This window comes from Leucoraja erinacea, chromosome 2 (genome assembly GCF_028641065.1).
Source record: "Leucoraja erinacea ecotype New England chromosome 2, Leri_hhj_1, whole genome shotgun sequence".
NCBI classification, from domain to species: Eukaryota; Metazoa; Chordata; class Chondrichthyes; order Rajiformes; family Rajidae; genus Leucoraja; species Leucoraja erinaceus.
Genome location: NC_073378.1, coordinates 95,588,616 through 96,665,915, shown reverse-complemented (window position 1 = coordinate 96,665,915; position 1,077,300 = coordinate 95,588,616). Strand labels below are relative to the sequence as shown.

The window sequence follows — 1,077,300 nt, the reverse complement described above, 5'->3', positions numbered from 1 at the left end:
CTCACTCGGAGCAGTCTTGTACTCATCTCAGCAGTCGCAAAGTCCAGGTAAGACCCGAATCGTTGCTTCCCCACCGGAGACAGCATCTTCAGGTTGGCGTAGGCTGCAGGCTGACGGTTGAACATTTAAAGTTCCCGCAGCGCCGCAGCCAGAAGCACCGCAGACGGTGGTCAGAGCTCCTCTCCAGGGGTCCCTGGCGAGAGACCCCGCTCCTGATGGTAAGTCCCTGCCGCGCCCACGGTAGAAGTAGGCCGCGGGCTGGCGGTCGGAGCTTCTTCTCCTTCCGGGTCCCCAACGAGAGATCCCAGGCTGCGGACACCTTGCCAGCTGGAGCTCTGCAGACCGCGGCTTCAGGCTGCCACGGGCCAGCGAAAGGAGAGGTCCCCTCCGGCGACCCTCGGCGAGGGCTCACCCGCTCCATGACGAGAGTCCGCGCTGCGCCCGCCGCTGAAGCCCCGGGCACGTCTCCGGGAAAGGCCGCAACGATCCTCGATATTAGGACATGGAAAAAGTCGCCTCTCCGTGGAAGCTAATTAACCCACAAACCCACACATCTTTGAGATGTGAGAGCCAACTGGAGCAACCGGAGGAAATTCACGCGATCACAGGGAGAATGCAAACTCCACATAGACAACACCAGAGGTTAGGATCAAACCCGGGTCTCTGACAGCAGCCGCTTTACCAGCAGCACCACTGTGCCACTCTCTGCAGGAGGAGATCAAATGCAGATAATTTGACTATTTTGCAAAACATTGAACTTCAATCTACTAGTGTGACCACCTGCTGTCCATCTCTGTCATTTTAAGTATCCATTTCCCATGCCTACCTCCCCTCAATGTCCTGGGAGGTAGGCATGGCAAATGGATACTTAAAATGAGTATCCAAAGGAATCCAAAGGAATCTCAACAAAAGCTCAGGGACAATTTCACGTAGTCTGTAATTCCAGATTTCAACCTACCAAATAAAAAGAACTAGATAGAGTGGATGCGGAGAGGATGTTTCCAGTAGTGGGAGAGTCTAGGACCAGAGGGCACAGAATAAAAGGATGTACTTTTAGAATGGAGATGAGGAGGAATTTCTTTAGCCAGAGGGCTGTGAATCTGTGGAATTCATTGCCAGGTCATTGAGTATTTTTAAAGCTGAAACTGATAGGTACTTGATCAGTAAGAGTGGAAAAGATTACGGGCATCACCAATAAATAGTACACATGTCAGGGGTTATGGGGAGAAGGCAGGAGAATGGGGTTGAGGAGGAGAGATAGATCACCGATGATCGAATGGCGGAGCAGACTTGTTGGTCTGAATGGCCTAATTCTGCTCTTATTTCTTATGAACCTCAGAATCTATCCTGGCACTCACTCCATCTTTGCCTGGTAATTTAAGGGTAATTGTTTGCCATTCACACTCCCTTCCTTTAATTCAGTGTTTTCTTATTTGTTCTATTACCACCCTTTCTCCCCTTGGACTTTGTCATTGGATATTTTCTAACACCAACGTTCCCTTCTGTTCAGAACCCCTGAACAGAGTAGCTTTCTCAACCAGTTTCCTTCCACAAACGACAATAGTGAAACCAGATGTGCTCTTACAACAAGAGTCCATTCTTTAACTGTTTTTATTTCTTTAAATCCCAGGATATTGGATTGAATTTTAATTCTACAGCTGCCTACTGGGATTCAAATTTGGCTCTCCAAATTGTTCCACTAGGCCTCTGGATTATTAGTCCATTAACTAATCACTATGCCATCGTCTGTTCCTGTCAGCTGCTCACCTCTGTTTCCTTCAACGGGATGATATGGATTTCTCATCAACAGCCATGAAATTATGTTTACTATTCACTTTACAGACAGCTGCTCACAATGTTACATGGACTTGTGTGTACACCTGCTTCAACCTGACATCTGATCCAGTGCAAAACTTTGTACAGCGCATCTGCAGTGTCTGCAATCAAACAAGGATAGAGAGGCTCTTCAACCAAGCATAGCATGGAAATACGCCCTTTGACCCAAATCCTGACCAAGACACCCAATGTAAGCTCATCCCCTTTACCCACATTTGTCTCATATCCCTCTAAAACCTTCCCTATACATATACCCGTCCAAATTTAATTTAAATATTGTTACTGTATCTGCCTGAACCACTTCCTCTGGCACCTTGTTCCATACAGCCGTGTATTCAACAATCATTATATTTGGTCTCTGAATCCCAGACATGGATATTATTACATTTCTGGGGCATTTAATTAAAGAACAAATTTAAGGATAAGAGTGCATTTTTTTAAAGTTCACATGTATTTGCAGATTTCTACATCTTGGAATTATCCATAATTATTTACCTCCAATTCCTTAAAGTACGGTTGGTGTCGTGATGTAAGGAAATGTGACAAACACCTCAGACATATCTAGATTCCACAAATAACATTTAGTTGAATCACCAGTCAACCATATTTTGGTGGTGTGGTTAACGCAAAGAATGGTGGTTAGGAAAACTCCCTAAAATATGGTGAAATACTAGAAGGGAAAGGATTAATGATCTGTAAACATCTCTGTGATGCTCCTATGATGTAACGCGTTGAAACTTCTAATGCAAGGAAACTACAATTACAATGTCTTTAGTTTCTGTAATTGTGGGGAATCTCTGTACCCTCTGTTTCCTCGATTTGAATGTCTAGATACTTCTGTATGGCTCAAGGAGGTCGGTATGGTGGCACAGCGGTAGAGTTACTGTCTAAAGGGCCTGTCCCACTTTCACGACCTAATTCACGACATCTGTCGAGTTTGCCTTCGACTCATACTCTCAGCATGGTCGTAGGTAGGTCATAGGAGGTCGTAGGTAGGTTGTAGCAGGTCGTGATGTTAGTTGTAGGTACTCGTGGCATCAAGTAAGTCGAGGCGTTTTTTCAACATAATGAAAAACGTCCACGAGTAAAAAAGGTTGTGAATTAGGTCGTGAAAGAGGGACAGGCCCTTTACAGTGCGAGAAACCCAGGTTTGATCCAGGCCACAGGTGATGTCTGTATGGAGTTTGTACGTTTTCCCCGTGATCTCCATGGATTTTCTCCGGGTACTCCAGTTTACTCACACACTCCAACGACATACAGGTTTGAAGGTTAATTGGTTTTGGTAAAATTGTAAATCATCCCTAGTGTGCGTGTTTGTGTGTGTGTGTGTGTGTGTGTGTGTGGGGGGGGGGGGGGAAGGTGCTGGTCAGCACAGTAGCTGTGGGCCAAAGGGCCTGTTTCCGCATTATATCTCTAAACTAAACTAACCTAAACAATTTACTCGTGTAGGAAGGAACTGCTGATGCTGGTTTAAATCTAAGATAGACACAAAATGCTGGAGTAACTTAGCGAGACAGGCAGCATCTCTGGAGAGAAGGAATGGGAGACAGTTTGTGTTGAGACTTCTTCAGATTGGTGAAGGGTCTCGACCCAAAACGTCACCCATTCCTTCTCTCCAGAGATACTGCCTGCCGTGCTGAGTTACTCCAGCATATTGTGTCTATAAACAATTTACTCTTTCCCTTCTCTTCAAGACAAGGCAGACTTGGAACCCAGGATTCTTAGAACAATACAGCAGGGAAACAGGCCTATCAGCCACAATGACAGTGCTGAGTGTGATGCCAAATCAAACTAATACTTTCTGCCTGCATGGGTTCCATATCCCTCCAACTCCCTGCATACCATTGATGTTAAAAATACCACCTGCAAAAGTTCAAATGCATTGAATTTAAGGAAATAAATCAAAAGAATGAAAATCAATAAGTTCCTTCCATACTTATATTATCATTCCCATGCACAATTAAAAGCCTTCCACGTAACCAGTATCAATTACATTGTGCTTTAGAAAATATTTACAAGGGGAACAAGCATAACTATCCATTGGCCAAAACACATGGCTCAGTTATTCTTTCCCCAAAGTCACAGTTTGACAGAAAGTAAATATGAAACAGGGTACAATTTATCCATTTGAAAAATCAAATTAGACCCAACAACATTTCCTGAACTCTATTTTTTTCCTTTGAACATAGCTAGTACTGTTCCTTGGCTGGAGTGTCATGCAATATAGAAGCTATATTGTCCATTTTTGAACATTGTAATTGCTAGTATTATTTCCACTCGACACTGCACATTTTTTTGACCAACTTTGTGCATTTAATTCTTGTCTTTCTTCATTTGATTTTATCTCTCTCTGTGGCCTAACAAAAGAGAGGCTAGATTTATGGGCCTACCTGAAAGGGAAGTCAAATGGTGTATGAAAAAAATCTAAATTTGTTCTTATAGATTGACTGACTAACATGGTATGTAAAAAATAGCTATTCAAGGAATGCAAAAAATGTAACAGGATAAGTAACCTACATGCAAACCATAAGCTATGATTTCCATCTGGAATTCGCCAGATTGGCTCCTGCCCTATCCTTCAGGAGACATACTGTAAAATTATACAACTGAGCAGCTTGTTTCCTGCATGATTTAAAGATTAAAACATGTTTTATCGTTTCAAGGAACTGAATATGTAGTTGCTATTTTATGTATTCGGTAAACTAAAATGGCACTAGTTGGAATGGTATATTTAACAGCATTTATTGACTATTTGAAATTACTGGATACTTTCTAATGCTTGATCTGTCCAAAATGTTCATAACCAATTTCATTATTAATTTCTAGCACAAGGCACAGATAAATAAATCCCCCATCCCTACCTCCACCCTCCCACCTCCTTACTTCATTTACAAGTCCTAACATCAAGGTAACATTTGACTGAGAATGGAATTGAGGCACCTTTGGTAAAAGCAAAGTTAATGGCAAATGAAAAAAGCAGGAGTGTTTGAAGTCAAACGTCTCAAGAAGAATACTGGCCGTGGTTGCTAGAGGTCAGTCTTTTCAACCCCAGGACAACCTTGCAGATTCAGATTCAGATTCAGATTCAATTTTAATTGTCATTGTCAGTGTACAGTACAGAGACAACAAAATGCATTTAGCATCTCCCTTGAAGAGCGACATAGCAAACGATTTGAATAAAAAAAATAATAAGTGTCCGGGGGGGGTGGTGATTGGCAGTCACCGAGGTACGTTGTTTAGTAGAGTGACAGCCGCCGGAAAGAAGCTGTTCCTCGACCTGCTGGTTCGGCAACGGAGAGACCTGTAGCGCCTCCCGGATGGTAGGAGGGTAAACAGTCCATGGTTGGGGTGAGAGCAGTCCTTGGCGATGCTGAGCGCCCTCCGCAGACAGCGCTTGCTTTGGACAGACTCAATGGAGGGGAGCGTGGAACCGGTGATGCGTTGGGCAATTTTCACCACCCTCTGCAATGCCTTCCGGTCGGAGACAGAGCAGTTGCCATACCATACTGTGATGCAGTTGGTAAGGATGCTCTCGATGGTGCAGCGGTAGAAGTTCACCAGGATCTGAGGAGACAGATGGACCTTCTTCAGTCTCCTCAGGAAGAAGAGACGCTGATGAGCCTTCTTGATCAGAGTAGAGGTATTGTGGGTCCAAGAGAGGTCATCGGAGATGTTGACTCCCAGGAACCTGAAGCTAGAAACACGTTCCACCTCCGTCCCGTTAATGTGGATGGGGGTGTGCGTGCCGCCTCTGGACTTCCTGAAGTCTACAATGAGCTCCTTGGTCTTCTTGGAGTTAAGGGCCAGGTTGTTGTCAGCGCACCATGCTGCTAAGTGCTGGACCTCCTCCCTGTAGGCCAGCTCATCGTTGTTGCTGATGAGGCCAATCACCGTTGTATCATCTGCATACTTGATGATGGTGTTAGTACCATGTACAGGTGTGCAGTCATAGGTGAAGAGGGAGTAGAGGAGGGGGCTCAGGAGTTCATCGGTACAGGGTCCCTGGTCCAACTATCTTAGGCTGTGTAATCACTGAGCTTCATCCATCCATCATTAAGTCAGAAATGGGGATGTCCACAATATTCAATTTTATTTGCAATCCCTCAGCAAATGAAGCATCCATGCCTGCAAGACATGGATAACATTTACGCACCAAGTGAGAAGTGGTAAGTATTATATGTGTGACTAATGTGCTGGCAAGGACCACCTCAAACAAGAGAGAGTCTATCTATCTACTCTTGACATTCAATGGGATTACCATTGCTGGGACCCCTATTTATCAAATATCTTAGAGGCCACCATCAACTTGAAACTCAATTGCACCACCCACACAAAGACCATGACTGCAAGAACAAGTGAGAGACAGGTATCTTACAAGAAGTGAGTCACCTCTGACACTTCAAGGTCTTTGCTCTATCTATAAGGACCAAGTAGGGTTGTGATGGAATAGTCGGCACTTGACTGAAAGAGTGCAGTGCTAAGAGCTTTGAAAAAGCTCAAAACCATCCAGAACAACAGCCCACTTGAAAAACACTATCAAAAACACTAAACATTCATTCGATCTACCACTGGTAAATTATGGCCATGGTGTGTAACGTCTGCAAAATGCACTAACGTTATTCACCCAAACTACTCCATTTGTCTCTCCCAAACCCACAATCTCTGTCATCCAGAGGGAAAGCACCAAATGCACAGGAACAGTGGCATCTCCAGGGTTCTCTCCAAGTCACTAACCATTTTTTTGGAAATGTGTACCATTGTCTCTTGGTATAAGTCTTGGAACACCCCACCCAATAACACTTTGGATGCACCTTCAACAGAATGGATGCACCTTAATCAGAAAGATGGCAATAGTTCAAGAAGGCCACTCATAACCACCTTCTCAAGGATTATGCAATAAACACAAGCAGTAAGGAAATTGCTGCTGAAATAGTAAAGAGCCTGTCCCACGAGCATGCGGCAAGCGCAACCAAACCGGAAGCGGGGGTCGTAGAAGGTCAAGTGATCCCCGTACAGGGCCGGTCCCACCAGCATGCAACTGCATGCGGCAAGCGCGACCAAACCAGAAGCGGAGGCCGAGTGAGTGACGTGAAGTTCGAACGAAGTCCGCGGGAAGTTAGGCCGTGACGTACGGCATCAAGATGCTGCGTACGGTGTCAAGACGCTGCGCATGCCTGTTGAGGCGGTGCGTACGGCCTCAATGCGGCTGCGGGCAGGCAGGCCGTTGCCGCGTGGAATCTTTGAACACTGTCAGTTTTCCGGAGCCCCGCGTGATGTCGGGACCAGCTCCGCACAACTCCATACCAAAGAGCTCCTCTAGTATCTTTGCTCCATACGGCTCCGCCGATCGAAGTGGGACTGGCCCCACGAGGCCGTACGGCTCAAGCGACCACGTTAGGTCGCGCTGCCGCATGCAGTCACATGCTTGTGGGACAGGCCCTTAAAAAAACCATATCGAGCGAGGATTGAGAGAAATCAAACATGGTAAATCTCTGTTTAGACTCATACATATCAAAGGCCACACATTCCACCTTCCAGCATGCTGCTTTGTACATATAATTTGACAGTACTGGTTTTGATGCAAACAAACATGGCAGGAATAGCTGAAATAAGGCAACCATTCCATACTGACCTTCAGTCATTTCTACCTATGAGCAAGATTAGAATTCCTTGAGTCATACAACACTGAAACAGGTCCTTTGTTCCACCATGTCCATGCCAACAATCAAACACCAATCAACAATGATCACAATTTACCAGCATTTGGCCCATGGCCTCTATGCCTTGGTGGGTCATGTGCTCATCTAAATACTTCTTAAATGTTGTAAGAGTACCTGCCTCCACCACCTACTTAGGCAATGTGTTCTGGATTCCAACCATTTTCTAAGTGAAAAGAATTGTCCTCAGATCTCCTCAAAATTCACACAACATCTGGGTCCATCTCCTCTGCTCTTTCTCTGGTGCAATTACATTCTAGAGTGTGATGACCAGAAGTACACACAATACTTTAGCTGGGGACTAAGCAAACTTTTCTAAAGTTGTACCATGACCTCCATGTTCTTATTTTCTATGTCTCAGGTAATGAAGGCCACCATTCTGAATGCCTTCTTCACCACTTTGATACATGTGCTGCCACCTTTAGTGATCTCTGGGCGTGTGTACGAAGGTCCCGCTATTCCTTAGTACTACCTTGGGTCCTCCCATTAACAATGTACATCCTGCCCTTCTTAGACCTCACAAAATGCATCACCTCACCCTAATCAGCATTCAATTCAAATACTGCTCTGTAAGACTGCCATCCTCATCATCAACTACACCGCTCATCTGTGTGCCATCTACAAACTAACTTACCATAGCATTACAGCCCTACAAGTTCTGAATTTGCTGGCAGATCTTCATTGGCATCTTAGTGACTGCTGATTTGTACTCCTCACTGCATCCAGCAGCTGAGCACGAACATAATGCAATTACCCAGAATTTATGCAGAGAAATTTGCCCAATGAATCCATGCCAGAATAGTCCAGGTGCACAAACAACAACTTCATTGTTCCATGGAAAAGATCAGCTGTAAGGAACAAAAATGGGTATCAAGGAAATTTTACCGTTAATTAAAGTTACAGTACTTAATAACTTTATTTATATAACATTGATTTAAATGTTTTTAAACATTTTAATTTTCTCATTTTAAAAGGTTGTCATATTTTTAATATCATATATTTTTCCTTAATGTGTCCGAATACCAGGACATTCAGAGGCTCCATAGAATACAGTTCATTGTGACGGGAAAGGGCCTTTTGTTCTAACATGTCTGTGCCAAAGATGATGCCTACATATACAAATCCCATCCCTGCCTATTGATGTGTCTATCTAAAAGCCTCTTAGACACCAATATACCATTTGCTTCCACCACCATCCATGACAGTGTGTTCCAGGGATCTACCTCTCTCTGCGTAGGATACTTGTCCCACACACAACTCCTTTACATTTTCTCCCTCTAATCTCCTGATATTTACATTTCCATCCTGGGGAAAAAGTTCTGATTGTTTATCAGTTTATTCTTCTCGTGTTTGGCGTGCACAGCCTAAAGTTGTAGGACAACTTGTTCCATTTGATCTTATTTGATTGTACACGCCGGGTTGATTGCATTCGTTGAAACATGGTGGACCATGTGAAGGTTGCAATCTCCCACCCCATTGTTTATCCTATCTATGCCTCTCGTAATTGTATAAACTTCTATCAGGTCTCACCTCACCTTCTGGCGCTACAGAGAATACAATCCAAGGTTGTCCATTCCAAGTTTGAATTTCTTGGCAGGTTTGACAGTTGGCTCAGAGAAATGGTTTAGTCACCTGTCAAAGTCTTGCAGGAGGTTTTTCAAGCAGGATGTGTTTTGGACTTCCTAAATTAAGACTTTACAAGAATCAGGAGTGACATAGAACCTCATCATTTAGTCATTTTGCATGGAAACAGGCCCTTTGACCCAACTTGCCCAAGCTGACCAAGATGCTCCATCTATACTAGTCCTACCTGCCGCTTTTGGCCCATATCCCTCCAAACCTTTCCTATCCATGTACCTGTCCAAAATGTATTTTAGATGTTGTTACAGAACCTGCCTCAACTACTGCCTCTGGCAACTCATTCCTTATACCCACCACCCACCATTTAGGTTGGCTTTAGTCAGCAACTCAACACTGATTTGGAAAGACAAGGCGATTTTTACCATGTACGTCAGCCATCAGCACTTGCTACCTGTAGCAAATTCAAGCACTCTATTTATGAAACCGGAATTAAAATCTATCCTGTTTACAGTTCAATTAGAAAACAATGTCAATTAAATTTGTTTATCTGCATTTACCATGGCATGTTAAGAATGCAAAATGACGACTTGGTGAATCCAAGTCTAAATTAGAGACAACATTCTATTCAATCATTTCCCTAAACTTTATATATAATATGGTTAATTATCTTAGCAATATTTCTTAATCATCTATAGTTTCAAATTAGTTCAGTTGTAAGTACAATTGGCAGCTGCAATTTTTCACTTGTATTAGTTGAATGGCAGGCTTGGAGCTAAATTAGGTCTCTGTGATAAAATAATTCAGATCATAAACTGATGACATTGGGTGTATTTGCTTCACCAGCACTGCTGCTCCCCCATCCCTTCCCTCACCTCACCTGCAACATCAGTAGCCCGCAACTGAAATCACACCTTGGTTGATTTCTCAAAGATCCTCTCGATGTTGGCTGATATTATCAAACTTTGCACCAAATGTAATATTGTTTCAGTTGACCTTGAGAATGATTAATCTCTTCCAAATGGATTGTAAATAGTTTAAATATCATCTTACAATGCATTATTTTTCTTGGCGTAATATTGCAGCTGGAAAATTCATAGTTCTTCCCGTAAAGGGGTAGATAACCAGAGACAGGTGTGTACAAAGTCTGATCATAGCCATAATTCCAAATCATGCAAGGCATACACTATAAATACATTTGTGGGAAAGCAAGCAATTCCCATCAGTAGTTAAGCATTCATCTTCAAGAAGCTCTCGTGCATGGAAAAATAACCTGAATCCTATGGCATTGTTTAAATCAAAATTGCTATTGGTCTTCATTTGTTTTACTTCATATAAAAGTGACAATCACCTAAAAGCATAATACCAAATGCCTAATATGACATTGAATATGAAATATGAAACAAAACAACCACACTAGGACTTGTCATGTTTTCTTTCCTCCACATTGTTATTTCCAGTTGCTAATTGGCCATTTCTGAAATAATTTGTTTTTGACTTAAGTTAGAATTATTTGTTTATTTCTCTGAGAACTGAAGATTAAATGATATTTGAGAAAACACGTCAAATATGCTTTGAAATCTATGTGAATCAAGTGGGACTTTCTATTAATATGTTTTTTTTTATTATACTTTTTCTGACTATTTTCATTTGTAAATAGAAAAGCACACAAAGTTGAGTGAAAATTATTTTTTAAATGGTCAAAGTAAATTGTTATGTCCAACTTGAAGGATTTTTGAAATGTAGGTTCACATGACAACAACACTGAATGCTGCAATGTGCAATTGTGAGCGGTGTCATCACCATAACGAGACACACCCTGGCCACTCCCTCTTCTCCCCTTTCCCATCGGGCAAAAGGTATGGAAGTATGAAACGCACACTTCCAGATTCAAGGATAGTTTCTTCCCAACTGTTGTCAAGCAATGGAAGTATCCTACCAACAACTAGAGAGCAGTCCTGAGCTACTATCTACCTCATTGGAGACCCTTGGACTATCTTTGATCGGACTTTATCTGGCACTAAACATTATTCAACATTATTCGGATTATCATATATCTGTACATTGTACACTCGATCATAATCATGTATTGTCTTTCTGCGGACTAGTCAGCATGCAACAAAAGCTTTCCACCGTATCTCGGTACATACGACAATGAAGAAAACTCAACAACTCAACTCAATCCGTATGGGTGGGATACAGGGGTACTCCAACATTTCACTGCAAATGCAGTGCAGCTCCTTGGGAATTCTTGCTGTGCATTTTTACCTTCAGATGTCAGATTTATTTCCCATTCAGCTTTGAACTAAGCTGCTTTACAAAACGGTAAGAATTTTCAACTTCAAATTTACCTTTTTTGAAAAAGAAGTCATGGTTTTGAATAGGTTAAGTAAACAAAGAAATAAGCTATTTAAATCAGTTAGAATTTGATGAAAATGGAAGACCAATAATTCATGCTGCTTCGCACTATATTGCAAACTTAAAATTCAGGCTAATTTATTTTATATCCATCAGAAAATAAAAATTAAGGTGATCTATGAGTATGTCCCAAAGACTCAATTGGCAGCAAACACCCCAATATCACTGTGTAGGAAGGAACTGCAGATGCTGGTTTACCCCAAAGATAGACACAAAATGCAGGAGTAACTCAGCGGGTGAGGCAGCATCTCTGGAGAGAAGGAATAGGCGACGTTTCGGGTCAAGACCCTTCTTCAGACTGATGTCGGGGTGGAGACGCAGGGAAAAAAAAGGAAGAGGCGGAGACAGTAGGCTTGTGGGGGAGCTGGGAAGGGGTAGAACCAACCAATCCCCATCTACTGATACTCTCCTCCGCCTAGCGGAGCTGGTCCTTACCCTCAACAACTTTTCCTTTGACCCCTCCCATTTCCTCCAAATCCAAGGCGTAACTATGGGCACGCGCATGGGCCCCAGCTATGCTTGCCCCTTTGTAGGGTACGTCGACCAATCCTTGTTCGACGTGTACGGTGGCCCCATCCCTGAACTCGACCTCCGCTACATTGACGACTGCATTGGTGCTACAAACTGCACCCATGCAGAACTCACTGACTCCATCCATTTCACCACTAGTTTCCTCTGAGTATGCGAATACTCAGGAAATGACAATAAAGATTTACAATTACAATTACAATTTACAATTAATTTCCATCCGGCACTCAAATTCCCCTGGACCATTTCCGACATCTCCCTACCGTTTCTAGACCTCACAATCTCCATCGCAGGTAACAGACTACCGACCAACATCTACTACAAACCCACTGACTCCCATGGCTATCTGGACTACACTTCTTCCCACCCTGATTCCTGTAAGGACTCTATCCCCTACCAATTCCTCCGTCTATGCCAAATCTGCACCCAGGATGAGTTGTTCCAGACTAGGGCATCGGAGATGTCCTCATCCTTTAGGGAACAGGGGTTCCCCTCTTCTATTATAGACGAGGCTCTAACCAGGGTCTCCTCTATATCCCACAGCTCCACTCTCATGCCCCATCCCCCTACTCGTAACAAGGACAGAGTCCCCCTTGTCCTCACCTTCCACCCTATCAACATATAAACCTCCAACGGGATCCCACTACTGGCCACATCACCCCATCTTCTCTCCTTTCAGCTTTCTGCAGAGACCGTTCCCTCTGTAACTCCCTGGTCAATTTATCCCTTCTCATCCAAACCACCCCCTCCCTGGATACTTTCCCTTGCAACCGCACAAAATGCCCCACTTGTCACTTTACCTCCCCCCCTCGACTCCAGCCAAGCAGTCTTTCCAGGTGAGGCAGATGTTCACTTGCACCTCCTCCAACCTCAACTACTGCATCCGCTATTCTAGGTCTCAACTTGTCTACATCAGCGAGACCAAGCGCAGGCTTGGCGATCGCTTCCCCTTAATCTCCACTCAGGTCGCACTGACCATCCTGATCTCCCGGTGGCTCAGCACTTCAACTCCCCTTCTGATTCCGAATCTGACCTTTCTATCCTGGGCCTCCTCCATTGCCAGAGTAAAGCCCAGCGCAAATTGGAGGAACAGCACCTCATATTTTGCTTGGGTAGTTTACACCCCAGCGGTATGAACATTGACTTCTCCAATATTAGATAGTCCTTGCTTTCTCCCTCCAACCCCCTCCCCATCCCAGCTCTTCCACAAGCCTACGGTCTCTGCTTTTTCCTTTCTTTTTCTTGCCCCCCCCCGTCATCAGTCTGAAGAAGGGTCTCGACCCGAAACGTCGCCTATTCCTTCTCTCCATAGATGTGCCTCACCCGCTGAGTTTCTCCAGCATTTTTGTCTACCATTGCCTGAATTACTTTGTATACCAAAACCAGATTGCACAGTTTTATTTCAGAAGAGACAGTTGTTCTCTGCATATTTTATTTTCAAGTTGGGTGGGGGTGGTGGTGTGGGGGAAGTTCAGTGCTGAGTGAAGATACTGAGGCAGCAAAAGCAGTGGAACTAAAAAGCATAAAGATAAGTGCCAAAGTTGAAGGGAAGGGAGCACCTGGAGTAGTGACAGAAAAAAAAATTGAGATGAACGACAACACTTCCACAACACAAAGGTGATAATATATTTTTTTAAGTTTATCCATGTGTAATACTGCAGGAGATTCACATGTAATGCCAAATCAATCTTTAGAACTCATTTTCTCATTCTGTATTAGTCTTGTTTTCAACAATCAATGGACACACATATAAAAAGATCTCTTTGTTTTAAACAAAAGTAAACATAATGGATTAGAATTTCTGCTCTGGGAATAATTGGATTATTGGTTGTAACCTTCAATAGCTTTCCAAAAAGGAAACACAATTTAAAATATCCCTTTGCAGAAACATTTAAGAGTTTTATTGACATTTACTAGTCAGTTTCTTATTGGGTTAAATGTATTTTTTAGTAATATTCAGATGCATTTGAATAATGCCTATTAATAATTTGTAGCTAAAAACAGTATCACTTTAAAATATTCTTTCTGCTCTATTTCTTTCCAAGGTACCTAATGCATGCATAGAACAAGATGCCTCCATGGAACAAACTGCCAGAGGAAAGGGTGGAGACGGTTATAATTACAGCATTTTAAACTCACTTGGACTACGTTTGCTATGTCGCTCTTCAAGGGAGATGCTAAATGCATTTCGTTGTCTCTGTACTGTACACTGACAATGACAATTAAAATTGAATCTGAATCTGAATCTGGGGATGAAGAGAATTGGTTGAGAGGGATATGGCTCAGGCAAGTGGGAGTAGCTAAATTAGACAACTTGGTCAGCATGTGCCTGTTGGGCCAAAGGGGCTCTTTATATATGACTATGACATATCATGTATTCTCCAACTAGGTTACCTAGAAAATAAAATCCCTTTAAAAGACTCTTTGGGTGACATTGTAAAGAAAATAAAAACTTGCTTGAAACAAGGAAAATTATGTTTGTTGTGCCTGATTGCAAGGCACCTGGGGTGGAACACACTGTAACTCACAATTGCAGAAAAATAGTTCCTCTTTTATCCATGTCCAAAGGATATTTTGCCTGAAAACCTGCAATTTGGTCACATTTACCTCTTCTGCATCAAGGCATAGTGGTCTACGCTGGTTATGTAACATTGGATTACTTTGGTGTGTTTCCACTCTATACTTAAAATTAATATCACAGACTGTCCATGCTTCAGGGCACATCTTCACAACTCACCATCATTTGTGCCAAAAATTTAAAGTACCACGAGAATCAAATTTCACAATACCGAGCTGATGTTCAATCCCTTTTACTGGGGAGAAAGAAATCAAATATATTCACAATTATAGCTAAAAAGAGTTAAAAATGCAGAGATTTATCGTCTCCTGTGGTTTAATATTCCACAAGCACTCCACTGAATATTTTGATAATTGAATAATATTTGGCACATTTTCTAATATTTGGAAATCAATGTAGTTCTGGCAATTCAGTCACTTGGAAGGGTTGCAAATTGAACCAGTTGCAAACAATCATTAACAATGAACTGAAGCAAATGCAATTGCTAAGACAAGCATCAGGGATAAATGTGATGGACTGCTCTGGAGCATGAAAGTAGTGGGAAATGGACCCCACCATGCACCCTGCCGATATTCTCCCCAAAATAATAATCAAGATTAAGGATAGAGTTATGTACATTATTTGGACGATATGCCTGTTTAAAAGCCTTTATCCAGGGACTCAGCAATCCTTCCAGGTGAGACAGAGATTCACGTGCACCTCCTCTAACCTCACCTATTGCATTCAGTATGTATCCGCTGTAGCTTCCTATACATTGGCAAAACCAAGAGTAGACTCGGCGACCATTTTGCCAAACACATGCTCAGTCCGCCAAGGTCCACTGCCTCACTTGATTGTTGACCGTTTTAACTCCCCTGCCCATTCCCAAACTGACCTCTCTGTCCTTGGCCTCCTCCATTGCCAGAGTGAGGCCACATGCAAACTGGAGAAACAGCACCTCATATTCCGCTTATAACCTAATGGTATGAACATTGATTTCTCCAATTTTGAGTAATTAAACCAGCCCCCCCCCCCCCCCCTTCCACCCTTTTCAGTCCCCCCATCTTCCCCTCACCTGGACTCGTACCAAACCCCTCCCCTACCACCTTCTTCTAGCTTCACAATTTGCAACACTTCAATCTGTTTATCTCGGACATTCTGTCTTTTCATCTCTGACCTTTGTCTAATCATCGACCTTTTAGGAACCTCTCTCATGTATCAACCTGTTACCTGCCACACATTGTCCTGCCCCTCCTCTCTTCCTGCTTTCTCCTCCCCCATGCCACCACCCCACCCACAAAATCAGTCTGAAGAAGTGTCGCGACCCATTTCCACTTCCTACCTGTTTAAAATGCCTATCCAAAAACGTTCAAACGTACATTTTTCTGCATGTTCACGAATGAGGCATTTTGGTCGGCTTGGGCTAGTTGAGCTGAAGGGCTTTTTTCTATGCTGTATGACTCTAGGCAGACCATAATGTTACTTATTACTAATAAAATTCTTTGCAACATCATTTGCTATTTTGTTCTGCATATTACCGTTGTCAAATGCAATGACAAAGAATGCCAATTAATACCTATAAAAGGAAACATATTCATAATCATAAATATTTTTGCCACATTCCACAGTCATGAAAATATTAAATGTCACTTAAAATGAAAAACACAGACCCAAGAAGTTTTCTTTGAAGATATTATTTTATTTTTAAATCTACAGTTTTATAGACCATCAGTTGTATTATCCTTGGAATAAAAAAAACAATGGCCTGGAAATCATGAACGCTGGGCAGAATTAACATAGAATCTGCAGAAACAGGCCATTCAGCCCAATCAATGCATGCTGGCATTTTGGCTTATTTTTTCCTCCTGTCCCTTCTCATTTACATTTATCCAACCTCCCCAACTCATTTCAAGCACAACCTGTGCTGTGACTTCAACATCCTTACCACACTTTGAGTATAGAGGTTTCTGATAAATTTGAAACTGGATTTGTAGTGATAATTGATTGAACAACCAGCTAGTAGCACGCCCAGCACATCTTGAGAGTTTTGATCTGACATCTTTATGTGTATGAAATAGGTGTGGCTTCAATTTATTTGGGTTTTTCCCATTCTTTTTAGTTGCCTTTGGGAGGTTTTCAAGGTAGCAAAATACCTGGGTAATTAAATATGCATAATGTACTGATAAGTATATGAAATTATCCCTTCAGGTTAAATCAGATTTAATTGTGTGATGTACTAGTCACTGATTTTGATTACAACAGTTTGGTAAATTGTAGCTCCTCAAAATTAATTGATACACTAACTCCCCGGGTTACATCCCACTTAATTTAATCAAATTTGCCTTCATGTAGAAAATTCCAATATACGGCTTTTTTTTGGATACACGTTTGTGAGTAGGAACAGATAGCAGCCATAGGGATAGGGCATACGGTCACCTTTCACACTAAAGTCTGTTGCTGTCATTATATATGAAGCTGCATGGTAAACTAAATCAATTTCAACGTTTGCTGTTTCAATCAGTCGTGGTAAGAAGTGTTGTATGATAATGTGTGAGAACTATCCGAGAACTAATACAGTGATGTAAAATCAAAATGGATAAACTTTAACTTGATAAGATGTGCGGTGGGGTTAGCCAACATCTACTGTGTACAAGAGCTGTGTACTATGAACTTCTACTGCGTTTGAAAGCACCGGGCCTCTACTTGCTGGAGTTTAGAAGGAGGAGGAAGCACCTCATCGAAACGTACCAAATAGTGATAGGCCTGGATAGAGTGGATGTGGAGCAGTTTTTCACTAGTGGGAGAGCCTAAGACCAGATGTCATAGCCTCAGAATAAAAGGACATACCTTTAGAAAGGAGATGAAAGAGGATTTCTCTAGTCGGAGGATGGTAAATCTGTGGAATTCATTGCCACAGATGGGTTGAAGCTAAGTCATTGGATATTTTTAAGGCGGGGATTGACAGATTCTTGATTGCTATGTCTGTTAGGGGTTATGTGGAGAAGGCAGGAGAATGGGGTTGAAAGGGAATAGATCAGCCATGATTGAATGGCATAGTGGACTTGATGGACCGAATGGCCTAATTCTGCCCCTAGAACTTATGAGCATATGAATTTACTGTTCATAGAGAACAGAGAAGGAACAAATCAAAAAGATGTGAGAAGCACTGCTGTGATTATGAAGCCATGATCTGGAGTGCTTATAGAATTGACTAAAAAATGAATGCTGTGGAATAAGGATGAACATCAACACTGTATACAGCTTTGCTCGGAAGAAGGCTAAAAGTCTTCGCGAAAGCTCAGAAGGGTGAAACGTAGAGAACGTGGCGTGGCGGTTTTCATGGTTTAAGACATAATGTGAAAGTGATTGGTGAGGCTGTCATTGCTGAAGAGGAGGCTGCCAAGGAATTTCCGTGTGCAGCCCCCTCTTTGTTAGCCGTTGACTGAAATTATTCATGAGCTGGGTCATTTGGTAAATTGTGACAAAACAGGATTATTTGGGGATTAAATGTCAAGACATAGAAATGCTTGGATAGAGTGGATGCGGAGAGAATGTTTCCACTAGTGTGAGAGTCCAGGACTAGAAATTTCTTTAGTCAGAGGGTGGTGAATCTGTGGATTTTTTTGTGGAGCTGTGGAGGCAAGCTGCGGAGGCAAAGTCAGTGGACATTTATAAGGCAGAGATAGATACATTCTTGATTAGTACAGGTATCAGAGGTTATGGGGAGAAGGCGGGAGAATGGGATTAGGAGGGAGAGAAAGATCAGCCATGATTGAATGGCAGAATATTGGGCCGAACAGTCTAATTTTACTCGTATCATTTATGACTTATCTTACATTGCAAAGGAGAAGAAATCATTGCCTGAATTTAGGTTTAGGTTTATTATTATTAGGTGTGCTGGGGTACAGTGAAAAGCTTTGTTTTGGATGGAAACTACTACCATCAAAGTATGAACAAAATTAGAAAACAGGTACATGGCTCAACTGAAATCTAATTCAGGTAAAATTCACGGACAAAGTAGCTTTCCAGAGCCAAACCCTTTTTAAAGACATTTGAGAATTTTCAGTAAATGTTAACCTGTTTTGATAATTTATTCCGAACTTGGGAATTATGGTATAATTATGGATGAATTAATTATACATTTCCCAGTGGTTCAAAAACTGTAACTTGCTATACTCCCCACACTTAACTACTCAGTTGTGGGCATCACTGGCAAACCAGTGTGAGTCAGAGTCAAGGGACTGCTTTATGCATCAAACATACCAATCTGTAACTCGAAGCTTGAAATATTCTCTAGTCTGAGCTATATTCTCAGTTCCATAATTCATGTAGCACAGCAGGAAATTGCAAAAGTCTGATGCAAACTGCGGGAAAGGGTATGAATCATGATCGTCAAGTGTTTAAAATCAGTATGTCTTAAAGTATTCATCAGACTTTTTAGATCAACCTTTGAATAAGTGAATCTTTGACATTGACACTTTAAAATAACTCTAAACCCTGTACACTGATTTGAAATATGCTTAGTTTCGAGATACAGCATAGATGCAGGCACCTCTGTCCACACCGACCATTGATCACCCGTCCACACTAATTCTATATTATTCCATTTTTGCATCCACTCCCCATACATTAAGAGCAATTTTACAGAGGTTAGGTTTGTTAACCTAAGAAACACGCACGTCTTTGAGGTGTAGGAGAAAACCCATGTGGTCACAGAGAGCACGTGCAAACTCCACACAGAGAGCACCTGAGGTCAGGATCGAACATGGGTGTCTGGGACTGTGAGGCAAGTGACACAATTGTGCAACCCCAACACACTTGTGACACAACAATTACTGCACTTAGTCACATTGGATGCTTCAATAACACATAGTGGTGGTTTTCAAGTGCAAGCCATGACCTTTATTGCTTTTCTATTTTGCTGGTGATTCAGACAAGGTAGACGTGTGGAGACACAAAAGATGGCAGATGCTGGAATTTAAGCAAAAAAACAAATTGCTGGTAGAACACTAATGCCCCTGTCCCACTTAGGAAACCTGAACGGAAACCTCTGGAGACCTTGCGCCCCACCCAAGGTTTCCGTGTGGTTCCCGGAGGTTTTTATCAGTCTCCCTAATGGTCGAAAGTGGTTTCCGCTTCTTCTATGTTCCGGCGATTATTTCAAAAAATTCAAAGCCAGCCGCGACTAAAAATAGGTTGACGTTTTAAAATATCGGTAATTTTTTAGTCGAAGCCGGTTGCGATGCTAATTGACGGTGGGTGCCGGAGGTTGCAGGTAGTGGAAGATCTTACCTGCTTTAGGGCCTTGCAAGGAACCATATCATTTCCATTTCCACGTCCATCAGTCTTCCCCACTCTCCACCCCACTCAACTACAGGGCTACTCCAGCATCCATCCTGGATTTCCCACAAGCTCCTCCAGACTGTGCCACGCCTGCAGGTCCGAGTACATGGTGCAGTTTTCCAATGACATTGGATGCCCAGAATTGTAGAATTGAGGACCAGAGGACATAGGTTTAAGGTGAGGGGCAAAAGATTTAATAGGAATCTGATGGGTACATTTTTCACACAAAGGGTGGTAGGTGTATGGAACAAGCGGCCAGTGGAGGTAGTTGAGGCAGGGATAATCACAATATTTAACAAACAATTAGACAGGTACATGGATAGGACAGGTTTACATGGATATGGGACAAACGCAAGCAGTGAGTGGGATTAAGGGCCTGTCCCACTTGGGCGACCTAATACACGAGTTTTGCCGAGTTTGCCCTCGACTCATACTCGCAGCATGATCGACACGAGGTCGTAGGAGGTCTTCGTAACTCTCCTTCATGCTCGTGAGTGGTCTCCGCGTACTTGAGGCCTCAGCTAGGTCACGCCGTTTTTTTTCAATATGTAAAAAAAATGCCCGCAAGTAAAAAAAGGTTGCCATGGAAAAAATCAATACTTTTTTTACTCGTAGGTTTAGTCGTAGTTAGTCGTAGTAGGTCGTAGTAGGTCAGCATGTTAGTCGTAGGTAGTCGAGGGTAGTCGAAGGTAGTCATAGATAGTCTTCATCATAGTCGAAGGGAGGTTGAAGGAGATCGAAGGAGGTCGTCTTCACTCTCCACTATTCAGTGTCCAATTTTCCCGAAGTTAGTCGTAGCTAGTTGTAGCTGGTCTTCAACATATTCGAAGGAGGTCGAAGGAGGTCTTCTACATAGTCGAAGGAGGTCTTCAACATATCATTTTTTCAAACTCTCCTAAATTCTTCTAAACTTGCCAATTACGTCGCCCAAGTGGGACAGCCCCTTTAGTGTAGATGAGACCTGTTAGTCGGTGTGAACAAGTTGGGCCGAAGGGCCTGTTGCCGCACTATGTGACTCATTCACAAAGCCCTGAAAACAAGAGATTGCAGATGCTGATATCTGGAGCAACAAACAATCTGCCGAAGGAACTCAACAGGTCAAACACAGATGCTGCTTAAACCTCGGACTTCCTCCAAAAGATGCAGATTGTTGCTCCTGCAAATGCAGGAATCTCAGGTAATTATTATTTCAGTGCTCGTCTCTTGTATCTTTACTTTGCAAATCTCATCAAGGCCAATATAACACCCAATATAAGACAGAATGTATCTGCTTACACAAGCTGCAATATAAAGCATTGATTGCAAAATCAAAATTACTGTATCTGAAAGGATTCAGAAGGTATTAAGGAATAGATGCATCATGCATATTGTTGATTTTTTTAAATAATGCAACAATGATTATAGTATCCCTTCTGAACATGAGGTATACAAGATGGGGCTTAGAAAGAATTATTCCATGTAACTCCTCTTCTCCAGCTCATCCGTCCCGAAACAAAACGTAACCTGTCCACATTCTCCAGATATGTTACCTGACCCACTGAGTTACTCCAGTACCTTAACAAATGTGCTAGTGTAGGGATAATTTCTGTGATAATGTTGCAATTAATTATATCTGCAATTTCACATCCATCCTCATTTTTGTCAGGAATCTAATCATGTCTTACAAGAACATTTACAAAAGCTTTTGTCTATGAAAATATTCTTATTAATTGTTCAGTGGTTACATTTTAAAATACATTTGCTTTATACAAATATGGACTGAAACAATTAAGTAACCTGCCTTCCTATTAAATAAATATTTGAGGAATGCAAAATGTATACATTTCCCCATACAGGCAGCACAGTAGCTCAGCACCAGAGCTGCTGCTTTACAGTGACAGAGACTTGGGTTCGATCCCGATTACAGGTGCTGTATGTACATAGTTTGTATGTTCTCCTTGTGACCGCGTTGGTTTTCTCCTGGTGCTCTGGTTTCCGCCCATTGCCATGCAGCTTTGTAGATTAATTGGCTTCTGGAAATTGTAAGTAGTCCATAGTGTGTAGGATGGTTCTAGTGTATGGAGTGATCGCTAGTCGACGCGGACGGTGGGCCAAACGGTATGTTTCTTCGCTGTATCTCTGAAATCCAAAGTCTAAAAAGTCTCTTAAATCCATAAACTGTAAGCCCCTAAGGAAAATAATTAAACCAAATAACTCAATTTATGAAGTAGTTTCTTCATTCAATAAAGCTTGTTGTACATTTGTACCACAGTTTCTGCAGTACTCTGGAACATCATAGCACTCTACAGATGATTAAGCAAAGATCGAGTAGTCCACTGATTCATTCGACAGACATCGATGAACCATAAAGTCTCTGTAAATTTAATTTCAATTTCCCAATTAGACCATCATAAATGGGAAACATTCTTATTAATGCAATGAGAAAGGGTTCATTAATAATTTTGCCATACCAGGATCATCATTACTGTAACATGATAACATTTTTCAACAATTAAAGTGTAGTATTTCAAACGTAAGCTGGGATCCTAATTCTTAGCTATGAAAGTACGAAGAGAAGAGTTGGCGATGATAGACTTGGGAGCTTCATTCAAAGGCATAACAGTGGACAGGCAATGGCTAATGTTCCATGGTGGATCCTTATAGATGGAACTAGTGATGGAAGCCTTTACAAGGATCTTGCTGCTTGATCCCATGGATCCCAAGCACGGATCCCATTATTACTGACTGTCTTTATTTATTCCCCTTCTCCATTTCATGTCTGTGAACCATTCTTCAATCCATGCCAATACATTAACCGGGGTGAGAGATTGCAAACTTCACATGGTCCACCCTGTTTCGCCTATTGCAATCAACCTGACGTGCACAAACAAATACATGTAGTGTTTTGTTGTCTACAACGTTAGGCCGTGCATGCAACTTGTTGTCTACAACGTTAGGCCGTGCATGCACAAGACGAAAAATATACATTCACCCCAAAACATTTGTCTTAATTTTGCACTTCAACATTTTTGGTGAGACTTTAAAGGATAGTCTAAAATGCGCATGCACTGGTTTTCTTTTGTCTATTCTATCAGCAGTATCCTCAAAATATTTCAAACAGTTTGTAAAAATCCATGTTACTTCTGTCTCATCCCAATGGAGCATCCTCCAACCTTCTCCCCATAACCCCTGACACCTGAAATAATCAATAGTAATCTAATCATATTAGTAATGGAAATAATATTGAAAGATCTTTTCTTCAGATAATGATAATGGTTAAAGATTATTCATTTAAAACTGTCTTGAAAAAGATTGTATTAGAGGTGGAGACACAAGGAACTGCAGATGCTGGTTTACAAAACTTAGTGGGTTAGGCAGCATCTCTGGTGTCATGGATAGGTGACGTTTCAGGTCGGGCCCTTCTGCAGACTGCCTGACAGTGGAGATGTTGGGAGACACATTTTAGAATGCAGAATGCTATTGAGCCAGGAAATAATTTGTCAGAGGAAATGGTTGGGACAAAAAAAAAGCATCAGTTTGGAGGGACATAAAAAAATATTTGAAGAACCCACAAGTGAAAAAGAGACGCGGCGAGATAAGTCTAGATTTACTCCAGCAAACAGCTGGTAACAATGATGGTCCAAATGGCCTTATAGGCACAATAACATTTTACAATCAAACTATTTGCTGCATTCGATTTTGAGGAGAAACAGTGACCTAAATATTAGCCTGGAGGCATCTCCAGTTGCAGAAGGAATTGGGTGCAAGAGTTTGGTGTTTGAGATTAGGAAGCCTGTAAGTATGGGTTACACAATACAAGTTTCTCAGACACAGCCACAGAAGGTGCCTTGCTTTTCATTGTAAATGACACATGACTAACCTCGTTTACATGAGTGAACTTCTCCCACTTTCCAACACACTTGTTCCAAGGTGTTGTGAACAGTTTCAAAACCACTTGGAATCATATTCCCGATTTTCCTTAATTTTTACCTCTGACACAACTCACAAAAATGTGTCGGCTGGAGTTAAAATTCAGTGCAACGAATACAAGTGATTAGCATACATACATGCGCAGGCACCCACAAAATACACGGGTGTTTTGGCGATTGAATGTCCTAATTGCATTAATTATTTTGTTGAAACAAAGGACCCATATTATTAATCAACAGACACTTCGTCATGCACATGATTTTCGCTTAGATTTTGATCATAATTTTTGCACCTATTAAATTATTATCCATACATTATATTGGTCTATATTAATTAATCACTAAGTTAGCATAATCTGGTCTCTAGGTTGTTACAAATTGCTGAAAATATTTGAAAATTTGTATCAATCTCTTCTTTTACCACAAGTGAAGTGCCTTTAGAGGGTACACAAAAATGCTGGAGAAACTCAGCGGGTGCAGCAGCATCTATGGATCGAAGGAGATCGGCAACGTTTCGGGCCAAAACTCAACTTTTCTTCACCTGCCTTTAGAGGGCCTGATAGATAGATAAACAATAGGTGCAGTAGGCCATTCAGCCCCTCGAGCCAGCACCGCCATTCAAAGTGATCATGGCTGATCATCCACAATCAGTACGCCGTTCCTGCCCTCTCTCCATACCCCTTGGTTCCGCTAGCCCTAAGAGCTCTATCTAACTCTCTTTTGAATGCAAGCCAGGCACGTGCCGTCAGGGAAAGCAAGGTAGGCACTGCCTACACTGACTAAAATTATAAAATGGTAATAACTAAATATAAATAGTAATGGCAATGGAGAATTATGCCTATCTAAGAGATCGATTTCTTAGGTAGGCATAATTCTCTGTGCCTTTCGACCGCAGCGCTTGTAACACGGGAAGGTCTGTGTAGCCCACGTGCTCTCAGCGCTGCTGGAAGCCGTCAATTTCAAGCGGGACTGAAGGCAGCTGAAATTCTGCCTTTGCAGCACTGTGCAGGCCCAGCAGCCTACTGCGCATGCGCAGCGCTAGTTTCTTGGCGGGGTTTTCAAATATGGATTGGCATTATTTTAAGTGTATCTTAGGAAATAGAGAGAGAAGCATGGAACTCGTGTACCAATGATGTGGCAAGTACATTGCTTGGTGATGTTTTTAAATACCGTATTTCCCGTGGTGTGGGGGTGGGGGGAGAGCTCCTTTCACAGCGTTTTGGGGAGTCTGGCCCGGGGTAAAGTTGTGGGGAGAACACGAATGTTGTGAAGGAAGGGATCAGGATAATGCCACTTGCGACACTCCTTGCAAGGAGCCACTGCATTGATGCGGGGAGTGGGGGGGGGGGGGGGGGGGGGGGAGAAGTAGCTCGGGACTGGCCGCCACCTCAGCGCCTTCTGCCGGCCCCCGCTCACCTCTTGGTTCTCCGTCTAAAAAGCTCTTTCCTGCCGCTCGCTGGCCTCACTCATGTCCCGCAAATTCTTAAATTCCAACAGTGCGATTGAGGTTACTCGGCTTGGGAATTTAAGGATTTGCAGGAAGCGGTTGATATGAGCGAGCGGCAGGTGAGAGGCGTTCTGACGGAGAACACTGCCAGAGGTGAGAGCGCCAGCAGAAGGCGCTGAAGTTGCGGCTAGTTCTGCTTTCGGGTCCCGGCGGCCGTTCGCAGCTCCCCATGCTGCTTCAATCCCTGGCTACAATACGGTGGCGCCTGGAGCCCAGAGAGCTGCGGCAGTGGTGAGTGAGTGAGTTACTGGTATTATCTCCAACCCCCTCCTTCTCAACACTCCTGCCCTCCCCGCAACTTTACCCCTGGCACAGACTCTCCACACGCTGTGAAAGGAACTGTCCCCCAAATTGGACCCTTGAACAAGTGTTGTCATTCAATAAGATGACAACTGATTCAACTTTTCCCTGTATTCCCGTTTTTCCCACCATCTCTCCATCTGCCATCACCCTTCACCCCCCACCCATTCAGTAATTAAGAATAAAGGAGACTAGGAAGCCATAGGCAAATTGAATTACTGTTTTTATTTTTTATTTTTACGGAGTGAACAATCTGCGCTGCGTGGTTTTACTTTTTTTTTAAAAGCCGACTGACTGCCTACCCTGAGTAATTACTCATGGCACGTGCCTGATGCAAGCCCAGTTGCTCCATTCTTTCATCACATGACGGTCCCACCATCCCAGGAATTAACCTACTGAACCTATGTTGCACTCTCTCCATAGTAAGAATGTCCTTCCTCAAATTAGGAGACCAAAACTGCACACAATACTCCAGGTGTTGTCACACCAGGGCCCTGTACAACTGCAGAAGGGCATCTTTGCTCCTATTCTCAATCCCTCTTGTTATGAAGGCCAACATGCCACTAGCTTTCTTCACTGCCAGTTGTACCTGCATGCTTACTTTCATTGACTGATGTACAAGGACACCCAGGTCCTGTTGTACTTCCCCTTTTCCTAACCTGACACCATTCAGATAATAATCTGCCTTCCCGTCCTTGCCACCAATGCGGATAACCTCGCATTTACCCACATTATACTGCATTTATATATGTACCTTACACAAACTGTTCAGTAATTTTATAACCTTGCTTGATTCATTCTCCTTGAAGGTGCTGAAAGAAAACGTGCAAAGACTCCAAAAATAGAGCTGAAAGTTTGAGCGAAAAGTTTTGTATTGAACAAAATGAAGGGAACATGTGAAATGGCTGCAAGTAACCCAGCAGTCAAAATATAGCAGAATGCAGAATTGCAATTTAGATTGGAAGTGGGCCCAATTCCAATCTTACAATACCCCATGTGAGCAAGACATGGGTGTTTTTCGGTGATACGGAGCTACAAAAATCACCTTGTGTATCTTGGAACATTTATTCAGCTCAATCTCCCCTTGTAAAAAACTGTCAGCAATTTTAATTACTCTTCTGAATATTTTACAAGCTAAAACAACTCCCCACAAATGTATGTTGATACCAAACAATAGGTACTTTCTTCTGCAGCCTGTATAATTTATATTTTGGTTCCTTTTTGCCACAATCATCCTGTGTTTCATCTTGACTTTCGTTGCTTGCGGAGATAAGCATGACCCAACAGGATTATAAACTACAACGGTTAAACAAAGGCTCTTTGTCAAGGATGAGGTAATCAGCAGGGATTAAATTTATAAAGAAAAGTAACTCATTGCTAACATCAGATAAGGTCATATACTCTTTCAATGTATTTCAATTTTTAACATAATTTGAAATGTGACATTGAGCATGCTGAAGGAAAACGAGATGAAATAATGTCAACGTTATATTGTTACAAGAATCAATTTATATTTGCTGATGACATTATACGTGATTCTACATGACTTAGGTGAGCAAGAACATGAAGGGGAAGGGACAAAGCAACCTAGACAGCAGTTGTCCATGAACAACGCATGATTTTGATTCCAATAAATGCAGTCCAATTTTGCATTCCCCAGTACTGCTGATCCTTCTCCTCTGGGATTGACTAATTGACTATTATATATTCATACCCACAATATAAAGATAAACACATTTAAAATAGGCATTAAAGACCAATCATGCAAAACAAAATAGGTAATTTTTGCCTAGAAACAATAAATTTACTCTGTACATTCCCCAAATGTTTGTGGACCAAATACATTTACTTGTCGTAATTTTCCTAAGCTTTCTAACCCTGGGAGCTGCAGCCTGGATTGGGGATTTATGGATGTCAGGGAGGATAACTGAAGAGGTGGTAAGCTCAGTAGATTCAGCTTTGGGCGGCTGTACCTTCTCAGCCTGTTGCAACAGATTGGTCCAAACAGTTTTGGGCCCCATATCTGAGGAAGTATGTGCTGGGCTTGGAGAGGGTCCAGAGGAGGTTTACGAGACTGATTAGGCTAACATATGAGAAGTGTTTGATAGCACAGGGACTGTACTTGCTGGAGTTTAGAAGGATGAGGGGGAATCTCGTCAAAACCTACTGAGAACAAAAGGCCTAGAAAGAGTGGGTGTGGAAAGGATGTTTCCAACAATGGGACACTCAAACCAGAGGACATAGCCTCAAAATAAAAGGGCTTACCTTTAGAATTGAGATGAGGAGGAATTTCTTTAGCCAGAGGGTGGTGAATCTGTGGCATTCATTGCGACAAACAGCTATGGATGCCATGGAAGAGTAAGTTTAAAGCAGAGATTAATATGTTCTTGATTAGTAAAGGCATCAAGGGTTACAGGGAATAGGTGGGAGAATGGAAATGCCAAGGAAAATTAGTTCAGCCATGATTGAATGGTAGTAGCCTTGATGGGCTGAATGGCCTTATTCTGCTCCAATATCTTATAGTTGTATGAATCATCAACAGACAACAGAGAACCGGAGAGTAGTACGATCAAAATCACAGATTTATGTTGCTCAGTGCAACTGCCAGAGATGATGACTCAAATCCATGGGCTGCTTTCACATCCTACAGAGACCTTTGTAAACCTATGGCCATGGTCATGGTGGCAGCTGTCTGAGCTTAGTCAGAGAGTGAGGAAACAGCCCCTTCAGCACAACTTGCCTACACCAACTTACATGTCCCATCTACACTAGTGCCACCTGCTCGCATGCGTGTATGTATACGTGTGTGTGTGTGTGTGTGTGTGTGTGTGTGTGTATGCATATGTATATATACACATATACACACATATATATATACACACACACACACACACACACACACACACACACATATACATATATATATAACAAGCATTCTTTATTAAATTAAAACAAATATACATCTCTGTAAGTCTATAGTTCTGACGTCATTATAGAAACATAGAAATTAGGTGCAGGAGTAGGCCATTCGGCCCCTTCGAGCCTGCACCGCCATTCAATATGATCATGGCTGATCATCCAACTCAGTATCCCGTACCTGCCTTCTCTCCATACCCCCTGATCCCCTTAGCCACAAGGGCCACATCTAACTCCCTCTTAAATATAGCCAATTAACTGGCCTCAACTACCCTCTGTGGCAGAGAGTTCCAGATCTGGTAGAAAACATCTTTATTATAAAATAGCTTCTGCTCTGATTCACTCTGAATAATGGTTAATATTATTCATTGAATTATTAATTATTTCATGTGATCCAAGTCTGTGTCTGCCAACAGTGTGCTGCCATTTTCACATTGCAAAATGACAATGAAGCTACTGTTAATTTATGGTAATTGACCTTATTTCACAATCCCTTTCCCTTCAGTTTCTTAGTTCATACTGGGGTATGCTGTAAAATGGTAATGGTTACCTTGAGCGTAATACCCAAAGGTACACTGCTTCCGGTTCAAGCATCATATGCAGAAGACAATCACATTACCCTGGAGGGTTTAAAATATAAATAAAAGCCTGTTTATTGACGACCTGAATCTTGGTGAGATTGCTCAACATTTCATATTGTCGTCATATAGAGAATCCAGATGTACTACACTGATGGGGAAGAGAATGATTCTATGTACATGGAGTCAATGATCTCATGTACGCGGGGGAGTGAATGATGGCATGGACTTTACTTTAAACTGTAGAGATAGAGTCCATAAACAGGCCCTTTGGCCAACCAAGTCCGCGCCAACCAGCAATTACCCTGTACATTAGCAATAATGTACAGGGGACATTGCGGTGCTGGCTCGAAGGGCCGAATGGCCTCCTCCTGCACCTATTTTCTAATAAGCCACACTTTGGGGACAATTAACAATGTTTACCAAAGCCAATTAACCTACATACCTGTACGTCTTTGGAGTGTGGGAGAAAACTGGAGCACCCGAAGAAAACCCACGCAGTCACTGGGAGAACGTACAAATTCTGTACAGACAGAACACATAGTCAGGATTGAACTATTATTATGTGGGCGGCGTGACTAATGTCGCAGCGGCCTCTGCAGTCCGACTGTCTTTTTGTTATTTTCTGTCCCGTTTTAATGTAGTTTTTATTTTAGTTTTTGATGGGGTGTGTGTGTGTGTGTGTGTGTGTGTGTGTGTGTGTGTGTGTGTGTGTGTGTGTGTGTGTGTGTGTGTGTGTGTGTGTGTGTGTGTGTGTGTGTGTGTGTGTGTGTGTGTGTGTGTGTGTGTGTGTGTGTGTGTGTGTGTGGGGGGGGGGGGGGGGCGGGGGGTGGGGGGGAACTTTTAAATCTTTCCCCTGCGGAGAACCCGACCTTTTCCCTGTCGAGTCTCCGTTGTTGTTGGGGCTACAACGTGGAGCGGCCTCCAGCAGGAACGACCTGGGGCTCCAGTCGCGGAGCTGCGGAGCTACTCACCATCATGGAGCTGGCCGAGTCTGGAGCGGGTGGAGCGGTGGTGGCGTGCTGTTGTGACCCGACCCCTGGAGATTCGGAGGCTTACCGCAGGTCTGGCAGACAGGAATACCGGGAGCCCGCGGGTCCCTGCTGGGAGACCGCTTTTTGGGGCTTCCGCAATGGCGACTTCTCCTGCCTGAGTCGCGGGGTCGAGGAGTACCTGGAGCGGGGCCTTACATCATCGCCCGGCGTGGCTTCAACGGCTGTGGGACTTTGCTAGCGCCCGCCGTAGGCTCCAACAACAAGACCCGGAGCGCGGCCTTGCATCACCCGGCGCGGTGTTAATGGCCACGGGACAATTGCCATCACCCGCCGGGGGCTTTGACTCTGACATCGGGAGGGGAATGGAGAGTGCAGGGGAGAGATACTTTTTTTGCCTTCCATCACAGTGAGGAGGAGATGCGCTGTGATGGATGTCTGTGGAAATTGTGTTGTGTCTTGGGTCTTTTTTTCTTGTGTGTATGACTGTAGAAACAACATTTCATTTGAGCCTCTATGAGGTTCAAGTGACAAATAAATTGTATTGTGTATTGTGTTGTGTATTGTGAACCCGGGTCTCTGGCACTGTATGTCAGTAACTTTACTGCTGCGTCACTGTGCCGCCACTGTCATTCGCTCCCGCCATGTACATGTGGAATGAATGATGCCATGTTTGCATGTTGGATATTGTGAGTGCAATAGAGCACATGGATAGTGGTAGACCAGACCAATACTAAATATAATAGAAAATTAGTTTACCATGGCTGAAATCAGTAGTGTTCAGTACACATCTTAAGGGAAAGGAAATGTATTTTCCTAACTAGTAATATTATAAAGTTAGCAGGGGGAAGTAATGCAAAGAATGACAAAAACAACTGTGTGCAGAAAATGCTATTCCTTTCATAGAAAAAAGATTGCATACATACACAACGACAATTAATTTATTACTATTTGTAGGACATTACTGTCTCATTTCGAGAGGCTGTCCAAACATTGTGTGGTCAGTTTAACCAACAACCCACTGGAATTCCTTCAGAGCTATAAATTCTAAACCCACAATCACAGAATGGGACAAGTGATTGTGGATTACATTGCAGTTAAATAGTTTGTCATGGAATGAAAATTCCAGTGTTGCATTTCTGTGTGTTATGGGGTCACTCAGGACATAAGACCATGAGAAGCAGGAAAAGGAATCAGTATTCCAGCCCTAGAGCCTACTCCACCATTCAGTAGGATCATTGCTAACCTGACGTAACTCGTCCATTTTCCTGAACTTTCTCCCTAACTATTGATTCCCATCCTGAATAGAAATCTACTGTATCTATCTCAGTCTTAAATAGACCCAAGAATTTTGCCCCCATTGTGATGAGGAATTCCAAAGATTTAGAACATTCTCAAAGAAGAAATTCCTCCTAATTTCAATCTTAACAATGCCCTCTGGTTTTAGTGTCTCCAATAAGAGAAATGATGTTTCAGCATCTACTCTGCCTAGCCTCCTAAGAATCTTACACCTTTCAATAAGATCACTGTGCATTCTTTCAAACCTCAATGAGTGGAGCCCCAATCTGTTTAATCTTTCCTTGTTGGACATTTCCCCACCCCATACCCAGGAAAATCCCAGTGAACCTTCTCTGAATCCTCTCCTATAAAATAATGCAATTAAACAGGAGAATCAACATTGTTCACTGTATTTGAGGCGACAGATAGCACAATGGGCTAAGAGTTCGGCTGGCAACCGGAAGGCAGCCGGTTCAAATCCCGCTTGGTCACATACTGTCGTCCCTTGGGCAAGACAGTTGCCCATTTGCCTGTAATGGAATTCCCTACGGCGGCAGGCGCGGGCACACCGCGACGCCCTGTGTCTCCCTTTCAAGGGAGATGCTAATAATGCATTTTCGTTGTCTCTGTACTGTAAATAAATTGAATCATTTCATCATTTCATTTCATTTCATTTTCATTTGCAATGTGGTCACATTAGTCCCTTGTACAGTTGCCATAAGACTTCCCTACTATTACACTCCAACCCCCGAGTAATAAGGCTTAATGTTGCACAGGTATTTTTTCCCCAATGCCCTTGTGTGCTAGTTTTCTGCCTCGTGCACAAGGATGTCACCCATTTCACAGATCCCTTTTGTTGCTGCTTTCTGCAATTTTTCTCGATTCCAATTAAACCCTGTTCTTTTGTTCTGTTCAAAATGAGCAACTTCATCTTTACCCACATTATACTTCATTTGTCAATGTCATGCACATTCACTTTATCTGTCAGCATCTCTCTGTAGATTGTGCTTGTATTCCCCCTAACAACCCCCCCCCCCCCCCCCCCCCCCCCCCCCCCCCCCTCACCGCTTCATCAATTCCCACGCCCTGCCCGACCAAGCTTCCAACCTCATCGTTCCCCAGCCCCGCACGGCCCGTTTTTACCTTCTCCCCAAAATCCACAAACCCGGCTCTCCCGGCAGACCCATTGTCTCTGCCTGTTCGTGCCCCACCGAACTCATCTCCACATACCTTGACTCCATACTATCCCCCTTGGTCAAATCACCTATGTTCTAGACACCTCAGACACTCTCCACCGCCTCCGCGCATTCCACTCTCTAGGCCCTCACCCGCTCATCTTCACCATGGATGTCCAGTCACTCTACACCTCCATCCCCCACCAGGATGGCCTCAAAGCCCTCCGGTTCTTCCTCGACCAGAGGAGCAACCTATACCCAGCCACTGACACTCTCCTCCGCCTAGCGGAGTTGGTCCTCACCCTCAACAACTTTACGTTTGACTCCTCCCATTTCCTCCAAACACAAGGCGTAGCTATGGGCACACGCATGGGCCCCAGCTACGCCTGCCTCTTTGTCGGGTACGTTGAACAATCCTTGTTCAATACGTACCAGGGCCCCATCCCTGACCTCTACCTCCGTTACATTGACGACTGCTATGGGGCCACCTCCTGCACCCACACACAACTGACTGACTTCATCCACTTCACCACCAATTTCCATCCGGCACTCCAACAGACCTGGACCATTTCCGACACTTCCCTACCATTCCTTGACCTCACCATCTCCATCACAGGGGACAGACTTCTGACCGACATACACTACAAACCAGCTGACTCACATGGCTATCTGGACTACATGTCTTCCCACCCTACCCCCTGTAAAGACTCCATCCCCTACTCCCAATTCCTCCGCCTACGCCGCATCTGCTGCCAGGATGAGACGTTCCACACCAGGGCATCGGAAATGTCCTTGTTCTTCAGGGAACGGGGGTTCCCCTCCGCCACCATAGATGAGGCTCATACCAGGGTCTCATCCATACCCCGCAACACTGCTCTCTCTCCCCATCCCCGCGCTCGCAACAAGGGCAGAGTCCCCCTAGTCCTCACCTTTCACCCCACCAGCCGGCAAATACAACAAATAATCCTCCGCCATTTCTGCCACCTCCAACGTGACCCCACCACTCGCCACATCTTTCCATCTCCCCCTATGTCTGCCTTCCGCAAATACCGCTCCCTTCGCTACTCCCTTGTCAATTCTTCCCTTCCCTCCCATACCACCCCCTCCCCAGGCACTTTCCGTTGCAACCGTAAGAAATGCAACACCTGTCCCTTCACCTCCCCCCTCGACTTCATTCAAGGACCCAAGCAGTCATTCCAGGTGCGACAAAGGTTCACCTGTATCTCCTCCCTCATCTACTGCACCCGCTGCTCTAGATGTCAGCTGATTTACATCGGGGAGACTAAGCAGAGGTTGGGCGATCGTTTCGCCGAACACCTCCGCTCAGTCCGCAATAACCTACCTGAACTCCCGGTGGCTCAGCACTTTAACTCCCCCTCCCATTCCCAATCCGACCTCTCTGTCCTGGGTCTCCTCCATTGCCAGAGTGAGCAACACCGGAAATTGGAGGAACAGCACCTCATATTCCGCCTGGGTTGCTTGCGTCCGGATGTCATGAACGTTGAATTCTTCCAATTTTGCTAGCCCTTGCTGTCTCCTCCCCTTCCTTAACCGTCGAGCTCTCCTCCCATCCCCCCGCCCTCGGGCTCCTCCTCCTCCCTTTTTCCTTCCTTCTCCCCCCCGACCCCCATCAGTCTGAAGAAGGGTTTCGGCCCGAAACGTCGCCTATTTCCTTCGCTCCATAGATGCTGCTGCACCCGCTGAGTTTCTCCAGCATTTTTGTGTACCTTTAAAAATATGTATTGTCAACAATAGCAGTGATCCCTGCAGTAAACATACTGATCATAGGTTACCAACAAGAAAACCTTTCACCTCTATTTGCTACTTCCTGTTAACCAATTTCCTATCTGTGGCAATGTGGTATTTTGAAAACCATGGTAGTTAATTTCATAATATAACATTTTGTAAGGCACTATGTCCAACGACTCTGGAAGTTCAAACATGACACATCAACTGGTTCTCCTCTAACTGCTTTGAATGAAACATCCTCAACAAAATGTAATACATTTGTCAGACATGATTTCCCCATCAAGGGTCATGCTGACTGCTTGATTATTAATTTCCAAACATGCTCCTTTTACTTCTTTAAACATTGATTCTAATATTTTTTCAACAACATGTTAAGCTGATTGGAAAAAAAAATGAAACACTTTCTTTAAACTCCCAGCATTTTTAATGAGGCTGCCACAATGGTAGTTTTCCAATCATTTGACAGTTTTCCAGGAAGTAGGCATTTTTAGAAAAAAAATTAACATGTCTTATTTTGGTAGCCATTTTCTTTAGCGTCTTAGAAGCATTGTGCTGAACATTATGCCAAGTTAATTTATAAAGTATTTTATCAGTAGTCCCATTTGCTTTGTTAATTGTAATTCTTTGGAGATAGTAACGATAACTAATTTCTACCCAGCATAACATAGGACAGTACAACTCAGGAGCAGGACTGCAACATTTATTCTAAACATGATGTCAAATTAGACTAATACCACCTGCCTGCATGTGCTCCATGAACCTTTATTCCCTGCATATTCACGTGCAGATCTAAAAAGTCTCTTAAATGCCACAATTTTATCTGTATCCACCGCCACCCTTGGCATCACCGTTCCAGGCACCAACCACACTGTGTAAATATACCTTGCCTGCACACCTCTCTTAATCCATCCCCTCTGACCTTAAAGCTATGCCCTCTAGTATTTGACATTTCCGCCCAGGGGAGAAGATTCTGACTGCCTCTCGTAATTCTATTAACTTCTATCAGGATTTCCCTCAGTCTCCAATGCTCCAGAGAAAACAATCCAACAAGTTTGTCCAAATTCTCAGCATCCAGGCAGCATCCTGGTAAACCACTTCTGCCCCTCTCCAAAGCCTTCACACCCTTCCTGTAATAGGGCAACCGGAACTGCACACAATATTCCAAATGCAACCTAACCAAAGTTTTTACAAAGCTACATTATGACTTCCTATTGCATATACTAAATGCCCCCAAATGATGAAGGCAAGTGTACCAAAAGTCTTCTTTACCAATCTATCTACTTATGTTACACCCAATGTATGAACATTGAGTTCTCCAATTTAAAGTAATACCCCCTTTAATCCCTTCTTGTAATAACCCCCTATCCCCTGTTCTTGTGCCTCTTCATACCTTGGTGTCACACACTTCTCCCATCCCTCCCAGTTGTGCTGCAACTTTCCCTTCCTTTCTACAGTCAGCCAGAAGGGTCACGGCCCGGTATTGCCTTCCATTCCCTTCATAGGTACTGCCAGACCCATTGAGTTTCTCCAGCACTTGGTGCTTTGTTCAAGGTTCCAGCATCCACAGTATCCTGTGCCATCTATCTACTAATGTTGCTGCCTGTAGCCCATCGGTACCCGCTATTCATCCAACAGTGACGGGTTCACCTCCAAACTTAAAGATTGCGTTGGAGTTGTACCTGGCTACAGTTATGGGTATAGTTAAGCAGGGGACTGAGCACACAGCCTTGAGGTTATCAAGGAGGAAGTGTTGTTTCCAATTTGTCCTGTGCCAATGAAGAAGTTGGGGATCCAATTACATAGGGATTTACAGAGATCCGGTTCTTTGAGTTAGGAGATAGGTCTTGAGGGGTTGATGGTATTTTAATGCCAAGCTGTAGCCAATGAACAACAGCCTCACATATGTGTTCTCATTGTCCAAGTGATTCAGTGCACAGTGGAGAACCAGTGAGATCTGCAGTTCCTTCCCCATTCCTTCTCTCCAGAGATGCTGCCTGTCCCGATGAGTTACTCCAGCTTTTTGTATCTACCTTCGGTTTAAACCAGCATCTGCAGTTCCTTCCTACACAGATCCCATTCCCTGTTGATCTATTGTGGCAGTAGGCAAATTGTAGTGGATCCAGGTCCCTGCCAAGGCAGGTGTTGATATGTAGAAACAAGGAACTGCAGATGCTGGTTTATAGTCGCCTCCCTTGATCAGACTGATAGTGGTGGGAGAGGTAGGTAGGGGACAGGGATGGTAGAAAGCTGGAGGAGAGAAGGGGCAAGACATGTCAACCACCCCCACTTCTTTTCCAGCATCCTCCCAACCCTCCCCTCAACAATAGAACAGTACAGCTCACCGAAGTTTTGTGCTGAACATGATGCCAAGTTAATCAGCCTGAAGTAGGATCCTGATCTAAAATGTCAAATGTACGGCAGATAAATGAAAACATCCTGAGCGGGTGAAATGATTCTAATCTTGGAATCATTGAGGGTATCCAACCTTTCTACCACACAAGATATGATCTATTTACATAGCAAGCCTACATTACGCAGGATCACTGGATGTTTATTTCCTGGGCACTTCAAGAGTGAACTTGAACTGATCTCTATTCCAAACATTTTGGCCTAGAATCTATCAATCTCCGCCTTAAAAATATCCATTGACTTTGCCCCCACAGCCGTCTGTGGCAATGAATTACACAGATTCACCAGCCTCTGACTAAAGCAATTTCTCCTCATCTCCTTTCTAAAGGTACATCCTTTTTTTCTGAGGCTATGTCCTGAGACTCTCCCGCTGGTGGAAACATCCTTTACTCTATCCAGGCCTTTGTCTATTTGAGTTGGACAGTGGAAATGTGTGGGGTGTTTACAAGCTTAGACCAAAATATCAAAGACATGTATAGTGCACATGCAATGCACACTCTAACTTGCCAAGATTCTAGAACCCAACTGTTGGGACATCGTCAGACGTGCAAGTACTTGCAAGCCCATTCCAAAGTGCCAATTTTGACAGTGGCCAGTGAGGATTGGATAAATTGCTCATATTAGTAAACAGCTACATCATGTATATGGATGTGACAAGTGGCACTTAGTCTCTATCTCGTCATCGGGTACAAGGATATCATAAATAAAATCAAAATGACCAATGATTGAAAGCATGGTTGTTGAATTTCCTTTATAGCAAAACTCTTGACGTGGGAACGTAAGCTTAAGACCATAAGCATTAATGATTGGGGTGCTGGGAAGTACAGTGATATTGCAATGGCTATATCAATATGGCAAGATGTGAACAGATCCTATTCCCATATCTGTTTCCACCATCACATGTGGCAGCGCATTCCATACACCCGCCACTCTCTGTGTAAAAAAACTTGCCCCACACATATCCTTTAAACTTTACCCCTCTTACCTTAAAGCTACCCTCTCTAGTCTGCACAATGTCAAAGACACTTGCATGAAATGTTCACTCCAGAATTAGTACCCCCTCTGATGAAACTGTTCCAATGTTGAAACCTACCGATACGGAGAAAAACTGCTCAGCTCTGTCATGTTCACAAAAAGCAGGCCAACTCCTATCCAGCTATCCGGCTACCCACAACCATCAGCAACGGTATGGAAGTCATCATCATCAACGTTTTCAAGTGGCATTTATTCACCAATAACCTAATTGATGCCTGGTTTCGCCAAGACCACCCATCTCCAGATTGCAATACAGTCATTCTCACTTCACCTCAGGAATTCAACTATTTGGTCCATGTTTGGACCAGAACTGTATTGCAGAGGTGAAGTGAGAATGACTTCTCTTGCCACCAAGGCATTGAGTGCGAGTTTAAGGAGCTCTGTTAAAACTGAAGTGAATGGGCATCAAGGAGAAACACTTCAGCGGTATTAGTCACTTCTCACATAGAAAGAGGGATGTGGCTGTTGGCAGTCAATGATCCCATCCCTGGGATATCACTGTCGGAAGATAGATCACAAAATGATGGAGTAACTCAGCGGATCAGGACGTATCACTGGAGAAAATGAATAGGTGACTTTTCGGGTCTGATGAAGGGTCCCAACCCAAAACATCACCTGTTCCTTATCTCCAGAGATGCTGCCTGACCCACTGAATTACTCCAGCATTTTCTTATCTATCTTCAGTGTAGACCAGCATCTGCAGTTCCTTCTTACAGGTAGCACTGCAGGAGTTCTTCAGGGTACAACCATCTTCAGCTATGTCATAAATGATTCTCTTTCCATTATAATGTGACAACTGATGATGTTGGCTGTTGATGGTGTTGTGCAATGTTTAATTTGATTTACAAATTCTCAGCAACTGAATCAGTCCATACCTGCATACAGAAAACCCTTGACAACATTCAGTTAAAGGATGATTAGTGACAAGTAACATTCATGCCATAAAAGTGCTTATCCATAAACATCTCCAACAAAAGTGAGCATAACCACATACCCTTGACATTCAGTTGCATAGAGCAATAATAAGCCCACATCTCCAACTTTTACAACAGCAGGATTCTGGTGGGTTACTGGTGATCAGAAGCATGTCTTCAAGGTGCTTTGTGGCCACTTGCCCAGCTTCTGCAGCACCTTCATAACCCATGAAGGTATTATGAACACCTAGAAGGAATGGGCAGCGACCTGAGGGGAATACCGCCAGTTGTAATCTGTTCTCAAAGTCAAGCATCATAACCATATAACAATTACAGCACGGAAACAGGCCATCTCGGCCCTACACCATCTTGGCTTAAAAACATGCTGTAGTTCCTTCGATGTTCTGTAGCTCCCTCCCCCAAAAGCAATGCAGGAGTTCCTCATCAGCAGGGTCAAGAAGATGTCTCACCAACACCTTCTCAAAGACAATTAGGGATGATGGACAATAAATACCAGCAACGAACAGATCCTGAAAAATGAGTACGTTTAAAAAATTGCTAAACTTTTTCATTTTTGCCATTCCGATTCCTCACACACTTTCCTTTTTACACATTTGGCATTTTAGTTCTTTTCAAAACTGTCAGTTAACATTTCCTTGAAGCTGTTGTGAAACCATCACTCACTTCTGCACTGTGTCACTGACGTGGGCTCTGGAAGGGAAATGTAATTGATAAAGAGACATGAGTCATATCCTGCAAAAATGCTGTCTCTCATTTCTATTCGTACAACATGCACGTTACGCGGAAAAGTACATTATAAGCACGTGATTAAATGATTGACTGGACTGTTCCATTACATCTTAATTCACTATTTTAACCAGTTCATTATCAACCCCATCAGTCTGAAGAAGGGTCTCGACCCGAAATGTCATCTATTTTTGTTTTCCCCCCAGAGATGCTGAGTTACTCCAGCATTTTGTATCCATCTTCGGCCACGGCCATCTGGTAAACCAGCATCTGCATTTCCTTCCTACACAATCATTCTGTGATAGGAAAGAACTGCAGACGCTCGTTTAAATCGAGGTAGACACCAAATGCTGAAGTAATTCAGCGGGACAGGCAGCATCTCCGTAGAGAAGGACTGGGTGACATTACAGGTCGTGACCCTTCTTCAGTCTGAAGAAGCTTCTCGACCTGAAACGTCACCCATTCCTTCATTCCAGCATTTTGTGTCCATCATTCCGTGATATGCATGTTAGGTTGAAAATGCACAAAAAAAGGTATGCAGAAACCATTGTCGTCAAAGTTAAAATGAGCATCCATCTATGAAAGAATATTTGTGCTAAAACAAAATGAGGGTTCTTCAAATTCACATTGAAACGTATTTCAGTACATATAAAAATGTATGTCAAGCAGTTTTCAAAATACCGAGTGTTGTATTTTCAGGATATATTATATAAATCTTTCATTATACATAACAAAAATGTTGATTGCAGCTGAAGATATATAGCAGTTTATAATGGGTATGAAGAATCCACACATGGAATACTCCTGATGCAAATTGAATTGACACAATTATTTGAGAGTAAGGAGACAAATGGAGTTGCTCTTCAATTGAAACAACAATGACAATTCTACTGTTCTTACTCTGAGCAAACCATTGGCAGAACAATAGCAGAGGGAAACATCTGCTCACTACTTGGAGCGTATGTGCATGGCCATCTGATAAACACCAGTCCTAATGCCGTTCTTGATATTAATTATTCACATTCAAGCATGAAGAATGGTACTTTGGGCAACACACCACAAGGTATAGAGGAATCACATCTTAATAGCGAAGGGGCACAACAAGCCGTCAGTCATTTAAAACTGAGGTGTGGAAATAGAACATAGAAATGTACAGCACAGGAACAGTCCCATCAACTCATGATGTCTGTGCCGAATATAATGCCAAGATAAACTGTGGCATCATGAGGTACAGTGATAGAGCTCACAGTACCAGAGACCAGGGTTTGATCCTGACTACGGGTGCTGTCTGCGTGGAGTTTGCATGTTCTCCCTGTGACCACATGGGTTTCCTCTGGGTGCTCCGGGTCCTCCCACATCCAAAAGATGTTGTACTATAGGTCTTTCATAGGCTTCTGTAAATGTCTCCTGGTGTGTAGGATGCAAAAGCACTTCACTAACATGGAACTTGTGTACAGATGATCAATGGTCAGCATTGACTCAGTGGGCCAAAAGGCCCATTCCCCATGATGCATTGGCAGGTGTCAATTGTTCCAAAGGCAATTTTGTGCAAAAGCTTATCTCTTCGCCTTATTATAATTTGGTGCGATTTAAGTAGAAACACAATTAATTTTCCTCTCATATTTATATCCTGATATTAAACATGTCAAGCAAGGAAGTCATCTTCAAGACACAAAGTACTGGAGTAACTTAGTGGGTCAGGCAGCGTCTCTGGAGAACATGGATCGGTGACGTTTAGGGTCGTCTTCTTCAGACGGATGGATGGTAGTGGGGGGAGGGACTGTGGAGGGGGGGAGAGGGGAAAAGAAGGGGTGAGACAAAAGGTTGTCGGGGACAAAGGTGTTACATCTCCTGCGGTTGCAAGGGAAAGTACCCGGAGAGGGATGAATGAAGCAAGGAGTTGTGGAAAGATTGGTCTCCGCAGAAGGCAGAAAGGGTTGGAGAATGGAAGAGATGACTGTTGGTGGGATCACGTTGGAGGTGATGGAAATGTCGGAGGATGATGTGTTGGATGCAGAAGCTGGTAGGGTGAAAGGTGAGGACCAGAGATGCAAATGGTCCTCTCCTCTGCTGTGAACATTCATCATTCAGTAATGCAAGGCAATCAATCACTGTTGTGAGCATGAAGAAACACGTGCAGGACAATTGTGTATCTAAGGGTAGTAAGAACATTACAATGCTATGTTTGTACAACCCTATAACCAAAACAAGATTCTTGAATTTAACAATACTTCAAGACATCCAGTGCACCAGACTTCGCTCAACTTTGATACCTAGAGTTGGGTACGCTCCCATTCTGTAAATGTCATTTCTCAACTTTCCCAATTGAACGACATCCAGTTGCTGTGAATAATTAATCTTGGCAGCAGTACCAGGAAGTAGAGGCACGTTAATCTCTCCTAGGATGTTATATTACAAATCATTGCTGGGAAGGAACAGCACAGGAAGGCAAAGTTGAAGGATCACACTCAAGTCTGATAATATTGAAGACGTGTTTATTTTAATGAACATTCGGATTTACACCTCAAGGATGTCAGTAGACCTCAAAAGGAATGTTAAATATGAGTGGATTGAGTGGGCAAAAATTGGACAAATGTCTGAAAATGTGATATTAAATAGTAAGAAATGACATAGCCCTGAAGGGCAGAGAGTTCTGTATATTCTACTGCATGGTTTACAAAAGGCTAGTCTTAGGGCCAAAGAGTGGTACAGCATGGAAACAGGCCCTTCGGCCATCCTTACTCATACAGACCAAGTTGGCATATTGAGCTAGTCCCATTTGCCTGCATTCAGCCCATAGCCCCTTCAGAACCCTTTCTATCCATATATCGGCCTAAATAAAAGTCATAATTATATTCACTTCTATAGATTCCTCTGGCTGCTCATTGCAGGAAAGATCTACCCTCTGGGTGAAAAAGCTTTCACTGAGATCCCTCTTAAATCCCTCACCTCTCACCTTAAGTCTATGCCCACCAGTTTTGGAATCTTCAGCCTTGGAAAAAAGTCTGTGTTTACATTATCTATGCCCTTCATGATCAATAAGGTAATTCCTCAGCCTTCTAGATTCTAGAGATAAAGTCCCAGCCTATCAAATCTCTTGTACCCCTACAACTCAAGCCCACATGCCCTGTGAATCTCTATTGCATTCTTTCCAACTTAATGACGTCTTCTTGTAGCTGGGTGACCATAACTATGCAGAGTTGTCCAAGTGTGGTCTCACCAATGACTTATAAAGCTGTGTCATGATGTCCCAATCTTTGTACTCAATACCCTTCCCAATGAAGGCATGCATGTCAAATGCCTTCTACACCAAAGTTGTTTCTAATTTTTGGTAGTTGAATGAAACAACTATTCTGCATTGGAAACATTCAAATCAGACTGTTTTCAGCAAGTCGGATAGCTTGCACCAAGTTTTCGGAATATTTTACAATCAAATATACATACATTTGTAATAGATTCAGGACTACGGATTACATAAGATAACGTGGTTTATAACACATTATTTCAAAACTATTTTTAGCTAATGGCATTTGAAACAAAACATAACTACTCTTTCTTGAAAATGTCTAATTTGACTTAATCTGCTGGTCTATAGGTACAGCAAAATGAGAAAATTCATAGAATATCCATTTATTGCCAAGGAAATGGAATACACAAGTAGGGCAATTATGCTTCAGTTATGTAGAGCACTGGTGAGGACACATATGGAGAACTTTGTACAATATTGGTCTCCGTTTTCAAGGCGTTCAAGTCCATAAGGCAACCTAGAATGGACAGGTTACCTAATGATGAAATGTTGGACAGAGTACCTAGAGCATGTACAGCACAGGAACAGCGCCTTCAGCTCACGATATTTGTGCAAACATGATGCCAGGTTAATCTGATCTCATCTGCTGTACATGATCCATACCCCTCTATTCCCTACACTTCCATGTAGCTATCTAAGAACCCCGTAACCACCACTGTCATATATGCCTTCATCACCACCCAATGCATTCCAGGACCCCACCTAAAGGAGTAATGCAAAAATGCAAAAATGCAATTAGCCATTTGCCTGAACCTGGAAGAGAGAGGGGTTACTTGATTTAAATATGATCGATTCTGAGAAGTCTGGACAAGGTAGATGTAGGTATCAGTGACGTGCGGTGAGGTCAATGGCTGGGGAGGCACTGGCTAGTATCAGTGGCCCGGCCCTCCCTGTATTGATCACCGCGTCTTCCCGCGGAGATGAGGGAGAGGGAGAGAGGGAGAGAGGGAGAGAGGGGGAGAGGGGAGAGGGGGTGAGGGGGAGAGAGGGGGGAGAGGGGGAGAGGGGGAGAGGGGAGAGGGAGAGGGAGAGGGGGAGAGAGGGGGGGGGGGTAGAGAGGGGAGAGGAGAGGAGAGGGGAGGAGAGGAGAGGAGAGGGAGAGGGAGAGGGAGAGAGGGAGAGGAGGAGAGAGAGAGAGAGAGAGAGAGAGAGAGAGAGAGAGAGAGAGGAGAGAGAGAGAGAGAGAGAGAGAGAGAGATAGAGAGAGAGAGAGAGAGAGAGAGAGAGAGAGAGGGGAGAGAGAGAAGGAGGGAGAGAATGGAGAGAGAGTGGGGGGGGGGGAGAGAGAGAGAGAATGCGGAGAGAGAGAGGATGAAAGATGACACGTTATAACCCGCAGCCGTCTCATTCTGACCGCCGCCGAACCCCCCACCGCACCATTGCACCCTTCTTCACGGCGGTCCAGTGATATCTCGGCTCTGACAATTCGTGGGATCAAACCAGTAACAACACTAAGAGCAGCCCCGGGCCGCCGCGCTCTCCGACTCGAATCTGAGCTTGAAAAATCAGGTGGTGGGCCTGATGTGTCCCGTGGATCATATTTTGGAGACTCCTGCCTTACATGAACTAAACAAAAATGTACAGAAGTACAAAAATTGATGACTTTATTATTGTGATAAGTATAGATCTATTTTTTTTTAAATCGAATAACTTTCTAATGTACCGACAAAGTCTACCTTCCCAATGCAGTGCTGTGCCGCAGCTGCTGCTAACGTGGACGGAGAGCGAGGTAGCATCAATTACGTGGGCTAAGCCTACCTAATTGACGCTCGCTCTTCCTCCACTGGGCTCAAGCCACGCCCCCTGTGAGGCAGATGTGATCGCTGCCTCCCCTGCTGCTTTTTCAATGCAGTATTATGTGAGACCAGCAAGCACAAATTTAATATATTTATATGTGAAATACGTTACCTGGGCTATGGAAGGTGAGGACATGTAATGAAGGGGTTTACACACATTACTTTGGTGACACATAGAGGTAGTAACAGGCACACGCTTATTGCCCGCGCTCCATACAGTTTCTAAGGGGTTGCGCAATCAGAGGGGAGGCTCAGCTCGCCGCTGCCTCACCTCTCATCTCTCCACGTATTTGCAGCAGAGGTGCAAATTTTGTGATTTTTACTATAAAAAATGATTAGATTCATCTAGAAATCACATTTATAACAGATCAGTGGAAAAATCTTTATATCTATTTTATTTTATTATTATTTTTCTTTACTTTTCTTAACAGCTATTTTCATTGGGAGTACGACAGGTGAGACTCTGCCTCCCCTACCCGCACGTCCCTGGTAGGAAAGATGTTTCCTCTCACGAGAGAAAGTAAAACAAGCAGGCTGTTCTTCAAAATATTTTAAAAGCCTTTTAAATCAGAAAAGAGGCTTATTTTCTCTCAATGTCATAAGCCTTGGAACTCTCGTACTGTAGGAGTGGTGGAAGCAGAGTAAATATGTTTAATTAAGGAGTAGATACATTTTTGATAAGCTAAAGGTGAATGGCTACTACAGGTTGTCAGGAATGGGGCATTGCAGTCACAATCCAATCAGGCATGATCTCATTGAAAGGCGATCCTGGATCAATGGACCAGTGGCCTACTCCTGTTCATAATCCATATATTCGTTTTGAGGCATGTTCCATTGAGTTACATGTTCATGCATGTACAGGTGTACATGCACAGGATCAACAAAGTTACAGAGCATAGCATACACTGAAAATACTTCCACAATCTGACAAAATGAGACTGCAACATGAAGGTCTCCCTTCCTGCACAGATACGGAAAAGTTATGATCCTAAAATGAGTTCAATTTAGTAAGTAGAGCACAGTTCTGCAGAAGAACGTGCTTCCTGAGGACCTAGATCAGGAAGTTGAAAATGGATTAGAAAATAACTCAAAATGCACGTTATTGGATAAGAAATGCTGAACTACTGCCCATTCAAGATCTCAGATTTGGAGCCTGCTGATTTCTTCTTTTAATTTTTTTTATTATGTCCTCCTCCCCTGCTGGTTTCGAAGACCCAGGGATTATTTACAAACAAGGGTTGCTGTCAGAGGACAATCATCTGCACATACCACTTGTCTTCATAAACAAGAGCATAAGTGTATTAGCCCAACCTCCTAAATGAAAGAATAAGTATGTCACAGTCTATCATCTGTTGTGTCGCAGCACCGGAGATATTCCTGATACTGAGTTGAGCACAGTAAGAACACACTGAAAACACTTTGGTAAACTTAGGTATAGCCCGCAAGACTAGGTGGCAGACATTGCCAGTCTCATTGTAGAGACTATTTGAGGTTGGTGTTCAATAACCTCGTATGTGACAGCTGTACACTGACAATTGAGTGGTTGTGTAGAGGCTGCACTCTACTGCAGGGACATGCGCGCAGCAAGCAACAGAACAAGCAGTTCATTGGGGAGTACAAATTACTCCGTGTCTGAGTTGTGTTTTGTTATTTCATGCTTTCTTCTTCGACTATGTTTTGGTTTCTGTTTCAAAGAATTTGTAGCAGTAACAGGTAAACAATTGCCCTTTCAGTCAGTGAAAGTTTTAGAAATTAATAGTTGTATGTCTGTTTTATATAGAGTAGAAATCGTAAAATATTAAATGCTTTCCATGGTGAGCAAACTCAAGGTCCTTAACATTGAAATTTTCAACTATTAAATGCAAAATAATCAAAAGCAAAGTACAGTCATGCCTTGTTGCTTATTTTGTCTGTGGGGCTTTTCCCACTGGGAAAATCGTGCACAAATCCCTCTGGTTTACGGTCTTGCAGCTGCTACTGTATGATACCAAAAACAGCACAGGCTGATTAGAAAATCCTGTGCCTTGGTACCATCATTGGACTTTACAGGTTCACAGTGGTTTGTATCATGGTAGGCTGGAACTATTGCCAGAGATTATGGTCATCCTGGCCATTCCCTTTTCCCTCTTTTACCTTCTGGGGGAAGATAATGGAGCTTGAACGCTTGGATATACTGACTTAAGAACAGCTTCTTCCCCACTGCTACTCAACCTCTGGCGCAATCAGCTCACTCACAGCCCATTCCCGAAGCCATTAACTCTATCACTTTTGGATATCCCATTATTGTATTTTAGTGAGTAGCAAGGAACTGCACATGGATTTTGCACTACAATCATGTAAACTTCTGGTGTTTTGTACTCACCATTGTTTTTATGGTATTTATCATTTCTGCATGTATACTATTTATTCTGTGAATTTTGTATGAATAAAAAACTTCAATTCACTCTGGTGTACAATATATCAGATAGTGAAGATGGTTGTGAAAGATTACAGCAGCGAGTCGCAGGTAGATAAGGTGGTCAAAAAGGCGTTTGGCGCATTGGCCTTCATCAGTCAGAGTATTGAGTACAGAAGTTGGGAGGTAATATTGCAGTTGTATAAGATGTTAGTGAGACTGAATTTCAAAGGTTGTGTTCAGTTCTGGGCACCATGTTATTGGAAAGATATTGTCAAGCTTGAAAGAGTTCATAGAAGATTTACGAGGATGTTGCCAGGGCTAGAGAGCCTGAGCTATAGCGAGGGGTTGAGTAGGCTGCAACTCTGTTCCTTGGAGTGCAGGAGGATGAGGGGTGATCTTATAGGTGTTTAAAATCAAGAGAGAAATAGATTGGGTAGATGCACAGAATCTCTTGCCCAGAGAGGGGCATCGAGGACCAGAGAACATTGGTTCAAGGTGAAGGGGGAAAGATTTAATAGGAATCTGAAGGGGAACTTTTTCAAACAAAGGATGGTGGGTGCATGGAATAAGCTGCCAGAGGAGGTAGTTGAGGCTGGGACTATCACAATGTTTAAAAAACAGTTAGACAAGTACATGGATAGGGCAAGTTTGGAGGGATATGGACCAAGCACAGGCAGGTGGGACGAGTGTAGCTGGGACATGTTGGCCGGTGTGGGCAAATTGGGCCGTAGGGCTTGTTTCTATACTTTATCACTCTATGACAATAAACTAATCAGATCTGATTCTGTGCACCAATTTAAAAAATAATAATTTAAACAATGCGAGATAAAATTGATGCTGAGATACAGTAGCTGCATCAATTGCAAAGGGTCTGTGGCGTATTTAAATGACCCCTGCCATTCTAAAATTGAGCAATCCCAAAAACTCAGAGCAAGTGGTCATTTTTCCAACTTCAAATCTAATTGACAAGTAAACAAAGTGGGGGAATGTATAGAAAGTAGTTACCTATAAAGAACTTATGCATGACACAGAGAATGTATAATAATATGTAGAAGATTAAACACAGAGTAATTGTTCAGAGAACTGTAGAAAATCTAACTCAGAGGAGATAGTGTCTTGGAGTCATAGAGAATCATTGAGTCATACAGCATGGAAACAGGCCCTTCGGCCCAACTTGTCCACACTGACAACCTGTCCCATCTATACTAGTTTAGTTTAGTTTAGAGATACGGCGCGGAAACAGGTCCTTTGGCCCACCGAGTCCGCATCGACCAGCAATCCCTGCATATTAACACCACCCCACACAACAGGAACAATTTTACATTTACAGCAAGCTAATTAATTTACAAACCCGTATGTCTTTGGAGTGAAGGAGGAAACCGAAGATCTCGGAGAAACCCGTGCAGGACTTGGGGAGAACATACAAACTCCATACAGACAGTACTCGTAGTCTGGATCAAACCCGGGTCTCTGGCCCTGTAAGGCAGTAGCTCTACCGCTACGCCACCGTGTCACCTACCTGCCTCATTCTACCTGCCTGCATTTGGCCCACTTCCCTCTGTCCTATCCATGTTGTAACAGTACTTCAAAACAATACTATTTTGTAGTTGATTCTGTACATTTCCGACAACAATCATTGCTCTTTTGTACTGCTTCAATCACCAGAGAATTGACCAATGAAATGCAGCTTTTGGGCTGAACTTGAGCTCAATTTCAAACATATGGCTGTCTCTTTCTATCCCAATTATTGTCTGTGATATGGCTTCATGCCCATTGTTGCGGAGGTCTGCAATAATGCAGTAACAGGGCTGCCAACATTGGGTGAGAGTTGAGAGTGAGAAATTGCAAGGGAGCGACCGAGGGGGGTGGGGTGTGGGATGGGGTTGTCCCTCCCTCCCACGGTAGGGAGCTGTTGCATTTTTCAGCTTGAAATTGTGCAATCTGGTGCATACTGTAGCGAGTCTTTTAACTCCCGAGAATGCGGGCCGGTCCAGGTGTTCCTTGTCCAGCTGGGGTCCGGGGGAGGTGAGGGTCAGTGACCCGGGGGAGGTGGGGTCAGTGACCCGGGGGAGCCTTAGCCCGAGATTCATCCCCGCGGCTCCGGATGCGGCACCAACGCCCCCACTCACCAGGTCCGCTCCTGGCTCCGGGCCGGGATTAAAACTCCATGGGGCGTGGACAGAGCGGCCGACGGACATAGAGCCGCCGGAGGTGAAGGTGGGAGGTGGGAACCGTGCCTCGGGGAGGGAAGGGGGAGGGGGGTTGGTGCTGGGACCACCGTCGTGTCTCACCTCATCTACACGGGAGAAACAAAACTACTTTTTTTCCCCCAAAATCATCCGGCGGGCCGGTAGTTTGACAGCCCTGCTTTAAACCAATGCCCTCTAGTTCTTGAATCACATATCCTGGAAAAAAGACTATGCATTCACCTTATATTCCGATGGATTTTACTCACCTCTAAATCAATTTTTGGTTTATTTTGAACTTCCAGCACCTGCAGATTTTTGAGCGTGAGAAATTTGTTATCAGCATGAGAGCGTGATAATTTTGTGAAATGCGTGAGTCTCACGCTCAATGCGTGAGAGTTGGCAGCCCTGCTAATAATGCAAACATTTTATGCAAGTTCCAATTGCTTGGACAAAAATCACTTATTACTGCTTTATAACAGCTGTTACTTTAAGAGCATTTCAGAAATTACGGAGGTCAACTAGCAATCAACTAACAAATTAAAGCAAACTAAAATAAAAATACCATGTTCCCTTTCCTGACTCTATCTCATAAGTACTTTAACGCTGTTAACAGAGCAAAGGGAAATTAATCTCAAGAATCAAAATGGGGAAAGTGGGGGCAATTTTGCTTAAATGGTCATTCTAAGCCCATTCAGATCTGCATAGAGTCAGAGTTATACAACATGTACATGGCTGGCCCAATTTGTCCATAATGATCAAGTTGGCTGTCGTTCCCAGTTCAGCTCGCGTACCAGGGATTGGCTGCAGTTCTCAGGTCGGCTCGCCTGCCCCGACCCCACGAAAACAAATTGAAAAAAAACCCCGCGGTTGTTCAGGTTACGGGCCGGATTCGGCCCGTGTGCTGTAGGTTGCCGAACCCTGTCCTAGATGTTTGGCCTCATTGTGGGACCCCCCATGTTTTACAACTGATTCACCTGGTTAATTCCACCTCCAGCTGCTGCACATCCAACCAAGAAAGAAGAGAAGAGACGCAATGTCACTCACAGCCGCCAACTGATGCGCTTCGCCTGACTGCACAAATCGCTCTGATGTGGCGCAAAGAGACAAACTGCAGGGACTGAAGACAGCGTGAGAATGTTGTCATCAGCATGAGAGCGTGAGAATTGGCTGAAATGCGTGACTCTCACGCTCAAAACATGAGAGTTGGCAGCCCTGTCCAAGGCCAGGATGTGACAACACACACACACAGGGAGACAGACAGACACACACAGGGAGGCTCACACACACACACACAGAGACACACACACACACACAGGGAGACACACACACACACACACACACACACACACACACACAGGGAGACACACACAGACACACACACACACACACACACACACACACACACACTTTCCTTCCTCCTCCCTCCCCTCCCTCCCTCTTTCTCCCCTTTCTCCTTCCCTTCTTTCATTCCCTTTCTACATCCCCTCCCCCTGTTTCTCTTTGCCTCCATCCCTCCTTTTTTTCTTTCCCTTTTTTTCTTTCCCTCTCTCTCTCTTTCTCCCCTCCCTCTCTGCTCCCTCTCTCTCCCGGACGCCCAGACGCCCGGAGTCTGGCGGGCACGGTGCAGCGTGGATTGGCGGCGCTGGCGCTGCCGTGTGAGTTGAAGGGCAGGAGGGAGGGAGGGAGGGAGAGAGGCTGCAGCAGCGGCCGGCAGCGCAGCGCTCGCAGCCGGCACACAGAGGCGCTGACACCCGCTGCCCGGGACCGACGCGCTTCCCCAGACCGTGCAGATCGCTGTCATGTGGCGCAAAGAGACAAACTGTGCAGCAAAGATCGTTCAGCTCCGCTGTGGGATCTTAGCTGTGCAAGGGCTGAAGACAGCGTGAGGATTATTCTGTCATCAGCGTGAGGACGTGAGAATTGGTTGAAATGCGTGACTCTCACGCTCAAAGCGTAAGAGTTGGCAGCCCTGCAGTAAGCACTTGTACCTTCATTTCTACTGTGCTTTCCAAGCTAGCTTTCTATCATTGTCTTGTCTGAAGACCCCACTAATCTAGAATTCCCAAATGAACACCCTTGCTAATCATCTTTAACCTAGCAAAGCTTCTTCTCTATCCTTTTTATCCAATGCTTGAACATAAATGTTTCTTGTTCTCTCTGCCCCTCGCTTATCTGCATCTTAAAACTTGCTCTGTTTTCCAGTTTCCACTAGTTCTGATGAATGATGTTTCTCTCTGTTTCTCTCTCCACGTTCTGCCTGAACAGTTTGGTATCTCCTGCATTTTACATTTTAAACCAGGCATAAGATTTTGACACAAAAATATTGGAGTAACGCAGTGGGTCTCTCCCACAAGTTTCCCCCAATAAACTCTCTCAAGTTTCCCTCTCCCCTGACTCTCAGTCTGAATAAGTTCCTTCCGACAAATAACATTTTGACATTTGCTGTTAAAATGCCATAGAATAAGTAATAACAACATATTTTCTTAGTCATTAACTGTTATATTCCTTTTCATAATTTTATTTTCCAATATAATACTGATCTCATAAATGAAAAAAAAAACATGGAACAGACTAATATTTCATCAATGGAATCTAAAGATGTGATTATCACCGAGTTAACATTGCACCTTTGAACTTATTCATAATGAATAGAAAGATTGGAAATAGAAGTTCCATATGGTATGGTAACAGCACTGACATCCAATTTCTGCAAAGATTCAGAATCAACAGGAAAGTCTTAATTCTACAGAATAAAAAGGGTCAGGGGAAGACCAACATGAAGATTTTTTATCTCAGTGTAATGGCCCTGATGAGTAGGGCAAGACTCCATCTATCTACTGCAGGAATCATTTGAAAAATTGCCAATAGTAATAAATTAAAAAATGGACTCAGTATCTAACACCGTCATTCCCATTTCAGAACTATTCTAAATTTAGTTTTAATTGTCAGAAGTAAATTGTATTCTAATTTCTGGTAGTAGAATCTGTGTTTTATTTTAATATACCAGCTTGTCTAAGCAAGATAAACAGAATTCTAAAAACAATATATTCCTCCCATGTTTCTCTACTTTCTGATTTTCTAAATATAATTAGTTGATAGCTGTTGGCCAAATGGTCATCATGAATATATTGGCCAACGAGTTCCATCGCTCTTATGGAGTGTAGGAACCTTCACAGAGGGACCAATCTTGGCTGTTTGCCATCTGGATGACGATAAAGGATTAGGAGCAACAAACTATAATTCATTATTATTGTTGCTAGTCTTTGTTTAAAATTGTCTATAAAAAGCCAAATTTACATCAGAACAAAAATATTTAGCCAAAGCAGTACACAAATAATTTGGTTTTGGCAATATGCTAAAATGCATTAGCCACATTCTTTAGCAATTACATGACCACTATTTCTCCAAGTAAGGCAAAATTTACAAAATAATGCTATAAAATAATATCATACATGTACATGGTTCAGACAGATTAAGAAGTAGAAAAAGTACTATGGCTTTAGTAGGTGTGCTATAGTCAGTGAAATTAGTTATCTAATGTAGAAACAGGATGCTACTTTACAAAAAAAAGTCAACGTCCTGCAGTAACTTAACAGGGCAGAAGGCATAGACAATAGACAATAGACAATAGGTGCAGGGGTAGGCGATTCGGGCCTTTGAGCCAGCACCGCCATTCAATGTGATCATGGCTGATCATCCCCAATCGGTACCCGTTCCTGCCTTCTCCCCATATCCCCTGACTCTGCTATCTTTAAGAGCCCTATCTAGATCTCTCCTGAGGCAGAGAATTCCGCAGACTCACAACTCTCCGGGAGAAAAAGTGTTTCCTCGTCTCACCCCTTATTCTTAAACTGTGGCCCCTGGTTCTGGACTCCCCCACATCGGGAACCTTGTTTCCTGCCTCTAGCGTGACCAAACCCTTAATAATCTTGTTTCAATAAGATCCCCTCTCATCCTAAACTCCAGAGTGTACAAGCCCAGCCGCTTCATTCTCTCAGCATATGACAGTCCCGCCATCCTTGTTAACCTTGTAACCTACGCTGCACTCCCTCAATAGCAAGAATGTCCTCAAATTAGGGGACCAAAACTGCATACAATACTCCAGGTGTGGTCTCACTAGGGCCCTATACAACTGCAGAAGGACCTCGTTGCTCTTATACTCAACTGTGGATCTGTGGAGATCGTGGATCGGTGATATTTTGGGACTGAAGAGGGTCCTATCCCCACAAGACATCCATCCATGTTCTCCAGAGATGCTGCCACTCCAGTACTTTGTGCCTATTAAAAGTTATCTTAATGTTTGTTTAACCAGCAAAGGTTTGGCATACGGACCTTTCCTGTTTCAAACCTGATTACTGTGATCTTGCTCACAGGAAATCAGAACCAAATGTTAAAACCATGGCAACCAAACTAAGAGTATTAATGAAGGCAAATGCAATGCTCACATTTAATTCAAGAGGGCTAGAATACAAAAACAGGGATGTAATGCTAAGGCTCTATAAGGCACTGGTCTGGCCGCACTTGGAGAGTTGTGAACAATTTTGAGCCCCATATCTGAGGAAGGATGTGCCAGCTCTGGAGAGGGTACAGAGGGGGTTTATAAGAATGATCCCAGGAATGAGTGGATTAACATATGATGAGCGTTTGACTGCACTGGGCCTGTACTCGCTGGAGTTTAGGAGGATGTGGGGGAACCTCATTGAAACTTACTGAATAGTGAAAGGCTTGGATAGAGTGGATGTGGAGAGGATGTTTCCACCAGTGGGAGAGTCTAGGACAAGAGGTCATAGCCTCAGAATTAAAAGACATACCTTTAGGAAGGAGATGAGGAGGAATTTCTTGTCGTCAGGCGTTATGGGGAGAAGGCAGGAGAATGGGATTAGTAGAGAGAGAGATAGGTCAGCCATGATTGAATGGCAAAGCAGGCTTGATGGGCCGAATGGCCTAATTCTGCTCCTATCACTTCTGACATGACCTTAAGAGATCTGGAAAATAATCCTATTCTTTTTGACAACAGATTAAAAAATCTATAAATTCTACAAAGTCTGACAAGCAACTACCATAAACATTCATCTTGAAATCAGTTGCAATATAATTCATGCAGTTTTACTTCAGATAATGTGTAAATAATTTCTTAAGAATCAGAAGGGAAATTATATGTGAACAATTAATCACATTGGATTGTTCAATTTTATATGTGTTATGAATAAAGAGGAACAAATGGATGTACTTTACTTCGATTTCCAAAGAGCAACTTGAGAAGGTGCCTCATCAAAAGGTTATTGTTGAAAATAAAAGCTCATGTAGAATGTAAAATATTAGCAGGGATAGAAGATTAGTTGGGTAACAACAGACAAAGAATCAGCAAAAATGGGTCTTTCCCTGGTTGGCAAGGTGTGACAAGTGGTGCGACACAGGGACTGATGCTGTCACCTTAATGTTTGAAAAATGTATATAAATGATTTGGATGAAGACCTGGAATTGTTGATGACATAAAGGTAGGAAGGAATGCAAGTTATGAAGTGGATGGGGCTATTGAGGGATATGGGTAGATGTAAGAGGAGCAAAAATCTGGAAAACGGAGTACAATGTAGAAAATATTATTTTTTCATTTTAATGAAACAACATGGAAGCAGGTCTTTCGGCCATCATAGTCCACTCAGACCATCGACCAATGATTGGACCTAGTTCTATGTCATCTTACTTTTGCATCCATTTCTTACATACCACAGGCATCTTACAGAGGACACTTAACCAACAACCCCGCAAGTCTTTGGGAAGTGGGAGGAAACCGGAGTACCAGGAAGAAAACTTTGAGGTCACAGAGAGAATGCGCAAACTCCATACAGACACCACCCGAGGTCAGGATTGACCCGGGTCTCCATTAAGAATAAGAGGGTACCCGTTTCAGCAAAAAGGTGGATTTTTTCCACTGTCGGTCATGAGTTTTTAGAATTCATTTTCTCAAAGGATATAGTCATTGACTATATTTACAGCAGAAACAGATTGATTCCTGATAAGCAAAGAAGTGAAAGGTTACCAGGGCATGTCGTATTGAAGTTACAATCAAATTAGGTGTGACTTTACTAAATGACAGAGCAAGCCCAGGGGCTGAGTGACCTATTTTGCTCATAATTTACATGTTCACATTTGCAAGGAGTGCTTTCTCCAGCATTTAGCTGTTGTGATACTCATTCACTGGCATTTGGTTAAGACCCCATTGGCAATGATTCATTAATAAAGTGCCAGGAAGCTAATGACAGACCAGGCAGCGTGTGTATAAAGGACCTCACTGTTGATTGTGACCAACTGTTATTGAATCTTAGAGCTATACAGCATGAAAACAAGCTCTCAGACAGAAATCACCCATGCCGACCAAGTTGCCAAACTCAGCTAGTTTCACTTTCTGGAGCCTGACCCAGATCAGTTGACTCTTTAAGTGTGTGCTTCAGAGATGCCTCGGGGTGGGAGATTGCAATCTTCACGTGGTCCGCACTGTTTCGACAAATGCAATCAACCTGGCGTGCACAATCAAATAAGATCAAATAGAACAAGTTGTTCTACAACTTTAGGCTGTGCACGCCATACGCAAGAAGAAGAGATACCTCGTCTGCCCAAACCTTGTGTTGAACAACATTTTGACAGCTGTGATCATTGACATGTGTTAAATGCTGCTGGAAGATCTTTTGCCAAGTCCTCACCCTTGAACTGCCTTGAACCTGGGTGTCAGGACATGTTGACTCTCAGGTGCAGCAGAATCACATTTCCCAATTCTCTGCTCACCACAGCACCAGCGTGATCACCCAGACATAATCAAGGACCTGTCTCACCACGGTCACTCCCTCTTCTCCCCTCTCCCATCAGGCTAGAGGTACTAGGGTTTGAAAACGTACACCTTCAGATTCAGCAACAGTTTCTTCCCAACTATTAACTGACAACTGAACTGTCCTCTCATCAGCTAGAGTGTGATCCTGACCGCCCATCATTGAAGACCTTTGAACTATTTTAATCGGACTATATCAGACTTTATCTTGCACTAAAAGTTGAACCCTTTATCCTTTATCTGTGCACTGTAGATGGCTTAATTGTAATCATGTATCGTATTTTCTTTGACTGGATAGCACGCAACAAAAAAGCTTTTCACTGTACATTGGTACACATGACAATAATAAACTAAACTAAAATAAAACATTCCTGAGAGAGAATTAATCTATTTGGAAGATAGACATATACTGCTGGAGTAACTCAGCGGGTCTGGCAGCATCTCAGGAGAAAAAGGACAGATGACAATTAGGGTGGGACCCTTCTTCAGATTGGGCAGTCCGAAGAAGGGTCCCGATTTAAAACGTCACCTATCCTTTTTCTCCAAAGGTGCTGCCTGACCCGTTGAGTTTCTACTCCTTAATCTATTTTGATTTCAAGTTCAAGTTCAAGTGAATTTATTGTCATGTGTGCCTGATAGGACAATGAAATTCTTGCTTTGCTTCAGCACAACAGAACATAGTAGGCATTGACTACAAAACACATGAATAAATAAACTGATAAAGTACAAATAACAGATAATGGGTTATTAATGTAGGTATGTAGGTAATGATTTAGGTATCTCAGATATAATTTCTGGCATTGGCATTTGTCTGCATTGCTGGCTTCCCATCTCACAAGTGGCCAATCACTGTATGCGGATGCACATAAGGGCTCTCATTAATAACCCAGATCTTTCTCTCAAGAGGCTTCCGCTCTCTCAATCATCGGGGATCATCAAAATAAATCACCGGGGTTACTCCAATATGAGCGGGAAGCCTTCATCCTCAGGGAGTCAGAATTACCCAATGAATGTTCCATCTCAGCCTCCTCACATTGCCCCCAGCGTGATAGATGCCAGTCTTCAACAAATTTGATTTATTCCACGCGATATCAGGAGATGTGTAAAGCTGTGGCTACAGCAAAGGCTATGGGCCTGACAACATTTGACAATAGAACCGAAAAGCTGTGACAGAGGGACAGTCACTGGCTCATCCCATTTACACACTAACCTCTCGCCTTCAACCTATGTTATAAGCCTCTATAACCCTAGTCCCAGTTAATCCACTCTCTCATTGTAACTCAAGCACTCCATTCCTGATAACACCCTTCTGAATCGTATCTGTACTCTCTCCAGATTAATCACATCCTACTTATATAGTAAGGTGACCTGAACTGCTCATATTCTACTCCCTGATTTAACTGATTAGACATTGGTCATCACGCAATGCCTTCCCCAGTTAGACTTATCCGTGCATCCTTCTGCTCAAAACAACATTGAAAGCATCAGGGTGCTTAATCAAAATGAAATTGAAGGACTGGGAAGTAAACCGAGATATAACTGAGAAGCCCATGAAAATTGGACTGAATTTAAAACCAAACCAAGAATAAAAAGGGAAATTAAGAGAAAATTGAGAGGAAGAATAAAAAGGAGACAACTGACAAAGAAACAGTAATAATATGGAGACTAGATCATTGTGGGTATTGACAGAGGAAGTAGCTAATTTTTTGAAAGATATGGAAATTGAGGGCAATGAGGAAATGGAACATAAGAGATGAGGCCGTTCAGATCAACCGTGATCATATTGACTAATACACAGGCTTGAAGGGCTAAGTGGCCTACTTCTCCTGTTACATCTTATATTGTTATGTTCAAAACCAAATTAAAGTTGTCATTTTTCAGCGGAACAAATTGCAAGTGTGCATGCTTAAAACACAGTAAAAACAAAGCTTTGTAGAGACTATGGGGAAACAATAATTTGAAGTGTGTGGCATCCAAACCTTCATATCAGGAACAAAGAAACTGCTGGAATAGGTATAAATTGCCCAAGCCATGCATGACTTTGCATGGTGACCTCCTGGCCTGCTGGAAGCTCCTAACATGAAAGTCCCTATTGGTGCCACTTTGAGGCCTTCAGGCGATGGGCAAGCATTAGTTAATGATAGTCAGCACTGTAACTCCTGTAGTGGCCAATGTAATGTGGCGCTCTCGGAGGTAGGCATGCGGGCAGGGAATATATTCATTGGAGATGCAACCCCAATGAAAGTAGGAGAATCTATCTGCTAATGGGAGAAATTTGGACAATCCTTGACAATTTGAAAATTTCAGGAGCAAACTTTCACCCTCTAGAAAATCATACCCTGTGTTGGGTGCCCATGGTGTTTCTGAATTGAAAGTTTGCATGCGATTACTGCAATAGTAATGTCAATATTGTGCACTTGATCTCACTGTTATATGTTAAACAGCTTTACTGCATAAGCACAGCGCAAGAACGTTTGTACAGGGGACTCCACCACAAGTTCTCAAAATACGCTTGGTTTTCAGATAAAAATCAATTGCATGATGCTTAAAAATGCTGCATTGTGTAACACGCCTAACCACAGCGTTATACTTGGAAAGAAAAGGAAAGTGTTCTGATCATTTGCTAGATGTTGGTAATTTAATGCGCAAGCATTACCACCAGTCGTCATCACACCAAAAACCCCACCCCCATCCCACTAACGTTTAAACCAAATACCAAGCGGCGATAGAATCAGGGATTTTTTGTTTCCCAGTGCCTCATTTTCTTGCTTCACATATCTATCTTTGCTAACATTTTCCCCTCGTTACTAATCAATAGAGGCTTAAATATACGTCAGACTCTACCACAGTGAATCTACAAGACTGACAGAGGAGTTTATTTACTGACGTACTTGACAGACGGTGAGGTGGTTTACAGAAAAAGCCACATAAATGACAACCCAAAGGATAGATTAGCAAAGGTTGAAAATCAGCAACACTGCAGACACTGGAAAACTAAAACAGAAACAGAAAATATTGAAATACCTAGCAGATCAGGGCACAAAGATTTTCTTGGTGTATTTTATGTTAGAACACCTTTAATACGAGTTTATGAGGTTGTTATAAAGGAGTACGGCAGAAAACCTCCAATGACAATTACGACATAAAATCTAAAATAGAATTTTATTCTAATTTTATACAAATGGAAAGGTTGGTGCATAACTGATGCTAAATAACAGACTTGTAGCCGTGAGCTAAGTGTACTGTTAGCAAGGTAGTGCTACAGAGAACAAGGAGGACAATTGTTGGCTAAAGCGAGAAAGCACCTTCTTATTGGAACTTACACAATTGCTGTAAATAGCTCGTTCTAAGCTTCCCCCCAGTCTCAATCAGTCAATAAGATACTGAGTCTAAACTTTATTTTGGAAAAACGCAATAACAGTTCCCCACCGCGGGTTCGATCCTTGTATCTGCCTGGCCAAGCCCTCCTAGCCTCGTGCAAGCAGAGACACTCCATAAGGTCACGCAGTCCTAAGCGTTCTCCCAGAAGATCAACACAGGACTTCGTGGGGGTGGCCTTTTATAGGTCCCCGAACATTGAGGGGCCGAACCACATGGGGGTGGTCTCTATACAGTCCAATTAACAGATATCGATTAACACAGTACATGATAGACATTTCCCTAACCCAATAATACAGTGACTAATACAATGTATCTGACAAAGTTTCTAGATGCAAGTTAACAGAGATGAATTATGCAACATGTGCCTGGATATTCAAGAACCTCAGACAAGGCTCAACACTTAACCCAATCAACATCTAGCAACATCAACATCAGTCTGAAGAAGGGTTTCGGCCCGAAACGTTGCCTATTTCCTTCGCTCCATAAATGCTGCTGCACCCGCTGAGTTTCTCCAGCATTTTTGTGTACCTTCTAGCAAAGTAAAGCTTTGCAACAATATTTACAATGTGTACGTCTGGTTTGCATTCACCCAATCCGTTTCATGCAATTTACACCTAATTGTAAGAGACTGCAGCTGTTCCATTGTCTTCCTGCAGCTCTTACCTAGGCTCTAGACAAGCTGGCACCATTCTGCAGATTGTCCCATTTCTGCAGAAGGCACATTCAAATTAAACAAATGGCCTAGCAGCCCTGAAGCCTATACTCAATTTTAGTGTCCTGGCATCACCAATTTGGCCAGAATTAACACTGCGACCAGCACAGCTATTGGAACTGGAAGATGTCTTACAGCGCCAAGTCTGAAGAAGGGTTTTCGATCCAAAACGTCACCTGTTCCTTCTCTCCAGAGATGCTGCCTGACCTGCTGAGTTACCCCAGGATTTTGTCTCTACCTTGGCAAATAGAAAACTCCTTTCAAAGCCTTGACCTGCTTTGGAGATGGTAGAAGGCCTTTCAAACCAATGGTGTTCTGATCCTCGCTGCTTCTCATGCACTCTCACAAGCATAGTTCAATAAGTGTCAAGGCATAGTAAGGCAATGACACTGTTGCAAATTTCAAGGGGAGAAACGGATATTTGATCGCCTACCATTCCAAATCTTTTTCTAGAACTTGCTGGATATTATCACAGACTGCCACTTTATGTGAGCCCATATACATTGGATTGTAATCTTCAGCTGAACTGCAGGAAGAACAGTAGCGCAGCGGTAAAGCAGCTTCCTTACAGCGCCAAGACCCGGGTTCGATCCTAACTACGGGTGCTGTCTGTACGGAGTTTGTACATTCTTCCCATGAGCAGGTGGGCTTTCTCTGGGTGCTCCGGTTTCCTCCCACTCTCCAAAGACATGCAGGTTTGGAGGTTAATTGGCTTCTGTAAATTGTCCCTAGTCTGTAGGATAGTACTAGTTTACAGGATGATCTCTGGTTGCGTGGATTCGGTGGGACGAAGGGCCTGTTTCCACGCTGTATCTCAAAAGTAAAGTTCAACAAGTACCCACAACAATGTCTAGCAGGGACATTTCCTTTTGCGTCTACAAAATAGCCAGATTTTGGTGAATACAGGGGATATGAAGAAAGTGGTGTCACTGAAGAATTCTGTAGGAGCCGCTCCTGGCTACGCCCCTCTTTGTTTCAGCCACCTCTAACAGGGTGGCTGGTCTGAGCAAGCCAGATGCCCAGAGACATCATGACTAAAAAACTCATAATGAGCAAAAAAAAGTAATGCCTGCCATTCTGGCAGTCAAAAATCTTCTAAATCAATACCCTCCCCCCAGCCAACCTTGATTGAAATGTATTAGGATCCATAATTGCTAAGTGAAGGACTATTTCTTTATTTAGGCCGCATTTTCTGCTTCACTCACACAAAGTTAAATGCATAAGCGAGACCCAGTCTGGCAGGGCCACCATCAAATGAGTATTACAACAATACAATACAACGGTTTATTTGTCACATTGCACAAAAAGTGCAAGTGAAATGATACGTCAGCAGCGATACAATGATAAAGGGCACACACAAAAACACAATAAATTTTTAACATAAACATCCACCACAGCATTCATCACTGTGGTGGAAGGCACACAATTTGGCCAGTCCTCCTCCATTTTCCCCCGTGGTCGGGACCTCAACCCTCCGCAGCCGTTGCTGCGGGCGTCCAGATGGTAAAAGGACAAGGTACAAGTCCAGGTAAGTCCAGAGTCGGCTCCTCCCCACCGGAGACCGCGGCTTTTAGTTGGTGTAGGCCGCAGGCCGGCGGCCGAAGATTTAAAGTTCCCTCCACGTCGCAGCCGTAAGCACCGCAGTCTGCAGGGCCGGCGGTCGAAGCTCCCCTCCAGGGGTGATGTTAAGTCCATACCGGACCCGCGGTAGAAGATGGCCGCGGGCCGGCGGTGGAAGCTTCTTCTTCCCCCCGGGTCCCCCACGAGGGATCCCGGGCTGTAGACGCCGCGCCAGCTGGAGCTGTGCAGACCGCGGCTTCAGGCTGCCGTCTGCTGCGGGCCAACGGAACGGAGCGCTCCCCTCCAGCGAGCCCCAGCTCTGTGCTGACAGTCCACGCTGCACCCGCCGCCGGAGCCCCGAGCCCCGGGCGCGTCTCCGGGAAAGGCCGCGCCGATCCTCGCTGTTAGGCCACGGGGGAGGCGACCTGGAAAAAGTCGCCTCTCCATGGAGGAGGCGGCCGAAACGGTTTCCCCCCTCACCCCCCCACACCACCCCCCACACAAAACACACTAAGAAACACTAAAAACAGACTTTAAGACATACTAAAAAAATAAAAAAAGTTGAAAAGACTAACACGCTGCTGCCAGTGCAGCGCCCCCACCGGATTGACAATGCCATTGCATTGTTGTCATTGTGCAAGAATATCACTGTCGTTTGGGGTTCTGCATTCAACAATTCACGTTGTGCTCGTCCAGATCCTTAGTAAATCCTCATAACAAGAGGATTCCAGTAAATAGGTTCTTCTGCAGTTGTATTGGGCTCTGGTGAGACCACATCTGGAGTATTGTGTACAGTTTTGGTCTCCTAATTTGAGGAAGGACATCCTTGTGATTGAGGCAGTGCATCGTAGGTTCACGAGATTGATCCCTGGGATGGCGGGACTGTCATATGAGGAAAGGTTGAAAAGACTAGGCTTGTATTCACTGGAGTTTAGAAGGATGAGGGGATATCTTATAGAAACATATAAAATTATAAAAGGACTGGACAAGCTAGATGCAGGAAAAATGTTCCGAATGTGGGGCGAGTCCAGAACCAGGGGTCACAGTCTTAGAATAAAGGGGAGGTCATTTAAGCCTGAGGTGAGAAAAAACGTTTTCACCCAGAGAGTTGTGAATTTATGGAATTCCCTGCCACAGAGGGCAGTGGAGGCCAAGTCACTGGATGGATTTAAGATAGAGTTAGATAGAGCTCTAGGTGCTAGTGGAGTCAAGGGATATGGGGAGAAGGCAGGCACGGGTTATTGATAGGGGACGATCAGCCATGATCACAATGAATGGCGGCACTGGCTCGAAGGGCCGAATGGCCTCCTCCTGCATCTATTTTCTATGTTTCTATGTAAATAAGAGATATCAAATGTTGAATTTCTCAGTCTTCTGTCCTTGATGTGTGTGATCAGGGCTGCACGGTGGTGCAACAGTAGAGTTGCTGCCTTACACCTCCAGAGACTTGGGATCGATCCTGATAATGGGTGCTGTCTGTGCGGACTTTGTACATTCTCTCTATGACCGCGTGGGCTTTCCTCAGGTGCTCTGGTCTCCTCCCACATTTCAAAGACTAGGTTAGTTTACATCTGTTAATTGTAAATTGTCCCTTATGCAGGATAGTGCTAATATATGGGATGATCGCTGGTCTGTGCAGACTCATTAGGCCGAAGGACATTTTTACATGCTGTATCTCTAAAGGCTAAAGTAAGCAATATATACCTGTCAGACTGATAACCCGTATATTGCATGTTTTTTCCAATCAGGCTCTAAAATCTATTTCTTTTGTGTATGCCTCTCTTTTGTGTATACTTTGTACTTCCATCCTGTCCACATTCCACCCAGGCCTGACCCTGGTCATCTGCATTAGTATTTCCTACAGATCCACCCATTTCCCGTTTCTTTTCTGATTTCTGTCCTGTCAGTGAACATGAGAATCTGTGCACTCTATTTCCTATAGAGTCACCTCACTTGTCATTTTCCCACAAATGCCGTATTTATAGCTTGTTCATTCTGGCTCACATTATCATTGCGTGTCGTACCACTGTGCTTTCAGTAGCACAAGCAATCTCAGTAATGCTGGTTGATCATCCTTAAATCTGAGTAAGAAAGAACTGCAGATGCTAGTTTAAACCGAAGATAGACACAAAAGCTGGAATAACTGAGCGGGGCAGGCAGCATCTCTGGAGAGAAGGAATGAGTGATGTTTTGGGTCGAAGAAGGGTCTCGACCCGAAACATCACCCATTCCTTCTCTCCAGAGATGCTGCCTGTCCCGCTGAGTTACTCCAGCTTTTTTTGTGTCTCTATCCTTAAATCTGTAGTCCATGGATTACACAGAGTGTAATATAATTCCACCTACACCCACATCCATGTCTAATTTTATTCAAACTGGAAAAAACAAAGCATCGACTTAGTGCTCAGTAACGTTTTATAATAACAGTAACTAAATAGTTAGATCAGATCCGTTTTATTATTCAATGAAGGGTAAATAACGATTTGAGTATTTCTTTACTCAATACCGCTGTGGGCACCGTTTAATCCAGCTGAGGGCCTCTTAATCTCTGATCACTCTTTTGGTACTGCAGTCTGGAGTTTAAGGTTAGGTTTCTGGAGTAGGACTTTAAGACGTTCAGATACACGATCTTTAAATGGTGATTGCTGGTGCACTGGAGGTAGTCATAAGAGTACATTATACCAAGTGCCAAAGTCTTTATGCATTTATTTTTCCAATTAGATATTTCAACATCAGAAACAAAGTAAGAAGCATGTTTAATAACGTAATTAAAAAGCAAAGAAATATTGCAAAATATCAATCAGAAGATGCTGAAAATTACAATTAGTGGATATTGTGGTGATATACCCCACACTGATCACATTACTCTCCATGTCCTTCTCATTGGTGAATACTGATGCAAAGTACTCCTTTAGTACCTCACTCACAGTTGTTGGTTCCTGGCATTCGTTCCCTCCTTTATCCTTGATTAGTTCCTACCTGGCCATCTACTCCCCGGCCACCCTCTTGTTTTTAACATATGCCTTGGGGTTGTCCTACTCACTGAGGACATTTCATAGCCTTTATGCCAGTCCCGAGTTCTGATCCCCTCGCACATGTCAGAGGTGGTCCTCCCAACAACAGCTGCTCCCAATCTTCTCTCCCCAGCTCCTTCCAAATAACGGGTTGACACAAAATGCTGGAGTAACTCAGGCTGCAGTTGTAATTGCCTTCCCCCAATTTAGCATTTGCCCCCAAGGTCCAGACTAATCCTTATTCATGACTACAAGACAGGTCATTTAGATGCGACTTGAGAAAAACCATTTCTTCGACCAGAGTGTAGCACATCTTTGAGATTTTCTACCAAAGAGGATCGTGGCTTGTTTATCGATTCAAAACAGAGATTGATCATCTTTTAGATATTGAAGGAATTAAGGAATTTGGTATTCGTGCAGTGAAGTAGCATTGAGGCAAAAGATCAGTTATAATCATATTTAACGACAGAACGGTTAGCACGGTGGCGCAGCGGTACAGTTGCAGCGGTAGACTTGCAGCGCCAGAGATCTGGGTTTGATCCTGACTATGGGTGCTGCCTGTACAGAGTTTATACATTCTCCTCGTGACTTGCGTGGGTTTTCTCCGGGAGCTCCAGTCTCTTCCCACACTCAGAAGACGTATAGGTTTGTAAGCTGATTGGCTTGGTATAATTGTAAATTGTCCCTAACATGTGTTAGGATTGTGTTAGTGTGCGGGGATTGCTGGTTGGCATGGACTCAGTGGGCCGAAGGTCCTGTTTCCGAGTTGTATCTCTAAACTAAACTAAACTAAACAGGATTTTTCTTCTTGGAATTCAAACAGGTTTGCTTGAGAACCAAACACTTTATGACTAACTGCTCATTCCAAGCCACTCAAACAGACAAAAAACAGATTCAGAGGACATATGAATACTTTTTAATTCTTATGAAATGATTTTTAAACGAAGCAAGATTTTGTTCATTCATCTAGCTGGGAGGTTACGACCAGTTATTCTGTTTTATTTCATTCAATTGTATTCATGACATTTTTAACAATAACAGCAAAGCAGACTACAAAAGCAATGTGACTGATAATAATCCATACAACACAACTTGAGGGCGGGTTTCTTCCTCTTTCATATTGACAAATAACATATTTCATATTTGTGCTGACCGTTATAGCAGACAGTGGTGTCACCACCACTGTCTGCCTTGTGGGATTGTCACTGGGGGTTTATTTTTTCTTTTAGCGTTGGTTTTCTCAGTGGTGTCAGTCTCCTGTTGTGAGCAAACAAGAACTAACAATGACAAGAAAGCCACATATTTAATTATTGGCTTCCCTCTTTCATGCAAGACACACAAAATGCAGAACCATACCCTAGTCACCTAGTGGTTTCAATGCGTGGGGGACTATTGCTGTTTTGGATTATTTTGCATGGTGTGCTAGTTGTGTCTTGCTTAATGTTAGGGATAGGTAGCAACACATTCTACACTAATGAGCACATGGATGCCAAATTGAGCAGTGCCAGTGCAGCCAGCACCGTCTTACACTTGGACCTCAGTAATTCAGCTAAAACTATGCTTTTAACACGCAGAGAACCAGTGAGAATGCGTTGTCAAGAAATAATAGCTTATTGGCTGATTTCATCAAGCTCCTGTTAAGGAAGGTGTCGTGAAGCAAGAATTGCATCCCGACTTCTTGCTTTCAGGAAATAGAAACATAGCAACATAGAAAATAGGTGCAGGAGTAGGCCATTCGGCCCTTCGTGCCTGCACCGCCATTCAAAATGATCATGGCTGATCATCCAACTCAGTATCCTGTACCTGCCTTCTTTCCATACCCCCTGATCCCTTTAGCAAGGGCCACATCTAACTCCCTCTTAAATATAGCCAATGAACTGGCCTCAACTACCTCCTGTGGCAGAGAATTCCAGAGTTTCACCACTCTCTGTGTGAAAAATGTTTTTCTCATCTCGGTCCTAAAAGATTTCCCCCTTATCCTTAAACTGTGACCCCTTGTTCTGGACTTCCCCAACATCACGAACAATCTTCCTGCATCTAGCCTGTCCAATCCCTTAAGAATTTTGCAAGTTTCTATAAGATCCCCCCTTAATCTTCAAAATTCTAGCGAGTACGAGCTGAGTCTATCCAGTCTTTCTTCATATGAAAGTCCTGACATCCCAGGAGTCAGTCTGGTGAACCTTCTCTGTACTCCCTCTATGGCAAGAATGTCTTTCCTCAGATTAGGAGACCAAAACTGTAGGCAATACTCCAGCTGTGGTCTCACCAAGAACCTGTACAACTGCAATAGAACCTCCCAGCTCCTATACCCAAATCCTTTTGTTGTGAATGCGAACATACCATTCGCTTTCTTCATTACCTGCTGTACCTGCATGCCTACTTTCAATGACTGATGTACCATGACACCCAGGACTCATTGCATTTCCCCTTTTCCTAATCGGCCACCATTCAGATAATAGTCTAAATCGTATTGCTCCCAGGCGCAGACATTTTGGTGATTGCTACTTTTAAAATGCAGCATCCCGTGGAGAATAGAGAAGGCATTCGGTGCATTACAGTCTGCTGCAAGAGGGATTCGAAGGGGAAGAAGATTTCCCAAAAAGATACTCTATCAATCAAGGAGGAGCTGACAGAGTTGCACAACAGCAAGTGCAGCCACATTAGGACCGACGTATATGGGCATGTAGTGATGGAAACAAGGAAGTGCAGATGCTGGTTTACAAATAAAAGACACAAAATGTTGGGCTAACTCAGCGGGTCAGACAGTATCCTTGGAGAACATAGATAGGTGACGTTTCGAGTCACGACCTGAAATGTTACCTATCAACATTCTCCAGGGATGCTGCTGGACCTGCTGAGTTACTCCAGCACTTTGTGCCTTTCCATGTAGTGATGGTCATCTACTGTAGATATCCTGACTTCTAGATTATTCCAGATTGGTGCGGAAAACGACACTTCACAATTTACAGTATACCACTAGACGAGGAAGATTATATATATTCTCCAGAGTAGCGCTTTGCAAAAGTGCTTTAACTTCCAGAATTGTGAGGGCCCAGAATCAGAATTGGAATCAGAATCACACTTTATTCTCCAAGTATGTTTTGCAACATACGAGGAATTTCATTGGCCAGGTCAGTCATACAATTAAAAGCAACAGATCACTCAAAAACACATTTTAACATGAACATCCACCACAGTGACTCCTACACATTCCTCACTGTGATGGAAGGCGAAATAAAGTTCAAGTCCCTTCCCTTAGTTCTTCCTCGGTCGTATGTCTCTTCTAATAATATTGGGTCAAGATCACACCCAAACAGATGTCAGATACTGCTGGTTCCTGAGCTCCCTTTTAGATGGCTGCACTATCAAGAGATGTGCTGGCAATACCAAGCCAAACATGTAACTAAGTATTAGTCAAAGGCAGGTTTGCTATTTCCGAGCTTATGGTCAGTGAAATGCTGGCTACTTTAGATGACAGAGCAATGTGCCATTTTCCCTTCAGCAGCATGTTTTATTAGGAGTCAGCCAAAGACAGGTGACCACAAAGGCTATTAGTAGCTGCTAATCATTTGTCTTGGTCGTCACCTCGCGACTCATTTCTCTATTACTCAGCAGGAATCCCTTACCTCCTTTCTGTGCAACTGTTTCATCACACCTGTAATAAAAAGGAAAGCTCTCTCTTCTGTTGGAATCATATATAAAATTACATCATAGCTGCAAACCATTCAGCCCATCTGGTCCATGCTAGCTAAAAATAGATTTTAAAATCAGTTACTTGCCTGCTGTCGTGGTCAATCATTGGACAACAGCATACATTTATTTGGAGGGAAACCAAGGATTCAAATTAACATAAAGACCACCAACCTTCACATTGCGGCATCTGGCATGCATATTTTGAATCAAAAACTCACCAGAAGTCATCTGGAGACGCTCAAATTAAATATACAACCCATTTCCTGCAATAAAATAACTCTGACTATTAAGGAGATTGGATTATGCTTAGCAGTTTAATAATATTCTTAGCTTTTGAGGCTCTTGATCTGGAGCTTCCTTCCCACCATCAACCACACTGCCATTTTTGACACCAATGGCAAACATATTAACAATAGTGAAGTGTCTGAAGAAGGGTCTCGACCCAAAATGTCACCCATTCCTTTGCTCCAGAGATGCTGCCTGTACCCCATGTTACTCCAGCATTTTGTCTATCTTCAGTGTAAACCAATATCTGCAGTTCCTTCCTGCATTTAACAGTAGTCCCTAAATTGAAGTCCAAATTAATAACCTCCATCATAAAAATAAAGGGTTTACAAAATTCATGTAAACTGCATCATATATTATTATTTTTTTAAACCCTCCCCAGATAAGCAGATACATCTTCTAAGGTTTATGTGCAAAAACAATTAGATAATGCCAAGGATAATTAATAAAAGGGAAATACCAGCAAAACAAGACATTTGCATTTACATTTCCTGTTTACATAAGATCCTAACCAGTCTTGACAGGGTGGATTTAAAGAGGATGTTTCCTTTTGAGAAAATGCAGAGCTAGAGATCTCTGTTCAAAATGAAGGGTCACCCATTTAAGACACAATGATGTATTGTTTTCCAGAGAGTCAAGTGCGTTTGGAACACCTTTCCTCGAAGGTCAGTGGAAACAGTCTTTTTTAAATAAAACATTTTAAAAATATATATTTATTTTATTAGAAGCAATTGTACAAGGAGAAAGTAATCAACGTAACAATTATACAATTTTTATACAGCTTCAGTTTTAACATTTTATAAACTAATAAGTGAATCGGAAAAAAGAAAAAAGGAAAGCAGGGAAAGGAAGAAGAAAGGAAAAAGAAAAGAAAGAATTTCGTAAAAGATACAAAAAAGAAAGAAGAAAAACCTCTGAACTAACGAAAAAGTGAAAAAACAGCGGAGATATATCCCACTACCCTTCCCTACACCTGCTCACCCGACCCTAGCGTTGGTTTTGAATTTGTGTTCAACCATTTTGTTGTTGAAGAAATTCAATGAAAGGAGACCATATTTTGGAAAATTGATCTGATTTGTCAGACAAAACAAGCCTTATTTTTTCTAGGTTCCTCCTCGAGTAGCTCATTACATACAGCTACCACCCCTGGTGTAAAAAAAGTTGTCCTTCAGGTTCCTATTAAATCTTATCCCCCTCACCTTGAACCTATGTCCTCCAGTGCTTGGTTCCTCTACTCTGAGTAAAAGACTGCATTTACCCTATCTAATCCTCTCATGATCTTGTACACCTCTATAAGATCAACCCCTCATCCTCCTGCATTCCAAGGACCTCGCACTTCTCTGTATTAAACTACATTAACCTTTCCTTAACCCATCTGCTAACTGATCAAATCCAGTTGCTATTTTTGACAACCATCTTCGCTATCTACAATACAGTCCACTTCAATGTCAGGTAATAAAGATTTAACATGAGGTTCAATATATTTGTAACAAAATATGGAGACTTGCAAAATTTATTTTGCTGGGGGCGATTGGAATTGCAAAATTAACTGACATTTTTTAATAAAGTTCCTATTTAATTTTTAAATCAGTTGATCCGATTTTAATAAGTAGATTTTTGTGTGCGGCAAGTTTGGTTCAGTTTTTCCAAAACGTACATGACAGCATAAAGACTGGAGTGACTGTCTATATGATATCATTTCACTCAATGAATCCTTGTCACAGTAAATTAAGTAATGATGAAAGAATGTACTGAAAATATCTGATAACTGAATATTCTTGGCTTGGTTAGGCTGCATGAGCTCATTTCCTTGGAGCTGCTGATCAACAATATCTTTAATCAGATTAAAATATGAAAAATAGGGAGTGTGATTTCTTGAACTTTCAAAACCCTTTTTCTAACAAAAAACATCAATAAGGCAGTTCGGCTTTTTCCCCACTTTAATCATCCGTTCTGTCATTATCACCTCTAAAATTGCCTCTTTTGTATTTTGTTTATTACTGTACAACTTATTTCTGTGTCACACTGAAGATAAACAAGAAGGGTTTCGACCCGACACGTCACCCATTCCTTTTTTCCAGAGATACTGCCTGACCCGCTGAGTTACTCTAGCTTTTTGTGTTTATCTTCAGTATAAGCCAGCATCTGCAATTTCTTCCTATACATCAGGGTTTTTTTTGGATCCATGCAGCACACTCCATCTAGTGGTCTAGATAAGCTATCAAAACATACTCATCAGATTGATCAGTCTGAAGAAGGGTTTCGGCCCGAAACGTCGCCTGTTTCCTTCGCTCCATAGATGCTGCTGCCCCCGGCTGAGTTTCTCCAGCATTTTTGTGTACCTTCATCAGATTACAATACGTTTAGGCTAATTATTGTCACATGGTCCAAGGTATAGTGAAAAGCTTATTTTTGCATGCTATCCAATCAAATCAGATAATACATAAATACAATCAAGCCAAACTCAAGTATGACAGATATTGCAAAATAAAAATAATGTACAATATAGACTGTGTCCAGGAAAGGTTGATATTTAAATGAATACAATATTAGTAAAATAATATATAAAATGTAGTATCCAATTCTGATGACCAAATGTACACAAGAAAAAGATCACGCTAGGGGAGCATTAGTTTTTACTTCTTCCAATAATTTAAATAATAATTATTTTAAACCTAAGCTTAGATTAAACCAAAGCCTGACCCACTGAGTTGCGCCAGCACTTTGTATCTATCTTTGGTATAAACCAGCATCTGCAGCTTTTTTGTTTCTACAATACTTAGTTTTAAAGGAATGATTTCCTAATTTCACGAGGTTTTGAGGCCCACAAAGTGAGTAGGTGCCTTGTCAAGCAAACTATGCAGTCCTACATGCACCACCACTTTGGAGTCCCGATGTTTCAGGACCCTTCCCGAAACATCAGCTATCCGTGTTCTCCTAACCCTAACTAAGGATGTTGCCTAACCCACTTCCAGCACTTGATGTCCTTTTCTTTGTAAACCAGCATCTGTAGTTCCTTGTTTCTGCAAAATAAAACTGCTGATGAAAGCTAGCTGGTACTAACAGCATTTTTGGAGGTAATGGGCTAGCCAACGACCACCAGGACTTCATCTTCATGCTACCTCTCCATCCGCTGCAAAGAATTGGAAAAAAGCATCTGCCTGCTGAGAGAAACTGGATGAATGGGCACCATCAAAGGAGGGCTGAACTTTTCTGAGACTTGTGGTGGTTAGCCTTGTACTTGGCTACACCAGGAAAGATTTAAATATTAAAACAAAATCTGTTCTGGGCCTAGATCCACTTCCAATTATTCTCAAACAGCCGCAAAACCACAATAGCTTTCCTACTCAGATCTTCAGTTAAATCACGAGGCGGAGCCCAATGGGTAAGCAAACAAAACTCCAAGACCTCAATAATCTATATTACTAAAACTCTGTTCTTGACCGGTTTTGGCGATCTGTGCTGCGATTTCCGAGAGAACGCCACCACCTACGGCCGTCATTTTTGGCCACCTCGCTCAGAGCAACCCTCCGCCATATGTGTGCCGAGGATGTTTCCCGTCGGTGAAATATGACAGAGATATGAATGATTTTACAAAATTCTCCATTCTCTCTGCTGCCCCCGCCAGCAGCAGGGGGGAGGGACTATAAAACCAGGACGTAGTGTGCCTCAATCAGTCTCTGCAAGTGGTGTGCCTCATTCAGTCTCTGCAAGTGGTGTGCCTCAATCAGAGCTTTGAATGACACTGACAAATGTCTACAGCACTGTGAGTACCCTTAATTTGGTTTGAAAATGAAAATATGGTTAGAGGTAAAAAAGCACTGCCTGCAAATGGTTGTTTGGGTTTGGGTTGAAGTAAAAAGACACTCGCCCTCCCTCCCCCCCCCCCCCTCCATCTCCTCTCCTCTTCCCCCCCCCCCCCCCCCCTCCCCACCCCCCCCCCTCTCCCCCTCACCCCCCCCCTCCCCACTCTCCTCCCTCTCTTCTTCTTCTTCCCCTCTCCTCCTCTCCACTCCTCTCCTCTCCTCTCCCCTCCACTCCTCTCTACTCCTCTCCCCTCGCCTCCCCGCTCCCCTCCTCCTCTCCTCTCCCCTCCCCTCCTCCCCCCTCTCCTCCCCTCCTCCCCCCCCCTCCCCCCCCCCCCCCCCTCCCCCCCTCCTCCCCCCCCTCTTCCCCCCTCCCCCCCCCCCTCCCTCTCCTCTCCTCTCCCCCCCCTCTCCTTCCCCCCCCTCCCCCTCCCCCCCCCCTCTCTCCACTCTCCCTCCCTCTCCTCCTCCTCCCCCCATCTCCTCCTCTCATCCCCCCCCTCCCCTCATCTCCGCCCCTCTCCTCCCCCCCCCCCCCTCCTCCCTCTCCCTTCTCCTCTCCCTTCTCCCTCCCTCTCCCTCTCTCCCCCCCTCCCCTCCCCCCCATCCCCTCCTCTCACCCCCCCTCCCCACCCCCCTCTCCTCTTCCCCCCCCTCTCTCCCTCACTCTTTCTCCTCCCCCTCCCCCTATCCACCCCCCCCCCACACACCCCTACCCCCTTCCATCCACCCCTCCCCCTCCCACCCCCCCCTTTCTCTCTCTCTCTCTCTCCCCTCCTCCCCTCCATTAGCGTGAGTGTGGGGGGTGGGGGGGGGGGGGTAGTTAGTGTGTGACGCTGCATGCCGCCTCCCCCCCCCCCCCAACCGCACTTTGGGGGAACAGACCCAACGGGTCTGCACTTGGTCTAGGAATATAATTAAATTTTACAACAAAAATTGGATTGATTCAAATGATTTACCTTCTAGCGTTAAGTTATTATCATAAAATACTTGATTATTTTTTTTAATTTACTTCAAAAAATATTTATTAAATGTTATAAAAACTTTCAAAAAGTGCTATTAGCCCTGAAATCCATTTTGGTGTTTAGTCATGTTTAGTTGTTTAAAAGATATTGATATTTAGCATGGATTCTGTAATATAAAATATGCATTTCTGCTTTTGGTAACAGATTTTTATTAAGTGTAATTTCCAGAGAAATAAGTACTTGTTAGCATCAAACATGTAAACAGAGTATTTGGAGTGCTGTGAGCAATTTGGGGCACCATATCTGAGGAAGGATGAGTTTGCTCTGGAGAGGATCCAGAAGAGGTTTACAAGAATGATCCCAGGAATGAATGGGTTAACATATGATGACCATTTGACGGCACTGGGCCTGTACCCTCTGAAGCTTAGAAGAATGAGGGGGGGCCTCATTGAAACATACCGAATAGTAAAAAGCTTGGATAGAGTGGATGTGGAGAGATTGTTTCCACTAGCGGGAGAGTCTAGGACTAGAGGTCATAGCCTCAGAATCAAAGCCTACCAGCTGGATTGGAGCGGCCTTTCCTGCCAGGGACCGGGAACCGGACCAGAGCTGCAACAGCGGTGGCGCAGTGCTGGATTCACCATGGAGCGGGCGATGCCTACCGGGATCGCCGTTTGGAGCTCCGGAGCGTTTGGCCACTGTTCCAACATCATGGAGCTGCGTTTTGGGAGAGCTTCCAACGCGGGCGGCGCTGACTGTCATCGCGGAGTCCTGGGGCTCCTTGCAGAGGGCCGCCAGCATGAGTCTCCGCCCGGCGCGGCCTGCGGACTTTGGGAGCCGGGGACGCTGGTAGGAGGTGGCCGACTCTGTTGTCCAGGCCGCTGAGGACGTCCCCCAGCCCCGACGTCGGACTTACATCACCCCGGCGGTGCGAGCCTGAACATCGGGCCGCCCGTAGCGGCGACTGCGGAGGGCTCGAGGAGGCCCCGACCACGGGTGAACATTGGGGAACATTGGAGGAAGAGACTGACTTTGGTGCCTTTCTCACAGTGGGAAACTTTGATTCTGCTGTGTGGGGATGTTTTTATGATGAATTCTATCGTGTGTTGTGTTCTTTATTTTTATTGTATGGCTGAATGGTTATCTCATTTCACTGTGCCATCTGGCACATGTGACAAATAAATGTATCTTGTATCTTGTATTTTGTATCTTGAAAGGACATTCCTTTAGAAATGAGATGAGGAGGAAATTCTTTATTTCTATGGTGGTGAATCTGTGGAATTCCTTGCCACAGAAGGCTGTGGAGGTTAAGTCAATTGATATTTTTAAGGCAGGGGTAATAGTTTCTTGATTGGTACTAGTTTCAGGGGTAATGGGGATAAGGCAGGAGAATGGGGTTCGAAGGGGGAGCTAGATCAGCCATGATTGAATAGCGGAGTAGACTTTATGGGCCAAATGGCCAAATTCTGCTCTTATCATTTATGATCTTATGACCAAAATAAAGAGAAAATCCAGGAGAATGCGTGGAGAGGTAAAGTACTTCTCCTTTGTAAGTAAGTATTTTCTTAACATGCATCAACAAGATTGTTAAATTATATACCGTTGATAGAGAAAATAAGACGTATATTTTATACTTATGATTGTACATCAATTCCCCTTGGAGTTCAGTGCTCAAAATTAAAACAATTGGGCCATGTTACTATCATTGGTCGAGAAATAAAATCCTTGCCTGCAAACCTGCAGTTCGAAGGGGATTCCACCACTGGCAACCAAACCTTACTGCTGACTACATAAAAAATGTACCCATTCCTCAACCACATCTCAGACGTTTTTATATGTCGGTACTAAGGAACTTAGTAATTATGACCTATTATTCATTCCAAACCATATAAACTACAAAATTCAGAAACAAAAACATCTGTTGAGGCAGCTGCTTACTTATGCGCCTTGAGACAAGGAGAGTCTTGTTTCCCTTCTAACAATTACTTGTGCTTAGAATATTATCTTGCATAATGATGAAGAATTAGCTTGCACTTCAAGGTCATCAGCATTACCATCTTCTTATTAAAGCACGTGTGCTTCGTAAATTCCCTGTGTCCTAACCTCAACCTTATTTCCTGGAAGCACAGTTCAGTTGTTGATTAAGCTCCATTAACAAATGCTTCCTGTTGACCATTTTAAAATTGGCCTTCACAAAACTGCAATTATGCCCACTTGGCTTGTATCTGTTCCAATTTCATTTTATTCATTATGCATCATGAATATCCTGCAGGTCTCATCCAAGATGTCTTATTGATGCCAGAGTCAACAAGCACTTACATTTATACTTCAGCCCACAATAACTGTGCTGGACATGCTACTGGGCTGCCGTGGCAGCGACAGCGGAGGGCTCCGGAGGCCCCGACCACGGGTGAACATCAGGAACATTAGATGAAGATGACTGACTTTGGTGCCTTCCCTCACAGTGGGAAACTTTGATTCTGCTGCGTGCGGGTGTTGCAGTATAATGTGGATAAATGTGAGGTTATCCATTTTGGTGGCAAAAACGGGAAAGCAGACTATTATCTAAATGGTGGCCGATTGGGAAAGGGGGAGATGCAGCGAGACCTGGGTGTCATGGTACACCAGTCATTGAAGGTAGGCATGCAGGTGCAGCAGGCAGTAAAGAAAGCGAATGGTATGTTAGCTTTCATTGCAAAAGGATTTGAGTATAGGAGCAGGGAAGTTCTACTGCAGTTGTACAGGGTCTTGGTGAGACCACACGTGGAGTATTGCGTACAGTTTTGGTCTCCAAATCTGAGGAAGGACATTATTGCAATAGAGGGAGTGCAGAGAAGGTTCACCAGACTGATTCCTGGGATGTCTGGACTGTCTTATGAAGAAAGACTGGATAGACTTGGTTTCTACTCTCTAGAATTTAGGAGATTGAGAGGGGATCTTATAGAAAGTTACAAAATTCTTAAGGGGTTGGACAGGCTAGATGCAGGAAGATTGTTCCTGATGTTAGTGAAGTCCAGGACAAGGGGTCACAGCTTAAGGATAAGGGGGAAATCCTTTAAAACCGAGATGAGAAGAACCTTTTTCACACAGAGAGTGGTGAATCTCTGGAACTCTCTGCCACAGAAAGTAGTTGAGGCCAGTTCATTGGCTATATTTACGAGGGAGTTAGATGTGGCCCTTGTGGCTAAGGGGATCAGGGGGTATGGAGAGAAGGCAGGTACGGGATACTGAGTTGGATGATCAGCCATGATCATATTGAATAGCAGTGCAGGCTCGAAGGGCCGAATGGCCTACTCCTGCACCTAATTTCTATGCTTCTATGTTGAACTCTATCGTGTGTTGTGTTCTTTATGTTTATTGTATGGCTGTATGGTGATCACATTTCACTGTGCCAACTGGCACATGTGACAACTAAATGTATCTTGTATCTATCTTGTATGATGCCAAGATCCATTCCCTGTACATCCATGTGCTTATCTAAAAGCTCTTCATTGCCACTATCATATCTGCCTCCATCACCATCCTGACAGTCTTTCATTGTAAAGACTTTGCTACCTTCTTTGTTCACCATTCACCCTCCTCAGCTTAATGATTTCTGCAAACTTAACTAACCTGCAATTGTGCCATGACTATTATTTTAATTTCTTATGAACAGAAGGGTTTGCAGAAAAGAAACTTAAGGGCCTGTCCCAATTTCACAAACTAATTCACGACCTCTGCCGAGTTTGCACTTGACTCATACTCGCAGCATGGTCGTCACGAGGTCGTAGGAGGTCGTAGGGAGATCGTAGCAGGCCGTGATGCTAGTCGTAGGTACTCGTGGCATCAAGTAGGTCGGAGCGTTTTTCTAGCATGATGATAAATGTCCACGAGTTAAAAAGGTCGTGAATTAGGTCGAGAAAGTGGGACAGGCCCTTTAGGGATTGTTCTCATTGTGCACTCCCTTCCGATATATCAAGTACCACCTCATTCTCCAGGTCATCTCTCACTGATTCTTTTCCACATGATTTATGCTTGGAAGGACTGATTTTTTTTTAAAGGAGGCTGGATGATCTTTACATTTTGAATGACATAAAATATCCAAAGAAGGTTGGGAAGGAGGTAACAGGAGAAAGAACACAGGGTGAAATAAACCATGCAAGGAAAAATAAATAATAGCTTTAGAATTTATTAACATCTGATCTCAATAATTTCTGCTAGGATTACGCATTCAATGTATTCCAATGGACAGGGAAATTATGCCCAATGGGAAACTACATAATTTAACAATTTCTCTACAGCTTTTATTCCACACCATCTGGTTAAAATGTACCATATTTGCAGAGTTATGTGATTTACTGAGGTTTATTGGATTTGGTATTCTCAAGCAGGCTCCCATCCAAGTAGTAACCGGATCTGAATCAGCTTAGCTCCCGAGAATAGACAGGATCAGGCAATTTCAGACACGCAATGTTGACAATAACTACACAGCCCAAATATCTTCTGTTCCTTTAGGCATGTACATTTTGACTGACAGGCCCTTTACTTCTACATCCACCTATTCCACTCCCATGACCTTTTCTTGATTTTTACCACCTACCTCTTTCCCTTACTCTCACTCTACCATGATAGTTTTCACTTCTGCCCAGTCCAAACCTATTGTTTTATTCTTACCTCTACAAGCCATTAAACCAGCTCTCTTCCGCCTCTTCTACCAACATCCCAGGTATGAACCACGTTAGATCCATTGAGTTTCCATGAACGAACATAGCACACTGAGATTAGCACTGGGCTACTAATTCTGGTAGTGCCATTACATAGCCAGAGGCTAACAGGGCAGGAGCTTTGATAACTGTATCTTAGCAACTCTGACCACGAATGGGAATCTCAGTATCTGAAACAAGAGGTAGGGTGGCACAATGGTACAACTCGTAGAGCTACTGCCTCACAGTGCCAGAGACCTGGATTTGATCTTGATCCCGGGAGCTGTTTGTGCGGAGTGTACATGTTCTCCCCATGACCTCGTGTGTTTCATGTGAGTACTCCGGTTTCCTCCCACATCCCAAAGATGCGATGGTTTGTAGGTTAATTGGTCTCTAAAATTGGCCTCTAATGTGTATGGAGTGAATGAGAAATGTAGGCAATATTGAACTAGTAACAAAGGTGATAGGGAAAATAACATAATTGGGAAACCAACTGTGAGGTATTCAGTGGCCCATATTTATTTGGAATATAGGAGGGTAGGGATGGAACTAGTGGCCAAAGTGGAGACAGGCTGCTGCAAGATGTAAAATCCTGCTATTGCATAATGGGCAATAGCAGTACCTGAGATGTGTTGCAAAGTTGTCGCCAAGTTGTTGCAAACTGGTTGCAGGTTCCATGCACACAACAGTACTCGATCCATAATGTATAGAAAAGGTGGACACAAAGTGCTGGAGTAACTCAGCAGGTCAGGCAACATTTCTGGAGAAAAAGGATGATTGACGTTTCGGGTCGGAACCCTGATTCAGTTTGAAGAAGGGTCCCGACCTGAAACGTCACCCATCATTTTTCATCAGAGATGCTGTCTGACCCGCTGAGTTATTCCAGCACATTGTGTCTACCTTCAGTATAAACCTTGGATCTGCAGTTCCTTTCTACACCTTTATTTGTGGACTTCTTCAATTTAACATAGAATCAGGGAGACGGAATAAGTCATTCGGCATTTTGAGCTTCCTCTGCTATTCAACACAATCATGACTGATTATCCAAATCCAGCACCCTGTTCTTGCTTTCTCATATCACTTGATCTCTTTAAACTTTGGAAAGTGGGATTATGAAGAACCAGTGTGAATGGGTGAATGATGGTTGGCGGGAACTCGGTGGGTCAAAGGGCCTGTTTCCATGCTGTGTATTTCAATCAATTAAGTCCCTTAATAAGAGCTATTTTACAACAACCAATTACATTTACAACCAACAAGTCTACATTTAATCTACAGCTAATTTGTTTTTGAATATATTTAATGATTATTTGGTGCTTACAAATACACCTCCATTAATCATCTGTCGTATAACAGGGCTCTTTTGACATAATATTTGACCCAGTCTTGTTGAACCTTAACCCAAACTATATGAGGTGCTGCACTCTGTTTGTCAAACACAAATATCGCCTGTTAGAACATATGAAATGAATGGGATAGCATAGAAAAATAATTGGGATTAACTGTAAAAAAATTAAAACAGCATTGAACTTTTTGCAAATTATACATTTTTTTCCAAATAAATTCAAAAGCAGTGAAACAATGTTGCATTGGACTCACCTAGACCCTGATCAACCGGCAGTTAAGGTATTGCTGTGGATCAGATCTCTTCACACTGCAACAATTCATATAAGCCAAGAGGAAAGTGCAAAAGATTTGCACACATGGCACCAGAATGAAAAATGACTATTATCATGTTAGAGTGAGGTGTGCACTTTTATCTTGAGAAAATGATTTAGCAAAGACCTGATGTGCTGCTTTAGATGTATGAATGAGTTAGCCAGCGTAGGAGTCGAGAGAATGTTTCCACATGTGGGAGAATCCAAAACTGGAAGCCCATGAATACAAAATGGTTACTAATAAATACCACAGGGAAATAAAGTGGAATGACTCTAGTCAGTGATTGTTTAGGATAAGAAAAGCACTATCTGAGGCCAATAACTTGGCTACTTTCAAATGGAACTTAGATGAGTACATGAGGGAAAGGAGAATCTAGAGTGTTGAAAGACTGTACGCAGTTCAACGTGTCGCTATAAACCTCAGAGACGAGCTGTGCAAAATATCATTTGTGCTCTATATTTGTTGCGTCTGCATAATTCTTTGCTGTAGATTCTTGGACATAGCCTTAAATTGCAAAGGGGCCTGTTCTGAATATCATTGCTGTGGTCATACCACTTTATGGTAACTCAAGGCCATACATAGTCATCTCACTCTCACATGAAACCTTTTAAGTGACAAGAAGGAAGTGCTAGAGTTCCTTGTCTATAGTTGTTGGCAAGGATTGGAGAAGTAGGAAGGCAGCTGCAGGTTTAAGTGGACCACGGCCGGGAGCTTAAATACACCAGCGAGAGCTATGATGAGTCACCATCCTATGGGAGGAACTCTATCTGTAGCTGCCTAATAGTGTAACATCTTTTCAATTTTTTCTTTGGTAACAAAAGGAATTTAAAAAACCACCCCCTCTCATCTTAACTAAACCATCACCAAAGCCATTAAGCAAACTTTGTGTTTCATCGTCCACCCCATAGAATTTTGTAACAACATGTGTACATTCTCCCCATGACCTATGTGGGATTTCCCCAGGTGCTCTGGTTTCGTCCCACACTCCAAAGATGTACAGGTTTGTGGGCTAATTGGTTTGGTAAAATTGTAAATTGTCCCTAGTGTGTGTAGGATAGTGTTAGTGAGTGGGAATCGCTGGTCAGTGTGGACTCGGTGGGCCAAATGGCCTGTTTCTACATTGGATCTCCAAACCAAACTAAACTAAAAACTATAAAACCCGAATATTCCTGGTGCATTCAGGTCACACAATATGCATGGAAGAAGATATAGTCTATGTGTTAGGTGAAGAACCTTTCAAGTAATTCTGATAGGGACCTTTCATAAGATAAGACACCCACAAAAAATGGGTGCGGGACAAGTTTGAGGTGACTGATAACTGACAGTTTAAACCAAAGCCAAATAGAAGTCAACATTAGGCTCAGCAGCCTCTAAAATTAGATTTCAAGTATCCTACTTTTATAAAAGAGACTAGCATGTAAAGGACTTGTACTTTGTAGCTGTTTCTTTGGAATGTCAAATTGCTTTATGGTCAGCAAAGTGTATCCAAATTATAATAGGGATTGCAATAAATGATAGATAGCAGCAAACCTGTATGCGGCATGCTCCTATAATAGGAATGTGAAATAAATAATGTTTTTACAATTATTGGCTGAGGGCTAAAGGGCCAGTGTTCCTTAATGTTCTTTGAACTGGTGCCATGACACCTTTTATATTTACTTGAGTAGGTATCACCATAACATATCACTTAGAACATAACACCCCCAACGGTGCTTGAACAGTCTCTCATTACTGCACTGAATTAGCAACCACGAATTGTGTGGCAAGGGCTTTGCAGAGGGACTTAAACTGGCAGCCTTCTAAATAAGAGGAAGAGTGTGCTACTGACTAAACCACACTAAAAGGGATGCATGGACCTGCTCACCATTTGACAGCTCATCTGTTGCGAGGTAGGATATCAGCCGGGATGTCTGCTCGTGAAAGGCCAGAACCAGCGTTTTAAAAGGGACAGATCGTTTATGCCAGAAGTGAACAGGAGGACAATAAGGAGCAAACATCTGTGCAGACTGTACAGTAACAAACATCTAAAATGGCTGCAGCCCCTTCTAATGTTTAGTTCCTGCTTCAAAATTCTTTAAGTAAAAGCAGAAACATGCATGGCTGGGAAACATCAGGGACTGCACCTTATAATCAATAAGCATGTTACAGATACAAACACATACGCCTATCGGCAGGGGACGTCAGCTTAACAAGTTGCTCCATATTGGTCAATTAAAATTCCTGTACTTGCCCATGAGCAGATTGTAAATGCAACTACCCTGCAAATGCTTTTTCAAAGCTCTACTCTTCTTCACACTATTGTAGTTTAAAATCCTTTTAATTATTTCTGGAATTGCCAACTTTCCTAACCTGTAATCTTTACATGGTATGGAAAAGATTAGGATCTCAACTGCACCGGGGCTGACAGAAATTCCATGTATTTTTAATGGAAGCTCAGGCTGCCTTGACAGTGCCCTTAAAAATGTTACAGAGGATGGTATTGTTTGTTTTTGTTATTGTTATCCCAAACTTCTTACTATGCTTTTATTTTGCAGGGCAAATTCTTAAGATCTTGATGGACCAGTATAATCAACTGATCGTCACTGATGGGTAATTGTTCTTTAGCCATCTTCTCCAAAATGATTGCCATAAAATCCCCATACAAAGATGTTCTCCTCAATAGGTTCCCAGTTTACATGTTCTGCAAATGTGAGTCCATTCAAGGCTTTGTATCCCAACTATCTCTTTGCACAAAGACCAAAGCTGAGATCTGGTGTGGCAATCTGACATTCTCATCTATATTGTCACACCTTTACCCCCTTTGGCTCTGATACTTCATCTCTGCCCTTTCAACTAAATCTTCAATATCACAGTGCATTTTTAATTTACCCCCTTGTACTTATTTGATTTTAATTGTTCCACCAGGTGGTTCCATCAGGTGACTTCAGCAGTCCCTTCTCAAATAGATTATTGATTAGTATCCTACAGACTAGGGACAATTTATAAAATCAAATTAACCTACAAACTTGCACGCTTTTTAGAATATGGGATGAAACCCACGCAGTCACAGGGAGAATATATAAATTCTGTACAGACAGCAACCGTAGTCAGCATCAGTCCCGGGTCTCTAGCGCTATCAGGCAGCAACTCTACCGCTGTGCCAATGTGCCACCCTCATATTCTGTCGTAGGTTTAAGTTAATATATTCTGTCACTAAACCACTCTGCCTCACCGACTTTCTCCCATCAATTTATATGCTCTTTAATCCCTGCTTCTATAACCAAGTTCTCAGTCATCCACCCAACTCCAACACACCTACCAATGCACTTCCACCAATTGTTCTACCACTCCACAATCATCACCCAAACATACAAGTCTCTTTTTCCTGGCAACCAATTCTATCATCAGACCATGGAGTGCTGCAGCACAGAAAGAGTCCTGTTGGCCCACCAGGTCTGTCCTGAGCATCAAGCACCCATTTCGGCTCATCCTACTTTATTCTTCCTGTATGCCCATCAGCGCTCCCAGATTCTACCACTTTCCATCTGCGAGGGCCAGATTAAAATAGGCAATTACATTACATGTTTGGGATCTGGGAAGAAACTGGAGCACCTGGAGGAAACGCACAGTCACAGAGTGAATGTAAAACGTCTTCACAGCCAGTGCCGAAGGTCAGGCTTGAAGACAGTCACTCGTTCCGTAAGTCATGATTCCTATGTCGCCAACGTTCCTTATGGCAACATTTGGGAATTCCAGCAAGACTGGGTTCAAGTGCTAGACATCCACTCCATACGTCTTGGCTTCAATCAGACCTGCCCAGCAAAATTCATCCCATTGGTGTCAATGTGGACAAATACATTTATCATTTTGAGATTTCCACTTAGTCCTCATTCAGCCTTTTCTTTGGGAAGATAAATTCAACCTAGCCTGTTTCTAGCAACAATGACTGATATCTAAATTAAATCTGCAGCAAATCAGTATTTATTTGTAAAAAGTGTTACTTTGCAACTAAATGGATATGAAGCACAGCAGGCCTGAATCTTGCTTGCAAAGAAAATTAATCCAGAAAGTTTTATGTGGTTTAGTTTAGAGTTTAGAGATACAGCATGGAAATCAGCCCTTCATCCCAACAAGTCCACTCTGACCATCGATCGCCCATTATCCAACATACCACATTTAAACTAGTCCGACTTGCTTGCATATGGCCCATATCACTCTAAATGTATCCAATCCATGTACTTGACCAAATGTTTTTTAAATGTTGTGAAAGTAGTCTGCCTCAACTACTTCATCCACAGCTCATCCCATATGCCTACTACCCTTTGTGTAAAAACATTGCCTCTCAAGTTCCTCTGTCATCCTCATGTTAAACCTATGTCCTCTGGTTCTTGATTCCCCTATTCCAAGAAAAGGTCTCTGTGCATTTACCCTATCTATTCCTCGCATGATCTGAAACACCTCTCGAAGGTCACCTCTCATCCTTGTATTCAAAGGAATAAAGTCCTAGCTTGCTCAACCTCTCCCAATAGATCAGGCCTTTGAGTCCTCATAAATCTTCTATACACCCTTCACAGCTTAACAATAACTTTCCTATAACAGGGTGACCACAACTGAATACAATATTCTCAATGGAGCATCGCCAATGTCTTGTACAACTGCACCATGACCTCCTAACTTCAACATGCAATATTGTGACTGATGAAGGCCAATGTGCCAAATGCCTTCTCGACCAACCTATCTACCTGTGACGCCACTTTCAAGGAACTATGTACTAGCACTCCTAGATTCCTCTGCTCTAACACACTCCCCGGGGCCCTGTCGTTCATTGTGTAGGATCTGCTCATGTTAGACTTCCCAAAACGCAACACCTCGCATTTCTCTGGATTAAACTCCATCAACCATTCCTCCACCTATCTAGCCAACCGATCAAGATCCTGCTACAATTTTTGATAATGTTCAATACCACCCACTTTAGCGTCATCTGCAAAGTTACTCAGTCATAGAGTCATACAGCGTGGAAACATGCCCCTTGGCCCAACTTGCCCACGCTGCCCAACATGCCCCTTCTACTCTAGTCCCACCTGCCTGTTGTTAGCCCATATCTGTCTAAACCTAGCTGAAAAGTGGGAACATTTTGCAAGCATTAGCAAGTAGGCACAATATTTAAAAGAATTGCACAGGCAACTTCCCCATTCTTGCCTGGGATTAGGCTAAAATGATAATGTATTTGCAAATACTAAAATGGGTGCATTCATCTGTCAAATTTGTACCCTATCTTAACTATACATGCCATTCGTCATCTAAATTATTATTTTTTTCTTTTGAAGTATTCATTTGCACATTTTCTAACACCTAGCAAAGTCAAACCATATCCTGATCAAAGGAACTGGAAATGAGCAGTTTTCATTGTGTCATTGTTTGACAGGAAATTCGATCTTGTTTCAAATGCCCTCAAAATTGTGAAGCATTACACAATCCATGGAAATTGAAAAGTTATTGAACAAAGTCTATGACATTCTTTCTGATTCTTTTGTGCAGCTAACACTAACGCCCAGTGTATCCAAGATCTGAGCAGTGCCACACAACACATGATTGGGCACTGCTTCTAGAATTTCAGTAGTGCATTCATGACCTGCACTGCTAGCTGCTTATATAGAGGTAGTCTTTTTACTGTGCCTGCTCGTACGTGCTTCTTTCTGACCAGGTGCTGGGAAAGTCCTGGGAACCTGAGCAGGGTCTTTATCTCGGTCTCCTTCAGTAACCCCTCTCGCTGATATCAGTGCCCACTTATTTCTGCTGATGCTTGAGACCCTCACCTACAAAATGCACACCACTAGACTGGAAAACAGTTTCTTCCCAGCTGTTACCAGGCAATTGAATCATCCTCTCCACAACCAGAGAGCAGTGCATAACTACTATCTACCTCTTTGATGACCCTCGGACTATCCTTGATGGGATTTTGCTGGCTTTACCTTGTCATAAGAAATAGGAGTAGAATTAGGCCATTCGGCCCATCAAATCTACTCTGCCATTAATTCATGGCTGATCTATCTCTCCCTCCTAATCCTATTCTCCTGCCTTCTCCCCATAACCTCTGACACCTGTACTAATCAAGAATTAGATTAGTACAGAATAAGTTATCCCCTTATCACGTATCTATACGCTGTAAATGGCACGATTGTAATCATGTATTGTCTTTCTGCTGACTGGTTAGCACGCAACAAAAGCTTTTCACTATACCTCGGTACAAGTGACAATAAACTATACTGAACTGAATCTGTCGCTGTGGAGACCAAGTCAATGGATTTTTGTAAGGCAGAGATTGACAGATTCTTGTGTAGGATGGCGGACTGCGGGGGTGATGCGCCGTTGTGTATGGCTGCTCCTCCTGCAGTCCGTCCTTTCTCCCTTTTTTGTTTTATTTTTAGTCCTGTCCATGAAATTTGTTCATTGGAAGTCTTCTTTTATGTGGTGGGTGGGGGGGGGGGAAGGGGGAAACTGTTTTAATCCCAGTCCTACCTGGTCGCAGATGCGGTTTTCTTCCGAACCGCTTCTTCGTCCTCTCTGTGCGGCCTACCATCGAGCTGGAGCAGCGCTGGAGCGACGATTTCCTGCCGGGACTACAGCTTCGCCGGCGGTGCAGATGCTGGGACACCAACACCAACACAGAGCGGGCGATGCCTTACCGGGTCGCCTTCCGGTAAGCTCCGGGGCACTGGGAACGCCGACTGCAACATCGCTGAGCTGCGGCTGCAGAGTGTCCAGCCGCTGGCGGGCGGCACTGGATTTCAACACCGCGGGGCCTGGTGTCCGAGTTCGCCAGTGTCAGAGGTCCAGCCAGCGCGGCCTGAGAACTTTGGACATTGCAGTCTTCAGGGAGGAAGCGGCCGCTTCAGTCCAGGCCGCTGAAGAATGTTCACCCGACGCCGATGATCCAGCTTCGTGGCAGAGGGCCTGAGAACATCGAGTTGGCTGAGGAGGCCACATATAGACCCCGACCTCGGGTGGACTATGAGGGGGAGAACTGGATATTTTTAGTGCCTTCCCTCACAGTGAATTCTGCTGTGGGGGGATGTTTCATGTTGATTTCTATAGTGTACTGTTCTGTGTCTTTCTTTATTTTTCCTTTTTCTCTTTTTTGTTTTGTATGGATTTATTGACATTTGATCTGTTCAATTAATTTAATCAATCTCTGTAAAGCACTTTGGTTCAAATACTGGTTTTGTTGAAAAGTGCTATATAAATAAACATTATTATTATTATTATTATTAGGAAGGAACTGCAGATGCTGATTTACTCCTTAAACACAAAATGCTGGAGTAACTCAGTGGATCAGGCAGCATCTCTTGATAAGAGGAATAGGTGACATTTTGGTTCGAGACCCTTCTTCAGACAGTCCCTTCTCAAATAGATTATTGATTAGTACGGGTGACAGGGGCTATGGTGAAAGAGCAGGAGAATTGGGTGAAGAGGGAAATATAGACCTGCATGATTGAATGTTGGAGTAGATTAGGGCCAAATGGCCTGATTCTGCTCCTATAACTTATGAACATGTTGTAGGAACTCAGCGGGTCAGGCGGCATCTGTGGAGGTGAAATGGACGGTCGACCCTTCATCTGGATTGAAAGAGAAGAAAGGAGACAGCCAATAGAAAGATGAGAGGGGGAAGCCACTAACACGCTCCTGATCGACCCCCCCTCGCACCTCTCCTCTTTATACTGGCCATCTCATTCAGCCTAGATGAAGGATTTAAACTTTAAATGTCGACTCCCCCATCCTACCCCCCACACTCTGCCTTCTCCAGCAGGCTGTTTTTCTGCTCTAGATTCCAGTATCTACAGTGTCTTGTTTCTCTCCTGACCATAAAGCCTCCACCATCAAATTTGTTTTCTGACTGTTTTAGAATTTCTCTCTCTCATTTAGTGACGAATTTCGAGAAGACAGCCAGTTATTGAACTCACTCATTGCATCAGTGCAAAGGCTCTGTGCTGAAGGTCGATGGACCTTTTACTACTGAACATTGAGGAAAGGAAGTTATTGGACATTCACCAGACAACTGAAGCATATATCACCCCAAGGGCCCATGAATGGCAATGATTATGTATGAAAAAAAAAGAAATTCTAATATTACTATCATTGAGGACCAGCTCTTTACCACTGGTATCAGTCCTCCAATAAGGTTGGATGTAAACTCTGATCTTCCAACCTACCCAATTGAAGACCTTGCACCTTTTTCTCTGTAACTGTAATGCTTTAAGACTATATTCTGTGCTCAGGGTGGTTATATCTTTGCACAACCTGTTGTATTTGTGTATGGCTTGACTATACCCATGTACAATATAATTTGACTGGATAACACAAACAGCTTTTTCATTGTTACACGTGATAAAAATAAAACAATACCATACATAAAACCAGCAGCACAATGTATGGACTGAATGACACTAAAAATGTATAGAGCTTTGCACTGTGATCTTCTTTTGTAGAAAAAATATACGTTTTAAATTATCAATGAATTTTATTTTTGAAATAAACTTTGCATTACCTCTTCTGCTGCACAGCGTCTTTGAACAACACCTCCGGTTGAGTCAGAATGGAGCAATATCTGCTTGATGTCTATACAGACAAATCCCAAAGCCAATGCAATATTGCAAGCTGACATAGCATTGAAACTCTTTTGTGATAACAGCCATTTGTGATAAAGGTGATGGGAAACCACAGACATATGGATGTCAGAGTGCATCAATTAGGAATGCACCAAAATTACAGGAGCTTACCAGACACATCAGTGCAAAAACAACATGTGCAAGATTTTTTCCCAATTCTTGGCGATGCCAATTAAATTTTAAGCATTCCGCAAACAAAATTAACTTTGGCTTGAAGTGCTTCGATGGCGTTTCTATAACATCTGTGCAAAATTCTCCCAATGTCTTTGGTACAACTAGACTAAATTCAAAACATGTAAAATCCAAAACAGTGAAGAATATAGGAATAGATAGAAAAACAGGAGTATTCCCCTCTTCCCCATTCAACACAATCATGGTTGGTTGTTTCCAATACACTCCACACATTCCCTTTGATGTGTTTTATGCTTAGAAAATGTGTATTTGAAAAAAACCCATATATGTCAAGAACCTAAAGAATTCCACAGGTCACCATCCCACGAGTGAAGAAAATCCTCCTTTTCTCAGGCTTAAATGCCTTACATAGTGTAGTCATAGAGGCATTCACCCAATCTATGCCTCCCATGATTTAGTACAGCACAATAAGATCACCTCTTAGCCTCATTCACTCCAAAGAATAAAATCCCAGCCTGCCAAAATATTTCCAATAATTCATGCGCTGCCAAAATAAGTGCCTCGTAACTTTTCTCTGCACTTTTTCCAGCCGGATTATATCTTTCCTGCAGCATGGTGACCAAAATTGTGCACTATATTCCAAGTGCGGCCTCGCTAATGTCGTGTATAACTGTAACGTAATGAACCAACCTCTATGCTCAATTCCCTGAATAATGGCCAGCATGCCAAACACCTTATTCCCCAAACTGGCACCACTTTCAAACTAATGCCACTTTCAGGGCGCAAGGTACCTGCACTCATAGATCCCTCCACTCTCCAATACTCCCCATGGCCAAACCATACACTGAATGTCCTACCCTGGTTTGACTTCCCAAAATGCAACACTTCACACTTATCTGAATTAAAGTCCATGAGCCATTCTTCAGCCGATCTACCACTGATCAAGATCCTGCTGTAATCCTTGACAAGCATCTACAATATCACCAATTTTAGTGTCATCCACAAACTTACTAATTAGCCTTGTACATTCTCGTCCAAATCATTGATATAGATGACAAGCTGCTATGGGCCCAGCACCAAACATGAAGCACACCACTTGACATGGGCATCCAGTCCAAGAAATCAACTTCACCCCACTACCAAAGCTGAATCAAATTTGTTCAGAAAACTCAATGTCATAAAATTATGATACTATTTTTGGACATCGCAGACTGGGGAAATGTACACCTTCCTTATAGCCTCTCTGGTCTGTCAGAATGTTGTACCTTACAATTAAATCTCTCTCTACTAAATTATTTTACTGATAGGTCCAGTCAACCCATCCATTGTACTCACGATAAGTACTGCCATCCCAGGTGGCAGTCTGCTGAACCTTTGCTGTACTGCTTCTATGGCAAGTATATCCCCATTGCAAAATTGCCACAATACTCCAGGTCTCACATGGCTCTGTACATTTGCAATAATAGAACATCGGAAAGTACAGCACAGTATTTTCCTGTCTGTAATATAATTTGCACTAACCACCATTCAGATAATGCAGAAACAGAATCAAAATCTTTTGTTCCCTTAAAATGCTATCCAATTGTTGGCATTTTAATGCTTTACAATTTTGTTTCCCGGGTAAAGATGTCTAACTATGATAACAAAAGATTGCTGATTACTCATATACATTTAAAACAATGCACAGGACATTTAGAAATTGCAGTTCAAATCAGCTTTACCTCATCATCACTGTAACAGTCCTTGTTATTATTGTATAACAAGGGAAGCAGAGACATGTGCTCTCCATCAGTGTCAGCCATTTTTAATTTTCCCTTCTTCCAATCTCCCCCAACTGGTAAACTGTGGTGAACCAGCACTATGGCAATCCCAAGCAGCCAAACACAACACATTGCACAATTCAAAATACTACAGGTACAAGTTAGGCCAAGAACAACTTGATGTTTGAATTTACAGAGGCTGGTTAGGAGCACATTGCACATCTTGAGGTAGCAGATGTAAGGAGGAGATCTTTAGCAGCAAATGGAATGCAGCAGGATTAGAATCAAACAAGATTATAGATGGACATTAGCCATCTTAGTGATGCTACAGATAAAGTCATGTAATAGGAACACAATTAGGCCATTAGGTAGCAATGTTACAACATTTTGAGATTTAAAAAATCACGTCTGCAATTTATCCCATCAGATAAAGCATAAAAAGAAGTTTAATTTGACACCTAATTCACTTTCATATCTTCAGTATTAAAAACGTTATGGCCCTTTTCATACACGGAAATTAGCATCTTGTTCTCTATTGTTCAATTGACTTAACACAAAAGCTGTGATCGAGGACAGTCAAAAGCCCATAACTTTCTTAAGAATTAAGAGAACTGAATGAAATTTTCAGTTATTATAGATTGAAGCATTCTGAGACAAATATAAAACATCTTACTTGGATGATCTGAAATTAAAGCATATAATTAGTTAATTACTTAATTGTAGCTAATTACAAAATTTACCACTGTGGTGGAAATAGCCAGACTGCCTTGAAAATTCAAAAACGTGATATTCTCAAGATCAGAACTTTAATATTATTGTATAATATGCTGTAAGTCTGTAACAGATAGGTAAATAAATTACAATTTCTAGCAATAGACCAAGTCCTTCTGGAGAAGATCAGTTGCTAGCTGGTACATTGGCATATCATAATCAGTAGTATCATCATACTCCTCAGATTGTAACCAATAAGCAACTCTGTACACCTTGTTTTTCCTCAACTTTTCAATTTTGGTATTGTAAACTACAAGTTTTTGCTCTTCAAACCACGCATGACATGCCTTTCTGCCCACTACTTTCCCCATTAAGAATGTCCTGTAGATTCAATTTCTTTAAAAAATGATATGTTTTTAAATAGCCTAACTATCCAAATAACAAACTAATCCCATCCACACAGGACTTCACAATATAACATGATTTTAAAATCTCACTGTCATGAATTTATATGCCAGATGGAAGGAATTTAATATTTAATTCACATATATTACTCCAGAAACATCCTCTCAAAATATAATCAAAATTATTGTTTTTTGCACAATACATGTGACTCAAACTGTTGTGAATATTTAGTTTAGAAATAATGATCATGGGGAGAGAATAACACAAAATATAGACAATTTGGATGGCTTATGACATGATTGTCCAAAAAAAAGGGCATTTTAATCATCTTGCTTCTGGAACGGGATTGATTGGAATGTTGCATTCGCGGTGAATTTGAACTCCAGATCAGAAGGAAAAACACTGCTGGTTCGTATGGGGCCCAAATAACATTTTCGCAACGTAAAATTAGATTAAAGCCATCCCAAGAACCAAGATTATATGTAAAATACACGACTTACCCTTTGTTTTGTCCCGTTCTTGCGATCCGTCATGTTGTAGGCGTTGAGGGCGTTCGAAGTCGCTTTTTATTTTAATCCAAATATTAAATTGTCCAGCGAATTTAAAAAAATCTATAGCGCGAACGGAACTCCGATCGATTTTTCATCAGCAGCTAGCAGCCCAAGGAAGTCCGCCTCAGACAGGCAGTACAAAACGGCATTTTAGTCCCGCCGCCCCCTCAAAGGCACCAAAGTCGCGCACACAGCCAGTGGCAGAACTGGAGTGCCTCTGAAGGTAAGGATTGTAACATCGCTCCATCAGGCCCATCAAGTCCACTCTGCCATTCAATCATGGATGATCTATCTCTCCCTCCTAATCTCATTCTCCTGCCTTCTCCCCATAACCCCTGACATTACTAATCAATGGCGGAAGTTTCAACATTGAATATGAACTGAAGTTTGATTCCAGTTTGGGTTCAATTTCAATCAGATGCCAGGAATGTTAGTGAACATACACTGAAATTGGTGATGGGGTCTGAAGATGAAGGCTTTGGTGCTTCACTTATTTATGTGGAACAATTTAATGTTCGAAAAAGGACATAAAGTGCTGGAGTAACTCAAAAGGTTAGCAGCATCTCGGGCGACCATAGATTGGGAACATTTCGGGTCGAGACCTTTCTTTAGATATTCATCCTGTAATGTTCATCATGTACTGAGCATGAGGCAAACACAGTAACAATGTAGAAGTAGTCCCGTAGTCATGAGAAGAAAAGTAAATACCATATACATACTTATTACCCTTTTTTTCATGAAAAGTTAAATTGTATTTTTGATGCAAATAATGCATAATTAAAATGAATAACAGTGGATCTGCCTTGTTAAATAGATTTTGTGAGATAATTTCTTATTTTTAATGTTTTTAGCTTTGCCCTGCTTGTTTCTAGTGTACAGTACAAACTTTTTGTTATTTTGTACTTAGCTACATGAATAAAGAAAAATGAACAACGACCATGAAACAAGAGGCCAGATGCCATGGCCTGAGTTTCAATTAGTCTGTGCCAGACTACTCAGAAAGCACAGAGAGCATATTGTGTGCGGGGATAGCTGAGCAGTAGAAAGCCAAATGGTTAAAGAGATCTGTCTGGGCTTGACAAACTGAGCTTCTGCTGTGGTGAACTGTGGTTTCCTTGAAAAATCCTTCACCAATATTAAGCAGGTTAGTCAAAAAAGCCAGAACTGACGACCTAACTTTTACATTTGTAGTTCAAAGCATGAAGCTAAATCTCGTTCCAGGCAATGGTTTAATTAATTTTGAAGAAGTCTGAAATTTATTTGATACATCAGTGCAGGGGTAAAGAAAGCTTTTTTAAATAGGATATACAGTTTCAAAAGACAACTACATATTGCCATCCTTCATTCATGCCACAATTACCTTATCAGTATTTTTTTAATTAATGGACATATTTTACTCTTGTGGGAAAGAGTTTCAGTACTGTGAGAATTCCTCTATCCTACAATAAATGCACTTTGTAAAATTGGCCTTCAGCTGTCCACTGTATTTTGGGTATTTAGTATAAAAGGCCATCGTCCACATGTCTTTGTCTCTGGACGTCCGCTAAGATCAAAATTGTGCTATATTGCACAGTGCTGCTGAGATCTATATTCTGTGTGCTGTATCTTTTCCTTTGCTTTACCTATTGTACCTGAGTTTGGCTTGTTTGTATCTATGTATAGACACAAACAAGCCAAAGTCTGATTTGAGTGGGTAGCACACAAAACATAGGTTTCGCTGCACTTCGGGTACATGTGACAATAATAAATCTAACCTAAACACAGAGTAATCTACTGAAATAAAAGTAAATATTAATGACCAAGTATAACAACAGAATATTCTCTACTGAGCAGATTAGATGAAAGTGACCTCTTCAGCCTGCCTGATTAATTAGTTTGGCTTTAGAAATGATTTATATATTTAACTCCTGTAACCCAAGCAATTATGTCACAGCTTCTGCTAAAACTATATTTTGCTAACTTTTGCTAGACAAGCATTATGAAGCAGTGAGTGCTATCTTATTCAGGTTCAAAATTAATATTTCCTTCTAATAAAATATAAACCTGAGTACCAACACAACCTACTTTAGAAAAAAATCTATGAACATTGCAAGCATCAATCAAATATTATTCTCAGTCATAAAAGATAAAGCTTATGCGAATTTAAAGGTTGTGGTTACATGTCAATAAAACAGCTGACCTATCTACTTCTATTCTTATTTAATTTGAGCGGTTTTATTTTAACTTCAGCTTGTGTGTAAAAGCATGCAAAATGGGTGTTTGATGTTCAACATGGCCTCAGTGGGCTGAAGGGCCTGTTTCCATGCTGCATGATCTATGACTCTATTCTATACAGCACAAATCAAGGAAACGTTTCTGTTGAACCTAGATGTAAAATAACTCCAATAATACTCCTTGATCTCAACCTTAGGTCAGTCCTGATTTGGTTAAGCACGAAGATTCCTATTTCTTAAGAAAGGATGAGAAATGAGGAAAATACCTTAACATCACATAGTCCAATTCACTGGATGTTTTTTGAATGGAGCACTTTTAAATGTAGTGACTGCCTCGCCAACAGTCTGTCTAGTCCTTTTCTTCTTTGTTGATTTTTAGTGCAGTATGTGTTAAATGTATGTTTTAGTGTTCTTTAGCTTTATTTTATGTGGGGAGTGGTGGGGGAGGGGGAGGGAGAGGTTGGGGGAAACCTTTTTAAATCTCTTACCTCGATGGTGATGCAATTTCCGTATCGTATCTCTGTCCACACTGCAGCCTAACATCGCGGAGCTGGCAGCCTCTTGCTGGGGATTGACTTTGGGAGCTCCAACCACGGGATCCTGCAGGACTTAACATCGTAGAGCTGGCGGTCCCTGTCGGGGATCGACCTTCGAGCACCAACCGCGAGAGTCTGCGGACTTTAACAACATGGAGCTCGCGGTCCCTGGTTAGGGACCGACCTAAAGCTCCAGGCTGCAGGAACATTGACCGCCCCGATCGTGGGAGCCTCGACCACCCAGACACGGGGGCTTTATCGTCGGCTGTAGGAGTTCGATCGCCCCGACTGCGGATTTTTCGACTGCCTCGTCCGCGGGAGAATCAAGAGTGAAGATGATTAGACTTTATTACTTCCATCACAGAGAGGAATGTGGGGAATCCGTTGTGGTGGATGTTTATGTTAACTTTTATGTAGTTTTGTGTTTGTTGCTTTTTATAGTATGACTGTATGGTAAATCGAATTTCACTGTGCCTTAATTGATACACTTGACAATAAAATACCCTTTGAACATTTGAACCCTTTGAACCCTTTGTTTAAATGTTTCCGTGGACTGTTAATTACTGAGGTATAAGCAAAGGGTAACTCTCTGTGGAAACGATGATTGCAGAGATTCTTAGTTATTGGCAGCATAACTTGGAAAACCAATGTGCATAGCTGAATAATAAAAAATAAATTACTTATTCAGCACAAGATTCCTACATGTAGCATATACGGCCATATCTAATTGGTGATGTCAGCTGACGATAGCTTCTACAGATCAAATGACTAATAAGATTCTAAATACTAACAAATGGTGATAGTTTTTTTAAATAAAAAATGTTTGTTTCATTAAAAGGTCATTCAATTTTAGGTTTATACCATATTATTTTAAATTAATTCAGAACTCTTGCCAAACGACTTGGTTTAGCTTTGTGTAGATTTAGACTCAGTAGGCTATTATGTATATAGCAGAAATCATTCATGAAAGAGAGAACTAATTACATATCCATCAAAAGAAACATGTATTGTAAAAAGATCACTGAATGCAGTAAGATGGAATTAATAATTTTGTATCCAAGCCTTGCTTTGAGTTGCACCTCTATTACCTGACCTAAACATTATAACCCGATGCAATCAGATTGCACGGGGGATCCAGGGAGAGCTATCCAACTGGATAGAGAATTGGCTACATGGAAGGAAGCAGAGGTTGATGGTGGAAGGTTGATTTACCTTGGAAACCTGTGACTAATGGTATGCCTCGGGAATCACTGCTGGGCCCATTGCTGTTTGTGGTTTTAGTGATTCACAACCTGGGGCCATGGCAAATCTCAGGGGGCCACAGAAAATTTTGGGAATTTAGGGGGCCACATGTTCAATGAAGGGGCCACCTTTTTTCCGCTAATGATGTCAGGGGGGGAGGGGCACAGAAAAATTAAAGGGCCCGGGGGCCATGAGCTAAAAAAGGTTGGGAACCACTTGTTTACACCAATGATTTGCATGAACATGTGTTAGTAAGTAAAATGAAAATTATTAGTAAGTTTACAGATGACACCTGAGTGGGTGGTGTCTTCGATAGCGAAAGTGGTTATCAAAATTTATTGCAGGATCTTGATGTTGGGAAAGTGGGCTGAGGAATGGTCAATGGAGTTTAATTAAGATAACCGTGAGATGTTTCTATTTTGGGAAGTCAAACCAGGGCAGGAACTTCACAGTGAATGATAGGACCCTGGGATGTGTCACGGAGCAGACAGGTCGAGGAGTGCAGGTACAGAGTTCCTTGAAAGTGGTGACTCAGGGAGATAGGGTGATCAAGAAGAATTTCAGTATAATGGCCATCTGTTAGGATAATGAGTACAGAAGTTGTGATATTATGTAAGACATTGGTGAGTCTACTTGGAGTATTAAATTCAGTTATGGTCACCCTGCTATAGGAAAGCTGTTGTTAAGCTCGAAAGAGTACAGAGAAGATATATGAGGATGTTGTCAGGACTTGAGGGCTTGAGCTACAGGGAGATGTTGGGCAGGCTTGGACTATTCCATGGAGCGCAGAAGGAAAATAATGATTTTTAAGAGGTGTATAAGATCATGGGGAGGAATAGATAGGGTGAATGCCCAGAGCCTTTTACCCAGAGACTAGAAACTGTTACCTAATAGAAATTACTGACTTACCATAGATGTAACAATGGTGCATCATTTTTACAATATACACCAATATTAATGAACACTCGATGTTGGGTTAAATACTTTGTTATTGTTTTGCAAACATCAACCATCATTCAATAGAAATCCTTGATTGATTTTTCCTTTTATAAATTTAAATGTGAATTTGTTAGACGTGAAGTATTTAAATGTAGTTTCCAGGAATGTATCTAGCAGTGGCAAGCTGAAGTTTGTTGTGTAAGGCCATGCATAAACTGGAGGAACAGTGTCTCATATTCCACTTAGATAGCTTACAACCCTCTTTCTTCCCTGTGTCCCCCCACCCCCAGTGCACACCCAATTCACCACTATCTCACCCCTCTTTCCCCTCCCCTGGCTCATTCCACCCCAGATCTCTGGCTTTACATTTCATTCCTCTTCTCTCCGTATCTGATGACCCGTTGTTACATTGTCATCTCTACCTTTGAGCATCTGCCATTTAAAACCCCCTCGCCTTGTCACTTCCCTGGCTTTGACCTGCCCCTCACCACTTTTCCAGCTTTCTCCTCTTGACCACAATCAGTCCGAAGGGTCCTGACCTGAAACATTGTCTATCCACGTCCTCCACAGATGATGCCTGAGTTACCGTTGAGTTACTCCAGCACTTTGTGTTTCACTAACGTTTGCTTTTGCTGGAAACAATGACTCACACAGCTGTCGACCATGCCTTTCCATTTTCCCTTTGCAATGGTTTGTCTAGGTGGAAGGGATCATTTATCATTTGTGGGAGCTTGTAAATGTCATTCTGCAGAACAAGGAACTGCAATCACTCATTTTCCAAAATTGGCCACAATATTCTGATTGGTTGAGCACACTACCTATATTTGAGCAAAGATATGCATAAAGGATGAAATTCTTCTTGATTTCATAGCATTTTATGATTCTTTTATTGTAAAGGGGATCAAAATTGTCTTCAAAGTTGATAAAGGTCCAAAAAGATAAACTACTGACTGATGGTTTCTAATACAAGAAACATATACTTTTTGTGCATTCTGATTAGTGGTGTCCAGATTTTAAGTCACCTGAATTATTATGCAATGAGCTGAACATTGTTCTGTGGAGAAATGAAACAGGCACTAAATTGTTGCACCCACTGAGTTTCTCCAGCATTTTTGTGTACCTTCGATTTTCCAGCATCAGCAGTTCCTTCTTAAACAATAAGGTTAATGATCTTTTTAATAATATATTTAGATATATACAAAGTATATATGAGTTTTTAAATTAAGTGGATAATGTTCAGCTTTAGCCACAATTACAATGTAATTTATTCTCTGCCATGCATATTAAATTTGATCCTTCAAATATTCCCATCGAGCCACAGGCTACAGCAGCCTTCTATGTTTAGGCACTTTCCTTATGTTTCACCTTTCTCCAAATTAACTTCCTTCTCACTTAAAAGTGTGTTGAAGCTAGTTGGGCAACAGGTCAGGTTTCTAATAAAATTCACGTGCATCATTTCAAACTTAAAGCTTGCCACTGACCAAGATAGAAAGCTAGGTAGCTTCATGGAATATAATCATTTATTTTCTCTTTCGTAATATATTAGAAGGCAGGTTCAGTTATTGTTAAAATAATCGAAAATGCATTAGTCAAATATGAGATTTATTTCACATAATGTCATGTTCTGGACTTCTGAATAACCTGATCTGAATTATTTGAAAATGACTGGAAAGATATTATGCTGTACCCTCAATATTAAGTTTCTTAATAATGAAAATTTGCCTTCCATGAAAATTATTTCAAAATGCACTTATAATTGCCAAAGTGCATTTTGTACTTGAGGGAATTGTACTTGAGGGAAGAGGGAATTAGGAGCAACACTAGCAAGTTTGCGGATGACACAAAGCTGGGTGGCAGAGTGAGCTGTGAAGAGGATGTTAGGAGGTTGCAGGGTGACCTGGACAGGTTGAGTGAGTGGGCAGATGCGTGGCAGATGCAGTATAATATAGATAAATGTGAGGTTATCCACTTTGGTGGCAAAAACAAGGGGGCAGATTATTATCTTAAACGGGGTTAGGTTAGGTAAGGGGGAGGTGCAGCGAGACCTGGGCATCCTTGTACACCGGTCACTGAAAGTTGGCTTACAGGTACAGCAGGCAGTGAAGAAAGCTAATGGAATATTGGCCTTCATAACAAGAGGATTTCAGTATTGGAGTAAAGAGGTTCTTCTGCAGTTGTATAGGGCTCTGGTGAGACCACATCTGGAGTATTGTGTAGAATTTTGGTCTCCTAATTTGAGGAAGGACATCCTTGTGATTGAGGCAGTGCAGTGTAGGTTCACGAGATTGATCCCTGGGATGGCGGGACTGTCATATGAGGAAAGATTGAAAAGACTAGGCGTGTATTCACTGGAGTTTAGAAGGATTAGAGGGGGAATTTCTTATAGAAACATATAAAATTATAAAAGGACTGGACAAGCTAGATTCAGGAAACATGTTCCCAATGTTGGGCGAGTCCAGAACCAGGGGCCACAGTCTTAGAATAAAGGGGAGGCTATTTAAGACTGAGGTGAGAAAAAACGTTTTCACCCAGAGAGTAGTGAATTTATGGAATTCCCTGCCACAGAGGGCAGTGGAGGCCAAATCACGGGATCACTGGTAGATAGAGCTCTAGGGGCTAGTGGAATCACGGGATATGGGGAGAAGGCAGGCACGGGTTATTGATTGGGAACGATCAGCCATGATCACAATGAATGGCTCGAAGGGCAAAATGGCCTCCTCCTGCAACTATTTTCTATGTTTCTATGTTTCTACATAAGAGGATGAGCTCAGTTTGAAAAGTAAAAAATATTAATTGTGGCAGCATGTACTTCTCCCTGTGTACATTGCAGAAACCTATGCCTCGTATGCCTTGTAGCTTTGGAGTGTCAGGAGTCAAGCATTATTATTGGGTATAAAATGTACAAATTCCATACAGACTCCATAGTCAGGATCGAACCCGGGTCTCTGGTGCTGTAAGACAGCAACTCTACCATTGTGTCACTATGCCGACCTCAACAACTGAACGCTAACTTCTTTCGTTTTCCACTGCCAAAAAAGAGCCTCAATATTTAAATATTCTCTTCCCACTTAATAAGTGTTTCCAGTATATTCTGAGTTTTATTTCAGATTTCAAGCATCTGCAACTTTTGATTTTCAAAAATAATTTATGGCCAATGGTATCAGCTTCACTGGACATCCTCACATGTTGAGCAGCAACCCAAAACATTCAAGCTCCCGACCACAGTTTACATCTGCAGGGTAGAGATCTACTGGGAAAGGTACATTTTGTGCAGAAGGCCAAAGATCAGAGTATTTCAAAAGAGATTAGCTTAAGTTTAGTTTATTGTCACGTGTACCGAGGCACAGTGAGAAGCTTTTGTTGCATGCTAGCCAGTCATCAGAAGGACAATACATGATTGCAATCGAGCCATCCACAGTGTACAAGTACATGATAAACGGAATAACATGAATATCGTTTAGTGCAAGATAAAGTCCAGTATATTCCGATCAAAGATTTTCCAAGGGTCTCCAATGACGTAGATAGTAGCTCAGGACTGCTCTCTAGTTGATGGTAGGATGGTTCAGTTGCCTGATAACAGCTAGGAAGAACGTGTCCCTGAATCTGGAGGGTACACAAAAATGCTGGAGAAACTCAGCGGGTGCAGCAGCATCTATGGAGCAAAGGAAATAGGCAACCTTTCGGGCCGAAACCCTTCTTCAGACCCTTTTTTTTCCTTGCATGGTTTATTTCATCCTGTGTTCTTTCTCCCGTTACCTCCTTCCCAACCTGGGTGGCGGGGAGAAGAAAGGAGGAGCATTATTAATCTGGAGTTGTGAGTTTTCATACCTCTATACCTATTGCCCAATGGGTGAGGGAAGAGGAGGGAGTGGCCAGGGTGCAACTCGTTCTTGAGATGCAGCAATGTTGTACAAAGCCGGGGATATCACTGTAACTGCCTCAGGGAACCATTCGTCGATGTGTTATAATCAGTGCAGGCAGAGCTACAAAACTGGAGATGTGTGTCATCCGAGCTATCCTGGCTGCTTGTGGGTGCACTGCATTAATGGTAATGTTTGGTTACCAAGAGGGTCATTAGGTTTGTTCAGAGGGCCGTGTTTGTACAGCTGCTTCGGAAATATGTCTGTCTACAAGAGAATTAGTTATTGCTTATTTAAAAATGCTTATTTTCTTCACTTAGCCATAAAAGGAAGCTGAGTCCGAAAAAGGGTTATGTCCCAAAACATCACCTATTCACTTTCTCCAGAGATGTTGCCTGAGTTACTCCAGCATGTTGTGTCTATCTTCGATATAAACCAGCATCTGCAGTTCCTTCCTACACATAGTTGTTGGGCAGGAACAACTGTCCCCCCCACCCCCTCACCAAGACCCTTTATTAATCTGCTTCTTTGGCTCGGCAATTCTTCAGCAGCTGCTTCCTGGACCACAGGCTCCAGAATTATTTACTGATCTTCCTGAGGTGCCAGTTACTGTTTTTTGTTTGTGATATTGTGAATCATGTGATGCAGTTTCCTCAGTTTATAGGGACACTCTGCACGGTGCTTCCTGGAATCACACAATTAGGAAGCCAAAGTAATTCTCTGCAGGCAAACTCCCTAAAATAAAAAGTGCTACACAGTTCAATTTCAATGCATACATTTGGAATGAAAGCACTGTGCTTGGGGTTGGTTATGATACGATAGAACTTTATTTATCCCAGGAGATAAATTGGTCTGCCAACAGTCATAAAATGCCTCAAGATACATGAAAAATGTAATTGAAGTGACGAGTGGAAAGTCCAGGATTAGGGATGTGCAAAGATTGGGGGGGGGGGGGTAAGGGCAGTCAGTCTCTTTACCAAGGTATTGGTACTCCTTGGTAAACTGCACATCTACACACATGATGCAGACAGGGGACAGGGGTGTTCCTCTGCTCTGCACCACTATCTCCTTATGGGCCTGTCTCGCAGGCGATTTTTTTAGGCAACTACAGGCGACCAGTTTGTCGCCACATGTTGTCCGGTGGTCGCTGGGAGGATTTTTCCTCAGCCGCGCAGGAAGTCATAGCATCTTTCTGGTCGCTGCTAAATTTTTAACATGTCGAAAAATGTTCGGCGACAGTGGGTTTGACGCCAATGAGCGTAGCTTGACTTCTGACATAGGTGTTGTCGTAGGTTGTCGCCAGGATTACATAGTTTGTTGCCGTTTTTTCAGCGACCTGCTACGAATATGACAGTCACCGGCAGTTGCCTAAAAAATCGCCAAGTGGGACAGGCCCATAAGTCTTATCAGTGTTGAGCTGCAGGTGATTCAGTCCACACCACTCAACACAGTCATTGACTACACCTCTGTATTCAGCTTCCCTCACTCACTTCCCTCCCCTTACACCTGACAACTACCAAATGCCAGCAAAGTATAAAGTTTCCAGCATGCTCTCCTGCAATTGTCAACCACGGAGATTCCACGTGCATTCCAATATTTGCTCCTTTTATAACATTATGTGAGACAAATATCCTACGCATCCACCATATCTTTATCTTTCATACTCACTTTCATACTCACAGTATCGTGAGTGATGCCTGCTTCATACATCATAACCAGAATCAGTCTAAAGAAGGGTTCATGCAAGAGGAGGCACAAGGAATTTTCATGCAATAGATGCAGATTTTCATGCTACAGTTGCACAAAATGTTGGAGAGGCTGCATTTTGAGTATTATGTTCTATTTTGGTCACCCAAATAGAGGAAGGATGTTGTTAAGCTGGAAAGAGTGCAGATAAGGTTCATGAGGATGTTGCGATGAATTAAGGGCTGGAACTATAGAAAGAGATTGGCCAGGCTCGGACTTTATTCCTTGACCACAGGAGGATGAGGGATGATCTTATACAGGTGTTTAAGATCATGAAGGGAATAGATAAGGTAAATGGACAGTCTTTTGCCCAGAGTAGAGGAAGAACCCGAGACATGGGTTTAATGTGAGAGGGAAAAGATGAAATAGGAACACAAGGGACAACTTTTTAACAGCAGTTGTGGGTATATGGAATGTGTTGCCAGAGGAGGTAGTTGATGCAGACATTATAACAATATTTAAAAAACATTTGGACAGGTACATGGATAGGAAAGGTTCATAGAAATATGAGCTAAACATGGCCAGCAGGGACTAGATGGGGCATTTTGTTTGGCATGGGCAAGTTGGGCCAAATGGCCAATTTCCATGCTCTTTGACACCATGACAACATTTCTACTCATACTATGCACAAGGGAGACCATGACTGAGAAGTGTTCAGAATGTTTATAGGAGCACTGAAACTAGCCAGCTTGTCCACATTTTACATCATAACAATGGCCACTCTTTAAAAGTACTTATTAACTGTAAAGCATTCAAGAAATTCATGGGTCAAGAAAAGTTATTAATGTAGAATTATCTTTCAGTCAAAAAGTTATTTTGATATACACTTGATTACAATATAGTGTTATATTTTATTAATTTAGGCAGGTTTTTGTAATTTTGTGATGGTGATTATAATGCTCTAGATGAACAAAGAGGATTTGTGTCGGAGAGATTGACTTCCTTTGAATCCCCAAACAGGACGTGATTTCAAAACAATCAGTTGGATTTTCACCCGAAATAAATATATAAATTTTAAATAATGATTTTCCATTGCAACAACTTACCACTGAAATGCAATCTGAAATAAGGCCTTGTTGTTTACATTTAGCCTCCAGCCCATTGGCAAAGACCAGCAAGTCGGGTTAAACACAAGTTTGCAACAAGGGATTGTTTTCCATCTGGATCATGCAAACTGACTGATAAAGATGTCTGCCGTAAATAATAGATGCAAAGATTCAGAACAAACTTTTAACAATCTTCCTTGGGTGCCAAAAGCGAGATATAAAACATGACATAAAATTCAACAGTTATAAAGAAATTCTGGGGCCTGATTTGTTAATTTACAGTCAGTTTATAGCTAGGTTTTTGGAAGAAGAAAGTACCAGAAAAACATTAAATTGAATTTGGCACTTTGCAATAAAAGGCACCACAGAAATATGTTTAAGAAGAACTGAATCAAAGGTAGACAAAAATGCTGGAGAAACTCAGCGGGTGTGGCAGCATCTATGGAGCGAAGGAATAGGCGATATTTTGGGTCGAGACCTTTCTTCAGACTGATGTGGAGGGGGCGGGAAAAATAAAGGAAGCGGTAGAGACAGTCGGCTGTGGGAGGGCTGGAAAGGGGAGGGGAAGGAGGGAGAAAGCAAGGACTACCTGAAAGTGGAGGCGAATGTTCATACCACTGGGGTGTAAACAATCCAAGCAAAACATGAGGTGCTGCTCCTCCAATTTGAGGTGGGACATACTTTGGCCATGAGGGAGGCCCAGGACAGAAAGGTCAGATTTGGAATGGGAGGGGGAGTTGAAGTGCTGGGCCACCGGGTGATCAGGTCGGTTAGTACGGACTGAGCAGAGGTGTTGGGCGAAGCGATTGCCAAGCCTGCCCTTGGTCTTGCAGATGTAGAGAAGGTGACCCCTCTGTAGAGAAAGTACCAGGGGAGGGGGTGGGAAGGGTGGGAAGGGACAAATTGGCCAGGGAGTTACGGAGGGAACAGTCTGTTGAATACGGTTTTGTTGAATACGTGAAACAACTCTTCTTGTGCTCATAAAAGTCAGGCATATCGATGCGGGGAAGTGGAGTCCTTACACTGTCAGACACTGAATAATTAGGATTTATGTAGTCTTAATCAGAAAAGGATTTGAATTTTTTCGAACTTGATAATTGAATGCTACAAGATGGCACCAGAAATGTGGCGACTCTTTGCGGTGATGAGGTGCCTCAGGAGAAATCGACTTTTTTTAACACTTTAATTGTTGCACTCTTCTACTTATGTGTGGTCATGCTTATGTATAGTATGATTTTACTAGACTGTATGCAAAACAAAGCATATCACTGTATTTAGGTACATATGACAAAGAAGTAACTATTGACTATTGATAAGATTTTCACAGAGAGTAAAAGGACTAACATAAGTCAGACTTATTTCACTGCTGTTCCTAAGACTTAGTGCTTCTGGCATTCTGTGGTCTAAGAATTGCCATCTACTATATGAAATGGAGGAAGTCCTCCCATTAACAATAGGTGCAGCTAAGGCTGCAGCCAGATCATCATTGGGAAGAAGGATTACTGAGATTAAAATATAGGGCAATAGATCGGGAAGGAATGGCACAAGAGCTGTGAGCTTTATAACCATATAACCATATAACAATTACAGCACGGAAACAGGCCATCTCGGCCCTACAAGTCCGTGCCGAACAACTTTTTTTCCCTTAGTCCCACCTGCCTGCACTCATACCATAACCCTCCATTGCCTTCTCATCCATATGCCTATCCAATTTATTTTTAAATGATACCAATGAACCTGCCTCCACCACTTCCACTGGAAGCTCATTCCACACCGCTACCACTCTCTGAGTAAAGAAGTTCCCCCTCATATTACCCCTAAACTTCTGTCCCTTAATTCTGAAATCATGTCCTCTTGTTTGAATCTTCCCTATTCTCAAAGGGAAAAACTTGTCCACATCAACTCTGTCTATCTCAAAGGGAAAAGCTTGTCCACATCAACTCTGTCTATCTTGAGTTGGGGAGTTGGGGAATTCCCTTATCTTGAGTTGGGGGGGAAGGAAGGCAGGAGGAAGGCAGAGTTGGGGAGGAAGGTAAGAGGGAGATTGATGCTGATATGAGTTGTAAGGACTGGAGCAGAGACTGGATATTAAATTCAAGGACTGAGACAGACCTACAAAACACAAACTTAGGTGTCTCGTTTACTTTCTTTCGAATGGCAGCTGTGCAGATATTTTTGCATCTTATCAAATACACCACAAAAATTCTAGGCTGGATGGTGCTTATTTATCTTCCACCTTAACTGAGCTTCCCGTGTCATCCCTCTGGCTGCATACACCTTTGGAAACCTAGTAGACAAAAATGCTGGAAAAGCTCAGCGGTTGAGGCAGCATCTATGGAGCAAAGGAATAGGTGAAGTTTCTCGACCCTTCTTCCGACTGATGTGGGGGTGGGCGGGAAGAAGAAAGGAAGATGCGGAGACAGTGGACTGTGGGAGAGCTGGGAAGGGGAGGGGAAGGAAGCAGAATGCAAGGAGTACCTGAAATTGGAGAAGTCAATGTTCATACCACTGGGGGTAAACCAACTAGTGATTTCCAGCAGTCTTTAACTCTTGCTGCCGATGTCCAAGCATGTCAGCTGGACATAGAACATAGGACAGTACAGCACAAGATCAGGCCCTTTTGCCTACAATGTCCGTGCCGAACATGATGACAAGATCATCTCTCATCTGTAGGCATATAATCCATATCCTCCATTCCCTGCACATTCACCTTGACAAAAACCTGGTGGATGCGATCTCGCTGGCCCTCCACTCTGCTCTGGACCACCTGGACAACAAAAACTCATGTGTCAGGCTGTTATTCATTGATTACAGCTCAGCATTTAATACAATCATCCCCTCCAAGCTGGTTACCAAACTCGCAGAACTGGGTCTCTGCGCATCCCTCTACAATTGGATCCTCGACTTCCTCATTCACAGTCGTATTGGTGGAAATGTGTCAGCCTCGATAACAATTAGCATGGGAGCACCTCAAGGCTGCGTGCTCAGCCCCCTGCTGTACTCACTCTATACTCATGAACGAACTCCATCATCAAGTTCACTGACGACACCACTGTTGTGGGACGAATCACTGATGGGGATGAGCCAGTGTATAGAAGAGAGATCGAGCAACTGTCCATATGGTGCCAGCACAATAACCTGGCCCTCAACACCAGCAAAACCAAGGAACTGATTGTGGACTTTGGAAGGAGTAGGATGGGGACCCACAGTCCCGTTTATATCAACGGGTCGATGGTTGAAAGGGTCAAGAGCTTCAAATTCCTGAGCGTGCACATCTCTGAAGATCTTTCCTGGTCCGAGAACACTGATGCAATTATTAAGAAAGCATATCAGCGCCTCTACTTCCTGAGAAGATTATGGAGAGTCGGTTTGTCAAGGAGGACTCTCTCTAACTTCTATAGGTGCACAGTAGAGAGCATGCTGACCGGTTGCATTGTGGCTTGGTTCGGCAACTTGAGCACCCTGGAGAGGAAAAGACTACAAAAAGTAGTAAACACTGCCATCATCGGTTCTGACCTCCCTTCCATCGAGGGGATTTATCTCAGTCGCTGCCTCAATAAGGCTGGCAGTATCATCAAGGACCAACACCATCCTGGCTACACACTCATCTCCCTGCTACCTTCAGGTAGAAGGTACAGGAGCCTGAAAACTGCAAAGACCAGGTTCAGGAATAGCCGCTTCCCCACAGCCATCAGGCTATTAAACTTAGCTCTGACAAAACTCTGAACATTAATAGCCCATTATCTGTTATTTGCACTTCATCAGTTTATTTATACATGTGTGTATCTATCTATATCTATATAATATTAAAACTCTGTGGCAGCTGGCTGGCTGTGTTTCTGCCTGACTTGTGGTTGCCAGCCCGTGGGTGCCAGCCTTTGATTCATTGCTACGCCGACACCAGACATAAAAACGCCCAGACTTTTTCCATTTCGGTAGAGATTTCATTTTTCATTCCAAGTATCCACTCCTGATTAAATTTTGTCGTGTTGATGTACACATTTTTAATAAAATCCTCCCCCCCCCCCCCCCCCACTCACTCAATTTGTCACCTCCTGCTGGCCAGCGACCATAACGGCTGCTGGCGCCCACATCTCGCCTCAAAGACGCCATTTAAAAACAGCCGCACTGCTGAGTCCTGAACGGCTTGAGTTGGAGGACCACGTCTCCCGTGGGGGCTACGGGTAGTGAACGGCTGCGTTGGGGGAGCAGACCCAACGGGTCTGCACTTGGTCTAGTATATTTATATAATGGTATATGGACACACTGATCTGCAGTCATGCCTACTATGTTCTGTTGTGCTGAAGCAAAGCAAGAATTTCATTGTCCTATCAGGGACACATGACAATAATCTCTCTTGAATCTTGAATCTTTGTCACTCTCCTTCATGGTCGAGAGTTGTATCCACGTAGTCGAGGCTTCAGCTAGGTTGCGGCATATTTTTGAAGATGTTAAAAATTGACCGCGACTAAAAATAGGTCGCCGTGGGAAAATTTGATTTTTTTTTTATTCCGTAGGTCTAGTCAAAGCCGGTCATAGTAGGTCGTGATGCTAGTTGTAGGTACTCGAAGGTGATCAAAGTTAATCGAAGGTAATAGCTCCGAGGTGACTAAAAGGTCAGTAGAAAAAAAAGGTAATTTAGCACGTGACCTCTGTCGCCAGGGCATGTTCATTCATAGCTGGAGAGTTTTTTGGAGAGGAGACTTGTGTTTTAAAGATGGCACCAAAAAGGCAGCAGCGCAGGGGGAGGGCACATCCCTCAAAAAATCCTGCCATACAGGTGTTGCCCACCCAGGAGCAGGAGGGGCAGGAGGTGATGCCACAGGAGGTGATAGTGCAGGAGGAGGTAGCCCTGCATGAGACACCCCTAGAGGAGGAGACCAGGGTGGTAATAAATGTCCCCACCACCACCCCATTCTTCACTGCCTCATTTGAAGGCAGCAAAGCAGCCCTTTCTCCTGTGTCTGACACAGCATCAGAGGCAGATGCCCCATTGGTGGTGAGGGAGGGCTGGAGGAAGGTTATGCCCTGCACCTTCACCAGGCAGCAGGAGGGGGACCTTGAGGAATGGTTCCAGCAGAATGCCATCTGGTATGAAAAGGAAAATGAGGGGTACAGGGACAGGGACAAAAATGACATGCTTGCCATCCACTGCCCCACATGTGTGCTCAAAGTTCCATCTTTTGTCAATGCCCAGCGCCACTCTCTTCCAGTCATCTGGTGTACTGGGACTGTCCATCACATCGTCTCCATTCACCCATTGAGACCTCTTCTTGAGCTTCCTCTTCTCCCTTGCTCTTCCCCTTCTGCCTTTCTTAAAGGGCTGCTGAACCAAAAGGGCTACTGCAAACAGCAGTAGTTGTATTTTCACTAACATCCTCCAAATTAGTTCATTCCTTGCTTGCATGGTTCAGAATGATTTAAAAAAAACATGGGAGGCATTTTTTAGTGAGAAAAAAATGCAGACATGACATCATTTTATCAGGTGATCATTTGAGCTGTAGACACTCGTCACTGGTCGTTGTTGGTTTTCGGTCTGGTCCTCTGAGGTTGAAGGGGGTCGTGCTCATTCACGGACCAATTTGCCAGAGACCTTCCTCGAGTAAAACGTACATGGTCGAAGCCAGTCTTCAACATAGTCGAAGGAGGTCTTCTTCATAGTTGAGGGAGGTCTTCAACATAGTCGTAGGAAGTCGTACGAGGTTGTAGGTCACCGCGACCTTGATTTTTTTTTTTAGTCGCTTAAGGTCGCCAGAACTCGCGGTGGAGGTCTCCCAAGTGGGACAGGCCCTTTAGGCTGCAGGTTGCAAATCTCTGCTCCTCGAATGCCCTAACAAACTTTGTTAAAATCCTTCATAATTGTTTCCAGATATCTTTGATGATTAAAAACATTGAAGTATATTTAAATTATTAAAAAATAAAATGATTAATAAAAATATTCAATTGGCAACATTAGCATGGTATAAACTAATTAAGATGTATTAATATTAATTAAACTAGTAAAGCATTCAAACGAATGACCAGGACTTATTGTTTCCATGTGGACCAGTGTTGTGACAGCCGGGGTACCAGATACAAGGATCAATGCCAATACACTCACTCATTTGTCCAGTCATAGTTATCTAGTGCCAGTGTAATTCTTGCCTTTGGCTGGAAGTCTCACTCCCCATTTGGTACATGGCTGCTTATTGTTATTGCTCACTGGCACTGGTACCTATAAAAGATGTAATCACTTCCATAAGCTCACTCAGGAAACCAATTTTTGAAGTCCTTGATAGTTTAGTTTGCTACAAATCAATACACGTTTTCCATTTGATTAAAAAATGGAGTCCAGAGAGCATTTAATCTGCAATTCCAATCCTTTTTGAAGTAGTTTCAGCTGGAATGTGTTCTATCTTCAGCTTCCATTTTTTGGCCACCATTAAAGGCATCAGATACTTTGTGCTTTTGACAATAAATTGACTGTAGTTTCCATAACAGTGACTATCATGTGCTTCACCTCTGCCTAACTTCCACATGGAAACATTTTACGTCAACTAATTAAATCACGAGGACATGATTCTGCAGTAACACTCACCTGGGTCTCACCCTGGTGGTGGGCCATATCTCAAACACCCTGCAGAAATAAAACCAAGGAACATCTTAGTGTGCAAAACTCTCCAAAGATGCAGACAGTGCCAAGTTGTTTCCTGAAAGCGGTGCCATATATGTTTTTCAAATCAAAACTTCCTGTGTCCTGTATCCATCTATCACTTGACAAGCTTTGTCCTGCCCCCACCTTCTTCCAGCTTTCTTTCCCCCACCACCACCATCAGTCTGCAGAAGAGACCCGACCTGAAACGGCATCTATCCATGTTCTCCAGTGATGCTGCCTGACCCACTGAGTTACTTCAGCTTCAGCTGTGTTACTTTTTTTTGTAAACTGGCATTTCCAGTTCCTGGTGCCTCCAAAATCTTAGAAAAGGTGTAAAAGATATCATACCCTAGGAACTTCCTGCCACTTCAAGCATCAGACACAGAAATGGGTGACAAAGCAAATTATCAGAAGACTAGAGTGTGTATAAATGAGGAAATTACTTCCCCTTTGGACTTCTAATCATTGGTTAATCTCTCCTGCCCCTCGTACCCTGGCCACTCCCTCTTCTTCTCTCTCCCATCAGGCAAAAGGTATAGAAGTGTGAAAACACACTGCTCCAGATTCAGGGACAGTTTCTTCCCAGCTGAATCAGGCAACTGAATCATTCTACCACAACCAGAGAGCAGTCCTGAATTACTATCTACCTCAATGGTGACCCTCGGACTATCCTTGATCAGACTTTGTTGCCTTTACCTTGCAAAAAACACAATTTCCTTATCATGTGTCTATACACTGAACATGGATCGATTATGAACATTTATTGTATTTCCGCTGACTGGATAGCATGCAACAAAAACTTTTCACTGTACACGTGACAAGAAACTAAACTATAACTCACAGACCTTCTCCATTCTCATCACCTTTCCTCATTTTTTCTGCGACTTATAATTTGTCTCATCTCCAACTATTCTCACTTCCAGTGAAAGGTCATTGCCCCGAAACATTACTTCTGCTTCTCTCTCCAAAGATGAAATCTGCCCTGTTATGCATTACCAACGTTTAGTTTAGTTTAGTTTACAGATACAGCGTGGAAACAGGCCCTTCGGCCCTCCGAGTCTGCGTCGAAAACTGACTGCCGCACATTAATGCAGTCTGCACACACTAGGGAATATTTTCAATTATACTGCAATTAACCTGTAAACTTGTATGGCTTTGGAGTGTTCAGATTTTATTTCAAATTCCCAGCCCCTACAATATTTTGTTTCTGTTCTCTATATAACTTGTTAGTTGCAGTATATCCAAACTAACATATAGAATACATAGTTGGGAAGCCAAAGCAGTAGTGTAAAGATTGCAAATATAATCTGCACTTTTAAATTTTGGTTCTCAGCATTGTTTGTGAGGCAACTCTGGTAGAAGCTCAGACACTTCTCTCAGCCATATGTCCCTATGAGAGGAAGTGAGAATTGGGGGAGGGGAGGGTTAAACTATCTTCCAACTATATTTGTTTTTTTGAGCAATTGACAATTCCTAGCTAACTCTTTTAATAACATGCAACAAACAAAGACATCAGTAGTTTTTAAAGCAGGGCAGTATGAATAAAATAAGAAAACCTTTCAGACAAAGTGAAATTTTAAGCACGGAAACACAAAAGACCGTGTATGCCGAATCTTGAGCAAAACACAAAGTGCTGGAGGAATTTAACAAGTCAGGCAGCATCTGGGGAGGAATGGACATGGACATTTCAGGGTCAGAACCTTTCTTCAGACTGAGAAAGGGTCCTGACCTGACAACATTGCCTGTCCATTCCCCCTCCAGTTGCTGCCTGACCTGCTGAGTTCCTCCAACACATTGTGTTTTGCTTCAGATTTTAAACCAAGTGGCTTGTCCAAAAAACACAATATAAACCCATACACAAATTTGTGTAAAGTAATTCCCAGAGCTGGATCAGAATGTCTCCAAGAATATTAAGGAAAGGGAATCACTGATGTACCATTAATGTATTTTTGGATTTTGCACCTGTACAAATCAATTCCTATGTTTTGACTTTCAGACACATCAATGATTATTTCACAAAATGCCGCTGCAGGCTAATTCCTCTTAAGCCACACCCAGCATTTTCTTATTTCTTTTCCTTTTACAAGTCATGCTACCATCTGAAACAATAATCTAATTTTAGCTTCACAATATTCACCCGGTGCTTCAGACTTTTCTCAGTGGTGCTTAATTCAGATCAAAGGCTCACTCTGTTAGATTTAAAATAGGCTGAACTAATCAAACTTTAAACATTTTTACCTTCTGTTAATTGGAAGTGACCGACTTAGTAAACAGGTTTAAATTAAGGAGCAGAAAGTTACTGGAAGTTTTCTTAATTCCACCAGGACTCTTGGGCTTCCTGTTTACAGTTGTATTTCATCTTAGAGGTGTTTCAATCTTCGCCATCTGGAATACACAATAAAAGTTACAGATACTGGTTTAAATCGAAGATAGACACAAAATGCGGTGTCACAGTACAGGCAGCATCTCTGAAGAGAAGGAATGGGTGACATTTTGAGTCAAGACCCTTCTTCAGACATATATTTACATTATTATCCATGGTGTTGAATGTTGTAGACTTCGTAAATATGATAGTTTCACTTCCTGTTACAGAAGTACAGGAACAATATTTTGTTTTAAATTTGTTTCTAATAAAAAATCATTTGTGTATGTTATAACATTCAGGATAAAAAATATTGTAGTTGTGATATTCTTCCTCAGTGAAATAAATGAGAATTCATAAAATAAGTAACACATTTCCATTCATAAATATAATCTCTGTAAAATGCCTATTTTCTCCTGCGTTAAACTTGCATTCTTGGAAATGATGCATATTAAATTCTTATCAGTAAATTACAGTACAATAATATGAATCTTTTAAAGGTTATAGTTTGTAACACTCTTAATGGAAGCTGCAGTTCTGGGGTGTGGTACTGTAGTTGCCTCAGCAATTTCTCATTGCCTCAGGAAAAATATATTTCATTTCTGCTTGTGCTGCAGATTTGTACACAAATTTATAATGCAATCAAAGCATTAGATGTTGGGGACCTGTTTATATTGATGGTATTTCAGGGTAAAAACCCTTAACCTCTCACTAGTTTTTGTCTGCATAATTGACGCAACACGCTAATAAGCACCTGATATAATTCCATATGGGTTGCAGTTGTAAAACAGCAGTACACATGTACATTAGTTTAGAGATACAGCATGGAAACAGGCCCTTCAGCCCATTGATTCCGTGCCAACCAGTGATCGCTGTACGCAAGTTCTAGTCTACAGACAAGGGACAATTTACAGAAGCCAATCAAACTATAAACCTGCATGTCTTTGGAATATGGACGATCATGGTCACAGGGAGAATGTACAAAATCTGTACAGATGTCACCTGAGGTCAGGATTGACCCGGGCCTCTGTGACTGTAAGGCAGCATCTCTACCACTGCACCATCGTGCTGGTCCAAATGTCCAGTGGGCAATTTAATCAGTTTGCCATTGTAAATGATAGGGTAAATCTTGGAAGAATTCAGTGTACTGTATGTAATCATAATTAGAACTGAATCTGTTGTTCTGTAATTCCTTCAACTTACTTATCCAGAGAATGAGTGTGCTTACATGAACAGTCCAATGCCCAGCGCTGCTCCAATCACTGAGCAGCATTGTGAGTAGACATGAAAAGTTGGAACTCAACCTATCAAATGAAACTCAAATCAAATGAACTCAACCTCAACATTGTTTATTACTGTTGAATGTGTGGAGAACTGTAAGTTCCAAGCACAAAGATTCTTCTTCTTCTTAGACCCCCTTCGGTCATGGCTGACCATGGGTGTCTCCAGGGTTGGAGGATGCCAGTGCGTGACTTTGTTTAACATGGGGAGACTGGTGCACAGATAGCCACCCCTCGGCCCTTGACAGATCTGGGTCAGGATTCAGTGCTATGGAGTCCAAGACGACCGGAGACCCTTTTCTGCTGCAGCCTTCATCCACCTTCCCAGCCGTTGTGATGCTCCAGTAAGGTCAGCCATCGTCCTCTGCCTGTTCCACCGTTGAAGTCTTGGTTGGATTGCTCTATGTCAGAGTCCTCCCCCTCGACCTTACTGCCATGGGTGGCACTACCAGGAGCATAGCTCCAGACGGCATCGCTTTCAGGATCTCAGCACCTCACAAGCTACTCCACCACGACAAGGTGACAATCCATGGAGATGTCCCTTTACTATCCCTTACAATAAAATTAGTACATAATACAAGCATTCTCCTTTATGAAACATTGCAAGAGTAATGGGGAACATTAGCCGGAAAACTTGATTACTTAAAATCCATTAGCATCTGAATTTTACATGTAAATAGCCCATAAAATATGACATTGGTCATACTTTTCAGTGTTTGCACACGGTTCAAGACAAGGCTTCCACTCCACCTCCATTGAGAAACTGAACTGGTCTACTTGATCCAATTCAAATAAGGTTATAGTTGCCTGATTTTCTATATTAAAGCACAATTCAACAAGTAGTATATCATGCAGGAGGTAGTGAAACCTGCATGGCTTTGATCATACGAATACTAAAATATAAGGCCAAGAGTAAGCAATTTGTCCTCTTGTGCTTGCTCTGCCATTTACAAGATCATGGCTGATCTGCTGTCTCAACACCATTTTCCATAATATAGATTCTTCCAATATCCGGAAGGTTTAATTTCCTCCCTAGGATTTCATATTTATAGATTGAAAATCATCCTTTACAATTTTTTTCTTGAAGTCTTTGTTGCCAGCAGACCTCAGTACAGATTGATGCTTCTTGAACTGATGAGTGCTGTTGTTCACAGATTTCTTGATTTATGACCAATACTGCCACAGACTACAGGAAGCACAGGACCGTTCTTAGTCATGGAGCATTTTTGGCCTGAACAATGCTCTAGGCTGCCTTCCTCAGAGACCCACATTGCATTCCTCTCCCCCTGCAACTTATATCACCCCACCCCAAGAATGCTCTTGAAAGCAGTAAGTGCCATTTGTGTAATCTTTTTGGTTACTTGACCTCATGTTAACACCAGGTTTAGTGCATGTTCAGTACTCCAACGATGGGTGCAGTCCAATGGTAAGCAATTATTTTTCCAAGGTGCAGTTAAAAAAAAAATTAGTACTGAAGTAAGAATTTCCTTCGGAAGTTTAATGCTTATAATTAATGACATGTTATGACATAAAATCAGTTCTGAAAACTATTTTTTTGTTGGTTTATTCATTAGGTACACTTCTGGTCAATACAATTAGTTTTAAATGTTACAATCATAAATGTATTTGCCAATACCATAAAAAATGAATTTCAAAGATCAAGAGATAAACTTTGCTCCATTTTCCAGCAAATTGGAAAACATCATAATTCTCCAATCAAGTGTATACTGAATGATTACAGCTGTTGGTTGTTTTATTGCCAGTACTCTGTATCAGTCTTGGAACAATTTACTTTTTAGAATCATAGCGTCATACTCATATAATGTGGAGACAGGCCCTTCGGCCAACTTGCCCACGCTGACCAACATGTCCCATCTACACTAGTCTGACCCATAACCCTCCAAACCTATCCTATCCACATACTTGTCTAATTGTTTCTTAAACGTTGCAATAGTACATGCCTCAATTACCTCCTGCTGCAGCTTGTTCCTTACAGCAACCACCCTTTGTGTAAAAAGGTTACCCCTCAGGTTCCTATTAAATCTCCCCCCCTCCCTCCCTCCCTCCTTCATCTTAAACCTAAGTCCTTTGGTTCTTGATTCCCCTACTCTTGGCAAAATAATCTGTGCATTTAGCCAATCTATTCCTCTCATAATTTTGTACACCTCTATAAGATCATCTACATCCTCTTGCATTGCAAGGAATAAAATCCCATCTTGCTCAACCTCTCCCTATAACTCAGGCCCTTGAGTCCTGGCAACCTCCTTGTATATCTTCTCTGCACTTGTGGATACAGTGAAATGCTATCGCATGCCAGGCTTTGTCTGACCCTCACCTCTCTTCTCCAGCTTTATTTCCCCCTACAATAATCAGTCTTGATAAGAGTCCCAACCCAAAGCATTGTTGTCTAATCGCTCCACAGATGCTACTTAATCTATTGAGTTACTCTACCAATTTATGTTTTACACAAGTTCCAGCATTTGCACCTCCTGGTGCTTCTTTTTGAGTCTATCTACTATTTCTGACAATCAGATCAAAACCAGTATTGCATCTATAAATATGCATCCCCTGAATGACAATGTTACGATTATTAACTCTTGCAAAAATAATAATTAACTTTATTTTGCTTTGCGATATCAATAGAGCAATTGAGCACTTCAATTGTTCTATTGGCAGTTTCATGGGACAATAAATTAATGTTTCATTTGTGGTCCTTTATGAATCATAAAATAATAGCTTAGTACTTCCTTTACTTTTCATGTTGGATTTATGGGTTTTGCCCTAAATTTGAAAGGGGTCCTGAATGATTAAGCTTAAAAAAAGTTCTAATAACTCTGTTAATGAAGCTTTGAATGTTCGGCAGTTATAATCTATCCTAAATGAAGTCCAAGTGACAGGGGACTACCTCCCAGTAATCATCTCTAGCTTTACCCATTAGACCACCAAATGAAGTTCACAATATTACAGCAACAATTGTTGCAAAAAACTGACAATTGTGATATTTTCAAAGGGCACCACTCTGGTTCAGCAGGTCTTTCAACACTGGAGATCCAGGTTCGATCCTAACCTCGAGTGCTGTCTGTGGATTTTGCATGTTCCCCCGTCACAGCATGGGATTCCCCCGGGTTCTCCGGATTCCTCCAACACCCCCAAAGACACGTGGGTTTGTAAGTTAATTGACGTCTGTAATTGTCTCTAGTGTATAGGAAGTGGATATGAAACTGGGATAATATAGAACAGATGTGTGATCAACAGTCAGCATAGTGAAATTAGTGGGCCAAAGGGCATGTATCCATGCTGGATGTTCAATCGATCAAACAATCAATTTATTAAAAGATCAATCAATCAATCAAAGTATGTTTATGATTGACACTACATTCAACTTTCATAAATTAATCATCAGCTTCAGTCCACACTCCTTCATCTGCCTTTTCCAGCTTCAGGAACATTATCCAAATTATATCCACTGTGCATTTCTTGTCCAATTGTTATGGCATAGGTTAAGTAATTAATAGAAACATAGAAACATAGAAAATAGGTGCAGTAGTACGCCATTCGGCCCTTCGAGCCAGCACCGCCATTCAATATGATCATGGCTGATCATCCAGAATCAGTACTGTGTTCCTGCTTTCTCCCAATATCCCATGATTCCGTTAGCCCAACTCTCTCTTGAATACATCCAGTGAATTGACCGCCACTGCCTTCTATGGCAGAGAATTCCACAAATTCACAACTTTCTGGGTGAAAACGTTTTTCCTCATCTCAGTCCTAAATGGCCTGCCCCTCATTCGTGAACTGTGACCCCTGGTTCTGGATTCCCCCAACATTTTCCTGCATCTATCCTGTCCAATACCTTATTCATTTTATATGTTTCTATAAAATCCTCTCTCATCCCAAATTCCAGTGAATATAAGCCCTGTCGATCCATTCTTTCATCATATATCAGCCCCGCCATCCCAGGAATTAACCTGGCTCCGTCAATAGCAAGAATGTCCTTCCTCAAACTAGGAGACCAAAACTGCACACAATACGCCAGGTGCAGTCTCACCAGAGCCCTGTTCAACTGCAGTAGGACCTCCTTGATCATATATTCAAAAATGTAATTATCATTTACCCCTATTTACTAAAATTCCATGCTAAAGACCTTATACCTAATTTTATAGGACTCCCAATATCTACCGACATGCTCCTCAGGTCACCTCTCCCCTGCCCAGCCCTCCTAACTGCTCTTTGGAATGCAATGCCTTGAGTGTTTAGTTATGCTATAATTACTATATAAATGTTAGTTCCGGTTGTTGCTTCAAAATAATTTTTCAAACGTAACTTCTGATACAGAATTTACTCATTCCCAGATTCAGTGTGAATATTGCTTATTTTTAGATAAGTATGTTTGTCGAGCAAATTTAATTTTGCTGTACCGACAGAAAAGGAAGTACAGTAATTGTACTCTTGGCATGCCTGCGACTGCATTGAATGCCCAGGATTTTTGAAATTATGACTGTACAAATCTGTAGTCAGGATCTTGTATAACGTCTTCTCAATCTTGTTGCATTGCTGCAACTCACTCCAACAATCCAGCTGGAATGGAACTGAACCAGAGCACAAACGGAAAACTGTTCAACCAACGTCACTCCATATGGATGATGCTTGTGTATGTGTATATTTGGATGACATGCTAAAAGTCATCTTTGACTCATTCACTGAAATGCAAGTGAAAACAGACCTCACACATAACTTTTGTGGAACAAATGCTCTCTCTTAACATCCTAATGCTGCACAACACTGCCCCTGACAATAAAGGTCCAATGTTAGGAGGTGGAAAGCATGGACCACTTCCTGTATCTCAGGAGTCACCACTAAGTGAAGGAAGACATCCATGATACTATAATCTTCAACACTAAATATGACGTCTTAGGAAAAGTGCTTTTGAAGTTTAAGACCACAAATCTGGTACAAAATCTGTAAAATCATAAAATAAATGCTCGTGTAGACCATCTAGTCATTTGATTCTCCTCCACCATTCATCAAGATGATGGCACAGTTTATACCGCAGTGGCATTTTCTTGGATTATTTCGCACAGTGGCGCAGTGGTAGAGTTGCTGCCTTATAGCGCCTGCAGCACCGAAGACCTGGGTTCGATCCCGACTACGGGTGCTGCCTGTACGGAGTTTGTACGTTCTCCCCGTGACCTGCGTGCGTTTTCTCAGAGATCTTCGGTTTCCTCCCACGCACCAAAGACGTACAGGTTTGTAGGTTCATTGGCTTGGTGTGTGTGTAAATTGTCCCTAGTGTGTGTAGGATAGGTTAATGTGCGGGGATTACTGATCGGTGCAGAGTCGGTGGGCCGAAGGGCCTGTTTCCACGCTGTATCTCAAAACTAAACTGAAAAAAATCAACATGCCGATTCTATTAATGCCCAGAAACCTGTTTATCGCTGTTTTCAATGCACACAATAACTCAGCCTTCACAGACTTTCAAATTGTAGACTTTCAAAAGTTCACCATCTAGTTACTGAAAATATTTCTCTCCGTCTCAACCCTTAAATGGCCTACCTCTTATTCTGAAATTATGTCTCTCAGTCCTAGACTCCTCAACCAGAGGATACAATCTTCTCACATCATTTTGATCAATGAGATCTCCTCTAATTTTTCCTCTAATAACTATAGTCATGGTCGATTTCAACCTTCAAGTGGACAGAGATTGTTTCATCCCATCGAGGTTCAGTCACTTGTTAGCAGTATGAGGACAGGTATTATAATCATTGACATTTACTGTATCCAAACTCTTAAAGGGATGATTGAAAGAGCTCTTAAAGTGATCAGGCCACCATCAGGAACCAGAAGGAATCTTCAGAAGGATGGTTTGAGGCTACATGTTTAAGAAGGAACTGCAGTTGCTGGAAAATCGAAGGTAGAAAAAAATGCTGGAGAAAATTTGCGGGTGAGGCAGCATCTATGGAGCGAAGGAAATAGGCAACATTTTGGATCGAAACCCTTCTTCAGACTGAAGAGTTTCGACCCGATACATTGCCTATTTCCTTCGCTCAATAGATGCTGCCTCACCCGCTGAGTTTCTCCAGCATTTTTGTCTACCTTTGGTTTGAGGCTACTGTCCCATAGAAGCTCTGGTTGCATCAGTGCTAAAGATAGCAACCACTGATTGCTGAATCTATAGCCCACTGATTTCCTGAACTTCAGGAGTATTTTAGTTCAAGTTCAAGTTCAAGTTCAAGTTCAAGTTCAAGTGAGTTTATTGTCATGTGTCCCTGATAGGAGAATGAAATTCTTGCTTTGCTTCAGCACAACAGAACTTAGCAGGCATTGACTACAAAACAGATCAGTGTGTCCATATACGATTATATAAATATATACACACATGAATAAATAAACTGATAAAGTGCAAATAACAGATAATGGGTTATTAATGTTCAAAGTTTTGTCCGAGCCAGGTTTAATAGCCCGATGGCTGTGGGGAAATTGCTTTTCCTGAACCTGGTCATTGCAGCCTTTAGGCTCCTGTACCTTTTATCTCAAGGTAGCAGGGAGATGAGTGTGTGGCCAGGATGGTGTGGGTCTTTGATGAAACTGCCAGCCTTTTTGAGGCAGCGACTGCGATAAATCCCCTCGCTGGAAGGAAGGTCAGAGCCGATGATGGACTGGGCCGTGTTTACTACTTTTTGTAGTCTTTTCCTCTTCAGGGCGCTCAAGTTGCCGAACCAAGCCACTGTGCACCTGTAGAAGTTAGAGAGAGTCCTCCTTGACAAACTGACTCTCCGTAATCTTCTCAGGAAGTAGAGGTGCTGATGTGCTTTCTTGATAATTGCATCAGTGTTCTCGGACCAGGAAAGATCTTCAGAGATGTGCTCACCCAGGAATTTGAAACTCTTGACCCTATCAACCATCGACCCGTTGATCTAAACGGGTCCCCATCCTACTCCTTCCAAAGTCCACAATCAGTTCCTTGGTTTTGCTGGTGTTGAGGGCCAGGCTGGCACCATATGGACAATTGCTCGATCTCTCTTCTATACTCTGACTCATCCCCATCAGTGATACGTCCCACAACAGTGTTGTCGTCAGCGAACTTGATGATGGAGTTCGCACTATGACTGGCTACGCAGTCATGAGTATAGAGTGAGTACAGCAGGGGGCTGAGCATGCTGCAGTGTGCAGTTATTTCATTGCAGTGACATTTCATGCTCCATGTTCAGTAGCTCTTGTTATCCTTGGATGCACTTAGGGTATTTCATAACACATTAATTATTTCTGCATTGTATTGATCTTGAAAATAACTACTTACAAATTTTCAATTTGATATTTTCTGAAGGCAACCTTTTCTCTCTTTTTTTTTTAAGCAATACTATCTACTCTGTTGCTGCTTAAACTGATTAATGTCAGGCCTTCTGACCTTACAGTAGTGAAATGTTGTACCAATAAAGTTCAATAAATTAGTTGCAATTATGCTGTCAAGTTGAAAGTGTACTCAATTTATAAAGTATTCAATTTTACTGCCAATCCTAATTGAAGCCAGAAAAACATTTACAATAATTTCATGAGGGGTTGACCCCCACCGTAGACATGATGGAAATTAGGTTTGACCTTTAACGAAAAGAGCTCATATTATTTTACAAAACAGGCTGACATTTTAATGCTATGACCTGCATGTATTGCCAGACTGTCCATTGATGACTCATTAACTGGATTTTCTGTTAAAAGTTCAGAATAACAACTATTACAAAATATTGGAGAAAACACAGCACAGGAGACTGCAGAGGCTGGAATATTGAGCAAAATAAATGCATAAATGTTCTTTTAATTTTAAAAGTTAAAAATAAATCTTACTTTTATATTTAATATAAAGTGTTATTTTAAGAAAAATAGTATCTGTGATGACTTTGGTAGCTGGTGAGCTTTGGGGAAGTGCATCACCAGCCATCAAGGCCTTTGTGGAAAAGAAGTCTGATGCTTAAGTACGCCGTAAAAACATTCTGCACCCCAAGGAGCTGAGAACTGAGCTGCCAACCAAGGACTGTGTTGGGACTGAAAACAGACACAAAATGCTGGAGTAACTCAGCAGGACAGGCAGCCAGTCTGGAGAGAAGGAATAGCTGAAGTTTCAGGTTGAGACCCTTCTTCAGACTCAAAACGTCATCCATTCCTTCTCTCCAAAGATGCTGCCTGTCCCGCTGGTGTTGAGTTACTCCAGCATTTTATGTCTATCTTTGGTTTAAACCAGCATCTGCAGTTCCTTCCTACACACTGTGTTGGGCCCACACTGGAATAAACAGTATGGTCCAGTTGCAGAGTGTCTGGCGATACCAAGGGCAGTGAAAGATCAGTACCTCGCCAATTAAAGAGAGCATAGCTCACTTTCAAATATAGAACAAATATCTACCAGGAAATAATTTGATAGGGAAAGTTTTATATGGTGATATTACAGTAACTGATAAAGATTTATCATTACTATATATTGCAGGTGTTGCTAAAGCAAATATTGATAAATATTAACATAGCAATTAGTTTCTGTAAATAGATAATTTGTGATGTAACAGACAATTTGTGCTGATATCTACATCCGATTTTGTTTCTGCTCTTTCGAGTTACAAATTCTCAGTCAATTATATTTTTAGAAAAGAAGATAGAACACAAATAGCTGGAGTAACTCAGCGGGCCAGGCAGCACCTCAGGAGAGAAGTAATGGGTGATGTTTTGGGTCGAGACCCTTCTTCAGACATTTTTCCAAAGGTCTTTGGATCATACACTGTTATGGATTCTTATATCCTGCCTATAAGTAAGAACTAAAATCCAATCTGAGGAAAATGTTTGATTTTAGATTACTAACCAAAAAAAGAGGAAGAAATTTATGTGACCTTCCATAAATATTCCAATTCGGCAATACATTACTAGCCCACTCCGGCATGCCTTTTAGTGTTGGCACAAGGTTTATCATTTCATCATTTATGCATGCAAAGGTATGCAATTTGTATGTACTCTACTCTGCTGTCTCAATTACTACTCAATTACTTATTTCATAATGATATAATATAATATAATATAAATTATAATATGAGATAATCTATCTATATTACTAAAACTCTGTTCTTGACCGCTTTCGGCTTTCTGCGCTGTGGTTTCCGAGAGTACGCCGTCACCTAGGGCCGTCATTTTTGGCCACCTCGCTCAGAGCCCCCCTCCGCCGCGTGTGTGCCGAAGATGTTTCCCGTCGTTGAAAATTGACAGAGATATTAATGTTTTTACAACATTCCCCATTCTCTCTGCTGCCCCTGCTGGAGGGAGGGGGAGCGACTATAAAACCAGGAAGTGGTGTGCCTCAATCAGTCTCTGCAAGTGGTGTGCCTTAATCAGTCTCTGCAAGTGGTGTGCCTCAATCAGAGCTTTGAATTGACACTGACAAATGTCTACAGCACTGTGAGTACCCTCAATTTGGTTTGAAAATGAAAATATGGTTAGAGGTAAAAAAGCACTGCCTGCAAATAGTTGTTTGGATTTGGGTTGAAGTAAAAAGGCACTCTCTCTTCCCCCCCCCCCCCCTCCCTCTCCCTCCCCCCCCCCCCTCTCTCCCCCCCCCCCCCCCTCCCCCTCTCCCCCCCCCCCTCCCCCCCCCTCTCTCCCCCCCCCCCTCTCCCCCCCCTCTTTCCCCCCCTCCCTCTTTCCCCCCCCTCCCCCTCCCCCTCCCCTCCCTGCTCCCCCCCATTTCCTCCTCCCCCCACCTCACCCCCCCTCTCAGCACCCCTCTCTCTCTCCCCCCTCCTCTCCCCCTCCCCCCCCCTCCTTCTCTCTCTCCCCCTCTCCCCCTCCATCCCCTCCATCCCCTCCCCCCCCCCCCCCCCACCATCCTCCCCTAAACCCCCTCCCCTCCACACCCCTCCCCCTCCTTGCTCCCCACATTTCCCCCTCCCCACACCCCCTCCTCTCACGTCCCCTCTTCTCCCCTCCCCCCACCCTCCCCTCCCCCTCCCTCTCTCTCCATCCCCTCCCCCACCAAGATTCCCCTATAGATTTAATTGTCACCTGTGCCTGATGGCCCTCAGTGAAATGAATTTCACCTGTGCCCACCCTCTCAGTAGATAAGGGTCAGTTAGATGGGCTTGTCACAAGGAGCCTGTGATTATGTGACAATGATTTCACTGTAATCATCAATAGGGTGGTAATTAGCGTGAGCAAATTAATAATATTAATATAATATCAAGGGGGTAATTAGGGGGGTGGGGGGGGGGGGGGGGGAGTAGTTAGTGTGTGTGTGTCGCTGCATGCCGCCTCCCCCAACGGGTCTGCACTTGGTCTAGTATAAAATAATATCAACTTCTCCAAATGGTCCAGAACTAATTGGTATCAAAGGACACTCAATGTACTTAAGCATGAAAACACAACATACAAGCACACACACATGTTTTTACATCACTTGATCATTTTGTAATGTCCATGAGATGGCCAGGGTTCAGCAAACATCCATTATTAATGAAGCAACCCCAATATATATCTAGGGTTGGGCACTGCTTTTCAATGAAGAGATCTGGAATTTGACCACTTTATTTTACTATAAAGATATATTGCAACATCAGAATGTCTAAGTAAACATTGCACTGTGATCTTTCACTGCCTTCAAATTTATATTCAATCATGTCAGCAAAACAATATTTCATGACTTCCAGCAGTATGAATTGTTCCTCAACTAATGTTCAATTTCACATAATGTTATGCCAGGAAAATAGACCTCACCATAATGCCAAAGAGATAGGTGCTGTTGAGAATGTGGATTAATGGAGAGATTGCCAGCAAGTATAATAGGCCAAGCTTTTTCTTTCCAATTGTCAAAGGGCTTTTCCCCAGCCCGAATAATGACAGGCAAGCTGATAGATCTGTAAATCTAAAAGTTCAACAACCTATAAAGGTGAGCATGATTTTTAGGAGGCTGCGGGTTCAGCAGGTTTGAAGTGTTCATGTAATGTCAGGTGAGCTGACCCTGAAGGCTGTCTAAATTACATGGAAGGCACAAAAGTGTCATTATTAAATTCCTTCTGTGGGTGGAGAAAAACAGGAAAATTTCAAAGTATGGAAATGGGTTTAACCAGTTTTATTAATCTGAAAGAAAGAAAGAAAGAAAGAAGGCTCAGTTCAAGCAATCATTTATCTGAAGAACCATCCTAATCTAAAGCATTGCCCGTCCATTCCCTCCACAATTGCTGCCCGACCCCGGAAATCATCCAGCATTATGTGCTTTGCAGAGGTAGGAAGAATATAATGGGTTTATAATGAGAATCCAAACCTGAGGGGGTTTGTGTGTCCAGCGAATCAATTACAGTTTGCTCAACAAAATGGGACATGATTTTGATGCATATTAAATTCAGACAATACTTATTCTAGGATATAAAGCATGGTACATAGTGATGGATGATGGTTTAGTGAGGGCTGTATTCCATTTACACTTTGACATATCATTCTGTAGATTTCCCTTCAGGTGAGTTGAGTTGAGTTTAATTTATTGTCACGTGTACCGAGGTGCAGTGAAAAGCTTTTGTTGCATGCTAATTAGTCAGCGGAAAGACAATACATGATTACAATCAAATCATCCAGAGTGTACAGATACGTGATAAAGGAAATAACATGCATAACGTTTAGTGCGAGATAAAGACCACTCACATTTAATCAAAGATAGTCCAAGGAACTCCAATGGATGGTAGCTCAGGACTGCTTTCTAGTTGTTGGTAGGATGGTTCTGCTGCCTGATAACAGCTGGGAATAAACTGTCCCTGAATCTGGAACATGCGTGTTTTCACATTTCTATACCTTTTGTCTGATGGAAGAGGGGAGAAGAGAGCATGCTACTGAAGTGGGAGGAGGAGATCATTCCCCAATATACAGAAAGGTTCAAATCACAGTGGATAAAGCACACTTCAACTACAACAGTGTGGCACCCCAACACTGGAATGTCAGATGTTTTAAATTCTTCTATTTGGACTGTGGACTTTAGAAATACAGCAGGGAAACGGGTCATTTGGCCCAACGAGTCAGTACCGACCAGCGATCACTCCGTACACTAACATTATCCTACACTCTAGGGACAATTTTACAACTTACCAAAGCCGATTAACCTACAAACCTGGAGTGTGGGAGGAAACAATAGCACCCGGAAAAAAACCACGTGATCACAGGGAGAAGGTACAAACTCCATACAGACAGCACCTATGGTTAGGATTGAACCCGGGCCTCTGGTGCTGTAAGGGTTGAAGTAAAAAGGCACTCTCACTCCTCCCCCCCCCCCCCCCCCCCCTTCCCCCCTCCCCCCCCCCCCCCTCCCCTCTCCTCCCCCCTCCTTTTTCTCTTTTCCTCCCCCCCCCCTCCCTCCCCCCCTCTCCATCAACTCCCCCTCCCTCGCCTCTCCCCCCTTCTCCTCTCCCCTCCTCCTCCCCCCCCTCCCCCCCTCCCCTGTAAGGCAGCAACTCTACTGCCATATATATTTATCATATTAAAGACATTTGTTTCATCAAATCTGTTCATTTTTTAATCAGAACTAAAAGTGCAAGGAAAAATCTAAGCCATCCTTTAAATTCATGAAACAACTTTTTCTAAATCACCATCCTCTGTGTCACACAACCATAGGGATAAAAACAATTGAAACAAGAAGCTTGACTCATTTTACCCATGATTACTAAACACAGCTTCCATACGGGATTCCAGTAGTTTGGTCACATGATCAGGCTTCCCATTTTTCCTATTAAGTTTATTTTGGGAAACTCAGTGCTCTTATTTTATAGCCTCAATTACACTGCAAAAGGTTGTGCAATGGTATATTGAGTAGATTATTTGTACCTGCTTATTCAAATAATAACATATATTACTACAAATGAGATCAGGATAGTAAATGGCAGCTATTTAAAATAACACATCTGCTACATAGACCTTCAGATTAAAAAATGAACTTGAGTGAACTGTTGTTTCCCTGATTAATATGGAGCTAATGTGTTTTATTCCACTGGTGATTCATATCTTGTTCCTCTTTCTTGTGAGTCAGATTCCATTTCAGTCTGCATTGCTTTGAAACTGTATCTGCATCTCATCATTTACAACTGTCATCAGATGGGCAATGCTGCCATCTATGTGTACTGTCAGCCATCATGTACTAATCCAAACTAATTTGCCAATTTTACAAATTCAAGTGACCTTTCTGGGAAATGTAATGTAAAATAAATGACACACAGGTGATGATCCGCGCAATATGAATTTTAAATCAAGCAGACTATGTGAATGACTGATAGTCCACTGTTACAGACTTCAGCTGAGGCACTCCATCAGGAAGGATGTGAAAATGTATCTGCATCAGGGGCTCTATTGACATCTGTGAGTCGGGTTGAGTTTGCCAAACCAGGCCTCTTAATGCACGGTGGCATAGCAGTAGAGCTACTGCCTTACAGCGCCAGAGACCCGGGTTTGATCCTGACTATGGGTGCTTGTCTGTACGGAGTTTGTACGTTCTCCCCATGACCTGCTTGGGTTTTCATCAAGATCTTCGGTTCCCTCCCACACTCCAAAGAAGTACAGGTTTATATGTTAAATGGCTTGGTATAAATGTATAAATGTAAAATTGTCCCTAGTGCGTGTAGGGGAGTGTTAATGTGCACGGATCGCTTGTCGGTGCAGACTCGGTGAGCCGAAAGGCCTGTTTCCGCACTGTATCTCTAAACTAAATGAAAATAAAATGTAGAATCCAAAGGGTTACATCTAATGCTGCCATTGTCCAAACAGTTGACATTGAACACCTTCTCTGTCAGAACACCAACAAATGCTACATCAGCCCTTTCATAGTTAAAGCCATGGACCAATGGATAGTGCTGTTTGCCTTGTTTGCTAACTCAAAGCACCATGGCAGGGGGAACAGATAGTCCACTTGCCAATTCCCCAGAAGGCGGGTTGGTATTTGAGTTCTATTTGTAGAGAGGTCAGATGCAACTTTGATGGGAAGGTTACATGATACCAGATCTGGTATTACTCCATTAGTACTAACAAACCTAGTTGGTCCATCAACTTATTGGCACAAATAATTGCTGAAGCAGTTGAGCAACATCTTGAGAACTGAAGCTCAGTTCCATTAAAATAATCAACGGTCGAAAAGTGAAATTTGCCCATTTCATAACAAAGGTGTGCATGAACGCACCAGTCACCATGCTGAGAAGGACATTAGCCCCTGTAATGCTAACACCAGGTGACAGCATGAAGAACAGGCAGATTGTCATGAATAACTTGTTAATGCAATGTCAAGTTGGACTTAAATAACTAAGATAATGCCATGCTAAGTTGAACACACATTCAGCAGTCCCTCATTTTGCTCCCTCCACCACCTATATTATTTAAAGGAATTATCAAGTCCATGCAGGTTCGCAGCAGATTAAGGTAATTGTTTTTTATTCCTTAGCTTCTTACCCGAGGCTTTCCCATCGAAGTTTCATCTGAGCCATCTGCAAATAGAACAAATACCATTCTGTCTTCTGGGGGCTTGGCATGTGGACTATCTCTCTCCCCTGCCATGACTGCAGGATTCTCCTGCTCTGTGATTAGAACATATAACATAGAATAATGCAGTGCAAAAACAGGCCCTTCACCTCACAATGTCTGTATGAATACGATGCCAAAACCAACACTTATCTGCCTGCATGTACAAAAACATATACATCCATTCCATGCATTTACATATACCTATCCAAAACTCTCTTAAGTGCCCTTACCATATCTGCCTGGCAGCACGTTCCAACAACTCACCATCCTCTGTGTACAAAACATATCATGCACATCTCCTTTAAACTTTGCTCCTCTCACCTTAAGGCCAGGCCGTCTTAACAGCATTATAGGCCCCTGGGCAAAGCAGTGCACTGCAGCACCTACACTTCCAGTTTCTTTATGCCACATTAAATATGCCGTCATGCACTTGCGATGTTCTTCTCCATTTTCATGTTCTACAATAACATTCTACAATACATAGATTAGCATGGGCCCCCTATGCTCATGGGGCCCCGGGCAACTGCCCAGCGTTAAGATGGCCCTGCTTAAGGCTAAGCCCTCTGGTATTTAATTTTTCCATCTGACCATCTCCCCCATCTATGCCTCATAACCTTATAGACTTCTATCAGGTTTCTCTGCAACCTTTGGCATTCAAGAGAAAACTATCCAAGTCTGTCCAACCTTTCCCTATAGCCAATACCCCTTAATCCAGGTATTATTCTGATGAATCTCCATTGTACCCCTTTCAAAGCCTTCACATCTTTCCTGTAATGGGCCCACCAGAACTGTACGCAAGACTTCAAGTGCGGTCTAACTAAAGTCCTATATAACTATATCATGACTTCCAGACTCTGGTACTCAATGCCCCAACCGATGAAAGCAAACATACCATATGCCTTCTTTACAACTCTATCTATTTGTGTTGACATTTGTAGGGAATTATGGACTTAGACACCAAGATCCCTCAATACATCAATGCTGTTGAGCGTCATATCATTAAATGTATGTTTTCCGCTTACATCCATTTGATCCTAAAGTGCAGTACCTCACACTTGCTTGAATCAAACACCATTTCTCCACCCATTTCTGCAGCTGATCCTTTACCAACTGTATATGATCCTATTTGGATTGTATAATTTGACAGTCTTCCTCACAGTCCGTGACCCCAGCAATCTTGGTATCAACTGCACATTTAATAACCAACCTGTCTTGGTTTATGTCCAAGTCTTTTACATATATCACAAAGAGCAGAGGTCCCAGCACAGATCCCTGCAGAACTCCACTGATCACAGACCTCCAGCCCGAATATTGTCCTTCCACCACAACCCTCTGTGTTCTATCGGTGAGCCAATTCTGAATCCAAACGACAAAGTCACTTTCCCTCCCATACACCTTAACCTTCTGGAACATTTGGTAAAATCCACGTGGGCAACATCCCCCACCCTACCCTCATCGATCACCTTTGTCTCTTCGTCAAAAAACTCAATCAAATTACATCTCAACCAAATAGTACCTGCACCATATGGAGATCCCATTTCAGCTAACTGTCACAATATCCAATAACCACGATCCTATTTGGATTGTATGAAATAAGAAAGGCATAAGAAATTGGGCAAGGGAAATGGAAGGTGTGAAATATTTTTATGCCAGCTGCTGTTCATAAATATTCCAAGATTGGAGCTGCAGGAGGGGGTGGAGTGTGGAACAGTGTTAGAGGCAATATGGTACAGTTATTATCAATGATTTAATGTGCACCAAAGCTGATGCTGCTTGGAACATTGTCTCATCCTTTGGGGTGAGGTGAACCAGGCTTACCTGATCATCCCAGGCCCCAGCTCCTCCTCTGTGCCAGATCCCCATGGCCCTAACCCCCTCATCTTTCAAAAATTTACAACCTCTAATGATATGATCTCCAACATTTTCTGATGTAGAGAATTCCAGAGATTCACTCACCTCTGCAAGTTGATTTTTTTACATACCTGTGGACAACACCTCTAATCCTCCAGAGTGGTGATTCTCAACCTTTTTAAATGAAACCATCACTGGTTCACACTTGGTAAAGTAAGCACTCTTCACCAAAAATGCCCAATGATATCATATGGCACTCATTTTAAGCAGTTGGACCATCCCAAGATATCACCGGGCATTTTTTTGGAAACGGGTGAAGAATCTAGCTTCATGCATCCTTTCCGCCCACTCCCTCTCTAATCATTGGCATCCTCCAGAGCTGTTTATAGAAACATAGAAATTAGGTGCAGGAGTAGGCCACTCGGCCCTTCGAGCCTGCACCGCCATTCAATATGATCATGGCTGATCATCCAACTCAGTATCCCGTACCTGCCTTCTCTCCATACCCTCTGATCCCCCTTAGCCACAAGGGCCACATCTAACTCCCTCTTAAATATAGCCAATGAACTGGCCTCGACTACCCTCTATGGCAGAGAGTTCCAGAGATTCACCACTCTCTGTGTGAAAAAAAGTTCTTCTCATCTCGGTTTTAAAGGATTTCCCCCTTATCCTTAAGCTGTGACCCCTTGTCCTGGACTTCCCCAACATCGGGAGCAATCTTCCTGCATCTAGCCTGTCCAACCCCTTAAGAATTTTGTAAGTTTCTATAAGATCCCCTCTCAATCTCCTAAATTCTAGAGAGTATAAACCAAGTCTATCCAGTCTTTCTTCATAAGACAGTCCTGACATCCCAGGAATCAGTCTGGTGAACCTTCTCTGCACTCCCTCTATGGCAATAATGTCCTTCCTCAGATTTGGAGACCAAAACTGTACGCAATACTCCAGGTGTGGTCTCACCAAGACCCTGTACAACTGCAGTAGAACCTCCCTGCTCCTATACTCAAATCCTTTTGCTATGAAAGCTAACATACCATTCGCTTTCTTCACTGCCTGCTGCACCTGCATGCCTACTTTCAATGACTGGTGTACCATGACACCCAGGTCTCGCTGCATCTCCCCTTTTCCTGGTCGGCCACCATTTAGATAATAGTCTGCTTTCCTGTTTTTGCCACCAAAATGGATAACCTCACATTTATCCACATTATGCATCCCAGGTTGGTAACCATTGAACAGTTGGCAGATCTATTTCCCTCCTGGGATAAACAAAGTTCTATCGTATCGTATTGTATTGTATGTGGCCCATGGGATTAACCAAAAGATTACAATCATTGACGTGCTTTTTCCAGTACACTGCAGAAAGAACGTTGCCTTCTCTTTCACACCGTGACAATGGACTACAATTACCACAATGACCAGTTATTTCATATTACTTTTATACTCATAATAAAACAACATACACCATTTGATTTCCTAATTCCTTCCCTTGCACTTAAATAACATATGCTTCCCATCAAAATTGTGAACAACTCTTACCGTGTATAAGAACTAACAACAGATGTTTGTCCTGGAAAATCTTCAATGATAAAATAAATTATTTATCAAGATTGTAATACGCTGCGAACGAGATAAATCACTAAATAAAGTCCTCAGCTCCTGCATATCTTGAATTTAATATGAAACCTGTGTAGAATTCATTGCCATAGATGTTGAATTAATGCCTTCAATAATTTTTGAACTGACATGTTGCAGAAAGAAGAGGCAGGCAGCCAAACACTAAAATAAACTTTGGCAAACAATCAAATACCACTATTTATCTTTTCGACTCGCAGCCTTGTAAGCTATGGGGATTTTGTTGCAAGAATACTGACTGTTCTACACTGAATTTAGAAGCAAGTTGATCATGCTATGATCAACTAATAGAGTATATTACTTTCTCCACTACCTGTGTGCACATATGTTTCATAATCACTTGAAATATACAGCCTGGAAACTGTCTCTTCAGCTCTCCAAGTCCATGCTGTCTATCGATCACCCATTAACACCAGTCCCACTTTTGCATCCACTCCCTACATACTAGAGGTATTTTACACAGGCCATTTACCTACAAACCCGCACATCTTTGGGAAATGGGCGGAAAGCAGAGCATCTGCAGGAAATTCACATGTTCACAAGCCGAACGTGCAAATGACAGACAATTAACACCCGAGGGTGTGTTTGAATCCAGATCTCTGGCACTGTGAGGCAGCAGCTCTACCAGCTGCACCACTGTGCTGCCCAACATGTGCACATAGTACCTATTAAAAGAGCTGACTAGGGATTTAGCAGGACAAATAAAATGTATGTATGTTTTCATCAACAGTCTTTCGTCAAAATTATTTATGGAATGTAGTGTCTGGTAAATGTTGTGACCTAATGAACCCACAATGTTCCTTGAAAAAAACACAAAAAATAATCATTGTTATTGCAGTTAAATCTGAATTATATTGATTTATAATGGGAGTTTTTTCTCTTAAACAGAACATTTTTAATAAAACTCAATTATTAGCCAGATTTCTAATGAAAATGAAATGGCTGCATATGTGCAGGCAATTACAAAAGAGCAGAAGAAATAGGGCATGGATAGGCCATGTGGCCCTTTGTGCCTGCTCTTCTGTTCAAGTTCTTGAGGTCCTCTGAGGGAGCGCTGTATGTATGCATTTATGTATGTATTGTAACCTGAATAATATGAGCCTGGTTCTTCTATGTCTTTATCTTTTTTTAAGTATTAATGTAATCGTTGATTCTGCTAATGTTTCAGGTAGGATTTGTTCTTTAAAAGCGTATGTATACATTTTCTGTAAACGTGGTGTAACTTTGTCATAAAAACATTTATAAAATTTGTTACTGAATCCGTCTGGTCCTGGTGTTTTTCCATTCGTTAGTGTGTTTATTGTGTCTTCTATCTCCTTAGATGTAATCTGTGCTCCCAGTTCCTCGTGTTCCTTCAATTCTAGTTTTGGAAGATTACAATTGTCCAAGAACTTTGAAACTTTATTATTATCTGTTAGCGTTTTGGATGTGTATAAATTCTGGTAAAATTGAGCGAATCTTTTATTGATATCATTAGGTAGTGTTAATAATTCCCCTCTATCTGATTTAATCTTTAAAATTGCGTGGTCTTTCTCCCCGTTTTTTTCAGTTGGCGTGCCAGATGTTTGTGGGGTTTATCTCTTTTGCACGATCTCATAGGGATAATCCCGGAGGAGTTTGATAGAGTCGTTTCCAAACGTCATCTTCACTCCGTGTTTGATTTTTTTCATCAGCTCTTCCAGTGCTGAAATGTCCCGAAGTTTGACTATGATCTGTCGTGGGTGGGCTAATTCTACTTGTGATCTTGGCTTAAATCTGGGTACTCGATGTGCCACTTCAATTTTCGGTTCCACGGGTAAATTGAGTACATGTTTGAGTAAGTTGGCAGTGAACTCACGGGGGTTGTTTCCCTCTGCTCCCTCTGTTACTCCTAGTATTCTTAAATTTTGGCGTCTTGAGCGAGCTTCGAGATCGAGGCATTTATCCGAAACTTTTGCCAGATGACTCTTGAGGCTGTCTAGTTCTAGCTTCATTCCCTGCATATCTTCAGACATTTGTTCAACAACTGTTTCCATGTCTTTCATTGCAGTTACGTATGAAGAAACAGTTTCATGCCCAGCCTCAAACTTCTTCGTGGAATCTTCTTCCACTTTATCAATTTTCCCCGTTAGCTTTTCTTGCACATCATCAATTCTTTTTTTTGTATAATGCCAATGCAATCAATAACTTTTTGATTGCAGCATTGATGTTTGACATATTTTCCATCATTTTTGCATTCATATTTTCCATCATTTTTTAATTTCCAGCCTCAATATCATTTCTCAGTTCTCTTACCGAATTCTTTATCTCCTCAAGTTCATTTTTCTCCTTAGTAGCCATCTCAGTCTTGGATCTTGTAGCCATTGTAACCACTTAAGAGGTCAGTTCTTCAGGTTTCTGGCTTTTCAGCAGATGTTTTGAGATTGTTCTCTGAGGGATCTGAGCTGGAGACGTTTTTTTCATTTAAAAGCCTTTATCCTCCGTTTAATTCACAGCGCTTACTGATGACGTCATCAGCGCGACGTCCAGGGGCTCCGGTAAGTTTTTGAATAGGTCCCGACCTCCAGACACGATTTTAACGCAAAGAATCACGAATTTTCAGCAGCGGAGCTAAATGGTGCGACTGCTAGTCCAGCATGGCGCTGCCGGAAGTCATAACGAGAGATGTTTTTAAATGTGCTATTGAAATAAAATTGACTTGACTTGAAGATCGTGGAATGAGCTGCAAGCTGAGTCATTTTTATGCACTATCTCCATATCCCTTGATTTCTTCAATGCCCAGATATCCATTGCTCTCTGCTTTGAATGGACATAACAAACATACTTCCACCGCTGGCCTGGATAGAACCTGAATGCACTACTCCAGGTGTATTCTTGCCAAATACCTGTAAAATTGCAATAAGTTTATGTTAATAAGACATAGGAGCAGAATTAGGCCATTGTGCCTATTGTATCTGCTCTGCTATTTACTCAAGGCTAATCTATTTTCCATCTCAACCCCATTCACTTTCCTTCTCCCAATAACCTTTGACCCTTACTAATCATGGACCTATCTATCTTCACATTAGAAAAATCCAATAACTTGGCCTCCAATGCTGGTGGAGCAGAGAATTACATTACGGGTAAGACTTCATTACTCCTGTAATTAAACTTTCACATACTCTAGGCTAATATAACTATTGCTCTCCTAATTGCTTGCACGTTGACATTCAGTGAATATTCAGTGACTATTGTATAAGTGCATCTTAGTCCTTTTAAACTGTAACACCATCAAATCTCTCAGCAATTAATAGATACGCTGTTTTCCTATTATGATCAGCAAAATGGATAACCTCATATTTTTCCACATTACAGTCCAAAGATCATGTTTCTTTTTCCCCAATCAGTCAGCTTGTACATAATTAAAGTCAACTTTAAGGCAAGGCACAGTCCCAAGGCAACTTTAGCATTCTCAAACCAACTTTTCAATTAGGCAAGGCATTCTCAAACCAACTTTTCAATTAGGCAAGACATTCGCTAACCAACTTTTCAATTAGGCAAGGCAACTTCAGCATTCTCAAACTAACTTTTCAATTAGGCAAGGCAACTTTTGCATTCTCAAACCAACTTTTCAATTAGGCAAGGCAACTTTAGCATTCTCAAATCAACTTTTCAATTAGGCAAGGTATTCTCAAATTAATTTTTCAATTAGGCAAGGCAACTTTAATTGGGCAAGGCAACTTTAATTAGGCAAGGCAACTCTAATTGGGCAAGGCAACTTTAATTAGGCAAGGCAACTCTAATTAGGCAAGGCAACTTTAGCATTTCCAAACCAAAGGCAACACAGCTTTAGCATTTCCAAATCAAAGGCAACACAGCAACACAGCTTTAGCATTTCAAAACCCCCCCAACACCCAGCTAGCCCCATTTCCAAACCCATATCCCCATCCCCATCAATCCCCATCCCCATTATCCCCATCCCCATCCCCATCCCCATCCCCAAACCACTCACAGTTCTTGCAGAGACTGACTGAGGCACTCAACACATTATTCACAGCTCTCCGACTGAGAGACCTTCAGGAGAGAGTATCTCAACCCCCCCCCCCCTTTTTATTAAACTCTTTTATTTTTCATCGATGGGAACAATCCTCTTGTCCTGCACAGTGGAGGGGGACTCCGAGTCAGATGGCCAAAAATCATAGCCATAAGAGGCAAATTTTTTTCTAAAATCATTATGCAGAACACCAGGAAGTGGTCAAGATCAGATTTTTAGTAATATTGATTATTGGGAGAAATATTTTGGATTTCTTGAATTTTGTTCTGTACTTTGATTCATTATATTTGTTACAGAGGGAGAGAAAAACAGAAAATACAAATAATAAGAACATAAGAATGGGTATGGGCCGCCCGGCCCTTCAAGTTTGCTCCAGCATTAATTGAGATCATGGTTAATGAATTGCTTCAAATACATTTCCCCATCTGCAGTTCTCATATCTCCTTATTCCTTCTTTATGCAGAAATAAATCCATGACAGAGTTCCCACAACACTTGTTGAGAGAGAATTTCAAAGATTCATCACCTTCTATGTGAAAACCTTTCTCTTTATCACAGTCCCAAATGGCCTCCCTCGCTTTCTGGGGTTGTGACTCCCTGGTTCCAGACTCCTCAGCTAGAAGAAGATCCTTCCTGCATCCAGCCTGTCAAGGTTTTCGTCCTGGATGCGTGGTGCACCAGCAACTCTCAAGAAGCTTGACACCATACAGAGCAAAGCACATTCATTACTTGGCATCTCATCAACCATACTAAACTATACCCCAGCGGCATGAACATTGACTTCTCTAATTTCAAATAGCTCTTGCTTTCCCACTCTCCCCCTTCCATTCTCCCACCAGTCTTACTGTCTCCGACTACATTCTATCTCTGTCCCGCCCACTACCTTGACATCGGTCTGTAGAAGGGTCTCGACCCAAAACGTCACCAATTCCTTCTCTCCAGAGATGCAGCTTGTCCCGCTGAGTTACTCCAGCATTTTGTGCCTACCTTTGATTTAAACCAGCATCTGCAGTTCTTTCCTACACATATTAAACATTCATTCTCCCCACCACTAGCTCACAGTGACTGCAATGAATACTATCTATTAAATATAAATAGCAATAGCATTTAAAAAAAACCTCAAACTCTACCATCAAGAAGGACAAGGACAGATAGCATTTGGGGAACGCCACTGCAAGTTCCTCTCCATGTCATCTTGGAGAGTTATTGCCAGTACCTACCCAACACAGTAGCGGTAGAGTTGCTACCCATACAGTGCCAGAGACTTGAGTTTGATTCTGACTGCGGGCGCTGTCTCTACGGAGGTTGTATGCAATCACTGTGACCACAAGGGTTTTCTCCGGGTGCTCTAGTTTCCTCCCAAGTTCCAAAGAAGTAAAGAAGTAAATGTTTATAGGTTAATTGTTTTCTTTTAACTGCAAATTGTCCCTAGTGTATAGGATAGTGCTTGTGTATGGGGTTATCGCTGGTCGGCGAGGACAGTGGGCCAATCACCTATTTCTACGCGGTATCTCTAAAAAAAAGAGTTTCAACACCATTTTCTCAAGGTTTGCTAATCATGGACAATTATTTCTGGCCAGACCATTGGACAGTTCTCTTCAGTCACCTCACAGCCTGTTTGAAGAATTCATTTAAACCCCCCTTGGTTCCTTGTGGTTTGTTGGAACATGAAGCACAATCATGTTTTAGTAAATTTTGAATTATAATCTTGTTGAATGAACCCTACGCTTTTGTTTTTAGGACCCCAGAGAACTGATGTCCTCGACTTAGTCCTTTACAGCAAAACCTTGATCCTCCATTACCATTCCTGTGCCCCAAACTGGTTAAAATGCACAGCCCCTGTGCCAGACCAACTAATGATCTCTTGGCTGTCCTCTAAGGTTTAAACAGTATTGAGGAGCATGGTTAATTTTTACCAACACGGCCTCTCTTGCTCTGACACCACTAAATGACCAGGACTGAAAACCAATATGGTGATGTGTGTTTATACAGATGGACACAATTGAAGTTATGAAGGGCAATGACTATCTGTGACTGCCTGGAATTTAAACGTATTAAAACATTTAAAATAAACACCAACGATTTAATAAAAAACATTTCAAGCAGTCAAGCAAATAAACATAAAAGGCTAAATGTACTCGCAAACCATTAAAAACAATTGCATACATTTACATCAAACCAATTAGATGAAAAGTAGAGGGAAGTAAAATGATTTTATATTTGTCATTATTACAGCAGTAGTTTCTTTGCAGTAAAATGAATAGAGTTGCTGGACTTACGCCAGGTTATAGTGCAGGAGAATCTGCAGAAGGTCTGCTCCTCTGCTGGGCTCCATTAGAAACACATTTCCAGGGATTCCAAATTACTAGGAAAAGCACTGGATTGAGTATGAAGTAATGAAATCTGCTTTATGTTCTTGCAGATAGTATTTTTACCATGGTTTGTCCAAATTACCATTAGGGCTTTGGCAGCAACTGTAGGGAAATTCACAACCCACAGTTTCCTCCATTTCACAGGGGTTTTTCCAGCACATTGCCAAAACTACAGTGGGAGATATTGAAATCCTAGTTGGAAATTCTAACCTCCTGTGAACCTTTGCACAAAAGAAAGGAAACAATACAGTACTTTCCATTATTCTTAACTTGCATTTTTATTGCTGTCAAATATCTGTTACCATTCGGGACAAAGAATGAGATTTTTATGTGTTGGAATTTTTATTTGCAAATCTTCTTACTCAGAACAGTACATTGGAGATTAAAAACTGGTCATACTAGTTGATATGATGATCAATCATGACATTTATTTTTGAACAAAAAGCCAGTTCAATTTGAGAATCCTTAGAAACATATTGGGGCATTTTTTTTTTTTTTTAATGTTTTTCAGGTTCACTTTTCAGTGAAAGTTAAGTCCTGGAATATCTCCAAAAAGTAGAAATTACATTTTGTGGAACAAATATTTCAAACTGTAGATCATAATGGATTTGCCTCTGATTCCCAAAACTGGTCATCGTGAGCAATCCAATGATCTATCTCATTCTAATTAATTGAAATGTAATTGTAGCAGAGAATTATTTTTGTTCATTAAAAACTAGTTTGCTCGAAGAAAAGCCTATATTTTCTCATCACGTTAGAAGGTAGAAATTGAAAACATGCACATTAGCAAAGAATTAGAGGAAACATTTTATTCATATCTATGTTGACTAATATTTATTTTCACTGCTGTTTGTACACAGTGACAATCAATTTAAAGCCATGATGTTTAAGTAATTATCTCTTAATAAATCAAGAAAGAGAGTCAAGAGATTTTTATTGTCATATGTCCCAGGTAGAACAATTACATTCTTACTTACTGCACCTCAACAGAATATGTAAACATAATACACTGTAAACAATATAATAAACAAGAGAGAAAAAAGTTCAGTGTGCATATATACACACACTCACAATATATACAGTATATACACACACATACACGCACACACATATATACGGACACACAACAAACAAACAATAGTAGTACAATAATGATAATAATAATAGTCTATTGTAGTTCAGAGCTTATTTGAGGTTGTAGTGTTTAATAGCCTGATGGCTGCAGGGAAGAAGCTGTTCCTGAACTTGGACACCACAGTTTTCAGGATCCTGTACCTTTTTCCCAATGGCAAGTATGAAATTAGTGTGTGGCCAGGATGGTGTGGGTCTCTGATTATGCTGGCTGCCTTTTTGAGGCAGCGACTCAAGAGTCTAGAGTCAAGAGAGTTTCATTGTCAATAATACTCTGGTAAATCCCTTCGATGGTGGGGAGGTCAGAGCTGGTGATGGACTGGGCAGTGTTCACAACTTTTTGCAGTCTTTTTCGCTCCTGGGCGTTCAAGTTGCCGAACCAGGCCATGATGCAACCAGTGAATATGCTCTCTACTGTGCACCTGTAGAAGTTCAAGAGAATCCTCTCTGACTTACCGAATCTCCGTAATCTTCCCAGGAAGTAGAGGCGTTGATGTGCTTTATTTATAATTGCATGAGTACGCTGGGTCCAGGAAAGATCTTCGGATATATGCATGCCCAGGAATTTGAAGTTTTTAACTCTCTCCAAGTCTTTGACTAACCTGTTGATTGTGGGTCCTCATCCTTCCTCTTCCAAAGTCCACAATCAGTTCATTGGTTTTACTGATATTGAGAGCTAGGTTGTTGAACTGGCACCATTTGGTCAATCGGTCATCTCACTTCTATACTCTGACTCGTCACCATCTGTCATCCGTCTAACAATGGTGGTGTCATCGGCGAACTCGAAGATGGAGTTTGCACTGTGCCAGCTACACAGTACACAGTACAGAGTGATTAGAGCAGGGGGCTTAGCACGCAGCATTGAGGTGCTCCTGTACTGATTGTTATTGAGGAAGAAGTATTTCTGCCAATTCGAACAGACTGTGATCTGTGGATGAGGAAGTCGAGGATCGAATTGCAGAGGGATGCTCAGAGATCCAGTTCCCTGAGGTTGGTATCCAGCTTTTTATTTAAATATTAAAATAATATATACAGTACAGTAAAAACCAGACCCCACCACCATGGTACACGACAAACTATAAACTATTATTCAACTATCTTACACTCCTTGTCAAGGATGTTTTCAATTCCCCGCAGTGCCCAGCGGTCCCAGAAACCCCTTAGGGCACCCGTGGACGGCACGTAGTCCCTCTCTAACACCACCCGGGCACAGACGTAACCCCGGAAAAGGTTCTGGCAGCCGGTGTAAGGCAAACCCCCCTTCTGCCTGGTGCCATGACTCGTGGATGGCCAACTCGTCCAGGCCTGGTAACCAGGTTTTTGTAAAATAAAAAAATATATATTGTAGCGGCGCCTACTGGCGCACGCAGGTATCGAACCCAGTGTTTCGAAGCCGCGGTCACGTGACTCGGAAGGGGCTGCTTGGTTTCGCGCGGTTTTGCTTTCGCACGACAGTTCAACACTGACCACCGATGTGGCCAGACGTGTCTAGAGAACCTGTGTACTGAAAAGTAAATTTTCGATTAAAGATTCGTTTAAAAGTTCAGTGTCGTTCTTGCGACCGCCAAATTGGTAACCCCGACCTGTCCAGCCATCGTTAGACAAGAGAATTATGCAGGAAGAAAGTGTTTCCGCAGAATCGACCAGCACGCAGCAGGGCTCACCGGCTTTCAAATTGCCATCGTTTTGGCCTGACCAACCTCAGGTGTGGTTCGCCCACGTTGAGGCACAGTTTCACCTCCATCACATCGTAGCGGGCGACACAATGTATTTCCATGTGGTGGGGGCATTGCCGCAGGACTGTGCCTTGAGGCTGTTGCCCTACATCAGGGAACCGCCGACCATCACCAGATACGAAGGGCTGAAGGCCCTGCTGCTCCACTAAATACTAAATAAACTACTAATCAACTACGTGCCCAGCGGTCCCGGAAATTCCTCAGAGTGCCGTGGTCCCGAACCCTGCTTTATAATTAAATATTGATAGAAGTTACACCCTGAACTGCCTCTAACTCATTGGTCCATGTTGTCAATAACAAGGCTCTATTTTAAGCATCAAAGTAAATTGAGTGACCCACTGGTGACATATGCAAATCATTTATCGGTTTTAAAGCAAGCCAAGCTGATAAACTGCGTTTCATTTTGATGCTGTATAAATAAGTGCTGGCATTTCTTCTGCTCTTCAGGAAGAATGTTTTGGAGCATCAATCTGGGTCTGTTGGATTTACAAATATAGTTTCTAGCCAATAATTGAATCTGGTTGGATCTACTAGCTTGGGCCTGTTCGATATTTCTTAATTTGTTTCATTCTGGGCTTGTTGAATTTGTTAATGTATCTCAGATGGAATCTGTGGGAGTGCAAATTCCAAATTTGTGGATTCCAAATTTTGGCAAGCACCTGTTAAGGCTTTGGATTGCTGGAATTGTGTGAATGATTATATTTCATTGTTGGGTAATATTTAAGAGCAAAGAACACATGGCAAGTGCAGTTCAATACTCTTTAATTGAGTTATTTAATATTCCAACAATAAACAATTCTTTTAGGATAACATAATATTTAACTTCAAAGAATTTTGTACTGATGCAGAGATATTTATAGCTGACAAAGCAATTGCAATTTAACCTTGTGCAAATAATGTTTTGTAGTATTATATGTTCACAAACTAATTTGCAGATTATGAGAAGCAAATGCAATTTAGCATTCATTGATGGGAACGTACTAAAACCTTTGAACAGTTTAAATCACGAGAAGAAATGTCTATTTTTCAATGTAATTTTAGGCTTAATCGGAGTAATCTTTTGATAATCAGTGAAATTTGTATGTAATTTGCCTATGGTATGCAAATATTTTTTAAATGTGGTCAAATTTATCGAGGAGGAATTAAATATTGTCAGATTTAAGACATAAAATAGTATTGGACAAGAAAAGACCATTTGTTTCATGATGTCTATCATATCCTTTAATTATATAGGGCATATTTTGATATGAGTTCTGAACAACCAGTTCCTTTGTGAAATGTAGAAACAGTCAAAATGTAGAGAATCAGTCTGAAGAAGGGACCCAACCTCAAATATCACCTATCCATGTAATCCAGGGCTAGAAATATAGAAAATAGATGCAGGAGTAGGCCATTCGGCCTTTTTGAGCCAGTACCACCATTCAATATGATCATGGCTGATCATCTATATCTAATTCTCTCTTGAAAACATCCAGTGAATTGCCCTCCACTGCCTTCTGTGGTAGAGAATTCCACAGATTCACAACTCTCTGAGTGAAAAGGTTTTCCTCCTAAATGGCATACCCCTTATTTTTAAACTGTGACCCCTAGTTCTGGACTCCCCTAACATTGGGAACATTTTTCCTACATCTTGCCTACCCAATCCCTTAAGAATTGTATATGTTTTTATAAGATTTCCACTCATCTTTCTAAATTCCAGTGAATATACTGCAAGCCCAGTCGATCCATTCTTCAGGATGCTGCTTGACCTGCAGAGTTACTCCAGCACATTGTGTCTTCCTTCATAAAATGTGTTTGTTTTAAATAAACATCTCATTCTTTTGTTTAGAAATCATAGATGTACTTTGCTTCAAGAACAAATTAAGACAAAAAGCCCATTTTATAACCAGCTTCTGGTTTATGAAATAAATAATTCATTATCATAGTTCTTGAAGATATCCCAAAGAATAACCCAATAAGTTTTCAGCATAATGAAAAGACCTTAACAAAGCAAACAGTAGTCATGGTAATAACACAAACATTTCTTTTCTTTGACGTTTTTCTTTTTATGGGGTCTGGAAAATGGCACTGATGAACCACAACTAAAGTTTAATGTAAATTTATAATAATCTCAAATAAAACAGGAAGGCTGGAAATTGTTAGCAAGTTGTGGAACATCTGTGAAGAAAGAAATAGTTAATGAGTCCAGTTAATGTGGGTGACATGGTGCAGTAGCGATAGTGCCACTGCCTTACAGCGTCAGAGACCCGTGTTTGAACCTGACTACGGGTGTTGTCTGTACGGAGTTTGTACCTTCTCCCCATGACCTGCATGGGTTTTTTTCCGAGATCTTCGGTTTCCTCCCACACTCCAAAGACATACAGGTTTGTAGGTTATTTGGCTTGGTGTAAAAAAAATGTTAAATTGTCCCTGGTGTGTGTCGGATAGTGTTAATCGTGTGGGGATCACTGGTTAGTGCGGACTCTGTGGGCCGAAGAGTCTGTTTTTGCGTTGTATCTCTAAACTAATTACCCCTCAGTGGCTCTGATTTCCAGTTTCTGCAGTATTTTGCTATGTAATTTCCATCTTGCCAGATATTTATATTTTTCTCCAATCACAGTCTTCATCAAAATGTATATGCCAACTACTTGGTAACTTAATAAAATCCCAATGTTTTGTCCTTAGCTATAGTCCATATAATTTATGTGGTTCAACACCCACTCCTCATCACATATTTCCAGTACGGAAAGTTTTGCCTTTTACCATCAATATGCAAATACCCTCCTTCGCAATATGCCAGTAAAACCAGCAATTTCCCATTATATAGCATTTATCAGCAAACCATAATTCATCTCACTTTGACAGGATGATACCATTGAACTTTTTAAGTACCACTATTTTATCTCCTTTTATCCTACTTACTTTCTCTACCGCTGTAACAAATTGGAAAAGGCAAAATGCCAATGCAGAGGCATTGAAGGAACTGTATGTTCTTTTGCAGATTGGCTCACAAAGATTTTCTTCAAAATAAAAAGCAAAGAACAGATACACATCGTTAAACTAGATTGTGAATTTACAAAACTGTTTTATTGCACAATTTTAGATTTACAACAGTTTTTGTTTTGCCAGTATTTCTACATATGGTAACTTGGTGTGTTGTTCAAAGCCAGGTCCTGCTGCTGTGTTGAAGTGCGGTGAAGCCAGTAGATCTGGGTTTGGTATCATTGCTATTGCTGAAATGACCCTCTTTTCAGGTAGGTTAGACCCTGGGAGGAATATTTCTCTCTTGCCTTCCCAGATGTTGGTATGTGTAGAGCCAGGTACCTTAGTGTTATTATTAGGGGAGAAAACAACATTGTGATGCAGGAGTGAGCCACATCATTCTTATTGCTCAGAAGCCAGGAGTTAGTGAGAATTAGTCAACATTGATAAATACAAATTACTAGGTCATTATCAGACTGGCTGAGGTAATATTTTCTTCATTTCAAAGATACTTAATCAACTGAAAAGTACATTGGAATATCCTAAGAATGACGCAAAAGGCACTAGGTTAGTTTTCTTAATGTACATTGACAATATATCAAAGCCTTTTGAGATAGTCCTATAAACAGCATACAACTTTGCAGAGTAGATCACCTACAACATGAGTTTACAGGTATACAAGCAGGAGATGCTTTTAGAAAAACCTTCTGCCATTTACACCTTTGATCTTGTGCTTGACCCTATGAGAAATCCGTATTGGATAATCAATATTTAACTTATTTTTTCTAGTGGTGTGAGAAAAAAGTGTGATTGTTTTTCAAGACCAAAAATTCTATCATACCATTTTACATTTAGATTTTAACGAGCCTCTTCATATTTTTTGCTAAGGTCTTTGTGCATCTTAAATATTATCAAGGCAGATTACAGAAATACTTGTGGTAAACTCTCCACTGTTTCAACGATTACAAGTTATAGGAGTGGAATTTGGCCATTAGGCCCATTGAGTCTACTCCACCATTCAATTATGGGTGATCTCTGCCTCCTAATTCAATTTTCCTGCCTTCTCCCCATAACCCTTGACATCCGTTCTAATCAAGAAATTATGTGGACTGGGAGTACCTGTGGCTGGGATTTATTTTCTCTTTAAGTGAAGAAAATACCTACAGTCATTGCAAGGTTGAGCATTTTATGCCAACAGTCCACCACATAAATAGTCCAATAGTCAAATTATTGGTAATTGCCAAACTAACAATGCACTGTTTAAGGTAGACAAAAATGCTGAAACTCAGCGGGTGAGGCAGCATCTATGGAGCGAAGGATAGGTGACGTTTCAGGTCGAGACCCTTCTTCAGACTGAAGGGCCTCGACCCGAAACATTACCTATTCCTTCGCTCCATTGATGCTGCCTCACCCGCTGAGTTTCTCCAGCATTTTTGTCTACCTTCGATTTTTCCAGCATTTGCAGTTCTTTCTTAAACTTATCCACTGTTTAAGATGCTTTTAAGTTTCTGCTCCATTAAATGGAAGTATTTCCCAACAATGTCCTGAAAGTGCTTGGCCTCTGATCAACCCTTCATGGAACACTGAACAAGATTCAGCTATTTTGAGATCAAATTTATATGGATCTTATCCTAGGTGGCATGGTGGCACGGTGGTAAAGTTGCTGCCTTACAGCCCCAGGGTTCAGTCCTGACAACCAGTGCTGTCTGTATGAAGTTTATACGTTGTCCTCTGATCTGCATGGGTGTTTTTCTGAGACCTTCGGTTTCCTCCCACATTCCAAAGAGGTATAGGTTTTTAGGCTAATTGGCATGATATATTTGTAAATTATCCCTAGTGTGTATAGAATAATGTTAGTGTGTATGGATCACTGTTGGGTGCAGACTCGGTTGGCTGTAGGGCCCGTTTCTGTGCTGTATTTCTAAGCTAGTAACTATTTCTTTATTGTATTTAGCATCATGGCTTTTAAGATAACATTGAAGATAGGCAACGATTCATGGTAGTATTATCTGCAATTTGAAACAATCATTGGTGGATGTTAATTGCACAAAGATTCTTCACATTTTATACCTGTGAAACTAAACAAATACAGTCAAGATCCATGTTTCTAACTATAAGATCACATGACAAACTAGTTGAGTCTTGCTCATTCCTAAAATTAATTAATTTTGTTTCCTAAATTTTCTCCCGACTGAAGAATTATTATCACAGGCCAATTGGAGTATGGTGGAACATATCTCAGAATCGGTGTCTATTCATAGCTAAATTGGAACAAAAAGCTGAACAAACTTTTGCCTGATAATTTTCTACTAACTTGAATGATTTTATTAATTGGTCTTTGAAGTAAATATTTGTTTACTAATGCATGTCAACTTCCACTTAGAACAAAATTCTTTCCAGTTTATGATTATGAACAAATGATTGATTTCTGCACAAAGCTATTTGAGCACAATAATCAATTAAATGAGTAATTGCACAAATTGGAAATAATCAGCTCTTCCATCAGTGCAACTATAATTAGGAATGAGAGGAATACTAAAGCCAAGAATCTATCTGAAATTAGTTTGTGTACTCGAAATACATTGCAGTTAAAATGTAATCAACTATTTTATCTTATATAATTATTCATGGTTTGGAAATAAACTGGGTCATTATTGAGAGAAGACTCGTGACCAACCAATCGCACTCTCCATTTGACCATGTTCTCACCCAGACCAGCTGCTACAGCCACAAGTGTTTCTACTCGTTTGACAGCAGTAACAATTTGCAGTGGCCAATTAACTGCCTGCCACCACCCCCCAAACATTAAACAGAGAAACATAGAAAGATAGAAAGTAGGTGCAGCAGTGGGCCATTCGGCCCTTTGAGCCAGCACCGCCATTCAATATGATCATGGCTGATCATCTAAAATCAGTTCCTGCTTTTTCCCCATATCCCTTGATTCCTTTAGACCTAATAGCTAAATCTAACTCTCTCTTGAAAACATCCAGCGAATTGGCCTCCACTGCCTTCTGTGGCAGATAATTCCACAGATTCACAACTCTCTAGGTGAAGAAGTTTGTCCTCATCTCAGTCCTAAATGGCCTACCTCTTATTCTTAAACTGTGACCCCTGGTTCTGGACTCCCCCAACATTTGGAACATTTTTCCTACATGTAGGCTGTCCAATCCTTTAAGAATTTATAAGAATCCCTCTCATCCTTCTAAATTCCAATGAATACAAGCCCAGTCGACCCATTCTATCATCATATGTCAGTCCTGCCATCCCGGGAATTACCATAGAAACATAGAAAATAGGTGCAGGAGTAGGCCATTCTGCCCTTCGAGCCTGCACTGCCATTCATATGATCATGGCTGATCATCCAACTCAGTATCCTGTACCTGCCTTCTCTCCATACCCCATGATCCCCTTAGCCACAAGAGCCACATCTAACTCCCTCTTAAATATAGCCAATGAACTTGCCTCAACTACCTTCTGTGGCAGAAAATTCCAGAGATTCACCACTCTCTGTGTGAAAATTGCTCAACAAATGTTTTTCTCATCTCGGTCCTAAAAGACTTCCCCCTTATCCTTAAACTGTGACCCCTTGTTCTGGACTTCCCCAACATCGGGAACAATCTTCCTGCATCTAGCCTGTCCAACCTCTTAAGAATTTTGTAAGTTTCTATAAGATCTCCCCTCAATCTTCTAAATTCTAGCGAGTACAAGCCAAGTCTATCCAGTCTTTCTTCATATGAAAGTCCTGACATCCCAGGAATCAGTCTGGTGAACCCTCTCTGTACTTCCTCTATGGCACGAATGTATTTCCTCAGATTAGGAGACCAAAACTGTACTCAATACTCCTGGTGTGGTCTCACCAAGACCCTGTACAACTGCAGTAGAACCTCACTGCTCCTATACTCAAATCCTGGTGAACCTACGCTGCACTCCCTCAATAGATGTTACTCCACAAATTGAATATACTGCTCAATGCAATTAGGTAGTGATTAAATAAATAATGCAACCATGCTCAAAGATATTAAACTAAAAATCAGAACAAATAAATCAAACATTATGCGGAGGCTAAAACTTATTTATTCCAAGTTGTTAACTCTGGAAATGAGCAAGTCAACACAAATGATAGCTGTTCTTACTGCACTTAGTTTGCCATCTATTGCTCAACAATTGTTTCTGTTAGTAATCCTGATGTAGAATGTCTGACAATGTTGTAAGAATTGTTGCTTACTGTGGCTCACATCAGTGGATAGCGAGATATGCTGATAAGATTGCTGAAAACACATATTGCAAGCAACAGCATTGGGTGTAAAAATATCAACCGTGTGGGGCAACTGGAACAGCTGCTGCCTCACAGCACTAGTGGCCTGGATTCATTCCTGGCCATGGGCGCTGTCATAGAGTCACATAGTGTAGAAACAGGCCTCTTTGGCCCAACTTGCCCACACCGACCAACATGTCCCATCTACACTAGTCCCACCTGCCTGCATTTGGCCCATATCCCTCTAAACCTGTCCTATCCATGTACCTTAAATGTTGTGACGCAACCAGGCTCAACTTCTTCCTCTGGCAGATCGTTCCATACATTCACCACCCTCTGCGTGAAAAGGTTACTCCTCGGGTTTCTATTTAATCTTTTCCCCCTCACCTTAAACCTATGTCCTCTGGATCTCGATTCCACTACTCTGTGCATCCACCCGATATATTCCTCTCGTGTGAATCTGCTTGGAATTTGCATGTTCTCCATGTTACTGTGTGGGCTTGTTCTGGGTGTTCTAGTTTTTCTTTCACATCACAATGACGTGCATGATGGAAAGTTAATATAGGACTGCAAAATGTTACTACTGTGAAGGCATGTGGTATAATCAGGGGGTTCATGTAAATGTGGGGAGAATAACATAGAATTCATGGGGAAATAGCACTAATGAGCATGATGGTCATCACAGATTTAGTGGGCTGAAGGGGCTGTTGCCATGTTGTGACTCTCTATGACCTTACATAGGGCGGCCACAGTAGTGCAGTGATAGAGTTGCTGCCTTACAGCACTTGCAGCGCCAGAGGGGGGTTCGAGCCCAACTATGAGTGTTGTCTGTTCGGAGTTTGTATGTCCTCCCCGTTTTTCTCCGAGGACTTCGGTTTCCACCAACACCCCAAAGACGTACAAGTATGTTGGTTAATTGGCTTGGTGTATGTGTAAAATTGTCCCGAGTGTGCATGTGTAGGATAGTGTTAATGTGCGGGGATCGCTGGTCGGTGCAGACTCGGTGGGCCGAGGGGCCTGTTTCCGTGCTGCATCTCTAAACTAAACTATGTGGCAAGCTGTAATAAATCACCAATAATATATCAGCAGGAATATTGTACCAAATTCTCAGCACTGCTCTTTCTAAAATCACATAGAGAATGCACAGGCATTTTATTAAGTAGACAAAAATTGCTGGAGAAACTCAGCGGGTGAGGCAGCATCTATGGAGAAAAGGAGTAGGCGAAGTTTTGGGTCAAGACCCTTCTTCAGGAACATTTCTTTTATTAAAGTGGTTTTATTAAAATGGTTTTACTCAAAACTTTCTTGAAGAAATGTAACATCACGATGACTCCTGTGAAAGTATGGTCCAGGAGTGTTAAAAGTGGAAAGGGAGTTTTCAGGATGCTATTATGAATCTCAAGTCTTTGGACTGAGAAGACACAGAAGCATGTATAAGTAGCAGAGCAGATAGACCACCTCAAAAACTACCCACTAGCCACCCACAAGCTGCCCCCTGAGGACAAGTCTACAGATCTCACGCTGGCCTCATTAGCCTCCTCGGAACACACAATTCCAGAGTGGGCGCAAGTCATCCCCATCTGTCTATGAAAAGAGGAAAGACTCAAGCTTCACTCTGATCTCAGTAAAATTAGCCAGCCATTTACACAGCTGCAGAAAGGCACACAAGCATTATAATTGATGGGTTAACTTAAATGTATTATTGTCAGTCATTTTGATTACAAGTTTAAAATTTTCAGTTGTGCAGCAGATGTGAGCAGAACTGAAGTCCTAAAACAAACCAATCTGGTTCATTGAGTAAAATGATTTCCTTCAGATGGAGGAGTCATGTCACTGAGAAGAGTAACTTGTATATGATATGACAAACTGCTCTCCTACTTGAGCCAACAATTGTCCTGTTCTACAATGTTTCGTCCCCAACAATCAACGCTGTTACTACCATCCATTGCTCATATTGTTGTCATTAATACATTTAGGGGCAGATGGGGCAGGGGTTACCTCTTAGTTTTCCATTTTTGTTTCTCTCATATATTGCTGGATAGTCATAAAATATTTTTTGACCAAGACGGCAGGTAAAAGACAAGAATTAAAAAAAATATATATGACATCCTCAACTCCACAATAAATATTACGTACCAAGAATAGAAAAACATATTCTGTCAGACTTGTAACTCAGCAAGCGCATGTTGGAAGATTGCAGCCTGTGATGTGGTCTAGTGACTTCAATTAGATGAATGTACTGCTGAGTCATTTTTGAAAATATTTATTATACCTCTTGTACCCTGGTATCTGAAGTAGGAGGGTCCTGACCCGAAACGTCACCCATCCATATCTTCTAGAGATACTGCCTCATACTGAGTAACTCCAGCACTTTGTGTCTTTTTTTGTAAACTTCCATCCGTAGTTCGATGTGTCTACATTTTATTGCAACTAGGGAATGGTGGTGAGCCTCACAGTAAATACATTACTGATAAATGTTTTCTAATCCAAACAAAATCTTCTTGGTTTGTGTCATAGAATTGTGTTGCTTGATGAGGTGCGAATTATAAAATATTTAAAAAAAATATTGAGGTAGTCGTGTTCCACAGACCGAATCAAGAAATGAAACACCCAGTGGAAATGGAGAGACTTGAGGGCACAAAGAGTTGCTTGTGAGTAGAGAAAGATATTAGAAATTACTCTCACTGAATGATTTAGAACATAGTACAATAGAGCACAGGAACAGGCCCTTTGGTCCACAATGTCTGTGCCAAACATGATGCCAAGTTATAGTAATCTCCTCTTCCTGCACTTGATCCATATCCCTCCATTCTTTGCCTATCCATGTGCCTATCCTAGAGCCTCCCAAACACCACTATCATATCTTCCTTCACTTCCACCCCAGGTAGCATAATCCAGGCACCCATCACTCAGTTTGTAAAAAAACTTGCCCTGCCCATTCTCTTTGAACTTTGCCCCTCACATTAAAGCCATACACACTAGTCATTGATATTTCCACCCAGAGACAAATATTTTAACTGTTTATGCCTAATATAATATTGTATACTTCAATCAGGTCCCCCTCAACCTACGATATTCCAGAGAATACAATTGAAGTTTATCCAACCTTCACCTTTTAGCTAATGGCCTCCAATTTAGGCAGCATTCTAGTAACCCTCTTCTGCACCCTATGCCGTTCCCCACGTCCTTCCACATCCTTCTTGCAATGTGGCAACCAGAACTGCACACAATTCTCCTACTGCTGTCTAACCAAAGTCATGTAAAGATGCAACATGTCTTCCTGACTCTTATACTCATTATACTCATTAATAGCAGTCTGTCCTCAGGTGTTGTCCCTGAAAATTTAAAACATGCTGTAGTACAACCCCTGATTAAAAAAACCTGCTCTTGACCCTGCAGTTCTTGGTAATTTCAGGCCTATCTCCAAACTGCCCTTTCTATCAAAAATCCTGGAGAAGATCGTGCACAGTCAATTAATGGCCTTTCTGGAAGAACATAATATTTTAGAAGTTTTCCAATCCGGTTTTAAATCCCTGCACAGCACCGAATCAGCCCTTTTAAGAGTGTTTAATGATATTTTTTTAGCTACTGACCGTGGTGACTGTGTTACCCTTGTGCTTTTAGATTTGACTGATGCTTTTGACACAGTGGATCATGAAATATTGATCTCACGTTTGAAGCAGTGGGTGGGTATCAGGGGCATAGCACTGAAGTGGTTCAGGTCATACCTGGCTGATCGAACTTTCTGTGTCAGCCTTGGGGACTCTGTATCCTCCTCTGCTCCTCACTCGTGTGGGGTCCCACAGGGCTCAGTTCTTGGCCCTTTCCTCTTTTCTCTCTATTTGCTCCCACTTGGTTCCATACTTAGGAAACATGGAATTTCATTCCACTTTTATGCAGACGATAGTCAGATTTATGTGCCTCTTAAAAAGAAGGATGAACACTCTGTCGGACTGTTACTTGAGTGTCTCAACGACATAAAGGCCTGGATGGCTCTGAACTATTTAAAATTTAATGATAAAAAGACGGAAGTAATGGTTTTTGGTGGCACCACTGGGGCCCCCCTGTAGATCTGGGCTCCCTGGCCCAGTATATTAAACCAAGCATCACAAACCTAGGGGTTAAAGTGGACCCTGAGCTAATATTTGACAGTCAGATCAAGGCTGTTGTTAAATCAAGTTTTTTCCATTTGAGGCAGCTGGCCAAAATAAAGCCAATTCTGTCAAGGCAGCACTTTGAGACGGTAATCCACGCCTTTGTTACCACTTGGCTGGATTACTGCAATGCACTGTATGTGGGGGTTAGTGGGTCCTCCATCGCCCGTCTCCAGATGGTACAGAATGCAGCTGTACGTCTTTTAACTGGCACACGTAAACATGAGCACATTTCGCACATTTTAGCCTCACTCCACTGGTTGCCTATTCAGTTTAGGATCCATTTTAAAATTATTTTATTTGCTTTTAAATCCCTAAATGGCCTTGCCCCACCCTACCTATCTGAGCTTCTACACCCTTATACACCCGCCCGCTCTCTCAGGTCAGATAATCAGCTGCTCCTGAGTGGGCCTAAAACTAAGCGGAAGCTCAGAGGGGACCGTGCCTTTGCTGTGTCGGCACCCAAATTATGGAACGATCTGCCTCTCCACATTAAACAGGCCTCTCTCTGTCTGTTTTTAAATCACTTCTTAAAACCCATCTCTTCTCCGTGGCCTTTGATACCCAGTAAGATGTCGACTTTATTTACTTGATTTAATTTATTTTTTGATTGTTTTATTGCGTGGTTATTATTTTTACTCGTGTTTTATGTCTTTTAATTTACAGTTGTATTTCATATGTAATTTTTGTGCTTTATGTGAGCTGTTATGTTCTGTTATGTTATGTTGTCTGTTTATGATGTCTTGTTTATTCTTCTGTACAGCACTTTGGTCAACATTGGTTGTCTTAAAGTGCTTAAAAAAAAAAGTTGGATTGGATTGGATACTCAATGCCCCAGCAGATGAAGGCAAGCACACCATATGCCTTCTGTAGCAAATTTCTATAAGCATTTACATATTTGCTTAAAAAGATTTTATTTAGAAGTAAGCATAAAAATAATTTAACTATGATCACTTAAAATGATCACAACTAATCATCCAATTTCAATTATGTTCACTTAGCTGAGGCTTTCCAATTTTTTTATTCTAGAATAATATGGATACTTAATTTAGCTTTTAGATGTTGTTGTTTATTTATATTATCAGCTTTAATTGCACTTATGTTTAGATTGAAAGCTGTCATATGTTTTTGGTGCAAACTTCGATTTTATTCACAATATACAGAATCACAGAGTAAATATACATGCAAACATGTAAAGCAGCACCTCGTATAACAATCTGAGCTTACAAATGATCTCAAATTATGCATTCATAATTGGTAATATAATCAATATCCAGTTTGGGTTTCACATGAACCACTCTAATCCAGATCTCAAAGTCTTGGCCCAAGCACAATCCAAAGAATTGAATACCAGAGGTGAAGTAAGGGCGACATCTGACTGTGGAATCAAGCAACCTTGTTAAAATTGAAGTCAATGGGAATTAAGGGAAAATAACTTGATGCAAACACAAGAGAATGTGCTTCACTACCCACCCAACATGTCCCACTTGTAAAGATTTATAGACAAGCACACCAAGGTCCCTGTGGTCCCTTTGGTCCTATATACCTTTTAGAATAATGGTGTTTAATCAAAGTCTTTCTATCTTAAAACATCATTGTCAAGTCAAACTGTAATGAAAGGTATTACCTGCCTCCAAGTTAAAGGGGGAGGAGTATTATGTATGTAATATAATTGGTGTTACCGGCCTCCAAGTTAAAGGGGGAGGAGTGTTAGGTATGGGATAATTAGGATAAGTAATTGGTGTCTTGTGATGTCGGGGGCAAGTACGCAGGAGCAAAAAAGACAAGGTGGGCGTCCTGCAGTAAAGAAGCTTGTATGATTCCTCCCGTGTCCGAGCCGTTATTCAAGACTGTTCAAAGCATCCGAATACACAACAATTGGCGACGAGGATAAAAGAATGAAGATAAGAACAAGGCCAACAAGAAGAATCGAAAACAAAAGTTAAAAATAGAAGTAGTATTTGGAAACAAGGGGAACAGCACCAAGCCAAATGGTTTTGAATTGGCGCCAAAAAGAAAAAAGGTAGGAACGGGAAGCAATAGCTCAGGGAAGAGCTAGGAAAACGAGCAGGGGGCAGTAAGGGTCACCAAGCACGGTGTCAGCTTACCTGGAATGTATCCAGGGCTGTGCAGCCCACAGCCAAGCCCAAGCAGCAGCCACAGACGTCGGGTGGGGGCCTAGTACCGTAAAGGCCACGGACAGGTCCAGAAAAGCCACCGACAAGAGGCTGAGTCTTCAGCCCAACTGGGAACAGTCAACCCGGTGGGGGGGGGGAAAGCAGAGAAAGCCCGGTCGGGAGCAGAGTCAGCCCGACCATGAACAGAAAAGCAGACAGGCCTGCGAGAGAAGCGACGATAAGCCGAGTTCCACCCGGGGCTTTAAAAGGGCACACAGCACCAGAAGCGAGGGAAAAGACGGAAGTTGACTTGCGGCTAAAAACTTGAACAGTATAATCTAAGAGACTGGCCTAAAAACTGCCGCGATCGCCGGCGAAGGCATGCAGGACTGATTATCTACAGCACCCGATTGGCAGCCAGTTTTTCACCTGCTAAAAGACTAAACTGTTATATACCTTAAGACCTACAACATCCAAATGCCTTCAAAGTAATGGCTGAAGCAATAAATCAAGTGAAACTGTCAATTAATTGCTGAATCTGCCAAAATAAAAGGAGAAAAAAAAATGGAAAAGAAGTGGTTTGGTCATTGAGTGAAATTCAGTTCATCATTTCGGGGTGGATGAATCAGATCCCTTTCAAGCGGGGAATCTGCACAAAAACATTAGAAGACTTGACAATCATTTCACATATTTGCATTTAACTTCATTTCTCATTGGCCTGCCAACCTAGCTATAACCTGTTGCAGTACCTTATTATCCTCCTCGCTGTTTCTCAGTCTAAGCTGGAAAGGGCATAGAGAAGATGTACAAAGATGTTGCCAACATGCAAATGCCCAAGCAATAGGGAAAGATTGTGCATGCTTGTTTTTTTGAGCCCAGTATGCTGAGGGGTGAGAAAATCATGAGTGGAATAGATTGGGTGAATAGATCAGCCTTCAGTACAAGTGGATTTGAGTGTTGGAGTAAAGAGGTCCTTCTGCAGTTGTGTAGTCCTGGTGAGACTTCATCTGGAGTATTGTGTGCAGTTTTGGTCTCCTAATTTGAGGAAGGACATCCTTGCTATTGAGGCAGTGCAGCGTAGGTTCACGAGGTTAATCCCTGGGATGGCGGGACTGTCATATGAGGAAAGATTGGAAAGACTGGGCTTGTATTCACTGGAATTTAGAAGGATGAGGGGATCTCGTATCGAAACGTATACAATTATAAAAGGACTGGACAAGTTAGATGCAGGAAAAAATGTTCCCAATGTTGGGGGAGTCCAGAGCCAGGGGCCACAGTCTATTAAAGGGTAGGCCATTTAAAACTGAGATGAGAAAAAACGTTTTCAACCAGAGAGTTGTGAATTTGTGCAATTCTCTGCCACAGAGGGCAGTGGAGGCCAATTCACTGAATGAATTAAAAAGAGTTAGATAGAGCTCTAGGGGCTAGCGGAATCAAGGGATATGGAGAGAAGGCAGGCACGGGTTATTGATTGGGGACGATCAGCCATGATCACAATGAATGGCGGTGCAGGCTGGAAGGGCCAAATGCCCTCCTCCTGCACTTATTTTCAATGTTTCTATGAATGCACAGTCTGTTTTCCAGGGTGGGGGAATTTTTTGATGTCGAAGAAAGCATTATTTTTTAATGGAGTCTTTTAATACTTTTGAAAGGTATGGACAGTAGAATGAGGTGGTGAATATAGTCTTTAAGAGCAAGAAGATTGGAGAAACATGGGCTTTTTAACAAAAGAAAATATTTGTGAAGTGTTTCTGTGGAGTTGCATCAGGGGATAGGCGAATAAGGTCAGAAGGTAAAAGTGAAGAATCCTTTGTGACAAAATGATTGAAATTAGGAAGATTATATCCACAACTTCTGTTTTCCACAAAGATAATTTAAGGTTTGGAATAGATTTCTACTGGAGGGGTAGTGAAAAATTTGTGACTCTTGATGTTACAAAAGGAAAACATAGGGCTGTTCATGCTAAAGAACATGGATCAATGAGATTTGAGGTGAGCGGGACAGATCACTATTAATAAGGTGTACAGTGAGGAAAATGGTTGGAAAGCAATTTGGGGAAGAAGTTGGATTCAGACCCATGTTAGCAGCTTTTTTTGCAGATGTGTAAAAGTAACAATGTTAGGGTCAATTTTGGAAAATGAAGAATGCCATTACTTGTGGTTTTGGCTGCAACAATTGAAAACTGTGTTCTTTATCATAATAGGACTCAAGATCATCAAAATCAGGTACTGAACAGAACAGGACAGAATCATTGTCCAAGGAATCTGATTCAACTCAAAGTAAACAACAGGCCTAGGAATCTAAAGTGCAGTTCCCTTGAACTTGGAGGAGATTGATGGCAAGCAAAAAGTAAACCATTGACCTCTGGAGTTAATAATATACCGTGGGGAAAATTCATCATTTGTGACAGGTTAGAAGTGATGGAATGGTTAGGGGCAGTTGAGAAAGTTAGGATAACAGGTGGTGCCTAACTTACAATTTCTGTTTATAATTTTAGATTTCAAGCAGCTGCGGTATTTTCCTTTCAGATAAACAAGAAAATATGAGAAAGAAGGATTCTGTGCAGTAGAATCAGGAGATGGTACAAAATCAGCAAGAATATTCAGAATCAATATTACCATACTATGCCAGTTAGAATGTGAGATGCAAATATGAGTTTCTAAAAAAAAGTCATCACACATTTCCCCTGGAGTTATCTTACATTGAGAGTCATTTGCAATGTGTGTGCTCAAGTCCTGTATAAACACTCGGCAGGAGTTGTTCTATATAGCATCTCAGCTCTGAACAACAAGAAAGGCAAGGGCATCAACAAGCAGAGCAGGGTGTACTGTATCTGAGAACATTTCATCAATGTTCCCCAATGACAAATATCAAGAAAAGGATATTTCTCCAATGTCAGGAAAAGGATAGAAGTTTTAATTTGATAGTTAAATCAATGGAGGAAGGTCACTGGTCCAAATACAAATCAGTAGCTGTTTTGACTCATTAATACATTAATATTAAGAATGCCTCATAGAAACATAGACAATAGGTGCAGGAGTAGGCCATTCGGCCCTTCGAGCCTGCACCACCATTCAATATGATCATGGCTGATCATCCAACTCAGTATCCTGTGCCTGCCTTCTCTCCATACCCCTGATCCCTTTTGCCACAAGGGCCACATCTAACTCCCTCTTAAATATAGCCAATGAACTGGCCTCAACTAACTTCTGTGGCAGAGAATTCCAGAGATTCACTACTCTGTGTGAAAAATGTTTTTCACATCTCGGTCCTAAAGGATTTCCCCCTTATCATTAAACTGTGACCCCTTGTCCTGGACTTCCCCAACATCGGGAGCAATCTTCCTGCATCTAGCCTGTCCAACCCCCTAAGAATTTTGTAAGTTTCTATAAGACCCCCCCTCAATCTTCTAAATTCTAGCGAGTACAAGCCGAGTCTATCCAGTCTTTCTTCATATGAAAGTCCTGACATCCCTCATGAAATGTACATCCTTAAAATATCTATTTTGTAGCCCTAAAGTAGTTAACCTACAAACGAATGTGACAGAATCCAGTGTTTACTGCTGTTTATTGTCAGTTGATAACCAGTTTTTCATCTGCAGGTAATTTAAGGATTAGCTGAGAAAAGAACAGCGCACCTTGGGATAAAAGGCAAAAGAAACACCCTTTGTTCTAAATGGTAGGTACCTGTACAACATAAATGTATAGCTTTTAAAGCAGTGAATACTGCTCCCACATTTGGAGGCAATCATCTTTGTCTCAGATCACTTCAATGCCTGAGGCATTGGCATCCTGCCAGGACAGCAAAACTGGCTCATAACGTTACGAAGCTATAAAACTAACTCTGGAGCAGAGAGTACTTCTTGGAGACTGAACATATTGAGTTGCATGAATAAACAAACTTGTTTGATTATATTAGAGATTTATTATTCCATTTAAATGTATTAATTTATTTTCATAATCTCAAATCCTTGTCACAAGATGGCAACAGGACACTGTTGTATTGTTTTAATGAGAACACACATATATAAAACCCTTCGTATTTTTACTTACTGTTTATATAAGACGATGTTCCTTTCTGCCTCCGGCGTCATGTTTTTTTTAATGCCATGCCAAAAAAGCTTTTGGAGCAGCCACAAAGGGAGAATGAACAACAAGCAACAACGCAGATCTACTTGAAACGTTTTACTCATCCGAGGTAGGTGCCACTTTAGGAAACAAGGTTAATTAAGTGATTAAGGACAAGGAAGACCAATCGGCCATTCCTCAGAAAGGTTGTAGTTTCTCCCACTCACCATCTGTAGAATTAAATTGGTTTTGACACTGTTCCAGGGTTTTTGTCTCGTGTTCTGTTTGTTGACCTTTGTTAATATCTTTAGTTTGATCCTGTATCCTCATCACACCCACGTTTTAATTTCCAGCAGTATTTAAAATTTAAATTTAAACTATTCTACAGCTGAATCGTTCTATTTTACAATATTCTACCAATGAACCAACCCGAAGAAGGCTCCTGGTTCATCACCTGTCCATACCCTCTCCAGATATTACACTTTGTGTTTTGCTATTCTGCATCTTAAACTATTTGTGTGTGTCCAGATGATCACCTCTGCTTTCCAAACTAACTCAATAGAGATTTTCTCATTTGTTTCACAATTCTTTGACTAAGGATAATTTTCTTTGTTTTTCCCAGCATTTTTTCTATCACTTTAATGTTTTTCTGGTATCTCGCCTAATCTGACTAATCTAACTTATCTGACCATTGATAACTGTTACCTCTTCTTATTGCCCATTGCTCTGGTTTATGCATGGGTTGGGCATGCTGTTTGGATTTTATTGGCCTTGCTTTGAATTCATTAAATGTTTTCAGTGAAGATGCATACACTTCCTCAACCTCTTCAATCCCCAAACACCCTTTAGAATGCGAGAGCACACTATTGTTTAGATCTGCAGGATTTTTCCCTCGTCATCTACAGACATGATTTCTACTTCTATTTATTTGCTGAACTCTGTTTTTCACTGATCTTTTCACTGGCTCTGCATCAACAGTCTGCCTGACCAACAACCATTTCGTGATAAGTTCCTTCAGTTAACTACAATGAAAGCTTTTTGCCCACAAACTTTGCATGTCAGCTCTCACCCAATTCTTTTCATGCCACACTCCATTAACAATTATTTATACATTTTCAACCCACTTGACACTAAACTAAGCTTGCTATCGTGTCTCCTTTGTTAAAACCATTTGCTTCTTCATTGTTTCATCAATCATCTCTTGCTCACCTCAGTCTATATATATGCGTGTAGCTATTGGGGTTAGTAATATGACATCACAATGGGATCTCATTTACATAAACTGCCCATCAAAAGTGATCCACCCAGTGCAATGAGTTTCTTAGAGCCTTCTGGGATGTCCTGGGGGGTGACTATATGAAGGTCCTGGATGAGAGCCTGGCGGCTGGGGAGATGCCCTTCGCATGGCGTAGGGCAGTCGTTGTCCTGCTGCCGAAGAAGGACGATCTCTGCCTTTTGAACAACTGGCGCTCGGTCTCTCTCCTCAGTACAGAATACAAAGTCTTTGCACGGGCAATGGCAAACTGCCTGGGTCCCGTGCTGGCCCAAGTGATCCACCTGGACCAGTCCTACACAGTCCCGGGCCGGTCCATCCAGGACAATATCCATCTGATTCGGGACCTGGTCCATCTGTCCCAGGGGGCTGGACAGTCAGTTGCCTTTCTCTCCCTTGACCAGGAGAAGGCGTTTGACAGGGTGGATCACGACTACCTTCTTGGGACTCTGCAGGCGTTCAAATTTGGACTGCATTTCGTGGCCCGAGTCCGGCTTTTGTGCGCTGCTGCAGAATGCCTTGTTAATGTCAACGGCTCTTTGTTGGCCCCCATTCACTTCAGGAGGGAGGTACGTCAGGGATGTTCCATGTCCGGCCAGCTGTATTCCGTCTGTGTAGAGTAATTCCTGTGCCTTCTCCGGAGGCGGTTGACAGGCCTGGCTTTACTGGGGCCGGGGGTAGAGGTGGTTCTTTCGGCCTACGCCGATGATGTCATTTTGATGTTCACCGACCCTTTTGACCTGCGGAGGATGCGTGAGTGCCAGCAGGTTTTCACGGCTGGATCCTACACCAGGATCAACTGGCAGAAATGTTCTGGTCTCTTGGTGGGACAGTGGGAGGTAGACTTCCTGATGGAGGAGATGACATCTTATGCGTGGAGCACCACGCACCTCCTCCAACTTGGGGGTCTACTTGAGTCTCACTGAGAGGGATTGGCTGGCAAACTGGCAGGAGCTGGAGGCGAAAGTCACTGCTCGGCTAGGGTGTTGGTCAGGTCTCCTTGGCGTGCTTTCTTACCGGGGGAGAGCATTGGTCAAAAAACCAGCTGGTGGCCTTTATGATGAGGTACCGGCTGGCCACTCTGGTCCCACCCTCTTTATTTATCACCATGATCAGAGGAGGTTGGTGAACTTCTTCTGGGGAGAGAAGAATGATTGGGTCTCTGCAGGGGTTTGGAGTCTCCCGTTGGAGGAGGGCGGTCGGGCACTTGTTTGCGTCCGTACCTGGTGGCAGCTCTCCGTCTCAGGACCCTGCGGAGGTATATGTATTCCCAGTGTCCTCCTAGATGGCACGCGCTGGCGACGTACTTTTTCCGCCAGGGTCACTGATTCCAGGAGGGCACACAGTTCCCGGTAGCGGGCATTAGTCAACACGCTAGGTGGGAGTTGCCTGGCTTTTATCAAGATATACTTAAAGACAGGAATCTGATCACCTTCAGCCAGGGCGCTGATGCACGGGGTGAGGGAGGTGTTGTGGCTGCGAGGGTGGATGGTCCTCACACTGTCACGGTGGGTATCGAGGAGAAGCGTGAGCGTGGAGCGATTCCGTCCAAGCTTACCCCCGGTATGTATAATTTTTAAAAAGTGCAATGAGAGAATTGTTACATTGTTGTAAGGAGAGGGAGGGAGTGGGGGAGGGGAAGAGGAGAAATGTTATTTAAACATTGTGTTTAGTGGTGGAGTAGGATAGGGGAGAGGTGAGGGGGAGCAGGGACATAGAGGGAGAGGAGGGAGATAGGGAGGGGAGAGGGGTTATGGAGGGAGGGAGTTACTGAGGGTAGGGGTAGGAGAGGGAGGGAGATGTGAGGGACGGAGTGGAGGAGGAGAAGGAAGAGAAGAGGGAGGGTGAAGAGGAGGGGGAGGGAGTGTTGGGGGATGAGGGGAAATGAGCCGTGCCTGTGCAGTTGGGGGCAATGGATGAGTGGTGGAATATTGCGTTGGGAGAACGGGTGAGTGGTGGAATGAGTGGTGGAATATTGTGTTGGAACGGGTCCCACTTGGTCTAGTATATACTTAAAATCAGCAAGAAATTTAAGAATCACCATTACCATAGTATGCCAGTTAGAATGTGAGATGCAAGGATGAGTTTCCAACAAAAAGTCATCACGTATTTCAGCTGGATTTATCTTACATTGAGAGTCATTTGCAAAGTGTGTACTCATCATCATCATCATCATCATTGTTGAAAACATCAACGGGCACGGTGCCTTACAATGCTATGTACGACAGTGATCATACTGAAGTGTGGATGGCCGTTGGCTCGCTAGAAGCTCATCCGCCCTTTGACAGGTCTTGTTTTTGGTCCTGCTGGGGGTCCTCACCTAGCAAAGCAGGTGGGGGAGACGGTTTAGTCACCGACTATCCGACCATGGAGCAGGTAGCACAGGATTACATGGTAGCTGTGGCAGGAGAAACTCCCACCGGCCTGATTTATTCAGGTCCTGTGCATGGACTCGGCATGAATCGTTCTATATAGCATTGTATGAGCATGCCTTGCCTTCCTGCCTCGATGTGCCCCAAATTTAAAATGTTCCAGTTGGCATCTGCCCAATTTCATCTAATATTTCAAAGGAGTTATGTGTTCAGCACTAATTGGAATTTAAAGGCAAGATTTATAAAGTGACAGAATAATCCAGTGGTGTAATTCTCACCTTTTGTTCAGCAGATTGGGAGTTTAAAACTGCATGCCAGGACACCCGAGGACAGGCCTGGACTGTCACGATGGTCTTTTGACAGGATGCAGCTGTCAATGGCATTCATATTGGTTTTAAATATTTCTAACTATTAGAATCATACACTTCAAATGGGGTTAAATAACAATTTTGTTTAAAAGCATCTTTCAGTGCTAAAAACTAAATCAAGATTTGACTGTTCAATAAAAAAGGAAATAAACACTTAACAACATTAACCCTTTCAAGCGATGTTCACTTCAAGTGCATTCAGCTTCTCAGCTCCCTCCTCTGATGTTTCAGTCCCACATCGGGAGACACAAGGCTGAGTCCAGCAGAAAAGAGGAACCTTCAGCACATTCTGGACCTTCAGCCTGACTTCACAGGTGCAGAACTCTAAGATGTTTTTTAAGCAGAAACTGCTGACACCCAGTATCAATCAGCAAGATTCCAAACATTAAACATGAAACATAGAAACATAGAAAGTAGGTGCAGGAGTAGGCCATTCGGCCCTTCATGCCAGCACCGCCATTCAATATGATCATGGCTGATCATCTAGAATCAGTATCCTGCTTTCCCCCCATATCCCTTGATTCCGTTAGCCCTAAGAGCTCTATCTAACACTCTCTTGAAAACATCCAGTGAATTGGCCTCCACTGCCTTCTGTGGCAGAGAATTCCACAGATTCACAACTCTCTGGGTGAAAACATTTTTCCTCATCTACCCCTTACTCTGAAACTGTGACCCCTTGTTCTGGACTCTGGAGGCAAGAAAGGTCTAAAACAAATCAGGGCCGGCAACAGGTGGCCTCGGGAAAGGGGGAGTCGATAATGGATGTGCTAACGAAAGGGATAGCAATGCAAACAGTGGAACTAGGAGAGCCACTAGCGTGGGGGGGGGGGGGGGGGGGGGGGGGGGGGGCAGGAGTTACTTGAAGTTAGAGAAATCAATGTTCACACCGCTGGGTTGTAAATTACCCTTTTGTAAATAGAGTTAGAGCAGGGTTTGGCTGCATGGTCATGAGTGTACAGGGAATATAAGGAACTGAGAATGCATCCTTGTGGGGCACTGGTGTTGATAATTATCATGGAGGATGTTTTGTCATATATCCTTACTGATTGTGGTCTATTGGTCAAGAAGAGAGGATACAGTTGCAGAAGGGTGCTGAATCCTAGGTTCATAAGTTCATAGTTCAAGGAGCAGAAATAGGCCATTTCAATTCAATGCAATTCAACTTTATTGTCATTGCACAAATACGAGTACAGGTAGAGCAAAATGCAGTTTAGCGTCAGGTCATAGAGCAAGATAGTAGAAATAAAAATAAAAATACAAAATAAAAATACAAATAAAAATACTGGTTAACAACGTGTGGACTGTGGATGAATTAAACTGGTACATAGTCAAATAAATGTATACAAATGGGAGAGTCTAAAGACAGGACTGTGAGTTCAGCAGTGTAATGGTGTTATTGAAAAAGCTGTTCCTCGGCCTGCTTGTGCGAGACCTGAGGCTCCTGTACCGCCTCCCTGATGGGAGGAGGGCAAATAGTCCATGGTTAGGGTGAGAGGGGCCCTTGATGATTTTCCCAGCCCGTCTCAGACACCGTTTGCGGTGGAGGGCATCCATGGCAGGGAGCAGGGCACCGATGATGTGCTGAGCGGTTTTAACCACCCGTTGCAGTGCCTTCCTGTCAGCTGTGGTGCAGCTGCTGTACCATACCGTGAAGCAGGTGGTCAGGATGCTTTCGATGGTACAGCGGTAGAAGTTGGACAGGATCTGGGGGGACAGGTGAGCTTTCTTAAGCCTCATTTGGCCCATCAAGTCTACTCCGTCATTCAATCATGTCTGATCTATCGTTCCCTCTCAACCCCATTCACCTGCCTTCTCCCCACAACTCCTGATACCTGTACTAATCAATCTCCGTCTTAAAAATATCCATTGACACCCTTCACAGCCTTCTGTGGCAAGAAGTTCCACGGATTTACCACAGACTAATGAAATTCTTCCTCATCTCCTTTATAAAGGTTTGTCCTTTTATTCTGGCCTCTGGTCCTAGACTCTCCAACTAGTGGAAACATCGTCTCCACAGGTTCAGGAGTTTGCAGTATGGAGATGAGCATGAACCACAAACGCTGGCTTCTCTACCTCCCCCCTCACGATGTGCCGTCGTTGCTCAGTGACATCCTTGACCCTGGCAACAGAGAGGCAGCAAGCTATGCTGTCACTCCAACTAATCGACATGGTTGGAGATGAGCTGCATCTGGGTACACTTCCTGCAAACATGGTGTATGGTACACCAGCTGCACAGCGGCTCAGAGGAAAGCGCTCCAGAGGGCCATTGACAACGCCCAGAGGATTGTCGGCTGCCCTCTCCTTACCTTGGAGGACTTACACAGTTCATAGAAACATAGAAATTAGGTGCAGGAGTAGGCCATTCGGCCCTTTGAGCCTGCACCGCCATTCAATATGATCATGGCTGATCATCCAACTCAGTATCCCGTACCTGCCTTCTCTCCATACCCCCTGATCCCCTTAGCCACAAGGGCCACATCTAACTCCCTCTTAAATATAGCTGATGAACTGGCCTCAACTACCCTCTGTGGCAGAGAGTTCCCGCTGCATCAAAAAATCCCAGAGTATTATAAAGGACATTTCCCACCCCGGACACTCCCTGTTTGAACTGTTGCCATCAGGCAGACGGTACAGATCTACAAGGACAAGGACGAACAGACTCAAAAACTGTTTTTACCCCACTGCTATAAAAGCACTAAATGTAGCCGCCAAGGAACGCAGGGGCAATACATACTAAGGGACTGTGGTACACTGTGAAATCAACAGAAGGATGGAGGGTTGGGTGTTTATGCGTGCTATTTTCGTGATATTTATTTTAGTTGTTTATCTTTTAATATTTTATCTTGTATGTATCGTTAGCTTTTAGAAATGTTTGAATGGTGCACTGACTGGCTGACATTTTTAAATTTCGTTGTACATGGTTCATGTTACAATGACAATAAAGAAACTATTCTAAACTATTCATAGCTGTCAGAGAGACTGAAGTGTTCTCTGATTTCCCACATCTGATAGAAGGAGTATGACTGGCACCGCTGTCATGCTAACACACCTAAAAATAAATGGACTTCAGGAAAAGTAAACCTTACATCATGCCTTGACATTCCCTTGTTTTTGCTCACCCTCTTCACTGAAGCCTGGCATTCACCAAAGCCTGCACCTTGACCTACCAGCAGCACTTTCACCCTCAGACAGGCATTCTCACAACTGGCCACTCTGGTAGTTCCTGACTCCCTTTCACTTGCTGTTAACGCTGTCAGTACTGAAATTACAAGTTCTTACCTGCACATAAACTTTTAAACTGCTTTGGCTGCTCTTCGCTGCTACCAAGGCCATCAGAATTGAAAATGACCAATGCACATCATATTATAAAATCGCCACAGTCATGTTCACTGCATTATTTCTTTATTTTGTTCATTTATTCATGGGATTAAAGAAGAGGCTATTCGCTGGCAAGACCAGTATTTACTACTTGTTGTTACTGCAACATAAATCTTTGGCACTGTATTCAGGATGTTCTGGAGGCCAATTAAGGTTTCCAATATCAAATACATTCAGGCATGTTTTAATAATAAAAGGAGTGAACGGAATTGACTGAAGACCAATATTTTCAGAAAGGGGTCCAGCTGAATCTTTCTCTTCAGCCTTTGACTCGTCCTGTCCGTTGTGACCTCTGACATCATTGAGGTTGGCCTTGTTCATGTCAGGTCTTGCGCCCCTCAATTTTAGTTGTCCACCACTATTCATGGTTTACGGAGCTTTGATGTGATGTCACTTGTGGGACTCATTTGTTCTGACCCTGATGTGGTATGTAGCATTCACAAAGACCCACGTTGTGGTTTTGATGGATTGCCACCTCATCATGGGGGGGTACCGACAGGGTGAATGCATGGAGTATTTTACCAGAGTAGGGGAATCAAGGACACAAGGACATAAGGGGAGAGGAGATAGATATAATCGGAATCTGAGAGTGTTGTGGATGTATGGAACAAGAGGAGATAGTTGAGACAGGTACTATAACAACATTTAAAATACATTTGGACAGGTACATGGATAGGAAAGGTTTAGAGGGATATGAGCCAAATGCAAGCATGTGGGACTAGTGTAGAATGGACATCATGGTCGGTGTGGGGAAGTTGGGCCGAAGGGCCTGTTTCTATGCTGTATGACTCTATAACTCATACTTGTGTACATTGGTGCTTCTCCGGCAATTTCTTAAAGCCCTCATCAATGAATCAGTCCCCTGGATTGATGCTATTGGGCGTGAGAGGAATGTATTGACTTATAGTCAATAGGCGATAGACAATAGTGGTCTCATCCAATGCACATTGGTTAGATTTTGTTTCTGCAATCAATGCTCCTATGTTTGATTTAAGGGAAAGTCTATTATTTTACCCACTGAACGGAAAGATAAGCAAAACTTTGGAAGCATGACGTAAACAAGGTTCTAATTGTAAGAGATATACTGCATCAAAATACTGAATCATCATGATCCTCAGGTAGTAACATCCCATTTGATCCATGCACTTAACAAAATCTAGGAACTTCACTGTTGGCAAAATGTTACATAGAATCTAGCTTAGAAAAATGGCCTTAATCTTAATAATATTACAAGATACAAGATACATTTATTTGTCACGTACCAATTGGCACAGTGAAATGTGTGGTCGCCATACATCCATACGAATAAATAATAAAGAGCTGATCTCCAAGGAATAAAGTTCTAGCTTGCTCAACCTCTCCCTATAGCACAGGGCCTCAAGACCTGGCAACATCCTCTTCTCTGCACCCTTTCTAGCTTGACAAAATCTTTCCTGTAATATGGTGACCAAAACTGAACATAATACTCTAAATGTGGACTCACCAACGTCATATAACTGCAATATGAGCTCCCAATTTCTATACTCAATACTGACTGTTCAAGGCCAATTCCATATTCTATAACACGATTCTATTATGTCCAGAGATATGGATTTATATTAGAAAATGTTAGCAGTAAAGGTGTGGCAACCTCTGTTGAGGTTTTTATTTTTAAATGCTGTCATCTGAGTGCTTTCAAACAATTCCTCATACCTAGGCCAACTTGAAGACTGTACTGCCGAAATTCTATCAACATGTCAAGTGTTCTACTAGAGGGGTGAACACGCTGGATCATGTCTACACCAATATCAAGCACGCGTATAGAGCCATCCCCCTCCCCCAACTCGGCCAGTCAGATCATCTCTCCCTCCTGCTCTCTCCAGCCTACACCCCCCTCAGACGCAGTGCCAGGCCCACCATAAGATCTGTTACAACCTGGCCTGAAAATGCACTCTCCAATCTACATGACTGCTTTACACAGACAAACTGGGACATATTCGAACACCAGGATCTGGAAACTCTCACAGAATCGTTGCTGGACTATATCAAGTTCTGCATCGGAAATGTGACTGTGGACAAAAACACGGGTTTTCCCAAACCAGAAACCCTGGATGTCCAGCCAGGTCCGCACACTCCTCAGAGCCCGCGATGCTGCTTTCAGGTCAGGTGACAGAGCTCTGTACAGGGCTGCTCGAGCCGATCTGAAAAGTGGTATTAAAAAAGCCAAGGCGGACCATAAGAGGAACATAGAGTCCCACTTGTCCAGCAATAATACACGGGAGGTATGGCGGGGCATACAAGACATTACCAACTACAGAGGCTGTGCCATAAAGTCAGAAGACCTGAGTGTGCCGCTGGCAGAAAAGCTAAATTGCTTCTTCTCCCGCTTTGAAACATCACAACAGCAGCACTCACCTGCTACAGCCCTGTTCCCACCCTCACCTGGCTCCTGTACTGCTCCACTCACTGTCAGGGAGCACGATGTCAGACGGGTGCTCCTGGCAGTGAACCCCAAGATGGAGTACCTGGTAAGGTGCTCAAAGCGTGTGCCCACCAGCTCACTGCCATCTTCACCAGAATTTTCAACCTCTCCCTGGACCAGGCAGTTATTCCGTCCTGCCTAAAATCAGCCACAATCGTCCCAGTGCCGAAGAAGTCTCCCATCACCAGCCTTAATGACTACCGTCCTGTGGCCCTCACTCCGGTAATCACGAAGTGCTTCGAGAGATTGGTCCTCCAGCACATCAAGGACTATCTACCACCGGACTTCGACCCCCACCAATTCGCCTATCGCCAAAACAGATCCACAGAAGACACCATTACCGTAGCTCTCCACTCTGTGCTGAGCCATCTGGAGCAGGGGCAGAGCTACGTCCGGATGCTCTTTGTGGATTATAGCTCAGCTTTTAATACAATCATTCCAGACATTCTCATTGGTAAACTGGTCACTCTCGGCCTCCCCACTCTCACATGTGCCTGGATAAAGGATTTCCTCACCAACCGGCCCCAGACTGTGAGACTCGGCCCCCACCTCTCCTCCACTCGCAGGTTGAGTACCGGTTCCCCACAGGGCTGTGTGCTAAGCCCCCTCTTATACTGTCTCTACACCTACGACTGTAGTCCTACCCACAACAACAACCGCATCGTCAAATTTGCTGACGACACTACTGTGGTCATACTTATTTCAAAGGGAGACGAGGCAGCATACAGAGAGGAAGTCCTGAAGTTGACAACCTGGTGCTCAGAAAACAATCTGGCTCTGAACACCAGGAAAACAAAAGAGCTCATTGTCGACTTCAGGAGGCACAGCACCGACTTAGTCCCCCTACACATCAACGGCGAGTGTGTGGAGAGGGTCAACACCTTCCGGTTTCTCGGCGTCCATATCGCTGCTGATATCTCCTGGACAGACAACACGACAGCGGTCATCAAGAAGGCTCAGCAGCGGCTGCACTTCCTGAGGGTCCTCAGGAAGCACAACCTGGACTCTAACCTGCTGCTGACCTTCTACCGCTCGTCCATCGAGAGCCTGCTGACATACTGCATTACAGCATGGTATGGCAGCTGCACCATGGCAGACAGGGAGAGGCTTCAGAGGGTAACTAGGACAGCGCAGAAGATCATTGGTTGCCCTCTCCCCTCCCTGATGGACATCTACACCTCCCGCTGCCTTAGCAGGGCAAAGATCATCAAATACAGCTCCCATCCTGCGTTTGGACTGTTCGACCTGCTGCCCTCTGGAAGGCACTATAGGTGCATCAAATCCAGGACAAATAGACTCAGAAATAGTTGCTTTCCGAGAATTATAACTACTCTTAATTCAAATTCACACATGCATTGACTTCACTGCCCAACACCCGGACTTCCATCTGTATATATGTATATATGTATGTAGCGCCGCAGAATTGTGCACCTACCCCCCCCCCCCTTCTCCCTTCTGTTTTTGTTTTTCTGTTTCTTGTTTTTTGTGCTAAATTGTATGTATGCACTGAGTATGAGCAGCTTTCAGTTTCACTGTACATGTATAGTGACAATAAATGGCATATCTATATCTAGCCCATCAATGTAGGTCGTAAAACCATGAACAAAAACGTTGATAATGAATAATAGAATCAGTAATATTACTATGAACTGGAATATAGTTTGGGATTTTCTGCAACCTTCAAAACAGTCATATAGTGTTTGGAAATTATTACCACTTACATGCACAGAGGGCACTTCTGATCAATTATATGGTTTTAACTTGACACAATGCATCTGTCAAGGCTATATTATATGCAACAATAGAGCTTCCAAACCAAAGGTTTATGTCTTACTTACTTTTGCCAACTATATTTACTCATGCAAAAGATCAATGGTTCAATGATTCTCTATTATCATATGTACCAATGTACAGTGACATTCTTTTTTTGCATACTGATCAGTAAGATATTGCCGAAGCAAGCCATTCATCCCAAAACGTACTTGCTTGCTTCAAAGAGTAGTTCATCACCCCTCTTCCTATTTCCTTTTAGTCCTGCAACTTACATTTCTCCCATACACATTGATGCTCTTGACACTTATATGCACAAGGGTTAATTTGTCTTCTTCCTGAGCAATTCCTTGGATGGAGAACGACTTGCTTTCATGCCGGGTTTGTGCTGTTCAAGGTGAGTGTTGAGATCAAGGTGGGTACCACAAACTCTTCCATAGCTTGGACAGGAGGAGGGTGAGAGGATGGGTGGATGTGTCGTACGCTCAGTACGCGAGAATACTCCTTCTCCAGTCTCGGCAATCATGTACCAGGGCTTCCCAGATGCCAAGGGGGATGCTGCACTTCTACATGGAGGCAATGATCACATTCTTGAAACCTTTTCTCTGTCTACCTCATATTCTCTCATTGGAACAGCATATCTTTCAAGAGTTAGATTTAGCTCTTAGGGCAAAAGGAATTCAAGGAATATGGGAAAAAAGCAGGAATGGGGTACTGATTTTGGATGAACAGCCATGATCATATTGAATGGCGGTGCTGGCTTGAAGGGCCAAATAGCCTACTCCTGCACCTATTTTCTATGTTTCTATGTTTCTATGCCTGTGCTGAGTGCCTGATATCAGGCATGCAAATAGCATGGTGCTTGCAATGTACCTGACTGAGGGTAACCAGGTTCTCACTGCCAGGGACTTTTGGCCTGGGAGAGGATACTGATTTTGAATCACTTAACCCTTCAGTTAATTTTGCAGTGATAGCATTAAAAAAAAAAAAAAAAAAAAGATTTATTTAATTATTACAGTACTATTTACAATAGTCAAGAGTCAAGAGTGTTTTATTGTCATATGTTCCGGACGGGACAATGAAATTCTTACTTGCTGCAGCACAACATAATATGTGAATATGTAAACATTGTATATAATGGGAAAAAAAAGTTCAATAATTAACAAATATAGTGCAAATAACAAATAATAATATAGCCTTTTGCAGTTCAGAGCTCATAGCTTATCCGTTGTGTTTAATAGCCTGATAGCTGCGGGGAAGTGGCTGATCCTGAACCTGGACGTTACAGTCTTCAGGCTCCTGTACCTTCTTCCTGATGGGAGTGGCGAATTAAGTGTGTGGCCAGGATGGTGTGGGTTCTTGATGATTTTGGCTGCCTTTTTGAGGCAGCGACTATGATAGATCCCTATACAATATAATACAAAGAAACAATAATCCCAATACTAAACAATACAAAGAAACCCACCACCATAATACAAGTAAAACAAATATTCTTAATTAACTATTTCACAATCCTTATTAAGGATGTATTCGACCCTCTGCGGTGCCCAGCGGTCCCGGAAATTCTCCAGGGTGCCCGTGAACAGCACATAGTCCCTCAGTAAAACCACCCAGGTGCGAACGTAATCCCGGAAAAGAAGCAAGCAGGCGGCTTGTACAGAGCCCTTGTCCGCCTGGCACCGTGACTCCCGGCAATGAGAGAATTGGTAAGTGCTTTGATTGCAGACTACAGGTAATCCAGATCCCAGAGGCATACAAGAAGGCAGGGTCCTAGTTGCTTAAGAAGGAACTGCAGATGCTGGAAAATCGAAGGTACACAAAAATGCTGGAGAAACTCAGCGGGTGCAGCAGCATCTATGGAGCGAAGGAAATAGGCAACGTTTCGGGCCAAAACGTTGTCTATTTCTTTCGCTCCATAGATGCTGCTGCACCCGCTGAGTTTCTCCAGCATTTTTGTGTACCGGGGATCATAGCTGTCTGGTTGACCATTGGTTTCGCGCCAAAACTTAGGTCTTGATCTTCAAATATCTTTTACCTCAATCAACCAAAGTTTGTGTTGGTGCAGTAAAGGTGGTGATGAATTTCATCACTGATTAATGAACCTGCAAATCATTCTTGGAATATGGGAGGCGGCTAAAGCACTCAGGTGGAACGGGTATGGTGTAAACTCCACACAGATAGCACTTGATTGAACCTGGATTATTAGAGCTGTGAGCTAGCAACACTAACTATGGCACCAATATATCACCCAAATTCCCTTTGGTAAATCCTGGACTTCGAGTGGACATGAATGAGGGTTTTAACATGCTAGGGGCAATGACAGGAAACCAATCATTTGAAATAAAGGGCTTGTAGGACTGGAGGCTTGTAAATACCAGATGGTGTAACTTGTATTGGAATCATTATCCTCTCGAACATATGTTAAAAATGTGTGTTGAGTGTTGATCACTTCCTGAGTGAACACTGCTGGCTAAAATAAATTAGTGGTTACATTAGGTTGTGGTGTGTCTCTGCTCGAGCTTCAGAGAGGGGGAACGGAAATAGTTTCTTGTTCGAAGAGACAGCTTTAGGGAGGCGGAACACAGGAGGTGAGGTTACAAGATCTACAGGACGGGGTGGCCTTGACATGGCAGTCTCTTTATTTTTCCGATTCCAATGCATTTGGAACACACAACATGGACCAGTACAGTACATGACCAGGGCCTCATAGAACAGTACCCAGGAACAGGCACTGGCACCAGGAAGGTCACAAGGCCCTCCAGCTCTTCCTTGACCAAGAACCCAATCTGTTTTCCTCTACCAACACTGTTCTCTGCATGGTGGAACTTGTCCTGACCCTCAACAATTTTTTTCCTTTGACTCATCTCACTTGAGGGGGGGGGGGGGGGGGGGGGGGGGGGGGGGGTGGGGGAGGGGAGTCAGTCTACCTCATGACAGAAGGGGGAGGAGTTGTACAGTTTGATAGCCACAGGGAAGAAGGATCACCTGTGGCGTTCTGTACTGCATCTTGGTAGAACCAGTCTGTTACTGAAGGTACTCCTCAGGTTTACCAGTGTGTCATGGAGGGGGTGAGCTATGTTGTCCAAGATGCTCCACACAGTTTGAGGAGCACCCACCCCTCCAAGACCACCTCCTATGAATCCAACTCCGCCCCAGGATGGAGCCAGCCTTCCTGATGAGTTTGTTAATGATGAAGAGCACATCATCAGGGCAACCTAAGTCTGGTCAAAAAGTGCTCAGCGTGTACATTTGATGTCTACATACAACAGGATTGCCCTGACTGGATTGAAGGACAATAAGAGGAACATACTAGCATGCAATGTGACCACAGGTACTTAGAAATAGCCAGCACATATTGGGTTGCGCAACACGGAAGTTGAATTACGCATTGAATGGAAAGGAAATCATACAATCACTTTACAGCAGGGGTGTCAAACTGCAGCCCGATGCCAGAGCGGGCTGCAGCTGTCCACGGTCCGGCACGCGTGAAGTCGCCAAAGGGCCAGTTTCTGCACTGTATCTCTAAATTAAACTAAATTTAAAAATGGTGAAAAGAGAATAACTTCAATTTGTTATTGTGGCACACAAGCTACATGCGTACTCTCTCAATAACCAAACACAAAGTCTGACAGAACGTACAGTGCATTCAGAAAGTATTCAGACCTCTTCACATTTTTCCACATTTTGTTACGTTACAGCCTTATTCTAAAATGGATTAAATTCTTTTTTTTTTATCATCAATCTACACACAATAGCCCACAATAAAAAAGTGAAAACAGGTGTTTAGAAATTTTTGCAAAATAATTAAAAATAAATAACTGAAATATAACATTTACATAAGTATTCAGACCCTTTACTCAGTACTTTATTGAGGCACCTTTGGCAGTGATTACACCCTCAAGTCTTCTTGGGTATCACGCTACAAGCTTGGCACACCTGTATTTGGGTAATTTATCCCATTCTTCTCTGCAGATCTTCTCAAGCTCTCTCAGGTTGGATGGGGAGTGTCGATGCACGGCTATTTTCAGGTCCCTCCAGAGATGTTCGATCGGGTTCAAGTCCGGGCTCTGGCCGGGCCACTTACGGACATTCACAGACTTGTCACAAAGCCACTCTTGCGTTGTCTTGGACATGAGCTTTAGGTCGTTGTCCTGTTGGAAGGTGAACGTCTGCCCCAGTCCGAGGTCCAGAATGCTCTGGGGCAGGTTTTCATCAAGGATCTCTCTATACTTTGCTCCGCTCATCTTTACCTCGATCCTGACTGGTCTCCCAGTTCCTACCACTGAAAAACATCCCTACAGCATGATGCTGCCACCACCATGCTTCACCGTAGATATGGTATTGGCCAGGTGATGAGCGGTGCCTGGTTTCCTCCAGACGTGACACTTGGCATTCAGGCAAAGAGTTCAATCTTGGTTTCGTCAGGCCAGGGAATCTTGTTTAGGTGCCTTTTGGCAAACTCCAAGCGGACTGTCATGTGCCTTTAACTGAGGAGTGGCTTCTGTCTGGCCACTCTACAATAAAGGCCTGATTGGTGGAGTGCTGCAGATATAGTTGTCCTTCTGGAAGTTTCTCCCATCTCCACAGAGGAACTCTGGAGCTCTGTCAGAGTGACCATCAGGTTCTTGATCACCTCCCTGAATATGTTAGTAGGTCTCTATCCTAAGGCCCTTTGAGCTGCTGAGCCGGTGGGAAGTGCTCTTTAAAGTGAGAAGTAACAAAACTTTGGCCTCTGGCTGGCTCAGCAGCTGGAGTTATTGGCCTTTCCTTTAGTGCAAGTTGCATGTCCCTTTCGACCTTTTCAAAACCCCTAGCACTGAGAGCCCACTGATTCAGGGTAGGGCCACTGGATGAAGCAAACACAATTACAGAAGGAACTGAGTTTGCTTATGGACAGTTTTATTTGGCGCATATCGACAAATCCTATGAAGCAGATCCTAAATTAAATTCTATTCTCTGAAATGAAAATGAATGAATCTTGTCTCTGTTGAAACTGCCAAACTACTTTAAATGGGAACAAAATAAATCTAACAAATTTATGCTTTAACCTTTGCTAAACTTGGTATTTGACAATGGAAAGAGATGAGGCAGGAAAGAATCTATCCACTGGCACTGGTTTTTGAAGGAGCTGGAGGAGAGCAGGTATTGGCTGTCAAATGAAAAAGCAAATTAAAAGGTATGGTGTTGGCACTGAGGAAAAGATGGAACACAGTGCAAGGAGAATTTCAGTTGCATTGTTCTCTCTTTTGTGGTCTCACTACTGGCATTAATTTGAGCTTGAGTTCCCACGCATTAGATACACATGTCCCCACAGCTTTGATCCTCACAATTGTGGTCTGGTATAGTCTGATAATCACTTCCATTTCCTCTTGTTCATCAATGTGCCCATGACAGAGTAAAAAAGAACTCCACATAAAAGCATTGCGAATCTTACATCCAGAATCTGCAACATTTGTGTTTTTTACTTCATGTAACATTACTGGGCACAAGTTCTGGCACCATTCGAGTTGTAAAGCCTGAAGATTACCGCAGTTCCACAATTTCCTTCAGAGTTTGTGAAGGCTGTCAGGTAAACTGGGGGCATAAGTGGAGTCCTCTGACTTTCATGGAGTGTTTCCTGTCGGCCTGCATTTGACAAGGACCCAGGGAGTGGCAAGGTCAGAGGTCAGGAGAAACCACTGACATTGGAGTCGAGCATTTCTTCCACACAGCTACAGCAATGTCACTAGAGGCCTGCATCAAACACTGCCATTTTCTATTGTTAAGGTCTCACATAGCAGATTAGTGGTCACATTTGATAAGGTCCCACATAGGAGATTGCATTTGATAAGGCCCCACATAGGAGATTAGTGAGCAAAATTAGGGCACATGGTATTGGGAGTGGAGTGCTGACATGGATAGAAAATTAGTTGACCGACAGGAAACAAAGAGCAGTGATTAACGAATCCCTTTCAGAATGGCAGGCAGTGATTAGTGGGGTACCGCAAGGCTCGGTGCTGGGACCACAGCTATTTACAATATATATTAATGATCAGATTACAAGTAACATTAGCAAATTTGCAGATGACACAAAGCTGGGTGGTAGTGTGAACCTTGAGGAGGATGCTATGAGAATGCAGGGTGACTTGGACAGGTTGGGAGAATGGGCAGATGCATGGCAGATGCAGTTTAATGTGCAGCTTTGCAAAGTCGAAATTTCCTCACAGCTAGCCTCGATTTCTACCGGACAATGCAACAGGAAGGGCAATAATCGATCACCAAATTTCTTGCTGAACTTTGCACCCAGGCAAAGGCATGTGATTTTAAAGCTCAATGCTTCGAAAAGTGCCAAGACAATGCATTGCGGGATAGACTGGTCATGGGCTGCAGGCACGCATTCATCCAACAGGCGATTCTCAAGGAATCGGACGCCTCATTGGAAAATGTGCTGCAGTGCGCTAAGATGGACGAGCTGCTAAGTAAAGAACTGCACAAAATGGCCGGCGAAACAGTGTCGAAGTTCCCTCAGGAGGTCCATTCAGTTCGTCAGATTCGTCCTCAACGCCAAAAACCAGTTGATCGACTCAGAGCAAATCCGGAGAAGGTGGGACAGTTTCAGAAGAGCCGTCCCTCTGTGGGGGGAGGATCAAAACTCTCCTACCGGTGCTGCTCGACTGCTCATCATCACTGTGAGTGCCCGTATATCAAGTCCGTTTGTTATACCTGTTATCTCCAGGCAGTGTGTCAATCCATAGGAAAGCTGAGAAAGGGCAAGAATGCGCAAAAGGCAGTCGACCAAATCACGGAGACCATTTCTATTGAAGTGCTCGGTGTGTCTATAATCACCGACGAGCCAAGGATTTCGCTGCTGGTCTCGAATGTCCATCTACAGTTCCAGGTGGACACTGGTGCAGCTGTGTCGCTAGAGGGTCAGGACATCAGGCAGAGGATCAGATCGCCAAAACTGAAACGGGCCAACATCCGCCTTTTCGGATACGGACGACAGCTCATTCCCATGAAAGGCAAATGCACTGTTGCCGTTTCCTGTAATGGTATAACACAGATGTTTGTCGTTGGCAAAGAACGTACATCCCTGGATGGTGCCATCGACTGGATCCATGCTTTCAAGCTTGACATGAACGCCTTGATCTACGATGGATCAACTATGGCATTGTCATCTACCATGGATTGCAACATGGTCAGCAAATGCGAGAACAAGCTGCAGAAGGTTCTTGACCAGTTTCCAGTCGTTTTTGCACCTGGACTCGGGCATTGCACAAAGATGTAGGCTCGGCTCATACTCAAATATGATGCCATCTTTAAGTTCTTCAAACCAAGACCAGTTCCGTTCGGTCGGATGGACGCCGTCGACAAGGAACTCTGCTGTCTTGAAGAAATGGGAATTATCACCCATGTGGAACATTCAGACTGGGCCACACCCATAGTTGTCGTTCAGAAGCCTTGCAGCAAGGTGCGCATCTGTGGCGACTACAAAGTAACTGTAAACCCTCAATTACACATTGATCAACACCCTATACCAAGAGTGGATGAGCTGTTCGTCAAACTGCAAGGAGGACAGTACTTCTCGAAATTGGACACGTCCAAAGCGTACCTTCAAGTGGAACTGGACGACGAGACAAAAAAACGTGCTCATGATCAACACGCACAAGGGACTGTTCAGATACAACCGATTGTCATTTGGACCAGCACCGGCACCGGCCATCTTCCAGAAACCGGTCGACAATCTGGTTGCCGGGATTCTGTAAGTAGCCACCTACCTGGATAATTGTCACCGGCCGGACAGAGGAAGAACACCTGCAGAACCTGAAACATGTCCTCACAGCACTGAACAACTATGGCATGAAGTTGTGCATGGACAAGTACGCATTCTTCCGACAACAGGTCACATATCTCGGACATGCGATCTCGGCAAGTGGTCTGAAGTCATCAGAAGAAAGAGTGGACGCCATTGTGAAATTGCCGATGCCCGAAAATGTGAAGCAGCTTGAAAGCTTCATTGGAAAGGAGAACTACTGTGGCAAGTTCATACCGGCACTTTCGACTTTGTGCGCACCATTGAACAAACTGCGAAAACAGGACATTGAATGGCACTTGTCCAAAGAGTGTGACCATGCATTCACCAGGTTGAAGGAGATGCTCGCCCAGAAGACGCATTTGGTCCACTATGACCCATCGAAGCAGATCTCGCTGGCCACCGATGCATCGCCGTATGGTCTTGGAGCTGTAATCTCACAAACGGCGCCGAACAGCAAGGAAGAACCAATCGCATTTGCATCCAACATGCTGATGACTGCCAAGAAAAACTACAGTCAAGTGGAGAAAGAACAGCATACAGATAAAGCAAATACTGATATCTCTTCAAAAGAGAACACGAGGAAAACTCTGTTGATTCTGAGCCTTTAGCAATAGTTGTGAACCGGGTCAGGCAGCATCTCTGGAGAATATGAATTGACAATGTTTCAGGCAGAAAGGTCACAACCTGAATCTTTGCCACTCCATGTTCTCCAAAGATGCTGACGGACTCAATGAAAGACTTTGTACCTATTCGGTTTACTTAGCCTTGCTTAACTCCAGTTCATACCGCTGCCTTGATGAATCTTGCCGCTGGTGTCTGGAAGTACAATCATTAGATGTCTCTGCACCAGACTTATGGGCCTGTATCACTTTCACGATTTAATTCAAAACCTCTGCCGTGTTTAAAGGACTTTAAAAAAAATAAGATTGTGGTAATCTACGAACTCCTACGACCTTCCACGACTATGTTCACAAACTCCTACAAACTCCTACGAGTATGTCTACGAATTCCCACAGCTATTTTGATGCCCTCCTTACGAGTAAAAAGTTGCAGTTTTTTTCATCCCAACCATTTTTTTATTCGTGGAAATTTTTTATCGGGCTGGAAAAAACTTCCCGACTTACCTGATGCCACGAGTGACTATGGCTGGCATAACGAGCTGCTACGATATATCTACGAACTCCTACGGACTCGTTACGAACATTCTGCGAGTTTGAATCAAGGGGAAAACTCGGGAGAATTCGTGAATAACTCGTGAAAGTGGGACAGGGCGTTTTGCTTTCCAGAACAGGGGAAGGGGGAAGGGGGGGGGGGGGGGTTAAGGGGGGAGAGGGGACAGGGAGGAGAGGGGGGAGGGAGCGGGGGAGAGGGGGGAGCGTGAAAGGGAGGGGGAGAGGGGGGGAGAGGGTGGGGGAGGGAGGGTGGGAAGAGGGGGGGGGGGTGGGAGAGGGGGGAAGAGGGGGGGAGAGGGGGAGGGGGGAGCAAGGAGGGAGGGGGAGAGAGGGGGGGGGGGAGAGAGAGGGAGAGAAAGAGGGGCAGAGAGAGTGGGGGAGGGAATGGGAGGGAGGGAGGGAGAGAGAAAGAGAGAGGATGAGGGAGAAAGGGACAGTGGCAGAAAGGGTGGGAGAGAGAGTTAAAGAGGGAGAGAGGGAGTGGGGGAGAGAGAGGGGGAGGGGTGAGGAGAGAGTTGCAGCATGCAGAGCCATTGTGAATACCAAACCCGCTCGATTTTTATTTTCAAAGACATTTTTATTTATAACTGAAGAAATAATGCACAAAGTTTTCAGGTAAGCCGATTTTTTGACTCCGGGGGGGGGGGGTACTGGAATGTTCCCATTTGTACGTCGTTTGTTCGAGTAAATGTGAAAACACACACACACACACACACACACACACACACACACACACACACACACACACACACACACACACACACACACACACACACACACACACACACACACACACACACACACACACACACACACACACACACACACACACACACACACACACACACACACACACACACGTCTAGAAAGGAGACTGGTGAGATGTAGTCCAGAATTTGAAGACAATTATCACAACTTTCTGCAGAACTCTAAGTACACCAGGTGGCCACAGAGATCATTTTGTGCACTGTTCTGACTTGAACCCCACCCTATTTTACTCAGACGGCCTTAGTGCTGGGCTGGAAATTAGATGATGTTTCCAGATGGTGGTTTTGCGACACTTTTTTTCTCCAAACTGCTACACTGTCTATATTGCCCATGTCAATAGGAATAACTCCCCTGATCTTCTTAAAAATGGAGAGTAGATAGGCTTCAGTTTAATATCTCATCAAAATACAATACCTCAATAATGGGGTGGCACCTCAATGACATTTAATCTTAGTGAGATTATTAGATAAGCACATGGCTATACAGGGTATGGAGGGATCCAGACTATGTGCAGGCAGATGAGTTAGTCTTGGCATAATTTTCGGCACAGCCATTTGCTGTACTGTTCTATGTTCTATAATGGATTGAAGTTTCTACCTGAACTTAATAAACTGATGGCATAACTGTGAACCTTACCGCCTCAGACACACGTTGAGATTCCAAAAGTTTGCATTGCATCCGTGTTCCAATCCACTGAACTATTTCTTATTCCAGTTCCATAAGTTCATACGTGATAGGAGCAGAATTAGGCCATTTGTCCCATTAAGTCTACGCTGCCATTTAATCATGGCTGATCTATCTCCCCCTCTCAACCCCATTCACCTGCCTTCTTCCCATAATCCCGGACACGCGTACTAATCAAGAATCTATCTGTGCCTATTCCTCCCACTCTCCTAACCCACCCTTTCCCTTCCACCTACATCCCTCCCTCTGACTTTACATTTTACTCCCCTTTGTTCCAAGTCCAGTTGCATCTTTCGATGCATTCCCTGCTTTTATATCCTTGTTTCTATATCCTTAAGCCTGGGCTCATCAGAGGACATTTCACACACTTCCCAAAATTATACGTAGAATCAGTCTGAAGACGGGTCTCGACCCGAAATGTCACCCATTCCTTCTCTTCAGATACGCTGCCTGTCCAGCATTTTGTCTCTGCCTTCGATTTAAACCAGCATCTGCAGTTCTTTACTTCACATTATACGTAGAATTTTGCATTGTAATTTTGCAACACTGGAAATCGGTAAAGTGACTGACTGCAGATATGGATTTTGGAGAATTGATTGGCTGATTAGTGTATTTGAACATTGATGGTCCAAAAATACTTTCCTTTAGGTTCAATTCTTTTGAACATGGAGCAAATGAGGGGAATTGGAAATTAGGAGGATAGGGTGCAAATATTACCTTCTCAAAGGCAATTGGGGGCATGCAATAAAATGCTGGATTTACTAGTGATGTTGAAATTCCCAAAATAACTTTTAAAAAGAATAAAACACTTAACACCATTTACCTTTTCAGACAAGGTGGGTGATGCCATTTGATTGAATGGGGGCTATCGCATAGGTCCAATGTTAAAGGTTTGTTTATTGTCACATGTACCAATTAAGGTTCAGTGAAATTCAGATTACCATACAGTCATACCAATAAAGAGGAACAAGACACCCAAATACATTTTTAACATGAACATCCACCATAGTGACTCCCCCACATTCCTCACTGTGATGGAAGGCAAATAAATAAAAATCTTCTTTGCTTCTTTGTTCTCCCGCGGTCGGGGCACTCAAACCTTCCGTTGTCGAGGTGATCTTGGCTCCCGCAACCGGCAGTCGGGATCTTCGCATTGGGGCGATCAAGCTCCCGCATCGGGGGAGATCTCAGTTCCCCACGCCTGACGATCGGACTCCCAAGTCAGGGCTGGTCGAACATCCTGCGGCTTGGAGCTTCGTAACATCAGTCTCGACCCGACACTGCGAGCTCCTCGATGTTGAAATCGGCTGGCCGTGGTTGGAGCGTCGATCCCAGGCAAGGAATCGCAGGCTCTGATGGTAAATCCACGGCCCCGCGATGGGGCTCAAAGTCAGTCTCAAGCAAGGCCGCCAGCTTCATGATGTCAGGCCACAGAGTGACCGGAGATATGATCTGGAAAACAATCGCATCTCTGTCAAGGTAAGAGATTGAAAAAAAGTTTCTGCCAACCTAACATGGCTGACATAAAGCTAAGCAATCAGATATGAAGTGCAGATAGACACAAAAAGCTGGAGTAACTCAGCGGGTCAGACAGCATCTCTGGAGAAAAAGAATAGGTGACATTTTGGGTCGAGACCCTTCTTCAGAGTTACTCCAGCTTGTTGTGTCTATCTTTGGTTTAAACCAGCATCTGCAGTTCCTACCTACACAGATATGATGTGCATCCAGTCTATCAGCTCAGGATGTTTGTGCACTGAGCCTGGACTGAGAGATGTTCAGTAGTAGGATGGAAGGTTCATTGTGTTAACATCTGACCTTCAGCTCATTCCCAAATTCTCGGTTACGAAACTTTGGCACAGGAATCAGAAAGGAGCTGACCCAGAACCCTTTGAAATCAGCAGATAAAGCTAATTATGCCCTGGGCCATTAACTCTGTTCCTCTCTTCACAGATGCTACACCATCTGTAGATCATTCAAACAACTTTCATTTTGAATTTAAGTGATGTTGAATTTGTACAAAATGTTAGTCCCTAGTTTGAAACTTAATCATATGGATTCCATTGCAAGAATAATATAAAATATGCCGTCTATATTGGAGCTGTATTTAATTACTGGATATTTTCCCCCCAAGGTTAAGGGATTGCTGATGCAGAGAAACATAACAAACTAGTGAGTTTCACTTCTGCTAATTCATTGTTGAATTAAGATTCAAGATTGTTTTATTGTCATATGTACCGAAATGGAACAATGAATTTCTTGCATAATTCTTAGATTAATGCTTCATTTAATATCTTTATACACTGAACACAACTATTAAAAGTAAAAAAAAAAACAGTTCATTCAAATCATAAAGCATTTTGAATTACCAATTAAATGTATCAGTATTTCTTGCATAACAAAAATATATTTTCATGACACTAAAATATTATTTCATGGCCTAGTGAAATTCACAGTCTATCACTGCTATGATTGGGATTGCAATACAGTCAATAGATATGGAAGAACTATAGAGGATTTTTTTAATCACAAACATAAGGTACATTTTTCTTACATTTCTACTCCTGTCAATTGTAATGAGTCGAGTTGTACACACGTCAAGGTACAACACATATTTATTAAAATCCACATACAGCACAGGACATTACAGTAACTAGCAGCTACTCAGACTGAATTACGTAAGCAAGCTCTTGGTAATATAAATCGCATAGTAGGCGGAGCTACTACTAACAAGCACTACAATTGGTTAGTAGGAAATAACTAATCTACATATTTCCTTGTAGTAATAAAATAAAGCATAGATACGTGGATACATGATGGTTAAACAATACAGCAGCCAAAACATTAATAATGCATATGGGGAAGTATAGATGGTTACACAAAATCGCACACTGTTAGGACCTATCACAATGAATCCATGCTGGTCATTCACACTAATCCTACATTTTTCATTCACTCCACATTTCTGTAAAATCCCCCCAGATTCTACCACTCACCTACACATTAGAGGCAATTTACTCTTGTCAATTTGCAAACCAATCCGCACACTTTTGCAATGCGAGAGGAAACCGGAGCACCTGGAAGAAACCCACATGGCCAGAGGAAAAACGTGTAAACTTTACACTGGCACCACCTGAAGTCACCGGAGGTCTGAACTATTATCACTTACAGCAAAATAAATATCTGTTAGTCACCAAAAGCTTTGACACATAATCCAACAAGTAACTAAAATTAAACTACCAACAGTTTCCATTGTCGTCTTCAGTAATTAATCCACACATTCTGTGTGTAGATCAATTTGTGACACAAAGTCCATACTGTTTCCTTAATGCAATGTGGACATTACCATTCATCCATAATTGAGCTGAATGACTTGCTGACATGCTTCAGTGGGAGGTTATGTCTAGGCCAGACTGGTTAACTTTAGTTTAAGTACACCAGCTATTGTGGTCAGGTTCAAACTGATCGCATGATCCTACATTATGGCCCATTTATTTAATATTTTATCCTATACTGCAACAAAATATACAACACACAGAAGGAAACTACATGTTTATTTTGAAATTCATAAATGGTTTCAGGAGAGGGGAATTTTACTTTCAAAATACTCTGGATTTCTATAAGAAATGAATAGATGCAGATAAATATCTTCTATCAATTAGAATGGGAATCTGAAACCTGACTTCTGTCTGCTCTCGATGTAATATAGAAATACTAGGTTTAGTCATTTAACTAATTTATTCTACAACCATGCAAATCCAAATGGAGAGGTTCAGCAGGTATTTTTCGGACTTATTGTTTGATAAGTATGATTGAAATGTGGTTAAAGTCAGAACACAGACTGTAAATAAACATCTCAATGTAAAATACTACAGAAGCTGAAAATCTGAAGAAAAAAACAGAGCAGCTCTGAGGAGGAAAAATGCAGTCAATGTTTTAAGTCATTAGAACCGGAATAAGTTAGAGATACATAAAACAATTTTTCAGCAAAAGAAGAGGAAAACAGAGCAGCGGAGGAAACAAGAAACGTAATTTGTCTTCCACAGTGTTAGCTGTTGAAAACCTGTTCAATAACAACAGCTGATAAAATGCACAAGACAAAATATCTGTAATAGCATACAGAAGAAAATCCTAAAGTGCTAAACTATTAATGCAGACATGCAACTGAACTATTTGCTAAACACAGTACATGAAGATGTTGCTGTTTAAGAAAGAACTGCAGATGCTGGAAAATCGAAGGTAGACAAAAGTGCTGGAGAAACTCAGCGGGTGCAGCAGCATCTATGTGCGAAGGAAATAGGCAACGTTTCGGGCCGAAACCCTTCTGGGTTTCGGCCCGAAACGTTGCCTATTTCCTTCACTCCATAGATGCTGCTGCACCCGCTGAGTTTCTCCAGCACTTTTGTCTACTTAAGATGTTACTGTTGTTGTTTCCTTCGTTTTCCTTCACATCTTTTGATTTGTATGAAATAATCTGAATTTGGGATTTCAGGCTTTATATCAACAATACATATATTCTACTTCATAAAACGACAGCCATAGAAGTGGAAAAGTCTGCTGACAATAATTGGTTTGGCACATCTCTACCGATCATTCATCTGTGTCTGTTTTATTTGGCATATGTTTGCAATAATTAAAGTAACAGATGTGCGGAGTGATGCTGTTTCTGAACAGTGCACAGATTTTAGTAATTTCCATCCCGTGTGGATGATGACAAAAGACAGTACTGATATGTACACTGGGGGGAAAAAAAAGCTTCTTTTTTATGCTCCTAAACAGCTGCAGAATCTTCGCAAAGTGCTAAATAAAGATGAAGAAAATACTGGAAATACTCAAAAGGGCAGAAGCATCTTTGCAGAGAGAAACAGACTGAATGTTTCTGAATGATGAATTTCCCATTTTCAGATTTACTTCAAATTTAGTAATTTGCACTTAGAAGGTTGTTGGTTGTTTAAAAAAATAGGAAGATCTTCAGCCAATGCTCAGAAACATATTTCTCTGCCACCATACAATATTGTCCTAAACTAAAATTCAGATCATGTTGTCCATGAATAGCAGATGTCAAACTAATTATGTTGCTCATATCCATCGTAGTAATGTCTCATTCATGTCTACTCCACTGTGGACATTGGACTTTGTCTATGGAACTGATGTGCTGTAATATTTTGAACAATATCCTGTACTCTGTATCATCCCCTTTGCTCTATCTATTGTACTTGAGTTTGACTTGAATGTATCTATGTATGGTATATCGGATGTTTGAATAGCAAGCGAAAAAAAGCTTTTCACTGTACTTCGGTACATGTGACAATAATAAATTTAAACCTAAACTTTCAGATTAATTTGGCTGTTCCCAGGCTCATCAAAGGTTTCCATTAACCATATAACAATTACAGCATGGAAACAGGCCATCTCGGCCCTACAAGTCCGTTTTCTCACATTTCTTATTTCTCACATACCTTGCGTACATCTATCTTCCCAATCAAATGAGAAGAGAATACTTTTAGCTCTCTTGTTACCACTCCCTTTGCATTTCACCATCATCCTGACAGATAATCAATACTGGCTTCCATTTTATAACAGACCCTTTGTTTTTATGTTTTCACCCGTTTATCCCACGCAACCTACCAATACCAATCTACATTGCCAACCATAACTCATTCCCAGCAAACTACTTTATCTTGGCTAGCATTTAAAGCCCTCAATAGGCCATTTCCAGTTTTGTTAAAATGTTTGTGGCTTGAAACAGTAACTGTGTTTATCTCTCCCCAGATACTGCTTGGTCTTCTGAATACTTGCATCACTTTCAGCTTTTATTTTGAACATTCACAGCCTTGTATTACAAACGAGCTGCTTGAATGGATTGTTTCGTCCGTAAGCATTCAAGCTTTTGGCAAAAAGGTCTGACTGATGTCTGTTACTACTACTGCTAGCTATTTCAAGGCTACATATTTCCTGCTTATTTCCTTTGCCTTTAAATAAAGGGTGAATTAATCGTAAATAAAATAAAGCATTGAATACCAGATGGTTGATGCAGTTGGTGGGCCAGTGAACTGTTATCCCTGTGACCCATACGACAACCTTCACCATAGCCTCTGTTTAGTTTAGATTAGTTTAGTTTCAAGATACAGCATGGAAACAGGCCCTTCGGCCCACTGAGTCTGCGCCGACCAGTGATCTTCTTCTTTCGTGTGGCGTGCACAGCCTAAAGTTGTTGGACAACTTTTTATATTTGATCTTCCATTTGTGCACGTCGAGTTGATTGCATTAGTCGAAACAGGGCGGACCACGTGAAGGTTACAATCTTCCACCCCGACCAGTGATGCCTGCACATTATCCTACACACTAGGGACAATTTACATTTATACCAAGACAATTAACCTACAGACCTGTACGTCTTTGAAGTGTGGGAGGAAACTGAAGATCTCGGAGAAAACGCATGTGGTCATGGGGAGAACGTACAAACTCCGTACAGATAGCACCCATAGTCAGGATCGAACCCCAGTCTCTGGCGCTGTAAGGCATCAACTCTAACCCTGCGCCATCGTGCTGTCGTTAGATAACAATTACAGTTGCTCTTGTTTTCATTATTTCTTATGGACTCCAAACCTGAAAATTAAACCAAAAGCACTTCAGGCTGACTACATGTCATCATAAGGTCACAGCTTTTAATATTACAGAAATAAGTCCTTCCATGCAATAGTCACATGGGAATGAACATGGAAAAACTCAAATCACATGTCCTGGTTATAACAGGGCACAGCAATTATTCCTTAATGGATTGATTCATTTTTGTTAACTGAAGTTTTAAGCAATGTGGGCTAAATTTGTGCTTGTGGAATTAGGTTTGAAATCACTCTTGAACTTAGAAGAACAGGCTTTAGGGCTAAATAATCTCATCCTATCTTCTGTTACCAACTAATAGATTTAAAAACTGGGTGGTTTTGATGCCACTAGCATTATAAGATTTTCATGGATTGGGGCACCATGATGCTGCTGCCTTGAATGAATGGAAAATTGTGCTTTAGAGTTTTTACTTTTGGTTTAACATCCAAGTGAAGCTCTCACCTGTTTTGGATGAAAGTACTTCAACTTGGCAGACTGCTTGAGATCAATATCCTGGCTTATTTCCGGAAGGCATGTGATGTACTAGCTTGCATACCAAGGTAACTTGTAGATTCCTCAGGGGTCAGGCCTGCCTGGAAGTCTGATGGAGGGAGTTTAGTGAAGGAAAAATATTCTGTAATCATTTGAGAGATGGGGGGAGGGGAGAAGAGGGGATGGTGGTGGCATCATCCTTGGATTCATTGAAAAGCAGCTGTTATAGTTTATTTAGAGCTCATTACTTCTCTCCGTTCCATGTTCCCACCAATATGGAGAGGTTATTGGGGAAGTGAAAATAAGAAAGCAGCTTCTCATCAAGCACTCTCTTTTATTCTGCTGATTATAATAAAGATACGGTGGAGTATTTACATGGTGCCTTTCATAAATCTCAAACACCCCCTGAAACGTTTCAGCTGGGTTCCTTCCTCTGAAGAAGTGTTCCAACCTGAAACGTCACCTATCCATTTTCTCCAAGGATGCTGCCTGACCCAGAATTTTGTGCCTATCTTTGGCATAAACCAGTATCTGCAGTTCCTTGTTATTACAACAAACTTCCTCGCATCAGTTGGCTCGGTCACTCCAACAGCAGCTCTCAAACCTGTGGTTCCTGCTGCCCAGATGGACTAGAGCTGTGGGTGCTGGGGAACACTCTACCTGCAGGTGCCTCTTCAAGTCATGCCACTCTGACCTAGAAATGTATCACCAGCCCTTCATTGTCACTGAGTCTAAATCCTGCAACTCCCTCCACAATAGCACTGTGTGAATATCTTCACCAAAACAGCAGCAATGTTTCAAGAAGACAACTCTTGCCCTTCTCAAGAATAATTAGTAATGGTTCATGAATGTTGGGTTTCCCAGCTCTCACAAGCCAAACACTGAATAAACAATTTTCCAAATAAATGTTCCATATTAGTACAGTAACTGCTGTAACATAGTCAACGTAGCAGGTGATTTACACACAGTGACCAAATAATCTGGTGTTAGTTTAGAGATATTCTATTATAATGGGATCTTCACATTCTCCCGAGAATGCAAACAGGGAGTTAGAATAACATCTCATCAAAAAGACAGCTATTTCTAAAGGATCTGTATCCCTCAACGTTGGCCTGGAATCTCAAACTGCATTTCTTTTACTCAAAGCCTTTGAAACAGGACCTGAACTCTTAACTGTATAATCAACAACTAAATGTGCTGCCAGTTAAGCTTTGGCTGACACATCAAGTTTTTTTTTTCCCTTAGGGAACTTCCAGAATTAATTTGCTCAAATGCTAATGAGATCTTGACAATGTCCCCAGTTGCCCCAAAAGATTTAACAGGTTTAAAAGCCCTGCCAATGATAAATATGGAATATTATCTCTATAATATTGAGGATTTTTTTAAAGTAGAGCTTAAAACCAGTAAGCATGTCGTGTTTACTGCTAAAAGCTGATCCCCGTCAGCTGAAGCCTGGATGTAGAACTCACAAGCAAAATTCAATCCAGAATTATTTAACAAGCATTCACAAGAATCAAATGGTAATCAGCTCTTTAACAGGCCTCTTGGCATTGATCCAAACTTCCTTACCAAAATGGTGTTTTACACTGAACCAACATTCTAACTTAAGTCCTAAGCAACCACTTTTACACCAAAAAGCATTTGGTGAAAATTGGCTCCTTATTTTTTTGTGATGCTGCATTAATTATTGTAATTTTTTAAGTAGTCACCAGGTGGCAATGTTGCCCTATAAATCAGAATGTGGAAACTGGAATTCTGATTGTGGTTAAAATCTTTCATTTCCTTTGCAAAGACACTGTTGATAAATTTGCATTATTTAGAGTTTGAAACAGCCTTTTCAATAGGCTTACAGCTTGCAGGGATGGAATGTACAGGCTGTGAACAATTCATTGTGGATGGATATGTTACATTAAAGGTCTGGCTGTATCTCATACTCGAACACAGTAGCACCAGTTACTAACAGCACAACATTTTTATAAAAATGAATCCTTTGGGATTATGACTGATAATCATGATAGTTACGTAGGCTGGTGTATTAAGCGTACATAATATTATGACAGCAACCAAATGTCCAAATATATCACTAAATTATGATGAAAAATCACATCTGAAGTATTAATTTATCTTTGCCTGAACAATCTGCTGTGTATTCCCAGTAATTTAACGATTTACAAAAGAGGTCAGTGTTCACAGAGTGGATCGGGAATTTTAAGCATCCAAAAGATTTGAATTCACAAATATTTCTTAGCTCATATTTCTGAAGAGCTTCATTATTATGGACCTTGTAAGTCTGAAGTGTACCCTTGAGAACTCTTGAACAATTTAAAGCAGTTTTAGGATTTTAACATCAACCAAAAATTAATTACTGCAAATAGATACCCTTCAGTCTTTTGGCATCTCTAGCTGGAAGAGCCCAGATTGACCTCAAAAAAATTATAGAGGGTAAAATCAGAAGAAATTCAGGACAATGTTTTCAAAGGTATAAATTTGTATATACATTGGGACGTTACGCACCATACTGGAAAAACAAAGTTCCCAAGATGTTAACAACCTATTAATTCTACATTCTTTTGCAGCACTGAGCTTTGAATACCATGTTGCTTTGATGCAAAACCATCAATGTAACAAGGATGAAGTCAACAAATGGTGCTTTGCCAAGTCGCCTGAGGGACTGGACTTCCACAGCTTAGGTTTCTGCACCAGTTGTGATATTTTGATAGTGGTGCCTGGGAACAATTTCATTTATGAGCTATATTTTTCTTTGCCCTCCCCAGGGGAATGTATTTGCATTGTAATGTATTTGCAATTATTAATGCTGTCAAACGAAATGATGACTGAGTGTGATTTTCATGCTGATAGTGTGAACTTAGTAAATTACCTATCAATGGTAAACGTGTTTTACTGGCCAATCAAAAGTTAGCTGTGAAGATGTTTTTTTACACACTGTAAACTAAAAAGTCATCTTGCAGGTAACAGTGAAAAATGATTTGCACAATGCATCTGTGAAGATAAAGAATACAACAAACATAGAAAATAGGTGCAGGAGTAGGTCATTCGGCTCTTCGAGCCTGCACCGCCATTCAATATGATCATGGCTGATCATCCAAATTCATCCGTTCCTGCTTTCTTCCCATATCTCTTGATTCTGTTTGCCCCAAGAGCTATATCTAACTCCCTCTTGAATACATAAAAGGTATGAATTTAATGGTAACATAATGTTTCAAACGATGTTACAGCCAATGATGTGCCTATGATTTTAGTGATTAATACCATAATGTAAAATACACAGTAAACAACCTGCATACAGTAAGACTCCAATCAATTGTACTGAACTAATAACCAGGTAGTCTGTTTTCAATTGAACACTGAAGATTGGTCAGGGACGAACGACAAAGGACATTTATTGTCACATACATCAATTGGTGCAGTGAAATCTGAGTTGCCATTGCAGCACACAAATAAAATAAACACAACATTATTGAATTTAACATTAAACATAAAAAAACATCCCCCCACAGCGGGATCAACGTTTCCCACTGTGAGGGAAGGCAGCAAAGTTCAGTCCACTTCCTCCATGTTCACCCAGGGTTGGGGCCTATTGAGGCCTTCGCAGTTGACGCTACGGTGGCCCGATGTTTCAGGCTCTCTCGTCGGGATGATGGAACTCTGGCGTCGGAACAGAAGAACACTCTCAGCGGTTTGGAGTTCCGAAACAGCGGCTTCCTACCGGACACCGCGGCTCCCGACGTCCACAGGCCGCGCTGGGCGGAGCTCCAACACTGGCGACCTCTGTGAGAGATCCCAGGCTCCGCGTTGATACAGTGTTGAAGCTGCAGCTCAAAGCTCTGGCCGGTCTCCGACAGGAAAGGCCGCACCAATCCAAATGGTAGGTCGCGAGGAGGGGGCGAAGATGCGGCTCGGAGGAAGGATGCATCCTTGCCCAGGTAGGGACTGGAAAAATACCTCCAGAACAAAACTTTTTAACAAAACTAAAAATAAAAAAAGGGTGAAGAACGAACAGCTGCAGGCGAGGCTGCCACCCTCTATGGCGTCACGGAAGTCCCAAACTGTCTAACACATGCTTGGGAGAGCAGAAGAAAGGTCTGAAGTCAAGAGCAAGGACAATGAAATTCTTGCTTGCTGCAGCACAACAGAATATGTAAACATAATACAGAACAGGAGATAAAAGTTCAATGTGTCTATATACCATAGACCATATATATACACAATAAATAAACAGATAAAGTGCAATAGTAATAATACTGTTATTGTTCAGAGCTTGGTTGATGTTGTGTTTAATAACCTGATGGCTGTGGGGAAGCAGCTGTTCCTGAACCTGGATGTTCCTGATTTCAAGCTCCTGTACCTTCTTCCCGATGGCAACAGAGAGATGAGTGTGTGACCAGGATGGTGTGGGTCTTTGATGATGTTGGCAGCCTTTTTGTGGCAGCGACTGTGATAGATCCCTTCGAGGGTGGGGAGGTCAGAGCCGATTATGGACTGTGCAGTGGTCACAACTTTCTGCATTCTTTTCTGCTCCTCGACATTCAAGTTGCCGAACAAAGCCACGGTGCAGCCAGTCAGTATGCTCTGACACATTGTCAGAGTTTGAATCTGAAGAAGGGTTTCGACCAGTCTCCAGTGAGTTGCCTGTCCCGCTGAGTTACTCCAGCATTTTGTGTCTATCTTGAGAGAGCAGGGATGGCCAGACTTTCGATCACCTGATACACAGGCCTCAGTGAGGCGCTAAATTTTATCCCAAATATTCATTCTCAACTTTAAGTGACCCTGGACCAGAGCTTCGCAACGGTCAGTGGGGATGTTGCGTTCTATCTCGGAGCTTTGAGAATACCGTTGAATCTTTTCCTTTTGTCCAGCTGGTAACCTCTTCCTATAACAAATTGGGAATAGAGAGTCTATTTTGGAGCCTGATTTCAGATTATACAAGGTTTGGCCTGCCCTGTGGAGCTGACTAAATTGGATTAGGGCCCAGGTACCCTAAGTGGATATTGACAGTGAAGGGTCTCAACCCGAAACATCACCCATTCTTTCTCTCCAGAGATGCAGCCTGTCCCACTGAGTTACTCCAGCATTTTGTGTCTATTGACAGTGAAGAGGTTTGTTTATCTTGTCAGTAGCCTCTTTGAACTACAGAATTAGTGTTGGTTGCATTTCTCCATTTCTCAATGGTATGGAAACCTATCCTTATAATCTGCAGTCACAATTCTTTTCTCAAATTCAGATGTACAAGATAGTGGCTCTTAACATGCACAGAGACCTTAGGAGAGCAATTATGAAGAAAGAAAAGTATATTTGGATTCATAGTACAGGCAACATGTGTCAAGAAGTGCAAACGGTACAATTCTGGCTTAAAATTTTGTATGGGCTTTATCAAAGCTAAGATGAAAGAGGATTGGTAGTAATTCGTTTTGAAGCCTCATCAATAAATTGGGGTGGTGCAATGGCTGCTCCACGCTTTGCTGACTAGTTTGAACAAAATATTTTTATGTCGGTGTTGAAGTCCATATTTACATTTTCAGAATGCTTGTTGTTGTGTTAAGCATTTTTTGGAAGGTCTATGAAATGGCCTGACAAAGATAGCATAAGCTTCAATGTCTCCATAGCTTTAACTCAATGATATGAAGGAATATCATTGAGTACAAGGCTATACATACTTAGACTTAGTTCCTCCCACAATGTTGAGTGCATTGGGCAGCAAGCTTTTGCCATTCTATTTCGTTATGTGCGACGTCTTCCACCCTTGATAGGTTTGCATCCCGGACTTCCAAATCCTTCTGGAATGTTCGCCTCTATGTGAGTTTTGGACGGCCTCTGCCCAGTGTATATCTCTCTGTAGAGGTGTAGAGGTCGTGCTTAGTCTTCCCCTCATATCTGCAGCCTTTGTGTTAAGAAGGAACTTCCTGAATAACTACAGAATGTTGATAAAGGAATGATGACGTTGTCTGAATTACAATGCTCTGTGATTTGAGGAACATTGCTGCTTGCTGACTCTTGCAATTTGCAGATTTCCATGGGAGCCACACATGCAGTTCTAAAAATCCACACTTTAAGGAGAACACATCATCGCATCCTGGGTGCTCGAGAAAATTGCTCTGGCTCTGCCTTAAATCACTCAAGTCATGTGACCTTTCATTCTTGACCACCTAATCTTGTCGACAGCAACAAAAAATGTAGGAAATTCTCAGCATCTGTGGAAATAGAATCAGCATTAACATTTACGGTCAAAAATTCTTCCATCAGGACATTTAGTGCATTCTATTTCTATCTGCTTTTTCCCATTACTTATAAGGTAAAAAATAACATATTTTGGTAGTCCAGATCATATTTTTATCTTCTCAACAAGGATCCAAACAAGATGAGCAAGAGTTGTACCTTTCCTGTAACATAAATTATTTTCCTGTTGTGTGGAGCACATTTAATATATACATCTTTTGTTCAGTGGTTGCAATTTTTTGCTCAATTCTTTTTTTCTCTTTTCTTATTCCACTCCCGTGAAGTGGGCGGAGAACGTTTCCCATTGGAGGATTCTGCTCAACATTGTAATGTGGAAATAGAGGTGAAACTGAGCTGCCAAGGGTACATGCCAGACGCATTGTAATCTGAATACCTCCAGAGAAATAGAAGTAGGCATGAATACCATCAAATACCAGCATTTGGTTTGCGAGGGAAAGATAGATTAGCCATGATTGAATGGTGAAATAGACTTGATGGGCCGAATGGTCTAATTCTGCTCCTATAATTTATGAACGTATTTGACAAAGAAAGCTGCTGGATACTAGAAGCCATGTTCTGTGCAGACCCACAAGTGATCTGCATTGTATGCATCCCTCCAATACCACCCGCTAAAGTCACCACTGCTCCTCATGTCTCCGCTGTGGTCTGCCATTGATGCCGTTCTATTTGGTATAACAAGCTAAAGAGCTACAGACACATGCAACATTTGGCAATGGATGAACTTATTGTTCTTTGCAGCTAGTCATTTTGACTTCAACAACCAGAGTAAGTACATCAGAGCACTGCAAATTGTATTGAGTGGCAGGATGCCACAAAGTCATAGGAGTCATATGGCATCCACATGGCTGTATTTGTTCCTTTCATCAATCGCCAGATGTACATCAACAGGAAAGGATAGCAATCACTCGTGCTGCTTGTTTGCAATCAACAGCACACCATCGTGCACATTAATGCTAGCTCCCCTGGCAATAGCCCGAATGCCTTTATTTTCATGAACTCCGCCGTGACTGCTCGCTCTAAGCCAGAAAGAGTATTTTCTGGGTGGCCCTTCAGCCATGCTGAGGGCTCGCTTCAGGAGTTTTGATCAAGCAGAAGGTTTTCCATGTTGTATTCTGCTAATGTACTCGAGGGTAATGGTGAGATATTTGAAGGCATATTTCACAGAGGACAGAGAGCGTCATCAAGAGAAAATAATTAACAGGAGGAGTAAAAGTCACAGGATGACAGGGAAGGCTTTCAAAGGACAAAGGACATTTATTGTCACATACACCAATTGGTGCAGTGAAATTTGAGTTACCATGCAGCACACAAATAAGATGAACACAACACTATAGAATTTAACATAAAACATAAAAACATCCCCACACAGCGGAATCAAAGTTTCCCACTGTGAGGGAAGGCAATAAAATTCAGTCATCTTCCTCTTGTTCACCCGTGGTCGGGGCCTATTGAGGCCTCCGCAGTCGCCGCAACGGCGGCCCGATGTTTCAGTCCCTCTCGCCGGGAAGATGGAACTCCGGCGTCGGAAGAACACTCTCAGCGGCCTGTAGTTCCGAATCGGCCGCTTCCTACTGGAGACCGCATCTCCCGAAGTCCACAGGCCGAGTTGGGCGGAGCTCCAACATAGGCGATCCTCGGCAAAAGATCCCAGGCTCCGCGATGTTAAAGTCAGTGCCGCCAGCGGCTGGAAGCTCCGCAGACCACAGCTCCACGGTGTTAAAGTCGGCTGTCCCAACACTCCGGAGCTCCAACACGGCGACCCCGGTAAGGCATCGCCCGCTCCGTGATGGTACCTCAGTGCTGCGCTGCTGCTCAAGCTGAAGCTCTGGCCAGTGTCCGGCAGGAAAGACCGCGAGGAGGGGGTGAAGATGCAGCTCGGAGGAAAGACCCATCCTCGACCAGGTAGTGACTGAGAAAAACTGTTTCCCCCCTCCCCCCCCCCCCCACATAAAAAGACTAAAAGACCCAAAACAAAACTTTTTGACAGACTAAAAAAAAAAAATACAAATAAAAAGTTCCTGAGTTTTCATTCATCTTCAGATGGCCTTCTGTAGATTTCATTTTCTGGGTACTGATGTGAGGAACCTTCCCTCCATCACTACAGATCACCAATCATCGACTGATCTTCTCTGTCAGAACACTTTGTATTGCAAATGGTCATTCTATCAGGAATCAGTTATATGGCTTAGACTTACTTTTATAGTTTTTCTTGCTTTTCCATCATCTCTTGCTTCTCCCTCATGCCTCAATCCTCAGTCCAGGATGAACAAAGCCTTGCTTTAACTCCAGTTCTGGGATGGTTGATGAAGCTATACTTCCAAATACACTCAATCAATGGACTCACAAATCCATCTCAAATGCTCTTTCTCCTACTTTAGGTAAATGTGGGCCAGAGATTCCTTGAGTTAATGGGAACATTATGCATTTTCAAGGAAGCTTTGAAAACATCTTACAATCATTCCTCTGTCATTTCTTGCTGTGATTTAACTCTGTTTCAGGAGTTGATGTTAGGGATGCAGATGACATGGTCTGCACTTGGAGCTAGCTGAGTGTAGTTATGGGCTCAATGCTGGAATTTTTGGCCTGGGAGAGGAGAATGATTGCCTTGGTAAACTAGCACTGATCTGCTGGTTGGTTCACTTATCCTAACAGTGGGGAGAGGGGCTTGGCACAGGAACTGACTAGACTTTTCTTCTTTATCACATGTTCTTAAAATAACAATCTTTAATAAACGATCCATGGCATTGTCACTCTTATTTGAATTCAACTTCATGACACATTCCTTGGTTCATTTGTCCAGCTTAATTCCTGATAATCGTTGATAACCATTTTCACTGTCTACAATAACACTTATTTTGTGTCATCTGCAAACTTACACATCATGCTTTGTGTATTCTCATCCAAATCATTTGGAGAGATAGAAACATAGAAAATAGATGCAGGAGTAGGCCATTCGCCCCTTCGAGCCTGCACCGCCATTCAATATGAACATGGCTGATCATCCAACTCAGTATCCTGTACCTGCCTTCTCTCCATACCCCCTGATCCCTTTAGCCACAAGGGCCACATCTAACTCCCTCTTAAATATAGCCAATTAACTGGCCTCAACTGCTTTCTGTGGCAGAGAGTTTCACAGACTCTCATCTCGGTCCTAAAAGACTTCCCCCTTATCCTTAAACTGTGACCCCTTGTTCTGGACTTCCCCAACATTGGGAACAATCTTCCTGCATCTAGCCTGTCCAACCCCTTAAGAATTTTGTAAGTTTTTATAAGATCCCCCCTCAATCTTCTAAATTCTAGCGAGTACAAACCGAGTCTATCCAGTCTTTCTTCATATGAAATTCCTGCCATCCCAGGAATCAGTCTGGTGAACCTTCTCTGTACTCCCTCCATGGCAAGAATGTCTTTCCTCAGATTAGGAGACCAAAACTGTACGCAATACTCCAGGTGTGGTCTCACCAAGGCCCTGTACAACTGCAGTAGAACCTCCCTGTTCCTATATTCAAATCCTTTTGCTATGAATGCTAACATACCATTCAATTCCTTCACTGCCTGCTGCACCTGCATGCCTACTTTCAATGACTGTGTACCATGACACCCAGGTCTCGTTGCATCCTAATCGGCCACCATTCAGATAAAGAACTTTCCTGTTTTTGCCACCAAAGTGGATAACCTCACATTTATCTACATTATACTGCATCTGCCATGCATTTGCCCACTTACCCAACCTATCCAAGTCAACTTGCAGCCTCCTAGCATCCTCCTCACAGCTAACACTGCCCCCCAGCTTCGTGTCATCCGCAAACTTGGAGATGTTGCATTCAATTCACTCGTCCAAATCATTAATATATATTGTAAATAGCTGGGGTCCCAGCACTGAGCCTTGCGGTACCCCACTAGTCACTGCCTGCCATTGTGAAAAGGACCCGTTTACTCCTACTCTTTGCTTCCTGTCTGTCAGCCAGTTCTCTATCCACATCAATACTGAACCCCCAATATCGTGTGCTTTAAGTTTGTATACTAATCTCTTATGTGGGACGTTGTCGAAAGCCTTCTGAAAGTCCAGATATAACACATCCACTGGTTCTCCCTTATCCACTCTACTAGTTACATCCTCGAAAAATTCTATAGGATTCGTCAGACATGATTTACCTTTCATAAATCCATGCTGACTTTGTCCAATGGTTTCACCACTTTCCAAATGTTCTGCTATCCCATCTTTAATAACTGACTCTAGCATTTCCCTATTACCAATGTTAGACTAACTGGTCTGTAATTCTCGTCATGTAGATGACATCGAGCAATGCGACAATTACTGATTCTGGAGGCACACCACTAGTCACAAGCCTCTGAAAAGCAACCTTCTACCACCACCCTTTGCTTCCTTCCATGAAGCCAATTCTGTAAACAGTTAGCTAGCTCTCCCTGTGATCTAACATTTCAGATCAGCCTGAGCAACAGTAAAAGGTGGTCGAATTTTGCTGTTGTAACCCAGCCCCATTACCTTTCATGTTGTATTAGTTATTTTGGCAAACGCATATTGATCTCCTTACATCTGATTAATCAAACGAGTCATGTTATTCAGAAATAGAAGGAACTACCGATACTGAAACCTTGAGCAACACATTAATTGCTGGAGTACTGGTCAGTTAACATTTGTGAAGGGAATGGACGGGTTATTTTTTGAGTTGGGATTCATCTTCAGACTGATTGTGATGTGGAAGAGGTATTGATTGGCAGATGGGTGGAATAAGAGATAAATCCTAGATCTTAAATTAAGACAGATGGTGTTAGATAAGGCGAGAAGAGAGAGGGAGATAAATGGGGGGTAGGGTGATAATGGGAAGTATCTAAATGGGTGGTCACGAGGCAGAGAGACATCCCAAAGTTAATGAGGTGGAACAATTCCCAAATTCAGGACCTGGATCACTGAAAGCACAACCATCAATAATGGAGAGGAAAATAACTTGGAATGTCCAAGGCATGGGAATTAGAGGAATGTAGATATGTCATTATTTTTTACATTGAAAGAAAGTTGTAAAGATGGGGAAGGGAAAAGCCCATCGAATGAACTGAAAACAATGCAGAAAAATGTTTAAACTCGATATGGCTGGTTTGAAAGATCAGTGAGCACATAGTTGATGAATGAGGGGACGATGCAGTTAGGATACAGGCAGCAGAGTTTGGATGATCTCGAATTTCAGAGTTCAGAAGCTTTGTTTGGTGAAGCATGAGAACACTTCATTTCTGTTCATTCCAGCAAACAATCTCTGTTAAGTATATCTTTTCATTTATTAAAACAGTAATGGTGCAATTGAGAAGTATGTAAAAAAATTGCTGATATTAACATTGAAAAATGAAGCAATTGTGGCGGCTCCTAAGGGTCGTCCCATTATACTGCCGAACCCCTCGGCACAGGAGTGGTGCAGTCCGGAGGCGGTCCTTAGCCGGAGGGTATAAAAGGCAGGGTTTGGGTGCCATCTTCCCCTGGTTTCGTCTTCCCCTGAACCGGGAGGAAATAAAGTATAGTGCTTCTCAAACTGCGGACTACTTGCCTCATTCTGAGACCCACGCACTACATTGGTGACCCCGACATTGGTGACCCCCGACGCTCCATTGGCATCATGATGGAGACAGAACAAAGCCCTACCTCCTCACACGCCAGCCCGACCCTGTCTCTGGACGCGGTCTCCGTAAAACTGCCCAGCTTCTGGACCACACGGCCGCTCATCTGGTTCCAGCAGGCGGAGGCCCAGTTCAACCTGCGGGGCATCACGGTCGATGCCACCCGCTTCTATTACCTGGTGGGAGCCCTCGACCAGGATGCGGTGGAAGAAGTATCGGACTTCCTCGCAGCCCCCCCGGACAATGACAAATACCTCGGCCTGAAACAGCTCCTGCTCCAAATTTATGGACTAAGTAGGATGGAGCGGGCAGGTAGGATCCTGCATATGGGTGGCCTGGGCGACCGGCGGCCATCTACCCTCCTAAAGGAAATGGTGGCGTTATTAGACGGGCACACGCCATGCCTGTTGTTTGAATATACTTACCTGCATCTGCTGCCGGCCTACATTCGATTGCAACTCACCGACGCCTCGTTTGCTGATCTTCGGGCCCTCGGGAGGCGCGCCGACGCCATGTGGATGGCGCGCCCTGATGACGTCAGCGCGCTGGGCGTCAGCAGAGACGAGGTCGCGCTGAGGTCGACGCGCCGGGATGACGTCAACGCGCTGGCCGTCGGCATGACGTCAGCCCAGCAGCTCCCGATTTCCTCCGGTGGGGCGGGTGAGCGGTGGACGGAGTGACAGCTCCAGCCCGCCGGCCCGTTCGCTTACCCCCAGCGGCAGTGAGGGGTACTGCACCTGCAGTCCAGCGCCAGCAAGCTGCAGGCACCACCAGCAGGGGCAGGCAAGCTCAAAATAGCACGAACACAAGGAGCTGGTGCTATTTCCATCAGCGCTGGGGTGCTGCAGCACGACAATGCCGCCAGCCATGCACGTTCCCGGGAAACGCCTGGGCCGGCTGCCAATAGTCCCCGCGGTGGCCGGCCAAATTCACCGCCTTTTCGCTTGGGATCGGCGCTCCGGGACTCGCTTCCTCGTGGATACAGGTGCGGAGCTCAGCGTCCTGCCCCCTTCGCTGGCCGACATTCGTTCCGGTAAGCGGGGGCCCGTCCTCACCGCGGCGAACGGCAGCCCCATCCGCACATATGGACTGCGCATGGTTCCCATCGTGCTCAGCTCCTGCCATTTTTCATGGAACTTTACCGTTGCCGACGTCTCCCAACCATTGCTCGGGGCCGATTTTCTCCGGACGCATTCCCTCATGGTGGACGTCGGGCGTCAGCGTTTGGTCAACGCCACTACAATGGAGCCGATCACGTTGCGCTTGGGTCAACCGGTGGGACGGCCACTGGCGTCCGTGGACTCCCGATACGCACGAATCTTGGCTGCGTTCCCGGACATTCTCACTCCGCAGTTTCATTCAGCAACCCCCAGCCACGGAGTTGTACATTATATCCCGACTACCGGCCCACCCCTCCATGCACGAGCACGACGACTGCCACCAGATAAACTGCGTCTGGCACGGCGGGAATTCCGCACGATGGAGGCCTTGGGGATCGTCCGCCCTTCGAGCAGCCCTTGGGCGTCCCCACTCCACATGGTCCCTAAGTCAAGCGGGGGCTGGCGACCTTGTGGGGATTACCGACGGCTGAACGCTGCAACAACAGCGGATCGATACCCCGTACCCCACATCCAGGACTTCACGGCCCATTTGGCTGGGGCCACATTTTTTTCTAAAGTGGATCTGGTGCGGGGTTATAACCAGATCCCGGTTCACCCGGATGACGTACCCAAGACGGCTATCATCACGCCATTCGGGCTTTACGAGTTTACTCGGATGCCGTTCGGCCTCAAGAACGCTGCACAGGCCTTTCAGCGCCTCATGGACGGGGTTTGTCGGGACCTCGAATTCGTGTTCGTGTACCTGGACGACATCCTGGTGGCCAGCCGCTCGCAGCAGGAACACTGCGCTCACCTTCGACAGCTCTGTCAGCGGCTCAGCGAGCATGGTTTGGCCATCAACCTGGACAAGTGCCGTTTTGGGGTCAACGAAATTGACTTTCTCGGCCACCGCGTGACTGCGCTAGGCGCAGTTCCCCTACCTGACAGGGTTGACGCAGTCCGTCGGTTTCCCCACCCACGCACGGTGCGCGGCCTGCAGGAATTTGTCGGCATGGTGGCATTCTACCATCGTTTCGTGCCATCCGCGGCCCACATCATGCGGCCCCTGTATCAACTTCTGGCGGGTGGGCAGCAGAAGAGTGTTGAGTGGACCCACGAGGCGGAGGCAGCTTTCGACGGCGCGAAGGAGGCCCTTGCTCGGGCCGTGCTGCTGGTGCACCCGCGGGAAGATGCCCCGACTGCTCTCACTGTGGATGCCTCGGAGTCGGCAGTTGGTGCTGTGCTGGAGCAGCTGACGGGCGGAGTTTGGCGGCCTCTGGCCTTCTTCAGTCGGCACCTCAACCGCGCGCAGACCAAGTACAGTGCGTTCGATCGTGAGCTCCTGGCTCTGTACCTGGCTGTGCGCCATTTTCGTTACTTCCTGGAGGGCCGCCCGTTCACCGCCTACACCGACCATAAGCCGCTCACTTTCGCCCTGCAGAAGGTTTCCGACCCCTGGTCCGCACGTCAGCAGCGGCAGTTGGCTTACATCTCCGAGTACACCACAGCCATCCGCTACGTCAAGGGGAAAGAGAACCGGGTGGCCGACGCATTGTCCCGCCCTGCTATAAATGCCGTGTTCGAGGTGGCGCCCGGATTGGACTATTCTGCTCTGGCGGCGGCACAGCTCACGGACGACGAGGTGCCCACCTACCGGACTGCCATCTCCGGACTCCGTCTTGAGGATGTCCCTCTCGGTCCTGGGGGTATGACAATCCTGTGCGATGTGTCGTCCGGTCAGCCGCGCCCCATCGTCCCTGCCACCTGGCGCCGGAGAGTGTTCGAGGTCATCCACGGACTGGCTCACCCATCAATCCGGGCGACAACGGCACTGGTGGCAGCTCGCTTCATGTGGCACGGTCTGCGCAAGCAAGTTGCCCATTGGGCTCGCACCTGCATCCCGTGCCAGACAGCAAAGATCCAGCGCCATGTCCGCGCACCTCTCCAGGAGTTCGGTCTACCTCACCGGCGGTTCGACCATCTCCACGTGGACATTGTGGGGCCCCTTCCACCGTCCCGGGGCATCACCCACCTTTTGACCATGGTGGACCGCTTCACGCGGTGGCCGGAGGCCATTCCGTTGGCTGACACCTCATCGGCTACGTGTGCTCGTGCGTTGTCCGCGCACTGGATTGCTCGCTTCGGGGTGCCGGCGCACATCTCTCCTCCGACCGGGGGCCACAGTTCACCTCCGAGCTGTGGTCAGCCATGGCTCGCTTGCTGGGGGTGCAGCTGCACCACACCACGGCTTACCACCCGCAGGCTAACGGTCTGGTGGAGAGGTTCCACCGGCAGCTGAAGGCGGCATTGAAGGCACGGCTCACCGGCCCGGACTGGATGGACGAGTTGCCGTGGGTCATGCTGGGCATCCGGACCGCTCCCAAAGAGGACTTGGCCTCATCATCGGCGGAGCTGGTGTACGGGTCAACACTCACAGTGCCCGGGGAGTTCGTGCCGTCGGCGCCGGAGCATCAGGAAACGCCCTCCTCCGCCCTTCAACGCCTTCGCGAGCGAGTTGGCAGGCTCGCACCCGTCCCGACATCCCACCATGGGACATTTCGACCACACGTGCCATCAGCCCTCAGGGACTGCCCATACGTCTTCCTACGCCGTGATGCCCACCGGACGCCACTCCAGAGGCCGTACGAGGGCCCGTTCCGGGTGCTGGAACACGGGCAGTCGACTTTTGTCCTGGACATGGGGGGCCGGCCGGAGGCCGTGTCGATTGACCGTTTGAAGCCGGCGCACCTGGACATTGACCAGCCGGTGCTGGTTGCTCAACCTCGGCCCCGAGGGCGTCCCCCCTCACGACTCCCTCCACCTGTCACTCCACCTGTCCTCCCGCCGGCCCCTCGACCTGTCCCTCCACCTACGCCCCCGCAAGCCCCGGGATCTGCTGACTTCCGCACGCGGGCCGGCCGGGTCGTGCGCCCGCCGGTGCGTTTTGTGCCTCTGGTTCTGGGGGGGGGTCCTGTGGCGGCTCCTAAGGGTCGTCCCATTATACTGCCGAACCCCTCGGCACAGGAGTGGTGCAGTCCGGAGGCGGTCCTTAGCCGGAGGGTATAAAAGGCAGGGTTTGGGTGCCATCTTCCCCTGGTTTCGTCTTCCCCTGAACCGGGAGGAAATAAAGTATAGTGCTTCTCAAACTGCGGACTACTTGCCTCATTCTGAGACCCACGCACTACATTGGTGACCCCGACACAATAATATTTATAATCATGTTTGCTAGTCATTTTCAACTGTCGACTGTGCTCAATAAGTCAGATGTTTTGGGGGAGTGATCCCATTTACTTTCTTGATACGTAGAGAACAAGAACTGGGATGTGATTGCTGACCTTTATAAAACAAAGAACATGGAGCAGTTCTTCTTAGAACAGAAACGATTGCAAGAGGATCTGCAAGAGGTATTTAAATTAACAAAGGGCCTAGATAGAGTAGGTGGGAATAAATTGTTAAACTGGTGGAATGGAAAGGAAATGCCATGGAATAAAGTTGATTGGCAAAAGAACCAGAACATTTTTATGGAGCAAGTGTTAAGGATCTGGGGACATGTAAAATAGGCAGATTGAACAGAGAGCAAAGAATAGGCCCTTTGGCCCGCGATGTCTGTGCCGACAATTATTCTAATTTAAACAGCATATCTGCCTGCGCACCATCTATATCCCTCCATTCCCTGTCTGATCACGTGTCTCTTGAAATGCTTGATAAATATTGCGATGGTAAATTGTAGTGTTCATTATGGAGGTGAATAAATGGCCATCTAAAAAATAAGTTGCAGAACTGTGAGAGGCGATAGGGAAATGGGAATAACTGGATTGCTTGCACTCTCAGCTGTAACCATTCCATGTTTCTGTGACTGATTGTTTAATTTGATTTTCCAAATTTTTACAGGCAAGTGAAATCATTTTTATTAAATTGATTTGGCTGGGAGAAATTCCTGGGGCACTCTCCTTAACAGCATTGTGGGTATATCCACACCTCAAGGATGACAACAGTTCAAGAAGGCTATTCACCTCACCTTCCCAATGCAATTGGGCATGGGAATGGGCTCAGCCTGCAAAGCCTACATCCCTTGAATGAATTTTAAAAATTCTGCATTGTGGGAGTTGTTTTACAAGGTGAGATTGAGTGAGATTTGTCCGTATTCATTGGAATTTAAAAGAATCAATGGTGATCACACAGACATGCAAGAGTATTGACAGGAGAGATATGAAGAAGAGCCTCTAGCTGGAGATCAAAGAATCAGGCAACAAAACTTCAATACAAGAGACAGATCATTTAGGAATGAGATGAAGAGAAAATATTTTACACAGAGAGTTGTAACTTTATGAATTCCCTATCTCACAGGCTGTTCCACATTCAACATTTGGAACGATAGATGTTTTACGCACTGATAGAATTAAATAATATAGATTTAAGTGGGGAAAGGGATGGCACCGTAACCTATTAAATGGCAGAACTGATTAGAACTTTTCCTCTTGATCTTATGTTCTTAAAATAACAATCTTTAATTAAGGAACTATGGCATTGTACAGTCCTGATTACACTGTAAGTTTCTATCTGATGCATTAATGTAAGACCATCTCCCAACTGTCTAATTTCTGACATTAAGCTTGGCTTCCATAAGCTTTGCACAGTACCAATTTTACACTTGCTGTGCAATGATCCTATACCAGCACTGATAATGTAGCACAATCACCCACAGCTAAATGAAGATTGGTGGAAATTGACAACGTGTGTAATGCCTTCAGATTTTAATGCAAGGAGTGGTACCCTTGTAAATGATTCATGCTGACATCAGCTGTTATCTTTCAATCCACTTTAGACATTTAATTACTGTCTAGGAAGGCAGAATATTTGTTGCATTTAGTCATCTCATCCCCTAAATTTTGCTTTAACTTAGTTGCTTCAACAGCAGCACTAAACGCTAAAATAATTAGTTTTTTGAAAGTTGACATAAAACATATACATTGAAACTGATTTCAAAACAGCAGAATAAACATATTTTTGTCTTCAATTTTGAAGCCATCTGTTACCTTTGAGTAAACTGTGTGGGATGAATCTGTGCAAGTGTGTTTATGAGTGCTGTAGGTGTACGTTGGAGTGTGTTGGTGTAGCAGAGTTTGGTCTGAATGTGGCTAATTGAGCATACAAGTTCCAAGCAGGCACTAACAGTTTAGTGTGGTTCAGCATTAGGAGTACAGGACCGCTGCATGCATCTAACCTTCCCGTATTGCACCAATTGGAACTCTGATTTCATTAGCTTCATGCAAATAAAACTAATTCAAATGTGGGACCAGAACTTTTGTCAGATGATTAGTTGATATTGCCCACTTACCTTTCTATCCATCAGATGAGTAGTTGATTAATTTTAGGGTATTTAAGCCTGACATGACTTTCTCCTATACCAATGACCTTCAACGTGATGGTAAAAGTAAATGGGCAATCTCATTAAGATACAGTTCCAATAACACAGAAAGTGCTGTCTTTGCACAGATTTTAGCATCTGTGCTTACAATTTAGACTAATCTGGGCAGTTTGGACCTTGTTTCACTTTAACATGTCTGGTGAGGAATCAGAGGAATAGAATTAGATGCACAGGGTCAGACTAGGGGAATTGAGAACCAGAGGACATGGGTTTAAGGTGAGGGGGGGAAAGATTTAATAGGAACCCGAGGGGTAACGTTTTCACACGGATGTGTGGAATGAGCTGCCAGAGGAGGTAGTTGAGCCAGGTACTATACGCAATAATTAAGAAACATTTAGAAAGGTACATGGATATGAAAGGTTTATAGGGATAAGGGCCAAATACAGGCTGATGGAACTAGTGTAGATGGGATATGTTGGGTGGCATGGGCAAGTTGGGCCGAAGGGCCTGTTTGCACGCCGTAAGACTATAACTCTATGTTTGACGATTCCCCAATGTCAAGGTCACATCCAGCAATGTCACCTGGTGCACAGTTACTGTACTTGACAAGAGTCGCCACTTGACTTACATCTTTCATTTTTCACTCACACTAAAACCAGGAATAAAACCACTGGCAAGTGCAAAAGAGTAATGAATTAAGGGGTTCCCACTGAGGCTACATTAATTTTATGTTTGAGCTGTCTTACCAGACACATTTGTCTGCATGATCTCTGACAAGGATTGCAATGCTATATACTGTAACTTAAACCATGGTGAATAATGGTCCAATCACTGGCCTCTTGATGACCAGAACATCCCAATGGCTTGAAGACACTCATGGCACAGAAAGCCAATTGGACAATGTTGGGAATGTTGGGACAGTGAGGCCAATACAGCAACCTTGTTCTATCCCATCCTCAGGTGGGGCTATATGAATGCCGGGTACTGCATTTTGGATTCTTAATCAAGGAGAAATAGTGTTAACTGAAGAAACAAAGAACTGCAGATGTTGGTTAATACACAAAAGGAAACAAAATGTTGGAGTACCACAGCAGGTCAGGCAGCATCTCTGGAGAACTGGTGACATTTCTGGTGACATTTCGGGTCAAGGCATGGATAGGTGACATATCGGGTCAAGACCCTTCATCAGACACCCAGTCTGGAATTGACCCTGGAATCTAGGTGAGAGAGGCGAGGATCAGTGGAGCCAATGGTTGTGGCTCGCAAGCGGCCGGATGCAAGTAAGGGTCAGCGGTGGTGGTGGTGGCATATGCTGATTGTAAAACGGCCAATGAAGCTTTATGGTGGTGGCAGTAGGTCCGATCTGGAGGCTGCAAGATGCCAGGGAGGCAGCACGAACTGGAGGCGGTGTGGGAAGTCGTCGGCAGGTCTGCCCGCTATAATCAAAATCCATTATAAAGAAGTCTGTTAAAACAAGGGTTTTCTGTATTGCAATAATCAATCCCACCAGAATCTTAGGCCTGGATTTACTTTCCCACGAGGCAAAGGTTTTTTTTTGTATATTCAACATTTATTCTTGTCACATTTTCCAAAGTTCACTTTGTATTTGTAAACAATAATATTTTAATTAAGTAGCATGAATCAGTTTATGATAATCATTTAAATAATGCTGAATGTGAAATGTATCAGCAATAAATAGAAGGATTTTATATTACAATGCTTATTTGTTTAAGAAAGTGACAGATTTCAATGTTCTATGTGAACACTTAAAAGCCATTCGCTATTAAAATGGTTTCAGTAATTTGAGGTATGGCGAATGTTATTTCAATTAGGACTTTGCTTTCTATTTAATTTAACCAAAACATTTGAAAGTGAACAGGTGTGGACAGGAGGGATCTGGAGTTGCTGACTGGAGGAATGTTGTCCATTACACTTGCCAAAATGACTGGCTCCGAGATTATAGCCTGACTGATCAAAGAAGGTCACGGGAAAGAGGTCACAGCAATCTGTTATTTCTCAAATTGCCATTACCATATCAATGTTCAAAACAGAAGATAGAGTCCCAGGAGGGTCATCTCGTCCACTGTCAAGCAGATCCCGAGCTTGGTGTAACCTTGTTGTTAACTGTAATAGATCAAAAGAGCTTTTGGCAGAATGTCAGCTAATGAGCTGAGCAGCAAGTTCCCAGTCCCTTGCAAGTGAGGCTACCTAGCAGTGGCTTCATCTACTTGCTTTATTCAAAGGCATCCCGGTGCATTCTTCTTTATCTGTAACATTTACGCCATGTAAACAGATCAGTACGAGCTTACCAAGAGAATCATTTTTGTGTGCAAAATTAATTACGGCTAAATCAATATTCCCTTTGTAAATTATTCTACCATCTCAGAACTCATGGTACTTGAGTGGAAGTGATTCATCTTTTTTTAGACCAGAGATACATCACGGAAACAGATCCTGCAGCCCATCGAGTCCGTGTCAACCAATGATCACCCCATACACTAGAACTATCCTGTACACTAGAGACAATTTATAATTTTACCAAAGCCAATTAATCTACAAACCTGTATGTCTTTGGAGTGCGTGTGAAACTGGAGCACCCAGAGAAAACCCATCCAATCACAGGGAGAGTATAAAAACTTCCTTCAGATAACACCCATAGGTCGTGTATCCCTACTGCTGTGCCACTGTGCCTCCCTTTCATCCTGAGGGACAGCATGAGGAGAAAAATTGTTCAACATTCACTTGACGTGAGTTAGGGGACACACGCAGTGATTGTATCTTTGTGCTCTGCCGACCACAGGTTTACACCGCTGAACTGTTAAACATTTACGACTTTTGTGTAACAAGCAGAATGTCAGCTAATGAGCTGACCAGCAAGTTCCCAGCTCTTTACAAGTTAGGCTCCTCAACAGTGGCTTCATCTACTGTGCTCCTTGCTTTAATCAAAAGCATCCAGGAGCATTCTTCTTTATCTGTAACGTTTACACCATGCAAACAGATCTGTGCTAGTTTACCAAGTGAATCATTTTTTTGTGCAAAATTAATTACAAATAAATCAATACTCCTTTTGTAAATCATTCTACCTATTCCAAACAAAGATTTTATTTTGAACAAGAGCTTCTTTAAAAGTGCAACACAACCTTGCTTTCATAACTCTGCATGGAGTGTGGAAATGATGAAAGAATGCAGATTACGAAAAGAGAAAAGATTATGTTGCCGTTTAGGAAGGGTTGAGAGAGCTATGGGACAATTGCAGGAAAATGGGACAAGCCCAATATGCCAACTTGGCTGGCATGTAGAAGGTGAGACAAACGGCCTGTTTCATGCCGTACAACACTATAACTGTGACTCCAAAAAATAGTGGTTGGAATAATGTAGCAATGTTACAGAATTTTGAGATTTTAAAAATCAAGTCTGCAATTTATCCCATCAGATAAAGCATAAAAAGAATTTTAATTTGACACCTAATTCACTTTCATATCTTCATTATTAAAAAAGGTATGGCCATTTTCATACTATGAAATTAGCATCTTGTTCCCTATTGCTATTCCATTGACAACTCAAAAGCTGTGATCGAGGACAGTACAAAAGCCCATAACTTTCTTAAATATTAATAGCTGAATGAAATTTTCAGTTATTATAGATTGAAGCATTCTGAAACAAATATGAAGCAATTTTACTTGGATGACCTGAAATTAAAGCATATAATTAGTTAGTTACCTAATTGCAGCTAATTACAAAATTCAATTACTAGATCTAAAGATCTATCCATTTCTTAAGAAAAGGTTAACATTTTTAAATAGCTTATGTCCAAATAACATTCACACAAGAATTCACAATATAACATGATTTTTAAATCTCATTGTCATGAATTTATAGGCCAAATGGAAGGAATTTAGTGTTTAATTCCCGTAAATTAATGGCCATTTAAATCATCTTGCGAGTGAGATTTTGTGGAACGTGATCGTTCGGAAGGTTGCAGTTTGCGGTGAATTTAAACCCCATTTCGCAAGGAAAACACTGCCCGTTCGTATGGGGCCTAAATCACATTTTTGGAATGTAAAATTTGGTTTTAAGTAATCCTAAGAAGCAAGTTTATATGTAAAATAAACGGCTTACCTTTATTTGTCCCGTACGGGAGATCTGTCCCGTTGTCTGTGTTGACGGCATTAGAAGTCAAATTTTATTTTACTCCTGCTATTAAATTGTCCAGCGATGTTTATAAAAAACTTCAGAGAGCGCAAGTCAGATTGATTATTCTTCAGCAGCTTAACGGCCTGAGAAAGATCGACTGCCGACAGGCAGGAGAAAATGGCATTTTAATCCCGCCCCCCTCTCAAAGGCGCCAAAGTCGCGCACAGGGCCAGTGGCAGAACCGCAGCGCTGCTGAAAGTAAGTTTTGTAACATACCTAAATGATGAATTAATAATTTTGCAACAAATATATATGCATACAAAAATATTTTAAGAAGAACACATGCAAGTTGAGATGAATGTAGACTGATTCAGATTGTTGATGAGGAAATGATCTCCCAAGGAGGGAGGTAAGGAAATAAAGGAGAATACCTATTTGAGGATCAATTTGAATGCTGGCTCCAAATCCTACAAATGAACGAAGCATCCAGTCAACCAAATCAAATCAAATCAAATCAACCGTTATTGTCATCTTGCAAAGCAACAATTGTACAATGCAAAATGTGAAGACATTTCCCAGGGAATACCGGAGCATCGCACATAAAACTTAAACATTTCACACATAATAACAGTAAAAACAATCCTGTCCCTGATGAAACAGTATAAATAGTTAAAAGCAGGTAAAACAGCAACATTAAAATACAGTAAAAACAGTCATTGAAATGTCCAGGGCAGCTGATTTGAGTGGCCAGTGCCAGAGTTATTAAAATGTCAGTGCAAAGCTGCAGAATCAGGTGGAGTGACTGTTTAGCGGCCTCACAGCCTTTGGCAGGAAGCTGTTTAGCAGTCTGGTAGTCCGGGCTTTGATGCTACTGTATCTCTTGCCTGATGGCAGGAGATCCAGATGTGTGTGGAAGGGGTACAGTTTGTCCTTAGCTATTCTCAGAGCTTTTTTCAGGCAGCTGCTCTCGAACAGTTCTTGTACCGAGGGTAGGAATACGCCAATGATCCTCTCTGCTCCCCTCACTACCCTCTGCAGAGCCTTCCTGTCTGAGCAGTTACAGTTGGAGTACCACGTGTTCATGCAGTACGTGAGTACAGACTCCACCGTGCCCCTGTAAAAAGTCCTCAGGATGTTGGTGGGAAGTGAGGCCTGTTTGAGTTTCCTCAGGAAGTGCAGTCGCTGATGGGCCATTTGACAATCCCAGTGTTGTTCCTGGACCAGGTGAGACTGTCAACAAATCCCCCTCTGATTATCTCCCTTTTTACTAATAAACCTTTATTCTGACAACAAAGAAAAAAGTGCAGATGCTCAGATGGTTGCAAGAGGCCATTGCCCAAAGAGGTCTTACAACAATACTACTGACCAAACTGGACAATTCCTGCAGGCCAAATCTGACAGATTTGGCCTGCAGGGGATGGCACAGTGGCACAGCAGTAGAGTTGCTGTCTGACAGTGCCAAAGACCCGGGCTCGATCCTAACTATGGGCGCTTGTACATTCTCTCTGTGACCGTGTGGGTTTTCTCTGGGTGCTCCAGTTTCCTTCCACATTCTAAAGACATCAGCTTTGTAGATTAATTGGCTTCTGTAAATTGTCCCCAGTGTGCAAGATAGAACTAGTGTGCGGGTGATCGCTGGTCGGCACGGACTTGATGGGCCAAAGTGTTTGGTTCCAGGCTCTGTCTCTAAACTAAATTAAACAAGAGAAGCACCAAGGACGAGGACAAATCCTGACCTGATTCCCCTCAGATGCATCAGTCCATGAGAGTATTGGAGGAGTGAACACTGCTCAGTCTTTGTGGAGACAAATTTCTAACTTTGTGCAGAGTGATTAATTTGTTGGACTCCAACCATGCTAACTCCAACAGATTCACACCAGATCTGGCAGTTTAAAAATGGACAACAGAATTATATTCCAACATGTTCTGGACCTCAGAGGTGGGCCAATCCTTCTTCCATTACAACTATTTCCAGGCCCAGCCCTGATTCAGCGACGAGTGAACCTGGGAAAGGTGAAGTATAAAACCTAATGTATAGGAACCAATTGGTTAATGTATACAACCAGTGTGTCTTTAGATGATTGATGTTTCACTCTTTCTGTCTCATTAACAAATAGTCTCCAGTGAATACAAGAACAGAATATGTAATATTTCCTATGATAGTCTTCATGGGACCCACTTGCTAAGATTTGCGATTACTTTCTATTCTACATTGATATAGAACTTCTTAGTGTTTTTTTTCCAAATCTCTTGCTAACCACTTTCGCTCAGTCTGCCTGGACCAACCTGATCTCCAGGTTGCTAAACACTTTAATTCTCCTTCCCATTCCCACACTGTCAGAGTGAGGCTGAACGCAAATTGGAGGAACATATTTCTCTTGGGCAGCTTACAAACCAGTGGTATGAATATTGATTTCGCAAACTTCGTCACCCCGGCACTCCTTCTTTCTCTATCCTTCCCCCATCCAAGTTGCACCAGTTTCTCGTTTTCACCCAACAAACAGCAAACAATGGCCTATTTCCTATTTATCATTGTTACTTTCTTGCTTATTTTTCATTCATTGTTTTATATTTCCCTACACCATCGTCTATATCTCTCGTTTCCCTTTCCCGTGACTTTCAGTCTGAAGAAGGGTCTCGACCCAAAATGTCAGCTATTCCTTCTCTCCAGAGATGCTGCCTGTCCTGCTGAGTTACTCCAGCTTTTTGTGTCAATCTTGCTAACTTACCCCGATAATCATCTTCTCCCTGTCTCTGTCAACGCTGCTTCCTAAAACACATCCAATCATTGGGCGTATGGCCCTTCTTGTCAATCACCTTTAAAACAAAAATCTAATATTATTCTTAATTTCCTTAGCAAGTTATAAACTGGATTTTTAGTTTACAAAAAAATATACTTATTCAGGTTCTGATAAAAGCTTTTGGTTCCTGTTATCATTATAGCTTTGTTTCAAAGGTCAAAGAAACACAACTAATATAGACACAAAGGTGACATTTGACATTATAGCATCGAGCTCTAAAACTGGTTAAAGGGAATAAAGGCAAATATTTTCTATTTGGTATAGATATATATTGATTATAGATTATTTTCTATTTTCTGTTTTCAAACGTTGCATAAAGTAATATGGTTGTAAAATTTGGCCATCTGTAATCCCATCCCCAGGATATTACAGCAGATACTCCTCAGGATAGTGTCCTATACCCAAACATCTGCAACTGTTTCTGCAATGATTTTCCTTGTACCTTAAGTTTAGAGGTAGAGATGTTCTGTGGATGTTTTCTGAATATTTAACTCGGCTGATAACCCCTCAGATAATGAATTGTCCACTTGGTGCTCCCATGGAGCAAAACTCAGGTAACCTAGAAACATAGAAACATAGAAAATAGGTGCAGGAGTAGGCCATTCGGCCCTTCGAGCCTGCACCGCCATTCAATATGATCATAGCTGATCATCCAACTCAGTATCCTGTACCTGCCTTCTCTCCGATCCCTTTAGCCACAAGGGCCACATCTAACTCCCTCTTAAATATAGTCAATGAACTGGCCTCAACTACCTTCTGCTAACCTTTGGCTAAATAACGTGTATCGAGTGTGCCACAACGATATCAGTCAAGAACCATCTAGCACCATTCACCAGCAATTGCAGAGTAAATGCGGGACAGATGGATAGGAGAAATTGAATATTTCAGAGAAGATGAGGCTGAAGTTGCTGTAGGGATAAGTTGAAGTCAATTAGTTGACGGGGCAGTGAGAGATAGAAAAAAAATGGAACAAATGGAAAATATGGAACAAAAGCATCAGATGAGAGGAGTTAAAGAATACAAAGGAATGTAAAAAGCTGCAAAATGCAGGGCCGCAGAGTGTTTAGCAGGCCGGGCTCTGCTATTGAAGAGAAAAAAAATGAGTTAAAATCACAGCCAATGACACAGCCAAAATAGCCAATTCTGATAAAGACAACTTGAGTTACCAAAAATTAAGAGATTTATTTTATTGAGAACTAAAGGCTTCACGATGCTCTGACAGAAGATAGGATATTGTTCCTCAATTACAATTAGGGCATCAATATGACAGTGCAAGGAGGCCGTCTCTTGCCTCCGACGGCCATCGCTCAGCCTCCATGCCGGCGGGCCGCCTCCCGCAGCAAACCCTGAGAGCTTCGGAGAGTGCTGGCAATAAACCCACAGCACACTCACTGGCTAAGAATGAAGGGGGCAAAAATCAAATTTTGAAAGTACATTTTCATCCAAGTCATGATAAATTTGCTCAAATGCTTTGAGGATGTAATAGAGAGAGTTGATTTAGAGGAATCTGCAAATATAATGAATTTAGAGTATCAGAAGACATTTAACAAGATGCCACATAAGAAGTTGGAAATATATGAAAAGCCTACGGTATCGGAGGAAGCGTGTTAGAATGGATTGAAGATTGGGTGTCTCAAAGAAAGTAGAAACCTTCTTTAGTCTGAAGAAGGATCTCAACCTAAAATATCACCTCTCCATGTTCTCCAGAGATATGACAAACCTGCTGAATTACTCCAGCATTTTGTGTCTCTTTTCACAGAACGCAGAGTTGAAATGAATGGCGCCTTCATTGCTAGTTTTGCCTTTCCTTTGCCAGTAACCCTTTGGAAGCTGTAACTTTCTTTCTTTGCACAAACTAGTTTGTACTGAGTTTGTACTATGTTTATGATTAAGTCACCTAATGTAAATCATTGAAATGTATCAGTAGAAACAGGTTCTAGTACCGAGTCCTGAGGAATGTCACTACAAACCGTCTTCTGGTCACAAAAACACCCATTGATCATCAGCCTTTGATTCCTGCCAATTTTTTGTTCCCAGGGGCATTTACCCTTCTGATGAGTCTGCCTTGTGAAGTCTTGTCAGACGCCTTTTTAAAGCCCATGTGGATTATATCAAGTATGCTGCCCTCATTGACTGACCCTCCTTGTTACCTCCTCAAAAATTTCAATCATCAGCCAGACCAACTTACCCTTGGTGAATTCATGCTAACTGCCTTTGAGTAATCTGTGCCTCTACAAATGAAGGCAGCCTTAACATAGCGTGACATTAGCCCTCTGACCCTTTCAGTAGCCTCAATATTTCTGGGGCAACAATTGCAGGCACAGGAGAAACATGATAATGTAAGAACAGGTCAGGCTGCTGTCACTTACTTTACCCAAGCCAGAGATATCGCTCAAATTCATCGTCACGGAAGAATTGTGCAGCAAAGGCACGGGATTGTTGTGGGTAGAAGGGGAGTAGTAGAAGAAGTTTGGAAAGGAAGTAGCAACTTATGAAATTCCATTGGGAGGAGCCAACCAGATCTGGCTTTATTTTTCTACTCCAACAGTAAGTGAGTCTTTTAATATTCAGCAACTAGAGATAATTACCCACCTTGCTATTTATTGACAACTTCAGCATTGCCATAGTGACAGATTGCCTTAACATTAAATTAATTTGAATTTGCTAGCTTCAATTTATTAATGTTAAATGAAAATAGAACTGTAATATCAAGGAAAGTGAGCTCTTTTATGGCACCTGATGAGCAATTACCCAACATAATTTTGTTTCTTTAATCCTGAAAATATCAGATACTCCAAGTGATCCCAATGTAGTACTATAATCTATGGTTGTAGATCTTGTGAAGTAACATCTCATTATTTATAATCATCTTTGTAAACTCTAGGCACAATAACCCACTGGTGGGAGAGTATCAATCCCAGCCATAGCGACCAGGATCGTACAATGCAGAGTTTTTGGCAATTCCCAATTGTAGAGATCGTAACAATAATTAATGTGATGAATAAAAATACAAAAGGGCTAATTTTATGTTGTTGGGCAGTATAGAGGAAACTTTAATCTGAGCAAAGAGGCTGGAGTTGGACAGTCAGAATAACAGTAATTATTGCCTGTTGCCAAACTGTTCTAATATACATATAAACTTTAGGTTTTAAAAATAATTGTTCGTGTTCATTTTGAAGGCAAAAGGCAAGACAGAATGATGCAAATCCCATTGATCTGGCAATATCAACAAAAATCTATGCATATGGTACAGAAAGGTCGTGAAATATCGGCAATGAAGACGCACCGGTGTTCAAGACGCACCCCCATTTTGAGTTGCTAAATTTTGAAAAAAGGCTGGTGGGACATAGAATTGCTAATGCTCAAAAAAATGAAAATAAAGTAAGTAACAATTCAATTTGCCCAAGGCTTACAGATCTCCTCCATTCTGAATGGCTGAATGGGTGTGGGGTGAGGCTGACGGCAGGTGGAAAGATGGTTGGAAAAACGGGAGCAGACCGGAACAAGTTGGATCAGTTGTGATCTTATTGAATGACAATACTAGTTCAAGGGGCCAAATGGGGGGGGGGGGGGGGGGGGGGGGGGGGGTCTTTCACAGCGTGTGGGGAGCCTAGCCCGGGTCAGCACAGCAAGAGAATTGAGAAGGAGGGGGTCACGGATCATGCCAGCAACTCATTCACACATCGCTGCCGCGGCGCTCCGGGTGCGGAGCTACCGCATCGTGGCCGTGGAGGGAAGTAGGTTTCAATGTATAGGTTTCAAGAGTAGGACATGGCCTCACTTGCTACACTGGGTGACACTGCATTCACTGCACGGTCCATGCCTCCAGTGAGGGGACCAGCTCAAGAGTAAAGATCATAGAGAGGAGCGGGTCAGCAGGCGATGGATAACAGGACAGCGGGCGGTGGAGTTTACTCCTGTGTCAGCACGATCAAGGGACCAATTGAGGTTACTCGCGCTTACACAGGAGTAAGCTCCACCGCCCGCTGTCCTGTTGTCCAATGGCGGACTGGCCAGGATGTCAGTTTGCCCGATGGCAAGTGGGCCCCTGATGAAGTGGGCCCCCTTTGTCTCCTGGCAACCAATATTTTTATCCATTGCCCGCTGACCCGCTCCGCTCTATGGTCTTTGCTCTTGAGCTGGTCCCCTCACTGGAGGCATGGACCGTGCAGTGAATGCCATGCAGTGTCACCCAATGCAGCAAGTGAGGCCATGTCCTACTCTTGGCGGCAATTGGAATTTAAGGAACGGCAGTCGCTGGCAGCCAACTGAGCTATTTCCCTCCCCGGGCACAATGCGGTGGCTCTACGCCCGGAGCGCCACGGCAAGGGTGAGTGAATGAGTTGCTGGCATGATCCCCAACCCACTCCTTCTCAACGCTCCTGCCCTGCTGACCCGGGCCAGACTCCCCACACGCTGTGAGAGGAACTCCCCCCCCAGCGCCACTATCCTTTTACAGCCGCTTCCCATCAGCTGCCAGCAATGAGGGATTGACTTGGCTATCTCCCAGTACAGCAACTTTATTCTTGATGTTGCTGTACTGAGGGATAGCCAAGTCTTCCTTTCTTGGCTAACAACCTAACCTTCGACCTCCAAGACGCTGGTAAATTTTTGTGCCTTATTTTTGGGTAACAAATAGCGCCTACATTGCCGGGAAATACGGTAATTTGTTCTGATTGTCAACAGAGAAGATTTGATCAATCATACTTACATTTGTTTTAGGGATAGAATACCCACCATTTTCTGCAGCTTGCTGATTTTAGAATAAGACTGACTTACAATTTGTGTCATTCCATGTACTGTTGTTCCCCTCTGGTATCTCACGTAAAGCATTATTCAAGAATTAGGTGATCCAAGGGACAATCTGAACATAATTTTTCTGATAGGGAATGGGCTTAATGATTTAGATATTTCATTTGAATTTATCTTTGTATTTTCTGAACTGGTTAGCTTTTTCTAAGGATAGAATTAGAGAAATATAGAAAATGACATGATGCGTTTTCTACTTGCTATTCCCTGAAAAAAGAGAGCATTTTTAATCATCGTGGTCTGCAATTACTACTGTGGTGGTTCTAAGGACTGATACAGAAAGGCAAAATTTCGGGATGGGAATTGGTTCATTGCATTTTAAATGTGTTTGTTTAACTTTAGATCTTTAAGATTGAGTTTCAATAATGCACAGAGATAAAGCATTAAAAGTGCTGAACATTTAGTGTTCTGTGTAGAATTGGTAATTCTCTTGGCTCTGGCTCTAAGCCCCCTTAAGCTCCTGATAACACCAGCTGGAATGTTCATTCTCTCTGGACAGCTGGGGGGAGTGCAGGGGCCAGTCACAAATTAAATTAAGAGGTGTAAAATGCTGTGGGAAGAAAAACAATCCATGATGGAGATAACAGGTGTCACGAGCCACTCTGTCAGATTTGCCACTGTGCTGCTTTGGGAAAGTAAAGTCACCAGAATTTGCTGAATGAGCTTAGATCACATTTGTCATGTCATGTTATATATCTTATATTCAAGAATCAGTTGTTAAGTTAGTGGTCTGCAGATAAGCACTCTCCAAATAAGCTTTTAATAAGTTGAAATCAATGCTAAAATTATGATTGCAGGATTGAAATACATTTTAATTTGCTTTATATAATTGGATTGTCACAGAGTTACTGCCCTTTTCTGCTTGGCAGGTGTTATAGCTCAGACCAAGGACTTCTCCATAATTTGCTTCCTTGCAATTTTCTACTTTTTCCACCCTACTCCAGAACGGCTAACAGTACAGATTCAGAATCAGGCTAGTTTGCCAGTTACACAAGTTACATTCCTTGTTCGCATGAAGCTCATAGAATAAAATAGTATATGATGATGAAAGATACAACAATAAACACACTTACATATATAATACAACAGAATGGTACAAAAATTGAGATGCAAACTATTGCAAAAAAAGAAATTAAAGTGTAATAATAGAATGATGGAAAGAGGTAAAGTTAAGAGCAAGGGTATGTAGCAGCATTTCCAGGAATGCAGTGCAAAAGAGGTGATTTGTTCAGGAGTCTAATAGCAGTGAAGAAAGTGCTCTTGTCAAGCTCGAGTCCTTTCTGCCAGAAGGTAGAAAAGAGAAAAAGGAATGGCTAGGTTGGCAATATCCTTGACAATACTGCCAGCTTCCTGATGAACACACCATGTAGGTGGAAAGAAGTGACAAGCGTGTGATGGACTGACTGGGCTGCATTCACCACTGAATGCAGGATCAGGTGATCATGAGCAGAGCAGCTGACATACCAGGCTGAGATGAATCATGTCAAAATATTTCCTATGTCACATCTACAGAAGTTCGAAAGAATGTTGTTCGATACGCCAAATCTTCTAAGATGTCAAGGTAAATATGTTAATGTGTTTTCTTGATCTCCGCGTTTATGTGATGTGACCGGATTAGCTTGTTGGTTATCTGCAGGTAAACTTAACAGTTTAGAAAATTATAAGGGACTTAGATAGAGTATAGTGTCTCAACCTTTAAACCAGGGTAGCAGTGTTTAAAACTACAGGAACTAAAAACATCGGAAATAGTTCCAGTTCCGAAGCAGACAAACATAACCTGCCTCAACGACTACAGGCCGGTTAACCAATAATCATGAAGTGCCTGGAGAGATTGGTCCTTCAAGCACATCAAGGCCGCTCTCCCATCAACCCTGGGTCCACACCAATATGCGTACAGAACAAACAGATCAACAGATGACGCCATTGCCACTGGCCTCCATACTGTACTGCTCCACCTGGAACAACATTATATGCTAAATGATGTTGTCGTCTGAATTACAAAGCAGAACATGCCAAATATTTACTTGTTGAATTTTCAGCTAGCAAGCTGAATATTTGAGATGTTGACAATATTACATTGCAAAGCAGACATTTCACATGACTCTCCCAACCAAGACAATCATAATACGAGAGCATTTGAATACTGAGAGAACAGTTCATGTTTAAAAGTGTACTGCTGATTTTCTCCAAAGTGAAACCAGGCTATGGTGCAGGCAATCAGCATGCTCTATCATACACATGTAAAATGTATAAGAGAGTATTCATCGACATACCATATTTCCTCAACTTCAAATGCAATAGTGGCGTTGCTGAGCATTTGTACTGATTGCATCAATGTGCTTGGCCTAAGAAAGATCTTCATAAATATGCACGTCCAGAAACTTAAATCTGTTCAATCTCCACCACTGTCCTGTGGATGAAGACAGATTCACATGGATCCTTTGTCTTTCCCCTCCTAAAATCTATAATCAGCTCCTTGGTCTTGTTCAGGCTGAATGCAAGATTTGTACTTCTGGCACCATTCAATCAAATTATCAATCTCCCTCCTGGAGAGGTGGAGTGGAGGGCAGTGGGGAAGATACTTCCATAGAAACATAGAAAATAGGTGCATAACCCGTGCCTGCCTTCACCCCATATCTCTTGACTCCACTAGCTATTGTGTCTATCTTCAATGTAAACCAGCATCTGCAGTCCCTTCCTACACCATAATAGTATGGTAGTCCATAAACGTTAGTATGGATTGTGGGAAGTCTACCCTATCATCTTACCGCACGTCACTGGAAAAACGTATTAGTGATTTTACAATTGCAGGTTGGCTGACTTCATTACATCTTGAGGTTTCACTCTTCACACCCAACCTGAAGCATTTAATTATTGAAACCATATATTAGCAACTTAAAAGATTAAGCATTCACTGTTAAATATGTGAAAAAAATGGTAAGATTAAACGAGAACTTACCAATTTGAAGTTTGATCTTTATTTTATGAGGAGTTACGATGAGCGATTACGTGAAGAAGCCCCACCAGTCCGCATGCGTGTCAATCTTCAAAGCAGCGGTGTGAAATCACAGATAACAGTAGTCGAAGTAACATAGTAAGACTTAGAGAAGACTAGAACTACCGAGTGATCTTTATGAGAGAGGGTAGGGAGCGGTGGGCACGTAATCGCTCATCGTAACTCGTCATAAAATAAAGATCAAACTTCAAACTGGTAAGTTCTCGTTTAATCTTACTATTTTACTTCGGAGTCACGTGAGTTATTACGTTAAGATTTCAAAGCTCTGTGATTTCATGCCGTGAGAAATGAGTCTACACAACCACAACTGCTTCATTGACAGATGAGGGAAACATTCATAATAAATAAATAATAGTAACTCCTCTCATCCGGGAGTAAACTAACCACTGAACCTAAAATAGAGTTGGCAAATATCCCTGGCCTGGCAATAGGTTATTATGAAATGTTCAGAAAGTTCGTCCGTTCGACCATCCTGCAGTCGCTAGGATGTGGTCCAGCGGAACGTACATAACCTTTGCTGCTGATGTTGTAGCAGCCCTGGTAGAGTGAGATTTGAAAAATATCAGTATCTACTCCTGCATGAGCCAAACCCCGTTTTAACCACCTGGAGATGGTCTGAACCAATACCTTTTTATAAAGTTTTTGTAATCAACAAACATTGCTAGCTCAGAGCCTCTAAGGCTCTTCGTGACCTTGACATATTGGTGTATATGTGTGACCATACATAACCGAAGGTCCATGGGATATGCCATGAAACTAGTTTGAGACCTCACGTCTGCTCTGCTTAACTAAACATTAAAATATAATATTATTTGCAGCTGTAACCATCCTGTCCAGTCGCAATATGTAGTGACTGAACCCGGTGCGCTGAGACCAGCGCCATGAGGATAACCACCTTATGAGAGCCGAGCCAAAGCTAAGGATGTTGCTGGAGCCCCCTGATGAAATAGTGTTAATACAATGTCAATATCCCATATTGCCCTGTGCTTGTCCTGGGAGAACTTGTGTGAAATATATATTTAATAAACTCTGGATCAGAGGGGGAAACCCGACAGAGTGAGTCCCGTTTTCTGCAGCAAAGATGATGGGAAGACACGTTGGGCACAGTTAATGGTCTTATAACTTAATTTATTGTCAAAGACCCATTTGAAACGAACTCCAAGATGTCAGTTATCTGTACCGTATTAGATGTAACATTAGCATTCAATCAAAATGCTTCCCATCTCCTGAAGAGGAAATGTAATGCTTATCTTTTTTGGTGCTATCCCTGCACTCTGCAGTGAGCACAAATGTGGATCGGTCTGACAATCCGAGCCGCAAGAGCAGTCTACTCAGAATCTAGGTCAATAAATTGAATTTATCATGCAGAGGCTGGTTTCCCGAGCCACAGGCTGAACCAGCAAAGTTTTACGTTTAGAGTAACCGTAATAGGTTGTATTATTATTCCCGATAAAAGCGGGAAACATGGCAGACAGAACGAAAACCTAAAGCGGTATCTTGCTGACTTTATTGCAAGACCTGACTGATGAGGCAAAATGGAGGGAGACAAAAATAACTTCCTTCTCCTTGAAGCGAGAATGTATCTTTCGCCACTGTTATGCCACATATTTTTGCAACCGGTAAATGAGCCTGGAAACAAACTTATCGATATTCAGTGTTCCATTGAGCCATAATTTCATTAAATACTTAATGATCCAATACCCATTTTGTGTTGTCATTGATTGTACGTGATGATACTCTAACGCAAAACGAGATTAGGTAAATTATTACAGGATATTCTGACTTGATTGCACCCATGTGACTAACATATGCCACCACCATAATGTATTAACTCAATGTTGAGCATGCAGATTATGCATATTCGCTCAATAACACTTTATGAATGCACCTAGTGTCTATAGGTAGTTGATACCAATAACTGAATAATTGTTAACTCATGCAAATCTCCTCCGTCTCCGAACTAGAGATGGCATTCATAATTTTCCACCTTAGAGCCCATAACTCAACTTTTTATGACTTTGGTAGCTTCAGCTGATAATAGCATAATGTCTGTCACAAAGCCCTACATGACACTTGAGAGATTACTACTTTGCACGATGTAAGCTCTCCCACTTGCACAACTGAATCACAGCTACTATATTGCCAATTACACTTGATGAATAGAAGGCTGTTTAATCACAACAAGATTGTTACAGGCTCCTATTAATTCAAATCTCAGGGTGGAGTCACAGGCTAATTAATAATTAAAGGTAAACCCCAATGATGAACAAGTCTAGTTGACCTTAATTTTCTTACACATAGTTTGAGGCTGAAACAGTTGATTTTATCAACATACAGCGTTAGAATATCCTCCAGACAAAACATAACAAATGTTTTTGAGCTGAGCAGTCCCAGCATAGGTTTTAGTAATCTGGTAAATAACCTGGAACTGAAGTTAACCCATTTTGCAATGTTTTCATCATTGCCTTTATCCAGATACATTTCAAATGTCTCTGGTGATCTCTGTAAATGGGAGCATCCTAAGGAAATCAGTTGCAAAGTTTCCTATTCGGAAAAATTTATACTGCACATGCGAGTTAAACGACTTTATGCATCTTTCACAATGAACAGGCCACGCCTGCCAATTCCATACCTGCTCTAGCCACAACTCTGGCCCGAATTCCGAGACTGTCTTGAAAACCAATCCTGGCCACGAAACACAATTCTGGTCCCAATTCCATGCTTGGAACCCTTGTATTGTGCAGTTTTTTACATGGTTAGATTCCACAACCATTTGTGTGTTGTAAGGCCACTAGGGCCCCTTCCATCCTTATCAACGAATTCTACTTTCATACAACACATAAACTAAACACATGTTATCATTATCATTTGTACAAAAAAACAAGTGTAAATGTTACCAACTTGTAGATGGTCCGATATTTTTCCCGAGACCGACTTGGGCCTCGGCTTAAAGACCTTTGCCCAACTTTCATGCTGCTACCATCTTCAGTAACGCCAATGGAGGCGTGGGGTGTGTTGTCGCCGCAACGATGAAGCTTTGCTCGTCGTTGGTACCTCGATTGGTCCGACAGCTTTTGCTTCCTAATCCAGGTTTTACCTGTTGAATAGGTCTTACCTGAAGAGAAGATTCGGCGGCTGGTCTTTAATGTCACCCCTGATAGCACTGTTCATTTCCGGCATGTATAGCATGAGGGGAACTGGCCCCTTCCGGGTATCCTGCCACCTTCGTTTGCGAGGACTCTCTTGAATCCATACTCATGTGCTCCAGTACGTTCCATGGAATTTGAAGTCAGTTATCCACTGACCACTCGCACTCCCCTCCATAGAGAGGGAGAGTCGTAGACAGCCCTGAACAGGTGCTGCCGCAGGCCCCTGCCTTGTGGTATGCTCATCAGCTATACCTGATTTCGGAGACAGAACAAAACTGACTCCGTGTGCTCACCCTGCAAGAGGGAGACATCATGCAGCCCTTCTATAGGTGCTGCTGCCACGGGCCCCAAGGAGACCCGCGGATATAAAGCTCCTCTTGCTGGAGCATATCGTGCTGGAGAATCCTCTCCATCAGGAGCTCTTTCCAGACAGCCCTTCAACAGGTGCTGTCGCCACGGACTCCCAAGGAGACGCGGGCTGATAGCTCCCTCCTTTGGAGCGTACCATTGTGGAGCATCCTGTCCATCAGACGCTCCATGTGGGCCAAACATCCAAAGACACTACCCATTGTAGGAGGGGAACCATCGTGGCCCGACTCCCCGAGTCCTCAGGCCTGACCGACTCACTGTTGGATTCACCTCCTTTCATAGGCACACCATCGGTCTGGGACCCGCTGACCGCACAGTCAGCGACTCTGGTGGTGACACCGCTCCTGGACTTATCTCCTCCAAGGAAGCCATAGCGGTCTGGAAGCTGCTGACCATACTGGCAGCGACTCTGGTGGCGACACCCCTGCTGGATTCACCCCCTCCATGGGAACCACAGCGGTCACTGCAGTAGCGAACCCGACGGCCCGCCGGTTACCCGCTCTTCCGTGGTGCTGACCGGAGTGTCAATTCCCCACGGCCCATATCCGGTTTCCCGCGGCCCATCTGGACTTCGCCCCGACATATCCAGCAGGACGCACATGCGGGGCTTCTCCACGGAATCACTCACGTGACTCCGAAATAAAATCACCATTGTTTCTATTGCTGCTTTAAAATAACACCAGCTTTAGGCATTTACACATATACAAATAGATATGTAAATCCTGAAATGGAAATATTGCACTACCGTTTTTTAGAGTATATGCTTTTACAATCTTTGAAGAATAATGAATGTAGAATAAATGGGTTTTATATATATTTCAACTACACTTAAAAATAAATTAAATATAAAACCTATTTAGATTTTTAGATTTACAATTTTTTTTTAATTTAGAGAAACAGGCCCTTCAGCCCGAATTCTGTTCCTGCATATTAACACTATCCTACACACACTAGGGCTCAATTTTACATTTATACTAAGCCAATTTACCTACATATCTGCACGTCTTTGTAGTGTGGGAGGAAACCGAAGATATCGGAGAAAACCCACACAGGTCATGGGGAGAACGTACAAACTCCATACAAACAGCACCCATAGTCAGGATCGAACCCGGGTCTCCGGTGCTGCAAGGGCTGTAAGGCAGCAACTCTACCGCTGCATCACCGTGCCGCCCTTTTTGATCAGGAATAACAAACTTTTTACTGGAAGTTTAAATTACTGAATCATTTCCTAATCTTAGCAAATTATCTTTAAAGATGCCACCTACATTCCTCAGAAACATTCAAATCACAATCATTTTTATTAAATGGTAATTCAGGTTTTACATAATCTACACTTTGCTTTCTGTACAATGACTGAAAGGTGAATTGTATTCCATTTTTATTTCTTACCTTACAAAGTTTAAGTAGTCTGCAATGTGATTTACTGACCAGCCTGGCTTTTGTCCGCACTCTAAAAACCATGCCTCACAAAAACCAGTTACAGTCAGGAAATTTATTTGAGAAATATTTTAGATGTTAGTGGCTATCCCCATCCCTTCAAGTTTGGCCACACAATTATATCTTAACATTTTAGGGACTAGTATCACCAGATGTTTTTTTTCCAATTCTTAGTTTACTAGCTATAGTACATACAACCATAACCAATTGCCTTTGACAAATTGTCAATCACTTTCACAATTGGAAACAAATTGCTGTACCAGTAAAAATTCCTTACATCTAATACTTATTCTGAGTTGTCTAAAGATAATATGTTAAAACTTGTGGAAAACATTTAATTTCATGCAAAGGACAAAAAACAGAAGTAACTTTGAAGATCAACTTTTAAATCATTACCGTCCAAATGACTCTGTTATAGCCAATATTGATTGTGTTTTTTTTACATTGAGAGTTTGTACATGCAATTATAGTTTTATTAATTCATGGAATTTAAGCAAAGCTAATATTCAATGCTGAAGTAGTTATATTCAGTTTAGTTTATTGCCACGTGTACCGAGGTACAATGACAAGCTTGTGTTGCGTACTATCCAGTCAACAGAAAGACAATACATGATTACAATCGAGCTATTTACAGTGTATAGTTTCATGATAAGGGAATAACGTTTAGTGCAAGGTAGGGCCGGCAAAATCCAATCAAGGAAAGTTTAAAGGTCACCAATGAGGTAGGTAGTTCATCCCTGATCTCTGGTTGTGGTAGGATGATTCAGTTGCCTGATAACTGCTGGGAAGAGACTGTCTCTGAACCTGGAGGTGTGCGTTTTCACATTCCTATAACTTCTGCCTGATGGGAAATGGTACGTCTGTCACCGTACCCATCGGAAACCAGCACCACTGCGTTGCTAATGTTTTCAAAGACGATGATGATGAGAGGGGAAATTGGCTAGGGTGCGATTGTTCATGCTGCTGGCCTTGCCGAGGCAGCATGAGGTATAAATGGAGTCGATAAAAGGGGGGTTGGTTTCTGTGATGGTCTGGGCTGCACCCACAATAAGCTGCAATTTCTTGCGGTCTTGGATGGAGTTGTTGTTCCCAAACTAAACTGTGATGCATCCTAATACAATTCTTTCTATGGTGCATCTGCAGAATTTGGTGAGAGGATGTAGGGGACATGCTGAACTTCCTAGGCCTTATAAGGAAGTAGAGGTGTTGGTGTGCTTTCTGTAGTATTATTATAGTAGTATAATCCTGAAGCATAATTACTCGTGAAGTGAGTAACAAGCTATCTTATTTAGCCACTGTGTTGCTGCCATGAATGCACTCCCAGACTTGTGGAATATGAAGCTCCAGAAATTAAATAAATGGTGAGGTATTTTCAAGAGAGGATTGCATGAATATGGAAGTGGTAATATTCTAATGTCATTGCTGCTTGTCTTTCCAAGTGGTAGAGGGTCCAGCACTGGAGGTGGAGGGAGAATTAAAACATTAAAAAATATGAAAGCACATTTGACCAGATCTGCCACCAAAACTAAGTCTCTAGAGTTTCAAATTTAAGTAGTAGAATGATTTATGAGCTTGGTGATCTAAAAGTACTGCCATAGGTTAAAACAGCGAAAGCAGTCTATGATCACATGGACCTCAGAAGTATCCTCATTTGATAGATGGAACAGATATTGTAAACCTGCCATTGCCAGTAGCTTCACATAATGTACATTTCAGCTATTTCTGAAAGGAATTCTCAGAAGTAGAGGGGAAAAAATACTTGGCATTAGACTATTTAAACTTCATACCGAATAACTGTCGAAGACAAGAGATCTGACCAAGCAATAAGCAATAGTATCTGTGCATGTTGGGTCCTGAAAATTGTCATAAAGAGAAATATTCAAACCAGGAATATCATCTTGGACAACCTTGGTTCTTTTAAAGCACCCTAGTGAACAATTACATTGACTTCAAATAGACCAAATTAAGGTACTTACTCGATATCCCTGTATTGTGCTAGCTCCTAATACTTTTGCCCGGAATGATTATTTCCCCTTTCCCAGCATCCAACTTAGAACAACACTGCACAGGAACACGCTCTTTGGCCTCTCTTCAATGTCTTATCAAGGTAGAAACTGCTGCAAACATTTTGTGGCAAATGTCACCATATGACTTCTAATCTAATTAAAAAAGCAGATTAATACAAGTGATTGGTTTCACACAAATGTCTGTTTCTAATGTAGTCAGGGCAGCAATGTCTCAGTCCGAAAGAGTTTCTGTGGGAACTGTACAATGTTTGAGGGTTAAATGCCTCAGTTACAATCAGACGCCGTGCAATGAAATTTCACTGCCAATTGCATGCCATCATTTAAAGCTGTCACAGTTAAACTCATTTGGAGACAAAAAATATACTATTCATTAAACATCAATAACTCGTTTACCAAAATCGTAATAGTTTATAGATAGGAAGAGTACAAGTTGTAATTAATCCCTTAACAACACTTTAATGATCAAATCTCACATGTAAATGAGAAAACTTTAGATGCTTTATCTACAAGAGTAAGATTATTAAAGACAGTAAACATCCTCAGGGTTTTCCTCATGGTAAAACTGATTTACACAATAGGTTGACAATTATGTACAGATCTATATATAATCAACTTAATTGCATTCTGTGTTCAGTTCAACTTTTCACAAACACATATCCGATTTTTAAGCATTATTACAATTTGTACACTCAGGTTTTAGTTCGTATTTCTCCCTACTTCAAGCTTTAATTGGTTTTAAAATACTTACCTTGTTTATCTGTCGATAACACAAATAGCTAGGGAAGCGAAGGAAGCATTTGCCATGTTTGCTTTTATAGGTCAGGTCATTGAATATAAAAGTTGTGAGGTACCATTGCAACTTCACCAGAATCTGAAGAAAGGTTCCGACCCAAAACATCACCTATTCTTTTTCCCCAGAGATGCTGTTTGACCCGCTGAGTTACTCCAGTATTTTGAGTCTAACTTCACAAAACACTGGTTAGATCACACTTTGACTATTGCGTGCAGTCCTGGTTGCTACACTGAAAGAAGGATGCTGTGAGCTGGAGAGTGCAGATTCATCAGAATGTTGCTTGGATTGGAGGAGTTTGGTTATGGGATGAGACTGGACAGGCTGGATGGCTTTTCTTAGGGCAAAGAACTGAGGAGTGACCTGATAGAGATATATAAAGTTATAGATGCTCAGGAAAAGGGAAGATTTTCCACCTACAAAAAGTACATAGCTTTTGCTCTGCTTATTCAAATTCTTTATTTGTGAAACAACAGTACATTCAATATGGAGGAAGATTGCGATTTTAATAATTATACAGCTCCCATATTTGTGTCAGTTAGCATTGTAAAGAGATTCTTGCAAAAATGTCATTACTGGATTTGAGAGTATTTAATGAACAACAAAAAGCAAATATGCAATCACTTTTCAATAATTTAGATATCCTATCATGTAGACAAAGTCTATTTCAAGCTATTGCAGTAGTGAATATAACATTTATCAATCTGCTAACAAATAATCAGGACAGTGGAAAAATAAGTGCCTAAAGCTCTAATGTAGATAACTCAAACAAAATTTCCACATTAAAACTTCTGCCAAATTACAGAATTGTTTGTTGAATGTATAAAATCATGCGTTATAGACCCTTCAAAAGATTACCTTAGAGTCTTCCTTATTCTTTAAACAAAAATAAACTCCATTTACCCAACTGCAAATATACAAAAAATATAAATTTCTCAAAACCAGTGATGCTTGCATGATCCTCTTTTCCAATGATCTGTTAAATGCCATCCCTGGAGGTTACAAAGAAAAATAAATATAAAACATGATAACTATGCACCAATTAGTCTGAAGCCTTAGGCATTAGTGAATTAGATGAAAACACAAGCAAAAAAAACGTATTTCAGTTAATACTTTTATTTAGTGTGATACCTTTCATCTGTCCTACTGAACATTTTAATAGCATAAAGAACTCAAAAATTCAGAGTTCCTCTTCAGTCTATTAAAAACCACCAAGACGTTCTGATTGACATTTGTTCTTTCAATACAGAAATAAGAAAAGGTTGACAGTACAATTAGGCACACTGTTGACACTGTACAATGAAATGCACAAAATTCATTAACAGCTATTTAACATGTGCTCTTAGGTTCCCCCTGTAGTTTACAAGCGTGCTCGGATGAGGACATTTCATCCGTGACAAGTGAGTCTCACAAGGAGTGACAACCAAGACTTTTAAAACAAGTCCTTAAATAAAGTTACGCATCAACAACACAATGCAAGTTGTTGGGTTAAGAAGACTGCTAAACATACGATTGAAAACATTAAAAAAATTTCATTTGTACGATTTATATGCTAAAGAAAATATTGCACAAAATTAAAATCTCAGTATAAAGTATGTGGGTGGGTTGATTTAAATTAGTTTTTAATGCAGATATCTGTCAGAATTAACTTTTGGTAGTATGCATAATGCATCTTACAGATCATAACTTCCTGACAATTGCAGAAATGGGCACTTTATTTCTGTGGCACAAGTGAAAACCAGCATTCAGAAAAATTCTGGTCAGATTAAAATGAGAAAACTATTTTTTAAACAGGAAATTTAAGGCTAATCTCAATTACATTTGTTAGTGGCAACATTATTCTGATCAATCCTAATCAGAGCACTCACTTGTTACCTTGAACATTTCGACTTTGAAGTTCATTAAAATCTCTGTACATTAAAATCTACAATCATGTCTGGAGGCGTTACAGTTGTATGAAAATACACGGCTCAGTAATTTCTGGAATAATGGATCAAGCACAGACATGTACACAACATAAACTGCTCTATTCAGCTGTTTGGGGAGTGCAGGCAATGGGATGGAAGATAATCCAAAATTATGGTTCTCTCAGTCCAGTGAGCAAGTTTTCATTTAGCTCAAAACCCCAAAGTACAATTCCTGTCAGTGGGAATGTTTATCTCAGGTCTTTAGATTCTTTCACACTTATACTATTTTAATGTTATTTTTTTTAAACCAATTTCCATTAACCATCACTTTCTCTCAATCATGCAGTTGTGTTTCGCGTTGTGCAGAATTCATCATCTCCAAACTGGACACACGCCAGTTTTATTCCAATGCAAAATCATCATAATTGTGCTTTGCTCTATCTTTAGGCAATATTGCTGCTACTCCCACTAACTGTCCACAAGACAATTTAAAAGATGTATAATTGGTTTTGATGCCAACTAGATACAAGAAGACAGCTACAAGATGCAGCAGTTGGACCATGCATCCACAGCTCTTCTATTACAAATGAATACAGATTTTCTCGATGAGCTATGAACATGTAATAAATATAAACCACTTATGATACACAGGGTATTATGAGCAAAAAAGTGCATTAGAAATCAAACACGGCAGACAACGATGTCTTCCGAAGTAAGCCACTGAGTCATGGCTCTGGAGGCTGGCACAAAGATGGCATTGTAACTGGAACTTAGCTTTGGGAGTCCCAGGAAATTGCCATAACAGAGACTGATCTAGAGAAGGTGCCTAAGATTCTGTCCACAGAGCAGTTTTCATGCTTGGCAGCGTCACCTCTTCTGAAAGGAAGCAATTTGAGCTGACTGAGACTTCTGCTTATATCTTTGCATCCGCTGTGATCGTGAATGCAATTTGATGAAGAGCTCACAAAACTTATACTGTGGAAAAAGGGTTTCAAGGAAGCCTTCTAGAAATACATAAACCAATCTTCTGTTTAGCTGGTTATGTTGAAACATCTCAAAGACTCGTAAAATGCCCTTGCGTGTGGTTTCAGCTCCAATGATGTGTTTTAGCTCATCTGGGGGGAAAATAATGAAGGAAGAATCAAGGAAATATAATAACAGAATAGAATATTAGAATCCAATTTAGTACATAAGATTCCATGCTTCCTATGAAGTTAGAATTAATCTAAAAATGCAAATGTATCACTCTGGGCAGCAGGAAATGTTGATTAGTGATGGATAACAAGGTCTGAAGAAGGGTCTCGACCTGAAACATCACCAATTCCTTTTCTCCAGAGATGCTGCCTGTCCCGTTGAGTTACTCCAGCATTTTGTGTCTACCTTCAATTTAAACCAGCATCTGTAGTTCTTTCCTACACATGGAAAACAAGGATGTTGCCAGGGCTAGAAGGTTTGAGCAATAGGGAGGTTGTAGGCTGGAACTCAATTACTTGGAGCGCAGGAGGGTAAGGCGTGATCTTATAGAGGCGTCTAAAAATCATGAGAAGAATAGAACGGGTAGCTACACAGAGTATCTTGCCCAGAGGACGTAGGTTTAAGGTGAAAAGATCTGAGCGGCAACTTCTTAAAAACAAAGGGTGGTGGATGTATGGAACAAGCTGCCAGAGGAGGTAGTTGAGGCAGGGACTATCCCAACATTTAACAAACAGATAGACAGGTACATGAATAGGACAGGTTTGGAGGGATATGGACCATAGGTGGGCAGGTGGGACTATGTTGGCCGGTGTGGGCAAGTTGGGCCGAAGGGCCTGTTTCAATGAGATATCACTCTATGACTGAACAACATGATTTTGTTTTCTCACCACCAGATTAATCAATAATGAGCATTATAAAAATTAGGATGCATTTCCCATTCTCCATAATAATCATGATAGCTTCTCAAACTTGTTTATCACAAGAAATAGAGTTTGACAGGATGGCACTATGAATTAGGACATCATCCCTTTAAATCTAAGAGCTCAAATCCTCCTCAGTGAGGAAAAAGCGTGTTATTTTTATGAATAATCCACCTATGGGCCTGTCCCACGGGTGACTCTTTAGGCGACTGCCAGCGACCAGTTTTAATGGAATTCACCTACGACATCTAGCAACAACCTACGACAGCACCTATGTCAACCTACAACGGCAAACTGTCCCCACTGTCACCAAAAAAATTTCAACGTTGAAAATTTTGCGACAGTCGCCCAAAAATCGCCTAAGTGGGACCCTAATTTGTATGTGATGCAATGCTGCCAATGAGCAACAAAAGCCAACTGAATTTCCATTCCATATAAACTCATGCAATAAAATAAATTCAAGAGGTGTGGAGCATTAGGGGAAAAAGTCTTTCACCTGGCATAATCATTAGCATTTTTGTCTTAGCTGCTACTCTTGACCTCATTCTTATGGCTTTTTCCCTGCGTGGTGCAGCCTCTGCCAAGATACCATTCGGCCAAAATGAATCTCTGTTGGCAAAATAAATTATTTATTTTAGAGATGTTATCAAACAATAAACAAAATAAACATATATAATTACTTATTGCTGAATACCTGAATCGTTTTACAGTTTCTGCAACTTGCTCTGGTGATGTCATCCAATCAACATGGTCCACTATTTTTCTGGAAATGGAGAGTATCCAAATTGAAAATAAAACGTAGAATTATTCCAAGAGAGACATTTCAGTGAGTTCATCAACTCCCAGCACCCCAATAACATTTCAGTTATGCATGAAATCTGACCACAGAACTGTTCAAATCCGTCCACAGAACCTCAGTGAGCAATAAGCCATTTTCAAGAGAAACTACTCATGTAGGAATTCATTAATACCTGAAATAACTGCCAGATGCTCCAGGGCAAAAATGCTTCTGGCTATTGTGTCTTTCCAAGGAATATGGTAATTATCTAATTTGACAATAGCAAAATACTTTGATATTAGTATCTAAAGCCAGCCCATTTAGTAATAACTGAAAACATGTTTTCCTTTCAGATTCACCTTTAATAGATGAGCACAGAATCAGACCATTTGGGCCAACTTGTCCATGCTGACCAAAATGCCTATCCAAGCCCTTCCCATATTGATCTAAACCTTTCCAAAACATGTCCCTGTCTAAATGTTTTTTAAACATTGTATTTGCACCCTCCTGTATAGCTTCTTCAGGCAGCTCTTTACATATACCTACCACCGACTATAAACTTGTTTTTTAGATTCTCTTAATCCCAGTCCCCGGTAACAGCTTTGCGATCTTGAGGGGAAAGAGCCCGAGCCTATCTAATCCCTCTTTACAACATGTCCATCAGTCCCAGTAACAGCATTGAGATCACGAGGGAAATAAAAAACCCTGCTTATCCAACGTCCCTTTGCAGCTCAAGTCCACCTATTCCAGTAATAGCCTTGAGGGTCTTTTCTGCACCTTTTCCAGCTTAATAAGATAATAAATATGCTTGTCATAATCAGGCTTTAAAATCATGTTCAAAGTGTAACATGGATTGATATCAAAGCTGTCTTTAATTATTCAATTATATCGAAATTCCAGAAAGAACTGACCACGTATTTTAATAATTTAATATTGGGATTGCACTGTGAATTAGGCAAATGGTTTGCAAAGTCCCTTGAATTGATATGGCAACTGGTTACTTCACCCCCCAGGCTTATCATTGTCAAATGTCTTTATTAAAATGTAAATATTGCAAATGTGACTCAGAATTAAAAATATGCCATCAAATTTAAAAAAAAATCAAGTTCTTTAAAAATTAAGCGAGCTTCAATTAATTAAAAATATATAAAGTATATGAAGCATACTAGTCTCAACAAAGCTGTTCCATTTCCCAGAAATGAAGGGAGTTTGCAGAATATAGTCAAACCCAGCATACTTTCAGTGCACAGATTCCTTAGCACACTCTCGCACAAGCAGTTCGAATGCCAGCAGCGGGAAAGTTTGGTACCTCTGAGATTACATGAGGGGATTCACAATGGCAATCTGGCCCTCCCTCCATGGAGCCATCGCTTTCCGCAGTATCATAACATATTGTAACACTCTTTAATGCATTTGCAAATTTGAGAATACAGAATATTCAGCATATTGATGTATATTAAAAGTTGACAATTTGGTGTCAACAAACCTGTTGATTGTGTCTCCATAGGTTGCTCGTATAAGTTGCTGTAGCAGGTTTTTTATGTTTCTTCTTAACCAGTGATTTCTTTCTTTCAAGTCAAATACTTCATCCATTAGCAGCAGCATAACTCTAAGTGGAATATTGTCATCTACCTGTAAAGGGTTTCAAGAAAGGTAAGCATAGAATTATGATTTACATATAAAACATCCCTACAAACAGTGCCCTCCATAATATTTGGGACAGACCCATTATTTATTTATTTGCCTCTATACGCCACAATTTGAGATTTGTAATAGAAAAAAAAAACCACATGTAGTTAGTGTGCACATTGTCTGATAAAGGCCATTTTTTATCCATTTTGGTTTCACAATGTAGAAATTACAGCAGTGTTTATACATAGTCCCTCATTTCTGGGCACCATAATGTTTGGGACACATGGATTCACAGGTGTTTGTAATTGCTCAGGTGTGTTTAATTGCCTCTTTAATGCAGGTATAAGAGAGCTCTCAGCACCTCGTCTTTCCATCACCTTTGGAAACTTTTATTGCTGTTTATAAACATGAGGACCAAAGTTGTGCCAATGAAAGTCAAAGAAGCCATTATGAGACTGAGAAACAAGAATAAAACAGTCAAATCAACTGTTTGGAACATCATTAAGAGGAAAGAGAGCACTGGTGAGCTTACTAATCGCAAAGGCACTGGCAGGCCAAGGAAGACCTCCACAGCTGATGACAGAAGATAGAGCTCTAGGGGCTAGTGGAATCAAGGGATATGGGGATAAGGCAGGCATGGGTTATTGATTGGGGACGATCAGCCATGATCACAATGAATGGCGGTGCTGGCTCGAAGGGCCAAATGGCCTCCTCCTGCACCTATTTTCTATGTTTCTAATTATCTCTATAATAAAGAAAAAAAACCAAAAACCTGTCCGACAGATCAGAGACACTCTTCAGGAGTCGGTGTGGATTTGTCAATGACCACTGTCCACAGGAGACTTCATGAACAGAAATACAGAGGCTACACTGCAAGATGCAAACCACTTGTTAGCCGCAAAAATAGGATGGCTGGGTTACAGATTGCCAAAAAGTACTTAAAAGAGCAACCACAGGTCTGGAAAAAGGTTTTGTGGACAGATGAGACAAAGATTAACTTATATCAGAGTGATGGCAAGAACAAAGTATGGAGGAGAGAAGGATCCAAAGCACACCCCCTCATCTGTGAAACACAGTGGTGGGGGTGTTATGGCCTGGGCATGTATGGCTGCTGAAGGTACTGGCTTACTTATCTTCATTGATGATACAACTGCTGATGGTAGTAGCATAATTAATTCTGAAGTGTATAGAAACATCCTTTCTGTTCAAGTTCAAACAAATGCAACAAAACTCATTGGTCGGCAGTTCATTCTACAGCAAGACAATGATCCCAAAATCAACAAAGGAGTTTTTCAAAGCTAAAAAATGCTCAATTCTTGAGTGGCCAATCACCCGATCTGAACCCAAATGAGCATGCCTTTTATATGCTAAAGAGAAAACTGAAGTGGACCAGCCCCCAACACAAGCATAAGCTAAAGATGGCTGCAATACAGGCCTAGCAGAGCATCACCAGAGAAGACGCCCAACAACTGGTGGTGTCCATAAATCGCAGACTTCAAGCAGTCATTGCATGCAAAGGATATGCAACAAAATACTAAACATGACTACTTTCATTTACATGACATTGCTGTGTCCCAAACATTACAATTTGTGAGGGAGAAGGGTAAATCGGAGGTGTCAGTATTACAGTTGAACAAAGGGGACTGTGGAGCCATGAGGGAGGAGCTGGCCAAAGTTGACTGGAAAGATACCCTTGCAGTGATGACAGTGGAACAATAATGGCAGGTATTTCTGGGAATAATACAGAAGATGCAGGATCAGTTCATTCCAAAGAGGAAGAAATGTTTCCAAGGGGAGTAAGGGGGACCGTGGCTGACAAGGGAAATCAGGGATAGCATTAAAATAAAAGAGAAGTACAACATAGCAAAGATGAGCAGGAAGCCAGAAGATTGGGTAGCGTTTAAAGTGCAACAGAAGATAACTAAAACGGCAATATGGGGAGAAAAGATAAGGTATGAAGGTAAGCTAACCACGAATATAAAGGAGGATAGTAAAAGCTTATTTAGGTATGTGAAGAGGAAAGAAATAGTTAAGACCAAAGTTTGACCTTTGAAGACTGAAAAGGGTGAATTTATTACGGGGAACAAGGAAATGTCAGATGTTGAACAGGTACTTTGAATCTGTCTTCACTAAGGAGGACACAAACAATCTTCCTGATGTGATGCTATTTCATCTTTTATAGTGGCCAGAGGATCTGGGATGACGGAGGAACTGAAGGAAATCCACATTAGGCAGGAAATGGTGGTGGGTAGACTGATGGGGCTGAAGGCTGAAACATCCCCAGGGCCTGATTGTCTGCATCCCAGGGTACTTAAGGAAGTGGCTCTAGAAATTGTGGATGCATTGGTGATTATTTTCCAATGTTCTATAGATTCAGGATCAGATCCTGTGGATTGGAAGGTAGCTAATGTTATCTCACCTTTTTAAGAAAGGCGGGAGAGAGAAAACAGGGAATTATAGACCAGTTAGCCTGACATCTGTGGTGGGAAGATGCTGGAGTCAATTATAAAAGATGAAATAGCATCACATTTGGATAGCAGTAACAGGATCGGTCTGAGTCAGCGTGGATTTACGAAGGGGAAATCATGCTTGACAAATCTTTTGGAATTTTTTGAGGATGTAACTAGGAATATGGACAAGGGAAAGCCCGTGGATGTGGTGTACCTGGATTTTCAGAAAGCATTCGATAAGGTCCCACATAGGAGATTATGGGACAAAATTAGGGCACATGGCATTGGGGGTAGAGTGCTGACATGGATAGAAAATTGGTTGGCAGACAGGAAGCAAAGAGTAGTGATTAATCGGTCCCTTTCAGAATGGCAGGCAGTGACTAGTGGGGTACCGCAAATATTAATATATTAATGATTTAGATGAAGGGATTACAAGTAACACTAGGGTTAGGGTTTGCAGATGACACAAAGCTGGGTGGCAGTGTGAACTGTGAGGAGGATGCTGAGAATGCAGGGTGACTTGGACAGATTTGGTGAGTGGGCAGGTGCATGGCAGATGCAGTTTAATGTGGGTAAATGTGAGGTTATCCACTTTGGTAGCAAAAACAGGAAGGTAGATTATTATCTAAATGGTGTCAAGTTAAGAAAAGAGGAAGTACAACGGGATCTGGCCAAAGTAATTCCTATGAAAATTTTAAAAAAACAATAGCAACTATGTCTTAAAATATGTTAATCAAACATTAAGATTTCCTATAATGTTAAACAAAAATAACGCACATTATCATCCAGTTGGGCAGAAACACGAATATGTTCACTAACTTCTTCTGGCTTCAATGGAGGAACCTGCAGCAAAATTAGATAGGTTAATCATATTTGTGATACTCAAATTAGAGCAATATATATTTAAAATAAGGCCTTTGGAAGAAGGTCAATATATCACAAGTCAATAGTTTCCACTATTATGCCACATTTTAAGAAAGAAACAGCATTGATCTCTACCAAGCTTCAACATATGCACTCCCATTCTGTCCAAGTACATACCTGATTCAAATCATTTCACCAGTGATAGCTGTGCCTTGGTCTCGAACTCTTTAATTTATACCCTATACCTCAGCCCCTCTTTCCTTGAATACCACACTCCCTGATTATATTCTGCCCAAATAGCTGTTTATGTAGTTTGATGTCAAATGGTATTGCATTTTACTTTAAAATGTTTTACAGGTTGAACATCGATTTTCCGGCAGCTGATGGTCCGTCCGCTCACCCCTATAATCTGGACAAAATTACGGGAGTTCAGTTGCAATTCCCTGAGTATGAGGAGTGTGGGGTGGTGTGGAATGAAGGGGGCAGGGAATGGAGAAGGGAGTGGCGACCCAAAAGGACTACAATACGACCCATAACAACAGCTGTGCGACCCGAACATGTGGTGGGTGAAGGGCTCTCTAGTGCACCTAGCCAGTTCACAGCACCTAGAAGGCGGGTGCTGTGAACGGCCATTGAGATGGTGGCAGGTCATTTTATTCACATTCAGTTTATATTTATATTTGTCTTATTTAAGTTTCTGGCACTGGAGGGGTGTCATTAGCTGGTCAGGGGTCTATCATTATCGTCATTGCATTATCACGTGACCTCTGTTGGTCCATAAAAACAGATAATCCATAAAGGCTCTGGAACCGAGGGTGCCAGAAAATCAGCGTTCAGCCCAGACCATATTAAAGCCGTGTTATTAATGCAAACTTTTATCATAATACCTTTAAAAATGTCGTCTTAATTTCATGTCCTAGCTTATCAGACATTTTGCCCACATTGTCAGATACTTTTGTCATTCCTTCCGCTAGACTGTCTGGAATTGATTTCACAACATTTGAAACATTTCTCATTGAGTTACGAAGAGGATTTACAAGTGTGTCCATCTGCAAAACACAAACAAAATGCACTGAATTTATTACAGTAAAAATTGGCACAATTCATACAAACAAATCAAATTATGTATTTTGCAAGCTGTGAAGCATTTATCAGAGAAATATTTAAACTTGTAATCAAGTCTCCATTACTGAGGTGATCAATTCTGGCAAATCATTCCATCCCCAAGTTTACAACACACTTTCAATATAGTCAGTAAAAATTATCCATGAAAGGACAACCTATCTTTTATGCATGATCTGGTCTAACTATAACAATGTTATAACAATGTTACAGCAGATGCTAGAAATCTGAAAGCAAAATCAAGAATGCTCGAAACACTCAGCAATTCAAGCAGCTGCCGTGGAAAGAGAGACAGATGTTTCAAGTTGCTCACTTGTCATAACCTGGATTTGCAATATGAAAATCAAGTTGCCATAAAAGACAGTGAACTGGAACGTACAGGGGGCATATTTTTAAAATTGATTTACATTAGAGTACAGGTAGTATTATTTGGATGGCCAATTATTGCTAATTCTTATTCATCTTCCAAGTGGTGGTATTGATATTTTTCCTAGTGTATATTTAGTATGAGCAGCTAAGGAAGCCACGTGGTGCCATTGGATATAGGATTGGATCTACTTACTGTAAATAATCAGATATATATTTGCAAATCAGGATATTGTGAATTATAATCAACAACTCACTGGCAATGGCATTCCCACATGACTGCTTATTTTATGCCCCAAGATGGCTAAGGAACAGGATTTGAGTGGAGTTTCTGAGAAAATCAATTTACTGCAGTATATTCTATAGTGTGTAGTTGCAATGGTGGAAGAGAAAGCAGTAAATGGAATGCTAATTGAATACGTTGCTTTGTTCAGGGTAATGTTCAACTACTTGGATGTTGTTAGGTTTCGGGGTGGAAGATTGCAACCTTTGCGTGGTCCGCCCTATTTCGACGAATGCAATCAACCTGGCGTGCACAATCAAATAAGATCAAATAGAACAAGTTGTCCTACAACTTTAGGCTGTGCACTCCATACGCAAGAAGAAGAAGAGTTAGGTTACGATGCACATCCACCTACAAGTGATTTAGGCAATCGATAAGCAATGCACAACATTTTGCCAATGGTGTCCATGCAATTGTTCATGGTGGGATGTTGTCTGGGTCTTGTCATACACAGCCATTGATGGCTAAATCACCCATGGTGTTGCAAACAGATATGAATATCACCTAATTATTTCCTAATGAACTTACTTCTGACTCCATGATAGAAGGGTCATTATGATGAGCTTTGATGACCACTGTAGGAATTAACTTGTCAGAATTTATTCTTCTTTGAGGACTGTATATATTTATGTTATTTTCCATATAGTTGAGAGAATCTCAGTGTTGTGGCCATTGTGGAACAGCTTGGTTAGTGGGAAAATTAGTTTTGAAAGACTCGTCATTATTACTTCAACGTACATTTATTGAGGTAGTATTCTTGAAGAATGGAATCTACTATCACTTGACTATGGTCTAATCCAAATAGGTTGAAGAGTCGTTTCTGTGATGGTGCAGTACTATTCTAAAGTATTGTATTTAGCAGGGACATACAAATGACGTACCACATGTGGTTGACAGCATCTCCTTAACATGTATGTATTTCTACGATTATTATCATTGACAGATGGAAGAAATGGTGAGAACTAGGTGAAATAAATTAATTCTTTATGCTGGTTTTCTTAAACTCCATCAGCTTCAACTTTGAGGACTGAACCACATAGTCAGTGATGTGCTACCATAACAATCTTGTAGATTGATGGCCTTTATTGTTATACTCTCTGGCCTTATTGAACAGTTTTTTTTCCAAGTTGTATTCTGCCTCTCGGATTGTAGCTGCAGAAAGGATGGGCCTGATGCAATCCCTGATCATCTGATCAAGCAAGGATCACACCTACCTGTGCTCTCTGCTGTTTACTTTTGTAAAACATTTTAGGCTGTGTAATAAAGAACCAAACATGCATGGGATTGACAGGTGTACACTTGATATTCTCTTACTCCATGCAGTTGGAATGTCTGATTCCCAGAGTAATGTTATGCAGCACAGAAACAGGCCCCTCATTCCAACTGTTATCAGGCAACTGGATGATCCTACCACAACCAGAGAGCAGTGCTGAACTACTATCTACCTCATTGGTGACCCTTGGACAATCCTTGATCGGACCTTGCTGGCTTCACTGAGCGTTATTCCCTTATAATGTATCTATACACTGTAAATGGCTCGATTGTAATCATGTTTTGTATTTAAGCTCATTGGTTAGCACTCAACAAAAGCTTTTCACTGTACCTCGGTACACATGACAATAAACTAAATTAATCATGTGCCTTCCTCAGCTGTTTGTATTTGCCGATATTTAGCCCATTTCCTGTTAAACCTCAGAGACACACAAGACTGCAGGTGTTAAAATCTTGAGCGGAAAACAAACTGCTGGAGGAAGTCAGTGGGTCAGGCAGCATCTATGAAAGTAAATAGATAGACATGTTTCAGGTTGAGACTCTTCTCCAGTCTGGAGAAGACGTCTGTCTGAAGAAAGGTCCGGTCAAAACATTCTCTGTTGATTTCCCTCCACAGGTGCTGTCCAGCCCAGAACTCTCCATAACAATTATAGTGGGGTGGGGGGGGGGGGGAGGAAGATGGAGAATAACCTCTATATCTCATGCAGTTTTTGACTAGGCCCATGAATTGCAACTACTGACAAAGAGGAAGTAACCACTTGTAGATCCAGTTGATGTAATTTCTCATGGCATGGATGATTTTACCCTGTAAAAGGATGCATGAAAATTCCCAAAACCTGGCATGACTCAGTCTCAGCATTTTCTGAATTAATTTCCAGGAATATGATTGAGATTTGGTTATTATCATGTATACCGAGGTGCAATTACATTTTTTTTTTGCATAATGCTCAGAATAAAAAAAATAAACAAAGTACAACAATAAATTCAACAACGAATGCAACATAACAGAATGGTACAACGATTGCAGTGTGATCCGAAGTCATTCAAATAAAAATCTAAAGAGCTAATAGAATAACTGAATGAGGTAGAGTTAAAAGTATAACGACATGGCAGTATTCCTGGGTGACTGGTTCGGGATAGAAACTCTTAAATCTGGGCTTTCAAGCCCCTCTATCTGCTCTCACAAGGTAAAAGAGGAGAATGGCCACAGTGGCAGTCATTCTAGATGACACTTCCACCCTTCCTGATGCGATGCACTGTGAAGATGAATTGGATGGAAGGAAGTGATGAGCCTGTGATGGACTGGGCAGTGTTCACTACTCTCTGCAGCTTCAGATGGTGATGAGGAGAACAAATGCAATACCAGGCTGAGATGCTTCCCGTTGAAATACTTTATATGTCACATCTGTGGAGGTGCAAGAGAATCCTCATGGGCATGCTGAATCTTTTTGGAAACCCAGAAAAGTAAATAATTCAATTCAATTCAATTCAACTTTTCAACTTTATTGTCATTGCACACATACGAGTATAGGTATAACAAAATGCAGTTTAGCGTCTGGTCATAGTGCAAGATAGTAGAAGTAAAAATAAAAAATACAAAATAAAAATACAAATAAAAATACTGGTTAACAATGTGTGGGTTGTGGATTAATTAAACTGGTACATAGGCAAATAACTGTATACAAATGGGAGAGTCTAAAGATAGCTAGCGACGGGACTCAGAGTTCAGCAGTGTAATGGTGTTATTGAAAAAGTTGTTCCTCAGCCTGCTTGTGCGAGACCTGAGGCTCCTGTACCGTTTCCCTGATGGGAGGAGCGCAAACAGTCCATGGTTAGGGTGAGAGGGGCCCTTGATGATTTTCCCGGCCCGTCTCAGACACCGTTTTTGGTGGAGGGCATCCATGGCAGGGAGCGGGGCACCGATGATGTGCTGAGCAGTTTTCACCACCCGTTGCAGTGCCTTCCTGTCAGCTGCGGTGCAGCTGCTGTACCATACCGTGAAGCAGGTGGTCAGGATGCTTTCGATGGTACAGCGGTAGAAGTTGGTCAGGATCTGGGGGGACAGGTGCACTTTCTTGAGCCTCCTCAGAACGTAAAGGCGCTGCTGTGCCTTTTTGATCAATTTGGTGGTATTGAGGGACCAGGACAGATCCTCTGAGATGTGTACCCCGAGGAATTTGCAGTTGGAGACGTGCTCCACCTCAGCCCCGTTTTTGTGGATGGGGGTATGTCTGCCACCTCTGGTCTTCCTGAAGTCAACAATGATTTCCTTCGTCTTCTTGGAGTTGAGGACGAGGTTATTGTTGGCACACCAGGCTGCCAGGTTCTGGACCTCCTCCCTATAGGCTGATTCGTTGTTGTTGCTGATCAGCCCTACCACCGTGGTGTTATCGGCAAATTTTATGATGGCGTTGGAGCCATAATTAGGGACGCAGTCATGGGTGAAGAGGGAGTAGAGGAGAGGGCTGAGCACAGAGCCCTGTGGCACACCGGTTGTTCAGTGTTATAGTGGAGGAGGTGAGGTTGTTGACCCTAACAGACTGTGGTCTGTTGGTGAGGAAATCCAGTGTCCAGTTGCAGAGTGAGGTGGTGATGCCAAGTCCGCTGAGTTTGGTGATCAAACTGGCGGGGATAACAGTGCTAAAGGCGGAGCTGAAGTCAATGAACAGCATCCTGATGTAGGAGTTGTTGTTGTCCAGGTGGGTCAGGGCAGAGTGTAGGGCCGCCGATATGGCATCCTCTGTAGACCTGTTGGTCCGGTAGGCAAACTGATGGGGGTCCAGTGTGAGGGGGAGGCTGGCTTTGAGGTGAGCTAAGATCAGCCGCTCAAAGCACTTCGCAATGACGGGGGTGAGTGCCACTGGGCGAAAGTCATTGAGACTCCCTGAAGTTGACTGTTTGGGCACGGGCACTGGCACTGGTTGAGGTCTTGAGGCAAGTAGGGACGACACCCTGGGCCAGTGACAGATTGAAAATGTCAGTGAAGACCAGGGATAGTTGTCCAGCACATGCCCTGAGCACGTGAAATAAACTGATGTGTTTTCTTGATCATCGCATCAGTGCGAAAATACCAGGTTAGGTCACTGGTGATATAGATGCCAAGAAAGCTGAAGCTGTTGACCAGGGCACTGAAACCCATTTGACAAACATTATGAACAAGAATTTAAAGATATGTAAAAGCTTTGTCTTAAAACAAAATAAATGCACCAATTTTTTGTTATGCAGTATTACACAATCTGACCAATAGATGGCAGGCTTACCTTACGAGCAAAATCACCTTTTCCTTTGCTATAGGCTTTATTCTCCAAAAAGTCATTCACATACGGAATCAAAGCGGGGCAAGCTTTTATCACGTCAGGGTTGATTAACAACTAAGTAAAAGCAGAAAATAAACTGCACTTAAATCAGTCAATATCAGATTTATTTTGGATTACTTTACCACAGATTTTGCTTGAAAATGGACACTCAAAACATTAATTATTTGGTGTTGAGATTTTCGAGTCCCAGTAAAGCTTTCATAGTTTTGCTTTAGTTAATTAATGGTTTGCAAAAATGCTTCTGTACCCTTTTACAATCAAGTTCTGGTTAATTTGTTTCAGTTTTTCAAATAGTTACACAATTTGTGCAAATGATTATATAACCATATAACAATTACAGCACGGAAACAGGCCATCTCGACCTTTCTTGCCCGTGCCAAACACGTATTCTCCCCTAGTCCCATACACCTGCATTCAGACCATAACCCTCCATACCTTTCCCGTCCATATAACTATCCAATTTATTTTTAAATAATAAAAACAAACCTGCCTCCACCACCTTCACTGGAAGCTCATTCCACACAGCCATCACTCTCTGAGTAAAGAAGTTCCCCCTCATGTTACCCCTAAACTTCTGTCCCTTAATTCTCAAGTCATGTCTCCTTGTTTGAATCTTCCCTACTCTCAGTGGGAAAAGCTTATCCACGTCAACTCTATCTATCCCTCTCATCATTTTAAAGACCTCTATCAAGTCCCCCCTTAACCTTCTGCGCTCCAAAGAATAAAGCCCTAACTTATTCAACCTTTCTCTGTAAATTAGTTGCTGAAACCCAGGCAACATTCTAGTAAATATCCTCTGTACTCTCTCTATTTTGTTGACATCCTTCCTATAACTAGGCGACCAAAATTGTACACCATACTCCATAATTGGCCTCACCAATGCCTTGTACAATTTTAACATTACATCCCAACTTCTATACTCAATGTTCTGATTTATAAAGGCCAGCACACCAAAAGCTTTCTTTACCACCCTATCTACATGAGATTCCACTTTCAGGGAACTGTGCACAGTTATTCCCAGATCCCTCTGTTCACCTGCATTCTTCAATTCCCTACCATTTACCATGTACGTCCTATTTTGATTTGTCCTGCCAAGATGTAGCACCTCACACTTATCAGCATTAAACTCCATCTGCCATCTTTCAGCCCACTCTTCCAACTGGCATAAATCTCTCTGTAGACTTTGAAAATCTACTTCATTATCCACAACCCCACCTATCTTAGTATCATCTACATACTTACTAATCCAATTTACCACACCATCATCCAGATCATTGATGTACATGACAAACAGTGGACCCAACACAGATCCCTGTGGCACCCCACTAGTCACTGGCCTCCAACCTGACAAACAACCATCCACCATTACTCTCTGACATCTCCCATTCAGCCACTGTTGTATCCATCTTGCTACTCCTCCATTAATCCCCAACCATTGAACCTTCTTAACCAACCTTCCACGAGGAACCTTGTCAAAGGCCTTACTGAAGTCCATATATACAACATCCACTGCTTTACCCTCATCAATTTCCCGAGTAACCTCTTCAAAAAATTCAAGAAGATTAGTCAAACATGACCTTCCAGGCACAAATCCATGTTGACTGTTCCTAATCAGACCCTGTTTATCCAGATGCTTATATATATTATCTCTAAGTATCCTTTCCATTAATTTGCCCACCACTGACGTCAAACTAACAGGTCTATAATTGCTAGGTTTACTCTTAGACCCCCTTTTAATCAATGGAACACCATGCGCAGTACGTCAATCCTCCAGCACTATTCCCGTTTCTAATGACAATATATATTTAGATTTATGTTTTGTTAATATCTCACAGTTAAAATATTTAAAAATACAATGGATCTAAAAACAGCATTGTTGAATTATGCCATTTTTCAATAATTGAAAAGGTTTACCTGCAAATATATATTAAGGTCTTTTTTTCTCTTCCCCAAGAACTCTCTATCCATATTATTAAAAGTTTTTTTCCCTGGAAGTTTAAGGAAACTTGAAAGATGTTCAAACTGAATAAAGAAAAACATTTACTTTCAATGTTATTCATTAATTATAAATATGAATGCAACTACATTTTGCATTTAACATTTACTCTAAGAACACACATTATACAGTACATTCAAACCACAGCTGCTTAAATGGTATATTAATCCAGTTATTCTCGTTTCCAGGTGTTAAATTGTAAGAATGCAGACAGATTAGTACAGGGCAGAGGGTACAGCTTTTGTCAACTGCTCCTTTTCAGTGGCAGCTGTTCAGATTTCAGTCCTGCCAAATCTCATGCATTTTATGTGATACTTTAACATTTGCTCTGTTTCCCAAGCACAAGTCTGAGTTCTCATGCTTGATGACCACAGGTCTGATAGTGAAAATTCTCTAATTCCTTGGACTCAGGATTGGTCACATACATTACACTCTTGAAGTCCTTCATGCATATCACACAGGTGCAGATGTTATGCATGAGTAATTTCAGAATGTAACAAATTCAAATTGAACGCGAGGAGTGCACAGCAAACCCTCATTTTTGTTCGCCCCTTTATAATGGATTTCGGTTATAGTGGACGGATCCCAGACTCACACCGTATTTCCGGTAGCTTAGAGCGCAGGCTTCAAAGGGCCCTCACCCGACTTGCAAGATGCACTCATGCGTCCTTCTTCACTCACTGCACAGTTCACTTGAAGCGGTTGTTGCTGCGGCTCACATTGCAGCCTCTGGGGACAGTGCTTTGTTCAGACCACTGGTCACCGTGGGGCTCCATCCCATCTCACCAGCTGCCACTTCTTCCTTCGCTTTGTCTGCTCTACCGCCGCCTGCTCCTCACATTGCTCTGTCCACTCGACCTCTTTCACTCCCCCCCCCCCCCCCCACACCTCCACAGTCACTGCCTCCTCCTCTGGAGTGGCCGACATGCTCCACCTTGGAAGTGGTGGCAGATGAGATGGGAGCAAAAAAAGCGTTGTCCCCAGGGCCTACAATGTGAGGCGCAATAACAGCCTCATGAACCGGTGAAGAAAGGATTGCTGGTGCAGACCAGCGGCATTGGCAGCTTGTTTTAAGGTGGAACAACACAGTGCTGGAGTAACTCAGCAGACTGAATCAGTCTGAACAGTCGCAACCTCACCTATCCATATTCTCCAGTGATGCTGCCTGACCCACTGAGTTGCTCCAACACTTTGTGTCCTTTTGTTTATTAACCGTCATCTGTAGTTCTTTGTTTCAACTATATACAATCTTACTTGGTGATATGAGCACAAATTGATGTCAAGTTACTATATTGTGATTTGCTTAAAGAACAGTCATAGAGCAATAAAAACATGCTAATGTAATCTGTGACAACAGTGATGCCAATTTAAACTTATTTGCATGTGAATGTCTAAATGTCTCTTAAATGTTGCTATTGTATCTCTGCATCCACCACCTCTCCTGGCAATGGATTCCAGGTACCCATCAAATTCTATGTATAAAATCTTGCCTCACAAATTTGTCTCTCTCTCACCATTTCTATGCCATCTAATTTTACATATTTCTATCAGGTTGCCCCTTTGCTTCCGATGCTCCAGATAAAACAATCCAATTTGGTCTAATGGCTAACATACTTTAATCTAGGTAACACTTTGGTGAATCTCTTTTGTGCTCTCTCCAAAGCCTCCACATCCATTCTGTAATGGGGTTGAGTGTCTTAGAAGTCTGAAGAAGGGTTTCGACCCGAAACATTGCCTATTTCCTTCGCTTTATAGATGCTGTCTCACCCGCTGAGTTTCTCCAGCATTTATATCTATCTTCGAGTGCCTTAGATGTCAGTTTGTAAATTAACGTACTTTTGTTTAAAAAAAGTGGCCTAATCATAGTTCGATAAAGCTGCATCATGACTTCCTGACTCTTATACCAAGTTCAAATTTATTTGTCACATGCACCATAATGTAATTTACCAATAATTTACAATTAAAAAATGGACACAAAACACAACATAATTCACCAGACATCCACTACACCATTCTTCACTGTGGTGGAAGACAATACAATCAGACTGTCCTCCTCCTCCCTTGTCCAACTGTGGTCGGGGCCCTGACCCTCCGTGGTCGCCACTACGGATGACCTGATGTTCAAGCCCTCTGGTCGGGTTGGTTGGAACGCCGACGTCGGGACAGGTCGAGCACACCCCGTGGCCCGGAGCTCCCAAATCGGCCACCTCCTTACCGGAGATCGTGGCTTCCAGATATTGTACGCTGCAGGCCGGCAGTCGGAGCTCTTCTCCGGCAACCCCCGGCGAAGGATCACCCGCTCCACGATGAAAGGTCCACTCCACTCCACGCCTGCCGCCAGAAGCTCCACAAACCGAAGCTCCAAGATGTTGTAGGTGTCAGGCTAGAGGTCGGAGCACTTCTCCGGCAACTCCTGGCAAGGGGGGTTCCACGATGTTACAGTCCCCGCTGTGCCACTGGTCCCCGATCTCCCCACCACCACCCCCCACACAAGACATACAGAGAAACATTAAAACATACTTTTGGACATACCAATTAAGGTACAGTGGAATTTGATTTACCATGCAGCCACACAATCAAAAAGAGCCCAATACACAATAGAATACAACATGAACATCCACCACAGTGGAATCAACATTCTTCACTATGGTGGAAGGTAATAACGTTCAGTCAGTCCTCCTCCTTTGTTCATCCGTGGTCGGGGCCATGAACCCTCAGCAGTCGCCGCTACATGTACAGGCCCTCTCGTCGGGATGTACTAGTGATGTACAGGCCCTCTCGTCGGGATGCTCGAAACTCCGACATCGGGACGGACGGACACTCCGCGGCTTGGAGGTCTCGAATCGGCCACTTCCTACCGGGGACTGCGGCTTCACGATGTTATAGGCCGCAGGCTGGCGGTCGGCGCTTTTCTCCGGCGATGGATCCCAGACTCCGCGATGGAAAGTCCACACCGTGCCTGCAGCTAGAAGCTCCGCTGATGGATGTTATAGACAGAGGTTCAGGATGTTATAGACAGAGCAATCTGAGCACTTCTTCTGGCGATCCCCGGCAAGGGCTCACCCGGCTCCGCGATGGAAAGTTCGCACTGTGCCCGATGCTGAAGTTCTGGACCTGACTCGGGGAGATGCCTTTCCAATCCAAGCTGTTAGCCCGTGAGGGAGGGTGAAAATGCCACGACGAGAAAAGTCGCGTTCCACCGAGGTAAGTGACTGAAAAACAGTTTCCCCTTATTGTATAGTACAGTAAAAAGCAAGACCCTTAGGACCATTGATGTACAGAGGGATGTACAAATGCAATTTTTTCCCCTTACATTTGACATTCCAAAGTGCAAGACCGCACACTTGTTTGGATCTGCATGCTTAATTTATACAAATGCTCAAAATATGTTTGCCTGATTGAAATATTAATTGTCAAGATAAAAATGTACCCTAATTAAAAAATGCTAGTGGTATTCACCATGAAGAGGTCAGAGTCCCATGCATGCAATAGCATGATAATTGGAAAGCATATCATATTTTTAAACTTAATTGTAGATCTTTGGAAGTCAATATTAATCCTTTTAATTATTAATTTAAAAGAATTAACAATTTGCGAGTTTTTTCATGATCTATTAAATGTTTCGCTGCTAAGCTATCTAGTGCAGAAATTCAATCAGACACCACTGACTAAATTCAATCTCCATCCACACAAAACAAGTTTTAATCAAAATGCACTTTTGTAACTGGTCCTAGCACAACAAAAACAAATTAAATGTATCATGCTTGTATTTTAGTTATGTGTATTCATCTCTCCTACCTTAAGTAAATATGAATGAATCTCGAATAGAGTATTTGATGTTCTCAAATTAACTCCTATACTTTATACAACAATATTTACTAACAATTGGACATATGCCTGAAAATGGTAAACTATACAAATAAAATACTGGAAACAATAGCAGGTCGCTTTTCTGACAACAAAGATAAACTAATGGCTTGAGTGTATGCCTTCTGTTGGATTAGATAAGCAAAATTAACATATCAGCAAATTTTGTGGTGGGTGGGGGGGGGGGGGGGGGGGGGGGGGGTCTTAAGTGGCGAAAGAAAAGGAATTAAATTACAAGTGCTAATGGATAAGGTACAACCTCATTATTAAGCCTAAAACTTCCATCCAATAGCAAAGGAGTTCTCTCCAGTGTCTTGGCCAAATAGTTAGAAGGCAATATTTACCCCATAAGCAACATTGAATAAAAAAATAACCGTCAAAATTACATTACTGTTTGTGGAAGCTATTTTGGGGAAATAAGTGCTATCCTATAAGGGAATGCGGAGAAGATTGAAACTCTTATAAGAATGTGGAGATTTTTTTTACTGTGATAGATAAAAATAAACAGGCAACTAAATAGATATTTAAACTATTAATGGGGCTGTTGTGAAGAAACATTTTCCATTCATCTGAAGATAAGCTCAGCATTTGGAACCTACTGCAACAATAACAGGAGCCCATAGGTATTCCTCAGTATTTGAAGCTGAAACACACCATGGAATTTTAAAAACAATTGCTTTAGCGGTCAAACATTTGATCCATTTAAATGAAGCCTACTCAATTTATAACCAATTTGACATCAACATTTAAGGATGTAGACATAGTGGAAGCTGTTCAGAGAAGATTTACTGATCTACACCAAGAATGTGTAAGGCTGTCCTATGAGGCAAGAGCAGATTATGCTTCTATCCACTGGAGTTTAGGAAAATGAGAGGTACTTGAAAAAAATGAAGATCTGAGCTTGACAGGTTGGAAGGATGTTTTCTCTGTTAATTGAATCCTGAACCGAGGTCCACTGCTTGAAGTATGAAGCTGCACACTTCAGAAATAACATGATACCTTTTCTCTCAAAGGGTCACTATTTGCAAAACTTCTTCGAATGGCAATAGAAGTAGAACCTTGAATATTTTCAAGGCAAAGCTGGATAAATCAGTAGATGAGTAGATGAGAATGTAGAAATTGTAATGAGATTAGCCACAATGTTATTGAAAGGGGAATCTGGGTAAATGGCTTACTCCTGTTCTTAAATTGCATGTTTGCATAGAGTAAGTGGTCTCAAACTGGCAGGAATTAGGGAGCAGCACTGTTGATAAATAGAATGAAGGAAAAACTGGGAATATTGCAAACATTGCATTGAGTAAAGGCATAAAAAAGCAATACATATTTTTTCCCCCTGGAGTGGCTGAAAAATGGGAAGCAAGGTACACGAGTCTTAAGGATAGTATGACTCAGTTCTTTATACATTCTTTATGAAGAAATCCAATCTTGGTGATTAAACTGTGGAACAGTGCAGCTGAAACTTTAACAGGATGCGGGCTTTGTTCACCAATCTAATCACGAGGAGTTCGGAAGGGATAATGCCAAATATGATAGTTGAATTGAAGTGCTGGTCATCCAGGACTTAATTTCTAACAGACAAATTCCATGACAAAAGTAGAAAAACAGAAAAATTGTCAAGACATCAAAAATAAAAGAATACAAATACAGCTGATTTGCTACCAGATTAAAATATAATTTCAGAAGTTTTATGGAAGTTTTTGCATCCAAACGGCAATACATATTTAGATTAAAATTAAACAATCATAGCAGGTGTTGAATAAAACAATATCGATCTTATCTTAAACAAGCAAAATGTTATTTCTATCAAAATACATCTCAAAGTCTAAGTTGATAAGATACTAATTTGATGATTTTAGCAAAAAATGAATAATTTTTCATTAATTGTATAATTCATGTGGCTCAGTTCAAAGTAATTAATGCCACATGAAAAATTGTGGTCTGAAAATGACCACATTACAAGCAAATAAATGTTGGGTGTGGATAGTGCAGAGAGCAATACAAATAGAGGAGAAAAAGTGGTAGAATGCTCAGAAACAAATGAATAATATCACAAAATTATAGCGTTTAAAATCCATAAATTTTTCAGTAATAATCCAATACTGTTTATCAAGGGGAAGAAAATTAGTTTCTTTTAAACTTTCATATGGCATAATTGGTGATCTCATTGCAGCAATGCAGATGGGATTGTGGAATCAACCATTTCCTAAAAATAAATTGAAACGAAAAAAGCACAAACAATAATTTGGAAGGACCTTTACCTGCTCAGTTATCCGCATGTGAAAGTCATGGAAATCACTGTAGCGGCGATAGGTCTTCCAAAAATCGTCACTTCCATCTGGGTTTCTCCTCTGAACAGTGATTGTGTACAGAGCATAGGTCTTGCCATGGTCATTACATACTCCTGCCATAGGATATGGTTCAGAATCAGCATGGACTAGTTACAATGAAAAAGAAACAAAGAAGAGAAAAATGGGAAACACAAAGGTTCATGAAAATGGGACAGGAACATAAAAAGATGAAAGCATGAGAGACAGTTTGAAGACTGTAGAATGACACGTGAATGTAGATAGAGAGGTTGTATTGCCCAAATAATATTTAAACATCAAATATTTTGAATTGTTATTCAACTTTTCTTTCATAGAGTCATGGTGTCATACAAAATGGAAACAGGCCCCATGGCACAACTTGCCCATTCTGACCAATTGGTCCGTGTCCCTCCAAATCTTTCCTATGGAGAGCTGTCAGAAAATGTACTGGAAGCAGGTACAATAACAACATTGTACCTGCCTCAACTACCCGCTCGAACAGCACATTCTATATACCCACCACCCTTTGAGTGGAAAATGTTGCCCCTCAGGGTCATATGCATCAGAGTTTTCGCTATCAGTTGTAAAAGTCCAAAATAACTGTTACCATTAATCTAGCTTTTTATAGGTCCAAGCCCATTGTATTAAGCCTTTTGATATATCTCGTCTTCCCCCCTCTCTTTGGTATACAACAACCAGTCTTGGCTGCTAATCTTGCTCTCTTCAAGCACTATATTTGCTCAACAGTTTTCATCCGTCTTCTTTCTGTGCTGGGAACTTTCCTTTTGCCCATCTAATTTAAACCCTCCCTGGTAGCACAAGCACATCTTGCTCTCAGGATATTGGTTCCCACCACTTCTGCTCCAGAAAAGACCCCAATGATCCAAACACCTGATCCTTGCCCCCTGTACCTAGTTGCTCACCCACATATTCACCTGGCCTATCCTTCCCTTCATGCCCTCACTATCACACAACGCTCAAAGAAAGGTTACCCACAAAGAGCTGAGATATTCTGTTATCAAATTTAAATTAACTGAAAACTATAAAAGTACCTTTACTGTACGAAAATCTAAACAACATGGAAGACATGCAGATGTAAAAATAGATATTGAAAACTGAACTGAAATGCAAACCAACAAAGGAAGAATGATAATCAGAAACAGAGGGTATTGTCAAATTCAATTACTGCCACATTGAGCTAAACTGATAAATTTGAAGAGCACATTCCAAATAGGCCAATCAAATTCCTAAACAAATCAAGCTTGTTTTTTTTAGGCTCAATATTAACAATCCATGCGTATTACAGGAAAGATCATCAATTATAATTGCATATTTCCTGTTGCTAAATAGGGAACCTGGACTTAAAACGAACTGAGACACTTTTCCACGATCTTTCGCATCTGATCACTGATTAGTTTCCAGAAATAAGCAATTCGCAAACTGTAATCGACGAAGAGAACAATTTGTATAAATGCATATTATTACTCTTCCATTTTGCATCTAAATAAGTGCTAAGTTATCGTAGTAACTGCAATTTTCAATTGATGCAACTGTTCTATGAGCTCACAAAACAAAATGAAGGTAACTGATACCTCAGTGCATTTTGTCATATTTCTGAAGTAATTCAAGCAGCTAAGCATTTGTACAAATCAGCTTTGCCAGCTGGCTATGTGCTTCCTTTTACTTACCAGTATCACTAATAGTTACTTGCAGTTGCAATGACTCTTCAGAACTGTTGTTTGAAAGATCATCCAGTGACTATGGAACAAAACATACTAATTTTTCAACATGGAAGATTATAATTCAAACTACTTATCATAGTTCATCCTCATATTTGTATACCTATATGCATTATATCATACAAATGAAAAAAACTTTCACAATGACACTAAGAATATCAACATCACGGAATTATTATATTTTTTATTTAAAAGGGCTGGGCCAGAACAAATTAATGGATTCATATTAAAATACCTGCATAAACAATTTGAATTAAAGCATCCAGCAGCTTTTGCCCCAAAGCATGAAAAGGCAAATGTCATTGAATAGTTTTGTGTTTGACATTAGGTTATTTTGCTCCATGTACATGCGGTCAAGAAATTGTCAGAAAATGTCCAAGGTTAGGGAAAAGTTTTTAACACTTACCGAATTTAAACTACCATTTGGGGACCCATTGAAAGACTCTGGAGAGAAAAAAAAAATCTCAATGTAGAAACAAAAACTTGGTGGACAATAATGAAATACAGAAGAGGGTCATGTACTTAAAATAAAAATCACATAGTATGATCAAACATTAAGGAAAATAACCAATTCATGGCAAATTCCCCAAAATCAACCCAACAATACCCAAAGAATATCTAGTAAAACAAGGATTTGCACCTGGAGACAGCCAAGAATTGAGCAGTTGTGCATCAGAAAGTAGATGATTTGTGATTTTAAAATTACTTTCAAATTATACAATTTAACTTTAAGGCTGGTATTTAAAACACAATGCAAGTCAGTATACTGAGAGAAATGTCCTAACATGTTAGGTCAGTATACTGAGAGGAATGTCCTTACATGTTTTTTTTTAAATCAAGTATGTGAATAAGGGATGAATGCAGTCAAGAAATTGTTGTCCACAATTAATTTTTGTGCTTTTGACATAACAGGTATTAAAAACATTTGAAATACCTATTTCAAAATTACACGAGTATCAACAAATGACTGAGCTCGATGTCGAAATTCTGTATCGGTATAATAGTCTGTTCTTGCAGACATACATTGAGCAAAAATAAAATCTAACTACTGGCATTGGTACTAATATGATCAGTATTCAAGATTTGTAATAATGCATGTGCAATAACACAACATAGAAATACAGGGATACTTAATTAAATGGCGTTCAGCATTGAGAAAAAGCATGCTGTCACAGTGCCCTCCATAATGTTTGGGACAAAGACCCATAATTTATTTATTTGCCTCTGTACTCCACAATTTGAGATCTGTAATAGAAAAAAAATTACATGTGGTTAAAGTGTTAGATTGTCAGATTTTAATAACGGCAATATTTATACATTTTGATTTCACCATGTAGAAATTACAGCTGTGTTTATACATAGTCCCCCCAGTTCAGGGCACCATAATGTTTGGGACACAGCAATGTCATATAAATGAAAGTAGTCATGTTTAGTATTTTGTTGCATATCCTTTGCATGCAATGACTGCTTAAATATTCGATTCAAGGACATCATCAGTTGCTGGGTGTCTTCCCTGGTGATGCTCTGTCAGGCCTGTATTGCAGCAATCTTTAGCTTATGCTTGTTTTGGGGTCTAGTCCCCTTCAGTTTTCTCTTCAGCTTATAAAAGGCATGCTCATTTAGATTCAAATCAGGTGATTGACTTGGCCACTCAAGAATTGACCATTTTTTAGCTTTGAAAAACTCCTTTGTTGCTTTAGCAGTATGTTTGGGATCATTGTCTTGTAGTAGAATGAAACGCCAGCCAATGAGTTTTGAGATTACACAGAAAAGCTGGAGAAACTCAGCGGGTGCAGCAGCATCTATGGAGCGAAGGAAATAGGCAACGTTTCGGGCCGAAACCCTTCTTCAGACGTTTCGGCCCGAAACGTTGCCTATTTCCTTCGCTCCATAGATGCTGCTGCACCCGCTGAGTTTCTCCAGCTTTTCTGTGTAACCTTCGATTCTCCAGCATCTGCAGTTCCCTCTTAAACAATGAGTTTTGAGATATTTGTTTGAACTTGAGCAGATAGGATGTGTCTATACACTTCAGAATTCATTATGCTGCTACCATCAGCAGTTGTATCATCAATGAAGATGTGAGCCAGTACTTTCAGCAGCCATACATGCCAGGCTATAACACCCCCTACACCGTGTTTCACATACGAGGTGGTATGCTTTGGATCTTGGGCAGTTCCTTCTCTCCTCAATACTTTGCTCTTCCAATCACTCTAATATAACTTAATCCTCATCTCATCTGTCCACGAGACTTTTTCCAGAACTGTGGTTGCTCTTTTAAGTTCTTCTTGGCGAACTGTAACCTGGCCATCCTATTTTTTCGGCTAACCAGTGGTTTGCATCTTGCAGTGTAGCCTCTGTATTTCTGTTCATGAAGTCATCTGCGGACAGTGGTGATTGACAAATCCACACCCGACTCCTGAAGAGTGTTTCTGATCTGTCGGACAGGTGTTTTTTTTTTCCCTTTATTGTGGATAGAATTCTTCTGTCATCAGCTGCGGAGGTCTTCCTTGGCCTGCCAGTCCCTTTGCAATTAGTAAACTCACCAGTGCTCTCTTTCTTCTTAATGATGTTCCAAACATTGGTAAGCCTAAGGTTTGACTGATGTCTCTAACAGTTTTATTCTTGTTTCTCAGTCTCATAATGGCGTCTTTGACTTTCATTGGCACAACTTTGGTCCTCATATTGATAAACAGCAATAAAAGTTTCCAAAGTTGATGGAAAGACTGGAGGAAAGACTAGGTGCTGAGCGCTCTCTTATACTTGCATTAGGGAAGCAATTAAACACACCTGAGCAATTACAAATGTCTGTGAAGCCATTGTTCCCAAACATTGTGATATCCTGAAATGGGGGGACTATGTATAAACACTGCTGCCATTTCTACATGGTGAAACCATAATGTATAAAAATGACCTTTATTAAAATCTGACAATGTGTACTTTAACCACATGTGATTGTTTTCCTATTACAAATCTCAAATTGTGGAGTACATGAGGCAAATAAATAAATGATGGGTCTTTGTCCCAAACATTATGTAGGGCACTGGATTAGATGCGGGAAAGTCATAAATTTGGCAGAAAAGATCAGGTTCTCTGCAAATTTTCCCCATTAATTTCAGAAAATATCGTAGCTTTGCAAATGATTTGGTTGCTACCTCTTTTTTTTCACATTTAAAATGACCACAACAAAGTAATTACATTCTGAGAGGGCTACAAGTTACCAACATTTTGGCCATAAGCTACCATAAATGTAACAATTAAAAAAATGTTACTGTAATTCAGGAATAAACAACAGATCACGGAGCACCATGACCCAGAAAAGTGATATCTATAAGCGCATGCACTAAAACATCATGACGTGGCGGAATGCAATAAATTTGATCACTTGAATATTTGAAAATTATTTAATAAAATTAACTCAAGCATTGAAGAATGGAAAATTCAATGCAATATTTTATTTTGCCACTAGATGTAGATAGAACACTTTGCAAAACACATGGAAATGATAGAAAACTCAAGAAAAACCTTAGCCCAAATCCAATTTAACGGACTCAAAATTTCCTTTGATTCAATGTAAAATTCCTTGGATCTCATCTGAAATCTATTGAACTTGAAACTTGAGCTGAATGTTATGGCCAGTACAAATACTGATCCCTGTGGGTTAGTTATTAAAATGAATCCAGAAAAATTACCCTTCAGTAGTGATTAGAGTTTGATGGTATTTTATCAACCTAAAGTACATCTATTCTTACAATACTATTCTGTGAATAGTATAAATTGACATCATGCAGGCCTTATCTAAATATGGAACAAAGCCATGGAAAGACAATACACAATTTTAACTACATATATTTTGGAACACATTTCTACAATGGTATCTTACAATCCATTGAGAATAAATGTCTGGAATTTTTAAGCTATCAATGTTTCCATAGATGATTGTCTTGAACAACTTCAAAGTGTATTTGCACCATCCTTGAGCGCTCAAATCTGCAAACTCTAGAAGTGTACACTCATGTCATGGTGCAACAACTCTCCCCATTGCTAATTATTTGAGGGGGAAATGCTCAAACACCAGGTATTCTGTAACTTTAAATAGATCGATACATAAGGCAGCAGCAGACCAAATCAATCTAATGTACATGGGTGGAGAAACTTTCAGATGCAATTAAGCTGGATAAAGTTAGTTAGCATTTGGAAATGTCTACAGTTCCCAGTATTGACGCCCTAGTTACATTCAATCGACTACATTGGGCAAGTTAAATCTGGCACAGGATATCTGGCACAGATTGATGACAGAAATTCACTTGGCGTCCATCATACGATTACCAGGCTGAGGGAAGGTTCACAATTGTGCTCAAAGCACCTTCGAAGAAATGCAACAAACTATTCATTCACTTGCCCCATCAGCCACAGCAGCCCCATCTGTGGCCATATTATGGTTGAGATCCCAGAGATGCTGCAGATGTGATTTACTTGAATGATAAAGAAACAAAGAAAAACGTTGCACAGCGATTCAGTTAAGCAATAAAAGTGAATAGGTTAGGTAATTCTATGTAAAGCAAAGAAGCACACTTAAAGTATGAACTTCCATCAGATTGTCCAATATTAGAAACGTAACAGGTTTTCCATAAATGCAAGAGAAAGGCGTGGAGGGAAAATAACTGTAACTGTATTAATGTAGGAGGTAGGTGGTTAATGTAATGAACAAGACAGAATAAGGGACCTGCATCATAAAATGAAGTCAATTCAGAATCTCAAAGTCAACATAATTCTTATCATAATTAAGTAATTATGTTAAATGATTTCAGCAATGCAGTAAGGTTATAGTTGTTAAACTTTTGAGCGTACAAATACATTATTCATACCCAAATCTCCATCATCTGATCCTCTGATACTAGGATCTTTCAACATGTCCAACTCAGCCAACATCCGCACATAAAGAGCATTTTTCCTGAAAGAGGGGTAGAATTGCTCATCCTTCAGCATCATGTCATAGACCTTAAAAAAAATGTGAACAAAATACATCAGTTGTCTCAGGCATTATGGTTCAGAATCAACATTTTCTCAAGACTACACTATTGTGGAATATGCCAATTCATTTTACACCTGGCCCTTAACTCCAAGAAGACCAAGGAGCTCATTGTAGACTTCAGGAAGTCCAGAGGTGGCACGCACACCCCCATCCACATTAACGGGACGGAGGTGGAACGTGTTTCTAGCTTCAGGTTCCTGGGAGTCAACATCTCCGATGACCTCTCTTGGACCCACAATACCTCTACTCTGATCAAGAAGGCTCATCAGCGTCTCTTCTTCCTGAGGAGACTGAAGAAGGTCCATCTGTCTCCTCAGATCCTGGTGAACTTCTACCGCTGCACCATCGAGAGCATCCTTACCAACTGCATCACAGTATGGTATGGCAACTGCTCTGTCTCCGACCGGAAGGCATTGCAGAGGGTGGTGAAAATTGCCCAACGCATCACCGGTTCCACGCTCCCCTCCATTGAGTCTGTCCAAAGCAAGCGCTGTCTGCGGAGGGCGCTCAGCATCGCCAAGGACTGCTCTCACCCCAACCATGGACTGTTTACCCTCCTACCATCCGGGAGGCGCTACAGGTCTCTCCGTTGCCGAACCAGCAGGTCGAGGAACAGCTTCTTTCCGGCGGCTGTCACTCTACTCAACAACGTACCTCGGTGACTGCCAATCACCACCCCCGCACCCCCCCCCCCCCGGAGACTTATTATTTTTTATTCAAATCGTTTGCTGTGTCGCTCTTCAAGGGAGATGCTAAATGCATTTTGTTGTCTCTGTACTGTACACTGACAATGACAATTAAAATTGAATCTGAATCTGAATCTGAATTTCAAACACATTAATGACCCAATCCTTCTCTCCAGAGATGCTGCCTGTCTTGCTGAGTTACTCCAGCTTTTTGTGTCTATCTTCGGTTTAAACCAGTATCTGCAGTATCCTTCTTACCCATTAATATCACTAATAAGAAATCCTCTAGGATCCAGCATATGGCGGGAACATAATTCTAACACACACTGTCTTGACTCAGATACAAGATAGGTGAAGGAATAAGCTTCACCACTATCAAGTACGTCACCAATATTATATTCCCACTCTCTACCCATATCCCTTGATTTTGTATTAGATATCTATCTAAATATCTTAGTGTATAAGAAGGGACTTCAGATGCTGGTTTACACCAAAGACAGGCACAAAATTATGGAATAACTCAGCGGGACATGCAATGTCTCTGGATAAAAGGAATGGGTAATCTTTTGGGTCAAGACCGTTCTTCAGACTGAATCAGGAAACACACAGAAATGAAATGGAAAGTGTGAAAACGAGACATCAAAGGGGATGAAGCTCAAGGAAAATGTAGAACAGATCATTGTTAGCTAGGGGAGGTTACAACAAAGCATACAAAGATAAAATGTAATCAAAGGGACAGACTGGTCAGAGAACTGGGATGGATGGAGAAAGAGAGAAAGCAAGGATGATTTGAAGTTAGAGAAGTCAATATTCATTTAACTGGATTTTAAACTGCTCAAGCGAAATATGAGGTGCTGTTCCTCATATTTGCATTGGGTCTCACTCTGACAGTGTAGTCATCCCAGGACAGAAAGGTCAGTAGGGAGGGGGAGTTAAAGTGTTTAGCAATCGGGAGATCATGTACGTTTAGGCGGACTGAGTGGAGATGTTCAGTGAAATGATTGTCAAGCCGGTGCTTGGTCTCGCCGATGTATAGAGGTCCACACCAGGAACAGCGGATACAGTAGATGAGGTTGGATGATGTGCAACCTCTGCCTCACCTGAAAGGACTGTTGGGGTCCTTGGACGGAGTCGAGGGAGGAGGTATAGGGACAGGTGTTGCGTACCTGGGGAAGGGGTGGTTTGGGAGGGAATTAACCAGGCCTCTGCAGAAACGGTCTCTGCAGAAAGCTCTTAGTAATTTGGCAAATTGCTCTCCACAGATTCAATGGCATAATCCCACTGGTTCCTCACACCCAGTGTCCAAACATTTCAACACAAAATCCGATGTGCCTCAATCCATATCCCAAGTCTGTGATCTGCTGTTTTGGACGTATGCCGCCCCTCTTCCACCCCTTCCCTCCCCACTCCCATCCACTTGGTAGCCCTGTCCAAATTATGTACATTTCGATGAGATAACCTTTCATAACATTTGTGAATACATAGCTCGTCAATCAATTCTCAAACTTTATTCCTTTCATCTTAAGAATCAGTCTTTGATTCACTACAATGGCAATTCAGTCCTTTATGTAAGGCCACCAAAATAGCATGTCATAGTCCAGGTAAGGTCACACAATGGGACTGTATAATTGTAGCGTTACATCCTCGCTCTTATATTGAAAACCAAAATAATAGTCTTTCTGTTTCCCCGTAATTTCACATCCACCCATGCAATACTACCTACCATTTATTTATGCACTCACTCAACTTCCAAAAATCATCTTGAATCGTCTTCAAATCTTCCTTATCTCACAATCACACACTGCAGATTGTATCTGGTTACACTATTCATTGATGTATGTTGTGATTAGTTGATGTTCATGCACTGATTCCCATTGCCACCCCATTGGTCTTGCCAGCCAGCATGAAAACGTACTAAATATTCCTACTCTCTGTTCGTTTCTCATTTGAACATGCTTATATACCAAACAAAATATTCTCCCTCAGCTATTCTACCAGTCACATACTAGAAACAAAACTCCAGTCGGATTAACAAACCTAATTTCCTTTCCAGAAATCCATGTTGGCTTTGGCTGATTGGGTTGATATTTTCTATCGTGTCCTGCGGTCACCTCTTTTATTAAAGGCCACAGTATTTTCCCATCACCGATGCAAGGAAAACCAGTTTGCAGTTCTCCATTTTATCGCTTCCTCTTTTAAATAATGAATTATATTTGCTATCCTCCAATTTGCAGGACCATTCCACAGAACTTTGGGAAGTGATAATCAACGTATCCACTATTTCCATGACGATCTCTTTGATTCAGTTTTGAGTGCCATTAATTGTTTGTTTAGAGCAAATACAAATACACATTTACTTAAAATCCTCCTTTTCACAAGGCTTTTATTTCCTTAGCATTTTGGGGATGTTATTTGCATCTTTTTCCAAACGATACAATCAAAGTATTTGTTTAATTCCTTTGTGGCTTCTTTGTCCCCATAAATCTTTGTGTCTGACTATAATTTTCTACATTTGTTTTCCCTGGGGTTATTTTCTTGCACATCAGAGGCATTTGTTCCAGAACCAGGGGCCACAGTTTAAGAATAAGGAGTAAGCCATTTAGAACGGAGATGAGGAAATACTTTTTCACGCAGAGAGTTGTGAGTCTGTGGAATTCTCTGCCTCAGAGGGCAGTGGAGGCCGGTTCTCTGGATGCTTTCAAGAGAGAGTTAGATAGAGCCCTTAGAGATAGCGGAGTCAAGGAATATGGGGAGAAGGCAAGAACGGGGTACTAACTGTGGATGATCAGCCATGAATGGCAGTGCTGGCTTGAAGGGCCGAATGGCCTACTCCTGCACCTATTGTCTACTTTTATGTTTCTTGCACATTTTTCAAACTCTTGGCCCTTTTTGTTGAAAATGGTATTGTTAGTGAACGTACTTTTCTTTGTACATCATCAAATATTTCTGGTGTTGGATCCTCAGAATTCAACTTTTCTGCCAATTTAGCAACCAGGTTCTCATCCACATGGACTCTTGGCGATGCCTGACAAAGGAGAAAATAGATATTGTTGAAAACTCAAAACACCACTGAATGTGTATTAATCATTGTTCAGTTTATTTTGTTAATGTAATTTGATGTTACTGACATGTACATTAATCAAGCCATTTTTGTCCACAATTCAGAACAATAGATTACTCTTTTTGAACAACACTGTTACAAACATTTTCACCCTCCTCGCTGACAAATGTCACAAAGTGGAGAAGATTCGATCTTTCAATTTATCATGTTATGGTTTGCTATCTTGAAATCTTAATATATTTTTGCTTTTATTCAAATCAACATTTGGATGTATAACACCAATATTAAGCTGACTGACAAAGTTCAGTAAATTATGAAAAGTGCTCGCCTTGAGTGAACTCATCTGTTGGGTTGAAGAGAAAATTTAGCAATTGTGAACTACATATTTGATCAAAGTTAGGATAGTAGACCTGAAATGTAATATTATCAGACACAATTAGCATGGGGATAGGGTGGGTGGGGGGAAAGTTACTCACACACTTGCAGAAAAGGTGAAATTACAATTTAATAATCTTTAACCCTGAGCAGCACAAATTAGTGTCCAATATTGTAACAGGCATCAGGTGAGTACCAAAAGACGTATTTAACATGCAGGGTGTGATTATCAGATTTTACAATGAAGCAAACAGTTTTGTTCTAAAAATAATGAAGTAAATAATTAGTTTTTGGCTCTCCTCTGTTGGTGCATGATTAATACATATTGGCCACACTTTCAGTAGAAATGGATTCTCTTCTTGATTGTTCCATGGGATCGTTTAAAGTAAGCAAGTTAGTATTTCATTGAAAAGATCATATCAGAATGCAACATTCTTTCCACAGATACTGAATGAACTGAGTGTTTCCAATGCTGTGTTTTTTTAGATATCCAGCAACTGCAGTTGTACATTTTTTTGTCCTGCTTAACAAGTTTATTAAGTGTTAAATTTTAGCTCCTATTGTTCAATTAGAGGGATTATGAAGGGGTGCACCCACAACCTTTACAGATCCAGAAGACTATGTGCTGCCAGCAAATTTACATGATCCATCAATAGACGAGCAACAATGAGCAATTGTCTATTTAAACCCCTTGGCATAACTGTGAAAAAATGTACTGCTGTTAATGATTGGAATTTATTGACATATTAAACATTTTAAACAATATCTATAAACAGCATGGGCTCATTCTAGAGTATAAATTGCTGATTTTAAGACAGTCCAAGATCAAGATTGCATTTCACAGTGTGAAGTTTGCTTGTTCTCGTGACAGTGAGAGTGCTCTGGTTGGCTTCCACATCTTGAACATGTGCAGGTTTACCCATTGGCCACTAAGTTGCCTTTGTGTGTAAATAAATGGTGCAATGTTGGGGGATGGCAGAAGGTATGTTGGAAGAGATGAGCAATGGGAATGTGAGGAGAATGGAAAAGATGATAAACCGATGATAGTCAACCGAGTCAATCGGCAATTTCCATGCTTTTTCTCTCGGTGACATGAACACAATTTCAAGGGGACAAGACTTAGATTATTGATTTATGCATACTTACTTTTTTAAATATCTTAAAATGGTTGATTACTGTTACACTATTTTATACAATATTGACAATTCTGCTTAAAACTCAATATTAATGATTAAATATTAAAAAAAAATCAAGTCTGTCAAAATTAAAATAATAAAATGCAAATTTTGCAAAGGCCATATACAATGATACTAAATGACTTCAATCTAACAACAGTGTGCACTTACCTTTTCTGACAAATACTGATCATACACGCCAACAGCTGCAGCACGCAGCAATCCTTTGGTTTGATTGCTCTGCCTTTCACCATCCTTACATATACTTCGTAACACATCTAGCTGCTGTTGTGCAGTGACTCTGTATCCTTCCACAGTGAGCCAGAAGAAAAGATGTGCCTGACCTCCTGTCTGCTGCATATAATCTGGCATCAAAAATATACTTTTAATAGCCTGTAGCAGCTTAAATTTTCATTTGTTGTTTGGCACCATTAAATCATTTCTCAAATATTTTATTGGGAGCCGAAAAGAGAAGTATGAGAGATTTGATAAGCAGGTGGTAGTGTAAGAACACTATAACATATAAACATATAACGCTTCAACATAGACTGCAGAAATGAGGAGGAGCAGCACAGAAGATTTGAAAAACAACCTTTAGTGTCTGGGGAAAAGTTGTGTAAAAAACCAGGGCTGCCAACTCTCACGCATTGAATGCGAGACTCACGCATTTTGCCCAATTCTCACGCTCTCACGCTGATCACAAATTTCTCATGCTCGTGAGAAATTCTGTGATCAACGAGAATTTCAAAACTAATACCAACTGCTTGTGTGCGCGTCTGTTGACAAGACAGCAGCATTCTTATTCTCTGTTATTCTCGCTTGACCGACAACCGTCACACACCTCCAAAACATGTCCCTTGCAAATTTACATTGAAAGACATGAACCGGGCAGTGAATGCTATACAGTGTCACCCAGCACAGCAAGTGAGGCCATGTCCTGCTCCCGACGGCAGTCGGAATTTAAGGATTTGCGGGAAGGGGTCGACATGAGTGAGGTTGGCGAGCGGCAGGAGAAAGGTGATCAGACGGAGTGCACTACCAGATGTTAGCGAGGAACTGAGGCCAATTGTCCGTAATGTCCGGATTTCAATGCTTCGTGTTTCGGAGTCAGCTAATGTTATTGATTTGTAGTTAGCCTGAAATGTAATTAGTTGACAAAACCTTAATTTATTAATTCGGAATATCCAGGGAGGGGTGGGATAAGAGTAATAATAAATAACATGCAAGGTGTCAGGCTGTCTGTCACAACATACAGCTCCGATAACCCATTATTTCCTTCAGTTAAATATTGGGAAGGTGGCACTATTGTAATTTGCCACTCAACTATTGTTTGTTTACCTCACTAACTATTTCTAATTCCCCCCCCCCCCCACCCCCCACCCAATTCCTTTGACAGGTTGAATAGAAATGTCCCCAATCTCATTGTTTTATTAATTGAACACATAGATGAACATCCTCAAGGAGTGTAATCAGATGGATTCAGATGCGATGTTTAAGAGCTTGTTCAAAGACGGAGCATATTTTAAAGGTGACAGAGATACTTTGATATAGTAATTGTGCTGATACTGACTCCAACCAACCACGTAATGAATATCATCCATTCCGGAGGTTTTATTTTTCTGATGCCATTTAAACTTCACTTGGATTTCAATTACTTCAATGTAAAAGTAATTGGGAATGGGGAGCATTGGAACAAAAATTTGTCCTCGGTACATATTAACAGTAATATAATAATGTATGCATGTTGGTAGGTGCAATCAAAACAATGATCCTTTTATCATTGTGTTATGAATACCACAGAAAATATTATTACTCTCAAGATCATATTAAATAGAATATTATTGCTTAAATATATAGCTATTGGACTTTGCATTTCTGGAAAAGTCCCAGCTGAGAAGAAGACAGCAATATACTGAAAATATTGGGGGTGAAAATGCCTTCAGGGCAGTTTGTTAGGAAAATGAAGGAAATGGTAACAGAATACTTGTACAGCTGAGTGAGTATAATTTTATGGATGAGAAATTGTGTTCAACCAATTGATGACTTATTTGACAAAGTAACTAGCATGATAGATCACAAGTAAGCCAATTGATGTAACAAATTTTGTTATACAAAATTTGGTCCGTGAAGTGCCCCATAAAAGATTACCGCATTAGATAAGCACATGTGGATCCTAAGCAGGTAAGCAGCTATGATCAGGGTAGAATAGGGGGGCAGGTGTAAGGCTGGACTGGTCAGGAATGAGAGAAGGTATGCAACTGAAGTCAGGGTCAGGAGTAGTACCAGGTGTGCAGTGAGACCCAGGTTGGTCAACATGGGCCAAGTGCTTGATTATAATCTGATTTCCATTCATGAATATACTAAGATCATTCATATGCTGCACCTGTTGATCAGAGCCCGGCTCTACTGTGGAATGTAATTAGGAATGTAATTTAGCCTAACCTTATTCATAGCTAATCCAATTTAAAGCATAAATGTTGCATTCAAGTGGTTGTTAAAACGACTCGCTACAGTATGCACCAGATTGCACAATTTCAAGCTGAAAAATGCAAAAGCTCCGTACCATGGGAGGGGGGACACCACCCACCAACACCCACCCCCCCTCGGTCACTACGTTTGGTCTCTCGCAATTTTTCACTCCCAACTCTCACCCAATGTTGGCAGCCCTGAAAACAGAGGCAGGCATTATCAGCGTCATATTTGTGAGTGGTTGCGTTTGAGGTGCAGTGCTGTAATTGAGGGTAGATGCTGAGGCTTGAGCTTTAGAGGCTTTGGTGAGGAGTGAGCAGAGGGCGAAGGCAAGAGAAGATAAGATATTTTTAATGTTCCTGTAGCATTGCCAGGCAATGGCATTCTACTGCTGTACAATATTGACAATCAGGGAATCTTCTAGTGTCCTTGGTAACTACAACAGTGGGAAGTGTGTCCAGTTGTACCTCCCGACAAACCACATGAAGGAACTGGAGTTGAAGCTCTACACACTCAGAATCATTTGTGAGGCTGATAATGTTGTATATTTATATTTATTGAATACATACAGACATTCCCCATCTTACACAAGACTACATTTCGTAAAGCCTGATGTACGTCAGATTTTACACAAGATGGAATCACCTCAAAAGTCGGTGGAAACAAAGAACTGCAGATGCTGATTAATATACAAAACGACTAAATTAGTCTGAAGGGTCTTGACATGAAATGTCACCTATTCATGTTCTCCAGAGATGTTGCCTGACCTGCTGAGTTGCACCAGCAATTTGTGTAATTTCACCTTAAAAATAGAGTCTGCACTGGCAAGCCCTTCTTCACCAGCTGCCGCACCATCCAGTTGACATGGCTGCTCTTGCAGCTCACGTTATAGCTCCTGGCCGACAACGCTTTCTGCAGGACAACGGCAGTAACAGGATGCGCTTGCTCGCTGTGAGGCTCCCCCCTCTCTCACCCGCTGCCACTTCTGTAAGCCGCCGCTTTGCCCGCTCCCCCTTCACCCACGCCTCCTTATTCTCCTCCGAAGATATCAGCGAATCCGGGGGAGGAGGAGGCAGTGAAGTGGGAGTGTAGGATGGACAAAGCAACGGGAAAAGGTGGTGGCGCTAGTAGAGGAGGGTGCGGACAAAGTGAACGCTGACAGGAAGTAGTGGCCACTGATGAGAGGGGTGAGAGCAGACAGAGCATCCTGTCGGTGCTATTGGCCTGAAGAGAGTGCTATCAGATGGGGGCTAGTGGAAGAAGTCGGTGACTGCCGGGAGTTGCTCTCCACCCTCTCCCTCATGCTTGCTTGCCTTCAGAGTGTCGTGCTGACAGTGGCAAAAACTGGAAGAGCAGGAAGTCCAGGCAATGTTTTATAACAATTAATGAACGGGAAGCCCTCGCTATCCTCTTGTTGCAACAGGTCATTCAGAAAACGGGACCACCTATTATGAATTGTTTATGTAAGCGCGAGTTTACACAGGTTGCTTATTACCCAAGTCGGGGAGTACATATGTACACATGTATGCCTACATGTAACACAACTGATAATTCAATGTATATTTATTTTTAGTAATGTTGCATTCCATGTGCCTGTGTAGGTGCAGCAAGAATCTTAATTGTTCTGGTTCATACCAGAACATATACACTCTTGACATATATGGGAAATTTAATGAGGTGGTTACACCTAAGCTGCAGGCAAAAAGTAGCTAGAAACAAGCAGGAAAGGTGAAATGAGAAGGCAGAGTTCCGAAATCTACTGTCTTGTCACTTCATTCCATGTATGCCATGTTGGATAGCTCAGAAAGCAGCAGCCGCAAGTTTATAGCAACAGCCGCAAGGTTTATAGCAGCAGCCTCAAGGACTAACTCTGAGGCACAGCAGGAAGGGTGAAGTCAGATAGGGCTACAGTGACAAGAGTCTCTAACAAGAGGGACAGGCAGGGAATGTGTGGCCACAAACAGGACTCTAGAATGTTATGTTGCCTCCCAGATGTCAGGATTGAGCATGTCTCTGAGCGTCTGCAGAGCATTCTCAAAATGGAGGGCGAGTGGCCAGAAGTGTTGTGCAAAAGGGACATGGTCCTGTGGAGTCAATGCTAGCAATTAGGCAAAAAGTTAAAAAAACAGGGTCTGAGGATAGCAGTGCCTGGATTATTCTCAGTACCATCTACTAGCGAGGGTGAGAATAGAAGGATTGGACAGATGAATGATAGGCTGAATATTTGTAGAGAACTATGATTCTGATTTTTGAATTACTTGGATTTCTTTTGGGCCCCGAAGTGACCTGTACAAAAGGGACTGATTGCAATTATGCTGCAGGGTGACCAATATCCTCATGAGGAGATTTGCTGGGGCTACTAGGGTGGGTTTAAATTAGATTGATGGGAGGGTCCAAAGATTGGAAATTGAAACAAGACATATGAGATGCTGAAATTTGTAACAAAACTCAAGAACAAGTTCCAAAGATAAGACAGACAAGAAAGTAGCAGAGAACAAAGACAGAGTGTGGGATTATAGAGTGTTTGTATCAATGCAAGGTTAACATGCAAGGCTAACATGCAAGGCAGATGGACTTAGGGGGTGAATAGGACATGGGATTGAGATATTACATCCATTAAAGAAAAATGGCTAGGGAAAGGACAGGACGAGTAGGTATAGGTGCTGAAGAAAGGATAGAATCAAAGGAGGGAGGGTTTCATTATGGTAAGATTATGGTAAGTCCAAGATGTAATTATTGAGGGGTCCTTCGATGAGGCTTTATGGGTAAATATGTGAAATAAAGGTATGATCACCTTGTTGGCATTGTACTATAGGTCTCCAAATAAGTCAATGGGAAGTAGAGGAACAGATATGTGTAGACTTTGTCTATGGAACTAATGCGCTACAATGCTGATAACTATATTCTGCACGCTGTTTCTTCCCTTTTGCTCTTGTATTATGCTTGGGCGTGACTTTGTTGTATTTGTGTGCAGTACTAACTGATTGCAGAGCATGCAAAACAAAGCTTTTCATTCACTTTATCTCGGTACACCTGACAACAATAAACCCAGATAAACATAATTGGTTTAATGGTGGGAAGCAGAACTTAGTGGGAAGTTGTTTTACGGACTGGAGGTCTGAGACTCGTGGTGTTCTCCAGGGATTGTGTTGGACCCTGTGCTGTTAAGTCATCCATTTTTGTGATTTGGATGTGAATGTACAAGGCATGAAGTTTGCAGATGATACTAAAATAGGTGGTATCATAGATAGTGAAGATTATTATCAAGAATTCCAGTGGGATCTTGATCAGCTGGGTAAGTGTACCAAGGAATGGCAAATTGAATTTAAATTAATTCAGAGTGAGGTGCTACATTTTGGGAAGTCAAACCAGGCAGGACCTTCACACTGAACAGTAGGTCCCAGGGGAGTGTAGCAGAGCAGAGTAGAAAATTGGTACAGGGTACAAAAAGTGGTGTTACAGGTAGATAGGGTGCTGAAGAAGGATTTTGATTCATTCGGAACAACAGATGTAGTAGATGAGGTTAGAGGTGGTGCATGTGAACTTCTTTCTTAACTGGAAGGACTGCTGGGGACATTTCCCATTCCCACACTGAAACCCCAACAGTCCTTCCAAGTGAGACAGACTGGAGGCATGGCACCTCATACTCAGCTTGGGTAGCTTACAACCCTAAAATACATGTGTTAAATTCTACTTTAGGTGACCTCTAGCTAAACACTCCCCCTTTTCCCTTTTCTTCCCTACACATCCTCCCCTCTCTTCTTCCCCACTTTCCCACCCTTGGGCCCCACTTTGACTTTTACCCCTTTCTCTCCTCCTCGCTACTTTCCTCCTTAGCTTCACAATATGCAACTCTTCAAACCTGACTCACACCTATTGTTCTTATCTCTGGCCTTTTTTTCCCGCCCATCCGCCCATCAACCCTAACCCCCCCCCCCCCCCCCCCCCCCTGCCTGGGTCAATCTATTACCTGCCACTCTCCTTGTCCTGTCCCACCTCTTTTCCAGCAACATCATCTATCCATGCTCTCCAGAGATACTGTCGGACCTGCTAAGTTACTCCAGCAATTTGTGTCCTTTTGGACATTTACACCGATTTTGCCAAGAATCGAGGGCCTAAGCTAAGTTTGGGCAGGCTAGAATTTTATTTCTTGGAGCACAAGGCACTAAGGGGTGATCTTACAAAATTATGAGGGTAATAGATGAGGAGAATATACAGAATTTTCCCAAGGAATCAAAAAAAAGATTGCATAGGTTTAAGGGGAGAGGGGAAGATTTTATGGGAGCCCAAGGGGCAACATTTTCCACAGAAAGGGTAATAGGTATATGGGATGAGTTGCCAGAGTAGTCAAGGCACAGACAACAACGTTTAAAAGATACGTGTACAAGTACATGGACAGGAAAGGTTTTGTGGAATATGGCTCCTTATTGCATTATTAAGCAAATTAACACAACTTCTAATATGCTCCCCATCTTCCATTGCCCCTCAGAATAAATAATTAAGGAAATCTACGGAAACTGATGATCAATAACCGAAATGATCAATAATCCAAATTCAAGACAGACCGAGGTATGCACAGGTGATGCATGCAAATCTTTTTTTTTTCAATGGAACAAATTATTAATAGTACAGAATCAAAAACATGTTAACCCATCGTTGATGTTCCTATCCATATGCGATTGCTGAATGCAAGTATTTAAAAATACTTACCCATGAAAAATTGTAATGCCACATTATTCAAAAGTATACTGTCAAGGGGAATTGTGCAAAGTTTTCCAAAATTTGCAGCAAGCTTGAGTGTATCTACTTCCTGCAGATCAAAGAAGTGTAATTAGCCATTGGAAAAATGCCTCACAAATGAAGTTTCAAATGTCCTGATTCAGCCATACATCTATAGTTACATAAAGTAAGTTGGTAAAGTAAACAAAGTATCATATCCAACACTATATTGTGCACAAGAGAAATGTTAATATGCCACCTCAGAAAACTGTGATCTGGAATAAAATAATAGAGTAAAGAGAAAACCTGCATTTTTAATAGCGACTTTCACATCCCCAAGACGTTCCATGGTGCTGTAAAACCAATCATATATTTTTAAAGTGCAGTAATAGAGTCTGAGTTGTACAGCACAGAAATTGACACTTTTGCCTGCCATATCCAATGCTGACCTTTTTGTCCTCCAACACTGATCCCATTTGCCTGTAATAAGACTGCACCATGGAAGAGCACACCACAGGAACATGTTCTTCGGCCCACAATGTCCATGATATCCATGATACCAAATTCCCTCTGCTTGCACTTTGTCAACATACCTCCATTCCCTGCCTGTTCATATGCCTATCTAAATGCCTCTTAAATCTGCTTCGACTATCTCCCCTGGCAACAACCATGAGTGAGGGGAAAATCTAAAAACTTGTAAGTCTCTTTAACAATTTACCCCCTCTCATTGAAAACTATACCCTCTAATATTTGGTATTTCAATCCTGGAAAAAAACTATACTACTTCATATGTTTCTATTATGCTGTTCATCAGCTTCTAACATTCCAGAGAAAACCATCCAAGTTCGTCCAATCTATTAAAATGTATTTTTCTCATCTCAAACCTGAAACCTCTTATTTTTGATACCCCTACCATGGGAAAAGATTTGTACAATATTGGTCTTCTTTTGAAGAAGGTTATACTTGGATCAGGAACTATGAGAGATTTTAATCTATTCTATTCCTTGCATCTTCTTCTTGTGTGTGGCGTGTATCAATCAGCCGTTTATACTGGTGGCATGACAAAACATTGCTACCACTTAACTTTCCTTCTTACACCCCTCTGCACCATACCTGAGCCAGAATAAAGCAAATTATCTCTTTCTCCTTTTCACAAACTCTTTAGGTGCATAAGAACAATGTGCTGGAGAGCATGCAAAGATGATTCACCAAGATGTTGCCAGGATTGTTGAACTTTTGTTATGTGAAGCGATTGAATAGGCTGGGCTCATTCTGCTTGAAACGAAGGAAGTTGATGGGAGTTTTATTTAAAATATATGGTAATGAAAGGCATGGATAGGGTGAATCTCAGGTCTCATCCTCTAACAATACTTTAAATATTTTTCCCTTTCTCTGCAGATATTCTTGGTCTATTTTCATACTATTTCTTATTCTCACATTGTAACTTTCTGCCTTTATAATTTTAAATTTTGCTAATTTCTAAAGATTTCCCAATCTGCTCTATCACAAATCTTCGTTAGACTGTATGCCTTTAACTTAATAGCACATATGCAGAAACAAAAAAACATTTGTGAAAACCTCTCTGGTTTTCACTGGACAGATTTAAAAAAAAGACCAATAAAGTACTGTCACAGCAAGGTGGATTATGGTTGAGCGAAATTTCATATATTTAATTGCCCACTGTCTTTGTCGTCTCCTTAAAAATCCAATAATTTTCAGCAGGTATGACCTATTCTTTACAAATCCATGCTGGCTTTCCAATCAGCAAAAAATGTTTCAAACTGTTAAACGTTAATCAACTTGCAACAGTTATTCTTGGACAATTGCTTCGAAATTGAGCAGCAGAATACTACGGATGCTGGAAGTATGAAAAAAATAGAAAATGCAGGAAATACTCAACAGCTCAGTTGTCATCCATTATGATAACTAGTCTGCTGAATATTTATTAATTATTCTTAAGAACAGCTGTTCAGCAAACTGAGCAATACACCACTGGCATCACTGGCTTTCCATCAGCAGTTGTATCATCAATGAAGTGAGCCAGTACCTTCAGCAGCCATACATGCCCAGGCCACAACATCCCCACCACCGTGTTTCACAGATGAGGTAGTATGCATTGGATCTTGGACAGTTCCTTCTCCCCTCTATACTTTGCTCTTGCCGTCACTCTGATATGTTAATCTTCATCTCATCTGTCCACAAGACCTTTTTCCAGAACTGTGGTTGCTCTTTTAAGTACTTCTTGGCAAACTGTAACCTGGCCATCCTATTTTTGTGGCTAACCAGTGGTTTACATCTTGCAATGTAGCATCTGTATTTCTGTTCATGAAGTCTTCTGCGGACAGTGATCATTGACAGATCTACACCTGACTCCGCGATGGAAAGTCCATGCCGCACGCGGACTTTCCAAAGGTGATGGATAGACTGAATGTAGACTAGATGCTGAGCGCTCTCTTATACCTACATTAAAGTGGCAATTAAACACACCTGAGCAATTACAAACGTCTGTGAAACCACGTGTCCCAAATATTATGGTGCCCTGAAATGGGGGGACTATGTATATGCACGGCTGTAAATTCTATATGGTGAAACCAAAATGTATAAAAATATCCTTTAATAAAACCTGACAATGTGCACTTCAACCACATGTGATTTTTTCTATTACAAATATCAAATTGTGGAGGCAAATAAATAAATCTTGGGCCTGTCCCAAACATTACTGAATTTCCTAAAATGCCAGAGTTGCGTATTCATTTTCCAAGCCAATTAAAGGAGAACATTTGGAATCAAGATAACTATAAAGGATTATAATCAAGGAACATTTGTTTGAGAAAGAACTGCAGATGCTGGAAAAAATTGAAGGTAGAAAAAAATTCTGGAGAAACTCAGCGGGTGAGGCAGCGTCTATGGAGCGAAGAAATAGGTGATGTTTCAGGTCGATACTGGGTGTTTTGAGATCGCCATTTTGACTCGCGTCATATCGGCGATCTCTGGTGTCACAACGGGGACCCATCAGCTACGCTTTCATGCTGTTTTTTTTCCTCACAGCATTCGAACCCAGCACCCAGCCGCTCCGCACTGTGCAACCTAACCCCGCTCAGCGCCCGCCCCCTCCCTCCTCATTGGCCACAGCTGACGGCCCAGAGACAGCACGCAGCCGCGGCCTCTCACGTCATATAAGGAGCTCGCAGCTAACTAGGGAAGCGGGTCACGTGCACGAGCAGCGCCTCAGGGGGAGCCCGGACGCCCCGGCACTGGGCACAACTGCAGCTCGCTCTGGCTTTGGGGAATTCATCCAAACATAGCCTGTAGTTTGACACCCCTGGTCTAGTTCATCACTTTTTCTCTCTGAACCCCAAGCGACCTCTCGCGGAACCCTAGCGTTCCGGGGAACCCCGGTTGAGAAACGCTAGTTTACAGAATTTCTCAGTTCACTGCGTTATAGTCAACTTCACACTAAAACAATATATTCATATCTATCTATTGGCAATTCTTTCATGTTCAAATATAACACTGAGCCCAATCGTCTTATAAATGCAAGGTAGACACAATATGCTGGAGTAACTTAGCGGGTGAGGCAGCATCACTGGAGAGAAGGAATGGGCGACGTTTCGGGTCGAGACCCTTCTTTAGTCTGATGTCAGGGGAGGGGGCGGTACAAAGATATAATGTAGGCGGGGAGAGTAAGACTAGTGGGAGAACTGGAAAGGGAAAGGGGAAGGGGATGGAGAGAGAATGCAAGGGCTATCGGAAGTTAGAGAAGTCAATGTTCATACTACCCAAGCAAAATATGAGGTGCTGATCCTCCAATATACTCTTCGCCTCACTCTGACAATGGAGGAGGCCCGGGACAGAAAGATCAGATTGGAAATGGGAGGGGGACTTGACCGGGAGATCAGGTAGGTTAAGACGTACTGTGCGGAGTTGTTCAGCGAAACGATCGCCGAGCCTGCTCTAAGTCTCGCACATGTAGAGAAGTTGACACCCAGAACAGCGGATATGGAGGTGCAAGTGAACCTCTGCCTCATCTGGAAAGACTGTTTGGGTCCTTGGATGAAGTCGAGAGGGGAGGTAAAGGGACAGGTGTTGCATCTCCTGCGGTTGCAAGGGAAAGTACCTGGGGGACAGGTTTTGGGTGGGAAGGGCCGAGTTGACCGGCGAGTTTCGGAGAGAACAGTCTTTGCGGAAGTTATACATAATATTATAAATTATTATAAATGCAATCGGACATTAAAGCTGTCTAAAGTTACCATTTTGCTACAAATGGGATCTGAACCTATCCCCAAAACTTTGCTTACTGGTTCAGGCATATATTGACATAGTAAGCAGTCTGAATACCCAAGAAATTCCCAAGTATTTTTTATGATCTATATGAAAATTAAAAACCCACCCGCTAATGCTGAGCTGGTATACTGAGAAGTGCAGACAAACAATACTGATGCAATTGTTTGGGACTGTCTTATTGTCTTCAGCACTGATATTTATTTTACTCTGATGCACCAAAACCCACTAAATTCAACTTTCCGATCTGGGTTATAATGGATTCCATTAATGAACACAGACATATGCCAAAGAGAAAAAATAAAGAACACCCAACACATCTCATTGGTCATATTTTAAATTAGATGGAGATTAAATTCTGACAAAGGTATCAATCTGCTGGTTTCAATGTTTTTCTGTTTGAAGAAAAGATTTTGCATCCAAAATGCTGTTGTTTGTCATTGTCACTGACTGCGATGAGTAAATTTCTGTCTTCATGTCAAAGTTATAACATTTTCAGATTTGTTTTTATTTTTTTCAAACACATCTAATGCTGCTTATGGAGCCCTGGGGCACTCTGAAGCACAATCAGCAGCACTGAAGAGATGAACTGCATTTACAACCTAAATTTCTCCTGATTAACTAGAGATGTGGGAATTGTACAACAATTCCATTCTCGACCAAATTACACATCTTTGAACTTTTGGGACAGGCAATTTACAACTTCCTTCAGATATAGTTAAGCAAAAAAGATAGATGTTTCTACATGTCTCCAAAGTTTTTTAAATGAAAAAAATATCTTCAGTTTTTTCAACAATTCAAAAGCATTGAGTAAATACATTTATAATGAGAAAACCATTACCTTTCCAGAGTTTAATCTCTGTACCCTCGATTCACAGATTTTCTTCACAAAAAGCAAACTGTTTATCTGATTCTTTATGGTGCTTATATCTAAAAGTAAGGTTGCAACAATTAAGCAAAACCTGAATAACCGTTTTCTACAATTCTCACAATTTAATAATATAAATTTTAAAATTAAAAAGATATATTACCAAATACGCGTGACCTCAGATTAAAATAACAAATTGACATTACATTAATGTACTATAAGGTACAGCATTCAGTATCTAAATCTGTTCCCAAATAGACACAGAGATTAAATGGTTGCTTGAAATTTTATTTTAGTTGTATTTTAAAAATGTTTTAAATAAACTTCTGATTTTCAGGATTTACACATTGGTATTGGTACTAGTTTATTTTTGTCACAGATATCATGATAGTGAACAAACTTGTTTTTAATATGTTTTAAACATGTTTTCAATACAGTCTTTTGTCCAAGTAGCAGTTTGCATAAAAAAAATGTTTAGAAAGATTCTTCAGCAATGACAAAGCTAATGGTTTAACCATTCATTTAAAATGCAGCAGGATTACCTCAGAGAGACAGGACTTTTTTTGATAATTGTTTTGTAACATATAAATGTTTATCATTGCTGTTTGATGAGATTGAAGTATCTGTACTTGAAAGGTAATTATCTTTTAGTATTTTTCACAAATATTAAATGCATGCTGTGATTAGAATAAGATGGTTGATAGGATTGATGCTATCTTTACAAGAGGACCAGAGAACAAATTGATAACAATGGGACGGAAAAAAAAGTTGCTGCACTAAACTTATGAATAAGTTTGAGATTGAAAATAGTCCTTCCTCTAAGGTAGGGCCCAAACCATTGAAACAACAAAAAACAAAGAATGAATTAACGCAAATCAAAGTCTTTCTCATATCTGCTTTTGTTACATTACTGAAAAGTAGTGAGATATTTACATTATTAATTACTCGCCATTTTAGCACCTGCTACTTTATTCTCATTGCACCCTAATGTCCATTATTTCTCTAGGACCTGTGAGCAGACAGTGGACTATCTGAACAAAGAAAATGCTGCACATACCATGCAAACTTCCGATTGCATGAGAATATCAGGTTAAATCCTTTATAGCTAATCCCTTGTGCCCTACTTAGCTAGATCCTACTGGAGCTAATTTTATTCTGGATTTTTTGGGGGTTGCAGAAATAACTCAGTCTTGTTGCTGAGATTATGGAAAGAGGGGTTTGTTTACAGCAGACTTGCAATTAGGAACTTAAATCTAACCAGGAAGCACACGAGTCCAGCTCAACAGAAGAGGCCCTCGACAATGCAGTTTACTGTGGAACATCTTACAAGCCAAGGGAATCTGTAGCAGGTCACTGGAATAGTACAGGTTTCAAATCCAATTAAAATGTAATTGAGAAAGCTCAGGTTGCTGATTCAGAGGCTGCCAGCTTCAATTTCAGAGGCTTAAATGTGTGATGATTAAAAAGGAAAGAACCTTGAGCTTGGCTTCACAAAGCTCATGTTATTTGCAATCTCTTATGGAGGTCTGTGAACAATGTTGATGTGATTGAGTAGTCAGCTTGTTCTAATTACAGTTAATCTACCATAGAAGAAAGATGGTAAATGTGTTCGGAAGCAACGGTAACGGTCTAATTTCTGCAGCATAGCTTTTCTTTTAATTACAAACCTATGTCAGAAACAAATACAGAGGCACCGAGCTAGGCAATTGCCAACTGGATTTAAATAAAAACTATAAATGACAAAAAAAACTTCAAAGTCAAACTGAAGCTAATCCCTTGATAGCTTTGCACCTTGCTCTACCTCAATTATTTTTGTAGCAAGTAGAATAGAAGATACAGGTCAGTTATGAACTAAATGAACTATAGACATAACTCAAATTGCTGAATGGAAATCACCCTACTTATGCAACCGCTATGACAAAAAATGAATAGTTTTATCTTTAAAAACAGCACATATCTGAGATTATCCTGTTGATTATCCCTTTCTCAAATTGCTCACTAAAGTTAATTTTCACTGTACTAGAACATAATCCATCCAAATATCTCAATGCTGTTTCATGGTAACAACTGCAGTGATGTCGTGTGAAATTAAGATATTCCATCATGTACTACTATGTTCACATGGTTCAAATAACCAGCATTATGCATAACTCTGTTCAACAATGTCACGCTTGGACAATGCTTGGCATACAACAGTCGTGCCATTTTGGGATTAAAAGTGTTGGGCAACAACATTCTTGTTTGTTCATGGAAACCACTGTGAATTTTCCACATAATTTCTAATGCCTCTGAACTTTAACACTGTTATGTTGCTCTTGTTCAATGGGAAAATCATGATGAATGTAGAATTCATTGTTATAGTGGTAATTTTGCCAAATAATCTACGCTTGCTTTCAGTTTCCCATCAATCACATTCAGATTCAGTTTAGTTTATCTGTCATATACACCAGGGTGCGATGACATTTCTTATTTGCATGAAGCTCAGATTATATAGAATTCACAATAGTGTTAGACACAACAATAAATAAGGACAAATGCAAACCAGCAATATGGTTCAAACATTGTGTAAACATAAGTAGTGCAAAAATACTGAAGTGTAATAAAATAACTGAATGAAGTAGAGCTGAGAGGGAAAAATAGATCAGCTATGATCGAATAGTAGAGTGCAGCCGATGGGCCAAATTGTCCATTTTTGTTTCTATGCTTTATGATCTATATCATGGAGATAACTACAGCATGTTGAGTCATGCACATTGTTGCAGCAGCTATTGCTACCTCACAGCTCCAGTGATTTTGTATGTGATTCTGCCAACTGATACTTCTGTATTGAGTTAGCGTGATTTCTTGGTGAGCACAAGTGATTCCCGTGCTCCAGTTCCCTATGACATCCCAAGATGTGCTAAAATTAACTATCAATTATCTACAATGCAGGTTGATTACAGGAGAATTAAGGGGGAATTGAAGAGCATGTGAGGGAGTATAGGTTACAAGGAAATAGGTGGGTGAAACAGTCCAGTCCATCACTTCCTTCCATCCAGTGCACCACGAGACGCTGCATCAGGAAGGCAGGTATCAAAAGTATCTGCCACCCTGGCCATTCCCTTTTCTGATATCTTCATGGGAAAAGGTACATGAGCTTTTAAGCCTAGATATCTAGACTTAGAACAGCTTCTTTCCCACTGCTTTCAGACTCCTGAACTAATCACCTCTTTCAAGACCCCTTTCCAAATATATGTGGCAGCTTATCTATTTTTTCCCTCTCAACCCCATTATCCTGCCTTCTCCCCATAACCTTTCATGCCTTACTAATCATGATCCTATCAATCTCCGCTTTAAAAATATCCAATGATGGCCTCCACTGCTGTCTGTGGTAATGAATTCCATAGATTCACCTCCCTCTGGCTAAAGAAGTTCCTCCACATCTCCATTATAAAGGTATATCCTTTTTTCTGAGGCTGTGCCCTTTGGTCTTAGACTCTTCCACTAGCGAAAACACCTTCTCCATCAAGCCCTTTCATAATTTGTTAGATTTCAATGAGATTCCCTCTTCATCCTTCTAAACTCAAGCGAGTACAGGCCCAGACCCATCAAATGCTCCTTATACGTTAACCCTATGATCCGCGGGATAATTCTCGTAAGCCTCCTTTGGACACTCTGCAAATCGCAAATAGCCTGATACTTAAGAAGCCTATGTTAAGCTAGAACCTTAAAAAGCCAGTATTTGTCTTGTAACTGACATTTATGTTTTTATTTATGTCTCAGCCAACTGATAATGTGATTGCCAGCACAGCATGTTTGGGCAGTTCATATTTAAAGTTATCTTCTGCTATGAACATTTCATCCCCATTTATACACTTCTATTATTTGAGGTGAAACAATTCCTGCAGTTATAAAGACCATTAAAGTAATTCTGAATCATGAAAGATCCCAGCTGGCCTCCAAAATGCTTTCACTGTAGCTAAAATGTGCATATTGCCAATGGGAGCATGAATACTAGTCTCCCACATTTCCTTCACCACACAAATAAAATGTACAATTCCAGCATAATTATTTATATTGTGTAATTCCACGTTCCTGCAAGTAGTAACAGGATTCTTTCCAAAAAATACTTCATTATCACACTGAAATATGGTTAAGAATGATTTGAAACATCATTTCCTCTGCAGAGTGACATTAAATAGGCTACTTTGGAATAACAGGTGGAAATTCTCAGAATATTTTACAACTGAAAATTTTAACTGTATTTCATTGAAACCAATAAATCTCAAAAATATTTACAATCTATCCTGGAGCCCATCATATATTGTATCTTGTTTTAGAACAGTACTGCCAATTTATTTTAATTACCTGGACAAATGAGCTTGTAAATGCCAGCTGCTGAAAACATTAATTTCCTTGGGCAAGCAATTAATTACAGTGAGGACATTTTCATATCTGTGCAGAGGACATGGCTAATGCCGATCATCTTTTTTACAATAGCATCATAAAAACCTGTCGAATGTTTTTCATTACTATCTGGCTTCCAAGTTTACTGACAATCATTCACTGAATAACACTACTTCCAATCAGCAACTTGTTCGACTAGCCGTTAAGAGTGCTATTACTTACTCCACAATGTGGAATTTACTAGAAAAACATATTTTAAAAGTCAAGGGGTACCAGATAAATTAAAATATTTACCATCACCAGCAGTATCTAAGGATCGAAGATACTGCAGCTCTTCTGCAGCTCTATCCCTCACTGCTTCCAGTTCTACAACTTTGTCACTTAGTTTGATAATATTCAAAAAAGCTTCATAATTACAATTGGCATCACGGATCTGAAATAAATAAGATTCCCAATCATTTCACAAACATACACAAATCAATCTAATTTCTATTGTTCATAACTTTCACCTATTTACTAAGAATTAGTGATATAACACTCCCCAAATTATAATAAAAACAAAAAATATTCCCAGTCATCACTGGTACAACTTTGCAATGTCTGACATTCACTATTACCTTGAATATATATATATTAAAACACAAATTCACTGAGTAACATTATTAGATATCATCAATTCTTCCTTTCAGCATCGGCAAGGACCTTGGTTTGACCCCTTTTTTAAAAATAATTCTCCATTGAGAATGCAGATATATGGTAATTTTTCTATGGAGCGACAAGAGATTGCAGATGTTGGAATTTTAAAAGAAAAAAAGGAGAGCTGCTAGATAATCTCAGCATCTATGGAAAGAAATACACTTTTCAGGTCGAGACATTTCATCTGGACCAGATGAAGGGTCTCAACTTGAAATATTGGAGTAACTCTCCAATGAAGTTTCTATATTTTGTTCTGCTTAAATAAATGAATGCATCATAAATGTACCAAATTTTGCATTGCAGAGAAGAATAGACTTTTGTCAAAATCACATCAGGGTTGTTACAATTTCCTAAATCATGCATGTTACCTACCATCCATATAATATACTGATTAACGTAGTCAGGATCACTGAGTTGGTCAATTAATGGAAGAAGGATTCCTTTTGCCAAAATTTCCTGAAAAAAAATAAAAAATAATTATTTTGGCTAGATTGGCATTTTGAAATAAGCTTCTTAAAAACATCACTGAGAATGGGTATGCAAGTGGTTAAATTACTGGATCAAAGGGATGGGCTATCAATTCCAAAAGCATGCCCTCATATCCTACTAATGAAGTTGTGGAATTTTAATACAGTTTAATTATATAATCTTCTGAAATGTGTAATAAAATCTTAAATAAAGGTGACCTTAAAAATGTGAACAATTCATCCGGTTCACTTATGTACTTCATGTAAACATCCACAACAACGGGGTTAACATTTAATTCATACGATCTAGTTTATTCAATCAATCAATACATATGAGAATGTAACAAGTAAAATGGACAAGGGAGAGCCAGTGGATGTAGTGTACCTGGACTTTCAGAGAGCCTTTGATAAGGTCCCACACAGAAGATTAGTGGGCAAAATTAGACCACATGGTATTGGGGGTAGGGTATTGACATGGATAGAAAATTGGTTGGCAGACAGGAAACAAAGAGTAGGGATTAACAGGTCCCTTTCAGAATGGCAGGCACTGACTTGAGGGGTGCCGCAAGGCTCGGTACTGGGCCGCAGCTATTTTCAATAAAGATTTAGATGAAGGAATTAAAAGTAACATTAGCAAATTTGCAGATGACACAAAGCTGGGTGGCAGCGTGAACTGTGAAGAGGGTGCTATGAGGATGCAGAGTGACTTGGACAGATGGGTGAGTGGGCAGATGCAATACAATGTGGATAAAAGTGAGGTTATCCACTTTGGAGGCAAGCACGGGAAGGCAGATTATTATCTGAATGGAGTCAGGTTAGGAAAAGAGAAAGTACAAAACCTGGGTGTCCAAGTGCATCAGTCACTGAAAGTAAGTAAGTAAACAATAGGTAGTGAAGAAAGCTAATGGCACGTTGGCCTTCATAATGAGAGGAGTTGAGTATAGGAGCAAAAAGGTCCTGCAGTTGTACAGGACACTGGTGAGACCACACCCAGAGTATTGTGTGCCGTTTTGGTCTCCTAATTTGAGGAAGGACATTCTTGCTATTGAGGGAGTGCAGCATAGGTTCACGAGGTTAATTCCCAGGAAGGCGGGACTGTCATATGATGAAAGAATGGAGTAACTGGGCTTGTATTCATTGGAATTTAGAAGGATCTCATAGAAACATATAAAATTATTAAGGGATTGGTCACCCTACATGCAGGAAACATGTTCCCGATGTTGGGGGAATCCAGAACCAGGGGGCCACAGTCGAAGAATAATGGGTAGGCCATTTAGAATTGAGATAAGGAAAAACTTTTTTCACAGAGAGTTGTGAATTTCCTCAGAAGGCAGAGGAGGCCAATTCATTGGATGTATTCAAAAGAGTGTTAGATAGAGTTCTTAGGGCTAACGGAATCAAGGTGTATGGAGAGAAGCAGGAACAGGGTACTGATTGTAGATGATCAGCCAAGATCATTCTGAATAGCAGTGCTGGCTCGAATGGTAGAATGGCTTACTCCTGCACCTATTGTCCATGTATCTATATATGTATGAACAACATTTAGAAGTCCCAAAGTACAAACAAGGCAACAACAAGTTTTGATATTGGGCTCGTCCCATTTGCCTGCATTTGGTCCACAGCCTCTAAATCTTTCCCATCCATGCATCTGTCCAAATGTCTACTAATAATGTCTACCATAATCGTCCATACCGTGGACTACTGGAATACTGCGCACATTTGAGGTAATCGTATAGCACAAAATTTACAGTGTGAAAAGGAATGTTTAAGAAATAGTACTAAAACTTAAGGAGCTCAATTTGACAAAAGAATATCTAGGATGAGTTTGCTTTGTTTTCTTTATAAGAAACTGAGTGGTGATTTGTTCAAGATACACACAATCATGCATTTCCCCAGACAGGGTGGATTCAAAGGATACTGAAGAAAGACATTTAAGGTACTGGGCATAAGCACTGAAAGGAATTCAGTGCAGGTTTCTCACCCTGTGTGGAGGAAGGTTTGAAACACTTACTGAAAGGATGAGCAACTGATGTTTGATAACTTGGAAAGCTGCAGAATGCGGAAGCAGGATTAAAGCCCTGTCCCACTGTACGAGTTAATTCCAAGAGTTCTCCCGAGTTTACCCTGATTCGAACTCGGAGATTTACAGTAACGGCTGCTCGTCGGTACTCAGGGCTCTCGTGGAGATTTTTCAACGTTGAAAAATCTTCACGAGTGTTCCCAAGCTTACCTGCCATTAGGGAGTCTTCCCGAGTACCTGCCGTTACGAGCTGCTAAGAGACGTCCCCGAACGCCAACGCTACGTTCATTCTCCGTGCTTACCACGAGTTTGATTTTTTTTTCAGCTCTTGAATGAACTCGCATCGTGGGACAGGGCCATTAGTTTGAAAAGTTCACTCGCATGTACATGAACTGACTGTCTTCCTTTAGTGTCATAAATTCTATGACTCTTACTCAATGTCTGGAAAGGGGTATTATTTAGGGTGATTCCTTCACGATGATATAACGCTCAAGTGTAAATCAGAACCTTTTAATCCTTACATTATGACAAGTGATTACATTATCGAGCCAGTTCTGCCACCCATCAAGATTAGGGCTGATACTTAACCTCAGCTCCTCCTCCCTATGATCACCATAACCCTCGATTTCTTTAATATCCAGAAATCTATTGAGCTCTATTTTGAGTAACTCGACCGAACCTTTGCAACCTTGAGGTAGAGAACTGCAAAGATTCACTACCATCGACATGAAGACATTTCCTCTCATCAGTCCTAATTGGCCTCTTGGACTGTAACCACTAGTTCTAGCGTCCTCACCAAGGGGAAGCATTCTCCCTGCATCTAGCCTGTGAAGCTCCGCAAGAATATTCTATATTTCAATGAGATCAACTTGCATTCTTCTAGGCTCCAGACAATACAGATCAAGTCCACTCTTCTCTTCTCATACATCTCTTCTCATACAGCAAATATACCATCTCGGGAACCAGCTGAGTGAATCATTGCTGCATTCCCTCTTGGCCAAGAATATTTTATGTATAAATAAGGAGATCACAACCTTATACAATATTCCATATAATATTCTCTCAAGAACCAAAATGAAATGCAGCAACATTTTTACTCTTATAGGCAAGACCTCATAATAAAGCCAATGTACCATTTACCTTCCAAGGAAACAAATTTGTGGCAATTTTACTTAATTCATTCATGGTTCCATTTCAACCAAAAGAGGTGCTTTGTATGTTTACGTTAGTACTCTTACATCCTTTTGTGAATATCATTTATAATGTTCCTGATGTTTTGGGAGTCCAGAACCAGGGGCCACAGTTTAAGAATAAGGGGTAGGCCATTTAGAACTGAGATGAGGAAAAACTTCCTCACCCAGAGAGTTGTGAATATGTGGAATTCTCTGCCACAAAAGGCAATGGAGGCCAATTCACTGCATGTTTTCAAGAGAGTGATTTAGCTCTTAGGGCTAAAGGAATCAAGGGATATGGGGGGAAAGCAGGAATGGGGTACTGATTGTAGATGATCAACCATGATCATATTGAATGGTGGTGCTGGCTCGGAGGACCGAATGGCCTACTCCTGCACCTATTTTTCCATGTTTCTATGAATTAAGCTTGTATATGTTAACAATTAGAAAACATTTCATTTCACAACTCCATCATACATTTTCTTAATTGTTTCACATGAGTGGCTTCCTGGACTACCTTTAAAAAAGTAATCAACCACAAACTAGATATTGTAAAGATCGAATCATAGCACACTGAAAAGGTGGTATTCATAATAAAAATTGAGGATTAGCAGGGCTTTAAGATCAATAAATTTATCTCCCATTTTATTCACCCCCTGATGCCTACCGACAATACTCAATTCATTTTTATAAGCCGGAGAGGGGGTGGGGGGGCAGAGAGAGGGGGCAGAGGGTGCTCTCCCACCCTCTCCTCTTCCCCCTCCCCCTTCCCCCTCCTCCCCTCCTCCCCTCTCCTCCCCCCTCCCCCCCCCCCTCCCCCTCCCATCAACTCTCCCTCCCTCCCCCCTTCCCCCCCCCCCCCTTTCTCCCTTTCGCTGCCCCGGGGAGGGGTAGAGGGAGGGGAAGGGAGTAGAGGCAGCACCTGCCCAGTCGTAGAGCAGAAGCCTCCCTACCAGGCGCCGGGCCCGAGCTAGGCTGCGATCGGTGTGGACCAGAGCGAGGCCCGGAGCGTTCTGAGGACAGTCAAAAGCAGTGGAGGGCCGGCCGATCGTGGCTTCCGCAAGGGGCGGGCTGGGACAGTTGGGCCAGGTGCAAAGGCATTGTGAGGTCAGCGGGCAGGGTCAGTTGGGCCAGGTGCAAAGGCATTGTGAAAGGGAGGGAGGGAGGGAGAGGGAGAGATCTCCCACCCCTGTCCCATTGTGATTAGACATCTGTGAGATGGCACTCATGTAGAAGTTTGATTTTAGTGGGACCACGTGAAGGTTCCAATCTCCCACACCTGTCCCATTGTGATGTCATATATGTAAATGAGATCCATTGTGATTGGCCATCTGTAAGGTGGCACTGACTCATGCAGCAGTTTGATTTTAATTTTTTTTGGATGTTTTGTGAACAATTTTATTCAAAATCTGGGGAAATAATTGACGAAATCTAGAGAGGAGTGGATTTCTGAACTCATAAGTTAAATCCCTACCGAAATTGTAAAAATCTCCGCATTTTTGCGTCTGGTTTTCGAGGAGATACGTTTCACATGCAAAACCACACACACACACACACACACACAGTTTTAAAAGTATATAAATAGATAGATGATCAAAATAGAACAATAAGATTTTGTATTTTCATGTAGTCAAAAACTATAATTTGGATATCTCACTGCCCACAACAGCTGATAAGATCTGCTTTCAAGCCAATCTACCTTCAGCCCAATGAAAATGACAGTAAAGGCAATTGAGAAATAGTTATAGCTAATAAAATATTGCAATCATATTATCAGATTAAAAACTAAATTGGCTAATCTCACCCTCAGGAAGTATCTCATGTTCTTGTTATGGAAGTCTCCAGGAGGAAGAATCAAATACAACAGAACCTCACAAAGATCTCTCAAGAATGCTGCAAAAGTAAACAATCTGAAATCAACAGTTGTAAATGTCAGTCACATAGCTTTTGCAAGAATAGTACTTTGTTTTTAATTACTCAGTTAAATCACTAGCAGGTTCTTCGAATTACGTTTGATAACATATTGCATGTTTCATCCAATTATATTTGTGTAAGAACAGAAACTGTCCAGTCATTAATATATATTTCATAATATTTAAAATATGCATTTCATTCATCCAAGGTTCACAAAAGAATGGACAACTTTATTTTATCTTAATTCTAATATACCGTTGAAAAAGGTATGTGTAAAGGAAAATTGCAAACATGATGATTATAAAACAGGTTATAAGGAGGTACGCAAAGAGTTTGTCATGCATTCATACAGCAACAGCATCCAAGATCATTTTCTTTTCTTTCAATGGCTACAAGGACCAACCACAATGCATAAGAACAGAATTCACACACAATATGGTGAATTCCCATCCCTGATGAAAATTTCTGGATAGGGTGGGTTTTAATGGCAATCAACAGCTGCCTTGATCTGTTTTCTCCCTGGTCTCTACAACAAATGTATTAAGTTAAATTTCATAATATCACGATTAACTCGAGTTCTGGTTAACTATCAGTAAAGTCGGGAACAGCTAGAATAGAGGGAGCATGAGAATAGGAGGCAATGAGAAACAAAAACTGAAACAGTTTAAGACTGTGGGCGTAAAATATGAATATCTACATTTTAGTTTATTATTTCAAAGAGCTCAAGCTAATTTCAAAATTAAGAACTAATCAGTCTGTTTGAATTGGGAAAATATGACCTGAATAGTTTTCTAAATGCAAGAATGAATGAGCACCTGATCTTCTGCATACACAAAAAAGGCAGTGCTGGATTAACTCAGTGGGTCAGACAGCCTCTCTGGAGAACGTGGTAGGCAGATGGTTGGTCAAAGTATAGAGATGAAATGACAAAAGATATGAGAAGGATAGAAGAGCTGAGCATTGTGAAACACAAGGAAGGAATATGGATGGAAGAGGATAAGGAAGGGGAGAAATGGGTGAGTCTAGGTGGGGCGCAGGGAAGAAGAGAGAAACAACGAACTGTTGATGCTGGTTTACAATAAATAAGACACTGCTGGAGAAACTCAGCAAGTCAGGCAGCATTTCTGGAGAATATGGATAGCTTTTTTTTGTAAATTACTCCAGTACTGTCTTTTTTTGTGTGCCTGACCCCGTGTTCTTAGGACAGTGCGCACCCCCGCTCCCCCCTCAAAACCCATAATCAGTCACCATTATCTTGTAAGAACACAGTGTCATATTCCCTGCAGGCAGCCACTGAAATTGACAAAAATCACTGACGAGGGGAAACTTTTTCACACAAAGGGTGGTGGATGTATGGAACAAGCTGCCAGAGGAGGTAGTTGAGGCTGGAACTATCCCATCATTTTAGAAACAGTTAGACAGGTACATGGATAGGATAGTTTTGGAGGGATATGAACCAAGTGCAGGCAGGTGGGACTCATGCAGAAGCCGTGGATGACAAAAGAAGTCCAAACTCTCCTCAAGGACCGCAACACCGCCTTCAGGTCTGGCGACAGAGCCCTGTACAGCGCTGCTAAAGCCAACCTGAAAAAAGGCATCAGAGATGCCAAAGCGGCCCACAAGAGGAAGATAGAGGACCACTTTAACAACAACGATCCACGGCGGGTGTGGCAGGGCATCCAGCACATCACCAACTACAAGCCCAGCAACAGCACGACGGCCGACGGTGATGCCTCACTGGCAGAGGAGCTGAACTGCTTCTTTGCTCGCTTCGAGGCAGAACCAGAAGAGTTTGTCACCATTCTCCCACCAGCCCCTAACAACAACAACTACACCCTCACTGTGCAGGAGCATGAAGTGAGGCGGGTGCTCAGGGCGGTGAACCCGAGGAAGGCTGCCGGCCCGGAGGGCGTGACAGGAAGGGTTCTGAAGGAATGTGCAGACCAGCTCTCCGAGGTCTTCACGAAAATCTTCAACCTGTCCCTGTCCAAATCCATCATCCCACCGTGCCTGAAGTCTGCCACAATCATCCCACTACCAAAAAAGCCTGTTATCAGCGGCCTTAACGACTACCGACCGGTCGCTCTCACACCAGTCATCATGAAGTGTTTCGAGAGACTGGTCCAGCAGCACATCAAAGCCAGCCTCCCGCCCACCTTCGATCCACACCAGTTTGCCTACAGAGCAAATAGATCCACTGAGGATGCCATCGCCACTGCTCTTCACACTGCACTGACCCACCTCGAACACAAGGGGAACTATGTGAGGATGCTTTTCATTGACTTTAGCTCCGCCTTCAATACCATCATCCCCAGCAGACTGGTCACCAAACTCATGGATTTAGGACTCTCCAAACCCATCTGCCTCTGGATCAAGGACTTTCTGTCTAACCGCCCCCAGACCGTCAGACTGGGCCATCACCTCTCCACCCCCATCACAGGCTCCCCACAGGGCTGTGTGTTGAGCCCCCTCCTCTACACCCACGATTGTGCCCCTGCCCACTCCACCAACACCATCGTCAAGTTTGCGGACGACACGACTGTGGTTGGACGTATCTCAGGAGGAGATGAGACAGCCTACAGGGAGGAAGTCCAAAGACTGGCAGCATGGTGTTCAGACAACAACCTCATCCTAAACACCACAAAAACACAGGAAATTATCATAGACTTCCGTAAGAACAGTGCAGCCCCCAAACCCCTATTCATCAATGGGGACTGTGTGGAAAGGGTCTCAGACTTCAGATTCCTGGGCACACAAATTACAGAGGATCTCTCCTGGACTACAAACACCACCACAGCAGTCAAGAAGGCCCAGCAGCGACTCTACTTTCTGAGGATCCTCAGGAAAAACAACCTGGAGGAGAAGCTGCTGGTGTCCTTCTACCACTGCTCCATTGAGAGTGTGCTGGCGTACTGTATAACCACATGGTATGCCAGCTGCTCTGCAGCAGACAGGAGAGCCCTTCAAAGGGTCATCAACACCGCACAAAAAATCACTGGCTGTCCACTGCCCTCCCTGAAGGACATCTTCAGCTCTCGCTGCCTTGGCAGGGCAGCCAACATCCTGAAGGACCCTTCCCACCCTGGACACAACCTGTTCCACCTGCTGCCCTCTGGCAGACGGTACAGGTCTTTCAAAACTCGCACAAACAGACTCAGAGACAGCTTCTACCCCATAGCCATACGTGAACTTAACAATGCAAAATAAGAAATAACACTCACATTTAACTGAATGGTTCTACCTCAGCTGCTATTGTTATTTATCTGGAATTTTTTTTAATATGTATATATTTTTACCTTTTCTTATATATTTAAAATTGCTCTTGTGAATCGCACCGTGGGATTGACTTTTAAATTTCAATGTACCATTTGCAATGACAATGAAGAGATTCATTCATTCATAAAGTGATTCATTCATTCATTCATTCATGTAGCTGGGGCAATGTTGACCGGTGAGGGCGAGTTGGGCTGAAGGGCCTGTTTCCACACTGCATCATTCTATGACTCTATTGGTACCTAACAATACAGCCTTCAGTATTTTTAGCTTGCAGTCACAAGAATAAACTTGTCATTATTAAAAACGGTATTTATGAAAATTCACTATTTTTGCAAGTCTGAAACTCTCTACTCTAAACCTTCTCCCATTGACAATTGCTTTTGTAACATAAATAACATCAAATTTCTTAGAAACACAACTTTAGCAGAACTATCTCTAGTATGACAATGTTTAGCAACAAAATAAGTATGAAACATATTTGTAGTTTTGAAGCACATGGTTTTTACTTACTTACAATTATGTTGGATCATTTTCATTATTATTTGCTTGTTCCAAATTTTGATTTCAGTTTTGAGCATTTTTTCTATTTAATGTCTGTTTTGCAATACCATTTTTGTCTTGGCAAGTTGCAATTTGTTACGGCTAAGAGTTTGCTTTATTTTTGATAATTTGCCATATTTTTATCTGCTCAATTTATTACAGGTATGTTTTTCTTTTCCTGTCTGGGGTTGTTTCTTTGGTCAAATTACACAGATAACATGTGATCCTTTTTAAACATCGATTTGGCAAACTGTCAAAAATAGAAATGAAAGCAGACCATATAGGTCAGATGCTGTGCTGCTGTGAATGTAACTGCATTATGAATCTTCTTTGAAGGCATTTGGAGAAATTAAAAAAATCAGAATAATGCAGCTAACAACCTCAAGATCTCCAAACAAAAAAACATTAAAAGCAAGCACATGGGGATTTTATAGCAACAATTTATATGAGAACAATTGAATTCTGATGTCGACAGACACAAGCTCAAAACTGTCATTTAAGTATAACCATAAAATTTATCATTCAAAAAATGATTAAAATTATTATAAACTCCAATCATTTAATTATAAACCGAGATATTTGAGTGGTGAATGGGGGAAAAAATATATATTTGTTTCTGTGAAAAGTAGTTTCTTCACATTTATATGTATTGATCCTATTTAGCAGAAAGCCTAAAAACAAAACAAACCTTCTTCATCTTTGCTTGAAGTGCAAACAAGATCACGACACACTTCCCTTTCCATTTCCACTTCAACCTCAAAAAAAGTTTCAACAAATTCTTCTGACATATCTGAATCAAGAGAATAATTAATGTTAATTGCATATTGAAATCCTTTACATTACTGCTGTTGATTGGTTAAAAAGAAAATAGACATGATTAGTTATGTAAAATGCAGACCACAATGAAGTCAGAAATCTCAATTCCTCTCAAAGATCAGGTTCAGAAAGCTTGTTGAGTAATAACAAAATGATCTTGAATCTTTTATCTGATTACATATAAAGACTAATGTAGTAGCAGCGTTACTTTTTTTTATTGGGGGTGCAGTTGTATAAAATACATATTTCTTCAGATTATTTGCATTCTTAACTTTTTTCAGGTTAGGTCGGGGGGGAGCTCCCCCTGCCAAGGGTACCAAGTAATCCCGTGCTACCTGCTCCATGGTTGGATAGTCGGTAACTAAACCGTCTCTCCCACCTAGTTTGCCAGGTGAAGAGGGGGCTGTGGACCCCCAGCAGGACCAAAAACAAGACAGTTCAGAGGGCGGATAAGCTTCTAGCAAGCCAACGGCCATCCACACTTCAGTAGAAGTTGCGATCGCTGTGTACATAGCATTGCAAGGAATGATGATAAAGCACACACACCAAAATCCTGTACTTCCAGTGGCGGAAGTCCGCAGGAACTGGAGGACATAGTGTGGTGCGTCCGTCACTGTTCCCGTTGGAAACCAGCACCAGTGTGTCGTTAATGTTCAATATCGGCTACTTAATCCATCAATGCCTCTGCAACATTTTGATCTTGTCAACACAAGTTCTACGTCAATCTGTGTCATCCAAACCAATGAAGAATTGCACATTTTGTACAAAATCTGAAATCATTCTGTACTTTGCTGAGTATATCAAATTTTATTTTCTTCTCTTATGTGGAAGAAATGGATTCTTACCAGTGTCAAAATTGGTATGCTTATTGTTAATGTAATGTAAACAAGACTTCAGTCTGGTAAGGAACAATCAAGATCTGGAATGTGTAGGAAGGAACTGCAGATGAAGACCCCTCTTCATTTCTGGTTTTCTCAATAAGTTCTTTGTGACAAAAAAGGATGTGATACAGAAAATGAAATGAAAAATATTCAGTTAACTGCAGTTTCATAATAGCTTTATTTTAACTTCCATTGATGCAGGTTATAATGCTGCCCTACGTCTTCACACAATTGAATGCTCACAGCTGAATGCATGCCTTTTGAGAAAAATCAAAACAAAATAACAGATGTACCAAAGAACAAAAGTAAACGGCACTTGCACTAAAGTCTGAAGAGTCTCGACCTGAAACGTTCTCTGTCCATTTCCCACCACAGATGCTGCCTGATCCAGTTCGAGTTTCTCCAGGCCACACAGTGGCACAGCAGTAGTGTTACTGCCAGAGACCCATGTTCAATCCTGACTCTGGGTGCTGTCTGTACAGAGTTTGGACGTTCTCCCTGTGACTGTGTGGGTTTTCTCCAGGTGCTCCAGTTTCCTCCCACAATCCAAAGACGTACAAGTTTGTAGGTTAATTAGCTTCAGCAAAATTGTAAAATAGTCCCTACTATGTAGAATAGTGTTGGACTACGGGGTGATCATTGGTCAGCGTGGAATCCGTAGGCCAAAGGCCCAGTTTCCTTCATGCTGTATCCTTCACTAAAGTCCAGCAATTTGTGTTTTACAGCATTTGCAGTCTCTTGAGTCTACACTTGCACTGTTTAAGTATCATCTTATAAAACAAATGTAGGTCCCTTGCAGTCAGAAACAGGTGAGTTGATCATGGGGAACCAGGATATGGCGGACCAATTGAATAACTACTTTGGTTCCGTCTTCACGAAGGAAGACATAAAAATGATCTGCCGGAAATAGCAGGGGCCCGCGGGTCAAAGGAGGTGGAGGAATTGAGTGAAATCCAGGTTAGTCGGGAAGTGGTGTTGGGTAAATTGAATGGATTAAAGGCCGATAAATCTCCAGGGCCAGATAGGCTGCATCCCAGAGTACTTAAGGAAGTAGCTCCAGAAATAGTGGATGCATTAGTAATAATCTTTCAAAACTCTTTAGATTCTGGAGTAGTTCCAGAGGATTGGCGGGTAGCAAACGTAACCCCACTTTTTAAGAAGGGAGGGAGAGAGAAAACGGGGAATTACAGACCAGTTAGCCTAACATCGGTAGTGGGGAAACTGCTAGAGTCAGTTATTAAAGATGGGATAGCAGCACATTTGGAAAGTGGTGAAATCATTGGACAAAGTCAGCATGGATTTACGAAAGGTAAATCATGTCTGACGAATCTTATAGAATTTTTCGAGGATGTAACTAGTAGCGTGGATAGGGGAGAACCAGTGGATGTGGTGTATCTGGACTTCCAGAAGGCTTTCGACAAGGTCCCACATAAGAGATTAGTATACAAACTTAAAGCACATGGCATTGGGGGTTCAGTATTGATGTGGATAGAGAACTGGCTGGCAAACAGGAAGCAAAGAGTAGGAGTAAACGGGTCCTTTTCACAATGGCAGGCAGTGACTAGTGGGGTACCGCAAGGCTCAGTACTGGGACCCCAGCTATTTACAATATATATTAATGATCTGGATGAGGGAATTGAAGGCAATATCTCCAAGTTTGCGGATGACACTAAGCTGGGGGGCAGTGTTAGGTGTGAGGAGGATGCTAGGAGACTGCAAGGTGACTTGGATAGGCTGGGTGAGTGGGCAAATGTTTGGCAGATGCAGTTTAATGTGGATAAATGTGAGGTTATCCATTTTGGTGGCAAAAACGGGAAAGCAGATTATTATCTAAACGGTGGCCGATTGGGAAAGGGGGAGATACAGCGAGACCTGGGTGTCATGGTACACCAGTCATTGAAGGTAGGCATGCAGGTGCAGCAGGCAGTAAAGAAAGCGAATGGTATGTTGGCTTTCATAGCAAGAGGATTTGAGTATAGGAGCAGGGAGGTTCTACTGCAGTTGTACAGGGTCTTGGTGAGACCGCACCTGGAGTATTGCGTGCAGTTTTGGTCTCCAAATCTGAGGAAGGACATTATTGCCATAGAGGGAGTGCAGAGAAGGTTCACCAGACTGATTCCTGGGATGTCTGGACTGTCTTATGAAGAAAGACTGGATAGACTTGGTTTATACTCTCTAGAATTTAGGAGATTGAGAGGGGATCTTATAGAAACTTACAAAATTCTTAAGGGGTTGGACAGGCTAGATGCAGGAAGATTGTTCCCGATGTTGGGGAAGTCCAGGACAAGGGGTCACAGCTTAAGGATAAGGGGGAAATCCTTTAAAACCGAGATGAGGAGAACTTTTTTCACACAGAGAGTGGTGAATCTCTGGAACTCTCTGCCACAGAGGGTAGTTGAGGCCAGTTCATTGGCTATATTTAAGAGGGAGTTAGATGTGGCCCTTGTGGCCAAGGGGATCAGAGGGTATGGAGAGAAGGCAGGTACGGGATACTGAGTTGGATGATCAGCCATGATCATATTAAATGGCGGTGCAGGCTCGAAGGGCCGAATGGCCTACTCCTGCACCTAATTTCTATGTTTCTATGTTTCTATCTTATGTCCTTCAATGATATGAAAATTAAGATATTCTCTTTATGTGAATTTCAACCATCCAAAATTGATGGGGATTGTGTTTGCTACAAATAAGATATAGTTTGGTCCCAAAGTAACGCCTGGTTCTTAAAATGTTTCAGATTACATTGTATATTGCCAAGCCACAAAAAAAAAGCATACAATAACTTACTTCCAGAAACCTAGTTGAAATAAGAACCAAATTGTTATGCTTGTGTTTAGCTTGAACTCATTCCTCACCTGGTTTCCCCTCAATGCTACCCAAGCTCTTACCTTTTCTCCTCCCCTCTGGGAGGCACACGGCTGTATACTTGCATGCCAACAAAAACAACCACAGATTAACAGGGGCAGGATCCTTTCAAATTGAAGAGATGTTTGAAATTGACAACCAGATTTTGATTAATTTGAAAGGTCAGATGTGAGAGGTTCCAAAGGGATATGCTCATTTTTCACTGAAGCAATCATTCAACAAAACCACAGAGCAAACAAAAGACAGATTACAAGTTGAATGTACTTATTGAAATTTGGCAGTAAAACAAAAGGGGAGTTGGTTGCACAGTAGCAGAAGCCAATAGTTCTTGGCAGATTTTGAAAGGAATGTTTTCCTCTCATTCTGAGCCTGCTTTTCTGAGAAACTCACCCAACAACTTTATTTCAGAGCATTGATGAACCTGGTATTTATTGCTGACAATTAAGTCATGCAACAAACATTTATGACTTTTGAACTCAACAGCCACAATAAAAGGTCACTATGAAGTCAATGCCTTCAAACATTTATTCTAATACAGATGAAGAGCATAAAATTGCATGGAAACACAAAATAGACCATCAGCTCTCTGAGTTGCTTAGCCATTTGTTACAACCAATGTTGATCATGTATCTCAATATCATCCAATTTTCCCCCCATACTCCTGTTGCTCTCCGTGGGTAGAAGCCTGCTACCTCCTAATTTCAAAATATTCATCAAGTTATTCTCCACAGATTTTTGCTCTAATAAATTGTATGTTAACCATGTTATGCTTATTCATCTCAGTCCTAAATGACCTATCCCTTATACAGCATGATCAATTGAGGTTACTCGCGCTGACACGGGAGTAAACTCCACCGCCCGCTGTCCTGCTATCCATCGCCCGCTGACCCGCTCCGCTCTATGATCTTTGCTCTTGAGCTGGTCCCCTCACTGTCCGGTCTACATTGAAAGACACGGACCGACCGGGCAGTGAATGCCATGCAGTGTCACCCAGTGCAGCAAGTGAGGCCATGTCCTGCTCCCGGCAGCGGTCGGAATTTAAGGAGCGGCGGCCACTCGCAGGCACTCCATGCTACTTCCCTCCTCGGCCACAATGCGATGGCTCAGCCCCCGGAGCGTCGTGGCAGCGGTGAGCGAGTGAGCTGCTGGCATGATCCCCGACCCCCTCCTTCTCAACACTGCTGCCCGTGCTGGCCCGGGCCAGATTCCCAACACGCTGTGAAAGGAACTCCCACCCCAAGTGGCGTTGTCCTTTTACAGCAGCTGCCATCAATGAGGGATAGACTTGGCTATCTCACAGTACAGCAACATTGTTCTTGATCTTGCTGTACTGAAGGATAGCCAAGTCTATCTTTCTTGGCTAACAACCTAACCTTTGGCCTCCATGACACAAGTACATTTTTGTGCCTTATTTTGGGGTAAAAAATAGTATTTTCATTGCCAGGAAATACGGTACTTAAAATATTAAGAAAAAAAAATCCTGATCAAGTCTTTGTTCTGTTGCAGGTATCTGTTCAGTTTGATGATAGTCATCAAGTGCCCTAAAAACATTTTTAAAGAAAGTAAGTTCATTTCCGCTGGATTGATTATGCATGTGCTCTGGAGGGATATGGGATTATAACATAAACTTATTTAATATCTGCATTAGAACAGTCTCAACTTCAAAATCCCGAGACCAAATGAAACAATCTCATAAATTAATAGGCCATTAATTAGAACGTGTAAAATTACAATACATTTACTCAGCCTTATCAACCTGGTATTTTGATGAAGATACAATTAGTTTCAGCTCTGCCTTAGTTTAACACTCACACCTTAACTACCAACATGCCAATTGAAAATTTGTATTGTGCAAAATGACTTTGGTCTCTCGTAATGTTTTACATTATGTGGGGCACAGCACATCCTAAATGACCTAAACTGCCAATGTGGCTTTAGCCAGACATCCCTATAGACCCAGCTGAATGCAGCGTCCAGGTCATCTGTGCACACGAAAATTGGACACAATACTAAATAACAAAATCAGAACAATTAAAATTTGATATTTATATCTTACCTTTTTTTGGTCTCAAATCTTCTATCCTTTGCTGAGCTTTTCTGAATACACGAAGATGTGTAGCAAAGTCATCTACTAATCGTGTGGTAAAGTAGGGTTGCCAGTCTACCTCCTTTGACCTGATTATTCATAATAGAGGAAACAATCAAAGTCATAAGATTATTGACATTTTTCAAATCTAATGTCTTGTACAATGTGCATGTTACAATACAAGGTGTCCTTAGCAATCTTCCTGATACCAATCTTGCTAACACGCAGGTAGACACAAAATGCTGGCGTAATTCATGCAACTGGATCCTTGTCTGCTAGGCCTACAGACCACCATCAGTTAGGATACATCAAACATCACCCATCATAATTCTCAACACTAGTGCACTGCAAGGCTGTGTTCTCAGCCCCTTATACTACTCCCTATACATTCACAACTGTGCATCCAAATTCCATTCTAACTCAAGTTTACAGATGACATCACTGGAGACTCTCACCATTTCCAACAGATGCATCACAGGAAGCATTTTATCTGGATACATTACAGCTTCTGTTCTGCCTGAGATTGCAAGAAATTGCAGAAAGTTGCAAACACACCCCAGTCCATCACACAGACCAGTATTCCCCTATTGATACTTTCCACGTTATCGTTTATGTGTAAAAAAAAAATGTTTATAAAGAAAAAGGTAAAATTCAAAACAAAAAAAATATGAATTCTGCTTTGAAGCATAATATTCATCTCTTGGCCAACATTGTTAAACAAATTTCACTGGTCATTATCACACTTTAGATAGCATCATCTGACTTTACCCAAAGTAGTTGCTGTGTTTATGATCTGAACATAGTTTTACACTACCAGTGATTAATTCAAACCACTATTGCATTGTCAAGTGAATCCAACTTACCTTGTAGCAAATTGAACAAGTGCATTTTGTATAGTTTGTCGGATTTCAAGTAAAAAAGTTTCATCATTGCTTAGAGTATAATACCAGTATTGAATGTAGTCCCTTAGTGCAAACTGGATGACCTATAAAAGAAACAGAGAAGAAGCTTATTTTCAATTACCCTACCATATTTTGTTGTTTAGAAAAAAATCTGACAAGATTTGATATTAGAACATACTATGTTTCAAAATTATAACCAAAGTGCCAATGGGTGTTTAAGGCCAAATTAATACTCAACATTTTTAAGAACATTGAAACTTGAAGGGTACAAGTGACCACAGGAAACATGGTGACTCGTGTATAGAGGGTAAATAAAAGTCCTGGAGAAACTTTAATGGATTAAAGGCTGATAAATCCCCACGGCCAGATAGGCTGCATACCAGAGTACTTAAGGAAGTAGCTCCCGAAATAGTGGATGCATTAGTGATAATTTTTCAAAACTCTTTAGATTCTGGAGTAGTTCCTGAGGATTGGAGGGTAGCTAATGTAACTCCACTTTTTAAAAAGGGAGGGAGAGAGAAAACGGGGAATTACGGACCAGTTAGTCTAACATCGGTAGTGGGGAAACTGCTAGTCAGTTATTAAAGATGCGGTAGCAGCACATTTGGAAAGTGGTGAAATCATTGGACAAAGTCAGCATGGATTTACGAAAGGTAAATCATGTCTGACGAATCTTATAGAATTTTTCGATGATGTACCTAGTAGAGTGGATAAGGGAGAACCAGTAGATGTCTTATATCTAGACTTTCAGAAGGCTTTCGACAAGGTCCCACATAAGAGATCAGTATACAAACTTAAAGCACATGGTATTGGGGGTTCAGTATTGATGTGGATAGAGAACTGGCTGGCAAACAGGAAGCAAAGAGTAGAAGTAAACGGGTCCTTTTCAGAATGGCAGGCTGTGACTAGTGGGGTACCGCAAGGCTCAGTGCTGGGACTCCAGCTATTTACAATATTTATTAATGATTTGGACGAGGGAATTGAATGCAACATCTCCAAGTTTGCGGATGACACGAAGCTGGGGGGGCAGTGTTAGCTGTGAGGAGGATGCTAGGAGGCTGCAAGGTGACTTGGATAGGCTGGGTGAGTGGGCAAACGCATGGCAGATGCAGTATAATGTGGATAAATGTGAGGTTATCCACTTTGGTGGAAAAAACAGGAAAGCTGACTATTATCTAAATGGTGGCCGATTAGGAAAAGGGAGATGCAACGAGACCTGGGTGTCATGGTACACCAGTCATTGAAAGTAGGCATGCAGGTGCAGCAGGCAGTGAAGAAAACGAATGGCATGTTAGCATTCATAGCAAAAGGATTTGAATATAGGAGCAGGGAGGTTCTGTGCAGTTGTACAGGGTCTTGGTGAGACCACACCTGGAGTATTGCGTACAGTTTTGGTCTCCAAATCTGAGGAAGGACATTATTGCCATAGAGGGAGTACAGAGAAGGTTCACCAGACTGATTCCTGGGATGTCAGGACTTTCTTATGAAGAAAGACTGGATAGACTCGGATTGTACTCGCTAGAATTTAGGAGATTGAGGGGGGATCTTATAGAAACTTACAAAATTCTTAAGGGATTGGACAGGCTAGATGTAGGAAGATTGTTCCCGATGTTGGGGAAGTCCAGGACAAGGGGTCACAGCTTAAGGATAGAGGGGAAATCCTTTAGAACCGAGATGAGAAAAACATTTTTCACGCAGAGAGTGGTGAATCTCTGGAACTCTCTGCCACAGAAGGTAGTTGAGGCCAGTTCATTGGCTATATTTAAGAGGGAGTTAGATGTGGCCCTTGTGGCTAGAGGGATCAGGGGGTATGGAGAGAAGGCAGGTACGGGATACTGAGTTGGATGATCAGCCATGATCATATTGAATGGCGTTGCAGGGTCGAAGGACCGAATAGCCTACTCCTGCACCTATTTTCTATGTTTCTATATTTCTAACTCAGCGGGTGCAGCAGCATCTATGCAGCGAAGGAAATAGGCAATGTTTCGGGCCGAAACCCTTCTTCATACTGATGTAGGGTGGGGGGGACGGGGAGAAGAAAGGAGAAAGGAAGAGGAGGAGCCCGAGAGCTGAGGGAGAGCTGAGAAGGGGAGGAGACAGCAAGGGCTACCGGAGAAGTCAATGTTTATGCCGCTCGTGTACAAACTGCCCAAGCGAAATATGAGGCGCTGCTCCTCCAATTTCCCGTGGTGCTCACTCTGGTCATGGAGGAGGCCCAGGACAGAAAGGTCAGATTCAGAATGGGAGGGGGAGTTGAAGTGCTGAACCACCGGGAGATCAGGTTGGTTAATGCAGACCGGGCGGAGGTGTTTGGCGAAACGATCGCCAAGCCTACGCTTGGTCTCACCGATGTAGATCAGCTTACATCTAGAGCAGCGGATGCAATAGATGAGGTTGGAGGAGATGCAGGTGAACCTCTGTCGCACCTGGAATGACTGTTTGGGTCCTTGAATGGAGTCGAGGGGAGAGGTAAAGCGACAAGTGTAGCATCTTTTGCAGTTGCAAGGGAAAGTGCCCGGGGAGGGGGTGGTGTGGGAGGGAAGGGAAGAATTGACCAGGGAGTTACGGAGGGAGCGGTCTTTGCGGAAGGCAGACATTGGGGGAGATGGGAAGATGTGGCGAGTGGGGGGTCACATTGGAGGTGGCAAAAATGACAGAGGACTATTTGTTGTATGAGACGGCTAGTGGGGTGAAAGGTGAGGACTAGGGGGACTCTGCCCTTGTTAAAAGTTGGGGGGATGGGGAGAGAGAACAGTGTTGCGGGGTATTGAAGAGACCCTGGTGCGAGCCTCATCTATAATAGAATGAGGACATTTCCGATGCCCTGGTGTGGAACACCTCATCCTGGGAGCAGATGCGGCGTAGACGGAGGAATTCGGATTAGGGGATGGAGTCCTTACAGGAGGCAGGGTGGGAAGAAGTGTAGACTAGATAGCCATGGGGGTCAGTGGGTTTATAGTGGATGTCAGTCAGAAGTCTATCACCTGCGATGGAGATAGTGAGGTCAAGAAATGGTAGGATGGAAGTTAGTGGTGAAGTCAGTCAGTTGTGTGCGGGTGCAGGAGGTGGCACCAAAGCAATCATATAACCATATAACAATTACAGCACGGAAACAGGCCATCTCGACCCTTCTAGTCCGTGCCGAACACATAATCTCCCCTAGTCCCATATACCTGCGCTCAGACCATAACCCTCCATTCCCTTCCCATCCATATAACTATCCAATTTATTTTTAAATGATAAAAACGAACCTGCCTCCACCACCTTCACTGGAAGCTCATTCCACACAGCTACCACTCTCTGAGTAAAGAAGTTCCCCCTCATGTTACCCCTAAACTTCAGTCCCTTAATTCTCATGTCATGTCCCCTTGTTTGAATCTTCCCTACTCTCAGTGGGAAAAGCTTTTCCACGTCAACTCTGTCTTTTCCACGTCAACTCTGTACATCCGTAAATCGTCGATGTAACGGAGGTAGTGGTCGGGGATGGGGCCCTGGTACGCCTTGAAAAAGGATTGTTCGACGTATCCTACAAATAGGCAGGCATAGCTGGGGCCCATGCGCGTGCCCATAGCTACGCCTTGTATTTGGAGGATATGGGAGGTGTCAAACGAGAAGTTTTTGACGGTAAGGACCAACTACGCTAGGCGGAGGAGAGTATCAGTGGACGGGTATTGGTTGGTTCTCCGGTCGAGGAAGAACCGGAGGGCTTCGAGACCCTCCTGGTGGGAGATGGAGGTGCAGAGTGACTGGACATCCATGGCGAAGATGAGGGGATGGGGGCCTAGAGAGTGGAATGCCCAGAGACGATGGAGAGTGTCTGAGGTGTCTTGAACATAGGTAGGGAGGGATTTAACCAGGGGGGATAGGATGGAGTCAAGGTATGTGGAAATAAGTTCGTAGGGCACGAACAGGCAGTGACAATGGGTCTGCCTGGACAGTCAGGTTTGTGGATTTTGGGGAGAAGATTAAATCGTGCCGTGCGGGGCTGGGGAACGATGAGTTGGAGGCTCGGGGGGGCAGGGAGCCGGAGTGGATGAAGTCAGTGATGGTGCTAGAGATAGTGGCCTGGTGCTCGTCTGTGGGGTCATGGTCCAGGGGTAAGTAGGAGGAGGTGTCCGTGGCCTCAGCTTTGTAGAGATCGACGCGCCAGACTACCACGGCACCTCCCTCGTCGGCGGGTTTGATTACCCAGTCTGGGTTGTTGCAGAGTGTGTCGATAGCTGTACGTTCAAGGGGGGAGAGATTGGAGTGAGACAGGGAGTGGAGAAGTTGAGGTGGTTGATGCCCCGCCGGCAGTTTTGAATAAAAAGGTCTAAAGCCGGAAGGCCATGAGGGGGGGTCCACGAGAAGGTGGTTCGTTGGAGACAGGAAAAGGGATCATCAATAGGCGGCAAGGACTCCTTCCCATGGAAGAACGCTGTGAGGCGGAGGCGACGGTAGAAGAGCTCCAAGTCATGGTAGGTGCGGAACTCATTGAGGTGGGGATGGAGGGGGACAAAGGAAAGGCTTCTGCTGAGGACAGACCGTTCGGTGTCGCAGAGGGGGAGCTCGGGGGGGATGGTGAACACCCGGCAGAGATGGGGGTTGGGGCCGGAGGAAGGCAGGTGAGTGGACTGAGGCCGAGGCGATGTCTGGTGGGGGGGTGGTGGGTGGTCGGGGAGGAGGGGGGCATGAAGACTCTAGTGTGGGGGGGAAGAGCTGGGGACACATGGTTTGAGGGGGATGGGAAGACACAGTGGAACAGCCACTGAGGTTACCAGGGTTGGGGGATTGGCACTAGGACCCAGCGCAGTCAAACTCATGGGAGTGGGAATCTGCAGCGTGGAAACTTCAGGCCCGGTGCTGAGTCCAGGCTGCAGGTAAGGCGATGGCTGCAGGCTGCTGGAGGGCAGTGGAGTGGCGAGGGCCGGTAGAATCGATGGTCGGAGTCCGTGGGTAGTGGAGTCCGGGTCGGCGGGCGATGCGTGGGAGGTCCTGGCGGGCGGATGGTCAGTGGGGCGGCGAGGTTCGGCTAGCCCGGTGAGGCGACGAGGTGAGTAGGATGCGGTGCGGCGGCCATGTTCGGTAGGTCCGGTGCGGCAGCCATGTTGGATGGGCCGGGTGCGGCAGCAATATTGGATGGGCCGGGTGCGGCGGCCATGTTGGATGGGCCCAGTGCGATGGCGGTGTTCGATGGGCCGGGTGCGGCTGCGATATTCGGCGGCTCAGTGCGGCGGCAATGTTCAATGGGCCAGGTGCGGCAGCAATGTTGGTGGCTCATGTATTGTCTCCATTTAGTCTACTATTCTCACACTCTTGTACTTGTATGAATTTGCTCATGTATAATGAGATTTTACAGAATTGTATGCAACAAAATGAATTTCACTGTATCTAGGTAAATGTGACCAAAAAACACATTACCATTAATGTGCATCACTTATGGATTTCCATCACTCCGTACAAGATGCGATTAAGCAGACTGGTGCTATAATCCCCAAAATTTCCAAAAATGAGAAGCAGCCTCACTTAAACATACTAAACTCCATGGATCTTATCAGCGTAGATGAGGAGTTGATGTTTCCCCTCCCAACAGTGTCTAAAACGATGGGTCAAGGCCTCAAAACAGGGGAATGGACATACAGAACATAAATGAGGGGACTTTACCCAGAGGAGAACAAATCTTCAGAATTCTCCCCACAACAGTGCAGTGGAGAGTCACTATCATTAATGTGGAGTGTGAGTTGAAGATATTGACAAATGAAGGGATGAGTATGTGGAGTTTATTGATCAACATATGAGACTAGAGCGAAATGAGTTTAATGCAGGAATGTGATGCCGAACTAAAGTATTAACCAAAATCTTCATGAAAAATGAAATAAGTATGATGGCAAAGTGGCTTACTCCAGTTCAATGCACATTCTTACAGTGCAATGTAAATGAGATCAAGTTAATAATTTGGTGAGAGTGGGTATTTATTTGATGCAGTTGGAGAAAGTGCTCTCTTTGCTTTCAATATTTGCAATTGAACAATAGTGTCATTTTCAACAGGCAAAAAAGATTAAATGAATAATATAAACTTGGGATCAGGTATTGAAGAGGTTTCGTGTAGTACACTGAAGTTATTAGAAAAGGAAAGTAAAAACTGCGACAACAGTGCAACATTTTAAACATACCACGTCAGTATCATTGAACTGGAAAGACTGAAAGGAGGGAAGTTCCTCAGAGTATGCACCAGACCTCAGGGGCATACTTCACAGCAAAGTACAAAGCATAACCTAAAGCAGGGCTCGAAATTAATGGTTGTCCGGTTGCCAATGGCCCGCCCGGGCAACCTAAAAGCCGTGTCATTTTGCCCGGCTTGGTCCCCCGCTTTATCCCTCTCTCTATCACTCTCCGTCTCCGCCCGCCATCCGTGTCTGGGCCGCCGAGACTCCGCTCTCCAGCCGCTCCTCATCCGCCGGCCGCCTTGCACATGCGCACTGCCAGCACATCCTCGGCTGCCCTGCACACTGCCATGGCCTGCACATCCTCCCCCTGCACATGCGCACAACCACGGACAGCACATCATTGGCCGCCCTGCACATGCGCACTGCCACGGCCACTGGTCGGCGCCGGGCACTTTCTCCCTCCCTTTGCATTGCAGGAGATCTGGCCGCCATTACTGTCCAGTTGCTGCCTCGCCCCGACCGCTGAAACCCAACGCAGAATCACTCCCTGGAGCTGGAGTAACTCCCTGGAATAACTCTTGCTTCTTGGTTTCCTGGTCCTCCAAAAATATTACAAATGGAATTTAAACAGGAGGTGGTGGAGGATGGACTTAAGCAAAAAAAGGTTCTTGGGGAAAAAAGAGCTACCTACGGGGAGAAAAGATGAGATACGAAGGTAAGCTAGCCAAGAATATAGAGCAGGATAAATGATTAAAGGAACACAGGTCTGGAGTTTGTCATCTTTAATTATAACATATAGCAGAACGGTACATCAGGTTGTTAGTTCATCACTACCGCTTCCAAGACTACTTAATGTAGGAAGTGTGTGTTAATATATAGTGCAAAGTAAGGTGGGGTTAATGATGCTACACTACTCTGATTGGTTCACATGCAATAACCAATCTACATCCTTCCCCGTAAAGAGTAAAGATAGTTAGGCAAATGTTAAACACACGGATTTAAACGTACTCGCTGTATCTGTCAGGCGATCTACTAATAGACCAGAACGCGTACGGACAAACCCCTCTCCCTCAGTACCAGAAAAGTTAGTGGGGGAGGGAGGCAGTGAACCCGAAAAGGAGAAAGCAGCTGGGGACACTTGAGGAGACCGGTGGGGTGAGCATGCGGGAGTGGTAATGTTGTTAGAAGGGGTTGCTGACCGAGGCGGAGAGCGCACGCTGAGACTAGTGGTAGCAGGAGCAGCAGAGGGTTTAAACAGCAGGGGTGGAGCAAATGGATCGGCTGGAGATGGTCGAGGTTCGTTTACAAGCAGCAAACCGTTTACAAGTTGGCGGTTCCGTCTGTATAGGACACCATCGGCGTTGATAAGGTAGGAGCTGGGTTCCTTAGACGGGCCGACAACGAAACCCAACTTGACCCTCAGTAGCGACTTCAGTGGTTTGCTGGACTTGTCATAAGAGCGCTTCTGAATGTTGTGTTTCTCATGAATGCGCTTCTGGACCGTGGCTGGATTAAACACCTGTGGCTTCAGCTGTCGCTGGGCAATTGGTATCGGAGGTCGTGTTGTCCGAGACATCAGGCGTCGAGCTGGTGAACCCAGGACCTCATCTCTGGAAATGTTAAGGTTTAAAAGGTCCAGATAAACATCTGACTTGGCCAGGTGGGAGCGTTCCATTTGTTGTTTTGCGCTCCTGATGGCACGTTCAGCGAGCCCGCTGCTTTGGGGGTATTCAGGGCTGTTACATGGTGGAAGTTCCATCGTTGGGCAAAGTGTTTAAATGCGTGGCTGGTGAACTGTCTTCCGTTGTCAGTTTGCAGATGAACTGGTGCGCTGAATACAGAAAAGTGTCTTTGTAGCTTTTGTATAACCATGTCGGATGTGATGGTGGGCAGTAAGTCGAGTTCAAACCAGTTAGAGTAGGAGTCGACTAGAACTAGGTCATGTTTACCATGCCATTCGAAAATGTCTGCTGCCAGCGATGTCCAAGGCAGTGCTAGTGGGGGTTGTTGTTGCAGAGGCCGTCTCTGTTGGTGTGGTGCCAAATTGTTGCAAATGGGGCAGGATGCTGTTCTGTCCCGTATGTACTTGGTCATCCCAGGCCAATAGAACATTCTCTGTGCGTGAGCCAACGTGGCCTCGGTGCCTGGGTGACCGTTGTGTGCCTCTTTATAGTATTCGTCTTGTAAGGATGATGGGATCACGACTTTGTGACCTTTAACAATAACACCGTCCTATATTACCAGCTCATCGCGGACTAGGAAGAACGGCTGCACCTCCAGTGGTGTGCTGGATTGTCTGTCTGGCCAGCCTCTTTCGATTATGGATGAGAGTAGCTGTAGAGTGCCGTCAGCGGCTGTGTGTTCAGCCAGGCGACGCAGGCCTTCCGTGGGAACGAAGTCAACCTTGAGATCCGTAAACTCATCACATTCATAGGGATGTCGTTCACTAGATGCACGTGGTGCACGAGAGTGTGTCGGCAACGAGCATGTCCTTTCCTTTTTTGTAAACGATTCTGAAGTCGAACCGCTGGAGCTGCATCATCATGCGCTGCAAACGCGCAGCTGCTGCGTGGATAGGTGTGTTCAGGATGGTTACAAGTGGTTGGTTTTGACTGTGAAAATGTTCCCAAACATGAAATCCTTAAATTTTGTGCAAGCGAAGACCACAGCTAGCAGCTCTTTCTCGATCTGGGCATAGCGCTGTTCGGTGTCCGTCATGGTGCGGGAGGCATACGATACAGGTAGTACAATCCTATCGGCAGATGTTTGAAGGCAGGCTGTGCCCAGCCCGTATTGTGAGGCATCACAGGTTATCGTGACAGGTCGCTTCAGATCGAAGTATGTCAGGGTAGGAGCGCTGGCCAGCTGTAGTTTTAAAAAGTCAAATACCTGTTGATGTTGCTGGTACCAAGTCCATTCAGTGTCCTTGCGGGTGAGCTGTCTCAGTGGTGAACTGAGTTCCACTGAGAATCGGACACCGTCAAGAACTACCAGGTTTAGTAGAAGGGAAGCTTTCACCTCATCTAGGTCATTTCGATGGACGATGTTGATGTAGTGTTCGTAGTCGATCTCGAAGAGCCTCCATCATTCTCCGATATCTGAATCGAAGATGAGCTGAGCTGGTTTGCGGCACAAGTGAGCCATGGTAATACAAATAAAACTGATGAAACACAAATAAAACCCGATATACGGACGCAGTGGGTCACTTCACGCTGTCTGACACCATGTAAATGATTAAAAGAACACAGGTCTGGAGTTTAAGTTATCTTTAATTATAACATATAGCAGAACGGTACACCAGGTTGTTAGTTCATCACTCCCGCTTCCAAGACTACTTAAGGTAGGAAGTGGGTGTTAATATAAAGTGTACAGTAAGGTGGGGTTAATGATGCTACCCTACTCTGATTGGTTCACATGCAATAACCAATTTACAAGGTATGTGAAGAGGAACAAATTAGTTAAGACCAAAGTTGGACCCTTGAAGACCGAAAAAGGTGAATTTATTATCGGGAACAAGGAAATGGCAGATGAGTTGAACAGGTACTTTGGATCTGTCTTCACTAAGGAGGACCCAAACAATCTTCCTGATATAGTAGTGGCCAGATGATCTGGGGTGCCGGAGGAACTGAAGGAAATCTACATTAGGCAGGAAATGGTGTTGGATAGACTGATGGGACTGAAGGCTGTGGGCCGAGGAGCTTTTTTGTGCAGTTTTGTGACCCAACTCACGGAACTGCATGAAATGTTCACATATTGTGTAAAAATATTATATAAATCACCCCTGAAACTCGTCAAGAACAAAACTTGCCCTCACCCATTAATTAGGCTGGTTCAGGAGCAGTACCTCTGCGACAGTGTCATTAAAACAACACTCACAATTATATTAATCATTATTTTTATATAATATAATTATACTTAATTATGATTACAGTCATATTTACGTCATATATATATATATATAGGTATAATAATATAGTTTAAATGGACTGCAACACGGAAATAGGCTGCCCATTATGTAATATGGGCATTGGCCACTAGATGGCTGTTACTTTCGAATCTCATTTTCTAATTAGTTTAATTAATTAATGTGCAACTTTTGGCACTGACGGGTTATGACATCCTTCTCAATTATATTTCATCTAAATCTGTGGAAAATATCAGGTAGTTCCATGGCGTGGGTCACGAAAATCGATTTCTAGACACATTTTTGATACTTGGTCCACAGCCTAAGGGTACTTATTGACGTGGCTCTAGAAATCGTGGATGCATTGGTGATAATTTTCCAATGTTCGACAGACTCACGATCAGTTCCTGTGGATTGGAGGGTAGCTAATGTTATCCCACTTTTTAAGAAAGGCGGGAGAGGGAAACAGGGAATTATAGACCAGTTAGCCTGACATCAGTGGTGGAGAAGATGCTGGAGTCAATTATAAAAGATGAGCTGGCCGAACATTTGGATAGCAGTAACAGGATCGGTCAAGAGTCAGCATGGATTTACGAAGGGGAAATCATCATGCTTGACTAATCTTCTGGAATTTATTGAAGATGTAACTAGGAAAATGGACAAGGGAGAGCCAGTGGATGTAGTATACCTGGACTTTCAGAAAGCATTTGATTTTGCCCACATAGATTAGTGGGCAAAATTATGGCACATGGTATTGGAGGTAGAGTGCTGACATGGATAGAGAAGTGGTTGGCAGACAGGAAACAAAGAGTAGGGATTAACGGGTTCCCTTTCAGAATGGCAGGCAGTGACTAGTGGGGTACTGCAAGGCTCGGTGCTGGGACCACAGCTATTTACAATATACATCAATGATTTGGATGAAGGGATTCAAAGTAACATTAGCAAATTTGCAGATGACACAAAGCTGGGTGGCAGTGTGAACTGTGATGAGGATGCTATGAGAATGGAGGGTGACTTGGACAGGTTGGGGAGTGGGCAGATGCATGGCTGATGAAGTTTAATGCGGATAAATTTGAGGTTATCCAGGCAAAAAAACAGGAAGGCCGATTACTATCTAAATGGCGTCAAGTTGGGAAAAGGGGATGTACAACGGGATCTGGGGGTACTTGTACATCAGTCTATGAAAGTAAGCATGCAGGTACAGCAGGCAGTGAAGAAAGTGAATGGCCTTTATAACAAGAGGAATCGAATATAGGAGTAAAGAGGTCCTTCTGCAGTTGTACAGAGCCCTAGTGAGACTACACCTGGAGTATTGTGTGCAGTTTTGGTCCCGTAATTTGAGGAAGGACATTCTTGCTATTGAGGGAGTGCAGCATAGGTTTACAAGGTTAATTCCCAGGATGGCGGGACTGTCATATGCAGAGAGAATGGTGCAGCTGGGCTTGTACACTCTGGAGTTTAGAAGGATGAGAGGGCATCTCATTGAAACATATAAGATTGTTAAGGGTTTGGACACGCTAGAGGCAGGAAACATGTTCCTGATGTTGGGGGAGTCCAGAACCAGGGGCCACAGTTTAAGAATAAGGAGTAAGCCATTTAGGGCGGAGATGAGGAAACACTTTTTCTCACAGCGTGGCGAGTGTGTGGAATTCTCTGCCTCAGAGGGTGGCGGAGGCAGGATCTCTGGATGTTTTTAAGAGAGAGCTTGATAGGGCTCTTAAAAATAGCAGGGTCAGGGTCATGGGGAGAAGGCAGGAACAGGGTACTAATTGTGGATGATCAGCTATGATCACATTGAATGGCGGTGCTGCCTCAAAGGGCTGAATGGCCTACTCCTGCACCTATTGCCTACTGTCTATTGTCTTCAATTTCCCAGCACTGGCTTCCAAACCAGGGCATTGGAGATGTCCTCATTCTTTAGGGAACGAGGATACCACTCTTCCACTATAAATGAGGCTCTCACCAGGGTCTCTTCTATACCCTGTAACTCTGCTCTCCCCCCACTCGGGGGAGTCCCCCTTGTCCCCCTTGTCCTAATCTTCCACCCTACCAGCCGTCACATAAAACAGATAATCGTCCAACATTTTCGCCACCTCCAACGGGATCCCCCACTGGCCACATCTTCCCATCTTCTCCCCTTTTGGCTTTCCGCAGAGACCGTTCCCTCCGTAACTCCCTCGTCAATTCGTCCCTTCCCACCCAAACCACCCCCTCTCCTGACAGTTGAGTTTAATAGCCTGATCAGTGATACGTCCCACAACAGTGGTGTCGTCAGCGAACTTGATGATGGAGTTTGCACTATGTGCGGCTATGCAGTCATGAGTATAGAGTGAGTACAGCAGGGGGCTGAGCACGCAGCCTTGAGCTGCTCCCGTGCTGATTGTTATCGAGGCCGACACATTTCCACCAATACGAACTGTCTGTGGTTTTTGAATGAGGAAGTCGAGGATCCAATTGCAGAGGGAGGCACAGAGACCCACATCTGATAGCTTGGTAACCAGCTTGGTCTCACCGAGGTTGATCATACGCTGAATAATCCAACCAGAATTTTGTTTGGAAGTGGAAAGAAATAATAGAAATTGCATTTATTGCAATGTGTAAAAAGAGTTGAGACTATTATAATGTCACTGCATGTCATTGTGGTATATATCATGTTGATTGGTGAATATGTTTAGTTTGTGACTTTATTTGAAGCAGAAATAATATGTGAATGCTTCATTAAGCATAATTCCGACGTAACTACGCACTCCGTCCGAGCACATTATCGCACGCGTCATGCAAGCCGTCTTAAATGACCACCTAAACTCTCATTTGGCAACCTAAAAGGCTGCCTAGGTTGCCCGGCTGGCATGAGACAAAAAAAAGTGAGAGCCCTGTAAAGGATATTAAAAATAAGGATGCATGGAAACCAATACTGTCCAATGGCTACAATATAATTGCTGTCCATGAATAAGGATAATGACAATCTGTGATCTGCTAGTAACAAAAAAAAACACAAATATCCTAAATCCAAAGTAAAATGGGGAACCTCAAAATACCCATAGACCAAGACGCAACGCTCACTTTTCAAGTCAGCACCCCTTTATTAGAACAGGAAAGAGTAAAACAGCTCCAAATGGAAAAGAAAGCAAAGGAATGGCAGGTGGAATTCAACTATGACAAGTGTGAAGTGATGCATTTTACGAAACTAAACCAAAGCAAAGACAAGGCCCCCCACAGTGAATGAATGGGTCCTGCAGTATTGTAGAACTAAATAAGTTTGGGGTACAAGTACAGAGTTACATGAAAGCAGCGATGCAGATAGACAAGTTAGTGAGAAAACATTTGGCATGCTGGCATTCATCTGATCCAGCATTTACAAGAGTTAAAATCTCATGTTGCAGCTTGACAAGGTATGGATGAGAGCACATCTAGAATACTGAATGCTACTGTGGTACCCATACTCTTGGAAGGATAACCTAAAGTGCCTGGCCCACTACCGCGACATTTCAGCAACTGTCTTCGACCTTCAAGCTCGAGGGCACTCGCCTGAAAAACCGCGAGCTGGATTGACCATCAACGATGAAACCGCGAGCTGGATCGACTGTCAGCACGCGCACGCGCGCGCACACACACACACACACACACACACACACACACACACACACAGCAAAGGCAGGAGCCAAGGAAAACGGGGGAACACTGTCTGAAATTCACACCCGCGATGAACAGGAAGATAAAACACGGCTGGCACAGTGTACGTAAGTCCTTTAAAAGAGCGGGGAGGGGGAGAAGAGAAAAGGGGGGGAATAAGGGGGGGGAATAAGAGGGGAGAGAAGGGGGGGAGAGACAGAGAGAGAGACAGATAAATATACATGGAGAAACGTGAGACCGGAGCGTCTGCCATCATGGAGAGACAGAGGGGGGGAGAGAGGGGGGGAGAGAAGGGGGGGGGGAGAGAAAGGGGGGGAGAGAAAGGGGGGGAGAGAAGAGGGGGGGGGGGAGAAGAAGGGGGGGGGGGGAGAGAAGGGCGGGGGAAGTAGCTTTTAAGAAGCCAGACAACTTTTAGTAAATTTTAGCGGGCATTTAACATTACCGGTCGTTTTTTTGGTTCTGAAAACTCATGCTTACGTTTCTATTCCCCAATGAGCCAATTTAAATGCCCAGTGTTCAAAGGAGATTACCTACAGCTACCTCGACTACCACTGCACTACGAGTTCAAAAGAACCATGCCGACCAATTGTTACCCGTGGAAAAATTTTCAGCATGCTGAAAAATTTTCCTCGACCAAACTGAGGCCGCGATTATGCGGGAATTTCTCTTGAGCATGAAGGAGAGTTACAGTGACCTCCTAGGACCACGTGTCGACCATGCTGCGAGTTTGTGGCGAGCGCAAACTCTTCTAAACTCGCAAAGTAGGTCGCCATAGTGGGACAGGCCCTTTAGTTAAAGAGGGTGCAGAAGAGATACACAGGGATTTTGTTCAGACTGGAATGCTTGTGCTTTAAAGAGAGGCTGAATAGGATGGAACCGTTTTCCCTGGAGTGAAGGAGATAGTGTGGTGACCTTGTAGAAGTTTATGAAATCATGAGGGGCACAGACAAGGTGGTCACTATACTTCTCTGAGGGCTGGGGAGTTAGGATGGCATAGGTTTTAGATAGGGGATCTGATGCACACCTTTTCCACAAAGGTACTTGGAGTAAGTGGCAGAGATGGATACAATAATGTTGAAAAGATATTTCAATACAAGTAGAAAATATTGAATAGGCCACATGCAGGCCAATCTCTGAATTAGCTCAAGGCAAGTTGGGCTGAAGGGCCTATCTCAATGGTGCAAAATGCTGACTCAAAAACAATTATTTTAAATTGCAGAATGCAAGTATCAAGACAGTCACATGGTTCAAGGTCCAAAAGAAATGGATGTACAAAACCATTTTTTTTTTAAATTTTGGATTGGAGAAAAGGGTTAAAGGAATCAGTCAATGGAATCTACATTTCGATCAACAAAGGGATCATTAGGAGAATTAGCTAAAGCACACACATTTTACTAGTGGGTAAAAAATGCTAACAATGACTAATAAATGGATAAGATTTCAACTTTCGAGGGAACACATACCGCTAATGAAATGTAAGGAGAGATGTTTCAGATACCCTCAAATCAGAACCCAAGGAGAGAATGATAATCACAAGTACACAATATGCGCTGATGAATTTTGGGAAAGACAGACTAAATGGGAGTACACTGAGGAATGTAGATGAATGGAGAGATCCGGGAGTCCAAGTTCATAGTTCGCTGAAAGTGAAACAACACAGCTGAAATGGTTGACAGCTTCAAGTTCCCAGGCTAACAATTTGTCCTGGTTGAACCACATTGGTACTATGGCCAAGAAAACACATTAAAACCTCTACTTTCTCAGAAGATTTAAAAAAAAATTGGCACATGTCCAATGACTCTCAACAAATTTCTAAAGATGCACCGAAGAAAGCACTTGAGTGGGAAACATCACAAGTTTGGTTTGCAACTCTTGCCCAAGAGTTGGCAAAGTGTTGCAGATGTATCCCAGTCCATCACACATGGCAGCCACCACCCGCCCCCAATTTCTTCCCATAGGTTGAAGGAGAGAGTAAGAAAATCTTAAAGGGGATCTTTTTTTGTTTTTAAATACAGAGTGGCTGATATATAAAACTCACTGCCAGAGATGGTAGTTGAATCAGACATAATTACAAGGGCTTAAGAGCCACTACAAACAGCAAGCAGAGAAGGATACAATCCCAGTATGAGCAAATGGGATGAGCATACATGGGCAGAAAGGTCAGCGTGGTTGTGGTGGGCAGAAGAACCAGTTAATTGGAAGGCAATGGTAATGTGAGGGGTAGGTGAAGGAAACGTGAATGGATGAAAAAGCTGTGCCAGAACTGTGCTTTACACAGAATTGATAAATAAATACCAAATAATTAAAGAAGAAATATGTTTACAAATAAAGCTTAAAAACAAAGGTTGGAGGGGGTTTTATAATACGCCATAATTAAGCGCACTTTCTTCAAATAGTATTTAAACAAAAAACATTAGTGAATTATTGTAATAATTTCAAATCAGGCCATGACAAAGTAACCTTTATCGAGATGAGCCCACAGAACAAATTGCATTGGGAACTAAAGGCACCCGACTCTACCAAGAGCAAAAGAAAAATAGAATGTGATAGTCTTAATGACTCAGCATGGCATCATTTCCATGACAGCAGAAGATATAATGAGCCAGTAGTGGAGATTGAGACAAAAATAGGAATTACATTTAGACCTAATTCTATCAGTGCCACTATAAATGCGATAAATAGACAATTATCAAAGTTTTTAGCGGGGGATTTTAACTTTCATACAGAGCAAACTAACTAGGCTGGTGTCAGAAGGGTAATTAATTTTTATTGTGTTGAGCAGATTTCCGCTTATACAATTGCTCAAATTGAGGACAAGCCTTATTACATCTAGTAATGAGTAAACAGTTACATTTTGTTTACAAAATAGCAATGGGTGAACATGCCCTGTGGTGATTATAATATTGAAGTCAAAATACAGAATTAAAAACACGAAAAAAACATTTAAGATCAGTTAGACTGGGATGACATCAATATACTGAGAAAGAGGATGTTCCAGCAGATTGCATATATCAATTGGATGATGAGATATAAAAAACAGTGGATAATCAAAGCGATACAGAACTGGTTTGCATTCTTAACAGATGAGTGCTTCACTTTTCATAAGAAACACTGATGAACAAGCTTATAGGACAACTTAAAAAAATAGGATAAAGTCGACAAAATATTAAAAACAAACATATTTTGGTAGAAATACAAATGACAAGATGACACAAGGATTAAAGATTGTTGATTTTGATATCCTTTACAACTAAAAAATGCCCTATATTCACTATCTTAATAATATATTTTCATGCTTTCCCGAATGATAGCAGACTGGTCTTTTGCATTGCATTTTCTTTCTGCCTCCTTTTTCAATTGCTGATCTTCCAATTTGTGGGCATCATTTTAGAATTCATGATTTTTGTTAAATGACTACCAGGCCATCCACTCTTTACCTCATCATTTCTTTCAAACTCGGTGTCTCTGGAAGTTCCAGCCACACAAAACCCAGTCTGCAAAACTAGGCAATATGCTGGGTCTTCAGTAGTTAGCAATTCTTCCAAATACTCACTGAAGCCTTCCCAACCTTTAATTTGTATCGTCAAGGAGCTCTTTCAACCAAAATATTACAACTGGGAACATTCAGTGATTATTACAAGAATGGTAAATTCAAATTTTTGAAAAGTGCGAAGGTTATTAGGCACTGAATTAAAACAGTCAGTATGTTTTAAAAAGATTCCACCCCAAATCACTTACAAAATTGTGCAATATGGATCATAGAAACATGGAAATAGGTGCACGAGGAGGCCATTCATCCCTTCGAGCCAGTACCATTTATTGTGATCATGGCTGATCGTCCCCAATCAATAACCCATATCCCTTGATTCCACTAGCCCATAGAGCTCTAACTCTCTCTTAAATCCACCCATTGGCCTCCACTGCCCTCTGTGGCAGGGAATTCCACAAATTCACAACTCTCTGGGTGAAAATGTTTTTTCTCAGCTCAGTCTTAAATGGCTTCCCCTTTATTCTGACTGTGGCCCCTGGTTCTGGACTCACCCAACATTGGGAACATGTTTCCTGCATCAAGCTTGTCCAGTCCTTTTATAATTTTATATGTTTCTGTAAGATCCCCCTCATCCTTCTAAACTCCAGTGAATACAAGCCTAGTATTTTAAATCTTTCCTCATATGACAGTCCCGCCATCCCAGGGATCAATCTCATACTGCCTCAATCACAAGGATGTCCTTCCTCAAATTAGGATCATTTGGAAAATTGTGCCACATTCTGTAATACATTACTCCACAAGATCAAAATTATGTCACACAAGAGAGCAATACTGCTGTAAAACAATGTAAGTACGTCATTGTCGTTCACCTGTTGTAAAGGCTCATCAATTATACTTGAACCAGTCAACCGCCGATCAATCTTAATTTGCCTAGTTTCACGTTTCATTTCTTCTAAAGCCTGGACAGAAGAGAACATTAAAGAATTCAGTAGCAAATAGACCAAGCTTCCACACAATTTTATTTTCTGCAGCATTTGTAGAACATGCAAAATATATAAGAAAGCTTACAACCACAGTGCAATTACTTCTTAAAATATATTAAAATTAAAAATCACGTTTCCAATCTATTTCCATAGCTTGTTACAAATTTGGACTAGATGTATGTACTTAGAAAATAAAAAGCCGAGCCAACTTGGAAACTTAATGTTGTGCAGGAATTCAAATTTGCTAACTACTTTTACTATTTTTTCCCCACAAGGTCAGGGCAATATCCAGTTTAAAAAGTACATCTTCAGCATTGTTTGCTGTTCATATGATAACAAATCCGATGAGCATTACCAGTCCTGTCAACTCCAATTAGAATTTTAAAAAGTGCTCAAAGCTTTAAAGGCTCTCGAGCATCATCCATCAACACTCTGTTCATTTTTCTCATATTTTTCAGGAATTTATTTGGTCAGAGGCTGGTGAACCTATGGAATTAATTGCCACAGATGGCTATGGAGGCAAAATCAATGTATATTTTAAGGTGGAGATTGACAGACACTTGATTAAGTGGTTACATTGTGCTCGATATGGCAAGATGATCTGAAGGGAACTTCTGCCTTTCGCCTGTCTCTGCACAAGTCATGGACTATTGCAAAGCCAATATAAGCCTGAAATTTGCCAACACGGCATAATTTTAGTTTCTCACTGAACTCTAATAGAATCCAGTGGAGAGCACATTTTTGCTGGAATTTGTCAGCATTACGTTACTTTCAACTGCCTTTTAAACAGCAGTTATTAACAACAGACCAAACAATAAAATACATTCTTGCCCTTCCGTCCACATTTATACTGGAATATCATCTACCTTATTCAGCACAATAAACTGAGGCCACAGCTGCTTATTAGATCATTGGATTAAATTACCAACATTAAACAAATCAAATTGGTTCAAATCAGCAAGTCAGCTTACTTTGGGGACTCCAGTTGGTGCTGCAGGAAGAAACGTGTGCTCACACCTTTCAAGATATCTCTCAGAATTTGTCTTTCCAAAAAGTAATATGACTGCAAAACCCCTGCAAAATAGCAAAAACAGATTTTCAACATTCCAGCAACCAAGTTTTTAACATTCCAGCATGCAAGTATTAAATTCATTTGAAAACAAACCAAATCACTACAAGATTTAATTATGCATCCATTTAGACAAAATAATTGTAGACATTTACATTAGCATACAAAGTGGTACACCACAACAGATAGCACTTTGTTTACCTTAAATCTAAATTAATTGCTTATATTTAATGTTTAAGGAAGAACTGCAGATGCTGGAAAATCGATGGTAGACAACAATGCTGGAGAAACTCAGCGGGTGAGGCAGCATCTATGGAGTGAAGGAAATAGGCACCATTTCGCCCGAAACATTGCCTATTTCCTTCGCTCCATAGATGCTGCCTCATCCGCTGAGTTCCTCCAGCATTTTTGTCTACCTTTGCTTATATTTAATATAAGCTTTATGCTATTGATAGCAATCATTACTGTAGTGCTCTGGTTCGGGTTCTGGTTCTGGTCTAACTTATCTAACTTCAAGTAACCCCAGCATTCATTCTCCCTAGATCCCTCCCCCACCCAAATCGTACCAGCTTCTCGTTTTCACCCAACAAACAATGGCCTGCTTCCTTTATCATTGCTACTCTTTTTGCATATCTTTCATTAATTGTTCTATATCTCTCCACATCATTGTCTATATGTCTCGTTTCCCTTTCTTCTGACTAGTCTGAGGAAAGGTCTCAACCCGAAACATCACCCATTCCTTCCCTCCAAAGATTCTGCCTGTCCCACTGAGTTACTTCAGCTTTTTGTGTCTATCTTCTGGTTCTGCTTAAATAGTGATGAAAAAAGAGAATTTCATCCTTTACTTCACTGCTTGCAGCTGATATACCAGCACATCTTTGGAATGAATGCAACAAGCATTTTTGTCTGATGCAGAGTAGGTGGAAAGATAGTCACCTCAATATATCATTTCCAAAAATAAAACGGGTTCCAACTATGGGATCCTAAATTAATTGATTTAATTAATTATTTCTTGGTCTTTAGATTTGCAGTCGCAAACAACTACTAGGCGGTGCGGTGGCGTAGAGGTAGAGCTACTGCTTTACAGCAACAAACACCCGGGTTTGATCCTGACTGATGGGCCTGTCCCACTTAGGCAACTTATTAGGCGAGTGTAGGAGACTCTGCGCTCGCCACATGGTCGCAGATGGTCTCTGGTGAGTCTCCTTTATGGTCGCGAGGAGTTCCTGCATTCTGAGAACTCGTCGCATCAAATTTTTTCAACATGCTGAAAAAATTTCTGTGAGCAAAAATTGGTCGCCATGGAGAAAATCGATAATCCTGTAGTCATAGGTGCAGTTGTAGTGGGGTCGGCATGTAGTTGTAGGTAGTCGAGGTAGTTTTAGTGAATCGCCTTGGCTGACCGGTCATTTTCATTGGCTCATTGGGGAAAAAAGTTTTCAGAACCAAGGATAACCGACCGGTAATGTTAAATGTCCGCCGAACTTCACAGCTGTGTATCTCTGGCTTATTAAAAGTTGTCTCCACTCCTTCTCTCTCCCCCCTCCCCTTCCTGGTTTTTCAGGTGACGTCCGGCACCTTGACAGTCGCCGAGAGTCCGCTGAAAAACCGCCTAAGTGGGACAGGGTTCTTTTCTGTTCGGAGTTTGTACGTTCCCCCCCATGACCTGCGTGGGTTTTCTCCGAGATCTTTGATTTCCTCCCACACTCCAAAAATATACAGGTTTGTAAGTTAATTGGCTTTTTGTAAATGTAAAATTGTCCCAAGTGTGTTCAAGGTAGTGTTAATGTACAGGGATCATTGATCGGTGCTGACTCGGTGGACCGAAGGGCCCGTTTCTGCACTGTAACTCTAAACTAAACCTGTTCTTGCCACCCCTTGACCCTGCTCATTCAAAAGAGATGAATTTGCCTCCACATTCTTAGTTTAATCATGATGTCGGAACAAAAGACCTAGATTTGACCAAAGATAAAGAGAAATTTAAATATCTTCCCACTGCATATATTATGGACTTTTTCATCTCAAAAATTAGATTAATTCCCTCCTGAATTGATGATATGTAGCTGTGGTTAAATTTCCTATGGAGTTAGCTCTTAGACAGAAAGCAACTGTTTAATTCATAAATGTATAGCTGGGTGCACATGCACCATAATCTAATTTTATAGGTGCACATGCATGTTTTCTAAAATGCAACCTCAGGATTTAGGAGGTGCCTGACTGGCAGATTTTCCAGACAGTCTTAATATTACTTCTCTAAATACATTGACACATTTAATTCTCTTTTTGTTTTAATGTTACTCAGCTGTATGATAATTTTGTAATTAACCCAATGTGTTTAAAGGGAATTGGGACCCAGTCGTTTTTAAAGGAGTGGGAGGAATAAGACCTCTGTGTTTAAAGGGACTGTGTGACATGGGGCCCATTCTGTTTAAAGGGAGCATGGGAAACATGACACTGAAGGTCCTGTTCCACTTAGGCAATTTTTTCGGTAACTACGGGTAACTGGGCTGCTTTCACATGGTTGCAGGGTGACGTCTGTATGGTCGTGTGTAGTCTCCTCAAGTCGCCTAAAGTCTTTTTTCTGGTCGCCGCTGGATTTTGAGATGTTCAAAACGTTTCCACGACTGTGGGCTTGACGTAGCTTGTCTTCTCCTGTCGTAGGTGCTGTCGTCGTTTGTTGCCAGGATGACGCAGTTTGTCGGCAGGTGACATTGGTTGTAGTCGGGTGCTGACTTCGGTGAATTCCATTGGCGACTACCTACGTCAACCGGCGACAAGTACCGGCGACTGAATTGTCTTCAGTTGTCGCCGACAGGGTCGTTGCCTGTCGCGGGTAGACGTTGGTTGACTTTGGCTGTTGCCTGCGTGGTTGTAGGTTGTCGTAGGTGTGGCCTTAGGTGGACGTCCTAAGTCGTTTGACGTTGACTAGGTGGTAGGTTGTCGTAGACATTGTCATGGGGGGGGGTCCAGTCGTCGCTTTATCGGCGACCTGCTACGACTGACAGTCGCCAAAAAAAAGCACCTAAGTGGGACAGGCCCTTGTGATTAAAATTAAGAGGCTCATGGTCCAAATTCAGCCGAATTCATTCTGATATAATTTGGTCAGTAGTGGGATAAAGATCACAGAGATTCATGAAATGGGAATTGGATATCCCGAGCTTGACAACAGATTACACAATTACAGTATATGTAGTTTAATTTATTGTTATGCAATTTACTAGGCAACTCCTTTTGACTCTTTTCTATTAACTATGTTGCAGTAATGTTGTCTCAGAATTCTAATACCCCTAGCAAATATCATATCTTAAAATAAACATAACAAAACACAAGTTTAACAAAAAGCCAGATATCTTCACAAGGGGGCAGTGACGCTAGAGATTGTTCAAACAAACTGACTTTTATTTTGTGGACAAGGCAATAGTCTATGAAGTACGAAAAGTTAAACATAAATGGAAACACTGCACAATGTCTTCTCGATACGCACTACCTTCACCGTAAGCTTTTATTATCCATGTCAAAAATGCGGTGCCAAAAGGGAAATAATACATGGGAATTTGGTAAACCTGTGATTATAATGCAGCTCGACTGGAACTGTATCAGCACTAGAGAGATAAAGGTCTAAACAGTAACGTGTAAAAACTGGGAAAATATATGGGCAGCATCCTAAAGCAGTTGTACACGTATCTTTCATTGGGTACATTACTCTTTGAACAGTACTGTTGAGACAGACCTTTAAAGAAACTCTGCCGATGTCGAGTGCATCAGGTCATTGCCCTGGGTCAAATGTTACCTATTACTTCTCCGTCCATAACCAAATATCTCGATCTTGCCGCATATAGAGCTAGACAGTTTCATTTCTGATGAGTTGCAAATAAAGCTTAATATTGTGCAAGCATCAACAACCATCCATGAAAGTAAGTTAGCAATGCTTTGGAGAAAACATGAATGACCTCATCAAGTACAACTTTCTTTGAGCCAAGTACGAGTTGAGCCATTGGAGTGTGTTCTCCTTCAAGTTGATTGTTGTTTTCCCCTCTCTGGTTTATCTTGGCCCCTTGATGCCACACTCAGTTAATAGTGCCTTGATGCCAAGAGCAGTGACCCTCACTTCATCTTTGGAATGCAGGAATTTAGTTCATGTTTGGACCAAGACGACAATGAGATGTGGAACTCAGTAACTCTGGTAAAGCCTAACCAGAGTATTGTTCAGCAGGTTAATGCAATATACCATTTAATAATGCAATAGACAATATCTTCCATCACTTTGCAGATGACCAAAGATAGTCTGTTTGGACGGTAATTATCTGGATTCCATTTGGCTGTATGCAGGCATGATATTATTGGCCATTTTTACACACTGCCAGAATGATGCTGAAGACAAGCTATTCCTGGACAAGCCATAATGTTGCCTTGTCCTTTAACCTTTGATTAAAAAAGTTCTCAATCATTTATTCATACAGGTATTAGAATGCAAGAAATGCATTAAAACGGGAATAATTAGATACAGCTGTATTTGTCCACATGAGATGATATTGACTGACTCAAGAGGCTGTCCCATTGCGGCGACATAATCTGCGAGTTTAGAAGAGTTTGCCCTCAACTCAAACTCGCAGCATGGTCGACACATGGTCCTAGGAGGTCCAATGAGGTCACTGGAACTCTCCTTCATGCTCGAGGGAAGTTCCCACACACTCGCAGCCACGGAAAATTTTCAGCATATTGAAAGACTTTCCGCGAGTAAAAATTGGTCAGCATGGTTCTTTTTAACTCGTCGTGCAGTGGAGTGAGGTCGCTATGTAGTTAGAGGCAGTCGAAAGCAGCCGTAGGCAATCTCCTTCGCTTACTGGGTATTTTAATTGGCTCATTGGAGTTTTCAGGACCAAGGAAAACCGACTGGTAGGTTAAATGCCTGCTAAACTTTATTAAACATTGTCTGACTTCTTAAAAGTGTCTCCTCTCCTTCTCCCCCCCCCCCCCCCCCCACACTCTCTAAAGGACTTACCATACATTGTGCAGCCATCTTTTACCTTCCTTTTCATCACGGGTGTGAATTTCAGACAGGACTCCCCCCGCTTTCCCTGGCCCCCGCCCGTTGTCTGTGTCTGTGTGTTCGATCAAGCTTGCGGTTTCATCGCTGACCGCCGATCCAGCTCGAGGTTTTCCAGGCGAGTGCCCTCGAGCTTGAAGGTCGAAGACACTCTTCTGAACTCGCGGATTAGGTCGCCGCAGTGGGACAGCCCCTTAATGGATTCCAGGTACTTCAGGTTAAAAGATATTTATGAAAGACAGAAAAGGAATGGAAGCAGGGAAATAGTAATGCTGATTGGGCCGATTGGAATGAAAATAGAAATGCAAGGAATCAAAGTAGTTGTAGTAACAAGAATAGAACATTTGCTAAGAATCTACACTGAAAGTTATTATTGCGAGGTTTACGTCGGGACTAGTGCTGTTGTTAATATTTATTAATGACTGGACATGGAGCAAAGTTTTTGGAAATGTAGACATACCAGAAAAGTAGAAAACAGGTGTATGGGTGAGCCTTCTGATTTGCACAATACTCAAGGTTCAAAAACAAAACACAAAGTGTTGGCGGAATTTTGTCTTAGGCAGCATCCGTGAAGAGAATAGACCAACATTTCAGGTCAGGTTTCTTCAGACTCAAATCCAAAGCTGCACCTCTATGGATGAAAAATGCCCCCTTTACTCAATCCTATGTGACATCCCATCTCCTTAGTCTGTGAGCGCTGGTTCTTTATATTGTCACCAGCAACGAAGTTCTTCCAAATAACCGGGAACATCTTTTGAAGTCTGGATTTTGCATGTCAATGAGGTCCTCACTCATTCTTCTAAACACTAGTGAACATAAACAAACTGTTATACATCAATCTTATCATTCTAGGAATTAGTTTGGTGATTCCTCTCTGCACTACCACGATGGAAAGATCATCCTTCATCAGACAAAGAGACCAAAACTGTATACAATATTCAAGGTGTGATCTCACCCAAGTGTTTACAGCTGTAATAAAGCATCCTAACTGTCTACTCATGTATTTTACTTTCATAATCGCTTGCATCATCCACATGCTTACTTTCATTTACTGGGGTTTTTTCCAAACACCTCACTTCCTTCTCTTTTTCCATCTATCATAGGCTCAGATTCAAACAGCACAGAAACAGGGCCTTTGGCCCAACTTAACTATGCCAACCAGGTTTTATAGCTGAGCTAGTCCTATCTGTCTACATTTTGCTCATATATCCCGCTAAAAGATTTGTATTTTGGACACGTCTCACTGTTCAGATAGCAATTTGCTCTTCCCATGCATGTCACCAAAGTTTATAATCTCACATCTATCCACATTAGTTTGTGGCATGCATTTGCCAACTCCCGAGCTTGTCCAAATCATAGTGGGGCCTCTATTTCCTCTCACATCGTCATCCAGCTTTGTCATCCACAAATCTTGAGATATTTTATTCCATCATCTAGATCATTGATATGTAATATAAATAGCTACAGTCCAAACACTGAACCATAGAGCACGCCACCCATCATTTTCTGCCATTCAAACAGATCAGTTTATTGCCAGGTATCCAAATCATGAGAACAAATTTACAGAGGAGTGGATTTCTAAAATCATAAGGAAAATTTCTACTGAAATATGTAAAAATGTCCCCGTTTCGGCGCCTGTTTTTTGAGGAGATGAGAGACACACACACACACAGTTTTAATAAGTACTAGACCAAGGGGTTAGGTCTCGTCCCCTCAACGCGCGGTTCCGTTAACAACCCCACACACGTACAGGAGGGGAGAGGAGGTGAGAGGGGGTGGATAGGAACCACGACAATCCTTTCAGGTTAGGCAGTGGTTAACTTTCACCTTCTCCAACCTCTTCAACTCTATCTGTTGTTCAAGATGTGGAGCCTTAATATCGGCGAAACCAAATGTAGACCCAGTGATCGTTTAGCTGAACACCTTCGCTCAGTCCACCCGGACCTACCAAATCTGCCAGTTGCCAAACACCTTAATTCCTTTTCCCATTACCACACTGACCGTTCTGTCTTCAGCCTCCTTCATTGGCAGAGTGAGGCTAATCACAAATTGGAGGAACAGCATCCCATATATCGCTTGGACAGCTTACATCGCAGTGGTATGAATATTGATTTCTATAACTTCAAGTAACCCCTGCACTCCATCTCTCCCCCACCCAAGTCGCACCTGGTTCCCATTCTCATCTAGCAAACAGCTAACAATGAACTGTTTCCTTTATCATCGTTACTTTTTTTGCATATCTTTCATTCATTTGTTCTCTTTCACTCTATATCACCGTCTATATCTCATATTTTCCTTTCCCCTGACTAGTCTGAAAATGTCACCCATTCCTTCTCTCCAGAGATGCAGGCTGTTTCTGCTGAGTTGCTAGAGCAATTTGTGTCTATCTTCAGACTGGTGGATAGGTGGGTGATAAATGAAACTTATTGGTGAGGTGTCAATTTATCACACTATGGTTGGAAGAATGGGAAAAGTAAACAAACTAGAGGACACAATCCTAAAAGAGGTACAGGAATAGGGATAAATGTTTGGGGAGGAGGGAAAGACAGATTGAGACAGTAGTTAAAAAAGCATTATAGGTTCCTGAGCTTTTAATGCAGGAAAGTAGAATAGCAAGGAAGTTGTGAGCCTTTCAAACACTGGTTAACCACAACTGAAATGAGATATCCAATTCCAGGTAATGCACTTTGGGAAATGGTTTTGATAAGTACATGAGATTAATGAAAATTATTCCAGACTTCAGCGAATCTAATCACGCAAATAGAACTAAAAAAACAGAACAAACGTTTTTTTTAAGACACAATACGTAACTTGGCTTTGTAATGCATTACCAGGGAAAGTAGTGTAGATTAGTGGCTCGTGCTACGAGTCATGCATTTGTAGTTACGCCCACAAACTTGTTAGCGTCTCGGTCTACTGCATTCCGTTAGTCTTAAATTGAACTCTTAAGTGAGAAGTTGTATTGCTTGTGCCTAATAAACTCTACATAACCTGACATGGTGTGAGGCCACTGTTATTATAAGGAGTACAAATCAACATGGTGTCAGAAATGGGATACGAAACCACACCTCTATTTGGAGACCAGAAAAGAGAACAGACAGACTGGTGGAAAGTCAAACATAGTCCGGATACTTCTCGACCGGCCTGCAAACACGAGCGGCACGTGTTCGATAGAGGCCTCCATTCTTTTTCTCCGGGGAAAGAGCAGGCGATTTCACCGCCGTGGGGGAGTGGACCAACGCCTCTGGAGTCGAAGCAGGAGACTGTGGCGCAGGCGAAGATGGAACAGACAGAGGAACTGTCGTAGGCATTGTTGTGCTGACAAGAGTATGCGGGGGTCACTAGATGCAAATTTAAATGAACTTGTACGTTCCAGATAATAAGGAGGAGAGATTGGCTCATTCACAGGCATAAGATAATAGACAATAGATGCACGAGTAGGACATCCGGCCCTCCGAGCCAGCACCGCCATTCAATGTGATCATGGCTGATCATCCCCAATCAGTACCCCGTTCCTGCCTTCTCCCCATATCCCCTGACTCAGCTATTTTATGAGCCCTATCCAGCTCTCTCTTGAAAGCATCCAGAGAACCCGCCTCCACTCTGAGGCAGAGAATTCCACAGACTCACCACTCTCTGTGAGAAAAAAGTGTTTCCTCATCTCCATTCTGAATGGCTTATCCCTTATTCTTAAACTGTGGCCCCTGGTTCTGGACTCCCCCAACATCGGGAACATGTTTCCTGCCTCTAGCGTGTCCAAACCCTTAATAATCTTGTATGTTTCAATGAGATCTCCTCTCATCCTTCTAAACTCCAGAGTGTACAAGCCCAGCTGCTCCATTCTCACAGCATATGACAGTCCCACCATCCCGGGAATTAACCTTGTAAACCTACGCTGCACTCCCTCAATAGCAAGAATGTCCTTCCTCAAATTAGGGGACCAAAACTGCACACAATACTCCAGGTGTGGTCTCACTAGGGCTCTGTACAACTGCAGAAGGACCTCTTTGCTCCGATATTAGATTCCTCTTGTTATAAAGGCCAACATGCCATTCGCTTTCTTTACTGCCTGCTGTACTTGCATGCTTACTTTCATACCCCAGATCCCGTTGTACTTCCCTTTTCCCCAATTTTTTTTTAAATTTTTTTAAAATTTTTTATTAGAAGTAAGTACAGTCATATGGCACCAAAGTGCCTAATATATATTTTCATAATATATTTTATGTACAACTTCCTTTTTTTTTTGTTACATTGAAAAAAGATTAGAATAAGAAAAAGAAGTTAGATAGTAAAGGATAGAAAGATGTGAAATATGTAGTGTGTGAAGAAAGAAAACGGGTAAATGAAGAAAGTTCAGAGAGAAAATAGAGAAAATAAAATAAAATAAGAAAAAAAGGAGATCATTATTTATAATCTTGACCAACCCTCGTCCAGTCCTTAAACAGCTAGTTATTACAACCGTGTTGCACCATATGATTCCAAAAAAACGACAAATGGAGACCAACTCGTTATGAATTGTTCTGATTTATCCATTAGGAGGAATCGCATTTCCTCAAGATGAGCGGTGTCCAACATACTTGCAATCCACATTTTAAGCGTTGGTATTGATGTACCCTTCCAAAATTTAAGTATTAATTTTTTTGCTATTATTAAACCATAGTTAAGGAATAGATTTTGAGATGTGTTCAATTTATTCCCATCTTCCATTACACCAAATATAATAATTTCAGTATTAGGTTCCATTCTTGTCTTGAATAAGTTTGTAAATATTTCAAAAATATCATTTCAAAACCTATAAAGTTTTATGTAGGAAACTAAGGAGTGTGTTATAGTTGCCTTTTGGGCTAGACACTTATCACAAGTGGCGGATATATTTGGATGGATAACATTTGTTCAATCTTGTTTTTGAATAATATAATCTATGTACAATTTTAAATTGAATTAGATTATGTCTTACATTAATTGAACATTTGTGAATATATATCAAGTATTTTTCCCATTTAACCTTCGTAATTTTTATCATTAGTTCCCGTTCCCACTCTTCTCTAAGTACTTCTGTCGATGGTAGGTCTATATTTAGAATACTATTATATAAATATGACATTAATTTTTGTGAGTCAGCTTCAATATTCATTGCTTCTTCCAATAAGTCAGGAGTTACTTTTTGATATCCTTGTATATATTTTTTCATGAAATCGCAAATCTGAAGATATTTAAAATATTGGTTGTTTTTCAATTTAAATTTTAATTGTAATTGTTGGAATGATGGTAGGTTTCCCATTTCGTACATATCCCCGATCCTAATTCCGAGACTTTCCCATTGGTTATATGTCTTATCAATAAGAGATGGTTTAAATAAAGGGTTATTCGCAATTGGCATTAATAGAGATAGATTTCTTAATTTTAAAGATAATTTTATTTGTTCCCTTTTCCCAACTTGACGCCATTTAGATAGTTATTGTTTTTGCAACCAAAATGCATAACCTCACATTTATCCGCATTAAACTTCATCTGCCATGCACCTGCCCACTCCCCCACCTGTCCAAGTCACCCTGCATTCTCATAGCATCCTCCTCACGAGTTCACACTGCCACCCAGCTGTGTGTCATCTGCAAATTTGCTAATGTTACTTTGCTAATGTTACTCTTGAAATATGTTGTCTGTTGCGTCGGTAGGTGCTGCCATCGGCTCTAACAATGTACGAGCGTGGCTCCGAAGCAGGACCAGAAACCACCCCAATACGGTCATGGCCTTTGTCAGTCTAAGCGGACCACCTGTCCTTTGGTCAATGGTGGCAGTGGCCTACTCGTCTTGTCAAACCATTTATTTTGAACGTCACGCTTCTGTTGCAACCTGGCTTGAACCTCCTTAGGCGGAAAGACATGTGGGACTAATGTTTGCTCTGCTACGGGCAGCATGTTACAGGCCTTGACAATAATCGTTGAGCCGGTGAATACAAGGCAGGGTCACAGGAAATGTTGCATAAGATGAGCAAACCCAGGAATACGTCAGATTTAGCATTGTGAGAGTGTTCCATTAGTTGTTTTGCACTTCTGACAGCCCATTCAACCAGCCCGTTAAACTGTGGATATTCAGGGCTGCTGGTGATGTGGTGAAAATTCCAGCGTTTGGCAAACACTCTGAATTGTTAGTTGATGAACTGACTGCCATTGTCAATCAGCATCTTGCCTGGAGTTCCATGGACGGAAAAATGACGAGATAATTTCAAAATCACACCGCTGGAAGTGGGGCTGGTTAGAAAATCCAATGTCGAACCATCCTGAATACGAATCCATGAGCACCAGGTACTGCTTGGCGTGCCATTCAAATAAATCAGCTGCCACTGTAGACCATAAGAGCACAGGTACAGGATGTGGCAGAAGTGGTTGCTTTTGTTGATGAGGCGCCAGGCTATTGCACACCGCACAAGCTGCCACATTTTCGTTGATGTATTCGACCATACCAAGCCAGTAAAACATGCTTTTCGCCCGTGAAATAGTGGCTTCAGCACCTGGGTGTCGTGCATGGACAGCGTCAAAATGCCATGCCGTCTTGTAGCACTAGCTCGTCTGGAGCAGGGAAGAAAGGTCGGACTGGCAATGAAATGTTATAGTGTTTATCTTGCCAGCTGCGCTTAGACAGAAGTTAGTGACCGTAGGGTCTTGTCGGTGGCAGTGTGGACAACCAAGTCCTCCATCCAAGATGAAGGGATGAAGGATACAGTCATCACGATAAAGTCATCATCCTGCAAGGGCAGAACCTCACAGGTCTTCCGAGGTGCACGTGAAAGTGTCCACCGGGTGCATATCCTTTCCATGCTTGTAGGTCAGGGCGATGTCCGTTGTAGGCGCGCTGGAGAGTTATGAATAGGTTTATTGAAAACACTGATAAGAGGTTGGTGGTCGGTTTCAATTATAATAGTACGACCAAAGATGAAATCGTTGAACTTTTTGCAGGCGAACCCAACTGCTAAGCTCTTTTTCGATTTGGGTATATCGTTGCTGTGTCAGACATGGTGCGAGTCGCATAGGCGACAGGTTTATTGCCATGGCCATCATTCTGAAGGCATGCAGCACCCAGACCGTGTTGTGAGTGTAATCGGCAGTCTAGGATCAAAGTACGCTAGAGATGGGGTGGCCGACATCTGTCCTTTAAGTGTCAAATGCCGTCTGGTGTTGCTCATGCCAGGTCCAAGCAGAGTCTTTGTGTAAGAGATGGCGCAATGGGACTGATATTTTGCTGAAATCTGGAATTAATTTGCTCAAATAGTTTGCCCTGCCAAGGAACCTCTGCAAGCTGGGCGCACCCATGGGTGCTGGAAGCTCATTAATAGCACTGGTTTTCACTGTCCATGGCAGGTCTCGAAATTAGCGGTTGCCAATGGCAACCTACAATCCCGCCAGGCAACGTAGAAGCCATGCCATTTTGCCCAGCTTGGCAAGCACCTGGGACACCTATCGTTTAAGTCTGAGCGGGCCCCCTCTCTATCTCTCCCTCTCTCTGTGTTACTCTCCGTCTCCGCCTGCCACCCGTATCCGGGTCTCGCTCTCCGCTCGCTCCTCATCCGCCAGCACGGCAGGCCGCCTTACACATGCGCACTGCCATGGCCTGCACTTCTTCCCCCTCCACATGCGCACAACCATGGCAAGCACCAAAGATCCTATAGCGAGGATCTTTGGCCAGCACATCATCGGCCATGGTTGTGCGCATGTGCCGCCCTGCACATGCGCACTGCCACTGCAACTGGTCGGAGTCGGCCACTTTTGCTCTCCCTTTGCATTGTGGGAGATCTGGCCGCCATTGCTGTGTGTGTGTGTGTGTGTGTGTGTGTGTGTGTGTGTGTGTGTATATATATTATCGCATGTTCTGTATTATGTTTACATATTCTGTTGTGCTGCACATGCAAGAATTTTATGGTCCTATCTGGGACACATGACAATAAAACTATCTTGACTTGGACTGAAGCAAAAAAGGATTCTTGGGCAAAAAAAAGCATATTCATTTTAATTGCATCTGGTTGGGTACCTATAGTAGGGTGAAGACTGTTCTATGCTTTAATTGTTGGAAAAAATTGGGTGATGTTTAGGATAGAGACCTTTCTTTAGATTTCATTTGGTTTTAGTATTTTTAGTTTAATTAAAAGATACTAGCAGCAGCACAACAGAATATGTAAACATAGTACTTTGTAAACAATATTATAAATGAGAAAACAAAAGAGTGCATATTTATATATGAATATATAACCACACACATGCACACACACACAAGCCTTGGATTAATAAAGTTCTATCGTATAGTATCGTGTGTGTAGGAAGGAACTGCAGATGATGGTTTAAATTGAAGATAGACACAAAAAGCTGGAGTAACTCAACAGGTCAGACAATCTCTGGACAAAAAGAAAAGATAACATTTTGGGTTGGGTCTGAAAAAGGTTCCTGCACACCTTTGGAATGTGGAAGGAAACAAGAGCACCCAGAGAAAACCCATGCGATCAAAGGGAAAAGGAGCAAACTCCATACAGACAGCACCCATATTCAGGATCGATTCCGGATATCTCTGGCAATTTTAGGCAGCAACTTTATGGCCAATGTATTGCCCCATAGTCTTGTACTGAATTAAAACATACAGTAGCTGTAAAGGGGGACATAGCTTCACTTAGAGATTTAAGACTGAAAATGGATAGTTCCTTTTTTTTTAAGTAACCAATGTGATCAACGTATAATTTTTTGTGTGTTGGAAAATAAAATTGTGGCAGATCTGTGTTCGATCCTGTCCTCGGGCACTGTCTGTGTTGAATTTGCACATTCACCTTGCAAGCATGTAGGTTTCCTCCCACATCCCAAAGACGCATTGGCTTTGTAGGTTAAGTTGTCCCTGTAAAATTGCCCCTAATGTGTAGGAAATGGGTGAGAAAAGTGGGATAACAGAGCTTGTGTGAATGGGTAGACAAAAATGCTGGAGAAACTCAGCGGGTGAGGCAGCATCTATGGAGCGAAGGAAATAGGCGACGTTTCCGGTCAAGACCCTTCTTCAGACTGATGTGAGGGTGAGGAGGGGTGGGAAGAAAAGAAGAGGCGAAGACAGTGGGCTGAGGGAGAGCTGGAAGGTGGAGGAGAAAGTAGGGACTACCTGAAATTGGAGAAGTCAATTTTCATACTGTTGGTATGTAAACTGCCCAAGCAAAATATGAGGTGCTGCTCCACCAATTTACGGTGGCCTCACTCTGGCCATGTAGGAGGCCCAGGACAGAAAGGTCAGATTCGGAATGGGGAGGGGGCAGTTGAAGTGCTGAGCCACCGGGAGATAAGGTTGGTTATTGCGAACCGAGCAGAGGTGTTGGGCAAAGCGATCGCCAAGCCTACGCTTGGTCTCACCGATGTAGAGCAGCTGACACCTAGAGCAGTGGATGCAATAGATGAGGTTTGAGGAGGTGCAGGTGAACCTCTGCCGCACCTGGAAAGATGGATTGGATCCTTGAATGGAGTCAAGGGGGAAGGTAAAGCGACAAGTGTAGCATTTCCTGCAGTTGCAAGGGAAAGTGCCAGGAGGGGGTGGTTGGGTGGGAAGGGACGAATTGACCAGGGAGTAACGGAGGGAGCGGTCTCTGCGGAAAGCCAACAAGGGAGGAGATGGGAAGATGTGGCCAGTAGTGTGATCCCGTTGGTAGACAAAGCTGGAGAAAATCAGCAGGTGAGGCAGCATCTATGGAGCGAAGCAATAGGCGACGTTTCGGGTCGAGTCCCTTCTTCAGGTGAGGTGCTGTTTCTCCAATTTGTGGTGGGCCTCACTCTGGCCATGGAGGAGGCCCAGGACAGAAAGGTAGGATTCGCAATGGAAGGGGGAGGTGAAGTGTTGAGCCACCGGGAGATCAGGTTGGTTATTGTGAACTGAGTGTAGGTGTTGTGCGAAGCGATCGCCAAGCCTGCGCTTGGTCTCACCGAGGTTGATCATACGCTGAATAATCCAACCAGAATTTTGTTTGGAAGTGGAAAGAAATAATAGAAATTGCATTCATTGCAAGGTGGAAAAAGAGATGAGATACTGTATTGTAATTTTGAGCATGTCATTGTGGTATATATCATGTCTTGATTGGTGAATATGTTTAGTTTGTGACCTTATTTGAAGCAGAAATAATATGCGAGTGCTTCATTGACCATAATTCTGACTTGTAACTACGCACTTCGTCCGAGCACATTATCGCACGTGTCATGCAAGCCCTCTTAATGACCACCTAAACTGTCATTTGGCAACCTAAAAACCTGCCTAGGTTGCCCGGCTGGCAACAGGGGAAAAAAAGTTAAGCAAGAGCCCTGCATGGTCTCGTTCTCTCTTCTGGTCTCCAATTGAACACGTGCCGGTCGTGTTTGCAGTGTGAAGTATCCGCACTATATTTGACTTTCCACCAGTCTGTCATCGGTTGTGATATTCACTTTGCTTAGTTATGGGTATACATCGTTATTGATTCTTTTAAGAGGGGGGATGTAGATTAGTGGCTCATGCTATGAGTCATGCATTTGTAGTTATGCCCACAAGCTTGTTAGCATTGTCTGCTGCATTCCGTTAGTCTTAAAGTGAACCCTTAAGTGAGAAGTTGTACCCAATAAACTCTATATAACCTGACATGGTGTGAGGCCACTGTTATTATAAGGACTACAAATCGACAAGTAGTATGTGCGGACTCTATATTTGTTTTCAAATTTGGAGGATAAGTATCTGAAAGGAAATAATTTGCAGGGTTATAGGAAAGGACAAGGGTTTAAAGCAACTGGATTGCTCGCATACAAGTCTCATATACTTGGCGAGCCAAACAGTCTCCTTCCATGCTATATTAATATTTGATATCACATGGAAAATCTTGTACAGGCTTCCACGATTATGCAGATCTCTGAAGGAAGTTGCAATAGATCATCCATTGGCACTTTTGGTTGAATGCAGCTGCTTATGGTTCAGTCTCATCTTTGGCACTCATGTTGGGCCCCATCACCTTTGAGGATGGGAATGTTCTTGAAATATCCTCTTCCCATTAACTGTTTTCTTGTCTGCCACCATAAGGAAAAAATTAGAAATTGAGCACAGATCAAGATTAGAAATTGACGGCATATAGATATTATCTGGATATTGGGAATTGTGTGTGATGGGGCCAAATTGACTATTGAATATGCATAATGTGACCATTATTCATGCTTATTTTCTTGTTTATTATGAACAAACCGCCATTCATGAAGGAACATGTCAATAGTTCTCACCATCCAATTGGAATTCTATTTGACAGCTTTACTATATTGGAGGTGTAACGCACACTATCCCAGAGTTGGGAGTTTAATCATTTGTGGTCCCCATTTGGAAGTGTGTATCTTAAACTGTGATACCTGTTAAAATCTATCATGCAGATAGCGGTGTTAGGCTGTCCCTGCAGCTGCATTCTGGGAGTTTAATTTATGAGACAATCCACAAGCATCTCAAAACACAGCTAGGAGCAACAGGTTGTACAAAAACTTCATTGAATGAATCAGCCATAACTATGATCAATTATCAATTTTCCAGAACAACGGGTCACAGTTTAAGGATAAGGGGGAAATCTTTTAGGACCGAGATAAGGAAAACATTTTTCACACAGAGAGTGGTGAATCTTTGGAATTCTCTGCCACAGAAGGTAGTTGAGGCCAGTTCATTGGCTATATTTAAGAGGGAGTTTGATGTGGCCCTTGTGGCTTAAGGGATCAGGGGGTATGGAGAGAGGCAGGTACAGGATACCGAGGCGGATGATCAGCCATGATCATATTGAATGGCGGTGCAGGCTCGAAGGGCCGAATGGCCACTCCTGCACCTATTTTCTATGTTTCTATCACCATTCAGCACATCCAGTTCAAGCCCAGACTCCCATGACTATCTTGACTATACATTGTCCCTGCTTGACTCCAGTAAGAACTCCATTCCATTTTCAGTTTTTTGTTTCTCCCATTGTATTTTCTATAATAAGACATTCCACACAGTTGAAATGTCTACCTTCTCCCTGAATTGTGACTTTCCCTCCATCAGAGAGTACAGAGCCCTCGACCTAATCTCATCTATTTCCTGTACCAATGGTCTAACCACTTCTCCTGGACAGGGCAAAAACACTTACCAATCTCTGCATTTAATGGATCATCCTTTACCATTTCTACCAGCTCCAACACGATTCCATTACCAGACACTATTCCCTTTCTCCTTCCTTTCCAACTTTGAGAAGAGATCAGTCCATTTGAGACTCCCTGGTCTGATTGTCTATCCCAATACCAATCACTATATAAAGGTATTTTACTCTGCAAATGCAGGAGATCCCACAACAGTCTTTTCATCTCTTCCAGTCCCACCATCTAAACACCAGTTTTTTTCCAGGCAAGGTAGTGATTCACTTGCACTTCTTCCAATCTGTTGCACAGTGGTTGGTGTTCACAATGTGGTCTCCTTTAAATAGAGTGCCCAAATGCTGGATGGGCAATTGCTTTGCAGAGCACCTGCAACTCTGTAGGAATTACCCCAAGCTCCAGTTGCCTGCTGCTATAATTCACCATCCCACACCAACCTTTCTATCCATGTCCCCTGCACTGTTATAATGATGCCTATTATAAGCTTGAAAAACAACACACCATCTCCCATCTCGGCATGTTGTAACTTGCAGGATTAAATACTGAATACTCCAACTTTAGATATCAAAATGGCCATTTTTGCCTGCCATCAGCCTCCACAATTCTTTCGGGTAGAGATTTCCAAAAATTCATTATTCTCAGTGAGAAGATTTTTATTTATCCCAGTTATAAATTATTTGCCACTTATCTTGAAACTATGCCGCCTCTTTTGAGACTCTCGTACTGGCTAAGAAAACTCAACATATACTCTGCAATGCCTCCTCAGGATATACTATATTTGTTCTTCGGTAAAAGGACCAAAATTGTGTGCAAAACAGATGTGGCCTCATCAAAATCTTATACAATTGTAACAAAATAGCTGATTCTAAGTTCCAACCCTTTTACAATAAAAAGTCAGTATGTCATTTGGCTTAACTACTTGCTGCACCTGCCTGATAAGGTGTGGTTTGGGCTGGGTTGTTCTGTTTCCCAAAAAGGATTGTCAGAAATGGCATTCAAAGAAAGCAAGCAATTCTTGATGGAATCATTCTAACTGTCAATGATTTTCAGTAATCCAGGAATTACTGAGAAAAGAATAAACGGATATCATGTGTTCAAGAAGGAACTGCAGATACTGGAAAATCGCAGGTACACAAAAAAGCTGGAGAAACTCAGCGGGTGCAGCAGCATCTATGGAGCGAAGGAAATAGGCAATGGTCCGGGCCGAAGCCCTTCTTCAGACTGATATCGGACAAACGGATATTATCTTGATTCAAACAAGACAAGCCATGAAAATGAGCAGCCCTAAATTTAGCAAGAGATATACATAGTGGCAACAGATATACTGGGCACTGTGAGGTTTATGTTCAGATATGAATGAATCCTTGCTCTTATAACCCACCAAAAAATCGTGGTTATTTCTAGAAAAAACATCGATCCAAATTGATGCATTATCAAAGTATGGAATCACTTGCCTGAAAAAACAATGGGAGCAAATTCAAAGGTAATCTACTAAAAAGTGAAATAAATGCTTGAAAATATTTTTGAACATGTCATGAGGAAAGAGGAAGAGTAGTTGGATATCCCCACAGTTTTGACAAATCATTAATGGACAAAGTGTCAAACAAAGTGAACAAAATCATCACCATACTTTACAATGCAAAACCTATGCAACATTTAAAATCTAAACTGCCATATTCTCTTACACTCGTGCACTTTAGCCAGGCTTACGAACAGCTGATATCTGACAGCAAAAGATAACTGTCTCTACTACAGAGGCCTTTTGGCAAGTCCATTCCTATTTTAACACCGAGGATCAGAAATGGTGGGAAGTCATGGAAAGCATATGGGTGACAAATAGACCTAACCATAAATTGTAAATAACAAGATGTAATCAGCATTGCACCACCATGAAATGTTCATAGTAATGTGTAATGAAAGCAGAAAAGCAAGGATTATCAGGTTAGGGTAATTTCAGAGCTTTGAGAAATGCAGCAGGCAGAGGCCATTGAACAACAAGAAACATGTTCCAACTCAAAACTATTTCATGGTGCACACACACAGGATAAACATGCTATCAGGTGAAATTCAGGATCTGTCATTGAAAACTAACAGATCCTCTGCAACAGGATATAACTTGCTGCAATTAATTTCAGATTTACGAATAACATTCAATTGCCTTGTCTTTTGCTTCAAAAAAGTGCACTATTTTATACGAGGATGCCACAACTTTCCCTTGCTAAAAACCTAGCAACCTTTCTCCACAAATTTAAACTGCTTATGCCGAACCTGAGAGCTTGTTTATTAATCACATCCTGAGCATCCACAACAGCATAAATTTAAATATTTCCAGCAGTCTTTGTGTCCAAACATGAACAATCAGATTGACTGTTTTGCCTTTGGGTTGTTTAAACCTGTTTGCTTCAGATACTTTTGGATTCTTTGCATCTGTTGAAACTAAGTACATGAACCTTGAAATGTTTTAACATGCACTGACAAAATAAAATTCCTTTCTGTTCCCAACATATGAATAAACAATGCCAGGTTATCTCAGTTATTCCCTCTAATACAACTTACTTTTGATTAAAAGACTTCATTAGCTCAACAGAAAAATGTAAACATTTCCAATTCATGCTGAATTATTTGAGACATTTTGCGATGCACATGACTATCTCTCATTCGCATCATATGGAAGTAATTTAAGAAAAATCCTTTTGTTATCTCCACGATTGGCAGATTTGAAATAACCTGAAAATGTATTTGATGTATTGCCAAAAATCTAGATTAATTTTAAAAAAGTGATTGTATAATTTAAAGTCAGAAATTACATATTTTGACTAAATTCTAAATTCCAGAGTATACAAGCCCAGCCGCACCATTCTCTCAGCGTATGACAGTCCCGCCATCTGGGGAATTAAGCTTGCGAACCTACGATGCATTCCCTCAATAGCAAGAATGTCCTTCCTCAAATTTGGAGAACAAAACTGCACACAATACTCCAGGTGTGGTCTCACTGGGGCCCTGTACAACTACAGAAGGACATCTTTGCTCCGATACTCGACTCCTCTTGTTTTGAAGGCCAACATTCCATTCGCTTTCTTCACTGCCTGCTGTACCTGCATGCTTACTTTCATTGACTGATGACCAAGGACCCCCAGATCCCATTGTACTTCCTCTTTTCTCAACTTGACACCATTTAGATAATAATCTGCCACTGCTCTTGCTACCAAAGTGGATAACCTCACATTTATCCACATTAAACTGCATCTACCATGCACCTGCCCACTCACCCAATCTGTCCAAGTCACCCTGCATTCTCAGCATCCTCCTCACAGTTCACACCGCCACCCAGCTTTATGTCATCTGCAAATTTGCTGATGTTACTTTGTGTCACTTCATCAAAATCATTGATGAACATTGTAAATAGCTGCGGTCCCAGCTCTGAGCCTTGCGGCACCCCACTAGTCACTGCCTGCCATTTTGAAAGGCCTACTTGGGGGGGGGGGAAACTGTTTTTCAAGTCCCTACCTGGTCAGAGAGGCTGTTTTCCTCTGGGCAGCACCTTCGACCCATCCTCGCGGCCTACCAGCAGGGCCTGCAGCGGCGTTTCCCGAGGGGACCTGGCCGGAGCCTCGGCTTCGGCGATGGCAGATCGCTACCGCGGGGCGGAGCAGGCGGTGCGTTGCCTGGGTCGCCGCGCTGGAGCTCCGGTGAGCTGGGAACGCCGAGAAAAAACCCCTCAAAAAACACGGAGCTGCGGGTCTGTGGAGCGGCCAGCTGCAGGTGGCAGCGCTGAACTTTAACATCGGGAGCCTGGGGTCTCTCGCCGAGATTGCCAGTGGTGGAGCTCCGTCCAGCGCAGCCTGTTGGCTTTGGAGGCCACGGTCTCCAGTAAGCAGGTGGCCGTTCCAGGCACCGAAGCCGCTGAGAGGGTTCTCCCGACGCCAGAGCGCCATCGCTCAGTGAGAGGGCCTGAAACATCGGGCCTCCATAGCGACGACTGTGGAGGCCTCAATAGGCCTAACCATGGGTGGACAATGGGGATGGGGTCTGGACTTTGTGCCTTCGCCCACAGTTGTGGGGGGATGTTTTTACGTTAAATTTCTTCTTCAATGTTATGTGGTATTTTTATTAGTGTGCTGCGAGGACACCTGAATTTCCCCGGAATAGGGGATTAATAGTAAGATTAAACGAGTTTACCAGTTTGAAGTTCGATCTTTATTTTATGAGGAGTTACGATGAGGGATTACGTGAAGAAGGCCCGTTCAGCCGCACGTGCGTCAATCTTCAAAGCAGCGGTGTGAAATCACAGATAATAATAGTGACTGAAGTATGATAGTACGATGAAAGAAGACTAGAACTACCAGCTGATCTTAATGAGGGCTGTAAGCGGAGGGCACGTAATCCCTCATCGTAACTCCTCATAAAATAAAGATCAAACTTCAAACTGGTAAGCTTGTTTAATCTTACCATTTTACTTCGAGGTCACGTGAGTGACTACGTGAAGATTTCAAAGCTCAGTGATTTCATGCCGTGAGAAAACAAGTCTACACAACCACAACTGCCTCATTGATGGAAAGTCACTTGGCACAGTTAATGACCCTATAATTCAATATTGTTAAATGAACTGCAATAACTCAGAATCTGTACCATTTTAAATATAACATGAGCATTAAACAAACTTTCGCCTCTGTTATGCCACACATTTTTGCAACCTTTAATTAGCATGAAAACAACATATCTATATTCGGTGTTGCATTAAATCAGAATTTCATAAATACTGTGTGGTCCAAAACCCATTCTGTGTTGTCATTGATCTGTACTTAATGGTACTCCAGTGGCAAATTAGATTATGTACCTTTTACAGGATATTTTCCCCGATTGCACCCTCGTGCTTATCATATGCCACATCAATATGAAGTTGAGCATGCACCTATGCATATTCACTCAATCACTCTTCACCCATAAAATGCACTTAGGGTCTATAGATAGTTGATACCAATACTGAAAAGTTAATAACTCATTGCAAATCTCCTGTTCTTCCAACTAGAGGTGACATTCGCATGTTCCCACCTTAAGCCATAGCATCTTTCTGCAGTATAATGACATATTTATTGATCAACTACTGGAGCAATGTTGAATACTGTTTGTCAATTATAGTGACTTTATTAGCTTCAGCTGGTAATAGCAAAGTTGTACTATCAATGACTTCATGACCCTTATAGTTTGCCATTAAGCATGCTGTCAGCTCTCCCACTTGCACAGCTGCATTACATCTATTACATTGCCAGTTAGTCTAATTAATAGAAACTGCCTTATAACAACAGGGCTGTTCCAGGTTTCTATTGACTCCAATCTGTTGCCCAGGGCGGAGTCACAGGCCAACCATCCATTTGATAACAACCTAATTTACTGGATAGGAGAGAACAATTTCTCAAGTAGCTTGAGACCGAGTGGATTTTAGCCAAACACAGCGTCAAAATATAATCCAGACAATACATCACAAGTGTTTTTGAACTCCGTAGTCCTTTAAATGATTTATTGTTATCATACTGTTAAAATTGCCTCATCATAGCAATGCCTTCAAATATCTCTGATGATCATTGTACATGGAAAACCCTATGAAATCAGTTTGATCACCCTTCTTTCATAATGAACAGGCCACACCTGCCATCATTTCGAGTCTGCCCTGAACGGCAACTCAGCCCGGTTCCGATAATTCTCACATGTCCCAAGACAACCATTGCCATAATTCTGACCTTGCCTTGAAAGACAATTCCCCATATCTCCGAGCCTGCCTCAAAGGCAACCTGGCTAAAATACTGGACCTGGCTCAACACCCTTCTGGCCAAATTCCAACCTTCTTGGAATACTAGTATTGTCCAGTTTACCTGGTTAAAATGCCTCCGAGTAGATGACAATGTCTCAATCATTTGTGTATTGCACACCCAATTGTAAATCTTACCAACTTGTTCGTGGTCACTTAGTTGTAGAGTAACTCTGGTCAGCTTTAACGCTGCTACCAGCTTCAGTGAACCGCTTCCTGCCGATGAAGCCGTGGGGTGCGTTTTCCCCTAACCATGAATCCTTACTCGTCATTGGCCTAATTGGTCCAACAGTTTGTGTTTCGTCCTTTAGGTTTTGCCTGTGGAATAGGTCTTACCTGAATAGAAGATTCGGCGGGTGGCTCTAACGACCCTGATAGTGGTGTTCACTGCATTATGTTGGGATGGCAACCTTGCTGCCAGGAATCTTACCTCTGACATGTGCGCTTCATCCCTTGAGGTATGCTCCACGCTATACCCTCAGCCTCAGATTACACTGACCTGGCATGTTCTTCTCTTCCATAAGGGAGACATTAAGCAGCCCTACTACAAGGCGCTGCTGGCATGGCCTCTCCAACAGGCCCACCCTTCAGGGTCAGAAAATGCCCCGGTAAGCTCACCTCCTCCATGAGGGAGACATCATGCAGCCCTTCTACAGGTGCTGCTGCCATACATTAAGCAGCCCTATTACAAGGCACTGCTGGCGCGGCCTAGAGCAACAGGCCGGCACTGCCATAGACTCGGCATCCCCATTATGCAGCCCTGTTACAAGGCGCTGCTGACACAGACTCTCTCATCTGCCCAACACTGCCATACTCAGCATTCCCTTTAAGCAGCCCTGCTGCTGGTGCGGACTTTCCCCATAGTACCCCACTGACACAACTCCTGATGTTAGGATGTATGTAGCTTGAGCTTCCTCTCAATAGGGCTCCATCCTGGTCAATCTTCACATTTTCCATTTTACCGGAAGGGAACTCTCCCGGCACCAAGACTGACCACTTGGGTCGGTTTTCCCCATATCTTGGGGACCACTTCGGTCTGGGCACCGCATTGCTGGTGGATTTCCCTTCCCCCGGGAATCCCAGCACATATACATACATATATATACACACACACATACATATATACATATATATACATATACATATATACACACATATATATATATATATATATATATATACACACACACATATATATATATATATATATATATATATATATATATATATATATATACACATATATACATATATACATACATATACATATATATACACACACAACCAGAGGGAAAACCCCTACTGGCACCAGGGCTGACCGTTCCGGTCGGTTCAACCCCTTTCCTGTGGACCCCATGTGGTCTGAAAGCCGCATAACTACTGGATTCCCCTACCCGGGAACCCCAGCCTCTATATGTATATCGGGGAAAATCATCCCTACACCCGGCATCTATATTTATATCAGAGGGAAAACCCTCCCGACACCCGGCATCTATATGTACAACGGGGAAAATCCTCCCGACACCCGGCATCTAAATTTATATTGGGGAAAATCCTCCCGACACCCATCTACTGGAGGTCCCCTCCCCGGGAACCCCAGCATTAATCTTTATTATCGGAGGGAAAGCCCTCCCGGCACCCGTCCTGCTGGATGTCCTTTCCCCAGGAACCCCAGCGTCTCTGTGCCTATCGGAGGGAAACCCTCCCGGTACCCGGAGCGCCTGGAAGCCACTGACCACCCGTCTGCGACCAACTTCCTCGACACCCAACATTCTCCAGCTACCCGCTCTTGGCGGCAAGAACCGGGGTTTCCCCACAGCCCATAGCTGGTTCCCTCGTCGGGTCTCGCAAATCCTCCGGCAGAAAGCCTCTGGAACAAGAGGATCCTGCAGGGAATAAAACAGGTAAGAAAAACAAGCTTACCTGAAGTTTAAACTTACAGGGGTTGGGGAGCTCCTGCCCCAACCGGTCGCCTGCACCAATGCATCTGACGTAATGACGCACGTGCGGCTGAACGGGCCTTCTTCACGTAGTCACTCACGTGACTCCGAAGTAAAATAAAGTATTTATTATTATTATTATTTCCTTCAGTTCCTCCGTCACCCGAGATCATCTGGCCACTAGTACATCAGGGAAATTGTTTGTGTCTTCCTTAGTGAAGACAGATCCGAAGTGCCTGTTCAACTCATCTGCCATTTCCTTGCACCCCATAATAAATTCACCCGTTTCAGTCTTCAAGGGTCCAACTTTGGTCTTAACTATTTTTTTCCTCTTCACATAACTAAATAAGCTTTTACTATCCTCCTTTATATTCTTGGCTAACTTACCTTCGTACCTCATCTTTTCTCCCTGAATTGCCTTTTTAGTTATCTTCTGTTGCTCTTTAAAGGTTACCGAATCCTCTGGCTTCCCGCTCATCTTTGCTATGTTATACTTCTCTTTTATTTTTATACTCTCCCTGACTTCCTTTGTCAGCCAATCAGCCCTCACTCCCCATGGAATATTTTTTCCTCTTTGGAATGGAATAGTGATAGTTATGCAAATAGATTGAAGATGATGGGATTATTCTTCATAGAGCAAAAAACACTAACACATTGTTAGCAGTTTACAAAGTCGTTTAAGATGTTCAGACAAAAGGAAGTAAAGTAAAACTTTTATCACACTAAGAAAAGGGCACTAACCAGAGGACTGAAATGCAGCATAATTGCAAGAGAACCAGAGGCAAACTGAGGAAATACAGTGCATTCAGAAAGTATTCAGACCCCTTCATTTTCCACATTTTGTTACATTACAGCCTTATATGTGGATTAAATGGATTTAAAAAAAAAATTAATCATCAATCTGCACACAATACCCCAGAATGAAGAAGTGTAAACAGGTGTTGATAAAATTTTGCAAAGTAATTAAAAAGAAATAACTGAAATATCATATTTGCATAAGTATTCAGACCCTTTGCTATGACACTCAAAATTGAGCTCAGGTTCATCCTGTTTCCATTGATTATCCTTGAGATGTTTCTACAACCTATTGGAGTCCATCAGTAGTAAATTAAATTGATTAGGCATGATTTGGAAAGGCACACCCCTGTCCACATAAGGTCCCACAGTTGACAGTGCATGTCAGAGCAAAAACCAAGCCATGAAGACAAAGGAATAGACCTCCGAGACAGGATTGTGTCGAGACATAGATCTGGGGAAGGGTATAAAACTATTTCTGCAGCATTGCAGGTCCCGAAGAGCACAGTGGCCTCCGTCATTCTTAAATGAAAGAACTTTGGAACCACCATAGAGCTATCTATGCCCAGCCAAAATGAGCAATTGGGGGAGAAGGGCCTTGGTCAGGGAGGTGATCACAGATGGTCACTCTGATGATTAAAAAAAAAAAAGAAAAATAATTTAATCCATTTTGGAATAAGGCTGTAACATAACAAAATGTGGAAAAAGTGATGGGGTCTGAATACCTTCTAAACGCACTGTATACAATCACATCTGTGGTCTGGAACTTACTGCCTGAGAAGCTGGTGGAGATTCAACAGGAAAGGAGTTATGCTGAAAGAACTGGAAATAGGAATGACTGGATTGATTACGTAGAGCAAGTAAACACGATGGGCTGAATACCAACTTTGACGTTGTATTGATTCTTTGACCTGATATCACTGAATCTTCCAGCCACATTTTGGTCAATTTAAGCACCGACCCAGTGTGGTAGTCCTAAACTAAATGATGTTGATTAATGAATGTTCCAGCCTTTGTTTCAGAAAAGCTTCTTCCCACTTTTCATATAATCTCATCAACAGCACAGCGGTCGAGTTGCTGCCTTACAGAAAATGCAACACCGGAGTCCCGGGTTCGATCCCGATTACAGGTGCTGTCTGTACGGAGTTTGTAAGTTTTCCCCGTGGGTTTTCTCTGAGATCTTTGGTTGCTTCACAAACTCCAAAGACGTACAGGTATGTAGGTTAATTGGCTTGATAAATGTCCCTAGTGGGTGTAGGATAGTGTCAATATGCAGGGATCGCTGGTCAGCACGGACCCAGTTTGCCTGTTTCCCGGGCAGTATCTCTAAACTAAACTGAACATACCATATTCCATGAGGATTAAAATGAGGGAAATAAATTGGAATCGATTATGGCAAGTATACCAATGATCTGGAAACACAAACTCCCAATAATAATCATATTGGCATACTAATTGCATTCACAAATGGGTGGATAATAAAACACAATTCCTATGGAGTACATCTCCAGCCACCATTAACCCCAAGTTCAACAAAAGACGTCTTAGAAATTGAGGTCAAGGAGTATTTCAAATAATTCACTTATTAACTTTGAAAGCAAAAATTATAGGTAATCAAAATCAAAAAAGGCTGTGAATATTCAGCAGGACAAGGAACAGAACTAATGGCTCCTATCAATGATTTTTCATCAGACTAATGTGACTGTCAGACAATAAGGAAGCATCAATACAAAACAATTAAGCTACACTGAATAATTTGTTTTCAATGCAAATTGGTAACAAACAAGTTAACTTGCTTACGTAGTTCTGTACTTTGGATTCTGCCAAGGACATGCCCAAGATTATAAGCCTATTCTAATTTATAATTGGTTAAATTAGTTTTATTGTAACTTTTATTGTTAACAATGGCATTGAGCATCAATTATATCAGAGCTGGATACAAATGAAGTAGTTATTTGCACTGAACTTTGTCCCTAAGTGTAACAAGACCCAGTGGTAAAACTGTAGCAACCATGCTTTGTTGAATTACTACTGGTTGCAAATTTATATGTCATCTTGGATGAACCCTTAGTCAAATCTAATGCAAAAAAAAGAATATTAAGCATATAACATGTATGATATGTTCAGAAATGTTCTTACAAATGTCACTGTATAGTCGATAACGATTCTGATAAAGAATCATTGATATGAAATCGTAGCCCCCCCCCCCCCTCCCCTCTCAGTCATGACTGACCATGGGTGATGCATCCTGGTTGTTGGCTGCTTGCTCCAAACCTCAGCTAGAGCAGCGTCGCTTGTGTCTGAAGAGACCAATGCGGGAGTGAAAGTCTCTGTCGCAAAGGTCACATTTGTGTGTGGTCTCCGGTTTGTTGAAGTTGCTGCGCTCCTTTCTGTGTGCCCGCTTGTCTGCCGCTGCGTTCAACAGTTTCTCTTCCCCCGTTATGAGATGGTGGTTTAGGGTATCTCTCCACCTCGTGCGGTCAGCTGCAAGGCTCTCCCAGGACTCCACATCGATGTTGAGCGCCTTTATATCTCTCTTGCAGACAACCTTGTAACGTAGCTGGGGGTGGCCGATGGTTCTCCCAGATGTCAGCTCTCCATAGAGGATGTATTTTGGAATATGGCCATCCTCCATGCGGTGGACATGGCCGAGCTACCAGTCTGCGCTGCCTGAGTAGAGTGTATACTGTGAAGGCCAGCGCGAGACAGGATCTTGGCGTTGGACACTCTGACTTGCCAGGATATGGCGGATGCTTCTCAGGTGGAAGGTGTTGAGTCTTCGCTCCTGCCTGGCATATGTAGTTCATGTCTCACTGCCGTACAGCAGTGTGCTGTTGACTCAGGCATTGTAGACTGCTATCTTTGTCTTCACTGTCAGCTTTGGGTTGGTCCACACTCGAGTTGAGGCGAACGAGAGTTGTAGCTACCTTCCCGATCCTCTTATCAATCTCTGTGTCCAAGGAGAGGTTATCGGTGATGGTGGAGCCGAGGTACGTGAACTGATGGGCGGCATCAAGTTCGTAGTCGTCGATGGTGATGACAGGCGGCGCCTCTGTATCCTGCCCCAACATGTTCGTCTTCTTCAGGCTGATGGTCAGTCTGAAGTCCTTGCATGCCTGATAGAAGCAGTCCATCAGTGACTGTAGTTCCTGTTGGGTGTGGGACACAACTGCAGCGTCGTCGGCAAACAACATGACTCTGATGAGAGCTTCACGTACTTTTGTCTTTGGTCTGAGGCAGGTGAGGTTGAAGAGCCTGCCATCTGATCTAGTACGCAGGTAGATCCCCTCTGTTGCAGTGCCGAAGGCATGTTTCAGGAGCAGAGCGAAGAAAATCCCAAAGAGTGTGGGAGCGAGGACGCAGCCTTGTTTGACGCAACTGCGGATGTCGAAGGGCTCCGAGAAGCTGCCATTGAACAGCCCTGTCCCATTCATTTCGTTGTCTCTGTACTGTACACTGACAATGACAATTAGAATTGAATCTGAATCTGAATCAATCTCATGTTGATGTGGAAGGATCCTATCATAGTCTGCAGTTTTGGTGGGCAGCCGATCTTTGGCAGAGCCTTAAATAGGCCATCTCTGCTGACGAGGTCGAACGCCTTGGTGAGGTCAATGAAAGCAACAGGGGCATCCGCTGTTCACCTGGAGCTGGTGAAGGGAGAAGACCATGTCTACTGTTGACTGTCCAGCTCGAAAACTGCACTGCGACTCTGGGTAGTGACCCAAGCAAAGACCTTGTCGACGATGTTGAGGAGGGAGATGCCTCTGTAGTTGTTGCAGTCGCTTCTCTCGCCCTTGTTCTTGTAAAGGGTAATGATCGTGGCATCCCTCCTGTCCTTCTGTACAGCTCCTTCTTGCCAGCACTGACAGAGGACTTCATAAAAAGGTAAGGTAATCTTGCAATGCTTGATCAGGTCAGGGGGAATCCCGTCACTGCCTGGTGCTTTGCCCGAGGCCAGGCTGTCAATGGCCTCGCTGAGCTCTTCTACCGTCAGCTCTGCATCTAACTCATCCATGGTCGGCAGGTACTCGATGGCATCAAGCGCTGAGGGGGACAGTGTTCTCTCTCTCGAGTGGAGGTCAGAGTAGTGTCCCACGCATCTCTCCATCTGCTGCCATTCGCCTGTAATTACTTCCCCAGTGGAGAATTTGAGGGGGGCTGTCTTGCTCTGGACTGGTCCTAGTGCCTTCTTAATGCCATCGTACATTCCCCTGATGTTCCCTGTTATGGCGGCTGTCTGGATGTCCTCACTAAGCTGTGTCCAGCAGTCATTGGCGCAACGCCTGGCAGTCTACTGAGGATCTGCAGGTTCTTCTACTTAGCTGACTCTACTAGGGCGGCGTGCCCTCCATCTCTCCCACGCACACACACCCTATGTCTCCCACGCACACCCACCCTCCGTCACACCCGTGCGCACACCCTCCGTCACACCCGCGCGCACACCCTCCGTCACACCCGCGCGCGCACACACCCTTCATCACACACACCCGCGCGTCACACACGCCCTCACACACACCCCTCCGTCACACACAGGCGCGCACACACACACACGCCCTCAGTCACACACGCCCTCCGTCACACGCGCGCGCACGCCCTCCGTCGCACGCACGCCCTCCGTCGCACGCACGCCCTCCGTCGCACGCACGCCCTCCGTCGCACGCACGCCCTCCGTCGCCGCGCGCGCACGCACGCCCTCCGTCACGCGCGCACGCACGCCCTCCGTCACGCACGCGCACGCCCTCCGTCACACACGCGCACGCCCTCCGTCACACACGCGCATGCCCTCCGTCACACACGCGCACTCTCACACACTCACTCCCTCCCTCCCTCCTTCTCACACACAGCACAACCTCTGGACTGAGCAGGACTTCCGGATTGAGCACGACTCTGGACCGAGCGGGACATCCGGAATGAGCATGACCTCTGGACTCAGTCACGGCTGGTGGGCTCACAGTTCACTCAGCACGGCATAGACTCAGTTCAGTCACTCACAGCGTAGACGCATAGTTCAGTCACCCATGGCGTAGACTAAGTTCTGGACTCAACTCTCACTAACGGTCTTCAGGGCGGGCTGACTGACTCACGACCGGCCTCTGAGGCTCTATTCTCCTGGCCCCCGGAAGCGGCGTTACCTTAATGGTGACAGACAGGCGACAAGACCAATCTGCTGATCTCGCAATGTTTTAAACCTTCATAACTTTTCTATTATTTCACCGATCAGAACAAAACTTGGTGTCTTAGAGTAGAGGAGAACGGTAAGATGGCAGAAAAAAATCAGTGATATAGGGTAGCATTTTTGCATAAATTTATTTACAACGTAGACCGGAAGTTGTCAAGATGAGAGTTTTAGTAATAGTATAGATGATAGAAAAAAAGTTATCACTATCATAACTGCAAGTGAAAAGAAGATTGGTATTTAAAAAGTCCCAGAAACAGACTGATGACGTAAGTTGGTACAGGAAGTAATTGCTTGGGAAGGGAGATAATGTTGGAAGGCTGTGAAGATATTCTTTATCTCTTTTAAGGCAGTAGGCAATACTGACAAAAGCTGCTGTTACACAACACTAGAATCCCCAAGTGTAAGTTGCTAGGTCACTCCAAAGTTAATTACATCACATAGTTTGGAGCTGAAATCATAAACCTGCGACCTTTACATTATCTGTTGTTTTTTTAAGGTGCAAGTAAACAGCTAACTCCAAAGTAATTGGTGATTTTTGATGATTTATATTTTGGAGTAAAGAAACTATTTGGCAGAGGAGAGGACAGTGGAATTGAATGTGCTCCGCATGGTTAATATTAACTCGCTAGCCATGCAAGATAAATGGCCATTCAACCAAAAACTATCTGCCAGAATTTATGCGCCACACTGCTCTCAGTGTTCCAAAATTGCTGGAAAGGGAACATTCAACAATGTATGAATTTAGGCCAAAATGAACGGACAGAGGGGACAATAAATAACAATAATTAAAAATCTTGGGGAAAGGATTTTATTTTAAACAAACCAAAACCAGGTTAGAAAAAAGTTAATAGCAGCATGTTTAAAAATTGATAAGTCTAAGATGATAATAACCAAGTGACCAACAGTACGTACATTAAATCTCACTTACTTTGCATAAACTAGTGTATGAAAGAGCAGTAACACATTTTTAATTACACATTGATTGGTATTCATTCCATTTCTAACATATGATCAGCACAATTCATATTATTTGAAAAGCAATTTAACATATTGAGCATAGTACAAATGTTATGAACGTGGGCATGCACCTAAGCAAAATAGCAAACTGGATATTAGAATGTTTAATAGCATGTTCTTTTTTAAAGGGATCAATGAAGAGCACATATTATGCTAGATATGCAGAATATTACATTGATGATTAATCTATTACATGGTATAAGAATAACACGCTCAAAAAGATATGAAGATCATACTCACCCACCCACAAAGCACAGGATATAAAACACAAAGTAAAATATAGCAAAAGGTCCAAAAGTGACTAGAAAAAGAACGACACAAAGGCATCCCCATCCCCATATGGAAACATCAGCCTGAAACAACAACAAAAAAACAAAAAAAAAAACTGTAAGCAAGAATGTGGTGAGGATGTGAACACAAAATCATCTGTCAAATATGTTTGATGATTAAAAACCAAACTAGTTTGCTGCTTAAATAAGGTATTAGTGGGAAATGACAATCTAATTCACCAAATGAAATCAAAATTTCACCAATTAATCATCTGGGACAGAGCTTTCCTAATAACTAAAACAACATAAGGAACCTATTGTGGGCCATGAGAAAACACATATTTTTTTAAATAATTTCTGCAAATGGAAATCATTGACTAAATCTTGGATACTCTCAGCACAAAATGCACAAGATGCTTCAATGCAAGTTTGTACTCAAGAAAGAAAATAATATTTTTCTAATCAATAGCTTTGCTCACTAGTTCATTTGAAATGTACTTATTCTAATCAACTCTTAATTAAACAGGATCTGTCCTTTCACATTCATTCAAAACATCCTAGCTATTTTTCAGGCACTTTCAATGTTGTTTAGGTTTATGAAAAATTAGGTTTGATATTGTTACATCTCACCAAGACAAAAATGCATTTCAATATTATTAATAGATGAACAGGATTAACAATTATTCCTGCTGTTAAGTTACTTTGCTTTACCCCAATTTATTACCCAACACATTAAATTCAGACATATTACAACATATTATTCAACCCAATGACAAAGTTATTTACTGGAAATTGAATTATAAAAGAGCAAATAAATACAGCAAGATAGTTGCAGCAGCAATCAAAACGAAAGAAGACACTAACTGCTGAATAAAACACAACCAGCAATGATGGTTATTAAATGCATTAAGGTATTTTAAAGCACAATTCTGAAAGACAAATAAGAGTTAAAAAGGTTTGAAAAGTTAAGAATTAGAAAAGACAATTCTTCCTGTGAGTGTGAACAGTGTGAACTGCGAAGACGATGTTAGGAGGCTTGCAGGGTGACCTTGACAGGTTGAGTAAGTGGGCAGATGCGTGGCAGATGCAGTATAATATAGATAAATGTGAGGTTATCCACTTTGGCGGCAAAAACAAGGGGGGAGATTATTATTTCAATAGGGTTAGGTTAGGTATGGGGGAGGTACAGCTAGACCTGGGTGTCCTTGTACACCGGTCACTGAAAATTGGCGTGCAGGTAATGCAGGTAGTGAAGAAAGCTAATGGAATGTTGGCCTTAATAACAAGAAGATTTCAGTATAGGAGTAAAGAGGTTCTTCAGCAGTTGTATAGGGCTCTGGTGAGACCACATCTGGAGTATTGTGTACAGTTTTGGTCTCCTAATTTGAGGACGGACATCCTTGTGATTGAGGCAGTGCAGCGTAGGTTCACGAGATTGATCCCTGGGATGGTGGGACTGTCATATGAGGAAAGATTGAAAAGACCAGGCTTGTATTCACTGGAGTTTAGAAGGATGAGGGGGATCTTATAGAAACATATAAAATTATAAAGGGACTGGACAAGCTAAATGCAGGAAAAAATTTCCCAATGTTGGGCGAGTCCAGAACCAGGGTGCCACAGTCTTAGAATAAAGGGGAGGTCATTTAAGACTGAGGTGAGAAAAAACGTTTTCACCCAGAGAGTTGTGAATTTATGGAATTCCCTGCCACAGAGGGCAGTGAAGGCCAAATCACTGGATGGATTTAAGAGAGAGTTAGATAGAGCTCTGGGGGCTAGTAGAGTCAAGTGATATGGGGAGAAGGCAGGCACGGGTTATTGATAGGGGACGATCAGCCATGATCACAATGAATGGCTCGAAGGGCCGAATGGCCTCCTCCTGCACCTATTTTCTATGTTTCTATGTTTCCTGTTCCTAATTAGGTCTCTGGACTGAGAATCCTCAACTGGTGAGATATTGGAAGATATTGAGCATTCAGTACTCACATGTATTCCATCCTCACACTCCATCATTAACAATACTTAGAATATAAATCAGACTTAAGCTACTGAGATCATGAATGAAGATGCTTTAATTCTAGAAGTAGTTTCACTCTTTGTCGATACCGATAACAATGTTCTTCAAAGAACACATGAATGAAAAGATTTATTAGAGTTTTTATCTGGATAACCTAACTCCATTTCAATCTGCAGACACATTATTTCGGAGATAGGGTGGACTGAAATGCCTCAAGCACAAGAATCCTCATCCGCTAACGATCTGTGTGAATCAACAGGCTGGAAAATTCAAGAACATTTTTAACCTCTCGTTTCTGCGGTCTGAGGTTCTCTTCTGCATCAAAAGTGCCTCTGTCGCATGAATGTCCAAGAACCTGCCTTAAACCACGGATCAGGAGCACAATTCCATTGGAATTAATTGCTTTGAGGTGTTGGTAATGGCATGAATCAATTGCCTCAGAAATGACCTGGATCCTATCTATCTGCCTGTCTCACTGGCTCTCCAATCTGCTTTGGAATATCTGGGGAACAGGAACAGACACCATGTGTGGCTGCTGTTTAACAATTACAGCACAGCATTCAACACAATTATTCTCTTCAAAATCATCATTAAGCACCAAAACATGGTGCCTGTATAGTTGGATCCATGACTACCTTATCAGCTGTCCTCAATCGGTACAAGTCAATGAAATCTCTGATAATGCCTGAAATAGACCGGCTCATCTTCAACACGACCAGCCTTCAGATTTACAACACATGTACAATTTTTGACATCTTTGACAAGATGTCAAGCAATTTTGGTCTTATATGAAACGTTTGGGTAATGGAGAGAAGGGAGTTGCAGACCTCATGGTGAACAACACAGTTGTAAGTGACGGGAAAGGGAAGGCCGAACCACTTAATACTCAATTCACCAGTGTATTTACGAGGGAAAACAAGCCATACATTCCATCGATGGGAACCAGTACCTTACAGGATATCCCTTAACTAGTGATCCAAGAGGCAAGAGTACTAACACAACTACGGAACCTAATGCCAAACAAAGGAGCGGGCCCAGATCAGTTGCCACCATGGTTTCTAAAGATGTTCGCGTCGAAAATAGCACCCATACTCACAGATTTATTCCAGTCCTCAATTGATTGTGGGTCATTAACATGACAATGGAAGGAAGCAAATATCTGTGCAATATTTAAGAAGGGCAATAAGGCTGCGCCTGAGACTTACAGACCAGTTTCACTGACCAGTGTTACATGTAAGATCTTGGAACACATCATACACTCACATCATGGACCATTTCGAAAAGAATGGGATACTGGTAGACTCACAACATGGCTTCAGAGCAAAACGTTCAACAGAAACACATTATTGTCACTATTGATGACATCACAAGGGCATCAGATAAGGGGAAATTATACATATGGCAATCCTGGACTTTTCGAAAGCGTTCGATAAAGTTCCTTATGTAATGCTCTAAACTGGATTACTATGGCATCAGAAATAGTCTACATAACTGGATTAGGGACTTTCTCACAAACCGGACACAGAGGGTAGCCTGTGAAGGAAATGTCTTTAGAAGAACAAGTACTGTCAGGAGTACCGCAAGGCACGGTCCTCGGACCACTGTTGTTCCTGACGTACATTAATGATCTGCCTGAACACATAAATTGTAACGCAAGACTCTTCGCAGATGATTGTCATATTTGTACACCTGTCACTGATGTAGAGGATATGAACTTACAAGAAGACTTTAAGTCCTTGGAATTATGGCAAAACACATGGAAGATGAGCTTCAACCCAACCAAATGCTCAATTATGGTAATTTCAAACAAGAAGAAACCACCTACTCGAGACTATGTCTTCTGTGGACAAATACTTCATCATACAAGTACACAACCATACCTTGGAGTTCATCTTAATAGCAAGCTTTTTGGGGGGGGGGGGGGGGGGGGGGGGGGGGGGGGACACACGTGGACAACATGGTCACTAAAGTGAACCAGACACTAGGATTCCTTAGACGAAACCTCTGGTTCTGCCCAAAGGAAGTGAAAACCACAGCATATATAACATTGGTTGGATCCTTACTGGAATACGCTTCATGCACCTGGGACGTATGCAAAACTGATCATATCAACAAACTAGAAGGGGTACAGAGGAAAGCAGCATGCTTTTGCATCCGGAACTACAATAGAGGTAGCAATGTCACCCAGATGCTGTCTGACCTGGAGTGGGAAACGTTGGAAACAAGAAGGGCAAGAAACAGACAAGCCATGTTGTACAAAATTCAAAAGGGGATCGTGGGCATAACTGCATATAGATACGTAACATATTCAACAGAAAGGAGAACAAGAAAGAGAAATGATATGCAAATAGAAACCCTATTCGCCAGGACAGATATTTATAAGAACTCATTCTTTGTAAGAACCTTAAGGGAATGGAATAAACTACTAGACAACAATATAGTAAAATCACCTTCACTACAGTTTTAAGGGGGCACTAACAGCACATTAGTATGCACAACACATCCAAGTTAGCTATATGCAGAGTATTGCCCTGCCAACTACAAATTCAGAATGTTCAGATGTCACCACATCATTTTCTTCGCCTTTCCCATTTAATTCCCTCATCTGTGAAAGAGGGTAATTAGCATACAATGGGAGAGTAATTAAATCTGAAATATCACAAAGGGTAGAGGTTGAAATAAAATCTGAACGTTGGAAATGGAATTTATAGGATTAAAATGGTTGATTATTGCAGTAGAGTTTTAACCTTACAGCGCCAGAATCCAGGTTCAATCCTGACCCCCCCCCCTCCACTGCTGCTCCTTCTTCCCCGGAGTCACTGAAGTAACCGGGCTCTAAACGGGCAGGAACACGGTGTGAGCCGGGGACGGGTCAGCAGATCAGTTTGTGATATCATACCTGTTATGTGGGTCGTTAAAACAAGGTTTTACTGTCCTGTCTGCCAAACTGTTATGAAAGAGGATTGAGAGCATTGGTAACTCTTTCACGATGGAGGGACAAACTAGAAAGACTGCACGCCACTTGCAATGCCATCTGTGGCCACTCAAATAATTTAAACTGAGGTCTTGTAAATCTTGTCCGGATTAAGGTGGGTGGACCGTCAGTTACCGGAGAATCAGTGTTCAACCTGTACTTCTATTTGTGCAATCAAATTAAATCGTATCAAATCAGTCGTGTACAAACCAACCAGTATGCAATTAAGATGATGGCTCCACTTTGCTAAACAATAATTATTTATGTAAATTAATAAACAGGGAAATTGCTCAAAAGGGCAATTTAAAATTTGAATGATACTTTTTCATTCTTTATTGTCTAGACTATTCATAATTTTTAAATAGCTCTTATTGAACATCCCCCTCTGAGTGAAGGAAAACCATACCAGCATCTTCCATACAACAAAATTGCTCATCCCCAGGATTATTCTGGGTGCATCCAGTCTGCACTCTTTGAAACCTGTATCATTCTGAAGTGCAAAGCTTAGAACTGGGCAGTATCCTGGACACAGTAAAACAATATTCAACTGTATAAAGAATAATTGTGACGACAAAATCAACAACAACAAAAAAAATTGTTTGCAAGAAATCAACCAATTACTTCTCTACTGTTTGATACGGCTGCATCAAACTACATTGTAATGATCACTTGTGCAATGAAAACAAAGTTCCATTCCACTTCACAGTTTCATGAATATTAAACAGTTTGCTTAGATCAAAGGTAGACCAGTCTTCAAAAATATGACAAGACGAACAACAAAGAATATGAAAAATGTTAAGCATAGGAAAATTAAATAGTTGGTAATTATATATTGATTCTGATGTCTGACCAACATTTGTCCAAATAAATTGTTTCGACTAGCATAGAGAAATTTTCCATGCCAAGAAAGTTCCATTAATCTTCAGAACACAAATATGAACAGCATAACCCTAACCCCATCCAAGAACATTGAATGACAGAGAACAGCCTGAAATACCACCGCCAGACTTAGTTTGTTATTCACTTATTTAGGTGGACAAATTATTTTTTCAGACCAAATCCACATCCAATTTAGTTACGTAGTGCAATTTTCAAGTTTAATATAAGTAAGAAATTATATACTATTAATAAGAGTTCTATAGCCTAGCATTGGTGCAGTTGCCTGTCATCAGGGAAACTGAATGGCACAGTCAAAAGCAAATATGGGAATAGCCCTAAAAGCTTTTGCGTTTCACACCTTTTTCAGGTTATCCCAAAATTAATTAAAGCCAATCAAGTACTTTGAACTGTAGTGGCTTTGGGGAAAAATGGCATCGCATCCCTTGGCAATGGCTGTTAAACCAAGGCTCTCTTAAGTTCCACAACAAAGAGCAGAGCAGTTATCCCTAGACTTGCGCAACCTCACTTCCTCAAAAGAAGCAAGTTCAAGTTCCAGTGAGTTTATTGTCATGTGTCCCTGATAGTAGGCATTGACTACAAAACAGATCAGTGTGTCCATATACCTTTATATAAATATATACACACATGAATAAATAAACTGATGAAGTGCAAATAACAGATAATGGGTTACTAATGTTCAGAGTTTTGTCCGAGCCAGGTTTGATAGCCTGATGGCTGTGGGGAAGTAGCTATTCCTGAACCTTGGCTTTACTGTCTTCAGGCTCCTGTACCTTCTACCTGAAGATAGCAGGGAGATGAGTGTGTGGGTCTTTGATGATACTGCCAGCCTTTTTGAGGCAGCGACTGCAATAAATTCCCCCGATGGAAGAAAGGTCAGAGCCGATGATGGACTGGGCAGCGTTTACTACTCTTTGTAGTCTTTTTCTCTACAGGGCACTCAAGTTGCCGAACCAAGCCACGATGCAACCGGTCAGCATGCTCTCTACTGTGCACCTGTAAAAGTTAGAGAGAGTCCTCCTTGACAAACCGACTCTCCGTAATCTTCTTCTCAGGAAGTAGAGGCGCTGATATGCTTTCTTGATAATTGCATCAGTTTTCTCGGACCAGGAAAGATCTTCAGAGATGTGCACGCCCAGGAATTTGAAACTCTTGACCCTTTCAACCATCAACCCGTTGATATAAACGGGACTGCGGGTGCCCATCCTATTCCTTCCAAAGCCCACAATCAGTTCCTTGGTTTTGCTGGTGTTGAGGGCCAGGTTATTGTGCTGGCACTATATGGACAGTTGCTCGATCTCTGCATCACTGAAACAGCTCATTTTATTATCAAATTGTGGTTATGGGACTGCACTGCATACTAATTGACTGTAATGTCACATTAGTGAATATACTTGCAAAGTATTTGTAAACTGTGACCTATGGAGTATCCTGAAAAACAAAGGCCTGAATTACACACATATTATATTTTATAATCAAATTGCGGTTGTGGGACTGTGCTACATGGAAATTTACTCCAATGTCACATTAGTGAATCGACTTGCAAAAGTACTTCACAACCGTAAACTATGACCTTTGGAGCATCCTGAAAAATGCAGACATACAAGTATTCCTTCTTCCTGCTGTTCTACCAGATACCTTAGAACATGCAGTTTATTATTATTTTTTTTTTTTTAAACCTGTTCATAAACTTCCATTTTCAGCAAAGAAGTCATATTACTGCAGCAGGGCTCTCACTTAACTTTTTTTCCCTGTTGCCAGCTACTGTATGGGGGGGGGGATCAGTACGGCATGGATGGGGGGATCAGTACAGGGTGAAGGGGGGAAGGGGGAATAAATGCAGGATAAATAGGGGGGTCAATAAAGCATGAATGGGAAGATCACTACAGGATGGATGGGGGGGGGGGGGGGGGGGGGTACAGTGCAAGATAAATGGGGAGATCAGTACAGGAAGAATGGGGGGGGGGTCAGCACAGTGTGGATCGGGGGGGTCTGTGCAGGATGAATGGGGGGTTTACTACAGGATGAATGTTGGGGGGATCACTACAGGATAGATGGGGGGGGGGGGACAGTGCAGGATGGATGAGGATAGGGGGGGGGGGTCAGTACAGGATGAATGGAGGGGGGATCAGTATAGGCTGAATTGGGGGAATCAGTACAGGATAGGTGGGGGGGGTGTGTCAGGAGAATTAATGCAAAGTAGATAGGGCGATCAGTGCAGGATGAATAGATGGGGGGGGGGGGGGGGGGGGGGATTGATGACTGAATAGAGGCAGGAATGGGGATCAGTGTCGGATGGAGAGTGGTCCCAGGATAAGGTGGGTGGAGGGGGGGGTGTGGGCGTACGCGCTAGCGAGAGAGAGAGCCAGTGCTGCTCGGACAACACCAGCATCATCACCCCGCTGCCTTGGCCGTCCCTTTCCACCGCCAAATGGGAGGCAGTTGGGATCTCCTCGCCGCCGCCTTCCCTCCTTCGCCAACCAACAGGAAGGTGTGGGGCCGAGTGGTGCAGGTGCTTCAGATGGCGGAAGAGGGCCGCCCCCTTCCTCCATCTCTCCCCCTTCCTCCCTCCCTCCTCCCGGCCTCGGCGTGCGGGAGGGTTTGTTTTGAAAGTGGTTATTGCCGTTGGCGGAGTGGCACGCAGCGGTCGCGATGAGGGCGGGGTGCGGGAGGAGGTGGAGCTGCCATCGCCACTGCTGCTGTCGCCCTGAAACGTCACTTATTCTTTTTCTCCAGAGATGCTGCCTGACCTGCTGAGTTACACCAGTTTTTTGTGTCTATCTTCGGTACAAACCAGTATCTGCAGTGTCAAGTCGGGCAAAATGACACGGTTTTTAGGTTGCCCGGCGGGACTTTAGGTGGGCATTGGCAACTGGGTAACCGTTAATTTTGAGCCCTGCTACAGAGACTTTAACTTAAGTTTTATTAAATGAAAGTAAAAAAAGTGTAGTTAATGACAAGTTCCAGCTTCAGAGTATTCCATTATGTGTTACCAATTGTTGTATGGTTAGATTTGTCTACCGTTGGGCTCTTCTTGTACACTTGCAAGTACAATTGATTTTCTTTTACTCCTTTTATTTCTTAATCAATATAATTATACTATAATCTGTTGTGTGATTAGGAAAAGTCCTGTAGCTCAATTTAAATTTGTTTTAAAATGTTGCATCTAAAATAATATCTAAAATGGAGGAACTGTATATACAACTCAACATTTAAAAAATCTTTTTGGGCCAATACTGTGGGAATTTGCATCATACAATACAGGCATCTCAGTTTTACTTGAGGGTTAAGAGCTTGAAAAGCACTGAGTGAATCAAAAATCACGTGAATCAAACTTATGCCAGGCACTGCACATACGTTGCCAAGCTAATATGCTCATGAAAATATTTTCATTATTCAACGTACTGTTAGAAATTACCGTTCCAAGTTATAAAACAAAACAAATTCGACCACACTCCAAGAGATAAACAGTAAAGATGCGAGAATCGAGTGGCATCTGATACGCGAGAACACCAAAAGTCTTAAAGAGAGTGATGAAAGATACGACAGGCAGACAACTACGGGAAATTTGAAATATATTTTTTGTTATGACATAGAAGGATAATTTGGCTCACCATGTGTCTACCACCTTGAGGAGCAATCCCAGAGATCATAATTTGCACAGTTGCACTTACCCCCATCATCACCAAATGCTTCGAGAAGGTTGGTCCTGGCACACCTCAAAAGCTGCCTACCCCCCACACTGGATCCCTATCAGTTTGCCTACCACAAGAACAGGAGTACGGAGGATGCCATCTCAACGGCACTTCACTCCGCCCTCTCCCACCTCGACAACAGAGACACTTACGTAGAATGCTGTTCATCGATTACAGCTCAGCATTCAACACCATTATACCATCAAAACTGATCACCAAACTCGGTAACCTGGGCATCGACCCCTCCCTCTGCAACTGGATACTGGACTTTCTAACCAACAGACCCCAGTCTGTTAGGTTAGACAAGCACACCTCTTCAACCCTCACCCTGAATACCGGCGTTCCTCAGTGCTGTGTTCTGAGCCCCCTCTTCTACTCCCTCTTCACCTATGACTGCACACCTGTACATGGTACTAACACCATCATCAAGTATGCAGATGATACAACGGTGATTGGCCTCATCAGCAACAACGATGAGTTGGCCTACAGGAAGGAGGTCCAGCACTTAGCAGCATGGTGCGCTGACAACAACCTGGCCCATAACTCCAAGAAGACCAAGGAGCTCATTGTAGACTTCAGGAAGTTCAGAGGCGGCACGCACACCCCCATCCACATTAACGGGACGGAGGTGGAACGTGTTTCTAGCTTCAGGTTCCTGGGAGTCAACATTTCCGATGACCTCTCTTGGACCCACAATACCTCAACTCTGATCAAGAAGGCACACCAGCGTCTCTTCTTCCTGAGGAGACTGAAGGAGGTCCATCTGTCTCCTCAGATCCTGGTGAACTTCTACCGCTGCACCATCGAGAGCATCCTTACCAACTGCATCACAGTATGGTATGGCAACTGCTCCGTCTCCGACCGGAAGGCATTGCAGAGGGTGGTGAAAATTGCCCAACGCATCACCGGTTCCTCGCTCCCCTCCATTGAGTCTGTCCAAAGCAAGCGTTGTCCGCGGAGGGCGCTCAGCATCGCCAAGGACTGCTCTCACCCCAACCATGGACTGTGTACCCTCCTACCATCCGGGAGGCGCTACAGGTCTCTCCGTTGCCGAACCAGCAGGTCGAGGAACAGCTTCTTCCTGGCGGCTGTCATTCTACTCAACAACATACCTCGGTGACTGCCAATCACCACCCCCCCCCCCCCCGGACACTTATTATTATTTATTCAAATAATTTGCTATGTCGCTCTTCCAGGGAGATGCTAAATGCATTTCGTTGTCTCTGTACTGTACACTGACAATGACAATTAAAATTGAATCTGAATCTAATTTCACCGGAGTCTCAAGAATGAGTTGGCATTTGCAAGAGCATATCAATGAATGAAAGTCAGACAGTTTGGCTAACAATCAAGTTATTTGAAGAAGCTATGCAAATACTTCATGATGATACGGTTTTGTGTAGTGTACGTATTTTTTCAATAATTCCACTATGAAGTTACTTTTGCAAAATTAAATCAGCTGACAACCTTACCTACAAAATTGGCTAACGAACATAGAAACAGTAATATGTTGCCCATGATATGCATTTGTTCAAAGTTTCAACTGATAAAAAATAAAGATAACATCAATCAATTGTAAGGATTACCACATAACCATATAACAATTTCAGCACGGAAACAGGCCATCTCGGCCCTACAAGTCCGTGCCGAACAACTTTTTTTCCCTTAGTCCCACCTGCCTGCACTCATACCATAACCCTCCATTCCCTTCTCATCCATATGCCTATCCAATTTATTTTTAAATGATACCAATGAACCTGCCTCCACCACTTCCACTGGAAGCTCATTCCACACCGCTACCACTCTCCGAGTAAAGAAGTTCCCCCTCATATTACCCCTAAACTTCTGTCCCTTAATTCTGAAGTCATTACAACAATTTTGATTTAAAAAAAACTTGCAACTACTTCTCAGATGTAACAAGGAATGGACATTAAATCAGCTTGACACAGATGCTCAACTCCTAAATACAAATTAAAAATAACAAACCTACTGGTGAAGTTTAATGTAATGTTAAATGATACCTGATGATAGAAGATGGAAGCAAAATGGACTAAAATACAAATTTTAAAAGCGCAAAAAAACTCATTGAAGATTGGCAAGTTTAAAATAACATTTTCTAATAATAATGCCAAGGATCCAATCGTGGAAAAAGCATTTCGAAAAACAACACTGGTCACACTTCTTTTGGAGCACTGTAAGCTATCCACCCCACTTGGAGATTTACGAGATCGATAACAGGGATAACAGTCTTCAGTTACATGGAAAAACTGAAACACCGATTATTCTTTAAAGCGGAAAAGGAAATTTGATAGTTTAAAAACATTTCTTTTTTGTAAAATAAGGCAAAGACAGATGAAATAAATTAGTCGACACAGATTTGTGGTTGGCAAAATAGATAGCACCAATTATTTTTAAACATATGTCTGGAATTCACTTTGTGGAGGGGGGGGGGGGGGGGGGGGGGGGAGGGGGTATCTGTGATAGGCTGTGATAGGATTTGTTGGGCTTTAAAAAATTGGCTTTTTTTTTTTAAAAGTTTGAGCTAGTTTTATTCAGTAAATATGGCAGCACAAATTCAAGCGTCAGTGGGATTATCACTATTGACACAAAGGTACACGACAGGGTTGCAACCATGCATATTTTGACCATTACTGGAAAAAAGCAGGAACAGGGTACGGATTTTAGATGATCAGCCATGATCATATTGAATGGCAGTGCTGGCTCAAAAGGGCCGAATAGCCTACTCCTGCACCTATTTTTCTGTGTTTCTGTGTTTACTGATCACTATTGAAAATGACAATTTATGAACAATGGTTCAAAATGTCAAGGAGTGAAACGCAAAACATTAAAATGGATAGTTTAAACAAACACAATATATGCTTTTTAAAAAAAAATTTAAGCTATATATGCTTGTTAAACTTTGAGCAACCTTGTTTAATTTAGTCTCCCAGGATGAATTAGTAGATACCATTCGGATAGTTCTGAAATTTCCACAATTTGTCTTGATGAACAAATGACATTATCATGGCACAGAAGACTCAAGACAACTTGTTTTCATCCCATACTATCCGAAAATCATGCAATCCTGCTATAATGCGCCTTCATGTTACAAGCAAATCCAAGAAAGGGGATAAGCATGGAGAGGCTGATAAGCAGGGGTGAAAAATAGGGGTGAAAAAAAGTTAGTCATCACACGGAATCAAACCCTTCAGCCCAACGGCCTATTCTCCCTCCAAAACATTCTTATCCATGTACTTATCTAATCTAAATTTATTTGCTCTCCTCTCCACTAATATCAAATTTCATCCCTTTTCGTCTTGTATCAACTTAAGTCAATGTACCACCCTATTTCAGTCAGCATCTACACTACTCGTATCACTTTCCAGGTTACCACGCAATTACTGATCTTCCGTTTGCTCTTTCCAACTCGCCCTTAAACCATGATTTTATCTTTTCCTAGATCGGATGAAAAGTCAGACCTGAAGTATCATCTCAAATTTTCTTAAGATAGATTCTGCCTGATTCAAATAATTCCGAAAATTGTGTTTTATGGCAGATTTCCAATATCAATAATAACATTACTTTAGCATTTATCTTGAAGCAATAATTTTGGGATATTTTGTTTGTTGGGAGTAGCTCCAATCTTTGCCATTAACTAACTAAAATCAATCTAAGGTACTTTTTATAACAAAAATAAGACCAGTTTAAAATGAATGCAAGCATTAAAGCAAAAATTGGATAGATCCCATAACTGAGTTTGTCCTGGACTATCAACAAAGAAGCTTTGGCTTAGAAGGCACATCAATGCCTCTTTTTCCTCAGAAGATGGAAATTCAACGCGTCTTTAATGACTCTTACCAACGTCTACAGATGCACCGTAGAAAGCATCCTTTCCGGATGCATTACATCTTGGTTTGGAAATAGCTCCGATCATGATCACCAAAAATATCTGACCTGTGGACTTAGCCCCCCAGTCCATCATGGAGATCAGCCACCATCATCAACTCCATCTATACCTCACACTGCCTTGGGAAACCAGCCAATATAGTCAAGGATAATTTTCACCCTGTCCAATCCCTCTTCTTTCCCTTCCTGTACAGCAGAGATACAAAAGCTCAAAAGCATGTTTCGCCAGATTGATTTTTATTGTCTAATCTTACGACTGAACAAACCTTGGAATGAATGGTCCTTGGCCTTGAAACGTCCTTTTGCAACTGGCTTTTGGACTTCCTGATGGTCAATTCTGGCACCCCTCACGGTTATGTGCTCAATCGCCTACTCCAACATTTGTTCACCCATAACTGTATGGTCAATAACAACATCAACTTTATCTTTGTTTGCCAATGACACCAAGTGCAGGAAATAGATTGAGAATCTTGCATTAAGGTGTTGATTATTGACCTAAGAAGGAATGGCGATTAACTCATCAACAGATGTAGACAGCTTCAAATTCCTAGCCATCCTTACCATCAGCCATGATTATATTGAATGGCGGTGCAGGATCGAAGGGCCCAATGGCCTACCCCTGCACCTATTTTCTATGTTTCTATCATCCACCTAACCTGGTCCCTACACGTTAATATTGTGACCAAGAGATCAGTTTCTTAAGCTTCTCAAGATTCAGCCTGTCCATAGGGATTCTCCTGGCCCTGCTCAATCGGCTGAAACCACAGGGTGGTAAATGCAGCCTAGTCACTTCCTTCAATTGCGTCCATCACAGTGCATTGCATCAGTAAGGTGAGAAATATCCTCAAGGATACCTGCATTCATGGCTATTCTCTTTCTTTCTTCCATCTTCTGGGAAAGATACAGGAACGTGAAAACACAAACATGTAGACTTAAGACTTCCACAACTTCTTCCCCACTACTATTAGACTCCTGTAGCTTCTTCTTCTTCCTCCATATGGCGTGCACAGGATAAAGTTGTAAGCAATGTGTTCCGTTTGATCTTGTTTGTGCACGCCAGGTTGATTGCATTCGTCAAAACAGGGTGGACCGCGTGAAGGTTGCAATCTCCCACCCCACTCATGTAGCAATCACCCATATCTCCTTGAATGAATGAATAAGTTTGGTTGCCAAGTTTGTACACATACAAAGAATTTGCCTTGGTGCTCCGCTCGCAAGTAACACGACAAACAGTAACAAGATCCAGGCCCTAGTGGGAATGCAACTGTCCTCACAAAAGCTGACATATGATGTCACAGTGTCTGGATACTCATCCAAGCTTGTGATTGCTTCCCTGAACACATTCCAATATGTGCAGTCAAAGCAGGAATGTAGGTTTTCAATACCCTCGCGTGTCCACCTTTTTATTGTTCTGACCACAGACTCAACAGATTTTAGTTTCTGCCTGTAGATCAGAATAAGGTGAACTAAACAATGATCAGAGACCCAGAGCCATCCTGGGAACAGAGCGATATGTGTTCTTGATTGAAGTGTAACAAAGATCAAGTGTTCTCTCCCCTCTGGTGGGGCAGGTAACATGAAGTCTGTACTTTGGAAGGTCTCCGCTGAGGTTAGCCTTGTTAAAGTCCCCCAAATCAATGATCATGTCACTTTCTACCCTCATTATTGACAATTGGGAGTATAAATATGAAGGGGAAGTTAGTACAGGAAAAATTACAAAAGGTTCTCGAATTAATGGGAAGCAAAGTTCGAGAAGGGATAAAATAATAATGTCAGGGGCAATTGCATGCGGTGCAAGAGGGGAGGTGAATACCGAGGTCAAAGTGTTGTATATGAATGTGCAAAGTATAAGAAATAAAGTGGACGAGCTTGAGGCTCAGTTAGAAATTGGCAAGTATGATGTTGTGGGAATTACAGAGGCAAGAGGGCCGGGGCTGGGAACTGAATATTCAAGGGTATACCTCCTATCGAAAAATGTGGGTAGAGGGGGTGGGGTAGCTTTGTTGGTGGGGAATGAAATTCAGTCCCTTGCAAGGGGTGACATTGAAACAGTAGATGTAGAGTTAGTATGGATAGAACTAAGGAATTGTAAGAGTAAAAATACCATAATGGGATTTATCTACAGGCCCCCAAACAGTAGCCTGGACATAGGTTGCAAGTTGAATCAGGAATTATAATTGGCATGTAACAAAGGTAATGCTGTGGTTGTTATGGGAGATTTCAACATGTATGTAGACTGGGAAAATCAGGTTGGTACTGGACCCCAAGAAAGGGACTTTGTAGAGTGTCTTTGTGATGGATTCTGAGAGCAGCTTGTATTGGAGCCTACCAGGGAGAAGACAATTATGTAGGTATGTTACAAAACCTACCTGAATCGTCATTAGGAATCTGCCCTCAGCCATGTCGGCGATTTTGGCGCTGTTTGGAGGGGGCGGGTTTAAAACGCGATTTTTACTAGGCTGTACTAATCGCACATGTTCAGCCTAGTAAATCATTAACGAAAAATCGCTGCAAGACCCGGTCGCAAAAGGTATTATTAGTTTTATAGGCCTCGATAATATAGTTCTAATAGTTTTAAAATTACTGTCTGATTCCGCAACCTCTCGCAGCCCCAGGGTTTTATAGAGCAAACAATTAAAGGTATGTACCTTATTTTTACATTAAATGGGGCATATATACAACCCTGAATATCAAGTTATCTATAGCGAGTAGCTCATTTTGGGCTTTTTATATCCCGCAGTATTTTTCTCGGCATTTGAGGGCACTAATCCAGCGCTATGTCAACGTTCTAAACCAGCGCGTTCCACATGAACCCACTAGAAAGCCAATTTAAATGGGCATTTATTTACAGCAATTGAACACTAAATTCCTTCCATTTGGCCTATAAATTAATGTAAATTAGATATAAAAATCATGTTATATTGTGAATTATTTGTGAATAATCTTTGGACACTTAGGCTATTTAAAAATGTTAATCTTTCCTTAAGAAATGGGCATTTGACTATCCAAGATCACAGCTTTTTTGTAATGTCCATTGAAAATCAATAGGGAACAAGATGCTAATTTCCGAGTATGAAAATGGTCATAACTTTTTTAATACTTGAGATATGAAAGTGAATTTGGTGTCAAATTAAACTTATTGTTATGCTTTATCTGATGGGATAAATTGCAGACTTGATTTTTTAAATCTCAAAATTTTGTAACATTGCTAAATTATGGATTTAGTGTTATGCAATGAACCGGATTTGATTAAGGAACGAGGTTAATGAGCCATTAGGAGGTAGTGACCATAACATGGTCAGGTTTAATCCACAATTGGAGAGGGAGAAGGGTAGATCAGAGGTGTCAGTGTTACAGTTGAATAAAGGGGACTATGGGGCCATGAGGGAGGAGCTGGCCAAAGTTGACTAGAAAGATACCCTAGCAGGGATGACAGTGGAACAACAATGGCAGGTATTTCTAGGAATAATACAGAAGGTGCAGGATCATTTCATTCCTAGGAGGAAGAATGATTCCAAGGGGAATAAGGGGCGACCGTGGCTGAGAAGGGACATCAGAGACAGTATAAAAATGAAATAGAAGTACAACGTAGCAAAGTTGACCAGGAAGGAAGAGGATTGGGTAATGTTTAAAGAGCAACACAAGATAACTAAAAAGACAATACAGGGAGAAAAGATGAGGTACGAAGGTAAGCTAGAATATAAAGGAGGATAGTAAAAGCTTCTTTAGGCATTTGAAAGGGAAAAAATGTTAAGACCAAAGTTGGACCCTTGAAGACCGAAAAAGGTGAAATTATTATGGGGAACGAGGAAATGGCAGATGAGTTGAACAGGTACTTTGGATCAGTCTTCACTAAGGAGGGCACGAACAATCTTCCTGATATAGTAGTGGCCAGAGGATCTGGGGTGACGGAGGAACTGAAGGAAATCCACAATAGGGAGGAAATGGTGTTTGGTAGACTGATGGGACTGAAGGCTGATAAATCCCCAGGGCCTGATGGTCTGCATCCCAGGGTACTTAAGGAAGCGTCTTTAGAAATCGTGCAAGCATTGGTGATAATTTTCCAATGTTCTATAGACTCAGGATCAGTTCTTGTGGTTTGGAGGATAGCTAATGTTATCCCACTTTTTAATAAAGGCGGGAGAGAAAGGGAATTATAGACCAGTTAGCCTGACATCGGTGGTGGGGAAAATGCTGGAGTCAATTATAAAAGATGAAATAGCCGCACATTTGCATAACAGTAACAGGATCGGTCCGAGTCAGCATGGATTCACGAATCATGATTGACTAATCTTCTGGAATTTTTTGAGGATGTAACTAGGAAAATGAACAAGGGAGAGTCAGTGGAGGCAGTGTACCTGGACATACAGAAAGCATTTGATAAGGTCCCACATAAGAGATTAGTGGGCAAAGTTAGGGCACATGGTATTGATGATAGACTGCTGACATGGATAGAAAATTGGATAGAAAATTGGTTTGCAGACAAGAAACAAAGAGTAGGGATTAAAGGGTCCCTTTCAGAACGGCAGGCAGTGACTAGTGGGGTACCGCAAGGCTCGGTGCTGGGACCGTAGCTATTTACAATATACATCAATGATTTGGATGAAGGGATTCAAAGTAACATTAGCAAATTTGCAGATGACACAAAGCTGGGTGGCAGTGTGAAATGTGAGGAGGATGCTATGAGAATGCAGGGTAACTTGGACAGGTTGGGGGAGTGGGCAGATGCATGGCAGATGAAGTTTAATGTGGATAAATGTGATGTTATCCACTTTGGTATCAAAAACAGGAAGGCAGATTACTATCTAAATGGCGTCAAGTTGGGAAATGGGGAAGTACAACGGGATCTGGGGGTCCTTGTACATCAGTCTATGAAGGTTAGCATGCAGGTACAGCAGGCAGTGAAGAAAGTGAATGGCTTGTTGGCCTTTATAACAAGAGGAGTCGAGTATAGGAGCAAAAAGGTCCTTCCGCAGTTGTACAGAGCCCTAGTGAGACCACACCCAAAGTATTGTGTGCAGTTTTGGTCCCCTAATTTGAGGAAGGACATTCTTGCTATTGAGAGAGTGCAGCGTAGGTTTACAAGGTTAATTCCCGGGATGGCGGGACTGTCATATGCTGAGAGAATGGAGCGGCTGGGCTTGTACACTCAGGAGTTTAGAAGGATGAAGGGAATCCTATTGAAACATAAGATTGTTAAGGGATTGGACACGCTAGAGGCAGGAAATATGTTTCCGATGTTGGGGGAGTCAAGAACCAGGGGCCACAGTTTAAGAATAAGGGGCAAGCCATTTAGAATGAAGACGAGAAAAGACCTTTCCCTCACAGATAGTTGTGAGTCTATGGAAGTCTCTGCCTCAGAGGGCGGTGGAGGCCGGTTCTCTGGATACTTTCAAGAGAGAGCTAGATAGGGCTCTTAAAGATGGCGGACTCAGGGGGTATGGAGAGAAGGCAGGAACGGGGTACTGAGTGGGGATGATCAGCCATGATCATATTGAATGGCAGTGCTGGCTCGAATGGCCAAATGGCTAATCCTGCATCTATTGTCTACTATCTGGTCAGCGAGTTGCATTTGCGCCTCACGTACACAAGGTTGGAGGGGGGGAATGTAAACTCCAGCGAGAATAAAAGAGGTAAATTCCCTCAGAGAATAAAAGCGTTTGCAGTTTATAAAGAAACATGACTCCCTGAAGAGCTCAATGTGTTCTATGCACGCTTTGATAGGAGAACACTGATGCGCCTTCCCGAGCCCCCATTTGCCAAGATGCTATTTCACAGTCACAGAGGCCGACGTCAGAAGATCCCTCAGGAGGGTGAACCCTGGGAAAACGCTTGGACCTGATGGTATACCCGGACGTGTTCTAAAAACCTGTGCAGACCAACTGGCTAGAGTTTTACGGACATTTTCAACCTCTCACTTCTGAGGTCTGAGGTTCCCACCTGCTTTAAAAGGGCATTAATAATACCGGTGTCCAAGAAGAGCAAGGTGACGTGCCTCAATGACTATTGACCATAGCTACCAACTTCTGTGGTGATTAAGTGCTTTGAGAGGTTTAGTATGGAGCGGGGGGGGGGAGTAGAGAGAAGGAGAGTGCCTTTTTACTTCAACCCAAACCCCCCCAAACAATCATTTGCAGGCAGTGCTTTTTTATTTCAAACTAACCATAACCATATTTTCATTTTCAAACCACATTACTTCACAGGTGTGAAGAAATTTGTTCAGTGTCATTCAGAGCTCAGAGTAACAGAGACTAATTCACAGAGCTCCATCTTGATGAGAGACTGATTGAGGCACACCACTTCCTGGTTTTATAGTCCCTCCCCCTCCCTCCAGCAGGGGCAGCAGAGAGAATGGGGAATGTTGTAAAAACATTAATATCTCTGTCAATTTTCATTGACGGGGAAAATCTTCGGCACACACGCGGCGGAGGGGGGGTCTGAGCAAGGTGGCCAAAAATGACAGCCGTAGGTGGCGGCGTACTCTCGGATACCGCAGCACAGAAAGCCGAAACCGGTCAAGAACAGAGTTTTAGTAAGATAGATAGATAGATAGATAGATAGATAGATAGATGGTCTATGTTATATAGACACACTGATCTTTTATCTCTTGTTGTGTATTTTGCTTACAATATTCTGTTGTGCTGCAGCAAACAAGAATTTCATTGTCCTATCTGGGACCATGACAATAAAACTCTTGACTCTTGAGATTGGGAGAACAGAAGTTAGACCGTACCGTTATGTCGCTCCACCAATCCTGGTTAGTATAGAAGCATATTCCACCACCTCTTGATTTTCCCGCTGCCTCTGCTTCGCGGTCCGCTCTATGTAGTTAAAAGCCAGCCAGTTGCAGCGCATTGTCCGGGATTAACTCTCACAGCCAGGTCTCGGTGAATGCCACAGGTGTGTGCACTTACTCTTAACTCTACCTTATTTGGTTGTTCTGTTACTATATTATAATATTTTAATCACACACTACTTTACATTACACCATTCTGCAGTTACGCACATTTTATTTATTGCTGCATTGATCATTAATGGATACTGTTTAGTCTGAGTTTCATGTGAACAAGCACTTTCACCGCACCTTGGTTAAGTGGATGATAGACAAAAATGCTAGAGAAACTCAGCGGGTGAGGCAGCATCTATGGAGCGAAGGAAATAGGTGAAGTTTCGGATCGAGACCCTTCTTCAGACTGATGTGGGGTTGTGAAAGGAAGGGGTGGAGACAGTGGGCTGTGGGGGAGCTGGGGGGGGGGGGGGGGGGGGGGGGGGGGGGGGGGGGGGGGGGGGATAAAGCAGGGACTAAAAGGCCTGTCCCACTTGCATGCGATTGCACGCGTTTGGCGCAACCAAACGGAAGCGGAGTTCGCGCTAAGTTCGCTGTACGTCATTTATGCATAAAAAGGGGGGTTGCTGGTTGCTATTCCATGATCATCATGGAAGAGATGCAGACTGCATTGCTGCAACAGCAACAGAGACTTCCATTAGCAGCAGTCTTCATGCTTACAAATCAGCTGGGCAGGAGGTGGGCCGACTGAATTTGGGCGTCGCACGTCATCGGGCGGTGACGTCATCACGCAACGCCACGCACTAGGCGTACGCCGTCAAGATGCTGCGTATGACTGCAATGCGCCTGCGTGTGTACGCGGGCCGACAGGCCGTTGGTGCGCAAAGATTTTGGTCACTGCAGGAATTTCGGAGCCCCACGCGATGTCGGGCCCAGCCCCGCACAACTCCATACCCCTCCGTGCTTCTAAGTGGGACCAGCCCCACGCGTCCTATACGGTGCCCGTACGCCTCAAGCGACCACGAGGTTGCGTAATTTGCGAGCCAAGGTCGCGTAAGTGGGACATGACCTTAAGGGACTACCTGAAATTTGGAGGTCAATGTTCATACCGCTGGGGTGTAAACTACCCAAGCAAAATATGAGGTGCTGCTCCTCCAATTTACAGTGGGCCTCACTCTGGCCATGGAGGAGATCCAGGACATAGAAACATAGAAACATAGAAATTAGGTGCAGGAGTAGGCCATTCGGCCCTTCGAGCCTGCACCGCCATTTAATATGATCATGGCTGATCATCCAACTCAGTATCCCGTACCTGCCTTTTCTCCATACCCTCTGATCCCCTTGGCCATAAGGGCCACATCTAACTCCCTCTTAAATATAGCCAATGAACTGGCCTCAACTACCCGCTGTGGCAGAGAGTTCCAGAGATTCACCACTCTCTGTGTGAAAGAAGTTCTCCTCATCTCGGTTTTAAAGGATTTCCCCCTTATCCTTAAGCTGTGACCCCTTGTCCTGGACTTCCCCAACATCGGAAACAATCTTCCTGCATCTAGCCTGTCCAACCCCTTAAGAATTTTGTAAGTTTGTATAAGATCCCCTCTCAATCTCCTAAACTCTAGAGAGTATAAACCAAGTCTATCCAGTCTTTCTTCATAAGACAGTCCTGACATCCCAGGAATCAGTCTGGTGAACCTTCTCTGCACTCCCTCTATGGCAATAATGTCCTTCCTCAGATTTGGAGACCAAAACTGCACGCAATACTCCAGGTGTGGTCTCACCAAGACCCTATACAACTGCAGTAGAACCTCCCTGCTCCTATACTCAAATCCTCTTGCTATGAAAGCCAACATGCCATTCGCTTTCTTTACTGCCTGCTGCACCTGCATGCCTACCTTCAATGACTGGTGTACCATGACACCCAGGTCTCGCTGCATCTCCCCCTTTCCCAATCGGCCACCGTTTAGATAATAATCTGCTTTCCCGTTTTTGCCACCAAAATGGATAACCTCACATTTATCCACATTAAACTGCATCTGCCAAACATTTGCCCACTCACCCAGCCTATCCAAGTCACCTTGCAGTCTCCTAGCATCCTCCTCACACCTAACACTGCCCCCCAGCTTTGTGTCATCCGCAAACTTGGAGATATTGCCTTCAATTCCCTCATCCAGATCATTAATATATATTGTAAATAGCTGGAGTCCCAGTACTGAGCCTTGCGGTACCCCACTAGTCACTGCCTGCCATTGTGAAAAGGACCCGTTTACTCCTACTCTTTGCTTCCTGTTTGCCAGCCAGTTCTCTATCCACATCAATACTGAACCCCCAATGCCATGTGCTTTAAGTTTGTATACTAATCTCTTATGTGGGACCTTGTCGAAAGCCTTCTGGAAGTCCAGATACACCACATCCACTGGTTCTCCCCTATCCACACTACTAGTTACATCCTCGAAAAATTCTATAAGATTCGTCAGACATGATTTACCTTTCGTAAATCCATGCTGACTTTGTCCAATGATTTCACCACTTTCTAAATGTGCTGCTATCCCATCTTTAATAACTGACTCTAGCAGTTTCCCCATTACCGATGTTAGGCTAACTGGTCTGTAATTCCCCGTTTTCTCTCTCCCTCCCTTCTTAAAAAGTGGGGTTACGTTTGCTACCCGCCAATCCTCTGGAACTACTCCAGAATCTAAGGAGTTTTGAAAGATTATTACTAATGCATCCACTATTTCTGGAGCTACTTCCTTAAGTACTCTGGGATGCAGCCTATCTGGCCCTGGGGATTTATCGGCCTTTAATCCATTCAATTTACCCAACACCACTTCCCGACTAACCTGGATTTCACTCAATTCCTCCACCTCCTTTGACCCGCGGGCCCCTGCTATTTCCGGCAGATCATTTATGTCTTCCTTAGTGAAGACGGAACCAAAGTAGTTATTCAATTGGTCCGCCATATCCTGGTTCCCCATGATCAACTCACCTGTTTCTGACTGCAAGGGACCTACATTTGTTTTAACTAATCTCTTTCTTTTCACATATCTATAAAAACTTTTGCAGTCAGATTTTATGTTCACTGCCAGTTTTCTTTCATAATCCATTTTTCCTTTTCTAATTAAGCCCTTCGTCCTCCTCTGCTGGTCTCTGAATTTCTCCCAGTCCTCCGGTATGCTGCTTTTTCTGGCTAGTTTGTACGCATCATCCTTTGCTTTGATACTATCCCTGATTTCCCTTGTTATCCATGGATGCACTACCTTCCCTGATTTATTCTTTTGCCAAACTGGGATGAACAATTTTTGTAGTTCATCCATGCAGTCTTTAAATGCCTTCCATTGCATATCCACCGTCAACCCTTTTAGAATTAATTGCCAGTCAATCTTGACCAATTCACGTCTCATACCCTCAAAGTTACCTTTCTTTAAGTTCAAAACCATTGTTTCTGAATTAACAATGTCACTCTCCATCCTAATGAAGAACTCAACCATATTATGGTCACTCTTGCCCAAGGGGCCACGCACAACAAGACTACTAACTAACCCTTCCTCATTACTCAATACCCAGTCTAAAATAGCCAGCTCTCTCGTTGGTTCCTCTACATGTTGGTTTAGATAACTATCCCGTATACATTCCAAGAAATCCTCTTCCTCAGCACCCCTGCCAGTTTGATTCACCCAATCTATATGTAGATTGAAGTCACCCATTATAACTGCTTTGCCTTTGTCGCAAGCATTTCTAATTTCCTGTTTGATGCCATCCCCAACTTCACTACTACTGTTAGGTGGCCTGTACACAACACCCACCAGCGTTTTCTGCCCCTTATTGTTTCGCAGCTCTACCCATACCGATTCCACATCCTCCAAACTAATGTCCTTCCTTTCCATTGCGTTAATCTCCTCTCTAACCAGCAACACTACCCCACCTCCTTTTCCTTTCTCTCTATCCCTCCTGAATATTGAATATCCCGGGATGTTCAGCTCCCAGCCTTGGTCACCCTGGAGCCATGTCTCCGTGATCCCAACTATATCATAATCATTAATGGCTATCTGCACGTTCAACTCATCCACCTTAGGACAGAAAGGTCGGATTCGGAATGGGAGGGGAATTTGAAGCGATGAGTCACCGGGAGCAGGTTGGTTATTGCGAAAGTAGCGGAGGTGTTGGGCGAAGCGATCGCCAAGCCTCCGCTTGGTCTCACCGGTTAACAGGATAATAACTAATCTGAAACACCTTATATTTACAAGCACATCCTCCCACTCAACTTAGTTTAAACATAAAAATATTTTGGGTGTGCCACAGATACATAGGCATTCTGATATTTTGAACCAACATTAAACTCTGCCTTCATTTTACATTGCCGGACAACTTATGTAGTATTGAAGAACTTCATAGCTGAACTGGATTTTTCCTACCATTTTCACCAATTTACATATTCTGGATTTAGCACGACTGTTTAAATGGACATTTTAAATATCAATTAAATACTAAACAGCAACCATAACTGCATTGAACCCCAAATTACAAACAGAGCTGAAAATTATTTTTTAAACAGTGGATGAAAATTTATACTGATAGATATTTGGTCTCAAATCAGTTTAAAATACAACAACAATCAGAATTTGTCAATTCTCACTACACATGCCACATTTCATCTCAAATGTTTTTCCATACCGATTATACATGTTGGAACCTGTTCAGAGCTTCAAGTAATGCAATCTTGGCCAAATATCAGTATACATCACCTAGCTAAAAAATGATTCAAATGCTCGAATTGTAACCACTCTACAGAATTAGTCAGCTGCTGATACCATGCATTTATGTCATATATATTTTCCTGATTCTCATGCAGCATCGATTACCCATGTTGGGATTTCAGCCAAGACCTACATTTACAAAAATTGAATTATCAAAAATACAAACCAATAATGCTGCCCATATCTCCTTCCTCCATGTATGCATTTCATTGGCTTTGAGTAATCCAAATCTAACATCAACTACTGCCTTAAATCAAAAGGAACTCCTGTAACGTCTCAGGAGCTTCTAACCTCTAGCTCATCTCTAGTTTCCGCACACCAATGTGTAAAAGCTGTGGAATTTGCCACCAGCAAAAGGCAATTCATCTCAGGCTATTTACTAAATTAGAGCAAGTTGAGATCATGAAGGAATTTATTGAGGGACTGATTAAACCACAAGATACTGTGGATTGCAGGCAGATTACAGAGATTGCAAGCAGCTATAGGTCTAATAAGGTTGACGTAGTTGGGTATTTCAACTTTCCCAAGGAATATCACAGTGCAAAAGGATTACACAGGGCAGAATTTGTCAGATGCATTCAGGAGAGTTTCCTCTGGCAAAATGTAGAGGGCCCCTCATGGGAATTTGGGATGGACAAGTGGATGAAGAGTTTGTGAATGAGACTTTTGAGACTGTTCTATTAGGTTTAAGGTAGTCATGGATAGAGACAGGGTTGGCCCAAGAGTTAAAATTCTAAATTGGGACAGGGTCATCTTCGAGATTGTAAAACAGGAACTCGCTCAAATTGTGTAGGAAAGAACTGCAGATGCTGGTTTAAATTAGTCTGAAGAAGGGTCTCAACCTGAAACGTCACGCATTCCTTCTCTCCAGAGATGCTGCCTGACCCGCTGAGTTACTCCAGCATTTTGTATATAACTCAAGTTGATTGGAACAGGTTGTTTGAAGGAAAAGGGATGTCAGGAAATTGGGATGTTTTTAAAAGTGTGCTAACAAAAGTCCAGGACATGCATGTTCCTGTTAAGAGTCAAGGGCAAGGCAGGTGAGCTTAAGGAGGGCAATTGAAGTAAGGAGGAGGCATGGGGCAGATATAAGCAGCTAGGATCAAGTGTATCCCTGGAGGAGTTTTGGGAACCAAGGAACAAGCTAAAAAAGGAGAGCAAAAAGGGGACAGGTGATAGCTCTGCACCAACATCTCATGTGCTAGACGTTGATAATACTCTTTGAAACAGCCAAATGTAGAAACAAAGGACTACAGATGTTAGTTAATACACAAAAAAGTTTGAAACGCCTAACTCTTGTGTTCAGCTGTCAAGGATTAACTTTCTAAATAAAGCTCTGCAACTTTTTATCACGTTATCTTGAAGTACATTGAAATGTTTTTGAATTATAGTCATAGTTGGTAGTGCAAAAAAAACGTGATGCTGCTGTTCTCGTGTAAACATAGAAAATAGGTGCAGTACCATTCGGCCCTTTGAGTCAGCATGGCCATTCTATATGATCATGGCTGATCATCTAAAATCAGTGCCCCGTTCCTGCTTTTCCCCTATATCCCTTGATTCCGTTTACCCCAAGAGCTACAGTGCCCTCCATAATATTTGGGACAAACCCATCATTTATTTATTTGCCTCTGTACTCCACAATTTGAGATTTGTAATTGAAAAAAGATCACTTCTGGTTAAAGTGCACATGCACAAATTTTAATAAAGGCCATTTTTATACATTTTGGTTTCACCATGTAGAAGTTACAGCAGTGTTTATACATAGTCCCCCACATTTCGGGGCACCGTAATGTTTGGGACACATGGCTTCACAGGTGTTTGTAATTGGTCAGGTGTGGTTAATTGCCTCCTTAATGCAGATAAAAGAGAGCTCTCAGCACCTAGTCTTTCCTCCAATCTTTCCATCACCTTTGGAAACTTTTATTGCTGTTTATCAACACGAGGACCAAAGTTGTGCCAATGAAAGTCAAATAAGCCATTATGAGACTGAGAAACACGAAAAAACTGTTCAAGACATCAGCCACATATTATGCTTACCAAAATCAACTGTTTGGAACATCATTAATAAGAAAGAGAGCACTGGTGAGCTTATTAATCGCAAAGGGACTGGCAGGCCAAGGAGACCTCCACAGATGACAGAAGAATTATCTCGATAATAACGAAAAATCCCCAAGCACCTGCCCGAAGATCAGAAACACTCTTCGGGAGTCAGGTGTCAATGACCACTGTCAGGAGTCAGGACCACTGTCTGCAGAAGACTTCATGAACAGAAATACAGAGGCTACACTGCAAGATGCAAACCACTGGTTAGCAGCAAAAATAGGATGGCCATGTTACAGTTTGCCAAGAAGTACTTAAAAGAACAACCACAGTTCTAGAAAAAGGTCTTGTGGACAGATGAGACAAAGATTAATTTATATCAGAATTATGGCAACAGCAAAGTATGGGGGAAGAGAAGGAACTGTCCAAGATCCAAATTGTACCACCTCATCTGTGAAACAGTGTTGGGGGTGTTATGGCCTGGGCATGTATGGCTGCTGAAGGTACTGCCTCGCTTATCTTCATTGATGATACAACTGCATAGTAGCTGCATAGTAGATGGTAGCAGCATAATGAATTCTGAAGTGTATAGACACATCCTATCTGCTTAAGTTCAAACAAATGCCTCAAAACTCATTGGCCAGCAGTTCATTCTACAGCAAGACAATGATCCCAAGCATACTGCTAAAGCAACAAAGGAGTTTTTCAAAGCTAAAAAATGGTCAATTCTTGAGTGGCCAAGTCACATCACCCAAATCTGAACCCGATTGAGCATGCCTTTTATATGCTGAAGAGAAAACTGAAGGGGACTAGCCCCCTAAAACAAGCAATACCTAAAGATGGCTGCAATACAGGCCTGGCAGAGCATCACCAGAAAAGACACCCAGCAACTGGGGAATGTCCATAAATCACAGACTTCAAGCAGTCATTGCATGCAATGGATATGCAACAAAATACTAAACATAACTACTTTCATTTACATGTCATTGCTGTGTCCCAAACATAAAATGGCAATGTGCACTTTAATCACATGTGATTTTTTTCTATTACAAATCTCAAATTGTGGAGTGCAAGGGCAAATAAATAAATGATGGGTCTTTGTCCCAAACATTATGGAGGGCACTGTAAATCTAACTCTCTCTTGAAACGGCCAGTGAATTGGCCTCCACTGCCTTCTATGACAGAGAATTCAAATTCAAAACAGAGTGAAAATAAATTCCTCATCTCAGTCCTAAATGGCCTACCCCTTATTCTTAAACAGTGGTGGCCCCTGGTTCTACACTCTCCCAACATGCAGAACATATTTTCCTGCATCTAGCCTGTCCAATCCCGTAAGAATTTTATGTGTTTCTATAAGATCCCTTCTCATCCTTCTAAACTCCAGTGAATTGTATCCATAATTTCCAGGAAACAAGACAGAAATGGCACAAAGCTAAATTTATTTCAATATATAATGAATATATTTTTTTTAAATAAAATGTGCGGTATGTAGCAGCAAACAATTTGCCATGATGTTTGAAACAAATTGTACACAGCTCAAGAAACATTAAAAATTTGTAAAATGCCAAACATCCACCGTCTCTGAAGTTTTTGTAAACTTCAAAGGCAGATCCTTTTGATTGAGGATGATTTACTTCCACTTTGATTCTGTGGGTTGAGGTTGCTTATGAGGTCTATGAGGGAACATCAGACTGCTCCACAGCACTTGAACACCGGGATTGTCTTTGAGGGCCCTGACATAACAGATCACCAACTTCTCACTGTGGAGTGGAAGTTTTCATGCTTAATTTCTTTTCACATTCTGTAGCTATCACACTAGCTACACATGGCAACGTCTTGATTCAATTACAAGGGGTCCAAAACACTGGAGAATATGCTCTTCTGCAAGGGATGAGTATTTCTACTTCAAAACAAAACTGAAAGCACCACAAAGTAAAACAAGTGGAGCAAAGTATTTTGACAAAACAATCTGTGATTACACTTTATACAGAGCCTAATATGAAGTATCTCTAAAAAAACAGCACATGTTACAAATTGTATTTGAAAAGAAATGTTACAAATTGTGGTGCAAAAATAAATTAGTCTACAAAGAAAATCCAAGCAGTCACTTGCGTGTTCATAGATTAGTTCAAATTGTAGTAGATTTTATAAATCACACCTTGCCAAGACAAAGTTATAGACAATAAACAATAGGTGCAGGAGTAGGCCATTCGGCCGCTCGAGCCAGCACCGCCATTCAATGTGATCATGGCTGACCATCCCCAATCAGTACCCCGTTCCTGCCTTTTCCCCACATCCCCTGACTCTGCTATCTTTAAGAGCCCAATCTAGCTCTCTCTTGAAAGTATCCAGAGAACTGGCCTCCATCGCCCTCCGAGGCAGGGAATTCCACACTTACAACTCTGTGTGAAAAAGTGTTTCCTCATCTCTGTTCTAAATGGCTTAACCGTTATTCTTAAACTGTGGCCCCTGGTTCTGGACTCCCCAACATCAGGAACATGGTGGTTTGGAAATGCTAAAGCTGTGTTGCCTAATTAAAGTTGCCTTTTTGCCGCGAGTGAGCTGCCAGCACAACAGGCTTGAGTGACTGAGCTGCCAGCCCAATTCGGCCCACAGTGTCCACACAAGCCCTCTGGAAACCTGTCCCTTCAGCCCACAACACCCATACTAGCACTCCAGAAAGCCCCCCCCCCCCCCCCCCCCCCCCCCCCCCCCCCCCCCACCACTGGACACCAATATTGGAATTGGTGGAGAGGTGGAGTTTTGCATTGGGGGACCAGCCTCCTCCCGTGTGATGCTGGGACCCAACGGGTCCCACGTCGTCTAGTAATCTTATATTTTTCAATAAGATCCCCTCTCATCCTTCTAAACTCCAGAATATACAAGCCCAGCCGCTCCATTCTCTCAGCATATGACAGTCCCGCCATCCCGGGAATTAACCTTATAAACTAGCGTTGCACTCCCTCCATAGCAAGAGTGTCCTTCCTCAAATTAGGGGACCAAAACTGCACACAATACTCCAGGTGTGGTCTCACTAGGGCCCTATACAACTGCAGAAGGACGGACCTCTTTGTTCCTACAGTCAACTCCTCTTGTTATAAATGCCAACATGTCATTTGCTTTCTTCACTGCCCGCTGTACTTTCATAGACTGGTGAACAAGGACCCCCAGGTCCCATTGTGTTTCCCCTTTTCCCAACTTGACACCATTTAGATAGTAATCTGCCTTCCTGTTTTTGCTACCAAAGTGGATAACCTCACATTTATCCACATTAAAATTCATCTGAAATGCATCTGCCCACTCACCCAACCTGTCCAAGTCACTCTGCATTCTCATAGCATCCTCCTCACAGTTCACACTGCCACCCAGCTTTGTGTCTCATAGCATAATGATTTTTAATTACTTGGTCATAAATTTGTCCTATTTTTTTTACTCAGCATCTAAATGTTTTGATAAAAAATGATGGGAATAAACATTGCTGAATTCTGTGCAAAGCCTGCCATTCTTACTTGCCTTGGAGGACAAACATTAGAAGATGTGCAGGAAGCAATTGAGAGACATAAAGGAGTGCACTATAGACTTCCTTCACCACAGAAAACCAAGCAGAGACCCATCTCCTATCCAAGCTTTACAAGTTGCTACTATTAACATTAAAATTAAGGGTTACAATGCAAACATTAAATAAGCACCTACATTAAAATACTCATTTATAAAATAACAAATGAACCCTATCCCTTCGCCTAGGAGGACTCTCAGCACCGTGCAACAGAATCAGTGAACTGCATGAAATACGCCCTTATGGCTCATCAAACGTGTACTCACCATCAACCACCCATTTACACAAATCCTACATCAATCACTTTCTTTATTTCCCCCACCTCTCATTGCACAGATTCTACCACCCATCTACATACTTGTGGCAACATTCGTTCATCATCACCGTTGAAAACATTAGCGACGAGGTGGTGCTGGTTTCCAACGGGAACGGTGACGGACGCACCACACATCTCTGACCTCCAGTTCCTGCGGACTTCCGCTGCTGGAAGTATAAGATTTGGGTGTGTGGGCGTTTTATCATCATTCCTTACAATGCTATCTACTGAAGTGTGGATGGCCGTTGGCTCGCTTGAAGCTCATCCGCCCTTTGACAGGTCTTGTTTTTGTCCTGCTGGGGGTCCACACCCCCCTCCTCACCTGAGAAACCAGGCGGGAGAGATGGTTTTGTTGCCGACTATCCGACCATGGAGTAGGTAGCATGGGATTACATCATACCCGTGGCAGGGGGAACCCCCGACCTGACCAACATAATAGCAATATATTGCTATTAAAATGACTGGTTGCTGAGCTAACTTGATGACATCACAGCTGTGGATGGAGATCCCTTGGAGAAAAGGGGAAGCTCACTTTATAAGATTTTATGAGACTTTTTGAAGACATTGTTCAAGGTCAGTGGTACAGACGACTGCTTTGCATGTGACATAAAAATCTAGGGCATCCGCTGCAATATAGATGGGTTTATGACTCCATAATCCTCCTTTCCCTGTAGCTGAAAAATTATACTTTTAACTCCGATTCCATTCCCCTTTGCACTATCTGTTGTACTCATCTATGATTTGCCAAGATACAAAACGTTTTTTTCCACTACATCCATTTAAACTTGACAATAAACTAACATTGACATTGCACATGAGCAATTTCTAACATCACCATCCTACCAGCGTCCAAACAATAATATTCCAAGATCATAAAACATGGAGCAGAAATAGGCCATTCAGCCCAGGCAGTCTGCACTGCTATTCGATCACAGCTGATTGATTATACCTTTTCAACCCCATTTTCCTGACTTCTCCCTGTAACCATTGACACCATTACTAATCAAGAATTGATTCATCCCAGTTTTAAAATAGCCAATGTCTTAACCTCCACAGCCACCTATGGCAATTCATTCCACAGATTCACCACCCTCTGGTTAAATAAATTTCTCATCTACATTCTAAATGTATGCCCTAATATTCCAAGGCTCTGCCCTCTGGTTCTGGACTCTCCCATTTCTGGAGATATTCTTTGCACATCAACTATCTAGGCCTTTCATTTTCCAGTAGGTTTCAATGAGATCTACCCTCATCCTTCTAAATCTAGCGACTAGAGTACCAGGGCCATAAAAAGCTCATACATGAACCCAATCTTATGCAGAACTCACTGACTGCATGGGTGCAGCCTCCTGCACCCATGCAGAACTCACCGGCTGCATTGGTGCTACCTCCTGCATCCATGCAGAACTCACTGACTTGATCCATTTCACCAACTTCCATCCGGCACTCAAATTCACCTGGACCATTTCCCACATCTCCCTACCGTTTCTAGATCCCACCATCTCCATCGCAGGTAACAGACTACTGACCAATATCTACTACCACCCCCACTGACTCCCATGGCTATCTGGACTACACATCTTCCCACCCTGCTTCCTGTAAGGACATCCCCTATCCCAATTCCTCCGTCTACGCCGCATCTGCACCCAGGATGAGGTGTTCCAAACCAGGGCATCGAGGACGTCCTCATTCTTTAGGGAACGTGGGTTCCCCTCTTCTACTATAGACAAGGCTCTCACCAGGGTCTCCTCTATATCCTGGAGCTCCGCTCTCCCCATCCCCCCCACTCGTAACAAGTATAGTCCCTTGTAGGCCTCCTTTACTCCCACTCTTTGCCTTCAGCACTTTGTGGTAACTGATGTTGTCTAAAAGCGCTTTATAAATAAAGTTATTATTATTATTATTATTATTCTGACAGTCAGCCAATCTTCTATCCATGCTTGTATTTGCTTCTAATACCGTGGGCTCCTATCTTGTTTAGCAGCCTTATGTGATACTGGCTATACTTTCATCACTGGTTACACTTTTAACCTGAGATTGAAAATTATGACTATCTAATACTGAGCAAGTAATATTCACTGATCTTCAGAATAGCAAAATTCTTCATGGCATCCTTGCATGTTTCTCCAGTCCTACCACTTTCCCAATTCAGATATCCCACTATATTTACCCATCTATTGATATTGAAGTGTTATAGCATTTATCTATTTAAACCACATCTATTCAATTTTTGTTTCAAACATACTTTTCTGCCTTTGGGCATCCTATCTGAGGAAGGATGTGCTGGCTCTGGAGAGGGTCCAGAGGAGGTTTACAAGAATGATCCCAGGAATGACTAGGTTAACCAATGATGAGCATTTGTTGGCACTGGCCCGGTATTTGCTGTAGTTTAGAACAATGAGGGGGGACCTCATTGAAACATACAGAATAGTGAAAGGCTTAGATGGAGTGGATGTGGAGAGGATATTTCCACTAGTGGGTCTAGGACTAGAGGTCATAGCCTCAGCATTAAAGGATGTTCTTTTAGGAGGGAGACGAGGAGACATTTATTTGGTCAGAGGGTGGTGAATCTGTGGAATTCTTTGCCACAAAAGGCTGAGGAGGCCATGTCAGTGGATATTTTTAAGACAGAGATAGATAGATTATTGATTAGTACGGGTGTCAGAGGTTATGGGGAGATGGTAGGAGAGATGGATCAGCCATGATTGAATGGCGTAGTAGACTTGATGGGCTGAATGGCCTAATTCTACTCATGACCTCCCAACTTTAAAAGTTCGCCCTGCCAAATTTGAAGACAAATTTGCTCAATCTGCAATATCTGCCATGATATCAGAACTTGCCAGAATTATTTATTGAAGGTGTCAAACAAGAAACAGACAAAGGCAATTATCAAAACAAAAATACAATATAAATTTTACAAAGGAGCTATTGACACAAAAGGAGGACATGCTCGTATCAAATACTTTGAAAGGAAAATTGAATGATTCTTGGGATGAAGGAGTTATTGAACAAAGAGTGCACCTTGTCACTGGAGTAAAAAGAAAAATAGAAGCTGAGCATATATAATTTTGGGATTTCAAGGGCAATGGACTGGGTACTTGTTAAGAGGTTATTTTCAGTGATTCTATCTCAAACTAGATGCTATAGTTACAGACTAAAGAGGTGTTTCTACAAGGAAAATTGTGATTCTTTGGAAATCTTTACCTGAGAGTAGAGGAGGAAGAGCCGCCAAATTAAAGTGGAGAATAGACAGACATTCAATTCAAGAAAGTCAAGTGTTCCAGAGAGAGAGAGCAGCAATGTGCGATTGATACCGAGACTAAAAGATTGATTCAAAGCCTCCATTGAATGGCAATACATGCGCAAAGAGTAATTGGCCTACTGCTCGTTTATGTAAACTTATTATAGCAATTGTACATTCAGTTATTTGTAATTGAAGGTTACTATTCAATCATCTAATATAGTCCTGAACATTTTAAGATCATAATGATTCATTAAAAACCAAGAAAATGTTGTCCATACACAAATACAAAAATAATTAATGATCTAGACCAACATAAAAATGGTATACTCAAAATGATGCCTGTTAAACAATGACATTTAGCGATCAATTTCCCCACAACAGAACATAAAAATATTCTAAAATAGAAATTCACTAGTTAAAGGGTTTATTCCAATAAAGGCTCAACTTGAAATGTTAACTTTTTCTCCCCAAAGCTGATGCCCGAGCTACTGAATACCCAAAGTATTTTCTGGTTTTATTTCAGCTTTCCAAGCTTAACCATTTGAACTACTATGGATTTCTTCAAACAGCTTCAATACCTTTGTTAAAATAAGGAACGAACACGATACTTAAAAAGGCAAAAATAAAAAGCAGATGCTGGGGATCTGAATTAAAAGTGTTATAAATTCACCAGCAACTCAAGCAATGTCTGTGGGGAGAGAAACGGTAAATTGATGAAAGGCCAGTTACCCAAAACATAAACTGTGTTTCTCCATCGAAGGTGGAACCTAACCGGTTGACTGTTTCCAGCATTAGGATTACTGTGTACTGCATTATAAACATGGTTTCGAAGTAGGCAACACTCAGAGCTCTTCAATTTCTCATAATTGACAAAACATGCTTCTTTTTTCTGCCTTAATGGACAATTTCACATTTCCTTACTTATACTCCATTTGCAAGATTAATTCACATAACCCATGGGCCTTTGTAGTTTCCTTACATCTCCTCACAACTTACTTTCTGCCTATAATTGTGTCATCAGCAAATTTCACAACTATGACTTTGGTTACTTCACCCACTTTCTTGACATACTGATATAGAAATCCAGAATCTAATCCCTGTGGCGCACCAATTGTTACATCTTGCTAAGGAAAAGGCTTATTTATGCCTACTCTTTTTTGTTTGCCAGCCAATCTTCTATTCATACCAATAAATTACCTAATGCCTTGTGGAAACCTTAGTATAGTCACCTTTATCCAAGCTGGACAAGTTAAAGGGATGAATGGTTTGACAGAGTGGTTAAAAGATGACCAATGCTGGAAATTAAATGTTCCAGGATACTTGATATTTAGGAAGGATATTGTAAATGAAAAGAGATGTTTAGTGATAGAACATGGAAACAGGCCCATCAGCACATCCATGCTAACTACTGATCATGCTATTGTCACTCTATGTGTCCTATTTTTGCACCCGCTTTCACATACTGGGGTAAATTTATAGAGGCCAATTAACCTACAAACCCCCTTGAAATCTTTGGTGTTGTGGGAGGAAACTGGAGCACCCAAAATAAATGTACGTGATCAAAGGGAGAATGAGCAATGTGCTAACTGCACACAGGCAGCACTCAAGGTCAAGATCAAACTTGGGTCTCTGGTGCTATGAGATAGAGGCTCTACTAGCTGTGCCACTGAGTTGCCAAGGTGGTGAGACACTGTTAGGAAGAGACATCATCAAAACAGTTATTAGAATTGACCTTGGGTCAGCAAATGATGTACAGAATTAGAATCTGCTTGGATGGAGATAAGCAACAGTAGGGGGCAGAAAACACTGGTACAAGTTGTTTATTAGCCTGGTAATGAAGGCCATGGTACAAACATCTAAATTACAGATACATTAATGGGCGATACAGTAATCAAACAAAGAAAGCAAAGTATGAAAAGCTGTATTACACTGAAAAACAACATTGTTCTGACAATGGATTCTGGTAGCTGGAAAAATCCTGTGATTTAGAAATAAAAGCTGTCATCAATAAATTTAGAAAACAATCATTGATCAGCATCAACTAGAATTTTTGAAAGGGGTTCATGTTGACCAATCTACCGGATTTATTTGAAATTATTTGGTAGAATAGAAGTGGGGGAAACTTGTAGATGTGGCTATATGGATTATAAAGAATCTTGATAACAGCCCACACAGGATGTGGTTGAGCACATGCATTTGGGAGCAGGGGAAGGAGTTAACATACTAGATTGAATAAATAAACAGAAGTAATAAATAGGCCCTCAGTTTGAAATGCTGGAACTTACGGAGTGCCAGAGAGATTTATCCTAAACTCTTACATAACTTCTAGCAATGAGTTAGCCAAGAGAACAAAATACAACTTTACATATTCACTGTGATTATATACTGGAAGATTCAGTGTGATAGTAAAGATGACTTAGTTTAATTGGAGGACCTTATCTGGAGTACAGCAAACCATTTATTTCCTTATCTAAAAGATGTATTTGCTATAGAGGGAATGCGGCAAAATATTACTAGACTAGTTCCTGACATGTTAGGTCCATCATACAGTAAATTAAACTCTGCACCTTTAAAGTGTGTGAAATGAGTGATTACATTGGCAAATATTAAATTCTGAGGGGACTCAACAGGGTGAATCCAGTTACAGAAACTGGAACTAGGGATCAGTCACAAATAAGAGTGTGCCATTTGGGACCAACATTAAGGAGGAACTTCTTCAACGTGTTGAATGCTGAAGGGCACAGAGGCTCAGTCACTGCTTGCATTCAAAATAGATTTGAGAGAAAAATACACAATGTGTTGGAGTAAATCACCATGGATAGGCGACGTTTCGGGTCGGACCCTTCATCAGACTGAGTGATTTGAGAGTTTTGGTCCAGTCAAGGAATTGTGGGAAAGGTTGAAAGAGGAAACCGTCATGAAGCGTTCTCCCTATGATCTTTTGAGGGTTAATGAAAGGTGGCACAACGTAAGATCGAAATGTCAAATCAATTATGAAGATCTCAAAATCACAGAATTGCAAAGCGGTAGATCCACTCAGTCGCGAATAATGTTGACAGTCTGTGGTCGCCACAGCGATCAGAGTGGACAGAGAGAGATGTCCGCAGAGTTCAGGTGCGCCCAGTGGCCCAGATTATGGGCAGGGGTGGCAGTTGTCTCGTTATAGGATCTTTGGTTGTCTGTGCGCCCACACTGCAGGTATCTTGGGCTGGGGGAAAGTGCTGGGCGTGGCCCGTGGCTGCAGGCAATGCGGGAGCAGCTGGCGAATTCTCCACCCGCCTACCTGTCCACCCACCCAGGCAGTGGTGCGGTGAGATGCGGTGCGGTGCGATGCGCCGGCGGCCCTCGTCTCCCCCGCCCGCCCAACTACAGGAGGCAACAGCTCAAGCTGACACAACATCGGCCGGCTCACCTGTAGCAGCTCTCCGGGCTGTGTTCACCCACCCACAAGGGCTCGCTGTCAACCCCTTCCTTCCCTCCCTCCCTCCTAGCACCACCTTTACACACACACGCCCTGCGCACCACCTCTCACTTACCTCTTGGTTCATCCTTCCCACACCCGCAGCGAGCTCTCAGCCACCCGTGCAGACGCAGCAACACATCCTCGCGTCCCGCTGGCTGGCTGGCTGCACGGCGAGTGTCACTGTGCTGGGTGTGTGGCGGGCCAGCTCCTGTTGCCGGCTCCTGTCTCCCTCCCTCCGTCCGTCACCCAGGGGCCGGGCGGGCAGCCGGGCCGGCCTGACTCTGCCGTCTGTCGACCGTTACTCTTTCCGGAACAACCGCACCGCCGCCATCTTAACGCAGCTGACGTTTTCCCCCGGGCGGGGCGAGGGGGCACGTTACGTGACGACGTCGTCATCACGACGTCGCTGGTTGCCTGATCTGAGCCACGCCCACCTGCCGCGCGCGCGTCGTCGTCGTCCCCAAAGGTCCTATAGCAGAGCTCCGCTATAAGATCTTTGATCTTTGGTCGTCCCCCTCCCCCTCTCCCTCCCCCCCCCCCTCTCTCTCCCCCCTTCCCCCTCCTCTCTTCCCCCTCCTCTCTTCCCCCTCCTCTCTTCCCCCCCCTCTCTTCCCCCCTCCTCTCTTCCCCCTCCTCTCTCCCCCCCCTCCTCTCTTCCCCTCCCCTCTCTCTTCCCCCCCCCTCTTCCCCCCCCTCCCCCCCCCCCCGCCCCCCCCTCCCCCCCCCCCCCCCCTTCCTCCCCCCCCCCCTCTTCCTCTCCCCCCCCGTCCCAAGTGCAACAATGCATGGAGGAGATGCAGCCACAGTGTTGGAGTCACCCAGCGGGCTAGGCAGCATCTCTGGTGAAAATGCACAGGTGACACTTATTCAGAACCGATCTCCACCTTCTCTGCAGAGATGCTGCCTGTCCCGCTGGGTTCCTCCAATGTTTTGTGTCTAACTTCGGTGTAAACCAGCATCTGTAGTTCCTTCTGACACATTTCGCCGGCCTAGAGATGCAGCCGCAAAGAACCGCCGATGCTGATTGCTACCAAAGATATGCTACACAAAAGGACACACAGTGCTAGCGCAACTCGGCGGGTCGGGCAGCATCTCTGGAGAACATTGGATAGGCGAGGTTTCGGGTCGAGACCGTTCTTCAGACTAATTGAAGAGGGGAGGAAAATAAAGCTGGAAACTGCAATGGCGGAGAGAGAGGCAAGGAGCAGCAGCGTTACATTTCCCAATTTGGTTGAAAATCCTTCATTTGTGTAACAGGAACCATTATAATGGTAAATAATGCTTTGCACACTCGTCAGCTATCAACTGATGATAAAAACGACTAGAGGAGGGTGGGAAATACGTTTTTTTCGATTGGTCATTTCCTCCTACCTTCTACCCAATCCGGCCTCAGGCGAGATAACCAACCAATAGTGACGGATCGCTTTCTCTCCTTGCTACAGTTCGAGGTGTGATTGAAAATAAACGATACAGAACGAATGAACCGCAGCTGTTATTTAGTCCTGAAGCAACATTTATGAGGAATTGGTAATTGGTATTTTACTGTGTAGATTTTTACTTGCAGGGAATTAATATTGTTCTTGATTTCACTTAATGGAGAAATGAGAGAAGCTACGGTTATTCTTCAGCCCAAGGTTAACTAGTTAATATACAGTAGTTTGAAAAATGATATCTTGTCTGCGAGAGAGGAGAAACAAGGAGAAATTCTAAAACACCTCCCAGAGAGGTTTTGTTTCAAATTCAACTAGGCTGAGATGTGGGTCAAATAGCTGAAGTTTGACAAAGCCTTCATACCCCCAAAAAACTTGAAGACTAAGGGGACCAGATGTACGCACAACTATGCTGTTTCGTGTATTGGGGTCATATTGTTTATGCTCCAACTGGCACAAATTTGTCATTAAATAGATGGATGAATATTTTGTTTCAGCATCATTTGAAGTCAGCATTTATTTCCCTCCTCCAATATGTTAGCTTTGGCTGATTTGCCAAGCCATTTCAATTAACCATGGGATGTGAACAAGAGGATATATGTGGGGGTGGAAGATGTATTATTATTATTTGAAGATGGAATCATTTAGCATGGTTTGCCCTGCCCCATCTCTCTTTCCCATGCAATCAATCTGAAGAAGTGGCCCGAAACAAAACATCACCTGTCCATTCCTCCCCAGAGGTTACCTGACCCGCTGAGTTTCTCCATCACTTTCTATTTTGTACGGTATAATGAGATCAGGAATGGAGACAATTGATTGTTTCCTGAAAGCAGAACAAACAGCTTGTTGGAACTATTATAGGTGTGGCATGGAAATAAATTCAGGTCACAGATTAATGATTAATCCACATTACAAACAAAAAGGCACTGGACCCAATAATGTTGCACTAATATGTGTTTGCATATTTGGTTTCCATATCTAACATAGCTACAGTTTTCAAGGAGAAATTAATTTTGACTTTGGCAGTGGTGGTTTGTGAAGTACAAAGTAATAACACGTATCAAAAACCTGCTATAAGAAGAAAGACTTCCAAAACTAAGTAGACTTTCTTCAAAATTGAATCATATAGCATCAGGATTTTCTATTCTACATAATCCAATTTATGTGAAAAACAAGACAAATTGGAAATTGAAGACCAAATATGTGATTCATAAGTCACTGATTTTCATACTGGAGACATTGTATCTGGCTTGTTCTGCAGAGAGAACAGTGAGCACATGTATTGGCATCCAACAACATGCAACACAAGCCAATATGCCAATTCTGAACTTTCAGAAGTGTGTGGGTTGCCCATGTAGGCTGCTGGCTTTCTCTGCACCAAATAAGCAGACATCTGTGTGTCTGAAAGATATCTCTCTGAGCAGGTCTTAAACACCAATGGATCCCTGATTTATATGTGTATATTTGAGTGGTATATTTCTCTAGCTCTCCAAAGTTCCCTACTGTGCCACTATTGGTCTGTAATGGCTTTCAACTTCCAAGCATTCCTCTACATTGCCCCTTCTACTCACCTAGTGATTTGTCATCCTAACTACCGATATGCTATAACTCTCCTGAACCCCAAACAACTGCCAATCTTGTCCACTGACTACCTATTCCCGCCTCCAATGCTGGATCACATCCATCAACATATGATGAAGACTACTATCACTCTGCATTTATGGCTTAATTTCCACCACTGACAGACCAAGTTGCATATTCTGGGTGCTCAACTCTTCTATGGGAAGGAAAATGGAAAGAGGTTACTCTGGAGGAGAATTGGGAAGAGTGGGTAAGAAAAGAAAAGGCCAATCCCATTGAATGAAGTGTGAAGAAATAAAAATGTTTTAAAGGAAATAAAACAGACAATGTTGGAAATCCCCACCTGACAAAAGATTGCAGCATGAAATGTTAACTATTTCTGTCCATGGTTTCTGCTGTGCCTGCTGTGTATTTCTAGAAATTTCAGTTATACATTTTAGTTTTCAATTTCTGCAATCTTTTGCTTTGCAACATCTCAGAAGATTTGGGCAGCTAGAACTTGCTTACGGTTTATATACGTGAATACAATGAATTGAGGAAGTAATTAATACTGGATTTGGGAAAGAGAACTCTGGGGAAAACATTGGCATCTCAGGCAAATTGAAATGCCAATTGCTATTGACACTTAGGAGATATTGTTTAAAACAGTGTTATCTTATCGTTAAGTTCAACTAAAGGAACCCACAGGTTCGTAGCTAAAAATGTTTTTAATGTCATGAACATAATGGTAATGCTGATACTATTTACTGCATTCTGCTGTCAATTAGTGTGATTTTCCTCCCAAGTGGCACAATTGTTTTGAGCACAGTGATTACTGAGAGATTAATTTTAACACATCGATTATCAGAAATGAATTTAAACCATGATGTTAAGTGCTTCTGATATTTTAATCTGTTGCTATATTTATATTACACTCAACCATGTTTGGAGAATAATATATTGCCATTAAAGAGCTAGCTTTTGTTTCCAAATGTAGAAACAAAGCATAAACTCGCAAATGTAGACACATGGAATTGCAGATGATGGTGTTGTAGCTGGTGATTTCTTGCAAGCCCTTCCAAACAAAAGACACATTAGCTGAGATCTTGCCTCAACCTCTCAGAGTACCTTTCCTTGGCAGCTCTTTCCTGTTCTCAGCTTGTACATGGCCTGCCTGTAGAGGTCTGCACTCCCTCTCCTGTAGGCTCCATCCTTAGACTGGCAGAGCTGTCTGAGTTCCGCAGTAAACCAGGGCTTCTCATTGTTGAACCAGACCTGGGTCCTAGTGGGAATGCAACTGTCCTCACAAAAGCTGACATATGATATCACAGTAGCTGTATCTTGTTCTCTTTCAGCAGCTACCTTTCCTTGGCAGCTCTTTCCTGTTCTCAGCTTGTACATGGCCTGCCTGTAGAGGTCTGCACTCCCTCTCCTGTAGGCTCCATCTTTAGACTGGCAGAGCTGTCTGAGGGGGGGGGGGGGGGGGGGGGGGGGGATGTAAACTTCAGCGAGAATAAATAGTTAAATTCCCTGGGAGAATTAAAGGGTTTGCAGTTTATAAAGAAAGAATCCAGATTAGGAGAACAGAAGTGTGACAGTACCGTGATGTCGCTGCACCAGTCCTGGTTACTATATTGGTCTGAGTCAGCATGGATTTACAAAGGGGAAATCATGCTTGACTAATCTTCTGGAATTGTTTGAAGATGTAACTAGGAAAATGGACAAGGGAGAGCCAGATAACCTGGACTTTCAGAAAGCATTTGATAAGGTCCCACATAGGAGATTAGTGGGCAAAATTTGGGCACATGGTATTGGGGGTGGAGTGCTGACATGGATAGAGAAGTGGTTGGCAGACAGGAAGCAAAGAGTAGGGATTCACGGGTCCCTTTCAGAATGGCAGGCAGTGACTAGTGGGGTACCGCAAGGCTCGATGCTGGGACTACAGCTATTTACAATATACATCAAAGATTTGGATGAAGGGATTCAAAGTAACATTAGCAAATTTGCATTTGACACAAAGCTGGTTGGCAGTGTGGAATGTGAGGAGGATGCTATGAGAATGGACAGGTTGGGGGAGTGGCAGATGCATGGCAGATGAAGTTTAATGCGGATAAATGTGAGGTTATCCACTTTGGTAGCAAAACAGGAAGGCAGATTACTATCTAAATGGCATCAAGTGGGAAAAGGGGAAGTACAACAGGATCTGGGGGTCCTTGTACATCAGTCTATGAAAGTAAGCATGCAGGTACAGCAGGCAGTGAAGAAAGCGAATGGCATGTTGGCCTTTATAACAAGAGGAATCCAATATAGGAGCAAAGAGGTCCTTCTGCAGTAGTACAGAGGCCTAGTGAGACCACACCTGGAGTATTGTGTGCAGTTTTGGTCCCTTAATTTGAGGAAGGACATTCTTGCTATTGAGGGAGTGCAGCGTAGCTTTACATGGTTAATGCCCGGGATGGCGGGACTGTCATATTCTGAGAGAATGGAACAGCTGGGCTTGTACACTCTGGCGATTAGAAGGATGAGAGGGTATCTCATTGAAACATATAAGATTGTTAAGGGTTTGGACATGCTAGAGGCAGGAAACAGGTTCCCAATGTTGGGGGAGGCCAGAACCAGGGGCCACAGTTTAAGAATAAGGAGTAAGCCATTTAGAACGGAGACGAGGAAACACTTTTTCTCACAGAGAGTGGTGAGTCTCTGGAATTCTTTGCCTCAGAAGGTGGTGGAGGCAGGTTCTCTGGATGCTTTCAAGAGAGAACTAGATAGGGCTATTAAAAATAGCGGAGGCAGGGGATATGGGGAGAAGGCAGGAATGGGGTACTATTTGGGGATGATCAGCATTGAATGGCGGTGCTGGCTCGAAGGGCCGAATGGCCTACTCCTGCACCTATTGTCTATAGAAGCATAGTGCCACCGCCTCTTGATTTTCCCACTGCCGCTGCTTCACGGTCCGCTCTATGTAGTTCAAAGCGAGTCAGTTGCAGCCCATTGTCCAGGGTCGGCTCACACAGCCAGGTCTCGGTGAAGCACAGGGCAGCAGCTTGATAGATGTCCTTGTTTGTCTGGTGCAGGAGTTGTAGTTCGTCCATTTTGTTGTTGAGACAACGTAAATTTGCAAGTAATATACTCAGGAGCGGTGTGTGCAATCCTCGTTGGGCGGGTGCTCCAAAGCGCTTCCCACGGGTCCTCCTCTGTCTCAAGACCATGAACGCAGCCAACGCAAACAAGTATGTCCAAATAATCCAGCGAGTGAGGGAAATCCAGAACAATGTTTGGAGGTACCGTATATTAATGAGTTACGATGTTAATGAGTACGTCTCTCATGAAAGTGATTCTTGTGGGATTTTCACAGACAACACAAATTATTCATCCCTGTGAATGGCAGAACAAGCTTACACCCGGCTTTTAGTTTTTTTTTTAATGTCTTATGTGCTTTTGATGCCATTCATTATAATATTGTGGAAACATGATTCCCAAACCGTGATTTTTGTGTGTTTCCTGGCCTTCAGACAAAATCAATTTATGGAAATCTGTGAAAATGGGATAGTCTTCATTACCTTTGAACAGCCAGTATTTTATGCTGATGTCACGGCTGAAACCTGCTACCATTCACCATTTAAAAAAAGACACAAAGCGCTGGAGTAACTCAGTGTGCTAGGTAGCATCTCTGGAGAACATGGATAGGTGACGTTTTGGGTCGGGACCAAAGATTATAGAGGAGCTAGTATCTTTGGTCGGGACCCTTCTTCAGATTGATTGCAAATTGTAATTAAAAAACAATAAAAATAAATTCACAAGTTTTCTACCCTTGAGGTTCACAAATCGTAACTCTTTATCCTTTTTAGGCTTACATCTGTTTTTTTTTAATCCCTAACCTTAGTTCACTAATCTGCCTATCAAAAACAAACCTTTACCTGTGTTCAACTGCTCCTGCCCATGCTCTGTCCTGCCACTCCTTTTTTCCAGCTTTCTTTCCCACTCCCCTGCAATATCTGAAGAAGGGTCCAGACCTGAAACATCACCAATCCGTGTTCTCCAGAGATACTGCCTGACCTGCTGAGTTATTCCAGCATTTTGTGTCTCTTTGGTATGAATGAATGAATCTCTTTGTATAAACCAATATATGCAGTTCCTTGTTATTATACCATTCACCATTAGATCTGGGAGTATGATGATGATTAGATCTGATCTGCTGATTGTGACATCTACCACATGCTGTTTTTGTTAGCACCTCTGTAGTCTTAAGCAGCTTCACAGTTGTCTCATAATGTCATGAATACAAGATATTGTCCCAACATGCCTGTCTGCACCTCATTTAACTTGGATTGATCCCCTGACTAGATAGTTCTGAAGTCATAGATAGTGTCGACACATTTCTCCCACAGCTGATGGTTTATAGCACCTCATACTTGTCAAGGTTTGAACTGCCAAATCTGCTTTAAGAGTAGGATGACACATAAAAACAGAAATGCTGATGAACTCATTATTTGTGGAAAGGGAAACAAGTCTGTAAAACTTCCTCAAAACTGGTTATTGACTGGTGACCAGTTTCCCTTTGATTGCTGTTTGACTGGCTATGTTCTTACAGCATTTCTGTTTTTAGTTGTTCCCTGAGATTATCCCAGTTGGCCCATTTGCAGTGCCGTACAAACCAATGGAGATGTCACCAAATTCAGCAAACTGTTCATTTCTAACAAAACGATCGTGCTCCAGTGTACCTGCCATGATGGTGAGTACAAAACCAGTCAGGTTTATCCCTTCTGTTAGTTCACCCACAATCTTTCACAGACCAGTGAGCACCTGTGCCCTTCCGGGCTCAGGCCAGTTCAGACAGCACTGGTGCTACGAAGCCTCTTCCGACGAAGGATTTTGAAACCCCCCATCCAGAGTACATTTTGTGTCCTTGCTATAATATCAGTGCTACTTAGAAGTACCATTCAAGTATTATGGAAAAGTACTGCTCCATCAGTTACAGGGAGATGGCAGGTGGTTATCAGGAAATGGTTTCCTTGCCCTATGGAAGGAAACCTCCCTTGTTTGACCTGACAGACTTTGCGTGGTTGGAGTTAAACTTGAGAATTTTAAGGGCTATTCCTTTGCACCTATGGTGTCACATACAGTGAGGCTGTTTTACCAATGGCGCAGGGCATATGCAGAGATTGTGATAAAGCAGTCGGGCACATTGTCTGTAAAATAAGATTCTGTGAACATGATTACATCAGGCAGTTATTTGACTAATCTGTATGCAGATTTTCCAGTTTACATTCAGATGTTTGTAAAGAGGGCATTGCAAGGTCATCCTGTCCGAGAGCAATTTTGAAGTCTGCCTATTTTGCTGCCAGATGATGTAGCTATTTTAATTCCTTCTCTGTTTGAACATAATGACAATTGTACAACGGAGTAGCTTGCTAGGGCATTTAAGAGCCATCCATAAAGGGTGAGTCTGGAGCTTGATAAAGGCCAAACCAGAAAAACAATTTTATATATTTTTTGCTCTTTAACATAAACTGAATATAGTTTATTTTCTACCAAGTTCCAGATTACTAACAAAATTGACCGACACTACTGCCATGGGAGTTTAACAGTGGTCTCTTGATTACTAGTCTAACAATGTATAAATAAATAATCACACAATTTTGCCCAATAGCTTCACACTGTCATGTTTTCTGAGAGTGACCCATCCTCCACCTCTTTTTTTTAATCTCCACTATCAGCGGAGCCTTCTGTTCCTTTCTTAGACATGTGTTTATCTAGCCTTGCTTAAAAGCATCATGCTGCTCACTTCAATCACTACTGGTAGCAACAAGTTATACAATGAACACAGTGATCTTGCTCGATTATAGGGTCGGTGAAGGTTACAGAGATAGGGAAGTGCCAAAGCCAAAGAAAGAAATTAAGCAAAAGAAGGAAATTAAACCAAAGAAGAAAATAATTTTGGAGTGGAAGCTAGAATCAATGTAGGTTGTTGAAGAAGCACAACATACAAGTTCAAGCAGAGACCAATAGAAGTTCTGAAAAGATTTGTCAATAAACTCTGAAGTAGATAAAAAATAACTAGCACCAGCAGTGATGCAGAGACCAGTATTGGTATGCCAATATTGAAGGAGTGTTGTAAAATGTTCATGTTAATATCTATGTTGTAGGGAATGGTGCACTGTTAAAGGGTAAATACTGAAGAAGCACTGTGTTGTCAAAGATTCAACATCAAGAATTATGCTCATGGAACACCAGTGATGAGGGAGTGTTTTACTTTTGTGGGATCTGTACTAAGGAGCACTACTGTTGGAGAGTCAGTGCCAATGCATCATCACTACTGGAGGTGCACTCCAGTGTGGATGCTCAGTAATGAAAATGGAGTGGACTGTCAGAGGAATAATACTCAGGGTACTCTGACAGAGGTTATTCTTCTCTTGAGATGTTGAACAAAGATCCAAACCAGAGGAACTAGAGAGGGCATTAGAGAAAAAAGCTTTTCACCTCAAGAGTGATCAGGGATAGAAGCTTCAGACCTAAAACACAGGTTGTGACAGGAACACGTACATGAAGAGCTAGAAACCGCAGAACAATGCACCAGGTGCTGGGAGGTGGAAGAGGTCCACAGCTCTTTTTTGACTGGTTTAGTTCAGGTTAGTTTAGAAATACAGCGCAGAAACAGGCCCATCGGCCCACCGAGTCCGCACTGATCAACGATCCCCGCACACTAACACTATCCTACACATACTAGGGACAATTTTTCATATACACCAAGCCAATTAACCTACATACCTCTACGTCTTTGGAGTGTGGGAGGAAACCGAAAATCTCAGAGAAAATCCACGTGGTCACGGGGAGAACGTGCAAACTCCGTTTAGACGGCAGCCGTAGTCGGGATCGAACTGGGGTCTCCTACGCTGCATGCGCTGTAAGATAGCAACTATACCACTGTGCCACCATGCCACCCTTCCATATGGGCTGGTATTGATATGATTTAGCAAGGGTCAAATGGTTTCTTTCTTTGCCATGATTTTTCTTTTGATTACGATTCAATGCCCCAAAGATTATATAAAGAAGGACTATCATGCATCTAAGGACTTTCAAAAGTTATACAATGAATGATGCTCTTTTGACATGGTTACTATTATAATACCACATATCCCGCCAGCTTACGAAAGCCTGGCCTGATGTACATTATTTGCGATGAGCATGTATGGATTTGCAAGTTGCTGCAGGCATCTTCAGCTTGTGGGAACTGGGTTCATGGCCACATATCAGACATGTGAACTGTTCAGGTTATGAACGATTCCCAGCAACGGCATGGAACCCTGGGAAAAATACTGTGCATTCAACCAATTTATTCTCCTCATGATTTTGTACTCCTCTAGTCAAAAGGCAAGATTTTTTATTGTCTTATGTCCCAGATAGAACAATTAAATTATTGCTTGCTGCAGCACAACAGAATATGTAAACATAGTACTCTGTAAACAAGTTCAGTGTGTGTGTATATACATTAACACTTCGATATCAGTGGTCTAGATATTGCTTCGATATCAGTGGACCAGGACCAGTTACTGTCAGTATTTACTCCAAGGAACTTAAAGCTTTCAACCATATCTACTTTGGTGCTGTCAATGCAAACCGGGGAATGGGTCCCGCTTCGCTTCATGAAGTCAATCAATATCTCCTTTGTCCTGCTGACATTGAGAGAAAGGCTGTTGTTTTGATAACAGATCATGAGGTTCTCAATCTCCTTCCTGTACTCCGTCTCCTCATTATTTGATATCTGGCCCACAAAGATGCTGTCGTGTGCAAATTTGTAGATTGTATTGGATTTGAACTTGGCTGCTCAGTCATGGGTGTATAAGGAGTAGAGAAGGGGGCTGAGAACGTATCCTTGCAGAACACCAGTGTTGAGGATTATATTAGAGGATGATTTGGCCTCTATCCTCACAGAAAGTCGAGGATCTAGTTGCAAAGATGAGTGTTGACTCCAAGTTCCACGGGTTTGGTGATGAACTTGGATGGGATAATGGTATTCAAAACAGAGCTGTCCATGAATAGAAGTCTTGATGTAAGTGTCTCTCTTATCCAAGTGTTCCAGGGATGGAGTGTAGGGTCAAGGAGATGTAATCAGCCATGGACCCGTTGTGGCAGTAAGCGAACTGCAGTGGGTCTAGGCTGCTTGGTAGACTGGTCATGATGGTGGATGTCAAGGCCACTGGACGGTAGTAATTAACACATGAGATCTTGCATTTCTTTGGCACTGGGATGATAGTGGTCTTTTTGAAGCAAGTGGGTACCTCAGAACAGAGTGGGGAGAGATTAAAAATGTCCATGAATGCCTCCGCTAGTTGGTCCAAACAGTTTTTAAGGATGTGGCCAGGGACTTCGGCTGGGCCAGTTGCTTTTCAAGGGTTCACCCTCAGGAAGGCCGATCTAACTTCTGCAACAGAGTTCCAGCAGAGATGGCCTGTGGCTGTGATGATTGATCTCCAATCATCAAAACAATCTTATTTGGACTGTACATCATTCCAATTAGTGGTTTCCCCCTGTTTCCCCTTCAGTCAGGGCTTGTTAATTGTATACTTGATCAAATGCTCCCTTGATGTCAAGGGCAGTCATTCCCACTTCACCTCGGGAGTACACCTCTTTCATCCATGTTTGGATCAAGGCTGAAATATAGTCATGAGCTGAGTGACGTAAGTCGAACCCAAAATGACCTTCTTGAGCAGATTATTGCTAAGCAACTGCGACTTAATAACATTATTGATTATACGTTCCACAACTTTGCTGATGATCGAGCATGGAGTAATGGGGCGATAAGTGGCTCTGTTGGATTTGGCTTGCTTCTTGTGGGCAGAATGTACCTTTCAACATTGTCAGGTAAATGCCAGCGTTATGGCTGAACTGAAACAGCTTGGCCAAGGGTGTGTCAAATTCTGGAGCTTTACATTTACCAGAATGTTGTCAGGGTCCTTAGCCTTTGTTGTATCCAATGTATATTCAAATTGTTTCTTGATATCACGTGTACATCATGCTGGGATCACTGATGGAGGCCATCTTGCAAATGCTTCAGCTTTCTTATTGCATTGATGTGCAAGGTCCCCCAATTGTTAAGAAAGGGGATCTTTATCTACTTCCCCAGTGAGTTATTCAATTGTCCACCACCGATCACACCTGGATGTAGGATGACTGCTAAGCTTGGTTCTGAACCATTGACTGTGGGATTGCTTAGGCTCTGCCAGTTACATGCTACTTATGTTGTTGATCCCTCTATCTGGATAGGCCTGGACTCTGTTGCTGGGATTCCCTCTTGCATTCTTAATTGAACCAAGGTTGATCACCTGATTTGATGGTAATTGTAGAACTGGGCATATGCCAGGTCGTGAGGTTGCAGATTGTAGTTGTGTATAATTGTGCTGCTGCTAACGATCCACAGCTCTTTGAGGTAATTAGATTCATCGGGTGTTACAATCTGTAGTCTGCCTCATTTTGCATGGTGGTTGTGGCATAAAACTCAATGAAGTGTACTTTCACTATGAAGACTGGATGCAAATACTGTGTCGTTGTCAAAGTACAGATGTAACTATGGTACATAATTCCTCGAAAGTGGTGGCACAGATAGACAAGGTAGTGAAGAAGCTGTTTGGCGTTCTTGCCTTCATCAGTCAGGGCATCGAGTACAGGAATTGGCACATCATGTTACCATGGCACAAATTATTGGCGTGACCAAACTTGGAGTATTGTCTGCGATTTTGGTCACCCAGCTATAGAAAGGATGCCATTAAATTGGGAAGGGAGCAAATAAAAACAAATTCACAATGGGTTAGCAAAACTGGAGAGGCTAGGATTTTCGTTTCCCTGGAGAATAGGAGGTTAAGGGGTGACCTCATAGGTGTATATAAAATCATGAGAGGCATAAATAAGGTGGATGGTCACAGTCTTTTTCCCAGAGTAAGCGAGTCTAAAATAAGAGAGCATAGATATAAGGTGAGAGAGGAAAATGTTAAAGGGATCTGAAAGGCAACTATCAAGTTAAAGTTCAAGTTCAAGTGAGTTTATTGTCATGTGTCCCTGTTAGGACAATGAAATTCTTGCTTTGCTTCAGCACAACAGAACATAGTTAGCATTGACTACAAAACAGATCAGTGTGTCCATATACCATTATATAAATATATACACACACGAATAAATAAACTGATGAAGTGCAAATAACAGATAATGGGCTATTAATGTTCAGAGTTTTGTCCGAGCCAAGTTTTATAGCCTGATGGCTGTGGGGAAGTAGCTATTCCTGAACCTGGTTGTTGCAGTCTTCAGGTTCCTGTACCTTCTACCTGAAGGTAGCAGGGAGATGAGTGTGTGGCCAGGATGGTGTGGGTCCTTGATGATACTGCCAGCCTTTTTGAGGCAGCAACAGCGATAGATCCCCTCGATGGAAGGGAGGTCAGAGCCGATGATGGGCTGGGCAGTGTTTTTGTAGTCTTTTCCTCTCCAAGGCACTCAAGTTGCCGAACCAAGCCATGATGCAACCGGTCAGTATGCTCTCTACTGTGCACCTGTAGAAGTTAGAGAGAGTCCTCCTTGACAACCACTCTCCGTGATCTTCTCAGGAAGTAGAGGCGCTGATGTGCTTTCTTGATAATTGCATCAGTGTTCTCGGACCAGGAAAGATCTTCAGAGATGTGCATGCCCAGGAATATGAAGCTCTTGACCCTTTCAACCATCGACCCGTTGGTATAAACGGGACTGTGGTTCCCTATCCTACTCCTTCCAAAGTCCACAATCAGTTCCTTGGTTTTGCTGGTGTTGAGGGCCAGGTTATTGTGCTGGCACTATATGGTCAGTTGCTCAATCTCTCTTCTATACTCTGACTCATCCCCACCGGTGATACGTCCCACAACAGTGGTGTCATCAGCGAACTTGATGATGGGGTTCGCACTATGACCGGCTACGCAGTCATGAGTATAAAGTGAGTACAGCAGGGGGCTGAGCACGCAGACTTGAGATGCTCCCGTGCTGATTGTTATTGAGTCTGACACATTTCCACCAATACGAACAGACTGTGGTCTGAGAATGAGGAAGTCGAGGACCCAATTGCAGAGGGATGCGCAGAGACCCAGTTCTGCGAGTTCGGTAACCAGCTTGGAGGGGATGATTGTATTAAATGCCGAGCTGTAATCAATGAATAACAGCCTGACATATGAGTTTAGGTTGTCCAAGTGGTCCAGAGCGGAGTGGAGGGCCAGCATCCATCCACCATTGATCTGTTGTGGCGGTAAGCGAACTGCAGTGGGTCCAGGTTTTTGTCGAGGTAGGAGTTGATTTGCGCCATGATCAACCTCTAAAAGCACTTCATCACTACAGGCATTAGTGCCACAGGTCGATAGTCATTGAGACACGTCACCTTACTCTATAATTGATGACCTTTTGAAGCAGGTGGGAACCTCAGACCTCAGAATTGAGAGGTTAAAAATGTCCTTAAAAACTCCAGCCAGTTGGTCCGCACAGGTTTTTAGAACACGACCAGGTATACCATCAGGTCCAGGCGCTTTTCGAGGGTCCACCCCTCTGAAGGATATCCTGGCGTCGGCCTCTGTGACTGAAATACCATCACAGCGAATAAGGGCTCGGGAAGGCACATCGGTATTCTCCCTATCAAAGCGTGCGTAAAACGCATTGAGCTCATCAGGGAGTGATGTTTCGCTGACATTCAAGCTGCCTCCTGATTTCGCCTTGTAGGAGGTGATTGCATTCAGGCCCCGCCACAACTGGCGAACATCTGTCTCATCCTCCAGTTTGGAGCAGAAGTCCCTTTTGGCCTTTTTGATGGCCTTACCAAGGCGTATCTGGACTTCTTGTGGACCACTGTATCATCAGACCTGAATGCCCGATGTCTGGTCTTCAGAAGAGTGCGGATCTCAAAGTTCATCCAAGGTTTCTGATTGGGAAACACTCGGAAGGTTTATGTAGGGATGCAGTCCACACATTTCTTAATGAAGTCTGTAACGACTGTGGTGTATTCGTTCAAGTCCGTTGCCGAGTCCTTGAACATTGCCCAGTCTACAGACTCCAAACAGTCCTGTAGTTGCTCCTCTGCCCCCCCCCCAGATCAGCTCTGTACTGTCCTCACCTCTGAGGGTGCGCTCTTTAATTGCTGCCCGTGGGCAGGAAGAAGCAGCACCGTGGTATGGTTGGATTTACCGAATTAAAGGTGAGGGATAGAGCGATAGGCATTCTTGATGGTGGTGTAGCAGTGGTCGAGGGTATTTGGTCCTCTGGTGCATCAGGAGACATGTTGGTGGAAGTTAGGGAGTGATTTCTTTAGGTTTGCCTTATTGAAGTCCCCAGCAATGGTGGTAAATGCCTCGGGGTAAGTCGTCTGGTGTTTGTTGACCACGGCGTGCACTTTTTCACACAGAGCGTGGTGGGGAAATGGAATAAGGTGCCAGGGAATGGAATAAGATGTCTGGAGAAATTGTAGAGGTGGAACAATTAAAACATTAAAAAAAACATTTAGACATGCATTTGGATAGGAAAGATTTAGAGGGATATGGGCCAGACACAGGCAAATAGGAGAAGCTCTATTACTCTCTGACTCTTATGCTAAAGAGAATGTGAGTCAGACGAGCAGCCTCATAAATTAATGCTTGAGGTTATGTATCATTCTATTGAATCTACAGTGTCCTGTAAAAGCCATCTTTCCTGATATATTCATGCATGGATGCATACATTGGAAACATAATTTCTTAACTTCTATATCCCAAAACCTTTGAGATAAATTGAAACATTTCATGTCATTTTAATTTAATTTTTACCAATGAATGAGCTCTTGAAAAAAACTTATGAATGGAGATCTTAATCCCTTTAGTTCTTCACAGCCATTCATTCATTCATCATCGTTGAAAACATTAGCGACGCTGGTTTCCAACAGGAACGGTGACGGACGCACCACACATCTCTGTCCTCCAGTTCCTGTGGACTTCTGCCGCTGGAAGTATTGGATTTTGGTGCGCATTCTTTATCATCTTTCCTTACAATGCTATGTACGACAGTGATCGCAACTTCTACTGAAGTGTGGATGGCCGTTGGCTCGCAAGAAGCTCATCCGCCCTTTAACAGATCTTGTTTTTGGTCCTGCTGGGGGTATCCAGCACCCTGCTTACCTGGCAAACCAGGTGGGGGAGACAGTTTAGTCGCCGACTATCCGACCATGGAGCAGGTAGCACAGGATTGCATGGTACCCGTGACGGGGGCAACTCCCCCCGACTTGACCACAGCCACTGATTTTAAATAAATTTGCCAAATTAGATGCTTTCTTTTAGAACAATACAGTCCTATCATGGTTTCTATTACTGATATCTGTTTCTTATTTCAGATTTATTCAAGACCTTTAATAGCCAGATTACCTGATGATAATTCAAATTTCCCTTCACACCAAAAATCCATATCATTTGATATTAGTCCAGTACCATAACCTTTGTATCTCTTAATGTATCTATATTCCTTCTTAACCTTGTGTTTTCTTGTACCACTTCATGAGATTGCTAATTTAGTGTAATTTGCTAATTTGAATATAGAATTCTCCATTCCCTGATCCGTCATGAATATAAATCATGTAAAGGTGAACAACCCATTACAAATCTTTGCTGATTGCGATTTTTCCACTGTTCACCAATAGTCAAGAATCTTTAATTGTCAAAAACACTGCTTGTAATTATCCTCACCACTACAATACATTTGTCTCACTCTCCATCATATGACTTAAATGCAATGAATATCCCATATCATAAGGTATCTGTGGTTCATACATGTCAATGTGGCTTGCTGCTTCTTAAGCAGAGCTTCCCCAAATAACTTGTGGAACTTCACGCAGATAAAATCAAAAATTATTTTCTTTTTCACTGAGTTGGTAACCCCTTCAAAAAACGAAGTAAGGTAAGTCACTTATCCTTCACAAAATCATGTTGGCCCTTTGTCCATTATTCAATCATTTTGTCTTTGATAATATATCAACACTATTACTGGCAATTAGAAAGCTCTCACATGCTACATTGCTTATATAACGAGGGAGACGTGTTTGTTTTACATCATTTTACATACGAATAAAACTGATTGTATTGTATTGATTCTATTGGTATGATTTTTCTTTGAAGAAAAATGTTCATAACAGCAAATTAAACTTGCCCAATATACATTTGCAATGACATGACCATATAAATTACTTACCCTGAAGAGTGATTTAATAGGATCCAACAAATACTGGGATATGAACACTATTCCACGCATCATTGCTCAATAATTTGAAAATAATAGACAAAACCAGACCGATTTGTAAACTGTTATTGCAATACTAATATGATTAAAAGAGATTATTAAAATAGGTGTAGGACGGATTTTACAGTCCAATGGTGTACTGGATTAGTAGTTTATCTCTATGTGAGATTATGACGTTGCTTTAGATGTTTTTTATATGCAAAACAGTACAGAACCTGCTGTGATAATAATAAATTTGTGCAGACAGAATACAAAAAAGTATTGCTGCAAAAAAAGTTAATCCACTGGAATAAATCATGGAATACGCTCTCCATGCTCTTAAGACTATTACAACATTAATCACACCATCTGTTCTCCATTAGCAGATCTAAATATCTATCTTAAAAATATTTATTCTTCCCTGATAAGATTTATAATACTATCTCAGTTTTGTCTTGCAGCAATGTTCCAGCAATCCAGAGCAACACGTTTCTCCTGTCCCATCTGTATGACAATGACAATTTTTAATTTATATAAACCACAAACAAGGGATAAGAGTATTACATTTAATCACTTTTTCAAACTACCCATGAGACTCTCTGTTAACAATGTCAGCATTTTCTTCTCCTGTAAAAATATAGCATTTACTTAAAACAGTTTGCCATATACATGGTTGAACTGATTAATATGGTTTAAATTGGGACTTATTTCCTGTACCCTGTTTTTATTTGTTATAGAATGCTTCAGAAACTCAAGCCTCGTGTGCCTGGGAAATGGCAAGTCTGTGAGAGTAACTTTATTGGAGGAATGTATTTGATAAACCACAAAATTCCCAGTTGCACTTTAATGCATTTTGTTTTACAGGCAGCAGATTTAATTTAGCTCATATTTTCGTAGAGCACTTAATCCAATTAATCAAATTTAGATGATAAATAAACAGTGATTTTCTGGGAAATGTTGCAATCAGTTTATCTACACCTTTGACCATAGTAAATAGATTGTCTACCTAACAATTTGTAGTCAAATGCAATAATGAAAGGTTCTTTGGAAAAGTGTAGTAATATAATTGAATTTAACTTTGAAATTAATATTATTTTATAGGTTACGTAAAAGGGGGAACAGCTGACCTTGGGAATAATTTAGATGGGGAAGGTAAGATTTCGCACTGTTCTCTAAATCCAAAAATTCACACAATTGACTTCAATATATTGAATTACAGAAGCAGAGCACAAATTATTAATATAACTATACAGTGGAATTAGCAATCCCAAGGGAGAAAGTTTTTTGCTACTGTCTTATCCTTTTGCAAACGTTTGGTTAGAATAAATCAATCCTTGATTGATTGATTGATGGATTGATTGATTGGTTGAAATAAAGAAAAATACAGCATGGAAACAGGCCCCTCAGCCCACAACAACCCCATTCATATGCTAGTTCTATGTTATCCCACTTTTGCATCCACTCCCAACACACGAAGGGCAATTTTACAGAGGCCAATTAACCTACAAACCCACATGTCTTTGGAATGTGGGAGTAAACTGGAGCATCAGGAGAAACACATATGATCACAGGGAGAATGTAAGAGGCAGCAACTCAGTTACACCACTGAACTGCAAAATTAAAGGGCCTGTCCCTCTTACCTGACTTTTTTGGCGACTGCCGGCACCCGTCATAGGTCGTTACAGGTCGCTGGAAATTTTCAACATGTTGAAAATCCAGTGGCGAACAGAACAAGGTACGACTCTTTGGGTGACTACTCATGACAATACAGGCTTCACCCCACGACATGTCGCCAGGGTGTCGCCTGTATGGTCGTGAGTAGTCTCCTAGTCACCCAAAGAGTCATAGCGTCTTTCTGGTCGCCGCTGAATTTTCAACATGTTTAAAATTTTCGGTGACCTATGATGGTTGTCGGCAATCACAGAAAAAGTGGTGATGGTAAATGTTAATCACTTGGATGCAATCAAGTCAAATTATCGTGATAGTTTACCTAACCTCATTTGGGTACACAGTATGGGTGTTGGATCACAAAGTATTTAATTACATTGTGAACACTAAAAGACCGAGATGCTTGCATCCAGGCTCAATCACCAGTTGCAAAAAATATGTGGCATATCAGTAGTTATGGGTACATTCTCGCCACACTAGGAAGGAATATTCTTTTATGTCTTCCTCCATTTTTTGCCTCATCAGACGGGTCTTGCAAAAAATTCAGCAAGTTCCCGCCTCAGGCATTTTCATAGTGCCTGCTGGGCTTAGCCAGCCATGGTTCCCACTGATGTGGGGAATGATAGAACCTTATATGGTTATTTCTAGACACAAAAGTGCTGGTTTAGCTGTGATGCGGGAAACCATCCTCAGCATGATATAATTAATTCATTGATTTACAGACTCTGAGAAGACCGTTCCTGCGGCTCGGGTTGTTAAACCAACCATGAACATGCTCGCTGCAGATCGCAGGGATAGCACCAAAATAACAGTATTTCCTCATAAGGAGATGGGAGTTATTTGTTTTATGCTTATATTACATATAATTCGGCACGGATTACTGACGTCTTGAAGTTCAGGCTCATATGTGGGCTTGACAATCATTAAGTTAAAAGTGCCATCTCCTATGCCTAAAGTGCCTTCTCATCATATTGGCTGGGGGGAGAAGAATCCACTCTGTCAGGTCTCACCCTCTGAGATCTGGATTATGAGGGATATCTTCAACTCGAAACCTCCCAGGCCTATGGACGCAGAGATATGGGGTGTTAACATTGTGCTATTTTGCTTCGCCGGTGGGCTCCAGCTACATCCCTGTCCTTGGTCAAACTCACATAACCACTCAAACAAGTGGTTATGCTCATAGCAATGAGTGCAGTGCAACAAGTCCAGTCATTGCATAAACGGTGACTGGACAGGATGATTATATCTGCAGGCTGAATAACATTTATGTTTATGACAGTCAAGCAGAATAGACCAGGGGCACCAGGTCTCAAACTAGATTTGTTCACATATCCCATGGACCTTCGATTGTGTGTGGTCACACATCTACACCCCAATGCTAAGGTCACTAAGAGCCCTAGAGACTCTGAACTAGCAATGTTGTTAGCTACTTATAGCCTCATAAGAAGGTATCACTACAGACCATCTCCAGGTGGTTATACGGGCCTGGCTTATACAGGAGTAAACACTGACATTTCAAGTCTCACTCCATCAAGGCAGCAACAACCTCTGCAGCAGGGTTATGGAAGTTAGCGGGACCACATCCTAGCGGCTGCAGGATGGTCAAACTAGCGATCTTTCCAAACATTTAGTACTAACCGATTGATAGATCGGGGTTATTTGCCAACTCCATGTTAGGTTCTGTTCATAGTTCCTCCCGGTTGAGAGAGGTTACTATTACCATTATTTGTTCATTAATAGCATCAACATGTCTATATCTATGTCATGTCTGAATGCATTATTAATATTCACTCATCATTGGTCACTGATGCAGTGTATGATGCATGGACTCGTTTCCAGGGCATGAAATCAGGGTTTTGAAATCTTCACGTAATCACTCACGTGACTCCGAAGTAAAATAGTAAGACTAAACGAGAACTTACCAGTTTGAAGTTTGATCTTTATTTTATGAGGAGTAACGTTCAGGGATTAAGTGCCCTCCACGCCCAGCCCTCTATCATAAAGGTCAACTGGTATTCTAGTTCTCTTATCTTACTATGTTCAGTTCAACTAACTGTTATCTGTGATTTCACACCGCTGCTTTGAAGATTGACACGCACAGGCACTGGCGGATTCTTCACGTAATCCCTCAACGCTACTCCTCATAAAATAAAGATCAAACTTCAAACTGGTAGGTTCTCGTTTAATCTTACTATTATAGACATAGTCATGGCATCATAGATCATGGAAACAGGCCCATCAGCCAGTTACTCAGGCTGACCAAGATGGCGTATCTAAGTTTATCCCATTTACCAACATTACGCCCACATCTCTCTAACTTTTACTATCCATGTACCTGTACAAATGTTTTTTAATTGGTGCTTTTGTACCTGCCTCAACAACTTCCTCTGGCAGAGCTTGTTCCATATACCCACCACCCTCTGCCCCTCAGAAAGTTGTCCTATTAAATATTTCCCCTATCACATTAACCCTATGTCCTCTAGTTGTCATCAGGAGGCGGCTAAAATGACAGCGAAGCATCACTCCCTGATGAGCTCAATTCATTCTATGCACGGTTCGATAGGGAGAACACTGATGTGCCTTCCCGAGCCCCTATTCGCCCTGACGGTGTTACAGTAGTAGTCACAGAGGCCGATGTCAGGAGATCCTTCAGGGAGGTGAACCCTCGGAAAGCGTCTGGACCTGATGGTATACCCGGCCGTGTTCTAAAAACCTGTGCGGCCCAACTGGCTGGTGTTTTTACAGACATTTTCAACCTCTCACTTCTGAGGTCTGAGGTTCCCACCTGCTTTAATAGGACATCAATAATACCGGTGCCCAAGAAGAGTAAGGTGATGTGCCTCAATGACTATCGACCAGTGGCATTAACATCTGTGGTGATGAAGTGCCTTGAGAGGTTGGTTATGGTGCACATCAACTCCTACTTCAACAAGAACCTCGACCAACTACAGTTTGCGCACCGCCACAACAGGTCAACGGTAGATGCAATTTCACTGGCTCTCCACTCCGCACTGGACCACTTGGACAATAAAAACACCTACGTCAGGCTGTTATTTATAGACTACAGCTCGCGTTTAACACCATCATCCCTTCCATGCTAGTTACCAAGCTCACGGAACTGGGCCTCTGTGCATCGCTCTGCATTTGGATTCTCGACTTCCTCGTCCACAGACCACAGTCTGTTTGAATTGGATGAACCACTTCATCCTCAGTAACAATTAGTACGGGAGCACCTCAAGGCTGTGTGCTCAGCCCCCTGCTTTACTCACTGCGTACCCATGACTGTGTAGCCGGTCATAGTGCGAACTCCATCATCAAGTTCGCCGATGACACCACTGTGGTTGGATGAATCACAGATTATACACGAGTCAGAGTATGGAAGTGAGATCGCCCGACTGACCAAATGGTGCCAGCACAACAACCTGGCTCTCAACATCAAGAAGACCAAGGAACTGATTGTGGACTTTAGTAGGGGAAGGATGAGGACCCACAATCCTGTTTATATAAATGGGTCAATGGTGGAGAGGGTCAATAACTTCAAATTCCTGGGCATGCATATATATGAAGATCTTTCCTGGACCCAGCACACCAATGCAATTGTAATGAAGGCACATCAGCAACTCTACTTCCTGAGAAGATTACGGAGATTCGGCATGTCGAAGAGGATTCTCCTAAACTTCTCCAGGTGCACGGTAGAGAGCATTCTGCCTGGTTGCATCGTGGCCTGGTTCGGCAACTTGAATGTCCAGGAGCGAAAAAGACTACAAAAAGTTGTGACCACTGCCCAGTCCATCATCGGCTTTGACCTCCCCACGTTCGAAGGGATCTATCGTAGTCACTGCCTCAAAAAAGCAGCCAAAATCATCAAGGACCCACACCAGCCTGGCTACACATTTATCTCACCACTGCCATCAGGAAGAAGGTGCAGGAGCCTGAAGACTGTAACATCCAGGTTCAGGAACAGCTTCTTCCTCACAGCCATCAGGCTAGTAAACACGATGTTACCGTCCACCGGGCCAGTGGCTGGAGCCTCCAAATCTCCGGGGTTGGGCTGCAGCCGCACACCATCACAGCTCCTCCCGCTCCGAACTCAGCCAGCTGGTAAGTAGTCCGCAGGCTCCGCGACTGGAGCCCCAGGTCATTCCGGTTTGAGGCCGCTCCACGGTGCTAGGCCCCAACGTCAATGGAGACCCGACAGAGAAAAGGTCAGGTCCTCCATACAGGGAAAATATTTTTAAAATCCCCCCCCCCCACATACCCAGTTAAAAAAGCACTATAAACTACACTCAAACGAGACAAAAATTTTTTTTAAAAGACAGACGGACTTGCAGAGGCCTCTGCGACGTGAGTTGCACCGCCCACCCATAGCAGGGTGAACAAAATTGAATACAATATTCTCAGTGCTGCTCCACCAACTTATTGTACACTGTAACATAATGTCCTAACGTCCATACTCAGTTCTCTGACTGATGATGGCCAATCTACCAAAAGCCTTTTTCAACAGCATAATTGGACACCACTTTAATTGAACTACATATTTGTGCTCCTTCTTCTTCTTCTTCTTGCGTATGGTGTGCACAGCCTAAAATTGTTGGACACCTTGTTCTATTTGATCTTATTTGATTGTGCACGCCAGGTTAATTGCATTCGTCGAAACAGGGTGGACTACGTGAAGGTTGCAATCTTCCACCCCATTTGTGCTCCAAGACCCCTCTTCTCTACAACACTACACAGGCCCCTACTTTTTAGTGATTATTTCCAGGTGAGCAGGCGTATCCATATATAAGTCTCGGTATTTCAGATGACATTTTCCTGCAGGCATTGTAGACACAATGAAGTCATAGATCAGGTGTTGCATACTTTGTGACCTTGTTGCATAAATTAGAGCTTTTGGGTGCAGCCTAAAACACAGAACACCACAAAAGAACGAGGATCACATTGTGCTGAGAATAGCAATAAGACATCAGTCAAGGACTGTGTTTCGTGACATCAATGTCATGTGCAGAGTATCATCCTTTCCCAGTTTATGAGGCTCAGGATTATTGAATCCGGATTGTATTTAAAAAACCCACTTGCAGTATAGTTGCATGCTGCAACTGCTGTACTTTAATCATCCCACATCTCACAGTGGCATGGGGACATGTGCCCATGCTGTTGAGGTCTGACTCCGTTCCACAATGATTAATGTGCTGATAACAGAGCAGCTGGAATCTTTTCATTCAGCTCCCTTTGGGAACTGCACAGGTCATGTTTTATCACATGATTTTTCGTGCAATCCACTGAAGCACTCTCTTCAATGTATTTTTAGCCAGTCATTTGGAATTTTAAGTGCTGGTAATTAGTGGAATAGCTAAAAATGAATAGTTGATGTATATTTTGGACTTTGAGAACATATTCAATGAGGTGTTATACAAGGAGCTATAAAATTAAATTAAGGTATACTCTTTGGTGTGGGAGGGCATGTTATACACTGCTATGGTGGGGCAGCACAGTGGCACAGCTGTATATTTGCTGCCTTTACAGTGCCAGAGACGGTTTGATCCTGACTATGGGTGCTGTCTGTTTGTACATTCCTCCTGTGACCGCATGGGTTTTCTTCGGTTATTTATTGGTTTTATTCCACACTCCAAAGACATACAATTTGTAGGTTTATTGGCTTCTGTAAATTGTAAATTGTCCCCCAGTGTATAGGATAGTGCTATTGTATGGGGTGATCGCTGGTAGGCACAGTCTCGGTGGGCTGAAGAGCCTGTTACCATGCTGTATCTAAAGTCTAAAGAAAAGAGTTGGAGATTGGTAAATGAACAGAAGCTGGGTGTAGGAATAATGGATCAGTTTGGGAGGTGAGCAATAGTAGATTGAGGCAGGGATCAGTACAGAGACCATTAACACCAATTTGGTGGAGGGGATCACGTGTAATATTTTCAAGTTTGCTGTTTGCTTGAGCTAGTCCACCATTTAGAAGGCATATGTGAGGAGTGTGATGGAACAATCTCCACTGACTCCGATGAATGCAGCTTAAACAACACTTGGGAAGCTTGACACCATACAGGGAATAGCAGCCCGCTTGAGAAGCACCCCATCTACAACCATTCACTCAATCCACCACTAACGCACAGTAGCAGCAGTTTGTACTATGTGTCGGGTGCACTGCAGCAATTCACCAAGACTCCATTAGAAAGCTCCTTTCTAACCCACGACCGTTACCAGTTGGAGGAAGAAGAATAAAAGCATGGAAACACCACCACCTGTCCTCCGTGTCATAGACTATCATGATTTGGGGTCCACTGGGTCCAAATCCTGGAACCCTCCCAAACAGCACTGTTGGTTTATCTATGCTTCGAGGACTTCAGCAATTCAAGATGGCAATTGCGGTTGAATAATTAAAGATTTAACTGGTAAAAATATTTGAATGCAAGATTTGCGCATAAAAATGGCAGCTTTGGATCCAAATGATATCTCGTGAAAGAACAAACTTCATCAGGAGTTAAGGGCCTGTCCCACTGTATGAGGTAATTCAAGAGCTCTCCAGAGTTTAAAAAAAAAATCAAACTCGTAGTAAGTACGTACAATGTACGTAGCAGGTACGTTGGAACTCAGGACGTCTCTTAGCGCTCGTATCGCTAACGGCAGGTACTCGGGAAACGCAGTAAGCTCGTGAAGATTTTTCAACATGTTGAAAAATGTCCACGAGAGCCCTGAGTACCTACGAGCGGCTATTACCGTAATTCTCCGAGTTCGAATCAGGGGAAACTCGGGAGAACTCTTGAATTACCTCGTACAGTGGGAGAGGCCCTTTATCATATGAGCAATTAACTAGTGCTGCGAAGTGGCGGCACCTAACAGCAGCGGCTCGACTGCAGTCCGTCTGTCTTTTTTTTAATTTTTGTCTCGTTAGATGTATGTTTTTGGTTCTAATTTTTATTATTTTTTAGCTGTGTATATGTGGGGGGTGGGGGAAACCGTTTAATCTCTCTCCTGTACGGGACCCGACTTTTTCCCTGTCGGGTCTCCAATGTCGTTGGGGCTAACATCGTGGAGCCGGCGGCGCCCTCCAACCGGAACCAACCTGAGGACTCCAGTCATGGAGCCTGCGGACTCGCCATCGTGGAGCTGGCTGACTTTGGAGCGGGGAGAGCTGTGGTGGCGCGCAGCTGCGACCCGACTTTGTAGCTTTGGAGGCTCCGGCCGCAGGCCCGGTGGACAGGAACATCGGGAGCTCGCAGGCCCCTCGTGGGAGACCACTTTTCGTAGCTCCCGCAACGGTAACTTCTCTCGCCGGAATCGCGGGGTTTAAATGACTCGGAGCGGGGCCTAACATCGCCCGGCGCGGCTTAAATGGCCGCGGGATTTACCATCGCCCGCTGGGGGCTTTAACATCGTGAGCCCCAGTCGCCTCGACACTGCAGTTGGACTGCAGGAGAAGAACAAAGGGAAGAGATAAAACTTTTGCCTTGCATCACAGGAGGTGTTGGAGATTCACTGTGATGGATGTTTGTGTAAATTGTGTTAAGTGTGTGTCTTGGTTTGTTTTGTAATGTCATGACTGCAGGAATGAAATTTCGTTCAAACTTTGTCTGTTTGAATGACATTAAAAGGCATTCTATTCTAGTTTCATACTTGGAGAAATTTTATCATAAAGTATAGCTGTGGCTTACATATGCAAAGCCCACATCCCATGAAAGAATGTTTAAAAAGATACAAAGCTAGGGGCATGTATTCCATGAGGAAAATACAGAGAGACTTCACAGGAATATCAACCACTCAAGAGAATGGATAAGGATCTGGCAAAATAATGTAATCAGACGCCATCCACCTGAGTGGAAAACTATAGAACAACTGAGTAGTTGTTAACTGGTGAGATATTGGAAAGGTTTAATGTTCAGATTGACCTGTATGTCTTTGTACATCATTAATTGAGAGCTAATTTAACAGTACGTCATTCAAGGATGCATTTCCAGGAATTATTGCGTTAATTGGAATCAGAACTAAGACAGATTATTATGGCATTATTATTAAGGGAGATGCATTACTCTCAGTCTTGTTATGCGAGGAATTTATTGCAAATGCCAACTCTCCATATTGTAGTACACTTACACTACACTGCAGGGATCTGTGTTAGTTATGCGGAGGCAATGACGTACCAAAGATTTGATGTGGAGAGGCTTCCTGTGAGGATTGGCTTTGGGAGGGCTAGTGCAGGAAGTGAGGATTGGCTTTGGGAGGGCTAGAACAGGAAGTGTGGCCTCTTGGCATAATGCAAACCACCATTGAGAAAATCTCTGCATTGAGAAGGGCTGCACAGTCAATCAAAAAGGGGGAGCGGGGTGCGAGGGAAGGCAACAGCTTCCTTCGTATTCAACAGGAAACTGTACGTTACAGCCAGTCTGTCAGCACTTGAAGCAGGTGTTACGAGTCCCAGTAATGGCCCACCCACACTGGCAAGAGATGCAGTCCTGTACCCCACATTCATGTAACGTCTTTTGTCTGACTGGATACCGCACAAACAAAAGCTTTTCACTAACTCGGTACACATGACATTAATAAGCTAAACTAAACATCTCAGTGCTGAGCAGCCGGTACTACTCCAGTCTGCCTCGCACTAATATTCAAAAGCATCATCTCCACACCAAACCATCACAACTTTTAAAATTCAGTATTGATTCACAAGAGGTGCAGTGTTTCTAGATGAGAAATGAGTCACGTTTTTTAACCTTACGCTGTATATCATTGGAACAGTGTGAGAAAGCAAAGACAATAAGATTAGAGTGGGAATGGGACAGACCATTAAAGTGACAGGTGACCAGAAGTTCAGGATCACCCTTGTGGACTGGATAGAAGTGTTTGGCCAAAGTGGTCACCCAACCTGTGTTTGGGTTCTCCAAATTAGGGCAGTGAATTCTGAAACGGAAAACATGAAAGTTCCTTCACTGGAAGGACTGTTTGGGTCCCTTGATGGAGAGAAGGGAAGAAGTAAAAGGGCAGGTCCCACACCTCTCACTGTTGCATGGGAAAGTTCCGTGAGAAGGGATGTGGTTGTGGAGATGCAAAAATGCACCAGCGAGTCAGAGAGGAAATGGTTCATTGAGAATGCTGAAAGGGGATGGGAGAGGAAGATGTGTAAACTACTGAGGATAAACATCTGTCCTTGTTTTGTGTGCCTGGAGTTCTCAATTAAAGGAGTATGTTGAAAAATCAGATGTATTTCTGAATTAAACATCAACAGAGTTTGTGTACAAAAGAATATTGATGAAAGCTTTGGAGAAAGCCACCAGTGGTTTGCCTGGAGAAAAGTGAGCTGTAAGAATTAACGTATGAAAGGAATGCTGGTGGGACTGTCACCAATGCAGTCATTATTTTATTGTGAGTGACTTGAGTGAGAGAGCTTGAACAGGAAGGAAACAAGGACTATATACTTTAGTCTCCTACACTGTGCCAGTGATATCTAATTGAAGTGCATGGAACAGAAGCATTCTTCTGCCTTTGGAAATCACACAAAATTGAACAATTTCAGGTAATTCATTTTCTTGGTGAATATTTGGGTTTCTATTTGTTCATTTGTTTATTTTCTCTTTTTCTCCAACTGCCAGTAAAGTTATTCCATGGTCACTACAGTAGGCTCCCTTTCTCTCCACTCTTCCTTCTTACAATTTAAAGCACTTCTCAATTCTTCAGTTCTGAGGAAGAGTCATCGATTTCATACATCAGTGAATATTGATACATCTTCCTGCTTTTTCAGTCTCATAGGCACACCTTACCAAAGGTACATTAACACTCTGACATCTCCCATTTGGTCGCACTCTCTTATCACTGGAAGTAAACATAATTTGTCATATTACTAGTTGTACTGGACCAGATCTATTGCATCTTACTCAATTTCTTGCTTCTCGTGATGCTACTGAAAATGCACAATCAAATTGCTCAAGTTTGCCCTGCATTTACCATTATCATCAGACACAGAGCAGAGAAGGATTAATATCAATAATAAGATAAGTTACTTGGGTCTTGTTTAATATTAAAGTTTGTTTTTCCCTTTTGCTTTTTAATTTGTAATTTTAGATCATATTTGGAAATAATGAAATAGTGAAAGTTATTCTTTCCAGGATGCGTTATAATTTGATATGTCAGAGTAAAGTTTAGATTATGTGAATTGTTGTTTCTGTGCAGAAAATACAAGATGTGCAAATTCAATATTGTTCACTTGACCATGCTGTGAAATGAAATTGCCATGACAGTTTTAGGATAGGAACTGGAACAATAGAGTTCAGGATAATTACTTACATCCTGAATGACAAACAAGTTGACATCTGGTGTATTTGAAGGAAATTGTTCTTTTCTGGAGGTTTTGTTTACACGATTTATCAAACTAATGACAAGAGGGAAAAACTAGAGTGTTTAATTGTCACATTACCTCCAAAGGAACAATGACATTCTTAAAGCAGCATAACAACCCAGTAAACACAATATACACAGATAATATATCATAAATGTTTAAAAGTCAATACATTTAAAACACAATGCTAGTGCAAAAATCTTGTAGACCGTAGTGCAATTAAAGACAGACAATATCTGAGGTTAGTGTTATGTGGTGTCAAAATCCTCCAGAGTTTGTTTCCAAAAAATCTTGACGAATGCTTTGGAGAGTGCTGCCAATGCCCTACCTGTAAAAACAAAGGATAACATAAGGTAATACCATGGTTGTTGAGAAAATAAAACATGTTAAAATATGTTTAAAAACTTTTTGAAATTTTCAATTTTGACTTTCATTTGTAGAAGAAGAAATACTGCTTACCTTAGATAAAATATTTATTTTTTTCAGAAGGAGTTGTGAAAGGAGTCCAACCTTATTTTATTTTGAATCCAATACATTCTTGGAAAATTTAGACAAATCAGTTAATCTTATGTGCATGAAGATGTGGATTCAATGCTTGCTCTATGATAACTTATGCAAGGCAAAATGTAAACAGTAAAACTCTGGGTGGGGAACTACCAATTTCATAAAAATAAACTATGCGCAAATGAAATGAATATATCAGCAGAATAACTTCCACTTTGGCCATGATTTTTCCTGATGTCAACTATCCCACAAACATACACCACGCAGTCTCATTCTAAAATTGAATCTTTATTTCAGCACAATGCATGAATTTCAGTTTGCAAAGCTTGTTGGGTCTCAGATCAAGCAGTAATGTTTTGAATATTGACTGCTGATACTGCTTCACACAAGTTTGTTTAGGATTAGGATTTTTGGTTCAGTCCCTTCCATATTTGGATTGGCCCTTTTCAAAAAATTTCCAATATAGACATGCTGGTGTTATGTTTCCCAACTGAATAGCAAGGTAACACTTTCTTCTCCAGAGACTATATCCCTTCGCCCCACTGAAATTGAAAAGGTGGAATATCTGAATTTAACATTAATCTGCCTGGAATACTGCTACGTTCACAGTGGGGCCATTAAGGAAATGTGCCGCCTTCCCTTGATCATCCAAAAATTTAGAATGTAACAGAATAGATATTAGAATAAAGAAAAAAACAAATTCTCTGCTGCATTTTGTGGCTTTGGGTTATCCACAAATATCCAATATAGCATTTCCAAAGGTGTACACCAAGTATATAAAGGAGAGGTTTCGACAGCAGGGCTGATGCAATGACTGATGGTTGTGCTTGCTCATTTTAATTGAAGGGTCATGGTGCTCTTCGTAGAATATGCTATTTGAAAATGAACCCTGACATCATATAACATATCAGAAGTTCTGCATGTGCTTAATGCAAGATACTCAATATTAATCTCTATTACTATGCTCTTTAATTATTTCCTGGGTATACATACCCAGTTAACTTTCTATTTGATCCACCCATCCCACAGCAAATAGAGAGAAAACCTTCAACTCCCCCCCCACCCCCGACCCCTAACCCTCCTGATGTATTTCACCTAGAACTGAATGTTCCTTTAGACAATCCTTAAAGTGTTTAGTACTGATTCAGTGATCATCTGTGCGTACCAGCTGGCAGGAGTATTCATGGACAACTTGGGCTTGGATAGAGTGGATGTGGAGAGGATGTTTTCACTAGTGGGAGAGTCTAGAACTAGAGGTCATAGCCTCAGAATTAAAGGGCGTTCTTTTAGGAAGGATACAGTAGCTGAGGTTGGAGGAAGTGCATGTGACCCTCTGCCTCACCTGAAAAGACTGTTGGGGTCCTTGGATGGAGTCGAGGGAGGAGGTATGTGCTCTATGCAAGGTTCGGCAATCGTTTTGCTGAACACCTCCGCTCAGTCTCCCTAAACTTACCTGATCTCCCAGTAGCTAAACTCTTTAAATCTCCCCTCCCATTCCAACACTGACCTTTCTGTCCTCCTCCATTGTCAGAATGAGGCCCAGTGCAAATTGGAGGAACACCACCTCATATTTTGCTTAGGCAGTTTACACGTCAGCGGTATGAATATTGACTTATCTAACTTCAAGTAATCCTTGCTTTCCCTCTCTCTCCATCCCTCCCCCTTCCCAGTTCTCTGACCAGTCTGACTGTCCCCTGATTATACTTTATATCTGTTTGCTTTGTTGTCACCTTCTTCCAGCTAACAATGATCTAATGTGCATTTACCTTGAACCACATCTCTTTTGATGTCTCGATCTCACACAGAGCCTTCCTGCTCTGTGCCTCTTCCCTGATTCTCACTGAAGAAGGGTCCCAACCCAAAATGTCACCCATTCCTTCTATTTAGAAATGCTGCCGGTCCCGCTGAGTTACTCCAGCATTTTGTGTCTATCTACGGTGTAAACCTACATCTGCAGTTCCTTCCCATTCATTCCTAAAAAGATTTAATGATTTAGATTGGGATTTTTCTTAGTCTCTTAAGTTTGAAATGGTGATACAAGCAAAAGGTACCAACTATAATAAAGTATGAACATCATAAAATAAAATTATTCATTTGAGTTGAGTTTGATCATAACTCTCATTCTGCCTGTGTTTCTATTGCACACATTATTGCTGTAGAAACACACATGGAAATGCAAGAAATATATCTGTTTCTGACACAAAACAAAACTTTAAACATTCAAAATGTATTGCTTATTTCATTTGTGCATAGTTTCCTTGTAAGAATTTGGTAACTTTGTTGGTGACAAGTAGATGGGCAAAATGAAATAAATTATATTCTTTATAGGGAATTTGAAAAGAGGAAAACTTAAAATTTTGTGTTGGAACCCAAAGTACAATGTAGTGTAAGGTAATACCCTAATTAACAGTGATGAGATGGCAAACATATGTTTTATTTCTGCATGGGATGCTATAGTTTAATCATTCCATTAATCAGAAATGCAGCATTGGCAGCGTTAAATAATTTATGGTGTAAGATGATATCAAGATCACTTGGTATATCTATAGCAAGTGGAAAATCATGCAGGTCTATTGCACTTTAAAAATTTACACTCTGTCTTCCATTGTCTCACACAATTCCTCCTCTTTTACATTTAGCTAACATATCAGGTATTTGAGGTATACTGACCAGCATAAACTATCCTTGCTGGTTGGAAAAAACTGTAGAAAAATAATTGCTTCACTAACATTTTGGCAAGGATAGGAAGTATTTTTCAATAGATATTTTTAATTATGGTTCACCGTGGTTAGGATGGGGTTAAGCTGAAATAAAACTAAAGGAACAGAGTGAACAACTTTTACACTTTGTAATTTTCCTTATCATATATTATTGGTTTCAATGTCGACTATTCTAATTGTTTCTAATCCGGTAGGCGGCGCGACTCTCGTCAGCAGCGGCCTCTGCAGCCTCTCCGCGTTTTTATTATTTTTTGTCTATGTTTATATGTAGTTTTTGTTGTTTTTTTTTGGGGTGTGTGTGTGGGGGGGGGGGTGGGGTGGGAGGGAGGGGGGAACTTTTAAATCTCTCCCTGCACTGGAGACCCGACCTTTTCTTTGTCGGGTCTCAGTTGTCGTTGGGGCTGCAATGAGGAGCGGCCTCCAACAGAAGAAGCCGGGGACTCTGGTGCCGACTCACCTCACCGTCGCGGAGCTGGCCGAGTCCAGAGCGGGTGGAGCGGTGGTGGAGCGCTGCTGCTGCTGCTGCTGCTGCTGCTGCTGCTGATGCGGAGGCTGCAACTGCGGGTCTGCGGACGGCGGCACCGGGAGCCCGCGGGTCCCTGGAGGGAGACCGCTTTTCAGGGCTCCTGCAACGGCGACTTCTCCCGCCCGAGTTGCGGGGTCGAAGAGCTCCTGGAGCGGGGCCTACATCACTGCCCCGCGCGGCTTGGAATGGCCGCGGGACTCTGCGAGCGCACGCCGGGGGCTCCAACATCAAGACCCGGTGTGCGACCTTGCACCACCCGGCGTGGCTTTAATGGCCGCGGGACAATCGCCATCGCCAGCCGGGGGCTTTGACTTTGACTCTGACATCGGGGGGGGGAGAGTGCAGTGGAGAGATAAGTTTTTTTTTGGCCTTCCATCACAGCAATGTGATGGATGTTTATGTAAAATGTAAATTATGTTGTGTCTGGGGTCTATTTGTTGTAATGTATGGCTGCAGAAACGGCATTTCGTTTGGACCTCCAGGGGTCCAAATGACAATTAAATTGACTATTGACTATTGTTTGATAGCTTTTATTTTACTTGGTGTTGCTTTTCCTACAAATGAATGGTGGGAGGAAAGTTTGCTCCGAGTGCACTGGAGTTCAAGACCATATTGCATTACTTTGTAAATTAAAATTCTTGTTGTTAATAAAATCCCCTTATTTAGTGCCAGGCTCACCCGGATAGCTTCATAGGAAAAGGTATAGCACTTTTGATATAGCACTGAGATGATTTGATTGACAATTCACAGAGTTAATCAGAAAATAAACTACTAATTGGCTTTGGTTACACAAAAAAGCTGGAGAAACTCCAGCTTTTTTTTGGGTTTGTGGAGGGCTTTAGTGGTCTGGGTTTGAGGAGGTCGTACTGGAAAGTGTGTCTGCATGCATCAGGTTAAAGAAAGGATCAGGCTTGAGAGTGATGCCTTCCTCATTTGGCTCACTGCCCAGCATTGTAAAGAAGAAAAGTAATTTATGTGTGACAGCAGAGAATTATGTTTATAACAGTCACGCCTTGAAATTATTATTAGTTCAGTAACCAAGAGTTAACCAAGCAAGCTTTTTGTGCTTTCTTTAAAACACTTATTAATTCTTCTTCTGGTAATTAATAAGCATAAGCAATCTACCATAATTATGTACAATGGTATAATGGTCTGCCCAAAGTCAAAAGAGCTGAAGACATTTGACAAACGTGAACATTGTTAAGCAGCTTTATTTATACCACTTCAATATATTCCTTCAGTAGAGCCTGGAATAGCAGATAACATGTAATATTAATGAGCCATGGAAAGTACCAATTAAATAAGAAGATTGTTGGATGAGCACAATTACAACGAGGAAGGCATCAGAACAATTTTCATTTAAGCCACTTTCTAACATCCTGAGTCAGCAGGTTTAATCCAAAATGGTCTGGACTGTCCTGCTGAAACAAAACTGTGGGAGTCCCTTCACCACACGGATTGCTGAGGTTCCAGGTTGCTCACTACAAACTTGCAAATGAGAAATTAATGTCAGACAATGGCATCATATCCATGTCCCATAAAACATAAAAACCAAGCTCAAATTATTATTTCTGGCTTACAAGCCAGAACAATGGTAGGAATACCACCAAAATGTGCCAGTCACAAAGAAATCTCTGCAATTTCTGTATTAACAAGCACCCGACACATGAAACACATGTGAAAATGTGTTCTATCCAATTTCTTGTTTAATACTTCATGGTACTTCAGCAAGTAAATCAGCAGGAAGGGAAATAAGTGAAATCTTCCTATGGAATTAGGAACTCAGATAATGTGGGTTAGCACAGGAATGTGGCATGGAAGCAAAATAAAAGTTGGGCAAAGAATAAGCTTCATTCTTCAAGCTTGTTCATTGATATCCCTTCAGTGGCTGGGAGCCACTTAATGTAATATTAATAAGTTACAGTAGGCATAAATCAATGAAGAAAGATTTGCAAAGCACATTGTCACACAGATTAAGGAAAATAAACAGTTATCATTGCAGGAAGGATAAAGAGGCTTTGTAAAAGGTGCAGAAGCGGTTCACCAGGATGTTACATGGATTATAGAGTATTAGCAATAAGGAAAGATTGGACCAAGTGTAGACTAAGTAACCGCTTCACTGATCATTGTGCTCTGTCTGTCCAGGCCAGCTGAAGCTCGTGGTTGATCATCATTTTACTTCCCATCCCCGTTCTGACCTGTCTGTTCCTGGTCTTTTCCATTGCCAGGGTAAGGCCACATGCAAACTCAAAGAATAGCCCACCATATTCCACCTAGGCAGCCTATAACCCATTAAATATTCCAATTTCACGTAAACCTCTCCGTAAACCTCTCCCTTCTAGTTACCTCTCTCCCCAGTGTCCATTAATCCTTTAATGATTAGGCTATCGGCTTGAAGCATATTTGCCCCCCCCCCCTCCCCAAGATCTCGAAATGGAGATGTTACATCTGTATATAATGATCCCATTAAAATGTATATTTTATAAATTTCCAATATTTTATACTAAGTTTATTAAAATTGGTTATGTACTTTTGTTATAAGATGGAAGGGGTAGATCCGCAAATATGTCGTAATTTGAACATGGGAATTAAAATTATTATCGACTTATTTCACACCTCTGTAATTTAGCTTTAAGGGGGGGATGCTGTACAGTGCCGATTTTGGTACCAACACGTGCGCAATTCAATTACACAAAAAGGTCAGAAAATCCAGTCAGAAAGTCCTGGGTCAAAACATTTTAGTTTTTAACTATAAAAAATCAAAATTATCTCTGAATAAAATTGGTGATAATGTTTTTCCTCTCCTACCAACCCATATTTTTAAGTCTTATGAACTAATAGTTTAATTTGGTCTAATACAAACACTGTGATTGATAGGAGTTTATATTTGTGCTTACCTTTATCAAGTGGGACAAAGTGTTTTCCATTATATGACCAACATATATTACACTGGAAGTCTGCTCTGTTGGAGGGCAACAATTGAGGACTTTCACATCCCAGGTCTGTCTGTCGTGGGATATCACGGTGATCTTCTGCTCTATCAGTTCTGCTGTTGCGAGTGGCACACCGTAATCATGCACATCTTGCGCTGGTTTCCACAAATTCTCTACTACATCAGCAGTGATCATGGATTTCAACAGCTGTGATGATTTCTGTAAGATATATATAAAAAGGCATTAATTAAAGATTTGATCCTGCAAATCTTATCATATTCCTGCTAGGATTCATTGCCATGTTTGAATTGCTTGTACCTAACATGAATTTGACAAAAAAAATAATAATATAACCTGGACCCAGGTGATTTTGAACCTGCACTGGGACATTGAGGAGCTGATAGAAGGTCCTCACTCCTTGAGCACAAATTATTTCTAAGGAGATAGAAGACACAATAAACACACTAAAGAACGCAAAAACACCAGGACCAGACGGATTCAGTAATGAAATTTATAAAGCTTTTTACGACATAGTTACCCCACGATTACAGAAAATGTATACATATGCTTTTAAAGAGCAAAGCTTACCTGAAACATTAGCAGAATCAGCGGTCACATTAATACTTAAAAAAGATAAAAATATCAGGATCATATAGAGCTATTGCTTTGTTAAATACGGATCAAAAAATAATAGCGAAAACACTAGCCAGAAGACTAAGCAGATATGTTAGTAGACTAATAAATGAGGATCAAACAGGATTTATACCTAAGAGACACTCATTCAATAATTTGAGACGTTTGCTTAACATAATGCACTCACATAAATCTCATGACCAAGAGTTATCTATCATCTCACTGGACGCAGAAAAAGCGTTTGATCAAGTAGAATGGGATTATATGATTAAAGTATTGCAAAAATTCCAATTGGGAGAGAACTTCATCGCATGGATAAAACTATTATATAACAAACCTACGGCTAGAATACTAACTAATAATATACTATCCTCGAAATTTGAATTATCAAGGGGCAATAGACAAGGATGTTCACTATCACCGCTGTTATTTGCTTTGGTAATTGAACCCCTTGCTGAAAAAATAAGAACACACTGGATATTTTTATGGTTATAATACAAAATATTCAAATAACAAAATATCCTTATACGCCGATGATGTACTACTGTACATCACAAAACCACAAATTAGTATACCAAACATATTAAATTTAATTGAGGACTTTGGATCCTTCTCAGGATGTAGAATAAATTGGAACAAAAGTGAAATTATGTCGATAAAACCAAAAGACTCAACACACCTCCGGAAATTCCCCTTTAAAATAGCCACGGAAAAATTCAAATATCTGGGAATTGAAATGACTAGAAACTACCATGATATGTTTAAAGCCAATTATAATCCCTTACTTAAGAAACTAAATAATTTGATTAAATTCTGGAAAACACTTCCGATGTTCCTAATAGGCAGAATAAACGCTATAAAAATGATCTTCTTACCACAAATCCTATACCTATTTCAATCAATACCTATATATCTCCCAAAAAAGTTTTTCAAAAAATTGGACTCAGACATTACAAATTTTATATGTAATAAATATAAATCCCATAGAATACAAAGAGCACACCTTAATAAACGAAAAGAGTTAGGGGGTCTAGCGCTCCGTAATTTTATGTATTATAATTGGGCAGTAAATATTAAAAAATCCAGGTGGACTGGATTGTAATGGAAAGAGGGGACTGCTCTCCGTGTAATATAGGAGCGACTCTCCTCTCACCAATATATTTGAATAACAAAAATTATAATAAAAATCCAATTATACATAGCACAATTAGAACATGGAAACAAATAAAACAGAATCTAAAATTAAGAAACCTATCTCTTTTAATACCATCGCTAATAATCCATCGTTTAAACCATCAATTATAGACAAATCATTTATACAATGGGAAAGAATGTGAATCAAAACGCTCGAAGATCTGTATGAATTGGGAAAATTACTATCATTTCAACAACTACAACTGAAATATAATTTGAAAAATAATCAATATTTTAAATATCTTCAAATTCGTGATTATCTGAAAAAATATACCAAAGACTATCATAATATGCCTATCGACTTACTGGATGAAGCAATGAAGACAAAGGCGGAATCAGCTAATCTAATATCGTACCTATATAACATCATCTTAAATATAGAAATACCCACAACTGCTGGAATTAGAAGAGACTGGGAACAAGAATTAGCTATAAAAGTTTCAAAAGAGAGCTGGGATAATCACTTATTACAGGTGCATAAATGTTCGATCAACGTACGACATACTCTCATCCAATTCAAAACATTACATAGACTATATTATTCAAAAACTAAAATAAATAAACTCTTCCCTAATGTCTCACCCATCTGTGATAAATGTCTGTGTCAAGAAGCTACCATAGCGCATTCTTTTGTTTTTTGTACAAAAATCCAAACATTCTGGAATGAAATATTCGACATCTTTACAAAATTAATCAAAATAAAACTGGTACCAAAACCAGAATGGATCATTTTTGGAATATCGGAAGGTAACCCTGAACTAAACGTGTTTCAGAAGAATTTACTCAATTACGGGCTAATAATGGGAAAAAAGCTCATACTTAAAATCTGGAAAAATGCGCCCACACCAACAATAAAAATGTGGATATCAAATATGTTTGAAACACTACATCTGGAAGAGATGATATTCCTCTTAGCAGGTAAAGCAGACCACTTCCAAAAGGTGTGGTCTACGTTTTTGGAACTATTACAAGCATGAGGTGCAACAGTCATTTAAAAAATAAATAAATAAACAAACAAATAAATAAATAAACGGTATCAGGATCTGGCAACGGGGGGTAAAACAACAAAAACAGACTTGGTTGGTAGTCCCCTCTCTGCGGAGTTTAATGTTATAATAGAGCGATTGTTTCTACTTTCTTTTTCCTTCTTTTCTAGGGTCTACTTTCTTTCTTTACTTCATTCTCTAACTTCTTTTCTAAGGGGCTTTCTTTTCCCAACACTCTCTTGCACCTTCACGACTCTTGCGCACTTTCCTTACTTCCTTTACTTCTATCTTTTTCTTAAAGCTCAAAAAATGAAGCGGTACAAAAAATGTATTAAGAAAATAAAACAGCATAGATGAGGTAATTAGAGTCCTTTTCCCAGGGTGGAAATGTCAAGTACCAGAGATCATTGCTTTAAGGTGAGAGGTGGAATGTTTAACAAGATTCAATAGCAAATCTTTTACACAAACAGTGATAACTACCTGGAATGTGTTACCAGGGATGTGGTGGGAACAGATATGATAAAAAAACATTTGAGAGGCATTTAGCCTGGCACATCAATAGATAGGCAATAAAGAGATACAGACCATGTGCAGGCAGACTATATGGTTTAAATTGTTATCATGGTCATTGCATACATGGTGGGGTTAGGGTGCAGTTCCTGTACTGCATAGTTCTATGCTCTATGTCATGAATGCTACTTTCTGAACTGAATTGCTGAGCAAGAATGTCTTATTTGTGTGAAGAAAGCTTGAGGAAACATATTTTTGTACATAACATAAAAAATCCACGTGCCAAAATGTTTACAGGCCTCACAGCACCCCTGGAGGACATGGATAGGTGATGTTTCTGTCAGGTCGGGTCTGAAGAAGGGTCCCAACCCAAAATATCACCTATGCATGTTCTCCAGAGAATCTGCCTCATTCACTGAGGCACTCTAGCATTTTGTATCTTGCTCCAGAGATGCTACTTGACCAGCTGAGAGTCATACAGCACTGAAACGGACCCTTCGGCAACTTGCCCATGCTGACCCATTGAACATTTCTCTGTAGTTGTAATGCTGCATTGCGACTAAACTATATTCTGTTCTCTGATATTTTTATATTTCGGGTCGAGATCCTTCTTCAGACTAAAGGTAACTTCATTATCTTTATACATTATTTGGATTAATTTGAAAGCATGCAAACAAAAGATTTTCATTGTATCCATCTAGCTTTCCTCCAGAGACTCTGATTTCTTCCCATATGCAACAGTAGGTTAATTGCCTCTGGAATTTGCCATAAGTGAATGGTAAAATATGTTGATAGGAATGTGGGCAAATAAAAAAGATTAATGTATATAGGTGCTGAACAGTTGGCAGTAGGCCAAAGGGTTTGTTTCCATGCCGTCCGACTTTGATTTAGATTATGTTCTAAATGTGTGAGGCATGGATAAATAAATTTGATCCAGACGCGGCACTGAAAAGGAAATTTAAGTTGCTCAATGACTTCAAGGGGTAGGGCAAAGTCAAGTTGATGAAGCTAGATTACCACGACCAACAGAATCTACCCTTGTGTCAAATGTTCCCACAATATCTGCAATATTTGCCTTAGCACAGGTACAGTCACCTCCACCATGTAATTTATTTTATTTCATTTTTTGAGAATTAAATTATGACATTTTTATATGTTCCCTATCTTTAATAGGTAACACTGAATAAAGCCAATTAGATGCTAAAAAAGGAGCACAAAATGTAGTTGCTGGAAATCTGAAAAAAATGAAGCACTCAGTCAGTCAACTAATGTTAATGGGACGAGAAACAGTCAACATTTGTGGTCAAGAACCCCTCATAACTGAGAGAATGTGTGTGTTTTACATTGCAGAAAGGAAGGGTAGAGTAAAATATATGATGATACTAGACCAAGTGCAGACCCGTTGGGTCTGTTTCCCCAACGTGCGGTTGTGGGGGGGGAGGCAGCATGCAGCGTCACACACTAACTACCCCCCCCCCCCCCTACACTCACGCTAATGGAGGGAGAGGAGGGAGAGAGAGAGAGGGGGAGAGGGTAGGAAAGGGGGGGAGAGGGGGGAGAGAGGGACTTCAGAGAGGAGGGGGCCGAGAGCAGGGGGAGAGAGAGGGAGGATGCAGATTCCCTCCGGTCGAGAGTGGAGAGGGGGAGCAGGGAGGGGAGATGAGGGAGGGGAGAATGGGGGGCAACGTGAGGAGGCAGGAGGGGGCGGCCGAGGAGGGGAGGGAGGGGGTGGGGGAGAGGGATGGAGGGGAGGAGGGGGAGAGGAAAAAACACGAAAGGAGGGGAAGAGGGGGGAGGGGAGAGAGGGGGAGTGGAGGGGGAGGAGGGGGGGCAGAGTGGAGAGAGAGGGGAGAGAGGAGGGGAGGGAAGGGGGCCTTTGAGAAGGGAGGGGAGGGAGAGGAGCGAGGAGTAAGAGGGGAGAGAGGGAGGGAGGGAGGGAGAGGAGAAGAGGGGGGAGAGGGAGAGGGATGGGGAGAGGGAGGGGAGAAGAAGAGAGGGGAGAGGAGGGGAGAGGAGGAAATCGAGAGGAGAGAGGAGTGGAGGGAGGAGGGAGAGAGAGGAGGGGAGAGGAGAGAGGGGAGGGGAGGGGAGGAGAGGGGAGAGGGGGAGGAGAGAGAGGGGGGGAGGGAGAGGAGAGGGGGAGGAGGGGAGGAGCAGAGGGGGGGGGAGGGGAGGAGGGGGATAGAGGGAGAGAGGGAGAGAGAGGGAAGAGGGAGAGGGGGAGAAGGGGGGAGAGAGGAGGGGAGAGAGGAGAATGAGGAGGGTTTACGAGAGGAAGGAGAGGAAGAGGGAGGAGGAAGGGGAGAGGGAGAGGGAGTGGGGAGAGGAGAAGGGGAGGATGGAGAGGAGAGGTAGCGAGGAGAGAAGAAGGAGAGGGAAGAGAGAGGGAGAGGAGGAGGAAGAGTGGAGGAAAAGGGGGGAGAGGAGAGAAGAGGGAGAGAGGAATAGGAGAAGAGAGAGAGAGGGAAAAAAAAGAGGAAAGGAGAAGAGAGGAGAGAGAAGAGGGAGAGAGAGAGAGGGGAACGAAAGAGGAAGATAGAACAGAGGGGAGAAGGGAGGAGAGGGGGGAGAAGAGAAGAGAGAGAGAAGAGAGAGGAGAGAGGAAGAAAAGAGAGGAGATGGGGGGGGAGGGAGAGAAGAGAGAGAGGCGAGAGAAAGGGGAGGAAGAGGGAGGAGAGGAGAAAGAGAATAGAGGGAAAGGAGAGAGAAGCGGGGAAGAGGGGAGAGGGGAGGGAGAGAAGGGAGAGGAGGGAGGGGGGGGAAGAGAGAGAGGGAGGAAGAGAGAGAGGCGTAGGAAAGAGTGGGGAAAGGGAACAGGCGACCCTAAAAGGGAGTCCTGTAGGAGGGGAGAAAACAGGAAAAAGAAGAGAGGACCAGAGAGGGGAAAGAGGGAGAGAGAAAAGGAGCCAGGGGTTTTTTAACTCCTCTAACATATTTTCCATTTTCAAAAGCCAAGTGGTGGAAAGGGTACTCACAGTGCCTGTACGACATTAACGAAATTCAGGGTCATATGGAGAGAGCTCTGAGGTACAGCTCACCCAGGACACTTACAGAGGGCTGAATTGAAGCACACCAAAAATCCCGGTTTTAAAGTCCCCGATTCCCCTCCCTCCAGCAGGGGCAGCAGAAGGAGACATGGGGAATTTTGTAAAAGGGGATTAATATCTGCTGTCAATTTTCATAGACGGGAGACAGAGTTTGCGACAGAGAATGAGGGGGGAGGAAGAGGAGGTGCCGCGAGAGGGGGGACAGAATGAGATCAATACTGGTGGCGCAAAACTTAAAAGAGAGAACAGATGGCCAAAGAAAACCGGGGGACACAGCAACAGTAGTAATATAGATATAGCTCATTCTAGGGTAAACGCACAGCCAAAAAGAATAATCTACATCTAAAAGTATCTAAATGTGAGGGGGAGAGGTACGAGGGTATAATTCCACGCAGGCCCCGGGAATAAATGTAACACTTCCGAAAGGACAGGGGAAGAGAGGGTCGGAAGAGAAATCTTTCGCCGGAGGAATGGAAACTTCTAAAACTGTATCATTGAATAAATCTCAGGGAGATCCTTCCAAGAGAGATCCCAAGCATAATGACCCAACAAATTGAGAACAATTCTCCTCTTTCAACCTCATGGAATGACCAATCCCCTAAACTCTCTTCTGGTTTCAAGTCAGGGAGGTACACCCTATCGACGAAGTGGAAAGGGGATCCTCCCCTCCCTGTCACACTCGGTGGCTCGTCCCCTCTCTCAGATTCCACAGCACGAGTCCCCAAACGGCAGCGAAGGCAGAGGAATCCAGTCCCGTCCACTCTCAGGATAAGCAGGAGTCCTTCACATTCTTCCCCTAGTTTCGAGAGCTAGAGAGATTCTACTCGCTTCCCTCCCCTAAAACCGTGAGACAGCCCCTCCCTCTCCCTTTCCAAGATGTTCAATCCTAAGCACCACATCTTGAAAAGTCATTAGGGAAAATCCGTGATTGCCAGGATTCGAACCAAAGAGGGGGTAAAAGGGGTAATGCCCAGAATGACAAGCATTCGTCCCTAAAAACAGGCACCTTCTCATCTCGCCTTCCATTCCCCGTCCTGTTCTCCCTCTTCACCTCTGCCCTGTCCGCTCTTTTCTCCTCTCCTCCTCCCCAAAGTTTCAAACCTTACCACTCTTCCTCTCCTTTCCCCTACTCTAAGATTCTCTCCCTTCTCTTAAGAATCCCATGACTGGCCAGAAAAAGTAATATAATGTGGAAATGGGATTTCAGCAAAGCTCCCATCCCCAAACAAGAAGACTTCCAGAGGTAGGAGAAGTCTTCATGGAGAGTGCGATCCGAAAGTAGGAGCAATCAGAAATAACCTTTTGAGAGGAGGGAAGGAAGGAGTCGAAGAAGGGTAAAAGATAGAGGGGTAGAGAGAGGGAAGGGTAGAGAGACAGAAAGAGGGGTTAGAGAGAGGGGGTTAATGACAGCTGGAGGTAAGGATGGAGTTAGAGAGAGGGGGTAATGAGAGAGGGGGGTAGAGAGAGGAGGGGTAGGCCAGGGGGGTAGGAGAGGGAGGGGGGTAGAAAATGAGGGGGAAGAGAGAGAACGTGGGTAGAATGAGGAAGGGGGGAGAGAGGCAAATCAGAAAAAGGAACATAGGGGGAGGAGGAAGGGTCGCGAGAGAGAGGGGGGGGGAGAGAGAAAAAAGGGCCGGAGAGGGAGGTGGGGAGGGGAAAGGGGGGGGTTGACGTCAATTCAGAGGCCATAAATCTGACTGAGGGCGAGGCGAGTGAAGACAGAAATGAGCCAGATATAGAACTGGGTTTTAGAGAGACCCAAGAAGTGCAAGCGAGTGTCGCCAAAGAGGGGAGGACTGGGGTGAGACAGGTGTATAGCTTAGTTGCAGCACGGCGCAGCACCAGGTGACACAGGCTTAGCGACTAAAATAATCTATTGCTCACGTATATTCAGTGATAACATACATTTTGATTTTCAAAGTTCAGTGATCACTAATTGGTTCACACATTTGCACTTACATAACTCAAGAACGCTAAAGAACACACTATTTAATTAAGCTGATTTAAACAATCCTAGGGGGTAAATTCTGTTACCAGGACTATTCAATTTCCCGTTCGTGCTTGTTTTTTTCAAGCGAAAGATTAGTCAAAAACAGCAAACACTAATACCCCCACAAACACATTACACGATCAGAGTTTAAACAAAAGACATATAGATAAATGGACCGTTGACTGGCGATGTGTAATAATGTAATGTTATGCTCAGCCACCTAAAGATAACCCAAATTTCTAAGGGACCTCTGCATTTTACCGTGTTAGTTAACTTTAGATACAGCGCAGGAGTTCAACCTTTTTACATCTACCAGGACACAACACAGACTTCCGATCTGGATGTGGAGGACAAATATAAAACTGTGACAGACCGCTAACTCAGAACCTAAGCACACAAATGGGAAATGTTAATCAAGATTATAACATCTGAATGAGAGTGGCAGGAGACGAAGGATGGCCAGGAAACTGTGAGAGAGAGGTAAGCTCTGATGTGGCGAGTCTGACAACCGAGTAGTGACAGGGTAGAACTAAAATATATCATGCGGTTAAAGGGAAAATGTACAAAGCATTTAAAAACATTGTGACACTAAGGGATAGTCAGGATTGATTCTGTAAATGGAAAACTCCACCTGTTCAAACGCCCTCAATGTTATATTTCAGCTCATTGGAAGAACACATTTACATTATTTAGATTGCTTAATATCATGGATATCTTTGTTAAAAGACATATAGTTAATCGAGCGTCTACCATTTTCAGCTGTCAGGATTCTGATGAGGACTTTCAGGTACAGGTTTAGTTTACTTCAGATGCCGCCTTCGGAAAACCAAGCCCATTCGGGTTGCCACCGAGTCCTGCCTTCTACTAATGACCCGTTCACGGTAGTCAACCTACCCACAAGGGAATTTTACAATTTGCCCACAGCAATTAACCTCAATCAATCAATCAATCAATCAATCAATCAATCAATCAATCAATCAATCAATCAATCAATCAATCAATCAATCAATCAATCAACCAATCAATCAATCAATCAATCAATCAATCAATCAATCAATCAATCAATCAATCAATCAATCAATCAATCAATCAATCAACCAATCAATCAATCAATCAATCAATCAATCAATCAATCAATCAATCAATCAATCAATCAATCAATCAATCAATCAATCAATCAATCAATCAATCAACCAATCAACCAAATCAATCAATCAATCAATCAATCACTCAATCAATCAATCAATCAATCAATCAATCAACCAATCAACCAATCAATCAACCCATCAATCAATCAATCAATCGATCAATCAATCAATCCTTGAAATGTTATATGCCATTCCATCCGCAGATGTTGTCTGACCCACTGAGTTTCTCCAGCACATTGTGTTTTGCTCCAAGTCTACTCCAACCAATTACTTTAAATAACTGACTCAGTTAATAACTAAATTTGTATCATTATAATAAATATAAAATTATAGCAAGGTTCTTCCAATGCATGTTGAAGTGGATCAAAGTTGTTTGCTTATGATATGAGTTTACTCGATGGCATCAGATTAAGTTGAGTGGATAACTGCTTTGCCAGCATTGAAGTATTAATTATTTGGGGCAAGATATCAAAATATGAATCATAGCTATAATTTGTGATCATAGCAGGAATTTTCTTTTAGTTTCCACTTGCGTGGCAAGATAAAAATAGATACAGTAGGTAATGTGGTCACAATTTAATTTTGAACATTTACTACAAAAGCAATGAGGACTGCAGTTGTGTGTGTATATTTTTGTCAATAAGTGTGTCTCTTTGGAAGGATGTAATGGCATTGTACTCTTTGGAAGGATGTAATGACATTATAAGAAACTGGAGTAAGAATGGCTACTGTGGTCACTAACAACAACAATCCAAGTGTTTCTGCACAGAGCTAATATACTTACCTATAATCCTGGAGGTACTCTTGACGTTTGGAATATTGGTATGACGATAAACTTCCTTGGTACTGACCATATCTCTTTATAACCTACAAGTTTCTTCATCAACGCTTCAAGAATTGCACAAATTACCTATTGTATTCAGTAAAGGGAACATAAACGTATTGAACATATGTCAGAGCATTTCATTCTTAATAGAACATCCATACTTAATGTTTTATCAGTGGGCTAAGGTACAATATATGTATATACATGTGTATGTCTAAAAATGTAACATGTGATCAAAAAAATAGCACTTTACACTTGTTCTGACTGAAAGCTCAACTTGGGAGTTTTGACACAGCGGGTCAGGCAGTATCTCTAGAGAACATGGATAGGCGACTTTTCGGGTCGAGACATTCTTCAGACTGTTGTAGCAGAGAGGAAATCTATCTGCTAACTAACTATCTATCCATCTATCTATCTCTAAAACTCTGATCTTGTGCTCTTCCGGTTCGTGGGTTTTTTTTATTTGCATAAAAATGGTACGCGACAACATTATGATTTTTTTGCCAGGTTACTCAACGTTCTCCTGTGCTGCGAGTACAACAGGTTTTGTTCCAATCGGTGGTATATTGTAAAAGTTATCAACTAAAAGTTATCAACTGAAGGTAGAGAAAAGAAGAGGGAGGGGACTATGCATGAGTGGTGCAATATTGCGTTGGGGGGACGGGTTGCATTGGGGGAACAGGTGAGTGGTGGAATCATCTGCGTGCGCAGATTCCTTCAGTCAGCGCCACGCAGATTGGTCTCTTCTCCTGTCAATCAATGCCACGGCCGGGATGGTGACGCCCCTTCCTACTCACCTCACTCACAAACTCCTCTCTCCCCTCCTCACAGTAACTTGCCTATCACCTTCCCCACCACTGGCTGCGGCCGCGGAGAGAAGGGGGGTGTTCAGTGGAGGCCCAGTGGAGGCACTGGTCCTGTCTCTCTCTCCCTCATCACTCACCCCTCTCCCCCGCTTGCCCTCTATGGCAATGGCGGTCCTGTCTATCTGTCCCCCCAGGTCCATCTCCTCCGCCGCCGCCGTTGCGGTAACTCACCCTCACGGCCTTATCGGAGGAGATCTTCTCCACCAGCTCATCAAAACTCGTGGTACCCACCGTGACGATCAGCGATCAGGCGGGCAGGCAGGGCGGGGACGGGACGGGCCGAGCGGCGGCAGAGCCGGAGAGGGCAGAGGGAGGCAGGGCGAGCCGGGTTGCAGGGTGGCCGAGGAGTCTGAGCGGTGTTTGAATAACTCACACACACACACACACACACACAATGCAAACTGGGCCAATCGTCAAGTCAATGTGATCGAAACCACAGCTCACAATGAATGTCCTGTGGTGGATGAAACTGCAGATGCTGCTTTTTGTGGATGGAGGGAGGGAGGGAGGGAGTAACTGAGGGTAATAATAATAATAATAATAATAATATTTATTTATATAGCACTTTTCAACAAAACCAATATTTGAACCAAAGTGATTTACAGAGATTGATTAAATTAATTGAACAGATCAATGCAATAAATCCATACAAATCAAAAAAAGAGAAAAAAGAGAAAAAGAAAAAAGACACAGAAACAGTACACTATAGAAATCAACATGAAACGTCCCACACAGCATGAATTCACTGTGAGGAAGGCACCAAAAATATCAGTTACATCCCCCTTATCATAGTCCACCCGATCGGGTCGGGGCCTATATCTGGCCTCCTCAGCTCAGCCCGGTGTCTTCAGGCCCTCTTGCCGTGAAGCTGGGATCATCGAGCGTCGGCCACACGTGTGACATCCATCAGCGGCCAGGACTGAAGCGGCCGCTTCCCCCCGAAGACTGCAACGACCAAAGTTCACAGGCCGCGCCGGCCCGAACCCCCGACACTGGCGATCTCGGATCCCAGGCTACGCGGTGCCGTCAACGGTCAAGTGTGCCCCGGAGATTACCGCAAGGCGACCCGGTACGGCATCGCCTGCTCCTTGTAGATGTCCCAGCATCTACACCGCCGTCGAAGCTGCAGTCCCCGCAGGAAACGCCGCTCAGCGCTGCTCCCAGTTCGACTAGGCCGCACAGAGAGGACGAAGATGCGGTCGGAGAAAAAACGCATCTCCGCCAGGTAGGCACTGGGGTTAAAAATAAATTTCCCCATTCCCTCCCCCACCCACCACATAAAATAAGACCTCCAATAAACACCTGATATGAACCGGACTAAAAATAAAAATAAATAAGGGTGAAAGGACGGACAGCAGGAGGAGCGGCCCTCACACACGGCGCATCACCCCCGCTGTCCGCCCATCTTGAATCATAGGGTAGGGGAAAGGAGAGGGAGGCCTCACGGAATAGGTGAGTGAGGCATTGGGGAAGGGGGAGGAGTGAGAGGGGAAATATCCTGGGGAGGTGAGGAGGGGGGAGTGGGAGGATTGAGGGAGAGGGAGGGGGTTTAGGGAGGGAGAGGGGGGAAAGTGGGGGAGATGAGGAGGGTGGGGGAAGGAGGGGGAATAGAGGGAGAGGAGGAGGGGGGAGTGGGTGAGGTCAGGGTTGATAGTCGGGGGGGATAGGGGAGGTGAGGAGGGGATAGAGGGATATGGGGGTAGGGAGGGGAGAGGCATTATGGAGGGAGGGAGGGAATGACTGAGGGTAGAGGAAAGGAGGGAGGGGGCTATGCATGAGTGGTGCAATATTGCGATGGGGGGACGGGTTGCATTGGGGGAACAGGTGAGTGGTGGAATATTGCATTGGGGAACGGGTTGCATTGGGGGACCAGGCCTCCCGTGTGACAGGAACCCAACGGGTCCCACTAAGTCTAGTTTGTGCTAAAAAGGGGCAAGACAATGGGTGGAATGGTAGAGCTGCTGCATTACAGTGCCAGAGACCCAGGTTCAATCCTGACATTGAGTGCTGTTTGTGTGGAGTTTGCACAATCTCCCTGTGAGCATGTGGGTTTCCTTCCACATCCCAAAAATATGCGGATTTGTAGGTTAATTGATCTGTATAATTTGCCTCTCGTGTGTAGGGAGTGGATGCGAAAGCGGGATGACATAGAACTAGCGTGTACGGGTGATCGATGGTTTGTGTTTACTCGGCGGGTGAATCAAGGGCTGGAAAGTAATAGATGTTTCCAACTTTCTGCACAAACATCACTCTCCTTGACTCCTTGTTCACTCCTACCGCTACACTCCCCTGCCTCCTCTCAGGCACTGTTCCCTGCCATCACAGGGGGTACAACACCTGTCCTTATACCTCCTCCCTCACCTCAATTCAGGGACTGCAACCGTTCTTCCAGGTGACACGGAGATTTACGCCAGCAGCGTGTTCCTTATTTCTACTTTTTTGTTTTTTTAATTGTGTCCAAATGTTTGTTTAGTGTCTCCTGGTGTGTCTTCTGTGAGGGGTGGTGAGGGGGGGAAAGGGCGATCCCCGGAGTAGAACTCTGATTACCGGCCCGCGGCCTATAACATCCTGAAGCGGTCTGTGCAGCATCTAGCCGCGGACGTGGCATGGACTTACCATCTGGAGCCTGGGTTCCCTCGCGATGAGCCAGAGATGAGCTCCGACCGCCGGCCCGCGGCCTACAACACCCTGAAGCTGCGGTCTCCGATAGGAAAGTGCCGATTCGGGACCTCCAAGCTGCGGAGTGTGTTCGACTTTTCTCAATGAGAGTGCCTGTAAATCGGGCTGTCCGTAACGGCGACTGCGGAGGTTTATGGCCCCGACCACGGGTGAACAATGGAGAAGGACTGACTGTACTTTGTGCCTTCCATCACAGTGACGAATGCTGTGGTGGATGTTTGTGTTAAATTTTATTGTGTATTGTGTGTTCTTTTTTAATTGTATCGCTGCTGGCAAATTAATTTCACTTCATTTATATGTGTATGTGATGAATAAAACTGATTGATTGATTGATACGTGCACCTCTCTCAAACTCCTAAATTGCATTTGGTGCTCATGAAGTGGTCCCCTCCCCATTGGTGAGACCAGGCATCAACAAGACTTCATATTCCATTTGGGGAGCTTACAATTCAATGGCAGGAATATTGAATTCTAAATTTTAGATAATAGTCCCACTTTTCATTTTTTCAGGTTACCACCACCCCCTTTCCTCAACCTCTGTCCCCATCATCTAGTTATTTTTCCCTTCTCTACCTCTTCCATCTACTCATTACCCTTCCCTCACTCACCCAGATCTTCCATTTTTCTCCCACCACTCCTTCCACTGCTTTTCCTTTCTTCTCACCATCCCTCCCTTTGGTAGTGGTTTGATATTTCATTTCCAGTTTGTTGATCAGATTTCACCATTTGCACCCTTTTGGCTTCTCCACTTATCTCATCCAGCCTTGGTTACTATCTGCACTCTTCTTCTTCCCCACTTGATTTACCTGCCAATCCACTTCTCCTTAGTTCATCCACCCCTCACTTGCTAACTCTTGCCCCACCTATTCCTCTCACCTCTTGCTACCTATTTCTCGTCTACTCCTCAATCTAAAGAAGGGTGCTGACGTGAAACATTGTCTCTCCATTTCTCTCCACAGATGCTGCCTGACCAGTTGTTCCTCCAGCACTTTATTGTTTCCTTACAATTCGATCATCTGCAATTCCTTATGTTTCCACTTGGGGGGGTTATTGCACTGGAATGGTCCTCATCAAAGCACAAGCTCCATAAATTATATTTATGGACCTTGTGTATTATGTAATTATGATTTATGTAGTTATATTTGAAATCCATATAATAAACTGCAGAGACAAAATGCTGGAAGGTAAGCTTAGTGCCGCTGAGATACTGGCACAAAGGTATAAGTAACTCGAGCATAAAATGCCGTGAGCACATGCATTAGTCTGCATTTTGTAAGTCTCTAACGTTGAATTTGTCATTTTTTTAAATTGTTTCAGTGAAAATAGCACATTCTTCATCCCAGAATGAACAAAATGTGAGCTCATTCCTCTGAAGCCAGAGAATTTAGAACTTTTTAGATCTGGTACAATGCAGCTTACTTTTATAACCCCAAAAAGTATGCAAGAATACAATCATTCTTTAGTCAGTCATTAAATAAATCACCAAGAACAGAATTGTGACTGTAACTGCTCTTCATTGAAATTCTGAATTAAACATTATTGGCAAAGTTATGCATTAAACACCTAGTCGTGTAAGAGTAAGATAAAGAGTTAATTGTGCACTTTAGGGACTTTTGGAATATATTTATTTGCCTTGGAAACATATGCTGTTTATTTTTCTGCTGGCATTGTCCAATTGTTTCTCTGATTCCAACAACCAATAAATCCAACTGAGTGAGAGATGTAACCTCATTCAGAAATGCTCGTTAATGTACAAATATCAATACTAAATCTACTCTGGGATACATTGAAACAGCTAACTCAGGGATCTCAATTTTTTCCTCCCAAATTGAATACCAAATTCTGTTTTTAGCTTTAGACCCTTGAATTTTTCCCATTTGGGTGCAGTTTAATTTTTTTAGAAAAGATTTCCAAAAGGTTGGTGTCTAATCTCTTCTGGTCTCTGTTGTAAAGGAATTATCTGAAACATTTTCCCGAAGAAACTTCTCATCTGGCAAAGCTGATGGTATAGTCTTGGCTATTTTTTTGGATGCCAAGCCCATTTGCAGCATTTAGAATTAAAAATAAATGTTCTATTATTCTCTTAACTGGAGCTAATTTAAGATAATAGAAATAAAATGTTCACTAATATTTTAGCACCAACTGCTAAATATGACCTGAACCCAAACTCATGAATCTATTGGGTAGTAGTGATCCTTGTTCTACTACATGCTCTCAGATTTGAACTACCAACAGAACGCATCACATGACATGGTGCTTTTTTCACAGCACCTTTCAAATCCATGACCTCTACGACTGAAACAGACTTATGGGCTTGTCCCACTTACGCAACTTTTTAGGTAATTACATGAGACTATGAGGTTACCACAAGGTTGCCAGATGTTCACCGGAGGTTGCTGGGGTGTCACTTGCATGATGGTGAATAGTTCCCGCATTCTGGTTGCCGCTAATTTTTCAACATGTTCAAAAATTAGCGGCAACAGAATTTTTACGCCATGGAGAATAGCGAGAATTCTCGTGACGTAGGTGCAGTGGTAGTGGGTCGCCAGGAGGTCGATGGTTGTCATAGGTTGTCGCCGGTGCTGACCGATGAATTTTATTGGCTCATTGTGGAAAAAAACGTAAACAGTAGTTTTGAGAACCAAGGATAACCGACCGGTTATGTTAATATCCGTCGAGCTTCACAGCCGTGTATCTCTGGCTTAAAAGTTGTCCCCACTCCTTCTCCCCACCCCGTCTCCCCCTTCTCCCCCTCTCCCCAGCGCTCTCCCCCACTTTTAAAGGACTTAAGTGACCCTTCCCGCACACTGTGCTTTCACTGTCTTAATTACAGCATCAACCATCCTGTTCATCGTGGTGTGTGTTGTATCACATTGGCTTTGCACCGTGTGAATTTCACTCAGACAGGGCTCCCCCCCGCTTGCCCGGTCACCCGCCTGCATAACTGGCTGGTGAAGGAAGTGATGTGTGTGTGTGTGTTCCACTCTGACAGTCGCCATTCTAGTCGCCGTTCCAGTCACCTGTTCTTCTACGACATGACAGTTGCCGGCAGTCGCCTGTAAAATCGCCTAAGTGGGACAAGCCCATAAGATGGTGTGCCCTTGGGAGCACCAGTAACTCCAAGTTTTTCACCATGCCATAAACCACCCTGAACTGGAAGAATATTATGATACGGCTGGATCAGAAATCCTGGAAATCCTATCAAATAACATAGAGAAAGTACTTCTAGCATGTGGATTAGGCTGTGTAGAAAGGTGATTCACAAATACCTTATCAAGAGCAATTGAGATAAAATACTGTGAATTAATAAAATAATGGTGCAACTACTTTTGCTGCATTTATCTGTATTAAAATCACCTATCTCTTGCTCTTCCCTCACTAATACACAAGAACATACATGCACACACACAAATCAGGCAGGCTGACGCACAAACACGTGCACACAAACGCACTTCTAGCTCCTTGGGTACTGTCCCTTTGCCATCATTTATTTTTGCTGCTCATAAATAAATAACCCATGTAAACTATTATCCTATCTCTGATCATAAAATAATGCAAATCCAAAACAGCCCCATCCATGCCAGCACAGCTCCCAGTCTTCTTTGTCATTGTATTTCAAGGGCTTATTTAAGTATTTCTTAAATATTGCAAGTTTCTTCTTCCACCATCCATTCACCCAGATTTCAACAATCCTCGAGAATAAAATCATCCTCCTATCCATTCTAATTCTCTATACCACTTATTTCAAATCAATGTTCCATGGTAATAGACATTTCCTTTGAGGAAAATGTTTCTTATGCCCCTGTCCCACTTAGGAAACCTGAACAGAAACCTCAGGAGATTTTGCGCCCCACCCAAGGTTTCCGTGCGGTTCCCGGAGGTTGCAGGTGGTTGCCGAAGGTTGCAAGTAGTGGAAGCAGGTAGGGAGACTGACAAAAACCTCTGGGAACCTCCGGGAACCACACGGAAAACTTGGGTGGGGCGCAAAGTCTCCAGAGGTTTCCGTTCAGGTTTCCTAATTGGGACAGGGGCATCCAAGGATCATGCTAGGACATGTCCTTTACACCACCAGGAAGTGCAGTGTCCATATATGGATACAACATTCAAGTTGAAGGCTAATGCCCCTGTCCCACTTAGGAAACCCCTGAACGCACTGCCATTGAATCACTCCGCAAAAACCCAGATTGGGTTATCAAACCAGCCGACAAGGGAGGTGCCGTGGTAGTCTGGAGCGTCGATCTCTACAAAGCTGAGGCCACGCGCCACTCTCGGACACCTCCTCCTACTTACCCTTGGACCATGACCCCACTGACGAGCACCAGGCCACCATATCTAGCACCATCACCGACTTCATCAATTCCCGCGCCCTGCCCGACCAAGCTTCCAACCTCATCGTTCCCCAGCCCCGCACGGCCCGTTTTTACCTTCTCCCCAAAATCCACAAACCCGGCTCTCCCGGCAGACCCATTGTCTCTGCTTGTTCGTGCCCCACCGAACTCATCTCCACATACCTTGACTCCATACTATCCCTCTTGGTCAAATCCCTTCCCACCTATGTTCTAGACACCTCAGACACTCTCCGCCGCCTCCGCGCATTCCACTCTCTAGGCCCTCACCCCCTCATCTTCACCATGGATGTCCAGTCACTCTACACCTCCATCCCCCACCAGGATGGCCTCAAAGCTCTCCGGTTCTTCCTCGACCAGAGGAGCAACCTATACCCAGCCACTGACACTCTCCTCCGCCTAGCGGAGTTGGTCCTCACCCTCAACAACTTTACGTTTGACTCGTCCCATTTCCTCCAAACACAAGGCGTAGCTATGGGCACGCGCATGGGCCCCGGCTACGCCTGCCTATTTGTCGGTTGCGTCGAGCAATCCTTGTTCAATACGTATCAGGGCCCCATCCCTGACCTCTACCTCCGTTACATTGACGACTGCTATGGGGCCACCTCCTGCACCCACACACAACTGACTGACTTCATCCACTTCACCACCAATTTCCATCCGGCACTCCAATACACCTGGACCATTTCCGACACTTCCCTACCATTCCTTGACCTCACCATCTCCATCGCAGGGGACAGACTTCTGACCGACATACACTACAAACCAGCTGACTCACATGGCTATCTGGACTACACGTCTTCCCACCCTGCCCCCTGTAAAGACTCCATCCCCTACTCCCAATTCCTCCGCCTATGCCGCATCTGCTCCCAGGATGAGACGTTCCACACCAGGGCATCGGAAATGTCCTCGTTCTTCAGGGAACAGGGATTCCCCTCCACCACCATAGATGAGACTCGCACCAGTGTCTCATCCATACCCCGCAACACTGCTCTCTCTCCCCATCCCCGCACTCGCAACAAGGGCAGAGTCCCCCTAGTCCTCACCTTTCACCCCACAAGCCGGCAAATACAACAAATAATCCTCCGCCATTTCTGCCACCTCCAACGTGACCCTACCACTGGCCACATCTTCCCATCTCCCCCCCTATGTCTGCCTTCTGCCAAGACCGCTCCCTCCGCAACTCCCTTGTCAATTCTTCCCTTCCCTCCCGTACCACCCCCTCCCCGGACACTTTCTGTTGCAACCGCAAGAAATGCAACACCTGTCCCTTCACCTCCCCCCTCGACTCCAATCAAGGACCCAAGCAGTCGTTTCAGGTGCGACAAAGGTTCACCTGTATCTCCTCCAACCTCATCTACTGCATCCTCTGCTCTAGATGTCAGCTGATTTACATCGGCGAGACTAAGTGGAGGTTGGGCGATCGTTTCGCCGAACACCTCCACTCAGTCCGCAATAACCTACCTGAACTCCCGGTGGCTCAGCACTTCAACTCCCCCTCCCATTCCCAATCCGACCTCTCTGTCCTGGGTCTCCTCCATTGCCAGAGTGAGCAACACCGGAAATTGGAGGAACAGCACCTCATATTCCGCCTGGGTTGCTTGCGTCCGGATGGCATGAACGTTGAATTCTCCCAGGTGGAAACAAGGGAATTAATCTGATTTATGTGACTTTTAACAGCACACCTCCTTTTGATCTCATTCCCAGTGCGCGGACCAAAGGGCCTATCTTATCTTATCTATCTATCTATATATATATAAAACTCAAATCAGTCCGTCCGCCAGCAGTACGGCGTCCGGCTGCATTTCTTCCTTTGATTCATTGCCACGCCCAATCCAGCTCAATCTCCGAGATATTTTCATTTCAAGATCTCCTAGATATTTTCCGCTCCTCATTTCGGTAGAGATTTTTTTAATCAAATCCTTCTTTTCTTTCTACAAGTCATCCGCCGCTCCTCATTTTTTCATTGCAGCAAGGCGGGGAGGGCTGCAATCGTGTTCCAAGTAGGAGACCATGGCGAAATATTTTTGGGGGATCACACCATCAAATCCCAACGGGTCTGCACTTGGTCCCCCCCCCCCCCCCCGGCTGCATTTCTTCCCTTTGATTTCCCACCCAATCCAGACGCTCAATCTCCGAGATATTTCAAAGATTTTTGCTTTTCTTTCTAACCGCTCCTCATTCATTTCATTTGTTGACATGTCAAATCCTTCCCCCCCCCCCCCCCCCCAACACACTAAACAGGCTTCGAAACACAGTTAAACAAGAGAGAGGAACACTGAACTTTTCACTGCTGCAGCAGGCAGGGGAGGGCTGCAATCTTACATTTGGGAACGGGCTCAGTTCCAATGGAGGAGACGGGTGCATGGTGGAATTTTGGGTTGGGGGATCACACCATTGGGGAGGAGCAGACCCAACGGGTCTGCACTTGGTCTAGTATATATATAAAACTCAAATCAGTCCGTCCCGCCAGCAGTACGGCGTCCGGCTGCATTTCTTCCTTTGATTCATTGCCACGCCCAATCCAGACGCTCAATCTTCGAGATAGTTTCCATTTCGGTAGAGATTTTGCTTTTCTTTCTAAATATCAGCTCCTCATTTCATTTCGTCGTGTTGAAGTACATGTTTTTTAATCAAATCATTCTCCCCCCCCCCCCCCACCCCAAGTATTTCAAAAATAAACAGGCTTCTCCATTTACATCTCAGCTTCCAACACACTTCGAAACAAAGTTGCAAGAGAGGAACACTGAACTTTTCACTGCTGCATCAGGCAGGGGAGGGCTGCAATCTTACATTTGGGAACGGGCTCAGTTCCAATGGAGGAGACGGGTGCATGGTGGAATATTGGGTTGGGGGATCACACCATTGGGGGAGCAGACCCAACGGGTCTGCACTTGGTCTAGTATATTACTAAAACTCTGTTCTTGACCGGTTTTGGCGATCTGTGCTGCGGTTTCCGAGAGAACGCCGCCACTTACGGCCGTCATTTTTGGCCACCTCGCTCAGAGCCCCCCTCCGCCACGTGTGTGCTGAGGATTTTTCCCGTCGATGGAAATTGACAGAGATATTAATGTTTTTACAACGTTCCCCATTCTCTTTGCTGCCCCTACTGGTGGGAGGGAGAGGGACTATAAAACCTGGAAGTGGTGTGCCTCAATCAGTCTCTGCAAGTGGTGTGCCTCACTCAGTCTCTGCAAGTTGTGTGCCTCAATCAGAGCTTTGAATGACACTGACAAATGTCTACAGCACTGTGAGTACCCTTAATTTGGTTTGAAAATGAAAATACGGTTAGAGGTAAAAAAGCACTGCCTGCAAATGGTTGTTTGTGTTTGGGTTTGGTTTGAAGTGAAAAGGCACTCTCTCTCCCTCCCCCCCCTCCTCCCTCTCCTCTTCCCCCCCCCCCCCCCTCCCCCTCCTCTCCTCCCTCCTTCCCTCCCTCTCCTCTTTCCCCCCCCTCTCCTCTTCCCCCCCCTCCCTCTCCCCCCCCTCCCTCTCCCCCTCCTCCTCCCCCCCTCCTCCTTCCTCCCCCCCTCCTCCCCCCCCCCCCCCCCCTCCCCCCCCCTCCTCTCCTCTCCCCCCCTCCTCCCCCTCCTCTCCCCCTCCCTCTCCGCTCCCCCTCCCTCTCCTCTCCCCCCTCCCTCTCCTCTCCCCCCTCCCTCTCCTCTCCCCCCCCCTCCCCTCCCTCTCCCCCCTCCCCTCCCACCTCCACCTCCCCCCTCACCTCCACCTCCCCCCCTCACCTCCACCTCCCCCCTCACCTCCACCTCCCCTCCGCCATGTGTGTGCCGAGGATTTTTCCCATCGATGAATATTGACAGAGATATTAATGTTTTTACAACGTTCCCCATTCTCTTTGCTGCCCCTGTTGGAGGGAGGGAGAGGGACTATAAAACCTGGAAGTGGTGTGCCTCAATCAGTCTCTGCAAGTGGTGTGCCTCAATCAGTCTCTGCAAGTGGGTGTGCCTCAATCAGAGCTTTGAATGACACTGACAAATGTCTGCAGCAATGTGAGTACCCTTAATTTGGTTTTTGAAAATGAAAATATGGTTAGAGGTAAAAAAGCACTGCCTGCAAATAGTTGTTTGGGTTTGGGTTGAAGTAAAAAAGGTGTGCTCCCCCCCCCCCCCCCCCCCCCCCCCCCCACCCCCCCCCCCCCACCCCCTCTCCCCCCCCCCCCCCCCCCCCCATCTCTCCCCCCCCCCCCCCCCTCTCTCCCCCCCCCCCCCTCCCCCCTCCCCCCCCCCCCCCCCCCCCCCCCCCCCCTCCCCCCCCCCCCCTCCCCTCCCCCCCCCCCCCCCCCCCCCCCCCTCCTCCCCCCCCGGAGTATTGCGTACAGTTTTGGTCTCCAAATCTGAGGAAGGACATTATTGCCATAGAGGGAGTGCAGAGAAGGTTCACCAGACTAATTCCTGGGATGTCAGGACTGTCTTATGAAGAAAGACTGGATAGACTTGGTTTATACTCTCTAGAATTTAGGAGATTGAGAGGGGATCTTATAGATACTTACAAAATTCTTAAGGGGTTGGACAGGCTAGATGCAGGAAGATTGTTCCCGATGTTGGGGAAGTCCAGGACAAGGGGTCACAGCTTGAGGATGGGGGAAATCCTTTAAAACCGAGATGAGAAGAACTTTTTTCACGCAGAGAGTGGTGAATCTCTGGAACTCTCTGTCACAGAGGGTAGTTGAGGCCAGTTCATTGGCTATATTTAAGAAGGAGTTAGATGTGGCCCTTGTGGCTAAGGGGATCAGGGGGTATGGAGAGAAGGCAGGTACGGGATACTGAGTTGGATGATCAGCCATGATCATATTGAATGGCGTTGCAGGCTCGAAGGGCCGAATGGCCTACTCCTGCACCTAATTTCTATGTTTCTATGTTTACTTTCAATGACTATTGTACCATGACACCCAGGTCTCGTTGCATCTCCTCTTTTCCTAATCGGCCACCATTCAGATAATAGTCTACTTTCCTGTTTTTGCCACCAAAGTGGATAACCTCACATTTATCCACATTATTCTGCATCTGCCATGCATTTGCCCACTCACCCAGTCTATCCAAGTCACCTTGCAGCCTCCTAGCATCCTCCTCACAGCTAACACAGCCCCCCAACTTCGTGTCATCCGCAAAGCTGTTGGACCTAAAGATGACTAGATGGGTGCTATTGCTAATTTAGCCACTCACGACAATAAGAGAAGTGCACAGAAGATAGACACAAAAAGCTGGAGTAACTCAGCGGGACAGGCAGCATCTCTGGAGAGAAGGAATGGGTGACGTTTCGGGTCAAGACCCTTCTTCAGACAAGTAAAGTATGTTAAACAATCTGTGCATATTAATGTATTATGTATTATGTATATATATATACACACACACACACACACACACACACATATATGTGGAAATCCAACGCGAGTATGAATACATTTCCTCTATTTCATTTCGTAACAAATCTTGTTTATCAAGTGCGCGACAGACACTATTTCTCAGTTGTGATGTATTTATTCCGCTGCCTGAATGTGGTTTGAACATGCTTTGTGTTTCCTCAGATTATTGGATTGCTATTTTTAGAAAGCCCGAGCCGTGTGTTGCCACTAGTGCGAGCTCTGATCACATCTCGGTGGCAGACTGGATTTTCTAACGATTAACCATCTCTCTTCCTGCTTCCAATGAATATGGCGGGGTAGAGTCGATCGCAGTTCGCTCAGGGTTTTTTTCACACCAGTTTCGTAACCTTTGACAGACGGGAATAAATCGCTGCCGAAAGGTCAGTCGCTGCTCTGAAATCCAACTAATCTTGCAATGCTATTGTGATCCGCAGATTAGAAGGTCGCCTTCGGCCACGAGTTGGGAGCGGCACAAGGCAAAATGTTCAAAACACTGTTACCAAGTGAGAATACAAATTGTACTAGAAATGGGGTTTTCAGAAGTAAGCAGGACGCAGATACCGACACTCGCGCGGGTACATGGGTGTGTTGCTCGATGATCAACATGTTTGCAAACTGTAGCAAAATACGAGAATTAGATGTGAAACGACATAATTCAGATGAGTCAGTGGAGACTAGTGAACAATATGCTAAGTGAATGCTAATCAGTCTTCTCCCTGTCACCATCGCATCTCTTCCAGCCCTGTTCGCAGTCTTGCACTGAGTTGGTGTGGTTTACCTTTCATACAGGTGGTTTTGCATTTGTTCAGATGGTGCCACTCGCATTTCTATTTCGCGTTCGACACCCACTGTGAGAGATCCACCGCATCTCGTTCCAGCTGTGTCGACGTGATACGATCTTTGTGTTACGGAAGGCAAATGTACTTAATTGATTTAACGAAAATAACTGAAATTGCTTAAGCAGATAAAAAACTTTAGATGCACCTTTGCTGGCATCATATCGCAAGCACTCCTGCATATACCTGGCGGTATTACACCTGTATATTTATGATTCCTGATCCATTGCATCTTTATTAAAAACAGGCATGAGTTTCCAGTAACGTGTTGATTATCCCCCGCGCCCCGCCGCAACTGTTTAGACGGCTAGGTTTGTTCGCTATGCTGGAATCAAATACCATGGGATGGATTGGGAGTGGGGGTGATTACCAATGTTATTGCGATTGAAAGACGTTTGAAAAAGAACAATTTGATTATTACAGTTAAAGTCAATTGAAGCGCAGGAAAACGAATATTAACACGCACTTCTGCAGATTTTTTCTATCGACAGCATTAGACAGATTTTGCATTCATTTCAAACTGGGTTGTGTCATGGTGTGGGGTAGAATTAATTTAAAGAAAAGTTGCTAAGAGTTCAGGACCAACATGTTCCTATAAGAGAGAAAGACAATTTGGAAAGTGACGACAAAGGATATTAAAGATTTGATCAGGAAAATAAAAGAAACATGGCAGTATAGAATATTGTTAGTGAAAATCCCAGGTGATTGGATTTAAGTACATATATCAGCAAGAGCCGATAAGGAATAGTCAGAATGGCTTTCTGTGAGGAAAATCCTGCATTTCTACCTTGATTTGAATTTTTTCGATGAGATTACTAAAAAGCAGATCAGTAGCCATTTTCTACATAGAAATTTTGTAAACCAACATTTGCAGTTCCTTTTGTCTCCATTGTCTACATAGACATTGGTAAGACACTTGACAAGGCCTTATATGGTAGGCTGGTCTACAGGGTTAAGGCACTTGGGCTCTGGCACCTGGGCTCCAAGGTGAGCTGGCTTACTGGATCCAAAATTGGCTTAGTGATAAGATGCAGAGGATGGGACTGGAAGGTGTTTTTCTAAATGGATGTTTGTGACCAGTAACATACTGCAGAAATCAGTGCTGGGATCCTTGCTTTGTGATTATACATTCATAACTTGATTTTTAACGTTGGAGGTGTGATTAATAACTTTGCAGATGACCCAAAAGTTGGTGGTATTGATGATAGTGAGGGCATTTCTCTGAGGTGCAGCAGAATATCGATCAACTGGGAAATTGGCTGACACATTAACAGAAAGAATTTAATCCTGGCAAGACCAGAGAAATTCATTTTGTTAAGTAAAGTAGAGGTATTACATACACAATAAGTGATGGGGCAGTAAGGAAAGTTAATGAACAATGGGATCATAGGGTTTACTGTAAGTCTTTGTTCCCTGAAAATGGTAACATTGGTACATACTGTAGCATGGCGCTGAGGCATCTGGTCAGCTTGCCTTCATTGGTCAAGTGGGATAATATAAAAGTTGGAACGTTATGTTGCATTCCATAGGGATGATTCACACCTTGGTATGCCAACTATTCTGACCAAGATCACAAGAAATTGCAGAGAGTCATGAATGCAACCCAGTCCATCACAGTCCTCTCCCTCAGCGACTTCATTTACACTTCATGCTGTCTCGGGGAGCAGCCAACTTAATTAAAGATCATTCACCCCCACCTTGGTCATTTTTTCTTTTCTCCTCTCCCAGAGGGCAGAAGATATGAAAGCTTGAAAGCAAATCCCAGCAGATGCAAGAACAGTGTTTTCTCTGCTGTTATCAGACATGAACAAATCTCTCATATGCTAGCAATGACTTCCTGATTTTCCAATTTACCTTTCTGTGGCCCTTGCATTTTTATTTTACCTGTAACACTACAACACTGTACTTTGCTCTCTGATTCGTTTTTCTTTTGCTCTACTTGATCCTGGTGTACTTGTGTCTGGTATGCAAAACAACGTTTTTCACAGTCTCTTGGTATATTTGACAATAATAAACCAATACCAAAAATTAATCGCTATTTTACAAAATATTAGATTGTACTTGAAGTATTGTCTGCAGCTCTGGTCACCCTTCTGTAGGAAGGATGTGGTTGTGCTGGAGTATTTTTGCTGAAGAGTGTGCTGAAGACATTTACTGGATGTTACATGGATTAGTTATACCTGCAATAAAGGAAGTTGACGGGTGACCTGATAAGAGGTATAACATATTATAACAAGCATAGATACTCAGAATCTTTTTCCCATGTATCAAACTCAAGAGGGCATGAATTTTACAGTGAGAGGAGGGGTTTTATCATGGATTTGAGGGGAATTGTTATTCATACAGAGCGTAGTTGATCTGAAACTGATGAATATAGGAGGTGATGGAGTCAAATACAATCACTATGTTTAAAGACATTTGGACAGGCATTTAAATAAACAAGGCATAGAAGGATACAGGCATTGTTTGGCAAATTGGATGGATGTCATGGGCAAAAAGGTCAGCATGGTCATGGTGAGCTGAAGGGTATGTTTCTTTTCTGCAAAGCTCTATGACTCAATTACTTTATTAACATTTGCTTGGAGCAAACTATGTTTATGCCACACTAGGTAATTTTTCTATATGGACATTTGAGGATGTATCTCTGGCATTGTGAGAATTGTATCTCCAGGAAGCAAATCAGAAGAAAATTTGGCTATTGCCTCTGAAACATATTATCATTGGAATAAAGTATATTGAGCAACTTGTCTGAGAACATAAGTAAATGTTAATATCAATAAATCACCTTTGCCCCTTTTTAAAAAAAAAAAAAAAGCCCATGTTTTTATATCATATTCTGATGTGGGGTTCCAACCTAAAACAAACGCATTCCTTTGCCTCCACAGTTGTTGCTCAACCTACACGGTCTTCCAGCAGTTTACCTTTTGCTGGAAATTCAAGTATCTGCTGTTGATTGTATCTCCATCATAGTTTCTACCTTACTTAATAATAAACACATTCAGTATTTTTTTTAATAGCAATATCTACAATATCAAGAAGTTTACACTGCTGTTGATTCCATATATGACTAATTTGTAAGCTGGAATGACAAGCTGGTCATAGCTCTCCAATGGCAATAAGAGGTGTCGGGGATTATGGGGAGAAGGCAGGAGAATGGGGTTAGGAGGGATCAGCAATGATTGAATAGTGGAGGAGATTTGATGGGCTGAATGATTAATTCTGCCCCTCACTTATGACCTTATGAGACGGGTGAAGCAGCTAATGAGCTACTTCAATGATTTGTGAAGCAAATTTCACAAATCAAGTTTTAAAATATGTCACACTGTGTTTGGCTTTGAAGGGTCTTGATGAAACTGAGTCAATGGGTATTGAAGGGAAAGTACTAGTTCTGAGCGTCATTCCTTGCACAGAGGAATATGGTTCTAGATGTTGAGGTCAATCATCCTAGCCCTATGATATGATTGCAGGAGTTCCTCATGAAGTGGCCTCAGTCTAGCCATTGTCAGCTGCTTCATCAATGATCATCCTTCTATGGTAAGCTCAGAAGTAAGGATATTTGCTAATGGTTATATAGTTTTAAATTTGTCTTGCAAGGCATTTGACAAGGTTACACATGGTAGGTTTTTCTGTAAGGTTAGATTGCATGGGATCCAAGGAGAGACAGTTGAATGGATATAAAATTGACCATGAAAGGAAGCAATGTGTGATGGTGGAAGGTTGCTTTTCAGACTGGAGGCCTGTGTCCAGTAGGGTTTGGTGCTGGGCCTATTGCTATTTGTCATCTGGATGAGAACGTGTGTGGCTTGATTAGCAAGTTTTCACATAAAAGTGAGTGGTATTGTAGATAGTGAAGATGGTTGTCAAAAATTGCAGCTGGACCTTGATCGACTGGGCAAATGGGCTGAGTAATGGTTGATGGAATTTAATACAGAGAAATATGAAGTGCTACATTTTGGTAAGGACCTACACAGTGAATAGTTGGGCTTTGGGGAGTGTTGTAGAGCAGAGGGTACCTACATAGTTCCGTGGCATCACAGATAGACAGGGTGGTTATAAAAGCTTTTGGTGCATTGGCCTTCATCAGTGTGAGTACTGAGTATAGAAGGGAGGTCGTGTTACAGTTATATAAAACGTTGGTGAGATCACATTTAGAGTATTGTGTTCAGTTCTGGGCACCATGTTATAGGAAAGATGTTGTCAGGCTGGAAAGGGCGCAGGGAACATTTCCAAGGATGTTGCCAGGGCTAGAGGAAGTGGTTGAGCAGGCTTATTCCTTGGAGCACGGAGGATAGGGGTGATCTTATAGAGGTGTATAAAATCACGAGAGGAATAGATCAAGTAAACACACGTATTCTTTTGCCCTGAGTAGAAGAATCAAGAACCAGAGACAAAGGTTTAAAGTCATGGGGGAAAGATTTAAGTCAAGTCAAGAAAGTTGTTGAGCTGCTGGATGATTTAATAGGAACTTGAGGTTTAACCTTTCTTCACAAAGGATGGTGGGTGTATGGAATAAGCTGCTAGAGGAGGTAATTAAGGCAGGTACTATCACAATGTTTCAGAAGCATTTAGCCAGGTGCATGGACAGGATATGTTTAGAGGGATATGGGCAAAATGCAGGCAGGTGGATTTGGATGGGACATGTTGGTCGGCATGGACCGAAGGGCCTGTTTCCATGCTGTATGACTATGACGTTCATTCTATTTGCAAATCCTTAGCTCACGAAGCAGCCCATTTTTGTTTGCAGCAAGATCTTAACAATATTCACACATAGTGTAATAAATGACAACTATTTATCGGGATGCACATTGTTTGGGAGCAGCTCCATCCAAGACTGCAAGAAATTACAAAGAATTGTGGATGCAGCCCAGACCATCACACACCCAACCTCTCATCCATTAACTCAATTTATACCTCACGCTGGCTTGACAAGACCAGCAGCATAATCAAGGATAAGTCGCACCCTTGCCACTCCCTCTTCACCCCTCTCCAATCGGGCAAAAGGTGTAGAAGTGCGAAAACGCACACCACCAGATTCAGGGACAGTTTCTTCCCAGCTGTTATCCAAGTGAACCATCCTACCACAACTGGAGAGCAGTCCTGAACTGCTCTCCAGTTTCATTGGAGACCCCCGGACTATCTTTGATCAGACTTTACTGGCTTTATCTTGCATGAAATGTTATTCATGTTATTCCCTTCATCATGTATCTGTACACTGTGATTGGCTTGATTGTAATCATGTATTTAGTTTGACTGGTTAGAACACAACAAAAGTGTTTCACAAAGCCAACCCCACCTTCCGTTGACTCCATCTATACTCCACTCTGCCTCGGCAAGGCCACCAGTATAATCAAGGATGAGTCTCATCCTGCTCACTCCATTCTTTTTTTATATTTGACCATTCTACTTTGAGATATATTAGGACCTGTTTTCACATAATTCCTTTGATTCAAGAAAAATGAATTGATAAAGATGAAATGAACAACTCGAGTAAATCAGGCCATGAACTGACATGTGCACAAGTATATTTGTTACATGTAGAAGGAACTGCAGATGCCGGTTTACAAAGAAAATATATAAAGGGCTGGAGTACCTCAATGGGTCAGGCAGCATTCCTAGAGAACACGGATGGATGACATTGCGTCATTTGATATTACTCCTTCATTTTATGTCTTTTTTATTCTTTACATCTTTTTCATGTCTTGAATTTGCTCGTACAGAATGGCAGTTCCCTGATTTGAATGCAATTGTCTATGAGTTGACTGGTAAAGGACATGCTGGTAATTTAAATATCTCACTCCAAGTAACAGAAGCCATTCCATTGATCATGATTGAAGACTCTGCCTCCAACTATAACCTAGCAAATACAGAGGAGGTAGTACACAATTGATTTTGTTATAGCAATTGTTTTAACATGTAATAATATTAAAGAATAGTAAATGGCCTTAATGTTGTGTTATTACGCTTGCACGTAGTATTTATCCAAATCAAATTATTTAATTTCCACAAATTGGACAGCAGCCATCTATATAATTTATTTACAGGGAATGGGGCTTGAAATAGGATAAAGGATTGTTTTGAAAAGAGAGTAAAGCTGAATAGGATGTTTTTGCTGTTTACAACACTCAGCAGTGGGATAAGGTAATTATCTCATTGCTGGCATTGGCGTTCATTGTTCATAATTATATTCTGGAAATATATTTAACAATACAATTCTGTTGCAGCCAGAAAGTTTAATCAAAGGATTATTTTAATCAAATCCCTCAACAGAATGCTCACTCTACATTGTTGAGACATTGCGAAGATTCGGTGGCTGTTTTACTGAACGTTTGTTCTCTGTCCGTCTAGGTTAGTTGGAGCTCCTGGTTGCTAGCTACAGTAATTCAATTTCCTATTTCTGTATTGACCTATCTGGCCTCAGCCTCCTTTACTGCCAGAATACCACTTTGTATTCAGCCTGGGTAGACTACAACCCAATGGCACAAACATTGAATTCACCAATTTCAAGTACACCCCCCCCCTTCATCTACCAAACGTTCCGACGCATCCCTCTCGCATATGCAAATCTTTCCACCTCCCCCCCCCTGTCACCTAGTTCCCTTCTTTCCTCTACCTCCTCCATTGCCAATATCTACACCAGGTCTCTCATTCTCCGGGTGCTCCTGTTTCCATCCACACTCCAAGACGTACAGTTTTAAAGGTTAATTGGCTTTGATAAAAATGGTTTTCCCTTGCATGTAGGATAGTGTTAGCCTATGGGGTGATCACTGGTGAGCTTGGACTCGCTGGGCCGAAGGGCCTGCTTCCATGTTGTATCCCAAAAGGCTAAAGTCTAAACATATGATGGTACAGATCAGAAGCAAGAGCAGGTTAATCTGCCCATCAAGCTACTGCAGCTTGTCTGATATTGGCTTAACTGCCTTTCCATTTACCGGTGGTATCCATTTATCACATTTGCTTATCAAGAATCTATTGACCTCTATAATATATCAACAATCTTTTTATCTACCTGGTAGTTTCACCACCCTTTGAGTTCAAAGGTTCCAAAGACTCATGACCCTCTGAGAGAGAAAAATGCCTCTTCTTCTTAAATTGTGAAACTTATTTTCAAACAATGATACCTAGTTACATATCGAACTCTATTTTGAAAGTTGCCATTGAATCTACTTTTGTTACCTAATCAAACTAATGCACTGCCTCTCAGAACTTATCGTAAATGCAACTAATTGCTCTTTGTTTTCAATAATTTAGTAATTAAATTACATCCCTGATCTTTGGTGGCTGATTCTCCCACCACTGAAAATAAGTTGCTTGGAACTTGGACACCCTTTAGTATGCTGTGGATTTTTATTATTTTTATTTATATTATGCAATTTTAATTAATAAAATCAAACATGAGAAGACATTGGCAAATGTCATGACTTTGGTGCTTTTCCTAATGGTCCTCCACTTGACTGATGGGCTGCTGCAGAGAGGACCTTGGCTTGTGTTGAGTGGTGATCAGTGGTGGAGTTTTGGATGACATACATGAATCACCAATGGTGCAATATACTTGTGCAGTAGCAGGCCGGCTTCAGCGCCGGTTAAAGTGGTCCTGCCAGACTAGGCTCCAGCCTACAATGCAACCCCAGCAACAAACCACACCATGGATGGGTTCTGACCTGAGAAGTCACCTATCCATGTTTACCAGAGAGGCTGCCTGACTTGTTACTCCAACACTTAGTGTCCGTTCACAGCAATAGCTGAGCTATTAACTCCACTGCACCTCCCTGAAACCCCCTCACCCACCCCAATCATCTTCAAACTTCCATCTACCTTCAACCTGAAAAGTATTTGCAGATCCTATGAAATCTTGAGGCCACTGCACGACTGATCTGGGGGTCCTTGTTCATCAGTCAGTGAAAGTAAGCATGCAGGTACGCCTTGAAGAGCGACATAGCAAACGATTTGAATAAAAAAATAAATAATAAGTGTCCGGGGGGGGGGGGGGGGGGGGGGGGGGGGGGGGGGGGGGGGGGTGGCAGTCAGCAGGCAGTGAGGAAAGCTAATGGCATGTTGACCTTCATAACACGAGGATTTGAGTATATGAGCAGAGAGCTGCTTCTGCAGTTGTACAGAGCTCTAGTGAGACCACATCTGGAGGATTGTGTGTAGTTTTGGTCTCCAAATCTGAGGAAGGACATTCTTGCTATTGAGGGAGTGCAGCGTAGGTTCATGAGGTTAATTCCCGGGATGGCAGGACTGTCATATGTTGATAGAATGGAGCGACTGGGCTTGTACACTATGGAATTTAGAAGTATGAGAGGGGATCTTATTGATATATTATTAAGGGATTGGGCACACTAGAGGCAGGAAATGTGTTCCCGATGTTGAGGAGTCCAGAAACAAGGGCCACAGTTTAAGGGTAAGGGGTAGGCCATTTAGAACGGAGATGAGGAAAAACATTTTCACCCAGAGAGTTGTGAATCTGTGGGGTTCTCTGCCCCAGAAGGCAGTGGAGGCCAATTCTCTGGATGATTTCAAGAGAGAGTTAGATAGAGCTCTTAAAGAAAGTGGAGTCAGGGGATATGGTGAGAAGCCAGGAACGGGGTACTGAATGTGGATGATCAGCCATGATCACATTGAATGGTGGTGCTGGCTCGAAGGGCCGAATGGCGTGCTCCTGCACCTATTGTCTATTGTCTATATTGTCTATTGACTGAATCTCATTGCAGCCCATTTAGAGTCGGTGGTGACAGCTTCTGTCTACAGAAATCCAGGCTCCGTGAAAACTATCCTGCATACCTGGTGGGAGGTCTTTGGATGTCGGAATCTTTACCAGTATTTTTATCCATATATATGTGCAAAGGGCAATGCATAAGAAAATAAATATGGAGATATGCAGCGCTAATATGAGCTAAACACTTGCCCTGAAGGCACGGTGATGCAGCGGTAGAGTTGTTGGCTAACACCTCTTGCGGCGCTGGAGACCCGGGTTCGATCCCGACTATCAGTGCTGTCTGTACGGAGTTTGTACCCTCTCCCTGTGATCACGTGGGCTTTCACCCACACTACAAAGATGTACAGGCTTGTAGGTTAATTGGCTTGGTGTACATTGTCCCTGGGATTGCGTTAATGTGCAGGGATCGCTGGTCGGCGCGGACTCGGTGCCCCGAAGGGCCTGTTTCCACGCTGTATCTCTAAACTAAACTAAACTAAACTGGAGTAAAAATGAATCTATTATTCTTTGCTGCTGCTGTCATTGGATGTGAAGCAGATTAAAAAAAAGAATGATCTTGGCCGTGATGAATTGCATGATGATAGGGAGTCCAGGTGGGTGCTTGAAAGCTGGCCACAGTTGATAGAGAGGCAGAGGCAATGAACTTTGATGAAGGTTTTAAAATCAATCCACACAGTCACGGACCAGTTTGAGGCGTTAACCCAGAACTAGCTACATAGTGTTCCACTTACGTTGAAATCTTGGCACAAGAAGCAACAATATCATTATTCTGGCTGATATTCTGGCTTTATTACTTGGAATGCATAGAATTTGCAAACTAAATATAATATTCCGCGGAGTCTGCAGCTTCTGGCAGTTTAACAAGTTTGCACAGGGCTACATGTAAGGGGTAACCGTAATGTTCTTTTTTCTGTGATTTTCATTATTTAAAAAAAATAAAATAGTTTAATATTTTTATTTTATTTTCTCTCTGAAATAGGATGTTGTTCAGATTGTAGACCCAGTCAACTAAAATAAATCCCTTGTTCGGTTCACAGGGTGATCCTGTTGACCACAACTATAATTTTCCACATGAGAAGAATAAAATGGGATTGATGTAATTGGTTGCTTGATGGTCGGCTTGGACATAGAGGGTTGAATGGCCAGTTACACTGCTGCATGACACAAAGTGGCTCTGAACTGGCTATGGAAAAAGACAGAGGGTTGTGGTGGAAGGACAATATTCAGGCTGGAGGTCAGTGACCAGTGGAGTTCAGTAGGGATCTGTGCTGGGACCTCTGCAGTTTTTGACATATATAAATATATAAATGACTTGGATGTAAATGTAAATGGTTGGTCAGTAAGGTTGCAGATGACACCAAGATTACTGGGATCGCAGACTGTGAGGAAGGCTGTCAAGTTATACAGTGGGATAGAGATCAGCTGCAAAAGTGGACAGATAAATTGCTGATGGCGTTTAATCCGAGCAAGTGATAGGTGTTGCACTTTGAGAGGTCAAATGTAAGGGGAAAATATATAATGAATGGCCTGACCCCTAACAGCATTGATGCTAGTTCACCAAGGAAAGACACAAAATGCTGGAATAACTCAATGGGTCAGGCAGCATCCCTGGAGAACTTTCTGTTCCATGCAAGATTGCAACATATGCAGCTCCTGATGTCTACAACAAAGTGACCTTAGCCCCATGGAAACCCTGGCTTCACCCTATTTGGCATATCACTTTGTCCTATCCACCTCTTCTCTACTCACCTTTCAACTTGAAACCAACTTGTTTTTTCCTCCCTTCCCTGTTTCTGACGAAGAATCCTCGACTTGAACTATTAAGTCTGTTTCTCTTCCCACAGATTTTGTATCAGCGGCTGGGAGTTTCCAGTTTATCTGTTTCGATTTCAGATTTCCATGTTCAGCAGTTTTGGGTTTCTAAAATGAGTTTGCGCCTTTTTATTTCTGGAATATTTTTATTCTCTCATTCTTCAGTAATAAAATGCAATTTGAGTGTCAAGCATTTCCTATGCATTAACATTTTTTTTTCTTTGTGTAAAGGGATTGGGGTGGTATTAGCCTTGAGCATTTGAGAGAACTGGTTTTGTGACTTTCAGCACATGACAAGAAGCTTAAAGGGCCTGTCCCACGGGCATCATTTGCGCGTCATTTACGCGACATACTAAAAATTGGTTGGCGCGTTGTGACGGGCGAGTGGTGGCATATGCAGTGATATGCGGTGACGCACGACGCCCCAGAATTTTGGAATGCTCAAAATCCTCGTGCGCCTCCTGCGTGACGTATCTCTTGCGCACGCTGACGTACTGACGGCTTACGTGTAGCTCGTGGTGACACATGGTTACGCACGGTGACGCACGAACATTGCCTATGCTAATTTATTATGTGTCACCATGCGTCAAAGTCCATAACCATGGGCCGCCCATATGCCGTCGGCCGCCATTTGCGCATCATTTGAGTGATGCACCACGTGACCACCCGGGTATAAAGCGCGCATAGTTTTGAAATATTCTCACTGGGAAAATCCTTGCCACGGAGATGGGACTAAGTACGAACGACATTGCAAATGGCGCCAAAAAGAAGCAGGGCCCTCAAGAGCACGAGGTGCGCGACTGTCATACTGCTAGACGATTTTCGCTACCGGCCTATCATGTAAATGACGCACAAATGACGCCCAAGTGGGACAGGCCATTATGGGATGCATCAGTAAGAGAGTGTGCAGAAGTCCAAGTATTTATGTGGGGTTGTATAGTGGCACATTTCACAGTCCTTACTGTCGGGTAAAGAGCTGGACAATATTGCACTACTACCCACATCTCCATCCCTTTCTGCTTTCCGCAGAGATCGTTCCCTCCGCAACTTCCTGGTCAACTCGTCCCTCCCCACCCACACCACTCCCTCCCCAGGTACGTTCCCCTGCAACCGCAGGAGATGCAACACCTGTCCCATTACCTCCCCTCTCGACTCTGTCCAAGGACCCCGACAGTCATGAGGCAAAGGTTCACTGGCACCTTCACCAACCTCTACTACTGTTCAGATTCAGATTCAGATTCAATTTTAATTGTCATTGTCAGTGTACAGTACAGAGACAACGAAATGCATTTAGCATCTCCCTGGAAGAGCGACATAGCAAACGATTTGAATAAATAATAATAAGTGGCCAGGGGGGGGTGGTGATTGGCAGTCACCGAGGTACGTTGTTTAGTAGAGTGACAGCCGCCGGAAAGAAGCTGTTCCTCGACCTGCTGGTTCGGCAACGGAGAGACCTGCAGCGCCTCCCGGATGGTAGGAGGGTAAACAGTCCATGGTTGGGGTGAGAGCAGTCCTTGGCGATGCTGAGCGCCCTCCGCAGACAGCGCTTGCTTTGGACAGACTCAATGGAGGGGAGCGTGGAACCGGTGATGCGTTGGGCAATTTTCACCACCCTCTGCAATGCCTTCCGGTCGGAGACAGAGCAGTTGCCATACCATACTGTGATGCAGTTGGTAAGGATGCTCTCGATGGTGCAGCGGTAGAAGTTCACCAGGATCTGAGGAGACAGATGGACCTTCTTCAGTATCCTCAGGAAGAAGAGACGCTGATGAGCCTTCTTGATCAGAGTAGAGGTATTGTGGGTCCAAGAGAGGTCATCGGAGATGTTGACTCCCAGGAACCTGAAGCTAGAAACACGTTCCACCTCCGTCCCGTTAATGTGGATGGGGGTGTGCGTGCCGCCTCTGGACTTCCTGAAGTCTACAATGAGCTCCTTGGTCTTCTTGGAGTTAAGGGCCAGGTTGTTGTCAGCGCACCATGCTGCTAAGTGCTGGACCTCCTCCCTGTAGGCCAGCTCATCGTTGTTGCTGATGAGGCCAATCACCGTTGTATCATCTGCATACTTGATGATGGTGTTAGTACCATGTACAGGTGTGCAGTCATAGGTGAAGAGGGAGTAGAGGAGGGGGCTCAGCACACAGCCCTGAGGAACGCCGGTGTTCAGGGTGAGGGTTGAAGAGGTGTGCTTGTCTAACCTCACAGACTGGGGTCTGTTGGTTAGAAAGTCCAGTATCCAGTTGCAGAGGGAGGGGTCGATGCCCAGGTTACCGAGTTTGGTGATCAGTTTTGATGGAATAATGGTGTTGAATGCTGAGCTGTAATCAATGAACAGCATTCTTACATAAGTGTCTCTGTTGTCAAGGTGGGAGAGGGCGGAGTGAAGTGCCGTTGAGATGGCATCCTCCGTACTCCTGTTCTTGCGGTAGGCAAACTGATAGGGATCCAGTGTGGGGGGTAGGCAGCTTTTGAGGTGTGCCAGGACCAGCCTCTCGAAGCACTTGGTGATGATGGGGGTAAGTGCAACTGGGCGGAAGTCGTTGAGGCTTGCCGCAGTGGAGTGTTTTGGCACTGGCACGATGGAGGTGGCTTTAAGGCAAGTGGGGACAACTGCTTGGGCAAGTGACAGGTTGAAGATGTCAGTCCAGACGTCTGTCAGCTGCGCAGCACAGGCACTGAGCACGCGCCCGGGGATGCCGTCAGGGCCAGCAGCCTTACGTGCATTAGTCCTACTCAGTGCCACGTACACGTCGTAGGGGGTGAGTGTGAGGGGTTGGTGATCGGCAGGTAGCACAGCCTTGATGGTTATTGTTAAGTCATTAGAATTTATAGCTTTGCAGTGATACTGTATCCGCTGTTTCAGGTGTGGACTGCTATATATCGGCGAGACCAAGCACAGGCTCAGCGATCCGCTAGGTCCGCCTATGCCTACCTGATCTCCTGGTTGCTCAACACTTTAACTCCCCTTCCCATTCCCACACTAACCTTTCTGTCCTAGGCCTCCTCCATTATCAGAGTGAGGCCCAGCACAAATTGGAGGAACAACACCTCATATTTTGTTTGGGTAGCTTACACCCCAGCAGTATGAACTCAAAATTCAAGTAGCCCTTCAAGTAGCTCTCTCTCCATCCCCTTCCCAGTTCTCCTGCCAGTCTTACTGTCTACGACTACATTTTATCTCTGTACCACCCACTCTCCTGACATCAGTCTGAAGAAACATCTCGACCCGAAATGTCATCCATTCTTTCTCTCCAGAGATGCTGCCTGTCCCGCTGAGTTACTCCTGCATTTTGTGTCTACCAAAGAACCGGACAAGTTGATACTGTGACCCATATCGAACCGGTAGCTAAACACTTTAACTCCCCTTCCCATTCCCATACTGGCCTTTCAGTCCAAGGCCTCCTCCACTGTCAGAGTGAGACCAAAGGCAAAATGGGGGAACAACACCTCATATTTTGCTTACAACCCAGCAGTATGAATATTGATTTCTCTAACTTCAAATAATCCTTGCTTTCCCTCTCTCTGTCTCCCCGACCTTAGTTCTCCAACGATCTTCACTGTCTTTCACTGATTCATTTTACTGTTTGAATGCCTCATGGTGTTTTCCCCTCAGTCAACAATGAATCATTCCACATTTCCTTGATCATCATCTGCTTTGATCTGTCGGTTTCGCACCTAACAGTCTCTTTGCACCCTTCCTATCTCCAGTTTCCCTCTCCTCTGTCTCTCAGTCTGAAGAAGGGTCTCGACCCTAAACATCACCCTTTCCTTCTCTCCAGAGATGCTGCCTGCATTTTGTGTCTATCTTCAAACAATGATAGTTCAGCTGCACCTGCTCCTTAAAAGGAAAGGAAAACTGGAGGGAGCGCGCCAACATCAGCTGATCCTATCCAGTCTGCTTAATGACCGTGTTAGTTAATCTGACCCCCCCCCCCCCTCTTTACACCTCTGCAATTGAGCAGCTTTGGGGGGTTTTCTGCTCAATTGAACATAGTTCAGCGAAACCAAGGATATTCGGGGGCGATTTACACTTGGTTCATCTCATGAAAGTAACCTGAATAAACATTGTAAAAAGCCAATTTTTACGAGGCTGCATCGCTCATACCAAATTATTTTGAAGGTTCTTTAAATCCAACTTAATATAAAAATAGATTTTTTAAAGTAATAGTTCAAGTTTATTTTCCAGCTGACAGTCAGGGAGGTTTTGGAGGCCAAATATCTGCATTGGCATTTGTCGATTAAAATCGCTTGATATCATTTAATATAGCACTCATGCTCTGGAAATTAGTCAATTCTCATGAAGACTAATGTTACTACAAGGACTGAATTTGGAAAATGAGACCTTGTGATGCTGCAATGTTTTTTTTAGGAGCTGTACTCCAAATGGATTTGAGAACATTAACCATTCTCTGCAAATCAAAAAGAAAAATGACAGATGCTCGAAACCCAAAATTAAAACGAGAAATGTTGGAAAATAAAAACATTCAGTAAGTCAAAAGAGAAGCTGAGTTAACATTTCAGGTCAGAGACCCGCTGAGAAAACCCACTCTGCACCCTGGCTTATGTACACATGTGCCTAATTTCAAGAGAGAGTTCGAGTTAGATTTAGGATTTGGGGCTAAAGGAACCAAGGGATATGGGGGAAAAGCAGGTACAGAGTACTGATTTTAGATAATCACCCATGATCATAGTGAATGGTGGTGCTGGCTCGAAGGACCGAATGGCCTACTCCTGCACCTATTTTTCTATGTTTCTATGATTTAATGTCATGTGAAAACCAGCCTCAATTCTAGCTTCAAAAATTGTGGCAGAAGCTAAATTGGTGGCTGAAAATGAAAGATTGGATGGTAGCGCATATTCACTATCAGAAACTTTGGTATGATATGCCAAATAGCCTCCTGCTGTGCTGTAATCTTTCTATGATTCTACCCTGACTATATCAACAGAGTAATAGACTCCCATAGCTATCTGGACTAAACTTCCTCCCACCCTGCTTCCTGTAAAGACTCTATCCCCAACTCCCAATTCCACAGTCTACGACATATCTGCACCCAGGATGAGGTTTTCCAATACCAGGTCATCGGAGGTCCTCATTCTTTAGGAAAAGGAGGTTCCTCTCTTTCACTATAGATGTCGAATATAGGAGCAAAGGAATCGGATATAGGAGCAAAGAGGTCGTTCTGCAGTTGTACAGAGCCCTAGTGACACCACACCTGGAGTATTGTGTGCAGTTTTGGTCCCCTAATTTCAGATTCAGATTCAGATTCAATTTTAATTGTCATTGTCAGTGTACAGTACAGAGACAACGAAATGCATTTAGCATCTCCCTGGAAGAGCGACATAGCAAACGATTTGAATAAATAATAATAAGTGGCCAGGGGGGGGTGGTGATTGGCAGTCACCGAGGTACGTTGTTGAGTAGAGTGACAGCCGCCGGAAAGAAGCTGTTCCTCGACCTGCTGGTTCGGCAACGGAGAGACCTATAGCGCCTCCCGGATGGTAGGAGGGTAAACAGTCCATGGTTGGGGTGAGAGCAGTCCTTGGCGATGCTGAGCGCCCTCCGCAGACAGCGCTTGCTTTGAACAGACTCAATGGAGGGGAGCGAGGAACCGGTGATGCGTTGGGCAATTTTCACCACCCTCTGCAATGCCTTCCGGTCGGAGACAGAGCAGTTGCCATACCATACTGTGATGCAGTTGGTAAGGATGCTCTCGATGGTGCAGCGGTAGAAGTTCACCAGGATCTGAGGAGACAGATGGACCTTCTTCAGTCTTCTCAGGAAGAAGAGACGCTGATGAGCCTTCTTGATCAGAGTAGAGGTATTGTGGGTCCAAGAGAGGTCATCAGAGATATTGACTCCCAGGAACCTGAAGCTAGAAACACGTTCCACCTCCGTCCCGTTAATGTGGATGGGGGTGTGCGTGCCGCCTCTGGACTTCCTCATCATCATAATTTGAGGAAGGCCATTCTTGCTATTGAGGGAGTGCAGCGTAGGTTTACAAGGTTAATTCCCGGGATGGTGGGACTGTCCTATGCTGAGAGAATGGAGCAGCTGGGCTTGTACACTCTGGAGTTTAGAAGAATGAGAGGGGATCTCATTGAAACATATAAGATTGTTAAGGGTTTGGACACGCAAGAGGCAGGAAAAACGTTCCCGATGTTGGGGGAGTCCAGAACCAGGGGCCACAGTTTAAGAATAAGGAGTAAGCCATTTAGAACGGAGACGAGGAAACACTTTTTCTCACAGAGAGTGGTGAGTCTGTGGAATTCTCTGCCTCGGAGGGCGGTGGAGGCAGGTTCAGATTCAGATTCAATTTATTTGTCATTGTCAGTGTACAGTACAGAGACAACGAAATGCATTAAGGTTCTCTGGATGCTTTCAAGAGAGCTAGATAGGGCTCTTAAAATAGTGGAATCAGGGGATATGGGGAGAAGGCAGGAACGGAATACTGATTGGGGATGATCAGCCATGATCACATTGAATGGCGGTGCTGGCTCGAAGGGCAAAATGGCCTACTCCTGCACCTATTGTCTATTGTCTACTCTTCTTGTAAAGGTGCAAGAAAAAAGTAAAACAGAGATGTATTGGTCATGCAACCCTTCCCTTGGGAATGCAATTGAAATGCAGTAAGTCAAGCAGGGGCAGTGCTATTGCTAGGCCCTGCCTTTTGAAGATGAGCTCATTGAATTTTTGAAAACATATCAGACTGCTGAATTTCTTCAATGCATTTCGTTGTCTCTGTACTGTACACTGACAATGACAATAAATTGAATCATTTCATTTCATTTCATTTTGTCATGCATGCATGTTCTTGTAGCCATATTCCTGGCACTGACTTCTTCCGTTACTGATACGTATCCCTTATTATGTCTCAAAAGCTTCCTGCCCTGCTGTACATACAGAGACCTAGAAATTCAGCATCCCAATCCGATTTCTGACATATGGTCTTTAACATGAAACATTAAGTTTGATTATCTTTCCTCAGCTATTTTCTGACATGCTGAGCATTGCCAGCATTTTCAGTTTATATTTCAAACTTCCTCCCTCTAAGTTTCCTTTTCATATCTCTCTTCCCCCAATTGCATAATCATTTGGTTTAAAAGTATGCTTTTATCTTATCTGCACATTTACTTCACCATTGGGGTGAAAGATTGCACCCTTCACGTGGTCCGCCCTGTTTCGACTAATGCAATCAACTCGACGAGCACAAACGGAAGATCAAATAGAACAAGTTGTCCAACAACTTTAGGCTGTGCACACCACACGAAAGAAGAAGACTTCACCATTTCCTTTCTTGCTTCAACAAGGCAAGGTATAATAACTGGGAAGGCCCTGGCAGCAAAGATGTTAGAAGGTTACATGGAGTTGATTGCAGTCACCAACTCAGATTCAGATTCTTTAGATTGGGGTGACTGCAGATTAGAAGATGAATCTGCAAGTGGTTGGTCAATAGGCATGAAAAGATTGCAATAATTCAAGGTTGAATGGTTGAGAGTTGGTACATGGTTTAACCTCCTGGCAAGAATAGGTGAGGTGAAGAAGGGTCGCGACCTGAAACGTTACCCATTCCTTCTCTCCAGATATGCTGCCTGTCCCGCTGAGTTATTCCAGTATTTTGTGTCTATGTTCGGTTTAAACCAGCATCTGCAGTTCCTTCCTACACACACAGTCAAATGCCAACCATGCACCAGAGTTTGAATGGCACTGAAAGAGGCATGATGGGTAGAGTAACCTCTTTGGAGACACGTTAATGGAGCTGCACGTTGTTGGATCTTGTGAAGAATCTTTGCTAAAATCTAGCTATCTATTTGGTGCATTAATCTTACACTGCAGTGATCATGAGCTTTTTATTTCTGGAGGTCATACACAATCTGAAGAAGGGGAGTAATTGCCTTTCTGATTGCTGAAGAGCAATAAGATTGTTAAGTCATTAGAATTTATAGCTTTGCAGTGATATTCATAATTAAAAAGAGAAAACTGGAATATAAGAGGATGGGCAAGAAGATTCAAAAAAAGCAAAAAGCGTATTATGATAGACAATTCTAGCGGAAATATCGAGTTTATTAGTTTTATTATTAAATTCAAAAATATGAGAGTGAAATCCTACACAATTGCCGACCTAAATTTTAAAATCCTAGTTCTGGATTCTAGAGCAGTCTGAAGAAGGGTCTCAACCTGAAAAGTCACCCATTCCTTCTCTCCAGAAATGCTGCCAGTCTCGCTGAGTTACTCCAGCTTTTTGTGTCAATCTAGTGTTCTGCATGCTGTTTAAAGACTGCAAATTTCAGTAAGCAAACTCTTTAGTTTTGGCATCTAACTTTAAATTCAGCTCCATCTCTGAAATGAAGGATTAAGACATGTGTGCTGTTGAGCTGCAAAATAAAAGTTCATATTGTTTTTCATACTTGGTCTTCTTTCCCTACTTGTGCAAATGTTTTGCTCCAGATATCCAGAAATAAAAAGCTCATGATGTCTGCAATTGTGGTGGGCAAATGCCATTATGTCCTTCAAGAGGGATTTGAATTAATATAGATTGTATTAAAGTTTTCATGATCACGAAGATAAGGCTGTGGGAAGTGAATTATTTTGGTATGATATGCCAAATAGCCTCCTGCTGTGTTGTAATCTTTCTATGATTCTACCCTGACTATATCAACAGAGTAATAGACTCCCATAGCTATCTAGACTAAACTTCCTCCCACCCTGCTTCCTGTAAAGACAATCCCCAGCTCCCAATTCCACCGTCTACACCACATCTGCATCCAGGATGAGGTTTTCCAATACCGGGTCATCGGAGGTCCTCATTCTTTAGGAAAAAGGGGTTCCCCTCTTCCACTATAGATGAGGCTCTCATGAGGGTCTCCTCGATATCCTGCAGCTCCACTCTTGCACCCCCTCTCCCTATTCGTAACAAGGACAGAGTTCCCCTTGTCCTCACCTTCCACCCCATCAGCCGTCACACAGCATATAATCCTCTAACATGTTTGCCACCTTCAACAGGATCCCACTACTGGCCACATCTTCCCATCTCCACCCCTTTCAACTTTCCGCAGAGACCGTTCCCTCCGCAACTCCCTGGTCAACTGGTCCTTTCCCACCCAAACCAGTCCCTCCACAGGTACTTTCCCCTCCAACTGCAGGAGATGCAATACCTGTCCCTTTACCTCCCCCCCCCTCCAAGGACCCCGGCAGTCTTTCCATGTGAGGCAGAGGTTCACTTGCACCTCCTCCAACCTCATCTACTGTATCCGCTGTTCCAGGTGTCAACTACTGTACATCGGTGAGGCCAAGCGCAATCTCGGCGATCATTTCGCTGAACATCTCCGCTCAGTCTGTCTTAACCTACCTGATCTCCCAGTTGCTCAGCACTTTAACTTCCCCTCCCATTCCCAACCTTTCTGCCCTGGATCTTCTCCATTGTCAGTGTGAGGCCCAGTGCAAATTGGAGGAGCAGCACCTCATATTTTGCTTGGGTCGCTTACACTCCAGCAATATAAACATTGACTTCTCTAACTTCAGATAGCCCTTGCTTTCCTTCTCTCTCCATCCCCTCCCCCTTACCAATTCTTCCACCAGTCTTATTGTCTCCAAATGCATTCTAACCATGTCCCGCCCACTCCCCTGACATCAGTCTGAAGAAGGGTCTCAAACCGAAACGTCACCCATTCCTTCTCTCCAGAGATGCTGCCTCATCCGCTGAGTTACTCCAGCATTTGTTGTCTTCCTGCTACATCAACAAAGTGGTATATTTGGAAACATTTATGTTCTTTTCAATAGCCCGATTTGCAATAACTTACAGGTTCCAAAAATGATCTGTTTTTTATTGGAACAGACTCTGCTTTCTTGGGAGTGCATTAATAATAATAGTAATAATAAAGCGAATGGTATGTTAGCTTTCATTGCAAAAGGATTTGAGTATAGGAGCAGGGAGGTTCTACTGCAGTTGTACAGGGTCTTGGTGAGACCACACCTGGAGTATTGCGTACAGTTTTGGTCTCCAAATCTGAGGAAGGACAATATTGCCATAGAGGGAGTGCAGAGACGGTTCACCAGACTGATTCCTGGGATGTCAGGACTGTCTTATGAAGAAAGACTGGATAGACTTGGTTTATACTCTCTAGAATTTAGGAGATTGAGAGGGGATCTTATAGAAACTTACAAAATTCTTAAGGGGTTGGACAGGCTAGATGCAGGAAGATTGTTCCCGATGTTAGGGAAGTCCAGGACAAGGGGTCACAGCTTAAGGATAAGGGGGAAATCCTTTAAAACCGAGATGAGAAGAACTTTTTTCACACAGAGAGTGGTGAATCTCTGGAACTCTCTGCCACAGAGGGTAGTTGAGGCCAGTTCATTGGCTATATTTAAGAGGGAGTTAGATGTGGCCCTTGTGGCTAAGGGGATCAGGGGGTATGGAGAGAAGGCAGGTACGGGATACTGAGTTGGATGATCAGCCATGATCATATTGAATGGCGGTGCAGGCTTGAAGTGCCGAATGGCCTACTCCTGCACCTAATTTCTATGTTTCTATAATTGTTTCCCCTAACGTAACAGTTCAATACAGTATATTCTAGGGAAATACAAGATTTTAGGAAGCAAGTCTCTTTGTTGTAAAACGTTTACAATTTCCATCAACAATAATAGTTATAATTTTTGTTTTATTTTTCTTTATTGTCATTTGTAGAATTTCCTGTTCACTTTACAAATAGTTTTCACTTTAAATTACAATTTAAAGATATAAACATATGCATAGTATTGCTGATCTATCTTGATATTACATTGGTTTTATCACTTTGAACTATTCAGGTGCTTTGTGATTTTTTTGAAGCTAATTGAATTTAGTATTGTAAATAATCATTTCATCTTTCTTTCAATTGTAACTGGAGCAAAGATTACCACAGTTACAAGAAGGCGGGTCTGAAGGGTATCGACCCGAAATGTCACCCATTCCTTCTATCCAGGGATGCAGCCTGTCCCGCTGAGTTACTCCTGCATTTTGTGTCTAACCACAGATACAGGAAGTAGCAATAGAGACAAGAAATATGATTAGTTGCAATCTGTTTTGTTATCCACTGACTTAAAAGGGGAAAATGGGCTACAGGTCATATGATTGCCGGCAATCCACTTCTTCAATCTCGGACATGTGATTATAAAGAAGATAGACACAAAAATCTGGAGTAACTCAGCGGGATAGGCAGCATCTCTGGAGAGAATGAATGGGTGACGTTTTGGGACGAGACCCTTCTTCAGATAATTGCTCTGAATTTCAAGGTCACATAATTAGGGGGACCATTATTTTACTTTCTTTTAAGTTGCAGTTGTGGCTTTTGAAAACTGGGAAGGCACATCCGGACTGAACACCTATTTATTCACTCCTCCTCCACATCTGCATTAAATAAAAATGTTGAAAAACACAGAAATGGAATACATACATTCCATCCAACATCAGAACACCTAACTTGTTGCCAACTCTCAACTACGCCCCTGCCCACATTGCTGGCTCCACACCCAGCGCACATCTGGCCCTGCTCGCCTGCTACTTTCTTGCATTTTGTTAAGTCAAACCAGAGCACAGTAAATGGTGGGCCCTGGGGAGCTTTGGTGAAGATGATTTTTGGCGGGCTTGCCATGATATTGAATATAAGAGTTGGGACATCATATTATGGGTGTACAAGGCATTGGCAAGGCCACAATTGGACTAGTGTATACAGATCTAGTCACCCAGCAATAGGAAGGATGTCATTAAACTAAAGGTACACAAAAAAGCTGGAGAAACTCAGCGGGTGCAGCAGCATCTATGGAGCGAAGGAAATGGGCAAAGTTTTGGCCCAAAACGTTGCCTATTTCCTTCACTCCATAGATGCTGTTGCACCCGCTGAGTTTCTCCAGCTTTTTTGTGTACCTTCGATTTTCCAGCATCTGCAGTTCCTTCTTAAACACTGTCATTAAACTAAAATGGATACAAAATAGATTTGTGAGGATGTTACTGGGTCTGGAAAGTTTGAGTTTTAAGGAGAAGCGGGATAGGCTAGGTCTTTTTACCCTGGAAGTAGTGGTCTCATAAGCGATCCTATTGTGCTTTATAAAATGATGACTGGCATAGATGAGTTTACTAGCAACAGTCTTCCCCCATGGTATGGAAATCTAAAACTAGAGGGCATAGATTTAAGACGAAAGGGGAAAGATTTAAAAGGGAACTGAGGGGCGACTTTTTCACGCAGATGGTGGTACATATATGGAACGAGCTGCCAGAGGAAGTGGTAAGAGGTAGGAACAATTCTGACAATTTAAAGTTGGACAGGTATATGGGTAAGAAAGTTGGAGGAGTATGGGTCAGTGCTAGCAAGTGGGACTTGCTCGGTTATGAAACTTGATCAGCAGGGATGAATTAAGCTCAAGGGTCTGGTTCCGTGCTCTGTCCCTCTAGCATTCTCTCATTTTCTGGTAACCACTTGTTGGGAACATTTAGCTGACAATGACGATATTGAACTGGTTTTAAATGCAAGTGGAATAAATCAAATAATTTAAATGTTTGACTGGAATACTCTGTGGAACAGTTTTACTCCCCATTTTTGGTAGGTTTAGTTTAGTTACAGCGCGGAAACAGGTCCTTCAGCCCACCGAGTCTGCATTGACCAGCAAACTCTGCAAGTTAACACTATCCCACACTCGGGACAATTTACATTTATACCAAGCCAATTAACCTACAAACCTGTACATCTTTAGAGTGTGGGGAAGAAACAGAAGATCTCGGACAAAATCCACGCAAGTCACGGGGAGAATGTACAAACTCCGTACAGACAAGCACCCATAGTCAGGATCGAACCCAGGACCTGTGGCTCTGGCGCCGTAAGACAGCAACTCTACTGCTGTATCACGGTGCCACCCTAAGAGTTGACAGCTTCAAATTCCCAGGTATGCCTATCTCTGAAGACCTTACATTGATGCGATCACAAAGAAAACTGAGCAATACCTCTACTTTCCTGGAAGATTGAGGAGATATTTGGCTGTATTGCCAAATATTCTGTCGAACTTCTACAGGTGCACAGTAGGGGGCACATCACAGCTTGGTCCGGCAATTTGAATACCTGTTAATACATATTATATCTTTAGCTTCACTCAATCTTCATAACTAAATCATGAACATTCTTTTAGCTTTCTTTTCCCCTACCCTGCAATCAAGGACCCAACCTGAAACATCACTTATCCATGGTCTTCAGAGATGCTGCCTGACCCGCTGAATTACTCCAGCATTTTGTGTCTTTCCTTGGTAAACTAGCATCTGCATTTCCTCATTTCTACATGCAACATTCCCGTTTCTCAGGTGTAGTTGCTGAGCCGATTTCTTCTTATGAGCAAAGTAGTTTGAGTGCTTTGCTTATAATTTTTTTTTTTTTTTTAAAGCAAAGGAATGAAGGAGGCTGTAGAAAGTGGTAAACATTGCCCAGTCTATCATGAGTACTGACCTTCCCTCCATTGAAGGTGCTGCCTCGAAAGGCAGCTAAGAGCATCAAAGATGCATTCCACACTAGCCATGCTCTCATTTCACTGCCACCATCAGGAAACATGTACAGGAGCCTAAGAACTATGATTTTCAGGTTCAATAACAGGCTCTTGAATTACACTGCACAATCCTAAACAAAACCTTACCTCTGCAGCAATCTACAAGTGAGTTTGTTTTGGTTGCACCATATACTTCATATTTTTAGCATTATTATGATCTGGTTTCCTCATATTACTGATTATTAATTTACTGATTAATTAATGTACATTTGTGTGCTTTGTTATTGTTATTGTGTTAGTGACCCTATTCCGGTGGGCCGCGCGACTCGCGTCGCAGCGGCCTCTGCAGTCCGTCTGTCTTTTTATTATTTTTTGTCTTGTTTCAATGTAGTTTTTTTTTTTTTTTTTTAATCTTTCCCCTGCACGGAGAACCCAACATTTTCTTTGTCGGGTCTCCGTTGTCGTTGGGGCTGAGCAACGTGGAGCGGCCTCCAGCAGGAACGACCTGGGGCTCCAGTCACGGAGCTGCGGACCTACTCACCATCGTAGAGCTGGCCGAGTCCGGAGCGGGAGGGGCGGTGGTGGCGTGCTGCTGCGACCGGACCCCCAGAGATTCGGAGGCTCTAACGCAGGTCTGGTGGACAGTAATACCGTGAGCCCGCGGGTCCCTGCTGGGAGACCGCTTTTCGGGGCTTCCGCAACGGCGACTTCTCCTGCCCGAGTTGCGGGGTTGAAGATGACCTGGAGCGGGGCCTTACATCACCGCCCCGCGCGGCTTGGAATGGCTGCTGGACTTTGCTAGCGCCCGCCGGGGGCTCCAACAACAAGACCCGGAGTGCGGCCTTGCACCACCCGGTGCGGCGTTAATGGCCGCGGGACAATTACCATCGCCCGCTGGGGGCTTTGACTCTGACATCGGGAGGGGAATGGGAAGTGCAGGGGAGAGATAAGTTTTTGCCTTCCATCACAGCGAGGAGGAGATGTGCTGTGATGGATGTCTGTGTAAATTGTGTTTTGTCTTGGGTCTTTTTCTTGTGTGTATGACTGCAGAAACAATATTTCATTTGAACCTCAATGAGGTTCAAATGACAAATAAAATTATATTGTATTGTAAAAGCTGTAGCAATAAGAATTTCACAGTTTTGTTCCTGGTACATATCACAATTAAACACTTGACCCTTTTTAGGCAAGAGGTGCAGGGTAACAGCTATTGGAAAAGGATTGGGATTCAAAAACTTCTTGATCTAGATGGTAAAATTGCAAAATATATTTACCAGGGAATGAATGGGGCAGACACTTTCCCAATACTGTTTTCCCTCAATATTTATTTGTTTATTTTTTGCATTGGTGATGGTGTAAAATACAAACAATATATGATGACATAATAACAAGATATTTTCTATTTGAATTTCATTTTGAATTAACTGTTTTAAAATAATTCTATCAGTATCTTGCACAGCAGGAAACATTCATGATAATTATAAGATTCTATTTAAGGACTCCTTTAAAGATAACTTCCCTGAAATCTTTATCTGAAAAATATACTTTCCCCAAGGACTTGAGCTACTTTGCTTATGAGAAGAAACCGGGTCAGTGACTACTCTTGAAATAGGGACTGTTACATGATTTATTTACTAAGATTGAGTAAAGCGAAATATATAATATGTATTAACAGGTATTCCCATTACTACTGTTTGAGACCTTGGGAGTTTAATGTTCTATTTATCAAAGACAACTGCATCAATAATATTTTGGAATGGTTCTAATCTAATTTGGGTAATGTACTGAACAGAGCTGTGGAAAGGCACTTATACATTTGACATAAATAAGATTAGTTTGAGTTTAGTTTATTGTCACGTGTATCGAGGCACAGTGAAATGCTTTTGTTGCGTTGTAACCAGTCAGTGGAAAGACAAGACATGATTACAATCAAACCATTCAGTATACAGATAAAGGATGAAAGGATAAACGTAATAACATTTAGTGCAAGATAAAATCTAGTAAAGTCCAATCAAAGATAGACCGAAGGTCTCCAATGAGGTAGAGATTAGCTCAGGACAGCTCTCTAATCTGGAGGTGTGAGTTTTCACACTTCTATACCACTTGTCTGATGGGAGAGTGGAAAAGAGGGAGTGGTCGGGGTGGGACTCATCCTTGATTATGCTGCTGGCCTTGCCGAGGTAGCTTGAGGTGCAAATGGAATCAGTGGAAGGGAGGTTTGATTGTGTGATGCTCTGACCTGCATCCATAATTCTCTGTAATTTCTCGTGGTCTTAGATGCAATTTGAAACGTGCTAAAGCTTGAAATAATGAGATAACAATGACCTCGGAGAAGATCTTAATGATATTATGAGGTTGAAGAATCTGTCTCTTTCTTTAATCTGGCTACAGATATTAATTGAAACCTACACATTTCCATTGTTATGTTGATTATACTTCTTTCCACCCTCCCTCTTGTAATGACTCCATTCTAACCTCCCAGTCCCTCCATCTCAGTCAAAATTGCTCCGATAATGAGATATTCTGTACAAGGTGCTCTGGAATAGCTTCCTTCTTCCCAAACCATAGCCCTGCAACTCCCCAGAATAAGGTAACACACTTTATGTTCCTCTGATTATATCTGAACTGACTATTTCTGTTCATTGTCGTTTTTTGTCTGTTTTTCTTTTTTTCCCCCGTTTCGCCTCTAGGCTTATCTTTTGGCATAATTGTTACAAAATATTATACAGCCAAATAAGCTTAATCTGATTTGAACTGCCATATTAGTACATATTGCTATTGATATTCTCTGGTTCTACCCAATCCTTTGCTAGTTCTGAAGAAGGGTCCTGAACCTAAAACGCTAACTGGTTATTTCTAATAAAGCAGTCTGACTTGCTGAGTGTTTCCCAGCATTTTCTGGATTTATTTATGATTTTCAGCATTTGTGTATATATATACATTTTTATTTTCTTTCTTTACTTTGTTTGACAAGCTAGTGGTGTGATTGTGAATGAAACTCATAGCAATTGCAATAGGATTTCAATTTGTGCAGAAATTTCTTCACACTTTGATAATATTAGAAATGGGCTCTCATCATCTCAGAAGCTTTAGGATTAGATGATAAAAGTATAAATTTTATGAAAAGGCATTGCATAAGCATTAGATTAAAAAAAATGAATGATTGGCAATTCTGCTTTTATAATTATTTTTTGTTTTTACAATTACAGCAGACAATAGAGTATAACAGTATTTGATTTTGAAGAAACAAAATTAACCAGACTACCATCTCTGTAGTTTATATTCCCAGTGCATTGTTAAAATGCAGAAAAGGCTTATTCTCCTTGAATTGCTGGGCTGGTCAGCTAGCAAAGATTCAATGGGTTGAACACCCTTAGTGGGGGGCACGGTGGCATAGGGGTAGAATTGCTGCCTTACAGTGCTTGCAGCGCCAGAGACCCGGGTTCGATCCCGACTAAGGGTGCTGTCTGTAGGGAGTTTGTACGTTCTCCCCATGACCTGCATGGGTTTTCTCCGAGATCTTTGGTTTCTCCCACATTACAAAGACGTACAGGTTTGTAGGTTAATTGGATTGGTATAAATTGTCCTTGGTGTTTGTTAATGTGCGGGGATCATTGGTCGGTGTGGACTTGGGCCGAATGGCCTGTTTCCGCGCCTTATCTCCACAAACTAAAAACCCTTCTGTGCTGTTATTATTGTGCAATTCTAGGATTCTTTGCTTTGTGTCAATGCAGAGGATGATTTCCTTACCTTATTTTTCAAAGATTTCTATTTGGTGTAGCCTAAATTCAGAGAGCCATTCTGCATTGGTGGAAATGCTCTCTTGTGAAACCTTTGGACTTCTATGAACTTTGCCACTTACCGCATCTCAGATCCAAGGATACAGATATGTTACAGAATCCAGGCCGTAAGAGTAAATAAACAGATTAAAATGGGAGCAAGTCTCTCAGCTCATCTCTCCCCATGTTAACCAATATTCAGGAAATGCAGCTCAGACTACAAGCTTGCAATGTAAAGAAATGTAAATGTGTAATACCCTTTTCATCTTAAATATGTAACTTCCTACAATCTCTTGTATTCACCAGCTAGGGGATGGAAAGGTAAGAGTTCTTGCTTGTCTGAAAAGGAACATTTTAGTGAAAGAAGAGAGCAGCGAGTGCATGTTTCAGCTATTTGCATTTTGTAAATCTGAAGAAGACATAAACAAAAGAGATTAGTTTTCATTGATTCCAATAAGAACCCAGTTCACTATTTTCTAGCTCAACATGAGACAGTCCACGCAAACCTGCATTATGACTTGAATAGCAGACCAGCCAAGGTAAGAGAGGACAGTGAACAAATTAAGGCAGTGGAGGAATTAATCACCCATTCCCACCTCTGTCAGCCAGCACCACCTCCACTTGTCTCATTCATTTTCTCTAGATCTCCATACTATCACACTTCTCCAACCCTCTCCTATCTCCACAATTAAGCTCTAACTTTCACTGGTTCATCAAACTGAAATGTTAACTGTGTTCGTCAATCAATAATGATGCCACACGTGTTGCATATCTCCAACATTTTCAGATTCGACATGGTGGGGGCAGCGGTAGAGTTGTTGTCTTACAGCACCAGAGATCAGGTTTGATCCTGACTATGGGTGCTGTCTGCATGTAGTTTATACGTTTTCTCTGTGACTGTGTGGGTTTTCTCTGGGTGTTCCAGTTCCTCCCACATTCCAAAACTGTGCAGGTTTGCAGGCTAATTGGCTTTTGAAAATTGTCCCTAGTGTGCAGGATAGAACCAGTGAATAAGTTATCGCTGGTTGGCATGGACTTGGCGGGCCGAAAGGCCTGTTTCCATGCTGTATCGCTAAACTAAATGAAAAGCTAAAACTAAAATCAGATTTCTGTCAGTTTTTTGCTTTTTGTGAGCAACCTAACATTTGTCAAATACAGTATATATCTAGATCATTCCCAGAGCTTAGGAAAGGATGGATTTACGGTTGGCATTTCTGGTGTGCAAGGTGTATTGCATGCTATCTAAAAAATAAATTAAAACAAAAGAAGGAGATTACATTTTGCCACTTTGGTGGCAAAAACAGGAAGGCAGATTATTATCTGAATTATGTCATGTTGGGAAAAGGGGAAGTACAAAGAGATCTGGGGGTCCTTGTTTGCCAGTCACTGAAAGTAAGCATGCAAGTACAGCAGGCAGTGAAGAAAGCGAATGGCATGTTGACTTTCATAACAAGGGGTGTTGAGTATAAGAGCAAAGAGGTCCTCCGCAGTTGTACAGGGCGAGACCACACCTGGAGTATTGTGTGCAGTTTTGGTCTCCAAATTTGAGGAAGGACATTCTTGCTATTGAGGGAGTGCTGCGCAGGTTCACAAGGTTAATTCCCGGGATGGCATGATTGTCATATGTTGATAAAATGGAGCGGCTGGGTTTGTATACGCTGGAATTTTGAAGGATGAGAGGAGATCTTATTGAAACATATAAGATTATTATGGGTTTGGACACGCTAGAGGCAGGAAACATGGTCCCGATGTTGGGGGAGTCCAGAACCAGGGGCCACAGTTTAAGAATAAGGGGTAAGTCAACTTTTTAACACAGAGGGTTGTGAATCTGTGGAATTCTCTGCCTCAGAAGGCCAATTCTCTGGATGATTTCAAGGGAGAGTTAGGTAGAGCTCTTGAAGATAGCGGATTCAGGGGATATGGGGAGAAGGCAGGAACGGGGTACTGATGGTGAATGATCCGCCATGATCACTGAATGGCGGTGCTGGCTCAAAGGACCGAATTGGCCTACTCCTGCACCTATTGTCTATAAATTTACATAAATAGATACAAATTCAACAAACCAATCAAAAATGGGAAAAGTTACAAAATATACTGTGGCACTTCAGTGACGACCATTCCAGAGATTGCTCACGTAATCAAGGAAATAATTAAAAAATAGAACACGAATAATTCAACACCAGAACAGACACTTTGCTTCACCATGTCTCTGCCGACCATGATGCTTAACTAACTAATCCCATCCATGCATGGGGTCTGTATCCCTCTATTACCTTCCTGTTCACGTGTTTATCTAAATGCATGATACCTTTGCTATTGTATCTAGTTCTACCTCCTCCTCTGGCAGTACATTTCAGGCACTTACCCCTCTCTGAAAAGACTTTACTGCTAATTTTCTTTAAACTTTACCACTCTCATCTTAAACCTATACTCTCTAGTCCTTGACATTTCCAGTCTGAGAAAAGACTGACTACTTGCCGTATCTATGCATTTCTTATGGTTTTTTAAAATTTCTACCAGGTCTATCTTCAGCCTTCAATGCTTCAGAAAAAACAATCCAAGTTTGCCAAAGCTTTCCTTTCACCATAAGTCCTTGAATCTGAGTGGATCTCTTCTACACCCTCTCAAAAGTCTCCACATGTATTCTGTGATGGGGAGAAGAGAACTGCACACAACAGGAACAGGATAGGAATGGGATAACCTGAAGAAAACAATAATTTGTCACTGAAGTGAAGCAGTGTCCCTGAAGAACAGAAAATTAAATTGATGTGAATTAAGCCCAGAATTCAGTTATTCAGGAGTCGGTTATTTATCATTATCAAAGGTGCACTCACTAACTTACATAAGTTACATAAATTCAGGGACTTTTAACTAAATGAACATTTTTGTTAATTCATTGTCATAAGATGTGAAGAGAGAAAATTAACTGCATGCAACCTACTGTACATGTACTCTAATGAGCACATTTTAAAAGTTTTATATTACTGTGGCAGATTGAATTATATCATACAATATCCCACAAGACCTGAAATGTTGATTATTACTTGGCCTTCACAGATGCTGCTTAACCCACCAGGTTCATCCAACAGTTCATTTTTATCTAGATTCCAGCAGCCCCATGTCTCCTCTCTTAATTTTATGTTAAAACCTCAGGCAGAGGCTGTAATCAGGTCTGAAATGTGGATAATCTAGTGGAATGCAAAGTAAACATTTTATGAGCAAATTTATGCCTCTTTATAATAATATTGATAATGGCTTTGAGATAACTGAGAGTAAGCAGACAGAGTGTTAGTTGGATATATTCTGCTTCTGGTACTCAGGACACAAATGGGCATTTTTTTAGACTCATGGGTGGCAATTTGGCAAGAGGCACAACTGTGGCTGGAGAACATGTTTAATGTCACAGGCATTTGTGATTGTGGGGACTAAGTTGGATCAATGAGTCCATTTCCCATTGATGTTTTTAAAAAACAAGCTTTGACTTAACTAAATGGACATTTTTGTTAATTCATTGTCATAAGATGTGAAGAGAGAAAATTGATTAACTGTATGCCACCTACTGAACATTGCGAGTAAAATGTGATCTTTAATGAGCACATTTTAATAGTTTCATGTTGCTGTGGCGGATTGAATTATACCATACAGTATTCCACAAGACTTTTATGTTGGAAATTCATCAAATTATCTTTAGAGAAAATTGATATAGGCCCTGGTTACATTTTGAGTGTTTTTACATGAAGTTATAGTTATTAACCAGGACAGCTTTTACAAGGAGTTCATTGGCAATAGGCTCTGGAATTCCGCAGGTCATAACCTTGACATGTGTACTGAGATGAATAATAAATTACAGTAGAGTAATTGGAATAGAATTTAATGGCTATTTTTCCATTATAAAATTGAACAAGATATTTAATAATAAATTAATTAAAGCCGTATTTTGCAGCTGTGCTAAAGCATAATTAACATGAAGATGATAACTGCCTTGTGGATTTAATTTCATAATCGAAATGAAGTATCTGCCTTCAGAGGGGTGTTCTTGATTTATGCTTAAGTATCGTTCAGATTATGTAATTATGTAAGAATCAGTGTTAAATACTTTAGGAAGATAATCAAACAAAGTGAAGGTTGAAGAAGGGAATTATTGTCCTGGTTCCCGAGGAGCTTGGTTACCATTTATATCAAGCAGAGTCACTTAAAAAGAGGAGTGAGTGGAATTTTAAATATGCCAGCCTTGACTCCCTTTAAATTAGGATGAAATCTGGTAATGAATGGGTGACTTGTTGACTCAAATGGCTCTTTGGCAGGATATTTTTAAAGATGATAAGCCTCCTTTAAATCTTAAATGTTTTTAAAACATGCTTAACTTTAAGTTACAATAAATATACTTTAATTATCAAATTACAATCATCATATCGCCAATGATCAGAGTAATTCTTCGATCATAAATTAATCTTTCCTGATATTGATTGTTTAGTTTAGTTTAATGTCACAGGTGGGCTAAAGTTGGTTTGGCAACCTTGCATATAATAATGGCATTAGTGATTGTGGGGACTTCATGCCGCCCCTTCAGAATCAGCATGGTATCCAAAGTAATATTTTTGGGGGTCTTAGTTAAAGTTGATTAAAATAATGAAGATTCTTAAAGATCTAAACATAAGAATGCTCCTGAAAACCCTTGAACTGAGAAGATATTGCTAAACCATTAGGGCTGCGCAGTGCTGCCACTTGAAAGCTGTTGCCTCACAGCACCAGTGAACCGGGTTCAATCCTGACCTCGGGTGCTGTCTGTGCAGTGTTTGTAAGTTCTCCCTGTGACCGTTTTGTCGGTGGGAATTTAACATGAATTGGTTTTCGATTGCGGAAGACAAAATTAATGTTTAGGAAAACATGCGATTATAGGACCCAATAAGACCTAAAACTTAGGAAGTAAAATTAGTGAATAGAAATTAAAGGAGAATGAAGTCGTCAAGTTTATTCATCACATACACATACGAGATGTGCAGTGAAATGAAAAGTGGCAATGCTCGCGGATTGTGCAAAAAAACAAACTATATACAGAATGGAACAGAATCACATATTCATATATTACATATTTGTGGAAGGAAAGAAAAAGGAAAAAAACAGCAATTTTAAAAAGACACCACACATCAGTAAAATGGTACAGTAAAGTTAGTACCTGGAGAGATAGAAGTTTACAGTCCTAATGGCCTCTAGGAAGAAACTCCTTCTCATCCTCTCCGTTCTCACAGCATGGCAACGGAGGTGTTTGCCTGACTGTAGCAGCTGGAACAGTCCGTTGCTGGGGTGGAATGGCTCACCCATGATCTTGTTGGCTCTGGAGTTGCACCTTCTGATGTATAGTTCCTGCAGGGGGGCGAGTGTAGTTCCAATAGTGCGTTCGGCCGAACGCACTACTCTCTGCAGAGCCTTCTTGTCCTGGGCAGAGCAGTTCCCAAACCAAATCATGATATTTCCGGACAAGATGCTTTCCACAGCCGCTGAGTAGAAGCATTGGAGGATCCTCAGAGACACTCTGAATTTCCTCAATTGCCTGAGGTAGTAAAGATGCTGCCTTGCCGTACTCACAAGTGCTGCAGCGTGTGATGTACATGTCATATTCTCAGAGATGTGGACTCCCAGGTATTTAAAACAGCTCGCCCTATCCACAGTATCCCCATTTATCTTCAATGGTGTGAAGGTGCACAATTCACAATTTTTCTATCCCCGAGTGTAACAATTCGCAACTCTTTATCCTTTTCCGGCTCACATCCTCCCGCACTCCAAGGAATAGAGTCCTAGCCTGCTTAACCTCTCCTTATTGCACAGGCCCTCAAGTCCAGGCAATATCCTTGTAAATCTTCTCTGCACTATTTCCAGCATATGGGTTTCCTCTGAATATTCTGGTTTCATCCCACCATCCCATTGATGCATGGGTTGGTAGGTTAATTGTGGTTAAATAACCCCCCCCCCCCCCCCCCCATGGTAGCCAGACAGCAGAATGTGGAGGGAATTCATGAGAACTAAATAGGACTAGGATTAGTAAAAACACTACTTGATAGTTCATGCAGAGTTGATTATCCTGGAAGCCTTCTGTGCTTTAAGATTCATAGACTTGCATTTAGGACTTTGACAAGAAGTATTGTCTCCCCTTGAATGAATAGGAATCTTTGGAATTCCCTGGCTGAAAGAATTGTGGGCACCTGGTCTTTGATAATAATCAAGATTGTTTAATACGTTTTAGAGCTTAATGGAATCAAGGACATTGGCAATACTGTAGCAGTTCCACAATGATCTTATTACGTAGAACAACCTGCATCAACAGCAAATTACTCTTGTGTCTCTCAGTTTTTTGTGATCATTCACGGCACTTGGTTTGGCTGCCATGACCAGAATTTATTAACCTCCTTAGTCTTTTTATATTCCAAGGTAGAAGAGGGAGCTGTTGAGGGAGTGCTGCGTAGGTTCACCAGGTTAATTCCCGAGATGGCGGGACTGACATATGATGAAAGAATGGGTCGGCTGGGCTTCTATACTGGAATTTAGAAGGATGTGAAGGGATTTTATAGAAACATAAAATTCTTAAAGGATTGGACAGGCTAGATGCAGGAAAAATGTTCCCGATGTTGGGGGAGACCAGAACCAGGGGTCACAGTTTAAGAATAAGGGGTCGGCATTTAGGACTGAGATGAGGAAAGACTTTTTCATCCAGAGAGTTGTGAATCTGTGGAATTCTTTGCCACAAAGGTGGAGGCCAATTCATTGGATGTTTTCAAGAGAGAGTTAGATAGAGCTCTTAGGGCTAAAGGAATCAAAGGATATGGGGAACAAGCAGGACGGATACAAATTTTGGATGATCAGCCATGTTCATATTGAATGGTGGTGCTGGCTCGAAGAGCCGAATGGCCAACTCTTGCACCTATTTTCTATGTTTCTATGTTAAGAGTGGCCTGTTTGCTGTGTGCGATTTTGTGGGAATTTACCACTCACTTGCTTTGGGTTGAGAATATTTGCATCCAAATAAACCAAGTGTCCAAAATCTACAATTTATATCAAAATACTGCAGTACATTTTGAGAACTAATGGTGAAAATCAAATGGAATCAATTGCATCATTTAAGTATCAGGAGCTCATATTGAATGTTCTTTGTGGGGTTAGCATACACCAGTTCCTTTTCTCCAGAGATGCTGCGTGAGCCGCTGAGTTACACTGAAGATAGACACCTAGTGCTGGAGTAAGCCAGAATCTGCAGTTTCTTCCTACCAACTTTGTTTATATGGATTGGCAATTACAAACGTTATTATTTCTGGTTAGAAGGCTGCTAGGTAGGTGCTGTACCTGCTTGAAGAGAGAACTGGTGACCTTCTGTCTACCATTGCCTCTTCTTTCAGTTGTTCAGGACTTTCCAAGACTCCTTGTTGCATCGGGTTGCTGAGTGGCAGGAGGCCTTTGAAGGCCCTGGATCCTTGTATCAATGAGGTGTCTAGATCATCTCTGCGCTATTGTCTTTGGATCGGGGTAGGGGGATGATTGTGGGGTTTGGTTGGATTGAACATCAGCTGCCATATCTCATTTGAAAATTGCAAATATGGTATGGTATCTCACCCACAATCACCTGCATACTTCTATTTTGGGGTATTATGTTGCCAACTTGATGTTAGGGTCATAGTCATAGAGTGATACAGTGCGGAAACAGTCCCTTTGGCCCAACTTGCCCACACCGGCCAACATGTCCCAGCTACACTAGTCCCACCTGCCCGCGCTTGGTCCATATCCCTCCAAACCTGTCCTATCCATGTACCTGACCAACTGTTTCTTAAACATTGGGATAGTCCCAGCCTCAACTACCTCATCTGGCAGCTGGTTCCATACACCCACCAGCCTTTGTGTGAAAAAGTCACCCCTCAGATTCCTATTAAATCTTTTTCCCTTCAACTTGAACCTATGATTATTTTAATATTTGGAGATCATAACTTGCTCCTGAAATACTGGCATTTCTATCCTTTTGGAGATAACTTTTGTCCTTCCAGGATGAGGGCATGTGTAGAATGCTGTGCAAACAAGTACCAGCCAGCTAACCGTTATACAGTAGAAAAAGGATTTTGAATTGCCAACCCTGTGTAAAGATGTTATACATTATTAATCCTGAATGTACACATATTGTTTAGATAAAGTAGACAACAATAATGTTTTATCCTATAGTATAGCATGGACATAATAGATGACTGAGGCCTATTATTGCCTGGTTATGTTGAGTGATTAATCCAAATTGTTATGTATTTAACTGATATTTATTTAAAAAAAGCTAGATAAATCTGAAGGAACTGCAGAAATGCAATTTCATTTCATTATGAAATCCTGTCAAGCTGGAAATTACAATAAAGCCAAAATATTGTGCGACATTTTCAACTTTGTGAATTAAGTGTGCCAAAACAAATGGAATGCCTCGTGTTTTTCAAATGTCCTTTTAATTGGCAAGAGGAATGAAAATGGTTTTTGTTCTTAGAACTTGTGAACTCAAACAATATGGATTTCAGATATATCCCTCCCGGGTTCAATTAACTTAAGTCACACTTCACATTCAAAAAGAAGATAGAATTGCAGTAAAATGCACGTTTAAGCAACTGTTCAAAGGCATGTTTTACTACAAATGATCGTAGTTGGCATACAGTTAGCTGATTGATAATGTTGAAAGAAGTTTTGTTTCTTACAGTAAATCTGTGTATTTTCCCTTTAGGGTCCTCCTTGGTTTTACAGTTTTGTATCGAACACAGCCATTACTAAAGGGGCGAGTCTTTGTACTTCTGGTTTGACAACAGCTGCTGCATACCCGGCCCCTTTCTGCTCCGTTGCATAGGAAGTAGGCGATTAAAAGTACTCGGCAACTATCGAATCATGAGTTCTCCAATACGTACAGGTGAGCAGCATAAACTTTGTAATTTTTCCACTGTTTTTGATGATTCTGATCTTTAAACCTCCTTGAACGTTTTACATTACTTACCTGATAGTTACATTGTAAGTGTTTTTTCTTTAAATGTGTTTGTTTCTGCCTTGGGATCGACTGGCATCTTTTGAAAGTCTCAGTGAGATAAAATACAAATTTGACAATGCTGGTGTCACATTCACTGTTGGAAACAAATCTGTACACCCAACTGCACAGGGTCACAAGTCATTGCATAATAAGTGTGTTGTATATCAGTATTTTATTAGGATTATGCAGCAAATTAAGTCAATGCACACATTGTTGCCACTTAAAAGATTTTTCTAATGCTGGGTATGATTAAATTGTTTACACTCCATTGGGATATTCAGTAATTTTATGCCGCTTGCATTGATTTAGTTTTATTTCCCTGATGGATAGAAGTTATAATTCTTACTTCATCTACTGTTAAATATTTTGGTTGGCATCTCTCTCTTTTAAACAAGAAATTAATCAGGTCATGTCTTCATTTGAAATACAGAATGAAGGGGGTGCCACATATATCCATAGTATGCAGGAATGCATAGCAATTAAAGTTAAGGATGTTGAAATCATTGCAGCTGTATTTTGAAAGATATGGTTCCATGGTAGAAGTAACTGGCATACTTATGACCCTTTAAGTTTTAAATTATATTGCAGAAATCAACAGAAGTGACACATACGTGGGTGGTATTGTAGATAGTGAAGATGGCTGTCAAAATTTGCAGCAGGATCTTGATCGGTTGGGTAGATGGACTGAGGAATGGTTGATGAAATTAAATACAGAGAAATATGAGGTGTTGCATTTTGTGAACTAACATTTGCAGGATCTACACAGTGAATGTTAGGCTCTGGGGAGTGTTGTAGAACAGAGGGATCTAGGAGTGCAGATACATAGTTCCTTGAGAGGGGCATCATAGAAAGATTGGGTGGACAAAAAAACTTTCGGCACATTGACTCTGTGTGGAAAAGTGTTTCCTCACCTCCGTTCTAAATGGCTTACCCCTTATTCAGGACAAGGGGTCACAGCTTAAGGATAAGCGGGAAATCCTTTAAAACCGAGATGAGAAGAACTTTTTTCACACAGAGTGGTGAATCTCTGGAACTCTCTGCCACAGAGGGTAGTTGAGGCCAGTTCATTTGCTGTATTTAAGAGGGAGTTAGATGTGGCCCTTGTGGCTAAGGGGATCAGGGGGTATGGAGAGAAGGCAGGTACGGGATACTGAGTTGGATGATCAGCCATGATCATATTGAATGGCGGTGCAGGCTCGAAGGGCCGAATGGCCTACTCCTGCACCTAATTTCTATGTTTCTATGTTTCTATTCTTAAACTGTGGCACCTGTTTCTGGACTCCCCAAACATCGGGAACATGTTTCCTGCCACTGGCGTGCCCAAACCCTTAATAATCTTATTTGTTTCAATAAGATTCCCTCTCATCCTTCTAAATTCCAGATTATACAAACCCAGCCGCTTCATTCTCTCAGTATATGACAGTCCCGCCATCCCGGGAATTAACCTTGTGAACCTACGCAGCACTCCCTCAATAGCAAGAATGTCCTTCCTCAAATCTGGAGAGTAAAACTGCACACAATACTCCAGGTGTGGTCTCACTAGGGCTCTGTACAATTGCAGAAGGACCTCTTTGCTCCTATACTCAACTCCTCTTGTTATGAAGGCCAACGTGCCAATTTGCTTGTCCTGCTGTATCTGCTTCTCCCTCCTCCACCGCTCCCCATCTCCCTCCTCCACACCCCCCACCCCCCCCCCCCACCCATCTCCCTCTAATACCACACTCTCCTCCCCATCTCCCTCCTCCTCATTTCCCTCATCCTCCTCACCTCACTCCCATTCCCTGTCCCAGGACCTACCCAGGTCGTAGAGCAGCGCCATGGCCTGGAATTCGGCCTGGTTCTCATACTTGGTGCAGGCTACGACTTCATCTCCAGGCTCGTCCTTGGTTCCAGCGGTGGCTTCTTTTTCGTCCCCGGTCACAGCCCCATCCCAAGCCCTGGGCTTGGCCCTCACTCCAGCTTCAGCACCACCCTCCCCACTGGGCTTCGGGCATCGGCAGCGGCCGCCATGCGAGCGCTGGAGTGCCCCTCCCTCCAAAAGTCCCCCGTCCTGCCTTGCGAGTGCATTGTGACGTCACTCGGGTTTTTTTCCTGAAATGGGTGATTTTTCGGGCTGTTTTTAAAACTTTAAATGATTTCAAAGTTTGGAAATATAGGTGGGAATGCGACGGGAAGATGTTTATCGCCTCAATGCGAAAAATGTGAGTAGAATGTGTGAAAAGGTGAAGGCTTTCTAGCATTTAGAAGAAAATAGGAATTAACCTGATTGTCCCAGGATGACACATACATATACATACACACACACAAAAGAGTTTTAGTAATATGTGTGTTTGTGAAGTGTGTTTCTTAATGCACACACGGCAACAAGGGGTAGGAATTAATACTGACATGCCACGGCAGCTCTTCTTTGTTTCCTATTTAATTGTTCTAATCACAAGCATCCTCTTCATTCAATTCTGCTAAGCCCACATATTGGTTTAGTGGGGGGGGAGGGGGGGGTAAAAAGACAGTACTTCCTTATAGCAATTGCTTGGACTGACCCAGTGGATTGTGCTTGCCCTCAGTTATTTTCAAAAGTTGCGCAGGTTTCTTAAGTTGTAACTGCTTTACTGATATTAAGTCCTGTTCATATCTGTAAAGGGAATAACTTATTTTCTGGGATACAGTGTCTCCCCAGCTGTTCAAAAGTAACTGGAAGGAAGGAATTTTTTTTAGAGAAGATTGTTAAGGACCTGTCCCACTTGGCCGTCATTTACGCGACAGGCCCGTAGAGACAGACGCACGACAGTCGTGCGCGTCATCATGCGTCCGCACAGCCGTCTGGAGCGCGTGATGCCATTTGAATACCAAGTTTATGATATTTACCCAGTTAATGATATTTATGGTGATTTTCTAAAATGTTCCAGTTTCTTGAGTGGTGCTAGCAATTGGAAAAACTGCAGATGTAATGCCCCTATTCAAAAAGAGAGGTGAATGAAAAGTGGCAACCTGCAGACCAATTTAAACTGTGGGAAGGAACTACAGATGCTGGTTTAAATTAAAGATAGATATAAAATGCAGGAGTAATTCAGCGGGGCCGGCAGCATCTCTGGAGAGAAGGAATGGATGATGTTTCAGTCTGAAGAAGGGTCTCGACCCGAAACGTCACCCATTCGACCCGAAACGTCACCCTATCGCACCCTATCGCACTTGCCATCATTTATGCAATAGGCCGGTGGAGTGCGAAGATTTCGTGCAGCATGAAATCCTGGCCCGCTGCGCAATACCGCGCACAACACCACACTCCTCCGCGCCATTCCATGCGCCCATCCCGCGCTACCCACACGCTACCAGGTTGTATAAATGGCTCGCAAATGACGGCCAAGTGGGACAGGCCCTTCAGTTTGACTTTCTATGCCTAGTTTCCCGTACAGCTCCTGCAAATAGTATAGCCTACTCTCTCTCCCCTGATACACAAAATGCTGGAGTAATGCCCCTGTCCCACTTAGGAAACCTGAACGGAAACCTCTGGAGACTTTGTGCCCCACCTAAGGTTTCCGTGCAGTTCCTGGAGGTTTTTGTCAGTCTCCCCATCTGCTTCCACTACCTGCAACCTCTGGCAACCACCTGCAACCTCCGGGAATCACACGGAAACCTTGGGTGGGGCGCAAAGTTTCCAGAGGTTTCCGTTCAGGTTTCCTAAGTGGGACAGGGGCATAACTCAGCGGGACAGGCAGCATCTCTGGAGAGAAGGAATGGGAGTTGTTTTGGGTCAAGACCTTTCTTTAGACTGCGCCTCAGGGAAAATGAGACAGAGAGATATCGAAGTGTAAGATGTGAAAATACAGATCAAAGGGAACGATGATCAAGGAAATGTAGAATGATACTTGTCAGCTGAGGGGGAAGATGACAATGAGGCATACAATCAGTTAAATTAAGCAGGACAGCGAAACTTGTCAGAACTAGGATGGGGTAGGGACGGAGAGAGAGGGGAACCAAGGGTTACTTGAATTTAGAGATATCAACACATATCACTGGGTCGTAAGCTGCCCAAGCAAAATATGAGGTTGTTCCTCCAATTTGCGTTGGGCCTCACTCTGGCAGTAGAAGATCCGCTGATGCAGTTTTACAAGTTGTTGTTATTAGTAGGTGGAATTGATCCAACTATAATCCACATCCACATTGAGAGGTGGATACTATCTTCAAGCAGTATAGGCTAGCTTTAACTAGTGCTATAATATTAAAGAGCTTGGGTTAGGATGCATTTGGAATGAATGGCATGACCCTTATCTTGGGGTCCGAGTATAATTCTCTGAAAATATCAACACAAATAGATAGAATGATTTTTAAAAAAAAAGGCATATTTGTATGTTCTAGGACCAGAATTAGGCCATTTGGCCCATCGTGTCTACTCTGCCATTCAATCAGCTTCTTCCCCCTCAGTTATCAGGCTTCTGAACGGACCTCTCCAATTAAATCCCGATCTTCCAACCAACCTTGTTGTGGCCCTTGCACTTTTTTTAAAAAGCCGCTGCTGTAACATTATATTATTCACTCTATGCATTTTCTCTTTTCAATATCTGATGTATTCATGTATATTCGGCTGGATAGCACACTTAACAAAATGCTTCACTTTACAGTTTAGAGATACAGCGCAGAAACAGGCCATATGGCCCACCGAATCCGCGCCGACCATCGATCACCCGTTCACACACTAGTTTAGTTTCGAGATACAGCACGGAAGCAGGCCCTTCGGCCCACCATGCATTGGGCTAGTCCCATTTCCCTGCACTTGGCTTGTACATGGAATCTCAGTCACATAACAGAGAAACAGGCCCTTCCTCCCTACTGGTGACAATAAAATACTGCCAAAAAACCTCCCTCACCCTGCCCCAGAAAACTCTCCTTCCCCCTCTCCCCCACTTCTCCCCCCCCCCCCCCTCACCCCCCCCCCCCCCCAAAAATGTCCCCTCCCTTAAAAATCTCCTCCCCCCCCTAACCCCCCCCTTCCCTACCCTCCCTCTCCCCCTCGCTCCCCCCCCTCCTTCCCTATTTCTCCCCCCCTCCCCCCCCCCACTCCCACTCCCTCCTCTCCCACCCCCCCCCCCCCCCCCTCTCTCTCTCTCTCCCCCCCCCCCCCTCCCCCCCCCCCCCTCTCCCCCCCCCCTCTGTCCCCCCCCCGGAGGGAGTGTGCATGTGTATCCACCCCCCCAAACTCTCTCCCCCCCCCCCCCCCCCCCCCCCCCCCCCCCCCCCCCCCCCCCCCCCCCCCCCCCCCCCTGTGGTCCCCAATTAAGCTGTCCCCAATGCCTCAGATAAAGGATAAAGTCTCAACATTTAGTGTAAGATCTCCCCCCCCTCTCCTCCTCCACTGTCAGAGTGAGGCCTCGTGCAAATTGGAGAAACAATTCTGTACTTTTTCATATCTCTAGTTTCCTTCTCCCCTAACTCAGTCTGAAGAAACAGCACCTCATAATTCTCAACGCAAAACATCACCTATTCCTTTTCTCCAGAGATGCTGGCTGACCCACTGAGATACTCCAGAATTTTGTGCCTATCTAAAGATAGTTCAAAGGTCTCCAGTGAGGTACATAGGAGATCAGGACTGCACTCCAGCTGATGAGAGGACCGATCAGTTGCCTGATAACAGCTGGGAAGAAACTGACCCTGAATCTTGGAATGTGCACCTTCTGTACCTTTTGCCTGATGAGAGACGAGGGAATAGGGGCTGACCACGGTGAGACCAGTCCTTGGTTATGTTGCTGGCCTTGGCGAGATAACATGCAATGCAGATGGGGTCAATGAAAGGGAGGTTGGTTTGCCCGATGGTCTGGGCTCTGACCACAACCATGCAATTTCTTGCATTTTTGGATGGAGCTGTTCTCAAACCAGGCTGTGAGCATCCATATAAATGCTTTCCATGGCACATTGGTAGGGGGATTGAGTACAAGAGTCATGAAATTGTGATATGTGGAGTATTGTGACTATGACGAGGCCACTTTTTGGGTATTGTGTGCAGTTCTGGTTGCCCCATTACAGTAAGGATATGGAGGTTTTAGAAAGTGTGCAGAAGAGATTTACCCAGATGCTGACTGGATAAGGGGCTGCTAGCTATAAGGGGAAATTGGACAAACATGGATTTGTTTCCTCTGGAGCGTCAAAGGTTGCGGGTAGACATGATATATATATATATAATATATAAATATGAGAGTCATAGATAGGTTAGAAAGGCAGAGCCTTTTTCAAGGGATGGAAATGTCAAAGTCTATGGGGCGTAGGTTTAAGGTGAGAGGGAATGCTTAAAGGAGATGGGCAGGTGTTTAATACCCCTCCAAGCTGGTTACCAAGCTCTCAGATCTAGGTCTCTGCGCATCCCTCTGCAATTGGAAATTCTAGAAATTCTAAAGCCTGAGATCGTCACACCTCCTCCCTTGAAGACCAAGACTGAGTTGCAGGACAACCCTGAGTTCACTAGCGCCACCACACATGCGCCTTGATGACAAGGGACAGCGCCCCCATGCAGTCTAGGACTTTCGTATCAATGTAAATAAAATAAATCACGTGAGTTCATCCTACTGCGAGTGTCGGTGTGGTCACTGCCGAATCCACCATCATCCCCAATGCCACAGGGAAAGGATTTATTAGAAACCTAAGGCAACATTTTTCCTCAGAGGTAAGAGGTATATGGACTGGCTGCCAGAGGAGGTAGGTGAGGCAGGTCAGGGCTCTCACGTAACTTTTTTTCCCTGTTGCCAGTCGGGCAACCTTGGCAGCTTTTTAGGTTGCCAAATGACAGTTTAGGTGGTCATTTAAGACGGCTTGCATGACGAGTGCGATAATGTGCTCGGACAAATTGCGTAGTTACCAGTCGGAATTATTGGCTATATTTAAGAGGGAATTAGATGTGGCCCTTGTGGTCAAGGGGATCAGAGGGTATGGAGAGAAGGCAGGTACGGGATACTGAGTTGGATGATCAGCCATGATCATATTGAATGGCGGTGCAGTCTCGAAGGGCCGAATGGCCTACTCCTGCACCTAATTTCTAATGTTTCTATGTTTCTTCCTGCAGTTCATCCTTGCCTTGAGAGGAGGTGCTGGGCTCAGGTTTATCCTGGGGGCTCAGCAGTTGGGGAGATTTTGCAGAGTCTCGACGCTTATCACCCTGCCAAACCTCAGATTGGTTTACCCTACTGACCTACTCAATGTTACCTTAGAAATTCCTATGTGACTGTTCCAACAACTTGTTATGCTCAGTGGGTCCTCATTTATTCTATCTTCAGTTTTTCCTATTCTTTCCAGGTGTTATCTTGAATCTACATCACATTGAATACATTTTGCCCAGGTTCTTTTTTCAGCTGCTGGTCCCATTCTACTAGAATACTTGAATGTGAGGCAACACTTTAGAAATCATTGAGGGCATGCATGGTTGTTCTAATAACATAACATATTGCCTTTCCAATCCAATGACTATATGTTGTGCAAATTTGTAAAACTGTAAATATTTTACAAAGCACCTCAGGCAGGGGCAGACACACTCTCAAATAGGTATAGTTTTCCTTTGTGACATTGTAGTGGGTGAGGAGCAGTGTTACAATAGGGGATGCTGTATGTTTAATAATACAGTTATGTATATTCAATAAATGCCCACATACAAGGCAGCACAGTGGCGTCGCAGAAGATTTGATGCCTTATTGTGCCAGAGACCCTGGTTCGATCCTGACTACGGATGGTGTCTGCATATTCTCCCGGTGACTGCATGGATTCCCCTAAACTAGACATTTGTGGAAGACACTTTTTTCCCTAGCATAGCTATTATGAAAAATAAAATGTTGCACTTGTGAGAAGTCATAGGTGAACAATAATCAAAATAGAAGATGCAATTGATAATAACAAAATACAATGCAATAATCTCAAAAGGAAAATGAGATGACCAGAATAAAAATTGTGATACTGGGTTTTCCACACAGGTTTATGAAGTGACGGAGAGAAAGACACTCACAAAGCACACAGAAGTTCTGCAAATTAAGATAATTAGCAGTTTAAAGTCTAATCATCTGTTGCCTTCCTTATGTTTGTTTTACTCCCACATTCATTGGCAATTTAGAGGGAAATAGGTTGATATTAGCATTTAGCTGAAATCGTTTACATTTTTAACTTTAATTAGACACAGACAATAAAGACAAAAGTTCAGAATGTTTGGTCCAATAAATGCAAATTGCAGTTCTCTGCTGAAAATGAAACCAGCTGCTAACTCTTTAGGTTTAATAATACACCAGCAAATTTCCCAATATAGTGAATCATCAGAGGTCATGCTTTTAATAATAGGGATCTCATGAATAAAATGTGATGGGCAAAATGGGAAGTATGACAGATAATGGAAGTGCTTTATGGAGCACATTTTAGTGGTTTTGGAGAAGTTGATGGTATTGATTAAAAAAAACAGAGGAGAAAAAGGAATTAAAAGTAACTAAATTAAAGTTATCAATTCTCATTACAAATCTGGAAACACATGTCAGGGCCCTTTCACAAATTGCATCTTCAAGACAAAAAATAACAATTTTGATTGCAGTAATTACCAAAGGCTGTTCCCGCTGTCTGTCACAGACAATGTTGTTATCCTCATTTACTGCCTGTTTCCAATGACTGTATAAAGCTGCTGCCCGAATCACAGCGTGGATTCTGACCTTCAAGGGTTACAGCAGACATGATCTTCAACACATGAGAAAGTCAAGAAAAACGACGAAGCAGCTATAACCAACAAACCTGCCCGCCTTTGACCTTAGTAAGGCCTTTTACTCTATCAACTGAGAGAGTCTGTGGAGAATCCTTCTCAAATTTGGCAGCCTCTGAATTTGATTTTTTTTTTCTACACCTGCTTGGTGATGATAAACCATCCTTCTTGCTGATGGATCAAGTACACAGACAATTTCAGGGATTAGGCAGGTCTGGGTCATTACGTCAACTCCCCTTTTAATCTTTTTTTGTTTTGTTAGAGTGGAGCTAATTTCCAGGATAATTGGGTAATTGTTCAACCCATATCACTTTCAGTGCAAAATCATACTCATCCCAATCGCTGCCACTGAACTATAGGACACTGGTGCCTGTTGCATATGTGCACACTTTCATCCATTGTTAATTGGATACTCCACATCTTGCATCAAAACATTGCCTTGTCTTTCCTTGATTATTTAATGTTTAATTCTCCTTCGGAGCATTTATTCTGGTTGCAATACTCCATTTGGTGTTAAAATAAAATCCCCTGACAAGCTTCTACACAAAGCGCTTGAATTAAGTCGCTGAGAGTTCCAATGCTGAAAATTAAACAAATATTATAGTTGTCTTCAAAAACCTTATGCTTACTTCCCTGCTCCCAAACCATCTACTGGCCTGTGGGGGTGGAAGTGGCGGCGCTGCTCCAGCAGCTGCGGCTCGCCTGCAGTCCGTTCGTCTTTTCATTTTTTGCTATCTTTTTGTCCCGTTGTCACAGTTTATTTTGGTTTATATTAGTTGTGTATGTGTGGGGTGGGAGAAACTTGTTCTAGTCTCTTCCTTCGGGGGGATGCGACCTTTTCTTGTCGTATCCCCCGTCTCCGTCTCCTAATCGCGGAGCTGGCGGCCTGCAACTGGGACCGACCTCGAGGCTCTGGAGGCAGAGCCAGCCAGGACTTACCAACGCAAGGCTGGCCGACTTCGGGGCTGTGGCGGCGTTGCGGCGCAGCGACACGACCTCGGAGACTCGGCCGCTGGCCCAGTGGATGACATCGTCGGGAGCTCGCAGGTCCCAGGTTGGTGACATGTTTTTCCGGAGCTGCCGCACCAACAGCTTCGTCCGCTGGACTGGAGGGCGGCATCTTCGGCAGTTTCGACCACCCCGGGCAGCGGAGTTTGAACCGGCCCATTCGCGGAGCTCGGATTCAACCGCGGGACTTACTCACCATCACCTGACGTGGTCACAACATCGGAAGCCTGGATCGCCTCAACGCAGAGGGAGAACAAGGAGGGAAGAGACAAGGACTTTAAGACTTTTGTCTTCCATCACAGTGAGGAGGTGCCTGGTAGACTCACTGTGGTGGATGTTAATCTGTGTTTATTGTGTGTTTTGTTTTATTCTATGTTACGACTGCAAGGCACGAATGACAATAAAGGATACTTGACTTGATACTTGATACAATTTGCAGTGCTGTGTGTGGTGAAGGGAAACATTGCTGTTATGGGAACCGGAAAAGAAAAAAAAAGACAAAAATATGGATCAAGTGCTGCAGTGTCTAAAATAGACATGGATAATAGTTATGGATTAATGTTTTGGGGAGCTGTTGAATAATACCAAGCCAAAATATTCATACCTTTTATAAAATCATGATTGATCTGTGATGCAATTCCAGCATAAATTGTTCATGGTCAGCTAGTGTCCATCCTGAAAACACTGGTCTAAAGGTCATGGATTGTTTTTAGTAATAGGACAAAGGTTAAAGATCCGTATAATAAATATAATATTTAATTTTGCACAGTGAATTATGCATCCCATTAAGCCTGCTGTAAGTGATTTTTTTAATTAAATCTCATGTTTAGGGCAAATTCAATTTAAATTACTTTCTTTAGTTTATAAAACTAAATCTGCATGATTCACTACAAAGATTAAGACATTATTCAGGAAGAGCCAGTTTTGTATTTATTTTCGGTAACCTCTTTTGTTCTGCTTTCTCTGTTTCTGTTAAGAATTCTGTATTTTATTTTTAGAACATTGCTCCTTTGTTCTGATCATTGAGAAATGGGAACTAATGCTCAGAGTTGACTCTTTGTTCTGCCCTATTACGTGGGTTTTATTTGAATTTAGCGTTTGTTCAGTTTGTGTCTTTTCCAAGCATTAATGATGAACTGCTCGTCAATCAATGGGAATTCCAAGACTTTACTCGGCTGTGCAGCTGTATGGTAGCAATGAATAACCCTCTGAATTCTGTATCAAAATGGTGGCTGATTAAAGCATGTTACAATGGCCTTATTAACCAGCTTCACTCTCCTATGTTCAGCTTTACAGATGTTTTTAATATGAACATAAAAATGTTTATTCAATAGCGCAAAGCTTCTTCCAGATCTCATGTGGGTGAACTTGAATGACCATGCAAAGGCATTTTCTTTGCTCAGGTGCATGTGCAGGTACAGTGGCAACAAGGGCACATTCCACCCTGCTCCAAAAGTCATTAATCGCATTAAGAATTCAGCAATGTGCCTATAATACTATTTAATGCGCCCTCCAGCCCTCAGTAAAAGCAATCAGATTTAAATTTCATGCATGCACTTGCCTTCACTGGAATGGTAGTTTTGAGGCATTTCCAATAATTGGACATTCTTGACGTTATTTACACGAGCTGCATATGAATACTGCTCAGAAAAGGCAACTCAATGGAGAGATTTCCGTTATTCTCACAACATATCAGATGAGGTCGCATGAAAGTCCTGTTTGATCCTGACTCTCTTTCCAATCCTGTTCCCATCTCCTTGCACGAAAGATAATGTAACACTTACTTTGTCATTTGCTACAGCACCTGCATGTTTATTTCCTGCATTTTGTGAACAGCAGACCAAGACCCCTCTAGACATCAATATTTTTAACATATTGTTTTTCATTTCAAAATTTCAACTTTTGGAACAAGGACTATTGAAGGGCCAGATAAGTGATTGGGCTGTGAGCTGAACATATTGCCAGTGAGAGAGGGACAGGCTGAGTCAAATGGTAATAATGAAAAGTTAAAGATTACACTACCTGGCAGTTGACGGGCCTTGGGGACTCTTTGGCAGTGGCCTGCGAAGGGTTGAGCTTATAATGCTAAAGGATCCCTTCACATAAGATCTATTTTAGCGATCTTGTGGGGTTTATGTTTGCAGTATCAGTTTTAGTTTTAGTTTAGTTCAGAGATACAGCGCAGAAACAGGCCCTTCGGCCCACTGAATCCGCACCGACCAGCGATCACCACGCACTAATGTTACCCAACACATTCGGGACAATTTTACATTTATACCAACCCTATTAACCTGCAAACATGTACGTTTTTGGAGTATGGGAGTAAACCAAAGATCTCAGAGAAAACCCATGTGGCCATGGGGAGAACGTACAAATTCCACACAGACAGCACCCGTAGTCAGGATCGAACTCGTGTCACTGGCGCTGTAAGACAGCGACTCTACCACTGTGCCACCGTGCAGTCCTTATAATTCTACACGATTTGCATCAGATGAGCCTTGTAAATTGCTTGTATCACCGTGCACATTAGCAGTTTCTATTGTCACATGGAGAGAAGTGCCAGAAATAATGATGTCCCACAGTGTCCAGCTCTAATATGACCAAGATCCTCAAAATCCAAATCTTTCTGCACAGCTGTGGAATGAAGGGGCAGCTATTTACACCACACACTGGCATATCAATATTAGTGGTAATTCAGATCCCAATCCATTATGGATTGTCCAGTGGACATGGTAGGGTTGGTTGGTTTGTTACAGGGTGATAAGGAAGATGTGGGATATTTGGACAAAGAACAAGAGGAGGAGGAAAATGTATCAAGCTTTCCCTTCCTAAAGTAAAGAATCTTTGGTCCTGCTAATACTGACAACAGAATTGTTGTTCTGGCACTATTCAATCAGATTATCAAACTCCCTCCTGTACTTTTACACAGAGAGTGGTGAATCTCTGGAACTCTCTGCCACAGAAGGTAGTTGAGGCCAGTTCATTGGCTATATTTTAGAGGGAGTTAGATGTGGCCCTTGTGGCTAAAGGGATCAGGGGGTATGGAGAGAAGGCAGGTACAGGATACTGAGTTGGATGATCAGCCATGATCATATTGAATGGCGGTGCAGGCTCAAAAGGCCGAATGGCCTACTCCTGCACCTATTTTCTATGTTTCTATGTACTCTGACTCATGTTGAGCCATTATTTGTACAACAACTGTGATATCACTGGTGAATTTAAAGATGGCGTTGGAGCTGTGTCTGGCTACACAGGCATGTGTATAGAGAGAGTAGAGGAGGGGACTGAGCACACAGCCTTGAGCTGCTCCTGTTCTGATGGTCATTTAGGGGGAAGTGTTGTTGCCAATTTGTACTCATTGTGGTCTTCTAATAAGGAAGTCGAAGATCACATTGTATAGGGATAAGCAGAGATCCTGTTCCCTGAGTTTGATGATAGGTTTAGTGGGAATGATGGTGTTGGACGCTGAGCTGTAATTAACGAACGGCAGCGGGTTGCATGTGTTCTTCATGTTTAAGTGATCCACTGCAGTGCAGACTCATCAATGCAATGTTGAAATAAGGAACTGCTGATCCTGATTTACACATAAGGACATAGAGTGTTGGAATAACTCAGTGGGTCTGTCAGCATTTCTGTTGAACATGCACTGTTGGTCTGTTGATGCAGTCAGTGAATTGTAGTGGGTCCAGGTTCTTACCAAGGTCAGAGTTGATGTATGTCATAACTAACATTTCAAAGCACTTCATCTCTATGGATGTGAGTGCCACTAGTCAGTAGACATTGAGGCATGTCACCTTGCTACTCTTGGGCATTATGGAAGTCCTTTTAAAACAGGGAGGGGCCTTGGACACCTTGGTCATCTGCTGCAAGGTGCTTATAATGATATGGGGGGGGGGGGGGGGGGGGGTTGAGGGTTGATTGTGGCAGGGAGTAGGGTAGAGTAGATAAGAGTGGAAGCATTTTGATTAAAGCTTCCACATTTGTGGCCCCTGACACCATCCCCTCTCATGGCCTCCTGCATTTTCCCACCAGCCATGAACAGCGATTTACTGCAAATGAGTAACAAAGACTAGGGAAAAAAAACAGACTGCTGGAGTTCCTTGACCCGCTAAATTCTTCCAGCAATTTGTTTTGTGCTCCAGATTCTGGCATCGGCAGTTTCTTTGGTCTCCAAAAAACACCATGATAACCGTCCTCTAATTCAAAATGGCATTATAGCTTGCAAGACCTCTTAGCACCCAGTGATTGCCTCTGCTTAACAGAGCTATTTCTAGCCAGCAGATTAACGACTAGGAAATTTGTGTTTCTATGGGTTTTTATTTAAGCCATAAGCTTAATGTGTTTTGTAGGGAATGGAGCATTAAAAAGTACATCTGTCCTGTATTAAACTATTACACAGCCATCCTTATGTAGTCCCGAGTTCTATTTTTGTAAATTCTGAGATTTTACTTTCACAGATTGCACATGTTTGGCAGAGATTGCTATGTCAGTACGTATTTAAAAGCTTAAACTGACTGTGTGAAAAGGGCCAGCTTCAGTTGGTATTATTACTGACATACAAATCACAAAATGCTTTATAAAGTTGCATGGAACAAGCTTCACGCTACGTTTCTCAAACAGTTGCAACAGTTTAAGGAATAAAAGCTGGATTTAAACACAGTTGCCACCTCAACCTGTTAAGTTGTTCAGAATTTCACTTTTCTTCAAACCATGAACCAGATTTTGAACAATCGCTATACTGTTGATTTAATATATTGTGACCCAAAATTGGCGATATAACTCAAGAGTCCTACACACAGCATGAAATTAGATTGAAGCTTGTTTCCATCCAGGATGTCACACCTATTTTAGTTATTGTTTAAGATAAGGCTGTCAAAATGTCAGGTCATGCTGAGTAGTGAATAACATATGGCATATTGGAAGAAACTAAGTCACTTGTGTGGTGTATGCTTTTAAATTGCTGTGTTAATTATTTCAAATATAACATTGATTGTAAAATACAGCCTTGTTGCATTGATTGCTTCTGTGCACATGACAGTCCCGTGCAGAGTATAAAGTATGTTAAAGGTGACATTGGTCACTGTACAACACCCAAATAACTGCTTCCCCCTTGGAAATGAATCATTTAACACTGTATAAATCTTGCATTAGAAAAGAAAGGCCTTCTCATGATCAGCCATGATCACAGTGAATGGCAGTGCTGCCCAAAGCGCCGAATGACCGACTCGTGCACCTATTGCCTATTGTCTATTGACCCCTCTTGTGCTTATGGTCTATTAAAGATTTATCGATTTCTTTAAGGTTTATTGGGGAATCAATTGGAGCTGAGCTCACTTCATTCCAAAAGAATGCAGTCACGAATGTTGGGTGGAGAGTGCAGTCGCATTTTCATTGCTGTTTATAATGTGATGGCGTAATGACGCTATTGGGGTACCATATGACGAGGAGCATGGAGTGAGGGGCCTAGAGCAAGGATGACATCCGGATGCCGGAAAGGATTTGCAGGAAGCCTGTGGCTTGGAGAACCATTGTGCTGCCTAAGTGTGCCACCTCCCAGCTTTATTGAGCTTTTTGAAGCGATGATCAAAAGGATTGACAAGGTTGGAGCAGTTGTCTACAAGTCAAGTCAAGTCAAGTTTATATGTCACATACACATACGAGATGTGCAGTGAAATGAAAGTGGCAATGCTCGCAGACTTTTGTGCAAAAAGACAAACAACCAAACAAACTATAAACACAATCATAAACACACATATTATTTTACATAATAAATAATGGAAGGAAAAACGTTCAGTAGAGTTAGTTCCTGGTGAGATAGACATTCACAGACCGAATGGCCTCTGGGAAGAAACTCCTTCTCAACCTCTCTGTTCTCACCGCATGGCAATGGAGGCGTTTGCCTGACCGTAGCAGCTGGAACAGTCCGTTGCAGGGGTGGAAGGGGTCTCTCATGATATTGTTGGCTCTGGAGTTGCACCTCCTAATGTATAGTTCCTGCAGGGGGGCGAGTGAAGTTCCCATAATGCGTTCGGCCGAACGCACTACTCTCTGCAGAGCCTTCTTGTCCTTGGCAGAGCAATTCCCAAACCAGATGGTAATATACCCCGACAAGATGCTTTCCACCGCCGCTGTGTAGAAGCACTGGAGGATCCTCGGAGACACTCTGAATTTCCTCAATTGCCTGAGGTGGTAAAGGCGCTGCCTTGCCATACTCACGAGTGCTGAGGCGTGTGATGCCCATGTCATATCCTCGGAGATGTGGACTCCCAGATATTTAAAACACCTGCATGCCTACTTTTATTGACTGGTGTACCATGGCACACAGGTCTCGTTGCATCTCCCCCTTTCCTAATCGGCCACCATTCAGATAATAATCTACTTTCCTGTTTTTGCCACCAAAGTGGATAACCTCACATTTATCCACATTATACTGCATCTGCCATGCATTTACCCACTAACCCAACCCATCCAAGTCACCTTGCAGCCTCCTAGCATCCTCCTCACAGCTAACACTGCCCCCCAGCTTCGTGTCATCCGCAAACTTGAAGATGTTGTATTCAATTCCCTTGTCCAAATCATTTATATATATCGTAAATAGCTAGGGTCCTAGAACTGAGCCTTGCGGTACCCCACCAGTCACTGCCTGCCATTCTGAAAAGGACCCGTTTACTCCTACACTTTGCTTCCTGTCTGCCAGCCAGTTCTCTATCCACATCAATACTGAACCCCCAATACTGTGTGCTTTAAGTTTGTATACTAATCTCTTATGTGGGACTTTGTCGAAAGCCTTCTGAAAGTCCAGATATAACACATCCACTGGTTCTCCCTTATCCACTCTACTAGTTACGTCCTCGAAAAATTCTATAAGATTCGTCAGACATGATTTACCCTTCATAAATCCATGCTGACTTTGACCAATGATTTCACCACTTTCCAAATGTGCTGCTATCCCATCTTAAATAACTGATTCTAGCAGTTTCCCCACTACCGACGTTAGACTAACTGGCCTGTAATTCCCCGTTTTCTCTCTCCCTCCCTTTTTAAAAAGTGGGGTTACATTAGCTACCCTCCAATCCTCAGGAACTACTCCAGAATCTAAAGAGTTTTGAAAAATTATCACTAATGCATCCACTATTTCTGGAGCTACTTCCTTAAGTACTCTGGGATGCAGCCTATCTGGCCCTGGGGATTTATCGACCTTTAATCCATTCAATTTACCTAACACCACTTCCTGTCTAACCTAGATTTCACTCAGTTCCTCCATCTCATTTGACCCTCTGTCCCCTGCTATTTCCGGCAGATTATTTATGTCTTCCTTAGCGAAGACAGTACCAAAGTAGTTATTCAATTGATCTGCCATGTCCTTGTTCCCCATGATTAATTCACCCATTTCTGACTACAAGGGACCTACATTTGTTTTAACTAATCTTTTTCTCTTCACATATCTATAAAAGCTTTTACAGTCAGTTTTTATGTTCCCTGCCAGTTTTCTTTCATAATCTATTTTCCCTTTCCTAATTAAGCCCTTTGTCCTCCTCTGCTGGTCTCTGAATTTCTCCCAGCCCTCTGGTAGGCTGCTTTTTCTGGCTAATTTGTACGCTTCATCTTTTGTTTTGATACTATCCCTGATTTCCCTTGTTATCCATGGATGCACTACCTTCCCTGATTTTTTTTTTTGCCAAACTGGGATGAACAATTGTTGTAGTTCATCCATGCAGTCTTTAAATGCCTTCCATTGCATATCCACCGTCAACCCATTAAAAATCAATCGCCGGTCTATCTTGGCCAATTCACGTCTCATACCCTCAAAGTTACCTTTTAAGTTCAGGACCCTTGTTTCTGAATTAACGATGTCACTCTCAATCCTAATGAAGAACTCAACCATATTATGGTCACTCTTGCCCAAGGGGCCACGCACAACAAGACTGCTAACTAACCCTTCCTCATTACTCAATACCCAGTCTAGAATAGCCTGCTCTCTCGTTGGTTCCTCTACATGTTGGTTTAGAAAACTATCCCGCATACATTCCAAGAAATCCTCTTCCTCAGCACCCTTGCCAATTTGATTCACCCAATCTATATGTAGATTGAAGTCACCCATTATAACTGTTTTACCTTTGTTGCACGCATTTCTAATTTCCTGTTTGATGCCATCCCCAACTCCGCTACTACTGTTAGGTGGCCTGTACACAACTCCCACTAACGTTTTCTGCCCCTTAGTGTTTCGCAGCTCTACCCATATCGATTCCACATCCTCCAAGCTAATGTCCTTCCTTTCTATTGCGTTAATCTGCTCTCTAACCAGCAACGCTACCCTACCTTCTTTCCCTTTCTGTCTATCCCTCCTGAATATTGAATATCCCTGGATGTTCAGCTCCCAGCCTTGGTCACCCTGGAGCCATGTCTCCGTGATCCCAACTATATCATAGTCATTAATAGCTATCTGCACATTCAACTCATCCACCTTATTACGAATGCTCCTTGCATTGAGACACAAAGCCTTCAGGCTTGTTTTTACAACACTCTTACCCCTTATACTATTATGCTGAAAAGTGGCCCTTTTTGATTTTTGCCCTGGATTTGCTGGCCTGCCACTTTTACTTTTCACCTTGCTACCTATTGTTTCTACCCTCATTTTACACCCCTCTGTCTCTACGCTCACACATTTAAGAAACCCTTTCCCTTGAACTCCATCCTCCACTATCCCATTCGACACCCCACCCCCCTTATTCAGTTTAAAACCACCCGTGTAGCAGTGGCAAACCTGCCTGCCAGAATGCTGGTCCCGCACCTGTTAAGATGCAATCCGTCCCTTTTGTACAGTTCCCCCTTACCCCAAAACAGATCCCAGTGATCTAAGAATCTAAATCCCTGCCCCGTGCACCAGTTCCTCAGCCACACGTTCAGCTCCCGTATCTCCTTGTTCCTGCTCTCGCCAGCACGAGGAACTGGAAGCAAACTGGAGATAACAACCCTGGAGGTCCTGCTTTTCAGCATTTTTCCGAGCTCTCTAAAGTCACGCTGCAGAATATTCATCCCCTTCTTTCCGACATTGTTTGTGCCGACATGCACTACCACTTCCGGATGTTCACCTTCGCCCTTGAGGATTTTCTGCACTCTGTCCGTGACATCCTGGATCCTGGCACCAGGAAGGCAGCACACCATCCTCGCATCCCGTCTGTTGCCGCAGAAACCCCTGTCCGTACCTCTCACATTGGAGTCTCCCACTACAATGGTGTTGCCTGCCTTAGGCCTTTTTGGTTTTGGCTCAACAGCCCTATTCGCATCGCAAGCCAGTCCGCCGCTCAGTGTAAACACGTCTTCTGTCCCGACAGCTTCTAAGTGGGTGAACCTGTTCACAAGAGGTACAACACCCGGGGACATTGGAATTCCATGCTTCCCTCCCTTTCTCACTGTCTCCCACCTTCTCTCTTCCAGTACTTTAGGTGTAACAATCTTACTGTAGGACTTGTCGAGGAACGACTCCGTTTCTCGGACGAACCGGAGGTCATCCACTTGCTTCTCCAGTTCCCCAACACGGTTCTTCAGGAGCTCTACCTGGATGCACTTCTCACATTTGTAGCAGCCAGAGGCACCAGCAGTGTCCTTGACCTCCCACATACTGCAAGCTTCGCACTGAATCAGCTTGCCTGACATCTCCTTCTTTGGTCTCTACCTCTCAAGCGTATTGCGTGGTCTCCTCTCCTCAGCCTCCTCGCCAAAGACTCACACTCACACTCACGGGGCCTGAACCTAGCCACACAGTCATGTGTGTACAGGGAGTACAATATGGGGCTGAGGACGCAACCCTGGGGCGATCCTGTGCTCAGGGTGAGGGACTTTGATGTATTCCCTCCCATCTTGACTTCCTGGGGCCTGGCGGTGAGAAAGTCCAGGACCCAGGCACACAGGGAGGTGTTGAGCCCCAATTCCATTAGCTTCCCGGCCAGTCTGGTGGGGACTATCGTGTTGAAGGCTGAACTGTAGTCTATGAACAGCATCCTCATGTAGCCCCCCTTCTGGCTGTCCAGATGGGAGAGAGCGGTGTGCAAGACCTGGGAGACCGCATCGTCCGTGGATCTGTTCAGACGGTATGCGAACTGCAACGGTCCATGTACCGAGGGAGGAAGGCGCAAATGTGATTCTTCACCAGCCTCTCAATGCATTTCATGACTACCGAAGTAAGGGTCACCGGACGGTAGTCATTCAGGCAGGCTGGGGAGGCATTCTTTGGTACCGGTACAATGATGGATTTTTTGAAGCAGGCAGGGACCACGGACTTGTCCAGGGAGAGGTTGAATAATGTAGTGAGCACAGGAGCTAGCTGCGTAGCACAGGACTTGAGTACTCGCCCCGAGATGCCATCGGGGCCTGCAGCTTTTCTCGTGTTCACCCGTGTCAGAGCTCTCCTCACGTCGAGCTCGGACACCGAGGATGTGTGTACATTCCTCCCTTCAGCTTCAGTAGCCAGCCCGCTGGCGGTGTTGTCGATAGTCGGCAGACCTGGGGTGGTGTTGCCCCTCTCGAAACGAGCGTAAAAGGAGTTCAGGTCATCAGCTAGGGAGGTGCCGGCACTTGCGGATGAGGGAGGGGTGCTCCGGTAGTTGGTTACAGTCCGTAGCCCCTGCCACAGGCTTCTGGTGTCCTGCTGCTCCATCTGTGGATTTTGGATTTTAGCAATGCTTTTGACATGATGGTACATGATAGGCAAATCTGGAAAGTTAGGCTACCTGGGATTCAGGGTGAGGTAGGAAATTGAATACAATTAGTCTGGTAGCAGGAGTCAGATGGTAGTAATGAGGGATTGATTTTTTAATTCTGTTGTTAATCATATAAATTCATAATTTGGATAAGAATGTAGTTGGCATGCTTAGTAAGTTTGCAGATGACACCAAAATTGTGAGTATGGTGCATAATGAAGAAGGTTATTTAAGATTACAGCAGGATCTAGGTCAACTGGGAAAGTGGTCAAAGGAATGGCAGATGGAATTTAACTTGGACAAGTGGAATGTATTGCATTTTGGCAAGTTAAATCAGTACAGGATTTACACAATAAATGGCAGAGCTCTGAAGAGTACTGTGGAACATTTGGGGGTACAAGTACATCTGGGGATACAAGTACATGGTTACCTGAAAGTGGTGACTCAGGTAGACACGATGGTGAAAAGGTATTGGGTATGTGCGCTATCATCAGTCAAGAGTGGGGATATTATGTTACAACTATAAAAGATGTTGGTGAGACCACACTTGGAGCATTGTGTGCAGTTCTGATCACTTAGCTATGGAAAGGATACCATTAAGTTGTAAAGTGTGCAGAACAGATTTATGAGTGGGTTGCCAAGATTGGAGGGCTTGAGTGAAAAAGCAGTGACTAGATAGGCTGATTCTTTTGTTTTCGCTGGGGTGAAGGAAGCTGATGGATTACCTTATGGTGGTTTAGTAAATCGTGAGGGACATAGATACGGATTTGGAATGGCCTTTTTCCCAGGGTTGGCAAGTCTACATCTGGAGGGCATAGATTTAATGTGAGAGTGGAAAAAATAATAATTTGCAATTGGATACAAAATTGGCTTGTTGGAGGACGCCAGAGGGTAGTAATGGAGGATTGCTTTTAAGATTGGAAGTTGGTGTGTTGCAGAAATTAGTGCTGGGTCACCTTTGGCAGCGATTACAGCCTGAAGTCTTCTTGGGTATGACGCTACAAGCTTGGCACACCTGTATTTGGGCAATTTCTCCCATTGTTCTCTGCAGATCCTCTCAAGCTCTGTCAGGTTGGATGGGGAGCGTCGATGCACAGCTATTTTCAGGTACCTCCAGAGATGTTCAATTGGGTTCAAGTCCGGGCTCTGGCTGAGCCACTCAAGGACATTCACAGACTTGTCATGAAGCCACTCCGGCATTGTCTTGGCTGTGTGTTTAGGATCGTTGTCCTGTTGGAAGGTGAACCTCCGCCCCAGTCTGAGATCCAGAACGCTATGGAACAGGTTTTCATCAAGGACCTCTCGGTACTTTGCTCCGTTCATCTTTCACTCGATCCTGACTAGTTTCCCAGTTATTGCTGCTGAAAAACATCCGCACAGCATGATGCTGCCACCACCAAGCTTCACCGTAGGTCAAGAGTCAAGAGAGAGTCAAGAGTCAATTTATTTGTCATTTGGACCCCTTGAGGTCCAAACGAAATGCCGTTTCTGCAGCCATACATTACAAACAAATAGACCCCAGACACAACATAATTTACATTTTACATAAACATCCATCACATTGATATGGTATTGGCCAGGTGATGATCCATTACATAAACATCCATCACATTTAGGTATGGTATTGGCCAGGTGATGAACGGTGCCTGGTTTCCTCCAAACGTGACGCTTGGCATTCAGGCCAAAGAATTCAATCTTGGTTTCATCAGACCAGAGAATCTTGTTTTTCATTGTCTGAAAGTCCGTTTGGTGCCTTTTGGCAAACTCCAAGCGGGCTGTCGTGCCTTTTACTGACGAGTGGCTTCCATCTGGCTACTCTACCATAAAGGCCTGATTGGTGCAAAGCTACAGATATAGTTGTCCTTCTGGAAGGTTCTCCCATCTCCACAGAGGAACTCTGGAGCTCTATCAGAGTGATCGAGTTCTTGGTCACCTCCCTGACTAAGGCCCTTCTCCCCCGATAGCTCCGTTTGGCCGGGTGGCCAGCTCTATGAAGAGTCCTGGTAGTTCCCTCAAGCAAATACCATTGTCATTTGGATAAGAATGTGGATGGTATTTGCTTGAGAGGAACTTTTTTCACCCAGAGGGTGCTGGATATATAAAATGAGCTGCTACAGAAAGTGGTAGAGAATGGTACAATTACAACATTAAAAATACATTTGGGCAAGTAAATGGATCGGAATGGTTTAGGATGTGGACCCATGTGCAGGTAAATAAGACTAGTTTAGGTAGACAGCTTGGTCAGCATGGCCTACATTTTACACCTAGATCCTATTTCTATATGTGTCTTTTTATAATTCATTTTTATTAATCATTTTATGGAATTTTTGATACAGCAAAGATCATGATTATAGCTGGACTCCTTAGCCCTGTGTTATCCAAACTGTGCCTGTTTGTTTCTGGTTTGGCAAAAGAACGATTTTTGGAAACAAGCGTGAGCAATAAAGCTTGTCCAAAGTGCCCAAGATAGTTTCTAGATCAAAATGTTCAATAATCCAAGATTTTATGCCAGTGTATTTGGGAGGCCCACAAGATTGACCATGGCATGCTTCCACTCTGGTTTTGTGGTTTCTGAAGTGTCTGATGAAGCTTCCTCAGATTGGCCAGGAGATGGCTGATGATGTAGGTGGCTGGGTCGTTTGTGAAATGCTCCTTCCACTCCAATTACCCCATGCATGGGCATGAGGTTCTCAATGCCACCCTGAATGCTCCATCTGGAAACCGACCAACATGTTCAAGAATAGCTTCTTCCCAATAACCAACAGGCACGAGCACTAAACAACAATAACCTCAACTATGAACCCATTTGAACTGTCTTTGGTTGCATTTAGAATGCCTGTTTTATTGCAATGGTATTATAGTTATTAATGTATTTATTTAAAAAAAATGTATTATATTATCACTATGTATTGCACCTACAGGCCTGTTATGCTGCTATAAATACAAATTTCATTTTCTTTCTTGGTACATATAAAAAATAACTACTCTTGGCTCGTGACTATCTTGATTCCTCTTTGATTAGTAATGGGTCTGAGGTTTCAAGAAATGGACATTCTCTGATTTCAGAATGAAATTAAGGGATCATGTAGTGCTTGAATTTGGTATTGGAAATGCTGTCAAGGCTTCACATGTACAGGGCTGCTCCTTAGGAGATGCGGTGCCCAATTGGGAACAATTTTGGTGAGACCCAAGTTCCCAGCCAAGGTCTGTTAGCCCTATTATTAAGTATATATTATGAAATTGTACACTAAGGTGCTATGGATTATACTGTCTTAATCTCTCCTGCTCTCGTCTGACTGTCAGTACCTCCGCTGGCTTCCAACCTTTACCATAGCTGCTAATTACCATTAAACGTCATTATTCCACGTGTTATTTAATGAAGGTTTACTAATATTCTGTATGGGCTCTGCGGTTGCAACCTGCTCCTTGCAATCAATGTTTCAGTCTGTGGTCAGGGAGAATGTCGTCCCTGTGCAGCTCCCTCCCGATGGGTGGGAATGAAGGACAGGAATCGGAAGGCCCCGTGGTTGATGATGGGGGGAATACTGTCATTGCCACCATGTTTTCGCCGCACGACTGCTCCCGGCAGCATCTCAAGCTTTAGCCTTCAAGGCTGCCTTGTGAAGCTGATATTGACCACTTTTTTTCCAACACTTGTTAGCTACTACAGGTACCAATCTCAGCCATTGCTTACCCCTGGGTCCTGTATTTTGCACACACACACGTTTTGTGTGTGAATGGGGGGAGAAGCGTTGTGATGTTTCTGTTGAAAATTCAGCTACAACAGGCCTTCTTAGCCACCTGCAGTTGGGACCGTGAAATGACGGCAACACCTCGCGACTATTGCATATCGACTCAGTGCCTGTTTCTATGCATTATGTGCTAATCGGGCAGTGTACTTGGGTACGGCAATAATCGCACTGATCTCTGTGCAAAATAATTTCACTGTACCTTGGTAGACGTGACAATGAAGGAACTATTGTGTCCACACGTTTATGCATACGCTATTCCATTTGGTAACTGCTGCTTTTGGAAGCGGACAGCGCTGTTTGCTTCAGATGCATCGTGACTGAATATTTCCAGATAAGAGTCAGCTGCTCGGTCAGTGACTGTCCTGGTAACATCAGGCGTGTGTACACATTAGCTGGTGGGCTCACCGTAACTGTCTGAAATAAAGTTTTAGTAGGTCCCCCATGCCCCGGGTGTAAAATACCGGAAAGTGTGGGTGCAGAAAGGGATATGGGAATAGTATCCCGGAAAGTGGTGACAGTATTGAGAGTTAACCATGGGGCTCTGTTGATGTCGGTGAGGAATTTCACTACTTAGGTCGTTGCTGAGGAGATAGAGTGTGTTGCCCACCAGCCTAGCGCAGGCCCCCTTAGGTACGGGGCCCAATTGGAAGCAATTAATCCAATTGTCTTAAGGCCAGCCCTGCACATATAATAATCAATGGTCACATACCTTACTTCCAAACAAAAATATTTAATGAAGTTGCATCTGAATTAAAGTATATAATCAGTCCTTTCAATGTAACTTCCTAATTTTATATATTTATTCTATATGTGGAAATATTATGGTACAACACATTGGTATGTGTTACAAGCTTGTAAACTGTAGTTGGATTCAAGTGGAAAGAAATAATTGTTGATGCTGTTACATAATTGAAGTGCGGTTAGTAGGAATTACTTTTTATTGTTGCAGTATTTAATTTACAGGCATGGGTACTGGTCTGCCCATGAATGCTTGTGTGTTTGTTTCTTGGGGTATATGTCATGGAGTTTGGATTTATTTTATTGCAAGAAGGTACCTTTTTTAATTCAATTTTATCATATATCTGGATATCTATATTACTAAAAGTCTGTTCTTGACCGGTTTTGGCCATCCATGCTGCGATTTCCGAGAGAACGCCGCCACCTACGGCCGTCATTTTTGGTCTCCTTGCTCAGAGCCCCCCTCCACCATATGTGTGACGAGGATTTTTCCCGTCGATGAAAAATGACAGAGATATTAATGATTTTACAAAATTCCCCATTCTCTCTGCTGCCCCTGCTGGCGGCAGGGGGGAGGGACTATAAAACCAGGAAGTGGTGTGCCTCAATCAGTGTCTGTAAGCTGGAGGAAGGCAGAGGGTCACTGTGTCTCTGAGCTGTGAATAACACTGAACACATGTCTACTCAAATGTAAGTGTCCTTAGTGGTTCTAAAACGCTTGCAGAATGTGTCTATTGGTTCGAAAATGTTTGCAAAAAGTGTTTATTGGTTCAAAAATGTTTGCAAAAAATGTTTTTTAGGTTCTCGCACCCCTTTCCTCTCCCCCCCCCCCCCCTCTCCTCTCTCCACCCTCTCCTCTCCCCTCTCCCCTCTCCCTCTCCCCGCCTCCTCTCACCTCCCCATCCCCCTCTCCTCTCCCCCCCTTCTCTCGCCCCCTCTCCTCTCCCCCCCCCCCCACTCACCTCCTCCTCCTCTCTCCTCTCCTCGCCCCACTCCTCTCCTCCCCCCCCCCCCCTCTCTCTCTCCCCTTCGCCCTCCATCCCCTCCCCCACCCTCCGTCCCTCCCCTAAACCCCCTCCCCTCCACACCCCCTACCCTCTTCCATCCACCCTCCCCCCTCCCTGCTCCCAACCTCTCCCCCTCACCCCCCTCTCAGCACCCCCTCTCTCACCCCCTCACTCTCACCGTCTCTCTCTCCTATCCTCCTCCCCCACCTTTACCCCCCTCACCCACCCTCCCTCTTCTCCTCCTCCTCATCCTCCCACCCCCTCTCCCTCTTGCCCCTCTCTCTGTGTGTCTCTCTCTCTCTCTCTCTCTCTCTGTCTCTGCCCCTTCTCTTTCTGCCCTCACTCTCTACCCCCGCCCCCTCCCCCCCTCTCTAGGTGTGACTGCAAGTTGGGGGCCATGCGTCAGTAGATAAGGTGTTTATGGGGTAAAAGGAGCAAATTAATAATATTAATATAATATCAAGGGGGGTAATTAGCGTGAGTGCGGGGGGGATAGTTAGTGTATGTGACGCTGCATGCCGCCTCCCCCCCCTCCCGCAACCGCACGTTGGGGGAACAGACCCAACAGGTCTGCACTTGGTCTAGTATATATATATATATATTTTGTCCTTTATCCTTTGTAGTGTGTTCTGAAGATTTTCTAGCCAAACACAATAATGTGAATTTATAGGAATTTACATCCCAAAACTGCAAAAGCAATCTAATAGATACATTGGTGTAGCATTTTATGGAGATTATTTTTGTCATGTACAGTGGCTTGCAAAAGTATTCATACCCCTTGAACTTTTCCACATTTTGTCACGTTACAATCACCAACGTAAATGTATTTTATTGGGATTTTATGTGATAGACCAAAACAAAGTGGCGCATAATTGTGAAGTGGAAGGAAAATGATACATGGTTTTCAAATTATTTTACAAATAAAAAACTGAAAAGTGTGGCGTGCAAAAGTATTCAGCCCCCTTTACTCTGATACCCCTAAATAAAATCCAGTGCAACCAATTGCCTTCAGAAGTCACCTAATTAGTAAATAGAGTCCACTTGTGTGTAATCTAATCTCAGTATAAATACAACTGTTCTGTGAAGGTCTCAGAGGTTTGTTAGAGAACATTAGTGACAAACAGCATCATGAATCCCAAGGAACACACCAGACAGGCCAAGGATAAATTTGTGGAGAGGTTTAAAGCAGGGTTAGGTTATAAAAAAATATCCCAAGCTTTGAACATCTCACGGAGCACTGTTCAATCCATCATCCGAAAATGGAAAGAGTATGGCACAACTGCAAACCTACCAAGACATGGCCGTGCACCTAAACTGACAGGCCGGGCAAGGAGAGCATTGATCAGAGAAGCAGCCAAGAGGCCCATGGTAACTGGAGGAGCTGCAGAGATCCACAGCTCAGGTGGGAGAATCTGTCCACAGGACAACTATTAGTTGTGCACTCCACAAATCGGGCATTTATGGAAGAGTGGCAAGAAGAAAGCCATTGTTGAAAAAAAGCCATAAGAAGTCCCGTTTGCAGTTTGCCACAAGCCATGTGGTGGACACAGCAAACATGTGGAGCAAGGTGCTCTGGTCAGATGAGACCAAAATTTAAGTTTTTGGCCTAAATGCAAAACGCTATGTGTGGCGGAAAACTAACACTGCACATTACCCTGAACACACCATCCCCACTGTGAAACATGGTGGTGGCAGCATCATGCTGTGGGGATGCTTTTCTTCAGCAGGGACAGGGAAGCTGGTCAGAGTTGATGGGAAGATGGATGGAGCTAAATACAGGGCAATCTTGGAAGAAAACCTGTTAGAGTCTGCAAAAGACTTGAGACTGGGGTGGAGGTTCACCTCCCAGCAGGACAACAACCCTAAACATACAGCCAGAGCTACAATGGAATGGTTTAGATCAAAGCATGTTCATGTGTTAGAATGGCCCAGTCAAAGTCCAGACCTAAATCCAATTGAGAATCTCTGGCAAGACTTGAAAATTGCTGTTCACAGACGCTCTCCATCCAATCTGACTGAGTTTGAGCTATTTTGCAAAGAAGAATGGGCAGAAATTTCAGTCTCTAGATGTGCAAAGCTGATAGACACATACCCCAAAAGACTTGCAGCTGTAATTGCAGCGAAAGGTGGTTCTACAAAGTATTGACTCAGGGGGGCTGAATACTTTTGCACGCCATACCTTTCAGTTTTTTATTTGTAAAAACATTTGAAAACCATGTATCATTTCCCTTCCACTTCACAATTATGCACCACTTTGTGTTGGTCTATCACATAAAATCCCAATAAAATAAATTTACGTTTGTGGTTGTAACGTGACAAAATGTGGAAAAGTTCAAGGGGCATGAAAACTTTTGCAAGCCACTGTATAACAATGGTGCAGGCGCCATGAGAAATCCCGATCAACAGGGCAAATATAGATGGTCTGAAATTCAGTAGGTTATTATTCATATTTGAGCAGTGTTCCGAAGCATTATTTTCCTCTGATTCTGCTTTTGTTGCATATCTTTATGGATAAGTTGGACTTGGATGCACACAACATATTCTCAATGTTTATAGAGGACACAGAAGTGAGAGGTTTTAATAATCATGGAGATTGGGAAAGCAAATACGGTGTCGGATGGGCAAACAGTTAAATCGTACAACTTAAAGTACAATAAAACAGAATTAAGGTAATGTTAAAATAAACACAGAAATTATCAGCAAAGCTGGTAGCATCCATGAAGAGTGAATTTAAAAGGAATGTGCAAAATGTCATCTTGGCTGTTTAAAAGCTGGGCTGAAACAGTTTGGAAAGATAGTAGGAAATGAATGCTTGGTGAGTTTAATCTAAAATGAATTGCTGGGGAATTAAAACATTCCTTTCAGGGGAAATAAAGTTGGACATAATTAGACAGTTTTCTCGCGAACATCGGAGGTTGAGGGGAGTCTTGATAGAAATATGTAAATTTATGAGAAGCGTGGATATGGTAGACAGTCAGAACCTCATTCCCACAGTGGAAATGTTCATCAGTCATAGGAGCAGAATTGGGCTTTCGGCCCCTCGTGTCTACTCTGCCATTCAATCATGGCTGATCTATCCTTCCCTCTCAACCCCGTTCTCTTGCCTTCTCCCCATAACCCATGACACCCTTGCTAATCATGAATTTGTCAATCTGCACCTTAAAAATATCCAATGACTTAGCCTCCGCAGCCATCTGTTGTAACAAATTCCACCGATTCACCATCCTCTTACTAAATAAATTTCTCCTCATCTTCTCTCTAAAGGTACATATTCTGAGGCTATGCCCTCTGGTCCTAGACTCTCTCACTAGTGGAAACATTCTCTCCACATTTACTTTATCCATACCTTTCACTATTCGAATTGCCAAGATTAAGAGAGCAGAGATTTAAGGTGAGGGGGGAAAAATCTAAAGGAGAAACAAATTGTTTACAGAACAGTTGTATTTATACTGAGATTAGATTACACACAAGTGGACTCTATTTACTAATTAGGTGACTTCTGAAGGCAATTGGTCCCAGTAATCTTTAACCCTTTTTTTCCTTCAAGAACCTATCCAGCTATATAACCATATAACCATATAACAATTACAGCACGGAAACAGGCCATCTCGGCCCTACAAGTCCATGCCGAACAAATGTTTTCCCCTTAGTCCCACCTGCCTGCATTTGTACCATAACCCTCCATTCCCTTCTCATCCATATGCCTATCCAATTTATTTTTAAATCATACTAATGAACCTGCCTCCACCACTTCCACTGGGAGCTCATTCCATACCGCCACCACTCTCTGCGTAAAGAAGTTCCCCCTCATATTACCCCTAAACTTCTGTCCCTTCATTCTGAAGTCATGTCCTCTTGTTTGAATCTTCCCTATTCTCAAAGGGAAAAGCTTGTCCACATCAACTCTGTCTATCCCTCTCATCATTTTAAAGACCTCTATCAGGTCCCCCCTTAACCTTCTGCGCTCCAGAGAATAAAGACCTAACTTATTCAACCTATATCTGTAACTTAGTTGTTGAAACCCAGGCAACATTCTAGTAAATCTCCTCTGTACTCTCTCTATTTTGTTGACATCCTTCCTATAATTGGGCGACCAAAATTGTACACCATACTCCAGATTTGGTCTCACCAATGCCTTGTACAATTTTAACATTACATCCCAGCTTCTATACTCAATGCTCTGATTTATAAAGGCTAGCATACCAAAAGCTTTCTTTACCACCCTATCTATATGAGATTCCACCTTCAAGGAACTATGCATGGTTATTCCCAGATCCCTCTGTTCAACTGTATTCTTCAATTCCCTACCATTTACCATGTACGTCCTATTTTGATTTGTCCTGCCAAGGTGTAGCACCTCACATTTATCAGCATTAAACTCCATCTGCCATCTTTCAGCCCATTTTTCCAAATGGCCTAAATCACTCTGTAGACTTTGGAAATCCTCTTCATTATCCACAACACCCCCTATCTTGGTATCATCTGCATACTTACTAATCCAATTTACCACACCTTCATCCAGATCATTGGTACATGACAAACAACAAAGGACCCAACACAGATCCCTGAGGCACCCCACTAGTCACCTGCCTCCAACCCGATAAACAGCCATCCACCATTACCCTCTGGCTTCTCCCATTCAGCCACTGTTGAATCCATCTTGCTATTCCTGCATTTATACCCAACAGTTGAACCTTATTAACCAACCTTCCATGAGGAACCTTGTCAAAGGCCTTACTAAAGTCCATATAGACAACATCCACTGCTTTACCCTCGTCAATTTCCCTAGTAACCTCTTCAAAAAATTCAAGAAGATTAGTCAAACATGACCTTCCAGGCACAAATCCATGTTGACTGTTCCTAATCAGACCCTGTTTATCTAGATGCTTATATATATTGTCTCTAAGTATCTTTTCCATTAATTTGCCCACCACTGAAGTCAAACTAACAGGGCTATAATTGCTAGGTTTACTCTTAGAACCCTTTTTAAACAATGGAACAACATGCGCAGTACGCCAATCCTCGGGGACTATTCCCGTTTCTAATGACATTTGAAATATTTCTGTCATAGCCCCGGCTATTTCTACACTAACTTCCCTCAATGTCCTAGGGAATATCCTGTCAGGACCTGGAGACTTATCCACTTTTATATTTTTCAAAAGTGTCAGTACTTCTTTTACTTTGAACCTCATAGTATCCATAGCTACTCTACTAGTTTCCCTTACCTCACATAATTCAATATCCTTCTCCTTGGTGAATACCGAAGAAAAAAAATTGTTCAATATCTCCCCCATCTCTTTTGGCTCTGCAGATAGCTGTCCACTCTGTCTCTCCAATGGACCAATTTTATCCCTCCTTATCCTTTTGCTATTAATATAGCTGTAGAAACCCTTTGGATTGACTTTCACCTTACTTGCCAAAGCAACCTCATATCTACTTTTAGCTTTTCTAATTTCTTTCTTAAGATTCTTTTTACATTCTTTATACTCCTCAAGCACCTCATTTACTTCATGCTGCCTATAATTATTGTAGATAATGCCTTAAGAACATTCAAAAGATTCAGAAAGAGACTTCCAAATGCTCATACTTCTCTGAGATTTTACCTTAAACGGGCCAACCTTTTATTTTGAACATCAACCTTTCTCTCACTATCAGCAAGACATAGTGATCAACTTCAGGAAGCGAAGTGGGCCACATACCCCATATTCATTGACGGTGCGCAAGTAGAGATGCTGAAACCTTTAAGTTCCTCGGAGTAAATATCACCAGCAACCTATCCAGGACCACCTGTATTGAAGCAGTGGCCAAGAAAGCGCACCAATACCTCAACCTCCTTAGAAGGCTTAGGAAGTTTGGCATGCCCCCAACAACTCTCACCAACTTCTAAAGGGTGGCACGGTGTTGCTGCGGTATAGCTGCTGCCTTACAGCGCTTACAGCGTCAGAGATCCTGACGATAGATGCTGTCTGTACAGAGTTTGTACGTTGTCCCTGTGACCGCGTGGTTTTTCTCCGAGATAGTGTTAATGTGCGGGGATCGCTGGTCAGTGTGGACTCGGTGGGCTGAAGGGCCTGTTTCCGCGCTGTATCTCTAAACCCGAAACTAAGAAAGCATTTTATTGGGATGCATCAGTACATCACAACTAACATCAGCTGACAGGAAACTTGGAGGTTGTTTTGGGGATTGTAAATAATATAGTAAACTTTTGTTTTTATTAATACAAAGTAATGATTTGGTTTTGGGTGCACAGGATAAAATTTACCAATCTGCAAATATCACACAACTTGGAGGCATTGCGAATTCTGTGATGGGTTGTAATGAACTTCAAAATATATATAGACACCAGGAACTACAGATGCTTTTTTACCAAAAACGACACAGTAATGGAGTAGATCAGTGGGTCAGGCAGCATCTCTGGAGAACATAGGTAGGCGATGTTTCAGGTTTGGAATGAAGATATGTCTCGACCCGAAATGTTACCTATCCATGTTCTCCAGAGATGCTGCCTGATCCACTGAGTTACTCCAGCATCCTATGTTAATTTTTTTCAAAGTGATATAGACAGGCTGTTATAATGGGTGGAGAGGTGAGCTAAAATTTAATGCTGAGAAATGTGGAATTGTTCAATTAATGTTGGAAAATTGAGAAGAAGTCGTACATGGTATAGGGCACAATTTTACAAGGGGGAGAGAACTATATGATTTGTGACAATATGTGTGTAGTTCATTGAAAATCACAGGGCATGTTGTGAAAGTATGAGTATGTATTTTATAGATCGATGTAGAGAGTTCAAGAGCAAGTCGTCATGATGCAGCTTGTAAAATGTTGGTTAGGGGGACAATTTCAGGAAGCTGTCCAGTTCTGGGCACCACAATTCAGGAATAGTGTGAAGGTTTTGGAGATACAGGTGCACAACCTTTTATCCGAAAGCCTTGGGACCAGACACTTTTCGTAATTCAGAATTTTTCGGCTTTCGGAATGGAAGATTTTTAGCGTAGATTTTAACGGCTGGCTCAGTGGTAGAGTGCTCGGCTCGTATCCGCCGCGATCCTGGCAGTTACTCGATCGCGAGTTTGAGTCTTCAATGTAGTTTTTTCTTGCAGAATAGGAGAGAATAGGGAGGGTTAGGCTGGGATCATTCTCTGCGAGATGATCTTAGTGCGGGAGACAAGTGTAGGAGAGGTGTACTGACTGTGTGAGCAGAACTTTGGAAGTGATTGCCCACCATTCTCAAAAGCCGCTGTGTCTCCCTGTCCCTCCAACTCCAGAGGAACCCGCTCCCCGATGGGCCGCTACGGCGACAAGTGGCAGTTCGCCCACAGCCCGAGCTGCGCCCCCTCACCCGCAACCCGGGTTCCTCTGGAGTTGGAGCGGGGCTGGGCTAGAGTTGTTGCTGGCTGTGAGTCTCTGGGATCTCCGTGCTTGCAGTGGGCCTGGGGGTCGGTGTCCCGATGAGGGGGTGCAGCTCGGGCTGTGGGCAAACTGCCACTTGTCGCTGTAGCGGCGCATCGGAGAGCGGCTTCTGGTGGTCCTGACGTCTCTCAGCTCCTGTCCAGGGGGACGGCCGGAGACGTCAGGACCAACAAGAACCCGCTCCCCGATGCGCCGCTACAGCGACAAGTGGCAGTTCGCCCACAGCCCGAGCTGCGCCCCCTCATCCGCAACCCGGGTTCCTCTGGAGTTGGAGCGGGGCTGGGCTAGAGTTGCTGCTGGCTGTGAGTCTATGGGATCTCCGTGCTTGCAGTCAGTGTCCCGTTGGTCCTGACGTCTCCGGTCCCCCCTCTGGACTGGAGCTGAGACTGGGAACTGTACCGCCCTTGCCCCCTCCCTCTGCAACTGCAAACAACCCCACAGTTCCCAGTCTCAGCTCCTGTACAGGGGGGTGGCCGGAGACGTCACAGCCCGAGCTGCGCCCCCTCATCCGCAACCTCAAGACCAAGACGCACCTTGCACACCATCAGCTTCGGTCCCTACGGGGAGCGTGTTCCTCTGGAATTGGAACGGGGCTGGGCTGCTGCTGGCTGTGGGTCTCTGGGATCTCCGTGCTTGCAGTGGGCCTGGGGGTCAGTGTCCCGTTGGTCCTGACGTCTCCGGTGACTGGCACTGGCTCCAACGTGAAGACAGTGCAAAGCCCCCGCGCCGGTGCAATGGGCGGGGAGCTGGAGAGGGGAGGGAAGGGGTCACACACATGGCCGGGAAGCAGAGGGGTGTAGGTGGGGTGAAACTGAAGGGAGCGACAATTTGCTGCTGCCTGCCCGCTGAGTTAAAATGTTCCCATGCAAGACTCACAATACACTGTGTATCGTGAGTCTACCGTGGGAACTTTTTAACTCAGTGGCAGGCAGCAGCAGATCGTCAATTATTAACCCTCCCGCGCAATATACCCTCACCTTCTCTTTTATGAATGGGGATTTAGTTCCCCTTTCTTCGAGGACCGACCGGAGGTTCCGCTGTCACCTCTGCGGGCCGCCCTCGGTGAACGTTTTCAAGGACCTTTCTTCAAGGACTGAAAAAATGTCGCTATTCGGAAGTTTTCGTTATTTGGATCTTCGGATAAAAGCTTGTGCACCTGTAGTACATAAACATTTTGTGTATATAATTCTTGGAAAGGGGAACCTTTGTTTTGTGGATAGTCTGAATAAGGTGATTTTGTTTTCCCCTTGGAACATTTAAAATCATGAAAGAATCAGGAAGACGAGATGGAAAGAAACTGTTCCCATTGGGGGAAGGTTGAAAAAGTCAAGGATGTAGAATAAAGATGATTTGCAGAAAAACTACAAGTAACACCAGGAAGAATGATTTTATATGAGCGGCCAGGGCCTGGAATGTGATTCCAGGATAAATGTTAGTGGCAGATTCGATTGAAGCATTCAAAGGTTATCTGAAAGGTAACAATTTGCAGGGGTGTTGCGAGAGGATAAAAGAGGACACCAGATGGGTTACATTGCTTAGAACCGTGCAGTCATGACTGGCCAAATGACATCCTTCCGTATTATAACCATTCTGTGTTTCTTTGGAAAAGAAACAGAGTTCATGTGGCGGTAGGAACTGCAGATGCCGGTTTAAACCGGAGACAGACTCAAAAAGCTGGAGTAACTCAGCGAGCCAGCAGCATTTCTGGTGAAAAGGAATTGGAGACGTTTTGGGTCGAGGGGGTCTCGCCCCGAAACATCACCTATTCCTTTCCTACAGAGTAAATGTTTCAGATTGATTACCTTTCTTCAAAATCCATGTAAGGTATTTTATAAATAAGGATCTAGGATAAAAGTATGTACAGATTTGGATAAGCCACAGTCGATGCACACAAGTTAAGGAGAGCAGTTGGGGAGATCAGTTTGGAAGATGTTAAATTATCACTGCATACTGTTCTCCCCAACCCTACCCCTGCAGACCTACCTTGCCTATTACAATCCAGGTTACTGGACTGAATAAGTATCCTTACTATATCTGTGGTTCTACGATTCTTTGAACTGATCACCCTTCGTGACTATAACATCAGTAGACCAGAAGAAATGTTTGGCAAAATGGAATTGTAATGTTTTGTTATAACAAGTTTCAGCAATACTATACTGCATCAAGATCATTTTTGATAAATAACTTGTTTGGTCATAAGCATACTGACAATACTGTTTACAATGAGCTTGCCAAATGCAATTATTTAAAATTGCCTCAGGAAAGGTTATGCAAAAATTGTTCAATTTTGTATGTTTTCCATTCCGTTGGTATTTAAGCATCTTTTATGTTTTTGCCAAATGACCAATTGTGATACTATCTTAAACAAATACAACTGTAATTAGTTACCAGTGCCTGAAATAAACCTCCGATATGCAGCTGTTGTACTTCTTGGCAATGCGATTGAATATTTATATGTTGACTATAAATGGTCGAGGTATGTTTAATCATTGTAGTATTCCAGGAAGGTAAATCTTGTATGTACCTGGAGTATTGTATTCAAATTTGGTCATCCTGTGACAAATGGGATAGTCAAGGACGGAGTTAAAGGGAATGGGAGTAAAGGGATAGTTAATGACCCTAGAATTAATGGGAAAGAATGCTCACAAAGGGATAGGAGAGTATGGCCAAGTGTAGTAGGGATCAATGAGAATGGTGAGATGCGTAAGGAATTAACAGTACTGTATTTGAATGCGCGAAGTATAAGAAGTAAAGTAGATGAGCTTGAGGCTCAGATAGAGGTTGGTAGATATGACATTGTGGGGATTACCGAGACGTGGCTGCAAGAGGATCGGGTCTGGGAACTTAATATTCAGGGTTATACATCATATAGAAAGGACAGGCAGGTGAGCAGAGGAGGGGGGTAACTTCTGGTGAGGAATGGAATTCAGTCCCTTGCGAGGGAAGACATAGAAGAAGACACTGTCTGTAGACCCCCAAATATTAGCCCGGATGTAGGGTGTAAGTTGCAGCAGGAGTTAAAACTGGCATGTAACAAAGGTAATGCCACTGTGGTGATGGGGGATTTCAATATACAGGTAGTGTTAAACTGAGTTATTTTGTTAATCTAATTCAAGAAAACGTGATTCAAACACTTGTTGCTGTTGAAATCGATTCTTTATTCTGACAGCACTGGATAATTCTTTAAACTTTCCAACACAGAGCCGAAAGCTCTGGGGCAGGTCCAGTGAATTATATCTTCAATACAAAATCAAGGCATTATATAGGTATTAGACAATTGTGGTACAGAAAATGTGGCAAACTATTAACCAAGCATTATGGTTTACCATACATTAGCTTATTTGCATTAACCAATCAACTAAGTCCTTTCCAGTGATTGACAACACGTGTCGTCACATGATTTTCCCTTTTCTGGCTTCTTTACAACCCTTGCTCTCCTTGTGGTTTTCTTAACCCTCTTTATTCAAAATCATTTTATTTCAATGAAGTAAAACCACAGAAAAATAGAATCAATTCTCAGAGATCACCTCTCAAAATATAAAAGACACATAATGCAGCAATCACACAATACATACACACAAACATATTTTCGCTTTTGGAAAAGAAAGCTATTTCTAAAAGTTCAGATTTTACCCTATTATTGGACATAACTGCCTTATTCAGCCTTCATTTCTGTAATGACTGGACTCGTTGTGCTGAAACGAGCGCCATGAGCATGACTAATTTATAGGTGAGCTGGGCCAAAGGTAAAGATGCAGCTGGTGCCCAACTGCGAAGCAGCGTTAATACTGCATTAATGTCCCATACCTCACTATATCTGGGCCTAGGAGGATTTTTGTTAAAATACCCCTCATAAATTTGGATACCACTGGGTGAGCCGACAGAATGTTGTCCCGATCGCAGCAGCAAGTATGACGACAAAGCACTACGAGCAGTGTTAATAGCACTATAACTCAGTTTTTTGTCAAAATATAAAGTTGAAAGGAATTCCAACACATCAGCTATATCTGCCGTAACGTAACTAATATGTGTATTGACACAAACGTCTTTCCATTGTTTAATGTAAGAAATGTACTGCTTCTTAGTGCCATCCCGCCAAGCTGCAGTGATTACGTCCACCGTCTGGTCGGATAACCTGAGTCCCAGGACAGGTCTTCTTAGATTCTGCAAATTAACAGGTTGATCCTGTCATGTAGTGGATGAGATACCCGAGAGACGGGGTGGAAAAGCAAATATTTATGTTTATGAACAACCGTAGGTGGTTCCTTTAGCATTCCCAACATTAAAGGGAACCATAGTTGTGTAGGCCATGCAGGCACTACTAGAATACCCAAATCGAAGTCTTGCATGATTTTTTGCAAGCATCGACCAATGAGGCAAAATGGAGGGAAAGCATAGAAGAACATTCCCCCCCAGTCCAAAGAGAATGCATCTATAGCCTCCACCCCTGGGTCTGGCTCCCATGCGACATATCTTGGTAATTAGTGATCTAACCTGGAGGCAAACAAATCAATATCAGGTGTTCCATGATGAGCAATAATGTTGTTAAACACTTTTGGATTTAACATCCACTCTGTGTTATCATTGAATTTACGAGATCTTATATCTGCTACTTGTGTTAAATCTACTCGGTAAATAATCAGCTGATATCCAAATTCTCCTGTCTATACACCAATTCCAAATGAGATTAGCTAAAGTTTCACAGGATACTGATTTGTTTCCACCCATGTGATTAATATATGCCACCGCTGTAGTGTTATCGATTTGAAGTCTAACATGCACATCGTGTAACTTCCCACAGTAAGCCTTCAAACCATAGAAAGCCCCCAGCATTTCCAGGTAATTGATACCATATTGACGGATAAATGGTAACTCTTACATGTTCCATCTGCCGCCGCAACTAGAGATGGTGTTAGTAGCTCCCCATCCCAGTGCACTTGCATCACTCTGTAGTGTAATTAAAGGTTTACTAGACAAAATGCCGACGTAGCAACGTTGAACATTGGTTGCCACCATTGTAACTTCACTTTAGATTCAGACGACAACTCCATCGGTCTGTCAAAATGACCTAAGTGGAATTTAAGTGCCTGATCCTTTGCACGCTGCAGATTTCGATAATGCAAAGGCCCAAATCGAGCGGCTGGCAAGACAGCCACTATTTTGTCCATTACTCTAGCCACCTGGTGAATAGATGGCTTTTCTGCAATCAAAAGGTTGTTACAGGCTTCCGTCAAATCTAGTCTTTTCCCCCTGGGCAGGGTCACAGACATTTCCACTGAGTCAATAGTAAACCCTAAATAATCAATAGACCTTGTTGGTATCAACCTGGATTTGGCTGGATGGATAACAAACCCCAATTTCTCAAAAATGAGTTTCGTAGCTGAAACCTCTAGTTTTGCCAGATGCAGTGTTTTCCCAATGATCAGAATATCATCTAAATAGGCCATAACAATATGCCCTTTAGCTCTGAGCACGGGCGAGCACTGGCCTCAGCAGTTTGGTAAATAACCGAGGAGCTGAACTTAAACCATTAGGTAACACTTTAAACTGCCATGGCTGCCCCATCCAGCTAAACTTCAGATAGCTCCGGTAATGCTTGTGAATCGGAACCGAATAATATGCATCTTTGAGGTCGATGCATGCCATAAAGCAGACCTGAGAAATCAGTTGCTTAACAGTAAAGACATTTTTCATTTTAAAATGTCTATATTGCATGTAAGAGTTAAATTTTCCCAAATTAAGGATGATCCGGCATCCACTATCTTTCTTCTCCCTGGAGAATATATTAGAGATGTATTGATCTTTTTCATAAATTGATCTCTCAATTCCTCCTTTTTTGTGCAAAGCGTGTATTTCCACATGCATATCCAAAGTCTCTTTTTTGGAGCAAGTATACGACCGACTTGGCATATCTTGTGTGGGTGGAACTGGGTTAGGCCAAAACTCAATTTTGGAACCCTTTATACTGTGCAATATATATGGATCTGAGGTTATCTGCTGCCATTCATGCAAAAATAAACTTAACCTACCACCAACTTGAACTTCCTCCTCACACCCCGTGTGACTGATAGAACCAGACTCACCTACCTCAAAAGGTTACAGGTGGTTCGATACCAAGCCCAGCGAACCCTAGTTCTGGTTCTATTTTTTCCCCTTTGCTCTGAATGGTTGAGCTGCTGGGATGTGAGGCTGCCGCATCTTCCATGATGGGCGGGATGGGCCTTGGTCTAAAAATGACCTGTGACCGGGTAGGACAAATCTGGAGTTCCCACTGGCTTCAGAAAACCCATTTCTTGCTAGTAGAGGCATAGGGGTGGTCTAAATACCTCGTGCAAGTCCTTAACCTGTTTGCTCAGGTCTTCTCCGAAGAGGAAGTTTGGAGGCTGAACATTATTGGCCTTACACAGATGTGCGAACTTTGGGTTCAGCACAGGCCTGATGGCGTCCTTCCGAAAACAGTTTATTTCAAAATATACATCAGTGCCATAGCATCCTGTTGAACTTCAGATAATAGACCTGGCAAAAGCTGTGATGTCTGCAGACAATAACCTCAGGATGCACTGTCTTCATTTCTTTGGCTTTGATGTTGGACCCAATGTAACCCCATATAGAGGCGTTGAAAAAGGGTACATTTAGAGATGCACAATTTTCTGGAGTGGGTTATTTTGCAGTCGTTTCTACCATAGTTTCCTCCTTTAGTTGGTGGGAAGTAAGGTAGCTGATGCTTGAGGCCAACTCCTCTAGATGTGGCTTGCCTGTCCGTGAAGGAACAGCAAATTTGGAGGCAAAAAGCGGGCAACTCTTCTATATGCGACTCACGCATATCATGCATTATAGCATGAGCCTCCGGCACACATTCATATTCGGATTCAGCAGTGTACTGATCTCCGAAACTCCCCTCATCTGAGTGGGAGGACACAAACAGCCCTGTACCAGGAACTGCAGCAGGCGCTAGAATAGAGCCGCTTGGGTATGTCTTCGTAGCACGGAGCATATTGTGTGCCAGTATCCTCTCCATGAGATGCTCCATCTGTGATAAACGGCCTAACACATCCGACATTGATGTGGGAGCAGTATCCTCCTGGCCTGCATCATCTGAGAGGACTTGCCTCACTGATTTCTGTTTGGCTTTATCCCCCTTCGGGGTTGCCAAGCTCCTTGCAGGAACTAATTCAGAGGTGACTGAACAAACTGCCAGCGACTCGGAGGATGAAATAGACGGCCGCCGGCTTCCCGCACTCCCGCGGTCTTCTGCAGCCGGTTTCACAGCGGCCCTTCTAGGTTTGGTCCTAGGTTTCTCCCTATCACACTTAGAGACTGTTTTGAAAAAATTCCGTATATAAAAACACCTCAGAGCAAGTTTCCACTTACCTGTGAGGCTTTTTAAACTTACCGCTGGAGGAACCGACGCTCCTCCCAGCCTGTCGGTGTGCCATGCGTTAGACGTATTGACGCGCATGCGGGCTGGCGGGCTTCTTCATGTAGTCACTCACGTGACTTTGATATAAAATGGAATGTTGGCCTTCATAACAAGAGGATTTCAGTATAGGAGTAAAGAGGTTCTTCTGCAGTTGCATAGAGCTCTGGTAAGACCACATCTGGAGTATTGCGTACAATTTTGGTCTCCGAATTTGAGGACGGACATGCTTGTGATTGAGGCAGTGCAACGTAGGTTCACAAGATTGATCCCTGGGATGGCGGGACTGTCATATGCAGAAAGATTGAAAAGACTAGGCTTGTATTCACTGGAGTTTAGAAGGATGAGGGGATCTTATAGAAACATATAAAATTATAAAAGGACTGGACAAGCTTGATGCAGGAAAAATGTTCCCAATGTGGGGCGAGTCCAGAACCAGGGGCCACAGTCTTAGTATAAAGGGGAGGCCATTTAAAACTGAGGTGAGAAAAAACGTTTTCCCCCAGAGAGTTGTGAATTTATGGAATTCCCTGCCACAGAGGGCAGTGGAGGCCAAATCACTGGATGGATTTAAGAGAGAGTTAGATAGAGCTCTAGGGGCTAGTGGAATCAAGGGATATGGTGAGAAGGCAGGCACAGGTTATTGATTGGGGACGATCAGCCATGATCGCAATGAATGGTGGTGCTGGCTCGAAGGGCCGAATGGCCTCCTCCTGCACCTATTTTCTATGTTTCTATGTTTCTATGAAATATGCCATAAAGCTGGAAAGAGTGCAGATAAGATTTCTAATGGGCCTGTCCCACTTAGGCAATTTTTTGGGCGACTACAGGTGACTGCCGCAATATTTTCAACATGTTGAAAATTTTTGGTGACAGTGGCGACAATGTTTGCTGCCATAGGTTGTCGCCAGGTGTCGTATTGAATTCCATTAAAATTAGTCCCTGGCAGTCACCTAAAGAGTTGCCTAACTGGGACAGGTGCTTAAGGATGCTGCCAGGAGTCGAGGGTCTGAGCTGGAAGGAGAGATTGGGCAAGCTCGCGTTTTACCCTTGCGTGCAGGAAGCTAAGAGATGATCTCATAGAGTTGTATGAAATCTTGAGGGGAGTAGATAGGGTGAATTCACAATCGGGTTAAGGTGAGAGGGGAAAGATTTAACAGAAAACTGAGAGGCAACATTTTTACACAGAGGCTGATGGGTATGTGGAAGGTGTTGTGGGAATGGATAGTCCAGGCAGGTACAAAAGCATTTAAAGAGCAATTGGACAGGTACATGGATAGGAAAGGGTTGGAGGAATATGGGCCAAATGCAGGTAAATGGGATTACTTAGCAAAACACAAAGTACCGGATGAATTTAGCAGCTCATGCAGCATTGGTGGAGGAATGAATTATGTTAAAGGGCCTGATTGCATTCTTTTTTAATGCTGTTATGTCAGTGAATGCTGGGACTGACACTGCATCTCTCTAATTAATGGGATACAAGAATGGGGGACGAAATGGGGGAATGACTGAGGAAGATTAATTATGTGGATAAATCAGAATCAAATCTGGTACAGAAAGAATAACAGAGCTTCATGGCATCTTTCCTATTACAGGGTTACCAAATTTAACACAATACTCCAGGTACACACAAGTTATACCTTTCTGGAATACTTCATTGATTAAGCATGAATAGTTTGCGACAGAAATAGCGCTCAGTTCAATTATGAAATTTCTGTCTGAAGAAATGTCTCAACCCGAAACCACCTATTTCTTCTCTCCAAAGATGCTGCCTGTCCAGCTGAGTTACTCCAGCATTTTGTGTCTGTCTAAGTGAAAGAAATATTGGATTAAGAGTGTGAATAAAGACAGAAATAAAGAAAATATATATTTAGTATATATTTTGCTACCGGGCAAAATATTTAGTATATTGATCCTGACTACGGGTGCTGTCTGTACGGAGTTTGTAGGTTCTCCGCATGACTGCGTGGGTTTTCTCCGAGATTTTTGGTTTTCTTGCACACTCTAAAGGTGTACAGGTTTGTAGGTTAATGGGCCTGGTGTATGTGTAAATTGTCCCTATTGTGTAGGATGGTGTTAATGTGTGGGGATTGCTAGTCGGCGTGGATCCGGTGGGCCGAAGGGCCTGTTTCCATGCTGTATCTAAACTAAACTAAACTAAATGTAAAATCTTTTAAAATCCATGTGTAATTTGTTAACTGATTTGCAAACAAGAGTTTAAACTGTTCAACTTCTTGTTGAGAGGTGAATCCCATTGACAATGAATGAGCAATTCTCACATTGTTATTCTAAATATATATTTGTGTTCTTGCTTTTTTTTGGAAAGCTTTAATATCTAGAGAGCCAATTGAACAATTCCAGTAAGCAGTTAAACAAATAATGGGGTTGGGGCAGTGTGCCAAGGCTGAGATGCATCTTGGTCATAGAGATAATGGAGCCCTGTATATATATTCATGAGCTAACACAATCCGGTTTTTCAAATCACACAGTAGATCTCATATGTAATAATTATAAAAAAAACATTTACAGATTTACAATAATTATTTGTCCGTGTACAATATTGTTATTTTATAATGGTATTATATTTAGCATGTTTAACACCAAGCTGAAAAATGTTACAGTTGATGGCCAAAAGCTTGGTCGAGGAGAGAGTGTTTCAGTCGTGTCTTAAATGAAGAAGAGGTATGAGAGAGGGAATGTGAGATTATGGAGAGGGAAATTTAGAGTTTAGAGGCTTAGGAGCTAAAGAAATGGCTGCCAATAATACAATTAAATGTGAGGATGTTCAAACTATATTAAGCACAGATGTTCTGCAAGATACAAAGAGATTACAGCGATATTTGGGAAAGAGACTACTGTAAATAGACAATAGTTTCCCACTTCAAACATGTTTCAGAAACTAGCCCAACGAAGATCAGCAGCTTTGTATTGAAACGTGATCCCATGCTACCTGCTCCATGGTTGGATAGACGGCGACTAAACCGTCTCCCCCACCTGGCTTGTCAGGTCCTGTGCACCTCCGGCAGGACCAAAAACAAGATCTGTCAAAGGGCAGATGAGCTCCTAGCGAGCCAGTGGCCATCCACACTTCAGTAGAAGTTGCCATCACTGTCGTACATAGCATTGTAAGGCACCGTGCCCGTTGATGTTTTCAACGATGATGATGATGATGATGATGGTAATGAAACGGGATGTAATGCTGAGGCTCTATAAGTTGCTATCAGGCTGCATTTGTAGTATTGTGAGTAATTTTGGGCACCATATCTGAGGAAGGGTATGTCTACCCGAGGAAGGATATGCCGGCTGGAGAGGCTTCAGAGGAAGTTTAGAAGGAAGATCCCAGGATTGAGTAGGTTAACATATGGTGAGTGTTTGACGGCACTGGGCCTGTTACTCGCTGGAGTTTAGAAGGGTGAAGGGTGTCTTCATTGAAATTTACCGAATAGTGAAAGGCTTAGATAGTGGAGATGTTTCCACCATTGAGAGAGACTAGGGCTAGAGGTCATGTCAGAATTAAAGGACGTTCCTTTAAGAATGAGTTGAGGAGGAATTTCTTTAGTCAGAGCATGGTGAATCTGTTGATTTATTTGCCACAGAAGGCTGCGGAGGCCAATGGATATTTTTAAATAGATAGATTCTTGATTAGTGCAGGTGTCGGGGTTATGGGGAGACGACAGGAGAGTGGGGTTGGGTGGGAGAGATAAATGAGCTATGATTGAATGGCAGATGGGTAAAATGGCCTAATTCTTCTCCTATTACTTATGACCTTATGACCTTATTGGGCATCTGATCTGTGCATCGGTGTGCTGACGGTATGTTTCAGGTCCTCTTCAATACAGGAGAAGACAGGGGTCCCAGGTAGCTGTGATGGACTGTACTATACATATCATTGCTCACCAAGGGTTGTGTGTTCAGGAGAAATTCCAAGTGTTCTGATTCTTTTCTGTTACATTGGATGGGAAGAAGAAGAATATGATGAGGAAAATTTACTCCCAGCTCTTCACATTTTAAGGAAGCTTCACAAAGACCGGAATAGTTTACCAACCTCACCGAAATTTGTACTGGTCAGTCTCCATTCAGGGCACTGGTAGAACGTATGCTTGGAATGAATCAAAAAAGGAAAATTTTTGAACATCTTTCACATTATGAAACAGCTCTGAAGCTTTTCTCCCAATCTCCCCCAATCTCCCCTGATTTACCACCTAATTTATTGTAGTCCTTTGGATTATCTTTAATTGGACTATCAGACTTTTTCTTGCACTAATAATATACCCTTTATCTTGTATCTGTGCACTGTGGCTTGCCTGACTGTAATCATGCATAGCTTTCTCATTGACTGGATAGCATGCAACAAAAAAAAATGTTCACAGCACCACGGTACACATGACAATAAACTAAACTAAACATTGGCGTGTATCCATGAATGGACGATTTTGGAACAAAGAACAAAAACAGCAAAGCAGTATTTTCAAAGACACATGCATATACATTGATTGCAGGATTACATGGGTTTATGGTTAAGTTGCAGGACTAGCAGCCAGAAGTCTGGAACATTTCAGCCACAGGCGTGCGTTCAATTCCCATTGAAGCAACAGGGAAATTTAAATTGAAATAGTTATATAAAATTAGAAATTTGAACAAAAAATTGTATTAATTTCTAATGGTAACTATTAAACTAGTGAAGCCAAAATAGACTGCAGATGTTGGAATCTGGAACAAAAATAACAATGTGTCAGGCAGCATCTGTGGTGGCAAAATTAATAAGTCATCATTTCTGGTCGAGACCATGCGTTGTGACTGAGAGAGAATAGGAAACATTGCCAGTGTATAACAATATGAAGGGAAGGGAAGTGGCTGGTAGTTGACAAGTGGGGCTGAGGAAGAGGTATAAGATGGAACCAGGTGGGGGAGTGAATAGAAAGGTTGAACAAAGGGAGAAGACTAAATGGACAGGTGAGTGATTGTAGCAGCAATGCACTGGGGGAATATGGGTCACTTGAAACACGAAAATTCAATATTCCTGCCATTGGGTTGTAGCTACCTAAGTCGAACGTGGAATGTTGTTCTTTCCATTTGAGTTTGGCCTCTCCATAGCAAACAGCCCAAGAACAGATGGGTTGTGTGGGAGTGGGAAGGATCCGGATGAAGACACTCCAGGACCTTGCATAAAACAACTTTATACTAGTCCTCAAATTCTCCAGCAATAAAGATCAGCACATCAACTGCCACCTTCAATGGCTGTTACACCTGCATGTCAGCTTTAAGTGACATGTGAATTAATTAGTCCTTTGGGAAGTTAATATACTTATCAATCGAATCAAATATCAGATGGGGACTACAACAGAGAATGGATATCCTGACACCTGATGACCTAGGAAACACTTCCAGTAATTATATATTTTTGCAATAAACATATTTTGCAATCAACACCCAGATCTCTTTGATCAACAACATTTCCCAATCTCTCGCCATTCAAAAAAAATATTCAGCATTTCTGTTTTTACCTACCTAAATGGATAACCTTACATTTTCCCCCACACTGTGTACTCACTTACTTAACTTTTTTGTATACTCTTGAACATTTGTTCACATACTTATCATTAGTCACGTTTACATTTTCTTTTGAGTTGCTGACTGTCTTAAGAAATATGACAATTGGTCACGTTGACCAGATTGTTAACATTGATGGTGAATAGTTGCATCCTAGGCGCTGATCCCTGTAGTCCCCACTCTTCCTAAGCTGCCCACCTGAGAAAGTCCCAATTGCTTCTATTCTTTGATTTCAATCTATTAAATAACACTCAGTCGATGGCTGTATCGTATTCTCAATCCCATGTGCTAAAGCCTTGTTCGTCCGCCTCTTGGAATAATGTTTGTTCTGAAGAAACACGTATTCATTACATTATATCTTTAGGAAGTTATAATACTTATCAGTCAAATCAAATATCAGGTGGGGACTATAACAAAGAATGGATACCTGACACTAATGACCAAGGACGCACTTCTGTCCTGATATTCTTTTGCAATAAACATCTTCTGATTCATCTAATGTTTTCAGCAGGTGAAAGGCATTTTTCTTTTAAAGAATATTCTTGCTGTGGTATTTAGGGGAGACCATTTTTGGATGAGGCAGCCTTTCCAGAAAAATGTACTCGTTACCAATATTAGTGTTACCATCATCCAGGGTTATTTGTTTGGAAATATGCAATCAAGTAAAGCATTTAACCTCTATTGCATACTGTGAAAAATCATTATCTCTCTGTAAATTGAATTCAATAGTACTTGACATGTATTTGTACTACAACAAAACTGATATGATTGGCAGAGTACTTGGAACTGCTGTGGCATTCACCATATCTATGTTTTGTTGAATCTGCTGTGCGGAGAGACCGTTGAGAAATCTTATTCTGATTGAATGATTTGTGGAATTTGTTTTTTGTTGCATGTATCATTGATTTTTCTGTTCTCTCTTCCAAGTGAATGTCATTGATTTTGATGATATCTGTTCAAAGGTTGCAAATTATTAGTTCTCGAATGTAATCACTGGGAAAATATACTTCTGCAGTGAAAACAAATCATATAACGTGGCTTCAGTTGAGGGAGTATGGTGTTTTTGAGAATGTAAGGCAGTGAGAAAACAGAAAATATCATTCCTTTGACAGAATGCAAGGAGGTACTTACAGTAAAATGTATCTTTACTTCTGGTGGTTTTGTTTACTTGTTTAAATTTGGAAGTGAATTCGCTACAAAACAGTCTTCAAAATGGACCTAACCGATGGGTGTAGAACATAAGCCCCCCCCCCCCCCCCCACAATCTCAGTAGTTGAGCCCCTAAACATGAAGAAACATAGACAATACTTTAATTTCACATGTTTGGAGGCTGAACTCCAAGAATTCAACAACTTATTCAATAAACCAGAGGAGGGAATGAGCCTAAAACTGAACATCCAAAATATAAAGGTCCCCAGAGTTACTGCCTGACCGGCTGAGTTACTCTAGCATTTTTTGTCATTCCATTTACTCTGTTAATTTGGACTGAATTTTCAGATCCCAGAAATCAAAGGACAACATGCATTGTTATTCACCATAGCTGGTGGAAATATTTTTTGTAAATTATTTCCTCTCAATAGAGCAATAAAGGCATTGAAACTGAGCATTGATTATATTGGATGTTCCAATTAGATTGGAACTGAGCATTGTTTACATTGGAAGTGCAGGCAGCATCATTTAATGATTTGTCATCTATTTCTTCCATTGCATTTTTAATTAATTTGTCAACAGTACTCTGCTCTTTAATGAAGCTGATATTGTTTGACAACCACTGTGTCCTTTACACTCATTCTGCAAACAGATAACCGAATTCCATAAGAAACTAAAAATCAAAATGAATATAAAATGGCTTGACTTTTTATCTGCACACTATTTCTAGTATTGGAAGTATTTATTTTATTGCTATACAAAATGACAATTGATGATGATAATCTGATGTTTATTATTCTCTAAATAATAATTAATTTCATTAATATCTTTCCTCTCCAAAGCTACAAAATACATTGCTTTATTTGCAGTAGTGCCACTCAGTTTATAAAGCGCTTTCTTTAAGTTCCAGTGAGTGTGTCATGCAGGCTTATAAATGACCTCGCCAATATGGAGAGCTGTCCTTGGTAGTAGGAGACACAAAGAATTGTGTTCTGACCTGAAACATCATCTGTCCACTTCCTCCATGGATGGCGCCTGACCTGCTGAGTTCCTCTAGCACATTGTTTTTTTTGCTCTAAATTATAGCATCTGCAGTTTCTTGTGTGTCCAACAATCAAGATTGTTCATACAGGTAAGGTAATTTATAAGGATTTAAAAGGAGGGGGAAAAAAAAAACCAAGTGCTTTTATCTTGGTGTATCTCAAAGCATTTAGGATTAATGAAGTTAGACTGTTGTAATCAAAGAAACTCGGCTGCCAATTTGCATAGCAAACTCCCATAAACAGCAAAGTAATGTTGATTAGATAAGGTGCTTCACGTTCTAATGGGAACATGGTTGTGCATTTTAATAGATTGGAACTGAAATTTGATTGTTGCTGTGTTCTTAGCGCACTGTGAGGTAAATGGTATCCTTTCATATGGAAAGAATTGAGTGTGCAGCAGTGGAGTCAATCAATGATTGACCTGATGATGAACTGTGAGTGAAGTGAGGGCATATGTCAGAATCTCATGAGCTCTCAATGCAGGAACAGACCTTAATCAGATCATGAAAGCTTGCTTCAGCACATTCAAGAGCCTGACTAAGCCCGAGCACCAGAGAAGATGAAGATTGACCTGGAATCCTGAGAAATGATTTTGATATTGGCTGCCACACAGAAAATTCTTCCTCCCTTCTCTAGGGGCACAAGAAGTGGCAGAGTCCACAAGTCCCACCATCATGGCCGTAACGGGAACTTAAAATGTTGTGCTGTTGCATGACTATGTTTACATTGTGTGAAAAATGGTATAATGCATTGCATGATTTATTTGAAAGAAATTTGATCACACACACACACACACACACACACACACACACACACACACACACATCCAAGATCAGAGTTTTAATAGTTAACTAGACCAAGTGCTGACCCGTTGGGTCTGTGTCCCCAACGCGCATTTGCGGGGGGGGGGCTGCGGCATCACACTCACACTAACCACCCCTTAAACACACAGGTGGGCGGAGGGGGGGGAGAGAGAGACGGGATAGGGAGAGGGGAGGGTGAGAAGAGGGGAGGGAGGGGAGAGGGGGGGGAGGAGGAAATGGGAGAGATTGGGGAGGGAGAGCAGAGGGGAGGTGAGGGGAGGAGGAAGGAGGGAGAGGGGGGAGGGCAGGGGGAAAGGGGGGCAGGAAGGGGGGGGGGGGGGAGGGGGGGGGGGGGGTTGGAGAGGGGTAGTGCGGAGTAGTGCAAGAGAGAGGGGAGGGGGGGGGGGGTGGGGGGGGAGATGGGGGTGAAGAGGGGGGGGAGGGGGGAGGAGAGGGGGGGAGAGAGGGGGGTGGGAGGGGAGGAGGATGAGGAGAGGGAGATGGAGAGGGGGACAGAGGGGGGAAGGGGGAGGATGAGAGTGGGGTGGGGGAGGGGGGAGAGGGGGTGGGGGAAGGGGGAGAGAGAGAGGGGAGGAGGGGGGGAAGGAGAAGGGAGAATGGGAAGGGGGAGGAGAGAGGGGGAAGAGTGTGGAGGGAAGGGTAGAGTGGAAGGGTTGCGGTTGAAGAGTGGGATGGGAGGGGGAAGAGGGGTAGGTGGAGAGAGGGGAAATAGTGGTGAGGGAGAGGGGAGGGTAAGAGTGGGTAAGGGGGGGAGAGGGGGGGATAGAGGGGAGGAGAGAGAGAAGGGAGAGGGGAGAGAAGTGTGGGGGAGGAGAGGGAGGGAGGCAAGGAGGCAGATGGGGGGAGGGGAGGGAGGGAGGGAGAAGAGTGTGGAGGGAGGGGGAGGGGTAGGGGGAGAGAGGGGAAATAGTGGGGAGGGAGAGTGGGAGAGGGAGGTGGGGAGAGAAGTGGAAGAGAGTGAGGGAGGGGGATAGAGGTAGGGGGATAGAGGTACGGGAGTGGTGGAAGAGGGACAGGGGGAGTGGTGGAAGAGGGACAGAGGGGTAGGTGGAAGGGGGAGGGGGAGAGAGGGAGAGGGGAGGAACGGGGTGGGATAGAGAGGGAAAGGGGGGGTGGGGGACGAGAGAGGGATGGGAGGGAAGAGGGGTGAGGGTGAGAGAGGGAGGAGAGAGGGGGGAGAGAGGGGTGGGGGATGCAAGGAGAGGGGAATGGGGGGAGGTGTAGGGGAGGGGGGTGGGAGGGCAAGGAGGAAGATGGGGAGGGGGTTTGAGAGGGAAGAAAGAGTGTGGGTGGAGGGGGAAGAGGGGGAGGGGGAAGGGGGGGAAGGGGGGGGAGAGAGGGAGAGGGAAGGGAAAGGGGTGGGGAAGGGAAGGGGGTTAGGGGACGTGGGGGTGGGGAGAGAGAGGGAAGGGGGTGGGGGAGGGGAGGGAAGGGGGGGGAGGGAAGGGAGGGTGGGGGTGAGAGGGGGGGGGTTGGGAGGAGGGAGGGGAGGAGAGGGAGAGGGGTGAGGGGAGAGGAGAGGGAGATGAAGAGGAGGACAGGGATGGGGAGGGGGAGAGAGAAGAGGGAAGGGGGAGAGGGGGGAGAGGAGAGGGGGGGGAGTGAGGAGAGAGGGATGGATGGGGAGGGAGGGAGGAGGGAGATGGGGTAGGAGAGGGAGGAGTAAGAGTGGGGGGGGGGATGGTGGTGGGGAGTGGGGGAGAGGAGGGAAGGGGGGAGAGGAAGGGGGTGGGGGGTGGAGAAGAGGGGAGGAATGGGGGTGAGAGGGAGGGGTGAGGAGAGGGAGATTGAGAGGGGTGAGGAGGGGTGAGGAGAGGGAGATGGAGAGAGGGATGGGGAGGGGGACAGAGGGGTGGGGAGGGGGAGGAGAGGGGAGGGATGGGGGAGGGGAGAGAGAGGTGGGGGGGGAGAGGGTAAATAGTGGGGAGGGAGAGTGGAAGGGGGAGTGGTAGGGGCAGTCCATCTGTTCCCCATTCCCTTTCACCCCCAATCCTCTTTCTCTATATTCCCACACACGTGATGACGCGCTTCGACACAGGCCGCGGGGGTGGGAGGAAGGAGTTGGGGCAGGTGCAAAGGGGGGCATGTAAATGGATCCACTCCGATTGGACATCTGTGATCATTGGGCATTGTGTCATCACATGATGGAACGTTCACCAGGGGCTGGGGGAAGGGGCTGCTTCTATGGGTGAGAAGGAGTTTTCTTTTGAAACTTGGGGGGGGGGGGGGGGGGGGGGGGGGGGGGGGGGGGGGGGGGGGGGGTGGGTTGAGAGAGGATTTGATTAAAAATGTGTACATAAACACAGCAAAATTTTATCAGGAGTTGATACTTAGAATGAAAAGTGAAATCTCTACCGAAAAGGAAAAAATCTTGGCGATTCTGGGAGGGAGGGGGGAGAGGAGAGGTAGGTAAGAGGGGGGGGAAGAGTGGGATGGGAAGGGGGTAGGGGGAGAGAGGGGGAGGGAGGCTGCCAGCAGGTGGCCGGGAGGCGGTAGGCAGCTGGCAGGTGGCAGCCACAGAGTTTTAAATATAGACTAGACCAAGTGCAGACCCGTTGGGTCTGTTTCCCCGATCCATGGGGTCGGGGGGGTGGGGGAGATTGGAGCTGCAGCATCACACTCGCACTAACCACCCCCAAACACACAGATGGAGGGAGGGGGAGATGGGGTGGGGAGAGGGGAGAGAGAGAAGAGAGAGAGAGAGGGGAGGGGGGAGAGGGGGAGGAGGTAACGGGATAGATTTGGGAGGGAGAAGAGAGAGAGGGGTAGGGGGAGGGGAGAGAGAGAGAGTGATGGGAAGGGGGAGGTGTGTGGGGAGTGGGAGGAGAGCAGGATGGGGGGAGAGGGGGTAGGGGGGGGGAGATGGTTAGCGGGTAGTGGTTGCAAGAGAGAGGGGGAAGCGGGTGTGCGGAGGGGGGGAGATGGGGGGTGTAGAGGGGTGGGGGAGGGGGAATGGGAGGAGGGCGAAGGGTGAGAAGAGAGGGGGTGAAGGGGGGGAGGAGGAGAGTGGGGGGGGGAGGGGATGAGAGAGGGGTGGGGGAGGTGGTAGAGAGGGAGGAGGGGGTGGATGGGGAGGAGCGGTGGGAAGGAGGAGGGAGAGGGGGAAGAGTGTGGAGGGAGGGGGGAGAGTGGTAAGAGGGCGGGGAAGAGTGGGATGGGAGGGGGAGAGGGAGAGGGGTAGGGGGAGAGAGGGGGAATAGTGGTGAGGGAGGGGGGAGGATAAGAGTGCGGAAGAGGGGCAGAGTGGTAGGGGGAATGGTGGAAGAGGCAGAGGGGTAGGGGAGAGGTGGGGGGGAGAGAGGGGGGGGGTATGGCATGGGAGGAGAGGGGAGAAGAGGGGAGAGGGGGAGAGAGGGGGGAAAGGGAGGAGGAGAGAGGGTGGGTGAAGGGAGGGAAAGAGGGTGAGGGAGGGAGATGGGGAGGGTGGGGGATGGGGGCTGGGGGATGGGGAGATGTGGAAGAATGGGGAGGGAGGGGAGAGGTGTAGGGGAGAGTGGTGGAAGGGGAGAGAGGAGGGGGGGAGAGGGGTAGGAGGAGTGGTGGAAGAGGGGGGACATAGGGGTAGGGGAAGATGTGGGGGAGAGAGGGGAGCGAGGGGGAAGGGAGGGGGAGAGAGAGGGGTGGGGGAGAGAGAGAGGGGGGGGGTGAGGGGGAGAGAAGGGGAAGAGTGGGGAGGGAGGTGGAAGAGGGGAAGGAGAGGGACAGGGGAAGGGGGGGGGGGGAGAGAGATGGAGGGGGGTGTGGGATAGAGGGAAGGGGGTTGGGGGAGAGAGGAGGGAAGAGGGTGCGAGGAGGAGGGGGAGGAGAGGGAGAGGGATGAGGAGAGGGAAACATAGAAACATAGAAATTAGGTGCAGGAGTAGGCCATTCGGCCCTTCGAGCCTGCACCGCCATTCAATATGATCATGGCTGATCATCCAACTCAGTATCCTGTACCTGCCTTCTCTCCATACCCCCTGATCCCTTTAGCCACAAGGGCCACATCTAACTCCCTCTTAAATATAGCCAATGAACTGGCCTCAACTACCTTCTGCGGCGGAGAATTCCAGAGATTCGCCACTCTCTGTGTGAAAAGAAATTTCCTCATCTCGGTCCTAAAAGATTTCCCCCTTATCCTTAAACTGTGACCCCTTGTTCTGGACTTCCCCAACATCGGGAACAATCTTCCTGCATCTAGCCTGTCCAACCCCTTAAGAATTTTGTAAGTTTCTATAAGATCCCCCCTCAATCTTCTAAATTTTAGCGAGTTCAAACCGAGTCTATCCACTTTCTTCATGTGAAAGTCCTGACATCCCAGGAATCAGTCTGGTGAACCTTCTCTGTACTCCCTCTATGGCAAGAATGTCTTTCCTCCGATTAGGAGACCAAAACTGTACGCAACTGTACGCAATCACCATCTATATCTCTCGTTTCCGTTATAGCTAACCAGTCTGAAGAAGGGTCTCGACACAAAATGTTATCCATTCCTTCTCTCCAGAGATGTTGCCTGAGTTACTCCAGCCTTTTGTGTCTATCTTAGGTTTAAACCAGCATCTGCAGTTCCTTCTATAGTGTCATATGATAGTGAAGATCCTTCTATTTTCAAATAGCTGCCATCATTTACAACACAAATATAACATTTCCGCTTCCCATGGATATACAGTATGTGTAAAGAAGTCTCAACAACACATTGTCTTAACTGTAGCTTTTATTAACTGTTCACATAATTGCTATACTAGCTGTACGTGGTCTGTCACTGGAGCTAGAGAGAGAGACCCCAGGGAGGGAACATGCAATTATACACCTAATAAGGGGAGTGGTTAAGGGTGGTGAGGTCACTATGTTAAAGGCACATGCACTAGCTATCTACATCCTTCCTCTTGGAACAAAGCAATATAACAGTGACAGGGCGACCACGTCTCATGCGCTACAAGCAGGCATACAATGATTACAGAGCTAAACAAAATTCCCGTAGCGAACAGGCGGCTTGACCAGCCTGCCTGACCGGGTGCGAAGCTCGCCACCTCCTCCCCCTGCAGGAACAAGAGCAGCCGGGGCCGGGGCAGGCGAGCGAACCGGGGATACAGGGGGAGAAGAGGCAGGAGAAGACCCACCCGCCGGCGGGGTAGAAGGTAGTTCACCATGCCCAGGAAACGCTGCAGAGCGGGCACATCGGTAGGAGGGGACATTCCAGAGACGGCAGCAGTTTTCTCCGGGTCGGGCTTCAGCCCCGAGGCGGTAAAGACGTGGCCCACGTAAGTGACTTCTTTAACGCGGAATCGACATTTCTTTGGGTTAAGTTTCAGATTAATGTCCCGGGCCCGATCTAGGACTTTACGGAGGTTCAGGTCGTGTTCGGCCACGTCCTTGCCATAGACCAGGATGTCGTCAACTATGATAGCACACGGCAGACCGGCGAACAGCTGCTCCATGGTCCGCTGGAACACCTCACTGGCAGAGTTGATGCCGAATGGCATGCGCAGAAATCGAAATCTTCCGAACGGTGTGCTGAAGGTCGTCAGGTAGGAAGAACGTTCATCTAACGGTATCTGCCAGAAAGAGCTTTTGGCATCGAGGACCGAAAAGACAGTGGCCGGGCCAACCTGTGCAGCGACGTCCTCTACTGTGCGCATCGGGTATTGCGGGCGTTTGATTGCCAGGTTCAGGTCCTTGGGGTTGATGCAAATGCGAATCTCAGATTTGTCCTTCTTGGCCGCCACCACCATGGTGGAGACCCACCGGGTGGGCTCGCTCACCTCTTTCAGGATGCCCTTGGAGACCATGTTCAGTAACGCAGACTTCACCTTGTCCTTCATGGCGAAGGAGACGCGGTGTGGCGGGCGGACCACAGGCTCTATGCTGGAGTCGACAGCAATCTTGTAGCAGCTGGGCAGCTTGCCCAGCCTGTCATCGAAGCGATCCGGGTATTCACGCAGGGGGTCCATGAGGGTCTGTACCTGATGGATGTCGTGATGAAAGGAGACCAAACCGAGGTCCTGGCACGCTCGGGCGCCGAGTAGGGTCACGTTGTCGGAATCTAGCAGGTAGAAAGTGAGGGGCCGAGAGGCCTCCAGGACCTTGCAGTGCAAAGTTGTCTTTCCCACAGGAACGAGTACAGCTCCCCCATATGCATGCAGGCGGGAGTGAGCAGGAGACACTTTCTCACCAGACCTTCTCTTGCGAAACAGGCTTGTTGACATAACATTTCCAAAAGCGCCTGTGTCCAACTTAGCTGAGAAGGTCGTACCATTAACGGTCACACGGACAGAAGGGTTAGCAACCAAAGCATGAGAGTCTAGAAGCGAAAACACGCTGGCCTCCCCTTCGGAGGAACTGATATCAGAAAGGGTGAGATCATCAGGCAGGTGCTCTGAGACAGTACTATCAGCCTGAGCAAGGTTGACCGGCACTCTCCGAAAAGGGGGGGCTTGATTCCCGCGGGCTCGGCAGGCTGCAGAAAAATGATTTAGCTTTCTGCAGAAATTGCAGGTCTTCCCCAGGGCAGGGCACACGTTGAATTGATGGGTAGCAAAGTTGCAGTTGGGGCAGCGGCGGGCGACTCCTGACCTGGGTGGGGGTGGACCCTGTTGTCGCCGCGGGGCAATGTTTCTTGGGCGGCCGGTGGCAGAGGCTAAGTCGACATGAGTGTCCTCGGGTGGCAGGGTAGAGGCGACAGCTTCAGCCATGAGTGCAGCGTGTAGAGCCGCATCCAGAGAAAGTTCGGGCATTCTGAGAAGTTCTGCTCTCAGTTTGGTATCGCGGAGGCCGTATACAAGGATATCACGAGTCAGCTGCTCGGGGGTCAGGGCATCAAGGCGGCAGCGCCGAGCCAGGTGCCTCAACGCGGCGATGTAGTTAGTGACGGACTCGTCAGCGCTCTGCCGACGGCCAAACATTTTGAAACGCTCCAAAATAGAGTTGGTGGGAACATCACACAGGGCAGTGAACTTAGCAATGAGACATACCGGATCGAGGGCACTCTCACCAGCAGCATACACAAACGACTCGGACCGTTCCAGGGCGTCGGGACCGGCCAAGTTGAGGAGCAGAGATGCACGCGTCTCAGCGGTGGCAGCAGGGTGGGCGATGGTCACATAATGCTGAAAATCACGTCGGAAGACATCCCATCGATGGGCAATGTCCCCATCAAATACAAGCGGGTCGGGCTTGCGGCACGAGTTGGCCATGGCACGAGGGAAGGAAACAGGATAAGGGTACTGGGGTATAAACTAAAAGAAAACCGGCAAACAGGAGGCGCAGGGTCTCACAACTGAGACACCATGTAAGGAAGTCTCAACAACACATTGTCTTAACTGTAGCTTTTATTAACTGTTCACATAATTGCTATACTAGCTGTACGTGGTCTGTCACTGGAGCTAGAGAGAGAGACCCCAGGGAGGGAACATGCAATTATACACCTAATAAGGGGAGTGGTTAAGGGTGGTGAGGTCACTATGTTAAAGGCACATGCACTAGCTATCTACAGTATGCACCTGTAAATCTATGTATCTCTCTGCATTAAGCTAATTCTTATTATTGAAGGTATGCAGATGAAATTGAGCAATTTCCTACTACAATTTCATTTAAATTGTTACTGTTATTTATTTGTCGTATTCCAGATATGGTAAAGAAAACATGAACTGACCTTTATTTTAGACCCAATCGTATCCTCAGAATATTTCAAGGTGCTTTATCTGAAATGCTTGTTACATTTGCATTAAATAACAGTGAGACTGTCAGAAGCTCAAACAATAGCCAATTTTGCTGCCTGACTAAAGAGAGTTTGCTTTTAATTTAAGAAGGAATACTGGCCAAAGTACCAGTAGAAATAATTTCCCTTCTTTTACTGATGCTGGCATTTTTATCATCTATCTAACTGAGCATGGCCTTAATTTTTCAACTCTTCCTATGAACAATACTTGGACAAAAACTGTACTGAAGTACCATCCAAATTTGTGTGAATCAAATATATGATTTGCTTTTAAAACACTGGGGGAATCACTTTTAAAACACGGGGTAAATCGCTTTTAAAACACGGGGGGACACACACATTCCCTGGTGGGCCGATGACAAGTGTGTATGACAAGCGATTTACTATGCCCCGAGTCATCTGTCCCCACAGCTGGGATGAGGGTGAATCACCTGGTGTGGGTGTCAGGGTCTGGGGGTCAGTGGGGGGAATCGCCCTGGTGTGGCGGTTGGGGTCCGATGGCGGTGCATCGCGGTCAGTGACTCTGGGTGGGCGGAGGGACCAGCCTGTCCTACACCTCTTCTCCACCCGACCCACAGCCCGTCACAATGCGTTGCACGGGGGAGATGAGGCAGAAGGCGGCTCCACCAGCGGGAGGGTGGGGGTCATTTTCCCACCCAAGCCATAGGTGACTGGGCAGTCTGAACCCAAGCACCAAGTTGTGAGCGGCCGAAGGTGCGCATCCCTCGGGACAGCCCCCACTCTCCCACGACCCACGGCTGTGGGTCGGGTGGAGCGGAGGTGTGGGACAATGTTCATCCCTTCACAGTGATGTGATGGACATGGGGGTCTGGACCAATTGCTAACAAGTCCCGCCCCCTGGCAATGTCATGTCCGTTATTTGACTTTTCTGTTGAGCAGCATTCGGTTCGTTGGCGTGTAGGCGACGCCGCCTTTCGGGTAGGTGGCGTTTCGGCAGAGCGGCCATTCAGTGAGTTTACTATTAGGCGATGCAGCCTTTCGGTTAGTTGGCTTTTAGGCGTCCCGCCCTTTCGGTTAGTTTGCATTTAGGTGTCCCACCCTTTCGGTTAGTTGGCGTTTCGGCTTTGTTTCCATTCGGTTATTTGGCGTTTCGGCTTTGTTTCCATTTGGTTATTTGGCTTCCACTTCTTTGCTTCGGCTTCTTGTCCGTCGGCGCCACGTCCGGATACCGTGGTAAGTGTGTGGAAATCAATACCAAGGCGGTGGTGGAAGTAGATACTGTAATGGGATTTAAGAGACTTTTGAATAGGTACATGGGGATGTAGGGAATGGAGGGATATGGATTGTGTGCAGGCAGATAAAATTTGGTGTTGGCATCATGTTCAGTACAAACATTGTGGACTGAAGGGCCCATTCCTATCTGCTGAACTGTTCTTTGTTCTATGTGGTTATCTTGAAGGAAGGTTGTTTTAAGATTTGTCTCACATGCAATATCGCCTCTGATATGTTTATTTCAGATTTTCCGTGTTTATGAGACATTTCACTTTGTTAGTGGCTGTTACGTTTTTAATAAGAATCCCCTTTTCACTTTTAACAGTTTGTCAGCAAGTTTCCAAAGCAGGCAGAAAATTAAAGAGAACAAAACCCCCTCGGCTTCAGAATATGTGTGATCTCTCTTTTTCCAGCACGATTCCTGTTTTTGATTTCTCCAAACAAGATTCGCAAAGCAGTTAACAAGTTGAGAAGGCTGGTTAAAAAACATATTGGATTTTTGTCAGTCTTGTGGAAAAGAGAACACAAGCAAGTGAGCCAAGCCTTTTGAAATTCTGTCATCTTTGACTATAGTATTTACTTTTGGCTATCATACTCAAATAACTCTGTCAAAGCCTTGGATCAGGTACCAAAGTCATTTACTTTGCCTTTGGAGATGAGTGTTCTCCTTAAAGCTGAGAACCTTAAGAAAAGATTTGACACTATCAGAATGATGTAAGCTATTTCCCATGGTTGTTGGTGACCACAAGATGCAGATATTTTTTATTATTGCATAGAATGTTTACTTTATTTCTGAGATTAGCATTGATATCCGCTCAAGAAATCTCTGATTCTTTGAAGATGGCAATGGGTCACTTTCTTGAACCACTATAGCCAGTGTGGAGAACTGCAAAATAGGGCCTTCCATGATTTTAACCCCCCATAGTGATGAATGATAATGGTGGAGAGAGGATCTACTCGGATAATGGTGGAGAGAGGATCTACTCGGATAATGGTGGAGAGAGGATCCAATAGTGATATTGGACCAGCTGCATTGCTCTGGCATAAAACTGGTTTAGATTCAAAGGCCCCAATGGCTACAAACATTCAATGATTTGTCGATCACACTAAATTGAAGGATGAGGCCTACAAAGTTAGCAAATAATAATAATAATAATAATAATAAATACTTTATTGATCCCCTCAGGGAAATTCAGATGTCCATAAGCCCCCAACCAATAAACCCACAGATTCAAAATGAACGCAGACAGAAAATACACTGTGGACACTACCTGAGAGCAATAAATACTTAAAAAGACCAATAATTAACAATTAAAAAAATAAAAAATTGCAAGAATGCATCCCCCTACAGCCTAGCGGTCCAAATTATAAAATCTAATGGCTGCAGGGGTGAAGGATCTCCTGAACCGCTCCGTTCTACAGGGCAGGGAGAGGAGCCGGTTGTTGTTCCGAGTGCTCTTTTGACTCTCCAGAATTACATGGACGGGATGCCCGGGGTTTTTTCAGGATGACCTGCACCTTGTGCCTCATACGCCTCTCAAGCACATCCATCCCAGAGTCTACTCTCCCCTCCAGCACTGAGCTAGCTCATTTAACCAGTTTGACCAGCTTCTTCTTGTTTTTTTCACTAATGCTGTTGCCCCAGCAGACAACAGCGTAGAAAATAACACTTGCAACCACAGTGTTGTAAAACATGTGCAGCATGTCACTACACACATTGAAGGATTTGAGCCTTCTGAGGAAAAAGAGTCTGCACTGGCCTTTTTTGTAGAGGGAGTCAGAGTTGACAGACCAGTCCAGTTTGTTATCAAGGTGCACTCCATGGTATTTATATGTCTGCACCACCTCAATGTCAGCCCCAGCAGGGTTGACCGGCTGAAGGGGGAGCTTGGACCTGCCAAAGTTAACCACCATCTCTTTAGTCTTAGTTGTGTTCAGGATGAGACAGTTCTCTTCACTCCAGGCACAAAAGGAACTGGTCAAGTTCCTGTATTCCTCCTCCTGCCCGTTCCTTACACATGCCACAATCGCTATATCATCTGAATATTTCTGTATGTGGCATGTGTCAGACATAGTTAAAGTCTGCTGTATACAGGGTGAAGAGGAACGGGGCCAGACCATTCCCTGTGGGGCACCAACATTGCACACCACTGTGTCACACCAACATTGCACACCAAATGTGGAATCCACCCCCATCTTCTTAAGCTTGTCATTCAGAATCAGGGGTTGGATGGTGTTGAACGCACTTGAGAAGTCGAAGAACATAATCCTCACATAGCCACCGAGTTTGTCCAAAAAGGAGTAGATCCTAAGTAATCCTAAGCATTTCAATGTTTCAATGGATATTTATTGTCACATATGCAATGAAACATTACATAGTGAAATTTATTTTGCATATATTGTCGGCGCTGCCATGTTCATCAAGTTCAAAGACCCGGCATGGCCAAGTGTAGCCGTGGTGTCCTCTGCTGCTGCTCCATCGCTTGTAATCCACGTCCGGTCCACATGCTCGGCCTCTTGGAGCGGTGCCCAGCCTAGCCAAATACCAGGCTGTTGCAGGACCTCCAGCGGCCCACTCCACCGTCGAGGCAGTGCACTGGCTCCTGCAGTCGGTCTGCTTACCAGCCCCCTGTCCGCTTCATTCCACCCTGAGCGGGTGAGCCGGGCTTCTAGGTGGTCCTTGATCCACAGGCTGGGCCTTCCGGGTGGGTTCCAGTCTGCGACTGTACTTCTGCACCACCGTGACCACAGTAAGGCAGCATCTTCATTAGTGCTGCAAACATCAGCACTGATCTTGTCATTCAGTAACTGAGTGCCATGCACCAGTTGGGCAGATGCGGCAACTGAACGGTGATGTCCAATGCAATAATGTAATGCAACGCATTACCGGAACACTTAAAGCCACTACAACTCTCTGGATGACTTTGCTGAGAAATATTTTTTCGACCATCCATGTCAGGATATCACAATTTTCTGATCAATCTAATAAAATGAGAAATATAAACGCCTCCTCCATCAACTAGAAATTACAATGCCACCTGCCAACATTTTAAATCTGTGTGAATTAATGCACTCAAAGTTCAGCAAGAAAATTTTAATCCATATCGAACTTCAAAAGCTTATTTGACAAAAGATGGTAAGTGAGCAAGTAAAAAGATTATGAAAGACCCAAAACAGAAGATCTCCCAGATAGGTTATAGTCATCCCTAAATGTCAACTGTAAATATGACCAATGTGCATAATTTATGTACATGTAAATGAAAGACTTCTCCGAAGTGTGAATTATCACGACAATACATTCTGCCATCTCTGATGTAATTATCTGGTTTCAAGTGGAAAATTATAGTTGTGATTCAGCTGTAACACCAGATAGTCATGTGAAAGAGAGAGACATTTTAACTGAAATGATGCCGAGCAAGCTATTAGTATGATTTTGGTGCAAGAAAAAAAGTTGAAATAATTAATAAAATGTTTCAACTTAAAGATGAATAATTGAGGAAGTTTTGCGTTTAGCTCAATAGATTGATTTGTGTTTCTCGCATTTAACTTATACTTAAGAAACCCTGATTGCCATTTGGTTAAGGCTGCTTTCTTCTGAACCGAACAGATTACACTTTGCTTCGCAATGGAAGGAGAGCGCCATGCAACAGAATTGTATTTTTCCAATTAAGTTAGAGTGTGGGAAAAGGATGAGCTATTGCAAATATCACCCACCCCCCATTTCAATAAAATAAGAAGTCTTACAGGCAGGGAAACCATAATTAAGGTAAATATGTTTGGCTATTTCCTGAGAAACTCACCTTGGGATGTGATGATATTAACCTGTAAATAAAACAGAAGATTTAAATAACTTGTATCTGTTTAAAAGTACATAAATTCTTTCATGTAAAGTGACTCTAACTCGGCATATTAACTGTTTTAATGATTTTAATACATTTAAGTCTGCTGAACAACTAATAATTATGGACAATTTTTTGTGTATCTTGAAAATTGCTACATTGCTGCTTTTCTTTAAATATTAAAATAGCTGCTAAATAGCAGTTACTTGTATTAAAATAAGATTGAATGACTGGATATATTTAAAGATGGCTGCAACTGCTGTTTTCAAAAAATATTTCTTGCTTTTAGTTTGATTCATATGGAAACTGCTGTAACTTCATAGCAGATTCATCTAAAATAATCTTTGCAATTATATGGAAATTTGTAAGCAGGCAGCGTGCTAAAAATAGTAAGTTATTTTAAAGAAGAACATATGGTCCTGAAAACCAAGAAGCTGTTTTATATGGTAATGAGTGCACAGAGAAATCCAAGTCACTGTGCTTGGGGAAACTTATGAAAATATTTATTTGTATTTTAATATGACAAATTGGAAATATAAATCGCATTTTCTACCTGGTTTTGAATCTAATGAATCCTAAGTTATAAAATTATAATGTTGCAGTTACAGTGGGAAACCCAAGGAACCCACAAAGAATTTCAGCCCAGGCTTTTTTTCGGTGGTAAGGAGTGAGACAAAATTATACATTTCTCAGTTCCATTTTTTTAATGATGCTGGAAATTTGAGACAAAATGTGGTCATGCAGTGGTATGTAGTTATCAAATGTGTGGCTGTGGTCAAAATGGAATGTGTTGAGAAAATAAAACTTGTTAGTCTCAGTATATGCAATTCCAATGTACAACTTGCATCTGTTCCTTTTTCCGAAGAAAACTTACTTTGTGGGAGGTTCACAGAGACCACCTGGTAGATTGTTGAGAGAACATTCTGAACATAGAAAATCAATCAATCCAAATACTGATGGAAGAACTGGCTACACAATTCAATTCAAATCGAGGCGAGTTTAGTTTATTGTCACATACACTGGTATGGTGAGGTACAGGCACAATGAAAATTTTACTTGCAGCAGCATGACAGTCATATAGACTCAGATGCGCATGATAACACACATTATAAATAAATCATCCATACATTACATGACTTCTGCCAGACAATGTAAAAAGACATAATGACAAAGCATTACTGCAAGACATAATTAGAAAACAAGTCCATTGGTAATACAAGAATTAGTCCGTCCTGTTCTGTTGTCAAAATAGAATTAGGGTTGGTTTAAGAACTTGATGGTTGTAGCAAATGAGCTCTTCCTAAACCTCTGTGAGTTAGTGTGCCAGAGGTGTGATTAATATAAGAAACTAGACTAAGTGGGACCCGTTGGGTCCCAGCATCACACGGGAGGGATGGTCACCAATGCAATATTCCACCTCTCCACCAATTCCAATATTGCACGCCAGTGGGGGGGGGGGGGGGGGGGGGGGGGGGGGGGGGGGGGGGGGGGGGGGGGGGTCTGTTGCGCTAGTATGGATGTTGCGGGCCGAAGGTACTGGTTTACAGAGGGCTAGTATAGACATTGTGGGCCGAATGGATTCTTGGGCTGGCAGCCAACTGTTGCAATGATTTTAAAAGCCAAGGCGAGGCAAACAATTGGGTTGCAGCCACACATGACAACCAAAATTCATTTTGTGAACATAAACTTTTTTTAAAAAGGCGAGGCAAACAATTGGGCTGCAACCCCTCACTATGGACCACAGAATGCCAAAGATACAAACAAACATTTCTCCAGCCCTGAAAAAAAATAAATGCATGGAAAATAATACAACTCCAGAACACCGAGATTAAAAAATTTAAAAAAAAAGAAGTAAATGGTGGAAATACTCCACATCAGCCAGAAGCTAAGGTAGTTGAAGAAAGAGCTGATCTTTTGGATTCAAGACCTTTCCTAAGTTTTTCTTGTTTTTATTTCGTATTTTCAACACCTTTTTGGTTTTCCATTAATTTTGATGTATTTAATCATGTGGACTATTTCCCTGCTGATTTCAAAATACAGACTGAACATCTTATTGGGTCAATATTCATTAATGGTTCTGTTTCTGACCATAATAACTTATAGTTAATATTTCTCAGCATTGTCTGAAAGCCTTTTGTGAACCATTAAAGTGAATAGAATGAAATAAGAAGCATTCATATACTATTGGCATATACCTGTGTTGGGTGAGGAAAGTACGAATACAAATATAAACCAGTCACAGTTGGATTGTTGATTAACTCTAATGCTTTAAATGAAGGGTTATTATTTAGTTTTTCTAACCGCTTTGTCTTAGCAGCCCTGTTCCTAGGTTAAGAAGATCAACAGTAAGATATGCAGGATGACATTTTGAGTATTGGTTTTGAGTGAGAAGATGTTTTCAATATGACTGTGACCAACTTTGGAACGAGGTGCTAAATGATGCCTCGCAAGGTTCAAACGCTCGAGAGGTTTTTTATTTTTTATATTTATGGTTCACACTTCCCCCTTAACCTGCACCATCAACAAATACAGAATGTGTTGGAGGGAACTGCAGATCCTGGTTTACACTGAAGATAAACAAAAAATGCTGGAGTAACTCAGCAGGTCTCCAGCAAATACAGAAGATCTTGAATCTTGAAGTACAATTTGAAAAATTTTAAAGTGATAGTTGTATTTTTTGTGACTTTCACCCTTTGTTCACTAGTTTAAAGTGCTTTGTCTGACCTTGGTTGCAACATCATGGTTGTATGATGCATTCTCTTCATTTGATTCTGAGTGGGGGGCACGGTGGCGCAGCAGTAGAGTTGCTAGATACACAGAGACACAGGTTAGATTCTGACTATGGTTGCTGTCTATATGGAGTTTGTACATTCCCACCATGGCCATGTGGTTTTTCCCCAGGGATAGCTGGTCAGCGCGGATTCGGTGGGTCAAAGGATCTATTTCGGCACTGTTTTTCTAAACTAAATTTACCTATCTATGCTTTTTTAATTTAATACATAACCAAAACTCTTATCTTGTGCTCTTCCGGTTTTGCGTTTTTTTCTATTTGCGCAAAAACAATACACGATAGTGCTATGATTTTTCGCCACCTTACTCATCATTCTCCTGTGCTACAAGGGCAACAAGTTTTGTTCGGATCAATGGTATATTGATAGTTATTAAGGTTTAAAAATCTTATAAACTGTGCATGCGCTGATTGGTCTCCACTCCTGTCGTTGCCGCCACGCAGATTGGTCTCCTCTCCTGTCTGTCGCCCGGAGAACCATCGCCACACTGATTGGCCGGGTCCGCTGTTAGTGATTGGCAGAGCCCGCCTTGCCTGGTGAGGAGAATTTAAAGCTGAAGGAGCGGAGTGAGCATCACTAACGCTCTGCTGGCTGGAACTGCGTCTGCAGGCGCATCCGTGGTGCTGAGCGGGTGAACAGCCGAGCTCACTTCACGGCCTCCGTGGCGTCCAGCTTGTACCTGCGGTGATCCAGGAGGCATTGAGACCACGGCCGTGAGGCCTCCGCGATGATGGTGGGGCCTTGCGGTGGTGGTGGGGCCTCGCGGCGGTGGTGGGGTCTTGCAGTGGCAGTGGGGCCTTGCGGCGGTGGTGGGGCCTTGCGGCGGTGGTGGGGCCTTGCGGCGGTGGTGGGGTCTTGCAGTGGCAGTGGGGCCTCGCGGTGGCGGTGGGGCCTCGCGGCGGTGGTGGTGTCTTGCAGCGGTGGTGGTGGGGTCTTGCAGCGGCGGTGGGGCCTCGTGGAGGTGGTGGGGCCTTGTGACGGTGGTGGTGGGGCCTTGTGACGGTGGTGGAGTCTTGCAGCAGCGGCGGTGGGGCGGGAGGTGGTGGGGCCTTGTGACGGTGGTGGAGTCTTGCAGCAGCAGTGGTGGGGCCTTGTGGCGGTGGTGCCGAATTTCAAAATCCGCAGAGAAATCTATCTCTTCCTCTTTTTTCAGTTTTTTCCTGTCTCATGTCTGGTGGGGGAGGAGGGGGATTAGAGGGAGAAGAGTGGGGTAGGTCAGGGGCAATAGTGGGGAGGGATAAGGGGAGGTGAGGAGTGGGTGAGGTGCGGGTCTGCACTTAGTCTAGTATTAAACTAAAAGTCTTGTCTTGTTTGAACGTCTGCCTGTCTGTCTACGTGCGTGCGAGCGATCTCAACGAACTATGCCAAAACGGTTCACATTTACGTGAATATTGTTGCAGAAGCTTACTCAGCTTTTTCCCGTCGTTGTTCTTCCAAATTTCGTTCAGATTTGATGTTATATTTCACGTTATCGATATTTAAAGGTTTAAAAAAGCCAACTTTGAAAATAATTACTGCCTTTGAGAGGGAGACGCTTCCAGTGATGATGTCACAATGGCATCTCACAGTCTAATCACAATGGGATCTCAGGCACACGCTGCAGTGAACATTCCAAAAACCGAAAATGACATCACAATGTGATCTCTGCTATGAGCGTGTTTTTACATTGTTGTAAGGAGAGGGATGTAGTGCGGGAGATTTAAACGTTTTAAAGTGACATTTAAAAGTTTGATTTCTTCAAAACTGCGCTGGCAGTTAGGCAGTTATGACGTCACAATGCCCAACTGGCTACAATGATTCTACCCCAGAACACTGAGTCCTTCAGCAAATGTCCTTCAGGGAAAGAATCTGCCAGCCTAACCCAGCACAGTATAGGGCCTGTCCCACTTACTCGACCTTGGCTCGCAAGTTACGCAACCTTGTGGTCGCTTGAGGCGTACGGGCACAATATAACCGCACGGGGCCGGTCCCACTTAGAAGCGCGGAGTTGTGCGGGGCTGGTCCCGACATCGCGCGGGGCTCCTCCATAGGTAGTTATGAAGTTACAATGCCCTACCGGGTACCGGCTACAATGATTCTATCCCAGAACACTGAGTCCACAGCAAATGTGCTTCAGGGAAAGAATCTGCCAGCCTAACCCAGCACAGCATTGTTTAATGGTTAGATTTGGAGATCAACAGATGGCCTTGACCGTGGCACCTACATCATATTTAATCTTAGGTAGATAAAATGCTGGAGATACTCAGCGGGTGAGGCATCTATGGAGCGAAGGAAATAGGTGACGTTTCGGGTCGAGACCCTTCTTCAGACTGATGTGGGGGTGGGAAGAAGAAAGGAAGAGGCAGTGGGCTGTGGGAGAGCTGGGAAGGAGAGGGGAAAGAGGGAGAAAGCAAGGACTAACTGAAATTGGAGAAGTCAATGTTCACACCGCTGGGGTGTAAACTACCCAAGCAAAATATGAGGTGCTGCTCCTCCAATTTACGGTGGGACTCACTCTGGCCATGGAGGAGGTCCATGACAGAAAGGTTGGATTCGGAATGGGGGGAGTTGAAATGCTGAGCCACCGGCAGATCAGGTTGGTTAATGCGAACTTAGCGAAGGTGGTTGGCGAAACTGTCGCCAAGCCTCCGCTTGGTCTCACCGATGTAGAACTGCTGACATCTAGAGCAGCGGATGCAATAGATGAGGTGCAGGTGAGCCTCTGCCGCACCTGGAAAGACTGCTTAGATCCTTGGATGGAGTCAAGGTGGGAGGTTTGGGTGGGAAGGGCTGAAATGGCCAGAGAATTACGGAGGAGGCATTCTCTGCGGAAAGCTGAAAGGGGAGGAGATGGGATGATGTGGCCAGTGGTGGGATCCCGTTGGAGGTGGCGAAAATGTCGGAGGATTTTCTGTTGTATGTGACGGCTGGTAGGGTGGAAGGTGAGGACAAGGGGGACTCTGCCCTTGTTGCTTGTGGGGGGATGGGGATTGAGAGCAGAGTTACGGGGTATAGAAGAGACCCTGGTGAGAGCCTCATCTATAGTCGAAGAGGGGAACCCCCGTTCCCTAAAGAATGAAGACATCTCCGATGCCCGGGTTTGGAACACCTCATCCTGGGTGCAGATGCAGCATAGATGGAGGAATTGGTAATAGGGGACAGAGTCCTTACAGGAAGCAGGGTAGGAAGAAATGTAGTCCAGATAGCCATGGGAGTCAGTGGGTTTATAGTAGATGTTGGTCAGTCGTCTGTTACCTGCGATGGAGATTGTGAGATGTAGAAACGGTAGGGAGATGTCGGAAATGGTCCAGGTGAAGTTCAATCAATCAATCAATCAATCAATCAATCAATCAATCAATCAATCAACCTTTATTGTCATCTTGCAAGCAACAGTGTACAGTGCAAAATGAAAAGACGTTTCCCAAGTTGATTGCTGGATGGAAGCTAGTGGTGAAATGGATGAAGCCAGTGAGATCTGCATGGGTGCAGGAGGTAGCAACAATGCAGTCGTCGATGTCGCGGAGGTAGAGCTCATGGATAGGGCCACGGTACGCCTCAAACAAGGATTGTTCGATGTACCCTACAAAGAGGCAGGCATAGCTGGGGCCCATGCACGTGCCCATAGCTACCACTTGGATTTGGAGGAAATGGGAGGAGTCAAACGAACATTTGTTGATGGTAAGGACCAGGTCCGCTAGGCGGAGGAGAGTATCGGTAGATGGGGATTGGTTGGTTCTGCGGCCGAGGAAGAAACGGAGGGCTTTAAGACCCTCCTGGTGGGGAATGGAGGCGTCGAGTGACTGGACATCCATGGTGAAGATGAGGGAATGGGGGCCTAGAAAACAGAAGTCATGGAAGAGACAAAGAGCGTGTGAGATGTCTTGGGCATAGGTAGGGAGGGATTTAACCAGGGGGGATAGGATGGAGTCGAGGCATGTGGAAATAAGTTTGGTGGGACACGAACAAATAGAAACAATGGGTCTGCCAGGACAGTCAGGTTTGTGGATTTTGGGACAAAGGTAAAATCGGGCTATGCGGGGCTGGGGAATGATGAGGTTGGAGGCTTGGGAGGGCAGGGAACCAGAAGTGATGAAGCCAGTGATTGTGTTTGAGATAATAGCCTGATGCTTGTCTGTGGGGTCATGGTCCAAGGATAAGTAGGAGGAGATGTCTGAGAGTTCGCGACTGGCCTCAGACTTGTCGAGATCAGCAAGCTAGACTACCACGGCACCTCCCTTTGTTGGCAGGTTTGATCACCCAGTCTGGGTTGTTGCAGGGTGAGTGGAGGACTGTACTTTCAGGGGGGGGGGGGGGGGGGGGGGGAGGTATTGTGAGAAAGGGGAGTTGAGGCGGTTGATGTCCCGCCGGAAGTTTATAATAAAAAGGTTTAAAGCAGGTAGGTGGCCAAGAGGGGGAGTCCAAGAGGAGGGGTTCTGTTGGAGACGGGAGAAGGGGCCATGACAAGGCGGTGAGGACTCCTTGCCATGGAAAAATGTTTGGATGCAGAGGCGACAGAAGAAGAGCTCCACATTGTGGCGGAGGCAGAACTCATTGAGGTGGGGACGGAGGGGAACAAAGGTGAGGTCTCTGCTAAGGACAGACTGGTCGGTATCAGAGAGGGGGAGGTCAGGGGGGATGGTGAACTCATGGCAAGGATGAGGGTTGGGGCCAGAGGAAGGCAGGTGAATGGACTGAGGCCGAGGCGATGTCTGGTAGGAGGGGTGGTGGGTGGTCAGGGAGGAGGGGGGTATGAGGACTATAGTGTGGGTGGGGAGGAGCTGGGGTTACATGGTTTTAGGGGGAAGGGGAAGACCTAGTGGAACGACCACTGAGGTTCCCTGTGTTGGGGGAGGCACTAGGACCCAGCACAGTTAGACCTTGTGGTGTGAGAGTTTGCAGCGTTCCTCCAACCTCATCTATTGCATCTGCTGCTCTAGGCGTCAACTGCTCCTCATCGGTGAGACTAAGCAGAGGCTTGGCGATCGCTTCGCCCAACACCTTCACTCAGGTCGCAATAACGAACCTGATCTCCTAGTGACTTAGCACTCTAACTCCCCTTCCCATTCCGAATCCGACCTTTCTGTCCTGGGCCTCCTCCACGGCCAGAGTAAATCCCACCGTAAATTGGAGGAACAGCACCTCATATTTAGCTTGGGTAGTTTATACCTCAGTAGTATGAACATTGATTTATCCAATTTCAGGTAGTCCTTGCTTTCTCCCTCCTTCGTATCCCCTTCCCAGCTCTCCCACAGCCCACTGTCTCTGCATCTTCCTTTCTTCTTCCCGTCCCCACCATCCCCACATCAGTCTGAAGAAGGGTCTCGACCCGAAATGTTCCTTCGCACCATAGATGGTGCCTCACCCGCTGAGTTTCTCCAGCATTTTTATTTACCTTCGATTTTTCCAGCAACTGCAGTTCCTTCTTAAACATCTCACATTAAAATGACCTGCGCAGTTAAACATTAAAACATCTCAGCTTAAAATGACCTGCGCAGTTAGGGGCTATGGTTGAGTGGTGGAATATTGGATTGGGGGAACGGGTTGTGTTGGGGAAACGGGTGAGTGGTGGAATGTTATGTTGGGGAATGGGTTGCATTGGGGACCAGGCCTCGTGTGTGACATGGACCCAACGCGTGAGTGGTGGAATCGTACGATGGGGAACGGGTTGCGTTGGAGGACCAGGTCTCCCGTGGGGGCTATAGGTGAGTGGTGGATTATTGCTTTGGGGGAACAGGTGAGTGGTAGAAACGGGTTACGTTGGGGGAACAGGTGAGTAGTTATTGCTTTGGGGGACGGAGCCCAGCGGGTCCCAATTGGTGAACGTGGACAACAATCAGCATGATTTCGGGTGTCTCTGAGAACTGCATCTTCAAGTGTTATAGTGGTTCACATTTTTTCACTATGTTGATGTGCTATTTTAGTTTTTAATTCTGATAGTGCAGTCTGCTTTGTATCGGTAAACAATTCTCTTTTAACAATGAATTCTCCCCATGGTAATTTGTGAATTACCTGAGTAATTGAGAAACAGAGATGGAAATTTTCTTTAATTCCTATTGTGGTTTCTTTTTAAATGTAGCGTGCAGTTTCTCTAAATGAGCTTTGTTCTGCTTTCATGGAGTTTAAGCCAGAAAACATTGGTGTTACAATGCGCATGAAAATACATTTGCAGACTATATTTAACTACTTTTTATATTTAAGTCATAGTCATAACATGATAGAGCTGCACAGCATGGAAACGGCCATTTGGCCCATGTTATCCATGTTAATGTTGGCACACTGGACTAGTCCCATTTTCCTAAATTAGGTTCATAGCTCTCTAAACCCTTCCTATCCATATATCTGTTCAATGTCTGTGTTGTACTGTTCTTTGTTCTATTATCTGATTTGCTTGGACAGCATGTAAAACAAAGCTTCTCATTGTACCTTGGTACAAATGACAATAATAAATCTAAATATATAATCTCCACAGAGGGACATTGTTTAGTTTTCATTCTTACATGTATTGGATCTCTGACTGTCTACAATTGCTTTGTATCAGTTTCTGGAGTTTAACAGAATGCAGTGAGCGATCGGGTGTCATGGTGGCGCAGCGGTAGAGTTACTGCCCTACAGCGCAAGAGATCCAGGTTCGGTCAGTATGGGGTTTGTACATTCTACCCATGAACTATTAAGTTTTCTCCAGGATCTCCGTTTCTTCCCACACTACGAAGACATACAGGTTTTTCCCGAATGTGTATAGGACGCTGTTAGTGTGCGGGGATCGCTGGTCGGCGTGGGCTGAAAGGCCTGTTTCCGTGCGTTATCTCTAAACTAATCTATCTAAAGACTAAAAATGCAGCACTCGAGGCAGTAAATGTCAGACAAGAAATGGCGCAGGAAGCAGGTTGCCATGTTTTGGTGGTGATGATACTGCTTTGATCTCAGAACAACCGTGAATGCCGTATTCATGCCCTGTCTAGATAGTTGCATGACCTTTTAATTAAGCGTTCATTTGATTAAGACAAACAAACAAGAGGACGTTTCATCCTAGTTTTCATGTGGATGTTATGAAAGACAAAGCTGCGCTGTAAAAGGAAAATCACAATGGTGCGTCATACTATTTTCAGATTAATGAGTGGCCATTGAACATTTTGTTTGCAATTGAGGAACCCAGTTGAGCCCCAATACAAGATAAGGTTAACAAAAGTTAAAGAAAAGTTACCATGAGAACGTGAGAAGTAGAAGCAGGAGTAAGCCATTCAGTCCCTTCTGCCTCCTCCATGTTCAATAATATGACTTACCATTTACTTCAGCACCACTGTTCAGCACTTTCCCCAACATTATTCATTCCCAAATTATCTAAAATACTATCTGGAATATTCTGGAATGACTGAACCTCCATAAGCCTCCTGGGCAGGCAAGAGAGAAAAGAATATCCTTGGACTAACTGAGTGAAGAATATTTCTTCTCATTTCAGTCTTGAATGGCTGGCTTCTTTAGTTCTCTTCTGAACTCAAGAGGTATACTCCCAGTTTATTAATCACTCGTAGAACAAATCCCACCCTTCACCCCATCCCAGGAACATCTGATGAAACTTCATTGCACTCTCTCAGTTATGTTCCTTATGTTGAGAGACCAGATCTGTACACAATATTCCTGGTGAAGAATGCAAAGTGCTGGAGTAACTCAGCTGGTCAGGCAGCATCTCGGGAGACATGGGTAGGTGACATTTTGGGTTGGCGTCCTTTTTCAGACACGTCGCAACCTGAAAAGTCGTCTATCATTCCTTGTACACATACTGCGTTCTGCCAGCACTTTGGTTTTGTTCAGGATTCCAGCATCTGCAGTTTCTTGAATCTCCATTTTCTGTTGGGAATGATCTGAGAAAGGGTACCAACCCAAAATGTTAACTGTTTATTTCCCTCTATGGATGCTGTCTGACCCGCTGAGTCCCTCCAGCAGTTTATTTTATGCCTTTGTCGTTTATTTTCTGGACTTCGGTTTCGGATTGAGAAAAATCACTTTCAATTTTCTTATTATAATTACTATTCTTTTAATCCTTTGTCAATGAAGCCAACATACTGATCTAGAAAACAATTCCTGATATTCTCCATGCATTTATCCTTCACACTATTTCTTAGATGAAAGTTCCCCCATTGTTACTGGATTAGCAAATAATAATGGGGGATATATGTCTGTAATTTCCTGATTTATACTTGGCCTCTATTACCACTACTCTTTGAAGCCTACAGATAGCTTCCACCAATTTCCTCCCCTTCCTGTTCCTTAATTCAACCCAACCAAGACTACGATTAACAAAACACAGTGTTAGAGTAACTGAGCGGATCAGGCAGCTCCTGTGGAGGGCATTAATAGACGATTTTTCGGATTGGGAACCCTTCTTCAGTTTAACAACCCATCACCTCATTTTTGCCTCCTGTGGTAAAATCCACCTTCTGTGGTAAAAACTTTCTTGCAAGCATTTGTTGTAAGCATTTGTTGCAAGCATTTCCACAAGGTGCTTATTCCCTGGTTGATATAGTTTGAGAGGCAGGTTGCCAGAACATTGTTGATGAAAATTTCATGGAACAAAGTGATCCTCATTTCAACGAAGATCCTGTTTCTTGTAATCTTTCTCGTGTTGAGGCATGCCAGGCCCAGAACTGGGATTTACTCACATATTGTTATTTACGGGTCCATGGACTCACCATCAGATCTGAGTGTGACCATTTATTACAGGTCACACATGCTGGGCATAGGCTCAAAGGCTATTGACAGGTATTACAACAAACAATTTAGCAACCGCTAAATATTGGATACTTTGCAAACATGTTGTGCTGATGCTAGTCCATGGCATGAACTGAGACTGGTGTTTTCTGAACATTTGTGTCCTTAAACTGAAATTTTGATACCATAGATAATTCTTAGCCTGCAGCACTCTCTAAGATATTACCTATGGTATGCCAAACATGATACTTGAAATGTGCACTTGGTCTTTTCTAATTATCCATCGTCTCAATTGCTTGCATGAAAGCTAAGTCAACAACTATATCTAAGTTTCAGTCTCTGGCCTGAGTCAACGGGTTTTGTTTTTAATTAACCTCAATAGAAACATAGAAACATAGAAATTAGATGCAGGAGTAGGCCATTCGGCCCTTCGAGCCTGCACTGCCATTCAATATGATCATGGCTGATCATCCAACTCAGTATCCCGTACCTGCCTTTTCTCCATACCCCCTGATCCCCTTAGCCACAAGGGCCACATCTAACTCCCTCTTAAATATAGCCAATGAATTGGCCTCAACTACCCTCTGTGGCAGAGAGTTCCAGAGATTCACCACTCTCTGTGTGAAAAAAGTTCTTCTCATCTCGGTTTTAAAGGATTTCCCCCTTATCCTTAATCTGTGAACCCTTGTCCTGGACTTCCCCAACATCGGGAACAATCTTTTCTGCATCTAGCCTGTCCAACCCCTTAAGAATTTTGTAAGTTTCTATAAGATCCCCTCTCAATCTTCTAAATTCTAGAGAGTATAAACCAAGTCTATCCAGTCTTTCTTCATAAGACAGTCCTGACATCCCAGGAATCAGTCTGGTGAACCGTCTCTGCACTCCCTCTATGGCAATAATGTCCTTCCTCAGATTTGGAGACCAAAACTGTACACAATACTCCAGGTGTGGTCTCACCAAGACCCTGACTTGAGCACACAAATCTGATGTTTACACCATGGCAGTACTGAGGGAATATTGCAGTGTTGGAAGAGTGCCATATTTGGAATGAATTTATCAGACCTTTCAGTGGTTTGAAGTGTCCCAAATGGTACTATATAGAAAAAAGTTTTGAGATACCTAAAATATCCATGCCACATTTGCTCCTGGATCAACATAACTGAAAACAGATTATTTGACTGTTATTACAAGCTTGCTAATGTGAGTTTTTTTGGGTGCCATTGGCTGCTTTGATTCCTAATATAAAGGTAGTTTGTTGGCATATAGAATCATAGAGTGATACAATGTGGAAACAGTTCCTTTGGACGAACTTGAACACACCGGCCAATATGTCCCACCTGCCTGCGCTTGGTCCATATCCCTCCAAACTTGTCCTATCCATGTACTTGTCTAACTGTTTCTTAAATGTTGGGATAGTCCCAGCCTCAACTACCTCCTCTGGCAGCTTGTTCCATAGACCCACCACCCTTTGAGTGAAAAAGTTACCCCTCAGATTCCTATTAAATCTTCACTTTGAACCTATGTCCCCTGTCCACGATTCCTCTACTCTGGGCAAGAGATTATGAGCATCTATTCCTCCCATGATTTTATACACCTCTATATGATCACCCCTCATCTTCCTTCTCTCCAAGGAATAGAGGCCCAGCCTGCTCAACATCTCCCCATAACTCAAACCCTCTAGCCCTGGCAACATCCTCGTAAATCTTTTGTATAACATGGGTGCCCAGAACTGAACACAATACTCTAAATGCGGTCTTACCAACGTCTTATAGATAAGATAAGAGATAAGATAAGACACATTTATTGTCATTTGGACCCCTTGAGGTCCAAACGAAATGCCGTTTCTGCAGCCATACATACAAACACATAGACCCAAGACACAACATAATTTACATAAACATCCATCACATTGCTGTGATGGAAGGCCAAATAAACTTATTTCTCCACTGCACTCTCCCCCCCCCGATGTCAGAGTCAAAGTCAAAGCCCCCGGCTGGCGATGGCGATTGTCCCGCGGCCATTAAAGCCACGCCAGGTGGTGCAAGGTCGCACACCGGGTCTTGGTGTTAGAGCCCCCAGCGTTCGCTCGCAGAGTCCCGCGGCCATTCCAAGCCGCGCGGGGCAATGGTGTCAGGCCCCGCTCCAGGAGCTCTTCAACCCCGCAACTCGGGTGGGGGAAGTCGCCGTTGCGAGAGCCCTGAAAAGCGTCTCCCTCCAGGGAGCCGCGGGGTCCCGGTGCCGCCGTCCACAGACCTGTCGTTGGAGCCTCCGACTCTCCAGTCGGGCCGCAGCAGCAGCAGCAGCAGCAGCGCTCCTCCAACGCTCCACCCGCTCCGGACTCGGCCAGCCCCGCGACGGCGACGGTGAGTTGTAGCACCAGAGTCCCCGGCTTCTTCCTGTTGTAGGCCGCTCCTCGTTGCGGTTCCAACGACAACGGAAACCCGACGAGAAAAGGTCGGGTCTCCAGTGCAGGGAGAGATTTAAAAAGTTTCCCCCCCCCTCACCTCACCACACCCCCCCAACAAAAAAAAAAATAACAAAAACTACATTAAAACACAGACAGAAAAAAAATAAAACGCGGACAGACTGCAGAAGCCGCTGCTGGCCAGAGCCGGCATACAACTGTTATACAACTGCAACTTCTATACTCAACTGCAACTTCTATACTCAGTACTCTGACCAATGTACAAAAGCCTTTTGACCACCTTATCTACCTGCAACTCGACCTTCAAGGAACCATGCACCTGTACTCCTAGATCTCTCTGCTCTACAACACTCCCCAGAGGCCTACCATCCACTGTGTAGGTCCTGCCCTTGTTAGACGTCCCAAAATGCAACACCTCACATTTTTCTGTATTAAATTCCATCAACCATTCCTCAGCCCACCTGGCCAATCGATCCAGATCCTGCTGCAATATTTCACAACCATCTGCGCTATCTGCAAAACCACCCACTTTTGTATCATCAGCAAACTTGCTAATCTTGCCCTGTATGTTCTCCTCCAAATCATTGATATGGATGTCAAATAGTAACGGGCCCAGCACCGAAACCTGAGGCACACCACAGGCCTCCAGTCCAAGAAGCAACCTTCCACCATTACCCTCTGCTTCCTTCCAAGAAGCCAATTTGCAATCCATTCAGCCATCTCTTCTTGGATCCCATGTGATCTAACTTTCCAGAGCAGCTTACTATGCAGAACTTTGTCGAATGCCTCACTGAAATCCATGTAAACAACATTTACAGCTCTGCTCTCATCGACCTTTTTGGTCACGTCTTCAAAAAACTCAATCAGATTTGTGAGACACGACCTCCCATGTACAAAACCATGCTGACTATCCCTAATCAGCCCTTGCCCATCCAAATGCCTGTATAACCTATCCCTCAGAATAATCTTGAGTAACTTTCCAACCACAGATGTTAAGCTCACCATCCTATGGTTCCCAGCATTTTCCCTGCAGCCCTTCTTGAATAGAGGCACAACATTTGCTACCCTCCAGTCTTCTGGCATCTCTCCTGTATTTAAGGACGACGTGTTAATTTCAACCAGGGCTCTCACAAATTCTCTCCAGTTTCCTACAATGTCCTCGGATATATCTGATCAGGCCCTGGAGATTTGTCTACCTTCATACACAATAATACCTTCGGTATTTCTTTGGCGGTAACACTGACTATCTTCATTGAAAACTTCAAACTTCTTAAAATGACTGTACAATCAAAATATTTTTCTTTTTTTCTTTTTCACACTTTAGAATCATTCCTTTTTGAAAGATCTTGATATCTGGGACTCTTGGCTCCCTAACTGAACACAGTCATTTTTGCCAATCTTCATTGAGCAAGAATTTATTTTCCCCTTCAACTTCCATATGCTTACATTTATAACCTTTGAAAACCTTTCTGCTCTGCTGCACCTTCTTAAATAGGTATCTGTGGTTGATGAAGGTGCTTTAATTAAGCTGCAGTGAAGTTGGTAAGAACAAATTTCAGCACTTTTCTTTGCCGTAGCCATTCCCTAAGATATGAAAATGCATTTCTTCAACTGTGTGAACTATCACATTGCTTTTTGAAGATAAACTGGTGAGTCAGTGTTAATTCTATGCTTCAATCTTCATTCCAGTGCTCAAGCTAACTGTTTTCTTCCTCCCCTTGTCTTTGTCAGCCTCTCCTTGGTATTTTATTTTGTATTGTAATTAGGTGTGGAGAGTTAAGGAAAGGCCCATAGTATAGGTTCAAATGATCAAATTTAGTAATTTCAGTGATTATTTAGCATACAATAGGAAAAATTACATGACCAAGAAAAACTGTTACTGGCAACATGGATGTTCAAAGCAAAAGGAGTTTTGGTGTATGATGGGCATATACCTAAAACACAAGTAAGCTAGAGCCTCCTGGTTGACAATGGAAGTGGAGGTTGGAAGAAAACCGAAACGAGGGTTTATGACTAATGTCAGATGCAGTACAGAATCAAAAACATAAAAAGTGCAAGCACCTTCAGCAACAACCAGAGGTGGACAGGAAATGCTAACCCTCTCAGAACTTTATTCAACCCAAACAAAATAGCAAATGAGGACTAAATGATCTACCTTGATAACCACATGAACTGTATGTCAATGTTAAAGAGAGCCACGTGAGCATGATTATGCATATCTATGTTTGTTAATATTACATAAGCCAGTACATTTAGTTCTCATCTCTCCTTCTGTAGAGGATGATCACTCACTTACACTTAAAAACAAAAATTCAAAGCATTTCTGATTTTACTTTACCTCTAAGAGTGTTTCTTATCGATCTTCAGCTTGTTAGAACGTTTTAAAAGTGAACATTGAGCTCTGTAAGATTGAATAATCTATCTACTGACCCAGGGCACCAACAGATTATTGGTGGGTGTGTGCTAAATATTAATGGTTATCTAGGACTAGAGTTCATAACCTCAGAATTAAAGGACCTTCCTTTAGGAAGGAGATGAGGAGAAATTTCTTTAGTCAGAGGATGGTGAATCTGTGGAATTCTTTACCACGAGGCTGGGGAGGCTGTCAATTGATATTTGTAAGGCAGAGATAGATAGATTTTTGATTAGTATGGGTGTCAATGGTTATGGGGAGAAGGCAGGAGGATGGGGCTTGGAGGGAGAGATAGAACAGCCATGATTGAATGATGTAGACTTGATGGGCTGAAAGGCCTAATTTTACTCCTATCACATGAAAGACATGAGTTGATTTAAATCACAGTGCAAGTTTAGATGCATACAGTGCTCTGAAAATATCAGGATTGTTCTTGTCTGATATATTAAAATATATTTTAATGGATATTTATTTGAAATATCATTTATCGAGTACCTTCTATGATCCCAGACATTCCTAAAATGCTTTTGTGTTAATGAACTGTGTTCCAGTGTAATCACTGTTGTAGTATAGAAAATGCTGCATGAAAATTGGGCCCACCACAATTCCACCAACAGCAATGGGATAACAACTCCACAAGCTTAATTAAACTAATGATGGTTTAGTTTTAAATAATGGAGAAACTACTTTAACATTTGCCTCAATCCTGTCTCAGAATCATACAGCATAATATCACATAAGCAGCCTGAGAGGGCAGACACATCTGCTTAATTTTGCCCTTGAAAGATCGCACATTCAATTTTGCAGCAATCCCTTAGTTTGCATTGTTATTGGTATTAGTATTGGTTTATCATTGTCATGTGCTGATATAGTAAAACTCTTTGTATGCAATGCAGTCAAATTATACGGTACGTGAGTACAATGAAGCCATTTATATGAACAACAGATTGTTGTACTGAGGAGAAAGTAAAGAAGAAAAATAAACAGAGTGCAGAATATAGTGTTACACTGTTGAAGCGCTGCATTTACAGAACATTTCTTTATTTTGACCACACTCTTAGCTTATGAGAGGACAGTTCAGTAGTCTGATAACAGTGGGGAAGAAGCTGCTCATGAATCTGGTGGTACGAGCTCACAAGCCCGACAGGAGAGGGGAGAAGCGGGAATAACCGGTGTGTAAATGATTCTCCATTATGTTGACTTGTTGACACTGAGGGAGACCATGTTACAAAGCTCTCTATCATCTTCCTATACTCCATCTCATCATCGTTCAAGGTCCAGTGCTATTTGTAAACTTGCAAATAGTTAGAGCACAATTTGGTCACATAGTTGTGTATGTGGAATTTAATAAGGGGCTGTGAACACATTTTTGCGGGTCATTGGTTTTGAGAAATATCATGGAGGACGTTTTGTCACCTATCCTCACTGACTGTCAGAAAGTCGAAGATAGAGTTGCAGAGGGGTGTGGTGATTCCTTGGTCCAGGAGTTTGGAGATTAGTTTGTTTGGGCTTATGGTGTTGAAGGTGGACGTACTATCAGTAAATAGGAGCCTGAGAAAGGTATCCCGATTATCCAAATGTTCTAGCAATTTGTGTAGCACCAGAGACATGACATCTGCCATGGATCTATTGTGATGGTGGGCAAACTGCAATGAATCAAGAATGTCTGGGATCCTGGAGTTAACATGTGCAGTCACCAGTTTCACAGTCATAATACCCTTTATTTGACACTGTGGTGATATTGGACTTTTAGAAACAAGTAGGAACACCAGAATGGAGATGTGAAAGGTTAACGATATGAGTGAATACTCCTGCCATCTTGTCTGCACAGGGACCGAGGACATGGCCGGACTCCATCTGGGCCAATGGCATTCCATGGGTTCACTCTCGGGAAGGCTGGTTTGACGTTTCTGACAGTGACTGCGGGTAGAGATGTATCATAGAAACATAAAAACATAGAAATTAGGTGCAGGAGTAGGCCATTCGGCCCTTCGAGCCTGCACCGCCATTCAATATGATCATGGCTGATCATCCAACTCAGTATCCCGTACCTGCCTTCTCTCCATACCCTCTGATCCCTTTAGCCACAAGGGCCACATCTAACTCCCTCTTAAATATAGCCAATGAACTGACCTCGACTACCCTCTGCGGCAGAGAGTTCCAGAGACTCACCACTCTCTGTGTGAAAAAAGTTCTTCTCATCTCGGTTTTAAAGGATTTCCCCCTTACCCTTAAGCTGTGACCCCTTGTCCTGGACTTCCCCAACATCGGGAACAATCTTCCTGCATCTAGCCTGTCCAACCCCTTAAGAATTTTGTAAGTTTCTACAAGATCCCCTCTCAATCTCCTAAATTCTAGAGAGTAGAAACCAAGTCTATCCAGCCTTTCTTCATAAGACAGTCCTGACAACCCAGGAATCAGTCTGGTGAACCTTCTCTGCACTCCCTCTATGGCAATAATGTCCTTCCTCAGATTTGGAGACCAAAACTGTACGCAATACTCCAGGTGTGGTCTCACCAAGACCCTGTACAACTGCAGTAGAACCTCCCTGCTCCTATACTCAAATCCTTTTGCTATGAAAGCTAACATACCATTCGCTTTCTTCACTGCCTGCTGCACCTGCATGCCTACTTTCAATGACTGGTGTACCATGACACCCAGGTCTCGCTGCATCTCTCCTTTTCCTAGTCGGCCACCATTTAGATAATAGTCTGCTTTCCTGTTTTTGCCACCAAAATGGATAACCTCACATTTATCCACATTATCCACTCTCTGCATCTGCCAAACATTTGCCCACTCACCCAGCCTATCCAGGTCACCTTACAGTCTCCTAGCATCCTCCTCACAGATAACACTGCCCCCCAGCTTAGTGTCATCCGCAAACTTGGAGATATTGCCTTCAATTCCCTCATCCAGATCATTAATATATATTGTAAATAGCTGGGGTCCCAGCATTGAGCCTTGCGGTGCCCCACTTTGAGGGTCTCATACCCTCAAAGTTACCTTTCCTTAAGTTCAGAACCATTGTTTCTGAATTAACAATGTCACTCTCAATCCTAATGAAGAACTCAACCATATTATGGTCACTGTTGCCCAAGGGGCCACGCACAACAAGACTGCTAACTAACCCTTCCTCATTACTCAATACCCAGTCTAAAATAGCCTGCTCTCTCGTTGGTTCCTCTACATGTTTATTTAGATAACTATCCCGCATACATTCCAAGAAATCCTCTTCCTCAGCACCCCTGCCAATTTGATTCACCCAATCTATATGTAGATTGAAGTCACCCATTATAACTGCTTTGCCTTTGTCGCACGCATTTCTAATTTCCTGTTTGATACCATCTCCAACTTCACTACTACTGTTAGGTGGCCTGTACACAACACCCACCAGCGTTTTCTGCCCCTTAGTGTTTCACAGCTCTACCCATACCGATTCCACATCCTCCAAACTAATGTCCTTCCTTTCCATTGCGTTAATCTCCTCTCTAATCAGCAACGCTACCCCACCTCCTTTTCCTTTCTCTCTATCCCTCCTGAATATTGAATATCCCTGGATGTTCAGCTCCCAGCCTTGGTCACCCTGGAGCCATGTCTCCGTGATCCCAACTATATCATAATCATTAATGGCTATCTGCACGTTCAACTCATCCACCTTATTACGAATACTCCTTGCATTGAGACACAAAGCCTTCAGGCTTGTTTTTACAACTCTCTTACCCCTTATACAATTATGTTGAAAAGTGGCCCTTTTTGATTTTTGCCCTGGTTTTGTCTGCCTGCCACTTTTACTTTTCACCTTGCTACCCATTGCTTCTACCCTCATTTTACACCCCCCTGCCTCTCTGCTCTTGTACCCATCCCCCTGCCACATTAGTTTAAATCCTCCCCGACAGCACTAGCAAACACTCCCCCTGTCGAGGTGGATGACCTTGTTCCACCAAACTTCTGTTCAAATCAAGCATGGAATGCACTGAACTCCTCAGGGAGGAACACATAGTGCTGCAGCAAGTAAGAATTTCATTGTCCTATCTGGGACATATGACAATAAAACACTCTTGACTCTTGACTACCAGCGATGCTGCATACTTCACTGTAGCCTGGTTTATCATGCAAGCCTTGTCACAATCAAAGGGTGTCCATTTTGCTTTTCTGGAACTCTAGCTTGGCCTGGAATTCACTCTTGGCACCAATGACGGTTTTGTGAAAATTGTACTGTAAATAGATTTCTTGTACCATTTGGGATTGTTTGATTTCAATGCCGTTCAATGCTCCAAACCAGGGGATGGACTTGAAGATTCATCCATGATTTCCATTTGGGGAACACTTGTGTTGTCTTCTTAGGCACATACTTCTCTACATGCTTAATGATGAAGACTGTGGTAGCAGTTGCATCTCACTTGGGTTGACCACAAAATCATTGAATATTTGGGACTAACCTGAGGGCTCCAGTTGCAGAGCCTGCGGAACTGACATCGCGGAGCTGGCCAACTTCGGAGCGGGAAGAGCTGTGGTGGCGCGCGGCTGCGACCCGACTTTTGGAGTTCGGAGGCACCGGCCGCAGACCCGGTGGACGGGAACATCGGGAGCTCCAGGTCCCTGGTGGGAGACCGCTTTTCCGAGCTCCGCAACGGCGACTTCTCCCGCTGGAATCGAGGGTTTAAGGACATGGAGCCGGGGCCTAACATCTCCCGGCGTGGCTTAAACGGCCTCAGGACTTACCATCGCCCGCCGGGGGCTTTAACATCGGAGCCCCAGTTCGCCTCGACACTGCAGTTGGACTGCTGGACCATGGGAGAAGGAACAAAGGGAAGAGATAAAGACTTTGCCTTCCATCACAGTGAGGAGATGTTGGAGACTCACTGTGATGGATGTTTATGTAAACTGTGTTAAGTGTGGGTCTTGGATTGTGTTTGTAATGTAAAAAACTGTAGAAATGGAATTTCGTTCAAACCCAGGTTTGAATGACAATAAATAGCATTCTATTCTATTCTATTTCTGAGTCAGTCCACCAACTCAAAGCAGTTGTGAAGAGTCTCATCTGTTTTCTCAGACCAGCATTCTATGACTTTCTCTACTGTTCAGTTTCTGTTTGTAGGCAAGGAGGAGAAGCCAGATCAAATTTTGCAATGCAGCCAGGGCATATAGTGGTAGGTGTATTTGATGGTTGTGCAGCAATGGTCTGGAATGTTTGGGTCTCTGGTAGGACAAGAGACATGTTGATCGAGGTTGGCCTGGTTGAATCCCAGACTATTATTACCAAGACATCAGGCCACTTTGTTTCAAGGCTATGGCCATGGTATATAGTTCATCCTGTGCACATTTAACATCGGCATTGGGTAGAATTTAAACCATTGTCTAAAGCAGGAGCTCCCAGGACTATGTGTTCAAACATCACAAGATGTTGATTTGGGGGCAGACTCCCATGCCTGAAAACTTGCACAAACGATGCAATTTGGTGTCAGGCTGGACATTTGTACTTGTGTACACAAAAATGCTGGAGGAACTCAGCGGGTGCAGCAGCATCTATGGAGCGAAGGAAATAGGCGACGTTTCGGGCCGAAACCCTTCTTCAGACTGACTTGTACTTGTGTGATCTCTCTCAAGGGCATTGAGGGGACAAAGGTGATGTTTCACCATGAACGCTAACATTGACAGCAAAGGCTCAGACACATGGGCTAAAATCCTAAGGGGTCGTATTGGGGTGGACATGCAGAGGTTTCCTTTTGTGTAAGAACTTTTAAAAGCATTAGATTGTTTTAAATGGGTAACCATTTTAAAATAAAATTGAGGTAATTTTCTTTGCAGACGACTATGAATCTTCGTAGCTTTCTTCTTCAAAGGGCAGTGGAATTTTTGATATTTTTGAGGCAGCGGTAGATCGGGTTTTGCTGTATATGGGGGGGGGGGGGGGGGGGGGGGGGTGGTGTAAGTTTACTGTGGGTAGACAGGAGGGCACAGTTGAGATTACGACCAGATCAGCCAGATCTACCGAATAGGCCTGCTTCTGCCCCAATTTGAATGTTTATACAAGTCTGAGGGAAATGTCCCAAATGTCACAAGATCAGATAGATATCGAGAAGATATAAGTTCAACCAAACAGAACGTTTATTTTATGAGAGATATGCCGGGCAACAAAATTAAATTTTTACTAATTTAGATTTGCATAGTAGTCTACAGCTTATTTAAACTATTTACTATTTTGTATATTTCTATGCATCCTTGAGCAAAATATCAATGTAAAGATATGTGAGAAAGTTACTGCAATGTTGAGTTCAGTTAACACAGGTGCTGCATCAGTGAGTGGGAGGACCATAACTGGTAAGTTTAGCTATTGGTGTCGACAAACCACTTCCTGATTGTTGCTGCAGAAAAAAGGCAGTAACATGAGCCCTGAGAACTATTATTTGAACGAGCAGGTCACTGGAGATTAGATGAGTATCTTGGGCAAGATGAAAAGTAGGACTGGTGAGTTTGCGATTTCAACAGTATTGTTCTTTCTTTTGTTTAAGAGCTTTCCATAAATTCTTCAGATTTTAAGCTATTAAAAAAACGTAAGTAGAAAAAAATGTTCACATGCAAATTATGATTGTTAATGCTGTGTGGGAGAATGAGAAACTCCCAAATTAAACACTTTGAAATATTAGCATATTTTGCCAAAATTAAAGATTACCATCAAAGTTTCTGCATTACAAGGTAAAATTACTATGCTTCCTGTAGTTAATTACTCCATGACTATAAAGATTTTTTATTTACTTTGAGTGTTTAATGTTATAATTTTTGGCACTTAACAAAATAACAATGTGAGCAAATGCTGAATTATTTTCCCCATTATCAGTGGCTTTTAAGAAGCACTGGTGTAAGTGAAACTTGTGGCATGTTGCTGTTCTTCATTATATGAATTTCATTCAGAGCCTGTAATATATGATAAATACAACTGTCATGTCATTCAGCAGAAAACAAAATAAAAGATGCTTACGTTTTCCCATAGTTGTTGGTCAAATAGACAATAGAAAATAGACAATAGGTGCTCTAAGAGCCAGCACTGCCATTCACTATGATCATGGCTGATCATCCACAATCAGTACTCTGTTCCTGCCTTCTCCCCATATCCATTGACTCCACTATCTTTAAGAGCTCTATCTAACTCTCTCATGAAAGCATCCAGAGAATTGGCCTCCACTGCCTTCTGAGGCAGAGAATTCCACAGATTCACAACTCTCTGGGTGAAAAAGTTTTTCCTCATCTCCATTCTAAATGGCCTACCCCTTATTCTTAAACTGTGGCCCCTGGTTCTGGAGTCCCCCAACATCGGGAACATGTTTCCTGCCTCTAGCATGTCCAATCACTTAATAATCTTATATGTTTCAATATGATAGCCTCTCATCCTTCTAAATTCCAGTGTTTACAAGCCCAGTCGCTCCATTCTTTCAACATATGATAGTCCCGCCATCCCTGGAATTAACCTTGTGAACCTACGCTGCACTCACTCAATAACAAGAATGTCATTCCTCAAATTTGGAGACCAAAATTGCACACAATACTCCAGGTGTGGTCTCACTCGGGCCCTGAACAAATGCACAAGGACCTCTTTGCTCCTATACTCAACTCCGTTTGTTATGACGGCAGACTTTCTTCACTGCCTGCTCTACCTGCATGCTTACTTTCAGTGAGTGATGAACAAGGACACCCAGATCTTGTTGTACTTCCCCTTTTCCTAACTTGACACCATCCAGATAATAATCTGTCTTCCTGTTCTTGCCACCAAAGTGGATAACCTCACATTTATCCACATTAAACAGCATCTGCCATGCATTGGCCCACTCACCCAACCTGTCCAAGCCACCCTGCATCCTCACAGCATCCTTCTCACAGTTCACACTGTCACCCAGCTTTGTGTTATCTGCAAATTTGCTAATGTTACTTTGCATCCCTTCATCTAAATCATTAATGTATATTGTAAATAGCTGCGGTCACAGCACCAAGCCTTGCTGTACCTCATTAGTTTGCCTGCCATTCAGTCGGTGGGGGCGCTGCAATGGCGGCAGCCCTGTCAGCAGCGCGTTAGTTTTTTCAACTTTTTTTTTTTTTAGTATGTTTTAAAGTATGTTTTTAATGTTTCTGTGTGTGTTTTGTGTGGGGGGTGGTGTGGGGGGTAAGGGGGAAACCGTTTTGGCCGCCTCCTCCATGGAGAGGCGACTTTTTCCAGGTCGCCTCCCCCGTGGCCTAACAGCGAGGATCGGCGCGGCCTTTCCCGGAGATGCGCCCGGGGCTTCAGCGGCGGGCGCAGCGTGGACTCTCGGTGTGGAGCGGGTGAGCCCTCGCTGGGGCTCGCTGGAGGGGAGCGCTCCATTTCGCTGGCCCGGGGCAGCCGGCAGCCTGAAGCTGCGGTCTACACAGCTCCAGCTGGCGCGGCGTCTACGGCCCGGGATCACTCGTGGGGGATCCGGGGGAAGAAGAAGCCATCACTGCCGGCCCATGGCCAACTTCTACCGCGGGTGTGGTGGCGACTTACCATCACCCCTGGAGGGGAGCTTCGACCGCCGGCCCTGCGGTCTGCGGTGCTTCTGGCTGCGGCGCGGCGGGAACTTTAAACTTTAAATCTCGACCGCCGGCCTGCGCCTACACCAACTTAAAGCCGCGGTCTCCGGTGGGGAAGAGCCGATCCTGGACTTACCTGGACTTGTACCTTGTCCTTTTACCATCTAGACGCCCACAGCAATGGCTGCGGAGGGTTGAGGTCCCGACCACGTGGGGAAATGGAGGAGGACTGGCCAAATTGTGCGCCTTCCACCACAGCGATGAATGCTGTGGTGGATGTTTATGTTAAATGTTTATTGTGTTTTTGTGTGTGTTCTTTATCATTGTACCGCTGCTGACATATTCATCTCACTTACACTTTATGTGCAATGTGACAAATAAACCGTATTGTATTGTATTGTATTGTATTGAAAGGGACCCGTTAATCCCCACTCTTTGTTTCCTGTCTGCCACCAATTTTCTATCCATGTCAGTACCCTACCCCCAATACCATGTGTTCTAATTTTGCCCACTAATCTCCTATGTGGGACCTTATCAAAGGCTTTCTGATAGCCCAGATCCACTGGCTCTCCCTTGTCCATTTTCCTAGTTACATCCTCAAAATATTCAGAACGATTAGTCAAGCTTGATTTCCCCTTCGTAAATCCATGCTGACTCAGACCGATCCTGTTACTGCTATCCAAATGTGCCACTATTTTATCTTTTATAATTGACTCCAGCCTCTTCCCCACCACCGATGTCAGGCTAACTGGTGTATAATTCCCTGTTTTCTCTCTCCCTCCTTTCTTAAAAAGTGGGATAACATTAGCTACCCTCCAATCCACAGAAACTGATTCTGAATCTATAGAACATTGGAAAATGATCACCAATCAAATGTGAACCATTTAATTCTGAGCCTATTAATATAATTATCTGTCTGTTGATACTCCTTCACTCCAGACTGGTACTATCATATGACGTAAACAAATTTGTTTTTTTTATATTAAAAGGGCATTGAGTTTAGATCATAAATTAAGACAATGCAATAATTGAGGCAATAGGATGTGCAACAATGACTTGGTAGTCAAACGAGTGGAATTGCATTCTTAAGTAAATGGGCAAAGATTAATAGCTGGGACCAAATGTTAATCTGATCTCATAAATTCATGTTATAGGAGCAGAATTGGGCCCTTCAGCCCATCAAGTCTACTCCACCATTCAATCCTGGCTGATCTGTCCTTCCCTCTCAACCGCATTCTCCTGCTTTCTCCCCATAACCCCTGACAACCCTTAAGATGGGTCCTGTTGTGCATAATAAGATCATTCTAATTTTGGGCTAACTATTTTCATAGTGTTCAGGTATTCTCCACCTTTCATAGACAAGGTTTTAATAGTTTTCTGTTTAATTCAAAGTTTCCGTTGGATCCGATAATGATGCCTTGGTTTGATATTTACTTTTTCAATCCAAATAAATGGATGACTTGTTACCGGATCTTTTCCAGTATTTGTTTTTCAAACCGTTGTATGATTTGTCTGCCCATTTTTGTAGGGGGTTGGGCACAAACAGTTTTAAATGGATATATCAACAGTAGCTGGACATTCAGGATCATACTAGCTCCCAGGGGAGCATTGTACTTTTACCTCTCCTCCTTAATTCCTTATATCCCTGCAACCTATTATGCCATGCAATAGAATTTTTAGCTCCCCTTTAAATCTTTCCGCCATTAGAAACATAGAAACAGTAAATAGGTGCAGGAGTAGGCATTTGGCCCTTCGGGCCAGCATCGCCATTCAATAGGATCATGGCTGATCGTCCAAAATCAGTACCCCACAAATTCCTGCTTTCTCCCCCTATCCCTTGATTCCGTTAGACGTAAGAGCTATATCTAACTCTCTCTTGAAAAAATCCAGTGAATTGTCCTCCACTGACTTCTGTGGCAGAGAATTCCACAGATTCACAATTCTCTGAGTGAAAATGTTTTTCCTCTCTCAATCCTAAATAGCACACCCCTTATTCTTAAACTGTGACCCCTTGTTCTGGACTCACCCAAGAATATTTTTCCTGCATCTAGCTTGTCCAATCCCTTAAGAATCTTATATCTCTATACTTATAAAACTCTGATCTTGAATGCGTGTGTATTTGTGTGTGTGTGTGATGTTCATGTGTGTAATCTCCTCGAGAACACAACGCGCTATCAGTGAAATTTTTACATATTCCGATAGAGATTTACGCCATGATGTAAAAAATCTCCTTATCTGAAAATGTAATGCATTATTTCTCGAGTTATTTATGAAAATGTTCATAAATCTCAAATAACTTAGAAAATAAACGAGATGGTCTCGATGATGACATCACAATGCATCTGACTGCTCACGCTGCGAGTGACTTCACCCCTGTCTGTCTTCTGTACTTCTTGGCTTCTTAACTTTTACTTCTTTAAACTCGTCACTTAGCGTTTTTAAATTGCTGCTCAGGTCGTGCTGCACGCTCCACTGTGCTCCTTGAAGTTCTAGATCATGGCGGCGGTGGTCGTTATCACTGTGCAGGTGAGGGTGTGGGGCAGCATGATGGAAAGGTGGCCGTGGCGGCCATTACTCCCTCTGGGAGACTATGGAGACCCGCGATTCCTCCGTCGATCGCAGGGACTCAGGGAATCGTGATGGGTTTTCCTCGCTGGTGATCCTGATCCCATCTGGCGATCTCTGGCCGTCACGGGGGACGGCCTCCTCTCCGTTTCCCCTGCCCGATGGTCTGTCATGCGAGTGGGTGGGCTTCCCCTCGCGGAAGCCACGATCGGCCGGCCCTCCGCTGCTTTTGACCGTCCTCAGATCGCGCCCGCCCGCGGCCTCCCTTGAGTCTCCGCTGCCCGCTCGCCGTGGGACCCGCAGCCCGCTCAACGTGGAGCCTGCATCGGGCTCGCCGTGGGCCCCACAGCCTGCCCGCTCGCAGCATGCGCGCCCGCAGCCCGCCGGTTCCGCTCGGGGCTCTCCCCTCCTCCTCCACCCCACCCTCCTCCCCTCCCCCCCCTCCCCTCTCCTCCTCTCTCCCCCCTCCCTACTCTCCTCTCCCCCCTCCTTCCCTCTCCTCTCCTCCCCCCCCCCCTCCTCCTCTCATAGAAAACATAGAAAATAGGTGCAGGAGTAGGCCATTTCGCCCTTCGATCCTGCACCGCCATTCAATATGATCATGGCTGATCACCCAACTCAGTATCCTGTACCTGCCTTCTCTCCATTCACCATGATCCCTTTAACTACAAGGGCCATATCTTAAAAATAGCCAATGAACTGAGTGGCCTGAACTGGCCTCAACTGTGGCAGAGAATTCCACAGATTGGCAGAGATATTTCCACAGAGGGGACACTCCTTTCCCCTCCCCTCTCCTCCCCCTCCCCCTCTCTCTCACCCCTCTCCCTCTCCCCCCCCTCCCCCCCCCCTCTCTCCCCCCTTCCTCCCTCCCCCCCTCTCTCTCCTTCCCCCCCTCCCCCCTCTGCCCCCCCCCTCCCCACGAACCTCCCTCCACCCTCTCCCCTCCCCCCCCCTTCCTCCCCCCCCCCTTTACCTCCCCCCTCCCTCACCCCCTCTCCCCCCCCCATCCCCCCCCCCACCCCCCCCCCCTCTCTTCCCCCCCCCCCCCTCCCCCTCTCAACCTCCCCTCCCCCCCCTGTGTGTGTGTGTGGGGGGTGGTTAGTGTGTGTGTGACACCGCAGATCGCCCCCCCCCCCCCCCCCCCCCCCCCGCGCGTTGAGGGGACGGGACCCAACGGGTCCCACGGTCTAGTGTTTCTATAAAATTCCCTCTCATCCTAAATCCTAGTGAATATAAGCCCAATCGATGTTACAGTTCATTACTTGTCGAGGCATATGCTGAAACTGAATCAGCAGCCCAAGAATCCCATTGACATAATTTTACTGTTAGCTGTTATTCACCAGCCATTCTCAACTATTTTAATTTCGAAGGCATTTTGGCAGTCACCAAAGACATCAGCAGTGTGTAGCAATAAACTCTAATACATGTGGCAAGTTGCAGCTGTGTTAATACCACATCTAGGAATTTAATCTTCTTCTTGAGGAACAAGAAGTGGTCAAGTGACTCCTGCTATAAGGCTCGTAACAGTTGAGTGAATAACAGGTCACAATCACTTTGCATTGAGGCTGAATGTTTATATTTCCAAATGAATTGGTATCATGCCAGGAGATGAGTTGTGCTTCAATCATTGGGAGAGGCTTGTGATTTCAGGCAATGAACAGTGGGGCTCCCCGGAGGGAGGTTCATGTAATTGAGACCACAGATCTCCTGAAAAGGGTGCCACTGATTCTCCTAATCAACTGGTATTTTTCATATTGGGCTTCTTTAGCTGATTGCCAAGTGAAGGTATATCATTTGGCCTAAGTTCAGAAATGAATGATAATTTAAAAATCCCACAAGAAGTTACTGGCAAGACTATATACATTGCTGAGTCATATACATGGGAAGGTTTCAATTTTGATCACTGCTTTCTTTGACATCATTAATCTCAGCTGGAACAGCAAGAAGAAATTCTAACATATATAGCTTTACTTTATTGAGCGAGGGTAAGGTGGGCGGGTTTTGGTTTGTGTGAATTCACCAAATTGATTGGGAATGTTACTTTTTGCTCTGCACAATATAGTGAACAAGAATCTTGTTGAACTTGAGTCTGTCTCAATGGACAAACCACCACTTTCAGAGCCTAAAACATATTTCCTGAACTTGCTACCTCTGCTCACATGTGAACAATCGCAGCTCAGTGGGCTGGTGACATATCCCATGAGACATCTGAGAAAGAGCAAAGTCCAGCAGGAGAAGAAGAAAGGGAGTTAGAAACATGAGCAGGTGAAGGTCAGATGGCCCTGTCAGCTTGTGCAAGTTATGTTCTTTATTATTTAACATTGTGCAACCTTACAAATATCTGCCCAGTCCTTCAAATACATGGTGAATAACACTAATTGCATTCACAAAGCTTTCATTTTCTTGTAAATGTAATGCGCTGGGCTTCACTTCTTGGCTCATGCATAAAAATACTGGGTTGCATTTAAAAAGGTCACTTTCATTTCTGTATTGTGAAAATAGTGGTATTTTGTGCAGCATATGTGCTTGTAATTTGTCAGCTTTGTACTAAATACCAAACCAAATTCAATTTGACTAACTGGTCAGTTCCCGAAAATAGTCATATAATCACGGTGTGGGGTTAACCAGTGCTAATTGCTTCCAGAAGGCCCAGTTTGCATTACCTGCTCATGATCATACATACAGCATGCAGTTTGTGTGCGTGACTGATTTGGCACCATTAGAACTAGCCTGCTTATCAGAAAAGGAAGAGAGGTGGTGAGGTGTGTCCTGGGTTTAGCCGCTGCTGAAAGATGCTGCAGAGATTTATGCTGACAGAAAAAAAATCATACAAATTGCCAAGATCGTTTGAGGAGGCTTTAGTATAGGAGTTAAGTGGAGAGATATGATCTATCCTTGGAGCAGGAGGATCTTAAGATGCACTCTCACATGGCAGTGAAATCATAGAAATGTGCAGAATAATGCCAAAAATGAAGGTCAAGAATTTGGATGTAGTGCAGTAAAATGTTCAACCCCTGTAAAATATCCAGTATTGCATTGAGAACACCACTCGACAACACTCCACTTCATGGCTCCCACTCCCATTAAATATTTACTAATACAATATTTATCAATCACAACATATACCAAATATTCATATATTAATCTCACCTTCACACGTTGCATTATTTTAACTCTACACCGACACTTCACAGTTTATCCACACTATTCAAATACATTGTGCAAGATTAATTGGCTTATTTCTCATCTTTTTAAAGGGCATGATAGCTCATAATTCAAGGCCGCAGACGAGTGGGGGAGGGCAAGGATGGTAGGAAATAGAAAGGAAGAAAAAAAAATGGAGAGGGAACATTTTGGAGAGGGGAAGTCAGGTTGGAGCAAAGGATGAAACAACACACAGGTGCCCTCTTCGAGCTCTGTGCAGTGGTCTGCATTGGACACCCATCCAAGTCCCTTGTCATGCTCAAGTCCCACCAGCATGCGCCTGCATGCGGCGAGCGCGACCAAACCTGAAGCGGGGGCCGCGCGGATTTCGAGTGAGTGACGTGAAGTTCGAGCGAAGTCCGCGGGAAGTTCGCGCGTGACGTACGGCATCAAGATGCTGTGTACCGCGTTGAGACGCTGCGCACGCCCGTCGAGGCGGTCAGTTTTTCGGAGCCCCGCGCGATGTCCATACGGTTCCAGCGATCGAAGTGGGACCAGCCCCGCGAGTCCGCACGGCACAAGCGACCACGTTAGGTCGCACTTGCCGCATGGAGTCGCATGCTCGTGGGACAAGCCCTTTACTATCCATATATCAAATCCAAAGATGATACATGGCATGGTGGCACAGTGGTAGAGTTGTTGCCTTACAGTGCCAGAGACCCGCATTTGATCCTGATGTGGGTGCTGTCTGTATTGAGTTTATACGTTCTTCCTGTGACCTGTGTGGGTTTTCTGTGGGTGCTCTGGCTTCCTCCCACACTCCAAAGACGATACAGGTTGTCGACTTATTGGATTGGAAAAATTGTAAATTGTCTCAAGTATGTGTAGGATAGTGTTAGTTTGCGGGGATCGCTGGTCGGAGCTGACCCAGTGGGCTGAAGGGGATGCTTCCATGCTGGTTATCTCTAAACTATCCTAAAAATCCAGTCATCGTACAGAGGTGCCACAATATTTTTGTGCCTCCTACCTGAAAATAGATAGACACGGTGAATCGATGTAGAGAGAATCAGTGAAAGTTAAGTCAATATCCCAGCAGGCAACCGTCAGTTCATTTGTGGTTCCAAAAATTCATTGTGATGACCTTCTAGTTTTACTCTACATTAAAAATTAAGGTTTAATCCAATTGGTAAGTCAGTAGCTTATGGACTGTTGGTTAATGATGTCGTCATATGAGATGATTGGCAAGAGGAAGTGCCTGTTCCAATTTCCCAATTAGTGGAACCTTCTCTGGAAATGTCCACAAACACTCAAAACAGGTGCAACACACTTTTATGTGGGATTGATACGTGAAAAACAAGCATGCATTTCTTTTCAACCTCAACATTTATTTTCTGGGCTACTGTTTCTAATTCTTTCTGCTGCAGTGCATCACTTCATGCTTGGGTTCAAATTTCATCTCCAACTTACTTGTCCATTTAACCTATCCATATCCTCATGTAGTTTATCACTACCCTCATTATTATTTTATTCCCTTTGTGTAATATGGAAATTTTATCTTATAAAGCCAAGTTGTGTTACCAATCGTCTCAGTTCAGTCCCTATGGAATACCATTGTTTGCCATCCTCCAATTGGAAAATTAAACATTAATTAACCATTCTCCGTGACTTGCTGCTATCTGGCTTCAAACCAGACCCCTGCCCATGTAGTTACTGATCCTATTTCCTGGGTATCAGTTTTGCTGATCAGTTTTGTGTGCACGGTTTTATCAAATGCCTCTAAAAATGCATATAAACAAAATCCATCACATTTCTGTCATCAGCATTCTCTACTACTTTAGTAAACAAAAATTGATTTGGTTCATCAAATGTCATTTGACTTTAACAACTCCATACTTCCTCTCTGTTAATCAATTCAAATTCTCCAAGTAGCTATTATTTTTTATCACCTGCATATTATTTCAAAAATCTTCCCCATAATAGATTTGACTGACTGGTCAGCAGTTGCCTAGCACACCCTTGCTCCCCTTTTCAAATAAGCATCTTGGTTGACAAAGACATGTTGGGCCTGTTTCTGTGCTGTCTAACCTTATATTATACATGCCAGATTTGAGTCCTTTATCACCTCCCATCTGCCTTGGAAAATTTAAATGTATGGCAAGTCCTTTTCCAACTGCATCTCCTTTAGCAGACTAGAATACAACCTATGTGATATCTATATTTTAAACAGCCAGTCCTTTATGATCATATAATCATATCATTTATAATCATATCATTTATAATCCACGCGGGTCATGGGGAGAAAGTGCAAACTCCACACAGACAGCACCCATAGTCAGAATCGAACCCGGGTCTCTGGCAATCTTAGCTCCTCAAATCGAACCCGGGTCTCTGGCAATCTTAGCTCCTCAAAATAAGGAACAAACAGTAGGATAGAATTTCTCTTCTTGGTACTTGCGGGTCAATGCATGCATTTTGAGGAAGAAAAAACAGCCGTTCATGTCTTTTCTCTTCTGGACCATTTGCATTATGCAAGTGCTTCAGGCAAAGGCTGCCTCTTGGCTTGGCCCTGTGATTAAAAGCCATGGAGGCGATGCAATTGCAGCAGCTGAGTCCTCCCCAAGCTCCAGGCCTGAGCACACTGCAGCTGTGCTCCTGACCATTGAGACTATTGCTACAAAACTGCTGTCAGATAGATCCAAATCTTTCAAATCAGCCACAAGAGAATCTTCCTCATTCAAGAACAAATCTTACCTTGCATTCCAATCCATTCACCTGCCCCTTGTAATTTTGCAGCCATCCAGAGCACAGCCTCCAGAGGACAAGCCTTGGTGCTTGATTTCTTAAGCCAGCTAGAGACAAAGCAATAAATGCATGCTCCAATTTCTTCTTCATTGATAACAATGTTTCACCAGTATCTTTCATCAGTGGAGAAAATATACCCACGATGGATAAATTCTCAGCTTAGACATAGAGAAAAAAAGTGTAGGAGTAGGTCATTTGGCCCTTTGAGATAGCACCGCCATTCATTTTGATCATGATTGATCATCCAAAATCAGTACCCCGTTCCTTCTTTTTCCCCGTATCCCTTAGATTTGTACAGACAGAAAACAGATTTTTTTTTTCTTTAACAAAAAAGAACGAGCTATTAAATAGATAGCTCCAAGATTGAGCTCACACTTAAAAGGTTTGGATTCAAGGTGCATTTCAGGGACAAAATTCTTGGCTGACATTTGAGCGTAGTACCGAGGGAGTGTTAGGCTTTTGAAATTGCTATCTCACTGATGAGTTGTTAAACCCAAGCTTCTCCAAATATCGATGGTCCTGTGGTGATATTTAGTGAAGCAAATGACTTATTCCACCTGTGATTATCCTCCCACTAATATAACTAAAAGCCGATGATCCTGATGTTATTAATTTCATGTTTCGGCGAGTTTGGTGTGTTCAAACCTTCTGCCATATTTACTTATCTACAATAGTCTTCTAAATGTTTATTGGCTGGGTACAAAGTATTTTAAAGCATTGTGAACTTGATGAAAGGAATACAAAAACTTTGTTTTTCAAAATGAACGACCATACAACTCATAAAGCTATAGTAAATAAGCATCAGAATAATTAGCTGCCACGTTGGAATTATTTTTCAGTTTTATATATCACTAACAATTAAACAACAGGCCAAATTGGGGATGAGATCAGTTTTAACTTGGACATTGTAAGCTGAAGGGCCTATCCCTGTGCTGGGTGGTCTATGTTCATGCTGTATAACTTTGACTCAATTTAAGTTAATTCCACAATCATGTGTTTTTGAGTGCATGTTGCTTTTTCTACTCCAGCATTTGAAAAGAATATGCAACATATCTGTTATTTTCATTGATGCAATACACATACTAGAAGTGTAATAAGGAAATTGTGATATCACTGCAGAGGTTTTACCTGCATCTCTTAAATCCACAAACCTGACTGTCCCGGAAGACCCATTGTCTCTGCCTGTTCGTGCCCCACCGAACTCATTTCCAAATACCTTGACTCCATCCTATCACCCTTGGTTAAATCCCTCCCTACCTCTGTTCAAGACACCTCAGACACTCTCCGTCGTCTCCGCGCATTCCATTCTCTAGGCCCTCACCCCCTCATCTTCACCATGGACGTCCAGTCACTCTACACCTCCATCCCCCACCACGATGGTCTCAAAGCCCTCCGGTTCTTCCTCGACCAGAGAAGCAACCTATACCCAGCCACTGACACTCTCCTCCGCCTAGCGGAGCTGGTCCTTACCCTCAATAACTTCACGTTCGACTCCTCCCATTTCCTCCAAATACAAGGCGTAGCTATGGGCACACGCATGGGCCCCAGCTATGCCTGCCTATTTGTCGGTTACATCGAGCGATCCTTGTTCAAAACATACCAGGGCCCCATCCCCGACCTCTACCTCCGCTACATCGATGACTGCTTTGGTGCCACCTCCTGCACCCGCACACAACTGACTGACTTCATCCACTTCACCACTAACTTCCATCCGGCACTCAAATACACCTGGACCATTTCCGACACTTCCCTACCATTCCTTGACCTCACTATCTCCATTGCAGGTGATAGACTTCTGACCGACATACACTATAAACCCCCTGACTCCCATGGCTATCTGGACTACACTTCTTCCCACCCTGCTTCCTGTAAGGACTCCATCCCCTACTCCCAATTCCTCCGTCTATGCCGCATCTGCTCCACGGATGAGGCGTTCCACACCAGGACATCTGAAATGTCCTCATTATTCAGGGAACGGGGGTTCCCCTCCTCCACCATAAATGAGGCTCGCACCAGGGTCTCTTCCATACCCCGCAACACTGCTCTCTCTCCCCATCCCCCCCACTCACAACAAGGGCCGAGTCCCCCTAGTCCTCACCTTTCACCCCACCAGCCGTCACATACAAAAAGTAATCCTCCGTCAGTTTCGCCACCTCCAACGTGACCCCACCACTCGCCACATCTTCCCATCTCCCCCCATATCTGCCTTCCGCAAAGACCGCTCCCTCCATAACTCCCTTGTCAATTCTTCCCTTCCCTCTCGTACCACCCCCTCCCCGGGCACTTTCCCTTGCAACCGCAAGAGATTGAACACTTGTCCCTTTACCTCCCCCCTCGACTCCGTTCAAGGACCCAAGCAATCGTTCCAGGTGCGACAGAGGTTTACCTGCATCTCTTCCAACCTCATCTATTGCGTCCGCTGCTCTAGATGTCAGCAGATCTATATCGGTAAGACCAAGCGGAGGTTGGGCGATCGTTTCGCCGAACACCTCCGCTCGGTCTGCAATAACCAAGCTGACCTCCCGGTGGCTCAGCACTTCAACTCCCCCTCCTACTCCGTCTCCGACCTCTCTATCCTGGGTCTCCTCCCTGGCCACAGTGAGCAGCACCGGAAATTGGAGGAACAGCACCTCATATTCCGTTTGGGGAGTCTGCATCCTGGGGGCATGAACATCGAATTCTCCCAATTTTGTTAGTCCTTGCTGTCTCCTCCCCTTCCTCAGTCCCCCTGCCTCAGTCCCCCTGCTGTCTCCCCCTATCCCCTAGCCTTCGTGCTCCTCCTCCTTTTTCCTTTCTTGTCCCCGCCCACCCCCACCCCCGATCAGTCTGAAGAAGGGTTTCGGCCCGAAACGTTGCCTATTTCCTTCGCTCCATAGATGCTGCTGCACCCGCTGAGTTTCTCCAGCTTTTTTGTGTACACATAACAGATAATTGACTGAAATTACAAGGCAATAATTTGATTAATAATTCGATTAACATTATGAACAGCTTGAAAAGTTTCATTACTGAAGTCACATTATTCCCTTAATCTCCCAGCCAGCTGCATTTGCCATGCAGTAAGGGGTTCTTGAGTCCACAGTCTCCCCAACTTCTGGCAAACGTATCTTTCTAAGGAATCCTCGACAGATGTTGCACATCTGCGTCATTGAAAAAGCATATTGCCTGTTTCAAAATAGAATTTACATTGCACTGATTGACTTTCCAAAATATGTTTCGCATACAATCAAGTGATACCCCACATGTGGCAAAATGCATGCCAACCTTCTGCCTTAAATGTGTTTGTAGAAGTACTTCATTTATAAAGCATGATGAGAATATAATTAAACAGCTGCACACATCTCGAAAAAAGATACCATGCATATTTTAGACTAGTTGGCTCATTAACGACAATTTAGTTTAACTCAAACTTGTCACAATAAGGAAGCAGCAAAGTCACAAATTGCTGCTGAAAGCTACATATTCAGGACCTGATAGAATCTTTGACATAAATTAGTTTTAATTTTATACAGTTGAGTTAAATAATATGGTTCCAAGCTAAAAGGGGATGCCCTTATGTGGTGTAGTGTGAATATAGAGTTCACCATCTGGGCTAAAAATAGATGACACTGCAATGTTATTCAGCTGGTTCCGTACTAATGGACAAATGGGTCAGAATTAGGTTTTTGAGCATTGTCATTTTCATTCTGATTATTTAATTTCAACACCGTTGTTTAATAATATTTTTACATTTGGAAATGTAGTCTGCACTTTAGCCTTGGGATTACAGTATTTATGTTACAATGTGAATAACAACTCTGCTTGTTATTGAGATATTAGTCTATCAATCACTAAATTGCCTGTTCCACGAGCATGCGACTCCATGCGGCAAGCGCGACCTAATGTGGTCGCTTGAGCCGTAAGGCCTCGCGGGGCCGGTCCCACTTCGATCGCCGGAGCCGTATGGAGTTGTGCGGAGCTGGTCCCGACATCGCGCGGGGCTCCGAAAAACTGCCCGCAGCTGCCTCGACACCGTACGCACCGCCTCAATGGGCGTGCGCAGCGTCTCGACGCTGTACGCAGCGTCTTGACATCGTACGTCACGCGCGAACTTCCCGCGGACTTCGCTTGAACTTCACGTCACTCACTCCATAGATGCTGCCTCACCCGCTGAGTTTCTCCAGTATTTTTGTCTACTTTCTTTTTTTTTCTCTTATCACATTCTGTTGGTTCTTGATGAATCATATACAAGATATCTTGAAGCTGTTTTCAAGACTATGAATTTGCTATGATTTAAATTGGCAATACTTTGATTGTGAATCTCAAAATGCTTGATGCGAACAATCATTGTTTTACCATTAAATGGTGTGATAACTTTTAAAGCTGAAACAAGTATTTTAAACATGGTTCTTTTCAAATGTTTAGGTTGCACTTTGGGCTTTTTGCAATAATATGTATATTTTTTTTATATTGATTTATTTTAAAAACACCATACTATTTACAACATGCAAACGTTTTTTGGTTTAATTAGTTAATCATCTAACAATTTTAATACATCCTCTCCAACCTGGTCAGCTTTTAATTTAAGCAGGAATCTCTTAAATTGCACCTTATCAAATGGCTTTTGGAAAGCCAATTGCATAACATCAACACCACTATGCTAATTATTTCCTCAAATAATTTTAATAGTTCTTAAATTCTCCTTGTAACATAGAATTGGATATAACAGACAATTTTAACTTTGTGACTTGGTGATTGATATCAGTAAATTCACCTATTTGCAATCTCACATTGACCAATTTTACTATTAATGTCTCTGAATCTGTTTAAGGTCTGCTAATACAAATACTTTAAGTAGTTTCAACCATATTCAATTGAATTTAACATTTTCTACTATAGCTTTTATTTTGCTATAATTTGGCTAGAGAAGTCCAACTGTTTAAAATTGGGTGCAGAATGCTCCTGTTCATGTGTTTAGTGGTTTTATTATTTTGCATTAAAGTCATTCTAGAGAGAAAACGAACAGACTACAATGCTGAAGTGCCTATCAAAAAGCAGTTTGCACATGCAAGAAGATTCATCAATCTAAATTCAGCCTTTGATCCATATACAACCACACTGCCTTGGTATCAACACTGGGGACACGGTGAGTGCACATTTAATGGTAAGTAAATGCCAGTGAACCATGTTGGCAATTGCAATAGTTTTACAACATTTAATAATATGAATAGGATATGGAACCATGAATTCATTGGAGTCCAAGTTAATCTCATTGACGGTAACTGCAATGCATCTGCACAATTTTGGACTAAATTGATGAGATTGTTAGTGCATTCACAGGAAGCAGCTTTGTGACAATGCAAATGTGGGGGGGGGGGGGGGGGGGAAGCAAATATGTCATGTTCACAAAGCAGATGTGACACCAGAACTGCCATATTGGAACTTGAAACATTAGCAAACATCATTACCTAATTTCCCATGCCTGGATAGGCGAGTTAACTAAAACAAAAATTACCCACAATTTATTTTTATGCCAGTTGCTATAATTTTATAAGTCATGCTTTCTCGAATAGTACAAGGTTTCAAGGACCGAGAGAGAATGGCTTGACAAGCTGCACCGTATCAAATGGATGTTTTGCTGCTAAATATATGAAAGCACCTCTTTGGAAGCCTAACATAGTGAGAAAGGAGTGAGAGTATGTGGTTCAGGTTAAAATAGTTAATCATAGAGGAGAGCTATTTACTGGAGGGACTTTCCTGCCAGGACATTGGCATGAAACCAATAGTTCAGTTCAGTTTCATTTGTCATATGTAGGATAACACAGTGTCAATGGTACAATGAAAGACAACGGGTCACCTCAACAATGATATTACAATAATAAAAATAAGATAAAATAAGATAAGATAAAAGTGACATTGATAGATAAAAGACAATAATAAATAAAGTAATCAACATATATGATGTGTTTAGGAGTTCAGAAGCCTGATGGCCTGATGGTAAAAACTGTTCTTAAGTCTGGTGGTACGTGCAGTCATGCTCCTGTATCATCTGCTTGACGGGAACAAGGAGAACAGTCTGTATGCTGGGTGGCTGTGGTCCTTGGTGGAATAATGGAATGTCTGCACTTTTCCCTGGACTGAATTCAAAAATGTACCAACTATAAGTAAACCATGGGTAAATGATTCAATGTTCTTAATTATTACATGTGCTAAGGCACAATTAAATTCGTTTTTTGCATAGAGTTCAGTAAGATTATTGCCATCCACAAGTACAATCCCTGGTTAAGTACAGAATGTACAGAAACAGCCCACCGAGTCCATATGCAATAGTTGCCAGAATTTGGCACCATTTCAAAGTCCCAGCTGCAGCTGTCCATAAAGGCCCAGTGGAGCTGTCGCCTCCATCCGGACAGTCCAGTAAATTGTCGTCCTCCTCCTCGCCCAGCCACCTGTAGCTTTGTGCCCTGCGGGAGTCTTCCACAGCTGACCTTGAGTGCATAGAGGTTTAAGCCCCTGTCCCACTTAGGAAACCTGAACGGAAACCTCTGGAGACTTTGCGCCCCACCCAAGGTTTCCTTGCGGTTCCCGGAGGTTTTTGTCAGTCTCCCTACCTGCTTCCACTACCTGCAACCTTCGGGAACCGCCTGCAACCTTCGGGAACCGCACGGAAACCTTGAGTGGGGCGCAAAGCCTTTCCCTTCAGGTTTCCTAAGTGGGACGGGCATAATACCCCAAATTATTTTGCCCCCAGCCCTTTGTTCTAGCGTCTACTGCTGCCGTCAAGCACCTCCACCCTCCTCTCCCATTCCCCCGTCCATGGGGACTCCAGGCGTGTTCCTGGTTCCACGGCGAGGCTGCCAGGCCTACTGCCAGGGTACAGCAGCAACGCGGCCCATTGGGAGCTTCTGCCACATGTGGCCCCTCACATAAACAGCAGAGTATAAGTAACGTTTTCCAAAAAATGTATTTGCTCACTTGCCTTTGTATGAAGACCAATGTTCGAAGCTGCAAATAACACTTATTAAATGCATACTTTTTGGGTATAAGGAATATAACTTCATATGGAATTCTAGCCTAATATCCTTGCTTTGTAATTGATTCAGAGTGCAATAGCCAAGTTGACTTTGTAGTCTAAGCAGCCAGAAACTAATGTATTTTATTATCTCACATTAATGACAGGCGTTTTTTTTTAAATGCTCACACTAACTATTTTCAAAGTGTTATTTCAAATTTATGTAATGTAATTAAAAATTATATATTTTATTCACCCATACACATGGCTAACAAGGACAGTGAAATGCACAGAAATTCCTCTTTTTGGTAGCTGTCCTGAAAATAAGGTGGGAAAATAAATTGTGTATCCTGTTCATCTATATCAAGTCTGTTAAATGCTGGCTTGAGAACTCTTCTCACGTTAGTTTATCATTACGTTATCAGAACGGTTTAATTTGTGAACAGATTGTGTTTGTGAACAATATCTGATTGTATGTGATAGAGTATCCAAAATTAGTTGGGGTAAAAATGGAATTGGAGTAAAGATGTCGTACAATAGTAAGTTATTAAATATTTTGATTTTCGGAGAATTCATTTATAGGTGAAGTGGTTAACTAGGAGGTATATTTGACATTGCAAATTGTATTTATATTGTTATTGTCAGATAGATATGCAGGTATGTAGTTTCTTGTGAATAAAAATATAAAGTAACAGCATCATAATCTGTCACTTATCTAGATTGTCAGAATTGACTGAATATCTGAGCTGAATATGCATTGAAGCATTGTTCCTCATCAGAAATATTGATCATTATGGCTTGATCAGTCATGTTGGTTTTCACTGGAGTAAAGTTGACAAACCCTGTGAAATAATGCATGTCTATCCACAATTAATACAATACAATACAATACAATACCTTTTATTTGTCATTTGAACCTCACATGAGGTTCAAACGAAATTTGGTTTCTGCAGCCATACAAGAAAAGAACCAAGACACACACCAACACAATTTACACAAACACCATCACAGTGAGTCTCCTCCTCACTGTGATGGAGGTCTTGTCTCTCCCCTGCTCTCCATTCCTCTCCCGAAGTCGAGGTCAAAGCCCCCGGCGGGCGCTAGCAAGTCCGCGGCCACTCAAAGCCACACCGGGCGATGTAAGGCCCTGCCCCGGTTCTTGGTGTTGGAGCCCCCGGCGGGCGCTAACAAGTCCGCAGCCACTCAAAGCCGCGCCGGGCGATGTAAGGCCCTGCCCCGGGTCTTGTTGTTGGAGCCCCCGGCGGGCGCTAGCAAGTCTGCGGCAAATTAATTATTCATAAACATCATTCTAATATTTGTGGAATCAGTTTGGATGGATAGCATGCCTTTAGTTTATGTCATATCATAAGTCTTAATCTGACTGAAGTGCTGAATTGCCTTGTAAGAACTCTCATAAAAAGGATATCCTCCTTTAACTGAAAGATAATTTAACCATTCAGACAGAATATGGCTGATATATATACACATACATGTTCATTCACAGTATATCCCTTTGATTCATTTGACAACCAAAAGACTTCTGTGGGGAAAATATATTCCATATTTCAATATTTTTATTTGAAATATTTCCATTCCTTCAGTGATAAAGGACAATATTCCAATTGCCTCTTTATGTAATTTTTAAGACTTTTAATTATATAGAAGGCAAGGCAACTTTAATTAGGCAAGGCAACTTTAATTAGGCAAGGCAACTTTAATTAGGCAAGGCAACTTTAATTAGGCAAGGCAACTTTAGCATTTCCAAACCAAAGGCAACACAGCTTTAGCAGTAAGTAGTAGAAAGTATGCATGCAGGTACAGCAGGCAGTGAAGAAAGCAATGGCATGTTGGCCTTTATAACAAGAGGAATCGAATATAGGAGCAAAGAGGTCCTTCTGTAGTTGTACAGAGCCTAGTGAGACCACACCTGGAGTATTGTGTGCAGTTTTAGTCCCCTAATTTGAGGAAGGACATTCGTGCTATTGAGGGAGTGCAGCGTAAGTTTACAAGGTTAATTCCTGGGATGGCGGGACTGTCATATGCTGAGAGAATGGAGCAGCTGGGCTTGTACACTCTGGAATTTAGAAGGATGAGAGGTTATCTCATTGAAACATATAAGATTATTAAGGGCTTGGACACACTAGAGGAAGGAAACATGTTCCCGATGTTGGGGGAGTCCAGAACCAGGGGCCACAGTTAAAGAATAAGAAGTAAGCCATTTAAAACGGAGACAAGGAAACACTTTTTCTCACAGAGAATGGAGAGTCTGTGGAATTCTCTGCCTCAGAGGGCGGTGAAGGCAGGTTCTCTGGATGCTTTCAAGAGAGAGCTAGATAGGGCTCTTAAAAATAGCGGAGTCAGGGGATATGGGGAGAAGGCAGGAACGGGGTACGGATTGGGGATGATCAGCCATGATCACATTGAATGACGGTGCTGGCTCGAAGGGCCAAAAGGCCTACTCCTGCACCTATTGTCTATTGTCTATTTCCAAACCAAAGGCAACACACCTTTTACATTTCCAAACTAAAGGCAACTCAATTTTAGCATTTCCAAACTATATTTTCAAACCACATTAAGGGCACTGACTGGTCAGTAAAACCACTCACAGTTTAGTAGATATGTGTTCAGTGTTATTTACAGCTCAGACTGAGAGACGTGAGCCTCCCCCATCTTGCAGACTGACTGAGGCACTCAACACTTCTGGGTTTTTTAGTCCCTCTGGAAGGGGCGTGGCCTTCAGGAGAGAGAATCTCAACATTTTTTAAACACGAATAACTCTTTTATTTTTCATCGATGGGAAAAATCCTCTTGTCCTGCGCAGCGGAGGGGGACTCTGAATTAGATGGCCAAACTCACAGCCGTAAGTGGCAGCGTTTTTTCTAAAATCAATATATAGAACAACAGGAAGTGGTCAAGGTCAGACTTTTAGTAATATAGAAGATCACTAATGATCCATATATGTTTTACAATATGATCAGAATTGTTTGCAATATTTTGAGTATGTACCAAACCTGTATTTATCATGTTAAACATGGCTTATGTACTTTTCAGTTAATTACTCCTGACTATAAAAAAGTTTGTTAGTCTAAATTTAGTAACAGGTTCCATTTGTAGATGAGAAGTAAATATGTTGCTGGTAAAAGAGAAAGTTCCTTAACCAGAAGAATGGTTAAAATGTGGAAATTGCTAGTTCGTACAAGATGCATGAGAAGCAAAGGTGTATTTAAGGGAAGCGAGAAAAACATATTAGAATAGAACAGAGGAATATGTTGCTCAGCTTCAGTGAATAAAAGTGGAGAGATGTAGAGTGGAAACTTGACTGGTGCATAAATAATGGCTAGCATTGTTAAACCGTGCATACAGTTTCTGTGCTGTAAATATTGTGCATTGTTCAATCAACATTTTTTCTACTTTCATGCTCATTGTAGTCTTGGCTGTTTTTGTTTTTAATGGGCCAAATTTATCTTGAGTTTACAAAAATAGTTGCTTTTGATCTTGATACCCAGGGGCCTGCCCCACTGGGCTGTCATTTCCGTGCCATTTACGCGACTTGCTAGCGCGTGGGTAGCGCGGGATGGGCGCATGGAGAAGTGTGGAGTGATGTGGAGGATCTTCGCGTGCCACCGGCCTGTCGCGTAACTGACGGCTAAAGTGGGACAGGCCCAAGACCCTGGCGCGGCGCAACGTCTCACCTCCAACAGCAGCAGAAGCAGGCAAACGATCGCCGAACTCGGCCTGGGGCTCATGGCCGTTGCGGATCTGGATCCGCCCTCACTTCTACTCCCAGAGCGGGTCCAAGACGATTGGGGATAGACACAAAATGCAGGAGTAACTCAGCGGGACCGGCAGCATCTCTGGAGAGAAGCAATGGGTGACGTTTCGGGTCGAGACCCTTCTTCAGACTGAAGAAGAGTCTCGACCCGAAACTCCATCCATGAGTTACTCCTGCATTTTGTGTCTTTCAAATGATGTCGTGTGCTCCAGATGGCTGTGCGGACGCATGATGACGCGCGCGACTGTTGCGCGTCATTCACTACCGGCCTGTCGCGTAAATGACGGCCCAAGTTGCACAGGTCCTTTAGTTTGTTTTTCAAGTTCTATTTTAAATCTCATTTCAACCTTTAAGTTATTTGGTTATCTCTATATAACTAAAAGTCTTCGTCTTGCTTGTGCCCACAATGTACCCATGATATGGCAATCTGGAATTCCTATCTTCTTCCAAATGCTAGGTCACAGCCTTCCCATTTTCACACATTCTACTCACATTTTTCCCATTGTGGTGATAAACATCTTCCCGTCGCATTCCCACCTATATTTCCGAAGTTATTAATCCTTTAAATTTAAAAACACCTCCAAAAATTCACCCGTTTCGGAAAAATAAAATCCGAGTGACGTCACAATGCACTCGCAAGGCAGGACGGGACGCTCCGCGAGGGAGGGGCAATCCAGTGCTCGCTGTGAATGAGGAGTGGCGGCGGCTGCCAGCGCCTGATGGCCACCCACTATGTGGTGGGGAGGGTGGAGCCGTGGGCCGAGCCCAAGGCCTGGGCCTGGGCTGGAGCTGAGCCTTGTGCTGGAGCTGGAGTGAGGTCCGAGCCTGGGGCTTGGATTCGGGCCGTGACCGGGGCTGAGAAAGAAGTCGCCGCTGGAACCAAGGACGAGCTTGGGTCCGAGGTCAGGGATGTGCCGGGAAATGAAGTTGAGACCAGGACTGGAGCCTGGAAATGAAGTTGAGGCCAGGACTGGTGGCCGAGCTGACAGCCAGGGCCAGGTCGATTACGAGAACCAGGTTGAATTCACCTACCCCCTCCCCCTCTGCCCCCCCTCTGCCCGCCCCCCTCCCCTCGGCCCCCTCCTCCCTCCCCCCCCCTTCCCCCCCCCCCCTCTCCCCCCCTCCCCCCTCCCTGCCCCCCCCCCCTCTGCCTGCCCCCCTCTGCTCCTCCTACCCCCCCTTCCCCCACCCCCTCTGCTCTCCCCTCCTCCTCCTGCCCCTCCCTTCCCCCACCCCCCTCCCCATGCCTCCCCATCTCCCCCTCTGCCCCCTCCTCCCCCTCTGCCCCCCCTCCCCCCCCTCCCCCTGCTCCCCCCCTCCCCTGCTCCCCCCCCCTCTCCCCCCTCTCTTCCCCCTCCCCCCTCTGCCCCCCCTCCCCCTCTGCCCCCCCCCCCCCTTCTCCCCCATCTCCGTCTGCCCCACATCCCCCTCTGGTAAAATAAACAGAGTCGTAGAATCGTAGAGAACGTGCTCACATCACCCAACATGTCCCAGCTACACTAGTTCCACCTGCCCGCATTTAGTCCATATCACTCTAAACTTGTCCTGTCCATGTCTAACTGTTTCTTTAATGTTGGGATAGTCCCTGCCTCAACTACCTCCTCTGATGTAACTTAGCTGTTCAGACAGCATCTCTGGATTTGTTTAAACTTTTCTGAACTGATGATTTAAAAAAAAATACAACACCTTATTTCTCTGCTGAAGTCAGAAAAATAGGGGTAAAAACCAAAAAGTTGTTAATTGCTAACAATTAAAAGGTGAGAATTGGCGTTCTAAATAAACAGATTCTTAAAATAACTGAATTTGAGCATCAGATTGTGGTTGGATGTATTTGATAAAAGGTGTGACTTTTAAATATAATTGTAAGCACTTCCTTTATAGATGTGAACTGCCATGCAAGTTTGAGGAGATTACAAAACAACCCGTAATTCAATTTTAATGCTTGACCCCTCGACATGCAGCACTTGGGAAATAAACGCATAAAAAGTAAAGTTCACATAAAAGTAAAAATCCAGAACTCTTTTTCTTGAACAGGATCTTCAAATGTTGGAAAATGAACTGCAATTAATGCTTAATTCATGATAAAAGGTGGTTGCTGATAGTGAGTCAGAGGATGTGTTCTTTAATTAGGACATTGGTGTTAAACCATGAATTTGCATCCTCAATTTCACGTACCACCGTTCTGAAACATTTGTTCAAAATAATAACATTTAAGGGGCAGGAAATCCGAAACTTGGCCAGTAGACTTGTCCATATTTCTATTAGGCTCTTCCTCGATTCCAAAATCCTGAGGAAGTAATGATAGTGACAATAGGTGCAGGAGTAGGCCATTCGACCCTTCGAGCCAGCACCGCCATTCACTGTGATCACAGCTGATCATCCATAATCAATACGCCATTCCTGCCTTCTCCCCATATCCATTCTCAACTATCTTTAAGAGCTCTATGTAACTCTCTCTTGAAAGCATCCAGAGAATTGGCTTCCACTGCCTTTTAAGGCAGGGAATTCCACAGATTTGCAGCTCATTGGTACAAGGAGAAACAGAATCATAGTGATACAGTGGCAACCAGCCCTTCGGCCAAACTTGCCCACGTCCCAGCGACACTAACTTTGACCAACGATTGCTACGCAAGGAATATATTTTTGTCATGACTCTTCCAGGCTTAGATAATGTTTTATTTTAAGCAGCCTTGTATTTTGATATCATAACAAAGATAAGATTTACTTGCAATGATTTATTTTCCAAGAGAGTCAAATATTTTTTCTTTAAAAAAAACAGAATAGAGTTAGCAGATCAGGCAAAATCTGTGGAGATGAATGTTTGGGTCTGACTTTTCATCAGCACTCCTCGCAATTTCCTTCCCTCTTGCTAGCGAGCAGCAGATGGAGCAGATAAATTACTTTAACCTACACCAGGAGCCAATTGTCATTGGCTGCGCATTGTATATTTTTGTAAGTGTTGCTTGTCTGCTTTGTCATGTACCACACCTAGCAGGGATTCCAGCCTCTCTGTGTTTAGCTGGTGTACAATGATAGTTAGCGCATTATACTGGCAAGTGGCTGCCATGCTGGAGGCTTTTGTTCTGTAGCAGTCTACTGTGCCATATCTGTTTCATTCCCAATACCTTTGGGACTGTAATCCAAAAGAAGGTTATTAATGCTGATGGCAATACATTGATGCTAGGATGCATGTCTGTTGAGGTGTCCCGAACAATATCTGTCAAGAATTGTGATGGTCCTTAGTACTACATGGATTACCATGGAGGCTATAGATGTCAGCTGTGCAGGAATAAGAGCAGGAGATACTTTCTGCAGGTAAATACTTCCTGAATGGACTACTCACAATCAATTTACCCCCCTTCAATGCAAATATGCACCCTAGTAATTTACCCTTTGCCAGCAATTCTATTTTGCCACAAACTCAATATAAATTTAATGTTTAAATCAAATTTAAACATGGAATAGTGTGGCGCAGGAACAGGCCCTTTGCCAAGTCATAATATTCCATAAAATATCATCTGCAATGTTATTGCCCTTTCTTTTAGCCTGCCCACATCACTTCTGAAACGTTTGCATTGCATAACGCCAGCTAGCTTTTTTATCAGAGAAGTTTTGCTGTGGCCATTTAGAAATGGACTGTTTTCAGCCCAGTTGCAGGTCGCACTGTCATGCAAGGTGTTCCAGTTTAGCTCAACACACTCTGTAATGCAGGACTAGATTATGCAACAGTGACTCTCATCACTTAGTTGATACTACTGGTGATTTTGTTTCTAGTCTTCATAAGTCATAAGAGCAGAATTAGCTCATTCGGCCCATCGAGTCAATCATAGCTGATCTCTCTTTCCCTCTTAGCCCCATTCTCCTGCCTTGTCCCCTTAACCTTTGACAGATTCTTGATTAGTAAGGGTGTCAATCGCTGTTTTAAAAATACCTAATGACTTGGCCTCTACAGCTGTCTGTGGCAATGAATTCCACAGATTCACCAACCAATGACCAAAGAAATTCCTCCTCCTCTCCTTTCTAAAGGTGTGTTCTGTTTTTATTCTGCAGCTGTTCCCTCTGGTCCTAGACTTTCCCACTAATGGAAATATCCTCTCCACATCCACTCTATCTAGACCTTTCATGATTTTTTATGTTTGAATGAGGTCTCCCATCATCCTTAACTTAACATCCCATCATCATCAACTTAAACAAATACAGGCCCAGTACTGTCAAATGCTCATCATATGTTAACCCAATCATCCTTGGGATCATTCTCATCAACCTCTTCTGGACACTCTCCAACAGCAGCACAGCCCTGCTCAGATAAAGGACCCAAAACTGCTCACAATACTCCAAATGCAACGTGACCAGTGTCTCATCAAGGCTTAGCATTACATCTCCATTATTATACTCTAGTCCTCTCAAATTAAATGCAAACGTAGCATTTGCCTTCCTTACTACCGATTCAAGTTGCAAATTAACTTTTTGGGAATATTATACCAACACTCGGAAGTCCCTTTGCACCTCTGAGGAAACGACATAATAGAGGGAAGCATGTTCGTGAGTGTTGTGTGGTGCATTTGAGTGGTGCTTGCATAGTCAAAAGCTTGTCCCTCTTGGCCGTCATTCGCGCGACATTTACGTGACATGCTAGCGTGTGGGTAGCCTGTGGGTGGCGCGGAATGGGCGCATGGAATGGTGTGGAGGAGTGTGGACTTCGTCCTGCACAAAATCTTCACATGCCACCGGGCTGTCTCATAACTGACTGCCAAAGTGAGACAAGCCCAAGATCCTGGCGCGGCGCAAAGTCTCGCCTCCAACAGCAGCAGAAGCATAGAGACATAGAGACATAGAAACATAGAAAATAGGTGCAGGAGTAGACCCATTCGGCCCTTCGAGCCTGCAGCGCCATTCAATATGATCATGGCTGATCATCCAACTCAGTATCCTGTACCTGCCTTCTCTCCATACCTCCTGATCCGTTTAGCCACAAGGGCCACAACTAACTCCCTCTTAAATATAGCCAATGAACTGGCCTCAACTACCTTCTGCGGGAGAGAATTCCAGAGATTTACCACTCTGTGTGAAAAACGTTTTCCTCATCTCGGTCCTAAAAGACTTCCCCCTTATCCTTAAACTGTGACCCCTTGTTCTGGACTTCCCCAACATCGGGAACAATCTTCCTGCATCTAGCCTGTCCAACCCCTTAAGAATTTTGTAAGTTTCAATAAGATCCCCCCTCAATCTTCTAAATTCTAGCGAGTACAAACCGAGTCTATGCAGTCTTTCTTCATATGAAAGTCCTGACATCCCAGGAATCAGTCTGGTGAACCTTCTCTGTACTCCCTTTATGGCAAGAATGTCTTTCCTCAGATTAGGAGACCAAAACTGTACGCAATACTCCAGGTGTGGTCTCACCAAGACCCTGTACAACTGCAGTAGAACCTCCCTGCTCCTTTACTCAAATCCTTTTGCTATGAATGCTAACATACCATTCGCCTTCTTCACTGCCTGCTGCATCTGCTTGACTACTTTTAATGACTGGTGTACCATGACACCCTGGTCTTGCATCTCCCCCTTTCCTAATCGGCCACCATTCAGATAATAATCTACTTTCCTGTTTTTGCCACCAAAGTGAATAACCTCACATTTATCCACATTAAACTGCATCTGCCATGCATTTGCCCACTCACCCACCCTATCCAAGTCACCTTGCAGCCTCCTAGCATCCTCCTCACAACGAACACTGCTCCCCAGCTTCGTGTCATCCGCAAACTTGGAGATGTTGCATTCAATTCCCTCGTCCAAATCATTAATATATATCGTAAATAGCTAGGGTCCCAGAACTGAGCCTTGCGGTACCCCACTAGTCACTGCCTGCCATTGTGAAAAGCACCCGTTTACTCCTACTCTTTGCTTTCTGTCTGCCAGCCAGTTCTCTAGCCACATCAATACTGAACCCCCAATACTGTGTGCTTTAAGTTTGTATACATCTCTTATGTGGGACCTTGTCGAAAGCCTTCTGAAAGTCCAGATATAACACATCCACTGGTTCTCCCTTATCCACTCTCCTAGTTACATCCTCGAAAAATTCTATAAGATTCGTCAGACATGATTTACCCTTCATAAATCCATGCTGACTTTGTCCAATGATTTCACCACTTTCCAGATGTGCTACTATCTCATCTTTAATAACTGATTCTAGCAGTTTCCCCACTACCGACGTTAGACTAACTGGCCTGTAATTTAATCATTTGACCCCTGGTCCCCTGCTATTTCCGGCAGATTATTTATGTCTTCCTTAGTGAAGACAGAACCAAAGTAGTTATTCAATTGGTCTGCCATGTCCTTGTTCCCCATGATCAATTCACCCGTTTCTGACTGCAAGGAAACTACATTTGTTTTAACTAATCTTTTTCTCTTCACATATCTATAAAAGCTTTTGCAGTCAGTTTTTATGTTCCCTGCCAGTTTTCTTTCATAATCTATTTTCCCTTTCCTAATTAAGCCCTTTGTCCTCCTCTGCTGGTCTCTGAATTTCTCCCAGTCCTCTGGTAGGCTGCTTTTTCTGGCTAATTTGTACGCTTCATCTTTTGTTTTGATACTATCCCTGATTTCCCTTGTTATCCGCGGATGTACTACCTTCCCTGATTTATTGTTTTGCCAAACTGGGATGAACAATTGTTGTAGTTCATCCATGCAGTCTTTAAATGCCTTCCATTGCATATCCACCGTCAACCCATTAAGAATCAATCGCCAGTCTATCTTGGCCAATTCACATCTCATACCCTCAAAGCTACCTTTCTTTAAGTTCAGGATCCTTGTTTCTGAATTAACAATGTCACTCTCCATCCTAATGAAGAACTTAACTATATTATGGTCACTCTTGCCCAAGGGGCCACGCACCACAAGACTGCTAACTAACCCTTCCTCATTACTCAATACCCAGTTTAGTATAGCCTGCTCTCTCGTTGGTTCCTCTACATGTTGGTTTAGAAAACTATCCCGCATACATTCTAAGAAATCCTCTTCCTCAGCACCCTTGCCAATTTGATTCACCCAATCTATATGTAGATTGAAGTCACCCATTATAACTGTTTTACCTTTGTTGCACGCATTTCTAATTTCCTGTTTGATGCCATCCCCAACTCCATTACTACTGTTAGGTGGCCTGTACACAACTCCCACTAGCGTTTTCTGCCCCTTAGTGTTTCGCAGCTCTACCCATATCGATTCCACATCCTCAAAGCTAATGTCCTTCCTTTCTTTTGCATTAATCTGCTCTCTAACCAGCAACGCTACCCCACCTCCTTTCCCTTTCTGTCTATCCTTCCTGAATATTGAATATCCCTGGATGTTCAGCTCCCAGCCTTGGTCACCCTGGAGCCATGGTCATGCTGGAGTAACTCAGCGGGACCGGCAGCATCTCTGGAGAGAAGCAATGGGTGATGTTTCAGGTCGAGACCGTTCTTCAACGTTTTGGATCAAAATCCTGCATTAGGATTGAAGGATTAGGAAGCCAACATAAATAAAAGATGGAGAATGAACAAGGCCAGTAGGTGATTTGTGAACCAAATATGGGTTAAAGATGATGAGCTAATGTAGAGGAAGGGGTGGAGTTGGGAGACCGAGGCAGCTGGGTGTTGTGGAGTTAGTAGATGGAAAAAGGCCTTGTTCTATTGCAGGACAGGATTTTTAACCAATTTCGTGGTGCCTCTGGTAATTTCTTTTTAGTATAAACCCTGAGCAAATTGAAACATTGTGTTGGTTAATCCTGATGATTTAACACAAAGCATTTAGCACACTAGATGTGCTATGATTAATATAATCAATAACTAGGTCAATATAGTGCATACTTGTAGGTGGCCACTATGCAATCTTTTGGTGTGTAGGTGTGATCGAAAGAAAATTATGGAATAAAAAAATTACAAAACATGCTAATGTGATCTTATGTCCAATGAACCAGCACAGTTGTCATTCAACTGCAGTTTGTTCAGGTTATTACTGTTATTAACTTTTTAATTATATAGCAGTAAGTTCCATCTGCACCTGTACCATTTATAAAAAGAAAAAATACAGAAAAACATTTTTTCATTATTTAAAATTTAATATAAAATTAAAAACATTTGAGATTCCCACAAAGCAATTTATGTTTCAAACTGCTGAGGTTTTTGGGCACTGAGAAAATTAAACAAGCTGCTGAAGGAACAAGCAGCATCTGTGATGGAGGGAGGGAGGAATTGTCTTGGTGTTGAGACTGATGCCAAGTCTTGACCTGAAATGTCAGCAGTTCCTGGCTTAAGTAATCTGGTCTCACTCTATTAACCTAATCAATATCGTAGTCAGTAAAGTGCATATGTGTTAGAGGCTACTTTGCAGTATTTTGGCATTTAGGTGTGATTCAAAGAAAATTATAGATAAAAAATTCACAAGAAATGCTAGTAAGTGATCTAATGCACTTTGGCGGTCTCAAGAACGACAACTGAAGTTTCAAACGGATCTTTAATCGAAAGTTCGGTTTTCAGTACACAGGTTCTCGAGACACGTCTGGCCACATCTGTGGTCAGGCTCGATGATGAGGCTCGCACCAGGGTCTCCTCCATACCCCGTAACACTGCTCTCTCTCCCCATCCCCCCACTCGCAACAAGGGCAGACTCCCCCTGGTCCTCACCTTTCACCCCACTAGCCGGCACGTACAACAAATAGTCCTCCGTCAGTTTCGCCAACTCCGGCGTGACCCCACCACTCACCACATCTTCCCATCTACCCCCCTGTCTGCCTTCCACAAAGACTGCTCCCTCCATAACTCCCTTGTTAATTCTTCCCTTCCCTCCCGCTCCACCCCTTCCCCGGACACTTTCCCTTACAACCGCAAGAGATGCTACACCTGTCGCTTTACCTCCCCCTCGACTCCTTTCAAGGACCCAAGCAGTCGTTCCAGGTGCGACAGAGGTTCACCTGCACCTCCTCCAACCTCATCTATTGCATCCGCTGCTCTAGATGTCAGCTGATCTATATCGGTGAGACCAAGCGTAGGCTTGGCGATCGTTTCGCCGAACACCTCCGCTCGGTCCACACTAACCAACCTGACCTCCCGGTGGCTCAGCACTTCAACTCCCCCTCCCATTCCGTATCCGACCTCTCTGTCCTGGGCCTCCTCCATGGCCAGAGTGAGCAACACCGGAAATTGGAGGAATAGCACCTCTTATTCCACTTCGGGAGTCTGCATCCTGGTGGCATGATCATTGAATTCTCACAATTCTGTTAACCCTTGCTGTCTCCTCCCCTTCCTACCTCTCCCCCAGCCCTCGGCCTCCTCCTCCTCCTTTTTCCTTTCTTCTCCCCGCCTCCCCCCACCCCCTATCAGTCTGAAGAAGGGTTTCAGCCCAAAACGTTGCCTATCTCCTTCGCTCCATAGATGCTGCTGCACCCGCTGAGTTTCTCCAGCATTTTTGTGGACCTTCGATTTTCCAACATCTGCAGTTCCTTCTTAAACACATCTGGTTAGTGCTGAACTAATGCACAAAAGCAAAACTGTGCGAAAACAAGCAGCCTCTCCCGAGTCACGTGACTATGGCTTCCGAACGGTGAGTTCGATACCTGGTTGCACCAGTAGATGCCGCTACATGCACCCCCCCAGAATTCAGTACGGAAATGTACGGGTAACCGGAAGGTTCGACCGGAACGAGTAATCCGAGGTCGCGGGACGAGCGTAACATTCGGGGCCGGCAGAACAGGACCGGAGAGACGAGAAAAATGCGAACGAGGGACGGGCGTAACAGATGGGACCGGAGAAACATAACCGGGGGTAACAGGTGCAGAGGGCGGCAAAACAGCAGGTGGACGTCCTCTATGCCGCGGAGTAGCCACTGTCACTGGGCTATCCTCGTTGACGTGTGCCGGCCTAAAGCGGCTCACGGAGACGAAATCCTCCTTACCACCCATGTGCAACGTAAACGCTGAGCATCAGTACTGAGCACCCTGTACGGACCCTCGTACACCCGCTGTAACGGCGAGTGGTGAGCATCTCTATGGAGAAAAACATAAGCACAATCCCGTAACATAGTAGGCACATGCACCGCAGACGAACCATGCCGGGAAGTGGGGACCGGAACCAAAGCGCCCGCTCGAGATGATCAGCTAACAACACCGAAACCAGGACCTCTTAATCCCGGGGGACCGGCAGGAAATCCCCAGGAACTCGCAAAAACGAGCCTTAAACCAACTCGGCCGAGGAGGCTTTGAGGTCCTCCTTAGGCGTTGTTCTGATGCCAAGGAGGAGCCAAGGTCGATCCAATCTGGGCCGGTGAGTTGAGCTTTAAACGGTGACTTGAGGTGCCTGTGGAAACGCTCAACCAAACTGTTGGACTCTGGGTGATACATGGTGGTCTGATGCAGCTTCACGCCATACAGCTGCACCATACCACCCCACAGAGAGGACGTGAACTGGGCCCCATGATCGGTAGTGATATCGGAGGGAACCCCAAAACGAGCGATCCAATTCGAGACAATGGCTCTCGCTCATGCATCAGCGGAGGTATCCATTAACGGTATCGCCTCCGCCCACCTGGTAAACCTGTCCACGATAGTCAGTAGGTGAGTAGCCCCGCGCGAACACGGCAAGGGATCCACCAGGTCGACATGGATTTGCAGGAAACTGCCGTGCGGACGGCGAAATCCTGTACCAGAGGGCGCACGTGTCTCTGTACCTTGGAAGTCTGGCATGGGATGGAGGAACGAGCCCATGCTGCGACCTGCTCCCTCAACCCATGCCAGACGAACTTCGCCGCGACCAAGGCAGAGGTGGCGTGAATGGACGGGTGCGCTAGGCTGTGGATAGTATCGAAAATTGGACGCCACCAAGCAACCGGGACAATGGGACAGGCTTTACCCGTGGAGATATCGCAAAGGATTCGCACGCCGGCGGCGCCGCAAGGTACCTTAGCCAGCTTGAGACCTGATTCAGCATTGCGGTCAACCTCCATACTGGCATCTGCCTGTTGGGCAGCGGCCAGCTCCTCATAATCTATGCCTAGACTTAGCGCTGAAACTTCAGGCAGCGCTGGACGGGACAACGCGTCAGCCACAACGTTCAGCTTCCCTGCCACATGCCGAATATCGGACGTGAATTCGGAAATGTAGGCGAGGTGCCGTTGCTGTCTGGCAGACCAGGGGTCAGATACCTTGGTCAAGGCGAACGTGAGTGGCTTGTGATCTGTGAATGCGGTGAAAGCGCGCCCCTCCAGGAAATAACAAAAATGGCGGATCGCTACGTAGAGTGCAAGGAGCTCCTGGTAGAAAGCGCCATACTTAACTTCGGGGGCTCTTAGCTGCCTGCTGAAAAATGCCAGCGACACCCAGCGACTACCCACACATTGCTTGAGGACGGCGTCTACCACGACGTCAGAAGCGTCCACGGTGATGACCGCAAGAAATACAACACCTGTCCCTTCACCTCCCCCCTCGACTCCATTCAAGGTCCCAAGCAGTCATTCCAGGTGCGACAAAGATTCACCTGTATCTCCTCCAACCTCATCTACTGCATCCGCTGCTCTAGATGTCAGCTGATTTACATCGGTGAGACTAAGCGGCGGTTGGTCGATCGTTTCGCCGAACACCTCCGCTCAGTCCGCAATAACCTACCTGAACTCCTGGTGGCTCAGCACTTCAACTCCCCCTCCCATTCCCAATCCGACCTCTCTGTCCTGGGTCTCCTCCATTGCCAGAGTGAGCAACACCGGAAATTGGAGGAACAGCACCTCATATTCCGCCTGGGCAGCTTGCATCCTGATGGCATGAATGTTGAATTCTCCCAATTTTGCTAGCCATTGCTGTCTCCTCCCCTTCCTTAACCCTCGAGCTGTCTCCTCCCATCCCCCTGCCCTCGGGCTCCCTCCTCCTCCCCTTTTTCCTTCCTTCTCCCCTCCCACCCCCCATCAGTCTGATGAAGGGTTTTGGCCCGAAACGTCGCCTATTTTCTTCGCTCCATAGATGCTGCTGCACCCGCTGAGTTTCTCCAGCAATTTTGTGTACCTCCTGTTTTTGCTCTTTGCTGGTTCTGATGAAGTATCCTGGACCTGAAACATTACTTTCTACTGTTAAGGCTTAACCTGCTGAATATGTCCAGCATTTTCTGTTGTATTTCAGAATCTCAAAGGGCACTGAATATATTGAACAAGCTGCCAGGGGATGTGGTAGCCTGGTACTATTATAACTATTTTCAAAGACACTTGGTTAGACAGGAATAAGAAAGATTTGGAAGGGTGTTGACTGCGACTAGCTTAGTTAAACAATTTGGTCAACATGGAATGAGTTGGGCCAAAGGGCCTTTCTCATGCTGTTTTGCTTATTGGCTCTTCCATTCCCAGCATTTGCAGTGTTTAATAATTTTCATACTTTCCATTGTGATACAAGTATATTTAACATGTACTTGGCTTGATGCCTCTGTAAACTAATTACAAATCATAGATTTTTGGAAAGTAGCAGTGCACCATTTTCTGATATTTTATCACACTTAAGTTAGATTGATTTATTTAGCCCAATGTCCTTATCATTGATGTGCGTGAAGATGACTTCAATATGGCTGCAATTGTTGGATGTGGCACTTTCTAGTTCATATGGAGGCATAAGAGAGTGAATATGGAGCAAAGACAAGGGAGAGCTGTTCAATTTCATCCTGTAACTTTTTTTTCCAGATTGTACATCTGATCCTCCCAAATTATAGGAAACTAAATCTAATTTTGCTGACCATATACAAAAACCTTCATGATCGTATCAATTCAAAATTGATCCGCTGTGATGACAAACGTGTTTCCAGCCAAAGAATATTCATATATGGCCGTTTATTCAACAAAGCACATAACTTAATTGTAATAATGGAGTCGTAATTAGCAATTCATTCAACTAATCCTTCCGCTGACTGGTTAGCACACAACAAAAGCTTCTCTGTACCTCGGTACAGGTGATAATATACTAAACTGAAACTAATTGTCTGATTTGTTCTCTCCTCAAATAGTACACACTTTTGAGCAAAATAGGCTAGGGTTTACCAGCGACTGTGCTCGGTAGCTGTTGCATTGTGCTGTAATTGAACTGAATAGTGTTGGTTCAGATAACATTTGGTAGCTCAAGACTGGCTATCCATGACGTGGTGTCCACTGTTTGCAGTAGCAGAATTGTTTTCTTGCACAGTTATTAGCCTGTGGCTGTGTGGATCCACTCCGTCATTCCCATCAAGCCATGGAAAGAACCCTGCTTCAATGGAGAATGCAGAAGACATGCTAGAGACGCAGCAGAAAAATCTAAAGTCGACGTGTGAACAGAGTGGCAGCAATATGTAATAAATAGAGCTACCAGATCCTTGGCTGAAACCCTTTTCATCTTTAGTCTTTGTCACTTACTCTACCCATTTGCCAATTAAACTCCTCTCACCTGTATCCACCTATCACTGACTGTCCCAACCCTGCCTCTCTTTTCAAGCTTTCTTTCCCCCATACTATAATCAGTCTGAGGAAGGGTGCTGCCCCAAAATGTCACCTTCCCATTCCTTCTAGAGCAGCGATTCTTTACCTGGGGGTCGTGACCCCCATGGGGGTCATTTGGCGTTTTTTCCGGGGGTCATGAAGGGGTCATAAATATCATATCAATTTGTTGAGCCCATTTTTAGGAACCTAACAAAGGTACATACCACACACAATATTTTGTTCACGTATGTGATTACGTATACACACACGAACTGTATGAACCATGTCTGCCAAGAAACGCACGCATAGTGAAGCATTTCTCAGATTCGACTTCACAAGCATTGTTCCAAATTCCATGGTCAAGCCGCAATGTGTTATCTGTGCCAAGGTTTTGAGCCACGAGAGCATGAGGCCCAGCAAACTGAAGATCCATTTGGAGTTTTGTCACAGCGACCTGGCTGGGAAGGGCGTGGACTATTTCAAATGAAAAGAAGCCGCACTCAAAGGTTCCCGCATCGATTCGATGGGTCACTGCGTCATCAAAATGAAGCAGCATTGGAGGCTTCATATCGGATTGCTTATTGAATCACACAGACTAATAAACCTCACATCATCGGTGAAGAGCTTATCAAGCCATGCTCTTCTCGAAACAGCGATGTTGGTGCTGGAGGAATAGCAGTCAAACAAGTTCAGGTAGATTTCCCTTTCGAATGACAGTCAAAAGTCGAATATCAGATACGAGTAATGATATTCTGCTGCAAGTCATGAGCGCTGTGAAGAGCAGTCCAGTGTATTCACTACAACTGGACGAGTCAACAGATGTTGCCTCATGTTCCCAACTACTAGTCTACGTTCGTTACCTCGAAGGAGAAGCCATGAAGGAGGAGTACCTGTTCTCGGAGCCATTGGCTACTACCACTCGGGGAGAAGATGTGTTCAGAATGCTGGAAGCCTTCCTCATCAAACAGGAGCTTGGCTGGGAAAGCCTTGTCGGGGTAGTGTACAGATGGGGCACCTTCCATGGCCGGATGCAGATCCAGCTTCAAAGCATTCGTGAAGGATGTCGCTCCCCATGTCACCTTCTCCCACTGCATGATACATTGCCATGTTTAGTCTCCCTCCTGGTCTTCGAGAAGTGTTTTCAGATGTGGTGAAGATTGTTAACCACATCCGAGGGAGTGCAACAGACTCAAGAATCTTCAAAACGATGTGTGAAGAAATGGGCGTTGATTTCACTGTTCTGATATTCCACATAGAGGTGCGCTGGATTTCGCGTGGTAAAGTTCTCAATCGTATGATTCAACTTCGAGAGGAAATAGCGCTGTTCTTGGGGAGAGGGTGTACTGAAAAGAAGAATCAGCTTCATGAAAAGATGCCGGATGAACTGTTCGTGATGAAGGTTGCTTACTTGACTGACTTCTTTGCAGAGGTGAATTCCTTGACTGTCACTTCAAGGAAATCTCCTAATGCTACGCACGGCTCGTAACAAAGTCACAGCATTCAGGAGGAAGATTCGCCTTTACCAGAGAAGAATCCAGGACGGTGACAGGACTATCTTCCCAGAGATGACGATTCTCCTGGATGCTACGTCAGATGGTGAATGCCACTTCCACGAGGAGATCTCAACCCACCTTCTGGCAATTAGTGAATATGCTGAGAGAATGGAGCTGCTGGGCTTGTACACTCTGGAATTTAGATGGATGAGAGGAGATCTCATTGAAACATAAGATTGTTAAGGGTTTGGACACGCTAGAGGCAGGAAACATGTTCCCAATGTGGGGGAGTCCAGAACCAGGGGTCACAGTTTAAGAATAAGGAGTAAGCCATTTAGAACGGAGACTAGGAAACACTTTTTCTCACAGAGAGTGGTGAGTCTGTGGAATTCTCTGCCTCGGAGGGCGGTGGAGGCTGGTTCTCTGGATGCTTTCAAGAGAGAGCTAGATAGGACTTAAAAATAGCAGAGTGAGGGGATATGGGGAGAAGGCAGGAACGGGTTACTGATTGGGGATGATCAGCCATGATCACATTGAATGGCGGTGCTGGCTAGAAGTGCCGAATGGCCTACTCCTGCACCTATTGTCTATTGTCCATCGAACGTTACTTCCCCGGACTGAACAACCGATCTCATGATGAGTCGATCATCTGATCCTTTTCCATTGAAGACGGTGCCATCAGCAATACTGACGTGGCTGCGAAGGTTGAATTTTACCGAATTCGTGAAGATGCGCAGCTCAAGAGTGACTTCATGGAACAAGAGTTCGCCACGTTTTGGCTGAAAGTGAAGGACTGTTCCTGTCCTTTCGAAGAGGGCCCTGACCCTATTGGTCCAGCCCCCTCAACCTATCGCTGTGAGGCTGGATTCTCACCCATGTTAACTCTGAAAACGAAGGCACGCAACAGGCTTGTGATTGGCGCTGACATGAGCTGCTGCCTGTCGAGCATTCGTCCTCGTTTTGATCGCTTGATGAATTTTATACACTTGGTGCTTGCATCTCGAAGGATCTGTAATCCCAAAATGGGATCAATGTAGGATTGGGTGTAAATAGCTGTTTGATTGATGACACTGACTCAGTGGGCCGAAAGGTCTGTTGCTATGTTATCTCTCTCTGAGTCTATTGCCCTGTAAACTATTCTCTCAGAATTCTCTCAGACACTTGAGAGAACATAGTTTACAAGGTAATATACTTGTAGTGAGAGTCTTTGGCCCACTGAATCCGTGTCATCAAGTAGCAGAGTGTGTTATACACCTGTAGTACTTTCATTTCTACAGGGTCTGAGGTTTTTCAGCTACATTTAAAATGGGTTTGATTCATGTTCATGTACCTACCTCAAAACATTAAATTAGAGATGCACAGAATTCAAGTTAGGGCTGTTGAATCTCATTGCATGTATTTGTATGCAATGAGTTACTTTTGTTATTGAACAGAGTTCCAGCTCCTTTCCTCTTTGGAGAATGAGACAGAGTATGCCATCCAGACTGGTTGAATGTCATAGCATTGTTGTGTGCGAATCATCCCATGCGAACAAACCTTGAGGCTGTTGGTTACCATTGCAGAGTACCCTCTTCCAAATGTCCTTGTTGGAAGAAATAGAACTAACATTTCAATGTGAACAAATTGCAGAATATTTCGTAACATAATTCCAGGAAAATAAATTTCAACTCTGAGATTGTAATAGAGAAAGTGTTTTTCTTGGAGCTATGGTGGGGAGGAGATTTGATGGGTGTCAAGATTGACTAGTTTAGATAGAGTGGAAATAATCTATCTCACTAATGGACAGAGGAAGAACCCAGGGAGATGAGTTTACATTTTTGGACAAAAGAAATGAGGATGATATGAGAATGTGTTTCTGCTTCGGGAGTAGTCTTGCAAACTTGATTCGGTTTTTTGAGGAGGTGACAATGGTAATTGAAGGTAGGGCAGTGAATGTTATCCACATAAAGTTTAGTAAGACATTTGATGAATATCCTCATGATCTGCTGATCCAGAAGATTGTGACGAATTGGCTCCTTGGCTGTTGGGATTCAGAACTAGCTTATTCATAGAAGTCCGAGGGTTGTGGTGGAAGGTAGATGCTCTGACTGGAGGTCTGTGACCAGTGAATTCCACTGGGATCTGTGCTGGGACCTCTTTGTGATTATATACAAATGAGTTCCACATAAATATAAATGGGTTGGCTCGTACATTTACAGATGACACCAAAATTGGTGGAAATGCGGATAATGAGGAAGGTTGCATACGCAAGGATGTTGATCAACTACAGAAATGGGTTGAGAAATGCGAATGCCGTTTAATCCAAGCAAGTGCGAGGTGTTTCACTTTGAGGATGAATATAAGAGGAAGGAATACAGTTAATGTCAAGAGGGATGTGGAGAGAATTTGAGATGCAAGTCCGTAACTCACAGAAAGTAGCAACACAAGTAGATAGTGGAAAAGACCACAAAAGTATACTTGCCATCATCAGTCAGGGCATCGAGTATGAGTCGGAAACACATATTCCAACTTTATGGGATTATTATTTGCTCACATTTGAAATATTTTGTGTACATCCAGTCTTCACATTATAGGAAGGATGTGGAGAGAGTGCAGAAGAGATTTACCAGAATTATATTTGGATTTTAGTTTATTAATTATAATGAGGTGTTGGACACAATTGCTTTTTCTCGAGTGTCAGAGGCTGAGGGGAGACCTGAGATGTGTACAATATTGTGTAATGAATTGGGTAGACGGTCAAATCCTCTTTCCCAGGATGGAAAAAAAACGTCTTTCCCAGGATGAAAAAAACATACACTAGAGGGCATAGCTTTAAGGTGAAAGGGGCAAAATTTAAAGATGTAAACCAAGTGTTTTATTTTACACAGTAGAGGGTTCCTGAAATGCGTTGCCAGTGATGGGGGTGCAGTGGAGTTTATTTTTAATTTAGCTTCATGTTCAACCTGGATATAGTGGACTGTCTGCCCTCTTCTGATGCCATACAGTTCTGTTCCATGAAACTGCCCTATTCTAATTGACAAAATGGAGCATATCAATGAAAATTTAAGATTTATTATGTTTTTCATCAATACAACTAATGTTACAGACTCTTGAGACTTGAAGTTCAGTTATTATATTACAATTAAACAAATATTAAAATTAATTCACTTGTCATCCATTACCCAAGTATGATTAATAAATTTACATCACAGTTTGGGTGCCGGTATACCGTATAGGTGTGTACCATCACTCAAACCGCTGACACTAACCATCATGTGTATGATGATGTACAAGGGAAGTACGTAGTACTAGGAAAACATGCACAAAACTACAGATTTATTATTTTCTCAAACCCCCAAGGAAATGGCTGCACTGTAATTTTTTTGTAAAGGGCCACACCTGCCTGAGAAATGATGGCTGCAGGGGATTTGGATCATAAATTATTGAGATATCATTGTGACAAACTGTGAACATTGCAAGTGATTAGAGTACAGCAACATCACACAAACGAGGGACATTTTAAATGCCTGGAAATCTATCTTCGGGTAAGACACTAAATCTAGTTACTTCAGCACATCGCGCACTGCTTTTGCAATTCCTTCCCTCCTCGAGTCCAATCCATGTGCATTCACTAGTGCAAAAATGGGATTAATTTCTAGGCAAGAAGTTTTTAATGCTGTTTTGATGAAGGGATATATGTCAGTACAATTCTCTTGTTTCTCTTAAAAAGTGGGAGTAGATGGGTCCAGGCTTTAATATCCCCTTGGAAATCTGTTGTCACTGAGAGAACAACATTCTCTCTCTACTGCATTCAAATGTTAGCCTGGATTATAAACTTTGGTCTGTGAGCTGAGCCTATTATCACCAACAGAGGCAAGAACACACAATGTAATTGTAGCACAGAGAAAAAAAGTGAGCAGTTTGAACATGACCTACAGTAATCGTGACCAAAAGCTCAATACCTTAAATTACATAAAATGTATTGCATATGCAAAGTAAGCAATATCATTCACACAGGCTGTAAGACAGAAAATGTCAACCAAAAATCCACATTTGCTCATGTAGGGCTACAAGGAATTCAAAAAAGCTTGTGAGTTCTCTGTCACACTTGACATTCATCGTAGATTCTGAGTGAATGAGGAGAGCAGATAGAGTTTAAGAATTTCTGCTGAGGTTTTCCCGGTATGTTTCTGCTGGTGGAATTGCCGAAATATTGGAAAATCTCGAACATTCATGCATTTTCTTCAGCAAGTTTCCCATGAAATAAGAAGTGCACAAGTGCCCGTGATTATAAGCACCCAGTGCTGAGGATGGAAACACTGTACTGTCTAGCATTAATGCTCTCAACTTTTTGGAGGTTGTAGTGTTTAATAGCCTAATGGCTGTAGGGAAGAAGCTGAGCTCTTCCTGGGCGTTACAGGTTTCAGGCTCCATATCTTCTTCCTGATGTGAAGAATGAAATGAGTATGTGCCAGGGTGGTGAGGGTCTCTGATGCTGGTTGCCTTTTTGACGCAGTGACTCCTGTAAATCCCTTTGATGGTATGGTCAGAACCCATGATGGACTGGGCCAACATTTAATGTTCACCACTTTATGCAGTCTTCTTCATTCCTGGGCATTGATGTTGTTGAACCAACCCATGTAACAAACTAGTCAATATGCTTTCTACTGTACACCTGTAGAAGTTCAAGAGAGTCCTCTCTGACACGTTCTCCCTGTGACCATGTGGGTTTTCTCAGGATTCTCTGTTTTCCTCTCGCATTCCAAGGATGTGCACGTTTATAAATTAATTGGCTTCTGTGAATTGTCCCTAGTGTGTAGGATGAAACGAGTGTGTTGGCGATTGGTGGTCACTGTGGGCTGAAGGATTTGTTTCCAAACTACATCTCTAAACTGCAATAAAGAGAATTGTGGCAATGAGAAATGTTCACTATGTAACACTGATTCTCTGTTCTGATCTCCCATCGAGTGCAAGAGCATTGACCTAACCCTGCTGTGGCCTCCTGACTCGTAAGTGCCTCCAGGATAGAGGTTTAAGACAAAGCATTACTCTAGAGATTTGACAATCTACAAACTTACTCACCATCAATTACAGCAGTTGTCCAACAAAACATTTTTTTTCAGCCTATCTTCTCTTTAAGTGCGGGAATTTTTTTGTAGTTTCCTTGGAAGAATGTGGTTTAAATGAAGTGAATGAGTGGGACTGTGAAATGTGCCAAAGAAGCTCTACTTCCTCGAATACAGAAGTTTCTGCTTATGTCAGAAATATTACCCCTGAGCAAGCATTTGTTTCAGAGTAGGTGGGGAATTCTTTCATTGCCCACACAGTGAAATTCCCAAACTGTTTAGTATGATTCCCGGTCATCCTTTTCTCCTCCGCCAGTAAATGTTGATAGGCAGTTGCCAACGACAATAATGACTCTGATTACCTTCTCCCTTGGTCTGATTCTGGCAGAACAAAGGCAAATCTGAACCAGAGATCTTATTTTCTGTACACTGTTAAGCTGAATTCTTTACACCATTAAGTCAATATCCCTATCATATTAACATGCTGATTTGGTCATAATGTACTCACTGAGCCTGCCCTTGCATTCCGGGAATGTAACCCAAGCACCTAATTTGTGCAAAACTGAATTGAGAATAGTTTTTGAAATATGCCTAATCTTCAATTAGACTATTGTGGACAAGGTGGTCTTAAGGTTAAAATCAGCTAATTCACCTGTTCACCCTCTCAGAATTGCTCATTCGCTTCACATTTATTTCAGATGGTTAAGCTAAGTTTCTAGCTTAGACTTTCAGAAGTTTTGATTTTGTTGGGTGTTTGGTTTGTCTGGTGGGACATGGAACTAAAAGTGGTCAAAGAGGCTCTAAATGTACTGAGGTGCTTAGAATTATCTTCAATCCTCTGTGAGTTGAAGTAAAAAGTTTAAATCATACTTGACCATTGACTGTATTTTACATAGATTTTTTTTTGTAACCAAAATACCAAAACTTAAACTTTAAAAGTTGTGTACGAGCTCTGGTAAGATTGGACCAATTCACAAACAACATGCTCCACTCTCAGCAGCATGGTTTCTGTTGCCACTATAAATATGCCCCACACACGTTCATCCATTAAGATGAAAATAGTAAAGTTTCAAAGATGGAAATAGAATATGTTGGGAAAATCTGGTATCCAAAGCATAATTGTGTTTAAAATCCCTTTTCCTGTTTCGTGCTCTTCAGGTTGCATCCTCTCTCAGGAACCATCAGGTTCTTGAACACTACATAGCACATGGGTACATAAGGTGGTCAAGGTGACTTTCGGCCTTCATTGGTCAGCGTATTGAGTATAGAAATTGGGATGTTATAGCTTTACAAGGCATGGGTGAGGCCACAGTTGGAGTATTGTGTTCAGATTTGGTCACCCTGCTGTAGGATGCATGTTGGTAAGGTGGAAAGGGTGCAAAAAGGATTTACGATGATGTTGCCAGGACTTGAGGGCCTGAGCTTTAGGGAGATGATGGCCAGGCTAGGACTGTATTCCTTTGGGCCTGTCTGTATGACACTGACTCTCACCAATAACACTAATCTCAGCAACGGCAATCTTCCATGGACTGTCTTTGATTGTTCAATGGACTTTTTTGCACTATTAGTTACATAATTACAGTCTCTAATTGCATTTTGATTATTATACATTATCTGTGCTGCAGCACATTAGAATTTTGCTTTCATTATCAGTACATATGACAATGAAACGCTCTTGACTCTTGATGCATGTGCAAAAAACACTACTCCAGCTGGTTAACTATTACTTGGCCCTCTTCTTCCATTAGCTCACTTAGAACAAATAACACTCCACCCATCCATGCAGTATGTAATAATCTGATGCACAAAACTCTGGAAATCTAGTCATCAGACATTGTGGGCTGAAGGCCCTATAGTTTCCTATTATGTTCCATATTTCCAAAATTCAGAATATTCAAAATACACAGCTGTGAAATGTTTCCCTTTTCGATCCTCTCAAAATTGTCAAAAGAACAAAATTACTTTGTTTTTCAATGTAGTTCAATCTTGCAGCTAAATTAAGGATACCATAGCCACGAGTATCTGATCTCCAATGTTTCACCTATGCCAGCCTTTTATTTTTTAAAAAGCGGAAGATTGGCCATTAAAATGATATATGCACAAGTGATAGTGAAGTGCTGTTGAGCAACAATTTTCTGTGGTAGCAAACTGCCTGTTGTACAAATAGCTCAAAGGGTTCTGTTCTCTGCAGATAGCATAAAGGCTAAAACCACAAGCCAAGTTCACAACTGCACAAAAATGAGAGGTCTGTGTCTATTTGTGGAGCCTTTGTTAAAGATAGTGAATGCTTCCTGTGGCTGTACGCGAATGCTTAATGTTGTAAGAAACTGCTCTTTATTGTGCTGCTTAATATATGGAAAATATAGAAGATCAAACCAGAGCTCTGCAATTGCTGTTGCAGACTGGACTGTGAAACTATCTAAAGTTCTAAAATTAGTACATATCATAGTTCAAGACTAAGTTTATCTCCCCTGGTCTGATCAAAATGGGCTTTCTATAGGAAACCACCAACTGCACTTTATTCTTTTTATAACCAATTATTTTTACACCAAAGCTTTTGCTGCTGAAGGATTGAATTATTTTATATAATTAGCTTTCATTAAATGAGTAGATGAAAAGCTTGTAAACATTGATGACCTTTTAAACTGCATTTCCACTTCTAAATTCTCAAACCCTGCTGTCGGATCTCAAATCGATGCTCATCTTTTCTTTTGAAACATGTTTAAATGTATCCAATCCTAACTTTCAGTTGTGCCAGGCAACACAGCGGGTTCACCCAAAGCCACTAATGATTATACAAAGTCTGTGAATCTGGTGTAGTATCAGCATAGCTCTCTTGGTCATTGCAAGGTTTGATTAAAGTTAACTACAATGCACACCACATTGGTTTGTCTCCCTTGAGTGCCTCAATAGGATTTGTCTCATTGAGTTAGCAGTACAGCTGTGACCAAAAAATCCCAGTGCTGGGTTGTCTTCCCGTCCCTGCACTGTTACTTCAGGGAAATATTCGCAATCTATCGTTGTACACTCTCTCTCCCTTTTTGATGTGATTAATTTAAGTAACATCTGGAGGCAAAAAGGTTATCTCTCCTATGTATACTGACAACAGCAGCTCTACATCTCCACCCAATTGCCTCAATATAGTTAAACTGCTTGACCTAGAAGATTTATGAAAAAGTCTAAAAAGGCACAGTGCCGTTAAAAATGGACCTAACCCAATTTTGGCTGTGTTGGCACCCAACAAGGAATTCAACTCCTGACTATTCAGAGAGATTTGTGTTTGTCATTACGCTTGTTTCTTTATTGTATGTAAACTCCTCACATGATGTCAATAGGGGTGCATCACTAAATTCATCTCCAGAGCAATTTTGAATTTCACTGGTCTCTGAAATGATCATCTAAAAAATTGTGTTGCCTTGCGTTGTTTGTGAAAGACACTGAAAGGTTGAGATCTGCAATGACAAAGATTACAGCACTCCTTAAACTAATAAGAATTACAGCACATCAGCCTAATGATCACAAATGCTAAACTGCATTTCACACAGGTGAAATGCAGCACAGTGTTCGCTATTGATCATTCGCACAGTAAGTGGCTATTATTATGTTTAGATTAGTATAGTCAAAAATCTCACAGCATGCAAATATTGCACTGTTTATTGTCACGTGGGGAAACTTCACATCAGAAAGCTGGCATTGGGGCAAATGAAAATCCTGTTAGGCCAAATGAAAATCCCATTGGAAAGTAACAAGCTTAATTTTCTGACTAGTGCTGAGAAGCCCGGATATGAGCATAATATTGCCATGTTGTCAGTTTTCAATTGTATCGTTACATTCATATTGAACTTTTGTAACTGAATTTCTAAACCGACAGTCCTTGCATAATCAGCTTTAAACTGTTTGCTATGAAACAACATTGTTTAAAAGGAAACCCCATTTGTCCTCGGAGGCATGTAATTTCCTGAATTAATTAATATAGCCTTGTGCATGTGCGTGGTCTGTTTTGCATGGTATGTCAAGAACTTATATCCCTGCCTTGAAGAAGCATTGTGACGATTAGCTTGTAAGATGCCTCTGTTAACCCTTGGGATGTCAAAGAACTGACCTTTTTAGTTACTATATTCAGTGCACAGATATTTCAACATAAATTCTTCCAGGTAACCTTTGTTAAATGTGTCAGGTGTCATTAGGTGTCACTGTTCAATGTAAACATGAGAGTTATTGATTGAATTATGAAAGCAGTACTTTATGAAATCAGTGATCACGTAGCAAGCAGTTACTGTAGGTCCATTGGATATTCTTGTGAGTATGTGAAAGATTAATGTTTTGTGACAGCTCCTCTGGATAGGTTGTATTTTTTTTCTTACTAAGTGGTAAAAGGATTGAGCAGTTTGGCCTGTTAGATGTGGTAGGGCTAAATCACTATTAACAAAGTATAGGATACAGAGTTTCCCTCTTGTGTCAACATCAAGATGGGTCTACATGTGATTTGTGCAGTTTTTATTCAGATTGGATACCTGAAGTGGAAAGAGATTGATTAAGAATACAAATGTACCAGCACTGAACATCCGAAAATAAGAAATAGAAGCTTGAGCAGGCCATTTAAACTCTTCAGAGTCTGAAGAAGGGTCTCAATCTAAAACATCATCTCTCCAGAGGTGCTGAATAACCTGCTTAGTTACTCCAACACTTTGTCATTGTGATACAGTGTGGAAACAGGCCCTTCGGCCCAACTCACCCACACTGGCCAATAGTGTTCCAGCTACACTAGTCCCACTTGCCTGTGATTGGTCTTTATCCCTCCAAACCTGTCCTATCCATGTACCTGTCTAATTGTTTCTTAAACAATGGCATTTTCCCAGCCTCAACTACCTCCTCTGGCAACTTGTTCCATATGCCCACCACCCTCTGTGTGAAAAAGTTACCCCTCGGATTCCTTTTCCCCTTCACCTTGAACCTGTCCTCTGGTCCTCGATTCCTCTAGTCTGGGCAAAAAACTCTGTACATCTACCCGATCTATTCCTCTCATGATTTTGTATATCTCATTAAGATCTTCCCTCATCCTCCTGCGATCCATGGAATAGAGACTCAGCCTACTCAACCTCTCCCTCTCGTTCATACTCTCTACTCCTCGTAAATCTTTTCTGAACCCTTTCAAGCTTGACAATATCTTACCTATAACATGGTGCCCAGAACTGAACACAATATTCTAAATTAAGTCTTAACAACGTCTTGTACAACTGCAACATGACCTCCCAACTTCTATATTCAATATTCTGATTGAACCCATGCTCCTAGATCCCTCTGCTCTACAACACTACCCAGAGGCCTACCATTTACTGTGTAAGTCCTGCCCTTGTTCGACGTCCCAAAATGCAACATCTCACACTTTTCTGTATTCCATCAAGTATTCCTCCGCCCACTTGGCCAATCGATCCAGTCTCTGCTGCAATCTTTTACAACCATCATCACTATCTGCAAAACCACTAACTTTTTTATCATTTGCTAATCTTGATCCAAATCATTGATATAGATGACAAACAATAACGGGCACAGCACCGAACCCTGAGGTGCACCACTAGTCACAGGCCTCCAGTCCTAGAAGCAACCTTCCACCATCACCCTCTGCTTCCTTCCATGGAGCCAATTTGCTATCCATTTAGCTGTCTCCTTGGATCACATGCAATTTAACGTTCCTGAGCAGCCTACCATGCAGAACCTTGTTGAATGCTTTACTGAATTCCATATACAACATCTACAGCAGCCCTGCATCCCTTCTTGAAAAGAGGCACAACATTTGCCACCCTCGAGTCTTCTGGCACCTCTCCTGGATTTGAGGATGACGTAAATTTCAACCAGGGGTCCCGCAATTTCCTCTCCAGTTTCCTACAATGTCCTTGGATGTATCAGATTGCCTACCTTGTTTTTGACTAACGTGCTCCGGCTTCCTCCCACACTCCAAAGACATAGAGGTTTGTAGATCGGCTTTGGTTAAGATTGTAAATTATCCCCAGTCTATAGGATAGTGCTAGTGTACGGGGATTTCTTGTTGGTGCGGATGTGTTGGGCCGAAGGGCCTCTTCCCAGTTATCTCTAAACTAAGCTCTCTAACATTGGGATCCTCTTGATTGAGGATAACTATGTAGGTAGGAAGAGTATTAAAGCATAATATTTAAATTGCGTGAGGGAAGATTAAAAGTACTTCTGTAAGATCTCCCCTCATCCTCCTGTGCTCCATTGAATAGAGACCCAGCCTACTCAACCTCTCACTATAGCTCACACCCTCTAGTCCTGGCAACATCTTCATAAATCTTTTCTGAACCCTTTCAAGCTTGACAATATCTTTCCTATAACATGGTGCCCAGAACGGAACACAATATTCTAAATGCGGTCTCACCAATGTCTTATTCAATTGCAACATGAGCTCCCAGCTTCTTTCTATACTCGATATTCTGACTGATGAAGGCCAAAGTGCCAAAAGCCTTTTTGAACACCTTATCTACCTGTGACTTGACCTTCAAGGAACCATGCACCTGTACTGCTAGATCCTTCTGCTGTACGACACTACCTAGAGGCCAACCATTTGCTGTGCAGGTCCTGCCCTTGTTTGATACCTCAAAATGCAACACCTCACACTTTTCTGTATTAAATTCTATCAACCATTTCTCTGCCCACCTGGCCAATCGATCCAGATCCTAATTGTGTCCACATCTAAAAATGTATCCTTCTGAACGTTATGAATTTGTCTTTTTGACACTATTGAGATATCTTAATATGTGCATGATGTTTCTGAAATTGTTGGTGAATGAGCATTTAAGGTGATCATGATTAGTGGTGAAAGGAAAGTTTATGAATGACAGAAACTTACCTTATCATATTCCTCATTTTTACAAGATTTTTGCAGCAAATCCACAATATGATCATGACATAAAAGGACAAATTCAAATCCCACCATGTCTGTCACATTCCCAAAACTGCTCAAATATTAATGTTACACTTGCCATGTCATTGCTTTTTCACAAAAGCTTGTTTTCATGAAAAGTTTCACCCTACGCAACTGAAAGATTAACCAACAAACATGATCTTGTTGACATTGGCTGAAGAGACCATATTAGTCGACATACCTGACTTCCCTTTTCACAACAAAATCTGAAATAATTCTTGTTTTTTGGTCAGTGCAGGTGCACACCCTTTTACGCAACTGAAAACTTGATTTCGGACATTTTCCAGAATGGAAGATTTTTAGCGTAGATTAGAGGTCTTGTTGAGCATTGGAGACTCATTGAAGTTAGTCAGTTAGTTTGGACCATATGTGGTGGTGGTGGTGTAGTCGTGAAGGGGGAAACTTTAATTCTTAGTCCCCCTACCTAACTCCCAACCTCGCGGAGCTGGGGGCTCCGTCCGGCCGCGGGCGGCGCCGGTAGCTCTCTCATGGCTGCGAGGCGCTCCAAATCCAGCGCACCCGCGGCCGGAAGCTCCGAAATAATTCGGCGTCGCAATACCCGGGGAGCGAGCAATGCCTGTCGCGTGCGGCAAGCTTTGGTCAGCCTTCTTTAATTCGCGGAGCGTCGCTGGATTCCGCGGACTGGATTTAGCTTTTTTCCAAATCCAGCGACGCTCCGCGATGTTGTGTGTTTTCATACTTCTGAGAGTGTACACCCCGGAAGCGACGACGGAGACTCCCGACATTCGCGGAGCTGGGGCATCCGTTGGATTTGGAGGGTAGCCAGGGGTAGAGTTAGGGAGCTGGGGGAAGACAGCGCTGCGGAGCTTACTGCATGGCGACCCGGTAAGGCGTGGGCCTCTCCGACCAGGTAGGGGACTAAAATTAAAGTTTACCCCTTCACCCCCCTTCACATAAAAGCCCTCCAAACTAACTGACTAACATTTAAGCAATGATTTACAGATGTTTAAGCGTCTCCCGGTCTCCAGGAGGAGCAGGCCGCTACAGTAGTACACAGACCTGGGTACAGGTTTGGCGCCAAACGCGAGCTTTGGTGCGCAGACGACATCTGGAAAAAATGGCCGGTTTTCGGAGCTTTTCGGTTTCTGGAACACCGGATAAAAGGTTGTGCACCTGTATTTAATATATTCCACCCCTGGATTTAGCTTTTTTTTGTTGATGTTTTGATACTTCTGAGAGTGTACAAGGAAGGGCGGGAGGATGCAGATGTTGGGAGTGTATATTAGGTGGGGGAAGAGGGTTGCTTGGTACTGGGGAGAGGATTACCAGATTGTAATATACACTGGCACCTTGCTTAGAATTCAGAATATATTCCTGGGAACAAGGGTACAGAGTGAACCAATTCAAATAGGTGATTATTTCATGATATATTTGGAGATGCATTATTGCTTTTTCTAGAATTATGTTTCTATTTGCAAGGGCTCCATTGAGGATTAAGGTAGAGTGTTGAAGTATTGAACAGTAATGACACAATAAAACTTAACACATAATGTGAGCGGACATTCATTCCGAAATATATCTTTAAAATAGTGAAAGTAGAAGACATATTTGAGGTGTCTGTTCAGTTTAGTTCATTGTCACATGTACTGCTTCTAGCCAGTCAGCAGAAAGACAATAAATGATTACAATTAAGCCATTCACATTGTACAGATACATAAGGGAATAACATTTAGTGTAAAGTAAAATCCGATCAAAGATAGTTCGATAGTAGTTCTGGACTGCTTTCTGGGTACGGTAGGATGATTCAGTTGAACCAGGCAATAACTCGGCGTGTTGTGACTCAATGTCATGCATCAAACCTGTGTTATCAAATATCCAAATTCTCTCTCTAATGTGTTGATATCCCAGTTCAGTTTTTGCAGTCTGCCTTGAAGCCAAAATCATGAGTCATTTATTTGTACCGTTCCTAGTTTATTGGATGTTGTTACGCCATCTGGATTGAAGCCCCTTGGATAAGTCAATTCATAAAGCTTGCTAACACTGGAATATTGTACTCTGGAAATGTCACACTGCTGCTGAAGGTATCTTTTGCCCATCACTTGTATTCCATCTCTTGTTCCTCATATCCAGAGACACTCTGACCATAAAGCCATTCAGCTGTGTCAGTGCCTTCTTGTAAGTATTAGTTAATTGATTTATGAAAGGGAATAGTTGCAATAACAGGAAGACCTTGCTATGCCCCCCATTGATATCCCCCCCCACCCCCACTCCCGCAAAAAAAAAGGATCGCCATTCATGCTCGGAAAGACATGTGGAGCCGCACTGACATTAATAAACACTATCTTATCCAAGACCCAACAGGAGAGGGCTTGACCTACAGTACATAGCTTGCACATATCTGGTCTTGAGTTGTACTTGCACCATGTGAGCAAGATGCATTGAAATTCGGCACAGATGGCAGACTGAAGTTTTTAGTTGTTGCCAATTATCTCAGACAACCAACCATATTATTTTCCATGCCTTGATCACTGCTAATGTAAAGTGTGGCTCATCTCCATGTGGTGATGCCTAATACTTTCAAATAGATCATAGGCACCAATCAAGCACTACAGTTTGCTGTTTAAGTATCCGTTTTAGATGAACACTATTTACCCATACCGATGTAGTATGAACATTATACTGTTCATTAAACTTTGCTATAGCTTTAAGTTGTGATATTCATTACTGTATTTCTCTTGTTGCTTGTGGTTTTGGGGATTATGCCTGGAGTGGTTGTTTGCTCCCTCTACTGGTTAAAGTGTTTATTGAACTTGTGATGAATGTGCTTGGTGACTTATTTTCCCCTGTGTTCAATTTATCCTAAATGTGGGCAACAAGTGGATAAGTTCCCAGAACTCTATTTGTGCTCCTAACTGGTCCTGTGATTCCTGTGTCTGGAATGAATCTTTCTCTTTCGATCTATTTTCCTCACTGTTGGAGATCTATCAAAACTTGATGCGGATTGACAGTCACCACAATAGAACACAATGGGATGTCATGGTGGCGCAGTGGTTGAATTACTTCCTTCGGCGCTAGAGACTCTGGTTCGATCCTGACCGTGGCTACTTATCCATACGGTGTTTGTACATTCTCCATGTGACCTGCGCGAGATTTCTCCGGGAGCTCTGGTTTTCTCCACACTCCAAATACATACATTTTTGTAGGCCAGATGGCTAGATATAATTGTAAATAATCCCTGCAGTGTGTAGGATAGTGTCAGTGTGCGGGGAACGCAGGTCGGCGTGGACTCTGTGGGCCGAAGGGCCTATTTCCGCTCTCTCCATTTCTCTAAACTAAACCTATACCTGATAATCCAAGATGTAGCAACAAGGCATGTGTAGCAATTTGTTAGATGCCTGGCATTCACTGTTTGAGAAAGAGGCTCCTTGGCTCACAATGTCTGTGCCAAACATGATGTCAAGTTAAACTCTTCTCTGCCTGCACATGTTCTTTGCAAATTGATGTTTCGTTTACTTTAGAGATCCTACGCGGAAACAAGCCCTTCAGTCCACTGGATCCACACTGATCAGCGATTAACTCTATCCAACACACACTAGGGACAATGTTTACATTTACCAAGCAAATTAACCTACATACCTGTACGTCTTTGGAGTGTGGGAGGAAACCGAAGATCCCTGAGAAAACCCATGCGGTCATGGGGAGAACATACAAACTCCATACAAACAGCACCCGTAGCCCAACCCAGGTTTCCGCCATTGAAAGCGCTGTAAGGCAGCAGCTCTACTGCTGCACCACCGTACCACCCTAAAATCTGTCTATCTAAAAGCTTTTTAAAAGATACTACCATATATCCTTTGACCGCCACCCCTGGTAATGCATGTAAAAAAGGGAAACTTGAATATATCAAGATAGAAGCTCATTGAGGTATGTTTTCATCATCGATGATGTGACAATGGGTTAGGTCCTCCACTCACTGGGCAAGTGAATGACTTTACCAGATTGCCATAGTGCTACCAATTGTTAATATTTACCATGATGGATATAAGTTATAATAAAATACTTATGGGCCACCATACACTGTCTCTCCGATTGAGTTTGTTCATTTCATTCCTTGTCAATGAAAATTCCTAAATAAAAAATATTCCTCTTGCAATGAACAAACCTTTCCAGAATTGGTGGGTTGGATTTTCTAATACAAGCCAGTGCCCCATGCCATGAGCACAACATGGCAAGTTGATTGTGTTTATTTGTATGGTCCTAATTTCTCTATTTATAATTAATGTTTAGATTTAATCTTTATATTAATGTGGTAATTTTACTGTTGGATTTGAGCACTGAGCCTCTGTCTTGAAAGCATGAATCTTTGAATCAACTTGGTTTGTTTTCTCTGGAATGCTGAAGGTTGAGGGGAGACCTGATATGTATACAAAATTGAGACTGTCGACAGTTGGAATCTTTCTCCCAGAGTGGAAATGTTAAAGATTAGAGAGTATAGCTTTAAAGTGAAAGTGAAATGTTTTAACTGAGATGTGCAGAGCCTGTTTTCTTACAGAAGGTGGTAGATGCCTGAAATGCACTGCTAGGTGTGGTGGTGGAGGCAAATACAACTGCAGCTTTTAAGAAGCTTTTAGATAGGTGAATAGTGGGATATGGATGCAGGCAGATAAGATTTGTTTTTTTTTAAATGACAGTGCTGGAGTAACTCAGCGGGTTGGGCAGCATCTCTGGAGAACATGCATAGGTGATGTTTTGGGTTGGGACCATTCTTCACATTAGTTTACCTTGGCATTATGTTTGGCACATTGTGGGCCAAAGGGCCTGTTCTGTTTGATGTTCTATGTAACTTGGTTTTAATTTTCCGTGATTTTCCGAATCATTATTCAGTGGTACCATCCAATCTCTCATGTTTAAAAATGACCAATGAATGACCCTATTGTGCCTGCGTAAATGTGTATCAGATATCCCTTTTCTCCATCAAAGTAGAAAATCTATTTGAACTTGATGCTTGTATAAACTTTACAATCTGGCCATGAGATTGCATTACAAGGCTGACCAGGACTTGTTTTGACTGTTCATTTCTCCACTTTATATCATTGTATTAGAGTCGCATTAGTTAGTTGCGTAAGTAGATGTGTTTGCTGAAGAATCAACACTATAAAATAACACCATATGCTAGGTTTGGATTTCAAGAGGATTGGGTAGAAGCCAATTATTAATGCTGCTATGGCTTAATACATTCAAATTGCCCTGGGGAATGCAAAGAGTGGTGAGCTGCCATTCAGTACCAGCTTTAATTTGGAAAATGTCACAAAAATTCCAAGAACTTGGCATTCATGTTCCAAACTGATTTTGTATTGTCATTTTAAAAGTAGCAGGAGATGGCAGATTGGTAGGCACCCTGCCTATGTGGGGAAATAAATGCAAAGTTGGTGGCATTTGAGTGAATTTGATTGATTACACCCTGAATTAGGTTTTGCTGGCCCATTACAGCATCGGTAAGTATTCCATTAACAACGGCCTGAAAAATATAGAAATGATTGGTTGTGCAGGGATTGTGGTTAAACTTTTCTAGAACACCAAGACAATTAGAAGTCAGAACTTTTAAGACCGGTGAGCTTTTTCTCTGACGGTCAACAGTCAAGTGAAGAGTCAGGAGTTTTATTGTCCCAGATAGGACAATGAAATTCTTCCTTGCTGCAGCACAACAGAATATCAAGAGTATCAAGAGTATATTTAATTGTCATTTGGACCCCTGGAGGTCCAAATGAAATGCCGTTTCTGCAGCCATACATTACACACAAATAGACCCCAGACACAATATAATTACATTTTACATAAACATCCATCACATAGCTGTGATGGAAGGCCAAATAAACTTATCTCTCCACTGCACTCTCTCCCCCCCCGATGTCAGAGCCAAAGTCAAAGCCCCCGCCTGGCGATGGCGATTGTCCCGCGGCCATTAATAGCCACGCCGGGTGGTGCGAGGGCGCCCACCGGGTTTGATGTTGGAGCCCCCCGGTGTGCGCTCGCAAAGTAAACATAATAGTAAGATTAAACGAGAACTTACCAGTTTGAAGTTTGATTGTTATTTTATGAGGAGTAACGTTGAGGGATTACGTGAAGAACCCCGCCAGGACGCATGCGTGTCATTCTTCAAAGCAGCGGTGTGAAATCACAGATATCTGTAATGACTAAATATAGTAAGATTAGAGAAGAGATACCAGTTGAGTATATGATCAAGGGTGGGAGCGGAGGGCACGTAATCCCTCAACGTTACTCCTCATAAAATAACGACGATCAAACTTCAAACTGGTAAGTTCTCGTTTAATCTTACTATTTTACTTCGGAGTCACGTGAGTGACTATGTGAAGATTTTAAAAGCTCTGTGATTTCATGCCGTGGAAAACGAGTCCATGCATCACATCTGCCTTGATTATGGGGAGAATAGTGTTAACATCATTAGACATCAATACGATATTGAAAACCCAACGATAAATATATGGTAACACCAAATTATAGCCCCTATTATATGGGATTTGTAAATATTATATTACAGAACTTAAAATGTGTTTAGAGAGAGTGCAAATGTTCCAGGTTCAATGACTGGTTTGTTATAAAATCGTTGGAAAGTTTTCTCCGTTGACCATCCTGCTGTCTTGAGGATTTGGTCCATAGGAACATCCAACTTCATAGCTGCTGATGTAGCTGCAGCCCTGGTGGAGTGAGATTTAAAAATGCTAGTGTCTACTCCAGCCTTTATTAGGACCTGTTTTAGCCGACTAGAGATGGTCTGGACTGTCACTTTTTTGAATGGCTGTTTGTAGCTGATTAAAAGTGACATTTCTTTGCCTCCGATGATCTTAGTATACTCCATATATAATAGTAAGTGTGTTACAATACAGAGACGATCATCTGTCGGGTAGGCCCTGAATTCTGTTTTTAGGCCTGCTGACCCCTGTCTGTTCTGTTTAAAATTAGGTCTATGATGGATGGTGATGCATGGTTCTAATACCATGTCGAGTATCACCGGGACCCATGGTTGAGTAGGCCAATCGGGTACTATCAAAATACCAGACGCGGAAATCTCTGCTGTATTTTCCTTATAATACCCTTTTAAATCAATGATGTAGTAACCTTAGGAAAATTGCATAGCAGAGATCTAGTAATGAATATATAGTACAAAGTAAATAAAATCAATATCCAACCCCAATGCAGATAAAGAAACATGCATCTGTTGTGTTGGCTGCCCCATTACTCCTTTTTTAGATTCTGGTTCCCATGAACATAATTCGATAACCGAACATTGGTGAGCCTGGATGCGAATAGGTTAACCCTATACTTCTGATATCTGTTGTAGTTCCATACCGTGCTGTAATTTCAGCAAATACATTTTTATTGGTAGGTTTGTTACTCCAACTATCCATTAATTAGGTTTTGTTACTTTTTCGGCATTGATCCATTCAGTGTTTTCATTGAATGTGCATGACCTGGTGTTCTGCCACTAAATTTAGTTTTGGCCGACCTGGTAAGTAGGTAGTGTTGATATCCAAATATCTCTCTGGATACACTATTGCCAAATTGTGTTGGCCAGATTGTCACATAATGTCGATTTGTTTCCACCCATATGGTTGATATATGCTACCATGGTGGTGTTGTCAATTTATAGTCTAACATGCTGGTGCTCCAAACGGCCCCAATGCTCACGGGCACTGGCCGCTCGCGGCTGCTCTAGTTCCTGCAGCCGCTCCAACCGTCTCCAATGCTCACGGGCACTGGCGGGTGCTCGCGGCTGCTCTTGTTCCCCCCTCCCAGCCGCTCCAACTGGCTCCAATGCGCACGGGCACTGGCCGCTCGTGGCTGCTCCTGAAGCCGCTCCAACCGGCCCCAATGCTCACGGGCACTGGCCGCTCGCGGCTATTCACAGTCGGACTCATCGGAGTCAACGACTCTGTTAGTTTTTTGCTTCGCTTTACCGCCCGGCCGTGGCCGGTGCAGGAGCGAGGTCGGGCACAGCTGTTCCCATTACGGGAGATTGTCGTGCCGTTGGCTGCTGCTGGCTGTCCGCAACTCCGCAGTTCTCCCCCGCCTGCTTTTTCGCAGCCTTCGTGGATCTGGTCCATGCCTCCACCTGTAAGGTAAGTGGAAGGAACGCGGAGTCTCCTTACCTGCTGTTCCCGGCTTTCACAAGACAATTCACCCACCTTTGCCTGCGTGTGAATGTGTGTGAGTGATTGGTGGTGGTCGGAGGGGCCGTAGGCGCAGATTAGCAGCCACGCTTCCGTCAATCTGCCCCAGGGCAGCTGTGGCTACAGAAGTAGCTCACCACCACCGAGTGTGACTGAGGAGTGAATGAATAATGCGATGTAAAGCGCCTTGAGTATCTAGAAAGACGCTATATAAATCCCATCCATTATTATTATTATTATTATTATTTCAAATTCTGCCGCTAAGGGGAACGTTGTTCCCCCTGCTGTGACTCGTTGCAATGTGTGTAGCGATATGACATTCATGCGTCCTGGCGGGGTTCTTCACGTAGTCACTCACGTGACTCCGAAGTAAAATACGGAACGGCAGCTAAAAGTTCAGTGTGTGTCTATATACCATAGACCATATATATATATATATATATATATATATAAACAGATAAATTGCAATAGGCTTATTGTTCAGAGTTTGTTTAATAGCCTGATGGCTGTGGGGAAGTGGCTGTTCCTGAACCTGGATGTTCCAGATTTCAAGCTCCTGTACCTTCTTCCCGATGGCAACAGAGAGATGAGTGTGTGGCCAGGATGGTGTGGGTCTTCGATGTTATTGGCAGCCTTTTTGAGGCAGCGGCTGTGATAGATCCCTTTGATGGTGCGGAGGTCAGAGCCGATGATGGACTGGGCAGTGGTCACAACTGTCTGCAATCTTTTTGGCTCATGGACATTCAAGTTGGCGAACCAAGCCACGATGCAACCAGTCAGCATGCTCTCTACTATGTACCTGTAGAAGTTCGAGAGAGTCCTCCTTGACATACCGACTCTCCGTAAGCTTCTCAGGAACTAGAGGTGCCGATGTGCCTTTTTTAAGATTGCAACAGTGTGCTGGGATCAGGAAAGATCTTCGGAAATATGCACTCCCAGGAATTTAAGGTTCTTGACCCTTTCCACCATCGTCCCTTTGATATAAACGGAATTGTGCGTCCCTATCCTACCCCTTCCAAAGTCCACAATCAGTTCCTTGGTTTTGCTGGTGTTGAGAGCCAGGTTATTGTGCTGGCACCATTTGGTCAATCGGTCGATCTCACTTCTATCACCATCAGTGATTCGTCCCACAACAGTGGTGTCGTCGGCGAACTTGATGATGGAGTTTGCACTATGTCCGGATACGCAGTCATGAGTATAGAGTGAGTACAGCAGGGGGCTGAGCACGCAGCCTTAAGGTGCTCCCGTGCTGCTTGTTAACGAGGATGACACATTTCCACCAATACGGACAGACTGTGGTCTGTAGATGAGGACGTCGAGGATCCAATTGCAGAGGGATGTGCAGAGACCCAGATCTGAGAGCATGGTAACCAGCTTGGAGGCGATGATGGTATTAAACGCCGAGCTGTAGTCTATGAATAACAGCCTGACATATGAGTTTTTGTTGTCCAAGTGGTCCAGAGCGGAGTGGAGAGCCAGTGAGATCGCATCCATCTGTTGTGGCAGTAAGCAAACTGCAGTGAGTCGAGGTTCTTGTCAAGGAAGGAGTTGATATGCGCCATAATCAACCTCTCAAAGAACTTTATCACCACAGATGGTGGTGCCACTCGATAGTCATTGAGGCACTTCACCTTGCTCTTTTTGGGCACCGGTATTATTGATGCCCTTTTAAAGCAGGTGGGAACCTCAGACCTCAGAAGTGAGAGGTTGAAAACGGTTGAGAGTGTTTGGCAATCTCTTTCTCAAAGGGTGGCGGAAGAGGTCTCCGAATATTAAAGCACATAAGATCGAAGTGATTACAGCAGAATTAGGCTATTCGGCCGATCAAGTTTACTCCGCCATTCGCTCTTGCTCTCGCTCTTGCTCTCGCTCTCGAGAATCTGCCTTAAATAGATCCGCTGACTTGGCCTCCACAGCCTTTCTGTGGCAAAGAATTTCACAGATTCACTACATGTAGGTAGATGATTACTAAGCAACCGGGTGAATGCTTGGAGGTGGAAGAATGTGCAGAGTTTAGATTGCAAACAGATCAGCCATGATCTTACTAAAGGGCAGAGATGGCCTCAGTGGCTTACTATTGTTCCCAATTCATATATTTGTCCCCGATTTGAATAGTTTCTCTCCCACGAGACTTGGCAGTTCTAATGGGCCTGTTACACTACAATGCTGAGATGGTATTTTGCATTCTGTATCTTTTTCTTTGCTCTACCTATTATCAAAACAATAGTTTTGATTTTACCATTGGTTACCTTTATCACTGTAATGTGTCATTTGTGATGATACATATTGCTATGATAAAGGTAATCTCTCCCACTTGTTCTATCAATCAGTTTGCAGCCTTTCTCAGGATTACTCTGCTGCCATCTTCACCATTTGTATCTTGTAGCAGTGAATCACCTGAAATGATTTCCTGCTCCCACAGCATTATGGTGGGGTCCCAGAGAGAGAAACCTCTATTGTCCCTTTATTATCCACAACTATTGCGTGAAACTAGGCCAGTTTCCTACTGTGAATTGAATCCACACAAATCTATCTCATGGCATCAATTCTGACCTATTCAACCCTTAAATGTCAGACTGCTATATGATATTAATACTAATGATCAAATATTTCCAGCAAATAAACATTGGGATGATCAATCTCAACATTGTTATTAAATCCTCTGAATGCACAGCGCACCGCTCACTTAGCAACAATACCAACATTGTTATTAAACACTAATCTCTGGTCTTTGCTCCAACCATCTGTCGATTATAAACCCTCTCACCTGTGTCCACCTATAACTTACCATGCTTAGTCCTGCCTTGCCTCTCTCTGTGTGAGCTTTCTTTTCCCACACTCAGCTTTTAGTCACCCCCCACACCACACACAATCAGTATGAAGAAGTGTCCCAACCTGAAACGTCACCTATCTATGTTCTCCAGAGATCATCCCTGACCCGGTGAGTTTCTACAGGATTTGGTGTCCTATTGGGAAGATACAAGTCATTTTTGCTGCTTTTCACAAACCTCCAAATGAATTTCAGAACATACCAGCACCATGAGCTATGACTGCCCAATTTTTACCAATAAATTATTGCCCATTTTTGCTTGACATGGCATCTACTGGGGTACTCTCATTTGTCACTTTTAGACTTAACTATTCCAGCATAAGTTTGCTGAAGAGATAAAGGTTGGTCTAGTAGTAGAAGATGAAGAAGGCCATGAAAAGTTGTTGAAGGATGTAGATAAGTTGGAAAGTTGGCGGAGCAGCAAATGGAATTTAATTTGGGTGCGGTAATACATTTTGGGACATCAAATAGAGAACACATAGTAAAGGGTTTCACAGAAAGATCTTGGGGTGCAAGTTCCTAGTTCCCTGAAAATGGATAGTGTGGTGATGAAGTCATTCCACATTGTCTTGTCTTTTAAGTAATATTTCCCTTTATTAAACTATCTGCCACAGAAGGTAGTTGAGGCCAGTTCATTGGCTAGATTTAAGATGGAGTTAGATGTGGCCCTTGTGGCTAAAGGGATCAGGGTGTATGGAGAGAAGGCAGGTATTGGATATTGATTTGGATGATCAGCCATGATCATATTGAAACATAGTAACATAGAAACATAGAATCGTAGAAATTAGGTGCAGGAGCAGGCCATTCGGCCCTTCGAGCCTGCACCGCCATTCAATATGATCATGGCTGCTCATCCAACTCAGTATCCCGTACCTGCCTTCTCTCCATACCCTCTGATCCCCTTAGCCACAAGGGCCACATCTACCTCCCTCTTAAATATAGCCAATGAACTGGCCTTGACTACCCTCTGTGGCAGAGAGTTCCAGAGATTCACCACTCTCTGTGTGAAAAAAGTTCTTCTCATCTCGGTTTTAAAGGATTTCCCCCTTATCCTTAAGCTGTGACCCCTTGTCCTTGACTTCCCCAACATCGGGAACAATCTTCCTGCATCTAGCCTGTCCAACCCCTTAAGAATTTTGTAAGTTTCTATAAGATCCCCTCTCAATCTCCTAAATTCTAGAGAGTATAATCCAAGTCTATCCAGTCTTTCTTCATAAGACAGTCCTGACATCCCAGGAATCAGTCTGGTGAACCTTCTCTGCACTCCCTCTATGGCAATAATGTCCTTCCTCACATTTGGAGACCAAAACTGTACGCAATACTCCAGGTGTGGTCTCACCAAGACCCTGTACAACTGCAGTAGAACCTCCCTGCTCCTATATACTCAAATCCTTTTGCTATGACAGCTAACATACCATTCGCTTTCTTCACTGCCTGCTGCACCTGCATGCCTACTTTCAATGACTGGTGTACCATGACACCCAGGTCTCACTGCATCTCCCCTTTTCCTAATCGGCCACCATTTAGATAATAGTCTGTTTTCCTGTTTTTGCCACCAAAATGGATAACCTCACATTTATCTACATTATACTGCATCTGCCAAACATTTGCCCACTCACCCAGCCTATCCAAGTCACCTTACAGTCTCCTAGCATCCTCCTCACAGCTAACACTGCCCCCCAGCTTAGTGTCATCCGCAAACTTGGAGATATCGCCTTCAATTCCCTCATCCAGATCATTAATATATATTGTAAATAGCTGGGGTCCCACCACTGAGCCTTGGGGTACCCCACTAGTCACTGCCTGCCATTGTGAAAAGGACCCGTTTACTTCTACTCTTTGCTTCCTGTTTGCCAGCCAGTTCTCTATCCACATCAATACTGAACCCCCAATGCCGTGTGCTTTATGTTTGTATACTAATCTCTTATGTGGGATCTTGTCGAAAGCCTTCTGGAAGTCCAGATACACCACATCCACTGGTTCTCCCCTATCCACGCTACTAGTTACAACCTCGAAAAATTCTATAAGATTCGTCAGACATGATTTACCTTTCGTAAATCCATGCTGACTTTGTCCAATGATTTCACCACTTTCCAAATGTGCTGCTATCCCATCTTTAATAATTGACTCTAGCAGTTTCCCCACTACCAATGTTAGACTAACTGGTCTGTAATTCCCCGTTTTCTCTCTCCCTCCCTTCTTAAAAAGTGGGGTTACGTTTGTTACCCGCCAATCCTCTGAAACTACTCCAGAATCTAAAGAGTTTTGAAAGATTATTACTAATGCATCCACTATATCTGGAGCTACTTCCTTAAGTACTCTGGGATGCAGCCTATCTGGCCCTGGGGATTTATCGGCCTTTAATCCATTCAATTTACCCAACACCACTTCCCGACTAACCTGGATTTCACTCAATTCCTCCAACTCCTTTGACCCGCGGTCCCCTGCTATTCCCGCCAGATTATTTATGTCTTCCTTTGTGAAGACGGAACCAAAGTAGTTATTCAATTGGTCCACCATATCCTTGTTCCCCATGATCAAATCACCTGTTTCTGACTGCAAGGGACCTACTTTTGTTTTAACTAATCTCTTTCTTTTCACATATCTATAAAAACTTTTGCAGTCAGTTTTTATGTTCCCTGCCAGTTTTCTTTCATAATCCATTTTTCCTTTCCTAATTAAGCCCTTTGTCCTCCTCCGCTGGTGTCTGAATTTCTCCCTGTCCTCCGGTACGCTGCTTTTTCTGGCTAATTTGTACGCATCATCCTTCGCTTTGATACTATCCCTGATTTCCCTTGTTATCCACAGATGCACTACCTTCCCTGATTTATTCTTTTGCCAAACTGGGATGAACAATTTTTGTAGTTCATCCATGCAGTCTTTAAATGTCTTCCATTTCATATCCACCGTCAACCCTTTTAGAATTAATTGCCAGTCAATCTTGGCCAATTCACGTCTCATACCCTCAAAGTTACCTTTCTTTAAGTTCAGAACCATTGTTTCTGAATTAACAATGTCACTCTCAATCCTATTGAAGAACTCAACCATATTATGGTCACTCTTGCCCAAGGGGCCACGCACAACAAGACTGCTAACTAACCCTTCCTCATTACTCAATACCCAGTCTAAAATAGCCTGCTCTCTCGTTGGTTCCTCCACATGTTGATTTAGATAACTATCCCGCATACATTCCAAGAAATCCTCTTCCTCAGCACCCCTGCCAATTTGATTCACCCAATCTATATGTAGATTGAAGTCACCCATTATAACTGCTTTGCCTTTGTCGCACGCATTTCTAATTTCCTGTTTGATACCATCTCCAACTTCACTACTACTGTTAGGTGGCCTGTACACAACACCCACCAGCGTTTTCTGCCCCTTAGTGTTTCGCAGCTCTACCCATACAGATTCCACATCCTCCAAACTAATGTCCTTCCTTTCCATTGTGTTAATCTCCTCTCTAATCAGCAACGCTACCCCACCTCCTGCTCCTTTCTCTCTATCCCTCCTGAATATTGAATATCCCTGGATGTTCAGCTCCCAGCCTTGGTCACCCTGGAGCCATGTCTCCGTGATCCCAACTATATCATAATCATTAATGGCTATCTGCACGTTCAACTCATCCACCTTATTACGAATACTCCTTGCATTGAGACACAAAGCCTTCAGGCTTGTTTTTACAACTCTCTTACCCCTAATACAATTATGTTGAAAAGTGGCCCTTTTTGATTTTTGCCCTGGTTTTGTCTGCCTGCCACTTTTACTTTTCACCTTGCTACCTATTGCTTCTACCCTCATTTTACACCCCCCTCCCCCCCCCCCCCCCGCCTCTCTGCTCTTGTACCCATCCCCCTGCCACATTAGTTTAAATCCTCCCCGACAGCGCTAGCAAACACTCCCCCAAGGACATTGGTTCCATTCCAGCCCAGGTGCAGATCATCCTGTTTGTACTAGTCCCACCTCCCCCAGAACTGGTTGCAATGCCCTAAAAATTTAAATCCCTCCCTGTTGCACCATTTTTCAAGCCACGTATTCATCTGCAATATCCTCCTATTTCTACTCTGACTGGCCCGTGGTACTGGTAGTAATCCAAAGATTATTACCTTTGAGGTCCTACTTTTAAGTTTATCTCCTAGCTCCCTAAATTCATCTTGTAGGACCTCATCCCTTTTTTTACCTATATCGTTGGTGCCAATATGTACCACAACAACTGGCTGTTCACCCTACCCCTCCAGAATGTTCTGCAGCCGTTCAGTGACATCCCTGACTCTTGCATTAGGGAGGCAACATACCATCCTGGAGTCTCGTTTGAGGCCGCCGAAACGCCTATCTATTCCCCTGACAATTGAATCCCCTATTACTATTGCCCTTCCACTCTTCCCCCCTCATGTGCCGCAGAGCCACCCATGGTGCCATGAACTTGGCTGCTGCTGCATTCCCCTGATGAGCCATCTCCCTCAACAGTATTCAAAATGGTATACCAGTTTAGGAGGGAGATGACTGCAGGGGACTCCTGCACTACCTGCCTACTGCTTGGCTGGCTATTGGCCACCCGTTCCCTTCTGTCCTCTTACCTTTTACCTGCGGTGTGACCAACTCGCTGTACGTGCTATCCACGACTTTCTCAGCATCGTGGATGTTCCAGTATAAATCCAGCCACAGTTCCAATTGTTCAATGCGGTCTGCCAGGAGCTGCAGCTGTACAAACTTCCTGAAAATGTAGTCACCAGGGACACCGACCATATCCCTGATCTCCCACATGTTGCAGGCTGAGCAAACCACGGGGCCAATCTCCACTGACATATCTTACTCCCAATTTAACTATATTAAATATTAAAAAACACAAAACTTTATCCCTTAACTTTTACTAATAAATACTGTACCCTTAACTCCCAGAATCCTTAACTCCCAGAATCCTTAACCTGAAGGCAGAAATGTAAAAATGTAAACCCGGTCCTCTTCCAGAGGCTTCCCCCAGACTCCTTCTCTGGAACGTTGCCGATTTTGGTGTCAGGTACTCCTCCCCTCGCACCAACGGCTCCCTGGGCCTCTGTGAAAACAAGCCCCGCGATGTATTTTGTACTTACAGCGCAGGTACTCCTCCCCTCGCACCAACGGCTCCCTGGGCCTCTGTGAAAACAAGCCCCGCAATGTATTTTGTACTTACAGCGCAGGTACTCCTCCCCTCTCACCAACGGCTCCCTGGGCCTCTGTGAAATGGCGGTGCAGGCTCGAAGGGCCGAATGGCGTACTCCTGCACCTATTTTCTATGATTCTATGTTTCTATGCTTCTCAACCTTATTGCAGTTCCTTCATGATCTTGATCTGAGTACTGTAACCTCGTTCAACTCTTCAACCTATGAAATGTGTGGAACCCCTTCAAATCAGGCCTAAGCATCCTACATTTTGAATTGATCTGAGACGGTCATATTTTCAACAATATTCCTTAATATCTATTTCAAGGAGCAAAAAATAAACTGCGCAGCAACGCAACAGATCGAGCAGCATCTGTGTATGGATTATTGCTGTTACCTGCATCAAAACCCTGCATCAAGACATTGAGACTTTCCTCTTTATACCTGTTATCTTCGCTCATCTCTCTCAGTCCAAATGCAGGGTTTTTTTTGATTGGAAGCAATTATGTGTCAAGCAGCATCTTGACACAATAGGGTTATGTCGTGTGCCAACCCTGGAGTTTCTCCAGCAATTTGAGGCTTTTTCTTGGTGCTCCAGATTCCAGTATGAGCATTTCCCCGTGTATCTATTGGTTTTAAGAATCTTTTTTAAAAGGCAAACCTCCAAATGAATAGAATTAATGACCTAGTTGCATATTTAACGCTAAGACCAACCCTCTGCTAGTTGACTTGGACTGCTGTTGGTGTGGTGCTTCCGCCAGTACAGGTTGTCATCTTGCCGCCAGCTCTTGAAGTGTACTCTCAATTCCTTAATCTGCTACTCCCTTTGAGATCAATGATTTATCAGTTTGCATGCCACTAAACAACTCACAGAAGGTTCACATAACCTGTGCTTTGTAGTGTTCTTCGACATAGCCAGAAAGATCGACTTTGTGTGTAATTATCAGTCAGGCTCTAGGGGAGGGGATTGGACTTTCACACCTTCTGCCCTGCTGTCAGACATGGAGTGCAAATTAAGAATAATTAGAGTTGAAAGAACAATTTAGCCACTGTATGGATGAGTGTGTTAAATCAAAGCTTGGGCTGGCCTCATGCTTGTGAACTAGATTGCATTCCTTTCTCTACAGGGGGGCAATATCATGAGTGTAACCGTAGCCCCACTGGGGAATCCCAAAGGAGTCATAGCTCTTTTAACGCACTGATCTTATAATATGCCTGCAACATCTCACTCTCAGTCTTCAGCTTACTATTTGTCCGGGTGCTGCTAAAATGCTTTTGCAGCCTGTGCACAGGTCCAGTGGATTAAATTAATTTGCAGTCTTTAGATTTGGCACTTAAAAAATCCTTAAACTAAGGTGACTCTGATGCCTCCCTTCAGAGAAAAAACATTGCAGGAAAATTACAAATTCCTTTTTAATTCTTTCTAATTGGTGAAAATATTTAAAAAATCAATGCACGTTTAAAACGAAGTTTGAACGGCCAAGCTCAAGATTCTAATCAGCAATGTGACATCAGGGCAAATTCTCCTGAGTTCCTGAATGAATCAGTTAATGTGGGAACCATTCTGAAGGATAATAGTAACAAATTGCTCTTTAATTAATCATTAATTGCACCATTGTTTTTTTTTACACAGTAACACTGAGAGTAGGCCAATGCTATTACGGAAATCCAATTTGTTCATCACTGCTTGATTCATCAAAATCCAGACCTGCAGGGAAATAATATAAACATTGCGACTGCTGTTTGGTAACAGGTTTTTAGTTGGATGCATGTAATACATTATATCAGTGTCAGCTGTTGCACGGTAGGTAGCATTCTGCCTGGGAGGATTTTGGGTTCAGGTGCTGCAAGTAAGATTTGAACACAATATCCAAGCTGACAATTTAATGAGGGAGTGCTACGTTGTTCGACCTGACATCTTGCCGATAAGATCATCAGAGCAGTATTGAGCCTTTCGCCTCTAAAGTATGCTCTACCATTCTATCATGGCTGATCTATTTTTCCCTCTCAACTGCTTTCTCCTGTCTTCTCCCGTAACCTTTGACTCCCTTACCAATCAAGAACCAGCAATCTTCGCTTTCAAAATATTCAATTTTTTGACCTCCACAGCCGTCTATGGCAATGAGTTCCACAGATTCATCACCCTCTGGCTAAATAAATTCCTCCTCCTCTCCATTTCAAGACATTGAACAAATGATCAGATTAGACTTGCAGATGTATTAAAATACCATGGTATTATTTTTGAAGACATTCAAGGTCATTATTACTGTGTAGTTGCTAAATGGAATTGTCCATAAATGTATAGTGCATATTCTATAGATTGTTACTCTCAAATCTTAGCAGAACAGATGGCTTGTGCTCAAAGATAACTGAACATAAGATAAATGTCATTCTAGCTCTTGTCCCACTCATCTCCCCCACATCTTTCTACACTGATGCAATTATAAAGAAAGTCCTTCAATGCATCTACTTCCTGAGAAGATTGTGGAGATTCGGTATGTCAGAAAGGATGCTCTTGAACTTCTACAGGTGTACAGTAGTGACCATATTGACTGGTTGCATCACGGCTTGGTTCGGCAACTTGAATGCCCAGGAGCGAAGAAGACTGCAAAAAATTATGCCCATCACTGGCTCCGATCTCCCCACCATCAAAGGGATTTACAGGAATTGCTACCACAAAAATGCAGCCAGCATCATCAGAGACCCACACCATCCTGGCCACACACTCATTTCACCCCTGGGAAAGAGATACAGGTGCCTGAAAACTTTAACTCCAAGGTTTAGGAACAGCTTTTTTCCTACAGCCGTCAGGCTATAAAACACTAGAACATCCAATAAACTCTGAACTACTTAGACTATTATTATTATTGCACTATTATTTATTTGTTCTAATGTGTACCTGTGCATATGTATGTATATTTATATGTGTTTGTGAGTGTATATATAAATGTTCAGGGTGTATATACATTCTGAACATTTTTTTTTCTTGTTTATTATATTGTTTATAGTGTACTGTGTTTATATATTCTGTTGTGCTGCTGTAAGTTAGAATTTCATTATTCTATCTGGGACTATTGATAATAAAACACTCTTGACTCCTCTGTACTCTGGATGAACGGGAGTGACCCAAATGTTGTGCATTTTCAAACAGAGATACTGCTTGACCTGCTCAGTTACTCTGGCAACTCCACAAAATTTGTTCCAATTTCCAGCCTCTGTCAGCTGCGATAAACAGAGAATCACAATAAAAATAGAAATAAATGTCATCTGTGCTGTCCTGGTTCTTTGATGTGAAAGCTTCACTGTGTAATCGGAGAGGTTTTGTGAGGATTCTAAAATTCAGGTCTTTGTGTGCTTGGGGCTGACCACTAAACTGGACTAGACGACCCCATCCAGGGTAGAACAGATTACCAATAAACAAATGTTTTATTATTTTTCCTTTCCCCCCGAGATTTAACATATTTCAATACTATTTAGTAAAGATCAGAGCTGAACAATAAGCATAAATTGTTCTTGTAACTTAATCCACATATAGAATTTTGAACTGTTGTCAAGCATCTATTTTTGAATGATCCATAGCATATCTGATATTTAGATACAATAGTGCTGTTTAAGATCTTTTTGGATAGGAATATGGGTCTGCAGGGGATGGAGGGATCTGGGTCATGTGCTCGCAGATGAGTTGGTTTGCTTTATGTTTGGCACAGACATTTTGCAAGCTGAAAGGCCTGTTCTTATGCTCTATTCAATGTTCCATGTCCAGTCCATGTCCAAAAAAACGGTGGTAGATTAGATTCTCCTTGTTGTAAATGTGTGAGATTTACTTAGGTGGCAAATATACCAGTGAGCAATTATAAACCAACTGTGGCTTTCCCATTTTAGATACAATTGGGGGTGATAGCCTGTGGAGGTCAAATAGTAACAACAGCCAGGACAATGGCACTGGGTCTGTTGAACAGCAGGGTAGGTGAGTCCTAGCAATAGGGGATTCAATAGACAGGGCGAGACACTAGTTTCTGTATGGAGAGTAATTTAAGATCAGCTGTTATTGAGTAAATCCACATTGGCTATGTGGGAGTTGTTTTAAGATCATCTTATTGAGTTCAGAGCTAGCGTGTTCAGTAAGGAGGAGGGATAAAGATGGCAGGGTGAGTGGATCATGAATTCTAAATTTGATTTAAAAAGATAAAAGAAGCATTGGCAAGCATTAGAATTCCTGTTTCAGGGACAGTTTATTCCCAGCTGTTATCAGGCAACTCAATCACAACAAGAGAGCAGTCTTGAATTACTATGTACCCCCATTGGTGACCCCGGACTATCTTCGATTGGACTTTCCTAGCTTTACCTTGCACTAAATGTTATTCCCATCAGCATTAGAAAAGCTATTGGAGAGAAAGCCTTGGGATAGGCGGTGCTAATTAGGGACAGATGCCATAGTTTTGTCCACAGCAGGTCATATCTTACCAACTGCTTTGAATGTTTAACGTACGTGATAAAGGTGATTTTTGAGGGTGCACAAGGGATAGGAGCAGAATTAGGCCATTCGGCCCATCGTCTATGCCATTCAATCATGACTGATACATCTCTCCCTCCTAACCCAATTCTTCTGCCTTTTCCCCATGGCCCCTGACATCCATACTAATCAAGAATCTATCTATAAACATATCCATTGACTTGTCCTCCACAGACTTCTGTGGCAAAGAATTCCACTGGTTGGAAAATGCATGTTGTTTACATGGAACTTGGTAAGGCATTAATAAAGTGTCTCAATGTAGGCTGATCTAGAAAATTAAGATGCATGTAATCCACAATTACTTGATAGTTTGGATTCAGACCTGGTTTATCTGAAGAAGCCAAAGGTTGGTGGTGGAAGGGTGTTATTCTGGCTGGACGTCCATAACTAGTGGTTTTCTGCAAGAGTCAGTGCTGAGTGGTGTTTGTGATGTATAAGTGATTATAACTTGGCCATGAATGTAGATGAGTTGCTTAGTAAGTTTAATGACAATGCCAACATTTGTGATGTTATGGAGAGTGAGGGAGGCCCTCAATTCCAGATATGGGTGAAGTTGTTCCAGATATGGGTGGAGAAATGGCACACAGACATTAATATTAGCAAGTAGAGCTTGTTGCCTTTTGGGAGTATGAATGTTAGTGGAAAGTATACAGTTAATGGCAAGAACCTAACAGCATTGACATATGGAGGGATCTTAGGGTAGAAATCTACAACTCCCTGAAAGTGGAAACATAAGATAGTGGGAAAGACAAAGTATGTAACGGTATATTTTCAGAAGTCAAGGCATTGAGTCTAAGAGTCATGAACTCATGTTGCAGCTCTATAGGACTTTATGTAACGGTATATTTTCAGAAGTCAAGGCATTGAGTCTAAGAGTCATGAAGTCATGTTGCGGCTCTATAGGACTTTAGCTAGGCTGCACATCGGGTGTTGTGTGCAGTACTGATCATCACATTACAAAAAGGATATAATTATTTTGAAGAGAGTGCAGAAAAGTTTGATCAGAATGTTGCTTGGAAGAGAGAGTATTTGTTGCAGGGATAGGTTGGACAGACTTGGATAGTTTTCTCTGGAATGCTGGTGGTTGAGTGAAGGCATGATCAAAATATGTAAAATTATGAGAGACCTTGGTTATGTCTGCTAACCCTAGCTATTTCCCAGGATGGAAATATCAAATACCAGAGGGCATAGCTTTAAGATGAAAGGAGCAAAGTTTAATGAATATGTGTGTGGTAAGTTTATTTTACACTGAGTGGTGGTGGTGGAAGCATATACACTAGTGGCATTTAGGATGCATTTTAGATAGGCACATTAATATGGAGAGATACAGTCAACGTGCAGGCAGAGGAGATTAACTTGGCATCACAGTGACGCAGCGGTAGAGTTGCTGCCTCCCAGCACCAGAGACCCAGCTTCAATCCTGACTATAGGTGCTGTCTTTACGGAATGTGTGCGTTCTTCCCGTGACCTGCGTGGGTTTTCTCTGGGTCGTCCGGTTCCCTCCCACACTCCAAAGACGTACAGGTATGATGGTTAATTGGCTTTGGTAAAACAAAATTGAAAATTGTACAGTGCAATACATTGTATATATTATGTAGGACAGTGTTAGCGCATTGGGTTATCGCTTGTCGGAGCAGACTCGTGGGCCTGTTTTCGCCCTGTATCTATAAACTAAAGTAAAACTCAATCATATTCATCACAGACATTGTTGATCAAAGGGCCTGTTCCTGTGCTGTACTGTTCCATGTCTGTATGGTCTATGTATATAAAGATGTACAACAGAAGACTGCTGCTGGAAACTAGTATGGAGTGAAACAACATGTTACTTTGGAATGGAATACCACATGGTCATGGCCTTAAACTGATGATTACCACCTTGTAGCATCTACAAGGCAGCAATAGCTTTTTTTTAAATACTTATCAGAAGAATTTAAAAACACGATGTCTCAGAAATTGTTTTGCTCCCTTTAATCCTTGTTATATATGGCTATGAGTATTTTGCCCATGCGTAAATTGCTGCAAACTTTAGCTGAGGTTAAGGCCTTCAGCCATACTGCATGCCTGTTACTTACTTTCCCCGCATACTGCAAACCATGTGAAAGAAAAGATGATAAGTGGAAAGACTTCTGGAGTTTGTAAGTGCAGTCAGGCCTTGGGAAGGTGTATAGTGTGTGTACCTTGTTGTGGTTAAAAGGAAATCAAGGCCTTGAATGGGAAGATGGCAGTCTCCAGAATTTGGTCCGTCTGGGAAGAACACGGTTTGAGAATTCGTGGGATTGCCGATAAAATTCAGTGATTCACAACCTGGGGGAATTGAGATTAGTGGTGAAGCTTTGGGACTGTGGGAAAAGGGGTGCCCAAAAGGAAGGTGAAAAATAACACCTCTTGGTTTAGTGGGATCCTGGTCCCTAGCAAAATTGAGTTGGCTACAGAGTACCCAACGACAAATTCTTGTGGGACAAAGCAGATTAATTCTCCAGGGAAATGTATCTTTTGCTTCAAGTTTGATACGGACATTATGTCCGATGTCCAAGTATGAATCTTGACCAGAAATATCCAGTTGAATTTCTGGATTGCTGTGATTTGACCTGGAAATGGTCCCCACTCCTATTTAAAAAAAAATAAAGTTGATTATAGACATATAATGTTTGGAAAGGAAACAGCTGTGTATCTGAATTTCTAGATGTGGATGTCAGGTAAATGAAAAATCTCACTGAATGTAAATGATACAGAAACGAAAGGATTTGCTTACATTTCCCTGCTGCCATTCTTTCAAGCTGCTGAAAGATTTTTGTTTGCATATGTATCTCTTGAGGAACTGCACTCCTTGATTACATAAACAGAAAATATTTTACCTGCTCATGTGCATCATCTTGAATTCTCCTCTCGAACGTTTCATTTGTTCCAATGGTTCTGGGACTTGAGCTTCATGCCACCTTCAAGCTTTGTTCAAGGCTTTGATCTGCGGTAATGCCTGCCATGACCAAAAAGAAGTGCAGTGACTTATGAGCTTGAGGTGAAGAGACATTTTCCTTACAGCTTGGCATGTAATTTGCTGAACAAACCTTGTTGCGCGGCTATTAGTGCAGGAGCAGTGTCAGTTTCATGTTCGGAATGAGGTGAGGCAAATCCAACAAGCTGCAGTATATTCACTAAATTAACCCGTCACACTTAAAGAACGCATTTATTTCTCTCCTGCTATTTGAATATTTTCGTCCTTTACCAGGAGTGAATCGCTCCTTGAAGTCTTAAATCTGGAGTGTATATCACTGCCTGACGTTTAAAAACTATTTTAGATGCACAAGGTAATTTTTTTTTTAAACAAAGCAAGTCAGTTCTTTTGGATGGCAGAGGGCATTGAATTTACTCCACAATTTGTTGCTGATTGCCAATAAGCTGTTCATTTGCTATTAGATTAGAATTAGAATTAGATCCTTTATTTGTCATTCAGGCCTTACGGTCTGTACGAAATGTCATTACCTGCAGCCATACATACAATAATAAAAAACAGAACAGACAGTAAACACAAATTAACATCCATTACAGTGAGTCCACCAAGCACCTCTTTACAGTGATGGAGGCAAAAATCTTAGGGCTGCTGTCTCTTCCCTCCTCTTCTCCCTCTGCGCTGAGGCGATACCCCACCGGGCGATGGTAAGTCAGCCCTGCGGCTCGCCGAGCTCCGCGAACGGGGGTGGTCGAAGCTGCCGCCCTCCAGTCCAGCGGACGCAGCTGTTGACGATGTCGTCCACTGGCCCGCGGCCAAACCCCGGGCTCAGGCCGCTGCCGCCAGAACGCCGTCTCAGCCACCGGAGCACCGTTCCAGCCCCGAGCCGGGTCGCCCTCACGGGAGCGCCGTTCCACCCTCGAGCCAGGCCGCCCTCACGGGAGCGCCGTTACCCTCAAGCCGGACCGCCCTCACGGGAGCGTCTCAGCCCCTTGCGGGAGCACCGTTCCAGCCCCGAGCCAGGCCGCCCTCACGGGAGCGAGCCCAGGGCGAGTCCTGACAGGCTCTGCCTCCGGAGCCTCGAGGTCGCCAACTCCGCCATTAGTCCTCAGCGCAGACGGAGGCAAAGAAGGGGGATACGACACGAAAGTCGCATTCCCCCGAAGGGAGAGACAGCAAGCCCTGTTTCAACCCCCCACCCCCCCCCCCCCCCCCCCCCACACACATAACACAAACCTAAAAACCAAAAACTTGACTAAACAAGACGAAAAAAACAACACAAAAAAAAGTAAAAAACAAACGGACTGCAGGCAAGCCGCAGCCGTTCACCAGCGCCGCCACTTCCGGAAATAGAATATTTATTATTATATTGAGACTATTATTTGAATATTGGCCCCATTGCCATACTCTTAAAGTAAACATATGTAAATATCATATTTTTGCAACCATTGGATCTCACAAAGAGCATTTTAACAAATTATGGGGTAAGGCACTTGTCAGCCAATTTAAACACAGTAATCTCCCACAAACAGAAATGTTATAATGATGAATAATTTCTATTTTAGTCAAGTTAACTGAAATTAAACAGATGATTTGCTTCTTAGTGCTGTGGGATTTTTCAAGAACACTGAGAGATTAGACAGGGTCTCATTTAATATGAATCTCTTCATGTGTACACTGGAGTGATAGACCAGATTATCTACATATTAAATTGCTAGAATGGAATTTGAAGGCAGAGTGTGAAAGTCTGGAGGTGTGAACTAACAGCTCCGCAATGAATGAAATCCTTCATTATGCTTTTTCAAAACTTTTGCTTGCTCGACTCCTTCAACCCCACAACCACACACTGCATTCTTTACTGCCAATATTTCTTTACACAGGTTTGTCGATATATTAATAGCTGAATTGAAAATAATTGAGTTGACATTCTTAGAATCTAGCTGAACGTATCTTAAATTAACGGTACGCAGCAGTGCTTACTTTATAAAAGCACAATTTTTTGTTTACATTTCTATGAAGCACGCTATGATCAATATTAAAGCTATTATACTACTTTATATTTGCTGAAAAGAATTGCAATCTTGCTTTTTTGAATATTGCACATAGAAAATGTAACAATATTTTTGTAATTTATTTCTATTATTTTTGTAAACAAAACATTTCATTTAGTTGCTGTTAACTACTGTAGATAAGATAAATACCAATATTGATACTTCATCTATGATGAAAGACTGGATGGCAATGTGCGTGTTATAATTTTTTACAATTTAGTGCAAAAAATTCAAATTTGACATTGCTATCGGTTTCAGAGGGATAATGAAAATCAAATTGAAAAACGTTCCCAAGAAATCCAGAATTTGTTGCCAGCAGAGAGCAGTGCACACTCATAACTGATCTACTTGATAAGTACATCCTTATTTTTTAGGGGGCCCACTAGTGTCATCTTGTTAAGTGTTGATCAGTAGTCAGGGCTGAGACTCTGCACACAGGGCCTTGCAAGGGCACAATGCCATACATGTTTGTAGCAGGACAAGCCCCAGCTATGGCAAATTGATATCCCCGCTGTTAAGCCCACACATGCTAAATATTACTGACACCAAAATATGATACATTAAAATCTTCAAAATCTATTAAAATAATTTAATAATATTTCCAGTGAGATTGTAAAAAAAAAACTGTAACAAAAAACTAATAGAGAAATTATGTGTGAGATCTGCAACAACAAATAACAACTTGTTATTGAGTTGCACTTGTGTAGGTTTTGTGCAACAATATATCCAAAGTTCATATAACCCATACACAATGCACTATCAAAAAAAATGTGTAAATCAAGTTTTCATTAGCTTTGGTGAAAGTTAATATAAGAGCTAATGTCCTAGCTTCTCACAAAAAATGAGATTGGACATTTGATTTTGCCTTGTTGAAAATCTATTGAAATTTCTACTAATTTCTGAACTTTATTTAGTGACTTTTTGAACATGAAGGGGTTCATTGGACACTCTGACCAAAATGGAATGTTCATGTGCTAAATTAGTTGGGCAATGTTTGCCTCTTTGTTTGAGCTTCATTGAAATAGCACATGTTGTGCATCACTGTATTGACAAATGTACCATTGCACTCTTTAGACCCTGGTGTTAAATCACTTACTATATCTCTCCAGAGATCTCGACAGCAGTTTGGCAATGATTTATTTTTAATGGTTAACTCAGTATCACACATTTTACACCTATGTCCTCTCCCAGAATTATAATGATTATTATAATACATCATTTCACACTTTGAAAGTACGTTCATTTTGCTGAAGATTCATATCTCTTAAAGGTGCACTCAGTGGCGAGAACACAATTAACCTGGTTGCTATGAATTTAAATGTTGGGGAAGCAGAGTGTTATTCTGGTAGTATAACAAAAGTTTTCAATGTTATGAAGAATGGTGTTATGTTTACATTTGTCATTGCATTTACTCTATGGATCAATAAATCAGTTAACCTGATTCCCAACACAATGAGTTGGTTTGTGTTTCATTGCGGGTTATGGTTCCATAGGGAACTACTGACCATCCAGTCAATAGTGTTCAGCACAGCTTTGATTTCCATGTCTGCGCACAGTGAAAGAAGATGCACTGGAGATCACCACTGATCGATCACTGCATCCTTCAACATCTCCTCAATGTCCTGGTTAGGGGACCATCTGTCGTCTTCAAAATATATTTATTTGTTCTTGATTTTTCTTTATTTCACTGTGTATCTGTTTTTAATTGACAAAACTGTGGCATTTTTGACTCAATGTATCATTTTTTAATTACTTAATTAAAATCAATTCCTACTGTTTGAAAATGTAACCGAATGTTAGGAGCTAGACACTTTTGACAGTGGTGAGGTATTCAATGCCAAGGTATAAAGTGAAATTAAGGTACATCAGGATTGGCTTGGTGGTGGAGGTAGGAACTTTGGGTTATGTCACCTGAAGCCTGATTGCCACTGGTGGCCCACTCCACCACCCAGGGGAACGTGAGTATCAACATCTATCACAACCATCTCACTGCTGCTCCAGGCATTGGATGTGTTTGCAAATAGCATACGGGCCGAATCAGGAAAACAGATTCATTTGATCACGAGTCATCACTCTTTTCCAAGAATCTGTGGTGAATCGGTAGAATTTATTGCCACATTCGGCTGTGGAGGCAAAGTCAATGGATATTTTCAAGGTGGAGATTGACAGATTCTTGATTAGCAGGAGTGTCAGGGGTTATGGGGAGAAGGCAGGAGAATTGGTTTGAGAGAGAAAGATAGATCAGCCATGATTGAATGGTGGAATAGACTTGATGGGCAAAATTCATGTATTCTTGTAGTAGAATTAGGCCAATCAGTCCATCAAGTCTACTCCACCATTCAATGGTCTAATTTTGCTCCTTTAACATGAAAACTGCTCATTTCTCATATGAAATCTTTGTGAAGTCTCCTCAGTCAGAAATTGGTTACAGAACAAAGCTGGATTATGCTTGGTAGAACTTGCATTTAGGAAACTGCATGGGCTGTCAGAGGTTCTAAAATATAAATCTATGTTGCAAAGGCAAAAGTATGGAATATTTTTGAAATACTTGAAATCTGGCTTTAGATTTATGAACAACCTACTTTTCCTGTTATATGGTAAATAAAGCAAGAAAAGCTAAATGTCGAAATTAGACCAGAACTCATCCCAGGTGTAAAGTTTGGACAAGAAGTTGTTGAGGCCAGGATCTGATTTAATCATAACCATTTTAAATGATCTAGCAAACTTGAAGGATCATATGTCTCCTCTTGCACCTATTTCAATGTTGTTCGTTTCTCAGCACTCGTTAAGGCTGTCATCATTCTGAATATTATAGTTCTTCCTACTATTGTTACATTGGTTATCAGCTACAGCCCATCTCCAGGTTATAAATGCCTGACTTATGGACACCGCTACATACCAATGAGCTCTCATAGTATTAAGTTACAAATTCCAATACACATACATACTTTTTGTTCCGGCGAATGGCCAAACTAATGTCCTCCCCCTCTTCACTTTTTAGTACCTTTTCTTTCGTAATTGTTTTGCCTGCTTTTTCTGCGTTCATTACAATACTGTGGTAGTATATTTACCATGTTAAATGATTTTATTTATTTTCTGATTTCCAGTCAAAATTTACTTGTGGACGTCTGTAAAAACAAACCATTCATTACTCAGAGATGGCCTGCATTGTCCGGAGTGACCAGTGATAGCAAGGAGCACCATTTTAAGATTGATTCTGTTGTCCAGATATTGATGTTTATAGAATGGAAGACTCCTTTTCCCTAAAATAAGTGGAAATATTGACTTTATGTCACTTTACCTCCTTCTGTCAAATGGCAACCTTCCCTCCATTAATCTGGTAGAGAACTTCCTGTTTCAATGCAATCTAGCTCTACTTTCAATACAATGAATAACAAAACTTGCCCCTCAATCCTATGGAAAATCCTCTATATCTCAATCCATTTGTTATCCCTCACTCTCTTGCTTTCTGCTATCTATTCCTCATGTTATTTTATACACATCTATAAAATCACCCCTCAGCCTCCAGCGCTCCAAGGAATAATGTCCTGGCCCGCCCAAACTTTCCATATAGCTCAAGCCCTTGGGTCCTGCCAATACTCCTAATACATAGCAATAAATAATACTTTGATACATCAGTGCAAATAACTGTTTGAAAAATTCAGTTATTTCTTAATTTAAGTTCTTAATTCTTAAATTATTTCTTCAGTGCAAAATAGAACTCTATAACACCAGTCCCCATTACAATGCAAGTCCCATTCCCCAAGGTTACTATGACTCCTTGACAATTAACCAAGAAGGAGACCCAAGAAGGAGACACAAAGAACTGCAGATGATGGAATCTTGAGTAAAAACCAAAGCGCTAGAGTAACTCAGCGGGTCAGGCAGCACCTCTGGAAACCATGGGTATGCGAGGTTTTGGGTTGGGATCCTTCTTCAAACAGGTCACCTATCCATGTCTTCCAAAGTTGAGTTACCCCAACACTTTGTGTTTTGCCTAAGAATAATATTTCTGCATTAGTGACCAGTTACATAGGGCACACACAATCTCTGTACAAACATTAGAATCACAGGATATCCAGTCTTGGTTCCCCTTTTGCCCTGTATCCGTCCATACCTTAAATAGTGAGAAGGGCTTTTTTTAAGTAAAAATCTATGGAAATTTAGATTACAAAAAAAAAAAAATTCCAATGGAATTAATAAACTCATGGAAGCATTCTTGACTCTCAGAAGGAAGTTTGTGGATTAAAATCTCACTGCTGAGATGTGAGTGCAGAAACTGGGCTGGTATCCCAGTACAACAATAAGAGTGAGTTTATTATTGTCACGGGTACCAAGTTACAATGAAAAGCTTTGTTCTGCATGCTATCCAAACAGATCAGGTAATACTATACATAAATACAATCAAGTTAAACTTGAGTACAATAAATTGAGCATAGGAGAAGATACAAAGTGCAGAATATAGTTATCAACATTGTGACGCAACAGTTGCATAGACTGCTATACTGTCCACAGTGCCATCTTTCAGGGGAGAAGTTCCAATGAAGGGTCTTTGACGAATCATTAACTCTGATTCATTTTTCAAAGTTGCTGCATAACTGCTGATTTGTTTTTTGAATTCAGACATCCAGCATCTGCAGTGTTTTTCTTCTGATCCCTTTTATCTTCTAGCTGGTGACAATAAAAGGTTTCTACACCTGAGCAGCAGAGGAATCATCCTCTATGGTCTGGTGAATTTCATTCCTTTCAATAATATGGCTGGAAGTGATTATCTGACCATTGGTATGTGTTGCAGCCAATTTGCCAAAATAAGCACGATTGTCATCCACAACACTGGCCACATTGTACATCTACTTGAGAGGTTTTCAAGTGCTTCAGAATATATTAAGATTGTGAAATGAACTTTGCTAATGATAGACTGAAAGATATTCCATGGAGAGCATAGTTCATAAATTGAAGATAGACACAAATGCTGGAGTAACTCAGCGGGACAGGCATCATCTCTGGAGAGAAGGAAGCTAGAGATGCCTGTCCTGCTGAGTTACTCCAGCATTTTGTGTCTATCTTCAATTCAAACTAGCATCTGCAATTCCTTCATATACATGGTTCATTAGTACAAGACTAGGCCATTGCATGCATCAAGTCTACTCTGCCATTCAAACGTGGCTGATCTATCTTTCCCTCTGAACTCCATTCTCCTGCCTTCTCCCCATAACCCCTGAGGCCCTAATTAATCAAGAATCAGTCAATCTGCACATTAAAAAAATACCCAATGACTTGGCCTCCACAGCCATCTGTGGCAATGAATCCCACAGATTCACCACCTAGGACATCCTCTCCACATCTCCTCTATCCAGGCCTTTCAATATTCAGTAGTTTCAATAGGTCCCCCCTCCCCCCCCCCCCCCCCCCCCACCCCCCCTCATCATTCGAGTACTATCTTCATTCCTCCAGTGAGTATAGGCCCAGTGCCATCAAACACTCATCATCTGTTAACCCAATCAATCCTGGGATCATTCTCATAAACCTCATCTGGACCCTCTCCAACGCCAGTACATCTATCATGCAGTCATACTGAAGATGAGTTATTCTAGCGCAGTGGAGAGAAAAACTGCAGCTGATATATCCCCCCTTTTTGTTCAACATTGGTGAATAACTCAATTAACAGAAATGGTCTTAAGTAATAATGTGTTTCCTTTGCTGTTACAGGAAATGGAAATCTGGGCATTTCTAAGGGCAGCATTTTGATGTACTCTGGCATTGGTTATATATTTAAAAAAATCAAAATGAGTTCCTTTGACAAAGTCAGAAATCCCAGAGCCCTCAGTCTTTTGAATTTAGCAATGGATGATTTGTTGCCATTTGCAGTGATCTAATTCTACCCCCTTCTCTCACTCCACCAATGACATTTAATACACAGACTGCTTTTTCTTCAAAGTGTGTCCATAATTGCATATAGACTTTGAGTGAAACTAAATCCCTAAATTGGTAAGGATTATATAACCAGTGTTTCCAATATTCCTGGAAAACCTCAAAATCAATCTATTTGAACAGTGTGAAAACATTGTACTCTCCATCATGGTGCACATTTTCTGCTTGGGTTATTGATCATAGGGTAGAGTTTTGTAAGTAACTGTGAATTCCTGAAGGAGGAGCTGTTGGAGAATGTAAATGGCCCTCTCTCTGCTGAGCTCCTACATAAATGAAGTTATTACATTGTATACTTTTAACATAACTTTGTGTCTGGATTTATTTTATTTTAAACAAAATTGCATAAGTAAACCATTGTTTTACACATAAATGAATTTGAAGTATGCCCAGTGATTGAGTTTTAAACAATGTATGTGACAGGTCTGTGGGCGCTTTAAGAAATAAAACATCTAAGTTTCTACATATATAAAAATATAATGGCAATTGTTGAAAGAATGTGTCATTGCATAACGACAGCTGCTGAACGGTTTGGATGTAATTGAACAATCTGAACTGTGAAATAGACACATTTCTGGTAAAAATAAAAAGTGAAATTTACTTGTCCTGATTCTGACAGGGAAATATTCTCATTTTGCTTAATTAAAAAAAAACCTTCTGCATTATTTTGGGAATTAAATGGATATCATTCTGAATGTATTTGACTGAAATTCATACTAAACGCCGCATATAATATTTGCAGTTTTTCAGTCCTCTGGTACCAACCCTCATTTTATGATTGCCTGGAAGATTATGGAGACATTGTGATCTTCTAACATATTTTCCAACAGGCGTTCCTCTTTGATAGAAATTCCATGTTCGACGATGAACCCTAATGTAGATTTGGTTGCCCTTAATTTGACAGGTCCAGGGCAACTTAATCTCTTGGGTCTGCTGAAAGAATAGACCTCAAAATTTGCTTTTTGACCTCGGCCTAGGTAGATGTTATTCTGCTGTCATAAGGCTATGCTGCAGTATGTGTGTGAAAATAGTCACAAACAATAGCTAAAAGGTGTTATAAATATGCTTGAAAGGGTGGGGAGCCAGTCATTTTAGTTCCTCTGCTAGCAAGTTATTGTTGTCATGTAATACTAAAATGATAACCACAATAGTCTTCAGCAAGTATGGAAATTGTATTTAAATGTTTATGTATTACCTTCTGGATAAACATAACATGGACAGTGGCTTGATGGTTGTATTCTCTAAGGAGGCTTGGTTGCTTCTTTCTGAAGCTTGTACTATTTACCTTGGTCTTTCCTCACAATGTTTGCAGTTGTTACAAATGTATTGCATGCAGTCCCAGTTTAATCTCAAACTTTCAATCCCATTCCTAAATGTCAGATGTCTCATCCTTTTTCTAGAGCTTCAGTTCCCATGTTTCCTTTAGCCTGAAACCATGCAGCCAAATACAAGATTCTACATGTAGATCCTAGACCCCAGAGATACTGCGAAAAAATCAAAATACATTGATTCTTATCGGTGTTTCCAATCATTGGGAGCTGCAAGTGATAATTCTCTATGATTGCTCTCCACCCTACTGCACATAGGATGGGGTACGATTATAGATATGATTATTGATGTGTAGCTAGGATTATGGCATGCAGATATGATAGTGGCATTTAAGAAACTTTCAGATAGGCACATAGATATGGAGGGATATGGATTGTGTACAGTCGGGAGGTTACGTTAATTTGGCATCTTGTTGGACATGGACATTGTTTTGATATATGTCTGCATACAAAATGTTTAGCAGTAATATACAAAGAAAGATGCATGCAGTCCCTCGTTTAGAATCAAAAACAAACTTTCAAAAGGTCCTGACTGATTTACTAAATGTCAGATGTCTCATCCGCATTTACTAGAGCTTGTCACATCCCCTTTTTGACATTTTAGCCTTACATTTCCAACGATCCCAAAACAAAGTGAACTTAAACACTTTTAGTAATATTAGACCATATTGATACTGCGATTAATCAAAATACATTGTTCTGTCTTATTTCGGTGTTTCCATCATAGTCACACTTGTGACATTGATAATTCTAAATGATTGCTCTCCACCCTTCTTCACATAGGAATGTAGGTACATCACGATTATAGATTACTTTTGACATATGTGTACCTTTCCGGCGGTTGACAGGCTTCCTGCCCTATCTTTGTGATGGTGTTTCTTTCAGAAACTTTTTCAGATAGGTACATTCGGTGCATATGGTTTCTTTCTGTTGTGGATTTTGTACAGTTTTTCTCTGTGGTCTGAGTTTTTAATTTGCATCATTTTCTGTTGAACATGGACATGTTTTTTCTCGATATATGTCTGCTTACAAAATAAGTAAACTAGCCACATCTGGTGGTTTCAGAGAAATGATGGGGTGCACAACACACTCATATAACCATTCAAAACACGGAATGACCATTTCGGTCCTAAAGTCAAAGGAACAAATTGACTGATTTTTTTGAGCATGTGCGAGAATGAGTACCACTCCTACACTCGTACCATAACCCCTGGATTCCCTTCTCATCCATCCTATCCAATTTCCTTTTTTACATGATTGAACCTGGGATCCACCATTTCCAACGGGAGCTCATTCCACACCGCCACTAAAACACTTTTAATAATATTACCCCTAAACTTCTGTCCCTTATTCTGAAGTCATGTCCCCTTGTTTAACTTAACAGAAAGGGAAAAGCTTGTCCACATCAACTCTGTCTTATTTCACAATTTTAAATCTATCAGTCACACTTGTGACCTTTCAATAAGAAATAAAGACCTAACTTATTCAACCTTTCTCTGTAATAAGAATGTTGGTACCCAGGCACATTCTACAAATTCCTTTGTGACTCTCTCTATTTTGTACCTTTCCTATAATTTGGCGACCAAAATCTTACCCCATGCTCCAGATTTGTCTTTGTGGCCTTGTACAATTTTAAGACATCTCAGCTCCTTTACTCAATGCTCATTGATTTATCAAGGCTAGCATACTTCTTTTGTTTCACCCTATCTTATGAGATTCCACCTTCAAGTGTTCTGAGTTTTACCCAGAGTTGTTCAACTCTATTTTCTGGTGATTTACCATGTACGTGTCCTATTTTTCTTTGTGTCCTGCTGAGGTTGCACCTCACATTTATCCCAGTTTCCCCACGTCCATCTGCCATCTTTCAGCCCATTTTTTTTTCCAAATGGCCTAAATCACTCTGTAGTTCTCCAGTCTTCTTCAGATCCACTCAATTACGTCGGATTAGAAGTCCTGACTCTGTCTCGTCTTCGTATGATCTCTCACCCAATCGTTTCTGAACTGTGGCTCTCTGCTTTCTGGTATCTCCTAGTTTATAGGGTTTGAGAATTATGACATCACCTTCCAGGATTAGCAGATCCTTGGCATGTCGGTTGTAGATTTTTGACTGTTTTCATTGCAAATCCTTCATCTTTTTCCTCTCTTCTGTGAGTATCTCAGCACCACGTGGTTTAAGGAGGTTGGATGTAGTTGGAAGTGTCATCCTTGTTCTCCTTCCATGTAGTCTTTGTGCAGGACTACTGTTCACTCCTTACGCAGGGATTGCGCAATTCCAGTATTGCCAAGTAAACATCTGTCTTGGATTGACTGGTTTTCTTCAGCACTCGCTTAGCTGCCTTGACTGCCGATTCTGCCTTTCCGTTAGCTTGGCTATGTCTTGGAGAAATTGTGTGTAGTGGTCAAGTTCCCATTTCCTGGCCAATTTGGAAAACTCCTCTGATGAGAATTGTGTCCCGTTATCGCTTACCACGGTGCTGGGAATTCCGTATCTTGCGAAGGGCTCTTGAGTTTCACAATGATTGTCCTGCTGCTCAGGTCGTATAGTCTGTCTCCTTCCCAGAAATTAGATAGATAGTCAACTGTGATTAAATATTGCTTTCCCTCAAGTTCAAACATATTGGTTCCCACTTTCTCCCATGGGTGATCTGGGAGGTCATGGGGCATCAGAGTTTCTTTCTGATTCTGTTGTTCGTACGTCCTGCAGGCTTCACAGTTTGAAATGAACTGCTTCACATCAAAGTTCATTCCGGGCTAGAAAATGCATTCTCTAGCACGTCTGAGGGTTCCTTCCACTCCTAGGTGAGAGGTGTGGAGTGTCTCCTTCATATCTTTGCGTAGAGTGACAGGGATTACCGCTCTCTCTCCTCTGAATACTAAGCCGTCTTGCACACTCAACTCGTCTCTGACGTTGAAGTATGGTTGTGCTCCCTTGGGACTTCTGCCTTGTGATCTGGCCATCCATTTTGGATTACTCTCAGTAAGTCAGTCAGTGACTGTTTGTAGCATTTCATCTTGCTTGGTGTGGGCTGGATGCGTTTGACCTTGTCCTCACCTGTGCTCAAGGACTCAACTACGTTGACATCAGTGAATCTGGTTGATCCTGTGGTGTCCGGGAGGTATGCTCGGAAGAGCATATCTGCTAGATTTACTGAGCATGTGCATATTGTCACAGACATTGTGGGCCAAAGGGCCTGTTACTCAATAACATTCAGTGAATACCAATGAGTGAGTCTATCTATCTATCTATCTATCTATCTATCTATCTATCTATCTATCTATCTATCTATCTATCTATCTATCTATCTATCTATCTATCTATCTATCTATCCTTCGCTTTACCCTCAAATCCCCATTTTGTGTATTAGCAATATTCAGAAGTATACGGTAGGAAATAATTGTTGACTGAATGCAAGATATAATATTATGAACTTCAGTTCTGAAATTCAGTACCATAGTCATACAGTTATTTGGCATGGAAACAGGCCCTTCGGCCTATCTTGCCCATGCTGACAAAGATGCCCTATCTGCACTAGTCCCACCTGCCTGTGTTTGGCCAATACCCCTCCAAACTCCTGACAAAGTGAACTGTGCCAACCAGCCCAAGGGCTTCTCCCTTCTCATGATGGACTGCACTGTGTCACGGGGCAAGATTTGAAACAGAGGAGTCTACTTTCTAATCAATACCCTCATGATGCTCAGACTTGTCGGTTCGAGTGACCTGGCATATTTAACTGAGACGTGTCATCCTAACTACCTGATGAGGGAATTCATCTCTGCTATCCTGACAGTAGTGTACATTCGTCCCCATGTTGATGTCAAGCTTACACTGAATGAATTGTACTCCGCTAACAATAGCCTTGAGACAAAACACGCTGCTGGTTATTTAGCTATGGACTTCAATCAAGCCAACCTTAAGGGTGTGCTACCAAATTACTAGCAGTATGTCTCTTGGCCCACCAGGGGCCATCACACCCCAGACCACTGTTACACATCAATAAAAACTGCCTACTGCTCCATTCCCTGGCCACATATCAGGAAACATGATCACCCGGCTGTGCTTCTACCCCTGGCCTACAAACAAAAACTGAAGTGGGAAAATCCGGTGCAGATAGCTGTCTGTGCTGGTCTGTAGACACAAACGACATCTGACGTGACTGCTTTGTGTTAGTGGATGGGTCCATATTCAGGAAATCTGCAGCCAACCTGAATGAGTGCACCACTGCTGTGACTAACTTCATCAGCAAATGTGTAGAGGAGTGCGTATCGACGAAGACAACCAGAGTGTTCCCCAACCGGAAACCATGGATGGGTATCTTTCCAGGTGAAGTCAAGACCGCTGCGTACAAGTCAAACAATCCCACACAAGCTTTCTTGTACCACTATAAATTTCGCAAAGCCTCCAGGAATGCCAAGGGACAATATGGGTGCAAACTTGAGTCCCAGTATAATAATTCAGATGCTGGTAGACTTAACAACGGCAGAATAATCTAACTGGCTGCAAAGCGAAATCAGCCACCATTGCTGGTGATAGTTCAGCCCTTCCAGAATGCTAATGTGGTGTTGACACCCATCCCATCAGACTCATGTGCCTCTTCCCAGGGTCACTGGTGCAGGATAGATCAGCCTTCCTGAGGGTGAATCCATGGAAAGCCATTGGCCCAGATGGAGTCCCTGGTCGCGTTTCTAGAAACTGCACGGACCAACTAACAGGAGTATTCATTAACATCTTTAATTGCTCCCTACTGCATGCTGAGGTGCCCATCTGCTTCAGGAAGACCACTATCATCCCAGTGCCAATGAAAATCAAGATCTCATTTCTTAATGATTTCCATCCAGTGGCCTTGACATCCACCATCATGTGTACTTTGAGGGGCTAGTTATGGAACACATTAATTCCAGACCACCAAGCAAACTTGATCCACTGCAGTTTGTCTACTGCTACACAGGTCCATGACTGATACCATCACCCTGGCCCTGCACTCATCTCAGGAACACCTGGATAACAAAGATACCTATATCATACTCCAATACATAGACTACAGTTCTGCTTTCAATACCATCATCCCAATCCAAGCTCATTATCAAACTCGCAGAACTTGGAGTCAGCACTTCCCTCTGCAACTCTGACTTCCCTCTGACTTCCTGACCAACAGACCACAATCAGTGAGGTTAGAAGACAAATCATTCTCTACGATAATCCTCAACATTAGTGCTCTGCAAGGATGCGTTCTCAGCCCCCTCTATACTCCTTTATATACCCACGACTGTGCAGCCAAGTACAAATCCAACTAAATTTACAAATTTGCAGATGATACCACCCTAGTGGTCCGGATAACAAATAATGATGAGACGGAATACAGAAAGGAGAATGAGAACCTTGTATCCTGGTGCCAAGACACCAACCTCTCCCTCTATGTCAATAAGACAAAGGAGATTCGGATTGATTCTGGGAAGCGAAGGGTAGCACACACACACCATGGTATTCATTGATGATGCCAAAATAGATTAAGTTGAAAGCTTCAAATTCGTTGGAATAAAAATCATCATCAGTTTGTGCTGGACCAGCCACATTGAAGGAATAGCTACATTGAAGGAATGCACAAAAAAGCACACCAAAGCCTACTTCCTTCGAAGGCATAGGAAGTTCAGCCTGTCCCCAGCAACTTCACCAACTTCTGCAGGTGCAATATATAAAGCATTTTATCAGGATGCATCACAGCATTATTTGCAAACATCTCCAGCCAAGACCGCAAGAAATTGAAGAGAGTTGTGAACATAGCCCAGACCATCACACAAACCAACCTCCCTCCCATTGACTCCATTTACACTTCACTCAGCTTTTGCAAGTCCATCAGCATAATCGAGGACCAGCCTCACCTTGGTCACTCCCTCTTCTTCCCTCTCCCGTTGGACAAGGGGTACAGAAGTGTGAAACGCATAACTTCAGATTGAGGGACAAGTTCTTCCCAGCTGTTATCAGGCGACTGAACCATCCTCTTACCAGCTAAAGAATGGTCCTGCCATCTCATCTATTTCACTGGAGACCTTCAAACTATCTTTAATTGGATTTTCTTGGACTTTACCTTGCACTAAATGTTATACTCTTTATGCTACATCTGTACGCTGGAGAGCTTGATTGCAACCATGTATTGTCTTTACACTGACTGGATGGCACACAACAACAAGCTTTTCACTATTTCAGTACACGTGACGATAATAAACTAAACTAAACCTTTCCTATCCATGCACCTGCAAAGTTATTGTAATGGCATTTCAGAAGTGGAGTTCATTGGGTGTATGTTATTAAAAATTATTGTGTGAAAGACAATGAATTTCTATCTGACTGTTTCTCAAATATCAACAGAAAACGAGAAAAGAGAACCTAACATTAACAAAAGATCTTGACTAATTAAAGTCTAAAATGCAGAAACAGTTGGAGATGCAATTATGTTTTATTGGCACAGTGGCACCTTTGCCAAATTGTGCCATGTGTTTGAGAATTACATGGCTTTAACACCCATGTTTCATTAAGCTGCCTATCTTCCGACTCATTATTATCAATGTCGTAGAATTTATATTAATTTTGCTTAATTATTTCCGCGAGGAATGACTACGTAAAAACAAATATTAATGTCTCAATCAGTTCAAATTTCTTTTGAATTAAATGTATTTGTAGCTTGCTGTTCACACCAGTTTCACTTTGAGGTAACCTTGTGACATCATAGGAGTCAAGCCTTCAGCACCTTGGAACTTCCCATCACAACCAGCTGCAGAGCTTTGGACACAGGCTGCTGGGGATGTGGTTACATAATGGTAATCCTGAACCACTCACCACCACCCCCCCTCCCCACCGTCAATGCAGATAGAAGGGTGGACAGCACCTGCTTTATAAGCACGGAACAGGATCTGACTGTACACTTGCCTATTATCCCATGTTAACACACAAATAGCAGGCTGAGCTTCGAACAATCTATCACATGCCACCTGTTGTGGTGTCTGCACCAGCACAATGGCCACTTGCATTCGCAGGATGTGATCACACTCTGCCTAAGGCAGCTGTGCCGTGCTCTGCCTTGGCCATCTGAGTGTCTGTGGATCCTATCACTGATCCACTACCAACTCTTTCAATGTAGGCTGTCACGGATGGGGTGGCATGTTTCAGACAGCTGTTCCCATTTCAACCTAATTTCATAAAATTGTTATGCCTAATCTCTTGAACAAATTTGTACCTTTCCCTTCAAAGAAGTATGAATTGTGAGAATGGAGCAAATTTCACTCCCAGAGCATAAATGGCACATCATGCCGATCAGGTAAGTAAATTCATGGTCCAATTTTGGGATTTGGCTGTACACCTACATTTGTAGGAATTCCAACAGAATTTAGCTTAGACAAACCTCGTAGTTGTGTCAAGTTTGGATTGCTGCTGTCTTTGGCTGCAACTGGAAAAAGTGCCCAACTTTGAATTTCATGAACAGTCTGCTTGTACTAAAATTATATCAGCTTCATCTTTGAAAATACAGCAGCTTCCTGGTCCCAGTTGAATTATTGAGTTAAAGAAAGGAAGACTCATATTGGAATAGGAAAATTATGACATAACCAAAGATAATATTAAAGCAATGATGTTTTTATTACCATGTATTTTGGTGGATAGATGTTAAAATATTTGTAAAGTTACAATAATCAAGAATGTTTTTGGTCAATTTAATCAATAATGTTTTATTATTAATGTTTAATGTTTTATGTATCATTCTTAACTGTCACTGTATGTCATGTTGTCATTTGTGGGCGGAGCACCAAGGTAAATTCCTTGTATGTGAATACTTGGCCAATAAACGTATTCATTCATTCATAATACAGTACAATAACAAGGCACAGTGGTTCATCTGGTAGAGCTAGTGTCTCACTGTGAATAACCTTGGGTACTGTCTGTTTTGGAGTTTACACGTTCTCCCTGTGAATACGTGGGTTTCCTCCAGGCACTCCAGTTTCCTCCCACATCCCTATGACATTCCGGTTCGTAGGTCAATGGCCTCTGTAAAATGTCCCTAGTGTGTGTGGATGTATGCAAACGTGGGATACATAGGACTGGTGTATATGTATGATTGATCATTAATGTAGACTTGGAAACAGGCCCTTTACTCCACCATGCTGTCCCTTTCCATCAATTGATCAAATTTACCCCAGGCTAATCATTCATAAAATATGCAAATTAACTGATACTTGGTTGTAAAATAAAGGATCTGGCTACAGACTGTCATCTGTCATGAGTTGTAATACAATCCAAAAGAGTGTTTGTATAAAAGTGGTCAAGTGGTTAAAAGTTTATTGGTGACTTGAACAACAGTCAATCAATATTGCAAACTGAGCAATGACATCAGTCTAAATATTCTCTGCTTAATATTTATGAATAGCAATATGAAACTCCAAAACAGGAACATTTTGAGTTTGGTGACAAACCACATAAGTTTTTAGCTCGCCAATTGAAAAAAACAAGAAAAAGAAAATACTATAACCAAAATTAAATCAGAGAAAGGTGAATTACTAATACTACCTAAAGATATTAATAATAGATTTGCCCAATTTTACCAAAATTTATATACATCTAAAATTAAAATAGAAGATAGCAAAATAAAAACATTTCTAGATAACTGTAATCTTCCAATACTGGACCTTTTGGAACAAGAGGAACTAGGAGCTCAAATTACAATCAAAGAAATAGGTGAAACAATAAAATCGTTGAAAAATGGTAAGACACCGGGACCAGATGGTTTTAATAATGAATTTTATAAAAAATTTCATGAGATAACGACCCCTTATTTATTTAATTTATACTCCCATGCTTTTAAAGAAAACAAACTACCTGAAACACTAACAGAATCAACTATTACGCTTATTCCAAAAAAAGATAAAGATTTAGAAGATCCGGGCTCGTACAGAGCTATATTACTTTTAAATACAGATCAGAAAATTTTAGCAAAGATTTTAGCAAGAAAATTAAGCAAATATATTAGTAAATTGTTAAACCCTGATCAAACGGGGTTTATACCTAAAATATACTCATTTAATAATCTGAGACGCCTGTTTAATATAATGTACTCGCATAAAGTAGAGGAAGAAGATATATCAATTATTTCTTTGGATGCAGAGAAAGCATTTGATCAGGTAGAGTGGCAATACTTATATAAAGTACTACAAAAATTTAATATGGGAGAGAATTTTATAAAATGGGTAAAATTATTATATGATAAACCGATGGCAAGAATTTTAACTAATAACATGTTATCTCAAAAATTTCAACTAGCAAGGGGTAATAGGCAGGGATGTGCACTAACACCCCTGCTATTTGCCCTTATGATAAAACCCCTGGCTGAAAGTATAAGAATTCATCCGAATATTCAGGGCTATAATACCAGGGACTCAAAGAATAAAATCTCATTATATGCAGACGATACACTTTTATATATTACAAAGTCACAAACGAGCATACCAAATTTATTAAACTTAATAGGGGAATTTGGGTCTTTTTCTGGATATAGAATAAACTGGAATAAAAGTGAAATCATGACATTAAAACCTCAAGAACCTACACGCTAATTTCATACCTTTATTAAATAAACTTAATACGCTGATTAAATTTTGGAAAACACTTCCCTTATCATTATTAGGTAGAATAAATGCAATAAAAATGATCTTCCTACCACAATTACTATACCTATTTCAGTCTATACCGGTATATATACCAAAATATATATTTTTTAAATTAGACTCTAATATTACTAATTATATTTGGGACTATAGATCACATAGAATCACAAAAAAACACTTATGTAAACCAAAAGAGGTCGGGGGACTTTCACTTCCGAATTTTATGTATTATTACTGGGCAGTGCATATTAAGAATATGATTTATTGGTTGGATAGTTCTACCCAACAGACAGAATGGATAAAAATGGAGAAGGAGGATTGCCATCCTTGTAATATAGGAACGATCCTCTTCTCCCCAAAAAAACTGAATAACACAATATATAAGAAGAACCCAATTATATATGGTACAATAAGAATTTGGAAACAATAAAATTATCTTTAAAATTAAGAAATCTATCACTGTTAATGCCAATAGCGAATAACCCTTTATTTAAACCATCTCTTATTAATAAGACATATAACCAATGGGAAAGTCTCGGAATTAGAAGGATCGGGGATATGTACGAAATGGGAAACCTACTATCATTCCAACAACTACAATTAAAATTTAAATTGAAAAACAACCAATATTTTAAATATCTTCAGATTTGCGATTTAGTGAAAAAATATATACAAGGATATCAAAAAGTAACTCCTGACTTATTGGAAGAAGCAATGAATATTGAAGCTGACTCACAAAAATTAATATCATATTTATATAATAGTATTCTAAATATAGACCTACCATCGACAGAGGTACTTAGAGAAGAATGGGAACGGGAACTAATTATAAAAATTACGAAGCTTAAATGGGAAAAATACCTGATATATATTCACAAATGTTCAATTAATGTAAGACATAATCTAATTCAATTTAAAATTGTACATAAATTATATTATTCAAAAACAAGATTGAACAAATTTTATCCAAATATATCCGACACTTGTGATAAATGTCTAGCCCAAAAGGCAACTATAACACACTCCTTAGTTTCCTGCATAAAACTTTATAGATTTTGGAATTATATTTTTGAAATATTTACAAAATTATTCAAGACAAGAATGGAACCTAATACTGAAATGATTATATTTGGTGTAATGGAAGATGGGAATAAATTGAACACATCTCAAAATCTATTCCTTAACTATGGTTTAATAATAGCAAAAAAATTAATACTCAAATTTTGGAAGGGTACATCAATACCAACGCTTAAAATGTGGATTGCAAGTATGTTGGACACCGCTCATCTTGAGGAAATGCGATTCCTCCTAATGGATAAATCAGACCAATTCATAACGAGTTGGTCTCCATTCGTCGTTTTTTTTGGAACCATATGGTGCAACACAATGGTAAAAAATAACTGCTTCAGGACTGGACAAGGGTTGGTCAAGATTATAAATAATGATCTCCTTTTCTTTTTTATTTTATTTTCTTTTCTCTATTTTCTCTCTCAACTTTCTTCATTTACTCGTTTTCTTTCTTCACACTATATATTTCACATCTTTCTATCTTTTACTATCTAACTTATTTTTCTTATTCTAATCTTTTTTTCAATGTAACAAAAAAAAAGGAGTTGTACATAATATGTATTATGAAAATATATATTAGGTACTTTGGTGCCATATGACTGTACTTACTTCTAATAAAATTAAATATTAAAAACAAAAAAAAGCAATATGAAACTCAAATTTGTCATTTTTAATAGTGCCCGAAACTGCAGGTTTACAAAGTTAAATATTACATAAGCAAAATCACGTTTATTAACAGCAGACATAATCAAATTAAGAAAAACTTCAAAATTAAAAATTGAAGGAAAATGTCATCATTAAATCATTGTCCCTTTCTGCGATGCCTTCAGCAAGATTTAAATGTGGCTTTGTTTAAACTAAATGTCATCACATTTAAAACATAATGTATTGTTGTTATCATATAATTGTCCCACCCACTCCCCTGACATCAGTCTGAAGAAGGGTCTCAACCCAAAACGTCACCCATTCCTTCTCTCCAGAGATGCTACCTGTCCCGCTGAGATACTCCAGAATTTTGTGCCTATCATCATATAACTGATAGTATGACTCTGGTTACTGTCCGATTGAAGTGTCCAGTTTATTTTATTAAATAATCCCTTTTGTGTTTTGAATGAATTGTGCATTTCTGCAAATTTTTTGAGTGTTTGGATTTGTCCAGCCCAGTTTTATCATTAATTAGTATGTGGCCTGTAGACTCTACTCTTTCGATAATGGCTGATCTATCTTTCCCCCTCAAAGCCTTATCTTTCCCCCTTTCCCCCTATCTTTTCCTCCTTGTTACCTGTGACACTCTTACTAATCAAGAACCACTTTAAAAATATCCAAAGACTTGGCCTCTACAGCCATCTGTGGAAATGAATTCCACAGATTCACCACCCTCTTAGTTAAGAAACTCTTTTTTATCTCCATTTGAACAGTACATCCTTTCATTCTGAGGTTGTTCCCTCTGTTTCTAGACTGTCTCATTAGTGCAAAACATCCAGTTGGTACAGGCCTTTCACTATTCGATAAGATTCAATGACATTTTCCCCTCATCCTTCTAAACTCCAGTGTGTACAGGCCCAGAGTCGTTAAACACTCATCATACATTAACCCATTCATCCGTGGGATCATCCTCGTAAACCTCCTCTGGATCCCCGCAAATGCTAGCACAACCCCCCTCAGATATGGGGCACAAAACTGCTCACAAGACTCTAAATGCCTCAGTAGTACATCTCTGCTTTTATATTCCAGTCTTAAAATTAATGCCAACATTGCCTTTGCCTTCCTTACTACCGATTTAACCTTTTGTGAATCTAGCACTAGCACTCCCAAGTCCCTTTACACCTCCAATTTCTGAATGTTCTCCCCATTTGGAAAATAATCTATGCTTTTATTCCTACTACCAAAGTGCATGGCTGTACTGTTACCGTGATGCAGCAAGTCTTCCATGAAGAGATGAACTTGTTTCTGGTTAGGCCAGAGATCCAATCTTGGTAATCGTTTGTTGTATAGCGGACAGTGTGTGCTTTGTGGATTGATGGAGTGATTTTGTTGATTTGATTGAGTGCACTGTTAGACTAATGAAGTTCCTTAAGTGGTTTATTTTTTTGCTCTTGATTCTGGCGTTTGCAGTCTCTAGAGCTTTCATGTCAGATGAGCAGTCAATTTTTATAGCCGTAGTCATAGAGCTTTCCAGCACTGAAACAGGCCCTTCAGCCCATCAAAGTGTCAAAGTCGTAAATAATTCCCGGGATGGCGGGACTGTCATATGTTCAAGTTCGTTCAAATTTATTTGTCACATGCAACAGAAGGTACAGTGAAATGCAATTTACCATGCAGCATTACAATTAAAAAAGGACACAACATAATTCAACACAGACATCCACCACAGCATTCTTCACTGTGGTGGAAGGCAATACAGTTCAGACCGTCCTCCTCCTCCTCCCTTGTTCCCCCGTGGTCGGCGTCCTGACCCTCCGCTAGTCGCCGCTAAGGACGGCCTGATGTTCAAGCCCTCTGGTTGGGATGGTTGGAACGCCGACTTTGGGACAGGTCGAGCACACCACGCGGCCCGAAGCTCCCAATCGGCCACCTCCTTACTGGAGACTGCAGCTTCTAGATGCTGTCGACCGCAGGCCGGCGGTCGGAGCTCTTCTCCGGTGAACCCCGGTAAGGGATTGCCCACTCCACGATGGTAAGTAAAGTCTGCTCCACGCCTGCCGCCAGAAGCTCCATAGACCGAAGCTCCAAGATGTTGAGGGCCGCAGGCCAGCGGTCAGAGCACTTCTCTGACGACCCCCGGCATGGTTACATTCCCCGCTGCGCCACCGCTGAAACTCTGGGCCCGACTCCGGGAAAGGCCGCCCCAAACAAGCTGTAAGGCCGCGTGGAGGGGAGCGAAGAAGCGACAAGGAAGAAAGTCTCATCTCCGTCGAGGTAGGTGCCTGAAAATGGTTTCTCCATATTCCTCCCCCACCACCCCCCACACAAGACAAACAGAGAAACACTAAAACATACTTTTGGACAAACTAAAAAAAACAAAATAGTCGAAGCAACGAACCCGCTGCAGGCGAGGCAGCCGACTCGCAGCGCCAACGGAATCGGAATGTTGTTAGAATGGAACGGCTGGGCTTGTACACTCTGGAATTTTGGGATCTTATTGAAACATATAAGATTATTAAGGTATTGGACACGCTAGAGGCAGGAAACATGTTCCTGATGTTGGGGGAATCCAGAACCAGGAGCCACAGTTTAAGAATAAGGGGTGGCCATTTAGAACGGAGATGAGGAAAAACATTTTCACCCAGAGAGTTGTGAATCTATGGAATTCTCTGCCTCCGAAGGCAGTGGAGGCCAATTCTCTGGATGCTTGCAAGAGAGAGTTAGATAGAGCTCTTAAAGATAGCGGATATGGTGAGAAGGCAGGAACGGGGTACTGATTGTGGATGATCAGCCATGATCACAGTGAATGGTGATGCTGGCTCGAAGGTCCGAATGGCCTACTCCTGCACCTATTGTCTATTGTGCTTGTGCTGTCTGAGTTTGCATCCTGGGCTTGTCTCATTTGGCTCTTCCCCTCCAAACCTTTCCTATCTATATCTGTCCTCTAAAAGTCACAAATTATTCCTCTGGCAGCTCAATCCAGATACAAACTACCCTCTGAGTGGAAATGTTGGCACTTGGGTCCCTCTTAAATCTCTCCCCTCTCATCTTAAGCCTTTAGTCTTTTGTGTTATAATCCTCTACCCTGGGAAAAAGATTGCAAGTGTTCAATTTATCCTACACTCTCATGATCTTGTCAATAAGGTAACTCCTCAGCCTCTTATGCTCCAAAATTAAAACAAATCCCCGCCTATCCAACCTCTCCAGATAACGCAAGCCTGCAAGTCCAGGTAAGGTCCTGATGATATTTTTCTGCACTCTTTCCAACTGAATGACATCCTTCCTATTGCTGGGTGAATGGACTGCGTGTGGTCTCACCAAAGACTTGTACATCTGCATCATGATGTCCCAACTGTTCACTGTTGTGAAAAGAAAACAGAATACATCCTTCGATGTTTATAAAGTTACATAAGGGATTAGAATTTTTGCGGTGAAGTGGTGTTTGTTTTGGGTCGACGATGGATTTTATCTGAGTGACAGTGGACTTTACTCAAGTACATTGATGGCTGGGTGGCTATCTGATGAAAATGTATTAAATGATGAGAGGCACAGATAAGGAGAATAGTCGCTCTTTATCCAAGGGTGGAAATGTCCAATACTAGAGAGCATGGTTTCATGTTGAGAAGGTGAAATGTCAATGGAGATGTGCAAGGAAGTTTTTCTTAGTTTGGTAGTTGCCAAGGAAGTGATAGAAGCAGATACAATTGCTATGTTTAACCTGTTCAATGCCACCTCTCAGTATACTCGGGTCATGGCCAATAGTGAAAAACAAAACTTGGCAGTGAACTGGTTAACAGGCATTTAGGCAGGTGGCTGAAAGATGCATAAACTTCCTTGTACATCTCCATTTATGTTTCACCATCTTACCTTAAAGCTGTGCCCTCTAGTAGTGAGGTGTATAGAGCATGTGTAGGTTTCTAGATGGGATTAGTTAGATCAGCATCATGGTCCAGCAGACATGTTGTTAGACATGGAGTAATTGTTCCTTTAAAAAAAAGAAATGTAGACCTTGTCCCGGATAGGCAAATCACAGAACACATTTATATTTGAATTTAATTGAAAGATGCAGCATGGAAACAAGCCTTTCGGCCCAACAAATCTATGCCAACGACTGATCATTCTTTCACACTATGTTTATGTTATTCCACTTTTGTGTCTACTCCTTTGACACTAGGAATGATTAGCTAGGAGGCTAATTAACCTGCTGGCGTGCATGTATTAGGGATGTGGGAGAAAATTAGATCACCCCGTGGAAACCATCGGGATTCCCTTCCTTCAATCAATCAATCAATCAATCAATCAATCAATCAACCTTTATTGTCATCTTGCAAGCAACAGTTGTTACAGTGCAAAATGAAAAGACGTTTCCCAGTGAATAGGGAATTCCAATGTCCCAACAATCCGGGACATTGCGTGCAAACATTACTTGTCCAAGGCCAACAGCATTATAAAAGACCCCACACATCTCCATCATAGACTGTTCACTCTGCTGCCCTCGGGCAAAAGGTATCGCAGTATAAGGAGCAGAACGGCCAGGTTTTGCAACAGCTTCTCCCCCGAGCCATCAGACTCTTGAATTCCATATAATGCGCCGCAACAATCAATTTTATCTATTTTATATTTTTATCTATTTTTTTTTTTTGATCCATTTTATCCTTTTGTTGTGTTTATGTTGCACGGTGAGCCAGATGCAACTAAATTTCGTTCAGACTTGCATTTATTGGTGTATTTTTGAATGACAATAAAGATTGATTGATTTGATTGATTGATTGATTGACGTGGTCATAGGGAGAACATGCAAACTCCACACACATGAAGTCAGGATCGAACCGGGTCTCTGGTGCTGAGGCGGAGCCTCTACCAGCTATATTTCTGTGCCTTCTCACACCATTTCAGTCTGGGACTCCACTAAGATCCACTTTGGCCACATCCATTGATTGTGCTTGATGGATGTGGCTGAGTATTGAGCTCCATCCTCAACCCTTCAATTGTTCACATCCAACAATCTCAACTCTGACTTCCCAAATTTTCCAGCTCTCCAAATTGCCTGATCAAAATTTGATTATTTTCCAATCACCTGCCCTTCCCACAAGATGCTGATCTCCAGATAGCAGAACCCTCTGCCCCAACAAAATCCTATTCAAATCCTTCATTGCCTAACAATATAAGGATTGTATTTACAATCCCACGCCTCATCCCCACCTCATCACACTTCCTATGCCAATCTACATCTTCTCTCAAAACCTTCCCCACCAAATGTCTCTGAATCAAAACTTTAACCACCAACCTTCTTTTCCTCTAACCCCCAGCCACCAGAGCCACCCTTCGTACCAGAGACCACGTTTTTCTTTGCATACTTTGCAACAATAGAAAACATACAACATGTTTTGAATGTAGACAAAAAGCCTGGAGAAACTCATTGGGTGAGGCAGCATCTATGGAGCGAAGGAAATAGGTGACATTTCGGGTCGAGACCCTTCTTCAGACTGTTGTAGGGGTGGGGGTGTGGCGGGAAGAAGAAAGGAAGAGGCAGAGACAGTGGGCTGTGGGAGAGCTGGGAAGGGGAGGGGAAAGAAGGAGAAAGCAGGGACTACCTAAAATTGGAGAAGTCAATGTTTATACCACTGGGGTGTAAACTACCCAAGCGAAATATGAGGTTCTGCTCCTCCAATTTATGGTGGGCCTCACTCCAGCCATGGAGGAGGCCCAGGACAGAAAGGTCGGATACGGAATGGGAGGGGGGGGGTTGAAGTGCTGAGCCACCGAGAGATCAAATGGGTTATTGCGAACCGAGCGGAGGTGTTGGGCGAAGCGATCACCAAGTCTCACCGATGTAGAGCAGCTGGCACCTAGAGCAGTGGATGCAATAGATGAGGTTGGAGGTGCAGGTGAACCTCTGCTGCACCTGGAAAGACTGCTTGGGTCCTTGGATGGAGTCGAGGGGGGAGGTAAAGCGACAAGTGTAGCATTTCCTGCGGTTGCAAGGGAAAGTGCCAGGAGAGGTGGTGGTTTGGGTGGGGAGGGCCGAATTGACCAGGGAGTTACAGAGGGGGCGGTCTCGGCAGAAAATACCCATTAATATTAAGTTTTGTACCCATTAATACCCATTAATATTATGTTTTGAATGGTGCCTGTGCACTGGGCCTAATCCATTATTGAATGTTATTGTGATGAGTCCATGCCCAAAATGATTATTGATGTACTGCACCATTACCACACAGTATATACTTTACATGCAAAACTATTTCCAAGCATTTGCATTTAATTTGTTACTATAACAAATGTATTACAGTTCCTCTCACTCCCATGGGACAGTGGGAAAATTGTATTAACATTTTAAAACCTTAATTAATTATTGCTCAGTTTATAAATTCCTTTGGATAGAGTACATGGTAGAAAACCCAGTTGCTCTAGATAAATGGTATTTGTCTGAAAAAGGGTCCCAACACAAAATGTCATCTATCCATGTCCTCTACAGATGCTACCTGATACTCTGAGTTGCTCAGCACGTTCTGTGATGATTTGGCTAAACAGTTACTTTCTCATGGCTATATTTGAATTCTACAATTACTTTTCACAATTGACATGTATCCTCCTGTTTCACAAAGAAGTTGAAACCACCAGCTCTATTTTGCTACACTCAAATCTCAGAGTGATCAGCTATTGAACATTTTAAAAAATAATTAATCATCTTATTGAACATTTGGAAAGACAGTGATTTGGACCTGAATGAACAATGTCTTTAACCTTACCCATTAATATTAATAACACTCAAAACGAAGGCTTCATTGTATTTCTTATTATTCCTTCTGTTGCGGTAAAAAATAGAATGTGAGAAGCAAACAAAATTAGTCAAAACTATTGAAACAACACAAGTTCTAACTTTATTGGAATGTTTGGAAGACAGAAGGAAGGGGCCTCATAGCAGTCGTGATTACCAAGGAAACAGCTAAAAAGAACACTGGGGAATAAATGGGGATGTGGAATAATTGTGATGACTATAGCAGCAAAGTGTTCTGATTGAACAAGTAGAGGGAGAGCTTTGACCCAAGCAGACTTTAAAGGAAGTAGGATCATAAGTGTAGAAACATTAAAGATTTGTGCTTCTCGGGTTGCAACAGTATAAATATGCTGCTTTTCATTAGTTTAGTTGAAAATCCAAAATAACTCACATTATCCCAGATACATGTGCTGATTGTACAGTAATTCGGAGTTGGCGTTTGGTGATACTGGAATATCCTTGTTCCTACTTTTCTCTCTCAGTGACGAGAACCTGAGAAGCTACAAGTCTCCACAGAATGAAATTCAAACAGTGAAACTATCCAGAAATGTGGAGATTTTTAATGTCTTATTTGCACTTAAATGGGACATGGAAGATCTTAGAAAATCAGTGAGAACGTTTGGGTTTAGGCATTATGTGTTAATAGAGTATATTTGTCAAGTTTAATTAATTTTCGACACACTTTTTATTACATAACTCCTACTTGGCATGGATGTTTCTCTGTACTTTCTCACAGTATTTAAAATGTGCTTCAAATATGATAAATTGACATTTGTGATTGTTCACTGGTGAAATTAAGTTTACAAGATTTTTTTTTTGCATAAACCACAGCACCTCCCTTAGGTTTAGTATTGTCCACCTGCCTGGACATCTGGGGCCAATTGCTAGTCACTTACTTCATGACAGCTTAAGCAAACTTCATAAATAACTTCCTGTCATTATGCTTGCTTCCTTTAATGCACAGGAATGTGAGCAATTGTTTATGTAAGCACACATGTGTATACATGTCTCTGTGAAGACTTATCCCTTTATTTATTTGAAAATCTTTATTACATTTCAAACAGCATGAATCAGTCACCTTTTGTCCATGGACAGAACTTCCAAAAGATGTGCAGAAAATTATTGCAGGAGTAATTCACAAATGTCCTGGTGATGCTTTCATGCCAGTCCTTTATATTCCAGTTGTGCATTTAATGAAGAGTTAGGACTATTATGAACTGGACATGCACATAAGTTGATAACCACCTCCTCACACTGCTTCCTAATATTTTTACGTATTCAGATCATTGTACTAAATGATCTTACTAAGCTATGGTGGAAGCAGAGCAGAAGACAATATTTTCTTCAGTGAGAGATTGAGCAATTAATTATGCATTAATGGGCTTGATATTTTGTTTTTAATAAAAAGTTACTTTTTCATCAATCTTTCACACAAGGCCGTCTGATATTAACAGATTATCTGCTTCCTTTATCTTGGGTGGGGAATAAATGTTATCCAAAGGGAGAATTCCCTCGGTCTCTGTTAAGGTAAAACTGTGGGATGTTTTTGCATATTTCTGAAAAGACCGACAGGGGTTACATTTAAGGGCCTGTCCCACTGCGGCGACCTAATTTGCGAGTTTAGAAGAGTTTGCTCTCGACTCAAACTCGCAGCATGGTCGACACGTCGTTCTAGGAGGTCACTGGAACTCTCCTTCATGCTCGAGGGAAGTTCCCGCATACTCACAGCCTCAGTTTGGTCGAGGAAATTTTTTCAGCATGCTGAAAAATTTTCGGCGAGTAAAAATTGGTCGGCATGGACCTTTTGAACTCGTAGTACAGTGGAGTGGGGTCGTTAGGCAGTCAAGGTAGCCATAGGCAATCTCCTTTGCTGACCGGACATTGGCTCATTGGAGTTTTCAGAATCAAGGAAAACCGACCTGTAGGTTAAATGCCCGCTAAACTTAATTAAACGTTGTCTGGCTTCTTAAACGTGTCTCCCCCCGTTCCCTCCCTCCTTCTCTCCCCTTCTCTCCCCCCCTCTCCGCGCTCTCTAAAAGACTTACTGAAACTGTGCCAGCCGTCTTTTACCTTCCTGTTCATCACGGGTGTGAATTTCAGCCAGCGCTCCCCGCTCTCCCTGGCCCTCGCCTTTGCGATGTTTTTGTGTGTGTGTGTGTGCGCTGTCGGTCGATCTAGCTCGCAGTTTCATCGCTGACGGTCGATCCAGCTCAAGGTTTTTCAGGCGAGTGCCCTCGAGCTTGAAGGTCGAAGACAGTTGCTGAAAAGTCGTGTTAGTGGGACAGACACTTTAATATCAGAACTGAAGTACAGCATTCCTGAGAGTTCTTGGCTGCAGTGAATAGTTGCCCTAAATTATATTGACTTCTGGAATTGGAATTTGAATCCATACTTTCTGAATCAGAGACAATGATACCAGTTAGTGGAGAAAATGACACATGCTTCTTTTTGCTTTGAGGCAACATCTGTGAAAGAAGCATAATCAAAATATGATGCTGGCTCATAAATGGGAAATTTAGAGCAATGGACCAAATGTTTGGTCAAAGAGTTAGATTTAAATAAGCATCTGAAAGGGAGAGAGAGAGAGAAAGGGGGGGGCAAACAAAGATGACACTATCTTTGATGTATTTACCAGTTAGTTAAGACATGGTTGGTGGGTAAATTGAACATAGTGTGATTATCATGCAAGCAGCAGACTTCTGAATTATCCCAAGCTTATAGTGGTAGAGGTAGGGGGACTAGCCATGAGGGCATTGAAATTGTCAGTAACGATTGTGTGGAAGATTTTAGCAGTAGTGATGGAGTTGAGCCATATTCAAGTGGTTAAAATAGGATGACATTGAGCTTTGAATATGTAGTGCAACTCTTATATCTTTAATAAATACTAGACTAAGTGGGACCCGTTGGGTCCCAGCATCACATGGGAGGGCTGGTCACCAACACAATATTTCACCTCTCCACCAATTCCATTATTGCCCGCCAGTGGGGGGGGGGCTGTCTGTTGTGCTTGTATGGGTGTTGTGGACTGAAGGTGCTGGTTTCCAGAGGGCTAGTATAGACATTGTGGGCCGAATAGATTCTTGGGCTGGCATCCAACTGTTGCAATGATTTTAAAAGCCAAGCCAAGGCAAACAATTGGCCTGTAGCCACCTGACAACCAAAATTCATTTTGTGAACACAAACTTGTTAAAAAAGGCGAGGCAAACAATTGGGCTGCAGCCACCTGACAACCAAAATACATTTTGAGAGCACAAACTTTTAAAAATGGCGAGGCAAACAATTGGACTGCAGCCACTTTACAGCCGCATCGAGGGGACTCACCGTGGAGTAAACGTGCGTTCAGTGTTATTCACAGCTCAGAGAGACATGGCCCTCTCGCTTCCTGGGTCTGGCAGAGACTGAGTGAGGCACTGCACTTCTGGGTTTTATAGTCCTACCCCCTGCCGCCAGCGGGGGCAGTAGAGAGAATGGGGAATTTTTAAAAAACATTAATATGTCTCTGATTTTTCATCGATGGGAAAAATCTTCTGGTCCCGGAAGGCAGAGGGGGACTCTGAGCGAGGTGGCCAAAAATGACGGCCATTGGTGGCGGCGTTCTCTCGGAAATCGCAACACAGTGGGCCCAAAGTGGTCAAGTTCAGACTTTTAGTAATATAGATGTCACTAATGGTAACACCCAATTGAAAGCTGAGTATGTTTGTTGATTCATTTAATATTACTTTTCAGCTTATACCATTTCACATAGACACCAGATTTAGTCTGATTGTCAAATATGAGTGAATTGAAACATTACTTCACATAGCATGTCAGTTTACTTACTGGATAATGGCAGTTAATAAGTGTTGGAATGACTTAACACACGCATAGTGATTAAGGATCCAAAGACTTTTATTAGCAATACAGCATACAGTGGCTTGCAAAAGTTTTCATACCCCTTGAACTTTTCCACATTTTGTCACGTTACAGCCACAAAAGTAAATGTATTTTATTGGGATTTTATGTGATAGACCAACACAAAGTGGCGCATAATTGTGAAGTAGAAGGGAAATGATACATGGTTTTCAATTTTTTTTACAAATAAAAAACTGAAAAGTGTGGCATGCAAAAGTATTCAGCCCCCTTTACTCTGATACCCTGATAAGACGATGCCTTACCGGGGTCGCCATGTTGGAGCTCCGGGTTGCTGGGAATTCCGACTTTAACACCGTGGAGCTGTGGTCTGCCGAGCTTCCAACCGCGGGCAGCGCTGAATTTAATAACGTGGGGCCCTGGGATCTTTCACCGAGTATTGCCGTGTTGGAGCTCTGCCCAGCTCAGCCTGTGGAATTCGGGAGCCACGGTCTCCGGGAGGAAGTGGCCGATTTGGAACTCCAAGCCGCTGAGATAGTTCTTCTCTCGCCGGAGTTCCATCATCCGACGAGAGGGCCTGAACATCGGGCTGCCGTTGCGGCAACTGCGGAGGCCTCAATAGGTCCTTACCACGGGTGAACAAAGAGGAAGGTGACTGAACTTTATTTCCTATCCTCACAGTGGGAAACGTTGATTCCGCTGTGTGGGGATGTTTATGTTAAATTCTATTGTGCGTTGTGTTTTTTTTATTCGTATGGCTGTATGGTAACTCAAATTTCAATGCACCAATTGGTGCATGTGACAATAAATGTAAACTTGAAATTGAAACTTGAATTGAGAAGGCTAATCCTTTCCTCCTGACCATCTCACTCTGGTTGAGCTTGTAATTTACAATTAATCGCCGTTTTTTTCAGTGTTTCACAGCATCAATAATCAGCATTTAATTGACCTCTGCATGCAACCAAGAGTAATAGACATCTAATTGATGTTAAGTCTATTGACTTTGATGTATCTATTTATAACCATTAGACCTTGTGAATAATTTTCACCTTCATTGCCTGGGTAAGGATGTGGTGGACCAGATCACCAGTCCCTTTCAAACTTGGATAATTCACTTCTCATCCTCAATTGTCTATTGTCAAACATCCATTTATAATTGCTGAGCAAATGGAGAAATCTTCTTTTTATTTTGTAGTATGGTATTGGGATTTATTTTTGACAAGATTGAGTATGGATCAAAACAAAATATATTCTTATTTCTATCAAATGAGGTACCCTGTATTTCCCGGCAATTAAGACATATCTGCGCCGAAGACGCACCCCCAGTTTAAGGTGCTAAATTTTGAAAAATAAGACGGTGGGACAGGATCAAGGGCTTGGTTTAGTCCAGGGGTCGGCAACATCACCTGAGTGTCCCAGGACTGGTTGCAGTTCCCAGATCCCTTGTGTCCCCGCGACTGGCTTCAGTTCCCAGATTCCTCGCGGCCACGGGACTAGCTGCAATTCCCAGTTCGCCTGCAAACCCCGAGACTGGCTGTAGTGCCCCAGGCCACCTGCCCTGGGACTGGCTGTAGTGCCCCAGGTCGCCTGCGAGCCCCGGGACTGGCTGTAGTGCCCCAGGTCGCCTGCGAGCCCCAGGTCTAGCTCCAGTTCCCAGGTTTCCTGGCCCATTACTGGTGAAGAGAGCAAAAGAGAGCAAGCCCGGGATGGAGCAGCCAGCTTTCCATCCACCACCTCCACCGGTTGCGCCTGTGCCGAAGAACACCTTTGCTGGCTGGTGGGCGGGCCGGCTGAAGGTGCTGAGGTAGTGGCCAGTTCCGCTGTCCGGTCATGGCGGCCACTCGCAGCCACATGAGCGATTTCCCTCCCTGGCCACTATGCGGTTGCTCTGCTCCCGGAGCGCCGCAGCAGCGGTGAGTGAGTTGCTGGCATGATCCCCGACCCCCTCCTTCTCAACGCTCCTGCCCTCCCTGCAAATGTACCCTGGCGGCCCATTTGTGCAGCCCAGGCCGTGCTGACCCGGGCCAGACTCCCCACACACTGTGAAAGGAATCCCCCCCCCCCCCCCCCACGGCGCTGTCCCTTTACAGTCGCTTCCCACTTTACAGCAGCTTCCGATCAGCTGCCAGCAATGAGGGATAGACTTGGCTATCCCTCAGTATAGCAAGATCGTTCTTGATGTTGCTGTACTGAGGGATAGCCAAACCTATTTTTCTTGGCTAACAACCTATCCTTTGGCCTCCAAGATGCAGGTAAATTTCCATGCCTTATTTTTTGGTAAATATTAGCGTCTTATTGCTGGGAAATACGGCAATTGATCATGTTCAAATTGATCAAACAGACAGTGCTGGATTAACTCAGCAGATCAGGCAGCATCTGTGGAGGCAATGGATAGGTGACATTTCTGCCTGAGACTCTTCAAATTGATCCTTGACTTTCTCACCCCACTACTACAACCTATGATTTACTTTCCACACTTTACTTTCTTGCAGTATGCCTGCTTCCCCTTCTGGTATAATTATACTGAACTTTGCGCAATTAAAGTAATTTCACTGTAATGTGTCAATAAATTGCCTTTGAATATTGGCTGAACATTCACTGAATTTATCTTCCTAGATTTCTTCTTTTGTATTTAAAATAAATATATAATCTTCAAAACCCTCTTCACTATTAAGTGGCTGTCTTTTAATTTCTCATTTGACCATTTTGATCAATTGCACTTCACAGAATGAAAAATGCCCAAGTTACCATCTTCATCAGGCAATGATATCCCCATCAGTTTACAATGGATTGGAGTCCATGATTGAGAGAAAAGCATCCAGAGTTCAATCTGCTTTCATATACTATCAAATAAATCAACCATGACGTTATTTATGTTTTTCTTAATGCAAATGCATTTTACAATGATTACTGTAGCAAAGCTTAAACCTGTTTCATTAATTTAAATTGAAGATAAATGCTGGCAAGTGATGCATGGAGGGTGATAGTGATAGCAAATTCCAGAAGGAGTTAATTATATTTATAGTGTAATAAATAATTGTGAGGTGACAACAAAGGTGCTAAGCCCCACAGTTTGACACTTCTGCTTTCGTATTACAGTTTACTCGATCGCGATCACTCGGCACAGATATCACCAGGCTAGATTCTCACCCCCTCTCCCTTGGTCTGGTGCCTGACCTGAAACATCTCCTGTCCATTCCCTCCACAGATGCTGCCTTTCACAGTGAGTTCCCCCAGCATTTTGTGCTTTGCTGTATCAATGGGATCTGCAGGGTGAAGGGAAGTTCCTTTCTGTACTTGAACATGTCTAAAAGTGGTAGATGATGTCTCCTGTTTCTGTCCTCTATGCCGTTGCTAAATGTTTCCTAGTGGTCATATTATAAAATGGTCTATATTAATTCTGTGGGAACGGCAAGGTGAAGATCTCTGCGAATTTGTTCTATAAAGTTTGGGCTACTCCATTTCTAATGGTGCAGCATCACTGAAGGTGGAAGACATGAAGGTTAGAATGGTTTCCTGAGCAATCAAGCTTACGTGTTATGGTCAAGGAAATGAAGAGTATAAGCTGATGTGGTCATCCAAATGTTCAGTCACTCAAGATGTCTCTGCCAAGTGGATTTGTTTCTGAAATGGAATAAATAGCGTATTATTGAAAAGCCTTCACTGTGGGGACTTCTTTCTTCGACTGAAAAAATTGAAAAAATCAAAAAGCCACACTACAATTTATCCACAAATTTGGTCAACATTGTGTTGATCTGAGGTGTTAGTTTTTTATAATTCTTTCCAACTAAAAAAAAAGCTTGCATAGCGGATAGCTGATTTTCGATCAAAGCCAGGAATGAACATCAAATGTTTAATGTTTTTATTACTTCGTTTTTTTGCAATAGTTGTTATTTTATTTGAACAGTATCACGATCTTCTTGAAATAGAGCCTGACAAACCATGGTGCACTGACTAGAATGTGTAAGAATAACATTGAATCAACATGTTGACAACTTATTGGTCCATTGCATAAAACTTGGGTTCCACCCGAGCATCTCACCAGACTGGGAATGTGATTGTTGGCATGCTGATTGCTCCTCTTTTTTAAACGTTATGAGTTTATACAAGTCATGCTCTTCCCAAATGGAGTCAGAGCCATAAAGCTATATAGCATAGAAACAGATATTTGGGCCATCTTATCGGGCTAGTCCCACTTGCCTATATTCGGTCCATAGACCTCTAAATTCTTCCTATTCATATAATTGTCCAAATAACTTTTAAAGTTATCATTGTAGCCACTTCTATAACTTCTGTATCTTCATCTGGCAACTCTTTCCAGATATAGATTACCTCCTAAGTGAAAACGTTGCCTCTTAAATCTCTCCTCTTTCACCTTAAGCTTTTATCTCCAGCCACTCTGGAAAAAAGACTGAACAAATATGTTATCCTTGCCCCTCATGACCTAGTGCACCTCAATAATGTCACCCCAGCTTCCAATGCTCCAAAATGTCAGCCTTTCCCTTTAACTCAAGCCCAGGTTAAATCTTGCTTATATAATAAGGCGATAATTTAATCTTGGTGAATATCTCTGCTCCCTTTCCAATTTAATGACATTCTTCCTATAACTAGGTGAGCAAAACTGTACACTGTACACAAGAAGCATTATACAGCTACAGATAACTAGGGAAATGAGCATTCATCATAGGCTTGGTTTATTTTGGGAACCATTGTTTTCCTGGCATGGAGAGAATCTGCATAAGACTAAAGGGAGACATGAGAAGGCAAATTAGAGATGTCCTATGAGTCATTTTACTTCAAGGGGGTTATCCAATATTTGAAACTCAAAGTTAAAACAGACCTCTTCCCTTCATAATGAAAGTCAAATAAAATGCAGGTGCTGGAAATCTGATGTATAAACAGGAAATGCTGGAAACACTCCACAGGCCAGGAAGAATTGTGGAAAGAGAAACCGAGTCAATATTTCAAATCATAGCCTCTTGATCAGAACAAAGATCTTTCATCTGAAATTTAAACTCTCTCTCTTTCCACAGATGCTGTTTGACCTGTTGAGTGTTTCCAACATTTTTTTGTTTCTGTATTCTTTTGTTTCTTTTATTATTCTTTCAGGATCAGGAATGGGGATGGAAAGGAGATTTGGCAAGAGAAATAAGTTAATAAGTAAGGTTACAGGAACTGAACTGAGAAATAGTTCAACTTAACTATTTCTCAGGTTTCCTTTTAGAGGTGGTAGTATTATCGGCTATATAGGCTGTAGTGTGTGTGTGTCCCATATGTATTAGTCTGTGTTTGACAGACCAGCTGGTTAGATTTGCTGTTGCTGAGGGGCAAGAGTTAGAATTTTGGCACATTTCATTGAGAATTAATAGTAGTTGACCCATTAATGTCCTTTTTGTAAATACTGCCTGTGAAGTACCAAGAGCAGTGTTCTTTTTAAAACTGTCAATAGGATTTTAAATCTCATCTGCATCAGTCTTTGAAAAGAATTTGTTGGCACGAGATAGACTTGGGCTAACTTTGTTAATATCAGCTTCATTATTCAGACTGGCAAAACAAAATGTAAAATGCATTTACAGACTCTCTGTTCCTTTGGGATGCCCCACCTCTCCAGGTATCTTTGTCGTTCAAGAACTCAGTTCGTGGCTGGATTTCTGACTTGCAAACCGTTTGAGTTATGAACATTTCTATGGAATGGAGACAGGGAGTTGCAGATGCTTGCATGGAACACAAAATGCTGGAGTAACTTAACGGGTCAGTCAGTATCTTTGGAAGACATGGAGAGGCAACATTTCAGATTGGGACACTTTTTCACTGTGAAATATTGCCTACCAAAGTCTTCCAGCAATGCTGCCTAACCTGCTGAGTTGCCCCAGCACTTGGTGTTCATCTCGGGAATGGATCCCTGCCATAACCTTGGGGGTGGGGAGGCCTATAACTAATATGTAAAAAAAAACTGGTGCGCGATGCCAAGAGCCATATTTTGTGTGTGCTTTAACCAAAGGTTTGTATACAGTAGATACATATCTTGTATTCCAAATATAAGACTAAACATTCCAATCATAATTTTAAGTATGTTTATGAATATTTATGACATGCACAATCATAAAACTTAATAATTGCCCAAGCATACAACTACATTTCCCTGGGGCTTTTAATACTTCCCATTTCATCATTTGGAAGTGCACAGATTTATCCTATTTCAAATTTCCGATAATTAAATCCATTTTGGACTATTTTCCCCAATGAATTTCTAAATATCTCTTAGTGATTTAATTGTACCATTTTCAGTTCCAACAATGTCATCTGGTTTTGTGTCATTGACAAACTTGGATGTTTGTCCTTCTGTTCTATCATCTAAACTATTAATTAATACTATGAATAGCTTAAGCCTCTGCATGGATTCCTGTTGAGAATTAATGGTTACGTATTAAATTAAGTACCAACTTATTATTCCTATAACCTATGGCTGCTTAACCAGTCTTTCTATAGGCCAGTAATTTGCTTTGATTCCTTGAGCTTAATTTTAACTAATATGCCTTTGTACAGTAAGTGCACAAAATAAAATGCTGAAGGAACTCGGCACGCCAGGCAGCATCTGTGGAGGGAATGGACAAGTAGTCATGACCTGTCTTCACACTAAAAAGCCACTGTGCGAATAACTCAACAAGTCAGGCAATATCTCTGGAGAACATGGATAGATGATGTTTCAGTTTAGGAGCCTTGTTCAGACTGATTGTGAAGAAGGGTCCCGACCCGAAATATCATCTTTCCATGTTCTCCAGAGACACTGCCTGACTTGCTGTTACTTCAGCTCTTTGTGTATTGATGTGTTAACCAGAAACTGAAGTTCTTCTGTTTATACGCTCAGACAAAACAGTCTGAAGAAGGGTCCCAACCCAAAATTTCAACTGTTCATTCTTTCCAGAGATGGTCCTGAATCTCTGAGTTCCACCAGCACTTTGTTTTTTGTTCAAGGTACCAGCATCTACACTTCTCGTCGCCATGCTATTATAAGGCTTTTTTATTGGGAGCTTCCTGTTTGGTCATGTAAATAAGATCCACATGTATTTCCAGTCTTTATTTCTATTCAATTTATAAAGCCTATATAAGTGGTGACTAGCAGGTGGCGCCATACAATGGCAGCCTTGGCAACGATCTGTCGAGCTCCTTTCTTCTTTTGTTGTTTTTGGTCTGTTGTTAAATGTATATTTTAGTGTATCTTTAGTTTTGTATTATGTGGGGGTGGGGGGGGGGGAACTTTTTTATCTAGTTCCTCGACGAGATGCAACTTTTCCGTATCACTGTGTCCCTTTGCTGGAGATCGACTTCGGGAGCTCGAACTGGGGGATTCCTGCAGACTTAACATCGTGGAGCTTGCGATCCCTTTGTTACGCACGGACTTTAGGAGCTCCATCCGCAGGAGCTTTGATCACCTCAATCACGGGAGCTTTGATTGCCGACCGCGGGAGAATAGGAGGGAAGAAGATAATACGTTTTTGGCTTCCATCACAGTGAGGAATGTGGGGAGCCACTGTGGTGGATCTTTATGTTAATTTTTTATGCAGTTGTGTTTCTTGTTGCTTCCTTGGTATTACTGAATGGCAAATCAAATTCCTTGTATGTTTTTACATACTTGGCTAATAAATTAATTACAATTACAATTACAATAATTGTGCTGTATCTGATTGGTAATGTACTCTTTACATTGTACTAAACAGCTGCCTAGCTACGAGATAATGTGTGAACTCATCTTCCATAAAGATGATATCTTACATTTTGGATGCAGCAATGATCATCTAACAATTGAACACGCAATTTGCATGCTTTTGCGATCATTTTGTGAAGAGTATCAACAAATCGGTATTGAAGGGTATTGAAGGGTATCCTCTTTTAAAAGAAAAGAATCAATACATTGTCATTCTACCAACAATAAAATAAATTATATTGACTTTGCAAAAATGTTAAATAGCACTATTACGAACAAGATTCATTTCTGTAATTTTGGAATGTTGAAATATTTGGACGAATTCAATTCATAAATCATGTCATGGGTAGAAAATGTTAAGATGCACTCACACAGTAGGTGGCAGGGAAATAGTTCTGATTTTTTTTCTTTGATAGAACAGCCTTTATTCAGAGATTGCATTACTGTAATTCATGAGCTTTGTACAGGAAATCCTTGTCCGATGCCACCCACTGTGCACGTTGACTGGGGAATGCTATTTCTGAAAAGAATTTCAATTTACCAATGAACCTTTTGTATCTCATGAAAAAGGAAATATTCTATATTAGTTTAAAGTCTGTCACACCGTTAGGAACAAATTCAAATAAAACTGAATATATCATGAACATTTTTGGTTCAGATCAGGTTGGGAACAATGGTCTGATTACTATTACACACCTACAAACTTCGATTTAGTTGCCACTTGTTTTCATTCTCCTGTTTTTTTTACTTTTCTGCCGTTCATGGGGATGATGGGAACAGATCTTCCATTAGTTAGTAAACTGCCCAAACTCTCTGTGGTTTCTGTGGCTGTGCTCCCAGCTGTAAATCCAATAGCCAGAGACCTGCGGTGTGTTAGGGGAGAAAGAAGGAAGAAAACAAAAAAAAGAACGTTTTTGACTGAGTGACTGACCTCACCCCTAGCACTCACTGGCCACACATGGTAGGTAGACAGGATGTGCATTTCTTGGTGATAATGTGATTCCACTGTATGACTAAGTTCTTTCTCTCACTCCTGATAAATCCCATATGAGCCTATTTTGGCTCATACCTATTAATTTTACCTGTAACGTATCTCACCGCATTCACACAAACCCCCCCATAGATTCCACCTGGCCTGCCAGTCCACATGTCTTTTGGATGTGAAGAAATCCACACAAGGAGAAAGTGCAAACTCTGCACAGACAGTGTCCAAAGTCAGGACCCGGTCACAGGAGATGCAAGGCAGCAGCTTGACTAGCTATACCACTGTGTTGTTCTTAGGGCCAATGGAATTCTAATCTTCATATCCTCATTAGTAAGTGGTTTTATAAACATTAAGGCAATGCTGAAAGTAATAACTTTGCTTGTGAAGCTTGGGCTGTGTTATTGGTTGTTTCAAGAGAGAGTTATATATAGCTCTTTGGGCTAATGGAATCAATGGATACGGGGAAAAAGCAGGGACGGGGTACTGATTTTAGATGATCAGCCATGATCATGTTGAATGGCGGTGCTGGGTCAAAGGGTCGAATGGCCAACTCCTGCACCTATTTTTCTATGTTTCTATGTTTTCTATGTAGCAGAAATCTGATAAGCTCCAGGCCTTGCCAGGTCATCTTTCCCTTCTCAAGTTTATAAAGGAGCACAAACCAACAATAATGGTTAAAACACGAAGTGCAGGAGTAACTCGACATGTCAGCCAACATCTGCAATTTCTTGTTCCATCATTCTAATAATGATTAATGTTCAAAATTAACATTTCTCTGGCAAGCCACCATAGTTCATTTTTCTCAGGTGACACAACCTTAAAAGTCCCATTCCACCTGCAGAATCAATGAGCAGGTGCTCACACAATCTGCAAATGAACACTGGAGTAGGACTTATTATCTTCTGATACAAGAAGTCTGTGTGCTGGCAATCATGAGAATAACTCCTAGTAGAGTATGGGAAGATATATTGCATACATTAATTGTCTTTCTCTATTTTGGTTGAATATTGGAAAAAAACTCAGTGATACAATTATCTGACTGATAATGCCTTGCCGCCTTTTATGTTGGTGGCCTTTTTTGGCATCATCCATTTCTTCTTTTGCTGCATTGCAGAAGGTAGCCTTTACTGGGGGGAAAAAACAGCGCCGGAGTAACTCAACAGGCCAGGCATCATTCCCTGAGAACATGGATATGTGATGCTTTTGTTCGGGACCCTTCAGACTGATTGTGGTGGGGGTGGGCGGAGTAGGAAGCTGGAAGAGAGTAGGGGCAGGACAAAGCCTGACGAGTGATGAGTGGAGACAGGTAAGAGGAGTTTTCGATTGGCAGATGTTTGTCAGAGATGTAAAAATATAAGGTATGAGATAAAGATCGAAGAGGTGAGAGTTGTGAAGCCAGAGGAGGAAGGAATAGGAGGAAATAAATGAGAGTCCAGGTAGAGCACAGGGAGTGAGGGAAGGGGATGGGGGAGAAAGAAGGAAGAAAACAAAAAAAAGTTTGTATGCTAATTACCTAAACTTGGAGAAGTCAATGTTCATTCCATGAGCTACCCAATTTCATAGTTCCTTCTTCCTTCTCAGAATAGTGTTGGACTGTTCATAATTAGTCTTGGGTTCTATTTCAGTTTTCCGATAACCCTGCCAGTTGCATGGTAATGGAACTAGAGGTGAAGGTCAAATTATTAAATATCTATATATTTTGAATTGTTGGATGTAGCTGTTCTGTTTTTAACAATTTTTTTTAGTAGAAATGTAGAGGGAACAAATTTCTAGAAACTGTGACCTTTCTCTGCAGCAATTATGCAAATCTCTGGTACCTATGCAGGCAGGCATGGCCACAGCTACATTTATGGATTAAAAGCAGAATTGAGAGGTGCATTGCACATCAGGTATGGATTTCAGGCTTTACAATTTATTTAGCATTTGCCAGGAGTGCACACTTTAGAGGAATAGCTATAAAAAACATGCTGCACTGGAATCTTATTTTTTTTATTTACAAGTTCTCTGTAATTAACCGGCTTTGGTTTGTATCTAGAAGTTAAAATATATTTATACAAATAGACAGTTAATTAACACATTAGCATTTACAATAGAAAAATGAGGAAAATAAACAACAAAAATACATACAACAAAAACACTGATTGTTGCAGTATCAACAAAAAGAGGTTTCCATGTTAAATTAACAGATATATCAAGATTAAAAACACATAAATTTAACAGATGTAGACTGGAGTTGACTTTAATTATAGTGTAAGGAGGATACAGTGAAGAATAATGGGAGTCTGTGCATAGGTATGGTAGAAAGAGTAATGCACATGAGCAACTGAAAACATAGTCAACTAATGCAAGTCAAAATGCCAAATATAAAGAAAACAAAAAATGTTTGTGGTTGTAGACATAATTAACAAATTGTTCAATTATTAAGTTTCATATGGCCAAGAGAAATGAGAGGAGGAATCTGAAAGTCTGAATCTGAATGTCTATTGAAAGACACAAGAGAATGCACATGTTGGAATCAACATAGAACAGTGCAGCACAGGGACAATCCCATCAGCCCACAATGATCAACAAAACAAGGTATTGGAGGAAGGGTCCCGACCCAAAACATTGCTTGTCCATTTTCCTCCACAGCTGTTGCCTGGCCAACTGAGTTCCTCCAGTAGTTTGGTTTTTGCTTTGGTTTGTTGGAAGCTACCATTGACTCAGTGAACCTAATAGAATGCTTTGTGTAGTGACAATTAGAAGGTCAGCTATCCCTATAATACATGTTGGTATCTAAGAGAGCATAGTGAATCAATTCATATTCATAGGAAATTGTGGTGCATGATTAACTGTGTCCATTTCTGCCACACAGACAGTGCAACAAGCTTTTGCTACCTGCCTATTTCAATAATTTCAACATTTTAACCAAGGCTGATTGTATTGTTGAAATGGCTGAATATATTAGATGGGAGTCAATAGCAATGGCACACTCTAATTCAAATTAGCCTGTACTCTCTAAACTGGCCTGCATTTCTTACCAAGGAGACATGCTCTGGCTTGATCCAGTGCTACCAGTTTATGGAGGTTTCAATAACCCCATTTACACAATCAATATTGATGAGTGTGATATATTGTAAATGCCTCCAGCACTATCTTGGGAAGGACCCAATTTATTTCAAGAGGTGTGCAAAACCACAGATGTAATGTTGAGGCTCTATAAGGCACTGGTAAGGGCTTATTTGGAATATTGTGAGCAATTTTAGGCACCATATCTGAGGAAGGATGTGCTGGTGCTGGACAGGGTCCAGAGGAATGATCCCAGGAATGAGTAAGTTAACCAATTATGAGCATTTGTCGGCACTGGGCCTGTCATCGCTAGAGTTTAGAAGAATGAGGGAGGACCTCATTGAAACATACAGAATAGTGAAAGGCTTGGATGGAGTGGATGTGGAGAGGATGTTTCCATTTGTGGGAGAATCTAGAACTAAAGTCATAGCCTCAGAATTAAAGGGTGTTCTTTTCGGAAGGAGATCCTTAGTCTATCATATGTGATAGAATGGAGCGGCTAGGCTTGTACACTCTGGAATTTTGAAGGATAAGAGGGGATCTTATTGAAACATATAAAATTATTAAGGGTTTGGACATGCCAGAGGCAGGAAACATGTTCCTGATATTGGGGCAGTCCAGAACCAGGAGCCACAGTTTAAGAATAAGGGGTAAGCCATTTAGAACAGTGATGAGAAAATACGTTTTCACACAGAGAGTTGTGACTGTGGAATTCTCTACCTCAGACCAGTGGAGGCCGGTTCTCAGGATGCTTTCAAGAACGAGTTAGATAGAGCTCTTAAAGATAGCGGAGTCAAGGGATATGGGGAGAAGGCAGGAACGTGGTACTGATTGTGGATGATCAGCCATGATCACGTTGAATGGCGTTGCTGGCTCGAAGGGCTGAATGGCCTACTCTTGCACCTATTGTCTATTGTCAATTGTCAGAGAGTGATGAATCTGTGGAATTCTTTGCTACAGAAGGCTGTAGAGGCCAAGTCAGTGGATATTTTTAAGGCAGAGATAGATAGATTCTTGATTAGTACAGGTGTCAGAGGTTATGGGGGAGAAGGCAGGAGAATGGGGAGTGATAGATCAGCCATGAGTGAAAAGCAGAGTAGACTTGATGGACTGAATGGCCTAATTCTACTCCTATTCCTATGACTTTATGAACTTATGACCCAGTAGAATACATGTGCTTTGCCAGTGTCATTTGGACAACTATTTCCATTGTGATCCTTTCGCATTTTGGGTTTGCTGTTATATCTGTGGCAGGTGGCATGTTTCAGTGAAAATGGCTTGTGCATCATTGGGTGTGAGGCAGGACAAACATTCTTTGAACACCCTGGACCACCTTTCTCTCCATCCTTTTCCTTCTCCTCTCCTCTTCCTTTATCTTCTAAAAGCTTGCTGTCTTTTGTGTGTCCTCCACTCATTGTCCAATGCGCTGGAGTCCAAACAGAATGCTTCTAAGGCACCCTTTCCTGGCTTTGTTCAGGTGTCTTGACATCAGGAAAAAGGCTCTTCTTTGCATTGTACTCCACTGAGTCTAGACGCTTGAACCATGAACAGCACCAAACATTTGATATTAACAGAAGACAGAGTGGTGAAAATAGCAGAGCCACTGCCTCACAGCTCCATGTGCCAGAGTCAATCCAGCAAAAGTTTGGACTTTTTTCCTCACTGTGGCTCCAATCGTCACAATCATAAGGCAACCTTAAATTGTGCCAAATATGCCTGCAAGTGGTAGATATTGGGATGAGCAGATAGGAACATGGGGAAAATAATGAAGGGATTTAGTATAAATTGTGTAAAAGAGTCACTGATAGTTGGCACAGACATGATATGCCTAAAACCTCTTTGACTCCAATGAGGAGAAATTGACTAGCAGTTAACATACAAGTAGAGGATGATTATTAAAAGACATCGAGTGGAAGGGGTTCCTTCTTGCGCCCGAGAGTTGAAGGGGAAGTATTAGCTAGAACCCCATGCTGCTTAATAGCAGAGATATCAAAGTTGCATTGGTTTTGGACTCAGGTTACTATTGTCATGATCCCAAGTGGCACGGAACAATTACAATTGGTCCATTCTTTTCATTAAATGTTGCACCCTTTACCATGTACCTTTGAACAGTGGACGATTTGATTCCATTAATGTTCAGTCTTTTTTTGACTGGAGAGCACACAAACAAAAAACATTTCACTCTGTCTGAGTACACATGACAACAATAAACAAACAAAGAATCAGAGATACAGTGAAAAGCTTTGTTTGCATACTATTCAGTTAAATTACACTATACATGAGTTTATTCAATCCATACGCAAGTACAATAGATAATGCAAAGCGAAAAGCACCAGTGGGTAGAATATAGTGTCACAGCATTATAGTGTTGCAGTTATAGAGATAGTGCAGATAAAATAAAATGTGAGGGCAACAATGAGGTAGGTTGGGAGATCAAAACTAAACCTTTAGCTAATGAGAATATCCGTTCAGTCATCCGATAATGGAAAGATGCTTTCCACCAGAAAGATGCTGTTGAAGCAAAATGGAAAGGCCACACATTTGGTTGGTGTTTGAAGTAACGGGCAATTTATTAAACTGGTGCACTCCAGGAGAATAATTAAAGCTGATCTACCAAGTGTAACTTTGGTACGGTTTTATATTCTCGGATGACAAGATTACTAAGAAATTTGACAGTAAAATGTGGACTTAATTACAGAAACATGACTAACAATAAAACGAGGTCTTGCACAGAAACTTGCCAAGCAGTGAAATGAGGACTTAATTACAGACACTTGGTTAACAATAAAACGAGTTCTTGAACAGAAACTTTACAAATAGTAAACTGTGATCTTAAACATTTTGAGGATGGAACTCAGAAAGACTTAATTAGGTGACAAACAGAATGAGATGATTATCCCCAAGTCTAACTTCGTTAATAGTAGATCCAATGTTCTGTTACAATGATAGTTGTACGCCATGACATAATTAATGAAGTTCCTTAAAGTTGGGTGTCATCACGGCTGCATTCCATCTTTAGGCTTTGTCTGTGGTTCCCTGCCACCACATGAGCACAATCCACATTATTAATTACTAATTATTAGCCCTCACTATTCTTTACCCTTCAACAGATGCTCTGGTGGAATATGCTTTCAAGATTGTGTACCTTTTGTCTGATGGGAGAATGGAGAAGAAGGAATGACCAAGGTGTCATTGGTCTTTGATTAAGTTGGCTGTTTTCCCTCGGCAATGTGACATGTAGATGTAGTCAAAGGGGGGAGGCTGGTTTGTGCGATGGACTGAGGTACATTGCACAGTTCTGCAGATTGGGATTGTATGCCAACTGACATCATGATCTGTCTTGTCCACTTAGTTTAAACAAATGTTCATTATGTGCAGTGACACACTTACCTACGTGGTCCCCATTGCAATTTGGGCTATAAATGTCTGCTTTCACTGATGATATCACTTTGGCCCACTGAGCATTTGTAATGCGTAAAAAGTAAGTTAATGATCATAATTTATTTCTATAATTATTATTTGTACACATCTCTGAGTCAATCTGGACACGTTTTTGTACTATTTCCTTTATACGTTCAAGACACACTGATTACCACTTGTAGAAATCTGCCAGATCTTGGTAAAATGCTGCTGTAGTTAACAACATGTCATCATAGCATCCATCCAGAAAATAGTTCTTACTGCATTTGGGAATGGATATCATTTGCTCCTTTACATATTGTGTATGTATGCCTTAAATTGTGCAGGGAAACATTTTTACATTTCTTTGCCATGGCCATCATTGATCCCCTCAGCACCCTTGGGGACAGAACCAGGCTGCTCACAGCCTTAGTATTTTATCATGACTTAAAATTATTCCTCTTCATAAAACATTGAAGATTATAGCACAGAAACAGGCCGTTCAACCCACAATGCCTGCCGAACATGATACCTAGTTAACCTAATCTTATCTGCCTGCACGTGAAGCATATCGCGTTATTCCCTGAATATCCATCACCCTCCATGTAAATAAAAATGCCCCACATATCTATAAACTTACAAGTCCGATCTTGTATGTGTATTATTTGTGTGTGTGTGTGTGTGTGTGTGTGTGTGTGTGTGTGTGTGTGTGTGTGTGTGTGTGTGTGTGTGTGTATAATCACATCTTGTCGAAAAAACAATGCGCTAACAGTAACATTTTTACATATTCCACTAGAGATTTTTACAGTGGAGTCCGAAATCGCCTTATCTGAAAATGTTATGCTTTATTTCTCGAGTTAGGACTGAATATGTTCAACATTTCTTTGACAAAACTTTGAAATAAGAACGACTGTCTTTCCCTGATGGCGTCACAATGTTTGCTGCCATCTTGCTCAAACTGCGAGTGATGTCAACCCCCCCCCCCCCCACTCTCTTCCTCTCTCCCTCCCCTCCCCTCCCCCTGGCCTCTCTCCCCTCTACCACCTCTCTCCCCCCTCCCCCCCCCTCTCTCCCCCGGTCCCTGTCCCTTTCCCTCCCCCCATTCTCCCTCTCTGTCTGCCCCTCCCTCTCTGCCCCTCTCGGTCTTTGCCCCTCTCTCTCTTTGTCCCTCTCTCTCAGTCTCTGCCCTCTCTATCTACCCCCCCCCCCCCCCCCCCCCCCCCTCTCTCTAGCCACGCTTGCGAGTTGGGGGTATGCGTGAGTGGATAGGGCGGGGGATGGGGTAAAAGGATTGAATGTGTAATATTAATATAATATCAAGTGGGGTGGTCAAGTGTGTGTGTGTGTGTGTGTGTGTGTGTGTGTGTGTGTGTGTGTGTGTGTGTGTGTGTGTGTGTGTGTGTGTGTGTGTGTGTGTGTGTGTGTGTGTGTGTGTGTGTGTGTGTGTGTGTGTGTGTGTGTGTGTGTGTGTGTGTGTGTGTGTGTGTGTGTGTGTGTGTGTGTGTGTGTGTGTGTGTGTGTGTGTGTGTGTGTGTGTGTGTGTGTGTGTGTGTGTGTGTGTGTGTGTGTCCCCCCCACAGGTTGCCACCCCCTGCCCAAAACTGCTCGTTGAGGGAACGGGACACAATGGGCCCCACTTGTCTCTCTTAAATGTTATACCTCTGAAACATGACACTACTGTACTCTTGTATTAGATTGTCTTCCGTTAGATGCTTTTTTTGTTTTGTTTTATTATTATTGTCAGGTGTACCGAGATATAGTGAAGACCTTTTGTTTGCATGTCATCAAATCAGGTAATACTATACATGAATACAATCAAGTCATCTAGAAGGACAATCGGTAGAGTGAAGAGAAAAACACCAGAGTGAAGAATATAGTTTTAAAAGAGTATAACAATTGTATCATTTAACGGTAGATAACTAATTAGGGACCAAGACGCAAAGAGTTGCCATGCTCTGGTGCCAACTTGCTAATTTTTTTCATGTCTTTAATTTGCTTGGAACTTAGATCATGTTACAAATGATAGTAGAACTAAGCATTCACCCCATCAAGTTTACTCTGCCATTCAATCAGGGCTGATCTATCTCTCCCTCCTAACCCCTTTCTCCTGCCTTCTCCCCATAGCCTCTGACACCCATACTAATCAAGAATCTGTCTATCTCTGCCTTTAAATATATCCACTGACTTTGCACATCCAACTTACAACAACCATCCATTTCCATAATTGTAAAATGCAAACATACCTATCTTCACCCGTGTATTCATTAATGTACATTGTTGCCCATTTGTGCAAATCCTGGATTTTTAAATCCCCGGCCTGGATTTGAAAACCAGCTTTGAATACACTCAGCTCAGGCAGCTACAATGCAGCCACTGATGGTGGAATGATGAAAATCTCGAGGACTACATATATTTTGGAGGGTTATTGGAGGAGATTGGAAACCATAACAGATGGATTCATAACGAGCATGAATAATTACATAATGGGGGCATTTTCTAACATGTTTAAGTGGCGTAGAATTTGATTATACTTGAAGCACAGTCTTCCCTCATGGTGTGGTTCTTGGGAAAAAGTTTCAACTTCATCAACAGTATTGTTTTCTTCATCCCGCCATCTATATAATCCAATTCCTCACTATTATTGTTTCCACTTCCTTCTGAACTTTCTTTCAGGGCTGGATGCGTTGATAGTTTTGCACAGCATGTTTGGGGCAAATAACTCCAAGTCCAGCTACATTTTATATCATCTTGACGGTTATGTAGAAGATAAATATCCCCTTTATATCATATTTCAGCTATTTGATACCTTTTGAAATTGAAATATTATATGTGTTTCTAGTATATGTTGCAGGAATGTTTTTACCGTAAAAATGAGAGAATATCTCCAGTATCCATCATGATAATAATATATCATATAATTGCAAGTATTTATTTTCTTAAAAGAGCAAGTGCTTCTTGACTCGTATTTCTTCTTGTGGCTTTTTAACCTTAGAAATTACTGTTAATATTAATAGCTTAATATTTGGCATGTGTGCATAAGCTCTCAACTGTGTATTATTTTAGGATAAGAAATAAACTTGATATTTAAAAAAAAAACATTTCAAGATACCAAGTTAATGCAGAAAATGGCATTAGGAATTTAACAATTAATATTGTGGTTATCAGTTTGGGATCAAAATAAATGAGTAATATAATATAACATTGAAAATAGCATTAATATAGAACTGACACAAATCGAGATGATCACCATAATGTACTACCCTCATTATCTATCTCTGGTGCTATTTGACATCTTATGTGCAGAGTTAGTGTCCAATGTATAACTAGAAATTCATCCGAGGTCATTCCATGGAATTGATTTCAGTGGCAGAGAATAATACACAGATTTATTTTTATTGCAATTATCTGGCAATGGACATCTGAGCTGCACTACTTTGGGTAGTAGGTTAGAAGAGAGTATCTATTTTGGTTGAGATATTCCAATCTGTTCAAGAGCAAGAGGGGTTAGATTTTCTGTCTTGTCATTAAGAAATGACCTGTCAAAATAGTGAAAAGATATGTTATTTCTTTAATTATTCCTTGCCCGTAAACTCAAGGGTGCTGATATAAAAATGGATATAATTATATAAAGCTGTGGTTAAGACTCTATCTGGACTACTGCATTAATTCTGGGCACTGTAGTTTTTTTTTGGGGGGGGGGGGGGGGAGGGGGGGGGGGGGGGGTGGGAGGATATTAGCCTTGGTGCAGAATTGTCAATGCTACTGAGTTGAAAGGGAAATACGAAGACTGCTTGCGGTTTGCATTGTATTCAGGGGCAATACAGTGGTGCGGCACAGGCTGCACAGTGGCACAGCGATAGAGTTGCTGCCTTACAGGCATCAGAGACCTGGGTTCAGTCCTGACGATGGGTGCTGTCTGTATGGAGTTTGTACGTTCTCCGTGTGGCCGTGAGTTTTTCCAGGTGCTCCGGTTTCCTCCCACATTCCAAAGACGTGCAGGTTTGTAGATTAATTGGCTTCTGTAAATTGTCCCATGTGTGTAGGATTGAACAAGTGTACAGGCATCGTTGATTGACGCCGGCTCGATGGCCCGAAGGTATTATTTCCACACTGTATCTCTAAACCTAAACTTAAAGAGGTAAATAAAGTAATGTATTTTAAGGTATGAGTTCTACACCTCTTAATTCCATTGATAAGAAGGGTGTAACTATTTCTTCTTGGGAAAGATGTAAGACAACAGACACATCTGATTTATTAATCTGTTCCAGTGGATAGTGAAATCTGGAGCTCTCTCCTGACAATGTTGTTGTCACTAGCCCAATTGAAAATTTGTAACATTTGTTTTTTTTGTGTAAGTTTATGCAATGCATGATCAAAAAAGATATATTCAATTAAAATGCAGATAAGCTATGAATCGAAGAATGGAATGAATGAATGAATGAATGAATGAATGCATAAGTTTATTGGCCAAGTATTCACATACAAGGAATTTGTCTTGGTGCTCCGCCCACAAGTGACAACATGACATACAGTGATAGTTAGGAATGACACATAAAACATTAAACATTAATAATAAAACATTATTGATTAAACATGTGAATTAAATAAAATACCAGAGCAAATGGAGGCTACAGATTTTTGATTATTGAGTAGAGCTACTACTCGTGGAAAAAAGCTGTTTTTATGCCTGGCTGTGGCAGCTTTGACAGTCCAGTAGAAGAAAGAAGTGGTAGAACATGGTGGGAAATGTAACCAGCTGAACTCAGAACTGTCACAGTTTACTTCCTTGAAGAGTTCCAGCACCTGTGTAAATGCAAAGTCCCAAACTTGCTCGCTGATCTGATGTGAAATTTAGTGACAGAACACAATTTTTCTGCAGAATCCACCCATTAGATCTGCACCAGATTAGACCAAGTGCAGGAACATTAGGTGGAGACACAGATGCTGGACTGATGTGTAAAGCAGAAAGTCGTGGAGTAGCTCAGCAGATCAGGCAGCTCTTTGGAGAGAATGAATGGGCAACAGTTCAGGCCCAGTCCCTTCCTCAGACCTATTCTTTGGAATGGAGAGGAAAGGCAGATATGAATAAGACACTTTATCATTTAATTCTGTCAATGATTGTTATTAGTCGCAGAATATTTTTTAATGTTTGTGCTTGATCAATGCATAGAATCATTGGAAGTCCATAACTGACTGGCAAAGCTGAAGCATGAATAGCCCAGCTGTCACAGTTCTTTCCACTATATTATGGTGATGCTTTTTCTGGCTCGGGTATGGTATGCTAAGACAGCATGCAAAGAGCCTCACCGTGTTGTACTGGGATGGTTTCTGCAAGGAATTTAAAAGCACCTAGACCAAGTGGGACCCGTTGGGTCCCTGTTACATGGGAGGCCTGGTCCCCAATGCAACATTCCACCCCTCACCCGTTCCCCAAATGCAACCCGGTCCCCTAACGCAATATTCCAACACCCCCCTTCAACCCCCTCCTATCAAATCCACCACTCCCTGTCCCCTCTCCCTCGTCTCCCCCTTCTATTCCCACCTTGCCGATCACCCCAGACCCCTTTTTACCCCTCCCTACCCCCGCCCTGCACTCCTACCACCCCTCTACCCACCATGCTGCTAAGTCTCCCTCTCTTTCCCTCCTCACTCTCTCTCCCTCTCTAATCTTTCTCTCCCTCTCCCTCCCTAATCTTTCTCTCAGCCCTGAGGAACGCCTCTCTCTCCCCCCTCCCCCCATCTTCTCTTAGCCCCCCCCCCCCGCTTGTGCTGTGTGGCGGGCTGCGGCGCTCCCCACTCTCTGTCTAATGGTGCAATGAGTTTGGGCCGCTCCCAGTGTCCGCACCCGCGGGCAGGAGCTGCTGGAACGCGGGACCCAAGGTGTCCCTCGCCAGCCAGTAGACAGCAAGGTTCGGCGCTGCTCACCCTCATCTCCCCATTTCCCTCATCCTCCTCCTCTCACTCCCATTCCTTGACCCAGCACCTACCCATGTCATAGAGCAGCACCAGGGCCTGGAACTCGGCCCGGCCCTGTCTGTAGGCGGCCGAAGCACTCGCGGGCGTGGACCTCAATGGAGCCGGACTTGCTGTGCAGGGGGTGCGGTGAGGGTGGTGAGTGGCCTAGCCAGAGCTGCCCACATAGCAGGACGTGGAGGCTGTGCTGCAGGATGGTGGTGGCCGGCTGGTCCCCGAGGCGCTGGTACACCTTGACCAGGCCACGGGCTTGGGTACGACTCCAGCCCTGAGCTCAGCCACCACCTGGGCCCCAGTCCAGGCCCAGACATCATCTCTGGGCTTGTCCCCGACCCAGGCTTGTCCTTGTTTCCAGCCCAGGCCCAGTCCCCGGCCTCGGCCCACAGCAGCACCCTCCCCACCAGGTACTGCTTGGACGCAGCTCCCCAGGCGTCGGCGCCACTCCTTCACCGTGGCGACCTCCAGCCGATTGACAGCGGACGCGGCGATGGTGCCTGGAAGGGGCATCGCCATCACGGCGATGCCCCTTCCTGACTGACACGAGGGGAGACCAATCTACATGGGGGCGACTGACAGCAAGATTTTCAAACCTTAATAACTTTTACAAAATACCACAATTAGAGCAAAACTTGTTGCACTCACAGCACAGGAGAACATTGAGTAAGATGGCGAAAAATCATAGCGTTATCGCGTACCGATTTTACGCAATTAGAAAAACCATGCAAACCGGAAGAGCACAAGATCAGAGTTTAGTTATGTGCTAGACTAAGTGGGTCCCAGTCACAAGATAAGCCTGGTCCCCCCCAATCCAACCCATTCCCCAACGCTATATTCCACCACTCACCTGTTCCCCCAACACAACCTGGGTTGGGGCGAGAAGGGGGGAAGGGGGTGTGTGGGGGAAGGGGGGTGTGTGGGAAGGGGGTTGTGGGGAAGAGAGGGTGGTGGGGAAAGGGGGGTGATGTGGGGAGGGGGTGTGTTGTGCGGAAAGGGGGGTGTGTGGGGGAGGGGGTTGTGGGAAAGGGGGTGTGTGTGGGGGAGGGGATTGTGTGGGGAAGGGGTGTGTGTGGGGGAGGGGGGTGTGTGTGGGGGGAGGGGGTTGTGGGAAAAGGGGGTGTGTGTGTGGGGAGGAGGGGATTGTGTGGGGAAGGGGGGGGTTGTGGGGGGGGAGGGGGGTGGGGGAGGGGGTGTGGGGGGAGGGGGGGTGGTGGGTGAGGGGGGGTGTGGGGGGGGGGTGTGGGGATGGGGTTGTGTGGGGGAGGGGGGGGTGTGTGGGGAGGGGGGATGTGTGGGGGGGGGGGGGTTGTGGGGGAGGGGGGTGGGGGGAGGGGGTTGTGTGGGGGAGGGGGGGTGTGTGGGGGAGGGGGGGGGGGGGGGGGGGGGGGGGGGGTGGTGTGGGGGAGGGGGGTGTGTGTGGGGAGGGGGGCGTGTGGAGGGGGGGATGTGGGAAAGGGGGATGTGGGGGGAGGGGGTTGTGGGAAGGTGTGTGGTGGGGGGAGGGGAGGGGGTGGGGGGGGGGGTGTGTGGGGGAGGGGGGTGTGTGTGGGGGGGGGGGGTGTGTGGGGGGGAGGGGTTTGTGGGGCAGTGGGGCAGGGGGGCAGGGGGGTGTGGAGTATTTGGGAGGGTGGTGTGTGGGCTCAGCGGCTCTGGCTCCGACCGCACTCACCGGCTGCAGGTCCCGGCTCCGGACTCACTCATCGGCTCCAAGACCCGGCGCCTGTCACACTCAGTGGCTCCCGGCCCCAGCTGCACTCATCTTAAACCTTCATAACTTTTTTATTATTTCATTGATCGGAAAAAAACCTTGGGGCGCTTGGAGGAGAGGAGGACAGTCAGTAAGATGGCGAAAAAAATCATAGCGATATAGGGTAGTGTTTTTTCTAAAATGTATTTACAACGTAGACAGGAAGTGGTCAAGATTAGACTTTTAGTAATAGGATAGATAGATAGATAGATAGATAGATAGATAGATAGATAGATAGATAGATAGATAGATAGATAGATAGATAGATAGATAGATAGATAGATAGATAGATAGAAACATAGAAAATAGGTGCACGAGTAGGCCATTCGGCCCTTCAAGCCTGCACCGCCATTCAATATGATCATAGCTGATCATCCAACTCAGTATCCTGTACCTGCCTTCTCTCCATACCCCTGATCCCTTTAGCCACAAGGGCCACATCTAACTCCCTCTTAAATATAGCCAATGAACTGGCCTCAACTACCTTCTGCGGCAGAGAATTCCAGAGATTCACCACTCTCTGTGTGAAAAAAGTTTTCCTCATCTCGGTCCTAAAAGATTTCCCCCTTATCCTTAAACTATGACCCCTTGTCCTGGACTTCCCCAACATCGGGAACAATCTTCCTGCATCTAGCCTTTCCAACCCCTTAAGAATTTTGTAACTTTCTATAAGATCCCCCCTCAATCTTCTAAAATCTAGCGAGTACAAACCGAGTCTATCCAGTCTTTCTTCATATGAAAGTCCTGACATCCCAGGAATCAGTCTGGTGAACCTTCTCTGTACTCCCTCTATGGCAAGAATGTCTTTCCTCAGATTAGGAGACCAAAACTGTACGCAATACTCCAGGTGTGGTCTCACCAAGACCTTGTACAACTGCAGTAGAACCTCCCTGCTCCTATACTGAAATCATTTTGCTATGAAAGATACATAGATAGATAGATAGATAGATAGATAGATAGATAGATAGATAGATAGATAGATAGATAGATAGATAGATAGATAGATAGATAGATAGATCCTTGAAAGATACATTTGTACTTATCACATATGTTTGGTGTAATAGTGAGTGACTTGTCAATTGCAACAATTCCACCCATTATATTTTTCCCTCATTGTCTTTGATAAGTTTATCGTTTTTTTAATTGTGGTGAGGTTATTGTTACAGGGAGGAAATAAAAAGGAAGCCATCAATAGTTTTGGTAGAATATAGACGCAAAATGGTGGAGTAACTCGGCGGATCAGGCAGCATCTCTGGAGAAAAAGAAAAGATGATGTTTCCGGTGGAGACCTTTCATCAGTATGTCTGGTACAAGACAAGGGTTGAATCAGCCTTTGTTGATAGTGAATCAGAAACAAATATTGGAAGGTACTCTTTTTGGTGAATAGTGCAGGTAGCATCAAGCTTGATTGCGAAGTATAAAGATCAAATAGATTTGTGGCACTGTATAAATAGATCATATTTCAGATAGCCCATGAAAGTAAGGACCAGATGGACTGTCAGCAACAGTGAAATGATACATCAGTTAAAGAAAAAAATCATCAATTTTCAACATCTTTTACTCTATGTTACACACATCTACCTTATTGTTCAGCTATACATCCTGTCTACAATGTAGTGAGGGATTTTATTATCATGAATTTGGAAAGCAGGAATACAAATTTCACTTAAATTGAGGTATGTAGTATGGTGCTAATGTCCAGAATTAAAAACTGAAGGATAACCGTCTCTCCTCGTTGGTGTACACTTATTGCTTGCTGTCTCTTACTCCACCCCTACCTGTCACCTCTATATTGGTTGCCTCCCCTCAACTCTTTGTCTTGATGAAGAATATTGACCCACAATGTTGACTGTACAGTTCCCACTACAGATGCCGCTTGACTCACTGATTTCCTCCAGCAACTCTTTTATTTTTTCCTTGTTACAGATTCCAGTATCTGCTATCTTGTACCTCCTTAATCAGAAGCAAATTTAACCAGAAGAATATATTCCATGTATTTTTGTAGCCTTGCATAATAGTTCTGTCCTACTCTCATGAATAGAGATGAAAGATCATATGCATTTGAATAGTTTAGCTTTCAGTTTTGTTCAGAGATACAGCAGGAAATAAGACCCTTCGACCCACAAAGTCCAAGCAGACCAATGATCTCCGCACATTAACACTATCCTACACACACTAGGACAATTGTACAATGTTACTAAGCCAATTAACCTGCAAACCTATACGTCTTTGGAGTGTGCGAGGAAAGCGGAGCTCACAGGGAACGGGGAGAACGTACATACTCCATACAGACAGCACCTATAGTCAGGATCGAACCCGGGTCTCTGGCAGTGTTATGCCCCTGTCCCACTTAGGAAACCTGAACGGAAACCTCTGGAGACCTTGCGCCCCACCCAAGGTTTCCGTGAGGTTCCCGGAGGTTTGGGACACTCTCCCTAATGGTGGAAAGTGGTTTCCGCGTAGTCGAGGCTTCTTCTATGTTCCTGCGATTATTGCAAAAAAAAAACAAAACAGGCCTCGACTAAAAATAGGTTGCCATTTGGTCGAAGCCAGTGGAGTCGCTATTTACTTACAGGCAGTCGAAGGCAATCTCCTTCACTGACCAGCCAGTTTAATTGGCTCATTGGAGTTTTCAGCAAAGATACTATAGGATTTTTGGTTTTCAGGACCTAGGAGATCAGCCGGAAGGTAAAATGCCCGCTAACTTTATTAAACTTCTTAAAATAATTTCCACTCCTTCTACCCCCCCCCCCCCCCCCCCCCCTCCCCTTCTCTCTTCCCTTCTTCCCTTCCCCCTCCTTCTCTCTCCCCTTCTCTCTCCCCTTCTCTCTCCCCTTCTCTCTCCCCTTCTCTCTCTCCCCTTCTCTCTCTCCCCCTTCTCTCTCTCTCTCTCTCTCTCTCTCTCTCTCCCTTTTCTCTTCTCTCTCTCCCTTCTCTCTTCTCTCTCCCCTTCTCTCTCCCCTTCTCTGTCCTTCTCTCCCCTTCTTTCCCCTTCTCTCCCTCCGTCGCCCGCTCTCTAAAGGACTTACCGTGCTCTGTGGCAACCGTTTACCTTCCTCTTCATCGGGCAGACAGCGCTCCTCTGCTGTCCCTGGCCCCCACCTTCGCAATGTGTGTGTGTGTGTGTGTGTGTGCGGTCGGTAGCAAAGATCCTGTAGGATCTTTGGTCAGTAGATGCAGCTCACGCTTCAGTCGAGGCTTTCCAGGCAAGTGACCAAAACCTCTGGCGACTCATGGAAACCTTGGGTGGGGCGCAAGGTCACCAGAGGTTTCTGTTCAGGTTTCCTAAGTGGGACAGGGGTTTAAGGCAGCAACTCGACCACTGCGCCACCATGCCACCCAGTCTCCCAACCATACAATGTTAATCCTCTGAAGTCTAATGAGTGAGTGTTATGATAGCATATATAGACAGAATTCTGAAACATATGCATAAATAAATCTTACCCAAACACAGGAGATCTATTGCCAACAGATTGTTATGATACAACAAACTGGACAACCGCATAAACCTCCTGCCACCATGGATTTAAAACAAATGGACCACCAGCTGGATGCAATGAAGTTGAGGGGAAAAAATAAACTAACCTTTGAAGTTACACATTTGACATTTCCAAGCAACCAACTCAGAAAAGCAGTCAGTTACAACTGAATGCAAAATGATTAAGGCAGCAAAGAATCTGCTGTTTTGCTCTGTCATTTTTAAAAAACGTAACAGATATGGTGCATACCTCTGGGCATTTATTCCAACACTAAACTAAGTGGGACCCGTTGGGTCCCATGTTCACACAGGAGGGCTGGTCCCCCAACGCAATATTCCACCTCTCCACCAATTCCAATGTTGGTAGCGGGGGGGGGCTTTCTGGAGTGCTAGTATAGGTATTGTGGGCCAAGGGGACTGGTTTCCAGAGGGCTAGTATGGACTGTGGGCCGAATGGATTATTGGGCTGGCAGCTCAGTCACTCAGGCCTGATGGGCTGGCAGCTCAGTCACTCAGGCCTGGTTGGCTGGCAGCTCAGTCACTCAGGCCTGGTGGGCTGGCAGCTCAGTCACTCAGGCCTGCTGGGCTGGCAGCTCAGTCACTCAGGCGGCTGGTGGGCTGGCTGGCAGTTGACTCACACACAGCTGGTGAGCTGGCAGTTGACTCACTCATGGCTGGTGGGCTGTCAGTTCACTCACGTCTGGTGGGCTCACACACACACCCTCCATCACACACACACACTTGCACCCACACACACACACACCCCCTCCATCACACACACACACTTATACCCACACACACACCCACACACACACCCACACCCTCCATCACACACCGACACACACACCTTCCATCTCTCTCTCACACACGCACAATACACACACACACACACACACACACACACCCACTCACACACACACACACACACACACTCACATACACACACACACCCACTCATACACACAAACTCACACACACACACACACACACACACACACACACACAGCACACACACACACACACACACACACACACACACACACACACACACACACACACACACACACACACACACAGATACACACACACACACACACACGTAATGTATTCTTACGTACGTAAGAATGCTGTTCATCGATTACAGCTCAGCATTCAACACCATTATTCCATCAAAACTGATCACCAACCTCGGTAACCTGGGCATCGACCCCTCCCTCTGCAACTGGATACTGGACTTTCTAACCAACAGACCCCCGTCTGTGAGGTTAGACAAGCACACCTCTTCAACCCTCACCCTGAACAAACACCGGCGTTCCTCAGGGCTGTGTGCTGAGCCCCCTCCTCTACTCCCTCTTTCACCTATGACTGCACACCTGTACATGGTACTAACACCATCATCAAGTATGCAGATGATACAACGGTGATTGGCCTCATCAGCAACAACGATGAGCTGGCCTACAGGGAGGAGGTCCAGCGCGTAGCAGCATGGTGCGCTTACAAACAACCTGGCCCTTAACTCCAAGAAGACCAAAGAGCTCATTGTAGACTTCAGGAATTCCAGAGGCGGCACGCACACCCCCATCCACATTAACGGGACGGAGGTGGAACGTGTTTTTCTAGCTTCAGGTTCCTGGGAGTCAATCTTTATCTCCGATGACCTCTCTTGGACCCACAATACCTCTACTCTGATCAAGAAGGCTCATCAGCGTCTCTTCTTCCTGAGTAGAACTGAAGAAGGTCCATCTGTCTCCTCAGATCCTGGTGAACTTCTACCGCTGCACCATCGAGAGCATCCTTACCAACTGCATCACAGTATGGTATGGCAACTGCTCTGTCTCCGACCAGAAGGCATTGCAGAGGGTGGTGAAAGTTGCCCAACGCATCACCGGTTCCACGCTCCCCTCCATTGAGTCTGTCCAAAGCAAGCGCTGTCTGCGGAGGGCGCTCAGCATCGCCAAGGACTGCTCTCACCCCAACCATGGACTGTTTACCCTCCTACCATCCGGGAGGCGCTACAGGTCTCTCCGTTGCCGAACCAGCAGGTCGAGGAACAGCTTCTTTCCGGCGGCTGTCACTCTACTAAACAACGTACCTCGGTGACTGCCAAACCCCCCCCCCCCCCCGGACACTTATTATTTTTTATTCAAATCGTTTGCTATGTCGCTCTTCAAGGGAGATGCTAAATGCATTTCGTTGTCTCTGTACTGTACACTGACAATGACAATTAAAATTGAATCTGAATCTGAATCTGACACACACACACACACACACACAACATATATATGACAGTAAAAGTCTCTTGAATCTACTCACGTAGCTGAGCGTGACCTCTCCACTGAGCGAGACTTCCAGAGTGAGTGGGACATCTGGAATGAACGCAACCCTTGGACATAGCACGGCGCAGACTCACAATTAATTTCAATCAACACGGTGCAGACTAACAATTCACTTCACTCACGGCGCATACTAACAGTTCAATTCACTCACGGTGCAGACTAACAATTCAGTTCACTCACAGTGCAGACTAACAATTCAGTTCACTCACGGCGTAGACTTACAGTTCTGGATTTAACTCTCACTCACGGTCTTCCATGGTGACTGACTCATGTCCGGCCTAGGGGGCTTTATTCTCCTGCCCTCCTGGAAAAGGGGCATTACCTTCCATCATGGTGATTGATCTGCTGATCTCACGATTTTTTAAACATTTATAACTATTTTATTATTTCACCAATCATAAAAAACCTTGGGGCACTTGGAGGAGAGGAGGATGGTGAGTAAGATGGCGAAAAAATCATAGCGATATAGGGTAGCGTTTTTTCTAAAATGTATTTACTTCGTAGGCCAGAGGTGGTCAAGATGAGACTTTTAGTAACAGTATAGATGTTGAATGTCCCTGATTGTACTGAACAGCACCCTCTTCTGGGATGTTTTCCCATTAACAGATGGTTCTATTACGCAAGCATTTTACTGATGCTCCCTGCTCATTTTAACTTATGATTATAAACCGAGTAGAGTTCATCAAATTTTTTAATTTTTTTCCAAGAAATAATTGATCAGAGAGTGAGAATATTTATTTGGAACCAATTGTTTCATCTCCTACTTAAAACCCACAACTTGTTTCTTCACCGTCATTTCTTTGGCATTTCAGTTACATTTATTGAACCACACTGGCCATATACTATGATATAATACATACTTCACTGCTTCAGTCATCCCATGTTTATTTGGAGAGCTACGTAACCAATAAGTGGCGACTCGTGTTGTGCAGGAAACATGAAAGCTGAAGAAAGGCTCCAGAAACACCAAAGTGGCGAAATTGTATTTCACCCAATTCTGGTGCACGAAGGGATCCAATGTTTTACCCTCATGTCAAATTAAACACTGCACCAAATAGGAATATCTTTTCTTTGTCAAATTGTCATTGTGCTTTAAATTCCCTTCAGTAAGTGTTGAAACTCGTACGTCAAAATGGTGTCTGCTTCACATACATCCTTACTTGCTGGGAAGGGGTCAGCGCTGTTAAGAGTTAACCGTAACTCTCCACGACAGCCACATACTCTGCCATTGAGTTGTGGAAGAGTGGAGGTGAGGTGTGAGAGTGCGGCTGGTGAGAAGTGGGAAAGCAGGTGGGAGAAGAGAAAATGTTATTTACTGAAGAAGGGTTTCCGACCCAAAACGTCAACTAATCCTTTTCTCCAGGGAGGCTGCCTGACCCGCTGAGTTACTCCAGCAATGTATGTCTACATGGGATTTTAAGGTGAAGTGAGGATGGAAGCCCACACAATAGAAGGGCCTAGTTAGGATTGGAGCTGCGTTCATAATTTATAATCATGCATGAATCCAGCACAAGTAACAGGCAGGCTGAGGTAACTTTTCAGTTTAACTGCTGGATCAAAATATTATTTTTCTGGATTTTGGTGCACACTCCCACCATCCCATCCTGCGATTTATTGTTTCAGCAGAAAGGAGTTTTACTACTATGCAATAAATTAAAAAAAAAACAACCCTGTTATTTCACTAATGCACCAAATATGGGCCATGAATCTAATCTCCGATGTCATGTATTTAACGATTGTTCAAATCAGATATGAACATGAGACATCTTGCTGCACAATCGTTTAACCTGCTGGTTGGATGAGTTCTTTCCCTTAAGCAAATATGTACATTGTTGTATCATTAGGGATGCAAACCATGACTGATACAAGTGTTTTTCGCAATTGCATCATATTTTTTCTTCCTTTTGGCTCAAAATGTTTCTGATCTCAAGAAAAGTAGATCACGGCTGGGTTTGAAATGCAGGACAGCTGAAATCCTAAGTCCAAACATTTCAATCGCAATTGCAGAGTGTAAATGTGACTAAAAGCAGCAAGCCACATGCAGTATGTTGGGACAGAGAATGGGGTGACTATCACACAATGAGTTTCCACCCCACAGGTATGAATATTGACTTCTCTAACTTCAAGTAACCCCTGCTCTCCCTCTCTCTCCATCCCTCCCCCTGCCTAGTTCTCCGACCAGTCTGACTGTCCCGCTGATTAAATGTTATCTCTGCAAGCTTCTTTGTCAACTTCTCCTCGCTAACAATGATCTATTTTACATTTTCCTAGAAAATTATACTTTATTGTCACAGGTACCTACCTCCAGTAGGTGCAGTGAAATGCTTTGTTTTGCAAGCAACCTAGGCAGCACACGTGTAGCCACGTGTTGGCTCCAACAAAGGTAAAAAAGTACAGAGAAGTCCTACTACATCCTGATGCCACACATGGCTCCATTTCTGTTGAGCACCCCTTTGTTCTTGGCACCGGGTTCTCCCATTGTTTTTGGCAGCCCTCCGCCAGGCCCCCACCATTGCTCTTGTCAGTCCACCTCGCTCTTGGTCCCTCCTTGTTCTTGATAGCGCTGTTCACGTCGACGCCTGTGACTTGGGGCAGATTCAGAGCCCACAGTTATCGACCCGGGCCAACCAAGTGGATGCCGGTATCGGCAGGCGAGTCTTGCATCAGCGGTCCAAAGCAGGTGAGTTGGGCCTGCTTGCCAGGGGTGTCCCAGCCCGTGCAGATGGTGTGATAGGTGAGACACGGTGGTGGTCCCGGCACAGACCCCACCGTCCGAGGCACCGCTCACACCTCCCAACCTCACCTCCGGCGGCTCTGTGTCCATCGGCCACTCTGTCCACACCGCATGGAGTTTTAACCCCGGCCCGGAGCCAGGAGCGGACCAGGTGAGTGGGGGAGTCAGTGCCGACTCAGCAGGACGGGCAGTATCTCTGGAGAGAAAGAAAGTGTCGAGACCTTCAGACTGAAGAGGTTGAAAACCAGCCAAAAAAAACAATGACTGGAGATGTGCGTCATCCATCTAAGGGCAGAAATCAGAATAATGTATTCATCTTTATTGACGTGACACCATAATAAATATATTACAGAAAAATAATTTAATGGTGTGGCACGTTGGCGCTGCGGTAGAGTTGCTGTCTTACTACCACATGGATTTTCTCTGGATATTCTGGTTTCTCCCATATCCGAAAGAAGTGCAGGTTTGTAGGTTAATTGCCTTCTGTAAATTGTCCCTGGCATGTAGGATGGAACTGGTGTATGGTAGATTGCTGGTCAGTGTGGACTTGGTGGGCTGAATAGCCCGTTTCCATATATATGTTTTACATATATAGCTTAATTTCATTGAACCATATATGATTGAATATGTGGCATTATTTTTGTGTTGTTTCTATAGTCAAAGGGTAAGGTTGATTAATTTATTTGTGCAGAACAGTGATGGAAGTCCGACTTGCCTTGTTTCTCTATTTATTTTCTCTCTATATATGCATAGCAGCATGAATTATAATCTGATTTTCCATACATGAATATAGTCATGCGTGTGCTACACTTGTTGATTAGAGTCTGGCTCTACTGTGGAATGTAATTAGGAATGTAATTTAGCCTAACCTTATTCATACCTAATCCAATTTAAAGCATAAATGTTGCATTCAAGTTTAAGTTTAAAGACTCATAGAAACATAGAAACATAGAAACATAGAAATTAGGTGCAGGAGTAGGCCATTCGGCCCTTCGAGCCTGCACCGCCATTTAATATGATCATGGCTGATCATCCAACTCAGTATCCCGTACCTGCCTTTTCTCCATACCCTCTGATCCCCTTGGCCATAAGGGCCACATCTAACTCCCTCTTAAATATAGCCAATGAACTGGCCTCAACTACCCGCTGTGGCAGAGAGTTCCAGAGATTCACCACTCTCTGTGTGAAAAAAGTTCTCCTCATCTCAGTTTTAAAGGATTTCCCCTTATCCTTAAGCTGTGACCCCTTGTCCTGGACTTCCCCAACATCGGGAACAATCTTCCTGCATCTAGCCTGTCCAACCCCTTAAGAATTTTGTAAGTTTCTATAAGATCCCCTCTCATTCTCCTAAACTCTAGAGAGTATAAACCAAGTCTATCCAGTCTTTCTTCATAAGACAGTCCTGACATCCCAGGAATCAGTCTCGCTACAGTATGCACCAGATGCACCACATTGCACAATTTCAAGCTGAAAAATGCAAAAGCTCCCCCTCCCACACCCACCCCCCCTCGGCCGCTACACTCCCTCACAATTTCTAACTCTCAACTCTCACTCAATGTTGGCAGCCCTGACTAAGACAATGTCACCAGCTCTTGCAAATGGAGCACTGGGCTTTAATTGGCCTCTGTTGTCGTGTTTCAGATAAGGAAATCCAGCAGTTTGATTTTTCCTTTAGATTTCTGCATCTGCAGTCTTTTCTGTCTCCAAGAAAAGAAAGATATTTATTTAGCACTTCTTGCAGGGTCACAAGGAAAGAGCGTTCATGTCGCGGCCTTGTTTCCACCAATCTTTCCACCATCACGCACAAGAAGGGACAAGACAGACACCATTGTATGTAGATGCCGATAAGTGTGTTCAGCTCTGGCTGAACAACTTCTAATCTTGTGTGTGGAATCGATAAGAAGAAGAAGCACTTCTTGCAACCGCAGGGCATTGGGAAATGGAAAGATAATGCTGAGGGCTAGCACTGTTTATTCTTTGAAAAGTGCAATGGGAATTTTTACGTTGCTCTCCCAAGTATATCTAAACATCTAAACTAAAGACAGAAAATGCTGGAACTACTTTGCGGGTTAACCAGCATCTGTTTACACTGGGGACACTGCATAAAAATCATGCTGATATTTCTATTATTTGGATGGGTTCTAGAAGATTGGAAATCTGTAAATATTGTGCCATTATTCAAGAACAGAAATGGGGAGAGAGATAGACAGCAGTAAGCTATAGGTCAATTAGACTAACACCAGTCATTGGAGAAATACTGGTGTCCATTATTGAGAGGCAATTGCAGGGTACTAAGAACATCACAAGCCAATCAAGCAGTCAATATAGTTTTATGAAAAATATGCAAGAGTTCTTTGAGGATCTTTTGAACAGATGAATGAAGGGGATGCAATAGATATGTGTTTGAATTTACAGAAGGCATTTGATAAGGTGACGTTTACTTTATCGGTCTCAGCATTGTTGACATAAAGAGTGCAACCTGGTGAATACTGTTGAATAGTGATTCAAACTAGAAAGTATCCATGTGCAAACCCTTGAAATTAAATCTCTCAAAGGTCCAAGGTATCAGAGGATGGATGGTACAAACAAAGATTAGTTTGTTTATGATACCATGTGGGCTGAACGACAAATTCCTGTGCTGTACTGCTCAACATTACAGGCCAAGTAAGCCAACCCATGGATTAACTATCAGAGATCTCGATGACTCCTACAAAAGGTGTGTAGAAATCAAATTAGTAATCTGGAATATAACATAAAATGAATCGGAAATGATCAGCATGAAACAACCATAAACCCATTTGATTTGATAATATCCTTATCCGGTCTGGCCAATATGTGACTCCATTCCTATGGTAGTAGAGTTGATTCAGAAATGGCCTGTGCAGGGATGAAATTGCTTCTGAAATTGTTGGTGACCTTTCACAGATGGGAAAAGATGCAATGTAAATGTTGTCTCTTTGGGGGCATTTTAAAGTTCCCAGACAGTTCTGAAAAACATCTCAGTGCCTCAAAGAGCATTGTGTGTACTTTAAAATGCTGCTATTAAATATGGTAATGCCTCCAAATTCATATTGAGTCTGAATTGGCAGTATACAGTGTAAATCCTGTGGGAACACAATCAGCAGACTACTCCAAGCAAAAATAATCAATATAATTGGATTGTTTCCACTGGGATATAAACAGGGTGTAAACTACATTCGTTCAAGGTTTTAATGTGTTTTTCGTGTTGTCAAATATTATCAGCAAGATCTCAAATAATAGCAAGTGTTTTATTTTCTGTCTGATCGATGCAGGTTAACACATTGAAGTCTCTCCAGATGTCCTCAACACATTTACTGTATTCCATTGGTGTGTTATGAAACATTGATTGCTGAACATCCTACATTGTATAATAGCCTCAGTAGTTCTAGATGAACCTTTTAATCCCAGAACTGGATATTGTAATGTTTAATTTTTTTTTTTAATGTTTAAATGCCCTTTGCATGTTAAATTGTCTCAGTGTCTCTATCTCTGTCTCTGTATCTCTATCTGTCTTTCTCTCTGTGTCTGTTTCTCTCTGTCTGTCTCTCTCTGTCTGTCTCTGCCTGCGTGTCTCTGCCTGTCTCTCACTCTCACTCTCATTCTCACTCTCGCTCTCACTCTCACTCTCACTCTCACTCTCACTCTCACTCTCACTCTCACTCTCACTCTCACTCTCACTCTCACTCTCACTCTCACTCTCACTCTCATCTTACTCTCTCCTCAGTGCATTGCATTGCAGCTGATGTGATAATAATGATCGATCCGCTGGCTGTAAAAGTCAAACAGTAATGCCGTCAGCTTATTCACTGACGTAAGTACTTAAAAACATTAAAAGGCCTAAAGGGGGCAAAGGAGCTCAATGACGCACATTAAGGATAACAGTGTCACAAAATTTGCTTTGTATCTGGTCCACCCAGACTAAGTCATTTAAATGCTAATTAAAACTTGGCACGTTAATTTAGTGCAGGAAGTCTAAGTAGTAACAACTGTTGTGTAATTTGCTGCAATTAACAATAATACTTGAAAACTATTAATGTGAGTACAGTTCATCCCTAATTAAATTAATTTTACGCTAAAGAAAATCCAATTGATTCACAGATTGATTCTAACTGTGGGGTTGTCTTGGGAAGAGAGGTTAAGTGGACTGGGCCTTGACATTGAAGAGTTTACAGGAACAAGAGGCAATCTCATGAAACATGTTTTACATTGTTGTCAGGCTTGATAGGGTGTATTGCTAGGATGTTGATTAGCCTGATTAGGATGTCCAGGGATTGCATATTCAAAATAAGGAATTAGTTACCTAGAACAGAGATGAAAATAAATGTCTTCACCCAGCGGACATCTTCTGCCAAAGGGAGGTTTGGAGGCTGAATGTATTGAAGATTTTTAGACATGAAGAGAATTGAGAATTGCACAGAATCATGTATTATCTTCCCGCTGACTGGCTAGCATGCAACAATAGCTTTTCACTGTACGTCATCATCATCGGCGGTCACTCAAAACAAGTATGACTGTCCTCTCCTCTCCATAGGGTTGTCTACTTGTGGGTCTGCAGATGTCTGTTAAGGCCGATCCACGATCCACACACGGTGCAACGTGGGCAGTGGAGACTGGCGGTGGTTGGTAGTCGTCGAGCCCCCTTCTCCCTCTCTTTACGGTGCTGTTGCTTTGTTTCTGCGACACGGCGTAGTTCCATTTCGTCACATGCAGTTCCTTCCTGCACGGATTACCTCCAGGAGCACCTGTCCAGTGCAATGTGCTCCCATGTGGTGGTGATGCTGGTCATGTTGGCTTCCTCCAAATCGCTGATGTCGGTGCATTTGTCCTCCCAGCTGATCCTCAGAATCTTTCGTGAGGATCTTTGATGGTATTGTTCCAAAGCTCTTAGGTGCCTACTGTAGGTGGTCCATGACTCGGCTCAACACAACAGGGTGGAGAGGACAACGGCTCTGTTGTCCAGCAGTTTTGTTTGAGCCTTTAGGTCTTCAAAGACTCTTTTCCTGAGTCTGGCTTAGGCTCCGCTGACACAACTCAGGTGATGGTTGACCTCGGAGTCGATGTCAGCTTTTGAGGAAAGAATGCTGCCGTTAGGGGAAGTGGTCAATGTTTTCAAGAGTGGTGTCGTCCACTTTTATAGTGGGCTGGATAGACAGCTGGTTGGGTGGAGGTTGATGTAGGACCTGGGTCTTCTTGATATTGGTACAGTACCTCAGTACATGTGACAATAAAGTAAACTAAGAGGAGGCTGTGAGGTGTCCTGTGGAATATAGAAAACATTGAGGAGTATAGATAGGATAGAATAGTTACTGGATACATATATTAAGGAAATATGGCTTAGGTTTACCTTGAGAGAGGAGTATTAAAGATCTGCAGGGAGATTTATTTTATACAAAGTGTAATCAATATCAGGAACTTGCTGTCAGACGAAGTTGCGAAGTCAGATGTATTTCAGAGACATTTGGTGAAGGACTAGAATAGGCGTTTTAGAAGAATACAGTTCTAATGAGGGAAAATAGAATCTGTGTATGGAAGTTAAGTCTGAAGAAGGGTCCCGACCCGAAACGTCACCCGACCTTTTAATCCTGACCTGCTAAGTTACTCAGCACGTTGTGTGTATCTTTAGTAAAATCATAGACATGGATGCGATGAGCTGAGGGGCCCATTTCTTAGCTGTGCAACTCTGACTCTGAAGTGAGTGTAGGGAGGTGAAATTGAGGCAGAGTATTGAGCTATTAATTCATTGAAAGATGGAGCCACTTTGGGGGGAAAAATGCAACTTCTTCACTGACTCCTGGGAATCCCTGGCATGTGCCTGCTCAAAAAGGAGAAGATACATTGGGAAAAGTATTGATGGGCTCAGCTCCATATAATCCTATTGTGAGTGACCATTTTGGAAGTGCTGATGTGAAGTGCTCGGTTTGAGGGTAAGTGTTGCGACTTTGACTCCAGAGGTTTTGGTGAGGAGGCTGAGCAAAGGGTGACAGCAGGATAAGATGTGGTAAAGGTCTATCTCCTTTGTCTAAGTGCAGTTGGGACTGTAGGTAGGGCACTGGTATGTTCCTCCTGAAGGATGTGGGAACTTCCAATGTCTCTGAGGACTACACAGTGTGAAGTATCTCCAGATTTGTCCATACTTCATGCAGCTCCTGACTGAGTGAGGGAACAGGAGCTGCAGCTGGATGATTTCAGGTTTGTCTGGGAGAATGAGAGCATCAAAGAGAGGAATTGTAGTAAGATGGTCACACCTAAGGTGCTGGCAGAAAGTTGATGGGTGAGAACCAGGAAAGTGAGAAGGAAGACGGTGCAGGAATCTCATGTGGCCATTTCCCTCAAACACGTTTACCCTTTTGGTTACTGATGGGGGGAATGAGGGAAAACACCAGCAGCCAGGTCTGAAGCACATTGGGGAAGAGTGAAATCAGACAGGGCTACAGTGATTGGAGACTCTGGAGTTAGGAACAGATATGAGATTCAGCAGTTGCAGGTGGTGTCACAAGAAACTGCAGATGCTTGAATGTTGAGCACAACACAAAATGCTGAAGAAACTTAATGGGCCAGGCATCACATGTGGAGGAAATTGATAGACAATGTTTCAGGTCAAGTCCAACTGATCGGAATAGTGGGAGAAAGACAGAAAAGAGAGGAGGGGGAACGATAAAGCCTGACAAGTGAGACGTACACTCCAATCGGTCTGAAGAGAGCACCAATATGATACAGCGTCTGTCTATTCCCTCCATAGAGGCTGCTTGACCCGCTGAGTTGCTCCTGTACTTGTGTTTACTGAGTTTCTCCAGTACCAGGATGGTGCATTGTTTCCCTGCTGTCAGAGTTCAGGATGTCTTAGCGCTGATGCAGAACATTATCGGAGTTGAGGTTAAGCAGCTAAAGGTGGTTGTGCGCATTGATACCAATGAAATGAGTAGGAAAAGGGATGTCCGGTGGAATGAATATTGGAAGTTAAGAAAAATGTTAGCTAGCTGGACTTCAAGGGTGGTAATCCCAGGATTACCTGCAGTGTAGAAGGGTAGGCCGGTCACACCAGTGGTTGATGTGTTGGTGCAGCAAGCAGGAGTTCAGATTTTTGGACCGTGGGAATTTCTTCTGAGGCAGAGGTGACTTGTACAAGAGGGATGGGTTGCACCTCAACTGGAGGTGCAACTCATGCACTGCGATGGAGATTACTAGTGCTACTCGAGCAGGTTTAAACTAAGATTAGCAGGAGGGGCCGATCCCAGAGCAAAAAGGAGACAGATGGGAAGTTGGTGTTAATTGTTGTCATCAAAAAGAGCGAGACAGGACAGGCTGGCAGAAAGAAGATTACTGGTTTAAAATGCATTCATTTCAATGTTGGAGCTTTAAGGCAGATGAGCTCTGGGTGTGGATTGGCTCAGGGGGAGTGGGAAATTGCAGCCATAACAGAGCTGCCAGAGAAAATATAGAAGCCGATTCAATTATGACTTGAAAAAGACATTTGGAGAGATGTATAGATGGAGTGGGATAAGGGCCAAATGTGCGAAATGGAACTAGCCCAGTATGCCAGCTGGCATGGACAAGGTGGGCCGAAGGGCCAGTTTCTGTGTGGCTGATGTCTCCGTTCATGAGGTGAGCTAGCAGAACCATACCTAAAATCAATCTGATCAAAACAAGAGATTAAAAATCAGAAGAAAAATGATAGTATCCAAAAAGGAATATATCTAATAGGAAAATTGTACAGAACATTGGAAAAATATGCATCGTAAGGTTGATGGTAGAATTGTTTTTATTAAATAGCTGACATAGGTGTTTTCAAAATGCAAAGCAAATAGGAAAAGGGTCTTTTCCCAAAACGTCACTTCTTCATGTTCTCCAGAGATGCTGCCTGACTTGAGTTACATCAGCATTGTTTATACTTTTATGTATGAACCAGCATTTGCAGTCCTTTGTTTTTATGAAGAAATTAGGCATTAGCATACAAAATCCAACTTTAGTTTATTGTCACATGTACCAAGGTGCAGCAAAATGCTTTTTTGTTGCATGCTGTCCAGCAGGGGAAAGACTATACAAAATTACAATCAAGCCATCCACAGTATACAGATACAGGACAAAGGGAATAATGATTCCCTTTATATGGGACTGTCGGCAAACTTACCTGGTGGGTCACTGGCAGAACATTTGCACTGTCCCACATGGAGTTTTGCTGGTTTGCTAAACCCGCTGAGATGTGCCTCATGAATAATGATCAAATAAATACTTTTATCGTGGTTTGGAAACAGTTGCTTGCATGGAGTAAGTTATCAGGTGCGATCATATGGACTGAAACCACCGTTAGTGGAGTGCGTTCTGTGAGCAAGCTAATAGTTGGGTCAGCATTGTGACCTTTTGCTTTACACTACCTTTATTAATGATCTGGTGGAAGAAATTTGTCTTTGCCACGATTCTGAAATGTGTGCTCGTGTCAGTGAACCACAGTGTCGATATGCGCGTATGCATTTATCACCCACATTCAAGAGCCAAGAGTACTCCCCACTGAACCTAAGCTAATGAGTCACCGTCATTTGAATATTTTAAACAGAAATGAGTGTAAGTGCACTTTATAATATCTTGTAAAACAGAAGTAAAAGATATTTTTAACAAGGACACACGCAATCGAAGATAATGGCGAAAATACACTTGACTGATATTAAGTGAAACTTTTTTTTGGCATTTCTGCACAGCACAATTAGCTTAGTAATATAATTCCACATTGCAAGATTCAATGGGGGTGAATGTTCATGGGAGTACTCCCACGTTCATTGAGGCTTTGGCAGAAGAACTATGGAAATGCAGAAAAAAATCTTTGTAAATTCTGTTGGAATGATGGAAGACATCCAGGAGTTTCAGGGCGTAGGAGATTTTAAACATGGATTCCCATTTGATATAATCTCTGCCTCAGCTGTTATGGTGACAACACAACTGCTGGCAATCAATTCCAACAACATCCATGACAATAACCTATTTATATAATGTCTTTAATAGAACATGGAACAGTTCAGCATAGACAGGCCCTTCAGACAACCAAATTTTCGCTGACCATGATATCAAGCTAACTGTTCCCATCAGCCTGCACATATTCCCTATTCCTCAATTCCATGCCTGTTCATGTGTCATGTCCAAATCCCTTTTAAACATTGCTATTGGATCTTTCCCCATCTCCCAGATTTCTCTGCCCCAGAGGATAGTGGATGACAGATCATTACATCCATTTAAGGTGGAGGGATACATTTGATAGATCAAAGAATTGATGATGATGGGAACTGACATGGAAAAGTAGATCAGCCATGATCATATTAAAGCCCAGTTCTCCATCTTTGCCTTGATCTTGGTCAGCTGAAAAAAAACTGAATGATTTTCATATGGTGAAAAATAGATAGTGTTTGATGCTCTCAGCAGGTAGGACAGCACTCATGGAAAGAAAACAGACGTTGCATTTTAAGTTGAAGACCTGGGTGGCACAGTGGTGCATCTAGTGTATTTTCTGCCTCAGACCCTGCTTTAGTCTTGACTTTGTAAGCTGTCTGTATGAAGTTTGCATGTTTTTCCTGTGACCAGGTGGAATTCGTCCCACATACCAAAGATGTGTGAACTGGCTACTGTAAATTGTCCCTCGTGTCTTCGAGACTGGTTGAATCAGGAGGGAGTTGGGGTGGGAGATTGCAACCTTCACAATCACAATCAAATAAGATCAAATAGAACAAGTTGTCCTGCAACTTTAGGCTGTGCACCCCATACACAAGGAGAAGAAGGAGGGTCTTGATGAGAATAGATCAAGTAGACACAGAGTCTCTTGTCCAGAGTTGGGGAATCAAGAGCCAGAGGACATAGGTTTAAGGTAAGGGGGGGAAAGATTTAATGGGAACCTAAAGGTAACTTTTTCATACATAGGGTGGTGGGCGTATGGAACGAGCTTCCGGAAGAGGAGGTTGAGGCTTGCAAGATCGCAAAGTTGAAGAAACTTCATGGAACGGACAGGTTTAGATTGGTTTGGGCCAAATGCAGGCAGGTGGGATTAGTGTAGATGGGACCTGTCGGCAGTTGTGGGCAAGTTGGACCGAAGAGCCTGTCTCCACTGCTTAAGGTTCTATGACTATGCGAATATGGGAGATTAAAAAAATTGAATTTGTATATTAATAGTTAATCGGTTCTTACCATATATAAACATATAACCATATAACAATTACAGCACGGAAACAGGCCATCTCGGCCCTACAAGTCCGTGCCAAACAATTATTTTCCCCTAGTCCCATCTACTTGCACTCAGACCATAACCCTCCATTCCTTTCCCATCCATATACCTATCCAATTTATTTTTAAATGATAAAATCGAACCTGCCTCCACCACTTCCACTGGAAGCTCATTCCACACTGCTACCACTCTCTGAGTAAAGAAGTTCCCCCTCATGTTACCCCTAGACTTCTGTCCCTTTTACATATAAAGATATAGGGTGAAATTATTTTTTTTTGCATACAGTTCAGTGAAGTATTGCCCTACCTAAGCACAATGCTGCTTAGTGTAAAGTGCATAGAAATGGCCCACAGAGATCACATGTGAGAGTTGCTAGATTTTCAAACTCCAGTCCGGTCTTCAGGAGCATCGCCTGATCCAGGTGAGTCCCAGGCTGCTGCAGGGCCTTCAGCCGCCACACCTGTCCAGATTGTCGTGGTCCAGAGGGCACATTAGACCGTCCTCCCTCTCTTCGTCTGGTCACCTTCAGCCTTTGTACCTGGGGCGCCTTCCGTAGCCAACCATGAGTGCGAGGAAGTAAAACCCCGGCTCACTCTCTTACCAGCCCATGCTCCTGCGTCAGCCTTTGCCGGCTCCCTCCATCCTCTTCTGAATGAATGAATCTCTTTATGAATGAATCTCTTTATTGTCATTGCACATGGTACAATGAAATTTAAAAGTCAATCCAACGGTGCGATTCACAAGAACAATTTTAAATATATAAGAAAAGGTAAAAATATATACATATAAAAATAAAAAAAATACAGATAATTTTTGCCACTAATTTGCCATTATGAGGTATTCGGTGTTGTATAGTTATATACAGTTATATAGTAGTGCAAATGGTTAATTACATACAGGATGTTTTTAAGGTGCTTGTGAGTAAGAACCATTCAGTTGAATGTGAGTGTTATTTCTTATTTTGCATTGTTAAGTTCACGTATGGCTATGGTGTAGAAGCTGTCTCTGAGTTTGTTTGTGCGAGTTTTGAAAGGCCAGTACCGTCTGCCAGAGGGCAGCAGGTGGAACAGGTTGTGTCCAGGGTGGGAAGGGTCCTTCAGGATGTTGACTGCCCTGCCAAGGCAGCGAGAGCTGAAGATGTCCTTCAGGGAGGGCAGTGGGCAGCCAGTGATTTTTTGTGCGGTGTTGATGACCCTTTAAAGGGCTCTCCTGTCTGCTGCAGAGCAGCTGGCACACCATGTGGTTATACAGTACGCCAGCACACTCTCGATGGAGCAGCGGTAGAAGGACACCAGCAGCTTCTCCTCCAGGTTGTTTTTCCTGAGGATCCTCAGAAAGTAGAGTCGCTGCTGGGCCTTCTTGACTGCTGTGGTGGTGTTTGTAGTCCAGGAGAGATCCTCTGTAATTTGTGTGCCCAGGAATCTGAAGTCTGAGACCCTTTCCACACAGTCCCCATTGATGAATAGGGGTTTGGGGGCTGCACTGTTCTTACAGGTCTATGATAATTCCCTTTGTTTTTGTGGTGTTTAGGATGAGGTTGTTGTCTGAACACCACGTTGCCAGTCTTTGGACTTCCTCCCTGTAGGCTCTCATCTCCTCCTGAGATACGTCCAACCACAGTCGTGTCGTCCGCAAACTTGACGATGGTGTTGGTGGAGTGGGCGGGGACACAATCGTGGGTGTAGAGGGCGTAGAGGAGGGGGCTCAACACACAGCCCTGTGGGGAGCCGGTGCTGAGTGTGAGAGGTGAGAGGGTTGGAGAGGTGATGGCCCAGTCTGACGATCTGGGCGTGGTTAGACAGAAAGTCCTTGATCCGGTCCTCAAGGTGGGGGGGGGATGAGCAAGGGCCGGGTCAGTGACTTCCTTCTACAGGCCCTGGCCCACCGGTCCTTCCTCCTGGTCACACTGCCCACGCATCATTATTCAATGGGTGATTGATGGTTGGTGTAGTTCACTGTTATTACATCTCTTTGCTCTGATTCTTCATCAGAACGGGAAGAGTTTTCCCATTTTCCGTTTTATTTCAGCTTTTCAATATCTGGAGTTTTTTTTTTATTTAAGACTTTTTAAATGTCTGACTTCCAGAGAAACTAAAGCAATTACAATTGAATTTCTCTATCTTTTGAAAAGATGATAATATAGTTATCGACATGTAAAATATTAAAAAAAAATTATTCTAAAGCAAAATAACTTTTTGCAAGAGTAACTTCTCTTTCCTTTGCCTCCCAATCAGCAGCGGCATCATCCATATTCTAATCAATGCAGTTTGTCAGATTAGATCTTAACTTGGATCAGATGCAGAAATAATAACAATCGTATGTAAAATAATGTAATTAAATATATGTCTCCAATGACCCTCAGCACTGCTTTTTGCCTGTGCAGCTGTACTTGGATCTAGTTGTAAGATATACACTCTTTGTCAGATTTTTGGCATTGTGTTAGTGTTTTTTTCAGAGATCTTTAAGCTGGCATGTATGATATTAATATAATGAGATAGTTGGCTTGACTTGTATTGTCATCTTTTGGTCAATTAGAGAAGAGCATATATAAAGTTGAAATATACCCCCCTCCGACTGTCTTATCTTAGCTTTGTTTAGAGACACAGCGTGGAAACAGGCCCTTTGCCCCACCAAGTCCATATTGACCAGTGATCGCCCTACACTAGCACTACACATTAGGGACAATTTATAATTTTTACTGCAGCTAATTGTCTTACAAATCTGTACATCTTTGGAGTGTGGGAGGAAACCGGAGCACCCTGGATAACCCATGCAGTCATGGGGAGAACGTACAAACTCCATACAGTCAGCAGCCATAGTCCGCATCGATCCCGGGTCTTGGCCACTGTAAGGCAGCAACTCTACCGTTGTGCCACCGTGCAGCCAAAACTGCCGAGGCAGATGAGAGTCAAGATTGTTTATTTGTCATATGCACCAGGAATATAACAATGAAATTCTTATCTGCTACAGTTTTATAGGTGCATTAAAATAACAACACAGCAAAACAACAATTGAAAATACAATGAACAATAGTACAATAAATTATGTGTACAAGATAAGTGCTAAATATACCAGGTAATCGGACCATAACAGTACATGCCAACGTATGTAGTGCAACCTACAAACAGTACATAGTTGTTCATCGCTGAGATATGGTTGTGCAGGGTGGTTAAAGAGTCTGATGTTTCATGGAAAGAAGCTGTTATTGGAGCTGGAGGTCATGGTTCTCAGACAACTGATAGAAAGTTGTGAGAGCAGATGGAATTTAAATGGAGTTTTTCTTTTCAGATATAAATAAAGGCAAGATATGTTCATTGTTTCTTCTAATCTTTTAAAATGCGTCTCCATGGTACAAATCTCGTCATTTTCAATGAGTCATAAAGGGTTTATAATAGTATGGTGTCCAACTGAATTGAAGATAACTCAAAACATACAAGCACTATGCTATCTACATTATTTCATTAGTGATAGATTCTGAAGTGGTGGTATTCCAATGCTTACAGTACATCAATCTTTAAAGGGGCAGTCCCACTGCGGCGACCTCATCCACGAGTTCTGGCGAGTTTGCCCTCGACATACTTGCAACATGGTCGACACGAGGTCCTAGGAGGTCTTTGTAACTCTCCTTCATGCTCGAAAGTAGTCCCCGCGTACTCGAGGCATCAGCTAGGTTGCGGCGTATTTTTCAACATGTTGAACAATGCCCACGAGTAAAAAAAGGTCGCCATGGAAAAAATCTAAACTTTTTTTACTCGTAGGTTTAATCGAAGTAGGTCGTAGAAGGTCGGCATGTTATTCGTAGGTAATCGAAGGTAGTTGAAGGTAGTCGTAGATAGTCTTCAACATAGTCGAAGGGAGGTCGAAAGGAGGTCGTAGGAGATCGAAGGAGGTCATCTTCACTCTCCACTATTCGGTGTCCAATTTTCCCGAAGCTAGTCGAAGCTTGCGAGGCTAGTCTTCAACATAGTCGAAGGAGGTCGAAAGAGGTCTTCTACATAGTCGAAGGAGGTCTTCAACATGACATTTTTTCAAACTCTCCTAAACTCTTCTAAACTCGCCAATTAGGTCGCCGCAGTGGGACAGCCCCTTAATAGCACAATAACCATGTAGCATTCTAGACTTCATGCATTCTTCAATGTCGGTAAGCTGTCTTGCATTCTCCAATGTTGGTATCACATCATGAAGTCCACTTACTTTTAAAACACATCACTGTAATAGACATAAACAATGGAAGAATAAACCTTTAAACTAAAGTAATTTTTATATATGCAAAATTACATATTATTTTAATATGCAGAGAAATAGGAGCTACATGTTCCCAAAACCCCATTTGGATTGCTGTTGGCAAAGTTCCATTCCAAGATCAGATATTTCTTTATTTATGATGTGAGGTCAATTTAAAACTCATTGTGTGATTCATTCTGCGTAATGTACGTCACAGATTATTGGAAGCAGACAAGATGCATTGTTTGCATTGAAATCATTTTCTATTTTGCATTTTCACTTCTTTCCCTTAAAATTAAAAACCTCAAATTTTCTGTGACAGTCTGCTGCTCCATTCGAAATGTGAGCAGCAAAAGGATCCTTAGGAAAATAGCAAGTTAATAATTACAAGTGAAACCAAGTAGTTGACTATAGATTGCACAAGATTCCAGGTTGATTCAGTTCCCCATCAGTCATGTTTTTAATCTTCATTGACTTCTCGTGTGTATGAGTTTCATTGATTGAGCAGATTCTTTCTGTAAAGTAGTAAGATTAATAACCTCCATATTAGGGATGCCAAATAAAAATCCATGAATGTTAACCCAAGAAATATTTCCTTCCAGTCAAGAGACTTATGTAGTCTGTGGTTTGCATAGTTGCGGCTGAATTGTGCAAAGACATCCAAGTTTGTACGTTAATTGGCATGGTAAATGTAAAAATTGTCCCTAGTGGGTGTAGGATAGTGTTAATGTGCGGGGATCGCTGGTTGGCACGGACCCGGTGGGCCATAGGGCCTGTTTCCGTGCTGTATCTTTAAACTAAACTAAACTAAACTAAACTATTTTGCTTAGTGATTAGTTTAAATCTGCAATTTGAGAAGGAGAAGGTTAAATCGGAAGTGTTAGTGATGCAGTTGAACAAAGGGGACTATGAAGCCATGTGAGGGGATCTGCCCAAGGTAGACTGGAAAGGGATCCTAGCAGGACTGACGGTGGAACAGCAATCGCAGGAATTTTTGGGCATAATCCGGAAGACGCAGGATCATTTCATTCCAAAAAGGAATAAAGATTCAAAGGGTAGGAGGCAACCATGGCTGACAAGAGAAGTTAGGGATAGAATAAAACTAAAAGAAAAGATGTATAACATAGCAAAGAGTAGCCGGAAGCCAGAGAATTGGGAAACTTTCATAGGACAACGGAAGGAAACAAAACGGGCAATACGGGCTGAAAAGATGAAGTACGAAGGGAAGTTGGTCAGCAATATAAAGAAGGACAGTAAAAGCTTCTTTAGATATGTTAAGGGAAAAAGAGTAGCAAACATAGAAACATAGAACATAGAAAATAGGTGCAGGAGTAGGCCAATCAGCCCTTCGAGCCTGCACCGCCATTCAATATGATCATGGCTGATCATCCAACTCAGTATCCCGTACCTGCCTTCTCTCCATACCCCCTGATCCCTTTAGCCACAAGGGGGACATCTAACTCCCTCTTAAATATTGCCAATGAACTGGCCTCAACTACCTTCTGTGGCAGAGAATTCCAGAGATTCACCACTCTCTGTGTGAAAAATGTTTTCCTCATCTCGGTCCTAAAAGATTTCCCCCTTATCCTTAAACTGTGACCCCTTGTCCTGGACTTCCCCAACATCGGGAACAATCTTCCTGCATCTAGCCTGTTCAACCCCTTAAGAAGTCAAATGTGTGCCCCTTGAAGGCAGACACGGGTGAAATTATTATGGGCAGCAAAGAAATGGCAAAGGAGTTGAATAGGTACTTCGGATCTGTCTTCACTAAGGAAGGCACAAACAATCTCCCAGATGTACTGGAGGACAGAGGATCTAAGGGGGTAGAGGAACTGAAATACATTTTCATTAGGCGAGAAATAGTATTGGTTAGGCTAATGGGACTGAAGGATGATAAATCCCCTGGACCTGATGGTTTGCATCCCAGGGTCCTTAGGGAGGTGGCTCTAGAAATAGTGGACGCATTGGTGATCATTTTCCAATGTTCAATAGATTCAGGATCAGTTCCTGTGGATTGGAGGGTAGCTAATGTTATCCCACTTTTCAAGAAAGGAGAGAGAGAAAAAAAGGGGAATTACAGACCGGTTAGCCTGACTTTGGTGGTGGGAAAGATGCTGGAGTCAATTATTAAAGAGGTAATAATAGGGCTTTTGGAAAGCAGTAAAAGGATTAGTCCAAGTCAACATGGATTTATGAAAGGGAAATAATGCCTGACATCTTCTGGAATTTTTTGAGGATGTGACAAGTAAAATGGATGAAGGGGAGCCAGTGGATGTAGTGTATCCAGACTTTCAGAAAGCCTTTGATAAGGTCGTGCACGGGAGACTGGTGACTAAAATTAGAGCACATGGTATTGGGGGTAGGGTGTTGACATGGATAGAAAATTGGTTGGGAGACCGGAAGCAAAGAGTAGGAGTGAACGGGTCCTTTTCAGAATGGCAGGCAGTGGTGAGTGGAGTGCCGCAAGGCTCGGTGTTGGGGCCGCAACTGTTTACCATATATATTAATGATTTGGAAGAGGGAATTAGGAGCAACACTGGCAGGTTTGCGGATGACACAAAACTGGGTGGCAGTGTGAACTGTGAAGAGGATGTTGGGAGGTTGCAGGGTGACCTGGACAGATTGATTGAGTGGGCAGATGCGTGGCAGATGCAGTATAATATAGATAAATGTGAGGTTATCCACTTTGGCGGCAAAAACAAGGGGGCAGATTATTATCTCAATGGGGTTAGGTTAGGTAAGGGGGAGGTGCAGCGAGACCTGAGTGTCTTTGTACACCGATCACTGAAAGTTGGCTTACAGGTACAGCAGGCAGTGAAGAAAGCTAATGGAATGTTGGCCTTCATAACAAGAGGATTTCAGTATAGGAGTAAAGACGTTCTTCTTCAGTTGTATAGGGCTCTGGTGAGACCACATCTGGAGTATTGTGTACAGTTTTGGTCTCCTAATTTGAGGAAGGACATCCTTGTGATTGAGGCAGTGCAGCGTAGGTTCACGAGATTGATCCCTGGGATGGCAGGACTGTCATATGAGGAAAGATTAAAAAGACTAGGCTTGTATTCACTGGAGTTTAGAAGGATGAGGGGGAGATCTTATGGAAACATATACAATTATAAAAGGAGTGGACAAGCTAAATGCAGGAAAAATGTTCCCAATGTTGGGCGAGTCCAGAACCAGGGGCCGCAGTCTTAGAATAAAGGGGAGGCTATTTAAGACTGAGGAGAGAAGAAACGTTTTCACCCAGAGAGTTGTGAATTTATGGAATTCCCTGCCACAGAAGGCAGTGGAGGCCAAGTCACTGGATGGATTTAAAAAAGAGTCGGATAGAGCTCTAGGGGCTAGTGGAGTCAAGGGATATGGGGAGAAGGCAGGCACGGGTTATTGATTGGGGACGATCAGCTATGATCACGATGAATGGCGGTGCTGGCTCGAAGGGCCGAATGGCCTCCTCCTGCACCTATTTTCTATTTCTATGTTTCTATGTTTAATGTTGTATCCAAATATATTCTACAAACCACGAACGGCACTTTAAGCCAATGCCTTTATAATCTATTCCCCCTAAGTAATGTCTCAATGAGAAGGTTTTATAATTGCAATAATACAGAATCAACTTCTACATTGCACAGTAATAATGAAAGAAATACTACCACAGAATTTACTGCTGAACAGTTGAGTTTAGAATAACCCTGTATTAATAATCTTACAATAAACAATGTCCTTAGATTTTACAGGTAACCCTTAAAATCAATAACATTATCCTACTCCGAAACACGAAGCGCTGAGCATTGGGATCCAGACATCACGGACAACTGGCCTCAGTTCCCTGCTCACATCTGGCAGTGCTCTCTGTCTGAACCAGGGGCCACGGAGCGTTTTTGAAAGTGGGGGGGGCTGAGCGATCACTGATCACTGGCCTTGGGGGTACTCGGAGATGGAGTGGAGCAACCGAGTGGGGGGGGAGGGTGTGGGAGGGGAATGTTCCCCCTTCCAGGGTATCGACTTTTTGAAATTTGATGTATTAAAATCATGTTTTAGTGCATTGTAGAATGTTTTTCGTTTGAAGTATTCTTAAGGGGTAACTTTTTCCACACGAAGAGTGGTGGGTGTATGGAACAAGCTGCCAGAGGAGGTAGTTGAGGCAGGGACTATCCCAACATTTAAGAAACAGTTAGACTGATACGGATAGGACAGGTTTGGAGGGATATAGACCAAAAGCAGGTAGTGTAGCTGAGACATGTGGGCGGGTTTGGGCAAGTTGGGCCGAAGGGCCTGTTTTCACACGGTATCACTCTACGACTACATGATACCTCCACCATGCATGAATGCTTCAAAATCAAGTGGTCGAGTTTTATTGCCATATTCTCAAGCATAGAAACATAGAAAATAGGTGCAGGAATAGGCCATTCGGCCCTTCGAGCCAGCACTGCCATTCAAAATGATCATGGCTGTTCATCTAAAATCAGTACCTCTTTCCTATTTTTTTGCCATAGCCCTTGATTTCACAAGCCCCAAGAGCTAAATGTAACTCTCTCTTGAAAACATCCAGTGAATTGGCTTCCACTGCCTTCTGTGACAGAGAATTCCACAGATTCACAACTCTCTGGGTGAAGAAAGGTTGTCCTCAACTCAGTCCTAATTGGCCTACCCTTTATTTTTAAACTGTGACCCCTGGTTCTGAACTCCCCCAATATCGGGAACATTTTTCCTGCTGTTACGGTAAGTGAAAATCTAGCAGTAAAGCAGTATGCTTTCTCCAACCACCCCCATTTGAATGCCACTATCTTCCATCGTTTCTACCCAGTGCTTGGTACCTACTTCCAGCAGCCACTGGTTGTCCTGCAGGATGCACTGAGCCGCAGCCTGATCCATGCCAGTCACCAGGGCAAATTCGGCACAAAGACTCTAACGGCAGCGCGCAACACTTCCAATGCCTCCGATGGCCCGGGACTTGCACTGAGGCTGTTCCATGGCCAGAGCTGCAGCGAGTGACTCGCCAGCCCGGCAAACACTCGCCAGCCCCAGCTCCACGTCCACATCTGCCCCCGCCGCTACTTCTGCTTCCATCCCTCCCTCAGCCCCGGCTCTCCAACACCCGCGGCCCATCAGATTTTGAAATTCTCGTTGATCACAGAATTTCTCACGACAGAGTGTGAGAAATCTGTGATCAGCGTGAGAGCGTGAAGATTTGTCAAAATGCGTGAGAGTTGGCAGCCCTGCCTTTTGAACTCCATGCGGAGGTCAGCTGGCCAGTGCAAATATTCGGAAGTGGTTATCAGCTGAACAGAAGTTCAAAGGTTACACTTTCATTTGGGATTTCTGAACTTCCACCCAGTTATGTTTCATACTGAGCATTTTAAGTGGAAGATACACTCCATTATAAGAAAACTAAATGAAAATTGGTAGTTTAAATTAAGATAACCTTCTTGCCTTTATTGAGACTAATTTTTTAAATAAATATCATACACCAGATATTTATTTCAGTAAGTTTTATCTTTGATGTTAAGTATTTGGTATGGAACGGATGGTATAAGTAGCCCATGTCAAAGAGCTCATCTGCTTTTAGATAAACAGTGACTTGAATCAGGAAAGCACACACTTAGTCCCCTGGGGGCAGATTTGACTGCTGCCATCCTGGGAGCTGGCAGAAGCTCCCAAGTTAATCTTTGTTAGACTACATAGGTTGGCCAGGAACTATTTTAATTTAATCGCTCCATTTACCATACTTGTTTTTTTACTATTTATTTTTTACTCTATTGAATCTATTTATAGATTGAGATTAATGCTTTCCAACAGTTTTTCAAGCAGAGCTGAATCTGTAATAGAGTAATGTACTGAGAGGATAATGTACTGTAAAATAATTTAAAATCCAAATGAGATTTGGTTGGAGAAGCACTCAATACTGGGCAATAGAATTTTCCTTAAATGATTTTATCGTGAGTGATGGCCCAGAGAGCAAAATTTAACTTCAAGCTAGAAAGACACCAAAGAGTGCTTTGATAGTTTTGAAGCATGATAGTACAATATACGGCTGCTTATGTTCTGTATATACCCTGTGAATGCTGTGTGCTTAGATGCTTGGCTGGGATTTGTGTCTTTATCGTCCCAGTGCTTCCAGGATATTGGAGCGGTGGGTGTAAGTAACTGAAGTATGTAGATTGGAGGCAGGTAGGTTTATCACAATATGAAGCTGAAGAGCATGACCTGCCATTTGTGCAAAGGAGCTAGATACTGTATGATGAGCTGTGGACTTTCTGTCTTCTGCTGCTTTCCTGTGAAATTCACCTCGCTTTGGGTCATGCTTCATCGTGTAAAATTTCAGGGGATGCTTGGACACAACTTGATGAATGTGCTGTATCATCTTCAGGGCTGCCAACATTGGGTGAGAGTTGGGAGTGAGCTATTGCGAGAAACCAAGCCCGAGGGAGCGTAGCGACGGGGGGGGGGGGGGGGGGCTTTCTCCAACCACCCCCCCATTTGAAGTCCACTATCTTCCATCGTTTCTACCAATTGCTTGGTACTTACTTCCAACAGCCACTGGTTGTCCTCCAGGATGCACCGAGCCGCAGCCTGATCCATGCCGGTCACCTGGGCGAATTTGTCACAGAAACTCTCACGGCAGCGGCGCAACGCCTCCGACGGCCCGGGACTCTTGCACTGAGTCTGTTCCATGCTCGGAGCTGCAGTGAGCGACTCGCCAGCCCAGAAAACATTCGCCAGCCCTGCTCCCCGTCCGCATCTGTCCCCGCCGCTGCTTCTGCTCGTGGCCCATGCAGTTGATATGAGTTTTGAAATTTTCGAGAGCAATCTCCCCTTGCTCTCTCCCCTCTCTCTTTCTCCTCTGTCTCTATCTCCTCTTTCTCTTTGCCCCCCCTCTCTCTCTCTTTCCCCGTTTCTCTCTTTCCCCCCTCTCTCCCTCTTCACCATCTCTCTTTTACCACCGCTCTCTCTCACCCCCCGCACAGAGACTCTCATGACAGCGGCACAACGCTTCCGATGCCTCCGACGGCCCGGGACTCTTGCACTGAGGCTGCTCCATGGCCAGAGCTGCAGCGAGAGACGCCAGCCCGGCAAACACTCGCCAGCCCCGCAAACACTCGCCAGCCCCGCTCCCGGCAGCTGTTCCCGGCATCTGTCCCCGCCGCTGCTCCAGCCCCAGCTCTCCAACACCCACGGCCCATGCAGTTTATATGAGTTTTGAAATTTTCGGTGATCACATAATTTCTCACGACAGAGCATGAGAAATTTGTAATCAGTGTAAGAGCGTGAGAATTTGGCCAAATGAGTGATTCTCACGCTCAAAGCGTGAGAGTTGGCAGCCCTGCATCTTTGAAAGGTGCAACATGCAGCACATCATTTGTTTCTTCTTTGACTGTTTCCAGACCAAACATCTGAAAATGTGATTGGGCCTAGGGGCAGTATTGAGTTATGTATTTAAAATACCACAACCAATTAAAACATAGAATTTTAAGCTGTATTTAAGGCCTAATAGATCAAATGGATTATCACATTTTAGTAAAATATTGCGTCAGGAGATTATTTTCAGACAATGCGTTAAGCCAAGGCCTTATCTGTTTCTCAGAATGTTTAAAACCTCAAGACACTGCTTGGAGAAGAGGTCAGGGAGTATTTTGGCTATCATTAATCCCTTAACTAGCTCATTTCATAGATTATTTTACAGGTGTTTGTGGGACTATTTTTGCATAATTTAGCTGCAATATTTAGCAGCAGTAACTAGTTCAGAAGAACTTGAATTGTGTCTGAAAAGTCTCGCATTCTTCAGCTGAGTTATAAAAATGTATGCACGTTTATCTTCGGCAGTGAAAGTCGTGACCAACAACTTTTTAACGTGAGATTTACACATGAATAATTATCTGCATGTAATGTGGGCTGTTCTGATGCAAGAAAATCAGCCGGCAATGTTAATCATTAAACTGGCTGGTCCCAGAAGAACTATTCTGAAACTATTTTGTGTACGATAGTCTGCTCTTCATTTAGATAGTAAAGTGCATAGCTGATGTGGAGATTTACTTATCAGCTAATACTTCACCATTGAGTGCATCCACAAAAATGACTGCATTAAACTGTCTTAGCATGAGCCTAAGCATGAACCTGATCAGTGAACTGAGTTCCCAATTTAACTTTGGAGCCTGCTTAAAATGTCAAGTTCAGAAATGGTGCAGTTTTAATAATGATAGCACCACTTATGCAATAGCTTCAAAATGTTTAACTATAATTAACTTGGACAAATATGAATGATTTTGATCTAATGTAAACAGGATCTGGTGATGCAGTGTCTATTCTAAGTGTATGAACAAAAATAGAAGTCAATACATTTTGAGACATTGCAGTCGGACTGGAGAACAGCACTTCCAGCTGAGGGATTGGACAGCTGTACACTGTTTGCACTTGCAGTGGTATTTTTCAAATGCATTAATACAGTTCAATCTCCTGCTATGCATGACCTATTTTTGGTTAACACAGCAATTGTTCTATTTTTGTCGCTTTCGGACTGTGTTGTTGATTCATAAGAAAACGTTTCATTACTTGATTTTGTCAACTGGGAGGGAAATGAGCAGGGCAGAGCAGTGAGGGGACTGCTCTGTACTAACTTAAATCCTCTATTGCTTGCAAAGAAGAGAAAAAATACCTTCCGTCAGCTGCTGTTACTGCACCTTTCCAGCTGCTTTCAGCTTCCTCAACAAGGCAAACCAAATTGGCTAAAAAGAGGTAAAAAAAAAGAATATTTTGCAGAAATGTTTGGCTGCTTTTTATAACTGGGTGTGTATGTTTGGCTTGCACGAAGCATAATAGTGAAAAGGAGATTCGGCTTACAGTTTAAAAGTGTGCGTCTGTAGTCATTTGTGTGTATGTGTGCATGAGAGAGAGAGAGAGAGAGAGAGAGAGAGAGAGAGAGAGAGAGCGAGAGAGAGAGAGAGAGAGAGAGAGAGAGAGAGAGAGAGAGAGAGAGAAAGAGGGAGAGAGAGAGAGAGAGAGAGCAGTTTACGATGTAGTGAGATGCAAATCATCTGATTCAGGAATTAGAGAGGAAATGACTATTGGTATTCTGATAAAGCTTTATGTGGCTGAAGTAAGGACAAAAGAAAGATGCTGCAGACTATTTATGAGACTGAAATGTGTTTCTCCTCAGATGGGATTTCGGAACGAGAGCAACCACTCCAGCTGTTGGCTCCACAACAAATGCACAATGTGCTCACCTCAGGTAAGCAGTTTTGCTTTCAGACTTTTAATGCCCGAACATTGTTTTCTCTTCTCTACTTATTATTAAATTGTCACATGAACCCTGCACTCTATAATCAGTGAAAAGGTAATAGTAGAACAGCAGATAAATTCAGATTAAAAAATAAATAAATATGATCAATTCAATATCAAGAGTTTATTGCAACATTGTATAACATAATGTATTATTGGGATTTGTTTTATGTGGTACATATGGATAAAGGATGATTTCTGGTGCAATACGTAAAATTGGGCAGCATGCTATTTTATGGCACTGTGAGAGGAAAGGTTAGCTTCAGTTTCCTGTCTTTATCATCCCTCCCTCTGAATAGCTAATTTTAGTAATGTTGCATAAGTGAGATACCTATGCACCAGGTACCACAGGGAAAGTGAAGATAAGAGAATATGTGCGTGTGTGTGTGTACAAGTCTGCAGAACTGTCGGTGTGCAGCTCTCATGGAAATAAATACATATCTCACTATATTGTACAGTTGGATTCGCAGAGAAAGGCAGTGGAGACTGATGATAGTGTGGCTGTTATTTGATTTTCATAAGCATTGGTTTCCTTGTACATTCCATACTTTCATCAGAGCTGCCCTGAAGTGAGTTGTACACCTTCCTGATTTGTCACTTTTAATAATCTCAGCTGAAAAACCATCAGTACTGGAGGCATTGCTTCAAGAAGATCATCCTCTTATAGAATTGACTGATGCTTGCAATCTTTTCTCCACATGCTTATGCAATTTTTGAGGATATCCAAATAAGGATACACTCCCCGAGTCAGTTCCAAATAAGCCTCCTACAATGCCTGGATATAGTGTGAGAATGAAGTATGTCCACATATCAACAAAATTAAAAAAAGAATTAGGATGTTTAAATGACTCAAGAATCATTCCTGGCTGTTGTTATTCAGGGCATGTCAGGTCACTGTTTTGGTATTTCACCATCTAGCAGAAGTGAATATAAAATGATTAGACAGTGATATTATAAAACGAGATGAAAAATCAATGTCTCTCGCATGATTAACTCAACACAAGGTGTGTACATAGATCATAGAGCAGTGCAGCACAAGACAGTCCCTTCGGCCCACAATGTTTGTGCCGAAGAGGATGCCAAGACCATCACTTATCTACCTGCATGTAACCCATATCCCTCCATTCCCTGCATATCCATATGCCTATCTAAAAGTTTGCTAAATGCCACTAGTGTATCTACTTCAACCGTCACCACCGGCAGCGTGTTCCAGGCATTCACCACCCTCTGTGGTTTAAAAAAAAACTTGCCTTGCACATGTCCTTTAACCTCTCACCTTCAAGCTATGCCTTTTAGTATTTGAATTTTCCTGTCATAATTTAATATACTTCAATCAGGAATCTCCAAAACCTCTGGCATTCCAGCAAAAACAATCCAAGTTTGTCCAACCTCCCTATAGCTAATACCCCCTAATCCAGGCATCATTCTGCTAAGCCTCCTCTGCACCCTTTCCAAAGCATCCATATCCTTCCTCTAATGGGATGACCAGAATTGTACGCAATACTCCAAATGTGGCCGAACCAAATTCCTATCAAGCTGCATCATGACTTCTTGACTTTTATACTCAATACTCACTGACTAATGAAACCAAGCATACCACATGTCTTCTTTGCCGCACTATCTACTTGTGTTGCCACTTTCAGGGAGTTATGGACTTGGACCCCAAGATCCCTCGGCATAGCAATTCTGTTAAGGGTCATGCCATTAATTGCATATTTTCCCCTTACATTTACCCTGCTCAAATTAAACTCCATTTCATCACACAACATTTATTTAAAAAGCTCCTGATGAGCATCTTCACATGACTACTTTTGTCAACACCATCCATGCTTTTCTTACTCTTTCTCACTGCAATATTTGCACTTCATCACCTGCAAAGTCCCAGCCAGGGTGGAGTTAATCTAGGGATGAATGGTTCCACCAATGTCATTTTGACTCCCGGTCAACTGAGGAAAGGTGTCTGAAAATCAAGATCTCAAACCTAGCACTGCAATCATTGTCCCCAGGACAGCAGTGATCTTGGATTTACTGTATGGTTTTGAGTCCTGGACTGCCTACAGGAAGACAATTTAATGCACAAGAGAGATAGCACCAATTGTGTCTTTGCAAGATTCTACAAATTTTAGGAGAAGCAATAATCCCTGAATCAAGACAAAAATTATTCTCAGCCAACGTATGGGTGCCATGATGGTGTAGCTGTAGTGTTGCTGCCTTATAGTGCTTGCACCGCCGGAGACCTGGTTCGATCCTGACTACGGGAGCTGCCTGAACAGAGTTTGTATATTCTCCCCGTGACTTTGTGGGTTTTCTTTGAGAGGTTTTCTCCCACACTCCCAAACAGGTTTGTAGGTTAATTGGCTTGGTATAAGTGTAAAGAGTGTGTATAGGACAGTGTTAGTGTGTGGCGATCACTGGTCAGTGTCGACCCGGTGGTCAGAAGGGCCTGTTTAAATGCTGTATCTCCAATCTAATCCAAACTAAACTAAACTCCAATTGCTTACATGATCAGTCAACGTCCAAATTCAACACCAACTGTTCCTTTCTCCATTCTAACTGCATGGCGTGCTGAGTATTCCCAGCTTGTTTGATTTTTCTTTGGCAAGAGAAGAGTCTTTTTACTAAAAATTACATTAAAAAAAAACTTTGCATAAAATCAAGCAGTTAACTTGGCATTGTTGGCAAGTAGAGGAACTTAATGCTCGTGAGTTGTAGGCATGAGACGGAATGAGCTACAAATGGAAAGGTACGTTTTAGTTTGGTGAGAAGGGGATCTGCACAAAATATGTGCAAGGCTCCTCAGCAACAATTTTTAAAATCACATATGTGATCATGGATGATATGGTTTTGTGCATTCACAAAGGTCTTTAGTCTGCTGGTCATTGTGGAGCTAAACAGGTGGGTCACTGATTGTGGGGTTTGATGGACAGTGGGGAGTGCATTTGAGAAGCACGGTGGTGCAGCGCTAGAGTTGCTGCCTTGCAGCGCTTTCAGTGCCAGGGATGCGGGTTCAATCCCGACCACGAGTGTTGTCTGCACGGAGTTTGTACATTTTCCTCGTGACCTTCGGTTTCCTCCCACATTCCAAAGACGTACAGGTTTGTAAATTAGTTGGCTTGGTATAATTGTAGATTGTCTCTAGTGTGTGTAGGATGGTGTTCATGTACGGGGATCGCTGGTCGGTGCGGACTCGTTGGGCCGAAGGCCCTGTTTCTGCGCGCTATCTCTAAACCAAACTAAACTACACTGGAGGAAGTGTGTAGAGCTGTGAGTGGTGGGAGGAGAGATGTGAGAAGCATAGGGAGGATGATTTAAAGATACCACCGCAAAGGGTTGTTTGGAGAGAAGATTGACCGGATTTTGCTGAAGAAGAGGTGGGGATTTGAAAATTGGATTCAGTAAAAATGGATGAACAGAGATAGTGGTTAGTTTAGGGGTCAGACAGGCAATCGAAGGGATAAGGATTTAGTTTAATTTAGAGATACAGTATAGAAACAGGACCTTTGGCCTACTGAGTCCTTGCTGACCAGTGATCATCCTTACGTTAGTTCTATCCGACACATGTGGAACAAGTAACAGAAGCCAATTAGCTTATAAACATGCGCGTCTTTCGAATGTGGGAGGAAATTGGAGCACCCAGAAAAAAAAACCTGGTCATGGGAAGGATGTACAAACTCATACAGACAGTACCCGTTGTCAGGATCAAACTTGGGTCTCTACTGCTGTGCCGCTGTGTCGCTGTGCCGCCACCAGATTGGACAAACAAGTGTTTGGTCACTACATATGAAGGGATTGTGGGCAAGGGGAACTGGATAGACAGCCAACCAGGGCCCCTGAGCACATTGGCATCAAGAAGAATGCATGACAATTTAAATCACTTTTCATAGCCTGCTACATTTGTACAAATGTAAATTATTCTCGGAGGACTTAGAGCACAAATTTCAAAAGTTCCAAGTTTGTGGTAAAGTTCAGGCATAGAATACATAAATAATTGCTAATAGAACTTCCAAGATAGTAAATCCCTAAAACTTGGAACAGTTGGCATGAAAAAGCTATCAGGAATGAGAAAGCAAAACCAAGTTTATCTTTGCATTCTAATTAACTTTGAAAAAATATCATTTTAGAAGCAAGAAAAGTTATCCTAATAAAATAAGGAGGAGATGAAGTTAGATGGGCTGGGGAGAGGGTAGAGAGGGAATTGAGTGAAATGAAAGGGTTAAGCGAAAGAATGGAAATAGGATGAGTGAGAAAAGTTGAAACAGATAAATGGCGACAGATTTACTAGTAACACATGTTGGAAATTCAACATGTGCTGTTAATCAGTTGCTAATCATTTAGTTGAAAAATTGCTTGGAGATCCTGCTGGAACTTCCAGCACAGTTTGGTGCCAGCAGTGAACATTGGGAAATTACCACTGCTGTTTCATCTCCATGTATATTTTACATGTTCAAATAATTGAACAGTCTAATAATTTGTACAACTGTAACTCTGGTGCAGGGTTGTTGGTGGTGGACATTAATACTTTTTTCCACCCCCAAGTTTATAATGATTACATCCAAATATAATTTCAATTCTGTATTTCGGATCTCTGGAGTTGAAATGGTGGAGGGCTGTCAATAGTTCTGAGATAATGCCCAGTATCCGGTTGTCCCCTTTGGAAGAGGGAGCAAATGATAGGGAATTGCAGGGAGTGGGAATGGGTGGGTGGGAATGCATATGATATAGAATGTTTTTCAGTTATCAGAATCAAGGGACATGGGAAAAATGCAGGATCAGGGAACTGATTTTGGATGATCAGCCATGATCATATTGAAGGGTGGTGCTGGCTCAAAGGACAGAATAGCCTATTACTGCACCTATTTTCCATGTTTCTGTGTTAGGTGTGTCGGAAGGCCAATATTATGTTACTCATCTTGATCCCAGTTAGCCTTATTAATGGAGCCACTGATTGTGTCGCAGGACATATTTTATCCATTTAATGCATTTACAGCAACTAGTTAAACCTTTGTGGATAGAATTAAAATTCAGTTTGAAGGATGCAAAGTACAAGAGAGAAAATATTTTTTAATAAACATAATTAGCAAATATTTTCATGTCATTTATGGTTTCATTTTCAGTTGATCTATTAAATAAATCTTGATTTGGTTATAGTGGCAGTAGTGTAATACTCTATAAACCCTTTTTAATGTAGCGAGTTAATGAAGACTGTAGACATCTAAGAGATTAACATTGCATTTTAAGTGAAACTTTTATCGATAGAATGCCAGGAAGATTATATAATTTTATAGGATTGCATTACTGTAGTCACATTGCTAATGAAGTTCTCATGTGTTCCCTTCCTGCTTGTTACAAGATTGGCAAATATCCAGTAGGATTATGTGGTGAAAACAAGATATGAAAGAATGTCAGTTAGAAATTCATATGGAACAATATTAATGTTAATTTACAATGTTTAAACAAGTATCCAATGTTAACTTGCTGGTTATTCAAATGTATAAAATTATGTTTCAGTATAATCTATATTCGGTTTCAAGTAGTGTGACTGGACTTCTTTGTGACACAAATCTGTGGCTGACTCAGTGGTTGATAGTGAGGTGCTGAGTTTATTGGTATCGAACGGGGCAACAGTAAGCACCATACCTTCAAGAGGAAATATTGTGCTTGAAGGGAGTGCTGCACAGATTTATCAGAAAGTTATCTGGATGCCAGGATTAAATTACAATGAACGGTAACATAAACTAGCTTGCCATTACCTGGAATGTAGTACATATCGAAGGTAGACACAAAATGCTGGAGTAACTCAGCGAGTGAGGCAGCATCTATGGAGAGAAGGAATGGGCGACGTTTCGGGTTGAGACCCTTCTTCAGACTGATGTCAGGGGAGGGGGCGGGACAAATGTAGAATGTAGTGCATATTGTTCTGCTGCACCATGATAGTTGTGTTTGTAAGAAACTGTGTGCTATGGAAAATAGTTTATGAAGACAATTTTGTCAATGAAGGAAAGTAGATTAGGCTTGAGAGAATCTCAGAGTCACAATAACAAAGTTATTTTTGCCACAGGATTTTCAAGTTGAAAGGTATTTTCAAGACCAAAAGATTATTTTTGTTACCTCAAGCTGAAAATACTAAAGGCTATATGTTACATTGTTTAATGAAGCATTTTTGCCTAAATGTCAATAGAAATGATTGCTTTTCAATTTCAAAAGCTACCCATGGATAAAATAGCAGCTGTTTCCTTATGAGATAATGGTGTGTCTGATTACTGCAGGGAGGCTACATGGAAACATTTTCCTATACTGCTAAAATTTACAATGCCTTTTTTCTTTGTGTCAATTTCCAAAGTAATTTTTGGTTCTCTAGTTCTTGGTCGAAATCACATTATTACCAATTTGGGCCACATGATGCAAATGTTCCCTTAATCCTCACTCATTTTAATTTTTTTTTGTCGTTATTTTTTGATTTGTTTCATTCTGCTTACATGTTTTTTATTCTGTTACTAAATTTTGTAAGGGTGTCCTTGAGACTCTTGAAAGGCGCCCATAAATAAAATGTATTATTATTTTTATTATTATTATTATTATTATTATTATTATTATTATTATTATTATTATTATTATTATTTCCTATTTGTGTTAACGCATGTTTTAGTAGAATTATCTTTTGTTTAAGGACTCATTTGAACAGTTTTTTAGGAGATTTAGGAAAGTAACCTTTGGTTCTCTAGTACAAAGTTTCTCTTAGGAAAAAGCTGGTATGGAGAGAGATTTTTTTTGTTGTTTAGTGGATCTAATTTAAGAGGGCATTACACAAAAATACAGATGGGCCTTTCGGGTACGGAGTTGCAATTGCTGATTGAGGGCTTTAATATTTTTACCACCAGTAAAACAAAAACGATTAAGATATTAAACTCTCATCTACAAATATAAATGGACGTGTAAATATACAGCTGAATAACAGCATGTGGAAGAACCACCATCTGTAACCAAGTGATTAAGTTCCAGATTTATACCCACATTTAAAACAAGAATCAAGTCTTTCTAGAATGGGCCTGGTCGGATTGGCCAGACGTTCAGCCAATTACATAGAACGCTAACCCATCTTGCAACGTAGTAAGAATGTGTTACAGATCAACCATTTCTACTCTGGCTGACGTACATGATGTTTTAGAGTCATGGAGTCACAGTGTGGAAACAGGATCTCCGACCCAACATCCCCACACCAGCCAACATGTCCCAGCTCCACTAGTCCCAACTGTCTGGGCCTGGTCCATATCTCTCCAATCCTGTCCTATCCATGTACCTGTCCAGCCAGGGCCGGATTTAGATGAAGAGAAGCCCTAAGCTGTTCCACTTGTGCGGCCCCTCAAAATCCCCCACCCCCACGACTAGAGGAAGATAGTCCTCCAGATTGACACCGATTTGCAGCCGAGCATGGCCAATGAGATGGGCTGGAAAGCTGCGCTTTTAATTTATTTATTTATTGCCAGTGCTAGTGTCGAGTTATTGGCTTAAAACACTATTATTCTGAAATGGAGAGTAAGGAAAATTACTGAAGGTTTGTTTAGAGACTACAGTGTGTTGTGACAGCATATGTAAGAAAGGCCTATGACAGTGTCAAAAATATTATACACCTTGCAGGGCTCTCACCTAATTTTTTTTCTCTGTTGTCAGCCGGGCAACCTTGGCAGCTTTTTAAGTTGCCAAATGACAGTTTAGGTGGTCATTTAAGACGGCTTGCATGACGCGTGCGATAATGTGCTCGGACGAAGTGCGTAGTTACCAGTCGGAATTATGCTCAATGAAGCATTCACATATTATTTCTGCTTCAAATAAAGTCACAAACTAAACATATTCACCAATCAAGACATGATATATACCACAATGACATGCAGCAAAATTATAATACAGTATCTCAACTCTTTTTACACGTTGCAATGAATGCAATTTCTATTATTTCTTTCCACTTCCAAACAAAAATGTGGTTGGATTATTCAGCGTATGATCAACCTCGGTGAGACCAAGCATAGGCTTGTCGATCGCTTTGCACAACACCTCCACTCAGTTCGCAATAACCAACCTGATCTCCCGGTGTCTCAACACTTCAACTCCCCCTCTCATTCCGAATCCGACCTCTCTGTCCTGGGCCTCTTCCATGGCCAGAGTGACGCCCATAGTAAATTGGAGGAGCAGCACCTTGGGCAGTTTAAACCCCAGCGGTATGAACATTGACTTCTTCAATTTCAGGTAATCCCTGCTTTCTCCTCCCCTTCCCAGCTCTCCCTCAGCCCACTGTCTCCACCTCTTCCTTTTGTCTTCCCATCCCCCCCACCCTCACATCAGTCTGAAGAAGGGTCTCGACCCGAAACATAGCCTATTTCCTTCGCTCCATAGATGCTGCCTCACCCGCTCAGTTTCTCCAGCATTTTTGTCTACCCATTCACACAAATTCTGTTATCCCACTTTCCTCACCCACTCCCTACACATTAGGGGCAATTTTACAGAGACAACTTAACCTAAAAAGCCAATGCATCTTTGGGATGTGGGAGGAAACCCACACGTTTGCAGGGAGAATGTGCAAATTGAACACAGAAAGTGCCCGAGGACAGGATCGAACACAGATCTCTGCGTGTGAGGCAGCACGTCTACCAGCTGAGCCACTATATATTTTTTCCACAACGCAAAAAAAATGGACGTTGACAACTTTGGTTACTAAAAAAATGAAAAAATCAATTTTCAGTTTTAAATCTCCAAGTGACACTATGTTCCCCTTCACAGTTACTGTATGTTTTAATTAAGTTCAAGACTATGGGGCAGTACATTGGTCATAAAGTTGCTGCCTAAAAGGGCCAAAGACCCGGAATTGATCCTGAATATAGATGCTGTCTGTATAGAGTTTGCTCCTTTTCCCTTTGATCGCATGGGTTTTCTCCGGGTGCTCTTGTTTCCTTCCACATTCCAAAGGTGTGCAGGAACCTATTCAAACCCAACCTAAAACATAATATTTTTGTTTTGTCCAGAGATTCTGTCTGACCTGTTGAGTTACTCCAGCTTTTTATGTCTATCTTCAGTTTAAACCATCATCTGCAGTTCCTACCTACACACACGATACTGTATGATAGAATGTTATTAATCCCAGGAGGGAAATTGTGTGTCTGTGTGTGGTTATATATATTATATACACACACACACACACACATGCACGCACGCGCACACGCACGCGCACACACACACACGCACACACATATATTTATATAGTTATATATAGCTAATTTATATAGTTATAAATATAGCTGTAAATATACACCATTTTGTTTTCTCATTTATAACATTGTTTACAGAGTACTATTTTTACATATTCTGTTGTGCTGCTGCAAGTAAGGATTTCATTGTTCTATCTGGGACGTGAGAGAATAAAACACTCTTGAATCTTGACTTACTCCGCTGATGTGTGGGATAGAACTAGTGTACGGGTGATCGGTGGTCAGCGTGGACTTGGTGGGCTGAAGGGCCTGTTTCCATGCTGTATCTTTAAATTAAACTAAAAACACTAAAACCAGAGGGAGTCTAAAGAAGGATCTCTACCCGAATTGTCACCCAATTTCTTCTATCCAGTGATGCTGGCTGCTCCATGGAGTTCCCCCGCACAATTAAAGCATGGAATAGTCTTCACCCTACCATAGTTACCCAACCAGAAGCAACTAAATTTAAGGTACCTCTTTTTTCCCCAAGAACCCTTTTTTGTTTAAGTCCAAGTCAAGAGCCAAGAGAGTTTTATTGTCGTATGTCCCAGATAGGACAATGAAATTCTTGCTTGCTGCAGCACAACAGAATATGTAAACATAATATAGAACAGGAGATAAAAGTTCAGTTTTTTTATATACCATAGACCATATATATAAACAATAAATAAGCAGATAAAACGCAATAGACTGTTATTGTTCAGCCCTCCACCACCTTCAGTTTAAATTCCATTTAGAATATTTATGGAGGACCAGGAAACCAGAAGCAAGAGTTACTCCAGGGAGTTACTCCAGATCCAGGGTCAGGGAGTGATTCTGCGTTGGTTTTCAGCGGTCGAGGCGAGGCGGCGACCGGACAGCAATGGCGGCCAGATCTCCCACAATTCAAAGCGAGGGAGAAAGCATCCAGCGCCGACCAGTTGCCGTGGCAGTGCGCATGCGCAGGGCGGCCGATGATGTGTTGGCCATGGTTGTGCGCATGTGCTGGGGGAGGATGTGCTGGCCGTAGCAATGCGCATGTGCAAGGAGGCCAGCCGTGCCGGCGGATGAGGAGCGAGCGGAGAGCGGAGACCCGGCGGCCCGGACACGGATGGCGGGCAGAGACGGAGAGTGACAGAGAGAGAGATAGAGGGGGGGGCCGCCCAGAGTTGAACGGCAGGTGTCCTGCCTTGGCCTGAGGCCCCCTAGATTTCGAGGCCCTATGAAGCCTAGTGGTAAATCTGGCTCTGCGAGGCCCCCCTAGATCTCGAGGCCTTAAGCTTAAGCTTGTCAAGCTCATACATAAATCCGGCCCTGTGTCCAGCTGCTTCTTAAACATTGGGATAGTCCCAACCTCAACTACCTCATCTGGAAGCTTCTTCCATACACCCACCACCCTTTGTGTGAAAAAGTTAACCCTCGGATTCCTATTAAATCTTTTCCCCTTCACCTTGAACCTATGTCCTTGTGTCCTCGATTCCCCTACTCTGGGCAAGAGACTTTGTGCATCTACCCGATCTATTCCTCTCATGATTTTGTACACCTCTATGACATCACCCCTCTTCCTCCTTTGCTCCAAGGAATAGAGACTCAGCCTACTCAACCTCTCCCTACACCTCATGCCCTCTAGTCCAGGCAACATCCTTGTAAATCTTTTCTGAACCCTTTCAAGCTTGACAATATCTTTCCTTAAAAATGGTGCCCAGAACTGAACACAATATTCTAAATGCGGTCTCACCAACGTCTTATACAACTGCAACATGACCTCCCAACTTCTATACTCAATACTCTGACTGATGAAGGTCAAAAGCCTTTTTGACCAACTTATCAACCTGCGACTCGACCTTTAATGAACCATGCACCTGCATTCCTTGATCCCTCTGCTCTACAACACTCCCCAGAGGCCTACCATTTACTTTATAGGTCCTGCCCTCTTGTCGGTCCTCTTCAAGAAACTTTTGCAGTCTAAAAATCGGACAAAATGTATTTAAAATCAGCATGGTTCCCCACCGTACTTTAGGACATGATAGGGCTTTGCGTAGTTAAAGTCCAGGCAACATTTTACTCGTTGATTCATGTTGTGACATTTTCAGCCACTGTTTCAATAACTATGTCATATATTCTACATTTTGAATTTCTCAGGTGGGTGAGAGCATCATAACATGAATGTCTGCTGACATATTTCCTGTGGCAAAGCCATAAGTGTGTATGCACTCACAGTGAAACCACTTAAAATGGCTAGAAAAGTAAAGTTAATTTCACTTGTCAAATAATTCCTTATAGACCATAAGTTCTTATTTGCCTGTGTTGGAAATTATAAGACATATTGCCCACCCCTGTCCTCACCAACTTGCACCTGCAGACTTTGGAGTTGACTTCTAGTTGCATTTTACAGACTCTTCCCTTGATAGCTTTATTGGGCTTATGATGTTTGAATGCAGCTGATTTTAACCAGGTTTACTGTTTACCCTTGTGACCCATGGTACCGATTCCTTCAAGTTAAATAGAAGGCTGTTGTCACTGAAACTTGAAAAGGTGAGTGATCTGAAGTATAATTAATAAATTAAGTGAGAAGCATGTGAAGTATTTGTTCATTGTATATAATATCCCGTGACCAGTTGCATGTAATTCAATTATACGCTTGAACCTGTTGTTGTCTTTTACTTTTCAGCTTATGGTGTACAATTAGAGGCCCAGAGATTACTTGTCACCACCTGTCTCTTAACAGCGATATGTGCATGGTTTAATTTCTAGTCTATAAATTGTGCATGGTACATTTTTGGCTTTGCTAACGACACCCATTCTGCAGCCTATAACATGTTCACAGTACAATATTTAAAGTTCATGGTTAAAAAGCATTCTATTCTCAGTTCAGCTATCTGTGCATTTCCTATATCCAGCTCATGGCATTAACGGAACATCTGAAGCTGCTTCTTAAAATAGTAAGACTCGGTAAATACTAGAATGGTTATATTTTAATTAAATGTTTGCTTGTGTTTGTGGTAAGTTGATAGTTTGCATATTTTTTTGTTTAAAAGCTAATTTTTAATTGTTTGTCAAAAACATTGCAATCTTTTACATCAAAAGGTGTGGTCTAATACCCTGCATCAGCATTTGGTTGTATTTTTCAATACAAATGCCAAATGCAATAATTAGTCATTTTGGTGACAATTGACAGAAGTAGTTTAATTTTCACATTTTCGCTGCCTTTAAAAGAAAATGATCTTTTTCTGGTGAGCTATTTTTAGCCACATTACTCACTTTATATACAGTTAATAGCCATAATCTTTGATCTATGCAAACTGCATACCACAGAATGATCTGGTATTCATGACATGTAACTTAGTAACAGACACAGCAATTTAAAATCTGATTAATTCTCTTTTTTGCAAGGCAATTAATTGTTTCTCCGTTATTGTTTCCCATTGACTGATTTTAGCAAAGCATCACTGATTGCCTGGAGGTTGTATGTAATTATGCTTCCAGTTCTCTCATACGAGAGGTTCTGGATCCATATTTTTTTTTTTTGGCAAAATGCTTTTGGTATTGTGTTCTTGGTGGTATGAGCATGTCTCAAGTGCCCTGACAACCTGGTACAGAGTGTGTGTTTGCTTGCTGGTTGCTCAAATACAATTAGCGTTGTCTCACTGTTCTAATAATCGACTGACCAGTAATAATAGAAACATAGAAATATATAAAATAGGTGCAAGAATAGGCCATTCAGCTCTTCGAGCCAGCACCATCATTCAATATGATCATGGCTGATCAGTACCCCGTTCCAGCTTTTTCCCCACATCCCTTAATTCCCTTAGCCCTAAGTGTTAAATCTCACTCTCTCTTGAAAGTATCCAGTTGCCTCGTGGCTAATCCCTGTTTTTTTGCTAAGCGGCTCTGAGGACAGTACTTTAATGGTCTCACAGTGAAGTGCATCAGACAGTTGAGTGGCATGCATCTGTTGCATTTCTTGATTGGTTATGCTGAGTTAAATGCTGATCTTTGAGGGTATATATGCAAGATAGACACAAAATGCTGGAGTATCTCAGCGGGACAGGGAGCATCACTGGAGAGAAGGAATGGGTGACGTTTCAGTCTGAAGAAGGGTCTCGACCCGAAACATCACCCATTCCTTCTCTCCAGAGATGTTGCCTGTCCCGTTGAGTTACTCCAACATTTTGTGTCTATCCTCTTTTTTTTAACCAGCATCTGCAGTTCTTTTCTACACATTGAGGATATATAATCACATTGCGCTGTTTAGCAGTAAGTGAATGGCTGATTCCCATGTATCAACAGGTATTTTTCTCGATGACCTGCTTTAGGGATCCAATGAATAATTCAATCCCATTATTTGAACTATGTTTTTAATTTGGGTCATCTGAAATTTTAAACTGACTATATTACGGTTGGAGTTCATGCAAATATTATTTCCAAATTATATATTCCCTTGGGATATATCCCAAGATATATTCAAATCCCCTCCCCTATGAAGGACAGTAATAGCCATGCAGTATTTTTACTCTAGTAAATGTAATCTTAGTGCAATTGCTGTACATCACACTTACTGTAAATATTCTGTGGTCTAATTCAAACTGATATGGTTAAAGCATCTTAATTGATTTTTAAATATTCTCACACAATTTGTCAGGTTTTTTTATAATTTACAAAGATTTGCAAGGATATTGCCAGGTCTAAGGGCCTAAGCTCAGGGAAAGGTTGGGCCGGCTAGAGGTGTATAATATCGTAAGGGAGAATTGATAGGGTAGATGCACAGACTATTTTACCCAGTGGAGGGGAATCAAGAACCAGAGGATATAGGTTTAGGGTGAGAGGGGAAAGATTAATAGGTATCTGAGGGGCAACGTTTTCACAATTATGATGGTGGGTGGGTGGAATGAGGTGCCAGAGGAGGTGGTTGAGGCAAAAACAATAAAAACATTTAAAAGCCATTTGGTGAGGAACATGGATAGGAAAGGTTTAGAGGGATTTGGGCCAAATATGCACAGGAGGGACTAGTGTAGATGGGGCACCTTGGTCGGCATGGTCAAGCTAGGCTTCAAAGGTAGGTTTATCCTGTGAATAAGGAGTCTAAATTGATATGCAGTGCTTGTGTGTGACTTGATCAATGACGTGCAAAGTTGCAACTAGATTTCCTTGCTCTTTATTGCACCATCCTATCATAAAGTACAATATTCCATTTGTATTTTTAACTACTTGCTGCAAATAGTAATATCTTATGTACGTCTTTGAACACCAACTTTTAATCTTCCCACACACAATTTAAATATTCTGCTTTAATATTCTTCCTACCTACACTGTTATCCTCAATCAAGAAGATCCCAATGTTAGAGAGATTAGGTTAGTTTAGTTTAGAGATAACTGGAAACAGGCCCTTCAGCCCAACACGTCTGCACCAACCAGAAATCCCCGTTCACTAGCACTATCCTATAGGCTGTGGATAATTTAAAATCTTTACCAAAGCCAATTAACCTATAAACCTCTACGTCTTTGGAGTGTGTGAGGAAGCCAGAGCACGTTAGTCAAAAACAAGGTAGGCAAATCTCCAGGTCCTAATCTGATATATCTGAGGACATTGTAGGAAACTGGATAGGAAATTGCAGGTGCCTTGGTTGAAATTTACGAGTCATCCTCAAATCCAGGAGAGGTGCCAGAAGACTTGAGGGTGGCAAATGTTGTGCCGGGAAAATGCTGGGAATTATAGTCCGATGAGCTTAACATCTGTTAAGTTACTGGAGAGTATTCTGAGGGATAGGTTATACAGGCATTTGGATGGGCAAGGGCTGATTAGGGATAGTCAGCATGGTTCTGTATGTGGGATGTCATATCGTACAAATCTGATTGATTTTTTTGAAGACGTGGCCAAAAAGGTTGATGGGGGGGGAGCTGTAGATGTTGTGTACATGGACTTCAGTGAGGCATTCAACAAGATTCCGCATGGTAGGCTGCTCTGGAAGGTTAGATCGCATGGGATTCAAGGAGAGATAGCTGAAGGATAGCAAATTGGCTCCATGGAAGGAAGCAGAGGGTGATGGTGGAAGGTTGCTTCTCGAGACCTTTGACTAGTGGTGTGCCTCAGGGTTTGTTGCTGGGCCCATTACAGTTTGTCACCCACATCAATGATTTGGGTGAGAACATACAACAATACAATACCATTTATTGTCATTTGAACCTCAAATGAAGTTCAAACGAAATTTGGTTTCTGCAGTCATACAACAAGAAAAGAACCAACCAACACAATTTACACAAACATCCATCACAGTGAATCTCCTCCTCACTGTGATGGAAGGCAAAGTCTTGTCTCTCCCCTGCTCTTCATTCTTCTCCCGATGTCAAAGCTCCCGGCGGGCGATGGTAAGTCCCGCGGCCTTTTAAGCCGCGCCGGGCGATGTAAGACCCCACTCCGGGTCATTTTCAACCTCACAATTTGGGTTGGAGAAGTTGCCATTGCAGGACCTCCGAAAAGCGGTCTCCCACCAGGGACCCGCAAGTTCCTGATGTTACCGTCCACCGGACCTGCAGCTGGAGCCTCCGAGCTCTGGAGTCGGGTCGCAGCCGTGCGTCACCACAGCTCTCCACGCTCCGAAGCCGACCAGCTCCATGATGGTAAGTCCGTAGGCTCCGCGACTGGAGCCCACAGGTCGTTCCGGTTGCAGGCCACTCCACGGTGCTAGGCCCCAACGACAACGGAGACCCGACAGAGAAAAGGTCGGGTCCCCCGTACAGGGAAGAGATTTAAACGTTTTCCCTGTCCCCCACATAAACACAGTTAAAAACAATTAAAAAAAACACTACAAACTATACACTCAACGGGACAAAAAAAAAAAAAGACAGACGGACTGCAGAGGCCGCAGAAACGTTGGTCGATCCGCCTGTCACAATAAAGGGCAAAATTAGCAAGTTTACGGACCATACAAAATTTAGTGGTTTTGCAGATACTGAAGATGGTTGTGAACGATTGCACCAGGATCTGGATCAATTGGCCAAGTGGGCGGAGGAATGGTTGATGGAATTTAATACAGAAAAGTGTGAGGGGTTGCATTTTTGGACGTCGAACAAGGGCAGGACCTACACAGTAAATAGTAGGCCTCTGAGTAGTGTTGTTGAGCAGAGGGATCTAGGAGTACAGGTTTCTTGAAGGTTGAGTCGCAGGTAGATGGGGTGGTCAAAAAGGCTTTTGACACTTTGGCCTTCATGAGTCAGAGTATTGAGTATAGAAGTTGGGAGGTCATGCTGCAGTTGTATAAGACATTGGTGAGACTGCATTTACAATATTGTGTTCAGTTCTGGGCACCATGTTATAGGAAATATATTATCAAGCTTGTAAGGGTTCAGAAAAGATTTACAAGGATGTTGCCAGGACTAGAGGGTGTGAGCTATAGGTAGAAGTTAAGTAGGCTGGGTCTCTATTCCATGGAACACAGGAGGATGATGGGAGATATACAAAATCATGATGGGAATAGATCTGTAGATGCAGAGTCTTTTGCCCAGACTAGGGGAATCGAGGACCAGAGGTTATAGGTTCAAGGTGAAGGGGAAAAGATTTAATAGGAATCCGAGAGTTAACGTTTTCACCCAAAGGGTGATGGGCGTATGGAACAAGCTGCCAGAGGATATAGTTGTAGCTGGGACCATCCCATCGTTTAAGAAACAATTAGACAGGTACATGGATGGGACAGGTTTGGAGGGATATGGGCCAAGAGCAGACAAGTGGTACAAGTGTAGCTGGGATATAGTTGGCCGGTGTGGGCGATTTGGGCCAAAGGGCCTGTTTCCACACTGTATCACTCTGACTCTATGATCACGGGGAGAACGTACAAATTCCTTGGAGACAGCATCAGTAGTCAGGATCAAACCTGGGTCTCTGGAGGTGTAAGGCAGCAACACTAGCATTGTGCCACCATGCTGCCCTGATAAAAGCTGAAGGGCGTTCATCCTGAATGTCAACTCTGTTTCTCTTTTCATGATACTGCGTGACCTGTTGAGTGCTTCTGGCAATTTCTGGTTTTGCTTCAGATTTCCAGCACATGCAGTTCTGTTTTGACTTTTATTTGTAGGCCAAAGGAGAACCTGAGCCCGATATCAGATCGGTGATGATCTTGCTGAATGGTTGAATAGCTCAAAGAGCCATTTACTATATTCTTGCTTCTATTTCTTTCTTGATACAACAGTATCAAGTTGCGGAATTCACTTTTCTTTCATATTTGTGTTATTGTTTTACCTGATTTGCCTATGCACTAAATGTTGAATCCGTTATCCTTTATCTGTGCACTGTGGACGGCTTGATTATATTCATGTCTGGTCGTCTTCTTTGACTGGATAACATGCAAACAAAAGCTTTTCACCGTATCTTGGTACACATGACAATGAGAAACTAAACTAAATCATTTGTGTTCGTCATCTAGTGAGTTCCAGAATGCATGTTTGCATTAACATGTCATGATGAATTAAATCAGAAACTTTCCCTTTTAGCAGTGATTCATCGAATCTATCGCATAATTGCCCTGAAGAGCTGCGAGCACAAAACGTTGGACTGAAAGCCAAACGTTCATTGACGGAGTTCATGTAAATGTCCATTACAATGGACAAAGAAACACATGCAGCATTTGGTACATGGCCACATAAAACAGCAAAGTGCCTTTTTACTTTACCAGGTCTGCAAAGATAAAAGGAATCAACCATACCTAGATATATAGTGCAGCTGGACAGCCTTAATTTAGCACTGTTTCACATACTTTAGCAATGGTTATAAGGAACTACAACAGTCCCTTTTAAACCCTCGGCCTTTATCCATGAATTATTGCATGTTTACATCATTGCTTGCAATAACCCCATAACTTGGAAGTAAATGTCAAACGTCGATCATCACACTCCGTGCCATTGGCTTTGACTGCGCGACATCAAGAGAGACCCTCATTTTTCTTGTGATTTTTTTTTGATTCATGATAAATACAAAGGTATGAAAGATTGGCCATGAGAAGCAAAGTATCAAATATTCAATCTTCTGCCCCAATGGGGTAGAAACATTCAACTTCATGCTTTTAAACCAGGGGGATATATGAGGGTTCAATAAATGTTGTGCTTTTTTTCATACTATTTCACCTGTACTGATTACAGTGAAATGGTGGCTGCCTTATTGAACTAATGATAGAGACATTTGGATTAGTGGCCCTGGGGAATGAACTTGAATTACCTATGGCAAATGGGTAGTTTAAATTCAGTTAATTAAATAAATCTGTGATGAGAACATGACCTAAGTGTACTAGCCAGTTGCAAAAGCCTATCCGATTAACTAACACACGGGAATGAAATGGTAATTTTATCTGATCTGGTCATTGTACCAGCTGTAATGCTGTATAGCTCTGCATAGCTGTAACGTAAGGGTTGTTGAGGTTGACTCCACCAACTGAGATGGTTTGGCAAGAAGCATCAGCAGTGAGCACTTAATAATGCCAGTCTTGACAGCAATACCCTAATCTTGGCTAGAAATAATAAAAACCCACTCTAGGAAAGTGAAACGTGTCATGGAACTGCAAGCCATTCCTATGGAACATTGGTGGACCATAATAAGCCCAATCAAACTACTTCCACTTTCATCTGTATAGGTTTGTAGAAGATCCTTGTGTGTCCCTGACGAAAGTATGAGCTAGCTAACTGGATACAGAATTGGCTTCATGGTAAGGTGATGGTGGAAGGTTGTTTATCGGACTGGGAGCTAGTGACTAGTTATATGGTTAGGGATTTGGATCAGCCATGATCAAATTGAATGGCGGTGCAGGCTCGAAGGGCCAAATGGCCTGCTCCTGCACCTATTGTCTATTGTCTATTGTCTATTGAGAATAAACACGGCATGATTAGTAAGTTTGCAGATGACACTAAAATAGGTGGTACTGTGGAAAGTCACAAAGGTAATCAAGAATTACAGCAGGGTCTTGATTACCTTTGCATCTAAGCATGTGGGTCAAGGAATGGCTAATGTTTTATTCAGTTATGTGGAAGGTGTTGCATTTTGGATAGGCAAACCAGAGATGGACCTTCACAGTTAGTGGTAGGGCCCCAGAAAGTGATGTAGAGCAGAGGGATCTAGGAGTACAAGTACAAAGTTCCCCAAAGCTGGCATCACAGGTTGATTGTGTGCTGCAGAAGACCTTTTAGCATGTTGGGCTTCATCAGTTTTACAAGATGGTTACACTTGCAGTTTTGTGTTCAGTTTTGGTCACCGTGCCACAGAAAAAAAGTGCTGGAAAGAGTGTACAGAAGATTTACAAGGACATTGCCAGGACTCTAGGGCCAGGGCCTGATCTAGGGGGAGATTTTGGGCAGGCTAGAACTTTATCCCTTGGAGCGTAGGAGGCTGAGAGGTGATCTTGTAGAGATGTGTAAAATCATGAGAGGAATAGATGGGGTAGATGCACAGTTTTTTCCAGGGTAGAGGAAACAAGAGGACATAGGTTTAAGGTGAGAGGGAAAATATGTAATAGGAATCTGGGGGCAACTTTTTCCACACATTGTGGGTATATGGAACAAGCTGCTAGCAGAAGTTGTGAGGCAGGTGCAGTAACAATATTTGAAAAAACATGTATCAGGATAGGAAAGATTTATAGGCATAACATAAAAATAAAGAACTGCAAATGCTAGTTGCTATACAAAAGGACACAAATTGCTTGAATAAATGAGCACGCTAAGCAACATCTCTGGAGAACGTGAACAGGCGATGTTTCAGGTCAAGACCCTTCTTCAGACTTGAAATGTCACCTATTCCTGTTCTCCAGAGATATTGCCTGATCGACTGAGTTATTCCAGCACTGTGTCCAGTTGATTCGTAGGTTAATTCATAAAGTTGGTCTTGTGTAATCCACAGCACTGAGGAACAAATGGGACCATGCACTTGGCATGGATACCACTCGCAAAGAAATTGTGGAATTTTATTCAAGCTCATTTGAAGGGACTCATTTGGAGCTCATTTCAAGCTCATTTGGAGGGATCTGGATCAAATGCTGGCAGGTGTGACTAGTGTTGGCCGGTGTGGGCAAGTTGGGCCGATGGGCCAGTTTCCACACTGTATTACTCTATGACTCAATGACTCATTTATCTTGTATGGTAGAATCTGTTCCCCTGAAATTCTCAGTGGGTAACTTCCTGCCTACAATTTTGTCATGGAATATTTTCAGTTTTCAGCTGATTGTGTTTTATTTCCACTCTTCTGATTAAAACAAATAGATAAATTGTTTCTGGGAAACATTTAATCTTGCAGTTTACATCAGTGTAGAAAATGCAGCTGTTTTTGTTAGTTGAAGCAATATGCCTGAGGTACTGATGACTGCAGTATATAACGATCAGTGTCATGATCTGCGTCATTAGACATTACATTGAGTGTTGTCTTTGTTCCCTGGGAGTCAAGGACTGTTGCTGTTGTTATTGCATGGACTTTATCAAAAGCTACTTCAATAAGGAGACATTTGGCAATTTTACACACGGAGCAGAGCAAAATAATTTTGTAATTGAGAAAACAACAAACCAGTGATTCAGAGAGGAAGAAAGATACATTTTACATGCTGGTGTTTGTCAATGACAACAGAGGCCTTGCTTTCTATTTCCTCTTCTTAAAACTTCTATATGTTGCACAAAATGCTTGATCTTGGACCAAAATAAAGTGAAGTTTTGGGCAATGATGTAGCTTGAGATAAAGCAACTATATATATGTAGCACTTTCTGTTTTTTGTCTTTTAACTTTACTGTTTATTTTAAGCTGTTGCAACTATAGCAACATGCCACAGCTGTGAGTGTGAATTTTGGCAAGAAAAACGTAAAACCCAAATATTCATAGTCTTAAGGGAGAGTGCTTTATTTTTGCACCAGCACCTTAAATATTTTACAGGGTTCACTGTCAGAGGTTGCTGATTTAAGCAGATTTCAAGTTTTCCATGATTTGTAGCACACCATTTGTTGTCCAATATCTGGATAAATGATATGTGCATTGCAGAGATTGTTGCAGAGGCTTATTTATCTTTACTTTATAAACTGGAATGTATTGTCTGATGTTATTTGAATTTTCTTTCCGAACAACAAACAAACCGGTGCATCTTTCATCTGTACAAATCTGGCTTTGAGCCAACAAATAGTTTGATTCACATAAGCAAGGCAAATGAACAGAAACCTATGCAACATTTTGAGTTGCATCTTTCCCTGTACTGTTTGAAAATATAACAATAATAAAACATGAAATATGTTCATCTTACAGTAATCCGGCTTCCCTTAAAGGCCAGTGTGGCACTGTTTGAAACTTGGCAGTGGGCGTTACTCATTGGCTGCAGATGGACAATTAGCTACTTACTGCCGATGCATTTCGAAGAATGGTCCAGACCCAATACATTGCCTGTCCATTCTCAACATAGATGCTGCTTGTTCTGCTTAATTCCTCCAGCGCTTTGTTTTGATAATTTCTGACAGGAGCAGCTTCAACACCTCAAGGTGTCCATCAGTAAGTAATTTATCTAAGAAAGGCACAACATGCTGGAGTAAGTTAGTGGGTCAAGCTGAGTTACTCCAGCATTTTGTGTCTTTGGTACAGACTAGCATTGCAGTTCCTAATTGTTACATGTTCAAATATTTACCTATTAGTGTAAGAGGGGGCTGTTTGTTTTTTGACCAGTGATCAAGTGGCTTAGGAAGTGACCACTGTGCCTTTGAAGATGTCCTAACAACATACAGAATGGCCTGGTAATTTATCATGTGTCCATTTTTTATATGTGCTTTGCAATTGATTTACTCATGGAGCATACCGCACATCTGTAAGTTTTCTCTTGTGAATGCTGAGCCCAGCTCTTGCACTGTCACCTGATCACTTTCCAAACACTCTCACCAGTTTGATTACTTGCCCCATTTGATGCTTCTTGTCTGATTCTTACCCAGCAGCCATTTATGACCAGCATTAACCTTGACTTTACAAGATACATTTATTTGTCACATGTGCCAGTTGGCACAGTGAAATGTCATCACCATACAGCCATACAATTAAAATAAAGAACACAACACACGATAGAGTTGAACATAAAACATCCCCACCCAGCAGAATCAAAAGTTTCCCACTGTGAGGGAAGGCACCAAAGTCAGTCATCTTCCTCTAATGTTCCTAATGTTCACCCGTGGTCAGGGCCTCCCGAGCCCTCCGCTGTCGCCGCTCCGGGCGGCCCGATGATCAGACCCGCTCGCCGGGGTGATGGAAGTCCGACATCGGGACTAGAGGACCTCCTCAGCGGCCTGTACATCCGAGTCAGGCATCTCCTACCGGGATCCGCAGCTCCCAAAGTCCGCAGGCTGCGTTGGGCGGAGATGCAACGCTGGCGGCCCTTGGCAAAGGGTCCCAGGACTCCGCGATGCTGTTCAGCGCCGCCCGCGCTGGAAGCTCTTCCAAACCATAGCTCAGCGATGTTGGAGCAGCGGCCCAATGCTCCAGAGCTCCAAACGGCGATCCAGTTGGAGCAGCGGCCCAATGCTCCGGAGCTCATGGCCCATGACCAAAATACATAGTGTTTTCCCTTACTCCATCCATGATTATATCTTGTGTGAAAGAATGGCTTTCCATCTAAGTGCATGAGGCCAAATCCGTAGCATACAAGACCTTGAGGTTTACGTTTAATCTCAAGCACCTTATGTGACAAACCCCAAGGTCTAATAAAGTTCAATGGTACCATTGGGGTACCATAATCATGAGGTTAGTCACAGAAGGCTCTGAAGATTAAACTTATGTTTGTGCATCTTTCTGGGATCCTAAGAATTTCTACAGCCTCCTTCATAACTACATGAAAGAAAATTAAAGCAGATTTAAAGGGAAACTTGAAGAGCTATTTCAAGATGTTGAGAGGTTTTGATTAAGTAAGGAGACATTCCTTCCATTAGCAGGAAGGTTAGTGGCCAGTGTTCAGAGAGTTAAAACAAATGGCAAAAGGTCCAATGGGAGATGAATGTTTATTTACACACATCATTTTCTTATGACCTCAATTGCAGTGTCAGAAAGTGTGTTGAAACATTTTTAATATTAACCATTAAAGGAGATAGTTAAGTATTTGAAGGGGAAAATTTGGACTACAAAGAATGTAAGAGTAATTGGCTAGATCTATAAAGAGCCAATACCAGAGTGAGAGAACAAAGAACCTCTGTCTATGCTTGATATTTGGATTCTATAAAACAATTATTGCTCAGAAAATAGTTCCATACATCCATTATTGGATGTGATAGTCATCAGGACATCAATAGATTCTTCAGCCCATCTCACCCATGCTGACCATTTTGATCATTTCTAAAATTCAATTTGCCTTCACATTCTGCTATGCCTTTTAGAAATGAGAAACTGCAGATACTGGTTTATAAAAAAGGACACAAAGCTTTGTAGTCTGAAGAAGGGTCCCTACCTGAAATCACCAATCCATGTTCTCCAGAGATGCTGCCTGACCCACTGAGTTACTCCAGCACTTAGTGTCCTTTCTTTTATGCCTAACATATTTAGGTAATGACCTAAATGGTTCTTAAATAGAGTGATTGTATGTGATACCACAACCTCCTCTGGCAGCACCTTCCGGCCATCAACCACTCTCTGCAAAACAAAACATCCCGCAGATCTCCTTTAAAGCCCCTTCCTCTCAGCTTAAAGCTATTTCCCCTTGTTTTTGGTGCCTCTACTATGGAAAAAAGATGTTAGCTACCTACTGTATCAATGCCTCTCAGACTCCAATACTTCTATCAGGTCACCTCTTAATCTCTTGCTCCAGGGAGAACAAACCCAGCCTGTTCATTCTCTTCCCCAAACTAATGTTTTCCAATCCAGGCAACATCTTGGTGAATTTTCTCAAGCTCCAGCAGAATCACATTCTTCCTATCATGTGCACACAATACTTCAAGGGTGGCCTAACTGATGTTTGTGAATTTGCAGCCTAATGTACCAATGTTTATATTCTAGACTATCATAATATATTCCATGCCCTGATTTATTGAAGGCATACATGCCATATGCCTTCTTAACTACTCAATCTACCTGTATTGCCACTTTCATGGAGCTATGGATTTGGACCCATCAGTGTCTGTTCATTAACATTATGACCATTAACTGAACTCCCCCTATTTGACTTTCCAAAATGCTAGTGAGGATTAAATTTAATCTGCCAATGTTCTGCCCAACTTTCCGACTGATTTGTATGCTGTTGTAGCTTTCGAAAACTTTACATTGCACACCACCACCAACCATCATGTCATCTGCAAACTTACCAATCAAACCTCCCACATTAACATCCAAGTCAGATTCAGATCAATTTATTGTCATAAACACCAGGGTTCAATGAAATTCCTTATTCACACAAAGTTCACAGAGTAAACAACATATATACTGTACAGTAACGATAAATACAACAATACAATGATGAGTGCAAAGTGGTAGAATGGTGCACAATTGTAGTGCAATCAGAGTAGTGAAAAAAAAAATAAGATCCAATAATGGAACAACCAAATGAGTTAGGGTTAAGAGCTAGAGTACGCATGAAACCCCTCTGGGTAAAAGGGGTGTAAAGAAAGTGATTGGTTCAGGAGTCTAACAGCATTGGGGAAGAATCTGTTGTTACTCTGAATGTCTGAGCTTTAACCCTCCTCTATCTTCTCCCAGGTGGTAGAATGGAGCAAAGGGAATGGGCAGGGAGGCAGACATCCTTGATGATATTCCACCCTTTTAGGTGTAACGCAATGGGAAGATGAACTGGATGGTAGAAAATTATAAACCTGTGATGCACTGAGCTATGTTCACCAATCCCTGCAAGTTCAGTTGGTCAAGTAAAAAGAGATTGCTATAGCAAGCTAAGATGCATCTCATCAGAATCCTTTCTATAGTGCACCTGCAAAAATGTGGCAGAATCCCCGAGAGTAAAATGTGCTGATGTGCTTTCTTGATCACAGCATCAGTGTAAAGGGACTATGTCAGGTTGCTGGCAATATGGATGACTTTGGTGTTGTTGAACAATTTTAGAGCAGCTCTGTTGATGAAGACAAAATTATGTTCACCCCCACCATCCACGCATCCTTAGGTCTATAACCAACTTTTTCGATTTTGCTGATGCTAAGGGATGGATTGTTGTCTTAATACCATGACACAAGGTTTTTGCTAGTTTTGCTGTGCTTCTTGTCATCATAGTTCATCCAGCTGGCATAGTGGTACCATCTACATACTTAAAGAGTTGGCTTTGGACTTGGCCAAACAGTCATGTGTGTATAGTGAATAGAATAAGGGCATTATCAATCAACCATGAGGGACATCAATGTTGAGGGTCAGATTGGAGGAATCATTATGACCAATTCTAACTATCTGATGTTTGCAGATGTAGGCTCCAAGGTTAAGGTCCATAAGCCTAGGTATGAGCTTATTCAATGTAATGGTGTTGAAGGCTAAACTATACTCAATGAATAGCATCTTGACATAATGTTCTTATTGCCAAGGTAATCCAGAGCTGAATATAACGCAAGAGAGATGGTGTCCTCCAGAGACCTACTTTTCCTGCATACAAATTGCAAGGGGTCTAGATTGTCCTGAAGATTAATTTAAAAGTGGGACATTACCAATCTTTCAGAGCACTTCCAGAGGTGCCATGGCCACAGCGCAATGCCCGCCTGAAGGTTTGTCGGTCAGCGGGACCGGCCCGAAGGCACGTCGGTTGGCAGGACCGGTAACCCGCCTGAAGTCTCGTCAGATGGCGGGACTAGGAACCCACCCAAAAGCTTGTCAGACGGCATAATCGGGAGGGTGCTGGAGATGTCGGGCACTAGGAGTGGGGCAGTAGGAGGGAGAACTGGGTAATGCCTCCAACACCTTCAAGGTCAACTGCAGGAGATGTCCCAGGGACACGAAGATGGCCGGGCGAGGAGCGAGAGGGACGTTAGTTCACTGAGTGCGATGGCTGACCAGGCTTTGGACTTTAAATATTGCACCAAAAATGATGGCGCCCGCATGTGTAATATATGTAAAATGTCATTGTACAGTTGCATATGTGATAAATAAAGCATAATTGAACTACTTTATTCTAATCAATTTTAGAGACACATGAGACACATCACTTTATTTTTTCTGGGGATTGGAATGATATAGGTTTTCTTGAAGCATAAGGGAGCAGTAGAGTGTTGAAGTGAAGGGTTGAAGATTTTGCCAAGAATTGTGGTCAGCTGATTGCCACATGATGTCATAACATGTCTACAGATTCCATTCAGGCCAGCTGCTATCTGCGAGTATACCCTGTCTCGATGCCTATCAGATAACCCAAACACAGTCTTTGCCTCTCTTTAATAACTAAATTCAACCAGTATTGCCTCCTTGACGATCCCTCCAAGATATTCTCACTACGTATGACTGCAGCCCCCCCCTCTTTTGCATCCTCCCCTTCATGCCTGAAACTTCTGTACGTCCAACCGGTTTAATAAGTGGAACACATTCCTATTCTCAATCTCATCAATTTTTTGCTGTGAGAGTCATAGTCGTCTTACCTGAAACCAAAACGGATGTTTTTCTATGGAAAATGATGGTCACCATTGAAAAGTGGAAACATCGCAATCAGATTTCAAACAATAGATTCATTTGTTGAAGCATCTCAACAAGAGCCACTCGATAGTCGTAATAACATTACTGGGTAACATAACATATCCCTTTGTGTGTCGGAAGGAACTGCAGATGCTGGTTTGTACTGAAGGTAGACACAAAATGCTGGAGTAACTCAGCAGATCATGCAGCATCTCTGGAGAAAAAGAATAGGTGACGCTTGACCTGAAACATCATCTATTCCTTTTCTCCAGGGATGTTGCCTGACCTGCTGAGTTACTCCAACATTTTGTATCTATCTTAACATATATCTATTGCTGGTTTATGAGCCTTGGAACCAGAGGCTCAGCTTGAATCCCACAATGGCAGCTGGAAATTTAAGTATATTTAATATTATAAAAGTCTCATATCAATATCTAGCTTCAAGAGAGCCAAGGTGTATGGGCAGTAAGCGCAAAGGGCTGTCGTGGTCATGATTGGATCATCTGTGATCTTGTTGAATGAAGATGCAAAACTGAGGTTCTTATCTTGTGCTCCTGTTTCTAATGCTCTTGTCAGTAAATTTCCCAGTTTTATCAATCTGTCTTGTTTAGATCTCACCCCAAACCTGAACTTCACCCCAAACCTGTATTTGATTTCCAAAGTTCTAGTTAAAAATAAAAATGCCATGGAAAATGAATCTGTCACATTACATAGTGATTCTATCCATGAATAAATATATCCCTGCTTCATTGATGCTTAAACATGCATGTATTTATCCCAATTTTGGATATACGTGACACATTCACCACCAGGGATGTCTGGCCGAAAATATGGGCACAGTCGTGACACAGTGGATGGGAAAGATTATCTCTTTCTTTCCCTTTTCCTATTAAGTCCATAAACAATTAACAAGGGACTAAGAACAGAAAATAAAGTACAAGTCACAGTTATTTATAGACTGCAATACTCATTTTTATACATTTGGCCAAACTGAGAGTACATTTAATGCAGAATTGACGTGTCTAACTGGAAATGCCATCACTTTCAGTTCTTTGACTCAGTTTGATATGTATTTTGGTCTGTGGTTTGTCTGGTGCATTTTAGATGCAATGATTAAAATTACCAGGCTTTTCTGACGGAGCTTCTTAAAGTAATTTTCAGCAAATGTCAACTTGAAGAGGGTGAATAGCCCTCATATATTGCAGGAATTGAGCTCAGCTGACCGGGTGATACTGCCAGTATTTTGAGTGTCCTCTGAAGGAATTGTTTTATGTGAGTTGACAGTCTTCCTATTTTGGAGGGCTATGTTGCCATGTTAACATGTCTGGGATTTAAAATAAGAACTTATTTCCTGCTTTAGCTGTGGTTAGTGTTTAAAATAGCCCAAAGAAATTTATAGTTCTGATTACGCATGCAGCAGGGAGCTTAAAACATTCTCCTAATAAAGTAATAATCAGTTAACTTGTACTTAACCATTTGTTGTACATCTTGGGATCATTAAAAAAAACCTCATTTTACTAAATAGATAAAAGGATACAAAAAATGAGAATACTGTAGATGCTGAAAATCGAAAGCAACAAAATATTCTGGAAATAATGAACAATTTGTGGAGCATATTTGGAGAGAGGTAGATAATTGATTGTACAGATCTGATGAAAGATCATCGGCCTGTTTATCAACAGATGCTGCTTGCTCTATTGAGCATTCCCTATTTTTGTGAATGGAGTTTATTTAATTAAGGACATAACTCCTGTTAAAATCTGAAGTGCAATTTAGGACAAGCATACAGGGACACTGTTGCTATTTGATGGGACGAAGTGAAGTCAAGGTTGTATTCCTTCCCCTTCTTGTTAATTGTGTATGATGCCAAACATCTTGCAACCTTTTGAAGTGAACATCCAAGACTCTCATCGAGTTAATCCGCAATGGCCTTAGCTAAAAATAGATAAGATATTAGGCATCCCAGTTTTTTAATGGGGTTTATTTAATTATGGACATAACCCCTGTTAGCAACAAACTTGACAGTCGCCGACAGTCCGCTGAAAAAATCGCTTAAGTGGGACAGGCCCATTAGTCGTAATTGTGTAATACATTTCTGAGGAACAAAAAAGATTGCATTTGGTGCTGGCAATATTAATCTTGGAATCAATTCCTACAAAATAGGGGCAGTACAGTGGCACAGCGGTAGAGTAGCTGCTTTATAGTGCCAGAAACCCAAGTTTGATCTGTAGATAGTTTGTACATTCTCCCCCCGTGACGGCTTGGGTTTTCTCTGGATGCTCCGGTTTCTTCCCACATGCTAAAGACATACAGGTTTGTAGGTAAATTGCCTTCAGTTAATTTTAAATTCTGCCTAATGTGTAGGATAGTGCTAGTGTATGGGGTGATCGCTGGTCGGCGTGGACTTGTTGGGCCGAAGGACCTGTATCCACATCGTATCTCTAAAGTCTGAAGATCAAACTGTTTTGTTTTAGTTGAATTTTGTGGGATATTGTGGTATTAATGTAATTTGGCATAATGATCCAATAATGGAAAATGATGAACTGGAGAAGGGTCCCAACTTAAAATGTTATCTAATCAATCTGAAGGAAGATCCAGTCCCGAAACATCGGATGATCGGATGTGAACTGGTTGGAATTACAGAGTGCAACAAAATGAAACAATGGTGTGAATTGTCTCCCTTGCTCATTTGCTGAGAAGAATTTTGGTGAGGATAGACAGGACTACGGCTCCCTTGGGTAGATGGATGTAAAACGTCTTCCTTGAATAGAAAAACTCACTTTGCCCGTCCAAAAGGCATTTGGCAAGGAGCCACTTAAAAGACTGATGTGTAATTTAGTGCCCACGGATATTGGAAGGCATGGAATAAAAACTGACTCTCACAAAGAAAACAGAGTGGAAATAAATTGTGTAGGAAGGAACTGCAGAACCAAAGATAGACACAGAAAGCTGCAGTAACTCAGCAGGACAGGCAGCATCTCTGGAGAGAAGGGATGGGTGACATTTCGGGTCGAGACCCTTCTCCAGACTAGTCATGGAAACTGGAAACGAGAGATATAGACGATGAGGTAGAGAGATAAAGAACAATGAATGAAAGAAATCAAGGCTCAAAATTAACGCTTGCCCGGGTGGCAATGGCCATCTAAAGTCCCACCGGGCAACCTAAAAGTCGTGGCAAGCACCCGGGACGGTGAGCGGGCCCCCCTCTCTATCTCTTTCTCTCTGTCACTCTCCGTCTCCGCCGGGTCTCCGCTCTCCACCGCTCCTCATCCACCGGCATGGCCGGCCGCCTTGCACATGCGCACTGCCATGGCAACCGGTCAGCGCTGGGCACTTTCTCCCTCCCTTTGCATTATGAGAGATCTGGCCGCCATTGCTGCCCGGTCGCTGCCTTGCCGCGACCACTGAAAACCAACGCAGAATCACTCCCTGGGGCTGGAGTAACTCCCTGGAGTAACTCTTGCTACTTGGTTTCCTGGTCCTCCAAAAATATTTGAAATGGAATTTAAACTGGAGGTGGTGGAGGGTCCACCACCAAACTACAAATTCTGAACAATAACAGCCCATTGCACTTTATCTGTTCATTTATTGTGTATATTTATGGTCTATGGTATATAAACACACTGAACTTTTATCTCCTGTTCTGTATTATGTTTACATATTCTGTTGTGCTGCAACAAGCAAGAATTTCATTGTCCTATCTGGGACACATGACAATGAAACTCTCTTGACTCTTGACTTGGACTTAAGCAAAAATGGGTTCTTGGGGATTAAAAAGCTACCTTAAATTTAGTTATGTCTGGTTGGGTAACTATGGTAGGGTGAAGACTATTCCATGCCTTAATTGTGCGGGAGAACTCCATGGAACAGCCAGCATCACTGGATAGAAGAAATAAGGTGACGTTTCGGGTAGAGACCCTTCTTTAGACTCCCTTTAGTGTTTTTAGTTTAATTTAAAGATACAGTGTGGAAAGTGTGCCCACCGAGTCCACGTCGACCACCGATCACCCGTACACTACTTCTATCCCACACATTAGCAACATAAGTCAAGAGTCAAGAGTGTTTTATTCTCTCACGACCCAGTTAAAACAATGAAATCCTTACTTGCAGCAGCACAACAGAATATGTAAACATAGTACTATGTAAACAATATTATAAATGAGAAAACAAAACAGTGTGTATTTATATAACTAGTATGTGTGTGTGTGTGTGTGTGTGTGTAACTGTGTGTGTATGTGTGTGTGTGTGTGTGTAATATATATATACCGCCCCCCCCCCCCCCCCCCCCCCCCCCCACACACACACACACACACACACACAATTACCCTCCTGGGATTAATAAAGTTCTATCGTATATTATCGTATGTGTAGGAAGGAACTGCAAATGCTGGTTTAAACTGAAGATAGACACAAAAAGCTGGAGTAACTCAACAGGTCAGACAGAATCTCTGGACAAAAGGAAAATATTACATTTTGGGTTTGGTCTGAAATTGGTTCTTGCACACCTTTGGAATGTGGAAGGAAAAAAGAGCACCCGGACAAAAACCCGTGTGATCAAAGGGAAAAGGAGCAAACCATACAGACAGCACCCATATTCAGGATCAATTCCGGGTCTCTGGCACTTTTAGGCAGCAACTTTATGGCCAATGTACTGCCCCATAGTCTTGAACTGAATTAAAACATACAGTAGCTGTAAAGGGGGACATAGCGTCACTTAGAGTAACCAAAGTTATCAACGTATAATTTTTTGTGTGTTGGAAAACAAAATATAGTGGCATAGCTGGTAGACTTGCTGTCTCACACGCCAAAGATTTGTGTTCGATCCTGTCCTCGGGCACTGTCTGTGTTGCATTTGCACATTTTCCCTGCAAGCATGTGAGTTTCCTTCCACATCCCAAAGACGCATTGCTTTGTAGGTTAACTTGTCTCTGTAAAATTACTCCCAATGTGTAGGGAGTGGGTGAAGAAAGTGGGATAAAAGAACTTGTGAATGGGTAGACAAAAATGCTGGAGAAACACAGCGTTTGAGGCAGCATCTATGGGGCGAAGGAAATGGCATCGGGCTTAAACCCTTCTTCAGACTGATGTGAGGTTGGGGGGGGGCGGGCGGGAAGAAGAAAGGAAGATGCGGAAACAGTGGGCTGAGGGAGAGCTGGGAAGGGGAGGAGAAAGCAGGGATTACCTGAAATTGGAGAAGTCAATGTTCATACCGCTGTGGTGTAAACTGCCCAAGCAAAATATGAGCTGCTGCTCCTCCAATTTACCCTGGGCCTCACTCTGGTCATGGAAGAGGCCCAGGACAGAAAGGTCGGATTCGGAATGGGATGGGGAGTTGAAGTGCTGAGCCACCGGGAGATGAGGTTGGTTATTGCGAACCGAGCGGAGGTGTTGGGCGAAGCGATCGCCAAGCCTACGCTTGGTCTCACTGATGTAGAGCAGCTGACACCTAGAGCAGCGGATGCAATAGATGAGGTTGGAGGAGATGCAGGTCGACCTCTGCTGCACCTGAAAAGACTGCTTGGGTCTTTGAATGGAGTCAAAGGGGGAGTTAAAGCGACAAGTGTAGCAATTCCTGTGGTTGCAAGTGAAAGTGCCCGGAGAGGGGGTGGTTTGGGTTGGAAGGGACGAATTGACCAGGGAGTTACGGATGGAGCGGACTCTGCGGAAAGCCGACAGGGGAGGAGATGGGAAGATGTGACCAGTGGTGGGATTTCGTTGGTAGACAAAAAAGCAGGAGAAAATCAGCGGGTGAGGCAGCATCTATAGTGCGAAGGAATTGGCGACGTTTCGGGTCAAGACCCTTCGGGGGTGGAGGGGGGGGGGCGGGAAAAAAGAAAGGAAGAGACAGTAGGCTGTGGGGGAGCTGATAATGGGAGGGGAAGGAGAGAGAAAGCAAGGACTACCTGTAAATGAAGAAGCTAATGATCATACCGCAGGGGTGTAAACTACCCAAGCAAAACATGAGGTCCTGTTCTTCCAATTTGCGGTGGGCCTCACTCTAGCCATGGATCAGGCCCTGGACAGAAAGGTCGGATTCGGAATGGGAGGGGGAATTGAAGTGCTGAGCCACCGGGAGATCGGGTTGGTTATTGCGAATAGAGTGAAAGGTTGTGCGAAGCGATCGCCAAGCCTGCGCTTGTTCTCACCAAGGTTGATTATATGCTGAATAATCCGACCACATTTTTGTTTGGAAGTGCAAAGAAATAATAGAAATTGCATTCATTGCAATGTGTAAAAAGAGTTGAGATACTGTATTATAATTTTGCTGCATGTCATTGTGGTATGTATCATGTCTTGATTGGTGAATATGTTTAGTTTGTGACTTTATTTGATGCAGAAATAATATGTGAATGTTTCATTGAGCATAATTCCGACTTGTAACTACGCACTTCGTCCGAGCTCATTATCGCACGCGTCATGCAAGCCGTCTTAAATGACCACCTAAACTGTCATTTGGCAACCTAAAAAGCTGTCAAGGTTGCCCGGCTAGAAACACAAAAAAAAGTTGTGAGAGCCCTGGAAATGCAAAAAAGTAATGATGACAAAGGAAACAGGCCATTGTTTGCTGTTTGTTGGGTGATAACAAGGAGCTAGTGCGACTTGGGTTGAGGAGGATAGAGAGAGAGGGAATGTCAGGGTTACTAGAAGTTAGATAAATCAATATTCATACCACTATGCTGTAAGCTGCCCAAGCAAAATATGAGATGCTGCTCCTCCAATTTGCATTTAACCTCACTCTGACAATAGAGGAGACCTAGGACAGAAAGGTCAGTGTGGGAATGGGAAGGAGAATTAAAGTTTTTAGCAACGGGGAGATTAGGTTGGTCCAGGCGGACAGAAAAAAGGAAATAAATTGATCCATTTCAGGCCGGAGCGATGCAACTAGTGGTGGACAGCAGGGATCTGTACTTGGGGTTCAATTGTTTATCATTAACATTAATGATCTTCCATTTTTGCCAACGTTACAAATATAAGTAGAGTGGTACTTTGTAATCAGGACATTGAGGCTCTGCAATGTGAGGTGGATGGATTGAGTGACGAGGCAAAAGTTAAATAAATGGTGTTTAAAGTGGGGACGTTTAAAATAATGATTAAAGGGTCATTAATTTTGGTAAGAGAAATCAAAAGATGCAAAAGATGAAGATAAATGAAGAGAAACTGAGACTTAAATTGAATTTGTCAAGATGGACTGTATGCAAAGTAGGGACTGTGACAGGGTTCATCACATTCTAGAGGTTCAGGTGGTCACAATACAGCAGAGAAATTGAGATTCCAGGTAGAGCTGCAGCCCTTCAGGATACTTTCTTTAGTGCATCTGTAGAAGTTTAAGAGAATCCTCGGGAATATGCCAAATCATCTAGGGTACCCACCCAAGAAAATAAATACTCGCGGTCAACAGCCAACTCTTGCATCTTGCTGACATTAAGTAAAGTAAACCTAACGTCTGTTCTCCCTTTCCCACGTGACGATAGGTATTTAACCTCAAATATTAGCTCTGTTTCCCTTTCCACAGATGAAAAGGTTTTTAGTGGTACCATCTCTAATTTAGTATTTGCACATGATCTTTTCTCTTTGACACTTCCATTATTTGAAGAATTGATGATTTTAAATATTCTAGGGAAATTCAAAGGTTAGAACTCATAAGGCTCAGCCTTGAAAGTCTGGAAAATAAATTAGAAATGAGTCTACGCTATTACTAAGAGGATTTCCACCACCAGATTTGTAGCTAGCTCCACCAATACCTTTTGAGACAGAATAGTATTTGGATACGTTGCAAGTTATCATTGGTGTCAATCGCTGCCATTATTTTTCAGAAATATTCCTGCTTGTGTAAATGCAGATTGTAGTTTATTGTTTGGCAGCATTTAAAGAATTTAGATACAATCTGTGTTTGTAAGTAAAATGCGATACCTGAATAAACCAGCCAAGCTTAGGGCAGTGAGAGAAGCTGAAAGTTAAAGTGAAACTTGAATATAGATGTAATCCCTGGTACGAGTGATATAACCATTAGGTTGTACTCATGGTGTACTTGATTTGTTTCTATTACTCCTGAAAATGGTAGCCCAGGATCCATTATAACATTTTCAATTTAATTCATTGAGTTTATTTCTGCCATCACAAGTTCTTTGTATTCTGTAGATGTAACTTGTATGCTGCAAGATGATAAAATAATTATTTGTCTTCCAGTAATAATAATACATTATATAATCAGAATGTAATAAAACATCACAGCAGGGAAGACATTTGTCTTTGGTTGTCATCGCTGAAGAAACACTTGATTATTGCCGTCTATGCAGTCTCCCTTTGACATTTTGTTCAATTCACTGCGCTATTCTGTACATAATTTTCTGGCACAGTTTTTACTTTGTCATAATAATATTAGCAACTATTTACTGCCATGTCAGTGGGAATCATTTATAAGTTATCAGCAGGAGAGAAACCAATGAAAACACTGAGGGAACATTAAAAATAATAACTCTTCCCACATAAGCTTAAAACACCAGTTCACGCAATGTCTCATGGTAAGCTGCATATGACTGGATTTTAATGTTTAGGAGCGTGGATTTTGGAACTCAAACCAGCAAAACTGATGGTACATTAGGGATTATGTACCACTTGAGTGTTTGATTCCAAGGTGTTATGCTCTGCAAAACCACCCCTGGAAGAGATATATTGCCACTAATCATGGGTTGAACACTTAAATAGTACAACTTTGGCAATTATTTTCCAGGTTAACTTTGCACCCATGGGTTATTAGTTGAGCATGTACAAGGTATAATTAGTGAGTTTGCAAATGACACAAAAATAGGTGGTTTCACAGATCTTAAACAGCTGGGCAAGTGGGCTGAGGGATGTCTAATGGAGCTTAATTCGGATAAATGTGAGGTTATCAGTTTTGAGAAATCAAACTAAGGCAGGATCTTGACAATTAAAGGAAGGCCCCTGAAGAGTGCAGTAGAGTGATGGAATGTGGGAGTAAAAAGGAAATAGTTATCTGAAAATGGAATCAAAGGTCGAAAGAGTGGTGAAGGATTTTTGATCACGCTGCTATAGGCAAGAAAAACATAAAAATGGAAAGAATGCAGTGACGATTTCCAACGATGTTGCCAGGACTTGAGGTCCTGAACAAGAGTAAGAGGTTGGACAGGCTAGCACTTTATTCCTTGTAGTGCAGGGGGCTGAGTGGTGATATTTTAGAGTTGTGTAAAAGGGAATAGATAGGGTGAATGCACAGACATCTTTTTCCCAGTGAAGAGGAATCAAGAACCATGGGGTATAGGTTTAAGTTGAGAGGGAAAATATTTAAAAGGAACCTTAGGGGCAACTTTTTTTCACACTGGATGTGGTGGGTATATGTAATGAGCTGCCAGAGAATTTAGTTAAGCCAACTGCAATAATCTATACTATTACTAAAACTCTCGTCATGACCAATTCCAGTTTGTATTTTTTAAATTTGCGCAAAAACTTATACCGCTAGAGTTTTTTCACCACCTTACTCACCGTTCTCCTCTACTGCAAACGCACCAAGCTTTGTTCCGATCGGTGAAATATTCGAAAGGTTATGAAGGTTTAAAAAAGAGTGAGATCAGCAGATTGGTCTTCGCGCCTGTCAATCACCATGAAGGTAACGCCCCTTCAGCACCTTCAGTGAATAAATCCTGGAGGTCTGCAGTGATTCAGATTCAATTTTAATTGTCATTGTCTGGAGGTGGGTGGGGCTGAGTCCATGAGCAGCGTGAGCCGGGAGTTATTAAGTTGAACCGGAAGCCTCTGACGGAAGTCGGAGTGGGAACGGGAGCTACTGCGTGAGGCTTAAAGCTGAAGGTGCGGGGGCAGCAGAGTGCAAGCTGCGTCTTCTGCGACCACCCCCCCTCTTCCCCCCCCCCCCCCCTCCTCCCATCACACCCCCCCAGACAACCACCCCCCCTTCCCCCACCACCCCCCCTTCCCCTGCAACGCCCTCCCACACCCCCCCCTCCACACACACCCCCACCGCCCACACCCCCTGCCCACCCCCCCTCCCCCCACCACCATGCTCTCCCCCCTCCCCTCACACCCCACTCTCCCCCCCCCCCCCCCCCACTCCCACACTCTCGCCCCCCCTACCTGCACCACGCTCTCCCCCCCACCTCACCTCCCACACATGAAGAGGAAGTGGGGGGAGGGAGTGCTGGGGGATGAGGGGAAATGAGTTGTGCCTGTGCAGTTAGGGGCTATGGGTGAGTTGTGGAATATTGCTTTGGGGGAACGGGTTGCGTTGGTGGAACAGGTGAGTGGGGAATATTGTGTTGGGGAATAGGTTGCGTTGGGGGGACCAGGCCTCCCAATGGGTCCCACTTTGTCCAGTAGCATTTAAAAGATATTTCAACATGTACATGAAAAGGAAAGATTTAGATGGATATGGACCAAATGGGATTAGCGTGGGTGGGGCATCTTGGTTTACATGGATGAATTTGGCCAAAGGGTCAGTTGCCTTGTGGTATGACTCAAATAAAATATTATTTACAGGCAGTGGGATGTGAGATGTTGCCAGGCAATCCAAAAGAAATATTGTGGGAAGTAGTCTTCAGAGTTTTCAAAATATAGCCATGTGTTCTAGGATTTTGAATCAACAAATGATGAAGACAAACCAATGCCTAGTAATTGATGTGAGGTGTAAATACAGGCATGAGCTCATAAGCGATAGGAGAATGAGGCCATTCAGCCCATCCAGTCAATCCGCCATTCAATCATGGCTGATCTATCTCACTCCTAACCCCACTCTCCTAACTTCCCCCCATAACTCCTGACACCCATACTCAAGAATCTATCAATCTCCATTGAAATATTCAATGCTGAATGGCAATTAACCAGTGCACCCACGACAATGTGTTTTTGGGGCTGCTGCAGGACTTCTGTTCAGGGATCAACAATTGGGAAGTTATGCAGGAACAATCAGTGTTGAAAGTAGTGTTAAGGGCCTGTCCCAATAAGCGACCTTTTAGGCAAGTGCAGGAGATTCTGCGCTCGCCTTATGATCACCACATGGCCGCCACATGTTCACTGGTGGTCTCTGGTGAGTCTCCTTCATGGTGGCGAGGAGTTCCCGCATTCTGGGAACTAGTCGCGGCCTCAGTATGGTCGCCGCAAATTTTTGGCCATGGAGAAAATCGATAATCCTGTAGTCGTAGTTGTAGGTCCAGTTGTAGTGGGGTCGCCATGTAGTTATGGGTAGTTGAGGTCGTTGTAAGTAGTTTTAGTTAATCGCCCTTGCTGACCGGGCATTTTCATTGGCTCATTGGGGGAAAAAAAATGTAAACACGAGTTTTCTGAAGCAAGGATAATCAACCGGTAATATTAAATGCCCACCAAACTTCGTACCTGTGTTTCTCTGGCTTATTAAAAGCTGTCTGGCTTCTTAAAACTGTCTTCACTCCTTCTCCACATTCTCTCCCCCCCCTTCTCTCCCCCTTTCCCCCCCCCCCCTTCTCCCCTTCCCCCCTCCCCCCTCTTTTAATGGACTTACCTTACACTGTGCTAGCTGTCTTAACCTTCCTGTTCATCGTGGTGTGTGTCTGTATCACCTTGGATTTGCACCATGTGAATTTCGGAGAGCGCTACCCCGCTTTTCCTGGCCCCCGCCTTTGCGATGTGTTTGTGTGTGTGTGTTCCACTCTGACAGTTGCCGCACCAGTTCCCGATTTTTCAGGCAAGTGCCGCGAACTTGACAGACGCCGGCAGCCCGCTGAAAAATCGCCTAAGTGGGACAGGCCCTTTAGTGTCAGTGTTGACACTAGGGGGTGCTGTGGATAATTAAGAGGATTTCCAAAGTCTACAGAGTGATTTAGGCCATTTGTAAGAATGGGCTGAAAGATGGCAGATGGAGTTTAATGCTGATAAATGTGAGGTGCTACACCTTGGCAGGACAAATCAAAATAGGACGTACATGGTAAATGGTAGGCAATTGAAGAATGCAGTTGAACAGAGGGATCTGGGAATAACCGTGCATAGTTCCTTGAGGGTGGAATCTCATATAGATAGGTTGGTAAAGAAAGCTTTTGGTATGCTAGCCTTTATAAATCAGAGCATTGAGTATAGAAGCTGGGATGTAATGTTAAAATTGTACAAGGCATTGATGAGGCCAAATCTGGAGTATGGTGTACAATTTTGGTCGCCCAATTATAGGTAGGATGTCAACAAAATAGAGAGAATACAGAGGAGATATACTAGAATGTTGCCTTGGTTTCAACAACTAAGTTGCAGAGAAAGGTTGAATAAGTTAGGTCTTTATTCTCTGTAGCGCAGAAGGTTAAGGGGGGGACTTGATAGAGGTCTTTAAAATGATGAGAGGGATAGACAGAGTTGATGTGGATCAGCTTTTCCCTTTGAGAATAGGGAAGATTCAAACAAGAGGACATGACTTCAGAATTAAGGGACAGAAGTTTAGGGGTAACATGAGAGGGAACTTCTTTACTCAGAGAGTGGTAGCGGTGTGGAATGAGCTTCCAGTGGAAGTGGTGGAGGCAGGCGCGTTGGTATCATTTAAAAATAAATTGGATAGGCATATGGATGAGAAGGGAATGGAGGGTTATGGTATGAGTGCAGGCAGGTGGGACTAAGGGAAAAAAATTGTTCGGCACGGAATTGTAGGGCCGAGATGGCCTGTTTCTGTGCTGTAATTGTTATATGGTTATATGGTTGAGACAAGTTTGGGGAAAAATGGACCCAAAAACTTAATGTGGACTAGTCTGAATAACAGCTGAGTACCTGACAATCAGCATTGTGAGAAATCTGCAGGTGATTAAAAAGGTTATATTCCCCCCCACCTTCACATCAGTCTGAAGAAGGGTCTCGACCATAAACGTCGCCTATGTCCTTCGCTCTACCTTCGCTCCTTTTGTGTTCGCAGGACCATATCCAGTATATCATTTGTAATTTTGGTTTCCGGTTATTAAGGATTGCACTGTGCTTTTTCTTCACAGAAGGTGACATTGTGGGTGTTGTGCATTTTACAGTTGCTAAGGTGAAAAGGTGAGATGGTGGATTTGGTTGGGTTTAATTGCAATCTCAATTTGTGAAAATAATAATTTGTGCTTGTAAGGTCAGAGGCCAGTGTGCCTTCAAAATCCTGGAAGGAGTTTATTAATGTTGCCAGGGCAAGATCCTTGCAATAGATACATTTTACAATGTTGCACTGTGCAGTCATTCAGAGTCTCACGCATTTTGCCCAATTCTCACGGTCTCACGCTGATCACAGAATTTCTCACGCTCTGCCATGAGAAATTCTGTAATCAACGAGAATTTCAAAATTAATATGAACTGCATGGGCCGCGGGTGTTGGAGAGTCGGGCGGAGGGACGGATGGAAGCAGAAGCAGCGGCGGGGGTAGATGCAGATGGGGAGCCGGGGCTGGCGAGTACTTGCCAGGCTGGCGAGTCACTCGCTGCAGCTCCGGCCATGGAGCAGCCTCAGTGCAAGTGTCCCAGGCCGTCGGAGGCATCGGAAGCGTTGCGCTGCTGCCGTGAGAGTCTCTGTGCCAAACTCGCCTTGATGAGCGGCATGGACCAGGCTACAGCTCGGTGCATCCTGGAGGACAACCAGTGGTACCAAGCACTGGGTAGAAGCGGTGGAAGATAGTCTGCTTCCCTGCTAGATTTTCACTTACTGCAACTGTAGGAAAAACACCCGCGGCCCATGCAGTTCCTGATGTTGGGGGAGTTCAGAACCAGGGGTCACAGTTTAAGAATAAGGGGTAGGCCGGTAACGACTGAGATGAGGACAAACTTTCTTCACCCAGAGAGTTGTGAATCTGTCGAATTCTCTGCGACGGAAGGCAGTGCAGGCCAATTCACTGTATGTTATCAAAATTTGGTCTATGAAGTGCCCCATAAAAGATTACCGCTTTAGATAAGATCCTGTGTACTTGAACGTAATAGGTTAAGTCCAGGGGGAACAGATATGGGGCTTTATGTGTGGGTCAGATATATTTTCAGTGCAGAGGGGCTAGGAGCAAGGTCAAGTGTGCATCCAGAGTCAAGGTCTGGAATAGTACTAGGTGTGCAGTCAAAGCTGGGACAATGGGAGTGTTCAGCACTGGTAACCTAAGCAGGTAAGCAGCTATGATCAGGGGAGAATAGGGGGCCAGGTGTAAGGCTGGACTCAGGGTCAGGAATGAGAGAAGCTATGCAACTGGAGTCTGGGTCAGGAGTAGTAGCAGGTGTGCCGTGAGACCCAGGTTGGTCAACATGGGCCAAATGCTTAATTATAATCTGATTTCCATACATGAATACACGAAGATCATTCATGTGCTGCACCTGTTGATCAGAGCCCGGCTCAACTGTGGAATGTAATTAGAAATGTAATTTAGCCTAAACTTACTCATAGCTAATCCAATTGAAAGTATAAATATTGCATTCAAATGTTAAATGACTCGCTATAGTGTGCACCAGATTACACAATTTCAAGCTGAAAAATGCAAAAGCTCTGTACCATGAGAGAGGGGACACCCCCCTCCCACACCCTGCCCCCCCCTCCCCACAACCTTCATTGCTATGCTCCCTCGGGCTTGGTCCCTCACAATTTCTCTCTCCCAACTCTCACCCAATGTTGGTTGGCCTGAGCCATTGGGTTGGATTTACAGTGTTGGTGGAAGGACACTCTCCTGTAGGAATCAAGTGTGAAGTGTTTTTGTCATGCTGACCTTATCATGAAGGTAGATGCTGTTCTCCCTATTGCTCAGCCATATCTAGAACGGTTTGAATAGTTTGGCACATGGCAGTAGCATGCACCATTTTAATAACAGGTCCTGTTTTCACACAGTAACACAGGCCTTGGAAATGTATGTGAGAACAGTCCTATCTTAAGACCACGGTGAAACCCAGACTTGATATCTGTGGTAATGGCACGGTCTCCATAGCATCCTAAATGTGGTCTAAACTGTGCCTGATCTTGGGGAGCGATTGGTTAATGGTGGAGCTGATTTTTTAGAAGAGGAGGCTCTCTACAGGGTTATAAGAACAAAGAGATGAATCTCTGACCCAGTCGTAGCTGCTGATTTTAGCAACACTGTAATTGTGGAAAATTGTGGAACGAGCCATTGTGTACCAAATTTGTGAAGAGTGCCTGGACTCATTATTTTGCTGGTGGTGCAAGATAGAGGAAAAAGCCTGGTGGAAAACAAACTTGCCACCAGATTTATACCTATTTGTTGCTGTCAATTCCACAAGAATGAAATAGCCATTGCTTCCCTGAGATTTTCTTGATTTTCTGTTTGCAATCTAATGTGGTAGCAGCAGGTTTGGGTTTACTTGTATGTTGATAGCCTCCGTTGGACTTGATGCTGTGAGTTCCTCTGCAGGCCACAGGCGTCGAGGCTTGAGAGTGTCAACGCTGTGAATTTCACATAGTTAAACAAATATTGGTGTCTCTAGCTGTGCCAAGATTTAAGTAATGTAGTGGCTGCTATTAAGACCCAGATTTGGTTGATATTGTTGAAGAAGACATTCACACGCAGGGGTCCAACAGAGAATGCACTAGACTCTGAAACCATTTGGCTGTGGCAATGAGTAGGGCCTCAAAATTATTGCATTGATTAGGAGGCAAATAATTTTCTCCACCTTGGCTGTCAAACCAAATCAGTCTGTTTGATGGAAGTTCCACCTTGATTTTTTTTGGCTGCTGTGATTTCAACCTGCCTCCCCATGAAAAATGATCATGATTTGGGACGTGCGGTAGACCTTGAAGTGGAATTCAGGACAGGCCTACTGGGACAACCTTTGCTATTTGATGAGACAAGGTGAGGTCAAAGTTGTATTCCTTCCCCAACTTGTTGATTGTGTATGATGCCAAACATCTTCCAACCTTTCAAAGTGAATATCCAGGACTCATCCAGTTAATCCACAATGGCCTTAAGGTAGGAATAGATACTATATCAGGGATCCCAGTACATTTCTCCACTGTTATCATTTTTGCTATGTCTGATTGCTGTGTTGACAAGGTCATCCATGTACATGGTTGAATTCTGGAGTGATAGGAGAGCTAAATTAGACCATTCACTGTTGGGTGGTTTGCTGATGTTGATGACTTCCAGCTTTCCAGTCTTGATTGTTGTGGTGACAATAGTTGAAGGTCAAGTGATAATATTAGTGATTCGATCATAGAAATTCTATTTTGTACTGCATAATTTTGGACCAAGCTTTTCACCATAAATCTTAGAGCAGTAGGCTTGCTCATATTCACCAATATTAATTTCCTCTACTGGTAGAAATCAAAAGGCACAATTAATTTAGCAAGAGGATTTTCTTTGTCAAAATATTGTGTGATTTTGGAATACAATCTCCCAGAGAGTTATGGAGGATGTCATTAAATACATTCAAGGCCAAAAAACTTTTTATTGAAATCAGATGGATCAAAGTTTATGAGGAATTTTAAGAAAATAGCATTGACGAGATTAAGAACAATTTTGCTATGATCTTACTGAGTTGCAGAACAAGGCCTTGGGATAGTATGGGGAGCTCCAGCTCATTCACAGAGGAAGAAGGCTGAACTTTCTGGTGCCTTTCTCCACAGTGGAAAATTTTGATTTTGCAGTGGGGGGACGTTCATGTTGAATTCTATAATGTGTTGTTTCATTTTTCTTCTTTTTTTTAAATTTTTCTATGGATGTACGGAAACTTAATTATTTCTTCTATGTAAAGCACTTTGGTTTCAACACAAATTGATTTAAACGTGCTATATAAATAAAATGTGCTTACTTACTTACTTACTATACTATATGTTTTTATATTAGTGTTAGCTTCTTGGGTAAAGTTGAAGATGCACTCATCCAGGTAAGTGGGGAATATTCCCTGACCATCCTGGTTTGTACCTTGTAGATAATGGAAAGGCTTTGAGGAATTAGAAAGTGATCCAGTTACCCCAGAATACCCAAGCTCTGAAACATTCCGTAAACCTCCCAGCTGTTATCAGGTAACTGAACCATCCTACCGCAACCACAGAGCAGTCCTGAACTACTATTGGATTATCTGTGGTACATGGTCAACATTAATACTACACAGGGACTTGGCATACACCACAAATTAGTGACCACATCTTGTAGCTCTGGTTGAGTGCAGTATCTGTTAATTATGTACGGATCTTGGCACTCATCCTACATTTGTTTGCATCTGTTTCTGCATCTATAAGTAATACATAAATGTTAAACACTGGTCACCGCCCTCTGCCGGACACAGGTTCCCTTGACTGGCAAATTGGATGAATGCTTTCACTCCCAGTTCATTTTGCTAGCCTTCAAATAGAAGATTGATGATATGTCAGTGCTCCATTTCTACTTTTGCAGCCTCTTTATATAAATTACTTTCTCTTGTCAGTCTCTTTCCCTCTGTAAAATATGTTGTGTCTTTATATAGCTGTTTAATAATAGCATATACTGCACAATATAATGTTTCTGCCCTGTCCTCAGAGTCATCGTGATCAAACCCTTTGGGGACTTCTCATAAAATATTAAAATAGTTACGCTAGATCTATTGCAAATGGCACCAACATTGGTGTATAGTGGACAGTGAGGAATGGTATCTAAATTTACAACAGGATGTGACTCATTTGGAAGGTGGGCCAAGGATTGGCAACTGGATTTTAACTGACAAGTGTGAGGTGTTGCACTTTGGCTTGTCTAACTAGGGCACGGCTTACATAATAAATTGTACTGCATGTTGAAGATCACAGATCTGGAATAACATGTGCATTTTTGTGGAAAATGGTGAATCAGGGTGATAGTATGGTGAAGAAAGCTTTTGGCATACTTGCCTTCATTGGGATGGATATTGAGTATAAAATTGGAACATCATGATGTCACTCGATAAGTCATTGGGAGACCACACTTGGAGTATTGTGTGCAACTCTGGTCAGCTATAGGAAGGATATTGTTAAGCTGAAAAGGGTGCAAAAGAGATTTACCAGGATGTTACCTGGCTTGTAAGTTATCGGGAGATCTTGATCAGACAGACTTTTTTTCTTTGTAGTCCTCAATGTGTATAAGATTTTGAGGGGACATTGATAAGAGAATGCTCACTGTCTTTGTTCCCAGGATGGAGGATTTTAAAACTTGAGGGCATAGACTAAGGTGAGAGGGGAGAGATGTAAGGGGGGCTTCAGAGATAACTTTTTTACATGACGTTAGTCCGTATCAGGAATGAGTTGCCATAGGAAGCTACAGAAGCGGATATATTTACGACTTCTAGAAGTCACTTATGCAGGTATATAGATAGGATAGGATAGGAAGTGTTTAGAGTGTTATTGGCCAAATGCAGACAAAAGGGACTCTCCCAGCATGCTAACTTGGTTTGTTATGAACAAGGTGGGCGAAGGACCTGTTTCCATGATGCTTTGCTCTTTGACTGACTTTATTCTCTGCAATCATTTAAAAAGTGGAATTTCAGTACCAATATTTATACAAAGGTACAGAGGAGTGGATTTCTAAACTCGAAAGGAAAATCTCTACTGAAATATGTAAAAATGTTCCCGTTTCGGTGTCTGGTTTTCGAGGAGATACGTTTCACATACAAAATCACACACACACACACACACACACACACACACACACACACACACACACACACACACACACACACACACACACACACACACACACACACACACACACAGTTTTAACACACATTTAGATATATATGAAATGATGATGATATGATATGATGATATGATATATATATGATATATATATATATATATATATCCATGTATATACAAAAAAAAATGAAGAACAAGCAAACAGAAATAGTTCAAAAAGGCAAAACCAATGCCCCCAAGTCTCTGTAGTTCAGCACTTAGTTGCAGGCTGTAGTGTTTAATAGCCTGATGGCTGTAGGAAAGATGCTGTTCCTGAACCTGAACAGGTTTTCAGGCTCCTGTACCTTCTTCCCGATGGCAGAGGTGAAATGTGTGTGGCCAGGGTGGTTGTAGCAGTGACTCCTGTAAATCCCTTCAATGGTGGGGTCAGAACCCGTCAGGACTGGGTAGTGTTCACCACTTTTTGCAGTCTTCTTCGTTCTTGAGCAGACTGATTAGACATTGGCCACCATGTTGTTTATAAATCCAAATGCAGGATCTTCCCAGAAAAATAGGACCATAAATTGGGTTCAATCCTTACCTCTGATGCTGTCTGTGTGAATGCTACACATTCTCCTTATGAACACGTGGGTTTCCTCTGGATACTTTAATATCCTCCCACACTCCAACATTGTATGGGTTGACTGGTTAATTAACAACTGTAATTTGCCCCATGTATGGAGGTGGCTGGTGGAATTTAGGGGTAGTTGATGTGAATGTGGTGAGAATAAAATGGGATTAGCGTAGGATGAGTTTAAACATGAAGGTTATTGTGATCCTGATGGGCCAAACTGCCTATTTCCATGTTGTATTATTCTTTGACACTGTGGCACTTCCTCTCATGACTCATCTTATATTTTCCTGTTGTATTCTGTGCATCTGATGATGGCGTTAATACGCACAACATTCATTAATTACTTACCGGCAGAAATTGGTTCTAAAAAGTGCATGAACTAAGATCTTAATTTTAGCTCCGAACAAAGCAAATAAGGCATCACACAAGTGAAGCACGCACGATGAAGCTAGAATTTCATGTAAACTGTTAACCAGTCATTTTAATAAATTGATAATCTCATTGCAGCAGCACAGATGAAACTTTACGTTCAGTGCTGCCTTTTGGTCATTGCCATCCGTGACCCTGATGCTGTTGCTTTCTTGTTTAGTTCACCTACATCATTGTTAGCAATCTGCTGCCTTTGCATCATGTGCTGTCATCCACTCCCCCCCCCTGCTGTTATCCGTTATTTCCCTCACCACCAACACACCGTTTGCTTCAATGTCTATCCCTTGACATGCATTTTTCCTCAGTTTTGTAATTGGTCAAGAATATCCCTATTTTGCGTTGTTCTTGGTGTCATGCAAATTGGTGTCAGGTAAAACATTTAGTTCATCAAACTTGAAGCAAAAATCCAATTATAGGCACAAATGATCTTTTGCCATTTTATGGTAGACAAAAATGCTGGAGAAACTCAGTGGGTGAGGCAGCATCTGTGGAGCGAAGGAAATAGGCAACATTTTGGATCGAGACCCTTCTTCAGACTGAAGTCAATTTATATTTTCTTTCCAGAGTACCACTTGCATATATATTCTCTGGATCATCTTTAAAGGTACACCTAAATAAATAAAGGATATTTTTAAGAAACATTTCCATCCTTATTCCCATACCTATGACTGTATTCTTGTTTGAGTCTTGGTGTGGAATATCTGACCCAGAAAGCACACTGGGTGAGCGAAGCTAGTTGCTTCTCTTGCTCATGACTTCATGTGCAGCAGTGATAACCAATGCACAGCCTTTTACTAGACTCTGTGAGACCAAGGAAGGCCATTCAGCCCTTTGAGTCCTTGCTGACTCTGAACAGAGCAATCATATCAGTCCCATTCCTCTCTTCTTATTTCCACACAGCCATACAACTTATTCGCTCACACATGCCAGTCAACTCCTGTTTAATATTTGCCCCTTACAGCATATTTTTTGGATGTAGGAGGAAACTAGACCATCAGGTCATGCGATCATGGTAAAACGTAAAACAATCAGGATCAGACCTGGTAAGCCAGAACTGAGAGGCTGCACCACTATGCTACCCACTAAATGTGTAGGAAAGAACTGTGGATGCTGGTTTAAATCAAAGATAGACACAAAATACTGGAGTAACTAAGCGGGACAGGCAGCATCTCTGGAGAGAAGAAATGGGTGACGTTTTGGGTCGAGACCCTTCTGCCTGTCCCACCTATTTACTCCAGCATTTTGTGTGCTACCTACTAATGTTTACAAAAGTGCCACCTGCAATTTGTTATGTTGCTCGTTCTCTAATTAGGATGATTCTCTTTAAGAGCATCAGAGCTTTAAAGACATTTTTAAAGCAATACCAGGCTAGCATTAGTGGGATGATCAGCAGTAATTTTGAGACACAAAAAAAGCTTAGATCTGCGATATGGAGATCAAAGTAGTCAGAGATCATAGGGGTTTGGTATTAGTTTATTATTGGTTTATTATTGTCATATATACTAAGATAGAGTGATAAACTTTATTGCATGCTGTCCAATCAGATCATACTAGTCAGGAGTACAATCAAACGTGCACAAGTACAACAGTGCAAAGATAAAAATAAATGGAGTGCATTATATAATATTACAGCTGCAGAATAAGTGCAGATTAAAAATTGTAGGAACTGCAAGGAGGTATGTTGGAAGATTTGGACAACACCCTTGCCTTATGAAAGACCAATAGTGTGAAAATAGCCGGGAAAAAACTGTTATTCAATCAAGAGATAGACACAAAAAGCTGGAGTAACTCAGCAGGCCAGGCAGCATCTCTGGAGAGGAATGGGTCTGAAGAAGGGTCTCGACCCGAAACGTCACCCATTCCATCTCTCCAGAGATGCTGCCTGTCCCGCTGAGTTACTCCAGCTTTATGTGTCTATCTTCGGTTTAAACCAGCATCTGCAGTTCCTTCTTACACTGTTCCTGAATCTGTTGGTACATGACTTCAAGCATGTATCTTGACATGTGAGATGAGAAGAGAGAATGACCTGGGTATAAGTCTTTCTGCATTATGTTGGCTGCTTTTACGAGTCTGTGTGAAGTGTAGATTGGGATGGCATGAGGGGGGTAGTGAAAAGGTGGTGTTGAGCTGGTTTACACGATGGACTGAGCTGCATTCACGACTCACTGTGATTTATTACAGTTTTAGGCAGAGAGTTGCTGAATCAGTTTGTGATGCAGCCCAATAGGATGCTTTCTGCAGTGAACCCATGGAAATTGGTAAGAGTAATTGGAGACATGAGGGGAGCACAGTGGTGCAGCTGGTAGATCGGCTTCATCACAGCACTGGAGACCTAGGTGCTGTCTGTGTGGAGTTTGCGCGTTCTCCATGTTTGCATGTAGGTTTCCTCCGGCTGCTCCAATTTCCTCCCACCTCCCAAAGACGTGTGGGTTGTAGGTTAATTGGCTTCTATAAATAACCCCTGGTGCGAAGGGAGTGGATAAGAAAGTGGGATAACATTGAACGAGTGTGAATGAGTGATCGATGATCGGTGTGGACTGAAGGGCCTGTTTCCATGTTGTATCTGTAATCTAATCTACGCTCGCCAAATCTCCTAAATCTTCTGAGGAAGTAGAGACATTATTGTGCTTTCCTGGCCATAGCGCCAACATGATTGATCCGGGAAAAATTGTTGGTGATATCTACCTTTAGGAATTTGAAACTTTTGACCATCTCCACTTAGGTGTGGGGCTGTGTAAGGTTTTTGGGGGGTCAGTGTTGCGGTGCTTATTATATGATAGAGGTGGGTTGTGATAAGATTGCGAAGGTGTGCAGAGGGATATATTCACAGATTTACTCATTAGGCTTGGAACCACTTTGTTTTGCAAGTACTGCTGTATAGGCACATCCACACTGGGATGGATCCACCCAGTGAGCCTCCCGTTTGACCTTTTTGGCAAAAGATTCACAGCCAATGTAGATCAAATGCAGAAATTAATTTAAAATGAATACATGCAACCTCCTCTCAAAATTCTAAAAATAAATATTGTCACAGATACGATTGACTATAATAACAAATGAAAATCTCGGATAAACTAACTTGGTGTGATAGCATGTTTGGAGTGACACAGAATTATCATTTCATCTTCATGCCTTTCCACATAACTGAAACATTGGGGTAAATTTAAACCTCTGAGAGCAATCTGTCAATGTTCTTCATGTTTTTCTGCTAAATTTGTATGGATTGAGTTCAAATCCCACTTGACTTCTGGTTCAGATTTGCAATATTTTACTTTCTACTACAAACAAATCCACCCTGTGCCCATATTTCAGGTCAATGATCTTCCATTTCTGATGAAAGGGCATTGACCTTAAAAACTTAATTTTGTTCCATTCTCAAATTGACCAGACAATTATATTTTCTGTATTTTTTACTTTTTTAATATCAGCTTGTATCGGCAATTTACAATCTGTTTAAGAAGGTTTCTTTAAGTCCTTGTCTGAAGAAGGGTTTTGGCCCGAAACGTTGCCTATTTCCTTCGCTCCATAGATGCTGCTGCACCCGCTGAGTTTCTCCAGCTTTTTTGTGTAACCTTCTTTAAGTCCTTCTTGCGTATCATAAGAAATTACAAATTGATTGAAAGCATTATTGAATTGTTTTACGCAGTCTAATGATATTAACTTACCGATTCTGTTAGTTTCCTTTACATCAGAATGAATCAAAATCTGTTGTTTTAACCCAGAGACAAGGAAGGATGGGACACAAGTGCCTCCATACCCCTTCGCACAATAAAAGTTGAGGTAATGGATAAGCCGGTAACATTGAGTTTGAGTAAAGCCCTCCAAACATGCAGTCTTAAATGTTCACACATGCTCCTGTTGTTAACCATCAAAACTAGATATGCATTGTAGCAAATTTAACTTACGATAACAAAATCTTCTTCTAAGCTTAGAATTATAAATCATTTTCATTATACTAAACATCTAGCTCTTTATAAAAAAAAGCCTCTCAGTTACTAGCTTTGAATGCTTCACCTTGTTAAATCCATTACATACAAACATAGAAAGTAGGTGCAGGAGTAAGCCATTCGGCCCTTCGAGTCAGCACCGCCATTCAATATGATCATGGCTGATCATCCAAAATCAGGACCCCGTTCCTGCTTTTTCCCCATATCGCTTGATTCCCTTAGCCCAGTTAAATCTAACTCTCTCTTGAAAATATCCCGTGAATTGGCCTCCACTGCCTTCTGTGGCAGAGAATTCCACAGATTCATAACTCTCTCGGTGAAAAGGTTTTTTCTGCATCTCAGACCTAAATGGCCTACCACTTTACTCTTAAACAGTGACCTCTGGTTCTGGACTCCCCCAACATCGGGAATATTTGTCCTGCATCTATCCTGTCCAATCCTCTAGGAATTTTATATGTTTCTATAAGATCCCATCTCATCCTTCTCACTTCCAGTTAATACAAGCCCAGTTGACCCATTCTTTCATCATATGTCAGTCCCGCCATCCTGGGAATTAACCTGGTGAATCTACACTGCACTCCCTCAATAGCAATAATGTCCTTCCTCAAATTAGGAGACCAAAATTGCACACAATACTCCAGGTGCGGTCTCACCAGCGCCCTGTCCAACTGCAGTAGGACCTTCTTGCTCCTAAACTCAAATCCTCTCACAATGAAAGCCAACAATGAAGGATTTCTTCACTACCTACTGTACCTGCATGTTTAACTTTCAGTTACTGATGTACAAGCACAACCAGGTCTCGTTGCACCTCCACTTCTCCTAATCTGACACCATTCAGATAATAATCTGCCTTTCTGTTGTTGCCACCAAAGTGGATAACCTCACATTTATCCACATTATACTGCATCAGCCATGCTTCTGTCCACTCACCCAACCTATCCAAGCCACCCTGCAGCCTCATAGCATCCTCCTCGCAGCTCACACTGCCACCCAGCTTTGTGTCATCCACAAACTTAGAGATGTTACATTTAATTCCCTCATCTAATAAATAAAACTAGAGCACATTTTATAAGCTCCGTGGACTTTTATGTAAAGTTTGTCTTCAAACTTGAAAGAAGCACCAATAAGGAAATGTCTTTAGCCCATAAATCCCATTCCATCCACAAATGATACTTGTTTCATTATATTCCTATTCTGACAGTGAATATGCAAACCATCAAAAGGGATTTGTGAGGCTGGGGTTATTTTTAATGTGTTTATAATAATGGGATATATGTAAGTGTGAGTAAATTAGGCTGAAGCCATACAATAAAAAAATAAAAAATAAAAGGTGGGACAATTGCATGGCATTATTCTCATAGAAACTTGCACCTCAACTTCATCTAAATCCCTCAAAGAAATGAAAATAAAAATCATTTGAGGCTTTATTTAGGATCATCTTTATTATATAATTTCAGATTTTATGGGAATCTTTTATTACGTTTTTTTACTGTGTTATTGTTTTATTGCTGCGTAATGGAGCCAATGTTGAAGAATGAATGATTTTGATTATAAATAAAACTGTGATTAATATTGATAATTTGATTAAAATAACTGTCTATGTAAATGGTAAACATTATAAATGTTTAATGTTCACCACGAGGATTGTGTATGCGATTGGGAATCCACAGCAATATAATCAATTCAAATCATTTATCATGCTGTTTAGGTGCAAATTTAATCATGATTTAGTCATCTGCATTTTGAAGGTTTGAGATCAGACAATGAAAAAAAAATCATTATCAAACTGTTAATCTAGAAGGTATTTTCCAGCAGTGTTTGCATATGAATCATATTCTATTTTTGATCTAAACCTCACAATGAGTTGCAGCCTAATTCTATCTTCAGTGTAACTTAATGAGATTGCTTAGTTATTTTTTTAGTACCTATAAATGCACTTAAGTCGGATTAAACTATGATTCGATTATCTAAACTCATGGTTTAATATTAGCCTCATAGTTTTTCAGTTTAGTTTTTGATAACTTTGAGCTTGACTGTGTGGTTTCCTTTCACTGTGGTTTCAATATAAATAACTATCCTTTCAGATGTTGTTACCATTTACTAAATTAAGGACTACAGTTGCATTCTTTTTGAAGTACAAAATGTTTGCTTGTTTGGATCATAGGTCAATCTTTGTTATCTTTGTTCCTACCTTCAAATGTGCATTTCAAATTCTGCTGTTCCTCAGGTTGAAAATGGGGATGGGAGATGAAATAGAACTATCAGCATATGAAGAAAGCATACAAAACATAAGTACAAACAAGTCTTTCAGCCATCAAATCTATTGTGTAAGGACAATGAATGGAACATATTAATTCAAACACACACATGACCTGTTTTGCTATTTGATAAGAACCCAAGAACCTAGTTAACACTTCTCCTCATCCTTGTTCTTGCACGTACCTACATCGCCTTGATTCTTTTAAAGTCAACTACGCCCACACTCAATTCTCTATTTCTGCTCACGTAACCGACACGCCAACTCAGGTTAAGGACTTGATACTTTTAACTTTTGAGCATTAGTTATCATTGCTCTCTATGCCCCTAAACTGGATTTGGTGCCTTGTTGATTAGAAAAAAATGTGTCATGCTCATTCCATTACAGTGATGGAAGTGGGGAAAATAATCTGACATTTCACTGGGTGCATGTGAAGTGGGGGTGGGGGGGGAGTAGGTTGCTCCTGTGTAACATCATGGTTAGTGTTCTCTTTAGACTTGTTCAGTTATGTGGACGTTTGAGGCCTTTGGTTTTTGACTCTCCAACTTGAGGAAACAGTTGGGGGAAAGTCGAGGCAACAGTTGGCAGAAAGTCGGGAAAGAGGAATAGACAAGAGGAATGTCTATTCCGCTTGTATCTTAGAGTCATGGAGTTTTAAACATGCCCATAAACCCAACTCATCCATGCCTTCTAAGGTGCCCCACCTAATCCCACATGGTCCCCATCTAGTCCCAGCTCGTCCCACCACCCGCACTTGATCCATTTCTTTTTAATCCTTTCCTATCCATGTGCCTGTCCAAATGTCTTTTACATGTTGTTATTGTACCTGCATTAATTACCTCCTCTGGTAGCTCGATCCATATACCCCCCACTTTCTGTGTGTAAACGAAAAGCTTCCCCTTGGGTTTCTATCAAATCTTTCCCCTCATCTTAAACCTCTGACCTTGAGATTTTGATTCCCCTACCCTGGCAAAAAGACATTCAGATGTACTCTGTATACTCTGTATTAGTCACCTTGTGATTTTATACTGGGTTTAAGATCACCCCGCAGCCCCCCAGTGCTCCAAGGAATAAGGTCTAACCTGCCCACCTCTCCCCACAGCTCAGTCCTTGCAACATCCTTGATAATTTTCTCTGCACTTTTTCTAACTTAATCGCATCTTTCCTACAGCAGGGTAACCAAAACTGAACACAATACTCCCGGTGTGGCCTCACCAACGTTTTGTCCAATTGCAACATAATGTCCCAATTGTTATGTTCATATCCCTGGCTGATGAAGGCCAGTTCCAAAAACTTCTTCAACATCCTATTGACCTGTGACGCCACTTTAACAAACCCATGTACTTGTTCTCCTGATGCCTCTGCTCATCAATATTCCCAAATACTCTGAAGAAGGGTTTTGGCCCGAAACATTGCCTATTTCCTTCGCTCCATAGATGCTGCTGCACCCGCTGAGTTTCTCCAGCTTTTTTGTGTACCTTCCCAAATACTCTACTGTTCACTGAGGCCGTGCCCTTGTATATTGCTAAAATGCAACAACCTTACATTTATTTAACTTGATATCCATTTGTCAGTCCCTGACCCACTTGCTTCGATAATCAAAATCTCACTCTAATTCTTGATAACTATCTTCATTGACAACACTATTGCCTATTTTGCATGTTTCTCCTCGCATTTTGTAAACTCCATTTGGTATAACTCCATCATGTTAAAGTCTTTCCCTATTTGACCAGACATTCATTCTAAAAATCAGTCCACTTCCAAAATAACTATATTTAATCAGGGCAAGTGTGAGGTGTTTCACTTTGAGAGATTATACTAAACAACAGTCAGGATCCTTAAAGGGATCTTGGGGTCCAGGTCCATAGTTCACTGAAAATAGATGCATTGGTGAAGAAGGCATATTATATGCATGCATGCACCAGTAGGGGTAGTGAATATCAGGAACGCGTGTTGCAGCTTCATAAGACTTTGGTTAGACCCCATTTGAGCATTGTTTGCAGTCCCATTTGCCTCATTACATGAATGATGTGGAGGCTTTGCAGAGGGTGCAGAAGAAGTTTACTGGAATGCTGGATTAATGACCTGGATTCATGAATTAATTACCTGGATTAATGAGTGTTAGTTATAATTGACAAACTTGGATTATTTTCTCTGGAGCATTGGAGCTGAGGGGTGACCTAATTGAAGTTTATAAAATTATGATAGCCATAGATAGGGAAGATAGTCGGTATATTTTTCTTGAGGTGGAAATGTCATACTAGATGGCATAGCTTTAAAGTGAGAGGGGGAAATGTAAAGGAGCTGCACAAAGCAAAAAAATTACACAGTCAGTAGTTTATACCTGAAACACACTGCCATGGGTGGTGGTGGAAGCAGATATGATAATGGAATTTAAAAGGGCTATAGATATGCAGGGATGAAAGGATGTGGTTCATGTGAGGACACAAGGGATTAATTTAATTTGTTTTCATGTTTGGCACAAACATCGTGCACCAAAGGGCCTGTTCTTGGACTGTACTGTTCTGTGTTCTATAGTCTGTGTTCTTAAGGGCTCCTGACACTCAGCAGTCCAGCTGTAATATTAAATCCAAGTGAAGCTGGATTCTGAATGCGGGTGGTGGGTCAACCGCTAATGCAGAGGCTTGGAAGTTCCACCTGTCTGCAGCATCATGAGGGACTGTCTTCCCATGTGCAAGATGGCTGGCCATTCAATAGCAAACCACTCCAGCCATCTAACCATATTCTGACCATAAAAGCTGGGTGCTGGCAGTTCCAATGTACCTGCCTGCCAGTGGGTCAAATGTCACTGTGAATGTGCACCATGCAACCATAACATATGAAAATGAATCAGACATGGCAGTGGAGCTCCATTTATTTTTTCTCTCAATGATTCCATGTGATAAATGGTTCAATTTAAGTTATTATAAACAAAGAGTAAACACATCTTATTGTTGTTTGTTACCATACCCTTGCAGTCAAAATCCAGCAAAAGAAAAAAAAACTTGCCTGTTGTCATTGTTTTCTTATATAATTAGTTTAATACCCATACTGATAAAAGCCTGTAGTCCAACGGTGCCAAATAGCGATTGCATGTTACATGTTTCCTTATTCCCTTTGGCTTTTAAATATAATTGTGTCCGTGTAATAGATAAATAATAGAGCATTTTACTACATTGTCATTTAAAAACATTTTAATTAAGACAATGGTGGTAAAAGTACTAACTCTTATGTAATATGTTTCTACATATTTAAAACTGGGTTTCATATACTGGTAATTATTTCCATTCCATTCTGTCTCTTTTTTTAAAGTTTTACATTTTGTTTTAATTAAACGGAAAGGAAAATTGGATTACGAAACAGGGATGTTTTCTTACAATGAGAATCTTAATGACATTTGAATTGAATATTTCAAACAGGGATTATTATCTAAGAAATATATTATTATGATGTTGATTATGTTTATATCCATCGGCTTTTACCAGTTTTTTTTGGGGGGGTGGTTGGTGGTACACACAGTCATCTTTAGATTATAACTTGCGTATATATAAACATATACTTAAAAATCATGAGCCTTTGTTTTTGGCAATTATTCTGTCACTGGAAATGTAGGTATTGGCAAGAAAGTAATGTTGATGTAAAGATTAATTAATGATTGTTAAAGAAAGGTAACACAGAACAGTGAAAATCAGAAACATTGATAGAAATCTGAAATAGAACAGAACTACTCAACAGGTCAGACAGCACTGATGTAAAGAGAAACAGAGTTGACAATTCAGGTCAAAGACTGTTAATCAGTATGCAATAGACAATATTGCAGTTCTTGTGTTCTTACCTTGTACTTATTATTCTTTTGGCATAGTGCAACATTGTTTTCCTTGTCCAATATATTTTCAATTCGCTTTTGAAAATGTGTTTTGTACAAAAACATTAGATTTATCAACAGAAAATATTCTCAGTTACTTCACAGAGTGAAAAGTTAATTGGATGCTGTTCCAATGCACATTGCAACCTGTAATGTTTTGGACAAGGTGATCCATGGATATCATTGACTTGTGGAACACATTTTGAATCATTATTGAAACATACGATGTGACAGCAGAGTCAGAGGCCATTTAGTCCATCATTGCCTTTGCTGGTTCTTAGAGTTCCCCGTCTGTCCCAGTCCTCTATGCTCTCTCCATAACTTTGCAGAGATACATTTTTCTCTTCAGTTTCTTTTGAAAGTTTTAATTGAAACTGCTTCCACCACACATTCACCAAGCAATTTCTTTTTCATAACTTACTGTGTTTAAAAATCATTTTCGGCAATCATTCTATTATTAGAGATAGGTCCTCCTTATTCATATTATCAATGCAATGAATGATTTTGAACATCTTTATCTTAACCTTTGTATATTAAATAGGGGACTATTTTACTCAACCCTCTGCAGAACCGAATACATTTTACCAAACGATGCAGTGCAGGGCAATATGTTATTACAAATGCAAATGCCTATTGGAAGGATGGAATTTCAGAGAGTAAGTGTAGATCTGTGGGTCTGGAGTTACATATATGTCAAGCTGAGGAAGGTTGACAGATTTCATTCCATAAATTAGTTTAGTAACCAGATGGGTTCCTATAGCAATTGAGTAGTTTTGCAGCTATTCCTGATGCAAAGATTTATGTAATTGACCAATTTTATATTCTCTAACTGGCATGCTGAGACTTGCGTTCATCACCAGATCATTAGTTCAACCATCTAGAGAACTAATCCAGTGACATAACTGCATTTACACTGTATCCGTTACCATAGAGAGCAGTTGACTTGAATCAATAGAGGTGTTTTCTTGGGGGAAGCTAGGTAATCGTTGTGGGGAGAGAGGAACAGCAAGTTATGCTAATTGAGTCAAATGTCAAAGATTGAGGGGATTGCTTGTGAGGAGCATAAATGTTGTCATGAACTACTTTATCCTGATACTGTGCTGTATATGCTATGTAATTAAAGTTACTTATTATTACCGCTCTATAATTCCTAATTCTTTGTGTAATTTGCCAGCAATTTTGGTCCCCCTTCCTTCACATTATTTGTTGCACTATAACTTATGCTCCATATCATAATGGCTCCCTAATGTTCCGTAATTCAATCAATCAGGAAGAACCTCATCTTTATTATCCCCCTCAGTTTTATAATGGCTTCTAAGGTTGATACTCCCCCCTACTTTTCTCTCCTTTCTATTCTTTCCTGAAAGCCTTCAAGCCAGAAATATTCTTCCCTAAATTCCCAGTCCTCCCCTTTAAGCCATTGTACTGCAGTCCCCATGGCAACGTGTCTGTAACTCCAACATTTTATTTACTGTGCAACATAATTTGATAGTCATCCAAATCCAGCTTTGACAGATTTTTATTTGCCTCGCCTTGAGAATTAGAGAGGAGCTTCCACAATTTTTTTCTTCCCAAATTGGACCGGGTTGTTTTGTCGATCTGTTTCCTTCTTGCCTCTCCTGGGGGTTTTGTTGTTGCTAGTTGGCGGGGGAGGATGTAGGGGATTATGGTTCAGTTGGATCTGGCAATGAGAGATGGCTTTTATTGTTCTGACATTTTCAGATGTTCGTACGTCAGGGAATTGCTCGTTTGTTATTACGTTTGTCAGCTGCCACGTTTTTTGACATAATTATTGGTCTACAAAATGTATTATTATCTGCCTCCTGACTTTTCCACTTTAATCACCCTATGCAGATGCATTGGGTAATAAAAAAAACTCAATCACTTCCCTCAAGAATTTGAGAGTAGGATGGTGGTTTTGCATCTTCCAGGCTTGTGTTTCCATCCATTCCTCTGCTCCCAGGTTTTGGTAGATTTTCAAACATCAGGGTTATTAAAATGTTTGTGCTATGTTCTGTGGAGCTTACAATGCCTCACTGCTCTGGCAAGGTGAGGAGGTGGTTGCTGTAATTCTTACAGCAGCATTGAAATTGCCTGGAATTGGCTGGAAGGTGATTTTTTTTGTTGTTTGTTTGAGTGTATGCAGTTATTCATTCATTGTGCCAACAAGTCTTTAATATTTATAGTCCTTCTTCCCAGTCTTAGCAACACTGACAGCCAGGAATGTTCAGCATTGCACTTGCATTACGGAGGGGAAAAAGGTGGGATGATATATCCCCACTGTTATTTAAACATTGCCATGTATCCAAATAGGGATCAGCATCTTCATTCTTTACTTTCGTTCCTGGCAGAAAGTCTTGGAAATGCTATTGAAGATGACTGCATGGTCCATTCCTGCCCTCAAGAAACTGCACAATTATGTGGAAATTCACTGAAAAATCTAGTGTTTTCCATGTCACTGCAGATATTGTGACAGGGTTTTCACTGTCTGGAGATTGCCAGTATGACCTGCTCTTGGGCAACGCTCCCTCTTTCAGCATGGGTCTTGCTGCATTCTTCCATTGGAAGCTCAGCTCCCATGGCCCACCACAGGGTAGGAGCACATATCCAAGTATCCAGCTCACTGGCTGCCAAAGCCAGCATTGTTATTGAATGCTTGTGAACATTTTTGACATTGTACATTTCATTCTCCCAGCTGCTGCTTTTCACAGGTTTGTAACACATTACAATATATTTGCCAGGTTTACCCTCAGCTCAGACCTGAGATCCAGGAACTATGTGGAAATTCAGAATATGCATTGGTGCAGATTAGGCGATAGGCTGAGGAGGATGAACTCGCATCAGGCTTCTGCTGAGAAATTCAGCTGTAAGTGTCAGTGCCTTGTTATTTTGTCGATTTCCAATTCATGTATTTTAATATCATCAGGATTCTTTCTATAACGAGCCCTGAAAATAATAGGAGCAATTGGCCTGACCCATAGTCTTAGGTAATATTTGGAACAATTTTAAGAATCCATAATGAGACTATTTATCCATTTACATTGGCCCAGAACTTGCATGGATATTATTGGATGGTCTTATACTGGGCTTTCATTAGGACTAGGTGCAGATTAGTTGGTGCCATTCAAAGCATTTACAACTCTCCTTCATCTATAAGAAGATTAGAACCTTGAAGAGTCTTTCACATGGACAATTGGGCCAGGAATGAGCCAGCTCCAAAGATTGTACCAGACAGAATATTCTATTTTATACAGGCTAAATCTATACCGAACACATGATAGGGAGAAGGATAAGAAAACCAATAATAAAAAGGAACTGCAGATGCTGGTTCCTACAAAAGATAGACACAAAATGCTGTAGTAACTCAGTGGGTCAGGCTACAAGTCTTGAGAAAATGGATAGGTGACGTTTCAGGTCGGGACCTTTCTTCAGACAACAACACAAGCCCTATTTTATGTCATACTCGTTGAATAAAAATAATTGTTGGAATTCATTAGCTGAGAGAAATTTAAAAACAGGCATTGAAGAAGTTGCCCAAAAAATCTGAATATTGGACGAACAGTAGAAGTAAATAAATAAATGCATGCATTTTGCCTAAGCTGTATGAATGCTGTGGTCCTCACAACATATTTATTATTCACTGATATGTCAAATTGGTGCAATATTTATCACAGCTTATATTCACTCTCTGGTTAATACAAATATCAACTGAACATACTTTTTCCTTGTTTCCTTTGCCTTTTTTTGCCTTTTAATTGTTTCTGTGCATTTTAATTGTGTTGTAATTTGGCTTGGTCCTGCAGTGCTGCGCTTGCAACTGTTGAGAAGCAGGGTCAACTTAGATTTACCTCAAATGTGGGAGTTTCAGCAGGAATGTACAGACTTTATACCTCCCTTGAGCCCCATATTCGAACTGCTCACAACATGGGCTCGAGGGGGGGTGTAAAACGTTCAAACCAGCACTGGAACTCCCACACTTGAGATAAATCTGGATTGACTCTAATTTCTGGGAACTCAGAATAATAGGGAATGGACCTATAATCAGAATAATTCAGACAGCTTTATTTATCAAGTCTCCATGGCCAACTATTCCAAAGAACCATGCCATAAAATCTGCCTGATGCATTGAATGAAACAGCCCTGAAATATTTTCAGTAGACGATCCTGAATTGCTGCAGTGTCAAGGGCTTCACTTTGATTGTGCATGTCTGACAAGATCTAGTTATGGATGTTTCCTGCATTATAAACAGCCAATGGACAACCAAACCTCCTGTGATTTGTGGTGCATTATTGAATTGAAATCCACAGTTACAACCATCACCAAGTTTTTTGATACCACTCTGACGGGACCTTTTGTTTTACAGAGGTAGGAAAATTGGTGGCTTGGTCTTTGGCCATACATTATATTGGTTCTGTGCACAAATCCCAATTGTCTTCAAAGTAGAAATAATGGTTACCCTGTTATTCTCGAAGGTAGAGATATATATATATTTTAATTTTATGATAGATCTGTTTGGTGAGTCTGAGCATCGTAAAGTGCATTTCAGGCAGAATAGGAGATTGATATTTAAACATTTGATATTCCTTAGCGTTCTCGTGGTAGCCCAATGCTAGTAGCGGGGAACTGGTTCTGGAGGGTAATCCAAAAAGGATAAACATGCAATTAGTGGAAGTAAGAGGGGTCTCGACCCAAAACGTCACCCATTCCTTCTCTCCAGAGATGCTGCCTGTCCCACTGAATTACTCTAGCATTTTGTATCTATCCTCGATTTAAACCAGCATCTGCAGTTCTTTCCTACACAAGTAGTGGAGGTATTAGGCAGGATTTGTACACAAACTTCAATAATGGTTACTAAGCTGCTACAGAAGACTACTGGGAGTCTTCAGTCATTCTGATACGATGCATGGTGCAGAACAATTCTGAATGAGATTGAATCAGGAGAGGAGATTCATAGATTTATCGAGTCATACAGTGTGAAAACATGCCCTTTAGCCCAAAGTACCGTTGCCAACCAACATACCCCATCTACACTAGTCCCACTTGCCTGCATTTACCCCATATCACTCTAAACCTATCATATCCCTGTACCTGTCTAAATGTTTCCTAAATGTTGTGATTATTATAGTCTTGGAGTAATACAGCATGGAAACAAGCTTTTTAGCCCAATTCATTATCCTAACCAAGATGCCCATCTGAGCTAGTCCCATTTCCCCACTGGGATAATTTCAATGACTATCGCCAAGAGTAGCTTGGTAGCACCACTGCACACTGATTTATAGAATCATTGAGTTATACAGAATGGAGAAAATCAACTGATGTTATGGTGGCTGAAAGAAAAGAACAAGTTTCTGTTGTGGCCAACTCTAAAGGAATGGTTGAAATATCTGACTCATAAATAGAGTAGGTATATGAAATACCCATCATAGATTCAGGGAGCAGTTCCCCCAAACCACTGTGGCCTTAATATTTACGTTGTTGGCTGGCAGAAACAGAACTGATAGTAATTGAAACATCAGTAAACGATACCCATGTCCGGTTTCATTGTAAATGTGCCCCTTGCTCTTTACACTGTGTTTGCCTAAATTATAGCTTTGACACCCAAGTATTCAATTGTTCTGGTTCATGCTGTGGATTTGGAACTGTGTTTTGCAGATTTCTATGACTTGACTTGATAATTCTGACTTGGTTGCAGGTAACTGTAAGCCTTCCAGCTCAACAGACAACCGGAATATGGGCAAATAAAATGTCCCATACATAATTTCCCCCCTCCCCCCTCAAAGTCATTGGATTCTGCCAACCTCAGTATAAACTTGCCGTCCTGAGCTGGTGGGAAGGGCTGAGAAATATGTATTTCCTGCTGCATATCAAATCTCAGTGCTGGATCAGGACCTGGAAGCAATAAGTTAATTTCTTTTGAGCACTGGAATTAAAATAGTGTAACTTAGTTTAGTTTATTATTGTCACATGTACCGAGGTACAGTGAAACGTGTTTGCTATCAAGTCAAATAAAAGACCACACTTGAGTACAATCAAGCTGTCCACACTATACAGATAAAGGATAAAGGCCACAATATTTAGTGCAAAGATATAACATTGAAGTCCGATTGAAGTTCGATTGGACAAAAGGAGGAGCCGGCGTACTTTGTAACTTTGTCAGTGCCGTAGGTGGCCGCTATTTGCATACCTTGGATATGCAAGCAAAGAATTTCACTGTGCCTTGTCACATGTGACAATAAAGTAAAATCTTCCAAGTATTCCATTCCTGTTGCCTGTTGGGCGAGGGTAGAAGGGCGAAGAGGCAGTGACCTGGGCGAGACTGGTCCTTTATTATGCTGTCAACCGTGCTGAGGCAGTGTGAAATGTAGATTGAGTCAGTGGAAGGGAGGCTGATTGTGTGATGGTCAATCTAATCTCAATCTAGAAACATAGAAACATAGAAATTAGGTGCAGGAGTAGGCCATTCGGCCCTTCGAGCCTGCACCGCCATTCAATATGATCATGGCTGATCATCCAACTCAGTATCCTGTACCTGCCTTCTCTCCATAACCGCTGATCCCTTTAGCCACAAGGGCCACATCTAACTCCCTCTTAAATATAGCCAATGAACTAGCCTCAACTACCTTATGTGGCAGAGAATTCCACAGATTCACCACTCTTTGTGTGAAAAATGTTTTCCTCATCTCGGTCCTAAAAGACTTCCCCTTTATCCTTAAACTGTGACTCCTTGTTCTGGAGAGTTTGCTGGAGGCGTTTGGAGACCATCGGCATTGAAGGCCAGAGGGACAAAGAGATTTGTATAGTTACAGGGGTGTATAGGGAAAATAGAGTGATATAGTGTGGAAACAGGCCCTTCAGGCAACGACATTTCGTTCAGACCGAAAGGTCTGAATGACAAATAAAGGATCTAAGTCTAAGTCTAAGTAAATTCAGCCCAAATTGCCCACACCAGCCAGCATAACCCATCTACACTTGGTCCACCAGCCAGCATTTGGTCCACATCCCTCCAAACCTGTCCAATCCATGTACCTGTCTAACTGTTTCTTAAATGTTGGGATAGTCCCAGCCTCAACTACTCCTCTCTCAGCTGTTGTGTGAAAGAGTTACCCTACAGATTCCTGTGGTAGACAAAAATGCTGGAGAATCTCAGCGGGCGAGGCAGCATCTATGGAGCGAAGGAATAGGCGATGTTTCTGGTCGAGGCCCTTCGAAGAACGTTGCCTATTTCCTTCGCTCCATAGATGCTGCCTCACCCGCTGAGACTCTCCAGCATTTTTATCAACCTTCGATTTTTCCAGCATCTGCAGTTCATTCTTAAACACCACAGATTCCTATTAAATCATTACCCAGTCACCTTAAACCTATGTCCTATGCTCCTCGATTCACCTACTCTGGGCAAGAGACTCTGTGCATCTATAACCATATAACCATATAACAATTACAGCACGGAAACAGGCCATCTCGGCCCTACAAGTCCGTGCCGAACAATTTTTTTCCCTTAGCCCCACCTGCCTGCACTCATACCATAACCCTCCATTCCCTTCTCATCCATATGCCTATCCAATTTATTTTTTAATGACACCAACGAACCTGCCTCCACCACTTCCACTGGGAGCTCATTCCACACCGCTACCACTCTCTGAGTAAAGAAGTTCCCCCTCCTGTTACCCCATAAACTTCTGTCCCTTAATTCTGAAGTCATGTCCTCTTGTTTGAATCTGCCCTATTCTCAAATCTAGCTTCAATCTCATTTCAAGCATGTATTTCCTTTCCATCCCATCTGACTGCCTCAGGTCACTGCATTGTGAACAGGATTGAGAATTTTTGATAAATTTCCCTGACTCACTCCCTACACAATGTTCTTTCCAATGATCACCTCTGCTGCCTCATCCACAGAGCTGCTCCAGCGCTTTGTGTTTTTTTTTGTGAATCAGCACCTGCAGTTCCTTGCTTCTACTCATCTAATGAAAACCCTTACCTGCTCTGCCCTATTTCTGACTGCGGACATGGTTGACACCTAACACCCTCCTCAGTTCATTCAATTAGGGATGAATAATAAAAAAATCAGGAGTTGCCAGTGACATTCAAATGTAAAGAACAAACAGGAAAATAAGAAATAGGCCACTATCTCCCTGGTAGGCAAATTCCCTTCCTCTACCTTGCCAATTAAGATCATTCAAACTTTGCAAATAAGGTGCATTGTATTTCCTTGGAAAAGATGTATAATTCAAATTTACCCTTTGTGTATAAATATTGTTTTTGCAAGTGCTTGTCTGTGATTTGGGAGGGAGCGTATTGGGTTAAGTTAGGTTTGCGATGGATAGATAGTTCTCCTTGGTGTCTTCCTGGGTTCAGGAGTGAGGATGTGTTTACTTTTGCTTGCCTGCCCTATGGGTAGCACCTGGACTCCAGTTGTTGCCTTCTCCAGATGGTTTGCTCTGTGCATTGGTCTTTTTTTGTAAATTGCATTAAAAAAAATATATATTTAACCCTAACTTTATCTGCTTTGAAGCCAACCATGAAGAAAATAAAAAATCTTGCATCCAGTCTCAGCACAATTCCGTTTCCTTGCGTTCCATTTTATTTTCCCTGAATCAAAGGGTTCATCTCTAATTGTGGTTCTGGCTGACTTCATGGCTGAGATTATATCGGGAATTATAGAGATCCGTTATTCAGTTCCAACTATGAACAGTTAGATAAAGGTTGTACGCAATACAAACATTTTGCGATATTTTGAAAATAAAAATTTAGACTGAGGTATGTTTTTAACCTTTTTAATTACATTGATCAAAGTTTAGGAAGTAGTAAATATTAGGATGAGTGCATGCATTAAGCTGGAATGAACAGGACCATAACTGGATGCCAGGTAAAGTTTGAAGGGTAGAGCAGAAGATATGAGGGATTACTAGAATATGTTTACTTAAACAACCATATCTCATATGCACCAGATAATAATGATGTGACAGAACTTTGTTTATCTTTCTTTTCTGGTTCACTTGTCATTGTCAGTGCATTTGCTGTCTGCCTATCATTCATAGCTATTTAACACAATGCAATCTACAATTCAAAGGATGCAATAGAGTTGAGTGATTCAGAAGGTTATTGGTTTGGAGTTGCCTTTACTTGCCGACTATTTGCAAACCTTGTTTAAGAAAGAACTGCAGATGCTGGAACATCGAAGGTAAACAAAAAAGCTGGAAGAACTCAGTGGGTGAGGCAACATCTATGGAGCTAAGGAATAGGTGACGTTTCGGGTCGAGACACTTCCTCAGACCGATGTCAGGAGGGGCGGGAAAAAGAAAGGAAGAGGCAGAGACAGTAGGCTGTGGGAGAGCTGGGAAGCGGAGGGGAAGGAAGTAGAATGCAAGGACTATCTGAAATTGGAGAAGTCAATGTTCATACCGCTGGGGTGTACCCAAGCAAAATATAAGGTGCTGTTCCTCTAACTTGCAGTGGGGCTCACTCTGGCAATGACAGAGGCCCAGGTCAGAAAGGTTGGATTTGGAATGGGATGGGAAGTTGAAGTGCTGAGCCACTGGGAGATCAGGTTGGTTATTGCGAACTGAGTGGAGGTGGTGAGTGAAGCGATTGCCAAGCCTGCGCTTGGTCTCACCGATGTTGAGCAGTTGACACCAGGAACAGCGGATGCAATAGATGAGGTTGGAGGAGGTGCAGGTGAACCTCTGCCATCACCTGGAAAGACTGCTTGGGTCCTTGGATGGAATCGAGGGGGGAGGTAAATCGAGGGGGGAGCTGCATACCTTGGGTATGCAAGCAAAGAATTTTACTGTGACTTGTCACATGTAACAATAAAGTGGTCATTCATTCATTTAGGGCAAACTGGGTAGGAGGCATAAATAATTCCCTGAAGGATATTTGTGAACAAAAAAGTTTTTTTACAATAATGGAATCACTTCATTGCTGATAATAGCTTTCCAAATTCTGGGATTATTCACCACCTGCAGTGGTGAGATTTAATGTTTTTGTCTTGGCCCACTGGTCCAGGATTGACTTTACTGGCACTCTCTCATAACCACAATGTTATTTTACCCCTATGTGTGCAGAATGCTTAAAAAAGATTGGTTAAACTGACAATATATTCACATTTGAATTGCTTTTGAGAGCACATTAGACTGGAATTGGGAACCAAAGATCATGTAGCTATCATATGCTTCCTACTGATGTGTGGACCACCTTCAAGGTTGGAACTCGCTGGAATAAATAGTGATTTTTTTTTTCAGACTGCTTGGTGAAAAGTTCATTGCGGAAGGATCGGGGGACTCATAAAATGGATTTGTGAATTTATATGCGTGTGTGTGCGCGTGTGTGTGGGGGGGTGGCGGACTGTGTGCACACGCGTATCTGTGTGTCCACCCATGCACTTGCATACAAGAATCAGGGAAATGGGAATTGAATAAATAAACTTAGAAGTTAAAAGTACTATCAAGTTTGAAAGTAGATTTAAAATAATGGAGCATTCCAAGGAAAAATCTGTATGTATAGCTATCAGACAAGAAGTCTTACTTATGCACCATTTAAAATGTTATTACAGCTGCCTAATTGCTATTTGGTCAGCTAAGGGAATTTCTGTAATTTACTGTTAAGTATAACTTTCCTCCAGTTTGTATAAGAGCCAACATACTTTCCTTCATTTTGCAATGTTTCATGTTCACTTGAAATCTTTGTTAAATTCAGAAATTAAAAAAAAATGAAAGCAGCATATCTTTTAGTCTGAAGAAGGGTCTTGATCCGAAACGTTGCCTATTTCCTTCGCTCCATAGATGCTGCTGCACCCGCTGAGTTTCTCCAGCATTTTTGTCTACATTGCTTTTAATCACATCAGTTTGTTAATCAAAATAAACAGCATCTAAATCATATAGCTGCACAATAGACTCATTGCAACAAAATATATGCGAGCCTTAACGTCGTTGTTCCTGCGTGTTGAGATTCATTCTTTCTGCATGTACAGATTCATTCATCACATCCACCTTCAGAATAAACTATGGAGCACCTGTAATGATTGGCAGCAGCCTGTTTATTTCTCATTTGGATCTAATGATTTTATTTTGCTTCCTGCTCCAGCTCCATCCCCAACCAACCAAGAGATAATCAGGTTTTATAAAGCCTAAGTTTATCCTTGGATAATATCTGGTATTATCCTTTAATTGCTGTTGAAAGCATTACACGATTTATGTTGTGTTCTACAATGTTAATTCAAACAAGTCAAAATAATAAACAACAGATTTTCTGGTAATTATAAAGAAAAGTTATTTTCAATTCCCACATTCCCAAGAATATTAGCATGCTTCTCTTGATTAATTTGCAGAGTGTGGGCATTGCTGATAAGGCCTGCATTTATTGTGGGGACAATGTAAAGAAAAACAGGGTTAGTGTGGGATTGATTTAATTGGGCTCTTGGAGTTCAACATAGGCTCACTAGGTCAAAGGACTATCGTGCACCCCAGGGACAGTTTTTAGTGGCCAATCAATGCTAATAATTATGGTCTTTGGGATATGGGAAGACACCTGAGCACCTGAAAGACACTGACACTTAACATGCAAACTCCACACGATCGACAGCATCCCTGATGCAGGTTTGCGACTCAAATCATTTACTTACACCTCTTGCCACCACTTATGTTGATGGACTTGAGTTCAATATAATTATAGAAACAAATGCAATCTTCATTCATTATCTAGGATACTAAACAGTAGAGATTATTTTTCCTCAATTCCAATTAACCTCATGCCTGTGAAGGCTGCTTGTTCATGGCTAAACCTTGTCACGTTGAACAACTTCTTCAACTCCAAACGAAGAACTGCAGAAGCTGGTTAATACACAAAAGGACACAAAGTGCTGGAGTAACTGCAAGCAGAAGGGTCTCTATCCATGTTTTCCCGAGGTGCTGCCTGACCTGTTGAGTTTCTCCAGCATTCTGTGTCCTTTCTTCAACTCCATTCACTTTCGCCAGACTAAAGGTTTGTCTACGGGCACTGGCATGGGCCCAAACCACACATATCCAGGGCATTCACTTGACTTTTTTTCTCCGTTTCCAGCCAGTCAACCTAGGCAGCTTTTTAGGTTGCCAAATGACAGTTTAGGTGGTCATTTAAGACGGCTTGCATGACACGTGCGATAATGTGCTCGGACAAAGTGCGTAGTTACCAGTCGGAATTATGCTCAATGAAGCATTCGCATATTATTTCTGCTTCAAATAAAGTCACAAACAAAACATATTCACCAATCAAGACATGATATATCCCACAATGACATGCAGCAAAATTATAATACAGTATCTCAACAATTTTTACATGTTGCAATGAATGAAATTTCTATTATTTCTTTCCACTTCCAAACAAAAATGTGGTTGGATTATTCAGTGTATGATCAACCTCGGTGAGACCAAGTACAGGCTTGGCGATCGCTTCGCATAACACCTCCACTCAGTTCACAATAACCAACGTGATCTCCCGATGGCTCAGCACTTCACCTCCCCCTCCCATTCTGAATCTGACCTTTCTGTCCTGGATCTCCTCCATAGCCAGAGTGAGGCCCATCGCAAATGCGAGTAACAGCACCTCATATTTTGCTTGGGTAGTTTACACCCCAGCGGCATGAACATTGGCTTCTCCAATTTCAGGTAGTCCTTGCTTTCACCCTCCTTGCCCTCCCATTCACAGCTCTCCCACAGGCTACTGTCTCTGCCTCTTCCTTTCTTTTTCCCGCCACACCCGCCGACATCAGTCTGAAGAAGGGTCTCGACCCAAACCGTCGCCTTTTCCTTTGCTCCATAGATGCTGTCTCACCCGCTGATTTTCTCCAGCTTTGTCTCCCAATGGGATCCCACCACTGGCCACATCTTCCCATCTCCTCCCCTGTCGGCTTTCTACAGAGACCGCTCCCTATGTAACTCCCTGGTCAATTCGTCCCTTCCCACCCAAACCACCCCCTCTCCTGGCACTTTCCCTTGCAACTGCAGGAAATGCTACACTTGTTGCTTTACATCCCCCCTTGACTCCATGCAAGGACCCAAGCCGTCTTTCCAGGTGCGGCAGAGGTTCACCTGCACCGCCTCCTACCTCAACTATTGCATCTGCTGCTGAAGGTGTCAGCTGCTCTACATCGGAGAGACCAGGCGTTGGCTTGGCGATCGCTTCACCAAACACCTCCGCTCAGTTCGCAATAACCAACCTGATCTCCCAGTGGCTTAGCAATTCAACTCCCCCTCCCATTCCGAAACCGACCTTTCTGTCCTGGGCCTCCTCCATGGCCAGAGTGAGGCCCACCGTAAATTAGAGGAGCAGCACCTCACATTTTGCTTGGGCAATTTACACCTGCTTTCCCTGCTTTCTCCTCCCCTTCCCAGCTCTCCCTCAGCCCACGGTCCGCCTTTTCCTTTTTTCTTCCCCCCCCCCCCCCCCCCCCCCCCCCCCCCCCCCCCCCCCCCCCCCCCCCCACCCTCACATCAGTCTGAAGAAGGGTTTCGACCAAAAACGTTGCCTATTTCCTTCGCTCCATAGATAGGCTCGTAGGATTTCATTAGCTGAGTTTTTCTTTTCATCCCGACTCATGTAGGAGTACAACACTCAAACACCAAGAGTTGGGTCGCATATTTTGCACACCACATGGTTCGTTTTCATTAATAAACTGCAAAGGGAAGTCTTGGATTTGCCACACCATCCATAAAGTTTATGATATTCTTTCTATATCATTAAGTACTCTGTGCTTGATGCAAAAAAGGGCCTGGGAATGTGCAGTGGCATGCAAGCTATACTCGGGTAGCATTTTCATGATTCTGCTCTGTGTATGCCCGACCTATGGAAATACATACCACCCTCACGAACATACGCCTTTACATTGCTTATGAGGCTGACATCATTAGTTGAAAGAGCATTAGTTGTTGGGAACCAAATCCAAATAAATAAAACAGTCATAAATAAAACACTTACCTATCATCAGTCTTTCCTTGGGTTCATCCCAACCAACCCTCCCCCACCAGGTCATGCAGCAACCTTGACCAACTTCAGGCCCGTAATGCAACTCCCACTCAGACATGCAGACCATAACCATTGTCCCAAGGATCTGCTGTCCACCTCCATTCACACAGAATACTTTCACTGCTGGTAAGCCTTTGCTTGAACCCAATTAATCTGCTGCTTAATAACCTCCACACACAAATCTTCCACACATGCTGCACAACAGATTCATTGCATAATCTCCTAAGCTTTCTAAAACTGTTATATTATCTTTACAGGACCCGAGCAGCACATCATAAATCTCATCCCTTTGAGGGCCTGATTTCTACCACTACATCCAAAAGCAAAGTAAAACACAAAGTGTTGGAGATACTCAGCAGATCAGACAACTTATGTGGAGAAAATGGATAGACAGTTTTGGAACTGAAAGGGTCTGAAGTGAGTCCGAACCTGAAATGTCACATATCCATACCCTCCACAGATGCTGCCTGAGCCAATGAGTTACTCCAGCACTTTGTTTTATGCAAGATTCCGGCACCTGCAATCTCTTGTACATTCAAAACCAGAGCCTCTCCACCTGAGACTCTCCCTCCCTGAGCGAAAACTGATTGACTCTGCAACACCTGTTTAATGTTGCTTTTCAATTTTTAGACCAACGGGTCCTAATTGAAAAATGGTCTTTGTTCGTTTCACTCTTCACACATTGAAAGACCCCTCTCCTCCCCCTAACTTCCTCTGAACTTGATGTTTTAGATTTTCCTTTCCAGCTGTATTATGATTTAATTGGATCCCCATGGTACAATTGGAAAAAGAGCAGAAGAATTTTCTCAGTGTCTTGATTATTTTTACTCCTCAACCAATGCCAAACATTCAGGAAGAGCAAGTGATATATAAGTGGATTGTTTTTCCTCCTTGAAATGGTACGATATTATACTATTGGGTTAGTTTCTATCCCATTAACTTAATATTTATTTTCCTGGTCCATGAGAATGAAAGAAAAATTAGAATAAGTTGTGAATCTCGCTGGTTCGAGTGGGAATGAGGTTAATCTCCATATTTACATTGAACTATGTAAATTCTAGCAATCAATAAGTGCTGGAGGAACACAATAGGTCAGGCAGCATCTGTGGTGCGATTTTGACGGGTGACGTTTCAGGTGAGGAACTTCACCTTATTTCTCCAGACTTTAGGCGAGGGGGGCGAAGCTTCTTGGGAAATTTGCGGATATAGATGATGACCTTTGTGTATAGAGGTGACCTAGCTGCCAAGTGACAGCAGAGAGCTGTAATCGTGTGGTAGACCGTGTGTTGGAGAACATTGAAAGACCCCTGTCTGAGGATCATTAGGAGAAGGAAGTCAGAGATTAAACAAAGTCCATTATATTATTTGTGGAAGTACATTTAAATACCTCAGTTTACTTCCCTGTCCTTGTCTGCCTGTCTATCCGTCTACAGCTAGTATCACAGTGGAACAATTGTTACTTTTTTTTTTTCCAAACTATGACTTTTACATTGGTTTAAGGACATTTTAAGAAATCTTCAACATCACTAATTGGTGATTATTGGATACACTTCTACAAAATAAACTAGTACTCATCCGCAGTAATCTAAGATCTTGTTTATTATCCACCCTATTCAAGAGAAACAAGGTGATATAACAGATATGTGTATAGTGTTTTTTTTATAAATGATATATTTGCATATTTAGTAATTTCACCTTATTTCTCCAGACTTTAGGCAAGGGGGAGGGGGGCGAGGGGGAGGGGGGGGGCGAGGGGGGGGGGGCGAAGCTCCTTGGGAAATCTTTTCTTTCTTGCTTTATCGTTGTAATGCAGCAGAGGAAGCAGTTTCACCTAGAAGGTTCAAGCCAGCAATCCCATTCTACCCTCCTTATTTCCCTGTACCTTTGCAACTTATTATCACTCATGCACACCCATGGAATCTTTCTGCCTACGCTGGAAGTAATTTACAGCAACCAATTAACCTGCCATTTTATCTATGAGATATGGAAGAAAACCAGAGCACCAAAGGGAAATGCACATGGTCTAGAATAGAAAGTGCCAACTCTACAACATAAATCACCCAAGGTCAAAATCAATCCAGGAGCATTGAGGCAGCAATACTAACTGCTGTGGTAGCATGCAGAAAAACGTGTGCTAGTCTCTCCTCAGAGCAAATGATCCCAAAGAAAATTGGAAGTTGATTTTTGTACCATATTCATTTCACAACCAGTGGGAAAGGGGGTTTTCTGCTGCGAATGTTTAGTTTTTTTATCCCACCAATTTAAATCCAGACCCATTCCAATGGAAATAAAACCCAAAGCCCAGCAGATTGGAGTGAAGAGAGTTATGACTTGTTGGGCGTGGAATTTGATTCAGGATCCAATCATTCTGATTGTTCAGTATTTTTGTTATCAAGGTGGTGGGAGCAGAACCAATGAGGATATTTAGAGAGAATCGATCGCCACATGAGTGAAAATAAACTGCAGGGCCTTTGGCAAAAGACAGGGATTGAAAGGGAATCCATTAATGTCTAAAATGCAGTCATTGAGTTAATGGATTGAATGGCCTTTTGCTGTGCTGTAATGGTTATATAGTTCTATATTAAAGGTGTATGATCCTATGGATGGGTTAATTGTAGGACTCCATCAACAAGTGGCCGGTGGGAGTTCAATCTAAAAATTCAGAACAGATTTAAGAGACTGTATAGTTAAATCTTGTTCCTTCCACTTATATTTTTAAAATGTCATGTATTTTCTTGCGATTTTAACCTGGCTTTGACAGGCACGTGCAATGCCTGTGTGTTCCTGACAGCCGAAGAACATGGTGGTGGGAAGGGTAGTGGGAACTATAAAATGAAAAAGATTGATTTTGACTAGTTAATTACTCAATGGTAAAATATCATCTCCTGAAAAGGTTTTGCTAAGCCATCACAGTAGTGGTGCAGTGGTTGAATTACTGTATTAATAAACTTGAAATCCGAGTTCAAATCTCAACACAGCAGCTGTGGAATTTAAAATTCAATTTATAAATCTGGATTTTGAAAAATCCCGTTATTGGCAAATGATTAACAGAAAGCTACTGAATTTTTGTAAAGTCCCATTTGATCCACTAATGTCCTGCAGGAAAGCCGGGCTCCAGACACTCCAATCAAGTTGACTCTTTAATGCTCACAGGCATGTTGAGGTGCAATTTGGATGGGCAGTAAATGTTGGCCTTGCTAACGGCTGTCAGATACCGAACAATAAATTAAACATGAAATGCAGCCCCAATTGTTCCAGCAGCGCACTGCAGCAGGATTTTTGCTCCTTCCAAGCACAGCCCCATTTGGTTTGAAAATTGAGGCAGGCATCAATTCACTACCATCAGTTCACTGAAGCAACTTTGCCAAGAAGAGGTGAAGCGTAAGTGGACATGGCAGAGTGCAAAGACGGCCTCATTAACACTTTGCATTTATCAACATTTGTGATGTATGGGCTCATGTAACAGTGGCTTGGGCCTGCTGGTGGATAATTCAACATCCCTCAACAATTGGTCTGGTGTGAGTGTGAAGTTGACAATTGGGACGATGTTTTTCACAAGTTATAGGAGTAGAATTAGGCTGTTCGGCACATCGAGTCTACTCCGCCATTCAATCATTGCTGGTCTCTGCCTCCTAATCCCATTTCCTGCCTTCTCCCCATAACCCTTGACACCTGTTCTAATCATGAATTTGTCTATCTCTGCCTTAAACATATCCACTGACTTGGCCTCCACAGCCCTCTGTGGCAATGAGTTCCCCAGATTAACTACCCTCTGACTAAAGAAGTTCCAACTCACCTTTCTAAAAGAACGTCCTTTAATTCTGAGGCTATGACTTCTGGTCCTAGACTATCCCACCAGTGGAAACATCCTTTCCACACCCACTCTATCTTTGCCTTTCATTATTCTGTAAGTTTTAATGAGGTTCCCACTCAACCTTCTAAACTCCAACGAGTAGAAGCCCAGTGCTGTTAAACGCCTATCAAATGCTAACCCACTAACTCCTGGAATCATTCTTGTAAATCATTCAAAGTTTTTGCTTAGAGCACGTGGTTCTTCTTCGTATCGAGTCCAACACACAAGATTAGAAGTTGTTCAGCCTGAGTTGAACACACTTCTCGGCATCTGCATACATCTGCTTCTTGTGGGTGGTGGTGGAAAGATTGGTGGAAACAGGGCCGTAACGTGAAAGCTCTTTCCTTGACCCAAGAGCACGTGGTGAAGGTTGAGGTGGTAGAGATGGAGGCATTCATTCATAAGTGGTGAGGAGTGGGTGGTTGACAGATGAACAAAGGCAGGAAGGAATAAGGACGGTAATTAGGAAAGGGAAGATCTGTGATCAGTAGTGATTGGTACAGGTAGGGAAGGGGGGTAAAGAAGCCTAGCATTGAAACTAGCAGCAGCAATTTGAGAAGATGAAGGGGTTATTTCTGATGCCTGGAGAGCACTCCTGATCCACAAAGACTGCTAGCAGTTTGTGCCTCAATCATCTTATCTGGATTACTGATGCCAGCACCAAGTGTCTTCAAATCAGATGGCCAATTACAGAGCAAAACATGTGGATGGGCAAATGAGATGTGCAAGTTTTTGTTCCATCCTTTTTAAATATTTTTCCACAGGCATGAAGACTGGAATTAACATTGAGGTCACAGAGTCATGGGGAGATACAGCATGAAAACAGGCTCTTTTGCACACCAACTCTGCTTCAAGCATCAGGCATCCATTTGCACACTAATCCCATTGTATTCTCTCCACATTCTTATCACCTTTCTCCAGATCCTGCCACTGACTCACACACTAGGGGCAGTTTTCAGTGGCTTGTTATCCAAGCAACCCGCACCACTTTGGGATGTGAAAAGAAACTCGTGCAGTCATGGGGGGAGTGTGTAAACTGCACGTGGATGAGCAGAGGTGGGGATTGAACCTGGGTCGCTAGAGCTGTGAGGCCACAGTTTTTATGGTGATGTAACAATCTACAAAGGCAATATATTAAAAAGTAAATGAGGGAGTGGCACGTCCTTTCAGGACTCGGTAGATTATGTCAGAATATTGTAGATTTGTTTCACTGCAGAGAGTTATGCAGAATACTGAGGCTTACAGACTCACACAGTCCATAGGGAATGCTTCCTCATCATCTATTAACAGGGTTGGAAACTCAGACTCTATGTATCTGTTTGGATGGATGCAAAACAAACTATGGCCCCTTTCTGAAGAACGGGGGGTGGGGTGATGCTTTGTGTTCTAGCTAATATCTATTTTTCAATCATCATCATAAGAAACAAGTTATTTGCTCTGTATTAAGGTTATCTAAGTCGCCTGATGTGTTTCTGAATTTATGCATGTGATTAGGTTTACTGGTGTGAGGTACTCTGAGATGTGCTTTGGTTATAAATATCACGCTTTCTGTCTTTCTGATCATCGGAAGACCACATGAAGTAGGGAAGTACTGGGCAAAAATCGAGCTTTCACATTCCAAAGATGAGCCAAAATGGAGGGAGAGCAGTTTGCTGTTCCATATTAGCAAGGCAAAAACAGGGAATAACCTGTTGATGCAAGGAACTTCAGATATTGGTTTACAGAAGACACACAGTACTGGAGTTACTCAGGGTGTCAGGCAGCATTTCTGGAGAACATGGATTGATGACTTTTCAGGTCGGGATCCTTCTTCAGACATGGGAGTGCCTGACCCATTGAATTACTCCAGCACTTTGTCTTTTGTTTTACAGGGAATAACCTGTTCTCTCAGCTGCAAACTTCGAGATGAAGTGGACTGGTGAGAAAGTAGAAAAAATATTTTTGGCATTTGACTTACAAAGTAAAAATAGAGAACTTAATAATTTACATTTATTACATATTGTACACATTTTTAATGTTAACAGTTATTTTTTCAAATAGAAGAGAAATAAAGCTAAGGCATGTGAACTGGTATCATAAAGGATTTCAAATTCACAATTTCTTCTGTTGATTTTGGCAACAGCCCATCCTGAGTTGTTCAGTCTTATTGCTCAAATTACTTTTAATGTTATGTGCCCCAAGTGTGCTTTGAGTGGGTGGCATTGGTGACATGCAAGGGACAAGCAATTTTTCAATACTACAGTGAGTAATTGTGACTCAGCCTCTGGGCCATAGTCTGCCCACTCAGAGCTCAGTTTGCTGATTGCCATCTCTTGCTGCGATAAAATATTCATGTGCTTTCCCTGCACTAGCCGGCAATATTGATTTTCTTCCCCCTTTAAACTGTTATATTTAGTCCCGATAGCTGGAATATAGATTACAGTCAAATAAATTGGATTTATGACCAGATGCCTACTGTTTGTGGATATCTTGTGGATATCTTGTCTTGTTGTTCTCTTCCTCTATCGTCTTTTACCCTATTGATATCTGCAATTGAGATGTAACAACTAAGATTCTCTCATAGTTTATATACGGCAGAGTGTATTCTGTGAGTTTTGACATTATGGTATGTCTGACTGTTGATTCATAATGAATTTTATTCATGAGGTTGAGAGCAAATAATCCTGACTACCATATAACATATAACAATTACAGCACGGAAACAGGCCACTCGGCCCTTCTAGTCCGTGCCGAACACGTATTCTCCCCAAGTCCCATATACCTGCACTCAGACCATAACCCTCCATTCGTTTCCCGTCCATATAACTATCCAATTTATTTTTAAATGATAAAATCAAACCTGCCTCCACCACCTCCACTGGAAGCTCATTCCACACAGCCACCACTCTCTGAGTAAAGAAGTTCCCCCTCATGTTACCCCTAAACTTCTGTCCCTTAATTCTCAAGTCATGTCTTCCTGTTTGAATCTTCCCTACTCTCAGTGGGAAAAGCTGTGTGTATTGATAAAATATGTATTTTTATTATGTATGCTGAGCTTTTGACAGAGCAGATTGAAAGCTCTTGGCTGCCAAAAAATCCCCTTCAGATAGTTTTAGTCATATTACTTCAGAAAAAACTTTCAAAAGATTTGCATTTTCTTTCATGTCCAGATCACTTAAGAGGCTGGAGGGAAACATTTGCTTCCTTCGTCAATTGACTAAATGTGTGCATGGATTTACACTGGGTTATTGTGGTGAGCAGTACCTGATAACATCTTGCTGCCCTCATTCAAGTTAATAGCACCTTGACGCACATGAAGAAAAACAAAATAACATTGTTCCACAGAGATGACATCATGTAATTGTGTCCTACACGAAGCATCATGGTGTAATTTATTTATTTTTGTCACTCGGATTTCCAGCTGGATATTGTATCTGGACATATCAGTAGTCAAACGCATGCCCAAGTGTATTCTGTGGCAGCCACAAATTGATCCCAAATTAAAAGAGGACAACTGCCCCATTGTGGGCAGAATGAGGCATAAAAAGCTGCCAGAGAGGTTGAGCACGCAAAGGGTTGGTGATTTATCTATTATGTGTGGTCTGTGGTCTCTTGGGATAGTCAGTAATCAAGAGGTGCTTGCTGAGCATTTTTCAAAGGCCCTCAGTAGGTATCTGAATAAAAAAATCTGATGTTCAGCATTTAAAAACAATTTGCTTTAAAACTGTGAGAGAGTTTAAGCAGGTTTTGAAATTCAATTGTTTACAGTAAACATTTGTTCCTTGTTTGTCACATTGTGATGATGCAAAGCTCAATATATTATTGAATTATCCATTTTGGTGGCAAAAACGGGAAAGCAGACTATTATCTAAATGGTGGCCGATTGGGAAAGGGGGAGATGCAGCGAGACCTGGGTGTCATGGTACACCAGTCATTGAAGGTAGGCATGCAGGTGCAGCTGGCAGTAAAGAAAGCGAATGGTATGTTGGCTTTCATAGCAAAAGGATTTGAGTATAGGAGCAGGGAGGTTCTACTGCAGTTGTACAGGGTCTTGGTGAGATCACACCTGGAGTATTGCGTACACTTTTGGTCTCCAAATCTGAGGAAGGACATTATTGCCATAGAGGGAGTGCAGAGAAGGTTCACCAGACTGATTCCTGGGATGTCAGGACTGGCTTATGAAGAAAGACTGGATAGACTTGGTTTATACTCTCTAGAATTTAGGAGATTGAGAGGGGATCTTATAGAAACTTACAAAATTCTTAAGGGGTTGGACAGGCTAGATGCAGGAAGATTGTTCCCGATGTTGGGGAAGTCCAGGACAAGGGGTCACACAGTTTAAGGATAAGGGGGAAATCCTTTAAAACCAAGATGAGAAGAACTTTTTTCACACAGAGAGTGGTGAATCTCTGGAACTCTCTGCCACAGAGGGTAGTTGAGGCCACACAGTTCATTGGCTATATTTAAGAGGGAGTTAGATGTGGCCCTTGTGGGATCAGAGGGTATGGAGAGAAGGCAGGTACGGGATACTGAGTTGGATGATCAGCCATGATCATATTGAATGGCGGTGCAGGCTTGAAGGGCCGAATGGCCTCTACTCCTGCACCTAATTTCTATGTTTTCTATGTTTCTATGAATTACTTGTGCAGGACATCACTGAACAAATTGGCAAACAGTTGCTTCCCCCTCTTTAAACATGAAGTATTTATCTAATACTTTCTTTTTCGAATTTGAGGTAGCTTTTCTTCTTTGTAGCTTAACCCAGTTATCTCGGCCCGAGTTGGCAGCTTGTCTAAAATAACTCAATGCTCCGCAGTAAATTGATTCATGCTGATACTTCCCTGACCCAATGACAAAGTGCTACTTGGGTACCCATTTACTGATGAAACACGATAGAAATGATCTTGTACTTTTCTTTGTCATGTGGGATTGCTTTGAACAAAACCAATTGTACAGCACCTGGCTCCTCTGTATAGCTCAATAAATAATAGGATGACATTTATGTTGTACCTCATCATACATCCCAAAAATGCACTCAGTTTAACAGTGAGCCAGCCACAGTGCTTCCTTTCACCTTTACTTCCCTCTCTCTCTTCCTCTTGCTCTCTCTCTCTTTCCAGTATTGCTGTCTCTCCTCTCTCCTCCCCCATCCCTGGCATTCATTATTCTCTATTCCTCTTTCCTTGTCATCAACACACACCCCTACACCACCCTGCTGCACTAGTATCAAATCAAATATCATCCAGTGACATCTCATTTGATAAGAAGCATGTTCCAGTTCACTTGCATTGTGATGGGCAGGACTTCTGTCTTGCCAGGAAGGTCACACACAGTCAAGGTAGATTTTAATATTTTTATTTTTAGTTAGTCTGGAACTGGCGATGCTTTCGACTGACAGCCAAATCCCAGCCATTTGCTCTTTCCATCCCGAACTCCACCCTTGTGGATCAGGAAGCCGGTTTGGGAAAAGTCTAAGGAGAGTAGGACATCTCCCTCCCACCTCCTACAGTCATCTTCCCATTGCAATTTCTATTCAAGTCAAGACTATTGGGAACCATACCAATACCCCACTACAATCCTCTGGAATGGCCACGTGACCTACCTGCTTCTTTGTGCTCCACAGTGGAGGAATGACCAAAGGAAAGATATTTGTCATGTGGGTACACAAAATTGCTGGAGAAACTCAGCGGGTGCAGCAGCATCTATGGAGCGAAGGAAATAGGCGACGTTTCAGGCCGAAACCCTTCTTCAGACGGGTTGTACTTCATCATACATCCCAAAAATGCACTCAGTTTAACAGTGAGCCAGCCACAGAGTCTGTAGAAGGGTTTCGGCCCGAAACGTTGCCTATTTCCTTCGCTCCATAGATGCTGCTGCACCCGCTGAGTTTCTCCAGCAATTGTGTGTATCTTCGATCTTCCAGCATCTGCAGTTCCTTCTTGAACATATTTGTCATGTGTGTGTGTTTGTACTGTAAACCCGTTTGTGATATCGTGGCTCTCATGCACAGCAGTGGGACATTGTAGTGGGCAGGGGGTGGCTCATGGAGATCAACATCCCACGCACTTCCAGTCTGATAAAGGGAGAGCTTCAGTACTCTCTTCAAATCCTAAAATGAAAATGTAATGTTTCTCACCTCAGAGACCCTCCATATCCCACAGCTCCAACACCACTTCTAACAATCTATCTGATGGACAGGAAACCACTTCTTACTTACTGTCTACATAAAGCATGTTAATAAAGATTAGGAATCAATATAACCTAATCTCAAAATTAATCCATACGTTTTTCTAAGTATTAATCCTCTGGATTTACCAGCATCCCTTGGTACATAATAGCCTTTCAATCTGTTGATTTTTTTTGAAACTGTGTTAACAATAACATGATTTAATTATCTGCCACCAGTTAACGAGTACTGGAGTTTTTTTTACTTTGTGCATCTGCTGTGTTATTGGTGAATCAATAATTGGGTACTAAGCTTTGTTGCTACATTACTATGCTCTGATTCTGCCTTCATTGTGCTGACATTGAATCCAAGGATCAGAAACAAAACAGGTATAATCTTTTCCTTGATGGATAGCTTGCAAACAATAGCTTTTCACTGTCCATCAGTACATGTGAAAATGATAAACAAATCTAAACTAAACTAAATTGTTCAAGGACTGGTGCTGCGCGTTCTTGAAAATCTCTGCCAGAAAATCTCTACCCATTAGACTAATAGTTATTAAGAAAACATATTACTTTATTGTTAGAAGTATTTTGTTCAATATTTGCAAGTTCAGCTATGATTTTTTTTAAACTTATTATCATTGTTGGGAGTAAGTTACTGGATACTGCATGATTACCACAGGATAAGTCATTTAAAGTTGTGGGTTTGGGTGGCAGTTCTTAGTTGAGCCAGCAGATGGAGCATCATGTGGATGGAGTCCTGCCTTGGGTAAACATGATGTCCAGGGGAAAGATTCCAGGGGTAGATTTTGACTTGTACATTGTAAATCGGCAACCAATTTCACCCATTTGGAGCTTCCATTAAGTTTAATTAACATTTCCTTCAGAGTTGTGTTCAATTTTAATCTTTTGGGTGTTGTCATTAAAACAGTGGTCATATTGCTCTTTGTAGGATAATTCTGTCTGTCATTTAGCTGCTGTAATAATGTTGTTTACAATTCATTTGAGTTTCTCCAGCTCTGAGCTGTGGGATGTCCTGCAATTGTGAAAGGTGCTCTATTTTACAAATGTCATCCTTTCCTTTGTTTTTGAGGGTTTTTTATCTATCGTTTTACACTTCCTCACAGTTAGAACCTAGCACATATCGTTTAACGTGTTCAACCTCTGCATTCTGACAATGATATCCAAGTTTGCAACGGCACCAGCATTGTCCACCTTCATTTTCACGATGTGAGGGTCAGTGGATTAGGAAAAAAAATGTAAATGATAAACATAAATGTAAACATCTCGAGAAAAACTGGCACTTTATATTGAATGTTTCCTTTTCTCTGAATAGTTGATGTGAGCTCACCTCTGCCACTGGTGTTACAAGCAACGGCCCCCATAGACCTACGGACCGATCTGCGGATAGCGATGCCAGTTGTGGATCCGGCTGCCAGGGAGAGCCAGCTGCAGCAAGAACTACTCCTGCTGCAGCAGCAACACCAGATTCAGAAACAACTCCTCTTCGCTGAGTTCCAGAAGCAGCATGAAAGCCTCACCCGGCAACACCAAGTCCAGCTCGAGGACCACCTCAAGGTACATCAGCTCAGAGTTCATCAAACCCAGCCAAAGCACTCATAAAGGAGTGGGGGTGGAGGGGGGGCTAATGAAGACCCTTGGAAATACTTGAGCTCATCTGAATGGTTGAGAAATACCTTGTTGTTGGAAAATCACATCTCATAAGATTTGCACAAAAATTAAATGTGTGGTCCTGTCCAACTATTAATTATAGAAGAAACTCGAATTAAAAATCAACATAATTGCTCAATGTTGTTCCAATGCACTTAACACTTATTTTAAATATGACATTTCCTGTAATCAAATGTTTTTATTTGCATCCTTGTTAAAACTGCAAGATGAGAGCATTGCAAAAAATGCTAAGCTTTTTCAAATATTATTTGAGACTGATTTTCCATAATTGGCCTGATGTTTCCACTCATAAACTGCAGAGCTGCATGGAACTTCCATGACAGTGCAGAATTTCAGTCTCTCATGTGAGTATGCACATAGCAATACACACAGCAATCCCAACCTTCCTCACAGCTGATTGCTGGGGATTTCCTCATTGTTGTCTGATGTTGGACTCCCCATGCAATTCATCAATTGGATTATTTCCATCGTTGAGGAAGAATGGTGGGGGGTGGGGGGGGGGGGGGGGGGGGGGGGGGGGGGGGGTGAAAGGTAGGTAATTTACATTGTTACATAATTGAGCCTGACACTTTAACAAATTGTTGAACTTGTTTTAAAACTTGCATCTGACAAAATATTCATGCCACTTACTGAAAACAACAATTGAAGTAATATTTACTTGTCAGTCTAAACCAATGACCCACTACATTGGACATCTCCTGGTACGTCTAACAAAATAGACACAAAATGCTAGCGTAACTGAGCGAGGTCAGGCAGCATCTCTGGAGAAAAGGAATAGGTGAAGTTTTGGGCCGGGTTCCTTCTTCAGATGCTAATTTCATCGTTCCACATTGTTCCTAATCTTGAAAACAAAGAAATTGGGCCACTGGTCTGTTCACATCAGCTGCCAATATGATTATGATCCACAGCATGAAACCAGCAGAGAAAATCTGATGGTGCAGCTCACCTATACCATCTTCACCCAAGATGAATCGTCTTGTTGTGCTTCAGCTCGAAGCCAAACTAAAGCTGATGAAAGGAAACTTGCCCCACCATGGCTGGTGACCATCGACAACAGGCCACCCAGCAACTCAGACTGAGCTGCCATGGATGAGACTCAACACTCCTCTGGCTAGTGCTTTGGGGGCACTTGTGAAGTCATAGGTTGCTCTGTAATGCTTGTGTCCTAAAAGCTGTTTTCTGCATTTGAAAGCAACAACAGGATTTGCTCGCCATACAACACCAACAGGAGCTTCTGGAGCAGGAACGCAAGTTGGAGAAACAGCGGCAACAGCAAGAGCTCGGGCGACAGCTCCGTGAGCAGCATCTTCTGTTCCTTCGAAATAAAGAAAGGGGCAGAGAAAGTATGTACTCCAGTCATTTAAAACTCTCTTGCATTTACTGTGCTTTCTTTGTATAGAAAATCAATTTAAGTATTTTGGAGACAAATATTGGTAATCGCTGTTAATGGAGCCAGCAGTGGTAACAATAATTCAATGGTATTTTATTATCACATGTACATAGGTCAGTAAAATGCTTTGTTTTGCATACAACCTGGTAAAATCATGTAGCAGACATCACCTTGGCAGTACACAAGTGTGGCCATGTTTTGGCATCAACAAAGTTACACAATGTAACTGTAGGAAGATTGTTCTCGATGTTGGGGAAGTCCAGAACAAGGGTCACAGTTTAAGGATAAGGGGGAAATCTTTTAGGAACGAGATGAGGAAAACATTTTTCACACAGAGAGTGGTGAATCTCTGGAATTCTCTGCCACAGAAGGTAGTTGAGGCCAGTTCATTGGCTTTATTTAAGTTAGATGTGGCCCTTGTGGCTAAAGGGATCAGGGGGGATAGAGAGAAGGCAGGTACAGGATACTGAGTTGGTTGATTAGCCATGATCATATTGAATGGCGGTGCAGGCTCGAAGGGCCGAATGGCCTACTCCTGCACCTATTTTCTATGTTTCTAAGTTTCTATGTCATTGATTATGGCTGTTGCAATGAGAAAAATAGATATCTAGGGATAAAGAAGAGAGCAAGTCATCATTTGAACCTTTGAGCCTTTGTGATTCAATGTGATCATGGTAAATTCTCTATCTCAGTACCATATCCCTACTCTCTACACACCTATTCAGATCCATAATTCAGAATACCAAATTGTCGATATTGTTTTTATTTAAGCATTTTTTTAAACTATTATAAAAACATATCATGGAAATTGAACTTTCGGCCCACCGAGTCAAGGCTGGCCATCGATCACACATTCACACTAGTCCTATGTATAAAACAACTTTTAGGACATAAGCATTACTGGTGCTGGTTTAAACCAAAGATAGATACAAAAAGCTGGGGTAACTCAACAGGTCAGGTAGTTTCTCTGGAGAAAAGGAATAGGTGACGTGACGGTTCAGGACACTTCTTCAGACTGAAGAAGTCTCGGCCTCACCAATTCCTTTTCCTCAGAGATGCTGCCTGACCCGCTGAGTTACTGCAGCTTTTTGTGTCTATTCACACTAGTCCTAAGTTATCTTTCTTTCTCAGCCACTCCTTAAACTATAGGGGTAATTTACAGAGGCCATTTAGCCTACCAGCCTGCACGTCTATGGGATGTGATGGGAAACCGCACCCGGAAGAAACGTGTGCAATAACAAGGGGAACGTGCAAACTCCACATGGATCAGCACCAATGGTCAGGGTCAAACCTGAGTCCTTGGTGTTGTGAGGCAACAATAATAATAATAATAATAATAATAATAATAATAATAATAATAATAATAATAATCCTATTTATATAGCACATTTTTAGTCAACTTGCATTGACCCCAAAGTGCTTCACATAATTACATTACATTTACACACAGGCAAAGGTGGGTGAAGTGTCTTGCCCCAAGAACACAACGACAGTATGCACTCCAAGCAGGATTTGAACCGGCTACCTTCCGGTCGCCAGCCAAACACTTAGCCCATTGTCCCATCTGTCGTCCCGACAACTCCACTACTGTGTCATCTGTCTATTTTCTTTTTGTTGAAGTAAGAATTTTTGAGACAGAAGAACAACTTTTATTTTAATTACTCGGTTTCCTATTCCTCTAAATGTTTTAATCAATATTGAGATTTGTTAGGAACATGCTCATGGAGGTAAATTCGCCAACAATAATATTTGCCAACTCAATTGGCAAGTCGTACATTATCTCAAATAATAAGGAGATCCAGACTTTACCTTTAAAGTCATTCTTAACAGCTTTGGGCTAGGGAGGAGGAAGAATAGCCAACTTTCCTACTCTTGACCTCCATATAATGATTTCCTGAAAACTTTCCAAGTAGAATTTTGGGGGCAAACTGGGTGATTTTTGCAGTTTACTCAGAGTTTTCACTGGCCTTCCATCTGTTTCACCAGTTGATCAGGAAAATTGCAAGGACATTCCTTCACTAAATGTTTTATGTTAGGCCATTCCACCATTGCTAAGTTATTTCACAAACAGGAAATACAACTATTTGAATACCTCCATGCTAAATTAATTTACGGTAATATTATCATCAATAATTATTTGACTCATCATTGCCCTCCACTATGGGACAGACAAAGAAAATATCTTGAGCATATTAATAGCAGCAATAATTTTTACCTTATAAGTTAGCTGACACTCAATCTTGTACCTCATGTGGAGAGTAGACTTCCATAGCTATTATTGTTTTTCTCTTTCACCTAAAACTAAGAGCAGAGTTCTAAGATATTGGTATCAACATGTGGCCTTCATGTTTTATCAGCTGTCATAAAAATCTAGATACTGCAAGGAAATTGTGAAGTTTCCACTGAGACTATTACCTGTTTGGTTTGGAACTCGTGGATGATGCATTAATGTGTCATTTGTTATGACGAGCATGAGCGATGTCCTGTCATTGCCATTTTAATGCATTGATGTTGTGCGGTGACTGTGAAGTTACGAAAAGACAGAGTTATAAAAATAATGAAGAAACAAAATAGGGGAAGCTCCGTGGCGCAGCGGTAGAGTTGCTGCCTTACAACGCCAGAGCCCCATGTCCCAGGATCGATCCTGACTATGGGTGCTTGTCTCTACGGAGTTTGTATGTTCTCCCTTTGACCTGCATGTGTTTTCTCCAAGATCTTTGGTTTCCTCCAACACTCCAAAGACGTACAGGTTTGTAGGTTAATTGGCTTAGTATAAATGTAAATTATCCTTCGTGTGTGTAGATAGTGTTAAGTGGAAGTGGCGGCGCTGGTAAACGGCTGCGGCTCGCCTGCAGTCCGTTTGTCTTTACTTTTTTATGTTGTTTTTTTTTCGGTTTGTCTAGTTAGTTTTTGTTTTTAAGTTGTGTTTATGTGGGGGGGGGGGGGGGGGGGGTTGAAACGGGGCTTGCTGTCTCTCTCTCTCGGGGGAATACGACTTTTGTCGTATCCCCCTTCTCTGCCTCAGTCTGCGCTGAGGCCTAATGGCGGAGTTGGCGGCCTCGAAACTCCGGAGGCAGAGCCAGTCAGGACTGAGCTCGCTCCCGTGAAGGCGGCCCGGCTCGGGGCTGGAACTGTGCCCCAGTGAGGGGCTGTGACGCTCCCGTGAGGGCGGCCCGGCTCGAGGGAGGAATGGCGCTCCCGTCGGAGCGGCCCAGCTCAAGGGAGGTATGGCGCTCCCGTCGGAGTGGCCCAGCCCAGCTCGAGGGAGGAACGGCACTCACGTGAGGGCGATCCGGCTCGGGGCTGGAACGGTGCTCCGGTGGCTGGGACGGCGTTCTGGCGGCGGTGACCTGAATCCGGGGTTCAGCCGCTGGCCGGCGGCTGCGTCTGCTGGACTGGAGGGTGGCAGCTTCGACCACCCCGGGCCGCGGTGTTTGAGCCGGCCCGTTGCGGGGTTCGGTGAGCCGCGGGACTGTTTGTACCATCGCCCGGTGGGGTATCTCCTCAGCGCAGAGGGAGAAGAGGAGGGAAGAGACTGCAGCCCTAAGATTTTTGCCTCCACCACAGTGAGGAGGTGCTTGGAGGATTCACTGTGGTGGTGTTAATTTGTGTTTAGTGTTGGTTATTATTGTATGATTGTATGTATGACTGCAGGCATGAAATTTTGTTCAGACCGTAAGGTCTGAATGACAATAAAGGGATTCAATTCAATTCAATTCAATGTGTGAGGATTGCTGGTCGGTGCGGACTCGGTGGGCCGAAGGGCCTGTTTCTGCGCTGTATCTCCAAACTAAACTCAACTAAATTTTAGGCCATTGTAAAAAGATGAAAAGTGTATATTTACCTTCATTATGGAAGAGAAAATGAAGAAAGTTAATGTACAATTTACATATCGAGGTACAATGAAAAACCTTTGATGCATGCCAACCAGTCAGCGGAAAGACAACAAAAAGATTTGCAGTGGTTATGTAGACAACGGTGTGCGTACATCAGAAAGAGAAAAACAATGCTGGCTGAGTGGGGTTAACCCGAAATACTATAATTCAATGTTCATGCCATTGGGTTGCTGTCTTTCCAAACAGAATTTGAGGTGATGTTCTTCCAATTTGCACGTGGCCTCAACCTGGCAAATGAGAAGGATGAGGACAGATGATCAGAGTGGGAATAGGAAGGGGAATTGAAGTGGCTTGCAACTGAGAACGCCATCTGGCCCTGGCGGACAGTGCAAGGATTCAGAGAAGTGGTAGCACAGTCTACATTTGGTCTCACTATTGTAGAGGAGGACACATCAAGAGCACCAAATGCCATAGACTGTAGAGAATGGGCAAATATCAATAGTTGCACAACATGGAGTAAACTGCAGTCCATTGTTAGACGTCACATGGTGATTCTGTTATATAAACAGATGCTGCCAGGAAACAATTTAACTATAAAATGGTTCCAAATGCCCAATCATGGAACATATTTTCAGCTAGTACTCAGTGGAAAAAGGTCAGTGTCTGACATCAGCAAATGCATTTGTAAATAACTGTGACAACAGTAAAATCTTTTAGTCGCAACTGCTGTGGTTTTTGCTGCTGAACTTTAAAAGTACTGATCTACGTAACACAAAAAAGGAGACGGAATAAACGATTAAATCAGAGTGAAGCTTGCCTTTAGGGGACAATGCAATTCTTTAAAGTTTTCATTTTATTGAAAGGGGTCACTGCATAGATCCCAATAGAATACTCACCTATTTCTTCAACGCAGTTTAATTTGGTGTTTGTTTCACTCATTCCTAACAGCAATTAGCTTCTGATTCATTTAAAGGATGTTTCTGTTTGGTTAAGGCATTGTTGTTAAATTAGTAACAGATTTGGCATTTTTAGAATGTCCCAGGAACCCCATTTGTGGGGAAAGCACAAATAGTGAATGGATTTATATGCCGTGTGATGGTAATAAAATCAAAGACATGTGAAGTTTTTTTTTCCTGGAGTGTAACAACATTTTACCAATTAGTAGCTCCACCCAGCATGATGATTCCTGATGTGTTTAATCCCATATATAAAGGGCACCGTAACTTTCCCTAGTTATGTTGTCAAGAACAATTGGACATACTCTACTTATACCGCTTGACAGTAAATGTGCTGCGGTTTATTTCCAAACTGATTCATGTGAACAACCCTTTAATTGCCTAGTTATTTGAATGATAGTTGGTTTCAAGGATCACAACAATTGCATGGTGTATGGATATTGACATTCTGCTCACCACACTGTTATGCCAGCTGATTTCATCTGGAATGGTGTTGGGGGCCCCGCAGTTAGCTTCAGTTGTCCTTTTGGAAACACCATGATGCCCTTCCTGGTCGTCAGCTTGTCACGGTTCCTTTAAAGGGCATATCAGTTCTCATTCTGTCCATAATTATGTTGATTCATTCCATAATGTAAACAAATGTGGGTCAGGTAAGAGCAGCAATGGACTTGGCTATGAATTCTCCAACAAACCACATATCCTGCCAACATCTATCCCTCATTCGCATGTGAAAAAAAACAATTTGGCTCGCACACACGAATGCTGTTAACAGCTGGGAAACACCACCCAAGCAAGGAGACAGAGGAAAGGAACATGTTTCAAGGAGAACTGGGGTAGAACTAGAAATGTTGTTGTCTTGCCATGAACTGGAGTTGCAACCAGCAACCACTGCTTAAAAATACACATATGTGTCAAAATGAGGAGTTAACATAATGAAAATATCAGCACATTATTTACATTTGCTCTGACCATCAATTGTTTCTTATAACTGTCAAAATGTTCATTTTATAATGAGAAGCAGGCAGAGTTGGGATTCCTGCTGTCAATTTCTTTCTCTTTCTGCACCTATCAACAAGTCCGATGTTCCAACTCCAAAACCCTCACAATTCCAGCAGGTCGATCAAAGAGAATTGGCTGTAAATGAATTGGCTGTAAATCTCCAAGGCCTCGGCAACAAGAAATCCTGCTAAAGCTCAGAGAGTTTCCTTATTTAAATAATGATTGATGTCCTGCTGGAGAACTTGTTCGACAGCCAACAAGTGGGAAAAGGAGGAACAATGGCTGAAGAAGGGTTTCGGCCTGAAACGTTGCCTATCTCCTTCACTCCATAGATGCTGCTGCACCCACTGAGTTTCTCCAGCATTTTTGTGTACCAAGGAACGGCAGATGCTGGTTTATCAAGGAAAGTCATAAAATGCTGGAGTTACTCAGTGGGTCAGGCAGCAACCCTAGAGAACATGGAAAGGTGACGTTTTGGGTCAGGACCTTTCCTCAGACTTATTCAGGAAAAAGTATTCAATAAAGAATCCACCAAATACAATGTTCCAGTAAGTTTTAGAGCAGATTTGAGAGTTGGCCTTGGATAGGGGTAATTGAGGAAAGAATGGTATTCTTGTTGGGAAAACACATTGAAATTTTGATTCCATGTGGTAATTGTGAAAGGGGTTCCATTTGATCATGTGTGTTGTGATTGCGATCAGGAGGGAAAACACTGGGGAAATATACTTGATCCTCTTGGCTCTTAAATGGTGCTGTTAAAGAACTTGTTACTTTCACAATGCATTCCACACCTTCTTAAACTGGGAGGTTTCCCAAGATCCAAGAAAATACAGCTGGTCAAAGTCTAAATTAAATTAAAAATAAAACTTGGAGCAAGCAAGCTCATTAAAATATTTAAATGAAAAACCATCCCGCTGTGATTCCAAGACTAAAGGGGCTGTCCCACCACGGCGACCTAATCTGCGAGTTTAGAAGAGTTTGCCCTTCACTCAAATTCGCAGCATGGTCGACACGTGGTCCTAGGAGGCCCTGTGAGGTGACTGGAATGCTCCGTCATGCTCGAGTGAAGTTCCCGCATACTCCAGGCCTCAGTTTGGTCCAGGAAAATGTTTCAGCATGTTGAAAATTTTTCCGCGAGTAAAAATTGGTCGACATGGTTCTTTTGAACTCGTAGTGCAGTGGAGTGGGGTTGCTATTTAGTTACAGGCAGTTGAGGGCAGCCGTAGGCAATCTTCTTCACTGACCGGGCATTTTAATTGGCTCATTGGAGTTTTCAGGACGAAGGAAAACCGACCGGTAGGTTAAATGCCCGCTAAACTTTATTATAAGTTGTCTGGCTTCTTAAAAGTGTCTCCACTCCTTCTCCCACCCCCATCTCGCAACCTTCTCTCCCCTTCTCTCCCCTTCTCTCCCCTTCTCTCCCCTTCTCTCCCCCTCTCTCCACTTTTCTCTCCCCTTCTCTCTCCCCCCCTCCGCACTCTCTAAAGGACTTACCGTACACTGTGCATCTGTCTTTTACCTTCTTGTTCATAGTGGGTGTGAATTTCAGACATCGCTCCCCCGCTTTCCCTGGCCCCTGCCTTTGCGATGTGTTAGGGTGTGTGTGCGGTCGGACGATCCAGCTCATGGTTTCGTCGCTGACGGCCGATCCAGCTCGAGGTTTTTCAGGCGAGTGCCCTCGAGCTTGTAGGTCGAAGACAGTTTTCTGAACTCGCGGTGTGGGACAGACCCTTATAGAGCGGATTGTTGAGTTCAGGAAGGGAAAGCAGGGGTCACTGAATCTATCTTCACTGATGCGGGGGCAGTGATGAAGCCTGTTAGCATCTAAATATCACTGGAGTTTAGAAGGATGAGAGGGAATCTTATAGAAACATATAAAATTATTAAGGGATTGGGCACTCAAGATGCAGGGAACATGTTTCTGATGTTGGGGCAGTCCAGAACCAGTGGCAACCGTTTAAGAATAAGGGGTAGGCCATTTAGATCTGAGATGGGGAAAAACGGTTTCACCCACAGAGTTGTGAATTTGTGGAATTTTCTGCCTCAGAAGGCAGTGGAGGCCGATTCAGTGGATGCATTCAAAAGAGAGTTAGAGCTCTTAGGGCTGTCAAAATCAAGGGATATGTGGAGAAGGCAGGAAGTGGGCCCTGATTGTGGATTATCTGCCATGATCACATTGAGTGGCGGTGCTGGCTCGAAAGGCCGAATGGCCTACCCCTGCACCTATTTTCTATGTGTCTATAAATGTCCTTGCTATACCCATCTCTGAAGATCACTCCTTGGCCCAGCACATTGATGCAATTTCAAAGAAGCTCATCAATGTCTCTACTGCCGTGTGTCACCGAATATTCTGTCAAACGTCTTCAGGTGCATGGCAGAGAGCATACTGACTGGCTACGGCAGGGACTGGTTCTGTAATTTGAAAAGCCAGGAACAGAGGAAGCTGCATGAAAGGTAGACATTGCCCAGTTTGTCATAGGTAGTGACCTCCCCACCATTGAAGGGATATATATGGGACACCACCACAAAACAGCAGCCTATATCATTAACCCTGGCCACACACTCATTTTGCTGTTGCCATCAGGACGAAGGTGCAGGAGCCTGAAAACTGTGACCACCAGGTTCAAAAACAGATTATTCTCAGCAATCATCAGGCTCTTGAACACTGCGCAGCGCTAAACACTATCTCAGCAGCTATTATCTTTTATAAGCTGTATTGTTTATTGCATTATGGACCAGTTTTGCACTAAATGGTTACCTATTGTTAATTTATTATATTATTGATTATATTTATAGATGAGAGAAAACTTAGATGAGAGTTGTGAATTTGTGGAATTCTCTGCCACAGAAGGCAGTAGAGGTCAAATCACTGGATGCATTTAAAAGAGAGTAAGATAGAGCTCTAGGGGCTAGCAGAATCAAGGGATATCGGGAGAAGGCAGGCATGGGTCACTGATCGTGGATGATCAGCCATGATCACAATGAATGGCGGTGTTGGCTCGAAGGGCCAAATGGCCTCCTCCTGCACCTATTTTCTATGTTTCTATGTTTTCTATGTGTGTGCTATTGTGATAAGGGGCCTATTAAGCTGCAGCAAGTAAGAATGTCTTTGTGATGTTGCCGGTACGCATGATAATTAAAGACTCGACTTTTGAATTATTCCTGTATCTGGTTCTCCTCACTCTTCTACCACCTCATGGCAGCGCCCAGGTTGTTTATGCAGCTACCAGAAAAACTGATTTACATCCTAGTTCTTGGCAGTCATCCCACTATCCATTTATCACCAAAACGATGTAGCTGCACCCATTGGTACACTCAAAGATGAATGTATTAGGTGAGCCTCTTTGTGTGCCCCCCCCCCCCCCCCCCACTCCCCACTACTGTACATAATGGTTCTTGCCATATAAGTTTTGTGATTAGTCAGATTTCTGGAATTAAGCTTATAACCCGATAACCGGATCAGAAATGTTAAGTGGACAGCTGGCCACACAAGCGGACTGAAGATGATTTGAGATTTCCCATTTGAAACTCAGCTCCTCAGCTTGGGCTGAACCGAAGTTAGAAACCAGTGTACTATGAGGATCAGGCTGGGAAAGGTGACCATACTGTAATGTAAATGTAATGTAAATGTCAGCGCCCCTCACTTTCCTTGCCTGATCATATTTCTGTACCAGTCATTTCCTGGGACGTTTCACAGCTAGATGGCGGTTCCATAGCAGATGGGTGGTTGCCTATGCAATCCAGTGTATGTAATCCAAAGTGTGGATTGGATGCCACATCCAATGTGATTTGGATATCACATCCAATACATGCAGCACATTTAGTTTAGAGATAGTGTAGAAACAAGCCAATCAGCCCAGTGAGTCTGTGCCAACTAATGATCACATGTACACTAGTTTGACTGTATGTTATCCCAGTTTTGCATCCTATACATGAGGCAATTTACAGAAGCCAATTAACCTACAAACCTGCACGACTTTGGAATGTGGGAGGAAACTGGTGCACCCAGAGAAAACCCACACAATCACAGGGTGAAAGTGTCTCAATCCAAAGTGTTCCAGAACTCTGCACCTGTACATTGCAGCACAGGATTCTACCATACACTCAGGATCAGAAGTGGTACATTTCAAACCTGGACTCATCATTGAGTTCTGGGTTCTTCCTATTCATTTGTTTGCTGACCTTCTTTGAAAGTATGGTTAAGAATTTGGCTTATTTTCATTGCATATTTCTGTTTTTAATCAACTAACAGTTGTTTAATATGATTTTAATTGAATGTATTACTTTAACTTTGTTGAAATTTGAGATTTTGTTTAATGTTTTCAAATGATTTAAATCAACTCCAACAGCTTTATTAAATGTTCATGCTAATTAGAGACATATGAAAAAGCAGCAAAGCAGGAGTTTGATAGCATGAGCCATCAAAGGTTGTCAGGATGGTGTTGAAAACAGGACCTGAGGATGCTTCACCGCTGCTGCCATTCCACTCTTCCTCATGAGGAGGCCAAGTCTGGAGGTTGTTCGCGACTGTATTGACACTGCGGGTGGAGAGTGACTGTGGGAGGCAGCTCCAATCAAATATCATCTGGCCTATTATTTTTTCAATACTTTTTAGTTCATGAATATGTTAAATGTTAAATAAAATATGTTTAAATTTTTTAACACTTTTATAGTACATTTTTAATAGGTCCTAAGTGTTACTAAATGTTTGCGAATGCCAAAGCCATTAAGGCATTAAGACTGACTGCTTCAACAGCTGTAGAGACCGGTACAGGCCTTGCCGCTGTCATAGTCACTCTGTGAGTGCAGCTGGCTCTCTGTGCTGGGTCAAGTCCAAATGCCATGTTCTGCCATGCTGAACTGCTGGGAGCTTGATTCCCAGTGGAAGACTGCACCAGAGGCCATGCTGTAAACTGCATAGACCAGTGGGAGAAAAATGACACAAAGTTCTGAAGTAATGTGCACTTTGTGCCTTTTTTTTTGCAAACCTGCATTTGCACTTCTGTGTGTCTACCTAGACCAGTGGAAGGTGTTCAATCTTTTGCAGTATTCTTTTGCAATATCTTTCCCAAGTATTATATCTGCTAACTCTTGCAACTTTCTTCCTAATTGACTTTAAATGGTCCACTTTATCACAGAACGCGACAGGTTTTACAAATGATGAGCCCAGTTAATATTTAGTATTTCTTTTATGAGAGCTCAGTGACTATATTGTGTTGTCATCCACAATTAAATGCGACCTTTGCTCAAGATCATATTTTTAAAATGTGCTTAATAGTTTGGAACAAGAAATCTAAGTGAGGTCTCTCTTCAGGTGCAGTGGCCAGTACTGAGGTGAAACAGAAGCTTCAGGAATTCCTGCTGAGCAAGTCAGCCAAAGAATCTCCACCAGGTGGTCAGAGCCATTCTCTCCCTCAGCATCCCAAGCTCTGGTACATGTATGTATTATCCAGCAAAGATCAATTGCATTTTGCGGCAAAAGTCATTGTTTCATAAAGGGATGATTTTTTTAGAACAAATCGCAGGAATGCTTCCACATACTTCACTCGTAATTTTCCTAATTTTATTTTATGTTCCAGTTGGAATAAACTTGACAATTGTCCCATTAGACTGATTAATCAGGTGAGAGTCAAGAAGTTATTTTAATTAAGTGAAGGATAAAAATCAATTACATAGCAGAATCATTTACACCATCCATTAACAAGACAGGTTGTACCAAAACTGAGTTGTCACATCTCTCAGGATGTTACAAAATGTTCACTTATGTATAACTGCATTGACGTACTCTGCAGGTAAATGGGGTAGTAATTTTTCACTGAAATCAAAATTGATATGAAATAAATTAATCTTCTGTACTTAATGCTTGAGTGAGGAATGTTACCCTGAACCACTCTCTGGGGGTGAGAGCGCAGAATATATCCAAGCAAATATATGCAACTGACCCCCACGCCTGTGCATAACACATAGCCATGCAGTTTTCTCCCTTTCACGATTTCCTTAAAATGTGACTTCAGAATCTGCTTCTTTGCTACTTCACAGGGATTAAAAATCAAAATCACAGCAGCACACATAATTCCTCAAGATGACTGTATTTTCTCATTGTACACATCCTTTCAGTGGGACATATTATTTATCAAGTAGGTCTACCTGTTTGGAGGACAAAGAAACATGTATTGTTCAATCCATAATTATTTTTATTTTCTAATCCTTTTATATGGATATGGTTTATCCCTGTCTTTTTGTTCTTCATCTATTTGTCTTTTTTTGTGATTTTTGCTCTCAATCTTTTTTTCTCAGTGACATAACTTTGCAATGTTACAAAATTTTGAGATTTTAAAAATCAAGTCTGCAATTTATCCCATCAATAAAGCATAAAAAAAAGTTTAATATGACACCTAATTCACTTTCATATCTTCAGTATTAAAAACGTTATGGCCATTTACATACTCTGAAATTAGCATCTTGTTCCCTATTGCTTTTCCATTGACTTAACTCAAAAGCTATGATCGAGAACAGTCAAAAGCCCATAACTTTCTTAAAAATTAAGAGAACTGAATGAAATTTTCAGTTATTGTAGATTGAAGCATTCTGAAACAAATATGAAACAATCTTATTTGGATGACCGTAAATTAAAGCATATAATTAGTTAGTTACCTAATTGTAGCTAATTACAAAATTCAATTACTAGATCTAAACACCTATCCATTTCTAAAAAGGTTAAGATTTTTAAATAGCCTAAGTGTCCAAATAACATTCACACAAGAATTCACAATATAACATGATTTTAAAATCTCATTGTCATGAATTTATAGGCCAAATGGAAGGAATTTAGTGTTTAATTCCCGTAAATTGTATGGCCATTTTAATCATCTTGCGAGTGGGTTTTTGTGGAACGCGATTGATTGGAACGTTGCGGTGAATTTAAACCCCATATCAGCAGGAAAAACACTGCCGGTTCGTATATTTACATAGTCACATTTTCGTTGATGAAATTTTGATTAAAGTAATCCTAAGAAGCAAGTTTATATTTATAATAAACGACTTACCTTATGTTTTGTCCTGTACGGGAGATCTGTCCCATTGTCGGCGTTAACGGCGTTAGAAGTGGAGTAACCCCCCACAAAGGTGCTAAACCCCCCCCCCCCCCACAAAGGTGCTAAAGTCGCGCACACGGCCAGTGGCAGAAATGCAGCACCGCTAAAGGTAAGTTTTGTAACATACCTACATAACTTCAAAGATGAATTAAAATGATAAAATTTTACATCTAACACTGACCCATCTCCAACAAATCCATTGATGCTATTTTACCTGAAGCTTGTCGGAAGTCCGATGAGAGCCTTTTAAAACAATATTATTATTTTTGTAAATAATATTTCTTCATGACAACTAGGTTTTCTAGGTTTTAGCAAACCCAACAGGTTAAAGTAGCCTAGAAAAACCTGATCTGTTCAGTAAATGCATTTACTGCACATCTTAATGTTTCCTCCAGACACAATTATTATCACACTGAACTTTTTGATCCCTCGTAATTGTAATTTGTCCAGATTATCACCATTACAGTTTGATACACCTGATAACTACCCTGCTAAATCTTTGTTTCAATTACCAGAACCACCCCTTCTCCTAACCACTGTCTGCCAAAATTGGTACATTGTGAAAAGGAACTAGATTTACTGTACTTGGTGCCAGACCACGTCTTCGGACATTTCAAAGTGTTCTATTTATTATTCATGTGTTGGATAATTTTGAATAGACACAAAATGCTGGAGTAACTCAGCGTGTCAGGCAACGCCTCTGACAAAAAGGAATAGGTGATGCTTTTGGTCAGAACCCTCTTCAGACTCAAAGCGTCACCTACTTCTTTTCTTCAGAGATGCTGCCTGACCTGCTGAGTTACTCCAGCATTTGTATCCATCTTTAGTGTAAACGAGCATCTGCTGTGCCTTCCTACACACATGGTTAATTTTGGAGTTCAGTCAGTGGCATCATAGCCATTTGCATACTTCCAGTTCCCACTTTGGATAATTAATCTAGTATCTTACTTTCAGTGGGTTTTTTTTAATTGATGTGGTTCACTGTACTATGGTGAACTGAACTTTAATCCTAAAATGAGGAAATGTTAAAATCAGGTGGAATGTTAATTACAGGCGTATTATAGGCGTAAGGAGTATTATAGACCCCAATTTGCCTCCATCCCATCCACTATAAACCCATTTAATAGCAGAGCCTAGGTGTTGACTTCCTATTTATAAATGTAACCAGATGTAGGGGGCTAACCTTAGTTCCCTGTGTTTCCCAGGCTTCCAGAAAGCAGAGTGTAGATACAAGGTGTGGACAAGGCAAGTGCTTCCTGACAGTTCTCAAGGCTACCGCGTAACTCTAACCCTGTTAGACCTTCTCTTCCAGGTCATGCTGTATCTCCGACTCTCGTCCCTTGGCTCAGGAATTAGACCCAACTCTGAATCTCTTACGTGGAACTGCATGCACATTAGATGTGGCTGCAGTCTCTTCTGCAATCTTTCCTGTTGGACTGGAAGTTAAGTCTATCATTCAGACTGGCTTCTAGTGGTGAGCCTGTCAAAGCAAAACTATGCCAACTGTGGAGTTCTAAAAGGAGTTTGGATCAATTGGTTTGGAAAAAACCCCCCACATGAAACCATATGGATAAACGGCAATGAAACAGGATTGATATAAATTACTTCATTTTAGTTGGCACCAGGGCTGACACAGGGTGTACTGAGAATCTTCTGTATGATGCTGAGCCAACATTAAAGCAGTCATAGTTTTTGAGCGGGAGACCTTTGAGAAAAGGTCATGATTGAATAGAAAATTGTTTTCAGGTTGAATAGATAAATTGAGTTCAATTTTATAAGATTGTAAAAAGGTTGCAATCATCTCTTAGTTAGATTGCAACCAATTTGATGCAACTGGAATTTTAAAAATGGGGAAGGTTAGAGCAAAAATAACCCACACCAAGAAATAATTGGAAAGGAAATGTGACATAAGTCTGACATAATAATTTACTGCTTCATAGTGATGCAAGTGAAAATGATACAGATAAACTCTTTAACTCAATATGATATAGGTCATCATTGCTGGCTTTGATTTGTCCTTTTGCAAACCTTTCATCCATCTGTTTCCTTGTACCTTTTCATATCTCTCGTTTCCCTCTCCCCTGACTCTCAGTCTGAAAAAGGGTCTCGACCAGAAACGTCACCTATGCTTTTTCTCCGGAGATGCTGCCAGACCCACTGAATTACTCCAACTTTTTGTATCTATCTGCGGTGTAAACCAGCATCTGCAGTTTCTTCCTACGCATGACATAGACCATCTGTGAGAATGTATTGCTATGTTGTTATATAGTCTTTAATGTGATTGTATTAATGGGCTGTTCATTGTATCTGTGGCAGGGGGGCCCACCATGCTTCACTGGACCAGACTTCACCACCACAGAGTGGAACTTCTCCATCTTACAAACAACCATTACCAGGGATTCAGAACACAAAGGATGATTTTCCCCTCCGAAAAACTGGTCAGTTGAGAATCAGTTTTTATTGAATTGAATTGAATTGAATTGAATCCTTTATTTGTCATTCAGACCTTTCGGTCTGAACGAAATGTTGTTGCCTGCAGCCATACATGTAATAATAACAACACACAATAAACACAAATTAACATCCACCACAGTGAGTTCACCAAGCACCTCCTCACTGTGATGGAGGCAAAAGTCTTAGAGTTACTGTCTCTTCCCTCCTCTTCTCCCCCTGCGCTGAGGCGATACCCCACCGGGCGATGGTAAGTCAGTCCCGCGGTTCAAGCTCCGCGGCCCGGAGGTGGTCGAAGCTGCCGCCCTCCAGTCCAGCGGACGCAGCTGTTGCCATGGGAGCTCCGGAAAACAGGCACCAGCCTGTGACCTACGAGCTCCTGACGATGTCGTCCACTGGCCCGCGGCAGAGCCCCGGCTTCAGGTCGCCGCCACCATAACGCCGCCTCAGCCACTGGAGCACAGTCTCCACCCCACACGGGAGCGCATTCCAGCCGAGAGCCGGGCCGCCCACACGGGAGCGCCTTCCAGTTGGGACCCAGGCCGCCCACATGGGAGCGCCTTCCAGCCGGTAGCCGGGCCGCCCACACAGGAGTGTCTCAGCCCCGCGCCGTCTGCCCTCACCGAAGCGCCGAGTCGTGCCGCTGCCCGAATGTTGCTGCAGCTCGAAGACGGCCAGACTCGCGTTGGTAAGTCCTGGCTGGTTCTACCTCCAGAGCCTCAAGGTCGGTCGCAGGTTGGAGGCCGCCAGCTCCGCCATTGGACCTCAGCTCAGGCGGGGGAAGAGAAGGGGGATACGACAAAAAAGTCGCATTCCCCCGAACGGAGAGACAGAAAGCCCTGTTTCAGGTAAGTCCTGGCTGGTTTCACAACGCCGCCACTACCTCCAGAGCCTCAAGGTCGGTCGCAGGTTGGAGGCCGCCAGCTCCGCCATTGGACCTCAGCTCAGGCGGGGGAAGAGAAGGGGGATACGACAAAAAAGTCGCATTCCCCCGAACGGAGAGACAGAAAGCCCTGTTTCAGCCCCATCCACACACACATAACACCACCTAATAACCAAAAGTTTAACTGAACTAGACAAAAAAAAACAACACAAAAAAAGTAAAAATTTCCTTCGTCTTCTTGGAGTTGAGGACAAGGTTATTGTTGGCACACCAGGCTGCCAGGTGATGGACCTCCTCCCTGTAGGCTGACTCATTGTTGTCACTGATCAGCCCTACCACCGCGGTGTCGTCGGCAAATTTAATCATGGCGTTGGAGCCATACTTAGGGATGCAGTCATGGGTGAAGAGGGAGTAGAGGAGAGGGCTGAGCACACAGCCCTGTGGCACAGTGTTCAGTGTTATAGTGGAGGAGGTGAGGTTGTTGACCCTAACAGACTGTGGTCTGTTGGTGAGGAAATCCAGTGTCCAGTTGCAGAGGGAGGTGGTGATGCCAAGTCCGCGATGACAGGGGTGAGTGCCACTGGGCGGAAGTCGTTGAGACTCCCTGAAGCTGATTGTTTGGGCACTGGCACAATGGTTGAGGTCTTGAGGCAAGTGGGGTGACGACACCCTGGGCCAGTGACAGATTGAAAATGTCAGTGAGGACCGGGGATATTTGTCCAGCACATGCCCTGAGCACACGCCCAGGGATGCCATCGGGGCCGGCAGCTTTGTGCTCATTCACCTTGCTCAGTGCATCTTGTACAGCAGAGGTGGAGAGACTGAGGGGTTGTTCGTTCGGGGGTGGGGCAGCTTTGATGGCTGGAATTTTGTTGTCCCGGTCAAAACGAGCATAGAAGTGGTTTAGTTCGTCAGGAAGGGAGGCGTTGTCTGGGGGGGGGGGGAGTGTTAACTTTATGGTAATCGGCAATGGATTTGATTCCTTGCCACAAGCGCCTGGGGTCGGAGTTGTTTTGGAAATGCTCCTCAATCTGCCGTTTGTGATTGAGTTTAGTGTTCCTAATTCCCTTTTTCAGATTGGCCCTGGATGAGCTGTATCCCTCAGCGTCGCCAGATTTAAAAGCGGCATCGCGAGCCTTCAGCAGGAGTCTGACCTCCCTGCTCATCCACGGCTTCTGAGTAGGAAAGGTCTTTATCTCCTTGTGGGTAGTGACGTTGTCAGTGCAGAATTTTATATAGTCCAAAACGATTGAGGTGTATGAGTTAATGTCCACTTGGGAGTTAAAGGTGGACTGGGTAGCAAACATACCCCAGTCTGTTTGCTGAAACTGTTCCTGTAAAACAGAGACAGCCCCCTCAGGCCAAACCTTCACTGTCCTCACGGTTGGTTTCACACGTCTGATCAGAGGTGTGTATTTGGGGAGCAGGAACAGAGAGAGGTGGTCAGACTGTCCCAGGTGGGGGAGGGGAAGGGCTTTGTAGGCTTCAGTGATATTAGTATATACTAAGTCCAGAATATTGTTTCCTCTGGTTGGGCAGGAAACATGCTGATGGAACCTGGGGAGTACAGTTTTAAGGTTGGAGTGGTTAAAATCACCCGCAACAATAAAAGTCCCCTCTGGGTGTGCAGTTAGTTGTTTGCTGATAGCAGCTTGCAGCCCTTCCATTGCTAGCCTGGCATTAGCGTCCGGGGGGACATAGACTGGAGTGATAACAATCGATGTAAATTCCCTGGGCAAATAGAAGGGCCTGCACTTTATCATCAGGTATTCCAGGCCAGCAGAGCAGTGACTACCAATCCTAACAACGTCCGTACACCATGAGTTGATCACATAAATGCACAGTCCGCCGCCCTTGGTCTTATCGGAGTCCTCCGCTGTTCGCCCAAGACAGTGCGCCCATCCAGCTCGATGGCGTTGTCCGGGATGTTGTCGTTGAGCCATGTTTCGGTGAAGACCATGGCGTTGCAGTCGGCGATCCGTCTATGTGTGGTGATCCGCAGCCGTAGTTCATCGATTTTACTCACCAGGGACCACACATTTGCGAGGAAAATGCTTGGCAGAGCTGGCTGGTGAGGATTTAGCTTTAGCCTAGCCCGATAGCCTCCCCACGTCCCACATCTTTGTTTGCGTTCCCTGCACCGCCTCCGGGCACTTCCTGTCGGGGGAGCTGGCCCGCTTGACCGCGGTGTCCTGGCGATCTCCGACGGCAGTTGGAAGTCGCTTCTGGGGCTCATCATGCAGAGCCGACCGAGCTCCAGTAGCTCCTGACGGCCGTACAGAGTCTTCGCTCGAGTGCTCCGAGCAAAAACTAAGGTAATTATTAACAAAAAGAAAACTAACTTACAAAAACTATGGAAACGCAGAGCCTCGCGTTGTGCATGCAACGCCATCTTCCATAATGTTTGGGACAAAGACCCATAATTTAATTTTTGCCTCTGTACTCCACAATTTGAGATTTGTGATACAAAAAATCACATGTGGTTAAAGTGTCAATGAAAGTCAAAGAATACATTATGAGACTGAGAAACAAGAATAAAACTGTTAGATACATCAGCCAAACCTTAGGCTTACCAAAATCAATTGTTTGGAACATCATTAAAAAGAAAGAGATCACTGGTGAGCTTATTAATCACAAAGGGACTGGCAGGCCAAGGAAGACCTCCACAGCTCATGACAGAAGAATTCTCTCGGTAATAAAGAAAAATCCCCAAACATCTGTCCGACAGATCAGAAACACTCTTCAGGAGTCAGGTGTGGATTTGTCAATGACCAATGTCCGCAGAAGACGTCATGAACAGAAATACAAGATGCAAAACACTGGTTAGCCGCAAAAATAGGATGGCCAGGTTATAGTTTGCCAAGAAGTACCTAAAAGAGCAACCACAGTTCTGGAAAAAGGTCTTGTGGACAGATGAGATGAAGATTAACTTATATCAGAGAGATGGCAAGAGCAACATATGGAGGAGAGAAGGAACTGCCCAAGATACAAAGCATACCACCTCATCTGTGAAACACGGTGGTGGGGGTGTTATGGCCTGGGCATGTATGGCTGCTGAAGGTACTGGCTCGCGTATCGTCATTGATGATACAACTACTGATGATAGTAGCGTTATGAATTCTGAAGTGTATAGACACATCCTATCTGCTCAAGTTCAAACAAATGCCTCAAAACTCATTGGCCGGCGGTTCATTCTACAGCAAGCCAATGATACCAAACATACTGCTAAAGCAACAAAGGAGTTTTTCAAAACTAAAAAATAGTCAATTCTCGAGTGGCCAAGTCAATCACCCGATCTAAACCCAGTTTAGCATTACTTTTATATGCTGAAAAGAATCCTGAAGGGGACCAGCCCCCAAAACAAGCATATGGCTGCAATATAGTGCGAATACAAGCCTGGCAGAGCATCACCAGAGAAGACACCCAGCAACTGGTGATGTCCATGAATCGCAGACTTCAAGCAGGATATGCAACAAAATAATAAACATGACTACTTTCATTTACATGACATTGCTGTGTCCCAAACATTATGATGCCATGAAATGGGGCACTATGTATAAATAAACAATGTACACTTTAACCACATCTGATATTTTTTCAATTACAAATTTCAAATTGTGGAGTACAGAGGCAAATAAATAAATGATGGGACTTTATCCCAAACATTATGGAGGGCACGGTATTTAGACTTAAGATTTGCCCATGTTTATTTGCACTATGCCCTTAATATACCGATATGTGGACATTGAACTCTGCTTATAAAACTGAAGTCATCAAAACAAATTTTCTGAAATGGACATCAACGCATGTATTATTTAATTACATGTTTAGTGCTTAGAACAGAGGACAAATTTAAACGTAATATTTCCAGTCTTGCTGATTAGATGGCCTTAGCCTGAAAGCCTTGAAAACCTTGGAATTTTACGTCTTTCTGAAGAAATTGATTAATAAATATCTGCTGGTCTTTATGACTGGTGACTGGATGGCAGAATGCATGTTCAATTTTGCCAAATATAGCAATACAGATGACATCAGCCCAAGGGATAAAGGTGAGTAATAGTTCATATTGACTGTCTGTGCTCTTTCATGAAAAATGGACATGCAGGCCAGCTGATGAGATATGCTAATACATAGCAGTTCCTTATGGCCACCTTCATCAGCAGAGAGAAGATTTGAGATACAGGCTTTGACTTCATTATTAAACTTAATTGCGTACTTAATACAGAACAGAAAATGGATAGGTAATTTTCAGGGCCGGCCTTAGGAGGTGCGGGGCCCAATTGGGAACAATTTTGGTGAGCCCCAGGTTCCCAGCCAAGGTCTGTAGAATCATAGGAATACAAATAAAGTCTGTTATAGACTTTATATCTCTATGGTAGAATGGAAAGTAATCAAAATGTTCGCTTAAAAAGTGCCTGCGAGTTAATGGACCAAACAGATCTAAGCAACATTTTAATATAAAATTGCATACATGTAAGTCTACAAGTAACAAACAAAATATGTAGATCACTTCTGAAAAGTACATAGTTACAATACCACTTGTTTTAGTGATGTGAAATGAAAATAAAGTAATTTAATTAACTAGATCCTGGCAAGCCAATAACTATTGGCGAATAATCAGTCCAGGCATTAAATTTTGGGCTTCAGTCCCATCCTATCCTTGGGCTTCTACCCCATCCTAACTTAGTTGTGTGTGTATGTGTGTGTGTATGTTAGTTGGCTGTGTGTTATGTGTGTGTGTGTGGAAGGGAAGGAGAAAAGGAAAGGAGGGAGAGAAGGGAGGAAGGAGAGAATGGAGAGAGAGGGGTGGAGCCGGGCTATGTGCGTGAAGGACGGCGACTGGAGGAGCGGGAGCACTGCCCTGGGACCATGAGGGACCTCCCCCTCTCCCCTTCTCCATTCCCCCTCACACCCCCCTCCCCGTCTACCCCTTTCTTCCCCCTCCACCCCTCTATTCTCTCTCCACCCCTCTCTCCCCCCTCCATCTGTAACTACCCGAGCTGAGAGTAGATTACTCCAAAGATCCTAGAGCGGAGGTTTGGATTACACTAGCGCGGGGGCCCCCCTTAGGCGCGCGGTCCAATTGGGAACAATCGGTCCAATCGGCTTAAGGCCGGCCCTGGTAGTTTTAGATCTCTTACTGTACTATAGATGTAGTGTGGCAGATTCAGTTCAATCACTATAACATACAATACCCGTAAGTATAACTGTCAGCAAATAGCATTGTTGTACAGTACCGTCTGTCACTGGCTAACATTTGGATGCAGCACTGTTGGATGCAGCTTTCTTGTTGGTATTTATTACTAAATGATACTCTGTACACATTTATTACTAAATGATATCCTGTAACATTCTTTGAATTACCATTCCTTCCCGGTCTTCCTTGAAGACTTTACTCTTATTAGAGGTGAACCAGAGAGATCCCAGTTAAAGCTGGTGTAGCAAAGGACATCATATTAGATTTTAGATTCCACTATAAAGAATGAGGTTGAAGCACATGGTAAAATAGGCCAAAGTCAGCATGGCTTTATGAAGAGATCTTGCGTGACAAATCTGTTGGAATTCTTTGAGGAAGTGAATAGCAGGATAGACAAAAGAGAGTCAGTGAATGTGGTTTACTTGGATTTTCAGAAGACCTTTGGTAAGGTGCTGGAGTAACTCAGTGGAACAGGCAACATCTCTGGATAGAAGGAATCAATATAAGGAACTCTTCATATTGTATATCAATGATTTGGATGAGGGAAATGAAGGCTTTGCAGCCATGTTTGCAGATGATACAAAGATAGATGGAGGGGCAGGTAGTGTAGAGAAAGCAGAGACTTTGCAGAAGGACATTGTTAGGTTGGGAGGTTGAATTAGTAGTAAGGAAGGTAAATACAAATTAGCATTTATTTTGAGAGGACTAGAATATAAAAACAGAGATTTAATGCTGAGGATTTATAAGACGCTGATCAGGCCATGAGTATTGTGAGCAGTTTTGGGCCCCATATCGGAGGAAGACTGTGCTGGCATTGGAGGCGGTCCTGAGGAGGTTTACGAGAATGATCCCATAGATTATTTGGTTAATGTGTGATGAGCTTTTGATGGCACTGGGCATGTGCTCACTGGCGTTCAGAAGGATGGGGGAGAGCCTCATTGAACCTACTGAATAATGAAAGCCTGGATAGAAACAACGTGAAGAGAATTTCATTTGAAGGGTTATTCTTAAGCTAAAATTACTTGCAAATTCAGCAGCTGAGTCAATTTGTACCTGGTATTATTAAGTTCAAGTGACAGGATTTCCACGAGTGGAGAGTCTCGAACCAGAGGGCATAGCCTCACAATAAAGGATGTACCTTTAGAAAGGAGATGAGGAGGAATTTCTTTATTGGAGGATTGTGAATCTGTGAAATTCATTGCCGCAGAAGGCTGTGGAAGCTGTCATTGGGTATGTTTAAAGTGAAGAGTGACAGATTCTTGATTAGTGTCAAGGGTTTTGGTGAAAAGGCAGGTGAACGTGGTTGAGAGAGAAAGATAGATCAGCCATAATTGAATGGTGGAGTAGACTTGATGGGACGAATGGCCTACTTCATATTGACATATGAACTATATTGACCTATGAACTAATGAACTAATGAGAGGAATTTGCAAACAGAAAGCAACTTTGTGTTTATTTTATTTTTGAATAGTCTGGAATTCAGAGTTCACCTGAATGCAACATTCAATAAAGGATAACTGATAGATAATGTCATCAATGCTTCCCTGATCCTCACCAAAGTGATTTGATGTGAACTTCAAATGTTAATATATTCTCATCATCAAAAAGTTGGAAGAGTTGTTGCCTCATGGTGCCAGGGTCCTGGGTTTGATCCTGACTGGCGCTGTCTGCATAGATTCTACACATGCTCCCTGTGACCACATGGATTTCTTCCGGGAGCTCCAGTTTCTTCCCACACTCCAAAGATGTGATTGTTTGTAGGTTAATTTGCCTCAATAAATTGCCCCAAGTGTGTAGGGAATGGGATAACATATAACTATTGTGTATAGGTAATTGATGGTTGGCGTAGAGTATGTGGGCCAAATGACCTGTATCTATGCTGTATCTTGAAACTGAAAAATGCTAAACTTTCTTTAATGAGTAGTGGCAGAGTTTTTAGTCATGCTGAACGAGTGGATTAAATTAAAATGTTACAAGTGTTGAGTCCTATTTCATCAAACTAACAGTTAAACATTTTTAAAATAATTATTTTATATTCATATATTTTATATTCATTTATATAAATGTTTTTAAAATAATTTGTAAAAAACATTTAAAGATTATGATGTTTCATTTTTCTCTGACCTAGTTGTATCTTTTGATCTTCATTCTAGTGCCTGTAAAGTGGATAAAACAGGATTTATAATTTATTTTTGCTTCCTACTTTGCTGCCATTGAGTTTTATAATCTGATTAGTTTTGCATGCTGTTTGCAATGCTGCTAGACACCACAGGTGGCGCCAAACTCAAAGACATGTTGAAATTGAGGATTTCCATGATTCTGATAATCCTCTTGGGCAATTTTTTTTTCCTGATCAGTAGCAGTTATTGTTGATTGTAGCAAGCGCATCAATGTGAAAATAGACCACGGAGAGAAAATCAAATATTCCCCAGCCTCTCTAATTCAATAAAACTGTGCAAAATCTATGTTTCCTTTTGCATAATTGTTGAAAGCAGATCACTACTGTACGTAAAATGAACAAACATTTACTCCAATGTGGATATTTGTGCCAGAGCAATACAGAAACAAATTGGTATTTAAAAAAAAATTGTCAATGGAATTTACAAGGAGTTTGTTAATATCAAGTGTTCACATAAGTGGATTTACTGATGTGGAGTAAATTCTAGTTAAGTACTTTTCATGTAAGCTAGTGCACCATACAGAATTGTGCTGGAATGTCGTGGGCAACATTAGACAAAATCTACGGAAAAGGTTAATGAAAAGACCAGAGTGCCTTAATTGTTTGCAGGCATTCGAGTTTGTGATCAACACGTTACAGAGTGTTACACATAGAAACAGCATGAGTTACAGTGTACGTCACGTCACTTGGAAAAAAAACCCAAATGGGCTCTAACCTTGTGTCCTTGGATCGATAACCTTATTGGTCTTGTGTCAGCTGACCTCTGTCCTGAAGCTTTTGCAGGAAGCGCAAAGGAAACAAGGATGACACATGCCAAATGACCCTAAGCTACTGAGATGACTCGAATCCTTTGCCCAGACTCTGGGGACTGCAAAGAGCCGATGGCATCTCCACAGGACCATTTCTTGATGCCTTGTCACAGGAACACCCACATTATTGGCCAGACTCTTTGGCTGGGCTTCTGGGTGACCTTTAACACAATGGGAGGCTGTTTTCCCTTCCTTCCCCTGGGGCTAAAATTAAGCCTCCTCCAAAATCATAGGATAACCTGCCATTTGTATGCAAGATCTCCTCATGTTAGTTATTCAAAACCAGACTAATTATAAATAATCTTCTCATTGCCATCACAAGATAATTTTGTATCATAAGTCTTGTTTGTATATTAATACCATTTCTATAAGAGACACTTGTTGCTCCGTCTGAAGCCAAATACTAATCAATACACTGTTATTTATCAAATATATAGAAATATTAGCAAAATCCTGATGACATGCTTCCTGTGTTTTTATCGGCCCGAAAGCAATACAGCTGTTTAGTGATGAGTTAAAATGAGCACCAATGGTGTAGTTTGTATACTAATGCTCCTATTGGTGATAACAATGGCATTGATGCAAGTATGAAGAAGTGTCATAATGTGTATTGAGAGTGATTGCTATACAAGATAATAGAATTATAATTGTAATCCTTTCCTGTCACTTGAATTCAATCATACCGGGTACAAATTGACGCAGCTGCGGAAATGCGCCACTGTTTTTAGCTTTAGAACAACATTTCAAATGAAACGGTTCAAGTGCCCAAAGGAACAAAATTGTAATGGCACATCATCCCTCTAAAATATAAATTTTCCTTCAGCAACTCTGGGGAACAGCATTCCCTGTGGTTACTGCAGCTGTTCTCCTCCCTCACAAGAATAATGAGGTTTTGGTGATGTTAAACGGCGGCACGCCACATCCATTCTCTCTGTCACCTGATGCTCTGGCAACAGCAAATGCAATGCAGCCAACGTATTGTTTCCTCCAGGAGCAGAAAATCTGTTGGATTTATGCTCCCGCTCCACCAGACAGTCACATCTAATATAAATTGTCTGAGATCAAAGTGGCAAAGTATTTTTAGCAAAGCATCAATAAACTGAGAGTCTGAGTCAGAAGGTCAATATTATTCTGTCTGCTTTTTCAAAGAAATAACAGAATGAAGGCATCTGATGTTTGCAGTGAAGAATAAACTAGAAAAAGACTGTCAGTCTTGGAAGATATGATTGTTGATAGATGTTGGGGCACTGAGGAAATGACAGTATATGAGATGTGGCAGGTAAGGGAAAGTGATGAGCTCAGCCGCGAACGTTTGTACCTATGGAGCTGACAATCGGGCCTCATTCTCCTATTTCTATAACCTCTGCTTAACTGGGGGTTGGCTGGCATCAATTTTGTCGAATAGTGAGTGTGTTATTTTCTGTCTCCACACCCTTCAAAATGGCCATCCTTCCTGATTGCATTGTTATTCGAAGGTAATAAAAAATAATTTGACTTAAAATTACATTATATGTTGGATAAATTATATGTAAATTAGATTATGTTTATGTTATATTACATTATATGGAAACAGAGTTATCTATACATAACCAAAACTCTAATCTTGTGCTCTTCCAGTTTGCGCAGTTTTTCTATTTGCGCAAAAACAGTCCGCGATAGTGCTGCGATTTTTCGCCAGCTCACTCATCATTCTCCTGTGCTGCGAGTGCAACAACTTTTGTTCTGATCTGTGGCATATTGTAAAAGTTAGTGAGGTGTAAAAATCTTTAAAAACCGCGCATGCGCAAATTTGTTCACCCGGGATGGTCACACCCAGGCCGGAGATGGCGAGGCCCTTTCTGGCACACCATCGCCGCACTGATTGGCTGGCTCCTCTGTCACAATGAAGCTGAAAGAGCAGAGCGAGCAGAGTGCAGAGCGGCCCAGAGCCTGACTAACTGCGAGGCCCACTGCTGCAACCTCAAGATCCTGGGAAGTGAGGTGTGAGCCAGGTGCTGGTGGGGCCGGGCGCTGGTGGGGCCGCGCGCTGGTGGGGCCGGGCGCACCTCCCCTCCACCCCCAGCTCCAGCCCCTTCCCCTCTGGTCCCCCTTGATGGCTCCCCTTACTGGCTCCTGCCAGTGAATGTTGATTTCACTGTGATGGATGTTTATGTTAAACTCTATTGTGTGTGGTGTTCTTTTTACTTGTACGGCTGTATGGTAACTCAAATATCACTGTACCTTAATTGGTGCATGTGACAATAAATGTGAACTTGAACTTGAGCTGACCAACATGCAAAGCTTTAGCATGTGGAAGGAAACCTCAGCATTTGCAGAAAGCGCATGCAGTCACAGGTAAAACAAGCAAAATTTCAGGCAGACAGCACCCGAGATCAGGATTGAACCTGGATCTCCGGTGATGTCAGGCAATGGCTCAAACATCTGTCCTTGTATGCCACAGGTGTCCATGCCAACCATTGTGCTGATCTGTACTAATCCCATTTTCTGGATTTTACCACGTTAATTACTTGTAACCAGTGATTCTTTCTGAAAGAATGGAGTTCGGATAAATACAAGATCAAGCTTTAAAGTGATGCTACTCTTACTAAACTTCCTCACTTTTTGAACGTGTCCAATGGACATAATTGCTATTCTCATAATTTAAAATCTCTGAAGAATCTGATTTGGGAAAGTTGAGATGATGGATAGCTCCTGTTACCCATACCTTATTGTGGGTCTGTGCGTTTGGATAGTATAAAGGAAAAAAATCACTAACAATTATGACAAAACTGATTTCTCTAACAACCTGGTATGGATTTCAATAGGTCCTATACGTTACCAAATCTGCCAAGACTTGCCCATTAGCAAAATTGAACAGGACTCTTATAAATCAGCATCCCCTGCTTTTTCTGGAGGTTTGGAAAACCTATTAAACACCATTAAGGGTGGAAGGAAAAGGAAAGAAAAGCCTTGAGCATTCTGAGTGGCTCATAACCATGTCATCAGTCACAAATGTTCTCTTTAATTTTCTCTTGTGGAAGTCGTAGAACCAAAAATGATACCTCCTGTTGCCTTTTATTATTACAAATTACAGTCCGGCTCAAGTTTTGCTTCATTCTACTGTGCACTGAAGGAAATGGTTCAAAATCTTTTTTTTGTTGTTGCTTAACTTCACATTGAATCACAGTGACACACACTCACGCCTGTTAAACTGATCTACTGTATGACAAAATGTGTGATATATGCTAATTAGTGCAGAACTGGTAAAGTAAGATTCCCCATGCATGTTTGCCGTGAAATCGGTTTAGACGTTATCTTTGTTTAATGAGTGGGGCTTGATTTGAAGCTGTTTGTGTTACAAAGTGTCCTAGGGGCTCAGCAAGCCAGGCAGCATTTGTGCAGGGAATGGATAGACGATGGGCATTTTTCTTCAGATTTAAGAAGAGTCCCGTACTGAAACGTTGTTCTGTCCATTTCCCTCAACAGATGCTGCCCTGACCCATTGAATCCCTTCAGCACTTTATTTTTTGCTAAAGGTTCCAGCATCTGCAGTGTTTCATGTGATTGTTTCATTCAATCCGCCCTAGTGCCATCAAAATAGATGCAATAGTTGGATTTAAACTATCTTTTGAAGCTATCTCTCCTTTTCGTCGTCAGGTTAGTTTAGGTTAGTTTAGAGATACAGCACAGGCCCTTTGCCCCACCGAGTCCGCACCGACCAACGATTCCCGCACATTAACACTATCCTGCACACACTGGTGACAATTTACACTAATACCAAGCCAATAAACTACAAACCTGTATGTCTTTGGAGTGTGGAAGGAAAGCGAAGATTTCGGAAAAACCCACAAGTTCACAGGGAAAACGTACAAACTTTGTACAGACAGCACCAGTAGTCATGATCAAACCTGGGTCTCCAGCGTTGCAAGAGCTGTAAGGCAGCAACTCAACCACTGTGCCATCATGCCGTCTTCTTCCATAGCCTTCCTCCATTGATTTTGCAAAGCCAGTGGGCTTATAGTGTTATTTGAGTCACAAATATTGCTATTATTTATCATGTGCAAGAGTGAGAGTTCAGTCTAACTCTGTAGCGGTGTTGATTAACCCAGGGTTAGCAGCTCAGAGAGCAGGTGTGGAGAATGTTAATACAGCCTCCCTCTCCTGAAGATGAAATAATTAGTGAAGAAATGAAACAATTTGTATGAGTAGAAAATGAACTAGAAATTTTAAACACTAAATTGTGGGATCCAATCAGCAGAATGATTAGAATTGTATCCTTTTTTCTCAAGGACTGGAACCCTGAACCAGCTCAAATGTGTGAGGTGAATAGCTCTAATGTTAAATGTATTAATGGTGGGAAATAAGTTGAGCCAATGATCAATAATGAGCGGTTAAAGGCTTAGAACATTAGGTACTCTCAATAATTGGATTTGTGCTCAAGGAGCATTAGATTGGTCCGAAGACATGACATTAACCACACTCTGCTCTGTATTCTTGTTTTGTGCTTTAATCTTGCAAAATAAGAATAGTAGCTTATATCTTTATAGTTTCTTTTGGAAGGAAGCTGTCCTGAACCATTAGAAAGTAACACAGTTGACTATCTTTACGATATCCATCTGAAAGGCAATGGAAGGTGTTGGAATTGCAATGGAAAGCAATGGAAGTATATCCTTTGGCCATGGCTCCAAATGTTCCTGATAGCCTTTTAAAACGTTTTTGGGCTTTTAAAGAATTTTTAAATCAGAGACATGAAATGCATCCAGCCCCTCAGTTCAGTGAATAATTATATCTCTTTGGACTTGGTGGTGCATCCATTGATTGATCAGAACATCAGTAGTGTTGGCATTTATGCTTCAATAGAAGTGAATATCAGAAAAGGATTAAAACAGAGAATACCGACCAGACATCTCACTTTTCCAAGGCATACATTTACAAATCACACAATTAGCATCTCATGAAACCATGCTAATTATTTTTTGAACTTGATGCCATGCATTTCTCCTGTATTGACAACTCGCATGAACTTGTATTGACAACCTAGCACTGATTTATCCATCTATACATAACTAAAACTCTGACCTTGCGCTCTTCCTGTTTGCGTGGATTTTCTATTTGCACAAAACCGGAACGCTATGGTGCTCCGATTTTTTACCACCTTACTCGCCATTCTCCTGTGCTGCCAGTGCAACATTTTGTTCCGATCGGTGGTATATTTTAAAAGTTATTAACATTTAAAAATCTTTAAAACTGCGCATGCGCAGATTGGTCTCTTCTGCCAGTCAGTGCCACGTAGATTGGTCTCCCCTCCTGTCAGTCAATGCCACAACCAGAATGGCGATGCCCCTTCCTGCACCGTGGCCTCTCCCACCTCACTCACAAACTCCTCTCTCTCCTCCTCACTGTAACTTGTAACCGTCACCCCCACCACCAGTGGCAGCCGTGCAGGGAGCTTAAGTGAAGGCCCTGGTCCTATCTCTCTCTCCCTCACTCACCCCTCTCCCCCACCCACCCTCTGCAGCAATGGTGGTCCCATCTACCCGTCCTCCCGGGTGAACGGCGGTGACCGTCCGCCTCCGCCGCCGCTGTGGTAACTCACCTTCACGATCTTCTCGGAGGAGATCTCCTCCACCAGCTCATTGAAACTCATGCTGCCCATGGAGACGACATGAACTCCATCCCACTCCTCACCAACAGCCCGGCACGGCGGCGGCAGCGAGCAGGCAGGAGGGTGGGCAGGGCGGGGACGGGCCGAACGGCAGCAGCGCGTGGTCCGGCAGGATGGGGACGGGCCGAGCGGTGGCTGAGCCAGAGTGGACAGAGGGAGGGAGAGTCAGGTTGCAGGGTGGCTGAGCAGTTTGCGCAGAGTTTGAGTAACTCACACACACACACACACTCACACACACACACACACGCAGACGATGTAAACTGGTCTAATCGTCATCAATGGGATCTAAGCCACAGCTAACAATGGAGGAAGGAACTGCAGATGCTGCTTTTTATGGAGGGAGAGACAGAGTGAATGAGGATAGGGGAGGGAGGGAGAGGTGCAGGAGGGATTGGGGAGGGGAGGAGGGGAAAGATCCTGGGAAGGCGAGGAGGTAGAGTGGGCGGGTTGAGGGAGAGGAAGGGGATATGGAGGGAGAGGGGGGACAGTGGGGGAGGTGAGGAAGGATAGTGGGGGGATAGGGGAGGTGAGGAGTGGGTGATAGGGGGTAGGGAGGGGAGAGGAGTTATGGAGGGAGGGAGTGAATGACAGTAGGGGAAAGTAGAGGGAGGGAGATGTGAGGGGGCTTGGGGGAGGGGAGGAGGAGAAGGGAAAGAGGGAGGGTGCAGAGGAGGGGGATGGAGTGCTGGGGGATGAGGGGAAATGAGCCGCACCTGTGCAGTTGTGGGATATGTTAGTGCTGCAATATTACGTTGGGGAATGGGTTGCGTTGGGGGAACAGGTGAGTGGTGGAATATTGCGATGGGGCAACTGCACAGTCTAGTTGTACAATAAAGCCATGCTGAGGTAAATTTTTCTTGAAACATTTCATGGAGATTTGTAACTTGCAATCAGCTTGCAATTTAATCTTCATAGCTTCAATATTTCCACTCTTGCTGAATTGACCAAACAACAGTTCATTCTGCAAGAGATACGAAGATGAATTTGGAGTTTGGCCGAGATAAAAAACAGATGGAGTTGCTTTTGGCATCAATTAATTAAAGTCTATGGAACTGAATATGAGATGAAGCAAATACTGGGTCAGCTATGCCAAAATATCTATTTTGTATTAACTCCCAAATCTATTTACACCCTGACACCACATAATATTGTAATTTCTACAAGCCTATCAATTCTACATCAATTCTTTAAGCATTTTTTTTGGATATATTTTCATTAGCAGTAGAACCTCGAAGAAGAAGAATTTCAGCTTTATGGTAATACAAATTTAGATGACATTAATTGGGTATTAACCTTTAACCCAACATCAAAATGGAGGGATTGGGCATTTGCTCAGGGAATTCCAATTTGCTTTCCTCCAGCACTGGTCTGCCTCGATTCTGCATTTGCCCTATATTGACTTTACAGCTGATGTGAAGTGAAACTGATTTCTTTTCATACCACCCTACTTTAAAATAGCTCTTGCAGACATTTATGACACAAATTACATCATTCCACATGTGCTTTCAAAATTATACTCTGATTGCTTTACCAGGATGACAGTGCCCTTTAACATCCCTCTTCGTGGCCATGGGTTTCACAGGTGTAGGAATTATTTCCAACCAGGGTTTGCAGTAGAATCATTTTGCTCTTTTGTTTTTCCTGCTTGACTGCATTGACATGCAAAGCAATGAAATCTTTTACCACCAGATTTTTACAGAAATATCGACAGCTTCCAAGAAAGTCATTTCCTGTTGCTCAGATTTCCAGTATTTGCTTTTTGGCCACCAGATCACTGCCTGTTCATTGTGAGCCCCCTCCCCCATTTCCTGTCTGTCCTCATTAAGCCTTGATTTGAGGTCAGCACATAACAGAGTCCACACAAAGCGAGCACTTGTTCTTTCTAAATGTTATCAAACATGCTAGATTGGCAGCTGTCATCTGCAAAGAAAACAAACAATGTTTGAATGAAGCTTGACAGGAATCTTTGTTTTTTTATAAACAGGCTATTTTTATAAGGGTGAGGTAGTATCAGCTGATGACCTCCAAATGGTACAGGAGGAAACTCTTTTTCCTTATATAAATTAGCAGTGAATTACATTTTCTAAAAATTGATGGGTTCACTGAATGTCTATTATTCCATAACTTCTACAAGCTTTTCGACATTGGGTAGCCATTTTTCTAGTTGCATTCACTCACTCTGTATTCTGCACTCTGTATCTTCCTCTTTGCTCTATCTGCATTTGCACTTGACTTGTTTGTATTTATAGTGTATCTGATCAGATTGGATAGCATGTAAAACAAAGTTTTTAATGTACCTTGGTACATGGGACAATAATAAACCTAAACGTAAATCCCTGGCTTCCCTTTCTTGCCTTACATAAATAGCAAAGTGTCTTTTAAGATAACTTAGTTTCAAGAGAACTTTGGAAGAATATAGTTAAAACATCTGCAATCTTTTCAATTACTTTCTTTCAAACGTTGTGTAGAAAACCACCTGGTCCTGGGAATGTTTTACTCCGATGTGACAGCATTCCCCTCGTTACTATTATTTAGTAATCTTATATTCATTTTGCTGAACTATCTTCCTGAATTTTTGGTAGCTTCCTTAAAATGTTCCGTTTGCTAACTCTCAACCTGCACTGTAAATACCAACAGAATAATTAATCAAGAAGTTGAAGGTGGACAAATATGCTGGAGAAACTCAGCAAGTGAGGCAGCATCTATGCAGAGAAGGAATAGGCGACGTTTCGGGTCAAGACCCTTCTTATTTTCACTTTTGTGATCAGAGATTTTAAATCATTTTGCTACTGATTATTATCTTTTGGATTTTTTTAAATATCAATCAATCAGTTTTATTCGTCACTTGCACATAAAGTGCTAGTGAAATGAATTTGCCAGCAGCGATACAATGAGAAAGAACACACAAAACACAATAAAAATGTAACACAAACATCCACCACAGCATTCATCACTGTGGTGGAAGGCACAAAATTTGGCCAGTCCTCCTCCATTTTTCCCCCGTGGTCGGGACCTCAACCCTCCGCAGCTGCCGCTGCAGGCGTCCAGATGTGTAGACAAGGTGAAAAGTCCAGGTAAGTACTGAATCGGTGCTTCCCTACCGGAGAACGCGGCTTCAGGTTGGTGTAGGCCGCAGGCCGGCGATCGAAGATTTAAAGTTCCTGCCGCGCCGCAGCCAGAAGCACCGCAGACTACAGGGCCGGTGGTCAGAGCTCTTCTCCAGGGGTCCCCAGCGAGGGATCCCGCTCCTGATGGTAAGTCCCCGCCGCGCCCGCGCTGGAAGTAGGCCGCGGTCCGGCGGTCGGAGCTCTTCTTCTCCTCGGTCTCCAACGAGGGATCCCAGGCTGCGGACGCCGCACCAGCTGGAGCTCTGCAGACCTCGGCTTCAGGCTGCCGCGGGCCAGGGAACGGAGCGCTCCCCTCTGGCGACCCCCAGCGATGGCTCGCCCGCTCCGTGATGAGAGTCCACGCTGCGCCCGCTGCTGAAGCCCCGGGAATGTCTCCGAGAAAGGCCTCACCGATCCTCAATGTGAGTCCATGGGGGAGGCGACATGGAAAACTTTGCCTCTCCGTGGAGGAGGCAACCCAAGCGGTTTCCCCCTTACCCCCCCCCACACAAGACACACAGAGAAATCTTAAAAACATACATTTAAACACACTAAAAAAAAAGTAGAAAAAACTGACACGCTGCTGTCAGTACTATGCTATTTTTACAGTATTTTGCAACATCATTCCATGCCCTTTCTTTGACTCTTACTCTGGCTAGTCACCTTTTCTTTGCAATGGTAACTGTCCCACTAAGCTTACCATTTATGTCCGTCTGTTTCTTTATGTATTTGGTGATCTTGCCTCTTTAGAGAGATACTAGACTAAGTGCAGACCCATTGGGTTTGCTCCCCCAACGCAATATTCCACCACTCACCCTTTCCCCCAATGCAACCCATTCCCCCAAAGCAATATTCCACCACTCACGTATAGCTTCCAACTGTGCAGGCGCGGCTCATTTCTCCTCATCCCCAACACTCCCTACCCCTCCTCTTCGCCCTCCCTCTTCTTTCCTCTCTCCTCCTCCCCTCCATCAATCCCTCCCTCACCTCTCCTTCCCTTTCCTTTCCCCTACCCTCATTCGCTCCCTCCCTCCCTTCATCCATAAAAAGCAGCATCTGCAGTTCCTTCCTCCACAGGTCATTCATTGTTAGCTGTGGTTTAGATCCCGTTGACTTGATGATTGCACCGGTTTGCTGTGTGTGTGTGTGTGTGTGTGTGTGTGTGTGTGTGTGTGTGTGTGTGTGTGTGTGTGTGTGTGTGTGTGTGTGTGTGTGTGTGTGTGTTACTCAAACTCCGCGCAAACTACTCGGCCACCCTGTAACCCGACGCTCCCTCCCTCCACCCACACCGGCTCAGCGGCCGCTTGGCCCGTCCACATTCTACCCGACCACCCACTGCTGTCGCTTGGTCCATCCCCACCCTGCCTGCCCTGCCACTCAGCCCGTCCCCGCCCTGCCCACCTGCCTACCTGTCTGCCGGCTCGCTGCCGCCGCCGGGCCAAGCAGTAGGTGGGCTAGAGTTGGTGTTCATCACGGTGGGAACCACAAGTTTCGATGAGCTGGTGGAGAAGATCTCCTCCGAGAGGGCCGTGAGGGTGAGTTACCACAATGGTGGCAGCAGCAGCGGCAGCAGAGGAGGTCGCAGCCATTCACCGGTAGCCACAGAGGGACCAGTAGACGAGACCGCCATTGCCACAGAGGGCGGGTGGGGAAGAGCGGTGAGTGAGGGAGAGAGAGACGGGACCAGGGCCTCCACTGAAACCCACCATCCCGCGGCCGCCATCAGTGGTAGGGGAGACGGTCGACAAGTTACTGTGAGGAAGGGAGAGAGGAGTTTGTGAGTGTGGTGGGAGAGGCTATGGTGCAGGAAGGGGCATCACTGTACCAGCCATGGTGTTGACTGACAGGAGAGGAGACCAATCTCCGTGGCGCTGACTTATAGGAGAAGAGACCAATCTGTGCATCCACGTTTTTAAAGATTTTTAATAACTTTTAAAATATACCACCGATCGAAACAAAACTTGGTGCACTTGTAGCACAGTGGAATGGCGAGTAAGGTGGCAAAAAATCTTAGCACTATCATGTACTGTTTCTGCGCAAATAGTAAAAGCACGCAAACTGGAAGAGCACAAGATCAGAGTTTTAGTTATGTATAGATAGATAAAGTTGTTCTCTACCATCCAAAGTTGTCATTTTTGCATTGATTTTGTGATGCTTTGCTCATTTTACCATGAACAACAAAATATAATCTTATAAAATTCAGTATTACCAAACCCATAGAAAGGATTTGAAAACAAGAATCTGAATGTTAAAATCATTGTGCTACATAACATGAAACAAACATGCATTTGTGGACATAGGAGATTGGAACTCGATAGTAGAAGCAAAGCTGATCTTTGATGAACTAAATCTTAAAACGGATATACTAGCAGTTTGACAACAAGTTCAATGATTTGGTAGAGGTGTGAATAAACATGTCAGCACCAGGTGAACTGTGGCAGGGTGGTTGACCAAATTACGGAGATGAAAATAAATGATTATCGGCATGGTAGGCATATGTGTTTTAAGTCTATTTTGAGGTCAAATATTGCACCAATGTTGCAATTAGTCTGGTGCAGTCTCACTCTTTCCCAGGGAAAGGATTGGAATTTTGACCAATGGAGTAGAATTTGTGGCACAGACTAAAAGCAATGGCTTTGATATTTTCAGTGTTTAGTTGGAGAAAATTCATCTGAGACTACTCATCTATTCATCTGTGACTACTGTAGACATTTCTTCAGTTCCAATCCAGCCGTAAAAATAAATTATGTTAGTATTTTATACAATAGATGGATGGGAAAAAGGTTTGAAATTAATATTTTAAAGCTGAAAATTGCAGCATATAATTGAGGAAATCTCTGTCAATTTCCCAGAGATTAAGCAGTTAGAGAGTTGACTAACCCGCGTAACTTTCAGAATATTTTCCCTTTGTCTTTTGGAGTTTTACAGCTTTTAAATAATTTCCTTTCTCTTTGAGATTCTCTTTGACATCTCTGTAACTCTCATCATTGAAAGGCTGAGGTATTTTCTCTGCTGTGGGTAAACATTTCCAGCAGTACATTGAAGGTTTCTCCAAATAATAATTATAAATGACTTGTCACTTTTTAGCACCTTCCAGCAGTGGTGAGGCTGAGGCAAATACTTCAGTAGATAACCATATAACAATTAGATTGGGCAGCTTAACTCGTCCCATCAAGTTGCCATATGATGTTCTTGTACAGACATATTGAATCGCAGTCTTTTAAGTAGTTACTTGATATGGTGGTGATTATGCAGTCTCAAAGTGTAGTTAAGAATGGAAATGCAGCTTATATTTTAATACGTTCTCTAATCAAAGGTGCCAGCTGAAGGCATAACCGTAATACATTTTTTTTTGTTCCTGGAAATTTAAAGACCTAATGTAATTGGCATCCCATTTGGTGAAATAGCATTCCAATTTACAGTGTTGGGTCAAAATCCATTGAAATGGTTAATTCCAATAGTACCAGCTATACATGATGTACAATAATCAGCACTTTCTATTAACTGGAAGTGCTCAACTGCAGTGGAGAACAGTATCTTACTGCCATTAGGAAATTTCAGTAACATACCATCATAACAAAGTCTCATGGCCATCATCAGGAGACTGTTGAGAAAGAATAATGAATAACCCCAATAGATAAAGTAATCCAGTTAGTAATCCAGTATGACTTTTTAAATGTATTTGTTTAGATATCTTTGTGGTTTAACAGAACATTTATTATACAATTAAAAAACTAAGGCAATGCTGGAGATCGTTGCTGAGTCAGATGTTTTGTGGCAAACATTCCTGTTTCCAAACAACACAATATTTTTCAATAAAATTCCAGAACATAACATTTCTGGTAATGTGGAGGAATTTGTCAATGGGAAAGTTAATTCCCAGGAGTAAAGACATTACATTGTAATGCATTACCCATTGTTCTCTCCATTTAAAGACACCACTGGGAATGTGACTCAGCTGTTTCCAATTCCTTTAGTCATAATTAATTGTGCCCATGGGTTTACGGTATGCATGTAACCATTAGATTTTTTTTTGTTCCTGGTAATTTAAAGAAATTATTTAATTGGCATTTCATTTGGTGAACTAGCATTCCAATTTACACAGTGTTGGATCAAAATCCATTGAAATGCGAAATTCCAATAGTGCCAGCCATACATGATGTACAGTAATCAGAAGAACTAATCACCAACCTATGCCAGTGAGAAGGACAGATCAGGTCTCCTTTTCTGCGCTGCTGCTAATTTCAGGTTGTTTGCTTTAAAAAAAAAATCCAAGTACCTTTGGAGACAATGAAGATAAAATCAAGGGAAAAATCCTTCCAAATCTGATTGACTATGCCTCGGTCTGAAATATCAAGGTGATTAATTCATGTCTATTTTAATATTCTAGATCTCTTGGGAAATTTACCATTAGTTTGTAACTAGATTAATTTTATATAATTATTGTGATAGTGAGGTCGATAGATCACATCTACAAGCGTTTCATTTTTCCTGCTTTTCCTTATTTCCAGGCGAACTGATTCCACATCATGATCTACTGCTCCCATATCACTCTCCACAACTACATCGATGCCTTTCTTGATTAACAGTATTATCTCACCTCCTTTTTGTGTTTTCCCAGTTTTGTTGAGAAATGGGACATTTAAGGATAAGGGGGAAATCCTTTAAAACCGAGATGAGAAGAACTTTTTTCACACAGAGAGTGGTGAATCTCTGGAACTCTCTGCCACAGAGGGTAGTTGAGCAGTTCATTGGCTATATTTAAGAGGGAGTTAGATGTGGCCCTTGTGGCTAAGGGGATCAGGGGGTATGGAGAGAAGGCAGGTACGGGATACTGAGTTGGATGATCAGCCATGATCATATTGAATGGCGGTGCAGGCTCGAAGGGCCGAATGGCCTACTCCTGCACCTAATTTCTATGTTTCTATGAATAATCTGGAATATTAGATTCTCAGTATTGGTCACGCAAAATCATATCACTGCAATCATGATTACGTCAAAATAATTTGTTTCTATTTAAGCCATCAACTCACCTCCTCGTTGTAAATACCATGCACATTCAGATAAAGTGCCTTCAGGTTTAACTTTTTACTCACTCGGTTCTAAAATTTCTAACACACACATTTGCTTATAAATTCCGATCTATATTGCACATCAGGGTGCTTCTGCATACTCATGTGCTGGCCATATAAAACAACTCAAAGGAAAATTCCTCATTTCACAATCCTTGCTGCAAATCCTTGATTTTCTTTAACAACAATATTTTCATGGAAATTATATTATGTTACAAAATGGGCATCACTTAAATTAATTTCTAGGCTTATAATTTTTTACCCTGTCGTTAGTGAAACAGAAGATTGTTTGTCTGGATGGCAGATAAATGATAGATGTACAATAAGAAAACATCTAATTAACTCAATTATCAATGTTATTTCAGAATGAATCAGAAAGGCAAATGACATGGAAGTGCAAGATGAAATTAATTTATGATGTATTAATTATGGCTGGATTGGAGAAATATAACACTCTGATCAAACACTATAATGTTGGAAAGTTATTTGGTCAAGGATGAGAGGTATAAGTGTTCTATTCGCCACAATTGAAATTTTACATTTTCTCACAGTCGGAGACCAGCTAGCAACAATATGTAGACGTATGGATTTTTAAATTCTAAATTATCTTAAAACTATTAAAATGTGAATTGGTTATTCTTTCCTACTCCATATTCCAGTTCAGAAGATTCTTACTAAATTCTATGCATATGAGAATAATATCATTAAAGAATAACCTAGAGCCAAACACATTTCTCATTCATCTACATTGCAAACAGCTATCCCAAAACATTTGACCTTTGATGTCATATATACGTCAAAAGGGCTCCAAACATCCCTAGTCAATTAGTAATGTTTAATTGCAATGTCATCCATGTCATTAACGTCCATTGATTGCTGGAAACCACAAACTGTGCTGGAAGGCTGATTTCGAAACTTTCTTAAATGAATGCTTCCATGAACACAGAACTAACTCCTCCGTCTTCAAAGCATTATTCTGTTATTTGTACATGTTTGCTAGTGGCATGTGCAAAGGTTGTATTTTTTTAAACTAATATTTTGTTTCCTCATCTGAAAGTTATGTTAGATGACTTAATTTACAAAATGAATGTCGTACAAGCAAGGTTGAAACATGGCTCATGTTTGGTTTAGTTTTTTAACATTTAAATATCCAGAAAAGGGTTTTTTTAGACCTTAAAGATTTTTGTAATAAATGTGATTGTAGCTGGTGTCCACCTAGACCTTTTTGATTGATCGTCATCCAAGTGATAGTTTGTAATAATAAAAGTAAAGAACTGTTTGGTTTTTGTTAATTTCATTCACTCTGAACCTGGAAGTCATAGAATTGTACAAATCATTCAGAACATCCTCCATATACCGATCCAAAAAGAGCAGCCCAGCCTAATTCCACCTTCCCACACTTCATCTGTATTCTTGACTCAAGACAAGATACAAGATACATTTATTTGTCACAATGTGTGGTCGCCATACAGCCATACAAGTAATAGAGAGTACATAACACACAGTCTTAACACAAACATCCCCACACAGCGGGATCAAAATTTCTCACTGAGGGAAGGCTCCAAAATTCAGTCATCCTCCTCTGTTGTCCTCCCGTTGTTGGGGGGCTCCCAAACCCCCGCTGTCACCGCTAAGGGCAGCCCGATGATCAAGCCCGCTCGCCGAAATGATGGAAGTCCGACGCCGGGACTGGAGGATGTCCTCAGTGGCTTGGACATCCGAGTTGGTCACCTCCTACCGGAGTCCGCAGCTCCCGAAGTCCACAGGCCGCACTGGGCGGAGATTTAACACTGGCGGCCCTCGACAAATTGCCCCAGGACCCCGCGATGTTGAAGTCAGCACCGGCCACGCTGGAAGCTCTGCAAACCCCAGCTCCGCGATGTTGGAGCAGCAGCCAGCACTCCGGAGTTCCAAACAGGGATCCAGGTAGGCATCGCCCGCTCCGCGATGTATCCAGCGCTGCGCCGCCGCTGCTGAAGCTCCGGTTTGGTCCCCGGCAGGAAAGGCCGCTCCAATCCAGGTGGTAGGCCGCGAGGAGGGGGGCGAGGACGCGACTCGGAGAATAGTCGCTTCCTCGCCAGGAAATGACTGGGAAACGGTTTCCCCCTTACCCTACCCCCTCCCCCACATAAACAAAACTAAAGAAACATCCAACACAAACTTTAAAACTGACTAAAATTAAAAAAAGATTGAAAAACAGACAGGCTGTAGGCAGAGGCTGCCTTCAATGTGGCGCCCCTAGTGGGATGAACACTCTTCAAGTGTTCATCCAAATACTACTTTTACGTAATGTGTTTCTGCCTCCCATTAGCCCACTGGTTGGAAAATACTTTCCTCATCGTCCCGATAATTCTTTAACCAATTCTTTTAAATCTATGTCACTTGATTGAACCTTTCTGTCAAGGAAAATTGGACCTCCCTATTTAATATATCTAGGCCACTCTTGATTTTCTGTACCTCAATTAAGTTTCCCATCAGCCTCTTCTGTTTGAAAGAAAACAATTTTTGCTCACCTAATCATTCCTACAATTTTCCAATCTTGCCAATATATTGGACAGTACCTCTGCATTCTCTCCAAACTCTTATTTAAGTGAGAGTTTTGAAATTCTTCTGAAATGACATGAAAAGCTGTCTCCACTATTATTGCTACCTATATCCCATTGAAGATAACCACTTTCTTTGCAGCCTGCAAGTATTTATCCTTTAAGGATCAGTCTTGGAAATGGCTTATAGGCTGATTTTTGTGGTTTCAAATGTCTGCTCGGTTTCCCTCTTTTAGTTTGATAAGTACTTCAAGAGAACCTTTAGAATGATGGCAGTGCTGATGAATTGGCATGATACAAGTTTACTGCTGGGTTCTTGTAGAACTGAGGTCTTGAATCAGCAAATTCACATGAGCTCTGCTTAGGATGAGCAAGGGAGGAAAGCACACAGGGTTCATGTCTCATTCTTTGCACCTTAACACAGCTTTCTGGAAAGTGATACTACCTGCAAGCTGTGATCTACACTGTTTCATATTCATCCATCAGTCCACTGAACACGTGACTGATTTCAGCATTAGATCAGTGGTTTAATCCAAAAATAATGAAAGGCCTGGGTAGAGTGGATGTGGAGAGGATGTTTCCACCAGTGGGAGAGTCTAGGACAAGAGGGCACAGCCTCAGAATAAAAGGACATGCCTTCAGAATGGAGATGAGGAGGAATTTATTTAATCAGAGGGTGGTGAGTGTGAAATTCATTTCCACAGATGGCAGTGGAGGCCAAGTCATTGGGCATTTTTAAAGCGGAGATTGACAGGTTCTTGATTAGTAAGAGAGTCAAAGATTACAGGGAGAAGGCAGGAGAATGGGTTTGACAAAGGAAGATAGATCAGCCATGATTAAATGGTGGAGTAAGCTCGATGGGCTGAATGGCCTAATTCTGCTCCTATGACATGAGCTTATCCATGCCGCTTGGCGCTTAACAACACAGTGGGGGAGGCAGCAGACACGTGACTGCTCACGCCCAAGACGATGGTATTTCTTGTTCAATTCCTAGGTGGTCAAAATAGAAACATCCCTGTGTTGATTCTCAGCTGTGTCCTATTTTGGGAAATGGCATCATGTCCCTCCACACACCAACACCCAAAGATCTACATGGCCAAGAAATGTCACGGGTTTTCCGGACAACCTAGATTGTGAAAAATGTAGTATTTCAAAAATAATTTAACATACTTAACCCAGCTTCTGCCTTCAATTGTTATTGGCTGGTACTTTGTGCAGAAATGACAATGGACAAAATTCACTTGCATAAACCCCAGGCTCCCCCATCATGTCCACGGTCTAGGGGACCCCAAACAGAGCTACACACCATGGGAGTGGTTGGTTTCTCATTCAGCAAGATGATTCCTGCTGTTCGATGGTCCCGTTACATTACAATCTCTGCAGAGCTGGATCATTTAACGGCAGATCAACCTGCTGACATTAAGAGCAGGAGATTCCAGCTCTCAGTGATACTGCACTGGCTTCATTGGTAATACACTCTGCTGATCCGACCACTGCAACTGGAAAACCTAAGAAGTTACTCTAATCTCTGTTGGTTCTTGAGTTGATCAGTCTGTTCCCTCAGTGGAAGATTCAATGCATAAAGCAATCTCAAGATAGGTAATGGTGTAGAACTTAGTTGTGTGGTCTGTTCATTTACTTTGAAAGAAACTGATCTTTCTGTGAGTCACAGAAATGTCTTTGTACAATAAGTTGGCACATAAACCCGACTTTTAAATTTTTTTTAAATGACATTAATCCCCCCTTCCAATTCCCATATGGACCTTCTGGTCATGGGCCTACTCCATTGTCAGAGTAAGGTCACACGCAAACAGGGGGAATAGCACCTCAATTTGCTTGGAGAGTTTACAAGCCAACAGTAATTTCAAGAGTTAGATTTAGCTCTTTGGGCTGAAGGAATCAAGGGATATCGGGATAAAGCAGGAACGGGGTACTGATTTTAGATGATCAGCCATGGCTGTGCTGGCTCGAAGGGCTGAATGGCCTACTCCTGCACCTATTTTTCTACGTTTCCAGTATGAACATTGGTCTCCAATTTTAGGTAACACCCCATATTTTACCCTCGGTTCCCTGCTCCATATACCCATCCCACACTATGCAAACAAGTTGCCCTTCAGGTCCCTTTTTAATCTTTCCCCTCTTACCTTAAATCTATGCACTTTAGTTTTAAACTACCCTAACCCAGGAAAGGGATTGTGACCATTCACCTTACCCATGCCCCTGATCAATTTATATACTCTACCTCTTTGAGGCCAGCCAACCCCCAGTATTGTATGTGATTAATATTGCACACAATATTCTAAGCGCAGTCTCACCAGCTTCTTGTGCAGGTTACTCCAGGTGAGAGCAGGTTGCAATATGGCAACAAATGTTCAAATGTTTGAAATGTTCAACTTCAGTTTGAGTGAACCAATGCAGATGTCAACGATCTGGAAGAAGAGTTGAGGAAAAGAGTCTAGGTAGAATTGAAGCAAAGATTATTTTGCACATCTCACAAAATGACAGGTCATCTGAATCTGCGGAAAATGAGTGGACTTTGTGTGACTTTCACCAACTTTACAGTTTGATTCAACACCTGGAACTCTATTTCAAGTACAATATCACATATAATTTCCATGTGGGCAATGTTAACAATGGCAAAAAGTCACCTCTGATGACATCTAATATACTAGTAGGTCATGGCAAATTCTTGACACAGAGAGGCCTTGTACGTTAATCACATGTACTGTATTGAAACTGACCACATAACTCAACCCTTTCAGCCTCAATATCATTTTGGGGAAACTATTTTCCAGAAGCAAATAGATCTTAAAAGGTGTTCTGACTATTTCCTACCACTTCATTTTATCCAACATGAATGTTGTTTGAATACGAGGTAGACACAAAATGCTTGAGTGACTCAACGGATCAGGCAGCATCTCGAGAGAAAAGGAGTAGGTAACGTTTCGGATCGGGACCCTTCCTCAGACTTAGGGAAGAGAGAAACTAGAGGCATGAATTCGTATTATTACAATTACCACAGAACCTGACAAATATGAAATTCTTTGACCTTAGGCTTTTTTTTTCATTTGACCACAAGAAAATACTTGTAGAATGTTATTTTTGCTTGAAAACAGTATAGTTTGTCCTTTTTGGTTCCCCATAGATCAATTGCAGCAATGGAACATCATGATAGAACACCCCGCTGTATGAGCAAAGCTGTTAAAACTTTCTCTCTTGTGTGAGCAGAGATCTTCAGGACACTTGACAGGAAGTGTTCTGTTTGTACGATTGATCTGAATTGGAACAAGGGATGAAAATATTGCCAAAAATAGAAACTAATTTATGCAGCTGTGCATGCAGAAAAGTTGTGGATAATTCCAGTTTCTTTCAGCTTGCCCTGAGGAGCGCTCACCAAACCCAGAGGATTTGCATCACATTAGTCAACTGCTCGAATGGAAATGCCTTTACTGCTCTGCGGTATGCGATTATGAATAAAATGACTGAGCAGACTGGAGTGTGTTCCTTGCTTCATTTTGCACTAACTGCTGAACATGCAGTTTTACCACTGATGGTTATCCTCAGGTGCCCAGAGGATGAATCACATTCCTTTTAGTTTTTCTTATTCTTACTCTATCTTACGCCTGCAATGGAGGCCTCAGCACATTGTGTACTGTTGTTCCTTGAGAGGGCTGCCTGATCGTGAGCTGTTTGATTTTTAACCCTCAATCTGTTCTGCCATCCAGGAGGTAGATTCAACAAGGAAACTGGCCATTTGGCCCGCCGAGTCTGCACCGACAAGCAATCCTTGCACGTTTACACTATTCTACATGCACTAGGGCGAATTAAACCTGTACATCTTTGGTGTGTGGGAGGAAACCGAAGGTCTCAGAGAAATCCACGCGGTCATGGGGAGAACGTACAAACTGCATACAGACAGCACCCTTAGTCGGGAACAACTCCAGGACTCCAGTGCTGCAAGCACTGTAAGACAGCAACTCTACCACTGCGTCACCGTGCCGCCCTCAAAGTAGTTTGGAAGTACCACAGCGCTCGACAGCACCTCACTCAATTTGACTTCTCCGCGTAAATAATTACTGTCAGAGATATACCAAATGGAGGTCGCTATCAGGATGGATCTTGTTGTTACCCAAAACATTCCAGTCGGAATCTGTAGATACAGAAATGACTGGCATCCTTCACCCCAGGATTAAAGGGTTCAATTCGAACACACCAACTCTTTCAGGTGGCTAACAAATGGCTATTGATTGAACCTTTTTGTAGAACTATATTTTTCATTATCACAATCAATGGTACCTGTGAGTTAAGGGAGACAAGGAACTCATCTTGTGATCCTGCAAAGTATTCTACATTTTACAAGGCACGTTGGAAGTTTGATGTAGTATTCTCCATTTTCTTGGATAACTGCAGTTCCTAGAGACAAGAACCATCAAAAACAAAGAATGTTTGGAACTCCAGCCATCATCATTGGTCACCAGAACCCGGTAGCTGGAGGGTGGTAGGGCCCTTAGCAGTACTGAGAACAGACCTTCTTTAGTATACACTTCGAAAGATCCATAAGGTCAGCAGCACCGTAGCTAGGGTAGTACAAAAACCCTGGGATATTATTCCACAAGCTTCTTTATCTAGGGGATGGAATATAAGAGCTGGAAGGCTCTGGTACAACTTTGTAGAACATTGTTTAAGCCATAAACACACAATATTGGAGTAACTCAGCAGATCAGGCTGCATCTCTGGAGAGAAGGAATGGGTGACGTTTTGGGTCGAGAACCTTCTTCAGATTTTTTTAGGCCATGTTTAGGCCATGTTGGAAAATTGTCAGCAATTCTGGTCACCACATTGTACATGGGAGGTGATTGCATTGTAGATGGTGGAGAGGAGATTCAGCAGAATGTTGCCTGGGATGGAATGTTTCAGTAATGAATCTGGTTGGGTTTGTTTCTCATGGAGTGAATGAGGCTGAGGGGAAAACCTGGTAAAATTGTACTAAATGACGGGGGATAAAGATACAGTAGATAGTGAGAAACATATCCCCGCAGCAGATTGGAGGAATAATTTTTCACCAGGTGGATGGTTGTCAGATGGGTGGTAGAGTCAGTGAATCATTATGAAGTATCTGGATGAGTATTTGAATCGCCAGGGAACAGGCGGCTACAAACCAAGTGCCGGAAATTGGGACTAGTGGAGATGGTTACTTAAAGTTTGGCACGAACATGATGGGCCAAATGGCTTCTTTCTTCAGCTTCTACCCTTCACTACCTCTCATTTACCATTGTGAATGCGTTGAATATTTTCAAATCAAACACAACCTTACCTGATAAATTCCACTGAAGTTGCACTTAACTGTGACTGCTTTTGTACATGTGATTGTAACGGAAATGGCTTTACAAAACATTTAATAAATATGACAGTCATCTGACCCTGAGATGAAGGAGGCACCAAATCACGTATAATGAAAACGGGTCATGGGCTGTTAAATAAGTGGAATCTGGTTTAAATAAAATTGAAAAGAAACGTCAAGATCTCTGTCTTTATATCCATTCCCCTGGCACCCTCTGTTTTAATTTGTTGATCTCTGTCCATCAGCCATGAGAATGAAAGCATTACGTGGAAGACTAGATCCCCTTTGCTAGATATCTGCACAATTGCATAATATTATCTTAACACTGCAATACCACAAAACTAGATTTTCAGCTGGCCCACCAGTGTAGCTTTCTAAAACAAAAATAAACACAATGACACATACTTCATTTGGAGCTGAAATATGTTTCTTGGAATATCAGTGCTGGAAGACCACAGAATCATTAACTGAATGCTGACAAAGAATCTCAAGAAAGACCAGAATGCTGCTGGTGCTGTATGAATCTCCAGAAAAGCTGGCATTTTCCCCAAGTCCGTCCCTTGCCTTTGGTTCTGCTGGACCTCCAGGACTGCAATTTATAAAGGTGATAACCACCAAATATCTGTTACACTTTCTCTCATTTAATCCTTGAACAGCATTGCAATGCATTTTGCTGTAATGTAAATCTGCAAACTGTGGGTGTTTACAATATTAAAATGACCTCCTGCTGTCAGATTATACAGGATCTGCCATTGCCCTTTAAACCAGGCTTCCAGGCCACTAAAAAAAAACGCTTTCTCTCTGTAGTTGCTGAATGTAGATTCTCTCAATGTGGCTTCTGCCCGTAATCTTATTCTTGAGGATTACAGTCATAGAATTGTTTCAGCGTAGAGGGAAGCCCTTTAGCACATTGTTTCCCTATGCTGATTCAATAATATAATTAATCCATTTTCAAACTCTTTCCCGGCAGTCCTGTATTTTATAACCTCCTAGATGTCTATCCAATCTCATTTCGAAAGCATTTAATAATTCTGTTTCTACCACCTTTTTAAGCAATGAATTCCAGATCATAACTACATGCAATAAGATAAAATCTTCATATCCTCCCTCCTAACTCCTTCCATTGTTTTTATTTTGCACAAAACTTTAAATCTCACTCCTTGAACTGCCAGAAAATGGGTGCAATATCTCTCTATTTATTGTTTCTAAAGCAGTCATGATCTTGTACATTTCTCCTCTTGGTCCGAAGGGGAATAGTACCAGTTCCAATGGGCTACAACTGGAGGAAGACCAGATTTTGGTAGTTCAACCAAATAATGTTGAAAAGCATCTTTTACAAGCCTGCCTTGGGTTTTAGGTTGACCATACACTCATTGCTCAAGGTCCAAAGCACAAAGGGACTGCAAATTTCCAGATTCATAGTTTTTTGTTTTTACTTTACTTTGTTTACTTTCATATTTGCTCAGTTTATGATCTCTCTCTCTTCCTTTATTATTTTTTGTGTTGTCTTTCAGATTAAAGTGCCATTTGTCATGCTTTTTTTTTTTTTAGTTTATGTGCCATTCGTTGCTTCATATTTTACTGCACCCTCTTCTTCACAATCACACACTCTTTAATATACATATACTCACATTCACATTGTCTTTCTAGACATGATTCAGATTGATTCCTTTCCAATCAGGGAATTGTGGTGATTTAGCAATGAGCCTCAGAATAAATTGTGAAAATGAACAGCATATGTGAAATCATTTTACTTTTGGTCCAACATTTAGGTAGAAAATGCTTGAAGATATTGCAAAGATTATTAACTGTAAGTTTCTCTTAATGCACTTCACTGTGCACTTATCAAGTGGTATGCCACTTGAAATGCACAACTCTGATGTGCAGCAAAGTAATCCAAGGTGGGTTATTATATAGGTGGGTCTATTCTATGCAAGTATTGTGGAGAGTAGAATTTTAGCATAAATATCTTTGCTCATTACCTATCTAAGATGCTGGAGAATGGCCGGTTACCTAAACTAAAATAACTCTGGTACATTATTTATAAAATAAGTTACACATTGCAAAGCAATATTCCTTTACTGAGTGATTGAGACAGGCAGTCTGTATCCCCCCCCCTGACTGATGAAACTTTCTTGCAAATTGATCTTGGTTCCACCTTCCCCAAATATAGGACTTCAGGAGACATCATTTCCTCAAAGCTTAATGGAACGTCAGCTTTTCAGAACAAATATTGGAGTTGATTTGAAACCGCATTTTTTAATTCAAGTAATATTTTGCATGGCACCATTGTTAACATCAAGTAATATTTTTTTTCTGTTGCCCTCAATGTTATCCTTGCAAAAACAATAAATGTGCATGTTTTGTCGGCGGTTTAAAAAAAATAAGAGGGGTAATTTTACAACTTCAGCAGATGAAAAATAATTAAGAACATGGAGCTGTCTGACTGAAATCAACAACATTGGAAATTGGATGGTTATATAACAGGCTGTTTATCAATAAGATGTCAAAAAATATTATTCATACTTTTTTTTTTTAAACACAATTTAATTGGAAAATCTGAGCATGTCTTGGAGCAGTTTTATATTTTTGTTTCCATTTTAAACTCATCATTTTGTTTTCATGGTAGATACGATGCTCAAATACAATGCTCATGGTATATACGATGCATCCCCAACTCAAAGTTTTGTATTGGTTTATTTATGTCACAAATGCCAGATATAATAAAAAACCTTGTTTGTTGTGCTCTCCCTGTATATACCTTATGTGAATAAAATCAAACCGTACACAAGTAAAACTGATAGTGTAAAAATAAAGAAAATAAACAGTGTGTAGGTTATACAGCTGCAGAGAAAATTCATTTTTCTAAAAGTTCAAAAGCCGCCATGATGTAGGTTGGGAGATTGGAACTACAGTCTTAGCTCATGAGACATCCATTCAATAGTTCGACAACAGTGGGGGGAAAAGTTGTTCCTAAATATGACGGTATATGCTTTCAAACTTTTTAATCTTTTGCCCAATGGGAGAGTGGAGAATAGGGAAAAAAGAGTACAAGTATTCCTTGAATATGTTGACCGCTTTCCTGAAGCAACGTGAGATATAGACAGAGTAAATCGTGGGGTGGATTGTTTGTGCAATGGACTGGGCTCCATCCAACAACTCTCCACACTGTCTTGTGGGCATAGGCAGAGCAGCTGCCAAACCATGTTGAGATGCATCCTTAAAATATGCTTTCTAAGGTGCATCTGTAGAAATTGTTACGTGTCATTGGAGACGTGCTGAATTTCCTTAATCTTATGAGGAAGTCGAGGCGCTGCTGCGTTTTCTTGACCATAGCATCAAAGTGATTGGGTCAGACCGGGTTGTTAGTGATATGTATGACTAAGAACTTGGGATGGTTGATGCCTTTGTGAGTACATGATTTAATTTAAGGTCCTACATTAATAACATCATTTAAACAAAATTTGGACAGATGCATGTATAGGAAAGATTTCAAGAGATATAGATCAATCACAGGCATATGAGACAAGTTTAGCTGGGATGAGTTGTGCCAAAGGGCCTGTTTCTGTGCTTTAATACTCTGCAAGTCTATGCTCTACATTTATAATGTTATGGAGATGTTTTTAATAAGTTTAGAATCGAAAGGCAGACTTCCCTTTCTATCCTCTCCACTGTGTTGTTCACTGTCGATGTCAAACTAGATCTTGTCTAGGATATTCTATTTTTTATTTTTTTTAATGTGTTCAGCTAAGTTTACTTTTCTTGGCCCCTCCACACTCTCCCTGATATGTTGTATAAATGTTATTCTGATTCTCCTTACTTGTTTTCACAGCCTCGGAGCCAAACTTGAAGGTGCGTTCCAGGTTAAAACAGAAAGTGGCAGAGAGGAGGAGTAGTCCATTATTGCGCAGAAAAGATGGTACCATTATCAGCACGTTCAAGAAGAGAACACTTGAGAGAACAGGTAGTTGGGATAAACATAAATCTCTCTAAAAAAACAGATATTGTTTTATACAGATATGTACAGATATCATTATGCCAATATCTTGGCTGTGTCTCAGTTTCGTCCAATGGCACAAAAACTAAAGTAGCTGTTCCTTTGAGAAGAAACAATTTTTCTGGGTGTGGGAATGGAATAGACACAGGACATGGAAGAAAGTTCAGATACGAGATAAAAACACATAGCAGTAGGAAAAGCTATTTCATTCCAAATGACTGTTTTATGTAATCTTATTCCTGATCTCTTCTTTCATGTCTTTTTCCTCAAACTCTTTTCTCTCCAGAATTATCGCTAATTATGTTTTAAACCAATTAATATGCACATCTAAAGTGGTTATCTCCATTAACGTAACCAAGAAGTCGGTTACCTAAAATATAAAATCGTTCTACCTCACATTCTTTCTTATTTTTAATTAATTTCCCCAGCTTTTCATACTGTTCTAGACCTTGGCAACAGTTAATGTGCTTGCATGTATCAATTTTATTAACCTCCTTCAGGATTTTAACAATTTCTTTTAGGTTATTCCAAACAAAACTGTTCTGAACTATTCAAATTCTTTTACTTTTCCTCCTGACTTAAGTTATAGGTGATATGATTTAAGAATCCTAAAACGGCACGTTTCAGAACAGGGACTTGAGCCAGTCAAACTATTAGCCTTCTCAATAGTATTTCAAGCAGGACACCTCAAAGTTAGGGAATGGCATCTGATGTTGGGATTTCATTTCACCATTGGAGTGCTGCAATGGACATTATAATGGGCATAATCTTAAAAATGAGTATCATATGCAATGGATGGAATTTAGGAATGGAGGTTAAATGGTACAAGCAGACAAGGGACAGACAATAGACAATCGACAATCGGTGCAGGATTAGGCTATTCGGCCCTTCGAGCCTGCACCACCATTCAATGTGATCATGGCTGATCATCCCCAATCAGTTCCTGCCTTCTCCCCATATCCCCTGACTCCGCTATCAAGAGCCCTATCAAGCTCTCTCTTGAAAGTATCCAGAGAACCGGCTTCCACCGCCTTCTGAGGCAGAGAATTCCACACTCACAACTCTCTGTGTGGAAAAAGTTTATGAACGTTATGCCTGTAGCCTTCATCTTCTACCCTTTTCATGTTTAATGGCATTGTATCACATTGTTCATTGATTCTGTCTGTAATGAGTTTGATTCAGCTTGATTTAGAATTTCCAATATTAAACCTGGTTGAGATACAGAAATTTCAGTTTCAATGTGACATTAAAACCACTGTGAAGGGATAGAAAATTGAACATGGAATTAATGTAGATACCCAAGGAAATGGAGAGTGTTTACTGGAAAGCATTGTTCTAAATGGAGCTGTGTTCAAATAGTATTCAGTGATTTTAGTTTGATATCTTGTTTTATAATTCAGATGCTCTTGCAAATATCAAAAAATGCTGGAAAGTCAGAGCATGAATCTAGAGAGAAACATAGGTAATTGACCCTAGAAATCAATGAACATCACGAATGGAAGAAGTTAGATGTTGTCCTTGGCGTCCAGTGCAGTGTGAATGGAGGGCTGAAGGATATACATGGAAAATGCTTTGAGGCATGTCCGGTTGTACCATACAGTTTACTATGTATGCCCTGCCCTATCTGACCTTCCAAAATGCATTACCTTACATTTTATAGGATTAATTTTCGTCTGCGACTGCTCCACCTCACTTTCCAGTGGATCAAAATCATGTTGTAGTCGATGACAATCCCCCATGCTATTTACAACACTTCAAATTTCTACATCATTTGCAAATTAACTAAATATATGTCCTACTTTCACATATTGTCTATCAGAAACTGCAAGGGCCCCAGCACTGAACCTTCGTGTTTAAAATATATGTAAATAGAAATAAATTTCATGTTTAAAATATATGTAAATAGAATATTTTTGGCATTATATCACACTGCTCTTTGATTTTTTACCAGCAATGACTTTGAGACGTAGACTTAAATCTGAAAAAACAACTCTTCCACCACAATTCTGTGCCATAATCCATAATAAATGCCTGGCTTTCTAAGTATAAATAAATACTGTCCTTTAGAAATTTGTCAATTGTTTTCTTACCACTGATGTAAGACTCACTGGCCTTTATTTACCTTATTTATCCCCGCTGCCCTTCAATAAAGAAACACATTTGCTATCCCTCATGTTGACCATTAATGGCCCTTGAATCTATGGTGGCCATGTGAGAGATTAGAAAGAGGGATGAGAAATAATAATCATTATCAACCATCTCCTTTTGTAAGTTTGGCTGTTAAGTTCAGACTTGTTACATTTTTGCCAAACATCACAGGTCTGAATTCTCTATTCAATGTAAGTTTTTACTGATTTTTCTATACAATTTTTCCGAATCATGGTTTAGGAAGAAGTAATTTTTTGAACAGTGATCAAAGACAACGATAAATCCATTACCACTTTCTACCACAATTTGTCCAAATGTCACATCTACCTTTTGCCTGGCTAAACCCACAATGAAAAAACCGTCAATTTATTCAGACAACAAAAACCTATTTAATGGAAAGCTTAATTAAAGCACAAAATCGCTCACGTTATGTCTCTGCCCATCTGGCAGAACTTCGATGGAAGATGCAGATACTGTATGGTTGTGAGGGAGAGGACCAATATTTAAACTTGTGGATCTGAGCAGGAAACATTGGGGGCTGTCTTAATGCTTAAGATTAATGGAACAATCATTGGTTTGAGAGGGATTAAGATCAACAGTTTCTGGCCAGGTTTATTATTTCTCTTCATTCTGCTCTACATTATGTCTGTTTGTTTGTTTTCCTGACCTTCAGCTGCCTCATTTTTCTTGTCTGCAACCCAAAAATGTCAGAAGTCTAAGCTTGCACTCTAACATTCAGATATAATAGATTCTGCTACAAGGACAGTGCAACATTGACTGTTAGTAGTGGTGGTGGGAACTACAAGTGTTAAATTTGTGTGCACATTGCTTCCTGGCTGCACAAAGATGAGGAAGATGCCAGGGGTGGGTTACTGGTAAGGGAAAATGCAAGTAGGAGATTTGCATTGACACCACCTACGGCATGTAAATGAGAAGAGAATCTAGGATTATGGGCTGTGAGATCGGAATAGAAGAGTAAGACATGAGCATATCAAAATCATAATGATCTCTGCACTCCCACTAGCTATTAACTCTGTAACGGCTGCTCCAGTATTAACAAGCACTTTCTTCTCCAGCATGCTGACCCCATAGACATGGACTTCTTTTCTGACAACGAGTGGTTGATGGGCAAAATGCAATGTCTGTTGATAGTCTATCTGTGAAAGGGATGAAGTGATCTGGAAAGTTGAAAAAGGTGCCAGAGATAGTCCAAGTGACTGATGGTACTGATTACATTGTCATCTTCTCCCACAAGAACAAAGGAAATTTTCAGATGACAGTGAGGAATAATGTTGAATTGCTGATGATATATGGAGTTGTGAGGATCTGTGGTTTTGTAAAATGGAAAATGTGTAAAGGTGTGTGTGTGATGGTAATTGTAAACATATTATTGTTATGCACATGATGGAGCTGTATTGCTTGGAACAGGAGGTACTAGCGACTGCAGATACAGGAATCTTGAGCAAAAGACACAGTGCTGGAGTATCTCAGCAGGCCAGTCAGCATCAGTCTGACAAAGGGTCACAACCTGAAAGGTTGTCTGTCCTTTTCCTTCCACAGATGCTGCTGAGTTCCTCCAGCATTATTTATGTCTGCATGGAACGGTTGTGTGAGGTTGGTGGAACATATTTTTGGAGATGTGATTTGATGGATTATCCACTGAACTTGAACATGTATGTGGAGGTCAATAAGCATCTTGCTTAAGAATTTGAGATACAATCTTATAATATTGGCAAAATATATGGCATGACAAGTCTACCAATCAGCTTATTAAGCCTGCTCTGCCATTCAGTGATATCACGACTGATCCAATATTAGCCTCATCTCAACTTTCCCACACTCTCCCCATTCCCTTGTATTTCAATTCCCTTGAAATCCAAATCTCCGCCTTGTATATATTCAATGGCCCTGCTTCCTCATCTCTCTGGGATGGAGAGTGCCAAAGATTAACAACCTTCTGAGTGAAGAAATTATATCTAGTCTCCAACTTTAATATGTGATCTCTTTGTGTTGGAATGCTTAACCAATAGGGGAAACATCCTTTCAACAACCCATCCTGTCAAACTTACTCTTAATCTGTTATGGTTCAATTGAATCAATTCTCATTTCTTTAAACTCCAATGTCAACCCTTCACCCGAGGAACAACCTAGTGCATCCCATCTGTGCTGCCTTCAATGTAAGCATATCCTTCCTTAAGAAGCATAGGGGAGTGTAGTGTGTATCTGCAACATGACAAAATTACAGCCTCCATCCAAGAGAGTGTAGGCATCTTCTCATACTCTTTGAAACGCTCACAGAAAAAAAATATCTTTAGGGCAATGAAGATGTTAACATACATACTTCATGTTGTTTTTAGCTGTGGGGCATGTTTCTAAACTCCCCTAAGTTTAGAATAAATATAATTAGATCTTGGAAATATTTAGCATGCATTGTTTATCACAACAGTTCAAATATTAAAAAAATACAGTCCAATGTGAATGAAAGCCTGTTTCTGGATTCATCCCATAAATAATATGAAGAGAAAGTTTCAGGTCGTTTGTGTGGATTGAAAAATTGCAGTGTATTTACTGTATCTTCAAGTTACAATTGTGTGTACCTTGAAGAACTTATTACCTGATTAGAGAATCCAGGTAAATGGTGAGCAAATGTATTTTTTTTAATGTATTTCGTCCCAAAGAGAAACAGTACCAAAGTTAGATACTTGGTAGGGTTTTACTAAGTAAAATAAGCAGCAATAGCCAAATCTAATTATTAAAACATTACAACAAATGCTGTGATGAGTTTAATAATGGTCTTAATTGGTCGAAGGTGTGACCTGTACAAAAAGGATGGGTTGCACTTGAACCCGAGGGGGACCAATATCCTGGCAGGGAGATTTGCAAAGGCTACTGATGAGACTTTAAACTAGAACGGTTGGGGGGAGGGACTCAAATAGGGAAAGCTAGTAGTCAGTTTGTGAGACAGGAGGTAGAGAAGGGTAGCACTCGGACACAAAATGTAGGGGAGAAAGAAGAAAAAGATAATAAACAGAGAATACGAGGGGGTGGGTTTCTTAAATGTGTATATTTTAATGCTAGAAGCATTGTAAGAAAGGTGGATGAGCTTAGAGCCTGGATTGACACCTGGATGTATGATGTTGTGGCGATCAGTGAAACATGGTTGCAGGAGGGCTGTGATTGGAAACTAAATATTCCAGGATTTCGTTGCTTCATGTGTGATAGAATTGGAGGGGCAAGAGGTGGAGGTGTTGCATTGCTTGTCAGGGAAGATATTACAGCAGTGCTTTGGCAGAATAGATTAGAGGGCTCGTCTAGGGAGGCTATTTGGGTGGAACTGAGAAATGGGAAAGGTGTAGCAACACTTATAGGGGTGTATCATAGACCGCCTAATGGGGAGCGAGCATTGGAAGAGCAAATATGTAAGGAGATCGCAGATATTAGTAGTAAGCACAAGGTAGTGATTGTGGGAGATTTCAATTTTCCACACATAAGACTGGGAAACACATTCTGTAAATGGGCTGGATGGTTTGGAGTTTGTAAAATGTGTGCAGGATAGTTTTTTGCAGCAATACATAGAGGTACGTACTAGAGAAGGGGCAGTGCTGGACCTCCTGTTAGGAAATGAGACAGGTCAGGTGGCGGAGGTATGTTGGGGAACACTTCGGGTCCAGTGATCACAATACCATTAGTTTCAATATAATTATGGAGAGGGTCAGAACTGGACCTAGGGTTGAGATTTTTGATTGGAGAAAGGCTAACTTTGAGGAGATGTGAAAGGATTTAAAAGGAGTGAATTGGGACATTTTGTTTGATGGGAAGGAGGTGGAGGAGAAATGGAGGACATTTAAAGATGACATTTTAAGAGTACAGAATCTTTATGTCCCTGTTCGGTTGAAAGGAAATAATAAAAATTGGAAAGAGCCAAGGTTTTCAAGGGAAATTGGACACAGTTCAGAAAAATAGAGAGATCTACAATAATTATAGGCAGCATGGAGTAAATGAGGTGCTTGAGTTGTATAAAGAATGTAAAAAGAATCTTAAGAAAGAAATTAGAAAAGCTGAAAGAAGATATGAGGTTGCTTTGGCAAGTAAGGTGAAAGTAAATCCAAAGGGTTTCTACAGCTATATTAATAGCAAAAGGATAACGAGGGATAGAATTGGTCCATTAGAGAGTCAGAGTGGACAGCTATCTGCAGAGCCAAAAGAGATGGGGGAGATATTGAACAATTTCTTTTCTTTGGTATTCACCAAGGAGAAGGATATTGAATTTTGTGAGGTAAGGGAAACAAGTAGAGTAGCTATGTATACTATGAGATTCAAAGAAAAAGTACTGACGCTTTTGAAAAATATAAAAGTGGATAAGTCTCCAAGGCCTGACAGGATATTCCCTAGGACATTGAGGGAAGTTAGTGTAGAAATAGCCGGGGCTATGACAGAAATATTTCAAATGTCATTAGAAACGGGAATAGTACCGGAGGATTGGCGTGCTGCGCATGTTGTTCCATTGTTTAAAAAGGGTTCTAAGAGTAAACCTAGCAATTATAGACCTGTTAGTTTGACGTCAGTGGTGGGCAAATTAATGGAAATGATACTTAGAGATAATATATATAAGCATCTGGATAAACAGGGTCTGATTAGGAACAGTCAACATGGATTTGTGCCTGGAAGGTCATGTTTGACTAATCTTCTTGAATTTTTTGAAGAGGTTACTTGGGAAATTGATGAGGGTAAAGCAGTGTTGTCTATATAGACTTCAGTAAGGCCTTTGACAAGGTTCCTCGTGGAAGGTTGGTTAAGAAGGTTCAATTGTTGGGTATTAATGTTGGAGTAGCAAGATGAATTCAACAGTGGCTGAATGGGAGATGCCAGAGAGTAATAGTGGATGGCTGTTTGTCAGGTTGGAGGCTGGTGACTAGTGGGGTGCCACAGGGATCTGTGTTGGGTCCACTGTTGTTTGTCATGTACATCAATGACGTTCATGGTAAATGGTAGTGAGTTGAGGAATGCAGTTGAACAGAGGGATCTAGGAATAACTGTGCACAGTTCCCAGAATCTCATGTAGATAGGGTGGTAAAGAAAGCTTTTGGTGTGCTGGCCTTTATAAATCAGAGCATTGAGTATAGAAGTTGGGATGTAATGTTAAAATTGTACAAGGCATTGGTGAGGCCAATTCTGGAGTATGGTGTACAATTTTGGTCGCCTAATTATAGGAAGGATGTCAACAAAATAGAGTGAGTACAGAGGAGATTTATGAGAATGTTGCCTGGGTTTCAGCAACTAAGTTACAGAGAAAGGTTGAACAAGTTAGGAGCTTTATTCTTTGGAGCGCAGAAGGTTAAGGGGGGACTTGATAGAGGTCTTTAAAATGATGAGAGGGATAGACAGAGTTGATGTGGATAAGCTTTTCCCATTGAGAGGGTAGATTCAAACAAGAGGACATGACTTGAGAATTAAGGGACAGAAGTTTAGGGGTAACACGAGGGGGAACTTCTTAACTCAGAGAGTGGTAGCCGTGTGGAATGAGCTTCCAGTGGAAGTGGTGGAGGCAGGTTCGATTTTATCATTTAAAAATAAATTGGATAGATATATGGACGGGAAAGGAATGGATGGTTATGGTCTGAGTGCAGGTAGATGGGACTAGGGGAGAATAGGTGTACGGCACGGACTAGAAGGGCCGAGTTGGCCTGTTTCCGTGCTGTAATTGTTATATGGTTATATGGTTAATATAAATAGTTCCTTAGTAATTGTGAAGTACATGTTAAGCAAATGCAGTATAATATGTTTGTAAGTGGCAGGTCTTGAATCCTATGCTACTGATGGCACGATATCAATATTTATGAAGCATTGGATAGTGGATTACTTGAAGTAATAGCTGCTTGTAATAATCATTTTATTGCTAGTCCACTTTAAAAACAAACATCCTGGATGTGCTGTACATCACTAATTGTGGGACAAAAAAGTTAATACACACCAAAATTTACAATCAAAAGAAATAGTAGGAAAAGACATGTAAAATAAAGAAACATCAAAAACACCACAAACAGAAGCAAAGCCTCAGGCATGGTCAAAAGCCAGGGAGTACAAATGCGTTTTAACACTGGATTTGAAGATGGACAGTGAGGGGGCCTGTCTGATGTGAATTGCAAAAATCCATTAAGTGCCGGAGCAAAAAAAAAAAATTTTCTATCCCCTTTGAGCTGAAGACCTCGGTACCAATCCTTATTAATGTTAAGCGGTCAGGAGCAGGAGAAACACCGGGCAGGAGTGTATGGCAGCAGCTACCAGAGGTAAGCCCTTTAAAGTGCATTCTTTTTTAAAAACAAATATTCACTTAAAATGAACCCGAAAGTGCACCGGGAGCCAGTGTAGGGAGGCCAGAATTGGCGATATGTGCTCCCTCTTTCGAGTCCCTGTCAAAAGGCGAGCAGCAGCATTCTGAACCAACTGGAGACGAGCCAGTGAAGAACGAGCAACACCAAAATAGAGCGCGTTACAGTAATCCAGTGAAGTGAAGCTGCTTGTCTTCTCAGGCACTTGCTGTCCATGCCTTCCTGGAGGCTACAGATTGTGGGTACAAATCAGTACACATTAATAATTTAAATCTAAAGTAAATAAGTAATCGATGAAGGAGTTAAAAATAGTTAGGGCAAAGTCACTGTTCTCAAGAAGTGGCTTGGGTTTTCCAATCACCACAGCCATCTTCCTTGTCAGTTGAGAATTGCAAAAATCCATTAACTCGAGGTAAAAAAAAAAACATTTTCATCCCCGTTCTGAAGTACCAATCCTTATTAATGTTAGCCAGGAGAAACATAATTCCTGCACCTACCATATTAAGCCCTTTAAATGTGCTGCTTTTACCTTGATTCACTGAATTAGTTTTACTATTTGAAGCCAAACTTTGTCAATTGTTACTTTGATGGGTAGTAACTTTGCACTGCTTCCTGGGAGGCAGTACTGAATACCAGAGATGAATGGTGCTTGTGAACCCATTACTGAATTTTACCGAGCACATTATTTTTGAGTAAGGGGCAACTGTAGCGTTGTTCACTATCCTTGTCATTGCGCAACTGATTGGGATAAAGCAAATGTGATTCATGATTATGGCATATAATTTTCAAACCATGCGCAATAAATACAATTATATAGAAATAAAACCCATACTGAAACATTACTGTAATTTCTACATGGTGAAACCAAAATGTGTAAAATTACCCTTTAATAAAAAAATCTGACAATGTGCACTTTAACCACATGTGATTTTTTTTTTAATACAAATCTCAAATTGTGGAGTACAAAGGCAAATAAATAAAAGATGGGTCTTTGTCCCAAACATTATGGAGGGCACTGTATAGGCCAGATCAAGTGAGGATGGCAGATTTCAACATCTGAAGTGCTTTAATGAGCAAATGGACTTTTATAAGAGTCTGGTAATTTTTTATGATCATGACTATTTCCCTCCCCCATTAGTAACAGATCAAAGTCCACAGTTACAGTGGTCAGTTTTGAATCTGCATTTGAGGAGGGTTAGCCCAGGCCTCTGTGTAACCACTCCTGCACCTATCCACCACACCTCCACAAGCACAAATATGTAAGACATTACAATCTGTGACAATATATCATCTGATTCCCAAGGTTCCAAGACAGTCTCAAAGTAACACTGGAATATTAATTGTGATGTTTTAATTTTTAAATCATAGCTTTGCTTTCTATGCACGACAGTCAGTTTTCTACATGTCATTGATGAAGGATTAAAGATCGTGGTGCTAATTTAGTGATGAACAATTCCGAGTTAAAGCTATGTAGCTATATCACCAAAATGTATAAAAAATATTGTGGATGAAGCAAGTAAAATGTTTCTGTTACGCAAGCCCCATCTATTGGCAGATAATAGAATGCAATATATCTGTGAACTGTAGTTAACAGAATAACCAAGTCATCCACAAGATTTTTAAAGAATGCTCATACAGAAATAATACTCCTAAAATCATACATGCAATATTTGGTCTTTAAGTGGTGCTAATCTTGCTAGCTCCAGTCATTGTAGCTCCATTACTCTGGTTGATACGAGTACTCTTAGGATGAGGGAAGAAAAATGTTAGCCAGCCTTGACCAGTTCAGTTCTTGACTAGTTCAGTTATTAGTTCAGTTTAGTTTATTGTCAGGTGTACCGAGGTACAGTGAAATGCTTTTGTTGCACGTTGACCAGCTAGTGGAAAGACAATATATGATTACAATCAAGCCATTCGCAGTGTACAGCCACACGATACAGGAATACATTTTAGTGCAAGGTAAAGCCAGTAAAGTCTGATCAAAGATTGTCCGAGGTTCCCCAATGAGGTAGACAGTAGTTCAGGACCGCTCCCTGGTATGGGTAGGATAGTTCAGTTGCCTGATAATACTTGGGAAGAAACTATCCAATGACCAATGCATATGCGGCTCCAAAGTGTAGTCACCTAGTAGGAACAATCAGCGGTTTAGTAATGGTCGAAAGGCCTGTCAACAAACCAAGTCTGGCTCAACTACAATGGAGGCTAGTCCATGGAAAACAGGATGTCTTTGTGAATCACATTAATGTTAAACCAACATCACACAAAAAAAGAAAAAATACCTACGAGTCCATGCTCCTCAGTCAACGTGCTGTTGAAAGCTCAAAAATATATTAGATTTGTTAAAAGGTAGAAATGCAAAATCTGCTTGGAGTATTAAACAAGGCCATTTAGAATGTGTAAACATCTTCAGATTGTGATAGTTGTATGACAAAAGGAAGATTGTATGCATTGTAAGCAAAGTCTTTGCTTTGCTGATATCATTTACACTGTTGCTACCATCTCTATTGCAGCTTCTGACTTGATTATTGTTTTCTTCTTAAAGATTCCTCGGTGTGCAGCAGTGCCCCTGGATCTGGTCCAAGCTCTCCCAACAATAATTCCAGTAGCATGTCGTTGGAAAATAGATTATCTACTTCACCTGCCGAGGTAAGACAAGTGTTTGACAAGACGAACCATCGTACTTCTGTCTCCTTCATTTTCACCCTCGTGTCCCAGCTCACTATCTTCAAGCCAAAAACTCTTCTGCCCCACCCTCTTGCACACTCGTTCTTGACCCTCATGTTTTGCTTTTCTTTTAAATTATTTTTGGCACCGACATCCGCAAAAGAAAATTCTTGGGGAATAATTTACACAATAAAGCATTGGAGAAGGCAGCTTGATAGAAAACAGCTGAGATTTCAGGTGTGCTGTCAGAGCTCTGTGAATGACTCATCCACTTGATGTTTGACCCCCCCTCCACCCCATCCCCCACCTCGGCCTTTGCTGTGCCATCTACAGATGAGTGCTCCGTACAGTTATACTTAGATTTACCATGGTATTTTGATGCTGCTACTGCAACAATCTCTTCATTGAGAATCACGAAAAAAGGTTTTACTTTATCTTTCTGGCAAACTGTTCATTCGAATAAAAATGTCTATTTATCCAACAAGGGATAGTGTGCATGAACAAAAGAAACACAATTGCATTATTATTTCCCTGAAACATTTACCCGAGTAGGGCAAACAAGAATCAGAGGACATAGGATTGAGGTGAGAGGCAAAAGATTTAGGAGGAACCGAGGGGCAACTTTTTTGCACAGAGGGTGGTGGGTATATGGAACGAGCTGTCAGAGGAGGTAGTTCAGGGAGGTATTAGAACATTAAAAAAAAAAACATTTTAACTGGTACAGAGATATGAAAGGTTTCGAGGTTATTGACCAAATGCAGGCAAGTGGGACGAGTGTAGATGGGGCACTCTGATCGGCATGGGCAAGTTAGGTCAAATGGCCTTTTCTATGCTGAATGACTCTATGATGGATAAACATCCAATTCCCGCAAGATGGTCGGAAAAGTTTTATTTGGGCATTTCTTTTGAGTTGGTGTGAATATTACTAATATAAATGGATTTCTGAAAGTGTATTCTGTTCATTGTTTTAAGCAGAACCATAACTGCGTGCTGCAATCAGTGCAGTAGTTTGCACTTTGGACACTATTCGGGTACTACAATTGGATTGGGGACTCCAGTTTAAAATATTTTCCATGAGCTATATGAGCAATACCATTGATTTTTGTAGCTACCTCCAAAACCTTTTACAGTGCCAACTGTGCTTGTAGTGCAGAACCAACAGAACCAACTACCACAGCCCACTTGCCTTAGTAATAGGGAGATGCTTTGCTAATGTACGTCAGCTCCAGTATCATAGCAAGTGGCTTCCACTAAGCTAATGTATCTGAGACACAAAGACCGTCAGAAGTTGCTGTATCACTTCAGGTTTTGTCACTATCACTCTCATTAAACGCCCTTATTGGCCTGTACCCTCTTAGCTCCACTGTACAACTAAATTGCAAACACCTGCCAGAAAGCAGAAAGAAATGGTAAACCAAATCTGTTGGTTAGGACTAAAACATCTTTAGTGTGTTATATACAATAATAAATAGTCAGCCTGATGTTTAACGCAGTAATTTAATCTGAGCTCTCTTGATCTTTTCTCTTGGGCTTCAAGACAGCGGTTTATCACATCATCACTGCACCTCAGCTAAATTACAGCCTAAAACATTGCCTGCAATCTATTAGTCTATGTATGTGATAAGAATTTGTAGAAAATCACTTTCCCAGATGTTACCTGGTAGAAAGTGTGTGCTTGGATAACAGTAGCTTAAAGTCCATAATTACAATTAACATCTTATTGTTTAAACATTTGTAGGCTGTGGTGGAGATCCTTCATCAAATATATGACAAGGATAATTGACTGAAACAAGTCAGATTTCTGTTATTACCTCAATTACCTATTCTACTATAACCATTATTAAACTTATTTTGAATGTTATCATAAATGTAAAAAAAATTAAAATTAGTGCCCATTTTAAAAGTCACAACATATTCACACTGCATTGAAAGAAGGACAATATTCTAAGGCTAAAATATTCTAAAGCTAAAACTTTTAGAGAACAATAGATATTTTAATACCAGAAATAAAGGGAGATGTATTGTACATGTTGTGCACAACAATATCTCAAGAGGCTGGTTTGTTTGTGGCCCCGCTGTTAAAGTAATCACATTATTAGCTTGCTAATACAATGAAAATAAAAAGAACGTTAAAATAGATTTGATGCTCAATTATTTGAAATTGGCAGTGTGCTTTGTGACCTGGATGAATCCTGGCACTTCCTGCATTAGCAGACAATCAATATTGTGACACCTTTGTTTTCAGTGACCTGTTTATGGGTGCAGACTCTCTGACCTAACGTTTCATGTCAAAATGCTCCTATAAACCCTTGGTGGGAGGTTCCACGGAGCAAAAACACTTGTGTTTTTCTTCATGTTAAGAATCAACCAAAGCCTGCAAGAGAAACAGCATGGTACTCGCGGGTTGCTTTTTAATGTTTTTTTTTGTCCTGGATAATTGATATCTCAGAACCTAAAGGTCTCAAAAGCGGTGGTGACAAATTATTATAATTCTGTCAGGCCGGGACCCCGTAAACTGCTTTCCACACGGAGGTGGCCCCCTTTTTTTGAATCACAGATGCTTTTTTGTTTGGGAAGTAAGAAATGATTGTTGCTGTACCGTTACACTAGGTGTTCTTTTACATCCCGGTTTCTCCTCTGTGGTCAGAGTCATGTTACAGCTGGGAGCCCCCAAGAAGCAACAAAATAGAAAAACTATAACTTTCTCTTGTGTTCTTAACTGCAGAGCAGAACATGTGGGACAGAAATTGATCTAATTGGGGATAAGAATTAGGCCGGCTGTCCTGCCCTTGCTGCTAAAATTTCAGCTACTATTTAAAAAGAAATCGGAAGTGAGGCCGGAATTAATTCCTACTGCGTTTAACTGTTATGAGATATTGTAGAATGTTGGACTGTACAGATTGCTAATATTATTGTCAACACAATGTTCAAAGAGTGCCATAAATTCAGCTACACTTACAGTTCCGAATATTATCCTTTAAGTTGCGTGGTAGTTCTTGGAACTGAGTGCAATACAAGGGTGGGCAAGAGATTGAAAATAGTTGGTAATTTAAAATATCAACAATAGAATTTGATTCAAGAAACAGCTTACATAGCTAGACTAGACCCTTACAGCTGTATTCTTTCTGACAATATTCTTAGTTTATTTTATTTTAGAGATACAGCGTGGAAACAGGCCCTTCAGCCCACCGAGTTCGTGCTGACCAGCGATCTCCGCACATTAACACAATCCTACACACAAGGGACAATGTACAATTTTACAGAAGCCAATTAATCTACAAACCTGTATGTCTTTGGTGTGGGAGGAAACCGGAGCTCCTGGAGAAAATCCACGCAGGTCGCAGGGAGAACATACAAACTCCATACAGACAGCACCCATAGTCTGGATCGAACCGGGGTCTCTCGTGCTGTAAGGCAGCAACTCTAACAGTGCCACCATGCCGCTCCCTAAAATTCTTCTGGGACTTTTGTGTCTAGACACCACTGCAACACCAAAAATCAGTTAGTCACAAAAAGCAATGCTCAAAGGGGTTATATATATATTGAGGAACAATTATTGTTCACAGGCCAATATTAAATATGACACGTTTGTCATGTGTTGCCTTTTGGATGGGAATTAAAAATTGGAAACCCCTTTAACCATCCTTGAAGTTCAGATCAAGAATAAAGTTCCCAAGACATACAGAGTAATTCACCCTTAGCATGGTGGGTATCTTTTGTTTCCGAGTAGATATTCTTCCCCCAACCAACGTGCCCTAATCTTGTTATATCAGTGTTATTTCCTCCATTTCATCTTGACAAAATTTTTGTTGTATTGCTCTTTAATATCATGCATTTTTAAAAAGATTTTGTGGCATATCTGAGAAATACCATGAAGTGTACTTAAATCTATATATTTTTCTCTTCATTGATGGCGTATCATTTCAAATCATGGATAGCCGTAATGTACTGTGTAAACAAAGAAAAATATATATCATATATTTCCACTCATTTTGAAACATGTTAAGTTCTGTTCATTGACTATTGCCCATCTTCATTGTCAATGTTACTCTGACAAAAATGTGTCTTTGTATTGACTTCTTGCTTACTTGTGTCTATCTATGTATTGGTTAAAAACACAGGTTGATTCATTATAAATTTTCCCTCTTGTTTCGATATATTTATAGTCCATAACTGTTATGCCTTGAACAACAATCAGAGGGTGGACCAGCCTATTCAATTAAAATGTAAACTCTTAATGGTTTGCCTATATGTTTGATTAGCAGATCTAGTGAATTCAATTATTTTAATTGTCTCGTTTAGAAAACTATCTACAAACCTTTAGGAACTCCCATGTCAACTATGAAGAGCCATTCACATTGGGGGTTAACAATGGGTGCATGTATTAGTTTCTGCCATTTTGTGCAGGAATAATTGAGTCTCGAGCCATCACTTACAAAGGTTAATAGGTTCATTAGTGTATAACCCAAATTTATTCAGGTTGTGTATCCTATTGACACTTGAACAGGAAATAATGCATAAAGAGTAATGATGGAATCTGTGGACTGAAATGCATGCTTTATAACACAGGCTTCATTGCATGTTACCTGGATAGATTCACAGAGATTGATTCTGAACAGTATTATTGATCTGAGGAATTGAACCTGAGAAAAAAATACCTGGTGTTAAACCTCAACATTGCAACATTCACGGCGCATTGTACCCTGCACTAAATCATATTTCAGCTGAGAAAAAGATGAAAAGTATTAATTTAATGAATAGGTGTTATTAAGCAGATGTAACCCTACTGTGTAATCTTTGGTCTTAAATTAGCTCAATTAAGTACAATGTTCTCCAGAAACTGATGTACCTTGCAGAACATGAAATAGATTTCCCAATAAAGCAACTTAATTTGCTGTAGATAATAATAGAGTTCCTCTTCAACTTAATAAAAATAAAAGAAAACATGGAGATCTTTCAACAGGTTAAACAATCTAAGAAGAGAGAAACAAAATTAATGTTTCAAGTTGATGACCGTTCATCAGAACTGAATTCTGCTGTTTGATAAACACATTGCTAACTGTAGATTAACATGATTTTAAAATGATATATTTTTCCATTGCAAGCTTATTCTCATCTCCATTATTAGTGCCTACCTAATGTACTGCCCTCCAAGGCAGATGGACAGTGAGTTCTAAACCATATTTAAACCATGTGGTTTTGAATAGAATTCCAGTAAATGAGCAAGAATGGTCTATGTAGGGGTATCTTTTCAATCACAGAACTACTTATGACATGATTTGGGCACAACTTCCACTATCCACGGTTTTAAAGCTCAATACTATTTTTTGACATGTTAAGAAAGGAGGAAGCTATGTTTAAACTTCCCTAGTGTCTTATGAGCATTTTAAAACTGCCATGAATAGCAAGACTTCTGAAAGAATTATAAATATTGGTTACAACCAATAATGATCCTTCAACTTACATAACTTTATGGTTAGCTCATACAAGCCCCTGTATGAAATTAGGAATTGAACCCACATTCATTGACCTAAAGCTCCAAAGCAGTCCCAAATGTCACAATACTCACAAGAACAAAAATATTTCTATGCATAGAAAATAACAAATGCCTGGGAAGGAATGGGAAATGGCTCCTGATGTTTATGGGGCAGATATTGTTCATTTGTTTGCTTGTGTACTTCATTTCTCAAAATATCTGCCAAGATTTCTCCAGGCCCCATCTATTTTCAAATAAATTAGAGAGAAAATAGATTCCACAGCATATCCTCACATTCTCCATTTGCCTGGTTATCCTTGCCTTTGTACAGCTGTTCTGAAATTCCACAGGGAATATCTGACTAACAGGAATGCGACTGTAGCATGCAATATGATATCATCATTGTACCCCCTGCACACCAGAACAAAGTCTCTTTTACTTTGCATGTCAGGAGTGGAACTTTGTTAAATCCACATCAACCCTTATTGATTTAAATTCTTCTTGTGTCCCATACATGTTGTTTCGGAGCCAAAAATCCTATACATATTTGACAATGTGAATTTACCAACCCTAATTATTTTGGTTACATTGAAAATACCCATTTAAAAAAATAAAATTCATAGCCAATAACACCTCGTAATCAAGGACATTGTGCATCAATATAGTCATCAATATTGTCTCGATCTTTTACAACACTCTGGCATACTTCTAGGGTTATCTATTCGCAAGGTCTCACTACCGACATGTTGAATAATGCTGGAGGGAAAGTTGAAGAGTTTCTGCAAGAGTTATCTAATTTTTTCCACAGATTTTCTTTTCTCTGTTGCATACAGGTGGCTCACGATATCCCCTTGCAAACATGCAAATCCACTCTTAAGTATCGGTCCTCAAAAATGATCAAAATCCTATTTTGAAACTGACGTTTGTTCTGTAATCTCATTACTCGGTGAACACATTCAGCTGTTCTTAATTGTTACCTGTTTTAAATACTTTCTTGGCAAATGGCAATGTCCCTTTAAAAAGCATATATAAAGCAAATGCTTGTGAAACAAGATGACTCCCATCTGTAACCCAGTTTAATTCCGGACCTTCAACCCCACCGTCCTCCAACCCACCCCTCTCTGCTCCTATCCTCCCTGAATCCTGAGCTATGCTTTAAACCAAGAGTTTTGCAAAAGGCTATTTAACCATTGTGAGGTGTATTTGATGAACCAAGTCTTACAGTTGTTCTTCTCAACAGCAGTTGCAGCTGCATCACAGGATTCTGAACAAGGATGGATCAGTGAATGCAATAAATCTCTACACATCACCATCATTGCCCAATATTACTCTGCGTCTCCCAGCTACTGCTGTCTCTTCTGCTGCCTCTCAGATCAACGTACGTAATTATGAGTCGAAGGGTTACTTAATTTCTCTTATCTGTAATATTGTTTGAACTACATAATAATCCATCCTGACTTCCTGTGATACAGTTAAGTATTGTAATATTGTTACCATACTTCAACAAAAAAATATATATCTGGTGTAAGTCTAGAGTAGTGGGGTCTGCACTTGTCCATAGAGCTGAGTCTGTAATCTTAATTGAGAGAATTACCAAGTGGAAGCTGGACGAGACCAGGCTTGAGAGTATAATTTCTTGATACCATCAAAGAAACCATTGACGTCACAAGAGCAAATTACCCAATCACTCTTTGAGATGCAGACTTTGCACAACAAAAGGAAACCGAGAGGACTTTTTCTAAGAATAATAAAATAAGAAGTAGACTTGTTCCTGACTAAGGCCAGTGCCATGATGGTAAAGAGGTTGAAGATTACATTCCTGGACTTTCTACACACCAAAGCAATTTCTGTCAGAATTCAAATAGCTGTGGTAGTTTAGATTTAATGATTGACATGAAGTAACTCAATTCACCACAGCCTGAATATCGGGAAGTGACTTGCCAAGCAGCTCCTGGTGTGTTATTATTTCTAGTCTGTTTTTCCTCTTTGTCAATTTTTTTTCCAGCATAATTTAATGCTGTATTTCCTGGTTCCTTATATAATGCACAAATCCAAAAATTATGAACAAAAATGTTGTAATGTGAAAACTGTGTTTAATCCAGGGCAAAATATCAACTGTTTCAGAAATGTTTTCAGATTAATTTGCCTGCCTTCAAATATGTGATAACACTGAGAATGTGCCATAGGAAATTGTCAGCCAATTTTACATTATAGCTGCGTTTCTTTTCGAAATTCATCTCTTAGTTATTTTATGTTTGCAACTATTAAAAATCAAGTGATGAGATAAATGTCTTTGCACTAGTAGAATTGGCCTGTTTAGAACATTTTTAAGTTGTTGAGCAACCTAAGAACTGCCTCGACGTCCAGAGGTGAAGATGCAGAGGAAGAGATTGTCCAGTTAACTTTAGGTTTAGTTTAGTTTATTGTCATGTGTACCGAGGTACAGTGAAATGATTTTTGTAGCATGCTAACCAGTCAGCGGAAAGACTATACTGTACATGATTACAATTGAGCGTTCCACAGTGTGCAGATACATGATGAAGGGAATAATGTTTAGTGCAAAGTTAAAGTGCAGTAAACTCCGATTAAAAGTAGTCTGAGGGTCTCTAATGAGCTAGATCAGTAGCTTAGGACTGTTCTCCAATTGTTGATATGATAGGCAAAAATAAGCTTTGTGGCTTCAGCCTATTCTTTTTTTGGTCATTGATTATGTGAACGTTGTGTGAAATGGATACAGTGTTGGTTCATATTCACACAGATTGTAAAGTTTTGGTCTTTTTAATTTATGACCTAAATAAACTATTCATTCATAAGCTATTCATTCATTCATTCATTCATTCATTAGGATGGTATGCTTGCTTGCAATCACTCTGCAAATGTTTGAAAGGATGCCATCAATCTATGGTCAAATCGGGTCCAGCAACTCCCAGGCTTATTGTGTCTCCCTTGCATCCACCATACTGGGCCTATGACATTGAGAGATCAGACTCAGAAAGAAGCCACGGTGGGGTTTGCCGACATTGGGCGTCCTCATGATCTGGCCAGGAAAGAGTCAAACACTTATTTGGAGCCTATCATGTCGAATAAGATAACAGTCTCTTGTATGACAAATGTGGCAAAACTCTTGGGATCTAAACCATTAAAATAATCCAGACTTTAAAAAAGAAAAGGGTAATTTAGGAAGATTTCAATACTTATTGCAAAGACTCCCAGTACTGAACTAGAAGATTGTTTTGTAGCATTCCAGAATAGCGAACACCGAGTATAGTTTTATGGACAATATATACATGGGTATCAATTCCCTTCACTTGATGGAGGTGACCCCCATATTACCCTAGGTACTCTAGATGGGTCAGCACCAGAGGCTACCAGCGTTCTGGTATAGATAAAGTGCAGAAATAGAGTAATAGAAAATCTGTACACGTGTTAAATGATCATAGACTGCCTCATCAATTGAGACTGGGTTATTTAATACTGCTTCTACTGCTGCTTATAGAATATGTCAACACCAGGTATTTGTCCGAGGCTTGCAAGGGAGTTTGGACCATCGTTACTCCACTAGAGGTCCCCAAGTGCTTCTAGGCAGTGACAAATATAAGCTGTGCAAGACCTCAGCTGAAAAATGTATATCGCATTTATGTAGTGTCTCTAGACCATCTCTGTATTCTCTCACTTACTTTACACTCAATTAAGTATATTGACTGCTGATTACTATTGGAACATGGGTAAGAGCAACTAATTTTAATAAAGCAAACACCAATGCGATTATTAACTGACCCTATAAGAATGGTTACCGAGGTCTAAGTATGGTTTCAGACGTATTCTTAAAGTCTCAAAATAATTACAGCTCTTTTTAGGGGTATCAAAGATAGAATGTCCAAAATGGCCAAGGTATCTATTGATCTGTATGTTGAGCTGACGGGGCAATGGGGATGTGTGGTGATGGATCTTGAAAATGTTTCTTTAGCTTTACAGATGTTTTTACACTGACAAAGAAAGATAAATTAATTAAACAGTGTGCAAGATATGCATTCCAAATTACATTTTAACTTAAATTAAAAAAATTGTTGTAGGTCTCAACAGCAAACCAAACTTCTGACAGACATCCCATTCAGGGAACAGCTCTTGCGGCTCAGTTCAGACGAAGTACTTCATCTGCTTTCTTGCCACCTGCACCTTTTGACGGGAAGGTTAACAGCACCCATCAAGCTCTGCTACATCACGTACTACTGATGGAACAGGCTCGAAGACAGAGTCCGCTCACAACCGGTGAGTCTAAATTAGTAACTGAAACATTTGGATTTGTGCTGAAAGGTCATACTATGATTGCTTTATATTTTTGTGAAAACATGGAATCAGGTATTTTTCATAAAAGGAGGAAAAGGGAACTTTATACAACAATTATTCTGCTTTCAAATTCATACCTGGCTGTCTCCTTTACAATGGTCAAAGAAATGACAGTGTTTCTCAATAAATCTAGAATATTGATAAACACAAATGTACAGACAAAACCTTTTTCCCCTCTCTTTGTGGTAATGTTCAGAATATAACTTTTAAAGAATGGTCTTGTCAGTCCTGCTGCAGGATACAGTGGCTTGCAAAAGTTTTCATACCTCTTGAACTTTTCCACATTTTGTCACGTTACAACCACAACCGTAAATGTATTTTATTGGGATTTTATGTGATAGACCAACACAAAGTGGCGCATAATTGTGAAGTAGAAGGAAAATGATACATGGTTTTCAAATTTTTTTACAAATAAAAAACTGAAAAGTGTGGCGTGCAAAAGTATTCAGCCCCCTTTACTCTGATACCCCTAAATAACCACCTAATTAGTAAATAGAGTCCACTTGTGTGTAATCTAATCTCAGTATAAATACAGCTGTTCTATGAAGGCCTCAGAGGTTTGTTAGAGAACATTAGTGAACAAACAGCATCATGAAGCCCAAGGAACACACCAGACAGGTCAGGGATAAAGTTGTGGAGAAGTTTAAAGCAGGGTTAGGTTATAAAAAAATATCCCAAGCTTTGAACATCTCACGGAGCACTGTTCAATCCATCATCCGAAAATGGAAAGAGTAAGGCACAACTGCAAACCTACCAAGACATGGCCGTCCACCTAAACTGACAGGCCAGGCAAGGAGAGCATTGATCAGAGAAGCAGCCAAGAGGCCCATGGTAACTCTGGAGGAGCTGCAGAGATCCACAGCTCAGGTGGGAGAATCTGTCCACAGGACAACTATTAGTCGTGCACTCCACAAATTGGGCCTTTATGGAAGAGTGGCAAGAAGAAAGCCATTGTTGAAAAAAAGCCATAAGAAGTCCCGTTTGCAGTTTGCCACAAGCCATGTGTGGGACACAGCAAACATGTGGAGGAAGGTGCTCTGGTCAGATGAGACCAAAATTGAAGTTTTTGGCCTAAATGCAAAACGCTATATGTGGCGGAATACTAACACTGCACATCACCCTGAACACACCATCCCCACTGTGAAACATGGTGGTGGCAGCATCATGCTGTGGGGATGCTTTTCTTCAGCAGGGACAGGGAAGCTGGTCAGAGTTGATGGGAAGATGGATGGAGCCAAATACAGGGCAATCTTGGAAGAAAACCTGTTAGAGTCTGCAAAAGACTTGAGACTGGGGCGGAGGTTCACCTTCCAGCAGGACAACGACCCTAAACATACAGCCAGAGCTACAATGGAATGGCTTAGATCAAAGCATATTCATATGTTAGAATGACCCAGTCAAAGTCCAGACCTAAATCCAATTGAGAATCTCTGGCAGGACTTGAAAATTGCTGTTCACAGACGCTCTCCATCCAATCTGACTGAGTTTGAGCTACTTTGCAAAGAAGAATGGGCATAAAATTTCAGTCTCTAGATGTGCAAAACTGGTAGAGACATACCCCAAAAGACTTGCAGCTGTAATTGCAGTGAAAGGCAGTTCTACAAAGTATTGACTCAGGGGGGCTGAATACTTTTGCACGGCACACTTTTCAGTTTTTTATTTATAAAAAAATTTGAAAACCATGTATCATTTTCCTTCCACTTCACAATTATGCACCACTTTGTGTTGGTCTATCACATAAAATCCCAATAAAATACATTTACGTTTGTGGTTGTAACGTGACAAAATGTGGAAAAGTTCAAGGGGTATGAAAACTTTTGCAAGCCACTGTATGTAATCTATAATTGCAGATTGTAATTGTAATATGAAATCTGTAATCTATAAATTACATACTGTAATTTTTGGATTGTGAAGTAAACCTTTCTTCAAAGATGGAAATTGGTGGTCTCAAAGATCAATGTGGCAACTATTGTGTGCTTATTCTACCTTGAAAGTGGGGTGTCCGCCATGTTGGATCAGGAAGCATGAAGGATAGCCCATGAAGCATTTAAAATGCCCATCATGATAGATATAGGGGTTTGTTTGCTTGGAAGATGCTTATGTGAAATAAGACCACATCAGTATAAATCAATGGTAAACTGAGCCAGAAAATCATAGCCAAAGATAAGAAATGTGCAGGTGCATTATCTTCAAACGGGTTATTTCCCAGTTAGTTTTATGAAACTGTGCCAGCACAATCTGTCACCAATTAACTTTAGCTTCTCTTCAGCATGCAAGTTATGAACATAGCCAAACAGGGGCAACATCAGGAAAGACAGATTTAAACAAGTCTGTACCATTGGCCCAACACCTTTCTCAACCTTCCTTGCTCAAATATTGGCCCTCGTTCCCAGGGGAATGCAGTTATTCTTCAGAACTAATAGGATGCTCATAAAATCAGAGAGGTACACCATAGAAACAGGTCCTTTGGATCAGTGCCAACCACCAGGCATGCATGTACAATATTCATAGTCGGGCAACATCTGTGAAATGAGAAACACAATTAAGGTATCAGGTCAGGGATCCTTCATCAGAAATGGACAGGAGAAAAAAAAAGTTTTACATGGCAAAGAGAATATCAGTGATAGGATTGGGCGGGATTACTGTGGATCACCCAGTCAAATAAGTTAATAGGGGCATTAAGAGAGTAATACTACAGCCAAAAAAGTGTAACGTGTTCCTAACAGAGGACTAAGGAATATGTTGAGCAAGTTAGCTACGCTAAGGGTATAAGAAAAAAATAATTGTGAAAGAAGGATGATATATGACAGAAAAGGCCAGTTCTAAGACCAAGAGCAAGTTGAGCAATCTGAAGTTGGAGTCTATACTGAGTCCAGAAGCTGTAATATAGTCAAACGGAAGATGAGATGTTGTTCCTCAAGTTAGTATTGGTCTCATAGCAATGCATCACAGTTAGGCTAACTATCTTGCACATGGTAACATTTTTTTTTAGCTGTATTTAGATATTTCAATGTTACATATCTTATGCTAATTTAGAAATATTCCTTGTTCAAATTTGCACAATATATAGAGTTAATAGAACTTGATGTTTCAATCCCTGCAGTAAGTTGACATTCTTGATATTGGCAGTGGGATTGTAGCGGTGAAAGGTAGGGTGGGTACGTCATCAGGGTCATCAGGGGGGCACCTCCTTCTTTGACGTTTCATTTGTAAGTCCACAACGTTTCCAGAGGTGATACCTGGCATCCCAGGTACACTCCCCTCAGTTCCATACCCTCCTGCCCTCATACTGCAGCCCAATTGTTCTCTTTCCCTTTAATCCAAAGCCAATTGCTGCTTTTTTCTGCTGAATTTGACAATGACTTAATTGCTTGTAGGAGGGAGCGACCCCTTACCCACATTTTTTTCAATAGACTGGTCATAGATGTAGCAACAAATCCCCTGTATCCCACTTCTACAGGGAAAATCTTGGTCTTCCAGCCATTCTGGGCAGCTTCATTTACCAGTCAGAGCAATTGGTCTTTTTCATATTCATTAATTCAAGGTAGCATTGACTTTGACATTTAACATTGACTTCTCCAATTTCAGGTATTCTCTGCTTTCTCCCTCCTTCCCCTCCCCTTCCCAGCTCTCCCACAGCCTACTGTCTCCGCCTCGTCCTTTATTCGTCCCACTCCCCACCCCCACGTCAGTCTGTTGAAGGATCTCGACCTGAAACACCACCTATTCCTTTGCTCCATAGATGCTGCCTCACCCGCTGAGTTATTCCAGCATTTTTGTTTACCTTCGAGTTTTTCAGCATCTGCAGTTCTTTCTTAAACACATCAAGGTAGCAAGTTGGAGTGATAATATTAGATTTAGACATGGAGAATTTTGGAAAGAAAATAAATCTTTCAGTGCTAATGTTTTTTTTCATGATTCGTTGACAGCTTTTGGAAGATGCATATGCATGAGTATTAGAAAATGGTAATTTATAATATCCAAGTGTTGTGCAAAGAGAATCAATTTGTAGGAGGCTGCACAAAGAAAGAAGGGTGTGGATTTAATTTTGCAGTAGATTAAAGCATTAGGACATTAATATGTATTAACCTCTGAAAAATCCTGGGGTGGCAGGACTTTCATATGAAGAAAGACTGGATAGACTCGGCTTGTACTCGCTAGAGTTCAGAAGATTGAGGGAGGATCTTATAGAAACTTACAAAATTCTTAAGGGGTTGCACAGGCTAGATGCAGGAAGATTGTTCCCGATGTTGGGGAAGTCCAGAACAAGGGATCACAGTTTAAGGATAAGGGGGAAGTCTTTTAGGACCGAGATGAGAAAAACATTTTTCATACAGAGAGTGGTGAATCTGTGGAATTCTCTGCCACAGAAGGTAGTTGAGGCCAGTTAATTGGCTATATTTAAGAAGGAGTTAGATGTGGCCCTTGTGGCTAAAGGGATCAGGGGGTATGGAGAGAAGGGAGGTACAGGATACTGAGTTGGATATTGAATGGCGGTGCAGGCTCGAAGGGCCGAATGGCCTACTCCTGCACCTATTTTCTATGTTTCTATGTTTCTAAACAGTTACCTATTCCCCTGTGGAAAATAAGAGAATCACAGATAAACAATACACATGCAAACATATCCTAAACCCAACTGATGATGCAGTGCTTTATCCAGTATCACAGCAGCTGCCAAAAACACTTCATTATTTACGTCAACTAGTTATAATTTTCACATCTCACGCAACTAGTCTCAGGATACATTTTTTGGTCACAACTGCCACTTGACTGGAACAAATTTCAGCAAACATTATGATCAGCAGCTTGAACAGTCTTTCACAGTTGGCCTACTTAAATATTAATATGGAGCCCGACCTGGATTGAAGCTGTTGCTGGGAGCAAACTTGGTACAAGCTGTGATTGCCTCTGTTTCTATAATTAATGGAGGTGATTTTCTTCAGGCTATCTATAAATCTGTTACAGCAAAATGTGGCAGGGAAGATCTTCTATTAAGAAGCCAGCAGATCCACATGGACAGCTATACTGTGTTGATAAACCCCTCTTGGCCTTTAGGCAGAAAAATCTGCCTGCTGAGCCTGCACTGGACTCGACCTGCCTAGTGTCCAGAGGTGGAAGACCTGCCCGATGTCCAGAAGCACCAGAAGGTTGAACTCAATGGTAAAGCATGGCAGTTCACGTCACAGGAAGACATTCTTTCTAGTTAATGCACTTCAAGGAATATAATTGTCTTTCAGAGCTCCTTCAGTCCACTACGTCTGTGCCAACCATGGTGCCAATCCAGTTAACCTCGTCTGCCTGTACATGGTCCATATCCGTCTATTCCCTCTTAAATGTTGAATTTAGAACAGCATAGCACAGTAACAGGCCCTTCAGCCCACAACATCAGTGTCAAAAGTGATTCCAAGGCAAACTAATCTCCTCTGGCTGGACAGGGTCGATATCTCTTCATTTCTTGCATATCTATGTGCCTATCCACAAGCCATTTAAACATCACTATTGTATCTGCATCCACCATCATTCTCTGCAGCGTGTTCCTGGCACCCACCACTCTCCATGTAAAAAACTTGCCCTGCACATCTCTTTTAAATTTTCCCTCTCTGACATTAAAGATATTCCCTTTGATATTTTCAACCTGGGAAACAGGTTCTCTCTGTCTATCCTATCTGGTGCTTATGATTTTATGTACTTCTATCAGGTCTCCCCTCAACCTCTAACACTCCAGCGAAAACAATTTCAGCTAACCTCTCCTTATTGCTAATACTGGTGAACCTTTTCTGCACCCTCTCCAAACCCATATCTTCCTGTAATAGACAGCCATTAGAGCCCAAAACAAAGCCTTGAAGCTGCTGATACACTGCACATATCAGGTGCTGTAAGCATTGGTGCATTGATAAAGTCCTCGCAAAATGAATGTTAGCCTGAAGTAATCTAGACATGGGGGTGGCATGGTGGTGTAGCGGTATAGTTGCTGCCTAACAATGCTGGAGGCCCGGGTTTGATCCTGGCTACGGGTGATGTCCATACAGAGTTTGTATGTTCTTCCCCGTCACCACGTGGGTTTTGCCCAAGTGCTCCAATTTCCTCCCACACTCCAAAGATGTACCGTTTTGTTGGTTGGTTGGCTTCGGAAAGAATTGTAAATTGTCGCTAGGGTGTGGGATAGTCCTCGTGTACAGGGATCGCTGGTCGGTGCGGACTCAGTGGGTCGAAGGCCCTGTTTCTGTGCTGTATCTAAACTAAACTAAACAAGTCAAATATCCACAGTTCTGCTCATCTTCACAGACACTGGCAAAGATGTCCTTGTCAATGATTAGTCTGCAAGCCTAGCTGAAGAACGTATCGTGTACATACGATCCTTGGTGAAGGGAGATTTCCTGAAGGCAAACTCAAAGACAAAAGGAAAAGTGGAAAAAACTGCAGGAAACAGTTCAGCTTGGAGACCTTTCATCAATTTAAGTGTTCGCTGTAGTTCTTTTGTCACAGATACGGTGATCTGTTGAGTACTACCAGCATTGTCAGTGAGTTTTACTTCAGAAAAACTTGGGTACTTCCCTATAGTTCAGGGTGTGTTCCTAAGAATGAGATTGCCTTTGGAATGAGCACTAAGAGGCATAATTGTAGAATTATGTGTCGAGATGCATTACTGAAATAGCTGTGAGGAGCTGGAGTGCTGAGAAAATGGCAACTTTTGCAGTAAAGTATCAGCCATGGCTCAGAGAGAAGAGGCTTTCTATGAATTGTGCAGCCAATGCAGCCTGACAGGCGTTGAGAGAAATTGAAGGATCCATGTGGTCTGACAACAAATAAAGAGGTTGCTGCCCCACATTTCAACACTGAGCAGCTGCACACACTACCCCACGGTCCACATACCAGTCTGAAGAAGGGACTCGACCTGAAATGTCACCTAATCCTTTTCCCCAGAGATGCTGCCTGACCGCTGAGTTACTCAAGCATTTTTGTGTCTCTCTTTGGTTTAGCATTTGCAGTTCCTTCCTGTTTGCCCTCACAGACAGTTTGTCTCACAAACTGAGCCTGGGGTAGGAGTGGTTTGCTGCTACATGAATGGTAGAAGACAAGTATTCACATTGTATCTGGCACCCTTGTTCCTGGCAGCACAACGAGAGTCTGAATGGATTTCCTTTTTAAAGTATCCAAGAGTTCAGACTTGGAATACCAAGAGATGGCTTGTGCTGTGCGATAGAAGGTTATCCCGAGGTACCGTAGTCATTCCCGACAGCAAGCCTGGTTGGCCGTCAGCAAGCCTGGTTGGCCATCACGCAACCGGGAAGCCGCCCAATCCAGGCCCTGCTCACCCCGTGGATGGGAGACGAAGGAGTCGGATCAGAGGACCGAAAAGCAGACGTGCTGCAGGAGACAGTGCAGTGCACCTCGGTGGTGGGGTGGGATGGGTCACTGCAGGCCCGGCAGCAGCCTGGGGCTTGGTCCGAAAGGGGCTGCAGACGGGGACTTGCAGCAGCAATGGCTGGCTGACTGGCAAAATGCTGTGATCTTGATAATCAAAGGCCCAGGCACCATTCAGATAAAGCACAATTTAATTTGACACCAAATCACTTTCATATCAAGTATTATAAAAGTTATGGCCATTTTCATACTCGGAAATTAGCATCTTGTTCCCTATTGATTTTCAATGGACATTACAAAAAAGCTGTGATCTTGGATAATCAAAGGCCCATTTCTTAAGGAAAGATTAACATTTTTAAATACGGGCCAAATGGAAGGAATTTAGTGTTCAATTGCTGTAAATAAATGCCCATTTAAATCGGCTTTCTAGTGGGTTCATGTGAACGCGCTGGTTTAGAATGTTGACAGCGCGCTGGATGCAAATGCCAGACGCAGCCTGCAGCTGCATGGAGCAGTGGAGCAGTGGTTAACCAAAAACAGGGACTTGAAATTGTCGCCAAATCTGGCGACTCTTTATACTGTCTCAGTGTATCACTGTATCACTGCTATACATTTGTAATGTACCTGGAATGCTTATCTAAGTTAAGATGGTTGATGCCCCATGGAGTTTGTACTTTCTCCCTATGAACTTGTGGGTTTTCTTTGGGTGCTCAGGTTTCCTCCCACGCTCCAAAGACGGACAGATTTGCAGGCTAATTAGCTTCAATAAATTGTAAAGATTGAGCATGTTGTGTGTGTGTAGGTTAGTGCACGGGGTGAGCTGAAGAGCCTGTTCCCACACTATCTCTAAAGTAAATTCTAAAGTCTAAAACAAATCAGTACTCTGATTCGCCCAAGGTGGATACTGGTAAACCATATATCTGACGATAACATCCATTTCTTATGTAGGGTAGCCTTTCAAGTGTTCTGCCCCTCTCCTTTACACCATCTTCAAAGGGAATGAGAAGACCATCGGAAGGAATCCTGCAAAGGAAACAGAAAATGCTGGAAAAATGCAGCTGGTCAGACAGCATGTGTGGAGAGAGACACAGTTCAACATTTGGAAAATGGCAAAACACAAAGTGTAAGAGTAACTCAGTGGGTCAGCCAGCATTTGTGGAGGGAATAGATGGGCGACGTTTTGTGTTGCGGCCCAACATCGACGTCTGACCAGACAGAGAGTCCAACCCTCTGGGTGACTGAACCTGTGACCCGACTCCTGGTCCCCATGGAACACACCCACTTATCACCTGGAACAACCGATTCCGCACACTGCCAGCTCTGACCAGTTGCAGCCACTTCGCCCGGAGGTGTGGGAGATGTGTTGGTCTGCATTAGAGACTGAAATAGCACAATTTCAAGTCCGTCCCCCCCCCCCCCCCCCCAACCTACTCCTGGCAAATATCCAAGCTATTGAAAACGAGTTGGATACATTTAAAGCGAGACTCCCCTTCCTGAGAGACTGTTGTGTTCCCTGTTTCATAGACATGATTCACACATGATTCACATGACTATTCCATGTAACCTAACGGCTTCTCAGTTCACCGGATGAACCGTGTGGCATTCATGGGCAAGGTATGGGAGGAAGGATCTGTTTTGAATCAAAATTTCATAGTGCTCGGACGTGGCAGTCCTGCTGAGTTCTTGCACCATGAACCTAGTATATCTTGCGATAAAGTGCCACCCTTAGTACCTGCTGCGGGAAATCCACTTTGGCGATCCTGAGTGAAGTTTACATCCCATGCCTTGTGAACATGGAGCTTGCAGTGGTTGTCCCATACACGTTTTCCCAATAGCCTTGAGAAAAAGTACCCTGAGGCCTTGTGCTTCACAGCCAAGTACTTCAACCAAGCTAACCAACAAGAGCATGCTACCAAAATAATATTAATATGACTCCTGTCCCACCAAAGGACCAAGCACTCTCGACCACTGCTGCACGATGCCTAATGCTCCATCCCTCATCTGCACTTCTGTGCTCCTATTGCCTCCTTAGCAACAGAAACTAAAGTGTGATGTACCGGCGCAGAACGTTGTCGAGCACTGGTCTGGTGAAACATTAGGTCCTACATGACTGTTTTGAGTCAGTGGACTAAACTTTCTTTCATCGCACCATGATCAGCCATGTTCATGTGAATTGTGTTGCACATCTTTTGCCAGCCATACCTAGTGCAAAGCTGATGGTTTAGGTGTGTAGTGCACCGACCCCATGCTTCACCCAGCCATTGCTTCGTCCCTGTATTCAATAGAGTCCAGTGGTGGTGCTGAAGAGCAAAGCTTCTGTACTGCAGTTCTTTTTTGGCTTTGATGTCTTAAATCACAGACACAAAAGATGGAGATAGTCTGATTAACGAGCAGGAAATAACTATGATGAAGCCATCAGCAAAATATAAGCTTTTATAAGTAACAAAGGATGCAGAATAGTGGGTACCTGATATGCATTGCTAACCTGGTAGTGAACGCAGATATGATAGTGACATTTGAAAGGCTTCTGGATAGACACACACTGTAGATCTGAAAATAATAGAATGATATGGAAAGGGACGGATTGCATCTTAACAGGTGTGGGACCAGCATTCTGGCAGGCAGGTTTGCCACTGCTACACTGGTGGTTTTAAACTGAATAAGGGGGGTGGGGTGTCGAATGGGATAGTGGAGGATGGAGTTAAAGGGAAAGGGTTTCTTAAATGTGTGAGCGTAGAGACAGAGGGGTGTAAAATGAGGGTAGAAGCAATAGGTAGCAAGGTGAAAAGTATAAGTGGCAGGCCGGCAAATCCAGGGCAAAAATCAAAAAGGGCCACTTTTCAGCTTAATAGTATAAGGGGTAAGAGTGTTGTAAAAACAAGCCTGAAGGCTTTGTGTCTCAATGCAAGGAGCATTCATAATAAGGTGGATGAGTTGAATGTGCAGATAGCTATTAATGACTACGATATAGTTGGGATCATGGAGACATGGCTCCAGGGTGACCAAGGCTGGGAGCTGAACATCCAGGGATATTCAATATTCAGGAGGGATAGACAGAAAGGGAAAGGAGGTGGGGTAGCGTTGCTGGTTAGAGAGCAGATTAACGCAATAGAAAGGAAGGACATTAGCTTTGAGGATGTGGAATCGATATGGGTAGAGCTGCGAAACACTAAGGGGCAGAAAACACTAGTGGGACTTGTGTACAGGCCACCTAACAGTAGTGGTGGAGTTCGGGATGGTATCAAACAGGAAATTAGAAATGCGTGCAACAAAGGTAAAACAGTTATAATGGGTGACTTCAATCTACATATAGATTGGGTGAATCAAATTGGCAAGGGTGCTGAGGAAGACGATTTCTTGGAATGTATGCGGGATAGTTTTCTAAACCAACATGTAGAGGAACCAACGAGAGAGCAGGCTATTCTAGACTGGGTATTGAGTTATGAGGAAGGGTTAGTTAGCAGTCTTGTTGTGCGTGGCCCCTTGGGCAACAGTGACCATAATATGGTAGAGTTCTTAATTAGGATGGAGAGTCACATCGTTAATTCAGAAACAAGGGTCCTGAACTTAAAGAAAGGTAACTTTGTGGGTATGAGACGTGAATTGGCCAAGATAGACTGGCGATTGATTCTTAATGTGTTGACGGAGGATATGCAATGGAAGGCATTTAAAGACTGCATGGATGAACTACAACAATTGTTCATCCCACTTTGGCAAAAAAATAAATCAGGGAAGGTAGTGCATCCATGGATAACAAGGGAAATCAAGGATAGTATCAAAACAAAAGATGAAGCGTACAAATTAGCCAGAAAAAGCAGCCTACCAGAGGACTGGGAGAAATTCAGAGACCAGCAGAGGAGGACAAAGGGCTTAATTAGCAAAGGGAAAATAGATTATGAAAGAAAACTGGCAGGGGAACATAAAAACTGACTGCAAAAGCTTTTATAGATATGTGAAGAGAAAAAGATTAGTTAAAACAAATGTAGGTCCCTTGCAGTCAGAAACGGGTGAATTGATCATGGGGAACAAGGACATGGCAGACCAATTGAATAACTACTTTGGTTCTGTCTTCACTAAGGAAGACATAAATAAACAGCCGGAAATAGCAGGGGACCGGGGGTCAAATGAGATGGAGGAACTGAGTGAAATCCAGGTTAGCAGGGAAGTGGTGTTAGGTAAATTGAATGGATTAAAGGCCGATAAATCCCCAGGGCCAGATAGCTGCATCCCAGAGTACTTAAGGAAGTAGCCCCAGAAATAGTGGATGCATTAGTGATAATTTTTCAAAACTCTTTAGATTCTGGAGTAGTTCCTGAGGATTGGAGGGTAGCTAATGTAACACCACTTTTTAAAAAGGGAGGGAGAGAGAAAACGGGGAATTACAGACCAGTTAGTCCAACGTCGGTAGTGGGGAAACTGCTAGGATCAGTTATTAAAGATGGGATAGCAGCACATTTGGAAAGTGGTGAAATCATTGGACAAAGTCAGCATGGATTTATGAAGGGTAAATCATGTCGAACGAATCTTATAGAATTTTTTGAGGATGTAACTAGTAGAGTGGGTAAGGGAGAACCAGTGGATGTGTTATATCTGGACTTTCAGAACGCTTTCGACAAGGTCCCACATAAGAGATTAGTATACAAACTTAAAGCACACGGTATTGGGGGTTCAGTGTTGATGTGGATAGAGAACTGGCTGACAGACAGGAAGCAAAGAGTAGGAGTAAACGTGTCCTTTTCACAATGGCAGGCAGTGACTAGTGGGGTACCGCAAGGCTCAGTTCTGGGACCCCAGCTATTTACAATATATATTAATGATTTGGACGAGGAAATTGAATGCAACATCTCCAAGTTTGCGGATGACACGAAACTGGGGGGCAGTGTTAGCTGTGAGGAGGATGCTAGGAGGCTGCAAGGTAACTTGGATAGGCTGGGTGAGTGGGCAAATGCATGGCAGATGCAGCATAATGTGGATAAATGTGAGGTTATCCACTTTGGTGGCAAAAACAGGAAAGTAGATTATTATCTGAATGGTGGCCGATTAGGAAAGGGGGAGATGCAACGAGACCTTGGTGTCATGGTACATCAGTCATTAAAAGTAGGCATGCAGGTGCAGCAGGCAGTGAAGAAGGCGAATGGTATGTTAGCATTCATAGCAAAAGGATTTGAGTACAGGAGCAGGGAGGTTCTACTGCAGTTGTACAGGGTCTTGGTGAGACCACACCTGGAGTATTGCGTACAGTTTTGGTCTCCTAATCTGAGGAAAGACATTCTTGCCATAGAGGGAGTACAGAGAAGGTTCACCAGACTGATTCCTGGGATGTCAGGACTTTCATATGTAGAAAGATTGGATAGACTAGGTTTGTACTCGCAAGAATGTACAAGATTGAGGGGGGATCTTATAAAAACTTACAAAATTCTTAAGGGGTTGGACAGGCTAGATGCAAGAAGATTGTTCCCGATGTTGGGGAAGTCCAGAACAAGGGGCCACAGTTTAAGGATAAGGAGGAAATCTTTTAGGACCGAGATGAGGAAAACTTTTTTCACACAGAGAGTGGTGAATCTCTGGAATTCTCTCCCGCAGAAGGTAGTTGAGGCCAGTTCATTGGCTATATTTAAGAGGGAGTTAGATGTGGCCCTTGTGGTTCAAGGGATCATGGGGTATGGAGAGAAGGCAGGTACAGGATACTCAATTGGACGATCAGCCATGATCATATTGAATGGCGGTGCAGGCTCGAAGGGTTGAATGGCCTACTCCTGCACCTATTTTCTATGTTTCTATGTTTCTATGATCATGTGAAGACAGAGGGGATTAGTTTAACTTGCATCACGTTCAGCACGGACATTGTAGGCTGAAGGGCCTTTTCTTGTTCTGTACAGTTCTAAGTTCTATATTAAAGGAATTCACAATAGGGCACCTAAAATTGCAGTGGCTGCAAACCTAAGTAAATATAGAAGGGTGTCGACCCGAAACATCACCCATCCCTTCTATGCAGCAATGCTGCATGTCCCATTGAGCTACTCCAGTATTTTGTGTCTATTTTAGGAAAATCTAAAGCAGAAAGCTAGAGAACAAGAATAAAAACAATTCCTTCTAGCATCTCCCATTCACAACAAGGAGCCCACACCTGAAGCAAATTGAACACATGGTAAACTGTGAGACTCTAGCTGAAGGTGAGAATTCTTGGGATGTCAAAAGGTCCATCTGACTTTCACTCAGCATGTGGAGCTGGGAATTAGCTCACAGCTTTGACCTATCATTTTGATGGAACACTTCAATCACGATGTGGAAGTTTCAGGAACTCTGCAGCACATTTATACCCTTCTGCTATAAACACATCGCTCATATCAAAGCTATAGTGCCATTGAGTATTTTTAGAACAGCTTTAACCACTCAGATCTGTGTTTGGTTTTATCCACACTCAACTTTTATGAGTGATTACTGTCATTAAAAAAATCTGAAACTAACTGGAAAAAAATGTGACTATAAATACCAGCTCAAACAAATAATTGACATCAGTTTTTAATTTTTATTTTGGCATCAATGGGTATTGGATCAAAGTATTATTTTCTTTAAAGTAGGAGTCGAAAGTCATGAATTGAAACACTCTTTACAAGCAGAGTGTCAGTTAATAATATGCAAAGGACTTCTTTCATGGAACTGCTGCCAGAACTCTTTAATCTGGTAATAATCTTGATGGAATTCACTAATCAGATACAGCATGTTGGGCGGAGATTTTTGATTTCTTTTGTTCTTCATAGTTGCATTAGAATCATGCAACTATTATGCCAAACTTTGTATTGTGCTCATCAGTGGTGCAGCTGGTTGACTTTCTGCCTCATTGCACCAGCTACCCAGGCTCAATCCTGGCCTTGGGAACTGTCTGTGAGAGGTTTGCACGCTCTTCCTGTGACAACTTGGGTTTCTTCCGGGCGCTCCGGTTTCCTTCCACATCCCAAAGATGTGTGGATTTGTAGATTAACTGGCCTCTGCAAATTGCCCTATGTGTTTAAGGAGTAAATACAAAAGTGGGATAACCTAGAACTACTGCAAGCAGGTGATCGATGGTCCGCATGAACTGGTAGGTAAAACGGCCTGTTTCCATGCTGTATCTTTCATCAATCTTCAGTCATTGTTCATCAGTCTATGAAAGTAAGCATGCAGGTACAGCAGGCAGTGAAGAAAGCGAATGGCATGTCGCCTTTCATAACAAGAGGAGTTGAGTATAGGAGCAAAGAGGTCCTTCTGCAGTTGTATAGGGCCCTAGTGAGACCACACCTGGAGTATTGTGTTCATTTTTGGTCTGCTAATTTGAGGAAGGACATTCTTGCCATTGAGGGAGTGCAGCACATGTTTACAAGGTTAATTCCCGGGATGGCGGGACTGTCATATGCTGAGAGAATTGAGCGGCTGGGTTTGTACACTGGTATACGCTGGAGTTTAGAAGGATGAGAGGGGATCTTATTGAAACATATAAGATTATTGTGTCAGTCTGAAGAAGGGTTTCGGCCCGAAACGTTGCCTATTTCCTTCGCTCCATAGATGCTGCTGCACCCGCTGAGTTTCTCCAGCTTTTTTGTGTAACCTTCGATTCTCCAGCATCTGCAGTTCCCTCTCAAACACTAAGATTATTAAGGATTTGGACATGCTAGAGGCAGGAAACATGTTCCCGATGTTGGGGGGGGGGGGAGTCCAGAACCCCAGAACCGGGGGTCACATTTTAAGAATAAGGGGTAAGCCATTTAGAACGGAGACGAGGAAATACTTTTTCACACAGAGAGTTGTGAGTCTGTGGAATTTTCTGCCTCAGAGGGCAGTGGAGGCTGGTTCTCTGGATACTTTCAAGAGAGAGCTAGGTAGGACTCTTAAAGATAGCGGAGTCAGGGGATATGGGGAGAAGCAGGAACAGGGTACTGATGATCAGCCATAATTACATTGAATGGCGGTGCTGGCTCAAAGGGCTGAATGGCCTACTCCTGCACCTATTGTATATTATCTATTGTATATTATCAAACATGGCTAAAAGATTCTGCCTCATTTTCTTTTATAATTTATGGGACATTCACTGTTTTCAAAGCATTAGACTGGGGATAGAAATTAGTGCCTCAGGATTGTAAAGATCAAGGTTTCAAGGTCAATTTATTGTCACATGTACCAGTTAAGGTGACATTTTAGGTATCTGAATTTTACTGTGAAACTTAAGAGCTAAAGCTTTATTTATTTGCAACTCCCATAGTACCTGCTGCCAACTATGCCTTTGTAGCTTTACATAGAAATCTGAATATTATTTTCTAAAATGTCTTATTCTTCTAAAAGCTGCAAAAAAAGTATCACCTGACTCGCTGCTAATAACACTAGACACTGAGCAAGTTCTATCATGTATGTAAAATATGTTGATTAGACATATAAAATTGTTAGCCAGATCTGCTCAAGTTTAATTTAGTTTAGTTTAGTTTAGAGATACAGCGCAGAAACAGGGCTTTCGGCTCACCGGGTTTGCACCAACCAGTGATCCACCCACATTAACACTACCTGCCACATGCTAGGGACAATTTACACATACCAAGCAAATTTACCTACAAACCTCTGGAGTGTGGGAGGAAACCGAAGATCGCGTGCAAACTCCGTACAGAAGCACCCGTAGTCGGGATCAAACCCGGGTCTCGCTATAAGCGCTGAGAGGCAGCAATTCAACCACTGTGCCACCATGCCGCCCCTAACTGCACAATAGAATGCGTGGTAAAAATTATTAACTGCTAAAAAACTTTAGTGACACTGAGAATTAATATTCATGAGTGCGGTACCTCATTCATTCCATTATTGAAATATGTGTTTTTTTTTAATGTATTTTTCCACTTTCTCTGATACTATGCTAATGGGCCTGTCCCACTTAGGCGACTTTTTAGGCGAATGCAGGAGACTCTGCGCTCGCCACATGATTCCCACATGTTCGCTGATGGTCTCTGGTGAGTCTCCTTCAAGGTTGCGAGGAACTAGTCTGGAAACCAGTCGCGTCCTCAGTATGGTCGCCGCAAATTTTTCACCATGTTGAAACTTTGTCGCCATGGAGAAAATCAATAATCCTGTAGTCGTAGGTGCAGTTGTAGTCGGGTCGCCATGTAGTTGTAGGTAGTCAAGGTAGTCGTAGGTAGTTTTAGTTAATCGCCTTTGCTGACCGGTCATTTACATTGGCTCATTGGGAAAATAAAAGTAATCACGAGTTTGCAGAACCAAGGATAACCGACTGGTAATGTTAAATGCCCACCGAACTTCAACAGCTGTGTATCTCTGGCTTATTAAAAGTTGTCTGGCTTCTTAAAAGTGTCTCCACTGCTACTCCCCCTTCTACCCTCCTCCCCCCCCCCCCCCCCCCCACCCTCTTTTAAAGGACTTACCGTACACTGTGCCAGCCGTCTTAACCTTCCTGTTCATCGCAGTGTGTGGCTGTATCACCTTGGCTTTACACTGTGTCAATTTCAGACAGCACTCTCCCCGCTTGCCCTGGCCCCCGCCTTTGTGAGGCATGCGTGTGTGTGTGTGTGTTCCACTGTGACAGTCGCCGTTCCAGTTCCCTGTTTTTCAGGCGACTGCCAGCAAATTGACAGTCGCCGGCAGTCTGCTGAAAAATTGCCTGTGGGACAGGCCCTTAATACTTTTCTCTCCCATAATGTCATGTTTTGTTTTGTTCTTCATTTAACTTTCTACACCTGATCTATTTTTTTATTCAGACTTGAAATTAACAGTTCTGATTCAGACCGCATCCTGGTCATTAATGTTTCTTCAGTCTGGTTTGTCAAAGACACGCACTGTTGCCCAGCTTGCTTCCACAGGTCAAGATCCCTGTGGCGAAAGCTGCCTTTTGCAATAGTTAACTTAAAAGCTACTTGACACACAACATTTCATCGAATATATATGGGAAAGAGTGAGTCCAGACACTTATTTGTAACCCAGGGAGGAGTCCCATCTCATTATATACAGAACTCGAGATACAAGTCAACATTTTGTTATATCAAGTGCCACATTTTGTCAAATGTAAGTTTTTAGTTGTCACTTTGAAACATTCGTCTTTGCTGGGAGGAAATTAATTATTTAGCACATATAGCTGACTTTACAAAATAGTCAATCACCAGTGCAGATTGTTAATACTATGAAATAAAAATGGCCCATTATGTGCTACATATTGCAACATTTAATGGATGCAGGAAATCGGCAGTAAGAGGCGAGGTTTGGATTATTTCACACTTTATTAACTGTTATGGAAAAGCAATAACCTTTCCTTAAAACTTACTTGTCCTGAAATTGACAGTGGTTTGGAGAGGGTGGGCAGAGGGAATGGAGGTGGAGTGTTTCAGCATGATTGCCAAGATGTTCCACTTTTCTAGTGGTGAATCTGGAAGATATTCAGCATTGAAGGGCTGGATATTCATTTGTTTGTGCAGAACGCCAGCCTCGGAATCATATTTTGCTTGTGGGACACAATAAAAACGTGCATTATGAAGAATCATAAAACAAGCTACATTAAACAGTTGGAATCCAGACTACAATGTTCATTTATCAGAGATTGTCATACAAAAACAGCTTGATCCATTTTATTACACTGCTAATACATAATACATTTATTTAATTGATGCTGCTGATTTTGTTGTTATGTTTCAGATTATCGCTTATTCAAATTAAATCATTCATTGTAGTGTTTCTCTGGTTGGTATCGTAATATCCACAATTTCCAAAAGAAAGCTTCTTGGCATAACAGAAGACCTTGTAAAATCCAGCTATGAACACAGTTAACCCATCACCCAAACCCTTCAATGAGAATACAAAAAAGAAAATGTACAATTTCTATTCCACGGGGGGGGGGGGATGTTTCTCTAAGAGCAGAAAAGGAAAACGTTTTGGTTGATCTTTAGAAAGAGCTTTAAATTTTTGCTCATTATTGTTCGTGTTGTGTGTTCTGTCCAAGCCAGTGTAAATGTACTGAACAAGACTTGTGCGCTGAGACCATAACCAATCATGCTAGGAAGGTACTATAGTTTATCTGGAGCTGGTTTTCATTTGCACGCACATCTTTAATCTCCCAGATCTGGCTGCTGGTCTGGTATCCGGGTGGACCTGTTTCTGACCTAGTGGGATTGTATATCTGCTCTAGGTAGATGTGCCTCCATGAGCTATGCATTGAGTCCTCGCCCTGAGGCTTCATAATACCAATGCCTCAGGTGGCGGTTAATTTCTTATTGCCTTTCTTTGAGATTTGGGGTTCAGGTTGGGTTCTAACATATTTGAGGCTCAGTGCTCTTCCTTTCATTTCTTGGACATGTAGTCGCAGAGTCGTACCGTATGAAAGCAGACCCTTCGTCCCAACTTGCCCTTTCAGACCATCTACACTAACCCCAACTGCCTGCTTATAAAAAAAAATATGATACAGATCTCAAAAATATTTTGCTCTGAATGACAATAAGAACACGATAATGACCGTAAAAATGTGCATTGTATTAATCTCAAATTTGTGGTGCTTTATAAATTGGAATGGATTTGTCTATTGGCTCTACAACATCTATTCACTCATTTCTGATACACAGTTTGTGTCTTTCTGCAAAAAGAGTGTAAATTCATAAAACTGCCTTCATATGTTTTCCTTAAATAACTGATTGTCATTGGTATAGAATAAAATTAAAGCCCATCGGCCCAATACAGATTTTTAGCAAACTGGTGCAGCTTGATTGGATCTTTCTGATGACTGATGAATACTATACAATATCATTAAGGTTCATGTAGTTGTTGACTAACACAATATTACTTTGACTATGAATAGATTTTGACCTGAAACATCGCCTGTCCACTTCACTCTTCCGATGCTACCTGACCTGTTGAGTTCATCCTGCAGTCTGTTTACTGCTTTGATTATTGTTGACATACGCTGTTATTGCATTTTTATCGTGCCAGACAAGCATTTTATGTGAATGATTTGAGTCTTGAGTCCCAACTCAAAACGTCGCCTGTCGATTTGCTTCCCAGATGCTGCAAGACCCTTAGGGTTTCTCCAGCACTCTGTGTTTTGCTTAAGATTACAGCATCTGCTTTGTCTTGGGTATCAGTATTTTGAATTATTCAACAGTAGGTCCCAATTATTTGCAACTCCTAGCTTCTCAGATAGTCAAATTGATTTGCAATGGGATCATAATGAGGGAATCACCCCCAACAACAGGGTCAAAGTGAAGAGGGCCACAAGAGACTGCAGATGTTTAATCCGGAGTGAAAAATTTTAGTTTACTTTAGTTTATTGCCACATGTACCAAGGTACAGAAAAACATACAAGTTGCCCCAAAGTTACACAAGAGATCCCTTCCTATGAACTGTTTGTAACCCAAACAGTTTGCATGGTGGAAATGTGGCCGCCAACTTTGTTTCCATAAACAGAAGATGTCTGCAGCTCGGAAGCAACTGGTAATCCATAACGCTCAATTATGTGTCTGTGCTGCACATTCGTAAACTGGGGAGTACCTAACTCTTTGGAATTGGTAGGACAGATTCAGATGGCTAATAGAAATACTCAGCATTTAGAAGAATGATCCCAGGAATGAGAAGGTTAACCTATGATGAGCATTTGTTGGCACTGACCCTGTACTCGCTGGAGTTTAGAAGAACGAGGGGGACCTCATTGAAACATACAGAATAGTGAAATACTTGGATAGAGTGGATGTGGAGAGGATGTTTCCACTAGTGGGGGAGTCTAGGACTAGAGGTCATAGCCTCAGAATTAAAGGAAGTTCTTTTAGGAAGGAGATGAGGAGAAATGTCTTTAGTCAGAGGGTGGTGAATCTGTGGAATTGTTTGCCACAGAATGCTGTGGAGGCCGTCAGTAGATATTTTTAAGGCAGCGAAAGATAGATTATTGATTAGTATGGGTGTCAGAGATCATGGGGAGATGGCAGGAGAACGGGGTTAGGAGGGAGAGATAGATCTGCCATGATTGAATGGCGGAGTAGACTTGATAGGCCGAATGGCATCACTGATGGCCTTATGACCTTATATCAGATAGTAATTCTGACAAGGGTAAGAATATTGTAGGCCAATGACTAATCATCAAAATTAATTCTGTTTATCCCTCTGCTGTTGCTGCATGAGCGTTTGAGTAATTCCAGCATTTTCTATTTAACTTTAGATTTCCTACACCTACCGTATTTTTCTTTAGTAACATGATCTTTGTCATTGTTAATAAACCCAGAGAACAGAAAAGCAAAAGTGAAATACTAATCGGTTAAAATTCACTAGTTAGATACTCAAAGGAAGATTTGTATTGGAGAGAGTGGAGGAAAAGGTTCAATAAAATGGTATCAAATAGTTATGAGGTTCTAGTTATGAGGAGACATCTGGCAGGAGACAATGTCAAGCAGACTTGATAGAGTTATTCCAAATCATGAATATTCTAGATTAATTAAATTGCACATCGTATGACAAAAAAAGTAAGGAACTTGAAGACATAGATTTTTTTTAAGTTAAAAGAACGAGAGACATATTGATAAAAGCATTGGTAGAATGCAGTTCACTATTTGAAAGGCAGTGAAAGCAGTTTCCCAGTGGATTTCAAAAGAAGTTTGGCTAAAAGAGGAAGACATCATGTGGTTATAAAAAATGAGCAAGAGAGAACCATTAATATAGTGGGTTTTATTAAACTTTCTATGAGGCACTTCTGTATGATTTTTTTTTTAATGTGCCTTTTAAATGTATGCCAGCGATGAACTGGTGTAGATTTACACACAGAGTTGTCGTGTTGTATGACCCCATGTCAACTAATATCTGAATCACATATATCTCAATTGCGATAGAAATTATCCTGTATGTTTTAAATCCCTTTAATGATGATATGCTCAATAACCTTACTTAAGTTGAAACTTTAGAAATATCTATGGTAACATTATTAAAATTGTAGCTTTAAGATTTTTGATGTCAGTGTTCAGAAGTAGGTTTAGAGATGTCTAAATGAAAGACTATATGGCCAAATAATCTATGTATTTGTATGGAAAGGGTCAGTAAACCCAAATTGGATGCATGATGGCATTATGCCCTAGAAATAGCTGAATTTGGTAAACTGGGAAACTCAATGTTATTCAACAAATCAGTGGACTGGGAGCATTCGTGGAGGGATGGATGTTTTTGGTACCGATCAAAAACATCATCTGTCCATTCCCTCCACGGATGCTGCCTGACCGGCTGGGTTACTCCAGCGCTTTGTATTTTCCTCAAGATTTTTAGGTTTTTCTTGTGCTTGGGCAACCTCTGGGAGCAAAGGTTTAAACAATGTTCCTATTACATATTGAAAGGTTTACAATAAATGTTTAATTTTAAGTTCTGAATTGAACAGCTCCAATACGTGTTGTAGGGTTATGGGGAGAAGGCAGAAGAATGGGTTAGGAGGGAGAGATAGATCAGCCATGATTGAATGGCGGTGTAGACTTGATCGGCTGAATGGCCTAATTCCACTCCTATTACTTATGAACATATGAACTTGTAGTCATCTCCAATTTGAAGGAATGCAAAGTCTAAAGTAAAGTGTAATGTCTAAAGTGACATTGTAAATTAAATCTCCAAGCTATGTGTAAACTAACTATTGTACTGTATTTTAGGTGTGGTTCCTCTTCATGCTCATGCTGCATCGATAGGAGTGGGCGAGAAATTGTCACCAAGTAGGTCTGCAAATAAGCTGCCACGGCACAGGCCCCTTAATCGGACACACTCTGCACCACTCCCACAAAACACCCAAGCTTTGGCACAGCTCGTGGTTCAGCAGCAACATCAACAGTTCTTGGAAAAACAGAAGCTATACCAGCAGAAGAAGCAATTGAACAAGGTCAGAGCTTGCTTTAAATCAGGCATTTGCCGTAATTCCAATTTAAAAGCTGCATACATTAGCAGAAAGCAACTTTTCCTAAACTTTGCTAATCATGTCCATTCTAAAATAAACTAGAAAAAGTAGGTCCCGTTGGGTCCCAGTCACACGGCAGGCCTGGTCCCCTAATGCAACCCATTCCCAATGCAATATTCCACCAAGGTGTGGGTGAGGGAGGGGTGGTGAGGGGGAGGGTGTGGGGGTGGGGGAGGGGGGGGGTGGCATGAGGGAAGGGGGGTGGGTGGGTGGGTAGGGGGTTGGCATGGGGGTGGGGGGGGGTGGCATGGGGGAGGGGGGTGCGTTATGGGGGAGGCGGGGGAGGAGGGGGTGGCAGGCGTGGGGGGCAGAGCGGGGGGGTGGATTGGGGGCTGGCAGGGGGAGGGGGATGGGGTGGGGTGTGTGGGGGAGCGGGAGGTGGAGATGGTGTGGGGGGGGCAGGAGGAAAGGGGGTGGTGTGGGGGGATGGGGGGGGTGTGTGTGGGGGGGGGGGGGGGGAGGGGGTGCTCCACTCAGCGGGAGAGACGGCCACAGAGCCACATAGCGACTTTTCCGACTCCACACAGCGGCTTTCCTGACTCCACACAGCGGCTTTCCCGACTCTACAACATTTCCATCTTATTATGTGCCAAACACCTTTCAATCATTGCAATTGTATCTGCTTCCACTGCTTCTTCTGCCTGCTTGTTCTGTCACCTACCACTTTCTGTGTGAAAGATTTAACACTCAGATCTCCTTTAAATTTCTACACTCTCTCTTTAAATCTGTGCCCTCTATCCCGTTCCCTGGGAGAAAAGATTCTAATTAATCTGACCCACTGAGTTACTCCAGCAGTTTTGCGTTTATAAACTAGCATTCCCTGTACATCCTTATAACTACAGCAACATCTTGATTATTCCCTTCTGCCATCTCTCTGTTGCTTCACTTGTCTCCTGTAGTGTGGCAACCAGAACTATATACAAAATTCCAAATTTGGTCTAACCAATGTTTTGCAAAACAATGAGGCAACTTTTATATTCAATGCCTCAGCCCATGAAGGCGAGTTTATAATATGTCTTATTTGCTACCGTATCCACCGGTGCTTCACTTTAAGAGAGTTATGGATTCACCCAAAGATCTCTCCGTACATCAACATTCCTAAGGTCCCAGCCATTTACTCTGTGTCCTACACAAATCTGATCTTCCAAGGTGCATTACTCCACATTTGTCAGGGTTAAATTCCATCTGCCACTGCTCCACACAACATTTCAGCTGATCAAAGTCCTGCTGAATCAGATAGCGTTCTTTGCAGTTGATCAGAGAGCATTCGGTATCGATCAGAAAATAAAAAGATTCTGACAAAGATTCATCTGTTTAGAATTTTTAAAAAACAGAGATTTGCTATTTCTTTAAAGCAGGTATAAAGGAAAACAATTGTATCCCACAATTAAATATTGTGGAAGTTATTTAATTGTCATTTTAGCTCCTCACCAGGCTAGCCCCAAGGTGCACTGATTGTACCAATCACCTTTCCCATCATCATCATCATCATAACCATATAACAATTACAGCACGGAAACAGGCCATCTCGACCCTTCTAGTCCGTGCCGAACACATATTCTCCCCTAGTCCCATATACCTGCGCTCAGACCATAAACTTCCATTCCCTTCCCGTCCATATAACAATCCAATTTATTTTTAAATGATAAAAACGAACCTGCCTCCACCACCTTCACTGGAAGCTCATTCCACACAGTCACCACTCTCTGAGTAATCATCATAGGCTAAACAATTGTTTAGAATCACAGTGGCTTTTTTGGCCTCTTCCAACCCATCATCATACACCACCTTTGAGTTTTTAAACATTAATATCACAATCCTATCCTCTTCTACTGAAATTCTGAAACGTGACTCTTAATATCCAAACAACTACACAATCTCGGGTTTGAAATGTTGAGCGTTTTGTTCATATGCATTAATATCTCTGAGAAATACGCGTCTGGTCTGGTGTTCATCCCTACCTTTCTTTACACTCCATTGGCATTTCTGTCTGTAGCCGCCTAGACGGAAACTCTGGAGCTCCCACTAAACCTTTCAAACTCTCTTTTCTAAGTTGTTGCTCCTTCAAAACTATATTTTGTGTAGCTTTTAATCATTCTTCTCAATATGTCCCTCTTTTAGAAAACACCTATTGTGTCTGAAGAATATTGCATTGTGTTCTTGCATTAAATTCAGGAAATTAATACTCTTTGGTGTGGCTTGTTATTGTTTTACCATTCCCTTACTGAGCTGGGAATTTCTTCAACCCACTTTAGCCCAGTTGAAAAAGTACACTGAGGAAATTGGAGAGCTTTAAATATCATTACATCCATAAAACTGTGATCATCCTGTTCAGTCACCTCTTGTTACTGTTCTCATTTGTGAATTATTGATTTGCACACCAACCTTTTGAATTGGTGCTACTCCTGGGTTTTACAAGAACATAGGGATTTTAAAAGATCTGTTGAAGTATTCATTGATAACAATATTAAAGTTTTTTCCCCTGGCATGATATTTTTACAGGCCCTATGTTCTTGGCCCAACAACTAAGATATGTCTCCCACCTGCTGAGACAGATAGGTATTACTTTCTTTGATGTGCTTTCTACTGAGACTCCTGCAGTCATTCAATGACTCATTTAGTTGCATTCCTCCACTCTCTCTTTGGCTTATAGAGTCCTGTAAATTATGTACACTTTAATTTCCTGAATTGATCCAGTTGTACATGAAAAATGGAAATTGGTGGAGGCTTATAGAGTAAACTTTACTCTTGCGAGCAAACTTTTGTTTGATGAAATGCTGTAAATAAAGTGACTGTATTGCCTTCAAGTTTTATATCTTTCCTGGTCTGCTTCCTTAATTTGCAGTACCGGTATTATTATATCAGTGTGCAACTCATAAGCACATGCAACAGTCATTACATTTTTTTAAAGGGTTATTTTAGGATTTTAATGAGGCAAATGACTATTAATAGGATTATAGAATTGTTTGGTACAAAATGAGGCCATCCCAGCCATCATACTCATGCTGTCTATCGGATGAGAAATCCAGCTACTTCAATTGTTTCCTGCCATGCAGTCAGGTAGTTACACCACGGTCATACAGTATGGGGGAAATAGGCCCTTCGGCCCAACTTGCCCATGCCGACCAAAATTTTCTTTTTTCCCTGTGTTTCTGCAAGTTATTCACCGCCAGATTCTTATCCAATTCCCCTTTGAAATCCAAGATCAACTGTGTTCCCGCTTTTTTTTCAGCCATTGAGTTTCAGATCAGTATATTTTTGCCTAACACTTCAAATCTGTTTCTTCATTCCATTAATCCTCTCCAAGCAGAGTGGCTGCTAGATATATCCATCGTCCTCTCTCAACCTTCCTTGTGCCAATGAGAACAAACCTAATCTAACCACATTGCTGAAATCCCTCATTCTTGCAACCATTCTCGTAAATCATTCCTGTATCCATTATAGACCTTTACAATATTCCTAAAGTTAACTGTCCATAAGTGGATAGAATTCTTCAAATGTTGCCTAACCATTATTATACATAAAGCAACAACTTTTCTATTCTGTGCATCTAATTAGGATGTCAAGTGTCGCCCTTGCTTTACTAACTATCCCCTTGCATGTCCTGCTACTTTGAAAAACATACATGCAAACATATGATGTCCCCAGTTCCTGCACTAACTTTAGATCTATTCCATTTTATTTGCACTGTCTCATTCATTCTTCTCTAGCAGAGGTAAAAATGGCTAAATATATTCCAATCAGAGGTCTAGTTGAAACACTGAGGGCAATTTTTGCCTTCAATCACTGGGCTATAATCAGCTTTGCCAACATATTGGAAAACCCACTTGGTATTCGTTTGATGTTCCTGAAACTACCATGCACAGAATGGTTTTCATTGCAACAGAAATAATTGCTGATATTGGCAAACAACTTCTGGAAGCAGTTCTCCCTTATAAATGAGTTAATGGATCACTTTAAACAACCTAAATGAAACTGACATTTGACCAATGTCAAATCTGTCAAAAACTGTCCAAACCTAGTTGTCCATAATATTAATCTAATTGACACCAATGGAGCAATCCTCCTCCTCTATGTCAATGGTAGATGTTATAGGGAATGGAAATTGTATTTTGGTTAGAGTGACTAGCTGTTCCTTTTTGGGTCTGAGTGATATCTTGGTTTCATATAATTGACACAGTTTGAGGTTCTAAATTCATATGACCAGTGCAATAAAATGAGTGGACTAAACGCAGAACCATTCTCCCTGGATTTCAAATTGACTGCCCCACCAAGCACATTCCATGATTTTACATTTGCACCCAACTCGAATTACTCTTAATCTGAGAGTTCATCTTGATATATCCATGAACACCAATCTTGCTCTCAATATCAGCACGACCAACGAGCTGATTGTTGACTTCAGAAGGAGAAGGTCTCACCTCCCCAGAGGAGCATGGGTGAAGCTCAACAGATTTCGTACTGGGGTTGGGCGTTTCAATGCCAGCATGTGGAGATGTGGGTCGGCCAGAGCCCAGCCTGTGAATGCAGAGCAGAACAACAGACAGCCAGCCATGTCATCTCTGAGTGCCCATTCTACCACCCACCAAATGGAGCTCAGGGCCTGGCAGACATTGACGCAGGGACAACAACCTGGCTGCTCAACAACCGGCTTGAGATCTAACTATTCCTTTGGTTTATTTATGTTTCATTCACAAGAAGAAGAAAAAGAAGGAGAAGCTGAGGATCCATGAGCTTATTTTTATTGATGGGCCAGTGGTGGAGAGTCAACAACTTCAAACCTAACAGACTGATGCAATCATAAAGAAAGTGAATTAATGACTCTATTGCCTTAGAAGATTGAGGAGCTCCAGTAAGTCGCCAAACCTATAGAACCTCTACAGGTGTACAGTTGAGAGCATACTCCCATTGGTTGCATCACCGTCTAATTTGGTATCTTGAATGCCTAGGAATGATGGAGGCTGCAGAAAGTGGTAGACATTTCCCAGTCCATGGCCAGGTACTGGCATTCCCACTATGGAAGGGATCTACAGGAGGCATTGTCTCAAAAAGTCAGCTAATATCATCAAAGACACTCACCACATTGTCCAAACTTTCATCTTGCTCCAACCATTGATGATAAAGGTACAGGAGCCAGAAAGCCGTGACCACCAGATTCACGAGCAGCTTCTTCCCATCAGGCTCTTGAACAACACCAAGCGCTAACTCAGCAACTATCATTTTATATGGATGTGTTTTACATTGCACTATGGACTTAAGTTTTGCACTATTATGGTTTCCTACTATTGCTGCTATTAATTAATTTATCATTGACCATTATGTATTTATTTGTGTGTTATTGTATTGATAGACTTGTTAAATAGCTCCAAGTATGAATTTCATTGTTCATTGAGGCAATTAAACACTTTTGACTTGATTCTCTTGATGGTCTGTAATTTGTTTTGTGCTTCTCCTGGAATGCCTTATCCAATTCATGTTAACAGAATTGGTCTCCCTCGATGATGGAGGAATGCCAGGTAACAGATAAGTGATCATATTATGGATTATGGAGTGGTCTAGCAGGTGGTTCCTACTGTCTCATAAACAGCCAGCTGCAAACTGTTAAATGTCTCCAGCTCAGTACAGTGACAACACTGTAATGCACTATGAAGGTGTTCTCACAGTGGAGACCAATTTTGATTCCGTTCTATTTATTTGTGTCCAGCTTAATGCTGCCCTGTCTCTACATTCCATAAATGCCTCCGGATATGATCCAACTAGTTAGAATCCAACTAGGTATTAACCACGTAGAAAATAGTTGAAGCCAAATCATGAATGTATTCAGGTAAGATTAGATATTGTTCTTGGGGCGAGAGTGATCATAGGATATGGAGTGAAAGCAGAAACATGTTATCGAATATGTATGATCAGCCATTGGCGTACTCAGAGCAAACTCAAAGGGTTGAATGGACCACTGCTGCCCTTTTTTTCTTAATGTTTCTATGATGTGCCACCTGCCTTCAGAATGGGTCGTGGAAACTGATTCAGTAGCAATTCAGCACACTTAAAAAAGAATAATGAAGAAGCAGAAAAATGCAATTAACTGAATTATCTATTTTAAAGGGTAGGCTAGAGTGATCCATCTTCTGTGCTGTAAGATTTCATAGCTTGCAGAATATCTACTATTCCTACCATATTTCTTTCATTTATCTATTTCATTAGTATAGCTTAATCATTGTTGTTCATTGTTTAAATGTACATTTAAGGGATAACTGATGTCAAACTATGCTGGAACCACACAAATTTGTGAAACAAGTCTCCAGTAGCTAAAGCATTATCCTGGAAGCAGAAACTCACAAAATTCACCACATAGTTATGATATTTTTTATATGTATGTTGATAAATCCAAAATACTTTCCTTTTTTTTTTAATGTGGCAGCAAATATATTGCAGTACAAATGAGTTGTTGTGCTTTTTAAATTACCTGTAAAGAAGATGTGCATCTTTTACAGACACTTTCCCAACCCCAACGGCCAGAATCACACCCAGAGGAGATGAAGGAAGTGCACTGCAAACAAAAAGTCGTAGAGGAGGACAAGGGGCCTCCCAGTGGCAGCAGCAGGATCAACAGCGATGGGGTTCACGAGAGAGCAGCAGCAGATACTGTGCAGGTGAAAGAGGAGCCCTCAGACAACAGTGAGCAGATCCAATTAAAACAGAACGATCCAGTAGAAAGGAGCACATTTTTTCACCAGGTAAATAAAGGATTGTGTAACCCAACATTGTTTTGGAAGTAACCCACCACTGATCGTGTAACCCAACACAAAGGGGAAATGCAATAACCTGAGTGAGTGACTTGTATACCTTCCAGACGTATCAATATCTCTTATATCAATATATCACTTTTAATGTCATGTTTCTTACAAGAGTTACAGATTCAAACCTAGTGAATGATTTGAAACTGTGTTTATTGATGTGTCTCAAAACAAGTTGCATTGTGTAAGTAAAATCTACTTGATTCCATATAGATGGCATTTTACACAACTATGATTTTATTTTTCCATAGCTGAAATAAGGAGTAAAGTCAACAATATTTTGGTATTACCATCACACGACTGCAGAATTATTCTGAATGGATTCTCTGGGAAGGAAGCTGTATATATTTATGAGTCGTACTGAATAAACTAGGGAAGCAGTTCATAATCTAGATCTATATTGTGCCAATGTGGTGTGAAGGAAAGAAATAAAATATCATGATGCGACAATATAACCTTGACATTTATAGTCTGAAAAAGGGTCTCGACCCGAAACAGCACCTATTCCTTCGCTCCATAGATGCTGCCTCACCCGCTGAGTTTCTCCAGCATTTTTATCCACAATATGTTGAAGGGATGTTTCCTCTTGAGGGAAACCGTAAAGCTAGGAAGGCACTGAGGCAGAGGAGTGCTCATTTTGTTTTCTTGTAGTGGATCGACGATCTTTGCAACTCTCTTTTTCAATGTTGCTGGAAGTGGAGTTTTGTAAATTTTTAGAGCAATAATAGATAGATTCTTCATGAACATGAGAATAAAGATTGCCAAGGGTAGATGGGAATATGGTGTTGAGGGTACAATTAGATTGATTATAATCTGATTAAATAGCATAGTAGGCTTGAGGAGATAAATTACTGACTTCTCTTATATATGTTCATATTTTTCATAAATTATATGGACCCATCCAACATAGTGACACATTTTCTAGTACCTGCTCCCCACTATGTTCGCTAATATTCTTGTATGCATCCTTGAAGATTAACAATGTGATATATGACCACATTATGTCTGGTCACATCGTATCTGATCACAGGATAGCTGTTTGCACGATACTTTCTCGGAGTTAGCTGCTGCCGTCTCATTTTATAAAGGTTGGGTCTCACCAGTAGTGATCTTTTTTTTTACGTTCTCTGGGGATGAATTAGGACTTCTGATAGCTTGGAGTCTGTTCTCGAACAGGATAAAAAAGTGCAGAGTTCCACCTACCTCTTGGCAATGATGTAATGGCCTCAAAAGCATTTGATTTGAACGTTATTGTACAAGTAAACAATGTTCACATGTTGCTGGTTGTCATTCCAGTGGTGGAACACTGAATCAGAGTAATTTGAAGACTAAACAAACTCATTTACTTCCATTTGGTCAAAATGCCTATAATTTGTACAAAACGTTGAAACAAAGTGGTCTTTTTAAATTTTACATGTTTTAACCACTCACAAAGAGCAAGATTATACGCATTATTGTCACATTTTTTAATGTGTTCTTGTTGTTCATCTTAGACCTCATGTTTTCACATGGCCTTGTTTTTTTCGAAAGATATTTGGACAGATACATGGATAGGAAAGGTTTGGGGATAAATGGGGCAAACACATGTAAATGGGGCATAGCTTAGATGGGGCATCTTGGCTGATGGATGATTGAGGTCGAAGGCCCTGGTTCTGTGCTGAATGTTTCTGTGACAATCGCAGTGTATGAGAAACTATTCTACTCCTTGCCGTACTGCATGACTATAGATGCAATGCAAAATAAGCCTTTCATAAGTTCATAAGTGATAGGAGCAGAATAAGGCCCATCGTCCACTCCGCCATTAAATCATGGTTGATCTTTCCCTCTCAACTACATTCTCCTTCCTTCTCCCCATTACCCCTGACATCTTTTCTTTCCTGTTTATGCCTTCCTCCAACTCGTAGCAAGTTAATAATGTCAGACAACAGAAAAATAGCAATCGTGTACATGGCTTTCTCTATATTGAAGAATGTTTCCTAGCAAAATAAATGGTGATCAAGGGAAGTTTGAATGGGTCAAGTCAAGAGAGTCGAAACTGTTTAATTGTCATCTGCACCAGGAACAGAACACTGAAATTCTTAATTGCTACATCTTTACAGGCCCATTAATAACAGAACAAATAAGCATACAATAATCAATCATGAATAAATTTTATTAGTAATATTGGATAAAAAGACCATAAAAATGCAAAATCAAGTGCGTTTGAGTATGTAGTGCAACCAAAACAAAGTGCATAGTATATTGCTGCTGAGATAGGGTTGTGGTTACGGTTTTGCTGTGTGGTTGTTGGGAAGAAGCTGTTCTTGAAGCTGGTGGTCATGATTCTCGAGTTCCTGTACCTTCTTCCCAATGGTAGCATTTGGTGATTTATATGAGAGCGGGGTCAGGGTGATGTGGGTCCTTGATGATATTGGCTGTCTTTTTGAGCCAGTGCTACCTGTAGATCCCTTATATAGTGGTGAGGTCTACACCCTTGATGGACCTACCAATATCTACAACTTTCTGTAGCCTCCTCCGTTCCTGGGCTTTCAAGTTACCACACCAGTCTATGATGCAACCTCTCAATATGCTCACTACCATAACCTACAGAAGTTCAATGTAGTATTCAGCAACATACTGAATCACCTCCATCTTCTAAAGAAGTAAGGCATTGATAAACATTCTTTATGATTTCATCAATGTGCTGGGCCAGGGACATCTTCAAAGATACCCACGCCCAGTAATCTGAAGCTGTTGCCTTTCTCCATGACCGATGAAGACAGGTCCATGGATTCTGTGCGTTCCCTTCCTTAGGTCAACAATCTGCTCCTAAGTATTGCTAGTACAACTCTTGTTGGTCTGGCACCATTGAATCAGATTATCAATCTCCCTTCTCTACACTGACTCCTTGTTACACGTTATTAGACCAGCACAGTGGCATTAGCTGTGAACGTAAAGATGGCATTGGACCTAGAAACATAGAAACATAGAAAATAGGTGCAGGAGGAGGCCATTCGGCCCTTCGAGCCAGCACCGCCATTCATTGTGATCATGGCTGATCGTCCCCTATCAATAACCCGTGCCTGCCTTCTCCCCATATCCCTTGACTCTACTAGCCCCTAGAGCTCTATCTAACTCTCTCTTAAATCCATCCAGTGACTTGGCCTCCACTGCCCTCTGTGGCAGGGAATTCCACAAATTCACAACTCTCTGGGTGAAAAAGTTTTTTCTCACCTCGGACTTAAATGACCTCCCCTTTATTCTAAGACTGTGGCCCCTGGTTCTGGACTCGCCCAACATTGGGAAATTTTTTTCTGTATCTGGCTTGTCCAGTCCTTTTATAATTTTATATGTTTCTATAAGAATCCCCCTCATCCTTCTAAACTCCAGTGAATACAAGCTTAGTCTTTTCAATTTTTCCTCATATGACAGTCCCGCCATCCCAGGGATTAATCTCGTGAACCTACGCTGCACTGCTTCAATCACAAGGATGCCCTTCCTCAAATTAGGAGACCAACACTGTACACAATACTCCAGATGTGGTCTCACCAGAGCCGTATACAACTGCAGAAGAACCTTTTACTCCTATACTGGAATCCTCTTGTTATGAAGGCCAACATTCCATTAGCTTTCTTCACTGCCTGCTGTACCTGTAAGCCAACTTTCAGTACAAGGACGTCCAGGTCTCATTGCACCTCCCCCTGTGAATAGTTACACAGTCATGGGTAAAGCGAGAGTAGAGCAGGAGAATCAGCACTGTCTTGAGGTGCGCCTGTGCTGATGGTCATTGAGAAGGAAATGTTGCAAATTCATGCTGATTGTGGGACGATGCTTTTGAATGCTGTAGTGAATGAACAATAGCCTAATATACTTGTTCCTATTGTGCAAGTGGTCCAGTGCAGAGTGGAGATTGCAGTGTGATTGCATCCTCTGTTGATGTGTTTTTGGTGGTAGGTAAATTGCATTGATCAAGGTCGTTACCAAATTGATATGCGTCACAACCAACCTCTCATTATGATAGATGTGAGTGCCACCAGTCAGTTGTAATTAAGACATGTCACCTTGTTCTCCTTGTTATTTAAACTGTTGAAGATGCTTGGTGTATCGAACTTTACCTGTACCTCTTCCCTCTCATGAAATATTTTGCTGGCATAAACAATCCATGGTCATGCAGTAGCTTTTAGTTTGAAATCATAATCCGTGTTATAATTTATTTGCATTTGGAGAAAGTTGCAGATGTATGGAAGGAAAAAGCTGCAATGGGATTTTTAAATGAGTACAATCATTCTGAATTCATATTTGGAGCACAGAAGGGCACTGTTGCAGTGGAATGGAACTTACTGCGGGATAAGATGTGGATGTTGAAGTTAGCTATTAATTATGGTTTACCTTGGATGGCAGATTATAAATTGGACATCTCAAGTCTGGAGACAACAGCAGGTGGAAGGATAAAATGATGATAAGGGCAGTGTTGCAGATATAGAAACACGCAGCCAAGCTACAAATAAGATATTTACTCTTTGGAAACGATATCAGCAGATGGTCATAAGGAGCATCAAGCTTGCATGCTATCGGCGGTCATCCAGGCCATGAATTTAGCAACTGGACTGCTATAATTCAATGAGATTTTGTACAAATGCTTTTAAGATGGACCAATTCTCATGCTCCTTCATTGATTGTCAAGCGAGTGTTAACCGGAGAAGAAAAAATGTTTGTATCAACATAAACATGGATGTTGTCTCATTTCCACAGGTGATTTGTAAACAAACAGGATGTAGATGATAAAAAGGAGTAGAATGGAGAGGAGGGCCAGGTGGAATCAGACAAAGGGATGTTAATAATGCATTTTCTAACTACTGTGCTGCCTGTAGCATGGTGACTTGGTCACAATTTCTCCTAAAATGTGTGTGTGTGTGTGTGAATCATATTGTATTCATTTGAGAGTCATGTAATATGTATCCTCTGCATAAGCATGTATTTATTGTAGACTAACAGTATTGCAGCTGAAACTCTTGGGCTGTCTTGTAAATTAACCAAACATCTTTTTGATATTTGTGCTCTATGTTTTGATGCATTTGAGAAGACATTACTGCTGCTGGCTAGTTTGAATGAGCAGTAATAATGATTCAACTCTCCTCTCCAGTTGATAGTCAGTTTAAAAAAAAGATCTAAGAAGTTTGTCACTGAATACTCATCTGACATTTACTGTATTTATAACAATCTTCAGCTTCTTCCCGGCTACCCAGCCTACCAACTTTTGCTTCTGTCGCCAACATTTCCTTGACACAATGAGAAAGCTACATGTTGCTGGTACGAACAGCTCAATATATTAAGCAGCTTTTCGGCAAAAATGAGACACAACCAGCTTCTTGCACTGCATGTCCAGAATATCACTTTCCCTTTTTCGCCAATCTGGAAAGATCCATCGGGAAAGATCACAAGAAATTTATATTGTTCAAACTGTCTTTACCCAGGATTTAATGGATGTCCATGTAAGGTTACTTAAATAAGCTTAATAAACTTAAATAAAGTTTAGAGTAAAAATATTCAACTATTTTTACTCCTTCACGGAATCCATTTCTTTACATTCCCTGTTAGAAATCGTGTTTGTGTTTCCATGTTGAGTGACATCAATAATAGGAGAAACGCAAGGAATACCTTTAAACTGTGTTCTCTGGAATGTGACATGGGCTGTTTGTGATTCTTTGGAAATATGCCAATATTTGCTTTTAACTTTCTGTTAGCCCTTGTGAGACTGTTCGAGTAAGAACAAAGAATTGCGAGTTTATTTTTCTTTGCATGTCAGTGTACACTTGAGCAAATATGTGATTAAAATGATATATGTTGTAAATCAGGTCCAAACAGTGCTAGATTAAAATCTATATTGATTTAAAGTCATATTTATTTAAAGTATAAAATGTCCAACAAAACTCAGCTATTTATCTACTAAATAGATAAATGTCACAAGCAAGTATTTGGTTAGAGGCTGCAGCAGAAATATTGTGTTCCATTTTATGTACCTTTCATTGGGATGCATGACAAGGCCATGAAAACAACACTTCCACATGAAGGAAAGGATTTAGTGATGATAAGTGATGATTGGGAGATACTTTCTATAAAGATGCATTGCAAATTCTGAATTGATTTGATATCAGAAATAGGAAAATATGAAGGAAATATTAACCCCCAAATACATGTTCCAGATAGGATTGTCTGTGACATTAATGTGTAAAAATATTATATTTGAACCTTATTTCCAAACTTTCTGAACCCACTTGCTTTCACTTTTAACAGAGGATTAATGCACACATTCAGGAGGTAGTTTGCTTTTTTGAAATATTTAATTGAGAGCCTCAGATTTGGGGGGGTTTCTGCCTTAACATGGACTGGCAGGATTCCTGAAGCCGTTTTTGGGGTCTTGGGAAATCTGCAATGCAAAGGAGAGGTAAAGATAAAGTACTTTACCGGAATTGCATGTAGATCATGAGGAGCAGGAATGCTTTCCCCAAAACTACCATGCAAAATTGTTTCCCATTCCACAGGATCAGACACTCCCTGTAGAGCACCATCCCACTCCCCTGCCATTCTGTAATTAGATCTCCCCCAATGATTGGTGATGTCTCACAGTGATCAGTCACTAACATCTATTTCCCGCCCCCACTGAGAATGACCCCCCACCAACCTCTCATCTTTGGCATCAGTTCCTCATTTGACCCCTGTTGTTATTACTGGCTCTTAAAATCAAGGTGTCTCCACAAAATCTATTTCGTAGCAAAGCCTCCAATATAGCATGGTAGGGAGCCAAAACTTTTCAAAGAGGTTGTCTTGCAGACATAAAATCTGTTTAATAAAAATCTAATTTTACTATCTTCTAAGAAAGCTATATATTCCAGTGAAACCTAAATTCTAAGTATTGACCCAAAATGCTTGTAATCCCGGTTCAGAAAATATTATTCCAGGAACATCTCAGATTTAATCCTGCCTCCATTCAGGTAGCTGATCTGAGATCATTCTAGGAGGGCTATCACAGAGCTGAAAGCATCAGATTAAATCACTACAAAAAATACTGAAATAGTGCTTATCTTGTATAGGGACAAGGCAATTTTGTAGGTGCCCAGCACACAACACATTCAGTTAAAAAACAATAATAAAATCAGAAAATGCTGGAAGATCACAGCAGGTCAGGTAGCAGTTGTGGAGAAATGCACAGAGTTAATATTTCAGATCAGTCATCCTTCTCTGCATCAATATTTCACTCTGTGTTTTCTCTCTATAGGTGCTGCCCAATCTGTTGAATATTTCTAATATCTTCCATTTTTATTTTAGATTTCCAGCATCTGCAGTTTTTGCTTTTCAATTAAAAAACATCCAACTTTGGATTTTTTTTTAAGAAAGCATAAAGAGAAATAGGTCCAGAATTGTGAAGTTTCCAGAAAAAAACAATTTGTTTTGAGTTTTAATATCACTTCATCTTCTCTCAATGCTTATTCAATTAAAACAAATATGAATCATTTTCAGTCATTTGAGGTGGGAATGATGTGTTCAATCTCTATAACATCTGAGTCTAGTTTTGTTGCTGCCAGAAAGCTTCCATTCTTAATCTGGGACTATATGTTTCACTGGTCTATTGAGAAAATCTATACTATTGCTAAAACTCTCATCTTGACCACTGCGTTGTAATTAAATTTGCGCAAAAACGATCCCCTATAGCGCTACAATTTTTCACCACCTTACTCACCATTGTCCTCTGCTACAAGTCAAATAGGTTTTGTTCCGATCGATGAAATATTAGAAAATTTATTAGTCTGTTATTCGCCAGGATCGCGACGCCCCTTTCCGGCACCCGCTATCAATCACCGGCCACGAGAATAAAGCTGAAGGAGTATAGTGAGCAAAGTGCGAGCGGGGTCTATGTTCTGTGAGTGGAGTCTGCATTCTGCGAGCGGGGTCTGTGTTCTGTGAGTGACTACCCCCACCATCCCCGTCCCTACCCCTACCATCCCCCCTACCCCCACCCAGTCCCCCTCTCCCCCCACACATCCCCCCCCCCCCCCCAACAGGCCCCGCCTGGTCGTCCCCCTCCCCTGGCTACAGGACGCTCCCCATCTGAAGCCGTCCCCATCCCACACTACCCTCTCCCACATACACCCCCTCCACTACCCCAACCCCTACAAACCTGACCCCCACAACCCCACACCCTCTCTCCCCTACACCCCCCTACACTTCACCCTCTACACCTCACCACCCCCTCCCCTACACCCTCCCCTCCCCTACACCCTCCCCCTCCCCCACCCCTCCCCTCACCCACCCCCCCCCACCCCCACCCTCCACCACACTCCCCCCTACCACAAATGTCTCTCCCCCCATCACACACACCCCCTCCCCTACCCCCCACAACCCCCCCCCCCCTACACCCACCATCCCCCTACCCCCACCATACCCCCTACTAAATTTTGTAATTTTAGTCTTCTTCAATTGACTGATTAACCATCATTATAATGCACAGTTTATTCCCATTCAAGACGTCTATTGATGTAGAACAGATAGATTGAAGATTGATACATTCAGTCTATATCAATGAGTGGTCTCCCATCTAAACATGTTCCTAACTGGCAATGGGTCACCTCAGTTTTTGCTCTGGACTGGAGGCACTCGTCCAATTCTAATCCTAGTTTAGTCCAGAGCCAGTTGCACAAAGTATATATGTTTGAAGAAGCCTGGATTTCACAATTGGATTTATACTTTTTCTGGGGCTTTTGGAATATCTTTTTTTTTTCTGACCAAATAGCCCGCTGCTTGTTGCAGAAGAATATCTTGTCAGGGTAGATGCAGGAATTATAACAGTGAACTCTATGTGAGGATTACGTTAGACACGTCAAAAAGATGAAATGCAAGCACAGGCATTGATCTTTAACTCAATTAATTGATCAAGCCCACAATGTTCATCAAGTTTCTACTCTCTATATTTTGCAGTCAGATCTGAAAGACAATATTATAACTCAAAAATGTACACTGTTATTATTAGTCAAGCCACAGATATCTGTATACCCAGATATTTGTATAGAATAAATACTTCAAAGGCTGGGCCACCCTTTCTGTATTTCAGATTTGGAAATCGGTGTGCTTCAAGTGTAATGAAAATACATTTGAAGGGAAAATGAAGTATCATGGTAGAATTTACCTACTTCCTGCAAAAGTTCAAATATCATTCTTCATATCTATCCTTGAATAAGATCTTGAATAAGAATATTAATATGCCTGCTGTTTGATAGATAATAAAAACAGCCGTGCCTTTTTGCAATTTTAATGGTGCAGTAATGCAAGAAATATGTTTTTAAAATGTACAATTCATTGCCATATTAATAATTAAATTTGAACAGTTTAGCAAAGAAAATTCAAAGAAAGGAAGACCAGAGACTTTGCTTGGGATTCTTGTGGAGCTGGAAGCAGATAATCTTGTTAATGGCTGGGGCATCTGATGAAATGAACTTCTGTGATGTTTCTTCCTCTTCCCCTCAAAGAACTCATTCATACTGGATATCAAAAGTGTCACTCATGCGCTTGCACCTTAAGGACAGTGTTAATGTGTGCATCCAGAACTTGAGAGCCAGCACATTATTTTAGCATATAAGGCCCTGCAATTAATCCAGATCTTGTTTTTATTTAATTAAGAAGCCTTTGTATAGTACTTTTCAAGACACCAGGATGTCGTAGAGTGTTTACAAACTAATTACATTAAAATACACAGCAAAACAAAGTGCTGGAGTAACTCAATGGGTCAGGCAGCTCCTGTGCAGGGAGTGGACTGGCCACATTTCAGGTTGAGATCCTTCTTCAGACTGATTAAATAGTTTAATATGTTTGACATTACAGTTGTATTTAATTGTTTATGAATGCACTCTTTCTATCCAGAGTCCTGCGATCACTGTCGGAGTCTCAAGAATTAATCCTCGCCAGACTGTTGGCATCACTATTTCCTAGCTGTATATCAGCATGCCTCAACGCTTGATCATGCAACCCTGCTGGTCTGCAATGGTGACTGGTTTACCACTGCTATTCCATCCAACTACTAAGCTAACATCAGTTCTATGTTCATCAAGATTTTATTTTCAAACTCTCATTGGCACAATGTTATCCATTTTGAATTTCTCCAGAAAAGTCTCCCATAATCCCCGCTCTCCTGCGTGGTAGTCATGCCAATATCCTGCTTGGCTCTCAGCTGAGTATCAAAGCTACCATTCCAGCCATCAGCAGGATTTACCATGTCCACTATCAACCCACATTAATTCAATCATAAACTCGGTTTAGTCCTTCGGCTTTTGAATTCTCTGCACTCTTGTATGACATTACACTCAATTACATGTGTTCCTTTATAGGTTTCCCCAAGGTTACCTCCTTATATTTTGCAACTCAGCTAAATATTTGCTACCCACATCCTCTCCTGCACAAAATTGTTCCATAATTATCCCTTACTAATCAGTGGTCTTGCCACCCACAGGTGTTTTAATTGCAAAATCCACATCCTGAGGCCGCTTGCCTATTCCTAAGTACAGAAACATGAGAAATGTTGTAGATCATTTCCTATTCTTCCACTTAATAAGAGTCCAGCTGATTTTTGGTCCGACACGATACATCCATCACGTCACACTGTACCTACAGCTAATAAAACCTTATCTGCCTCAGTTATAAATTAATATTGCATCAATTGTGGTTTTCAAAGAGAGTTCCAAATACATACTACCCTTTGATTGTAAATGCGCTTCCTAACTTCATAAAGGGTTAAATTTGTATCAGTTTCACCAATTAAGCTTCAATCAGGAAATAAGTTTTAATTTGTGTAATCTTGTGTTAATAAGAGTAAACGGGTCCTTTTCAGAATGGCAGGCAGTGACTAGTGGGGTAACGCAAGGCTCAGTGCTGGGACCCCAGCTATTTACAGTATATATTAATGATTTGGACGAGGGAATTGAATGCAACATCTCCAAGTTTGTGGATGTCACGAAGCTGGGGGGCAGTGTTAGCTGTGAGGAGGATGCTAGCATGCTGCAAGGTGACTTGGAAAAGCTGGGTGTGTGGGCAAATGCATGGCAGATGCAGTATAATGTGGATAAATGTGAGGTTCTTCCAGCATCTGCAGTTCCTTCTTGAACACAGAATCAAATCCAGGTTTGATTCGGACCTTCATTTTTTTAACATTTTAGTTTATCCCAAAATTCAAATTTTAATTGTAACTTCAATCCCCAAAACAAAAGTAGGCATTGTAAAGACAAACCAATTAACTAACTACCTTCACCAACCACCAACATTAGAAACCTGTAAACAAAATATTGCTTCCAAATTTAGCACTTCCCCACACTCTGCAAATGATATGAAAACTGAGATGTTCCCTCTGATTTTCTTCTGAGCTCTCTCAATCGGGTCTTTTTTTAAATATTTCTCCATTTTCACATAGCATTAGCCACTTGAATTCCACAAATGAAATGATCTCATCCATAAAGCACCCCTTCAAAACCAAGAGCTTTAAGCCTCTTACACCATGGCCCTGAGTCTGATTAATGTTGCCCTCCTATGCACTGTGTAACCTTTATCATGTTTAAAAGTACACGTTATTACCAGGTGAATCATGTGATGCTGGATGAGCTATTTACAAACTAAATGCTGGAGAAAGTTTAGTTATAACCACAACATTTCATGCAAGTGCACAGCATATTTTTTTTAGTCCAGAAGACGAATGATTAGAGGAAATTGTGAGGTAAACAGTTGGTGGTTTGGTGCCTTTTTACTGTCAATTAGAGGTGAAAAATGGTGCCGCTAAAATGGAGAGTTGTTAACGTGAAACTTGACCGAACTCCCTGTGCTGTGCTTCAGCAATGGGGTTACTCCTCACACAGCTAAGCAGGAAATACCTTGTAGAAACAGGAAGTAAAAATGATTCATGCAGTGGTGAATGAAGGAAATCCAAGACATGGAAGACTAGAGGGCAGGCAATAATACTTCACTATGAGAGTTTTACACAACAATAGCAGGAATGTATTCCTTTGAAAAAGATTGAGTCAGGAAATCCACCAAATAAAGCCCAGATTTATGGTTTCATGTTCTTATGGTGTTAAGATATTTTCTTTCTGGCTACATTTTTAAAGAAAATAATAAGACACATAAAATTGTAAATCTATATGTTCAGGCATGCACTGGAAATCCACTTCCGATATTATATTACATTTTACGTTATTAAGTGGCTGACTTTGAAATCAGTCATAAAATATCTTCCTTAAAAAGTGCATCCTTCCTTTTCACGCATTAGCGCTATTTTTAGTTTGTGGATACAATGGCATGAGCAGTGAATATCACATCGCTTCAGTGTATGTGCAGATGGTGCAACCATTCTGTTCATATTTACTATCCTACTTCAATTACAGAGAAAGAGGTGACAAAACTACTAAACTGAAAGAACGTTTTGTGAACACTCTGTGAATAATCATCTGTGATTGTTCCAGTGTCGAACAGTTCAATTCAAATGAAATATCCAGCAAAGAAACAGGCCCTTCGGCCCACTGAATCCATGCCAATTACCTTCTTTCCTTCTCTCTAGAGATGCTCCAGAACCCATTCCTTCTCTCCAGAGATGCTGCTCCAGATGAGTCTCAGTTTAGATTGAGTTTAGTTTATTGTCATGTGTAGCGAAGTACAGTGAAAAGGTTTTGTTGCATGTTAACCAATCATAAGAAAAAAACAATACATGATTACAATCGAAGTAAAAACCAATTTACTCTCATTGATTTTCAAGAAATAAAGTAAAGTAAATCAAAAACAGCCGGTTACCTTTTTAATGAAGGTCTGTAACCGCATTCAAATAAATAGCATTGCCTGTACGAAGGCCATGGTTGTTGCAAGGTCAAAAGACCATATGCAGAGCAAGTTTTGGATCTGTCAATGGACTCAGTGGTGATTCCAGTGGTGGGGGTGAGGGGGGGGGGGGGGGGGGGGGGTAGAAGTAGGGTTCGATGCGTTAGCCTCATGAATGTCCAAGCTCGGACATGTAGAATGGTTATTTGGTATAGCATTGGAAGGTAACCAGTACTCCATGCTCTGTGTCTGAGTATATATTCTGAGTAGGAAGGAAGAATCATAGAGTGATATAGTGTGGAAATAGGCCCTTTGGCCCAACTTACCCATACCGGCCAACATGGCCCAGCTACACTAATCTCACCTGCCCGCTTTTCATCCATATGCCTCCAAACCTGTCTTATTGATGTAGAGAGACATTGTGAAAATCAAACCATTTAAATTTCTTGAAAAATAGTCTTGAAATTTAGGGATTTTTTTCCCTGTTAACTGTGATAAGTAACAGAGGCAATTACTTCCTAGAATATTGATTATGTCAACAATTCGGTCACTTGCTATTTAGAATGATCCAATGATGAATCACACAAACTAATGAATATTAATTTAAAGAGATGTTTTCCTGCTCCCACATCCGAGCACAATGGTTTCCCATTCACGATTTATGAATGAACACAATCTTTTCCCCAAGCTTTCAGCTTTGCAGACATAATAACGTTTTAAATAGAATCAGCTGTAATCAACAGATTATTTAAAGTATTAATGAATACTTTAGAAAAATTAGCTTCCTTAATTTTAATAAAATCCTGCTGAGAATACTGGTCCCTTGATATTATGTCCAAATTGGCTTGCATACTTCTTTGCCACAAAATTAGAAGCTGTTTTAAAGGTACAGCAGTTAGCAAAGAAATAGCAGCAACATGAAGAGAATTCTGGCATTTAGCTGCCATTAACCAGCTCCTGAAGTATCATGATCCAAGATAAGCTGCTGATAATCAGAAGGTTGCTTAAGAAAGTAATTGATATTCGATTGCAATTGTATTGTCATTAATTTATCAGCCAATTATGTAAAAACATACAAGGAATTTGATTTGCCATACAGTCATCAGAGCTCAAGAATGTATGTGATTAGAAAAAAATTGAGAAATGAATGTTATATTTTCCAAACTGAAGCATGTTGGAATCCATGGTTTACCTATTGACTAAGTAATAGTGGCAAACTATGCACTTTTCCAGAGAATGTGGCCACTTAAATCCTCAAGGAAAAGCACAGTGTTTAAAATTATTGCACTGCTGTGAAGTGTGCTAAATACAAATTAAATATCACCCAGGGAGCTGTTCAAGGCAATGGAACTGATTTATCGGACATGCAACAACATTTCCAAAACTAGTGAGGGGAAAAGGCAGGTAATTCTGTGGCTGTTAGTGAGACCCCCGAATGGTGTTTTGCCTCTGTGGTGCCAAGGTTAGGGATGTCTTGGATTGGGGAAGTGATAACAGCCAGAGGTTGTAGTACATGTGAATAGTAACAGCATAAGCAGGAAGAGGGATAAGGTTGCAAAGTGAATTCAGGAGTTAGGCAGAAGATTAAAATGCACGAGGATTTCCATCCTCACTATCACTTCACTTGGCACAGAATGTAATCTCAGGATTACACTCTGTGCCAAGTGATAGTGAGGATGGAAACAGCAAGATAGGTCAGAATAATGTGTGATTATAGAGTTGATGAAGGGTTCGACAATTGTTTCATGCCAGGATGCTGGAGAAGCAATGGAGGTGAGAGCTGGGGACCTGGTGGTTTTCTTCTTTCATCTTCCTATGGCACAGATGAACTATCAATAGAGTGGAATATGTCTTCTGTTGTTCCTTTATTTAAAAGGGGCAGCCATGATAAGCCAGGGAACCACAGGCCAGTGAGCTTTACATCAGTGGTAAGGAACGTATTTGGAGAAAAAAAATGGACATTTGGAAAAGCAAGGAAATCAGGATTAGCCAGTCAGGCTTTGTGAGGGGGAAATCCGGCCTATTCATATTCATCAATATGACTGAATATTTTGAGGCACTAAGGAAAAAAATGATTTATGTAATGCAGACATTGTTCATGTGGATTGCATTTGATTGATCCAGAAGGTTAATTTACATAGGATCAATGGAAAGCTGGTCCAAAATTTGCATGTAGGAGGTGGTGGAGAGTTGCTTTTCTTATTGGAAAACTGTGACCAGTGGTGTACCAGGATGTAATTATGCTGGAGAGAATATAGAGATTCACCATAATGTTACTGAGAGAGAAGGACTTTAGGGAGAGATTAGCTAGGCAGGGTTTGTTCTCCTGCAGAACAATGGAGGATGAAGGATTACCTGATAGAGGTATATAAAAGTATAAGGGGCAAAATAGAGTGAACAGTCGGAATCCTTTTCCCATGTTAAAGGTAAATAGAGGACATGGGTTTATGGCGAGAGGGAAAAGATTTCTAAGATTTGAGGGGAAGGTTTTAAAGAGTGGATGCCATGTAGAAGTCCTTTTAGAGTAGGTGTTGGAATCGGATGAAATCTCTGTTTCAGAGACATCTTGACGGGCACCTGGATAGGCTAGGCTTAGAAGGGTGTGAATCTAATGTGAGCATATGTAGATGGGCAAAAAGATTGGTATTGACGTGGTGATTGAGGTGCCACTCTCTGTGTTATACAACTCTGTGACAATGCTTCCTGCTAAAGTGTGTAGTTGTCAATGAGCATTGGATAATTCCAACTCTATCTCACAATGTTTTTTTGGTCCCTCTATATCTAAAGCAGGGTGGCAAACCCTATTAGATGTTTCCACTTTATTTTAAACATTTCAAGGTATGAAAATAGCCTTGATATCTTATTTACTGCAAATATTATTTATCATGCATTCTTTTAACAAAAATATTTTTTTTATGAAACCAAAGAAGAACAATTTCAGAGCTTTTAATTGAGCGCAGACCGGTGGTTTTAAAACGAAAATTATATCTAAGATAACAACACTGTACATCTGAATCCAAATGTCTACCTTTAAATACTATTTGTACTGCAACCTATGGTAACATTTTATCAGAGTAATAATCTAACACTCAAAAGTCCTCAGCAACAAGGCTTTACCTTTATTTAATAATTTGCTTCACTTTTAATTGCTTTTCATATTGTGGGTCTAATGGGATTTTAGCTTTTACTCGAGTGTTATATAGTTAAAATAATGTTTGAAAGATCGATTTTCCTTAATAATAATTTGCAAGTCAGAGTTGATTTCTTCATCACACTGACGGGATTATTCCACTGTAACCACATCACAAGTAGCCCATCATTGCCATAAATCAATGTAATTTTACCACCTGGTACAGCTGCCTACTTTTTGTGAAATGAGAAATGAAATGTGTTCTGGAAAAGTGGTAACACCAGGGTGAGAGGCCGGTTTAAATTCCAATGTTTATTGCTGACTGTATTAACTAATACCTACACATCATAAAGTAAATGCAGGGATAATGGGTTTTAAAATTAATCACTTGAATATCAGGCATGCTGAAAATTAGGAAGGCTGGCCCCTGCTCCTGTTCTGTGAGCCTCACTGCCCTTTGCTCTTCAGTTGATGTTTGAGATATATATATATATATATATGTATGTACTGGATTATAATTCTGACTCGCCTTACATCCGTTTTAGTATAGGCTTAGTTGATAAACACTTTAACTCCCCCTCCGATTCCCACACTGACCTTTCTGTCCTGGGCCTCCTTCATAATCAGAGTGAGGCCCAGCACTAATTTGAGGAACAGCACCTCATATTTCGCTTGGGCAGCTTACACTCCAGCGGTATGAACATTGACTTCTCTAACTTCAATGTAATCCTTGCTTTCCCTCTTTCTCCATCCTTCCTCCTTCCCAGATCTCCGACCAGTCTTACTTTTTCCAATTACATTCTATCTCTGTTTGCTTTATTGTTAACTTCTCCCAACGATCAATTAAATACATTTTCCTTGATCTCCGTTCCCTTTGTCCTGTTTTCACACCTTACACTTCCTTATCTATCTCCCTCTCCCCTGACAATCTGAAGCAGGGTCTCAGCCCAAAACGTCGCCCATTCCTTTTCTCCAGAGATGCTGCCTGTCTATCTTCATTTATTTGAAACATGTTTAAAACAAGATGGGTGGCAATAAGTGTTTTTATTTTGAAGACTTAAATGACTCTGGAAATCATATGAATTTTAAACATATAACATAATCTGTCTTATCCTTATTTCTGACTATCAATGAAACCCATGTGCCCCATACATGCATTAATACCCAAAAAATAATTACAGAAGGAACTACACATGCTGGAATCTTCAGTAAAACACAACATGCTGGAGGAACTCAGCAGGTCAGGGAGCATCTGTATACATAATGGGCAGGTGACGTTTTGGGTCCGAACCCTTTCAATACCTTGAAATGTTTGGGAATCAGTCTGAAGAAAGGGTCCTGACCAGAAACATTGCCAATCCATTCCCTCCACAGATGCTGCCTGATCTGCTGAGTTTAGACATTAGACTGTAGATTTAGTGATATAGAGGGGAAAGAGGCCCTTCAACTCACCGGGTCTGCGGTGACCAGTGATCAACCTGTATGCTAACACTATCTTACACACGGCCTTGACCCAAAACATCACCAATTCCTTTTCTCCAGAGATGCAGTCATTTTTGTGTCTAACTTAGTCTCATAGCATATGTTTTCCTTCAAGATAGTTTTTTTTGGTTGAAACAGTCCTATGAAACCTACCTGATGACTTTTAGTCCACATTTTTGTGAAAACTGCCTAGCAGTGAAGAAAGGTGTCAACATAAAATGTCACCTAACCATGTTCTCCAAGGATGCCACCTGACCTGCTGAATTACTCCAGCACTCTGTGTCCATTCAGCCTAACCTCTTTGGCATGTTATTCCTTACTTTTTGTTCATATTTCAAAAATGTTGATATCATTGGTGGCTTGATTCACTCGTTGTTTTTCACCTTTACCGGGCAGTTGACACGCTGGGTTGGTGGGAATCTTTACAAACATTTCGCTATGTGAATAGCGGTAAAATGTGATGCTGATATGAAGAGAACATCAGGAACATAGGGCTACTATTATTATGCCGTGATAGCTCACAAGATGTAGATGGTTCCGACACTTATTGTTCACCGTAAGCTGCATCTGAATTTGAGGGGCTTTATCAGTCAATCATAAGGGTGATGCTGGAGCCATATGTGGGCCAGAATGGATGGCAGATTTTTCTCACTGAAAGTCAAATATTAGTCAAATTAGTAACTAATCAAATATCCTTTTGCAACAATCACGAATGGAAAGGTCTGTGCTTTCAATTCCCAAGATTAGCTTTTGTTAAAACTATTATGTTTGTCCAATTACTTGAATTTAAGTCCCTCAGATGCCCTCCTGGAACTCAAGTTAATATCTCTGGAACATTTAACCACAATGGTAATTTATTATAAAGTAGGGAGATTAAGTAAAATTCTGATATGTTCTTATATCTGCTGCCTTCACACTTACTTTTACTTAATTAGATTTCGTAACAAGCCTGATTTATAGTTTATTATCTCACGGGCACTGCCTGTTGAAATGTTATTTATCCATCTGTGAAAGCGATCTAGGGTGTGAATGGCATCTCAGGCCAGATTCACTGAGTTTGTCAGCAGCAGAAAGGATGCATTGTTTACCCGGGAGATATTATTCTTCCTTCCTTGTACGGTAGTCATGCATAAGGTCATAGGTTTAGTTCATATATTTGTCTACGGAGATAATGTTTTGCTCTGGGCACAAGATAATTATTGAGAAAGTCCCAGATAATAATGATATTATTACTACGCTAAATGCTTGGTTCCCTCCAAATGAGCTATAAATTCAGCAGGAATTTTTACCAGAAAGGTTAAAAATAATCACAAGAGCACAAATTCCTTGATTTAAAAAACAACTAAAAATGTAAATAGTGTTTAAGACTATAGAAAAATGTTCCAGTCATTTGTTTTATTAGCTGTTCTTTCCGATTTGAACAGATTTCCCCCTTTCTCTTACCCCCTCCCCTCCCCAATGCAGGTCACAGAGTTAACTTTGTGTTAGTTTTATGTGTACCCAGCTTTGTCCAATGGGGCATTATTCTGGCAGATTGCTGCATCAGACCAGTGGGGGTTGGAGAGGAAAACATTTATAATGTAATCATCCACCACAACTCACGGAAAAGATTGACAGACTGCACTCAGATGAAGGTACTCTGTCCGATGTTCCCTTGGTGAACCGAGGGACATTGAGATGAATTGTAGCACCCCTTTTGCTGCCCTGAGATCAGGTAACACAGCACAGGGCAGGGATCAAACATGGGAACCTACTGGTTGTTATGGCTCAGCTGCTCACTAACTTAACCAGCTGAGTCATTGGGGACCCGTAATGTTATTTAAAGGAATTATTGCAGTCATTCCTTTCAGTTAGTTTTCTGGAATGTTTCACCAGTAGTGAAACCTGTGGTGGCATTTTTATGCTGCAAATTCCTTATGAGTAATGTTATGGCCCGGAAAAACAAACCTAATGGAAGATCATTCTGAAAATAAAGAGTAAAATAGTTAGTGAAACTGATAGATCTGTTAATTTGGAGCCAACAAGCTCCAAACCATTGGAATTTTTAAATAATTACTGAGGCTGTGCTTCATGGAACGGGGTTGTTTATTTAATGTTCGATTGCTGAATGATGTAGATAACAGGATCATTTACAAATATGTGCAGAATAATTTACATAGAACATAGAACGGTACAATACTGCGACAGCCTCTGCAGCCCACAATGTCTGTAACGAACACAATGCCAAGGTCCATTCGGAAAGACGAAAGCTTCCTGGACAGGTTGTCACCACAAGAGTACCAGAGGTGTAACGGATAGAGATGGAAAGGAAGGGGATGAAACTAGTGCAGGAGACCTCGGTGGAAGTGTCTCTTGAAAACAGGTACCCTCTTGGGAGCTGTCGGGGCAGACAACACTTCCAGTCCGAAGGGCAGACAGGTTTGTGATTCGAAACCTGCCACTGAGGCTCGACCAGCGAGACCAACGTCAGGTATAGCCATAGTGGTGGGTGACTCCATTATCAGAGGTGCAGACGTGAGATTCTGTGACAAAAGGCGAGACTTGAGGAAGGTGTGTTGCTTCACTGGTGCCAGGGTCCAAGATGTCTCAGACCGACTTAAGCTCATCCTCGTGAGGGAAGGTGAACAGCCGGAAGTAGTTGTGCATGTGGGCACAAATGACATGGGTAAGAAAAGGAAGGAAGTTCTGCAACATAATTATAGAGAATAAGGTCGGATGCTGAAAAGCTGGACTTCTAGGGTGGTTATCTCTGGGTTACTTCCAGTACCTCTTGCTCGTGAGGGCAGGAACAGGGAAATAGGGGATCTGAATGTGTGGCTGAGAAGTTGGTTCAGGGGGGAGAGGATTAGATTTCTAGATCTGGGGCAGGGGTGACCTGTACAAAAGGGACCAGTTGCACCTTAATTGGAGGGGGATCGGCATTCTGGAAGGCAGGTTTGCTAGTGCTACACTGGTAAGTTTAAACTAAAGAGTTTGGGGTGGGGTGGGGGGGGGGTCAACAACGTGAAAGCGTATGCGTGTACTTAACGGGAATGAGAGTGTAGGAAAGGTCACGTTTAAACTAACAGGGCAGGGGAATGGGAGCCAAATCAAGGAGACAGAGGGCCATAAAAGGAGGGTAGAAGCAAAAGGTAGAAGGGAGATAAGAAAAACAAACCTGAAAGCTTTGTGCCTTAATGCGAGGATCATTCGTAATAAGGTGGATGAATTGAATGTGCAGTTAGTAGTTAAGGGATATGATATAGTTGGAATTACAGAGACATGGCTCCAGGGTGACCAAGGCTGGGAGTAAACATGCAGGGGTATTTGATAGACGGAAAGGAAGGGGGGTGGGTGATATTGCTAGTTAAAGAGGAGATTAATGCAATAACAAAGAGACATTAGCTTGGATGATGTAGAATCGGTGTGGGTAGAACTGCGAAATAGCCAAGGGCAGTAAATGCTTGTTGGAGTTGTATACAGCCAGCAGCAGTAAGGAGGTTGGGGATAGCATCAAGCAGGAAATTAGGGATGTGCATAGCAAAGGTACAGCAGTTATCATGGGTGACTTTAATCTACATATAGATTGGGCCAACCAAATTGGTAGCAGTGCTGAGAAGGAGGATTTCCTGGAATGCATACGGGATGGTTTGTTAAACCAATATGTAGAAGAACTGACAAGAAGGTAGGTCATCCTAGACTGGGTATTGTGTAATGAGGAAGAATTAGTTAGCGATCCTGTCGTGCAAAGCCCCTTGGCCAAAAGTGACCATAATATAATTCTGCATTAGGATGGAAACTGACACGGTTAATTCAGAGACTAGGCTCCTGAACTTAAAGAAAGACTTTGAAGATATGAGACAGGAATTGGCTAGGATATACTGGCAAATTATACTTAAAGGGTTGCCATTGGAGATGCAATGGCAAAGATTTAAAGGTCGCATGGATGAACTCCAAAAATTGTTTTTCCCTGTCTGGCGAAAAAATAAACTTGGGAAGGCGGCTCAACCGTGGCAAACGAGGGAAATCAAGGATAGTGTTAAATCCATGGAAAAGGCATATACATGGCCGGAGGAAGCAGCAAACCGGAGGACTGGGAGAAATTTAGAACTCAACAGAGGAAGACAAAGGGGTTCATTAAGAAGGGGGGGGGGGGGGGGGGGGGGGGGGGAGCATGAAAGAAAGCTTGCTAGGAATATAAAAACTTACTGTAAAAGCTTCTCTAGACTTGTAAAAAGGAAAAGATTAGTGAAGACAAATGTAGGTCCCTAACAATCAGAGACAGGTGAATGTATAATGGGAAACAAGGAAATGGCAGAACAGTTAAACGAGTATTTTGGTTCTGTCTTCACTAAGGAAGACACAAACAATCTCCCAGACATACTAGGGGCCCAAGGATCCAGTGGGAGGGAGGAACTGAAGGGACCCACATTATTCAGGAAATGGTGTTAGGTAAACTGCTGGGACGAAAGGCAGATAAATTCCGAGGGCCTGGTGGTCTGCAACCCAGAGTGAAGGAGGCAGCCCTATGTGGATGCATTGGAGATCATCACATTTGGAAAGCAGAGACAGGATTGGTCAAAGTCAGCATTGATTTTTGAAGGGGAAATCATGCTTGACTAATCTTCTGGAATTTTTGGGGGATGTAACAAGTAGAATGGATAAGGGAGAGCCAGTGGATGTGGTGTATCTGGACTTCCAAAAGCCTTTGACAAAGTCCCATACAAGAGATTAGTGTGCAAATTAGAGCACATGGTATTGAGGGTAGGGTATTGACATGGATAGAGAACTGGTAGGCAGACAGGAAACAATGAGTTGGAATTAAGTGTCCTTTTCAGAATGGCAGGCAGTAACTAGTGGGGTGCCGCAAGGCTCGCTTCTGGGACCCCAGTTATTTACAAAATATATTAACGATTTAGATGAGGGAATTAAATGTGACATCTCCAAGTTTGTGGGTGACACAAAGCTGGGTGGGAGTGTGTGCTGCGATGAGGATGCTATGAGGCTGCAGGGTAACTTGGATAGGTTGAATCAGTGGGCAGATGCATGGCAGATGCAGTATAATGTGGATAAATGTGAGGTTATCCACTTTGATGGCAAGAACAGGATTATTATCTCAATTGTGTCAGATAAGGACAAGGGGAGGTTGAACGAGACCTGGGTGTGCATGTACATCAGTCACTGAATGTAAGCATGCAGGTACAGCAGGCAGTGAAGTAAGCCTACTTCGACAGAAGCACCATAGAAAACTATCCATCTGGTTGCATCACTGCTAGATTTAACTTCAGCTCTGTCCAAAAGTGCAAGAAATTGCAAAGAGTTGTAGATGTAGCCTAGCCCATCACACAGACCAGCCTCACCCCTCCGACAATAGAGTGAAAAGAGTATACAAACACAGATTTATATGTTGGTTAGCTCCTGTGAAAACATTGACATTAAAGAACAGGATCAATCGTCACATTTTAGTATTTTGATGCATAAATCCAAAGCAAAGCTACAATTTGTATACCCAGGTTAGCCTATGTTGCTGGAAATAACTATTCCTCCTGCACTCGGCCTCTTGGAGCAGCGCCCAATCTAATGGAGCCTCAGGCTGCTTCAGGGCCTCCAGCGGCCCACTCTGCCGGCTGGACTACTTCGACGCCTCCTCGACATCAGCCCCTGAGTGCCCTGTCCCTCACGTGCCATCTTCCAGTACATGCTTATAATCTTAGTATATACTTAACGTTTAATGTTGGTGCAGTTGTGAACTATTTGAGAGAATGAGGTCATCAAATCACAATAATTGAATATCAGATTTTACATTTTACATGCAGATTTTTTTTAAACTAAACATAAAAAGTGACGAAAATTGATGAAATAACTGTGTAAAAAGTTAAAAGAGCACAATACCTTTGTTTCAATATTAATCATAATTGCAGTAAAAATCTTTACTCATGTATACCTAGTCTCCCCTCATTTCCATCCTGCAAACCTGAAAATGCTTTACTTCCAAACTGAGTAACTTTTTCTGTGGAGAAAGGATTTACTGTTACACTTCCTGTGTGGCCAAACATATGGATAAGATGTTTCCTGTCATTAATTTAATTACAAGATTCACGTGCTGGCCTGCAGGCATGTCAGTAAAGTATCTAACTCCAGAGCTCTTTGTAAAAGATGAAAGAAATGTAATACTTCACCTATTATTTAGTTTTCTTATTACAATTACACAAGAGCTTTCAAATATTCTTGTTTAAGAAATGCCATCAAGTAAGACTTTGTAGTGTAGAAATGCTATGACATTAAGGCAAACAAGTGTTTGTGTCTTGTATATTGCAGCCAGTACGTGCACATATTTGAAACCATCATTTCTTTCTCTACTAAAGGAGAAAGCCTTCTCTTTCAAACTTGTATCGCTGGATGTAACTGACACCAGTACTGACTGCCTTTAGAAAATCCCGCTGTCTCTAAATGGAATGCCACTGGTTGACCTGAAGCTTTATTTCTCTTTCCACGGATGCTGAATGACCAGATGAGTGTTTCCATCATTTCCTAACTTTATTCCAAATTTCTGCGACCTTTTTCTAATTTTGTAATTAGTGTAGATTAAAAAAATATAGACACACGCACAGACATATACACACAAGCACACCTGAATCTACAATACTTATTTAGGTAATAATTTAATAGGTAATTTAGGTAATAATAGATTATCTGTTCTCTCCTGTGGAACAGATATTGTTCTCACCATGAGAACTATCATGTTTTGTGACAAAGAACATTATCTGGGCCCAGCAAATGTGTATTATGGGCCTGTCCCACTTAGACGACATTTTAGGCGACTGCAGGAGACTCTGCGATCGCCACATGTTGGCGGGTGGTTGCCGGGGAGTCGCCTTCATGGTCGTGAGGAGTTCCTGCATTCAGGGAACTAGTCGCGACCTCATTATGGTCCCCACATATTTTTCAACATGTTGTAAAATTAGCCGTGGAGAGTAGCGAGAATTCTCGTGCCGTAGGTGGGTTGCCAGGAGGTCGAAGGTTCTTGTAGGTTGTAGCCGGTGCTGACCGCTGAATTTCATTGACTCATTGGGGAAAAAAAACGTAATCAGTAGTTTTCAGAACCAAGGATAACCGACCGGTAATGTTAATGTCCGCCAAGCTTCACAGCCGTGTATCTCTGGCTTCTTAAAAGTTGTCTGCGCTCATTCTCCCTCCTTCTCCCCCATTTCACCCGCCCCCCTCTCTCCCCCTCTTTTAAAGGACTTACCGTACACTGTGCTTTAGCCGTCTTAATTACAGCGCCAACCTTCCTGTTCATCGCGGTGTGTGTCTGTATCACCTTGGCTTTGCACCGTGGGAATTTTTACCCAGACAGCGCTCCCCCAGCTTGCCCTGTCCCACGCCTGCATAACGGGCTGGTGAAGAAAGCGATGTGTGTTCCACTCTGACAGTCGCCGTTCCAGTTGCCGGTTTTTGACAGTCGCCGGCAGTCGCCGGAAAAATCGCCTAAGTGGGACAGGCCCATTATGGGTCCAGGTTTTACTTCATAAAAAGATACTGCATTCGGAAAGAGACTTTCTCCAGGGGATGAAATGACTGATTCAATTCAATATCAGAGAAAATGATAAAAGATCTCTGGAGGAATTTGCTGGGACCATATTTTTATCATTTCATGCCCTTGCATTTCATTCTTTATAACAATACACAACTAATGCTTTGTATTTTAAAGACACGAGCACGTGACTTACCACAATGCAGAAGAAAAGTATTTTCATTCCCTAAACCAGCAGGGTGCTGCTCACCAGCCAGGAGTCACATTTCAATACCTTGCTTCATCTGACTCCCTATTTATTGTTCCAGATGCCGATTTCCTTCAGAGTATAAAATGGACATATTTTTCTCATCAGGGCCTTTACTGTTGTAAATGGACTAGAACCTTTTTTTAAACCACCACGCTATGCAGCTGAGTGCCAGCTAAACATTTCCTGGTGACCTTCACTATGTATTCAAACTAAGCACGAGATCCTCCATCTTGGTGGAGCTAAAAGGGACCCTATATTGTTGGGAGTGAAAATCTCATGTCCGCTTCAGGATCAAGAAAATCAAGATGCCCATTTTGTCTTTAAGGCAGTGTGGATCAAGCTAATGTCTGAGGCTGGTACTTCCTAAGGAGAATGAAGTCCTTTATTTTGTAGGTGCCTCCATTTAGCTGTAATTTTTCACAATACCCCTGGAAATAGGCAGCTTCCAAATGACTTGATTAGCCATTTGGAAAGAGATATATTTTGCAGTGAATAACATGCGAGTCATTAGGGACTGCTTTATGTAACCTGGGTGTTATTGATTTTACTCCATAGGGCATCATTGATTGCCTGATTGAATGGTGCAGGAACACCAGCCTTGCTCTCAACCTCAGTAAGACCAAGGAGCTGATTGTTGACATAGAAGAGGAAGGCAGAGGATCCACAAATCTGTCTTCATCGAAGGGTTGGTGCAGGAGGGAGTCAATAACTTCAAGTTTCTAGGCATGTGAATATTCAGCACTGGACCTAGCACATTGTTGCAATCATAACAAAACCCCATCAATGCCTGTACTTCCTTGGAAAATTGAGGAGATTTGGTATGTTGATGAATACTGTCTTGAACCTCTGCAGGTATTTGGTGGAGAGCATGTTGACTGGTTGCAAAACAGCCTGCTTTGGCAACTCGAACACCCAAGATCCAAGATGATTTTGAAAAGTGGTCAACACTCTACTATGTGGTTCATCACCAGTTCTGACCTCCCTACCATCAAAGGGATCTATAAGAGGCACTGCCTCAAAAAGGCAGCCAGCCCCATCAAACACCCACGCCCTCATTTCACTCCTGGCAATGGGAAGAAGATGCACGAGTCTGAATACCATGACCTCCGGGTTCAGGAACAGCTTCTTTCCATCAACCATCAGGTTATTGAAGACTACAAATACCAACTAAACTTCAAACTATGTAGGAAGGAACTGCAGATGCTTCTTTACACCAAAGATAGACACAAAATGCTGGAGTAACTCAGCGGGCCAGGCAGCATCTCTAGATAGAAGGAATGGGTGACGTTTCAGGTCGAGGCCCTTTTGAAGAAGTCTGAAGAAGTGCCTCGACCCGAAACATCACCCATTCCTTCTACCCAGAGATGCTGCGTCCTGCTGAGTTACTCCAGCATTTTTTGTCAAACTTCAAACTTTGATCTGTCTTGGTTGCACTAGGGTGTCTGGGCTTTTCTTTTGCTTTGCTCTACTATTGGTTTTATTTAATTGAACCTTTTTTTTTGTTTATTTATCATAATAATTATTGAGTACTGTGTTTACAGAGCTCTTATGCTGCTGCAAGTAAGTATTTCATTGTTCCGTTTCCAACCGCATAACAATTAAACACTCTTGACTCTTAGAGGACAGGACGCTATGTTGCAGCTGCATAAAACATTTGAAGTATTGTGTGCATTTCTGGTCACCACACTGCAAGAAGGATGTTGAGGCTTTGGAGGGGTGCAGAAGAGGTTCACTCTAATGTTGCCTGGATAGGGATATATTAGTTATAAAGAAAGATTGAATAAACTTGGAATATATTGATGAGAGTGTTGGGGGCTGAAGTATGACCTGATAAAACTGTATAAAATCAAGTGAATCAAAGAAAAGACAGAGTCTTTTCCCCAGAGTGGAAAGGTCAAATACTAGAAGGCATAGGTTTAAGGTGATAAGAGGATAATTTAAAGGTGATTTATGAGGCAGGTTTTTAAACACAGATAGTGGTAGATGCCAGGAACAGTGCTAGGGGAAGTGGTAGAAGCAGATATCATAGCAACATTTAAGAGGCATTTAGACAGCCACATGAACAGGCAGGGAATAAGGGGATACAGACCATGTGCAGGCAGATGGGATTCGTTTAGTTAGGCATTATGGTCGAGGCAGATGTGGTTGGCAGAGAGTCCTGTTGCTGTGCTGTGCTGTTCTATGTTCAAAAATGCAAATTCTCACTTCAGTGCCATTAGTTGTTCGCCAAAACCTCTTGCCACCTTAAACCCCTGTCTCACGGTGGAAGTCCACCCACGAGTGATCCCGAGTTTAAAACAAATCAAACTCGTGGTAATCACGTAGAATTAATGTAGCGGGAACGTCGAAACTCGTAATGCTAACGGCAGGTACTCTGGAAACTTGTTAACTCGTGAAAATCTTTCAACATGATGAAATATTTCCACGAGTCAAATTTACCCTTGAAGTAAAAAATTTAAACTGTTATTTATTTATTTTTTTAAATTGGAAGTAAGTAGTGGTACCTGTGGTGCCTTTTTTCAGGTGCCAAATATATGTTAGCATGTTACATTCTATGTACAGCTTTATTTATTTATTTATTTATTTATTTATTTATTTATTTATTTATTTGTGAGAGAGAGAGAGAGAGAGACGTGATATATAGTATGTGAAAAAGAAAAAGAAAAGAGAGTAGGTGAAGAAAATAAGTAAAAAAGAAGAAAGAGAGAGAGGAAGAGTAGAAAATAGGAGATGAGTATTTATATTCTTGACCATCTTTCACCCAGTCCTGAAACAGTTGGTTTTCACAATTTTGTTGCACCATATGCTTCCAAGAAGTCAATAAATGGAGACCAACTCATTAAGAATTGGTCAGGTTTATCTGTTAGGAGGAATCGCATTTCTTCAAGATGTGCTGAGTCCAACATATTTATAATCCACATTTTAAGCGTTGGTATGGGTGTATTTTTCCAAAATTTGAGTATAAGTTTTTTTGCTATTATTAACCCACAATTAAAAAATGCATTTTGAAATGTGTTCAATTTATTCACGTCTCCCGTTACTCCAAGTATAATTATTTCAGTATTAGGCTCCCTTTTTATCTTGAATAATTTTGTAACTATATCAAAAATGTCGCACCAGAATTTATGGAGTTTTATGCAGGAAACAAAAGAATGTGTTAAAGTGGCATTTTGAGATAAACATTTGTCACAAATGGGAGAAGTATTTGGATAAAATTTTAAACTTTTCAAACTCGTTGTAAGAACGTAGTAGCCCGTGAGTTTACCGTAGTGACAAATAATGTCATACACAAGAAAGGGCAGATGCTGGTTGACAAAAAGTGAACACACAGTGCTGGAGTAACACCAAGACGCAGTAAAATTTTGGAAACGTCATCCCGTCACCCATTCCTTCTCTCCAGAGATGCTGCCTGTCACGCTGAGTTAAAGAATGCCCGCGGTAGACTCACGAGTCACTACGGTAAACTCACAGGCTACTACGTTCTTACAATGAGTTTAAAAGTTTAACATTTTTACTTCAAGAGTAAATTTGATCGTGGAAATCTTTCATCATGTTGAAAGATTTTCACGAGTTAACAAGTTTCCCGAGTACCTGCCGTTAGCGTTACGAGTTCCAACGTTCCAGCTACGTCAATTCTATGTGATCATCACGAGTTTGATTTGTTTTAAACTCGGGATCACTCATGGGTGGACTCGCACTGTGAGACCGGGCCATTAGAAATCATTCATTCTGATTGAAAGGATATCAAGGTGTGTCACAGCAGTCTTATATTGAAAGAAGTGTGCTGAATTTGTTGTCATAACAATGTTTAATGCTGATAGAATATGTGGAACATTTAGAGCAAGGTAGTAAATGACAGAGTGCAAAATGACCTCCAGATCTGAGGTTTGGTAACTGAGCAAGACAGTTATGTCAGGCAAAATGAATACATTTCTAACCAAAGGGGTCCTGGTCATGGCACACTTGTGGTTTAAGAGGGTGATGGTATCCACTTGATTGCAGAGGGTTATGGTGGTGGTATGCTTTTGGTTGGAGGAAATTTTGGTTCACTACACACTTGGTTACAGGGGGTCCTAGTGGCACTATATGTTTAGTTGAATGAAGTCTTAGATTGAGGTAGATAATAATAATAATAATAATAATATTTATTTATATAGCACTTTCCAACAAAACCAGTATTTGAACCAAAGTGCTTTACAAAGATTGATTAAATTAATTGAACAGATCAATGCAATAAATCCATACAAATCAAAAAAAGAGAAAAAAGAGAATAAGAAAAAAGACACAGAAACAGTACACTATAGAAATCAACATGAAACGTCCCCCCACAGCAGAATTCACTGTGAGGGAAGGCACCAAAAATAACCAGTTCTCCCCCTCATAGTCCACCCGAGGCGGGGCCTATATCTGGCAAGCCCGGTTCTTCAGGCCAAAACCTTCTTCGAAGACCATGGCGTCGGGGCGGGGACTGAAGCGGCCGCTGGGAAGACAAGACCAAGTTCACAGGCCGCGCCGGCCGAAAAGACTCTGGCGATCTCGGATCCCAGGCTCTGAAGGCTGTCGGGGTAACAGGGCCCCGGAGCTTACCGTTGGCGACCCGGCAAGGCATCGCCCGTTACTTGTAGGGTCCCAGCATCTACAACCGCCGTAGAAGCTGCAGCCCCGCAGGAAACGCCGCTAGCGCTGCTTTCGTTCGTTGAATGAGAGTGCGGTTCGGAGAAAAACCGCATCTGACCAGGTAGATGCTAAAAATAATTTCCCCCTTCCCCTCCCCCACCCACCACATAACAGAAGACCTCCAACAGGACTAAAAATAAAAATAAATAAGGGTGAAAGGACGGACTGCAGGAGGAGCGGCCATACACAACGGCGCATCACCCCCGCAGTCCGCCATCTTGAGATGGTTACCCTTTTAAGCCATGGAGTGAATAGTGTTTACTCAAGCATTGGTGGATATATTTTCAGCCATGAGGGCAATACCTTCAGGTATTCATAGGTATCTTGAAACGTAGAGAAGATCTGGATGCTAGTTTAAATGCTTGTGTTACTTGGAATATCTGGGATGGACCTGTTGATTTTGTTTTTGGGCCTTAAAAAAGAGAAATAAATTACCCAAAAGTAAAAAATTGCAGATGCTGGAAAAAATTAGTAAAACAGAAAATGTTGCAAATGCTCAGCAAAGCAGACTACATCTGCAATTCTAATTTAGTACTGTAATTTCTAATCTGAGGAAAGACATTCTTGCCATAGAGGGAGTACAGAGAAGGCTCGCCAGACTGATTCCTGGGATGGCAGGACTTTCATATGAAGAAAGACTGGATAGACTCAGCTTATTATCGCTGGAATTTAGAAGATTGAGGGGGCATCTTATAGAAACTTACAAAATTCGTAAGGGGTTGGACAGGAAGATTGTTCCCGATGTTGGGGAAGTCCAGGACAAGGGGTTACAGTTTAAGGATAAGGGGGAAGTCTTTTAGGACCGAGATGAAAAAAAACATTTTTCACACCGAGAGTGGTGAATCTGTGGAATTCGCTGCCACAGAAAGTAGTAGTTGAGGCCAGTTCATTGGCTCTCTTGAATGAGGGAGTTAGATGTGGCCCTTGTGGCTAAAGGGATCAGGGGGTATGGAGATAAGGCAGGTACTGAGTTGGGTGATCAGAATGATCATATTGAATGGCGGTGCATGCTCGAAGGGCTGAATGGCCTACTCCTGCACCTATTTCTATGTTTCTTTGTAAGGAGGACCAGATTTATAATCAGGTTTAATATTAGCCATTCATAAACTGGCACTAATATTTTTAGATGTGTACAAGGACATAAATAGCATTGAATTTGCTGCTTCACTCACCATGTCTCCATGGTTCATTTCCATTATGTTAACGATCTCTGGTCTCCCATGCTCTTTTTAAAACACTTCTGCATTCCTCTGATTGATGGGGAGAATGTCCTTCAAAAATTAGCAATCACTTAGATCTTATGAACTTCCTGAGACTGACCATGCCTACAACACTCTCATTTCATTGTGTTTGAGCCTACTCTTGATTAGGCTGGCTCGATTGTAATCATGTATTGTCTTTCTACTGACTGGATAGCACGCAACAAAAGCTTTTCACTGTACCTCGGTCAAGTCAAGAGTGTTTTATTGTCATATGCCCCGGTCGGGTCAATGAAATTCTTACTTGTTGCAGCACAACAGAATATGTGAATATGTAAACATTGTATATACAGGCTCCTATACCTTCTTCCTGATGGCAGTGGTGAGATAAGTGTGTGGCCAGGATGGTGTTGGGTCCTTGATGATTTTGGCTGCCTTTTTGAGGCAGCGACTACAATAGATCCCTTCGACGGTGGGGAGGTCAAAGCTGGTGATGGACTGATAGCCGGCAGTGGTCACAACTTTTTGTAGACTTTTTCGCTCCTGGACGTTCAGGTTGCCGAACCAGGCCACGATGCAACCAGTCAGAATGCTCTCTACCGTGCACCTGTAGAAGTTTAGGAGAATCCTCTTCGACATGCCGAATCTCTGTAATCTTCTCAGGAAATAGAGTCGCTGATGTGCCTTCTTTATAATTGCATCAGTGTGCTGGGTCCAGGAAAGATCTTCTGAAATATGCACGCCCAGGAATTTGAAGTTATTGACCCTCTCCACCATTGACCCATTTATATAAACAGGATTGTGTGTCCTCATCCTTCCCCTACTAAAGTCCACAATCAGTTCCTTGGTCTTACTGATGTTGAGAGCCAGGTTGTTGTGCTGGCACCATTTGGTCAGTCGGTCGATCTCACTCCTATACTTTGACTCGTGTATAATCTGTGATTCATCCAACCACAGTGGTGTCATCGGCAAACTTGATGATGGAGTTCGAACTATGGGTGGCTACGCAGTCATGGGTATAGAGTGAATAAAGCAGGGGGCTGAGCACGCAGCCTTGAGGTGCTCCCATACTAATTGTTACTGAGGATGAAGTGGTTCCTCCAATTCGAACAGACTGTGGTCTGTGAATGAGGATCCAATTGCAGAGGGATGTGCAAAAGCCCAGTACCATGAGCTTGGTAACCAGCTTGGAAGGGATGATGGTGTTAAACGCCGAGCAGTAGTCCATAAAACAACAGCCTGGCATAGATGTTTTTGTTGTCCAAGTGGTCCAGTGCGGAGGAGAGCCAGTGAGATCGCATCTACCGTTGACGTGTTGCTGCTGAGAAATCCCGCCCGACGGCCTCGATTCCGGACTCCTTGAAGTCATCCCCAGTGTTTACAGGTACAGTACTTAAGGGCCTGCCCCACCAGCATGCGATAGCATGCGTCTAGCGTGACCAAACGTGGTCACTTGAGACGTACGGCCGCGCGGGGCCGGTTCCACTTCGAATCGTGGAGGCGTATGGAGATGTGCGGGGCTGGTCCCAACATCATACTCACCAATTAGCTCGGCAGGAGGCGGGCCGCCTGAATTTGGAAGTCACACGGCGTCGGGCGGTGACGTCATCACACAACGGCACGCCGGGTGGTGACGTCATCGCACAACGCCACGCGCTAGGCTTATGCCATTAAGATGCGGCGTACGATGTCAAGACGCTGCGTACGACGACAAAATGCCACGTACGCCTGTCGAGATGCTGCGTACGGCCTCAAAGCAGCTGCGGGCCGACAGGCCGTTGTCGCGCGGAATTTTTGGACAGTATCAGTTTTTCGGAACCCCGCGCAATGTCGGGACCAGCCCCGCACAACTCCATACGCCTCAAACGACCATGTTTGGTCGTGCTAGACGCATGTGATAGCATGCTGGTGGGACAGGCCCTTAACTGTACCTGCGCTCCTCCGCGAGGTCGGGGATTCCCCTCCGATCTGGGATTCCCTTACCGTCGCTATCTTCGGGAGTTCGCAGTAGCACTAATGCATTTAAATGCATTAGCAACTTGCTACTTACATCGTTGATTTCTGCAGATTCTTTGATACAGGTGAGCTCAGAAATACTATATTTGAAGATTGTGCCGCTGGCAAAATGTCGCCTCAGGTAGGCGCCATCTTAGATACACGGTACACGTGACATTCAACTAAACTGAACTATTCAGATAGTTCTTCAACTAATCAAGAGTGGAGAGTTAACACATCCGCCAAAAGACCACACAGAACTCAGGCTAACAGCAAACAGTGCGGAGAAGCAGGAGCAGTTTACATGGTGAATGAGAGAAGATAGCGAGACAGAACGAGAGGAGACAGGGCAGCATGTAGATGGGCTGGAATGGTTTCATACCACAGGCCAGATACTGTGCTTGGCAGCCTTCGTCTGTAAAAAATACACCCCAGGGACTAAACGTGTGTCAAAGATCTACGTCAATGAGCTGTTACGTTGAACTGCTGTGTAGAATTTGTGGTCAGTACTAATAAGCCCGGCCTCTGCCATTTCCAGATAAGTGAGAGGCCTAACAAAATCTGTTGATTATTTGTTGAGCAACTGAAGCCTTAATTTAATCGAGTAACATTTGTTATTTCACCAGAAACATCGACTCACATAATGTAAAATCGTCTGCGGTCTTTTTTAAATGTGTCTGTTTCCCCCCCACCCCCCACTGACAGGAGATTAGTCGTTAACCATTTTGTTTTACTGTCAAAATCAAATCTCACCCTGTACTTTTTGCAATATTGCATGCAACATTTTTAAGGCAAGAGGTGAAGCAGCAACATGTACATTCTGGAAGCATGGAAGTCAGTAACATGTAAGTGAATTGGAATTTGTGCAACACCTAATAATAATTTATTATGTGTTTTGAAAGTCAGGTCCAAAAATGCTGCTTTTAGATCCACTGATTTTTTTATGTGTTAGATATTTTTTTAACATTTGAATCATTATTTTATTGTGGAAACATTTCCATTTATCTGACAAATATAATAGTGTTTCCGTCAAGGCACCAAACTGATTATTGAATGCCAGAAAAGTTATAGAAAATAGATGCTAAAGTCATTTGTTAATTCACTGCCAAGTTTACTTATTAGAAGTGGCCGATTTTCCCAATCCATAAAGTGTTTCCATAGCAGAGAGTAACAATTCACACTAGGCATTATCTTCAATCCCCAGATCTTAGCACTTGCCCTGAAGTCCACATCTTGTACTGTTTGCATAGGAAGGAACTGCAGATGCTGGTTTAAACCGAAGATAGACACAAAAAGCTAGAGTTACTCAACAGCATCTCTGGAGAGTGATGTTTTGGGTCAAGACCCTTCTTCAGGTCAATAATCAATATTCAATGTACTGTGTAGGAAAGAACTACAGATGCTGGTTTAAATCGAAGGTAGACACAAAATGCTGGAGTACTCAGCGGGTCAGGCAGCATTTTGTGTCACGATCAGTCTGAAGAAGGGTTTCAACCCGAAATGTCACCCATTCAATGAACTGTTTTCCCTCTGCCTTGATTTAAATTACACTTCTGCGGATAAATAGCAAAAACAAAATCTGACCGTGAACATGATTCTGGGTCAAAATTCAGGATATAAAGTATTAGATCGATTCCTCTTGTTACTAAACCTTTGGAACACGTGACAGAATACAATATTTGGCTCATTTATTCCAACACGATGAAGTCAGCATTAGAGCCTTTTCCCAGTAAATATATACTTACCAAATCCTATTAACAGTGCAACTCTCTATACAAAACTTTTTTTACTAGCAAGCAAATCTTTCTCAAACATTTTCAATTTGCAGTTATCTGTCCCATGGGGTTATATTGAATCATAAAATTAACATCAGTTCTTATGGCTTCTGCATTTATAAATAGCTACAAAATATTTGACATAACAGAAAGAAAATTAAGAGAAGACACAACATGCTGCAGCAACTCCGCGGGTCAGGGAGCATCTCTGGAGAACATGCATAGGTGATATTTCAGGTCGGGACCTTTCTGCAGACTGATTGTAGGTGGGGGTAGAAAGCTGGAAGAGAGGTAGAGGCTGGATATAGTCAGGCAAGTGATAGGTGGACGTAGGGATGAAGGGGGGAGGAGTTGAAGGGCAGATGGGTAGTCAAAGAAGGCCAGTGATGGGAAGAAGACAAAATGCTATGAGATAAGAAGAGAGGAGATCTGTAATGTGAAACCAGAGGAAGAGAGAGGGGAAAGTGGAGGGTGAGATAGTGGAAGAAAGGGTACATATCCAGGTGTGGCACAGGGAAGAGAGGGGACAAAAATGAGACGTTTAATCAAGCAAGGTTGAGACAAAGGATTAGAACGACCGTTGTTTGTTGCAGTTTTGAAGGATATCAGTGGTTGAAAAATTAGAAAGTATTAATGGCTTTTAAAGTGTTTTAAAGTGTTAACGACAGTGACTGACATGTTCATTGTTGCAATTGTATAACGTCAGTCATTACTACCATATCCCATCTCAAGTGACTATAAATAAATTCTGTTTGCTAAGATATTTCAATTCCCTTGCATTGTTTCTAGATTGTATCTACTGCAATAGAGACAACATGAGAGGAGAAAGTTAGTGGTCACCTAGCAATGGGCCGGAGGTGTGCTATTATTTTAGTTGACAAGCATGAGTAAACATGTATACGTGCTACTGTTGATTTTAATCATTTTTGACATGTAAGTTTTAGCAAAGATTCTTTTCTCAAACACGTTTTTCTAATTTTCTTTTAGGATTTTTTGATAATATTTGTGAAAATATTAGTGTTATGTGATCGACCTCTAAACTATATCTATAGTTTTACTCTTGTAGATCAAAATCAATTCTGATGAAGGCTTATTTGCCCAAAATGCCAATGCTGTTTTTCTTTCGACAACTGCTCCCTGAACTGCTGAGTTTTCCCAGCATTTTGTATTTTTAATTATTCCTGTGGATCTAGGCTTGAGAAAAAACAGCTCTTCCATTAACCTTTTCGATTTTGTAATAGGAATAGACAGTGCTGAAACTACCTAAGAGCAGGCAGCATCTTAGATGAGGGAATTGGCTTTAACATTTCAGGGCCATGGAAGTTACGGGCATCGTTTTTTTTGTTTTACTTTTAGAGATACAGCACGAAAACAGGCCCTTTAGTCCACCGAGTCCACACCGACCTGCGATCCCCGCACACTAACACTAATCCTACTCACACTAGGGAAAATTTATATTTATACCAAACCAGTTAACCTACAAACTTGTACGTCTTTGGTCCGTGGGAGGAAACCGAACATCTCGCGGAAAGCCCATGCAGGTCTTGGGGAGAAAGTACAAACTCTGTCAAGAAAAGCACCCGTAGTCAAGACCGAACCCGACTTTCTTTATGCCACCGTACCAGTATAGTGTGGTATAGCATTCAAGAAGGAACTGCAGTTGCTGGAGATCGAAGGTACACAAAATTGCTGGAGAAACTCAGCGGGTGCAGCAGCATCTATGGAGCGAAGAAAATAGGCAACCGTTTCGGGCCGAAACCTTTCTTCAGACTGAAGACCCGTCTGAAGAAGGGTTTTGGCCCGAAACGTCGCCTATTTTCTTTGCTTCATAGATGCTGATGCACCCGCTGAGTTTCTCCAGCAATTTTGTGTACCTTAGTGTGGTATAGCATATGGTTTGCGAAAGTGATGGGTCCAGCCCACCTACACTCTCCACACACAGCCCCATGAGGGCCACTCCATTCCCTGCCACTTGCCACATGTGCTTTGCAAAGTTTGTTTCTGGCGGTGCTCCATGTGGTACTAATGCTGACTGTGTTAACCTTTCAATCTTGATTAGTCAAAGAACTATTTGAATGGTGTTATTGGGAGGAGATTCCAGGACCGTGATACAGCAGTGCACAGTGCATGATCAGCCCCCCTGCTCCACAGAGCCCAAGACACTGCTGTTGTTTGGCTGGACCATACAAAGAAAAACTTTCTCCTCATCAATCAGAGGGAGGCTGAAATGATTTAAAAAAAACACTTCATGTTTAGATTGTAAATCTGGCCCTGCTCACAAAACGTTGTGCACCATCTTAATAGAAAATGTGAAAGAAAAGCACAGCAATAAGCCCAAGAGGCAATCAGGTGCAGATTGAAGTTACCACTCCTCCAATTCTGAATAAGAGTACATTGTGCCAAAAACAGATTTTATCCAACCAGCTGTTAATACACGAGGATTGAAATCTTAGCCGCAACATTGGGCACAACTTGTTTTACAACATCTCTCATGGTCACACTTGACACAGATTCCAAGAGGCATGGAGTCACATAGCACAAAAATACATCCTCCATGCTAACCATCAAGCATCCAGTTACACTAACTATTCCAGGGGAAAGAACAGTAATGGCCAATAACTAGTAAATAGGGATGTGGATTGTGCGAATGTGGTGACAAGGAACCGCAGACAAAGCTTAAAAGTAGAGACATGGAATGCAGCCGTGATGACAGCCAAGTTTCAGGAAGTTCATTGATTATGTTCGCGTGCACCAATCGTTGTAACTGAAAATTAGATCTAGTGTCAACTAAGTTAGCCTTGTAGATAATCATTTTATTCAAGAGCCTATTTGTTACCTAATTGAGTCTTTCTGTAACCACCATTCTACAATCAAGACCTAGTTCTACTGTTAATCAAGTTTTTGTGTAATCTTGTCAGCTGAGAATGTAAACGCTGTACCAAAGTTGCGCTCAAGAGATCAGCTTTGACTGGTCTCCTGGTGCACCACAGTTTTAATTAATCGCCGTTACAATCACCATCAACTCTACGTAGCCTTTCCATTTGCTCCTACACTAACCCTACACTAGCCTTATCAAATGTTCCTCACATTCCCATCAACCACCTCATTCTATTGCTCACTAGGAAAAATTTACAGTGGCCAATCAACTTACCAACACATGTCATTGGGATCTGGGTATATACTGGATAACCCATAGGAATCTCAGGAGTTTATCGAGAGAGCATGCAAACTCCACATGGACAGCAGCAATGGCTGGGATTGATTCTGGCTCATTGAAGCTACGTGGTAACAACCCCACAGCTATTACACTGTACCCACCTAATTTCTTCACTACTTCACCCTGCTGGGCCAATGTGCCATCAAGTTCCATGGAAGTCTGGCTTGGGTTTTCAAAAGTAAACCATCCTAGCTTCTTCGTTCAGACATTGTTAAAGTATCAGCTTGGTGTCTGTAGAGTTGAGTAGGTTAGAGTTAGAAATAGAGTTAGAGAGTCCCACCATAGATGGTAGGATTACTAGTCTGCCGTTTCCAAGTTTTTATTTGCATCCCTTTGTAAATAGACATTTAATGTCAGCCTTCGTCCAGTAATCTGGTATCTCACCCATGTCTAGCGATGATATCTCAACCAGAACTCTTGGAGTGGCAAAGATTCTTATACTAGTCTGTCGTTTGGCTCAAGTTTTTATTTGCATCCCTTTGTAATATAGACATTTCAGTCCACAATGTCAAACATGCCTCTGTGCCTGCAGTAATATCTAGTATTCCCTGCACCTATGCATCGATCCAAAAGCCTCTTAAATTCCAGTAATGTATCTGCTTCTGCCACCACACCTGGCAGCTCTTTCTAGGCTCCCACCACTCTCTGTGTAAAACAAAATTTGTCCCGCACATCTTCTTGAAACTTTCCCTCATTAACTTTAAAGCTATGCTCTCTAGATTTTTAGATTTCAAGTCAAGAGTCAGTAGTGTTTTATTGTCATATGTCCTGATGGGACAATGAAATTCTTACTTGCTGCAGCACAACCGAATATGTGAATATGTAAACATTGTATATAACGGGAAAAAAAGATAAAGTTAAAAAAATACCAAATATAGTGCAAATAACAAATTCCAGCCTAGAAAAAAAGATTCTACCTGCCTACCCCCATCTATGCCTCTCATAATTTTAGATCCATCTTTCAGGTTTCTCCTCAACCTCAAACGGTTCAGAGAAAACCTGACCTCTCCATGCAGCAACAACAGAGATTCCAGCACAGATACCTTTGGAACACCTCAGGTCATAAACCACCAACTACAATACCACTGCCCTATGTCTTCTATGGTTAAGCCAGATCTGAATCCAAACTACAAAGTCGCCATGGATCCCATGCATCTTAATCTTCTGGATCAGGCTACCATGAGGGGATTATAAAATGCATTGCTAAACACTATGTCGACAACAACCACTGTCCTACCCTCATCAATCACCTACATCACCTCCTCAAAAACTCAATCAATGTAGTAAGACAACCTGCTACAGACAAAACTGTCCTAGCATATTATTATATCCCATATGATCTTGCTATACCCAATGTCCTTCTCCTTGGTGAACACAGATGCAAAGTATTCATTTAGTACCTCGCTTTCTGCCTCTGAATCTAAGCATAAATTCCCTCCTTTGTCCTTGTGTAGTTCTACTCCCTAATCACCAACTACAATAGCACCCTTCCACCACTATCCTCTGTCTTCTATGGCCAGTTCTGAATCCAAACTACAAAGTCACCATGGATCCCATGCATCTTAATCTTCTGGATTAGCCTACCATATATTGTGTTTAATATATATGTAGGGATTTTCTTTCATCTAACTTGTCAATGGCATTTCATGGCCTCTTCTTGCCCTTCTGTTTGCCTGCTTGAGTTCCTTCCTGCTTGCTCTATATTCCTCAAAAGACCTGTCTTAGTTCATAAATCTTACATAAGCTTTTTTCCCCTTCTAACCAAATTTAGAACCTTTCTGGTCAACTACGGTTCCTTTACCCTGCCATCCTTATCACTCCTCCTTACTGGAACATGCTAGTCCTGAACACTGATCAGCTGGTCTTTAAATCACCCCCGGCATATCTGATGTGGACTTGCTCAATAACAATTACTAGTAAGATTAAACGAGAACTTACCAGTTTGAAGTTTGATCGTTATTTTATGAGGAGTGACGTTGAGGGAATACGTGAAGAACCCCGCCAGGACGCATGCGTGTCATTCTTCAAAGCAGCGGTGTGAAATCACAGATAACTGTAATGACTAAACATAGTAAGATTAGAGAAGAGATACCAGTTGAGTATATGATCAAGGGTGGGAGCGGAGGACACGTAATCCCTCAACGTTACTCCTCATAAAATAACGATCAAACTTCAAACTGGTAAGTTCTCGTTTAATCTTACTATTTTACTTCGGAGTCACGTGAGTGACTACGTGAAGATTTTAAAGCTCTGTAATTTCATGCCGTGGAAACGAGTCCATGCATCACATCTGCCTTGATTATGGGGAGAATAGTGTTAACATCATTAGACATCAATACGATATTGAAAACCCAATGATAAAAATATTAACACCAAATTATAGCCCCTATTTATGGGGTAAATTATATTACAGAACTTAAAATTGTTTCTGCAAATGTTCCAGGTTCAATTACTGGTTTGTTATAAAATCGTTGGAAAGTTTTCTCCGTTGACCATCGTTGACATAGCAGCAGAATGCTGAGACAGTAAAGGGGTGGCCCACTTCGGCAAACTAATCCGTGAGTTCTGGCGAGTTTGCCCTCGATTCATACTCGCAGTATGGTCGTCACCAGGTCGTAGGAGGTCTTTGTAACTCCCTTCATGTTCGAGAGTAGTCCCCGTGTACTTGAGGCCTCAGCTAGGTCGGGGCGTATTTTTTAACGTTGAAAAATGCCCGCGAGTTAAAAAAAAGGGGCGCCATGGAAAAAATCGATACTTTTTTTACTCGTAAGTTTAGTCGTAGTAGGTCGTAATAGGTTGGCATGCTAGTCATTGGTAATCGAGGGTAGTCGAAGGTAGTCGAAGGTAGTCATAGATAGTCTTCATCATAGTCGAAGGGAAGTCGAAGGAGATCGAAGGAGGTCGTCTTCACTCTCCACTATTCGGTGTCCAATTTTCCCGAAGTTGTAACTAGTCGTAGCTAGTCGAAGCTAGTCTTCAACATAAACGAAGGGGGTCGAAGGAGGTCTTTTACATAGCCGAAGGAGGTCTTCAACATGACATTTTTTCAAACTTTCCTAAACTCTTCTAAACTCACCAATTAGGTCGCCCAAGTGGGACAGCCCCTTTATGGATCGGTAAGGATGTAATTAACCTGCAAAGAGTGCAGAGAAGATTTACAAGGCCATTTTACGGGGGAGTAGCAATATATGTAGGGTGGGGAAAGACCATCTCTTCGTATTAGTATCAAGGATGGGAGAATAGCACCACAACTTGTGTATTAGAATTTCAAGATGAGCATAATCTGACCAGGTAGTAAAGTGATTCACGAGACAATCTATGGATGTAGCATTTACTCAAGGCTAACTTTAAAAGCATGATTTAAGGTCAAACTCCACTGAAACCACTAAATGTCCAGTTAGTGCTTTTTTAAAAGAAATTTAGGGTTTTCTGATGGAAAATGTACTTTATTCCACAGGGAGAGAATCAAAATCAGCAAAGTTATGATATCTAAACCCAACTGTTTCAGACTCAGTGGTTGGACTTCAGTGCGCTGGATATTCTGTGTATTTCACTCTTACTCATGCATCCTCACCTCTGAAAATAAACCATCTTTTACCTTCCTTGTCATGACATATATACCAGGGCCAGTGTTGAATTTAGATAAATGCTGTATTTTGAATCAAGCAGACTAACGTGAGAAAACACATTGGTATTGAAGTTTTGTGGATTATCGCTCATCCACATTGATGCTAGGAATATTTACCACTTTAACCACTGGAAGTCAAATAAGTCTTATGCCTCAACAATGCTCCACTGTTGAACAAATGTATATGCAGGATCAAAAGAAGTCATGGATCAAATAAATAAAGTGTGCATTTGTTTTTAATATTGTCTGGTGACTGCTTGTGAATTACAGATAGTAATCCTCTATCTCTGGACAGTTGTTTAAATATACTTCTGTGCTTTATGGTACCACCTGAACTGTTGATTGAATTGGTGTTATAGAAATTGTTGATAGTCATTCTATAGCTATGTATTATACAAATTCATTATTTCACTGTCAGCAGACTCAAGGAAAGTTGGATAAATTTGCTCTCTAGTGTCAAAAGGGGGATCGTATGGCTTACAAAATCCTTAAGGGGTTGGACAGGCTTTCAGGAAGATTGTTCCGTTTGATCCAGGACAAGGGGTCACAGCTTAAGGATAAGGGGCTGTAGTGATGAGGAGAACTTTTTCACAAAGTGGTGAATCTGCTGGAGAAACTCAGCGGGTGTTAGAGCAGCATCTATGGAGCGAAGGAATATAGGCGACAGTTTCAGGGCCGAAACCCTTCTAATTTCAGTTTCTATGTTTCACTGACGGTCCTCAAGCCCCCATCAGTCTGAAGAAGGGTTTCGGCCCGAAACATTGCCTATTTCCTTCGCTCCATAGATGCTGCTGCACCCGCTGAGTTGCTACAGCATTTTTGTGTACCTTCGATTTTCCAGCGTCTGCAGTTCCTTCTTAAACACTGTAGAGAAGGAGTATTACCAATAAGTTTCCATGCCTTATTGGGTGACAAAAAGACAAATAGGGAGTAAAATTGGGATCTTGGTCAATATTCCTCCTCCAATAATTCAAACTTTCAACAATTATGAAGTCTTTTATTCACGATATCTCTGTCCACAAAAGAAAATCATTTATAATTCATTGCCTAGAAATTTGAAAATCATTCCTTCTTTTGTAAGTTGCCAGATGCCTCATTGTTCTCTGTTCTACCCTTTCACCCAAATCATGCCTCAGCAACCTTCAATCTACCCAATGTGTAAAGATATGAAAAGTAAAAAATGTTTTTTTTTAAAGAAATAAACTATATTGTTATGAAGAATAACATATATCTGGCAGTGAATTTAAGGCAGTAATTGAATCTCAAGGCTCTTCAGAGGTTCATAAACTACCCAAGTCTTAGTCATGCAATTTGAATCGCACAATTTAAATTACTGCCTTGTAACACATTGCTAGCCATCTATTATCCCCTGTTTAACTAAAGAAACAGTGTATATTGATCATAGTATGAAGAAATTTTGGAGTGTTTCACCTTTTATTTTTTTTTATCCTTCTGCTATAGGCAATCAAATTGATTTATTGTCTGTTGGCTGGTTGAATACCCAGTGGAGTAATTATGTTACAAAGAAAATAATAACCAATCACTGTAACATACGTCTGTGTTCAATTGGGCCTTCAGATTTCATTGGTGAAAACATTTTAACTTAATCTAACTGAAATGAACACATCAGATAGCTTTAAGACAAAATGAAGGTGATTTTATGATTTCTGAGGCAGCTGAACTGTTAACTTAATCAGATTATTTTGATGAATCTTTAAATTCTGGCTCATGGCAATGATGGGTAAGACAGCAAAAAAAATCTGAGTTGGGGCTACTGTTTTTCTAGAATAATCCAAACACTATGGTAGAAATGACAGTGACTTTTATTGAATATATACTCAATAGAAGTACAATTTTTGACTATTATTTATGTCATTTTAATTTTCAAAGACTGATAACTTTGATTTGATATGCTTCAAGAGTCTTGGTTAGTAATTACTACAATAATATAAATACTTAATGGAATGAGAGACAGCAAATAGGCATTGTAAGAGTCACTAATTATCACAACCTTGCCTCAAATTGGTCACATAAAATGGAACTACCAAAGCAAAGTTTCTATGTTCAATAATTATTAGAAACTGTGACACAGATGATTATAGTCTTGTTTTGACTTGATCATTTCAGGAATATAAAATTGTGTCCTAATGTCAGAGTCACTAATGGCAATCTTCTTCTAAAGTTTGTGCTTCATGCTTGGCTAAAATTCTAATTTTGGCAGCAATATCCCTGTACATAAGTAGAAATATGTGTTTGAATAACCCATGAATTTGAGTACATTCAATGACCTTGTTACAGGATATAACAGAACTATTACAAGCAAGTCCAAAGTAAAGTGCCTTGGGATACCCTAAATCGGAAAGAAAATGGAAGGTTCTGGAAATACCCAGCAGCTTTTGATGCATGTGTGGCAGAGTTAATATTTCACGTTGACAATCTTCCACTGGGGCTAAAAGAAAACTAGAAATAATAGGGATTTTTAAGCAAGTGCACAACGAAGAGAGGGAGAAAAAAACTAGTTTAGTAAAATGTTTTGTTTATTACAGTCACGTATTGTATACTGAGGTATAGTGAAAAGCTTTTGTTGCGCGCTATCCAGTCAAAGAAGAGACTATATATGATTACAATATGGATGATTCACAATGTACATACAGGATAAATACAGTGCAAGTTAAAGTTTGATAAAGTCTGATGAAAGATAGTTCAAACACAGTATAGACAGTTAACACAGGGTGTAGATCAGCTTGGAAATAGGCAAGGAACAATGGCTGATGCAATTTACTGTAATTCAGACTAGTGTGAAGTGATGAGAATCTTTAGGAAGGTTAACCAGGGCTTATACAGTGCAGGATCCTAGTAAGTGTAATTGAGCAGAAACATCTGGGGTACAAGTACATATTTCCTTGATAGTGGTAACACAAGTAGACAGCATGGTGAAGAAAACATATTGTATATTTGCTTCATCCACCAAGGCACTGTGTACAACAGTTATGTCATGTTCAGTTGTACAAATCATTGGTTAGGCTGTACTTGGAATATTGCATGAAGTTCTGGTTATCACACAGTAGGAAGCATGTGATTAAGACAGGGGTCATAGAAAAAAAAATCACAGGATTATCACTGAACTGATAGACTTAAGTTATAAGGAGAGTTATATGTTAATGTTCTATACTTGAGCGATTGGATAGGCAGGGTCTGTTTTCCCTGAAGTGAAGGAGGATGAGAGTTGACCTCATAGAGATATGTAAAATTATAGGAGCATTGGTAGGTAGATTGCCACAGTCAGTTTACTAGGCCAGGGGAGTCTAAGACTAGATGGCACGTTTGAAATGAGAAGGAAAAGATTTGGAGGAGATCTGAGGGCCAGGTTTTTCATCCAAACGACAATAAGTATCTGGAATGAACCGCCAGAGCAGGCGGATATAACTACACAAATTAAGTGAACAATTTTATTCAAAATCTGGGGAAATAGTTGACAAAATCTAGAGAGGAGTCGATTTCTGAACTCATAAGTTAAATCCTTACCGAAATTGTAAAACTCTCCGCGTTTTTGAGTCTGGTTTTCGAGGAGCTACGTTTCAAAGGCAAAATGCTGTCACACACACACACACACACACACACACACACAACACACACACACACACACACACACACACACACACACACACACACACACACACACACACACACACACACACACACACACACACACACACACACACACACACACACACACACACACACACACACACACACACACACACAGTTTTTTAAAAGTATATAGATGGTCCAAATGCAGGCAATAGAATTTACATACATAGGCATCTTGGTCAGTAAGGACAAGTTGGGCAAAATGGACTGTTTTTGTGCTTTACTTAATTGAGCAATACTTAATTTGAGAATTTGCTGGTAGAAGATTCTACTCCTTAAATTAAATATTTATATTAAACTTGGAAATTACTGTGCAAGCAATGAAATTGGTAGGTTAAAAGAGAACAAGTGCAGTAAGTTTCTTACAATTTGGAGTGATGACAAAGACGTATTAGTTGCAATTATAGACCAATGTAGGATGGTCAGGACACTTCATGTGCCCAGTGACACCACGTGTAAAGGAAGTGCCTCCAGCTGTTTGATCCGCAGGTCATAAATTCTGAGATTGAGAGGCAGCTGGAGTCACTGCAGATCATAGGAGAAACAGAGTGTTTCCTGTGTCATACATCCCAGGAGATGGTCACCTAACGGCTGCAGAGACTTCATGGAAAGTAAGTGGGTGGCCATCCAAAAAGGCAGGAACAGGCAGTAGGTTCAGAAATAGTCAGAGTGCGTGAGACCCCTCTCAACTGGTAAGCTCATCAGAGACTGGTGGGAGTAATGATACTACGCAGGGTTCTGGTTTCAAACTTGGATCTATTAGGATGACAGGGGTGTGCAACAATTATCTCTGCTGCCTGACAGTTCCAGAAACCTGGATTTGATTCAGATTGTGTCCGTGCAGAGTTTGCATGATCTCCCCTTGACTTTGTGGGTCTTTGTTGTGTGATCTTGTTCCTCCCACATCTTAAGCATAGAGACATGGTTGCACAGGCATGAAGTCATATGGCATAGAGACATGGAGGCATATGGCACAGATACAGGCCATTTGGCACAACTCATCTTTTCCGACCAAGGTGCCACATTTATGCTAGTCTCACTTGCTTGCGTTTCAATGTATTCATGTACCTGTCCAAATGTCTCTTAAATGCTGTTATAGCAACTGTCTCAACTACTGTCCCTGACAGCACATTTCATATACCCACTCCCCTCTGTGTCAAAAAACTGCCTATTAAATCTTTCCCCTCACATTAAATCTATGTCTACCAATTTTTGATTACCCTATCCTGTGAAAAAGGCTCTGTGCATCCACCCTATCTATCCCCCTCATGATTTTACACCTCTCTAAGTTCATCCCTTGGCCTCCTGTGTTAATTCTGGCCAAATTGGAGAGGCCAGTACCCTAAAATTGAGTAAAGGCTTCTGGGCTGCTAGGCCATTTGGTCAATTTAAATGTGCCTTCTGCAGAAATGGGTCAAGCTGCAGAATGGGGCCAGTTTGTCTAGAGCCTAGATAAAAGCTGCAGGAAGAGAATGAACCATCTGCAGATCCCAACAGTAGGGTACAAATTGCATGGAATGGATTGGATGAATGCAAACCAGACATACACATTGTACATATTGTTGCAAAGCTTTACTTTGCTAGATGTTGATTGGATTAAGTATTGAGCCTTGTCTGGGTTTCTTGAATATCTGGGTAAATGTTGCGATGTTTGCTTCCTTTCAGAAGCACCGTTTGAATACAATGTATTAATCACTGCATTATTGGGTTAGGAAAATGTCTATCATATCCTGTGTTAATTGATATCTGTTATTGGACTGTAAAGAGCCCACCCCTATGTGGTTCGGCCACTCAAGGTTCGGGGACCTATAAAAGACCGCTCCCAAGATCTTCTTGTCGATCTTCTGGGAGAGCGCTTAGGACTGCGTGACCTTCTGGAGTGTCTCTGCTTGAGCGAGGCTAAGAGAGCTTGATCAGGCAGATACGAGGATCGAACCTGCGGTGGTTATCTATAGTAGTGGAACTGTAATTGTGTTTTGTCTAAATAAAGTTTAGATGCGCAAGTGCTTGACTCAGTGATTTTTGACTGACACTAGACTGGGGGGAAGCTTAGAATGAGCTATTTACACCTGCACACTAGAAATAAAGTCCTACCCTGCCCAACCTCTCCCTATAGGTCATGGACCTTAAGTCTTGGAAACATCTTCGTAAATCTTCTCTGCACTGTTCTTGGCTTAATGGCATATTTCTTCTAACAGGATGACTAAAACTGAACACAAGGTGCTGTAATTAGCATATGTGAATTACTGCTTGGTGTAGACAAGTGCCAAAAATAATCAAAGGGGAGTTGTTGGACAAGCGTGAGAAATAATAAGTTGCAGGTATATGGGGAAATAAGGACAGGGGGAATGAGTGTGAAGGGATTGCTCTGTTTAGAGGTAGCATATATAAATTATGTATAATTTACATTTTTCCGTCTTGTCTATGTGACTGTGATACTGCTGCCTGTTTGATTTTCATTGTAGCTGCACCTCACCATGTGCAAACAACAATAAACTCAACTTTACTTGATGGATGCAATTGGTTGAGTTGCATGAAGTAAATAAGCATTTCATCAAGGAATAAAGGACTGCAGAGAGAGGATAGCAAAGTTTAGAAATTCAACAGTTGTAGAGGACTGTCTGGGCAGGCGTTCTGAAACTGACAGCCTGAGTCTCATTTGATATATTACCTCACTTGTGCCAGAGTACAAGACATATTTCAGTGGGTACAGAAAAGCTTGAGGGCGTAAAATGAGGAGTCAGACATTGAAAGAGTATGAAAAGTGAAAATAGATGAAATGGCACCCTTCTTAAAGCAGAGCTTAACAAGAGAACCTGGGCATAAAACCGTGAAAATGGAAGTGTGTATTGAGAGAATGATTTGTGAAGCCTACAGAATCTTGGACTTCATAAATAAAGTCAATGAGTAAAAAAAAACAAGGGAAAATGTGTTGAACTTGTCTAACATATTGGTTAGGTCAAAATTGAAATACTGTGTCAGTACATTTTAGAATTATGTGAAGGTTGGAATTCTACTGAGGGTAGTAAGAGAATAATAATATATGATATGCTGTACACATACTGGTGGAATGGCCAAAGGAGAAAATTAAATTTCAAGCAGAAAGATGGAAAGCGCTTCATTTTGGTAGTGAGAGTGAGGAATAGCAACATAAATTAGATGATGCAATGCTAATAGTGGTTAAACAAAAACCAGATAGATAGGTAGAACAGTACAGACCATCTGGACAACAATGACTGTGTCAAACATGATGCCAAACTAAATGAATTACTTTCCCCAGCATGTGGTCCATATCCCTCAATTCACTGCAAAGTTATGTGCTTTACTGAAAGCCTTTTAAACAACACTGTTGTATATGCTTCCACAGTTATCTCTGGCAGCATGTTCTAGGCACCTACCTCTTTCTGTGTAAGAATATGCTGCAAACATCTCCTTGAAACTTTCTCCCTCTAATCGTAAAGCTTTGCTCCCTACTGTAGAACACAGGAGCATAGGACAGTACAGGCCCTTCAGCCCACAACATCTGTGCTAAATATGATGGCAAGACCATCTCATATCTACTTCTATATAATCCATATCCCTCTATTTCCTGCATATCCACATGCCTATCCAACAGTCTCTGTAATTACACTATCACACTTCAACCAGTACCCTTCAACCCAGGCAACGAGTTACAGGCTCTCATCAGCCTCTATGTAAAAAAAACTTGTGCTGCATGTCTCCTTTACATTTTGCCTCTCTCACCTTAAAGCTGTGCCCTCTAGTATTTGATTTTTTTCTATCCTGTGAAAAAGGCTGTGATTGTCTACCCTCATAATATTATATACTTCTATCAGGTCTTCCACAACCTCTGGCATTTGAGAGAAAACAGTTTGAGTCTGTACAATCTTTCCTTGTAGTTAATACCCGGCAGTCCAGGCATAATTCTGGTAAGCCTCCTCTGCACCCTTTCAACCAGAACTGCATGCAACACTCCAAATGTGGCCTAACCAAAGGCCCATAAAGCTGCATCACGAATTCCCGACTCTTATACTCAATGTCTCTACCTATGGAATCAAGCATACCATATGCCTTCTTTAACACTCTATCTATTGGTATGGCCACTTTCAGAGAGTTATGGACTTGTAGCCCAAGATCAATGTGTATATCAATGCTTCTTCTTCTTTTCGTGTCTTTGAAGCTGGTTGGTTATATGACAGTTTCCCATTCCTTTACACAGTCCTTTGTGTTTTTATTGAACACTGCAAGATCCTTTGGGCTGCACTGGTTGGGTAGTAGGGGGCAGACAAGGCAGTGCTGCATTGTATGGTCCTCTTCTCCACATTCACAGATGGTTTGGCCAGTTTCATAGCCCCATCTGGCCATGGCAGCTTTTGATCGCCCTGTTCCTGTTCTCAGGCAGTTGAGCGTCTTCCACTGGACCCATGGTGCTTCTGAGCCCGGAGGGAGGGCTTCAGAAGGAGGGATACCCATGTCAGTAGGAAGGGGGTCGTCCTCAAGCCTTTTTGTCCACAGTTGGAGTCTGGTTTCTTCCCGTGATGCTATTAGGAGCTGGACATGGCTGAGAAAGCTTCTCCTGGACTTCAGCCGTTGGGCCGGGGGTACACGTCCGTAGAGTCATCACTGGTGGCCTTGGTCATCTCTACTCAGCTGGCAACTTCCCATCTCACATCAGCAGAGGCAATACCAGCGAGGAGGTGCAGGTTGTTTATGTTGGTGTGCTTCAAGCAGCCAGTGATTGAGCGGCAGGTGTTATTCAACGCTGGGTCTAGTTTCTTGTCATGGGATGATCTCTCTCAAACAGGACACGCATACTCCGCAGAGGAGTAGCACAGGGCCAGAGCAGTAGATCTTAATGTGTGTGCTGTGGCTCCCCATTTGGAGTTCGTCAGCTTCCAAAGGATGTTATTCCGGGAGTTAACTTTCAGTTTGGTGTTTTTGACGTGTTCCTTATAGGAGAGAGTGCGATCCAGTGTTACACCGAGGTAGACAGGGTTGGTGCAGTGCTCAAGAGGTGTTCCAGACCATGTGATGTTGAGGGGTCTGTTTGCTTCCCGGTTCCTGAGATGGAACGAGCAGGCTTGGGTCTTCGCAGGGTTTGCGTGTAGGTGGTTGCGCTCATAGTAGAGGTGTAGCTCATCTAGGGCTGAGGTGAGATTCGCTTCTAAAGCTTCAAGCGTACTCTCTTGGGATGTTACACAGAGGTCGTCGGCGTAGATTAACCGCTCAGTGTTCTGGTCCATTGGCTGGTCATTGGTGTAGATGTTATATAGTAGTGGAGCCAGCACACTACCTTGAGGCAAGCCATTCCGTTGTCGTCGCCAGAGACTTTGCTTGTTGTTAAGGACAACATAGAGGCGCCTATCTTTCAGAAGGGCTCCGATGAGGTCCGTGAGTGCCAGGTCTTTGGTATTCTCCAAGATCTTTTTTAGGAGGAGGCGGTGATTCACAGTGTCATACGCGGCAGACAGATCAACAAAGACGGCTCCTGTCACCAGTCCTTTCTGGAACCCATCTTCAATGTGCTGGTGAGATTCTGAAGTTGACTTGTTGTGGATTTGCCAGATCGGAATCCAGCTTGTTGAGGGATGATGGCTGGTTCAGCGACTGGGGCAAGCCTGTTGAGGATCAGGCGCTCAAACAGCTTGTACGGGTGGCATAGCAGGGAGATTGGGCGGAAGCTCTTTGCATATGCTGGATCTTTACTGGGTTTTAGAAGAGTGATGATTTTGGTTTTCCTCCAGATCTTTGGGATGTTTCTTGTCAGCATGCAATATCAATGCTGTAAAGGATCATGCCATTAATTGCAAAATTTCCTCTTAAATTTGACCACCCACAGCGAAAGATCTCACATTTGGTCGGATTAAACTCCATCTGCCAATTTGCGGCCCATTTCTACAGCTAATCCATATCCGCGGCACTCTTGGTGTCATCTGCAAACTTATTAACCAACTTATCTATTTTTACGTCCATGTCATTTAAATATATATCACAAACAACTGAAGTCCCAGCAAAGATCCCTGTGTAACTCCACTCATCACAGACCCCCAGCCTGAATATTGTCCTTCCACCACAACCCTTTGTCTTCTATCAGCAGGCCATTCTGAAACCATACAACCAAGTCATTATTAATCTCATGCATCTTAATCTTCAAGATCAGCCTATATGCAAGGTTTTATCAAATGCCTTACGAAAATCAATGCAGAGAATGTTCACTGCCCTACTCATCGATCACTGTTATCACCGCCAAAAAACTTGATTAAGTTATTAAGACACAACCTGCTTTGCACATAATTAACCAATTATCTTCCACATCTGAGTAAATTCTATCCCGATGCTTCCTCGACAGTGGCTTCCCAACCACTAATGTGAGGCTCACCAGCCAACAACTCCCTGGATTCTCCCTTCTTCCCTTCTCCTTTCCTCCTTTCTTTATATTCCTCAAAAGCCCTGTCTGATTCCATTCTCTTAAACCTTGCATGCATTTCCTTATTCAGTTGGAGTCATAGCGAAATAGTCATACAGCACGGAAATAGGCCTTTCTGCCCAACTCGCCCATGCTAACCAAGATCCTCGGTCCATGCTGGACCACCTGTCCTTATATGGCCCATGTCTATCTAAACCTTTCTTATCCATGTACTTGTCCATCTTTTAAATGGTGTTATAGTACCTGCCTCAACTACCTCCTCTGGCAGCTCGTTCCATATACTCACCATATACGTTCCAGATACTATGTGAAAAGATTGCCTCTCAGGTTGCCATTAAGTAATGCCCCCCTCACCTTAAACATATGCCTGCTGATACTTGATTCTCTTTCAAATTGCCCCGTACACTTCTCTGCTCCATGGAGAACAGTCTCAACTTTTCCAGTCTATTCACATAATTAAACTCCAGCTTTACTTCTGTAAATCGCTTCTGCTCCCATTCTAAGGCCCTCACCTGTTTCCTCATCTGTGGCATATAAAATTGACACAATAATCCTGGTGTGGACAAGGTGTTTTATAAAGGTTTATTGTGCCTTTTTTGGTCTCAAACACTATTTATAGTGCGAGGGTGGAAATATCAAAGATTAGAAGGCATAGTTTTAAGGTGAGAGGGACAAAGGAGATTGTGTGGGGCAAGTTTTTTTTACACAGAGAGTGCTGGATGCCTGGAACTCGCTGCCAGGGGCGGTGTTGGATGTGGCATTGCAGAGACTTTTAGATTGGCTTATGGTTATGCAGGAAATGGAGTGATATGGCTCACATGCAAGTAGAGAAGATTAGCTTAACCTGGCACAGACACTGTGGACCAAAGGGCCTGTTCCTGTGCTGTACTGCTCAATGTTCCATTCTAATGCTCAGAATTCTGTATGCTTTTTAACAATTTTCCCAACCATCCAGGCAATTTCCAACAATCTAAGTGCAAATTCCCCCAAATAGGGTAAGCAGCCAGAGGTTGTGGTTCTGATCAGTGCAAATGACACATGTAGGAAGGGTGAGGTCCCACAAGAGCATTTAAAGAGGTTAAAAACAGGACCTGCAGGGTCTCAGGATTGCAGGTTAATTAACATAGTGACACTGATGGGGTGAAACTTATTTATTTCAAAGCAAGGGTAAAGCAGATGAACTTAGAGCCTGGATCAGTGTATGATGATGTGGTCATTCAAGTGACTTGGTTGTGAGAGGGACAGGACTGTCAGCTCAATGTTTCAATATTTAGATGTTTCAGATCTGATAGAGAGGGAGGTAAAAGGAATGGAGGAGTTGCTTTACTAATCAGGGAGAATGTCATAGCGGCACTTAATGAGGTTATGCTGAGGGGTTCGTCCACTGAGGTGATATGATTAGAGCTCAATAATAAGAAAGGTGCAATTAATCTATTGTAATTGTACCATAGGCCTCCCAATAGCCAATGGGAGATAGAGTAATAGAAAGCAGGACAGATTACGGGAAGATGCAAAGCAACGGGGTTGTTGTAATGGGCGACTTCAATACTTCCCCAATATTGACTAGAAATTACTCAGTGCAAAAGATTTGGATGGGGCAGAATTTGCTTGGAATATCCAAGAGAATTTCTTGAAGAAACTGAATGCAGAAGAACCTCCGTGAGATGCAGGATGCCTGGCTTAGCAAAAAGGTCGATGATATCCAGGGCTACTCAGATAGTCATGACACTAAGTGTTTCTATGACGCTCAGAAGGCTGTGTATGGACCCCAGTCCTCCAACTCTTCTCCTCTCCTCAGTGCTGCTGACAGAGAAGATGCAAATTCTGACAAAAATGGGCTGAACACTTCAACTAGGTCCTCATACGCCCTGCCGCGATCAACGATGAGGCCATTGTCTGCCTGCCTCAGGTGGAGATCAACCAGGACCTTGACAACCTCCCTACAGAAGAAGTCAGAAAGGCTATCAAACAACATTCCTGTGGCAAAGCACCAGGACCAGATTCAATACATAACAGGAGGCCCAATCATGATGCAGAAGCTGACTGAGCTTTTCCAGTCCATGTGGAATGAAAGGAAGGTCCCACAACAGCTGAAAGATGCCAGCATAAACCACATCTACAAGAGGAAAGGCAACCACCAATCTTGTGACAATCACCGAGGTATCTCCCTCCTGTCCATAACAGGGAAGATCCTGGCTCGCGTTCTGCTCAACTGACTTCTTCAAAACCTTGAGCAGGGTCTCCTCCCAGAAAGCCAATGTGGCTTCTGTGCAGAGCGTGGAACTGTAGACATGATACTTGCTGCACGTCAGATCCAAGAAAAATGGCAAGAGCAGCACAGTGACCTCTTTGTGAACTTTGTTGATCTTACCAAGGCCTTCGATACGGTTAGCAGAGATGGCTTGTGGAAGATAATGGAGAATTTTGGTTGTCCCAGCAGGTTCATCACGATTGTCTGGCAGTTCCACGATGGCATGATGTTGAAAGCATTGGATGATGGAGAACAGTCAGAAGCCTTCCTAGTGACAAACGACGTGAAGCAAGGCCCCTACACTCTTTAGCATGGTCTTCTCCCCCATGCTTTTTGTGACTGTCGGGATGGTATACACGTCAAGTACAGGACTGACGGTGGGTTATTCAACCTCAGGCGCCTACAGGCTGTTACAAAGGTGAAGAAGACCATCATCAACGATTTCTTATTCGGTGATGATTGCACGCACAATGCAAGCACAGAGCATAAGACGCAGCATGCAATGGACTGCCTCTCTCTCTCTCGAGCCTGCGACAACTTTGGTCTCACCATCAGCACAAAAAAGACTGAAGTTATGTACCAGCCTGCACCTGGAAAGCTCTTCCAAGAGCCACACATCACAGTAATAGTGCAGAACCTACTATCAGTTGACAATTTCCTGTCTCGGCAGCACACTGTCATGAGCAGTGAACATAGATGCAGAGCTCAACAACAGGATCTCCAAGGCCAGCGCTGCCTTCAGCAGACTTCGTGAAAATGTTTGGGAGAGGAGAGGACTCAGCGTTCCCACCACAATGAAGGTCCCATGTGCAGTAGTTCTCACTACCCTCCTCTATACCTGTGAGACCTGGACTGTCTACAGCAGACACGCCAAGCAGCTCAGCCACTTTCACTTAAACTGTCTCTGCAGACTACTCCACATTAGGTGGCACGACAAAATCCTGGACATGGATATCCTGCAATGGGCCGGCATACCCAGCGTCTACACCCTGCTTCAGAAAGCCCAAGCCAGATGGGCTGGCTATGGCATCCGAATGACAGTCCGTCGGCTGCCAAAACAGCTGTTGTACGGAGAACTGTATCAGGGCAAGCGCTCAGTTGGGGGGGGGGGGGGGCAGAAGAAAAATGCTTCAAAGACTGCCTCAAAGAGTCACTCAAAGACCTTAACATCAATATCAATACTTGGGAGTCACAGCAGACGCAGCTCGCACTCTGCTCACCCCGCACCTTCAGCTTTCGGCCTCACGCAGCAGCTCCCGTTCCCACTCCGACTTCACTCAGAGGCTTCCGGTTCAACTTAACAGCTCCCGGCTCACGGACTCATATCTGCTCCGGGGCTTTATTCTCCGCAGGTGCCGGAAGGGGCGTTACCTTCATGGTGACTGACAGACAAGAAGACCAATCTGTTCATCTCACAATTTATTTAAACTTCATAACTTTTCTAATACTTCACCGATCGGAACTGAACTTGGTGCGCTTAGAGCAGAGGGGGACGGTGAGTAAGGTGGCGGAAAAATCCTAGCAATTTAGGTTACCGTTTTTGCACAAATTAAAAAAAATGCAAACTGGAAGTGGTCAAGATGAGAGTTTTATTAATAGGATAGATAGATATAAATAAGGTCTGCACCTTGGGGGAAGAGTACTTAATTGAGATAGGGCAAATTATAGCATCATTAGCCTGGAGCCAAGGGGAGTAAATTTGGAGCAGCTGTTATTGAATAAGTTCACATTTAACATGTGGGTGTTGTTTAAAGTCCATCTAATAACTTCAGGAAGTGCATGTTCCAGCAAGGAAGAAGGACGAGGATGGCAAGGTAAGGGAACCTTGGATGATGAAAGGGGTTATAAATTTGGTCCAAAAGAAAACGCAAGAATGTTTAAGCTTCAGGAAGATGGACTTATGCTGGGCTTTTGAGGAATATGAATAAAACAGGAAAGAACACAAGCAGGGAATTTAGAGGGCCAGAAGGAGTCATGAAACTGGCAAATTGTATTAACGAGACGCGGCGTCTGGAGCTTGGGATTCCTCGTTGAGGATCCCCGGAGAAGAGCTCTGACCGCCAGCTGGCGGCCTATGACATCCTGAAGCCGCGGTCTGCGGAGCTTCTGTGTGCGGCGTGGACTTACCATCCGCAGTGGGATCCCTTGCCGGGGATAGCCAGAGAAGGGCTACGACCGCCGGCTCGCGGCCTACAACATCCTGAAGCTGCGGTCTCCGGTAAGAAAGCGCCGATTCGGGGCCTCCAAGCATCGGAGTGTGTTCGACCGTCCCGACGAGAGGGCCTGTAGATCCGGCCGCCCGTAGCGGCGACTGCAGGGGTTTATGACCCCGACCACGGGTGAACAATGTAGGAGGACTGACTGTACTTTGTGCCTTCCACCACAGTGATGAATGCTGTGGTGGATGTTTGTGTTAAATCTTATTGTGTATTGTGTGTTCTTTTTTAATTGTACTGCTGCTGGCAAATTAATTTCACTGCTCTTATTTGTGTATATGACGAATAAAATTGACTATTGGCTATTGACTAGTAAGAGGGTAGGATGACTTAAGGATGAAAGAGGGAAATCATGCTAGGAGCCGGAGCTCATCGGCAAGTCAAGAAACAAATACTTTATTCACCAAGGAGAAGTATATGGATTATAGTGCGATCAGCATGGGGTATATCAATATCATAGGGCATTTTGAGATGAAGAAGAAATGCTGGGTCTCTTGAAGGGCATTAAGGTGGGTTATCCACAGGTTTATTGGGAAAGGAGATTGCCAGGGCTTGGACAAAGATCTTTGATCCTTGTGGCCAGAGGCAAGGTCCCAAAGGAATGGACCTGTGTCCGTTGTTCCTTTGCTTAAGAAGGAAAACAGAGATTATTCTAGAAATTGGTGTGTGGGCCTCGCATTAGGCGAAGGTAGTGGTGACATTTTCAGAAAACAAATTGCTGCATATGAAGGTTGATCCAATAGACAATAAAAGGGATGATTTAGGAGTTCTGGGATAGAAGGATAGTCATGAAAACAGCAGAGTAGCTGGATTCAATGACCCTTTCAACTTCAATGGGGGACAACCATGGTTGATGACTATTAAAGACATTTCAAGAGGACTGATGGGGAAGTCAACATCATGAGCATTGAATCAAAGGAACTTGGAGAATGGAATCAAGAACAAGCAAAGATCTCACCACATATCCACATAAGCATGTATCGTACTGTATAAGAGTCTCCGTATATTCAGCAAAGCAGAATAATATTTCCTGACTGAGATTGGTTTAAGGAGGGGTGGGGATAGAAGTGAGGAATGCATTGAATATGAGATGTGATATTACTTGTCACCTTTCCATCACTATCCTAGCATGGCTGAGTATACACCTTCTATTTTAAGTAAATGCTCAACTAACCCATTTAAAGCAACTATTTGCCATGGTTCTGGTAAATATTACCCTGACATGCAATTTGGTTTGTGTTACGATTTAAAAAGCACTGCTGGACAAAAATTTGGGGCAAAAGTTCAGGCTTTCTGGCTTCTGCAGAGAGGAGACTATAATGGGAAGTAGATGTATCCAGTAGCGCTCTCGAGTGAAAGTACCACTAGCCCTAAGCAAGCAGAAACACAATCCAGTGTTTATTAACTGAACCTATTGCATTACAACATTTAATTCAATAGGCTGGATTTTAAACTAGAACATAATCAGTTACAATATAAGGATTATATTTCTTCTTCCTGATCCTTCTGAGGATATAATAGTTTTATTCAGGATAACTGCAGGCCACCATGCATTTTTGTTGTATATTTGTTTGTGAAGGGGATTTCATGTTCATTTTTTAATCTAGATTGAATTCCCTGTATTTTTTTTCATCCCAGAGCCAAGGATGGGGGCAATCAGATTAGGTAAAGGTTAAATCTGATACATTTGTGGATAGAACTGAAACACTCAGCTATTACCAGATAAGAAGAAAGGGTGTTTATTGTCAAAATGAATCATCAACTATCCAAGGTATTGTTAAGCATGCTTTTGTACAGATTAATTTTGCTTTTTCCCTTTAATGAGATAAAGGGTGAAGGGGCAGAGCACCTCCTGTGTTCAAAGAGTATCAAGTGGATCAGACCTGGTTTATCTCAACATCTGACTGCTATATCTGTAAGTTGATATGTAGCTACTATTGTAGCCTGATTAATGAGGCAGCATTTGGGTGATTGGCTGGCAAACTTGCACTCCCTCAGCAGGAGGGGGCATCAATAACTAAGTCTATTCCGTCATTGATCTACTTGAGCATCACCACAAAGACCACTGCACTGATTAAGATGCTGTTAATTTCCTGGTTGGGATCTGCACTTTGTTTCCTTTGATAGCCCTTCTTGATCTTGACATCAGACGTTAGGGTTTCTGGAGAAAAACTGTCACAGTCAGGCAAATCAGTAACATTCATTTCCTTGAGATGCTTGGCACTGAATCAAAAAAAAATTTGGTTTTGGGCATTTTTTTTAATAAAGGGATGATGTAGTTCTGCATAAAATTAAATTACTCAAGTTCAGGACAATGCATATTTGTTTAATAATAATTTCAATGTACTTTCTTTGTCTAATTATAGCCTTGCTTCACCTCATGAAGTGTTGAGTGTTGGCAATTTAATAGCATGCTGTAGTTTGCAAATAAACCTGAACTATTATAAAGTTCAGTTGGCATGGCAAGCTTTTTTTCCTAAATTAATCACATATGTAATGATTGGATTAAATATTTTGCTCAAATGTTGGAGGAACTGTAGTAAAGTTTTTTTTTTAATGTAATGAAAGTAATTTTGGGAAACAGGGAGGTTTTATGAGTTAAACATAAAGCATCTGTGGATCTAAGGACATTAAATAGTATAAAGGGCCCAAGAAGAATGGCATTTATTGATTAATAATTGTTCTTGACAAAAATCATATATATGGCCATAGGTTAAAAGAGAGATTAAAGTTATTTTATCATGATAATATACAGATGTACTTTAAATCTATTATCAATATTTTGCTGAAGAAATGGATTAACCACAAGGAGAATTAAAGTGATTATTATTTCTTGGCTGATAATTGGGACAAAAATATAAATGTTTATAATATCTATGAACTGCTTGAAAAACATCTGTAGGGTGATTCGTATGTGTTTAGTAGCTGCCTTAAACCCCTGCCCACGGTACGAGTTCATTCCAAGAGCTCTCCCGAGTTTGCCCTGATTTGAACTCGGAGATTTACGGTAATGGCCACTTGTCAGTACTCGGGGCTCTCGTGGACATTTTTCAACCTGTTGAAAAATCTTCACAAGTCTCCTCGTGCTTACCTGCCATTAGCGAGTCTTCCCGAGTACCTGCCGTTAGGGTCACGAGTCGCTAAGAGACGTTCCTGAGCTCCGACGTATCCGCTACGTTCATTCACCGTACTTACCCCGAGTTTGATTTTTTTTTTTAACTTAGGAGAGCTCTTGGAATTAACTTGTACCGTGGGAGAGGGCTATTAAACAGATGTTGAGTTCTTCACAAGTGTTAATGAAGTAAAAAAACAAACTACTGGAGGAACTTTGTGGATCAGGTAGCATCTGTGGAGGGAAATGGACACGTAACCCGATGGCACAGTGGTAAAGTTAATGCCTTACAGTGCCAGAGACCTGGGTTTGATCCTGTCTATGGGTACTGTATGTACAGAGTTTGTACGTTCTCACCGTGACCACGTGGCTTTTTTCTGGATGCTTCGGTTTCCACCCACACTCCAAAGATATACAGGTTTGTAAGTTAATTGACTTTGGTAAAAATTGTAAATTGTCCTTAGAGTATATGATAGTGTTGGTGTACGGGGATCGCTGGTCAGCGCGGACTCGGTGGGAATTAGAGCCTGTTTCCACATTGTATCTCTGAAGTAAACCAAAACACCTTTCTACAAGAGTTTACATTGGTCTGGACCCTTCTACATTCTTAAGTTGGATGCTATTCCACAATTGGTTAATGGTGCACAGTTAAGGGCCTGTCCCACGAGCATGCGACTGCATGCGGCAAGTGCGACCTAACGTGGTCGCTTGAGCCATACGGCCTCGCGGGGCAGGTCCTACTTCGATCGCCTGAGCCGTATGGAGTTGTGCGGACCTGGTCCCGTCAACGCGCGGGGCGTCGAAAAACTGACTGTCCAAAAATTCCGCGCGGCAACGGCCTGCCGGCCCGCAGCCACATTGAGGCCCTACGCACCACCCCAATGGGCGTGCGCAGCATCTCGACGCCGTACGCAGCGTCTTGATGCCGTACATAGCATCTTGATTGCGTACGTCACGCACGAACTTCCCGCGGACTTCGCTCAAACTTCACGTCAACTTGTACGGGATCACTCGATCTCCGCGCAGCCCCCACTTCCGGTTTGGTCGCGCTCGCTGCATGCAGCCGCATGCTCGTGGGACAGGCCCTGTACGGGGATCACTCGACCTCCGCGGGGCCCCCGCTTCCACTTTGGTCATGCTGGCCGCATGCAGACGCATGCTCGTGGGACAGGCACTTTAGGATCTGATACTAAGCGCTGTACTTCCTTGCAATGCCGATACTAAAAAAGAACAGAAATATAAGGAAGATAAAAAGAAGGGAGATCAGGTTTGCATGAGAGAATTCTGATTAAACATCCGGCACCTGGAAGGGACATTAAGTACCATCTAAGAATGAGATCTCTTTTGACGTTTGTACTCCACCACCACCACCATATAATGTGCTGCGTCACATGACCTATACTTCACAATGTAAGAAAAATTAGCCAGTTCGTCACCTGCACTCATTCCTTTCAATTCCTTAATTAGAAAGACCAACTTCCCAATTACCATCAATTCCTTTTAAAATAGAACTACCAGCTGCACTGCCGGACAGGAAGGCACTACAACGGGTGGTCAAAACCGCAATTCGGTATTTACATCCAAATCGAACTGGGATGACCCCTCACACCCCAACCATGGACTGTTTGCACTCCCATCAAGGCAACAGGACCTACAAGTTTGAGGAACTATAATAATACACACTGGCTGTAGAGTCCCGCCGATAGTTTCTCATCCCTCCGAGGTTCTTTTTCTGTAATTTTTGATTATTCTGTAGTGGTCTACCTAAGACGCAAAACTGCATTTCGTTGTACTCATACACAAAAGTGAATCAAACTATGCGAATGATGGCTGACCTACAAGTTGGTGTAGATCGGTGTCTATCCCAGAGGTTCTTTTGAATGTCCTCCTAAGCGACTTTAGGGCACAAAATCTGGGCTACAATTTGATGGATGTCTCCTGCCTTAGGCTATGGGCTATGATGGCTCGCCTGTGTTTCTGCACGAGCTGTCGCATTCCCGGATCTGCTGACTGATAAGAAATGAAGAAGAAGTAGGAAAGAGATCAGCAATGTAAATTCTACGCCTTTAGCATCAGACGTCAAGATTGAAGCAGAGTTGCTGATGCCCTGGGCAGCAGATGTACCTGCAATGACACTGTGCCACTAGACAATTTTAATGCCATTGAATGTTAAGGGTAAATGGTTAGACTTTCCTTAGTTGGAAATGGTCATTGCCTGGAACATTGGTGGTGTGAATGTTACTTCCCATTGGCAACCAATGCCTGAATATTGTCAAGGACTTGCTGCCGACAGGCAAGAACTGCCGGATTTGCTGTCAAATTACATAAGGAACCGAACATTGTGCCACTATCAGGAATCATATCCTTTGCTGACTTTATGGAGGGAAGACTATTGATGAAGCATCTCAAGATGGGTGGGTCCAGGACAATGCCTTGAAGAACATTTGCGATGATAACCATTAGTCTTGAATGACCACAATCAGCCTCCAGCGAGTGTAGTATGACAACATGCTGTTTAAGAAAGAACTGCAGATGCTGGAAAAATAAAAGGTAGACAAAAATGCTGGATCAGTGGGTGGGTGAGGCAGCATCTATGGAGCGAAGGAAGCATTTATGACTACACGCTGTATCTTTAAACTAAACTAAATTAATCAAGGTCCCCAAGAATATAAATATATTTTAAGTTATTGAATTTTCTTTTAGAGATACAGCATAAAAAACATGCCCTTCTCATCCACCCCCGGAGCACCCGGAGGAAATCCACATAGTCACAGGGAGAACCTGCAAATTCCACACAGACAGCACCCAAGGTCAGAATTGAACGCAGGTCTCTGGCGTTGTGACACAGCAACTCTACCAGCTGTACCACTATGTTGCCTGCTGCGACACTGTGCCATGTAATGGATAGCACTGTAAGAGTAATGTTTTTGAATAAAGCACACATTCAAACCATATCAATAGCAGCTTGAGTGCCTGTGGGGCCTAATTCATAAAGGAACCCTCTGCACCCCCCCCGCACCCCACCCCCAGTTTCCACCCCTCCGCACCCTGTCACAATTTGCTCCACTTCCCAACTAGCCCAGGGACACAAGCCAGCTGTGAAGTCTGAACTGCTGCCCCGGCCTATATTAACTAACTCAATACAGACCAGGAACTGAACCTGGCATCTTCCTCATTTGATGCCATTGCACACAGTGCATTTTCCTGCTCAGGTGTTGAGATAGGAACCTTTTCTTTTAACTGGACAGATATCCTGCATTGTGGGCCGATGCACAAGTTTTAGTGACATATTATAAACTGCCGAAAAATAATTAACTCATTCGTCATTGCATTGTACACCTTTGAGCACGATAGAAGAGTAACTAAATGCACTTTGATGCATTTTTGTTCCGTTTACCAAACTAGATTGCATTTTTTTGAATTATTCAATCTTATTTTATTTTCTGCTTAGAACTATTAAAAGTGCAAAGGGATCTGAGGAACCCAAACAATAAGGCCAGCCAAATTACTACTGGAAGAAGTTTCTGTCGGGCACTTGTACTCTGAAAATGTCATAGGCAGTTGAAATATGTTAATGTTATTTTTTGATCGACTTTCATATATTTTGTATCTATACAACCAGATTTATATCACAGATTCTGCAATATACTAAAGTTATTATTTTGACCCAATCCCATATTTGGGATAGAGGATCTCCCAATCTTTCACGAATAAAGGATATATAATTAAATTGACTGCATAGTTAATGAAAATTTAATTAAGTAATTTATCTGTACAAGATCAGTGCTGTTTTCTTTTAATAGTGTCTAGCTTTCCTCCAGCGGCAGACTTCAAAACGTTCTCCAGAATGCCTTTACTAAATGAGTTATGCTTCGTCATATATCTAACATAAATAGCCCAAGGAGCTTCTGAAATGGAATCATAATGTCAAAAAAATTCTTTGAAAGGTTTGCCACACTTTGCTAATATTGTATTTCTTTAATCGCTGCTTTTTATGTGTTCGCCTGACCTTGCTATACCGGGTAGAAAGCACACTGCAATATCAAAGCCCTTCACCCCGGAGAGAGTGAATGGCCCTTTTGGAGACTTCCTGCCTCTGACAGCTGAAAGGAATTACTATAAACACTGTTTGCTGTCTTGCAGGCACTGTGCTGCCCAATTGTTGTGACTCTTCTTTATAGGGGTTGCAGTGGTCAGTAATTGCTTAACATTAGGAGAATGCCTCATTTAGAGATAATTGATTTATTTTGAGAGAGGCCACAAAAAATGGCCTTGTAATCAATAGATCATTTTGTCAAAACATGTCTAACTTCCTGATTCAAAAAAAAAAATCATCAACATAATCTGCGTCCATAATAAACAGTGTGAGAAAGAAAAGTTAGCTGCAGATTTTTGTGCAGAAAGTATTCAATATAAAGGAGAAAGTCTGTATCATCATTTGAAGTAGCATTTTGTAACATTATTTCCATCAGTTCATCAGTAAGCAAGTATTGATTGCTAAGCCAGAAAATCTGCCATTGTCTTTTGTGATAAAGGAAAAATGTTGGGACAGTGCACAGAAAAGAAAAAAGTGGTACGAGGTATTTTCAGCTCACCAAGTCTGCACCGACCTGCGATCCCCGCACATCAACACTACCTTACACATACTCGGGACAATTTTACATTTACACCTTTACACCAAGCCAATTAACCTACAAATCTGTACGTTTTTGGAGTTGCCTGACATTTTCCCATTCCTATACTGCATTTCTCTGTGATTTTACTTTAGAATGTCACAAAACTAACTGAATGCCCATAGCATTCAGTTCTTGAGATCTTGTGGTAAAATGAAAGGTTACACCTCTCTGCTCACTGTGAGAACTCCAAGCTGTAGGTTCCTATTAACTTCTGGTGTGGCTATTACATTTTAGTTGTCAAATGTAAAAAAAAAAAATGTTGACGTTTTACAAGTTCCTGAAATCTTTAAATCCATGTTTAGATGGCATAGATTTTTTTCCCAGTGGGATCAGATCATGCAGCTGAAAGGTCTATGGATCATGCTTTTACATAAACCTTATTTCATTCCAAACTATCAATCTACACTTTTATATCTTTCTCCATCAGGTCCATATTTATGATTGCTATGTGGTGGAAGCACTTTCTTCTTGACTACTGTGTTGAATCACCATAGGGTCATACAGTCAAATAGTTGTACAGCACAGAAGTAGGCCCTTCAGCCCAACTTGGGGCAAGTCGCAGTGGTGCAGCAGTGGAGTTGCTGCCTTACAGGGCCAGACACCCTGGTTCGATCCTGACTATGGATGCTGTCCATATGGAGTTTGGACGTTCTCTCTGTGACCTGCATGGGTTTTCTCCAGGATCGGTTTCTTCCCCAACACCCCAAAGACCGACAGGTTTATAGACTGATTTGCTTGGTATAATTGTAAATTGTTCATAGTGTGTGTAGGATTGTAAGTGGTGCGCGGATTGCTGGTGAGTGCGGACTCGGTGGGCCAAAAAGGCCTACTGCCGCGTTCTATCTCTACACTAAAACAGCCATGATCCTATTGAATGGCGGTGCTGGCTCGAATTACTGCACCAATTTTCTATGTTTCTATGTTTCCTACTCATCCATGCCGACTGCGAAGCCTATCTGTGCTAATCCCGTTTTCCTGCCTTAGGTCTGGATTGTTCCACTCCTTGCCTATCCACCTTTGAGTTTAATGCCTTTTAAACATTATAATTGTATTTTCTTCTAACACTTCTGGTGACAGCTCGTTCCATACAACCGCCACTCTCTGCATGAAAAGTGCCCCACAGATCTGCATTACATTTCTCTCGTTTTACCTTTAACTATGTCCTCCCCAACCAGGAGAAAGACTCTGACTATTTTTTCTATCTAGGGCCCTCAGAATTTCAGAAACCTCAGCCTCCTGCTTTCCTGTGAGAATAACCCCTGCCTATACAATCTCTCCAAATAAGTAAAACCCTCCATTCCCACCATTGGATCTCGTACAATCCTTGTAATCCCATTACATCCTTCCTGTAGTGTGGTGATCAGAACTATATATTGTACAATACTCCAAATGTAACCTAACCAACATTTTGTATTGCTGCAATGTGATTTGCCAACCTTTAAACTGAATGCATTGGCCTATATTGCCATTTTCAGGGAACTATGATCTTGCACCCCATCTGTACATCAGCATCAACACTCCTGAGCTCCCTGCCAGTTACTGTTTGTAGCCATAGTTATAGAGTTATATACTGCACAACAACGGGCCTTCTGCCCAACTTGGCCATCGTTACTAGGGTGTCTTCCGGAACTCGTACCATTTGCCTGCATTTAGTCCCTATCCCACAACCCTTTGCTATTCATATACCTGTCCAAATATCTTTTAAATTTTGCAATTGTACCTGGCCCTCCAACTGCTCATTACATAAACTTTGTGTTACATAATGATCCTCTGTGTGAAATATCCGTTAGTATTTGATTTCCCAAAATGTAGTACTTCCCACTTGTCTGGGTCAAACTATATATGCCACTGCTCACCCACATTTCCAACTACTACTGCTCCAACAATTGTTGTGGCATCAGCAAACTTACTAATTAGTCCGCCTACTGACAAATGTCAAAGGTCTCAGCACACATCCCTGCCGTATAACACTGGTTATACACTTCCAATATCCCTCAAACACTTCACCCTACTTCCTATCACCAATTCAAATTAGTATCAATTTTGACAACACAGTTTAGATCCCATGTGCCCTAACCTTCTGCACCACCTACCATATGGGACTTTGACACATCAACTGTCCTGCATTAATTAGTCATGATAATAATTTTGAATACCTCTATTATGTCTCATCATTCTATTTCCTGGAAAAAATAGCACCCGCCTGTTTTGTCTTTCCACACAGTTGCACCTCTTGGATCTGATATCATTCTAGTAAAACTCGTTTTACTGTTTATGCAATGATTCTAAATCAATGTCATCATTTGGAGATATCTCTCTTTATGATATTTTTGCTCTAGGTTGACTTCTTATAGATCATAAGTGATAGGAGCCGAATTAGGCCATTCGGCTCATCGTCTACTCTGCTATTCAATCATGGCCGACCTATCTCTCCCTCCTAACCCCATTGTCCTGCCTTCTCCCCATAACCCCTGTCACCTGTATTAATCAAGAATCTATCTATATCTGCCTTAAAAATATAATTGACAGCCTCCACAGCATTCTGTGGCAATAAATTCCACAGACTCGCCATCCTCTGACTAACGAAATTCCTCCTACCTAAAATAATGTCCTTTAATTCTGAGGTTATAACCTCTCATCCTAGACTCTCCCACCAGTGGAAACATCCTCTCCACACCCACTCTATCCAAGCCTTTCACTATTCTGTATGTTTCAATGAGGTCCCCCCTCAATCTTCTAAACTCCAGCGAGTACAGGCCCAGTGCCGTCAAACAAATCATGAGAAACAAATAACCGTACATGCTTGAGAATATAAAAAGAATAAATGTGTAATTACTGTGCAGGTTCCTTTGCATTAGTGGGTTTTGGACTAGGTTGGGCTCTTGAATAATCCAGCAGCCACCTGCTCTGCCAAAACTTTATGTAACATCATGAGGACGAAATTGAAATAACTATTTGGCCTCAATGAAGCAAGTATATCACACATCAACTATTGGATCAATGAACCATGCCTAAGTGAAGACATCTCCTAAAATATTGAAAAAATAAATGCGTGGAAAGCTCAGTAAATTAGTTGAGTTAATGTTTTGGGCATGGAAGGCATTGTTAATTATTTGTCTTTCCATAAATATTGCCTGATCTGCTGAGTTTTACCAGCATTTTATATTTCATATTTCTTGCATTTAGTTTTTTTTTAGTTTCACTCGTTGTTGAGTCTGGTAATTTCAAGGAAACCTCTTCATTGAATAAATTAAATATCGGGCCACTTTTATGTAAATGCCAGCCTAAAGTCTATGTTAGTGTCTCTCGGTAAAAGCAACAAAAGGTTAGTTTAAAAAAGAAACATTAAATGTTCTGGGGCTGAAGCACATTACTAGTCATCCAACTACATCACAATCCCCTGGGCACTGGCTGAAGTGGCATAGCAAAGATGGGTAGCTCTCCCAATTACAAATGAGACTCCAGGCCCAGTTTAACGCCAATATAGACCTGCCCCACACTCGCCGATCCACCTGTTCGGGGCACTTGCTCCATGCTCTGTGCAATCTTGTAAAATAAAATTTAACCTCGATGTTCTTGAAACTACACATTAAATTCGCAGTTTAGGATTCCTTACACTAGTTGTTTGAAAATTTTATGTCTGATTCTTTTACAAAGGTTTTAGCTATTTTAATTGTATGTGTTCGTGATTGATTTCAAAAAGTGAAGAGAATATTTTCAATGAGTGTGTTGAGCTAAATATCTTAGCTTATTCCAAGGGCTTCAATGTGCTTTGCAGTATTAGCGGCACGATGGTGCAGCGGTAGAGTTGCTGCCTTACAGCGCCCGGGTTCGATCCCGGCGATGGGTGCTTACTGTAAGGAGTTTGTACGTTCTTCCCGTGACCTGCATGTGTTTTCTCCGAGATATTTGGTTTCCTCCCACATTCCAAAGACGTACAGGTTTGTAGGTTAATTGGCTTGGTATAAATGGACTGTTTCCGCCCTGTATCTCTCAACTAAACTAAACAACACTATTCACTGTGCATGTTTGAATAGAATAACAATCTGGGACATGGTGAATGATTGGATGTCATTGGATCATTAATCCCTTCACTATTTTCAGGGAGAGCAACATGCAGAAACACATCAAACTGGAGCTTTTGTCTTCTGCACACTTCAGTGGCATTGGGCAGATTTCTCACCGCTGAGGGTATATTATAAAAACCAAGGAAAATCAAGTATTTTTGGAGCTAATTCCTCATCAAAGCAACAGCAGATGATGCATTGCTTCACCTGTTTGAACTAGACCTAAACATACATTCATTGTGCCCATGCCTGTAATAAAACAAGCTAGGTTTCTGCTGAAGTTAATTTGCTGTCATATAAAATACCAATGTTTTTAAAGTTATATTTCTATGTTTCTATATAAAGGATGGAATTAATATTTTTGTTCCTCATATGAAATTGGGGAAGGGAAAAGGAAATTCACTTTGCTTTTAGGTATTGATAGAAATACATAGACGTTGTCTTTGCCTGCTCTAACCAAACCAAGAGACAAGACATAGTAAGAGTTGATTAAAGTAATTGACCACTCCTTGTCCCATTATTCATGGTGTAAGGTTAACGGTGAAATCAGACCCATGATATGTTGGTATCTGGAAAGACAGACAAGGATTTAAGATTCACCTAGAACCCAGAATCCAAGAAGCAGGATTATCGATGAGGAAAGAAAATATGTATTTGCTGCCTTAGATGTAGTCTATGTTTGTTGCAATATAGATTTTCGGAACTCGGGATGAGGTTAAAACTGTATTGGGTTCAAAGCCAATTCGAATTTCTTAACCACCATGAAGCTTCTTGCACCTTTAAGTAAAGCTAGGATCTGTATACAACAGGGGTTGGCAACCTTTTCTGCCAAGGGGCCAGGACATATGTCTGTGAGCGGATGACGGGCCACATCTATCATGTGTACACATGGATTATCCCCCATCCCGCCCCGGATGGCAGGCATCAAATCACGTGTTCAAATAGATCCCACCCCTTTGAGGACGCCACCCGGAGCACTACGCTTAAATATCTTACTAACTCGTCCCCGGCGCCCCTGACAACCCCGATCCCGACAGTGAAGCCCAGACATAGAAGGTTCCCCGGCCGTGCCGGCAGCTTTGCGCAGGATGCGGTACAGCTAAATCATCTTCCAGGTACCAGAAACTCACTCCAGCATTTTTTTCTACCATCAATTTTTTTCAGCATCTGCAGTTCTTTCTTAACCATTCCAGGTACCGAAGATGACGGAGGTCTGCGGGCCGGATGATTGAGGAAAAATAAATATGCCTGCGGGCCGGATGATTTTGGGCTACGGGCCGAATTCGGCCCGGGGGCCATAGGTTGCCGACCCCTGGTATACAACATACTGAATCATTGGACAATATGGAAGTGAACATAGAAACAAATGTTTGTGTCTCAAGATTCAAAGCCAACACTGCTGAATTTGTGGGTTCTATGTTCTTTATGATAAAATGAAGCAGATTAGTTTAATTTAGAGATACACTGCAGAAACAGGCCCTTCAGCCCACCGAGCCTGCGCCGACTTGTGATCTCCACACACTAAAACTATCCTACACACACACTAGGGACAATTTACAATTTTACTGAAGTCAATGTCTTTGGAGGGTGGGAGGAAATCAGAGCACCCGGAGAAAACCCATGAAGGTCACAAGGCTAACCTAAAACTCTGTGCAGACAGCACCCATGGTCAGGATCAACCCAGGTCTTAGGTGCTGTAAAGTAGCAATTCAACTGCTGTGCCACCATGCTACCAGATGTCGCTATCCTGTGATGCATCATTTTGCAGCAAATTCGGACTTTTATCACAATTTATGGAGAATGGAGATGAATAACCAGCTGATTTTACAGCAAGGTCTCTTTCCAAAATGGAATAAGGGTGAGCTATCATCGAAGGATATTTTGTTCTAATCCAATTGATGTCACATTTTTGTGGCGGAGTGCACACAATAAAAACGGCTTATCATGCAAAGCTCTAATGTTATACTATTGATTTGTAAATTGACGTTTATAGTTGATGTTTAAATAAATTGAATGATACCATGCTGATGCCAATATCAAAGTGAACTTGGCTAAATGGATAGGAATAGGAAGGGTTTAGAGGAGTAATGGGCCAGATACAGGCATGAGGGATACCCAGTGCCATCTGGGTCAGATGGGCTGAAGAGCCTAGTTTCTTGCTGTGACTATGACAATTAAATGATGATCCTGTGTCTATCGCAAAATGAAACATTAAAAGAGCAGCTACCTAGTGAAAATTGTTGAATTCATTTAAAAAAAATTGCCTGCTGTACATCACCATTTAATTTACAAGAGATACATATGCTGTTGTGTTTAAGGAAGGTTTGATTGTTTTCATAGAGAATGCTGAATGCTAACACCAAATGAAGCTGAACACTGTTGAGGATGGGAAGGCAGTTGGGTCATTTCACCTGGCAAGGTCCCAGTATCAAACATAATTGCAGGAAATCTGCACAATGCTTAGACTGCCTTTGACACTTCAAGGACTGCATAGCAGAATAATTAAGAGCCAAAATTTTGTTCAATTGTCTCTGTAGACTATTCAAGCTCTGTTAACTCATTTGGTGCAAATTCACTGCGAGCACTGCTGTTAAAATCAACTTGAACTTTACAGGGATCTTAACCATAACAGAACAAAGCAGCTTTGGTACAATTGATTTAATCTAGTCTCAGTTGGATAATATTTTTCACACTTCTGTTTATGCCACGTTATTAAACCTGTTAGCTGTCAGATAACAGATTAAATAGACATTTTTTAAAAACTCATGATCTCCAGATGTCAAAAGAAATTTGAACAAGACTTAAACAATTCTGGTAAATTTGAAGTTTGATGTGTAAATTATGACATATTTTGCACGGATATCTGAAATAAAATAATCAAATTTAATGCAATTGACATACTTCGCAAACACAAATTTAATTACTATTCCAAGCAATATTTAACATGCATTTAATAAAATATTAATTAATATTTTCCCTCAAATAAAGATCTAGACTATTATCACCAACTATTATGTTTAATGACTGTTTACAAATGGAGGCCATTGCATGGTCCCGATTTCAGTGCTTAAGTTTTAACTGGAGAAACTAATTTAAGTAAAAGAGTTTCATCTCTCATGGAAGATTGAAAACAATATATCAACAATTCATCTAGATATTTCATAATTATATTACATCATCAAATGAATAATTCTTATTGTAACACAGGCATTTATTAATAATAGTAATGAGAATGTTATTACTAGTGTTTGGTTATGTCTGGATCACTTTTTTGCAATAGTTTCTCAGAACATATTGGGTAGAAATTATATTCTAGGTATAAATATTTTGTATGTTGGATTTTTAAGGTTCAGATTATGATCGGTGGTTGGTTTGTTATTGCACAACAGCTGAGAATAGACAGCTTCCCCACACATATGTACATTTTCCAGCAATCAGCGTTTGTTCCTTTTTTTGCACAATTTAAAAACACTTTAATTATTATTGTGCCTAAAAATGCTTTTTGATGAGAAACAGACATGTGTTCTGAAAGTGGGAGCCCTGACCGATTTTTCCTATCATTAATCCAGAGGTGCTGAGTTTAGTTGTAGCACCCCAGCTGAGCTCAGTTGCCCCAGCATAGACCAAGGCTGAAGTCTAGGCCATCCTGGTGAAGAATGGCTCAATAGCAGCTAGTACCACACACGATGGGACATCTGTGCACTGAGCTACAAGGACAGCAATCCATCTAATAAATATTTTGGCTCCTGGCATGGCCAGTTTTCTGGGAGTTATTTACACAATGGATCTACTTTGAATTATGATGTGTGGAGATGTGATTATGGTACAGTGAGTCATTCTTGATTCATTGCATTTATGATATAAGAAATTCACTGACTTCAATGCTGCACATAGAAACATAGAAAACATATAAAATAGGTGCAGGAGTAGGCCATTCGGCCCTTCGAGCCTGCACCGCCATTCAATATGATCATGGCTGATCATCCAACTCAGTATCCTGTACATGCCTTCTCTCCATACCCCCTGATCCCTTTAGCCACAAGGGCCACATCTAACTCCCTCTTAAATATAGCCAATGAACTGGCCTCAACTACTTTCTGCGGGAGAGAATTTCAGAGATTCACCACTCTCTGTGTGAAAAAGGTTTTCCTCATCTCGGTCCTAAAAGATTTCCCCTTATCCTTAAACTGTGACCCCTTGTTCTGGACTTCCCCAACATCGGGAACAATCTTCCTGCATCCAGCCTGTCCAACCCCTTAAGAATTTTGTAAGTTTCAATAAGATCCCCTCTCAATCTTCTAAATTCTAGCGAGTACAAACCAAGTCTATCCAGTCTTTCTTCATATGAAAGTCCTGACATCCCCGGAATCAGTCTGGTGAACATTCTCTGTACTCCCTCTACGGCAAGAATGTCTTTCCTCAGATTAGGAGACCAAAACTGTACGCAATACTCCAGGTGTGGTCTCACCAAGATCCCTGTACAACTGCAGTAGAACCTCCCTGCTCCTATACTCAAATCCTTTTGCTATGAATGCTAACATATCATTCGCCTTCTTCACTGCCTGCTGCACCTGCATGCCTACTTTTAATGACTGGTGTACCATGACACCCAGGTCTCGTTGCATCTCCCCATTTCCTAATCGGCCACCATTCAGATAATAATCTACTTTCCTGTTTTTGCCACCAAAGTGGATAACCTCACATGTATCCACATTATACTGCATCTGCCATGCATTTGCCCACTCACCCAGCCTATCCAAGTCACCTTGCAGCATCCTAGCATCCTCCTCACAGCTAACACTGCCCCCCAGCTTCGTGTCATCCACAAACTTGGAGATATTGCATTCAATTCCCTCGTCCAAATCATTAATATATATCGTAAATAGCTGGGGTCCCAGAACTGAGCCTTGCGGCACTCCACTAGTCACTGCCTGCCATTGTGAAAAGGACTCGTTTACTCCTACTCTTTGCTTCCTGTCTGCCAGCCAGTTCTCTATCCACATCAATACTGAACCTTCAATACCATGTGCATTAAGTTTGTGTACTAATCTCTTATGTGGGACCTTGTCGAAAGCCTTGTGAAAGTCCAGACATAACACATCCACTGGTTCTCCCTTATCCACTCTACTAGTTACATCCTCGAAAAATTCTATAAGATACGTCAGACATGATTTACCCTTCATTAATCCATGCTGACTTTGTCCAATGATTTCACCACTTTCTAAATGTGCTGCTATCCCATCTTTAATAACTGATTCTAGCAGTTTCCCCACTACCGATGTTAGACTAACTGGTCTGTAATTCCCCGTTTTCTCTCTCCCTCCCTTTTTAAAAAGTGTTGTTACATTAGCTACCCTCCAATCCTCAGGAACTACTCCAGAATCTAAAGAGTTTTGAAAAGTTATCACTAATGTATCCACTATTTCTGGGGCTACTTCCTTAACTACTCTGGGATGCAGCCTATCTGGCCCTGGGGATTTATCGACCTTTAATCCATTCAATTTACCTAACACCACTTCCCGGCTAACCTGGATTTCACTTAGTTCCTCCATCTCATTTGACCCCCGGTCCCCCGCTATTTCCGGCAGATTATTTATGTCTTCCTTAGTGAAGGCAGAACCAAAGTAGTCATTCAATTGGTCTGCCATGTCCTTGTTCCCCGTGATCAATTCACCCGTTTCTGACTGCAAGGGACCTACATTTGTTTTAACTAATCTTTTTCTCTTCACATATCTCTAAAAGCTTTTGCAGTCAGTTTTTATGTTCCCTGCCAGTTTTCATTCATAATCTATTTTCCCTTTCCTAATTAAGCCCTTTGTCCTCCTCTGCTGGTCTCTGAATTTCTCCCAGTCCTCTGGTAGGCTACTTTTTCTGGCTAATTTGTACGCTTCATCTTTTGTTTTGATACTATCCCTGATTTCCCTTGTTATCCATGGATGCACTACCTTCCCTGATTTATTATTTTGCCAAACTGGGATACACATATTGCTCATGGTTCTGAAACGTGTAATGCAACAGTAATGGAAGCAGTATTATTGCAGCGTAGCTGAGATCTAATTCAACAAACTATGGCACCAGTAAAGGGAATTTAAAAAAATAAATGTGCATTGTTTTGCACCAACATTCGTCATTTTTGGTGCTTTCCTTCACAATGTAATAATGTATGGCAAAGCAATGAAACCAACTCCTGATTAAAATGGTGAGGAATTGTTGGATTTGCACATTAACCAGCTGGTGCAATATGCTTAGTATAATATTATTATAACAATTTGCAAGCAATTTAATCACCTTTAAAAGTTAATATTGATTGCCTTAACAACATGTTCTGTAGATTTGATTCATGAAACTTGAAAACAAGGATTGCATTATAATCATTTTGCCATAAATGAAGGGGCCAGATCCTTGTTGGACAGCCTGCACATTTCATTTCCCTACTAGGTGTTGCACGAAACAATTGCGGACATGGGTCTCCTAATGTCCTTCCAACAGGTAGAAGCTAAGTCCAGCTCAGGTCCATCATGATTACTTCTGCTTTTCCATAATTTCTAAGAAAGCCACTCTTTAGATCTTTCTTGAATACACTCAGCAACTAAGCATCCACATCTCTGTGTGTAGAGAATTTCAAATTTTTACCACTCACTAGTTGAAATTTCTTCTCATCTAAAGGGCCTGTCCCACTATACGAGTTTACCCAAGAGATCTCTCGAGTTAAAAAAAAAAATCAAACTCGTGGTAAGTATGTAGCGGGAACGTCGGAGCTCGGGACGTCTCTTAGCGGCTCGTAACGCTAACGGCGGGTACTCGGGAAACGCGGTAAGCTCGTGAAGTTTTTTCAACATGTTGAAAAATGTTCACGAGAGCCCCGAGTACCTACGAACGGCTATTACCGTAATTCTCCGAGTTGGAATCGGGGGAAACTCGGGAGAACTCTTGAATTACCTCGTACAGTGGGACGGGCCCTTTTGTCATGAATGCTCATGCGCACACCCCCTTTGTCAGGTCTCTGATCCTTTGCAGCAGAAACAGTATCACTGCCACAAGCTTGGTCAAAACCTTATAAACATATTTGATTGTTTTAAGAAGATAACCTTTGATTCTTCTAGGGTCTGCATCCAGGACATTGTGGGAAGCAACACAAGACACTGTGGGGCCCCTGGCAGAGCTTTTGATATCATTATTGACCATGATGAAGTACCAACCTCTTCCTCCAAACTCCCCCTGTAATTCTGCCCCAAGACCCTTTCCATGATCTCTACCCAGCCCCCAATCTTTCTCTCGCTCATATGCTAGTGAAATTATCTCCCCATGAATCAATTTCTTCCTCTGACTACATTCTGGCTCCCTTTGCTTTTTTATTAATGCCCACCTATTTCCTGGTGGGAGGTTTACAAAGCAAAAGGTCTTTGTCCTTAATCACACGTGCAAGGCTGTGCCTGATACAATAAGTAATTCCCATATTTTAGTCCCAAGCCGGGGTGAGCACTGACATTGTGCCACTCAAAGTGTGGAAGCATATGTTGATATGCTTCTAACTCAATATCTTTTTTATAAATATCTATTATTAATTTAAACTTGTATTTTTCTTGCTGCTTCCAGCTCTGTGATTGGGAAGAAATAGAGGGGGGGGGGGGGGGGGGGGGGTCATATTTCATAGCCGGATAGCAACACATTAATGTCCAGCATCACCAAATAGACTTGCAATGATAAAGTGTTATTATACTTGATAATTATACCTGACATTCTCATTGGCATATTGTTCCATTTTAAGCTTAATACATTTGTAAAACACACATATTTTACTGTTTATATATATATTGCTATCATTAATATTCTATTAGTTGTCGTGTATCTCACGAAAGAATGCAACCTCAGGAAAATACTCAGTCAGTGTAAGAAACTTATTTTGCTAAATGGCAGTAGTGACTGACAGTGTGAGAACATCTGTTGAAGGGATTTATTGACTAGGCTTCAGTCTTTACAGTGTTTATTATGGTTCTGACCTAATGAACTTAATTTGTTGACATGTTTCTCCAAGTGTCTTATTTGATCCCTCTCACATTTCTTCCTACTGTGTTGTTTCTATGGTAACAGCAGCTCCTGGATCATCATCGTGTCCACCAGCTTGGAGCATACCAAACTCAGATGGCCATAGTTGGCATGACAGGGTCAGAGAGGCACAGGCCTGTTTTCAGGACACAGTCATCGCCAGCTACTTCCACATCGCTGCACACCACCGCAGACCATCCCACCAGGCACGTCCATTCCACCGGCAGGAGTCCCAAAGGAATTCTTTAATAGGCACTCGAAATTCAGTATTCTGAGGCGCTCAACAGATTCCAATGCTGTAAATAACACAAATTGCACTTTTGTTACACCTCGGTTATTATTATTTTTTTAACTGTTCATTGTCATGTAAAACCTTAGTTACTCAAAATTAGAGATCAGTCAGAACCAATTTGCTCCATGCTTATTTTTCTATTCTTGGATGTGCACTACCGCTCGGCAAACTACCGCTGCTATGAGATATTGAGTTTGAATGGGCAAGTTCTCTTAAACCCGAGAACTACAGCTCAATCAAATACATGGCCATTGCCTTATTTTTTCTAAACAGTTGCAGCATGTCATTTAGATACTGTATCTATGCCATTGATATATCTAATTTTGCTCTTGCAACATGGGTAGCTGGCAGGCAAACTTAGAGCAAGGAGAGGAAAGCAAAGTGTAAGCACAGCCCAAACAATGTTTCCCTTCTCTTGAAAATCAAATAAGATGTAAAAAGTAATTGACAATAACCATTTGAAAAACACAGTTAATTTTGCATTGGCAGAATAATAGGAGCAAATTTTTTGGCACAATTTAACTACAAACATTTGATGCTGACAGAATCATAACCTAAACTAAAATGACAAATCTTTTGTATGGATGGATAGAGAAAAAAAGTGATTTTATTTTATACTGCTTAGAAAAATAAAAAAATAAAATGTCACCTTCATAATATATGAATAACAGAACAAGTTATTTTAAAGTTGCTTAAAAATATAAACATTTGCTTTTTTTTAATGATAAAAGTTCTTCAGTTCAGCAACCATTTTGATTTTAGGAAATAATTTTAATTGTATGAAGGAGTAATTTATATGCATCTTCACAGTTTCAGGTTTTGCCAAGGAATTGTCCCCAAGATATAGTCACTGTTGTAATATAAGAAGAGATGGTACTTTCAAGAGTTGGTCTTTTTTGCACTTGGAAATCTATATCTGCTGTATTTATTATTTCAATAGTGACTTGCACAATTAATGCTCTAGGGTACAATTAGAGAAATCTACGGGGTCATAGGATCATATATAACTTTGTGTTCAAAACATAAACAGCAAATTGCAATTCTTCTCTGCATTTGAATTTAAAAGTCCCTCCCAAAATATTGTTGAAGGAAAATATTTATTTGGTTTACTAATTTTCTAAACTTAACTTTTGAAAGTAATATTTTATTGCTTTTAATTTTTGGACTCATTAGATATGACTTCACATTTTGCTACAACAATATAATGCTCTGTCATGCCACTACTGAAATTATATTGAGTTGAAAGGGAATACAGTCTCGTATTAAATGATGTTGAATTTATGTAGTGCAGAACATTGTTAGATCAAAGAAGAAATCACAAAATTCGATGTATGTAATAAATAAAACATAAAATTATGGCTGAATGTTTTATTCACTAAGTCAGAGGAAGGATCCCACTGAAGGTCTTCTCCTTTATTTTCATTTTTTTTTATGATCAGTTAATTAAATATTCTCGTTCTTCACATTTGAAAGAGGATTACACTCATTTTATTTTACTTCATAGATTTTTTGGTTAAGGGAGAAAGGCCTAAAACGAGAGTAACAATTTTACCAATTTTACTCATTCTTGAGTGACGTTCCAAAAGGTAGTGCAAGAAGGCACTTTTGGGGGGGCATTTCTGGGAAGGCAACACAGATTAACACTTTCAGATAGAGATCCACTGTTTTTTTCTCTTCCTGGTGCTCCACAGACCCCATAGTTTAATTCCAGCAGGTTTACATGCTCACTGTTTACATATTTTCCTTTTCCTTTCTAATATATATTTTATACTGGCATTCCTACACCAATTGTACCTTTTTGATTAGAAGTCATAATATGATTCTGGAGGTTGGGTATAGGTAAAGAGAAAGGAACTCAAATGGTATCCACAGAGTCTGATATAGATTGAATTTCATCCAGCAAGGTAGTAAGTAAGCAAAACCATTAATTGCATTTATTCACAGCCTTTTTAGGCATATGTCAAATTTAAAAACAAAAGATTGTATTATTTTAAATGTGATTTTTTTTCAATGTTGCTTTTTAAACAGCTATTAGCTGCTAGCTTCACAGTTCTAATTATGTGTTGTATATTTTAGCCACTTTGCTGCAGAAGAGTCAGACAACTGTTAAAATGTATTGATGTGTTGAAAAGACAATTAAAAAATTGAATAAATAAAACATGCATTTCTTTCTTTACAATGTCCACAATATTTAATTCAAATTGCATTTTCATTACTTTCAAGCTAAGTTAAGTTTTGAAAAATGTGTAATGTACTATGTTGCTTATGTTTTGTCTATGTTGCTTATCCTGCTCTGTGTTCAAGTCTTAGTGTGTTTTTTTCTCTCAAACCACAATAATTTTCAGGATGTTTTAAAATAAATCTTGTCCTGTAATATCTTCTGCTGGTTCCCTAACTGGCTGAATAATAACTATTTTCACATAGATGTTTTGAGTCTTAGGTTTACTGTGCAGAAGTATTTCCAAAATATTTTGAACAGAATATTTATTATGTTAAATGTGCACCACTTCACATTTACTGCAGCAGAACAACCCAAGAAGTTGGTACAATTTGCAACAAAATTAAATACTGTTATGTAAAAGAACCAGGTAAATCTGTATCTAAGATGACATTATCTTTCTGACCGAGATTGTACACTCAATAAATCGAAATCCTATAGATCTTTATAAATCCCATTCACCCAGCCTTAATATTGTAAAACCTTCAGGTAAAATACACTTCAAATCATATTTTCCCTTCTCTTTGGCAAATATGAAAATTAAGAATTAAAAAATAATCTTAATGGAATTTACTTAAATTAGTGCAAGGAAGTAAAATAACTCTCTCATGAAGCCACTGACAGTCATTCAAATTCACTTCTCATGTCCAATCGCTCAATGGACAGCAGGGTCATCAGATCACTCGTGGACAGAGCCCTTTCTATTTGTGGGAGGCAAAGCACTAACAGTGAACACAAAACTGCAGCATATCAGGGTGGCCCTCCAGGTTAATGGGTATTACCTTTGGGCCGTATTAACAAAGCTTTACCCCATCTCTTATATTGCAGCCTTCCTCTTCTTTCTGGCTGTACCGTGAACTTTTCTATAAACGTTCTGCTAAAGATGAATTGCTGGCAAATTAGAGGACACTGTCCTTTACCGTTTCAGTTCAATTCTTTTACAGCAGGAACCTAGTTAACCAGCAACATCAACAATCATTAAATAATTCATCCCAAACACACTAGAAATATTAGGTAAGGTTAGGTGACCCTTTCATGAATATAAACCGTATTAACACTAAATTAACACAAAAATGATTCCACATTAATTTAAGACCTGGAGAAAGAGCTATGAGGTGTGATCACCAGAGGTGCTGATGTGCTTGGACGTAGTTGAAGAAAAATTGAATGCAACAAGTAAATAGAAAGACAAAGGCCCTGATGTTTACAGAATGATCGGAATGTAGCTAGCAAGTGGGACACGGGGATACAGAATTGCTGGAAACTATTGTGTGGTGGTCCCGTTGAATCTAATACCAGAAGCTGTGGAAATTGCAGATGATTGGAATGAGAATACATCCATGAGGAGGGGCAGGAGCGAACATGGGGGATCAGAAAATTGTAAAAGGACGGGGGAGAAAAAATGGGTAATAGTTGACCGCCATGGAGTGGTCGAGATCATATTAGCAGTTAATCTGAAGATGGTGGGAAGAACTGGATCCTCTCTACCCACAGGATGAGAAAGCTTGAATATACTGCCTCTGTAAGATCACAATTCCCTGAACCTATCTGCATTCCCCAACCAAGAAATTGGGGTGAGTGCACTGTCATCCACATATTTATCAGATATCATTAGCCTATTGCAATGTTAGCACACGTTGCCATAACCACATCACGATGGGATTAGGTCTCCTGTTTGAATTGAAGACAATCTAAACATTGGATTTATAAAGCAAAATTGTCTCAGAAAGTAACTAGTTACAAGTGCAACTATAGGAAAACAATGGGAGATGCTGGTAGTGTAATGATTTGGGAAGCCAAAATATTACTTTTGATAACCAGTTATCTTGTTGATGGAAGCTTTGAACTCCCATATAGAGTCGTGGTCATACAGCATGGAAACAGGCCCTTTGGCTCAACAAACCCATGCCATCTAACTTGTCCCATCTAGACTAGTCCCACCGGCCTGCATTTGGTCCATATCCCTCTAAACCTATCCTATCTATGTACCTGTGTAAATGTTTCTTAAATATAAATGTACCTGCCTCAACTACCTCCTCCGGCAACTCATTCCATATACCTTTTTAAATTTAGTTTAGAGAGGCAGCGTGGAAATGGCCCTTCGGCCCACCGGGTCCGTGCAGACCAGTGAACCCCGCACATTAACACTATCCTACACCCACTAGGGACAATTGTCACATTTACCAAGCCAATTAACCTACAAACCTGTATATCTTTGTAGTGTGTGAGGAAACCAAAGATCTCGGAGAAAACCCACGCAGGTCATGGGGAGAACGTACAAACTGGGTACAGCCAGCAACCGTAGTCAGGATTGAACCCGGGTCTCCGGTGCTGTATTCACTGAAAGGCAGCAACTCTACTGCTGCACCACCGTGCTTGCACTTCAATGGTTCTTTATTGTCACATATGCACAGCACAGTGAAATTATTTTGCACAAATGCATAGTCGGCATACCTTGTCATCGTTTGCAAAGAAAAAGGAAAAGGAAATAAAATTGATAGTCCAAGTCCAGTCCACATGTTGGAGGTCCAAATGTCCACACCCATGATCCAGGTAAGCCCAGCTAAGACCCAGGCTGCTGCAGGCCCATGACCCGAGGTCCCTCTCCTTGCCCAACTGCATCTGAGTCCAACCTTTTCGATCATTATTATACTATTGCTTTGGTCTCTTACACGGTGGAAATGAGATAAAGTTGAAAGTGAATAAGTGTAGAGCACCTTTTAGCATGTTAATGTTTAGCGCTGTGGCCAATGTGTAAAATATTGTTTGGTGACCCCTCTTGACAAAACATGTTTTACAGACATTTATGGCCAGATTTTCTGTAGGTTACCATATTTACAAATGCTGTCAGGATATGTATCTTGCTCCTAAAATTGATGCATCGTGTTTGCTCCACCTGTTTTGAGTAGCTGAAGGAGTTGGGCTGAGATTCACATGAAACATTCCGTAGGACTTATCCACATCAACCTGGTGTAGCTGAAGGTGTCCTTTGGGTGTCATAATGCAGCTCATCCATCAGAGGCTTGAAAACCATGTGCAGACCCTATCTGGAATCAGCCCAAGTGAATTCCCCAAGGAATGGGAGTGAGAGGGAATAAGATTGCAAATCATCAGCAGTACACAGCGTTCCTGTTAGAGTCAGGAGGTGCATTTTCTCTCTTCCTATTCTCACTTTGTATTTTGGAGGCTGCAGCTCTAAAGAAGGTGCCCCATGAAAAAGATCCTGGTAAACACATTCTGGGGACCTTATATCTGATGTTGGCTGGCATCATAAGCACTTTCAATTTCCTGCCTACTAGTTGGGCAGCACACTTGAATTTGGGGAGTCATTCTTGGAATCTAGTTTGGATCCCTGACATTAAATTAGATGCCAAACAGTTTCATCTTACATATGTTCACTTGTGTTTTAATGCCTCTATTTTTCATCTCTCTAACCTTGCAAGTGACAACATGCATTTGGAAGGCATTCAGCAATAGCATCATGTTTGTGCACCAAATACATGTTTTATAATATAATTATCACTGAGTAGGTACAACTATTATCTTACCTGCCCTATGTGGAACTAATGGTTTTATGCCATACCTACACTTAATCACTCCTGATGTAGGATTTAAACCTGAAATGTCGACAAATATGTTTTCCCCACAGATGCTACTCGACCTGCTAATTTCTTCCAGCAGATTATTGTCACTCGGTTTCCAGCATCCAGAGTCTCTTGTGACTACATGAAATCAGACTTAAAATCACTGGGAAGTAATATTGTCAAATTATAACTTGGCATCTTTGCCAATCCAATGAGGCAAGTAAAAATCCACAATCTGTATTGTTCAATTTGGTAAAAATTAAAATGCCTATACACATTCTTTGTAATTTGTTTAATATGATTAGAAAGCAACTCAGCCCTATGCAGTGTAATTTTAGGATCTCAGATGAACCTGCAGCTAAAGTTCTCTTTCAGGAAACCTTCTGCTAGAGTTTCAATTACAGGAGCACAACCTTTTATCCGGAGTTCTGGAAACAGAAAAGCTCTGAAAACTGGACATTTTTTCCAGGATGTCGCCTGCACACCAAAGCTCGCGTTTGGCGCCAAACCTGACCCAAAACGACCCATCGTCAACCCAGGTCTGTACTTCTGTAGCGGCTGCCTCCTCCCCGGAGACCGGGGAGACACTAAAACATCTGTAAATCATTGCTTAAATGTTAGTCAGTTAGTTTGGAGGGCTTTTATGTGAGGGGGGGGGGGGGGGGTGGGGGGTGCGGGTGAAGGGGAAACTTGAATTCTTAGTCCCCCTACCTGGTGGGAGAGGCGGGGTGCGGGCAATGCATTACCGGGTCGCCGTGCAGTAAGCTCCGGAGCGCTGTGGCCGCCGACTCCCAACATCGCGGAGCTGGGGCTGCGGGCTTCCAGCCACGGGCGGCGCCGGTTGTAGCTCCGACCCCGGCAACTCTACCCCTGGCTGCGTGGCGCTCCAAATCCAGTGCAGCCCACGGCCAGACGCCCGCAGCCCCAGCTCCGCGATGTTGGGAGTCCGGAGCACTCCGGAGCTTACCGCACGGCGACCCGGTAAGGCATTGCCCGCTCCCCGCTGGTATCCCAGCGCTGCGACGCCGCCGACGCCCGACATCGCGGAGCTGGAGCTGCGGGCGTCCGGCCGCGGGCCGCGCTGGATTTGGAGCGCCGCGCAGCCAGGGGTAGAGTTCGCCGGGGTCGGAGCTCCAACCGGCGCCGCCCGCGGCCGGACGCTCGCAGCCCCAGCTCCGCGATGTTGGGAGTCGGCGGCCACATTGCTCCGGAGCTTACCGCACGGCGACCCGGTAAGGCATTGCCCGCTCCCCGTTGGTATCTCAGCGCTGTGGCCGCCGACTCCCAACATCGCGGAGCTGGGGCTGGGGCTGCGGGCCGCGCTGGATTTGGAGCACCGCGCAGCCAGGGGTAGAGTTCGCCGGGGTCGTAGCTCCAACCGGCGCCGCCCGGGGCCAGACGTTCGCAGCCCCAGCTCCACAATGTTGGGAGTCGGCGGCCACAGCGCTCCGGAGCTTACTGCATGACGACCTGGTAAGGCATTGCCCGCTCCCCGCCTCTCCGACCAGGTAGGGGACTAAGAATTAAAGTTTCCCCCTTCACCCCCCCCCACCACATAAAATCCCTCCAAACTAACTGACTAACATTTAAGCAATGATTTACAATGATTCCCACTGTCTCTGGGGAGGAGGCAGCCACTCCAGACTTTTCAAGCCGCCCGCGCTACCTACCTAATCTACGCTAAAAATCTTCCATTACGAAATCCAAAAAATTCCGAAATCCGAGAAGTGTCTGGTCCCAAGGCTTTCGGATAAAAGGTTGTGTACCTGTACTACCAGAATCAGGCAGGTTCCTGTGGTTGAATTTACGTTCTTCATATTTGTTTCTTTTAGCGATTACGAGGTTGAGAAGCCATTTTGGAGGAATTACAGATGAAGCATTCTGAATACAGTTTGCTACTCTTTGGTACCAACTCACTGAACAGGCAGAAACTGGACATAAAGAAGCTGCTCGGTTTGGAGAGCCTTCTACTGACAGGACCACATTCCACAACATTCATCAGTCACTACTGATGTCAGCTCAAGTCACTTGGCTGAAAGTGTATTAAATTGTCATATCTCCCAACATATTCATCATTTCTTAGCATAGTTTTATCAGTGGGTGCCATTTTGCCAGGAAGTGCAAATTACAAACATAAAAAAAAGAAAATAGCACAGAAACAGGCCCATTGATTCACATATTCTGCGCCAAACATGATGCTAAATTAAACTAATCCCTTTGCCTGCGTATGATTCAATAATGATTCAATGCATTTTCCAGGTCCCTACATTCACTGCATATTTACATGCCTATCTAAAAGCTTCTTAAACATATCTACATCCACTGCCACCCCTAGCAGCATGTTCCAGACACCTACCACTCTCTATGTAAAAAGCATACCCCATACATCTCCTTTAAATTTCCCCCCTCTCATCTTATAGCTATGCTCGCTATTATTTGAATTTTCAACCCTGGGAAGAAGATTCTGACTGTCTAGCCTCAGCCCCTGACACTCCAGAGAAAACAATCCAAGTTTTTCTGATCTCTCCTAATTGCTAATACCCTTTAATCCAGGCAGAAACATGACTTGCTGACTCTAATACTCAATGCCCTTTCCAATGACGGCAGGCATTCCATACACCTTTTTTTTACCACTCTATCATGTTGCGTTGCTACTTTCCGGGTGATGTGGACTTGGACCCCAAGATGCCCCTATTCATCAATACTGTTAAGGATTCTGCCTTTGATTTAAGACTTTCCTGTTAATTTTCATTTCCCAGATGTAATACCTCATATTTGCTTGGAATAAATTCCATCTGCCATTTCTCTGCCCAACTGATCTATATTCTGCTGTATCCGTTAACAACCTTTTTCACTGTCCTTAACTCCACCAATTTTTGTGTCACCTCAAACTTACTAACCATCCCATCTACATTTTCATAATTCCATTAATATATATCAGTTTCCCCATAACTGACATATGCTGCACCTACCAATAATATGCTGAGTTATTCTATTCCCCTTCTTAAACAAAGGAACACTATTGGCTACTCATCATTCCTCCAGGAACTCACTTTTGTGACACCCTATACGTGGTGGCTCTTTGCATATTTTATGTATGGTATGCAAAACAAAGAATTTCACTGTGACATGTTACTTACATGCAATAATAAATATCAATTGATCAATTGTCTTAGTCAAGACCCCAGTGATTTCCCCTCTTGCCTCTCCCAATAATCTAGGATGGATCCCACCAGGCACAGTGGATTTATCCACCTTAAAGGTCTTCAAGTGGACCAACACCATCTCCTTGATCGCAAAATGCCCTGGCATATCACTATTCCCCACATTGGTCTCACTGTCCACCATGTCCTTCTTCTTGGTAAATACTGATGCAAAGTACATGTTTAGTACCTCGACTACATCCTCTGACTTCAAACATAAATTCCCTCCTTTATCCTTGAGTGGTCCTACCCTCTTCCTAGCTCCACTCATGTTTTTAGTGGATGTATATAATGTCTTGTGATTCTCTTTATTTCTATTTGCCAAAGACATTTCATGGTCCCCTCTTAATTCCCTGCTTCATTTCTTCCCTGTTTTCTCTATATTTCTCAAAGGACCATATATTCTTCAAACATGCCTATTGAAATAGGAAATGAAGAGCAATGATCTTGGGCGATTCTAGTGGGAGACTGTTCCGCCCTTCAAGTCTATTCTGACTCCTGTACAGCAATTCTGTCCCTTTCTCTACTTTTTCCACTTGGTCTGGAATTTTAATTTCTTTGCTGCCAACAATTTTCATCTGAAAGTTCCAATTTATTTTGTTTTCACCAATCCTACAGTTTCCTGGTCATAATTACATTATTTCTGTATCATTATGTATCATTACAGATTCAAATGACTATATTTAATTTTTTTTCTATATTTCCACATGCACCATAATTGCTATTTCAGCCTAACAACCATGTTTCTTCCGAAGAAACATGATTTACAAATTACTCATGCAATGGGGAATGAAAAATGCATGATTATTTTACTTTTAAAAACTTGTAGGATGATAGTCTGCTACAATGCAACTACCATAAGATGTAGAAAGTGCACAGGACTGAAAATTATAGATATAATGAACTATGTGACATGAAGCTTAATTTTAGGAAATACTCAAAGTCAGATCAGCTGATTGTTAAACAGCCTGCTTGATTACACTTTAGGAGAGCTCCCCCTCCCCACATCCCATTCACCATCAACAGCACTACAGTCACATCTGTGGAGTCTTTTAAGTTCTTGGGAACCATCATCTCCAAGGACCTTAAAAGGGGGGCCACCATCGACTCCAGTCAAAAAGGCACAACAGAGGATGTACTTCCTACGGCAGCTGAGGAAGTATAATCTGCCAAAGGCAACGCTGGTCCAATTCTATACAGCCATCGCAGAGTCTGTCCTCACCTTCTCCATCATGGTCTGGTTTGGCTCAGCCACCTAGCACGACATCCGGAGGCTGCAGCAAATTGTTCGATCTGCTGAGAAGGTTATTGGCTGCAACCTCCCCCCGCCCCCCCATTGACAAACTGTAAACTGCAAGGGCCGGGAAGTGAGTGGGTAAGATAATGTCAGACCCCTCTCACCTTGGCCACAAACACTTTGAGTCACTGCCCTCTGGAAAGCGACGCCGGACTGTCAAAGCTGGCACAACCAGACATTAAAACAGCTTTTTTTCCACGAGTAGTAGCTCTACACAAAAAACAAAAATCTGTAGCCTCCTTTTGCTCCGGTATTTTATTTAATTAACATGTTTAATCAATAAAGTTTTATAATTAATGTTTAATGTTTTATGTGTCATTCCTAACTGTCACTGTATGTCATGTTGTCACTTGCAGGTGGAGCACCAAGACAAATTTCTTGTATGTGAATACTTGGCCAATAAATTTATTCATTCATTCATTTCCTGTCAATTGACTTCAACAGAGAGGAACATTGGAAAGTTTATATTATAAACAATTGATTTGTGTTGCATGATACACCAACAGCTAAAACTGTTCCTTAGAATTCTTAAAATTAATCCACGCTGAATATAATCATATATGGTAAATTTGTTTCTTTAAAGAACAGTCAAAATGAAACATATATGAATATCAATTCATCATAATTCAGCTAATTTTTGATGGGACAATGATGGGAGAGCATCCACACTTCAGGATTCAGAAGAGTTACAGTACAGAAAACTTCCACCGGGATTCTGCTTCTTGTTACTATTCAGTAGCCATAATTGAAAAGGTGATCAAGTTGCAACAGGAGAGGATATGACAACCAGTCCCTCACTGATCCATTGATTTTAAGTTCATTTTTTACACACAAAAGAGAAAATAACTCTTCAATTTTTCCCACACCGTTGAGAAAGATGGGAAAAGATATTGAGACAGATAATATCCTGCACCCGTCTTGGGTCCCTGGTCATGCTAATAGCAGAATCACCAAGAAAAGGATAACAATAATCCTTAACTTAGAATGTGAGTTATTTAAGTTTACACACGTCCAATCCAGAGTCCAGCAATATACTCTTTCTCCCTTTGTATAAGCCCCAAATATCTATTAAATTACCCAAAATAATTTTCTATCCTTCCACTTTAGGATCCTTCAAAACTATTTCAAATGTATTTTACCTCTTTGTAGGGTATCCCTTGGGCAGTTCCACGTTGATGACAGCCAAAATTAACTAAAGTGCATGTTAAATATTCAGCCTGCTTTGAATCAGGACAAAAAGGTTTGAATCAAGTTTTTGAGGGTTTCTATGAGATATTTCTCCAAAAAGAGGAACGTTCAGGTTTATTTTACCTGAGCTTCCACAGCAAAAAGGGAGAAGATAGAAAATTAGAAAGTAATGGGTGTTTATGGAACAAAGAGAAAATATTTCAAATTAACAACCCATGAAATTAATCTCATGTGAGGTTACAGAGATGTGAATGTTTTTGTGCTCTATGCTCTTCTTCCAAGATTCCTCAGTTTATGACATAGAAGTCGCTTCAAAAATGTAAAGAATGCAAAACACAACTAGCAATATTAGGACTCTACTCATTTTTACTTTTCTTACCTCACCTAGAATCTGTCAAAAAAAAATCTTCACCACTCTCCCTTGTGGGGGTCGTGGGGTAAGTAAAATGTTTGTTGTTGCCCATTCTACACTGTTCTGTTTCTTTTAATTCTGCACACTATATTAAGCCTTTGTCAGGCGTTCGTTAAAGTCTGACAGCTGGAGAATTTCCGAACCATTCTCAAGCAAAACATGTTTCTCAGCGAGTTACTGAAACAATGTTCTCTAATGTGTAACCCCAGATGGAAAAGTCATCATTTGTGCAGCCCCGTTTGAGCTATCTTTCCTACCATACTTCACAAATATTCTCCCACATTAAATATTAAGGAAGTCCTTGCATGTTTAAGTGATACAGCATTACCTAAAAAAAATGACATAAGTAGCATTTTCTTAAGAGTCCCCCACACTAATCACTCCCCCTTCGCTTTTAATAGCACTGATGGTCTGACCTCACCATTCACCAGACAGGAAGTAGCAGTCACTGAGATTTACTGATGAGAGGCACTGATGATTTACAAACTAGTAGATATATTTGTCTTGCGATATATCTTACAACAGCTATAAAAAAAGCTCTTAGCGATTCATCCTAAATTAAAATATATCATAAAATTCTTCTAGAGTTTTAAATCTAGTCTCAAGCATTCTCTTTCTCCTCTCTGCCTCACCCCCCAAAAACCAAAATAATGGTAATAAGGTCTCTTGTGCTAAATTGCTGTGAGACATATTTCAGGAAATGTAACAAACCCAGAAGAAATTCTCATGTAATGATAATCCTGCGTGGAAATGGGAGATACCAGAAAATGTATCTATAAATGAATGGGGAAAAAACAAGACTTGGTGAATTTATAAACAATACAGATATAATGTACAGCAGTAATTGCTGGATGTCTCCTTAAGTGCACTGTGGTTGGAAAGATTCACAATTGCCACTGTGCTTGCAATTTATGACCGATTCATCTCTGCCACTAATTGTGGCTTTGCATTTTACAAGTTGCTGGCCTGAATATTTGTGGAGTGATTACTGATGCCAAACATTATAACCATCCCAATTTCTAGATTAGCGGCTGTAAAATGTACTGAAGCAGAGACAGTTGCTTCAGTTACCGGACAAGAATACATCTGAATGTTTTCAGACTTTGCAGAAACAAGTATTGAAAGTATGTCTTTGGAAATGGTGGCCAAACATAATTTGAGTTGATCCTTGAAAAAAATTCTTACAATGTGAATAATACTATTGTTTATTGGAAATAATAATAATAATAAACTTTATTATGGACTCAAGGTCCAGACAAGGGGCAACATTACATTAAAAATGCATTGCATATCAAATATCATAAATATATATATAAAATCATGGTATATCACATAAAAACATCATAATTTATATTTAACAAAAACCCACAATACTTAAGTTAAAAATCCAGATTAAAAGATGATCAATGTCCCACAACGAGACAACGATACCAGTGTCTCCATAGCGAAATATATAGTGAGGCTTACAATATCTGGAGAGAAGATATACACTATTTATTTTGTCCAAAATTGAATGGCTACTGATATTTCCAATAACTTCTGCTTCACCATATTTCCACATCCTAGCATTTCCTTTATTACTAAACGCTTTTATTTGATTTGCAGAAGCATGGATGAATATTTTTTTCTCAAGCTAATATGTTGTTACAAACAAGAGTAGAATGACAAGCAACTGAACTAATGTTTCCATGTTGATTAATCTTAGCTCAAAAGTGTCATATCTTTTTAAATAATCAGAGCCTTTAATCTCCTTGGTAGGTTCAAAACAAAACTGCAAATAGAAACAAGTCAGATTTTATGACAATACCGTCATCAGCTGCTTTGCTTCAAAAGGTTTTGCAGCGTTTGTTGTCATTTATAACTTGGACCTGAAACAATCCACAATTCTCTAGGCATGCTTAGCAAAATTGATAACAGATCTTTCTCTCCCTTTGCGTGGCTCAGAGGAGGCAATTCAAATCATCACCAATGGCAGCAAATATTACTTTTTGACAGGGTCATAAAAATATAAAAGGACTGTGCCCATGACACTGGATGAGAAATGAGTTCTTAGGTTGGCTCGGGTTAATATATCTAGATTAGCTGGTGGCTGGGGGTATTTGATGTTTCAAACAGGATATGACTTTATATAAGATGGTTTCTTGCCTGGTACCCTAGAGAATTCCCAGCATACATCAGAGAATACCAGTTAGCTTGTCTCATCTGAATTGGGGCAATTCATTGAAATTGTACCTAAAAGCTCCCGGATGGTAAAATTGGCAGAAACATAACATTGGGCTTCTTTGACTAGTGAGTGGATCATTGGAATTAATTTTGACATGAGCTGAGTCAGTCACATTGCACTCTTGACAGTGATTTGCTTTGTGAGGCATTTGGTTAAGAACTATATCTTTCCAAGCTCATATAGAGAACGTTTAGCAGTAAAATCACAGTTGTAGGAACTTTTAAAAATTGTAGTTAATTTAAAAGAAGTAAATAAGCAGAACCTTACCCCCACATCCATATGTCAATGGTCTACTACTATGAAAATATGTGTGTCACATGTTGGGGAATCTGCAGCTGTGTGTTACTATCCTTACTAATGGCTGACTCAATTTCCCTTATGACATATAATACAAGAACAGATGCAATAGATTCGGTATATGCTTGTCTCTGAACTTGACAATGAGCAAGTGATGAGGCCACTGGGACTAATAGTTTGAGGGTGTAGTATTTGGAAACATAAATATTAATTTTCTTCAGAAGAAAACACACCATACCTAAACGTTTTCAAAGATAAAATCATGCAGGTAGGATTTAAACGTTTTTAATTAAAAACGTTGAAAATGTTCTTTTTCATTAATTATGCAATGCCTCTCAGTGTGATTAACATCTGTGCTTACCTTGAATATCACTTATTGATAATTAAATTTCAATTTTTTTTCCAGAATAATATTGAAATGCTTCCATGTAAATGTCAAACATGACTCATATATAGACAAAGTGATATAGTGCTTTTGGACACTCTTTCACATCAAGGGTCTGGGTTTGAATCACATCCAGAATGAAAAAAGTTGAAAGGCTCCAACTGGCAGCTGCAATAGTTCACTGTAAAATATGGTTATGTCATTTCTGGCCAATTCTCAGTGAACCTACAGCACGCAACTATCCAGATTCTGACACTAATTGTTTGCAATTGAAAATCCCTGGTTTAAAATATAGAAATATACTAGTGCAATGCTCTGATCGAGTCGTTCTTATGTTGCAACTAAGTAATGTTACTGGACAACATACAGTAGATGGAGCTTGTCAACTGACAGCATTTCAGGAAAGAAATACAAAACTTTCAACATCTTCAACATGGTGGTGCAGAAAAAGGGTTTCCTAGATGGAACATATATTTTCATATTGCCTTACCAACACTTGATATTGAAGAGACATAATGTAGCCTTTCAGCTGTTAAATACAGTACTCACTACTGCCTCCAAAGTTATGCCAACTCTTTTATGCATTTAAAAAAATGTATTTTCAATGCAAATTTACACAATTAAAAGCAAAAGTTTGCTACTCTGCAGAAGTAAATTGATTCTATGCCATATTATGTCACAGGATTTTTAGACATCAGAATATAGTCGCAAAAAGCTGGAGTAACTCAGTAGGTGAGGCAGAATCTTTGGAGAAAAGGGATAGGTGACATTCCGGGCTGAGACCCTTCCTCAGACCCTTCAAGGAAGGGTCTCGACCCGAAATAGGTCTTCTCTTCAGAAGATGCTGCCTGACCCGCTGAGTTACTCCAGAGATGCTGTCTGACCCGCTGAGTTACTCCAGCTTTTTGTGGCTTCCTTTGGTTTAAACCAGCATCTGCAGTTCCTTCCTACATGATTTTTAGACATCATTGGGCTGCAAGATTGCCGTGTCTTGTCCCAAAATATTGAACATGTCTCTGCCTCCTCAGATTCCAGCTGACCCACTGAGATCTTCAAACAGTTTGTTTTTTGCTGCACTTTCTAACTGGTCACTACAAAACATATGCACCTTCAGGCACCATCTAATCTACATGCAAGTGGAAAGTGAAGATTATGAAGATTATTTTGTCCCTGGCCTTCCTAATGAATTGGGTATCTAATATTATTCAGATCTCACTATCTACCCCCAGGAGAAGCAGCCGACAATAGCTATTCTTCATGCATGCAATTGAACTACACGTGCTATTGTAATCATATTCTTGTGTAGTACAGATTTGCACAACAATTTTCTTTTTTCATTACTCTTCCTCTGCAAATTTAAGGAGCCCAATAATAAAAATGAACTGCTTCATAAATGTTGCTGCCAAATGAACGTATTCAATGTTTGGAATAAAGAGGAGGAAATAACTATTAATCATACCAAAAAAAATCATACTATCATTATTATAACTATTAAATATGATTATTAATTATGTTTCCTGTCAATTATAAATAAACTGAAACAATTTTACTGCAGGTTAAATCTCTCCAACAAGAGCAATAATAGTGTCAGTTTAATATATTCTGATTGTCATATTCCGTTATTTCCGAATAGTAGTGTTTACAAAAATTATGCATTCCTTCTTTAACTACAATGTGTTATTGAAAGTGAAATGGTAAGGATCGAATTACAAAAACCATGGAAGTCAGCAAAGCACTGAAAATGGTATTAATGGATAGTGGATGTTCATACAAGAGCCTTGTGTTTACACATGATAAGTAGACAGATACATTTAATAAGGCATAATCTTATTACTTATTGGTCTATAATTTAATCAACTAGATTGTTTCCTGTGACCAAAATATTGGAGGGAAAATAACATTTGTGTAATACTTGCAACATTACTGAGTATGCTTTTTGTTAATATCTAATGTGATAAACATTCAAATGGTTTTCTTTTAAATGTCTTTGGCACTTGTTTAACAGAGTCACGCACATACCACAGGTCCCTGGCTCATATCAAACCACTACTGTGGCCTGTGTATAACAGCCTTGCAAAGTAATCCAGATCCGGTCCATGCATGTAATGTTGTTTGTAATGAAGTCTAAACACAGAATGGCAGTGAGGCATGACAGGAATGTATTTCCATTGGACATGGCTATGTATAAAAAACTATAAGCAACCTGTGTCCAGAAGGTCCATTCAGCTGGCCAAGAAGGATGACTAATGTTATTGTACATTGCCTGTCATCCTGCCAGCCCTCCCTCACAGATTTGTTTCTCTTTGCTGTCTGTTTGCTCAGGTGGACAGTGATACCATTTGGAATGAGATGCACTCGTCCAGTGCAGCAGGCATGGCCGTTGGCTGTGTCATTGAGCTGGCTTCCAAAGTGGCCCCTGGAGAGCTAAAGGTGAGGTCCAACAGCGTTGTGTGTGGGAATTATTGAGGAAACAAAAGACAATAAAAGTTAACTCAAGTAGCGAGGCATGTCAACTTGGAAAATAGTTGGTTGACTGAGAAACTGGTGATCCAAAAGGTAACAGTCCACAGAAATTTGGCAGTCTGTGAAATAGATTAATTCTAACGACACATTGTTTTCTAACTACTGGTTTTTTTTTTAATTCACGTTTCTTTACACTAAAATATCTGGTGAAACAGCTCTCAAAACAAAATCCCATTACAACCAGTCAGTAGCAAATCTGGAATTGATGAGAATGTTTTAAAATACACAGAATTTACTCATTTGATGGTGATTATAGTTGAGGTATCTGTTTATAGTTTCTGACTGTTATTTTTTTTGAGAATTTATTAGAGCACAAAATAAAATAAGTAAAAAATGGAAGAATTAAGACACAGTGCTATGCATTAAAAATAAAATCTCTCACATGGAATTTGTCACCCTCATCCTGTGGAATTCATTTGCAAAGGAAATTTGTGATGAGTTAGTCAGTCAGTCCTTGGGCAGACAGGTTAAGGGGAAACTGTACACTCTTTGTGGCTGCAATTTGACCTTAAGGTCCTGGGCTACCAGCAGGAAATATCTGTATGTTTTCTCTTTTTTCAATGAGGCTAGAGAGTAATCTTGAGGCTATCACATAGCTACAGAACTATGAGCATAAATTCCTGGATTTTTTTACACGTCATCATTCACATCCTCACCCTTCACATCCCACATACTATGAATTAAAACAAGCTCGTATTAATTTTTTAAACAATTGCCCAGTAACACCTCCTCCAATGCTATCATATAATAAATCATCGCTAATGTTGTCAGGTGTACTCTTTCCGGCTTTGAGAATTCCACATTTAAAATTACTCTCTCTGTTCATATTTTCTCCCAATTGATCCTTCAATCGACCAAGCGCTAAAATGTAAAAAAAAAGTATATTCTTGCTAGCTCATTCTCCACCCCAATTAAGTTAAAACAAATTTTATTTTTGCACCATTTACACGAGACTAGGCAATATAATCTGCACTCCTTTGTTACAAATGCTCCTACAGCCGATACTAAGCAGCAGTCTTTAGTAAAAAGTAATGCTAATCTGTTGTTGAATTATGCTTGCAGAATTTGAGAAAATAACTGAAACAGATTGCTTCAATAATGGATGATGCTGATAGCGGGCGGCGCGACTCACGTCGCAGCGGCCTCTGCAGTCCGTCTGTCTTTTTGTTATTTTTTGTCCCGTTTTAATGTAGTTTGTTTTTTTTTTTTTAAAATTTGGATGGGGTGTGTGTGTGGTGTGTGGGGGGGGGGGGGGGGGGCTGGATATTTGATGTTGGGGGGGGGGGGATAGTTTGAGTCGTGACCCTTTCATGCGGTTTCTTGTAAGAGGACCTTTAAAAAATACACAGTCGTTTTTCCCCTGCCCGGAACCCGAGAACAACCCAGTTTCTCGTGAGATGATCAGGGAGTCCCGTCAGTTTGCTTAATGGCTGGACTTGTTGTGCGGTAAAAACACTCCATTGGATGTGTACTGAAATGTGACAACGCTGTTATGAGCACGTCCATGGGGCTGTTGAGAAACGACACCCACGTCCCAGATTTCGGAGTACCTGGTTTTTTACCAGGGGTGCGTTCGCCCATCAGCGTGCTGCGTGAGCTTGTGATAGGTAATTGGAGACGGTTGTGTTGACGTGTGAAAGCCAAAGGGTCCAAGCCTGTAGCTATATTTCGCAGCCCACTGATGTGGTTCCAAGGTTGCCATCCGTGTTGGTCTTAGGAAGTTCTTGTGCAGATGGAGCGACCTCCGTGTAGTGGGTCTTTTAGACTCTAACGTCCTTTGGCTTCCAATACCATGACGGAGCTGCGGACCTTTACTCACCATCACGGAGCTGGCCGAGTCCGGAGTGGGAGTAGCGGTGGTGGCGCGCTGCTGCGACCCGACCCCGGGGATTCGGAGGCTTACCGCAGGTCTGGTGGACAGTGACACCGGGAGCCCGCGGTCCCTGCTGGGAGACCGCTTTTCGGGGCTTCCGCAACGGCGACTTCTCCCGCCCGAGTAGCGGGGTCGAGGATGACCTGGAGCGGGGCCTTACATCATCGCCCGGCGTGGCTTCAACGGCTGCGGGACTTTGCCAGCGCCCGCCCGGGGCTCCAACAACAAGACCCGGAGCGCGGCCTTGCATCACCCGGCGCAGCGTTAATGGCCGCGGGACAATTGTTATCGCCCGCCGGGGGCTCTGACTTTGACTCTAACATCGGGGGGGAGAGGGAAGTGCAGAGGAGAGATACGTTTTTTTTGCCTTCCATCACAGCGAGGTGGAGATGCGCTGTGATGGATGTCTGTGTAAATTGTGTTGTGTCTTGGGTCTTTTTTTCCGTGTATGTATGACTGCAGAAACAACATTTCAATTGAGCCTCTATGAGGTTCAAGTGACAAATAAATTGTATTGTATTGTATTGTATTGTATTGTATTGTATTGTGATACTTCTTCCTTTTAGCATAAAGGTTGATTCAGTACAAAATTGTAGCATGTAGAAAAATGCCTTGATCTTGCTTGGCCAGGAATAATGCTTGATTCGTATTAGGTTCCAAATTAGCCAATAAGAATAAAGAAGAGGTAAAATGTTTCTAATGTTTGCCTGTAGGCTTTGTGACCTGTATCCTGCTGCAAATGGAGGATTTATTCATCCTCTTATCTGAGTCATGTGTGCTGTATTGTGGAATATTTTAGCCAGCGTATCCACATGTAGAGACTACCTGAAGACAAATGACTATAATTGGGAGTGATGAGGGCAATAACATGTTGCACAACGGAACCAAAAACCCCATTCAGTGCATCTTTTCACCTCACATGAGCTTAATGGATACTTACAGTATGTTATAAATTTGATGAAGGCAAACTGAAAATGATATTGCACTTCATTTCTCAACATACACCAGGCTTGATATTCAAGATATTCTATCTTCATCTTAGTCAGGTCTGGGGGTACTGCACTACTGGAATTAGTGGATGTATGTTTGACTGCATTCAGTTAGGACTGAATGGTTTAAGAAGGAACTGCAGATGCTGGAAAATCGAAGGTACACAAAAAAGCTGGAGAAACTCAGCGGGTGCAGCAGCATCTATGGAGCGAAGGAAATAGGTAACGTTTCGGGCCAAAACCCCTTCTTCAGACTGATCGGGGGTGGGGGGGGGGCAGGGAGAAGAAAGTTAAAAGGAGGAGGAGCCCGAAGGCTGGGGGATGGGAGGAGACAGCAGGAGGGCTGAGGAAGGCTGAGGAGAGCTGAGGAGGGCTGAGGAAGCTCTCCTGCAGTCTCCTCCCATCCCCCAGCCTTCGGGCTCCTCCTCCTTTTTCCTTTGTATGATTATGACAGGGGTGATTTTCCTGTGTTACCGGGTTCACCAGTAATTTTGGTCTATGTTGGATGGTGATGCATGGTTCTAATACCATGTCTAGTATCACCGGGAACCATGGTTGAGTAGGCCAATCGGGTACTATCAAAATACCAGACGCAGAGTCTTGTTGTATTTTCCTTAATACCCGACTGATGAGGCAGAAAGGAGGGAATGCATAAATAAACAATTTCCCCCAATGCAGCGAAAATGCATCTGTAGCTGCTGCCCCAGGGTCTGGTAGAATGTAAGTGTCTGTAGTTATCTTATTCCATGCATCCAAATAATATCGTAACCTCCCACCAACTTCCGTGCTCCCTTTAATTCTTAAGGAACCAGACCCACCTACCTCCATGGTTACCAGTGGTAGGTGTGTTATTTCTTCGGCATCCTTCGTGGACGTTGAGGCGCCGTTGTCTGGGTCTGTTTTTGGGTTGAGGCTTGCGCAGTTTCCAGGGCGGTCGGTCTGGGCCACGGCCTAAAAAAGACCGCTGTTGGGTGCTCCTGGTTTTTGCGCTTGCTCTGTATTATGTTGACCGCCTGGGGGGTCCGTAGGGTTGATATTTTTGGCCGTAGTAACTTTTGGTTGCTGCTTTTATGAGCCCCAGTGTTTTCACCTCTTCATCAAGTTCCTTGACTTGTTTAGGAAAATCCCCTCCAAATAGTAGAATTGGCAGTTTGGAGGTTCCTGGTTTACAGAGGCCGGCAAATTTGGGGTCTAACGCTGGTTGGATAGCACTTTTTCTAATGTTGTTTAACTCATATTGTGAGTTGCACAGTAAAGCCAGTGCATCCTAGTGGTCTTGGGTCATGTTTTGCTCCTTCAAAGTACGGGCAAAAGCTGTTATTCCTGCCGTTAAGACTTTTAGGACTTTTTGAATTTTTAAGTCACTGGTTCTAATTGATGACCCCACATGTTTCCAGATGCACTGGTTTACACTCGGAACATTTAGTGACTTGCAGTTACCTGGAGGTAAATGTCATGCCATGGTGTCTGATAGAGCCAGTGCTTGTAGTTGATTAAATGACATATAGTCAATGCTTGCCGCTATTTTCGGCTCCAGGTCTTGGCCAGTTTGGTCTGGTTGGAAAAACTGGGTCACCATGTCCAGCATGTCTTCTTTCACCCCAGGCATACTGGGGGTATGTTGTTCCCTGCCCTGTTCAGGGTCAGCCCAGAACTGATCCTCCGTGTTCTCCTCTGATGAGGAAGAGACACTGTGCAGCCCCACAAAGGGTACTGCTGTGGGGCTTATTGATTGCCCACTGTGGCTAGCCTCCATCTCCCGGAGCCTGCCACTTTGGAGTATTTCCTCCAGCAGCCGCTCCAACTGGCTCTTATGCTCACGGGCACTGGCCGCTCGCGGCTGCTCATCATCCTGCAACCGCTCCAACCGGCCCCGGTGCTCACGGGCACTGGCCGCTCGCGGCTGCTCAAAGTCAGACTCATCGGAGTCTGGCATTAGGTCCGTTTTTTGCTTCGCTTTCCCGCCCGGCGGAGAAGTGGATTTGGCCGGTGTGGGAGCAAAGTCAGGCACAGCTGTTCCCATTTCGGGAGATTGGCGTGCCGTCGGCTGCTGCTGCTGCTGGCTGCCCGCAACTCCGCGGTTCTCCCCCGCCAGCTTTTTCGCAGCCTTCCTTCTCGTCGCTCTGTCCATCTTTCCACCTGCAAGGTAAGTTGGAAAACGCAGAGTCCCTTACCTGCTGTTGTCGGCTTTTGAATTCTGCCGCTTAAGAGGAACGTCCTTCCCCCTGCTGTGACTCGTTGCAATGCGTGTAGCGATATGACACGCATGCGTCCTAGCGGGGTTCTTCACGTAGTCACTCACGTGACTCCGAAGTAAAATATCTATTGACAGCCTCCACAGCCATCTGTGGCAATGAATTCCACAGATTCACCACCCTCTGACAAAAAAATTTCACCTCATCTCCTTCCTAAAGGAACGTTCTTTAATACGGAGGCTATGACCTCTGATCCCAGACTATCCCACTAGAGCAATCATCCTCTCCACATCCACTTTATCCAGTCCTTTCACTACTCAGTAAGTTTTAATGAGATCATCCTTCTAAATTCCACCGAGTAGAGGTCCAGTGCCATCAAACGCTCAGCATATGTTTACCCACTCATTCCTGGGATCATTCTTGTAAACCTCCTCTGTACCCTCTCCAGAGCCAGCACATCTTTCCTCAGATATGGGGCCCAACATTGCTCACAAAACACCCATTAAATATTAGACTTTGCTTCCTACCAATGTTGGATCCAATTTGACACTCTCCTATTTTATTCCGCAGTCTTAACCAGAAACCTTGCTGGAGTTTTTTTGTGTGTAGATGACAACACAAGTGTTGCCTTAATCAAACCTCATTAACTTCTTTGAACATTCAATCAAGGTAATCAGACTCAATGTCTCATGAATAAGTCCATCCTGACTGTTTTTGCGTGTTATTCCAAGTTGATTCCAGTAATTTCCCCACCACCAAATTTTGATCAGATTCTCTCTTCCTCCTTTTTTAAATTGTATCATGTTAGCAGTCTTCTAATTCTCTGGTTATCATGCCTGTAGCTAGGGAGGATTGAAATGATTGTAAAATACTTTGCAATTTCCTCACTTGCTTCTTTTAACAGCATTTAATACATTTTGTTATACACCGTCAGCACATAACTCATTGATTTCAACTCCATTGCCTTGAGATTGATGACTTGCTTGAGGAAGGCATCATATATTGATGGATACACTTACATTGATATTTTGGTGAAGGCACATCCAGAAAGTGTTCCTTCCACAGAAATGATCTAGCTACATTGTTTTTAACTGGTCCTCAGAATTTTATCCTGCCTTTGGCCAGGAATTTTAGATATTTTTGTCATGTGGGGACAATGCACTGTGCAGGACAGTAGATATTGTCAATATGAACTTCAGCAAGGTGCCATAGGAAGGTTAGATCGCATAGAATCCAAGGTGAGCTCGCCCATTGGATTCAATATGCCTTCAATGTGAAAATTAACTTTGAGGAAGGAGTCAAATGATAGTTAAGTTTAGTTTACTTTAGAGATACAGCACAGAAACAGCACCTTAGGCCCACCGGGTCCGCGCCGACCAGCGATCCCCACACGTTAACACTATCCTACACCCACTCGGGACAATTATTTACATTTACCAAGCCAATTAACCTACAAACCTGTACATCTTTGGAGTGTTGGAGGAAACCGAAGATCGCGGAGAAAACCCACGCAGGTCACGGGGGGGAAAGTACAAACTCCGTACAGACAGCACCCATAATCTGGATCGAACCGAGGTCTCTACTGCTGCGCCACCGTGCTGTGCCACTGTGACTGTGTTGTGTGACTTGTGTGTCTGATTGAAGGTCTGTGACCTGTGGAGTGCCACAGTGGTAGATCTACTGATATCTACATTAGCGATTTGGATGAAAATATTGATAATAATGTTCGTAAATTTGACAAAATTGGTGGTATGATAGACAGTGAGGAAGGTTGTAGTAGTGCCACCTTTGTGTCGGAGGATTGTAAATGATTGAATAAACCACAGTACACTGTGCAGTCGATTTCCAGTCACCAGCGTGTCAACTCATATTCGGTGTCTGAGCATAAGATATCACCAAATGGCGACGCGAATGGGATTGCGGATTCCCCAGCTTTATTTTTTCGTGTAGATAAGGAATTCTACAGAGGCACAGAGAAGTGTTGCATAACTTTTGGTGTCATGGAAAGCTGAATATCCAGTCACAAAGTTTGAATTCTGTGAGACTGTTAGAAATCCAAGATGGCGGTGCCCAGCGGGTACATCGGACGATTGGGTGATGTTCCAGCAAAGCTGGGAAACGTTCAGTGCGTACATCGAACGTTTAGAGATGTTCTTTGTTGCGAATAACATTACTGAAGTAGAAGCTTCTGATGCGGAATCAAGACGTTTGAATGAAGCAACTCAAGCAAAAGAGCAATTTTCCTCACTGAAATGGGTCCCGATATTTATGATATGGTAAAGAATTTGTTCGCTCCAGCCAAACCAAAGGACATACCTTTGAAGCATATTCTTAAGAAGTTAACAGAACATTATGACCCTAAGCCCTCAGAAATAGCTGAAAGCTATCAATAGACAATAGACAATAGACAATAGGTGCAGGAGTAGGCCATTCGGCCCTTCGAGCCAGCACCGACATTCAATGTAATCATGGCTGATCATCCCCAATCAGTACCCCGTTCCTGCCTTCTCCTCGTATCCCATGACTCCGCTATTTTTAAGAGCCCTATCTAGCTCTCTCTTGATAGCATCCAGAGAACCTGCCTCCACCGCCCTCTGAGGAAGAGAATTCCACAGACTCACCACTCTATGAGAAAAAGTGTTTCCTCATCTCCGTTCCAAATGGCTTACTCCTTATTCTTAAACTGTGGCCCCTGGTTCTGGACTCCCCCAACATCGGGAACATGTTTCCTGCCTCTAACGTGTCCAAGCCATTAACAATCTTATATGTTTCAATGAGATCACCTCTCATCCTTCTAAACTCCAGAGTGTACAAGCCCAGCTGCTCCATTCTCTCAACAGATGACAGTCCCGCTATCCCGGGATTTAACGTTGTAAAACTACGCTGCATTCCCTCAATAGCAAGAATGTCCTTACTCAAATTAGGGGACCAAAACTGCACACAATGCTCCAGGTGTGGTCTCACTAGGGCTTGGTACAAATGCAGAAGGACCTCTATGCTCCTATATTCGATTCCTCTTGTTATAAAGGCCAACATGCCATTTGCTTTCTTCACTTCTTGCTGTACCTGATGCTTACTTTCATAGACTGATGTACAAGGATGCCCTGATCCCGTTGTACTTTCTCTTTTCCCAACTTGACGCCATTTAGATAGTAATCTGCCTTCTTGTTTTTGCTACCAAAGTGGATAACCTCACATTTATCCGCATTAAACTTCATCTGCCATGCATCTGCCCACTCCCCCAACCTGTCCAAGTCGCCCTGCATTCTCATAGCATCCTCCTCACAGTTCACACTGCCACCCAGCTTTGTGTCATCTGCAAATTTGCTAATGTTACTTTGAGTCCCTTCATCCAAATCATTGATGTATATTGTAAATAGCTGCGGTCCCAGCACCGAGCCTTGCGGTACCCCACTAGTCACTGCCAGCCATTCTGAAAGGGACCCGTTAATCCCTAGTCTTTGTTTCCTGTCTGCCAACCACTTCCCTATCCATGTCAGCACTCTACCCCAATACCATGTGCCCTAATTTTGCCCACTAATCTCCTATGTGGGACCTATCGATTTGGAACAAGATGCCAACTTCCAGAGGAGGACATTTATAATTTTATTGTGGCACTCAAGAGTTTATCAATTCATTGTAATTTTGGATATTTCCAAGATCGGACGTTAAGAGACCGTTTTGTGTGTGGACTGAGAAGTGAGCGGATCCGATGTAAGCTGATGATGATGTATGACCTGACATTTGAAATAGCTTGTAAAACCTATTTGTCAATGGATATGGCAGAGAGGGATTCTAGAGAAGTCAGGACAACTTATAGACAACCAGCAGAAGAGTTGAACAAGCTGCAGTCCAGCAAACCAAAGACGCCTAAGTCGACAAAGACATCAGAAAATCGTTATCCATGGAAGGGTAGCAAGACTACTGCAACGTCATGCTATTGCTGTTTGGGCTCACATCTAGCACAGTCTTGTCCGTTCGTCAAGGTGGAGTGTTATTCGTGTCACAAGACGGGACATCTAGCGAAGGCTTGTCACAAGGCTCAACAAGTAAGCATCTTCAGTCGCTGCATTCTGTAGATCAACTGCAGGCAGAGGAAGAGGTCTCTCGACATGTACACCATCTGCAGCAATGGGCTAGCAAACCGGAAGACAAAGAATGTGCATATCTACTTAAATGGAGCTCATGTTAGCATGGAAGTCGACACAGGAGCATCTGTGAGCGTGATTCCAGAATCTGTGTATCCTTTGGAATTCCTTTGGAAGCAAAGCAAATCGAGCTACGTGGTTACTCTGGAGAGAAGATTCCAGTGTTAGGATGCATACAGGTACCAGTTCAGTATAAGGTACAACAGGCGTAGTTGCCTCTCGTAGTTGTAAAGGAAGATAAGCCTGCTTTGCTAGGTAGGAATTGATTGCAGATCTTGAAGCTCAACTGGAACGAGATATTCCTCGTTCGCGAAGAATTCAAGTGTCCGGAGGATGTAATCGAGCAACAACCAAAGGTGTTCAGCGACCAGGGAGAGCCAACAAGGGGTACAAGGCGAAAGTACGTGTGAAGCAGGATGCGACACCAGTGCATTGCAAACCCCGGGCCGTGCCGTATGCAGTTAAGGACAAGGTTGAGAAAGAATTGAATAGACTGGAAGCTGAGAACATTATCAGTTAGGTGGAAAGTAGTGAATGGGCAACACCCATTGTAGTTGTACCCAAACCTGATTGTACTGCTAAACTTTGTGGGGATTATAAGGTAACCGTAAACCAGGTACTTGAAGGTAGCATACCAGATACCCTACCAATGGCAGAGGATTTGTTTAGCAACCTCACAGGTGGCCAAGTCTTCACAAAAATGGACTTGACAAATGCCTACTTCCAGTTAGGTGTGGATGACGAATCTAAATCCAAGCTGACTATCAACACGCATTTGGGATTGTTCCAGTTTAATATGCTCCCATTTGGCATATCATCAGCCCCAGGGATTTTTCATGGTTATATGACACAAATTCTAGAGGGAATTGAAGGTGAGGTGTGTTATTTGGATGACATCCTCATCTCAGCCCCTGACAGGCAAACACATGATGAAAGGTTGGAAGTGGTACTCAAATGCCTTGAAACACACAGTGAAAGAGTGAAGGCACAGAAGTGTCAGTTCTTTCAGAACTCGGTGGAGTACTAGGGACATAAGATAGATAAGGATGGTCTGCACCCCACCAAGGGTCAAGTTGATAGATCGAGAATGCGCCTACTCCCAGAAACATCTCTGAGATCCGATTATTTTTAGGATTAGTGCATTATTATGGGAAGTTCATGCCAAATCTGTCCACCAGTTTACATCCCTTGAACAAGCTCTTGAGAAAAGATGTACCATGGAAGTGGACACGTGAATGTGACCAAGCTTTCAAGTCATGTAAAGCACAGTTGGCAGAGAGTACAATGCTTGTTCATTATGATGTTAATAAGCCAATGAAGTTAGCACGTGATGCTTCACCATAAGGTGTTGCTGCTGTGATCGCTCATGTGCTAGAAAATGGAGAGGAAAGGCCAATAGCATTAGCGTCTAGAACACTCAGTGCCAGTGAGAGAAAGATGCGCAAATAGAGCGAGATGCTCTTGCATTGATTTTTGGCATTAGGAGGTTTCACAAATACTTGTATGGTAGAAGGTTTTTAATTGAGACAGATCACCAGCCGTTGACAGTGATCCTAAATCCAAAAGCACACATACCAACTCTGGCAGCAGCCAGAATGCAAAGGTGGGCATTGATATTGTCTGCATACCAGTATGATATTCAGTATCATAAGGCAGCAGAGCACAGCAGTGCTGACGCCATGTCTAGATTACCTTTGGAATCGGAGGTCACCCCAAACAGAGAGGACGTGTTTTCTCTCATGTAAATGAGTTACCTATCACATCAGGAGACATTTGGAAGGCTACTCGCACTGACAGACTTTTGTCAAGAGTGCAGGAGTAGGTTACAAATGGATGGCCAAACAAATTGCCGGATTGCCGGAGGCAGAACTGAAACCAATCTTTGTAAGTAGGGATAAACTCACAGTAGACCAAGGGTGTGTCATGTGGGGAGCGAGAGTTATAATCCCTGAAAGATATGGAGTAAAATTGCTTCATTATCAGCATTTTGGAATGTGTCTAACAAAGAGTCTAGCTAGAAGCTATCTATGGTGGCCTGGTCTAGATAAGGACATAGAACAAACAGTGAAAGAGTGTAGCACATGTCAAGCAGTTGGAAAGAATCCCCCAACAGTACCGCTACTGTGATGGAAATGGCCAGCTAGAGTGTAGCAAAGATTACACGTTGACTTTGCAGAGTTAGATGGACAACAATTGTTCATTGTGATTGATAGTCACTCCAAGTCGGTTGAGGTGTTTCTGATGAACAAAACGACATCCAGCAAAACAATACACATTTTGCGAGGATTGTTTGCGTCCTATGGATTTCCAGAGGAAATTGTGTCTGATAACGGACCTCAATTCTATTCACAAGAGTTAGCACAATTCATGAAAGTGAATGATGTAAAACAGACTAGAGTCGCTCCACATCTTCCCACTTCAAATGGAGCAGCAGAACACACCGTACAAATTGTGAAGCATGCATTAGTCAAACAACTGCTGGATCCAAACCCAAAGAAAAGGCAGTTGTCTCTGTCTCACAAACTGGCGAACTTTCTGATTACATATCGAAGCACACCTCACGCCAATGCTGGTCAAACGCCAGCTGAACTGTTCTTGAAGAGAAAACCAAGAACAAGGTTTTCACTGTTGAAACCAAACTTGGTTCAAACAGTAGAAGAGAAACAGGAGAAACAAAAAGCATATCATGACAGAAGTAGAGTAAAGGAAAGGAGTGTTGAGTTGGATCAGAAGGTAAAGGTGAAAAACCATCATCACAAATGGGTGAAGTGGTTACTGGAAGAGTAGTGAGAAATTGCAGGCCACAGACATACTTGGTCAAGATTTTTGGAAGTGCGAAGGTGAGAAAAGTACACGTTGACCATGTCATGCCTATGCAAGCACAGACAGGTTTGCAACCAGATGAATTAGACAAGTCAGTTAATTTGGTTACCACTCAAGTACAGGTACCAACAGATGAACCAGAAGTGGTACAAGGAGGTACACAAGATAGTGAGAGTTTGAATCGGCCTGAAAATGGAAGTTCAAGTCTGGTTGATAGTCAAACAAAATTGACTGATGGACTGGAATCTATGAAATGTAGGTCAAAAGGAAGGCTTCTCTCAATCAAAAATGAGTCCATGTGGTTCTAAACAGTCAGAAACCTTTGGTCAGGGAAGATATCCAGAAAGAAGGAGAAACCCAGTGGTTAAGTTTATTTTGTGAAATGCGCATATCATTGTATATGCAACATATATGCATGATGCCCTCATTTTATTCAGGTTATATACAAATAAACTATCAGACAAGATTGTAATAAATTCATACCACTTTATTATATTATAAAATGTCAACAATATTACATTCAAAAATGTCAACAAGGCAATAACTTTTCCATTAAGTTGGAAGGAGTTGTAATAGCGCCACCTCTGTGTCAGAGGATTGTAAATGATTGAATAAACCACAGTACACTGTCCAGTCAATTTCCGGTCACCAGCGTGTCAACTCGTATTCAGTGGCTGAGCATAGGATATCACAGGTTATCTAAGTTTACAGCAAGATCCAGATCATATGGGATGATGGGTCAAGGACTGGCAAATGGAATTTAACTCTGGTAAGTCTAAGGTGCTGCACTTTGATAAGTTAAACCACAGTAGTAATTACTTAATAGATGGTGGAGCCTTGGAGTGCCCAAGAGAATGTTGCAGAACCAAGAGATCTGGGAGTACAGGTGCATGATTCTGACTTCCCTTGGGATGTCGGACTTTGTTCTCCTACCACTGACATTCTGATGGTCTTATTGTTGTTATCTCTCCGCTGATGAGTTTAGATTGCTACAGCTGTTGCTAAGGTGCATTGAAAATGGGCTGTCTTGACCTCTCAAGCTCACCCTCCAAGATCTTCAACATTTTCCAGCATTGGAAAATATTAGCCACCTTTCACCATTTTCAGTTGTCATGCACCAATAGATTTGACATGCAACACCTGCAATTATTGTAAATTTCCCTGTTGCTTTTGGCAAGAGCAAGATAGCGTTAACATTTTTGGGACAGGGCATTCCAGTGACACCGCATTACACAAATGTGGTGAAAAAAACTGAAAGCATTATAAACATGCCCGTCCATATTGTTTGTATAATATTCAAATGTTCTGTTTTGATATGTACATTTGGAAAAAATGAGCTTGGATATGGCAACTTAACCTGTACCCATTTTTTGATGGCTCAATAATTGTTTTTTTTTTAACTGAAAGCTGTCTGAGACATTTGGATGAGAATACCCCTACTATCCTCATTGATGTTTAATATGGGGACCTATTCCTTGTAGCCCCATATAGATGTAGCCTCCTACTAAGGGCTCTTAAGAGGAGTCAAATGTCATCTTCACACAATTATAGTGACTGGGTATTATAATCTACTTCCAAATTTTGGCTACATGAACTTCAAGCCTGGACACTACGATATTTGCACATTATTCTCAAACTTCATTGTTACTTTGCCTTCTTCATAGAAACATAGAAAATAGGTGCAGGAGTAGGCCATTTGGCCCTTCAAGCTAGCACCACCATTCAATATGATCATGGCTGATCATCCAAAATCAGTAACCTGGTCCGGCTTTTTCCCCAAATCCCTTGATTAGCCCTAAGAGCTAAATCTAACGTTCTCTCAAAATCTGCATCTATTTGTAACTTGTCAACTTGTCTTGCTCTGCTTGGCCTCTCTTTCAATGGAGATGCCTCCTTATACACCCAAGTCTAGGACTGACCTATTAGTACAGAAGGCTTGGATTCCAAATAAGGTCCTCCAGCATTTGCCACATCACTTACCTTTGCAAATTTACAGAGTTCTGGAAAGTTGATGCCTTGCATAATTATAGCAAAATTCATAGGACATCAACCCTGAAAGCAGTTAATTACCGTTTTAAATAAAGACCCATCTTCAGTCTGAAGAATGGCCCCAATCCAAAATAACATGTCCATTTTCTTCACTGATGCTGCCTGACCCATTGAGTTACCCAGCACTTTATTTTTCACTCCTTTAACTAATGCTAGTTGGAAGTCCTTTTTGGATGTGAATATTTGTAAAGATTAGACAGGTGCAGCATTGAGCTCTGACTTTGCAGTGATTGCAGAATGATTTTTTAGTTCATTCCGGAACTCATACAATTCTATTCCATTAATCCTCTTTTATCACACTGCAATTCATAGAAAACATTTTGAGCGACATAATAAAATCTCAGAGGGCCACATGCCTCTTGCTCTCTGATTTTCTGTCCCCCTCAGTACTCATTGTTTTTTTAAACCATCAGCTATCTCTGCTAAACTGCCACTTACCCTGCATGATGTTCTCTTCCTCTTCCTTTTTTTTCCAAGTAAACTGCCTTGGGACATTATGTGTGTTAAAAAATGCTTAAGAATGCAGGTCATTGTGACACTGAGCTCCCTGTTATATGGTCATACGTTACATGAATAGAGACCAGATTGATGAGATGCTTTTGTTATAATCAAAGCTTACAGTTGCATAAAATGTAACACTTTGCATTGTGCAGTGAAATCAATCTTACTTTTCACATTGGCAAAGATGTCATTTTTCGGGAAGGGGTGTAAGGGGATGCACTGGGTGGTGTGGTTAGGTTCTGGTTCCCTTCTATTGCTTATAAAATAACTTGAGCTGTGGGTGATGATGAGAGGGAAGCACGAGAGGGGGAAGGGGCAGGCGGGTGTGCATTTTTGTCCATGTCGGGATGGCAGCATACTAATTGAATGAACCACTGAGAATTTTGTAAATTCTAAACAGAAAAATGTTCTGTTTATTCCATCACAGTCAGCCTTCGATTTGCATGCACTAAAACAAAAATAAATAAGGGCTTCAAAGCCCACGGAAATCTGTCATTAGATTAAACCAGTATTTATTTTCTGTTTTATAGAATGGATTTGCTGTTGTCAGACCCCCTGGCCATCATGCCGAAGAGTGCTCTGCCATGTAAGTACCAGAGGCATTGCCTGTTTTAACAGTGCTGGGGTTACTGCCAGTCACCTGCATAGCTCTGGCCTCTACAACACTCTAATTATTAACAGATGGCTGTAAACCCAAAAGGAAAAGCTTTCTAGGTACTCCCAGAAGCATATTTATGACCACAGAGATCATATAGCATTTAAAAAATGCCCTAGATCATTATTTATAGTCATTTTCCTGACAGATTTGCCTTTTTACAGTATTTCTCTCTTTTCTCTATTCCACTGGGGTTTCTGCTTTTTAATTCAGTGGCAATTACTGCCAAGTACTTGAAACACAAGCTAAATGGCATGATATTAATCGTGGACTGGGTATGTATGCTTGATGTTCAAGGCACAATATGCAGAGATACTTTGTGAATGTTGTATTTGGTTATTTTTAATATTGGACCGATATTCAAATATATGAATGATATTCAAAAAGTTCAGATATATATAGCTGTCTTCATAATACTTTTTGAAATCATCGATATTTAATGTTGGTCTTTTAACTCACACTTATCCAATTGTTTGGGACGTTATTATTCTTTTACTCAGTGTCAGAACAAAAATCTGGCATAATGATCCATGTCAATGTAATGGGTTGCTTCGGGGCAGTGCCACTTATACCACCTACATATGCCACAGTTGTTGAACTAAGATATTTCTTATGAAAAGCACAGGAAGACTATGCAATTTCCCACAAGGAGATGGTTTGTAAGGATCAATGGGAATGACTGTCCCAGTTTACTCTCATTGATACTCCTGTATCAATGGTGTAATGGCAATTTCTTTATTTTCCAATATCCAACTTTCCATACTCAGGTAGGTAGGAGTGATCTTACACAGATTAAAAAGAACAGATCAGCCTGTCGTTATTTCCAATCTAATTGATTCTTTTATTGAAGCAATTGTACAAACAAAGAGATGAACATACCAGGTTCTCCTTATTCTCATACAAGCTGTAACTTTCTGTTCTCCCATCTGGTGAGAACTGTCCACCTCCTATGCCTGGTCTGAATCACTCCCTGTCCCTTAAGCCCATATGTTACGCCCTCCTATCATCAAATGATCGCCCCCAAGTGTCCAAAATAATATTGCTAGAAATATCTAGACAAAATAATATAATATGTCAACAGTAACTAGCTTAAACATAAATGACTCCTACAAACGGTAAGGTTTCATCAACAGTATGGTTTCATCAACGGTATAGAAACATAGAAACATAGAAAATAGGTGCAGGAAGAGGCCATTCGGCCCTTCGAGCCAGCACCGCCATTCATTGTGATCATGGCTGATCGTCCCGTATCAATAACCCATGCCTGCCTTCTCCCCATACCCCTTGACTCCACTAGCTCCTGGTGCTCTATCTAACTCTCATCTCTAACACTCAATGGTATGGTATCATCAATCAACGTTATGGTTTCATCAAAGGTATGTTTCATCAACGGTATGGCATCATCATTGGTTTAAAGCACATAGGATTGCAACACCAAAAAACCTAAATAACGAAGTGGACGACACAAAACAAGTACTGGATCAGCTATTCTAATACATTAAGTAAGTTAAGTAACATTATCAAGAGAGGATGACTTTGTCCACCTGACATCACTCTCCATGAAATAAATAAGCAATTTCTTATTGATTGAAAATCTAAATAATTTAATAATCATTCATAATTCCACTACTGATTGTCTTCAAATGCTTTGCATGATTCATTTTAATAGACTAATATTTTTTCACATAAACTCCAAACTTCCAAAATGTATGTAAAACAAGTAATTGATAAAATTGTCGATACGCCCTCTTAACACAAGTCAATTCAGGAATTTCACAGCTTTTCATGGCGTAACTTTGCATAAGATTGTAATTAAGATTCTGATCCGTAATATTGTATAATAATAAATTTTAACATTTCAGCCATTATTCACCGAGAAGGATTCTGAAAGAGCAATGTAATTAGACCCATTCCAATACTTTTCATGCTTTATAAAAAGTGCTATAATTTATGTCATATTATCACAAATGTTCACCGACTTCCTATTTATTATTATTTTATCCTCTTGATTGCTTCTGTTGCAATGCTCCATGTGGTATAGTTGTGTAATAGGCAACAGCTCTCCTCGTTACTCTATTCCCTGCTTCATTGTATGTTTTACTATTTTCAAGTTTTAGAAGAGTTGAGGCCAATGAGGATTATATAAAGAAGGCTCCTGACAACTTATTCACAGCCGTTATTACAGTTTCCAATTATCTTATTAAAGCCTACAAAATTCTGAACATTTTGGTTGGAACTCCTCAGAATTTACTTTGCTCTCATGAAAAGAGCCACATAATCTCTTCATTCTTGGAACTATCTCCCTGAATTCCTCTGGACCGTGTCTTTCATGATGATATGTTGAGAAACATAAGGCTAAACTGTGTAAATACAGTATAAATATTCTGACGGATAAGATATACAGGCATTTGGATGGGCGAGGGCTGATTAAGGACAGTCAGCAGGGTTTTTAATGTGGGAGGTCATGTCTCACAAATCTAATTGAATTTTTTTGAAGACGTGAGCAAAAAGATTGATGAAGGTAGAGCTGTAAATGTCGGACTTTAGTAAGGCATTCGACAAGGTGCCGCATGATAGTCTGCTCTGGAGGTTAGATCTCATGGGATCCAAGGAGAGATAGCTGAATGGGATCTGTTTGTCATCTACATCAATGATTTGGATGAGAACATACACGTCAAGATTAGCAGGTTTGCTGATGATACAAAAGTTAGCGGTTTTGTAGACAGTTAAGATGGTTGTGAAATATTTCAGCAGGATCTGGATCGATTGGCCAGGTGAGCAGAGGAATTGTTGATTGAATTTAATACTTCTGTGTGAGGTGTTGCATTTTGGGATGTTGAACAAGGGCAGGACCTATACAGTAAATGGTAGACCTCTGGGTAGTGTTGTAGAGCAGAGGGATCTAGGAGTATGTGCATGGTTCCATGAAGGTCGAGACGCGAGTAGATAAGGTGGACAAAAAGGCTTTTGGCACTTTGGCAAATCAGTCAGAGTATTGAGTATAGAAGTTGGGAGGTCATGTTGCAGTTGTATAAGACATTGGTGGATATTTTGAATATTGTGTTCAGTTCTGGGCACCATGTTATAGGAAAGATATTGTCAAAGGGTTCAGAAAAGATTTACGAGGATGTTGCCAGGATTCGAGGGTGTGAGCGATAGGGGGAGGTTGAAAAGGCTCGGTCTCTATTCCATGGAGCGTAGGAGGATGAGGGGAGATCTTATAGAAGTAGACAAAATCATGGGTGGAACAGATTGGGTAGATGCACAGTCTTTTACACAGAATAGGGGAATCGAGGACCAGAGGACGTAGGTTCAAGGTGAAGGGGAAATTATTTAATAGGAATCAGAGGGATAACTTTTTCACACAGAGGGTGGTGGGTGTATGGAACAAGCTGCCAGAGGAGATAGTTGAGGCTGGAACTATCCCATTGTTTAAGAAACAGTTGGACAAGTACATGGATAGGACAGGTTTGGAGGGTCTTGGACCAAGCGCAGGCAAGTGGGACTAGGGTAGTTGGGATATTGTTGGCCGTTGTGGGCGAGTTGGGCCGAAGGGCCTGTTTCCACACTGTATTACTCTATGACAATGACTCTAAAGTCCCTGTGTATTTTAAATTGCAGTTTAGACAGGTTGCCACTTGTAGACCTCTTCAATGCAACTCAATATGTTGCAATGCACTGCATAATGGTGATATAATTAATGTGGTTCCAAAATAACCAAATATTGGAGTTGAAGCTAGCTGTTGGCAGCAGTAAAAGGCACATTCTACAAATCTGCAGTCCTTTTCACATGACCAAGTATTGGAGTTAAAGTTGGCTTTTGGCAACAGTGCAAGACACACATTCTGCAAATCTACGCCCTGTTTCTCATTGTGTACAATTTTTTAGAATAGCAACGACAGTGCAAAGTGTTTTTGTCAATTCTCTTTGAGCTTGCAAACCAATTTAACTTTTTTGGTTGGATGTCAGTGACTAGTGGAATTCCGCAATGGTCGGTGCTGGGGCCGCTACTCTTCGCGCTATATATTAATGATTTGGATGAGGGGATTGATGGCTTTGTGGCAAAGTTTGCAGATGATAAGAAAATAGGTGTAAGGGTGGGTAGTGTAGTGAAAGTAGGGACACTACAGAAGGACCTGGACTGGTTGGGAGAGTGGGCAGAAAAGTGGCAGATAGAATATACTGTAACAAAGTGTGGAGTCATGCATTTTGGTAGTAGGAATAAAGGCACAGACTATTTTCTAAATGGGAAGAGAATCCAGAAATTGGAGGTGCAAAAGGGCTTGGGAGTGTTGGTGCAGGATTCCCAAAAAGCTAATCTGCAAGTCAAACCAGTAGCAAAGACAGCAAACACAATTCTAGCATTTATTTCAAGAGGGGTTGTATACAAAAGCAGGGATGTAATGTTGAAATTCTATAAGGTGCTGGTAAAGCTGCATTTGGAATATTGTGAGCAATTTTGGGCACCATATCTGAGTTAGGATGTGTTGGCTCTGGAGAGAGTCCAGATGAGGTTTACAAGAATGATCCCAGGAATGAGTAGGTTGACCTTATGATCTTATGAAACCTCCCCTCCTGAAATTAGGAAATTATTTCTTTATTTGTAACAATGGCTCATGGTTTCTTGGTAGCAAATAAATAATTGCTGTCCAAAAGTGAGGTGTATTCTGGCCAAATGCTATTTGTACGCTGGACATAAGATTACCTAGCCTCTCCAGATTGTTGACTAGATGTTCCATTTGGTTTAAAACATAGAGCTTATTTTTCAACTTGTTGCCATTGCTTCTCAGGCTTTGACTGGGTTGTTCTCTGCATGGTTAAAATATCCACCCTTCAATTGGACAAATTGTAAGGTATATGCCCCTCACTTTTAAATCATTTGCATGCAAGTTCACAGGTTATCCCTCGTGATTGGGGATGACTTACTTCCACTCAGTTCTGTGGATTCTTTGACTGATGAGACCAATGTGTGACCCACAGATGTTAACACAGGTTAGGCAGATGTGTTTATCATGATAGGCAGATGAGTAGTTTGGAAAGTTTGGGGCGTCTCAGTGGTGCAGCGGTAGAGTTGCACACAGACCCGGTTTTGATCCTGATTACGGGTGCTGTCTGTTTGGCATTTGTACATTCTCCCTGTGACCATGTGGGTTTTCCCCGGGTGCTCCCGTCTCCTCCCACATTCAGTTGATGTGTGGGTTTGCAGGTTAATTGGCTTCTGTAAAATGTCCCTAGTGTGTAGACAGAACTAGTGTATGCGGAATCGTTGGTCAGCGCGGACTCGGTGGTCTGAAGGAGTTGTTTCCATGCTGTATCTCTAAACTAAACTAAACTAAACTAAAGTTAAATATGTATTTAAAAACCTATTTCAACCATTCTTCTAATCACTTTCACTGGGCCAGTGGCATCAAGTGATGAAATATTAGGGGATGCTTGCTATGGTTTTCTGGGAACTGAGTTGGGATTGCCCATGTTTACATTTTTTAAGCCAAAAGAAGGATACCTTACTTTTATTGACCACTGATCCCAGAGGTAAAAGGGCAACAAGCTAACTGCTTATCATAATTACCCTAAATAGGTTGAGCATATGTTCCATTATGCATCTATCAGCATTGCTGTTCCTTTTTAGTATTTCTACCAAAATGATTTTATGAAAAGCGTTATCAAAGTGAACAAGTCAGCACTGATCCCCCATATGTCCAAAGTAACTTTACAACCACAAAATACCAGTGAGAGGATTATTAGTACTCCACACAACAATTATGGATAGTAGGAAGTGAGTAATAAGACTGTAATTTAATTGAAGGTTTCGGATAACATCATAAACCACAAGAGCAAAGTCCAAGTGGTTTATGGATGTCATACGAACCCTGAGATTAAATTGCAGCCTTTTACTTACCCACTGACTTCTGCATTGTTTTTTGTTGATATAGACCATGATATAAAGAAACCGAGAGCTCTGCTGGTGACAGCAAGTTAAACTGATTGAAATATGTTGTGACAATTTCAGTAGTATATTGTCGCGTGATTCACATTGAGCGATAATATGGAGCAATGATTAAAATCTGTAATATAATCTCGTCTAAAATCTTTTAAATCCTGGAGTTAAATTCAAAAAGTTTTTAATATGCATCTAAGCCCTTGAATCTCTTTGAAATCCTCAATTATACTTCTATAAGAACTGAAAATGTTATAAAAAAAAAGAAAGTTTATTGAATTTTGAGCGAGGTTATTTGCTGCCAGAAATTCCATATCAAATGAACATTCAGAGCACATTTGCATTGAATTATGCCATAGATGCTAAATCCTCCAGATCTCCACACCTTACTCTCTTCTCAAAGTCACACTTTTCGAAATGGCCCAAATATCCTTGTTCTTACCAGAGGTTCAACAAATTCTAGTCCTTCAGTTAACAGTATTTAGAATACTGTACTCGTTTCCAAACCTTCTCATCATACTCCCTAAAATGCTTCTATCCGGCATCTCTGCTTGTATCTTGTGATCCTCCAACTCTGTCGACCAGTACATTTTAGTGGAGGAGCCTGCAACTGAGCCGAAGTTGTTTCTTTTCTGTTTCTTCAGCATTTATTTTCCCGTTATCAAAAGCTTCTCTTCATGAAATCTAATTCCAGTGCTCTTGAGCAAACCCACATTATACTGTGTGAATCGCACTTGCTTTTTGTTACGATACAAATGCTGTGACATAGCAAATAGTTGTTATTGATGACAATCTCAACGTAGAGCTACTAATTTCCAATAGTTTGTCAAAAATAATTTGTCAGTAATTTATGAAAATGCTATGAACATCAGGTATTGTATAATAATGACTTTGCGGAAGGAAGTCAAAATTCAAGAGAGTTGAAAGTCAAGAGTGTTTTATTTCCATATGCACTTGAATGTAACAATGCAATTCTTCCTTGCAGCAGCAGTATGACAGGTTTGTAAACAGACTATGTTAGACTATAATTCAATGACTATTGTGTAGTCAACAAAAGGCATATGATATGCATGAATTATTGGATATCTACAGGATAAACTGTGCCATCTAAATTGCAAGCAGCCTCTGGGTAGTGCTGAAAACTTCTTAGCACATTTAAAAATAACCATACATTAAGCATTTAGGTTGCAAATAATATTGCAAGAGTCTCAATTGGTTTTGAAAACTAAATACTGACAAATGGATAGAATATATTTGACTGTTCTACAGTTCACAAGGTGATGCAGTAATCTAACCAGAGGAAATCAAGTTTGGCATCGAATAATGATCAGTCCCACCTGTATGTAATTCAAACACTTTCTCAAGTGATAAATCATTTCACCACGATCCTGAATAATAATTCCTAAAATAAGTTAAACAGTATTCATACAAATCCTTTTTTTTTAATGTATAGCTAGTTATAAGATAAAGGATGCAGTCCTAAAGGTCTGCCAAATGCATTCAACATGTTTGTAAATGTTTAGGGTTATTTAGGTTTTTGGTGTCATCCTAACAATGGAAATCCTTCAAGATTACATTGATTACTTTAGAAAAACATGCTTTTCACAACAGTCCAGAAAGCAGGCATGGAAAGAAAAATTGAAATAATCCATCATCAGGGCTGTGTGTAACTTGACAATGAGGAAAGAGGCCAAACCTTTCAACAGCTAACTAATCTATGAAAGGAATTATCTTTTTTTTAAATCCTAATATTTTACATCACTTCCTCCATAAGTACAGGTAATGCCACTTCCTCACAGGTTTTGGACTGCTAGGTAAGAAGCTTCCAGAACCTAATGCAATAGACTTCGTGAATGCTACTTTAGGAAACTAAACTTGTCATTGAATGGAAACCCACTTAATTGTTGTGCCATACAGACTATGTTTAAAAAAGATGTGTTTTTTGTAATGTAACATTTGATTTTCTTTGGAGGCTTTAGAGACTTATTCAAGCAGCTAATTAATCCTAAGGGGTTATGAACTGTTGGCAGTTAATAAGTCATAAAATTCTTGTCTAAAGTGGGATGTAAGATTCCATCACCGAGGACCTAGAATATAAATATCTAAATGCAGAGTAGGGCTGGAATTTCTCAGTGCCTGCTCTATTGCAGTCTCCAGGGCATGTTTACTATGGTTTCCTGAATAAAGAAACAAGCTTAAAAAATGAGCACATTAAGGAGTAATTTATTTGAAGATTCAGGAAGTTTGAGAGGAGGAGGGGGGGGTGGGGGGGAGGCAAAAGTGACCTTTAAAGCAGGGCTAGACGTTATTACATTTGTCATTTGTTTCCTTTCACCTTTAGGATGTTCACCATGGTAACGGTACACAGCAAGCCTTTTATAATGACCTCAAGGTGCTTTATATTTTCCTCCACAGTTCAGATGAAGCAAACTTCTTCCCTGGCAGTGGAGCCCCCAGAAGAAGTAGGTTGCATTTCTCATCGGCCTCTTTTATCGTTCTGGTCTAATTGCATTGCATGATTATTCCTAATTATCTCATTCTCCGCTGTTGCACTTTAAATTGCTGTGGATTGCAAAATTGTCCAAAATTGTCAGCACAGACCAAATGCACAGCCCCTACCAGTGCTTGTCAAGCATCATCTGGCTGATTTTGGCATGCTCTTTGAAGTTGGTTTCAAAGGTATTTTAAGCAAAAATATGTATTTTCTTTTCTTAGAGCTGTTCTGTTTTCAGGTTGGAAGTGGTCCCGATGAAGGCTTCACTGTGAACATTGCATGGACAGGTGGTCTTGATTCTCCTACGGGAGATATGGAATACCTTACAGCGTTCAGGTGTACCCACCTGTAGTGATGTTTGATCAACTTCAAAGCTTTAAACTGTTTCACAAAGAATATTGAAGAAGTGTGCTTGATTTAAATTTGTGTCAGATGTATTTTAATATACTTCAGTCATTTTGAACTGTTCACAGTGTTGTATTTTCATGTTTAGATTAAACTGGATATTTATTCAGTTTTACTTGCAAATAGAAACATGGAAATGGATAGTTATATTGGACAATCAAGAGTTCCAAACATACTAATAAATCTATCTCCAAGTGAACAGATTAGAGAAAGGAATAATGTGTAATAACAGATTTAAGCGATCTTAAAATCAAAGTCAATATACTGTGTAAAAAAAAGGATACTGATTGTTTGGCAAGTGGTTCATAAGATTGGAAGATTTGCTTCACTTATCAAGAACATATCGATAGATAGACACAAAATGCTGGAGTAACTCATCAGGACAGGCAGCATCTCTGGATTAAAGGAATAGGTGACGTTTTGGGATGAGACCCTTCTTTAGTCTGAATAAGGGTCTCGACCCTTATAGTCACTCATTCTGCTTCAGAGTTGCTGCCTGTCCCGCTGAGTTACTCCAGTATTTTGTGTCTATCTTTGGTGTAAACCAGCATCTGCAGTTCTTTCCTACATAGAACAAATCCATAGTCTCCATATTCTGCATTTCACCAATTGTCTCCAGCACACTCACTGAAAGTTCAATCAAAGTGTTGATTGATCTGCGTGTGAAGAAGAATTTCCTGGTATCAGTGTGAAGTGAACTTTTAATAGATTGAACCTGTGCTCTTCTGCAGAATGTAAAGTCCAATTCAGGATTAAGTTCTTTATCACTCGTCAGCCGCATTCCTGCCTGAAAATTCCAGTTTCTCAAGTCTTTCCTCATAACGCCGAAACTTGATATTCGGTATCAATTTTAAGTTTGTTCTGTACATTGGCTACAGCATTTGACCCTCCCATATTTCACATTACGTAGGCTTACTAATCCTAATACTTAATTCTTCCCACAATGTCACCAACACCCCCCAGATTCCACTAGTTACTTATTCAGGGCAATTTACAGTAGTCAATTAGGCTACCAACCTACACTTGGGATGTGGGAGAAAACCAGTGAACCTCGAGGAATTCAACTAACTTCACTCAGACAGCTCTGGAGGCCCAGACTGAACCCAGGTCATAGAGCAATGAGGCAACAGGTCCACTAGCTGTACCAATGTGCCATCCAGAACCATATAAGTTTGATATGTAGGAAGGAACTGCAGATACTGGTTTACACCAAAGATAGACACAAAATGTTGGAGCAACTCAGCGGGCCAGGCAGCATCTTTGGAGAAAATGAATAGGTGATGTTTCAGATCCGAAGAAGGGTCTCGAACCATACGTCACCTATTGCTCTTCTCCAGAGATGCTGCCTGACCCACTGAGTTACTCCAGCATTTTGTGTGTATCTTCAATTATATGACGTGACTTGTAATACACATTATGAGTTCAAATACATAGACAAATCAGCCAAAATACACTTTTTTGGCATTGTCGACTTTTGCTATGTGTAGATCGAACACATTGAATAAGCATTAGCCATTTCGACACATTCATGCTTTTTATTTTGCTGTCTACGTAAAGTACTCTATATTTGTTTGTAATAATTTTGATTTGCAGCCTTTAGTTCCAACTTCACTAATTTGGTTAAAAAAAAAAGGGGTTTCAGACTCCAAACTATTGATGTCAGCTAAACAGGGTTTGCATCAAAAAAGAGTGAGGGTTATTCCATTCAATGCTGACCACCATCCTATTATTGTCTCTCAAATCAGAATCCATTGTTCCTTATAATTTGTACAATTTTTGTTTAATCAAATGTTACATCCTTCATCTACAAATCATTAAGCTTAATTAAAAATCTAACCTGCATAATGGGCCTGTCCCACTTGGGCGACTTAATCTGCGGGTTCTGGTGAGTTTGCCCTCAACATACTCGCAGCATGGTCGACATGAGGTTGTAGGAGGTCTTTGTAACTCTCCTTCATGCTCGAGAGTGGTCTCCGCGTACTCGAGGCCTCAGCTAGGTCGCGGCGTTTTTTTCAATATATTAAAAAATGCCAGTAAAAAAAGGTAGCCATGGAAAAAATTGATACTTTTTTTACTCGTAGATTTAGTTGTGGTAGATCGTAGTAGGTCGACATGTTAGTCGTAGGTAGTCGAGGGTAGTCGAAGGTAGTCGTAGATAGTCTTCATCAAAGTCGAAGGGAGGTCGAAGGGAGGTCAAAGGAGATCGAAGGAGGTTGTCTTCACTCCACTATTTGGTGTCCAATTTTCCCGAAGTTAGACATAGCTAGTCGTAGCTAGTCGAACATGTCTTCAACATAGTCGAAGGAGGTCTTCTACATAGTTGATGGAGGTCTTCAACATGTCATTTTTTTCAAACTCTTCTAAACTCGCCAATTAGGTCGCCCAAGTGGGACAGCCCCTTTACGTTATCAAAATTATTGTCTGTAATTTAGTGTCTCTACTTGGCTTGGATCTCTGAAAAAAATCAAAGTTTGTCAGGCGAGAGGTTTGCTGAGTGATATATGTTTGGGTTTATTTGGTCTCAAGCCTTGAAAAGTAGTTTGTCTGTGTGGTGTATCATGCAGTGTGCATGATATGGACAATAGTCATGAAAATGTGATTTGGCTTTCAGTACAAACGTAGCCTAAAATTGTGATGTTACTGTGCACCAATCTTCCTGCTTCAAGACGCAAAATTGGAGATGTGTTTAAAAGCAAAATCTCTTGGTTTGGAACGTTAATGAAGAATGCAAGTACAATGGAAGCAATGAACAATAATTGACATTTAATTTCAAGATACCACTAGATTATTCTATTTAAACAAAATACTGCTTGAGAGGGTATGTTCTAAGCAGTAGTTAAAAAAAAGAGTTTGAATGATTAAGTGTGATGCTATCTAAACCATTCGAGTGTATCACGGTTTGTTCGCATGCTCTCACTCAGTGTTTTTGCTCTGGTCTAGAAGCAAACTACTTATCACCAATGCAGAACAATCAGAAAATAGGAAAAATGTTGCAATTCAATAATTCAAGATATAATAAGGAACCATGATGAAATGATTGACTTTGAAGCTGTGATTAAATTGATCATTGAGAATTTTGAAGGATTGAAAATTATATTTTGTCATGTACATAAAATAATTATATTTTATTTATGATACAGATTTATAAAATAATCCTTGTGAATACGTTAAGAAGCCTTTGGTGTTGGATGCAATCCATGTGCTGGATATATAGATGAGAGCTAGCTGCCAAAAATATTTTAAAGTCATCAGCCAAGGTTAAGGTTAATATGTAATTGAAGACTTTTAATATGTGTATATTAGTAAACATTTTGATTATCCTGATTCAAATCTGGCTGATTTGGTCTTTTTGGACCAAGAATACATTGTACACTTAGAATTACTAGATGATGCAAAAGGTTCAGACACCAATCCTGTTTACCCCGTTCCCATAGGAAGGATTGATTTACTTCGATGTTATTATGGAGAGGTAGAATGAATGACAGATCTTGAGTACAGTCACTGACATTATTCACTCATATGATTACTCTACTCCACTACTACTTTCTTATCTTCATTATCATCATCCTGAGCATCCATTTATAAAATTGTTTCATTGGTTTTCATCCATGTCAACTCATATAAACTTCAGTTAATCCAATTTATTCAAATTTCCATTTGTAAAGGTTTGTCTACTTTATGCATTCAAAGATAAATAGTAATGGATGAAGGAAATACTCTCCTCAGGGTTTGCACTCTTTAGCCTTTGGAGGTCTTCTTTTATGTGGTGGGTGGGGGGAGGGGAAGGGGGAAACTTTTCCTGGTCCCTACCTGGTCGGAGAGGCGGTTTCCCTCCGAGCTGCTTCTTCGCCCCTTCCTCGCGGCCTACCATCAGACTGTTGCAGCGTTTCCTGTCGGGATCGGCCGGGACTACAGCTTCGGCGGCGGTGCAGCGCTGGGACACCAACACGGAGTGGGTGATGCCTTACCGGGTTGTCGTGCGGTAAGCTCCGGAGTACTGTGACCGCCGACCAACATCCGAGGAGCTGTGGCCGCGGAGCGTCCAGTCGCGGGCGGCGCTTGGATTTAAACATCGCGGAGCCTGGGATTCAAGATCACCAGAGTCGGAGCTCCAACCAGCACGGTCTGAAGACTTCGGGTGCCGCGGTCTCCGGGGAGGAAGCGGCCGCTCCAGACATTTCCAAGCCGCCGAGGAGTGTTCACCCGATGCCGGCATTCCAGCTTTCTGGCAAGAGGGCCTGAAAACATCGGACTGGCTGCGGAGGCCACAAATAGGCCCCGACCTCGGGTGATCACAGAGGGAGGGGACTGAACTTTCTGATGCCTTTCCCCACAGTGGAAATTTTTTAATTCTGTTGTGGGGGGACGTTTGTGTTGAATTATACAATATGTTGTGTCATTTTTCTTAATTTTAATTTTTCTATGGATGTACGGAAGCTTAATTCTTTTATTTTTTTCTATGTAAAGCACTTTGGTCTCAACGCGAGTTGATTTAAACGTGCTATATAAATAAATGTTACTTACTTACTTTTATGATGCCAGTTTTTTATGAAAAATTAGAATGCTATTCAAGTAATAATTTTGTATATGAGTTTGATATTCCAATCTTGTCAAGGAATAAATGGCATATCTTATCTTAATCAATTCATTAATTGGATTAACATAGCCAGTGATGGTTTTATGCAGGGCTTGGGTCGGCAGGAAACACTCAGCTTGTTGATTGCTCCATTTTAAATGTTTCCAAAACTAACTGACTTTCAATCTGGTGAGCAAGATTTTGTTGATCAAAACACTTCTATCAGGTACTCAGGAGATTATCCCCAACACAGAGGTAAGTTATGAGGGAAGGACAACATCTAGAGCCAAACATAGGCAAGGGAGAGGACCTAAATGGCAGGAGCTGCATAGATTTTTATTGTGGAAGAATGTACCATCCCAACTACAAATTGATCTTAAAATACTTTTTTGGCCTTTTATGGTCCCAAATTACCCATTGATAGATTTTAATGGTGTCTGTGAATGATTGATATTTTATTATCAAATGTGACATCTCAACGTGAAATTCTTTGTTTTGCATACCATACACAAAGTATGCAAAGATTCGCCACGTTTAGCACATGAACAAAGTTACAAAGTAGTCGCCAATAGTCCCTCTTTTTTCTCTCAATGCCCCCCCCCCCCCCCCCCCCCACCTCACGCTGGGCCCCTCGTTGTTTCCTTGGCCCCCCCCCCCCACGCCGGGCCCCGCTTTGTCCTTTCCCACTTTGTCCTCTTGGTGGGCTGTCCTCATCCGACCTCCAGCACCCACCGCAGACCCATCTGACCTCCAGCACTAAAGGTACAAAGGTACAAGGAACCAAAGAGTAACTCACAATTAGGCCCAAACTACATCAACAGATCCTGTATTTGAATATCAAGTGGATTCATGCCCTGCCTGTAACAGATATAACAATGCTGACATAAGCTCAGGAGTTAGAAACTGGAGGTGAGAAAGCAATGAGAAGCAGGCAACTACAAATGTTGCCACTCACATTCCCCATTCCTTCTGGGGAGACTGAGGTTAATTCAGGTCTTATTATTCAAACCCCACGTTTGCACAATAATTAGGAATTCTACAGGAATTCAGGAAGTAAATACGAAGTTCAAAATCTGAACAATAGTTCTTTCATGATCAAACTTTGTGAACAAACCATGAAAATAACCCATTTGGAAATGTTTCATATGGTAAACAATAAAATTAAAGGTAAGAGTGAGTAAGATTATTTGGGCTTGCATTATTATCATATTTAATTATCAGAGGTAGTGGGTAAGTGTTTTAATTAGCAGGTCCTAGGGACATTGAATGACTACAGGCTTTCTTAAACAACCACACAAACATACTGACTAGCTGCCTACCAGCCTTGAGGTCAAGCTTGAGATGAAAAAGATAAGATAATTAGCTGTAATGAAATCCAGAAGGTTGGAGCTTTCTTTGGGCAGAGCGTGTGGAAGTGAGCTTAATTCAAACCAGTTCAGCTCTGAGCCCACTCCTGTGACTTTGATATCGTTTGAAGTTATAAAAGTGTTTGGTGCACCATTAGCCTGCTGGGCTCAGCCTCCTTGGTTACCTTAATTACCAGACTTTACAGCCGACTTTACTGCACAGGAAAGGAGCCATTATATGTTTCATCAACATTGGCTGTTTTGGAATTTTAGGAAAAGCAAGGGTAAAGGTCACTATGGAAAGGATAGGGGATAGATGAACTGGTTGAAACCTTATTAAAAAAACTTTTAGTGAAAATTTATTGCAACCCTATACGTCAAGCACTCTGTGTACTACACTGCCTTACAGCAGTGAGAGTTAAATTGGAATTAAAAGTCACGCATGAACTTTACCTTGCCACTTAATTCTTTTGAACACTTTCAGAAATATCCACCTGATTGCCAGATTCACAATTTCTCTTTGCTTTCGTGAGTATGAACAGATAAGCTGAGGAAGCCTAGTCTTCATTGCTGTTTTCCGGCAGTATTTTGACTCTGATAGATTGACCGTGCTTTGTCCTTTCTTCCTTGACTGATGGATCACTGCACATAGGTTTGAAAGATATTTCATCCTTGTATGTGTTTGAACTATATGCACGCACTTTATACAGTGGAAGCCATTTTTGAATTTCAAAGTGGAAGGAAAATCTAGCTGATTTTGTATGTCATGCGGGGTAACGCACGGTTGGCAGCCTCGCCAACAGTCTGTCTGTTTTACGTCTCTTTTTTTTGTTATTTTTAGTGTGTTTTAAAAGTAAGTGTTAATGTTCTCTGGTTTGTTTTATGTGGGGGAGGGGGAGGGGGAAAGTTTTTTTCAATTTCTTACCCTGCTGGAGATGCAATTGTTTTCCGGTTCGTATCTGCGGACGCTCTGTGGCCTAACATTGTGGAGCTGGAGGCCTCACTCGGAACTGACTTTGAGCCCCACCGAGGGGCGTGGACTTACCTTCGGAGCCGATCCCTTGCCTGGGATCACTCCATCCGCGGCCAGCGGACTTTACCATCGAGAGCTCACAGTCTCGGGTAGAGACCGTAAATTACGGGAGCTCCAATGACGCAGAAGGTTTGACAAGCCCCGACCCAGGGTCAGATCGCTTGGCGCAGGGAGCTGAAATTCCCGCTGATGCAGGAGCTTGATCGCCCCAACTCGGAGGGCCCGACCGCCGGCTACGGGAGTAAGATTACCCCGTCAACGGAAGGCTCGAGGCTCCCAACCGTGGGAGAACAAACATGGGAAGTGATTGGACATTTTTTTTTCGTCTTCCATCACAGTGAGGAATGTGGAGGAGTCACTGTGGTGGATGTTTATGTTAAAATCTATTTTGTGTGTTCTGTTGCTTTTTATTTGTATGACTGACCTGGCAAAAGAAATTCCTTGTATGTTGCAAAACATACTTGGCGAATAAAGTATTATTGTATTGTATTGTACTGTATGCATACTTCCCATAATTTGTTTTTTATGCACTCCATTCAAGTAATACTTAATGTTCAGGCACTGAAGGCAAATGCCTACCAATTACTCTACTTATTGAGATGCTTATTGTTACTTTCTATGCATTTGGCCAATGCTTGGAGAAAACTCTGCAAGGATTCTTTTGACCAGTCATGTATGTTAATGCATTTTTGTTCAGTTTTGCAACTCTTTTTATGGAATTAAGGCAGTTAAGTGGGAAAATCACTTTGGAAATTTAATCCCAGTATTTCAGCTAGGGATTGTTTTCTTCTTTTGTATTATCTAAGATATGTTTCCTTTAACTTTTAACTTTATCCTGCTGGTAAATTGAAAACCTATTTATTTCTGCAAACGCTATCCACGTGTAGGAAGCAATGTGTTGGATATATCTTAAATGGTTTTCACCTATTTAAATTTGGTACATTATAGTGTACCTGTTTAAATTTGGTAAAATGAAAGACAATTGTCAACATAGAGAATTGCTTGCATTTTTGGAAAATTGGAAACAAACCAAAAAAGACTGCGGAACATGGTATCACAGTAGTGTGGCATCTTTAATACAGGAACACATACCACGGAAGCATTACCAAACACATGGCAATGTTGAATTGCATGGTAAAACAGTTGGGTAAGGATTTATGGTTATGGTCTTTCCTGCATTAAAGATGCTATCCTCTAGTGGCAAAATATTTCACGGACTATTATTTGATTTGTTTCCTTTGTCCAAAAGTTGCTAATATTTCTCCATGCAGTTATTTGGATAAGTGAATAAATTGGTCACAACTATGAGCTTTAGGGGGATGCTGAAAGAAGAAAATTAACCCAGAATAAACCGGCATCTGCAGTTCCTTATTACTACATTAAACCAGAAAGCTGTAAATGTAACTTCAGTGATGTGCAAGAGGATAGAAATAAAGCAGTGCCAAGATCGCAAATGCTGTAAGACTAAAAAATATTGAGAGATTTGATGGAGCAAAGTCATGTTGGAATTTGAAACCTCTGATCAGAATTTCACAATCAAACTGCTGCTTGGCTGATAACTATCATAGGTCAGTCAACATAATGGTAACAAGTGAACTAGTCTGCGGATTAGGATCTCATAAGTAGAATGTTGAGTGTCAATAAGTTGTGGAAAGTGAGAAATGATGGGCCGGGCAGGGAAAGATCAGGATAGTAAAATCTACCTGTAATAAAACAACAGATGAGAGCTGAAACACCATTTTGGTGGAGATTTCACTTCTGAATTATTAAGAAACGGCAGCACAATGGCACTTAGGGGGGTGGCACAGCTTGTAGCGCTGCTACCTCACAATGACAGAGACATAGAAACATAGAAACATAGAACATAGGTGCAGGAGTAGGCCATTCGGCCCTTCGAGCCTGCACCGCACTTCAATATGATCATGGCTGATCATACAGCTCAGTATCCCGTACCTGCCTTCTCTCCATACACACTGATCCCTTTAGCCACAAGGGCCACATCTAACTCCCTCTTAAATATAGCCAATGAACTGGCCTCAACTACCTTCTGTGGCAGAGAATTCCAGAGATTCACCACTCTCTGTGTGAAAAAGGTTTTTCTCATCTCGGTCCTAAACGACTTATCATAAACTGTAACTCCTTGTTCTGGACTTCCCCAACATTGGGAACAATCTTCCTGCATCTAGCCTGTCCTTTAACAATTTTGTAAGTTTCTATGATCCCCCCTCAATCTTCTAAATTCTATCGAGTACAAGCCGAGTCTATCCAATCTTTCTTCATATGAAAGTCCTGACATCCCAGGAATCAGCCTGGAGAACCTTCTCTGTACTGCCTCTATGGCAAGAATATCTTTCCTCAGATTAGGAGATTAAAACTGTACGCAATACTCCAGGTGTGGTCTCACCAAGACCCTGTACAACTGCAATAGAACCTCCCTGCTCCTATACTCAAATCCTTTTGCTATGAATGCTAACATACCATTCGCTTTCTTCACTGCCTGGGTTCAATCCTGACCTCGGGTGTAGTCTGTACGGAGTTTGCACGTTCTCCCTGGGACCGCGTCGTTTTTATTCCAGGATCTCCGGTTTCCTCCCACAGTCCAAAGGCATGCAGGTTAGTAGGTTAATTGGCCTCTGTAAATTACCCTTAGTGTGTAGGATGCAAACTTACGATAAGATAGAACGAGTGTATGGGTGATCAATGATCAGTGTGGACTCGGTGGGCTGAAGGGCCTGTTTCCTTGCTGTATTTCTGCATCTCTGTGGGTATAACTCACATTTGGAGATAAATAACTGCAAAATCTGGTTGACATCAGTCACTAACTACAATTTGATAAATAACACCATATAATTCTCCCATTTCTCCCATACACATACACTATATTTAATTTTTGATCATTTGGAAAGCTTGCCAATATCAAGTCATTATATACATTCTACAACATGAGATTATCAATCCCCCTTTTCAAAATCAATAGACTGATGCTTAGGACAGAACTCTTTATCAGTTTGAAGGAGGGACCTGAACTGAATCATTGTCTGCCCATTTCACTCCACATGCTGCCTAATCTGTTGAATTCCACCAGCATATTGAACCATCATTAAGCCTACACGATAATTGTGGATCTACAGCCCGCTCAATATCAGATATTTATAAGCCTTGCACAATTTAAAATCATTGTTCACCAGCTTGGCTAAGTTCAGAAATTGTACACTCCATGCCCAATAGAAAATAATTGTACATCCTCCCTATCCTCATGGGATAATTATATACCCTATACAATATCACATCATTATACATCCAACCACATACACCCTTGCTAATATATGATCATGATGCTTTCTGCATATTGATCATTGCAGATCTAGCACTAAATAAGACCATTATACTCCTTCTCATAGTGGATTATCCAGGGGATGGGATAAGTGTGATATTAAAATGACATGCAAGGTGTCAGGCTGTCTGTCACAACATACAGCCCCGATAACCCATTATTTCCTTCAGTTAAATATTGGGAAGGTAGCACTATTGTCATTTGCCACTCAACTATTATGTTTGTTTACCTCACTGTCTATTTCTAGCCCCCCCCCCCCCCCCACCAATTCCTTTGACAGATTGAATAGAAATGTCCTCAATCTCATTGTTTTATTAATTGAACATATAGATGAACATCCTCAAGGAGTGTAATCAGATGGAAACTGATTCAGATGCAATATTTAAGAGCTTGTTCAAAGAAGGGGAATATTTTAAAGGAGTGACAGAGATACTTGCAGGGGAATGTGTGAGGAGATTATTATTTGTCTTTAGTTTTAGCTTGAACCAGGACATCTGAAGATTCAAAGTTTAATATAGTAATTGTACTGATACTGACCCCAACCAACCACGTGATGAATATCATCCATTCCGGAGGTTTGACTTTTATGATGCCATTTAAACTTCACTTGGATTTCAATCACTTCAATTTACCCCCCCCCCCCCCCCCCCCATCCCCACCCCCCTCCCACCCCCTCCCCCCCACCCCCCACCCCCCGGTTACTACGTACCCTCGGGCTTGGTCTCTCGCAATTTCTCACTCCCAACTCTCACCCAATGTTGGCAGCCCTGTAAAAGTAATTGGGAATGGGGAGCATTGGATCAAAAATTTACCCTTGGTACATATTAACTGTAATATAATAATGTATGCATGTTAGTAGGTGCAATCAAAACAAAGATCTTTTTTTAATCATTGTTGTGTTATGAATACTACAGAAAATATAATGTACTCTCAAGATCACATTTAATAGAATAATATTGCTTAAATATATAGTTATTGGACTTTGCATTTCGGAAAAGTCCCTGCTGAGAGGAAGACAGCAAAATACTGAAAATATTGAGGGTGAAAATGACTTCAGGACAGTTTGTTAGGAAAATGAAAGAAATTGTAACAGAATACTTATACAGCTGAGTGAGTATAATTTTATGGATGATACATTGTGTTCAACCAATTGATGACTTTTTTGATAAAGTAACTAGCATGTTAGATAACAAGGAAGCCAATGGATGTAGCAAATTTTGTTATAGATAATTTGGTCAGGTGTAAGGCTGGACTCAGGGTCAGGAATGAGAGAAGGTATGCAACTGAAGTCAGGGTCAGGAGTAGTACCTGGTGCGCAGTGAGACCCAGGTTGGTCAACATGGGCCGTGTTTGATTATAATCTGATTTCCATACATGAATGTACTAAGATCATTCATGGGCTGCACGTGTTGATCAGAACCTGGGCTCTACTGTGGAATGTAATTAGGAATGTAATTTAGTCCAACCTTATTCATAGCTAATCCAATTTATAGCATATATAGTGCATTCGTGTGTTAAAAGACTCGCTACAGTATGCACCATATTGCACAATTTCAAGCTGAAAAATGCAAAAGCCCCGTACCAACGGGAAGGGGGACACCCCCCCCCCCCACACACACACACACACACACACACACACACAGACTCACACACACACACACACACTCACACACACTCACACACACATACACACACACAGACTCTCACACACACACACAGACACACACACACACAGAGACTCATACACACACACACACACAGACACACACACATACACACACACACACACACACTCACACACACACACACACACACACACACACACACACACACACTCACTCACACACACATACACACACACAGACACACACACACACACACACACACACACACACACACACACACACACACACACACACACACACACACACACACACACACACACACACACACACACACACACACACACACACATATACATACACACACACACAGACATATACACACACACACACACACATACATATATATATATACACACACACACATATACACACACACACACACACACACACACACACACACACACACACACACACACACACACACACACACACACACACACACACACACACACACACACACACACACACACTCACACACACACACACAACGAATACTAATGCCAAGTAACTTCAGAACGTGGTAAACATACAGTGTATAAACCGAATGATCAAACGTTTAAAGCCTCCTGTAGAGGCGGCTGTTGCTGATGCAAAAACGTGCTTTAAATAACATCCAACAAACACACTCACCATAGACAGAGCAGTCAGCTCTCTTGAATTATTCAACGACGTCGTCACTCTGCCTTCTGCAGTCAGCTCCATCTTGCCACAAACCGAAAATGACGCAGTCAGTGCCATCTTGATGCTAATCGGAAATTATGTAATTGCAGCCATCTTGCCACTAAGCGGAAGTCACGGAATGAGCGCCAATTTTGCAATTAAACACAGTCCTGATCTAATAAAATGTTTATTCACGCTTTATCCATCCGAAAACTGTTGCAGTTTAAAAAAAAATTTAAAAACCAAGCCAAGGCAATTTGGCAGCAGCCACTTCACAATCAATCCATTTTCTGAACGCTGTTTAAAAGGGAAGGCAAACAATTTGGCAGCAGCCACTTTACAGCCAATCCATTTTCTGAAAACAAACTTTAAAAAAAGGCAAACAATTTGGCAGCAGCCACTTTACAAACGCATCGAGGAGACTCACCAGCGAGTAGACGTGCGTTCACTGTTATTCACAGCTCAGAGAGCCGTGACCCTCTCACTTCCTCCGTCTCACAGAGACTGAGTGAGACACGACACCTCCAGGTTTTATAGTCCGTCGCCTCTGCGGGGGCAGCAGAGAGAATGGCAAACTTTAAAAAAACATTAATACCTCTCTGATTTTTCATCGATGGGAAAAATCCTCCAGTCCAGTCCGGCGGAGGGGGACTCTGAGCAAGGTGGCCAAAAATGACGGCCGTAAGTGGCGACGTTCTCTCAGCAATCACAAAACAGAAAGTCAAAAGCGGTCAAGATCTTAGTTTTAGTAATATAAGATAGATAGTCCTTCATAGCATTTGAGAGCCAGCTAATCCTGGGGAGTGACTGAGAACACTGTCAAATATTTTTTTCCATCTATTTCTAGCCATTTAATTGTCCTGTGACCTCCCCAACCCCCCTTCCCCCCCCCCCCCCCCCACCCCCCCCTTCCCCATCCCCTTCCCCACCCCCTTCCCCACCCCACCCCAGCCTCTTGAACAGCAGAACAAGAAAGGAAGCTATTGAGTTGACCAAATTCTAGATTAATTCCTTGGTAGAATAGTTAACAATTTATACACAGATTATACAGCGCTGCATTCATTTTTTTAAAATCCTGAATTAACTGACAAGTCCCATGATTCCTTGAGTTTATTGAGATACAAACTCGCTTATTGGGGTGGCATTTGCAGTTTGTATACTGATCTGGAAAAGCCACCTCCTTATTTAACGTACGTCAGCACCAAGCTAAATTAGCGAACTTCTCATTCTTCTAAACTCCAGTTGTTGTATCTTCCTATTTATTTACACGGAATCCGTTTACACTGCACTGACTGAAGGCGTTGTGACCAAAACATTTGGAGAGGTGTAAAAGTTATCTTAAAGCTCTATATGATTGCAGCTAGATTTGAACTGATGGCAAGTGCAGGATACTTATGCTTACCACATGCTGCAGGATTATCAAACTTTATGTGGTTGAAACTGTGTTTACTGTGTGTTCGATCTGTCTCGACATCAGAGCTTCGATCATCCCGACGAGAAGGCTTGAACATCGGGCCGCCTGTAGCGGCGACTACGGAGGGTCAAGGCCCCGACCACGGGTGAACAAGGGAGGACGACTGATTGCAGGTTATTGTCTTCCATCACAGTGAAGAATGCTGTGGTGGATGTTTATGTTAAATTCTATTGTGTATTGTGCTCTTTTTGATTGTATGGCTGCATTGTAACTAATTTCACTGTACCTTAATTGGTACATGTGACAAGTAAATGTGAACCTTGAACCTATAAAGCTATAACTTTGCTTTAGGATATCCTGACACCATATATTGTTGGTACATAAATGGAAACATTTCTTCCTCTCTTATTCTAATAAACTCTTGCTGCCCTCCCCTGTTCAACCCTTCATAACTCTTAGACCCATCCTAAACTCAGCTGCCAATTGTGACATTGGACCTGTTTCTGTGCTGTGTGAGTCCCCAACTCTAAGTCCCATTCACCCATCACATCCCTGTTTCCTCTTCTGTACCAACTCCAGTTTTCACATGTGTAAGAAGGAATTGCAGATGCTTGTTTAAACCGAAGATAGACACAAAAAGCTGGAGTAACTCAACGGGACAGGCAGCATCCCTGGAGAGAAGGAATGGGTGACATTTCGGGTCGAGGCCCTTCGAAGATGCTGCCTGTCCTGCTGAGTTACTCCAGCTTTTTGTTTCTATCTCCAGTTTTCACATGTCGATTCAAAATAGTCACAGTTGATTTCAAATGCTGAAGCGATTTCACTCCTCCTATCTCTGTAATCTTCTTCAGGTGTCTAACTCTTTGAGATATCTGTACTTCACCAATTCTGGTCTTTCCTACATCTGCAATTTTAACCTCTATCATTGCTTTGCCTCCAAGAAATTCCCTTCCAAAATCTCTTCACTTTTAAAATGCTTCTTATAATCTACCTTCTTGACAAAATCTTTGAATGTCTAATTCTAATCTAATATTTTCTATGCGCTCTGCGTGATTTTCTCTTTTTGTGTCATGACACGGCAGAGAAGTGCCAATGTTTCACGTTTTGACTACATTAAGATGCTATATCAATGGAAGTTGTAAAACCATTGCTACAGATCAATATCTCTAATATGTGACTACACTCCTTTGTCGTGATGGAATTTCATGCATTGGTTGAATGATTTTACCTCCAATGTAGAATGCTAGTATTGGGCTCTGAATAAAAATGCCCGTTGACTTCTTCAGAGACAGATTAAAATAACATCTGATGTGTGGACATGGGAAGGAGATGGCGTGCATAAATAAACAAGGGGAAGAACAGTTCAGAAATATGTAGGCGTCCAATAAAACAAAACAAATAGTAATGGAACAGCTACTCAACAGTATGCTTTTAATGAGCTGAAAAGAAATAAAATGAAAAATGCAAAACTTAGTAAATTTTCAGATCTGGTGCCAAAATGCCAAGTGCAAACTTCGTGGATGAAATTGTAATGAAATAAGTGCTAACAAATGCCAGAATGGGAAAGTTAACTTGGTTCCAGGATTTTTTTAAAAACAGCCTCTCTTGAAAAACTTCAACCAAGCTCAGGCAATTAAATCCAATTTCTGTATGCTAACATCGTCATAGCTAATTAAACAGTGGGTTTTATTATGATGTGAAATGTAAATTCAAACTGATCCACGCATAGGCTGAGCACAAACTGCTGAAATCAGTAGTTTGAACTATCGTGTGAAATGATCATTAAAGTCTTGCCTCATAAAAGCTAATTTTCTTTACATCGTATTTTCCACAATGAGGTGACTCGAGTTTTTGTTGAGGAGGTGGGGGCAGGGGGGGAAGATGAAGAATTAGATTCATGTAAATAAATAATTGCAAAAGCATAGGCATTCTTGAGACTGAGCATTTTTAATATGAGATAGAATAAGAAGCTTTTCTTGATCCTGTCGCCATATCTGCTAATTGTTTCCTCTGGCAACAGGCTTAGCTCACCCGTCACAGAACTAGGAAACCCGCCTGAAGAGGAAAGCTGCTGAGCCAAGCCCCTGCTCATCTCCGAGGACCAGAGAAGCAGAGAGGAGGATGGAGGGAGTCGGCGATGGCAGATGCAAGAACAAAATGGCAAGTAAGAAGAACGGAGGTCGTACCTTGAGCACCCTCAAGGTCAGCTGCGGGAGGTGCTCCTGGAGCACAAAGGCTGAAAGGGAGCCAGGTGAAGAGAGGGACGATGGTTTTCTGGCCGATCCCGATCAAGGCGATGGCTGGAGGATCTGCAGCAGCCTGGGGGTCGACTGGATCGGACACAACCTACGGTGGTATGGTGCAATGGATCAGTGGTGGAGCTCCACTTGGCAGGCTGACCCTGCAACGCCACCAGGGTAATGGGTCTTTACGGCCAGCTGTAGCTAGGACTATTAAAATGGCACCAAACCTAGTGACTCTTGTACATGGTCTCGGTGGGTTATTTGTCTACACTTTGTACTTAATCTGGGATTATGTTTATGTAGAGTAATAATTTACCGAAATGTAGGCAAAAAAAGGAAAAATGTCACTGGTACACTGTACCTTGGTACATGTGATAATAAAGAACCATTGCCCATTGAAATGTAATGCCATTGTTGATTTCCTGATAGCTTCGCGGGGCTCAACCTCTTTGTTGGCCCCTGTATTACTCTCAAAATGTGGTGAGCTACAATCTGTAAAATTCTTACAAAATGTAATTGAAACTTAAAAAATGTGTTAGCATGTTAATATCTATGGGCGGCGCGACTCTCGTCAGCACCGGCCTCTGCAGTCCGTCTGTCTTTTTATTATTTTTATCTCTATGTAGTTTTTATTTTATTTTTTTGTCAGGGTATGTGTGTGGGGGGGTGGGGGTTTGGGGGGGAACTTTAAAATCTTTCCCCTGCACGGGAGACCCGACCTTTTCTTTGTCGGGTCTCTGTTGTCGTTGGGGCTGCAACATGGAGTGGCCTCCAGCAGGAATGACCTGGGGCTCCAGTTGCGGAGCTGCAGACTACTCACCGTCACAGGGCTGGCCGAGTCCGGAGCGGGTGGAGCGGTGGTGGAGCGCTGCTGTGACCCGACCCCCGGAGATTCGGAGGCTACAACCGCGGGTCTGGCGGAAGGCAACACCGGAAGCCCGCGGGTCCCTGGTGGGAGACCGCTTTTCGGGGCTTCCGCAGCGGCGACTTCTCCCGCCCGAGTTGCGGGGTTGAAGAGCACCTGGAGCGGGTACTTACCATCGCCCCGCGCGGCTTGGAATGGCCGCGGGACTTTGCGAGTGCCCGCCGGGGCTCTAACGCCAAGACCCGGTGCGCGACCTTGCATCACCCGGCGTGGCTTTAATAGCCGCGGGGCAATCGCCATCGCCCGCCGGGGGCTTTGACTTTGCCTCTGACATCGGTGTGGGGGTGGGGGAGTGCAGTGGAGAGATACGTTTTTTTGCCTTCCATCACAGCGATGTGATGGATGTATGTGTAAATTGTGTTGTGTCTCGGGTCTTTTTCATTTTGTAATGTATGGCTGCAGAAACGACATTTCGTTTGGACCTCAACGGGGTCCAAATGACAAATAAATTGTATTGTATTGTATTGTATTGTATTGTATGTTAAACTGCTGCTTCAATTCTAAGAAACTGCACTGAATCCTTGACAGTTACTGGAAATGAAATAAACTGAAGATGCTGAAATCTGATATCATAACAGAAAACGTTGGAAACACTCAGCATGTTAGGCAGCAACTGTGTTCAGAGAAAAAGTTATTTTTACATGTTTCAGTATTTTCTGTTTAATTTCAGATTTTAGCTTCATCAATGTTTTTTTGGCTTTTTAACAGCTGATTATGCTGTAACTATTTTTTTTTAAATCCTTTAATCCTATTTGCCTGCATGTGGCTAATTTTCCTCTAAACTCTTTCCATCCATGTACCTGCCCAAATGTGTTTTAGATGTAATTGTTCTACCTCTATCACCTTTTCGAGCAGTTAATTACACATATATATATATCCACCACCATTTGTGTAAAAAATCTGCTCCTCAGATCCCTTTTAAATATTTCACCTCTCACTTTTATCCTATGCCCTTGTCTGGCAAAAAGACAATGACACTATCTAAGATAGACAAAATAGCTGGAGAAGGGTGAGGCAGCGAGTGAGGCAGCATCTATGGAGCGAAGGAATAGGATAATTTTATACGGTCACCTTCATTGATCCAAGGAAAACAATCCCAGCCGATCCGTTCTCTCCTCAAATCTCAAGCCCTCCAGTCTAGGAAACATTCTGTGAATGTTTTCTGCATCCTTATCATCTTAATTACTTAATATTCGTGACGAGTACTGTACACAATACTTCAAGTTTAGCCAATGTGTTTAACTGTAGCATGTCATCACAACTTTATTAGACGTTCGAATTGCAGAACTAGTTCACGATACAACTTTCTTTGTAAATGCTTTATTGTACCGGACCCAAAACAGATGTTCTGAGATATGGTTGGCAGGAACTTGAAGCTGTTGACTCTCTCCATCAAAATCCTGCCATTAGACAGGTTCATTGATCCTCAGCTTTCACATCCTGAAGTAAACAATCAGTTCTTTAGTATTGTTCATTTTAAGAGCAAGATTGCTATTCTGGCACCATTCAATTCTATCAGGGTCCCAGGCATCCTTGCCGATATTTCCAGCCTTCCTGATGCAATGCACCATGAGGATGGATTGGATGGAAGGAAGTGATGATCCTGTGATGAGATAGCCAGTTCAAGCGGTCAAAAGCAGAACAACTGAATACCAGGTTGAAATGCACCTGCCAAAACACTTCCTATATCATTCTGTGGAAGGTTGTGAGAGTCCACATGAACATGTCAAATCTTTCAGATGTCTGAGAAAATAAATATGGTGATGCTTTTCTTGATCACCACATCAATATGCAAGGGCTGGCAATGTGGGTGCACTGATGAGGATGACTCAACCTACATCACTTCACACTTGTCTGAGTTAAATTGCATCAGCCATTCCTTTGCCCATTTTCCCAGTTGACCTACATGCTCTGGTACCCTTAGTCACCAATAATGTGACTGATTCCAAGTGTGGGTGTTACCAGGACCACTCATCTCCATACCTCATTGCAGCTGTGATCTCAACATGGACCATAGAGCAGAATTCCAGAGGTGAGATGAGAGTGACTGTCCTTGGGAAGGAGGCAGCACTTGACTGATTTTGGCATCAGGAATTCCTCACGGAACTCAAATTAACCGACGCCTTGGGGAAATCATTCAAATGTTTGGAGTTACACTTTGCACAGAGGAAATTGAACATGAGTGTTCGCAGTCAATTATTTCAGTTCCAAGACTTCATTGCATAAATCCCTTCCAATCAAGTATCCCAATACCAACCGTCTACAATTGCTTCATCAATGATCTTCCCTTCATCGCAAGGTTAGAAGTAGGGATGTTTGCTGATGATTACACAATTTTCCAATTCCAATCACAGCTCTCAGAGAGATTGAAGCTGTCTAGGCCTGCATATAATTTGACCTAGACAACATTTAGCGTGGACAGAAAAGTGGTTGATAAAAGCACAAAAGTGCCAGACATTGATTATCTCCATCCAGGGAGGGTCTTACTTGCTACTTTAGACAATTGATGGCATTGCGATCATTGAGTACCCGACTATCAAATTTCTGAGGATCAGCATTAACCTGAATCTCAACATGACCAGCCATATAAATGCTATATCCTCAGTAGCAGAATAGTGGTTTGGTGTCCTGCCACAAGTAGTTAAGTCCAAACTCCCCAAAGCTCCATACATCATCTGCAAAATAGACAATAGGTGCAGGAGTAGACCATTTGGCCCTTCGAGCCAGCACCGCCATTCAATGTGATCATGGCTGATCATCCCCAATCAGTAACCTGTTCCTGCCTTCTCCCCATATCCCCTGACTCCGCTATCTTTAAGAGCCCTATCTAGCTCTCTCTTGAAAGTATCCAGAGAACCAGCCTCCACCGCCCTCTGAGGCAGAGAATTCCACAGACTCACCTCTTTGTGTGAAAAAGTGTTTCCTAATCTTCGTTCTAAATGGCTTACCCCTTATTCTTAAACAGTGGCCCCTGGTTCTGGAGTCCCCCAACATCGGAAACATGTTTCCTGCCTCTTGTGTGTCCAAACCCTTAATAATCTTACATGTTTCAATAAGATGCCCTCTCATCCTTCTAAATTCTACAGTGTACATGCCCAGCCGATCCATTCTCTCAGCATATGACAGTCCCGCCATCCCGGGAATTAACCTTGTAAATCTACGCTGCACTCCCTCAAAAGCAATAATGTCCTTCCTCAAATTAGGGGACCAAAACTGCACACAATACTCCAAGTGTGGTCTCACTAGGGCCGTTTACAACTGCAGAAGGACCTCTTTGCTCCTTTACTCAACTCAACTTATGAAGGCCAACACGCCATTCGCTTTCTTCACTGCCTACTGTACCAGTTGGTGGGGGCGCTGCAATAGCGGCAGCCCTGTCAGCAGCGCGTTAGTTTTTTCAACATTTTTTTTTTTTTTTAGTATGTTTTAAAGTTTGTTTTTAATGTTTCTTTGTGTGTTTTGTGTGGGGGGGTGGGGGGGTGAGGGGGAAACCGTTTTGGCCGCCTCCTCCATGGAGAGGCGACTTTTTCCAGGTCACCTCTCCCGTGGCCTAACAGCAAGGATCGGCGCGGCCTTTCCCGGAGACGCGCCCGGGGCTCCAGCGGCGGGCGCAGCGTAGGACTCTCGGCGTGGAGCGGGTGAGCCCTCGCTGGGGCTCGCTGGAGGGGAGCGCTCCGTTTCGCTGGCCCGGGGCAGCCGGCAGCCTGAAGCCGCGTGCGGTCTGCACAGCTCCAGCTGGCGCGGCGTCTACAGCCCGGGATCCCTCATGGGGGACCCGGGGGAAGAAGAAGCCATCACTGCAGGCCCGCGGCCAACTTCTACCGTAGGCGCGGTGGCGACTTACCATCACCCCTGGAGGGGAGCTTCGACCGCCGGCCCTGCGGTCTGCGTTGCTTCTGGCTGTGGCGCGGCGGGAACTTTAAACATTAAATCTCGACCGCCGGCCTGCGGCCTACACCAACTTAAAGCCGCAGTCTCCAGTGGGGAAGAGCCAATCCTGGACTTACCTGGACTTGTACCTTGTCCTTTTACCATCTGGACGCCCGCAGCAACGGCTGTGGAGGGTTGAGGTCCCGACCACGGGGGAAAATGGAGGAGGACTGGCCAAATTGTGTGCCTTCCACCACAGTGATGAATGCTGTGGTGGATGTTTATGTTAAATGTTTATTGTGTTTTTGTGTGTGTTCTTTATCATTGTACCGCTGCTGACATATTCATTTAATTTGCACTTTATGTGCAATGTGACAAATAAACCGTATTGTATTGTATTGCATGCTTACTTTCATTGACTGATGAACAAGGACCCCCCAGATCCCGTTGTACTTCCCCTTTTCCCAACTTGATACCATTTAGATAATAATCTGCCTTCCAGTTTTTGCTACCAAGATGAATAACCTCACATTTATCCACATTAAACTGCATCTGCCATGCATCTGCCACTCACCCAACCTGTCCAAGTCACCCTGCATTTTCATAGCATCCTCCTCACAGTTCACACCGCCACCCGGCGCTGTGTCGTGAAAATTTGCTATTGTTACATTGAATCCATTCATCTGAATCATTGATGTACATTATAAATAGCTATGGTCCTAGCACCGAGCCTTGCAGTACCCCACTAGTCACTGCCTGCCATTCTGAAAGTCACGCCCATTACCATGTGCCCTAATTTTGCCCACTAATCTCCTATGTGAGATCAAATGCTTTCTGAGTCCAGGTACACTACATCCACTGGCTCTCCCTTGTCCATTTTCCTAGTTACAGCCTCAAAAATTCCAGAAGATTAGTCAAGCATGATTTCCCCTTCGTAAATCCATGCTGACTCGGACCGATCCTGTTACTGCTCTGCTCTGCCATGACTTTGATTTTGATTGAAAGATATAGCATGGAAACAGCCCCTTTAGCCCACTGAGCCCATGCCAATGATCAATCACCCGTTCTCACTAGTTTTGTGTTACCCACTTTTGCATCCACTCCCTACACACTGAGGGCAATTTACAGTGGCCAATTAACTGACAAAACGTGGATCTTTGTGATGTGGGACAAAACCAGAGCACCCGGAGAAAACCCATGCAGTAATAGGTCAGGATTGAACCCAGGTGTCTGACGCTGTGAGGAGTAGCTCTACCAACTGTACCACCTCTGCCACTGTGCCTTCTGCAGGCTGCCCCAAAAAAGCTACCCTATTCTGCAGCCTCAATACCAACAGGCACATGAAAACATCACCTGAATGTTCCTTTCAAGTCAACCTCCTTAATTTAGAACCTCATTCCTTCATTGTCTCTGGATCTTAATCTAAGACATTTTTTCACATTGGTTCTGTGGGAGTATTTCTACCAAAAATATGGCAGTTGTTCAAGAAGATGACTCAGCACCAGCCATGTAGCGATAGATAATAAATGTTGACCTTTCCATCTACACCCAGATCCCGGAAAAATAATACAATTATGATTACTCCCATATCATCTTTATTATTTATGTATACCAGAGAAGGAAGTGGTGTGATGGAAATGTGGTTGTTGCTCAATGGGGACAGGGTTATGCCATTTGGAATTAATAGCATTCTTAGAAACAAAATAGAGAAATTGGGTTTTGTGCAACTAATAGTTAGCATTCTTTCTCCCAGATATCATTTGTTTCACTGGCTCAGGAATGAAAAAATACATTATTTATCAGATCTAGAATGACCACACATTACAATTGATATTCATTGTCTGAACCTAACACTATTTTAAGGGCAGGATGCCTAGGAATCTTTTTTTTTTAAACAAACTTGATTTCCTGCCAAGCTCTAAAACTTATTATTGGATCCAGGACTGGGTTGGATGTTCAGAAATATTTTGAACTTCAAACCTTTGCCCTTGCCATTTCCCAAAATATACATCTGGTTACTTAAGCAGGCCTCGAATCACATATGAGGAGGTACACAAATTAAAGTTAAATTTAAATTTAAATAATGGGAAATTATTTTCTGCTCTTTGATCACCTTGACTCTGGATATTGAGGCATTCTTTATTACAGATGGAGCCTCAGCAAATGATAAACTCAAAGGAAGAATTTTAATTTTGATTTGTAATCAATATGCCAGCCTTTTATTTTATAAAGTTGCTGAGATTCTCGTGTAGTGATAAGTGATTATTGACTGTGTGACTCAAGCCTACTCCTCATCCTCTGTATTTTGGCGAGTACCGCAATGGACATTTAGCTTGAGTCAAGGGACTTCTCCAACACGGTTGATCCCACCCCAATGAATGATCCTAATTGTAATCACCCAATTGAAATGTTTAACTTATTTTACACGAATCACAGGACTACAGAATGTAAATTTGTGCTAATCAATTCATGTGTATCCACCCCTTCTACCAAATAAAGGTCAAATATTCTTGTCTGAAATTTGACACTTTATCCTTTTTTTGCATTTTTAATTGACAATTATCCAGGATAAGTCTTCAGAAGCAACGGGCTGAGGTTCCAGACAGGAGTACCAGCAGGTCCGAGTAACAGGTTGTCACCAGCTCTTTCTTAATCATTTAATTGTCAAATCAGTAGTTATCAAATCAGTTGAATCTCATTCTCAGTACTTATAATATTCCCCTACTACAGGGATTTGGAAAGCTTCTCTTTGAAAGTAACTCAAATGTCATTCATTTTGGAAAACTTAGCACTCTGTTCATTCTTTGTCTCCGTGCGGGATTCTGTCCAAAGGCTGGCATTAGTCCGTTTACTGTTAAATTTCACAGATCATTCAGAGTGAGAGGTAGGATGGAGAATTCGGACAGAGATTAATGTGCTCTTTCAAAAAGTACTGTGTTCTCACTGACCAGTATGTGAATGCATTACCACGGTAAATTGTTTAAATATCTTAATGCCTAACAGTGTGAAAGCAAACCCAGACTTGAGCATATATTACTATGTGATCCAGTAATAATATTGGTCATATGTTTTTAAAGTTTAAACCTATGTTTGGAGTCATGGTGTCTATTTGTTAGTTTAGTTTGGCTTGCCTATCCTAAATCTGAATAGAGGACAGCAATTTTAACCACAAAATCAAATGACCCAACTTTTTTCCTAATATTACCGTGGGATGGATTAAAAAGTGAACCTTAACTGATTTAACATTCACTGAAATCTTCCATGTTCATTTTCCATATTGAATCTCATGAATAAGCTTGCTGGAATTAGTTAAATAGCTTATTTGTTGTTTTAAACTACTTGTACAACATTTTAGTTTAGTTTAGTTCAGTTCATTATTGTCAGGTACAGTGAAAAGCTATTTTGTACTGTCCAGTCAGCAAAAAGACTATACATGATTACAATCAAACTGTCCACTGTGTGCAGATACAGGACACAGAGTATAACATTTACTACAAGACAATGTCCAGTAAAGTCCGATTAAAGATAGGTTGAAGGTCTCCAATTAGATAGATGGGAGGTCAAAATCACTCGCTAGTTGGTCAGTGCAAGGTTCAGTTGCCTGATAACAGCTGGGAAGAAACTGTCCCTGTATCTGGAGGTATGAATTTTCAAACTTCTGTACTTGCCTGATGAGAGAAGGGAGAAGAAGGGGTGACTGGGGGAGAGACTGGTCCTAGTCTTCCCAAGGCAGCATGAATAGTAGATAGTGTTTAAGATGGAACTGCAGATGCTGGAAAATCGAAGGTACACAAAAAAAGCTGGAGAAACTCAGCGGGTGCAGCAGCATCTATGGAGCGAAGGAAATAGGCAACGTTTCGGGCTGAAACGTTGCCTATTTCATTCACTCCATAGATGCTGCTGCACCCGCTGAGTTTCTCCAGCTTTTTTGTGTACCTATGAATAGTAGATATCTGGTCGGTGATTAGTTTGTTTTGCAGCCATAATATTAATCAGCAGCAAGCGGCCTTTAGTAGGGCTTTGAAAGGATTAATCCACCACATACCAATCTGTATTCTGGTTTGTTTGTTTAGGTTACTCATTGACTACTGCGCATTTTCTGCCATTTACAATTTATTGCTTTCTCTTTGCCTTGTGTTGGTTAGTTTTTATCAGCCTTCATGACATGTTGGCATGGGAGAATGGCCTTTGTGTGAGGAGGATGATGAAGAGCAGTCAGGAGGAGTTGGGGTATGGGGCAGAAGACCACACCCACGGTAGGCCATTCTCATTTCCCAACCAAAGAGGGGAAGAATGTCTTCAACATCTCCACTTCACCAAGGGAGGCGGACCGCGAGTTACCCCTATCACAATCCAGCCAGGTAGTGCATAGTGTACCATTCACACAGACCACAGGATCCTTAATGTTTTGCCGTAAAACCATTCCAGATGGCATCAACTAACAGAGGACAAATATTACACTGCTTCAAATAAAAGGTCATAAGGTCATGTGATAGGAGTAGAATTAGGCCATTTGGCACATCAAGTCTACACCGTCATAGCTGATCTATCACTCCCTCCTAACCCAATTCTCCTGCCTTCTCCCCATAACCGCTGACACCTGTACTCATCAAGAATCTATCTATCTCTGCCTTAAAAATATCCACTGATGGAAAAAAAGGATTCCACAGATTCACCACCCTCTGACTAAAGAAATGTCTCCTCATCTCCTTCCTAAAAGAACGTCCTTTAATTCTGAGGATATGACCTCCGGTCCTAGACTCTCCCACTAGTGGAAACATTCTCCCCACATCCACTCTATCCAAGCCTTTAGCTATTCTGTATGTGTATATTCGATGGCAGTGCGCAGCTGGGATCTTCTTCACTTTCATCAGAGGAAATGTGCCTCTGGAACTTTATGGCACATACATTCAAAGATGTATCCAATTGAAAGTACTTCTTTACAACTCATACTAATCGTCCCAACAGTTTCTTACTTTGCCTTTGTGATACTTTGATCAGCACCAAAGTACACAAATTAAGATTAATTTACATGCCAAGAATGAACCAAGGCTGATGCTTATTTATTTTGAAAACCATTATTCACATACTTGAATTGAAATATTTCAACCTTATGATACATCATAACTTCTCTTGATACCCCCAAAAGGCCCAGAGCCATCTTATTGAATGCTCCCATTATGCAAAAGATCAAGGAAAAGAAACTAATTTGAACCTAAAAATCCTAAAGCTTTTGAGGAACCACTCCAACTTATGAATTAGAATTGTGTAAATAAATACCCACATCTACTAGGAGTTGCAACATCTCCAGGTCTAATTTCTCTAGGCCATGGTGGACTATCTTAGGCTGGATGTGTTGTCTCTGCATAACTTTGGTGGTGGGGGTGGGGAAGAGGAAGGTTTGGGGATAGGGATATTGCTGAAACTAACCCATTCACTGTAGCACTTATAACTTAAAAAAATGAAAAAAACATTCTGAAAGTCTGAGTGAAGTTTTGTGACCACTATAAAAAGGGCTGTTATCTACTCCTAATAGAAGTACTCCTAATGCAAGTTCAAACACAAAGTTTCTTCCTACAGTCCCTTTAAAATGCAACTGCAGATTTAAAGAATTGCAGCCCTGTGTTATTTCCTGCCTCTGTTCACAGCAAGCTACCATGGCCAGGCCTAAACCATGCCAGGAGCTTGCTGTGAAATGTAATAAAGTTAATCTCGGGAAGTCCTGCTGGATAGGCCCAGTGGAATTTCACCAAGCATTTTGTTTACCACAGAATTCATACGCTTTTAGTCCCAGAGGTTATCCAAAGATAGCGCTAAAAAGCTTAGCAATTATGCAAATCGTGGAGGAAAAGAGTGCAAGCTGGATGTTTCGTAAAACCTTTTTCATTCTTCCTTTCATTTAAAGTAGCGAACAGAAAATTGGAAGCAATTAATTTTGATAGTAAAGTCCTCCCAAACTGACCTTCCTGCATGTGGCACACAGACACTTCCTTACCTGTAAACACAAGAAGAGCCTTCTGTCATAATAGTCATAATATTAGTTGCCAAATTTCTTTTTTTTTCAGATTACCTAATGGATGGCACCAATTTCCTATATAGCCTGGATTTCACGATGCGGGTGTAAGGATTACCATGAAGAATCATTCCAGGAATTCCTTTCCGTCTGGGTTTGAAATTGCATTGCATTTTCTGAAAGGAACAATGTGAAATGCTTTTTGTGGCCTGTAGGTGGGGAGCTTGAACTCATTCAAATCTGATATAAATAAGGCCTAAACATTTGTCTACATAACACCTAAAAAAAAGCATTGCAAAGTTGAAAATCACAAAGTCAAAACATGTGTATACATTTGTGGGTGTCTTAATGATAGTTTGCACCATTTCTGCTGAGATGTCCATATTTGCTAGCGTTTTTTTGTCAAATGTGCCCAGGAAAAATTTGTCGTCAGCAAGATTTTCAACCACAATATACTAAAAAAGTTGCTCTTCATTCAAAGAAGAACCGGCTTTTAATAATCCTGAAGACTCATAAACGATATTTACTATGAGCTAATGTGATCTCCAACTTTGAAGTGACTTTTTTTTAAAGACCAGTTATGCTGATCATTCATCTGTGTGGTTCACAGACAGTTCTTTACATTACATTAATTACACAGCTTTAAGGTGATAGAAGGAAAGTTTGATGGAGATGTGCGGGGCATGTTTTATACATCGAAGATGATGAGTGGCTAGAGTGCGCTGCCAGGGGTAGTGGTTGAGGTAGATACAACAGTGGCATTTTAGAGACTCTTGGATAGGCACAAGGCTCTAAGTTAGATTTAGCTCTTAGGGCTAAGGGAATCAAGGGATATGTGGTAAAAGCCGGAACGGGGTACTGATTTTGGATGATCAGCCATGATCATATTGAAAGATGGTGCTGGCTCGAAGGGCCAAATGGTCAACTCCTGCACCTATATTCTATGTTTCTCTGTTTCTATGTTATATGTTCATGGAATGGAGGTATGTGGATAATGCCCAGGCAGATAAGATTTGGCCTTAGTATCATGTTTGACACAGGCATTGCGGTCTGGTCTTGCACTGAACTGTTCTATGTTCTATGAACTTGCATTTTCAGTCAGATTGCTGCATGCCATTCAGGGCACTCACACCTATTCTGTCCACGGCTCATTTCTAAACAATCTGCCTAATACATGGTTTTCACTATGGCTCATACTATGCCTTTTGTGCACCTTGAAGCACTTTGATGAAACAAAACTGTCTCCCACTGGCCATTTGTCCACTTACCATTCCACCATGGAGAAAGCAAACAAGCAACACACCACTCATCGCTGGCGGAGTTACATGGGCTCAGCACCCAATGTCTTTTTCACCTAGGCTTCACAGAAGAACACACCTGCACAAGCTACCCTTGCGTAAGTCAGTCCTTACTCCCATGTGTGAGCTGATAAAATGTGGACTTTCAGCATCCAATGCTCAAGATCGTTCTACCTTACAGTTTCTACCATTTAAAATCTGTAGAAGGGTCTTGACCCGAAACATCGCCTATTCCTTCTCTCCATAGATGCTGCCTCACCCGCTGAGTTCCTCCAGCATTTTTGCCAACCTTTGATTTTTCCAGCATCTACAGTTCTTTCTTAAACAAAGCTTCGACCCATGCTACATTCCACAGTTTGCTGATCGTCAAAGCTTTAGATGTTCTCTGCACAGCCATTGGCTTTTGACTGTACTGCAGTCTTCACCAAGGTGTAGGCATCGAAAGAATGCACGTTTGTCCTTCCAGACACCTACCTTGGCCAGGTAAACTCACTCCAGTCAAGGGGTATTGCATTCAGAGTAAACCAAAGTCCCATTTTAAAGAGATATCCCTTATTTAAATATATAATTGTCTGGACTCATATTAAAACAGGAACCTATCGAGATTCTTTCATCTCTATTTCACAAGGTTTAGAATTGCAAAGGGCATAAAGAAGGTAAATATAAGTGAATACTCCTAATTGTTTTGTCAAACAACTATTAGAGGAGAAAGGATGGAGTGTGGTGTGGAGGGGAGGCATGCATTGGGGTGGTGTAAGATGAGGAGGCCAGTGCAGAGTGGTGCAGGTTGGTGTTGGGGTGTCATGGAATGGGATGGGGAACTATTAAAACCATCCCATAGTTTCAAAATAATATGTTGTCAGCCTTGTCTCTTCGAAAACAGAGGTCATCCTTCTTGTGGGTGATGGTTTACCAGGCTTTTGAGGATCCTGTCAATAAAGGTGGCAGCAAATTCCTTGTTCTCTTGAATCACTAGTGCACCATGGAGAGATAAGTAGAGATAAGTTATCTCACCTTGATGCTCAAGTGACTCCTGAGAACAAGGAACTGAAGGAATTGGAAGTGTGCTGTGAATTGTGCCTTTCAGGACTAGCTGATGAGCTCTCAGCTGGATGTCTAAATGCTGGCCATTGTCAGAAATTTGCCTTTTATACAAGGGAACTTGATAATGTTAGAAACAAGGAAATACAGATGCTGGATTACACAGAAGGAATAGAGTGCTGGAGTACCTCATCATCAAGCAGCATCTCTGGAGAACATGCATAATATTATATTTTTAAACTGCTCTTGAATTTTGCAATTTTTAAAAATCTTTTTTTTTAAAAGAGCAGCATTAGATTTTCCTGCAAGGAATTTTACTTAGAGGTGTAGCTTGGAAAAGGCCTTTTGGCCCACCGAGTCCACACTGACCATTGATCACATGTTCACTGTGGTTCTATGTTGCCCCAGTTTCTCATCTGCTCCTTACACACAGAGGGCAATTGTTATAAATCTACAACCTGCAATACTTTAGGATGTGAGAGAAAACCAGAGCACCCGGAGGAAACCCACGTGGTCACAGGGACACATGAAACCTCCACACAGACAGCAACCGATGTCAGGATTGAATCCGGTTTGCTGGTGTTGTGAACCAGCAAAGATTTCTGGATCCAATTAATTAGACCTGAAGACTATTATAAGAAATAATTAAATATTGTATTCAATCAAATGAGCTTCATTTCACTGAACGGAAGCCAAACTCTGATTTTAATTTTGTAACTGATTTTGGAAAATACATTATTGATGCTGTTCTCTTGCCCATTCCTCTCTGAAGGATTGACATTGTTATAAAGTTCTACAAAACACCAAGCTTCTTTATTATTTCACCAATCAGTTATTTCATTCACGTGTTGATGTAGGATAGGATTGGTGGAAGAGAGGAGACAATGCACACCATTGACATATCCTGCAGCCATGGTGCAGTGGAGGGACCAAATCCATGTGATTCATCGGTTACCGATCAGTGTTGCTGAGCTCCTTGAGAGTTTCTAAAACTGCACTCTTCTGGGCAAGTGGACAATGTTACATTAGACATGTGATATAATATTAGATAGTCACAAAATGCTGGAGTAATTCAGCGGGACAGGCAGCATCTCTGGAGAGAAGGAATGGATGGCGTTTGAGGTTGAGACCCCATATTGCTCACTTACTGAGGAGTGCAAGCCTTGTCGATGATGGAAAACCTTTAGCATGTGGAGAGGTGAGTCACTTGCTCCAGGATACCTGGCTTCCTAACCTGTCCTTTGTAACCATAATTTTACATATTTGTCCAATTGAATTTTTGGTGACCCTTCCATATATTAACATTGTAGACTCAGTGATAATAACACTATTGAATATCAAGGTGAGTGTACGTTCATTTAAGTTTGGTATTCCTAGATGCCAGATTCAATCCAATACTGCTTTGATGTCGGGAGTAGCTGGTTTGGAATTAATTTAGACCGTGTTTACGATCATACTGAGCTGAGAAGCACCAGCAATATCCATATTGAATGTCGATAAGTAGGTTGACAATATCTACTGTAATTTTACAGATGATTGAGAGTAGACTGATAGTTATTTGCCAGATTTGTCCTGTCTATTTTGAACAATACTTACTTGGGCAGTTTCCACTTGACTAGAGGCCGGTTTAATTGACCAGTTTAAATTCCATTTGGAATATTTTGGAGGACCAAGAAACCAAGAACCAAGGCACAAGTAGTATTGATGGCAATGTTGATAGTGCTCATAGATCACAGATTCAACAAACCCAAATCAATATCTTGGTTCTTTGTTTCTTGGTCCTCCAAAATATTCTAAATGGAATTTAAACTGGAGGTGGTATTGACTCCATATAGCTGCTTGTGAGTATGTAGATTTATCTCAGGTTGGCTAGCTTCTTAATTTGTTTCTGCTAATTTATCCCTTATCTAAGTGGTGGCTAAAATAGTCATCATAGAGCTGTTGGGAATTTGAATGAGATCAGGTGGCATGGAAAAAAAGTTGGGGAATGGGATTGATTGGGTTACTTTGACCGCTTGTTTGTCCGAAGAAGGGTTCTGTCTCAATACGTTACCTGCTCCTTTTCTCCAGAGATGCTGCCGTTAAGTTACTTCAGCATTTTGTGTCTAGCTTGTTTAGAATTGATGGGCTAAATGACTTCATTCCAAGTTGTAAAATAATATGAGAAAATATTACAGCCAAGATTTCGTTGTTGCTTATTGTTTTTGTTGTTTAGTATGTTTGGCATAGTCCAGTTCATCACCTTTGTGGGGCTGGCATTGCATTTTTAGTTAAGCTGGTTCTGCTCTCAGCATGCCCTTCTGCAGTCCTCATTAAATGTGAGTCGACTGTAATGGTGGAGATATCCAGTCATGAGGTTACAGATTGTGGTGGAATATATTCTTGCTTTCACCCATGTTGAATTTAGTTTAGTTTAGTTTAGAGATGTAGCGCGGAAACAGGGCCTTAGGTCCACCGAGTCCGCACCGACCAGCGATTCCCGCACATTAATGCTACCCGACATACATGGGGAACAATTCACACTTAGACCAAGCCAATTAACTTACTAACCTCTACGTCTTTGGAGTATTCTGAATTCTGACATCCTTCACTAATCAAGACTTTTATTTCAGTTTAAACTCATGGCAATGTGGTTAGCTTGGTTGCCTTCAAGAAATAGACTGGCAAACCACTCAGTGTTGGGGCAATTATGGACGGCAACAAACATCAGGATTGCCAACAGAGACCACAACTCTGTGCAGATACCATTGAAAATAGGAATGAACTCGATATTAAAGGTGAGATTTTTTTATAATGAGTAAAGATTAACTGCTCCTTCAATAAAATAATTAAATAATTTGGGGTGGCATGGTGACACAGCGGTAGAGTTGCTGCCTTAAAGCACCAGAAACTTGAGTTCAATCCTGATTGCGGGTGTTGTCTGTACGGAGTTTGTACATTTCCCCTGGTTTCTCCGGGTGCTCTGGTTTCCTCCCATGCTACAAAGATGTACAGGTTTGTAGGTTCGTATGGCTTTAGTAAATATTGTAAACTGTTCCTAGCATGTAGGATAGTGCTATTGTATGGGGATCGCTGGTCAGCATGGACTGGGTGGGCCAAAGGGCCCATTTCCTCTCTGTATCTCTAAAACTAAAAATTAAAACTAAATTTGGAGGAACATTATCTGAAAGGAAATTATTTTATCTGCAGAGAAAATTTCAACATGGTGATCCTGTTACTCAACCATGTGATCAGGCATAGACTTCGACCAATGGAAGAATATATGATTTACATGAGGTTTCATTTTTTTAGGTCTGCATTATCCATTTATTTTGACAATCGTGAGCCAAAGTATTTCAACAGAAAATTGAAAATCTTATTTCCAAATGTTAAGCATGCTGGCTTGTTTGATAATACTTTTAATTAACACAGGGGTGCAGAAAGTTTTTCACAATAAATGGCAACCTTTTCTGTGTGACATAATAATTCAATGAACAATCCGAGGATCAAGAACAATTGAAACGGATAATGTGAATGTCACTAATGTTTTACATCGTTCTCCATGGAGGTCCTCAAACAATTGCAATGTTGATTTTGACGTGCACAAATGCACACCTCATGGGCCTGTCCCACTTAATGATCTTTCAACGGACTGCTGGCGACTGTCAAGTTGCCGGAAGTCGCCTGAAAAACTGGAAACTGGAACGGCGACTGTCAAGGGCCTGTCCCACCATCATGCGACTGCATGTGTTTGGCGCGAACAAACGGAAGCGGAGTTCGCGGTAAGTTCTCGGTAAGTACGCGTGATATAATTTACGTCATACTCACCAATCAGCTAGGCAGGAGGCGGGCCGACTGAATTTGGACGTCGCACGGCGTCGGCGGTGACGTCATCACGCAACGGCACGCCGGGAATAATTTTGGTAATTATGTCAGGTTATGCCTATTTTCTAAATAATTCTGGAGGCTTTTCCATTCTTCTGCAGGCTGCAGTCACATTCCTTGGAATAACATGAAACCTTGATCTCCTTGTTTCATTCACTGCCTCGCATTGTTATTCATGAGATTGTGAATGCTGCCCCTGTCATCTTCCATTATCCCATTTTGTCATAAGCATTCACCCAACTATACCCATGAACATATAACATAGAACAGTACAGCATAGGAAACAGGCTCTTTGGCCCACAATGTCCATGCTGAACAGGATGCCTGGCCTGGCTGAACTGATACCATCTGCCTGAGCATGATCCATATCCCACTTATTCCCAGCACTTCCATATCCCTATATAAAAGCTTCTTAAATGGCATTCCTGTATCTGCCACCACCACCCCTGACAATGTTTAGTGCAATTTAAAGATGCATCACGGAAACAGACCTTTCAGTCCAGTGAGTCCTCGCTGACCAGTAATTCCCATTCACTGGTATTATCCTACACACTAGAGACAATTTAAAATTTTTACCGAAGCCAATTAACCTACAAACCTGCACGTCTTTGGAATGTCAAAGAAAACCGTAGCACCTGGTGAATACCCATGTGGTCACAGGAAGAACGTACAAACGTTGTACAGACAGCACCCATAGTGTTGCCCTCTAGACAGATATGCTCTCTAGTTGAACATTCCCAACCTTGGATAAAGCTTCTGACTACATATCTATCTTTGCCTCTCATAATTTGTTATACTTCTATCATCTCCCCTCAACCTCCGACATTTCAGAGAAAACAATTCAAGTCTATCCAACATTCTCCCTGTAGCTGAAACTCTCTAATCCAGACAGCATACTGGTAAGCCTCCTCTATGCCCCCTCCAAAGCTTCCATATTTTTCCTGTAATGGGGCAAACATGCAATATTGCAAATGTGGCCTAACCAAAGTCCCATAGAGCTGTGTCATGACCGGAAGTGGCAGCGCTGTTGTTTTTTTGTTTTTTTTGTCTTGTTTTGGTTAAGTTTTAGTTTGTTGGGTTGTATTAGAGGGGGTGAAACATGTTCTCTGTCTCTTCCTTCGGGGGAATGCGACTTTTTCGTGTCGTATCCCCCTTCTCTGCCTCCATCTGCGCTTAGGCCTAATGGCGGAGCTGGCGGCTTCCAACCTGTCACCGACCCCGAGGCTCCAGAGGCAGAGCCAGCCAGGACTTACCAATGAGAGGCTGGCCGTCTTCAGGGCTAAGGCAGCGGTGGCCCGACTTGCTGGCGCAGCTTTCTGGCTTTCGGCGGCGGCCTGGAGCTGATGCAGCGGGGCTCGGAGCTGAGACTGCGGGACCCGGAGCTGGGGCAGCAGCCTGGAGCGGAGACTGTGGGACCTGGAGGGGAGACTGCGGGACCCAGAGCTGGGGCGGCGGCCCGGAGCGGAGACTGCGGGACCCGGAGCTGTGGCGGCGGCCTGGAGCGGGGGCGGCGGCCCGGAGCTGATGCTGTGGCGGGCCGTCTCGGAGCGGAGACGGCGTTCCGGCTTTCGACAGCGGCGACATCACCACGGAGGTCCGCTGGACTGGAGAGCAGCATCTTCGTCCTGGATCGATCGCCTCAGCGCAGAGGGAGAACAAGGAGGGAAGAGACGGAGACTAAGACTTTGCCTCCATCACAATGAGGATGTGCTTGGTGAACTCACTGTGGTGGATGTTTAATTTGTGTTTATTGTATATTTTGTTATTATTGATTCTGTGTATGACTGCAGGCAACTTAATTTTGTTCAGACCGAAAGGTCTGAATGATAATAAAGGAATCTAATCTAATCTAATCTTATATCCAGTGTCCCAAGCAATGAAGGCAAGCAAGCTATATACCAGCATCTGCAGTTCCATCCTATACATTTGTCTGTTCCACTGCAAAATATCCTCATGGTATACCTAGTTTGAAGACATCTTTTATCCCCTCTCCAACAAGTTCTGCAACACCCTCTGTCGCTGAACCTCCTCTGTGATTCTTTCTCTCTAGTTCTACGACCACATTTTAACCCAGACTCGCCTTGATCATCATTTTTTTTTTGCAAATCTTTAATTCATTTGTTCTGTGCACCTCATCATATATCTTGTTTCCCTCTCACCTGTCTCAGTCTGAAGAAGGGTCTTGACCCGAAAAGCACCGAAAGACAATAGGTGCAGGAGTAGGCCATTCGGCCCTTTGAGCCAGCAACGCCATTCAATGTGATCATGGCTGATCATCCACAATCAGTACCGCATTCCTGCCTTCTCCCCATATCCCCTGACACCGCTTTCTTTAAGAGCCTTATCAAGCTCTCCCTTTAACGTATCCAGAGAACCGACCTTCCCCGAGGTGGAGAATTCCAGACTCTCAACTCTCTGTGTGAAAAAGTATTTCTTCTTCTCCGTTCTAAATGGCTTACCCCTTATTCTTAAACTGTGGCCCCTGGTTCTGGACTTCCCCCAACATCGGGAACATGTTTCCTGCCTCTAGCGTGTCCAAACCCTTAATAATCTTATATGTTTCAATAAAATTCCATCTCATCCTTCTAAATTCCAGAGTATACAAGCCCAGCCGCTCCATTCTCTCAGCATATGACAGTCCCGTCATCCCGGGAATTGTCTATTCCTTTTCTCCAGAAATGCTGCCTTACCCGCTGAGTTACTCCAGCATTTTATGTCTGCCTTCTTTACCACCCTGTCTACTTGTGATTTAAAGCAGTCCCAGCAATCCGCAAGTGTTCCAACATCGCTTCAGGGATTCTGCTTGTGACTGTGAACATGATCCACTATACAACGGATCAATGTCATTAACTTATTGCTACCCACCTTTAGCATATTGCAACCACAACATGAGATGGCTGCCATCAATCCGGAAGTTTGCACAATGGCATATATTATATGTATACCAAATGCCTTATTGATCCAGCTTTAAAGATAGCTTTGGGATTTACAATCATGTTTGTACATTTAACATACTTTTATGAAATCTCCTTTGGCAGTAATTCGCATCCGTGGTATGCCACCATCTAGTTTCATTTACAATGCTCATAAAGTAAATCAATCTGTAATTAGGAATAGTTTCCATGCTATATACACACATCAAAGGAAACTATAGTATGCATTATAAATCTGTCAAAGGTCATTCAAAGTCTGTTTAGGACCAACAGTAAAACTCAGCAGGCCAGGCTCAGGAATAAAATAACAGCTCTCAATTGGCACGTATTAAAAGACCGCTATGAAACTCAATGCCTGTTAATGGATGCACTCCTCAGGGACCCTTCTGCTTAGCATCACCAAAGCACGTCTGCATTGAATCTACCATCTGAAATAAATAAATCTACAGATATCTCCTCAGAAAAATAATAAATTTAACAACGAAGGATGTTAGAACTGTTGGTTGCGTAGGTGTACCTAACAGTAAATTGGCAGCTTTGATGCTGTAAGTTCCATCTCTGGTGTGACGCTACTCTTTCCATTGAAAGAGGGCATGGTCTGTTAATATCCACATCTAAATGTTTGATGCCCATTTCCTATGTTCCTGACTGTGTACTTGTAAAATGAACCTTCTGTGCATAGTAAAGATGAGCACCAACCTTTTTTTTTAGTAAGTCATTAATGCCTCATGTTCCCAAGTACTTCCTAATAAACAGTAAAGTACATTTTGGAACAATGGTTTTTGGGTAGTCCTGACAAGCATTGGGCTCCAACTGAAGATGGAAAGTGCAATGAAAAGAGTAGAACTTGCTACCTTTTGCTCCCCACTTTACTCTCTGGCCAACATCATCGGAGATCTGAACAAACTTGCATCTGCATTCACAAACCAAGCAATGACTTATGAAACCTGGGTGTAATTCAGTTTTAGGAACAAGCCAAATGTGTGTGCAAATTATAAGCATTGAAAGTTCTAATTAATTAAATGCAGCATCAAGTGAACTATTTTTAGTTGAGAGACACAGCATGAAAATAGGTCCTACAGCCCATGAAGTCCATGAAGACGTTCGATCATCGATTCACGCTAGTCCTATGTTATCCCACTTTCTCGACACTTTAGGTGCAATTTTACAGTGGCCAATTAAACCTACAAACCACATGTCTTTGGCATGTGGGATGAAACCAAAGCACCCAGAGGAAACCCACATGTTCACAGGGAACATGTGCAAACTCCAAGATAGACACTAGATATAAATTTAAGAATGGGTGATGTTTCAGGTCGAGACCCTTCTTCAGACTGGAATCCCAGCCTGAAGAAGGGTCTCGACCTGAAATGTCACCCATTCCTTCTCTCCAGAGATGCTGACTGCCCCGCTGAGTTACTCCAGCATTTTGTGTCATCTTCGATTTAAACCAGCGTCTGCAGTTCTTTCCTACACATGTGCAAACTCCACAAGACAGCACCAGAGATCAGGATCAAACCTAGGGGGTAGAGTACTGTGAGGCAGCAGCTCAACCAGCTGCAACACGGTGCTGTTCTTATAGCTAATATCTGAGGAGTTGCAACTGGCACCTGAAGTACTCACATCTAATAGTTTTACAGCATACTGTAGTCTCTTGCCTATTAACTTAAAAGTAGGACTTGCTCTGTATCGTTCCATTAATTCATGTTAAAAACAGAAATGTTGGACGAAGCCTTTTTTTGTGTTGAGATTGTTCATTTGAACACTCTCAAATGAGAAAAGCCAGGGGCCCAGAAATTCCATAGGGCTACTTCTAGTCTCCCAGTGTAAATCTGGCAAAAGATCTGTAGAACCTCTGGAGAAATGACATAAGCAGCCCTTTCCAGTCACTTACACCGTTTCTCTGGGACTTCTGCCAGTCTCCCACTGAGGTAACAGCAGGAGACCAGCAGAGCGCCCACAGAAATATCAGAGCCAGCACAGTTTAACTCGTCTGATTCCCTACTTTAACAGTTTCACATGGAATAATCCTTCTTTTCCCAGGCCATAGTTCAAGAGTCTATACTGCTGATTTTTAAAGCACAGCCAAAACCAGTAAAATGTCAGTTGGCTAAGAATGTTGTCATTAGAGCAGAACCATTGGTTTGTTAATATATCCAGTTGCAATGTAAAAAAAAAACTAGTCAACCTCAGATAAGATTTGGTCGTCAGCACCTGGTTGCAGTAGGGTAGTGGAGCTTACAAAGGTAGATCATGATAGAGAAGGAGACACCAAGGCAGGAATGAAAAAGTAAAAGGAGGGGCGAGGTTTCTGTGTGTGTATGTGTGTTTCTGTTTTCGTGTGTGTGTGTGTACATGAAAGAGGGAGAGAGCAAAATAAAATAAAAGGAAATAGACATATTAGGGAATAGGGAAGGGCTAGAGGGGGAAGAGGATAATGTTATTCTGATAGATCAAAAGGGTCAGGAAGGGAAAGGAACATGGATGGAAAAGAAGAACAATAAGAAAGGATGGTGAGGATGATGACGAGAATGAGCCCGGGGATGATTGGGTTAATGTTTGATGAGTTTGATGCCTGCACTCACTGGAGTTTAGAAGATGAGGGTGGACCTCATTGAAACCTACTGAATAATGAAAAGCCTGGATTAAGTGGATGTGAGAAGGATGTTTCCAGTAAAGGGAGAGTCTAGAACCAGTGGGTGCAGCTTCAGAATTAAAAGATGTACCTTTAGAATAAAGATGAAGAGAAATTGCTTTAGCCAGAGAGTGGTGAATCTGTGAAATTCATTGACGGTGTAGGTTCTTGATTAGTAAGGGTGTCAACGGTTGCAGGGAGAGGGCAGTAGAATGGGGTTGAGAGGGGAAAATAGTTCAGGCATGATCAAATGGTGGTATAGACTTAATGAGCCGAATGGCCTAATTCTGCTCCTTGTCTTATGTTCTTATGGATTAAGAGGTAATGATGAAAGGGGTGGAACATAATGTGTGTCAGGGTGATGGAGAGTGGAGGGAACAATGTAAAGGTGAGAAAGATAATGATAGATCAGGTTTCGGGAAAGAAACTGAGGGAAAGATAAGTTGAGGGAGCAAATAGAGAAGGAAGGCTGAAGGAATGTAGAATATCTGGCATATTGTTAATTGAAGGATTAAACTTCTTCAGGGCTGGTTTACTGGTTTTGACATTTTACTGGTTTTGACAAGAATGACAGTGGCAATTAAATGATTGCCCACCTGGGGTGGAAAGTAAGTTACAGGATCTAAATACTACACAGCAGGAGAGTATCCATTGGAAAACCAAGTGAATGAAAAAGACTTGGCTTGTCATGGAGAACAGCCTTGCCAGACATCAATTCATTCAAGGAACTGAGATGTGATTGTTGGCTGGTTAGTAGGCTGGTGGCATTGGATCTTTTGAAAGAGAGGCCTTGTGGACCAACAACTTATAAAGAAAAAGTTGACAATCAGTTGACATTCTAGTGGGATATGCCCAGTGGGAAAAGGCTGCGTTGTCCAGGATGAATGGCACATTTTGTCAGCATGAGCAGTGTAGCCTTAAACCTCAGCTTTAATAAAACATTGCTTAATAAAAATATTATTTTCTTGCTGCTGAGATATTTGCTTTCCCAATTACTAAAATAATATAACCTAAGACTCCACAAAAATTTGGATGAGTAGATACTGGAATTGATTCCATGTAAACATCTACAAAGAAATCTGTAATTGAGAAAGTTTATTCACTGAAACAAAGAAAGGAACAATGGGAGCTGTGAGGCTACAGGAGTTGGGAAAAGGGGGACTACAACGGGATCTGGGGGTCCTTGTTCATCAGTCGATGAAAGTAAGCATGCAGGTACAGCAGGCAGTGAAGAAAGCGAATGGCATGTTGGCCTTCATAACAAGAGTAGTTGAGTATAGGAGCAAAGAGGTCCTCCTGCAGCTGTACAGGGCCCTAGTACACACCTGGAGTATTGTGTACAGTTTTGGGGGAGCCCAGAACCAGGATCCAAAGTTTAAGAATAAGGGATAAGCCATTTAGATGAGGAAACACTTTTTCACACAGTTGTGAGTCTGTGGAATTCTCTGCCTCAGAGGGCAGTCGAGGCCATTTCTCTGGATACTTTCAACAGAGACCTAGATATGGTTCTTAAAGATAGCGGAATCAGGGGATATGGGGTGAAGGCAGGAATGGGGTACTGGTTGTGGATGATCAGCCATGATCACACGGAATGGCAGTGCTGGCTCGAAGGGCCAAATGGCCTACTCCTGCACCTATTGTCTATTGTTTATTGCCTATAGTCTATTGCTACAGAGGGATATTGACAAATTAAGTGTAGGAAGGAACTGCAGACAGATACAAAAATCTGGAGTAACTAAGAGGTTCATGCAGAATCTCTGGAGAAAATAAATAGGTCAATAGAAAACATGATGGTAATTTCGTTCAGACCGAAAGGTCTGAATGACAATAAAGGAATCAAATCAAATCAAATCAAATGACCTATTCCTTTTCTCCAGAGATGCTGCCCGAACCGGTGAGTTCGGTGGGGGCGCTGCAAGCCGGCAGCCCTGCCAGTGAAGTTTTAGTTTTTTTAGAGTGTTTTTCAATGTATGTTTTTAATGTTTCTCTGTGTGTCTTGTGTGGGGGTGGTGTGGGGGTGGGGGGTAAGGGGGAAACCGCTTTGGTCGCCTCCTCCACAGAGAGGGTACTTTTTCCATGTTGCCTCCCCAGTGGCCTAACATCGATGATCGGTGCGGCCTTTCCCGGAGACGCGCCCGGGGCTTCAGCTGCGGGCGCAGCGTGGACTCTCACCGGTGCTCGCGAGCCCTCAGCAGGGTTCGCCGGAGGGGAGCGCTCCATTCGCTGGCCTGAAGCCGGGGTCTGCAGAGCTCCAGCTGGCGCGGCATCCTGGGCCTGGGATCCCTCATTGGGGACCCCAGAGGAGAAGAGCTCCGACCGCCGGCCCGCGGCCAACTTCTACCGTGGGCGCTGCGGGGACTTACCATCCGGAGCAGGGGACCCCTGGAGGGGAGCTCCGACCACCAGCCCTACGGCCTGCGGTGTTTCCGGCTGCAGCGCGGCGGGGACTTTAGATCTTCGACCGCCGGCCTGCGGCCTACACCAACCTCAAGCCGCGTAGGGAGGCACCGATTCAGGACTTACCTGGAATTTACCTTGTCTACTCATCTGGACGCCCGCAGCAGCGGCTGCGGAGGGTTGAGGTCCCGACCACGGGGAAAATGGAGGAGGTCTGGCCAAAGTTTGTGCCTTCCACCACAGTGATGAATGCTGTGGTGGATGTTTATGTTAAATTTTTATTGTGTTTTTGTGTGTTCTTTTTTATTGTACCGCTGCTGGCATATTCAATTCACTTGCACTTTATGTGCAAGTCATGAATAAAACTGATTGATTGATTGGTTGATTGATTGAGTTACTCCAGCTTTTTGTGTCTATCTTTGGCAAATTACGTGAATGGGTAAGGACATGGCTGATGCAATATAATCTGGAAGAATTTGAGGTCTTCCACTTTTCTCGAGAAAATAGAAAGGAAATTTAGTTTGGAAATGGTGAGATATTCAACGCTATTGGTTTCCATGGGAACTAAGTTTTCTTATACACAAATCACTGAAAGTTAACATGCATGTATAGCAAGCAGTGAGTATGGCTAACAGTATGTTGGTCTTTAGCACAATAGGATTTCATTCTTGTGTATAGGGACATTTTTCTCCAATTATAAAGAGCAGCAATGGGATATTGTGTACAGATCTGGTTTCCCTACCTAACATATATTATCAACAGCGGGAGTGCAGTGAAGGGTCACCAGTTGAATTCCTGGATTTGTGGATTTGTGGTATGAGGAAATATTAAGCACGCTGGAGTGATGTTTTCTTGAATTTCAAAATAATGAGATGTGATTTCTTTGAAACATACAAAATACCTATGAGGCTTGTCAGAATTGATTTGATGTTTCCTCTAGTTGGAGTGACCATAATCAGGGGTCACGGTTTCAAAGAATGGAGTTGGGAAAAAGTGGAAATGTATTCATGCAGAAGAGGAGGGAATTATCAGAGATGGCCGTGGAGGCTCAATTAGTTACTATATTCAAGATAGCAATCAATAAATATTTAGACAGTGAATTAAAGGCGAAGACATTACTGCAGGAAAGCTGCATGAATGTAGAGTCAGTCATAATCATGCTGCATGGGCTTTGTTTCTTCTACTATATATTTTGAATTCTTATGACGAAGCCTTTACAATACCACCAATGAGCATAACTGATAACACAGGTAAACGATAGTGTATCTTCATATTGTGACACTGTAACATAAGGTCTTATATAATGAACATTGAAATTGATCATAGCAATTTTAATGTGACTGGATGTTCAAGTGATTTTATTCAATTCACAAACATAAATGATTATTTTACCGGTTCAGTCCACTTCCTTAATTGTGATAAATTTCATTAATTTGTGTTTGTAACCCTGAAAAATATTTTGGGCAAATACATTTTGCACGTAACAATCAAAAGCTAATTGGAAATCTGATTATTTTTCTGTCACATGTTTGAAATATTGCATTTGTTTTTGGAGAAAAAAAACTTTCTGAAGTATAGACTGGCTGACCAAATTCTTAAAATACACTCAATTGTTGTTAAATTGTCTTACAAGGATATCTGTGCGGGTTTATGGAAAAATATATATTTCTTCAAAGAAGAAAGCAGACACTGAATTTTTCCAGGTGGCTTGCTGTGAGAATGGTTAGGAATTTACTGCAGACTCGTTCACAGTTTTTTATCATTGTCCCACAGGACTGTGGTCATGCCAATCGCCAGCGAGTTCAATCCAGATGTGGTTTTGGTATCGGCTGGTTTTGAAGCAGTCGTAGGTCATGCCCCTCCACTGGGTGGATACAAAGTCAAAGCCAAATGTATGTTCTTCCAGCTCAGTGCCGTAACTAAGATGACACAGTAGGAAAACCTGTGAACAAAGCAAACACTCAAAGCACAACTGTTATTTTGGTTTCTGTTCTATCAGGTTATGTCCTCCTTCCATTCTAACTTAGCTGCTCCCTTCCATGCCTGTGGGAGATCTGACAAATGAGTTTGCAGACTACTGCACAACCTCTCTGGCAGGAAGGTTCTTTATCACTCCTCCCTTCCAACTGTTGAACTTGGCTGATTTTGCTGGCCCAGACCCCAAAACGTATTTCAGCTCACAAATTTTTGACTGATAGCAGTTTTACAGTCTTGCAAAATAATAAAAGTTTTGGAAAACATTTGTGAAAACGTGTCATTTGGCAAAGTTTTAACCATTACTATACATTTTCAACAGTCAGATCTAAGATCCAGCTTCAGGTTTCTATGTTATTATGTAGATTTTATGATTTGTCTCTCTCAGTGGGGAAGTCTGCAAACTAGGAACACATTTTGTGAAGTGGCTGGCAGAGGTCAGTGGTCCCTCTAGAATTAGGTGTTCATTCATTTCATGGCACTGGCGCTCAAATCAAAACAAAAACAACCTTCATGTAGAACTAGGTAGACAAAAGCGCTGGAGAAACTCAGCGGGGGTGGCAGCATCTATGGAGCGAAGCAAATAGGCAATATTTCGGGCCGAAACCCTACTACAGACTGCCATGCAGAACTGTTTACTTTTATATCAATACGCTGGTTTACTGCTATCTCAGATTGCCAGGATGATCATTAACTGTCCCCAACAATGAGAACGTTTACCTGTCTCAATTCATTTAGACATTAAAGATCCACAACATAATGACAACAACTCAACAATAATCATCTTACACTTTTTCTGGACAATATAAAGCAACCGTGAAATCAAAGCATTTATAAAAATCTGTATAAAAACAGGTATAAAACAATACCAGAAAAAACGGTATTGAAAAGAGGTATAAAACAGTTGCTAGGATTTCTCAGTATCCTCCAGTGCCATGACATTTGCCTTTATTAGCCACTCCAACTTTAACAATGGTTCATAATCAAACACAATTTGGCACCAATTTACTCAAAGAGGTATGAAGAGGCGACATGGTGGTATAGCGTAAGAGTTGATACTTTACAGCATGAGAGACCTAGGTTTGATCCTGACTACAGGTGCTGTCTATATGGAGTTTGTATGTTCTCCCTGTGATCACATGGGTTTTTCTTGGGTGCTCAAGTTTCCTCCGACATAATGACGTACAGGTTTGAGGGTTAATTGTCTTCGTTAAAATTGCAAATTGTCCCTTGTCTGTAGGATAGTGCTTGTGTACGGGGTGATCGCTGGTCGGCGTGGACTCGGTGGGATGAAGGGCATGTTTCTGTGCTTTTATCACTAAGATGGAGATGGAGATGGCTAAAGGAGGAAAAGGAGTTAACAATGTGAAGATGTTCTGGGAGGAAATGCCAAGACTTGGGACCATGATCAGTGAAAACAAGGCTACTGATAATGGGACAGATCTCAAGGATTTGGGAAAGGAAGAGTGCACCTGGAGTATTGTGTGCAGTTTTGGTCCCCTAATTTGAGGAAGGACATTCTTGCTGTTGGGGAAGTGCTGTGTAGGTTTACAAGGTTAATTCCCGGGATGGCGGGACTGTCATATGTTGAGAGAATGGAGTGGCTGGGCTTGTATAGCCTGGAGTTTAGAAGGATGAGAGGGAATCTTATTGAAACATATAAGGTTATTAAGAGTTTGGACATGCTAGAGGCAGGAAACATGTTCCAGATGTTGGGGGAGTCCAGAACCAGGGGCCACAGTTTAAGAATAAGGGGTAAGCCATTTAGAACAGAGATGAGGAAACACTTTTTCACACAGAGTTGTGAGTCTGTGGAATTCTCTGTCTCAGAGGGCGGTGGAGGCCGGTTCTCCGGATACTTTCAAGAGAGAGCTAGATAGGGCTCTTAAAGATAGCAGTCAGGGGATATGGGGAGAAGGCAGGAACGGGGTACTGATTGTGGATGATCAGCCATGATCACATTGGATAGCGGTGCCGGCTCGAAAGGCTGAATGGCGGGTCAGGCAGCATCACTGGAGAACCTTAACAGGTGACATTTTCGAGACTATCCTTGGGACTAGGGACTCGGGACTATCCTTGCTCTCCATAGATGCTGCCTGTCCCACTGAGATACTCCAGCACCTTGTGTCTTTTTACCTCAAAGAAATGTCTGATTAGAGGAGATTATAGATATAAGGAGGGATAAAGTTAATGAAGCATTTAAAAGTCAGAGATTTCAGGAGGAGGAGACAATATAAGAAAGCCAATGAAGGGATTATATTTGAAGCAGGATTGCATGTTATGATATGGATAACAGTTATGGATGATGTAAAGTTGATAGAATAACTGGACAAGGATGCTATATTGAGAAATAAGAAAATACGGTGGAGGGCTTCAGCTACAGGTCGAGCTGAATTTGGATGATGTTATTAGACATGGAAATTAAAAGTCTTAGTGACAAAAAAATAGGATTGCTTTGATGGTTCCCAACCCGAAACGTCACCTGTCCTTGTTCTCCAGATATGCTGCCTGGACTGCTGAGTGACTCCAGCACTGTGTGTCCTTTTATGTAAACCATCATCTGTTGTTCCTTGCTTCTACATGGTCTTAGTGATGGCTTTTATATGCTAACCAAAGCGAAATTTAGGAATTGGATTAGAAAATAATTGGTTTCACTTTTTAATGCATAAATTGCATGTAAAACACATTCTGTGCAAGTTCTGCAGTGTTTTTGAACTTTGAAGGTAGCTTCAATATTTATGTGAATCTGGTGCTATTTTTGTTTTGTGTGTGGTATTTCAGTGTAGTGAAGTCTTTGAATTTTCTTTGCATTGGGTTATATTTCTGAGAAGTAATTTGTTTTGGCACAGAATATTTGGTCCCCACTCCAAAATATTTGATATCCTTCCTGAGGAGGCATCACAAAACAGGCCAACATTATAAAATGTGTGGAAGAATTCACGATTCTAGGACAATTGACAATAAATAATAGTAACTTTTCAAAATACTTGGGACAAATTTCAACAAAGCTGCCATTGGACATAGATCAAGCTAAGCTTTGATGTGAGCTTTGCTGGGTCTAAGCACGGTTATCACACCACATGAATATGATCAAAAATGACCCCCTTAGTTTCTAAGATACAAATAATTTCCCATCCAAGGTATTTTACATGATCTGAAATGAATTTGTTACCAATCATTAACGCCAAAATTACTATTTCATTAGTTATTTAAGATGATGTGTTTAAGAAGGAACTGCAGATGCTGGTAAAATCGAAGGTAGATAAGAATGCTGGAGAAACTCAGCGGGTGAGGCAGCATCTATGATGTGAATTTCTCAAGTACCTAACCCGAGTTATCTCAGCATTATGGTTGATTCTCGTATGCATTTCAAACATAAACCATAGAGGGCAGATGAATGATATTTAAAAACTCGAGAGATTACCCTGTAACTCATTCTACTGCAGGGATTTAGGGACAGGGAAGGTCCTGCTGATTTTGAGGAGACTCTGAAGTATGTCTCTGTGTATTTTAGCTGCATGTGGTGATTAGAAACCATCTGTTCTTTGGTCTGCTAACTCTCAGGCTTTCACACCCTGCTAGTGTCTAGAGATTGGGCTGGTCCTAGCTCCAGGGAGCCTGAGGTGTCATAATGTTATTGTCTGGTTTTATTTACCATTGAGAGAATGCGGAATGACATATTTTAAATCTTTTTGTGCTGAGATTAGGTCACAGGAGAATATTTATTGCATATAAAATAACATTTTATATACAATTGCTCATTATGCATTTTATCATTATTAAATTCTACATGAGCAAATAATTTAAGACATTTCAAGCCATTTAATGGTTTCTATGCACATTACTTAAAGTACAAAATCTACTAATTCTGTTGCCAAATAACAATGCACAGTTACAAATACTTGAAAGCTTCTATTATCGTCCATTTTTCTGCATTAGAGTTTAAAGATATCAATGACGGGATTGCGTGACTTGGCTTTGCAGAATGTTTATATACTAACATGCTCTGCTGGAAAGTGGTAGAATTTGGCTTCCTTTTTATGATTCCCCAGTGATTAATCCAAGACAGTCTAAAAGGCAGGCCATTTCATCCTTGCCACTGTTTCATGCAC

The 1,077,300-nt window shown here is 42.4% G+C and overlaps 3 protein-coding genes, 1 long non-coding RNA gene and 1 pseudogene across 14 annotated transcripts; 2 read left to right on the top strand and 3 right to left on the bottom strand.

Annotated features, from left to right (window-relative positions):
• Window positions 1-223,543: 223,543 nt before the first annotated feature.
• Window positions 223,544-223,686, bottom strand: LOC129716466 (U6atac minor spliceosomal RNA; annotated as a pseudogene).
• A 6,033-nt stretch (window positions 223,687-229,719) lies between these two features.
• Window positions 229,720-388,509, bottom strand: snx13 (sorting nexin 13). 4 transcript variants are annotated; one of them, XM_055661635.1, is made up of 26 exons: window positions 388,223-388,509; window positions 350,478-350,590; window positions 318,225-318,327; window positions 317,140-317,229; window positions 299,059-299,180; window positions 298,166-298,284; window positions 292,239-292,340; window positions 287,625-287,713; window positions 282,534-282,617; window positions 281,760-281,898; window positions 277,053-277,141; window positions 271,922-272,021; window positions 264,914-265,107; window positions 263,052-263,156; window positions 259,279-259,411; window positions 254,820-254,857; window positions 254,363-254,432; window positions 252,627-252,802; window positions 246,420-246,527; window positions 244,449-244,559; window positions 239,033-239,194; window positions 238,059-238,124; window positions 234,686-234,831; window positions 233,116-233,184; window positions 232,918-233,030; window positions 229,720-231,641 (listed from the first exon to the last, which is right to left on the bottom strand). In XM_055661635.1, exons 1-26 carry the CDS (start codon window positions 388,232-388,234, stop codon window positions 231,394-231,396), a joined length of 2,901 nt encoding a protein of 966 aa, XP_055517610.1. In that variant the 5' UTR covers window positions 388,235-388,509; the 3' UTR covers window positions 229,720-231,393. The 4 variants fall into 4 exon arrangements, with proteins under 4 accessions (XP_055517610.1, XP_055517629.1, XP_055517637.1 ...); XM_055661654.1 differs by having other exon boundaries at window positions 252,627-252,769; XM_055661662.1 differs by lacking the exon at window positions 350,478-350,590.
• Window positions 388,510-447,845: 59,336 nt separating this feature from the next.
• hdac9b (histone deacetylase 9b) lies at window positions 447,846-990,712 on the top strand. 6 transcript variants are annotated; one of them, XM_055661563.1, is made up of 15 exons: window positions 447,846-448,043; window positions 485,039-485,218; window positions 585,748-585,909; window positions 728,320-728,391; window positions 810,224-810,465; window positions 811,772-811,922; window positions 823,075-823,198; window positions 827,171-827,292; window positions 861,913-862,044; window positions 873,097-873,200; window positions 879,935-880,072; window positions 882,768-882,963; window positions 905,028-905,251; window positions 911,818-912,060; window positions 988,300-990,712. In XM_055661563.1, exons 2-15 carry the CDS (start codon window positions 485,197-485,199, stop codon window positions 988,501-988,503), a joined length of 2,136 nt encoding a protein of 711 aa, XP_055517538.1. In that variant the 5' UTR covers window positions 447,846-448,043; window positions 485,039-485,196; the 3' UTR covers window positions 988,504-990,712. The 6 variants fall into 6 exon arrangements, with proteins under 6 accessions (XP_055517538.1, XP_055517554.1, XP_055517531.1 ...); XM_055661579.1 differs by lacking the exon at window positions 585,748-585,909 and having other exon boundaries at window positions 447,850-448,043; XM_055661556.1 differs by lacking the exons at window positions 447,846-448,043; window positions 485,039-485,218 and adding an exon at window positions 569,931-570,185 and having other exon boundaries at window positions 879,938-880,072.
• Window positions 918,054-935,939, bottom strand: LOC129712888 (uncharacterized). Its single transcript, XR_008726153.1, has 3 exons — window positions 935,426-935,939; window positions 929,852-930,205; window positions 918,054-918,526 (listed from the first exon to the last, which is right to left on the bottom strand). It is a non-coding gene; the product is annotated as an uncharacterized LOC129712888 (long non-coding RNA).
• A 14,842-nt stretch (window positions 990,713-1,005,554) lies between the features above and the next one.
• On the top strand, window positions 1,005,555-1,046,587 carry LOC129712866 (histone deacetylase 9-like). Of its 3 annotated transcripts, none has more exons than XM_055661603.1 (4): window positions 1,005,555-1,005,784; window positions 1,020,986-1,021,041; window positions 1,029,390-1,029,510; window positions 1,046,016-1,046,587. In XM_055661603.1, exons 1-4 carry the CDS (start codon window positions 1,005,704-1,005,706, stop codon window positions 1,046,019-1,046,021), a joined length of 264 nt encoding a protein of 87 aa, XP_055517578.1. In that variant the 5' UTR covers window positions 1,005,555-1,005,703; the 3' UTR covers window positions 1,046,022-1,046,587. The 3 variants fall into 3 exon arrangements, 2 of the variants coding, with proteins under 2 accessions (XP_055517578.1, XP_055517573.1); XM_055661598.1 differs by lacking the exon at window positions 1,046,016-1,046,587 and adding an exon at window positions 1,029,781-1,031,200 and having other exon boundaries at window positions 1,005,559-1,005,784; XR_008726151.1 differs by lacking the exons at window positions 1,005,555-1,005,784; window positions 1,046,016-1,046,587 and adding exons at window positions 1,020,500-1,020,586; window positions 1,029,781-1,031,200.
• The last annotated feature ends 30,713 nt before the right edge of the window (window positions 1,046,588-1,077,300 follow it).

What these genes read in the sequence shown, in the direction of transcription:
- snx13 (XM_055661635.1), bottom strand. An exon ending in ATCCTGTGCTTTGTGGGTGG is followed by an intron (nt 318,328 to 350,477) that starts GTGAGTATGATC and finishes GCTATTTTGCAG; the next exon opens with GGGTTTTGCAGTCATATTAC. An exon ending in AGTAACTATTAGTGATACTG is followed by an intron (nt 252,803 to 254,362) that starts GTAAGTAAAAGG and finishes CATTGTAACTAG; the next exon opens with TCCATGCTGATTCTGAACCA.
- hdac9b (XM_055661554.1), top strand. Translation starts at nt 570,152, where the DNA reads ATGAGTATCTTGGGCAAGATGAAAAGTAGGACTG. An exon ending in ACAGAGTCCGCTCACAACCG is followed by an intron (nt 882,964 to 905,027) that starts GTGAGTCTAAAT and finishes ACTGTATTTTAG; the next exon opens with GTGTGGTTCCTCTTCATGCT. An exon ending in AGAAGAAGCAATTGAACAAG is followed by an intron (nt 905,252 to 911,817) that starts GTCAGAGCTTGC and finishes CATCTTTTACAG; the next exon opens with ACACTTTCCCAACCCCAACG.
- LOC129712866 (XM_055661598.1), top strand. Translation starts at nt 1,005,704, where the DNA reads ATGCACTCGTCCAGTGCAGCAGGCATGGCCGTTGGCTGTGTCATTGAG. An exon ending in TGGCCCCTGGAGAGCTAAAG is followed by an intron (nt 1,005,785 to 1,020,985) that starts GTGAGGTCCAAC and finishes TCTGTTTTATAG; the next exon opens with AATGGATTTGCTGTTGTCAG. An exon ending in CAGTGGAGCCCCCAGAAGAA is followed by an intron (nt 1,029,511 to 1,029,780) that starts GTAGGTTGCATT and finishes TTCTGTTTTCAG; the next exon opens with GTTGGAAGTGGTCCCGATGA.